We start from the raw sequence: 1,039,500 nt of genomic DNA, 5'->3' as shown, positions 1-1,039,500 counted from the left end.
ACTTGATTGGAGTTCACCTGTGGTAAATTAAATTGATTGGACATCTGTCTATATGAAGTCCCACAGTTGACAGTACATGTCAGAGCAAAAGCCATGAGGTCAAAGGAATTATCCGTAGAGCTCCGAGGCAGGAATGTGTTGAGGCACAGATCTGGGGAAGGGCACCATCCCTTCGGTGAAGCATGGTGGTGGCAGCATCATGCTGTGGGGGTGTTTTTCAGCAGCAGAGACTGGGAGACTAGTCAGGATCGAAGCAAAGATGAACGTATGTCTCTAGCTCTAAGTATGTCTCTAGCTCTAACAGTGCTGCAATATCTAGCAATACAATAACAATACACAAACAATCCATGAGTAAATAACAGAAAACTAAACAAACAAGAAATTGAGACGTACTGTATCAGAACAAGCAATGTTAGAACAAGCAATATTAGAACAAGCAATATCAGAATGAGCAATGTCAGAGTCCGGAGTACTGTATATATAAATATATATGTACATTTACAAAGTATTCAGACCCCTTTACTTTTTTCACCTTTGTTACGTTACAGCCTTATTCTAAAATTGTTTAAATAGTTTTTTGTTCCTCATGAATCTACACACAATACCCCATAATGACAAAGCAAAAACAGGTTGTTAGACATTTTTGCAAAAACATTTAAATGAAATATCACAATTACATATAAGTATTCGGACCCTTTACTCAGTACTTTATTGAAGCACCTTTGGCAGCAATTACAGCCTTGAGTCTTCTTAGGTATGACGCTGCAAGCTTGGCACACCTGTATTTGGGGAGTTTCTCCCATTGTTCTCTGCAGATTCTCTTAAGCTCTGTCAGGTTGGATGGAGAGCGTCGCTGCTCAGCTATTTTCCGGTCTCTCCAGAGATGTTTGATCAGGTTCAAGTCTGGGCTCTGGCTGGGCCACTCAAGGACATTCAGAGACTTGTCCCGAAGCTTCACCCCAGTCTGAGGTCCTGGGTGCTCTGGTACAGGTTTTCGTCAAGGATCTCTCTGTACTTTGCTCCGTTCATTTTTCCCTCGATCCTGACTAGTCTCGCAGTCCCTGCTGCTGAAAAACATCCCCACTGTCACGTTTGTCGTCGGTAATGGAGGACCAAAACGCAGCAGGTATGTGTATGCTCATCGTGTGTATTTATTTACAAACTGAATGAACACCAAAACAACAAAACGAAACGAACTCACGAACAACAAAACAGTCTGGCAAGGCACAAGGCTAAACTCAGAACAATCTCCCACAATTAAACAGACAAACACACCCAACTAATATAGGACTTCCAATCAAAGGCAACACCACACAGCTGCCTTCAATTGGAAGTCCACCCCAATTAACTCTACATAGAAATAGACTACCTAGACTAAACATAGAATTACATAAACATAGATCATAAACCAAAAACCCGGAAATACTAAATCAAACGCCCTTTTTCCAAAACACCACCCCGAACCACATAAAACAAATACCCTCTGCCACGTCCTGACCAAACTACAATAACAATTAACCCTTATACTGGCCAGGACGTGACACCCACAGCATAATGCTGCCACCACCATGCTTCACAGTAGGGATGGTGCCAGGTTTCTTCCAGACGTGACGCTTGGCATTCAGTCCTAAGAGTTCAATCTTGGTTTCATCAGACCAGAAAATCTTGTTTTTCATGGTCTGAGAGTCCTTTAGGTGATTTTTGTGAAACTTCAAGCAGGCTGTCATGTGCCTTTTATTTTAACTAGGCAAGTCAGTTAAGAACAAATACTTATTTACAATTACAGCCTAAGAACAGTGGGTTAAATGCCTTGTTCAGGGGCAGAACAACATATTTTTACCTTGTCAGCTCAGGGATTTGATCTAGCAATCTTTTGGTTACTGGCCCAAAGCTGTAACTCCCAGGCTACCTGCCACCCCAGCTTTTACTGAGGACTGGCTTCTGTCTTCCACTCTACAATAAAGGCCTGATTGGTGAAGTGCTGCAGAGATGGTTGTCCTTCTGGATGGTTCTCCCATCTCCACAGAGGTACTCTGGAGCTATGTCAGAGTGACCATTGGGTCAAGCTCTAGGGAGAGTCTTGGCGGTTCCAAACTTCTTCCTTTTAAGAATGATGGAGGCCACTGTATTTCTGTGGACCTTCTTTGCTGCAGAAATGTTTTGGTACTCTTCCCCAGATCTGTGCCTCGACACAATTCTGTCTCGGTGCTCTACAGAAAATTCCTTAAACCTCATGGCTTGGTTTTTACTCTGACATGCACTGTCAACTGTGGGACCTTACATAGACAGGTCTGTGGCTTTCTAAATCATGTCCAATCAATTTAATTTAACACAGGTGGACTCCAATGAAGTTGAAGAAACATCTCAAGGATGATAAACAGAAACAGGATGCACCTGAGCTCAATTTCAAGTAAATAAGGTATTTCAGTTTTTTACTTTTTATAAATTTGCTAACATTTCAAAAAATAATTTCTCACTTTTTCATTATGGGGTATTGTGTGTAGATTGATGAGGGGAACATTTTTTAAATCAATTTTAGAATAAGTCTGTAACGTAACAACGTGAAAAAAGTCAAGGGGTCTGAATACTTTCCGAATGCACTGTATGTACAGTACCAGTCCAAAGTTTCGACACAACTACTCATTCAAGTGTTTTTCTTTATTTTCTTTAGTGCCTTGATAACAGCTTTGCACACTCTTGGCATTCTCTCAACCAGCTTCATGAGGTAGTCACCTGGAATGCTTTCCCAACAGTCTTGAAGGAGTTCCCACATATGCTAAACACTTGTTGGCTGCTTTTCCTTTGGTCCAACTCATCCCAAACCATCTCAATTGGGTTGAGGTTGGGTGATTGTGGAGGCCAGGTCATCTGATGCCGCACTCCATTACTCTCCTTCTTGGCCAAATAGCCCTTACACAGCCTGGAGGTGTATTTTGGGTCACTGTCCTGATGAAAAACAAATGATAGTACCACTAAGCACAAACCAGATGGGATGGCGTATCTCTGCCTTGAATTCTAAATAAATCACAGACAGTGTCACCAGCAAAGCACCCCCCACACCATCATTCCTCCTCCATGTTTCATGGTGGGGCAGATCATCCGTTCACCTACTCTGCGTCTCATAAAGACACGGCGGTTGTAACCAAAAATCTCACATTTGGACTCATCAGACTAAAGGACAGATTTCCATCGGTCTAATGTCCATTGCTCGTGTTTCTTAGCCCAAGCAAGTCTATCCTTATTGGTGTCCTTTAGTAGTGGTTTCTTTGCAGGAATTCGACTATGAAGGCCTGATTCACACAGTCTCCTCTGAACAGTTGATGTTCAGATATGTATGTTACTTGATCTAGGTGAAGCATTTATTTGGGCTGCAATTTCTGAGGCTGGTAACTCTAATGAACTTATCCTCTGCAGCAAAGGTAACTCTGGTTCTTCCTTTCCTGTGGCGGTTCTCATGAGAGCCAGTTTCATCATAGCGCTTGATGGTTTTTGCTACTGCACTGAAAGAAACTTTCAAAGTTCTTGAAATTTTCCTCATTGACTGACCTTCATGTCTTAAAGTAATGATGGACTGTCATTTCTCTTTGCTTATGTGGGCTGTTCTTGCCATAATATCGACTTGGTCTTTTACCAATTAGGGCTATCTTCTGTATACCACCCCTACCTTGTCTGTCACAATCCTCTTCGTCAGAAGATATGTTGAAATCGCTGTCGGACAAAGTGGACCAATATGCAGCGGATTGCGTGCTCATCATAATTTATTTTAAATGAGAACACGAGGAAAAAACAATAAACAAAACTCACGACAGGAACAGTGTAGCAGGCTAAATAAAAGCAGTGCTAACATACAACTACCCACAAGTGACAAACAAAACACACACCTACTTATAGGACTCCCAATCAGAGGCAACTAGAAACACCTGCCTCCAATTGAGAGTCCAGCAACCAAACCTGCACATAGAAAACTTAATCTAGAACCTACTCATACTAAAACATACACCACAAAACCCCGGAACACATAAATAACACACCCCTCTAAGCTATACACAAAAAAAACACCATACAAAACAAACATACCTCTGCCACGCCCTGACCAAATAATACAAATAATCCTCTATACTGGTCAGGACGTGACATTGTCACAACACAACTGATTGGCTAAAACGCATTAAGAAGGAAAGAAATTCCAGAAATTAACTTTTGACACAGCACACCTGTTAATTGAAATGCATTCCAGGTGACTAACTCATGAAGCTGGTTGACAGAATGGCAAGAGTGTGCAAAGCTGTCATCAAGGCAAAGGGTCGCTACTTTGAAGAACCTCAAATATAAAATATATTTTGATTTGTTGAACACTTTTTTGGTTACTACATGATTCCATATTTGTTATTTCATAGTTTTGATGTCTTCACTACAATGTAGAAAATAGTAAAAATAAAGAAAAACCCTGGAATGAGTAGGTGTGTCCAAACTTTTGACTGGCACTGTATATACATGGTGTGTATACACAGTCTGGACAGTATATGAATAGAAAATATGTGTACAGCAGTAGTTATGTAGGATGAGCCATGACTAGAATACAGTATACTGTACACACTGAGTGTACAAAACACTAGGAACACCTTTCTAATATTGAGTTGCACCCCCATTGGCCCTCACAACAGCCTAAATTTGTTGAGGCGTGGACTCTACAAGGTATCAAAAGCATTCCACAGGGATGATGGCCCATGTTGACTCCAATGCTTCCCACAGTTGTGTCAAATTGGCTGGATGTCCTTTTGGTGGTGGACCATTCTTTATACACACGGGAAACTGTTGAGCATGAAAAACCCAGCAGCGTTGCAGTTTTTGACACACTCAAGCCGGTGCGCCTGGCACCTACAACCATACCCCGTTCAAAGGCACTTAAATCTTTTATCTTGCACATTCACCCTCTGAATGGCACACATACACAATCAATGTCTCACTTGTCTCAAGGGTTAAAAATCCTTCTTTAACCTGTCTCCTCCCTTCATCTACACTGATTGAAGTGGATTTAACAAGTGACATGAATAATGGATCATAGCTTTCACATTGAGGTCCTTGTTGATCTTCTTGGCCTTCCTGTGACACCCTCTGTCTCAATTAATGTTTTTAAAAGTGATACAATTGAAAGAATAAAACCCCACACATACACCTATTGGGAATACAAAAATTCCTAATAGTTCAGGTCACACAAATAACGAATTGAACTTTGAGTCTGAGTTTAGTGTCTGGGATTGCTGAGAATTAGGGTTGCAAAATTACGAGAACTTTCAATAAATTCCCTGGTTTTCCCAACATCCCGATTGGAAGATTCACGGAATTAGGAGGTAATAAGGAGGAAACCTGGATCCTCCAACCAAGATTTCTGGAAAACCACAGGATCAGGGCTGTAACCATACTGACAAGTTTAGCATGAAATCTTGAATAGCAATCTTTTCTGTTGAATCTAAACCCTTTCAGGTTAGGGACTGCACCACTGAGGTATAAAAGAACTGGAGTCTGTGTCCAAGATGTCCGACTGTTGTATTCAACGTAATCTATTCACGTTCTCGTTTACCGATTCATGGACGGACCATCTATAGCCGAGATGCATCCAGTTTACACGACCCAACTTCACATGCGCAATAGCACTCGGTGCACACCGGGAACAGCGCGATTGGATGAATACAAAATGTTAATATCTTTGGCTGTGAGTGATACATTCTTTTTTGCCTCATTGACAATTATTTGAATAATACAATGGATAGTTGGTTCACAAAGGTTCTGACTAAAGTGTCTTATTAGGAATTTTCAGATCTGACTTCTCTATGTGGCAGTCTATGGAGATTGTCTATCTGTGCCGGGCGTCAGTTAAACTGCAATAGCAAAGCAAGACTGTTGGAGCATTCGAAACCATGCTTCTAGACTGGAACCCTTGCCCCTTGGATGGCTCACGCAACACATGCAGCACACACACACACACACACACACACACACACACACACACACACACACACACACACAATGACAGGAGTAGAGTCGAGACAAGTAAGATATTCTTTAGGAAATTAGAATCAGCATGTTCAAGTGAGGGTGACATTATAAAACGAACACTATTGAGATGTTACATCTGAAGTACTAGAGTTTGTGAATATCCCAAGAAAATGCCCAGGTTTTAGCTCATTAAGACATGCTCTGCATTTCATAACTAATTGGCCATCTGGTCACCATAACAAGAATGATTCCTCTCTGCAAGATTATTTAGATAATTTTCTGGGTTGACCAATGATATTATATGGGAATGCCTTATATTCTGTCTCTGTGGTATGTTAACTCTGAGAGACACCTGTTCAGAAAGATGTGTTGTTGTAGTGACTGTATCTCAGGATGACATCAGATGAGTTCACAGTTCCCCAAACCTATAGTAGCCGATGTACCTGCATTTAACCAGCCTGAGGCATTTAATCATCATGAGTACAATACCTTTACACCTTGCAGCTATTGATCCTGTGCTGTTTTTAATTTGGGAGAAATACTGATTCTAATGGTCCACAGTAAATCATTCCATAAATGAATCTCTGGATTCAGTAGCCATTTTTTCTGCACTTTAAATGTTACTCAAAAGTTAGACAACAAAGAGTAACACCTCCTCATCACTATAGGAGGGAAAGGGTAAAGATTCCTGCACAGGTAAACACAAAATAAAGATTTAATCCATCTTTATTGGTGGGCAGTGCTGTTGTGTGGACCCCCGATGCTGAGGCAAACAGAACACTCCCCTTCTGTGTGCAAATGGCACCTGCTGGAATAACAAACAACCATTGCCCTTCAGGGGAGAGCCAATCAAACCTGACACATCCTCCAGTCCTGTGCTCTGAGTGGCCACCTCTAGTGATTTCTAACAGTGCTCTCATCCAGAGACGTGCGGACTTCATGTCTGGGTTGGCATAGAGCCCATTATGAGCGGTCTCCCACAGTTACTGCACTTCCAATCTAGCTGTGCCTCCTCTCCAGGAATAAAGGCCTCCCACACCAGGTGCCCTGAACTCACTATGTGCAAACACAAACCTAATTGCCAGGTTTTTTGTTCTGTTGATAATTTAACCTCTAAAAGTCTAAGCCATTGGAGGGAGGGGGTTGATTTAGACACATATTTAACCCCTTATTTTTGTTGGCACAAAACTACCTCCATACTTCCAATCGTCTCTCCTTTCCATAGTGTCAAATTAGTTTGTAGCGCAAACAGTTCGGATGCTACAGACAGAAGTTGGCACATCAGCGTTACCGACTTCAGACGAGTCCCTTGACACCTGTGGGGGTCGTAGAGCAAAACCGTTCGTACATTACAGACTTTTTTGCGAGAAGACTGATTTTTGTGATGTCTCATGGTCTGACAAATACTGCTGTAGCTCGGCCAACTTCCACTGCAGATGCGGAAGGCCGACATAGGCGGATGCAGTGGATTGAGACACAGCCCATGCAAAAAACTGATATCGCTAGCTTAAACCGACTAAATTTGATGGGGATTTTTTTATAATGTTACTTAGGTTGCGTCAATAGACTCTTATTCATGTGCAGATCTATCTGATTTTACCTCCAAGTAAAGGACATTTTGAGGGTGTTTATAACAGGGAAAGGCACTATTTATGGCGTGCCCAGCCATTTCTCAATACCATTGTCAAATACTGCAGCTTTACCACTGATATACTGAGGCAACAAGGACTTGAGTAGTCAGGGAGAACAATCTCAGCACCAGCTGAAAAGCACAGAGACAGTTATGAAGGCTTTGAGAAGAAATTAGACACTCACACAAAAGCAAAAGATGCTCCTAACAGGAAGATGAGGTGCAAACAAACGATCAAAATCTCTGTGGTTCAATTACTGTAGAGAGTTTATCCCGAAAGTTGAACTTCCAGTAGTTGGGGTGTGTGATGATAGTGACGATGATGAAGTATCGAACAGTACAGCCACTGCCAGTTAATCCAAATGACATAGATTGAATCTTTACCCCGAGACTGGATAAATTGGAAGACAGGACAAAATGATGGCGAAACTACAGCCAGGGGTCAAAGAAGTGCACTTCCTTACTGGTGACAGGGAGTTCAGTATCAGAAGTGAGAGCAGTTATCTCAGCTGTTATTTTGTTGCTCAGAGTTGTTGAGGCGCCGCATCCTCCCTGTTAACCTCGCTCTTCCGCTGCTGAACAGAAGGGGCACCACAGTAAGCCCATTTATTATTTTAACAGTCATCTGCCAGTCCCTGCTGTGAGTTTCATTGGGTTGTTATCTTGGCTGGCCCAAAAAATAAAAAATAAATAAAGAATAAAAAGGGCCGGATAAAATATAACATAAAATAAAATCGTTCTGAACCTGTTGTATTCGGCGCATTTGACAAATAAAATGTGATTTGATTTGATCTAGGCTACAGTTAATAAAGGAAATGCACAAAAAAACTATCAAGACCTTTGAAGTTTTCTCAAACATTGTTAAAACATGGTTTGAACATTATGCTGTATACAAGCTTTGGCAGCAACACAGCGCCTACAGGGATGGGCCAGTGAACTTTGCTTACAGGGTGGCAGGTAGCCTAGTGGTTAGAGTGTTGGGCCAGTAACCAAATGGTTGCTAGATCAAATCCCTGAGCTAACAAGGTAAAAATCTGTTGTTCTGCCCCTGAACAAGGCAGTTAACCCACTGTTCCTAGGCTGTCGTTACATGTTCAATCAGTGTCAACGGGTATGTGACATTCTTTCTAGCTACAGTGCCTTCAGAAAGTATTTACACCCCCTGACTTTTTCCACATTTTGTTGTGTTACAGCCTGAGTTTAAAATTGATTAACTTTAGATTTTTTTTGTCACTGGCCTACACACACACAATACCCTATAATTGAATTATTGACATTTTTACAAATTAATTAAAAATGAAAATGTATTGAGTCAATAAGGGAAACCCCTTTGTTATGGCAAGCCTAAATACGTTCAGGAGTGAAAATGTGCTTAACAAGTCACATAATAAGTTGCATAGACTCACTCTGTGTGCATTAATAGTGTTTAACATGATTTTTGAAATGACTACCTCATCTCTGTACCCCACACATACAATTATCTGTAAGGTCCTTCAGTCGAGCAGTCAATTTCAAACACAGGTTCAATGACAAATACCAGTGAGGTTTTCCAATGCCTCGCAAAGAAAGGCACCTATTGGTAGAACAAGTGAATATTTTTTTGAGCATGGTGGAGTTATTAATTACACTTTGGATGCTGTATCAATACACTACAAAGATACAGGCATCCTTCCAAACTCAGTTGCCGTTTAATGGCTGTGATAGGAGAAAATTGAGGATGGATCAACAACATTGTAGTTACTCCACAATACTAACCTAATTGACAAAGTGAAAAGAAGGAAGCTTGTACAGAATAAAATATTCCAAAACATGCCTTCTGTTTGCAACAAGGTACTAAAGTAATAGTCCAAAAGATGTGGCAAAGCAGTTAACTTTTTGTCCTGAATACAAAGTGTTATGTTTGGAGAAAATCCAGTACAACACATTACTGAGTACCATTTTCATTTTTTTCAAGAATAGTGGTGAAAGCAAGGTACTAAAGTAATTCTGCAAAAATGTGGCAAAGCAGTTCACTTTTTGTCCTGAATACAAAGTGTTATGTTTGGAGAAAATCCAGTACAACACATTACTGAGTACCACTTTCAATTTTTTCAAGCATAGTGGTGGAAGCATCATGTTATGGATATGCTTGTACTCATTAAGGACTGGGGAGTTTTTCAGGTTTTAAAAATAAACGGAACGGAGCTAAGAACAGGCAAAATCCTAGAGGAAAACCTAGCTCAGTCTGCTTTCCACCAGACACTGTGAGATGAATTCACCATTCAGCAGGATAATAACCTGGGGCACCCGAGTGGCACAGCAGTCTAAGGCATTGCATCTCAGTGCTAGAGGCGTCACGACAGACCCTGGTTTGATTCCAGGCTGTATCACAACCGGCTGTGGTTGTGAATCCCATAGGGCTGCGCACAATTGGCCCAGCGTTGTTAGGGTTTGGCTCGGGTAGGCCGTCATTGTAAATAAGAATTTGTTCTTCGCTGGCTTGCCTAGATAAATAAAGGTTAAATAATAAAACAAGGCCAAATCTACATTGGAGTTGCTTACCAGTGAATGTTCCTAAGTGGCCGAGTTACAGTTTTGACATAAATCTGCTTCAAAATATATGGCAAGACCTGAAAATGGTTGTCTATCAATGATCAACCAATTTAAAGATTTTTTTTTGTACCCCTTTTTTATGGTATCCAATTGTCTCATCACTGCAACTCCCGTACAGACTTGGGAGAGGCGGAGGTCGAGAGCGGTGTGTCCTTCGAAACACAACCCAACCAAGCCGCACTGCCCACAAAACCAGAAGCACCAATGTGTTGGAGGAAGCACTATACACTTGGTGACCGTGTTAGCGTGCACTGCTCCCAGCCCACCACAGGAGTCACTAGTGCAAGATGGGATAAGGACATCCCTGCCGGCCAAACCCTCCCCTAACCCGGACGACGCTGGGCCAATTGTGCGCCGCCCCATGGGTGTCGCGGCCGGCTGTGACAGAGCCTGGACTCAAACCCAGAATCTCTAGTGGCACAGCTAGCACTGCGATGCAGTGCCTTAGACCATTGCACCACTCAGGAGGCCCAAGCAACAACCAATTTGACAGAGCTTGAAGAATTTTGAAAAGAATAATGGGCAAATGTTGCACAATCCAGGTGTGGAAAGCTCTTAGAAACTTACCAAGAAAGACTCACAGCTGTAATCGCTGCTAAAGGTGCTTCTACAAAGTATTGATTCAAGGGTGGGAATACTTATGTAAATGAGATATTTCTGTATTTAATTTTCAATAAATTTGCAAATAATTCTAAAACATGTTTTCACTTTCTATTATGGGGTATTGTGTGTAAATGGTGAGAAAAAAATCTATTTAATCAATTTTGGATTCAGGCTGTAACACAACAAAATGTGGAATAAGTCAAGGGGTATGAATACTTTCTGAAGGCACTGTGTAAGTCAGTACAACAAAATGTTTTTGCTGAAAAGCTTTTGAAATGGTTTGACTTTACAAATGGCTAAACACATGTTTTTTTTTTAATTCTTGAGAGCCTTATTGTAATAGACCCATGTGTAGGCTACCCAAGTTCTCCAGAGGTGACACTTGAGAAGCGGGAGCAGCCGATTAAAGTGTTGAACACAGCACAGCAGGGTAAATTTACTCTTGTGAAAAATCTATCAACAATTGGCGAGTCAGTGACAAATGTATTCTTCAACGTCAGACAGGAGGACCTCGCTAAAAAACAATTTTAAAACAGGAACAAAAGCAATCCTCTGTGAGAATCCTCTGTGAGATGAGAAACCCAGACAATCAATAGCTACAGCTGAAGACGTTAATATCCCTGTAGTTATTTAAATCTGATATTGAATTAATCCCGTGTGGAATATAAACAAGTCATTATCATACTGAAAGCTACACTACATGAACAAAAGTATGTGGACAACTGCTCGTTGAACATCTCCTTCCAAAATCATGGGCATTAATATGGAGTTGGTCCCCCCTTTGCTGCTATAACAGCCTCCACTCTTCTGGGAAGTCATATCAGCATTGACCTCGCTTTGTGCATGGGGGCATTGTCATGCTGAAACAGGAAAGGGCATTCCCCAAACTGTTTCCACAAAGTTGAAGCACAGAATTGTCTAGAATGTCATTGTATGCTGTAGCATTAAGATTTCCCTTCACTGGAACTAAGGGGCCTAGCCCGAACCATGAAAAACAGCCCCAGACCATTATTCCTACTCCAACAAACTTTACAGTTGGCACTATGCATTCAGGCAGATAGTGTTCTCCTGGCATCCGGCAAACCCAGATTCGTCTGTCGGACAGCCAGATGCTGAAGCGTGATTCATCACTCCAGAGAACACGTTTCCACTGCTCCAGAGTCCAATGGCGGCAAGCTTTACACAACTCTAGCCGACGCTTGGCATTGTATATGTTGATCTTAGGCTTGTGTGCGGCTGCTCGGCCATGTAAACCCATTTCATGACGCTCCCGATGAACAGTTCTTCTGCTGACGTTGCTTCCAGAGGCAGTTTGGAACTAGTGAGTGTTGTAACTGAGGATAGACGATTTTTACACGCTACGTGCTTCAGCACTCGGCGGTCCTGTTCTGTGAGCTTGTGTGGCCTACCACTTTGCGGCTGAGCCGTTGTTGCTCCTAGACGTTTCCACTTCACAATAACAGCACATATAGTTGACCTGGGCAGCAATAGCAGGGCAGAAATTTGATGTACTGATTTGTTGGAAAGGTGGCATCCTATGACGGTGCCACATTGAAAGTCACTGAGCTCATCTGTAAGGACATTCTACTGCCAATGTTTGTCTATGTAGATTGCATATGTGTGTGATCGATTTTATACACCTGTCAGCAACCGGTGTAGCTGAAATAGCTGAATCCATTAATTTGAAGAGGTGTCAACATGCTTTTGTAGATATAGTGTATGTTTTCGTCTATTATTTATTATCATCAGCTCATTCACTATGCCAGTCATATTGACCCTGTATTAGAGAACCTTACAGGATTTGATGAAGCCAACGTTGTGACAGTGTTTTAGGCTTTTGGGAGCGTGCATATTTCAGAAGCGTAATTCAAGAATTAGCAACTGCAGCACTTTTTAAGGCCAACTGATTAAACTGTCGCAGTTCAATAGATTGATGAAAGAAACCAAATATACTTTGTTTTCAAATGTGATGGTAATTGCATTAAACAATATTGTAGCACCAAATTGTATTTCCCCTATTAGAGTTATTTCCCTTGCGGTGGTAATAGGCTTTGGATAGGAGGATTATTTGCTAATGTTAATATGGAAATCCTTCTCCAGTTGAGGGATCATAAAGAAAAATAACTTTGTAGAATAATGTAATAAATGCTTTTACTAAAATGTAATGTAAGAATCACAAAGTTCTTCAATCTGTCTGAAAGCCTCAGCTTCGCACTTGTTTACGTTCCCTTATATGAGAAAAGCAGAGGTTGATCCCCAGCAAATAACGTGACATTATGTGGAGCAGACATTGCAGCAGTGAGAGGAGACAATCTGCCGCAGGAGAGAAGACAAGTCTAGAGATGGAGAATGTCCTGCGCCATTGTTTCCTCTGCGATGCCGCTATCCCAATTCTCCCAGCACCACTACACATACAGGGGATTAGAAAATGTGGGTCATCGTCTCTATCAGCTAGGCAACACAGAGGGGGTTTAAAGACAGTAAAACCTGTGTTTAAATGATCTGTTCGCAGTTGTCCTACTTACACATCCAAAACAAAAGCTTCCCTGCACCATGGCAGAATACACAGGCATGTGTGTTTGTGCTTCTGGTTACATAACGTTTGGTCGGGTGGTGTATACGTGCTGCTTCAGCTGAGCAGAACAGCTGTGGCTGTACCTGAGCACGGCTGGCATTGAGTCACTCTGGAGACACTAAGCAGATGTGTTTATTAGCAGGCTTTTCACTCCTGTCGCTGGCCCTGAAACCATCCGGGGAACACTTTGTGCATTGAACGTAAAGTAATGGTTGGACAGCAGTCTCTCTTGTACAATAGGATTCAAGTGAAACAGCATCACAGAGAGCGAAGAGGCACGGTGCAATGTGATATGATGAATAGGTGTTACGTTTGTGAGTGGCTATGCTTAGCCATCATTTGTGAAGTGGCTTTCCAAGCTAATTCCTTTGCATTTGCTCAGAGGGCTAACAGAGGGCTAAGATTTAGTGTGAGGTTTATGAGTGACTACATTTTTTGTCACAAAGTGGATTCCCATTATCCACTAGGCAGTCTGTTGTGGTGATGAAGGACCTCTGACATGGGATTACCGACAGAGGAATTATAATGATCACTCACGGGTTGGACTGAGAGGTTTGCCACAAAGTAGCAGAGCCTCCCCAAAAATGATAAGGATTTGGCATGGCAGCACCACATTTAAACCAACGGTGTGTTTGTGGATAAATACTACAGTTGAATGACGGAAAGGTTTAAGTAAATCAAATAATTGTAATGCTCCTTAAAAATGTTTATTTAAAACATGCTGTATCTGTAACAATCGTCCAAAGGATTAGACCAAGGTGCAGCGTGGTGAGTGTTCATCTTTATTTTAAATCGGAACACTTAAACAAAATAATAAACAAATACAAATGACCGTCACGTCTTGCAGGCTAAATACGAGCAGTACAAAATCAAGATCCCACAAACACAGGTGGAAAAAGGCTGCCTAAGTATGGCTTCCAATCAGAGACAACGATAGACACCTGCCTCTGATTGGAAACCATACCCGGCCAAAACATAGAAAATAATACATAGAATGCCCACCCCACACCCTGACCTAACCACATAGAGAAACAAACCCTCTCTCTCAGGTCAGGGCGTGACAGTATCTAATCAAACTGTGAACATTTCTGTCATTTTCCATTTCTGTTATTACAGATGTGCACCATGAAGCATTGAACATATTAAAAATGCAGGGAGAAAATGTGTGAAAATGTACAAAATAATGAGGGGAAATATCCACACACCCAGTTGATCTGAATCCTTAGCTCCCACAAAGCCATTCCCTACGTTGTTGTTTTTAGCATGCTACTCTTCTCTCCATCCCCCTTGAGCACTCCCAGCATTAGGATCCATGTAATGGCTGGCACACACTCAGTGGAAACTCTTGTGTGGTGGCAGCTGGAGGAATTCCTGTCCCAGCAGCCCTCGGGCACGGAGTTAAGTTTGTCTTGTGACTGTATATTGGTCACCTCAGCCAGGACCATTTTGGAACTAATTCCAAAAGATAAACAGACAATGGCTTTATCAGGAGGCAGGCAGGCACACTGTGGCATGCTGCTCCCCCGTGCTCGCCCTTGTTCCCAGTCATTTTGCAACAGTTTGAACACTGAAATTCCTGTTTTGCCATTTTTCTTTTTTTTTCCCCTCCTCTATACAAGCATGCTGTAGCTCTTGTATTTTACATGCAAATACTGTAGCCTTAAAATGAATGATTCGTTTGAGTTTAGCTGTAGTTTGTTACATGCCTTCAGACACATCATGCCCATCTGTAAGACTAGATAGTGATGGTAAAAGTTTTTGAAAAAGTTACTTTTTTTACCCCTTTTTCATGGTATCCAATTGGTAGTTTTGTCTCATCTCTGCAACTCCCATACAGACTCAGGAGAGGCGAAGGTTGAGAGCCGTGCGTCCTCCAAAACACAACCAAGCCGCACCGCTTCTTGACACAATGCCCGCTTAACCCGGAAGCCAGCCACACCAATGTGTCAGAGGAAACGCTGTACACCTGGCGACTGTGTCTGCGTGCACTGTACCCAGCCCACCACAGGAGTCACTAGTGTGCGATGGGACAAGGACATCCCTGCCTGCCAAACCCTCCCCTAACAACACTGGGCCAATTGTGCACTGCCCCATGGGTCTCCCGGTCGCAGCCGGCTGCAACAGAGCCTGGATTCTAACCCAGAATCCCTAGTGGCACAGCTAGCCCTGCGATGCCATGCTTTAGAACACTGCGCCACTCGGGAGGCCCTAGTGATGGTAAAAGTTGACGAATAAATCAAATCACACATTTTGCCAGTAGAAACATCAGAAAGATCATAGTGGAAAAAACATGCACATACAGTAGCCTACTGTGCAGGAGCAGCTCTCCAATGGCCTGACCTGAGTTGGATACATTGTCACTTTGATCAACAACACAACAGGGTCGTTCCACCAATTTGGTGCCTTTTGAGAAGTGTGACTTGGTAAAAAAACAACAACATGTATTTCACCTAATTTTAACATTCTGACATAAAGAGCACGTGTTCAACTCAAGAGGTTAATTAGAGTCTATATCTATGTAACATAATAAAAAAAATCCCCATCAAAATCTATCAGTTTAAGCTAGAGATATTTCAAGTTTCAAGATTCAAGTTGTAATGTCACATGCACAAGTACAGTGAAATTCCTTTCTCACAAACTCAAAACCCAACAATGCAATAACCAATAACAATGTATTACTAAAAAAAACCACATGAGAAATATGAATTGGAAATATGAAATACACAATAAAGTAAGTAAGTAAGCATACTATATACAGGAAATATTTAATTAAAAAGTCAATCCCAATACCATATTTACATGTGCTAGAGTGATGGAGGTAGATACACTTCATATACAAAAGAATTAACGGATTCGGCTATTTCAGCTACACCTGTTGCTGACAGGTGTATAAAATCGAGCACACAGCCTTGCAATCTACATAGACAAACATTGGCAGCATTATTGAAGAGCTTAGTGACTTTCAACGTGGCACCGTCATAGGATGCCACCTTTCCAACAGATTGTAAAATGAACATTTCTGCCCTGCTCGAGCTGCCCTGGTCAACTGTAAGTGCTGTTATTGTGAAGTGGAAACGTCTTGGGGCAACAACGGCTCAGCTCTGAAGTGGTAGGCCACACAAGCTCACAGACTGGGACTGCCGAGTGCTGACGGACAATTCTGGGTTTGGCGGATGCCAGGAGAACGCTCCCTGCCCCAATGCATAGTGCCAAATGTAAAGTTTTTGGAGTTGTAATAATGATCTGGGGCTGTTTCTTATGGTTCGGGCTAGGTCCCTTAGTTCCAGTGAAGGGAAATCTTAACGCTACAGCATAGAATGACATTCTAGACGATTCTGAGCTTCCAACTTTGTGGGAACAGTTTGGGGAAGGCCTTTTCCTGTTTCAGCATGACAATGATTTTTGTATGAGATGTTCGTCAAGGTGTCCACATACTTTTGGTCATGTAGTGTATGTATAGGGGTAAGGGGGCTAGGCAACAAGATATAAGATAAACAGAGTAGCAGCAGCTTGTACGTGAGTGGGTGTGCGTGTGTGTAGAGTCAGTATAAATGTATGTACAAATTATGTGTGAGTGAGCAAATGGTGGAGTGAGTTTATGTGTGTGTGTGGAGTGACAGTGTGTGTGAATGTGTAGGGCCCTGTGAGTGTGTATAGACACAGTGCAAAGATTTAAATAAAAGGTCAATAAAGATAGAAGGTTAACTCAGATAGTCCATGTAGCTATTGTTGGGCTGCGTCTCAATATACCACTTCCGCCTATGTCGGCCTTCCGCATCTGCGGGGGAAGATTGCCAAGCTACAGGGGTGTTTGTCAGACCATGGGACGTCTCGAGAGTTGGTCTTCTCACAAAAACGTAAGTAGCGTCCAAACGGTTTGGCCTATAAACTAATATGACCACTATATGGAAAGATGAAATTCAACTCCCAGATTGCGCTACAACCCTCACAAGTGTCCCGGGACTCGTCTGAAGGTAAAAATTATGGAAATATGTAGGTAGTTTTGTGCCAACAATTTTTTTTAAATAAAAAAACAGCAGTAAAGGCCAAATTCAACATTTGATATCTAGACAGGTCCTAAAATTCAAAATCAAATAGCTAAATGATCCTTGGTATGACCATCTTAAAACAATTCCACATGTTATCTTAGTTGAACCCCCACCACCACAAAGGCTTGCATGCTGACCACACGCGTCTGCGTGGCCAGCGTGGCCAGGCACTTTCCCATCTCCTCATTAGTTTTTAAGAGCATATACCAACGTGGGTGATTGAAAGATGAACTGACGTCCACACTCCAGTCGGTTGTAGTAATGCACTGTAAAGTTGGTTGCCAACTGCCATATAAAGTCCAAAGAAGTACAAAAGAAGCCTGAGTGAGGAGGAGAGATGACGAGAAAGGAATTCAGTTCACCGTTTTATCTGTGGATTAATTGTCGGAGTAGAGGACCATGTGCATTTCAGGTAAAATAACAACCCAATGTTTATATCACAGGACAAATTAGCTAGCAACAGCAAACTAGTTAGCTAAATTGCCATACATGTTTAACCTGTTAGGGCTAGGGGGCAGTATTTACACAGCCGGATAAAAAACGTACCCGATTTAATCTGGTTATTACTACTGCCCAGAAACTAGAATATGCATATAATTATTGGCTTTGGATAGAAAACACCCTAAAGTTTCTAAAACTGTTTGAATGGTGTCTGTGAGTATAACAGAACTCATATGGCAGGCAAAAACCTGAGAAGATTCCTTACAGGAAGTGGCCTGTCTGACAAGTTCTTGTTCTTCTTGACTCTCTTTATCGAAAAATGAGGATCTTTGCTGTAACGTGACACTTCCTACGGCTCCCATAGGCTCTCAGAACCCGGGAAAAAGCTGAATGATGTAATTCCAGCCCCTGGCTGAAAAACATTAGCGCCTTTGGTAAGTGGTCTATCAGAGGACAATGAGACTGAGGCACGTGCACGAGGCGACCCCATGTTTTTATTTTCTCTCTCTTTGTACTAAAACACAGATTCCCGGTCGGAATATTATCGCTTTTTTACGAGAAAAATGGCATAAAAATTGATTTTAAACAGCGGTTGACATGCATCGAAGTACGGTAATGGAATATTTCAATTTTTTTTGTCACGAAACGCGTCGGGCGCGTCACCCTTCTTTACCCTTTCGGATAGTGTCTTGAACGCACGAACAAAACGGTGCTATTTGGATATAACTATGGATTATTTTGAACCAAACCAACATTTGTTATTGAAGTAGAAGTCCTGGGAGTGCATTCTGACGAAGAACATCAAAGGTAATAACATTTTTCTTATAGTAAATCTGACTTTGGTGAGGGCTAAACTTGGTGGGTGTCTAAATAGCTAGCCCTGTGATGCCGGGCTATCTACTTAGAATATTGCAAAATGTGCTTTCACCGAAAAGCTATTTTAAAATCGGACATAGCGAGTGCATAGAGGAGTTCTGTATCTATAATTCTTAAAATAATTGTTATGTTTTTTGTGAACGTTTATCGTGATTAATTTTGTAAATTCACCGGTAGTATGCTAGTTCTGAACGTCACATGCTAATGTAAAAAGCTGGTTTTTGATATAAATATGACCTGGATTGAACAAAACACGCATGTATTGTATAACATAATGTCCTAAGATTGTCATCTGATGAAGATCATCAAAGGTTAGTGCTGCATTTAGCTGTGGTTTGGGTTTATGTGACATTATATGCTAGCTTGAAAAATGGGTGTCTGATTATTTCTGGCTGGGTACTCTGCTGACATAATGGAATGGTTTGCTTTCGTTGTAAAGCCTTTTTGAAATCGGACAGTGTGGTTAGATTAACGAGAGACTTGTCTTTAAAATGGTGTAAAATAGTCATATGTTTGAGAAATTGAAGTAATAGCATTTCTAAGGTATTTGAATAACGCGCCACGGGATTCCACTGGCTGTTACGTAGGTGGGACGAAATCGTCCCACTGGCCCTAGAGAAGTTAATGGTTTTCGACCTGTCTCCAAATTAATATAATTGGTTCAGAGTTTGTTTTGATATTTCAACCTGAGTGTCCTGATCGTGTCTGGTGTGGGGGTATGATCGTGCACGCGCGCGTCCGGTTTGGTCAGCATGTTAGACTTTTAGAGGTTAAATAAAAATAAAAATAAACGATAGTAATTGTCTATGAAAGATGGAGTCCGGGATCTTACGCACAACACATTCCTAACATATCATGTGAATTGCAAAACTATATATATATATATATATATATATATATATATATATATATATATATATATATATATATATATTATATATTTTTTTTTTTGCAAGCCGTAACATATCTTACGAAATGGAGTACACAATTTGATGACATAGTACACAAAAAACGGGGACCTGTTTTGGCTTGTGAGCACCACTACCGGCAGAAATTATACAAAGGTTCTGGAGCATAATTTGAAGTGCCAAATTAAGTAACAGGGTTGACGATTTAATCTTAAATCAACCATAAATCCCCTTGTGACAGGGGGAATGAAAGCTTGTTGTGTGCAATAGGCAGTGGCAATTGAACGCAAGCTTCACACATTTCTTTTAATTGTTGAAACATTTCTAGCCTGTCTATCTATGGGTAACAGGGTTGACGTGTTACGCTGGACTCGGTCAGTTTTCCACCACAACACACTAGAAAATGGACAAAAAGAGTAGAATCAGCTCACCTGCCTTTTCAGTATGGTTTGACTATTATATGTTCAATGTTTCCAAATATTTTTTATTTTTAAGGAATAGTTTCAACATATTAACCAGACATAAATTAATTACTAATCACATGAAATAAATAATAATATTCAGAAATGACTGTCAAAGCAAGAAAATTATGGTGAAAACTGAGTATTTTTGGGGTTAGTGGGTAAATATCTTACTAGAAGTCACAGAGGGTGCACGGAGGGACATGTACAAATGCTGCATTTTGGCACTTTAGCAAGTCTTTATTCATATAAAAAAAAATCTGAATTGTCACTTAAAAAAATGTAATATTGATGCACAATGTATACTTAAAATATCAAAGGGACACAAAAGGCACTCTTTTCGTGGAACAACTCAACAGTATTAATTTATGTCAGAATCTCAAAGCTAGACATTCCAATTAAACATAGGGTGGGAAAATATGCTCTGTGTATTAATTCAACAAAGGAATATAAATGTAAAATCACAGTTGACATTCAATTATTCTGCATGAAGCTTATACCTTAGTAGTTTTTAAAAGTTAAACTGTTTGAGTTCATTTTGAGAAAGGGGTGCAGCAGCATACACTTTTACAGACAGTTTATAATGTACAGGCTTCCTCACCAACATGCTCAGTAACCTCCATCTAATGGTTGAGCGATTTGTCTCTAAATTCCTGAAAAGCATTCAGGGCCTTCGACTAAACACTGACATTTCCAGGAATATTCTTCACTGGGAACTGTGTTTTTCCTGAGGGCAGTAAATATACATGCCCCTTGAATCCCTGAAATACACTGCTCAAAAAAATAAAGGGAACACTTAAACAACACAATGTAACTCCAAGTTAATCACACTTCTGTGAAATCAAACTGTCCACTTAGGAAGCAACACTGACAATAAATTTCACATGCTGTTGTGCAAATGGAATAGACAACAGGTGGAATTTATAGGCAATTAGCAAGACACCCCCAATAAAGGAGTGGTTCTGCAGGTGGGGACCACATACCACTTCTCAGTTCCTATGCTTCCTGGCTGATGTTTTGGTCACTTTTGAATGCTGGCGGTGCTTTCACTCTAGTGGTAACATGAGACGGAGTCTACAACCCACACAAGTGGCTCAGGTAGTGCAGCTCATCCAGGATGGCACATCAATGCGATCTGTGGCAAGAAGGTTTGCTGTGTCTGTCAGCGTAGTGTCCAGAGCATGAAGGCGCTACCAGGAGACAGGCCAGTACATCAGGAGACGTGGAGGAGGCCGTAGGAGGGCAACAACCCAGCAGCAGGACCGCTACCTCCGCCTTTGTGTAAGGAAGAGCATGAGAAGCACTGCCAGAGCCCTGCAAAATGACCTCCAGCAGGCCACAAATGTGCATGTGTCTGCTCAAACGGTCAGAAACAGACTCTATGAGGGTGGTATGAGGGCCCGACATCCACAGGTGGGGGTTGTGCTTACAGCCCAACACCGTGCAGGACATTTGGCATTTGCCAGAGAACACCAAGATTGGCAAATTCGCCACTGGCGCCCTGTGTTCTTCACAGATGAAAGCAGGTTCACACTGAGCACATGTGACAGACGTGACAGAGTCTGGAGACGCCGTGGAGAACGTTCTGCTGCCTGCAACATCCTCCAGCATGACCGCTTTGGTGGTGGGTCAGTCATGGTGTGGGGTGGCATTTCTTTGGGGGGCCGCACAGCCTTCCATGTGCTCGCCAGAGGTAGCCTGACTGCCATTAGGTACCGAGATGAGATCCTCAGACCCCTTGTGAGACCATATGCTGGTGCGGTTGGCCATGGGTTCCTCCTAATGCAAGACAATGCTAGACCTCATGTGGCTGGAGTGTGTCAGCAGTTCCTGCAAGAGGAAGGCATTGATGCTATGGACTGGCCCGCCCGTTCCCCAGACCTGAATCCAATTGAGCACATCTGGGACATCATGTCTCGCTCCATCCACCAATGCCACGTTGCACCACAGACTGTCCAGGAGTTGGCGGATGCTTTAGTCCAGGTCTGGGAGGAGATCCCTCAGGAGACCATCCGCCACCTCATCAGGAGCATGCCCAGGCGTTGTAGGGAGGTCATACAGGCACGTGGAGGCCACACACACTACTGAGCCTCATTTTGACTTGTTTTAAGGACATTACATCAAAGTTGGATCAGCCTGTAGTGTGGTTTTCCACTTTAATTTTGAGTGTGACTCCAAGTCCAGACCTCCATGGGTTGATAAATTGGATTTCCATTGATTATTTTTGTGTGATTTTGTTGTCAACACATTCAACTATGTAAAGAAAAAAGTATTTAATAAGATTATTTCTTTCATTCAGATCTAGGATGTGTTGTTTAAGTGTTCCCTTTATTTTTTGGAGCAGTATATTTAAATATATAGGTGGTGATGGCCACTATCATCACCTTCACAAAAACGTCACTACAAATATCACTACTGAGAGTCACATTCCCAATCCCTCTACCTTCACATCTTCTGGAGTTAAGTTTATGCTCATCCTGGTGGCGTAACAATGCAGCTGTTGAACACTGGTCTTGGCTAATTTTCAAAGCTGCAGACAGATAAGCAGTTAAACCCTCCAATTTATGATCACTTAAAATTACTGGTAGTAGTTCAACTTGGCTTTGAAAGGGAGGACACGCAGTGTAGAATCGGTTTGTTTTTGTTACAGCATTTCGTTTTTGAACATGCAAACATCTCTGGGCTATGTTGATGTTTATGCATGATCACTAGCTGGAGAAGCAGCTTGGCCCTGTCGGGGACAAGGGGGACCAAGAAGACTACTAGAGTCACTCATGCCCATGGGCCTGTTTCCTGTCTCCAAAACACAACCAACAGACAGTTCAAAAACTGGAGTCTGGAGCGATTGGCAGAAAAAACATCAACAACAGGCACTACCTTAAAATAGCTGTCGGTGTGATGTGGAAATACATCACACCGAAATACATCAAGTATAGCAGAGTATCTCTCATGCTCTCTCAAGATGACTCTTACAAGTTTTGCATTCTAGTTAAGAAAGAATAAGTAGAACAAATATGTGTATTAATATAATATGATATTTGCTGTTAAGTGTTATTTGTTAAGTCATGTCATTAAATAAATTACCTTTATGAAAATGTAAGGTGTTAATTAGTTCTATTAGGATTTTATCACTTCCATTACACAATAGCATACAGAACTGTAAAGGTCTACATAAAACATTCTGCACTTTCTATCCATTTCACAATGCTAGCACCGATATTTCAGCCTGTCTTTGAGGTAGGCAATGGAAAAGTGGTGTGACAGCCAAGGTTCACAAATCTTCCATTGTGCTGGCTATGTCAATTAACTATTCTAATTACGTCTTTCATGAATTTGATTAGGGTAATTAATCACTCTAAATGCAATCACGGCTGATATTTGATGAAAGGTCTTGAAGTGTGGTCTATTTGGCGCCATGCACTTAACAGCAAGGTTCTTATAGTTGTGTTTTTTGTATTCGTTTTTATTTCTATTCATTTTTACATTTTACTTGAAATTCAGTTTAGTTTTCAGACCTGGTTTACTAGTTTTTGTTTAGTTTAAGTTTTATAAAAACATTTTGATTAAATTGTTATATTAGTGTCACGGCCGTCTGAAAGAGTAGACCAAGGCGCAGCGGGTATCGTGCTCATCTGCTTTTATTTATATAAGTGAACACTTAAACAAAATAAATAGCTGTAAACCAACAGTTCCGTAAGGACACAAGGACTATACGAAAAACAACTACCCACAAACACAAGAGAAAATAAACCCACTTAAATATGGCCTCCAATTAGAAGCAACGACAACCAGCTGCTTCTAATTGGAGGTCGTTCCCAAATCTAACATAGAAATAGAAAAACTAGAAAACCCACATAGAAATAGAAAACATAGAACATACACCAAAAACCCCGAAACGCACAAACCAAACACCCCCTGCCAAGCCCTGACCAAACTACAATAACAAAATAACCCCTTTACTGGTCAGGACGTGACAATTAGTCTCAGTTTTGGTGTTAGGGACAGAAAATAAAAGTCCAATTTTCTTTTAACATTATTTCATTTCAGTTTTATTGTTAGGGACAGAAAGTAAAAGTCTGGATTTTTTAATATTATTTAGTTTCAGAGTTAGGGGTAGAAAGTAAAAGTATAAAGTCAGGATATGAGTTGAGAAACCTGAAACATCCTCAAACGTATTTAATTTCACAATTTCAAAGCTATACGATATTACAGAGAACAAGTTAATTATCTCACATCTTGGAAAATATTTGTAATGTAGTGCTTCTTGTTCACGTAGTCTAATTCATGCGAATGTTGGGTTTTTGAGCTAGCACCCAATTCACCCCATGTCCCAGCATTGCCCAGAAGGCCCATTGACAACGTACGGGCAAACTACACAATTTGCATTAATACGAATCGAATCAAGTTTCCCCTCTCCTAATTTCTTAGTGATAGCTAGTGATGCACAAGCTAGGTCATTCATCTCCTGGCAGCATTTACCCACCAGTTTCAGAAGCCTGAAAACCCAATTAGAAAAAAAAAGAAGTTTAGAAGAAAAAATAAATAAAACTGAGCATAATTCATGATGTTTTTTTATTTTATTTTATTTTATTTTGTTTTGGAGTCAAAGATAATAGTTTCAGTATAGTTTTAGTTTTCAAACATGTTGGTTAATTATTGTATTTCATTTTACAAAATAGTTTTTCCATCGTTCGTTTTTGTTTAGTTTCAATTTTTGTTTACTATTATAACCTTTTAAAAATTTTCGCCTAAAATGACATACCCAAATCTAACTGCCTGTAAAAATGATATGCATTTTCTTGGTACCATTTGAAAGGAAACACTTTGAAGCTTGTGGAAATGTGAAAGGAATGTATATAACTAGGCAAGTCAGATAAGAACAAAATCTTATTTTCAATGACAGCCTAAGAACAGTGGGTTAACTGCCTTGTTCAGGGGCAGAATGACAGTTTTTTACCTTGTCAGCTTGGGGATTCAATCTTGCAACCTTTCGGTTACTAATCCAACGCTTTAACCACTAGGCCACTTGCCTAGTGCTTAGAGCCATAACCACTAGGCTACCTGCATTAGATCTGGCAAAAAGATTATACAAAGACCATCATCTTTGGACCATCATCTTTGAAATGCAAGAGAAAGGCCATAATGTATTATTCCAGCACAGGTGCAATTTAGATATTGGCCACTAGATGGCAGCAGTGTATGTGCAAAGTTTTAGTCTGATCCAATGAACCATTGCATCTCTGTTCAACTAAGCTAACATATGGAATTATTTTAAGATGGATCCTCTTGCTATTTGATTTTGAATTTTAGCTATTTTTGGATACTTTTTTTGTTGGCACAAACTACCTCCATACTTCCATTCATTTTTTAACCGGTGTGAGTTACCTTCAGACAAGTGGGGGTCGTAGAGCATTCTGGGTATTAAAACTAATCTTTCCATAGAGTGGTCATGTTAGTTTGTAGGCCAAACCGTTTGCTTTACGTCCTATCATGAACTCCTGTCACGAACTCGGATACCTCCTGTGCCTTGACCTGTTGTTTCGGCCTGTTGTTTCCGAAGTTCTATTTTGTTTTATTTGTATTTTGTTCTTAAGCGTTTATGTCAACACCTGCTACCAACTAGCCAGCTAGCTAGCTAGGTTGCAATGGAGCCTGCTTCACCTGGAATAGTTAACACACATTTCCAATGCTGTAGAAGCTGTGTTTATTACTCTCTTGTCTGGGACAATATTGACAATCCAGAGTGCTAACGCTGCAATTGTTTGCTTACGGAGGATTGCAGCAAATTTCAAATCTGCGTGAACTTATTATTTATTTACATTTTTTGTACTTTTACCCCTTTTTCTCCCCAATTTCGTGATATCCAATTGGTAGTTACAGTCTTGTCCCATTGCTACAGCTCCCCTACGTATTCGGGAGATGCGAAGGTCGAGAGCCATGTGTGTCCTGAAGCACGACCCTGCCAAGCCGCACTGCTTCTTGACACACTGCTCACTTAACCCTGAAGCCAGCCGCACTAACGTGTAGGAGGAAACACTGTCCAGCTGGCGACTGGGGTCAACTTGCAGGTGCCCGGCCCGCCACAAGGAGTCGCTAGAGTCGATAAACTCTCCCCTAACCCGGGCAACATTGGGCCAATTGTGCGCCGCCTCATGGGTCTCCCGGTCATGGCCGGCTGTAACACAATATCTGTAGAATTTGCCCTCCCTAAATTGTGGCATTGAACATTTCAGCAGACTTGTAGCCCTCCATAACTGGCTACGTGACTATTGCACCTCTGTGGGTTTAACGTTTATTAACAGTTTTGATACCTTCTGGAAACAAAGCTTGCTGTATAAGGAGGATGGGATCCACCCAAATCATCATCCTTTCACAGCATTATAAGCCTGCATTGAGACAATGTATCAATGACCCAAGGCCAGCTCAGTTAATCCCTACCATTGTGTTGCTGAGTTGTCGTAATGCTTCAGCAAATGTACATTATCCCAGGGGCATTGGAAGACACAATATAAGTAACCTGATCCATCAGCTATTGCATGCAGTAATCATGTGCCTATGAACCAGAGTTATACTGTTAGCACTGAGGCGGTGTGCCCTAGTAGGAAGTCCACTTTGTGCAGCTCACTCTGTACTAACATAAATAACAATAATATTCAAGGTACTAATAAGCATGCACCCATTAAGAAAATTGTTAAAAACTGTTAAATCCCTGTGGATTTATGGGGAATTGGAAAAAGGATGGTTGGTAGGGCTGAGGCAAAAGGAATGGCAAATAAGTCTGGCTGCACAACTGATTGGCAAATGTACTGCAAACTGAGAAATAATCTGACTAAACTGAATAAAGAGAAGAAGAAACTATACTATGAACAAAGATAAATTATTTAAAGAATGATAGTAAAAAGCTTTGGAGCACCTTAAAATTACATTTTGGGCAAAAAGACAAACTCAGCTCCGTCATTAATTGAATCAGATGGCTCATTCATCACAAAACCCACTGATATTGCCAATTACTTTAATGATTTTTTTATTGGCAAGATTAGCAAACTTAGGCATTACATGCCAGAAACAAACGCTGATACTACACATTCAAGTATAACTGATAGAATTATGAAAGACAAGCATTTTTTAATTTGAATTCCATAAAGTGAGTGTGGAAGAGGTGAAAAAATGGTTGTTGAGGATAATAGAGGACGATATTGCCACTCCTATTTGCCATATCGTCAATCTAAGCCTACTTGAAAGTATGTGCCCTCAGGCCTGGAAGGAATCAAAAGTAATTCCGCTACCCAAGAATAGTAAAGCTCCCTTTACTGCTACACACAAATATACATGTATATTGTATTAGTGGATACAGTGCATTCGGCAAGTATTCAGACCCCATGACTTTTTCCAAATGATGTTACGTTACAGCCTTATTCTAAAATTGATAACATATTTTGTTTCCCTCATCAATCTACACCAGTGGTGCTCCTCAGAGGAGGAAGGGGAGGACCATCCTCCTCAGTGAATTTCATAAAGATGTAAAAAATCAACCTTTTTAGATAAAACTATATTAAATATTATCACATCACCAAATAATAAAATATACTATTTTGCAAAGAAGGTCTACAGTAGCCTCAACAACACTGTTGGGTAGCACCATGGTGTAGCCGGAGGACAGCTAGCTTCCGTCCTCCTCTGAGAACATTGACTTATATACAAAACCTAGGAGGCTCATGGTTCTCACTCCCTTCCATAGATTTACACAGTAATTATGACAACTTCAGGCGGACGTCCTCCAACCTATCAGAGCTGTCGCAGCATGAACTGACATGTTGTCCACCCAATCAAAGGATCAAAGAATGCATCTAGTACTGAAAGCATAAGCTACAGCTAGCTAGCTCTGCAGTGCATAAAATCAATTATTCAAATGTATTTATAAAGCCCTTTTTACATCAGCTGATGTCACAAAGTGCTATACAGAAACCCAGCCTAAAACCCCAAACTGCAAGCAATGCAGATGTAGAAGCACGGTGGCTAGGAAAAACTCCCTAGAAAGGCAGGAACCTAGGAAGAAACCTAGAGAGGAACCAGGCTCTGAGGGCTGGCCAGTCCTCTTCTGGCTGTGCCGGGTGGAGATTATAACAGTACACGGCCAAGATGTTAAAACATTCATAGATGACCAGTAGGGTCAAATAATAATAATCACAGTGGTAGTAGAGGGTGCAACAGGTCAGCACCTCAGGAGAAAGATTTCTGTTGGCTTTTCTTAGCCGATCATTCAGAGTTAGAGACAGCAGGTGCAGTAGAGAGAGAGACAGAGAGAGAGTCGAAAACAGCAGGTCCAGGACAAGGTAGCATGTCCGGTGAACAGATCAGGGTTCCATCGCCGCAGGCAGAACAGTTGAAACTGGAGCAGCAGCAGGTGGACTGGGGTGGACTGGGGACAGCAGGTGGACTGGGGACAACAAGGAGTCATCAGGCCAGGTAGTCCTGAGGCATGGTCCTAGGGCTCAGGTCCTCCGAGAGAAAAGAGAGAGAGACAGTTTGAGGGAGCATACTTAAATTCACACAGGACACCGGATAAGACAGGATAAATACTCCAGACATAACAGACTGATCGTAGCCCCTGACACAAATTATTGAAGCATAAATACTGGAGGCTGAGACAGGAGGGGTCGGGAGACACTGTGGCCCTGTCCGACGATACCCCCGGACAGGGTCAACCTGGCAGGATATAACTCCACCCACTTTGCCAAAGCGCTGTGCTTTGAGGGATATCTTCAAACCACCAACTTACTACCCTGAGACAAGGCCGAGTATAGCTGACAAAGATCTCCCCCATGGCACGAACCCGAGGGGGGCGCCAACCCAGACAGGAAGATCACGTCATTGACTCAACCCACTCAAGTGACGCACCCCTCCTAGTGACGGCATGGAAGAGCACCAGTAAGCCAGTGACTCAGCACCCGTAATAGGGTTAGAGGAAGAAAATCCCAGTGGAGAGAGGGGATCCGGCCAGGCAGAGACAGCAAGGGCGGTTCGTCGCTCCAGTGCCTTTCCGTTCATCTTCACACCAATGGGCCAGACTACACTCAATCATAGGACCTACTGAAGAGATGAGTCTTCAATAAAGACTTAAAGGTCGAGACAGAGTCTGCGTCTCTCACATGGATAGGCAGACCATTCCATAAAAATGGAGCTCCATAGGAGAAAGCCCTGCCTCCAGCTGTTTGCTTAGAAATTATAGGGACAATAAGGAGGCCTGTGTCTTGTGACCATAGCGTACATGTAGGCATGTACGGCAGGACCAAATCGGAAAGATAGGTAGGATCAAGCCCATGTAATGCTTTTTTAGGTTAGCAGTAAAACCTTGAAATCAGCCCTTGCCTTAAGAAGCCAGTGTAGAAAGGCTAGTACTGGAGTAATATGATACATTTTTTGGTTCAAGTCAAGGTTCTAGCAGCTGTGTTTAGCACTAACTGAAGTTTATTTAGTGCTTTATCCGGGTAGCTGGAAAGTAGAGCATTGCAGTAGTCTAATCTAGAAGTGACAAATGCACGGATACATTTTTCTGCCACATTTCTGGACAGAAAGTTTCAGATTTTTGCAATGTTATGCAGATGTAAAAAAGCTGTCCTTGAAACAGTCTTGATATGTTCGTCAAAAGAGAGATCAGGGTCCAGAGTAATGCCAAGGTCCTTCGCAGTTTTATTTGAGACAACTGTACAACCATCAAGATTAATTGGCAGATCCAACAGAAGATCTCTTTGTTTCTTGGGACCTAGAAATAGCATCTCTTTTTGTCCGAGTTTAAAAGTTTAAAAAATCCACTTCCTTAGGTCTGAAACACAGGCTTCCAGGGAGGGCAATTTTGGGGCTTCACCATGTTTCATCAAAATGTACAGCTGTGTATCATCTGCATAGCAGTGAACGTTAACATTATGTTTCCGAATGACATCACCAAGAGGTAAGAGGTAAAATATATAGTGAAAACAATAGTGGTTCTAAAACAGAACCTTGAGGAACTCCAAAATGTACAGTTGATTTATCAGAGGACAAAACATCCACAGAGACAAACTAATATCTTTCTGACAGATAAGATCTAAATCAGGCCAGAACTTGTCCATGTAGACCAATTTGGGTTTCCAATCTCTCCAAAAGAATGTTGTGATCGATGCAGCACTAAGGTCTAAGAGCATGAGGACAGATGCAGAGCCTTGGTCTGACGCCCTTAAAAGGTAATTTACCACCTTCACGAGTGCCGTTTCAGTGCTATGATGGGGTCTGAACCAGACTGAAGCATTTTGTATACATTGTTTGTCTTCAGGAAGGCAGTGAGTTGCTGCGCAACAGCTTTTTCAATTTTTTTGAGAGGAATGGGAGATTCGATATAGGCCGATAGTTTTTTATATTTTCTGTGTCACGGTTTGGCTTTTTCAAGGGAGGCTTTATTACTGCCACTTTTAGTGAGTTTGGTACACATCCGGCGGATAGGGAGGTGTTTATTATGTTTAACATAGGAGGGTCAAGCACAGGAAGCAGCTCTTTCAGAAGTTTAGTTGGAATAGGTTCCAGTATGCAGCTTGTAGGTTTAGAGGCCATGATTATTTTCATCATTGTGTCAAGAGATATACTATTAAAAAACTTGAGTGTCTCCCTTGATCCTAGGTCCTGGCAGTGTTGTACAGACTCAGGAGAACTGAGCTTTGGAGAAATACACAGATTTAAAGAGGAGTCCGTAATTTGCTTATTTGCTTTCTAATGATCATGATCTTTTCATCAAAGACGTTCATGAATTTATCACTGCTGAAGGGAAAGCCATCCTCTCTTGGGGAATGCTGATTTTAGTTAGCTTTGTGACAGTATCAAAAATACATTTTGGATTGTTCTTATTCTCCTCAATTAAGTTGGAAAAATAGGATGATTGAGCAGCAGTGAGGGCTCTTCGATACTGCACGGTACTGTCTTTCCAAGCTAATTGGAAGACTTCCAGTTTGGTGTATTGCCAAAATGTGGTGAGTAGTTGACTCAAAGAGAGAGAAAGAAAATAGTAAATCAGTTTTGAACAAATTAATTTCTTCCTAAATGAAAGAGAAGCAAAAGAGAAATAGAGAGAGAGTTTTAATCATTTTTTTTTCAGTTTCAGTTTCACTTACTCAGCTAGCAAATGCAGCTAGCTAGTTTGGCCGACTGAAACACCCTGCTCAACACAGGGATGCTATGTTAGATAGCTGGCTGTGACGATCCAACACAACACTCTTCCAAGTCAAGTTAAGCTTTTAAGCTTTTACAAATTTATTGCCACCGGGACCAGCCAGTGTAACTGCTTACTGTAACATTACTGCATGATTGTAGCAGGTTTGCTAACGTGTTAGTTCTATTAGCTATACTGACTATGACGTTACTTTAGCTAATATGGTGACAGCGATGTAGGCTGTGTGTAGCGGTTTGGCTTGGAAAGGTTTGTTCACCTGGTCACATACAGCTGATGTGTTGTGCATTGAAGTCCACAAGCGAAGGGAAGAGGTGAAACGAAGAGAGTGCATAATGTAGATGTGAGAAGGAATACAACGTGGCTGCTATGAAACTGTGAAATGTGTTTACGCGTGTTCAGGGGTGTATTCATTCCGCCGATTCTGTTGAAAGACGTTTCTTAAACAGAAGTAAACGGAACAAAACGGGGCTAAACATACCTGATTTTGTCCAATAGAAACTCTCGTTTACAACTGTTGGACTAATTATTACACCCACTATCAGCTAGATGCAGGCAGTATTGAATGTCACTGTCTGTCCATGTGTCACTGTCTGTCACATCAAGTTTGTCTATTGACCTGTGTACACCTACGTTGTAAACTTTCATTCATAGGCTAGGTTGTAGCAACCTCATGATTGGTATCGGGAAAATTCAAGTACCATGTAGTAGCCTAAACCTATGGCTGTTACATTTAACTGGGTGAATGGAACATGAATGACAGTCATCCAACATGCTGTAATAGAGATAAGGCCATGTTCATGAAAAAAAAAATCATCCTCCCTCATCTGAAACGGCACTGACTGCCACTGATCTTCACACAATACCCCATAATGACAAAGCGAAAACAGGTTTTTAGAAATACCTTATTTACATAAGTATTCAGACCCTGAGATTCGAAATTGAGCTCAGGTGCATCCTGTTTCCAATAAAAATCCTTAAAATGTTTCTACAAGTTGATTGGTGTCCGCGTGTGGTAAATTCAAATGATTGGACATGATTTGGAAAGGCACACACTTGTCTATATAAGGTCCCACAATTGTAAGTGCATGTCAGAGCAAAAACCAAGCCATGATGTCGAAGAAATTGTCTGTACAGCTCCGAGACAGGATTGTGTCGAGGCACAGATCTGGGCACCAACAAATTTCTGCAGCATTGAAGGTCCCTAAGAACACAGTGGCCTCCATCATTCTTAAATGGAAGAAGATTGGAAGCACCAAGACTGTTCCTAGGATGGTGGTGGCAGCATCATACTGTGGGGATGTTTTTCAGCGGCAAGGACTGGGAGACTAGCCAGGATTGAGGGAAAGATGAACGGAGCAAAGTACAACTTTCAGAACAGCAGACAATTCTTCTACAATTTTTGCAGTGGTGTGGAACCTAGTGTCCAAGTCACTTAAGATGTTGTCCATGGCAGTAAAAAACACTATGTTCCGAAACCCCGTTGCTGCACTGTCCTGAGCTGTCTCCTCTTGAGAGGTCTCATCATGGAATCTCTTCCTTTTCCTCTGGTGGCTGTGTTCCCTGCTAAATTGAGGTGCAACCCCCATTTGCATAGCAATCAGTGTTGCCTCAGACAGGAGAGACTCCCATCCATCTCTAAGAGCCTGCATCTCTTCCTTTAAGGCTCTGATATTGGCTGTCTCTGTGTCAAGTGAGATTTTTCCTGACTGGAGAATCGCATTCCTGTCCTCAATGCATTGCAGTACCTGCAATTATGCCAACTGATATGTCATTCAACACAATGCTGCTCACCTCCTTCTTCAGTTGGGAGTAGGGCTGGTTAAGGGGTATGGGGAGACAGGGTTGCTGAGCCTGAAGCCACATCTGTTGGGCCTGGCCCCAGGCAGGGGCAGTACATAGGCTCTCTGGATGTTCACTTTTTGCCAAAAACAAGAAAATAAAAAGAAACCGTTAGTTTTATTAGTACATTGTAAATATAATTTTGTTTTAGGGCCCCTGTCAGTCACAGGCCCTTAGAATCGTCCTACCCCCCCACCCCGTCCCCCCCCACCCCCCATACAGCGCCCCTGCCTCCAGACGTGACACATGGCATTCATGCCAAAGAGTTCAATCTTGATTTCATCAGACCAGAGAATCTTGTTTCTCATGGCCTGAGAGTGCTTTAGGTGCTTTTTGGCAAACTCCAAGTGGGCTGTCATGTGTCTTTTACTGAGGAGTGGCTTCCGTCTGGACACTACAATGAAGGCCTGATTGGTGTAGTGCTGCAGAGATGGTTGTCAGAAAGTTCTCCCATCTCAACAGAAGAACTCTAGAGCTCTGTTAGAGTGACCATCGAGTTCTCGTCACCTTCCTGACCAAGGCCCTTCTCCCCTGATTGCTCAGTTTGGCCTGGCAGCCTGCTCTAGGAAGAGTTTTGGTGATTCCAAACTTCTTCCATTTAAGAATTATGGAGGCCACTGTGTTCTTGGGGACCTTCAATGCTGCAGAAATTTGTTGGTACCCTTCCCTAGATCTGTGCCTTGACACAATCCTGTCTCGGAGCTCTATGGACAATTCCTTCGACCTCATGTCTTGGTTTTTGCTCTGACATGCACGGTCAACTGTGGGACCTGATATACACAGGTGTGTGCCTTTCCAAATCATGTCCAATCAATTGAATTTAGCACAGCCTTACTCAAAAGGTCTGAATACTTATGTAAATTACGTATTTCTGTTTTTGTGTTTTTTATAAATTAGCAAACATTTTGATAAACCTGTTTCCACTTTGTCATTATGGGGTATTGTGTGTAGATTGATGAGGAAAATGTTTTACTTTATCCATTTTAGAATAAGGTTGTAACATAACAAAATGTGGAAAAAGGTAAAGGGGTCTGAATACTTTCCGAATGGACTGTACAAGCTGCTGCTGCTCTGTTTATCTTATATCCTGTTGCCTTGTCCCCTTACCCCTATACTGTACACTACATGACCAAAAGTATGTGGACACTTGGTCGTCAAACAGCTCATTCCAAAATCATGGGCATTAAAATGTAGTTTGTCCCCCCTTTGCAGCTATAACAGCTTCCACTCTTTTGGGAAGGATTTCCACTAGATGTTGGAAAATTGCTGCGGGGACTTGCTTCCATTCAGCCACAAGAGCATTAGTGAGGTTTGGCACTGTTGTTGGGCAATTATGCCTGGCTCGCAGTCGGCATTCCAATTCATCCAAAAGGTGTTCGATGGGGTTGAGGTCAGGGCTCTGTGCAGGTCAGTCAAGTTCTTCCACACCGATCTCGACAAACCATTTCTGTATGGATCTTGCTTTGTGCACAGGGTCATTGTCATGCTGAAACAGGAAAGGGCCTTCCACAACGTTGGAAGCACAGAATCGTCTAGAATGTCATTGTATGCTGTAGCGTTAAGATTTCCCATGAAAAACGGCCCCAGACCATTATTCATCCTCTACCAAACTTTACAGTTGGCACTATTCATTCAGGCAGGTAGTTTTCTTCTGGCATCTGCCAAACCCAGATTCGTCTGCCAGACTGCCAGATGGTGAAGTGTGATTCATCACTCCAGAGAACGCTTTTCCACTGCTCCAGAGTCCAATGGCGGCAAGCTTTACGTCACTCCAGCCAGCGCTTGGCATTGCGCATGTTGATCTTAGGCTTGTGTGCTGCTGCTCGGCCATGTAAACCCATTTCATGAACCTCCAGACTAACTGTTATTGTGCTGACGTTACTTACAGAGGCAGTTTGGAACTCGGTGGTGAATGTTGCTACGTGCTTCAGCACTTGGCCGTCCTGCTCAGTGAGTTTGTGTGGCCTATAACTTCGTAGCTTAGCCGTTGTTGCTACTAGACGTTTCCACTTCACAATAACAGCACTTACAGTTGACCGGGGCAGCATTAGCAGGGTAGAAATTTGACGAACTGACTTGTTGGAAAGGTGGCATTCTATGACGGTGCCACGTTGAATGTCACTGAGCTCTTCAGTAAGGTCATTCTACTACCAATGTCTATAGAGATTGCATGGCTGTGCTCGATTTTATACACCCTTCAGCAATGGGTGTGGCTGAAATAGCCAAATACCCTAATTTGATGGGGTGTCCACATACTGTAGTGCTTTTCTCTGTATACTTACCCCTGAGTGGCTAGAGAGTTCAGACACCACAAAGTTGTTCATTGCAGGGAGTTAAGGCAAAGTGGGCTCCATGTCTCTTTGTCTCTGGTGCTGAAAAGCATATATTGTGTCATCATTGGTTTTCATGCAGGCTGGATGGTGGAAGTGAAACTCAAACATTCTGTTTTTAAATCCTATTCTGATCAAATGTATTAGGATGGACCCAGGTTATGTTTTAGCATTTGTACTGCAGCCAAATGATGATTAATGACATCAGTCGGTGGTCTCCAATATGTCTCCCTGGATACCCCCCCCCTGATTAGGATTTAACCAACAGAACACATTAATTGCGGGAACTCAGTGGGATGTGGGGGTTGTAGTTTGGCTTTCATTCGTTCGGTTGTTGGTGTGTAGATTAAGGATATGATTTCACACCTTGGAATTTATAGGACAGTTTTATAATCACAAAGCCAGGGACCCTAGAAATCGAATGCATGTTCAGAGACTGACAGACAATTTGCTGCTGAATCAAGGGATTTACCACAGGAGCATTGTGCTCACAAACTGCAGTATTTGCAGATCTTACCCCCCAAAATATGAAATAATACATCTGTCATTTCTTTCTCTGGCCTGTTAAAGCAATGTTATTTATCTGTAGTCATCGACCATGTTTACAGTAGATTTTTTTATTTCTCTAGTGGGAACAAAGCTAATATAGGCTAGTGTTTTTTATTAACAATTATTTATAGCAGTTCAGACGTCCTTTGTCTTCCTCTTGTCGTGTCCCGTGTATATATCTATATTTACATATTTTCTTCGCATATCTTTTTACATATTTTTTTTCTTCTAAAAACTCAACCTCAAAACACTCTCCTGCAACCCGCCTCACCAATTTAAAAAATAAAAGTATTATTTACCTCAAATCTGAAATCCACAACAGAAGCTAGCCAAAGGTTAGCCTGGCTAACGTTGGAGTTCAGCTAGCCACGGTTAGCTCGAAAAGCTATCGCCAATTTTTGTACAGCGCGACTCAGACCAGAGGTTACCGGACCTATTCTCTCTCCATATCCCTGGATTTCTACCGCAGGCTCTGGACGTTTACACCTGGATCTTGCAGCTAGCTAGCTGCTACCTGAGTGACTATTGGCAACGTTGGTCCCGGAGTTAACATAATTATTCCGGAGCTACCCAGCTGAAGAGTTTCATCAGCCACTCCTGGGCTATTCCGGAGCTAGCCAGCTGAAGAGTTTCATCAGCCACTCCTGGGCTATTCCGGAGCTAGCCAGCTGAAGAGTTCCATCAGCCTCTCCTGGGCTACAATCACCTATCCGGACTCGTTTTACTGCCGATGCAGAGCCCCATCGGGCCTTCAAGACTGGACCACCGGCGTTGCCTGCCCGAGGGAGTTATCCAACTGGCCCCTCAGTCGCGACGTAACCTGAATGCCCATCTGCGGCCCGCTAATCGTTAGCTGTCTTATCGGCTGCTATCTGAATAGGTCTATCGGACAATTTAATTGGGCCACTATAACTAACTATTTTGCCAATTGGACTGGTCCCCCCTACCACATGGAACCCCACTAATCTACAGACGGAATCGCACGAGGTGGCTAAAAACAGACCTCCTCCATCTTCTACCAGCTTGCTACCTATGGCTCGGCTAGCTATCTAACTCTCACTGGACCCTTTGATCACTCGGCTAAGCATGCCTCTCCTTAATGTCAATATGCCTCATCCATTGCTGTTCTGGTTAGTGTTTATTGGCTTATTTCACTGTAGAGCCTCTAGCCCTGCTCATTATACCTTATTCAACCTCTCAGTTCCTCCACCCACACATGCTATGACATCTTCTGGTTTCAATGATGTTTCTAGAGACAATATCTCTCTCATCATCACTAAATGCCTAGGTTTACCTCCACTGTACTCACATCCTACCATACCTTTGTCTGTACATTATACCATGAAGCTATTTTATCGCCCCCAGAAACCTGCTCATTTTTCTCTCTATTCCGGACGTCACAGACGACCAATTCTTATAGCCTTTTGCCGTACCCTTATCCTCATACTTCTCTGTTCCTCTGGTGATGTAGAGGTGAATCCAGGCCCTGCAGTGCCTAGCTCCACTCCTACTCCCCAGGCGCTCTCTTTTGATGACTTCTGTAACCGCAATAGCCTTGGTTTCATGCATGTTAACATTAGAAGCCTCCTCCCTAAGTTTGTTTTATTCACTGCTTTAGCAAACTCTGCCAACCCGGATGTCCTAGCCGTGTCTGAATCCTGGCTTAGGAAGTCCACCAAAAACTCTGAAATCTTCATCCCTAACTACAACGTTTTCAGACAAGATAGAATGGCCAAAGGGGGCGGTGTTGCAATCTACTGCAGAGATAGCCTGCAGAGTTCTGTCCTACTATCCAGGTCTGTACCCAAACAATTTGAACTTATACTTTTAAAAATCCATCTCTCTAAAAACAAGTCTCTCACCATTGCCGCCTGCTATTGACCACCCTCGGCCCCCAGCTGTGCTCTGGACACCATATGTGAACTGATTGCCCCCCATCTATCTTCAGAGCTCGTGCTACTAGGTGACCTAAACTGGGACATGCTTAACACCCCAGCCATCCTACAATCCAAGCTTGACGCCCTCAATCTCACACAAATTATTAATGAACCCACCAGGTACCACCCCAAAGCCGTAAACACTGGCACCCTCATAGATATCATCCTAACCAATTTGCCCTCTAAATACACCTCTGCTGTTTTCAACCAAGATCTCAGCGATCACTGCCTCATTGCCTGCATCCGTAATGGGTCTACGGTCAAACGACCTCCACTTATCACTGTCAAACGCTCCCTGAAACATTTCAGCGAGCAAGCCTTTCTACTCGACCTTGCCCTGGTATCCTGGAAGGATATTGACCTCATCCCGTCAGTAGAGGATGCCTGGTTATTTTTTTTAAATGCCTTCCTCTCCCTCTTAAATAAGCATGCCCCATTCAAGAAATGTAGATGCAGGAACAGATATAGCCCTTGGTTCTCCCCAGACCTGACTGCCCTTAACCAACACAAAAACATCCTATGGCATTCTGCATTAGCATCAAACAGCCCCCGTGATATGCAACTTTTCAGGGAAGTTAGAAACCAATATACACAGGCAGTTAGAAAAGCTAAGGCTAGCTTTTTCAAGCAGAAATTTGCTTCCTGCACCACAAATTCAAAAAAGTTCTGGGACATTGTAAAGTCCATGGAGAATAAGAACACCTCCTCCCAACTGCCCACTGCACTGAGGATAGGAAACTCTGTCACCAACGATAAACCTACTATAATTGAGAATTTCAATAAGCATTTCTCTACGGCTGGCCATGCTTTCCACCTGGCTACCCCTACTGCAGTCAACATCACTGCACCCCCCACAGCTACTCGCCCAAGCCTTCCCCATTTCTCCTTCTCCCAAATCCATTCAGCTGATGTTCTGAAAGAGCTGCAAAATCTGGACCCCTACAAATCAGCCGGGCTAGACAATCTGGACCCTTTCTTTCTAAAATTATCCGCCGAAATTATTGCAACCCCTATTACTCAACCTCTCTTTCGTGTCGTCTGAGATTCCCATAGATTGGAAAGCAGCTGCTGTCATCCCCCTCTTCAAAGGAGGGGACACTCTTGACCCAAATTGCTATAGACCTATATCCATCCTACCCTGCCTTTCTAAGGTCTTCGAAAGCCAAGTCAACAAACAGATTACCAACCATTTTGAATCCCACCGCACCTTCTCCGCTATGCAATCTGGTTTCAGAGCTGGTCATGGGTGCACCTCAGCCACGCTCAAGGTCCTAAACGATATCGTAACCGCCATCGATAAGAAACAATACTGTGCTGCCGTTTTCATTGACCTGGCCAAAGCTTTCGACTCTGTCAATCACCACATCCTCATCGGCAGGCTCAATAGCCTTGGTTTCTCTAATGATTGCATCGCCTGGTTCACCAACTACTTCTCTGATAGAGTTCAGTGTGTCAAATCGGAGGGCCTGTTGTCCGGACCTCTGGCAGTCTCTATGGGGTTGCCACAGGGTTCAATTCTTGGGCCAACTCTTTTCTCTGTATACATCAATGATGTTGCTCTTGCTGCTGGTGAGTCTCTGATCCACCTCTACGCAGACGACACCATTCTGTATACTTCTGGCCCTTCTTTGGACACTGTGTTAACAACCCTCCAGACGAGCTTCAATGCCATACAACTCTCCTTCCGTGGCCTCCAACTGCTCCTAAATACAAGTAAAACTAAATGCATGCTCTTCAACCGATCGCTGCCTGCACCTGCCCGCCTGTCCTGCATCACTACTCTGGACGGTTCTGACTTCGAATATGTGGACAACTACAAATACCTAGGTGTCTGGTTAGACTGTAAACTCTCCTTCCAGACTCACATCAAACATCTCCAATCCAAAGTTAAATCAAGAATTGGCTTCCTATTTCGCAACGAAGCATCCTTCACTCATGCTGCCAAACATACCCTCGTAAAACTGACCATCCTACCGATCCTCGACTTTGGCGATGTCATTTACAAAATAGCCTCCAATACCCTACTCAACAAACTGGATGCAGTCTATCACAGTGCCATCCGTTTTGTCACCAAAGCCCCATATACTACCCACCACTGTGACCTGTACGCTCTCGTTGGCTGGCCTTCGCTTCATAATCATCGCCAAACCCACTGGCTCCAGGTCATCTACAAGACCCTGCTAGGTAAAGTCCCCCCTTATCTCAGCTCACTGGTCACCATAGCAGCACCCACCTGTAGCACGCGTTCCAGCAGGTATATCTCTCTGGTCACCCCCAAAGCCAATTCCTCCTTTGGCCGTCTCTCTTTCCAGTTCTCTGCTGCCAATGACTGGAACGAACTACAAAAATCTCTGAAACTGGAAACAGTTATCTCCCTCACTAGCTTTAAGCACCAGCTGTCAGAACAGCTCACAGATCACTGCACCTGTACATAGCCCATCTATAATTTAGCCCAAACAACTACCTCTTCCTCTACTGTATTTATTTATTTTATTTTGCTCCTTTGCACCCCATTATCTCTATTTCTACTTTGCACTTTCTTCTACTACAAATCTACCATGCCAGTGTTTTACTTGCTATATTGTATTTACTTTGCCACCATGGACTTTTTTGCCTTTACCTCCCTTATCTCACCTCATTTGCTCACATTGTACATAGACTTCTTTTTCTACTGTATTATTGACTGTATATTTGTTTTACTCCATGTGTAACTCTGTGTTGTTATATGTTGTCGAACTGCTTTGCTTTATCTTTGCCAGGTCGGAATTGTAAATGAGAACTTGTTCTCAACTTGCCTACCTGGTTAAATAAAGGTGAAATAAATAAATAAATAAAGATGCAGTTTACCACCAGTGAATGTATTCTTTGAAGCTCTATTAGAAATACAGCAGAAAAGGTCATGTGTGCTAACAGAAAAATGTAATTAATGTTTTTATTGTTACATTCACCTGATAGGTGCAGTGAAGTGTGTTGTTTCAAAGGGTCAGCCATGGTAGTATGGCACCCCCAGAGCAAATTAGGTTTAATTGCCTTGCTCAAGGGCAAATTGACAGATTTATCATCATGTGATTAGTCCCTGGTTGGTTGGTAGCAAAGCTTGAGGAACAATGTAGGTTACAAGCTCATTGAATTATATGAGAATATGATAATCTTGTATTAAGACATTATTTTGTTGCATTGCTTAACCTGTTAGGGCTAGGGGGCAGTATTGACACGGCCGGATAAAAAAGTACCCAATTTAATCTGGTTACTACTCCTGCTCAGTAACTAGAATATGCATATAATTATTGGCTTTGGATAGAAAACACCCTAAAGTTTCTAAAACTGTTTGAATGGTGTCTGTGAGTATAACAGAACTCATATGGCAGGCCAAAACCTGAGAAGATTCCATGCAGGAAGTGGCCTGTCTGACAAGTTGTGTTTCATCTTGGCTCTTTTTATTGAAGACTGAGGATCTTTGCTATAACGTGACACTTCCTACGGCTCCCATAGGCTCTCAGAGCCCGGGAAAAAGCTGAACGATATCGAGGCAGCCTCTGGCTGAAACACTTTATCGCGTTTGGCAAGTGGCCGATCAGAGTACTATGGGCTTAGGCGCGTGCCCGAGTCGACCCCATGCTTTATTTTCTTTCGTCTGTTTACCTAAACGCAGATTCCCGGTCTGAATATTATCGCTTTTTTATGAGAAAAATTGCATAAAAATTGATTTTAAACAGCGGTTGACATGCTTCGAAGTACGGTAATGGAATATTTAGAATTTTTTTGTCACGAAATGCGCCATGCTCGTCACCCTTATTTACCCTTTCGGATAGTGTCTTGAACGCACGAACAAAACGCCGCTATTTGGATATAACAATGGATTATTTTGAACCAAACCAACATTTGTTATTGAAGTAGAAGTCCTGGGAGTGCATTCTGACGAAGACAGCAAAGGTAATAACATTTTTCTTATAGTAAATCTGACTTTGGTGAGTGCTAAACTTGCTGGGTGTCTAAATAGCTAGCCCTGTGATGCCGGGCTATCTACTGAGAATATTGCAAAATGTGCTTTCACCGAAAAGCTATTTTAAAATCGGACATATCGAGTGCATAGAGGAGTTCTGTATCTATAATTCTTAAAATAAATGTTATGCTTTTTGTGAACGTTTATCGTGAGTAATTTAGTAAATTCACCGGCAGTGTTCGGTGGGAATGCTAGTCACATGCTAGTCCCATGCTATTGTAAAAAGCTGGTTTTTGATATAAATATGAACTTGATTGAACAAAACATGCATGTATTGTATAACATAATGTCCTAGGGTTGTCATCTGATGAAGATCATCAAAGGTTAGTGCTACATTTAGCTGTGGTTTGGGTTTTTGTGACATTATATGCTAGCTTGAAAAATGGGTATCTGATTATTTCTGGCTGGGTACTCTGCTGACATAATCTAATGTTTTGCTTTCGTTGTAAAGCCTTTTTGAAATCGGACAGTGTGGTTAGATTAACGAGAGTCTTGTCTTTAAAATGGTGTAAAATAGTCATATGTTTGAAAAATTGAAGTTTTTGCATTTTTGAGGAATTTGAATAACGCGCCACGGGATTACACTGGCTGTTTAGTAGGTGGGACGCAAGCGCCTAGCCCATAGAGGTTAATAATATTCTTTCATGGAAAAAAATATCTGCGGCATTGGAATTTTATTTATCAGACGTGATGAGCTCAGCGTCCGTCTCTTCAAAGAGATATCAACAATTAAAAACAGGGGCTGAAGTTATTTCAATCATTGTTATGTAAGAAAACACTATCAGGAAATGTGTTGTCAACATTGTGCGTTTTAATGGTTATGGTACCACCCAACAGTGTAAGTGGTAAACATACATCTCTGATGACAGTGAGGAAACCTGGTAAACAATTTATGTGTCAAGATTTACAGTACATACTGAAGAAATCTGTCACGGACTACAAAAAGAAAACCAGCCACGTCACGGACACCGACGTCATACTTCCAGACCAACTAAACAAACACCTTTTTTGCCCGCTTTGAGGATAATACAGTGCCACCGTTGCACCCTGCTAACAATGACTACCCCTCCCCCCTCCTTCTCCGTGGCCGACATGAGTAAAACATTTAAACGTGTTAACCCTAGCAAGGCTGCTGGCCCAGACGGCATCCCTAGCCGCGTCCTCAGAGCATGCACAGACCAGCTGGCTGGTGTGTTTACGGACATATTCAATCACTTCCTATCCAAGTCTGTTGTCCCCACATGCTTCAAGATGGCTACCATTGTTCCTGTACCCAAGAAGGCAAAGATAACTGAACTAAATGATTACCGCCACTTAGCACTCACTTCCATCATCATGAAGTTCTTTGAGATACTAGTCAAGGATCATATCACTTCCACCTTACCGGCCACCCTAGACCGACTTCAGTTTGCATTCCGCCCCAACAGGTCCACAGACGACACAATTGCCATCACACTGCACACTGCCCTATCCCATCTGGACAAAAGGAATACCTATGTAAGAATACTGTTCATTGACTACAGGTCAGCATTCAACACCATAGCACCCTCCAAGGATCATCATCAAGATGGAGGCACTGGGTCTCAACCCAACACCGTGCAATTGGGTCCTGGACTGTCTGACGGGCCGCCCCCCAGGTGGTGAAGGTAGGAAACAACTTCTCTCTTCAACTGGGGCCCCACAAGGGTGTGTGCTCAGCCCCCTCCTGTACTCCCTGTTCCCCTATGACTGCGTGGCCATGCACGCCTCCAACTCAATCATCAAGTTTGCAGTCAACACAACAGTAGTGGGCTTGATTACCACCAATGACGAGAGGGAGGAGGTGAGGGCACTCGGAGTATGTTGTCAGGAAAACAACCTCTCACTCAACGTCAACAAAACAAAGGAGATGTTCGTGGACTTCAGGAAACAGCAGAGGGAGCAACCCTCTATCCACATCGAAGGGACAGCAGTGGAGAAGGTGGAAAGTTTTAAGTTCCTCGGCATACACATCACAGACAAACTGAGATGGTCCACCCACACAGACAGTGAGGTGAAGAAGGCGCAAGAAATTTAGCTTGTCACCCAAAAGCCTGACAAGCTTTTACAGATGCACAATCGAGAGAATCCTGTTGGGCTGTATCACCGCCTGGCACGGCAACTGCATCGCCCTTAACCGCAAGGCTCTCCAGAGGGCAGTGCGGTCTGCACAATGCATCACCGGGGGCAAACTACCTGCCCTCCATGACACCTACAGCACCCGATGTCACAGGAAGGCCAAAAAGATCATCAAGGGCAACAACCACCCGAGCCACTGCCTATTCACACCGCTACCATCCAGAAGGCGAGGTCAGTACAGGTGCATCAAAGCTGGGACCGAGAGACTGAAAAACAGCTTCTATCTCAAGGCCATCAGACTGCTAAACAGCAGTCACTAACTCAGAGAGGCTCCTGCCTACATTGAGACCCACTCACTGGCCACTTTAATAAATGGATCACTAGTCACTTTAAACACCACCTCTTTAAATAATGCCACTTTAATAATGTTTACATATCTTACGTTACTCATATAACATGAATATACTGTATTTTATACCATCTATTGCACCTTGCCTATGCTGCTCGGCCATCGCTCATCCATATACTTATATGTACATATTCTCATTCACCGCTTAATTAAGATTTGTTTGTATTAGGTAGTTGTTGGGGAATGGTTAGATTACTTGTTAGATATTACTGCCCTGTCAGAACTAGAAGCACAAGCATTTCGCTACACTCCCATTAACATCTGCTAACCATGTGCATGTGACCAATAAAATTTGATTTGATATTTGATTTGAAATATCATCAGTCATAATATTCTGGTTGGAGGTTTGGCTAGAGAAGTGTTTTTTCTAGGGAGCAGAGGGGCCTCAACTTGTTGAGAGGAGGACCTGGAGGCAAGAGTACTGAGGAGGACCTGGAGGCACGAGAGCTGAGAGAGAAGTGGCAACAGGCACACAAGGGGAGCCCTGAAACATGCCAAAATGCTTGAGTGCACACAAAGTAGATAGGGGAAAAGCCCTGAGGCAATTGAAGGTGTCTGGTGTGTTATACAGAGAACCCCACTTCCCAGTCTGGCCTACACTCCAACCTAGAGAGGTTTTCAGACACATTACATGATCAGTAAGTACCAAATCCCTTCCTTCACCCGAAGCACAGATCTGTAAGCGGAGCCAAAGTGACATTTACAAAGTAGGGCTTAGTAGCTGCAGGGTACAATTAGCAAAACTGCTATGTAATGATTGCCTTTTGTGTCAGCAAAAACTTGATGTTTGCTCCCAAAAATTTGCCCAGTGTTTATTTGTAAAAAAAAAACAAAAAAACATTAACAAACTTGTCCATTTGAAGATCTGTGCTGTTTGTCTACCCCAAGCAAGCAACATGGTCTGACACCAAAGTAGTTCATGGGTAGCCTGAGCAGGGTCTATATTCATACAACTTCTCAGAGTAGGAGTACTGATCAGTTTTGCTACTGAATAAAGGGTATGGACTTTAGAAAACCTAAACCATAAAACCAATTGACATCCAAACCTGTTTCTGAGGTCATTGATGTTGTATTAAGGATGCTATACTCTCCAAGTAGAAAACCAACGCACTGTTGTCAACATTTTAATACACAAATCATTGGTAAGTAAGGATGGGAAGGTATGTCAAGCATTTTTTAAATGATGCCAGCATATACAGTGCCTTGCAAAAGTATTCAGACCCCTTGGATTTCTTCACATTTTATTGTGTTACAAAGTGGGATTAAAAGGGATTGAATTGTACTTTCTTTGTCAACAATATACAAAACATGCTCTGCAATGTCAAAGTGGAAGAAAAATGCATTACAAAAGTATAGTCATTGCTTAAGTATTCAGCCCATTTGTTTTGGAAAGCCAAAATTAGTTCAGGAGTAAAATTTGGCTGAATGAAATAATTGGAGTTGACATGATTTTGGTAAGGTACATCAAGCATTTTCAGATATTTTTTAAATGATGCAAGCATATACAGTGCCTTGCAAAAGTATTCAGATCCCTTGGATTTCTTCAAATTTTATTGTGTTACAAAGTGGGATTAAAAGAGATTTAATGGTAATTTTTTTGTCAACAATATGCAAAAAATCCTCTGCAATGTCAAAGTGGAAGAGTGGTGCAGCGGTCTAAGGCACTGCATCTCAGTGCAAGAGGCATCACTGCAGTCCCTGGTTTGAATCCAGACTGCATCACATCCGGCGGTGATTGGGAGTCCCATCGGGCGGCGCACAATTAGCCCAGTGTCGTCCGGGGTAGTCTGTCATTGTAAATAAGAATTTGTTCTTAACTGACTTGCCTAGTTAAATAAATATTGTATTTTCTTATATTTTTTTATGACTAATCTTTCCTCTGACCCCAATACATACAACATATGTAAAGCCCCTCAGTCAGGTATTGAATTTCAAGCACAGATTCAACTACAAAGACCAGAGTTCAATGGCTGTGATGGGAGAAAAATGAGGATGGATCAATAACATTGTATTGACTCCACAATAATGACCTAAATTACAGAGTGAAAGAAGTCTACAAATATACAGAATAAAAATATTACAAAACATGCATCTTGTATGCAACAAAGCACTAAAGTAAAACTGCAAAAAAGCACAGCAAAGCAATACACTTTTTAGCCTACAGTAAATGCAAAACCTTATGTTCGGGGCAAATCCAACACAACACATCACTGAGTAACTGCCTCCTTATTTTCAAGCATGGTATGCTTGATATCAGCAAATACTGACGCGTTTTTCAGGATAAAAATAAATGGAATGAAGCTAAGCACAGGCACAATCCTAGAGGAAAACCTGTTCCAGTCTCCTTAACATAAGAGATTGGGAGAGGAATTCACCTTTCAGTAGGAAAATAACCTACAACACAAGGCCAGCATCCTGACAAAGATTGAAGGATTGTTTTCAAGAATAATGGCCAAAATATGTGCAATCCAGGTGTGCAAAACTCTTATGGATTTACCTAAGAATGCCAAAGGTGTTTATAACATGTATTGACTCAGGGAGTTGAATACTTTTGCAACAACTATATTTTAGTTATTTAATTGGTATTAATCTTTAATTAAAAAATTTATAATTTTTCTTCCACTTTGACATTACATAGCATTTTGCGTAGATAGTTGACAAAAAATGAACATTAAATACATTTTAATCCCAATTTGTAACACAATAAAATCTGAAGAAATCCAAGGGGTCTGAATAATTTTGCAAGGCACTGTAAATTGTGGGGCTGTTTGGTGGGAAACGCATGGATTGGAATTCCCAGAGTTCATCGCTTTTCATCGACTCCAAATCAAGCAGAGAAGTCATGTGGAAATGCTGTGGCATTGACAGGCAGGGAGGGCAACGGTTGGACTTAATTGTGTATTTGTCAGCTTCCTGGAGGCCAAGTGGAAGATAATGGCAAGAAGCACAGGCAGCATGTCAGAGACAAGTGATGGAAGGCCTCCATTTTTTACAGGACAGTGACTCATGTGAGTTTGGAAAAACATGCACGGATCAGTCGTGCCCTGGAGTCTCCATTCCCCGATAGCTCTCCTGTGTGATATACTGGGCCAAACTGTAAATTTAATTTCCATTACTTGTTCCTCTCTGAATCATCGCCTGTGATTACTTTACACATTAACATTCTTGGACAATATGCTCTTGAAAATGGTCCCCCTTCAAGCTTTCCTTATCGGTGTTATGCGGAAGCAAGCAATAGTTCAAGGAAATAGCACAACCCAGCCCTGGTTAAAATCAATATGACTCCACTACAGAGTAGTGCATACCACTTTATTTTTTTTAGATCATCCACTCTTGTAATCCTTAGAATCACAGAGAAAAGCTTGATGAAATATGCATTATATGTGCGCTGGCATGATTGATTAAAAAGCACCTTGAGTAAATAATTGTTTTTGACCATCATTTATGAAGTGAGCTTTAGAGCAGCACCTGTAATTTAAACTCCTCAAAGAGATACGCTAATATTCACATACAGATGCAATGACTGTTTTGATGATCTGGTGATATAGCACAACAAACCACACTCAGAGGTGTCCTTCCCATTGAAACAGAAGGGGCACGTGCCCCCTCAGTTTCATCCATTTGTAGGATAAAAATATACATGCACAGGCTCCGGTATAAGGTGAAACTGGGGGGCTGCACGAGATAGCCTCCAACAGCAGTAAAGTCATGGAAGCATTTCTTCCAGAGGATCGCATAAAAGTAGGGGTAGATCCACTACCTCTTCAGCGAAGCTTAGGCATCAGTTGGAATCTGGAAACAGACAGCTTCACCTTTCGTGTATCCCGAGAAGAGAAGCCGTTCACAAGAAGAACATGAACAATGTGAATGGGACACCCCTCTACCAGAAGAGAAAGAGGTGCAGTGGAAAATGTGGAAAGGCTAACTGATGGAACTCGAACTGCTGGACACTATCCGAAGGCCCTATGTCTCTGTCTCATTGTCTTCCACTTTTATTTAAATTTTTTTAGTTCACCTTTACTTAACCAGGTAGGCTAATTGAGAACAAGTTCTCATTTACAACAGCGACCTGGCCAAGATAAAGCATAGCAGTGTAACACAAACAACAACACAGAGTTATACATGGAATAAATAAACATACAGTCAATAATACAATAGAGAAAAAGTCTATATGTAGTGTGTGCAAATTAGGTAAGATTAGGGAGGTAGGCAATAAATAGGCCATAGTGGCAAAATAATTACAATTTAGCAATTAAACACTGGAGTGATAGATGTGCAAAATATGAATGTGCAAGTAGAGATACTGCGGTGCTGTTACGGCTTGGTAATCATGGAGGAGGAATGAGGTGCAGGAAGCAGCGAACACAGGGTAGTGGTGTTTTTAATATACACTCACACAAAAACAAATGTTCCCACACACAGGGGAGAAAATACATACGGCGTCCAACAACGTCGACACGAACATAAGCCGTCTGACAAGGAACAATCATTAATCCCACACGAACAGGAGCGGGCCAGCTAAACTAAATAGCCCCTCTAATGGCTAATTGACCACAGGTGTCACAAAATAAAAAAAGGGAAAAGCAAGAGGGAATCGGTGGCAGCTAATAGGCCGGTGACGACGACCGCCGAGCGCCACCCGAGCAGGAGGGGGCGCCACCGTCGGTGGGAATCGTGACAGTACCCCCCTCCTGACGTGCGGCTCCCGCAGCGCGCCGACACCGGCCTCGAGGTCGACCCGGAAGGCGAGGCGCAGGGCGATCCGGACGGAGGTGGTGGAACTCCCTCAACATAGATGGGTCCAGGACGTCCGCCGCCGGCACCCAGCACCTCTCCTCCGGGCCGTACCCCTCCGGGTCCACGAGGTACTGTAGGCCCCTCGCCCGGCGTCTCGAGTCCAGAATGGCCCGTACGCTGTACGCCGGGGACCTCCCGATGTCGTGAAGGGGACCAGCTACCACCGGCCTGAGGAGAGACACATGAAACGAGGGGTTAATACGGTAATAGGAAGGGAGTTGCAACCGATAACACACCTCGTTTATCCTCCTCAGGACTTTGAAGGGCCCCACACACTGCGGCCCCAGCTTCCGGCAGGGCACGCCAACACCAATGCCTGCTCGATGTCTGCGTCCACCTCCCATACCACAGGTGCCACCAGCCTAGACGCTGGAATGATGGGAGTTGGATCGATGGGCCGGTCCTCCGTGTCATAGAGACGGGACAGCGCGTCGGCCTTAGTATTCAGGGAACCCGGTCTATAGGAGATGGTAAACCTAAACCGGGGGAAGAACATGGCCCACCTCGCCTGACGTGGATTCAGTCTCCTCGCTGCCCGGATGTACTCCAGGTTTCGGTGGTCGGTCCAGATGAGAAAGGGGAGTTTAGCTCCCTCAAGCCAGTGCCGCCACACCCTCAGAGCTTTAACCACTGCTAGCAACTCCCTGTCCCCCACATCGTAGTTACGCTCCGCCGAACTGAGCTTCTTCGAAAAGAAAGCGCAGGGGCGGAGTTTCAATGGCGCACCCGAGCGCTGTGATAGCACGGCACCCACCCCAGCCTCGGATGCGTCCACCTCCACTACGAACGCTAAAGACGGGTCCGGGTGCGCCAACACGGGTGCGTCGGTGAACAGCGTCTTCAACTTCTTGAAGGCTCCGTCCGCCTCCGTCGACCATTGCAAACGCACCAGCCCCCCCTTCAGCAGTGAGGTAATGGGAGCCGCTACCTGGCCAAAACCCCGGATAAACCTCCGGTAGTAATTGGCAAAGCCTAAAAACCGCTGCACCTCCTTCACCGTGGTTGGAGTCGGCCAATTACGCATGGCCTTAACGCGGTCACACTCCATCACCACCCCAGTGGTGGAAATGCGATAACCCAGAAAGGAGACGGCTCGTTTGGAAAACTCACACTTCTCAGCCTTAACGTATAGGTCATGCTCCATCAGTCTACCAAGCACCTTGCGCACCAGGGACACATGCGCGGAGCTGGTGCCGGAATATATCAGAATGTCATCGATATAGACAATCACGCCCTGCCCGTGCAGGTCCCTGAGAATCTCGTCAACAAAGGATTGAAAGACGGCTGGAGCATTTTTCAACCCATACGGCATGACGACGTACACATAATGGCCTGATGTGGTACTAAAGGCGGTTTTCCACTCGTCTCCCTTCTTGATACGCACCAGATTATATGCGCTCCTGAGATCCAGTTTTGTGAAGAACTGTGCTCCGTGAAATGATTCCACCGCCGTAGCGATGAGAGGTAGTGGGTAACTAAACCCCACCGTAATAGTGTTTAGACCTCGGTAATCAATGCACGGACGCAGACCTCCCTCCTTTTAATTCACAAAAAAGAAACTCGAGGAAGCGGGTGAGATGGAGGGCCGAATGTACCCCTGTCCCAGGGATTCCGTGACATATGTCTCCATAGCCGCCGTCTCCTCCTGTGACAAGGGGTACACGTGACTCCTGGGAAGCGCAGCGTTAACCTGGAGATCTATCGCACAATCCCCCTGTCGATGAGGTGGTAATTTAGTCGCCCTCTTTTTACAAAAAGCGATCGCCAAATCGGCGTATTCAGGGGGAATGCGCACGGTGGACACCTGGTCTGGACTTTCCACCGACGTGGCACCTATGGAAACTCCTAGACACCTACCTGAACACTCCTCTGACCACCCCTGGAGAACCCCGTTTCCACGAAATACGGGGATTGTGACCAGCCAGCCAGGGGACCCCCAGCACCACCGGAAACGCAGGCGAATCAATAAGGAAAAAACAAATGCGTTCCTTATGATTCCCCTGCGTTACCATGTCCAGTGGCACCGTAGACTCCCTGACTAGCCCTGACCCTAATGGTCGGCTATCTAGGGAGTGCACGGGGAAAGGGGAATCTATCGGCACCCGCGGAATGCCCAGCTTAATGGCAAGCCCACGGTCCATAAAATTCCCAGCTGCGCCTGAATCGACTAGCGCCCTATGCTGGCAAGAGGGGAAAAATGTAGTAAACAAAACAGGTAAAACACATGACCAACAGGGGGTTCTGGGTGAATCTGGTGCTGACTCACCTGAGGTGATCGAGAAGTGTTCTGCCTACCATCTCGACTCCCAGACTGGCTCCTCCAGCACCGGTCGGCCGTGTGTCCTCTCCGACCACAGCTGGTGCAGGAGGAGCCACCTCCTCCGGTGTCCCTTGGCACGGCCCCCCCTACCTCCATAGGGGTAGGGGCGGGGGTGCACGGGGGTGGAACGGGCAGGACCCTCTCCGAGCGCCCGCGGGCAGCCAGCAAATTGTCCAGTCGTATGGACATATCTATCAGCTCGTCCAGGGACAGAGCTGTGTCCCGACAGGCCAGCTCCCTGCGGACGTCCGCCCGGAGACTGCAGCGGTAGTGGTCTATGAGGGCCCTGTCGTTCCACCCCGCCCCAGCAGCCAAGGTCCTGAAGTCCAGCGCGAAGACCTGGGCACTCTTCGTCTCCTGCCTGAGGTGGAACAGCCGTTCACCCGCCTGGGTAGTGGTCCCTCGCCGAGTCTGGACCGTTCCAGACCGCATTAGCCCACTCCAGAGCTCGGCCCGTCAGGCAGGAAATGAGGGCACTCACGCTCTCCTCCCCCGTGGGAGCAGGTCTGACGGTGGCCAGGTACAGCTCAAGCTGGAGCAAAAACCCCTGGCACCCAGCCGCCGCCCCATCGTACTCCCTCGGGAGCGCCAGACGAAGCGCGCCAGAGCCAGACGTCATGGGAGGCGAAGATGGCTGTATCGAGGGCAGAGGAGTGGCCGCTGCTCCCGCTGATTCCATGCCTTCTATCGTGGTGCGGGATTCTGTTACGTCTTGGTAATCTTGGAGGAGGAATGAGGCGCAGGAAGCAGCAAACACAGGGTAGTGGTGTTTTTAATATACACTCACACAAAAACAAATGTTCCCACACACAGGGGAGAAAATACATACGGCGTCCAACAACGTCGACACGAACATAAGCCGTCTGACAAGGAACAATCATTAATCCCGCACGAACAGGAGCGGGCCAGCTAAACTAAATAGCCCCTCTAATGGCTAATTGACCACAGGTGTCACAAAATAAAAAAAAAGGGAAAAGCAAAAGGGAATCGGTGGCAGCTAATAGGCCGGTGACGACGACCGCCGAGCGCCACCCGAGCAGGAGGGGGCGCCACCGTCGGTGGGAATCGTGACAGGTGCAAAGGAGCAAAAAAAAAGAATAAATAAATAACAGTATGGGGATAAGGTAGTTGGATGGGCTGTTTACAAATGGGCTATGTACAGGTGCAGTGATCTGAGAGCTGCTCTGACAGCTGGTGCTTAAAGGTAGTGAGGGAGATATGGGTCTCCAGCTTCAGTGATATTTGCAGTTCGTTCCAGTCATTGGCAGCAGAGAACTGGAAGGAAAGGCGGCCAAAGGAGGAATTGCCTTTAGGGGTGACCAGTGAAATATACCTGCTGGAGAGTGTGCTACGGGTGGGTGCTGCTATGGTGACCAGTGAGCTGAGATAAGGCGGGGCTTTACCTGGCAAAGACTTATAGATGACCTGGAGCCAGTGGGTTTGGTGACGAATATGTAGCGAGGGCCAGCCAACGAGAGCATACAGGTCGCTATGGTGGGTAGTATATGGGGATTTGGTGACAAACGGATGGCACTGTGATAGACTACATCCAATTTGCTGAGTAGAGTGTTGGAGGCTATTTTGTAAATGACATCGCCAAAGTCAAGGATTGGTAGGATAGTCAGTTTTACGAGGGTATGTTTGGCAGCATGAGTGAAGGATGCTTTGTTGTGAAATAGGAAGCTGATTCTAGATTTAATTTTGGATTGGAGATGCTTAATGTGAGTCTGGAAGGAGAGTCTCCAGTCTAACCAGACACCTAGGTATTTGTAGTTGTCCACATAGTCTAAGTCAGAACTGTCCAGAGTAGTGATGCTAGACGGGCGGGCAGGTGCGGGCAGCGATCGGTTGAAGAGCATGAATTTAGTTTTACTTGCATTTAACCTGTTGGGTCTAGGGGGCAGCATTTGCACGTCTGGATAAAAAAAATGTACCCGATTTAATCTGGTTACTAATCCTACCCAGTAACTAGAATATGCATATACTTATTATATATGGATAGAAAACACTCTAAAGTTTCCAAGACTGTTTGAATGGTGTCTGTGCGTATAACAGAACTCATTTGGCAGGCAAAACCCTGAGACATTTTCTGACAGGAAGTGGATACCTGATGTGTTGTATTGACTTTAAACCTATCCCATTGAAAAACACAGGGGTTTAGGAATATTTTGGCACTTCCTATTGCTTCCACTAGATGTCACCAGCCTTTACAAAGTGTTTTGAGTCTTCTGGAGGGAGATCTGACCGAACAAGAGCCATGGAACGGTGATGTCCCATTAAACACCTGGCGCGCTAGTTCATGTTGGGTACCCTCGTTCCAATACGTTATAAAAGAGTATGCATTCGTCCACCTTGAATATTATTCATGTTCTGGTTAAAAAAGGCCCTAATGATTTATGCTATACAACGTTTGACATGTTTGAACGAACGGAAATATATTTTTTCCCCTCGTTCATGACGAGAAGTCCGGCTGGCTTACATCATGTGCTAACGAGACGGAGATTTTTGGACATAAATGATGAGCTTTTTTGAACAAAACTACATTCGTTATGGACCTGTGATACCTGGAAGTGACATCTGATGAAGAGAATCAAAGGTAATGGATTATTTACATAGTATTTTCGATTTTAGATCTCCCCAACATGACGTCTAGTCTGTATCGCAACGCGTATTTTTCTGGGCGCAGTGCTCAGATTATTGCAAAGTGTGATTTCCCAGTAAGGTTATTTTTAAATCTGGCAAGTTGATTGCGTTCAAGAGATGTAAATCTATAATTCTTTAAATGACAATATAATATTTTACCAATGTTTTCTAATTTTAATTATTTAATTTCTGGCGTTGACTTGACTGCCGGTTATTGGAGGGAAACGATTTCCTCAACATCAATGCCATAGTAAAACGCTGTTTTTGGATATAAATATGAACTTGATAGAACTAAAAATGCATGCATTGTCTAACATAATGTCCTAGGAGTGTCATCTGATGGAGATTGTAAAAGGTTAGTGCATCATTTTAGCTGGTTTTATGGTTTTGGTGACCCTGTCTTTGAATTGACAAAACATTACACACAACTCTTGTAAATGTACTGTCCTAACATACTCTAAATTTATGCTTTCGCCGTAAAACCTTTTTGAAATCGTAAAACGTGGTTAGATTAAGGAGATGTTTATCTTTCAAATGGTGTAACATAGTTGTATTTTTGAAAAATTTGAATTTTGACATTTATTTGGATTCAAATTTGCCGCTCTTGAAATGCACCTGCTGTTGATGGAGTGCACCACGGGTGGCACGCTAGCGTCCCACCTAGCCCCAAGAGGTTAAGAGCAGTTGGAGGCCACAGACGGAGAGTTGTATGGCATTGAAGCTCGTCTGGAGGTTTGTTAATTGCTAAATTGTAATTATTTCGCCACTATGGTCTATTTATTGCCTTACCTCCTGTTAGGGTCTTATTATTCTGAGTAAATAACTCACGGACACTAGAGAAGCTTAACCAAGTTTAATTCTTCTCAAAGGGTTGACACAGCGGTATTCAGACCAAAAACAATTCTCACCATCACAAGTATATATACTCTACTTTGGACACTCCTCCTTCTCTCCAATCCTTACATCTTATAGTTACACAGGAAGAGGGTAACAGGATACTAAACCCTTTTTACTCCCTTCAGGGGATCTGACCTGACCTCCTGACCTCAACCCCTCCTTCGCCTAATCCACAGATGTCCACCCGCTCTCTTATAGCAATCCTGTGATCTCCTCGTGTCCACCCAACACATTCCAAAGCCATCCATCTTTCTACAGAAAACCATTAACTTCTGACATAAAACCCAGTCTCTTTCACTCCTATTCTAGGCTTCTGATCTATCATGCATTTAATATCTCAATGTTCAAAGTTTAGCCTGAATCCAACATTCCCTAATCTTACTACATTTGCACACACTGCATATATATTTTTATATTGTGTTATTGACTGTACGTTTGTTTATCCCATTTGTAACTCTGTATTGTTTGTGTCGCACTGCTTTGCTTTATCTTGGCCAGGTCGCAGTTGTAAATGAGAACTTGTTCTCAAATGCCTACCTGGTTAAATAAATGTGAAATTAAAAATAAAAATAAAACGCATTGTAACTATGGCTGATTTGTAATTCATATACACAGAAATACATTTTTTTTAAAAGACCTTGCAATTCCTATGCATCATGTAAATACTCTAAAACCGGTTAATCTCAATATCTAATTTCCTTCATCTGCATTGAGCTAATAAACACTGGATATGTGTAGTATTTCATCAAATTATAGACTTATTATAGACAACCAGCAGAGAATGTGAAACGCTTTATTGAAAGAAGTTCATTATGCAAGTGTTATAAATACATAATACATGCATTATAAATATTATAATTGTAATATTATAAATAAAAGTTCAATCTGTACTTTAATGCACATCTGGTGTGCATTATATAAACAGAGGAAGAAAGAGGAGGTGGCGAGAGAGGTGTAAAAGACAAAGGCAAAGAGGTAAGAACAGAGGAGCAGGGAAAACAGCATATGATTAATGAATCACAGTGCTACCCTAATATTCTCTCAGTTCATCACAATTACATAATAGAGTCTCTAGTGGTGTCTCCTAAATAGTCTTTGGCTCCCAGTCAGCCCGAAGGTTATCTTAAGATAACCTTCGTGAGGTGGCAATGACAGGACTGGGGGTTGGCATCCTCTCTCACATCAAAACATACCTGCAGATGAGAGACAGATGGAGAGAGATAGCATGTTTAAGCCTTGTGGGTTTTTTTTATAACGCTGTCAGTCATCATAATCATCAGGAGGTGAAATGCAAAACTGACCTTGGATCATTAACTTTGCGACAACTACATCTCTATCTGTATTTCAGTGTAAAGCATCTCTTTAACCTCTATGGGCTAGGTGGGACGCAGGCGTCCCACCCGTGGTGCACTCCCTCAACAGCAGGTGCATTTCAAGAGCGGCAAATTTGAATCCAAATAAATGTCAAAATTCAAATTTTTCAAACATACAACTATTTTACACCCTTTGAAAGATAAACATCTCCTTAATCTAACCACGTTTTACGATTTCAAAAAGGTTTTACGGCGAAAGCATAAATTTAGAGTATGTTAGGACAGTACATTTACAAGAGTTGTGTGTAATGTTTTGTCAATTCAAAGACAGGGTCACCAAAACCATAAAACCAGCTAAAATGATGCACTAACCTTTTACAATCTCCATCAGATGACACTCCTAGGACATTATGTTAGACAATGCATGCATTTTTAGTTCTATCAAGTTCATATTTATATCCAAAAACAGCGTTTTACTATGGCATTGATGTTGAGGAAATCGTATCCCTCCAATAACCGGCAGTCAAGTCAGCATCACAAATTAAATAATTAAAATTAGAAAACATTGGTAAAATATTATATTGTCATTTAAAGAATTATAGATTTACATCTCTTGAACGCAATCAACTTGCCAGATTTAAAAATAACCTTACTGGGAAATCACACTTTGCAATAATCTGAGCACTGCGCCCAGAAAAATACGCGTTGCGATACAGACTAGTCGTCATGTTGGGGAGATCTAAAATCGAAAATACTATGTAAATAATCCATTACCTTTGATTCTCTTCATCAGATGTCACTTCCAGGTATCACAGGTCCATAACGAATGTAGTTTTGTTCAAAAAAGCTCATCATTTATGTCCAAAAATCTCCGTCTTGTTAGCACATGATCTAAGCCCGCCGGACTTCACTTCATGAACGAGGGGAAAAAATATATTTCCGTTCGTTCAAACATGTCAAACGTTGTATAGCATAAATCATTAGGGCCTTTTTTAACCAGAACATGAATAATATTCAAGGTGGACGAATGCATACTCTTTTATAACGTATTGGAACGAAGGTACCCAACATGAACTCGCGCGCCAGGTGTCTAATGGGCCATCATCGTTCCATGGCTCTTGTTCGGTCAGATCTCCCTCCAGAAGACTCAAAACACTTTGTAAAGGCTGGGGACATCTAGTGGAAGCAATAGGAAGTGCCAAAATATTCCTCAGCCCCTGTGTTTTTCAATGGCATAGGTTTAAAGGTAATACAACACATCAGGTATCCACTTCCTGTCAGAAAATGTCTCAGGGTTTTGCCTGCCAAATGAGTTCTGTTATACTCACAGACACCATTCAAACAGTTTTAGAAACTTTAGAGTGTTTTCTATCCATATATAATAAGTATATGCATATTCTAGTTACTGGGTAGGATTAGTAACCAGATTAAATCGGGTACATTTTTTTTATCCAGCCGTGCAAATACTGCCCCCTAGCCCTAACAGGTTAACCTGTTATGGCTAGGAGGCAGTATTTTCACGGCTGGATAAAAAACGTACCCGATTTAATCTGGTTACTACTCCTGCCCAGTAACTAGAATATGCATATAATTATTGGCTTTGGATAGAAAACACCCTAAAGTTTCTAAAACTGTTTGAATGGTGTCTGTGAGTATAACAGAACTCATATGGCAGGCAAAAACCTGAGAAGATTTCATGCAGGAAGTGGCCTGTCTGACAAGGTGTCGTTCTTCTTGTCTCTGTTTATTGAAGAGTGAGGATCTTAGCTGTCCCATGACACTTCCTACGGCTGCCATAGGCTCTCAGAAGGCGGCAAAACGCTGAATCGTGGCTTTGCAGGCTCTGGCTGAAACAAAGTAGCGCGTTTGGGTAGTGGCTGGTTACAGTACTGTGAGACTCAGGCTCGTGCCCGCGTCGACCGAAAGGTTTGTTTTCTTTCCTCTGTTTTGCTAAATGGACATTCCCGGTCGGAATATTATCGCTTTTTTACGAGAAAAATGGCATAAAAATTGATTTTAAACAGCGGTTGACATGCTTCGAAGTACGGTAATGGAATATTTAGAATTTTTTTGTCACGAATTGCGCCATGCTCGTCACCCTTATTTACCCTTTTGGATAGTGTCTTGAACGCACGAACAAAACGCCGCTGTTTGGATATAACTATGGATTATTTTGAACCAAACCAACATTTGTTATTGAAGTAGAAGTCCTGGGAGTGCATTCTGACGAAGACAGCAAAGGTAATAACATTTTTCTTATAGTAAATCTGACTTTGGTGAGTGCTAAATTTGCGGGGTGTCTAAATAGCTAGCCCTGTGATGCCGGGCTATCTACTGAGAATATTGCAAAATGTGCTTTCACCGAAAAGCTATTTTAAAATCGGACATAGCGAGTGCATAGAGGAGTTCTGTATCTATAATTCTTAAAATAATTGTTATGCTTTTTGGGAATGTTTATCGTGAGTAATTTAGTAAATTCACCGGCAGTGTTCGGTGGGAATGCTAGTCACATGCTAGTCACATGCTAATGTAAAAAGCTGGTTTTTGATATAGATATGAACTTGATTGAACAAAACATGCATGTATTGTATAACATAATGTCCTAGGGTTGTCATCTGATGAAGATCAAAGGTTAGTGCTGCATTTCGCTGTGGTTTGGGTTTATGTGACATTATATGCTAGCTTGAAAAATGGGTGTCTGAATATTTCTGGCTGGGTACTCTGCTGACATAATCTAATGTTTTGCTTTCGTTGTAAAGCCTTTTTGAAATCGGACAGTGTGGTTAGATTAACGAGAGTCTTGTCTTTAAAATGGTGTAAAATAGTCATATGTTTGAAAAATTGAAGTTTTTGCATTTGAGGTTTTTGAATAACGCGCCACGTGATTACACTGGCTGTTACGTAGGTGGGACGATTTGGTGCCACCTACCCTAGAGAGGTTAAGCTTTTAAATTATGTAAGATACATGTATTTACAAGAATGTTTAATATTACGAATGGTGTATTTAGAATTTTAGCACTCTGCAATTTCACCGGATGTTGGCCAGGTGGGACGATAGCGTCTCACCTACCTAAGAGAAGTTAAAGCATTCCGGGTGAGGTAAACAGGGCTCCCAGGAAGGTGGAGTGGCCGATGGGGGCAACGCTGCTAACCGCCGAGTTACTGAGGGGCGGTGGGGTTACCACCTTGGCAGGCTGCCCCCAGACAACCTTTGGAATTGCTCCAGCAGCATGTCCAATGCCTGGTCATGGCGCTCAGCCAACGTTTGGACCCCCTACATAAGACCATGAAGCAATTTTTCGTGCCTACCAATGGATGCTCCTTGGGTGGATGCTCCTTGGGTGGATATGTCATTGCACAGCTGGCACGGGTCTACTGGGTCAGTCATGACCAGTTCGTACTATCAGATATGAAGGTAAGACCCAGATGCAGACATTGGTTTAATAATCCAACAGGGGCAGGCAAGACAGGACAAGGCAGGCAGGGGTCAGTAAACCAGAGGTGGGGCAACTGTACCGGACTGCAGGCGCGCTCAGGGTAGGCAGAGGTCAATAATCCAGAGGTGGGGCAAAGATACAGGTCTGCAGGCAGGCTCAGGGTCAAGGGCAGGCAGAGTGGTCAGGCAGCCGGGCTCAGAGTCAGGACAGGCAAGGGTCAAAACCAGGAGGGCAAGAAAAAGAGAGACTGGGAAAAGCAGGAGCTGAGACAAAATGCTGGTTGACTTGACAAACAGGCAACAGACAAACAGAGAACACAGGTATAAATACACAGGGGATAATTGGGAAGATGGGCGACATCTGGAGGGAGGGGGGTGCAATCATAAAGACAGGTGAAACAGATCACGGTGTGACACATCTAGCAATAGATGCCCTTCTTTGCCAGGTGTTGGAAAACCTGCTTGATCTTTGTGTTTGAATCTGTGTTTGAAATTCAATGCTTGACAAGGGACCTTACAGATAATTGTACGTGCGGGGAACAGAGATGAGGTAGTCATTAAAAAATCATGTTAAACACTATTATTGCACATAGAGTGAGTACATGTAACTTATTATGTGACTTGTCAAGTACATTTTTACTCCTGAACTTATTTAGGCTTGCGATAACAAAAGGGTTGAATACGATTATGCATTCAAATGTGCATGTGTCTGCTCAAACGGTCAGAAACAGACTCCATGAGGGTGGTATGAGGCCACACACACTACTGAGCCTCATTTTCACTTGTTTTAAGGACATTACATCAAAGTTGGATCAGCCTGTAGTGTGGTTTTCCACTTTAATTTTGAGTGTGACTCCAAATCCAGACCTTCATGGGTTGATAAATTGGATTTCCATTGATAATTTTAGTGTGATTTTGTTGTCAGCACATTCAACTATGTAAAGAAAAAAGTATTTAATAAGATTATTTCTTTCATTCAGATCTAGGATGTGTTGTTTAAGTGTTCCCTTTATTTTTTTGAGCAGTATATAATTCACAATTTACCATGTCAACAAATAATTACAAAATATTTAGTCCCTTAGCATCATGCACACCTATAAGCCCTAATAATATCTGCACAAGATAAATTATATTTAGCCAATTCATATTTAAAATTCAAAGTCTTGCCCTCAAGATAAATAGGCATAATGCATGATGGGAGAAGTCAGAGTTCAGGGGCAGGTCGGAAGCAGAAACCAGGGGCAGGTCGGAAGCAGAAACCAGAGTATTGTATTGTTTATAAAAATTCAAATTAAATACGGCATATGATTTCTTTAACACAGAGGACTTCAGATTGAATTTGTCATGACATAGGAGTCAGCAGAATGAATCATGAAATATAACCTATTATGAAGAGAGGTTTGGTTCCATAATGTTTTACGCTGCTTCTGTTTATGTCAACTCGTAAATACAGCTGTATTTGCTCAGGTTTTTCTTTTGTGTAAGTGACTGGCACACTTATTCATCGATTGTTGACAGCCTCAAACGCAATAGTCAAAAGATCTATGATGCACCAACTTGTTTGCCTTAACATCCAATGCTACATAAATGACCCAGGACAGAAGGCATAGAAAATGGATTGCAACCTCTCAAGCTCTTAGTCCATTTATGGACAATTCGCATTTTCCATTTCAACCATAACATAGAGCAATAATCTGTATTTATACCCTAGTTATGTTCTCTCTGCAAAGAGAAGCAATGGATTTCACAGCTTTTGGAGGGGGAATTATTGTCTCAGTTGTGAAATATGACCTTGTTTATTTTAGTATCTGTTCAAAATCAATTTCAGATCCCTCACGTCATCTTGTCCTGGGCAACTTGTGAAGAAAGATATGTGGTATTATTTCCAGAGCAGACACAGTGATTCAGGAAGATATGTGGTATTATCCCAAGACGCAGTGATTCAGGGACAATAAAAAGACAATGTTGTCCCTTTTTGGCATTGCCTTTTTATTGCAATCCCTTGTCCTTCAGATATGGCCAATATTACCAAGAAGACATTCAATGTTGTTCCATTTAAGCCATTCATAAGTGTAAAACCTTCATATATAGAAAAGGGACTGGTGTAATTTGAAAGTCAATTTCTAAGAGATTCTTAAGGAGCTCTTAAGACATCCATTCTTATCCCCACATGATCCATGGGCAATAGAGCCCCACAGTGGATGCATCATAATGCCCATAAAACCTAGCGGTCAAACACCAAAAAAATTGTTCTAATCCCCTATGAGAAAAATGGTGGAAAAATTATTGGAACATGGTTTCATGTAAACTTTCCCTGGAGTGACATTTTGATAAGTGTAAATCCCTATCGGACAAGGTGACTTTTCTCAATATATTATTTTCTATTTACTCTGAGATTTTAAAATGCTAATTAGCAGCAAAGTAGACATCATGCAATACTAAGAATCCCTACAAGATCCTGCACGTCTAGCTGACACCTTTCCTGTCAGACAGCTAGCTACTGAACTACTGATCCAAAACAAAAGATTTATTGAACATTTTCATTTACTGTTCCATATTTTATTTAACTAATATTTGTTGGCTTATTTATGCGTGAAGAGGGCACGACAAAACCTATTCCCCCTCAGGAAATAAAAAAGACTTGACATGGGTCCTGAGATCCTCAAAAGGTTCTACAGCTGCAACATCGAGAGCATCCTGACTGGTTGCATCACTGCCTGGTACGGAAATTGCTCAGCCTCTGATCGCAAGGCACTTCAGAGGGTAGTGGGTACTGCCCATTACATCACTGGAGCTAAGCTGCCTGCCATCCAGGACCTCTACACCAGGCGGTATCAGAGGAAGGCCCTAAAAATTGTCAAAGACCCCAGCCACCCCAGTCATAGACTGTTCTCTCTACTACCGCATGGCAAGCGGTACCGGAGTGCCAAGTCTAGGACAAAAAGGCTTCTCAACAGTTTTTACCCCCAAGACATAAGACTCCTGAACAGGTAATCAAATGGCTACCCGGACTATTTGCATTGTGTGCCCCCTTCAACCCCTCTTTTACGCTGCTGCTACTCTCTGTTTATCATATATGCATAGTCACTTTAACTATACATTCATGTACATACTACCTCAATTGGGCCGACCAACCAGTGCTCCCGCACATTGGCTAACCAGGCTATCTGCATTGTGTCCCGCCACCCGCCAACCCCTCTTTTACGCTACTGATACTCTGTTCGTCATATATGCATAGTCACTTTAACCATATCTACATGTACATACTACCTCAATCAGCCTGGCTAACCGGTGTTTGTATGTAGCCTCGCTACTTTTATAGCCTCGCTACTGTATATAGCCTGTCTTTTAACTGTTTTATTTCTTTACTTACCCATTGTTCACCTAATACCTTTTTTGCACTATTGGTTAGAGCCTGTAAATAAGCATTTCACTGTAATATACACTGTTGTATTCGGCACACGTGACAAATAAACTTTGATTTGGTCTTGTGTCTTGTACAGAATACTATCCTAATAGCAGTCAGATATTTACAATGTGCCATGAATACTAGATCCTCTTCTCCTTCTGCCGATGGAGGTATATATTAAATAATCCCTTATCATTTCTGCCAACTATATGAATTAGGTGAAATCTATTTCAATTCATGGTGTCAGAATTTCCTGCTGTATTAAACCAATTCAGAACTAACTTGTTGACATGTTCTTTTGCAGATACAAAGCCAGATTAACACATTGCAGAATGTATCCATAATCATGAATGAATAGGCATATTTATTTGACAAGAATGCACCTAGTCACCCATCAATCATATCAAATATTTGAATTGGAGAAATTATAATAGTAAAAACTGCATACAAATGCCTTTTATACATAATATAACAAATAAACATCTGACTTGAAGTAAAGAGTACATGGTGTATTCATCAATGCCACAAACTTGGGACATTAAGAACACCATATGAACTATTATTACTATCTGAGAGCACACAGATTATTCTGTTTTTCCATTTTAGGAATTAGCACAAATAACACAACGTAAACAGCATATTGTGATTGTCGGTGGGTGAGTTACAAAGGGAGAAACAATTGGATGAATAAGGTAGATTTAATATAAAATACTAGGTCAACTCCAGCAGAATGAGAAACACACTTAACAGACTCAAAACAAGGAAGCCATGCCTAAACGCAGCTATATCAACCCCCTTATGGTCAATTTAACAGGTCCATGTTGTTGCTGTCAATTGTGAGCAGCACATTTACCATTTCATTCAGTCTGAACCCCAGAATAAGCAGGACATTAATACATAGGTAAAAACAGAGTGTTGATGGCCTCAATTAAAAAGAGGAGGATCCCATCAGCTTTCAATTGGCTAGGCTTACTATATTTATTTATCAACTTTCCTAATATTAAGCACATTGCTTCACTTTACAACAGGAGTGTAGACTACCTGGCTGGTATTAAAAATAATACATGGGAAAAGTGTCCTCCACTCACTATTTAAGTGCATAGATTTTTTTTTCTTCCCATGCCCCTGTTCCAAGACAGGTGAATGATAATGGTCCATTCTAAATCAAAAGTAATTTCACACATACAGTGGGGAGAACAAGTATTTGATACACTCCCGATTTTGCAGGTTTTCCTACTTACAAAGCATGTAGAGGTCTGTCATTTTTATCATAGGTACACTTCAACTGTGAGAGACGGAATCTAAAACAAATCCAGAAAATCACATTGTATGATTGAAGTAATTACTCAAAAAATAAAGGGAAAACTAAAACAACACATCCTAGATCTGAATGAATGAAATTATCTTATTAAATATTTTTTTCTTTACATTGTTGAATGTGCTGACAACAAAATCACACAAAAATAATCAATGGAAATCCAATTTATCAACCCATGGAGGTCTGGATTTGGAGTCACACTCAAAATTAAAGTGGAAAACCACATTACAGGCTGATCCAACTTTGATGTAATGTCCTTAAAACAAGTGAAAATGAGGCTCAGTAGTGTGTGTGGCCTCCACGTGCCTGTATGACCTCCCTACAATGCCTGGGCATGCTCCTGATGAGGTGGCGGATGGTCTCCTGAGGGATATCCTCCCAGACCTGGACTAAAGCATCCGCCAACTCCTGGACAGTCTGTGGTGCAACGTGGCGTTGGTGGATGGAGCGAGACATGATGTCCCAGATGTGCTCAATTGGATTCAGGTCTGGGGAACGGGCGGGCCAGTCCATAGCATCAATGCCTTCCTCTTGCAGGAACTGCTGACACACTTCAGCCACATGAGGTCTAGCATTGTCTTGCATTAGGAGGAACCCAGGGCCAACCGCACCAGCATATGGTCTCACAAGGGGTCTGAGGATCTCATCTCGGTACCTAATGGCAGTCAGGTTACCTCTGGCAAGCACATGGAGGGCTGTGCGGCCCCCCAAAGAAATGCCACCCCACACCATGACTGACCCACCGCCAAACCGGTCATGCTGGAGGATGTTGCAGGCAGCAGAACGTTCTCCACGGCGTCTCCAGACTCTGTCACGTCTGTCACATGTGCTCAGTGTGAACCTGCTTTCATCTGTGAAGAGCACTGGGCGCCAGTGGCGAATTTGCCAATCTTGGTGTTCTCTGGCAAATGCCAAATGTCCTGCACGGTGTTGGGCTGTAAGCACAACCCCCACCTGTGGACGTCGGGCCCTCATACCACCCTCATGGAGTCTGTTTCTGACCGTTTGAGCAGACACATGCACATTTGTGGCCTGCTGGAGGTCATTTTGCAGGGCTCTGGCAGTGCTCCTCCTGCTCCTCCTTGCACAAAGGCGGAGGTAGCGGTCCTGCTGCTGGGTTGTTGCCCTCCTACGGCCTCCTCCACGTCTCCTGATGTACTGGCCTGTCTCCTGGTAGTGCCTCCATGCTCTGGACACTACGCTGACAAACACAGCAAACCTTCTTGCCACAGCTCGCATTGATGTGCCATCCTGGATGAGCTGCACTACCTGAGCCACTTGTGTGGGTTGTAGACTCTGTCTCATGCTACCACTAGAGTGAAAGCACTGCCAGCATTCAAAAGTGACCAAAACATCAGCCAGGAAGCATAGGAACTGAGAAGTGGTCTGTGGTCCCCACTTGCAGAACCACTCCTTTATTGGGGGTGTCTTGCTAATTGCCTATAATTTCCACCTGTTGTCTACCCCATTTGCACAACAGCATGTGAAATTTATTGTCAATCAGTGTTGCTTCCTAAGTGGACAGTTTGATTTCACAGAAGAGTGATTGACTTGGAGTTACATTGTGTTTTTTAAGTGTTCCCTTTATTTTTTGAGCAGTGTAGTTTCTCACAGCGTTTGAAAAATCTTTCCATCACTCTTTCCCTCGATAATCACCAGGTATCCCATATGTCTACTGGAAACAACATAAAATACCTGAACAAAACAGCAAAACAGCTACAGTACCAGTCAAAGGTTTGGGCACACCTACTCATTCAAGGGTTTTTCTTTATTTTGACTATTTTCTACATTGTAGAATAAAACTGAAGACATCAAAACTATGAAATAACACATATGGAATCATGTAGTAACCAAAAACATTTTAAACAACATTTGTGTTAAACAAATATTTTTTGTGTTAAACAAATATTTAATATTTGAGATTCTTCAAAGTAGTCACCCTTTGCCTTTGATGATAGCTTTTCAAACTCTTGGCATTCTCTCAACCAACTTTATGAGGTAGTCACCTGGAATGCATTTCAATTAACTAGTGTGCCTTGTTAAATGTTAATTTGTGAAATTTCTTTCCTTCTTAATGCATTTGATCCAATCAGTTGTGTTGTGACAAGGTATTCAGAAGATAGCCCTATCTGGTAAAAGACCAAGTCCATATTATGGCAAGAACAGCTCAAATAAGCAAAGAGAAATGACAGTCCATCACTACTTTAAGACATGAAGTTCGGTCAATACGGAACATTTCAAGAACATTGAAAGTTTCTTCAAGTGCAGCTGCAAAAACCATCAAGTGCTATGAAGAAACTAGTTCTCATGAGGACCGCCACAGGAAAGGAAGACCCAGAGTTACCTCTGCTGCAGAGGACACGTTCATTACAGTTACCAGCCTCAGAAATTGCAGCCCAAATACATTCTTCAGAGTTCAAGTAACACACATCACCTTTCAGAGGAGACTGCGTGAATCCAGCCTTCATGGTCAAATTGCTGCAAAGAAACCACTACTAAAGGACACCAATAAGAAGGAGAGACATGCTTGGGCCAAGGAACATGAGCAAGGGACATTAAACCAGCCTGAGTTGCTCCCCTCCTCAAGAAACCAACACTCAACTCCTCTGATGTCTAAAACTACAGACCGGTATCCCTTCTTTCTTTTCTTTCCGAAACACTTGAGCGTGCTGTCTCTGACCAACTCTCTCGCTATCTCTCTCAGAACGATCTTCTTGACCCTAACCAGTCTGGCTTCAAGATGGGTCACTTAACCCGAGACTGCCCTTCTCTGTGTCACAGAGTTTTTCCGCGCCGACAAAGCTGACTCCCTGTCCTCTGTTCTCATCCTCCTAGATCTATCTGCTGCCTTTGACACCATGAACCATCAGATGCTCCTCTCCACCCTCTCAGGGGTGGGAGTCTCATGCTCTACAAACTCTTGGATTGCATTCTACCTGGCAGGCTGCTCCTACCTGGTGATGTGGAGAGGATTTGTGTCTGCACCACAATCTCTCACGACTCGTGTCCCCCAGGGCTCAGTTCTAGGCCCTATCCTCTTCTCTCTATGCATCAAGTCACTCTGCTCTGTCATATCATCACATGGTGTCTCATATAATTGCTACACGGATGATACTGAACTACCTTTCTTCTTCTGACACCCAAGTGGTGACGCATCTCTGCATGCATGGTAGATATCTCAGCTTGGATTTCGTCCCACCATCTCAAATTCAACCTAGACAAGACTGAGATGCTCTTCCTCCCAGGGAAGCCTTGCCTGCTCAAAGACCTCTCCATCATGGTTTGCAAGATCAACACAGAGAATGTTGAATTCCTTAGATAAGACAACACAAAAGGAAATTCTTGCAAACAGTTGATAAGAGTAACTTCGAGGGCTGGACTACCCTATACATATATTCATTATTTCTGACTTTCCCTCAGTAAAGATATTAGAACAGTAATTATGATCTAACTCCAGACACATGGTTCCTATTCCACCCTTATGATTCATTCTTGCCCTCAGAGACAGGCCTCCTTTCCCTCTGCATAAACACAATGCACATAGTTCATTCCATCTAACCCATAACACGATAGGTACTACTGCTTCAAATACAATGGACATGGATCATTACATCTAACCCATAGCACGATAGTTACTACTGCCTCAAATACAATGCACATAGATCATTCCATCTAACCCATCTAATAATTACTACTGCTAGGCTAATTACACAATATAACAGATTAAAATGGGCTCAACTCAGTCTCCTTTGTGTTGTCTTGTCTAAGGAATTCAGCAGCAGAGCGTGTATCCGACTCCAAACGCCCACAACTGAATAGATAAGAGCATTTGATGAGCGCTTACAAAACAGAGCTGAGACATCTCCATGCAGAATGGGGCCCATATATAAATATCCCATGTTTTGTATTGCAACAACACAAATTCTTGCAATTTTACCATCTCACCAAAAGGGAGTGTTGCAGCACCTCAGCACCCCTAATTCCCGCAGCTATGACCATCACTCTAGGACAGGGGTTCACAAACCTTTTCCCTCAGGACCTCCTTCCCCCTGTACATTCGCATGCACACGTCTATTGCTATGGGCACAAGCACTGTTCATGACTAAGGCTGTGGATAAAAATGGATAATGGATAAAAATAATGGATAAAAAAAATGGACTTCGTGGACTTACGGTGTGAGGTGAAGAGAAGTTAAAGCTTATTAGTGGTGGTGAGTTAAGACCATCAGAAATCAGACAAATGGGCACTTTCCTACATTTGCCTGCAGCAGGCCAGTTAGCCTACTTCTAGCAGTGCTCAGGCACGCGCTCTGTCAACATTAAGAGGACAGAGAAACCAGACACATGCTCATTGCTCTCATGCAGCACTCTAAACAAAATACTATGAAAACATTTACAAAACTAGTAAATAATGTTATGAAATAAATCCAAACTTGTTTCTCACAAGTGTAGCAGGTTGTGAACTCTGCAAACAACATTTCCACTCTGAGAATGAGAACGGTAATTGACTCTAGATCTTATTGATCCATACAATAACAGAAATGAATTTAACCAAATTACGTGGAGTAATGGTAAATGTAATACTGGTGATGTATGTAATGGGAAATTGATAAAAAAAATAAACAAAGGGCAAACAATTAACACCATAAAACAATGAATGCACAAGAATTTGCGGGAGACAGCTCAGAGCATTCTGGAGAGCTGAGTGCATGCATTCTGGAGAGAGACACCAATATCTTCACCACAGACCCCTCCCCTTCTTCTTGTGTCAACATTTCAAATAATACTCAAGACACATTATCGTCACACATGTTTTAGATGCACTGCTTTTCACTGACAGCTGCATCTCAATAATCAGTTAGGCCTATTGCCACGCACGCTGCCCAAATTGTGGGCTTTCCAATTAGACATATAGGCCTACACACTTGGGATTTTAAACAATCCACAACTTTACAATAAGGTAATGGTCCTCTGTGGCTAATTCATGCTCTCTGGTGAAGTATTTTTGAATGATTTTATATATTTATGTATAGAAAGGGGTAATTATACAATTTTTGCAAATATATTTCAATTTATTTCAGGCTGCAGTGACATTTACCGAATCTTGTCGTATGCTTATATCCGGCCCATGTCCAGTCATACTTGGGGTCTCAATGCGTGTCCCTCGACGTGTGTCCCTCAGCATCATTCTCTCTCAGTTGCAGCATTCAAATTGTGGTCATCATGTGTCTGTTAATCACAACATTAAAAAAGGTGAGTGATCACAGAATTTCAACAAATTGAGCCATACACAAGCATTGAGTACAGCATTTTGTTGACAACATGGTTATTTACACTAGGTCTACTGTGTGTGAATGATGGCAGAACCGTACCCCAGCTGTAGACCCATTTGAGTGTGTGTGATCACTTAGGCCTGCAAATCAACCGATACTGGGACCATTGAAGACTTGGGATGCTTGCTCCATTCGTCCTAGCAGCTGACGCCTTGGCAGTAGTCAACAAGTTCAAGTTCAACTTAAGAGTGGAGCATGCGTTATATATTAATACCATCTAAATACTCCCCCTCCCCCTTTTGTTCCAGCACAGCTCATAAATGATTACAAATCATAGTCTATCGCTGTGATTTGTTATGCTGATTATTTATTTAAGTCAGGTGTTAGTGACATCTCTGAAACCTCTCAAAAAGACAGACCATAATAATACAGCTAGCTAGGGTAGCTACAAGTACTTGAAGTAGGCTACCCACCCCTCACCCACAGACACAAACAAACATTATCAAAAACGCCTAGCTTCACTATCTAAGTTAGCAATCTATATTCATTTGAATGAGTATCTCAAGGATTGAAATGGCTAGATAAATAGACGGCTAATGTAACCATCTACTGTAGCCAGGCTAAACCATGAGCTAGCTAGCTAGATAACAGGTATTGTGTCAATGTAAAACTTGCACAAGATAGTTCACAGAATTGTCCAGAGATTAATCCAGAGATTCTTACCTTTTCTTCGATTTGGAAGTCTCGTCCATATCATCATGGCCCTGGTGAGTGACAGGAAGCTTGAGACATTCATTTGTAGTTCTGTATGATATTGAAATTATTTAATATTTAACCTTTCCCTAAGAGCTCAAAATGTAAAAAAAAAAAAAAAGTTTGGAACTCGTCAGTATATTCTAAAACATTTTACTTTGAAATGGCGTAGATACTCTGAGAAAGACATAGTGCAAATGTCCTACTGCAGATCCTAATGAGATTAGTAGTGGCAGCCTCTGTGCTGAGCTGCATTGTTCTCTTGCCAATCCTGCAATCTGAAAACTGTCACACGAGGGGCAGAGCATTCCTGGTGGGCTAGCCGTGGTCGAGAGGAAGCTGCCAGGGTTAATCTGACCGATTCTGCCATGTCAAACCCTTAGGAGTCCCACACAAGATTGGCCCTATTGTCCAAGGTTCAGTGCCATAGCGAATTCAGCCTAATGGAATCATTGGATGAAAATTGGATCAGACTAGAAGATGGGTTTCGAGGAAATATTGATAATCACTTTGGTTTTCTCACCTAGGGCGGGTAGGCCCATGGTGCCCAGTGAATCACATTTCCTATTATGTTTTCCACCTGGATCCATTATCAGTGGACAGCTTGTGATAGGATATGCTTCTGAGCTTTAAATCACTACTGCTATTTTTTTCATTCAGTCATACCAGGTGTCTGATCTAGCTGCATGACATTCGAATAAGGCTTGGTGACACGTCTTTCTATTCACTTCCTTGGTTGGGGGAGTATGAAGTAAACATCTCAGGAGATGCTGCTTGGAACCAGCAATGCACTCCTAACTCTGCTGCACATTGTGTGCCTGTGCTCATCAGAATATGGCTTCCAATGGCACAAATCTCAGAGGGTTACTACTGAATACAAAATGTGGTTATTTTGAAAAGACAGATTGTGACAAATAATCATTTTCAGTGATTCATTTTCAAACCCAATTCAGAAATGACATTGATGTAGAGTAAATGTGCTAATGCACTCTGCATCATACTTGTGGTCAGAGGAGGAGGTGGTCAGGAAAGGCAAATGTATTATTACCAGAAGCATCCCATCTTCTTTCATTAGGCCCTGATTGGAAATATCACAAGATATTTATGGCAATGCATCTAGAAATTCAGAGACAGCTAAATGTAATACAACCCCATTATTCAGACTCTATATTGCTGATCTACCATTACTTGGCATTCCTTCCAGAGGTATTGTAGTGGAAGAATGAGAGCAGGTGATACTCGTGAGTGGTGACTTTCAGGCACTGATGCACAGCGTGATGACTCAATCACCATTTATGACATGGTTTGGATGGCTGACCATCTGCGGACTATCATAGGGATCAAACACTATCTGTGGCAATCTCAAGGAAGAGACATGGTCGCATACACATATTTAGCAGATGTTATTGTGGGTGTAGCAAAATGCATGTGTTCGTAGCTCCAACAATACACACAAATCTAAAAAGGAAAAGAATGGAATTAAGAAATATTAGGATGAGTACAGAGTATATACACTGCTAAAAAAATAAAGGGAACACTAAAATAACACATCCTAGATCTGAATGAATGAAATAATCTTATTAAATACTTTTTTCTTTACATAGTTGAATGTGCTGACAACAAAATCACACAAAAATAAATCAATGGAAATCCTATTTATCAACCCATGGAGGTCTGGATTTGGAGTCACACTCAAAATTAAAGTGGAAAACCACACTACAGGCTGATCCAACTTTGATGTAATGTCCTTAAAACAAGTTAAAAATGAGGCTCAGTAGTGTGTGTGGCCTCCACATGCCTGTATGACCTCCCTACAACGCCTGGGCATGCTCCTGATGAGGTGGCGGATGGTCTCCTGAGGGATCTCCTCCCAGACCTGGACTAAAGCATCCGCCAACTCCTGGACAGTCTGTGGTGCAACGTGGCGTTGGTGGATGGAGCGAGACATGATGTCCCAGATGTGCTCAATTGGATTCAGGTCTGGGGAACGGGCGGGCCAGTCCATAGCATCAATGCCTTCCTCTTGCAGGAACTGCTGACACACTCCAGCCGCATGAGGTCTAGCATTGTCTTGCATTAGGAGGAACCCAGGGCCAACCGCACCAGCATAAGGTCTCACAAGGGGTCTGAGGATCTCATCTCGGTACCTAATGGCAGTCAGGCTACCTCTGGCGAGCACATGGAGGGCTGTGCGGCCCCCCAAAGAAATGCCACCCCACACCATGACTGACCCACCACCAAACCGGTCATGCTGGAGGATGTTGCAGGCAGCAGAACGTTCTCCACGGTGTCTCCAGACTCTGTCACGTCTGTCACATGTGCTCAGTGTGAACCTGCTTTCATCTGTGAAGAGCACAGGGCGCCAGTGGCGAATTTGCCAATCTTGGTGTTCTCTGGCAAATGCCAAACGTCCTGCACGGTGTTGGGCTGTAAGCACAACCCCCACCTGTGGACGTCGGGCCCTCATACCACCCTCATGGAGTCTGTTTCTGACCGTTTGAGCAGACACATGCACATTTGTGGCCTGCTGGAGGTCATTTTGCAGGGCTCTGGCAGTGCTCCTCCTTGCACAAAGGTGGAGGTAGCGGTCCTGCTGCTGGGTTGTTTCCCTCCTACGGCCTCCTCCACGTCTCCTGATGTACTGGCCTCCATGCTCTGGACACTACGCTGACAGACACAGCAAACCTTCTTGCCACAGCTCACATTGATGTGCCATCCTGGATGAGCTGCACTACCTGAGCCACTTGTGTGGGTTGTAGACTCCGTCTCATGCTACCACTAGAGTGAAAGCACCGCCAGCATTCAAAAGTGACCAAAACATCAGCCAGGAAGCATAGGAACTGAGAAGTGGTCTGTGGTCCCCACCTGCAGAACAACTCCTTTATTAGGGGGTGTCTTGCTAATTGCCTATAATTTCCACATGTTGTCTATTCCATTTGCACAACAGCATGTGAAATGTGTTGTCAATCAGTGTTGCTTCCTAAGTGGACAGTTTGATTTCACAGAAGTGTGATTGACTTGGACTTACATTGTGTTGTTTAAGTGTTCCCTTTATTTTTTTGAGCAGTGTGTGTATGTATATATATATACAAAAAGTTTGGGGTCACTTAGAAATGTCCTTGTTTCCCATGAAAACATACATGACATGAGGTGCAAAATGAAATGTATTCAAGACGTTGACAAGGTTATAAATAACGATTTTTAATTGAAATAATAATTGTGTCCTTCAAACTTTGCTTTTGTCAAAGAATCCTCCATTTGCAGCAATTACAGTCTTGCAGACCTTTGGTATTCTAGTTGTGAATTTGTTGAGGTAATCTGAAGAGATTTCACCCCATGCTCCCTGAAACACCTCCCACAAGTTGTATTGGTTTGATGGGCACTTCTTACGTACCATATGGTCAAGCTGCTCCCACAAGAGCGTTGAGATCAGGAGACTGTGCTGGCCACTCCACTATAGACAGAATACCAGCTGACTGCTTCTTCCCTAAATAGTTCTTGCATAGTTTGGAACTGGGATTTGGGTTACTGTCCTGTTGGCTCCAATTAAGCGCTGTCCACAGGGTATGGCATGGCGTTGCAAAATGGAGTGATAGCCTTCCTTCTTCAAAATCCCTTTTACCCTGTAAAATCTACCACTTTACCACCACCACAGCACCCCCAGACCATCACATTGCCTCAACTATGATTGACAGATGGCGTCAAGCATCTTTTCATTTTTTCTGCATCTCACAAATGTTCTTCATCATGATCCGAACACCTCAAACTTAGATTTGTCTGTCCATAACACTTTTTTCCAATTTTCCTCTGTCCAGTGTCTGTGTTCTTTTGCCCATCTTAATCTTTTCTTTTTATTGGTCTGTCTGAGATATGTTTTTTTTGTTTGCAACTCTGCCTAGAAGGCCAGCATCCCGGAGTCGCCTCTTCACTGTTGACGTTGAGACTGGTGTTTTGCGGGTACTATTTAATGAAGCTGCCAGTTGAGGACTTGAGAGTCGTCTGTTTCTCAAACTAGACACTAATGTACTTGTCCTCTTGCTCAGTTGTGCACCGGGGCCTCCCACTCCTCTTTCTATTCTGGTTAGAGCCAGTTTGCGCTGTTCTGTGAAGGGAGTAGTACACAGCATGGTACGAGATCTTCAGTTTCTTGGCAATTTCTCTCATGGAATAGCCTTCGTTTCTCAGAACAAGAATAGACTGACGAGTTTCAGAAGAAAGTTATTTGTTTCTGGCCATTTTGAGCCTGTAATCGAATCCACAAATGCGGATGCTCCAGATCCTCAACTAGTCTAAAGAAGGACAGTCTTTAATCAGGACAACAGTTTTCAGCTGTGCTAACATAATTGCAAAAGGGGTTTCTAATGATCAATTAGCCTTTTAAAATGCTAAACTTGGATTAGCTAACTAAATGTGGCATTGGAAAACAGGAGTGATGGTTGCTGATAATGGGCCTCTGTACGCATATTTAGATATTCCATTAAAAATAAGCTGTTTCCAGCTAAAATAGTCATTTACAACATTAACAATGTCTACACTGTATTTCGGATCAATTTTATGTTATTTTAGAGTGCTAAGTGTGAATTGTGCTCCAAAGACCATCAGTTTTATAGTAAATAATATTGTTACCCAATGGGGTTCACTGTAAGCAGGGCCGTAGCTACCGAGTTCAGGACCTGTGTTTTTTGTGGGTCGTATTTTTTTGGAACTCAAGTGGGGTCAAAACTTACTGTTGAGAGTTAGAATAGAGAATACACAAGGTGCAATTTCAAATCTTGGTTGTGCATCAGCAGTTTTCCTCTTGTTATACAACATGTGAATCACTGAGAGACTCAACCAGCCCATATCAGTAAGAAAAATGTAGATTGGTAAATTAGTCTAGCCAGCTATCTACATTTGCAGTAATCATGTCTGAATTACTACCCAGGGGCCCTGACCTCCAGGGGGCCCCCATTGATGTTAGTCGCTCTCACTCAGATATATTAACCTGACAACTCATGGCAAAATGTGTAGAATTGTAGACCCTGGTTAAGTCCCTGACTTTAACTTAATAATTATACAGTTCCAATTGAGTTGGTTTGTCTTGTTAATACAAGTAGACTACATCAAATATGTTTAATGTATTTAACAGATACATTTACTGATTCATTGAATTTAGCTAATCAGACTGGTGATATACTGCCATTTACATTTACATGGCTTCATGGAACGCTTCCTTAATGAACCCGAGACAATTGGTGATCTCTATTCATAAGTCAAAAATAGTGTATAATAATAGTGACGACGTCAAAACTATGAAATAACACATATGGAATCAAGTAGTAACCAAAAAGTGTTAACAAATCAAAAAATATTTTAGATTTTAGATTTTTCAAAATAGCCCCCCTTTGCCTTTATGACAGCTTTGCACACTCTTGGCATTCTCTCAACTAGCTTCATGAGGTAGTCACCTGGAATGCATTTCAATTAACAGGTGTGCCTTGTTAAAAGTTAATTTGAGGAATTTCTTTCCTTTATAATGTGTTTGAGCCAATCAGTTGTGTTGTGACAAGATTGGGGTGGTATACAGAAGACAGCCCTATTTGGTAAAATACCAAGTCCATATTATGGCAAGAACAGCTCAAATAAACAAAGAGAAATGACAGTCCGTCATTAAGGATCGGACCCTGTTAAAAAAAAGAAATTGCCTAAAAGATATACCCAAATCTAACTGCTTGTATCTCAGGACCTGAAGCAAGGATATGCATTTTCTTGATACCATTTGTAAGAAAACACTGAGGTTTGTGGAAATGTGAAATTAATGTTGGAGAATATAACACATTAGATCTGGAGAAAGACAATACAAAGATTTTTTTTTTTTGTCACAGCTGTCGTAGGAATGAGCGGACCAAAGTGCAGCGTGTGTGTCGTTCCACATTTTTATTTGTACTGTGAAACTATGCAATACATAAATAAACTGAATGACAAAAAACATCAACGCAGAGGTGAAACATACACTACTCAATGGATCTCCCACAAACCCAGGTGGGACAATCACCAACTTAAATATGACCTCCAATTAGAGACAACGATGACCAGCTGCCTCTAATTGGAGATCATCTCAAACAAAGCCCAACATAGAAATACAAAGCCTAGAACAAGCCAACATAGAAATACTAACCTAGAAACCCCCCGTCACGCCCTGACCTATTCTACCATAGAAAATAACAACTTACTATGGTCAGGATGTGACAGTATTGTTTTTATTTATTGTACCACCATATTATTTGAAATGCAGGAGAAACATAATGTATTATGCCAGCACAGGCGTAATTTAGATTTTGGCCACTAGATGGCAGCAGTGTATGTGCAAAGTTTGAGACTGATCAATGAACCATTGCATATCTGTTGAAAATGTTGAATCAAGACTGCCCAAATGTGCCTAATTGTTATATTAATACATTTTCAAGTTCATAATTGTGCACTCTCCTCAAACAATAGCATGGTATTCTTTCACTGTAATAGCTAGTGTAAATTGGACAGTGCAGTTATATTAACAAGAATGTAAGCTTTCTGCCCATATCAGATATGACTATGTCCTGGGAAATGTTCTTGTTACTTACAACCGCATGCTAACCACATTAGCCTATGTTAGCTCAACCGTCCCACGGAGGGGGGGAGGGGGGGATTACCGATCCCGTAGAGCAGTGGTTCCCAAACTTTCTATAGTCCCATACCCCTTCAAACATTCAACCCCCAGCTGCGTACCCCCTCTAGCACCAGGGTCAGTGCACTCTCAAATGTTGTTTTTGCCATCATTGTAAGCCTGCCACACACACACTATACGATACGATACGATACATTTATTAAACATAAGAATGAGGCTTGTGGAAAGTGTGGGAAGTGACAAAGAGCTCTTATAGGACCAGGGCACAAATAATAATGTAATAAGCAATCATTTTGCTCTTTATTTACCATCTTACATATAAAAGCTTATTTCATCAAAAATTGTGAATAAATCCCCACAGGTTAATGAGAAGTGCATGCTTGAAAGCATGCACATAACTCTGCAATGTTGGGTTGTATTGGAGAGAGTCTCAGACTTAAATGATTTTCCACACACAGTCTGTGCAAGTATTTCGTTTTCATGCTAGTGAGGGCCGAGAATCCACTATGACATAAGTATGCGGTTGCAAAGCACATCAGCGTCTTAACAGCGCTCAATTCAATTTTCACAGAACCGCTTGTTGAAATTTTGATGAGGCTCTCTTGTTCAGATATCGGTAAGTGGACTGGAGGCAGGGCATGAAAGGGATAACGAATCCAGTTGTGTCATCGAGAAAGTACCTGCGTAATTGCACTCAGGTGCTTCGAACAATGTCAAAATGTGATATAGTGTAAGCTTGAGTTCATTTGCACACAAAAATCCTACAAAGATGGAAAGACCTGTCTGTTGTCCTTGTTAATAACCTCTCTGGGACACTATCGTCCCACCCGCGGGACACACTAGTCAACAGCCAGTGAAATAGCAGGGTGGCAAATTCAAAACCAAAATCTCATAATTAAAAATTTCTCAAACATACATTTCTCGTTAATCCAACCACATTGTCCGATTTCAAAAAGGCTTTACGGCGAAAGGATAACATTAGATTATGTTATGACAGCGCCAAGACAAGAAAAACCACACAGCCATTTTCCAAGCAAGGAGAGGTGTCATAAAAACCAGAAATACAGCTAAAATGAATCACTAACCTTTGATGATCTTCATCAGATGACACTCCCAGGACTCAATGCTACACAATACATGTATGTTTTGTTTGATAAAGTTCATATTTATATCCAAAAACCCCATTTTACATTGGCACGTGATGTTCAGAAATGTTTTGCCTCCCAAAACATCCGGCGAATGAGCACATCAATTTACAAAAATACTCATCATAAACGTTGATAAAATTTACAACAGTTATTGAAAGAATTATAGATACACTTCTTAATGCAACCGCTGTGTCAGATTTCAAAATAGCTTTACGGCGAAAGCACATTGTTCAATATTCTGAGTACAGAGCTCAGCCATCAAAGCAAGCTATACAGTTACCCGCCAAGTTCTGGAGTCAACAAAACTCAGAAATAGTATTATAAATCTTCACTTACCTTTGCGGATCTTCGTCGGAATGCACTCCCAGGACTCCCACAATAAATGTTTGTTTTGTTCGATAAACTCCATATTTATGTCCAAATACCTCTGTTTTGTTCGCGCGTTCAGATCACTATTCCAAAGGCATAATGCGCGAGCGCAAAACCCGAGACAAAGTCAAAAAGTTCCACTACCGTTCGTAGAACATGTCAAACGATGTTTACAATCAATCCTTAGGGTCTTAACATAAATCTTCGATAATATTCCAACCCGACAATAGCGTATTCATTACAGAGGAAAAGAAGGAACAGCGCGCCTGCGTAGTAAACAACTCGTTGGTCTCAGGCAGTCCACAGCTCTTATTCTCTCCCCAGTAACAGTAGAAGCATGAAACAAGGTTCTAAAGACTGTTGACATCTAGTGGAAGCCTTAGGAAGTGCAAAATGACCCCACAGACACTGTAGTTTGGATAGGCTATCACTTGAAAAACTACAAACCACTTCCTGGTTGGATTTTTTGTCAGGTTTTTGCCTGCCATATGAGTTCTGTTATACTCACAGACATCATTCAAACAGGTTTAGAAACTTCAGAGTGTTTTCTATCCAAATCTACTATAATATGCATATCTTACCTTCTGGGCCCGAGTAGCAGGCAGTTTAATTTGGCCACGTTATTCATCTGAATTTCCAAAAACTGCCCCGTCACCAAGAAGTTAATGCAGACAGACAAGAGCTAGAACTTCTTAATCATAGCCTCAACTTTGTCCCACACATTGAATATAGTTGCGGCGAGTCCCTGTTATCCTAGATTCAGATCATTGGAATACAGGAGTGTTGGTTGCTACAATTGGCTGTGCATCATGCAAGCGGTCAGACAAGTGAAAATGATGGTCAGTAAAGAAAACTTTAAGCTTGTGTCTCAATTAAAAAAAACATGTCAAAACTTTGCCCCTTGATAACCAGTGCACTTCTGTATGTTGTAAAGGCATTACATGGTGGCTGCCCATATCATTGCATAGTGCAGAAAATACACAAGAGTTCAGGGGCCTCACTTTAACAAAGTTAACCATTTTCACTGTAGTGTCCAAAACATCTTTCAAGCTGTCAGGCATTCCCTTGGCAGCAAGAGCCTCTCGGTGGATGCTGCAGTGTACCCAAGTGGCGTCGGGAGCAACTGTTTGCACGCGCATTACCACTCTGCTATGTCTCCCTGTCATGGCTTTTGTGCCATCAGTACAGATACCAACACATCTTGACCACCAAGTCCATTTGATGTCACAAAGCTGTCCAGTACTTTAAAAATATCCTCTTCTGTTGTCCTGGTTTCCAGTGGTTTGCAGAAGAGGAGGTCTTCCTTACTTGACCGACCATAAACGTAACGGACATATACCAGGAGCTGTGCCAGGCCCGCCACGTCTTTAGACTCATCCAGCTATAAAGCATAGAATTCACTGGCTTGTATGCAAAGCAGTAATTGTTTCAAAACATCTCCTGCCATGTCACTGATGCATTGTGAAACAGTGTTTGATGAAGGCATTGTCTGTATAGTTTTTTTGGGCCTTTCCCCCAGCATTGTCCCAGCCATATCCGCGGCAGCAGGAAGATTTAAGTCCTCCACAATAGTATGGGGATTGCCTGTCCTAGCCACTCGGTAGCTCACCATTTAAAACGCTTCTAGCCCCTTCTTATTAATGGTATCTGTTGCTAATGTACATGTCTTACTACTCGAAAGTCATCTTAATTATCGCTCAAAACTCCCGTGGCTTATAAATGGACTGTTTGAAAATCTGAAGAATCTTTTTTTTTTTTTTGAATGAAAAATGTGAATCTGATTTTTATTTGGCGTACCCCCGACAGCATTGCGCGTATCCGTACCCCAGTTTGGGAATACCTGCCGTAGAGGTTAAGACATGGAGGTCAGTCAATAAGAAACATTTCAAGAATTTCAAGTCTCTTATGCAGTCTCAAAAACCATCAAGTGCTATGATGGAACTGGCTCTCATGAGGACAGCCACAGAAAAGGAAGACCCAGAGTTACCTCTGCTGCAGAGGATATGTCCATTAGAGGTAACCGCACCTCAGATTGCAGCCCAAATAAATGCTTCACAGAGCTCAAGTAACAGACACATCTCAACATCAACTGTTCAGAGGACACTGCATGAATCAGACCTTCATGGTTGAATTGCTGCAAAGAAACCACTACTATTTATTTATTTGATTTATTTCACCTTTATTTAACCAGGTAGGCCAGTTGAGAACAAGTTCTCATTTACAACTGCGACCTGGCAAAGATAAAGCAAAGCAGTGCAACAAAAACAGAAACACAGAGTTACACACGGGATAAACAAACGTACAGTCAAAAACAATAGAAAAATCAATGTACAGTGTGTGCAAATGTAGTAAGGTTAGGGAAGTAAGGCAATAAATAGTCCATAGTGGCAAAATAATTACAATTTAGCATTAACACTGGAGAGATGGATGTGCAGATGATGTGTAAGTAGAGATACTGGGGTGCAAAAAGAGTAAAAATAAATAACAATATGGGGATGAGGTAGTTTGGTGTGCTATTTACAGATGGCTGTGTACATGTACAGTGATCGGTAAGCTGCTCTGACAGCTGATGCGTAAAGTTAGTGAGGGAGATATAAGTCTCAAGCTTCAGTGATTTTTGCAATTCGTTCCAGTCACTGGCAGCAGAGAACTGGAAGGGAAGGCGGCCAAAGGAAGTGTTGGCTTTGGGGATGACCAGTGCAATATACCTGCTGGAGCGCGTGCTACGGGTGTGTGTTACTATGGAGACCAGTGAGCTGAGATAAGGCGGGGCTTTACCTAGCAAATACTTAGATGACCTGGAGCCAGTGGGTTTTTTTCTTTCGCTTTTATGTAATCAATTTTAGAATAAGGCTGATACGTAGCAAAATGTGGAAAAAGTCAAGGGATCTGAGTACTTTCCGAAGGCATATGAACTGCAAATCAGTTGAGTTTATATTTTTGTTCAGTATAATTTAGGCCTGCCTAAAAAGGGTCTGAATACTTAGGCAACGACTATACTTTAGTTATAAAAAATATATGAATCAAACTTTTTTTTATAACTTTTGACAGCAAATGACAATTAAATACATTTTAATCCACTTTGTAACAAAAATGTAAAGAATATTTTTGCAAGGCACTGTATACTTAGTGAACTTGATCACTCACAAGCAGTTTCATAAAAAAAAAATCTTTGCTTCAACGCCAAGTGTATTTTGAATGAATATACTTATTTACAATTAAAGCATTTGAAATTTAAGTAATGTTTTAATGTGTGTGTTGAAGTTCAATGATAGTGAACATGTAGTATAATTTAAGACTGATTTTTTATTAATTTAGAGTACACTTAATAAATGTATTAAAGGTTGGTGATAGTATATTTATAGTATACTAAAAGACTGAAAAACAATTAATTTAAAGTACACTTTTAATAAGTGTATTAAAGGTTGATAATAGTATATTTATAGTATAGTAAAAGACTAAAAAACAATGCATTGAAAGTATACTTTTAATAAGTGTATTGAAGGTTGATAAGTATATTTATAGTATACTAAAAGACTGAAAACTAGTAATTTAAAGTACACTTTTAGTAATTTTGTTGAAGTGTAATTATATTACAGTTATAGTATACTTAACATATAGTAGAAAAGTACATCGCATATTTGAAGTATATTATTTGAATTGTTTGCATATTTAATGACATTTTCTGCATATTTAAGTATACTTTAGTATACTTGCAATATAATAAAGTATACTTTTTTTTCCCCTCTTGGGCTTAAACGGTAAATGTCTTCGTTATTTGAAATGCCTGGAATTTCCTTTCATTCATGGGAAAGGACTGCTATCAAAAGCAATAATATTACATTTAAGTAGGCATGAAACATTTTAAAGCAAATAGCTCCATGACCAGTGTTCCTAAAGCAGAGACCGTCTGTAGTCAGGTTATATTATTGGATGAATCGCTGATCCCCATTACTGACAAATAATTCTGAATGTTCTTGAACTAAAAACTATCAATACCTCTCTCTACATTCAACATGAAGATATTATTTCTTTGTATTTATGACTTAAACTTTTTACCACTGTCTAATCTTTTCCACCATCGCTATTTTTGTTGTTGTTGAGAGTGCCATGTAATACCATGTAAAACCAACTTTTGGTTTTGCTCATACCTGCACCTGTAGCTATTGCATTCCATTCTCAGGGTTATATGTAATGGATTAAAAAAAAAACTAATTGTGATCAGTTATGTTACCAGAAAAAATATTGTTATCAAATTACAAATATTTTTGAATAACTAGATGATCACTTCTAAGATTACTTTTAATTTCAGAAAGGATGTTTGCGGAAACATTCTTTGACACCTTTCTGTTTTCAAAATTACATTAAAATAATCAATTCAAATTTGTTCTGCCTGAGCGAGTCTGATCACAAGTCAAAGACCACTATAATGACACACCAAATTCGTTTGATGGATCACGAGAAAAGAGCAGGAATAGGCTTTTGTAGTCCAAGCTACACTATATATACAAAAGTATGTGGACACCACTTCAAATGAGTGGATTTGGCTATTTCAGCCACACTCGTTGCTGACAGGTGTACATAATCGAGAACACATCCATGCAATCTCCATAGACAAACAATGGCAGTAGAATGGCCTTACAGAAGCGCTCAGTGACTTTCAGCGTGGCACTGTCATAGGATGCCATCTTTCCAACAAGTCAGTTCATCAAATTTCTGCCCTACTAGAGCTGCCCCGGTCAACTGTAAGTGCTGTTATTGTGAAGTGGAAACATCTAGGAGCAACAACGGATCAGCCGCAAAGTGGTAGGCCACACAAGCCCACAGAACGGTACCATCAACTGCTGAAGCACGTAGCGCGTAAAAGTGTCTGTCCTCGGTTGCAACACTCACTACCAAGTTCCAAACTGCCTTTGGAAGCAACGTCAGCACAAGAACTGTTCGTTGGGACCATGAAATGTGTTTCCATGGCTGAGCAGCCGCACGCACACAAGCCTAAGATCACCATGTGCAATGCCAAGCGTTGGCCGGAGGGGTGTAAAGCTTGCCGCCATTGGAGTCTGGAGCTGTGGTAACGTGTTCTCTGGAGTGATGAATCACGCTTCACCATCTGGCAGTCCGACGGATGAATCTGGTATAGCAGATGCCAGGAGAACGCTACCTACCTGAATGCATAGTGCCAACTGTAAAGTTTGCTGGAGGAGGAATAATGGTGTGGGGTTGTTTTTCCATGATTCAGGCTAGGCCCCTTAGTTCCAGTGAAAGGAAATCTTAACGCTACTGTAACGGTTGTCGTCGGGAATGGAGGACCAAAACGCAGCAGTATTGTGGATGCTCATCTTGTATTTTATTTTAAATAAAAGGTGAACACCAAAATAACAAAATGAAGAACGAACAACAAAACAGTCTTGTCAGGCTCACACACGCAAAACAAGAAACAATCTCCCACAAACACTACACCAAACAATTACCCATATATAGGACTCTCAATCAGAGGCAACGAGAAACACCTGCCTCCAATTGAGAGTCCAGCACCCAAACCTAAACATAGAAAACCTAAACTAGACAGAATGCAGAAATACAACCTAGATCATACTAACCTAGAACATACACCCAAAACCCAGGAACACAAATCAAACACCCCTCTACAACACACACAAAACCCCCACCATGCAAAACAAACATCCCTCTGCCACGTCCTGACCAAAATACTGAACAACTCCCTCTGCTGGTCAGGACGTGACAGTACCCCCCCCCTAAAAGGTGCAGTCCCCGGATGCACCTTATAAATAAACAAAAAAATTAAAATAAAAAATCCACCTAAACTAAAGGGAGGGAAGGGAGGGTGGCTGCCGTCACCGACTGCACTTGTGCTACACCCCCCCCCTCCCCAACCCACCTATACAGGAGGTGGTTCTGGCTCCGGCCTACTGTCCTCCAGAATGCAGACAGACTTGCTCAGTTTCGGGCCGTAGGCAGACTCCCCTCGTTCCGGATCGTAGGCAGACCTCTTCCGTTCCACACTGTAGGCAGACTCATTTGAAACACAGTTACTCATATTTAGTTACGGGTCGCAGGCCGAGCCCCTCAGTCCCGGGTCGCAGGCAGTCTCCCTTGGTTCCGGACTAGACACTGTTGCCGGATACTCTGGACTGCACACTGTTGCCGGATACTCTGGACTGCACACTGTTGCCGGATACTCTGGACTGCACACTGTTGCCGGATACTCTGGACTACACACTGTTGCCGGATACTCTGGACTGCACACTGTTGCCGGATACTCTGGACTGCACACTGTTGCCGGATACTCTGGACTACACACTGTTGCCGGACTCTCGAGGCTGGGCTGACGCACTGGAAGCCTGATGCGTGGTACTGGATGTGCCAGTCTGGGGACACGCACCTCAGGGCTAGTGCGGGAACAGGCTGAGTCGGACTGGGTTGACGCACTAGAAGCCTGATGCGTGGTGCTGGCACTGGAGGTATCAGCCTGGGAACACGCACCTCAGGGCTAGTGCGGGGAGCGGGAACAGGACAAGTCGGACTGGGCTGACGCACTAGAAGCCTGATGCGTGGTGCTGGTACTGGAGGTATCAGCCTGGGAACACGCACCTCAGGGTTAGTGCGGGGAGCAGGAACAGGACATACCGGACTGGGCTGACGCGCTGGAAGCCAGGTGTGTGGTGCTGGTACCGGATGTGCCAGACTAGGGGTTCGCACTTCAGGGCTAGTGCGGGGAGCGGGAACAGGACGAGTTTGACTGGGCTGACGAACTGGAGGCCTGGTGCATGGTGCTGGTACCATCTTCACCAGACAGCTAGCACGCACCTAGTAATAAACGCTAACTCAGGTGATATCATTAGGACACGCTCTGTAGGGCGAATGTCATGCCTAATACACCAACACAGTAGCTCTCTCATCCTTTTCTCCTCCAATTGTCCCATCAACTCCTTTATAGTCTCTGTTTCTCTCACCTCCAATTTCACCCCGACTAGCTCTGGTTCCATCCTCGGCTCCGCCGATCTGTCCGTGTGCACCCCCCAAAAAAATTATTGGGGCTGCCTCTCCAGTTTCCTCGCCAGTCGTGTACCTGGTAGCGTTCCCGGTCCTCACAGAATTCCCCTTGCTCCTTACTTTGCTGCTTGGTCCATTTGTGGTGGGAGAGTCTGTAACGGTTGTCATCGGGAATGGAGGACCAAAACGCAGCAGGAATGTGGATGCTCATCTTGTATTTTATTTTAAATAAAGGTGAACACCAAAATGAAGAATGAACGAACAACAAAACAGTCTTGTCAGGCTCACACGCAAAACAATCTCCCACAAACACTACACCAAACAATTACCCATATATAGGACTCTGAGGCAACGAGAAACACCTGCCTCCAATTGAGAGTCCAGCACCCAAACCTAAACTAGACAGAATGCAGAAATACAAAAACCCAGGAACACATAAATCAAACACCCCTCTACAACACACACAAAACCCCCACCATACAAAACAAACATCCCTCTGCCACGTCCTGACCAAAATACTGAACAACTCCCTCTGCTGGTCAGGACGTGACAGCTACAGCATACAATGACATTCTTGACAATTCTGTGCTTCCAACTTTGTGGCAACAGTTTCGGGAAGGCCCTTTAATGTTTCAGCATGAAAATGCCCCTTTGCACAAATTGAGGTTCATACAGAAATGGTTTGTTGAGATCGATGTGGAAGAACTTGACTGGCCTGCACAGAGCACAGACCGCAACCCCATCAAACACCTTTGGGATGAATTGGAACGCCGACTGCGAGCCAGGCCTAATTGCCCAACATCAGTGCCTGATCACACTAATGCTCTTGTGGTTGAATGGAAGCAAGTCCCTGCAGCAATGTTCCAACTTCTAGTGGAAAGCCTTCACGGAAAAGTGGAGGCTGCTATAGCAGCAAATGGGGGGGACCAAGTCCATATTAATGCCCATGATTTTGGAATGAGATGTTCGGCGAGCAGGTGTCATACATTTGGTCATGTAGTGTATGTCTTCCAATGGTGCGACTGCTGTTGGCATCCAAAGATTATCTAACTTGAATAAATGCTTAGAGATAAGGACAATAGCAGTGGTGTCGCCTACGGTCAATACTGATATAAATAATTATTGATTTCTACACAGCGCATTGATGTGAATCACACTGCTCCTCATTTAGTTATTTGCACCTTACGGATTGTGGTTGATGTAGATGGCTGTTCACAAATGTATACGTGTATTTTAACCCAATAATGGTTGAATTGAAGAAGTTTCAGCTGCCTATCAATCATTTTTTTGCTACCTAGTGGACAGCCAGTGAAAAATGTGCTCTTGCAACAGCTCCCAGCCTAAGGTTCATACCTTCTCCTCCATGGTGTTGTGCTTTATACTGTCAAAAACAAGTTTAATTTAAGAAGACCATGAGTGGGGCTTTTATTGCTCAATCTACACTGAATAAAAATATAAAAACGCAACATGCAACAATTAAGTAACTAATGCAAGCAGTAAAATCTGATTTAAAAAACACAAAACTACTCCTTATGGAACAATACGGACTGTGAAGAGACACACACACACACACACACACTATATATGGTTGTATTACACTGAAGAAAAATATAAACAATAATTTCAAAGGTTTTACTGATTTACAGTTCAGATAAGGAAATCAGTCAACTGAAATACATTCACTAGGCCCTAATCTATGGATTCAGATATGCATTTGTTGGTCACAAAAAAAAAGTAACAGCGTGGCTCAGAAAACCAGTCAGTATCTGGTGTGATCACCATTTGCCTCATGCAGCGCGACACATCTCCTTCGCATAGAGTTGATCAGGCTGTTGATTGTGGTCTGTGGAATGTTGTCCCAATCCTCTTCAATGGCTTTGTCAAGTGTCAATCCAGAGTAGGCTAAACATGCTCAATGGGTGGTAACATGTCTGGTGAGTATGCAGGCAATGGAAGAACTGGGACATTTTCAGCTTCCAGGAATTGTGTACAGATCCTTGCGACCTGGGGCCATGCATTATCATGCTGAAACATGAGCCGATGGTGGTGGATGAACAGCACGACAATGGGCCTCAGGATCTCGTCACGGTTTCTCTGTTCATTCAAATTGCCATTGATAAAATGCAATTGTGTTCGTTGTCTGTAGCTCATGCCTACCCATACCATAACTCCACCACCATGGGGCACTCTGTTCACAACGTTGATGTCAGGAACCATTCGCCCACACAACACGCGGTCTGCGATCTGCCTGGTACAGTTGAAACTTTCCATGAGAATGTTTCTGACAGTTTGTGCAGAAAATCACAGTTCCATCAGCTGTCTGGGTGGCTGGTCTCAGATGATCCCACAGGTGAAGATGCCAGATGTGGCGGTCCTGGGCTGGCGTGGTTACACATGGTCTGCGGTTGTGAGGCCGGTTGGACGTACTGCCAAATTCTCTAAAACAATGTTGGAGGCAGTTTATAATAGAGAAATTAACATTCAATCCTCTGGCAACAGCTCTGGTGGACATTCCTGCAGTCAGCATGCCAATTGTATGCTCCCTCAAAACTTGAGACATCTGTGGCATTGTGTTGTGTGACAAAACTACACATTTTAGAGTGGCCTTTTATTGTCCCCAGTTCAATCAGCTTCTTGATATGCCACACCTGTCAGGTGAATGGATTATCTTTACAATCTATGTTCCCCACATATATAAAACCACGAAGACTGCTGGAAAGGCCAGAACGCAAGATTGTAATTTTGATGGCACGGTGAGCCTACTGTACATGGTAAACTGGTGCGCACAAAGTTATACTTGTTTTAGTATGGAAAACAGCTGTGAGGATTTTTCTTAAATATTCACAACATTTTAACACAATTACAATCTTTAGAGAATTAAAATGTAATTTCATTAATCTCCACAATCCACCCCTCAATAGAAAACCTGGTTCTTTTCTCTGAAATGTCACCCGATCCACGATTGAATATAGTATCGCATTTCGGTTTAGCTCGCCATCCACACACAGCCACAGGGCTCTATAGAGAAACATTGACCTCCATGTTTGTAAACATTGTAAATGTAAACAAACACCCTGTATAGCCTCAAAACATGGTTTAAACTATAATTTTGATATCAGTCCTTGCATTCATAGCTTTGTCTATTAATCTCAGAGGTTGCATTTCTCCAAGTCCATCCCTCAGCTTTTTACCAAAGAAGAGGGAGGGTGTCGCTTTGTTACTCTTTCAACTGTGGAGTCGCGCTTTAAACAGCTGCAAAGTATAGAGGTGTCACCAACATAAATGTGAACAATAGGCCTATAGCAAATGTAGCATATGGCGTACATTTTTCACATGCAAATAGCACTTTTCGGCAGTGCTCAAATTATGCCATTCCAGCATTTATTTTTCAACTCGAAGCAATGAGCCAGTCAGTCCTCCATGACAACAAAATCATAAACAATAATAAGTATTTCGTTTTTGGGATACGCTCGGGTAAAACAATTTGGCTAATCTTCCATATTTCAAGTCCCATTCTTGAAGATCAATGGGTATTAAATTAATTGGAATGACTGGAAATCTGACAGACTTCGGTTTTTAATTTAAAGATACAGTGCATTCGGAAAGTATTCAGACCCATTTTTCCACATGTTGTTACATTACAGCCTTATCCTAAACTTGATTTCATTGTTTTTTCCCCTCAACAGTCTACACACGATACCCCATGATAACAAAGCAAAAACCGGTTTAGACATTTTTGCTAATTTAAATTAAAAATGAAATATCACATTTACATAAATACTTAGACCCCTTGCTATGAGACTCAAACTTGAGCTCAGGTGCATCCTGTTTCCATTGATCATCCTTGAGATGTTTCTACAACTTGATTGGACTCCACCTGTGATACATTTCATTGATTGAACATGATTTGGAAAGGGAAGGGGTCTGAATACTTATCGAATGCACTGTATGACCTAATGATATTATTATCGGTAGTAGAAAGCAATGATTTAGAAGAAGCCTACATAACCAACACAAAGTAAAATGCAACATCCATTTATGGTAATCTATGTAAACTAACGCTTCTTAAGGGGAAGTAATCTAATTACGTTACTGAGTTTGTGTAATCTGAAAGTTACATTACTGATGACTATTTTGGACAGGTAACTAGTAACTAATGGATGACAGTTAAAAGTAACCTTCCCCACAGTGTCCATTCTACAGTATAAGTAATCGGGAAGGGAAATGTCATCTGCTGAGGCTCTGACTTTCACTTAAGGTTGTAAGTTGCCTTTCCTTCCCTGAAATATTTGCATTCTCATCCTAGCACAGCTTGATATGATATGACAGTGATGAATGCCTCATCCGAATGCAGACTAAAGATAATTCTCATTACATTAAGTGCAAATACAGGAAGATTATGATGATTTATGAGGGTTTGTGTTTGTGGCTGACACCAGGGTGGGTGACAATGGTGATGCTCCTAGTCTACAGATATTCTGTCTATTAACCATCTACTTTAGAGCATTATATGTACTAGCTAAATCTACTATGATAAATGCAAGAAAAAAATGTTTTTAGAAATGTTTACAAATGAATTTAAATGAAAAGCTGAATGCGTTTTTATATTCGTTTTTTTTGCATTGTTTGTAACTTATTTTGTACATAATGTTGCTGCTACTGTCTCAATGACAGAAAATAACTTCTGGATATCAGAACAGCGATTACTCACCACAAACTGGCAGAAGTTTTTTTCCCCCTTTAACGAGTCCGACGCGTCCGACATACTGCTTTCCCGGGAACAGGTCCAAATCCTGGTAATTTGCGTGAAGAGACAACAAAGAAAAAGAGGACGGAGGTCGGGCTGCATTCTGAGAATTCGTAGGTGATCAAATAACCCCCTGCCTTCCGTTCTACTAGCTAACGTACAATCATTGGAAAATAAAATCGACGACCTACGAAGAAGATTAAACTACCAACGGGACATTAAAAACTGTAATATCTTATGCTCACGGAGTCGTGGCTGAACGACGACATTATCAACATACAGCTTGCTGGTTATACGCTGTATCGGCAGGATAGAACAGCGGTGTTTGGTAAGACAAGGGGTGGCGGACTATGCATATATGTAAACAACAGCTGGTGCACGATATCTAAGGAAGTCTCAAGGTTTTACTCGCCTGAGGTAGAGTATCTCATAATAAGCTGTAGACCACACTATCTACCTAGAGAGTTTTCATCTGTATTTTTCGTAGCTATCTACATACCACCACAGACTGATGCTGGCACTAAGACCACATTCAATGAGCTGTATTCCACCATAAGAAAACACTCATCCAGAGGCGGTGCTCCAAATGGTCGGGGACTTTAACCTGTTTGGGATAGGGGGGCAGTATTTTCACGGCTGGATAAAAAACGTACCCGATTTAATCTGGTTACTACTCCTGCCCAGAAACTAGAATATGCATATGATTAGTAGATTTGGATAGAAAACACTGAAGTTTCTAAAACTGTTTGAATGGTGTCTGAGTATAACAGAACTCATATGGCAGGCCAAAACCTGAGAAGATTCTAAACAGGAAGTGCCCTGTCTGACAATTTGTCTCCTTCTAGGGCATCTCTATCAAAAATACAGCATCTCTGCTCGTAACGTGACATTTTCTAAGGCTTTCATTGGCTCTAGGAAGGTGCCAGAAAGTGGAATGAGAGCTCTCCAGTCTCTGGGCGAAAAACAGCAGGGGTTTTTGTGAGTGGTCCTTCTGAGAACAATGACACTGGAGCGCGCGTGCACGAGACGACTCCATTTTTTTTCTTTCAGTGTTTGAATGAAGACAACGTCACCCGGTTGGAATATTATTGCTATTTTACGAGAAAAATAGCATAAAAATTGATTTTAAACAGCGTTTGACATGCTTCGAAGTACGGTAATGGAATATTTTGAATTTTTTTGTCACGAAATGCGCCGGCGCATCACCCTTCAGATAGTGACTTGAACGCACGAACAAAACGGAGCTATTTGGATATAACTATGGATTATTTCGAACCAAAACAACATTTGTTGTTGAAGTAGAAGTCCTGGGAGTGCATTCTGATGAAGAACAGCAAAGGTAATCCAATTTTTGTTATAGTAAATCTGAGTTTGGTGAGGGCCAAACTTGGTGGGTGTCAAATTAGCTAGCCATGATGGCCGGGCTATCTACTTAGAATATTGCAAAATGTGCTTTCACCGAAAAGCTATTTTAAAAATCGGACACCGCGATTGCATAAAGGAGTTCTATATCTATAATTCTTAAAATAATTGTTATGTATATTGTCAACGTTTATCATGAGTAATTTAGTAAATTCACCGGAAGTTTGCGGTGGGTATGCTAGTTCTGAACATCACATGCTAATGTAAAAAGTTGGTTTTTGATATAAATATGAACTTGATTGAACAAAACATGCATGTATTGTATAACAATGTCCTATGAGTGTCATCTGATGAAGATCATCAAAGGTAAGTGCTGCATTTAGCTGTGGTTTTGGTTTTTGTGACATATATGCATGCTTTGAAAATGGCTGTGTGATTATTTTTGGGAGGGTACTCTCCTGACATAATCTAATGTTTTGCTTTCGTTGTAAAGCCTTTTTGAAATCGGACAATGTGGTTAGATAAAGGAGAGTCTTGTCTTTAAAATGGTGTAAAATAGTCATATGTTAGAAAAATTGAAGTTTTTGCATTTTTGAGGTATTTGTAATTTGTGCCACGCTATACCATTGGATATTGGTGAGGCTTTCCGCTAGCGGAACTGTCCCTAACAGGTTAACCTGTTGGGGCTAGGGGGCAGTATTTTCACGGCTGGATAAAAAAACGTACCCGATTTAATCTGGTTACTAATCCTACCCAGTAACTAGAATATGCATATACTTATTATATATGGATAGAAAACACCCTAAAGTTTCTAAAACTGTTTGAATGGTGTCTGTGAGTATAACAGAACTCATTTGGCAGGCAAAACCCTGAGACATTTTCTGACAGGAAGTGGATACCTGATGTGTTGAATTACCTTTAAGCCTATGCCATTGAAACACACAGGGGTTGATTAATGTTTTGGCACTTCCTATTGCTTCCACTAGATGTCACCAGCCTTTACAAAGTGTTTTGAGTCTTTTACTGTGAGATCTGACCGAACAAGAGCCATGGAACGGTGATGGCCGATTAGACTCTGGAGCGCGAGTTCATGTTGGGTACCCTCGTTCCAATACGTTATAAAAGAGAATGCATTCGTCCACCTTGAATATTATTCATGTTCTGGTTAAAAAAGGCACTAATGATTTATGCTATACAACGTTTGACATGTTTGAACGAACGTAAATATATTTTTTCCCCTCGTTCATGACCTGAAGTCCGGCTGGCTTAGATCATGTGCTAACAACACAGAGCTTTTTGGATATAAATGATGAGCTTTTTTGAACAAAACTACATTCGTTATGGACCTGGGATTCCTGGAAGTGACATCTGATGAAGAGAATCAAAGGTAATGGATTATTTACATAGTATTTTCGATTTTAGATCTCTCCAACATGGCCGTTTGTCTGTATAGCAAAGCATATTTTTCTGGGCGCAGTGCTCAGATTATTGCAGAGTGTGATTTCCCAGTAAGGTTATTTTTAAATCTGGCAAGTTGATTGCGTTCAAGAGATGTAAATCTATAATTCTTTAAATGACAATATAATATTTTACCAATGTTTTCTAATTTTAATTATTTAATTTGTGGTGCTGACTTGACTGCCGGTTATTGGAGGGAAACGATTTCCTCAACATCAATGCCATAGTAAAACGCTGTTTTTGGATATAAATATGAACTTGATAGAACTAAAAATGCATGCATTGTCTAACATAATGTCCTAGGAGTGTCATCTGATGGAGATTGTAAAAGGTTAGTGCATCATTTTAGCTGGTTTTATGGTTTTGGTGACCCTGTCTTTGAATTGACAAAACATTACACACAGCTATTGTCAATGTACTCTCCTAACATAATCTAACTTTATGCTTTCGCCGTAAAACCTTTTTGAAATCGGACAACGTGGTTAGATTAAGGAGATGTTTATCTTTCAAAGGGTGTAAGATAGTTGTATGTTTGAAAAATTTGAATTTTGACATTTATTTGGTTTCAAATTTGCCGCTCTTGAAATGCACCTGCTGTTGATAGGGTGCACCACGGGTGGCACGCTAGCGTCCCACATAGCCCCAAGAAGTTAATACAGGGAAACTTAAATCTGTTTTTTCACATTTCTATCAGCATGTTAAATGTGCAACCAGAGGGGGAAAAAAACTCTTGACCAATTTTACTCCACAGACAGAGATGTGTACAAAGCTCTCCCTCGCCCTTTATTTTTGCAAATCTGACCATAATTCTATCCACCTGATTCCTGCTTACAAGCTAAAATTAAAGCAGGATGCACCAGTGACTCGGTCAATAAAAAAGTGGTCAGATGAAGCAGATGCAAAGCTACAGCACTGCTTTGCTAGCACAGACTGGAATATGTTCCAGGATTCTTCCTATGGCATTGAGGAGTACATCACATAAGTCATTGGCTTCATCAATAAGTGCATCGATGATGTCATCCCCACAGTGACCATATGTACATATCCCAACCAGAAGCCATGGATTACAGGCAACATCTGCACTGAGCTAAAGACTAGAGCTGCTGCTTTCAAGGAGCGGGACACAGACATGGACACAAACAAGAAAGCTCACTACAACCTCTGAAGAGACATTAAACATGCAAAAGGACAGTATAGGAGCAAGGTGGAATCCTATTACCCGGAAGCTTATAAGATATCCCGCTATGTCCTCCGACAAACCATCAAACAGGCAAAGTGTCAACACAGGACTAAGATCAAATTGTACTACACCGGCTCCGATGCTCGTCGGATGTGGCAGTGCTTGCAAACCATTACAGACTACAAAGGGAAGCACAGCCGAGAGCTGCCCAGTGACACGAGCCTACCAGATGAGCTGAACTACTTCTATGCTCGCTTCGAGGCAAATAACACTGAAACATGCATGAGAGCACCAGCTGTTCTGGACAACTGTGTGATCTCGCTCTCCACAGCCGATTTGAGTAAGACCTTAAAACAGGTCAACATTCACAAGGCCGCAGGGCCTGATGGATTACCAGGACGTGTACTGCGAGCATGCGCTGACCAACTGGCAAGTGTCTACACTGACATTTTCAACCTCTCCTTGTCCGAGTCTGTAATACCAACATGGTTTAAGTAGACCACCATAGTCCCTGTGCCCAAGAACACTAAGGTAACCTGCCTAACTGACTACCGACCCCCAGCACTCACGTCTGTAGCCATGGAATGCTTTGAAAGGTTGGTCATGGCTCACAACACCATTATCCCAGAAACCCTAGACCCACTCCAATTTGCATACCGCCCTAACAGATCCACAGATGACACAATCTCTATTGCACTCCACACTGCCCTTTCCCACCTGGACAAAAGGAACACCTACGTGAGAATGCTATTCATTGACTACAGGTCAGAGTTCAACATCATTGTGTCCTCAAAGCCCTGGGACTAAACACCTCCCTCTGCAACTGGATCCTGGACTTCTTGATGTGCCGCCCCCAGGTGGTAAGGGTAGGTAACAACACATCCGCCACGCTGATCCTCAACACAGGGGCTCCTCAGGGGTGCATGCTCAGTCCCCTCCTGTACTCTCTGTTCACTCATTACAACACAGCAGGCACGACTCCAACACCATCGTTAAGTTTGCTGATGACACAACAGTGGTAGGCCTGATTACCGACAACAACCAGACATCCTATAGGGAGGAGGTCAGAGACCTGGCCGTGTGGTGCAGGGACAACCACCTCAACGTCATCAAGACAAAGAAGATGATTGTGGACTACAGGAAAAAGGAGGACTGAGCACGCCACCATTCTCATCGACGGGCTGTAGTGGAACAGGTTGAGAGCTTCAAGTTCCTTGGTGTCCACATCAACAAACTAACATGGTTCAAGCACACCAAGACAGTTGTGAAGAGGGCACGACAAAACCTATTCCCCCTCAGGAGACTTAAAAGATTTGGCATGGATCCTCAGATCCTCAAAAAGTTCTACAGCTGCACCATCGAGAGCTTCCTGACTGGTCGCATCACTGCCTGGTATTACAATTGCTCAGCCTCTGACCGCAAGGTACTACAGAGGGTAGTGCGTACGGCCCAGTACATCACTGGGGCCAAGCTTCCTGCCATCCAGGACCTCTATTCCAGGCGGTGTCAGAGGAAGGCCCTAAAAATTGTCAAAGACTCCAGCCACACTAGTCATAGACTGTTCTCTCTGCTACAGCACGACAAGCGGTACCGGAGTGCTAAGTCTAGGTCCAAGAGGCTTCTAAACAGCTTCTACCCCCAAGCCATAAGACTCCTGAACATGTAATCAAATGGCTACCCAGACTATTTGCATTGCCACCCCATCTCTTTTACGCCGCTGCTAGTCTGTTATTATCTATGCATAGTCACTTTAATAACGCTACCTACATGTACATATTACCTCAATTACCTCGACTAACTGGTGCCCCCGCCCATTGACTCTGTACCGGTACCCCTTGTATATAGTCTCGCAATTGTTATTTTACTATTGCTCTTCAACTACTTGTTACTTTTATTTCTAATTCTTATTTGTATTTTTTAAACTGCATTGTTGGTTTGGGTCTTGTAAGTAAGCATTTCACTGTAAGGTCTGTTGTATTCGGCGCATGTGACTAACACGATTTGATATGTCTCATTTGTTCTTACTTTTTCCACATTTTGTTATGTTACAGCCTGAATTTAAAATTACATTGAGATTGTGTCACTGATCTACACACAATACCCAATAATGTCAAAGTGGAATTTTGTTTGTAGAATCTTTTTTTTATTAATAAAAAATGTGAAGCTTTAATGTCTTGAGTATTCAACCCCTTTGTTATGGCTAGCCTAAATAAGTTCAGCTGTAAACATTTGCTTAACAAGTCACATAATTAGTTGCATGAATTTTTAACATGAATTTTGAATGACTAGCCAAACTCTGTACCCCACATGTACAATTTTCTGTAAGGTCCCTCAGTCGAATAGTGAATTTCATGCACATATTCGACCACAAAGACCAGGGAAGTTTTCAAATGCCTTTACAAAGAAGGGCACCCAGAGGCCAATGGTGATTTTAAAACAGTTACAGAGTTTAAAACCTCTTAGATATAAAGTCCCCTGTTTTGGGACCTGCGTGGTTCTGGTACCGGTTCCGAACTACATTTTCACTTATAAATCGATATGTGGACACCATAGATCGAAATGGCTCACACACAGGAGTATGTCTCTTCTGCCTGTGTGAAGCAGGCTGTGAAATCTGACACCACTTGAAGCTGGGGTGCCCCTTCTACTATTTAATTTGCTCCTGGCTGAACCATACGTCAGAGTGGTTTCGTCGCTGTAGCACATTCAGAAATTGATTTACAGTTGAAGTCGGAAGTTTACATACACCTTAGCCAACTACATTTAAACTCAGTTTCACAATTCCTGACATTTAATCCTAGTAAAAATTCCCTGTCTTAGGTCAGTTAGGATCACCACTTTATTTGAAGAATGTGAAATGTCAGAATAATAGTAGAGAATGATTGATTTCAGCTTTTATTTCTTTCATCACATTCCCAGTGGGTCAGAAGGTTACATACACTCAATTAGTATTTGGTAGCATTGCCTTTAAATTGTTTGACTTGGGTCAAACGTTTCACGAAGCCTTCCACAAGCATCCCACAACAAGTTGGGTGAATTTTGGCCCATTCCTCCTGACAGAGGTGGTGTAACTGAATCAGGTTTGTAGGCCTCCTTGCTCGCACACACTTAAGTTCCGGCCACAAATTTTCTATAGGGTTGAGGTCAGGGTTTGTGATGGCCACTCCAATACCTTGACTTTGTTGTCCTTAAGCCAATTTGCCACACCTTTGGAAGTATGCTTGGGGTCATTGTCCACTTTGAAGACCCATTTGCGACCAAGCTTTAACTTCCAGACTGATGTCTTGAGATGTTGCTTCAATATATCCACATAATTTCCCTCCCTCATGATGCGATATATTTTGTGAAGTGCACCAGTCCCTCCTGCAGCAAAGCACCCCCACAACATGATGCTGCCACCCCTGTGATTCACGGTTGGGATGGTGTTCTTCGGCTTGCAAGCCTCCCCCTTTTTCCTCCAAACATAATGATGGTCATTATGGCCAAACAGTTATATTTTTGTTTCATCAGACCAGAGGACATTTCTCCAAAAAGTATGATCTTTGTCCCCATGTGCAGTTGCAAACCGTAGTCTGGCTTTATGGCGGTTTTGGAGCAGTGGCTTCTTCCTTGCTGAGCGGCCTTTCAGGTTATGTCGATATAGGACTCATTTTACTGTGGATAAAGATACTTTTGTACTTGTTTCCTCCAGCATCTTCACATGGTCCTTTGCTGTTCTGGGATGGATTTGCACTTTTCGCACCAAAGTACGCTCATCTCTAGGAGACAGAAGGCGTCTCCTTCCTGATTGGTATGATGGCTGAGTGGTCCCATGGTTTATACTTGCATACTATTGTTTGTACAGGTGCATGTGGTACCTTCAGGCATTTGGACATTTCTCCCAAGGATGAACCACACTTATGGAGGTCTACAATTCTTTTTCTGAGGTCTTGCCTGATTTATTTAGATTTTTCCATGATGTCAAGCAAGAGGCACTGAGTTTGAAGGTAAGCCTTGAAATACATCCACAGGTACACCTTCAATTGATTCAAATGATGTCAATTAGCCTATCAGAAGTTTCTAAAGCCATGACATAATTTTCTTGAATTTTCCAAGCTGTTTAAAGGCACAGTCAACTCAGTGTATGTAAACTTCTGACCCACTGGAATTGTGATAGTGAAATAATCTGTCTGTAAACAATTGTTGGAAAAATTACTTGTGTCATGCATCCTAACTGACTTGCCAAAACTATAGTTTGCTAAGAAGACATTTGTGGAGTGGTTGAAAAACGAGTTTATGTAAACTTCCGACTTCAACTGTAATATATATATATATATATATATATATATATATATATATATATATATTACAGTTGATATATATAGCACAAAAAAATAAAGGGAACACTAAAATAACACATCCTAGAGCTGAATGAATGAAATTATCTTATTAAATACTTTTTTCTTTACATAGTTGAATGTGCTGACAACAAAATCACACAAAAATAAATCAATGGAAATCCAATTTATCAACCCATGGAGGTCTGGATTTGGAGTCACACTCAAAATTTAAGTGGAAAACCACACTACAGGCTGATCCAACTTTGATGTAATGTCCGTAAAACAAGTGAAAATGAGGCTCAGTAGTGTGTGTGGCCTCCACGTGCCTGTATGACCTCCCTACAATGCCTGGGCATGCTCCTGATGAGGTGGCGGATGGTCTCCTGAGGGATATCCTCCCAGACCTGGACTAAAGCATCCGCCAACTCCTGGACAGTCTGTGGTGCAACGTGGCGTTGGTGGATGGAGCGAGACATGATGTCCCAGATGTGCTCAATTGGATTCAGGTCTGGGGAACGGGCGGGCCAGTCCATAGCATCAATGCCTTCCTCTTGCAGGAACTGCTGACATACTCCAGCCACATGAGGTCTAGCATTGTCTTGCATTAGGAGGAACCCAGGGCCAACCGCACCAGCATATGGTCTCACAAGGGGTCTGAGGATCTCATCTCGGTACCTAATGGCAGTCAGGCTACCTCTGGCGAGCACATGGAGGGCTGTGCGGCCCCCCAAAGAAATGCCACCCCACACCATGACTGACCCACCACCAAACCGGTCATGCTGGAGGATGTTGCAGGCAGCAGAACGTTCTCCACGGCGTCTCCAGACTCTGTCACGTCTGTCACAAGTGCTCAGTGTGAACCTGCTTTCATCTGTGAAGAGCACAGGGCGCCAGTGGCGAATTTGCCAATCTTGGTGTTCTCTGGCAAATGCCAAACGTCCTGCACGGTGTTGGGCTGTAAGCACAACCCCCACCTGTGGACGTCGGGCCCTCATACCACCCTCATGGAGTCTGTTTCTGACCATTTGAGCAGACACATGCACATTTGTGGCCTGCTGGAGGTCATTTTGCAGGGCTCTGGCAGTGCTCCTTCTGCTCCTCCTTGCACAAAGGCAGAGGTAGCGGTCCTGCTGCTGGGTTGTTGCCCTCCTACGGCCTCCTCCACGTCTCCTGATGTACTGGCCTGTCTCCTGGTAGCGCCTCCATGCTCTGGACACTATGCTGACAGACACAGCAAACCTTCTTGCCACAGCTCGCATTGATGTGCCATCCTGGATGAGCTGCACTACCTGAGCCACTTGTGTGGGTTGTAGACTCCGTCTCATGCTACCACTAGAGTGAAAGCACCGCCAGCATTCAAAAGTGACCAAAACATCAGCCAGGAAGCATAAGAACTGAGAAGTGGTCTGTGGTCACCACCTGCCGAACCACTCCTTTATTGGGGGTGTCTTGCTAATTGCCTATAATTTCCACCTGTTGTCTATTCCATTTGCACAACAGCATGTGAAATTTATTGTCAGTGTTGCTTCCTAAGTGGACAGTTTGATTTCACAGAAGTGTGATTGACTTGGAGTTACATTGTGTTGTTTAAGTGTTCCCTTTATTTTTTTTAGCAGTATATATATAATATTTTTGTAACATTTTTCCTTCCACTTTGACATTATTTTGTGTCGATTGCTAACGAAAAAATACAATTAAAACTTTGTAACGCCACAAAATGTGGAAAACATGAAGGGGCGTGAATACTTTCTGATTGCACTGTCTACCATATTTCTAAGATACTATTGGGAGGCAGTGAGAGCTGTGATAACACCACAACATCAATGATTTTGCACCCAAGACAGTGAGAAAACTATTTCCTGAACTTCATCATGGTCGATGGCTAGATCCTGTGTTGCAAAAACATTACAGCAGCGGCACAGGGATGGACGAGAGCATAATATTACATGACGTACTAAATATTGTGAAGAGTGTATGGATATGCTGTAATTGAGGGTTACCATGGGGAAATGGAGCTGAGAGTGTCAGGGATACGGAGTTATTAATATCTGCCATCAGTCATCATTCCCACAAGTCATCAATCTCAGTTAGCAATGCTTGCCACAAGCACACATGCAATTATGCATATTGTAGAGAAAATGAGACAGAGAAAATATTAATGTTGAGTTAGGGCTAGATTCAACCGTAGCCTGCGATATCTGCTCAATAGCTTGATTAAAATTTAAATGCAATATTCCCGCCTTTGTGGAGACTGCAGTAAACGCTGCATATGTCAGCTCAATCGGGAATCAATTTTCAACCACGCAATAGCACAGATCTTCCACTTTATGGAATGAATCTAGGCCAATCTAGAGGAAGTAGCTAGAATAGTAAAGAAATAGAGGCTGCAGCAATGCCATGGCACAATATAAAATATGCGCACGCAAGAGCTTATGAAATAAACTGAGGAGGAGAAACAATGCTATAAGCCAAAGTAGATGCTGACTGCAATTTAAACAACTTGTCAGTGGACCTGTTGTGTTGCATTCTCAACAGATTGACACCTCTTAATTACAAATTAAGGGCTTTTCAGTGCAACATGATACATCCCTTCAATGTACTTATTTCAATTCCAGGGTTATGAATTTCCGCTTTCCTTAAGCAGATGAAGATTTATCACTGGTGTCAAGCACGTTCAGATATCCCAATCAAAGTGGATTGCTATGCCTTTGGGAGTCATTGCCTCCTTTAATATGCTGTATCCTTCACTTAGCAAGCCTGTAAAGAATCCTTGTTGGATGAGGCTTCCAAGGAGCTGTGATCACAGTTGTGTCACTGGTTCCTTCCAAGGTGCACAGTGATGTCACTAGTTCCTTCCAAGGTGCACGGGGCAAAGAGATGCCTAGGCAGGACACTAGATACTCTAGCAGTGGTTCCCAAACTTTTTATAGTCCCATACCCCTTCAAACATTCAACTTCCAGTTGTGTACCCCATCTAGCACCAGGGTCAGCACACTCTCAAATGTTGTTTTTTGCCATCATTATAAGCCTGCCACACACACACACTATACAATACATTTCTTAAACATAAGAATGAGTGTGACTTTGTGTCACAACCCGGCTCATGGGAAGTGACAAAGAGCTCTTATAGGACCAGGACACAAATAATAATATAATAAATCTTTTTGCTCTTTATTTAGCCATCTTACATTTAAAACCTGATTTGTTCATCAAAATGGTGAATAACTCACCACAGGTTAATGAGAAGGGTGTGCTGAAAGGATGCACATAACTCTGCAATGTTGGGTTGTATTGGAGAGAATCTCAGTCTTAAATAATTTTCCACACATAGTCTGTATTTAGTTTTCATGCTAGTGACGGCCAAGATTGTACTCTCACTACAATTCAAAAGTTTGGGGTCACTTAGAAATGTCCTTGTTTCTGAAAGAAACACATTTTTTGTCCATTAAAATAACATAAAAATGATCAGAACAGTGTAGACATTGTTAGTGTTGTAAATGACTATTGTAGCTGGAAACGGCTGATTCTTAATGGAATATCTACATGGGCGTACAGAGGCCCATTATCAGCAACCTTCACTCCTGTGTTCCAATGGCACATTGTGTTAGCTAATCCAAGTTTATTATTTTAAAAGGCTAATTGATCACTAGAAAACCCTTTTGCAATTATGTTAGCACAGCTGAAAAATGTGGCGCTGATTAAAGAAGCAATAAAACTGGCCTTCTTTAGACTAGTTGAGTATCTGGAGCATCAGCATTTGTGGGTTCGATTACAGGATCAAAATGGCCAGAAACAAATACCTTTCTTCTGAAACTTGTCAGTCCATTCTAGTTCTGAGAAATGAAGGCTATTCCATGCGAGAAATTGCCAAGAAACTGAAGAGCTTGTACAACACTGTACTACTCCCTTCACAGAACAGCACAAACAGGCTCTATCCAGAACAGAAAGAGTGGAAGGTCCCGGTGCACAACTGAGCAATTTTTTATTTTATTTGTAATTTTTAAATGTGAATCACATTTTTATTTGGCGTACCCCCGACGGCATTGCGTGTACCCCTGGGGGTACCCCAGTTTGGGAATACATGTTCTAGTGCATGCAGTATAAGTGGAGGAGGAGAGAGAGTGAGACACACAGCGTTTGATTTGATTTTAGCTGCCGGTGATGGGCAGGAGGTATGTTTTTAAATTAATTTGATCAGAAGATGTAACCTATTGATTCCTTCTTGATGAATAAATACATTGATTTTAGGAAGTTGGAAATTCCCAAAAATTCGGCACTGTAAAACACATAGATAGATCTATGCATGCAAAGATTGACGGACATGTAGATTAGGGGTGGCCGGTAGCCTAGTGGGAGAGTTGGGCTATTAACTGAAAGTACGTTGGTTGGAATCCCCAAGCCAACTTGGTGAAAAAATCTGTTGATGTGCCCTTGAGCAAGGCAGTTAACCTTAGTTGCTTTGGATAAGAGCGTCTGCTAAATGGAATAATTATTTTATAATGACAATAAATATACCAGTGTGGCAGTTGTACTAAAGGCATAAAAAAGGTGTAAAATGATTAAACATTAAAATGATAATTATACAGGTAAAGAGGTATGCTTAGATAACATATGCAGAAAAAAAAATAAACATATTTTAGACAAAACTCAACTCCAACAAAAACATAGCCCCCCTCCGGACCACCCTCCATCATCACGTACTTCGTGCCCCCTCTAAAATAGTGGGTGCATGACACCACTGTGTGAGCACACCAATGCAAAACACACCGCCTGCCCATCTCTGTGCTCCACATGAAACTGTCCCTCTGCTCATGGGTGTCGTAGGGTAGAGACCAAGACGCAGCGGGAAAATGTACACTCATCTTCTTTTTTATTTGGTGAAGAAGGAAAACACAATAAACGTATACAAAACAAAAACGAACTTGACAGTCTCGTCAGGCAAACAGCCAAACAAGAACAATCTCCCACAAAACCCCATGAAAAACACATACCTATTTATAGGACCTTCAATCAGAGGCAACGATAACCAGCTGCCTCCAATTGAAGGTCCAACCCCAATAAACTAAACATAGAAATACAAAAAACTAGATAAAACATAGAAATATACTAACATAGAACAATGACTAACAAACCCCGGACTAATAAATCAAATACCCCTCTATATAAACACATACACAAAACACACCCTGAACCACATAAATCAAACACCCCCTGCCACGTCCTGACCAAACTCCAATAACAAATAACACCTATACTGGTCAGGACATGACAGACGCATGAGAAACCATCCTACCTTAAAGTGCGCAAGTCAGCTCCAATCAGTGTCACACGCCAGCCCTGACAGCCACATGCGGACCAATATTAAAGCTTGGTAAACGCATGTCAGTGTTGAATCTGACAATCATATCAGATGATGGGCTAAAATGGAGGAGAGAGGTATGGATGCTATTGAAGTATGGGGCTATAAAGGGGCGCTGAAATAATGTCTGTGTTGGCGGAGCCAGATGCTAATGCATCATTGACAAGGGAAGGCTGTGAGGCTGTAGCCATCTGTGACGAAAGCAAATGTACGTAATCTTCATCTCACTAAAAAAAGCATACGTTAAAGGCAGGATGAAATCTGTGATGCAGGCATGTAAAATGTGTATCGAGTGGCAGGTGGCCTAATAGTTAGAGACGCGAGCCAGGACCAGAGGGTTGCCAGTTTGAATCCAGGGTCTGAAAGGAAAAATCTGCCAGGAAGTTAGCTGGCAACTGTAGGATTTCTGGCGTGAAATCCTAAATGTCAATAGATGCCCAATGTGGCAGCCCCCTGCACCTCTCCAAAACGTGTATGTATGTTTTGGAGAGGTTAAAAGCATTAGTCAAATTTCAGTTGTACCTTGAGTGCAATAAACCACTAAAGCAATCTTAATATCATAACAGTGCTGTAATTATCTCTTCTCTTTTTGTACAAACACAATAGATTGAGAGGCAAATTGAGAGGCTGTGTTACTTATGAAACAGGAAGATTCCTCATTAACATACATATGTTCTGTGATTCATCCGACAGCATGGAGGGGTTTACCACAACAGTCATGGGCTTCATCAATAAGTGCATAGACAATGTTGTACCAACAGTGACTTTGAGAACTTATCCAAACCAAAAACCATGAATTACAGGAAATATCGGCTCTGGGCTAAAGGCTAGAGCTACCGCTTACAAGGAATGGGACACGGACATGGACACATACAAGAAAGCTCGCTACAACCTCTGAAGAGACATTAAACAACGCAAAGGATAATATAGGAGCAAGGTGGAATCCTATTACACCCGGCTCCAATGCTCGTCCTATGTAGCAGGGCTTGCAGACGATAACAGATTACAAAGGGAAACCCCTCAGCGGTGTGTACTTAGTCCCCTCCTGTACTCCCTGTTAACCACAACTGCGTGGCCACACACAACTCCAATACCATTATCAAGTTTGCTGACAACACGGCTCACCAACGGTGATGAGTCAGCCTACAGAGAGGAGGTCAGAGACCTATCAGTGTGGTGCCAGGACAACAACCTCTCCCTCAACTTCAGAAAGACCAAGGAGCTGATCGTGGGCTATAGGAAAAAGTGAGGAGAGCACGCCCAGATCCACATTGACAGGGTTGTTGTGGAGCGGGTCGAGAGCTTCAAATTCCTTGGCATCCACATCACTAAGGACATACCATGGTCCACGCACACCTGCAGAGTTGTGAAGATGGCACAGCAGCGCCTCTTCCCCCTCAGGAGGTTGAAAAGATTTGGCATGGGCCCTCAGCATCACCACTTGGTATGGCAAATGCCCCGCCCTTGATCATAAAGTGCTACAGGGGGAGGTGCAGGCCCATTACACCATTGGGGCTGAGTTCCCTGCCGTCCAGGACCTCTATATTAGGAGGTATCAGAAGAAAGGCCCAAACATTGCCAAAGACTCTAGCCAGCCACCCAAGCCATAGACTGTTCACTCTACTACCGTCCGGCAAACGGTACCAGAGCATCTGCTCAAATGGTCCCGGAGCATCGGCTCTATCTTGCACTGACCCTACACACACTCACTAGACTATATACTGTACATACACCAAATACACACTCCTACACAATACCCAGACACATTCACATACACAACATAAGCACACATACACTTAACACACACACGCATACCGACACAACACCAACACAGATATATACACATTAGACTGACGCACACTCACACACACACACTTTTACACTCAACATTTGCTGCTGCTACTCTGTTCTTTGTTTTACTTGAATTATTATCTATCCTGATGCCTAGTCACTTTACCCTGCCCCCAAGTACACATCTACCTCAAATACCTCGTACCTCTGCACATTGATCTGGTACTGGTACTCACTGTAAAGAACTCAATTCTTGTGTATTTTATTTTATTCCTATTGTGTTACTATTTATTATTATTTTTAAACTCTGCATCATTGGGAAGGGCTCGTAAGCAAGCATTTCACGGTAAAGTCTACACCACTTGTGTTTGCTGCATGTGACAAATAAAAACATTTTCAGTTTGTGAAATTCATCAGTCAATTATCCATACTATTGAGTGTAAACATCTGACAAAAATCTCTAGTCAGATATGCCATCATTAAATTACAATTTACAGTATATTATTTTTCTCTTTTGTTTTTGCCCTTTTCTTCAGTCTGATAGACCCATGTGAAATCAATTAGTTTAATTTGAATGCTGTAATAGTAGATGTGTGTTGTTGCACATACAGTATCTCTATTCAGTCAAAGTAATTAATGAACGCAATACAAGGAATCAGTTTTGAAGCAGATGTTATTGGCTCACTCATTTCCATCCTGCATGACCTTGAGGCAAATATGTCCACTCTATTTCAGTGCATGAAATCATTGATTCCCTGATTCTCTCATTTAATAACTGAAAAAGTGCTATTTGAGAGAAACTCCACTAACTGGGATTATATGAAAAAAGACCCTCTCAATTGCTTCAAGCTTGATTAATCATAAAATACAAGTCATGCTTTATCCTAAAACTGTGGGAAGCATTCGAGTCAACATGGGCCAGCATCCCTGTGGAACGCTTTCGACACCTTGTAGAGTCAGTCCATGCCTCGTCGAATTGAGGCTGTTCTGAGGGTGACAATAGGGGGTTCAACTCAATATTAGTAATGTGTTCTTAATGTTTTGTACACTCAGTGTATACCACTGAAGTGTACACTACTGATACAGTCTCCCATTTTGTATTTCTTCATCCATGTTATCTGGTATCACAGTAACAAAGCTAAATGGAAATTAATGCACACATAGCGCTTGCCGTGTAATTTCCAGGTAATACCTTAGATTAAGCTATTGAGTACAGTTAAGGCTGATTAAAGTCATGTCTCTGTCCCACCTTGTCTCACCTTGGCTCTGTGCTGGAAATTAAGCCATATCAACGTGCCCCCTGGGTGCCTGTTGGAGTGCCAACAAGGATGACTCACATCACACTGTCTTCGTGAAGTGTTTATGCATTTTACTGACGCTACAGCGCCGGTGCCAAACTCCACAATCTCCATGGAGAAACATTAATGTTCAGCCACAGGACAATGATTTGATGAGACAGCAGAAAACATGGTGTGTGAGTGGTACATGGCTAGGGGGTAGCAAAGTGTTTCAAACTGTAACTGACCAAATTATAGTGAGGACCACAACAAACAAACAAATACAAAACAAAGTACACATTGTGCCTTGCTACAAGAGACCACTTAACAAACCAGGAGCAACCCTTCTGCTGAAATGGTACCCAGTAATGCATGAACAGTTTAAATGTTAAGATCATTAACTCCTTAGATTACAGATTTTTTGCCTTCAACCAGATTTTTTTTTTTACAGTGGGAGTACACTGCATGACTTTGACACCACATGCTCTGCAACACTGTTAGGGAACTTGGCTGCCAACTCAACCACCCCAGTTTGTACTGCACTGTTCCAGGAAGATGAGCAATGCCTGACATTACACATGGGGCATTTCATCTGATTTCCAATGCCCCTGTGTTATGACTTTCCTTGTTGTCAGATATAATGAGGACAGATAACAGAGAACTCACCTCATTCCTTGTTTTTTCCTGGTAAGCATTCTGTGCCTGCTGCCAGTCTGTTTCTCCCTGGACAGCAGTCAGTGGCAGCATATCTAAAGCGCTGAAGCTCACATTGACTATTTTGCCGATAGTAGCAACAGCTAGATGCTTTGGGCCAGAATCCCCTGTTGTGTTTACAGGCTTGCCTAGAGCCCTGTGAAAATAAGACCGTCTGGGTGCAATGGGTGCATCTTGCCCAGGATAGCCTAGCATTATAGTGCTCACACAGTAGACCTGTGACGCAACAATTTCCAACTACCAATTTACTCATCTGCAAGGGCATCACCTAATGACCCATAAACACCATGCTGAACCCCCAGCCAGTGGAGCAGTAGTTTAGCCACAGCCATCATCCCATGCATCTCAAAGTGCATCTCAAAGTGCCTTCCTCTCCTTTATCTGCACGCATCTGAAAACACATACTGGTGAAAGTATTGTGGTAGAGGCCTTTCCGGGGGTTTTGCTAACATTTACCCAGTTCTGTCAGGTCAGTCCAAATGAAAGAAAATATATTAATTTAACAGGCTTTTAAAATTCAATATGTGTGCACAATTTCCACTTAAAATACAAAAGGGATGCAAAATGCACTCATTTCATGGAACGACCCTTTTACTACATAGCATGCCAATTGCTGAATGGCTATGCTTTTTTTGTGTCATATTTTGACTTTATCATTACTCATCATTAATTCTCTCCTCTTCAATATATATTTTTCTTACTGCAGCAAAACAATGGACAATATAGATTTATGCCAAACTGCAAATTCGAATCTTATTCAACCAAATAGTTTTTCTTCACAGGAATACAGTACATTGTGAATATGTAAGCCTTCTCTGCTTAATTATTTATGGGAGTAAAAATGACTTGGAGAGCAGGGATTTGTAAACTTAGTGAAGATAAGACTCAGTGATCCCACCACTGTGACATGCCTGCGGCCGTGAAGACCCTCCAATGCCAGGTGAAAGATGTTCAGATGCTACCATAAACTGGATGATGTTTAAATCCAATCCCAGTGGCGTTGTCACTAAAGTAATTTGGGATGTCTGTTGGAGAAATACAGGTTATTGCCAAAATAAAGGAAACACTTCAGTAAATGAGGGATAGACGTCGTTCCTTTGTAAATTTACCAATCAAGTCTAATCTAATTGCATTTGTCACATCCTTCTTAAACAACAGGTGTAATCTAACAGTGAAATGCTTAAATTATAAATATATATACAGTACCAGTCAAAAGTTTGGACACACCTAGTCATTCAAAGGTTCTCTTTATTTTTACTATTTTCTACATTGTAGAATAATATTGAAGACATCAAAACTATGAAATAACACATACGGAATCATATAGTAACCAAAAAAGTGTTCAACAAATGAAAATATATTTTAGATTTAAAATTCTTCAAAGTAGCCACCCTGTTGACGTTGAGACACTAGTCTCAACGTCAACAGTGAAGTGGCGACTTTGGGATGCTGGCCTTCTAGGCAGAGTTCCTCTGTCCAGTGTCTGTGTTCTTTTGCCCATCTTAATCTTTTATTTTTATTGGCCAGTCTGACATATGGCTTTTTCTTTGCACCTCTGCCTAGACACTCTAATGTATGTGTCCTCTTGCTCAGTTGTGCACCAGGGCCTCCCATTCCTCTTTCTATTCTGGTTAGAGCCAGTTTGCACTGTTCTGTGAAGGGAGTAGTACACAGCGTTGTACGACATCTTCAGTTTCTTGGCAATCTTCTCGTATGGAATAGCCTTCATTTCTCAGAACAAGAATAGACTGACGAGTTTCAGAAGAAATGTGTTTGTTTCTGGCCATTTTGAGCCTGTAATCGAACCCACAAATGCTGATGCTCCAGATACTCAACTAGTCTAAAGAAGGTCAGTTGTATTGCTTCTTTAATCAGAACAACAGTTTTCAGCTGTGCTAACATAATTGCAAAAGGGTTTTCTAATGATCAATTAGCCTTTTTAAAATGATAAACTTGGATTAGCTAACACAACGTGCCATTGGAACACAGGAGTGATGGCTGCTGATAATGGGCCTCTGTACGCCTATGTAGATATTCTATTAAAAATCAGCTGTTTCCAGCTACAATAGTCATTTACAACACTTAACAATGCTACACTGTATTTCTCATCCATTTGATGTTATTTTAATGGACAAAAAATGTGCTTTTCTTTCAAAAACAAGGAAATTTCTAAGTGACCACAAACTTTTGAATTGTAGTGTACTTCTCCCTCATAATTCTTGTTTGCCTCGTTTGTTGTATTCTGACCGCCCCCCAGTCCTCATTACTAGAGCCAACACAGCAAGGGAGAGAAACTGAAAAATAATCATTCATCAGTTTCAGATAGAGGGAGAGAGGATCGAACGATACTGTATGCTTTCTCCCTGGGTATGTAGCTAGCTAGCTAACATTGGTCAGAAAGTTGAAGTCAGAGGAGAGAGATTGGCAGGCAGAGGTGAGAACAGAGAGGAACCGATTTGATAATCTTGTTTACTGGCTAGACACAATTCTACACTCAGAATGCCAGGTAAATCTGCAAAATTGGTGAAATTATTGGGAAAGAGAAGGGGGTATAATGGTGGATTAAGAGTATGCCAGGAGATGACAGAAAAGTTTACTGTGGGTATTACAAATCAGAAATGCGAGACTACCGCAACAATTTTATTTCTCATGCACAAACTGAGTAACACGAGAAATGCTGCTCTGTTTTCGATTGCAAAAACATTGACATTACATTTGATTTATTTTACCTTTATTTAAAGATCCAAAACAGTGAGAATCATTAAATTGGATGATATTAGGAGGGTGACCCAAGTATGAATGACTGTCACTGGTATATTGATAAAGTTTGATCAGAAAGTACTGGTCACCTCCCCTGTGTCAAACACTTGGATTCAGGATACAGGCATTAACAAGGATTTACTTCCAGCTTTATGCAACGTCACATAAAACCAGAAATGTTATGCACCATTGGAAGCATCTTATCATCTTAACTTTGGCTTTGTTTACAAACCGCAAGCTACTAGTATCATGCTCAAGCAGAACATATGACCAAAGATATGGGTAACCTTTCATCTGTGGTGTGACTTAACTAGCAAGCTACTTACCAGAATGTTGTGAATGAATGCCATAGTTTTAACCTTACACTATTTTCTGAAGACAGCCGACAGCAGTGACTGCTTTTCATTTCAGGTGGACAGGCTGTATGGCTAAATTACGATCATGTCATGCGTGTCCAATGCACATTTCGAGTGAAGTTGCTTTATCAATTTGGTAGAACATTCGATGGGTCTTGCCAGTAAGCTAATCCTGAAGACGGATGCTGTACAATCGACAGTGGATCTTACAAGAGCTGGCCATAACGTAAGTATCAGAGTTTATTGAGTCTGACACTGTAACCAACATTTTGGGGGGATCGGGGGGCTAACGTTTGATAATGCAACTGTGGCTGCTATTACTTCTATGAACAGTATATTTTCTGTAACACACCCGATAGTCACTATATGGTTTTAGTTCTTCCATCCCTAATGTAACAGCTGTCGTAGAGAGGGGACCAAAGCGCAGCGTGTTGATTGCTCATGATGAATATTTATTTTAACTCAGAACACCAAAGGAAAAAAATAACAACACGAACGCGCACAGTTCTGTCAGGTACAGAAAACTAAACAGAAGACAACTACCCACAAACACAGGTAGAAAAACCCCTACTTAAGTGTGATCTCCAATTAGAGACAATGAGGACCAGCTGCCTCTAATTGGAGATCATCCCAAAAAACAACAACATAGAAATAGAAAACTAGAACTTAAACATAGAAATACAAAACATAGAAAAGCACAAAACACTCCCTGTCACGCCCTGACCTACTCTACCATAGAAAATAACATCTTACTATGGTCAGGACGTGACACCTAAGCTCTCTACATTGAGTCTTAGAACTTCCAGCACACAGCTGACATGAAGGAATGTCCACATAAGGATTTGCTGTGTGTATAGTATTTGTAATTTACCCCTAAAAATCATATTTTGCCATTCCATTGTGTGGATTTTTGTCTTACAGTTGATGTGGCTTGTGTCATTGGGACTAACCATGATGATTAGGTCCGTGGGTATTATTATTTAACTTTTTCTCTTTCCACTATCATCAAGCTGTAATGATAGACATTTTAGAAAATTCAACATCTAATCTGTCTGCACAGCTTCCGAGGCAACCACCGCAGCAGGAATGCTGTGATACAAAATCAGCTTTCCCATAGCAAAGAACAGGGGATATGCTGTGTAGACTGTGAAGACAGACCCAACATACTGAAAGTCATAGTTATTCATTTCAAATCTCCATCAATTGAGCGATTCAGGCACACAAAATGTCTAAATACAAACATTTAAAAGTTTCATTAAAAAGGTGCACAACCAAATATTGCATTTTTAAAATTGAGTAGTTCAAAAACACCAGAAAATACATAATAGAATAAGTAGATCACTACATCAACGAAATGATAGCATCATAACTCAGAAGGACAAAAAAGAAAATGTAATTCACTACCCATTTAACAAACATTTCCCTTTTCAAAAACATTACAGGCTATATACGTAGACAGGTTCCTGGATCTCCTCCTCAACGAGGTCACCCTTGATCCAGCGCCCTATGTGGTGAAGATGTATGAGCTGTCCATCCCAGGCGCCTTGTCTGCCCACTGTGAGAGGCCTGACAAGGAAGAGGCCATAGCTGGATTTGTCTCCTGCTAATATTTTTGGAGTGACTGAAGCCAAGTGGGTGACTGAAGCCTGCTTGATTGAAGCGAGGTACATGGGTCCCCCTCCTCTCCCGCTCCCCTCTCTATCAATCTCTGTAGTTGGTCGCATTTCCTAAAGCCTAAGTAATTTCCTTTTACATGATATGATATTACATTTTGTTACTTTGTATTGTTTTTTTCAAGCATTCGGACGAGACATGAGTGTTACAAATTGTACGAATCAACGGGGTCTTGCACATTGTAGAGCGACCGGGTGGCTATATTAGGCTTATGGCTCTAATAATTTTTTTTTATGTCAAATCATGTCTCACCATTATTTTTCACGTTTATTTCTCTCATGAATGTTCATGTTGATCAATATTTTGGCTATGCTGGCCTATTGTAAAATATAAAATGTCTGATCAATACATACAATTCTGAACATATTGTCATTTATAATGCTAATGCAGAGCAACCAATAAATTGTCCAGTACTACTTATTGCATGATGTTTTCATGTACATTCCCTTATGTCTAAGTTTCTAATGTGACTCAGGCTTTACTAATTATTGTGAAGTGTGTCAGTGAACTGTATTCTGTAATTAGTTACAAAACAATAGAAATTAAATAGTGTATTGCTGCTGTTTGTCTGATATTCAACAGTCCATGATCAGCTCTGTTGACCATGAGAGCATTTTGCAGAGAAAATGGGTTGAGGAATACTATTTATGCTCGAAATGACATGTTGCCTATTGTTTACCTTGTCATCAATGACATGTTGTTTGTCTTGTTACCTGGCAACGAACAAAAGGGCATTTCCAAGAGCTGTCAGTCAAGGCTCCCTGATAGTTAGAGATGAGAGAAACATTTCTTCAATTCTGAACATTTTAATAGCGTAAAGAAATTATGGCTGATGTTTTGATCATTCAAAGGCTATTTTAACTTGGCAAATAGGATGTGTACTGAACCTATTGCCCGTAATAAAGCTCATTGAGCTATAACGAACTGCGTCCAATGGCTTCAATACAGTGGCAGTTGCATTTATATAGACGATTTTGCCATAATCAATAACCGGAATGAATGTTGACTGAATTATTTGTTTTCTGCTATTTAAAAAAAAAAAAATATATATATATATATATATATTTATTTAACCTTTATTTAACTAGGCAAGTCAGTTAACAACAAATTCTTATTTACAATGACGGCCTACCCCAGCCAAACCTGGACGACGCTGGGCCAATTGTGCGCCGCCCTATTGGACTCCCAATCACGGCCGGTTGTGATACAGCCTGGATTTAATGAAGGACAGGATCTGTTCCTATAGAACAGTGGTATTCAAACTTCTTCAGGAAGGACCCAATCTGCCCGAATGTCTGGGGACCCAATTTTTTTCAGCAAGAATTTACATCTAATGATACAACCTTAAAATTGGTACATTTCGATATTTACATAAACAACCTTCAGTTCATTACATTTTTATCTTTATCAAAATGAAAAGAAACCAATAATACAATCTACTCAATGTTATTTTTCAAAACAAAATATTAGTATTGTCCCATACAATAATCTGTACACTGAATTTTGGAAACCATGCGTTTGATGTATCTGATACAATTTCACTTACACCACTCCAGCCATTACCACAAGCCCGTCCTTCCCAATTAAGGTACCACCAACTTCCTGTGATCCAGATGCCCAGAAATGTATAAGCAGGGACACGATCAATGAGGGCACCATCCAAAATACATATGCATAAATAATCAGATACATTTGTACATGATTTGGAAAATAACATATACTTAGTTTTAAATGCATTGTGTCACGCCCTGACCATAGAGAGCACTTGGGGTTCTCTATGGTGCAGTAGGTCAGAGCGTGACTAGGGGGTGTCCTTGTATTATATTTCTATGTTGGTGTGAGTATGGTTCCCAATTAGAGGCAGCTGATTATCGTTGCCTCTAATTGGGGATCATATTTAATGTGGTCCTTTTCTCACCTGCGTTTGTGGGATATTGTTTTGTGTGAGTGCATTCAGCATCACGTAGTTCATGGTCATTGTATGTTTATTGTTTTTTGTTTAAGTTTTCACTGCAAATAAAGCTGTGGACCTCAACACACAAGCTGCGCCTTGGTCCGTCCATTATCACGACCGTGACACATTAAGTACCAATTTCAGTTCAACAAAGGCTTTCTGCAGAGCCTGGTTAGCTGTGGGGGCAATAACATACACCACGGTGTCATCTGCATACAGGTGAAAATGTTTTTATTTTTTAATACAGATAAACCAAAATTGCTCATGTAAATAGTGAAAAGAAACAGACCAAGAATCGACCCTGTGGAACACCCTATTTTTTTATTTAATACCATCGGTAAATACACACTGTTTACACACACTGTTTGTAAGAGAGAATAACCTAGCTACTGTATCTTAAGATGAATGCACTGACTGTAAGTCTCTCTGGATCAGAACGCCTGCTAAATGACTAAAATGTAAAATATAAAAACATTAGTCACAGATCGCTGCACATATTGCATGCCACTCCAGCATTGCAACTGTAGATCACCTGGGATGTATTGTTGAATACATTGCAAAGAACGGAATCAACATCCACAGGAAAAAAAATGCACAGAGGTAATAAATGCAGTTAAGAGGGCCTGCAGTGAATAAGGAACTAATAAAGGACATTGGGAATGAGTTTTACTTGTTGATTATTGATTTAAGTACTGATGTTACGACCAAGAAGCAGCTGTGTTTGGTGATAAGATACCACAGCAAGAAACTCTCAAATCATAAGCACATTTGGAGGAATAATCAACATTCTAGCTGGAGAATCACTGACTATTGCCAATGCCTTGTTCAAGTTTCTTGATGACAATACATTTCCCATTGACAACTGCATCGGTCTAGCCACAGATGGCTGTAATACAATGTGTGTCCAAAACAATTCCGTCCTGACAAAATTTCAAGCACAGAATATGGATATCGTCTACATTAAATGTGTGAGTCATTCCCTGTGCCTCCAAAGCAGGGAATGTTCTTCCACACAGACGATTATAATGGTTCTCCAATACCACCCAGCGACTGTCTAAATATGAGGACATATATACCACCATCAATTTTGGTGAAACCCCTCTGAAGATTTTGCAACCAGATGGCTTGCAGTCAGTGAGTGTGTCAATCGGGTACTGTCACAGTATGATGAACTGAAGCTGCACTTTCAGATCACCAAAGACAATGAGAGAAACTATGCTGCAGAGCTGCTTTACCAGATGTACACTGACTCAGCCAACCTTGTGTACCTGAAGTTTCTGCAGCCAATCGTTGGAGAGTTGAACAGGATCAACAAACGTTTGCAGCTAGACTCCACTAGAATCATGGTGCCACAAGAAATCCACACCTGAAGCAAAGTCATGGAATTCAACTTGACAGATGAGCATCGCCTGCCGCTCAAATCTGTGGATTTCGGGGATCAGTTCCACCTTGCCCTCTCTAAAGCCAGAGGAATAGACCCGCTAATAGTACAGGACATGATAACCCACTGCAGAGACTACATGGTACAGGACACGATAACCCACTGCAGAGACTACATGGTACAGGACATGATAAAACCACTTCAGAGACTACATGGTACAGGACATGAAAACCTGTTGCAGCGACTACATAGTATTTCTGACAAGGGAGCTCAAGAAGAGACTTCAGTATAACTGGAGGCACTCAAGTCTCCCTGAGCGTTGTGCTCAGTAGCATCAAGCCACGTCTAGATGTGCTCTCCTTCTTCCCTCTATTCAAAGGAGATCCTGGAAAGGCTGACTAACAGTGAAGAGTGATCCACACTCAAGAATGGAACAACAAAGAAGATTGTAAAATAGAGGGGTTCTGGTTAGAGGTGGTTAAACACGCTGATGCTGCAGAGGAGAAAAATTCAGGAACTTGACAATTTTGCTCTCTCCAAGCTCTCTTTGCCATTCAGACATGCTGCTGTTGAACACACCTTTTTCCAGATGGTATTGATAACAAAATAAGATGAGAAAAATAATGCAGGAAATATCCCTTGAGATCATCATGACATTCCGAGCCCACATGCAAAAGAACAAGATATGCTGCCTCAAATTCAGGCCTTCAGCAAGGATGCTCTTATTGTTCACTGCTGACACCTACTCAGCACAACAAGCTGAGGACAACACTCTTAATTACTGTAAAAGAAGAGAAACTTGCCCTCCAACTTGCCCTCCAAATACACCTCTGCTGTTTTCAATTAGGATCTCAGCGATCACTGCCTCATTGCCTGCATCCGCGATCAGTCCGCGGTCAAATGACCCCTGCCTCATCAGCCATGCTTTCCTCCTGGCTACCCCAACCCCGGCCAACAGCTCCGCACCCCCCGCAGCTACTTGCCCAAGCCTCCCCAGCTTCTCCTTCACCCAAATCCAGATAGCAGATGTTCTGAAAGAGCTGCAAAACCTGGACACGTACAAATCAGCTGGGCTAGACAATCTGGACCCTCTCTTTCTAAAATTATCCGCCTGCAACCCCTATTACTAGTCTGTTCAACCTCTCTTTCATATCGTCCGAGATCCCTAAAGATTGGAAAGCTGCCGCGGTCATCCCCCTCTTCAAAGGGGGTGACACTCTAGACCCAAACTGTTACAGACCAATATCCATCCTGCCCTGCCTTTCTAAAGTCTTCGAAAGCCAAGTTAATAAACAGATCACTGACCATTTCGAATCCCACCGTACCTTTTCCGCTGTGCAATCCGGTTTCCGAGCTGGTCATGGGTGCACCTCAGCCACGCTCAAGGTACTAAACGATATCATAACCGCAATCGATAAAAGATTGTACTGTGCAGCCGTCTTCATCGACCTGGCCAAGGCTTTCGACTCTGTCAATCACCGTATTCTTATCGACAGACTCAACAGCCTTGGTTTCTCAAATGACTGCCTCGCCTGGTTCACCAACTACTTCTCAGACAGAGTTCAGTGTGTCAAATCGGAGGGCCTGTTGTCCAGACCTCTCGCAGTCTCTATGGGGAAACCACAGGGTTCAATTCTCGAGCCGACTCTTTTCTCTATATATATCAACAATGTTGCTCTTGCTGCGGGTGATTCCCTGATCCATCTCTACGCAGACGACACCATTCTGTATACTTCTGGCCCTTCTTTGGACACTGTGTTAACAAACCTCCAAACGAGCTTCAATGCCACACAACACTCCTTTCGTGGCCTCCAACTGCTCTTAAATGCTAGTAAAACTAAATGCATGCTTTTCAACCGTTCGCAGCCCGCACCTGCCCGCCCGAATAGCATCACTACTCTGGACGGTTCTGACTGAATATGTGGACAACTACAAATACCTAGGTGTCTGGCTAGACTGTAAACTCTCCTTCCAGACTCATATCAAACATATCCAATCCAAAATTAAATCTAGAATCGGCATTCTATTCCGCAACAAAACCTCCTTCACTCACGTCGCCAAACATACCCTAGTAAAACTGACTATCCTACCGATCCTCGACTTTGACGATGTAATTTACAAAACAGCCACCAACACTCTACTCAGCAAACTGGATGCAGTCTATCACAGTGCAATCCATTTTGTCACCAAAGCCCCATATACCACCCACCACTGCGACCTGTATGCTCTAATCGGCTGGCCCTCGCTACATAGTCGTCGCCAGATCCACTGGCTCCAGGTCATCAATAAGTCTTTGCTAGGTAAAGCTCCGCCTTATCTCAGCTCACTGGTCACGATAACAACACCCACCCGTAGCACGCGCTCCAGCAGGTATATCTCACTGGTCATCCCTTAAGCCAACACCTCCTTTGGCCGCCTTTCCTTCCAGTTCTCTGCTGCCATAACTGGAACGAATTGCAAAAATCACTGAATATGGAGACTTCTATTTCCCTCACTAACTTTAATCAGCTATCCGAGCAGCTAACCGATCGCTGCAGCTGTACATAGCCCATCTGTAAATAGCCCATCCAATCTATCTACCTCATCCCCATATTGTTTTTATTTACCTTTCTGCTCTTTTGCACACCAGTATTTCTACTTGCACATCTACATCTGCACATCTATCACTCCAGTGTTAATTTGCTAAATTATAATTACTTGCTACTATGGCCTATTTATTGCCTTACCTCCTCACGCCATTTGCACACACTGTATATAGCCCTTTTTTCTACTGTGTTATTAACTCTACGCTTGTTTATTCCATGTGTAACTCTGTGTTGTTGTTGGTGTCACACTACTTTGCTTTATCTTGGTCAGGTCGCAGTTGTAAATGAGACTTGTTCTCATCTAGCCTACCTGGTTAGGTAAAGGTGAAATTAAAAAAATTAACTAAAGAAAGGAAACAAACTGTAAATAGTTCATTTCTATGTGAATAGTTTGGATATGTGGAATCAAAAGGAGCAGGGATGGGCAAAAATGACAAAATACAATAAAGATCAATGTATCAAAATAAACAAAAGACTTGTAATGTATTTAATTAAAATACATGTATTTTGTATGTTAAAAATACAAAAATACATTTACAAGTAGCTGGACGAACAGCAACAACATTCTCAGTAACTGTTACAGAAGCTTTTTACTTGCTATAAATGTGATATGTTGTTGTTTATTTACCTTAGTTGAATGCACTGACTGTAAGTCACTCTGGATAAGATTGTCTGCAAATTTTTTTTTTTTTTTACCAAAATGTAAATTAACATACCAAATTAACTAAAAAGCACACTGGGTATTATTATTGGCCTTGTTGCGGGGCAGATCTCATTAGCATACTCAGCAAGCTTTGCAATTGGTCGTTTTTACATATACATTTTATCTTTACTTCACAGCAGACACTCTTATCATGCCATAGTGCCATCAGACTTCTGACACCAGGTTGAAAGTTGGCCACAAAATTGTGAACCACTGTAAGAAATGGTATAGAAAAGTATTTTGTATTTTAAAAATACTAATTACTATCACGTTTCAGGTAAGACCCAAATGCAGACTGTGTTGAAGTAACAATGTTTATTACAGCAACAGGGGCAGGCAAACGACAGGTCAAGGTAGGCAAGGGTCGATAATCCAGAATAGTGGGGCAAAGGTACAGGACGGCAGGCAGGCTCAGGGTCAGGTCAGGCAGAGTTCGATAATCCAGAGTAGGGGCAAACAGTGGAAACAGGAGACAAAGGGCTGTGAGACATGAGTTTACATCTAGACACATGAAAAGTAAGAAGTATACGGAGGGTACGGGGCAACAGCTAATGAATTTAGAGCAGGGGGAAAATGTCTCAGCTTCCGGAGGTGTAGCGGCTGGGCTATAGCGGCGTGCCAGCGCATCCGTCTTAACATCCTTGGTACCGGCATGTGTTGCAGAAGCGAAGTGGCCCAGGCCTTACTGAACCCCTCCCGGAGGTCCTGGTACTCCGCGGGATTGGAGGAGAGGTTCAGGGCAATTTTCCAAGCCCCCAGGAAGACGTCCCGGGGCAGGCAGAGCTGATTTCAGGCAATGGGTGTGGAGGAACAGAGCTAGGACTCTTGAAGGGACAAGTAGACACATAATGACCGGCAGTACCGCAATACAGACAACTCTGGGTGTTAAGTCTGCGTACGCGTTCAGCTGGAGACAGCCTAGCCCTGTCGAGTTGCATCGGCTCGGGAAGAGGTGAATAAGAGGTGAATTAGCAGACTTCGGAGGCTCTTGGAGGGACTCGGGTAAGCTTGGATCCCCTCGGGGGCGCAGACGCCGAGGAATTCTGGAGTTCATCAGATGCAAGGTGCGATCCTTGAGTGAGCGATTGGGACCACAATCAGACCACTTCTCCATCCTGCATTCCCGTAGCCGTCCATTGATCCGGATGGTCAAAGCGATGAGTGAGTCGAGATCCGTTGATAGTTCCCGGGCTGCAAGCTCGTCCTTTACTTCCTCCGATAATCAGTGCAGGAACATGTTAAACAGCGCTTCTGGGTTCCAGGCACCCTCCGCTGCTAGCATGCGGAAATCCACTGCACAGTCTGCCACACTGAGGGTCCTGCCAAAGCTGGAGTAACTTCTGGGCAGCCTATCTCCCAGACACCGGAGCATCGAAAACTTTTCTTACCTCTGCCACGAATTCCTCCAGATTGAGGCAAACGGCGGATTGTTGCTCCCACACTGCCGTGGCCCAGGCGAGTGCCCTCCCGGACATCAGCGCAATAATATACGCTATCCCCGAGTAGTCCGAGAGGAATGAAGAAGGCTGCAGCGCAAAAAACGAGGGAGCACTGGGAGAGAAAGGCCTGGCAGGTTCTGGAATCTCCATCTTTGCGCTCTGGGGGTGGTAAGCGGGGTTCCCGGGGAGCCGGGGTAACGCCGCTGCTACCAGCCGGGTTACTGAGGGGCTGGGAGGTTACCGTCGTGGTAGGCTGCCTACAGAATTGCTCCCGCAATGCGTCCAATGCTAGTTCGTGATGTTCGGCCATGTCCTGGAATCCTTCCATCAGACCGCAAAGCAACTCCTTGTGCCTACCAATGGTGGCTCCTTGGCAGGGGTTGGTGTTGTGGAGCTGGGTCAGTCATGGCCAGTTCATACTATCACGTTTCAGGTAAGACCCAAATGCAGACTGTGTTGAAGTAACAATGTTTATTAAAGAAACAGGGGCAGGCAAACGACAGGTCAAGGCCGTCAGGGGTCGATAACCCAGAGTAGTGGGTCAAAGGTATAGGATGGCAGGCAGGCTCAGGGTCAGCGGCAGGCAGAGTGGTCAGGCAGGCGGGCTCAGAGTCAGGACTGGCAAGGGTCAAAACCAGGGGGGAGAGAAAAAGGGAGAATAAGGAAAAGCAGGAGCAGAGACAAAACACTGGTTGACTTGACAAACAAGATGAACTGACAACAGGCAAACATAGAACACAGGTACCCAGGGAATAATAGGGAAGATGGGCGACACCTAGAGGGAGGTGGAGACAAGCACAAGGACAGGTGAAACAGATCAGAGGGTGACATTACAGCTCTCGAAAGTATTTTGTTACAAAATACATTGGAGTGTAGTTCCTCCCAGTGTAATACCAATTACAAAATACATGTAATAGAAATACTGACCATCTGTGAAAGGAAGAGAGAGTGACAGTTCACAGCAGGAGGAGAGTGCTGTGGATACATGCAAGGAGTTTGCTGAACACAAGAACAAAGCAGGGTGAGTAACTGATAAGCGTTATTACAGGCTCAGGGGTATTTTCAAGTCCACACACACACCCAAACGCCACTAACTTCCTTCAGTCATTTGTCTGTAAAGTCTCATTCCCCGTTTCTCTAACTCATCCCTCAGGATCTCTCTGTCTGTTGTTCTACTCTCCGTCTCTGTTAGGTGGTGATGGGGAATGGCAACAGCACCAATCCACCAACTAGTAATAATTTGGTGGGTACTTATATTTGTCGGTGTGTGTCAGACCATGAGACACCCCGAAAATTGGTCTTCTCGCGAAAACGTCTGTAGCATCCGAACGGTTTGCTAACCTACAAAGCATTACATGGGCTTGTCCTACCTATTTTTCCGATTTGGTCTTGCCGTACATACCTACACGTACGCTACGGTCACAAGACACAGGCATCCTTACTGTCCTTAGAATTTCTAAGCAAACAGCTGGAGGCAAGGCTTTCTCCTATAGAGCTTCATTTTTATGGAATGGCCTGCCTATCCATGTGAGAGACGGAAACTCGGTCTCGACCTTTAAATCTTTATTGAAGACTCATCTCTTCAGTAGGTCCTATGATTGAGTGTAGTCTGGCCCAGGGGTGTGAAGGTGAACGGAAAGGCACTGGAGCGACGAACTGCCCTTGCTGTCTCTGCCTGGCCGGTTCCCCTGTCTCCGGGATTCTCTGCCTCTAACCCTATTACGGGGGCTGAGTCACTGGCTTACTGGTGCTCTTCCATCCCCTCCCTAGGAGGGGTGTGTCACTTGAGTTGGTTGAGTCACTGACGTAATCTTCCTGTCTGGGTTGGCGCCCCCCTCAGGTTCGTGCCATGGGGGAGATCTTCGTGGGCTATACTCAACCTTGTCTCAGGGTAGTAGGTTGGTGGTTGAAAATATCCCTCTAGTGGTGTGGGGCTATATCCTGCCTGTTTGGCCCTGTCCGGGGGTATCGTCTGACATGGTCACAGTGTCTCCTGACCCCTCCTGTCTCAGCCTCCAGTATTTATGCTGCAATAGTTTATGTGTCGGTGGGCTAGGGTCAGTCTGTTATATCTGGAGTATTTCTGCTGTCTTATCCAGTGTCCTGTGTGAGTTTAAGTATGCTCCCTCTAATTCTCTCTCTCTGTCTCTCTCTCTTTCTTTCGGAGGACCTGAGCCCTAGGACCATGCCTTAGGACTACCTGGCCTGATGACGCCTTGCTGTCCCCGATCCACCTGGTCATGCTGCTGCTCCAGTTTCAACTGTTCTGCCTGCAGCTATGGAACCCTGACCTGTTCACTGGACGTGCAACCTTGTCCCGGACCTGCTGTTTTGGACTCTCTCTCTACCGCACCTGCTGTCTCTAAGTCTGAATGATTAACTATGAAAGCCAACTGACATTTACTCCTGAGGTGCTGACCTGTTGCACCGTCTACAACCACTGTGATTATTATTATCTGACCCTGCTGGTCATCTATGAACGTTTGAACATCTTGGCCATGTTATAATCTCCACCCGGCACAGCCAGAAGAGGACTGGCCACCGCTCGGAGCTTCGTTCCTCTATAGGTTTCTTCCTAGGTTCTGGCATTTCTAGGGTGTTTTTCCTAGCCACTGTGCTTCTACATTTGCATTGCTTGCTGTTTGGGGTTTTAGGCTGAGTTTCTGTACAGCACTTTGTGACATCGGCTGATGTAAAAAGGGCTTTATAAATACATTTGATTGGTTTGATTGTTTTGGCCTAATATTATGGAAATTGCCAACTCTCACAAACGGGACTCGTCTGAAGTTAGTCATGCTGATGTTTCAACTTCTGCCTGTATTGTCCGAACCGTCTTATTTTTTGCACTAACTCTCTTTCACAGGCTCGATGTACACTCACTGGACTCTAACCACACACTCACATATACTACACACACACACACACACACACACACACACACACACACACACACACACACACACACACACACACACACACACACACACACACACACACACACACACACACACACACACACACACATGCATGTTGACGCCACACATACACACACACTGATACTACTCTCTGTTGATTATTTATGCATACTCACTTTACCCCTACATACATATTTCCTCAATTACAGTACCACAAGTAACCGGTACCCTTGCACATTGACTGGGTACCGGTGCCCCTTGTTTATAGCCTCATTATTGTTATTTTTTTAACCCTCTCACCAAAGGCTCGGATAAATCAACATTGAAAAGGATATCTCAGTAAATTATAAACTTGGTATGACACAACAAAAATACCAAGAGGCCAGGGATATACTACAGATAGAACGTATTATAAAAATAAAAGGAATAAAAGGAATACACATACAAATGCATAAAATGCACAACACATACAATACAAATAGTCCTACCTTATCCTGGGTACTAACAACGTTCATTGGCGCGCTTGTTGGAGCTCAAAGGAAAAAACTCAAACCCAGTTAGGGTACTCTGTCATGGATCTCCCCGGTACTGATGCTCATTCTGTTCACCAGTTCCGGAGGTCTACGTCACCGGCTTTCTAGTCTTCACTGAAAGGGATTCATCATCATCAACCCTGGACTGTCTTGTCTGATTACACACACCTGGTTCCCATTTACCCTGATTAGTATATTATATATGTGCCCTCTGTTCCCTCTGTCTTTGTCGGTTATTGTTCCCATGGCCGTTGGTGGTGTGATTACCTATGCGTTGGAGCAGCTGTTATGATGCGTGCTATATATTGTGTATTACTGGTATCGTCCCGTGTCGTTCAACAAGGTTTACCCTCGCTCTTTTGTTTGGGTACAGCCCAGTGGTTTTGTATTCGTGTTTGTTTTGTGTGCATTTAAAACCCCTATTGTGTATTCCTGCGCCTGTCTCCAAAATCCTTTATACCAGTGTGACATATTCAGTGTCAAGTTAATTGTAGATTCCGCTCTCGCCCAGATCAGCGGACTATTAATCCCAGGTCTCGATGCCTTATTTATAAATCCACTGCGAAAATGCCCTGGATGCAACCAAGATACGATGTCCAGCGTCACAGAAGTCCCCAGATCATCTCTGACCAAGCCATCCACTCCATCTGATGAAGGTTAGCTCACAAAACTACTTTAGCCTCTATCCAACACAGACACAGTTTAATCCAGTAAATCCAACAGACTACCCTTTTTAACTGGAGATCAATCTGTCATGCTGACTGAGTTCGAATAACAGACTGGAAGATTCAAAAGGAGGGTGGTGCTTGGAATCATTGTTCTTCCTCTTTCAACCATGGTTACCTGCAAGGAAACACGTGCCGTCATTATTGCTTTGCACAAAAAGGGCTTCATAGGCAAGGATATTGTTGCCAGTAAGATTGCACCTAAATCAACCATTTATCGGATCATCAAGAACTTCAAGGAGAGCGGTACAATTGTTGTAAAGAAGGCTTCAGGGTGCCCAAGAAAGTCCAGCAAGCGCCAGGACCGTCTCCTAAAGTTGATTCAGCTGTGGGATCAGGGCACCATCAGTGCAGAGCTTGCTCAGGAATGGCAGCAGGCAGGTGTGAGTGCATCTGCATGCACAGTGAGGTGAAGACTTTTGGAGGATGGCCTGGTGTCAGGAAGGGCAGCAAAGAAGCCACTTCTCTCCAGGAATAACATCAGGGACAGACTAATATTCTGCAAAAGGTACAGGGATTGGACTGCTGAGGACTGGGGTAAAGTCATTTTCTCTGATGAACCCCCATTCCTGATTGTTTGGGGCATCCGGAAAAAAGCTTGTCCGGAGAAGACAAGGTGAGCGCTACCATCAGTCCTGTGTCATGCCAACAGTAAAGCATCCTGAGACCATTCATGTGTGGGGTTGCTTCTCAGCCAAGGGAGTGGGCTCACTCACAATTTTGCCTAAGAACACAGCCATGAGTAAAGAATGGTACCAACACATCCTCCGAGAGCAACTTCTCCCAACCATCCAGGAACAGTTTGGTGACGAACAATTCCTTTTCCAGCATGATGAAGCACCTTGCCATAAGGCAAAAGTGATAACTAAGTGGCTCGGGGAACAAAACATCGATATTTTGGGTCCATGGCCAGGAAACTCCCCAGACCTTAATCCCATTGAGAACTCTGACAAACTCCAAGCATTGATTATGCAAGAATGGGCTGCCATCAGTCAGGATGTAGCCCAGAAGTTAATTGACAGCATGCCAGGGCGGATTGCAGAGGTCTTGAAGCAGAAGGGTCAACACTGTAAATATTGACTATTTGCATCAACTTTGTCATGAATCCCACCGAAGGTGGCTCCCCTGCCTGTTCGGGTGGCGCTCGGCGGTCGTCGTCGCCTGTCTACTAGCCATCGCTTTTTACTTTTCTGTTTGTTCGGTCTTATTGGTTGCACCTATTCCCTGTTTTGTTTCTTGATTTGTGTTTATTTAAGCCTGTTAAGCCCACCCAGGTTTGTGCGGGATTATTTCACTGTTTGTCATTTCACTGTTTGACATGGTAACGCCGGGGGATCATGGGGAACGGATTAGTCTCTTCCTCATTGATTCACCTGTGTTTCCGGTGGTGCTGGGGATTCCCTGGCTGGCCAATCACAATCCTGATATTTCATGGAGACAGGGGGCTCTCAGAGGGTGGTCAGAGGAGTGTTCATGCAGGTGCATAGGAGTTTCCATCAGTGCGACGATGGTGGAAAGTCCAGACCAGGTTTCCACTGTGCGCATTCCCTCTGAATATGCCGATTTGGCTATTGCCTTCTGTAAAAAGAGGGCGACCCGATTACTACCTCATCGACGAGGGGATTGCACGATAAACCTCCAGGTAAACGCTACACTTCCCAGGAGTCACGTGTACCCATTGTCACAAGAGGAGACGCGGGCTATGGAGACATATGTCACGGAATTGCTGAGACGGGTACATTCGGCCCTCCATGTCACCCGTCTCCTCGAGTTTCTTTTTTGTGAAAGCACATTTTGCAATATTCTAAGTACATAGCCCAGGCATCACGGGCTAGCTATTTAGACACCCGGCAAGTTTAGCACTCAACAATATCAGGTTTACTATTATAAAAGTTTGATTACCTTTTGTTGTCTTCGTCAGAATGCACTCCCAGGACTGCTACTTCAATAACAAATGTTGGTTTGGTCCAAAATAATCCATCGTTATATCCGAATAGCGGCGTTTTGTTCGTGCGTCCCAGACACTATCTGAAATCGTAAATCAGGGTCGCGCGCATGGCGCAATTCGTGACAAAAAAAATCTAAATATTCCATTACCGTACTTCGAAGCATGTCAACCGCTGTTTAAAATCCATTTTTATGCCATTTTTCTCGTAAAAAAGCAATAATATTCCGACCGGGAATCTCCTTTTAGCTAAACAGAGGAAAGTAAACAAAGCTTTCGGTCGACGCGGGCACGAGCCTGAGTCTCACAGTACTGTAACCAGCCACTACCCAAACGCGCTACTTTTTTTCAGCCAGAGCCTGCAAAGCCACGATTCAGCTTTTTACAGCCTTCTGAGACCCTATGGCAGCCGTAGGAAGTGTCACGGGACAGCTAAGATCCTCACTCTTCAATAAACAGAGACAAGAAGAACGACACCTTGTCAGACAGGCCACTTCCTGCCTGAAACCTTGTCAGGTTTTTGCCTGCCAAATAAGTTCTGTTATACTCACAGACACCATTCAAACATTTTTAGAAACTTTAGGGTGTTTTCTATCCATATGTAATAAGTATATGCATATTCTAGTTACTGGGTAGGAGTGGTAACCAGATTAAATCGGGTACGTTTTTTATCCAGCCGTGAAAATACTTCCCCCTAGCCATAACAGGTTAAAGGTGCTAACCCCGGAAGCACCTTAACAAAAATAACCCCAAGCAACACCAAAAAAAATTCCCCAATACTAAAGGGAGGGAAGGGAGGGTGGCTGCCGTCAACGACGGCACTGTGCTACCCCCCCCTCCCCAACCCACCTATCTCTGGAGGTGGCTCCGGCTCAGGCCGTTCCAGGCTGTCGGGGCAGTCTGGCAACTCGGGACAGTCGGGGCAGTCTGGCAACTCGGGACAGTCGGGGCAGTCTGGCAACTCGGGACAGTCTGGGCGGTCTGGCAACTCGGGACAGTCTGGGCGGTCTGGCAACTCGGGACAGTCTGGGCGGTCTGGCAACTCGGGACAGTCTGGGCAGTCTGGCAACTGCGGCAGTTCAGGGCAGTCTGGCAACTGCGGCAGTTCAGGGCAGTCTGGCCACTCCGGCAGTTCAGGGCAGTCTGGCCACTCCGGCAGTTCAGGGCAGTCTGGCCACTCCGGCAGTTCAGGGCAGTCTGGCCACTCCGGCAGTTCAGGGCAGTCTGGCCACTCCGGCAGTTCAGGGCAGTCTGGCCACTCCGGCAGTTCAGGGCAGTCTGGCCACTCCGGCAGTTCAGGGCAGTCTGGCCACTCCGGCAGTTCAGCGCAGTCTGGCCATTCCGGCAGTTCAGCGCAGTCTGGCCACTCCGGCAGTTCAGCGCAGTCTGACCTCTCTGGCGACTGTTGACTGGCGGGCAGCTCCGACGACTGTTGACTGGCGGGCAGCTCCGACGACTGTTGACTGGCGGGCAGCTCCGACGACTGTTGACTGGCGGGCAGCTCCGACGACTGTTGACTGGCGGGCAGCTCCGACGACTGTTGACTGGCGGGCAGCTCCGACGACTGTTGACTGGCGGGCAGCTCCGACGACTGTTGACTGGCGGGCAGCTCCGACGACTGTTGACTGGCGGGCAGCTCCGACGACTGTTGACTGGCGGGCAACTCCGACGACTGTTGACTGGCGGGCAACTCCGACGACTGTTGACTGGCGGGCAGCTCTGATGACGACTGTTGACTGGCGGGCAGCTCTGATGACGACTGTTGACTGGCGGGCAGCTCTGATGACGACTGTTGACTGGCGGGCAGCTCTGATGACGACTGTTGACTGGCGGGTAGCTCTGATGACGACTGTTGACTGGCGGGTAGCTCTGATGACGACTGTTGACTGGCGGGCAGCTCTGATGACGACTGTTGACTGGTGGGCAGCTCTGATGACGACTGTTGACTGGCGGGCAGCTCTGATGATGACTGTTGACTGGCGGGCAGCTCTGATGACGACTGTTGACTGGCGGGCAGCTCCGGTGACTGTTGACTTGCGTGGCTGGGTTTACGCACTTGAAGGCTAGTGCGGGGAGCGGGAACAGGACGAGTCGGACTGGGTTGACGTACTTCCGGGTCCGCACGAGAGACAGGAGCTGGAAACCCAGGGCTATGGAGGCGCACAGTCGGTCTTGATCTTACCTCCTGCACAACCCGTCTTGGCTGGATGGAACTAGTAGCCCTGTACGAGCGGGGTGCTGGTACAGGGCAGACTGGGCTGTGCAGGGGCCTGATGGTAGCCGTGCGTAGAGCGGGAGTTGGGTAGCCTGGTCCTCGGAGGTGTACCGGCGACCAGATGCGCTGCGCAGGCATCCTCCTACCAGGCTGGATGCCCGCTCTAGCACGGCACCTGCGAGGGGCTGGAACAACGCGCACCGGACTGTGCGTGCGTATGGGTGAGATAGTGCGCTCCTCAGCGAAACATGGCGCTCTCCACCCCATACGCTCCTCCATATAACCACGGGTAGCTGGCTTCCGGCTCTTCCTATGCCTAGCCAAACTACCCGTGTGCCCCCCCCAAAAAAATTATTGGGGTTGCCTCTCGTGCTTCACCCTCAGCGCGTACTTGGCCCCGTACCTCCGCCTCTCTGCCTTGGCTGCCTCAATTTCCCACTGCGGGCGGCGATAATCCTCAGCCTGTTGCCAAGGTCCGGCCCCGTCCAGAACTTCCTCCCAGGTCCACTTCTCCCGCCAGTCCAACTCGAAGTCCCTCTGCTCCTTCTTCTGCTGCTTGGTCCATAGTTGGTGGGTGATTCTGTCACGCTTGTCGTTGGAAATGGAGGACCAAAACGCAGCAGGTATGTGTATGCTCATCTTGCTTTTTAATAAATACAAAATGAACACCAAAAGAACAAAGAACTAGAACGAACGACCAACAAACAGTCTGGCAAAGCATAAAGCTCAACACAGAACAATCACCCACAAATAACAAACACAAACACACCCTCATATATGGGACTCTCAATCAAAGGCAGATAGACAACACCTGCCTTCAACTGAGAGTCCCAACCCCAATTAACCAAACATAGAAACAGACATACTAGACAAAATCATAGAATACCTGAAAACCAAACAGTGCCCAAAAACCCCGGAATACTTAAACCAAATGCCCCTTCAACAAAACACACCACCCCGAACCACATAAAACGAATCCCCTCTGCCACGTCCTGACCAAACTACAATACCAATTAACCTTATACTGGTCAGGACGTGACACATATCGTGTGCATAGAGGAGTTCTGTATCTATAATTCTTAAAATAATTGTTATGCTTTTTGTGAACGTTTATCGTGAGTAATTTAGTAAATTGTTAGCAAATTCCTCCGGAAGTTTGCGGGGGGTATGCTAGTTCTGAACGTCACATGCTAATGTAAAAAGCTGTTTTTTGATATAAATATGAACTTGATTGAACAAAACATGCATGTATTGTATAACATAATGTCCTAGGTGTGTCATCTGATGAAGATCATCAAAGGTTAGTGCTGCATTTAGCTGTCTTCTGGGTTTTTGTGACATTATATGCTAGCTTGAAAAATGGGTGTCTGATTATTTCTGGCTTGGTACTCTGCTGACATAATCTAATGTTTTGCTTTCGCTGTAAAGCCTTTTTGAAATCGGACAGTGTGGTTAGATAAAGGAGAGTCTTGTCTTTAAAATGCTGTGAAATAGTCATATGTTTGAAAAATTGAAGTTTTTGTATTTTTGAGGAATTTGTAATTCGCGCCACGCCTATCATTGGATATTGTAGCAGGTGTTCCGCTAGCGGAACGTCTAGATGTAAGAGGTTAAGGCTGAGAAATGTGTGTTTTCCAAACGAGCCATTTCCTTCCTGGGTTATCGCATTTCCACCTCCGGGGTGGTGATGGAGTGTGACCGCGTTAAGGCCGTGCGTAATTGGCCGACTCTGACCACGGTAAAGGAGGTGCAGCAGTTCTTAGGGTATGCCAATTACTACCAGAGGTTTATCCAGGGCTTTGGTCAGAAGGGGGGGCCGGCACGCTTGCGCTGGTCAGCAGAGGCGAACAGAGCTTTCAGTCGTCTGAAGGAGCTGTTTACCGACACTCCTGTGCTGTCTCATCCGGACCCCTCTTTGGCATTCATAGTGGAGGTGGATGTGTCCGAGACTGGGGTGGGAGCCGTGCTATCACAGCGCTCGGGCACGACACCAAAACTCCGCCCTTGCGCTTTCTTTTCAAGGAAGCTCGGTCCGGCGGAGCAGAACTATGACGTGGGGGACCGGGAGTTGTTAGCTGTAGTCAAAGCTCTGAAAGTGTGGAGACACTGGCTTGAGGGGGCTAAGCACCCTTTCCTCATCTGGACTGACCACCGTAATCTCGAGTACATCCGGGCAGCTAGGAGACTGAATCTGCGTCAGGCCAGGTGGGCCATGTTCTTTACCCGATTTCGTTTTACGATCTCCTATCGGCCAGGCTCCCTTTACACGAAGGCCGACGCTCTGTCCCGCCTATATGACACCGAGGAGCGGGCCGTCGATCCAACTCCCATCCTCCCAGCTTCATGCTTGGTAGCACCGGTGGTGTGGGAGGTGGACGCGGAGATCGAGCGGGCGTTACGGTTGGAACCTGCACCCTCTCAGTGTCCAGCAGGTGTTCAGTACGTGCCGCTTGGTGTCCGTGATCGATTGATTCGATGAGCCCATACACTTCCCTCTTCGGGTCACCCTGGGATCGAGAGGACAGTGCGGAGTCTTAGGGGAAAGTACTGGTGGCCCACGTTGGCTAAGGACGTGAGGCTTTATGTCTCCTCCTGCTCGGTGTGCGCTCAGAGCAAGGCTCCTCGACACCTGCCTAGAGGGAAATTACAGCCCCTCCCCATTCCACAGCGGCCGTGGTCGCACTTGTCTGTGGACTTTCTCACCGACCTTCCCCATCTCAGGGGAACACCACGATCCTGGTCGTTGTGGATCGGTTTTCGATGTCCTGCCGTCTCATCCCATTGCACAGTCTCCCTACGGCTCTACAGACTGCGGAGGCCCTGTTTACCCATGTCTTCCGGCACTACGGGGTGCCCGAGGACATCGTTTCTGATCGGGGTCCCCAGTTCACGTCCAGAGTTTGGAGGGCGTTCATGGAACGGTTGGGGGTCTCGGTCAGCCTGACCTCGGGTTTCCACCCCGAGAGTAATGGGCAGGTGGAGAGAGTGAACCAAGATGTGGGTAGGTTTCTGCGGTCGTATTGCCGGGACCAGCCCAGAGAATGGGCGAGGTACGTCCCATGGGCAGAGGTAGCCCAAAACTCCCTCCGTCACTCTTCTACTAACATATCACCGTTCCAGTGCGTGTTGGGCTACTAGCCGGTCCTGGCTCCATGGCACCAGAGCCAGACCGAGGCTCCTGCGGTGGAGGAGTGGGTACAGTGCTCGAAGGACAGTTGGAGAGCCATCCAGGAATCATTAAGGAAAGCGAGTGGACGGCAGAAGAGGAGCGCTGACCAGCACCGCAGTGAGGCCCCTGTGTTTGCACCAGGGGACCGGGTCTAGCTCTCGGCCCGAAACCTGCCCCTCCACCTGCCCTGCCGGAAGCTGGGGCCGCAGTGTGTGGGGCTGTTTAAAGTCCTGAGGAGGATAAATCTGTTACCGGTTACATCTTCCTTCTTACTACCGTATTAACCCCTCGTTTCATGTGTCTCTCCTCAGGCCGGTGGTGGCTGGTCCCCTGCAGGAAGGTGAGGTGCCGGAGGTCCCTCCACCCCCTCTGGACATTGGGGGGTCCCCGGCATATACTATACTCGCCATTCTGGACTCCAGACGCCGGGTGGGGGGCCTACAGTACCTCATGGACTGGGAGGGGTACGGCCTGGAGGAGAGGTGCTGGGTACCGGTGAAGGACATTTTGGACCCTTCACTTCTGAGGGACTTTTACCGCCTTCATACGGATCGCCCTGCGCCTCGTCCTCTGGGTCGCCCTCGAGGCCGGTGGCGGCGCGCTGCGTGAGCCGCGCTCGGGGGGGGGGGGGGGTACTGTCACGAATCCCACCGAAGGTTGCTCCCCTGCCTGTTCGGGCGGCGTTCGGCGGTTGTCGTCGCCGGTCTACTAGCCACCGCTGATCCCTTTTTCCTTTTCTGTTTGTTCGGTCTTATTGGTTGCACCTGTTCCCTGTTTTGTTTCTTGATTTGTGTTTATTTAAGCCTGTTAAGCCCGCCCAGGTTTGTGCGGGATTATTTCACTGTTTGTCATTTGGATGTGCTGGCTGGCGCTTATTTTTCTCTCCGGACTGTTTTGCCCTGTGTTTTGGGTTGGTCTACCTATTTACGCGCCATTCTGTTTTGGCGTGACCGTTTTGTGCCGGAGAAAATAAAGACGTGATACTTAACCTCTGCTCTCTGTGCCTGACTCCAACCACCACTCCTGGAAATCCCTGACAAACTTAATGTAATTGTCAATAAAAGCCTTTGACACGTATAAAATGCTTGTAATTATACTTCAGTATTCCATAGTAACATCTGACAAAAATATCTAAAGACACTGAAGCAGCAAACCTTGTGGAAATTAATATTTGTGTCATTCTCAAAACTTTTGGCCATGACTGTACACATTTCACCAAATAATTTATTAAAATACACTGTTTTACAATGAAGTTCTACAGTAGCCTCAAAGGCACTCTGTAGGGTAGCACCATGGTGTAGCCGGAGGACAGCTAGCTTCCATCCTCCTCTGGCTACATTGACTTCAAAACAAAACCTAAGAGGCTCATGGTTCTCACCCCCATCCAAAGACTTACACAGTAATTATGACAATTTCCAGAGGATGTCCTCCAACCTATCAGAGCTGTTGCAACATGAACTGACATGCTGTCCACCCAACCAAAGGATCAGAGTATGAATCTAGTACTGAAAGGATACGCTACAACTAGTTAGCACGGCAGTGAATAAAATGTGGTGTGTAGTTGACTCAAAGAGAGAGAAAGACAATAGTTAATGTATTTATTTATTCCAAAATTAAGGAGAAGCAAGAGAGAGCGAGAGAGATTTTATCATGTTTTTTAACTTTCAGTTTCACTTCAAATCAAATCGTGTTTGTCTCATACAGTGAAATGCTTACTTACAAGCCCTTAACCAAGAATGCAGTTTTAAGAAAAATAAGTGTTAAGTAAAAAATAAAAATAACAAAAAGTTAAAGAGCAGCTGTAAAACAGTAGTGATTCTATATACAGGGGGTTTATATACAGGGGGTACCGTTACAGAGTCAATGTGCGGGGGCACAGGTTAGTCAAGGTAATTGAGGTAATATGTACTTGTAGGTACTTAGCTAACAAATGCAACTATCTAGTTTAGCCTACTCAAACATCCTTCTCAAACAGAGGGATGCTATGTGAGCTAGCTACCTATGACTATGACTATCCAACACAACACTGGAACTCTTCCACATCAAGGTAAGCTTTTGGTTTTACTAATTTATTGCCAACAGGGCCCGCTGGTGTAAGTGCTAAAGTTCTTACTGACCGTACACTGTAACATTACCATATGATTGTAGCGGGTTTACTAACATGTTAATTCTATTTGCTACGTTGACTATTGACGTTGACTGACGTTACTTTAGCTAATATGGTGACAACGATGGAGGCTGTGTGTAGAGGTTATGATATGGTTTGGAAAGGTTTTTTCACTTGGTCACATACAGCTGATGTGTTGGGCATTGAAGTCCACAAGCAAAGGGAAAAGATGAGTTATAGAGCAAATAGATGCAAGAAGGAACACAACGTGGCTGCTATGAAAGTGAACTGTGTTTATGCGTGATCAGGGGTGTATTCATTCTGCCAATTCTGTTGAAAGACGTTTCTTGAACGGAAGCAAACGGAACGAAATGGGGATAAACATACCTGAATTTGTCCAATAGAAACTCTCTATTGCAACTGTTGGACTAATGATTACACCCTAGATCAGCTAGAAGCAGGCAAGAGTGTGCAAGGCAGTATTGAATGTGTCACTGTCCATGTGTCTGTCACCTCAACCCGTGTGCACCTACATTGTAAACTTTCATTCATAGGCTAGGTTGTAGCATCCTCAAGATGGGTATAGGGAAAATTTGATTATCATGCAGTAGCATAAACCTATCGCTGTTTCATTAAACTGGGTGATTGGAATATGAATGACAATCATCCAATATGCTGTAATAGAAATAAAATAAAATAAATCTGCCTCCCTCATCTTAAACTGCACTGACCACCACCGATGTGGACACCCCTTCAAATTGGTTGATTCGGCTATTATAGCCACACCAGTTGCTGACAGGTGTATAAAATCGAGCACACAGCCAGGCAATCTTCATAGACAAACTTTAGCAGAAGAATGGCCTTACTGAAGAGCTCAGTGACTTTCAACTTGGCACCGTCATAGGATATCACAAGTCCAGTTTCTGCCCTGTTAGAACTGTAAGTGCTGTTATTGTGAAGTGGAAACGTCTAGGAGCAACAATGGCTCAGCCGTGACGTGGTAGGCCACACAAGCTCAAAGAATGGGACAACCGAGTGCTGAACTTGTTGGCACTATGCATTGGGACAGGGAGCGTTCTCCTGGCATCTGCCAAACCCAGATTTGTCTGTCGGACTGCCAGATGGTGAAGCGTGATTCATCACTCCAGAAAATAATCTTTCCTCGGTGGCAACACTCACTATTGAGTTCCAAACTGCCCCTGGAAGCAACGTCAGCACAATAACTGTTCTTCAGGAGCTTCATGAAATAGGTTTCCTTGGCCGACCAGCCACACACAAGCCTAAGACCACCATGTGCAACGCCAAGCGTCGGCTGGAATGGTGTAAAGCTCACTGCCATTGGACTCTGGAGCAGTGGAAATGCATTCCTTGTAGTGATGAATCACGCTTCACCATCATGGCAGTGCGACAGACAAATCTGGGTTTGGAGGAGAACACTCCCTGTCTCAATGCATAGTGCCAACTGTAAAGTTTGGTGGAGTAGGAATATTGGTCTGGGGCTGTTTTTCATGGTTCAGGCTAGGCCCCCTTTTTTAACCTTTATTTAACTAGGCAAGTCAGTTAAGAACAAATTCTTATTTTCAATGATGGCCTGGGAACAGTGGGTTAACTGCCTTGTTCAGGGGCAGAACAACATATTTTTACCTTGTCAGCTCGGGGATTCAATCTTGCAACCTTTCAGTTACTAGTCCATCGCTCTAACCACTAGACTACCTGCCACCCCCTTAGTTCCAGTGAAGGGAAATCTTAATGCTACAGCATACAATGCCATTCTAGATGATTCTGTGCTTACAACTTTGTGACAAACGTTTGGGGAAGACCCTTTCCTGTTTCAGCATGACAATGCCCCTGTGCACAAAGCAAGGTCCATACAGAAATGGTTTGTCGAGATTGGTGTGTAATAACTTGACTGGCCTGCACAGAGCCCTGACCTCTAACCCACCGAACACCTTTGGGAGGAATTGGAACACCGACTGCTAGCCAGGCCTAATCGCCCAACATCAGTTCCGACCTCACCAATGCTTATGTGGCTGAATGAAAGCAAGTCCCTGCAGCCATGTTCCAGTATCCCGTGGAAATCCTTCCCAGAAGAGTGGAAGCTGTTATAGCAGCAAAGGGGGACTACTCCATATTATTGCCCATGATTTTGGAATGAGATGTTTGATGAGCAGTTGTCCACTTCCTTTTGGTCAGGTAGTGTATTTATACCTACATACCTAAAGTTTATTATTCATAAATACTTTCCTAAATAATATACAAGATCAGAGTATTTTTGTATTTATCAATTGGTCCTGAAAAGGAGATGAATACTGTATGTATGTATTTTCTTTCTTTTGCTAAAATGCCATTTTAGCATGGGCAGCGCCTTTGAGTGATTCCATCATTTTAATCTAGTCAACTGGGTGAGATTTCCGACGTCATTGGCTGATCCCTCCTGGTGACCCTGTTGGAGTCATATCCAACCGTGTTATCAACAGGAATCAGCTAATCATGAAGAAGAAAATTGACTACTTCAAAATGAAGATAGCCTCAATGGTGCCGCACATGCTGTCACAGATGCCATAATGGCACAGATACAACGGTGAGGCCTCCTTCCATCTCTATGTTCTCTCCATATATTCTAGTGAGTAGAGAGCGAATTCTAATTTAAGGTACCCCAAATTTAAAGGGATGGCTTTAGATAAACTTAATGAAAACCCTATTGAATGAAAACTCCACAAGAAAATCTATTGACCAGCAAGTGGGAGGGTTTTCAGCAGTTTAAATAAATTAATTCAGCTCGCGCAAAGGGAACCACCCCGTCAAAGCTCTTTATGCACCTGCATAAGGTAAGTCTGAATACCAACTACTGAGAAGTGCATAGGAAAGGCGTGCATAGGGAAGTCATACATTTCCAACACCTGAATCGGGCCCCTAGTGCTTATACCATCCTTTATATAGCAAGTCATATCCTTATGAATTAATTAAGTATTTAATCAAACATTGAAAGTTGTCGTTTGTTTGAAATTTGGGGCATGCCAAGTGTTCCCTAAAACCTTGTCTAGTCATACTCGGTATATGTTTGAATGAGACAGGATATATTCTAAAACAGTGTTCAAAGGTGACAGTCATGCATTACTTATGGTTCTGAACCTCGAGCAGATTGTTTTTTCTCTATTCCGGTTTAGAGTGATTACCAATTGAATCTGGAAATTGTTCCAGAGGCACAAACATGGAATGTATGTAACTCTCTTCCACAGATTGACAGAGGACCATACAGCCTACAGATTGGACCTGACAAGTGACATGGAGCACAATTTCTGAAAATCATTCACTGATACAGAGCGCAATCCTGGTGAAGTGCATGTAGTCTGCCATTTTTCCCCTCAACAACCTGAAATAAATCTTACAAGTCTCCTGCTAGCAACCAAGGGATGGCATAGTAATAAATATGGACTCTAAGGTGCAACAAGAAATTTCAACCAGCCACCCTGCAGAGGATTCATTGATGCTTTGAGTTTTATCATCATTCGCTGGAAAACTCTGATCAATCAAGTATGAATGTCATGCTGACTTGTCTCCACCAGTTTCGGGATTTCATTGAACAATAAGACATGGGAGCCAAGTTTAATGTTGGAGTTCTTCTTTCAACTCCTGACTCACTTTTGTGGCAAGTGTTGTCAAACACACACTGTACAATACAATGCTGAACCACAATGGTAAGAACCCCAAGCACAATTTTCCATCTATACTTGCATTCTTTTTCTTAACTGTTATCTCTTAGACATGTTGGAATGTTTCAACCATGATTAGCAGAATTTGTCTGTTATTTTCTCATATAGTGTTCTGTCGAGATATTGAATAATGTGTTGCTAACATATCACATTTTGAGATACACTTCCACAAATATGTTTCACACTATGAAGACTACAGGCTGTTATTATATCAGATTATTTTAATAAGATCCTACAGCCTTTCAGTGCAGTGGTAATTTAATTAAAAATGTGTTTGTGTGCACACAGTGCACACATGCGTCCATGTACTGTAACATCCTGGCAGCATCACGTGTAACCTACAGGTAACTGCCAAAATAAAGTAAACACCAACATAAAGTGTCTTAATAGGGAATTGGGCCACCACAGGGCTCCAGAACAGCTTCAATGTGTCTTCCCTTACAGAAAAACCACATGAATTTCATGTGTTCACGTGATTTATGTGAGGCAACTCAGCTTGGAATGTTATGTTGTATCCGGTGTCATATTGGAAATAAACATCTTCGTGATGTTAATGCTTTATACTGTCGAGTTTCTCTTTACAATAACTAAAAATAACCCGCTTCCTTTAACCGTGTCACGTTCGTCTAAAGGAGTAGACCAAGGCGCACAGGCAGCTACAGAAACACAAGATCCCACAAAGCACAGGTGGGAAAAGGCTGCCTAAGTATGATTCCTAATCAGAGACAACGATAGACAGCTGCCTCTGATTAGGAACCATACTCGGCCCAAAACAAAGAAATACAAAAACATAGAAAAAAGAACATAGAACGCCCACCCCAGTCACACCCTGGCCTAACCAAAATAGAGAACCAAAACCCTCTCTATGGCCAGGGTGTGACAAACCGGGGATGCAACATTGAGAGTCTCGGATGCTAGACATAAGTTGGCAGATCGGCTTTACCTATTTGCATCTGTAACCCATCTCTGCTGCGGAGAGCGCCCTACACATTAAAGCAAAGCTTATTTTGCAATGAATATAGGCTACAAGATAGATATGGTAATTCACCTGTTACAAACAACATATGTGAAAGCAACCTAATACAACTTGTTTTCTTTCCACAGTGTGGTGCATTTCAAATGCTTGCTTGATGCATGCTTATCAAACCCTTTGGTTCTATCAATAGCATTCTTCCAGTTAGAATACCCGCACTGGGTGAAGGCCTTGTCTGCATTAGCATTGGATCCAATACAGAATTTTCGACATGGGAACCAAAATGCTGCATTTGCAGTAACCGAGAATTCCAGCCATTCTCTTCCTATGAACCAGTTGATATTAAATAAATGTTTTTGGACAGAACCTGCAGCTAGGGTAGGATTCTAGGCTAACCTGGTCTGGCTTCTCTGTTCCAAGATCGTGAGGAACAGTCGGAGATGGAGGGGGCTGTGGAGTCATTATCCTGGCGGGACTTGTGGAAGGGAGGGCGGGCTTTTCAGGCGGATCTAGCTGGAGCAGCTTCATCGCTGCTGGATTTGGCGGTGGCCTCAGTAGTTTGATTTCTGATCCCCATCGTGGCAGTGGCAGATTAGCTGGTTAGAGCTAAATAGGCTAATAACACAAACGCCTTTTACAGTTTGCAGAGAAGCTTATTACACTCTGTAGTGGTGGGGCATGAGCAGAGTTGAGTGAAGCAGTTCCAACTGTAAACTTGACACCCTCCTTATAAATCAAAATCAAATATTACAGGCAGAGGCATATCTCGTTATTCAGGTAGCCTACCACAGATGAACAGTGTTTTTTCCTGCTTTTTATGGAAACCCAAAGGAGTCATACCCAACCGCCCAACGGCTTTCCATAGCCCCCCTACACACAAACACACACACACACTCCGCGGTGCGCTCTGTCCGTGGTGCTGATATGGTGCAGTGGAGATACCGATTTCACGCCAACCTGTCACTCAATCATTCCATTTTTTTTGCTATTTTTAAATATGGACATTAAACGAAAACTGAGGTGGCACAAGTTTCAAGCCCCATTTTGCCCCCTCATGGATCCGTGTCTGCTTCCACTGCAGATGCGGAAGGCTGACATCGGCGACTGCGGTGGCTTGAGATGCAGCCTCAAAAAACAGATAGCTCTACCTTAAACAGACAGATTTTGATGGAAAAAAATATTATGCTAATACAATTTCCATGGGGGCATGGACATAGACCCTAACACTGTACACAAACCGGCCGTGCACGTGCTCCATCGTGCGCAAATTGATTTTGTCCCCCCACACCAAACACGATCACGACACGCAAGTTGAAATATCAAAACAAACTCTGAACCAATTATATTAATTTGGGGACAGGTCGAAAAGCATTAAACATTTATGGCAATTTAGCTAGCTAGCTTGCAGTTGCTAGCTAATTTGTGTTATTTAGCTTGCTTGCTGTTGCTTGCTAATTTGTCCTGGGATATAAATGTTGAGTTGTTATTTTACCTGAAATGAACAAGGTCCTCTACTCCAACAATTAATCCACACATAAAACAGTCAACCGAATCATTTCTAGTCATCTCTCCTCCTTCCAGGCTTTTTCTCCTTTGGACTTTATATGGCAATTGGCATCTATCTTTCATAGTTACCACAATGACTGACCAAACTCAGTTCATCTTTCAATCACCCACGTGGGTATAACCAATGAGGAGATGGCACATGGGTATCTGCTTCTATAAACCAAGTCAGTTAAGAACAAATTCTTATTTTCAATGACGGCCTAGGAACAGTGGATTAACTGCCTTGTTCAGGGGCAGAACGACAGATTTGTACCATGTCAGCTCGGGGATTCGAACTCGCAACCTTTCGGTTACTCGTCCAACGTTCTAACCACTGCCGCCCCAACCTTGTCCAGGTTGTCCATGCCTCCTTTGTTGTGGTTGTAGTCCAGGATGATGGCGGGCTTCCTGTCCTCACGATCACTGATCTCAGCCGTTTTGTGCAGTGTGCTCAGGAGGACCACATTTTTGATCCTCTTTGGGAGGTAAGAAACTAGAGTGGTGGTGGGGGTGAAGGCAAACTTTGATGAGAAGGCCTCTCTCCCCCTTGTTGTGAGGAGTGCAGGGGGTAGCTCAGGCTTGTTCTTTCTAACTGTGCCAACCATGGTGGTCTTCCTCTTCAGGAGCTGCTGGCTGAGTTCATAAGAGGTGAAGAAATTGTCACATGTGACATTGTGCCCCCTCAGTCCATCTGTCACATCAAGCACAACCCACATCCCCTGGTTCTTCTCCGGGCCTCTACTGGTCAGCTTCCCTGTGTAGACTGGCATCTTCCAAGAGTAGCTGGATTGTGCATCACAGGCCACTCATATCTTGATGCCATACTTTGCTGGCTTGCTGGGCATATACTGCCGGAAAGGACAGCGACCTTTTGACAAAAGAGATTACTGTCAGTAATTAGTATCAGTGTCACAGAAAACAATCACATAAATCAATGATATTACAGCAATACATAATAAAATTAACAGTGAAAATCACTTATATTACAGATATTCAAATAAAAATGTAACTGAATGGAACCAGTTGCTCATCCACTGTTACTTCAGTCCCAGGGTTGTTGAGTTATGGCAGACACTCCACCCACTTCTCCCAGACCTCTCTTATGGCCGCCAGTTTGTCTCTCACACGTCTTGCAGGTCTTGACTCACGGTTATCAAATTGTAGCATTCTTGAAAAGTGTGAAAGACTTTCAGTGGCATCGTGGCATGGAAAATCGCTCTGCCACTCTCTGCATCCCAGAGACTACATGTAGCCTCGCCTTGGGACCTATACACACCCGTTAAGATTAGCAGCCCTATGAAGGCATGCAGGCCGATCTCATACATCCTTTTCCAGATGCCTCCATATTTACGGAAACCCTCCAAATTTGTCATCTCCAGGATGATTGTTTCGATGGATGGTGTGATGAACATGTAGAATGTTGAGGCAATGTCCTGGGCATGGGCAACTGCATGTCTTGTGGGCCCTGGGGTCATCCTTATGACATTTTGTGCTGCCATCCTGCCTTGTTTGTCATATGGTGCGAAGGACCATGTTATTTTGCTGTTCTTTGACAAAAATGTCTCTCTTTCAGCTTGGGGGATTTCGTCTTCATCTGAAGATGATGTACCGTGCTCTGGGTTGTATTCTTCCCCATCTTCTTCTTAAGATACCTTCTCCTCTTCTAAATCATTGTTCTCTTGTTCCTCCTGGACATCTGAAAAAATCATATCTACAACCTGTTGGCCACTGAAACGTGCACTCATGGCTTCAGAAAAGAGAGAACTGGGGGGGACTGTCATCTTCAGCACCTTTATAGCCTCTGACTGCATTCCCCATTAGTAAACCATGCTTTCAATAAATGTTTATATTGTCTGAAAGTTTGTTTATTTTGTCTGAAATTTTGTTTATTTTGTCTGTGAACTTGAGTCATGTGTGGGGTCGTGGAGGGGAGATGCTGCACATGAACAAGAAAGTTTTACTTGTCTGAGTTCAGTCAGTAGCACACATAATCTCAGTTTCGTTATTGTGTGTGTGTCTTTGTGGTTTTTGTGGTGTGTAAATTATTTTATAACTGCCGGGTCAAAAATGACCCTAAGACAATCTTTCTACCCTGGTGGTGTACAGTGTTCATGGAAATATGAACAAAGGCGATGTTTCACTTTTTCAAATGTTGGGGTCACTCTAGGAAAAGTCATCAAATTTCAAGTTGAAAAAATATAATTTAAGGGGTTTTCTCTGCTATTGAACATAGTGGCGGGTCATTTTTGACCCTTAAGACAACACAAGGGTTAAGCCTACTAGAAAGTGTTTGCCCTCAGGCCTGAAGGGAAGCAAAAGTCATTCTGCTACCTCAGCATAGTAAAGTCCCCTTTAATGGCTCAAATAGCCAACCAATCGGACTGTAAGCAACCCTTAGTAAACCTTTGAAAAAAATTGTGTTTGAAGAGACACAATGCTATTTTACAGTAAACATATTGACAACAGACTTTCAGCACGCTTACAGGGAAGGACATTCGACAAGCACAGCACTTACACAAACGACTGATGATTGGCTGAGAGAAATTAATGATAAAAAGATTGTGGGGGCTCTTTTGATAGACTTCAGTACGGCTTTAGACATTATCGATCATAGTCTGCTGCTGGAAAAACGTATGTGTTCTGGCTTTACACCCCTTGCTATATTGTGGATAAAGAGTTACATGTCTAACAGAACACAGAGGGTGTTATTTAATGGAAGCCTCTCTAACTTAATCCAGGTGTCACGCATGTGTGTAGGAACGGACCAAGGAGCAGCATGAGTATCGTTCCACATCTTTTATTAGAATGTGAAACTTTGCAAGACAAACAATAAACTATAAACAAAAACACAAACCGTGACGACAGAGGCGCAACATGCACTAACTCAAAAATAACCTCCCACAAACACAGATGGGAAAAACAACTACTTAAATATGATCCCCAATTAGAGACAACGATGACCTCGATGGCCTCTAATTGGGAATCATACAAAAACCCCAACATAGAAAAAAGAAACTAGAACACAACATAGAACAAATAAATTAGAATAAACCCCCCAGTCACGCCCTGACCTACTCTACCATAGAAAATAAGAGCACTCTATGGTCAGGACGTGACAGTACCCCCCCCAAAGGTGCGGACTCCGGCCGCAAAACCTGAAACCAAAAGGGAGGGTTGGGGGGGTGTCTAGTGTTGGTGGCGATTCTGGTGCAGGACGAAGAACCTTCGGATCCGCCAGCATTGGAGGCGGCTCTGGTGCAGGATGAAGAACCCTCTCATCCTGCGGATCCGCCAACATTGGAGGCGGCTCTGGTGCAGGACGAAGAACCCTCTCATCCTGCGAAGCCGCCAGCATTGGTGGAGGCTCAGGTGCAGGACAAAGACCCCCCTCCGCTTGGGGCTCCCCCCACTTTCGTGGAACCGGACCGCGGATCATCGCCGGAGGCTCCGGACCGTGGATCGTCGCCGGAGGCTCCGGACCGTGGATCGTCGCCGGAGGCTCCGGACCGTGGATCGTCGCCGGCAGAACCGGACCGTAGATCGTCGCCGGAGGCTCCAAACCGCGGACCATCGCCAGAGACTCCGGACAGCGGACTGTCGCCGGAGGCTCCGGACCATGGGCCGTCTCAGGAGGCTCCGGGCCGCGGGCCATCTCAGGAGGTTCCGGACTGGGAACTGTCGCCGGAAGCTCTGGACTGGGAAGGCGCACTGGAGGCCTGGTGCATGGAGCTGGAACAGGTAGCGCCAGACTGGTGACACGCACTTCAGGGCGAGTGCGAGGAGCAGGCACAGGACGTACCTGACTGGGAAGGTCCACTTCAGGGAAAGTGCGAGGAGGAGGCACAGGATGTACCTGACTGAGGACACGCACTCCAGGGAGAGTGCGAGGGAGAGGCACAGGACGTACTGGGCTGTGGAGGCGCACTGGAGACTTGGTGCATAGAACCGGTGCAGGATATACTGGACCGTGGAGACGCACAGGAGACCAGGAGCATAGAGGTCTGGAGCATAGAGCTGGCACAACCCGTCCTGGCTGAATGCTCACTTTAGCCCGGCAAGTGCGGGGCTCTGGCACAGGACGCACTGGGCTGTGAAGGTGCACTGGCGACACAGTGCGTAGAGCCGGTGCAGGATATCCTGGACCGAGGAGACGCACAGGAGACCAGGAGCGCTGAGCCGGCACAATCCGTCCTGGCTGAATGCTCACTTTAGCCCGGCAAATGCGGGGAGCCGGCAACGAGCGCACCGGGCTGTGAATGCGCACTGGAGATACGGTGCGCATCACCGCATAACACAGTGCCTGACTGGTCGCACGCTCCCTACGGTAAGCACGGGGAGTTGGCTCAGGTCTAAAACCTGACTCCGCCAATCTCCCCGTGTGCCCCCCCCAACATTTTTGGGGGGGAGCTGCCTCTCAGGCTTTTGTCGTTGCCGTGCTAATTCCTCGTATTGTCGCCGTTCCTCTCTCGCTGTCTCCGCCTGCTTCCATGGCAGGGTCTTGTCCCCTGGAATTACCTCCTCCCAGGTCCAGGATGTCCTCCACTCCCTTTTCTCCCGGGCCCAGGATCCCTGCTCCTCCTGCGCACGCTGCTGGGTCCTTTGGTGGTGGAAGATTCTGTCACGCATGTGTGTAGGAACGGACCAAGGCGCAGCGTCAGTATCGTTCCACATCTTTTATTAGAATGTGAAACTTTGCAAGACAAACAATAAACTACAAACAAAAACACAAACCATGACGACAGAGGTGCAACATGCACTAACTCAAAAATAATCTCCCACAAACACAGGTGGGAAAAACAACTACTTAAATATGATCCCCAATTAGAGACAACGATGATCAGCTGCCTCTAATTGGGAATCATACAAAAAACCCAACATAGAAAAAGGAAACTAGAACACAACATAGAACAAATAAACTAGAATAAACCCACCAGTCACGCCCTGATCTACTCTACCATAGAAAATAAGAGCACTCTATGGTCAGGACGTGACACCAGGTAGAATCAGGAATTCCCCAGGGCAGCTGTCTACGCCCATTATTTTTTATTTTTTACTTTACTAACGACACTGACTTTGAGTAATAAATAATGCAGAAATTGAGCAATTTGTGGTGACTGTCATGGTCAAAACATATTGATAGAACATTAGCTAAGATGGGGAGAGTCTGTCCATAATAAAGTCCTGCTCTGCCTTCTTAACAGCACTATCAACAAGGCGGGTCCTACAGGCCCTAATTTTGTCTCACCTTGACTACTGTTCAGTCGTGCGGTCAGGTGCCACAAAGAGGGACTTAGGAAAATTGCAATTGGCTCAAAACAGGGCAACACGTCTGGCCCTTAAATGTATACAGAGAGCTAAAGTTAATAATATGCATGTCAAACTCTCCTGGCTCAAAGTGGAGAGATTGACTTCACCACTACCTGTATTTTTGAGAGGTATTGACATGTTGAAGGCCCCGATTTTGTCTTTTTGAACTACTGGCACAGAGCTCGGACACCCATGCATACCCCACAATACATGCCATTAAAGGTCTCTTCACAGTCCCCAAGTCCAGAACAAACAATGGGAGGTGCACAGTATTACATAGAGCCATAACTATATGGAACTCTATTCCACATCAGGTAACTCATGCAAGCAGTAAAATTAGATTGAAAAAAACCCAGATAAAAATACACCTTATGGATCAGCAGGAACTGCGATGAGACACAAACAGCAGCTAATGGGAATCCATAATAAATACAAATACAAAAGCTGCCACTATTGCTGTGGGTGCCAAAAACATAATGCATGAACCTTACTCTGACGGTAAATATCTCAGTCAAATAGAGTTTCATTCATAAATGTGGATACTTAATTTACTGTGTTGATATCTTTCTGCATACTTACAGTGCATTTGGAATGTATTCAGACTCCTTTGCTTTTTCCACATTTTGTTACAATACAGCCTTATTCATCAATCTACACACAATACTCCATAATGAAGAAGTGAAAACAGTTTTTTTTTAAATAAAGCAATACCTTGAGCCTTGTCAGAGCAAAAACCAAGCCATGAGGTCGAAGGAATTGTCCATAGAGCTCCGAGACAGGATTGTGTTGAGGAACATATCTGGGGAAGGCTACCAAATTTTTTTTGCCGCATTGAAGGTCCCCAATGGCCTCCATCATTTTTAAATGGAAGAAGTTTGGAACCACCAAGACTCTTCCTAGAGCTGGCTGCCTGGCCAAACTGAGCAATCGGGGTAGAAGGGTCTTGGTCAGGGAGGTGACCAGGAACCCGATGGTCACTTTGACAGAGCTGAGGCTTCTGGACAAGTTTCTGAATGTCCTTGAGTGGCCCAGCCAGATCCCGGACTTGAACCTGATCAAACATCTCTGGAGAGACCTGAAAATAGCTGTGCAGCGACGCTCCCCATTCGACCTGACAGAGCTTGAGAGGATCTGCAGAGAAGAATAGGAGAAACTCACCAAATACAGGTGTGCCAAGCTTGTAGTGTCATACCCAAGAAGACTCGAGGCTGTAATCGCTGCCAAGGTGCTATAACAAAGTACTGAGTAAAGGGTCTGAATTCTTACGGAAATGTGATATTTGAATTTCTTAAAACCTGTTTTTGCTTTGTCATTATGGGGTATTGTGTGTAGATTGATGACGGGAAAAAAACGATTTAATCAATTTTAGAATAAGGCTGTAACATAACAAAATGTGGAAAAAGTCAAGGGGGATGAATACTTTCTGAATGCACTGTATTTATTGTTAATATTCCATTACCCTAGGTCCTCCATTCCCGTACGTGAAGCCCCCTGACCCCAGAAAAGCATTACTTTGCATTGAGTTACATTAAAATCACTCAAGTTCGTATTTAGATTTAGAGTGACTGAGCATAAACAGGCCTAGTCTACACTCAGGTGGAACATTGCATATGCAATGCACTTGTCAACAATGGTTTTGCCAATTAATGCATATCACAGTGGTTGATAGGTCTGTACACACACACACAGAGACATTTGATTTAGGTTTGTGTATAGTCAAGGCTTTGTCATTAAAATAATATTGTGCCTCTCTTTCAGATTTGCCAATAACACCTCTGCCAGCCACACCACCACTGCCAATGACAGCTTCTCCCCATGCTGCATACATTGGAGTTTGCGTTTTCGTCTTGGACCACGGTCTATGGACAGAGCCCATGAGAGCTGCCATTGATGGGCTACTGACAAAGCACTAAGAGGAGGAAGAGATCCTGGAGTGGGTGGATCTGCTCTGTGCTTAACAGCCCAAGGAAGCTCCGAGAGACAACGAACTGTGGCTGCATCTTGTTGTCTGGTCAGTGTCCCAGTCACGTCCCCTGCCACCTGCTCCAGTAAACCAACCAGTGTTGGGTCCTCCCCAGGATGCCCCTCTGACCAAGGCTGGATGTTAAAAGAGATCTTGGAGAAGAAGCAGCAAAATAAAAAAGAAGGACCTGTCTAGCGTGTGGCCAGCCAAAATACCGTTACCTCGGTGATGGCTGCGCCATTCATTTATTTTATCAGACCAGAGAGGTGAATTACTTCTACTGCTTTAAAAAAGTCTTCCAGACTTGTACAGCAGAAGGATACCATTTTAGGATTTTGCTGCCACTGCCTTCTTTCAACGGGAGCTGGGGCCTTAAAGTAGAGGGGGCAGTGAGGAAGGAGCGAACTGAGGAAAGAGAAAATCCTCAGATCAGCATTCCTTCGGCCGTCTGTGCAGGTTCTGCCACCAGATGCTGAAACAAGGCCCCAACAGCCCTCACACACATACCGGCTTTCCTGGAGTGGCAGGAAAATATCTACTGCCTAGCCAAAGGATTTTGGAGGGAGCTCCAACAGTCTGCCTCTTATGAGACTGAAAAGCAGAGATAGATTATGGAGAAGGGGAAGTGACTCTGTATTCACACAAACAACCACACAACCAGGTACTGTCCAAAACATTAAGAACACCTTTCTAATATTGAGTATTGTGGTGGCTAATTTCTGCATTACAAAATGAGGAGTTACAAACACACCAGTCTGAGTTAAACTACATCTTTAATACTTAAGATACTTTTGCAAAAGTTCTTGACCTTCAATAATGCATTCTCTCGAATGAACCAGGAAGGTGATTACAGAATTGCTACAGGGATCTTTTATAGCAACGATACCCCCTTCAACGTACATTGACAAACCACAGATACTTAGTAACAGTTCACAAAGGTTAAGTTTTGTATGACAGATATCAATAAAACACATCAGACAGTAACTGCTATGTCAACAGGATTAATGTATAGCCCAGTATCTGGTCCCCTTAGAACCGTCCCTCCCTGGTACGGTATAGAACAAAAACACAATTTCATCCAATGGCATATATCAGTTGTCAACTCTAGATACTCCCATCTCAAGCAAACCCCCTCTTGACCCTACTCCTGGACAGGCTCACTGGGGAGTGAGCCTCTAGGCCATATATTATCACAGGATAAGTGTGGACATAAGAGAGGACATACAAGGGTCCATTTACTGCCATAATCCTCCCCACAATAAAGAAAAGGAGGGAGTGACTTGCTCACAGACATTGTGGAGACAAGTCATTGGTTCCCCATTAATCACGCCATCCCTTCACATGGTTTAAGAAATAGGTAAAGACACATTCCCATGACGACAAGTCTGACCTCTCCCCTCTCTGGGCCCCAAGTGTCTGAGCCCCAGCTAAGGTAGACATGCAACTGAAAAGACACCAGAGTCCAATGGACACTTTCTAATGACAAGTACCTCAAATAAGCATATTATACTAATAAAACATCTTAATTTCCTATGTTACCCAACTAATTCTGATTCGTCCACGACAGTATATTATTGTTCATTTTATTTTGTGTAAATGTTGCACAAAGACCAACGTTTTATTTTAATCACTGAGAATAAACCAATTGCTATAGTTAAAACCTCTCTAGGGTACGTGGGACGAAATCGTCCCGCACTATTCAACAGCCAGTGACACATCAGAGCGCCAAATTTAAAACCACAAAATGTCATAATTCAGAGTTCTCAAACATAGGACTATTTTACACCATTTGAAAGATAAGACTCTCATTAATCTAACCACATTGTCCGATTTCAAAAAGGCTTTACAGCGAAAGCAAAACATTAGATTATGTTAGGAGAGTACATAGCCAGAAATAACCACACAGCCATTTTTCAAGCAAGCATATATGTCACAAAAACCAAACCACAGCTAAATGCAGCACTAACCTTTGATGATCTTCATCAGATGACACTCCTAGGACATTATGTTATACAATACATGCATGTTTTGTTCAATCAAGTTCATATTTATATCAAAAAACAGCTTTTTTACATTAGCATGTGATGTTCAGAACTAGCAACTAGCATACACACCACAAACTTCCGGTGAATTTACTTAATTACTCAGCATAAAACGTTCACAAAATACATAACAATTATTTTAATAATTATAGATACAGAACTCCTTTATGCAATCGCGGTGTCAGATTTTAAAATAGCTTTTCAGCGAAAGCACATTTTGCAATATTCTGAGTAGATAGCCCGGCCATCACGGCTAGCTAATTTGACACCCACCAAGTTTGGCCCTCACCAAACTCAGATTTACTATAAGAATCATTGGATTACCTTTGCTGTTTTTCGTCAGAATGCACTCCCAGGACTTCTACTTCAACAACAAATGTTGTTTTGGTTCGAAATAATCCATAGTTATATTGAAATAGCTCCGTTTTGTTCGTGTATTCAGGTCACAATGACAAAAAAATTCAAAATATTCCATTACCGTACTTCGAAGCATGTCAAACGCTGTTTAAAATCAATTTTTATGCGATTTTTCTCGTAAAATAGCGATAATATTCCAACCGGGCGACGTTGTATTCGTTCAAAGACTGAAAGAACAAAATGGAGAATTCACATGAACGCGCATCTCCAGTGTCACTGTCCCCAGGCAGGCCAGTAACAAACTCTGCTGCTGTACTTTGCCCAGAGACTGCAGACATCTCATTACACTTTCTGGCGCCTTCTGAGAGCCTATGGGAGCCTTAGAAAATGTCACGTTACAGCAGAGATCCTCTGTTTTCGATAAAGAGTCTATAGAAGGCCAAGAAATGGTCAGAGAGGGCACTTCCTGTATGGAATCTTCTCAGGTTTTGGCCTGCCATATGAGTTCTGTTATACTCACAGACACCATTCAAACAGTTGTAGAAACTTCAGAGTGTTTTCTATCCAAATCTACTAATTATATGCATATTCTCGTTTCTGGGCAGGAGTAGTAACCAGATTAAATCGGGTACGTTTTTTTATCCGGCCCTGCAAATACTGCCCCCTAGCCCCAACAGGTTAATGTGTGAATATGTTTGTTCTACAAAGGATATCATACACTATCATAAATATGTGTGACGCCCTGACCGTAGAGATCCTTATTATTCTCTATGTTTGGTTAGGTCAGGGTGTGACTCGGGTGGGGAAGTCTATGTTTTTTGTTTCTTTGTTTTTGGGCCAGTGTGGTTCCCAATCAGAGGCAGCTGTCTATTGTTGTCTCTGATTGGGAATCATACTTAGGCAGCCGGTTTTCCACCTGTGTTTGTGGGAGGTTGTTTTCTGTTTAGCATCTGAGCCTGACGGAACTGTGCACTTTTGTTTTTGCTTTTGGTTATTCTTGTTTAAGTGTTTCTGAAATAAATTATCATGAACACTTACCATGCTGCGCATTGGTCCACTTCTCCCCCTAACGATGAGCGTTACAATATGCCTTTGATTTCATTAATGTAAACCTCAGAGTAAAGCAATCTTCTCTGAGTTTTTTTTATGTCTTTATAAATAATATTGGCCTATATGCATTACGATTGTGCTCTAACACTATCAGAAATATGCCTTTGATTTGAGTAAAGTAAACCTAAATTATTTGAGAGATAAACATGGTAATGCTTTCACTGATTGTACATAAAGGAAGATAGTTCCTACATGATGGAGTGCTTTGTTATCCAACTGTCCTTTATGTCATCCTGTGAACCCTATCCATTGCTGCTCGCAGCTATATTTAACTTTGGGATCCAATTTTATAATCCAAACACTGTTTTTACGATCTATCTTTTTATGGAACGTTGTGTTCAAATATTGCTGCCTCAACCACATAATCATTGCCATTAAATCTTAAAGAGCTTTCACAATGAACAGAACATCTTCATTTTGATCTAAACTACAAAGTATTTATCATTAAATTAAATATTGTGGCAGCGATGCTGGCAATTCAGTTCTAAGTTTCTCATTTACAACACACAAGTTGAGTTCTAAAGATATTGAAGGACACATGAAAGTGCTGCAGACGTGTTGTGGATGAGGGAAACATCTAAAAGGTTGGTGCTGCACAGATGGACTGAACATGAGTCACTCTTGCTGACTGAAGCAATGATTTGGTGCCCCATTAAATGTTAACTGTGAAAATTAGTCTTCAAATGCTGCTATTACTATTTTTGGAGCTGTGGTTGCTTAGAGCCATCCATACTTGAGGTCTCTATTATTTCATAGCCAGCAATGTTCTTGAGAAGATGCTTGAGTTCTGAATTCCACTTTTTCCCTATTCATTCTAGGAGTGAGAGAGACTTAAAGTGACATTTCACTGCTGCTCTATTTCACTACATAGGTCCATTCATATGTTATTAACATATCATATGTGTCATAAAACAATTGCATTTCTTCACTTCACGCAAATATGAGCGTTTCTGCATCTCACCGGTAGAAACGGGCCAGCTACATTTCCTGTTATAAGCTAACCACAATATCCAGAATTCATAGTGATTTCAGGACATAGTACTGCCCCGTGGAGGTCTATCCAATTGATGTGAGAAATGTCCAAAAGTCTGTGTTTGTAGCCGGCACTTTCAGCCAGAGTATTTCGAAATGGAACTGAAGTCTCATCACATGGGGTTGCCATGTGAAAAAAAAGTGATGCTATTTCATAGATTTTTCCCTTCACTTCAAAGAGGAAGGCCTCCGATCAGCCAACATCAACTCAGCAGAAAGGAAGGCTAAGCTGAAGTACCGTAGCTAACGTTACCTAGCTAACTAGCTAGTGAACTACATTTGTTTATCTAAACCAAAATCTAGCTTGCTAGCTTTCATAATACACTGGCTGTATATTCCAAAGCATATCAATGTAATTAGCCAGCTGCTATCTGGCAATGTGATTTGTAACTTTGCAAGCTAACGTTAGCCTCATTAGGTTACGGTAGCTAGCTAGCTAACTAACTAACTACCACAGAGGCTAACGTAGGAAAGGTTATGTGTTCTATTTAGAGTCTGATCCTATCAACAACTACAGAGGCATCAACATCAAGCTCAGCACCAGGAACTATTGTGTCACCTTCTAAAATCTTACTTACATCGACTAAATCTTTCCATGACTCCATGATGAGCAAATAAATATATTGGAGCTAGGCATAAACATGGTCTGTGTCTTGTTGTCATAGTTGGTGTGTTTAAAAGTAGGCTACAACTTCTACTGTAGTTTTCTCTGTATTATGGAGTCTTAGTTGATTGTTCATGCAAGGCTTGAAGTCTAAATTGGAGAAAAGGAGGTAAGGAGGGGATGGTGTGGGTGACTGACTGATTTATGTTGGGGGTGGGTAATGTGTGTGAAGGTTAGTTTGCATAATCTATTGACATGAGGGGGTGGGTTGATATAGTACCTTGTTTCAGTGTATATTGATGGGGACAAAGTAGTAAAATGTTGGCTAATCACAGACTACTGTGTGTCCTACAGACTAATCCTGCTGCTGCTGATGACAATGACCTTGACACCAGCTTTAGTAGTACAGAGCCTGTAGACCCATTGGATGAAAGCTTTCAGCCTGGAATAAACTCAAGCTCAACATCATCTGACTTTGAAACAAGCCTGGACAGCCAAAGGTATTTATGAAAGCACAATACCCAATTGAGAAAACAAAATCACCAATACACTAAACTGTCTACAAGACAAGTGCTCCTCAAACCTTAGATAGTATACTCTTCAAGCATATTCACTCTATTGTTGGCAGTGCTTGTCTACTCAACAGCACAACTGTACATGCTCATACACAACAATACATGTCTAGACGGTCTACAAGTCAAGTCCCCCTCAAACTTTTCACATATTTGCTAACAGCCCACCTCAATGCCCAATTACTGACTGAGTGTAACAAAACACATACCAGTCTACTGTACCCTTTTCTGTTTACAGATTAACATGATTTATTGAATGGTTACGCATCCTCATGATCAGTCTTCATGTCTTTACAGGAGACTTGCAGTACATACACATATTTTGCAAGAGGTCAAAGCAGTGGGTGGTGAATAACATCGCCACAGTGCCATTACCCAACACAAGAAAAGGTTTACCAGCTGAAGAATGTTCTGGGACCTGCACTGAGCATTCAAACAACACAACATACAAATTCAGTTAGACTACTGTTGTAGTATAATATAAAAGGCATAGTATGCTCACAACTGCATTGTGGTATAGATATTGCTAGCTATTGTACATATGTATATAATGGTGCTTTATACACTGCTCAAAAAAATAAAGGGAACACTTAAACAAAACAATGTAACTCCAAGTCAATCACACTTCTGTGAAAACAAACTGTCCACTTAGGAAGCAACACTGATTGACAATAAATTTCACATGCTGTTGTGCAAATGGAATAGACAACAGGTGGAAATTATAGGCAATTAGCAAGACACCCCCAATAAAGGAGTGGTTCGGCAGGTGGGGACCACAGACCACTTCTCAGTTCCTATGCTTCCTGGCTGATGTTTTGGTCACTTTTGAATGCTGGCGGTGCTTTCACTCTAGTGGTAGCATGAGACGGAGTCTACAACCCACACAAGTGGCTCAGGTAGTGCAGCTCATCCAGGATGGCACATCAATGCGAGCTGTGGCAAGAAGGTTTGCTGTGTTTGTCAGCGTAGTGTCCAGAGCATGGAGGCGCTACCAGGAGACAGGCCAGTACATCAGGAGACGTGGAGGAGGCCGTAGGAGGGCAACAACCCAGCAGCAGGACCGGTACCTCTGCCTTTGTGCAAGGAGGAGCAGGAGGATCACTGCCAGAGCCCTGCAAAATGACCTCCAGCAGGCCACAAATATGCATGTGTCTGCTCAAACAGTCAGAAACAGACTCCATGAGGGTGGTATGAGGGCCCGAAGTCCACAGGTGGGGATTGTGCTTACAGCCCAACACCGTGCAGGACGTTTGGCATTTGCCAGAGGACACCAAGATTGGCAAATTCGCCACTGGCGCCCTGTGCTCTTCACAGATGAAAGCAGGTTCACACTGAGCACGTGACAGACGTGACAGAGTCTGGAGACGCCGTGGAGAATGTTCTGCTGCCTGCAACATCCTCCAGTATGACCGGTTTGGCGGTGGGTCAGTCATGGTGTGGGGTGGCATTTCTTTGGGGGGCCGCACAGCCCTCCATGTGCTCGCCAGAGGTAGCCTGACTGCCATTAGGTACCGAGATGAGATCCTCAGACCCCTTGTAAGACCATATGCTGGTGCGGTTGGCCCTGGGTTCCTCCTAATGCAAGACAATGCTAGACCTCATGTGGCTGGAGTATGTCAGCAGTTCCTGCAAGAGGAAGGCATTGATGCTATGGACTGGCCCGCCCGTTCCCCAGACCTGAATCCAATTGAGCACATCTGGGACATCATGTCTCGCTCCATCCACCAACGCCACGTTGCACCACAGACTGTCCAGGAGTTGGCGGATGCTTTAGTCCAGGTCTGGGAGGAGATCCCTCAGGAGACCATCCGCCACCTCATCAGGAGCATGCCCAGGCATTGTAGGGAGGTCATACAGGCACGTGGAGGCCACACACACTAATGAGCCTCATTTTGACTTGTTTTAAGGACATTACATCAAAGTTGGATCAGCCTGTAGTGTGGTTTTCCACTTTAATTTTGAGTGTGACTCCAAATCCAGACCTCCATGGGTTGATAAATTGGATTTCCATTGATTCTTTTTTTTATTTTATTATTTTTGTGTGATTTTGTTGTCAGCACATTCAACTATGTAAAGAAAAAAGTATTTAATAAGATTATTTCTTTCATTCAGATCTAGGATGTGTTGTTTAAGTGTTCCCTTTATTTTTTTGAGCAGTATATAATATGTTTTACAAGTGTACTGGACAAGTGACGAAATTATTCCAGCTGCATCAGAAACCAATAAAGTGTTGACTTCAACTTCTGGATCGATTCATTATGATATTCATGAAATGTATTTGGATTCAAACTTTAAATTGTTGGCAAGTAAGCATATTTCAATAAAACAGTAGATTAGGTTGTTAATATAGCAAATAAAGTGCTTTCAGAAAGTATTCACACTCCTTGACTTTTTCCAGATTTTGTGGAATTATGTTTTTTGAAATATTTACAAACTAATTCTAAATAAGTTTAAATGTCTTGAGTCAATAAGTATTCAACCCCTGTGTTTTGGAAAGCCTAAATAAATGGAAGAGTAAAACTTTGCTTATAAGGTCACACTGTGTGCAATAATAGTGTTTAACGTGATTTATGAATGACTACCTCATCTCTGTACCCCACACCTACAGTTATCCGTAAGGTCCCTCAGTCGAGCAGTGAATTTCAAACACAGATTCAACAACAAAGACCAGTGAGGTTTTCCAATGCCTCGCAAAGAATTCTACATTTTTAACAATAAGCTGATATTGAATATCCCTTTGAGCATGGTGATGTTATTAACAATACTGAGTTGCCGGAGAGGAAGGAAAACACTCAAGGATTTCACCATGAGGCCAATGGTGACTTTAAAACAGTTACAGAGTTTAATGGCTGTGATAGGATAAAACTGAGGATGGATCAACAACATTGTAGTTACTCCACAACACTAACCTAATATTTTACAAACGTTAGAATTGTTCTTATACTTTGACATTAGAGTACGGCCTTCGTCCGTGAGGCCGATACGTAAGCTTATTAAATATCAGTGATACTATTGTCATGACGTTGGCCTGTGGGTAAGGTTTATGACCCCCCCCATAAATTCCTTTCTCCCTTCCCCTCTCTTACTGACCCTACTGAAGGACTGCTGTCCTGTTAAATATAGAGAGTCTGGGAACATCAAACAAATGGGGAAAGGAACCATATTTTGGTAATAAAACCAGTTGGAAATATGCTTGATAACGTAATGAGTATGGATTTCATTTCAGTTGTCATCTGAGACATTATGACTGATGACAGGACGACATAAACTGTACCTGGGAAAGTATCCACCCTCTAGTTATCAGAGTCACATGGAATTGTTATGCAATTGAAATGTTTGATATTGAAATTGTTTGTTAGGAGATTAAATGTAATTTTAGCTTCCAAATGAGAGAATTGGGTTTTCATAAGGAAAGTGCCCTGCTTGATCAGTGGCCCAACCCTGTGAAGAGACAGGGGTTATAAACGATGAAACACCTCCCTCCCCCTCTCCACTATATAAGCCTTTGACGAAAAGATAACCAGGTTGTTCCAGCACGTGAGGTCTGCAGCCTCTACGTTAGAAGGACACACATGTCAAGTACAGAACTAAGCCAACCTCGGCGTGAGCTTTGGTGGCGAATGGTATGAACTTTGAGCTTATTCACTACAGAAGTGATACTTCCTAGACGCTGTAGACGTGAGCTAGGAAAGGACGGACGACGGATCCAGTCTAACAGACAGACGAAAAATACCACCACGTATCCAATTTACCACCAGAGACATTCTTGCGAGGACAGGAAGGTCTGTTGGCCAACCCGGCCAGCATCTACGACCAATCTACCGAAGCGCAGCTCAGAGTAAATATTTATTGCATTTTCCTTTTCCAAATGGGCGGTAATTTAGAATGCATAAGATAATGTATTTACGATAGCATAGCTGCTGTTTCTGTGTTCCTAAATCTTCCCGCTCTTTCATTCAAGCCCAACCCCCTTTCCTTTGTGTAACCAGCTTTCATACAGGTTCCGTTCACCAGGGGTGAATTCTGTATGACATCATTGTATTCTGTATATTTGTAATTCTGTGTGATTAGTTAGGTATTTAGTAAATAAATAATTAAACCCAATTTTGTATTGCTGATTCAACTTGTTAGCCAGGGTTTGTGAAGATAGCCAAGAATTTACAACTTTCATTATGAGACTGAAAATAAGATAAGGGTTAATATTGACTGCTATCGATGTAAAATATTACTAAGTATTTTAAGAGTTTATTCGGAAGATAACAGCTCTATAAACGTTCTTCCGTGGTGCCCCGACTTTCTAGTTAATTACATTTACATGATTAGCTTAATCAGGTAATATTAATTACAGAGAAAGAATTTTATAGGTTAGCATGTCATATCACTTAATCCGGCATAGCCAAAGACACGACACTATCAAGAGCAGTGTGCGGTTTCCTTTTTCCTTCATCCTGTTTCAACTGTTGCCATGCACCTGCAATACGATTGCTCAGATGTGCGAGTGCCTTCTGAATTTTGTGTAGATTATTGAAAAAAAAGACAATTAAATCAATTTTAATCCCTTAGTAACAAAACAAAATGTGGAAAAAGTCAAGGGGTGTGAATATTTTCTGAAGGCACTGCACTTGTATTCAAGACATTTGCTCTGGAGACCGAGGTGAGTTTACACAGCAGTCTGCAGTTATGGCAATGTATTGCATATATATACAGTAGAAGAAAAAAATATATACATTTACCTTTATTTAATTAGGCAAGTCAGTTAAGAACAAATTCTTTTTTCAAGGACAGCCTAGGAACAGTGGGTTAACTGACTTGTTCATGGGCAGAACGACAGAGTTTTACCTTGTCAGCTCGGGGATTCGATCTTGCAACCTTTCGGGTACTAGTCGAACGCTCTAACCACTAGGCTACTTGCCGCCCCAATTACTAACGCTTAAAATAAATATTACAGTGCTACAAGGGAATACTTGCATATGGTGTGTTTGGGTGGTGCAGTGAGGTGTTCAGAGCCACTGTTATACAAAGAGAATTGGGTAACACTGCCTTTTTAAGGGGTCATGTACACGTGTACACATGTAATTACACAGTAGCAAGTATTGTAGTTAACTGTAACAACTCATTGTTACAGTGTAATACGACATGTAGCTAGTAGTAATTGTGGTCTGTAATTATAGAAGTGTAACAACGAATGCTTGTTACCATACTTGTTACAAATGGGCAGGTTAAATTCACCAACTTATTGTTTGCTTCTTCTCAGCTGCGTCCAATTCAACCTGTTAGGGCTAGGGGGCAGTATTGACACGGCTGGATAAAAAACGTACCCGATTTAATCTGGTTACTACTCCTGCCCAGTAACTAGAATATGCATATAATTATTGGCTTTGGATAGAAAACACCCTAAAGTTTCTAAAACTGTTTGAATGGTGTCTGTGAGTATAACAGAACTCATATGGCAGGCAAAAACCTGAGAAGATTTCATGCAGGAAGTGGCCTGTCTGACAAGGTGTCGTTCTTCTTGTCTCTGTTTATTGAAGAGTGAGGATCTTAGCTGTCCCGTGACACTTCCTACGGTTGCCATAGGTTCTCAGAAGGCGGCAAAACGCTGAATCGTGGCTTTGCAGGCTCTGGCTGAAACAAAGTAGCGCGTTTGGGTAGTGGCTGGTTACAGTACTGTGAGACTCAGGCTCGTGCCCGCGTCGACCGAAAGCTTTGTTTTCTTTCCTCTGTTTAGCTAAATGGACATTCCCGGTCGGAATATTATCGCTTTTTTTACGAGAAAAATGGCATAAAAATGGATTTTAAACAGCGGTTGACATGCTTCGAAGTACGGTAATGGAATATTTCGATTTTTTTTTTGTCACGAATTGCGCCATGCGCACGACCCTGATTTACCATTTCGGATAGTGTCTGGGACGCACGAACAAAACGCCGCTATTCGGATATAACGATGGATTATTTTGGACCAAACCAACATTTGTTATTGAAGTAGCAGTCCTGGGAGTGCATTCTGACGAAGACAACAAAAGGTAATCAAACTTTTATAATAGTAAATCTGAAATTGGTGAGTGCTAAACTTGCCGGGTGTCTAAATAGCTAGCCCGTGATGGCTGGGCTATGTACTCAGAATATTGCAAAATGTGCTTTCACCAAAAAGCTATTTTAAAATCGGACATATTGAGTGCATAGAGGAGTTCTGTATCTATAATTCTTAAAATAATTGTTATGCTTTTTGTGAACGTTTATCGTGAGTAATTTAGTAAATTGTTAGTGAATTCGCCGGAAGTTTGCGGGGGGTATGCTAGTTCTGAACGTCACATGCTATTGTAAAAAGATGGTTTTTGATATAAATATGAACTTGATTGAACAAAACATGCATGTATTGTATAACACAATGTCCTAGGGTTGTCATCTGATGAAGATCATCAAAGGTGAGTGCTGCATTTAGCTGTCTTCTGGGTTTTTGTGACATTATATGCTAGCTTGAAAAATGGGTGTCTGATTATTTCTGGCTTGGTACTCTGCTGACATAAACTAATGTTTTGCTTTCGTTGTAAAGCCTTTTTGAAATCGGACAGTGTGGTTAGATTAACGAGAGTCTTGTCTTTAACCTGTTAGGGCTAGGGGGCAGTATTTGCACGGCTGTATAAAAAAAATGTACCCGATTTAATCTGGTTACTAATCCTACCCAGTAACTAGAATATGCATATACTTATTATATATGGATAGAAAACACCCTAAAGTTTCTAAAACTGTTTGAATGGTGTCTGTGAGTATAACAGAACTCATTTGGCAGGCAAAACCCTGAGACATTTTCTGACAGGAAGTGGATACCTGATGTGTTGTATTACCTTTAAACCTATCCCATTGAAAAACACAGGGGCTGAGGAATATTTTGGCACTTCCTATTGCTTCCACTAGATGTCACCAGCCTTTACAAAGTGTTTTGAGTCTTCTGGAGGGAGATCTGACCGAACAAGAGCCATGGAACGATGATGGCCCATTAGACACCTGGCGCGCGAGTTCATGTTGGGTACCCTCGTTCCAATACGTTATAAAAGAGTATGCATTCGTCCACCTTGAATATTATTCATGTTCTGGTTAAAAAAGGCCCTAATGATTTATGCTATACAACGTTTGACATGTTTGAACGAACGTAAATATATTTTTTCCCCTCGTTCATGACGAGAAGTCCGGCTGGCTTAGATCATGTGCTAACAAGACGGAGATTTTTGGACATAAATGATGAGCTTTTTTGAACAAAACTACATTCGTTATGGACCTGTGATACCTGGAAGTGACATCTGATGAAGAGAATCAAAGGTAATGGATTATTTACATAGTATTTTCGATTTTAGATCTCCCCAACATGACGTCTAGTCTGTATCGCAACGCGTATTTTTCTGGGCGCAGTGCTCAGATTATTGCAAAGTGTGATTTCCCAGTAAGGTTATTTTTAAATCTGGCAAGTTGATTGCGTTCAAGAGATGTAAATCTATAATTCTTTAAATGACAATATAATATTTTACCAATGTTTTCTAATTTTAATTATTTAATTTGTGGTGTTGACTTGACTGCCGGTTATTGGAGGGAAACGATTTCCTCAACATCAATGCCATAGTAAAACGCTGTTTTTGGATATAAATATGAACTTGATAGAACTAAAAATGCATGCATTGTCTAACATAATGTCCTAGGAGTGTCATCTGATGGAGATTGTAAAAGGTTAGTGCATCATTTTAGCTGGTTTTATGGTTTTGGTGACCCTGTCTTTGAATTGACAAAACATTACACACAACTCTTGTAAATGTACTGTCCTAACATACTCTAAATTTATGCTTTCGCCGTAAAACCTTTTTGAAATCGTAAAACGTGGTTAGATTAAGGAGATGTTTATCTTTCAAAGGGTGTAAAATAGTTGTATGTTTGAAAAATTTGAATTTTGACATTTATTTGGATTCAAATTTGCCGCTCTTGAAATGCACCTGCTGTTGATGGAGTGCACCACGGGGGAGACGCTAGCGTCCCACCTAGCCCATAGAGGTTAAATAGCTGTAAAATAGTCATATGTTTGAGAAATTGAAGTAATAGCATTTCAAAGGTTTTGAAAATCGCGCCACAGGATTCAACTGGCTGTTACGTAGGTGGGACGAATTCGTCCCGCCTGCCCCAGAGAGGTTAACAACTTTGACAAGGGTTGTGATCCCTTGTGTATGCGATGGGTGTCTGCTCAATAGGCTCTAATTACTTACCCATGAATGTATACTGTTCAAAATATATCTCCAGTCAATGTTGTTGCTATCACTTGCCCCCAAAATAAAGTGTACAATCTGGGTTAACTTTGGTTGAGTTTACGAAAACAGATCAGTAGGTCAGCCTCACTGACAGTGATCTAATACGAGATGAGTAATAAGACACTATTTCAATGCATAGTACATGTAATGTTTGCCCAAGTACAATGTAATCACTAGTTGTTACACAGGATTTAGCTAGTTAAAATGAAGTGTACCTTGAGGAGTACTTACTTGTAATTAAGTACATTACTCATCCTAACATCCTGGCCCTCATTGTAAAGCTTCTGGAAGTTTTACTTAATTTCTGTACCTTATTATGAAAGACAGAAGCTCCAGATAGCCCAGAATAAGCTGGTAGTATTGACGGTGAATCCACGTACTCACATAGGCAGGAGCTGCTTCAGGAACTCAACTGGCTGCCTGTTAAGGCTAGGATGTCCCAGATTAGACTGGGTTTGATTTACAGGAGTATTTATGGTTCTGCAACCAGATTCCCAGTGTTAGGGATGCACACAATCACAGCACCAGATCAAGTGTTTTTAATGTGTACTTATACATGTTCAGGAGTAATGCTGGGAAAGGTACTTTCTTGTATACTGGAGCCTCAGAGTGGAATGATCTGACTCTGCCCATAAAAACGACGTACTCTCTGGGCAACTTTAAAAACACATTTAAAAACATTTTAATGTCTTCTGTGCCTATATGAATGACCCCTATGATGTAACTGCAATGATGAGATAGATGTTCTTCTTTATTTTATTATCTCGTTGAAATACTGTGTTCAACCGTGTTCGATCTTGCCTAGCCATCTTGTTTCAAGAGGACCACAATGGAAATAAGTCTCAGACATTATTGTGTGTTATCCTCAATGATTTTACTCATGTGCATGTATGGCTTTTTCACGTTTTATGTGTGCTTGTTTTTTAAAATGGTGAAATTAATAAACTAAACTAAAACAAAAGATACAGCAACAACCATAACGAAGTCAGGTTAGGGACATCTTTATTACATGATAACATTGCCAAATTCTTCCTTTACATTAGTGCGAAAACATTTTGATAGTTTGCTTATTAAATATGGTTATCTGAGGTAACAACATATATTTTTCACACATCTACTATGGCACAAATCTCTCTGCAAACGGCCATAAAAGCATCAACTAAAAGAGAAAAACAAATCACGTGGTGCAGAAGTTCTTCCTTAAGAATCTGAGATAGCATTTCACAAAACAAATAAAACATTGGGGTAAACACACACTCTAAGATCAATGTCTATTTGCTGACACAAAAAAGCAGATTTCAGAAAAAAATGAAGGTGGATGATAGCTTCAGTTGGCAGATTTGTAGTTATTTAATACAATTTATATTTTAGGAAAGGGGTATTTTGTCCAGCTACCGGAGTAAGTCCTCCCTCCCCCCGGAGGACACTTACCCCAACAGAATTATGCCATATGGTTTCACAGTAGTGTCCCTATTTTTACCTTACCTGCACATACTGTAAACTCTCTTTTGTATTTTACCTTTTCCTTACACTCTACTATGTACAGTAAACTAAACAGAAGGCAATATTTTAAATCCCAGGAGGGTCAGAAGAAAGTATGAGGTGAAATAAATGCATGTAAATAAAACATTTGATTATATCTATCACCTTCCTTTATTGAATGTGCTTTGGATTCACATAGGATGGACACTTCACACATGTAGTGGGTATACTTTCCAAGCTACAGTATTTCCTTTATAACATTTTTAATGATATCACAAAACAACAAACGTAATGACATTAGTGTTCTTTAGATCGCCTCTGAGCATTCTCCACATTCGACATTCAAAATATTGTTCCAGTATTCGCTTTTGAACGTGCTAGAGTTTCAGCGGCAAAAAGATCTGTTGAGACAAAGCACATTCCTCGGGTGAATTTGGAGAGGGAGACCTGAATCTTCTCTGTTTGATTTACAACAGAGCGTGAGTTGTTAACCCCCACCAGTTCCCTCCCACCCCCCTCTGCGGGTGAAAGGGGGTCTGGTTGAAGTCATACATTGCAAACCTGATCTGATTTATTTGGATCCTCACAGGACAGTCATAACAATTTCCTGGTTGCTAAAATTCTAATAGTTCACCTACTTTCAGTTTATGTGACAAAACAGGCAATGTGTAGAGAATCATTGTACCATCTAAACCACTGTGAAATATATTTTCAATAGATGGGTTAGCTGACGAAAATGATGCACACGCTTCAATGGGGCTGTGATTCTGGATGTCCAGATAGCTACCAATAATGACAAGAAACTGCCATGTGGGGAATCGTAAGTGACTCGTTTCAGCTAGTTCATTTTGTTATTGATACCATGTCTTGTTTTGAGGAGTTGACTGATTTCATGTTAATGCTAATATGGCAAAATTTGCTAGGTTGCTAACCAACAACTGTGACAATGTTTTTGAGAGACAACAAGTGCTCATTTATTTATGTTTTCAATTAACACTGGAGACGAAATATAGTTTACATGTTGTCAACTATCTAAGCCAACCTTGTCTGTTTTGCCCCATAGTTGTGCACGCTGTAACGGTTTTGACTTGAGGTTGTTGTTTGTTAGCTTGTGCCTACCAGAGAAAATATAGATTTCTCCTTTTTGTTTGTGAGGGAATGAGTCTGGTCCGTCAAGTCTACACCAATACGAAGGACTCATGTAAAAGTCAGTATGGAAATACACTTTTCATAAACCCTTAAAAATATTGGAAATAACTTCAAAACAACTGTTATTTGATGTTGGTTTTATTGTCACAATAATCACACAATCAATATAAGTGTCACGTCCTGACCAGTAGAGGGTGTAGTTGGGTCAGGACGTGGCAGAAGGGAGTGTGTGTTTTTTATTGTTTCATTGATTTGTAGAGGGTTGTGGTTGATTGGGAGTCACACATAAGGAGCATGTTTTTCCTTTGGGTTTTGTGGGTAATTGTTTCTTGTTTAGTGTGTTTGCACCTGACAGGACTGTTGGCTGTCAGTTTCCTTGTTTTGTTTGTTATAGTGTTCTTTCTAATTAAATTGAAAGATGAATACTAACTCCGCTGCATTTTGGTCCATTCCTGAAGACAGCCCTTACAGAATTACCCACCAAACAAGGACCAAGCAGCGGAAGAGGAAGGAGCAGCGACAGGAGAGAAAAAGGGAGGAATGGACATGGGAGGACGTCCTGGATGGCAAGGGAGCCTACACCTGGGAAGAGATCCTGGCCGGAAGGGATCGCCTCCCATGGGAACAGGTGGAGGCACTCAGGAGAGTGGAGGCAGCTGGACAGAGGAACCATCGGGAACGTTACGCTGGAACACGGTTGGCTAGGAAACCCGAGAGGCAGCCCCAAGATTTTTTTGGGGGGGGGCACACGGGTAGCTTGGCCAGGCCAGGGAAGAGCCGTAAGCCAGCTACCCGTGACTACAGGGAGGTGCAATTAAGGCCGAGGGCGCCATGTTACGCTGTGGTACGCACCATCTCGCCGATACGGACGCACAGCCCAGTTCGCCCAGTACCAGCGCCCCGCAGGTGCCAGGGCAAAGGGAGCATCGAGCCGGAAGGGGTGATGCCAACCCTACAATCAAGACCGCCAGCGCGCCATTTCGGTCCGGTGTTTCCCGCCAGACGCACTAGCATGGAGGTGCGTGTCTCCGGGCTGGCACGTCCTATACCAGCCCCGCGCATCAGGAGTCTAGTGTGTCAACCCAGCCTCGCCAGTCAACAGTCGCCAGAGCTGCCCGCCAGTCAACAGTCGCCAGAGCTGCCCGCCAGTCAACAGTCGCCAGAGCTGCCCGCCAGTCAACAGTCGCCAGAGCTGCCGGCCAGTCAACAGTCGCCAGAGCTGCCCGCCAGTCAACAGTCGCCAGAGCTGCCCGCCAGTCAACAGTCGCCAGAGCTGCCTCGCCAGTCAACAGTCGCCAGAGCTGCCCGCCAGTCAACAGTCGCCAGAGCTGCCCGCCAGTCAACAGTCGCCAGAGCTGCCCGCCAGTCAACAGTCGCCAGAGCTGCCCGCCAGTCAACAGTCGCCAGAGCTGCCCGCCAGTCAACAGTCGCCAGAGCTGCCCGCCAGTCAACAGTCGTCAGAGCTGCCCGCCAGTCAACAGTCGCCAGAGAGGTCAGACTGCGCTGAACTGCCGGAGAGACCAGACTGCGCTGAACTGCCAGAGTGGCCAGACTGCGCTGAACTGCCAGAGTGGCCAGACTGCGCTGAACTGCCAGAGTGGCCAGACTGCGCTGAACTGCCAGAGTGGCCAGACTGCCCTGAACTGCCAGAGTGGCCAGACTGCCCGGTTCTGCCAGAGGTGCCCGCCTGCCCGGATCTGCCAGGGTGCCCTGCCTGCCCTCCGGCCCAGCCCGAGTGGCCCTCCTGCCCTCCGGCCCAGCCCGAGTGGCCCTCTTGCCCTCCGGCCCAGCCCGAGGGGCCCTCCTGCCCTCCGGCCCAGCCCGAGGGGCCCTCCTGCCCAGCCCGAGTGGTCTGTCTGCCAGGGTCAGCCCAAGTGGCCCGTCTACCCGGCGCAGCTATCGGCGCCACCAAAGTGGGCGACGCCGAAGGTGGAGCGAGGTCCACGTCCTGCACCTGAGCCACCTCCAGGATAGGTGGGTTGGGGAGGGAGGGTGTAGCACAGTGCCGTCAGTGACGGCAGCCACCCTCCCTTCCCTCCCTTATTGTTTAGGGGTTATTTTTTGTTGGAGTATTGGGGATTTTCTTGTGTGTTCTTTTTTTAGGTGCATCCCGGGGTCTGCACCTTGAGGGGGGGTACTGTCACGTCCTGACCAGTAGAGGGTGTAGTTGGGTCAGGACGTGGCAGAAGGGAGTGTGTGTTTTTTATTGTTTCATTGATTTTGGCCGTGTGACTTCCAATAAAGCACAGCTGTAGAGGGTTGTGGTTGATTGGGAGTCACACATAAGGAGCATGTTTTTCCTTTGGGTTTTGTGGGTAATTGTTTCTTGTTTAGTGTGTTTGCACCTGACAGGACTGTTGGCTGTCAGTTTCCTTGTTTTGTTTGTTATAGTGTTCTTTCTAATTAAATTGAAAGATGAATACTAACTCCGCTGCATTTTGGTCCATTCCTGAAGACAGCCCTTACAATAAGTCACAAATAATAACAACCTTGGTTCAATGGTAAATGTCCGTACCTCGGGCATAGAAAAAGTCAAGCCCAGTATATAAGTGACCTGAGTCACGCAATCGTCCTACAATAAAGTGGTGCGTAAGTGCTGCGTCAGATTGAAATTAACTCCTGTTCCACACACAATAAAGATGATCAGAAATCTCAGTCGTCTTCAACTACAAATGAACAAATAAACCAACACGGTATAAATCGCACCAAAACAAATTAAATTCCATATGCAAAAAAGTTGTAATCAGTCAGACAATCCAATCTGCCAGCGTGAAAGGCCACGGTGAACAGCAAAGACTAACGTAGATCAGTAGTCCGACATTCAGAGGCACAGCGAGGGATTTTGGGCCCCATGAAAAGATATCACATTGGGCCCCACTACAACAGGCCACACCAACCCTGCACAATTGCTGTAACCACACACCTCCAGAACCCAATCGACCCATTCAAAGCTTTAAATAACTCTACCTTTGCAGACTTGCAACTCTCTTGTAGTCCAATATTTACTGTACGATACTTACTGATAGTGAGCTGTGAAAATATAACACTGTGCAGACATGCATGCAACATTCTGCATACAGCAGAATTCACTATTTGATGCAAGACTGATACCCTCTATAAGATTTTACAGTCTAAATGTAATTTTAATGGTACAATTGTTGAATGGAAAATGATCTTAACATTAATGAATAACTTAAAATAAATATAACTTAAATATACATTAACCTCTTCAATTAAAATAAATTAACATTATCATCTATAGCATATAACAAACAAAATAATAAAAAGAAGCAGATTTTTTTAACTAAGTATACATACCAACTAGAAAATAAGCAGCTGTAAAAGTGGAAATGGAAAACAAAATGGAAATGAAAAGGCCTGATGGTGGCGCTAGAGGAAAGGTCAAGTGGTCACCAAATCAATAGGTTTCTTCCACTTGGGGTCTTGATTGCGCACAACAAATTTTATGGCAATCCAGCCATTACTTTGAGATATATCTTGTTCTCATTCTGTTCTCAGCCTGTGGTTATCATGTGTGTAGTGATCCAATATCCATAGCCATGCCATTTAACAGTTATCACTGGCCCGTGCACAGCCTTACTCACCAAGAGCCCAGCGCCGAGCCTTCTTGTTAGCAAAGTCACTGATCAAGTCTTTGAAGTCCAGCTTTCTAGCTAACTGACTTTCAATGGACAGCATGGCAAGACTGCAAAGCCTGTCCTGGAACATAGTGGACCTCAAATAGTTTTTTTTAATCCGTTTTAGCTTACTGAAAGCTCTCTCGCCACCAGCAACAGTCACAGGCAGTGTGCAAAATATACGTAAAGCAATGCACACTTCTCCAAAAATGCTTTGCATCTGCATCTTACAAATTGCATTCAGGAGACCAAGAGGGGACAAGTTACGGGGGATAGTGGCAGCATATACAGTGTTCAGGTGTCTTACTTAATTTTGAAACTCAGGTGTAAGATTTCTGGAATACTTCATGATCAGTGGTTGGGACACAGAAGGGACTTTATCCTCACTAATCTGCCCAACTTTCAGAACAGCAGAACATTATTCTACAATTTTTGCAGTGGTCTGGAACCCAGTGTCCATGTCACTTATGATGTTGTCCATAGCAGTAAAAAACACTGTGTTCTGAAACATCGTTGCTGCACTGTCCTGAGCTGTCTCCTCTTGAGAGGTCTCATCATGGAATCTCTTCCTTTTCCTCATGGCAGCTGTGTTCATTGCTAAATTGAGATGCAACATCCATTTGCGTAGCAATCAGTGTTGCCTCAGACAGGAGAGACTCCCATCCATCTCTAAGAGTCTGCATCTCTTCCTTTAAGGCTCTGATATTGGTTGCCTTTGTGTCAAGTGAGATTTTTCCTGACTGGAGAATCACATTCCAGATCTCAATGCATTGCAGTACCAGCAACTATGCCAACTGACATGTCATTCAACACAATGCTGCTCACCTCCTTCTACAGTTAGGAGTAGGGCTGGTTCAGGGGTATGGGGATGGCTACACAGGGCTGCTGAGCCTGACACTGCATCTGTTGGGCCTGGCACCAGGCAGGGGCAGCAACAACTAATTTAGTATGAATAGCTTGCTAAAAGTTTGCCTGCATTTATTAAATGTTGGCTAAAAGAGGAGCGAAATGTACACTCAGAATGTTCTGTGAAGATATTAAGTAACTAATGTTAGGAGAGCAAAAGTTGCCTATTTCACTATGGATTAAGCTAACAGGTTAATTTCCACCACTCAAGGACTACACCCACCTTCCTTTGTGAAAAATTGGGTGACATACAGTCGCCCTTTCTTTTCTCTCTCCTGTCCTTCTTTTCTTTCTTTTAGTTTTTGGAAGCCAGATTTTTCTTTAGGAAGCTGCGACATGATGCTCCGGCACTTCTCACTCGCAATTCACTGCTAGGGGGGGTTGGGCAATACAGAGGCTCTCTGCATGTTTACTTTTTGTCCTAAACAGGAAAAGATAAAGAACCGTTAGATGTATTAGTACATTGTAAATCAATTATTATAATAATGATGATAGGTTAATGATTTAATATTGAAAAAAATGTACCTAATGTTCTAATAATTTCTTATTAGGCCGTTAGAATCGTCCTAACTTTTCCCCCCCATATGGCGCCCCTGCCAACAATATACATAAGTAGATCCGATACTGGTTGATCCTGCGACACGGCTACAGTACACACTTTTAAATACACCAAAACAAACTGGGTATCAACGAGCTTTCAAGCTGAGGTTTGAACAATTACTCTCTCGCGACACTGTCACAACCCACTTCTGCGCAGCTGATGCTGGCTATTTAATAGGGAATTAAAGGGGAAGCGCCCCATCGGCAGGAGAAACACTGAGACGGTTCAGACAAATTCAATGCTGTCACAACGCGTCGGTTTTGTTGCGAAACAACCAACCTGCCTAAAACAAAAGATAATTTAGCTTACCAGTCTCAACGTCACTGTTGACGTTGAGACTGGTGTTTTGCAGGTACTATTTAATGAAGCTGCAGTTGAGTACTTGTGAGGTGTTTGCGCAACGCATAGGGTGTTTGCGTTTCACCCCAACGACCAGGGTTCCCGTTCCTGTCTCTCCGTTCACTACAGTATTGTAACTCTGCACTATTACATAATGATAGATAAGTGCTATTTGCGTAGGAAAATATAATGCTCCATTGTTTATACTTTTGTTGCTGACCCGGTTTATGAGGGCCTGCAGAAGTTAATGTATGTGACTATAATAACATTATACTACTGTAATTACTTCATATAGGATGTGTAACCATCCCTGGAAAACAAAATGCTCAATACGGAAAGGATCAATGTTAAGTCAGTTCACATAATGGACTAAATGAACGGATGGGATTCATCTTCCGGTAAGTCAGCCCATTTTAGATAATGAGAACCCACTAAATTCATGTAAATTGCACACCCTGACCCTATTCAATATATTGATAATTGTGCAATTACTATAGCTACCCACTGTTCATCATTCAGTGTGCAAAATAGAGGGACTATGCACCCGATTGCATTATATAGTATCCCGAATGAGTGACTGGCAAAGTGCCAATCTATACGCCTCCATACCCCCACTGTCCTCTTTTATGCTTACTCACTAGGCCTGTTGAGTGATGCACACTTCTTTTTAACCTGACCAATTAACAATGGGGAAGTCTCTAAGCACGTTGTAGACGCATGAGCACGAACTGTATTACATGAGAGGGGTATTCTGCAATTTTGTGTGCCAACATTAGCATGTTAGTGTTGCAGCTGTGCTGGAACTACGTTTGTTTTGTTAGGCATGTCAATGATCTTTGAGACATTTTAAAACTAAGGCATAGGGCCTTCACTAAGCTACAGTATATGAAGTCATCTCAAGCAGTAAACCTGAATGCATGCATATTTCTGTCTATAGTTCTATAGAAACATTCCTATTGGTTTACATTTCATTACCAGCTTCTCCCAAGGCCTATGACTCAAATTGACATGAAGCAGGATGGATTGGCTGGTAGTTCACAAATAAAGAAGCTCAGAAAGGTAAGAAATAAATTAGCCTAGATCCAGATCACTTTTTAAGCTTATAACCCGAGTCATTCCAAATATTAGCAAAAACACCGGTCTCCGGTTCAAAGAAGTGTAATTATGCGTGCACGCATTTTGCCGTTCTCTTCCGGTGGAAATGTACAGTATCTCCATGACCTTGCACTAAATTATTGATCCCTCCGTTGTCAAAACGCAAGTCTGTATGTGTAATCAGTAAGAACAAACAATAAGTTAACCCTTGTGCACATTCAGCTAACACAAGCTCACACCTGTTAGTCTGGCTGATACCAAACTCAAAGTCCACCTGACTTCAGAATCTGGAGAGACTGTTTGATGTTGTCAGAACGATGCGGCGATAATGAAGGGAGTTGTGCTTTTACTGCTTTGTTCTCCTCTGTGTCTTTCTCAATCAAACACCCACATGTACAGCCACACACAGTCCCGAGCGCTGCCCCCTTCCATTACAACTGTTGGATTTGCACCAACAAAGACTCCTGTCCAGACCAGTGGGTCATAGCACTCCCTCACTGTATACCACATAGGTTGCGTCATCCGGGCTACACACCTGTATACATATTATGGTAGGCTGCTGAGGGGAGGACGGCTCACAATAATGGCTGGAATGGAGTCAATGGAATGGTATCAACCACATGTGTTTGATACCATTCCATTGACTCCATTCCAGCCATTATTATGAGCTGTCTCCTCCTCAGCAGCCTCCACTGGATGATAGTGTTTGTGTGTGTTCACTTAAACAATGACATACACGTATAACTCAAACGTTCATGTGTTTTAAAGGTGTGTATGTGTACAAAGGCTTTGAGAAGATTGAAGAAATGGAACGCCTTCAAATTTGGCGGACATCACAGAAATCGATTAAATTCGATTGATTTCTGCGACATTTTTGGTTATCGTTGAGTCCAAATTCAGCCATAAAAGAAAGGTACTTTATTCAATAGGATGATGTTGATATTGCAGTCTTCTTGATGTGTTAATCTTTCTTTTCCATGTAAATACATATATTTTTTTAACAATGGAGTAGATACAAGAATAGACACTAATACAGTACTGTATATGTGGTTTACCAAACTGTAAAGTACTTGAACACTTCACAGATCTGTCTGCTTTGTATTGCGTTTTGTGTCATGTCTTTTATTCAATTTTTATTTCACAGTACAACTGGGTCTTTGGGATGTTGGAGGTCAACAGAGGTAATAGATGACCCGATTTGAAAATGGTACCTTCAAGCTCACGCAGAGTACTGATCCCGATCATTAGAAAACAACATCAAAAGAGGATCAACCATCTACAGTGACTCGTGGAGAGCATATGTGCAGGCGCTGAATCCACTAGGTTATCAGCATCACACTGTGAACCACAGGCAGAACTTTGTTGATCCACATTCGAGCAGCCACACACAGCACATTGAACGCTCTTTGCAGATGATCAAAAAACAGGTCTGGAGACTAAAAGGGAATCAATCAGAGAAAATGTTGAAGAACCATTTGAAATGTATTGAATGGACTTACTGGTTGGGCAAAAAACACAGGGGAGGCATCTTCGGACAACTGATCAACAACATTAAGAAGAGATATAAAGTGTGACTGAATTTTTTGGAGGGAGAAAAGCACATATTGGGCCCATCTTCAAATACCGTTGGAGGTGTGGAGAAGTAGATCTGGAGATAATTTCACTTTTGTTCTGTTATTGATCTGTCATTGTATTTTGTGATCACAGTATTTTCATTTGCCATAGAAAATAAAAAAAGCTTAAAAAAATTAGATTTAAAAAAAAATATTGTTAACTTTACAAATTACAACATTAAGAAAGAGAAACTTCTGGAGTATCGCAAAATATGGTTTGGGTCCCTCAGTCCAGAGCTATTAAATTAAAATAAAAGAAGAAGGCAAGGGGAAAGCTTTGGTCTATAACACCAAAGATTTGGTAGATTAACCATGTTCTGTTAATTAGGCCAACATGGTGTTTTGAAATTTTCCAGTTTGAATGTTTTTTGCATCTCCTACATCATGAAGCCTAATATATTGAAAAACTCTCTGAAAAATCTGTTTTAATTCTTAAAGAAGTGTTTTTCTTTTTCAGTTTATACTTTTATGGCAGTTTGCTGTGAGACTTGTGCCTTAGTAGATCATTGAAAAATATTTGCTTCCGTCGTTTTATTTTTTTGTGAAATGCTACCTCAGATAACCATTCTTAAAGAAGAATGTCTGCACCACATGTTTCGTTGTTCTTTTTCAGTTGATACATTTATGGCAGTTTGCAGACACTTGTGCCTTCGTAGATTAGTAAAAAAAATATTTTTACAAAAATGTTAAATTGTGAAATGATACCTCGGATAACAATGTTTAAGTAAACTATTCAAATGTTTTTACATTACAAATGTCCTCTCAGGAAAACTATGGCAATGTTATCATGTAATAAAGCTGTTCCTAAGAGATTATCTTCCTCTTGCTGACTTTTTTATGGTTGTTGCTATATCTGTCTTTTACAATAGCGTACAGAAATTAAGTGAAACTTCCAGAAGCTTTAAAATGAGGGCCAGGATGTCAGGATGGGTAATGTACAGTATAAATACACACTAATTACAAGTAAGTATTCGTCAAGATATACTTAATTTTAACTAGCTAAATCCTGTGTAACACCTAGTAATTACATTGTACTTACGCAGATATTACATGTACTCTGTGGTGTACAAATTTGTTTAGTCTCCCACTTATATAGTGCTTCTAGAAGCTTTAATTCTGAGTTCCAGGTTGTTAGGATGGGTAATGTACTGTATAAATACACATTAATTACAGGTAACTACCCCTCATGAGACACTTCATTTTAACAAGCTAAATCCAGTGTAACAGCTAGTGATTACATTGTACTTAGGCAAATATTACATGTACTACGCTTTGAAATAATGTATTTTTCCACATCTGGGTTGACACCTATATTAGATCCCAGTCAGTGAGGCTGACCTACTGATCTGTTTTTACCAGCTTAACCAAGTTACCCCTGATGGTATACTTTATTTTGAGGGCAAGTGCTAGCAACAACACTGAGTGCACATTCAAGGGTAAGTAATTAGAGCCTATTGAGTATAGGCTATAATCTCTAAGACACCCATCACATCCATGAGGGATCACAACCTTTGTGACATTTGTTACTGTATGCAGCTGAGAAGAAGCGAAACACTAAGTTAGTGAATTTAGTGGAAACCTGCCCATGTGTAACAACCATGGTAACAATAATAATTTGTTACACTGCTGTAATTACAGTGCCTTCGGAAAGTATTCAGACCCCTTGACTTTTTCCACATTTTGTTATGTTACAGCCTCATTCTAAAATTGATGAAATAAAAAATGTCCCTCGTCAATCTACACACAATACTCCATAATGGCAATGTGAAAACAGCTTGTTAGAATTTTTTTAAATGTATTACAAACAAAAATACCTTATTTACATAAGTACTCAGACCCTGTGCTATGAGAATCGAATTTGAGCTCCGGTGCATTCTGTTTCCATTGATCATCCTTGAGATGTTGCTACAACTTCATTGGAATCTAGCTGTGGTTAATTCAATTCATTGGACATGATTTTGAAAGGCACACACCTGTTTATATAAGGTCCCACAGTTCACAGTGCATGTAAAAGCAAAAACCAAGCAGTGAGGTCGAAGGAATTGTCCACAGAGCTCCGAGACAGAATTGTGTCGAGGCACAGATCTGGGGAAGGGTACCAAAAAATGTCTGCAGCATTGAAGGTCAACCAAGAACACAGTGGCCTCCATTTTAAATGGAAGATGTTTGGAACCACCAAGACTCTTCCTGGAGCTGGCCATACTGAGCAATCAGGGGAGAAGGGCATTGGTGAGGGAGGTGACCAAGAACTAGAGGTCGACCGATTAATCGGAATGGCCGATTAATTAGGGCCGATTTCAAGTTTTCATAACAATCGGAAATCGGTATTTTTGGAGGCCGATTTGGCCGATTTATTTTTTACACCTTTATTTAACTAGGCAAGTCAATTAAGAACACATTCTTATTTTCAATGACGGCCTAGGAACGGTGGGTTAACTGCCTTGTTCAGGGGCAGAACGACAGATTTTTAACTTGTCAGCTCGGGGATTCAATCTTGCAGCCTTACGGTTAACTAGTCCAACGCTCTAACCACCTGCTTTACATTGCACTCAATGAGGAGCCTGCCTGTTACGCGAATGCAGTAAGAAGCCAAGGTAAGTTGCTAGCTAGCATTAAACTTATCTTAGAAAAAACAATCAATCAATCATAACAATCAATCAATCAAGTTAACTACACATGGTTGATGATATTACTAGTTTATCTAGCCTGTCCTGCGTTGCATATAATCGCTTAGGTACACGTTGCTCCAACGTGTACCTAACCATAAACATCAATGCCTTTCTTAAAATCAATACACAAGTAAAAATTTTTAAACCTGCATATTTAGTTAATATTGCCTGCTAACATGAATTTATTTTAACTAGGGAAAATGTGTCACTTCTCTTTCAACAGAGTCAGGGTATATGCAGCAGTTTGGGCCGCCTGGCTCATTGCGAACTGTGAAGACTATTTCTTCCTAACAAAGACAGCCAACTTCGCCAAACGGAGGATGATTTAACAAAAGCGCATTTGCGAAAAAAGCACACTCGTTGCACGAATGTACCTAACCATAAACATCAATGCCTTTCTTAAAATCAATACACAGAAGTATATATTTTTAAATCTGCATATTTAGCTAAAAGAAATCCAGGTCAGCAGGCAATATTAACCAGGTGAAATTGTGTCACTTCTCTTGCAATCATTGCACGCTGAGTCAGGGTATATGCAACAGTTTGGGCCACCTGGCTCGTCGCGAACTAATTTGCCAGAATTTTACGTAATTATGACATAACATTGAAGGTTGTGCAATGTAACAGGAATATTTAGACTTATGGATGCCACCCATTAGATAAAATACGGAACGGTTCCGTATTTCACTGAAAGAATAAACGTGATAGTTTCCGGATTCGACCATATTAATGACCTAAGGCTCGTATTTCTGTGTGTTATTATATTATAATTAAGTCTATGATTTGATAGAGTAGTCTGACTGAGCGATGGTAGGCACCAGCAGGCTCGTAAGCATTCATTCAAACAGCACTTTCATTTTGCCAGCAGCTCTTCGCAATGCTTCAAGCATTGCGCTGTTTATGACTTCAAGCCTATCAACTCCCGAGATTAGGCTGGTGTAACCCATGTGAAATGGCTAGTTAGTTAGCGGGGTGTGCGCTAATCGCGTTTCAAACTTCAAACGTCACTTGCTCTGCATGGGTAACGCTGCTTCGAGGGTGGCTGTTGACGATGTGTTCCTGGTTCGAGCCCAGGTAGCAGCGAGGAGAGGGACGGAAGCTATACTGTTACACTGGCAAGACTAAAGTGCCTATAAGAACATCCAATAGTCAAAGGTATATGAAATACAAATTATATAGAGTGAAATAGTCCTATAATTCCTATAATAACTACAACCTAAAACTTCTTCCATGGGAATATTGAAGACTTATGTTAACAGGAACCTCCAGCTTTCATATGTTCTCATGTTCTGAGCAAGGAACTTAAACGTTAGCTTTCTTACATGGCACATATTGCACTTTTACTTTCTTCTCCAACATTTTGTTTTTGCATTATTTAAACCAAATTGAACATGTTTCATTATATATTTGAGGCTAAATTGATTTTATTGATGTATTATATTAACTTAAAATAAGTGTTCCTTTGGTATTGTTGTAATTGTCATGATTACAAATAAATAAATAAACAATCAGCCGATTAATCGGCATCGGCATTTTTGGTCCTCCAATAATCGGTATCGGCGTTGAAAAATCATAATCGGTCGACCTCTACCAAGAACCCGCATTGGTCACACTGACAGAGCTCCGGAGTTCATCTGTGGAGATGGGAAACTTTCCAGAAGGACAACCATTGCTGCAGCACTCCACCAATCAGGCAGAGTGGCCAGACGGAAGCCCCTCCTCAGTAAAAGGCACCTGTCATCCTGCTTGGAGTTTGCCAAAAGGCACCTAAAGGACTTTCAGACCATGACAAATAAGATTCTCTGGTCTGATGAAACCAAGACTGTCCTGAATGCCAAGCGTCTCTTCTGCATAATGTCAAGAGTCATGCTGTGGTGATGTTTTTCAGCAGCAGGGACTGGGAGACTAGTCAGGATGAGGGAAAGATGAACGGAACAAAGTACAGAGAGATCCTTGATGAAAACCTCCTCCAGAGCACTCAGGACCTCAGCCCTATGTGAAGGTTCACCTTCCAACAGTTCAATGACCCTAAGCACACAGCCAAGACAATGCAGGAGTGGCTTCGGGACAAGTCTCTGAATGTCCTTGAGTGGCCCAGCCAGAGCCCGGACTTGAACAGGATCAAATATCTCCGGAGAGACCTAAAAAAAAACTTTGCAGTGATGTTCCCCATCCAACCTGACAAAGCTTGACAGGATCTGCAGAGAAGAATGGAAGAAACTCCCCAAATACAGGTGTACTAAGCTTGTAATGTCATACCCAAGAAGACTTGAGTCTGTAATCGCTGCCAAAGGTGCTTCAACAAAGTACTGTGTAAAGGGTCTGAATATTCATGTAAATATGATATTTCAGTTGTTAAAAAAAAAAAAACATTTGCAAAAAAATTTAAAATGATGTGTGTAGATTGATGAGGAAAAAAAACGATTTAACCCATTTTAGAATAAGGCTGTAACGTAAGGAAATGTGGAAAAGTCAAGGCGTCGGAATACTTTTCCCGAATGCACTGTAGATACCGCAATTACTACCAGTTGCATGTTGTTATTACACTGTAACTAGGAGTTGTTACAGTTAACTATAATATTTGTTAGTGTAATTAGATGTGTAATTACACTGTAATAAGGACCCTTTAAAATGAAGTGTTACAGGACATTTTTATGGCTCCTTTCACATCTCCTCTTGAGAGTCATTAACTTCGTTGCATCCAAGCGGTATTGTCTGTGAGAGAACAACGAAAACGCTATTAGACATTAATGGGCAATCGTTGTGTACTGTCTGTATTCCTACTGTAGCAGCATGGTGTAGAATTTGAGGCATCTCACAGACACACGTTAGCTAGCTACCTACAACACACAAGTATAGTTACTCCAATACTAATATGAGTCATAAACCCAAAGTCGTTCCTTTACTCTCCGCCATTATCATCAAAACATTTATCCTGTTTTGCTCCTAATAAGAGGCACTGAGTCTAGCTAGGCTAGCTAGCTAACTACAGTAGCTATAATGCTAGACTACAGTACATTTTAGGTATAGCAAACAAATGAAATCAAAGTGTATTTGCCACGTGCGCCGAATACAACAGGTGTAGTAGACCTTACAATTAAATGCTTACTTACAGGCTCTAACCAATAGTGCGAAAAAAAATGTATGTGTGTGTCTCTGTGTGTGTGTGTGTGTCTGTGTGTGTAGGTAAGTAAAGAAATAAAACAACATTAAAAAGACATTTGAAAATAACAGTAGCAAGGCTATATACTGGACCAGTTAGCTAGTTAGCTAAACTGGGCAAGCTTGGCTTGTACTGTTTTTAGCAAGCCCCGTTATGGGTGAATAGATCACCAAATTGTAATGTACTGACAACACTGCCTTGTGTAAAAAGTGAGGTTATATTGCTAGCTAGCTACCAACAGCAAAACAACTTACTTGTTTGTCATTTGCCTTCCTTTGACCTGGTCCACCTGGTCTAGGCTGCCGCCGCAGCTTGCTGGTTTCACTATTATTTTTATTGCTGTTTCAACTCCTCTTCAGTGCATTCTGACTCAAATAAACAGGGCTGTATGTTCCTATGTAAATTAACATCCCCCCAAAATTTGGCTTCCAGCTCTTCTTGGAAAGCGGAATCATCAGAAGCAGCCATTGTAGTGAATAATTTAGCAATCTCGGATATACAGTGCATAGTAGCATAGCTCCTGTGAACCTGTAAAGCAGTACCTTCCCCGTTTTGAAAAGCCTGTCTTTGAGGGTGGGAACAAGGAAGTAGGGCTCCCATTATGCTGTAGTCTTTACAAAGCCAGGGATAATGAGTCAACCTAGATATCCTGCAATATCATGGCAGATAGGAACATCGTTGAGACAAGTCCAATGGCTCTATTGAACAATGGCAACCATATCTACTCGCTGCTAGCGTGATCGTGCAATCGGCGAAACAAAAAAGGCCACAATAATTGCTACTAAAAATGAACTACTATTCATTTTTAGATCAGACAGCAGGCTCAATCAACCAATGACGTAATTGGTTGAACTCTCCCGGAGCAAAACATTAATAAATACAACTATAGTGCATAATTAGGTTTGAAACGCTATATCATCAATCATAATTATGTAGGGAGACTGGAAAAATACCCCCAATAGTGTAGTAGTGAAGGTTTATTGGGAATGTTGTAAAGTATTTTGAAAGGACCCGCACCTCAGAATATGTTATAGATTACTTCTTATTGTCTTATTATATCTGCAGACTATAGTGGCAAAACTGCTCATCAACTATGATCCTGCCCAGCAATACTGTCTTAACATTTGCATATGTGCTGGTCTTTCTGCTGCCTTGGTGCCAGATGTAAGCCATAGTGTGCATTTGTGCTAAGCACAAAAACATTAAATCAAGCCTGATTAATGGTGTAAACATGCTGGAATCAACTCACAGGGCACATTCTGTTTGCACATAATTATATTCAAATGAGTGTTTAGTCTAATGGGCATTTCCACAAAATGAGTTCCTTTTGCATACCTTTGATATTTTAAGCAGAAATTGTGCACAAATATTGCATTTTAAAAGCTTGTTATATTAAATAAAGTTCCCTTTAATATAGACCACATGGGAATAAAGATTTGCTAAAGTACCAACATTCAACATGTTGACATGTCCCTCTGTGCAGCCACTGTGACTTCTAGGAAGCTTTAACCCACTTAACCCCAACATTTATCAAAGTTTTCACAATCATTGTAAAGCCCTAGTTATTTTGTTGCTTTGAGAAAGTCATTTCTGAACATTAGTATTTATTACGTGTGATTTGTGATTCATTTTAAGTAAAAAAAACTACCTGTCCCTCATTTTAAGGTCCACCCTGTTACGTGAACCGAACTCTTGTTTCAATATGGTGAAACTTGTCACGCCTACTCCTGGGCTCGACGTCGCCTTCTTAACCAGCGGTCCTGGCAACCCACATTACGCACACCTAGTGTAACCGATGTGAAATGGCTAGTTAGTTAGCGGTGGTGCGCGCTAATAGCGTTTCAATCAGTGACGTCACTCGCTCTGAGACTTGAAGTAGGGTTTCCCCTTGTGTTGCAAGGGCCACGGCTTTTGTGGCGCGATGGGTAACGATGCTTTGTGGGGTGTCAGTTGTTGATGTGTGCAAGGGTCCCTGGTTCGAGCCCAGGTTGGGGCGAAGAGAGGGACGGAACCTACACTGTTACACTGCAACCATCATTGCGCAAAGCTGCTCCCCATCGTTACGCACACCAAGACTTCATCCTCATCCAGATTACTTCCCCCCTATTTAGCCCTCTGTAGCCTCAGTCTTCAGGCAGTGTTAGTTTTGTTTACGTTCAGTACGCTAGTTCTGTTTGGATTATGTTCATGTTTCTTATTATTAAACTCACCTACTGCACCTGCTTCCTGACTCCCTGCGTATACGTTACAAAACTATTCCTTTTCAAATACTTATTACTTTCTAACAGTCAAATAATATTGTAAAAGCAGTTTAACTGGTTCTACTCTTTTTGGTCATTTTCTGGTGTTTTGTGTTGGAAAGCTGAGTGGGTCGATCATACCATGCCAACACTGTTACCCATGGATAGACAGGCTAGAAATGTTTTAACGATTTTTATAAAATTTCATTCAATTACCCCTCCCTGTTGCACACAACAAGCTTCCATTCCCTGTCACAAGGGGATTTATGGATGATTTCAGATGAAGTCGTCAACCATGTTTCTCAAGGTTAACCCTGTTCCTTTATTTGGCACTTAATAGGTGTCTTAATATAGTACGTTTTTATTTAACTCTTGAGATGGGAAAACATGTTTTTTAATAAGTTGAAAATGTGCTCTTTATGACAGAGAACACACAGAGAACAAATGCGTTGCTCGCCATTAGCGCCTCCTACACTCAGAACCCTAAGAGCTAATATGAGTGATGTCTCAGTCTCTGCTTAAATCTATTATATATACTGAGTGTACAAAATATTAAGAACACTCTTTCCATGACAGACTGACCAGGTGAAAGCTGTGATCCCTTATTGATGTCACTTCTTAAATCCACTTCAATTAGTGTAGATGAAGGGGAGGAGAAGGATTTTTAATCCTTGACACAATTAAGACATTGATTGTGTGTGTGTGCCATTCAGAGGTTAAATGGGCAAGAAAAAAGTTTGTGCCTTTTAACGGGGTATGGTAGTAGGTGCCAGGCGCAATGGTTTGAGTATATCAAGAACTGCAATGGTGCTGTTTTTTTTCACGCTCAAGAGTTACCTGTGTGTGCCAAGAATGGTCCACTACCCAAAGGACCTCCAGCCAACTTGACACAACTGTGGGAAGCATTGGAGTCAACATGGGCCAGCATCTCTGTGGAATGCTTTCGACACCCTGTAGAGTTCATGCCCCGACAAATTGAGGCTGTTCTGAGGGTAAAGGGGAGGAATGTTTTGTTTATAAAATAAGTTCATGCTATACTAGATCAGTCATGTCACTCTACAGTACTACTAACAGGACAGGCAATATACAGTAAAACATACCGAGTTTCCGTTTCAATACCATTGTAGCATTTCAGTTTCAGATTACCTTTATTATTTGGTGTGTTGTTTCATTATCTTTTTGTAGTTTAATAAAGGGATGGTTAGTTGATGCACAATAGCCCCTACTGATTAATTTGTTTGGACTCAGCATGCCAGAATACAGTAGTGGATGACAATGTATTGGTTTAGCACTGCTTTACTATTTATTTACTTAGCTAATGCAAAGTCTGAGTCAAGCGTTTGCTTCCGGTCCTCCTGTGTTGAGGGTGAGTAGGCCTCCGCTGAGTTTTTTGATTGGACAGACTTCAAGAATGTGATGCATGGTGTGCCCCATGCAGTATTGACCGTGAATGCAGTCACTGCCAACGCTTAGGTACATTGCTGACAAAGTGCGATGGGATTGAGTCCAGGCCTAAATACACAAATTCAGATTTTGTTTTTTTGTTGTACACATATCACTATAGTCTTGTAAAATATGTCATGACACAAAACAAAAATAAAAAGTTCTATATAGATGAGACCATAGATAATTATATAAAAAATGTTTAATCTGAAATAATGTTTTCAAAATATGTCATATAACTTGTGTCATAGAACAATCTGTAATACAATTTTTTTCTACGTTTTTTTTTTTTTTCTTGTATAAACAAATATATACGAGCAATGTTTTCAAATAAAAGCTTGTATATATCGACATTTGCAAGAAAAGTTTCAACCATAGATAATATACATTTTATATTCATACTCAGACGATACATTTACATTTTGTATAGTAAAAACATTTATTTTAACAAGTTTTGTACCTACATTAATCAAAAAAGCACAGCATATTTAATAATTTTACAAATTCTTCATAAAAAATATATTTCTGTACAAAAACATTTTCTTTTGCACCTACTTCAAGTCAGCAGCACATGATAACATGATGTTGTAAAATGGAATGATATTTAATTGAATGCAGTTGTACAGCTCTTTTCTTGGAATATATTTTACAGATGATGAAAGAAAAACGTTATTGCAGCAAGCCAAAAGGAAGGCAAGATGTGGATTAAAAGCAGTGGGTCTTACATCACAAAATGTTGACAAAGAATGGGGGATGATTTGATAAATTTTCGTCTTAACCCTATTGATTGAAAACACTGCTGTACAGTACGTAGGTGTGCAATGAAAAACAGACATGATTTGAAATGTGAAATGCTAAATAGTTCACTTTGTAGAAAAATGTAGGAAATGCAAATTCTTCTTATTTTACGAACACACATTCAATTGATCACACTCTGGGAATCCTGCAATGCTTCAATGGCCACAAATACAACAGATATTAACTGGAATCTGATAGCTCACAAGATTATATTACACATTTTGTCATTGATCTCAAAGCAAGTGCATATGATAACAGATTTTGAAAAGACAAGCTAAGGTAGTTTATCTACTGTTAATTTTTAATATTATTTGTGAAAACATGCATAACCAAAATTATTAGGAAAAACAATAAGCTAATCTATGACTTTGGAATCACAGTGTACTGTATGCATTCAAGTAGCCCTACACTCTCAAGCATTAGTGTTGTAACAGGTCATTTGTAACTGTGACAGCTTTGTCATGCTTTTGAATTTAATAAGGCAGTGTTTCTTGGAGTGTAAATAGGAAGTCAGTGTTCCATACATCATCACTGACTCAATACCCTTAAGGATAGGATGGACATACCATAAAGGGGGAAAAAGAGATTATTAAGACAAGCTTCTAAACGACCAGCTCATGCCTCTGCTAAAGAAGGATTGCCATCCAACTTCATTCCCCATCTGGCCTTAAGTGACATGTGTGTCAGAATAAAACATGGTGTAATCTTATGGCACATTTAAATTAAAATACACTTCTGCATTAAAACTGATTTAAAGCAAGTGCAGCATTTATGAAAAATAAACATTTCATTAGTTCCAGTATTGTAGAGTAGAAAAATTATGTCCTTCTGCGCAACGAGGTATATTTGAAATGTAAGCAAAGTTGCAGCAAGACCACAAGATAGGACTGCAAACTGTTTTGTAGGGTTACAAATGTTAACAATGTTCAATGCTTGTGGTAATGTGAAATAAACTACAATATGAAGAGCAAACTGATGATCAACAATATAAACAAACTATCATGCATGATACATACTGTAATTATTTGATGCAATTTACAGTATACTACAATATTGGGCATTGTTGTTTTTTCAAAGCAGATGAGCCAGATCGCTTTGCTCTGCAGTAATACTGATATGTGAATACAATGACAAATGATTCACAATAGCTGCACATTTGCATGTACACCAGTTGCTCCTTAATTGAGATTTGTGGAATGATGCTTGATAAGCTGCATGGTATTTGTGACTCCAGAGTTAAAATGATATAACTATGTAAAAAAGTAAGCAGAGTGTTCCATAAATGTATTTGCAAAACCAATATTGATAAATAAAATAAGCCTCTCTGATCATAAAGAGTAGCATGGCAGCATGACAACTTGCTCCCTGTGGATATGGAAATATACTGTATGTTTATCTACAAATGGTCAAAAACCCTGTACGTAATTTTTTCAGTTAGGTTGAAAATTCCTCTTTTGACACATTTCATACCCATTCATAACAAACTAGTGCAAAATTTGTGCGATAAAGTTTTTCAACACAACAGCTGAGAGAGTTCCTTTAACTACCCAGAGATTAGATAGCCAAGATCTCCTGTGAGACAGTTGTAGTTGTAGCATATTTTCCCTTTATTGGAGAAGTCTGGCAAGGAATGAGCAGCACACGTTCAAAGTTGCTCCCTCCTTTGTTGTTCATCTTCACTGAAGAAAACACTTTTTATCAACAATTATGTGGCTTTTCAAGACACTTCCGTGTTTCCCCAAGGAGGGCCTTTGGGGAAAAAATACAGAAAAAAACAAAAAAGGAGAGGAGAATGAAAACTTCCATCCTGCAAAGAGCCATGAAAGGCAGAACTCCTTGATCCAAGAGAGTATTTTCTGTCCTGGCCATGTACATGGTCCTTGCTCCATAGAACACAAATAGTTGTTGTTTTAGTCCATATAAAACTGTCCTTGATTTAAAACTTGTCTTTTATCATCTCATAATGTGATGAGTCAAAGGAATATTTGCATCTCGCTGTAAAAACCAGTCCAATGTTGGCGATACAAGGGCTATACTACTGTGCAGACTGTGTTCAGAGTTGTATCAAACCTCACAGCTTTCGCCTCCGTGGGTTTCATGTTTGTGTCATACAAAGGGTTTTCAAATGATGCTTGTCCATTTGTGTTTTCATGACCTGTGTAGCCATTGTATTGTACTTTTGGTCTTGTTCTGAAAGGTGAACAATTAAAAGTGTTAATACATTTACAATATTTTAATAACTCTACTTGCTATGATTGTTGTTTACTTTTCAGACAAATATGACTTTGCTTCATGAAGGGATGTTAATGTACAGCAAAAAGTGCAAAGACGAAGCAGAAACTCTTTCCCACTTGAAGAAACTCTGTAAATTATTGTAACTGCATCTTAAAATTGAACGAATAAGAATAAATGAAACCCGTAGCTAAGGAAATTATGTTTCAGCCCTCCTTTGATCTAGAATACACATTTACCCTAGGAGACTATATAACCTCTTATTATTTGAAATATGATACTGAGGAGTCCTACTCAAAGCCTACTGACCTGATTATAAGCTTCAATATAAGATCAATGTGAAGACCTTTCCATCCGGGAGTTACTTTGTAAGCCTTTACTTAATATTCCCTTCATTACCTTACAAATCTCACTAAGTAAAAGTAAGACAAATGCAGGTTTAGAGACTTGCCTGGAGGGCTTAGTGTCTTCTACATTAACTTTGTTTGGATATAAAAAGTCCTAAAGCTAATCCCCCATAAAGGCATTGTTAAAGCAGGATCTATCTGCATACGGTATGTGGAGAATACCTCTGCATATTAAAAAACAAATTTCCAAAGCTTTCCAAAGTCTCTGTGGGAGTTTGAATGAGGTAGAGAGGGTGGTAATGAAGCCTAGCGGCTAAACATGTACAGTATGGTATGCAAAATTCCGTAAAGAAAGAAGAAAACATTATAACTATCAAAACAGACTAATCCTATATGTTATTATGACATTGTCAAAAGACAGTATTCTAAATCTGACACTTATGTGAATATGAAGATACTTAGTAAGCATGATTCTGTATTCATTATACGTTAAAACACAATACTTCAAAACCCCTCCGGTAATTTTATCAGTCAAAAAACATGGATTCTCATGAATTTTGGGGGGGTAAATGTCTACAAAAAACAAATAGAACAACATTTAGCTGGTTGAAATATGCTGACAGAGAGATGACAATATGAGATCAAAGACAACATATTAATTTAAGCCCAGCAAGTTGATATTTTTCCCTCAAATTATCATTTTTTTCTCCACAAAATGAAAAAAGTAAAAGACAGTAATGACGATGTGGAAGTAGGAATTGTTGTTTATAGTGATTTAGTTTCTTATGTCTTACCTGCCGCCAGCCCTGATTACATCTTTGGGTGTCTCATTGTCATCAGTGTCTTGTGAAAGTACCCTGCCAATTTTTTTATGTTCTTTTAATATTTGGTAATTTCCATTTTATATTGTCACATTTTCTTTCTTTTGCTTGTTCAATTAGCTTTGGAAAACTCCACTGCTCTTTCTTGTAATCATTTTGTCTCACACTCATCTAACATTTGGCTTTGTTATGTAACGATTTATCAACTGAAACTTTTAGTGATCTCTCATCGTTGGTGAATTGGCACAGGAGTTTCCCATAACTTATAAGAAAGAGACAACAATGTTTAACATCCAAGCATATATGGACAAACATCACCAATGCAGGTTACCAAGACATCCAATAGCCAGCACTCCTTACCTGTGTTTGTAGAGGTAAAATGCAAACCCTGATAGAATAAGGGCAAAGAATGGCACTAGTATGGCAACTGCTACTGAACTGCTATTCGTGCCATAGTATGGAGGATTTAATGGGTCCAGGTCTGTTGTAAAGAGACCTAATAAAGAAACATAACAGTACAATCATTCTTGTCAAGGTTTCGGGAGTAACTTATGTAAAAGGAATCACGTATCAGCAGTAAAATGTAACCGTGCATGTAGTTTTTGTTGTTGTTGTTGTTGTATTACTGAGACTACACAATGACTGTACCTCCTCTTGTTAGCACAAATTTCCCAAAGTCCTTGCTGTGAATATGACCCTGGTAAACAAAGGTTTTCTGGTCAGACTCTGCGGTTACCTAAACCAACACAAAAGAGAGTGGATTTTCTTTTTTACTGATTAAATCAGGGCAGAGTTGAAATGCAGAACCATTACACAACGAGAACTATTACCCATTTACCTCACATAACCCTTTGGATCTCATACAGCTTATCATTCTAACTCGCCTTGAAGTTACTTAATTCTGTAGTGTTCACTTAAGTGATGCCCAAGAAGCCAGTGTTTGGAGGATATATTGGCACTTGCCAATATATCCTTATATATAACAGGTTACCTACATATTCAAATAATGATTGACATATTTTCATTAAAAAAAATATTTTGATGAATGTATTCATTCTATTTCATCCTTCCACAAGATATAGTCCCGACACAAATCTAGGGTTGCTACCCAAGCCGGCTGGTCGTTTGTTCTATCGGTTCGGTTGCTAGAGACGTGACCCAGTTGTTCAGTCTTTTTGTTCTGTATCTATGGACACAACCCAGTCATTCGTTCTAAATGTTCCATTGCCATACTGGCTGGCAACGTTCTTATCCCTTGCTTGCGAGCTAGCCAACTACGGCTAACTGACAGTCACATCAAAAAGTGCAGTCAGAATAACAACAAAGTAGCCGCATTTGCTTTAGCTGTTTTCTAGTGACATTTATTTGGATACATCCATAACACTGAGCTAATGAGGTGCGATTTCGCCGGGCATAGAAAAATGTGTTCACTCGCCTGGACACTGTTTTTCAGAGGAGCTAGCCAACAACACAGCGAACACAATCACTTCAAACTGAAGCTGGAAAGACTGCAAACGAGCTGCACTTTGTTTAGTTTGACATTTCTTTGTATATATCCATAAAAATTATGCCAGCTGATTCCTGATTTCAACTCGCTGAGAAACGCTGCCTGCCTGTCTATCTCGTCCCGACTCCCAACACGTTCATTACTACGGGACAGCTGGAGATCGTATGGAGTAAAAAGTACATCCTTTCCTTCAGGAATGTAGTGAAGTAAAAGTAGAACATTGTCAAAAATATAAATAGTAAAGTACAGATACCCCAAAAAATGACTTAATTAGTACTTTCAAGTATTTTTACATCTCTGCCCATTGTATAAATGAAGATACAGTATATTTTACTTTCAAAAGAGGGCTACAGTATAGTAATATGGTATTTTAAAACTGACATGTTCATTCAAATCATTTTAAGCCACTTGTATTAGGTATGGTAGTCAAAACCTTATGCCAGAGCTGCATATTGATGAAGGACATGGTCTGCAGACATTTGCACCTCATGAGCTAGGTGTACAGCATATTAGTAGAAAACAGAGGAAGGAGAAAACAGGCTTAAGTAAGGGAGCCACAACATTTTTGTTTTGAAGTCCATAATAAGGCCCTAATGTAATTGGAAATAATGATAATTTAATTAAAATAAAAGACTCACGTAGCCATCCATTGCCCAGTTGTCGTTCTTGAATTTACTGAAATGATGCTCTGTAGGACCACGTATCTGGTAAACCTTCAGTAGCAAATGATTCTCCTCCTTTTTGTATGTTCCTGAAAACAATGGAAATTAGGTTATCGGTTGGTGTTTACTGTTGTAATGTTGACTTCAACTGTAATATTTGCCAAATCAAATAATGTCAGCGTTAACATGTGTGTTGTGCTTTACCAGAAAGTTTAAGCTGCATTCTGCTCTGATCCAAAAGTGTGACATTGACTCTACTGGTTGTTGCATTGAATCCATGTACAGTAATAGTGGCACCTTCTCTTGCCCCAAGGTACTCATAGAACCCGGTCCAGCCAAAGTTTAAAGAAAACACATTTTCAGGAACTGAAGGAAAGAAAGACTTGTGTTATACTGTATGCCTAGAACAAGATCAGGTACAATAATTCAACCAGATTATTTTAGCTTTTGCGTCATCCATCGGCTGTCTGTACATAAGATCCGTCATTAAGAGTAATCTCAAGATGTGCAGTATCCATATTAAAGGAAAAATCCATAAAAAAACTATATTTGCATTTTTTTCATTATTCCACTGTTGATACAGCCCCAAAATGTTTTGCATGTCAGCAGTCAAGTTTTCAAGATATTGGACTTTCAAGAAGCAAGGTGTCACTTGCCACATCATCATGACGACGCAAAATACCAAAAGACATTTGAACAGAGAAGATGACTCAGAGAAAATAACATACCACCAATCTTGTTTTTCTGAACATCCGACTCCACTCCTTTTTTACCATTTATTTTTGGGCCAACTGAAAGACAGAATAAATAATTGATTCAATTACATTTATGGACGTGACCTACTCACTGTCAGTTACTGCTTGTAGCCTAATAGTCACAACGTTGTTTTGGCCACATTTTACCAAAGTGATTCAGATGTGATGATAGCAGAAATGTTGTATACTCAGTTATCTAGGTATTCTCAGCCAGCACAGAGAACAAAGCAAATTAACTACTTTATTGAATACCAATGTATAGGGGGAAATATGATTGATAAATACAAGATGCAGGTGAACTGATAATCTAAATATATGGCACACAGTACAATTTATCCTCCTCACCGGAAATAGTGACATTTTAATAATAGGCATATTCCAGTGCCAAAGTATACCTTTGCAGACAGGTGGCTTTCCAGACCACTTTCCATCAGGTTTACATGTCCTGTGCTCTGATCCCCCATCCAGGAAGAATCCGTCCTGACATGTATAGATCAAAGTATAGCCCAGAGTTGGTAGATCAATAGCCCTCACATCAATGTTAGACGGTGTCTCGGGCTGTCTGCAGGCATGGGCTACAAAAAATAAAGAAAGCAAGGTAATTCACAATAAATTCCCTTGACCACTGACCGGGATACACCAGTACTATGGAGTTATGTAGAGATCAAGCAATCCTATCAGGAGTGAAATTATTAAACAAATCCTGAGTGTTGCTATCTATTTGTAACATAATATATGAGCTCAGTCTTCACACCTTTCCTGTCATCAACTTAAGCCTCCCTACTCCCAAGCCTCTGACAGTGAAGCCACTTTATGTGGAGGAGACGCCTGAAGGATTTTGTGGGGTATGTTGTCAAAATCGCACACTGATTTACCACTCACATACGAACATCTTAAACTTGGCTAACTTTATATATTTTTTTGCTGAGGGCAGCAATCCCTACTTTACTTCCGTCCATGAATCACACAGCCATTTCTCAAATGTCCATTCCCTTTTGAACATCACCCTCAATGGCTTTTCCGTTTTGATCTGTCTTTCAATCCATATATACAGCTCAAGACCTATAATACTGGGCAGAGTTATTAAGGAGAGGGATAGAGAACATGACACTGCCATGGGGAGAGTAGTGATCTAGAATGCAGTAAATCAAAGGGTTACATTTGCTAAACCAATACTTTACTCCTTTTGGCTGTCATACCCCCCTATATACCGCCTGTATCTCTCCCTCTAGTCATTAACAAGTCAATGCTAAGAAAAATGATACCTGCTGGATTAATAAATTACTTCTTCAGTTTTCTTGACAATGTCTTGGGACAAAAAAAAACGTTAAAAAAGTCTTACCGATACATTCTGGTTGCACACCACTCCACGTCAAATTTTCCAGACAGGTTCTTGTCGTAGATCCCAGTATATGGTAGTTTTTACGACATTTGAAGGAGATTTTACTTCCAACCTAAAATAGAAGACACTTTACTATAAATGGTAAACAACCTGGGAATTACTTTGACTGACCAGAATACTATTTTGGATTGTTTTAGCTAATTATCTGAGCACAAATGTCAATACAAAGATGTCTGTTTACTCATAATTTCACATTGCTTAAAGTAAGGACCTTACCTCAAATCCTTGGAACGTGACTGGTATCCCGTAAGATGGAGTTCCAGGGTCTCTGCATGTGTTATATGCAGGATCTGAAGACAAATGGAATGTTTAGCTCACTGCCTACCAACATCATCATCACTGAAGAAAAGAAGGAAACACTCAACATGATATGGTACAACACACCACAACTAAGGCAGCAGATGTGTATTATTATTATTATTATTATTATGGTATGAATGGGCGACCCACCTATACATGAGGGCTGTATGCCACTCCAGCTCCCATCAACCTGACACAGTCTCCTGGGGGACCCGACCAGGATGTTGGGGTCTCTGCAGAAGAAGGTCACCTCTGACCTGTAGGTGAACTGCTTCCCCTCAGCATAACCCTCTGCTGGGGTGCCAGGGTCTCCACACAGCACAGCTAGGCACAACAAACCACAGAGACCATACATCAAATGACACAATTCACATCACACACATCATCCGGGTTACGTGGGTTTAGGATTTCATGTTTCACAATTTTTTAATAGGCATGAGGATCACAACGTTTCATAGGCAAAACTGACCAGCTAATCTGGAGGTGAAAGAGGGGCTAGCGAGGTGCTAGCTAGTGGAGGAGAATACTTGAAAAAGAAAAGGAGAGCCACACACTCTAGGAGCTCAGATGCAATAATTTAATAACCTAATAACCAACATTTCGACAGACAAGCTGTCTTCATCAGGGTATACATGACAACTGACTAGCTAGTCATTTATAACATGGCTCTTGGAATCACAACATTATGAGGTGAAAAAAGATAATCTAGTTGTGAGAGCTTGTTCTTTACAGGGTTATGTGAGACAGAGAGCCTATATAATATAGGTCAGTGGTTCCCATTACACACACACACACACACACACACACACACACACACACACACACACACACACACACACACACACACACACACACACACACACACACACACACACACACACACACACACACACACACACACACACACACACATATACAGTATATATACAAATATACATATTTATTTTGGAGTCCAGCTTTCAACTTAATCTTGAAAGTTGTAATAGTAGAATGCACAAAGTGCAATTTTCGAAACTGGGTTGTACTTCATAAATTTTCCTCTTCTCAAGTCAGTCATTGCATATCTCTTATGGATAGTGGTAGTATTGAGTAGCTTGGATGACTGACGTGCCCAGAGTAAACTGCCTGCTACTCACGCCCAGAAACTAAGAAATGCATATTATTAGTAGATTTGGATAGAAAACACTCTGAAGTTTCTAAAACTGTTTGAATGATGTCGGTGAGTATAACAGAACTCATATGGCAGGCAAAAACCTGAGAAAAAATCCAAACAGGAAGTGGTTTGTAGTTTTTCAAGTGATTGCCTATCCAAACTACAGTGTCTGTGGGGTCATTTTGCACTTCTTAAGGCTTCCACTAGATGTCAACGGTCTTTAGAACCTTGTTTGAGGCTTCTACTGTGAAGTTGGGATGAATAAGAGCTCATTGAGTGAGAGGACTGCCAGCAGGGCATGAGCCTCAGCCATGCGTGCTCACGTGAGAGGTAGCTCAGTTCCATTGCATTTCTGAAGACAAAGGATATCTCCGGTTAAAACTTTATTGCAGATTTATGATAAAAACATCCTAAAGATTGATTGTATACATTGTTTGACATGTTTCTACGAACTGTAATGGGATTTTTTGAGTTTGTCTGACCTGCGCATCGTGAATTTGGATTTGTGAACTGAAGGCGCGAACAAAAAGGAGGTATTTGGACATAAAGGATGGACTTTATCAAACAAAACAAACATTTATTGTTGAACTGGGATTCCTGGGAGTGCATTCTGATGAAGATCATCAAAGGTAAGTGAATATTTATAATGCTATTGTTGACTCCAACATGGCGGATATATTGTATGGCATGTTTTTGTGTCTGAGCGCCGTACTCAGATTATTGCATGGTGTGCTTTTTCGGTAAAGCTTTTTTTAAATCTGACACAGCGGTTGCATTAAGGAGAAGTGTATCTATAATCCTATGCATAACACTTGTATTTTCATCAACATTTATGATGAGTATTTCTATAAATTGATGTGGCTCTCTGCAAAATCACCGGATGTTTTGGAAGCAAAACATTACTGAGTGTAACGCGCCAATGTAAACTGAGATTTTTGGATATAAATATGAACTTTATTGAACAAAACATACATGTATTGTGTAACATGAAGTCATATGAGTGTCATCTGATGAAGATCATAAAAGGTTAGTGATTAATTTTATCTCTATTTCTGCTTTTTGTGACTCCTCTCTTTGGCTGGAAAATGGCTGTTTTTTTGTGTAAAGGCGCTGACCTAACATAATCATATGGTTTGCTTTCGCCGTAAAGCCTTTTTGAAATCAGACACTGTGGCTGGATTAACAAGAAGTAAAGCTTTAAAATGGTGTATAATACTTGTATGTTTGAGGAATTTTAATTATGAGATTTTTGTTGTTTTGAATTTGGCGCCCTGCACTTTCACTGGCTGTTGTCATATCGATCCCGCTAACAGGATTCAAGCCATAAGAAGTTGCTACACCGCCTTCGGAAAGTATTCAGACCCATTGACTTACGTTAGTGTCTTATTCTAAAATAGATTTTTTTTTAAAACACAATACCCCATAATGAAAAAGCGAAAAAAGGTTTTTAGAATTTTTTGCTAATTTATAAAAAAGAAAAACAGAAATACCTTATTTACACCACAAGCTTCAAGAGGGCCACCATTGTTTCTGTTCCCAAGAAAGCTAAGGTAACTAAGCTAAATGACTATCGCCCCATAGCACTCACTTCCGTTATCATGAAGTGCTTTGAGAGACTATTCAAGGATCATATCACCCCCACCCTACCTGACAGCCGAGACCCACTCCAATTTGCTGACCACCCCAATAGGTCCACAGACAACGCAATCGAAATCACACTGCACACTGCCCTAACCCCTCTGGACAAGAGGATTACCTATGTAAGAATTCTGTTCATCGACTACAGCTCAGCATTTAACACCATAGTACCCTCCAAACTCGTCATTAAGCTTGAGACCACCCTGTGCAACTGGGTCCTGGACTTTCTGACGGGACGCCCCCAGGTGGTGAGGGTAGGAAACAACATCTCCACCCCGCTGATCCTCAACACTGGGGCCTCACAAGGGTACGTTCTCAGCCCTCTCCTGTACTCCCTGTTCACCTATGACTGCGTGGCCATGCACGCCTCCAACTCAATCATTAAGTTTGCAGACGACACTACAGTGGTAGGCTTGATTATCAACAACGACAAGACGACCTTGCGAGGAGGTGAGGGCCCTCGGAGTGTGGTGTCAGGAAAATAACCTCACACTCAACGTCAACAAAACAAAGGAGATGATCGTGGACTTCAGGAAACAGCAGAGGGAGCACCCCTCTATCCACATCGACAGGACAGTAGTGGAGAAGGTGGAAAGTTTCTATCGCAAGACCATCAGACTGTTAAACAGCCATCACTAACATGGAGTGGCTGCTGCCAACATACTGACTCAAATCTCTGGCCACTTTAATAATAAAAAATTGGATGTAATAAATGTATCACTAGTCACTTTAAACAATGCCACTTTATATAATTTTTACATACCCTACATTACTCATCTCATATGTATATACTGTACTCTATACCATCTACTGCATCTTGCCTATGCCATTCGGCCATCGCTCATCCATATATTTATATGTACATATTCTTATTCATTCCTTTGTTGTTGTGAAATTGTTAGATTACTTGTTAGATATTACTGCATGGTCGGAACTAGAAGCACAAGCATTTCGCTACACTCACATTAACATCTGCTAACAATGAGTATGTGACCAATAAAATTAGATTTGAAGTAATCAGACCCTTTGCTAGGAGACTCGAAATTGAGCTCAGGTGCATCCTGTTTCCATTGATCATCCTTGAGATGTTTCCACAACTTGATTGGAGTTCACATGTTTAGAATTAAATTGATTGGACATGATTTGGAAGGGCGCACACCTATCTATATAAAGTCCCACACTCTGACAGTCTTCTAGAGTTCCTCTGTGGAGATGGGAGAACCTTCCAGAAGGACAACCATCTCTGCAGCACTCCACCAATCAGGCATTTATTGTAGAGTGGCCAGATGGAAGCCACTCCTCAGTAAAAGGCACATGACAGGCCGCTTGGAGTTTGCCAAAAGGCACCAAAAGACTCTCAGACCATGAGAAAGAAGATTCTCTAGTCTGATAAAACCAAGATTGAACTTTTTGGCCTTAATGCCAGTCGTCATGTCTGGAGGACATGGCAGCATCATGCTGTGGGGATGTTTTTCAGCGGTAGGGACTGAGAGACTAGTCAGGATCGAGGCAAAGATGAACAGAGAAAAGTACAGAGAGATCCTTGATGAAAACCTGCTCCAGAGCACTCAGGACCTCAGACTGTGGTGAAAGTTAACCTTCCAACAGGACAACAACCCTAAGCACACAGCCAAGACAACGCAGGAGTGGCTTCGGGACAAGTCTCTGAATGTACTTGAGTGACCCAGCCAGAGCCTGGACTTGAACCCGGTCGAACATCTCTGGAGAGACCTGAAAATAGCTGTGCAGCAACGTCCCTATCCAACCTGACAGAGCTTGAGAAGATCTGCAGAGAAGAATGGGGAAAAACTCCCCAAATACAGGTGTACCAAGCTTGTTGCGTCACACCCAAGAAGACTCGAGGCTGTAATCTCTTCCAAAGGTGCTTCAACAAAGTACTGAGTAAAGGGTCTGAATAATTACGTAAATGTCATATCAGTTTTTTATTTTTAATACATTTTCGTAAAAATGTCTAAAAACCTGTTTTTGCTTTGTCATTATGGAGTATTGTGTGTAGATTGATGAGGAAAAAAACAATTTAATACATTTTAGAATAAGGCTGTAACCTAACAAAACGTGGAAAAAGTCAAGAGGTTTGAATACTTTCGAAAGGCTCTGTATTTATAACTTGTCAGAAATGTCCAGATCAACTAGCCCATGTCAGTTAAGATTTTTTTAGCCCATAGATTTTGTTGTAATGTTTGAGTCACTGAAATATCACATGAATCGACATTAGGAATAGAAAAATGTATAGAATTGCAAGGAAATTAGCTTTAAAACGACAAAATGTTATCTGCACCCCATGACAAAATGTGTAGAATTACAGGAAATAAGTTTAAAACCTGTAAAATGTTGACTCCACCAACAAGAGGGGTGGGATGTTCCACAATGCTGGAAGGGGGCCTTGAGTGAAAAAGTTTGGGAACCCCTGATATAATGTAGGTGAGTGTAAAAAGTGTGAACTAGTCCTGCTCTTTATAATGGACAATACAATGGTTTCAAGTTGCTTTTTCATAATAGGTCCTTCATGTTTGCGAAATGCCTCACTTAAATGTTCCACAAAGAGTTTAGTGGCAGAAGTCACTCAGACCTGTTTCAGACCCACAGCATGATAAGTTTATTTTACAGAGTGTGCTCTCCTGCAGACTTTAGATGAAAACTCACTCTGTGCATAGAATTTCTCAACATTCTGGCTCTACTTCTGACACTGTGTCAGGAGCTTATGATCAAGGGCCTGCAGGCTGCAGCAGCAGACTCCATCCATGCACCTTGTAATGCTCATGTAATGGGCAGACTTAGCTGCGGATACTTGAGGGATCAATTTATAAAATGTTTGCATCTGTCACAACAGTTTCCCAATCTGTCAAATCTGACATTTCACAGAGGGTTTAGTCTGGTCATGCACTCCCCAGCAGCACAACTTTAACAGGGCTATAGGAAGGATAAGTAGGCCAGGTACGGCACATTTCATTTGAAAGGCACCGCTTTCATTAGTTTGATGTGTCTACTATAGAATTACATTTTTTACAAAAACCAGCAACAGGCAAATAGCTAAGCTTTGAGCACACTGCCATTGCACCAAAGATTAGATCAAGTGCTCAGGTTCAGTCTTAAAATAACTTGAATTTCAACTTACGAAGACAATGAGGGATCTCCCCTCGCCATGTGCCGTTCCCCTCACATGAGACGATTCCAGGGCTTGATAGCTGGTACCCATCGAAGCAGCTATAGGTGACACTGGAGCCCCACTGCAAGTCTGATCCCTCAACCTTCCCATTGCGAACAGCCGGAGGATGGCCACACATGATCACTGATGTGGGGGAAAAACAATATCAATATTTTGAGTGAGTAAGTACTGTAAGTACTCAATTTTCTAAACATATCTATTGATGTAATAGAAGGGAATGGATGATTTACAACGGTTCATATCCTATTTGATTATCATATCCGTTCTCCAACAGAGAGAAAGTGTTTTCACTTGCCTATTAATGGCAAGTAATGTAATTCATTGGGAAGTAGTCGTCCCTTTAATCACAATACATATCCGTTATGGGAAGTGTATCTGTTTTTGATTATATGCAGGGTATTGCATGAACTGTAATTTCTTAACACTCCCGCTGAGACGATAAAATATTACAATTCTAAAACAGGAACTTCTGGCATATTAAACAGTATTCACCCACAGGATTGCAATTGCTTTGCTAAAGTACTACTCTGGGAAATTATATGTGAAGTGCACACATTCATTCTCTGCCTGTCAATCTGCTCAGGAGGAGACTTCCCTGCTCTATGCTTGCCTGCATTGCACCACTAACTGGATACATTGTTTTCTCCACACGTTTGAAGTCTGACATCTGATAGCACAGAGCTTACACATTTCATGGATAACATCCCTTCAGTCTGTGCAAGTCAATAATTTTGCTTGCTGTGCCAAAAAGGTAGAGAAACTACTCCAAAAAGGATCAAAAAACTTTTGAAATCTTTTGATCTCTGAGTGCTTGAAATTCTGGGGTGTTGTTGTGATATCTGTACTATATTTCTCTGGTTGCACCTTCTCATCTCAGCCATAAGTAAAGTAATGTTTGTTTCTTTGTAAGCCAACGGCAAGTATTATTGAGTCATAACCAAAGTTGAATTACCTTTACAGTTAGACTTGGTTTGGTTCCAAGACCCGTCCTTGGTGCAGAGGAGCACAGACGTACCGACAGTATCCATGACGTGGCCTGGGTTACAGTGGTACTGAACAGTCTTGTTGAAGGTAAACTCATTCCCTATGTAAATCCCATTGGCAACAGGACCTGGATCTCCACAGCTGATCACTGTTGAATTGGTCAAATAGTCATAGACAGTACTGTACAAGCATAATCAAAGGCACAGAGTGGCATGTAGGATTAGGTGCATTGTGGCCACGTCTCATTGTCTAGATTGAATGAACACAAGATGTGTGTTAGACGAGTCCACTGTAGTGCTCCTATAGTACAGTCAGTGGCAACGCGTCATTCTGGGGAGGTGGGGCAGAGCCCGAGCGTACGGGTTGGTAATATTCTCTGATTGGCTCAGTGTTCTGTCACTGATGAAGACACTACATCACAGCAAAATCTACAGGTAGAGCTCGAAAACTCAAGTGCCTATCCAAGAAGGCTCGAGGTCATTTGCCAAAGATAAAACGGACATCAAATCAAGTTATATCTACCGTAGCTTTGATTGGACTAATCATGTCAATACTTTCATAATCTTAGCTAGCAAGCTAGACAAGCAGTCCTCATCATGCATCAAGTCTACAACCTACTGGCAAATCCTTTTCAACCCTTGTCACATGAAGAGAAATTCTAGTGAAAATGTATCAGTGCTCATCGGCCATAAACATTACACAACAAGTTGGAAATCGCAAATTCAGAAATGAGTGCTAAGGCGCCACTGCAGCCCCGGGTTCGATCCCAGGCTGTGTCACAGCCGGCTGTGACCGGGAGACGCATGAGGTGGCGCACAATTTGCTCAGTGTTTCGCCCGGGTTAGGGGAGGTTTTGGCCGGCCAGGATGTCCTTGTCTCATCGTGCTCTAGCAAGCTGACTTCAGTCATCAGGTCGACAGTGTTTCCTCTAACACATTGGTGCAGCTGGCTTCCGGGTTTAGCGAGCAGTGTGTCAAGAAGCAGTGTGGCTTGGCTCACGACCTTCGTCGAGTCCGTAGGAGAGTTGCAGCGATGAGACAAGATCGTAACTACCAATTGGATATCACGAAAAAGAGGGTAATGCCAGTTTGAATACTTTGGCCATGCTGTCAATCCAGCATTTCTGACGCGTTCAAAACAACTAAAAACTTGGAACTGGGAAATCTAAGACTTCAGTGAGTTCAAGACAACTGGGAAAAAACTATGTCAGACTGGGAAAATACGGAAAAAAATGTTGAATGGTCATCCAACTCAGAATTCAGGGTTGGGATTTTGGCCCACAAGAAGGACCTCCGTGCCACCTTCCACAACAAGCTGAGTCCAAAAATGTATTGTATGCTGCTGCATAAATTATGTAATATGCCAGGGAGATATGTATAGTGTAGCCAAGAAAGTAATATTAAGTGAATGTTGTGTAGTAAGCTGTTAGTAACACATGTGCCTCACCCTAATCATTTGGTTCCTTTCCTCCCTCATAACTTAGCCTACTGTTCTGACATGATGGTGCACATGTAGCCTATAGCCTGTTTTAGAGAAATGTAATAATTTAATATTGTAAGAGCTTTCATTGTCTGCTTTTATGCCACCTTTATTTATCCTAATTTCTGACTTGTTGTACAGGGAGAACGGCCCATGTTCTGAATTCTGTCGCTGTACATTTCAAAAGTGCTGAACACATAGTTATATTGACTACGACTGCTCAATAATGTCTTAATCGAAATTACGGATTGCCTCTTATCCGCTTGTTGTTCCCTTATGCCATAGTTTGTACATCTCAATTGTCAGTAGAAACCACATTTGTTTAAGCAAGTCAGCCATATCAGCTATGTTTTTTTAAAAAAGGTAGTAAATGAGGCTGAATGAACTGTTTCGCTGCCAGACAAGGCTCTGCTGATAGCCAGGTGTAGCAGTGGTAAGGTGTTGGGACTGCTGTTTGGACTCTGCTGTTGGGACAGCTTTATGTAGGCCCTAACAGTTTGTGTGCACCGTTTATCACCATTATAGTGCAATTAATGTATTGTTTAGTGTTGTGTTGTGATGTGTAGGCTTTGCTGGCCTGCATAAAACAATATATTTTTTGTTTGCCCCACCAAGATTTACATGCTAATATCGCCACTGAGTACAGTACCTGTGCAGTCTGGGGCCGAGCCGGTCCAAGTGCCATTGGTGGTGCAGTGGCGAGTGGTGAGGCCTGAAGTCTTATATCCTTCCCAGCAAGCATATGCCACGGAGCTTGAAAACAGTATTCCATCACTGAAGACAATCTTCCCGTAGGCAGGCGTACCTGGATTCCCACAGGAAACCGCTGAAAAAACATCAATAGGTAAACATAAAAAAATATTGGGAAAATACTTTGAGATAAATTTAAGGTAAATAAACCCTACATTAATTGTTATCATTAACGCTTTAGAACCCATAGCGGTCGTCAACTGCCTTTCCTTAAATTACTATAGCGGTCGCGAACGGCCTTGTTTTTCTAACAATAATATCAGTGTCAATATCGCAAAATTAACTTGCAAACAACCTGTTGTTGTATTCATGCGGCTGTTGTCATCAACCAGAAACCAGAAACAGGGTATGCTGTCATTTGACTTTTGGGGTGTTGCTATAGTTCACCAAGTGCAAACAGTATCTATATAATATGTATGAAATGCTTGATAATATATGTGATGTAAACAGAGAGCAAAAGGAGTGGCTAATAAATCTGCCTGCACATCTGACTGGCTGACTTATGTGACTAAACTCAACAAAAATAAAAAAAAATGTATTATGAAGCCAAGATCAATGATATAAAGAATGATGGATAAAAACTTTGGAGTACTTTAAATGAAATTATGGGCAGAAACACAAATTCAACTGAACCTTTCATCGAATCAGATGGCTTATTCATCACAAAACCATTTGATGTTGCCAATTATTTTAATGATTACTTAATTGGCAAAGTGGGAAAACATAGGCAGGAAATGCCAACAATGAACAGTGAGTCATCGTATTCATGCATAAAAAAAAGAATGAAAGAAAAGCATTTTGTAAAGTTAGTGTGGGAGAGGTGGAAAAATTATTGTTATCGATCAATAATGACAAACCTCCTGGCATTGACAACTTAGATGGAAAGCTACTGAGGATGGTAGCTGACTCACTCCTATCTGTCATATATTTAATCTGAGCCTAGAGGAAAGTCTTTGTCCTCAGGCCTGGAGGGAATCCAAAGTAATTCCACTACCCAAGAGTGATAAAGCGGCCTTTACTGGTTCTAACAGCAGACCTATAAGCTTATTGCCAGCTCTTAGCAAACTGTTGGAAACTATTGTGTTTGACCAAATACAATGCTATTTCTCTGTAAACAAATTATCAAAAGACTTTCAGCATGCTTATAGAGAAGGGCACTCAAACATGTACTGCACTGACACAAATGGCTGATGATTGGTTGAAAGAAATTGAAGATTGTGGGAGCTGTACTGATTTCAGTGCAGCCTTTGATATTATTGACCATAACCTTTTGTTGAAAAAACATATGTGTTATGGCTTTTCAACCTCTGCAATATCGTGGATTCAGCGCTATCTATCTAATATAACTCAAAGGGTTCTCTATAATGGAAGCTTCTCTACTGTCAAACATGTAAACTGTGGTGTACCGCAGGGCAACTCTCTAGGCCCTCTTGGCTTTTCAATATTTTTAAACAAGGCATGCGTGTCCATGTATGGTGATGATTCAATCACCATACATGGACACGCATGCCTTGTTTAAAAATATATAAATATATATAACCTTAACCCTAACCCTATACGCATCAGCAACCACAGCTAATGACGTCACTGAAACCCTAAACAAAGAGTTGCAGTCTGTTTTGGAATGGGTGGCCAGTAATAAAATGGTCCTGAACATCTCTAAAACGAAGGGCATTGTATTTGGTACAAATCATTCCCTAAATTCTAGAATGAATCTGAATCTGGTAATCTGGTAATGAATGGTGTGGCTGTTGAAGAAGTTGAGGAGACTAAATTACTTGACGTTACCTTAGATTGTAAACTGTCATGGTCAAAACATATAGATTCACTGGTTGTAAAGATGGGGAGATAAATAAATAATAAATAATAAAGATAGCATTTTTGACACCAAACTCCAAAAAGCAAGTTCTGCAGGCTCTAGTTTTGTCTAATCTTGATTATTGTCCAATCGTGTGGTCCAGTGCTGCAAGGAAAGACTTAGTTAAGCTGCAGCTGGCCCAGAAAAGAGTGGCACGTCTTGCTCTTCATTGTAATCAGTGGGCTGATATAAATACTATGCCTGCCAGTCTCTCTTGGCTAAGAGTAGAGGAGAGACTGACTGCATCACTTCTTTTTATAAGAAACATTAATGTGCTGAAAATCCCAAATTGTTTACATAGTCATCTTACACACAGCTCTGACACACACACTTAGCCCACCAGACATGCCACCAGGGGTATTTTCACAGTCCCCAAATCCAGAACAAATTCAAGAAAGCATACAGTATTATATAGAGCCATTATTGCATGGAACTCCATTCAATCTCATAGTGCTAAAAATAAACAGCAAACCTGGTTTCAAAAAACAGATAAAGCAACACCTCAAGGCACAACGCCTCTCCCGTATTTGACCTAGAAAGTTTGCGTCTATGCATTGATATGTAGGCTACGTGTGCCTTTAAAAAATGTTTTTATGTAGTTCTGTTCTTGAGCTGTTCTTGTCTATTAATGTTCTCTATTATGTCATGTTTCATGTTTTGTGTGGACCCCAGGAAGAGTAGCTGCTGCTTTTGCAACAGCTAATGGGGATCCTGATAAAATACCAAATACCAAAAAGCTTGCACTGCAGTGCATACAATGTGATGAGTAGTTGACTCAAAGTGAGAAAAAGGCAATAGTTGAACAGTTTTGAACAAATTAATTTATTCCTAAATTAAGGAGAAGCAAAAGAGAGAGACGGGGAGAGCTAGCTACAGTACCCCATAATGACGAAGCAAAAACAGTTTTTTAGACATTTTGGAAAATGTATAAAAAAAAAACTTAAATATCACATTTACGTAAGTATTCAGACCCTTTACTCAGTACATTGTTGAAGCACCTTTGGCATCGATTACCGTTTCTAGTCTTCTTGGGTGTGACGCAACAAGCTTGGCACACCTGTATTTGGGGAGTTTCTCCCATTCTTCTCTGCAGATCTTCTCAAGCTCTGTCAGGTTGGATGGGGAGCATCGCTCAGGTCGAGAGAGATGTACGATCGGGTTGAAGTCCAGACTCTGACTGGGCCACTCAAGGACATTTAGAGACTTGTCCCGAAGCCACTCCTGCATTGTCTGGGCTGTGTGCTTAGGGTCGTTGTCCTGTTTGAAGGTGAACCCTCGGCACAGTCTAAGGTCCTGTGCGCTCTGGAACAGGTTTTCATCAAGGATCTCTCTGTACTTTGCTCCATTCATCTTTCCTTCGATCCTGACTAGTCTTCCAGTCCCTGCCGCTGAAAAACATCCCCACAGCATGATGCTGCCACCACCATGTTTCACCGTAGGGATGGTGCCAGGTTTCTTCCAGACATTCAGGTTTCTTCCAGATATTCAGGACAAGGAGTTCAATCTTGGTGTCATCAGACCAGAACATCTTGTTTCTCATGGTCCGAGAGTCCTTTAGGTGCCTTTTGGCAAACTCCAAGCGGGCTGTCATGTGCCTTTTACTGAGGAGTGACTTCCGTCTGGCCACTCTAGCATAAAGGCTTGATTGGTGGAGTGCTGCAGAGATGGTTTTCCTTCTGGAAGGTTCTACCAACTCCACAGAGGAACCCTGACCAAGGCCCTTCTCCCCCAATTGCTCAGTTTGGCCGGGCGCCAGCTCTAGAAAGAGTCTTGGTGGTTCTAAACTTCTTCCATTTAAGAATGATGGAGGCCACTGTGTTCTTGGGGACCTTCAATGCTGCAGGCATTTTTTGGTACCCTTCCCCAGATCTGTGCCCTGACACAATAATGTCTCGGATCTATACGGACAATTCCTTCAACCTCATGGCTTGGTTTTTGCTCTGACATGCACTGTTAACTGTGGGACCTTATATAGACAGGTGTGTGCCTTTCAAATGAATGTCCAATCAGTTTAATTTACCACAGGTGATCAATGGAAACAGGATGTACCTGAGCTCAATTTTGAGTCTCACAGCAAAGGGTCTGAATACTTATATACATAAGGTATCTGGGGTTTTTTAAATCTAAAAACCTGTTTTAGCTTTGTCATTATGGGGTATTGTGTGTAGATTGATTAGGGAAAATGTTATTTAATCAATTTTAGAATAAGGCTGTAACGTAACAATATGTGGAAAAAGTCAAGGGGTCTGAATACTTTCCGAATGCACTGTATATTTCTTAGTATATTTTTTCACTTTCACTTACTTAGCTAGTGTCAAATGCAGTTATGTGATGTGTATGGTTGAGAAAAGGAAATAGAGAGAAAGGAAAAGAGAGACAGAGAGAGAGGGAGAGAGATTATTTTCTTGACCACTATTGTATCCTATTTGTCTGGGCTTGTCTGGTCTCCCTCTGTTACTCTATTTCTCTAGCTCGATGAAAGCGAGGGAAGTGATGTGGAGAGTCAGGGCTAAGCAGCAAAAGGCAGGGAGGAAGAGAAGTTAGAGATGATTAGAGGGATAGAGATGTGGAGGGTGAAGTGGAGCGAGAGGAGATTGGAGGGAGAGAGGAGAGTGGAGGGAGAGGAACATAGAGAGGGAGAGGAGGAGGAAAAGGGAGGGAAGGAGGGAGAGGAAGAAGCAGGGAGAGGAAGAAGCAGGGGGAGAGGAGGAGGAAGAGGTAGGGGAAGAGGGAGAGCACACATGAGAGGGGAGCCTACGTTTCCATTGTCTGCCCTAGGTCCCACCATTCACCCTTGTGGCAGGGGTTTTGGAGTTGTATTTAAAACGTGGTAGGAACTTATATCAGTGCCAGAGCTTGTAATGGATTACAACAATAAAATGGGCAGGGTTGACCACCTTGACCAACTAAGGAACTATTGCAATGTTGGAGGCACAGGCATAAAATGGTGGGAGTATGTGTTTTGGGGAATGCTCAGCATTGTCATCATAAATGCGTACATTGTGTCGGGGACGCTGCAAAGGTCGCTTCTCAGAAACTGCAGGCACTGGTTCCTGAAGGCATTCAAAATGCAGCTTGTGCATTCACTTTGTGATATGGCTACAATGACAGGAAGAGGGAAGCCAAGAGTGTGGCATCAGGGTGTGTGGACTCACAATTTGAAAGCAGGTGAAGTTTGAAGGGCGCAAGAGAGGGTGTGTGGTGCGCATCCGGGGTGGACGCAGGCCAAAGAGTGGAAGATGTGTGGAAACCTTCTTTGGGTGCGCTACGTGTTTTGTGCCACATTCCAGGATGGGGCCGTGCTTCCAGAAGTTCCATGACATATTCCAGGCTAAATGCAAACACTAAAGTGGCCATGTGAAATATGAATTTGTCCTACAAATCTTTTAGGGAAATTGTGTACTTTTAAAAATTGTCTCTGAACAGTCTATTTATCTGTCTCTATCTAATACTTGTTGCATTCACTGAATTGTTGTCAAAGTAGGCTACTAGTTCTACATTGTAACAGGCAAGGAGGTACTAAATCTTATTGAGAGAGGTTATCTACATTTTTAAATGGTCTCTGAATAATTGTTTGAACTTTTACATTGTTACAGAAGTAAGAATAGTTTAAAATCAAATAGCCTACTTTGTGTGGGTTTTGAAATACTTTCTGAACATTGTCCTCTGGTCACATTTTGGATAAATGTGTACATTTTTTATATGTAATTTTTTTTAAAGTATGATATGTTATACTTGGTACATTTAGAGCGAGTAATTTAGTAAAATTTACTACAATTTAAATACGCTAGGTTTTTTTGGTGTGTTGAGTGTTAATAATTTTTTGATTGTCAGTGTCTTTACACAATGGAAGACAAAATTAATGTTATTCCTATTGACATATTTTACCCCCTTTTTTCTCCCTAATGTTCGATTTTGTCTCATCGCTGTCTCATGCAACTCCCCATGTGTCCTCCGAAACATGACCCACCTAACCGCGCTCCTTAACACCCGCCGGCTTAACCCGGAAGCCAGCCGCACCAACGGGTCAGAGGAAACACCATTCAACCTGCCGACCCGCACACGGCCCGCCACAAGGAGTCGCTAGAGAGCGATGAGCCAAGTGAAGCCCCACCGGCCAAACCCTCCCCTAACCCGGACGACGCTGGGCCAATTGTGCGCTGTCCTATGGGACTCGCGGCCACGGAATGCAATGCAGTGCCTTAGACCGCTGCGCCACTCGGGAGGCCTATGTGGTGTCATATTAACTTTTTAAGGTATAGGGGGCAGTATTTTCATTTTCGGATGAAAAGCGTGCCCAGAGTAAACTGCCTAATACTCGAGCCCAGAGTCAAATATTTGCATATTATTAGTAGATTCGGATAGAAAACACTCTGAAGTTTCTCAAACTGTTTGAATGACGTCTGTGAGTATAACAGAACTCATATGGCAGGCAAAAACCTGAGAAAAATCCAACCAGGAAGTGGGAAATCTGAGAATTGTAGTTCTTCTTTTGAATCCCTATCAAAATTACAGTGTCTGTGGGGTCACGTTGCACTTCCTAAGGCTTCCATTGGCTGTCAACAGCCTTTAGAAACATGTTTCATCCTTCTCCTGTTACTGGGCAGAAAATAGGAGCTCAGTCAATGAGTGGACTGCCTGGGACCAGTGAGTTGTTTACTGCGTGGGCACGTTTGGCGCACCGCTCCTTCTTTTTCCTCTGTAATGAATACGCTATTGTCCGGCTGGAATATTATCGACGTTTTATAATAGAAAGACCCTAAGGATTGATTGTAAACAACGTTTGACATCTTTCTACGAATGGTAATGGAACTATTTGACTTTTCGTGTCTGGATTTACGCTCCCGCGTTATGCCTTTGGATAGTGATCTGAACGCACAAACAAAACGGAGGTATTTGGACATAAATATGGAGTATTTCGAACAAAAATAACATTTCTTGTGGAAGTAGGAGTCCTGGGAGTGCATTCTGACGAAGATCAGCAAAGGTAAGATAATATTTATAATACTAATTCTGAGTTTAGTTGACCCCAGAACTTGGCGGGTATCTGTATAGCTTGCTTTGATGGCTGAGCTATGTACTCAGAATATTGAAAAATGTGCTTTCTCCGTAAAGCTATTGTAAAATCTGACACAGCAGTTGCATTAAGGAGAAGTAGATCTATAATTCTTTCAATAACTGTTGTTGTCACGTCCTGACCAGCAGGTGGAGTAGGTGTATAAGTTTTGGTCAGGGCGTGGCAGAAGAAGTTGTGTTTTCTATGTTCTGTCTAGGTTGGGTGTTTCTATGTAGAGTTAATTGGGGTGGACTTCCAATTGAAGGCAGCTGTGTGGTGTTGCCTTTGATTGGAAGTCCTATATTAGTTGGGTGTTTTTTTTCTGTGTGTTTGTGGAGAATTGTTTGTGAGCACTGCGTTATTGAGCCTGCTACACTGGTGTGAGTCGTGAGTACTGTTTATTGTTTTGTTTTTGTTCTGTGGATGCTTCACATTTTTTCCTTAAAAGAATGAGTATCTATATACCCGCTGCATTTTGGTCTTCCCTGCAACACCACGACGAATTTCGTGACAGTTGTAAATTTAATCAACGTTTATGATGAGTATTTTTGTAAATTGATGTGCTCATTCACCGGAGGTTTTGGTGGGAATACATTTTCTGAACATCATGCGCCAATGTAAAATGGGGTTTTTGGATATAAATATGAACTTTATCGAGCAAAACATACATGAAGTCCTATGAGTGCCATCTGATGCTTGGAAAATGGCTGTGGTTTTTCTTGTGAAGTTTATGTCCTAACATAATCTAATTGTATGCTTTCGCCGTAAAGCCTTTTTGAAATCGGACAATGTGGTTAGATTAACGAGATATTTCTCTTTAAAATGGTGTAAAATAGTTGACTGTTTGGGAAAATTCAATTATGAGATTTTTGCTGTTTTGTATTTCGCGCCATGCTATTTCACTGGCTGTTGATAGTGTGTACCACTTAGTCCCACCTAGCCCATAGAAGTTAAAGAAGAGGTTGTGCTCTTTATAACTAAGTTAACTTGTATTTCTCATTTTTGTTTTTGAGCTACATCTTTGTTTTTGAGCAAATTCATCTACTCCCATAATAAGTCCAATCGTTCTTCAGTACAATATATTCTACAGGTGCTGACAAACCCGATCAACTTAATTGTAATCTAACAGAAACAAGACATTAAAATGAAATACTTATTGATTTGATCCAATTAGTTAAAGCTTTTTAATGAAATGTATCAGCCTTTGTCAATGACTTGGAGTGGCATTTTAGAAGTTAGACAATAAATTAAATGGGCTCCTCACTCTCAAAGGCTGCATTTACACAGGCAGCCCAATTCTGATATTTTTTCCACTAATTGGTCTTTTGACCAATCACATCAGATCTTTTCACATCAAATCTTTTTAAAGGCTGATCTAATTGGTCAAAAGATCAATTACTGCAAAGAAAATCAGAATTGGGCTGCCTGTGTACACACAGTGATAGATATCGTCTTTAAAAACCAATTACATTAATTGGGAACAACAAGTCCATCCCATAAATAATGAGGCATTGGGGACATATGACAACAAATAACCACACGACTCACATGAATAGAGCTTTCAGAGCTTTCACTCACACAGCCTGCTTAAATACTCTCAATAGCGCTTAAGCAGTTTCATCTTTGTTTACAGAAGGGGAGAACCAGCAGCATGGGAATCTTCCGAGGGCATTAATCATAGAGGGATCAGTCAAAGCATGACATACGTTGTGAGGAAATATGCTCTCCACTTTCCCCCATGTTAAAGTGAATGGCAAATGTACACAAATGCTGATCTCAAAATGCAATGAATGCTTTTGATTACAGCAGGAATATCCGGGGCTTATGCTACAGTGCAAGCTTTGAGTATTTATGACTCAATTAGGGTTGATTGAGCGAATACTCATTAGCTCAAGTCATAGAAAAGCCAATAGCTGAGCATTTAAGAGCAGTGAACTCTGGTAATCATTCATCTTGATAAGAATGTTTAGCATTATCTCTGTGTAGACATAATATCACTTCAAGGCTGCAACAGGATACTCAGCAGGTTAAAGGAAGCAAATACCCATGTACAGCTTCCCATAAGAATGTAACCACTTTATATAGAGAATAAGTGGATCAATAAGGAGTTAATGAAGTCCCTAGGGGAGACTGCTGTGGCCATATGTATTTACCAACCGTTAGGGAATAGGTTAGGTAGTTTAAATAGCACACTACAGCTCACTACCCCTTCCACACTCCATTCCTCCAGGGGGCAGCAGCAACCTTGTCCAGGTGCTGAGCCTTGTTGATAAGCACATCAGGTGCTGCCAATTAGGTGGTTGTCAAAGTCATTATTTCCCAAGTGACAGCAGTGTTGTGGTCCCCCTGTGCATGAGAATTTGTATTTAGTACCTGGGCACAGCATTATTGTGTCACAGAAATAGTGTGCCGCCATCCACTTTGCATCACCCAAGCAGTGATCCGTCTCAACTCCCTTATAGCAACCGTTAAACCCTCGTCAATTATGAATGACCTCTAAATAATGCAGCGTTATTGATCTCCTGTAAGCAATCTGCGGGCTTATCTCACTTTGTACTTTGTACTGTTGCCGTGAAGACTGAATAACTATGATTAATAATACATATAGAAATGCACAAAAACTGACCTAATGATGAAAATAAAAACGATGAATGAAGGAATGAAGGACGGAAAGAAAGGTGGAAGGAGACGGAGTAATCCACCAGGGCTTCTTTAAAAGATATAGTGTTCTCTGACAGATGTATCAGAGAGGAATTCCTTCAGCTTGGATGAAAGGTAAATACCCTTTGAAGGTTGTGCCATGCTGATTTCAGATAGTAGACAATCCATTAACCACTCAGGCTTACATGGGCAAAACAAATATCTGTATTACATTAATTATGTTTAGGGTTAGGAGCTAAATGGCATAGTCAAACACGCCTAGTAATAATTTATCTTTATCTAAACGATACATTAACTACTAGGTAATGCAAAATAATAAATGCTAACGTCAACCAACACTTAGCATAGGGGATCCGACCCCATCTAACACACAACACTGATGATAACTGGGTTAAAATAAGAAACAGACAACAGAGCAACTAAGAGCTGAAGAATACATAACAACCTCAACACCAAAACATACATAGGAATGAGAAACAACGTAACCTGAAAACAAGGAACCCATAATTACCCACAATCTTAAGGTACGCTACGATATGCGTTATGTTGAGCATACATAATAATGACGGTCATAATTCATTTGATTTTTACTAATTCTTTGTATTTGATTGTTGGATTACAGAGATATAAAGCTCAATCAATGTTGTTCGCCGATGAGACACAGTTTAAGACGATCTTCATTTAAGATTTATTTAGAAATATAGATCAATTCTATTTAAATTCCAGTAAATTCAGGGAGTACATTGAAATTGCAATTCCAATTATCTTCAAAACTTTTCAATGAGGAACATTTGGAATTTGAATTTGAATAAAGTTTACTTTATGAATTGACCCCAACCCTGATCAGCTTAGATATTCAGTACACCCACATTTGCATGCCTTTGTACATAATTTATTTTATACTTCATATGAATGTGCCAATAAGCATCCCTCCTGGCTTCACTCAAGGTTCCCTCTTCATTTTTCAACCGATGAATTAAACAGTGTCAGAAATAACCCTGGGTTCTCCTCTTTTGAATTCCTCCCAAAATGGCTGAGCATTAAGGTAATTGCCGACTATAATAGGTGCTGGATGGAGCAATCCTTTCTGAAAATGTGCATTAAAGCAATGCATTATCGTACACTACATTACCGGTGGCGGGTTGCCTGTGTAGGACTTCTAACCCTTGCATACATCAACGAGTCCTAAATTCAGACAAGTGAGTATGAAAATGTAGCATTTATAGCAACCAGTAAATCTGTCAAATAGCCGGTTTAACTGTTATTATAATATATCATGCTTGAGTAGTTCTACTGTTATCCTAATTATGAAAAAATCCCTGCATTGCACAGACATGCAATGTTCTCGTCATTGATTTTCCATTAAAATAGAAATGCATTGGGAAAACAATTATTTGTGCAATGCCATACAATCTAAAATATTTCCTTTTGCAATAGAACTGATCATTAAAACAGTCCGACAAGGCGAACCATGACACTGCCTTATCAGCCCTCAATGATGCCCAGATTATGCTCATTCCCAGTCAAGGGAGTCATTGTCACAGTGGATAACGTATCTACAGGTATAGTAGTTGAGTATATATGGCAGGGGTCTCACCTTCACAGACTGGCTGGGTGCCACTCCAGGAGCCATTGTGGAGGCAGGTCCTCTCAGGTGAGCCACTCAGGGAAAAACCGGCATCACAGGTGAATCGCAGCAGGCTCTTCAGCTGGAACTTCTCCCCTAGCCTGGAGCCGTGAGGTGGGATTCCAGGGTCACCGCACTCCCCGGAACTACCGCCTCATGAGGGAGAGAGAAAATATCCAACACTCAAATAACCAGCCATCCCTTACCACAGCAGTCCCAATTGGCAGCTCATATCATTCACTCTAGCCTTTTTTCTGAGATGGAAATAGGCTTTTCCCCCTCCCTTTCAACTAACATGAAAGGCTACCAAGGCTCTACCCAGAGTGCTTGCATCTTACATCTCTAGCTACCACACAAGGAAAAACCCACAGAAATCCATAGCTTTTCTAGCTCGGTTTGACATCCCTGAAACCTGTTGATCTGTGGTATTTCTGTGCACCATTAGAGCCTTCAGGTCGCCCCTGGCTGGCAGAGTGGTAGGCCCATGCTGATGGAAATACCTGAGCAGTAGGGTGGTGACCCACTCCAGTGCCCATCCTCCTGACAGTAGCGCGTGGCGTTCCCAATCAGCGCTCGGCCCTGGCTGCAGGTATAATGGACCACGCCGCCGTTGGTGAACTTCCTGCCTGACATGACAGCTTGGGGTGGTGTGCCAGGATCACCACAGGAAATAGCTTCAGGCGAAATGGAGAGAAAAGGTTCAGAGAGGACAGTTGATAGAAATACTGAGTTGATCATGGATATACACCATTGTTCTTGTGCCTTCAGTGTTAGCTACTACCACAATTACATTTTAGTTTATCTACTACTACTCCCACTACTACTCGTACTACTCCCGCTCCTGCTGCTGCTACTATTACCACCACTACTACTACTACTACTACTACTACTACTACTACTACTACTACTACCACCACTACCCCACCACTACTACTCCCACTCCTGCTACTACTACTACTACCACTACTCCCACTACTACTACTCCCACAACCCACCTTTTATCACAAACATTAACACTACATATGACATTGTCAGCAAAGCCATAATGTTTCTATATTCTTTATTTTCAAACACTAACAATATAAATTCTTCACAAATCCCTTGCACCATCCCCATATTACATCTCTTCTCCCCACTATAAGAAGAATGGTACATTTCACACTTTCTATCATTCTCCAACAGTGACTAACCACACGAAGTGGGACCCAGATTCCACCTCTGCCACTTCTTGTACCCTGATCAAGACAATCCTAGCATATTACTCACAAAGGCACTTAGGAAGTGATCTGTCCCAGAGGCCGTTTGACTGACAGGTGAGAAGTGATGAGCCGAGCAGATAGAAGGCCCTCTTGCAGTGATACATCACACTGGTTCTATAGTTGAAGCTCTCGGGGAAACGCTGCTGCGGGTGACGAATGGCATTCTCCACAAAGCCTGGATCTGAGCAGTTTACCACTGCAAGATAAAATCAACCGAATGCTTAACGCCTGACAGTGAAACCAAGAGTGAGAAGAGAAGGGAAATCAATGAGAAAGCTTGAATAGCAGGGTTATTGTTCAAGTTCTGAGTCATTTCAATCAACCCATTCATGCTTTTTAATATATACTTAAACAGTGTGTAAGCTTCTCTCATATTTCTACAGTCAATAGCATTTGACATAAAGTTGATCTAATAACTGTGTAACAATGTAATTCATGTGGGTTGATATGCAGTTTCAGTTTAGTTTAGATTCACTTGTCACAAAATGTAAAACCATCAGGGCAGGAAGCCCCAGTAACAATAAGTTGCACCTCTTGCCTCAGAGTTGGCTGAACATGTTTTCAGCTATTGCCCTTCAACAACAAAAAATGCCTAAAGTTAAAGTAATGTCCAGGGGAAACAAAACAGATTGCTTTCCCTCAGTGACAGCTGCCAATGCCCTGGCAGTCAATTAAGCCCTAGGGAAAAGAGGGAGGAAAAAAATATAAAACAATTGATTATTAGCACCTGCTGTTGGCAGGTGCCAAAAACTCTTATTCCTAAAACGGCACCAGAGAAGGCTGAAGTTTTACGTGTTCCTATCCAATTGTGTTTTTGTTCGTTTCTTTGCATTGTTTGTAACTTAATTTTTTTATTATTTTGTACACAATGTTGCTACTACCGTCTCTTATGACCGAAAATAACTTCTGGACATTGGAACTGCGACTACTCACCACGAACTGGCAGAATCCTTTTTTTCCTTTAACGAGTCCGACTAGCCCGACCTGAATGACATACTGCTTTCCCGGGAACAGGCACAGATCCCCGTCATTTGCGTGAAGAGAAGGCGGAGAAAAAGGGGCCAGAGGGCGGGCTGCCTTCTGAGAATTCGTAGTTGATCGAATAAACCCCCACTGCCTTCCATTCTGTTAGCGGACGTGCAATCTTTGGAAAATATAATCGATGACCTATGTCAAAGATTAAACTACCAACGGGACATTCAAAACTGTAATATCTTATGCTTCACGGAGTCAGCTGGCTGGTTATACGCTGTATCAACAGGATAGAACAGTGGCGTCTGGTAAGACAAGGGGTTACGGACTATGCATATATGTAAACAACAGCTGGTGCACGGAAGTCTCAAGGTTTTGCTCACCTGAGGTAGAGTATCTCATGATAAGCTGCAGACTGCACTATCTTCCTAGAGAGTTTTAATCTGTATTTTTCGTAGCTGTCTACATACCCCCACAGACCGATGCTGGCACTAAGACTGCACTCAATGAGCTATATTCCGCCATTAGCAAACAGGAACACACTCACCCAGAGGCGGCGCTCCTAGTGGCTGGGGACATTAATGCAGGGAAACTTAAATCGGTCTTACCAAATTTCTATCAGCATGTTAAATGTGCAACCAAGGGAAAAAAACTCTGACCACCTTTACTCCACACACAGAGACGCATACAAAGCTCTCCCTCACCCTCCATTTGACAAATCTGACCATAATTATATCCTCCTGATTCTTGATTACAAGCAAAAATTAAAGCAGGAAGCACCCGTGACTAGATCAATAAAAAATTGGTCAGAAGAAGCAGATGCTAAGCTACAGGACTGTTTTTCTAGCACAGACTAGAATATGTTCCAGGATTCTTCCTATGGCATTGAGGAGTACACCATATCAGTCATTGGCTTCATCAATAAGTGCATCGATGATATCGTCCCCACAGAAACCGCACGTACATACCCCAACCAGAAGCCATGGATTACAGGTAACATCCGCACTGAGCTAAAGGCTAGAGCTGCCGCTTTCAAGGAGCAGGACTCTAACCCGGAAGCTTATTAGAAATCCCACTATGCCCTCTGACGAACCATCAAACAGGCAAAGCGCCAATACAGGACCAAGATCGCATCGTACTACACCGGCTCTGACTCTCGTCGGATGTGGCAGGGCTTGCAAACCATTACAGATTACAAAGGGAAGCACAGCTGAGAGCTGCCCAGTGACATGAGCCTACCAGACGAGTTAAAAAACTTAGATGCTCGCTTCGAGGCAAATAACACTGAAACATGCATCAGAGCACCAGTTGTTCTGGAAGACTGTGATCACGCTCTCTGCAGCCGATGTGAGTAAAACCTTTAAACAGGTCAACATTCACAAGGCCGCATGGCCAGACGGATTACCAGGATGTATACTCATTGCACGCGCTGACCAACTGGCAAGTGTATTCACTGACATTTTAAACCTCTCCCTGTCCGAGTCTGTAATACCAACATGTTTTAAGCAGACTACCATAGTCCGTGCCAAAAAACACTAAGGTAACCTGCCAAACCTCTCCAGCTTCTCCTTCACCCAAATCCAGAGAGCAGATGTTCTGAAAGAGCTGCAAAACCTGGACCCGTACAAATCAGCTGAGCTAGACAATCTGGACCCTCTCTTTCTAAAATTATTTGCCTACATTGTTGCAACCCCTATTACTAGTCTGTTCAACCTCTCTTTCATATCGTCCGAGATCCCTAAAGATTGGAAAGCTGCCGCGGTCATCCCCCTCTTCAAAGGGGGTGACACCCTAGACCCAAACTGTTACAGACCTATTTCCATCCTGCCCTGCTTATCTAAAGTCTTCGAAAGCCAAGTTAATAAACAGATCACTGTCCATTTCGAATCCCACCGTACCTTCTCTGCTGTGCAATCCGGTTTCTGAGCCGGTCACGGGTGCACCTCAGACACACTCAAGGTACTAAACGATATCATAACCGCCATCGATAAAAGACAGTACTGTGCAGCCGTCTTCATCGACGTGGCCAAGGCTTTCGACTCTGTCAATCACCGTATTCTTATCGGCAGACTCAATAGCCTTGGTTTTTCTAATGACTGCCTCGCCTGGTTCACCAGCTACTTTGCAGAGTTCAGTGTGTCAAATCTGAGGGCCTGTTGTCCGGACGTCTGGCAGTCTATGGGGTACCACAGGGTTGAATTCTCGGGCCGACTCTTTTCTCTGTGTATATCAATGATGTCACTCTTGCTGCGGGCGATTCCCTGATCCACCTCTACGCAGACGACACCATTCTGTATACTTCATGCCCTTCCTTGGACACTGTGCTAACAAACCTCCAAACGAGCTTCAATACCATACAACACTCCTTCCATGGCCTTCAACTGCTCTTAAACGCTAGTAAAACCAAATGCATGCTTTTCAACCGTTCGCTGCCCGCACCTGCCCGCCCGACTAGCATCACCACCCTGGACGGTTCCGACCTAGAATATGTGGACAACTATAAATACCTAGGTGTCTGGTTAGACTGTAAACTCTCCTTCCAGACTCATATTAAACATCTCCAATCCAAAATCAAATCTAGAATCGGCTTTCTATTTCGCAACAAAGCCTCCTTCACTCACGCCGCCAAACTTACCCTAGTAAAACGGACTATCCTACCAATCCTCGACTTTGGCGATGTCATCTACAAAATAGCTTCCATTACTCTACTCAGCAAACTGGATGCAGTCTATCACAGTGCCATCCGTTTTGTTACCAAATCACCTTATACCACCCACCACTGCGACCTGTATGCTCTAGTCGGCTGGCCCTCGCTACATATTCGTCGCCAGACCCATTGGCTCCAGGTCATCTATAGTCTATGCTAGGTAAAGCTCCACCTTATCTCAGTTCACTGGTCAAGATCACAACACCCACCCGTAGCACACGTTCCAGCAGGTATATCTCACTGATCATCCCCAAAGCCAACATCTCATTTGGCCGCCCTTCCTTCCAGTTCTCTGCTGCCAGTGACTGGAACGAATTGCAAAAATCACTGAAGTTGGAGACTTTTATTTCCCTCACCAACTTTAAACATCAGCTACCTGAGCTGCTAACCGATCGCTGCAGCTGTACATAGTCCATCTGTAAATTGCCCACCCACTCTACCTACCTCATGCCCATACTGTTTTTATTTTATTTACTGTCTGCTCTTTTGCACACCAGTATTTCTACTTGCACATCATCATATGCTCATTTATCACTCCAGTGTTAATCTGCTAAATTGTAATTATTCGCTCCTATGGCCTATTTATTGCCTACCTCCTCATGCCTTTTGCACACACTGTATATATACACTTTCTTTTTTTCTACTGTGTCAATGACTTGTTTATTGTGTTATTGGCTTGTTTATTGCTTACTCCATGTGTAACTCTGTGTTGTTGTCTGTGTCACACTGCTTTGCTTTATCTTGGCCAGGTCGCAGTTGTAAATGAGAACTTTGTTCTCATAAAGGCCAACCTGGTTAAATAATGGTGAAATAATAATGACTACTGACCCGTAGTTCTCACGTCTGTAGCTGTGAAGTGCTTTGAAAGGCTGGTCATGGCTCACATCAACACCAATATCCCAGAAACCCTAGACCATCACCAATTTGCAAACCACCCTAACAGATCCACAGATGCTGCAATCTCTATTGCACTCCACACTGCCCTTTCCAACCTGGATAAAAGGAACACCTATGTGACAATGCTATTAATTGACTACAGCTCAGAGTTCAACATCATAGTGCCCTAAAAAACTAATCAATAAGCTAAGGACCCTGGGACTAAACACCTCCCTCTGCTACTGGATCCTGGACTTCCTGACGTGCCGCCCCATGTGGTAAAGGTAGGTAACAACACATCCACCACGCTGATCTTCAACACAGGGGCCCCTCAGGGGTGGGTGCTCAGTCCCATCCTGTACTCCCTGTTCACTCATGACTGCACGGCCAGACACGACTCCAACACCCTCATTAGGTTTGCTGATGACACAACAGTGGTAGGCCTGATCACCGATAATGACGAGACAGCCTATAGGGAGGAGGTCAGAGACCTGGCCGTGTGGTGCCAGGACAACAACCTCTCCCTCAACGTGATCAAGACAAAGGAGATGATTGTGGACTACAGGAACAAGAGGACCGAGCACGTCCCCATTCCTATCGACGGGACTGTAGTGGAGCAGGTTGAGAGCATCAAGTTCCTTGGTGTCCACATCAACAACAAACTAACATGGTCCAAGCACACCAAGACAGTCGTGAAGAGGGCACGACAACACCTATTCCCCCTCAAGAGACTGAAAAGATTTGCCATGGGTCCTCAGATCCTCAAAATGTTCTACAGCTGCACCATTGGGAGCATCTTGACTGGTTGCGTCACTGCCTGGTATGAAAAACGTGCGGCCTCTGACCACAAGGCGCTACAGAGGGTAGTGCGTACGGCCCAGTACATCACTGGGGCAAAGCTTCCTGCCATCCAGGACCTCTATACCAGTTGGTGTCAGAGGAAGACCCTAAAAATTGTCAAAGATTCCAGCCACCCTAGTCATAAACTGTTCTCTCTGCTACCGCATGGCATGCGGTACCTGAGCGCCAAATCTAGGTCCAAGAGGCTTCTAAACAGCTTCTACCCCAAGCCATAAGACTCCTGAACATCTAATCAAATGCCTACCCAGACTATTTGCATTGCCCCCCCTCCCTTTTACACCGCTGCTACTCTCTGTTTTTAGCTATGCATAGTCACTTTAATAACTCTACCTACATGTACATATTACCTCGACTAACCGGTGCCTTCGCACATTGACTCTGTACCGGTACCCCCCTGTATATAGTCTCGCTATTGTTATTTTACTGCTGCTCTTTAATTACCTGTTACATTTTTTATTTTTTTTATTTTATAACTGCATTGTTGGTTAGGGGCTCGTAAGTAAGCATGTTGTATTCAGCGCATGTGACTAATAAAATTAGATTTATTGGCGTGTTCCTTGCCTATAATAGAAAACCTTATTGGGGTAACCCTCTTGAGGTGATTGTTGGAAGGCTATACTACAGGAACCCTGGGTGAATGTGTGGAAAGTGCAGATTAGCTTACAAAATGAAATAGAACAATGTCGGTAGCAGGGAGCACACTGACATACTATAAGTACACTCAATGGATTGAGTGAGGAAGTGACTGACCATTGTTGTGGCAGGTGTATGAGGATATTTTCTTTACAAATGCAACTTTATTTTTTCCTAGTTGTACCTGAATTTTTCAGCATGGAGAACTATTATTTCCATACAAATGAATGTGATTATTGACTTAAGCATTTGGTCTTTAGAGAACGTTTAATCTGATAGTGATATATACACTGCTCAAAAAATAAAGGGAACACTTAAACAACACAATGTAACTCCAAGTCAATCACACTTCTGTGAAATCAAACTGTCCACTTAGGAAGCAACACTGATTGACAATAAATGTCACATGCTGTTGTGCAAATGGAATAGACAACAAGTGGAAATTATAGGCAATTAGCAAGACACCCCCAATAAAGGAGTGGTTCTGCAGGTGGGGACCACAGACCACTTCTCAGGTCCTATGCTTCCTGGCTGATGTTTTGGTCACTTTTGAATGCTGGCAGTGCTTTCACTCTAGTGGTAGCATGAGACGGAGTCTACAACCCACACAAGTGGCTCAGGTAGTGCAGCTCATCCAGGATGGCACATCAATGCGAGCTGTGGCAAGAAGGTTTGCTGTGTCTGTCAGCGTAGTGTCCAGAGCATGGAGGCGCTACCAGGAGACAGGCCAGTACATCAGGAGACGTGGAGGAGGCCGTAGGAGGGCAACAACCCAGCAGCAGGACCGCTACCTCCGCCTTTGTGCAAGGAGGAGCAGGAGAAGCACTGCCAGAGCCCTGCAAAATGACCTCCAGCAAGCCACAAATGTGCATGTGTCTGCTCAAACGGTCAGAAACAGACTCCATGAGGGTGGTATGAGGGCCCGACGTCCACAGGTTGGGGTTGTGCTTACAGCCCAACACCGTGCAGGACGTTTGGCATTTGCCAGAGAACACCAAGATTGCCAAATTCGCCACTGGCGCCCTGTGCTCTTCACAGATGAAAGCAGGTTCACACTGAGCACGTGACAGACGTGACAGAGTCTGGAGACACCGTGGAGAACGTTCTGCTGCCTGCAACATCCTCCAGCATGACCGGTTTGGCGGTGGATCAGTCATGGTGTGGGGTGGCATTTCTTTGGGGGGCCGCACAGCCCTCCATGTGCTCGCCAGAGGTAGCCTGACTGCCATTAGGTACCGAGATGAGATCCTCAGACCCCTTGTGAGACCATATGCTGGTGCGGTTGGCCCTGGGTTCCTCCTAATGCAAGACAATGCTAGACCTCATGTGGCTGGAGTGTGTCAGCAGTTCCTGCAAGAGGAAGGCATTGATGCTATGGACTGGCCCGCCCATTCCCCAGACCTGAATCCAATTGAGCACATCTGGGACATCATGTCTCGCTCCATCCACCAACGCCACGTTGCACCACAGACTGTCCAGGAGTTGGCGGATGCTTTAGTCCAGGTCTGGGAGGAGATCCCTCAGGAGACCATCCCCCACCTCATCAGGAGCATGCCCAGGCGTTGTAGGGAGGTCATACAGGTACGTGGAGGCCACACACACTACTGAGCCTCATTTTGACTTGTTTTAAGGACATTACATCAAAGTTGGATCAGCCTGTAGTGTGGTTTTCCACTTTAATTTTGAGTGTGACTCCAAATTCAGACCTCCATGGGTTGATAAATTGGATTTCCATTGATTATTTTTGTGTGATTTTGTTGTCAGCACATTCAACTATGTAAAGAAAAAAGTATTTAATAAGATTATTTCTTTCATTCAGATCTAGGATGTGTTGTTTAAGTGTTCCCTTTATTTTTTTGAGCAGTGTATAATCTGAAAGTGAAAATTCATCCATAGGTGATTTTTACATAAATTGGGCAAATTCTGTCACACTACCACTACACTTGTTTTATTCTTCATTCATTCCAAAGAGGGGATATAAACCAAAATCCATCATTATTTGACCTGTAAACTGGAAAATAGTTGAAACCAGGTCAAAGCCACAGCACAAGATGTCCTGGATAACTGTTAAAGTCAATTTTACCATTCCTTAAGCACATAACCAGATTAATTACTGATCTGCAAAGATTGCCTACATGTACCTACTTTGTCAGAAAATATGTTGTCATGTAATATGGTTTGTTACTTTACATTAGAATTTGAAATCACCTCACTGGAACAGGAAATCACCTAATACACAGTGGGTAAGATGAATGCACAGACAATGACGTGCACAGACTAGTAATACAAAATAAAGAATGCACTTTACCCACAAATTAAATTGATATACAGTCGGTAGTATTTTCAAGCATTGCGGCTGCATCATGTCATGGGTATGCATGTCACAGGCAGGTACTGTGTAGTTTGTCAGGATCAAAATAAATATGAAAGGAGCAAAGCCCAGGTAAAAAGTTAGAGGAAAACCCGCTTCAGTCTTTTGAAAACCTAACCCTGGTATAGAATGTTATTTTTCAGCGGGACAATAAAAACAAAAGTTATGTCATAGACACCAGAATGGCTTTTCAAGAGGTGTTGAGTGATCCAGTCTCAGTCCTAACTTAAATTTGCTTGAAAATCAGAGACAAGGTTTCAATATTGCTGTTCATCAATGATTCCCAACCAGATTTACTAAGCTTGAGCAATTCTTACAAAAACAATGGATTTACTGTATGTTGCCCTAAGAGGTGATTCATTTGGATGTATTTGTTACTGTGTCTTACCTCTACAGACTGGAAGAGGGTTGCTCCAATGTCCATTCATCCTGCACTGGGCTCTTGAGGCACCATGCAACAGATATCCTTTGCTGCAGGTGAAGTTTACAACATCGTTCAGGTTGAACTCGCTGCCGTTAGTTCGACCATTTGTTGGGTTTCCAGGGTGACCGCAGGTAATGGCTATGAAAACATTTGAGGTAGCCAAGGGAGAGCAAAAATAGTTTGGTACAGACATTTAAAGTAGGTAATGGGCCGAAGCATCGAATCTGCTCTAGTTTTCGAGGTGATCGATCTCTGGTGAGGGAGGAGCTGGGTTTTACATACTGTGTATATTTCTTTCTTCTGAACACATTTCCATTTGTTGGCAATGTCAATTATGGCAAATGTTTTTAAAACCTGTTGAGGATAGACGTTCCGCTAGCGGAACCCCGTTCCGCCTGCGGAACCCCTAGCCAACAGCCAATGGCATTGCACGGTGCGAAATACAAAATCAACTAAAATACCACAATTCAATTTTCTCAAACAATCAACTATTTTACACCATTTTAAAGATAGGACTCTCGTTAATCTAACCACATTGTCTGATTTCAAAAAGGCTTTACAGCGAAAGCAAAACATTAGATTATGTTAGGAGAGTACATAGGCACAAATAATCACACAGCCATTTTCCAAGCAAGCATATATGTCACATAAACCCAAACCACAGCTAAATGCAGCACTTACCTTTGATGATCTTCATCAGATGACACTCCTAGGACATTATGTTATACGATACATGCATGTTTTGTTCAATCAAGTTCATATTTATATCAAAAATCTGCTTTTTACATTAGCATGTGATGTTCAGAACTAGCATACCCACCGAAAACTTCCGGTGAATTTACTAAATTACTCATGATAAACGTTGACAAAATACATAACAATTATTTTAAGAATTATAGATACAGAACTCCTTTATGGAATCGCGGTGTCCGATTTTAAAATAGCTTTTCGGCGAAAGCACATTTTGCAATATTCTGAGTACATAGCTCGGCCATCACAGGCTAGCTAATTTGACACCCACCAAGTTTGGGGCTCACTAAATTCAGAATTACTATTAGAAAAATTGGATTACCTTCGCTGTTCTTCGTCAGAATGCACTCCCAGGACTTCTACTTCAACAACAAATGTTGTTTTGGTTCCAAATAATCCATAGTTGTATCCAAATTCGTGCGTTCAGGTCACTATCCGAAGGGTGACGCGCGAGCGCATTTCGTGACAAGAAATTTCAAAATATTCCATTACCGTACTTCGAAGCATGTCAAACGCTGTTTAAAATCAATTTTTATGCTATTTTTCTCGTAAAATAGCGATAATATTCCAACCGGGCAACGTTGTATTCATTCAAAGGCTGAAAGAAAAAAATGGAGGACTCTCGTGCACGCGCATCTCCAGTCTCACTGTCCCCAGGCTGACCACTCACAAACAGAGCTGCTGTACTTTGCCCAGAGACAGCAGACACCCCATTCCACTTTCTGGCGGCTTTAGAGAGCCAATGGAAGCCTTAGAAAGTGTCACGTTACAGCACAGATGCTGTAATGTTGATAGAGATGCAACAGAAGGACAACAAATTGTCAGACAGGGCACTTCCTGTATGGAATCTTCTCAGGTTTTGGCCTGCCATATGAGTTCTGTTATACTCACAGACACCATTCAAACAGTTTTAGAAACGTTAGAGTGTTTTCTATACAAATCTACTAATTATATGCATATTCTAGTTTCTGGGCAGGAGTAGTAACCAGATTAAATCAGGTACGTTTTTTTATCCGGCCATGCAAATACTGCCCCCTATCCCAAAGAAGTTAAAAATTCTTACTTTTATGTTCGCTAGCTGAACAGGCAAACTCTGCCAAGTACTTAACAGTAAACCAATCAAAACTCGTGTACTATCCAGGTACCATCTCTGTTGATCACATCTGCCAATCACATTTTCTGTACTTAAGGATAAGTTGTGAACATGAAAGAATAATCTGTAGTTGTAAATACATTCTCGAACATGTAACTGATGAGTTGTGAACATGGAAAAATGTGCATGTCAATTTTGCACGCTCAGACTTTTGACACTGCTTTAGCGCCCTACCAGCGCACATAGCGCCCTATGTGTAAACAGCGATTTGCAAGCATGGAGAGAGAGAGAGCAGGAGTTCTTGGTGGTGGGACCTGTTTCTTCTAACATGAGGTTTTCATAGACCAGTATTCTCTACACTGGTTCGTTGGTGACAGCTCACATGGGCCGTGTTGTATGTCAATCACGACGTGCTTAACCACATTACCACTTCGGCAATGTCCACCAAAGAAGCCCAGCTGTTAGCTATCATGGTGGGTAAGTTTAAATGTATTTATTTTATGGCTAGGTAGCAAGCTTTTTTCTTCTTTGTAATACATTTTTGGAATCTATTGTCCAAATTATTGTTATTAAGTGTTTGTAACTTCAACGTTGTAGTCTGACGCTAGCTACCAAAATCAATTAGGCAAAATAATTTAGCAAACTCAGTTGTTGTTATTAGTAAAATAATGGATTGTCAAGAATTAGGCACCAACAACTTTCACAAGGTTAGTAGGAAAGTTAGCCTAATCATTTAAACCACCACTGTATATTCACATTCATACTCCAACTGGCCTATGGTTGGGAAACTTCAGGAACTCCGATTTCAAGAGAAAATGCTGTTATGTAGACGAACAAGACTATCTAAATTCTTTAGAAACTGCTTGGGTGTACTAGCTACATCTCTCTGTCACGCCCTGACCTAGGATAACTGTTTTTTCTCTGTTTAGTTAGGTCGGGGTGTGATAGGGGGTGGGCATTCGATGTTTTTGTTTCTATGTTTTGGCCGGGTATGGTTTCCAATCAGAGGCAGCTGTCTATCGTTATCTCTGATTGGAAGCCATACTTAGGCAGCCTTTTCCCACTTGGTTTTTGTGGGTAGTTGTTTTCTGTTTAGTTTGTGTAACCTGACAGAACTGTTGGCTGTCGTTTTGTTTATTTGTCTAAGTGTTTTCGATTTCATTAGAATACAATATGAGCACTCAACACGCTGCGCCTTGGTCCCCTCTATACGACGCCCATTGGACCAAGCAGCGTGGTCAGGAGGACTGGACCTGGGAAGAAATCCTGGATGGGGCAGGAACTTGGACAAGGCCTGGGGTGTATCGCCATCCGCAAGGGGAGATAGAGGCAGCGAGAGCGGAACGGCGATACTATGAGGAACAAGCACGGCAACAAAGGAGAGGCAGCCCCCAATTTTTTTTTTTTTTGGGGGGCACACAGGGTAGTTTGGCGGGGCCAGGGGTGAAACCTGAGCCAACTCCCCGTGCTTATCGTGGTGAGCAGGTGTCTGCTCCTCGCACTCTCCCTCCAGTGCGCCTCCATAGCCCAGTACGTCCGGTGCCTGCTCCTCGCACTCTCCCTCCAGTGCGCCTCCACGATCCAGTATGCCCTGTGCCAGTTCTGCACACCTGGTCCTCAGTACGTCTCTCCAGTCCAGTGAGACCCGTTTCAGCTCCACGAGAAAAGCCTCCAGTGATAATCTATGGTCCGAAGCCGGTAGCGATGATCCATGGCACGAAGCCTCCAGTGATGATCCATGGCCCGGAGGCTGTAGGAATGTTCCATGGCATGAAGCCTCCAGAGGTAATCCATGGCCCGGAGCCTGTAGGGATAATCCATGGCAAGAAGCCTGTAGGGATTATCCATGGTCTGGAGCCTGTAGGGATTATCCATGGTCTGGAGCCTGTAGGGATGATCCATGGTCTGGAGCCTGTAGGGATGATCCATGGTCTGGAGCCTGTAGGGATGATCCATGGCAAGAAGCCTGTAGGGATGATCCATGGCGCGGAGCCTGCAGCGACGCTCCCCAGTCCGGAGCCTCCGGCGACGCTCCGCAGCCCCGAGTCTTCGGCGACGGTCCGCAGCCCCGAGTCTTCGGCGACGGTCCGCAGCCCAGAGTCTTCGGCGGCGGTTGACGTTCCAAAGCCTCCAGCGATGATCCATGGTCTGGTTCCTCAGGAGACACAGAAGCGGGGGATCAGCGGGCGGTGGGGGTGCTATGCCCCGAACCAGAGCCGCCGCCAAGTACAGATGCCCACCCGGACCCTCCCCTATAGGTTGAGGTTTGCGTCCGGGAGTCTGCACACTTTGGGGGGGGGGACTGTCACGCCCTGACCTAGGAGAACTGTTTTTTTCTCTGTTTAGTTAGGTCGGGGTGTGATAGGGGCTGGGCATTCTATGTTTTTGTTTCTATGTTTTGGCCGGGTATGGTTTCCAATCAGAGGCAGCTGTCTATCGCTGTCTCTGATTGGAAGCCATACTTAGGCAGCCTTTTCCCACTTGGTTTTCATGGGTAGTTGTTTTCTGTTTCGTTTGTGTAACCTGACAGAACTGTTGGCTGTCGTTTTGTTTATTTGTCTAAGTGTTCGATTTCATTAGAATGCAATATGAGCACTCAACACGCTGCGCCTTGGTCCCCTCTATACGACGCCCGTTACACTCTCCTCAAGTTCGTGAGCTAACATAAATACTGTTTAACGCAGGCAGGTATGGTATCTCCCATAGGGCATATAAGGTGAGTAAAAAAGAACACACAACAATAATTCAAAAGGGATACATAGAGAACATAACAAATACAACTGTTTAAAATGGATGCTCATGACAAGTTGGAATACAACTTACATTTTTGATGCCGTTGACAGCATGTGATTATTAATTATTATTCTTTTTTTAGAGGGTGGATCAGCTTTAATATTGCAGATATATTGTGGCTTCAATCAATGTAATTGTGTGCATCATTTTCAATCCCCCATATATGTTTTTGTAAATATATAAAATATATACAGTTGAAGTCGGAAGCTTACCTTAGCTAAATACATTTAAACTCAGTTTCACAATTCCTGACATTTAATCCTAGTAAAAATTCCCTGTTTTAGGTCAGTTAGGATCACCACTTTATTTTAAGAATGTGAAAATGTCAGAATAATAGTAGAGAGAATGATTTATTTCAGCTTTTATTTCTTTCATCACATTCCCAGTGGGTCAGAAGGTTACATACACTCAATTAGTATTTGGTAGCATTGCCTTTAAATTGTTTGACTTGGGTCAAATGTTTCACGAAGCCTTCCACAAGCATCCCACAACAAGTTGGGTGAATTTTGGCCCATTCCTCCTGACAGAGGTGGTGTCAGGTTTCTAGGCCTCCTTGCTCGCACACTCTTTTTCAGTTTCGCCCACAAATCTTCTACAGGATTGAGATCAGGGCTTTGTGATGGCCACTCCAATACCTTGACTTTGTTGTCCTTAAGCCATTTTGCCACAACTTTGGAAGTATGCTTGGGGTCATTGTCCATTTGGAAGACCCATTTGCGACCAAGCTTTAACTTCCTGACTGATGTCTTGAGATGTTCCTTCAATGTATCCACATCATTTTCCTTCCTCATGATGCCATGTATTTTGTGAAGTGCACCAGTCCCTCCTACAGCAAAGCACACCACAACATGATGCTGCCACCCCCGGGCTTCACGGTTGGGATGGTGTTATTCGGCTTGCAAGCCTCCCCATTTTTCCTCCAAACATAATGATGGTCATTATGGCCAAACAGTTCTATTTTGGTTTCATCAGACCAGAGGACATTTCTCCAAAAAGTACGATCTTTGTCCCAATGTGCAGTTGCAAACCGTAGTCTGGCTTTGGAGCACTGGCTCGATATAGGACTTGTTGTACTGTGGATATAGATACCTTTGTACCTGTTTCCTCCAGCATCTTCACAAGGTCCTTTGCTGTTGTTCTGGGATTGATTTGCACTTTTCGCACCAAAGTACGTTCATCTCTTGGAGACAGAACACGTCTCCTTCCTGAGCGGTATGACGGCTACGTGGTCCCATGGTGTTTATACTTGCGTACTATTGTTTGTATAGATTAACGTGGTACCGTCAGGCATTTGGAAATTGCTCCCAAGGATGAACCAGACTTGTGGAGGTCTACATTTCTTTTTCTGAGTTCTTGGCTGATTTCTTTTGATTTTCCCATGATGTCAAGCAAAGAGGCAGTGAGTTTGAATGTAGGCCTTGAAATACATCCACAGGTACACCTCCAATTGACATAAATGTCAATTAGTCTATCAGAAGCTTCTAAAGCCATGACATCGTTTTCTGGAATTTTCCAAGCTGTTTAAAGGCACAGTCAACTTAGTGTATGTAAACTTCTGACCCACTGGAATTGTAATACAGTGTATTATAAGTGAAATAATCTGTCTGTAAACAATCGTTGGAAAAATTACTTGTGTCATGCACAAAGTAGATGTCCTAACCGACTTGCCAAAACTATAGTGGTTAACAAGAAATTTGTGGAGCGGTTGAAAAACAAGTTTTAATGACTCCAACTTAAGTGTATGTAAACTTCTGACTTCAACTGTATACAGTAAAAGTCAAAAGTTTGGACACACCTACTCATTCCAGGGTTTCTCTTTATTTTTACTATTTTCTACATTGTAGAATAATAGTGAAGAGATCAAAACTATGAAATAACACATATGGAATATATTTCAAATTCTTCAAAGTAGTCACCATTTGCCTTGATGACAGCTTTGTACACTCTTGGCATTCTCTCATCCAGCTTCATGATGTACCCACCTGGAATGCATTTCAATTAACAGGTGTGCCTTGTTAAAAGTTCATTTGTGGAATATTTGCTTCTTAATGTGTTTGAGCCAATCAGTTGTGTTGTGACAAGGTAGGGGAGGTATACAGAAGATAGCCCTGTTTGGTAAAAGACCAAGTCCATATTATGGCAAGAACAGCTCAAATAAGCAAAGAGAAACGACAGTCCATCGTCATTTTAAGCATAAAGGTCAGTCAATACGGAACATTAAGAACTTTGAAAGTTTATTCAAATGCAGTCGCAAAAACCATCAAGCGCTATGATTAAACTGGCTCTAATGAGGATCGCCACAGGAAAGGAAGACCCAGAGTTACTTCTGCTGCAGAGGATAAGTTCATTAGATATACCAGCCTCAGGAATTGCAGCCCAAATAAATGCTTTAAAGAGTTCAAGTAACAGACATATCGCAACCTCAACTGTTCAGAGGAGACTGTGTGAATCAGGCCTTCATAGTGGAATTCCTGCAAAGAAACCACTACTAAAGGACACCAAGAAGAAGAACAGATTTGCTTGGGACAAGAAACCTGAGCAATGGACATTAGACTGTTGGAAATCTGTCCTTTGATCTGATGACTCAAAATGTGAGATTTTTCGTTCCAACCGCCATGTCTTTGTGAGACACAGAGTAGGTGAACAGATGATCCCTGCATGTGTGGTTCCCACTGTGAAGCATGGAGGAGGAGTTGTGATGGTGTGGGGGTGCTTTGCTGGTGACACTGACAGTGATTTATTTAGAATTCAAGGCACTCTTAACCAGCATTTGTACCACAGCATTCTGCAGCGATACGCCATCCCATCTGGTTTGCACTTAGTGGGACGATCATTTGTTTTTCAACAGGACAATGACACAAAACACACCTACAGGCTGCGTAAGGGCTATTTGACAAAGAAGGAGAGTGATGGCGCGCTGCATCAGATGACCTATCCTCCAAAATTACCTGATCTCAACTCAATTGAGATGGTTTGGGGTGAGTTGGACCGCAGAGTGAAGAAAATCATCCAACAAGTCTTCAGCATATGTGGGGGAAAAATGCATTTCAGGTGAAGCTGGTTGAGAGAATGCAAAGTGTTATAAGCTGTCTTCAAGGCAAAGGGTGGCTATTTTGTAGAACACTTTTTTGGTTACTACATGATTCCATAGGTGTTATTTCATAGTTTTGATGTCTTCACTACTATTCTACAATGTAGAATAAAATTAAGAAAAACCCTAGAATGAGTAGGTGTGTCCAAACTTTTGAATGGTACTGTATATATACACACTACCATTCAAAAGTTTGGGGTCACTAAGAAATGCCCTTGTTTTTTTAAAGAAAAGCACACTTTTTGTCCATTAAAATAACATCAAATGGATCAGAAATACAGTGTAGACATGTTTAATGTTGTAAATTACTATTGTAGCTGGAAACGGCTGACTTTCTTTTCATGGAATATCTACATAGGCATACAGAGGCCCATTATCAGCAACCATCACTCCTGTGTTCCAATGGCACATTGTGTTAGCTAATCCAAGTTTATAATTTTAAATGGCTCATTGATCATTAGAAAACCCTTTTGCAATTATGTTAGCACAGCTGAAAACTGTTGTTCTGATTTAAGAAGCAATACAACTGGCCTTCTTTAGACTAGTTGAATATCTGGAGCATCAGCATTTATGGGTTCAAATACAGGCTCAAAATGGCCAGAAACAAAGAGATTTCTTCTGAAACTCGTCAGTCTATTCTTGTTCTGAGAAATGAAGGCTATTCCATGTGAGAAATTGCCAAGAAACTGACGATCTCGTGCAACGCTGTGTCCTACTCCCTTCACAGAACAGCGCAAACTGGCTCTATCCAGAATAGAAAGAGAAGTGAGAGGCCCCGGTGCACAACTGAGCAAGAGGACAAGTACATTAGTGTCTAGTTTGAGAAACAGACACCTCACAAGTCCTCAACTGGCAGCTTCATTAAATAGTACCCGCAAAACACCAGTCTCAACGTCAACAGTGGAGGGCTGAATTCGGGATGTTGGCCTTCCAGGCAGAGTTCCTCTGTCCAGTGTTTGTGTTATTTTGCCCATTTTAATATTTTCTTTAGATTGGCGTGTCTGAGATATTTTTTTGCAACTCTGCCTAGAAGACAACCATCCCGGAGAGTCACCTCTGTTGACATTGAGACTGGTGTTTTGCGGGTACTGTTTGAGGAGTATCTCCCATTCTTCTCGCAGATCCTCTCAAGCTCTGTCAGATTGGATGGGGAGCGTCGCTGCACAGCTATTTTCAGGTCTCTTCAGAGATGTTCGATCGGGTTCAAGTCCGGGCTCTGGCTGGGCAACTCAAGGACATTCAGAGACTTGTCCCAAAGCCACAGCATGATGCTTCCACCACCATGCTTCACCGTAGGGATGGTGCCAGGATTCCTCCAGACGTGACGCTTGGCACGCCAAATAGTTCAGGCCAAATAGTTTAATCTTGGTTTCATCAGACCAGATAATGTTGTTTCTCATGGTCAGAGTCCTTTAAGTGTCTTTTGGCAAACTTCAAGCGGGCTGTCAGGTTCCTTTTACTGTAGAGTGGCTTCCATCTTGCCACTACCATAAAGCGCTGATTGGTGGAGTTCTGCAGAGATGGTTCTCCTTCTGGAAGGTTCTCCCATCTCCACAGAAGAACTCTGGAGCTCTGTCAGACAGACCATCAGGTTGTTGGTCACCTCCCTGACCAAGGCTCTCCCCCCCGATTGCTCAGTTTAGCCTGGCAGCCAGCTGTAGAAAGTCTTGGTGGTGCCAAACGTCTTCCATTTAAGAATGATGGAGGCCACTGCATTCTTGGGGACCTCCAATGCTGCAGAAATGTCTTGGTACTCTTCCCCAGATCTGTGCCTCGACACAGTCATGTCTCGGAGCTCTACGGACAATTGCTCTGACATGCACTGTCAACTGTGGGACCTTATATAGACAGGTGTGTGCCTTTCCAAATCATGTCCAATCAATTGAATTTACTACAGGTGTACTCCAATCAAGTTGTAGAAACATCTCAAGGATGATCAATGGAAACAGGATGCATCTGAGCTCAATTTCGAGTCTCATAGCAAAGGATCTAAATATTTATGTAATATTTATTTATTTTTAAAAAAAGGTTGAAAAATTGTCTAAACCTGTTTTCGCTTTGACATTATGGGGTATTGTATGTAGATTGATGAGGAAAAAATTGTATTTAATCCATTTTAGAATAAGGCTGTAATGTTACAAAATGTGTAAGTCAAGGGGTCTAAAAACTTTCAGAATGCGCTGTATATATAAATTCCAGTCTTACTTTATCAAAAGCTATAAGGGCACAAGGCGAGACCCAAATGTAGACACAGCAGACAGATGGTTGAGCTCCGATATTTATTACACCAAAAGGGGTAGGCAAAAGGCAGATCGGGGACAGACAAGAGTTCATAAACCAGGTAAGAGTCCAAACAGTACCAGGGCATAGGCAGGCTCGAGGTCAGGACAGGCAGGGGTTCAGTGAACAGGTCCTAGTCCAAACAGTACAAGGGGATAGGCAAGCTCGGGGTCAGAACAGGCAGAGTGGTCAAGCAGGCGGATTCGGCATCAGGACAGGCAAGGGTCAAAATCAGGAGGGCTAGGAAAAAGACTGGGAAAAAGACTGGGAAAAACAGGAGCTAGGACAAATGCTGGTTGACTTGGCAAAACAAGACGAACTGGCACAGAGAGACAGGAAACACAGGGATAAATACACTGGGGACTAATGGGGAAAACAGGAGACACCTGGAGGTGGGTGGAAACAATCACCAAGACAGGTGAAACAGATCAGGGTGTGACAAAAGCCTTTTCAAAGTCATCTATGAATACCAGGCCTGGCGTGTGATTACCGAAGTTACTTCTTCAAACGATCAAGACAATTTGTATTGCATGCTGCATCCCCCTGGGCACAGACTGGTTGAATCAACATTGTTTCCAAGTCATTTCAATGAAATTACAATGAACCAACGTGGAATACTGAAAACATTGAATTGAAGTCTGTGCCCAGTGGAACATTTCAAGTGCACTCAAACAGATATTTATCTTATTTCATCACACACGTGAGGCTGCGTTTACATTTTATATAGAAGCAGGCTATTGGCTGCCTTCATCACATGGGGAATATACAGGAGTTCTGATTGGTTCCAAGTTCAGCAGTTTGGCAAATTTGCCTGAGAAGACAGTGTTGAAGTATACTTTTTATGAGAAGTTGTGCAAGAACTGAAGGTGACAACAAATGTTAGTCATCATAAGAATGTTTTACTGTCATAAAAAAAAAATCAGCTCCTCCCTTGACAAGGATCGATCAGCTTCACGTTTTTAAGCTTCGGCCCACCACATAAGGGGGAGAATTCCTGTACATCTCTGATTGTTAAGGGAGAATCGATAGGAACAATTAAAAAAACTAAAGTTATTGCACTTACGAACACAAACAGGAGCTTGTCCAGACCATCTGTGGTCCTGTTGACAGATCCGAACCGACGTTCCAATAAGGCGAAAGCCCAGGTTGCACTGATAGACAACAGTGTCACGATAACTGGAGCCATCTCCACTGATATGACCATTGATGATTGGATCAGGGGAGTCACAGTGGCCAGCTATAAGGGATAATAAACCAAATATTTGCATAATATTTTCAGTTAGATAAAACGTAAAATTGTCAAACATTAGTATGGATTGGCATGAAAAAGTAGATTTGTTACGTAAACTTTCTTCTTATTCCCTGTCACGTCCTGATCAGTAAAGGGGTATTTTGTTATTGTAGTTTGGTCAGGACGTGGCAGGGGGTGTTTGTTTTATGTGGTTCGGGGTTTGTTGGGCTATGTTATTATGTAAGAGGGGTATTTGTTTACAGTGTTCCGGGGTTTTTGGTCTATGTTCTAGGTTAGTGTTTTTCTATGTTCAGTCTAGTCTTTCGATTTCTATGTTTAGTTAATGGGGTTGACCTTCAATTGGAAGCAGCTGGTCCTCGTTGCTTCTAATTGAAGGTCTTATTTAAAAGGGGTGTTTTTTTTCTATGGGATTTGTGGGTAGTTGTCTCCTGTTTTGTCTGTGCACCTGACAGGGCTGTTTAGTGTTGTTCATTGTTTTGTATACGTGATTTGTTTGTTTTTCCCTTCTTTTGATTTAATAAAGAAGATGAGTATACCCATTCCCGCTGCACCTTGGTCTAATCCTTACGACGCCCGTTACATTCCCTAACACAAATCTTTTCAAATATTCTCATGACTGTAATAACCATTTGTCACTTTGACACATAAGAATATATACTGTAACACAGAAATGTATTTGATCCTTTCCTCCCCCAATAATTAATGTATTTTTTGGGGGAAATGCCTCAATAATTTTATCTACTCAATAATCTAATTGATAATAATGAGGGGTGGTATATCTTCATTTTTAACTGACATTTTGGAGTTGACTGCTGGGGTTGGATTAAAACTCATGGATAGAATTATCAATATATAAAGTTCCCTACATAGAATTTGGGACGCTGGTAATTGAAGAGAAATCATGACCTTCAAGAGTTTGAAACTGTAAACACAACTGTAACCTGGCATAATGATGTGAAAACCATAAAGATGTGCTAGCCCATTTGGGGCTCTTACAAGATCATAAACTTGGGGACTCATCTAGGATGATACAATTTTGGGGCTCGTCCGGGATGAGAAAATAAAGAACTTAAGCATTAGAAAACCATTTATACTGTACCAAGACACTTGGTTTCCACTCCACTCCAGAGCCCGTTGGCCCCACATTCCCTCACATGTGACCCAACCAGTGTGTAGCCCGTATTACACATGAAGATCGCTGTGGCGCCAAACGTAATCAGGGTTCCTATCTTGTTGCCATAGGGAGGAGAGGGGAGGTCCCCACACGAGATAACTGGAAGTGACACAGACAATCAGAGACTGGGTTATACTTGGTTGCATGCCACTGTGCCTGAGTGGAAACAAATTCCACAATGAAGAATGATTAGCGAATCATTTTGATCTAGTTACTAGATATCCTGGATGAAAGGTATGCCGAGTATTGTGTATTTGTTCTAGAACACTAAATGGGGAAGTGAAACGTGTCTTACAGCAGCTGATTGATTCAGCCCTAACAAATTACCTGTAAATGTTACAATAATTTGAATATGCAACTACCTTATGTAAACACACATTGCTGGCCATTATGCCAACAGACATTATACTGTATATTACCCCTATTTCTGTTTTGTCATATCGTTGTAATGTATGCCACAGTGTGCTTGTTTGTTTGTCTACTAGATTCAAGTGGAATGACTAAAGAGGGTGAACTTTTTAAGAACTATGCAGAGCAGTGCCCTGCGGATCACTGTGTGTATTCACCTTCTTCAATTCAAATACAGTCTGGTTCACCACATGAATAAAAAGAGGCGCTAAACAGAGTATGTAAGTGCATTGGCTATACATACAAATGAGTACTCATCCAGCATATTGTCTTCCCTGTAAAAAAGGCACTCATGGAATGATCAGAAAATATCAGGGGCTCCTAGATGCACCCAATCAAAGCCAAGGCCAATATACCTGTGCATGTTGTGACGGCTCTGAATTTGTCTGAACTGTCTCAGTGCTTCCCCTTAAATTCCCAATGAAATAGCCAGCATCAGCTGCGCAAAAGGGGGTTGTGAATGGTGGTGTGAACGAGGATGTGTTCAACCCTCAGTTCCGAAGCTTCTTTACTCCGTTTGTTTTGTTGTATTTAAAAGTGTGCTTTGTAGCCTTGTCTCAAGTTTAACCAGGATCGGATCCACTCATTGCTTCCTTTGGACTACACATCTTAGTTGCTCTCCTCTGGTTCTTCGTGGCCTTTCTCTGCTGGAGATCTGTTGGCAGATTGGATTGTCTAACTGACCGATTGACTACAACTATTTTGCATACCATATTTCATTTGTTTTAGTGTGATGTATACCGTGATGATTTATGTGGTCAGTTGTAGTTGAAGACTTACTGAGATTTTATACACTTTATGCTTGTTTGGTAAAAGAGTTTGACATTTTGATTGTATGATTGAGACTGGGTTTACGCTACACTTTATGAATGGACAAACATTGCGTGAATAAGGTCACTTGAGTTCACTGAACTCATTTACCGGGCTGGACTCTTTTAGGCCCTTTTAGGCCCGAGGTACGGAACTTTTCTTGAGGAACCAGAGCTCGTTGTTTGTTATATTATTATGTGTGTGATCATTTATGTTGGTAATACAACCCACACAAAAGGATACAATTGTTTTGAAGTTATTTCCAATGTTTTAAGGGTTTATGAAAAGTGCATGTCCATCCTGACTTTTACAGTGCCTTGCGAAAGTATTCGGCCCCCTTGAACTTTTCGACCTTTTGGCACATTTCAGGCTTCAAACATAAAGATATAAAACTGTAATTTTTTTGTGAAGAATCAACAACAAGTGGGACACAATTATGAAGTGGAACGAAATTTATTGGATATTTCAAACTTTTTTAACAAATAAAAAACGGAAAAATTGACCGTGCAAAATTATTCAGCCCCTTTACTTTCAGTGCAGCAAACTCTCTCCAGAAGTTCAGTGAGGATCTCTGAATGATCCAATGTTGACCTAAATGACTAATGATGATAAATAGAATCCACCTGTGTGTAATCAAGTCTCCGTATAAATGCACCTGCTCTGTGATAGTCTCAGAGGTCCGTTTAAAGCGCAGAGAGCATCATGAAGAACAAGGAACACACCAGGCAGGTCCGAGATACTGTTGTGGAGAAGTTTAAAGCCGGATTTGGATACAAAAATATTTCCCAAGCTTTAAACATCCCAAGGAGCACTGTGCAAGCGATAATATTGAAATGGAAGGAGTATCAGACCACTGCAAATCTACGAAGACCCGGCCGTCCCTCTAAACTTTCAGCTCATACAAGGAGAAGACTGATCAGAGATGCAGCCAAGAGGCCCATGATCACTCTGGATGAACTGCAGAGATCTACAGCTGAGGTGGGAGACTCTGTCCATAGGACAACAATCAGTCGTATACTGCACAAATCTGGCCTTTATGGAAGAGTGGCAAGAAGAAAGCCATTTCTTAAAGATATCCATAAAAAGTGTCGTTTAAAGTTTGCCACTAGCCACCTGGGATACACACCAAACATGTGGAAGAAGGTGCTCTGGTCAGATGAAACCAAAATCAAACTTTTTGGCAACAATGCAAAACGTTATGTTTGGCGTAAAAGCAACACAGCTCATCACCCTGAACACACCATCCCCACTGTCAAACATGGTGGTGGCAGCATCATGGTTTGGGCCTGCTTTTCTTCAGCAGGGGCAGGGAAGATGGTTAAAATTGATGGGAAGATGGATGGAGCCAAATACAGGACCATTCTGGAAGAAAACCTGATGGAGTCTGCAAAAGACCTGAGACTGGGACAGAGATTTGTCTTCCAACAAGACAATGATCCAAAACATAAAGCAAAATCTACAATGGAATGGTTCACAAATAAACATATCCAGGTGTTAGAATGGCCAAGTCAAAGTCCAGACCTGAATCCAATCGAGAATCTGTGGAAAGAACTGAAAACTGCTGTTCACAAACGCTCTCCATCCAACCTCACTGAGCTCGAGCTGTTTTGCAAGGAGGAATGGGCAAAAATTTCAGTCTCTCGATGTGCAAAACTGATAGAGACATACCCCAAGCGACTTACAGCTGTAATCGCAGCAAAAGGTAGCGCTACAAAGTATTAACTTAAGGGGGCTGAATAATTTTGCACGCCCAATTTTTACGTTTTTTATTTGTTAAAAAAGTTTGAAATATCCAATAAATTTCATTCCAGTTCATGATTGTGTCCCACTTGTTGTTGATTCTTCACAAAAAATCACAGTTTTATATCTTTATGTTTGAAGCCTGAAATGTGGCAAAAGGTCGAAAAGTTCAAGGGGGCCGAATACTTTCGCAAGGCACTGTACATGAGTCCTTTGTATTGGTGTGGACTTGACGGACCAGACGGGACTCATTCAATATTTTCTCTGGTAGGCACAACCTACAGTGGGGGAAAAAGGTATTTGATCCCCTGCTGATTTTGTACGTTTGCCCACTTACAAAGAAATGATCAGTCTATAATTTTAATAGTAGGTTTATTTGAACAGTGAGAGACAGAATAACAACAAAAAAATCCAGAAAAACGCATGTCAAAAATGTTATCAAATGATTTGCATTTTAATGGGGGAAATAAGTATTTGACCCCTCTGCAAAACATGACTTAGTACTTGGTGGCAAAACCCTTGTTGGCAATCACAGAGGTCAGACGTTTCTTGTAGTTGGACACCAGGTTTGCACACATCTCAGGAGGGATTTTGTCCCACTCCTCTTTGCAGATCTTCTCCAAGTCAGTAAGGTTTCGAGGCTGACGTTTGGCAACTCGAACCTTCAGCTCTCTCCACAGATTTTCTATGGGATTAAGGTCTGGAGACTGGCTAGGCCACTCCAGGACCTTAATGTGCCTCTTCTTGAGCCACTCCTTTGTTGCCTTGGCTGTGTGTTTTGGGTCATTGTCATGCTGGAATACCCATCCACGACCCTTTTTCAATGCCCTGGCTGAAGGAAGGAGGATCTCACCCAAGATTTGACGGTACATGGCCCCGTCCATCGTCCCTTTGATGCGGTTAAGTTGTCCTGTCCCCTTAGCAGAAAAACACCCCCAAAGCATAATGTTTCCACCTCCATGTCTGACGGTGGAGATGGTGTTTTTGGGGTCACAGGCAGCATTCCTCCTCCTCCAAACACGGTGAGTTGAGTTGATGTCAAAGAGCTCCATTTTGGTCTCATCTGACCACAACACTTTCACCAGTTGTCCTCTGAGTCATTCAGATGATCATTGGCAGACTTCAGACGGGCCTGTATATGTATTCTTGAGCAGGGGGACCTTGCGGGCGCTGCAGGATTTCAGTCCTTCACGGCGTAGTGTGTTACCAATTGTTTTCTTGGTGACTATGGTCCCAGCTGCCTTGAGATCATTGACAAGATCCTCCCGTGTAGTTCTGGGCTGATTCCTCACCGTTCTCATGATCATTGCAACTCCACAAGGTGAGATCTTGCATGGAGCCCCAGGCCGAGGGATATTGACAGTTCTTTTGTGTTTCTTCCATTTGCGAATAATCGCACCAAATGTTGTCACCTTCTCACCAAGCTGCTTGGCGATGGTCTTGTAGCCCATTCCAGCCTCGTGTAGGTCAATCTTGTCCATGACATCCTTGGAGAGCTCTTTGGTCTTGGCCATGGTGGAGAGTTTGGAATCTGATTGATTGATGGCTTCTGTGGACAGGTGTCTTTTTTACAGATAACAAGCTGCGGTTAGGAGCACTCCCTTTAAGAGTGTGCTCCTAATCTCAGCTCGTTACCTGTTGAACCTGTTAGGGCTAGGAGGCATTATTGACACGGCCGGATAAAAAAATGTACCCGATTTAATCTGGTTACTACTCCTGCCCAGTAACTAGAATATGCATATAATTATTGGCTTTGATAGAAAACACCCTAAAGTTTCTAAAACTGTTTGAATGGTGTCTGTGAGTATAACAGAACTCATATGGCAGGCAAAAACCTGAGAAGATTCCTTACAGGAAGTGCCCTCTCTGACAAGATCTTGTTCTTCTTGTCTCTGTTTATTGAAGACTGAGGATCTTTGCTGTAACGTGACACTTCCTACGGCTCCCATAGGCTCTCAGAGCCCGGGAAAAAGCTGAATGATATCGAGGCAGCCCCAGGCTGAAACACATTATCGCGTTTGGATAGTGGCCGGTCAGAGTACTCTGAGACTCAGGCTCGTGCACGAGGGCACGAGATGTTATTATTTTCTCTCTCTTTGTACGTATACACGCTTTCCCGGTCGGAATATTATCGCTTTTTTACGAGAAAAATGGCATAAAAATTGATTTTAAACAGCGGTTGACATGCTTCGAAGTACGATAATGGAATATTTAGACATTTTTTGTCACGAAATGCGCCGTGCTCGTCACCCTTATTTACCCTTTCGGATAGTGTCTTGAACGCACGAACAAAACGCCGCTATTTGGATATAACAATGGATTATTTGGGACCAAACCAACATTTGTTATTGAAGTAGAAGTCCTGGGAGTGCATTCTGACGAAGAACAGCAAAGGTAATAACATTTTTCTTATAGTAAATCTGACTTTGGTGAGTGCTAAACTTGCTGGGTGTCTAAATAGCTAGCCCTGTGATGCCGGGCTCTCTACTGAGAATATTGCAAAATGTGCTTTCACCGAAAAGCTATTTTAAAATTGGACATAGCGAGTGCATAGAGGAGTGCTGTATCTATAATTCTTAAAATAATTGTTATGTTTTTTGTGAACGTTTATCGTGAGTAATTTAGTAAATTCACCGGCAGTGTTCGGTGGGAATGCTAGTCACATGCTAATGTAAAAAGCTGGTTTTTGATATAAATATGAACTTGATTGAACAAAACATGCATGTATTGTATAACATAATGTCCTAGGGTTGTCATCTGATGAAGATCATCAAAGGTTAGTGCTGCATTTAGCTGTGGTTTGGGTTTATGTGACATTATATGCTAGCTTAAAAAATGGGTGTCTGATTATTTCTGGCTGGGTACTCTGCTGACATAATCTAATGTTTTGCTTTCGTTGTAAAGCCTTTTTGAAATCGGACAGTGTGGTTAGATTAACGAGAGTCTTGTCTTTAAAATGGTGTAAAATAGTCATATGTTTGAAAAATTGAAGTTTTTGCATTTTTGAGGTATTTGAATATCGCGCCACGGGATTACACTGGCTGTTGAGTAGGTGGGACGCAAGCATCCCACCTAGCCCAGAGAGGATAAAAGACACCTGGGAGCCAGAAATCTTTCTGATTGAGAGGGGGTCAAATACTTATTTCCCTCATTAAAATGCAAATCAATTTATAACATTTTTGACATGCGTTTTTCTGGATATTTTTGTTGTTATTCTGTCTCTCACTGTTCAAATAAACCTACCATTAAAATTCTAGACTGATCCTTTCTTTGTCAGTGGGCAAACCTACAAAATCAGCAGGGGATCAAATACTTTTTCTCCCCACTGTACCTCTGGCACCCCTGCAAACAATAACTTCAAGTCAAAACCGTTACAATGTTCACCATGGCATGTAAACATATTAAATATTAAGTCCCCGCTAATCAGAATATTTATATACTCCCTCTGACCTCTAATTAGCCGGACCTTATTTCCCTGATTACTTCATCGCCACTACAGTTTATTGTTTATGCAGCACGTCCATGCAGAGGAAATAGGGAGGGCTGTGATCAAAACAAATGATTGGATACTGCCTTGTGACTTCCCAGCTCCCACACCAGATCCTGGAGATTATGAATGCATCAGTCCAGAAATACACTGGGAGCCACAAAGAGGAAGGTTTTCAGACTTGTTAACTGCCAGTGTGAATAACAGCTCTGGCCAGACAATGAAATTGCTCTCAGTAATTAGAACAAGGTACTATTAATACTCAAAATGTCAACTATTTTGTGCTCAATTCTTATGATAATTATTTCCTATTATTTTTCCATAACTCTAAGCAGCGCAGCCTGGTGGTAGATGTACACTCTGTATCTTACTCTTGCAGGTAGACCTCTCCTGGATTCCAGCCCAGGTTCCATTAGCTAAGCACTTGATGGTCCTCCTGCCTCCCAGGTAGAAGCCAGGAGTGCAGCTTAGCATTATCTGAGATCCAAATTCATTCAGTGACCCCGAGATCAGCCGCCACACCATGTGTTCTGAGAGCATGCTCTCAATGTAAGGGCACTGGATCGCTGTGGGGGGAGAGAGAACATGCCAGATTTAATAGAACACACTCAAAAAGCCAGACATGACAGAGAAACATTTCTCTATTTCCTTCTCCATATTTGGCGATGTAATATTCTAAAAGCCTTATGTACATTATCAATTTCTGTCCAGTATCTATTCTTAAAGCTGAGAAATGCCAAAGCACTTTATGATATAAAACTATAAAATATAATGAGTATAAAAGTATTTGTTATATATACTGTATTCACATACATCACATTCATTGAGGTATTCAAATGTAATTTATACAGTCATGTCCGAAAATGACTCCAACATGATTGCTTAGTGTGTTTCTGGTAATGCAGGCCTGAGGGGGCGGGTTGCATCCTACCATTTGTTTTTTGTGAGTGCTTAACTGCAAAAATCTAGTCATTATTGCTCTCATCTCAGCCGTTACCTGCTCCACATTACTCTCTAAGGAGGACATTAATGAGAACTGCATTGACTGCAGTGGCTCAATGAGGCAGGGGAATTTATCATACTGTTGGCATAGAAACAAAGGTTATTTTTCTCACGTAAACAAAGAGGTGGGTGGGCAGCGTTGCTCCATGTCCCATTCTCTAGACAGACGGTGCTTGTGGGGAGACTTGTCTCCATCCTGTACCCTTCATTGCACTGGTAATTCACTTTGCTTCCCACTGTGTACTGGAAACCATGGAATGAACCATTGGCAGGAGACTCAGGGATTCCACAAGATAAAGCTGCAGATGGAAAGACATTAAAAGACATTAAAATATTAAAATGATACTCATCGAACGATGACCTCAGCTGCATGGATTACTCTCAGCACTTACAGAAATTATGGCACATAATTAGTGGACACTATGGCCACTTCTAATAAAAACGTGAAGTGTTCTGACTATAGTGGCATTATATCTCAAAGGGGATAAAGAGTAAGTAAGCAAAGTGTGTATGTTCCAACTATTAGGGTACTATGGAAACCAGATATTTCCCTTGAAGATTGTGGCATTCATTTGCTTAAATACACATTTACCATTCAAATACCATGTTCAGAATACTGTGCAAATGGAACAATCAATCTCATCTAATCAAATTATAATTTACAATCAGGTTTAGTGAGAATAACAAACAGTTATATTGTTTTGTATGCTACTTACCCACCTGTAGTTTACCACAAATGAGGGGACACAGTACCTTTAAAGAGATAATTGCCTTGCATGCTCGTAAACAGGCATGTACAGATACAACCCCCAGAAGTAATTAGCTCCAACTTATCCTCTATTCCTTTATTCAAATATACATCTCCTTTGCTTAAAGCAACACGCTGTCACACTAATTAACATAATAGAAAAAGGGTCAGTTACATAACTATCAATGATATACTTCTGAAAAAGTTTGTTAGAAGACTCATTATAATATATTTTCTCGCTACAGTAAGATATTAGGAAATATTCATGAATTGTAGCCTGCTATGTTGAAGAGAAAGAGAAATGGAGAAAGACAATGAGTCACAACTCCTTTGTGCAGACACAAACACATCACATTCTGACACGAGAAAGCCCCCAGACATAAGATTAAAGTGAATCCCCCTCAAGTCAGTAAATGTCATTCGCAGCTCTGCATTACCTTGACAGAGTGGAGCTGGGGCATCCCAATGATACAGCCCATTCCGATGCAACCGGCAGGTGGAATTTCTGGGGCCCACTAGCCTGTAGCCAGCATAACAATAGTACTGCAGCTTGCTTCCTGGGCGCTCTCTTGTTCGATTAAGCACCCCTCCATTTCCAGGTGGGTCATTAATGCTACAATAAGGAGCTACATTGAAAAGAAAGAGCATTTTAAGTGTTTCTATATCATGCCACCATCTAAATGATTAACGATATACGCTACATATACATTAGTACTTTATATTACATTACATAAGTATTTTCCAGATTTCTCAAAATCCCCTGCCTTAAATTAAAACCATTAATCGGGCTAAATGGTTGAGTCTAGGTTCTGGGTGATTAGACCACATGTTAAAACTCCAGGCAGCATATCATTCTAATTTACTTTGATGAATGCCCAATGGACTGTTAAAGACGAAGGGAAAAAAATCCCCTGGCTGGTTAAAGACTTCTTTGCTCCCAAAGCAGTTTTGTAAAGATCAAGCAGAGGTGTATTACCCTGTCTGTGTTCAACATCCCTGCATTATTTAAAAAGCCTTTTACACAGTCTGACAGCACCGTGGTAGCCGTTCTGAAGCCTTCAGAAACCATCACTCATTCTGACACGTCAGGCCTCAATGCAATGTAACCATTTTTTACCCCGAATCATGCCTTTTTTCTCCACAGCACAAGGAATGGCAAATTGAAAAAATAGGGAAACGTGGAAACAAACTGGAATAATAACCAGCACAGGGGCTGGAATGGCAAAAGGATCGACTAAAATGAATAGAGAGCAGAAAAGTGACAGAAAAGGCAGAGGGAGAGAAAAGAAATGGAAAGTAATCATGGCCACTGGGCTTTGTGAGCTATATATCATGTTTGGTCATTGGTGGAAATGTCTGTTTGAGTCACTGGACATGGCAGTTATTCAGCCAAATTCATTATGGGATCTTTGACCTCTATTATGGAGGACTTGCAAAAGGATCCCTGCAGGTATACATGTCTGGGCCCAGCCTAATGAGGGCTAACTTGGAAAAGTCTGACTTCCTCACACTCTTTGACCTAAATTGGATCCAAAGCAACTGCCTCAGAGGACAGAGGATGGTGTATAATCTTCTCTGACACCCATACAAGAGGAAAAGGCTATGGTGCTTTTCCCCCATTTTGAATGTACTGTAGTTCAAATGTTTCAGAATTCGTAAAATCAAATTGTATTTGTCACATGTGCTGAATACAACAGGTGTAGACTTAACTGTGAAATGCTTGCTTACGAGCCCTTTCCAACGATGCAGAGTAAAACAATTATAAGAAAAAAGAAAAAATAACACGAGGAATAAAATGCACAAGAATGGCGCTATAAACGGAGTACTAGTAGCAGATCAATGTGCAGAGGTATGAGGTATTTGAAGTAGATACTGTATGTACATGAAGGCAGGGTAAAGTGACTAGGCATCAGGATAGATAATAATAAGAGTAATAAAGAACAGAAAAATAAAGAACTGAGTAAAGAACTGAGTAGCAGCAGCAAATTATGAGTGTAAAAGTGTGTGTGTGTGTATGTTTAAGTTTGTTTGTGTTGTCGGTATGCATTTGTGTGTGTATGTGAATGTGTGTGGGTTTTGTGTGAGTGTCAGTGTAGTGTGTGTATATATAGTTTCTATACAGTATATACTGTAGTATTGTGAGTGTACATAGAGTCAATGCAAGATAGGGTCAGTGAAGATAGTCCAGGTCACCATTAATTAACTATTAGCAGTCTTATGGCTATTTAGCAGTCTAATGGCATGGGGTAGAAGTTGTCTCGAAACATAACAGTCAGCCCTTATAAGAATTGTGATGCAATGCTGTAGGCATCCCCAAAGCAATTGTGAAACATAATGTCTTATCGCAAAAGGAAACATATGGTTATGCACTACAAACCTGTGTATCGGATTTTGAACCCTCTTTTGCTGGTTGCATGATCAGTGGACCATCTCAGGTAAAGGTGGTTGGTCTTGCTTGTAAAGTTTAACTGTGTGGAGTGATTTCCACTAAGGGCCACCAGCAAAGGGCTCTGGCCAGATGGTCCTAACGGATAAAAATTAACACTAAAACATTACAGTACTCGTCGTGGAATATATATTTTTAAATCACGCATCGCTGACATTAGATAAACATTTGAAAACTGCACAAAAAAACCAATGCGTGTGACTTAGTTGGCTGTTGGAAAAGGAAACTACCGTCAAAGATCTCAAGTTCGTCGAACTGCTTCTCACTCTGAAACATCTCCACGAAGATGGAAATAGTGTACGCAGGTTGAACTCTGATGACCCAGGAGCAGGTCTGAGAGTTGGGGTAGTTTTTAGGGAAACCTGGACTAAGGATAACCCCGGATGAGAAGGCACGTTCTTCATTTGCAGGACACTGGGCTAAAAGCACAACAAACACAAGCAGACAAGAATTACTCATGAGAAAAAGGTGATTGTTGCTGCAGTACACATCTTTATAACCTCAACTGTAGTTCTTGTGAACCTCTTCAGGTTGCAAATCCAAATAAGCTTAGGGTTAATGATCTACGACAAGAAATAATGTGAAGGCATTTAACATATTCATATTCTACCCTGTGGGCAAATAATAATGAAAACAAACCGAATGGCCCATAGCTGCTTAGCTCCATTATGGAATTACAAAATTCAAGGCAACTGCTGTGCTTCTCTATCTCCCCCAAAAAAGGCTAGGTAGTGCTTTGTGCTATGCTTTAATAGAGCCATAGTGCTGCCTCCCCATCTGTGTCATCTCATTGGCACTATGATTAGAAATTATATGTATGAATAAGCCATTAAATCTGTGACTCACTTCTGTTAGAGCTCTGATTACAAAGAGACACAGAGGCTCTAGCAGCACTGCACTACCATGACAAAAAAGGGGTGTTTGTTTTTTAACAGGGTGATACACACCTTGGAACAATGCCTACTAATACTGTAGTATAACGGAGTCATCACAAGGATGCAAGGGAAGAAGGATCTTGGTAAGTAAGCATTTCACTGTAAGGTCTACACCTGTTGGATTTGGGGGAAATGTGCATAGATTTGCATAGAATGTCAAAGGGCAGCAAACTGCCATGCTTGTAAAAGCAGATAACATAAATCATTTATTGGAACTGTCTGAGCTGAAAGTTCACCTCCTGTTATAACCTTCCTTTCCAAGAAAAAAAAATATAATAATAATAATCCTGGTCAGAACATTCTCTTACCTTCACAAGTAGGCGGAGGACTCTCAAACTGGAGATGAGAGTTGAGCTTACAGGTAAGCTCACTGTTGCCTACCAGGGTAAATCCAGGGAAGCAGCGATACTTCACAATGTCTCCTGGACAAAATAATGATTTAATACGTCTTATAGCAGATGTGACATTATCAACATCTGATGGAAACCTACATTGGATATTAAGGGTATTGTCTCTAGAGACATAACAACAGTTATATTACATAACAGCCTGTGTAATAACCAGTGTTTTGTTCGAGACCAATTCACGACTGGAGCAAATAAAGTCCGAGTCAAGACCAAGACCGGAGGGTGGGGCGAGACCGAGTCAAGACCGAGACCGGGAGGGGGGCGAGGGGTCCAAGACCAAGTCCAATTCAAGACCATGGTTGTAATTGTAATTGTGTCAAATCGTCACCATATTAAGAGGTCAAAATGTCCAGTATTTCTGTGTTCATATTTCAGAACAACATATGGATTCTTTAGACATTCAGAATGGTGAGAAAATGCATGCTGAGGTCAAATAGAGAGCCCCTCATAAATTACCACTAACCCGAACAGGTCTATAATAGATCAAAAGCCATGTTACAACTTCCCCTGGTCTCCCCTTACTAATAATGAGCGTGCAACTTCCAAACAATGTCCCCCGCTCTTCCCTACCAGCGAATCAAGGAAATTCTGATTTGCGCGACAAAATTTGAGAATACTTTTCTACGAAAGTAAAGGACAATAATGTTACGAGTAAAGTAGTAAGCCCATGTTTCAATAGGCAATAAGATAGTCATGTGTCATGAAGGAGTGTGGATATTTGGTCTGGCAAAGAGGTTTTATGGGCTGACTGAATGGGAGCTGATAATTATGAATTTTTCACTCCGCTAGTCTCGGTTGGTCTCAGCAAGAAATGAGTCCTCATTGTCCGAGACCAAGTAAAAATGTATCTGACACCGAGACAAAAACCGAGACACTCAATATGTCTCTCGAGACTGGACTCGAGACCGAGACTGGTCTTTAATACTACAACACTGGTTATTACTCTAACATGGTTGTCCAAAAACGGCAGCATTGGTGACAATATGTACGTAACACATTTCAATTAAATATACCCTTCAACCCTCAGCAAAAATGAGGATCACACACCACCACGGTACAGTAAATCCTCTTTGATTCAAAGTCACATAGGAACATGTTGAACTGAAACAAGTAGCGGATCACTGCCTGACGTTCCACTGCAACTAATAAATGATGAATATGTGGATAACAAAGTGTTTATCATCTCCCTGGTTCACACTAACCTATTTCATAATCTTGATCTTCATATACTATTTCAGCTTCTTCCACTGTTGGGGGAGGTGGGCATTTCTTCAGACGATAGGCTGGAGGAGAGAAAGAAAAAAAGGTATTTTGCCAAAACTGTTTGCAAATTATGGCTACAACATAGAAAAATTATCCCTCAAATCACATTATTTCACACTATCATTTTATCCATTTGAAAAACATCATAATCAAATGTCACCCACAAGGGATAGGTTATACAACAAAATAAAGGGATATATAAATACAAACTGCAACACTAAAATGTACTACACTTACCCAATCTCATAGTAAAAACATGAGAATTCTTTATTTCTGATATATTTTTAAACAGGGATTCAGCAAGCCTTAACAGTATTGCATTTTAGCTACAACATGTTACAACATGAAGAGAAACTAACCATGGAAATTGAGGACAAAGAATCCACTTGTGGAGAAGTCACTGTGAAACTTGATAAGGACCTGATTGAAAGAACTGTAGGCTGACTCTAGCGCTGTATTACCACTGAAAATCCCAAGTTGTGGGTAGCTCTGCTCAGGGCCATCCCTGGAAGAAACCAGAAGGCATTGAAAATGCATTACATTTATAATGCACACGTTAAAGAGTGCAATAATGTCTAGCATTTCAGTGTGTCTTGGTTGAATTGATTTGTTCTCAAATCTATAGCAATATTTGTGCTCACTTTCAGATAAAAGCATTAAATTCAGACTGTTGAATGAAAAAGCAAAAAATTATGGCTTTACTGACTACTGGCCTCTTTTAATGGCTTCGAATAGTAGTAACTTATATAACTCACAGAGGTATGTATTGTGGCAGAAAGTGTGTATTTTCCCCATTGATATACAGTGTTTTAATCCACTTTCAAGTGCTGCAGATTATTCTATTGTGACATTCAAGTGCATCTTCACTAGTAAAGGGAGTTAAGGCAACATGTACTGTACAGTAATATGTTTATATTTTTCCTGTCTTGCTGTATTCTTAGTATAACTCTGAGTCTTCCTATGCTGTGACGTAAATGGTAGTTCTTCACAGAAAATACATATCAGCCAATGGATTAACCGACGGGTGTTGTGAAAACCATTATTCCCTTACCATACAGCAATGTAATCCGTGACAGGCTCTGTCTGAAGCAGGGTGAAGTTGATATAAATGCCATGTCCATGTGGCACGATGATGAGCCAGGTGCAGTCCTGTGAGTTAGGGTACTCATTTGGGTATTCAGGCGAGAATATGGTGCCATTCTGAGCTGTCATGTTGTAGCCACATGGAGCTGCATTAGAAGGGAAGAGGGAGCAGTATTATCACAGTGTAGCATATAGTGGGAATAGATGTTAAGTGGATTGGTCTCGGTAGCTTTGCTTAGCTTTGTCTGCTAACAATTTAAGAGCATTACTTCACCAATTGAACCTTCATTTAAAATATTTGCTGGTAAATTCTGTATACTCTACTACTTGTAGATAAAATATGAGCAGCAAACATGAGTTTTGACTGTGTTGACAACAGAGTAAACCTCACACTTTATTGTACTATCATGCTGTCTCTTTCCCTGTTTTCCGGGATTAGTAAATTCTGCACATTGAGCTTTGAAACTAAAAGGGAAAAGTGGCAATGACTTTAGATACTTCAACAAGAACTGAACATACCAAATACACTGCAAAAACCCACAATCATGATGCTGAAAGGTGTGGTTGAATGAGGGACCCCAAGTGGGATTATTCCAATTTTTTAAAATATACATTAATCATATTTTTTTTAAAGTATTTTTAGTACATTTAAAAAAAATCTAAATTGGAACCATTTTAAATGCATTTATTGCATTGTCAATTTTCTTTGTATTTTATGAGCATTTAAGTATATTAAACACACTTAAAATTATCTAAATTGGGACACTTTTTTGTACTTAAGTATTTTCTTAGTATAGATAAAGAGCAAAACAAATATACTTCAAATACACCTCAGGTAAATATTATGTATATTTCTCATAAATTAGAATTGTACTAAAATGTTATTTGAAATACAATTCCTGTATTTTCTTAAAAAAAAGTATTTATATTGTATTTCAAGTATACTTTTACAAATACAGTCATACTAATTAAGCACATCAGCTATTGTAATTAGCCATGTAAATGTTACCTTAATTGACCAAGGCATCTTCTCAACCAATGTCAACATGCGATTTACAAAGCAGTTGTAGCTGGACCAACAATTTACTAATACCACTTTTGATAACTGTGCACCATGGGCATTTCACGCTTTAGTTATTCATATTATGGTAATAAGTACACATTTCACTAAAATGAAATGTGTAATTAAAAGTACACCATTATTCAGTTTGAAAATGAACATCAAAACATTTGAATAAGCTAAATATGAGGAACAATATCCTATTATAAATCAAAACTACACATGCAGAAAAGGATTCTGGTAATATGCAAATGTTGAGCTCATGCATTTTTGAAAGTACACTTTAAATATATTGTGTGGACATTTAAGTTAAATACACTTTTTTGAAAGTATACTTAAGTATATTTTCTTGAGATATGAAAACATTTACTCTCAGGAAGCATGTTCCTCAGCTGTGCATGTTTCGTTATGTGGAATAAACTATTGTTATCATTGTCAACTTTCTCTGCACTCTTCTGCACAGGAATTCAGAAAGTACTGTACTTAAACTCATTATTGACACTGAAACTACAGTGCCTTGCAAAAGTATTCATAACCCTTGGATTTCTTCACATTTTATTGTTTCAAAGTAAGATAAAAAGAAAAATGTCAACAATCTACACAAACTATTCTGTCAAAGTGGAAGATTTCCATTTTTTAATTTTTTATTTGATCGATAGAAATTAAATAACTGAAATATACTCATTGCATAAGCATTCGGGAATTTATTCAGACTTTATTCAGACCACTTGACTTTTCTAAATTCTGTTATGTTACAGCCTTATTCTAAAATGCATTAAATAGTTTTTTCCCCCACATCAATCTACACACAATACCCCATAATGACAAAGCAAAAACATTTTCTTTTTTTAATTTAGCAAAAAAATAAAGCAAAACTTAAATATCACATTTACGTAAGTATTCAGACCCTTTACTCAGTACTTTGTTGAAGCACCTTTGGCAGCAATTACAGCCTAGAGTCTTCTTCGGTATGATGCTACAAGCTTGGCACACCTACCTGTATTTGGGGAGTTTCTCCCATTATTCTCTGCAGATCCTCTCAAGCTCTGTCAGGTTGGATGGAGAGCATCGCTGCACAGCTATTTTCAGGTCTCTCCAGAGATGTTCGATCGGGTTGAAGTCCGGGCTCCGTCTGGGCCACTCAAGGACATTCAGAGACTTGTCCCGAAGCTACTCCTGTGTTGTCTTGGCTGTGTGCTTAGGGTCGTTGTCCTGTTGGAAGGTGAACCTTTGCACCAGTCTGAGATCCTGAGCACTTTGGAGCAGGTTTTCATCAAGGATCTCTCTGTACGTTGTTCCGTTCATCTTTCCCTCGATCCTGACTAGTCTCCCAGTCCCTGCCACTGAAAAACATCCCCACAGCATGATGCAGCCACCACCATGCTTCACCGTAGAGATGATGCCAGGTTTCCCCCAGACGTGACACGTGGCATTCAGGACAAAGCGTTCAATCTTGGTTTCATCAGAACAGAGAATCTTGTTTCTCAAGGTCAGAGTCCTTTAAACTCCAAGTGCGCTGTCATGTGCCTTTTAATGAGGAGTGGCTTCAGTCTGGCCACTCTATCACAAAGGCCTGATTGGTTGAGTGCTGCAGAGATGGTTGTCCTTCTGGAAGTTTCTCCCATCTCCACAGAGGAACTCTGGAGGTCTGTCAGAGTGACCATCAGGTTCTTGGTCACCTCCCTGACCAAGGTCTTCTCCCCAACTTGCTCAGTTTGGCCAGGCGGCCAGCTCTAGGAAGAGTTTTGGTGGTTCCAAACTTCTTCCATTTAAGAATGATGGAGGCCACTGTGTACTTGGGGACCTTCAATGCAGCATTTTTTGTACCCTTCCCCAGATCTGTGCCATGACACAATCCTGTATCGGGGCTCTATGGACAATTCCTTCGACCTCATGGCTTGGTTTTTGCTCTGACATGCACTGCCAACTGTGGGACCTTATCTATACAGGTATATTTAATCAATTTTAGAATAAGTATGTTTTAGAATATTTTATTTTGTATACTTGCATTATTATTTTCACTCTGTCAATAAATTCATTATTGTGTCACAACAATGTTGTTGATCCATCCTCAGTTTTCTCCCATCACAGCCATTGAACTCTGCAACTGTTTTACAATCACCAATGGCCTCATGGTAACATCCCTGAGCAGTTTCATTCCTGTCCTGCAGCTCAGTTCAGAAGGACGACTGTTTCTTTGATGTGTTTGGGTGGTTTAATACATAATCAACTGCATAATTATTAACTTGACCATGCTTAGAGAGATATTCAATGTTTGATTGGATATTGTGAACGATCTACCAATCACTGCTCTTTTATGAGGCTTTCGAAAGGCTCCCTGGTCTTTGTAGTATAATCTGTGCCTGAAATGCAATACTTGACTGAGGGACCTTACAGATGTTGTATGAATGAGGGACAGAGGAAGGGTTAATCATAACAAAAATGATTACAAACCCCTATTATTTCACACAGAGTCTATGTAACATATTCTGTGATTTGTTAAGCCAAATTTGACTCCTGAACTAATTTAGGCGTGCTTAAACAAAGCGGCTGAATACTTATGAAATTACTACATTTTAGTTATCCAATTTGACATTAGAGTATTTTGAGTTCATTGTTGACAACAAATCACATTTAAATAAATTTTAATCCAACTTTCTAACACAATACAATTTGAAGAAATACAAAAAAAACATTGAATATAAAGTACACTTAAGTCTGTTTAGAATGTAACGATATTATATTTATAGTATACTTCAGATATAATAGAAAAATACATCTCATATTTGAAGTATATTATTCAATTTTTTTTGTATATTTAAGTATAGTATACTTGTAATATACACTGCTCAAAAAAATAAAGGGAAACTTAAACAACACAATGTAACTCCAAGTCAATCACACTTCTGTGAAATCAAACTGTCCACTTAGGAAGCAACACTGATTGACAATAAATTTCACATGCTGTTGTGCAAATGGAATAGACAACAGGTGGAAATTATAGGCAATTAGCAAGACACCCCCAATAAAGGAGTGGTTCGGCAGGTGGGGACCACAGACCACTTCTCAGTTCCTATGCTTCCTGGCTGATGTTTTGGTCACTTTTGAATGCTGGCGGTGCTTTCACTCTAGTGGTAGCATGAGACGGAGTCTACAACACACAAAGTGGCTCAGGTAGTGCAGCTCATCCAGGATGGCACATCAATGCGAGCTGTGGCAAGAAGGTTTGCTGTGTCTGTCAGCGTAGTGTCCAGAGCATGGAGGCGCTACCAGGAGACAGGCCAGTACTCAGGAGACGTGGAGGAGGCCGTAGGAGGGCAACAACCCAGCAGCAGGACCGCTACCTCCGCCTTTGTGCAAGGAGGAGCAGGAGAAGCACTGCCATAGCCCTGCAAAATGACCTCCAGCAGGCCACAAATGTGCATGTGTCTGCTCAAATGGTCAGAAACAGACTCCATGAGGGTGGTATGAGGGCCCGACGTCCACAGGTGGGGGTTGTGCTTACAGCCCAACACCGTGCAGGACGTTTGGCATTTGCCAGAGAACACCAAGATTGGCAAATTCGCCACTGGCGCCCTGTGCTCTTCACAGATGAAAGCAGGTTCACACTGAGCACGTGACAGACGTGACAGAGTCTGGAGACGCCGTGGAGAACGTTCTGCTGCCTGCAACATCCTCCAGCATGACCGGTTTGGCGGTGGGTCAGTCATGGTGTGGGGTGGCATTTCTTTGGGGGGGCGCACAGCCCTCTATGTGCTCGCCAGAGGTAGCCTGACTGCCATTAGGTACCGAGATGAGATCCTCAGACTCCTTGTGAGACCATATGCTGGTGCGGTTGGCCCTGGGTTCCTCCTAATGCAAGACAATGCTAGACCTCATGTGGCTGGAGTGTGTCAGCAGTTCCTGCAAGAGGAAGGCATTGATGCTATGGACTGGCCCGCCCGTTCCCCAGACCTGAATCCAATTGAGCACATCTGGGACATCATGTCTCGCTCCATCCACCAACGCCACGTTGCACCACAGACTGTCCAGGAGTTGGTGGATGCTTTAGTCCAGGTCTAGGAGGAGATCCTTCAGGAGACCATCTGCCACCTTATCAGGAGCATGCCCAGGCATTGTAGGGAGGTCATACAGGCACGTGGAGGCCACACACACTACTTAGCCTCCATGTTGACTTGTTTTAAGGACATTACATCAAAGTTGGATCAGCCTGTAGTGTGGTTTTCCACTTTAATTTTGAGTGTGACTCCAAATCCAGACCTCCATGGGTTGATAAATTGAATTTCCATTGATTATTTTTGTGTGATTTTGTTGTCAGCACATTCAACTATGTAAAGAAAAAAGTATTTAATAAGATTATTTCATTCATTCAGATCTAGGTGTCACGTCCTGGCCAGTCTAAGGGTTAATTGGTATTGTAGTTTGGTCAGGACGTGGCAGAGGGGTATTTGTTTTATGTGGTTAGGGGTGGTGTGTTTGTTGTAGGGCAGTTGATTTAGGTATTCCGGGGTTTTTGGGCACGGTTTGATTTTCATGTATTCTATGTTGAGTCTAGTGTGTCTGTTTCTATGTTTGTGTTCATTGGGGTTGGGACTCTCAATTGAAGGCAGGTGTTGTCTATTTGCCTTTGATTGAGAGTCCCATATACGAGGGTGTGTTTGTCTTTTGTGGGAGATTGTTGTGTGCACTGCATTTGTTTGAGCCTGCCACACTGTTGCCATTGTGAGTATTGTTTATTGTTTTGTTTTTTTCTTCAAGTGGATACCTTACCTGTTTTTATCAGGAATAAACATGAGTGTCCACAATCCCGCTGCATTTTGGTCCTCCTTTCCTCAACACAACGAAATACGTGACACTAGGATGTGTTATTTTAGTGTTCCCTTAATTTTTTTTAGCAGTATATTAAAATATGTTTTTTAAATCAAGTGGAACAACTCAGAAATCTTTGGAGGTATTGACTGATTAAGCTCTCACTGCACAAATCAGAAGCAATTTAGAAGATGTCCCAGTAGTGTGGGTCTGTCACGTCCTGGCCAGTATAAGGGTTAATTGTCATTTTAGTTTGGTCAGGACGTGGCAGAGGGTATTTGTTTTATGTGGTTCAGGGTGGTGTGTTAGTTAGGAGGGCGTTTGATTTATTATTTCCGGGTTTTGAGTTATGGTCTATGTTGATGTATTTCTATGTGTAGTCTGGTTGATCTGTTTCTATGTTGAGTTAATTGGGGTGGACTTCCAATTGAAGGCAGCTGTGTGGTGTTGCCTTTGATTGGAAGTCCTATATTAGTTGGGTGTGATTGTCTGTGTATTTGTGGGAGATTGTTCCGTGTTTAGTGTGTGTAAACCTAACAGGACTGCCAGTGTATCGTGCGTTCGTTTTTTTGTTATTTTGTATGTTCGTTTTGGAATTTATTAACCTGTTAGGGCTAGGGGGCAGTATTTGCACGGCTGGATAAAAAAAATGTACCCGATTTTAATCTGGTTACTAATCCTACCCAGTAACTAGAATATGCATATACTTATTATATATGGATAGAAAACACTCTAAAGTTTCTAAAACTGTTTGAATGGTGTCTGTGAGTATAACAGAACTCATTTGGCAGGCAAAACCCTGAGACATTTTCTGACAGGAAGTGGATACCTGATGTGTTGTATTACCTTTAAACCTATCCCATTGAAAAACACAGGGGCTGAGGAATATTTTGGCACTTCCTATTGCTTCCACTAGATGTCACCAGCCTTTACAAAGTGTTTTGAGTCTTCTGGAGGGAGATCTGACCGAACAAGAGCCATGGAACGATGATGGCCCATTAGACACCTGGCGCGCGAGTTCATGTTGGGTACCCTCGTTCCAATACGTTATAAAAGAGTATGCATTCGTCCACCTTGAATATTATTCATGTTCTGGTTAAAAAAAGGCCCTAATGATTTATGCTATACAACGTTTGACATGTTTGAACGAACGTAAATATATTTTTTCCCCTCGTTCATGACGAGAAGTCCGGCTGGCTTAGATCATGTGCTAACAAGACGGAGATTTTTGGACATAAATGATGAGCTTTTTTGAACAAAACTACATTCGTTATGGACCTGTGATACCTGGAAGTGACATCTGATGAAGAGAATCAAAGGTAATGGATTATTTACATAGTATTTTCGATTTTAGATCTCCCCAACATGACGTCTAGTCTGTATCGCAACGCGTATTTTTCTGGGCGCAGTGCTCAGATTATTGCAAAGTGTGATTTCCCAGTAAGGTTATTTTTAAATCTGGCAAGTTGATTGCGTTCAAGAGATGTAAATCTATAATTCTTTAAATGACAATATAATATTTTACCAATGTTTTCTAATTTTAATTATTTAATTTGTGGTGTTGACTTGACTGCCGGTTATTGGAGGGAAACGATTTCCTCAACATCAATGCCATAGTAAAACGCTGTTTTTGGATATAAATATGAACTTGATAGAACTAAAAATGCATGCATTGTCTAACATAATGTCCTAGGAGTGTCATCTGATGGAGATTGTAAAAGGTTAGTGCATCATTTTAGCTGGTTTTATGGTTTTGGTGACCCTGTCTTTGAATTGACAAAACATTACACACAACTCTTGTAAATGTACTGTCCTAACATACTCTAAATTTATGCTTTCGCCGTAAAACCTTTTTCAAATCGTAAAACGTGGTTAGATTAAGGAGATGTTTATCTTTCAAAGGGTGTAAAATAGTTGTATGTTTGAAAAATTTGAATTTTGACATTTATTTGGATTCAAATTTGCCGCTCTTGAAATGCACCTGCTGTTGATGGAGTGCACCACGGGGGGGACGCTAGCGTCCCACCTAGCCCATAGAGGTTAAAAGTTCAAAATGAACTATCTCAACTCTGCTGCATATTGGTCCTCATTTTCCGATGATGATTTCGCCATATCGTCCTCCGACGAAGAAATCCCTGACAGAATCTCCCACCAAACCAGGACCCAGCAGCAGAGGAAGGAGCAGAGGAATTTCGAATTGGACAAACGAGAGAGATGGACTTGGGAGGAGATTTTGGGGGGAGAAGGCTCCTACACTTGGGAGGAGATCCAAGCAGGAAAAGATCGCCTTCCATGGGTACAGGTGGTAAGCGAGAGAGAGGAAAGGCGAAAGGCTGGTATGGACCGGGAACGTTTCCGAGGATCACGACAGGCGTTGAAGCACGAGAGGCACCCCCAAGAAATGTTTTGGGGGGGGCACACGGGTAGTTTGGCTAGGCCTAGGAAGAGCCGGAAGCCAGCTACCCGTGGTTTTATGGAGGAGCGTATGAGGTGGAGAGCGCCATGTTTCGCTGAGGAGCGCACTCTCACCCATACGCACGCACAGTCCGGTGCGCGTTATTCCAGCCCCTCGCAGGTGCCGTGCTAGAGCGGGCATCCAGCCTGGTAGGAGGATGCCTGCGCAGCGCATCTGGTCGCCGGTACGCCTCCGAGGACCAGGCTACCCAACTCCCGCTCTACGCACGGCTACCATCAGGCCCCTGCACAAACCAGTCCGCCCTGTACAAGCACCCCGCTCGTGCAGGGCTACTAGTTCCATCCTGCCAGGACGGGTTGTGCAGGAGGTAAGATCAAGACCGCCTGTGCGCCTCCATAGCCCTGGGTTTCCAGCTCCTGTCTCTCGTGCGGACCCGGAAGTGCGTCAGCCCAGTCCGACTCGTCCTGTTCCCGCTCCCCGCACTAGCCTGGAGGTGCGTGTTCCCAATCTGGTACGTCCAGTACCAGCACCACGCACCAGGCATCTAGTGCGTAAACCCAGCCCGTCAGTCAAGAGTCGCCAGAGCCGCCCGTCAGTCAAGAGTCGCCAGAGCCGCCCGTCAGTCAAGAGTCGCCAGAGCCGCCCGTCAGTCAAGAGTCGCCAGAGCCGCCCGTCAGTCAAGAATCGCCAGAGCCGCCCGTCAGTCAAGAGTCGCCAGAGCCGCCCGTCAGTCAAGAGTCGCCAGAGCCGCCCGTCAGTCAAGAGTCGCCAGAGCCGCCCGTCAGTCAAGAGTCGCCAGAGCCGCCCGTCAGTCAAGAGTCGCCAGAGCCGCCCGTCAGTCAAGAGTCGCCAGAGCCGCCCGTCAGTCAAGAGTCGCCAGAACCGCCCGTCAGTCAAGAGCTGCCAGAGTGGCCACACTTCCCGGAGATGTCAGAGTGGCCACACTTCCCGGAGATGTCAGAGTGGCCACACTTCCCGGAGATGTCAGAGTGGCCACACTTCCCCGAGCTGCCAGAGTGGCCAGACTGCCCCGAGCTGCCAGAGTGGCCAGACTGCCCCGAGCTGCCAGAGTGGCCAGACTGCCCCGAGCTGCCAGAGTGGCCAGACTGCCCCGAGCTGCCAGAGTGGCCAGACTGCCCCGAGCTGCCAGAGTGGCCAGACTGCCCCGAGCTGCCAGAGTGGCCAGACTGCCCCGAGCTGCCAGAGTGGCCAGACTGCCCCGAGCTGCCAGACTGCCCCGAGCTGCCAGAGTGGCCAGACTGCCCCGAGCTGCCAGACTGCACCGAGCTGCCAGACTGCCCCGACTGCCCCGAGCTGCCAGAGCGGCCAGACTGCCATGAGCTGCCAGACTGCCCCGAGCTGCCAGACTGCCCCGACTGCCCCCCGGCGATGCCAGAGTGGCCCGACTGCCCCACGGCGATGCCAGAGTGGCCCGACTGCCTGGAACCGCCAGAACCGGAGCCACCTCCAGATATAGGTGGGTTGGAGAGGGGGGGTGTAGCACAGTGCCGTCGTTGACGGCAGCCACCCTCCCTTCCCTCCCTTTAGTAGGGGGGAATTTTTGTTTTGTTGTTGTTTGGGGTTGTTTTTTTTAAGGTGCTTCCGGGGTTAGCACCTTTAAGGGGGGGGGGGGTACTGTCACGTCCTGGCCAGTATAAGGGTTAATTGTCATTTTAGTTTTGTCAGGATGTGGCAGAGGGTATTTGTTTTGTGGTTCAGGGTGGTGTGCTAGTTAGGAGGGCGTTTTATTTATTATTTCCGGGTTTTGAGTTATGGTCTATGTTGATGTATTTCTATGTGTAGTCTGGTTGATCTGTTTCTATGTTGAGTTAATTGGGGTGGACTTCCAATTGAAGGCAGCTGTGTGGTGTTGCCTTTGATTGGAAGTCCTATATTAGTTGGGTGTGTTTGTCTGTGTATTTGTGGGAGATTGTTCCGTGTTTAGTGTGTGTAAACCTAACAGGACTGTCAGTGTATCGTGCGTTCGTTTTTTGTTATTTTGTATTTTCGTTTTGGAATTTATTATAAGTTCAAAATGAACCATCTCAACTCTGCTGCATATTGGTCCTCATTTTCCGATGATGATTTCGCCATATCGTCCTCTGACGAAGAAATCCCTGACAGGGTCTTAACTGGAGCAGTTTTCAAAGTCAGTTTTGGAAAACATTTTTCGTGCAGAGTTAAAACAAAAGACTTCACTTCAAAAGCATTATGATAAATAGGTAATGGCTGGATAGAATTCTAGTGTAGGGCTAAAACACTTCCTAACAAATACATTCTAAAATAGTTCGATAAACTGTAAAGCAGAGAAGTCATTTATGCTTTTGGTGAAACATCTGAAATGTATCATATTAATTCATGCTCACCCTCACACCGGGGAAAGGGATGATTCCATTTTCTGTTGATTCCATGTTGGCATGTGAGCACAGGATGTCCAATCAGAACGTAACCAGGAAAGCATTCAAAAGTTATTGATTGGCCAGCATTGTAGTCATTATTAATAATATATCCATTAGGGAATTGAGTAGGGTCTTGGCAATTCAGCAATTCATATGCTGAGAGACAGAGAGAGAGAGAGAGAGAGAACATAATTATAACAGGAATATACGTACTATCATCACAACAAGACATTTTCAAACAAATTCTGTGGTCTCTCCACAGGTGACTCATCCCACTTAACCTTTTGAGACAGTACTGGAACACATGCCACCTGACACATTTCCAAGCATATGTATTTCAAGCATATGCCAACAACAAAGAATGGCTATCAGGAAACCATCAAGCTTTTCTATTTCAACCTAAAAATACATTACCGTTCAAAAGTTTGGGATCTGAGAAATTTCAAATGATCAATTAGCCTTTTAAAACGCTAAACTTGGATTAGCTAACACAATGTGACATTGGAACACAGGAGTGATGGTTGCTGATAATGGGCCTCTATACACCTATGTAGATATTCAATAAAAAATCTGATGTTTTCAGCTACAGTAGTCATTTACAACATTAACAATGTCTACACTGTTTTCTGATCAATTTGATGTTATTTTAATGGACTTTTTTCTTTGCTTTTCTTTTAGAAATGTCCTTGTTTTTGAGTGACCCCAAACTTTTGAACGGTAGTGTACATCAGCGTTACTCCAAAAGCTACTGAATCTTGATAAAGCTGATAATTGACGATCACAAGTTGACATATACAATAACGTTGCCGGACGACTCAAATTGAATTATTCCGCTGTTCTATGTTAGCTACAGGCTTCAGTCTGAGAGTGCCATCGTTGAAGTCGTTTGTGGTAACGCTAAAATGAGGGGTGTTAAATAAAAGTAATCAGTGATTGGATCATCTCTAACCAATCAGAGTATAAATGCCAATGAATCATTTTCAAAACACTGCTTTACCCACGTGTGTTCTGGCTCTGGCCCAACCCATCGGTTTCTGGGATCAATCAGAACGGTTAGAATGTGTTTGCGTTCTAGAAATCTTCGGGGAGGTATTCAGATCCAGACTCATTGTGGAGACTAAACCGGCATTTGGCCAGAGAAAGGAGTTTGGGTAGTCAGGCAACAATGAACTAGCCTGTAAGCAGCAATTGTCAAATGAGATGTAGTATTCTAGCCATATGGTTGTTTTAGTCTACTAAGAGGAGAGGAGGGAAAGCCAGAATATGAACCCTCTGGCCTAGAAGTTGGAGAAAAAGACATACAGGGTTATCTCTTGTAAGGTGGAAGCCATACACTCAACATCTAAATGCCACTCTCCATTAATTCTGAATGCTTTATCCAGACGGGTGTAGCCACATAATGGAGTAACCTCTCAATGATCCTAAGTGGGCAGATTCTCAGATATTTTAACTGACAGGCACTTAAGTCCTTGAATCTGACATTCCATCTATTTTGCATTTAACATTTAATCACTCTTGAGTTGCTTCCTAAAAAGAAAGCTAGACTATATCAACAGCAGATAGATAAAAACGGTGACGATAAGGATTTCACATCGGTCTTTTCCATAGATTGTTTTCCAGATGTGGCACAAAATCCCCCAAAACAACAACCAAGTACCAAAATTGCCAATTGAAACCAATAGAGATCTAGCTCGTTTAGAAGAAACGGAGCTAGACAGATAGGGAATTAACTGTTTCACATGGTTGATGAAAACAGAGTATACCACACCTTGGTAGGCCAGTTTGAATCCCTGCCTGTTTTCGGAGTGGTCACTGTAGAAGTGGATCATGGTCTCATGTGTTGTACTCAGCAGGTTGGGCGGCAGCTGACTTCCGCTGAACTGTCCAATCAGAGAGCTGCTGTGCTGCGGCCCATTTCGCACCTCTAAAAAATCATGGTTGTCTTCAGAGGAGAAGTTGAAAAACTGAATATGAGCACCTGTAAAACACAGAAATATTATATGAGGTATACTGTATGGACAAAGGCTTACGGTTGTTGGAGCTATGTTCATTTCATAATTAAAACATGCATCAAAGTGTTAAATGGTTTAAGTCCCATTAACCTAAAGCGTTAACTGTTAACAGAAATTGTGGCACGTGTGGACATGTGTTGTAATCATTTAATGCATTTAGCAGACATTAGCATGGCTCATTTGATGTGATTTATTTTCACCTATTGTGCTAGCCTATTTTTGTCAAGCTACATCATATCGGCATGTTGAGAGAAACTATTCAACTCATAATTTGTTATGATGGTACAAATGATTCCGCAATATAACATTAAGATCAGCTCATGTTTTGCCAGGGGAAACACAGAAGTGGGAAATGATTATAATCAATTTCAGTCTGTTTTTCTGGTAAGTTGTGTTCTGTTAGTTCAAGGCCTAATGCTAGAGGAAAGCATTTGCCACTTGGTGATCCTTAGGACAATCCATTGAAGGATAATCTTGTAGTTATGCATCCATATACCACTTTCTTACAATGCGTTATTCTACCCACTCTGTCTGTCCTAAAAGCTAAAATCAGTGTCTGCAAAAGCATTTTTTGTGTCTTATAAAAAATATTGGTCCCTGTAAACAACACAAGCGTATGCATTGTTGGTATACACACAGTACAAAATTATTGCTTTTATTCTTACTTGGAGTGGCTGCTTGATAAGGCAGAAAATTGCTTTTGTGTATCTCGATGTGTTACAATATTTTTCTTAGGTTGGGTAAAGAATATTTTTGTGCTCAGAGCCTGAATAGCTGAATAGCTTTTTAAATCACACACAATTACCTAACATCTGGACTGGTTACTTTGTTCTGGAGTCATTTGAACTATGAAGAACCACCAATATGTGGTCTGCAAACAACAGCTCTCTTGTATATTACTTTACAGATTTAAACTCACAGCAAAGGTAAAAAATGTAGATAAATTAAGCAAGAGGATAACTACATACCTGCTATCCATTTTCCTAAGGACTACCTTTTGTTAGTTCCAACAAAATACAAAAAAATAAAGATACTATCGCTGACCTTGTTAACATTATCGTTACCATAGCAGGTTCCTCACCATATCCAACTGGCAAAAGAATCCTCCATGTACAGTCCATGTTACCAGGGTAGTTGCCAGGGAATCCAGGACTTAAAATAACATTGGTCAAGTCATGTACTGTTCCACCACACTTTGCTGGAAAGGAAAATGCACATAATGCGTGGTACACATTGTAAAATTGTGCAGACAATGAATAGCACTGAAACTGTCAAAAAGAGCCTGGAATGTGACAATTTCAAAGTAAAAGTTCTTACCAATGCAGAGTGGGGGAGGGTAGTTCCAGCGCCGCACGGTTCCTGGCATACATGATATATGGGAGTGGCCCTGGAAAAAAGGCAGGAGGTTTCTCTCTAAGCACACTGAACTCAGAGACAAATCACTGTTTGCCTCTGCTACTGAGTTTACCATGCATACACATGACCCAGCACACATCTCTGCACATTTACTTATTGAATAAAGCTTAGCATGTTGACATAGCAGTGGGAATACAGCAGACATGATTCTCTAAAAGGCAAAAGCTCTCACCTGCAGCATGTATCCCGGTTCACAGCTGAATGACACCACTTCGTTGACCATGTACCTGTCCCCTGTTTTGATCCCGTTGGCAGGCACCATCGGCTCTGGACAGGTGGTGAGACCAACGGCTGGATGAAGCAGAGCGAGAAAACAGGTGTCATCATGTCTGGTTAGATGGAAGATTTGATGTTGCACATCACACAAATGTTTGGTCTTTATTCCTCAGTTTGGTGATCATGTTTTGAGACTTATGTGTTTCAGAGTTGCACAGTACTTATCAAATCTGGAGCAACAAAAGGCAAACACATTGGAGAATTTTGCAAAGCCAATTGGATGTGATTATTGAATGCTGTGAACAGGCTCTAGTATAGCCTATAGCTAATTAAATAGAAAAAAAGTAGATTGGTTTTGTCATGATGACATAATGATTTTAGTAAGTTTAAGTGTTGTATATTCAAATAATTTGTCATTTGGATCAAGGGCGAAACAGTACAGACGGGGGTCCTCCCACTGATTTTTTTGTTGTTGACATTTTAAAACGCATTTCCTGTAATTCTACACAGTTTGACATTACTTATTATGCCTCTGAGGGGTATTATATGGAGGGGTATATGGGAGTAATATGGAAGGGTATTTTGAAAACACAGTATAAGTGGAAGGATAAGTGGAAGGCTGTCCAACAGATATCTTTTGGGGAAAACGGCTAACTTCCTGCATTTCAACACATTTGGCCATGGGGCAGAGAGAAAAATGTGCTGTTTTATAGCTTATCTCATGCTATTCTTCACAATTTGCAATGAGGATGATAGAACATTTAGCAGATTTAAAGTTAATTTTCTGATACTCCACACATTGTTCCATGAGGCTGAGAGAAAACGTTGTAGTTTTAAAGTAACTGTCCAGTGAAAATCTCACTTTTAAAAGTTTATATCCTGCCAAGGCAGCAGCTACTCTTCCTGGGGTCCAGCAAAATTAAGGCAGTTGTACAATTTTAAAAACATTACAATACATTCACAGGTTTCAGACCATTCTGTTGTTGGGCTAAGCCCACACCATTCCAACACAGAAAATGTGCTTTTTAACATAGCTTTTCTTCCCAAAAATTGTAATTATTTCACTCATATTATAATTAATTATATGTCATATTTCATAGAAATCTGGAAACACTGGTTGACCTTTTGAAAAAATAAGAATAAATAAAAAATTACGGCTTTAAACTGTATAACTGTTTAATGCACCATCATACCAAGGTCATTTAATGCTTAAAAACAAAACAAAAGTGGATGAATATGTCACGTCCTGACCAGTATAAGTGGTTATTTGTTATTGTAGTTTGGTCCGGGCGTGGCAGGGGTGTGTTTGTTTTGTGTTATCGGGGTTTTGGGTATGGTTCTATGTTTTTGTATTTCTATGTTTTTCTGTGTTGTGTATTTCTTTGTGTTGGCCTGGTATGGCTCTCAATCAGGAACAGCTGTACATCGTTGTTGCTGATTGGGAGTCATACTTAGGTAGCCCTTTTTCACCTGTCTTTTGTGGGAAGTTGTTTTTACATAGCGGTGTTTAGCCTGCAATACTGTGTGTTCGTTCGTGTTCTTGTTTTGTTGTTAAATGTTCAATAAAAGTTAAAATGAGCACTCAACCCGCTGCGCCTTGGTCCACTACCTTTGACGACGGCCGTTACAGAATAAGATATTTGGCTACAGAAGTGACATTTCTTATTGATCCTTACAGAACCGTCCAAAAACGAATCCTGTGAAATGATGTCAACACATACTGGAGGAGTTACTAGCTAGCTACAAGTGGCTAGCTTAGCTAACGAACTAACTACAATACGTCGGTCGGGGTGCGCATGACCCGAATGACAAAATGATGAACCACCAAAGGCACACCCCATTTCTGTTTGAAAATTGAGAAAGAGGAGGAGTTCAAATCAAATCAATAAAATGTTATTTGTCACATGCTTCGTAGACAACAATTGTAGACTAACAGTGAAATGCTTATTTATGGGTCATTTTCCAACAATGTAGAGTTAAAGATAAAAAATAAAACATTTAAATAGTGACACAGTGAATAACTAATAAAACATAACGAGTAAAATAACCTGGCTATATATAGGGAGTAGAAAATAACATGGTTATATACAGGGAGTACCAGTACAGAGTCAATGTGCAGGGGTTCGAGGTCATTGAGGTAGCTATGTACTGTACATATAGGTAGGGGTAAAGTGACTAGCAGCAGCGTATGCGGTGAGTGTGAAAGTAAGTGTGTATGTGCATGTGTAACAAACTTTAAGTCACTCTGGATATGAGCATCTGCTAAATGACTAAAATGTCAACGTAAATGTGTGAAACATCAGTATGCATGTGTGTGCATGTTATATGTGCGTGGGTGTATGTAGTGTGTGTGTGTGTACTGTATGTGTGTGTTGGGGTGTAAGTGAGTGTGAGTGTGTGGGTAGAGTCCAGTGTATGTGTGTGAATAGAGTCAGTGAAAAAGAGTTGCTGCAAAAAGGGTCAATGCAGGTAGTCTGGGTAGCCATTTGATTAGCAATTTAGCAGTCTTGTTTAGAAGTCTTGTGGCTTGGGGGTAGAAGCTGTTGAGGGTCCTGTTGGTTCCAGACTTGGTGCATTGGTACCGCTTGCTGTAGCAGAGTGAACAGTCTGTGGCTTGGGTGGCTGGAGTCTTTTGCAATTTTTTGGGCCTTCCTCAGATACTGCCTAGTATAGAGGTCCTAGATGGCATGGAGCTTGGCCCCAGTGATGTACAGTACGTGGATCGTTTTTCGTGCCCACTAAAGCTAATTTCCTGCAATTCTACAGATTTTGCCATTGCTAATAACGTGTTCTTATGCTATCTGTGGGCCCCTGACCTCCAATAATATATTTTTTGATTTTAAATAAATAATTGGGGGGACACGAATCGACCTGTTCTGAATATTGTAGGGGACATGTCTGCCCATCCCCCGTGACAATTTCACCTATGATTTGGATGGATAAACCCACAGTCGTGGAAAGGTAATGCTGATAAATGACTACAGTTGGGGTACCCAGGTGCACAGAGTATTGACAAAATGATGAAGCTATAAGTGCCATTTTTGCTGTGTAACCTTTGTCTCTATGCTTTTGAATTTAGAACGCAAAAACGGTATTGTTAAAAAAATCTGAAAACAGCATTACCACTGATCTGTGTTATGGAAATACATATTGTAATTAAACATCTTTAAAGCATCTTTCAATAGGTTAAAACTGTGCACACTGCAGTATGAGGCGGCGAGAGAGCATGTTGCCATGACAACCACGTTAGTCAAGCCAATGAAAGGAGAACCTGTATAAATTCGCCTTGTTTGGATGTACGACTCAGCAGGTGGCACTGTGCCGTTGTGAGTGTGTGTAAAACTGCCTCATTGTTTCTCTCCCTATCAATAGCAAAGCACTTTCACATGCAATGCTTAGTCCTACAATACCAAACACGAAAAAAGGTAAACTGTTTCAAACAGGGAAGCCCAAATGGCTGTTGGGGGATGGGGTGAGACTATGGAGATTAAACATTAGCTTTGGTTCCTGGAGAATTCACAGCAGAATTCGGAGCAAGTTACTTTCAATAGATTTTAAGGAGCATGTGCTCATGTTCAGGAGGGGGTGAGTGGAGATTAATACAACTGATGAGAAACCGTTTGAACCACAAAAGGAAAACTGGGTATTTATTTAAATGCTAAGGCATCAGAACACTGGCTTATACCAAACTACTAGCACATCATTTATTTTTATCAATATCACTTGTTAATTCCAATTCCATCTAGCTGACACTCACATACTCACATACCAACCATTTTAAATGTTTTTCTGCCGAATAAATCAATAAAATGCCACATGGCCATATTCTCTCAGATGATAAATGATAACCCTTGAGCATAAAAAATCTGACATTTTCTCCACAACCACAGAGGACTGATCCAGGCAGGAATTCAGCCTTCAAGATCTAGAAAGTCGAACATTTGATACACTTGTCTCGTCACCCGAGCTCTAACTAATTCACCATCTTAATGGGTGATCAAAACACGTGCCATGAATCTCCCAACTGCATAATAGCTTTGGCACTTTGCAACTATTGCGCACAAGACAGATTCAGTCTAGGATCATTAAGATGCAGCCACAGTCATCCGATGCTAAACATTAACAATTAACCTACAAGTTTCCTGCAATTCTACAGCCATCTCCGTGCAAATATAACAAGCTGCTCTCGTTCTGACAGAAAGTCAGAAAGCTTTTTCTTTTTAATAATGATATCTATTTTTAAAGTACATGTAGCTCTGGAAATAAAAGCATTTGTACAGTGTATGTCCTTTATATACATTTTTCCCCTCTTCTGCAGAACATTGCAGAAATGGCATGGCTTTATTCTCAGCAGGTCTTAGTTTTCTCCAAGTCTATTAGCAAGGTTGGGCTGAGGTTTTTGCCAAGCATTTGCACATGCCTCCTTGGTCTGAACCTGCCTGTTCTGCATTCTTTTATCTTTATTTGACCAGGTCATTTTCATTTATACATGTAACAGCCACCTGGAAAGGGAAGTGTTGCTATGGAGAGATGAAGGGTTAAACAAGTCAATTCAAAGATAGATAATTTGGTTGCTGTTGCCATGTTTGAAGGAGGTTTCAGGTTGGCAATTGAGCCAGGACTCCAAGGTTAATACGCCTAATCTAGCATGTAGGTTTGTGTTGTGGGGCGTGTACCCACTGGGCACAGATGTCAATTTAACATGAAATGACATGGAAACACCATTGATTCAACCAAAGTGTGCCCAGTGGGTAGTGACCAGAAGGAGTCATGACCTTCGTTAAATATCTCCTCTCCATATACAGTGGGGTCCGAATTTATTGACACCCTTGATAAAGATGAGCAAATATGATTGTATAAAATAAATAACTTAAACACTGAGCTATGTTGTATGCTCAAAAAGATAGTATAAATGAATATAATTTCCCTAATACAATTGCTCAGAGAAAGAGATTTGGTTTAACAGTAATACTTTTTTTTCTCAAAAAGCTATGAGTAAAAATTATTGACACCCCTGTTTTCAATACCTTATGAGGATAACAGATAAAGATATCTTAATTGAAAATTACTAAAAGTGAAAATTACCCAGTAAAATACTACTTGCGTAAAAGTCTTAAAGTATCTGAATTTAAATGTATTTAAGTACAATGGTGGAAAAAGTACTAAATTGTCATACTTGAGTAAAAGTAAAAGTAAATGATGTGTGTGTATATATATATATATATATCATATATATATATATATATCATATATATCATATATATATATCATATATATCATATATATATATATATCATATATATATATATTATTTTTTAAGCAAACCAGATGGCATGATTTAAAAAAAATATGTTTTATTAATGGACAGACCGGCACATTTCAACACTCAGACATAATTTACAAATGGAGTACTTTAAAGTATTTTTACTTAAGAGCTTTACACCACTGACCATTCCACCATACAGAATCCTTTCAGATCCTTGATATCCTTCATCTGCACTTATGGACTGCCCTCTTCAATTCAGGCGTTTACATTTGTTGGATGACATGAAAATATAGCTCTTTGGCCACGCACACCAGTGGTGGGTTTGGCATCAAAATGAAAATGCATGAGCAGAAATGCATGAGCACAATGCTAGTCGATATATAGGGGGGTCTGAAATATAGGGGGCAGGTCAATACGGCTGCTGGCCTCCGTATTAAGCTACAGCTCATACAGCGGTGAGAGAAATAATCTCTCGGGTCAAGATAAGAGACTGAAAACCCTCTTTATGACAGACCAGAGCCTGGTTTCCCAATAGCGATGGAATTTAGGCTTACAATTATTTTAACGATGCATCTTTCCTACAGGGAGCACTGGTCTTGGGTCAGCTTCTCCATTCAAATATTTCCTTAACATTGTAATTATTTCACAATACAGATGACGGATCAGCTCTTAAAGATATTACCACTTACGGCTGCAAATATTGAGGCGGCTTATCATAATGCTTACCCAATAAAAATGCACAAAACCGCAGATTTCGTACATCATTTCGCACGTCATCCTTAAATATACTTAGACAAATTACAGACAGTAGCCTACAAGTAGAAAAATAGAACTCAAATGATTGAACATGAAATGTATTTCAACATGCAGTCATCTCAGTTTTCATTAGAAGCATATTTTTATACGTCGCTTTGTTTGTATCAATTGCAAAGACAGAGTTGGATAAACCATGTTATTTTATGTTTATTGGAGACCTTCACTGTATAGAGTGTCGTGGGAGGGCAAAAAGCATCTAGCGATGCACTTCGCTGTTCTATGAGTGGTCTGAGGCAGGTCTTACTTAGCCTTAAGATGTTTTTTGAGAAACCGAGAACAGGTTATTTAGTTGTAAAGCGCAAATACAAATTTGGTAAGTTTCCTGGTTAGATCTACTGTATATCACATAACACACTGGCTGCACATAGGGGCTATCCTTCTAAGTGGACTGAGAGAGGGGAAACAGACAAATTGGTATCCCCCTGAGAGGACTTTGAGATAGTGACAGAGGAATTGGAGGTGTTAAGAATGAATAAGGTGAAATGGTATACATCATGATATGCCACAGCAGCTAAAGGGCACTGTTTCTTCTGTTGAGACAGAACCAGGTGAGGCAAGCGGACACAGAGACAGAGGATCTCTGATGCTATCAGTGTCCACACAGCGCAGATTGGGAGCCCATTTTGGAATACAAATAAGGAATTCACATCAGGCTCCAGCAGTCAGTGGTAAAAATCTCCAACTCATCTAAGAGTCAGTGTTAAAAATATGTCTCCAACCCATCTAAGAGTCAGTGTTAAAAATATGTCTCCAAACCATCTAAGAGTCAGTGGAAAAAATCTGTCTCCAAACCATCTAAGAGGCAGTGGTAAAAATCTGTCTCCAACCCATCTAAAAGGCAGTAGTAAAAATCTGTCTCCAACCCATCTAAGAGGCAGAAGTAAAAATCAGTCTCCAACCCATCTAAAAGGCAGTAGTAAAAATCAGTCTCCAACCCATCTAAGAGACAACGGTACAAATCTGGATCCAACCGATCTAAGAGGCAGCGGTGTCTCCAACCGATCTAAGAAACAGCGGTAAAAATCTGGCTCCAACTAATCTAAGAGGCAGCGGTAAAAATCTGTCTCCAACTAATCTAAGAGGCAGTGGTAAAAATCTGGCTCCAACCGATCTAAGAGGCAGCGGTAAAAGGTGGAGACATAAGATTTTAAATCGGCCAGTTTTCTATGTATTTATTTTTGGGTTAACAACATTTCGGTTGTAATGCATTTGTCGTTATGTTGTAAAAAGGTTGGCACTTCATCTAGCAACAAGGGTCTGTGTATGTGTAGATTATGTATTATTTGATCCTGCTAAAGTACATTGGTTTATACAGTACAGTAGAGATTCAAGAGGGGGCAGTTCTTTGGTCTACTGTCTTTTGTTGTCCAAGTGAAAGTAGTTGAGAGGGATGGCATCCAAAGGCAAGCTGACAACCTTCCAAAGGCTATCATTTTCCCTTAGACAGGTTACTGTATTCAAATCAGTCTTACTCAGTAGGCTACAGTAGTGAGTTAATAGACAGGTGGACAGAATGCCAACTATAATGACAGCTTTGGTTACTTTTCTTAAGCTTTTACATATGTCGAAAATGCACAAACCTCACCCAGAGCTTCTTAATTCTGGACATAAAAAAGTAAAATGCCCTGTTGAGAGTTTTTGATCATGATATTTTTAGCTGCACTGTAGGTGATGCTACTACATACCCACTACATCCTTGTTATAAACAAGGATGCACAGAGAGAGAGAGGGGGGAGGGAGTGAGAGAGATAGAGAGTGTTTAAGCAAAATGTAATTTGCAAAGGGGAAATATTGTGTATTCCTTTTTTTTCTTCACAGTGGCAGAGGGTATGGAGATAATTAACGTTTCACAATGAGACACACTGTACTCACTTTTGTACTCAAGGTGGAATCCAGCAGCAACAACACTGATATCACTCTGGAAGTGAAGGTAGAGCTGGTTGGAGGTACTATTCAGCAAGGCTGGAGCAGTTGTACCTGAAATGCATCACAGAATAAATCCACTTTCATCTCACTGTTGAAAGAAGTCAATTTGCACTACTGATTATATATGGATGTTCTCTTGAGGATTGGTTTGTCAAATGACTACAGTTTATATTGATTGCCAAAACAGAATAAGATGAACAGCTGTTTGCTATTCTATGGACTTTTTTCCTCCTTTATAAAATACAATCCTTTTTGGAACTCAACCAAAATAAACAAATGGGAAAGAGAGGAAGAGGAATCAAAAATATGCTGATAAATTCTGACAGGCAGTGGTCATTGAAGTTTGTCGCTGATCTTCAGCAAGAACTGATCTCCCAGGGGAGAGCGCTCTTCAAATCAAATCAAAGTTTATTTGTCACGTGCGCCGAATACAACAGGCGAAATGCTTACTTACAGGCTCTAACCAATAGTGCAAAAAAGTTTTAGGTGAACAATAGGTAAGTAAAGAAATAAAACAACAGTAAAAAGACAGGCTATATACAGTAGCGAGGCTATTTTTTTTTTTTCACCTTTATTTAACCAGGTAGGCTAGTTGAGAACAAGTTCTCATTTGCAACTGCGACCTGGCCAAGATAAAGCGTAGCAATTCAACACATACAACAACACAGAGTTACACATGGAATAAACAAAACATACAGTCAATAATACAGTAGATCAAAAGAAAACAACAACAATACAGTGAGTGCAAATGAGGTAAGTTAAGGCAATAAATAGGCCATGGTGGCGAAGTAATTACAATGTAGCAATTAAACACTGGAATGGTAGATGTGCAGAAGATGAATGTGCAAGTAGAGATACTGGGGTGCAAAGGAGCAAGATAAATAAATAAATACAGTATGGGGGATGACGTAGGTAGATAGATCGGCTGTTTACAGATGGGCTATGTACAGGTGCAGTGATCTGGGAGCTGCTCTGACAGCTGGTGCTTAAAGCTAGTGAGGGAGATATGAGTCTCCAACTTCAGAGATTTTGGAAGTTCGTTCCAGTCATTGGCAGCAGAGAACTGGAAGGAAAGACGACCAAAGGAGGAATTGGCTTGGGGGGTGACCAGTGAGATATACCTGCTGGAGCGCGTGCTACGAGTGGGTGCTGCTATGGTTACCAGTGAGCTGAGATAAGGCGGGGCTTTACCCAGCAGAGACTTGTAGATAACCTGTAGCCAGTGGGTTTGGCGACGAGTATGAAGCGAGGGCCAACCAACGAGAGCGCACAGGTCGCAATGGTGGGTAGTGTATGAGGCTTTGGTGACAAAACGGATGGCACTGTGATAGACTGCATCCAGTTTGTTGAGTAGAGTGTTGGAGGCTATTTTATAGATTACATTTACGTCATTTAGCAGACGCTCTTATCCAGAGCGACTTACAAATTGGTGCATTCACCTTATGATATCACCGAAGTCGAGGATCGGTAGGATGGTCAGTTTTACGAGGGTGTGTTTGGCAGCATGAGTGAAGGATGCTTTGTTGCGATATAGGAAGCCGATTCTAGATGTAATTTTGGATTGGAGATGCTTAATGTGAGTCTGGAAGGAGAGTTTGCAGTCTACCAGACACCAAGGTATTTGTAGTTGTCTATGTATTCTAAGTCAAAGCGATCCAAAGTAGTGATGCTGGACGGGCGAGCAGGTGCGGGCAGTGATCGATTGAAAAGTAGCGAGGCTACATACAGACACTGGTTAGTCAGGCAAAGGCTTCCAAGGGGCAGTCAACCATCTGACCACTGTTAGGGGAAAAGTACAATTTAAACACCCACAACTGATGAAAGATAATTCCCAGAGCTTACCTATGATGTTGCGCAACGATTTAAGTCAATAAGTCATTGTTTTAGTCAAAGTATGATACATTTGAGCTTGATGTGGAAAATTCATGGAAATCCGTGTCAATGCCATGTCTTTTCCTATGAGATGACATGCAAATACTTATCTGACTACGTTTCGTTTCAGGGCTGGGCTTAGTTTGAAAGTTACCACCCACCAGCATGGCATTGTCAATTAATCAGAAACACCTGCAAAGTTCTCCCTCTTCACGAGTCATGATTGAGCTGAGCCAAATAGCCTTTCAACGTCCATTTGGGCTCCTGAGACAAGTTTGCACCCCCACTTTTTTTTACATGAAAAGGATCATTTTAAAAGTTTCACTTAATTTTTGAGCTTGCTTGTATTACAAAATATAAACTGTATATACAGTGCCTTCAGAAAATATTCACACCCCTTGTTCGTCGGGAGCTTCGTGAAATGGGTTTCCATGGCCGAGCAGCCACACATAAGCCTAAGATCATCATGCGCAATGCCAAGCGTTAGCTGGAGTGGTGTATTGCTCGCCGTCAATCACGCTTCACCATCTGGCAATCCCACAGATGAATCTGGATTTGGCGGATGCCAGGAGAATGCTCCCTGCCTGAATGCATACTGCCAACTTTACATTTTGGTGGAGGAGGAATATTGGTCTGGGCCTGTTTCTTGATGGTTTGGGCTAGGCCCCTTAGTTCCAAAGCCTTCCCAAAGGAGTGGAGGCTGTTATAGCAAGGGAGGGACCAACCCCATATTTATGCCCATGATTTTGGAATGAGATGTTCGACGAGAAGGTGTCCACATACTTTGGTCATATAGTGTATCATTTGCGGCGTGCATCATGAGTAAATTTCTTGTAGCCTATCATTCCACTTCCCCTGTGAGAACCATAAGCATGGGCTAACTTGGCTTTGCTGTACCGCAGCCTCAAGCAGCCAACCAAAGTTTGCACCATGTCCACTACAATGTAGAAAAGCATGTCTTTATCACAAACCGTTCAATACTTATTCATATTACCGGAGCTTCATCGTATTCTTTCAAACTATTTCTGAGGTGGATTCGTGGCCACAATTTATGGAAGAAATTTAGAGATAACAATAGATGTCAAATATATTGGTTTCCCTATCCGTCTGTGGCAAAGTTTGCCCAAAATGCTTATGACAAATCCAGCTCCAGAACCAGCCGAGCCAGCTGGCAATGTTTTTTAATACGGTGTATTAAAAAAAATCTAGCAACAACAGATAAGATTAGCTAGCTATATAAGGTTGGCAAAATACAGGTTACATGTAACTGCCAAAAGAAAGGAAACACTTAAGTAAATGAGGGATACAAAGTATGTTGAAAGAAGATGCTTCCACACAAGTGTGGTTCCTGAGTTAATTTTGCCATTAACATCCCACCATGCTTAGGGTCATGTATAAAAATGCCCATTATTCTGGCTACCATGGCAGGAAGAAGAGATCTCAGTGACTTTGAAAGAGGGGTCTCAAAGAAGCATAGGGGGTTTAAAGGTTGTGTGTGTGTGTGTGTGTGTGTGTGTGTGTGTGTGTGTGTGTGTGTGTGTGTGTGTGTGTGTGTGTGTGTGTGTGTGTGTGTGTGTGTGTGTCTTAGTCACCAACACCAGATCTCAACCCAATTGAACACTTATGGGAGATTCTGGAGCGGCCTGTGACAGCGTTTTCCACCAACAACAAAATACCACAAGCATTTCGCTACACTCGCATTAACAGCTGCTAACCATGTGATTTGATAACAAATTATGGAATTTCTCATGGAAAATGGTGTTGCATCCTTTCAATAGAGTTCCAAACACCTATAGAATCTATGCCAAGGTGCATTGAAGCTGTCTGGCAGCTCATGGTGGTCCAATGCCCTATTAATACACTTTATGTTGGTGTTTCATTTATTTGAGCAGTTACAGTACCTGTAGTTAGCTAGCTAGATCAGGTTAGCATTCTAGCTAGCTACACTGACAACTGTCAGTGCCCTAGTGTTTTTTCTCCACTTCACGTAGAAATCACCACGTTTCTATCCCCCATTCGTGAATATGAATTAGGAGCCATACGTCATTCTTCGGAGGTAGAACCTAAACAAGCATTTCCTCTCTAGGACAGGAATTACGTCGAAATAGGGGCGGAAACTTCCTCTCGAGGGTGCCTTTAAAAATCGGAACATAGTGTTCACTATGTGTAAGCAAACATGCTGTTGAAAAAGAGTCTGTTATATAACCTGAAACAGTGTCATTCATCACTTGTATCAAACTTTTTAATAGCAATACATCTCTGGTGTCTTCGGCATCAGTCAGTTTATTAAAGAAATGTTGAAACTCCCCTGTGCAGTTTAAAGATATAGTAACAAATTCTGTTGATACACCAGTTCACTAGCAGGCTTATATATTATGTTCAAACCCCAGCTCACAAGTTCTTTGACATAGTTAAAGAAAATGATAATTGTTATGCTTTTCAACAATGTCAAACATATTACATGTTTATCCTCCAATCGAGCCATCTTCACAGGTTTTAGAGCTATGCTATGAGATGGCAAAATACCCTTTACTCACTCATGACAAACTGTTGACTGACCAAATACGAACAACGTTTATATTCATTCACATTAATTAATCTGATTAAATTAATAAAGCTCTCCTGGAAAATACTGACTTGATAGATATTAACATATGGTCACCTGCAAATCATGTTAGTGAGCCACCCACTTTGCAATGGGCTTCTGTAATGTAATGGGATCCAGCATAGTATGGCAGTAGAAGAACGGGAAGGTATAAGATAGTCCATTATGCTGATGATTGGGGTCTGTAAAATGCTTCTTTACGCTTGAATGACTTGACTAATAATTTTGGGATTAAGTTTGACAGCTCTGTAGAGCTCATCCACTGTCCAGCTATTCAGAGGTCCATCATTTATATTAGTGAGACAGGCATCTCCAGCATTTCTAGAGCTTGTCAGATAAATCACATGACCTTAAAATGTGTTTTGTGGGATTAAATCTGGCACATTTAGAACGTACATGTGATTAGGGAGTCTAGAACCGTGCTATGATTTAAGAAATTCTTGATGTGAACTTTCAGCCAGGAAGCAGGGTAAATTTATTTTTGTAATTATGGCTCCTTTGGTTGAAATGTTTACAAGGAAAACCAATCATGAAGTACAATTTTTTTTAAAGATCAACATTAACCATTGGGCATTCATCTCAAAACATGATGAAGCAAAACTATCAATAAATGCCAAAGCCACAGAATGAGAAAGGTATGCAGACAAACTGTCACTATCTAGGGACGGCAACAGTAAATGAGCAACTTCGGAGTCCTATATTTCCATCAATCACAAATTAATCATGCTTCAAATGTAAGTATTCACCGCAAGTCATTAAAGCCACAATGTGTTACTCATGTTCCAGTCTAGGAATACCAAGCTATGCAACGACAGCAGCTAGAGTAATTGGACAGAGACTTTGTCAACAAATATCACGTTTAAATCAAATCAAACTGTATTTGTCGCGTGCTGAATACAACAGGTGTAGTAGAGCTTACTGTGAAATGCTTACTTACTTACTTACTTACAAGCCCATAACCAACAATGCAGTTTTAAGAAAATATTTACAAAAAAAAGAAGAGTGCAACAATAAAATAACAATAACGAGGCTATATGCAGGGGGTACCGGTACCGAGTCAATGTGTGGGGGGACAGGTTAGTCGAGGTAATTGAGATATGTACATGCAGGTAGGGGTAAAGTGACTATGCATAGATAATAAGCTGCATAGAAAAAGGAGGGGGTCAATGTAAATAGCTGCCATTTGATTAACTGTTCAGCAGTCTTATGGCTTGGGGGTAGAAGCTCTTAAGAAGCCTTTTGGACCTAGACTTGTTGCTCTGGTACTGCTAGCTGTGCGGTAGCAGAGAGAACAGTCCATGACTACGGTGGCTGGAGTCTTTGACAATTTTTAGGGCCTTCCTCTGACACCGCCTAGTATAGAGGTCCTGGATGGCAGGAAGCTTGGTCTCAGTGACGTACTGGGCCGTACGCACTACCCTCTGTAGCGCCTTGCAGTCGGAGGCAGAGCAGTTCCTATACTAGGCGGTGATGCAACCAGTCAGGATGCTCTCGATGGTGCAGCTGTAGAACTTTTTGAGGATCCAAGGACCCATGCCAAATCTTTTCAGTCTCCTGAGGACAAATAGGCATTGTCGTGCCCTCTTCACTACTGTCTTGGTGTGTTTGGACCATGATAGTTTGTTGGTGATGTGGACACCAAGGAACTTGAAGCTCTCAACCTGCTCCACTACACCCCGTCGATGAGAATGGGGGAGTGCTCAGCCCTCCTTCTCCTGTAGTCCACGATCATCACCTTTGTCTTGATCTTTACCTATCTTTACCTACCAATTTTTCAACAGCATATCCTCATAATTTGCACGTTTTACAGACTACTGTTAATAGTGGTAAAGGTGATAGTGGTAAAACTAGAGGTAAACAAAAAAAAGATAACTCATTCAATTGTAATTGAATTGGTATTTGGTGAAGTGTGATTAATCCTATATGATACATCATGCAAAGGGAGACAGAGAACACAAAGCATTTTTGACAGTTTAATTAAGAGAATTATCCTAATGGATTTGTTACTAAAAGTAGAATGAAAAGCCTGATTATAATGGGTGAGGGTGTCAAGGATGTAAAGGTGGACCACACAACGATGGAGGAAACTGTGCATCTTAATGTGTCATCGCACACAATACGGTCTTCACCCCTCCCATCTCTCTCTTATCCCCTCCTAATGTCACTGATTGCTGATTTGGAGATATTTCACCAGTGTTAGAGATGACTCAGTGGCTGTGCCATCTGGACAACCAAGCTCAAAATGGAGCCAAATTAGCATTGCATTTTCCTTCAGATTCTTATGCACCCATCACCAGGTGCTCTCTGGCATCATTATTTATTAATTCGCAAGATGGGCCAGACAACATTTTTTTCGGTGGTGGAAAGTGAACCAATATATTCAGCATGAGATCTGGGCATAAACACTTTGCCTTAAAGGACACACAACTCCATCACAGGAGGTTGGTGGCACCTTAAATTGGGAGGACGGGCTCGTGGTAATGGCTGGAGTGGAATAGGAGGAATGGCATGAAATACATCAAACACAAAATTTCCATGTGTTTGATGCCATTCCATTTGCTCTGTTCCAGCAACTGAACTCCATAGTTGCCTGACCTTTGGTAAGCCGGGGGTCAAGACACTAGCAGAGTTCATTACAGACTTGTAGAAGGCATTGTTTGAGACATGGCCACATGTATCTCCATTGGGAGGTACAAAAAAAGGTTAATCCCCCATTCCCCCTGCAGAAGACTCCCTTCTTACTCTCCTGCTGGGGAGACCAGGCTAACAGATATGCACATTTTACATTTACATTTTGGTCAATTAGCAGATGCTCTATCCAGAGCAACTTACAGTTAGTGCATTCATTTTAAGATAGCTAGGTGGGACAACCACATTTCCTTAGTTATAGTAATGAAGTAGCTATCAACAAAGTCAGTGCTAGTGGGAGGCATCAAGTGCGAGTGGCATATATATACCAGTCAAAAATGTGGACACACCTACTAATTCAAGGGTTTTTCTTTATTTGTACTATTTTCTATATTTGAGATACTTCAAAGTAGCCACCCTTTGCCTTGATGACAAATTTGCACACTCTTGGCATTCTCTCATCCAGCTTCATGAGTAGAGGTCGACCGATTATGATTTTTCTCAACGCCGATACCGATGCCGATTATTGGAGGACCAAAAAGGCCGATAACGATTAATCGGCCGATTTTTTTACATTTATTTATTTGTAATAATGACAATTACAACAATACTGGATGAACACTTATTTTAACTTAATATAATAATATAATACATAAATACTATCAATTTAGCCTCAAATAAATAATGAAACATGTTCAATTTGGTTTAAATAATGCAAAAACAAAGTGTTGGAGAAGAAAGTAAAAGTGCAATATGTGCCATGTAAAAAAGCTAATGTTTAATTTGTAAGTTGCTCTGGATAAGAGCGTCTGCTAAATGACTTAAATGTAAATGTTTAAGTTCCTTGCTCAGAACATGAGAACATATGAAAGCTGGTGGTTCCTTTTAACATGAGTCTTCAATATTTCATATACCTTTGACTATTGGATGTTCTTATAGGCACTTTAGTATTGCCAGTGTAACAGTATAGCTTCCGTCCCTCTCCTCGCTCGAACCAAGGAACACATCGACAACAGCCACCCTCGAAGCAGCGTTACCCATGTAGAGCAAGGGGAACAACCACTCCCAAGTCTCAGAGCGAGTGACGTTTGAAACGCTATTAGCGCGCACCCCGCTAACCTCTATGGGCTAGGTGGGACGCTTGCGTCCCACCTACGTAACAGCCACTTGCAGCCTGTGGCGCGATTTTCAAAACCTTAAAAATCCTATTACTTCAATTTCTCAAGCATATGACTATTTTACAGCTATTTAAAGACAAGACTCTCGTTAATCTAACCACACTGTCCGATTTCAAAAAGGCTTTACAACGAAAGCAAAACATTAGATTATGTCAGCAGAGTACCAAGCCAGAAATAATCAGACACCCATTTTTCAAGCCAGCATATAATGTCACCAAAACCCAGAAGACAGCTAAATGCAGCACTCACCTTTGATGATCTTCATCAGATGACAACCCTAGGACATTATGTTATACAATACATGCATGTTTTGTTCAATCAAGTTCATATTTATATCAAAAACCAGCTTTTTACATTAGCATGTGACGTTCAGAACTAGCATACCCCCGCAAACTTCCGGGGAATTCGCTAACATTTTACTAAATTACTCACGATAAACGTTCACAAAAAGCATAACAATTATTTTAAGAATTATAGATACAGACCTCCTCTATGCACTCGATATGTCCGATTTTAAAATAGCTTTTTGGTGAAAGCACATTTTGCAATATTCTAAGTACATAGCCCAGGCATCACGGGCTCGCTATTTAGACACCCGGCAAGTTTAGCACTCACCATAATCATATTTACTATTATAAAAGTTTGATTACCTTTTGTTGTCTTCGTCAGAATGCACACCCAGGACTGCTACTTCAATAACAAATGTTGGTTTGGTCCAAAATAATCCATCGTTATATCCGAATAGCGGCGTTTTGTTCGTGTGTTCCAGACACTATCCGAAATGGTAAAGAAGTGTCGCGCGCATGGCGCAATTCGTGACAATAAAATTCTAAATATTCCATTACCGTACTTCGAAGCATGTCAACCGCTGTTTAAAATCCATTTTTACGCCATTTTTCTCGTAGAAAAGCGATAATATTCCGACAGGGAATCTCCTTTTCGGCAAACAGAGGAAAAAATCACAAAGGCGGGGGCGGTCGGGTCACGCGCATAAGCCCAGAGTCCCTTGATCGGCCACTTGAGAAAGGCGATAATGTGTTTCAGCCTGGGGCTGGAATGACGACATTCTGTTTTTTCCCGGGCTCTGAGCGCCTATGGACGACGTGGGAAGTGTCACGTTAGAGCAGAGATCCTTAGTAAAAGATAGAGATGGAAAAGAAGTTCAAGAAATGGTCAGACAGGCCACTTCCTGTAAAGGAATCTCTCAGGTTTTGACCTGCCATTTGAGTTCTGTTATACTCACAGACACCATTCAAACAGTTTTAGAAACTTTAGGGTGTTTTCTATCCATATGTAATAAGTATATGCATATTCTAGTTACTGGGTAGGAGTGGTAACCAGATTAAATCGGGTATGTTTTTTATCCAGCCGTGTCAATACTGCCCCCTAGCCCTAACAGGCTAACTAGCTAGCCATTTCACATCAGTTACACCAGCCTAATCTCGGGGGTTGAAGTCATAAACAGCGCCTACCATCGCTCAGTCAGACTGCTCTATCAAATATCAAATCAGACTTAATTATAACATAATAACACACAGAAATACGAGCCTTTGGTCATTAATATGGTCGAATCCGGAAACGATCATTTCGAAAACGAAACGTTTATTATTTCAGTGAAATACGGAACCGTTCCGTATTTTATCTAACGGGTGGCATCCCTAAGTCTAAATATTCCTGTTACATTGCACAACCTTCAATGTTATGTCATAATTATGTACAATTCTGGCAAATTAATTACGGCCTTTGTTAGGAATAAATGGACTTCACACAGTTCACAATGAGCCAGGCGGCCCAAACTGCTGTATATCACCTGACTGCTTGCACGGAACGCAAGAGAAGTGAAACAACGTTGCTTCCCTAGTTATAAGAAATTCATGTTAGCAGGCAATATTAACTAAATATGCAGGTTTAAAAATAAATAACTGTGTATTGATTTTAAAGAAAGGCGTTGATGTTTATGGTTAGGTACATTGGTGCAACGACAGTGCTTTTTTTGCAAATGCGCTTGTTAAATCATCACCCATTTGTCGAAGTAGGCTGTGATTCGATGAGAAATTAACAGGCACCGAATCGATTATATGCAACGCAGGACACTTTATCTAACTATACATGGTTGATGATATTACTAGTTTAACTAGTGATTATGTTAAGATTGATTGTTTTTTATAAGATAAGTTTAATGCTAGGTAGCAACTTACCTTGGCTTCTTGCTGCCCTTGCGTAACAGGTAGTCAGCTTGCCACGCAGGCTCTTCGTGGAGTGCAAAGTAAGGCAGGTGATTAGAGCGTTGGACTAGTAACCGGAAGGTTGCAAAAACGAATCCCCGAGGTGACAAGGTAAAAATCTGTTGTTCTGCCTCTGAACAAGGCAGTTATTAACCCCCGTTCCTAGGCCGTAATTGAAAATAAGAATGTGTTTTTAATCTGACTTGCCTAGTTAAATAAAGGTGTAAAACATAATAAAAGAAATAAAAAAATCGGCAAATCGGTGTCCAAAAACACAGATTACCGATTGTAATAAAAAATTGAAATCGGCCCTAATTAATCAGCCATTCCGATTAATCGGTCGACCTCTATTCATGAGGTAGTCACCAGGAATGCATTTCAATTAACAGGTGTGCCTTGTTAAAAGTTAATTTGTGGAATTTCTTTCCTTCTTAATGCGTTTCAGCCAATCAGTTGTGTTGTGACAAGGTAGGTATGGTATACAGAAGTTAGCCCTACTTGGTAAAAGACCAAGTCCATATTATGGCAAGGACCTACCTCATCCACCTCTGGCCTGCTGGTCCCCCTACCTCTGCGGAAGCACAGTTCCCGCTCAGCCCAGTCAAAACTGTTCGCTGCTCTGGCACCCCAATGGTGGAACAAGCTCCCTCACGACGCCAGGACAGCGGAGTCAATCACCACCTTCCATAGACACCTGAAACCCCACCTCTTTAAGGAATACCTGGGATAGGATATAGTAATCCTTCTAACCCCCCCCAAAAAAAAAGATATAGATGTACTATTGTAAAGTGGTTGTTCCACTGGATATCATAAGGTGAATGCACCAATTTGTAAGTCGCTCTGGATAAGAGCATCTGCTAAATGACGTAAATGTAAATGTAAGGACAGCTCAAATAAGCAAAGAGAAACAACAGTCCATCATTACTTTAAGACGTAAAGGTCAGGCAATACGGAAAATCTCAAGAAATGTTCAAGTTTCTTCAAGTGCAGTTGCAAAAACCATCAAGCGCTATGATGAAACTGGCTCTCATGAGGACCGCCACAGGAAAGGAAGACCCAGAGTTACCTCTGCTGCAGAAAATAAGTTCATTAGAGTTACCAGCCTCAGAAATTGCAGCCCAAATAAATGGTTAACAGAGTTCAAGTAACAGACACATCTCAACATCAGCTGTTCAGAGGCGATTGTGTGAATCAGGCCTTTATGGTCGATTAGCTGCAAAGAAACCACTACTAAAGGACACCAATAAAAAGAAGAGACTTGCTTGGGCCAAGAAACACGAGCAATGAACATTAGACCGGTGGAAATCTGTCCTTTGGTCTGATGAGTTCAAATTAGATTTTTGGTTCCAACCACCGTGTCTTTGTGAGACACAGAGTAGGTGAACGGATGATCTCCGCATGTGTGGTTCCCACCGTGATGCATGGAGAAGGAGTTGTTATGGTGTGGGGGTGCTTTGCTGGTGACACTCTCAGTGATTTCTTTCAAATTCAAGGCACACTTAACCAGCATGGCTACCTACAGCATTCTGCAGCAATACGCCATCCCATCTGGTTTGTGCTTAGCGGGACTATCATTTGTTTTTCAACAGGACAATGACCCAACAACCCTCCAGGTTTTGTAATTGCTATTTGAAGGAGAGTGATGGAGTGCGGCATCAGATGACCTGGCCTCTACAATTACCCGACCTCAACTCAATTGAGATGGTTTGGGATGAGTTGGACTGCAGAGTGAAGGAAAAGTTGCCAACAAGTGCTCAGCATATGTGGGGAAAAAAGCATTCCAGGTGAAGCTGGTTGAGAGAATGCCAAGAGTGTGCAAAGCTGTTATCAAGGCAAAGGGTGGCTACTTTGAAGAATCTCAAATATAAAATATATTTTGATTTCTTTAACACTTTTTTGCTTACTACATGATTCCATTTGTGTTATTTCATAGTTTTGATGTCTTCACTATAATTCTACAATGCATAAAATAGTAAAATAAAGAAACACCCTTGAATTAGTAGGGGTGTCCGAACTTTTGACTGGTACTGTAGATATATTTTATTTTGTTTATTATTATTATATTTTTGCACCCATTCTACAATCTACATCTAAGGATGTGTAGTTTTGACCCACAGGAGTACATCCTTAAAGACCAAAGATAGGAAGGCTTGAGAACTTAAAACATGCCATGGAAATCTCCCACAGTTTAACACGTCCACTGGGCTAACACCTATCAGTTCTCATTTAGCATGATCAGGTTAGGCTAAAGGAAGACACACTTAATTAAGTCAAGACACCCTCCCCCCACTGGTGTACCAGGTATGTGAGTTCAGGGTTGCTGAGTTCCCAACTGTCCCCAATGTAGATGTCAGTCATTAGCTTCTTCCCCAACTGGCCTCGCTTACTGACTCATTTAAAATGACATACACACACTGAAAATCATGAACTAGTGGATCTAGTCAAGATTGATAAACCCAAACATTTGCCAGACAGGGGAAGTGCCCTCTATTTTCTATTTTAATAAGGCCCATATGTATCACTGATCATGCCTAATACAGCCATAGCATTCAAAATCTTCATTAGATAGCATACACAGCTGTTAAGTTGTGGGAATGCTGTTACTAGAATTAACAGGGAGGCAATGAAGGCCAAGTTGACAGCCAACTGGATCTCAAAAGGTCTCTGGAGCTGATACTGTTAGTCATCCAACATGAAAATAGGGACATTGGTCTGCTGTGTAAAAGATGGCACAGAAAAGTATTGGAGCCAGATCAATGTTCAGTCCCCTGGAGGAACTACGGAAGATAAAAATGAGTGGGTTTCATTTTTACTGTGGTCTTCAAAATTAAAGGCCTGTAAGAATTCTGTAGAACACATGAAACCTAATTCGGAAGAAGTATTATATTGCACACAGATATGATCTCTCAGATTGAATGAAGGGGAAACTTGCAGTTCAATGCGTGATTAAGTGATCCAATTTCCACCTGAAAAGCTTCCAAGTTTAGGAGCTGTCATGTCCCGTCCATCATAGATTTCCAAGGAATCCCAATTGTGCTCGGTGGCAAAGCTCATCACCTGGATCTGCAAAATAAATAAAAATAAATAGAGTGACAAAAATGATGTGCCTGCCTTCTCTCTGAAAGGACAAGCATGTGTAATGGTTAGTTGAGAGACTGGTGCTTTTTATTGAGGGGAAGGTTTCTTTCCTGCTAAAGCATTATAAACATAAACCCAGGTTTTATACTGTGCCTTTGTAAGAAATATTTCTGAAAAAAAGTTGTTCTCATTGTTGCACGATCAATAGCGATAAGAATGTAGCTGTTTTTTGTGTGGTTTTAAACTACTTCTGTTGGCAGCAGGTCAAATTTAAACCTACATTGCCAGTCAAATTTTTAATTTTCTTCTCAGTAGGATGACTGGCGGTTAAAATGTGCTACAGCCTGTCACTCAAAATACATTTTCCCTATCTTCTCTCTGTCAGAGTAACTTATTGCTTTTGATGAGTTCAAACCTGACCCTTTTGTACTTGCCTGAATCCCAGCTCCTTCGGTGACAATGATTTTCCACACACAGTTCAAGCTGTTCCCATAGGGTTCTGGGAATCCCGGGGAGAGGATTGTGCCTCTTCTCTCTGTCAGATTACCGCTGCATGGAACTGGGGAGCGAAACAGAGGGGAAATTAAAATCACACTGAATGGGGATCATGCCAGGTTCCTGTAACCATGGTGAGACAAGACAACCAGGGTAAATTTGAATCATTTCAATGCAGAACATTATTGTGACTAAAGAATCCCCTCACTCACCAATATCTTAGTATGCTTATGGTAACTTACGATATGTAATTATTATTACATTGCTATTACATATTCTGTATGTTCTTAAAGAGAAATTCCACCACATTTCAACATCATATTCATAATTATTTCCAGCACCATACCGATGTCTACATAAAAAAACGGCGCATTCTTACGTTTTGTAGTAATTAAACATCTCAAGCACCATACTGGGGTCTACAGTCGTGGCCAAAAGTTTTGAGAATGACACAAATATTAATTTTCACAAAGTCCGCTGCCTCAGTTTGTATGATGGCAGTTTTCATATACTCCAGAATGTTATGAAGAGTGATCAGATGAATTGCAATTAATTGCAGTCCCTCTTTGCCATGCAAATGAACTGAATCCCCAAAACACATTTCCACTGCATTTCAGCCCTGCCACAAAAGGACCAGGTGACATGTCAGTGATTCTCTCGTTAACACAGGTGTGAGTGTTGACGAGGACAAGGCTGGAGATCACTCTGTCATGCTGATTGAGTTTGAATAACAGACTGGAAGCTTCAAAAGGAGGGTGGTGCTTGGAATCATTGTTCTTCCTCTGCCAACCATGGTTACCTGCAAGGAAACACGTGCCGTCATCATTGCTTTGCACAAAAAGGGCTTCACATGCAAGGATATAGCTGCCAGTAAGATTGCACCTAAATCAACCATTTATCGGATCATCAAGAACTTCAAGGAGAGCGATTCAATTGTTGTGAAGAAGGCTTCAGGGCATCCAAGAAAGTCCAGCAAGCGCCAGGACCGTCTCCTAAAGTTGATTCAGCTGCGGGATCGGGGCACTACCAGTACAGAGCTTGCTCAGGAATGGCAGCAGGCAGGTGTGAGTGCATCTGCACGCACAGTGAGGCGAAGACTTTTTGGAGGATGGCCTGGTCAAGAAGGGCAGCAAAAAGCCACTTCTCTCCAGGAAAAACATCAGGGACAGACTGATATTCTGCAAAAGGTACAGGGATTGGACTGCTGAGGACTGGGGTAAAGTCATTTTCTCTGATAAATCCCCTTTCCGATTGTTTGGGGCATCCGGAAAAAAAGCTTGTCCGGAGAAGACAGGGTGAGCGCTACCATCAGTCCTGTGTCATGCCAACAGTAAAGCATCCTGAGACCATTCATGTGTGGGGTTGCTTCTCAGCCAAGGGAGTGGGCTCACTCACAATTTTGCCTAAGAACACAGCCATGAATAAAGAATGGTCCCAACACATCCTCCGAGAGCAACTTCTCCCAACCATCCAGGAACAGTTTGGTGACGAACAATGCCTTTTCCAGCATGATGGAGCACCTTGCCATAAGGCAAAAGTGATAACTAAGTGGCCCAGGGAACAAAACATCAATATTTTGGGTCCATGGCCAGGGAACTCCCCAGACCTTAATCCCATTGAGAACTTGTGGTCAATCCTCAAGAGGCGGGTGGACAAACAAAACCCCACAAATTCTGACAAACTCCGAGCATTGATTATGCAAGAATGGGCTGCCATCAGTCAGGATGTGGCCCAGAAGTTAATTGGCAGCATGCCAGGGCGGATTGCAGAGGTCTTGAAAAAGAAGGGTCATCACTGCAATTATTGACTCTTTGCATCAACTTCATGTAATTGTCAATAAAAGCCTTTGACACTTATGAAATGCTTGTAATTATACTTCAGTATTCCATAGTAACATCTGACAAAAATATCTAAAGACACTGAAGCAGCAAACTTTGTGGAAATTAATATTTGTGTCATTCTCAAAACTTTTGGCCACGACTGTATGTATGTGAAAATGACGCATTTATAGTCATTGTAGAATAATAGTGAAGACATCAAAACTATAAAATAACACATATGGAATCATCAACACAACTGATTGGCTCAAACGCATTAAGAAGGAAAGAAATTCCACAAATTAACTTTTAACAAGGCACACCTGTTAATTGAAATGGATTCCAGGTGACTACCTCATGAAGCTGGTTGAGAGAATGCCAAGAGTGTGCAAAGCTGTCATCAAGGAAAATGGTGGCTACTTTGAAGTATCTCAAATATAAAATATATTTTGATTTGTTTAACACTTTTTTTTGGTTACTACATGATTCCATGTGCTATTTCATAGTTTTGATGTCTTCTTTCTTATTCTGCAATGTAGAAAATAGTCCAAATAAAGAAAAACCCTTGAATGAATAGGTCTGTACAAACTTTTGACTGTTACTGCATATTAAATATATAAATATATAAAGTTAAAGTATATTTTAACCGCAGATCGTATAAACGTGGTGTTGGAGATAATTAATATGAGGTTGAAAAGTAGTGGAATTGTCCTTTAACAACAACATTTATCCATCTTTAAATCAATCTCCACAAATGTGACTGCTTTGAGGAGGCTTACCAGCACAAGAGGGCACAGTATCATTCCACTGGGCTAGTGCGTTGGGGACCGCATTGCACTTGATGGCTTTGGATCCCTGTAGCAAATACCCTGGGTTGCACTCAAAGCGAACAACGGAGCCTGCGGAGAACTCGGACCCAATCCGTCTGCCGTAGCGTGGCTCTGGGACAGAGCTGCACTGCGTGTCACTGGTGCGAGGAACAGCTACAAACAAAAATAGTTCCCAGTGTTTTTAACACCTAGATGTGTGTTAACACAGGAAAATTGCAATACAATGTGATATGTCATTATGGGCATATGAGACCTTTGGAAGGACCCAAATGTATCATCAGCCATATATATTTTTTTACCTTTATTTAACTAGGCAAGTCTGTTAAGAACAAATTCTTATTTTCAATGACAGCCTAGGAACAGTGGGTTAACTGCCTTGTTCAGGGGCAGAACAACATATTTTTACTTTGTCACCTCAGGGATTTGATCTTGCAACCTTTCGGTTACTAGTCCAATGCTCTAGGCTACCTGCCACCCCGAAATGTGTGGCTAATGCATTCTGAATTAATAATGCATTACCATGTGTTATCCCTGTTATTCAGTCAGGAACATTTAGAACACCAAGGCATGGAAGATGACAATGAAACCAGATGTATATTTTATATTCAAACATGACTGGGTACAATCTGTACTATAATACATTAAAAAAAGTATGTACCACTGCATGGCCTTGCCCCCTCTTATCTGACAGACATGCTCATTCCATACAACCCAGTGAGGGCGCTCTGCTCCCAAGGAGCCGGTCTGCATACTGTACCTAGATGCAGAACCAAGGCGGTTCTCTATTTTAAAACCCCTCAGTTATGGAACAGCTTCCTCTGTCAGGTAAGAGGTGCAGACACCATTGAGGTTTTTAAATCACATTTAAAAAAACAACCTTTTTAGCCTGGCCTTTAATCAATGATTGTTTTAGACATCCTCTGTGTTTAGTTTTATTTTATTAATAATTTTTACTTCCTCTTGTTTGCCTTTATTTTATGTAAAGTGTGTTGAGGTTTAAAATGCACTTGAAATAATTTTAGATTTTATTTATTAAAACAGTCTGCGTTCTCATAAACTGTTTTGCATTAATGAGTGCATAGCATTTTTTTAAACTTTAGGTTCAATTCAAGTCCCTGAACTGAATAATAGCTTGGTTTGCGCTGTGCCTGTATTCATCTAGACCTGATTCAAATACTATTTAATCTCTGTGGTATACCTTGGTGCCATATTTGAGGCCTTTACTGTTGGGCTGATATTATGTCTAATATTTCTAGATCTGTACAGGAGCAGAGAGTGCTCTGCAATCATCACTTGGATGCCTCCATGTACCAAACCAACTGTCCTAACTGTCAGGGAGTATTTTTCAAACACCCTTCAGTGCAGTACATCATCAAACAGTGAAGCAAGAAAACTGCAGACATAGTAAGCATGCTCTGGCAAACACTGTACAGTATACATGCTCAAATTCCTTCATGAAAGATTAAGATTTGAGATCATACATTTTTATAAGCCAGCTAGAAGTTTGAAAAGTTCATGTAATTCACACAGCTTAGTTATTACAACTTTCACAGAGAGAAAATGCTTAACGCGTCCTAAGGGTGGGCTATTATCTGCATCTGGAGAGAATCTCTAATTGACACTGAAATAAAGTAGGAATGACACCAAAAGCGTCATTGGAATTATTGAATCCAAAAATATTGAGTAAAAAAAAAGTTCATTCGTACTCCATTCTAGAAATGTTTTATAAAACGTGGGTTTCTATTTTATATATTCATGTGTGACATTTTCTATTGATTATGCAAGAGAGGGAGTCCTTGAATATTAGATATGACACTTTCAACACTATCTGTACGGAGGTTGTGAGCCCTTCTGCTCCTTGCCTACTACAGTAATGCAGATAGAAATCCCTTTTCCCATTACATTCCCTGCGCAGCTGTAATGATTAGAGTACTGGCCCCCCTAGGCTGCCATAGGGTAAGAGAGATAACGGCAAATCCCCTGAACAGCCTGACAACCATGAGAACAATAACACCAGAAGATAAGACCCTCTGGTGCCTGGGGTGGGAGGGCTTTAGGAGGCCTCCAGGACCCCCAGAAACACAACCACTGCCACAGGAGTAAAAACGGGGAGGAATTGTCATGCATGTGACCAGAGTGTGTGTATGTATTGCTACAGTACGTACACATACCTTGGTAAACAAAGTGGAAACCCCTGGCAGAAGGACCATTCTTTGCAGTGAATCGCACCATAATTTGGTTTGATGTGGCCAGGGGCAAGGTCTCTCCTACAAAAGAAAGGATAAAAATATGAAAATATACAGCATTTTTTTTAAACAATATGTTGACTTACAGTGTTAACCATCTGAAGCCAACAGTGCTCTTTCTTGATATCCCTGACCCTTCTTGTGTGCTATACGTAACAATACCTAGGCTGCTGGCTTCAATATACCAGCTCACATTCAAACGCTTGATGGGTAAATAGCATGCTGTTAGTAGTTTAACTTTGAAGTATTATGTATGCAGTAGAGAACTATTTTAATAATAAGGGGGCGAACAAAGTCTTATCAGTAATGAGAATGTTGGACAAGGAAACAACTTTTTATACACAATAGTAGGCCTGAGTCTTGACATTTTTCATCAGCCGTGATGAATGAGCTGGATGAAGAAAACATGGTAGGGAGTGTTTTCCTAATGGCTTGAACTTATTTGAAAGCCATGACATTTGAAAGCCTATAATAAGATAGAGTAGCTTATTGTGGGTGTGGCTAATGTAGGTGGCTAATCAGGCTACATTTAGGTGAAAACACCCAAAGCATTATGAACCTGTATGATGTAATGTATCATTATAATTCAAATGTCACCATGAATAGACAGTAAAAACACAAGTTATTTGTTGACAGAAACCCAGAGAAGATTAGTGTGCACGTCTTGGACATGTCAGAGGTAATTCATGTGTTATCTAATTCAGTAATAACCTTTTAATTTACATTTTCTATAGTACTCCACCAGGGTTGGGGCGTAACGGATTACAAAAAACAGTAACTGTAATCCGTTACATTACCAGCAAAAATATTGTCTTTGACCAGAAGTCAGAGACCACTATGATGACACACCAGGTCTAGGAATAGGCTTTTGTTGGCTACAGTCCAAGCTATGTCTTCCAATGGTACGACTGCTGTTGGCATCCAAAGATTATCCAACTTGAAAAAAAAGCTTGGAGGAAAGGATGACAGAAGTGGTGTAGTCTACGGCGATAAGGATATCACTTATCATTGTTATCTACATAGCACATTGATGTGAATCACACTGCTGCTCTCATTTAGCTATTTGCGCCTTACGGATTGTCGATGTTGTGGATGGCTGTTCACAAATCTAAATGTGCAATTGAACCTAATAATGGTTGAATTCAATAAGTTTAATCTGCCTATCAATCATTGTTTTTTAAATCAGCTGACAGCCAGATAAAAATGCACTCTTGCAACAGCTGCACAGTGCGGATCCCAGCCTATGGAATAAAAGTGGGGCTTTTATTGCTCAATGTAATTCATGCTGATAATAATTTTTTTATCCATAGGCTTCAAGGACACGTTCAAACTCGTACACTTTTGATAGACTTAAAGGGGCAACCTGCAGTTGTGACATACATTTTTGGACTTATAAAGTAAATATACACTACCATTCAAAAGTTTGGGGTCACTTAGAAATGTCCTTGTTTTTTAAAGAAAAGCACATTTTTTGTCCATTTTAAAATAACATCAAATTGATCAGAAATACAGTGTAGACATTGTTAACGTTGTAAATTACTATTGTGGCTGGAAACGGCAGATTTTTTATGGAATATCTACATAGGCATACAGAGGCCCATTATCAGCAACCATCACTCCTGTGTTCCAATGGCACGTTGTGTTAGCTAATCCAAGTTTATTATTTTAAAAGGCTAATTGATCATCAGAAAACCCTTTTGCAATCATGTTAGCACAGCTGGAAACTGTTGTTCTGATTAAAGAAGCAATACAACTGGCCTTCTTTCGACTAGTTGAGTATCTGGAGCATCAGCCTTTGTGTGTTCGATTACAGGCTCAAAATGGCCAGAAATAAAGAAATGTCTTCTGAAACTCGTCAGTCTATTCTTGTTCTGAGAAATGAAGGCTATTCCATGCGAGAAATTGGCAAGAAACTGAAGATCTCGTGCAAAGCTGTGTAGTACTCCCTTCATAGAACAGCGCAAACTGGCTGTAACCAGAATAGATATATATATATATAAAAGTTTACATACACCTTAGCCAAATATATTTAAACTCAGATTTTCACAATTGCTGACATTTAATCTTAGTGAAACGTCCCTGTCTTACGTCAGTTAGGATCACCACTTTATTTTAAGAATGTGAAATGTCAGAATAATAGTAAAGAGAATGATTTATTTCAGCTTTTATTTCTTTCATCACATTCCCAGGGGGTCAGAAGGTTACATACACTCAATTAGGAGACAGAAAATCCGTGAATACACTTTTATTGAGCATCCACAACGTACGAACACGGTAGGGCAGGGCGCATAAAAACAAATGCTCCAAAAACCCCAGCTCAAACACTAAGCAGGGATGCAGCCCACAATAACCTCTGCGGCCCCAAAAAAAACACAGGCAGAGGGAAACACTCGTTCCTCAAACGACATAAGTCCTGACACAGAACAATCACGCACAAAACACAAACCTACCTAGCTAGACTAAATACCCCCCCCCCACTAACAACTAATACAAAACAGGTGCGTGCCTAACCTAGACCTAACCAACAGAAAGTGAAACAGGATCGGTGGCAGCTAGTAGGCCGGCAACTACGACCGCTGAGCGCCACCTTCCGTCGGTGTCGTGACAATTTCGGGTAGCCTTCCACAAGCTTCCCCCGATATTTTGGGTGAATTTTGGCCCATTCCTCCTGACAGAGCTGGTGTATCTGAGTCAGGTTTGTAGGCCTCCTTGCTCGCACATGCTTTTTCAGTTCTGCCCAACAAATGTTCTATAGGATTTAGGTCAGGGCTATGTGATGGCCACTCCAATACCTTGACTTTGTTGTCCTTAAGCCATTTTGCCACAACTTTAGAAGTATGCTTGGGGTCATTGTCCATTTGGAAGACTCATTTGCGACCAAGCTTTAACTTCCTGACTGATGTCTTGAGATGTTGCTTCAATATATCCACATAATTTTTCTACCTCATTATGCCATCTATTTTGTGAAGGGCACCAGTCCCTCCTGCAGCAAAGCACCCCCACAACATGATGCTGCCACCCCTGGGCTTCATGGTGGGGATGGTGTTCTTTGGCTTGCAAGCCCCCCCCCCCCTTTTTCCTCCAAATATAACGATGGTCATTATGGCCAAACAGTTATATTTTTGTTTCATCAGACCAGAGGACATTTCTCCAAAAAGTACGATCTTTGTCCCCATGTGCAGTTGCAAACCGTAGTCTGGCTTTTTATGGCGGTTTTGGAGCACTGGCTTCTTCCTTGCTGAGTGGCCTTTCAGGTTATGTCGATATAGGACTCATTTTACTGTGGATATAGATACTTTTGTACCTTTTTCCTCCAGCATCTTCACAAGGTCCTTTGCTGTTGTTCTGGGATTGATTTGCACTTTTCACACCAAGTACGTTCATCTCTAGGAGACAGAACGTGTCTCCTTCCTGAGTGCTATGATGGATGTGTGGTCCCATGGTGTTTATACTGGCGTACTATTGTTTGTACAGATGAATGTGAGACCTTCAGGCGTTTGGAAACTGCTCCCAAGGATGAACCAGACTTGTGGAGGTCTACAATTTGTTTCTGAGGTTTTGGCTAATTTCTTTTGATTTTCCCATGATGTCAAGCAAAGAGGCACTGAGTTTGAAGGTAGGCCTTGAAATACATCCACAGGTACACCTCCAATTGACTCAAATGATGTCAATTAGCATATCAGAAGCTTCTAAAGCCATGACATCATTTTCTGGAACTTTCCAAGCTGTTTAAACGCACAGTCAACTTAGTGTATGTAAACTTCTGACCCACTGGAATTGTGATACAATGAATTACAAGTGATGTAATCTGTCTGTAAACAATTGTTGGAAAAATTACTTGTGTAATGCACAAAGTAGATGTCCTAACCGACTTGCCAAAACTATAGTTTGTTAACAAGAAATTTGTGGAGTGGTTGAAAAACGAGTTTTAATGACTCCAACCTAAGTGTATGTAAACTTACGACTTCAACTGTACAGTATATACACACACATATCCATTGATACTTGAAGAATATAACTTATAAATGCCTCATGAGCTTAGCTCAACTGTCACACTCCATGAGAACCCAGAATATAAGCTTGTTTGATAAATGTAAACAAACACTGTATAGCCTCATAACATGGTTAAAACAATAATTTTGATATCATGGATGGATGGTCAGTCCTTGCATCCATAGCTATGTCTATTAATCTGAGAGGGGTTACATTTCTCCTTACTCATCCCTCATCTTTTTACAAAACAGAGGGGTGACCGTTTTGTTGTTGTTTCAACAGCTATCAAGATATCAAAGTGTCACCAACAAAAAGTTAAACAATAAGCCTATAGCAAATGCAGCATATGGCATTCATTTTTCACATGTAAATAGCACTTACAGTCGTGCTCAAAGCATGCCATTCCATGAGCGCAGCATTTATTTTTCTACTCTAATCAATGAGCCCAATCAGTCCTCCATGACAACAAAATCATAAACAACAGAGTAGGGCTGGCTAATAAGTCCTTCATTTTGGGGTTATGCTCAGGTAAAACAATTTGGCTAATCTATACTTCCATATTTCCAAGTCCTACTCTTGAAGATCAAGGGGTATAACATTTATTGAAATGACTGGAATTCTGTTAGACTTTGGTTTTTAATGTAAACATATCATTTTATAGTATTATTATATGTAGTAGAAAGCGATGGGTTAGAGGAAGCCTACATAACCAAACCATAAAGCAAAATGTAACATCCATATATGGCCAGCTATGTAACCTTTAACATTGATTTATCCTGCAATAGATGTGGTTCAATTGGTAACATACATTTTTGTCTTCTTCTAAGGCCTCTTAAGGGGAAAGTAATATAATGTAATCAGATTACGTTACCGAGTTTGGGTTATCCAAAATTTACTTTACTGATTACAATTTTGGACAGTTAACAAGTAACTGTAACAGATTACACTTAGAAAGTAACATACCCAACCCTGTACTCCGCATACTGTATTACTGAATGCTGAAATCTAATATTTTCAAAGACAAAGTAAAATCAAAGCATATTTCTTGGGAATATATGGTTGCACAGTAGAATAAAACAAATCTGAACCGTAAAAGGTGCCATAGAAACAGTTTATATTCATTGGCCCTATTCATCAACCCTCAAAATAATGTAATGTTGAGGGTGATTTCTGTTCAGAAATGTAACTACCTTCCCCAATGACAGCGATAAATCAGATGGGGACAGCAATTCTCAAATGTTATAAGTTGGCTTGAAATAATACAAATACAGAGCGAATTTTCTATAAGGCATATGACCGTTGAGCTTGGTGGAACAGACCTATCATTAAAAAAAACACTTGTTTATTTGTGATTGGTTCTATCTTCAGTGAATATTCCTTTCTTAAGTAGATACAGTACACAATGGCTGACATTTTGATAACACATACTTATTACGTCAAATAATATCAAGTCACACTCTTCCAGCTTGCATTTCAAAACAGATTTGGATTGCAACAGTGCCTTCGGAAAGTATTCAGACTAGAGGTCGAATGATTAATTAGGGCCGATTTTAAGTTTTCATAACAATCGGTAATCGGCATTTTTGGACGCTGATTATGGCCGATTACATTGCACTCCACGAGGAGACTGCGTGCAGGCTGACTACCTGTTGCGCGAGTGCAGCAAGGAGCCAAGGTAAGTTGCTAGCTAGCATTAAACTTATCATATAAAAAACTATCAATCTTAACATAATCACTAGTTAACTACACATGGTTGATGATATTACTAGTTTATCTAGCTTGTCCTGCGTTAATTTATCATCAAATCAGAGCCTACTTCACCAAACGGGTGATGATTTAACAAGCGCATTTGCGAAAAAAGTACTGTCGTTGCACCAATGTGTACCTAACCATTAACATCAATGCCTTTCTTAAAATCAATACACAAGTATATTTTTTTTAAACCTGCATATTTAGTCAATATTGCCTGCTAACCTGCATTTATTTTAAATAGGGAAATTGTGTCACTTCTCTTGCGATCTGTGCAAGCAGAGTCAGGGTATTTGCAGCAGTTTGGGCCGCCTTGCTCGTTGCGAACTGTGTGAAGACCATTTCTTCCTAACAAAGACCGTAATTAATTATGACTTTTATGACTTCAAGTCTATCAACTCCCGAGATTAGGCTGGCAAAACTATAGTGCCTATAAGAACATCCAATAGTCAAAGGTAGATGAAATACAAATGGTATAGAGAGAAATAGTCCTATGATTCCTATAATAACTACAACCTAAAACTTCTTAAGTGGGAATATTGAAGACTCATGTTAAAAGGAACCACCAGCTTTCATATGTTCTCATGTTCTGAGCAAGGAACTTAAACGTTAGCTTTTTTACATGGCACATATTGCACTTTTACTTTCTTCTCCAACACTGTGTTTTTGCATTATTTAAACCAAATTGAACATGTGTCATTATTTATTTGAGACTAAATTGATTTTATTTATGTATTATATTACGTTAAAATAAAAGTGTTCATTCAGTATTGCTGTGATTGTCATTATTACAAATATATAGAAATCGGCCAATTAATCGGTATCGGTGTCACGTCCTGACCATTAATAGGGGTTATTGGTTATTGTAGTTTGTTCAGGACGTGGCAGGGGGTATTTGTTTTATGTGGTTCGGGGTGTGTGTTTATGTAGAGGGGTGTTTGATTTATGTATTCCGGGGTTTTGGTCTATGTTCCGTGTAGTCATTCTATTTCTATGTTTAGGTAATTGGGATTGGGGCCTTCAATTGGAGGCAGCTGTTTATCGTTGCCTCTGATTGAAGGTCCTATAATTAGGAGTGTGTTTGTTATGGGAATTGTGGGAGGCTGTTCTTTGCACTGATGTGTTTGGCCTGCAAGACTGTTCGTTTGTTTATTGTTTTGTTTATTTAAGTGTTCACAATAAAAGTTAAGATGAGCACTCAACCCGCTGCGCCTTGGTCCAATTACTACGACGACCGTGACAGAACCTCCCACCACCAACGGACCAAGCAACGGGGTAAGGAGCAAAAAATGAATTTTGTGGACTATAAGGAGTACTGGACTTGGGAAAACATCTTGGAGGGTAAAGGATCCTACACATGAGAGGAGATCCAGGCTGGAAGGGATCGCCTCCCATGGAGAAATAGCGAGGGAGGAATGGCGAAGGTGGAGTGAAGACCGGGACTATTATATGAGAACACGGATGGCAAGAAAGCCGGATAGGTTTCCCCAATAATTTTTTTGGGGGGGCACACGGGTAGTTTGGCTAGGGCAGGCAGTAGACCTGAGCCAACTATCCGTGTGTGCCATGCTCGAGTGAGCACTCAGTCCGTAGGGGTTGTGTGCTCCAGACCTCCAGTAATGCTTCACGGCCCAGTGTATCCTGTTCCCGCTCCTCGCACTAGCCCTGAGGTGCGTGTATCCAGTATGGCGTCTCCAAATCCAGCACCACGCACCAGGCTTCCAGTGCGTCAGCCCAGTCCAACTCGTCCTGTTCCTGCTCCTCGCACTAGCCCTGAGGTGCGTGTATCCAGTATGGCGTCTCCAAAGCCAGCACCACGCACCAGGCTTCCAGTGCGTCAGCCCAGTCCAACTCATCCTGTTCCTGCTCCTCGCACTAGCCCTGAGGTGCGTGTATCCAGTATGGCGTCTCCAAAGCCAGCACCACACACCAGGCTTCCAGTGCGTCAGCCCAGTCCAACTCGTCCTGTTCCTGCTCCTCGCACTAGCCCTGAGGTGCGTGTCTCCAGTCTGGCACATCCAAAGCCAGCACCACGCACCAGGCTTCCAGTGCATCAGCCCAGTCCAGTACGTCCTGTTCCTGCTCCTTGCATTAGCCTTCGGGTGCGTGTCTCCAGTCTGATACCTCCAGTACCAGCCCCACCCACCAGGCTTCCAGTGCGTCAGCCCAGTCCAACTCGTCCTGTTCCTGCTCCTCGCACTAGCCCTGAGGTGCGTGTCTCCAGTCTGGCACATCCAAAGCCAGCACCACGCACCAGGCTTCCAGTGCATCAGCCCAGTCCAGTACGTCCTGTTCCTGCTCCTTGCATTAGCCTTGGGGTGCGTGTCTCCAGTCTGATACCTCCAGTACCAGCCCCACCCACCAGGCTTCCAGTGCGTCAGCCCAGTCCAACTCGTCCTGTTCCTGCTCCTCGCACTAGCCCTGAGGTGCGTGTATCCAGTATGGCGTCTCCAAAGCCAGCACCACACACCAGGCTTCCAGTGCGTCAGCCCAGTCCAACTCGTCCTGTTCCTGCTCCTTGCACTAGCCCTGAGGTGCGTGTCTCCAGTCTGGCACATATCCAAAGCCAGCACCACGCACCAGGCTTCCAGTGCGTCAGCCCAGTCCAACTCGTCCTGTTCCTCCTCCTCGCACTAGCCTTGGGGTGCGTGTCTCCAGTCTGGTACCTCCACTACCAGCCCCACGCATCAGGCTTTCAGTGCGCAGTTCCCGTCCAGAGCTTCCGATGACAGTACCCCGTCCAGAGCTTCCGACGACAGTACCCCGTCCAGAGCTTCCGGCGACAGTACCCCGTCCAGAGTGTCCGGCGATAGTGCCCCGTCCAGAGTGTCCGGCGACAGTGCCCCGTTTAGAGATGGCCCACAGTCCGGAACCAAGAGAGACGGCCCACAGTCCGGAACCAAGAGAGACGGCCTACAGTCCGGAACCGGCACAGCCAGAGTCGACCTACAGTCTGGAGCTCCCAGAGTCGACCTACAGTCTGGAGCTCCCAGAGTCGCACTACAGTCTGGAGCTCCCAGAGTCGCACTACAGTCTGGGGCTCCCAGAATCGCACTACAGTCTGGAGCTCCCAGAGTCGCACTACAGTCTGGAGCTCCCAGAGTCGCACTACAGTCTGGAGCTCCCAGAGTCGCACTACAGTCTGGAGCTCCCAGAGTCGCACTACAGTCCGGAGCTCCCAGAGTCGCACTACAGTCCGGAGCGCCCAGAGTCGCACTACAGTCCGGAGCGCCCAGAGTCGCACTACAGTCCGGAGCGCCCAGAGTCGCACTACAGTCCGGAGCGCCCAGAGTCGCACTACAGTCCGGAGCGCCCAGAGTCGCACTACAGTCCGGAGCGCCCAGAGTCGCACTACAGTCCGGAGCGCCCAGAGTCGCACTACAGTCCGGAGCGCCCAGAGTCGCTCTTCTGCCCGAGGTCTACAGCGAAGCGCTTCAGGCCGAGGTCTACAGCAAGGAGCTTCAGCCAAAGGTATTCTGCGGGGGTGGATAGGTTAGGTGGTGGACTAAGGCCAGAACCTGAGCCACCTCCACAGTAGGAGGATTGGGGAGGGGGGGTGTAGCATGGGAACCGTCAGTGACGGCAGCCACCCTCCCTTCCCTCCCTTTTGTTTGGGGGGTTTATTTTGTGTTTTTTTTTGTATGAGGTGCATCCGGGGTCTGCACCTTGGGGGGGGCTACTGTCATGTCCTGACCAGTAATAGGGGTTATTGGTTATTGTAGTTTGGTCAGGACGTGGCAAGGGGTATTTATTTCATGTGGTTCGGGGTGTGTGTTTATGTGGAGGGGTGTTTGATTTATGTATTCCGGGGTTTTGGTCTATGTTAGTGTATTTCTATGTTCCGTCTAGTCATTCTATGTTTAGGTAATTGGGATTGGGGCCTTCAATTGGAGGCAGCTGTTTATCGTTGCCTCTGATTGAAGGTCCTATAATTAGGAGTGTGTTTGTTATGGGAATTGTGGGAGGCTGTTCTTTGCACTGCTGTGTTTAGCCTGCAAGACTGTTTGTTTGTTTATTGTTTTGTTTATTTAAGTGTTCACAATAAAAGTTAAGATGAGCACTCAACCCGCTGCGCCTTGGTCCAATTACTACGACGACCGTGACAATCGGCTTTTTTTGGTCCTCCAATAATCGCTATTGGCGTTGAAAAATCATAATCGGTCGACCTCTAATTCAGACCCTTTCACTTTTTCCACATTTTGTTAGGTTACAGCCTTATTCTAAAATTGATCAAATAAATGTTTTCCCTCATCAATCTACACTCAATGCCCCATAATGAGAAAGCAAAAACTGTTTTTTTATACATTTCTACTAATTTATTTAACAAATGAAACTGAAAATACACATTTACATAAGTAAATAAGTAAGACCCTTTACTTAGAACTTTGTTGAAACACCTTTTGCAGCGATTCCAGCCTCGAGTCTTATTGGGAATGACTCTACAAGCTTGGCACACCTGTATTTGGGGAGTTTCTCCCATTCTTCTCTGCAGATCCTCTCAACCTCTGTCAGGTTGGATGGGGAGCGTTGCTGCACAGCTATTTTCAGGCTCTCCAGAGAGGTTCGATCAGGTTCAAGTCCGGGCTCTGGCTGGGCCACTCAAGGACATTCAGAAACTTGTCCCAAAGACACTCCTGCGACGTCTTGGCTGTGTGCTTAGGGTCATTGTCCTGTTGGAAGGTGAGTTCAATCTTGGTTTCATCAGACCAGAGAATCTTGTTTCTCATGGTCTGAGAGTCTTTAGGTGCCTTTTGGCAAACTCCAAGCGGGCTGTCATGTGCCCTTTACTGAGGAGTGGCTTCCATCTGGTCACTCTACCATAAAGGCCTGATTGGTGGAGTGCTGCAGAGATGGTTGTCCTTCTGGAAGGTTCTCCCATCTCGACAGAGGAACTCAAGGTTCTTGGTCAGGGAGGTGACCAAGGTCCTTCTTCCCTGAGTGCTCAGTTTGGCCGGGCGGCCAGCTCTAGAAAGAGTCTTGGTGGTTCCAAACTTCTTTCATTTAAGAATGATGGAGGCCACTGTGTTCTTGGGGACCTTCAATGCTGCAGGAATGTGTTGGTACTCTTCCCCAGATCTGTGCCCGGACACAATCCTGTCTCGGAGCTCAACAGACAATTCCTTCGACCTCATGGCTTGGTTTTTGCTCTGACATGCACTGTCAACTGTGGGACCTTATATAGACAGGTGTGAGGTGTCCAATCAAGGATGATCAATGGAAACAGGATGCACCTGAACTCAATTTCGAGACTCAAAGCAAAGGGTCTGAACACTTATGTAAACAAGGTATTTCGTTTTTTTTATTTAATAAATTAGCAAAAATGTCTTAAAACCTGTTTTCACTTTGTCATTATGGGGTATTGTCTGTAGATTGCTGTGGATTTTTTTTTATGTCATCCATTTTTTAATAAGGCTGTAATGTAACAAAATGTGGAAAAAGTCAAGGGGTCTGAATACTTTCCGAGGGCATACAGAGCTTTTGAGATAAATGTGGCCACTGTATAAAGACTGACACCGTGTCTTGGGATACTCATTGAAGCAACGCTTATTTCCAAAATGGCTGCCCTTCCTGTTCTTGCATGGATAGAATGTCGCAATACTAATTACTGAAACTAAAACTTTTTGAATGAGACAGTAACAAGTGCCAACAGCAGTTACTAATACAGTTATCATGCAGAGGCATTTTGTCCTTGCAACACCTCTTCTGACTGCAAACAAAATCCACGTCTGAATGTTTTGTTCACTTAAAGACTATAATCAATGGAAGGAATGAAAAGCTATTACTTACCTGAGTGAAACCCAGCGAGGGAGCTTAGCAGCCTGGCATTCAGATTGGCTCCATCAAATAGTTCCACTGAGTCATTCATTGCTGTCTGAAAGTAGGCAAACTGCCCAAATACCACTGAGGAGGCAAAATGGGGACATCATACAGGTTCTCAGTACATGTAAAATGTGTCTACAAAACAATCACATCCCCAAATGGTAAATTGAGTGCTTAAATGGAAAATTGGGATTTGGTGTCTTGTCAACAATGACACAAAGCTAGCGTGCTAACCACTCGTCTACCAAAACCATTGTTGTTATACTGTAGGCTGGGGCTGACTCAGGTCTCAGGGTGGGTGATGTCACCACACAATGGGCTAGCCAACACTGTTTAAAACCTCTTGGGGCTAGGGGGCAGTATTGAGAATTTTGAAAAAAATATGTGCCCATTTTTAACTGCCTCCTACACCAACTCAGAAGCTAGAATATGCATATTATTGTTCAGGTTTGGATAGAAAACACTCTGAATTTTCTAAAACTGTTTGAATAGTGTCTAAGTATAACAGAACTCATATGGCAGTCAAAACCCTGAGACAAATTCTGACAGGAAGTGGATACCTGATGTGTTGAATTACCTTTAAGCCTATGCCATTGAAACACACAGGGGCTTATTAATCTTTGAGCACTTCCTATGGCTTCCACTAGATGTCACCAGTCTTTAGAAAGTGGTTTGAGTCTTCTACTGTGAGAACTGAACGAACAAGAGCCTTGGAACGGTGATGGCCGATTAGACTCTTGCGCGCGAGTTCATGTTGGGTACGCTCGTTCCAAAACGTTTTAAAAGAGAATGCAAACGTCCGCCTTGAATATTATTCATGTTCTGGTTAAAAAAGGCACTAATGATTTATGCTATACAACGTTTGACATGTTTGAACGAACGTAAATATTTTTTTTCCCCTCGTTCATGACGAGAAGTCCGGCTGGCATAGATCATGTGCTAACAACACGGAGCTTTTTGGACATAAATTATGAGCTTTTTCGAACAAAACTACATTTGTTATGGACCTGGGATTCCTGGAAGTGACATCTGATGAAGAGAATCAAAGGTAATGGATTATTTACATAGTATTTTCGATTTTAGATCTCTCCAACATGGCGGTTAGTCTGTATCGCAAAGCGTATTTTTCTGGGCGCAGTGCTCAGATTATTGCAAAGTGTGATTTCCCAGTAAGGTTATTTTTAAATCTGGCAATCCGGTTGCGTTCAAGAGATGTAAATCTATAATTCTTTGAATGACAATATAATATTTTACCAATGTTTTCGAATAGTAATTATTTAATTTGTTGTGCTGCTTGACTGGCGGTTATTGGAGGGAAACGATTTCCTCAACATCAACGCCATAGTAAAACGCTGTTTTTGGATATAAATATGAACTTGATAGAACAAAAAATGCATGCATTGTCTAACATAATGTCCTAGGAGTGTCATCTGATGGAGATTGTCAAAGGTTAGTGCATCATTTTAGCTGGTTTTCTGCTTTTGGTGACGCCTGTCTTTGAATTGACAAAACATTACACACAGCTAAATTCAATGTACTCTCCTTACATAATCTAACTTTATGCTTTTGCCGTAAAGCCTTTTTGAAATCGGACAACGTGGTTAGATTAAGGAGATGTTTATCTTTCAAAGGGTGTAAGATAGTTGTATGTTTGAGAAATTTGAATCATGACATTTAATTGTTTTCAAATTTGGCGGTCTTGATATTTCACCTGTTGTTGATTGGGTGTACCAGGGGTGGGACGCTTGCATCCCACATAGCCCATAGAGGTTAACTAGCGATTTCACATCTGCTACACCAGGTCATGCATGATAAACACACACTGAGGCATAGATACATATCTTATGCAGTTAGAGATGTTTTGGATGTCATACCTGCTGCATATCACTCACAATTAAGAAAGCATGACTTGTGTGAGTACAAACAAGAACCAGCGCCATCTCTAGCATACCTTGTCCATGATTCATCACTTCATGACTGGTCTATGCTTTCTATAAGCCTGAATATGAGGAGATTTCAGGGATGTCAATTTAAAATAGTCTAGAGAATTGTATTGGATTCACTGTCCACCATGCCTCCATAAAGGTCTCAACCAAAAATTTGATATCAGATAATTTCTTACATGCATGTGTTATATTGATTTGTCTTGCCATCCAGGTCTGCACTGTCATTTTGCACATACTGTACGTATATATTAGATTCTGTAACTACTATGTGCCCATCACATTGATATACAATTATTAGAGGTACACCATTTTTTTTTTTTTAAATAGGTCACTCTAATTATATCTACAGCCACCACACCCCATGTGCGTAATGGTCATTAAGGCGGGTAAGGCGGGTATTCCAAAAGTTTCCAAAGTAATCTTTTTTACTGATGCATAGGTTTTAACTCGGACCGATTTGTATGCATATAATATTTTCTGAACATATGTACCTTTAATTATGAATGAATATGCGCAAAAGTTAATTGAATTGTTTCCACACCCACCATGTGTCATGGGCATGATGGTCATGTGAGGTGAAATGTGTACTTTATATTTTGGGATGTGAGCACTCAGTCTGTTTTACCTGACGAAGATTTGTTTCGGATCTAAATATCATCAATAAAGCAGGGAATTGGGAGCAAAAACAGTGTGCAGGCCTTCCTGTTCTAAGATTGAGGGGAGACCACTGGATTTTAGCTAACGATAACATTGCCATCAGTCTAATGTAAATGTGATGACATGATGATGATGGCTAAGCTGTTTCCTACTAAATATTTGCCTACTTTAGCAATGTCATCACATTTCCAGGCCACCAGTGTAATTTAGGCAAAACAGTCATTAGCTCACGTTCTACTTTTGGACATTAATGTGACTACGGAGTCTGTAGAATGCTGATCACAATGGCAACGATGCGACCGAGTGACGGAGGAGCAACCCACGAATAGGCAGATAAATCAGAGGTGTAAAACTAGTCAAGCGTAGCATAAGTTTAAGTGTTGCATTAATAATGATGCATTTGATTAACCTCACCAAATTCTCCAGAGACAGTGATATAGTAGGAGCAGGTTTGCCCAGCAGTGTAGTTGTGGGGGAAGTTAGGAGATAGTACCACGCCTTCAGATCCATTATAATGGCCACCACATGGAGCTGAAAGACAACAAAACAACCTCAGTGTTACTCAATTCCCAGAGACAATATTCCTGAATGGACAAGCACCATGGATTAGCATGGGATAAAAGTCAGTGCACTAGCTGTGAGCTGTGGTGTTGGAACAAGAATGTTCTAGGATAGATCTAAACTCACTGTACAGAATATCAACAGTTTCAGACCAACATTAAGCCTATCAGTCCCGAGCAAAAATCTGCTTTTTATTTATCTGACTTTCATTTATCTGTATGTCCAGCCCTTATATTTACAATAAAGTGTTTTACCTATTTATTTTCAGGACAACCAGGCCACAAGTAAAACACAAACAATTTTAAATAAAGAGTTGCATTCATGAGTTGTAAAATATAAAAAGGTCAGCTAAAGAAAAAACGTGATACAAAGGAATTTATATGAATGCTGCAATTACAGAAATGTTTTTTCTCAGTGGAAAATGAATATCCAACTAGCAACTGTGTGGAGTATGTAATCTGTGACAGCAACTATGTGAGTTTATTACAGTATTATAGACACTACTTCCTTGGATTTCCTATGACCTATGTACATTTTACATTTACATTTTAGTCATTTAGCAGACGCTCTTATCCAGAGCGACTTACAGTAGTGAATGCATACATTTCATAAATTTTTTGTACTGGCCCCCTGTGGGAATCGAACCCACAACCCTGGCGTTGCACACACCATGCTGGCATTGCAAACACCATGCTCTACCAACTGAGCCACAGGGAACTAGAAGAACCCCTTACCTTCTAACGACTCTTGTGTAGCTTGTGAGCATCATAGAGCATGTGAGTGTTTGTGAGAATCTCAGATTTACATAGATAGCTTTTAATAGTTTGTAGCTCAAACTATTCAGACTCTACAGACGTTTTTGTAAAAAGACCCAGCCCGGGCCCCTTTGGGAACCGCCCTTGTCTCACAAACACCGCTCTAGCTCAGCCCCCGTTAATCACACATACAACTGATGCAGAAGAAATAGACATATCTAACGGTACAACCCAGAAGTCTGTAGCTCAAACACACAATGTTTAAAATAGGTATGCAGTCCAAATTGACTGGCGTGTTAAAGTTGCCCTTAAGCATGTGTAAATTCTTAATATGGCCTGTAATGGGTCCAGAGATGAAATATACTGATGTCAATGGCTCCATGGAAACACACGTGGCTTCACTTTAAAGGGGAATTTCACCCAGGCTCTGTCATGGCATATAGTCATTACGATATTAACAACATTACGTTTTTATCATAAACATCACAAGCTAACTAGCAAATTTAAATTTCACTGGTAGAATCGGGAAGTTTCGAATCCCTGTGTATTCGTCTGTTCATAGTGAACCACTAAGTGCTGCATTCATAGCGAATGCTGATACCGCCCGCTAGGTAGAGGAGGCTAATGGCATTGTTTACTTCGAACGACCAACACACAGTAATCTCAGAAATTCTCTAGGCAAGATTTTTGTGAAAATGTTTGTTTTTCAGTAATGTTTTCCATCATGCCCATGTAGTGTTCTGTGCATGGCTGTGCTAATTACAAACAAGCACAAAATTAGTTATCTTTCACCATCCTACCTACTAGAGATTCACCCCAATTCTGCCAGTGGCTTGCAGCTAACAAGAATGATGCGGTGACCAAATAATATCAGAGGGATTTTCAGGCTGAACTGATGGGGAATTCATTTCGACGACAACTGAGAAGTGATGCGATACGTCAATTTTGTTTCCTTCACAACAAAACAAAAGATTTGCAATTAAAGGTTACCTAATGTTAGCTAGCTTGCAAGGGTGCCTGGGTAAATTAGCTAGCTAGATAACGTTACAGTCCTGTATTGAACTTTCAAAGCCATCAGCTAAATCATATAGCTATCTTTTGGTTTCCATACTTTTGGTTTAAATTTTGCCTATGCTATGGTAGTCACTGCTAGACTGGTAGCTACCATCAGTAAAGTAAAAATGCTTGTTTGTGCTATCTTTGACTGGCGTTAGCTAACTTCAGCTAGCTAATGTTACCAAAAAAGAGTATCTCAATTTGGTAGCCATCTATTCCACCCTTGGATAATACTCCATTACTAAAAATAGAATAGTCAATATAGCTAACTCACTCTCTGTGTGTTGGTAGCAATGATGAATGTGCATAAATTGTCTATGGTTGGTTAGTTGATTCTCATACAGTCTCAGCTGCCAATTTAGTGACGCTAGTTAGCTAATAGCAAGCTGACAATATTGAAATGTCCATGTTAGGTATGCTTAGCTATAAACTATAAAAATAAAGAGAGTCACACACTCCATATATAAACTCCCAGTAATTTATTGGGTAAATCATCAACGTTTCGGCATCACTGTGCCTTCTTCAAGGTGAAGAAGGCACAGTATTAGAATAGCTAGCCATTCTAATAGAGATCAATACAATTAGTGGGGTGGTTAAATTGTGTATTGTTGTGTATTTTGTTGTAGGTGTACAGAATTGGATTCTACCAACCCCTAGCTCCGCACAAGGTAAAGGTAAGTTGGCCAAAATATTTACAAGCTGATGGCTAAGATACACTATGCATGATATAAACATGAATTGGGTAGTGTTTGTATAATTTGTGTTATGGGGTTACAGGTTTAAAGGTACCCTGAGGACCACAGAGTAGCTTCCAGACCATGTAATTGTAACAGGGTTGGTTATGTTTCCATTTGCCTCTAAAGAAATGTGTATTTAATGTTCAAGCATTCTTATTGGTTGGTTCAACTCTGATGACAATAAGGCGTGTTGTGATTGGCCCCACTTGCAGCTAGCGGGAGATCGCGAACGTCAGGTCTTCCCAGTATGAAAATGTGATGCAAGGGGTAGGTCACGTTCTGAATACTGTTTTATATTTTATATTTTACAATGTGTACAAGTTTGCTGTACATTACTGATTTATACATGTGTGGGTATATGGTACCTGTTAGGGATTGAGGGGCTTTCTGGGATGTGCTTTGGCATATGATTGCTGTAAATAAGTGTGTTAGCTAGCATACACCGATGTAATGGTCACATAAGCCCACTGCTAACACAGTTGTCTTCATGCTACATATTTTGCCATCGACAGCCATCAATATCGTTAAGCCCTGCACAACTAACGTGCTGTTTCCCATTTAACAACAGGTATTTACACATGTTGTATTTTTGTATTTTGTTTGCCCAGTATGAAAATTTGAGGCAAGGGATTTTGCCATCGACAGCCATCAATATCGTTAAGCCCTGTACAACTAATGTGCTGTTTCCCATTTAACAACAGAAATAAATGATGCTCAACTGGGACCACTGGCTGATGTGATTTATTAGGAGAAAACACAATGCAAGGAGAGTACGATATACATCTGTTACATAATCAATTTAGTCTATACCTCTTCTCCTTTTAACCGGAGTTTTACAAAAAAAGGTATCTGGAGCCATTCCACAGTGCCCTGCTGAAAAATACCCCAAAGCGGGGGCATTTTGGGCACACAAGCATGACTGAGCGGACACACCTTACGGTTATGGAGCACAACAAGATTGTGGGACAGAAACCAGCAAGAGATACTGAAAGGTATAAAATCAAGACTACAACAGTAATGACACAACCATCTCATTCATCTCTCTGCAGATTGTCTAACCACAATACAATGACATGTCTACCCCTGCAAAGGGCTACTATTGACAAGAATGATCTGTCAAAGTCAATGGGCTGGGGGAGGTTTACAGGCAGTACTTTGAGATGAGGAAGGGGGTTTTGGTTGTGCAGCGTTGTGCTTAGACAGTAAATGTTTTGTTGTGTATATGAGCGATTGACATGCCATTTCTCTTCAATCTCCCATACACAACAATTAATATGTGTAAGAACTGTCTTCCTAAGACTATTTACACCTTCTTTAGGGAGAGCCCATCCCTTCGTTGACTGATCTTTCCTCTCAAAAGCAGCTCCCAATGTCCCCTCATTGTCCCTAAACAATACGCTAGCTGGTCTCATTTGGTTGATACCTTTACCAAAAGGTGTGTTGGCCTACGTCCCTTCCACAAAAAGTGCAAAATGCTAAGACCACATCCATGTCTTTCCAGGAGACATGCAGTACCAGCAAATCTTCTGCAAGAAGACCATACAGTTGGTGGTTAAGTAGCCCTACACCACTTTCAGCAGAGTTTTATCCATAAGCACAAAGAATCTCAGCTTCCCCAGCCCAACATTGCCAGTGTACAGAAGCCAGATAAAGGACTATGGCTGCCTTTACACAGGCAGCCCAATCAGATCAGTTCTGACAGATCTGATGTGATTAAGACCAATTAATTGGGCTGCCTGTGTAAACGCAGCTAGTGTGGTTCAGCATGGTTCAGCATGTGTTTCAGACCATGTAGAAAAGGGCTCTCCAACCCTGTTCCTGGAGAGCTACCCTCCTGTAGGTTTTCGCTCCAACTCCAGTTGTAACTAACCTGGTTCAGCTTATCAACCAGCTAATTATTAGAATCAGGTGTGCTAGATTAGGATTGGATTGAAAACCTACAGGATGGTAGCTCTCCAGGAACAGGGTTGGAGAGCCCTGACGTAGAACCACCATAAAATAAATATGGATCTTTTCTATCAATCTTTGAAATGTGTCTGCCTTTATGGATTCACATAAGATATTTATATAAACTGTACAGGGGCCAAGGCTCTGTAGCATCAAACAGATGCTAGACATTAAGATATCCAACATTTTTTGTTTTTTTGTCAAAATCTAAAATACAGGAGAGTGTCCACTATTTAATGCTACCTCAAGAGAACTGGGTATTCAAAAACAATGTTATATGGTAAAAGTAACATAAAAAAAAATAGTATGAACAGTGTAGTACAGTTCAGTGTTGCCCTAGTGTGTCAGGTGTAGAGACACACAAGTGCAGAGAACTGTAGCTACAGATTGTTACACCAGATAATGTGATTTACCCAAAGACATCTTGTCTATTTGACATCTTGTCTATTTCAGGTCTTCTCTCATTGATCGAGACAGGTGGGTGTCTACCCCAAAGTACTGCATGTCATGATGACAGAGACCTGTCTCGATCAATGTGTGAGAAGACTTGAAATAGACACAATGGCGGTGCACATATTGTTGTATTACTTTTTTAATAACAGAGCATTTTCTAAATTCAAACTGACCCCCTGCAACTGGACACAGACATTTTATGAGACACCTGTTTCCCCAAATCAAGGACGAAAAATCTCTGTGCAACACCAAACAGTACCAATCCTGTAACTCCCAGTAATGGATACCAAACATCTTTGGTTAAATCACATTATATTGTTTAACAATTTGTATCTAAGAGAACTGGTGATCAGCAGATGATGGGAGAGGTGGTCTTGATGAAATTGCCATTCCAAAGAAACATACAGTATGTTCAGAGATACAATAGAACACTGATTGTAAAACCTCTTCTATTTTAAGTCATAGATATGACTACTGGTAGTTGTTTAGCTAGCTAGCTACATAGCTGGCTAAGTTAGCAAACATAAAAATTAATTGATTCCCCCCACTGTAACACAGTAATATGTTAGCCAGCAATACACAATACGGGTTTCAGTAGATAAACTAAATTTAGCTAGCTAGCTAGGTGGCTTGCAGGAAAGATAATTTATTTAGCTAGGCACCATATTTGTCATCTGCCCTCTTGGTGCTGGCATTGGCTGTAGCTGAGCTTCTAACGTTAGCTAAATCAAACTCTTTGTTTAGAATCCTCTTCGCTATAATGAAACATGTATGGTTGAATGTCACCATGTGGCTAATAAATGCTCCATCATCAAATTCGTGTTGATGAGAGGAATCACTTGAAGAAATTGTGTCTGCTCAGTTCTTTGAGTTTTGCCCAAAGGATTGTTGTTAGTGTCACCCTCCTTTTAAAAAAATCCCAGCTTGGGGAAGGGATGGGGGCCAGAGCACAAAGCATCTCCCAACACAAGTTGTAATCTTTCAGAGACTACAACTTGAAAAACTGTGTGTGCTTGTATATTTAGCACTGAATCCACCGATAGGAACATCGCTGAAAGACGTCCAATGGCTCTATCGAACAAGGACAACCATATCTACACCCCAAAACACGTATAGTGAGATCAGTATAACATAGAGCCTTCGTGAAATGCCACAAAGTAGGACTACATGTATTTTTAGATCTTGCCCCCCCTCCCCCCACCCCATCAATACTGCCATCATAGGGTTATCTATCATTCAGCATGCAAAGCCCTGACCTGCCTTCCTCCTGGGCAATTATGTGTAAAACACATCTCACTGTCCTAGAAATGCCTCAGACATGATAAAAACAAGCCCAGATTCCCCCAGAGTGAAATTCCCCTTTAAGGACATAGCATGAAGGGTGAAATAAAATAATTGAGGGTATCCAACTTTAAAATGTAAGGTCAATGAAAACAGAACACAACCGAGGAAATTTGTCAATGTCAATATTCTATTATCTTACTGTACATGGGCCCCTGGACTAGTAGTGTACTGCTCTCCAAACTACTTAAAGAAACTCTGAATAAATACTGACCAAAGGAGAGAAAATGACTGAACGCACAACGTTAGAGAGCAGCGAGCGCTCACCCTCTTGTTCTCCCTGACCCTAAATCCCTAGTTAACCCTTCTTCTCATTTCCTTTCATAGTATTATTACTCCCTGCCTTCAGAAAATGTCAATCCCAATCGCTTGAAACCCTCATGTGATCTTTCTGCACCTACCTTGTTTCTTTCATCCCCTTGGTCTTTGCTACAATGATCATGGATTTAGATTCTTGCCACATCTCCAGCATGCTAAGCCTCCCAGCGCTCATCCCCCCCAGGTCTGCTCCTTCATCTGCCCACAATACCTTGTGGAGCTCAAAAACCTGGTGTCAGGATGCAGCTGCGGCTCATGGTCCTCTGCATATCAAACACCTTCCCCATACCTTTGATCACATCACCCTCACCTCATACTTTCTATGGCAAGACTGAGTTGGTACTGTAAGAAAAAAACTCTTGGTTGCGGGGTCTACCCTGCCTGAAACTAGAAATTTCACACACATGGAACGAGAGAATTAGGTAACAGTCAGTAATTTGTAGATCATTTTTTAACTGTTTCCACTGTGAGCAGTCAGTGTCATGTCAGGCCAAAGCATCCTTTCTCTTCTAGGTATCAAATGCTGGGTCACTCACTCACTAAGGGTTTTGATAGAAAACACAAACCTTACCAATGACTCCAAATCCTTGGTCCCTCTATATTTATCAAAAGCAAAATTGGATTTCATTATTTAATCTGTCAAGACGGGAAATGTAACAATCTTCATTATAGATTTACAAACCAGGGCCCTAACATTACCCACAAAAAATATGAACATCTCAAAGATCAGGGGACTGGGGGGGGTCAATCTACTCAGCAGACATCCAACTGTGGGATACCACGGTGATACTGAATATTACAATTTAATATGAAATATGCTGTTGATATTACTGGTTACTTGAGCATCAATCAGGCAGTATGAATTATTATGATAGTAGTTATAAATGTGTACTAGCATGACTAGTAAGAGTTTATTTCAGACAATGCCATAATGAGAAGGTTCCAGAAACCATGGCCTGTTTTATTTGGTTTGCTGTTCAATATATGCAAATATTATCCAAAGTGAACAGAAGTATGGACAAAAATAAGAGAATAAAGACAAAAGAATACACTATACAATATGCTCAATCAACACCAGATAATATGCCAGCCACTGTAGCAACATGCCAACATAGTCATTGTCCGAACATATTTAAAAAAAAATATATATATATGGAATTATTTAAGGACATTTAACATAGCATCATGTTTATGCATACAGTAATGTAACAGACGCCACAAGCTGCTTAAACCTAACAGACCGTACAATGTGGGCTGAGAGAGAGAGAGAGAGAGAGAGAGAGAGAGAGAGAGAGAGAGAGAGAGAGAGAGAGAGAGAGAGAGAGAGAGAGAGAGAGAGAGAGAGAGAGAGAGACCATGCCTAAATCCAAACAAGGTCTAGTTCCTCTAGTGCAGGTATTCTCCCATCGGTACGCACAAATTTAAAAAATAAAACATTCTTCACATTTTCAAACAGTACATTTATATTTTCCAATGGGGCTATACATTTGGGTGAGTTTTTTTTCTTAACAAAGTAGCCTCGTTTCACTACCAAAAATAAAATTAAACCCCGCGGGTGAGAAGCTAGCGTCCCACATACCCCAGAGAGGTTAAAGACATACAGAGCCTGTAATGGCATTACCATAATCTCAAGGTCATGCCGAGTTCAACGAGATGCCCCGCTTGACCGTAGCTCGCTCGGTCTAAGAGCAGCGACCGTGAAAAGTAGGCCAAAAATGAAGCCTGTCCCTAAATTTCAGGTGCTTCTGGGGGACAGCGGCGGAACCGTTAGGGTTAGAAGGACAATTCAACCTCAGGAATGTTCCTAAGGCCCACCCGATCTGTGCAAGCCTAACCTTGACCATGTGGCATTAACCCTTAACAGTTAAAAGAAAGTGTTTACATCAAAAAGTTTGCAATGACTTCTCTCCCCATAGGATTACATTGCCTGCTCCCCTAAATTCAACCTGAAGCCTATGTGAGTTATGAATGCCTTATGAAACTGTCTTCAATGACAATCCATCAGGCCACTATGAGGTCTACATGTGTCGATTCTAAGCTTCCTGGAGCAACCGGAAGTAGTTAAAATCACCCTAAAAGTGTTTTGCCATACCCAACCTGCAGTTTGTGAGAAATAGTGCATTCAACCCTGTGTAAATCAGTCAGTTCTTAACGTAAAGACTTAAAACTCAGGATTCTGTAAAAGCTTCCTGTGCCAACCGGAAGTGCCTTTAACCTGTTAGGGCTAGGGGGCAGTATTGACACGGCTGGATAAAAAACATACCCGATTTAATCTGGTTACCACTCCTACCCAGTAACTAGAATATGCATATACTTATTACATATGGATAGAAAACACCCTAAAGTTTCTAAAACTGTTTGAATGGTGTCTGTGAGTATAACAGAACTCAAATGGCAGGTCAAAACTTGAGAGATTCCTTTACAGGAAGTGGCCTGTCTGACCATTTCTTGAACTTCTTTTCCATCTCTATCTTTTACTAAGGATCTCTGCTCTAACGTGACACTTCCTACGTCGTCCATAGGCGCTCAGAGCCCCAGGCTGAAACACATTATTGCCTTTCTCAAGTGGCCTATCAAGGGACTCTGGGCTTAGGCGCGTGACCCGACCGCCCCCGCCTTTGTGATTTTTTCCTCTGTTTGCCGAAAAGGAGATTCCCTGTCGGAATATTATCGCTTTTCTACGAGAAAAATGGCGTAAAAATGGATTTTAAACAGCGGTTGACATGCTTCGAAGTACGGTAATGGAATATTTAGAATTTTTTACCATTTCGGATAGTGTCTGGAACGCACGAACAAAACACCGCTATTAGGATATAACGATGGATTATTTTGGACCAAACCAACATTTGTTATTGAAGTAGCAGTCCTGGGAGTGCATTCTGACGAAGACAACAAAAGGTAATCAAACTTTTATAATAGTAAATATGATTATGGTGAGTGCTAAACTTGCCGGGTGTCTAAATAGCTAGCCCGTGATGCCTGGGCTATGTACTTAGAATATTGCAAAATGTGCTTTCACCAAAAAGCTATTTTAAAATCGGACATATCGAGTGCATAGAGGAGGTCTGTATCTATAATTCTTAAAATAATTGTTATGCTTTTTGTGAACGTTTATCGTGAGTAATTTAGTAAAATGTTAACGAATTCCCGGAAGTTTGCGGGGGGTATGCTAGTTCTGAACGTCACATGCTAATGTAAAAAGCTGGTTTTTGATATAAATATGAACTTGATTGAACAAAACATGCATGTATTGTATAACATAATGTCCTAGGGTTGTCATCTGATGAAGATCATCAAAGGTGAGTGCTGCATTTAGCTGTCTTCTGGGTTTTGGTGACATTATATGCTAGCTTGAAAAATGGGTGTCTGATTATTTCTGGCTTGGTACTCTGCTGACATAATCTAATGTTTTGCTTTCGTTGTAAAGCCTTTTTGAAATCGGACAGTGTGGTTAGATTAACGAGAGTCTTGTCTTTAAAATGGTGTAAAATAGTCATATGTTTGAGAAATTGAAGTAATAGCATTTCTAAGGTATTTGAATAACGAGCCACAGGATTCCACTAGCTGTTACGTAGGTGGGACGATTTCGTCCCGCCGACCCTAGAGAGGTTAATCCTTTACGTCCCAATAGCTTGTTCTTGTTAGCGCGTTCTGAAGGCTTCACCAAATTTTCCGACGTGCGCGGGGCAACTCTTTCAACAAAATGCATTTTTTTCTTATTTAGGTTCGTTCAAACATGTCAAACGTTGTATAACATAAATCTGTAGGGCCTTTTTCAACGAGAGCTCCAATAAGATTCGAGGGGGACGATTGCATTGTGTTTCAAAACGTTTCGAAAGGGGAGTGTAACCAGGGGCGCCGGCGTCATAATGGTGATGGCCCTCTCCGTGTGACCACGTTCCACAGCGTGTCATTCTGTCAGTTTTCACAGTAGGAGACTCAAATCACTTTGTAAAGACTGGGGACATCTAGTGGAAGCAATAGGAAGTGCTCAATGAACCATAGCTCACGGTGTGATTAAGAGGCAACGTGATGAAGTTGAGTTCGCAATTCAGAATTTCACTTCCTGTTTCGATCTGTCTCGGGGTTTTGACTGCCATATGAGTTCTGTTATACTCACAGACACCATTCAAACAGTTTTTGAAACTTTAGGGTGTTTTCTATCCACAAGTATTAATTATATGCATATCCTAGCTTCTGAGTTTGAGTAGTAGGCCGTTTAAAATGGGCACAATTTTTTTTCAAAATGCGCTGTGGCGCCCCCTATCCTAGGCGACCGTCAAGAGGTTAATTGGGGTCAAAGTGGCTGTTTCGAAGGGTTACAAAAGTCACATCTTTCCAAAACTTCATATGTGTGACTAGGTAACCCTCATGAACTGTAAATCAGTCATTTCTCCCATCAGATTTCCAAGAAAAGCTTACACACACACACAGCAAGGACGGCGTGACATAGTGTGGGGCTTACAGACACACAGAGCCTGCAATAGTTACCTTTGTTCGAACTATCAAAGAACCGTCAGACCTAGAGCTCTGAAACTTAGAAACCTGTTCTAGAGCTCAAGTCGATAGTGCACAGTGAGTTATGTGGCTCTAGAAGGTTCTCAGACCGAGAAACAGCCTCCTACATCAATTAATTTTGACCATCACAAAAATGACAACATTTAGAAAAGTCCCAGTCGCAAGATAGCTCATTCAAGGACCCCGTAGCAACGCCCGGAAAATGTGGATTTTCAGCACCAATTAAGGTCGCTGCTCGGGCTCCAAATGACCTATCGAGCCGAACCTTGGGATTCGGGGTCGCCTCAGCTAGGCCTACACATAATGTCAGCACTGGACCCGCAACTAGAACGTAACTATGTGTTTTATGTTTTTATTATGGTTTGAACAGAAGGCACTGTGAATTTTGGGCCTGCTCTGGAATATGTGATAGTTGGCTTGGTGTCAGATGGTATCAGTTTGTTGTCAGAATGATATCTAATTGACTGATGTATAGTGACTTGCTGGGTGACTTTTGTCCATTTGCAATATGTTTAAACCTTGATATACCATCACCAAATTGACATTCTGAAATCAACACCAACGAGCGATGGAGAGGAACCAGAATCACTGCCAGGCCATCCCGAGTTCATCGGGCCAGTCAATTTCGCATTCCGGCAGTATTTTTGATCATGTCAATTTCGTGATGGTAAATGCCCATTGAAATATATTGCAAATGGACAGCAGTGCGCCTGGTGATTGGAACCGGTTACCAGGAGAACATTTTTAAAATGTTTTTTAATGTCTTTAGGGGATGCAAGGGGTCCATGGTTGGGTAAGGAGCACCCCCCATCAGTTTGTTGTCAGAATGATATCTAATTGACTGATGGTCGGTGACTTGCTGGGTGACTTTTGTCCATTTGCAATATGTTTAAAACTCTTACAGCTCCTTAAGGATAGGGGGCAGTATTGACAATTTTGGAAAAAATATGTGCCCATATTAAACTGCCTCCTACTCAAACTCAGAAGCTAGGATACGCATATTATTAGTAGATTTGGATAGAAAACACTCTGAAGTTTCTAAAACCGTTTGAATGGTGTCTGTGAGTATAACAGAAGTCATATGGCAAGCAAAAACCTGAGAGAAATCCTACCAGGAAGTGGAAATCTGGATGCATGGGCTCTCTTCAAGTCGTTTCCTATTGAATACACAGTGACGTAGTAATAATTGTGCACTTCCTACGGCTTCCACTAGATGTCGACAGTCTTTACAAAGTTGTTTGAAGCGTCTACAATGAACAGAGACCAAATGAGAAGGAGGGGAAGTTGTTGAGGCAGGGGATGACTTCACTTCTTGGCGCCGTTGAAATATTACTGAATCTTCACGTTCTGAAGGCCCTAAAGATGGATGTTTTACAACGTTTGACATGTTTTAACGAACGTAAATACAACTTTTTTTTACTTTTCATCGCGACATCGTCCGCGCGCTTCCTACACTTGGAGTAGCTTACTGGACGCACGAACAACAAGGAGTTATTTGGACATAAATTATGGACTTTATCAAACAAAACAACATTTGTTGTGGACCTGGGAATTCCTGGAAGTGCCTTCTGATGAAGATCAAAGGTAAGGGACTATTTCTAATGCAATGGATGACTCCAAGATGGCGGCTATCTGTATAGCCTAGTGTATTTTTCTGAGCTCAGTACTCAGATTATTGCAGAGTGCTTTCCTCATGAAGCTTTTTTTTAAATCTTTCATAGTGTTTGCATAAAGGAGATGTTCATCTATAATTCTTTGAATGACAGTTTAATTTTGTATCAATGTTTATGACAAGTATTTTTGTAAATTGTGCCGCTGATTCACCGGCAGTATTTGAGGGAAAATATTTTCTGAACGTCACGTGCCGATGTAAAATGCTGTTTTTATATATAAATATGAACTTTATCGAACAGAAAATGCATGTATTGTGTAACATGATGTCCTAAGAGTGTCATCTGATGAAGATCGTCAAAGGTTAGTGCTGCATTTAGCTGTGTTTTGGGTATTTGTGATGCATGCTAGTTGCTTGGAAAATGGCTGTGTGGTTATTTTTGTCGATGTACTCTCCTAACATAATCTAATGTTTTGCTTTCGCTGTAAAGCCTTTTTGAAATCGGACAACGTGGTTCGATTCAGGAGAAGTGTATCTACAAAATGGTGTAAAATAGTCCTATGTTTGAGAAATAGAAATTATTAGATTTGGTTTTGAATATGGCGCTCAGATTTTTTCACTGGCTGTTGATCCCGCTAACGGGATCCGAGCGGCAAGAGATATACCATCACCAAATTGACATTCTGAAATCAAGACCAATGAGCAATGGAGAGGAACCACTATCACTGCCCTGCCATCCCGAGTTCATCGGGCCAGTCAATTTTGCATTTCTGCAGTATTTTTGAGCATGTCAAATTTGTGATGGTAATTGCCCATTGAAACATATTGCAAATGGACAGTACATTTGCAGTATGATTCAACAGTGAAAAAACATCACCAAATGGACATGATGAAATCAACACAACGAGCGATGGAGGGGAAGCACTATCAATTCCCGTTCATCCCAAGTTCATCGGGCCAGTCAATTTCTGCATTTCTGCAGTATTTTTGAGCATGTCAAATTCGTGATGGTAAATGCCCATATTGCAAATGGACAGCCGTGCACCTGGTGATTGGAATGGTTTTTAATGCCTTTTTGTGGGGAGCAAAGGGTCTACGGTTGGGTAGGGAGCACCCCCCACCCGTGCCAATCCAATAAGGGTGGTCATTTTGGATGTTTTTCCAAAAATCATTAAAAACAACAGAGTCCCACTTCTCCCTCATCATTCATGACAAATAGACCATCTAGGTTGATTCATGGCTTAACATAGTGCTATATATAATTTGGGCAGTATAAATGCCATTTGGACATGGTTCACTGACTTTTGGGTTTGGAAACTGACTTCCTATGATCATACATGGCAAATGGACAAAACATCCTGATTTGGCACTTTCAATACTTTCATATTGCATTTGGACATTTCTTACTGCATTTGGCAATGTTTCCCTGACATTTGACTTCCTATGATATCATATTGCAAATGGACAAAACATATGCCTTATGGACAAAATAAATAGAAATTATGACAATAAAATGTGACAAAAGTATGTTCATACAGATCTTATACGTGTATAACCTCTCTGGGATATGTGGGACGCCCCGCCAACAGCCAGTGAAATAGCAGGTCACCAAATTCAAAACAACAAAAATCTCAGAATTAAAATTCCTCAAACATACAAGTATTATACACCAATTTAAAGATGAACTTCCACAGTGTCCGATTTCAAAAGGGCTTTACGGCGAAAGCATACCTTGCGATTATGTTAGGTCAGCGCCTAGTCACAAGAAAACATACAGCCATTTTCCAGCCAAAGAGAGGATTCACAAAAAGCAGAAATAGAGATAAAATTAATCACTAACCTTTGATGATCTTCATCAGATGGCACTCATAGGACTTCATGTTGCACAATACATGTATGTTTTGTTTGATAAAGTTCATATTTATATCCAAAAATCTCAGTTTACATTGGCACGTTATGTTCAGTAATGTTTGCCTCTAAAACATCCAGTGATTTTGCAGGGAGCCACATCAATTTACAGAAATACTCATCATTAACGTTGATATAAGATACAAGTGTTATACAATTAAAGATACACTTCTCCTTAATGCAACCGCTGTGTCAGATTTCAAAAAAGCTTTACGGCAAAAGCACACCATGCCATAATCTGAGTACAGCGCTCAGACACCAAAACAAGCCATACAGATACCCACCATGTTGTGTAGTCAAAAGAAGTCAGAAATAGCGTATAAATATTCACTTACCTTTGATGATCTTCATCGGAATGCACTCCCAGGAATCCCAGTTCCACAATAAATGTTTGTTTTGTTCGATAGAGTTCATCTTTATGTCCAAATACCTCCATTTTGTTTGCGTGTTTAGTCCAGCATTCCAAATTCACAAAGCGTGCGCGTTTAGCCCAGACGAAAAGTCCAAATAGTTCCATTACAGTTTGTAGAAACATGTCAAACGATGTATAGAATCAATCTTTAGGATGTTTTTATCATAAATCTTCAATAATATTCCAACCAGACAATTCCTTTGTCTTCAGAAATGAAAAGGAACTCAGCTCGCTCTCACAGCTGTGCGCATGACTGAGCTCATGCCATTTTTCCAAACACCTGGTTCAAATAGCTCTTATTCTCTCCCCATTCACAGTAGAAGCCTGAAACAAAATCTAGTGGAAGCCTTAGGAAGTGCAATATGACCCCACAGACACTGTATATTGGATAGACAATCACTTGAAAAACTACAAACCTCAGATTTCCCACTTCCTGGTTGGATTTTTCTCAAGTTTTTGCCTGTCTTATGAGTTCTGTTATACTCACAGACATCATTCAAACAGTTTTAGAAACTTCAGAGTGGTTTCTATCCAAATCTACTAATAATATGATATCCTAGCTTCTGGGCCTGAGTAGCAGGCAATTTACTCTGGGCACCTTATTCATCCAAGCTACTCAATACTGCCCCCAGATCCCAAAGAAGATAATTGACAAAAAAATCAAAAGAATTTCGAAAAACGGTCCAGAAAGCACTTTTTTAAGGGGGTGATAAGTTTTAGAATTTATTTTCAAAATTTGACCCTTGGGTCTTGACTTGATGTGCATTTGCAATATGAACATTTATGGTGGAGCACACTCGCCATCTATTGGATTTTTGCTGTGTGACACTTGGCATTTGCAATATGTTTTGAAAACGGCGTCCAATTGAGTGGTATTGTACATCGTGTATATGTTTCGTACGGGGCCAATAAGATCCCATTCATTTTTGTCCATTTCAGGGGGGTATTCCCTTACATCTTTGTATGATTTGTTGTGTGCAAATGAACTCAATCTTACAGATAATGTCAAATGTGATATAGCGAAGCACCTGAGTGAGCTGGGTGTGCAATTACGCAGGTACTTTCCTGAAACGGACTACACAAACAACTGGATTCGTTATCCCTTTCATGCCCTGCTTCTAGTCCACTTACCGATATCTGAACAAGAGAGCCTCATCGAAATTGCAACAAGAGGTTCTGTGAAAATTGAATTTAATCAGAAGCCACTGCCAGATTTCTGGATAGGGCTGCGCTCAGAGATTCTTGCCTTGGCAAATCGCGCTGTTAAGACACTGACGCCCTTTGTAAGCACGTACCTATGTGAGAGTGGATTCTCGGCCCTCACTAGCATGAGGCCCTCACTAAATACAGGCACAGCCTGTGTGTGGAAAATGATTTAAGACTGAGACTATCTCCAATAAAACCCAACATTGCAGAGTTATGTGCATCCTTTCAAGCACACCCTTCTCATTAACCTGTGGTGAGTTATTCACAATTTTCGATGAACAAATAAGGTTTTATATGTAAGATGCTAAATAAAGAGCAAAATTATTGATTATTATTATATTATTATTTGTGCCCTGGTCCTATAAGAGCTCTTTGTCACTTCCCACAAGCCGAGTTGTGACAAAAACTCACACTCATTCTTATGTTTAATAAATGTATCATATAGTGTGTGTGTGTGGCAGGCTTACAATGATAGCAAAAAACAACATTTGAGTGTGCGCTGACCCTGGTGCTAGAGGGGGTACGCAGCTGGAGGTTGAATGTTTGAAGGGGTACAGGACTATAAAAAGTTTGGGAACCACTGCTCTAGTGTATGCAGTTATTTTGCTTCCTGCCTCTGAGGGGCGCTATACTACTGTGCTTTAACCACATTACACACCCCTTCTATTTACAGTCATGGAAGATTCCTCATTCAAGAGCACTGAGAAAGTCTTTTAGTTACTATGGAAACAAATAGAAGACCTGTTTGGATGAGAAGCTGAGAGAGAGGGGGGGAAATTCTTTATTATTTAAAGGGATCTCACCCCTTTTCTAATTAGTTTTGTCTAAAGGCCCCAAAAAGTGCCTCAGAGTACATCAGTATTCTAAAAAGCAGCCGAAAATCACAGCCCAGTGAAACATTTCAAATGGCAACAACTTGGTCTTCAGCTTGTCGAGAGCAAAACCAAAGGGGCAGATATACTGCAAGTTTTTCATGGGTGAACAGTTTGCGCCTGCTATTTTCTGAGGAGATTAAAACATAAAAGGCTGAACATGAAGTAGCTAAATAAAGTTGGAAATAAGGGTTGTTGGTGTTAAATAAAGACAGTATCATGGTTTGAGTTTGTTTTTACATTACTATTCCTTTTTGAACATAACAGTTGTTAACTTCGCACTTGTGTAAACATTCAGTAAAGCTGGCCCTAGATACCCACCATCACCCTGAAGCAACAACAATACATGACAGATACATTGCAAGTGTTTGCTTTTCTTCCATACTGAATGCTGAAAATGTACCACTTAAACACTTACGGCTGCTAAAAGTGGGGATTAATTGGGTACGGGACAGTTTTCATGGACAAATATTCCCACCCCCTTCCCACACAGTCTTTATTGAATACATAACGATTCCTTTCATTAGCCGGGTGATACTGGGGACATTAGTAATCATTTCTCTCAACCGGCAGCAGAATGTCAGGAGTGCAGAGTTTAACATTCACAGTGAGTACACCCTGTCTCACTTTGACTGATCTGCATATAACCCACGTGGCGTTTCACTGTCACTCAAGGGGCTTTGGCTTGCAGGCACAGCCACAGCCTTTAGAAATGGCTCTTTCTTTTGTTAATTTATGAACACAATGAGCAAATACCTTTGTTCACCTTTATCATCTGGCAAAATAAGATCAATTCAACCACAGATGAGGTGGTTAAATGCTTTTACTTAAGCGGTCATTATGCGTTTGCTTGGAAATATGCTTATGTTTAAGCATGTTGAAATAGGCTAGGCTACTGATGTACGTTTCCCAGACATCAAACTATTAGCTAGCAGATTACAATGTCCTTTCACAAAATGTTGTTTCATCTAGCCAAAATCCATGACCTTGAACGAATGACTCGAACGACTTTAAATATATAATTTCCCTTCCTTTCATGGATTTAAAACTTGTTCTTCATAACATTGCTTTAGTGTAGCATATACACACCCACAATCCTCTTCAAAGGTGACATAACAAAAAAAATCTGGATTACAAATACACATAACTGACAGACCATATAAGCAAATGGCCCATGACAACGAACATCAGCTGCCTCTAATTGGGAACCATACCAAGAGCACCAACATAGAAATGAAAAGACTAGAACACCCCCTAGTCACGCCCTGACCTACAACACCATAAAGAACCAAGGGCTCTCTATGGTCAGGGCGTGACACCATGAAACAGCAACATTTGCTTCACATCCCTTTGGTTTTCAGAGTGATTTCCAATTGTGCCTGCTGTGTGCTTTTCATTTTTTTAAAACACAGTAAAGTGGTATTCATATCACCGATCAAATTTTGCCTGCACATTGTTGGCTATTGGAGGTAGGCTATATACAACTGTTGAAAAGGCCAGAACAAGCCATTTAGCTCATTACCTACGCTCTCTTTCAAGCCCAGGGAATCGATCAACAGAGGCCATTGTTCCATTGTTGAGAGGCCTTGTGAATCACTAACAACATCATGTCTCACCCTTACAATCCACACACTTTTCCTTTATGGAGTTCAGGGATTAAACAGAATGTGCTCAGACATCCATAAATCAATGTTATGGTACCACATTGTCACTGTTTAACATTCTTGATAATGACAAATTATATTTCAATAAGCTCTTAGCGGAAAGACACTTTCCCATTTCCACTTATGAAACGTTCAATGAGACAAAACCCAGGACTAGACAACACCTGAAAGTCAGGTTCAATTTAATGATATAATGGATAAGCAGATAGTGATCCTGAGGTCCTTAGCTGTGCCACAAGGTCAACCAAACTGTGCCGCTATGTCCATGACCAAGCCTAAACTCTAATTACGCAATGTAATTTAATAATTCCATTAAGAATGAAATATTGAATGTTTAAGCCACATCCATAATGCACAATGTTCATCAAGGGAATACAGCTTATGGTATGAATGCTCTAGCTCGTCACCAAAATTAATATAAATAAATAAAGGAAAGAATAAAAATAGAAAAGGTAACGGGCCAAATGTACCATCACTGTACGCAAATAAATGATCTGGGAGTGAAGGATTGAGAGCTCTCTCAAAGGGAAAGGCATTTTCGCTCAATCAAAAAGGGTCAACTAATCAACACATGCTGTTTAAAAGCTAAAATCCCCTTAGACTGACTTACAAACAGGGGTCAGGAGTGTTAGCAATGTAAAACCATTATAGATCCATGGATTCGATTTCAGTACCTTTGCTGGTTTGTTCTCCAGTCTCCTGTTGTTGTAAACAAAATATATTCTTTGAAACAGTTTTTTCAGTGTTCAACCCAGTATGGTCAAGAGACTATGTGCTGTTTGCTTTGCTTCAGCTGTGTCTTGGTACACAAAACACCCTCTATTGTTTATGTGAACTCCAGAGTAACTTCTTAATTACTTTTAATCAGATTTACAAAAGCCCCAAATCTCTCAAAAGAATGAGCTCAGGTGGATTTTCTCTCATGCGTCTCACACTCCCCTCTTGATCTGACACTTGAAAAATGAAAACAGGTTAAATTTGGTTTAAAAAGTAGAAGGTAGCTAAAGCTAGATTGTGTATGTTTCCAAGAAAATAGCTTATATATGAAAACAGTTAGCTTTATGCATACATCTAACCATTTTTATTGAAAACAACATCATTCCATGTTCATCATGTCAACCATACAACTTGTGTGTGGTGTGTGTCTCCCATATCCAAGTCATGTCTCAAGTGGCCATGCTGCTATAAGGTAGAGGCTCGGTGTGTGAAGTGGCAGGGTGGAGACATAGAGACGGTGAGTGGCAGCAACTACAAGGCCACCTGTCTGGGTTTTTGTGTCTCCTCAGAGACGCAGGGACATAAAGGAGAGAGAGAGAAAGAGGGAGAGAGAGGGGGATGAAAAAGAGAGGGAGTGTGAGAGAGGACATGTGAGTGGCAGTTGTCACCGCCAAGCTCTCACGACTGTCAATAAATGACAGAAAGTTCAGCCTTGGTCTTTGAAAAACCCATACTCCCCTCTTGTGCAAAGAAAAAAAGGGGTCCTCAAAACCATTTGGTAAAGCCAGTGAAAATTGGCTTGATATTAGCCTTGATTGATAGTGGTGATGATGGTACCAAGACCAACCAATTAGACTTGAAGGGAGAACAACAACAACAAAAGGTACTCTCTCTTTGATAAGCTGTTGCAAATCAGTTTTTAGAACTGTAGGCAAACCAAAACCGAAAATATTGTACCTTTACATGTTGGTAGGGCCTTGTTCCATATAGGTTTTCCATCCAAACCGATAACACATGTGATTGTGGCTTGTCCAACAGCAGTATATCCAGAGTTACATTGATAGGTCACTGTGGAGCCCAGTTTGTAGTCCATCCCCACACGACTGCCGTTCATGATATTTCCAGGGTCAAAACATGCCTCCCTGGGTTTCTCTGTGGAGTAGAAAACATATACAAGCTCAAGATAAAGTACTGTGCAGGACAACAGGTCTTGAGCAGAGAGAATTGATTTCAATACAACACCAAGGAGGAAAATGTAAAACCATTTTTATTTTGCTAAAGCATTGTAATTTATCCATAAATGCAAAAGAAACTCAGCAGTTGAAAAGCCCAGATATCATTAACAGGTAGGGTATGCATCGTGAGATATTTGATGCATTCAAACACTGAACATTCCAGGGATTCCCAGAAGCTGCTACTGATATTTTGATCCCCTAGTTTATCGCCTAGACTTCTGCTGTGGCTCTGCGGTGAACCTTAATGTATGAGGAAGAACACATGGAGTTTGAGAGTAAAAAAGAGCAGGTACAGTAGAGTTGCTCCAAGGCATCCTCAATAGAAAAGACCAGCACAGAGGGGAATGCAAGGTAAGCATGTGGGTCTGTAGAGGCAGCCAACCAGTGTCCTTCTGGCAACAAGACACTCAAAGAAGGACAGTTGGAAAAAGCTCTGGAGGTGGTGCTTGTATACACTGCCAAACAAGATGACAGGTAACAGCCCACTTCTTTCTGCTGCCCTGTGCTTTGGGGAGCAGTGAAAGTAGGAGGCCTGAGGTGGGAGATTCTATCACTGAAATTGCTACAGTGCATCACAATTTCAACAGCATTTCAATACCCAGAGACAGGAAATGATTCTCAACATATAAGGCCAAAGTCTACATGCTACTGCCCATAACCTAAAGCTACATTTTGAAATGGATGTATGAATACATTAGAAATACAGTAGTAGAAAACTTAATAAAAAAAATATATGAAGTATATTACAGTAATAAGTATGAAAACAGAAATGGCAATGCCATTTTTTTTTTTACCCTCTTTAATCAACATTTAAATGACCTTAGTTACCGGTGCATGGATGGGGGGGAAAAACTACGATATAGGAGATTGATTTACAGGAAAAAATTGTGTTTTTAGCCTTGGGAGATGACAAATCTCACCCAGTTCCCCTTAAAGGTAATTAGCTGCTCTTATCGACAAAAGCACAGCTAAATACAGGGCCGTATGTACAAAATCAAACAACAAATTATGCTATTGATTGGTTTTAGTAAATCTTCCAAGAAGAACGAGAGGTCAAAAAGGAAAAATACTACACACATCTGTGTTCATGGGTTTTGTGAACTTCATGGGCTTAATAAATAAAACCACTTATCCAGTCGATCATCAATGCACTCAATCAAAAGGCATTTAATACAAAGACGTAGGTTGGAAAACCTACTGTTTTTCAGATGCTGAATAGCTCTCTATGAACAACAGGCAAAAGGGCCAGCTAATAAGGACAGTTAGCTGACAGGAAGAAACACATACAATAAGGCTTTATCAATAAATAGTCTACAAAATATATTATCCAGTGGCTAGAAATCTTTCATCCTAACAACCTATATCTATTGAAAACATTTCAATAGAGACATCAACCTTACAATATGGCCGGAGCTATACACTTTCAAAGAAAGCTAGGGTCATTTCCTACGAGACTAACATGATGCATCACTTGCCTTTGAATTCAATGGCAAAACCAGACATCCCGAGGGAGGCATCACTTCTGAAGGCGAGGAAGAGGCTGTTCCCACTGCTCTCGATGCGCTCCGGAGCCTGGTTTCCCTGCAGGCTGCTGATCAGTGGACCATTGGAGTTCTCACCCTCATAGATGTGCAGGAAGTCATAGCTGGGCTCCATGTTGAAACTGGGAGGATACAAAAGAGAACCTGGGTCATAAAAGACTGATGCCTGATTCACACTATAGGGTCAATCAGAAGCATACTGTGCTGGCTCGGATATTTCCTTTTCACATATTTCCTTTCACATTGTCTTTTCTAGCAACTATGGCAAGGCCAGCCCGGCTCAGCCTGGCTTGACCCTGAATCAGGCATGTGGGGGCTGTCTGTACTGTCAGATCAGTTTGTTTTGATTTTTCTCATGGGAGTCAATGTAATTCCTGTGGGTACATACACCGCTAGCAAGTATTCTACATTCATCACACAGTAGGCCTATAACTCTGGGGCGGCAGGGAGCCTAGTAGTTAGAGCATTGGACTTGTACCCAAAAGGTTGCAAGATCAGATCCCCAAGCTAACTGCCCCTGTACAAGGCAGTAACCCACTGTTCCTAGGCCGTCATTGAAAATACGATTTTGTTCTTAACTGACTTGCCTAGTTAAATGAAGGTAAAAATAAAAAAAGTAACACAAGCTAAAATTATACATTTTATAAAAGCTATTCCATTTATAGGTATCATCTAGGGATATTGGATAATACAGTACAACACATCGATTTGGATAATATTTGAACAAAGGCAAACTATTTCACCTCAAACACAGCAGTGTTTGATAGTGTTTGATGTTTGTTTACGGTAATTGCCAAACTGACAAAGACAGAGTGGAATCGCTCTTTCCATCTATTCTTTGACTTTGGTCCTTATTACCGTGGGTGGCTCAAAGCGTAGCATGAGCGACATACCTTTTGAAAATTAGGGCTATAACAAAGTCAGGGTTGACTTTAATTCTCCAGTCACATTCTTTTCCTGGTGGGTATGGCTGTGGATAGTTGGGTGATAGAATTACCCCAGCAGGGCCTGTCACGTTGCCGCCACAGGTAGCTATCACAACAAGGAGAGTGAGGGCAACACAGGTTTTAATACGACATGTCTCCAACACATTAAATGTTTACGGTGATTGAAGTGACAAAACAGGCCCCCATAGACATTCAGTGACAAACAGTAGTGATGGAATTCCTTCCTGCAACTGTCATTCAGAAGGGTTATTAGCATCTTTGCTTTTCTTTTTAGCGTTGTGTGAGACTTGTTCTATTGCCAATTTAAGTGTGTGTGCTAAGCAAAATCCTGTCAATCATGTGCTTGTTTGGGAGGGTCTGTGAGAGCAACATTTGTATAACCTTAGTAATCTTCCACCGTTACTAATGATTCGGCCTATAAATGGCCTTCCATCAAACAATGATCAGTGTTGTAGTAAACATGTCAAATGACTAGAAGTGACAAAGCGTACTGTCTGACAAAGGATTTGTTGACAATGGCAGAAAATGCCAATTACATTTCAGTTACTGATGAATCATTCTTCACACAGGGATTCACACTCTACTGAGGCATGGTTTACATTCTTAAGGATTCATTCATTCTTATAATAAACATGTCACTCATTCAACATAAAGTAATTAAACTGATGCAAATGAGTGGTTGGGTGCCCAACACCAACAGTAAGTGGTTCATAAAACACTGCTTACATGTATTTTCAAATACCACAAATCCTTCAATGAAAACAAGGCAGTGGGACGCTATAGGCCTAATATACAGATTCCAAATCACCTTCTTGCAGCAGAATAATCCTAAAGAGAACATCTACCTATTGTACAAACCCTTTGATGACATACAGGTATAGCCATGAAAAGAAAGGTATTATTTCTCCATTACTGTGGAGGTCAAAGCAACATACCTATACAGGTCGGAGGGTCTGGCTGCCAATAGAACCTGTTATTGAGCTGTACACAGGTGATCTTGTCTAGGCCCTGGACCTGGTAACCTGGGTCACACTGGAAGGTGATAGTATCCCCAGGCTCCCGACTATCCCCGTAACGTGTCCCATTTTGGGGTGTCCCGGGGTCATTACAGGTCGTTGCAGTAGTAGCTGAAATCACACAAATTAATCCCTTATAAACATTTTGACAGGACGGTTTTAAATCATACAACTCTCATTTTTTTTCAGCCAACGGCTGATAAAGATATAAGCATAATTTCATGTGTTGAAATCATTGGACTGGCAGCAAACTGATTTGTGGAGACTAATTGTCTTTTAAATCATATTTCCAGAAAATATTTGCCATTTATATACAAATGCTATGCTCAATTTAATTTACATATATTTGTATGAAATACTTATTTGTCAAAAGGATTTGTCATAATAGTGTTTTATACATGGCCCAGAGTAGGATAAAGTGAGGGAAATCTCAAGAAACATACTGTAGCCTTTGTCTGAAAAGCTACTGAATAGAATGTCATGTCCGAATTCCTCTGGTCCATTGTGACAGGTACTACTTACTTGAGAACTGAATGGAGAAGCCTGACTTGCTGATGAAGTAATCACTGTCAAGCTGGAGCGTTAGGATGTTGAAGGTGCTGTGGGTGTCTTCGGGCAGAGCTGACCCACTCCATTCCTTCAGGAGGAAACCCCCCTCAGTTGGACCGTCCCACACCTTCAGGATGTCATGAGCCACTTCCGTGTCAAACACTATGAAGTGGAGGCTAAATAGAGAGTAGGAGGGGGATATTGATTACACACTATGCACCTCCTTAAGAATTAGAACCTTTCATACTGAAGTCTGGTCTTACCATTGGTTTACATCTGTGACAAACACCTATACACTCAACAATACTCCATAAATCAACTGTCCAAGGGTTGCTACTGACTTGTAATAAGAAAATATCATTGGAATTCTATAGAACCAGTTCTCAAGTAATGTCTCAGACCGATGAAACATCTATATTAGATCATTCTTGCTCACCAAACCATTTAAGGAATGTTTCAGTTATGTTCAGCAATAATTAGGGAGAGGATGAGTTCTTTCGATTTTTACATTTTTACATTTTATGCAGTTAGCAGGCACTCCTATCCAGAGAAACTTTAATTAGTGCATTCATAAAGGTGAGACAACAACATATCACTGTCGTAGTAATTATATTTTCCCTGAACAAAGTAGTTATCAGCAAAGTCAGTGCTAGTAGGAAAAGACAAGTGTCATGAGATTTATTTAAGATACTCTTTAAAGAGGTCGGGTTTGAGAAGATTTCCTTAATAAAGTCTAATAGCCAGTGATGTCAATAGTATTTCTCCTCCTCCTTCATCTGTAAATTGCTTGAACTGAATTGGCATATCTGATTTCTATGGCATTTCAAGTGTGCATAATTGGTTTATCTTTGGGGGTTATTGTTTTGTTTTTAAGAAGCCAGTAATGGACTTGAAGGAATAGATGCTAATGGTAGGAAGGCTAGCAGTGGGGTGAAATGCAATCAGCAATGGCACATTTAATCACAGCTTATTTTCCAAAAGTGCAGCAGAACAATTGCTCCGCTATACTAGACACGCCTCGCTATAAACTCACTGATTTCATTTCAAATTTAAATGGAGTCAAGAAAAATTGGGCTATTGTGTATCTAATTGCCTATTCCAAGGGGGTGTGTCCCTATTGTGAGATACTGTACCTGATGGTTTTGCCTGTGTCCGCTTCGATAGACCAGGTACAGTGGAGGTTATTGTCATAGGGTGCAGGGTAACCCGGGGAAAGTATCCGTCCAGATATTGCACCTGCGATGTGGCCTCCGCATTCAGCTAGATAAGGAAACCAAAATGTCTCATATCATCAAAAATAGAAATCTGATTAAATAAGCCTTCTCTCTCTGGCATCAACCAGCTGAATTTATAAACATTATATAATACATCACATCATTACATGCACTTGAAAGAATCAAATATGTTCTCAAGCGTCTCAAAATACATGTGTATTATTTTAGTGACTGCTGACGACACTGGAAAAGAGGAGAGGATATCCCTATTATGTCACATCGTTCAAAGGAAATATAAAATACAATGGCAGCCTAAGGCAATGTCATCTATTTTCCATGCTACTTTTCGGCTGTATGGAAATTTGTCTGAACCGAGCTAGGCTAATTAAGGAATGAGGCTGAAGAATGACACTGTAATGTATCAGTTCTCTCCAGTACAGAAAGCTCAGACTGTCCATACTTCAATTAAGAGGGAGACACACACAGTTTGTATAGCTTTAGGGGCAATAATATAGCCAGCATTAGGGGATAAATGTTCATAGCTGTTAACTAGCGTAACTATTTCACTATACTATAAATGACAGCATGTTAGCCCGGGGTTTGACTCGGAGTTAGCCTGAGAGAGCGTAACTGGCAAAGTTGGTCATATAATGGAATCAGTACGATATTAATAACAGTGGGACAGAATGCAGACAACACAACAAATTCCATGTTGACTGGTAAAACGGTATAATATTTTCAAACGCATCAGATGAAAATGAATCCTTTGGTATGGGCATCTTGAACTTGACCATTACCATGGTAATTAAAATGTTAACAAAATGTTACTTAGGAATTGTAAGTGTTTCACCATAATAAGGAAATGTATCCTTGATGATGAGATTTGTCTCTTTTCAGCTGTGACTCACTCACCTAGACAGGAAGGTAAAGGTTTATCCCAAACCCTACGGTCTCCACTTAGGCATGTCAGAGTGCTGCTTCCATGGAGAGTATAGCCAGGGTTACAACTGTACAACACAAATGTGTTTGCAAAATGGCCATCATCTTGAATCTTGTATCCGTAATTTGGAGTTCCTGGTTCTTCACACTTGACAAGGTCAAAACCTACAAAGACAGATTTGAGACTGTTACCCATTCAAACATAACAAACATTCATTTATTTTCATTAATGACAAAGGTTGAAAAATAAAAAAGACATCTGTCTGGTGAAATAAAGCAAGCTGCTTCAAGCATTCTAGTTTGACTTTATATTAGTGATGCTTTTCATACATCAGCCTTGAGCATGCAATATTGTAGTTGAAGGTTATTGTAGAATGAATGGAAGCAGATATATCTGTCTCAACGCACAACTGCAACACTCACTGGCATTATAGATTTTTTGTTTGTTTACCATCATAATTAAACTAGACCCTCTCATGGGAAATTCACGATATTGTACTTACTTACAAATATATACATTCTTGAAACAAGATACATTTGTGCCTTTACCTGTAGAGGTTGTCCATCAGACCACTTTCAACTAATGTGAAAGATAATACTGTTCATATAGGGCAAGTAAACAAGGACTAAACATACAATACGAGGCCTTTTTGTTATTGGTGTACAATGGTTCCTCCTTTAAAAGTTGTGTCATACTGCAGCACACCTATTGGCATTAGTAGAGAATTTAAAACCTTTTTTTTGGAATAACATAGTACATTGATTTTAAGAAATTTGGCTTAATTAATTTGATTAATATTATAGTGTTTCAATTCCAAGAAAAATTAAAAACAAAACCCTCAGGGTTTCCGTCAGGATGTAATGTAAAATATTGCGCTGTACAATGTGACGGTTGGGAGTAGGCTAGAGCATACGAGGATTGGAGGAATCTAAATTAATATCTAAAGGGAATAACATTTCCACACCCTAATTGTAGTGTAACCAATACTCATTTTGCCTTTGGTAGGCCTACAGTATATCAAAAAATATTTTTTTCAATGACGTGACTCTCCGCCAATAATTACATTTAGAGGATTGGAAGATTCTAAATTAATTAATATCTAAGGGGCATTTTCCATTAGGATCTGTGAGAATATCTGATAATATCAAAGTTTTTTATATCATTCTAAATGAATTAATAATAATAACAATAATAATAATAGAGTGAGTGAGAAAAAGGCAATTCTTGAACATGGGGTGAGACATTCTCACTAATTTGTAAATAAAGCCATTTTGTTATTTAGAATGATTTATTTCTGGAGAAACCTAACTTGATTATTTAGCAGACATCACTTGCTGATATTCAGGCAACACATATATCTTAAGAATATAATGGAATATAATTGAACATTTTCATTTCTCCATGCTTGTCTCAGAGCAGCGCGAAACAGTGCTGAAATAGACGTCCACAGCAGGAAGGCTATATATATAACGATATTTTTGAGATTATTTTGTTTTTAAAAAACAACAGTGAGCGATTGTAATCTGAATAAAGGCCAAAATAATATTCATAAAGGCTATAATATAGCCCTGCTAATAGCCATAATGGTGCTGTGCAACGTGACCATGTGTTAGAAAGAGTATTTTCCAGTAAGCAACAATTTGTTTGTATTCATTAGACAACTTTGTTCCAATATTTCTGTAATTCAGTGTTATTTATTCCCATAGTAATTCGTTATGGATCCATAACTAAATCAACATCGGCATTTTGAAAGACTATTTTTATCATTATTTTATTAACGAAAGCATAAAAATGCTGATGAAGAAATACAGTACTGTACAGTATATGCTTTTACATTTGGATAATAAAGCATTTTGAAGATATAAGCCACCTGCATTTGTTTATTAGGCTACTGTGCAGTCTGACAAGTAAACATAGCCTACTGTAGTAAACATGGGAATGTGCCAAATTCCTTACATAAGTGAGAGCAGGCATGTCCAGACTTTCTTGGTGACCTCAATAATGGCTGCACTAGAGAATGCGGGCACGCGGGTGACCGGGGTTCAATTCCCCGATGGGGAGGAAGGAGTAGGCTGTCCTTGTAAATAAGAATTTGTTCTTAACTGATTCCATATGTGTTATTTCATAGTTGTAATGCCTTCACTATTATTCTACAATGTAGAAAATAGTAAAAATAAAGAAAAATCTTGGAATAAGTAGGTGTGTCCAAACTTTTGACCAAACTTTTGACCCCTCCTGTCTCAGTCTCCAGTATTTATGTTGCAGTAGTTTATGTGTCGGGGGCTAGGGTCAGTCTGTTATATCTGGAGTATTTCTCCAGTGTCCTGTGTGAATTTAAGTATGCTCTCTCTAATTCTCTCTTTCTCTCTTTCTTTCTCTTTCTTTCTTTCTTTCTTTCTTTCTTTCTTTCTTTCTTTCTTTCTTTCTTTCTTTCTTTCTTTCTCTCGGGGGACCTGAGCCCTAGGACCATGCCTCAGGACTACCTGGCATGATGACTCATTGCTGTCCCCAGTCCACCAGGCCGTGCTGCTGCTCCAGTTTCAACTGTTCTGCCTGCGGCTATGGAACCCTGACCTGTTCACTGGATGTGCTACCTGTCCCAGACCTGCTGTTTTCAAATTTCTAGAGACAGCAGGAGCGGTAGAGATACTCTCAATGATTGGCTATGAAAAGCCAACTGACAATTACTCCTGAGGTGCTGACCTGTTGCACCCTCGACAACTACTGTGATTATTATTATTTGACCATGACCATGTGGTCATTTATGAACATTTGAACATCTTGGCCATGTTCTGTTATAATCTCCACCCGACACAGCCAGAAGAGGACTGGCCACCCCTCATAGCCTGGTTACTCTCTAGGTTTCTTCCTAGGTTTTGGCCTTTCTAGGGAACTTTTTCCTAGCCACCGTGCTTCTACACCTGCATTGCTTGCTGTTTAGGGTTTTAGGCTGGGTTTCTGTACAGCACTTTGAGATATCAGCTGATGTAAGAAGGGCTATATAAATACATTTGATTTGATTTGATTTACTTGCTTAATTCATTTGATTAATATTATGGTGTTTCAATTCCAAGAAAAAATGAAAAACCCTCTGGGTTTCCATTAGGATGGAACGGAAAATATGGCGCTGTTCAACGTGACGGTCGGCAGTACAGTACTGGGCTATTTAGCTAAAGAATCCACGTGTCGTGCGGGCAGGGCACGCGGGAGCCCGGGGATCAATTCTCCAATGGGGAGGAAGGAGTAGACCTTGTCCTTGTCCTTGTAAATAAGAATTTGTGTCTTCTGATCCCTCCTGTCTCAGCCTCCAGTATTTATGCTGCAGTAGTTTATGTGTCGGGGGGCTAGGGTCAGTCTGTTACATCTGGAGTATTTCTCTTGTCTTATCCGGTGTCCTGTGTGAATTTAAATATGCTCTCTCTAATTCTCTCTTTCTGTCTTTCTCTTGGAGGACCTGAGCCCTAGGACCATGCCTCAGGACTACCTGGTATGATGACTCCTTGCTGTCCCCAGTCCACCTGGCCGTGCTGCTGCTCCAGTTTCAACTGTTCTGCCTGCGGCTATGGAACCCTGACCTGTTCACCGGACGTGCTTGTTGCACCCTCGACAACTACTATGATTATTATTATTTGACCATGCTGGTCATTTATGAACATTTTAACATCTTGACCATGTTCTGTTATAATATCCACCCTGCACAGCCAGAAGAGGACTGGCCACCCCTAGTTTTTCCTAGGGAGTTTTTCCTAGCCACCGTGCTTCTTTCACATGCATTGCTTGCTGTTTGGGGTTTTAGGCTGGGTTTCTGTACAGCACTTTGAGATATCAGCTGATGTACGAAGGGCTATATAAATAAATATGATTTGATTTGATTTGATTCTGTAATTCAGTTCATTTATTCCCATAGTAATTCTACATGGATCCATAACTAAATAAACATCAGCATTTTGAAAGAGTATTTTTATTATTATTTTATTAACGAAAGCATAAAGATGTTGATGAATAAATACTGTACTGCTGTTTTGAGTTAGAAATGTAATACTTCAGAGTACTTAAGCATCGAATACATTGCAGGTAGGGGGATGTTCACACCTATAGTAGCAGGGCTATAAAGAGTCTATTGTCCTGCTAATCGGGCTACAAGTGTTTCAAAATGACACCAGCTGTCCATCACTACTGTAAATAAAAATCTTGTTTACATTCTTTATTGTAACCACAATGTCACAAATCATTTGTATCTACCTTTACAATTACTTTCAGAGTTTGGGATTCCTTTGATTCATACTATGGTGTTTCTATTTCAAGGAAAACAAAAAACCCTCTGTGTTTCCGTTAGGATGGAACTGAAAATATGGCGCTGTACAACGGGAGTACAGTACTGGGATATTTAGCTAAAGAATCCAGTGTCCTGCGGGAGATTCCCCAACAGGGAGGAAGGAGTAGGCTGTCCCAGTAAATAAGAATTTGTTCTTAACTGACTTGCCTAGTTAAATAAAGGTTACACTAAGAGCATAACATTTTTACACCCCAATTTTCTAATTCTAGTCTAACCAATACCCAAACGGAGTTTCAGTGAAAATAAAATCTCATAGATTTATCAAGACCAGTCCCCATGCTTGTCTCAGAGCAGCGCGAAACGGTGCTAAAATAGTTGTAGGCTTTTGCTTCTAACTTCAATATGCTCTTTAAATAAATAAGACCTACACCACTTTTAACAGCACATTATAGAGGATTGGAGGATATTTCTGTAATTCAGTTATATTTATTATTATATATTATTTTATTAATGAAAGCATAAAGATGCCATTATTAGTTACATTGTTTCAGTTTGAACGTGCAGACTGGCACTAAGAACAGAACAGCGGGAACGTTTCCCTAGTCAGCGCCATTTTTAGTGCAATGCCCCTTAAATATTTTGGAGATGATTTTGTTTTCAAATAACGTAAAATGAGCAAGAAAAAGGCTTTTCTTGAACATGGAGTGAGACATTGTTACTAATTGGTAAATAAAGCCAGTTTGTTATTTAGAATGATTTATTTAAGTTTTTAGAGGGAGAACAACCAAAAACCTACAATCATCTCATGGGTCTCCCAGTCAAAGCCAGCACAGGTATTGAACCAACATCTGTAGCAACACAGGTTGCACTGCTATGCAGTGTCTTAGAACATTGCACCACTGAGACACTGTACAATGTGACCGGTCGGGAGTGGCCTACAGTACTACAGTAAGAGCAAAATAATCCTAACAAAATAAAATAATAAAAACCTTTGTGTAACAAAGGTTTATGTCACCCCCTCATTGTCAGTTAGAGACACAGTTGGACCCAAAAGCATAATCAGTGCTCTAACTCCCCCTTGCGCTGATCTGTAGCAATGAAGTAGTGACGCAGGGTACCGTACTAAACCAAAAATGACCTATAAGTCCCGCGGGGTAAGCTCACAACTTTTAAAGGAGGAACCACTGTAAGCTTAGAATTGGAAATTGGTTTAGTCTTGAGGGGTCCAGTTTCTCAGTAAAGCCTTTTTGAACACGAATCAGGGAATATCTATAGAGGCTGTCTCACATTTGTTCTAGGACATAATCTACCTACTGCTATACGTCAGTCTGAATCCCTTGTTGGTTTCAGTGCCGTTGCTGTTGAACTCAATCCAGAGGTGATTTGAGGTACTGTTGATGATGGCATTGTACATGTCTGTTTTGGAGAAATTGCCAAGAAGACGATATGAAGTATCCTTTCCGTCATACACCTGTTGATGAAAGAACAACACTATAATGCACAGGTTTCTCAAAATACTATTAATATTCAAGGGAATATAATAATAATATAAATAATAACGATAACGATTTACTTTGACTATATATACACATAACGCATTGATTACACATCTCCATAAGCATTTAATGAATGTGTTATAACAGGTTCTAATCATATTATTAAAGGTTCATTAATGAACTATATTTACAGTATATCCATAGCGCATTCATGTCATGCTATGCAAGAGCTCATATTTAGGTATCTTAATAGATGCATCATTACAATTAGAGCTTAGTATCATTATAATGGCTGTTTCTCAAAAGCATGCTTCTGCCATACCACATTTAGAAAATTATGCTGATATATATATACTGCTCCAAAAAATAAAGGGAACACTTAAACAACACATCCTAGATTTGAATGAAAGAAATAATCTTATTAAATACTTTTTTCTTTACATAGTTTAATGTGCTGACAACAAAATCACACAAAAATAATCAATGGAAATCCAATGTATCAACCCATGGAGGTCTGGATTTGGAGTCACACTCAAAATTAAAGTGGAAAACCACACTACAGGCTGATCCAACTTTGATGTAATGTCCTTAAAACAAGTAAAAATGAGGCTCAGTAGTGTGTGTGGCCTCCACGTGCCTGTATGACCTCCCTACAACGCCTGGGCATGCTCCTGATGAGGTGGCAGATGGTCTCCTGAGGGATCTCCTCCCAGACCTGGACTAAAGCATCTGCCAACTCCTGGACAGTCTGTGGTGCAATGTGGCGTTGGTGGATGGAGCGAGACATGATGTCCCAGATGTGCTCAATTGGATTCAGGTCTGGGGAACGGGCGGGCCAGTCCATAGCATCAATGCCTTCCTCTTGCAGAAACTGCTGACACACTCCAGCCACATGAGGTCTAGCATTGTCTTGTATTAGGAGGAACCAGGTCCAACCGCACCAGCATATGGTCTCACAAGGGGTCTGAGGATCTCATCTCGGTACCTAATGGCAGTCAGGCTACCTCTGGCGAGCACATGGAAGGCTGTGCGCCCCCCCAAAGAAATGCCACCCCACACCATGACTGACCCACCGCCAAACCGGTCATGCTGGAGGATGTTGCAGGCAGCAGAATGTTCTCCACGGCGTCTCCAGACACTGTCACGTCTGTCACATGCTCAGTGTGAACCTGCTTTCATCTGTGAAGAGCACAGGGCGCCAGTGGCGAATTTGCCAATCTTGGTGTTCTCTGGCAAATGCCAAACATCCTGCACGGTGTTGGGCTGTAAGCACAACCCCCACCTGTGGATGTCGGGCCCTCATACCACCCTCATGGAGTCTGTTTCTGACCGTTTGAGCAGACACATGCACATTTGTGGCCTGCTGGAGGTCATTTTGCAGGGCTCTGGCAGTGCTTCTCCTGCTCCTCCTTGCACAAAGGCGGAGGTAGCGGTCCTGCTGCTGGGTTGTTGCCCTCCTACGGCCTCCTCCACGTCTCCTGATGTACTGGCCTGTCTCCTGGTAGCGCCTCCATGCTCTGGATACTACGCTGACAGACACAGCAAACCTTCTTGCCACAGCTCGCATTGATGTGCCATCCTGGATGAGCTGCACTACCTGAGCCACTTGTGTGGGTTGTAGACTCCGTCTCATGCTACCACTAGAGTGAAAGCACCGCCAGCATTCAAAAGTGACCAAAACATCAGCCAGGAAGCATAGGAACTGAGAAGTGGTCTGTGGTCACCACCTGCAGAACCACTCCTTTATTGGGGGTGTCTTGCTAATTGCCTATAATTTCCACCTGTTGTCTATTCCATTTGCACAACAGCATGTGAAATTTGTTGTCAATCAGTGTTGCTTCCTAAGTGGACAGTTTGATTTCACAGAAGTGTGATTGACTTGGAGTTACATTGTGTTGTTTAAGTGTTCCCTTTATTTTTTGAGCAGTGTATATATATGCCTGTACTAGCCCCATTTCCCCCACCAGCCGGGGGAGGCCCGTGACTTATCTTCTTCTTCTTTTCACTGAGGTCAATAGTGTATGGGGTCCCAACAGGGTTGAGTCCTCAGGGTAACTTTTACGGCTCAAATTGTGTAGTTAACTCTTTCGTAACTCATTAACTGCCCTCCTCCACATCACAATTAAGTTGGTCATACTGGTCTATTCATGAATTCTATGCAGTCAGAGTAAAGTCAAATCTATTTTCCCCTTCATAAAGCAGTTATAGCTAAGCATTTATGGATAATTTAATTTGAATGCTTTGAATTTCAATCTTTGTTAAATCTACTCAAGAAAATTCAAACTGAAAAATGCAAACAGCATGATTCTTTGGCGTTGTCCTCAGCAACTGTTTTCTGTCCTACGTCTGGAAAATGTAAATAAAATGTTAATATTTCCTATAACATTTGCGTTGTGTCTGTACTCTTTTTCATAAATGAGACATTTTTATAAATGCTATATAAATGCTTTATGAATGGGAAAACAGATATGACAGTATGTTGACTGCATAGACTTCATACATAGACCTTTAATGATGGTGTTATAGATCAGATGGCAAACTGCTCAGTTAATTACCATGAAGTGCTTAGCTATAAATGCTTTATGAATGGGAAAATAGATTTGACTTTACTTTGACTGCATATAATTCATACATATAACCTTCATGTGTGCGTTATAGCCCAGTATGACCATTTTAGGCCTAACTGTGTTGTGGAAGAGGGCTGTTAATTAATTACGAAAGCATTATGATATGACCTTCAACTACATGATTTGATACATAAAATTTACCCAGAGGATTCAAACCTGTGGAGATCTTCAAGCACCATTGACCTCAGAGAGAAGAAGAAGAACATAAGTCACAGGCCTATACTGGCTGGTGGGGGAAATGGGGCTAGTACAGCCTATATATCAGCATAATTTTCTAAACGTCATTTGGCCTTTTGGCATATTCCCTACCACTGGTATGAGAGATGCACACTTTTGTGAACAGCCATAATGATGACACTACGCTGCCATTGTAATGATACATCTATTAAGATACCTAAATATGAGATCTTGCAGAGCATGACATGAATGTACTTTAGATATGTCATGGATATATTTCATTAACCTTTAATAATGCAGGTGGGACCTGTTATAACAAGTTCATGAAATGCTAATAGATTGTAGTAAATGCTCTATGGATGTGTAGTCAAAGTAAATCGTTACCATAATAACATACAGTACCAGTCAAAAGTTTGGACACACCTACTCATTCAAGGGTTTTTCTTTATATTTACTATTTTCCACATTGTAGAATAATAGTGAAGACATCAAACTATGAAATAACACATATGGAATCATTATTAACCAAAAAATATATTTTATATTTGAGATTCTTCAAAATAGCCACCCTTTGCCTTGATGACAGCTTTGCACAGTCTTGGCATTCTCTCAACCAGCTTCATGAGGTAGTCACCTGGAATGCATTTCAATTAACAGGAGTGCCTTGTTAAAAGTTAATTTGTGGAATTTCTTTACTTCTTAATGCGTTTGAGCCAATTAGTTGTGTTGTGACAAGGTAGGGGTGGTATACAAAAGATAGCCCTTTTTGGTAAAAGACCAAGTCCATATTATGGCAAGAACAGGTCAAATAAGCAAAGAGAAATGACAGTCCATCATTACTTTAAGACATGAAGGTCAGTCAATACGGAACATTTCAAGAACTTGAACATTTCTTCAAGTGCAGTTGCAAAAATCATCAAACGCTAGGCTCTCATGCGGACCGCCACAGGAAAGAAAGACCCAGAGTTCTCTCTGCTGCAGAGGACAAGTTCATTAGAGTTACCAGCCTCAGATTGCAGCTCAAATAAATGTTTCACAGAGTTTAAGTAACAGACACATCTCAACCTCAACTGTTCAGAGGAGACTGCCTGAATCAGGCCTTCATGGCCGAATTGCTGCCAAGAAACCAAACACTAAAGGACACCAATAAGAAGAAGAGACTTGCTTGGGACAAGAAAATCGAGCAATGGACCAGTGGAAATCTGTCCTTTGGTCTGATGAGTCCAGAGTAGCTGAACGGATGATCTCTGCATGTGTGGTTCCCACCGTGAAGCATGGAGGAAGAGGTGTGATGTTGTGGGGGTGCTTTGATGGGGACACTGTCTGTGATTTATTTAGAATTCAAGGCACACTTAACCAGCATGGCTACCACAGCATTCTGCAGCGATACGCCATCCCATCTGGTTAGTGCTTAGTGGGACTATCATTTGTTTTTCAACAGGACAATGACACAAAACACACCTACAGGCTGTATAAGGGCTATTTGACCAAGAAGGAGAGTGATGAGTGCTGCATCAGTTAACCTGGCCTCCACAATCACCCAACCTCAACCCAATTGAGATGGTTTGGGATGAGTTGGACCGCAGAGTGAAGGAAAAGCAGCCAACAAGTGCTCAGCATATGTGGGAACTCCTTCAAGACTGTTGGAAAAGCATTCCTCATGAAGGTGGTTGAGAGAATGCCAAGAGTGTGCAAAGCTGTCATCAAGGTAAAGGGGTGGCTACTTTGAAGAATCTAAAATATATTTTGATTTGTTTAACACTTTTTTGGTTACTACATGATTCCATATGTGTAATTTCATAGTTTTTATGTCTTCACTTTTATTCTATAATGTAGAAAATAGTCAAAGTAAATAAAAACTCTGACTGGTACAGTTTATATTTACCAGACACTTTAATCAAATGTGACTTACACTCATTCATATTTCAATCTTTCACATGTGGGTGGTCCCCGGGAATTGAACCCCCAATCATAGCATCGCAAGATCCATAATCTACCAACTGAGGTACAGAGGACCACAATAGCGCGCTATTTAATAGCATACTGTACACAGAATGCGAATTACACCATGTCATTCAGGGGGGTCTCAATTTTCTTTTAATTGTAAATGATTTACCTTTTAATGTGGCATGAACACAACCAGTCATGATATTTTCATCGGATTTTCAAACAAATCACTTCAAAAAGTAGGCTACCTGTGCATGTTCGCCCACCTAGAAAATCATTCCAAACTGCATGTATTGTATACTCACTCAATTTGATGAATGGAAATAGACATTTGTTACAAAACAGTGTGCCTATGAATGCCTATTGACATTCAGTGATTGCCATTGCTTAGGCTTACATTCATTGATGCATCTTGCTGCCAAAATGACCTTTTTTGTAGCCTAAAAAGTCGGGACACCTGAAATGGGTCTGAAACTGTCCCTGGAAAAATGGGAAGGTCAACCTAACATACAAGTTAAATTTACTAGACAAGGCTACAATGTGTATTACCATGAACATCAAATAGGCCTACCAGTAGCCAGTGATGTAATGGTAAAAAAAATGGTGGGTAAACACTGAAACCCTGTCTCTCTCTAAAAAAAGGGTAACACTCCCTATACTTTCAATGCATTTTTTTGAAAATCTGAGTAAACGGTGTTAACCCTCCACTAGGCCTACACCACTGTCGGTTGCCTACCCTCTTTTAGCCGAGACAATTTAACACACATGAATACACCCAGAACAGGTAGCCTACATTCAATATAATACATGAGTAGAATCAAAACATATTTTGATACCGTAAATTAATGGCATTAATGACAGTGTTATTTGTAATTATTAAGCATTTAACAATTGAATTAGAAAATGTAACTTAAACCTTGTACGAATCATAGATCTTGGAGAATGCCCTGTAAGTGTAACTATGCCTACATAACATTTCACCATGAAATGTTTCGCCATGAAAACAGCTCCCATGGGCACACAAATCCCAAATAATGTAGGCCTATGCCATTGCAAAATCGAATGCTTCTAACCGAATGTTAATGACAGAAGGCTTATAAGTCACCTTATAGGCCTACTGTCATTATTGTATAGCCAGCCTGCTTGTTGGATGGATTGGATGCACATTGGTGTCTAGCTTTAGGCTAGTTGTCTAGTGATATTGTCGACCATTATCAGCTGATCCAGGAAAGAAAACAAATATTGATAGAAAATGATAAAGCTAATTAAATGGCCCATTACTTCTAGCCACGGAGAACACCAGTACCCGTGTGCATTTGAAAAACAAAGCAATGAGCGCTCTAAACAGCTGACTGACAAAAGCAAACAATGATAAATCAACAGATAAATCTAATACATTGGAATAAAGGCTATTTTTATCAAGGATGCATGGCAGCAAATGGAGAAAATGAGGAAGTACAAAGGGAAATCTACGCGTAAAGGAGCTCCGCTGAGGCTAAAATTCAACACTACTAAATGGACAGCACCACCGCATAGAAATAAATGGTTTAAACCATGACAAAGAGGTGGGGGTGTTTGTTTAATTTAAAAGCTTTTATTTTCATATTTACCACTGTAAAACATATTTAACACTACATTTTAAAGAAATAGGAGGATGGTTCAATTAGCATTATTTAGAGACCCCTCCCAAAATTTTTGTTGCATTTAGGGCAGCTAATATCTCATTCAGGGGAGCTAAGCCCACCTGGCTCCCCTACATGTACATACTACCTCAATAAGCGGACTAACCGGTGTCTGTATATAGCCTTGCTACTTTTATTTTCAAATGTGTTTTTACTGTTGTTTTATTTCTTTACTTACCTACACACACACACACACACCTTTTTTCGCACTATTGGTTAGAGCCTGTAAGTAAGCATTTCACTGTAAGGTCTACACCTGTTGTATTCGGCGCACGTGACGAATAAACTTTGATTTGATTTGATTTTAATTCACACCTTGACTGTACAGTATGCAGCCTCTTGCAGTACAATTACATTATTCGCAGAGGGGCAGCGTGAGTAGTTTGAGTGAGCAGTTAGCATTCAATCAATCAAGAAAACAAAGATACATATTCTATATACATACTATGAATGCATACACAAAGGAAGGATATTTCAAGTGTGGGCCTTCCAAAGGATAGTGATCAAGACAAAGGGAGAATCATGTTCATGTGGGGAAACCAGAAGGATGCCTTTCCAAATAACATACTGTATATATTGAGACTACACAGAAAAGTGTGCTGTTTAATAAAAAAAAATGGCAGAGGTCATCATAAATCAATGTCAGTTTTCCAATTTTCTAACACAGTTAACGTTGTTTCAACCCTGAGCAGAGTAGTAGGCTGGGTTACATAATTCAAGACCAAAATGAGGAGAAAATATATTTCCTGTGTTTGACTGAGCATTTCCAATGCAGAAGAAAGTTTCAAGACCAATGAATTTACAACATAAAAGACAATTAATTTGGAAGAACAAAATGTAAGAACTAAAACAGATGAATGCAACATTATTGGGAATCCTTCAGTCTCCGCAAAATCATTATAATACGAGAAACACTTTGGCAAACAATGCAGGAGGTCGGAGAATCCTTGAACCCTTTTGCTCCCCAATTTCATGGTATCCAATTGGTAGATACAGTCTTGTCTCATCACTGCAAATCCACCGAAACACAACCCAACCAAGCCACACTGCTTCTGGACACAATGCCCACTTATCCTGGAAGCCAGCCGCACCAATATGTCAAAGGAAACACCGTACACCTGGTGACTAGTGTCAGCGTGCACTGCGCCCAGCCTGCCACAGGAGTTGCTAGTGCGCGATGGGACAAGGATATCCATGCCGGCCAAACCCTCCCCTAACCCGGATGACACTGGGCCAATTGTGCGCCGCCCCATTGGTCTCCCAGTCGCGGCCAGCTGCGACAGAGCCTGGACTTGAACCCAGACTCTCTAGTGGCACAGCTAACACTGCAATGCAGTGCCTTAGACCATTGTGCCACTCGGAAGGCCCATAATCTTTACTTTTTACAGCAATAAGCAGTGCCACTCTGTACATTAGATAGCACTATAATGGGAAATACTTTAAATGTATTCTTTCAATCAAGAACTTTGCCATTAGGATAAACAATCCTTCCTGAATCCCCTTCCACTTCCTCAATTATTGGCTATTAGATGCACAGAATGTATGATGAAAGATTAACAAAAACATTTCATTGTACAAGCCACATGCACAGGCATTTCAGATTTTTCATATGATGTTACACTCAAAGAGAACACTTATCCTCTCTTGTTTTCAATAACATATCTGTATAATTAGTGGTCTTCAGGGATTGTTAAAAACGTATTTTTCTCACGGTGCTCTATATGCCTCAAGCTCTGGCACCATGTCATTTTAATGAAGGCATTAATAGTTCATGATCTGACTGAGTCACTAGCTCTGGTCATATTCCAATTGCATTCAAAGAGATGATGGTGCAGTGAACACGTCCCACATTGAGCCCTTTATTAACCATTTACACATCTTGCAGTAAGAGAATTATGCGTGGGGCAGTATTTATGTGTAACATCAACAGAGTACATATCCAGTGTAGTGTATGAGTGATATGTAGTGTGTGTGTGAGACTCACCTTCAGGTAATCCCCCTCATGGAGCTGGAAGTGAGTGGCTGTGACACGGATGCCCTTCCCTGTCTCCGTCTCAATGCGGTAAATGCACTCATGGTTATTGTCATAATTGGATGGGTAATTGGGTGATAGCAGAACCCCCTCACTCCCAACGGTAGTGGCTCCACATTCAGCTAGGCAGAGACACAGAGAGAGAAAGAGCAGGAAAGAGAGAGACAGAGCAGGAGAGAGAGAAGGAGCCAAAGAGAGAGAGAGAGTCAGAGAGACAGAGGAATGGAGATAATTTGATATTAAGACATTTCATGGCAATCTGGGTTTGAAGCAAGAAAAATATCTTGATTAACTTTAGAGAACTGTCAAATTTCCCTACACACTAGAAGCTGCTCTTTCCACAGAACGAGAGAGAGAGAGAGAGCGAGAAGACCTGTGAGAAAATGTATATCTGGCGGTCATGAAACTGAATAGGGGCATTAAAGGAGCAGTTTAACCCAGAGAGAAGAGTTCACCACAAATATTCAGCAGGTTGAACCCAGAATACTTCAGCAGCTGCTGCTCTGTTACCCACTGATGGGCCAATCAGGTGTTGCCCCTGTTGGAATATTACCCATTGGCATATTGATGAATCGCCACAACAGAAACTTGAGAGGAATATGAATTAATGAATGGCTCTCTGCATTAAGTGTGTGTTGGTCACAAAGGCTCAGGGCTGTGCTGGAATTGGATGTCCTTGTAGTTAATATTCTGATGTTGTTCCTCAGGTATAGAAGCAGATGTTTCCTGTAGAAATGGAGCTGTGTGAGCTTGAGCCCGAGTTAAGTTATCGTGGGGTGATTGCCTAATTTTCTCTACTGAACTTTTTATGGGAAAGCACAAGGTGCTTTGTAGGTAATGACAAAATGACAGCCAGATCATCTGTTAGCACAATAGATATGATATGTGTATAACTGTGTCCAAACTCTGCACTGGTTTAATGCTCTGCCCATAAAATAGTACGTAATTGATAATAGGAACAAGTTGAGTTATATTCTTGAGCATGTAAATTAACAATTTGACTTTTTTCTGCAATTGAGGTAAATCAATCAATCCATTAGAAACTAGCTCATTCACTTGCATTACACTGTATGTTCGGTATAGCTCATTCTCCTGTCATGGATAAAGTACAGTACAAGTTCTTTCAAAGTACAAGTATTCCCAGTTTGTCCAAATGAAATGAAAGCATGTGTCCACCTACCCACACACCTTGGCAGGGCTCCACTCCAGACCCTCCGGCCTCCCCCCAGGCAGGTGATCTTGTGGTCCCCCTCCAATCGATAACCCGGGAAGCAGGAAAAAATGAGTGAGTCCCCCACACCAAACTGGAAACCAACTCGCCGGCTGTAGGCTGGCACTCCTGGATCTTCACAAGGCTCTAGGCTGTACTCTGTGGAATACACCAACATGTTTATTAACCCTCAAACTACCAACATACAGTATTTTACACACGTGGTCATTTTGGCCCCAGAAACTATTGGAAAAAGTAACAATCATCGCAAAATATCAACTTAATTCTTATCAAAATATCTTTAGACATGTAAATAATGTTATCTGAAATATAAATTTACCATAACAGACTGATGTTTTAGCAAAATTACAGTTATTTTGCATATCCTATAAAACTAAAATACTATAGGTTAAGTACAATCCACATTAGTACTAAAATGCAGATTTGCTATCATTTGATTGTAGAATCATTTCATTTTTAAAATGTAGAAATATATATTTGTTTAATAGTTATGTGGTAAAAATGACCAGCATTTGAAGTAATCTAAAATATAATCTACGTAATCCCCCAAAGTAATTATTTACTGCATCATGAGAAGACCATAAGCAATAACTAGTAATGCTGCATACTCTAAGGTTAAAATCTCACCTTTTTGGTAAAAATAGTTATAAATTGCTGAGGTGTAGTCACATTTAAAGACACAAGCTCAAGGACATACAAATATGAAAATATGAAATATTCTATATGATGTACACTGCTCAAAAAAATAAAGGGAACACTTAAACAACACAATGTAACTCCAAGTCAATCACACTTCTGTGAAATCAAACTGTCCACTTAGGAAGCAACACTGATTGACAATACATTTCACATGCTGTTGTGCAAGTGGAATAGACAACAGGGCGAAATTATAGACAATTAGCAAGACACCCCCAATAAAGGATTGGTTCGGCAGGTGGTGACCACAGACCACTTCTCAGTTCTTATGCTTCCTGGCTGATGTTTTGGTCAATTTTGAATACTGGCGGTGCTTTCACTCTAGTGGTAGCATGAGACGGAGTCTACAACCCACACAAGTGGCTCAGGTAGTGCAGCTCATTCAGGATGGCACATCAATGCGAGCTGTGGCAAGAAGGTTGCTGTGTCTGTCAGCGTAGTGTCCAGAGCATGGAGGCGCTACCAGGAGACAGGCCAGTACATCAGGAGACGTGGAGGAGGCCGTAGGAGGGCAACAACCCAGCAGCAGGACCGCTACCTCCGCCTTTGTGCAAGGAGGAGCAGGAGAAGCACTGCCAGAGCCCTGCAAAATGACCTCAGGCAGGCCACAAATGTGCATGTGTCTGCTCAAACGGTCAGAAACAGACTCCATGAGGGTGGTATGAGGGCCCGACGTCCACAGGTGGGGGTTGTGCTTACAGCCCAACACCGTGCAGGACGTTTGGCATTTGCCAGAGAACACCAAGATTGGCAAATTCACCACTGGCGCCCTGTGCTCTTCACAGATGAAGCAGGTTCACTCTGAGCACATGTGACAGACGTGACAGAGTCTGGTGACGCCGTGGAGAACGTTCTGCTGCCTGCAACATCCTCCAGCATGACCGGTTTGGTGGTGGGTCAGTCATGGTGTGGAGTGGCATTTCTTTGGGGGGCCGCACAGCCCTCCATGTGCTTGCCAGAGGTAGCCTGACTGCCATTAGGTACCGAGATGAGATCCTCAGACCCCTTGTGAGACCATATGCTGGTGCGGTTGGCCCTGGGTTCCTCCTAATGCAAGACAATGCTAGACCTCATGTGGCTGGAGTGTGTCAGCAGTTCCTGCAAGAGGAAGGCATTGATGCTATGGACTGGCCCGCCCGTTCCCCAGACCTGAATCCAATTGAGCACATCTGGGACATCATGTCTCGCTCCATCCACCAACGCCACGTTGCACCACAGACTGTCCAGGAGTTGGCGGATGCTTTAGTCCAGGTCTGGGAGGAGATCTCTCAGGAGACCATCCGCCACCTCATCAGGAGCATGCCCAGACGTTGTAGGGAGGTCATACAGGCACGTGGAGGCAACACACACTACTGAGCCTAATTTTTACTTGTTTTAAGGACATTACATCAAAGTTGGATCAGCCTGTAGTGTGTTTTTCCACTTTAATTTTGAGTGTGACTCCAAATCCAGACCTCCATGGGTTGATAAATTGGTTTTCCATTGATTATTTTTGTGTGATTTTGTTGTCAGCACATTCAACTATGTAAAGAAAAAAGTATTTAATAAGATTATTTCATTCATTCAGATCTAGGATGTGTTATTTTAGTGTTCCCTTTATTTTTTTAGCAGTATATTTGGTATTCAACAAAACTGTATGAATAAGGCTTGAAATTACATATGCTTTCTAAATATAGTACAATAACATTAAAAAAATATATATATATATTTAACCTTCCTTATAACTGTAAAGTTTATATTTGTATGTTTAGTGTTAGAGAAAATGTGCATAATTCCTAAAGTTCTCTCTTGATCAAAACATATACTCCCACCGTTGTGAACATCACACAGAGCTCTAGCTTGGCTTCCTGAACTCATCAGGAACTCGCCTTTCATCTCATATTAATCTTGTCCATCTATGACTAACAGAAAGTTATTTGTTTAAAATCTATTCATGGATATAAATCAGTATCTGATTGTGCTATAGTGATGAAACCACTCTCTCCTGCTGTGCTACAATGTAAGGATGTACAGTACGTAGCCTCGTTATTGTTATGTACATTTCTTGTGTTACTTTTTGATTGATTTGATTATTTAACCTCTAGGGGCTAGGGGGCAGTATTTTCACGGCCGGATTAAAAACGTACCCAATTTAAACAGGTTACTACTCCGGCCCAGAAAATAGAATATGCATATTATTAGTAGATTTGGATAGAAAACACTCTGAAGTTTCTAAAACTGTTTGAATGGTGTCTCTAAGTATAACAGAACTCATATGGCAGGCAAAAACCTGAGAAGAAATACAAGCAGGAAATACTATTTGCAAGTCATTGGCAATAAAACACACAGTGACAAAGGATTCACTTTGCACTTCCTATGGCTTCCACTAGATGTCAACGATCTTTATAAAGTTGTTTGAAGCGTCTATGATGAACAGAGACCGAATGAGAATGAAGGGAAGTTGACGTCCCTGTGAGGTCTTCACTTCATTATTGCGCGCACATGCACGTTCATGTGAGGCGAGACATTTTTCAAAACGTGTTTCAAGACACAGGAGAGGTCGGGTTGAAATATTACTGATGTTTCACGTTAAAAATGGACCAAAAGATTGATGCTAAACAACGTTTGACATGTTTGAACGAACGTAAATAGATTTTTTTTTAACTTTTCATCGTGACTTTTCCCTCCCATTTTGAGTAGCCTACCGAACGCGCTAACAACACGGAACAGCATGGAGTTATTTGGACATAAATTATTAACTTCATCGAGAAAAAAAACAACATTTGTTGTGGACCTGAGATTCCTGGAAGTGCCTTCTGATGAGGATTATTAAAGGTAAGGGAATATTGCTAATGTTATTTATGGTATTAGATGATTCCAACATAGCGGCTAGCTGTATAGCCTAGTGTATTTTTCTGACCAGAGTACTCAGATTATTGCAAAGTATGCTTTCCCAGTAAAGTTATTTTGAAATCTGTCAATGCGGTTGCATTCAGAATGCAACCGTTATTCTTTGAATAACAGTTTAATACTTTAACCACGTTTTATAATGAGTATTTTTTGTAAATTCACTGGCAGTTTTGGGGGAGACACATTTTCTCAACGACACGCGTCGATGTAAAATGCTGTTTTTGGATATAAATATGAACTTGATAGAACAAAAATGCATGTATTGTCTAACATAATGTCCTAGGAGTGTCATCTGATGAAGATTGTCAAAGGTTAGTGCATAATTTTAGCTGGTTTTCTGCTTTTGGTGACGCCTGTCCTTGAATTGAAAATGGATGTGTGTACTTTTTGTGGCTATGTACTCTCCTAACATAATCTAACTTTATGCTATCGCCGTAAAGCCTCTTTGAAAATCGAACAATGTTGTTCGATTAGGGAGATGTTTATCTTTTAAATGGTGTAAAATAGTTGATTGTTTGAGAAATTGAAATTATTCGATTTTTGATGTTTTGAATTTCCCGCCTTGCTAGCAATCCCGTCAGTGGGATTAGGTTACCCTCGATCCCCAAGAGGTTTTAACTTTAGTTTATTTAGTAAATATTTTATTAACTCTATTTCTTGAACTGCATTGTTGGTTAAGGGCTTGTAAGTAAGCATTTCACGGTAATACCTGCTGTATTGTGACAAACGTGACAAATACAATTTGATTTGATTGTAGGAATGTGATTTGTCAGTGGCTGTGAAGTAGGAAGAGAGCCAGGAGTTGGACAGTCTGAAGAGCGAATAAAATGGTAGGAGGGAAATCCCAGCTTCAATTGGTTTCAGATTTCACATTCGGTTGGAACTGGTACCAGAACCATGCAGGCAGTGGTGTATACCCACTTATTTTTCATTATTTCTTCACATTTTAGGCGCAGCAATATACACTCACGGCAGTAGGCCTACGCATGAATGTTCAAAAATGCAATTGTGGAAACCACCATTCTAAAATGTGCACAGCACATGCAAGCGGTTTCATGGACATAGATGGAAATATCCCTTTGAAATAGGGGGGGATTTAAAGATGCAACAACTATCATGGGTTGTTAATCTGATTAGGATAATACCTTTAGCTGCTATACAATGAAATACAGTTGAAAGAAAGCCAATAGAACAGGAGAATGCATAATGAGTATGCCTTTATAAAAAATAATTGCCTCCGCGTTTCAATGGTGGGTTTTTGACTATAGGCTACTTTGAAGCAAGGTAAAAGAGACATGCCTCATAATATGAAGTAAAACGTCCAGGTTTCAAACAATTAAGGAACAGGAAAAATATAGCGATGCTAATGATGGGCCTAACCGTTCACTGGCAGATGGAAAGGCTTTCTCAAAAACCCTCTTTATTAAATGTTAACTAGCTACAAAGTAGCCTGCGCCTACCTATCAGAATGATATGATTATTTGCGTCAATCCAGTGCCCATTTTGTTTGCAAACTCCATCTCAGCTAATCAAACAATAGTGATAGGTGCCTACACACGCACAGGTACACAGTAAGCGTTAAACAATTGATATTTATAAAAGTATCGCGTGGTAGTGCATGTTTAATGTCGCTAACTTCATACTCCATTGGAAAACTGGATTACGTTGTGCAATTTGACAGAGGTCACAAAGAATTAAGTTTTTATAAAAACGACAGATTGCTGCACAAAAAGAAAAGTCCCTTGAAATCAAACTTTATTTGCCACATGCGCCGAATACAACAAGTGTAGACTTTACTGTGAAATGCTTACTTACAAGCCATTAACCAACTGTGCAGTTCAAGAAGAAGAAAATATTTACCAAGTAGGCTAAAATAAAAAGTAATAATAAAAAGTAACACAAAAAGAATAACAAAATAAGGCTATATACAGGGGGCACTGGTACCGAGTCAGTGGGCAGGGGTACAGGCTAGTTGAGGTAATCTGTACATGTAGGTGGGGGTGAAGTGACTATGCATAGGTAACAAACAAACAGTGAGTAGTAGCAGTGTACAAGGGGGGTGGTGGTCAACGTAAATTGTCCGGTGGTGATTTTATGAATTGTTCAGCAGCCTAATGGCTTGGGGGTAGAAGCTGTTGAGGAGCCTTTTGGTCCTAGACTTGGCGCTCCGGTACCGCTTGCCATGCGGTAGCATAGAACAGTCTATAACTTGGGTGACTGGAGTCTCTGACAATTTTTGGGGCTTTCCTCTGACACTGCCTAAAATATAGGTCCTGGAAGGCAGGAAGCTTGGCCCCATTGATGTACTGGACTGTTCGCACTACCCTCTGTAGCGCCTTACGGTCAGATGCCGAGCAGTTGCCATACCAGGCGGTGATGCAACTGGTCAGGATGCTCTCGATGCAGCTGTAGAACCTTTTGAGGATCTGGGGACCCATGCCAAATCTTTTCAGTCTCCTGAGGGGAAAAAGGTTTTGTCGTGCCCTCTTCACGACTGTCTTGGTATGTTTGGACCATGATAGTTTGTTCGTGATGTGGACACCAAGGAACTTGAAACTCTCGACCCGCTCCACTACAGCCCCGTCCATGTTAATGGGGGCCTGTTCGGCCCGCCTTTTCCTGTAGTCCATGATCAGCTCCTTTGTCTAGCTCACATTGAGGGAGAGGTTGTTGTCCTGGAACCACACTGCCAGTTCTGACCTCCTCCCTATATGCCGTCTCATCGTTGTCGGTGATCAGGCCTACCACTGTTGTGTCATCAGCAAACTTGATGGTGTTGGAGTTGTGTTTGGCCACGCAGTCGTGGGTGAACAGGGAATACAGGAGGGAAGTAAGTACACACACCTGAGGGGCCCCAGTGTTAAGGATCAGCGTGGCAGACATGTTGTCTACTCTTACCACCTGGGGGCAGCCCATCAGGAAGTCCAGGATCCAGTTGCAGAGGGAGGTGTTTAGTCCCAGAGTCCTTAGCTTAGTAATGAGCTTCATAGGCACTATGGTGTTGAACGCTGAGCTGTAATCAATGAAAAGCATTCTCACATAGGTGTTCCTTTTGTCCAGGTGTGAAAGGGCAGTGTGGAGTGTGATTGAGATTGCGTCATCTGTGGATCTTTTGGGGCGGTACGCGAATTGGAGTGGGTCTAGGGTGTCCGGGAAGATGCTGTTGGTGTGAGCCATGACCAGCCTTTCAAAGCACTTCATGGCTACCGACGTGAGTGCCACGGGGCGGTAATCATTTAGGCAGGTTACCTTCGCTGCCTTGGGCACAGGGACTATGGTGGTCTGCTTGAAACATGTAGGTATTACAGACTCGGTCAGGGAGAGGTTGAAAATGTCAGTGAAGACAGTTGGTCCGCGCATGCTTTGAGTACACGTCCTGGTAATCCGTCTGGCCGAGCGGCTTTGTGAATGTTGACCTGTTTGAAGGTTTTGTTCACATCGGCTACTGAGAGTGTTATCACACAGTCATCCAGAACACCTGGTGCTCTCGTGCATGCTTCAGTGTTGCTTGCCTCGAAGCGAGCATAAAAGGCATTTAGCTCGTCTGGTAGGCTTGCGTTACTCGGCACCTCGCGTTGGGGTTTCCCTTTGTAGTCTGGAATAGTTTTCAAGCACTGCCACATCCGACGAGCATCAGAGCCTGTATTGATGCTTTGCTTGTTTGATGGTTCATCTGAGGGCATAGTGGGAATTCTTATAAGCGTCCGGATTAGTCTCCCACTCCTTGAAAGCGGCAGCTTTAGCCTTTAGCTCGATGCGGATGTTGCCTGTAATCCATGGCTTCTGGTTGGGACATGTATGAACAGTCACTGTGGGGACGATGTCATCGATGCATTTATTGATGAAGCCGATGACTGAGGTGGTGTATTCCTCAATGCCATTGGATGAATCCTGGAACATATTCCAGTCTGTGTAGCATCCGTGTCATCTGACCACTTTCGTATTGAGCGAGTCACTGGTACTTCCTGCTTTAGTTTTTGCTTGTAAGCAGGAATCAGGAAAATAGAATTATGGTCAGATTTTGTCACTCCCTGATCTGTTTCACCTGTCCTTGTGATTGTCTCCACCCCCTCCAGGTGTCGCTGATTTTCCCCAGTGTATTTATCCCTGTGTTTCCTGTCTCTCTGTGCCAGTTCGTCTTGTATGTTTTTCCAAGTCAACCAGCATTTTTCCCATTCTCCTGCTTTTTGCTATTCTCCTTTTCTAGTCCTCCTGGTTTTGACCCTTGCCTGTTTCTGGACTATGTACCCACCTGCCTGACCTGACCACGAGCCTGTCTGCCACTGTACCTCCTGGACTGATCTGGTTTTGACCTTTTGCCTGTCCACGACCATTCTCTTGCCTACTCCTTTTGGATTAATAAACATTGTAAGACTCCAACCATCTGCCTCCTGTGTCTGCATCTGGGTCTCGCTTGTGTCATGATAGTACGAACTGGCCATGACAGAACCAGCAAACTTGGACCAGCTCTGCCAAGCTGTCTTCCTGCGGGGAGCGACCATTGGGAGACATGAGGAGTTGTTACAGGGCCTTTTGGAAGGGCTCAGTTTCTTGACGGAACGCCACGACCATGGGTTAACTTTTTAAGGTATAGGGGGCAGTATTTTCATTTTCGGATGAAAAGCGTGCCCAAAGTAAACTGCCTAATACTCGGGCCCAGAGTCAAATATTTGCATATTATTAGTAGATATGGATAGAAAACACTGAAGTTTCTAAAACTGTTTGAATTATGTCTGTGAGTATAACAGAACTCATATGGCAGGCAAAAACCTGAGAAAAATCCAACCAGGAAGTGGGAAATCTGAGAATTGTAGTTCTTCTTTTGAATCCCTATCGAAACTACAGTGTCTTTGGGGTCACGTTGCACTTTCCTAAGGCTTCCATTGGCTGTCAACAGCCTTTAGAAACGTGTTTCATCCTTCTCCTGTTACTGGGCAGAAAATAGGAGCTCAGTCAATGAGTGGACTGCCTGGGACCAGTGAGTTGTTTACTGCGCGGGCACGTTTGGCGCGCCGCTCCTTCTTTTTCCTCTGTAATAAATACGCTATTGTCCGGTTGGAATATTATCGACGTTTTATGTTAAAAAGACCCTAAGTGTCACGTCCTGACCAGTATAGAGAATTATTTGTATTATTTGGTCAGGGCGTGGCAGAGGTATGTTTGTTTTGTATGGTGTTTTTTTTGTGTGTATAGCTTAGAGGGGTGTGTTATGTATGTGTTCCGGGGTTTTGTGGTGTATGTTTTAATATGAGTAGGTCCTAGGTTAAGTTTTCTATGTACAGATTTGGTTGCTGGACTCTCAATTGGAGGCAGGTGTTTCTAGTTGCTTCTGATTGGGAGTCCTATAAGTAGGTGTGTGTTTTGTTTGTCACTTGTGGGTAGTTGTATGTTAGCACTGGTTTTGTTTAGCCTGCTACACTGTTCCTGTCGTGAGTGTTGTTTATTGTTTTTTCCTCGTGTTCACATTGAAAATAAATGATGATGAGCACGCAATCCGCTGCATATTGGTCCACTTTTTCCGACAGCGATTTCAACATATCTTCTGACGAAGAGGTTTGTGACACTAAGGATTGATTGTAAACAACGTTTGACATCTTTCTACGAACGGTAATGGAACTATTTGACTTTTCGTGTCTGGATTTACGCTCGCGCGTTATGCCTTTGGATAGTGATCTGAACGCACAAACAAAACGCAGGTATTTGGACATAAATATGGAGTTTATCGAACAAAAATAACATTTCTTGTGGAAGTAGGAGTCCTGGGAGTGCATTCTGACGAAGATCAGCAAAGGTAAGAGAATATTTATAATACTAATTCTGAGTTTAGTTGACCCCAGAACTTGGCGGGTATCTGTATAGCTTGCTTTGATGGCTTAGCTATGTACTCAGAATATTTAAAAATGTGCTTTCTCCATAAAGCTATTTTAAAATCTGACACAGCGGTTGCATTAAGGAGAAGTATATCTATAATTCTTTCAATAACTGTTGTACATTTTATCAATGTTTATGATGAGTATTTTTGTAAATTGATGTTGTCACGGTTGTCGTTGGTAAAGGAGGACCAAAATGCAGCAGGTATGTGTATGCTCATCTTGACGTTTAATGAATTCAAAATGAACACCAAAATAACAAAAGAACTAACGATCAACAAAACAGTCTGGCAAGGCACAAGGCTAAACACAGAACAATCTCCCACAAATGACAAACACACCCTAATATATGGGACTCTCAATCAAAGGCAAATAGACAACACCTGCCTTCAACTGAGAGTCCCAACCCCAATTAACCAAACATAGAAACAGACACACTAGACTAAACATAGAATACATGAAAATCAAACAGTGCCCAAAAACCCCGGAATACTTAAATCAAATGCCCCTTCAACAAACACACCACCCCGAACCACATAAAACGAATACCCTCTGCCACGTCCTGACCAAACTACAATGACAATTAACCCTTATACTGGCCAGGACGTGACAGATGTGCTCATTCACCGGAGTGTTGGTGGGAATACATTTTCTGATCATGCGCCAATGTAAAATGGGGTTTTTGGATATAAATATGAACTTTATCGAGCAAAACATACATGTATTGTGTAACATGAAGTCCTATGAGTGCCATCTGATGAAGATCAAAGGTTAGTGAATATTTTAGCTGTATTTTAGTTTTTTGTGATGCATGTCCTTGCTTGGAAAATGGCTGTGGTTTTTCTTGTGAAGTTTATGTCCTATCATAATCTAATTTATGCTTTCGCCATAAAGCCTTTTTGAAATTGGACAATGTGGTTAGATTAACGGGAAGTTTATCTTTAAAATGGTGTAAAATAGTTGATTGTTTGAGAAAATGAAATTATGAGATTTTTGCTGTTTTGTGTTTTGTATTTTGCGCCATGCTATTTCACTGGCTGTTGATAGTGTGTACCGCGGGTGGGACGCTAGCGTCCCACCTAGCCCATAGAAGTTAAAGGCTATTATGGAGCAAATCAGGGAGTTAGCTCTGAAAAACCCCAATCACCCAGTAATTTTTTCCCTCTCTGTGGTGAGTTTGTATAGCCTATTCCGGCTCCCCGAGAACCGCGCTTACCACCTCCAGAGTGATATTCGGGGAATCCTGGTGCATGCCAGGGTTTTCTTTCTCAGTGCTCGCTTATTTTTGAGCCATATTCGTTTCCTTCAGACCAATCGAAGATAGCATACTGTATATCATTATGCTTATGTCGGGAAGGGCGCTCTCCTGGGCTACGGCAGTTTGGGAGCAACGATCTGGAGGTCATCTGGAGGAATTTATGGCAACAGTGAGAAAGGTATTTGAGTCTCCGGTATCTGGGAGAAAGGCGGCCAGTAAACTGCTCGACTTACGCCAGAACTCCCGTAGTGTGGCAGATTACGCGGATGATTTTCGCACGTCTCTTTTCGATACTTTTCTGCACGGATTACCTGAGGATGTAAAGGATAAGCTAGCTGCTCGGGAATTGCCGGTTGACCTCGACTCCCTTATCGCCCTAACCATCAAAATCAATGGACTCCTAAGGGAACGTAGGAGTGAGAGGAGGTCTGGTCTCGTGCACACTCGTGCACCCGCTATGGCTCATTCACCTTTGAGGGAATCCGGAAGTTTTTCAGAAGGAAGCTTTTCAGAGAGGATTCGAAGCCACCCGAGCACTCTCGTGAATCTACGATGGGTGAGTTGGATACTCAAATCAAATTTATTTATGTAGCCCTTCTTACATCAGCTGATATCTCAAAGTGCTGTACAGAAACCCAGCCTAAAACCCCAAACAGCAAGCAATGCAGGTGTAGAAGCACGGTGGCTAGGAAAAACTCCCTAGAAAGGCCAAAACCTAGGAAGAAACCTAGAGAGGAATCAGGCTATGAGGGGTGGCCAGTCCTCTTCTGGCTGTGCCGGGTGGAGATTATAACAGTACATGGTCAAGATGTTCAAATGTTGATAAATGACCAGCATGTTCAAATAATAATAATCACAGTAGTTGTCGAGGGTGCAACAAGTCAGCACCTCAAGAGTACATGTCAGTTGGCTTTTCATTGCCGATCATTGAGAGTATCTCTACTGCTCCTGCTGTCTCTAGAGAGTTGAAAACAGCAGGTCTGGGACAGGTAGCACGTCCGGTGAACAGGTCAGGGTTCTATAGCCGCAGGCAGAACTCCTGAGCCTATGCAGTTGGGAAGAGCTAGGTTATCAGTTGGGGAATGCTCACGGAGCATGAACAGTAACTATTGTCTGTACTGTGGAGGGGCAGGACATTTTATAGCTACCTGCCCTATTAGTAAACTCTTGTGTCTAGTGGGTACCAGCACTACTGTGAGTCAGACTGGGTGTTCTCTAATTCCCATCACCTGAACACCCTTTTTTGTGCTGTGGGGAGACCAATCTAAGTCTCTCCGAGTGCTCATTGACTCTGGGGCTGATGAAAGTTTTATGGATGCCACTATTGCTTCAGAGCTTGGTATTCCCACTCAGCCTCTCTCTGTTCCCATGGATGCTAGGGCACTGGATGGCCGCTCTATAGGGGAAGTCACTCATAGTACTGTGCCCATTCAATTACGGGTTTCTGGTAACCACAGTGAGACTATACAGTTCCTCCTCATTGCATCTCCCCATGTTCCTGTTGTTTTGGGATGTTCCTGGCTACAAAAGCACAATCCGGGGATTGACTGGACCACAAGCTCCGTCCTGGGTTGGAGCCCATTTTGCCATTCCCACTGCCTTCAAGCCGCACAGCCTTCCCAAGTCGCCTTCCTCTATGGCGGAGTACATAAAGGAGTCTCTGGCCACTGGGGCCATTCGTCCGTCTGCATCTCCTGCTGTCGCAGGGTTTTTCTTTGTGGAAAAGAAGGACAAGGACAAATCCGTGCATTGACTACCGGTGATTTAACGGTAAAAAATGGTAAATCCCCTACCTCTCCTCGGCATTTGAACCTCTCCAGGGAGCCACCATGTTTTCCAAGTTGGACCTTCGGAATGCCTACCACCTGGTTTGGCTACGTGAGGGGGATGAGTGGAAGACAGCCTTCAACACAGCCAGTGGACATAATGAGTACCAGGTCATGCCATTTGGACTCAGCAACGCCCCCGCTTTTTTCCAGGCTTTGGTCAACGATGTGCTCCGGGACATGCTAAACCGTTTTGTGTTCATTTACGTTGACGACATCCAGTTTTTTTCCTGATCTGCCCAAGAACATGTACTTCATGTCAGACAGGTTCTTCAGCGCCTCCTGGAGAACCAATTGTTTGTGAAAGCCGAGAAGTGTGAGTTCCACCACTCTACTATCACCTTTCAGGTATATGTTATTGCTGAGGGTAGTATTCAGATGGATCCTGAAAAGGTGAAAGCAGTGGTGGATTGGCCTCAACCAACGTCCAGGGTGCAGTTGCAACTGTTTCTTGGTTTTGCTAACTTCTACCACCGTTTCATTCGGGATTACAGCACCCTGGCGGCCCCCCTCTCGGCACTCACCTCTCCCAAGGTACCATTCAAATGGTCTCCAGCTGTCGACAAAGCCTTTGTGGACTTGAAGCATTGGTTCACAACAGCTCCCATCCTCATCCATCCAGACCCCTCATGTCAATTTGTGGTGGAAGTTGATGCTTCGGATGTTGGAGTGGGGGCCATCCTGTCCCAGCAATCAGCCCAGGACCAAAAGCTTCATCCCTGTGACTTCCTGTCCCATCGTCTCAATCCTGCAGAGAGGAACTATGATCTAGGCAATCGAACTCCTGGTGGTTAAGATGGCGTTGGAAGAGTGGAGGCACTGGCTGGAAGGAGCAGAACAGCCATTGTTGGTCTGGACCGACCATAAAAACTTGGAATATCTCCGTACAGCCAAGCGCCTCAACTCCATGCAGGCCCGGTGGGCCCTCTTGTTTACCAGATTCAACTTCACCATTTCTTACCAACCAGGGTCAAAAAATGTGAAGCCTGACGCTCCCTCCCGCCTATACAGTTCCTCTATCACACCCTCGACCTCCGAAACCATTCTCCCTACCTCATGCCTTGCTTCCACTGTAGATTGGGGTATTGAGAACCTGGTTCTCGAGGTGCAACGCTCCCAGCCTGGACCTGAAGGGGGCCCGGCTGACTGGCTGTTTGTAACTAACCCAGTCCGGTACCGGGTCCTGGAATGGGCTCGTTCCTCCAGGCTGACCTGTGATCTAGAGTCCCGTCGTACACTAGCCTTCCTCCGATAATGTTTCCGGTGGCCCATAATGGTTCCTGATGTCTTTGCCTTCATCGCCGCATGCACAGTGTGTTCTGAGAACAAGACTCCACGGCAAGCTCCTTCTGTCCTCCTTCAGCCACTTCCGGTCCTTCATCATACCTTGTCTCATATATCTCTGGGCTTTGTCACTGGGCTCCCTCCGTCTGATGGCAACGTTGTCATTCTGACGGTAGTTGATCGGTTCTCCAAGGCCGCCCATTTTATTCTTCTCCCCAAACTACCTTCTGCCAAGGAGACAGCCCAGCTTATTGTGCAGCATGTCTTCCGGATCCATGGACTCCCGGTAGACATGGTCTCCGATCGGGGTCCTCAGTTCACGTCTGTTCTGGAAGGCATTCTGCACCCTTATTGGGTTGTCGGCCAGCCTGTAATCTGGATTCCATCCCCAAACCAATGGTCAGTCGGAGCGAGCCAACCAAGATCTGGAAACCACCTTGAGATGCCTGGTCCCAACCAACCCTACTACCTGGAGCCGTCAACTGGTCTGGGTGGAGTATGCCCATAACACCCTGTCCCTGTTCTGCCATGGGACTCTCCCCTTTCAAGTGCTCCATGGGGTATCAGCCTCAACTCTTCCCATCTCCAGAGTCCTGAGTGCCACTGCTGTCCATCTTGTCTGTACCCTCCGTATCCACCCTACTTTCCATGTGTCCAGAATTAAGCCTGTGTGTCACTGTCCTTTGTCTTCTGTTTCCAGGCCTATTCCACCCCCCCCCACTCCCCCGGGTAACCGATGGCCAGCCAGCGTATATGGTGAGACGCCTCCTGAAGGTTTGACCACGGAGTAGGGGTTTCCAGTACCTGGTTGACTGGGAGGGTTATGGCCCGGAAGAGAGGTGCTGGGTTCCTGCTAAAGACATCTTGGACCTGGCACTCATCGCTGATTTCCACCCAGGTAGGACACCAGGTGGCGTCCCTGGGGGGGGGGATTGTCTCCACCCCCTCCAGGTGTCACTGATTTTCCCCAGTGTATTTATCCCCGTGTTTCCTGACTCTCTGTGCCAGTTCGTCTTGTATGCTTTCCCAAGTCAACCAGCGGTTTTCCTGTTCTCCTGCTTTTTGCTATTCTCCTTTTTCTAGTCCTCCTGGTTTTGACCCTTGCCTGTTTCTGGACTCTGTACCCGCCTGCCTGACCATTCTGCCTGCCTTGACTACGAGCCTGTCTGCCACTCTGTACCTCCTGGACTCTGATCTGGTTTTGACCTTTTGCCTGTCCATGACCATTCTCTTGCCTACTCCTTTTAGGATAAATAAACATTGTAAGACTCCAACCATCTGCCTCCTGTGTCTGCATCTGGGTCTCGCCTTGTGTCATGATAGATTTGCCAAATGGAGGGCTGGGGAGAGCTTTGTATGCATCTCTGTGTGTGGAGTAAAGGTGGTCTTGGATTTTTTTCCCTGGCTGCGCATGTGAAATTTGGTAAGACTGATTTAAGTTTGCCTGCATTAAAGTCCCCGGCCACTAGGAGCGCCGCATCTGGTGAGCATTTTCTTCTTTACTTATGGCCTTATAGAGTTGGTTGAGAGCGGTCTTAGTGCCAGCTTCGCTTTGTGGTGGTAAATAGACGGCTACGAATTATACAGATGAGAACTACCTCGAGACTTATTTAATATTAGACATCGCGCACCAGCTGTTATTGACAAAGACACACCCCCACCCCTCGTCTTACCAGAGGTAGCGTCTCTTTTCTGCCGGTGCATGGAAAAACCTGCCAGCTCTATATTGTCAGTTTCTTCGTTCAGCCACGTCTCGGTGAAACATACGATGTTGCAGTTTTTAATGTCCCGTTGGTAGGATAATCTTAATATTAGGTCATCAATTTTATTTTAGAATGATTGCACGTTAGCAAGAAGAATGGAAGGTATTGGGAGTTTTCTCGCTCGCCTCCGGATTCTCAGAAGGATCCCCGATCTGCGTCCCCTTTTCCGTCGTCTTTTATTCACGCAAAAGGTGTGGATCTGGGCCTGTTCCAGTGAAAGCAGGATATCCTTCTCGTCGGACTCGATAAAGGAAAAAGTTTATTCCAATCCGCGGTAATTAATCGCTTTTCTGATGTCCAGAAGTTATTTTCGGTCGTAAGAGACAGTAGCAGCAACATTATGTACAAAAATAAGTTACACAAAAAAATAACAATTGCACAATTGGTTGGGAGAATGTAAAACGTCAGCCATGGTCTTCGGTGCCATCTTTCAAACACTGTACATGTGTTTTGTAATCAAATTCTGGTCTGTCAAAGCATCTGGTTGTTATTATTATTTACTTTGAAATGTTTGTATTTCATCTGTTTGGTAATGCCAACCTGTCCTGTTCTCGACTCACCATCACTGTGAATTGGCTCCTATTTGAGCGGGCCGTTGAAGATAGGCACAGGCTGCAAACCACTTGTTATTTGGTTTCTCCCATTTCTCAGGGGTGTTTTCATTTATTGGAAATGTTTACGCTAATTGTGTATTTGTTTTCATAAACGTGTTAAGTGTTGACCATAAGAATGTTAATTGGGCAATTGTAATAACTTTAAATTGTGCTATTTAGAGGTTTAAATGGTTTATGCCAAGTGGTTATTTAGGATTCCCTAATCCTCATTCAGGGCAGTTTGTCAGTTTTTGACTTGTATTCGAGTCAAGTTATTATATTATTGGCCGAGTAAGTTTATTATTTTGCAACCAAGTTAAAGGCCCAATGTAATGTTTTTATCTCAATATCAGATCATTTATGGGTAATAATTACGTAAGTTACTGTGATTGTTTTCCACTAAAATTGTAAAAAATATACACAAATATTTTTGCGAAATAAAACTAAACAATTTCTCAAGTAAGACATTTGCTAGGACTGTCTCAGAGTGGTCTGAGTGGGGAGGGAAAGGCACCAAAGGGATGCATTGACTACAGAGTGGATCAATCCACCACAGCGGAGGAGCCTAATGGGAGGAATATGTAACCTGAAAACTATCTGTTATTGGCAGAGGTTTGGAAATATTTTGGTTATTGGTCTATTCACCAGGCAAGCCAAAACTCCACCCATGCAAATCCTGCGGATTAGAATGTCCTGTATAAATTGCATTTTCAACCAGCAACTGTCAGAAATAACTGATCATATTTTTTTCCCACACTTTTTCAGTGTTAGTTTCATCAGCTGTTGTACACATATGAAACATAGGAAAAAAACAGAATTTTGATTGCACTGGGCCTTTAATTATTTTGGTCATGTTTAAAATGTGTACATTTTTGTAGATACAACTCTAGATACAGTCTTCTCCATCCCCTGCACGATAAATAAATACCGCATTTGATCTACTGACGTCTCAACTGTTACTGCTCCACACTGGGTCCTCTATCCTAACACAATACCATTTACAATTGTATTTATAATCAAACAATGTTCTAATCACTGCAGTCACATCAGATATTTTAATCCACATGCAACGGACTCTTAAAATGATACATTATACACAATGCATGACAACCCACCTGAGAAGGACATGTTGAAACCTTCATAGGACATGGAGAAATCTGAGACGAAGCGGAGCTGGGCGCTAAAGTTTCCAAACAGGCCGGCCTTGATGGAGGGGGGCAGGACGGAGCCAGTGAGCCTGGCCACGGGTTCCGTGAAGCTGCCGTCCTCTGTGATGAGGAGGTAATCATGGGAGTCCTCCAGGTGGAACGTGTGGAAGAGCAGCTGCACTCCTGGAGAGATTCAGATAAGATTAGGCCTCCCTAAGTCACACATCAAAAACCCTGTCTCTACGTCACACCAGCCCTAAGGGAGGGCTGGGGCTTAATGTTGATGAGAATATAGAAATACATTATTCAAATGGGGTGATGTAGGCCTAGTCACAGCTGCTTTTACTTACTTAATGCTGCAACAAATTATTGGTTGGTTCTTACAGTAGAGAGCTATTCATGAGTCTTACCTTTGCCATGAGACACCTCTATCGTCCATGTGCAGTTCAATGAGTTTGGGTAGAAATCAGGAAATCCAGGGGAGAGAATATTTCCTTTTTTACCAAAGATATAACCACCACACAACGCTAAGGGAAACAAAATGAAACACGTTGTGAATGAGTGTAAGAGGCATTGTTTTTTAGACTGAGAACTGAACATTAACAATGATTAATTAATGCAATTTCTTGCATAACAATCAGGGGTTTTAGAAAAATAAATTATAACAGCATTTAAATAAATAAAGATGCAAACGATTATGAGCTGGTATCATTAGATTTTTGATTAGTATGCCAAGAGCGCAGAAAATTGCTCAAAGAAATTGCTAAATTAAAAACAGAGTCCAGGTGGGTTTGAAACCAGAATTTAGGTCAGAGCCTGCAAACAATATCCCTGGGTGTAAGATAATCTTTTGCACTTTGTAAATGTTCTAAACAAACTTTTAGTCACTCCTCCATGTTATTTGTAGAGACAAACCTAATGACAGTGTGAAACACAGACGTAGACACATGTTTCTAGATTAAAAGCCTCAGAGTTTACCCAACTAAAGCTGAGTAAGATGAAGACGTGGGATACTGTACGCTGATAGTGAGTCTGTCTGAGAAGATCAAAAGCGAACTTAATAACCGAGGCAGAATTCTGACAGGAAAGACTGTCAGTGGAGAAAGTCAGGCAGAGTCATCGAAACAACAACTTATCACTGCCTTAATTACGAGATAAATAAAAAAGGAAGAACAAGTTAAAGGAATATGTTAATCTACTTTGGTTTCTATGTAAATGTTACACTTTAGTTGTACTTACCATGTTTTTGAAGCATGGAATCTATAATCTATAACATGAATGTATATGTTAATAGACAAACAGAGGTCCAGAACCTCTAGCCTATGAGGTTGAAGTCACTCAGTGTTTATAATTGGTGTGAGGATCTGTTAAATGGTTTGAAAATAGCTGAAAAAGGAAGCAGGCGTTCCCAAGATAGCACAGGTTCCCATGAACAAATGTATGGAGTTGGCACTTGCAATTATACCCGATTCCGTAGGCTATGGAGATGCTGGTGATTAAATGGGGCTCATGTCGCGCGTGTTATCATACACGCCCAAGGCTACCACTGAAAGTTAATCAGCGAGGATAGTTCTTTTGAGGGTGAGACAAATAAAAATATCATAATTGCATGGTATCCCAGCATGCGTCTACATATTTATTTATTTACATATTTACTGAGGTCTGAGTCGTCCCGTTTGAAAGAAGAAGGGGAGATATTTTTGTTGTGAAAAACAAGGTGTACCTTCCCCCAAAGTGAGGGATCCTTGGAAATCATTACAAATTACTTCTGGTATAGATATCACAAAGCGGGCCACAAAGGCAACACTGTATGTTTATGATAAGACATGGATAAGACAAATTGTGGGCGTAAACAATCCATATCTACAGTATCGTCTTTGCTCTTAAGAGCTTAAGTCCTGCTTGCACCATAAACACAGTAGTGGGCGGGAGGAGACAGGTGCTCAGGATGCAGGACTAGTGGAACATTTCTACGCGATTTGAAGAGTTCATTTCTGCTGCACTTCTAAGAATGAGGGTTCTAAGAATTATACTACAAGAAAAAAACCAATGATGGATGATCAATGTTATGCTCTGTGATTGTTCATTATTTTTCACCATTTCCAAAAAGTATTGTGCCATAATCCTCCTTCTAATATAAAACATTATTTTTCACCATTTCTAAAAAGTATTGTGCCATAATCCTCCTTCTAATATAAAACATTCTATCTCTTCCTGAAATGAATGGGTGATAAATCCCATTTAAAAAACAGATAGCAGCTTTGTCTAGAACAGGACCTGTCTATTGCATATGCCTACAGCCTTGTGAAATGATAGAGTAAGTAAGAGGGACAAATAGGCAGATACAACGGAAGAAAACATTTCATATATCTGAATGGGATGTGGAAATGCCACCACTGTCGATCATGAAGGTCAAGTTCAGAAGAGAACACATTCGGTGTCAGACTTGGCTAGAATAGAAAATACAATTGATAAGCTAGTTGTCTGGAGGATGATATTGGGCGTACAAAACCTGACGGTCAAACGCTTGACTTACTAGAAAAATATGCTGTACAGGTTTATTTTCATCCCAAGTAGCGAGAAACAAATGAGATAAACAGTTGGAATAATGTCTTTCTGCAGAACCTCCACCCTGTCTACTGCCTCTCTGACTCTCTGTTGTCTGACACCCAAAGTTATCTTAGTGTGTATATTCTAGTCACCTCTCCTCTCATCAAGAATTAATGAACTCAGCCCCCGAGGGGAGTCAAAGAGGCTTACCCTTTCCCCCAGATAAGAGAGAGATTCGTTAGCAGGGAGTTGTGTCTCCCACATCTCTCTCTGTGAATGTGATGGGGAGTGTGAGGAGAAGGGGTGATAGCTGGGTGCTGCCACGCATGTACTATAAGTGCACCTGACACGAACAGGAAAAAGGAGAGGAAGGAAGGGTTGGACAAGGCTAGATGGGGTACACTACCATCACAGCTGGGCAGTGCGTGATTCCACTGATGGTTCCTCTCACACACGATGGGTTCCTCATCGCTCAGCGTGTAGCCTTGATCACAGCTGAATGTCACCCTGGAGCCAATGGCGAAATTGTTCCCATGCCGCTTTCCATTGACCGGGATCCCAGGATCTAAGCAGGAATCTGTTTCCATCATAACACCTTTAGGGATAGAAATAACTATTTCATTCCACCTTCAGGCCTTAAAATGTAATAGAGAATGGTGTCATAATCGCTCTTTACTGTATAAATCATGAGGGAGCCACAAGGGGTTCTCTCTCCTTTTCCCTCTCTTTCCATTTCATCCCTTGATGGAGGGTTGTCCTCATAGAAAATATTGTAATAATAATCAAATGTGTATTTTATTAATGAGTTATCCCAAATAGCATACATGAAATGTTTATAAAGCACAATAGATGTCATTAACAATTTTCAGCTATCTGTCTGGATTTGGTAGTCATGTCTCATCCCTGCTTACTTAATAATGACAGCCAGTCTTGTGCTACAGTAATTGTGGTTAGGTTAATATAGGAAACATTTATGGCATACATTTTTTGTGAGTATATAGTATGGAAGCTTGAATAAATTCGGAAAGTATTCAAACCCCTTGACTTTTTCAACATTTTGTTACGTTACAGCCTTGTCCTAAAATGGATTTAATAAAAAAAGTCCTAATCAATCTACACACAATACCCCATAATGACAAAGCGAAAACAGGTTTTTCTATATTTTCTCCCATTCTTTTCTGCAAATCCCCTCAAGCTCCCCATCCAACCTGACAGAGCTTGAGAAGATCTGCAGAGATGAATGTGAGAAATTGCCCAAATACAGGTGTGCAAAGCTTGCAGCGTCATACCCAAGAAGACTCAAGCCTGTAATCGCTGCCAAAGGTGCTTTAACAAAGTACTGAGTAAAGGTTCTGAATACTTATGTACATTTATTATTTCAGATGTACATTGTTTATACATTTGCAAAAAAATCGAAAAACCTGTTTTTGCTTTGTCATTTTGACGTATTGTGTGTAGATTGATGAGGGGGGAAAACAGTTTAATCCATTTTAGAATAAGGTTGTAATGTAACAAAATGTGGAAAGAGTCAAGGGGTCTGAATACTTTTCGAATGCACTGTATCATAGTATTTGGAGGAAGAATTTGGCTAACTATTTTACAACACTATTGAATTGTTGATAGATTACTAAATCATCTTATTGCAAATGACAGCCTAGTGCTATCATTGGTGATGTAATAACGTTATATCTCATGAGCTAAATCTCATGAGGTTGGCCTTCATAATCACCAATTATTTGGCATTTAAATCACAGTCCTGTTCAGGCAACAACACTAATGATGACAAGCTATCAAAAATAAGTGTAAATCTAATTTCACAGCTCCTACACCACTTCAGTAATATTGAAATGGTGTAAGAGCTGTGAAATTAGATTTACACTTCTTGTGATCACAACACCCACCACACGAGCTGAGTCAATATTGACATCAGCAGCACACACATGACAGCGATATTGCACCACCAGTTGTAGCCATTAAACATTTTGTGGATTGCAAACACAACGTCCTCAGCTTTTCAAGGTAGCCCTGTGGATACATTTCAAATTGAAAACCGTAGAACTCACTGTCGTAGCGGATCTGGAAGCCCACGCTGGAGCGACTGTTGTCTGTGGTGAATAGCAGGTACATGTAATTACTGGTGCTAATGAGAAAATGGGGCGCCTGAGTGCCATGATACTCTCCGATTAAAGGAGAGGAGTTGGAGGGGCCATCCCGAATCTCCAGTGTGTCATAATTAACCTCGGTCTGGAATCTACATGAAAACAGACAAAAAAGGAGGGGAAAGGATAGTGAATTAGAAGCTAATACTCCATCCAGGCAATTTTATGTAGCCAATCATGGCAGATTATCTCAAACTGAATGATTGTGTGAAATTGAAATAGCTGCATCAAGGACAATATCAATTCTAAACAAAATAGGAAAACCTGTCAAAGGATATCTTGATGGCGTGATCTTTTCTGGCTTCAATAACCCATTCACAGTTCAAAGAATCTTTGTAGTATCCCGGCCAACCAGGAGACAGCAGAACTCCGGTTGGAGCTGTTAAATATCCCCCACAAGGTGCTAGAGGGAAAAGTATGATCTTAGTGGCAAGGTTCTGACATAGAGAGCTTACAAGTCTATATGCAACAGTATGCAAAATGTAACAGTATCCAGTCGTGGCCAAAAGTTTTGAGAATGACACAAATATTAATTTCCACAAAGTTTGCTACTTCAGTGTCTTTAGATATTTTTGTCAGATGTTACTATGGAATACTGAAGTATAATTACAAGCAATTCATAAGTGTCAAAAGCTTTTATTGACAATTACATGAAGTTGATGCAAAGAGTCAATATTTGCAGTGTTGACCCTTCTTTTTCAAGACCTCTGCAATCCGCCCTGGCATGCTGGCATGCTGTCAATTAACTTCTGGGCCACATTCTGACTGGGTTTTTGTTTGTCCACCCGCCTCTTGAGGATTGACCACAAGTTCTCAATGGGATTAAGGTCTGGGGAGTTTCCTGGCCATGGACACAAAATATCAATGTTTTGTTCCCCAAGCCACTTAGTTACCACTTTTGCCTTATGGCAAGGTGCTCCATCATGCTGGAAAAGGCATTGTTCGTCACCAAACTGTTCCTGGATGGTTGGGAAAAGTTGCTCTCGGAGGATGTGTTGGTACCATTCTTTATTCATGGCTGTGTTCTTAGGCAAAATTGTGAGTGAGCCCACTCCCTTGGCTGAGAAGCAACCCCACACATGAATGGTCTCAGGATGCTTTACTGTTGGCATGACACAGGACTGATGGTACCGCTCACCTTGTCTTCTCCGGACAAGCTTTTTTTCCGGATGCCCCAAACAATCGGAAAGGGGATTTATCAGAGAAAATGACTTTACCCCAGCCCTCAGCAGTCCAATCCTTGTACCTTTTGCAGAATATCAGTCTGTCCCTGATGTTTTTCCTGGAGAGAAGTGGCTTCTTTGCTGCCCTTCTTGACACCAGGCCATCCTCCAAAAGCCTTTGCCTCACTGTGCGTGCAGATGCACTCACACCTGCCTGCTGCCATTCCTGAGCAAGCTCTGTATTGGTGCTGCCCCGATCCCGCAGTTGAATCAACTTTAGGAGACGGTCTGGCGCTCGCTGGACTTTCTTGGGCGCCCTGAAGCCTTCTTCACAACAATTTAACCGCTCTTCTTGAAGTTCTTGATGGTCCGATTAATGGTTGATTGAGGTGCAATCTTACTTGCAGCAATATCCTTGCCTGTGAAGCCCTTTTTGTGCAAAGCAATGATGACGGCACGTGTTTCCTTGCAGGTAACCATGGTTGACAGAGGAAGAACAATGATTCCAAGCACCACCCTCCTTTTGAATCTTCCAGTCTGTTATTTCGAACTCAATCAGCATGACAGAGTGATCTCCAGCCTTGTCCTCGTCAACACTCACACCTGTATTAAGAGAATCACTGACATGATGTCAGCTGGTCCTTTTGTGGCAGGGCTGAAATGCAGTGGAAATGTTTTTGGGGGATTCAGTTCATTTGCATGGCAAAGAGGGACTTTGCAATTAATTGCAATTCATCTGATCACTCTTCATAACATTCTGGAGTATATGCAAATTGCCATCCTACAAACTGAGGCAGCAGACTTTGTGATAATTAATATTTGTGTCATTCTCAAAACTTTTGGCCACGACTGTAGACTGGGTATACTTTGCTACTTGTAGAATTGTAGCATACTTTCAGTGGCTCTACAATGTTTCACCAAATGACAACAATGATATGCCCAGTGCCCACCCACGCCAATCCAAGGGAGTCAGGATGACATTGGCAGATTCCACTGGATACTTATTGGATTATATGGATTATTGTGCAACATTACACAGTACCTTCACACCGAGGAACTGCTGCATTCCACACTACGTTTCCATCCTGAATGATGCAGGTTATGGACTCAGACCCATGGGTTTTGATGAAGCCTTCATCACATGTGAAGAGCACAGAGCTGCCCAACAAGAAGTGCTCCCCATTCCGCTGGCCATTGACAGGGATGCCGGGGTCGTGGCATTCATTCTGACCAAATGCTAGAGAGGAAAATAAAACTGGTTTCAGTGTTTTTCAGTGATTTCAGTCTTTTCTGTACTATTGTTTTTTAATCAATAAGAAGATATCAAACTGGATTCGGTGCCACATTTAACTCATGTGTCTTATCCCAGAGAACGAGATGAGAACCTGGTTAATTTACGGCTAGGGGTTCCGCTAGCAGAACGTTTCGACAACATCCGGTGAAATGGCAGAGCGCGAAATTCAAGTGCAATACAACAAATTAAATCTTAACTTCTTGTTAATCTAGCCACCGTGTCAGATTTAAAAAAGGCTTTATGGCGAAAGCAAACCATGCTATTATCTAAGGACAGTACCCCATCAAACAAACACATAACAATCATAATTCAACCTGCCAGGCGCGACACAAAACTCAGAAATAACGATATGATTCATGCCTTGCCTTTGAAGATCTTCTTCTGTTGGCACTCCAATATGTCCCATAAACATCATAAATGGTCCTTTTGTTCGATAAATTCTGTCGTTATATCTCCAAAATGTCAATTTTTTTGGTGCGTTTGATTCAGAAAAATACCAGTTCCAACTCGCGCAACATGACAAAAAAAATCTAATAAGTTACCTGTAATCTTGATCCAAACATTTCAAACAACTTTCCTAATACAACTTTAGGTAATTTTTAACGTAAATAATCAATCAAATTTAAGACGGGATAAACTGTGCTCAATACCAGACAAAAACAAAGTGGAGCGAGCTTTCAGGTCGCGCCCCCCAACCACAACAGTACACTAGACTTGACCCTCGTTCTGAACAGCCATACTTCTTCATTACTCAAAAGCAAAACATCAACCAATTTCTAAAGACTGTTGACATCTAGTGGAAGCGATAGGAACTGCATGCAAGTGCCTTAGAAATCTAGATCCACATAGAAAACCCATTGAAAACACTGTCACCTCAACAAACAAAAAATTCCTGGATGGTTTGTCCTCGGGGTTTCGCCTACCAAATAAGTTCTGTTATACGCAGACATAATTTTAACAGTTTTAGAAACTTTAAATCTACCAATGATATGCATATCCTAGCTTCTGGGCCTGAGTAGCAGGCAGTTTACTTTGGGCACGCTTTTCATCCAAAATTCCTAATGCTGCCCCCTATCCTAAAAAAGTTAATTATTTAGTAATTGAGAATAGGTGCTAATCAGGCAACAACATGAACACAGCACAGTGGTGAAGACTGAGCCCATGAAGGCAACATGTCCCTTTCTCTGCCTCATTGTCAATACACGCCTGCTCACTGATAGTCACTTCCCATGCCAGATTGGAAGACATGTCCCTCTCCTCCTAACACGGTGACACCAGTTCTATAGAGCTATTGAGTTGCCACACCACAGGCTCCCCCGCCATCCCCATCACATGGCTGACACCTCCCGCCAAAAACAACTCCCTGTCTTAGTCACTCTCCAATCATGACAGGAGAGTCCAGCGGGTGCAGGCAGAGGTGTCATGCCCACAGGAGGCACAGGGGCATGTGCCCCATCAGATTTTTTGTAAATTATGCTAGCTTTTTTTGTTGGTAATATTACTAGCCTAAAGTTGGCTTTAGATAGCCCAGATAGGTTCCCAATCTCCCAATGTCATAACAAGCTACCAAGAAGCCATTTCAGGCTATCAATCAAGTTAGCGTAGCTAGCTTGTCTAACTATCTTAGCTGGCATGCCTGCTGGCAAGGTTGGTAGACTTTAAATAAGAAAGCAATAACTTAATATACCGAATAAGACTCACAAGACTCACATTCTTTTCTATCTTTTCCCCAGATTTTAGCAGAGATGCAGAGTGCATATTTAGTTTCTTTAAAAAAAGAACCACCAGTCAGGAGGATACAGACAGCTCAAGAGGTATGCTTAGATTTGCAGAAGAAAAAATAATATATTTTTTTACATATAATTAAGCATAATGATTCTGGCTCTAGATTGTAGGAAAATGCTATTTCAGGTGTTTGAAAAATGAATAGCCCCCCTCCGGACCACCCCCCAGCCATCCTCACATACTTTGTGACCCCTCAGATTTTTGGGGTGCATGATGCCCCTGGATGCAGATGCATAAGCGAGATAAAAACGGTAACAACATCCTCCTCTATTTCATTAACCTTTCTGACCACTGCAGCCTGCCTCTGTTACTCTCCCATCAAATAAATCCAGGAGCTGCGGAGGAGAGACATGTCTCTGCATAGTCTCCCCGGCCGAGAGTTCAAGAAGAGAATGTGTCCTAGAGATAGCAAACAGGAACTGGGGACAGCAATACTCAGACCTAATTTCAGCTCAGTGTGGTACAAGCATAATTCCATTAACACTGGGTACAGCTGGATCAGTTCAATATTTTTCTGCTACAGAGTGTGTCTATTTCGAGGCAGAGGACATGAACACACCTCTACCATTGCTGTTTCCTGTTTCATGATAATGTCTCTAAATTATCAGCAAAAAAGGGAAAATATATCATGTTTACCTTCAAGGTTCGGAATTGCCTTGCAGTATTATTGTTTTTTCTTATCTCGTGTTTACAGATACAAAATGTTGGAGGCCAACTGGTACACACATTTACATTAAAATATGCATTAAAATGTTAGGATTGTAAATTATTAAAGTTACAAACATTCCCAAGGCCCCTTTAAACGGTGTAGTATTGAGAGAAAAGGGCGAAATTTGAATTTAATTTGTCATAATGTCATCTGTGTGAAATCCTTTCATTGAATTCATGGGTAAGTAAGTAGGAAAAGGGATGCATTACTTCTTGACCAATATCTTGACCAGTTAATCACATATAATATAATTAATAATAATTCAAATGGGATGTGGCTGGTTTTAATTACAGGGAAAAGATAGATTTGTCTACACAGGGAAATGTATTGTATGGCCATACAAATTCTTAAATAGAACGGTCCCACCCACTTCCAGCTAATGAGTCTCCATTCTCAGACAAATAATTCTCAGACAAATAATTTAAAAAACTTATTTGCTTTGTAAATAATTCTGATTCGTAACTTCCCTTGTAAGAGTATACCTGACTTAGCATTTGATTGAACACATATGAAGAGATACTATAGAGACCCCTTGACTCAGTATTGGTGCTACAGGGAGTTCTGAATTGCATAACAGAAGACATTGTGAAGGCCATGGGTCATCAAAATATAGCTAAATCGCAAATATCTTTAGAAGGAAGGGCCATTTACTTGTATAAGTGATGTTAAATCCTTTCCCAGTGTTGGAGTGGTCAGTCTGGAACTCCAGGCGCATGATGTGTCCATTGCTGGCTATCTGAGAGGGTACGTCCTTCCCGGAGAATGTGCCAAATGTGGTGGGCTCCGACATCCCATCGTCTTTCACAATGAGGTAGTCAAACTGGGGCTCTACCTCAAAGTCGCTGAAAATTAGATGAATCCTGCTCCCTGGCTCAGCGATAATGAGCCACACACAGTTCATGTTGTTCCCATACTCCTCAGGGTAGTTGGGGGAGAGGATTATTCCTGATGGGGTGGTGAAATTGAAGAAGCAGGAAACTGCAAAAATAGATAGGGGCACACACACAGATCTGCCATCATGCTTTGATGAAGCACACAGTGAGATAAATTAGCTCTTTTATAAGACATCACTGAAGACATTTTGTTTGAAATGGGTGGGATACATGCTTTCCTTTGAATTCTTCATTATATTCACTGCACCAGGTGGAATAATATAACCCAGTGTCATGACAGTAGAGAGGCTATCAAACAAGAGCTGCCTGCCCTTGGCTGTATAGCTGCTTAACCCTGGTGTCAGCCTTCATGCCAGAGGGAGGGTGAACTGGGGAGGGTGAACTGAAAATATTGAACTCTACTAACTAACAATACAGGCTTACCTGCAACAACAGCTCTTACTTTTTTTTTAAATAACTCAAGACCTCTGTATAGAAACTGTAAATAATAAGCTCAGTGAGCAATGTCTAAATGACAGGAGTAATGATCTTTGAATGGTATAGCTCCAGAATGGACAGCGGGGAGTGTTGACCAAGCAATGATGACAGCTTTACATGTGTCAGGGAATATAGTCATACCACATTCCTTCGGACTGTTGGGACTATGTAGGTGTATCAGATGGATCAATCTAAATGAGAGTGCTGTAAATTAAAGTCATACATTTTGAAATAGCATCTTACACACGCAGCTGGGTTTGTTTCCAGACCACTGGTTGTTTTGCTGGCAAGATATTGTTCTCTCGCCGACCAACTCAAAGGCCGCCTGACACTCGAACGTCAGCATGTCGCCATGTAAAAACCGCTCCCCCGATCTTCTGCCGTAGGCCGGGATGCCAGGATCCCCACACCCTCCTTTGTCGATTTCTGTAAAAATATGCAAGTGTTACCATGTTCAAGTTCATTCAATGGTTTCAATACCTAATGACATCTGGTTAGTTGCTCTTAGGGTTGAATGTCCTAAAACTGATATCCACTGAGCAATCTTCAGATCCTCAAAACATAACATGACAGCTTTCCTCTAACACAACATTCCTTACACAAGTATAATCATTTTAGAACCATCAATATAATCCAATAGAGAACAAGACAGCAAGAGCAATATACTGGCATGCCAACTGTTGTCTATCTCCTCTACAAGTTCAGGTGGAGGCAGTATTTTCTAGCAGGAGTAAAATGACAGTGACAAATGAATGACGTTCTGGAAGAGTTCATTTTTTGTGTTAACAACCAGCATGTCAGCTCAGTAGCTATCGCTCCACTGGCCCAGCTGAGCAATAATCTACAGGGGATGAGTTTAATTCCAGCAGCACATTCAACAACCTTTGTGAGATGTTAAGTGCCGGTTAAATACCTTTGGAGCTGCCAAGAGCAATTAGTTGAGGGATCTATGCGTAGGCTCCACATTCAGGTTAAGGGCATATCAGCCTGATCGCAACCGTGATTGAGATGTAAACTGTCTTACTAAGGATTTACCATGCTCTTAAACACTAATATGTAAAAATGCCTCAAGTGGCTGTCCATCGCTGAATTTATTGTCCAATAACCTAAATTATGATGAGCTGGGAGTCAAATTAGGTGTCTTGGACATGTCTACCATTTACATGCATATTGTGGGTGAAATTTCAAACATTGAAGAAATGGTAAGCAGGAGATAACATCAAAATATGTGCCATTGAGGTACACAGTGGTCTGTTTCAGAGATAATGCAAATATTTCAGAGATGTCATGAACAACTCAAAGCATCATATCAATGCCCACAAATAACAGAAAAATGTTTGTAATTTATCTTTATGCTCTCTCTGTGTCACTGTTTTCTGGGATATATACTGCATGTAAAAAAAAAATATATAAAAGAGACTGCAGTTCCACCGAATAAAGCTCAGTGAATGAAGCTCATTGTTTCCATTTTCCATAGCAACGGGTTTACTTGGCTCTGTTCTCGCATTGTAATGTGTCTGGAAATGCATGACAACAAAAACACAATTTTCCTCCCTCTTATACAGCCGCCTTGTGAGACATCCCTCAAAATACATTTTCTCACAATGAGCCTACCTTACCCTGTTGTATGACAGAAAATCGGAATCATGTCACAGAATAAATAAGAAATATGCACATAGAATGTGCTACAGGAAGGAATTAAAGAAGGAAATCAAGTACAGGTTATGGGTAAACTACAGTATTTACTAGGAGCCTCTGCCTAAAAATGCTTACCTACTTGCAAAGTGAGTTTGATGGTATTATGCAATTATTTGAATACTTAATCCTTAACGTTCATCATTATATGTGGCAATTTAGTGATTTATATGTATCTATAGACAGTCTTTACAACATATCTTTTTATTAGTATATTTTATCGGATACCATGATTCTCTTCCCTCTGACTGATATATGTTGCTTCATCATTTACACAAGCAATTAGTTATGGGTTGTGAATGTTTCAAATAGTTCAAATGTAGGTATCACTTGGTGTTGCCAGCCTTTCTCACACAGATATAATTATATGATGCATACTACAGGTGAACAAGGCTGACTGAATACTCCCCCAGATTATATATACAGTAGACATGGACACCTACTGTACAGGGCCCCTTAAGAATAAGTCCCGCCACTTATATTCAGTGGTTTTGCTGTCAAACATGGTACCTGGACAGTAGGCACTAGTGTGACATTGAGGTGGTGTCATTGTGCAGGGTTATGCATTTTGTTGAGCTGTCAATTGTGCAAACTGTCAGTGTGGCCATATAAAGAAAGGGTTGAGACTTGTGTATGAAGGGGTAATTGTACAGTCGTAGCCAAAAGTTTTGAGAATGACACAAATATTCATTTCTACAAAGTTTGCTGCTTCAGTGTCTTTAGATATTTTTGTCAGATGTTACTATGGAATACTGAAGTATAATTACAAGCATTTCATAAGTGTCAAAGGCTTTTATTGACAATTACATGAAGTTGATGCAAAGAGTCAATATTTGCAGTGTTGACCCTTCTTTTTCAAGACCTCTGCAATCCGCCCTGGCATGCTGCCAATTAACTTCTGGACCACATCCTGACTGATGGCAGCCCATTCTTGCATAATCAATGCTTGGAGTTTGTCAGAATTTGTGGGTTTTTATTTGTCCACCCGCCTCTTGAGGATTGACCACAAGTTCTCAATGGGATTAAGGTCTGGGGAGTTTCCTGGCCATGCACACAAAATGTCGATGTTTTGTTCCCCGAGCCACTTAGTTACTACTTTTGCCTTATGGCAAGGTGCTCCATCATGCTGGAAAAGGCATTGTTCGTCACCAAACTGTTCTTGGATGGTTGGGAGAAGTTGCTCTCGGAGGATGTGTTGGTACCATTCTTTATTCATGGCTGTGTTCTTAGGCAAAATTGTGAATGAGCCCACTCCCTTGGCTGAGAAGCAACCCCACACATGAATGGTCTCAGGATGCTTTACTGTTGGCATGACACAGGACTGATGGCAGCGCCCACCTTGTCTTCTCCGGACAAGCTTTTTTCCAGGTGCCCCAAACAATCGGAATGGGGATTCATCAGAGAAAATGACTTTACCCCAGTCCTCAGCAGCCTAATCCTTGTACCTTTTGCAAAATATCAGTTTGTCCCTGATGTTTTTCCTGGAGAGAAGTGTCTTTGCTGCCCTTCTTGACACCAGGCCATCCTCCAAAAGTCTTCACCTCACTGTGCGTGCAGATGCACTCACACCTGCCTGCTGCCATTCCTGAGCAAGCTCTGTACTGGTGATGCCCCGATCCCGCAGCTGAATCAACTTTAGGAGACGGTCCTGGCGCTTGCTGGACTTTCTTGGGCGCCCTGAAGCCTTCTTCACAACAATTGAACCACTCTCCTTGAAGTTCTTGATGATCCGATAAATGGTTGATTGAGGTGCAATCTTACTGGCAGCAATATCCTTGCCTGTGAAGCCCTTTTTGTGCAAAGCAATGATGACGGCTGTAACGCCCTGGCCATAAAGAGGTTTTTTTTGTTCTCTATTTTTGGTTAGGCCAGGGTGTGACATGGGTGGGCGTTCTAGGTTTCTTTTTCTATGTTGGTGGTTTTCTTTGTTTTGGCCGTGTATGGCTCTCAATCAGGAACAGGTGTAGATCGTTGTTGCTGATTGAGAGTCATACATAGGCAGCCTGTTTTTCCTTTGGGGTTTGTGGGTGAATTTTTTTCTGTTTAGAGTTTGTTCCTGACAGAACTGTTGCTGGTAGTTCTTTTGGTTTCTTTTTTGTATAGTGTTCATTCGGTCAATAAAACCTTTCAAGATGAACACATCCTCCGCTGCACCTTGGTCTCATTTCAACGACAGCCGTTACAGATTCACCCACCGACAACGGACCAAGCAGCGTGAGAGGAAGGAGCAGAAGGTTCAGGATTCTTGGCAGTGGGAGGAATTACTGGACGGAAAGGGACCATGGGATCAAGCTGGGGAATATCGCCGCCCGCAGTGGGAGATCGAGGCAGCGAAAGCTGAGAGGCGGTGGTATGAGACAAGGGAGCGCAACAGGCACGAGAGGCAGCCCCCAAAAATGTTTTTGGGGGGGCACACGGGGAGTGTGGCAGAGCCAGGATCGAATTCTGGGCCAACTCCCCGTGCTTACCGGAAGTGGCGTGGTACTGGTCAGGCACCGTGTTATGCGGTAGAGCGCACGGTGTCTCCAGTGCGCGCTCATAGCCCGGTGCGCTACATCCCAGCCCCCCGCAAGTGCCATGCTAGAGTGGGAATCGAGCCAGGACGGGTTGTACAGGCTGTGCGCTCTAGACCTCCAGTGCGTCTTCAGGACCAGGTCTATCCTGTGCCTGCGCCCAGAACCAGGCCTCCTGCATGTCTTCCAAGCCTGGTGAGTCCTGTGCCTGCGCCCAGAGCCAGGCCTCCTGCATGTCTTCCCAGCCTGGTGAGTCCTGTGCCTGCGCCCAGAGCCAGGCCTCCTGCATGTCTTCCCAGCCTGGTGAGTCCTGTGCCTGCGCCCAGAGCCAGGCCTCCTGCATGTCTCCCCAGCCTGGTGAATCCTGTGCCAGAGCCGCCAGAGCCGCCTGCCAGTCCGGAGCCGCCAGAGCCGCCCGCCAGTCCGGAGCCGCCAGAGCCGCCCGCCTGTCCGGAGCCGCCAGAGCCGCCCGCCTGTCCGGAGCCACCAGAGCCGCCCGCCTGTCCGGAGCCGCCAGAGCCGCCCGCCAGCCGGGCGCAGCCAGAGTCGCCCACCAGCCCGGAGCTGCCAGGGTCGCCCGCCAGCTCGGCGCAGCCAGGGTCGCCCGCCAACTCCGGCGCAGCCAGGGTCGCCCGCCAGCCGGGCGCAGCCAGGGCCGCCCGCCAGCCGGGCGCAGCCAGAGTCGCCCGCCAGCCCGGAGCTGCCAGGGTCGCCCGCCAGCTCGGCGCAGCCAGGGTCGCCCGCCAGCCGGGCGCAGCCAGAGTCGCCCGCCTGCCGGGCGCAGCCAGGGTTGTCCGCCAGTTCTCCGGCGCAGCCAGGGACGCCACCTAAGTGGGCTAAGCTGAGGGTGGAGCAGGGTCCACGTCCCGCACCAGAGCCGCCGCCGTAGGAAGGCCCACCCGGACCCTCCCCTTTAGAGTCAGGTTTTGTGGCCGGAGTCCGCACCTTTGGGGGGGGTACTGTAACGCCCTGGCCATAGAGAGGGTTTTTTTGTTCTCTATTTTTGGTTAGGCCAGGGTGTGACATGGGTGGGCGTTCTAGGTTTCTTTTTCTATGTTGGTGGTTTTCTTTGTTTTGGCCGTGTATGGCTCTCAATCAGGAACAGGTGTAGATCGTTGTTGCTGATTAAGAGTCATACATAGGCAGCCTGTTTTTCCTTTGGGGTTTGTGGGTGAATGTTTTCTGTTTAGAGTTTGTTCCTGACAGAACTGTTGCTGGTCGTTCTTTTGGTTTCTTTTTTGTATAGTGTTCATTCGGTCAATAAAACCTTTCAAGATGAACACATCCTCCGCTGCACCGTGGCCTCATTTCAACGACAACCGTTACAACGGCACGTGTTTCCTTGCAGGTAACCATGGTTGACAGAGGAAGAACAATTATTCCAAGCACCACCCTCCTTTTGAAGCTTCCAGTCTGTTATTCGAACTCAATCAGCATGACAGAGTGATCTCCAGCCTTGTCCTCGTCAACACTCACACCTGTGTTAACCTGTTAGGGCTAGGGGGCAGTATTGACACGGCCAGATAAAAACGTACCCGATTTAATCTGGTTACTACTCCTGCCCAGTAACTAGAATATGCATATAATTATTGGCTTTGGATAGAAAATACCCTAAAGTTTCTAAAACTGTTTGAATGGTGTCTGTGAGTATAACAGAACTCAAATGGCAGGCCAAAACCTGAGAAGATTTCATGCAGGAAGTGGCCTGTCTGACAAATTGTGTTTCATCTTGGCTCTTTTTATTGAAGACTGAGGATCTTTGCTCTAACGTGACACTTCCTACGGCTCCCATAGGCTCTCAGAGCCCGGGAAAAAGCTGAACGATATCGAGGCAGCCTCTGGCTGAAACACATTATCGCTTTTGGCAAGTGGCCGATCAGAGTACTATGGGCTTAGGCGCGTGCCCGAGTCGACCGAATGCTTTATTTTCTTTCGTCTGTTTACCTAAACGCAGATTCCCGGTCGGAATATTATCGCTTTTTTATGAGAAAAATGGCATAAAAATTGATTTTAAACAGCGGTTGACATGCTTCGAAGTACGGTAATGGAATATTTAGAATTTTTTGGTCAGGAATTGCGCCATGCTCGTCACCCTTATTTACCCTTTCGGATAGTGTCTTGAACGCACAAACAAAACGCCGCTGTCTGGATATAACTATGGATTATTTTGAACCAAACCAACATTTGTTGTTGAAGTAGAAGTCCTGGGAGTGCATTCTGACGAAGACAGCAAAGGTAATAACATTTTTCTTATAGTAAATCTGACTTTGGTGAGTGCTACATTTGCTGGGTGTCTAAATAGCTAGACCTGTGATGCCGGGCTATCTACTGAGAATATTGCAAAATGTGCTTTCACCGAAAAGCTATTTTAAAATCGGACATATCGAGTGCATAGAGGAGTTCTGTATCTATAATTCTTAAAATAATTGTTATGCTTTTTGTGAACGTTTATCGTGAGTAATTTAGTAAATTCACCGGCAGTGTTCGGTGGGAATGCTAGTCACATGCTAGTCACATGCTAATGTAAAAAGCTGGTTTTTGATATAAATATGAACTTGATTGAACAAAACATGCATGTATTGTATAACATAATGTCCTAGGGTTGTCATCTGATGAAGATCATCAAAGGTTAGTGCTGCATTTAGCTGTGGTTTGGGTTTATGTGACATTATATGCTAGCTTGAAAAATGGGTGTCTGATTATTTCTGGCTGGGTACTCTGCTGACATAATCTAATGTTTTGCTTTCGTTGTAAAGCCGTTTTGAAATCGGACAGTGTGGTTAGATTAACGAGAGTCTTGTCTTTAAAATGGTGTAAAATAGTCATATGTTTGAAAAATTGAAGTTTTTGCATTTTTGAGGTTTTTGAATAACGCGCTACGGGATTACACTGGCTGTTACGTAGGTGGGACGATTTGGTGCCACCTACCCTAGAGAGGTTAAGAGAATCACTGACATGATGTCAGCTGGTCCTTTTGTGGCAGGGCTGAAATGCAGTGGAAATGTTTTTGGGGGATTCAGTTCATTTGCATGGCAAAGAGGGACTTTGCGATTAATTGCAATTCATCTGATCACTCTTCATAACATTCTGGAGTATATGCAAATTGCCATCATACAAACTGAGGCAGCAGACTTTGTAAAAATGTATATTTGTGTCATTCTCAAAACTTTTGGCCATGATTGTAATATCTTCATAAATGTCTAAATGGAAAGTTGATGGTGGTGACAACAGACTTTCTGTACAATGTTTCCACACAAAATATTTTATTGAATAGGGGCCTAAGTAAACTGTACTTCCACCTAGCAGTTGAGTTGAATGGAAAGCATCTTCCAAAGCAAACCGTCTCCACAGTATGTATCAGCAACGCAAATCTCTTCTGCTCTCACAGCATGACACTACTTTAATGTGGGTTTGACTTTGCCAGAGTGGCACACTGTGCCCAGTCAACACATGACTTATTAGTGCAAGTTCATTGCTATTCATCAGTTGGAAGGAATTAGACCGACCATCTGATACTGGAAATGAATTACCGTTTATGCTGGTGGAAGCAAATTCTGCACATTAGTGTTTATTGAAACAGATGCTTATATATTTTCATAGAACTTTGCTTAGATGTTATTTGGTAGCCTACCCAAAACCAGCCAGTGCATTTCATTTGGATAACTCTAACATATCAGTGTCTGTGTCGAGCACATATGCTGACCCATTTGCTTTAATCTTTCGCTGAATCTATAGAATTGATGACTTGGCTAGGCATACAGTGAACATTCTACAGGGTGTAAATAAATGCACATATAGTTGCCTAGTCAAAAGGACATCCTGGGCAGACCAACACATATCTTACATATCAGATTTTATGTATGTGGAAAAGTGGCACCAACTATGAGACTCAAATAAGCATGACCTCAACATGAAATGGGAAATGTACAGGGTTTAAATCCAGACCAAATCCATTTTTTTGGCAGACCATTGAATATGTTCTCAAAGAGAATGGGAAGCATACCTTCATATAGGGCTTTGAACCCTTGGGACCCGATGGTGTCATCAGACTGGAGATGTAGCCACATCTGGTTGCTCATACTGACTATCAGGTCAGGAACACTGGACCCTGTCAGCCTGAAACACATCACATGGAACTCAATGATTCATTGTCTCTTACTCACATCAGAAGCTCAATTTATTGTTTTTATGCTCCAAAAGCTTTGACTAGTATTTTCAAGTAAGGGGTAAATGTGTATTAATTATATGACAATTATGTTCAATGTATTATCTGAATAAATGCACAATGCATTGTCCTATTTCATCTGTGTAGACTAGAGCATGCAGTAGTAGCTCTGTGCAACTTAAAAAATCCTACAGAGAATGCTGGAGGGATAGTCCGAGATAGTAAATGATAAATTCAGAGCATCTGCAGAGTACTCACACATAGAGCACTCTCCTGGCATCGCCGATTTTCCCTCCATCCCCCACTGTTAGCGTGTCATATCCTCTCTCAAGATCAAACTCCTCAAAGGCAAGCTTAATAACCTGCTCAAAAAAGGATAAATGTTCCATTGGTTCAAGGACAGCCGCGATAGCATGGCCATAAACAATTTTGCAATTGTACTATTTATACAACGCTTCGTTTGCTTTATTTTCCTAGAAATTGTATAAATTAAAAGCCTTGGGTCGGAATTCAATCATAACAAATTGCCTTTCAAATCATGCAAAAAGTAAACAATCCATATCTGTGTCAACTGTGGTTGTGATTTAAACAAATATTTAAGATATGTGTGGTTTTGCATCAAAAGTATAATGTGCTATGATTGAATTATAACCATAGATCCCATACAATAATAACGAGTCTTTTAGCATGTAATGTATAAAAACATCATGGTACTCTTTGGTATGCACCATGGCAAAACATAGCTTAATCATATTAGAGCTGCAAAAGACAGCAACATTTCAGCTGCTGAAGCTCTATCATTTCAAAGACGTCTTATGGGAGTGCTGTTATGACTGATTATCATTGCATAGTATGTGTAAAAAGCAACCCTGCCACTGCTACCAGGGAAGCTGAAATAATGAAACCATGAAATACATTTACAAATTATTTTGGGGTGGCAATGAAATGATGAAATGCAAAAGAGCAGTTCAAGTATTTGCAATGCCTGGGCACAAACAAAGCATTGAGAAAAAAAAGATGCCTCCACATTTGATGCCTGTACAGGATGAAAGGCAATTAAAAGAAAATTGGATTTCAGCAGAGATTGCTTGAAGGGAAGAAATAAAGCTTAATTAGGACAAACCCATTATCAACATCCTAAAATTCTCTCATTTGGGCCATTAAATAACCATTATTCCCATCCATATTTTTTTAATCTGAAACGTTAAGCAGAAATATATTACCTGTGTAGGTTGGGCAATCCTCACTGAAATGTGTATTAGCAAGCCAAAGGGCCCAAAGTGAATGATCAATGTGAGAGCCTAAACCCTTGAGTACAAGTTCACTGATAGCCAGTTTACTATTCAGGAGCCTCTGATAACTCACCATGCCTGTCACGTCCTGACCAGTAAAAGGGTCATTTGTCATTGTAGTATGGTCAGGGCGTGGCAGGGGGTGTTTGTTTTGTGTGTTTTCTTTTTTTTTCTAGGGGATTTTGGTTCTAGTTTTCTATTTCCATGTTTGGCCAAATATGGTTTCCAATCAGAGGCAGGTGTTTTTCGTTGTCTCTGATTGGATGCCATACTTAGGCAGCCTGTTTTTTCCTTTAGGTTTGTGGGTGGTTATTTTCTGTATCGCCTGTGTGCCTTATGGAACTGTTTCGTCGTCTGTTTATTTTGTTTTGAGTGTTCTTTCAAATAAAGAGGAAAGATGAGCACTATACCCGCTGCATTTTGGTCACCGTTCATCGACGCCTATGACAATGCCATGTACAGTGCCTTCAGAAAGTAGTCATACCCCTTGACTTATTCCTCATTTTGTTGTGTTACAGCCTGAATTCAAAATTGATTAAATATTTTTTTCTTACCCATCTACACACACTACCCCATAATGACAATGTATTCCAAGAAATGTTTGCAAATTTATTTTTAAAAGGTTTTACTGAAATATCTCATTTACATTCACACACCTGAGTCAATACTTTGTAGAATCACCTTTAGCGCTGATTACAGCTGTGTGTCATTTTGGGTAATTATCTAAGAGCTTTGCTCACCTGGATTGTACAATATGCTCATTATTCTTTAAAATATTCTTCAAGCTCTGTCAAGTTGATCATTGCTAGACAGCCATTTTCAAGTCTTGTCATAGATTTTCAAGCCGGTTTAAGTCAAAACTGTAACTAGGCCACTCAGGAACATTCAATGTCATCTTGGTAACCAACTGCAGTGTAGATTTGGCCTTGTGTTTTAGGTTAAATCTCCTGCTGAAAGGTGAATTCTTCTCCCAGTGTCTGTTGGAAAGCAGACTGAACCAGGTTTCTCTCTAGGATTTTGCCTGTGCTTATAGCTGTACCCCGCCCCCCCCCTAAAATCTCCCTAGTCCTTGCCAATGACAAGCATACCCATAACATGATGCAGCCACCACCATTCTTGAAAATATGAAGAATGGTACTCAGTGATGTGTTGTGTTGGATTTGCCCAAAACTTGTATTTAGGACAAAACGTTAATTTCTTTGCCACATGTTGCAGTATTACATAAGTGCCTTGTCGCAAACAGGATGAAAATATATGTTTTATTCTATACAAGCTTCCTTCTTTTCACTCTGTCATTTAGATTAGTATTGTGGAGTAACTACAATGTTGTTGAGCCATCCTCAGTTTTCTCCTATCAAGCATTAAACTCTAACTTTTAAAATCACCATGGTGAAATCCCTTCCTCTCAAGCAACTGAGTTAGGAAGGACGCCTGTATCTTTTAGTGACTGGGTGTATTGATACACCATACACAGCCTAATTTATAACCTCACCATGCTCAAAGGGATATTCAGCATCTGCCTTTTTTTTTACACATTTACCAATCACTGCGCTTCTTTGTGAGGCATTGAAAAATCTCCCTGTCCTTATGGTTGAATCTGTGCTTGAAATTCACTACTCAATTGAGGAAACTTACAGATAATTGTATGTGTGGGGTACAGAGACAGGGTAGTCATTGAAAAATCATGTTAACCACTATTATTGAACACAGAATAAGTCCATGCAATTTATGTGATTTGTGAAGCACATTTTTAGTCCTGAATTTATTTAGGCTTTAGGCTTGAATAGTTATTGACTGAAGACATTTCAGATTTTCATTTTTTATTAATTTAAAAAAAAATATGCAAAAAAAAAATCACTTGGACATTATGGGGTATTGTGTGTAGATCCGTGACACAAAATCTCAGGCTGTAACAACAAAATGTGGAAAAAGTAAAGTGGTATGAATACTTTCTGAAGACACTGTACTCACAACTCTTCAGATATAAAAAAAATACATGGCAGAGATTAATGATAACAATAGCTCGGGGCAAGATCTAACACACACATTTTCCCTCAATGACCAACGGCTACTAAACCAAGAATAATATACAGTTTAATGGAACTTAACACTAATATATGTAGATTTGATGAATGTGTGTTTAATTAGACTGCTGCACCATCTGTTTGTATATCAATTGTCATGCATTGCACTTCAAAGTGCACAAAAACAATACATTGTCTAAGGATCATTGTGGCTTTGTGGCAATCCAATATCCATGAAATGTCAATCTTCTTGGCATAACACCATTGACAACTCCAATACAGCATAAGCCACCTGAGAGAAATCGCACTGCAAAAACCAATGTGTGCTAAGATTGAATTCCGACCTATGCTTTAATAATAATTAAAAACAGACACCGTCCAAATACATGTAGCAATGTGATGAAGTCATGATGACTGGAACAAGCCAAAATACAAGCCGAGAGATGGACAGGGTTAAGAATAAATTAGCAATTACACAATGACCTGCTATTTACAATTACAATAGAATATGGAGAGCCTTTAATTTCTCAGTGTCACCACAATATCCATGTCCATGGTAACTCCCTAAAGCTGTGCTATAAACATATGTACAGTATATATTAAATCAGGTGACACCTGCACTGTTGGGACATTTTACTAGCCTTCTCTTATGTCTCTGGGATAATATACCGTCAATAGAGGTAAACATATGTTGTTGGTTTTTACGAAACTGTGAGCACCTCTGAAGTTTTTGGACAAGCAATCTGTGTGGAATGTCAAACTTTGTTTCATAGTAAGCGGTTTAAGGCAATCTTAAATGAAAAGTCTACATTTCCACCCTCTCAAATTACCCTGTCAAAAACCAATAGGGTTTTTACAGAAGACTTAGCAATGGAGAAAACAGAACTCATAGTCTATATCAACACAATTGCATGCTGACAGCACATCTTGGTGATTGTTCCTTTAAGTGGCCTGTAGATAATATTTAGGGCACTATTGATTCCTTTGTTTTATTCAGAACCGAAAGGCATGACAACTGGTTCAATGGTTCTGTTTTGTATTCAATTGTTGATAAGACTTCTGAAATGCTTTTAAAACCTCCCTGTGACTTTGTAGAGATTGTTGATGTTTTGTAACTCATCCAAAATAATCAATGTCTGGTTTGAACACCTGTCCCTATACATTTAGCCCATTTTGCCCATTTTGTGTCCCAACATTGTTTTGTCAAAAACATCACACTATTTGTTTATAAATACTGTCAACCAGTTACATACACAAACACATCGGGGGTAAATATATTCATGTGTCAATGACTATATTAATTACTGAATGGATTATACTCCTTGTGGTAACCTAGTCTAATGTATGATGGTATGCCAGGTGACTCTGGAAAAACACAGCTCGGTTTAGAGCATAACATTGAAGTCCGACTGTGAGTTAAACATTCAAATTATTGTATACACAAAATTAATTAAAATTAATCAAAACTTGCTCCAGACATGAACATAGTCGTTTGAGGTGCAATTTACAAGATGGAATATTCCCTACAAACAATAGTGTTATCTTGAAAGAGGGTCAACTGGCGGGCATTTTCCGAACCTGGACGGTTGATTGAACTGTGGACATCTAGACCTATCCTATACATACACTTGTGTAATCAATGTAACACATTATGGTTGGCTTATGATCACAAATCAACTAGGGATCTGATGAGGCAGCACTACTTGTAACACTTAATGTCAGAAAATATTAGCTGGAGAACAGATCGGAAGAAAGAAACATTTTATGAGGTTGTTCATACTCTGACCTGCTCATACTTTGAAAGCAATCCTTCTTCCAATTAGATGGAGAACATAATTCCTAAGCACAAATCTTGAGTATCATATCTTCCCAAACTAGCAACAAAAGCCACAGAATGGACGTTCATTACAGCTGAATGACAGCTACTGTGTCAGTGACGTCCAAGTGTTCTAAAAAATTAACTGGTTTGTTTTCAAAACCCATGTTTTCAAAACCCAAGTTTTCCACCAAGATAAATGCTCATGTTTGAATAATGGCATGACACAAATTAGAGAAGGAAATAATGAAAACTTGACTTACACAGCAAGTCATTTAAAAAGGGCACTTGCTTCTTGCAATAAATATAGGTAAAAACAACTTTCAGAAGAGTAATTCTATTACAAAATAGACTACTTTAAGACAATTCTATCGTATACTACCTGCAAAATTAATTGAGAATAGGTTTAAAGAAAAGGAACAAACTTATCAGTCTACACAGGAGACAGACAGGAACATTTGACACAACCCCAGCCATTGGAAGACAACTTTGAACCCATTTAATGAATCAAAACCTCTAAGGACCATGTACTAGGTGCAAGATACACTATATATACAAAAGCATGTGGACACCCTTTCAAATTAGTGGATTCGGATATTTCAGCCACACCCATTGCTGACAGGTGTAAAAAATCAAGCACACAGCCATGCAATCTCCATAGACAAGCATTGGCAGTTGATTGGCCTTACTGAAGAGCTCAGTGACTTTCAACATGGCACCGTCATAGGATGCCACCTTTCCAATAATTCAGTTTGTCAAGTGTTGAAGTGGAAACGTCTAGGAGCAACAACGGCTCAGCCGCAAAGTGGTAGGCCACACAGAACAGGACTGCCGAGTGATGAAGCGCATAGCTTGTACACATTTTCTGTCCACTCACTACCGAGTTCCAAAACTGCCTCTGGAAGCAACGTCAGCACAAGAACTGTTCATCGGGAGCTTCATGAAATGGGTTTCCACAGCTGAGCAGCTGCACACAAGCCTAAGATCACCATGCAGAATGCTAAACGTTGACTGGAGTGGTGTTAAGCTCACTGCCATTGGACTCTGGAGCACTGGAAATGCATTCTCTGGAGTGATGAATCATGCCTAACCATCTGGCAGTCTAACGGATGAATCTGGGTTTGGCGGATGCCAGGAGAACACTACCTGCCCTAATGCATAGTGCCAACTGTAAAGTTGGACTAATACAAAAATGAATGTATCGTTCCTCTCTCTGTGTTTCACAATTTTCCTTCAGTCGCAAGAGGCTAAATGTATCTCACAGGAGAAAGCATCCGAGCAAGCAAAACACCACCCCTCTGTCTCTCTATGTGTAGGCCATCTATCTGATGCTGTCTGGTCCAAATGATTAGGGCATTGTTGCAGACTATAGCATTGAAGGCAAAGGAAGCCAGCGACTATCTGGCCTCTCTTGACAAAAAAAGTATTAAAAAAATGTGCCAATCAGAGTTGAGCTAAACTAAGCGAGCTCAACTGTGAATGGTCCTGGCGCATCAAAAAAAAGTGTCAAGGGAAGCCAGCTTGGATTTGGCGTCACTCCTATCAAATCCCATTGAGAGTATACGTCATTGACAGAAAAACTTGAATTGTTGCATCTATTTGTGTTGTTGCCCTCTGGTGGCTAGCTGACCAGCTAGCTAAAATTGGCACTTTCCTAAATTAGCCATGGATGGAGATAGGGATTTGGACTTGTGGGTTTACTTAAATCTTCATACTGGCCAATGATTATATCAGCGATTCTGATCCAGCCATTAATTCATACATTGTTGTGCCCCTGGCCTGAGAGGATGGAAGTTCAATATGTACTGTAGCTAGATGTAGAAGACTCATGTTAAGTAGCTAACGTTGCCCATGAATGGAAGTTAGGCTAGAGAGCAAGGATTTTAGCCAGGTAGCCTAGGACAACGAAAAATAAAAGCATGTACTGTGTGACAAAGTGATAGACTGCTTTGTCAACATGAAAGAAAGGAGGATGGAATAGGTTAGGCAGCTCCTGTTTTCTTTGGGACTTGCGGTAACTCTCTGTGGTTCTAAATCAATAGTTGTTTAGCCTGTTATGGCTAGGGGGCAGTATTTTCACGGCTGGATAAAAAACGTACCCGATTTAATCTGGTTACTACTCCTGCCCAGTAACTAGAATATGCATATAATTATTGGCTTTGGATAGAAAACACTCCAAAGTTTCTAAAACTGTTTGAATGGTGTCTGTGAGTATAACAGAACTCAAATGGCAGGTCAAAACCTGAGAGATTCCTTTACAGGAAGTGGCCTGTCTGACCATTTCTTGAACTTCTTTGCAATCTCTATCTTTTACAAAGGATCTCTGCTCTAACGTGACACTTCCTACGTCTTCCATGGGCGCTCAGAGCCCGGGAAAAACCTGAATGTCGTCATCCCAGCCCCAGGCTGAAACACATTATCGCCTTTGTCAAGTGGCCGATCAAGGGACTGTGGGCTTAGGCGCGTGCCCTGGCCGCCCCCGTCTTTGTGATTTTTCCTCTGTTTGCCGAAAAGGAGATTCCCGGTCGGAATATTATCGCTTTTTTACAAGATAAATTGCATAAAAATTGATTTTAAACAGCGGTTGACATGCTTCGAAGTACGGTAATGGAATATTTCGATTTTTTTTGTTACGAATTGCGCCATGCGCACGACCCTGATTTACCATTTCGGATAGTGTCTGGGACGCATGAACAAAACGCCGCTATTCGGATATAACGATGGATTATTTGGGACCAAACCAACATTTGTTATTGAAGTAGCAGTCCTGGGAGTGCATTCTGACGAAGACAACAAAGGTAATAACATTTTTGTTATAGTAAATCTGATTTTGGTGAAGGCTAAACTTGCCGGGTGTCTAAATAGCTAGCCCGTGATGGCTGGGCTATGTACTCAGAATATTGCAAAATGTGCTTTCACCAAAAAGCTATTTTAAAATCGGACATATCGAGTGCATAGAGGAGTTCTGTATCTATAATTCTTAAAATAATTGTTATGCTTTTTGTGAACGTTTATCGTGAGTAATTTAGTAAATTGTTAGTAAATTCCCCAGAAGTTTGCGGGGGGGGGTATGCTAGTTCTGAACGTCACATGCTAATGTAAAAAGCTGTTTTTTGATATAAATATGAACTTGATTGAACAAAACATGCATGTATTGTATAACATAATGTCCTAGGTGTGTCATCTGATGAAGATCATCAAAGGTTAGTGCTGCATTTAGCTGTCTTCTGGGTTTTTGTGACATTATATGCTAGCTTGAAAAATGGGTGTCTGATCATTTCTGGCTGGGTAGTCTGCTGACATAATCTAATGTTTTGCTTTCGCTGTAAAGCCTTTTTGAAATCGGACAGTGTGGTTAGATAAAGGAGAGTCTTGTCTTTAAAATGCTGTGAAATAGTCATATGTTTGAAAAATTGAAGTTTTTGTATTTTTGAGGAATTTGTAATTCGCGCCACGCCTATCATTGGATATTGGAGCAGGTGTTCCGCTAGCGGAACGTCTAGATGTAAGAGGTTAGTGGTCTGAAAATGTCAGAAACATTAACTTGCTTGACCATGCTGTAGGTCATGTAACTATCTTTACTGTACATGCAATATACTTTGTGGACTTCACTGGACAGAGGTTGCTGTCCGGTTTTGTGATAAAGCAAAGGTCTTGTTGAATTCATTCTGCCACTGTGTCATAAGGTGAATGCACCAATTTGTAAGTCACTCTGGATAAAAGCGTCTGCTAAATTACTTAAATGTAAAATGTAAATGTCTTCTAAATGTCTCGGCCTTTAGGCCCATATATCATGTTTTTTCAAGGAATATGAATTAACAGGTTATAGAGCAAACAATGCAATTATCACAACACATACTGTTAAAGTCGGAAGTTTACATACACCTTAGCCAAATACATTTAAACTCAGTTTCACAATTCCTGACATTTAATCCTAGTAAAAATGCCCTGTCTTAGGTCAGTTAGGATCACCACTTCATTTTAAGAATGTGAAATGTCAGAATAATAGTAGAGAGAATGATTTATTTCAACTTTTATTTCTTTCATCACATTCCCAGTGGGAAGTTTGCATACACTCAATTAGTATTTGGTAGCATTGCCTTTTAAATTGTTTAACTTGGGTCAAACGTTTCACGAAGCCTTCCACAAGCATCCCACAACAAGTTGGGTGAATTTTGGCCCATTCCTCCTGACAGAGCTGGTGTAACTGAGTCAGGTGTGTAGGCCTCCTTGCTCGCACACACTTTTTCAGTTCTGCCCACAAATTTTCTACGGGATTGAGGTCAGGGCTTTGTGATGGCCACTCCAATACCTTGACTATGTTGTCCTTAAGCCATTTTGCCACAACTTTGGGAGTATGCTTGGGGTCATTGTCCATTTGGAAGACCCATTTGCGACCAAGCTGTAACTTCCTGACTGATGTCTTGAGATGTTGCTTCAATATATCCACATCATTTTCCTGCCTCATGATGCCATCTATTTTGTGAAGTTCACCAGTCCCTCCTGCAGCAAAGCACCCCCACAACATGATGCTGCCACCCCTGTGCTTCACGGTTGGGATGGTGTTCTTCGGCTTGCAAGCCTCCCCCTTTTTCCTCCAAACATAACGATGGTCATTATGGCCAAACAGTTATTTTTTTGTTTCATCAGACCAGAGGACATTTCTCCAAAAAGTACGATCTTTGTCCCCATGTGCAGTTGCAAACCGTAGTCTGGCTTTTTTATGGCGGTTTTGAAGCAATGGCGTCTTCCTTGCTGTCGATATATGACTTGTTTAATTTTGTACCGGTTTTCTCCAGCATCTTCACAGGGCCCTTTGCTGTTGTTCTGGGATTGATTTGCACTTTCGCACCAAAGTACATTCAACTCCAGGAGACAGAACGCATCTCCTTCCTGAGTGGTATGATGGCTGAGTGGTCCCGTGGTGTTTATACTTGCGTACTATTGTTTGTACAGATGAACATTGTACCTTCAGGCATTTGGAAATTGCTCCCAAGGATGAACCAGACTTGTGGAGGTCTACAATTTGTTGGGGGGGGGTGTCTTGGCTGATTTCTTTAGATTTTCCCATGATGTCCAGCAAAGAAGCACTGAGTTTGAAGGAAGGCCTTGAAATTCATCCACAGGTACACCTCCAATTGACTCAATTCAATTCATCATTTTCTGGAATTTTCCAAGCTGTTTAAAGGCACAGTCAACTTAGTGTATGTAAACTTCTGACCCACTGGAATTGTGATACAGTGAATTATAAGTGACATAATCTGTCTGTAAACAATTTTTGGAAGAATTACTTGTGTCATGCACAAAGTAGATGTCCTAACCAACTTTCCAAAAATATAGTTCGTTAACAAGATATTTGTGTAGTGGTTGAAAAACAAGTTTTAATGACTCCAACGTAAGTGTAAGTAAACTTCCGACTTCAACTGTAGGTTGTGATATGGCTTTTTGGGGGGCCAAGTGCAGCCAAGTGACTAATTATTTATTTCCAATCACTTTGAAGAGTTCCATTTCCTTTAAGGCAGTCTTTCTTGAAGTATCCATAATTTACAGCAGGAAATATTAATTACTGTTTGCTTTATCTTTAGTGCTCTGACCCCTACCTTGCACAAGGGATATAAACGACAAGTAGAAACCATTAATTGAACACTTTCAAGTGGGCTCCCTTTATAAAATTAGATTTTTTTTCCTGCTAACATACCTCATATTTGTTATGATAATTTAGTGAGTTTAATGCCATTTGCACGCTAATGCACACAATGGCATTGCATTAATATGGTAACATAATCATGATTTTGTGATTGGATCCCCCCCACCACGGAATAGATATTTATCCATTGCACCAGCATGATTCTAATACTGCTCTTGAAACCTTTCTGATATTGAGGTGACTGAATTAATTCTTGCCGTTAACTTGTGGAGTTTATTATTCAAAGAAAATGAAATAAACATGGAGTATGCCAAGTATAAACAAATTGTTTAATCGCTGAAATAAAACAATGCATGATAATGAAATGTTTCCTTAACAATTCCAGTGAAGCCATCCAATGAAGTCATGGGTTGTTTGGCATCATGCAGGGTAAATATACCACATATTTGTTATAATTTAAAGGTTTATGCCTCACATACTATTTTGCATTACAGAACATTTTGTCTTTCGTAAGATCTGTCCTATTGGGCCACTGTCATAATAAAATATATTTCCCTTCATTTAGAGTAAGAAAATCTCTCAGACTGCATCCATAACAATGTGATAATGCCTTGATACTCAACTTGCAAAATACTACTAAAAATGAATTAAATGATTGAAGTTGAACCATTCACCTTGCAGAGGTATTCATTAGCAAGTATATGAATGCTGATAACTCACCGTGTTAAAGTGAAAGAAAGAAGAAAATACATCTGACTCACCTTCCCATTGTCCACTGCTGTTATGAACCAGACACAGTGGGCATTATTTTCATACTGAACAGGGTAATTAGGGGATGTGATGAAGCCCTTTGGTCCTCTTAAATTAGAGCCACACGTTCTCGCTGTTGAAATCAAATCAAATACATCTATCAGAAATGAAATGGATGCTACATTGGAAACAACATTGCAATGATACAACAGGTGATATACATCCCACAATCACACTGAGAAAGATGAGCCATATGGTAAAGCAATAACCTCAACCAACTCCAGAAATAGACTTGACACTGCTGTACATTTTCTGTAAAACAGTTAGTCGTGGAATGCATTCAAGGTTGGAAGATGGACACTTTCTCTACAAAAATGAGATTCCATGTGTTGCGTCATAGAATATGTGTCTGGAATCTTAAGGTTGGATTCCAGCCTTCTGAGAATCCAACCTTAAATGGTATCTTTCTACAGTGGTATCCTTCACTGAAAGGCTGGAAGCCAACATGCTTGTTTACAAAACAGTGCCTTTTAATAGCACCTAATTACTCAAACTTTATCCTCTCCACAACAGCTGAGGATTGGTGAGTGAAATCATCAAGAGGTGAAGCTGAAAATGATTAATTATGAAATCTCTGATGACTACGCTGTGCGCCTGTTAATTATCGAAGTGTCAGAGGGTTCTAAAGTCGGTAGAAAAAAATGGCAAAACGAGCACATTCTTCATTTACAGGTCGGAACCACAGTCTATAATTAACTAAATAATCACCTGGGATCATGCCCATCCGGGAGAGAAAAGAGCAGCAGTGTATCTCTGAGCTGGAGGATTTTTAACTTCACATTTAATGGCTTCTACCTGTTACTTAGCTCCGCATGGAGGGGGTGGTAGTGGAGAGAGGTTTGGGGTGAGGGGGTAGTAGAGTGTTATTCTTAAAGGGTTTACTGGGTGATGCTGTGACAAAAAGTGTCTGGATCAATCAGTACTTCCCTGGAATGGTGCTAAGAAATTGTCAAACATGGTTACTCTTACTTTTGGATGGTTGACATACTGCCTCATTTCATTTTGATTTATGTTATCTGGAGGCCTGTGTCCTCTATGGCTTTGAAAGTTAGAACTCTGCAGATCTCAGCTCGGGACCCAAATTGAACCAGGTTGTCTCAGTCGCGACCAAATATTTACATTCCTATTTTTTTTGTTGCCAAAATGCAATCTGGAAAACCAATTTTTTATGGTATATTGATAGTAAATGTAGCAATTATATACTGCTCAAAAAAATAAAGGGAACACTAAAATAACACATCCTAGATTTGAATGAATGAAATCATCTTATTAAATACTTTTTTCTTTACATAGTTGAATGTGCTGACAACAAAATCACACAAAAATAATCAATGGAAATCCAATTTATCAACCCATGGAGGTCTGCATTTGGAGTCACACTCAAAATTAAAGTGGAAAACCACACTACAGGCTGATCCAACTTTGATGTAATGTCCTTAAAACAAGTCAAAATGAGGCTCAGTAGTGTGTGTGGCCTCCACGTGCTTGTATGACCTCCCTACAACGCCTGGGCATGCTCCTGATGAGGAGGCAGATGGTCTCCTGAGGGATCTCCTCCCAGACCTGGACTAAAGCATCCGCCAACTCCTGGACAGTCTGTGGTGCAACGTGGCGTTGGTGGATGGAGCGAGACATGATGTCCCAGATGTGCTCAATTGGATTCAGGTCTGGGGAACGGGCGGGCCAGTCCATAGCATCAATGCCTTCCTCTTGCAGGAACTGCTGACACACTCCAGCCACATGAGGTCTAGCATTGTCTTGCATTAGGGCCAACCGCACCAGCATATGGTCTCACAAGGGGTCTGAGGATCTCATCTCGGTACCTAATGGCAGTCAGGCTACCTCTGGTGAGCACATGGAGGGCTGTGCGGCCCCCCAAAGAAATGCCACCCCACACCATGACTGACCCACCGCCAAACCGGTCATGCTGGAGGATGTTGCAGGCAGCAGAACGTTCTCCACGGCGTCTCCAGACTCTGTCACGTCTGTCACGTGCTCAGTGTGAACCTGCTTTCATCTGTGAAGAGCACAGGGCGCCAGTGGCGAATTTGCCAATCTTGGTGTTCTCTGGCAAATGCCACACGTCCTGCACGGTGTTGGGCTGTAAGCACAACCCCCACCTGTGGATGTCGGGCCCTCATACCACCCTCATGGAGTCTGTTTCTGACCTTTTGAGCAGACACATGCACATTTGTGCCCTGCTGGAGGTCATTTTGCAGGGCTCTGGCAGTGCTCCTCCTGCTCCTCCTTGCACAAAGGCGGAGGTAGCGGTCCTGCTGCTGGGTTGTTGCCCTCCTACGGCCTCCTCCACGTCTCCTGATGTACTGGCCTGTCTCCTGGTAGCGCCTCCATGCTCTGGACACTACGCTGACAAACACAGCAAACCTTCTTGCCACAGCTCGCATTGATGTGCCATCCTGGATGAGCTGCACTACCTGAGCCACATATGTGTGGGTTGTAGACTCCGTCTCATGCTACCACTAGAGTGAAAGCACCGCCAGCATTCAAAAGTGACCAAAACATCAGCCAGGAAGCATAGGAACTGAGAAGTGGTCTGTGGTCCCCACCTGCAGAACCACTCCTTTATTGGGGTTGTCTTGCTAATTGCCTATAATTTCCACCTGTTGTCTATTCCATTTGCACAACAGCATGTGAAATTTATTGTCAATCAGTGTTGCTTCCTAAATGGACAGTTTTATTACACAGAAGTGTGATTGACTTGGAGTTACATTGTGTTGTTTAAGTGTTCCCTTTATTTTTTTGAGCAGTGTATATAAATGTATATATATATATATCTTTAACTTGTATTAAGTCAGGGGAAACCCATTGAGAGCAGGATCACATTTTCAAAGGTGATAAATAGTGTATATAGCAACAACAACAAAAAAACCTTTTCTGTTTTTGTACACAACATGTGCTAACAAAAGCCTACCATGCAGTCATAATAATTGTGGGAGCTCATGTGATATTCATCCCAGCTATTAACACTTCAAAGGAAGACAGCTTGCAGTTACTGCCTCTCACAGATGGCTAACAACTGCAAGTCTCAATAAAGACAGAGAGAAGACGTCTCAATGCTTTTAAATCAAGGGGATTGAATCTTGAATAGCCTTTGTAAATTCCAGGTAAAGCCATGGTAATATGAAGAATAGAGAACATTCAAGTCTTTGACCTGGGAGGTAGTAGGTAGCAGTTACATCCTCAAAATAAAATAATCTCTGTACTGTAGTCCCTCACCATTGAACACCCTACTCACCATTGGTGCGTGTCCCCCATCTCCCTTAACGAGATGTGAAAATGTACCAACAGAAAGTGTTGGGATGGGAAAATGGTCTGCATGCATTCACACTTACTGCGGCAGATAGGCCTGTGGTCACTCCACGCGGCCAGTGTCTCTGTCACTCTCTGGCAAGTGATGCTCTTTGATCCCTGAAGCACATAGCTGTCATCGCAGGAAAACTGGATGCTGGCTCCGACCCTATGGGAGTTGGAGAGACAAATGACCGTCAGTGACTGACCTGTCACACAGAGCTCACCATCGACCCCTGGCCCCTCTATGCCTGTGACAGACTTCCTTCCTCTAAATATCACTTTTTTTCTCTGTGTACAAGTTCCCTACCATTCTCAAGTTTCTGTGTTTTAATGGTGATAAGTAAGTCTGCCTCCTTAACAAACAAGTAATGACCCTTGTTGAATTAAGGCATCTTCTCTAAGAGGGTCTTATCACCTATTGAGGGGGTGCAATTGCAGTCACTAATGGTGATGGTATAGCAGTGGGGGTTTAAAAATGCAACACAGCAGGGCTCGCACTGATTAAAACTGTTCCACACAGTTCCCATTACACTGACGCCAAACCTGATAAGAGTGAAGAAAAGGCACCCACTGAAAGTCAAAGCCCATCCTCTTCCCATTCTCTGGAATCCCAGGATCTGGACAAATGTCTGCTGCCATGCCCCCTTGGCTCACTACAGAAAGAGGATAAAAGGTGGAATACAGAGTGGTGAGGAAAAAGATGTACAAAACCTATTGAAATACTAGTGACAGATATAATAAAATAATACCATGAAAGTGGTGCACCCCAAGTGTACTGTATATACCGGGCAGGTATGGAAAAAATACATATATATATATATATATATATATATATATATATATATATATATATATATATATATATATAAAATAATCAAAGTAATGTGATAAACTTGACTGTACAATATTCATGACTAATTCATTCATTGACACTACAAAACATACACACTGATGGTTAGAATTTTTTTTTGAGTTTGCTACAGAGGCTGGGATACTTTTAAAAAAGGTATTACACTAGAAGCACAGGGCCAGGAGCAAGAGACAGTGGCGACAAACAGCACCCTCACAATTATAGTATTAGAGCAATAAATCTAATTTCATGTTCTAACAAGATCATGAGCCATTAGTCTCAATGAAAGAAAAATATTCCTCTATCGCTGCCATTAATTCAGATGCCATGAAATAATACAAAGATGAGTACACTCACAGTTACTGCAAACTCAGATCATTAGTAGTAAAATTGTCAATTAAAACTTTTGGTGCCAATTTGGCTTAAAAATTGCTTTCGGAATGGAAAATGCATTGATCATTGGGCGTTGTTTCATGTAAAACATGTCTTGAAATGAAAAGTTAAAACTCTCTAATGACCACAACACAGACTGAGACAAATCATTACACATAATAATCTTGCATCTAACACGACACAACACCACTGGACAATACCCCAATACACTTTTATAGTATTCTATCTATTCTAATATAATACAAATTACTTAATGTTAGCGTATGTTAGTAAAATGTAAGTAAAAAGTTTAAGGTAAGAAATTTGTCATACAATTTACAGAATAATGGTTGGATAGATGCATTTATTAAAGGAACAATATATTTTTATATTACATCGAACTGGTTTATAAGCTTTGCTTCAAATGAAATAACTGAACAGGTGAGTCAACAGCTATAGAAATACAACAGCCTGTTCAATGTTTCATCATAACATTTGTATGGGTTGCATTCAGATATGAAATATGTATTTGTGACGTGGTGAGGTTGGACCCAGGTGCAGAGAAGAGACCAGACGAGGAATCAGTGGTAAGGATAAACATAAATACTTTACTGAGAAACAGTAGCCGCAGGATCACAGTACACTAGAAAAACAACAAACACTGTGTTTGAATACCCATACTAACCGCACTTACTGTACTATTTGTGACGTGAATTGAGTGTATAGCATGCTTATTGGTCATAGTATGGATATAGTTAGTATGCCAAAAGTTCCCGGATGTTGTACTGAAAGTATACACGCAGAGGACACTATTTCCGTACTGTAGGGCCCATAATGCAATTCTTCAGGAAATGGCGGAAAATATGAAGCCAAAGTACAACAAGAGCGGATACAAATTCAGTGCTTTGACTAATTATGACAAATGTAAAAAAATGTTGAGCAATGTAATAGAGTAATGACTTTTCAAATAAGTTACCTTACACGTTATGTTGGCTGACAATTTGTTAGCTACGCTGTCCTTACGAACCGCTTAGCATATCATCACAGCAGTATGTACCAGTATGTTAGCTCGCTACCTAACGTTAGTTGGCTACTTATACATCAAACTTGCCAGTATATTAACTATAAGCTATCTAACTACCTAACGTTTATTGACTTTATTATTCCCGTCATTCTTAGCTTAGCTAAATGGTATAGTCATTGTGCGTTCTCAATGGACATTCTGGTGCTTTGTAAATTCGCTCTGGCTATCTACTCCGATTTCAGAGCACTCTCGTTTGAGTGTACCAGGGCGCAGAATAATTAATTTACGAGCGCTCAACACCTGTTGAATGTGGCCAGTGTCAGTAAACATCGGCAAAAAAGTGTAATTAAATTGTAGCCAGTCACCAAAGCTCTGGATAACATGAATACTGCCTAACCAGCTCTGCTAGGGCGAGTAAAATGATCAGTGGTCTCATTTGTGTCTGGAAGTAGCTAGCAAGCTAACCAACATTAGCTTGAGTGCTTGACTGCCGTTGTAAGGTCAGAATGCTCAAATCAACCCTACTCTGTGCGCTCCAAGAGCGAAACGCTCTGAATTTACAAACGGACAATCTGACAACGCTCTGAATTTACGAGCGCACTCTGGCACTCCACATTGATTTTAAGAACACACCTGAAGTCGTAAAATGTCTAACAAGTAAATTGTTATGCTAACTAGCAAGAGGTTGCATAGCAACAGCATCAACTTTTGGTAGACAGGCGAAGAGCTACTACGCTCAACTGAAAGCATACTGTTAATTTACAGTACACTAAAATGAACTAATAGTATATACTCATTAGTATATATGTTAGTATGGGGTATTCGAAAACAGCTTAAATCTCGAAAACTCACTCAGAAACCGACCTCACACAGTAAACAACTCAAGCTTCTGCAAAGGACCACAGAAAACACACGTGTTTGAACACGGACACAATCATGAAATAATAAGACACACCTGAGTCCAATAAATGTCTCTAGGGCGGTCTTTGCCGCCCTCTGGTGCCAGGAGGAACCATGACCGTATTTCCACCTTGTGATGACAGGAGCTTTAATGATTTACCGCTCATGGCAATTAGTGTTGCAAAGGGAGTGTATTTTACTGGAAACTTTCAAAGTTTACCAGTAAACTTCCAGAATTTTTATAACTTTCAATGAATATATGGAATTTTATCAGATAACATCTAGTGGCCGTTCTGGGTACTTCAAATTATCACAGGTGTCTGTAATAATCTCTGGCCCTCTGTGTGGCCTTATCACATGTAAAATATACACTCACCTAGACAGTTTATTAGGTACACCACACTGTTCATGAAAATGGATCGATGGCATCGGGGCATTCAGTTACTGTTCGATTGAATGTTAGAATGGGCATAACGAGTGGGCTAAGTGACTTTGAGCTTGGTATGATCTTCGGTGCCAGGGACGCCGGATCCAGTATCTCAGAAATGTCCTCCCTCCTGGGCTTTTCACGCACGACAGTGTCTAATGTTTCCCGATAATGGTGCAATAAACAAAAAACATCCAGTCAGTGGCAGTCCTTTAGGCAAAAACAGCTCATTGATGAGAGAGGTCGAAAAGTGTGTGCAAAACGTCATCTCGGAACACACAACTCGTCGATCTTAGTCATGGATGGGCTACTGCACCGGGTTCCCATCCTTTGAGCTAAAAGTAAGAACTGAGGAGGGGAAAAACCTTGCCTGTCATGCTGATGGCAGAGTCATGATTTGGCGTAAGCAGCATGAATCCATGGACCCACCCTGCCTGGTGTCAACAGTACAGGCTGGTGGCGGCGGTGTACCACTGCGTGATGCCATTGCGTCATAGTGGAATAATATCCCTGTGGAACGTTTCTGACTTGTTGGATCCATGCCCCGAAGAATTCAGGCTGTTCTGGAGGCAAAGGGGTGTTCGACCCAGTACTAGATGGGTGTACTTAATAAACAGTCTGGTGAGTGTATAAAATAATCAAAAAAGATTATTTGAAAATAAAAATAGAATGATAAACCTGTAAAACATTATCCTAAATATAAACCATATATTTAGTGAATAAGTGTTTAATATGAGGGTTTCTGCATGAAATATCCATAATATTTTTGAACACATTTTTATTTATTTTACTATGTAAATATGTCTTTGTTGTAAATGTTTTATTGCCAAACTGGTGGCAGTTGTGAAAAAACAAAACATTTGGAAGTTGCAGAGTTAATTGGAAATAATGCAATTCTTTTCACTAATTAGGCTATTTTCTCTTGAACCATATAGTCTATCCACTAGAAACCCATGGACAGTATGGACACAGATATAAAAAAATGAATACTATATATGAATGTGAAATACAAGTTATTCAAGTATGAATTACCAAAGGTATCATAGATTGCCATAGACTACGTGTTAATTACCAAAAAATCCGGTAACTTTGGTAAATTACCGGTAGCTTTCCAACCCAAGTGGTAATACAAAGGAAAAAAAACATGAAAAATCATGGGATGTCTCCGCTCCATAGCACATCCTAGTCTACCATTCCTGTGCCAATGTATGTTGGTGTTCTCACCTTAATTTCGGCATCATTCTGTCACATAATCTCAGATGGTTTACTGCCCCCAAATCACATAAAATCAGGTTACACACAATTTTATCTCACTCTGTGGAAAAAAAGTTGGTGCAAAAAGCTGGTCCCCCCCATTCCTTTTGATGTACTGCACAGTAATCACAGACTACAGCATCCTTTCATAACCATTTCCATGAGTGAACGCTCAATATACAGTATGGTATTGGATTAAGTGAGAAAAAAAATTAGATGAAAGATCAATATGCTACATGCGAAATGGCATATTGGAGGATACGTTCAGAGCATTTGAGAACATATTAACCTTGTCCCATGAAATCCGATGTAATAATTTATAATGCTAATATGTTCATTTCAAGCCAAGGTCAGAGAATGTGTTCATGGACTTAGCAGCATGGACAGCCAGTGCTATCCCTTTTGATAAACTATAATGTCTTTCTGTTTGATGTTGTCTTCAAACGTCATCTCTGTTTATTGCTGATATCAGTTTGTAAAGTTACACCCTGCGATCAAAGCTTATATCCAGCTTACTGATGTGAATTTTGCACTACCATTTCTGTTCCCTGTTCTGCACAATGATCATCCTACTCCACTTTTTTTGTGTTAGGACTATGGTTTGAAAATTAAAAGGATCATGACTTCAATTTCATACTAGTTGTATTTCTCAATTTAACAAAGATATTTTGGTTTGTCAGTGGGTTATTTGCAGGGAAGTTTTAGCAGGGAGAACTACAACTGAAAGTTTCTGTTCCCTCTCACAGCCTCCCCATTTCAACTTCTCTAGACTACTATTATAATCAATGATGAGCTCACATAGCTCACTTCTGCTGCGAAAGGTAAACTTTCCACTCCATTTTTAATGACTACTATCATTAAAGATCCACGGATGACTTCGTTAAGACACATATTTGAGTACTGTCAACGATAACAAACTGAACTTTGCTCCAAACATAGATAACAATTTGGAATTTTTTAATTTGAGAAAATTGTATTATTTCCTTGTAAATAGAACTACAGTGACTCTATTTTATAGAATTTTTTAAATCTCTTGTAACCTTTTCCATGGCTGCCTAGTTTGGGAATTTGAAGTGAAAATAAATATTTGGAACAGAATGAATAGATTGTGATGGTATTCAGGAAGGTCATCAGAATACTGTACAACAGATGTCTCTCAGAAATATTTACCTAGCAAGTTCTAGGTAAAGCCAAGACAACTTTAGATAGCGGCCAGTGCTGCTTGAACAAAGAATTATAATTTCTTCCTTCGGGCTGTAGGTTTATACTACCTAAGGTTAAGTGCAATAGAACAAAGAACTCTTTCATCCCACATGCAATCAATCTGCTAAATTTGTGCAGGTGGAGATGGTTCTTCTGACCAGTATGTGCAAACCATCAAAAGGAAGGGTAATGAATTCCCACACTCTATTGTATTCTCACAATTTATTCGACATTTGATGGCAAACACAGGCTCCACACTGTGTAGATAGGTGGAATTTTCATCCAGTGAAAAATGTGAAGAAACCACCTTAGTGATGGATGTCAGTCATCTTTCCAGCCATCAACAAAATTGACCAAAAAAAATTGTCCATGTCAATGCAGATGAGAATAATTGAAATGTAGCTGCAGTAATTAGACGTCTTGGAAGATATTACGAGTAGGCTGTCTATACATCCGGGGTTTGGCAGGAACCCACCTCTTCTCCTTAAATGAGCACCATGGGATCTTTAATGACCAGAGTGAGTCAGGACCTGAGTTTATTCCCTCATCTAAAAGAGTCTGGTGATGGTGATAATATGCATAACCCTGTTTCTGAATGACCAAATACATTTTTCCTTAGCAGAATGTAGAATGCTGTAAAGGCAGTTAATTATTAACAAAGTTTGTAACTCTTATCTGTGCTTATTGATACTATTCAAGTATATAAAGATGACTTTTTTCATGCACTGCATTATGTTGCACTGTTGACAAGGTTGCCTTACACCAGCGTCACAAAATTGTGTTTTCATAATTGCTATTTGTTTATCCACCCAGGACCTAATATCACCACATACCTGAGATTCAAATTCCAGATTGCGCATGGTGCCTCACTTTTGCAAAATCAGCCATTTAGTAACACTAATTGCAATAGAACATGCTTTGTGAAGCATCGCATGGCGCACATTACTAATACAATTTAATGTGGTGTTCACCAGGGGATTGTTGTTCCCCATACTATTATAGATAGCATCAAGGGCATCTTTTGGAAAACACATTATGGAAATTGGGCAAACATTAAATGCCAAGCAAACACAGCAAGTTGGATAATGGTTTGTATGTGTGTGGATATGTGTGAAAATGAAAATCTTAATTAATTACGCACATAATTATGTGTGATACTCATAGTGGTAATGTCCAACTGATAATCAAACATTTTACCACTTTTGGATAAATAAATATGAAAAACAAATACTATGAACTCAATTATATGGAGACATTTCTTCCCTGGATACTCAGAACAGTGTTAGTTGCAAGGTCTGAAATACATTTTGGTCCAACACCCAGTGTGAATGAAAAGAAAAATCACTGGCTTTCTTGTAACATCGTTTCAATCCAAGGTGGTCATTCATCAGGTCAAAGAGATTGCATGTGCACGTTCTGTACATATCCATAAACATATCAGAAACTACCTGATCACCATGCATATGTGACAATAGTGCTAGTACGATCTTGGACCCAGGCGCAGAGAAGGGTGCTCTCCAGTGGCAACCACAGGTAGTACACTCCAGGAAGAAACCCTGATCTGTGACAGGACCACCCCCTCCCTTAAGGAACGGCTCCCGACGTTCCACCAAGGGTAGCTGAATGTTGACGGAAGTCCCGAATGAGTCCGGGATCCAAAATGTAACGGGCCGGAACCCAAAAACGTTCCTCAGGCCCATAACCCTCCCAGTCCATGAAATACTGAGTACCTCGCCGGAACTGACGACTGGAGAGGATGCGTCGCACCGTGTAGGCTGGCTGTCCCACTATCATGTGAGGCGGAGGTGGAGGCCAAGTGGACTGAACACCACAGGACTGAACACCACAGGCTTGAGTCTGGAGATGTAGAAGGTGGAACCCTCATGGACCCTCATGGACCGGGGAAGACGAAGACGATAGGCCACTGGATTGATGCGTCATAGAACCTTGAATGGCCCAGCGTACCGGGGAGCCAACTTCCTAGATTCCATGCGTAGAGGCAGATCCCTAGTAGATAACCAGACCATCTGGCCTGGATGCAGGAGGGGACTCGGGCTGCAATGGCGGTTGGCCTGTCGTTGAACCCGAGCTGAGGACCTCAGGAGCGCTGACCGAGCCCTCTTCCAGGTCCAGCAAATCTCCTGATCTGGAAACAGGGGGGGCTGGTAACCGTACAACACCTGGAATGGTGACAGGCCAGTGACGGAACACTGGAGAGTGTGGTGTGCATACTCCACCCAGGGAAGGAAAGCGATCCACAATAACCAGGATGACCGTGTGTCCCTCTGAGGATGGAAGGCCCATGATAAAATCCATAGAGAGATGGGACCAGGGTCGAGAAGGTGTTGGCAGCGGATGAAGAAGCCCCAGAGGCTGCTGACAAGGAGTCTTGTTCTGGGCGCATGTCGGACAGGCAGCCACAAAGGTTCGAGTGTCTGCCTCTGCCGAGAGATACCAAAACTTCCTCCTCAAAAACTCTAGCGTTTTCTGTTTTCTGAGGTGAGACGCGATGAGTGAGCCCACTGAAGTACCTTGGACAGTGCCACAAGAGGAACAAAAAGTATTTTAGGTGGACAGCCATCTGGAACTGCCTCCCTCCCTTGCGCTTCCCTCACTACAGTCTCTATACCCCAGGACACCGGCGCGTGGATGAGCGACCTGGGGATGATGGATTCAAGCGGCCGATCCTCACTGGAGCTGGGGAACTGGTGAGAAAGGGCATCCAGCTTGACGTTCTTAGACCCCGGACGGTAAGATAACGTGAATCTGAACTGAGTGAAGAAGAAAGACCAACGAGCCTGTCGGGTGTTGAGGCGTTTAGCCTCCTGGATGTAGGCCAGGTTCTTGTAATCAGTCCAAACCGTGAAGGGATATTCCAAGCCCTCCAACCAGTGCTGCCACTCCTCCAAAGCCAGTTTGACCGCAAGAAGCTCCCGATTGCCGACATCATAGTTCCTCTCCGCTGGAGTGAGATGCCTGGAGTGGAAGGCACAGGGATGGAGCTTTTGGTCTTTCGCCGAGCACTGCCACAGAACTGCCCCCATGCCAACGTCAGAGGCATCCACCTCTACCACGAAGGGGAGAGAAGGGTCCGTATGAACGAGAATGGGTGCAGAAGAAAACCGACGTTTCAGGTCCTGTAATGCCTTCTCAGCAGCAGGGGTCCAGCATACATGCCCAGCCGAGCCCTTGATGAGCGTTGTCAATGGCGCCGCCACAGCACTGAAGTTTCTCACAAATCTCCGATTGGAATTTGCAAAACACAAAAAACGCTGATCTTGCTTGACCGTGCTGGGTCGCGGCCAGTTGACCACCGCTCCTACCTTTTGGGAGTCCATCAGTACACAGCCCTGAGACACGATGTACCCCAGGAAGGAGATCTGAGGAACGTGAAACTCACACTCTTTGGCCTTCATGAAGAAGTGTTGAGTGAGGAGTCTTTGAAGGACCTGGCGGACATGTTGGACGTGTTCAACCATGGACTTGGAGAAGATGAGGATGTCATCCAGGTACACAAACATGAACTGGTGTAGGAAGATGCGCAGCACATCATTGACCAGGGCCTGGAAAACGGCTGGAGCATTAGTAAGTCCAAACAGCATGACCCGGTACTCATAATGTCCATTAGGAGTGTTGAACGCTGTCTTCCACTCATCTCCCTGTCTGACACGCACCAGATTTTATGCGTTCCGTAAATCCAATTTAGAGAAAACCGTAGATCCCTGGAGTCTCTCAAAAGCTGATGACATAAGAGGAAGGGGGTAACGGTTCTTGATGGTAATGTTATTTAAACCCCAGTAAACGAAACAGGGGCGTAGTCCCCCATCCTTCGTTCCCAACAAAGAAAAAAACGGCGCCTGCAGGTGAAGTGGACAGCTGTATAAAATCAGCCGCCAGCACCTCCTCAATATAACTGTTCATGGCTGCAGTCTCTGGACTTGAGAGAGAATACAGCCCACCTCTCAGAGGAGTGGTGCCAGACAGGAGGTTCATGGCACAATCGTAGGGCCTGTGAGGAGGTAGTTTGCTGGCCCTTTGTTTGCTGAAGACCTGGCCCAAATCCCAGTAATCCCGAGGTACGTGGGAAAGATCAGGCTTGTCATTCCCAGCCAGAGGAACAGGAGGATCGGAATTCTCCAGACAAGCAGGGCCAGAAAGGTGTGTAGAGAGTTGCTGGCAGGTGAACTGGCATGAAGGATTCCACCCCAGAACTTTTTCCGAAGGCCAGTCAATTTGAGGATTATGTGTGGAAAGCCATGGATGTCCAAGAACCAGGGGAAGCTCAGGAGAGTCAACCAGATGTAACTGGATAAGCTCCACATGGTCATCCAGAACTCGTAGCTGGATAGGCATGGTGAGTTGTTTCACCTTCCCAGACCCTAGGGGTTGACCATCCAGTGCAGTGACTGACAACAGAGTGTCCAGCTTAGTGAGTGGCAACCTCTGTTGGCGAGCTAATGTGCGATCCAGAAAACAGCCGGTAGCCCCAGAGTCTATGAAAGTCGAAATGTCCAACTGTCCCTTATCCCACCACAGGTTGGCTGAAAGCAAGGTGCGTACCGTATCGGCCGCAGGAGACTGTATCTGACTCTCCAGAGTGGAAAGTCTGGTTCCTCCCAATTGCATCGGCTCCTCTGAAGGATATGAAGGAGAACCATAGCCGATTTGAAAACCCTGATGGGGTGCAGGACAAGCAGGCCCATCATACGGCAGTGGAACAAATGAAGAGTCGACTCCCTCAGCAGGGCCAGAAACACTGGAACCAACTCGGGACCCCTCCGTCCTCTCATGACAACGTTCCCGAAGCCGGTTGTCAATCTGGATGGCCAGAACAATAAGCTACCCAAGAGTGTAAGAGTTGTCCCGGGAAGCCAGTTCATCCTTGAGAACCGCGCTGAGTCCGTTCAGAAAGACTGAGTGAAGTGCCTCTATATTCCAACAGCTCTCAGCGGCGAGCGTCCGAAAGTCAATGGTGTAATCAGCTACGCTCCGGCTGCCCTGCCGAAGCGCAATGAGTCTTTGAGCAGCATTCCTGCCACTGATGGGCTGATCAAAAACCCTCATCTCCTGGGTGAAGCTTTGCCAATTGAAACAAATGTCTGATTGCTGCTCCCAGATGGCAGTAGCACAGGCCAGAGCCCGTCCTAAGAGCAAGGAGATGACATATTACACTCTGGAACGTTTGGTGGGAAACGTTGATGCCTGCATAGATTGATGCCCTCATAGTGCTCTGGTGCTGGGAGATGAGGCTCCGAAAGGGGGCAAGCGTGGAGCTGGTAGGAAGTGGAGGGTTAGAAACTGCCACAGGTGCAGCAGCAGTTGCTCCTGTCTGTCCCGTCTGCAGAGTGAACACAAGAGTTCCTAAATCCTCCGACAGTCTTCAGCCACGCCTCATGGCGACCAATCACTGTTCCACGGTGAGTGAGAGCCGACCGTAAGTGGTGGAGCTCGGAGTGTCCCTCGGACGACAGAGAAATCTCTGCTGGGTCCATTTTGAGGCTCAGGTCTACAGTGACAATAGTGCTAGTATGAACTTGGACACAGGTGCAGAGAAACACAGCAGGCAGAGGTAATGGTAAATCCAGAATATTTACTTAAGGTCTTCATAACAAAGCAAGCGCACACGAGAACACTAAACAAAACATGAGACCTGAGCAACTGGCCCAGTCCACAGAGGAACCTAAATAGTCATCCAGCAGGTGATCCCAATAAGCCCAATCAGGGTCACCTGGATACTAGAGGAAACTCAAGAGTGCCCTCAAGTGGCAACCACAGGTAGTACACTCCAGTAAGAAACCCTGACCTGTGACAGTATACATCAGACTGGGTGGATTTAGTATATCATTTAGTATATCGGGGGCGGCAGGTAGCCTAGTGGTTAGAACGTTGGACTAGTAACTGAAAGGTTGCAAGATTGAATCCCCGAGCTGACAAGGTAAAAATCTGTCGATCTGCCCCTCAACAAGGCACTTAACCCACTGTTCCTAGGCCGTCATTGAAAATAAGAATTTGTTCTTTAACTGACCTGCCTAGTCAAATAAAATAAGAAAAAAAATCTGTTAGGGGGCATATTGATATTTCCACGTATAGTATACCCCCTAGGTAATGAATATCAATCATGCAATAGAATGATTCAATATTAAAATTGATCATTGACAATGCCTTCAGAAACTATTCACACCCCTTGACTTTTTCCACATTTTGTTCTGTTACAGCCTACACACAATACCCCATAATGTCAAAGTGGAATTATGTTTTAGACATGTTTACAAATTCATAAAAAATGAAAAGCTGTGATGTCTTAATTCAATAAGTATTCAACCCTTTTGTTATGTTAAAATAAGTTGCATGGTCACAATCTGTGTGCAATAATGGTGTTTAGTATTAATGACTACCCAATCTCTGTACCCCACACATATAATTATCTGTAAGGTTCCAAAGTCAAGCAGTCAATTTCAAGCACGGATTCAACAACAAAGACCAGAGAGGTTTTCCTATGGTTCACAAAGAAGATCACCTATTGGTAGATAAGGAAAAAGAAAGCAGACATTGAATATCCCTTTGAGCGTGGTGCAGTTATTGATTTTACACTTTGGATGGTGTTTCAATACACTCAGTCACTACAAAGATATAGGTGCCCTTCCTAAATCAGTTGCCGGAGAGGAAGGAAACCACTCAGGGATTTCGCCATGAGGCCAACAGTGATTTTAAAACAGTTACAGAGTTTAATGGCTGTGATAGGAGAAAACTAAGGATGGATCAACAACATTGTAGTTACTCCACAATACTAACATGCATGACAGAGTGAAAAGAAAGAAGCCTAAGCAGAATAAAAATATTACAAAACATGCATCCTGTTTGCAATAAGGCATTTTAGTAATACTAATAGCAAATTGGCAAAGAAATTCACTTTTTGTTCTGAATACAAAGCCTTCTGTTTAGGGCAAATACAACACAACATATCACTGAGTACCACTCTTCATATTTTCCAGAATGGTGGTGTTATGAGTTGCATCATGTTATGGGTATGCTTGTCATCAGCAAGGACTTGGGAGTTTTATAGGATAAAAAGAGCTAAGTACAGGCAAAACCCTAAAGGAAAACCAAGTTCAGTCTGCTTTCCAACAGACACTGGGAGACAAATTCACCTTTCAGCAGGATAATAACCTAAAACACAAGGACAAATATACCCAGGAGTTGCTTACCAAGACATCATTGGATGTTCCTGATTGGCCTAGTTACAGATTTGACTTAAATTGGCTTGAAAATCTATGGCAAGACATGAAAATGGCTGTCTAACAATGATCAACAACCAACTTGACAGAGCTTGATGAATTTTAAAGAATAATGGGCAAATATTGTACAATCCAGGTGTGCAAAGCATTTAGGGACTTACCCAGAAAGACTCACAGCTGTAATCACTGCCAAAGGTGATTCTAGCATGTATTGACTCAGGGGGTTGAATACTAATCTAATCAAGATATATTAGTGTTCTATTTTCCATTAATTAATTATAATAAAGAAGTGTGTTTCTTCCGCTTTGATATTACAGAGTAATTTCATTCATTTTAATCCCACTTGGTAATACAACAAAATGTGGAAAAAGTCAAGGTGTCACGTTTGTGTGTAGGAACGGACCAAGGCGCAGCGTGCGTATCGTTCCACATCTTTATTGCTATGTGAAACTATGCAAGACAGACAATAAACTATAAACAAAAACAACAAACCGTGACGAAGAGGTGCTACATGCATAAATTCAAAATAATCTCCCACAAACACTAGTAGGAAAAACAACAACTTAAATATGATCCCCAATTAGAGACAACGATGACCAGCTGCCTCTAATTGGGAATCATACGAAAACCCCAACCTAGAAAAAGGAACCTAGAACACAACATAGAAAATGTAAACTAGACAAAAAACCCAACATAGAAAAAAGAAACTAGAACCAAACATAGAAATACTAGATAAAACCCCCCAGTCATGCCCTGACCTACTCTACCATAGAAAAATATGGGCTCTCTATGGTCAGGATGTGACACAAGGGGTGTGAATAATTTCTGAAGGCACTGTAACTGTCAGGTAATGGACACATACAGATGGCATGAATTTTTTAACAAAGAGGGCTTATCCAAAACCCTCCAGTCGACTCTAGTCTCAGAGATGCCAATGTAGGTAGAGTTTAGTAGGATGAAAGATCAATCAACTTGACTTAACTTTGTAAGAAATACTCATTTGTTTGACTCTGGTACAACTAACAAATCCTAAAAACTTATCGTAATTTAAAAAGCTTATTGTAAGTGTACATTTCTTCACTGTTTTGGACTGCCTGGGGAAAGACAAACCCTTTTAAGATATGCTTGACTTTATGATGATTACAATTCTAATGTCTGTAAAACTGCACCTCAGCTTATAAGAAAGTACTTACAAACAGCATTTTTGTGGTTTGTGTCTTTGCTTGGAAGCAGTTTCACCCCTCTGGACTTCAGCTCAATGGCCTTTTTTACTGTTGGGGAGAGAAAGTATTGCAAATCATAATCCATTATGTAATTAGCAAAACACCCTAAGAGCACAGGTTGAAAGAAAATCTGTGTCACAACATGCAAACACTTCTGTGAGATTCCTTTGCTATAGAAGGACCCCCCCCCCCCCACGCCCGCCTCCAAATATACTTTAAAGCTGCCGTTTACTGGAGAAATTCACAAGCAGAGATGTCAAGCTGTCCTCCAGGTGATTGCAGAGGGCCAGCATGGTGCCAATGTGCCCAGGCCACCGCGCAATTATTGGGGCTGTATTATTTAGTCTTTATAGATCATCCAAGTCAGAGGAGTCCTTTGTTGTGCAGGGCAAGGGAGGGCCAGCTTGTGAACAGTGGTGGCCACACTGTCACCGAACACCACTGGGCTCAGTTCCCAGCAGGCAGTGCAGTGAACGCGTAGCCTGCGTTAGTGTCAACGGAAGCCAATTTGGATTTGGATATGACTCGGAATCTAATCTGGTAATTATGTCATGCAGGGAAGCCAATTAAACCCTGAGAAATCTGAAATAGGTTCAGTGTGAGTATTCTTTTCTCCATATGACTTCATCCCCTCGCCAGGTATTACGGGGAAGTATAGTAATTTGACCGGACAATATAACAGAAATGCTAAATAATAGGGAAGGGAAAAATGTTGCCAACTATTTTTAATGAGAATGGGCTTCGTATCCAAAGTCTTTTAGGCAGAAGTACCTGGGGCTACACTTAGTGACTAAGCCTGGAGGGCCTCAAGTCATGTTGCACTTCGTCAAACTCCATTTAACAGGCAGAAACCAGAGAAATAACTATGCATACACCTGCAAACCGTATGCGGGCAGAATCCAGGTCAGGCCAAGATGTCATGTTTACCAGAGCTCTGGCAGAGCGTGCAAGTGACGTGATGTGAAGGAACTCACTGCCTATTGCACTGACGACTGCCTGCAATGGGAAGGGATCTATCCCAACCCTCTTACACTGACCCCTTACCTTGGTACTGGGCACTAAATCCTTTCCGCCGATGGTTGCTGTCTGATGTGAAATGCAGCCGTAGCCAATTCTTGCTGCTGATGACAGGGGAAGGTAGATTCATACCGGTCAGCCTGGAAGAAAATATGATTCTCAATTCAGCAGAGTGACCCAAAACTTCCATCAAAAGGACACTCAAAGTAAAACACACGGGGTGCTTTTAGTAACAATTGAACATCTACACTGCATGACTACTGGAATGATTACACAATAGGTTAATTGGTAGGAATGCTAAGAGTACATACCAAATCAAAAGTTTAATATAAGGACATTTGTGTTATAAAATCACACACATGGTTTACTCTCAAGTCTAGCCTGATTGTTTCTAGCCCAAAGAGTTATGCAATGCCTACTCAATTTGACAGCGGTGTGTTATATATTTTGCAGGGTTAACTTTGCTGCTCTACCCCATTAACCTCACAGATGCCTTGAGTAATCACACATTTTGATATGGCTGTATTGCTCTATTCCACTTTCTTTTTTTGTTTTACTTTTCCTGTTGAAAAACAATATCCCATGTATAAATACACTAATTTACACACACTTAAGGGTAAAGAATATGTTAAAGAGCAAGTGCAAACTTGGGCATTCAAGGATTCTGATGGTGCCCTCTGATGTCATCAGCCTCTCCCTTGCTTGAGGAACAATACAGGAGCAATAGAGAACAAAATAGAAAAGGGTCAAGTGAAAAATTGTTACCTGAACCCAAATGAATGAAACCCTTATCAACAACCTTAGACATTTCAATACGGCATACCAACAAATATATACAGTTACCTTTCAAATCAATCTTTACCCACATCATAGGAAACTTAAAGATTAACTGCTATTTGTATTTCACTATCATAGCACAGCCTCTATGGTAAGCAGCTTTGGTGATGAGTGAGTCGCTGCAGGTGAAGCAATTTAGGTAAAGTACCTCAGACCATGGACACATCATGATTGTTCCATCAACACCTCAGCCATTTTAGTTACACAAGCCCAGTTCAATCTCTGTTTATTTCAATAGCCTCAGAGCAACTGAAATCAATACTCGCTGATCAGCCAACACTTAAATCTTCACAAACAGTACTAAAAACTCAGTGGTTATTTCAATCTGCTTTAAAAGTACAGCAGCACATTTCCTTTTCATTCTTGCTCTTTTTCCTTGTACCTGGTATTGGGAAGACTTTTTTGCCTTCTTTCTGCTCATACTGCCTCACAACCTAGCTTTCACACTCCAATGAGCAACACTGTTAAAAAGAAATTGAGAAGGCCCAACACCACTCAGCATTAATTGCTATTCGTTCACTGTCCTGTTCCAACTCCGGCTAGACCTTCAATCCAATCCATTGTAATGAGGTGAGATCTATCTATGCTACAATCATAAAATTGTTCCTGTATCTTCTTGTAAGTAAATCCTTCTTGTAAGTAAATGTATTGTTCATTATCGGGGGGTTAAATTTATTTAATTGAGTAGTGGTATTTATAAGTTCATGATGTTTAGAAAACCAATGTGATAAAAGGTGCAAAACTTTAAAGAAAAGGAAGGCTTTTATTTTATGCAGAAGCTATTATATAATTAATTCAGCTTTGGTAACAGAATGTCAGAGAGGTCATGAGGACAGGCATATCTGCACTTTGATGAGTTCTACTAGTATGTGAAGAGAATGGAGAGTCTTCCACACACGACATACACGTCGTCATATGACAAAATCTCCTAGGATTAACAATAATAACCTTTGGACCACAATTCAAGGCACAATACCTTCTCAACCATTGGACACTACCTCCTGCTTATAGTGTTGCCACAATGGTTGTGCAAACACTGTTGTCCATGCATATTAGATGCAAATATCTGTTGTCACACATGAGATGTGTCAAATGCATTCAACATCCATTATTCTTCGTGAGAGTTTATGCCCCATGTTCAAAAAACATGATTGGCATTTGACAGGTGCCAAATAGAGTCTTACATAGATAATTGGATAATTGTGCTTCTGTCAAATATGGTCATTGTAATTTCTGTCAAAAATGTTATGTTTCCGATGATTATATCCTAATCCGAATTTAAATTGTTAAAAGGTGTCATGTGACTTAATAGTGGGCAGCAGGTAGCCTAGCGGTTAAGAGCGTTGGGCCAGTAACCAAAAGGTTGCTGGTTTGAATCCCTGAGCCGACTAGCAAGGCACTTAACCCTAATTGCTCCTGTAAGTCGCTCTGGATAAGAGTGTCTGCTAAATGACTAAAATGTTAAATTTGACACCATGGTAGTAGATTTCTGCATCTCCTCCATATCTGTTGCCAAGTGAATAGTGATGCTTCAGGGACATTAATTATACTAATATTATGTGCAGTGTATTTTAAGCAAGCTTTCAAAACTTCCAAAAATATCCTTTGAAAGTGAACATCAACATTGATTTTAACAACTCAAGTCAAAAAAATCCCTTGGTTTAATTTGTATCACAACTGTTACACCTCAGAGTCAGCGTAAATTAAATAACTAATCTTGACACTGGCTGGAGAGTTCAATTATGAAATTAACATATTTATTATGCTATGCAGTATGAAAAAACCTGACATGACAGCTTGTCAGGCACCTGTCTGCCAAGATCATGTGGTGGAAATTGCTGAGGAAAGCCTTTTAGGGAACTTGCTAAGAGGAGGATATGTAAACAGGAATTTGTTCACCTGTCAGTTGTCAAGCTTGTTCAACATTCATTCATGTCTGTCTGTATATCAATCACCACCTCTTGTGTCAACAACGTACCAGTGACGAAGATCTAATATTCTATAATCTTATCAATTTGTCTGAGGTTATTTAATTCAGACAGAAGCAGTCCCTGTCAACTCCAGGTGAAATATCAATATACAGTTGAAGTCGGAAGTTTACATACACTTAGGTTGGAGTCATATAAACTAGTTTTTAAACCACTCCACAAATGTATTGTTTTGGCAAGTCGTTTAGGACATCTACTTTGTGCATGACACAAGTAATTTTTACAACAATTGTTTACAGACAGATTATTTCACTTATAATTCACTGTATCACAATTCCATTGGTCAGACGTTTACATACACTAAGTTAACTGTGCCTTTAAACAGCTTGGAAAATTCCAGAAAATGATGCTTTAGAAGCTCCTGATAGGCTAACTGACATAATTTGAGTCAATTGGAGGTGTACCTGTGGATGTATTTCAAGTCCTACCTTCAAACTCAGTGCCTCTTTGCTTGACAGCAAAATCAAAATAAATCAGCCAAGACCTCAGAAAAGAATTGTAGACCTCCACAAGTCTGGCTCATCCTTGGGAGCAATTTCCAAACACCTGAAGGTACCACATTCATCTGTACAAACAATAGTACGCAAGTATAAACACCTTGGGACCACACAGGCGTCATACCGCTCAGGAAGGAGACGCGTTCTGTCTCCTAGAGATGAACGTACTCTGGTGCAAAAAGTGCAAATCAATCCCAGAACAACAGCAAAGGATCTTGTGAAGATGCTGGAGGAAACAGGTACAAAAGTATCTACAGTAAAACTAGTCCTATATCGACATAATCTGAAAGGCCACTCATCAAGGAAGAAACCACTGCTCCAAAACCGCCATAAAAAAAGCCAGACTACGGTTTGCAACTGCACATGGGGACAAAGATCATACTTTTTGGAGAAATGTCCTCTGGTCTGATGAAACAAAAAAATAACTGTTTGGCCATAATGACCATCATTATGTTTGGAGGAAAAAGGGGGAAGCTTGCAAGCCGAAGAAAACCATCCCAACCGTGACGCACGGGGGTGGCAGCATCATGTTGTAGGGGTGCTTTGCTGCAGGAGGGGCTGGTGCACTTCACAAAATAGATGGCATGTGGAAAGAAAATGATGTGGATATATTGAAGCAACATCTCAAGACATCAGTCAAGAAGTTAAAGCTTGGTCGCAAATGGGTCTTCCAAATGGACAATGACCCCAAGCATACTTCCAAAGTTGTGGCAAAATTGATTAAGGACAACAAAGTCAAGGTATTGGAGTCACAAAGTCCTGACCTCAAACCTATAGAAAATGTGTGGGCAGAACTGAAAAAGTGTGTGCGAGCAAGGAGGCCTACAAACCTGACTCAGTTACATCAGCTCTGTCAGGAGGAATGGGCCGAAATTCACTCAACTTATTGTGGGAAGCTTGTGGAAGGCTAGCTGAAACGTTTGACCCAAGTTAAACAATTTAAAAGGCAATGCTACCAAATACTAATTGAGTGTATGTAAACTTCTGAACCACTGGGAATGTGATGAAAGAAATAAAAGCTTAAATAAATCATTCTCTCTACTTTTATTCTGACATTTCACATTCTTACTGTATGTATCTCATTTGACAAATAGAGTGCCTTTTGGGTAGTGTAATTTTGTCAGAAATAACTATTTATTTCTTCTTATTTTAACATTCTATCATAAAGAGCACGTTTTCAACTTCATAACAAACATGTTTTCCCATCTAAAGAACTTAAATAAAGAAAAATGACTATAACAGGGACAAATAAAGTGACAGGGTTGACAGTACCCTATCTACGTTTGGGGAACAGGGTTGACGTGTTATGCTCGACGCACTCTGTTTTCAACCAAAAAACATCATAGTATTTCCCCAAAAAGTAGAACCAGCTCATCTGCTTTTACACTGTGATTGGATTATTATGTTTAATGTTTCTTTAGGACAAATGTAAATTAAGCAGTAATCACATTAAATAAGTAAAAAATATTTAGTGTCACGTATACTCCCTCTCTGGTCTCTAGGTCACCAGACTGCTGATTATTATGCACACCTGTCACCATTGTCACGTGCACCAGCGCTTATTGACACTCACCTGGAATCCATCACCTCCTTGATTACCTGTCCTATTTATGTCACTCCCTTCGGTTCCTTCCCCTATCTGTTTCATGTCTGTGTGCTGTTAGTGTTTCTTATTTTGTATTGTGATCCGTTTATTTATTAAATATTCACTTCCTGTACTTGCTTCCCGACTCTCAGTGGACATCGTTACATTTAGAAATTACATTCCCAAAGCAACAAATGAACTAGGGCTTTACAATGATTCTGAAAACATGGGAAACTCTTGGGGTTAAGTGGGCTAAAACGTTAGTCCTAGAAGTTGGACAAAAATGACTTGTGACATGCCAAAATTGGGATTTTCTGAGAAAACACATTTATTTTAATGAAAACACACTGCTATTGAAATGTTTTACATGGTTTAGACTAGTTAGAGCATGTGATGCAACTGTTACATTTCGTGTTTTATCAAAACGTACACAATGTCTGAAGGACATAAAAGGCAATCTATTGATGGAACGACCCATGTGTCTAATTAGCAACATGTATTTGCTTTATGACTCCCAAGTATTTTTACTGAATGGTATCATTTTTGTTCAACAAACCACTAGACTTATTTCACAATGTCTCATGGGCAAGGACTGTGTAGAACCTCTGAAGTTGAAGTATGAATTTCAAACATCTCTGGACACTGAGTCTAGGAGGTGGAAGAGTTGCGGATGTTAAGGTCACGTGTGTGGTATGTCAATAAATGGTATGTCTATAAAACTGCCTACAATCATCAGAGTACACAACAATGTCAGTAGCAGAGCAATGTTATAAGACACTAACTGACTTTGAAAGGCTGTGTGAAAGTCACTCAAACGATTGATGCCCCCTTGCCCCTTTCAGACTTTAATAGAAAGAAGAATGAGGGTAGTGATTATTGTTACCTAGTGACTGCCTAGTTTTTCAACTCCTGTAACCTATCATTGATTAATGCTAGCGAAGTGTACTTCTGTAATTGACAGTGAAAGCTTTCCCCTGAAAATATTAATTTGACCTATTTTGAGTTGTGGGACTTTTACATGCTTGTGGGACTTTTACATGCTAATTGCGGACACAACATATCCCAGCAATGACTATTGTTCATAAAAAATACAATTCATCAAATAGTAGAATTCCCTATTGGAATTAGCATCTATGTGTGCTATCCACAGCTAAAGAAGATATTGCCACCTACTTTAAAACTTCTTATGGATGGGTGGTAGTATTGAGTAGTTTGGATGACTGACGTGCCCAGAGTAAACTGCCTGCTACTCACGCCCAGAAACTAAGATTTGCATATTATTAGTAGATTTGGATAGAAAACAATCTGAAGTTTCTAAAACTGTTTGAATGATGTCGGTGAGTATAACAGAACTCATATGGCAGGCAAAAACCTGAGAAAAAATCCAACCTGGAAGTGGTTTGGAGTTTTTCAAGTGATTGCCTATCCAAACTACAGTGTCTGTGGGGTAATTTTGTACTTCCTACGGCTTCCACTAGATGTCAACAGTCTTTAGAACCTTGTTTGAGGCTTCTACTGTGAAGTGGGGGAGAATAAGAGCTCATTGAGTGAGAGGACTGCCAGCAGGGCATGAGCCTCAGCCATGCGCGCTCATGTGAGAGGTAGCTCAGTTCCATTGCATTTCTGAAAACAAAGGATTTCTCCGGTTGAAACTTTATTGCAGATTTATGATAAAAACATCCTAAAGATTGATTCTATACATCGTTTGACATGTTTCTACGAACTGTAATGGCATTTTTTGAGTTTTCGTCTGACCTGCGGGTCGTGAATTTGGATTTGTGAACTGAAGGCGCAAACAAAAAGGAGGTATTTGGACATAAAGGATGGACTTTATCGAACAAAACAAACATTTATTGTGGAACACGGATTCCTGGGAGTGCATTCTGATGAAGATCAAAGGTAAGTGAATATTTATAATGCTATTTCTGACTATTGTTGACTCCAACATGGCGGATATATTGTATGGCATGTTTTTGTGTCTGAGCGCCGTACTTAGATTATTGCATGGTGTGCTTTTTCGCTAAAGCTTTTTTGAAATCTGACACAGTGGTTGCATTAAGGAGAAGTGTATCTAAAGTTCCATGCATAACACTTGTATTTTTATCAACATTTATGATGAGTATTTCTGTAAATTGATGTGGCTCTCTGCAAAATCACCAGATGTTTTGGAGGGAAAACATTACTGAACATAATGCGTCAATGTAAACTGAGATTTTTGGATATAAATATGAACTTTATCGAACAAAACATACATGTATGGTGTAACATGAAGTCCTATGAGTGTCATCTGATGAAAATCATCAAAGGTTAGTGATTCATTTTCTCTATTTCTGCTTTTTGTGACTCCTCTCTTTGGCTGGAAAATGGCTGTGTTTTTTGGTGTATAGGCGCTGACCTAACATAATCATATGGTATGCTTTCGCCGTAAAGCCTTTTTGAAATCAGACACTGTGGCTGGATTAACAAGAAGTAAAGCTTTAAAATGGTGTATAATACTTGTATGTTTGAGGAATTCTAATTATGAGATTTTTGTTGTTTTGAATTTGGCGCCCTGCACTTTCACTGGCTGTTGTCATATCGATCCTGCTAACGGGATTCCAGCCATAAGAAGTTTTAAACCCTATTTCCACAAGCTGAGTAGACTTAAAGTATGAAAAACTGTCAAGCTTTGCTTTGATGTTGATGTCATTCCTCTATCCATGCTCCGGGTGTGGATTTCTGCTATCAAATATTAGGTGGTGCAAACGCAGATCTTGTGAGTCATTGGTTTCAGTTGTTAATTAAATGACGGATGCCTAGCATCAACCTGAAAAAGAAAACATCTTTGGCAGTGTGCACACTGACATATGGGTGATTCCTCACAATACTAGAACAGAACAAGACCATGATTTTGGGGATTTTCACTAAATGTAATCCATAGAAGGGTCCTTTGGCGGGAGTATTGTTGATATATACTGAACAAAAATATAAACGTAACACGCAATTTACAGTTTATATAAGGAAATCAGTCAATTTAAATAAATGAATTAGGCCCTAATCTATGGATTTCACATGACTGGGCAGGGGCACAGCCATGGGTGGGCCTGGGAGGGCACAAGTTTAAGTTTGTTCCACCTGAGTGGGTCTGACCAGAAGTCAGAGACCACTATGATGACACACCAAATGGGTTTGATGGATCGCGGGAAAAGAGCGGGAATAGGCTTTTGTTGGCTACAGTCCAAGCTATGTCTTCCAATGGTACGACTGCTGTCGGCATCCAAAGATGATCCAACTGGAATAAACGCTTGGGGGTAAGGATGACAGCAGTGGTGTAGTCTACAGGCGATACGTAAATCACTTATTACTGTTATCTACATAACGCATTGATGTGAATCACACTGATGCTCTCTCATTTAGTTATTTGCGCCTTACGGATTGTGGTTGTTGTTTGTGGTTGTTGTGGATGGCTGTTCAAAAATCTAAATCTGCATTTGAACCCAATAATGGTTGAATTCAAGAAGTTTAAGCTTCCTATCAATCATTGTTCTTGAAACCAGTGGACAGCCAGTGAAAAATGCACTCTTGCAACAGCTGCACAGTGCAGATCCCAGCCTATGGAATAAAAGTGCTTTTATTGCTCAATATAATTCATGCTGATAGTTGTTTTTAATCCATAGGCCTGATGGACACATGGTCAAACTCGCACACTTGAACTTGCACACTTAAATTGCCAATCTGTAGTTTCTACATCCATTTTTGGACTTATAAATTATATATCTCCATTGATTCTTGAAGAATATAACTTAGAAATGTCTCATGAGCTTAGTTCAACTGTCACACTCCGTAAGAACCCAAAATATAAGCTTGTTTTTATCCAATGTTTGTAAACATTGTAAATGTAAATAAACACTGTATAGCCTCATAACATGGTTAAAACTATAATGTTGATATCATGGATGGTCATTCCTTGCATCCATAGCTCTGTCTATTAATCTGAGAGTGGTTACATTTCTCCAGGCCCATCCCTCAGCTTTTTACAAAAACAGAGGCGGGGCGACGGTTTCGTTTTTTTTCATCTGTGGATTTGCCCTTTAAACAGTTTCATTTTATCAAGATATGAAAGTGCCACCAACAAAAAGTTCAACAACAGGCCTATAGCAAATGCAGCATATGACATTCATTTTTCACATGTAAATAGCACTTTCAGTAGTGCTCAAAGCATGCCATTCCATGAGCACCGCATTTCTTTTTCAACTCTAATCAATGAGCCCAATCAGTTCTCCATGACAACAAATACATAAACAGAGTAGGGCTGGCTAATAAATCCTTAGTTTTGGGGTTATGCTCAGGTAAACAATTTGACTAATCTATACTTCCATATTTCCAAGTCCTATTCTTGAAGACTTTGGTTTTTAATGTAAACATATCATTTTATAGTATTATTATATGTAGTAGAAAGTGATGGGTTAGAAGAAGCCTACATAACCAACCCATAATGTAAAATGTTACATCCATATATGGCCAGCTATGTAAACTTTAACATTGATTTATCCTGCAATAGATGTGGTTCAATTGGTAACATTTTTGTCTTCTTCTAATGCCTCTTAAGGGGAAAGTAATCTAAAAGTAACTGAATAATCAGATTACATTACTGAGTTTGGTTAATTCAAAAATTGCATGACTGATTACAATTTTGGACAGGTAACTAGTAACTAACAGATTACATTTAGAAAGTAACCTACCCAACCCTGCTCCCTAACAGAAATGGAAGCCTCGTAAAGTCTTCACAGGCAGTCTCCACAGTCTTCACATGCTGTGTATGTGTTTAAATACAGATATGTCATCCCATTCTGCTCAGAACACACACTATAGCTCTCTGCATTGAAGTGTCATTCCATTGACAACACGTCGTAAATATTATTTTGTCAAGGAATTGTCAAATGGATCGGTCCTCAAAGTGTCAGGTTTCAAGTCCTGAAATGTCTCATGTCATACCTTAGCTGTTGACAGGACAAAATTAAGCAGTGTTGTGAGGTCCTGTAAAACTTTAGTGACTCATCTTTATATTCTCTTAGTTGAAAATATAGGTATATTATTGACATACTGGAATCAAACTTATAACACAATAATACATAAACTTGTAGCTTTCATATGAGTGAATCACCATCATGTCCCTCAATGACTTTTCGAGCAATTAGCAGATAATTGATGCCATGACAGTTGCTACCATTAGAGAACAAGAGGTGCTATAATTATATTGCGGTTGTTAATTACTTACCATATTGATGGCGCCTCAGTCCCACTTATCTCCAGAAAGTCGTATCTGTCTTCCAGCTGGAAATCACTAAAGACCAGGGCGATGGTGTCACCTGGTTCAGCCAGAATACTCCATGTGCAGTCTGCATTATTCTCATACTCTGAAGGGAAATGTGAACTTGATATCGTCCCTGTTGTTCCCCTTAATGTCCCACCACAAGCTCCTTCGGCTAAAGGAAGAAAATAAGTAAGACAAAATTGCATTACTGACTGGGTCACAACTTGCTCTTAGAAAATAAATCCGTCTCGACTGAGTCCTGACTCTTTCAATTGTTACAGCTCCTACTGAGTGGATGAATATTCACTTGTGGGAGATAAAGGTTTGACAGCTAATATTGGCATCGCTCCTGAGACAAGATTGGCAAATGTGTAAAATAAATGTTGTTTGTCGTTGCAGGTTGCAAGTTTAACAACAAAAACAGTGACAATTGGAAGCTATGGCCATGTCACCTTTCAAAGACCTCTAAAACCTACAATTTGATACTTCAGGTTCCAGGATCTAGGACAATCCGGGATCACTACATCTTAATGACACACTAGGTCAACACAAATAAATGACGATCCAGGATCAATACTGCTTAATAGTGATCCAGTAAGAACACAGATAAATGATGATCCAGGATCAACACAACTAAATGACAATCCAGGATCAATAACGCTAAATGACGATCCAGGATCAACATTGCTAAATGATTATCCAGGCATAACACAACTAAATAATGATCCAGGATCAACACAGCTAAATGACGATCCAGGATCAACACAGCTAAATGACGATCCAGGATCAACACAGCTAAATGACGATCCAGGATCAACACAGCTAAATGACGATCCAGGATCAACACAGCTAAATGACGATCCAGGATCATCACAGCTAAATGATGATCCAGGATCAAATCAAACTTTATTTATCACATGCGCCGAGTACAACATGTGTAGACTTTACCGTGAAATGCTTACTTACAAGCCCTTAACCAACAATCCAGTTCAAGAAAGAGTTAAGAAAATATTTACCAAATAAACTAAAGTAAAAAATTATAAAAAGTAACACAATAAAATAACAATAAAGAGGCTATATACAGGGGGTACCGGTATCGAGTCAATGTGCAGGGGTACAGGTTAGTCAAGGTCATTTGTACATGTAGGCAGGGATGAAGTGACTATGCATAGATAATAAACAGTGAGTAGCAGCAGTGTAAAAAACAAATGGGGGGGAGGGTCAATATAAATAATCTGGTGGTCATTTGATTAATTGTTCAGCAGTCTTATGGCTTGGGTGTAGAAGCTGTTAAGGAGCCTTTTGGTCCTAGACTTGATATTCTGGTACCGCTTGCAGTACGGTAGCAGAGAAAACAGTCTATAACTTGGGTGACTGGAGTCTTTGACAATTTGTGGGGATTTCCTCTGTCACCGCCTAGTATATAGGTCCTGGATGACAGGAAGCTTGGCCCCAGTGATGTACTGGGCCGTACGCATTACACTCTGTAGTGCCTTACGGTCAGATGCCGAGCAGTTACCATACCAGGCGGTGATGCAACCGGTCAGGATGCTACTCGACGGTGCAGCTGTAGAACCCTGGGACTAATATGTAAATATTGATATTCTTGCCCCCCACTACAAACTTAAAATGTAGTGTCTTACCTCGACAAAATGGTGCTGGAAAGTCCCATGATGCTCCAGTACCTGGACTCACAATACAAGTGAGTACAGCATGTCCCTCCAGTATATATCCCATGAGACAACTGTAACGGATCTTGTCTCCCATGTTGTACCTTGTTCCATGAATTACTCCTTTTGGTATCGACCCTGGATTTCCACATGTGTGACTTGGTAGCACTGAAAAACAAACAGGATAGATTAATAAGATCAATTCATTTCCATGGCAGGCCCAAGTGCTATTCTATTGTCATGAGTCTAGCACCAAGATCATTTCAGGTCCTCATCACCCACAAGGGCCCCTCTGTTCCCAGTGAGAGCAGAGGAGTCACATCGATCTTCACAAAGAAAATTTGTGCACAACTCCTTTCTCATCAGGTCGAAATAAACACCTTTTATTCAGCAACGCCTTTCCATGTGTTTTAACATTTTAGAAATGTAGTTCAATTATTTCATATTATTGTGAAGTTCCTATAGTCAGTTATGTTTCTATGGTTAAATGTACTGTTCCACTTTTTTGCCATTTTAATTACACAAAGCTTAAATTTAGTCTCGAGAGAATTAGGATGTTGAAGAAAGAGGTTAATTAATTGAAGAAACATTTAAACATGCATAACTAAAACATCATCCTTTGTTAATTTTGAAATATTTTAAACAAAACATTGCCTGTCTTATCAAATAAAATGTATCTACTTTGGCACTGCCCAACAGATACCAGAAATAAGATAGTTTTTCTGATCTTTAAGACACATTCCAAAACCTTAACTTCCAGGGTTCATGTCAAAGAGCATTGTTACATCCCGTAAACTCCTAACTAACTGTGTCAAAAGATTCACTAGTGTGAATTATATCTGTGACATTTGGGGGTCTCTATTTTTTTCAAGGGACCTCCTATGTGTTTATTATGGGCCTAATAGTAAAGATGTCATTTAAAATTTGTTTATTACCTTTTCATTTGGCATGAACACAATCAGCCTAGGGACCAGTCTGCATCACAAAATAAGGGGGATGCAATTTTATGCTGCAATTCCAAATAGAATTCTGATACTTTATGGTGCGAAAATGTACGTACACTACATGACTAAAAGTATGTGGACACCTGCTCGTCGAACATCTCATTCCAAAGTCATGGGCATTAATATGGAGTTGGTCAGCCATTTGCTGCTATAACAGGTAAGGTAACAGGCCTTCTGGTAAGGCTTTCCACTAGATGTTGGAACATTGCTGCGGGGACTTGCTGCGGGGACTTGCTTCCATTCAGACACAACAGCATTAGTGAGGTTGGGCACTGATGTTGGGAAATTAGGCCTGGCTCGTAGTCGGTGTTCCAATTCATCCCAAAGGTGATAGATGGGGTTGAGATCAGGGGTCTGTGCAGGCCAGTCAAGTTCTTCCACACCGATCGCGACAAATCATTTCTGTATGGACCTGTCATGCTGAAACAGAAACAGGCCTTCCGCAAACTGTTGCCACAAAGTTGGAAGCACAGAATCATCTAGAATTTAATTGTATGCTGTAGCATTAAGATGTCCCTTCACTGGAACTAATGGGCCTAGCCAGAATCATGAACAACAGCCCCAGACCAATATTCCTTCTCCAACAAACTTTACAGTTGGCACTATGCATTCGGATAGGTAGCGTTCTCCTGGCGCCCTCCAAACCCAGATTTGTCCATCGGACTGCCAGATGGTGAAGCTTGATTCATCACTCCAGAGAACGCGCTTCCACATCTCCAGAGTCCAATGGTGGCGAGCTTTACACCACTCCAGCCAATGCTTGGCATTGCGCATGGTGAGCTTAGGCTTGTGTGCGACTGCTCGGCCATGGAAACCCATTTCATGCAGCTCCCCACGAACAGTTATTGTGCTGACATTGCTTCCATGCACAGTTTGGAACTCGGTAGTGAGTCTTGCAACCGAGGACAGACTATTTTTGTGCGCTACGTGCTTCAGCACTCGGTGGACTTATGTGGGTGACCACTTCGTGGCTGAGCCGTTATTGCTCCTAGACGTTTCCACTTCACAATAGCAGCACTTACAGTTGACCTTGGCAGATCTAGCAGGGCAAACATTTTACGAACTGACTTGCTGGAAAGGTGGCATCCTATGATGGTGCCCCGTTGAAAGTCACTGCAGTAAGGCCATTTTACTGCTAATGTTTGTCTATTTTTTTTTTTATTTATTTTTTTTTTACCTTTATTTAACTAGGCAAGTCATTTAAGAACAAATTCTTATTTTCAATGACGGCCTAGGAACAGTGGGTTAACTGCCTTGTTCAGGGGCAGAATGACAGATTTTTACCTTGTGTTCGATTTTATATACCTGTCAGGAACGGGTGTGGCTAAAATAGTCGAATGCACTAATTTGAAGGGGTGTCCACATACTTTTGTATATATATTGTATATAATACAATATAGTCACTATTCACAATTTCATGACCGTGGGGGAAAACACGGGATTCTCATAGACCGCAAGCAAAACAAGCCTCCATTTATGTTGCTTAGGAGTGCATTTCGCACTACTTTTGGATTATAATTGGATCGTAAGGCTCGTATGAATGTCCTGCTTAATAATATAATGTTTGTGTCATCATCGCCAATCAACTGCATTATACTTAAAAAACATTCAACATCAACCAGTAAAATGCTCTTTGGCTAGCTTTGCTACCAGCCTATGTCAATGAGAGTTAGCATTCTAGCTAACAACTACTGTATCCAAAAACGAATCTTAGCGATTGTTCAAGCAATAACCAAAATATTGTAAACCTATGGGAACCCCAAAAGGTGTTTTTGTTTAGAAGTAATAACTACTAGGCTATGTTGAATTGGCGCAGATGGCTTTCTGCAGTTGTTTTCCCCCAAGGTGGGCGTGGTTTAGGGGACTACTTCATGACGTGAACAGCGACTCGGAGTATACTATATATCAGCTTAATCTCAAAGCTAGGTGGACTGTGCTTCAAGTTTACAAGATGTTGAATTTTTTCCCTCATTTCATGTAAGGCACCAATAAAACTCTCATGGATATTCCGGCTAAATTGAAATACATGTTTATTTTATTTTTAACTAGGCAAGTCAGTTAAGAACAAATTCTTACTTACAATGACAGCCTAGGAACAGTGCCTTGTTCAGGGGCAGAACAACAGATTTTTACCTTGTCTGCTCAGGGATTTGATCAAGCAACCTTACTTCCCCAACGCTCTAACCACTAGGCTACCTGCCACCCCCATTTAATTTGATATAAATAAATAACTGCATGCCCCGAATGCAAATGCCTCCCCCTTAGTGTTGTGTTCTGTGGACCTTTGAAATAACTACCTCTGTGCTGATTAGACCTTGAATGAGCTTCATGTCTTATTGCAGTTCCTTTTTCCGAACTGGAAATAAAATCAATAGTGAAAGCCTGATACAAGCATCTATATTCAGACCGGTGGCTGAGTCCTCCCCCCAGCCACCCGCCCCCCCTGCCCCCTGACTCCCGCCCCCCTTTCCCTTATGGATCAGACCGTCTCTGTCACACCGCAACCCCAGTGGATAAGACTGACTGAATCATCTCAGTTAGGAACTGACATGGATCTGGAGGTGTAGGAAATCACCACTGTGGGGGGCAGGAACTGGAGAGGAGGATATTGCGGTGTCCAGCAATTGAGGACAGGTCTATTACTCAAAGGGCACCTGAAGGGCTTCTGCATAGAGCAAGACATTCTACAAATAAATATAATATAAGAATGGAAACCTGACAGAGTATTACAGTGCATTCTGAAAGTTTTCAGACACCTTCGAAATGTTCCACATTTTGTTAGGCTACGGCCTTATTGTAAAATGGATTAACTTATTTTTTCCCCTCATCAATCTACACACAATACCCCATAATGACAAAGCAGAAACTGGTTTATAGAATTTTTTGCAAATGTATTAAAAATTAAAAACTGAAATATCACATTTACATACAGTAAGTATTCAGACCCTTTACTCAGTACTTTGTTGAAGCACCTTTGGCAGTGATTACAGCCTCGAATCTTCTTGGGTATGATGCTACAAGCTTGGTATACCTGTATTTGGAGAGTTTCTCCCATTCTTCTCTGCAAATCCACTCAAGCTCTGCCAGGTTGGTTGGGGAGCGTCGCTGCACAGCTATTTTCAGGTCTCTCCAGAGATGTTAGATCGGCTTCAAGTCCGGGCTCTGGCTGGGCCACTCAAGGACATTCAGATATTTCCCTCATTTCATGTAAGTTGTCTTGGCTGTGCGTTGTCTTGGCTGTGTGCTTAGGATAGTTGTCCTGTTGGAAGGTGAACCTTCGCCCCAGTCTGAGGTCCTGAGCACTCTGGAGCAGGTTTTCATCAAGGAACTCTCTGTACTTTGCTCCGCTCATCCTGCCCTCAATCCTGACTAGTCTCCCAGTCCCTGCCGCTGAAAAACATCCCCACAGCATGATGCTGCCACCACCATACTTCACCGTAGGGATGGTGCCAGGTTTCCTCCAGACGTGACACTTGGCATTCAGTTCAAAGAGTTCAATCTTGGTTTCATCAGACCAGAGAATCTTCTTTCTCATTTTTATTTTTATTTTTACCTTTATTTATACAGGTTTTTCTAATTGAGATAACATCTCTTTTTCAAGAAAGACCTGGTCCAATAGCAGCAGGGGCAACAACGTTTCAGACAAAACAATTTACATACACTAACACAACATTAAACAAAACTATAGACACATATACAGTACAACAATTACATAATATGTTAAAAAAAACACGAATGTCTTGACTAAAATACAGCTGTACAAAAGACAATTACACACTTCTATGATATTTACATCGATCAAGTGTTTAAATTCCACCAACGAGACTAGATCATCAAATTTAAAATGTTCAGGAGAGAATTCCAGGACCACGGAACTGATTAATTGAAACTATTTCTACCATGACCTGTTTTAATTCTTGGTACTGTTAAAAGCAAATGAGAATGGGACCATAATTGATATTTATTTACTGACCTGACTAAAAAAGAAGTGAGATAAAATGGCATTTTACCCAGTATGGCCTTATAAATCAGTGTATGCCAGTGTTTAAGCCCACGCAAGGTTAATGATGACCAGCCAACAGTGCTGTAGAGATCACAATGATGTGTTCAACGTTTTTGATTTGTAATGATGGTCTGAGAGTCCTTTAGGTGCCTTTTGGCAAACTCCAAGCGGGCTGTCATGTGCCTTTTACTGAGGAGTGGCTTCCGTCTGGCCATTCTACCATAAAGGCCTGATTGGTGGAGTGCTGCAGAGATTGTTGTCCTTCTGGAAGTTTCTCCCATCTCCACAGAGGAACTCTGGACCTCTGTCAGAGGGACCATCGGGTTCTTGGTCACCTTCCTGACCAAGGCCCTTCTCCTCTGATTGCTCATTTTGACCAGGCAGCCAGCTCGAGGAAGAGTCTTGGTGGTTCCAAACTGCTTCCATTTAAGAATGATGGAAATGACTGTCTTCTTGGGGATCTTCAATGCTGCAGAAAGTTTTTGGTACCCTTCCCCAGATCTGTGCCTCGACACAATTCTGTCTCAGAGCTCTACAGACAATTCTTTCGACCTCATGGTTTGGTTTTTGCTCTGACATGCACTGTCAACTGTGAGACCTTATATAGACAGGTGTGTGCCTTTCCAAATCATGTCAAATCAATTGAATTTACCACAGGTGGACTCCAATCAAGTTGTAGAAACATCTCAAGGATGATCAATGGAAACAGGATGCACCTGAGCTCAATTTCAATTATCATAGCAAAGGGTCTGAATACTGATGTAATTCAGTTTTTTATTTTTTTTAAATTTGCAAACATTTCTAAAAACCTGTTTTCTCTTTGTCATTATGAGGCATTGTGTGTAGATTGATGAGGAAAATGTTTTATTTAATCCATTTTAGAATTAGGCTGTAACATAACAAAATGTGGAAAAGGGGAAGGGGTCTGAATACTTTCCGAATGCACTGTATGTTCCTACTGTCCCGCCTTAGACAAAACAAGCATAAGTACCTACAGTAAACGTATGTTAATCTGAACAAGTCACATAATGTACGTAATGAAGAGAAGTCTCCAAGCCTGCACATTCAGCATAACCTTCATCTCCCCAAATGTGTAAAATGACCAGTATTGGTTCAGATCTAGATGACATGTCTTTTTAAAAAGCATTTGAAATGCAAGAGTTTTGCGGTTACCTACATAACTTATTCACGCCCGCGGATGGATTCACTATTTGGGATTTTGAAATAAATGCTGTAACTTGTATTGTGAGTAATATAGTCTCTTTTTAGCCCAGCCCTCAGCCTTCTTCATGAATCAAGGGATTACTACAGACACAGGATTGTAATGGCTACATAAGCCAAGATGCAGTAGTTGAAAGACAATGTGAAGATTTTGAGACACTCCATATGTTCATACTAAATAGTTGTTACAGTATCTAATATCTGGAATTCTAAATTCAAGAGACACAGACAGAAAGAATATAGATCACATAAATGTACAATGTGACAATGTTGCTGGAATTTCCCTTCTATGATGCTTCACAAAACATAAGTGGTATATAGGGCAAAGACACTGGAAGAGGAAGTCCTCCAGACAGAAAATGACACCCATTGTCTTAAATCATGAGCAACAGCCTTTGATGTTACCATATGTATGGTGTTAATTAAGGACAATGGCACGTCTCCCCAATACGATAGGGATTTTCTGAAGGAATGACTCACTTTCCTTTCCTACCCATGCCAAATCTACAGAGACTGATATTTCACCTGAGACATCCTTAATGTAGAAATCAATGGAGGCCTTTCTGTCTAAATAAATGGTTCGTTTCTTTCAATTCTGTCACAGCTGAGGGGCATTTATTATGCAGTGTTGTGCACTTTGCATGCACTTTTTGAGACTGTTTTTTATGTCTTACTCTGACACTTTTCTTTCTCTGTCATTAAGTTTTTATTAGCAGTCTCCATATAGCATCTTTTTTCAGATAAAAAAAGTTGATTAATTCATGTGTGCTGGCAGCAGTGATTGCATAATGAACCTTATCGATTTTATTTTTAAATAATTGTTTGTCAGTTTAATCATCTAATGACAAGACAAGACCATTAAACACCACATGTGAAGATCTGTTTGTTTTCAAGGGTGAAGAATAAATCCTTTTAAATTCCAATATACATGCACTTCCTCATTACAGGGCGCTCAATGAGAAACACAAGTTGGTTTTCAAGTAGGCCTAGATTTCAATGATTACCTATAATGTGAAAATGATGGGCATCCATTAAGATCTCTAAGCCTCCACAACAAATTGACACGTTTTAACGACATCTGAAATGACAGAAAATACACTGTCAACAGACTGCATCTGCTTCCCCCCGCTGCCTGCCCAAACTGATTGCATCACTAGCCAGCTAAATGTAACATCCCCTGCAGTTTGTGTTGGTTCAGAGAAGAGGGCTGCTCCAGAACTGCTCACTGTTGGAGATGTGATGAGAAGATATGATGAGACGCTACCTTGCAGTCCCTCACACTCACTATCAATGTGTATATGTTGGCTTTCATGAAAACATTCCCATTTTAAAAAGTATGTAACTAATGGTCATTCAGCCAAATATCACATAAAATACAGAATGGAACAACTCTTTTATGTGACAGTACTATGGCTGGATCCGTTGTGGTCCCCATACACTTTGTGGCCCTATGGAGGTTTCATCCAGGCACAAAATATCAATGCACATTGAATGGTGAATGACAGATGTAAATGTGACTGCAAGCTGTTAAATGAAGATGCATTAAGTCGGAAGGGGGTGTAAGTCAATTTCCTACAGAACCTGTTACTCGGGAGGCTGTTCATTCTTCCCTGGCGCATCAGCTCAGACGTTTGTGGCCAACCTTAGCATCTGTTTTTCCCCCATGTATCATTTGCCTTGTCCGAGCGAATCCCATGGCGTGGCTAGACTAGCAGTCATGGGTCTTGTCTTGTATTGTTTTGACTGCCCTGAGCAGATACATCACATTTCATAGCACTTTCTTAGTTGGGGAAATTCTTGAAATGCATGAACTTTGCAATCCTTCCAAAATGCAATCTGGAGTTACATATTTTTCAGGAAGATTTTGCATACCCAGCTGTATTAAGAACAAATCTAGGGACATATTGTGTCTAGCTGTACTCACAGCATGGTAAAAATTGTGTTTGGTTACCAGCTGAAAAGATGGTCCTTGAAGAGCTTATGTATTTCATGCATATCTGTTGGAGAGGAAGATATCTGCATATAAAAATGAAAAATGTCTTCATGGGCACAAACATCAGTGTTGCTGCCACCAGCCTCTTCAGTGGAATCACATTTGTCTTTTGAATATCAGTGAGCTCTTGAGAAAGGGCTTATCGGACAAGTGGAACCATGCATTGCTACGCAACAGAGACCCCTAAAGAGGGCGTTTACTCTTAAACCATCAACAGATATTGATCCTTGCCTCTTCATACCACCCTCAGTAAAATTAAAGTGGGGAAAGAGAAATGTGTTCTGGCTTACGAGGGCTTTCTCTTTTATGGTCAACCCACACGTTTTTGAGAACGGCAGATGACGGTGTGCAGAGGGGTGGGCAGAATGATGCGTGAGTTGCTTGAGTTGCTTGACTATGCTTGCATGGTAACATTGTAATTACAAGTGGCAAGTGGTAATACAGTCAACCTACTGCCTTGTGACTAATAATATGGCACTGATTTAAGAGATTTCTTTATTGACATGTGTGGAACAAATTATATGATATTTGAGTTGTTGTTTTTTTTTTTACAACAAACAGCCATTATATAGTTTGAAAAAAGCTAGTCTTAGCTATCCCAGGTTGTTACAATATTCCGGAACTCTACTTTTGTCTTTTGGACAAGAATTTGCTGAGTGTTGACATTGTGATTGATTGAGTTTAGCCTCCAATTCCTAAACACATCCAAAACTATGATGCTCAATTGGCATGCATTCCTGCTGACAGTCAACTGATGGAGCTGTATTACAGTATGCAGTACTCTACATTGAGACCAGAAAGAAAACTATTTGAACTGAATTCTAGCCAAACAGCACTGCCACAAAAGCAGCCAAAGCTATACTTTTCTCCATGTGATGGATATATTGTTTTAACTTCAATTCACTTGATAATAATGAAAGATGGATGCTGTTTATTTTTGTTTTCCCTTTACATAGCTCAATCCATTAAATATACAATGTAAGACCACAAAGGCACATTTCTTCTGGGTATAAAATTGCTGCTGTGAAAGCGACAAAATGCACAATGTGTGAAGAGTAGCACTTTTCCCAAAATACTGGAAACAATCATTAACATACTATATGTATAAATGTTGTTGATATGTCAAGTTACGAGAGTATCAGGTTGTGCATACAGTAACTAACCCTTGTGTTCCAGTGACATTTCGTGACATATTCAATTGTAACAATCTAACAAAAATAGCAGGTCAATAACTTTAAGCACATGATGCATGTGGGGGATATCATTGTTTTCAGTTAATTATCACTGTAACTAATGCTCTGCTAGGTACATTATCCTTATATTAATGTTCTTCATAACACGTTTTATTGCATCAGTCCATGCTACGAAAATAGCCATTCATATGGGAACATCTAGACAAGGACTACCGATTAAGCATATTGATTTGATGGGACAGTTTTTTCCTGTTTTGTTTGTGTAATTTTCAATCTCTCTCTCCAAGTTTACTTTGAAAACTGACTTCCCAAATACTCTTGTCATACGTTGTTTTTTCCTTGTGTGAAAGCCTATTTTGCGGTTTAAAATTGATTGCTTAACCCAGCTTTACATATAGAAAACACATTTTCAGACATATCTTCAAAACACGCCCGGTCAGTATAACAATATGCAGATAAATTGTTAAGAATGCCCTGTTTCCTTTACAATATGCATTACAAAAACAATAGCGGCCTGGCCTCATTAACAAAAGTCACCTCTCCAATCACATCTTACAGTCAATTTGCATATCAACATGAACAAATTCATCATAGGCACAATTGTAAAAAGGCTGACCATTATAACTCAATTACGTTAAATGATATCCAGTCAAAATGAGTTAGTGATTGAATCCTAGGATGCACAAGACAAGTCTTGACCTTTATCTAATTACTCGCTGTTATGTATGAACTTTGAAAGCTGTATCTCAATTAGAATCTTTCAAATCTTCAATACTGGTTCGGATTATGATTTTTTTTCAAGTGCAGTCTAAATGACACACCTAATAGGGAGTGCATACTGTGCTTATACTGTATATGCACTCCCCTACATATTTATTTGCAGAGGCATCGTGCCCCACTCAAATTTGTCCTGTTTAAAAAACAAATAATATTAATACATTTATGAATTATTTGTAATACTACTAGCCACCTAGCAATGTTATGAAGTTGGCTTTCGCTAGCCCAGATAGGTTACCAATCTCCCAACCTCATAACTAGCTACCAGTAGCCATTTCAGGCTGCTGTATGAATCAAGTTAGAGTAGCTAGCTTGTGTAACTATCTTAGCTGGCATGCCTGCTGGCAAGGTTGGTAGACTTTAGAAAAGCAAGCAATAACTAAATGTACTGAATAAGACTGACATTCCTTTCAATCTTTTACCAATATTTTAGCAGAGTATGGGGCTGTGGTGGTCATGACATTTTGTCAGATGGTTATTGTCATGCAAAAGACTGCCGGTCTCACGGTAATTGACCATTAATTAACATAAACATATTTAGCATTTCCAGGTCTTCACGCATACAATCCACTGACGCACGCCCTTGGAACATCTACATTTAAATCAATTTAATATACACCATCACAATAAATCCATTATTTATTTTATGCAGGTCTAAAGAAACATTATGTTATGCAGAAAATGTATTTCAGAAGAACAGAATATGAGTTGGCCTACTGCATGCTATCTGGCTATGTGACATGCCATAGGCTGTAGGCCAGTTCATTTAGCAGACAAGATATTCTAATAAATTCCGTGCCATTAATTTACATTATATGATATTATAGTATGAAGAATATAATTGTACTTAGCTGAATAAAATAGAAAGGATATTTTTCCCATTCCGGAGCGAGTGTGCATATGAAGTGACTATGTAGAGGGTAAAAGTGATCCTTTGAAACAGTTCCTATATGCTAGATTAAAGGTATTTGGCAACTTTAGTTGTGAATGATACAAACCTTAGAATGTCTTAGAAATCAAAACACAAAACATTAGGAACACCTTCCTGATATTGAGTTGCACCCCCTTTGCCCTCAGAACACCCTCAATTCGTCGGGGCATGGACTAAAAGGTGTCAAGTTGGCTGGATGTCCTTTGGGTAGTGGACCATTTTTAATACACATGGAAACAGTTGAGTGTGAAAAACCCGGCAGTGTTGCAGTTCTTGGCACACTCAAACCGTTGCTGGCACCTACTACCATACCCAGTTCAAAGGCACTTAAATCTTTTGTCTTGCCCATTCACCCTCTGAATGGCACACATACACAACCCATGTCTAAATTGTCTCAAGGCTTAAAAATCCTTCTTTAAAACCTGTCTCCTCCCCTTCCTACACTGATTGAAGTGGATTGAACAGGTGTCATCAATAAGGGATCATAGCTTTCACCTGGATTCACCTGATGAATCTATGTCATGGAAATAGCAGGTGTTCATAATGTTTTTACACTCAGTTCATATGGGCTGCATGATGCAACTTTAGGTTATTGATGATTTGAGAATATTGCAAAAAAGGCTTGCGCTCTGTTCCTTGCCTCAGGCTTCACATGATGTTTTCTCATCAAGTGATCATATTTTCACTATTCTCAATTTAATCTTTACTAATATAAAACATTTGTTTTGATTTAGAATGGCCCATTAACAAATGGGCATGAAACAGGGGCAGGGGAATGCACTCAAATAGCCAATGGAGGACGCTTTCCTCCAGTTAGTTTTTGAATCATGCCAGTAGGCTACTCCGGTTTTTTCACTCCACACATCAACCATTGTTTGAGGAGCATACACCCTCTCACTGCGCGACAGGTGACATTCCACCCAAACTCTGTATGCTATGGGCTCTCCAGTCATGTTCCTGCAGCTATCCAGTGCTTAATTTGGGAAACCAAGTGAAATATGTTCAGGAACATCTATAGTAACATGTTTTCACAACGAAACATGTTTCATTAAACTGTTGACGGCCCCTCTCTCTGCACACTCAAGAAAGGAATAAAGGAAAGAGGGGAGGAGATGGAAACGCACGGTGGTGAGAACTTCTGTAGCTAAAGGTAATGTGTCAGCCTATTAATTATGAAAAAATGACCTATTACTAGGCTATTCAAAATCAAATTCATACAAATTCACAACAATTGCTAACTCTGTAAGCCGATATTCAGAAAAATACACAATATTTTTTACATATAATTAAGCATAATGAGTATGGCTCTAGATTGCAGGAAAAAACTTTTTCCTGCAATCTAGAGTCATAATCATTATGCTTAATTCTATGTAAAAAAAATATATTTTTCAGAATATCTAAGCATACCTGTTGAGCTGTCTGTATCCTCCTGATGGGTGGTTCTTTTTAAAAATAAACTATTATCCTTCGCTGCAACTCTGCTAGGGCTGTTGCGGTAGACCTGCTAGTTATTTCTTGTCACACAATCCCACACCTTAATAAGATGTTAAGTATTGACAAGTTTTGTATGTTGTAAGGGCTAATCAAACTTCTAAAAGACAAAACGGAATCACTCGAAAATCATTCCCGTAAATTCATTACATTACATTACATTACATTTAAGTCATTTAGCAGACGCTCTTATCCAGAGCGACTTACAAATTGGTGCATTCACCTTATGATATCCAGTGGAACAACCACTTTACAATAGTGCATCTAAATCTTTTAAGGGGGGGGGTGTAGAAGGATTACTTTATCCTATCCTAGGTATTCCTTAAAAGAGGTGGGGTTTCAGGTGTCTCCGGAAGGTGGTGATTGACTCCGCTGTCCTGGCGTCGTGAGGGAGCTTGTTCCACCATTGGGGTGTCAGAGCAGCGAACAGTTTTGACTGGGCTGAGCGGGAACTGTGCTTCCTCAGAGGTAGGGGGGCCAGCAGGCCAGAGGTGGATGAACGCAGTGCCCTTGTTTGGGTGTAGGGCCTGATCAGAGCCTGAAGGTATGGAGGTGCCGTTCCCTTCACAGCTCCGTAGGCAATCACCATGGTCTTGTAGCGGATGCGAGCTTCAACTGGAAGCCAGTGGAGAGAGCGGAGGAGCGGGGTGACGTGAGAGAACTTGGGAAGGTTGAACACCAGACGGGCTGCGGCGTTCTGGATGAGTTGTAGGGGTTTAATGGCACAGGCAGGGAGCCCAGCCAACAGCGAGTTGCAGTAATCCAGACGGGAGATGACAAGTGCCTGGATTAGGACCTGCGCCTGAACCTACAGGATCGGTTCAATTCAATTCAATGTGGGGGTCAACTTACTTACCCAAATTGGTAGATCCGGATCAAAGCGGGTTTGTTAAAAAATTATTATCCTCAGATAACCTCTGTCCTCTATTACATACAGTATCTTACTTGCTTCTTTAGGAACCAAAGCTCATTGGGAAGTTCTATATCTCAACGCAGAATGGTCATATCTTTGGTCGGTTTTGTAACATATGGGACTTGGCTCCAATTTCATTAAAATGAAACCTACATTATATGCCAATCCCTCAGCCATGGTAATGAGGCAATACCTGCTCTGTTCCATTCAAAATAACTAGAAGTAGCTGGCAAGGTGATCAAATCTCTTTTTATTGCATATGGAGCACCTGGTCCAGGCAATTCGACAATCAAAACAAATTATGCCAATATCACCGCAGAGTGAAGGAAAAGCAGCCAACAAGTGCTCAGCATATGTGGGAACTCTTTCAAGACTGCTGAAGAGTCTAAAATATAAAATATATTTGTTTCACACTTTTTTGGTTACTACATGATTCCATATGTGTTATTTCATAGTTGTGATGTCTTCACTATTATTCTACAATGTAGAAAATAGTACAAATAAAGAAAAACCCTATAATGAGTAGGTGTGTCCAAACTTTTGACTGGTATTGTATATAATTGGTCCCCCAAAAATGCAATCATGATAAATAATGTATTGTGTCATTGTGGAGTCACTTTCATTGTAAATGAAGCCTAAATCATAGTCCACAGACACTGTGACGTGATAGTCTGGCGTCCCATTGTGACATAGAGCGGCAGGTAGCCTAGTGGTTGGAGTGTTGGGCCAGTAACCGAATGGTTGCTAGATCGAATCCCTGAGGTGACAAGGTAAAAATCTGTCGTTCTGCCCATGAACAAGGCAGTTAACCCATTGTTCCTAGGCCGTCATTGTAAATAAGAATTTGTTCTTAACTGACTTGCCTAGTAAATAAATAAATAGCTATGTGGCTCTAACATCACCATCTACAGGAGACGCGGAGCCCGAATGCACACCTCTCAACAATTCCCAACCAACGCAGCTCTGGTGTGTGTCTTGTATTCATTTGAACGTGTTGGCAGTTGGCGAAAATGCTTGAGCTCCGCTGAGAATTCGAAAAGTATGAAAGCCAACAGTCCAATATCCTAGAACACTGCTGTGTGTACGTGTACATGTTTTGGACGAAGATAAACCCTTTAGAATATAATATGTTTATGAACACTTCTACATTGATGTGGATACAACCATTGTTAAATGGCTGAAATATTACCCCATTTGGGGCCCTGGGGAACATTTTGTCATGAAGCTAAGAGAAAATGTTGCAGGTTTACAGCTAATTTCCTGCGATTCTACATGTTTTGCTATGAGGCTGAGAGACAATTGTGTTGTGTTAAAGCTAATTTCCTGAGGGGGGATATGTGAACCAAATACTAAACTTTTGACTGAATTTAAATCAATATAAGTGAATTTGTCCAAATACTTAAATATAGATACATAAAGTACATTCATTCTAAACGGTTAAACAGATATGTATGAAAATAGCCTAAAATAAAATATTACATTCTGTACTGTCGCTTCATATAAAACATTTAATCTCAAATCCAAAATGCTGGAGTATAGAGCCAAATTAAAATCTTTAGCTTCCCTGTCCAAATAAATACGTAGGGGAGTGTATAAACAGTCGCTAGTGAAAGTCTACACACCCCTTGCACAGTCTTCATATTTTGCTGCCTTAAAATTAAATCCAAGAAGGTATTGAATTAGATTTCTTTTCCTGCCGGTCTACACAACCTACTCCACATTTTCAAAGTGAAAGAAAAATTATAGAACAGATGAAGCTTCTTTTGACAGCCCTTACAGCTGTGGATAATTTTGAATAAGATTCTACCAACTTTGTACAACTCTTATAGGGCAACATTAAACATTAATAGTCTCTGCTAGGTAAAGCCTATATTATGTTATTGTTTTTTAAATGTTCCTATGTGCCATAAATTCATGTTCGAATGATGTTGTTTACAACACCAACAAAAATATGCAAATATGGGATTTATAGGACAGTGGAACATTAAAAAATAGAATTTGCAGAGACATTCAAAATGGGATCTGATGTAGTATGAATCGGTTCGGAGTATTTTGAAGCGTTTTCTAACATGGCAAGTGATGACTACCAATTTTCTTTGTAAAGAAACAAATATAAAAACAACGGTTTTGGGGATCAACTACAATCACAGAAAGATTAAAAACAACTCTACATGGAAGAAGAAGACTGAGGCGGGTTTTCCTCTACATTTTAACCTGGGCTTTGCTCCTTTCATTTTTATTTTGATCCAGATAAACTCGTGTCTGTGACAAGCATATTCATAACATGATACTGCCACCACAATATTATAAAATACAGAGGTTTTCACTGTGTTTTGTTGAATTAGATTTGACCCAAGCCCAAACCTGTTGTCTTTCATTTAGTCCAAAAAGTGATTTTCTTTTGTCTTGCAGTATTAGTTAACGGGTGTTTTGGAGTGGATTTTTCAACACAGGCATACTTATTTTCACTTTGTCATACAGGTCAGTAATGTGGATTTAATGCAATGTTGTTCATCCTCTATATTTTCAAGTATTGTGGTGGCAACATAGATGTATGGATTTATTGCATATGTTCCAGCCATATACAAAGCAATACAGAAAACATTACTCATTTTTTATAACATTTACATTTGAATACTTTGCAGCTTTCCCCTGAGTGGCAATGTCAGGTCCTGTTCTATTGGCCAAGGATTTCTTCTTTCACACGCTGTGTGGTGCTTTGACATCACTGACAGCTGTATGTATGAAACTGTTCAGCAAAATTAAGGCAGTTTATAATTTTTAAAAAAACATTACAATATATTCACAGATTTGACAACACACTGTGTGCCCTCAGGCCCCTACTCCACCACCACCACATATCTACAGTACTAAATCCAGGTACTGTAGGAGTGGTGTGGGGGCTGTGCTTTGGCAAAGTGGGTGGGGTTATATCCTACCTGTTTGGCCCTGTCCGGGGGTTTTATCGGATGGGGCCACAGTGTCTCCTGACCCCTCCTGTCTCAGCCTCCAGTATTTATGCCGCAGTAGTTTATGTGTCGGGGGGCTAGGGTCAGTCTGTCACATCTGAAGTATTTCTCTTGTCTTTTCCGGTGTCCTGTGTGAATTTAAATATGCTCTCTCTAATTCTCTCTTTCTCTCTTTCTTTCTTTCTCTCTCTCGGAGGACCTGAGCCCTAGGACCATGCCTCAGGACTACCTGGCTTGATGACTCCTTGCTGTCCCCAGTTCACCTGACCATGCTGCTGTTCCAGTTCCAACTGTTCTGCCTGCGGCTATGGAACCCTGACCTGTTCACCGGACGTGCTACCTGTCCCAGACCTGCTGTCCAAGACCTGCTGGAACCCTGACCTGTTCACCGGACGTGCTACCTGTCCCAGACCTGCTGTTTTCAACTCTCTAGAGACAGCAGGAGCGGTAGAGATACTCTCAAAGATCGGCTATGAAAAAGCCAACTGACACTTACTCTTGTCTTACTGACTTGTTGCACCCTCGACAACTACTATGATTATTATTTTTTGACCATGCTGGTCATTTATGAACATTTGAACATCTTGGCCATGTGCTGTTATAATCTCCACCCAGCACAGCCAGAAGAGGACTGGCCACCCCTCATAGCCTGGTTCCTCTCTAGGTTTCTTCCTAGGTTTTGGCCCTTTCTAGGGAGTTTTTCCTAGCCACCGTGCTTCTACACCTGCATTGCTTGCTGTTTGGGGTTTTAGGCTGGGTTTCTGTACAGCACTTTGAGATATCAGCTGATGTAAGAAGGGCTATATAAATACATTTGATTTGATATAGTGCATATGTTATCATATATGTGTGTGTATGCATGTGTCTGTGCCTATGTTTGTGTTGCTTCACAGTCCCCGCTGTTCCATAAGATGTTTTTTAATCTGTTTTTTAAATCTAATTCTACTGCTTGCATCAGTTACTTGAATAGAGTTCCATGTAGTCATGGCTCTTTGTAGTACTGTGCACCTCCCATAGTCTGTTCTGGACTTGTGGGCTGTGAAGAGACGTCTTGTGGGGTATGCATGGGTGTCCGAGCTGCGTGCCAGTAGTTTAGACAGATAGCTCGGTGCATTCAACATGTCAATACAAGAAGGGCCATTGGAGCTTTAAGGCCAAATCTGTTACTATGCAACACAAATAAAAACATGGTTACTCCTTCTCTGACCCTAATTTATTCACACAAGTAATAGAATGGTATTACAACATTGATAAAGATACAGTAATTAGCCTACAAGCCACTGCTAATTCAAGACCCCAATCTGTCCCTGCACTTTATATCGACCCATTCTGATGAAATACAATTTCAGTCAACCAGATAATGTCCCATTGTGACTGTAGAGAATGTAATTTTGCTACCCAAAATATATTTCAAGTGTAAAGGGATTTCAATCAACTTGATTGGATTCTGGATTCTAAATCACTATATCAGTAGACACTGGCTACAATAATGCATCTGATTGGTGCATTGATTTATTTCTAGACATATAGAATATCAGTAATTATATCTAAGGAAACATTGCTTTGAGTTATGGTTTCTCTTATCTTGACATTTTTAGTGTGTCTCGACAGACAGTTGCTCTATCCCAAGCCTTTTACCTTTGATGCAATAGAAATTGACGAACAAGTATATGGTCTGTCTACGGTAGATATACTATATAAACAAAAGTACGTGGACACCCCTTCAAATTAGGGGATTTGGCTATTTCAGCCACACCAGTTGCTGACAGGTTTATGAAATCGAGCACACAGTCATGCAATCTCCATAGACAATCATTGCCAGTAGAATGGCCTTACTGAAGAGCTCATTGACTTTCAACGTGGCAACGTCATAGGATGCCACCTTTCCAACAAGTCAGTTTGTCAAATGTATGCCCTGCTAGAGCTGTCCCGGTCAACTGTAAGAGTGCTGTTATTGTGAAGTGGAAACGTCTAGGAGCAATAACGTCTCAACCGCAAAGTGATAGGCCACACAAGCTCACAAAACGGGACCGCTGAGTGCTGAAGCGCGTAGAGCGTAAAAATCATCTGTCCTCGGTTGCAACACTTAATACCAAGTTCAAAATTGCCTCTGGAAACAACGTCAGTACAACAACTGTTTGTGGGGAGCTTCATGAAATGGGTTTCCATGGCCGAGCAGCCACACACAAGCCTAAGATCACCATGCGCAATGCCAAGTATCGGCTGGAGTGGTGTAAAGCTCGCCGCCATTGGACTCTATAGCAGTGGAAATGCATTCTCTGGAGTGATGTATCGCACTTCAACATTTGGCAGTCAGATCGATCACAAATGCTAATGCCAACTGTAAAGTTTGGTAGAGGAGGAATAATGGGCTGGGGCTGTTTTTCATGGTTCGGGCTAGGCCCCTTATTTCTGGTGAAGGAAAATCTTAAAGCTACAGCATACAATGACATTCTAGATGATTCTGTGCTTCCAACTTTGTGGCAACAGTTTGGGGAAGGCTCTTTCCTGTTTCAGCAAGATCGCTGTGGAAGAACTTGACTGGCCTGCACAGAGCCCTGACCTCAGCCCCATCGAACACCTTTGGGATGAATTGGAACGCCGACTGCGAGCTAGGCCTAATCGCCCAAAATCAGTGCCTGATCTCACTAATGCTCTTCTGGCTGAATGAAAGCAAGTCCCCACAGCAATTTTCCAACATCTAGTGGAAAGCCTTCCCAGAAGAGTGTAGGCTGGGGGACCGCAAATGGGTGACCAACTCCAAATGGGGGACCAAATGGTTGAGAGAATGCCAAGAGTGTGCAAAGATGTCATCAAGGCAAAGGGTGGCTACTTTGAAGAATCTAAAATCTAAAATATATTTTGATTTGTTTAACACTTTTTTTGGTTACTACATCATTCCACATGAGTTATTTCGTAGTTTTGATGTCTTCACTATTATTCTACAATGTTGAAAATAGTAAAAATACAGAAAGACCCTCGAATGAGTAGGTGTGTCCAAACTTTTGACTGGTACTGTACATGTTTCAACACCTCCCTCTGCAACTGGACCCAGGACTTCCTGACGAGCCAACCCCAGGTGGTGAACACATCCAACCCTTAACACAGGGGCCCCTCAGGGGTGCGTATTTAGTCCCCACCTGTACTCCCTATTCACCAAAACTCCAGAACCAACATTAAGTTTGCCAACAACACAACGTGGTAGGCCTGCTCACTGATGACAATGAGACAGCCTATAAGGAAGAGGTCAGAGACCTGGCAGTGTGGTGCCAGAACAACAACCTAGAGCTGACTGTGGACTACAGGAAATGGAGGGCTGAGCATGTCCCCCTTCACATCAACGGGCCTAAAGTGGAGTGAGTTGAGAGCTTCAAGTTCCTCGGTGTCCACATCACTAAGGATCTACAGTATCATGGTACACACACCAACACAGTTGTGAAGAGGGCACAACAATGCCTCCTCCCCCTCAGGAGGCTGAAAATATTTGGCATGTGCCTTCAGATCCTCAAAATGTTCTACAGCTGCACCATTGAGAGCATCTTGACTGGCTGCATCACCGCTTGGTATGGCAACACTACAGTGGGTAGTGTGTACAGCCCGGTACATCACTGGGGCCAAGCTTCTTGCCATCCAGGACCACTTTACAAGGCGGTGTCAGAGTAAGGCCCAAAAAATTGTCAAGGACTCCAGTCACCCAAGTCATAGACTGTTTACTCTGCTACCGCACAGTAAGCGGTACCAATGCATCAAGTCTGGAACCAACAACACCCTGAACAGCTTCCCCAAGCCATAAGACTGCTAAATAGTTAAATAGTCTGGGTAGCTTTAGTTAACTAACGGCACTGACCATTTTTACACTAACCTTTTTGTCTCATCACATACACTGCTGCTACTGTTTCTTTTCTGTCACTTAAAACCTGATATGGATAGGGGGCAGTATTTTCACGGCCGGATGAAAAAACGTACCCGATTTAACCTGTTGGGGCTAGGGGGCAGTATTTGCAATGCCGGATAAAAAACGTACCCGATTTAAACTGGTTACTACTCTTGCCCAGAAACAAGAATATGCATATAATTAGTAGATTTGCATATAATTAGTAGATTAGTAGATAATTAGTAGATAGAAAACACTCTAAAGTTTCTAAAACTGTTTGAATGGTGTCTGTGAGTATAACAGAACTCATATGGCAGGCCAAAACCTGAGAAGATTCCATACAGGAAGTGCCCTGTCTGACAATTTATTGTCCTTCTGTAGCCTCTCTATCAAAAATACAGCATCTGTGCTGTAACGTGACATTTTCTAAGGCTTCCATTGGCTCTCAGAAGACGCCAGAAAGTGTAATGAGATGTCTGCAGTGTCTGGGCTAAGTACAGCAGCTCTGTTTGTTCCTGGCCTGCCTGGGGACAGTGACACTGGAGATGCGCGTTCATGCGAATTCTCCATTTCGTTCTTTCAGTCTTTGAATGAATACAACGTTGGAATATTATCGCTATTTTACGAGAAAAATCGCATAAAAATTGATTTTAAACAGCGTTTGACATGCTTCGAAGTACGGTAATGGAATATTTTGACATTTTGTCACGAAATGCGCTCGCGCGTCACCCTTCGGATTGTGACCTGAACGCACAAACAAAACGGAGCTATTTCAATATAACTATGGATTATTTCGAACAAAAACAACATTTCTTGTGGAAGTAGCAGTCCTGGGAGTGCATTCTGACGAAGATCAGCAAAGGTAAGAGCATATTTCTAACACTAATTCTGAGTTTAGGTTGCCCCGAACTTGGCTGGTGTCTGAATAGCTCACCGTGATGGCGAGCTATGTACTCAGAATATTGAAAAATGTGCTTTCTCCGTAAAGCTATTTTAAAATCTGACACAGCGGTTGCATAAAGGAGTTCTGTATCTATAATTCTTAAAGTAATTGTTATGTATTTTGTCAACGTTTATGATGAGTATTTTTGTAAATTCACCGGAGGTTTTTGGTGGGAATACATTTTCTGAACATCACGAGCCAATGTAAAATGCTGTTTTTGGATATAAATATGAACTTGATTGAACAAAACATACATGTATTGTGTAACATAATGTCCTAGGAGTGTCATCTGATGAAGATCATCAAAGGTTAGTGCTTCATTTAGCTGTATTTTGGGTTTTATTGACACATGTCCTTGCTTGGAAAATGGCTGTGTGGTTATTTTGGTCTATGTACTCTCCTAACATAATCTAATGTTTTGCTTTCGCTGTAAAGCCTTTTTGAAATCGGACAATATGGTTGGATTAAGGAGAAGTGTATCTTTAAAATGGTGTAAAATAGTCGTATGTTTGAGAAATTGAAATTATTGGATTTTTGAGGTTTTGTATTTCGCGCCACGCTGTTCCATTGGATATTGGCCAGGCGTTCCGCTAGCGGAACGTCTGTCCTCAACAGGTTTTAATTCTTAGTTATATCTACCTCAATTACCTCATACTGCTGCAAATCAACTCGGTACTGGTACCCCATGTATATAGCCAAGTTATTGTTACTCATTGTGTATTTATTATAACTTTTTGTATTATTACATGTTTTTCTTTTCTATTATTGACTTTCTCTCTGTATTGTTAGGAAGGGCCCATAAGTAAGCATTTCACTGTCAGTCTACACCTGTTGTTTACGAAGCATGTGACAAATAAAAATTGATTTAATATGATTTCAGGAAGTAAGGAAGTCACCAACATCTACTGCCATGAGGCATATAAAACCGGATACCTTGACATGTGAATTAAACACATGAGCAAGCATTGACATTGAGGCCTTTCACCCCATATCCATTTCAATTATGTATAGTGCATTATCCTTGTTTTATAACCTTGTTATTGCAATAATTTGCATTGTGTACAGTCATAAATTATATGTTAATTCAAGCTTTGCTGGAATTGCAGTTTCCTGTCATCGAGCAGGGCTAGATTTGTACTTGTCTCCCAGAGAAATGACAAAATGTGACGAATATGTATTTGAAATGTTGCAAAGTGATCGTCGATAATGCCAGTGTTGTTGCCACACTTGAGTAACCTGCCCCTCAGGCCTAGAACCCACACACAAGGTCCTCGGGCCACCAAGGTATACTCAGTCAAGCTGTTCCCCAACCTCCTGGAAACTCTATATTGAAGGGCGACCTTAAAAAAAAGTCAATGATGTCTGTCTTAAAGGGCTTTACTTCAAATCCAGGGAAACAAGCTTTATTATGTTAGGAAACAAACAACAATTTTTTCTTAATGTTTCCCTGAAAACATGATTTGTGTGTATTACTGTATGACAGAGTTTCTATACACAACAATGGGAGAGTCAATAACAGTACCTCCATCGGTGACACGCCAGTAAAGCGTCCGTGGTCTGTGGGCTCCTTGAATCATGAAATTTCATATGGGAAATATCTGAAGTTCTACCATCACTTGTAAAGATAATTGGTCTGTTTTATCACTACAAGGGGAAATCTCAATGGTCCAAAGTGTTTTCCTCTCCTGGTCTCCTCTACATCATTTGCACTTGTGAAATGACATGACTAGAGTAAGCAATACGGTAGATGCCTACCTGAGATTGTACTTTCTCTTCTCCAGTTCTTTCATATCAATGCAGATGAAGCAAAGGAGATGAGTAGAGATATGATATGTTGCTACTGATATGCACCCCTACAATAGATCACCCTGTTGCACCTGCAATTTTGTCTGCTTTCAGCATGTGTTGTGATTGCACACAGCTGGGTGATCAATTACATCTGATTTGGTAAACAGCATAATATAATGATGGTAAATTAATTGGTAGTTATGTCACATAATATCCGATTTGCAATAAAGCAACCATCTCACAAGCATTTCACATCTGTATATGTAAGGAATAATCTATGCGTTCCATGGAAAATAATGCACAGTGGTGTGAAGAACTTAAATAAAAATACTTTACAATACTACTTCAGAATTTTTTTTTGTATCTGTACTTTACTATTTATATTTTGACAACTTTTACTTTTACTCCACTACATTCCTGAAGAAAACATGTACATTTTACTTCCATACTGTACATTTTCCCTGACACCAAAAAGTACTAGTTATATTTTGAATGATCAGGGAGGACAGCAATATGGTCCGATTCACACACCTAACAATATAACGCGTTGTCATCCCTACTGCTTCTGATCTAGCGACTCACTAAACACAAATAGTGCATTTGTAAATTATGTCTGGGTGTTGGAGCGTGCCCCTGTCTGTCCATAATTTAAAAAAAGAAAAGTGTGCCATATGGTACAGTAAGCTTAATAAAGGATTTGATGTATATAGCATTTACTTTAACTTTTTACTTTTACTCAAGTATGACAATTGAGTACATTTTCCACTTAAAACCAGATACCTTTAGACTTCTACTCAAGTAATATTTTACTGCGTGACTTTCACTTGAGTCCTTTTGTATTAACCCTCCTGTTGTGTTCGTTTCATGTTATTTCATTCTGTGTTCCCAGTCCAAAATGACCACCCCATTATAGCTGATTACATATGGATTATTTTCACTACAACAAATACTCAGATGAAACATATTGTGCTATTTATCACAGACTACTTTGTGTCAAAGTTTAACAAGGACTCTCTCCTCCTCAACAGAGCCATGATCAAAGATATGATCAAGAGCCTCACATACAGTATATCGTCTGGTCATTGTGCTGCCACAGAATTAATTGTGAGCAAGGCCTCAAAAAAGCTTTATATACCAAAGCAGCGAGAAAAGTTTTATATATTATTGAAACAATGCTGCGATTGTTTGTGAGAATGCCAACAGGTGTTGTTCCCGTGGGGGAAAAATTATATTGGGGAAAGGTTCCCGTGGGGGTTGCCATAGAAGCCAAGAAGGGGAGCGAGGTGTGTGTGTGTGCTCAAACACACATGCATGTGGGGGTCTGGGAGAGGAAGTGTGTCCATCTGATGAATGGGCATGTGCCTGAACGCAATTTTATACACTAATTGTAGTCTCACCCATTTATTTCTAATGACTGGTCATTTTTGCCTAGGAACACCACAGGTTTACAAAAGTTAAATAAAACACCCAAAATATAATGAAAATCATCAAAATGTATTTTGTGTGATCAGATGCCCTGTGTGGACAAAGTCATGGAACCTTATGACAATCAGATTAAATGAACTACATTTTTCAGAGAGAAAACTTGGAAATTGGTCCAATTAGACCAGAACACAGCAGGAGGGTTAACATATATTTACTATCTATAACGATTGAGTACTTTTTTCACCACTGATAATGCGAATGGGCGGTTATTAGAATACATAAGATTCTGTATTTACTGTAGCATAGCTTCTCAAGGTCCGATAGAGATTCAAGCCCTTTGTCCCTCAGTCTTCCCGCTCTTTCATTCAAACCCAACCCCTTTCCTTTGTGTAACCAGCCATCATATCGGGTTAGCCCACTAGGGACTTTTCATGACATGATTAGTAATCGATGTGTGATCTATCCTGTGTATATATATATATATATGTAATTCTGTGTGATTAGTTAGGTATTTAGTAAATACATATTTAAGCCTATTTGTGTATTGCTGTTTTAACTTATTAGCTAGGGTTCGGGCAGATAACCAAGTACTTACGACAATTAAAATGAGACCGATTGAGGTAACAATTAATAATTGACTGCTATTGATATAAAAGATCTTCAGATCTTTAAGAGAGTGGATTCGGGAGATAACCGCTTTATATAAATGAATGCTTCCGTGGTGCCCCAGGTTATTAATGGTTTAATTGTTGCATGGTTTAATTCAATCGCGTAATCAATTAAACGTTAGGTAATCGATTTGATAAAATAGCATGTCATATAATTTAATCATAGTCAGACATGACACACCACAACTATTACACACATTTGCCACTATAAATGTATTAATTTGCCAACATCCACTGAAGTAGCAAAGTAGTTTTCTGGATAGCTACAGTAACTGCTTTGGTAACCAAACAAACTATTATTATTATTATTATATACAGTACCAGTCAAAAGTTTGTACACACCTACTGATTCAAGGGTTTTGAAACTATGAAATAAAACACATGGAATCATGTAGTAACCAAAAAACTATATATTTTATATTTGAGGTTCTTCAAAGTAGCCACCCTTTGCCTTGATGACAGATTTGCAGATATATATATATATATTTTTTTTTTAGGGGGTAGATCAGCTTTAATATTGCTATAATCGCTGCCAAAGGTGCTTCAACAAAGTACTGAGTGAAGGGTTTGAGTACTTATGTAAATGTAATATTTCCATTATTATCGGGTATTGTGTGTAGATTGATGAGGGGGAAAAAAGGATTTAATCAATTTTAGAATAATGTTGTAACCTAACAAAATGTGGAAAAAGTCAAGGGGTCTGAATTTTTACTATATATTATTATATATATATTACTATATATATATTTTCCTTCTTTATTATACATTTTTTTCTTCTTTATTATTTTCCCCTAAACCTACCACCAATCCCATAATTGGACTCATGGACAACAATACTTACAGCCTGGATTCGAACCAGGGACTGTAGTGATGCGTCTTGCATTGAGATGCACTGCCTTAGACCACTGCGCCACTCGGGAGCCCAAGTGGTCTAAGGCATATATTATTATTATATATATTTTTTCAGGACATTATCCATGTGTGCCATGTGTGTAGGTAGATACAAATTATTTGTGGCAAATTGGGGAGGGGGGGGGGGTTTCACACCTACAGCAGCCGAGCTATTTGACTATCCTTTTGTGAAGGTTGAAGAGTCAATTGTCCTGCTAATAGCCCATCCTAGAAATGTTGTTTGCAGAATTTACAGCCTGCTACGCTTGTGAAAAACAAAATGCCTCCAGCTGTCCATCACTACTGTAAATAAAAACACTATATATCTAAGGGGCTTTCATATAATTATAATTCAGGGTTAATAATAATAATACTTTTCCCCCCTTCCACTTGTTAAAGGTTCCAATTGATAAAGAATGTTTTAATCAACTAGTATATTTCAGTTTAACCACAATATTTGTTGTATTATTTGTTCTGCCTTTCTGGTGGATTAAACTGAAATTGCAACCAACTTTTTATGGCTTGTTTAAAAAATAACGATATTTTGAAGATTATTTTGTTTTCAAATAACCGAAAGTAAGCGATTGTAATCTGAACATAGTGGAAAAGGCCATTCTTGAACATGGGGTGAGACATTCTTACTATTTTTTAAAGAAAGACAATTTGTTATTTAGAATTATTTATTTCTGATTTTAGAGGGAAAGAAACCAAAAGCCCACCGTGCCTATTTCTTGAACAAGGACATCCCGGCCTACCAAACCCTCCCCTTACCTAGACAACGCTGGGCCAATTGTGCGTCGCCTCATGGGTTTCCTGGTCGTGGCCGGCAAGGGTACCAAACCAGCATATGTAGCAATGCAGTTTGTACTGCGATGCAATGTCTTAGACCGCTGCACCAGTCGGGAGGCCCCACCCACAAAGTTTTTAATTCTGATCAATTGCCTTGCACAAAGTATCAAAATACTAAAATACTACTTAAACAGAGACATTCAATGACATTAGCAAGAGATATGCTGGACCCTATGTCAGAGAGGTGTTTTTGGGACCCCATCATGTCTATTGTCCTGCTAATAGCCCTTGTGAAAAATACGTTTTTGAAAACATTAACGACATTTTTGAGATTATTTCGTTTTCAAATAACCGAAAGTTATTGGCTGTACTAGAGAATTTAAAAAGTTTTTTTTTTGTAAGAACATAGTATACTGTATGGGATTGATTTTAAGAAATGTAGCTTAATTAATTTGATTAATATTACGGTGTTTCTATTCCAAGAAAAACAAAACCCTCAGGGTTTCCGTTAGAAAGATATGGCGCTGTACAATGTGACCTTTATTTAACTAGGCCAGTCAGTTAAGAACAAATTCTTATTTACAATGGCGGCCTACATCGGCCAAACCTGGACGACGCTGGGCCAATTGTGCGTCGCACTATGGGTCTCCCAATCACGGCCAGTTGTGATACAGCCAACCTAACTGGTAAATGGATTCAAAGGAAACTCCCTCCGCTGGTGATTAGCTGAATGTGCAATCCCAAAAGAGGGCTGTGATTGGTTAATGACCTATAATGTCAATTTATTTTTACAAACTGGGTGGTTTTGGCTGACAGCCTGAATGCTGATTGGCTGACAGCCGTGGTATATCAGACTGTATACCACGGGTATGACAAAATATCTATTTTTACTGCTCTAACTACGTTGGTAATAGCAATAAGGCACCTCAGGGGTTTGTGGTATATGGCCAATATACCACGGCTAAGGGCTGTATCCAGGCACTCCCCGTTGCTTTGTGTCTAAGAGCACCCCTTAGCTGTGGTATATTGGCCATATACCAACCCCCTCAGGCCTTATTATTTATTTTAATTTTATTTAACCTTTATTTAACTAAGTATACAATAGGTCATATCATTAAAAGTACCAGCGAGCCCATTCTGGAAATGTGATATGTTTGAAGAGTATGCTGTTTCAAACAATTTGCCAAACAAAAGCAAAAACAAAAATAATCTAGACATACTCTAGTTCTCTCTGCATTGTTGGGAAGGGCCCATAAAGTAAGCATTTCACTGTTAGTCTATACCTTTTGTTTATGAAGCATGTGACAAATAAAAGTTGATTTGATTTGAATGACACCAAGATGTATCATGTACGGTTCACAGATCATAGGGTCTTACAGGAGGCATACAGTGCATTCGGAAAGTATTCAGACCCGTTGACTTAAGTTACAACTTTATTCTAAAATTGATGAAATTATATTTTTTCCTCATCAGTCTACAAACAATACCCCCAATGACAAAGTGAAAAATGTTTTTTAGATATATGTGCACATGTATTAAAAATAAAAAACTGAAATATCTTATTTACGTTATACCCTAGAATATATGTGTGCATCTTTCCTCGATTTAAAAAAAATGCCATCTGGATCAATAGGCTCAACCCCAAAGCCAAACAGATTTTCCTTCCATATTTTCTTGTTAGGATTACTATTATAACAACCTGAGCCCCCTTTCTATCAAAGGCCCTGGCCTACATAGTGTATATTTACCTGTATTGATGTGTGAGTTTCTGTCTGTGTGAAGGGATCAAGGACATGTTCTTTTACTGGAACGTGTGAAAGGCTACCATAGTATTTCAAAAGTCAAGTCCTTTAGTTCCAATTTAAGGTGAATCACCAGTAAACCTGGTGCAGGGTTAAATAAAACTTGACATACACCTTGGTTTTCCCAGTATTTCAGGGAACCTTAATTTTCTGGAGCTCTACTGTAATTTTCCACTTCGTGGTAACTAATACAAAGCAATTACTGCAGGCTTTTTGTTTGACTGTGTTTCCTGATGAGGAAGGTCATTTCACTACATTAGATTATATAAGGATGAGGATAAATAGTCTGACAGACTTTGCACCTTTTGTACTCTTCAAACGTATTCACCACCATTTGAATACATATTGTACAGTAAATTCCAAACATGTAGCGGCCAGATTTATTATATTGTATGTTTTGTTTATAGTGAGACATATAATACCAAAAAGGACATGAAACTTTCATAATTTATGTCCCTTAATGTAAATTCTGACTGAAAGAGACATGCTAATTCTTGAACCATGTAATAGGAATAGCTGAAATGCAGCCATTTCACCCAAGATGTGATGACTAATTATGGTTTAATGCCTGATTCATGCAAAGGCATGTTAGGTTAAGTATTATTGCTGAAAGGTACAGTACAAGTGTCTCATCTATGACTGAACCTGTAACACTGAGGTCAGAAGAACAGAACCACAGCTATTCGTTATACTTTCCTTTTTTATTGAAGAAAATATGCATAATCCATTCCATTGAGACTCAAACACTGCAAAAATTACTATCCCAATTAAATTAGATGTATATTCCACCCATATAATTAGATGTAATCATGAATAATTGTATTCAATCTTTTTGTATGGCATAAATGTCAAGATCACTTACCATATTAATACATTGTGTGACAAGTCACTATTGGGATATATTCTCTCTCATGAAACATGTAAGCTCTAATATGATTGACAACGCTCAACAAGGTTTGAACTCCATGTCAGAAAAGTGCATTCGCCCGCTATGCCTAAGCCTATGCATTGGCTCAGAGAGCTAAAAGCAGCGTCAAGTTTACTTATCACTTGAGCATGTACACCAAACAACCTCCATTACATTGACCTGTTCTGTCAGGTCTAATGGTATCAGACAACATTTACTGCTTGACATTATGTACATTCCATAAATGTGAGGCTGATGGCACAGAACTACATACAGCCGTCACAGCTGCAGCATGCCTATCATCATCGCTAGTGCTGCTGTTGTTAGTCTGCCTGAGACATATAATGGACTTAACCAACGATCCCTGTCTGAGGCCATCTCTGTGAAACACAACAGAAGTCATGCTTGACATGCCCCATGTCAAACGTACCGGTGTTGCTCTTTGCAGAGGTTGGCTTATCCGCCTGCTTACCATTAGGCCAAGCACACTGATATTAGCAAGCATGCCCTCTCAGCAAAAAAATTGCTTTATTGTTGGACTGCTCTTACAAGCACACTGCCAATATAGTATTGTGCCTTTTCACAGCAATGACAGCAGAACCAGAGTTGTGTCCATTTAGCAGGTGATTTATTTACCCAAAGACTAACTAAAATCCAATAAATTCCAAAAAATGCATGTTACCAAAAGAGTACATAAGTAGGCCTATAAAGTCTCTCCCACTCACCACCTCAGATGTATCTACAAAATAACTTATGACTGTCAGAGTTTGTACAAATGGCAATATTTAATATGTTTCCAATACCAGAAATTGAACAGGATTTTATTTACACAGAAAAAAAGCTGAAAGGAGTAATACAACATATAAAAAGTGGAATCAAAGTTGAGATCAGGAATCTTTTTGGAAATTCAAATCACTGATCAAGGATGGTTGAAGAAAAAATATATACATTACATCTATATACTTTATTTCACGTAAGGCACCTTTTGTGCAGCAGCAAAGCACTGCTTTAGAATTATTTGTTTATTTCTTATCACTTAATTTTTTTAGATGAAAGGTAACATCTTATTTATAATGTAGCTTTTAATACAAAATCAATGACGCTATGATGCTACATAAAAATGTTTCCTTCAGAAACAAGACTAGCTGTTTACTAAGGAGATTCATGGCTTTGTCACACCCTGATCTGTTTCACCTGTCTTTGTGATTGTCTCCACCCCCCTCCAGGTGTCGCTTATCTTCCTCTGTTTGTCTGTTGCCAGTTCGTTTTGTTTCGTCAAGCCTACCAGCATTTTTCCCTCTGCTTCTGTCTCTCGATTATTCCTGTTTCCTAGTTTTCCCGGTGTTGACCATTCTGCCTGCCCTGACCATGAGCCTGCCTGCCTTCCTGTACCTTTGCCCCACCTTTCTGGATTACTAAACTTTGCTAGTACGAACTGGCCATGACTGACCCAGTAGACTCGGGACCAGCTGCGCAACGCCATCTCCTCCCAAGGAGCCATCATTGGTAGGCACAAGGAATTGCTTCGTGGCCTTATAGAGGGGGTCCACAATTCCGTGGGTTGGCTGGGAGGCAGCCTACTACGACGGTAACCTCACAGCCCCTCAGTAACTTGGCTGTTAGCAGCGCCGCCCCACCGGTCACTCCACCTTCCTTGGGGCCCCGCTTACCTCCCCCGGAATGCTTCAATGGAGAGCCGGGCACCTGCCGGATGTTTCTAGCTCAGTGTGCTCTCATCTTCGAGCTTCAGCCCTCCTCCTTCACCTCGGGCCGCTCTAAGATAGGGTACCTTATCCCGCTGATGTCCGTGAGGGCGCTCGCCTGGGCTACAACTGTATGGGAGCAACAGCTGGCCATACGCATATGTCTGGAGGAGTTCGTGGGATAGGTAAAGAAAGTGTTTGATGCCCGGGAGAGAGTCTGCCTGAAAGCTACTCCAGCTTCGGCTGGACTCCCGTAGTGTGTCAGACTATGCAGTGGATTTCCGCACATTGGCAGCTGAGAGTGCCTGGAACCAGGAAGTGCTGTTCGACATGTTCCTACACGGAGTCTCGGAAGAGGTCAAGGATGAGCTTGCTGCCCAGGAATCACCGATGGATCTCGATTCCCTCATGACCTTGACCATCAGTATCGATGGAGGGAATGATGAAGGGAGAGGAGATTCGATTTCGCTCGCCCGTCCAAGGATTCCATCTCGCCTCCGAGGCATCCCGGAAGTCCCCGACGGCTCCGTTGCTGAGAGAACCCGAGGCTACCCGAGGTTCCCCGAGAGTCGCCGAAGATGGCCGAGTCACCGTTTCCCGAGCCTATGCAACTAGGCAGAGCTGGGTTGTCTCCAGCGGAACGGTAATATAAGCTCAACACTAAGAGTTGCCTGTATTGCGGGACTCGTGGTCATTTACATTTACATTTACATTTAAGTCATTTAGCAGACGCTCTTATCCAGAGCGACTTAGAAATTGGTGCATTCACCTTATGATATCCAGTGGAACAACCACTTTACAATAGTGCATCTAAATCTTTTAGGGGGGGGGGGGTTAGAAGGATTACTTTATCCTATCCTAGGTATTCCTTAAAGAGGTGGGGTTTCAGGTGTCTCCGGAAGGTGGTGATTGACTCCGCTGTCCTGGCGTCGTGAGGGAGCTTGTTCCACCATTGGGGTGCCAGAGCAGTGAACAGTTTTGACTGGGCTGAGCGGGAACTGTGCTTCCTCAGAGGTAGGGGGGCCAGCAGGCCAGAGGTGGATGAACGCAGTGCCCTTGTTTGGGTCCTCAGTTTGGACATTTTGTGTCCTCTTGTCCATTCAAAGACCAGGCTCACCCGTAGGAGCGAGTACTCTGGTGGATCAAATGGAGAACTTTTCTGCTTCCCTTACTCGCACTCGTGCCATTCTGCTGTGGGAAGCCAGTCGAAATTCCATCCGGGTCCTCATCGACTCTGGGGCCGATGAGAGCTTTTTGGACTCTACCCTAGCTTCCGAGCTGGGCATCCCCACTCAGAGACACCCACTCTTTTGCTAGTCCTCCCGGTTTTTGACCCTTGCCTGTTTTCTGGACTCTGTACCCGCCTGCCTGACTATTCTACCTGCCCTGACCTCAAGCCTGCCTGACACTCTGTACCTCCTGGACTCTGAACTGGTTTTGACCTTTTGCCTGTCCACGACCATTCTCTTGCCTACCCCTTTTGGGTTGTTTAATAAATATCAAGACTCAAAGCATCTGCCTCCCATGTCTGCATCTGGGTCTCGCTTTGTGCCCTTATAGCACCAGCTGTTCCGGACGACTGTGTGATCCTGCTCTTCATAGCCGATGTGAGTAAGACTTTTAAACAGGTTAACATTCACAAGGTCGCAGGGCCAGAGGGATTACCAGAACGCATACTCAGAGCATGCGCTAACCAGCTGGCAAGTGTATTCACTGACATTTTCAACCTCTCCCTGACCCAGTCTGTAATAACTGTTTCAAGCAGACCACCATAGTCCCTGAGCCCAAGTATGCCAAGGTAACCTGTCTAAATGACTTTCACCCTGTAGCACTCACATCTGTAGCCGTGAAATGCTTAGAAAGGCTGGTCATGGCTCATATCAACACCATCATCCCAGACACCCTGGACCCACTTCAATTTGCATACCGCCCCAACAGATCCACAAATGACCCTCAACACAGGGCCTCTCAGGGGTGCGTGCTTAATCCCCTCCTGTACTCCCTGTTCACCTACGACTATGTGGCCGAGCATGACTCCAACACCATCATTAAGTCTGTCGACGACACGACGGTGGTAGGCCTTATCACCGACGACGATGAGACAGCCTATAGGGAGAAGGTCAGGGACCTGTCAGTATGGTGCCAGGACAACAACCTCTCACTTAATGTCAGCAAGACAGAGGAGCTTATCGTGGACTACAGGAAATGGAGAGCCAAGCACGCCCCCATTCACATAATTTTTTATCTATTTGTTAATTTTCTTACTTATTAACTGCATTGTTGGTAAAGGGCTCGTAAGTGTGCTCCTTGCCATCCAGCACCTCTATACCAGGCGGTGTCAGAGGAAGGCCCTAAAAATGGCCAGACTCCAACCACCCAAGTCATAGACTGTTCTCTCTGCTACCGTATGGCAAGCGGTACCGGAGCTAAAAGGCTCCTAAACAGCTTCTACCCCCAAGCCATAAGACTGCTGATCAGTTAATCATATGTCTACCCGGACTATTTGCATTGACCCCCTATTTTTTCACTGGCTCTATGCACACTCACTGGACTCTAACCCTACACTCACACATACTACAGTGACACTCCAACACACACACACAAAACACACACACATGCATATTGACGCCACACACACACACACACACACACACACACACACACACACACACACTTTCAGACTCTTCACATATGCTGCAGCTCCTCTGTTTATTATCTATCCTGATTGCCTAGTCAATTTTACCTACATGTACTGTACATATTACCTCACTTACCTCAACTATCTAGTACCTCTGCACATTGACTCGGTACCAGTCCTCCTTGTATATAGTCTCGTTATAGTTATGTTATTGTGTTACTATTTCCATTTTTTATTTAGCACATTTTTTGTACTTTTCACTCTGCGGGCTCGTAGGTAAGTATTTCATGGTAGTCTCTCCTTCTGTCTGAAACTGATGGGATTCACTCTGACATTAAACACAGATTCTGTACACATCTGATCCTGTGCATCACAGCACAGACTGCCTTTTGCTATGTGATTTGCCTCTCTCTTATGGCATCCATATTTAGGGCGTCATCAGACATCTGTGTCAACCGTCAACCCTACACAATTCAAGTCTCACCCCCTCCACCTCATGTCTCAACCTTACACCTCATGTCTCAACCTTACCTCAGGCCACATTACGGGATGGTTAATTGGTTAAAAAATTATGACCCCAACATTTTTTTATTTTGAGCAAGACAACTTTACACTGCTGTATCACTGAGACAGGACAGTGCACACACGCTTAGACCATTCTGATATTGACGATAGCAACATTTTGAAGAGGTTCTCAAAAGGTATAGATTCTCGAGAGACAATACTATTGTGTAAACTTGTGAAAAACTTGCAGGGTGTCACGTCCTGACCAGCAGATGGAGCTGGTGTAGTAGTTTGGGGGTCAGGACGTGGCAGTCTGGTGTGTGTCTTGTGACTCCTGATCAGGAACAGCTGGGAATCGTTGTTCCTGATTGGGAGTCACATATGTAGGAGTTGTTTGTCACTGGGGTTTGTGGGTAATTGTTTCTTGTTTAGTGTGTTTGCACCTGACAGGACTATTGGCTGTCAGTTTCCTTGTTTTGTTTGTTATAGTGTTCTTTCTAATTAAATTGAAAGATGAATACTAAATCTGCTGCATTTTGGTCCATTCCTGAAGACAGCCCTTACAGAATTACCCACCAAACAAGGACCAAGCAGCGGAAGAGGAAGGAGCAGCGACAGGAGAGAAAAAGGGAGGAATGGACATGGGAGGGAGTCCTTGACGTCAAGGGAGTCTACACCTGGGAAGAGATCCTGGCCGGAAGGGATCGCCTCCCATGGGAACAGGTGGAGGCACTCAGGAGAGTGGAGGCAGCTGGACAGAGGAACCATCGGGAACGTTACGCTGGAACACGGTTGGCTAGGAAACCCGAGAGGCAGCCCCAAGATTTTTTTTGGGGGGGGCACACGGGTAGCTTGGCCAGGGCGCCATGTTACGCTGTGGTACGCACCATCTCGCCGATACGGACGCACAGCCCAGTTCGCCCAGTACCAGCGCCCCGCAGGTGCCAGGGCAAGGGGAGCATTGCGCCGGAAGGGGTGATGCCAACCCTACAATCAAGACCGCCAGCGCGCCATTTCGGTCCGGTGTTTCCCGCCAGACGCACTAGCATGGAGGTGCGTGTCTCCGGGCTGGCACGTCCTATACCAGCCCCGCGCATCAGGAGTCTAGTGTGTCAACCCAGCCTCGCCAGTCATCAGAGCTGCCCGCCAGTCAACAGTCGTCATCAGAGCTGCCCGCCAGTCATCAGAGCTGCCCGCCAGTCAACAGTCGTCATCAGAGCTGCCCGCCAGTCAACAGTCGTCATCAGAGCTGCCCGCCAGTCAACAGTCGCCAGAGCTGCCAGACTGCGCTGAACTGCCGGAGCGGCCAGACTGCGCTGAACTGTCCCGAGCTTCCAGACTGTCCCGAGCTGCCAGACTGCCCAGACTGTCCCGAGCTGCCAGACTACCCAGACTGCCCCGAGCTGCCAGACTGCCCACACTGCCTGGAACGGCCAGAGCCTGAGCCGCCTCCAGGATAGGTGGGTTGGGGAGGGAGGGTGTAGCACAGTGCCGTCGTTGACGGCAGCCACCCTCCCTTCCCTCCCTTATTGTTTAGGGTTACTGTTTTAGGGTTTTGTTGGGGATTTTGTTTGTTGGTGGTTTTTTGTTGTTGTGGTTAGGTGCATTCCGGGGTCTGCACCTTGAGGGGGGGGTACTGTCACGTCCTGACCAGCAGATGGAGCTGGTGTAGTAGTTTGGGGGTCAGGACGTGGCAGTCTGGTGTGTGTCTTGTGAGTCCTGATCAGGAACAGCTGGGAATCGTTGTTCCTGATTGGGAGTCACATATGTCGGAGTTGTTTGTCACTGGGGTTTGTGGGTAATTGTTTCTTGTTTAGTGTGTTTGCACCTGACAGGACTATTGGCTGTCAGTTTCCTTGTTTTGTTTGTTATAGTGTTCTTTCTAATTAAATTGAAAGATGAATACTAACTCCGCTGCATTTTGGTCCATTCCTGAAGACAGCCCTTACACAGGGTAATTAGCATGGTAATAGTAGGCCAATGTTTTTGAAACAGCTGAAATGTGTAGACATTTTTCTTGTATTTGAGACTTGTTTAATTGAGTTTTTACCTGAAATTGCAGTAACAGCCTCTTACATTCTAAAATTGTCACAGTAGCTGTTGCCCGCCGGCTGCACTGATCCATGTAAAACTATTGAAGCCCCTTCCCGACATCAATTTTAATATAGTCGATCATACAAATAGATTGTATTTTCATTTGTAATATTGTGTGGGGGTTTCAGAGATGGCACCACAGGTCCCAGAGTGGTGTGGGGGGGAGGATTGTTTTCCAGTGGCCCAGAGTTTTTCCTGATCTGGTAGGCTGACCTAGCCAGGTAGAAACTCTGGGTATAACATAGTAATACATCACCTGTATGAAAGGTTTTATATGGGCAATGATGGGGCCAGATTTTTTTCATATGGTTTTATATTTTTCATATTCATATATTTTTCATATGGTCATACGGTTTTAAAAAAAACTCCTGGCACTAGGGAGGATGAAAACATAAATATCCTGTCAAACAAATCATGAGGCGAATCAGTCTATATAACAATACTTTGTCCCTCTTTTCAACACTTTTTTTTTAGCAAAACAAATCAAAAGTGCTGGGCCAAATGCCAGCTTGGCCTCTAGGTCATCAGGCTGCTGATTATCCCGCACACCTGTCACCATCGTCTTGCGCACCTGCACCTTATGACACTCACCTGGACTCCATCACCTCCATGACTATCTTCCCTATATCTGTCACTCCTCTTAGTTCTTTCCTCAGGTGTTATTGACTCTGTTTTCATGTCGGTGCATTGTTTGTGTTTCATGTTCATTGTTTCTTTTATTTATTAAAAACACTCACTCCCTGAACTTGCTTCCTGACTCAGCGCACTCATTACAGAATAACACCTCACCTAAGGGAAGCATCAGGGAGTATTTTTTTTGTGTCAGAGTAATGACGCCGCGTTCGGGAACTGCTACAGGCTCTCATGCCTCAACCAGATCGCCAGGCTTCCCTGCCTCTGCTGGCTCATCAGGCTCTCCTGCCTCAGCCGGATCGCCAGGCTCCCCTGCCTCAGCCGGCTCATAGGGCTTTCATGCCTCCGCCGGATCGCCAGTCTCCCCTGCTTCCACCAGCTCGTCTGGTTCTCATGCCTCAGCCAGATCGCCAGGCTCCCCTGCCTCAACTGATCTGTCAGGTTCCCGCACCCCAGTTGACTCGACAGGTTCCCTGCCTCAGCTGGCGTGACAGGTTCTACCGCATCAGCAGAGGTGACCAGTCCGCTCCTGATCCCCAGGTTTATCCCCTTTGATGGCATCCTGCGGCTGGAGACGCATCGGGGAGAGGGTACTGTCACGTATACTTATGGTTGCAAAGGGTCGGAAACTTTCCAGTAAATTTCCAGAATTTTTTTCGAAACTTTTCCATGGAAGTTAAGCCTGGGAATTTGGGGAATTTATCCAAAAAGTTAGCTTATAACAGTGAACCTTTTTTGTGGCATACACATAAGGCAATTCTAGGTCTTGTGGCATATTTTGGTTAAACTATCCCCAATTCAATGGAATTGCAACCCTCTGCATGCACAGTGCATTCTTCCATCACATGTGCAGTGCACTCTTCCATCACATGTACAGTACAGATGATTCTCAAGATCTTGCACACTAATGAGATGCTATTGAGCCCACACTACTACACTGTCTGAGCCAAGGACTACATGCTTTCTGGTAAGTTTGATTACAATACTGGGTGGGGTGAATATATTTTATATGACAAACATGATTTTTTGATAACCTCTCTAGGGTAGGTGGCACCAAATCGTCCCACCTACGTAACAGCCAGTGTAATCCCGTGGCGCGTTATTCCAAAACCTCAAAAATGCAAAAACTTCAATTTTTCAAACATATGACTATTTTACACCATTTTAAAGACAAGACTCTCGTTAATCTAACCACACTGTCCGATTTCAAAAAGGCTTTACAACGAAAGAAAAACATTAGATTATGTCAGCAGAGTACCCAGACAGAAATAATCAGACACCCATTTTTCAAGCTAGCATATAATGTCACATAAACCCAAACCACAGCTAAATGCAGCACTAACCTTTGATGATCTTCATCAGATGACAACCCTAGGACATTATGTTATACAATACATGCATGTTTTGTTCAATCAAGTTCATATTTATATCAAAAACCAGCTTTTTACATTAGCATGTGACTAGCATGTGACTAGCATTCCCACCGAACACTGCCGGTGAATTTACTAAATTACTCACGATAAACGTTCACAAAAAGCATAACAATTATTTTAAGAATTATAGATACAGAACTCCTCTATGCACTCTATGTCCGATTTTAAAATAGCTTTTCGGTGAAAGCACATTTTGCAATATTCTCAGTAGATAGCCCGGCATCACAGGGCTAGCTATTTAGACACCCAGCAAGTTTAGCACTCAGAAAAGTCACATTTACTATAAGAACATTTTTATTACCTTTGCTGTCTTCGTCAGAATGCACTCCCAGGACTTCTACTTCAATAACAAATGTTGGTTTGGTTCAAAATAATCCATAGTTATATCCAAACAGCGGCGTTTTGTTCGTGCGTTCAAGACACTTTCCGAAAGGGTAAATAAGGGTGACGAGCATGGCCCAATTCGTGACCAAAAAAATCGAAATATTCCATTACCGTACTTCGAAGCATGTCAACTGCTGTTTAAAATCAATTTTTATGCCATTTTTCTCATAAAAAAGCGATAATATTCCGGCCGGGAATCTGCGTTTAGGTAAACAGACGAAAGAAATAAAGCATTCGGTCGACTCGGGCACGCGCCTAAGCCCATAGTACTCTGATCGGCCACTTGCCAAACGCGATAAAGTGTTTCAGCCAGAGGCTGCCTCGATATCGTTCAGCTTTTTCCCGGGCTCTGAGAGCCTATGGGAGCCGTAGGAAGTGTCACGTTAGAGCAAAGATCCTCAGTCTTCAATAAAAAGAGCCAAGATGAAACACAACTTATCAGACAGGCCACTTCCTGCACAGAATCTTCTCAGGTTTTGGCCTGCCATTTGAGTTCTGTTATACTCACAGACACCATTCAAACAGTTTTAGAAACTTCAGGGTGTTTTCTATCCAAAGCCAATAATTATATGCATATTCTAGTTACTGGGCAGGAGTAGTAACCAGATTAAATCGGGTACGTTTTTTATCCGGCCGTGTCAATACTGCCCCCTAGCCCTAACAGGTTAACTAGTAAATAGTAGCCTACAGCAAAGTGTGTTTAAATAATTTCTAACTGGTTAACAATTTCTACTAGTTCGTTTTTGCTACCATGTGGGTTTTAGCTTGCTTGAGCCTGCTAACTGAGGAGTGTTAATTCACCTGTTTCCATACATGTTTAATTTTAAAACATTTATCTTACAAAGGAGTTGTTTAATCTAACTGCTTAACTATTTATCTGTGCATGGAATTGTATTTGTTGTTTTTTTACAATAATTTTTCTAATCTTAACAGGAAAATGCCACGTCACTATCTGATGTGTGGTGTAACGGTCATCGTACGTAGTGGACCAAGGCGCAGCGGGTTGAGTGCTCATAGTGACTTTATTTAACACTGAACAAACAAAACAAGAAAACAATCGAACGAACAGGATTGCAGGTTAATGACGGGCTCGTCCCGTATGCGGGACGGACATCCAGCGAAAAAATCCTATCGCTATTAGCATAACGAAATGTAATATATATATATTTTTTCAAATATAGGACTATGTTATATCGTTTTATAGATACACCTCTCCTGAATCGAACCACGTTGTCCGATTTCAAAAAGGCTTTACAGCAAAAGCAAAACATTAGATTATGTTAGAGGAGTATATCGTAAAAGTAGCCACATAGCCATTTTCCGACCAACCACATGCATCACAAATAACCAAAAAACAGCTAAATGCAGCACTAACCTTTTACAAACTTCATCAGATGACACTCCTAGGACATCATGTTACACAATACATGCATTCTTTTGTTCGATAAAGTTCATATTCATATATAAAAACAGCATTTTACATCGGCGCGTAAGGTTGACTAACTATTTTCCCTCAAATGCATCCGGTGAAACAGCGCTACAATTTACTAAATTACTATTCGAAAACATTTTTAAAATGTAATATTGTCATTCTAAGATTTATAGATGAATATCTCTTGAAAGCACCTGTAATGCCAGATTTAAAAATAACTTTACTGGGTAATCACACTTTGCAATAAAAGGGGATGCGATACTCAGAAAATAGGCTAGCAATACAGGTCAGCGCCATCTTGGAACAATTGCATATCAAATCTAGTCTTGTATACTATTGTCAATAATCCCTTACCTTTGATTGTCTTCATCAGAAAGCACTTCCAGGAATCCCAGGTCCACAACAAATGTATTTTCGTTCGAAAAAATTAATACTTTATGTCTTCTTGTTAGCGCGTTCTGAAGGCTGCTCCAAAACTTCCGTCGTGAGCGGGACACCTCTTTCGAAAAAATTCATATTTTTTTTATTTAGGTTCGTTCAAACATGTCAAATGTTGTATAACATAAATCTTTAGGGCCTTTTTCAACCAGAGCTCCAATAAGATTCAAGGGGGATGATTGCATTGTCTTTCAAAACGTTTCGAAAGGGGAGGGTAGCCAGGGGCGCCGGCGTCATAATGGTGATGGCCCTCCTCATGTGACCACTTTCCACAGCGTCTCATTCATTCAGTTTTCACAGTAGAAGGCTCAAATCACTTTGTAAAGACTGGGGACATCTAGTGGAAGCAATAGGAAGTGCTCAATGAACCATTGCTCACTGTGTGAATTACAGGCAAAGTGGTGAAGTTGAGTCCGCAATTCAGAATTCCACATCCTGTTACGATCGGTCTCGGGGTTTTGACTGCCATATGAGTTCTGTTATACTCACAGACACCATTCAAGCAGTTTTAGAAACTTTAGGGTGTTTTCTATCCACAAGTATTAATTATATGCATATCCTAGCTTCTGAGTTTGAGTAGGAGGCCGTTTAAAATGGGCACGACATTTTTTCAAAAATTGCTGTAGCGCCCCCTATCCTAGGCGACCGTCAAGAGGCTAAACACACAGCTATGCAACAACAACTTCCCACAAAGGGACAGGTGAAAACATGGCTACCTAAGTATGACTTTCAATCAGCAACAACGATGTACAGCTGTTCCTGATTGAGAGCCATACCAGGCCAACACAAAGAAATACACAACATAGACAGATCCTAGAAATACGAAATATAGAACATAACCCAAAAACCCCGGAATACTCTAACCAAACACCCCTCTACATAAACACATATACTAACAAACCCCGAACCACATAAAACAAATACCCCCCTGCCACGTCCTGACCAAACTATAATAACAAATAACCCATTTACTGGTCAGAACGTGACATGTGGAGACATTTCACTGCAGCTAATGTAGAAGGAAAAGCTGTGTACATTTGCAAATTCTGTGCCAAATCTTTTAAATGTTTTACCTTTATTTAACTAGGAAAGTCAGTTAAGAACAAATTCTTATTTTCAATGATGGCCTAGGAACAGTGGGTTAACTCCCTTGTTCAGGGGCAGAACGACAGATTTGTACCTCATTCTAGATGACACCTAATCATAGAGGCCAAACCATTGACCAAACCATTTTTCTTCAGCAGTTGAGTTGTGCTCTGCTCTTTTGCTACTGACCCTACATTCCAGCTCAGGAACCTAAGCATCCTCAGCCATGATTTGTACTAGACTGATGTTTATTGGGGTGAATCTAGAATGATTTCCACAAGATGGGCCAGCTGCAAAGTCAATATTGGCTATATATTGTAAAAATTCCTGAAAACAAATGTTTTATTTTTGGTCTTAATTTAAGGTTAGGTAGGCATAAGGTTAGCAGTGTGGTTAAGGATAGGGTAAATGTAGTACCCTGTGTGACTACCCTGCGGAGCTAGTGCCTACACTGAAGAGCTGCCTCCAGTACATGAGTCATCCCAATAAATGTCAACCTGCTGATTTGTATTTTTGTGCTGGAGTTGCAGTTCCATGGAGTCACCTGTTGAGGGCCCCATGTCTCACAGATTCTACCATTTAGAATTCCTGGTTTAGATACCAACTCATATTTAAACGTGTTGTAAACTCATCCATTTTTCAAAATCATGGTTCATTCGAGGTTGTCATGAATTTGGGGGGAGGGATTTCCCTGCACACTGACTGAAACCAAAGTGAAGACCAGGCAGTGAAGAATCACAATTCCACTTTCAGCACTTAGCCATTTGTCTTTCCAATCCCCTTGTCTGCACAAAACATATTTTGATAATGTAGCATTAGCACTAGAATCTTTCCCTGAGTTACTGACAGATGGTACTCCATCACATGCCCATATCCATTCTTCAGGCCTCATTGATCCTTTCAGGAAGTCCATTCCAGCTTTTGCTTGACCGTCCTCATTTGCATAGGAATGAAAGACCCGATATGTGTGAAGGCTTCCATTGATTAGAAACACACTGAGGGTCACAGCAGAATCTTTCCTCTATCACAAATGGATTCCCTTTTTCATCATAAAAAGGGAGGCAACTGGCTGCTCAATTAAAATCACCTAAAAAGGCATTTTCCAAATGCTTGGCCTTTCTCTTTTATCAATGAATTATTATTAATACAGGTAAGGAATGCTGTTAGACCACAGAAAACTCCACTGATGCCATTAAGATTAGTTAGGTTATTGAGGTATTCTTTTTCCTTTTTTTTTTTAACAATGTATATTAATGGCGTAGGCTCTTTTAATACCCACAAATAATCCATCCGATATCTGTGTGAACCACTACCCACTTTATATTTGTGAATAGATTACAATACTGTCCATTGTTACTATGCATACTACCTCTCTTATTACTTGTTATTATTGTTATTGACTGATGTACTGCATTGTTGAGAGAGCTAGCACATAAGAATTTCACTGCACCTTTTATACCTGATGTAAACTGTGTATGTGACAAATAAAATGTTTTAATAAAAGTCTCTTTAAGGTTAACTATAAGGTTTTATATCCTATCAATTTAAGTACTCCATTAGCACAGAAACCTCCCAACATTACTGGCCAACAGTAAGGCGGCTGGGCAATCATTAGAATTCTAATTAATCTCAGGTCTCCAATGGACGGTGGTGAGCCCTTTCAGTTTGAGGAGAAAATTACACCCTCTAACTTCTTTATGTGTGGAGGAAAATAGCCCTCCAGCATCTACTCAGCCTAAAGATTCCTTATATGAACCCCTTGTAACCTAATGCAGTGATCCAGCTTTACGAATGACACTGGCACAAAGAGAAATATTAATGGGATAAGAGATTCTATAATCAATGTGTATTAGGATGACAGCAGCTTATAGATATGTTTACTTATAAACTGGGTGGTTCGAGCCCTGAATGCTGACTGGCTGACAGCCGTGCAATATCAGACTGTATACCACGGGTGAGACAAAACATTTATTTTTACTGCTCTAATAACGTTGGTAACCAGTTTATAATAGGAATAATTCACTTCGGGGTGGTATATGGCCAATATGCCACAGCTAAGGGCTGTATAAAGGCACTCCGTGTGCGTCGTGTGTGAGAACAGCCCTTAGACATGGTATATTTGTCACGCCCTGACCAGGTGAACTCGGGTATATTGGGTCAGGGTGTGTCATGTTAGGTATTTTTCATTGGTTTGTGTTTGGTTTACGTTTTAGCCTTGTGTAGGCTCTAGGTGGGTTATTTCTATGTTGGGTTCTGTCGATTCCCAATCAGAGACAGCTGTCGCTAATTGTCTCTGATTGGGATCACATTTAAGTTGCTGTTTTCCCCACGCTGTTTGTGGGGTGTTGTCTCTTTGTTTGAGCACGTAACGTATCTGCATTTTTCTTGATTTTTGTGTACATGTTTAATTCCAGTGTGTTGAATAAACATGTGTTCGCTCCCAGCTGCGTTTTGGTCCGCTTCCTCGTCACCAGGCGACGAACGTTACAGAACACCCCACCGAACCAGGACCAAGCAGCGGGAGGAAAAGGAGCACGAGAGATGGGCTCGCGAGGGGAAGGAGTTCTGGACCTGGGAGGAGATAATGTCGGGGAAAGGACCCTGGCGGAAGGATTCCCAGGTCGAGGAGGTAAAGCCAGCCGGTAGACGGAGTCGCAGGCGGCGGTTGAGGAGGCCCGGAAAACACCCCCAAGAAATTTTTTGGGGGGGGCTAATGGGGTGGTCCGGAAGGGCAGAGGAAGAGCCCAGACCACTGCTCTCGTGGGGGATGACGGCGGAGGAAGAGACGAAGATGATGAGGCAGTTGATTGAGGACCTGCAGAGGGAAGATCTGGAGGAGGAACCATGGTATGCGGAGTTGCGCGCTGTGTCGCCAGTGCGCCCGCACAGCCCGGTGCGTCCGGTGGACATGCCCAGCACATGCCGTGCTAGGATGGGCATCCAGCCAGGACGAGTGGCTAAACCGGCTCCACGCTTCAGGTCACCAGTACGTGTTCACAGTCCTGTCTGGCCCGTCCCTGCTCCCCGCACCAGGCTAGTGGTGCGTGTCCACAGTCCTGCCCGGCCCGTCCCTGCTCCCCGCACCAAGCCATGGTATGCGGAGTTGCGCGCTGTGTCGCCAGGGCGCCCGCACAGCCCGGTGCGTCCGTTGGACATGCCCAGCACATGCCGTGCTAGGATGGGCATCCAGCCAGGACGAGTGGCTAAACCGGCTCCACGCTTCAGGTCACCAGTACGTGTTCACAGTCCTGTCTGGCCCGTCCCTGCTCCCCGCACCAGGTTGGTGGTACGTGTCCCCAGTCCTGTCCGGCCCGTCCCTGCTCCCCGCACCAAGTCAGTGGTGCGTGTCCCAGTCCTGTCCGGCCCGTCCCTGCTCCCCGCACCAGGTTAGTGGTGCGTGTCCCCAGTCCTGTCCGGCCCGTCCCTGCTCCCCGCACCAGGTTAGTGGTGCGTGTCCCCAGTCCTGTCCGGCCCGTCCCTGCTCCCCGCACCAGGTTAGTGGTGCGTGTCCCCAGTCCTGTCCGGCCCGTCCCTGCTCCCCGCACCAAGTCAGTGGTGCGTGTCCCCAGTCCTGTCCGGCCCGTCCCTGCTCCCCGCACCAGGTTAGTGGTGCGTGTCCCCAGTCCTGTCCGGCCCGTTCCTGCTCCCCGCACCAGGTTAGTGGTGCGTGTTCCCAGTCCTGTCCGGCCCGTCCCTGCTCCCCCGCACCAGGTTAGTGGTGCGTGTCCCCAGTCCTGTCCGGCCCGTCCCTGTTCCCCGCACCAGGTTGGTGGTGCGTGTCCCCAGTCCGGCCCGGCCCGTTCCTGCTCCCCGCACCAAGTCAGTGGTGCGTGTCCCCAGTCCGGCCCGGCCCGTTCCTGCTCCCCGCACCAAGTCAGTGGTGCGTGTCCCCAGTCCTGTCCGGCCCGTCCCTGCTCCCCGCACCAAGTCAGTGGTGCGTGTCCCCAGTCCTGTCCGGCCCGTCCCTGCTCCCCGCACCAAGTCAGTGGTGCGTGTCCCCAGTCCTGTCCGGCCCGTCCCTGCTCCCCGCACCAGGTTAGTGGTGCGTGTCCCCAATCCTGTTCCGGTCGACGGCTCCGCTCCGGAGCCTGAGCATGCCGCTCCACAGTGGTCCAGTCCGGGCCAGAGGGGTAGGGTTAAGGTGAAGGCGGGGGAGAGAACACGCCCGGGGCCAGAGCCTCCACCGAGGGTGAGGCGCCCACCCGGGTCCCCCCCCCTAATAGACTTAAGTTTGGTGCGCCGGGAGTACGCACCGTTGGGGGGGGTTCTGTCACGCCCTGACCAGGTGAACTCGGGTATATTGGGTCAGGGTGTGTCATGTTAGGTATTTTTCATTGGTTTGTGTTTGGTTTACGTTTTAGCCTTGTGTAGGCTCTAGGTGGGTTATTTCTATGTTGGGTTCTGTCGATTACCTATCAGAGACAGCTGTCGCTAATTGTCTCTGATTGGGATCACATTTAAGTTGCTGTTTTCCCCACGCTGTTTGTGGGGTGTTGTCTCTTTGTTTGAGCACGTAACGTATCTGCATTTTTCTTGATTTTTGTGTACATGTTTAATTCCAGTGTGTTGAATAAACATGTGTTCGCTCCCAGCTGCGTTTTGGTCCGCTTCCTCGTCACCAGGCGACGAACGTTACAATATTGGCCATATACCACACCCCCTTGTGCCTTATTGCTTAATTATACAATGCGACTGCATAGTTTTGATCATTTTGTTTTTAAGAATCTCTAAATAGTAATAGGAACAATAGGAATGTAATCAGGTGAATCACAGAGCATGAAGGATGCAAATATTAGAGGACATTTAGCAGCTTGTTATTACAATCATCACTGCATATTGCACTACAAGACATGAAAGTGTTTTAGCTCATTATCATACTGAGAGAAGTGAAGTGGTGAATCATAGATAAACTACATTTGGCCAGCAAATGTTGTTATCGAAGCTATTGGCAGCCTGGACTCAATTTCTTTAGCGTAAAACTTTGTGTATCTACAAATTGTATATCTACATTGTTAGTTCATTGTGATGCAAGATAATTGCTGTATCTTTGAAAAAAGAAAGAAAGACTTGCTTATAATTTACAAAATTAGATCTTTATAATAAGATGGCCACCCTCATTCCCCATGATTGACAAACTATAACATTAGCATATGCCGACCCAAAACTTAAACATTTCCACTGCCTCCAATAGTGCCACCATAAAGTGACTACAGAGCCGACCCAGATGTAGCCACCCTTTATGTAAACTCAACAATACTAATAACAAGTAGGATGCCATCAGAAGCAGATTTATTAAGATCTCTAGAGGGGCCTTGCCGTAGTTTATATGGATTCCAATACCCTTCAAAACAGTTTGTAGGCTACATCATAATATTGTCATGTTGTGCATGTACCAACATAAAGTTGCCAAGCAGTTTTACAGTTTTTAAGGCTGGCAGCCAAGAAGCAGACAGGACTTGATGTATTACCATAATTTCCGGACTATTGAGCGCACCTGAATATAAGCCGCACCCACTGAATTTTAAAAAATTATTATTTTGAACATAAATAAGCCGCACATGTCTATAAGCCGCAGGTGCCTACCGGTATATTGAAACAAATTAACTTTACACAGGCTTTAACGAAACACGGCTTGTAACAAAAATAAATAGGCTTTAACGAAACACGGCTTGTAACAAAAATAAATAGGCTTTAACGAAACACGGCTTGTAACAAAAAATAAAAAAAATAGCAGTAAACAGTAGCCTACCAAGAAAGTCATTGGTCACTATCTTCCTCCTCCTGTGCACTGAAACCACTGAAGTCATCTCCTTTCAAAAAAAATTGAAAGCGGGAAAAATCCATATATTAGCCGTGTCATTGTTTAAGCCGCGAGGTTCAAAGCGTGGGAAATTTCCGGCTTATAGTCCGGAAATTACGGTAAGTGAAAAGTGAGGCCTCACATGAGAGCTAAAGACAATTCTTAAACAAATCTTCCATTATGAATTTCCCATTTCCCCATGAGATTGAAGGTAAGATACGGAAAAGGTCAAGATATGTGGTACTGTACATTACTGTAAACCTTAGATCTCTCCACAGTATGCAAGCGCTTGACAGTAACTCTACAGACACATGCAAGAAATATCTATTATCCAAATGTCAACCTGGCCTTAAAACAATCAAGTTAGCAACAAAGAGGTAGGATTGTTGGACCACTGATCCTCATCTAACTGCTAACTTACATCGTATTGCTACAGTTTCCATAACTGTATGTGTATGATAATAAGATTCTTTAACATTCTTAAATTCGTACAAATCTGTATTATTCGCTAAGGACCGAGAATACCATTCTTGAAATACATGTTTTTTTAATGTCAGGATTGTTCACCCCTATAAATTTAGAATTTATCATCATAACACTCAAAGCCAAACATTACGACTTCCCCACCTTTTATATACAGCAACTGAGTACATGTCAAGAAGGAATTCTTGAGAAGCAGAGTTCTTTAGGGGAAAACGTCAGCACAATCACACATTGTACTTCAAAGAACTAGATTTATTTTGACATTTTGTCCTCAACCAACACTGAGAAGTGTTGATAAGTTGGCTTTGATAGACTATAACCTACATACAGAACATACAACTTAATCTGAGGGTTAAGAAACAAATTGACTTAACAGGGGACATTGTTTTGATATATATTTGATGTGTCTTTGCTGATGGCATTGTTAAAGCATTTGGTTCATCCAATGTTAATTCTGATGACTAAGGTCATGTAGAAGGAGCATATTTCTGCTTCAAGCAGTCATGATGAACCAACCTAATATTGGCCACAAATGGCTCATTGTGGGCATGTCATTAAAAAGATATAGGAGTCCTTCCTAACTCAGTTACTGGAAAGGAAGAAAACCACTCAGGGATTTCAACATGAGGCCAATGGTGACTTTAAAACAGTTACAGAGTTTAATGGCTGTGATAGGAGAAAACTGAGGATGGATCAACAACATTGTAGTTACTTCACAATACTAACCTAATTTACAGAGTGAAAAGAAGAAAAGCCTGTACAAAAATTATTCCAAAACATGCATCTTGTTCGAAATAAGTAATACTGTAAAGAATGTGGCAAAGAAATTTGCTTCATGTCCTGAATACAAAGCGTTATGTTTGTGGAAAATCCAACACATCATTGAGTACCACTCTTATTTTCAAGCATAGTGGTGGCTACATCATAGTTTGGGTATGCTTGTCATTGTCAAGGACTAGGGAGTTTTTTAGGATAAAAATAAACAGAATAGAGCTAAGCACAGGCAAAATCCTAGAGGAAAACCTGGTTCAGTCTGCTTTCCAACAGACACTGGGAGACAAATTCACCTGTCAGCAGCACAATAACCTAAAACACAAGTCCAAATATACACTGGATGTCACGTCCTGACCAGTAAAGGGGTTATTTGTTATTGTAGTTTGGTCAGGACGTGGCAGGGGGTGTTTGTTTTATGTGGTTCGGGGTTTGTTGGGATATGTTCTTATGTAAGAGGGGTGTTTGTTTTATGTGTTCCGGGGTTTTTGGGTATTGTTCTATGTTTTGTATTTCTATGGTTTTTCTATGTTGTGTATTTCTTTGTTGGCCTGGTATGGCTCTCAATCAGGAACAGCTGTACATCGTTGTTGCTGATTGGGAGTCATACTTTGGTAGCCCTTTTTTCACCTGTCTTTTGTGGGAAGTTGTTTTTGCATTGCTGTGTGTGTAGCCTGCAAGACTGTTTGTCGTTTGTTCGTTTTCTTGTTTTGTTTTGTAAGTGTTCAATAAAAGTAAATATGAGCACTCAACCCGCTGCGCCTTGGTCTACTCCATACGACGACCATTACAGAACTTCCCACCAACGGGGGAAGCAGTGGGGGAAGGAGCAGCAGAGGAACTATGTGGACTACAAGGAATCATGGACTTGGGAGGAAATTCTGGACGGGGCTGGACCATGGCACCAGGCTGGTGAATACCGTCGCCCACCGGAGAAGATAGAGGCAGCCAAGGCGGAGCAGCGCCGGTATGAGGCTTTATACGCGCCGATTGGGAAGCACGAGAGGCACCCCCAAGAAATTATGGGGGGGGGGGCACACGGGTAGTTTGGCTGGGCCAAGGGTGAGCCCTAAGCCAACTCCCCGTGCTTATTATGGGGAGCATATGGAGTGGAGAGCGCCGGAGTACGCGGAAGTGCGCACGATCTAGCCCATGCACACGCACAGTCCGGTGCGAGCGATCCCAGCCCCTCGCAAGTGCCGTGCTAGAGTGGGCATCCAGCCTGGAAGGAGGATGCCTGCGCAGCGCATCTGGCCACCGGTGCGCCTCCTAAGCCCAGGCTACCCTACGCCTGCTCTACGCACGGCAACCATCAGGCCTCTGCACAGCCCAGTTCGCCCTGTGCCAGCACTCCGCTCGTGCAGGGCTGCTATTGCCATCCAGCCAGGACGGGTTGTGCAGGAGGTGCGCTCCAGACCTCCAGTGCTTACCCATGGCCCGGTGTATCCAGTTCCTGCTCCTCGTACTAGCCCTGAGGTGCGTGTCAGCACCACGCACCAGGCCTCCAGTGCGTCCGCCCAGTCTAGTACGTCCTGTTCCCGCTCCTCGCACTAGCCTTGGGGTGTGTGTCACCAGTCTGGTACCTCCACTACCAGCCCCACGCACCAGGCCTCCAGTGCATCAGCCCAGTCCAGCTCGTCCTGCTCCTGCTCCTTGCACTAGCACTGTGGTGCGTGTCCTTAGTCTGGCGCGTCCTAAGCCAGCCCCACGCATCAGGCCTTCAGTGTGCAGTCCCCGTCTAGAGCTTCCGACGACAGTGCCTCGTCCAGAGCTTCCGATGACACTGCCTCGTCCAGAGCTTCCGACGACAGTGCCTCTTCCAGAGCTTGCGGCAACAGTGCCTCGTCCAGAGCTTCCGGCAACAGTGCCTGGTCCAGAGCTTCCGGCAACAGTGCCTCGTCCAGAGCTTCCGGCAACAGTGCCTCGTCCAGAGTGTCCGGTGACAGTGCCCTGTCCAGAGCTTCCGGCGACAGTGCCCCGTAGAGAGACGGCCCACAGTCCGGAGCCAGCAGAGATGGCCCACAGTCCGGAGCCAGCAGAGACGGCCCACAGTCTGGAGCCAGCAGAGACGGCCCACAGTCCGGAGCCGAGAGAGATGGCCCACAGTCTGGAGCTGAGAGAGACAGCCCACAGTCCGGAGCCGAGAGAGACGGCCCACAGTCCGGAGCCGAGAGAGACGGCCCACAGTCCGGAGCCGAGAGAGACGGCCCACAGTCCGGAGCCGAGAGAGACGCTCTACAGTCCGGAATCGGCGCAGCCAGAGTCGCCCTACAGTCCGGAATCGGCACAGCCAGAGTCGCCCTTCAGCTCGAGGTCTCCAGCGACGCGCATCAGCCCGAGGTCTCCAGCAACGCACATCAGCCCGAGGTCTTCAGCAATGCGCCATAGCCCAGAGACTTCAGGAAGGGTAACATTTAATAATTATTTAGCGGGGGTGGACAGGTTAGGTGGGGGAGTAAGGCCGGAGCCTGCGCCACCTCCATAGTAGCACAAGATATTTTTGTGTTTTTTGTGTGAGGTGCATCCGGGGTCTGCACCTTTGGGGGGGGTACTGTCATATCCGTTACACTGGAGTTGTTTACCAAGACGACATTAAATGTTCGTAAGTGGCCTAGTTACAGTTTTGACTTAAATCGGCTTTAGAATCTATGGAAAGACTTGAAAATGGCTGTCTATCAAGGATCAAAAACCAGCTTGAAGAATTTCTAAAATAATAATGTGCAAATATTGTGCAATCCAGTTGTGCAAAGCTTTTATAGACGTAACCAGAAAGACTTACAGCTGTAATCACTGCCAAAGGTGATTTTTAACATGTATTGACTTAGGGGCGTGAATACTTATGTAAATTAGATATTTCTGTATTTAATTTTGAATACATTTGCAAAAATGTCTAAAAACATGTTTCCACTTTTTCATTATGGGGTATTGTGTGTAGATGGATGAGAAAAATATACATGTAATCCATTTTGAATTCAGGCTGTATCACAACAAAATGTGGAATAAGTCAAAGGGTATGAATACCTTCTGAAGGCGCTGTAAGTGCTTTCTTAAGTGTATCATAGTATGCAAGGTTTATGAGAGATTGCTCCTATTGTATCCTTGTGAATTTGTAAATATGCGGATATACACTGAGTGTACAAAACATTAGGAACACCTACCTCATATTGAGTAGAAAACTGTCTTCTTTTTTTAATGAAATAATTATTGAGGTGATTGCTAACAAACCTGAATCATGATCATCAGGCCAAGATACACTGAGTGTACAATATATGCAATCAAATGCAATCTTGGTTTACTTTACTGAACAAACAAATTAGAGGCAAAGTGATCTCATCTGGAAATATCTAATTTGACAAAACATTCAAAAGAGTTCATGCATACTATGGATAAAAGGGTTAATAAAATGTATATTATAAATTGAATAAGATATTCTATGTTGACCTTTTCAGCCTTTTTGAATAATTACTCAGTCACTGCACACACACACAGGTGAAAATCCACAGCTTTACTTAATGTGCATGTAAATTACTTGCATATATTAGTCAAAGGGCATCCAAGTGTCTTCTCTTGTAGCAGTATTGAAAAAATTAAGAGGCACTTCTTTGCTTTTGTATTCATAAGCATTCACGTCACATGCAACATCACAAAAACTTGGTCAACAGACTTCTTTCAATACGGTATGTGTATCTGGCTGACCAAGAATCTTAAAACTAAAAGACAAATCCTGACATGGGATTAGTGTGCCTATGACTGGCATTTCTGCACACATTTCCAATTGACAGTAATGCATGACTGATGTGAAAATTATTTTTTATGAGTTTAGTGCGATGGTGCAATGGTGTGGCCAAAACATCAGCAATAAAAGCATGGGTCTCCCTATGATCCCTTTGCTTCTGTCTTTCTGCAGTAAAATATTTAAATAATTACCATCCCTACTGGCTTGGTATATTACACATCTAGCCTTCCTGGTCTACCACACATCACAACACTGCTGACTGTTGACATCCTGGTTCTGATGTGTTTTGTCTTTTGAGCCCAGGGCTGTTTCTGTTTACCGTCCATTTGTGGGAACTTTGGATGGATTTTCATGTCGTCTTGAATGTCAGTCATGCTGGCTTGCGGTTGGTCACTTCCTCTTGACTGCTCTATCATCTGTTTGTGCATTGGATGTGTTGTCTTCTTCTCTAAGCAAGTCTTTCTAAAAAGCACTAAGTGTCTCTGTATGGCGTCAAAGCACTTATCTCAAGGCCCACGACCTCAATGTCATTCTGGATGGCATATACAGTAATTGGTATTGTAGATTAAATGTAATGCCAAAGTATATCATTGAGTGAAACATTTTGTTTTAGGCGTTTACTGTTGATGTGGGCTTTGTAGCCTGCCTTGTTATGTAAAGCCTCACAAATAAATATGTTTTGGAGAATTATGTTAATTGTTACATTAGCTACTCCAAATATATTGCTATGATGATTTTTAATAAAAGTATAGTCATAAAATAAAATATATTTTTTCTATAAGTGTCAAGCAAAACTGGCAGATTCATGGAATCAAGGTTTTCATGAAGGTCTCCAGCGGAGCAAGTCAGATTCTGGCTGCCCAACCAAAATAGAAAGTAATTCGTGTAGGCTGTTCCAACGAGATACTCTGTTAAGTAAAACTTCGAAAGAGACTGATTTTGTATGACAGACTGGTTTTCATGACAATTTGCAAAAGAGGAAAAAAAATGGAGAGAAAGTGAGCGAGAAAAAGAGGGAGATAAAGTTCTGTTCTTGAAGACAAATCTTAGAGAAACTATAGAGCCTATTGGCAGAAGTACAAAAATATCTTGCCAGTGACATCCACAAAGTAGTATTCTCTGCAGTATTACAGTCATTTTCAAGGCTAAAATGGACAAGGTAACTTGGAACAATGCATGCAGCCTGAAAGTCCTATGACAATTCAATTGAGAGAAAGGGACATTTATGCTACCAATGCATTTAAACCCCTTTTGACTAGAAATAAAATTGGTCAATCAAATGTAAAAAAACAAAAACCTATTAAGGCCTTTTACTTTGAAGAAAAAATTAACAATATCTTGGGAATTCAAGAACAGAGAAAAGAAGCCAAAAATGAATCATAATCACAACTAATTTCAAGAACTGCATTGATTTCAGATGATTACATCAAATGTGATGCAGACAGGCCTATTTTGAATTTGCAAGTCATATTAAAGGCCCAATGCAACTGTTTTTATATAAAATAATTTCTGGGTATCAATTAAGTACCTTACTGTAAAAGATTTCGATAAAAATTGGCAAAAATTGCTTTTTATTAAAAAACTATTTCTCAAGCAATAATATTGATAGGACTGTCTGTGAGTGGTCTGAGTGGGGAGGGAAACTATTTGTTGGAACTATTTGTTATTGGCCTATTAACCAATTTCCTGCATGGTAATGTCACCGTGGAAAGACGATACTCCCGCCCAATCAAACCTGCTGACTGGAAAAGTAATAATTACCAATGTCCTTGAAACACAAATTAGTACATGCTGTTAATCTAACGTTACATTCACTTTCAAATAGAACACTGCAGCCTCAAGGAATGCGCATGCTTCCCATCCAAAACAGTTTGGAACAGTTCATGCATATATGGCAATATTTTGTGACATTTATGTTCGTTTTGTTCTTCTGCAATGTTTTATTCAGCTGTTCGTGCACAAAACATTCTTTCTCGAGGCAAGCCGAAGTCGGTAGCCGAAGTCGGTAGCCGAAGTCTACGCCCCTTCATCTGTGATTGGTCAACAGTAGGGATTCTTCAGTGAAGTGTTTGTTGTTATTCAGTGAGAGACCAATCGTTTTCTTGCAAATGTTTTCACTTGAGAAATACTGAACCAAACATCCTTGTTAGATGTAACATTGTGCGACTAAGATACGTCAAAAGGAATGACAGTTAACTTAGATTAATTCTGACTATTAAGCGGAAGTGTATGTACTCCCTTAAAAGGAAGGTCTTTTAAGGGAGTATGAGCATACTCGTTCGATTCACCTAGCTGAGTTCGGCTACATTCCAGCCGAACTGAAGCATGCGTAAGGCTTAAGGGTATTTGCTCTATTTTACCCCTTACTTTGCTAAATATCATTTGCTCTCGGGACCATACTGTACCCCCTGCAACTAGTATTCAATACCTCATTGTGGGAAAAAGGGCATGCTGTGACATTAATGAGGAACTTTGATTAAATTGATGATTATATTTCTGATAATGCCACTCATTAGGTATCTATTTTAATTATGGTTTAATCATGAGATATAGTACAGTAGTTGTCATTGTGAATTAGGTAAGCCAAAAGCTAAGCCAAAAATTAGAAGACCCATGAGAGACAGTTTCATCATAGTGCTTGATGGTTTTTACGACTGCACTTGATTGACTGACCTTCATGTCTTAAAGTAATGATGGACTGTCGTTTCTCTTTGCTTATTTGAGCTGTTCTTTCCATAATATGGACTTGGTCTTTTACCAAATAGGGCTCTCTTCTGTATACCACCCCTACCTTGTCAAAACACAACTGATTGGCTCAAACGCATTAAGAAGGAAATACATTTCACAAATTAACTTTTAACAAGGCACACCTGTTAATTGAAATGCATTCCAGGTAACTACCTCATCAAGCTGGTTGAGAGAATGCCAAGAGTGTGCAAAGCTGTGATCAAGGCAAAGGGTGGCTACTTTGAAGAGTCTAAAATATAAAATATATTTCGATATGTTTAACACTTCTTTGGTTACTACATGATTCCATGTGTTATTTCATATTTTTGATGTCTTCACTGTTATTCTACAATGTAGAAAATAGCCTGCCCTCGACCTGCCATTTGCCTGCCCCGTGTTTATAATAAATCATCTGAGAACTGTACTATCCGCCTCCCGTGTTTGCATCTGGGTCATATCCTGAGTCATGATAGACTGGTACTGTACATGAAATATTAGGGACGAAAATGCAATAGTGAGGGTAAGCATACTGTTTGAGTCTTTTAGATGTATTATGTTAAGAGTATCATACTCATGAGTAAACCTGTATTAACTATAAACACTTTTCCCACCATTCTGATAGACAAACCTAAGGAAGTAGTTTAAACTTTTTACAGGTATCCAATTCCTCTCTGCATTCTGAAATAATCAATTGTGTAATTTCTTTGTTCTCTATGGCCACAATCAAAGCTAGAACAAAGCCCATGCACCAGATTCCTGAGGTTGATATTTTGACCAGAATGAAACCACAGATTGCACTTTTAATCTTCTCAAGCTGTTAAAAGAATCCAAATAAGACCCATTGCAACAACAAAAATGTCACCTTCACTTTAGTAATGACAGACAACATTCATTCAAGGGAGGCACTGAACTTAGAAACTTAAATGTAACTGACATTACAAATGTGTGATGAGAAAATAATATATGCAAGTATGAAAGTACTTGGTAGCCACCAACATGTAATACGACATATTCATTACAGCACATCATGGGTATTAAATTATGTTTTAATGAATGGAATGGTGGTTTACTGTATGAAGTAAACCAACCACATATTGGGAGTTTGGGTGTTTCATGCCCACCCATACATATTGGTAGCTTATTTGAGGCATTTTTTAAAATCTCTAATGGCTTAAAAGCTTTTAAACCTTAAGTGCACACCATTCTGACAAATTACAACAACGTGCTCAATAATATCCTTTTAAGATGGACGATTAACTTATCTTATTAGATCTGAAGTGTGCTCTCTATAGTCAGGAGACATCTAAAGTTCAGTACCATGGAAACCACATCTTCATAAAATGTGTCTCCTTGTTCATTTTAAGGGGTTTGTGTTTGTTCTCTATGACTCAGAGTTATTCCTCTCTGTCATGTAATTAAAACATCTTGCTGCTGTGGATTCCCTTCTATGGAGCACAGAATGAAAACAGTGGGAGTTCTCTGAGGGATAGAATTTTTTTTTCCTCGGCTGCTTGACTCCAAACTCATCCATTGTGAGGCTGCCACCTGATTTACCAAAGTAAACACTTTATTTGCTTGACTTTCTTATGACTGTCACAGAGGACGTAGAATATATATATCACTTGAGTGGTTATTTGCACTCTAACATTGCAACAGTAAACAGAGAAATCTTAAAGAGGTACTTCAGGATTTTGGCAATGATGCCCTCTATCTACTTCCCCATAGTCAGATGAACTCATGGATACCAATTGTCTGTCTCTGTGTCCAGTATGAAGGAAGTTACAGAGGTAGTTTTGCAAGCCAATGCTAACTAGCAATAGCGCAATGACTGGAAGTGTCTGGGTATCTGCTGCCAAAATCCCAAAGTATCCCTTTAATATTCACTAACTTCAGAATCTTGCACAGCAAGTGTGCCTAGTGGAAGAATACGCCTTGGGAAATAATATATATCATATATGCAATTTAGCAGACGCTTTTATCCAAAACGACTTACAGTCATGCGTGCATACATTTTACATATGGGTGTCCCAGGAATCAAACCCACTATCCTGGCATTGCAAGCGCCATGCTATACCAACTGAGCTACAGAGGACCATAAACTATCATACAGTATTTGATAATACTATCTATACTATACTATACTATACTATACCATCATACTAGTATACAAACTATCATAGAAGTTATTCCAACACACCATTTTATTGCACAGTAGTCTGTTTAAATTGAATGTGTGTTTGAATAGTTTGAGTTAAAATGAAATGCTATATGTCAAAACATTATTGAACAGCCCACTAGCCATTTACCTACATGCATATCATCTGTTCAGCAGCAGTGAGTGGATAATGAACAAATAAAAAAACAAAGCTCATCATTTTCGACTGTCCCCAAGTCCCTATGGCACGGACATATTTTAAAGCTCATTTTAAAAGTCACCAGAGTTTATAGCTCTCTGGAAAATTATTGCTGCTATTTGTCCTTAATTAAGCAAAGGATTTCATTTACTTTGTCGGCATGGGATATTAGTGTGTGGAGTTTTGAAAGGAGGGCTGGAGGGTCTGAGTCCTGGCATCTCTTGCGGCCCTGGGTGGTCACTTGATTGCTTATTAGGTTTGGGAGTGCCCAGAGAATGGAAGATTAGTCGATCAGGAGTAAAGCCAGTTTACTTGACATAGTACATTCATTACCTATACTGTATATCCTATTGTGTACATATCAGGTTATTACTATGCATACTACCTCTTCTAATACGTGTTATTTTTTTAAAATTATTTTTATTATTGATATTGATTATTTTACTGCAATGTTGAGGGAGCTAGCACACAAGCATTAAGCTGCACCTTTTATACCTGCTGTAAACTGTGTACGTGAGGAATAACATCTGATTTGATTTGATTTGAACGCCATAGAGGGATTAGTAGGCATTCAAATCCCAACACCTCCCAAAGTACCAGCCAGCTTAATAGAGGATACCAACACTCAGCAGTCAGCAGAGGAAATTGGTAAACTAGCACTGGATGGCCTATTCTAAGATAACTTTACATGGGTATTAGGCAAGTTCTTCAAGTTGTTGGTCAGTGGTTATAATATCGCTGGATACAGAGGAAAATGGAACAATAGAAAGCGACAATCTTGCCCTTGCATTTTGGGAAGTACAGACCAGTAAAAACCACAGACATTTGAACGTATAATCTCCACAATGTTGTTCCAAGTTGTTTGTTGTCAGCAAGTCCATCATTTCTGAATTGTAGTAATCTTAACTTTTTGGGAACTGTTGAATATGAAGAAGGCTATTGAGGTATTTTAGAGAGAAAAGTTTGATCAGTGATTAGCACTCCACGTGAATAAATTACTCTCTTTACTCTTTGGTCAGTATGATGAAGGGTTTGGTATTGATTGGGGTGACAAGAATACAGGTAGCCCTTTTATGTCTCAGTGAAAGAATTTCCTGAGAATTCCTAATCACCTGGCATGGATGACTGGCTTTTGAATTATTTGAGAGCTTGCTGTCTACAAAGAAAACTCCAAAGGTGCTGTCTAGGCCCTCGGGGCAGAGAAGGTGGATGGTCCTTAGAATACCAAGCCACCTCAGATTGAGCTGACTGAAGAAATCATCCACAGCTCAATGCCCTCTGCACTCAAGATGGTCTCTGCAAAGGGAACTAAAAATAAACATTTTCCCTAAGGTCTCCTCAGGCCAGCATCCTGTCAAAAGTAGACCTATCTTCTCATTCCACTTGTTGTCTGACTGCAGGGAGGGAATGGGGAAGGTATTTTCTATTTAATATAAAAAGATTGAGCTTCCACATTTAGAAGAAAGGAAACTTCAGATTACTCCATATATCTGGCCACAGGCAAGCTATGTCTATCCACAAATGATGCCACAAGGCTGAAGCTGCAGGGCACTGACAGTACAGTATATTAAATAATCTGATTTCCACTCCTCTTCCACTTTTTAGGAATATTGAGGAGGCTTCCCAGATTGACTAGTATATCAACTACCTGATATGCTTGAGTATTTTATTAAGTGTTGCTATAACTTTGATCATCAGAAATGTGGGTCAAAGGATTTAATGGAGAAAATTAAATTGATAAAATACGTAATGATTGTATTACTCCATTATTTATGTCTTTGTTTGTCATGTGAGTCTTTGTAAATAAACAACTTATACCATCAAAATGTATAAAAATCAAAAGCTGAAATGTTATGAGTCAAGAAGTATTCAACTCTTTTGTTATGGCAAGCCTAAATAAGTTAAGAAGTTGCATGCACTCACTTTATGATTTTTGAATGACTACTTCATCTCTGTACCCCACACATACCATAATCTGTAAGGTCCCTCAGTCGAGCAGTGTATTTCAAACACAGATTCATCCACAAAGACCAGGGAGGTTTTCCAATGCCTCGCAAAGAAGGTCACCTGGTGTATCAATACACCCAGTCACTACTAAGATACAAGTGTCCTTCGTAACTCAGTTGCCGGAGAGGAAGGAAAGCATTCAGGGATTTCACCATGAGGCCAATGGTGACTTTAACCCTTGTGTGGTGTTCAGGTCTGTGGGAGCTGTGAAGATCATATAAAATAGCACATTTTCACTGAGTGCACTCTGTGCACCCCCCTACACATTTATATTAGATATGTGTTGTTCAGGTAATAAAAGTGTGGAGAAGTGTGTGTGTAGGTGAAAACAAGTAAATATTAAACAAAAAGGTTTGCTGTGTGCCTTCACTCTGTCTTCCTCCTCCCTGGGCCTGCTGTTTCAACCTAACACCAAGAACCTGTCTGTCTCCCTGCCTGTCTGCTTGTCTGCCTGTCTCCCGCTTTTCTCATACTCTTTACCATTTGTAGTTTGTGAAACAACACAATGTCTTGCGGGAACCTGAATAATGTTATTACAGAACAACAGAAGGCCAGCATCAAAGAGTCGCCTCCTCACTGTTAACGTTGAGACTGGTGCTTTGCGGGTATTATTTAATGAAGCTGCCAGTTGAGGACTTGTGAGGAGTCTGTTTCTCAAACTAGACACTCTAATGTACTTGTCCTCTTGCTCAGATGTGCTCCGGGGCCTCCCATTCCTCTTTCTATTCTGGTTAGAGCCAGTTTGCGCTGTTCTGTGAAGGGAGTACTACACAGCATTGCATGAGATTTTCAGTTTCTTGGCAATTTCTCACATGGAATAGCCTTCATTTCTCAGAACAAGAATAGACTGACGAGTTTCAGAAGAAAGTCCTTTGTTTCTGGCCATTTTGAGCCTGTAATCGAACCCACAAATGCTGATGCTCCAGATACTCAACTAGTATAAGGAAGGCAAGTTTTATTGCTTCTTTAATCAGACCAACGGTTTTCAGCTGTGCTAACATAATTGAAAAAGGGTTTTCTAATGATCAATTAGATTTTTAAAATGATAAACCTGGATTAGCTAACACAACATGCCATTGGAACACAGGAGTGATGGTTGCTGATAATGGGCCTCCGTACGTCTATGTAGATATTCCATTAAAAAAACTGCCGTTTCCACCTACAATACCCATTTACAACATTAACAATGTCTACACTGTATTCCTGATCAATTTGATGTTATTTTAATGGACAAAAATGTTGCTTTTCTTTCAAAAACTAGGACATTTCTAAGTGACCCCAAACATTTGAATGGTAGTGTATATGAATGAGATAGTGAAATTCCTGAACTAAGTGTTTTCATCATTCTTGATTGCAGCTAGTAGCAACAAAAAGAAGCACTGCGATGTGTGTGGACCCAAGAAGGACAGGAAGACACAGTATACATGCATCAAGTGCAAGAAATACATTTGCAACACACAGACAGTAAAACTCTGTCCCTCATGTGGAGTGTAGACCGGGATAATTTGTGCTCAATGGGGCTCATTTATCATTTCTATAAAATACTGTATGTAAAATTTGTCCTTCCAATTTGTTCCATTCAAAGCAATAAACATCAATAGTGATGAAAACCATGTTTTATTTATATTTGTTCAAGATAAACATGATTTATTCGACCCATGGCTTGATTATTTAAAAAAAACGAATAGCGCTTTTAGTGATAAATGTGATCTAGCAGAGGTAAATGGCAAATATTAACCATGTACTGTATGCTGCCTATATTGCTTGTAATTGATATAAGTCAACATCTAAGTATTAAGTATTTTTACATAAATTGATATGGTTGTATTATTTAAAAAACCCAATAATGTTGTGTGTCCATCAGACCCGAGAACATTCGGTGAATAACAAAAACATGAACACCACATAATTAAAACAGTTACAGAGTTTAATGGCTGTGATAGGAGAAAACTGAGGATGGATCAACAACATTGTAGTTACTCCACAATACTAACCTAATTGACAGACTGAAAAGAAGAAAAGCCTGTACAGAATAAAAATATTCCAAAACAAGCATCCTGTTTGCAACTAAAGTCACGAAAGTAATACTGGCAAAAATGTGGCAAAGCAATACATTTTTTGTCCTGAATACAAAGTGTTATGCTTGGGGCAAATCCAATACAACACATTACTGAGTACAATGCTCCATATTTTCAAGCATAGTGTTGGCTACATCATGTTATGGGTATGCTTGTAATCGTTAAGGACTGGGGAGTTTGTCAGGATACAAAATAAACGTAATTGAGCTAAGCACAGGAAAAAATCCTAGAGCAAAACCTGGTTCAGTCTGCTTTCCACCAGACACTGGGAGATTAATTCACCGTCCAGCAGGACAATAACCTAAAACACTTCCCCATACTTTGACTCTATTCAATTAGACAAACTATAGATATACTATACTGAACAAAAATATCAACGCAACATGCAACTATTTCAAAGATTTTACTGAGTTACAGGTTTATATAAGGAAATCAGTCAATTTAGCTAAATAAATTAGGCACTAATCTATGGATTTCACATGACTGGGCTGGAGTGCTGCCATAGGTGGGCCTGGCAGACAGGCCCAGCCAATCAGAATTAGTTTTTCCCCACAGACAGAAATACTCCTCAGCACTTCCTGCCACCCCCCTTAGATGATACTACAGATGAAGAAGCCAGTTGTGGAGGTCCTGGGCTGACGTGGTTACACATGGTCTGCGGTTGTGAGGCCGGTTGGACATACTGCCAAATTCTTTAAAACGACGTTGGTGGCAGCTTATGGTAGAGAAATTAACATTCAATTATCTGCAAATTTGACACAAATAAGCTTTTTCTGCGTATGGAAAATGTCAGGATTTTTTTATTTCAGCTCATGAAACATGGGACCAACACTTTACATGTTGCGTATATATTTTTGTTCAGTACATGTTTGTTTTTGCTTGACCTAATTTCATATTCAGCTGTCTGACAGTGTAATTTTCTGGGGTTATGTGGTTTAATTAACGTATAGGTTACTTTAAAAAAATCCCCCAAAAAATCACCAAAAGCTTTGATCTGATCTAAGTCCGTCATGTGTTTCTTCCACTTCACGATTCATGTATTTATTTTGCAGAGTAAGTGTCAAAATTATCTCTTATTTGGGTGCTACTGTTTCAAGTGAAAGCATGAACTAAACAGAGATTACACAGTGTATATAATACACAGATAAATACAACTTTTGTCTAAGTGTTAACTTTTTTAACCCCTTTTCGTGATATCCAATTGGTAGCTACAGTCTTGTCTCATCGCGGCAACTCCCATACGAACTCAGGAAACGCGAAGGTCGAGAGCCGTGCGTCCTCTGAAACACAACCCAGCCAAGCCGCACTGCTTCTTGACAGAACGCCCGCTTAACCCAGAAGCCAGCCGCACCAATGTGTCAGAGGAAACACCGTACACCTGCCGACCATGTCGACATGCATTGCACCTGGCCTGCCACAGGAGTCACTAGAGCACGATGGGACAAGAACATCCCATTGTGAAGCAGGTAGCCTAGTGGTTAAGAGCATTGGGACAGTAACTGAAAGGTTGCTGGTTTGAATACCCAAGCCGACTAGGTGTAAAATCTTTAGAGATGCCTTTGAGCAAGGTACTTATCCCTAATTGCTCCGGTAAGTTGCTCTGGATAAGAGCGTCAGCTAAATGACTAAAATGTCTATAGCAAGCATGTGGTCTCTAGATGTGATGAAGTAGATCTTAAAAGGGAGGTGATGGGGGGGAAAGGAGTGCTGTATGGGTAGGTTTGGGAATATCTCTAAAGGCCTTTAATCCTGAGCCAAGAACCAGATATAATCAGCTCGTGGCATTGATTTTTCATTGAAACAAAATAACAAACTTCTTCCACAAAAAAATTGTAAAACCCAGTGGGCCTTGTTTCTGTGACAAATTTGCCAGGCCCTTGTTTTTGTTGGTTGTTGAAAAATGAAAGCAATGTAGAGTACAACTGGTGAATAACATTAGCGCCTTTGTAAAGCAGCGATCCTATAGTGTTGTTTATCTTGTTCAGTTTAGAATCGAGTTTAATACATCTCTAATCACACAATTGCTCTGAGGAGTGCATTACAACAACAGATAATCTGATAAATAAAAATAACAATGTCATTTATTTTCATACTAAAGTGCTTCATTTCAAATGATTTCCATGCCTTGTGCCAGCTCAAATTGCTGAAGTTAATTTTTATTATCTTAATCGGTCTATGCATAGCTGATAAGACTTTTAATTTCCTCCACTCTTTCATGAAGAAATCCAGAACTCCACAAGCCAAATCAGGTACTGATAAGAAAACATTAGCTCACAGAGAAGGTTTACACAGGGGATTTGTGTGTTTACTCAGAACGCAATGCAAGTGAGTACACACCCTGGTCTCTGTTTGCAGCAGGTCCATTTCAGACAGGGTCTCTCAAATACAAATACATTAACACCTACATGGCTTTCCTGCAGTTAAATGACCAAAGTGCCCTCTAGTGGCCGCATGGGTGGAATGTTATTAATACTTTTCATAATTTCATTACACAGAAAATCCGGTGTTTCTATGTCATACGGTTTAATATTTCAGTCTTCTGTGATTTATATAAAGGGTAATATTGGGATGCAAACTCAATAGATTACATTTCAACTCTATATCTGACTTTGCACAGGTATCTTCTTTTTCTGGTTAAGACTACCAAGAAACACCGTGTGACCCTGATTTAGCCTACTGCAGTAAAAGGTTACATTTTTTGACCTTTTAGTTATTTAGCAGACTCTTATGCAGAGCGACGTACAGTAAGTGCTTCATCTGATGGTATAGTGCATTCTGAAATTATTCAGACCCCTTGACATTTTCCACATTTCGTTAGCTTACAGCCTTACTCTAAAATTGATTAAATCGTTTTTTTCCCCTCATCAATCCACACACAATACCCGACAATAACAAAGCAAAAACAGTTTTTTATAAATTTTTGCAAATGTATAAAAAAAACAAAAAAAATATCCCATTTACATTATTATTCATACCCTTTACTCAGCACATTGTTGAAGCACCTTTGGCAGTGATTACAGCCTCGAATCTTCTTGGGTATGACGCTACAAGCTTGGCACACCTGTATTTGGGGAGTTACTCCAATTCTTCTTTGCAGATCCTCTCAAGCTCTGTCAGGTTGGTTGGGGAGCATTTCTGCACAGCTATTTTCAGGTCAATCCAGAGATGTTGGATCAGGTTCAAGTCCAGGCTGTGGCTGGGCCACTCCTGTGTTGTCTTGGTTGTGTGCTTAGGGCCGTTGTCCTGTTGGACGGTGAACCTTCGCCCCAGTCTGAGGTCCTGAAGCAGGTTTTCATCAAGGATCTCTCTGTACTTTGCTCCGTTCATCTTTCCCTCGATCCTGACTAGTCTTCCCAGTCCCTGCCGCTGAAAAAACCTCCCCACATCATGATGTTGCCACCACCATACTTCATAGTAGGGATGGTGCCAGGTTTCCTCCAGACGTGACGCTTGGCATTCAGGCCAAAGAGTTTAATCTTGGTTTCATCAGACCAGAGAATCTTGTCTCTCTAGGTCTGAGAGTCCTTTAGGTGCCCTTTGGCAAACTCCAAGGGGGCTGTCAGGTGCCTTTTACTGAGGAGTGGTTTCCGTCTGGCCACTCTACCATAAAGGCCTGATTGGTGGAAGGCGGCAGAGATGGTTGTCCTTCTGGAAGGTTCTCTACGGAGGAGCTCTGGACCTCTGTGAGAGTGACCATCGGGTTCTTGGTCACCTCCCTGACCAAGGCCCTTCTCCCCGATTGCTCAGTTTGGCCTGGCAGCCAACTCTATGAAGAGTCTTGGTGGTTCCAAACTTCTTCCAATTAAGAATGATGGAGGCCACTGTGTTCTTGGGGACCTTCAATGCTGCAGATATTTTTTGTTACCCTTCCCCAGATCTGTGCCTCGACACAATCCTGTCTCTGAGCTCTACTGACAATTCCTTTGACCTCATGACTTGGTTTTTGCTCTGACATGCATTGTCAACGTTGAGACCTTAAATAGACAGGTGTGTGCCTTTCCAAATAATGTCCAATCAATTGAATATACCACAGGTGGACTCGAATCAAGTTGTAGAAACATCTCAAGGATGATCACTGCAAACAGGATGCACCTGAGCTCAATTCCAAGTCTCATAGCAAAGGGTCTGAATACCTCTGTAAATAAAGTATCTGTTTTTTATTTTTAATACATTTGCAAAAATGTATAAAAACCTGTTTTCGCTTTCTCATAATGGGGTATATTGTGTGGAGATTAATCCATTTTACAATAAGGCTGTAACATAACAAAATGTGGAAAAATGGAAGGGATCTGAATACTTTCCGAATTCACTGTAGCTAGGTGCGGCAACCACATATCACAGCTTTAGTAAGTATATTTTTCCTCACCTCTGTCCATTAGGGCTTCCCATCTGATATCTCATTCAGACAAACATCTCATTCAGACTCTGATATCATTCAGACTCTAATATCTCGTTCAGACTCTCTCTGAGTTGTTTTGAGAATTCTATGGAATTAATGGATTATCAATGCAGACGTGGCAGAATGTGATCTAATATTTTTTATATATTATGTTCTTTGGAACTGTCTTCTTTCCGTTTTCACAACTGTCAATTGTGTTTGTATTCAGTAGAAGCTCACTCAACTTAAAATCAGAAATTTGTGTATACATTCTCATCAAAGTTGTCTGTGTTGACACAAAATGTTGTAATATTGATGAGAAATTATACACAAATGTCTGATTTTAAGTTGCGTTAATTCTACTGAATACAAACACAATTCACCTCTGTGTAGCCTTCATTCACACCACTGCAGTATATGGGTTAACACCAGTCAACCACTCTCTTCTGTCAGGAATATGGGTCACTTCCTTATTTCCCAAACGTCACCCTTGCTCAACCATTGGTGACTCATACTTTTTTTGCCTCAGGCATCAATATTACCATCAACCAGTACTTTCAACAACAGTACCCTTTGTAACCTTTAACTAACCACATTTGGACCTGACACTTGACAACCTAGTGTACACCGTACAGGATTTCAAAGTGTTCTGAGATGTATGAGACATTGCATTTATGTTTTTCAAAGCTTAATGAACTAAGACCTTTTGAAATCAAGGGCTTTTACATTACAGCACTAAAGAACCAATGTGTTCCTGAAATATTAAAAAAATATATCCTCTGTAGGTATGTTATAATCTTACGGTAACTTTAGAGGGATATGTAATTAATATATGTATGTACGTAAGTGACATATGAAAATGGATTCAGAATACTAAACTCAATATAGACTCAAATTGAAGGGTGTTTAGGTCAAACTTTCTTGCATGTTATTTACTAGATCTGTCAGTTAAATGCAATGGGTTTTTAATTATTTAAGAACAGCATGACTCTAAGATATTAGCAAAAGTGTAAGATATTAGCTTCCATTAATTTTGTCTCTTAGTTTTAAAGATGCTGTGGGTCAATGGTGTTCAAACTATTTAACTGATTTTGTCAGAATTATAAGCTTAATTAATTCCTTAAAAGGGTAATAAAATTACTCACCAGACATAATACTCACCAGACAGCAAGATTGGTATCTGTTTGGTGATTGTTTGAATAAGGCCACAGTATATTCTTTACTTTTTATGGCTGAATACTTGCTGTTCATTTTTGTTACTATTATTAATAAGCCCATGACTAGATAAATGAAAGTATAACAAAGAGTATGACAATGTGATATTATGTACTTTTTGGAGAGTGGCTCAGACTATGAAGACAGTCATGCCATATTGCAGAGAAATATGTTTTACCAGATGTCAGGAATTTTAGATGTGCCACTGAGCCTGCACAAGAATTGGCACAATCTTGTTTTAACCAGCACTGCACTGTACAGTATGTACTGTGTGTGACAATATTGATCCAATCCTGTTTTATCTCACAATAGAAAGTTAAATATTTGTTCATGTGGGAGGAAATTATGGAAAATAATCTCCCATTAGGATAATCCTCCCACGTTCTGCCAGAAATGCACTTAAAAATGTTTTTAACAATTGTAGGGTATCTTCTTTTATCCTCATTGGGGACACCTTACATGATTCAAACATCAATTGTCCATTATTTTTAAGCTAATATTATTGAAAATAGTAAGAAGTGATACAGAATCAATGTTTATAAGTAGCCTGCAGGCCTGGACAAATTATATTTTCAAAATAAAATGGCAAAGAATATTGAGCTCCTTTTTGTGGGCCTTCAGAAACATTCCACAACATGTGTCTCTTGAGTACTGATTAGGTAATCAACACAGAAATAATAGGTTAAGACAAGAGTCAAGAATTCAGCATAGCACAGTGTAGATTTAACATTTTGGCTATAATTGTAGAGAGGCCGCCCAGCAGACAGAGAGGGGATCGCTTTTAGACTGTGGATCCCACACTGCTTAGCATATATTAGCTCATGACTGTAACAGAGTAAAGGTTCTGTAATTAAGCAGAAGTTAAAGGTCCAACGCAACCATTTATATCAAAACATTTCTGGGTAACAATTAAGTACCTTAATATGATTGTTTTCAATTAAAATAGTAAAGAGCAATTTCTCAAGCAAGAATTTTGCTAAGACTGTCTGGGAGTAGTCTGACTGGGGAGGGGAAAACTGAAAACTAGCTGGTATTGGCAGAGAGGTTTGGAACTCTTTCTCATTTGTCTATTAACTAATTTACGGCCTGATGATGTCACCAAGCAGGCCAAAACTCCATCCCACCCAAACAGGCTGAAATTCAGGCAGTCTTTTCAAATAGCTCTTACAGTCCACTAAAATATAATTTTCTTAATTTCACCATTTCACAGTATTATTCCAACCTCACAGTGTGGAAATATAAAGCACAAGATAATCAAATTTTTGACTGCATTGGACATTCAATGCATTTCACATACTGTATGCCAGCATGTGGTAACTGAATAAGATAACACTGGCTTAGGACTTTGGAGAGGCTGCAACTGTGCATACTACAACCATTTCTGGTACAGTGAGTGGCTTGTTAATGTATGAATTCAGAAGCAAGATAAGAGTATTGAAATAGGAAGTAGACGATAAGTGCTAATACATTCAAACTGCTTTCAGTCATTTATCAAACGTTTGTAGTCTATATTTTAAGTTGATGAATGTCCCCAATTCCTCATATTTTATACAGTATACCCTCTCCATACTATTTATTTGTTGATGAGACACGAATCACTCCAGTAAATAATACTATACAGTATATACCATTAAATGTGTCACAGGCTGTGTTAATAAGCTGTGGGAATTATTTTGACAAAGACAAAGCAAGACAGATTGCATTACGAGTGGAAACAACAACCCTGATACCTGGCAAATAGACTGGCTTTGCAGGTTGGCTTTCCTCATGAGGAATCATATGGATGGACTGTTGTCATGACATTGCCCTGTTGGTGAGGTTTATGACCCCCATAAATACCTTTCCCCCTTTCCTCTCTCTCTACTCTACCGATTTGACCCTTGGAAAGCCCTTTGTTAACATAGAGAGAGTAGGGTGGGGAAAGGAACCATATTTCGGTAATCCAACCAGCTGAAAATATTCATTGGTACTTAAAGAATATGATGTCAGATCAGTTGTCGTCTGAGACATTATTACTGATGATAGGATGACATAAACTGTATCTTGGAACGTCTACACATTCAGGTTATCAGATCCACATGGAATTGTTGTGCAATTTAAATGTTTAAATATGAAACTATTTGAGAAAAGATTAAATGTAATTTTAGCTTCTAAATGAGAGAATTGTTTTTCATAAGTGAACTAGGCTCAACTCAGTGGCCCCACTCAAGTGAACAGACATTGGTTGTGAACTATGAAACACACCCTTCTCTTCCCTACTACAAAAGCCCCTTTCGCATTGTGTTCCCGAGGACGTGAGGACTGCTGTCCATACATTAAAAGGGCTAATATCAACTACAGAACTAAGCCAGCCTCAGCATGAGCTCTGGTTGCAAACGGTTGAACAACAATAACCTAAAGAAATTAGCATGGTGACGTGAGGACTGCTGTCCATATATTAAAAAGGGCAAATTTCAACGTGGAGGTAGTGCTCGACACACCGGAAGGATGAATTTCGACTATACCAGCCAGAATATAGCATGAGCGTATAGTATGGCAACCTGGTATGAACTTTGAACTCTTATTCACTAAAGAAGTGATACCTCCTAGCCGTTGAGTTAGCAGCAGCAGCTGGAAAAGTGGGCTAGGAAAGGACAGACAAGGTATCTATTCTACCACACGATGACGGTACTACAACGTATCCACTTTACCACCAGACATTCTTCCTGCTGGGCAACTCAGCCTTCCATCTTCGACCAATCTATCGAAGAACAGCTCAGAGTAAATATTTCTTGCATTTTCCTTTTCCAAATGGGCGGTTATTTAGAATGCATAAGATTCTGTATTTACGATAGCATAGCTTCACGAGGTCCGATAGCGACCCAAACCTTTTGTTCCTCAGTCTTCCCGCTCACGATCACTGTCCTCGAACTCCCTGTTGTAAATAAGCCAAGGCGCAGCGTGCCAGTAATTCCACATACTTTATTGAAGGAAAACCCGAACAAAACAATAAACAGGTAAAACAGAAAGAAACGTGACGCTCTGGGGCTGCTCAAAGGCAGCTGCACAAAAACAAGACCCCACAACTTAAGGAGGGAAAAAGGGCTGCCTAAGTATGGTTCCCAATCAGAGACAACAATAGACAGCTGCCTCTGATTGGAAACCATACCTGGCCAAAACATAGAAACAAAATACATAGAATGCCCACCCCATATCACACCCTGACCTAACTAAACAGAGAAAAATGGCTCTTTCAGGTCAGGGCGTGACACCCGCGCTTTCATTCAAACCCAACCCCTTTTTCTTTGTGTAACCAGCCGTCATATCGGTTCCGTCCTCCAGGGACGTTTTCTTGTATGACATAATTAGTAATCAATGTATGATCCATCCGGTGTATATGTAATTCTGTGTGATTATTTAGGTATTTAGTAAATAAATAATTAATCCAAAATTTGTATTCCTGATTCAACTTGTTAGCCAGGTTTTGTGAAGATAAGCAAGAATTCTACGACGTTCAGATGAGACTGAATAAGGTGATTATTAATAATTGACTGCTATTGAGGTAAAAGATTACCAGGTCTTTAAGAGTTTATTCGGAAGATAACAGCTCTATAAACATTCTTTCGTGGTGCCCCGACTTTCTAGTTAATTACATTTACATGATTAGTTTAATCAGGTAATATTAATTACAGAGAAATGATTTTATAGAATAGCTTGTCATATCACTTAATCCGGCATAGACACACACTGTTAATTATGAAAGGGTGTCACAACCTGATCTATTTCACCTGTCCTTGTACATGTCTCCACTCCCCTCCAAGTGTCGCCCATCTTCCCTATTATCCCCTGGGTACTTTTACCTGTGTTTTCTGTCTGTCTGTGCGAGTTCGTTTTGTTCCTCAAACCTACCAGCATTTTCCCCCTTGCGCCTGCCTTATCTAGGGATTATAGATGTCACAGTTTGAACATGAAGGACAAAAAAATATACACTCATATAACATTGATTCATTTCATTAAATGTTTCTGCATTGTCTCTGTAAGCACTGTATCAATTTATGGGACACTGTAGTGCCATATGTTTGTTATTCCTTGATAAAGGGCCATGATTCAAGGACTCTATCCAGCTACCCTGCCAGTTCAGGTCTCTGACATCTGGACAGCGTAAGAGACATTAGACCTTTGACATGTATAGATTAACTGAAAATAAATTGGATACACATTTAACTGGAAAACAATATATTTTCAAATTGGCCAAAAGCAGCCTTATACCTTGACAGTGTCCCTGGCCTTAAGTTTCTGGTCATTTCATTTCTAATTCACATTAACTTCTCAAGTTAAAAAGTTGGAGCCATTTGAATGAGTCAGCAGAAAATAGTTCAGTTACAGTTTCAAGGAGGCGTCCCTCTCTTTTTTTATGCAAAGTGCTGCTTCAATCTACTTTTCTATTTTTTACAACGCTTCAGTCTAAAATGTGGACAAGGTGTTAGAGCTGTGCTCACAGAGCGGAGCCAAGTCTTCTTTACACCTGCTGAATATGAAATGTCTATGGTCCCAGGCCACTGAGCCTTGAAGGTTTTTACTCTGACCCATGCTGATCTGTCATGGCCTCTACGGATAAGTGAGCCAATGAGGGTCACTGTTGAGTGAGCTAGGGAGTAAGACATGTTTTACATTTAACATCTCAGTGTATTCACACAAAGCAGAACACAAGTCTATGAGCTCAGAACTAGAGTGCTTTAAGTTCTGCAATGGATTTTGTGACATTTACTTGTGTAACAGTGTTGCTTCCGTCCCTCTCATTGCCCCAACCTGGGCTCAAACCAGGGAACCTCTGAACACATCAACAACTGCCTCTCAAGAAGCACCATTACCTAGCGCTCCACAAAAACAACTACTTCAAAGTCTCAGAGTGAGTGATGTCAGCGATTGAAACACTACTAGCGAGCACAGCCAACTAGCTAGCCATTTCACACCGGTTACACTTGTGTACTTTACATTATTGCAACTTGGAGAGAGACAATCTGAACATAGCCACTGCATTATTGGTTATGGTATCAAATGAAAGATCCACAAAGAAGTATATAGAAATATAAATATGTTGATACAGAACTGAAATGCTTTTTTCAGATGTTACAAATCCTTTTGACTTGTGGAGTTGACAAAAGCAGCTCCCTTAGGGTGGTGGCCCAGATAGGAGGATAATCAGAATCAGTGTAAAGGTGCAAGGAGATTTTCAGCAACAACTAAAAACATGAACTCTAAGAGGCATCTTGGATTTAATTGGATATGTAAGGCACTCTGTCTTGGAGTTTGTCCTTGACTGTCGATATAAAGATCTGTCATTAAAACCACAAACATTCAGCGCTGATTGATCTGAATATCAATGTCGATCTCCCCCTCGTACTGTAAATACCAATACATTCACACAATCTGAGTGAATGTGTTCATACATTTTACTTTTTAGTTGTGTAAACATATAAAACTCTCCACATATTGGAAAGTATCTGGGCTATAAGCATTTAGATATAAAACTGACTGGATGTTATTGACAAACCTAACCAATCTTTACTTGTAAAGGTGTGGAATTGTAGATAAACATCGTATGGCTAGCTCCAAAGCTGGTGTGTGTTAAATATGCACATGTATCTTCAAGCTATTCAACATAACCGGTGTGCACTTTGCTTTAAATCATTCAAATTATTTCTGTCACATAATTTAGCTATTCATGGCATTAGCTCACCTCACACTACAGGCCATCACATATGTCCAAGCCATAATTCTATTGCACAGGTGACAGCCTATTATCATTTGAATGCTCTGCAGCACTTGATTATTGCATCTTGGGCTTTTTTCTAGATGAAATATGATTATGGCTCTAAATGAAGCTGTTGCAATATAAACACCCATGAGGAATAGAATCCCCTATAAGGTACATAACAAATATATGCATCTCAGCACAAATGTAAGCACTATACATACGATGTAGGAGTAAACATCTTCCTAAAGGAAATAGTGAACAAATTTCCATTTTAATGTCATGGGAAATTCCCTTATATACTGAACAAAAATATAAATGCAACATCCAACAGTTTTCAATGATTTTACTGAGTTACAGTTCATATAAGGAAATAAGTCAATTTAAATAAATTCATTAGGCCCTAATCTATGGATTTCACATGACTGGGAATACAGATATGCATCTGTTGGTCACAGAAACCTTAAAAACAAGTAAGGGCGTGGATCAGAAAACCAGTCAGTATCTGGTGTGACCACTATTTTCCTCATGCAGCATGACACATCTCCTTCGCATAGAGTTGATCAGGCTGTTGATTGTGGCCTGTGGAATGTTGCTGGATATTGGCGGGAACTGTCATACATGTCGATCCAGAGCATTCCAAACATTCTCAATGGGTGACATGTCTGGTGAGTATCAAGGCCATGGATGAACTGGGACTTTTCAGCTTCCAGGAATTGTGTACAGATCCTTGCGACATGAGGCTGTGCATTATCATGCTGAAAAATAAGGCGAATGCAGCGGATGAATGGCACGACAATGGGCCTCAGGATCTCGTCATGGTATCTCTGTGCTTTCAAATTGCCATCGATAACATGCAATTATATTTTTTGTCCGTAGCTTATGCCTGCCCATAACTTAAACCCACCACCACGATGGTGCACTCTGTTCACAACTTTGACATCAGCAAACCACTCACCCACACAACGCCATACATGTGGTCTGCGGTTGTGAGGCCAGTTGGATGTACTACCAAATCCTGTAAAACGACTTTGGAGGCGGCTTATGGTAGAGAAATTAACATGAAATTCTTTGGCAACAGCTCTGGTGGACATTCATGCTGTCAGCATGCCAATTGCACACTCCCTCAAAACTTGAGACATCTGTGGCATTGTGTTGTGTGACAAAACTGCAGATTTTACACTGGTCTTTTATTGTCCCCAGCACAAGGTGCACCTGTGTAATGATTATGCTGTTTAATCAGCTTCTTGATTTTCCACACCTGTCAGGTGGATGGATTATCTTGGCAAAGGAAAATGCTCACTGACAGGGATGTAAACACATTTTTGTTTTAGAGAAATAAGCTTTTTGTGCATATTTAAAACGTCTGGGATCTTTTATTTCAGCTCATGAAACATGGGACAAACACTTTACATGTTGTGTTTATGTCTTTGCTCAGTGTAAGATCCTGTTGAGAATGAATCCCATGTGAAAATTGCAGGACTTGAAATAATGATTAATACTTAACATGGTGGAATGGGGCAAAGAATACTGAGTGTTTGACTCTTGTTCAGAGGAATCTGAAACCAACAAAAAAAGATGTGTGATTGTGTACCTAAACTTAACTGCTGCAGCACATCCCACTTTTTCATGCCTCCAAAAATGCACAGATTTACTCACACCACACACCAGTGCATTCACATGCATACAGTGCTAACTGCAAAGCAACATGATGGTTTGTTAAAGGCTTTACCTTTTGGCAGTTTAACATAAGATAAACACTTTGATACAATTTTGTACAATTTTCTTGTTATTTAAAACATGAGCTATATGCATCCTCTGCTGGTTGGTTGTATTCTCTCTTATTTAGTTGTTTTTTAATTCTATTTTGTCTCTGATAATATTTCCATCAAATAATATTCAGATATGTCTTACGGTTGATTTTAAAATATCTTCATGTTGCGCTGTGCAAGAAAGTTAAAGATATCCCTTAATAAGAGACTTGAAAGGAATTATTAAAAGTGGCACAGGGATTTAAATCCTTCCAGTTTGCCAACTTTAGTGCTTTGAAGATGGCATCTTGGTGGTTGCAGTTAGTACTATGGGGAGCAATACCTCCAACAAATCGTAAAGAGGCGTTGGTTGTTCATGGGCACTTTCTCTGTACAATCTAGTACAGCTTGTTTCACACCTGGGTGGCTCCCATGCATTTTCTCAAAGTAATGTGTTCAAAGGTCCTTTGAGGAAAGTTAATATTTTTCCATTGATCTAATATGAGAGACGCCACTTCTAAGATTATTGTTGTTACTCCTCTTGGATTGTAATTGAACACACTTTAAGTGTGTGTCCCCATAGAGCCTTATGACTGAAAGGCTGAATAAAATAGCATATTTGCATGCTACCATAGATCTCTAAAAGATATGTTTCATTGTTTCATAAAACATAGTAGCCCAATTATTTCATATCAAGCTAATTCTTGGCGTAAAGCACTATTCTGAATATTCAAGGCTTGGTTAAATATCAGTTGGACTCTCATCCTACTTGATGGACCATGCTCCATTTGAAGTTTTCACTATATGTTGGAACAGCACCCTGCTGGAGTTGTCCATTATCTGCTGCAGGATTTTGTACTTGTCATTTTTTTAAAATCTTTCCAATAAAGGTCTAAAGAAATATACTTAATTAAATATTAGTGACAATGATTTAATTAAAATAGGATCACTAAGAGGCAATATTGGTTTTTATAATAATATGCTTATTTGTCTTTTTGTCTTTTTGCTCTCAATTAGCTTCCTCAACAGTAAACCAATTTGCAAACATAGCTATTTCTGATTCCTGAGAGCATCTGTGGAGGTAAATACGCTGCTAGGTTATTTATCCATCTCGCACACGGCTGTGCCAATCAAGACAGGCAAATAGATTAGCTACAATTAGTCAAGTGTAATGGCCCATAAATCACAATCTAAGGGCTGCTGGGAAAACCTGCAGGTTGCATAGTTGAATAACATCATATCTCAATCTCAACTGCAATAAACTGAAAATGAAAAAAAACAATGCGACCAAAGGAAATGTTGTTACCATCAATACTATTAACACTCTAGGGGTCCAGCAACACCCTTCATCATAACAATGGTTGTGACACTTTTATCAATGAAATCCTGGCCTATATCAAAATTCTCTAAAATCCCAGACAACATCTGCAGTCAATTTCATTTAGACTCCAATGGTTACATGGAAAATCAATCTTTGTCGGCTTAAATGGAGCCCATTCAGAAAACCAGACAAAACACCCTTATTAAACGCCATTACCCTGATGGATTAGCTATTCATGTTCTGAGTGGCCAGAAGATGTGACATTTTCCTAGAATGCAAAAGTGACAATTCTTCTTCTATGTGGATGAATAAAACACATGTAGAGAGAACACAATATAACGCAATATTGCCAACCTTATTCATGCTGTAACATACAACATACAGTAGCTGTAGTTAATTCTGAGGCAGTGGTTAGTACTAAGATATCAGGAGAAAGTGTTCTGATACAGCCAACTTTAGATAAGTCCATCATTGTTCATTCTTTCTTATAACTCAAAGCAAGAACTAGCGCCCGCTACACACATAAAAGGTATTGTCACAACCAGGAATAAGTGTTGTTGCCAAATGAGACTGATATTGTGTTAGAAAACATTTAGGGAATTGAGTTTTGGTATCCCCTCACAACCCTGTAGCACTAACACAACTCTGAATCACTAGGGATGAAAATGTTCTAGGGGAAAAAAACAAAGAAAAAAAGCATGCTCATCTTTAGAAAGGTTTACGAGCAAAGTGCCATGCTCGTGCATCATTCATAGCCTAGGCCCCAGTGTCTCAAGAGGTCTCATGAAGTTTGCTACAGTGTATGCCATCCTGAGAGCTGTTCCCTACAAGGGGGGCGAGTTGAGACTCCAGTGATATTTAGACTTCATGGAAAATAAATGACATGCAGTATTGTCCTGGCTGGGTCAAAGTGATTTGTGCTGTTTACTTTATAAAACACACTATACAGTTTTGTAATGACCCTAGTTTGATACAGTTGACCTGAACTCCCTTGAAATGCCACAGCTATCAACCACAGGTTTAATAATGTGAATAATGCCAAAATAACATAAATGGGAACCTAAGCAGATAACAACTACAGCATTAGCCACATCTCTCTGCACACAGCTTAAACAGTAACCAATTGAGGTCCTGAAGAGGTGCATGTTAAAGGAAAACTCCACCCAAGAACTATCTTTGGTTTTTTGTTTCATTAGTCCATTGTCGATATAGTCCCAAAATGTTTTGCGTGTCAGCAATCAAGTTTTAAAGATACATTACTTTCAAAATAAAGAAATACTGGCTGTAAAAACAAATACCAAAAGATCGTTTTGGGGTGGAATTGTCCTTTAAGTGAACTCTACTTAGCAGTGTTTATTCATATGAAATATAATATGCAGATTTTCAGACACAGAATGAATTACCCTATAATACAAAAATAACAGTCATTTATATTTTATATTCAGAATTTGTGGCCCATGAGGGAATCAAAGAAACTACTCTGGTGATGCAAGTACAATCCACTGTCAACTTAACCAATGAAATCAATATATAGTAGAGAAACAAGTCAATAGTAAGACAATTGCCATTTTGGTAACACAAATAGGTTTAGTATTTTTAAACCCTATAATACATCAATCCAGCCAGGCTTTTAATTGGAGAAACATGCAATAATAATAGGTCTCACCTTCATAAATTGCTTTAAATCCTTGTGCACTCACAGCAAAATCTGTTGTGAACCAAAGGGCCATTATTGACCCTGTGCTCACAATAGGCGACGGCAACATGAAGCCAGATAACCTGCGAAGAGAGAGAAATGTTACACAACATCTAGTCATTGTTATCAAATATTTAAGTACTTCACATTATTGTTAGTGGCCCCAATTTTGTGCTGTGCTTTTGTCTCAGATTGTAAGTTTTCAGAGAAAGGACGTAAAAGTAAAATGCTTTACACCCAGCAGAAAAGGAAATTACATCAGGCACACAATAACAAGCATGGCAAGGAACAAGAACAGAAGGACCATCGCATTGCTAGACTGCCTCAAGGACTCAGGAACAAAGAACCAGGGTATGCCTTCACTAGGATCTAACACTAACACATTCTGGTGTCAGAGCACATAGATAAGATAGTGTCACATGGACAGAGTGCAGCTCACAGAAACAGTGCAGATGTGACACAGAAATAAACCCAACTGATTTTCCCTGTACGCCTACATCGCTAGTGTCCACATTCAATTATAGATAAAGCTCCCCAAAATGTGTATCGCTGCGTGATGTGCACTCACAACTTTCTATTTCCTAAAGCCAGTTCAGACTGACCAGATTCTACTGCCAAAATGTCAGTCCATTAGGTGTGAATGCTAAACCAGAGTCGGGCAGCATCTTGTTGACCTGTTAATGCACAAGACAATCAGAGCATGAGGCTGCCAATGATAAGTAAAGTGAATGTTCTGCAGCTAATGTCGATATTTTCTAATGTAGCTAAATTCTAACAATCAAAAAACTGTTACTGAACAGAGTACCAAACAAATGCATAATATTTACAGGATAATAAAGGCATTATTGTTAATTTGTTACAATAGTGTTTATGTACAAACACCTAGTAACCAATATTATTAATATTAATATCAATATTTTGCCGTTAAACTAGCTAACTAGTTAGCCTATAATCTTGTTTCAACTTATCAAGCCAAGAGTTATAAAGTCTGTAAAAAAATGTGGTAATAAAGCACTGATCCATTAGGTCTATCCAATAATAATTTCAAAGAAGGAGGCTTTTAATCCTTTCTCAATGACACCCTTACTAAAGGCTGATATGAATCATATTAGTCACTGAAATCAAACGCTTACTATAGCTATTTCCTACACTCTTAGAAAATAGGATAACAGTTTTTGGTTCCAGGTAGAACTATTTTGAGTTCCATGTAGAACCATCTGTGGAAAGGGCTCTATGTGGAACTCAAAAGGGTTCTACCTGAAAACAAAAAGGGTTCTTCAACGGTTTCTCCTATGGGGAGATAGCACCTTTTTTTCAAAGAGTGTAGCCACCAATGGTATTCCTATACTGTACTACTACTGGAGCATGTTCCCAGAATTATGTATGCGCTTCTTGTTTGCAGTAGAGTATCTATCTGCCTGGCAGGTCTTTAATCAATCATTCATTTTCCGCTATTGTTATGTCCAGTGATTTTCCCACTTACTTTTGTTCAACAAGCCATTTTGTGTTAATTTAATTTCAAACTTGAGCAGCGCGTGAATCTTTCATTCTGTGTTGGTACAGGAGACAACTGCACTGAATAATTTATTTCTCCCCATCCTCCACACACACACACACACACACACACACACACACCTATTTATATCCAGTGGATGAAGTGGCTTGCTTGGGCACAAAAACAAATAACTGCCGCTGTAATGTTTACCACTAATAGTTTGATTCACTCACCTGTGAGAGATATTGTATTTTTTCCACAACAAAAAAATTGTATACCCTCAGTGTATTATTACTGTTAGCTTCTGTTAGCTCACCAATGGCTGTCCACACACTGGGTATTACCGAGTAAATAGATTGTCAGGATATATGTCATAATCTCTTAAATGCCACGCTAATTAATATACACTACGCAGTGAGCCACCCATTCTTCATGGGCCTGTCACTAATCCAAACGATCTACCTAATCCAGGCACAGGTGTCAACGCAGAAACATGTTTCAAGCATATGCACACGGAGGACAGATGAAAACATGGCCTAAAGAAACAAAGGTGCTAAACTGTTTACACTGAGGATAATTGTGTGGACATTTGAGATGTCCCTGTGAAAACCTCTGGCAATAACATTGGTTTCAGTCAGCTTTCATGCTATTGTATATTAAGGCTATTGTTACCTTATCTATGTATAATCCACAGAAAATATCTGTGTATTCTGCCACCAATATATGTATGTCCTTATATCATATTGACAACACTATTGTAGAAAAGGCCCATGGAGTTGGTGGAAGAATCCTTTAATTTATGGACACCTGCTCAGGTGGGCCAGGGGCGCTTTAATTAGGTCAGGTGAAAATGTCCGACAGGTCTCAACTCATTAAAAGGAGGAAATCGCCATCGCCCGATCTCGCTGCTTTCTCTTCCTTATCTCCGTCTAATCCAGAAGTTCTGTGCGTCCATGAATCCACGTAAATCCACTGAATCTGTTACCTTTCATCTGAACTATCTGTTGCAATCGGGAGAGCGGGCCATCAGTTATTGTTTATAGTTATTACCGCGGAGCGCGGCTTGGAGCGTACTCTTCAAACCTATTATGTAATGTAAATGGTCAATGATCACGGCCCTACAGATCATCACATGCCAATTATGCCATCGATATATGGTTAATATTTAATGAAATTACATGTACATATGAAGACAAACTTGAAAGGGTAAAATATGAAACGTCATTGTTTGCTGAACTGATCCATTCTGATATCAAACTGATGGAGATTATAGATTGAATAACCGATCACTGATTGAATTATTTGTATTAGTCTTCTCATGATTATGATGAATAGTTACGAGCCTAAATGACTCAAGGATGATTCCTATTGACTTCTTATTGAACTGAATTACCTAATTATGTTAATAATGAATGATTGTTATGATTTGATCTTTGTGATTATGAATTTGCTTGGATACATGTTATTCTGTTTCCTTTGTTATGCAGCACAGACTACCCAGTAAATATACCACTTTATGGTTAAAGGAATTCCTGCCTCAGTCTCATCCATTCCTCTGTCACCTGACACATGACCACCTGTTCACCCTCACTGTCAGTCATCCTACCTGTCCAGCTACCCACACAGATTCCACTAATCTTTCAACTATTGCTTAAAATAAAGGGATACAGCCCGAAACAGCTTCAACTTGCCGAAACACCATCTTAAATACACCCTTTGTTCAATGAGAATGGGCTCCTTATCCTTGCTTGACATTGAATTATTGTTTGGTTTAGCTCTCAGTTTCTCTTGGAAAATCACTTGGAAAGTTGTCTAAGAGTCAAAATGTTTGAAATAAGTGGTTTCTCCGTCACCTCAAAGACGAGACCCTTGAGTAAACGCAGCTCTTGTTCACAGATGAAAACTCCTGATTGACAGCTGCACTGACAACAGCTCTGAAAACAGAATTCCTTTTGACACTGCCATGGCTACATCACCATACTTTGGAAGCACACAATTAATTAGATGGTGATTGTTGTTATATTGATAATCCTTGAATAAACACACCGGAACTGAGGACTAGAAGGAAATAATATTCAGGGTATTCTCTTTAGTTTTTCAATCAGTTAAAATGGAGAAGGGGAATAGCGAAAAAATCAGAGTAATGATAATAGCAAGACTAATGCCAGGGTCTGGTCACAGAGACTGTATTAGTGGTTAGTGTTCAACTGTTACTCAATTTCAAATGGAAGAGTGGCAGGTTGCAAACTATGTGAGGGTTTTCTCAGAATCAACAGACTGTTAGATCATGGCATAACAGCACCTCTGCAATTAGAGACAGTTATGAGTGTGAGGACTTCAGATTCATGTTGTCAGCTTTTAGCTCTTGGGGAATAACTTAGCCATCAAGTACAAAAACCAGGTACAACAAATACATTGCTAACATTCACAAAGGGCTAATTGACCTGTCTGAATGGAATTCTTAGAGCCTGGATACTGTACAGCACAGCCAGCTAATGTGTATACATACCATTGTTGACCAATACCATTGTTGGATAGATTGTGTTAATAAATACAACCATCTTTATGGCTAGGATTTGAACTTTGACTTCTAAATCGTCAGTTTGGGACTTTTTGAGTGCATGAATGTTTGCAGTTTGCAAAGAGATGCCTGATTGTTGTTGAAAAATTATATTGTCAGTAAGTTCCCAGACCAGTCAGAGGCTTTTATTAGAGTCCATAACAGAGCTAGGCTGTGGAGTTGTTATGATGCTGCTACTCTTTCAAGGGTGTCAGCACAGTGTGCATTAGCTCAGAGAGAACATGGGACTTAGCTCCATTTCCAATGACTCCAAGGTCTTTGGAGTAACTGTAGGCCTATCTGTTTACTGACAGACGATTCATCCACCTTGACTTCTATCCCTCCCTTTTAACGATCATTTCTATAGTATTTTCAGAAGTATAGCAATAGGTTCTTCACAGATGATGGAGCGTCCTTTTTTTATGAAAACCTTTTTTTGTTATAAACCTATACATAACTTTAAAAGTTTAGGGGTTTTATGTCATCTCTATTGATCACTGTGACAATTCATCTTTAAAGGCAAATTGGTACAGAAGTCCAAAGATCATACATCCTGGCTTTTCTCTATAGGTTCAGATTGTTGAGCTGAATAAAATAGAATTACTAGGAAAAGTAACTAAGTGATCACTTAGTCATAAAGACAATTGTGTCCAATTACTTTCTTAGAACTCCCTCCCTTTTTAAATTGCTTGATCTGGAGCTTAATTGCAATGTACCTCAATGGACTCCAAGCAAAAGAACAACGCTTTGTGTGGAATAAAGGCAGGAAGCTCTGAAATTGCCTTTACATTCTGTGATGAGGGTTCCTGGAAATGAGAGATGTGTGCATAATTTCACTGGTGAACACTGATTGTAAGATTAGGTGAACTGATCTTTGAATGTCTGCCTTACAAGTCATCAATGGGGCCAGTGTGCACCCATACAAAGCTGCCATCAGTTTAGTTAACCTGTTAGGGCTAGGGGGCAGTATTTACACGGCCGGATAAAAAACGTACCCGATTTAATCTGGTTATTACTAGTTTGAGTTTGAGTTTGAGTATTATCGAGGTGAGCTAGCCAGCCGCGACGCGGCGCCAGACGACGCGGCGCCAGACTTACTCAACACACCTAGTCATCATTAACCCACTGCCAGCTAGCCAACCGTTACCGACTAGCAGCGCTGTAGATACTAATACTTTACAACGGAACGATTTGACTAGTGCAGTGTTACCTAGCTAGCTACTTAGTTGTCTTTGTCATAGCTTGATAATTGTTAGCTAGCCAGCCATCGAGGTTAGCTAGCCAGCTATTTCCGTCCCCCGCGACGCCATTTTTCCTAACCCAGCCAACTATTACCGACGAGCAGCATTGTTGAAACTAAATACACTACAAGGAACGTCTTGATTAGTGTTATGTTAGCTAGCTAGCTACAAAGTTGCTTTGTATCATGACAAGGTGTAGTACTGAAACTACCGAGGTTACCTAGCCAGCTACACGTTCAAAGTCAACAACGCAGCCACTGCTAGCTAGCCTACTCCACCAGCCAGCAGTACTGTATCATTTTAGTCAATAAGATTTTTGCAACGTAAGCTTAACTTCCTGAACATTCGAGACGTGTAGTCCACTTGTCATTCCAATCTCCTTTGCATTAGCGTAGCCTCTTCTGTAGCTTGTCTACTATGTGTCTGTCTATCCCTGTTCTCTCTCCTCTGCACAGGCCATACAAACGCTCCACACCGCGTGGCCGCTGCCACTCTAACCTGGTGGTCCCAGCGCGCACAACCCACGTGGAGTTCCAGGTCTCCGGCAGCCTCTGGAACTGCCGGTCTGCGGCCAACAAGGCTGAGTTCATCTCAGCCTATGCTACCCTCCAGTCCCTAGACTTCCTGGCGCTGACGGAAACATGGATTACCACAGATAACACTGCTACTCCTACTGCTCTCTCCTCGTCTGACTACGTGTTCTCGCATACCCCTAGAGTATCGAGCCAGCGGGGTGGTGGCACTGGAATCCTCATCTCTCCCAAGTGGACATTCTCTCTTTCTCCCCTGACCCATCTGTCTATCTCCTCATTTGAATTCCATGCTGTCACAGTTACCAGCCCTTTCAAGCTTAACATCCTTATCATTTATCGCCCTCCAGGTTCCCTTGGAGAGTTCATCAATGAGCTTGACGCCTTGATAAGTTCCTTTCCTGAGGATGGCTCACCTCTCACAGTTCTGGGTGACTTTAACCTCCCCACGTCTACCTTCGACTCATTCCTCTCTGCCTCCTTCTTTCCACTCCTCTCCTCTTTCGACCTCACCCTCACACCTTCCCCCCTACTCACAAGGCAGGCAATACGCTTGACCTCATCTTTACTAGATGCTGTTCTTCCACTAATCTCATTGCAACTCCCCTCCAAGTCTCCGACCACTACCTTGTATCCTTTTCCCTCTCGCTCTCATCCAACACTTCTCACTCTGCCCCTACTCGGATGGTATTGCGCCGTCCCAACCTTCGCTCTCTCTCTCCCGCTACTCTCTCCTCTTCCATCCTATCATCTCTTCCCTCTGCTCAAACCTTCTCCAACCTATCTCCTGATTCTGCCTCCTCAACCCTCCTCTCCTCCCTCTCTGCATCCTTTGATTTCCTCTGTCCCCTATCCTCCAGGCCGGCTCGGTCCTCCCCTCCTGCTCCGTGGCTCGACGACTCACTGCGAGCTCACAGAACAGGGCTCCGGGCAGCCGAGCGGAAATGGAGGAAAACTCGCCTCCCCTGCGGACCTGGCATCCTTTCACTCCCTCCTCTCTACATTTTCCTCTTCTGTCTCTGCTGCTAAAGCCACTTTCTACCACTCTAAACTCCAAGCATCTGCCTCTAACCCTAGGAAGCTCTTTGCTACCTTCTCCTCCCTCCTGAATCCTCCTCCCCCTCCCCCCCTCCTCCCTCTCTGCGGATGACTTCGTCAACCATTTTGAAAAGAAGGTTGACGACATCCGATCCTCGTTTGCTAAGTCAAACGACACTGCTGGTCCTGCTCACACTGCCCTACCCTGTGCTTTGACCTCTTTCTCCCCTCTCTCTCCAGCTGAAATCTCGCGTCTTGTGACGGCCGGCCGCCCAACAACCTGCCCACTTGACCCTATCCCCTCCTCTCTTCTCCAGACCATTTCCGGAGACCTTCTCCCCTACCTCACCTCGCTCATCAACTCATCCTTGACCGCTGGCTACGTCCCTTCTGTCTTCAAGAGAGCGAGAGTTGCACCCCTTCTGAAAAAACCTACACTCGATCCCTCCGATGTCAACAACTACAGACCAGTATCCCTTCTTTCCTTTCTCTCCAAAACTCTTGAACGCGCCGTCCTTGGCCAGCTCTCTTGCTATCTCTCTCAGAATGACCTTCTTGATCCTAATCAGTCAGGTTTCAAGACTGGGCATTCAACTGAGACTGCTCTTCTCTGTGTCACGGAGGCTCTCCGCACTGCTAAAGCTAACTCTCTCTCCTCTGCTCTCATCCTTCTAGACCTATCTGCTGCCTTTGATACCGTGAACCATCAGATCCTCCTCTCCACCCTCTCCGAGCTGGGCATCTCCGGCGCCGCCCACGCTTGGATTGCGTCCTACCTGACAGGTCGCTCCTACCAGGTGGCGTGGCGAGAATCTGTCTCCGCACCACGTGCTCTCACCACTGGTGTCCCCCAGGGCTCTGTTCTTGGCCCACTCCTATTCTCGCTATACACCAAGTCACTTGGCTCTGTCATAATCTCACATGGTCTCTCATATCATTGCTATGCAGATGACACACAATTAATCTTCTCCTTTCCCCCTTCTGACAACCAGTTGGCGAATCGCATCTCTGCATGCCTGGCAGACATATCAGTGTGGATGACGGATCACCACCTCAAGCTGAACCTCGGCAAGACGGAGCTGCTCTTCCTCCCGGGGAAGGACTGCCCGTTCCATGATCTCGCCATCACGGTTGACAACTCCCTTGTGTCCTCCTCCCAGAGTGCTAAGAGCCTTGGCGTGACCCTGGACAACACCCTGTCGTTCTCCACCAACATCAAGGCGGTGACCCGATCCTGTAGGTTCATGCTCTACAACATTCGCAGAGTACGACCCTGCCTCACACAGGAAGCGGCGCAGGTCCTAATCCAGGCACTTGTCATCTCCCGTCTGGATTATTGCAACTCGCTGTTGGCTGGGCTCCCTGCCTGTGCCATTAAACCCCTACAACTCAACCCGAACGCCGCAGCCCGTCTGGTGTTCAACCTTCCCAAGTTCTCTCACGTCACCCCGCTCCTCCGCTCTCTCCACTGGCTTCCGCTACAAGACCATGGTGCTTGCCTACGGAGCTGTGAGGGGAACGGCACCTCCGTACCTTCAGGCTCTGATCAGGCCCTACACCCAAACAAGGGCACTCCGTTCATCCACCTCTGGCCTGCTCGCCTCCCTACCTCTGAGGAAGCACAGTTCCCGCTCAGCCCAGTCAAAACAGTTCGCTGCTCTGGCACCCCAATGGTGGAACAAGCTCCCTCACGACGCCAGGACAGCGGAGTCAATCACCACCTTCCGGAGACACCTGAAACCCCACCTCTTCAAGGAATACCTGGGATAGGATAAAGTAATCCTTCTAACCCCCCCCCTTAAAAGATTTAGATGCACTATTGTAAAGTGGTTGTTCCACTGGATATTATAAGGTGAATGCACCAATTTGTAAGTCGCTCTGGATAAGAGCGTCTGCTAAATGACTTAAATGTAAATGTAAATGTACTACTGCCCAGAAACTAGAATATGCATATAATTATTGGCTTTGGATAGAAAACACCCTAAAGTTTCTAAAACTGTTTGAATGGTGTCTGTGAGTATAACAGAACTCATATGGCAGGCAAAAACCTGAGAAGATTCTGTACAGGAAGTTCCCTCTCTGACCATTCCTTGGGCTTCTTGGCTCTGTTTATTATAAACCTAGGATCTTTGCTGTTACGTGACACTTCCTACGGCTCCCATAGGCTCTCAGAACCCGGGAAAAAGCTGAATGATGTAATTCTAGCCGCTGGCTGAAACACATTAGCGCCTTTGGTAAGTGCTCTATCAGAAGACCATCAGACTGAGGCGCGTGCACGGGGCGACACCATGTTTTTATTTTCTCTCCCTTTGTACTAAAACACGATTTCCCGGTCGGAATATTATTGCTTTTTTACGAGAAAAATGGCATAAAAATTGATTTTAAACAGCGGTTGACATGCTTCGAAGTACGGTAATGGAATATTTAGAATTTTTTGTCACAAAACGCGTCGGGCGCGTCACCCTTCTTTACCCTTTCGGATAGTGTCTTGAACGCACGAACAAAACGCCACCATTTGGATATAACTATGGATTATTTTGAACCAAACCAACATTTGTTATTGAAGTAGAAGTCCTGGGAGTGCATTCTGACGAAGAACACCAAAGGTAATAACCTTTTTCTTATAGTAAATCTGACTTTGGTGAGGGCTAAACTTGCTGGGTGTCTAAATAGCTAGCCCTGTGATGCCGGGCTATCTACTTAGAATATTGCAAAATGTGCTTTCACCGAAAAGCTATTTTAAAATCGGACATAGCGAGTGCATAGAGGAGTTCTGTATCTATAATTCTTAAAATAATTGTTATGCTTTTTGTGAACGTTTATCGTGAGTAATTTAGTAAATTCACCGGAAGTTTGCGGGGGATATGCTAGTTCTGAACGTCACATGCTAATGTAAAAAGCTGTTTTTTGATATAAATATGAACTTGATTGAACAAAACATGCATGTATTGTATAACATAATGTCCTAAGATTGTCATCTGATGAAGATCATCAAAGGTTAGTGCTGCATTTAGCTGTGGTTTGGGTTTTTGTGACATTATATGCTAGCTTGAAAAATGGGTGTCTGATTATTTCTGGCTGGGTACTCTGCTGACATAATCTAATGTTTTGCTTTCGTTGTAAAGCCTTTTTGAAATCAGACAGTGTGGTTAGATTAACGAGAGTCTATTCTTTAAAATGGTGTAAAATAGTCATATGTTTGAGAAATTGAAGTAATAGCATTTCTAAGGTATTTGAATAACGCGCCACGGGATTCCACTGGCTGTTACGTAGGTGGGACGAAATCGTCCCACTGGCCCTAGAGAAGTTAAGAGAGATCTCATGTTCGTGGTTGGGTATATGTGCAGATTGATTCAGTGTATGTGCTCATTTGCATGCACAGTTGATTGCGTTACTGTTCGACTGTGAATCTGTCACAACTCCTACCGTAGGTAGCTCCCTCTACTGTTCGGGTGGCGCTCGGCGGTCGTCATCGCCGGCCTACTAGCTGCCACTGATTCCCTTTTCCCCCTTTCCGTTTATTGTGTGCACCTGTTTTTGGTTTGGGCTGATTAGCTGGGCTATTTTAGCCAGGAGGCCCGCCTGCTCTGTGTGCGGGATTATTTGATCTGTGTGTAGCTTGTGATTGCACGTTCATTGTATTTTGAGGTGTGAGTGCGTATTTTGCGCCAACCTGTTCTGTCCCATGTGTTTGGGCACTTTGGTTTTGTGTGCGCCCTAGTTCGCTGTTGGGGCGGCTTGTGTTTTGCCGTTGTGTGTTATTAAAAAACACTACCCTGCATTCTCTGCTTCCTGCTCCTGACTCTGCACCCACTACGCCCAAGCATTACAGAATCAAGTCTGGCTAGTGATGAGACTTAGCCTAAGAGCTAAGTAACTACAGGGGTATACTACACCACCACAAACAAAGTAAAAAGACAAATATCGAGAGAAACAGGGGAAAGGAAGTGTTGATTCTGTCTGTTATTGACAATAGGTCAGTCTGTCACACAACTTGTCCAATGAGACCAACCACTGTACTCGTCTGCTACTGATTCTTAACAAGACACAACTGTACATTTGGGAAGGAAGTGCTCTTTCACACCGAGAATGGGTGATTGATTGTTGAAAGATTTTTCAAATAGCTTACTGTGAGGAACTACAGTTTTAATATATTATCATTCGCAATGGATGTTAAAAAAGCACTTTCCTATATTTCCACGCAGCAGGCCAGGTAGTTATGCATGCTGAGGTGTGCACACTCTCTCAACATACATTATTATCTATTTTAATATATCCATTGAATACCCCATCACAAAACAATCCATTATTTTATTTGGTTTAGGCAGGTCCGAATAAAACATAACTTTAATTATGTTACTGGTCTGTGCAGCCTACTGTATACAGCTGTGCCATGCACATTAAATCAATAGTTATTTTGTTCATTAAACAGACAAGACACAATTTGGCTACCCTGATCATAGTCAACACACATATTTTATAGTATGCTAAGAATATAATGAAATATAACTACTAATAAACATATAAAAAGTTATATTTTGAAACTGAGCAGGCGTAGTGTCTTACATTGAGAACATCTTCATCATGATACCAATAGAAAATAATAGCATTATATATTTTCAAAAGCATGTGAGTCTCATGCTCATATTTCACAACCTTCGCGGGCTTTTGGAGTTGCCTTTGCGCGACAAGATGGTGGGCATCCAATGCATATGGCTCCGGTAAATTTTTCAAATGGCCGGTAAACTAAAATCTTTCCATTCATGTTGTATGGCGACATATTTTCCTGAAACAAGAATGGAATGAGTTACATTTGAATTGAAATGACCATCGATAGACCTTTAACCGTGGAAATATTTTTTACAATATTCAGCACATATTTCTATTTTTGAAGGACTTGAACCAACAGATGTTTTAGGTACAGTAGGCTATAGGCCTACATAGACTACTGTAAAATGCATTTTCATTTTTCTTGGAAGAGAAACACCATAATATTGCATAATCAAGTAGATGTGCTCAAAGATGCCCTCTGGTGGTTAAATGAGCATTAATGGCAAGCTCTGCAACAAACCGAAGCATACCACAACAAACCAAAGCATAACGCACGCAATTATGCAGTATGACGCAACTTTTAAATGAGCAACCACTGTGTGTCACTAATGTATTTTAAGTGAATGGTGAGCAGCATTACCATGTCATAGATGTAGGATTGCTTCATCAATTATCAAGTATCTGAGAAACCGGTTCCGCTTAGGCGTTGCCGTTCAACTCTTTCAATTCCTCAAATCATTGTTTTAAGTCAATTGGTCTCGACTGTAATACTGTACCTCTGTGGGGGCCTCAGAGAAGTAGGTATAATGTCAAGCATTTTATTTTCAGTTGTAAGGTAAGGAGGACAGTGCAGTTCCCTCGGCCCTATTCATATTACAACGTTTCACTTCAAGAGTTTTCCATGAGGGATGCTTCGCCATGCAAAGAAAATATCCTTGGCTGTCTTAGAAGAGGTTTAGTTTTCTGGCTTTGTCAACCTCTGGACTGAACAATGACAGTCATAGAAAAAGTATACTGTGATTTCATATTGCAGTTTCAAGTTGCCTGATGTATCATTCTCAGTCCTGGGTTATTCTGTTTCTGGGATTATCTTTGTGCCTGGTTTGTGAATAGAGATATCTCAGTAGTTGACAATGGGTTCACACCTCAGTCACTGATACAGAGCTGATTCTAGATTATCAACCAGTGTATTGTTTGAGGATTTTTATTCTCATTATTTCTGAGATCCATCAGGTTTCTACTGGAGAAAAAGCTTATTTGACAAGGTAATGACCACAACGTTGGACTTAATCTAACAGTGGATTCAACAACTTTACGTCATCAAACATCATCAACAGTCAAGTAAAAGTAATACATAGTATTCACTCTATAGTATTCACTCTACAGCATTCACTCTAGTACAATGAAGTCTAAGTCATCTTCTTATGTGTTTCAATACCCTCAAACTGCAAGGTGTTTGGAAACAACACTAGACAAAACAAGCAATAACTATGTTTGAACGCTATATATACAAAAGCATGTGGACACCAATTCTAATTACTGGATTCGGCTATTTTGGCCACACCCGTTGCTGACAGGTGATTAAAATCGAGCACACAGCCATGCAATCGCTATAGACAAACATTGGCAGTAGAATGGCCTTACCGAAGAGCTCAGTGACTTTCAACGTGGCACCATCATAGGATGCCACCTTTCCAACAAGTGAGTTAGTCAACTTTCTTCCCTGCTAGAGCTGCCCTGGTCAACTGTTAGTGCTGTTACTGTGAAGTGGAAACATCTAGAAGCAACAACAGCTCAGCCATGAAGTGGTAGGCCACACAAGCTCACAGAATGGGACCACCGAGTGCAGAAGCTCGTATCTGTCCTTGGTTGTGATAGTCACTACCAAGTTCCAAACTGCCTCTGGAAGCAACATCAGCACAAGAACTGTTTGTCGGGAGCTTCATGAAATGGGTCTCCATGGCCAAGCAGCCGCAGACAAGCCTAAGATCACCATGTGCAATGCCAAGCATGGGCTAGAGTGGTGTAAAGCTCTGGAGCAGTAGAAACGTGTTCTTTGGAGTGATGTATCATGCTTCACGATCTGGCAGTCCGACAGACGCATCTGGGTTTGGCAGATGCCAGGAGAACGCTACCTGCCCCAATGCATAATGCCAAGGAATAATTGCCTGGGGCTGTTTTTCATGGTTCGGTCTATGCCCCTTAGTTCCAGTGAAGGGAAATCTTAATGCTACAGCATACAATGACATTCTAGACGATTCTGTGCTTCCAACTTTGTGGCAACAGTTTGGGGAAGGCCCTTTCGTGTTTCAGCATGACAATGCCCCAGTGCACAAAGCGAGGTCCATACAGAAATGGTTTGTTGAGATCGGTGTGGAAGAATTTGACTGGCCTGCACAGAGCCCTGACCTCAACCGCATCGAACACCTTTGGGATGAATTGGAATGCAGACTATGAACCCAACCTAATTACTCAACATCAGTGCCCGACCTCACTAATGCACTTGTGGCAGAATGGAAGCAAGTCCCTGCAGCAATGTTCCAACAACTAGTGCAAAGCCTTCCAAGAAGAGTGGAGGGTGTTATAGCAGCAAAGGTGTGACCAATTCCACATAATGCCCATGATTTTGGAATGAGATGTTCGACGAACAGGTGTCCACATACTTTTGGTCATGTAGTGTGTTTTGCCACACCATGGACTCAAGCAACTGTCTTAGAAATACACCCCAATATATATAGTATAGTGAATCATGAAATGGACACCAGCTCTACCATTTGTCATCCTGCAAAAAGGTGAGCACGTTATTGGAGCCCACCAACGGTGTAGTCAAAATATATTGGTATATCCATCACATGGCTCAGTAAGCCTTGGCTCTCCTTGACTCACAGTACAACTGCATCAATCATAGGAGTCAAACACAGACTCTGTTCTGTTACAGAATTCAATTCCCTGACAGTGGTACTCTCTGCAACCCCCGCAGCACTTTTGCACAGAATTCAGGTGACTGAACCGTGACTTCTGATCCATACGTATACAAAGGCATACACTACATGGAACCCAAAAGTGTTCTTCAAACGGTTCTCCTATGGGAACAGCCGAAGAACCCTTTTAGGTTCTAGATAGCACCTTTTTCTTTTTCGAAGAGTGTAATAGTGTGCTATCTTGGATGTTTGTTTTTACATGATGAGCATGATTGATAGCAAGACCTTTAGCATATAGAAAAGCATCATTAAAATTGTTAAAGTAAAGTGGTGTGAGTTTGTGGCTTATCAACACTCCCAACACGTTCAGCATAGCATACATTAGGGTAGAATAACCAAACGTGTTTTTAGTGTTTTTTCAAATGATAAGAAACACTAAGCCTATAAGTGACTAAAATACAAAGTCACTGCAGGTGACTAAATACAAAGTACTACAGGCGACTAAATACAAAGCACTAAAACAATGCCTGTCTGTCTGCATTGTCTGTTTTTAGAATCTAGTGCTCCAAGCAATTTTCACTCAAATCTAAAGTAGGGAAGGAGAATGTTCACATTATGACACCCCTCACACACTACCTGAAAAATATCTGAAATAGTCTCTGTGGGGATAAAATGCATTATTTGACAAACCAAATTATTTTAAAACAATGTCGTAAACTGTAGACAATAGTGTACTATGGTCGAAATACATTAGTATTTCTATATTTCTATAATATAGTATTCACTGTAATGTTTTTGCAGACTTTAATGTAGTATTCACTATAGTGTTTTTGCTGACATGACTGTAGTATACTATAGATATTTACTGTAGTGTTTTTGCGGACATGACTGTAGTATATGGTAGTATTTACTGTAGTTTTTTGCATACATGACTGTACAGTGGTTGCAACACTAAAAGTTTTGTGATTATGCTGTGGGATTTAGAGGTAATTTGTGGTTTAGTACGGTACCCTGCGTCACCACTTCATTGACCAGCGCAAGGGGTAGATAGAGCACTGATTTTGCTTTTGGGTCCTACTGTGTTTCTAACTGACAATGAATGGGTGATATAAACCTAAATAGAAACGGATAATTGTGCACGACTTCAGTATTACTTACTAAAACTGTTGTTACACTAAGGTTTTTATTATTTTATATTGTTAGGATTATTTTGATCTTACTGTAGTACTGTAGCCCAATCCCGACTGGTCATGTCGTACAGTGCCTGAGTGGTGCAATGTTCTAAGACACTGCATAGCAGTGCAAGCTGTGTTGCTACAGATGTTGGTTCAATACCTGTGCTGGCTTTGACTGGGAGACCCATGAGATGACTATAGGTTTTTGGTTTCTCTCCCTCTAAAACAGAAATAAATCATTCTAAATAACAAACTGGCTTTATTTACAAATTAGTAACAATGTCTCACCCCATGTTCAAGAATGGCCTTTTTCTCGCTCATTTTATGTTATTTGAATACAAAATCATCTCCAAAATATTGTTGTTTTAAACAAAACCATTTATTATTATTATTAATTTATAATTATATAAAAGCCCCTTGGATATTCTCACAGATACGTTATTAACCCTGTTATTAGCAAGACAATATATATTGGTCATATTGGTCATGGCTCCCAAGTGGCGCACAATGGGATTGCCTTGCAGTTCTCCAGCTGTATCCACTGAAAGCGCACTAAGTTCAAGGCACGAGGGCAGGGGGCATGGGATGGGCCACAGAGCTGCGCACAGAAGACGGACCTAGCCCATGGGGGAGGGGGGTGGACCCCCACCCCACCACACTGGGTAGCACAGAGCAACACTTTCAGGGGCATTGCACTAATAATGGAGCTGACTAGGGAAACGTTCCCGCTGTTCTGTTCTTAGTGCCAGTCTGCACGTTCAAACTAAAACAACGTAACTAATAATGGCATCTTTATGCTTTCGTTAATAAAATTTATATTTTATACTCTTTCAAAATACTCTTTTGGATCCATAATGAATTACTATGGGAATAAATATCACTGAACTACAGAAATATTGGAACAAAGTTGTCTAATGAAGGTAAACAAATTGTTGCTTACTGGAAAATACTCATTCAAACACACACGGTCACGTTGTACAGAGCCATTACGGCTAGTAGCAGGTAGCTGGACAATAGACTTGCCTAGAAGGAGTGTAGGAGGAGAATTCTATCGTCAAATGTATTTCTAAGTTAGGTTGGCTGTCTCACAACCGGCCGTGATTGGTTGCAATTTCAGTCTAATCCACCAGAAAAGACAAAACAAATAATACCACAAAAATTATAGGGTGGTGCACAATTGGCCCAGCATTTCTCTCCCTCTAAAAAAAGAAATAAATGTTTTGGCCTTTACAAATATTATTTTGGCCTTTATTCAGATTACAATCTCTCACTTTCATTTTTTTGAAAACGAAATTACCTCCAAAATATCATTATATATGATCAAGTTGATGGCACGGTCATATAGCCGGCACCTACATAAAGCTGAGTGACTCCCTCATTCATAGCTTTGGATCAAAATAAATAAGTACCAACATTCTTTCTGATAGTCTTTAATAAAGAAATATTTTGGTTATACTGACCTGGACACCATGTACATTATCATAATGGGCTATTAGCAGGACGATATATATTTACCAACACCTCTCTGTATTTTGATCATTTGTGGATGGGGGCTCCCGCAGTAAACAGATGCAGGTTCGATACCCGTGCCGGCCGCCACCGGGAGACCCATGAGGCGGCTTTCGGTTTTAGGATAGGATTTGAAGCAATAGCCTACAACTATTTTAGCACCGTTTCGCGCTGCTCTGAGACAAGCATGGGGACTGGTCTTGATAAATCAATGAGATTTTTATTTTCACTGAATCTCCGTTTGGGTATTGGTTAGACTACAATTATACAATTAGGGTGTAGAAATGTTATGCTCTTAGTGCCCGCACAACACAGGGATTCTTAGCTAAATAGCCAAGTACTGTAGCCTACTCCGAACCATGAAGTTGTACAGCGCCATATTTTTTCATTTTTCTTGAAATAGAAACACCATAATATTAATCAAACTAATTAAGGAAAATATCTTAAAATCAGTCCCATATATATACTATGTTCTTACAAAAAAGGTTTTCAATTCTCTAGTACAGCCACTATTGAAGACTATCAAATGCTTCTCAAAGATGCCCTCTGGTGGTCAAACTAGCACTAACTAGCATTAATGGTACCAGTGGTTCACACTTAAATAACGTGTCATAAAATTCTGCGGCACCATGCAAGCTGCGTCACAGTACGCTGCAACTTTTAAGGGACAAACTACTGTAGTATACTGTAGTATTTACTGTAGTGATTTTGCTGATATAACTGTGGTATTTTGTAGTAACACCTGCCAACTGGAGTTAGCTAAATTGGCACACCTACCAGACTACGCCAGTTACTGTTTAATGAGGGGAATACCTCAACCAGAACATAAGACACACAGGTTTGTGACCAGCCAGCTATTGAGTTAGGTCAACAGTTCTGAGCAATGCAACGGACCAGACAACACCTTAGCAAGAACATATATGTTTTATTTCAACTGTAAGATCTAAACATTAGACACAGGTTCTAGGCCCATTAAAGGGAAACACTACAGAGGCAGATATAAAGAACATGAAAAGTTTATTAAAGCTTAGAGGATTACGTTTGTTTGACACAGATAAACACACATCAACAACAGTACACCAAAATTACTTCTTAGATCTGTTACTTCCACTAGATAGCATTCTGAAATACAACAATGCTTTCACAGAGATTCAGCTGACCAAGTTCACAGGATGACCAAAAACATTGACAAAAAATATTGTCGTTTCTGATGGTAGAAAATAAACAACTGTTAACCACTGCATTTACATAAACAAACAACTTTTCATGTTCTTTATAACAATGTGTGGCTATGCTTGCTACCTTTGCTAGCTTTGATATCGTTTGTTTGCTTGTCATGCTATGTAGCCATTGATAAATTAGCCAGCTATAGCTTCTTCCTACCATGCGGCATGCTATTGCACCACCTTTCTGGGCATTCATTGTTAACTGCTGTTATACTTATGCATAACTTTACCAAATTATTTGCTTATTGCATTTGCACTAAGCATATAATTTATTATTACCATTAACAGACAATGAATTATGTATGTTCATTAGTGGTATTGCCCATTATTATTTGCACCTTTTTGTCTCCTTTTAGATAAACCATACTCTATACAAAGCCAAACAAGTGTCAATTCAAGAGTCATGTCAACAAAAACCAAGCCATGAGGTCGAAGAAACTGTCCGTAGAGCTCCGAGACAGGATTTGTTCGAGGCATAGATCTGAGAAAGGGTACCAGAAAATGTATGCAGCATTGAAGGTCCCCAGGAACACAGTGGCTACCATCCTTCTTAAAAGGAAGAAGATTGGAACCACTGCTGGGCCAATAATAGGAGAAGGGCCTTGGTCAGGGAGGTGACCAAGAACCCAATGATCACTCTGACAGAGCTCCAGAGTTCCTCTGTGGAAATGGTTGAATCTTCCAGAAGGACAACCATCTCTGCAGCACTCCACCAATCAGATTTTTATGGTAGAGAGGCCAGACGGAAGCCATTCCTCAGTAAAAGGCACATGACAGCGGGCTCATCAGAGCAAAGGACAGATTTCCACTGGTCTAATGTCCATTGCTCGGGTTTCTTGGCCCAGCTCTCTATATTTCTTTAGTATTCTTCTTCCATTTGACCAAGCCTATCATGTATCTCCTCTAACATTATTTACACGTACTACTTATCCTCTCAGCAGATCTCTGGGTCTTCCTTTCCTGTGGCGGTCCTATAGAGCCAGTTTCATCTCTGATTTTTGCGAAAACTTTCTTATTTTTCCGGATTGACCTTCATGTAATGATGGACTGTCATTTCTCTTTGCTTATTTGAGCTGTTCTTACCCTAATATGGACTTGGTTATCTTCTATATACCACCACCTTGTCACAACACAACTGATTGGCTCAAACGCATTAAGAAGGAAAGGCATAACTGTTAATTGAAATGGATTCCAGGTGACTACCTCATGAAGCTGGTTGAGAGAATGCCAAGAGGATGCAAAGCTGTCATCAAGGCAAAGGGTGGCTACTTTGAAGAATCTCAAATATAAAATATATTTTCATTTGTTTAACACTTTTTTGGTTACTATATGATTCCATATGTGTTATTTCATAGTTTTGATGCCTTGACTATTATTCTACAATGTAGAAAATAGTAAAAATAAAGAAACACCCTGTAATGAGTAAGTGTGTCCAAACTTTTGACTGGTACTGTACATGATTCCATGTGTGTTATTTCATAGTTTTGATATCTTCACTATTATTCTGCAATGTAGAAAATTGTAAAAATAAAGAAAAACCAACGTTTGAAATGGTGTGTTTTACATTTGATAAAAGTAGAGAGAGCTAGAAAATGGTATATCATTGTCACACCCTGATCTGTTTCACCTGTCCTTGTGATTGTCTCCACCCACTCCAGGTGTTGCTTATTTTCCCTGGTGTATTTATCCCAATGTTTCCTGTCTCTCTGTGCCAGTTTGTCTTGTATGTTCAAGTCAACCAGCATGGTTTTCCCGTGCGCCTGCTTTTCTATTCTCTTTTACTAGTCCTCCCGGTTTTGACCTTTGCCTGTTTTTCTGGACTCCATTCCCGCCTGCCTGACCATTCTGCCTGCCCTGACCTTGAGCCTGCCTGCCATTCTGTACCTCTGGAACTCTGTACTGGTTTTGACCTTTTGCCTGTCCACGACCATTCTCTTGCCTACCCCTTTTGGATTGTTAATAAACATCGTGGACTCTAACCATCTGCCTCCTGTGTCTGCATCTGGGTCTCGCCTTGTGCCCTTATAATCATACACTACAATTGAGGAACAATGGGAAAGTAATTATGCTTTGAAAGTAGATACACTTGTAAAATCGCATTTGAGAAAATGTCCCTTGAATATTTTGGTAGATACTGGAGCTCTTCTTTGTCTACACCCATTCAGCATCGTTCACACCCTTTTAAGCTTTAACCCCACCCATCTCTTTAAGGATTCACATGTGAGGCTACAGTATGTAGTAAACAAACAAAGATTTCAAGACTAAAGGCTGACTTATACCACAGGTGTGTTTGTAAATTTCATCTGGAGTGTCAGAGTGCTCTGTGCATTGGTAAACTCAGAGCGTTGTCAGATTGGCCGTTTGTAAATTCAGAGCGTTTCTCTCTCGGAGTGTTCAGAGCGCACACTGGACGTGTCACGGCTGTTCGAAGGAGCGGACCAAAATGCAGCGTGTTCGTAGTTCCACATATTTATTAAACGTGAAACTGAATGCAATACACTTAAATACTTGAATATACAAAAACAACAAACCATGACGCAACATCATGAAGCAACACACTACTCAAAAGATAATAACCCACAAAACAGGAAGAGAAAAACCCCTACTTAAATATGATCTCTAATCAGAGGCAACGAGGATCAGCTGCCTCCAATTAGAGATCAACCCAAAAAATCCCAACATAGAAATAGATAAACTAGAACTTAAACATAGAACAACCACCCAAAACACCCCCTGTCATGCCCTGACCACTCTACTATAGAAAATAACAACTTACTATGGTCAGGACGTGACAGGACGCTCTGGACGAAAAGTAGGGTTGATCCGAGCGTTCTGACCTAACAGAGGTCAAGCACCCAAGCTAACTGGCTAACGTTGGCTAGCTTTCTAGCTACTTCCAGACACAAATGAGAGAACACCCCACTCTGATCATTTTAGTCACCTTAGCAAAGCTGGTTAGGCTGTTTTTATGTTATCCAGAGCGTTGGTGACTGCAACTGTACTGCTGGCATCAATTGAATTACGCTTTTTTGCCAACGTTTACTGACACTGGCCTTATTCAACTGGTGTTGAGCGTTCTGAAAATCATCAGTTATTCTGCGCTCTGGCACACTGAGACGAGAGTGCTCTGAAATCGGAGTGGATAGCCAGAGCGAATTTATCAGCTACGTCTATTGACAGTTGTCGCAGTGACATCATAAACATTCTATTGAAATAGTTACTAGCATAGCTGAGTCTTTTGTTTAGACATGTAGCTAGCAAGCTAAACAATGAACCATAATCCCAATTTATAACGTTACTACCCTGCATGAATCTGCCGGTAGCTAACCAACCAGGTTCAATGTTAGCTAGCTAACATTAGGCTATAACTGGCAATGCAAATACCTCTGAGATACGAGTAATATTACTACACAGATCATACACGTAACATTAGCTAGCTAGCCAGCCAGCTAACATTAGCTAGTTAGCTAACAGTACACTTTTACTTGAAATTAAAATGATTTTCAGACAAAATTAGAAACGTGTAATATCTGAAAATGTAGCTAGCTAGAGTCTCTTACCCATATACATGGGATGGATGCTTCCCCCTCTCTGTCACAGATGCCATGGTTGCCCTTAGTTTGAAGATGTAATCCGGAGACAGGCGTTTTACAACAGCCTTCTGTGTGTTCTCTTTTCGACTCCGTCTCATATTTGCAATCAAAGGCCAGAATTGTCTCCTTCTCCTTAACTATCATACTCTAATTCCACTGATTTCAAAACTCAGTCAATGGAGCGCAACACTTATCCAATTCTACTACGTGACCAATTTGAACTCATCTCTCGCCAGTTCTAGCCAACTCATTATCTCAGCCAATCATGGCTCGCGGGAAGGTTGCTGACTTTTTCTGTGGCTCAACCAACTAGGCTCGTAATTTAACAATTTTATTCATATAGATGGCATACAAGTTTGTTATTAAGGCACATTTTGTGGGCTCCCAAGTGGCGCTGCATCTCAGTGCAAGAGGTGTCACTGCAGTCCCTGGTTCAAATCTGGCTGCATCATATGTGGCCGTGATTGGGAGTCCCATAGGGCGGCACATAATTGACCCAGCTTCGTCCGGAGTAGACAGTCATTGTAAATAAGAATTTGTTATTACCTGACTTGATCTAGTTAAATGAAAGTTCACATGTTCCAGAAGGCATTTCTGCCAAAAAACACATTCTGATTAAAAAAAGTTTACGTTTAAATGGCTCTCCTGTGAAGTAGCTTCCTGAAACGAGTCACAAATTTGCAAAAATGTCTAAAAACCTGTTTTTGCTTTGTCATGATGAGGTATTGTGTGTAGATTGATGAGAAAAAAACTGTGTAATACATTTTTGAATAAGGCTGTAACATAACAAAATGTAGAAAAAGTCAAGGGGTCTGAATACTTTCCGAATGCACTGTATATGCAAATGTATTTGGCGAATAAAGGTGATTCTGATTCTGAAAGAAGAAAAAAAAGAAAAAAAAAGATATAGCTTCGTTTTGGAATGCCTGATTGAAACTGGCTTAAATAGGGCCTGAACCTAAAATGGCAGCAAAAAGCGCATCCTTTCAGGTCCAACCTGTTTCGTCCTAAAAATCCCAATACAGATCAAGTCAGTTTTATTGAAGAGACAAAGAGGGTTTTACTGTACAACTAAAATGTGTCAGAACTCATGCCTGGACATGCAAAACAAAGGTATAAAGCTCACACATTTTATCCCCGGACAAAGACTTTACCTGATGAAGAAATACTCAGGAAAGAATCACCCCATAATAACCGTTAAGGGCTGTCAGGCAAATACAGAGGCCTGAAAAGTAAAATGGCTGCTCTATCAAAGAAATGTTGTGGAAATTAATAGCACCACCGGTTTGTTTTAAATTACTTCACGAGATGAATTATTGGCAAACCAAAAATTATTTAATCTCCTAAATGTTTTTTAAGAATTAGCAACACTAAATCAAAAATGTATTTTGTCCAGCCTCTTAGCAACCTCTTGTGGCAGTATAGCATTGGAAAGACAGTTTACATGTAATTCATTAACAGCATATCCACCTGTGTACTGGAATTTCCCTGTCTATGAAACGTTCAGTATGTGCGGACTATGCAAACTGAGCACATAATTTGAAATTATGTAGCTGGTGTTGGCAACCTCTCAAAAATGTTTGCACTGTAAACCATTATCCATACGATGCCATTAAATTAGGGTTAATCACGCTAAACCCAAAAGCATAGGCATAGAAAGAGTTGAGCAAGAGTTAAAATCAGCCATGGGTTGATTCTGTGCCCCATTGGCTCTGAACCATCTTTAGTCCTCAATATTCAACTTTAAACTCAAGGTCTCTGTGTCTCACTTTGGGGGGAATGATTATGGAAAGCTTAAAACTGCATTAAATAATGAAGATGACAAGTTGTTTAATTAAAGCATGAGACAAAATAAGTCAGTCATTTGTCTCTGCATGGTCACAGGAGCTGTTAAAACAAAGTGGGCTCATTTTCATCTTTCACACATACATTCAACTCCAAAATATTAATGTAGGAAAGCCAGGGAAAGGTTTAATGAAAGGTGTGAAGGGACTCTGTTTTAACATTTATGAGAGATTAAATGCTCTAAAAAGTTGGATTAATGAACAAGTTAATGCAGAGCGATAGAGAGGGAGAGAGGAAGAGGGAGATAGGGAGGGCAACGTTTCTTATTAACTATTTGTCAGCTGGGAGATTTGATTTCTTAGTGCATCACTGCCCTACCTAGTCATATACAAATTCCCCCAAAAATGTAGCAAATAATTCCAGGTGCTCCAGTCGACTAAAACAAGGTCGACCTTGTAGAATTAACTAAATAACATAGTAAGTGCTTTTTGCATTCCCACTTTGTCGATTATAGCTCCTTATACTGTAATTTGAATTTTGAATGTTGTAAACATTAACTTGCTTGACCATGCTGTTCTAGGTCATGTAACTGTTTGTTCGTGGACTTTATCGGACAGATGTTGCTTTCCGGTTTTGTGATGAAACACAATTTTATTCTGAACTATTATTGCATTTATTCTGCCACTGTCTTCTTATTGTCTCGGCCTTAGGCCTATATATATCACGGTGGCAAAGGATATTAACTAATAGGTTATAGAGCAAACAACGCAATTATCACAACACAGGTTATAATAAGGCTTTTTTTCCTGGCTTGGCTTCCTCAGTGATTTTACCTACACACCGCTTCTGTGAACTATTGATGCATGTCTCTCTCCTTTAACCCTTTTTACCCCAAAACAAAAACTTCAACAACTCTATGTGGGATCTGGCCAATCTCAGGTCAGAAATTGGAAAGGTAAGCTAAGCACAGGAGGCTGATGAGGAGAGGGCTTGAATGGAGTGAATGGAGTGGTATCAAACACATGGAAACCATGTGTTTGATACCATTCCATGTATTCCGTTCAAGCCATTGCTATGAGCCTGTCCTCCCCAATTAGGTGCCACCAGCCATCTGTGAAGCTAAGGTAAACCTTTGGTTAGAGCAGAACCACACCATTACATATTCAACTACCACCACTTATTTTACATAAACATTGAGATCAGGTTATGGACTACCTAGGAAGCCTATAGTAGGCACCCTAGATGTTGTGAAAGTAGGTTTCTCTGTCGGTCTGCTGTTTCAGATTGGCTTTTCAGCATAAACACAACAGATGAATAGTTGAAATAAGTGTACAAGAACTACAATCAATCAAATACGTGTAGTCATATGTGCAGTGGATGGGGGGCCTAAGGACAGGTTTGAGAAACATTGTGTAAATAGAGTTTGTAACAATATGAACAAGCCTGCAACATTAAATATTTGGAATATAACAGCACATATATTTCATTTTCACAACCCTAGCATTAAAGTTTATCCTTCACTACATTGCCTATGTCGACTTTTCCTGACATTAAGGGACACTTTCATTAGTGTGATTATTGCCGCAATATCCTCTATCCTTTCAAATATAACAAATTTACAGTGCTGCCTTTAGAAAACATGTACTATGTACCACTGCCAGCATGGGTTCGAATCCTCTTTTAGCACTATCACTCCTACTTTTCTCCTTTGTGTCTTTCTATCCAATAAACATACAAAATAATTTTTAAAAAACGAGTTAAAAAACAAACGTAACTGATTATTACCTTGGAGTATGTCCTCCTCAGATATAATTCTATGATTCTAAAGCTTACCGTATCCTTCCGAGTCAAAACAATTTGCGCATATATTATGATAAGGTGTTGGTCTTCAGAAGTTTTGGGGGGAGCTGTTCATGCATACAGCATTTTTTGTTGAGGAAGTCAAAGTTCAGTAGCCAAAGTCTACGCCCCTTCATCGGTGATTGGCCAACAGTACTACTTCTAGTAGGAGTGGGGACTATGGATGGGATTCTTCAATGAGGTGTTTGATGTCATTCAACGAGAGACGACTAGTTTTCATGTACATTCTTTTACTTGAGAAATACTGCACCAAACATCTTAGATGTCAAATTGCTTGATTGGCAAAAACAAACATTTATAATAGAATTCTTAACACATTTTTGATTAATTCGGACTAGATTGAGAAAGTATTTCAGACTATATTGTTGCTTTGGTGGCTCAAGAGGGACAAACAGCACTAATATTGCCGCTTTTTAATTGTTTTTCAAGCGAATGTCTTTAGGGAGTATGCGAGCACAGACGTTTGCTTCGCCTTGCCGAGTTTTGCTAGGAGCAAACCGAACCTATGTATGCAGACGCCTTTACAACCATCAACAAAAGAGCGACAAAGAGAACAGTTTTAAATGGACCAATTTGTCTACAACTCAGTCCACCTCCTTCCTGACTTGCCTAGTTAAATAAAAATTAAATAAAAACCAGAGTATGCCCCAAGGCCTCGGTTGCACCTTTTCCAAAATATATGGCTCAGTTTCAAATGAGCAACCAGAGTTCACTTGTGTTTTTTGAAACCCAGTTAACCTATTGTAATAAGACCCAATTAAAGATAATACATTATTGTGATGACTAGAATTTTCTTATATTTCTTCTTGCACTATAGAAGGTGTCCAATACAGTGTGCAAGACTGCTTGCGGAGGAATTGGACAGCATGTTCCATCTGATACACTCAGGGCCTGTCAAGAGTAAATGCGATACAATCTACAGCCATCTGCTCCACAAGTTAAAGGTCCAATGCAGCTGTTTTTTTCTCAATATCAAATAATTTCTGGGTAACAATTAAGTACCTTACTCTGAATATTTTCAATTAAAATGGTGAAAAAGAAACACTGGGCCTTTAAGGTGCAGTGCTTTGCTTCCTCTGAAAGTACTGTATGTTGTCTCCTACAGCGCCTTCAGAAAGTACTCACACTCCTTGACTTTTTCCACATTTTGTTATGTTACAGCCTGAATTTAAAATGTATTACATTTAGATTTTTTGGGCACTGGCCTACACACAATACCCCATAATGTCGAAGTGGAATTATGTTTTTCTGAATTTTTACAAATGAATAAAAAATGAAAAGCTGAAATGTATTGAGTCAATAAGTATTCTACCCCTTTGTTATGACAAGCCTAAATTACACTTATTCTGTATTTAATTTACAATACATTAGCAAACATTTCTAAAAACATGTTTTCACTTTGTCATTATGGGGTATTGTGTGTATATCTATTTAATCAATTTTGAATTGAGGCTGTAAAACAATAAGGCCATCTTCGAGGGCCTCCTTTTTTATATTGTATGTGGTGTAATACCAACAGACAAACTGTTTTGGATATCTAACTGGATAGGCAAGGTCAAGAGTTCTCACTGTGCCGGTAAATTCAATAATTTTCTGAACTGAAATCGGCATTGACAATCAGAATATTACTCAGTTGAAACGTGGGGTTGTCTTGAATGACTCCAGTCCTCTACTTCATTTTGTACATCATTAATTGCTGGTTTGTCCTCTGCCTCTGTCTTTGACTTCACCCAGGGCCTTGACATCTGTATAGCAACTATTCACTTTCAGTTATTAGAGAAAAGTAGCCTCAATCAAGCACAAAAGTTATTCTAGTAGCCTCTTAATATAAGCTTAAAGACCTGTGATCACATTTGCATGGTGACTATAAACATCTATCATGCTCACAGTTTAATAGTCATTTGCTCACAAGAACCTAGATTACAATAACTTCCGTTTGAAAACTCTCTTTCCCTTTTCTTCAAGGGATAGCTAATTACTCTGTAGTTTGAACTGTATTTAGTTGTTGCATACATTTTCACGAGGCCCTTAGTGTAGTGAATTTATTGACTGCACTACAATACATAGAGCTTGTTCCTTAACAACAACATTGGTAATACCCATGTTCAATATACTCGATATTCAATCAATTCCAGAGAGTGGTTTTCCAGCTATAGCTTTCATATGTGCATTTTATTTGCACAGCAGCATGACCCGGATGGAGGGAGTTGAGACGTGATTTAGAAACTGGCAGTCCCATGGTATGGGACTGTTGTTGATGGCAAACCTGGCGGAGAAGTCATCCAGTGTACCAGTGTACAACCAAACTGACAATTTCTATATCAAGTTTCAACAGAGCCACTTTTGGTGAAAATTAGGATTGCATGGAGAAAATCACCAACCAAAAAATGTGTGTCTTGGCATTGTTCATTGTAATTAACCAATCACATTTCTTCCTGCATTCTTTGTTTTGGAGAATTAAGAAAGTCAAATGCCCAGGGAAATAAAAGTGGACTTGGTGGAGGTTTCATTTACTACAGACACAGCTCTGGCTCAAGGCAGAGTCATGCTGTCTATGAAACTGTCCCTGACACCATGTAAGATTCAGTCGCTTCGAACAGATATGATTTATGTCTTTACATTGTCATTGAGTTCTGACCAGTCATTGCCACGTTTCTGTCTGGCTTGTGGTAAAGTATGCTCTTGCCAGTGGGGTAGCACTGTGTTGGTCTAGAATGTAGATGACATGGGCAGACCAGGGCGGTGATCAGAGCAACAGTGAGGTTGTAAGTCACTTCCTCTCCAATACGTCCACCAAACACACCTAAGGTTGTTTAAAAATAGATATTTCAATATATTCCTTTTCTCTCTCTCTCTTACCATCAATTGATGTTTTTCTTGGTGGCCAGCTATTTAATGGTGTGTAGAGTATGAGGCTTTAAATCATCTTGAATCGCCAATTCAGTTTTGTGTAATGTCAATCTGAATCTCTAATTAAACCAGACAGTTGATATTTAGCCCATTGCAACATTAGGCAGAATATTAGCTGCAAGCCGATGTTACATTGCCACAGTAGCACTCTGGGTGGGAATAAAGCCACACAGGAAATACATTGTTACTAATATCCTTCCCTATTCCCACCTGGCCCTAATACCTCCACTGTCAAAATGAAGTGCGTTGTAACTGAGAAACTGGGAACTGAGCTGCAACAAACGCGAAGGAGACGAAACCTTAACTTGGCTGGAGTATTGAAACACGTCATCCTGAGATGTTTTGAAACATGACACTGTGTGTTGTAACATCACTTAATCAAGTGTTGTGCAACACCTTGACAGGGACTGGGAGCCCCTGGCAAGGTGTTAAAAACACTATTTTGCTTTTTCGAGTTCTGTTTAGTGCAGAATTAGTTACCTTCTCTTTTAATGTTGTTTTCTCTCTAAATCCTCTTCACACCATTTTGGCATTTCAAATCCTGTCTAGTGCAAAACTAGATCACTTCTTCTGCAGTATTTTAATGTTTAACATTGATTTATATATCTGATAATTTGCCAGTTTAACCCATTTTGGCTGTTGAGCACAGTGCTCAATTCACCAGCAGTAACTAGAGGTTTTACAGCAAGCATTGCATGATACTGTATTTGTCTCTACCATAAAAAAATTGGAAATATGGGAATAATGTAGGTCGTCTCATCATTGAACATAATTTTGCCTGACGGTTTTGATATCCGTACATCATGATCCATTTCACCTCATGGCACAAAAAGCTACTTAATACTAATATATTCCAGAAGTATGCTTTTCCTCAAACATGCATACAGCATTGTATGATGATGCAGAAAAATACTCTGAAACTCATGGTTGCCCGAGTGATTAGAAGGCCATGCCTGTCCACATGATGTTTCTGAAAAATACTTCTCTCAAGGGGCTGTCTTAGGTCAGTCAGAGGAAATCATACATGGACTGCAACCTGCAAGACCCCAATGTTACATATGAAAAGTATTGCGATGAATCCATCTCTCATTTATCATACAATATCGTCTCTAAAAATATACACAGCTCAAAAAAATAAAGGGAACACTTAAACAGCACAATGTAACTCCAAGTCAATCACACTTCTGTGAAATCAAACTGTCCACTTTAGAAAGCAACACTGATTGACTATAAATTTCACATGCTGTTGTGCAAATGGAATAGACAACAGGGCGAAATTATAGGCAATTAGCAAGACACCCCCAATAATGGAGTGGTTCTGCAGGTGGGGACCACAGACCACTTCTCAGTTCCTATGCTTCCTGGCTGATGTTTTGGTCACTTTTGAATGCTGGCGGTGCTTTCACTCTAGTGGTAGCATGAGACGGAGTCTACAACCCACACAAGTGGCTCAGGTAGTGCAGCTCATCCAGGATGGCACATCAATGCGAGCTATGGCAAGAAGGTTTGCTGTGTCTGTCAGTGTAGTGTCCAGAGCATGGAGGCGCTACCAGGAGACAGGCCAGTACATCAGGAGATGTGGAGGAGGCCGTAGGAGGGCAACAACCCAGCAGCAGGACCGCTACCTCCGCCTTTGTGCAAGGAGGAGCAGAAGCACTGCCAGAGCCCTGCAAAATGACCTCCAGCAGGCCACAAATGTGCATGTGTCTGCTCAAACGGTCAGAAACAGACTCCATGAGGGTGGTATGAGGGCCCGACGTCCACAGGTGGGGGTTGTGCTTACAGCCCAACACCGTGCAGGACGTTTGGCATTTGCCAGAGAACGCCAAGATTGGCAAATTCGCCACTGGCGCCCTGTGCTCTTCACAGATCAAAGCAGGTTCACACTGAGCACGTGACAGACTTGACAGAGTCTGGAGACGCCGTGGAGAACGTTCTGCTGCCTGCAACATCCTCCAGCATGACCGGTTTGGCGGTGGGTCAGTCATGGTGTGGGGTGGCATTTCTTTGGGGGCCGCACAGCCCTCCATGTGCTCGCCAGAGGTAGCCTGACTGCCATTAGGTACCGAGATGAGATACTCAGACCCCTTGTGAGACCATATGCTGGTGCGGTTGGCCCTGGGTTCCTCCTAATGCAAGACAATGCTAGACCTCATGTGGCTGGAGTGTGTCAGCAGTTCCTGCAAGAGGAAGGCATTGATGCTATGGACTGGCCCGCCCGTTCCCCAGACCTGAATCCAATTGAGCACATCTGGGACATCATGTCTCGCTCCATCCACCAACGCCACGTTGCACCACAGACTGTCCAGGAGTTGGCGGATGCTTTAGTCCAGGTCTGGGAGGAGATCCCTCAGGAGACCATCTGCCACCTCATCAGGAGCATGCCCAGGCATTGTAGGGAGGTCATACAGGCACGTGGAGGCCACACACACTACTGAGCCTCATTTTGACTTGTTTTAAGGACATTACATCAAAGTTGGATCAGCCTGTAGTGTGGTTTTCCACTTTAATTTTGAGTGTGACTCCAAATCCAGACCTCCATGGGTTGATAAATTGGATTTCCATTGATTATTTTTGTGTGATTTTGTTGTCAGTACATTCAACTATGTAAAGAAAAAAGTATTTAATGAGATTATTTCTTTCATTCAGATTTAGGATGTGTTGTTTAAGTGTTCCCTTTATTTTTTTGAGCAGTATATTATGTGACAATACTGAAAAGACAATCAAACAATGCACAGACGATGCAAAAATGTGAATGGATAGTCCGATGTTGACCAAAGTATGAGCGTCAATAATAACAAAATTAATGCAGATTATGATACCTGCCAACAAAATTACACCTACTAGTACAATTTACATTTATATGGAGGTTAATCTGTGTGGTTCCATTCCAAAATAATAATATTTTTTACAAGCATATCAGATGTAAATGCAGGATTGTTTTCTGAATGTAAGATTCAAAGCATCCATCTGAGACCACAGTTTATCTGTGAGGGGAACAACTACAAATGCAAGGGTTCTTCAAAACAATTGAATGAGTTATATACGAAGACGTGTGTGTGTGTGTGTGTGTGTGTGTGTGTGTGTGTGTGTGTGTGTGTGTGTGTGTGTGTGTGTGTGTGTGTGTGTGTGTGTGTGCTTGCTTGCGTACATTAATCCAATATTTTGTTTCACATCCCTACACTCTTAGAAAAAAGGGCTTATCTAGAACCTGAAGAACCATTTTTAGTTCCAAGTAAAACCTATCTGGTTCTAGCACAGAGGGTTCCTCTACATGGAACCCGAAAGGGTTCTACCCGGAACCAAAAAGGGTTATCCTATGGGAACAGCCGAAGAACCCTTTTTTCTGAGAGTGTACCACTCAAGCAGTACCTTATTAAACAATAGCTTATATGTAACCTTTATTTAACTAGGAAAGTCAGTTAAGAACAAACTCTTATTTTCAATGACAGCCTACCCCAGCCAAAACCAGACGACACTGCGCACCACCCAATGGGACTCCCAATCACAGCCAGATGTGATACAGCCTGGATTCAAACCAGGAACTGAGATGCAGTGCCTTAGACCACTGCGCCACTCGGGAGCATACAGTAACAGCAGGTGAACAAACACTTTGCATTTTCATTTCTGCAGAGGTGTTTTGTCATTCTTTACCATGTTAACTTCCCAAATAGTGTTTGTAAAGTGAATAAACGGTAACAGACTGCTATTTTCAGTGCTGAATTCTATATTACCTTAGGGTTGGTAGACCATACCAACACCAAACCACGCTATTTCATTGTGAATTATTTTCAAACATCAGCAAAACTAAGAGTTGGTTTATATATTATGTAACCTTGTAATACATTGCATAAAATTACAGAGCTTGTGTGTTGATGTTAACTGAATAAGTAAATTAAATCAGCACGGAGATCAAGTCACCGTGCCAGATTCTCTGCATGCAATCAATCAGTTGAGGATAGAACTGGGTTAGGTTGAACCATTATTTGAACTACTCTATTGAACATCCTAAAACATGATTGTTTGTTCACCTGCTAAAAATCTCTGCAGTGATGCCTCACAGCACTGAACAATGGGGAGTGCTTTTGCCTCACTTTGTCTCTGAAGCCCATGGAAATATGCCTCGACAAACTGCCTGAAATATCCAAAAATCTTGTGGGAACTGCCACCTTCAGCATAAACGGTGAAGAATTATATTGCGGAAATATTTCTCCACCATCTTGCCATTGTGGCCAGTGAAATGCCAGAAAATCACAGCACAATCCTACAACACACAGAACCAGAATTCCTTTAGAGAGATACAGAATGGAGTAAATATAACACTATATTCCGGTATGTATTATGTAATGGGAAAGTGAATCAAGACACGCCTATACAGCAGTGGTTTGAATCAGAATCTCAACCCATTCTGTCGCTGGCCAGGGCTCGTGACGTACCTGTGCCTGAGAGACAAAGAGAGGTGGTCAATGAAACTCTAAATTGACTTTCAACACAGTGTGAGGCGAAGAAGACGGTTGAATTGGTTTGTCAACAGTCTCTCCCTCCGTCTCATTGTGCCCACACCTGGTGTTCTAATTATTTTTACACTGTTCAATTTCTCGCCTGGCCCTGGGGTTTTCAAAAGTTATACAACAGCGAACATTGGTTTGTTTCTCTCTTCAAGGAAGTTATACTGCTGTTCTTTCCCCTTATGCTCTGTCTCGCTCTCCCGCCCTCCCTTCCTCTCCCACTCTCTCCCCTATCTCTGTCTCTTCCTCCCTGTCCTCAATCTCTCACTCTGCTTTTAATCATATTGTACTGTGGTCTAGCTCAGTGGTATAGCAACATACAGTATATGAGGGGTGATGTATTGTAGACATTCAATTAAAAAAATATACAGTATATGTGAATTATGTTATTATTATTTCCATTTGAAGTGAAAATGAACAATAATATAGTGTATATTAAGGGGAAGAAATTCAGAGCCAAATGTCACTGGGTTCTGTAGAATAGACTGTATTTTCCCATTGAGACTAAAATGTGTGATTTTTGTAAGTTTCAACATACACTGTTATGAACCTTATGTGATAGATAGTGATACTAAAATTCATAGGGAAATTGTCACTCAATCTTCACCTCTATGGCGGAAATGAATTGGATTGTTATTCATATGAGTCCAAGATGGCAGCACAATGATGTCAAGCGTTCAGCTATACATTGTACTTAATTGGGAGATTATATATGACATACCAGATAAATTTGTGTATGTCTTGGAGAGAACTTTCACTCATAAGGAAAACTTGCTAGAAGTGAGATAATTAGGAGAGGCCAGTGTAATGTGTCATGCTGATTGCAGTTCCCCAATCAAACTGTTAATGATAATACTTGTGTTTATTATATATTGCAATGCATGGCATACATAAACACCTCTGTTAGCATAATGAAGCATATCTGCTTCAGCCTCAAGAATCAGAATAAAAAATCATGGTGTATGTCTATGTCCTCTATACTGTCTTTCTGGTTAATTATGTTATTTAATCTCCATAACAATGCTGTGCCCCATGCCAATATAAGAAGCTTATGATTTAAATGTAACTTTCTCGTTGCATGATCACATGTATTTAATTTCTAAATGGCTACAGGAATGGCTATAAAACACAAACACGTCTGGTCCAAGCCCAGACTTTTCAAAGACTAGTAGCCTGTTAAGTTGCTTTGTATTTCTTTGCTCACTTTATAGCACCCTCAGAAGAGAAATGACCAATAGTTAAAAGTAGGAGAAGCATTGTTATGCAAATCTTCTGTTAAGCAATGGCACCAAATCATCTCTCGGTGTACAATTGAGCATCAGCATTAATGTTTTTTTTTCTCCTTCATATTCATAACAGAATCATGCAGCATTCCTCCAAGCCTCCTCTTTGACATTCTTTATCACATGCAAAACCGGTTCATCCTCTTCCTACTCTTTATCGCAGCCTCCAGAGCAATTACTCTCCCTCTGGAAGGTAACGGAGCCTGCGCCAGCATTCCTATCCTCACATTATAATAATTGTGAAAAAATATTTTTAAAACATGACAGCAAACCACATGTCACTTGCTGTCAGTGACGAAGGCTGCATTTCACTTAAGTGCCAACGTTGGTGCCAGTTTCAAGGATGAAAGTAAAACTCTGCTCTGGGCCTGTGAGTTGTGACTGTGTAATGACAGGGTTATTCTTCTATCAGTAGTGGAGAGGTAGGCCTTGCTGTAGATGGTGGGGTGGGAGCAAACAAAGGAAGAAGAATCAGAGTTGATAAAGAACTGTAGTAGCCAAGTGTGATGTAACTGAACAGAGACTACTGCGCAGGAAAGACAAATGGAAAACACTGAGATGTTGACTTTCCCAAAGCTCCACTTTGAGGGATGAGGGGAATGAGATGGTGGAAACCTATTAACAGCATTTTTCATTCTCTTTGAGAGTTCATTAAGGGAATTATTTATTTTTCTTTCAAAGCATGCTACTGAATACAACACAGTTTGTATATTGGTTAATATTCAACTATGAGTAGCTGCTTTATTTGTTTAACCAATTATCCTGTTTATAGATCTCAGAGCTTTCCAAGTTTCCTCTTGTAGTGAAGTAGTGATACTAATGACAGTGCTTCACTATAGAACCAAAGATTAGGATTTTTTGTCTCTAGCTACTGCAAGTAGTGGAGGTCATTACCTCTGAGAACATATCAGCACTACTGTATGTTAAACCGCTGTGAAATGAAAGCCTCGTCCACACATCTTCTGCAGACCCTACACGGAAAAGGCATCTCAATCTCCCATTTCCAAGCAGAACGCCTTATCCACTGGCCCTTCAGATGCTCTTTTCTTGTTTGGCAATGAAGCATACCCTAGAGGAGAATGTAAAGAACTTAACTTGATTGCCTCAGAGGTTTAGAGAAGTGCTAGATCAATCTACTATACACACATTTCATGTAAGCTATAGCGATAACCATGGAAATGTATCTTTGGGTTACAAACCATGGAAATCAACTCCAACCTGCCTTTTTTCATGTCTTTATAAATAATAAGAATTATATATATATCACAACAGAACAGCTGGAGAACATTATGTTTAATCTTTGTTCCTGTGGTCATAGCATACAGCCTGCTCATGTGAGTTAACAGTGTTGCAAACATGTAATTATGTGCTTTTAGAATGTCTCCAATAGAGTAGCCTAATGCTATCAGTGAAATCCCAACAGTGTGGGTCTCAGACTGCTGTGATTTCAACCTCCTGACCAACAACATGCATTCTGCAACGAAAAATAAGAAAAAGGCTCACACCTTTCTAAAAATGTACATAATATACTGTCTGTTGTAGAGTAATAGCCTAGGATACTGCACGGCCATGCGCTGTACTCATACACTGTAAATGTAGTTTATTTTGCATTTGTATATTTGTTCTGCCACTGTACATATAACGTGGCAGAAGCAAATAAAACAGTGTCACAAGCTTACATGGATTTTATCAATGAAGAGGCAAGTAATTTGGAGACACTCCAGCCTAGTGGCAAACTCTGACCACCTTTGAATCAAGATTACAAGGAGAAAAAAGTGATGGGCAATAAAAAACCTCTGTGCGATAAAACAACAGTGCATCCTGCTGCAAAGGTGAGGAAATGCTATTAGTTCAACTCAGAGTACAAATAGCTGCTTAAAGCTTTACTGTAGACACACACTGCTGCTCTTCAAATTATTATCCGTAAGTTTAAGAAACATTGCCTTACTCTTCGTAATTCCGTTACCAAAAACCCACATGTCTTTAAGGTATGTTCTAATTTATCTCCCTCATGAGGAGGGATAATGAATGTTCACAGAAGTAACAAGTAAAGTTAGACCTACCAATTAGTTAGTGTTTTAACTTATATACATTTTTGTTTATGAATTATTAAGTGATTAAAACTCAGAATTCTGTTACCAAATCTGAGTTTGGGAAACCCTGGAGTAGAATATAGTTCAGTACAGTACAGTGGAGTACAGTAATGTACTGTACTCTACTGTACTCTACTGAGTTCCGTGGTTGCCATGGTGCCGTGTCGAGGCAGAGAGCTCCTGTACATTTGTAAATATTTAGTTTTAAGTATTTTTATAGCATTTTTCATGACTTCTTGAGTGTTTCTGAACTACAGTATCTATCTGGTGGTTTTGGTCCATGGAGTTACTAGACTAATGGAAAGTTAGTTTTTTTTCGCTTGGCTAGATAGTTAGTTAGCTAGCTAGCAGGCTATGCAATCACTTGAATGATGCATCATTACAGCACCATCTTTTTTCCACCTGTTCTGGTTGCATGAACGAAGTGTGAGGGGTTGAGCAAGGCCCGCCTCGTATGGGACTGTTTCCTTACTACTGCCGAGGTGTAGTGGTCTTTCTGGCGCTTTTAGCTGCCGAAGCATCACCAAGGTGGGTACTACACTTGGATAGTGGACTATCCAGCCTACCTACAGTACAGAGGAGGAGGAGGAGGAGACTACGAACGAGGTGCCTAAATAAAGAGCTCGGGCCTAAATAACTAACTGACGCTGCTCCCTCTCTGTGCCATCAAAGCTCCCTCCGCTTGTGCTACAGCCCAGCCTTTCTGAACTGCCTGGCTGACCAACACCTTATCATCTGAAGCTGTGGAAGACCATCGCCCAAGACCTGCCAGATCTCTACATTTGTTTTGTTTGTTTTTACAGCATCTTACAGATTCTCTTTGTAATGAAAAGCGCTATATAAAATACATATATTATTATTACTGTACTGAACTCTACTGTACTTTACTGAATTCTACTGTGATGTGCTTTATTGTACTGTACTATCCTGTGCTGTACTGTCCAAACTTGTGAAACATCAAGGTCTATGATTGGTTCAGATTTGGTTCCGGTGCGAACCAACCAAATCTGGTTTTGTTTGGGGGCAGAGCTCATTAGAATAATAGCCAGTGTGTAGAATAATACCTGTAAATGCAAAGGATGATATTGTATATTTCTACCTTTGTGTACCTATTCATGATACATCACCATAAAGAGACCCACTGGACACACCACGTAATTTCAACGTGGACATTTAGGTAATATTTGGTTGAGATGTGGATTTCAACCTTTATTCACCTACACAAAGACAGCCAGAAGTTTGTTGAATTCCCAGTGTGTTATCACTGTGCTTTCAACCATCTAAAAGCACAACTAAATTCCAATGGAAAAATGTCCGATTTTTTGTTTAGTTGTCATCTAAATGTGTTATCACTGCGCTTTCAACCCTATCAAAGCAAAACTAATTTCAAATGGGAATACAGTGTCAGATATTTTGTTTTTATACAACAACTTAATGTGTTATCCCAGTGCTTCATCTAATGAGATTACATTACATGTACATAGTGCAAGTGATCAATGCTGTTCAGATTATTACAGCAATTGTGAAGATTTCCACAGACCTGTGGCATTTGCATGCTATGTTGAACATGCACACGTTCTATGGTTACATAAGAAGACATAATAACAGTAACCTCAAAATGTGGCCATGGTTGTGTTACTAATTTGAAGGTTAAATAAATACTCTCACATTAGTTTGTAAAATAGTCATAACTTTTGGCCATCTATTGTATTACAAAGTTAATATTAAATTGTATTTGGTTCACAATGCAACCAAATATAAACTTTTTAAAAAGATGTATCTAAGGCTTGGATAGTTTCATCTGAGCTACTGGCTTAATCCTATTCTTTAACTTTTGTTTTTGGTTTAGTTGGCAACATGAATCCAAAATATAATTTGTTACAGCCTATTTGCTGTATTGCAAAAGTGATATAGAATTGTGTTTGGTTGTCAACAAATTCCAGTTTGTCTACAAATTAACAAGTGATATATTGGATTCAAATTGAAATTAAAGAATAGGACAAAATCTAATCTAATTAAACTTTAAATGCACTTAAAATAAAGTTTGATTTGATTTAGTCCTATTCTTTAACTTAGATTTTTGGTTGATATGGAAACGTGAATTCACCATATTACTGATTCAATTTGAAATCAACCAAAGCTTGAAACCCTACACCTATTTATATTGTCTACTTTTATTTTAACTAGGCAAGTCAGTTAAGAACAAATTCTTATTTACAATGACGGCCTACCCCGGACGACACTTGGCCAATTGTGTGCCACCCTATGGGACTCCCAATCACAGCCGGATGAGATGCAGCCTGGATTTGAACCAGGGACTGCAGTGATATCGCTTGCACTGAGATGCAGTGCCTTAGACCGCTGCGCCACTCAGGAGCACTAAACCCTGTGTTGAATTGAAATGATAGCTGTTGATGACTTTGCAAATGCTATATAGGCCTAAATAGTATCATTGATGATATATGACTTGAAAGTATGGTTACATTTCATTTGCAGTCAAAATATTTAGTTATTAAGAGGTATCTCAATAGTCATTCTCACAATAGCACGTAGTAATCAAAAACAAATAAAATGTTATTGGTCGTGTACACATATTTAGCATATTTCAGTGACAAATATAAAAGCTAAGCAGGGCTTGGTTAAACACTGGATGGGAGACCAAAAGAATAGGTGTAGATCAACTCTCCAGTAGGAGGTGCTCCCCAGCCTATTGTTTTGTACCATGAGGCCTAATGCAAGTACATTTTAAATAGGCAAGCCAGAATAGAGTGTTCTCAAAATCCATAGCATGTTGTGTTCTGATGTGTTCTGATGATATTATTACTTTTTTTTAAACAATACAAAACACATACAAACAGCATCCAGACACACACAAACATCAACAACATCACACCTGCCCAGACCCACCTGCTCACCCCCCTCCCCTCCCCAACTCCAGTGCCCGCATCACTCTCAGCCACACGGCCTCAAACTGCACCATTTTGTTTCTCTCCTTCGCCCACACACTTTAAACATTTAGATAATAAAGCATTTGACCTTTCCATTGTGTTACCGATGGAGGATTGGTTATTCATTTAATTTTACAGTTTTTAAGTATACATTTTTTCAAGATGATTGACGAGAATAGTACCGTCCAACCCATCTGGTATCTCACTGCACCCTCATATGCCATATATTGAAACATGCAGACAGTCGGATTGAAAGTAAATTTACATTGTAAGAATTCTGACAGACATCTTTCTAACTCCGCCCATAACTTTTGGACATTATTGCATTCCCAGAAGGCATGGCTTATTGAGTCATTGTTAGTTTTACACTTAAGACATGACTGCTGTTGTGCTGTGTAATTTGTGAATTTTGTCTCTTGTAGAATACATTATATACATTCGTTTATACTGGATTAAGCATACATTTTTTGTTAACTGTAATTTTGTTAGTTATGTTCCAACATTCCCTCCATCTTGTGCCAATATCAATTATTTTGTTATGTATTATATCATTTTCTGACTCAAATTGTCACACCCTGATCTGTTTCACCTGTCTTTGTGCTTGTCTCCACCCCCCTCCAGGTGTCGCCCATCTTCCCCATTATCCCCAGTGTATTTATACCTGTGTTCTCTGTTTGTCTGTTGCCAGTTCTTTTTGTTTCGTGAAACCTACCAGCGGTTTTCCCCTTGCTCCTGTCCTGTTTTCAATTTTTTTCCCAGTTTTGACCTTTCTGCCTGCCCAGACCCTGAGCCAGCCTGCAGGTTCTCTACCTTGCCACACAGGACTGGATTATTGACCCCTGCCTGCTCTGAACCTGAGACTGCCTGCCGTTCTGGACCTTTTGCACCCTATCTGGATTACTGACCACTGCCTGCCCTTGACCTGTTGTTTGCTGCCCCTGTACTAGTAATAAACGTTTGTTTCTTCAACACTGTCTGCATCTGGGTCTTACCTGAAACATGATACAAATAGGATTCCCTCAAGATTGCTTTGATTACCAAAATATTTCAAATAGAAATTTCGTGATATGAAACCTTTTTAGTTACATGTATTTGAAAATATCTAGATTGGTCAGTCCAAAATTTCTTTTAAATTCTGTCATGGAAATACTGTAAATGTATTTCCTATTACCAAGTCATTTACGGTTTCTATGCCTTTAGTTTACCATGTGGACCAATTTATAGCTGAATTGAGAAAAGCTATTCAAGGATTGTTCCATAGGGTTGTGTTTCAATGGTGTAACGGCTCTCGTTGGTGGTAGGAAGAGTAGACCAAAGCGCAGCATGGAAAGTGTTCATGATTCTTTTATTCACAAAACACTTAAACAAAATACCAAAAGGCGAAAACGAAAGCGCACAGTTCTGTCAGGCACAGACACTAAACAGAAAACAAGATCCCACAAAACCCAAAAGGAAAATTACAATTTATATATGATCCCCAATCAGAGACACCGATAGACAGCTGCCTCTGATTGGGAACCACACTCGGCCAAAACCAAAGAAATAGAAAACATAGACTTTCCCACCCGAGTCACACCCTGATCTAACCAAACATAGAGAATAATACGGATCTCTAAGGTCAGGGTGTGACAAAAGGAGTGATATTGGTTCTTGTAGAAGACGTTTAATATAAAGTCTGTTACTTTTTTTCAAATGTCTTCGGTGGGGTAATTGGTATTATCTAGAATAAATATAAAAACTTTGGGAGCCATGCCATTCTGAAGAGGTTAAGTCTACCTGTAATATTTATGGGAAGATTGTTCTATTTAATTACATCGGCTTTCATGTTGTTGAGTAATGAGATAAAGTTATCTTTATATATTTCTTGTTTTTTGTCTTAGTAAGCATCCTAAGTATTTTATATTTTTTTGTGGTCCACTTAAAGGATTTTTGTAGCTCATGAGTTAAACTTTTTATTTTTCCTATTGCCATTATTTTGTTGTTTTTTTCACGTAAATTTTATATCCTGAGATTTTAGAGTATTCTGAAAATATTTTTTAGCAAGGTGGGCATTGAGTTTTCAATATCAGTCAGGTATATCAGGAGATAATTTGAAAATAAGTTTAGTTTATATTTATGCTTACCAATACTGATACCTGTTACGTTTGGGTCCTGTTTAATTCTTTCTGCAAGCAGTTCAATTGTCAATGCAAACAGAAGGGGGGGAGAGAGGACCTCCCTGTCTTGTGCCGCTTTCTAAAGCAATTTCATTAGATACTGTATTATTTGTGTATTTATTACATTCATATAATATTTGTATTACATTTATTATTTCAGCTGGAAAGTAGAAAGTGTGCAAAGTTTTGAATAGAAAAGGCAATTCAAGACGGTAGAAAGCCTTTTCAGCATCAACAGCCATTATTGATAAATCTAGATCTTTTTTTTGCATATTGTATTAAATTGAAACATGTTCTTGTATTTGTTTGTGTCTATTTTTAAACGTATCAAGTCTGGTAAGACTTTTGCCATTCTATTGCTTATGAGCTTTGTTATTATATTACTGTCACAATGTATTAAAATTATGAGTCTGTAATCAGCAAGGGGCTCTCCAGATTTCCCTGGTTTTAATATAACTGAAATAAGTGTTTGCTCTTATTCCATCCAGCACTGCGGTTATCGCCTGTCTTCAGGTGCAAAGAAGCTGTTTCTCACCCTAGAAATCACTAGTACATATTTGTAATTACTCCTGTGCCAGTGAGATATTAGATTCAGCCAAAGATTCAGCCAAACATGAGATCTGTTCACTTAGACCACAGACGGTACCTACACTGTCACTATATAGTAATGAATTAGTTCCTTTGTAATTACACTTTGACAACCTATGTAAATACATAGGTAAATAGGGAGCCATTTGTCATTCAAAAATAATGAATACATCTGAAATGGTTTGAAAACTATTGTGAAAAAGTATTACTGTAAGAAAGAAGAAAGGTTATTCAAATGTATTGCAATAATAATTGACAGTAAGATATGTACTCCTTCACTACAATACACAGTAGGCTTCCATCTCTTTACAATGCACAGGTGAACTCCCTTTTACCTGCATCCATAGTCTGCACATGTTCAGGTAGCAGTATGTTATTCAAAGGTCAGGGGAAGTATCATTCTCAAAGGACAGCATATGCAACATAACAGCTGCTTCATGTGGAGGAAATCTGTGCAGCATAATGCCTCCTATCAGTCAGAAATGCCAGTCGGCCTGGGTGTGGCCAGCATGTTCTCTTTTGAATGACCGTTTCAGCGACCTTTATTCACTCTCAGACCTGCAAAGTGCTACTGCTCTCTTTCAATGAATATGAAGTCTTCATCTCTGATGAAGTGTTGTTTATCTCTACTTTCCCAAGACTGTTGTCTTTATTCATAGAGTTCAACTCAATACAGCTCAATACATTGTTTGTTGTGGGCCTACAGTACTGTACAGTTGTGTCTTGCTGCTATGGCACTATTTGTTATCTTTATAAAAAAAAAATCCTTCAACTTTTGATACCATTCTGAGACATGAATAAAAAAGCTTATAAAAGTATCCAATGCAACAATGCAACCAACAGGGCAAAGCCACTTTCTCCACATCCTACCCATGCTTACTTAGTTCAGCTAGCTTGAATCCCTATCCTCCTGTGCTGGATTTGTTCAAATCACTGGTTATCTTTGCCTGCCCTATTTTCCTTGCTGACTGTAGGCTATTTTGTTATATATGTTTGATGCATTTCATTAGCATAAAAACACAGGAATTTAGGTTTCACTGACACCTTGTGGCGGTAAGTCACTGTTACCAGCCAGCATCTTAGAGGTAATGGGTACATTTTTGGAGCTGAAGAGACAGACAGAGAGGGCAACTGTGACGGTAGCAGGCAGCGTTTATAGGTCGAAAACCACAGTGTTATAAAGTTTGACACTGCAGTCATGGTGAGCAATGTTTGTCACTCTCTACAGACACAGAGGTAGAGTCCCATCTCAGCCCAGGAGAGGTTCACCAGAGATGGATACTGCTTGTCACTGGAGCATCGCTCCAAACCCTCTGGTAATGCCTTGTGCCTAATTAGCATAAACACAGAATTGCATTTCCATACTATTAAATCCTAAATGATAAAGAGCCATTGGCGAAAAGGAGGACGGGGTAAAGAAAGCCCCCTTTACAGAGTCTGAAGAGATCATATAGCAAGTGATCTTTTCCCGTTTAATGACCTGCTTAGGCTAGTTATTGCCCTGAAGTAATGACATCAACATGTCATGTCACACAGTATGAGGTGTGTGTTAACAGACTATTAACAGTTCTCCATGTCTTCACACACACACCTAAATGAGATGGAATGAGAAGGTTGTGAATACCAGATGGAGTGCATTGAGCCTTTACCAGACAGAAATTTAGTGGAAATCCAACTTTTCTCTCAAGCGGCTTCGACAATCGGGAGCTCTCTCCCTGCCTCTGTCTGTAACTCAGACTTGGTCAATGTTTTTAAAGGCTTGATTAAAATGTATCTTCTCAGATTGGTCTTTTGGTTATACTCGTATAATATATAAGTATATTTTTCGGTTTGCTAATTTCTTGCTGTTTAATGTATATCACTAGTGATTTTTCTTGTGTGTTGCAGTGCACACACTTATAGTGCATTTGGCAAGTATTCAGACCCCTTGACTTTTCACATTTTGTTACGTTACTGCCTTATTCTAACATTGATCAAAAAAATGTTTTCATCAATCTACACAAAACACCTCATAATGGCAAAGCAAAAACACGTTTTTAGAAATGTTTGCAAATGTATTACAAATAACAGACTGAAATATCACATTTACATAAGTATTCAGACTCAGTACTCTGTTGAAGCACCTTTGGCAGCGATTACAGCCTCAAGTCTTCTTGGGTATGATGCTACAAGCTTGGCACACCTGTATTTGAGGAGTTTCTCCCATTCTTCTCTGCAGATCCTCTCAAGCTCTGTCAGGTTGGATGGAGATTGTCACTGCACAGCTATTTTCAGGTCTCTCCAGAGATGTTCGATCGGGTTCAAATCCAGGCTCTAGCTGGACTGTTAAAGGACATTCAGAGACTTGACCCGAAGCCACTCCTGCGTTGTTACATTTACATTTACATTTAAGTCATTTAGCAGACGCTCTTATCCAGAGCGACTTACAAATTGGTGCATTCACCTTATGATATCCAGTGGAACAACCACTTTACAATAGTGCATCTAAATCTTTTAAGGGGGGGGGGGGGGGTTAGAAGGATTACTTTATCCTATCCTAGGTATTCCTTAAAGAGGTGGGAATACGTTGTCTTGGCTGTGTGCTTTGGATCGTTGTCCTGTTGGAAGGTGAACCTTTGCGCCAGTCTGAGGTCCTGAGTGCTCTGGAGCAGGTTTTCATCAAGGATCTCTCTGTACTTTGCCCCGTTCATCTTTCCCTCGATCCTGACTAGTCTCCCAGTCCCTGCCGCTAGAAACATCGCCACAGCATGATTCTGCTAACAGTATGCTTCACTTTAGGGATGGTGCCAGGTTTCCTACAGACGTGACGCTTGGCATTCAGGCCAAAGAGTTCAATCTTGGTTTCATCAGACCAGAAAATCTTGTTTCTCATGGTCTGAGAGTAATTTAGGTGCCTTTTGGCCTTTTATTGAGGAGTGGCTTCCGTTTGGCCACTCTACCATAAAGGCCTGATTGGTGGAGTGCTGCAGAGATGGTTGCCCTTCTGGAAGGGTCTCCCATCTCCACAGAGGAACTCATGAGCTCTGTTAGAGTGACCATCAGGTTCTTGGTCTTGGTGGTTCCAAACTTCTTCCATTTAAGAAGGATGGAGGCCACTGTGTTCTTGGGGACCTTTGCTGCATAAATGTTTTGGTACCCTTCCCCAGAGCTGTGCCTCGACACAATCCTGTCTCGGAGCGCTACAGACAATTCCTTCAACCTCATGGCTTGGTTTTTGCTCTGAGATTCACTGTCAACTGTGGGACCTTATATAGACAGGTGTGTGGCTTTCCAAATCATGTCCAATCAATTGAATTTACCACAGGTGGACTCCAATCAAGTTGTAGAAACTATCTCACGGATGATCAATGGAAACAGGATGTACCTGAGCTCAATTTTGAGTCTCATAGCAAAGAGTCTGAATACTTATATAAATAAGGTATTTATAAAAACCTGTTTTCGCTTTGTCATTATTGAGTATTGTGTGTAGATTGATTAAAATAAGGCTGTAACGTAACAACATGTGGAAAAAGAGAAGGGGTCTGAATACTTTCCGAATGCACTGTACTTTTCCTCACAAGTTGATGTATCTGCATGTCCTTTAAAACTTTGTTGTCTTGACCTTGAGAGCTGTATAATGAAATGTATAATTATCATTAGCCTGGTATTTTCCCACTGGCCAAGAGACTGACTGACATTTTCACTGATCTAGTCAAGTAATACATGGAATCACATTGAGCGGGTGCTCTGTCTAACACTTTATATTCATTAAGTAAGTAACCTTGCACGAGCCTTGGCTTGTGTGAGCCGGAAAGTGCTCTCCTGTTTCGGTAGCGCGAGGCAGTTTGACGTACTAGTACACCCCCTAGACAGGACGCTATACAATCGCAGGGCCCTACCAACAATCTATCTCCGTCATGCTGCTTGCCAAGCAGAGATGCAGCGCGTACCATTTTCAGAGTCTTTGGTATAACTCAAACGGGGATCGAACTCCCAACCTTCCAATCTCCGGACGGACAAATAAACTAGAACACCACTGAGTTGGTAAACACTTTATAATACCAATCACATATTTACTTGGTAAATTCATTTCACCTTCTTTATGCAAACAGTTGTGTTAATCATGTGTATGTTTTTAGAAAAATAATTCTGCATCTGAATTAAGCCATTCCATTTTCACTTGGAGCACAAGTATTTTGAGATTGCCTTTATTGATTGCAGATCCCCATTACTCACTTCAACACCAAGAGGGTGCCTCCCGTACCAACCTATTGGCATGCTTCAAACCTGGTAAGCGCAATCATGGCAACCACAGGGATGCAGTTTAGCCTGCATGGCGTTACAAATGTTCACTTGTTTCAGAAGGGTCCTGATTGGAATTTTACGTTTTCAGTTGATTAGCTCTTTTTTGGCAAGATAAAGAAGCCCTGTGGTACTTTAGGTACAGTTGGAATGAATAAGTGCCCTTATAACACCAATATAACTATTCAGTGGGTACACATGAATGTTCAACACTACATAACTAATGTATCACTTAACTAGCACAACATGCCAAAATGTATATACTGGCATAAGCAGTCATGTCAGCATGATAATAACCTTAGCATTGCTAGCGCCACACAGAACCACTAAAGTTACAAGAATACAGTACTGTAACTCTCAAATCCAATGAATACATATAAAACTGCATATGAGTAAGTAAAAGTCTTACCTCATTTTCAGGTTTCCTGGCTGCGGTTGTCCATCATAAATGGAGACTATGTCAAAGTCCTCTTCAAGAGCAAAGGTGTGAAATGACAACTGTATCCTGTTTCGTTCTCCTGTAATGATGATCCATGTACAGTTGGCATAGTTTGGGTAGCCATGGGGAAAGCCAGGACTCTCTATCGTTCCATTTAGTCCTTGTACAACACCACCACAAGTTTGACCTGAGGACAAAGATCAAAGACAGACATTAGATATAATATGGGTCTTTTAGATTTCGAATCTAAGAATTTACACATTGTACCAGAAAACTTTTGGAATATGACAACACCGAACCCGGTGAACTACTCTGTAGGGAAACTCCTTCAGCAATGTTATACGTGACTCAGAGGGATTTCTGTGGTGTCCTGATGAACCGTCCTCAAGTATGCCACTTAAACAGCATTTTTGTAGCATAACAAAGCATCCCATTATCCATTAGAAGCCTCAGGTCTGAATACAATAACCAACCTCTCTTCACAAACATTAAATATATATATGTGTTTGGGTATGTTTTAACGTGTTGACATATGCACATTGATGGTCAATCTTCCTCAATGTTCCATTTCACATTTCTCGCTTTCTCGCTGCATCATATTGTATGCAGCATAGGGGGACCTTCCAATATCTTGGCCTATTTATGATTGAAAAGCAGCATGTGAGAAATACAGCACACACACAAATGCTCGCACACACCATGATTATACAAGTCATTAGGCTATACCTTATCAAAGAGGTGTAGAATATTTTATAAAATTAGATTATTGTCCTTTCAACCTCTCGAGCTTTGCAATGAAAGAGTAACAAGGCTAAATCCTGACATTCTTTGGCAAGAACCATTTACTCAAAGTAAATAAACAGTGTGTTTCTGCATGTAGATGTCAAGCATTGAATTCAATTAAATGTGCTTGCTGCTAATACTCCCGGCAGACATTCGCGTCAATCGAAACCCACTCATAGAAAGAAGGCAGACATAATTTTAAAATGTTGTTGGTGGCTATGAGAGTAGCTGAAAGGCTAGGGCTAATTTTAATTATCTGCCACTGGAAAACATTGCTCTCAATTTCCTATCTGTTGATGTATTTTAATTACCATTGTTATTCTTAGAACATAACGTCAGAAATATAAACAGTCCACAATTTTCTAGACTAGTGCTCTAAATTGAAAAAGGATGATGGAGTATGGGGGTCTGTTCATATGTAAGAAAAACCCTATTTTCAGAAACAAACAGAGAATGAAAAAATGCTGAATTATCAAAGCTTTGTCAAAGCTTCTGAGCAAATATATTCTAACTATGGCACCATCAAATTACTAAATCATAAGACTTCTGAAATCAAACACAGCAATAAAAACTTAATTTGTAGTGACAAACAAAACAGAATAGGCTACAGTAATTCTAAGGTAAAACTAGGTATTTATTAAGCAGCGAATTAAAACAAGTAGATGTGTTTACGCATTAGACGGTGTAACCAGGGGGACCTTCCAATATCTTGGCTTATCTATGATTGAAAAGCAGCATGTATGAAATCAGTGTCATGTTGTATTGTTAACTAATGGACCAAACCTATAAAGGAACCAAAACCAAATAAATAGACAGCAGATCAGACATGCTATATCTCTAAGAGTTACATTAATTGAGCACTCCAAATATGCCTAAAACATGCTCAGGCTGTAACCAGATGATGCTGGATTTGTTTGATGCGGGACACCCTCAGACATCACCTCAATTTGAGGTGTACCTGTGGATGTATTTCAAGGCCTACCTCCAAACTCAGTGCCTCTTTGCTTGACATCATGGGAAAATCAAAAGAAAATAATTGTAGACCTCCACAAGTCTGGCTCATCCTTGGGAGAAATTCCCAAAAGCCTGAAGGTACCACGTTCATCTGTACAAACAATAGTATGCAAGTATAAACACCATGGGACCACGCAGCCGTCATACCGTTTAGGAAGGAGACGCGTTCTGTCTCCAAGAAATGAACATACTTTGGTGCAAAAGGTGCAAATCAATCCCAGAACAACAGCAAAGGACCTTGTGAAGATGCTGGAGGAAACACGTACAAAAGTATCTATATCCACAGTAAAACGAGTCCTATATCGACATAACCTTAAAGGCCGCTCAGCAAGGAAGAAGCCACTGCTCCAAAACCGCCATAAAAAAAGCCAGACTACGGTTTGCAACTGCACATGGGGACAAAGATCGCACTTTTTGGAGAAATGTCCTCTGGTCTGATGAAACAAAAATAGAACTGTTTGGCCATAATGACCATCGTTAAGTTTGGAGGAAAAAGGGGGAGGCTTGCAAGCCGAAGAACACCATCCCAACCGTGAAGCACGGGGGGGGGAGCATCATGTTGTGGGGGTGCTTTGCTGCAGGAGGGGCTGGTGCACTTCACAAAATACATGGCATCATGAGGAAAGAAAATGATGTGGATATATTGAAGCAACATCTCAAGACATCAGTCAGGGAGTTAAAGCTTGGTTGCAAATGGGTCTTCCAAATGGACAATGACCCCAAGCATACTTCCAAAGTTGTGGCAAAATGGCTTAAGGACAACAAAGTCAAGGTATTGGAGTGGCCATCACAAAGCCCTGACCTCAATACTTTAGAAAATGTGTGGGCAGAGCTGAAAAAGCGTGTGTTCCGAGCAAGGAGGCCTACAAACCTGACTCAGTTACACCAGCTCTGTCAGGAGGAATGGGCCAAAATTCACCAAATTTATTGTGAGAAGCTTGTGGAAGGCTACCCAAAACATTTGACCCAAGTTAAGCAATTTAAAGGCAATGCTACAAAATACTAATTGAGTGTATGTAAACTTCTGACCGACTGGGAATGTGATGAAAGAAATAAAAGCTGAAATAAATCATTCTCTCTACTATTATTCTGACATTTCACATTCTTAAAATAAAGTGGTGATCCTAACTGACCTAAGACAGGGAATTTTTACTAGGATTAAATGTCAGGAATTGTGAAAAACTGAGTTTAAATGTATTTGGCTTAGGTGTATGTAAACTTCCGACTTCAACTGTATAATAATATGATTAGGCTATTTCTTTGCATTAAAAACCAAAGTCTGTCAGATTTCCAGTCATTCCAATTCATTGAATGTCCCTTGATCTTCAAGAATAGGACTTGGACATATAGATTAGGCAAATTGTTTTACATGAGAATAACCCAAAAACTAAGGATTTATTAGCCTGTGTTGTTTATCTTGTTGTCATGGAGGACTAATTGGGCTCGTTGCTTTGAGTTGAAAAATAAATGCTGCTCTCATGGAATGACTATTTGCATGTGAACAATGTATGCCATATGCTGCATTTGCTATAGGCCTAGTTTATGTTTTTGTTGGTGACACTTTAATATCTCGATAATTTGTAGCTGTTTAAGTCTATCAAAAGTGTGTTAATTTGAGCATGTGTCCATTTTTCTTTTATCAGCACAAATTAGACTGAGCAATAAAAGCCCCACTCATAGTCTTCTTAAATTAAACTAGTTTTTGACAGTATGGAGCACAATGCCACTGAGAAGTTTAGAAGGGAGGAACTTCCTCAAACTTTTCCATAGTCTTGGATCCCCACTATGCAGCTGTTGGAAGATCGCATTTTTCACTGGCTGTCCACTGGTCGCAAAAACAATGATTGATAAGCAGCTTAAACTTCTTAAATTCAACCATTATTGGGTTAAAATACACATCTACATTTGTGAACAGCAATTCACAACAACCAAAACCCGTAAGGTGCAAATAGCTAAATGAGAGAGTAGCAGTGTGTCACGTCCTGACCATAGTAAGTTGTTATTTTCTATGGTAGAATAGGTCAGGGCGTGACAGGGGGTGTTTGTCTGTTTTTGTATTTCTATGTTCAGTTTCTAGTTCTGTATTTCTATGTTGGTGTTGTTTGCGTTGATCTCCAATTGGAGGCAGCTGATCCTCGTTACCTCTAATTGGAGGTCATATTTAAGTTGATGTTTGTCCCACCTGTTTTTGTGGGTGATTAATTTTGAGTAGTGTGTTTTCTTCTCTGCGTCACGGTTTGTTGTTTTTGTTAGTTCAAGTATTTCATGTATTGCATTACGTTTCACGAATAAATAAAGATGTGGAACTACAAACCCGCTGCATTTTGTTCCGATCCTTCAGACATCTGTGACACAGTGTGATTCACATCAATGCGCTATGTAGATATCAATAAGTGTAGCTTCTATGCAACCAAGAGTGCGTCCAGCGCAATGTAAAAACTCTCTTGGTTGCATCGAAGCTATCATTTATTTATTTTATTTAACCTTTCATTATCTAGGCAAGTCAGTTAAGGATACATTCTTATTTACAATGACGGCTTATCAAAAGGCAAAAGGCCTCCTGCGGGGATGGGCTGAGATAAAAAATTTAAATAAATGAAATAAAAATATAGGCCAAAACACACATCACGACAAGAGAGACAACACAACACTACATAAAGAGAGACCTAAGACAACAACACAGAATGGTAGCAACACAACATGACAACAAAATGGTAGCGGCACAACATGGCAGCAGCACAACATGGTACAAACATTCTTTGGCACAGACAACAGCACAAAGGGCAAGAAGATAGAGACAACAATACATCACGCAAAGCAGCCACAACTGTCAGTAAGAGCGTCCATGATTGAGTCTTTGAATGAAGAGATTGAGATAAAACTGTCCAGTTTGAGTGTTGCAGCTCGTTCCAGTCGCTAGCTGCAGCGAACTGAAAAGATGAGCGACCCAGCGATGTGTGTGCTTTGGGGACCTTTAACAGAATGTGACTGGCAGAATGGGTGTTGTATGTGGAGGATGAGAGCTGCAGTAGATATCTCAGATGGGGGGAGTGAGGCCTAAGAGGGTTTTATAAATAAGCATCAACCAGTGGGTCTTGCGACGGGTATACAGAGATGACCACTTTCCAGAAGAGTATAGAGTGCAGTGATGTGTCCTATAAGGAGCATTGGTGGCAAATCTGATGGCCAAATGGTAAAGAACATCTAGCCGCTCGAGAACACCCTTACCTGGCGATCTATAAATTACGTCTCAGTAATCTAGCATGGGTAGGACGGTCATCTGAATCAAGGTTAGTTTAGCAGCTGGGATGAAAGTGGAGTGATTACGATAGAGGAAACCAAGTCTAGATTTAACTTTAGCCTGCAGCTTTGATATGTGCTGAGAGAAGGACAGTGTACCGTCTAGCCATACTCCAAAGTACTTGTATGAGGTGATTACCTCAAACTCTAAACCCTCAGAGGTAGTAATCACACCTGTGGGGAGAGGGGCATTCTTCTTACCAAACCACATGACCTTTGTTTTGGAGGTGTTCAGAACAAGGTTAAGGGCAGAGAAAGCTTGTTGGACACTAAGAAAACTTTGTTGTAGAGCATTTAACACAACATTCGGGGAGGGGTCAGCTGAGTATAAGACTGCATCATCTGCATATAAATGGATGAGACAGCTTCCTACTGCCTGAGCTATGTTGTTGATGTAAATTGAGAAGAGCATGGGGCCTAGGAACGAGCCTTGGAGTACACGCTTGGTGACGGGCAGGGGCTGAGACAGCAGATGTTCTGATCTTTGAGAGAGGTAGTTAGCAAACCAGGCCAAAGACCCCAATACTCCTTAGCCACCCACAATAATGGAATGGTCTACCATATCAAAAGCTTTGGCCAAGTCAATAAAAATAGCAGGCCAACATTGCTTAGAATCAAGGGCAATGGTGACATCATTGAGGACCTTTAAGGTCACAGTGACACATCCATAACCTGATGTGTCCATCCACAATCATAAGTGGTATCCATATCGCCCGTAGGCTACACTACTGCTGTCGTCCTTACCTCCAAGCCTTTATTCAAGTTGGATAATTTTTGAATGCCGACAGCAGTCGCACTATTGGAAAACATAGCTTGGACTATAGCCTGACATTACAACTAGATATAAATATTTTATTACAAATAATTAATACAAAAGTCAAGAGTTGGCTATAACATAAGTTCAAACAAAGTGAGTGTGTGTATATGTGTGTAACTGTTTGTGTACGTGTGTGTATTATGGTGTGTATTATACATTCTCATCATAAAAATATATCCCCATTCCCCAATCGAATACCTTCATTTTTCTCCATTCTGGCAACCCTCATAAAATTCATCATAGCCGTGCTTAAAATGTATTGAGAAAGAAATGGTAGAATGTACACAAAGAAGTGGAGCTCTAAGAAATATGAAATGCGTTATGAAGAAAATCGTGTAGACCTACTGTTGCCTACACAAAATAAGGGCCTTTCTGACTACAAGTGCACCAGTATCCAAAAGTATTAAGCAAAAACAAGCATAGAAAACATTATTGGCATTAATAAAAAATAAAAAAATAACATAAGGCTACTATTATATTATAATTATTTCGGTGACACCCTGGTTGATAAAAAATATATGTTTTTTTATATATAAATAAATGTGGGACACAAAAAAAAGTCAGTGTAGAACATTTACATTTTAGTCATTTAGCAGACGTTCTTGTCCAGAGCGAATTACAGTAGTGAACGCATAAAAAAAAAAAAAATCCCCCGTGGAATTGAACCCACAACCCAGGCGTTGCAAACACCATGCTCTATCAACTGAGCCACACAGGACTAGAACACCATTTGCTCAACATGCATTGCGCTAATAACTTTCAAAAAATATTTTCCTATTTTCCTATGTACGAAGTTGCACATAAATCTGTCTTTTCACACGAATTAAGCCACACAAAAACGCACGAAATCTGCTGAAATACTTTTTGTACATATTTGCACGAATTGAGTGTGAGATTGTGTTGCAACATGTGGTCAGACTCGCTCAGGCCAAATAAACTTAAACATGCGCCTTTTTCCAAAGCTGATTTAAATGTCACCAGTTCAACAGTAATGAGATCCACAACAAGGGATTCATTTTTGACTAGTTTGAACTGAATGACATTAAAGCTGCCCTTGCAGAGGACCACCTTGCACTCTTGAACAAGAAATACAGCTTTAATTGTGCCACTGACTCTTTATTGATTTATTAACATTATTACTGCAGTAGCCAACCCGGGGCCGACGGTCAATACATTCCCACAATTTACCTCAATAACAACCAAGCAGGGGCCAGATATTGAAATACATTGCATTGAATAAACATGAATAAATTGAATAAATATTACTCCATTAATAAAGACATATCATTTCAATCTATGATGAATAGCCAGGTGATTGCTTCTCCAAGGGGGTTGTAAAAGGAACAGCAAATTACCTTTTTATTAATGCACAGTAAACATGCTATTAGCAGTCATGTATTAGTGACACCCCAATGAGTGATCTCTGCATGCTTTGTTAGAACAGGGACATCCAGTGATGTTCAGAAAAACAACAATCAGTACAGAAGCATTTCTGATGAAATAAGGTACCTACTCAGGTGAGATCATAAACATGATTACAACATAATGATGCTCATATTCTAACCTATCATATAAGGTCAGAACAAACTGTTTGAGGAAAGCTATTGCATTGACTATAACGCATTAAGATTGTGACACTGTTACGATGCAGCATTGTGAGTCATTGGAAAAGCAGGCGAATCCATGTTTCAATTACAGTGGAATATGATTCACTGACACAAAATCATCTAAATGACATTTGCAAAAGGGAGAACAACAATCTCCTACAAACATTATCATGAGACGATTGTTGCCATTGTTTTCTCTAAATTCCGCCATGAATATCAAATGTGCCTTTGTTTCATTGTCAAATCTAAAACGCCAAGCTTCTCCATTTAAAATGGAGAAGTTAAGGTTCTCAGCTTCTTGTTCATAAGAAATACATGTATATATACCATTCACAAGAGTAGCCTAACGAAGTATATCTGCACAGTGTGCAATGATTCCACTGTACTATTTAAATAACATTGACCATGTCTGCTGTCTCTACATGCCAGTGTTAATTTTGGCAGGTATTTTAGATGTAGTTTTAGTCTTAGTTTTAGTATTAAAATACCTTTTAGTCTTAGTCACATTTTAGTCATTTCATCCTTTGTTAGTTCTAGTTATTAATCAGTTGACTAAAACTGGACAATTTTAGTCTAGGTTTAGTCAGAGCCACTTCAGTCACATAATAGTGCATTTTTTTCTATGAAACAATGAATATTTAGGCTACCTCTAACTTCCATGATGTGCACATTCAGATAGCCTTGTTCAACTAGGCATCCTATCCCCTTGTATACCTCAGCTGGCAACATTGATATTGTGGCAGATAGTAAACAATGCCAGCCATTAATTAACCACATAGTCTATAAAGCCTTGGCTAACAGGTTTTAAACAATTACAGCTATGATTTTCTCCCCATCATAACCGTCAAGGAGGGTAAATAACAGCGGTTTCCTTGAAAAGGGGTGAATTTCCGCTTTTCAAAAATACCAGAAGTATTACTGTACTCCTAATATTCAACAAATATCATTAGTTTTTCACATAAGAAAAAAAGCAACCGCAACTGACATTTTCGGACCGTAGAGCGAGAGCAGCAATACAGATGAATGAATAACTGCACACATGGGATAATAGAGCTTCTGATGTGATCAAAGCAAAAATAGCCTACATGATAGTAAGAGAGAGAGTAAACATTATTGTTTCTAGACTAGTTGAAGTTAGTTACAAGTGAAGTGTCCTGGCTATGCATCAATTCAACAGATTGACGAGTGACTGAAGTGACCGCATGGGAGCTGTGTGGGAGAGACGGACAGATCAGCTCAATCAGGACACTGAAATATGTTAGTTCTGTCAATGACAGGATTGCATGAAATATTCTGCATGCATGCTTATAATTGGACAAAACAGATGAAAATAAGCTTCATGTTAAATGAAATGTCCATTAGTCTCACATGGAATTCTATTCTTGTCACATTTTTGTTGACTAAAATGAAAAGTAATTTGTAATAGTTAGTGGTTTTACCAGGACATCTCGCAATCATCATAATTTTAGTCAGAAACAAATTGGTCGTTGACAAGGATTTTTCATCATAGTTACTGTTCACAAAATTAACACTGCTCCATGCAATGCATTTTCAGTCATATTGTTTCACACCCACACAAATACTATAAATAAGAGTAGCACAAAATCCACAATCTCTATGTAACCCATCAACAACCCATAGGGGCAAAAAGCTTATGATGCATTGTTTACATTCAGTTACAGAGAGAGAAAAAGGAATACCAAGGATTCGCCCAGTCCATAGATGTAAAATGTTTGTTGACAGTAGGTTGGACCTTAATAATCACTGTAGCAACATTTAAAGGAACCGGGAGCACATATCACAGGACATGACACCTTGTGTTTTTTCTCAAAGTTGCGGGAATGACAAGGGTCTTACTTATATCAATACATTCATAACAACCTAAGCATTATGAAACTTAGATTAAATCAAATTAACCTCACATAGCAAATAAGCCATTCATTTTTTGTTGTTGACCAAATTGGACACTCTCATTGACCTCCACACAAAAACTCATTGCTTAGTGTGCCTAAAATAAATGCCACCTGCTGGAGAGAGACAGACTTTCTACCAAATTGGGCCTCTCTTTACCTCTTCCTCTCTGGCATGAATATCTGGATGTTAGGAGTAAGGAGTCCTGATTTTGCTGAGTTGGAGTACAGAGGTGAGTCAGGTACTTTGCTTGTTATTGTTGTTTGGCAACATCAAATACTGTAGTTGTAATCCCCTAAAACGATACTTGATTTTTATTTCCATGGTGGGTGATAGAATTGTGTTTTTGGTACCACACTGTTTTCAGACATGATTTATGACATACACAGCCAGGGACATTGTACATTCTGCATGTAAGTTTGGCCAAGTGAGAATAGCTGTAGGTAATTGCTGTTTCACACTGGGTTGCATGCTAGCAGAACAGAACGTCATATGTGAAGATGACAATGGAGGTCACAGGTCTGTCCCATGATGATTCAGTGTAAATGATAAATTGTTCTGCAAGCTAGAGCCTCCTGAAAACTGGTTATACACATACTGCCTCAGTTCAGGGCACTGACAGCTATATACAGTGCCTTCGGAAAACATTTAGATACCTTGACTTTTTCCACATTTTGTTAGGTTACAGCCTTATTCAAATGTTTTATTATTTTTTAATCCTCAGCAATCTACACAGAATACCCCATAACTATAAAGCGAAAACAGGTTGTTATAATTTTTTTGTATGTATTAAAAATACATCTTTTAACATACATAAGTAATTAGACCCTTTGCTATGAAACTCGAAGTTGAGCTTAGGTGCATCCTGTTTCCATTGATCATCCTTTAGATGTTTCTACAACTTGATTCGAGTCCCCTGTGGTAAATTCAATTGATTGGACATGATTTGGAAAGGCACACACCTGTTATATAAGGTCCCACAGTTAACACTGCAAGTTAGAGCAAAAACCAAGCGATGAGGTCGAAGGAATTGTCTGTGGAGCGCCAAGACAGGATTGTGATGAGGCACAGATCTGGGAAAGGGTATCAAAATATTTCTGCAGCATTGACGGTCCCCAAGAACACAGTGGCCTCCATCCTTTTTAAATGGAAGACATTTGAAACCACCAAGACTCTTCCTAGAGCAATCGGGGGAGAAGGGCCTTGCTCAGGGAGGTGACCTAGAACCCAATGGTCACTCTGACCGAGCTCCAGAGTTCCTCTGTGGAGATGGGAGACTCTTCCAGAAGGACAACCAACTCTGTAGCACTCCACCAATCAGGCCTTTATGGTAGAGAGGCCAGACGGAAGCCACTCTTCAGGAAAATGCACATGACAGCCCGCTATGAGTTTGCTAAAAGGCATCTAAAGCCTCTCACACCATGAGAAACAAGATTCTCTGCTCTGATAAAACCAAGATTTAACTATTTGGCCTGAATGCCAAGCGTCATGTCTGGAGGAAACCTGGCACCATCCCTACCTGTGAAGCTTGGTGGTGGCAGCATCATTCTGTAGGGATGTTTTTCAGCGGCAGTGACTGGGAGACTAGTCAGGACCGAGGGAAAGATGAACGAAGCAAAGTACAGAGAGATCCTTGCTGAAAACCTGCTCCAGAGTCCTCAGGACCTCAGACTGGGGCGAAGGTTCACCTTCCAACAGGACAACAATCCGAAGCACACAGCCAAGACAACGCAGGAGCGCCTTCGGGAAAAGTCTCAATGTATTTGACTGGCCCAGCCATCTCTGGTGAGACAGGAAAGTAGCTGTGCAGCAACACTCCCCATCCAACCTGACAGAGCTTGAGAGGATCTGCAGAGAAGAATAAGAGAAATTGCCCAAATACAGGTGTTTCAAGCTTGTACCCAAGAAGACTTGATGCTGTAATTGCTGCCAAATGTGCTTCAACAAAGTACTGGGATCTGAATACTTATGTAAATTAGAAACTCCCCAAATACAGGTGTGCCAAGCTTGTAGCGTCATACCCAAGAAGACTCGATGCTGTAGTCATTGCCAAAGGTGTTTCAACAAAGTACTGAGTAAAGGGTCTGAATATTTATGTAAATGTATTATTTCATTTTTTTAAGTTGAAAAATGTGCAAACATTTCTAAATACCTGTTTTTGCTTTGTCATTATGGGGTATTGTGTGTAGATTGATGACGAAAAAAACTGTTTAATACATTTTAAAATAAGGCTGTAAAGTAACAAAATGTGAAAAAAGTCAAAGGGTCCGAGTACTTTCCGAAGGCACTGTATGCCACACCTTGCCATGTTTACCAAAGTTATATCCCTCCAAAGACATTTTTCTAATGTACACAAACATTTGATTAAAAGGTTGACTGAACTAGCATAGTCACATATTTTATTTTGACATTACATGCAATATAACAGATACTAAGTCATGTTTGCCGGATTGCTCAACAAAATGTTAAGGGGGAGAATATTTAATGAATCTCTTTTTTAAAGCAAGTTGTGCATATATTTATGTTCAATTTCATGACACTAATTGTGTTTAAAATACTCATTCCCAATGCTCTAGATCACTTCACTATTTCACAGAGGAATTTCCACAATGTAAGTTATGTTGTCTACATATCATTGTCTGCTCAGTCTTATCAGCCACAACTTCAAGCCCTCCCTATTAATTTCTCACAAATTGGAAGAGAGTTGATAAACAAATTGTTGGCCAGATTAATATTTCTGTATTGTTAACAGGCTGCAAGCCCATTGTGTCACGATTCCTACCGACGGTGGCGCCCCCTCCTGCTCGAGTGGCGCTCGTCGGTCGTCGTCACCGGCCTATTAGCTACCACCGATTCCCTTTTTGTTTTTCCCTTTTATTATGTTTTCTCACCTGCCCTGAGTTAGTCATTAAGAGGGCTATTTAGTTCAGCGGGCCCGCTCCCTATTGTGCGGGATTGTCTTTCTGTGTGTCGACTGCGTTTTGTTCGACTGTGCTTGTCGAGTGTATTTTCCCTGTTGTTGGGAAACCTTTTATTTTGTGCTTGTGGTTTATTAAAATTACCACACAGTGTTCGCTGCTTCCTGCGCTTCTTTCCGCCACACAACAGACAAGCCGTTACAGAATCCCGCACCTCAAAGAGCATGGAATTAGCGGGAGCAGCGGGCACTCCACTACCCTCGATGGAGGAACGTGTCCTGCATAATACATCGGTCCTGCATCGCATCGGATCCGCCATGGACCAGATGATGGAGAGGATGTACCGATGGGAGAGGAGTGGTATCCTCTCTCCACCTTCACCCCGATACAACCATCTCCTCCTCCTACGACGTCTGGCTCTGGCGCACTTCGCCTGGCACTCCCGAGGGAGTACAATGGGACGGAGGCTGGGTGCAAGGGGTTTCTTCTCCAGTTAGAGTTGTACCTGGCCACCGTCAGACCTGCTCCTACAGGAGAGGAGAGCGTGAGTGCCCTCGTTTCCTGCCTGACGGGCCGAGCTCTGGAGTGGGCTAATGCGGTCTAGAACGCTCCAGACTCGGCGAGGGACCACTACCCAGAGTTCAGCCGGCTGTTCCACCTCAGGCAGGAGACGAGGAGCGCTCAAGACTTCGCGCTGGAGTTTAGGACCTTGGCTGCTGGAGCGGGGTGGAATGACAGGGCCCTCATAGACCACTACCGGTGTAGTCTCCGGGCGGACGTCCGCAGGGAGCTGGCCTGTAGGGACACCAATCTATCCCTGGACGAACTCATTGATATGTCCATACGGTTGGACAATTTGCTGGCTGCCCGCGGGCGTTCGGAGAGGGTCCTGCCCGTTCCACCCCCGTGCACCCCCGCCCCTACCCCTATGGAGGTAGGGGGAGCCGTGCCAAGGGGCACCGGAGGAGGTGGCTCCTCCTGCACCAGCTGTGGTCGGAGAGGACACACGGCCGACCGGTGCTGGAGGAGCCAGTCTGGGAGTCGAGAAGGCAGGCAGAACACTTCTCAGTCACCTCAGGTGAGTCAGCACCAGATTCGCTCAGAACCCCCTGTTGGTCATGTGTTTTTGCCTGTTTCATTTTCTAAATGTTTTCCCTCTTCCCAGCATAGGGAGCTAGTCGATTCAGGCGCAGCTGGGAACTTTATGGACCGTGGACATGCCATTAAGCTGGACATTCCACGGGTGCCGATAGATTCCCCCTTCCCCGTGCACTCCTTAGATAGCCGACTATTAGGGTCAGGGCTAGTCAGGGAGTCTACAGTGCCGCTGGACATGGTAACGCTGGGGAATCATAAGGAAAGCATTAACTTTTTTCTTATTGATTCACCTGCGTTTCCGGTGGTGCTGGGGGTCCCCTGGCTGGCTGGTCACAATCCCCTCATTTCGTGGAAACAGGGGGTTCTCCAGGGGTGGTCGGAGGAGTGTTCAGGGAGGTGTCTAGGAGTTTCCATAGGTGCCACGTCGGTGGAGAGTCCAGACCAGGTGTCCACCGTGCGCATTCCCCCTGAATACGCCGATTTGGCGATCGCTTTTTGTAAAAAGAGAGCGACTAAATTACCACCTCATCGACAAGGGGATTGTACGATAGATCTCCAGGTTAACGCTGCGCTTCCCAGGAGTCACGTGTACCCCTTGTCACAAGAGGAGACGGCGGCTATGGAGACATACGTCACGGAATCCTTGGGACAGGGGTACATTCGGCCCTCCATCTCACCCGCTTCCTCGAGTTTCTTTTTTGTGAAGAAAAAGGAGGGAGGTCTGCGTCCGTGCATTGATTATAGAGGTCTAAACGCGATCACGGTGGGGTTTAGTTACCCACTACCTCTTATCGCTACGGCGGTGGAATCATTTCACGGAGCACAGTTCTTCACAAAATTGGATCTCAGGAGCGCGTATAACCTGGTGCGTATCAAGAAGGGCGATGAGTGGAAAACCACCTTTAGTACCACATCAGGCCATTATGAGTACCTCGTCATGCCGTATGTGTTGAAAAATGCTCCAGCCGTCTTTCAATCCTTTGTTGACGAGATTCTCAGGGACCTGCACGGGCAGGGCGTGATTGTCTATATCGATGACATTCTGATATATTCCGCCACCCGCTCCGCGCATGTGTCGCTGGTGCGCAAGGTGCTTGGTAGACTGCTGGAGCATGACCTATACGTTAAGGCTGAGAAGTGTGAGTTTTTCAAACGAGCCGTCTCCTTTCTGGGTTATCGCATTTCCACCACGGGGGTGGTGATGGAGTGTGACCGCGTTAAGGCCGTGCGTAATTGGCCGACTCCAACCACGGTGAAGGAAGTGCAGCGGTTCTTGGGCTTTGCCAACTACTACCGGAGGTTTATCCGGGGGTTTGGCCAGGTAGCGGCTCCCATTACCTCACTGCTGAAGGTTGGCCGGCGCTTTTGAGATGGTCGACGGAGGCGGACGGAGCTTTCAAGAAGTTGAAGACACTGTTCACCGACGCGCCCGTGTTGGCGCACCCGGACCCGTCTTTAGCGTTCGTAGTAGAGGTGGACGCATCCGAGGCTGGGGTGGGTGCCGTGCTATCACAGCGCTCGGGTGCGCCACCGAAACTCCGCACCTGCGCTTTCTTCTCAAGGAAGCTCAGTTCGGCGGAGTGTAACTACGATGTGGGGGACAGGGAGTTGCTAGCGGTAGTCAAAGCCTTGAGGGTGTGGCGACACTGGCTTGAGGGGGCTAAGCACCCCTTTCTCATCTGGACCGACCACCGAAACCTGGAGTACATCCGGGCAGCGAGGAGACTGAATCCACGTCAGGCAAGGTGGGCCATGATCTTCGCCCGGTTTAGGTTTACCATCTCATATAGACCGGGTTCCCTTAATACTAAAGGGTGAACCAGGAGGTGGGCAGGTTCCTGAGGTCGTATTGCCGGGACCGGCCAGGGGAGTGGGCGAGGTATATTCCCTGGGCAGAGTTAGCCCAGAACTCACTTCGCCACTCCTCTACTAACATGTCACCCTTCCAGTGTGTGTTAGGGTACCAGCCGGTCCTGGCCCCATGGCACCAGAGCCAGACCTAGGCTCCTGCGGTGGAGGACTGGGTTCAGCACTCCAAGGAGACCTGGAAAGCAGTGCAGGACTCACTGAAGGAGGCCAGTGCTAGGCAGAAAAGGAGTGCTGTCCGCCACCGCAGTGAGGCGCCGGTGTTCGCACCGGGTGACAGGGTCTGGCTCTCGACCCGGAACCTGTCCCTCCGCGTGCCCTGCCGGAAGCTGGGGCCGCAGTGTGTGGGGCCCTTCAAAGTCCTTAGGAGGATAAACGAGGTGTGTTATCGGTTGCAACTCCCTTCCTATTACCGTATTAACCCCTCGTTTCATGTGTCTCTCCTCAGGCCGGTGGTGGCTGGTCCCCTACAAGAAGATGAGGTGCCGGAGGTCCCTCCACCCCCCCTGGACATCGGGGGGTCCCCGGCGTACAGCGTAAGGGCCATTCTGGACTTGAGACGCCGGGCGGGGGGCCTGCAGTACCTCGTGGACTGGGAGGGGTACGGTCCGGAGGAGAGGTGCTGGGTGCCGGCGGAGGACGTCTTGGACCCATCCATGTTGAAGGAGTTCCACCGCCTCCGTTAATGTGCTTAATTATAAGAGTTGAAAAATAAATATAGTAGCACAGAAAGCTGGGAATCTCTTCTTTTAAATAGTGGCCAGTCAAAACTAAGTTTTCACAAATGATTACGCAATGACTGAGTTTATAAGAACACATGTTTCACTATAGACTATATGTCAGGGTTCTCCAACACTGTTCTGGGGGTCCTATAGGCTACATTTAATTTTGAGTTATTTGGCCACTTTAGTTGTGATACAAATCTTATCAATACATATAGGCCTATGGGCAGCGTGATGCGACTACTGATTGTTTAAAAAAATTGCAAAAAAATGTATGTGCTATGTTTCCTGCCATAGTAGACTGCACATGCTGAACAGTTTCTCATTCACAAGTGATAATGTTCTCACACATCAGACTATTCTCAATGTATTCTTGTCTTTACATATATTAAATAATATATGTGTGAAATTAATTTTGATTTAGAAAGGGACATTATCATGCACCTGTCAGAACAGGGCCAGGGGGAAAAAATTACATTTCATCCATTTGCACTTGAATATTGAATGGAGGGAACTTTTCCCAGGGTTAATTTACATGCCAGACAGGTAGGTTACTCTGGTTGTAAAAGGAAGCAATGTGCTTAATATGAGGTAAGTTTAGAAATAAATATAGCCTAGCAATATAATGCTGGGATCCTCCTCTTTTTAAAAGAAGCCATCAAAACTCTGTTATCACACTCACAATGACTGGGATCTGGCTCTCGCTATGCGACAGGTGATATTCCGCTCAAACTCTGAATGCCTGGTGCTCTCCAACCCTGTTCCTGAAGAGCTAGATTTTAGCGCCAACCTCAGATGTTACTAACCTGATTCAGCTTATCAACTAGCTAATTATTAGACTCACATCCAAAATACGTCCAAATGGCTGCTGTTGTGTTTGGCTTTGAATTTGAAACAAGACTGCATTTGCATTGAGTAATAAGAGTAATAGAGTGCTGAGTACAAGGGTCCTGTTTCCCAAAAGCATCTTAAGGCTAAGTTCATCGTTAAAACCTTCGTTGGAGCTGTTTCCCAAAACCATCGTTATTAAGTAAGGTGTATGTCCATGCCCCCATCAAACATCGAATTAGCATAATAAATAAATCCCCATAAAATTCCCTCAGTTTAAGATAAAGATCCGTTTTTTTTGCATTGGAAGCGTCTCAATCCACCGCATCCGCCTATGTAACACTTCCACATCTGCAGAAAGCGTAACAGAGCGGTGTTTGTCAGACCATGAGACCGTAAATCGGTCTTCTCACAAAAGTCATCTGTAGCGTCCAAACACTTTGGCCTAAAAATATTATGATCCCTCTATGAGACTCTAACAAACACGATGGTGTTCTCCGTTTTGCTCTACGACCTCCACAAGTGTCAGGAGACTCGTCTGAATTCGGTACAGCTAATCTGCCAGCTTCTGTCTGTAGCGTCTGAACCGTTTGGTACACATTCTATACAAAGGTGAGACTCTTACAAACATGTACAGTGCCTTGCAAAAGTATTCACCCCCTTGGCGTTTTTCCTGTTTTGTTGCATTACAACCTGTAATTTAAATGGATATTTATTTGGATTTCATGTAACGGACATACACAAAATAGTCCAAATTGGTGAAGTGAAATAAAAAAAATACTTGTTTCAGAAAATTTAAAACAATTTCAAATGGAAAAGGGGTGCGTGCATATGTATTCATCCCCTTTGCTATGAAGCCCCTAAATAAGATCTGGTGCAACCAATTACCTTCAAAAGTCGCATAATTAGTTAAATAAAGTCCACTTGTGTGCAATCTAAGTGTCACATGATCTGTCACATGATCTCAGTATATATACACCTGTTCTGAAAGGCCCCAGAGTCTGCAACACCACTAAGCAAGGGGCACCACCAAGCAAGCAACACCATGAAGACCAAGGAGCTTTCCAAACAGGTCAGGGACAAAGTTGTGGAGGAGTACAGATCAGGGTTGGGTTATAAAAAAATATCAGAAACTTTGAACATCCCACCATTAAATCCATTAATATAAAATGGAAGGAATATGGCACCACAACAAACCTGCCAAGAGAGGGCCGCCCACCAAAACTCACAGACCAGGCAAGGAGGGCATTAATCAGAGGCAACAAAGAGAAAAAAGATAACCCTGAAGGAGCTGCAAACCTCCACAGCAGAGATTGGAGTATCTGTCCATAGGACCACTTTAAAACCTGTTTGGGATAGGGGGCAGTATTTTCATGGCCGGATGAAAAAAACGTACCCGATTTAAACTGGTTACTACTCTTGCCCAGAAACGAGAATATGCATATTATTAGTAGATTTGGATAGAAAACACTCTAAAGTTTCTAAAACTGTTTGAATGGTGTCTGTGAGTATAACAGAACTCATATGGCAGGCCAAATGGACAAAGTGTCCATAGAGACACTGCAACTCAGGGGCGGAAATCCCGGGGGGGACGGGGGGGACACGACCCCCCCATCCTGGGAAAAATATGATTTGTCCCCCCCAATATATCACTGAAACATAACTATGTAATTTAAATAATATTAATAATACGCAATGAAAGCAATTGTGCTGATTATAGACACTTAATAGCGCGTTTTTAAGTTTCAAAACATTGCGACCCCCCCACCCTTTGCCTCACAATGGTTTGATCCACTGCCAGTTCCTTAGTTGGCAAGGTAACAGAGGGGTCGTGTCTACTGTCTGAAAGGCACTCAATGAACGTAACTGACATAAGGTTAATCCAGTCAATCGCGCACACACACTAGCTGAATATGCAGAGCTAGTGCGCAAATATTAACTATTAAGCTAGCTAGTACCTATTCCATTTATGTGGCGTCGTCAAAGATGGAATCTTTGCTATCGTCAATTTATTCCAAGATCAGCATGCAGATGATGTAAGTTAGTGCTTCAAAGTCCCTGTGATAAGGTTAGCGATAAACTGAAGTCCAAACTGAACAGAACTACACTCTCTTCTACCATTGTCTTAAATATATTTAATGGTCTCGTTGCAAAAGCTAAATTGTCGCAAGGGAACTTTTATTTATTTATTTTATTTCACCTTTATTTAACCCGGGTAGCAAAGATTATAGCAAACACCACTGAAACTGAATTGGTGCTCGCTAGCTTTGCAAATTCAGCTATTGTTGGAAGCCAGCCAATATGAAACAAACTATTAAAATTACAAAAGGTTGCAGCATATGTTGTGTAAATGGTGAACTCATACAGCTGTCAACTCTTGTCATTTTAATCCGTTTCACATTTGCTAGCTACCTTTTAGATCGAAGCCCAAATAGAATGATAGAAGATGATAGAAGCCCATCTCCTACTGGAAATAACCTACACACTGTGTGTGTGTGTGTAGCCAGCCAGCCAGCCAGGTAGAAAAATGGCAGAAAAATAAAAGACGGACATCAGAGTATTTTTCAATACACCAAAACGCATAGTAAGAACCCTAGTAGCCTAATATCTCAAAGACTAGTTGATAAAATGTTCATAAGAAAGAAATGAAATTCTAATGGAAATGTTTCACAATGATGTCATTAGGCAGAGCAGGCAACAGATGGCACACAGACAGCAGAGTTGGGGACAGATATGCAGGGACAGACTGGCAGAGACAGGGAGTCTCAGGTAAGTTTGTTGAGTCTTTGTTTGGCAATATTATGAAAGGTTCTCAATTTTTTTGACTTGTAAAATAGGAACATAATTGGAAAATGCCATGGATACCCCCACTCTCAACTTAAACTGGTGACTGAACTAAGATTTGTTAAAGGCAATGGTATTGCTGTTGTGATTAGTTGTGTAGTTTTGGGTCCGGCAAACACCTTATTTCTTTGGTTCCTCAATATACATTTACCATATTACAATGTAGGCTATGTGTTACAGCACTACTTTTGGTGTCCCCCTCAGGAATTGCTCTTGAGAAAATTTCATGTAATTGTCCCCTCCAAAGTTGATATCAGATTTTCGCCCCTGCTGCAACTACCAGCTGTACTGCACCTATCGACGACACAAGTTGTTCTGCTTCCACGAGCACATCCAATGCTAGCATTATTAATTCTAGATTTGTTGTTAGCCCAGCTAGGATGGACACTGACAGTTAAGAATCTAATGCAGCCAAAGAGCTACTGCCCCCTTACCCGGGAAAGCACCGAACAACAGACAGGGATGTTGGACCATGAAGAGACCCAAATATGATGAGAACTACATTGCTTTGGGGTTCACTTAGATTAGGAGTAGTGCCTTTCCTCAGCCACAGTGTGTTATGTGCAAAAGTATTATCTCACAACTCGATGAAACCTTCACTCTTGCGCAGACATTTAGAAACAAAACATGCCCATTTGAAAAATAAGCCACATACGTTTTTTGAGCAATAATTAAAATGACTTTTGAGTAGTAAGGCATGTATAAAAGCAACAGATACCATTAATAAGAAGAGTCTAGAAGCATCATATATGTTGAGCTACCGAGTGGCTTGGACAGACGAGCCCCATACTTTTGTGTGCAAATGAACTGAAGCTTACGGACAATGTCAAATGTGATATAGCGACACTCCTGAGTGAGCTGGGTGAGCAATTACGCAGGTACTTTCCCGAAACGGACGACACAAACAACTGGATTCGTTATCCCTTTCATGCCCTGCCTCCAGTCCACTTACTGATATCTGAACAAGAGAGCCTCATCGAAATTGTAACAAGAGATTCTGTGAAAATTGAATTTAATCAGAAGCCACTGCCAGATTTCTGGATAGGGCTGCGCTCAGAGTTTCTTGCCTTGGCAAATCGCGCTGTTAAGACACTGATGCCCTTTGTAAGCACGTACCTATGTGAGAGTGGATTCTCGGCCCTCACTAGGGTGAGGCCCTCACTACCACTAAATACAGGCACAGACTGTGTGTGGAAAATTATTTAAGACTGAGACTCTCTCAATACAACCCAACATTGCAAAGTTATGTGCATCCTTTCAAGCACACCCTTCTCATTAACCTGTGGTGAGTTATTCACAATTGTCAATGAACAAATAAGCTTTTATATGTAAGATGGTTAAATAAAGAGCAAAATTATTGATTATTATATTATTTGTGCCCTGGTCCTATAAGAGCTCTTTGCCACTTCCCACAAGCTGGGTTATGACAAACTCACACTCATGCTTATGTTTAAGAAATGTATTGTGTGTGGCAGGCTTACAATAATGGCAAAAAAACAACATCAGACCCCAAAATACAAGCTTGTTTAACAAAACAATATATAAACCAAGTAAATGTGAACAAACACTGTATAGCCTCAAAACATGGTCCTTGCATCCATAGCTCTGTCTATGAACTTGAGAGTGGTTACATGTCCCCAGCCCCATCCCTCAGATTTTTAGCAAACAGCTGTGGGGGAAATTCTTTATTGTTTCAACTGCTGATTGTCCCTTTAATCTTCACTCAAAACTTCCAAAATAGATTGTAAAGGAGAATCCAAACATAAATAGCTGTTATCATTGAGAGAATTAGATAAGGCTAAAATGAATCAGAAATGTATTATCACAAGGGTGAAGCAGAAAGGAGAGCAAAATTAAGAGGCTATTTCTGGCATGCCTGCTGACTCCTTATCATAACAGGATGACAACTTCAGGTCGTCTGAAACATCGGACCATTAGTTTGAGACAAAATAATCAACCAATCTAAGGTAAATGTACCAGCATAACCTTGAACTCATAACAAAATAAGCTGAACAACAATTACGGATGGATGCTAATCCACACATTAAAATTGAGGATGTCTACAAAAACAACAACAGTGGTAAGAACCTTGAGCCAATACAGCATGATTACTATCATCCTCTGTAAAATTACCATCACTAAAACGAATTTGTAATCTAAGTCATGAGTACCATATTTTAATTGGCATATTTAACTTGGCTCCATTCCATTTATACTGTGCATAATGTGTACTGGCCCATTTACTGACTGCAATGTGATATCTTAGCTCATACCCAAGATTACAATCAAGATGCTAATGTTATTGCATGAGGTGAAAATATTTTCATTTTCAACTAAACAGCAAATCATAGATTATATTTGTTGATAAGGCTAACGTAAAGGCTATGGGGAGGGGGTGTCAGGAGTAAGTTCCCAGAGTTCATACATCTGCCTGTCTCTATGCAATGTTGTAATCCTCACTTTTACAAATGACACCACTGGTCTCATTATATTTGCATAAGTGTGAGTTACGTACTCAACCATGCAGTATAAATGCATTTTATTTTAAAAGAGCATGTTAATCAGACCAGTACAAAGTTTGTGTATATCTCTGAGACGTATTAGCCTCGTTTACATCTTGAGAAAAACCTATGTATAGATCTAGAGAAATCTGTAACTTTACAAAGCATATCCACTGACAGAAATACATGGCCTTCAATAATAAAAGTATCCCTTATTGCTATGAATAACACCATTTGAAAATAAAATGGAGCAGTGCCATTCCATTATACTGACGATAATTACAAAAACCTTGTTCGACAATAGTCTCCAGTAAATTTGCATTTAATTGAGATAAACTTCAGTTATTTAACTGGCACATTTCTATTGTGGTCTATTACATTTAACAATGAAGAGTAGCATTGCAGTAAGAGGCTGTTCATATATACATGTATGTATATGAATTCAACCCTTCCTCATGCAAGTGATCAAATTACATGATCTATAGACTACAGTATGGTGTCCATTTTATGATATCCTCATTCCATTGTCCAAACTCCCCCTTCCTCCTCCTTCTGTCCATCTATTGCGTTATATGGATGGCCTATAAAACTGTTTTGTGCTATTACATGATCTAGCCTACATGCATAAATAATGACACATTCATTCCTTAGAGCAGTGGTAGGCAACTAGATTCAGCTGTGGGCAGATTTTTGTCTGAGGATGGTCGGGGGGCCAGAACATAATTATAATAATTTGTACACTGCGAATTGACCACAACTAAGCTTAAAAATATATTGTATTTGAAAATAACAATAATTTCATACCTTAATTACATTGAGACACCATCGCATATTGTACCAGTCAAAGATTTGGACACACCTACTCATTCAAGGGTTTTTCTTTATTTTTACTATTTTCTACGTTGTAGTATAAAAGTGAAGGCATCAGAACTATGAAATAACACATATGGAACCATGTCATAACCAAAAAAGTGTTAAACAAATTTAAATATATTTGAGATTCTTCAAAGTAGCCACGCTTTGCCTTGACAGCTTTGCACACTCTTGGCAATCTCTCAACCAGCTTCATGAGGTAGTCACCTGGAATGCATTTCAATTAAGAGGTGTGCTTTGTTAAGTTAATTTGTGGAATTTCATTCCTTCTCAATGCGTTTGAGCCAATCAGTTGTGTTGTGACAAGGTAGGGGTGGTATACAGAAGATATCCCTATTTGGTAAAAGACCACATTATGGCAAGAACATCTCAAATAAGCAAAGACAAACGATAGTCCATCATTATTTTAAGACATAAAGGTCAGTCAATATGAAAACTTTTAAAGTTTCTTCAAGGGCAGTCGGAAAAAGTACCAAGCGCTATGAGATGAAACTGGCTCTCATGAGGACCGCCACAGAAAAGGAAGACCCAGAGTTACCTCTGCTGTACAGGATACGTTTATTAGCGTTACCAGTCTCAGAAATTGCATCCCAAATAAATGCCTCACAGAGTTCAAGTAACATGCACATCTCAACATCAACTGTTCAGAGGAGACTGTGTGAATCAGGCCTTCATGGTCGAATTGCTGCAAAGAAACCAATACTAAAGGACACCAATAATGAGAAGAGACTTACTTAGGCCAAGAAACACGAGCAATGGACATTAGACCGGTGGAAATCTGTCCTTTGGTCTGATTAGTCCAAATGTGAGATTTTTGGTTCCAACTGCCGTGTCTTTGTCAGACGCAGAGTAGGTGAACGGATGATCTCTGCGTGTGTGGTTCCCACCATGAAGCATGGAGGAGGAGGTGTGGGGGTGCTTTGCTGGTGACACTGTCTGTGATTTATTTAGAATTCAATGCACACTTAACCAGCATGGCTACCACAGTATTCTGCAGCGATACGCCATGCCATCTGGTTTGCGTTTAGTGGCACTATCATTTGTTTTTCAACAGGACAATCACCCAACACACCTCCAGGCTGTGTAGTGGCTATTTGACCAAGAAGGAGAGTGATGGAGTGCTGCATCAGATGACCTGGCCTCCACAATCACCCGACCTCAACCCAATTGAGATGGTTTGGGATGAGTTAGACCGCAGAGTGAAGGAAAAGCAGCCAACAAGTGCTCAGCATATGTGGGAACTCCTTCAAGACTGTTGGAAAAGCATTCCAGCTGAAGCTGGTTGAGAGAATGCCAAGAGTGTGCAAAGCTGGCAAATGGTGGCTACTTTGAAGAATCACAAATATAAATATATTTTGATTTGTTTAACACTTTTTTGCTTACTACATGATTCTATATGTGTTATTTCATAGTTTTGATGTCTTCACTATTATCCTACAATGTAGAAAATAGTAAAAATACTGTATGTTTCTTTTCTTTATTCGTAGGAATACTTGGGAATAGATTTCCTAAATTAAACAAATTTGACCTGAATTCCTGATGATTTTAAAGTCTTTATTTTTATTTTATTTGACTAGAATCCCCAAAATATGATTATTTGATTTACTTACTCAACTTTGGGGACCAAAATAAATCACAACTTTCCTGCGGCCCGCCTGTTGCCGACCCCTGCCTTAGAGATGACCACAAACACAAGGATAGTAAAACCAAAAAAGTTAAAGAGAAAAACACCCTCCCGTTGAGATGTTTCTCTTGCTGTTAATAGAGTAGATTATTCCAATTTTGATTTGGCTTGGATTTGCCTGCACCTATATGTTGGACCACTTTTGAATTCTGTCTGCTAAATGATTTATCATTGTCTCTTTTGAGTCTTCACCTTTGACCTTGTCATTCTTCATTTTAATTCAATGTCTAAGTAAAAGGTTATTCATCGCTCTGCGGAGAGCAGTCAGCTCTCAATCAAATATAGATTGTTAACGCCTATAACTGTGGCTTTAAAATAAGAACTGAGATGAATGTTCTGTCATAGTTTTTAATGGTCTCTGCAGAGATGTGTACTCAATTCTGTTAAATTTGCCTTGCAGGCGTAGACCCCTGCAATCAATGTTTGGATCGCTGACCAACCTGAATTCAATGTGCATTATAAAATGGTTATTTACAGCCTTGCAATCTGATTGGTTAAAAAATGGGTTCTAGCCATGCATTGGGCCCTGCACACAAAGCCTGCAGAGGCCACAAGGACGATGTTAGCGTTTTTTGGCGACTCTGCATAGGCTATAGAGATATTTCCTCTCAGACTCTTTGACCTTCCCTAGCCTAATTAAAAGCCTCTTTTACACATCAACACTGGTCTTACAAATAAACCATATCCCCTCTAAGTACCGTTCTTTAATAAGCACTTTGTGGTCACAATCTTAGATGAAATTTAAAGTCACCATGCTTTGTTTCACTGCGCAAATAAGAGTTAAAAAACTGTCATGATGTGAATTGTAGTCCAGAGGCACAAACACAAAATCGAAGTATTGCTGTAAAGTTCTGCTTTTCTTTTCTTAGTCAACCTTGTGTTCTTTTTCTTTGTGTTCTTGAACGTAGCCCTGTCTTTCATTTTTGTTCATTGATTTCACCTTTGTTAGTTTCTCACCTGGTCTCATCAGCTCCCTGTTCGTTTTTGACTGCCTACCCGTGTTTGACCTTTGCCTGCCTGTGACCACGATTCCTGCCTTCTGTGAAGGCGTAATAAACATCTGCCGCGCTCTGTGCGTGAATCCACACCTTTTTCTCCCTGAATATTTATTTCAATTGCCAGATGTCTCTCGTGAAAGAAAATGTTTCCCAATGGTATAACGTTCAATATAATGTCTTTATAATCAGTGGTGTTTATTCAATACAAATAAATAGCACTAACTTGAAAATATGTCAATAGCAGCCTCATATTGAGTTATACATTTGTGTAATGTTTTTCTAACATACTGATGATGTCACAGCCAAGTTATCATACTGATGTTTTTTTTTTATTCATAAAAACAAATCCCAACTATGTGATGAGCTATAGTAAGGAACAGGTCTCACACAAGTGCCGGAGGGCCTTAGTGCTCTCTCACACACGTGCCGGAGGGCCTTAGTGCTACTGCGAGACAGAGCGCCCACCAAGTTAATATGTGAGTGATGTGGACATCTAAGGTGAGTGCAAGCAGGTGCATGGGAGAATTGGAATGGGGAGCGTCTTGTCGGCTGACTGCAGCTCCAGCAGTGTACACAGAAGAATGTGTGGCTGAGTCCAGTGGCCTGGCAACAAGGAGTAGGTGAGAGAGATGAGAAGTGAGTGTGTGCCTGAATGTGTTCATGCTATAGCTCTCAAAGAAAGCTACAAAGCTCACAAACAGTGAGGGAGCGGGGGACGGTTCGGTGGAAAAATTGTTTGCTACGATGTCATCACACCGACTTACAGCTTCTTCTTTTCATGTTATTTTGACAAAAGTGGAAAGCAACAGTGGATCCCCAATGGAAACGTTTGACATTGATATTTACTTTTCATTTTTGTACCCCATTAATGAAAATGCATAAAATTCAATCACAGCTGTAATATCAAAGATATTGGATTTAAGCATTTGAACACTTCTTGCAATAGAACCGTAGACAAAATGAACCACACACTAATCTAAAATATTTCAGTGGTTGATATCTCTTACAAATGTGCTATCTAGGACCTAAAAGAGTTATTCGGCTGTCCCCATAGGAGAACCCTTTGAATATTCATTTTTAGTTCCAGGTAGAACCCTTTTGAGTTCCATGTAGAACCTTTTCCACAGAGGGTTTTACATTGAACCTAAAAGAGTTCTACCTGAACCCAAAAAGGGTTATCCTATGGGGACAGCCGAAGAACCCTTTTTTCTGATACACTAGATTTACTTTATTTGGTGGAAATGTCATTTGAGGGTCAGTCCTTGTGCAGTGAAAGCCTAATATCCTTTTAATCCAGCCAGCTATACCTTTTTGACAGCATTTTGTATTTACATTTGCATAATGTAGAACCGATAACAACTTCTGAAATATGCTGACGCAGTAATGTCTGAGGGCAAAGGTAAGGACCAGCAATTGCAACAAAAACATAAAATGATATTATCAATAATTTCAGGGTTTTGTCTAACCAAAAGGTGCAGTGCCTGCTGTGCAAGCTGTGCAGTGGTGCCTAATTGCAGATGTAATGGAATGCATACTCTATATGCATACTCTATGGCAAGGGTGCTCCAGTCCTCGTGGTCTATGTTGGTTCCAGATTTGGTAGATTTGATAGAAGATTTTCACCTGGAGTTGTAAAACAGCAAATGTGAAACAGCAAATGTGATTTTCACATGAGAAAGTTAAATGTAAAACAGCCAATTTCACATGTGAAACTGCAATTCATATGTGAGGTAAAAATATGTTATTCTTCTAATTTGAGAAGGTGATAATAACATGTGAACTCTAAATTTAATACATGTGAAGATATGGTTTCACATGTGAAATTTAAGCTCAACGTGTGAAAACAGCTATTTCAAATTTGACAACAACAAAAAATGTTTAAGGTTTCTACATTGAACCTAAAAGAGTTCTACCTGAATCTTTTTGGGGTTCAGGTAGAACTCTTTTAGCTTCAATGTAGAAACCTTACACATTTTTTGTTGTCAAATTTGAAATAGCTGTTTTCACACGTTGAGCTTAAATTTCACATGTGAAACCATATCTTCACATGTATTAAATCTACCAAATTTGGAACCAACATAGACCACGAGGACTGGAGCACCCTTGCCATAGAGTATGCATAGAGAGTATGCATTCCATTACATCTGCAACATTAGATAAGCCCTATATAGACAGAAATCCTGCAAATAAACCTTGCCATGTACAGGGTGCCATGAAGGGTTATTTTGTTCTCAACACACAGTTTACAAGGTCTACTTGCCACTCACACTTGGTTTGCTTTATATGCCTTCAGGCCTGTTGTTAAGTTGTCTGTGGAAAGGAAGGAAATACCATCCAAATAAAACTGAATTACATTGGAACTAGCAAAACACCTTCTCAGAGACAACAGAAATGGCATCCACAGAGCATAGTAGTAAGGAAAACAATTTCATACATTTTCTTTATGCCCACCACCATTACAAAAAACACATTTTTAAACGCACACGTGTGAACAAATCACATGTGAAAAATGTCACATTTAAAAAATGTAAATCACATGTCAGACGTGGTTTTCAAGCATGTGTGAAGTTTCACATGTACATTTTTCACCTGTGGAAAAAAAAAATCCCCACGTGAAATTGTTTTCTCTGCACTTTTAATTTCACCACATCCAGCTACGTCTGGTGTCCCATCCAGGGACCAACCAGGATAGACCCTGCTTAGTTTCAGAGGCAAACTGGCAGTGGGATGGAGGGTGCTATGTTGCTGGAATGAATGTGGCAAAACGTGCAACTGGAAAAAAGGGAACAAAATCAAAGGTCAGGGTAACATAACTAAAGATTGGAAAAATTGCAGGAAAGAGGGAGATGTTTTATTAAAATGTTGCTGCGAAATATTGTTTTGCATCCATTTACAATTGGCAATTTAAAAATTATTTCCTTACAATATTTTGTTCTGCAATCAATACTTTTTGGTTTATGCTTTGCTTTCAATATCATTATTTTTCATTGAAATACTAAGAATTTTATTCTCGACTTTCAATTTTTGCTTGATATTAATGGTACAAAAGTAACTCACTCACTAAAGGATTGCACCATATAATAACACTATTGCTCTATTAAAGGTGTTTAAAGTGGCAATCCTTAATTGAAACATTAACTTTAAGTGTTCTCCTAGCCACAGTTTCAGTAAAAAGCTGAGGGATGGGGCTGGAGAAATGCAACCACTCTCAAATCCATAGACTACGCTATGTATGCAATGACGGACCATCCATGATATCAAAATGATAGTTTTAACCATGTTTTAGGCTATATAGTGGTTGTTTACATTTTTTTTTATAAACAATGGAGTAAAAGAAGCTTATATTTTGGGCTCTGATGGGGTACGACAGTTGAATTAAGCTCATGAGGCATTTGTACGTTATATTCTACAAGAATCAATGGGTACATATTAATAATTTAAAAGTCCAAAAATGCATGTAGCAACTAAAGGTTTCCCTTTTAACATACAGTATGTCGAGATTTGAACATGATCCATTAACCTACCCCCCAAAAAATTCTTCTGTCAGTTTTCATACATGTGAAACTTCAAATTGAAAAACAAGCACATGTAAAATCTAATTTGCAGTTTCATATGTGAAACACTTTCACATGTGAACCTGCAAATTAGATTTTCACATGTGAACTTGCAATTGCACATATGAAAGTGACATTTTCACGTGTGAGTTTTTTTAACATGTTAAATGGCAAATGCAATTCCACATGTGAAACTGCATATCTGATTTTCACATTTGAAACTACAATTAATTTGTGAGGTGTAACCAATTATTCTCCTCACATGTCAAAAGGTGGTGTTAACATTTGAACTTTAAATGTAGTATGTGAAAATATGGTTTCAAATTGCAATTCATATGTGAGGTGTAACCACTTATTCTCCTCACATGTGAAAACTTTAAATGTAATATGTGAAAATATGGTTTCATGTGTGAAATTTAAGCTCAACATGTAAAAACAGCTATTTCACGTGTGAAACGGCAAATTTGAAAGAGTATTTTTGTAAGGGAATGTTCTCATTGAGTGTGTACAGGACCGGCCCCTAGCCTTTTGTGGGCCCTAAGCAAAATTTGTTTGGGGGCCAGCCCACCTCGCGGGCAAAACATTTTAGTGGTCCCTCTCTTGGCAACAGATATTTTTTGTTGTTGCAGTTTTAAAAGTAATTTCATGCAATTTTTACTCATTTTGCTGACAGGCAACGGACATTTCTGCAGTTTTAAAGAATTTCTTTCAACTATACAAATTCTGCTATGGGGTGGAGATAACCTTTTACATTTTTAAAGAACATTTCCTGTAATTCTACACATTTTGTTGTGGGGTGGAGAGAACATTTTGCTGTTTTAAAAACTTATTTCATGCAATTCTACACATTTTATCATGGGGCAGATACTTTTTTTTAAAGTCTACTCAATTCTACTTATTTTGCCAAGGGGCAGAGGGACATTTTAGCATTATTAAAGCTAATATCCTGCAATTCTACATATTTTCCAGTAGGGTGGAGAGACAATTTTGCAGTTTTGAAATTAATTACCTGCAATTTTACACATTTCGCCATGAATTATGCCAAATCAATGGGCGGGCCCCTGGAGGTCACGGCCATTGGGCACGTGCCCTGTTTTCACTATCGATAACTTGACCATGATCACAACAAGATTTAGATAGATGAACTTACATAGCAATCTAACATGGGCTAATTGATTCACTATCAGTGACTAACATAAGAGAAAAATCTGCAGATGCATTACCCAATTTTGAAATTGGAACTTGTGTATTATATTATTAGTCAGGGTCTCAACAAACTGAATTCCTCCTTTGGTCGGGGGGGGCCCTAAGTGGCCGCTTATGTGGCTTATTAGCAGGGCCGGTCCAGGTTGTGTAGGTGTAACATGCATGCCCAAGGCAAAATACTCCTTTATGGAACTAAATCAGTAGCAAGATTGCTATAGCCCTAGATACCTTGCTCTTTTATTTTGAGTTAAAAGCAGCAGAGGTTCAAAGTCAGAAGGGAAGACGCAAAATCGGACTAACAACCTTGCCTTTCGTTAACTAACACTCACACTTTTCTTTTTCCTACTAGCACTGAGTTTGCTGATAGCTACTTTATTGAGGAAAATTTTACCTACTATGACAGAGATATGTGGTTGTCTCACCTAGCTATCTTCAGATGAACGCACTAAGTGTAAGTCGCTCTGGATAAGTGTAAATAAATGTAAATCTTGCAGACTGCTATGTTCAAAGTTCTTTTGAGACAATTGGGGGGAACAAATGCCAAGGAGGGAATTTACAAGCTTTTACAGTATGGCTTGTGACATTTCAGAATAGGTTAATTAAATTTCATCCACTATGCCTCCAGTGTATAAGGAAGAAATAAAAGCTTCTCAATTAGGTAAAAAATTATATATTAGTGCCCTAGAAAACACTATAAGTCAGAAGTAAAGTGGCCTTCAGCACAATGTCTGTCGGTGATACACTGCAAGACACACCAATCAATTTAGCCCTTTGTCATTGGGGGACAGAAATAAATGACTGTATTCCCCTTGAAGCCTGTTAATTGCCCTGTCCTTCAGAAATTCACTGGTATGTTAGTGCTGCATTTTCAGGTTCCTAAACCTTCCATTACCTCACACCTGGTTGCTATGTTGAACTGGCAATGTATGGTACTGACTCAACAAGTTTCTGTATTATGTAATTTAGCACCAGTTATCAGGGATACATTTTTTTTTGGGGGGGGGGGGTTGACAGCTTTTCTAAAAAGAAAGCAATACAACGATCATAGTGTATCACTCACAAAATATACGGGAAGCACCGCACGTAACATTGATTTTGAAGTCTAAGACTACAATGCCAAACTTCCAGTCTTTAAGTGATAAAGTAGTGTCATAGACATGCTTTTCTTTTTACTTAGTTTCTATAATGGCTTCAAAATCTCCTTGGTGATATGTCATTTATTGGCTTACTTATTAAGTGGATTATAAGGGTGATATTTTCACAGGGTACAAAAAACACAACTTATCACTTCAAACACCTGGCACATCATTCATCTCAAAACAGGTTTAGAATGTGAGTTATACATGTCTGAATCACCATTCTAAACCCGTAGAAATGTACATCTCACTACATTATTCTGTGACATGTAGGGTGATGTTAATTTCTAAATTAGAGGTTTTGAAGTAAAAATGTTGGGTGTATTATGGTTTCATTTGACACCAGTGCCGCTTATTTAAGCCATTAAAACGGAGCCCTTGGTGTTCATGTGCGGTATTAAATGAGCTTCCGGAGTTGCATTTAAAGTTGCAGCACAGACTGCTTTAATCCTATGTTTCCATGGTTACATTAGCCACAGTTCTGTATAATTCTGCACTGAAAATTATGCAAAGTGAGATGCCACCGAGTAAAATCAACACACTGTCACAGATTATTGTGAAATAGACACAAATTACTTATTCGAAATTCGTGACAAGCACAAAAAAAAGAATAATCATGTCTACCACACTATTTTTTTTCATAGCGCATTCGTGTCCACAACACGATTTTGTTCATAATGAAGTCCAATTTGTTGTGGCTAGCATTAGCTTGGTGACTAACGTTAGCTACCCAGCTAGCACTGTGGATCTGGGTCGATTCCGGCTGAGAGTCAGACTCTGCCGACATCATGTGGCCCGAGCAGGGATTGAGCTCAGGCCGATTCCGGTGAGAGTTATCTGGCCCAAATGTATATATTACTTGGGGCTCGGGCCGATTCTGGTGTGAGTTATCTGGCCCAAATGTATTACTTGGGGCTCGGGCTGATTGGGGCTACTCTCTGGCAGATGATTACATGGGCTGCTTTATATCTTCTCTAGGGCTACGTAACAGCCAGTGGAATCCTGTGGCGCGTTATTCAAATACCTTAGAAATGCTATTACTTCAATTTCTCAAACATATGACTATTTTACACCATTTTAAAGACAAGACTCTCGTTATTCTAACCACACTGTCCAATTTCTAAAAGGCTTTACAACGAAAGCAAAACATTAGATTATGTCAGCAGAGTACCCAGCCAGAAATAATCAGACACCCATTTTTCAAGCTAGCATATAATGTCACATAAACCCAAACCACAGCTAAATGCAGCAGTAACCTTTGATGATCTTCATCAGATGACACACCTAGGACATTATGTTATACAATACATGCATGTTTTGTTCAATCAAGTTCATATTTATATCAAAAACCAGCTTTTTACATTAGCATGTGACGTTCAGAACTAGCATACCCCCCGCAAACTTCCGGTGAATTTACTAAATTACTCACGATAAACATTCACAAAAAACATAACAATTATTTTAAGAATTATAGATACAGAACTCCTCTATGCACTCGCTATGTCCGATTTTAAAATAGCTCTTCGGTGAAAGCACATTTTGCAATATTCTAAGTAGATAGCCCGGCATCACAGGGCTAGCTATTTAGACACCCACCAAGTTTAGCCCTCACCAAAGTCAGATTTACTATAAGAAAAATGTTATTACCTTTGCTGTTCTTCATCAGAATGCACTCCCAGGACTTCTACTTCAATAACAAATGTTGGTTTGGTTCAAAATAATCCATAGTTATGTTCAAATATCCTCTGTTTTGTTCGTGCGTTCAAGACACTATCCGAAGTGTAAAGAAGGGTGATGCGCACGACGCGTTTCGTGACAAAAAAATTCTAAATATTCCATTACCGTACTTCGAAGCATGTCAACCGCTGTTTAAAATCAATTTTTATGCCATTTTTCTCGTAAAAAAGCGATAAATATTATCCCGACCGGGAAAGCGTGTTTACGTTCAAAGAGAGAGAAAATAAAAACATGGGATCCCCTCGTGCACGAGCCTCAGTCTGATGGTCCTCTGATCGGCCACTTACCTAAGGCGCTAAAGTTTTTCAGCCAGCGGCTGGAATGACATCATTCAGCTTTTTCCCGGGTTCTGAGAGCCTATGGGAGCCGTAGGAAGTGTCACGTTACAGCAAAGATCCTACATTTTCAATAAACAGAGCCAAGAAGCCCAAGGAATGGTCAGAGAGGGTACTTCCTGTACAGAATCTTCTCAGGTTTTTGCCTGCCATATGAGTTCTGTTATACTCACAGACACCATTCTAACAGTTTTAGAAACTTTAGGGTGTTTTCTATCCAAAGCCAATAATTATATGCATATTCTAGTTTCTGGGCAGTAGTAATAACCAGATTAAATTGGGTACGTTTTTTTATCCGGCCGTGTAAATACTGCCCCCTAGCCCTAACAGGTTAAAATTAACATTTCATTATTTATTTTTCCACGATAAGAAATACAATTAACATTTGAATGAAATTCTTTAAGCATCTTGTGTAGCATTTTAGTAATTTGATACTTTGTGCAAGGCAACTCCCGAGTGACGCAGCATTCTAAGACACTGCATCGCAGTGCAAACTGTGTTGCTACAGATGCTGGTTCGAGACCTGTGCCAGCCGCGACCAGGAAACCCATGAGGCGACATGTAATTGGCCCAGCGTTGTTGGAGTTAGGAGAGGGTTTGGCCAGCCAGGATGTCCTTGTCCCATTGCGTTGTAGCGACTTCTGTGGTGGGCCAGTCGCATGCACGCTGACACGGTCACCAGGTGTATGGTGTTTCCTCAACAACAAAAATGTTTTGTGGATGGGTATAATTTGTATGTATAAAATGTATAATATTAATATTTAAAATTACTAAATCAGGTAATTTTTTATATATTTATTTAAATTTGCATCGGGCCACTTCTGGGGGGTTTCTGGTAAGATGGTAAGAAAGTCGGCTGAATTCCGATAGACGGACATGGCCCAATGTACTTGGGCTGATTCTGGGCAGTCATTCATTTTGATTCCGGGCCGAGTCCGACACCCGATTCCGTGCCAATTCAATCAGTTCCGGCCCCCCGGAAGAGTGCCGCTTCTGGGCCGATTCCTCATTGCTAGCTGGGTAGGTTCTATGTTAAGATTAGGGTCAGGGGTTAAGGTTTGGGTTAAGGTTAGGCTTAGTTAACATTCTAGCAAAGTAGTTGGTTAGGGGGTTGGTTAGGGTTAACTAACATGCTAGCTAAGTAGTTAAAATGTAGTAAGTAGTCAAAGTGCTAATTAGCTAAAATGCTAAAGTTGTCCATCACGTTATACGCTCACCCATCCTCCCTGACCAACCTCCCTCCTATCGTTTCTGTATTAACTTCACTAGGGTAGGGGCAACATTCGGAATTTTGGATGAAAAGCGTGCCCAAATTAAACTGCCTGCTACTCAGGCCCAGAAGCTAGGATATGCATATAATTGGTAGATTTGGATAGAAAACACTCTAAAGTCTGTGAGTATAACAGAACTGACATGGCAGGCAAAAACCTGAGGAAAATCCATCCAGGAAGTACTATTATTTTGAAAGTCTGTTTTTCCATTGAAAGCCTATCCACCATACAAAGACTTAGGACCCAGTTCACGATCTCTATGGCTTCTTCTACATGTGGCCAGTCTTTGGGCATTGTTTCAGGCTTTTACTCTGAAAAATGAGGGAGATACAACACTTTCAATGAGTGGACAGTGGAAATTTCCAGACATGAGTCCAGCGCGTGATTCTCCTTTTCTATTGACGAAGCTTTTGTCCGGTTGAAATATTATTGATTATTTATGACAAAAACAACCTGTTTCTACGAACTGTTATTGTACTTTTTTGACTTTTCATCTGGATGTTGAGAGCGTGCTTTGTGCCTTTGGATTACTGAACTAAACGCGTGAACAAAACTGAGGTTTTTGAACATAAAGAGGGACATTATCGAACAAAACAAACATTTATTGTGTAACATGGAGTCCTGGGAGTGCCACCAGATGAAGATCATCAAAGGTAAGTGATTAATTTAATCGCTATTTCTGACTTTGTGAGTCCTCTCCTTGGCTGGAAAATGTCTGTATGGTTTCTTGTGGCTAGGCGCTGTCCTAACATAATCGCATGGTGTGCTTCGCCGTAAAGCCTTTTTGAAATCTGACACAGCGGCTGGATTAACAAGACGTTTATCTTTAAGCCTATGTATAACACTTGTATCTTTCATCAATGTTTAAGATGAGTATTTCTGTAATTTTATTTGGCTCTCTGCAATTTCACCGGATGTTATTTGAGACAATGCATTACTGAACATAACGCGCCAATTTAAACTGAGGTTTTTGGACATAAATAGGGACTTTATTGAACAAAATGAACATTTATTGTGTAACATGGAGTTCTGGGAGTGTCACCAGATGAAGATCATCAAAGGTTAGTAATTCATTTAATCGCTATTTCTGACTATTGTGAGTCCTCTCCTTGGCTGGAAAATGTCTGTATGGTTTCTTGTGGCTAGGCGCTGTCCTAACATAATCACATGGTGTGCTTTCGCCGTAAAGCCTTTTTGAAATCCTACACTGTGGTTAGATTAACAAGAAGTTTATCTTTAAAATGGTGTATAATACTTGTATGTTTGAGGAATTTTAATTATGGGATTTCTGTTGTTTGAATTTGGCGCCCTGCAATTTCACTGGCTGTTGTCGAGGTGGGATGCTAGCGTCCCAATGATACCAGAGAGGTTTTTAAGCAACTTTTACCTTGATCTGTGAATGAAATGCACTGTATACAAAATTGTGTGGTGGACATAAGTATTTTGTGTCTATTTCACAACAATTTGTGATAATGGGTTGACTAAAATACCAGGATTAATAATAACATGGTAGAATTAAATTCACGTTTAATACAAGGGCATTACCTTTTCAATTAATTTCCCATGATATTAAACAGTTTTGCATCGCAAATAGAACTATGAAACCAGTGTAAAACACATTTTTTTCATCTAAAATGGAGGGAAAAGGACATCTTTCTAATTTCGCTCATGAAAGTTCTCACACACATCAATACTGTGCATAAAATGAACATGTGCATTCATTCTTGATTAATTCTGTAACCAAGGTGTAAGTAAACATACTTGTTCGTAAGAACTAAGCCTGCTACTTCAAACCTGGAACAGAGCAGACACTGGCTCTCATGACAGGAGAGTGGCAATACTAAATAATGCATGACTGACGTAAAGAAAATAGCTCAGGGCTTCTGTGAATGACAGAGAGAAAGGGAGATGGATTGTATTATTTCTTTGTAATTTCCTCTTAGGAATCAAATTCTATCTCTGGGATCTATGCCTGTTTACTGTATTTACAGAGGTCAAATGGAGATACAAAACCATCCTTTCAAAAACCGACAGCCACTAAAAGGTCACTGCACACAGTTAATTTAACTCTCACTCACCCAAGTAGAGATAAACCACAACTGGGTAAAATCATGACGAGCCACAGTTGTTAACCTGTTGTGCCCGCTACAGGATCCAACTGACAGAAATGAAGTTAACCAGTCAGTACATACCTCCACATGTACTAGTACGACATAAGAGATAGTGACATATATGTAATATTGGCGCCGGAGAGGAAGGCAGACGTTTTACGTGTCCCCAACCGATTGTGTTTTTTTGTTTGATTACTTGCATTTTTTGTAACTTATTTTTTTACTTATTTTGTACATGATGTTGCCGCTACCGTCTCTTATGACTGAAAATAACTTCTGAACATCAGGCCTGCGATTACTCACCACGGACTGGCAAAATCCTTTTTTTTCCCTTTAACGAGTCTGACAAGCCCGACGCGAACGATATTCTGCTTTCTTGGGAACAGGACCAGATCCCAGTGATTTGCGTGAAGAAGAGGCAGAGAAAAAGGGGTCAAAGAGCGGGCTGCCTTCTGAGAATTTGTAGGCAATCGAATAAACCCCCATTTCCTTCCATTCTGCTAACAAAGTGCAATCTTTGGAGAATAAAATAAATGACCTACGCGCAAGATTAAACTACCAATGGAACATTCAAAACTGTTATATCTTATGCTTCACGGAGTCGTGGCTGAATGACAATACTATCAACACACAGCTGGCTGGTTATACGCTGTACTGGCAGGATAGAACAGCGGTGTCTGGTAAGACAAGGGCCGGTGGGTTACGTGTTTTTGTAAATAACAGCTGGTGCACGATATCTAAGGAAGTCTTGAGCTATTGCTCGCCTGATGTAGAGTATTTCATGATAAGCTGTAGACCACACTATCTACCTAGAGAGTTTTCATCTGTATTTTTCGAAGCTGTTTACATACCACCACAGTCACAGGCTGGCACTAAGACAGCATTGAATGAGCTGTATTCCGCCATAAGCAAACAAGAAAACGCTTACCCAGAGGCGGTGCTGCTAGTAGCCGGGGACTTTAATGTAGGGAAACTTAAATCCGTTTTACCAAATTTCTATCAGCATGTTAAATTTGCAACCAGAGGAAAGGGAAAATATCTCTGGACCACCTTTACTCCACACACAGAGACGCATACAAAGCTCTCCCTCACCCTCCATTTGGCAAATCTGACCATAATTCTATCCTCCGGATTCCTGCTTACAAGCAAAAATGAAAGCAGGAAGCACCAGTGACTAAATCAATAAAGAAGTGGTCAGATGAAGCAGATGCTAAGCTACAGGACTGTTTTGCTAGCACAGACTGGAATATGTTCCGGGATTCCTCCGATGGCATTGAAGAGTACACCACATCAGTCATTGGCTTCATCAATAAGTGCATCGATGATGTTGTCCCCACAGTGAGCATACGTACATACCCAAACCAGAAGCCATGGATTACAGGCAAAATCCGCACTGAGCTAAAGGCTAGAGCTGCCGTTTTCAAGGAACGGGACTCTAACCCAGAAGCTTATAAGAAATCTCGCTATGCGCTCAGATGAACCATCAAACAGACAAAGCGTCAACACAGGACTAAGATCGGATCGTACTACACCGGCTCTGACGCTCATCGGATGTGGCAGGGCTTGCAAACCATTACCCCTCAAGAGACTGAAAAGATTTGGCATGGGTCCTCATATCCTCAAAAGGTTCTACAGCTGCACCATCGAGAGCATCCTGACTGGTTGCATCACTGCCTGGTACGGCAACTGCTCAGCCTCCGACCGCAAGGCACTACAGAGGGTAGTGCGAACAGCCCAGTACATCACTGGGGCCAAGCTCCCTGCCATCCAGGACCTTTATACCAGGCGGTGTCAGAGGAAGGCCCTAAAAATTGTCAAAGACTCCAGCCACCCTAGTCATAGACCGTTCTCTCTGCTACCACACTGCAAGCGGTACCGGAGCGCCAAGTCTAGATCCAAGAGGCTTCTAAACAGCTTCTACACCCAAGCCCTAAGGCTCCTGAACATCTAATGAAATGGCTACCCAGACTATTTGCATTGCACACACACCTCCCCCCCTCTTTTACACATTTGATACTCTCTGTTGTTATCATCTATGCATAGTCACTTTGATAACTCTACCCACATGTACATATTACCTAAACTAACCGGTGCCCTCGCACATTGACTCTGTCCCGGTACCACCCTGTATATGGTCTCGCTATTGTTATTTTACTGCTGCTCTTTAATTACTTGTTACTTTTATTTCTTGTTCTTATTCTTATCCGTATTTTTTTTAAACTGCATTGTTGTTAGGGGCTCGTAAGTAAGGTCTACACCTGTTGTATTTGGCACATGTGACAAATACAAGTTTGATTTGATTTGGTTTTTTTAAAAATCCTGTATCATCAAACTGAATTCATTTTTTTACATGTTAACAGAAGGTCAGACTGGGCAAATGGCTAGGATTGGTAGGTCAGAGTGGACAAATGTCTGGGACGGGCAGTTAAACAATTGCAGTAGGTTCAACAAAGAACATTGGAATCGACACAGTTGAAACAAAGACAGGCGCTGTGAAAGGGACACATGGAGAGATAAGAGAGAGTTGCCTTTCTGGCTAGATAGAACCAGTGCCAGGACTAGAGGCAAACTGATTCTGATTGGATTATGTGTGGGGAATAAATGCCAACAGAATGTGAGGGGAGATATGAGGGGAGTGTTTAGAAGCTGGATGCGATTGACACCTTCACCCGCGTGGTGGTTGCGGGAGAACAGAACGTGGGTCTGCCTAAAGGGTTTATTGGAAGGCTTTAATGTCACCGTATACGAGTGGGAGAGGGGACCTGGCTGGTGTGACGAAGCAGAAGTAGTGATGAGTGACCAGTACTTGCGCATGAGGTGAGTGAAAGGGCAAATAGACAAATCGTTAAGTGAATAAAGGAACACCTCACAGGGGTAAAATAGATTTTACATTGATTTCTTTGAACATGCATCCTTTCACAGTATTAATGTCTGAGTAAGTAAGGTTGTATCTTGGAAAAGTGGTTGCTGGTTCCTGTGGAGGTTGGTTTAATGGTTTAAATACAGTATGTAAAATATAGCCTCCAAAATGTTGTCAATACCCTATGGTTATGTTTATTCAAACCAAGGTCAGTATCACTATAAAAGCTATGCAGTTTTTATGTTGAGTACTAATGCACAATAGTGGTCAGGCCATTGACTCAAGCCCAAACTGAAGTGCAGGAAATCGTCCTAATAGAAAAACACTCTCATGTACACCTACCTGTATGGTGGTATGGTTTGCATGACCTCACCTTACCATACACATTCCTTGACACATGCCCTGAACATTGATACGCTATGAAGGCTAATGTGAGAGTTTGACGGTTATGGTTGATGGATCGTGTTCACATAGGTTTTTTAGTCTGGGTAAGAGATGCACCCCCACACACACACATCTGAACTGTAGCAAGAGTCCCATGCAGTAATACCAGGAAGGCACAGTGAGTCATGCTGCTGCAAAAAAACAGCAGACTCCCAAAATGTCTATCATAATTCATTATATAACACGCGGTAATTAATCAATAGAAGTATATTATACTTAGTTAAATGAAGTGCAGATCATTACAGATCTTTGAGTAAATGTGCTACGTTCGTGATTAATTACGTGGCTCTCTCACAGAGATACAGTCGGCAAAAACCGGTCTGATGGAGGGATCAGCGGCAGTAAATCTTTTCAGTAATTCACTGAACGTACTGCTAAGAAACTGGCTCAGGTAGCCTACAGTACAGGGACAATGGGTCTCAGGTAGCCAACAGTACAGGGACAATGGGTCTCAGGTAGCCTACAGTACAAGGACAGTGGGTCTCTGGTAGCCTACAGTACTGGGACAGTGGGTCTCTGGTAGCCTACAGTACTGGGAAGGGTGGGTCTCAGGTAGCCTACAGTACTGGGAAGGGTGGGTCTCTGGTAGCCTACAGTACTGGGAAGGGTGGGTCTCTGGTAGCCTACAGTACTGGGAAGGGTGGGTCTCTGGTAGCCTACAGTACTGGGAAGGGTGGGTCTCTGGTAGCCTACAGTACTGGGAAGGGTGGGTCTCTGGTAGCCTACAGTACTGGGAAGGGTGGGTCTCAGGTAGCCTACAGTACTGGGACAGTGGGTCTCAGGTAGCCTACAGTACTGGGACAGTGGGTCTCAGGTAGCCTACAGTACTGGGAAGGGTGGGTCTCAGGTAGCCTACAGTACTGGGACAGTGGGTCTCAGGTAGCCAACAATACTGGGACAGTGGGTCTCAGGTTGTCAACAGTACAGGGACAGGATATTTTTTTTATGTGTCTTTTTCACTTACATTTTTACATTTTTATTGTCACATACACAAGATAAGTGCAGTGAAATGTGTTGTTTTACAGGGTCAGCCATGGTAGTACGGCACCCCTGGAGCAAATTAGGGTTAAGTGCCTTGCTCAAGGGCACATAGACAGATCTTTCATCTTGTCGGCTCGGGTATTCAAGCCACTACCTTTCGGTTACTGACCAACTCACTAACCACTAGGCTACCTGCCGCCTTGAAGGTGTTGTTAATTAAAAGGGAAGTCCAGTACATAATAGAGAAAAACCCCATGCAGAAATCCATTGTAATTTACATAATTTGATATCTTGAGGGACATATAGAGCCACTTTTCCATAAAAACAACCATGTATGTGTATCACGACAACATAGGGTACTATTTGTTTTTATTATGAAAGCATCAACCAATGTCTTAAGCATTAAAGGGAGGACTTAGTATAGTCTTAAAAGTTTTCGGAGCGAAACAGAAAATGATACACCCTTGCTTCATATAAGCTCCACAGAACTCACCCCAGCCAGGAAAAATAGACACAATTACTTACTCAACACATAAACTCATAAACAATATTTTACTCTGCATCCAACAAAAGCCTACCAATAAATAGTAATTTTCCTGCAATTAAGCAAACCTGAAGCTATAAGACAGACTGAACAAGATCACTGCACATAACAAGAAGGATTTCACTATGAAGAAATGAACAATATTTCCAGATCGGTGATCAAGAATGTGGATAAGGTTGAATTAAGGTTGCTGGCCTTTTTTCTACCATGGTAGGACCCTTAGGGGCAGCACATGGTGGCAAATGATCACTTATCCTCATGCCAGTTCCTCATTCACTGACAGCTAGCCTCTCACATGGGACAGATTGTCAGGTGCTAGACAGATTTTTTCCTATCCTTTTTATTTTTTCCTCCATCTGACTGATCAGTTGTTAGTAATGAAAAGACAAAGGCAAGGTGTACTTCAACAGTGTGATATCGAGTCCGACGGCCATTGACTTTGTGTTTGTTTTCACATACCATACCATAGAGCCACTGCACACCACCTTAAAATGAAATACACACCAGATATTGACGTAGAGAATGCAATGACTGTATGCAGTGTATGATGTCTCAGTGTAACAGTGTAGGTTCCGTCCCTCTCTTCGCCCCAACCTGGGCTCGAACCAGGGACCCTTGCACACATCAACAACTGACACCCCACGAAGCATCGTTACCCATCGCGCCACAAAAGCCGTGGCCCTTGCAACGCAAGGGGCAACCCTACTTCAAGTCTCAGAGCGAGTGACGTCACCGATTGAAACGCTATTAGCGCGCACCACCGCTAACTAACTAGCCATTTCACATCGGTTACATCAGCAGTGGTGGAAAAAGTATCCAATTGTCATACTTGAGTAAAAGTAAAGATAGGTTAATAGAAAATGACACAAGTAAAAGTGATTCACCCAGTAAAATACTATCTGAGTAAAAGTCTAAAAGTATTTGGTTTTAAATATACTTAAGTATCAAAAGTAAATGCAATTGCTAAAATATACTTAAGTATCTGAAGTGACAAGATCCTGAGGCCCATTGTCGTGCCATTCATCTGCCGCCATCACCTTATATTTCAGCATGATAATGCACGGTCCTATGTCACAAGGATCTGTACACAACTCCTGGAAGCTGAAAATGTCCCAGTTCTACCATGGCCTGCATACTCACCAGACATGTCACCAAAAAGGCTCCTTAACAGCTTCTACCCCCAAGCCATAAGACTGCTGAACAATTAATCAAATGGAGTACTTGAATTGACCCCCCCCCTTTTTTTTTTTACACCGCTGCTACTCATTGATTATTATTTATGCATAGTCCTTTTACCCCAACTACATGTACATATTACTTAAATTACCTAGACTAACCTGTACCCCACACATTGACTCAGTCCCGGTAACCCCTGCACATAGCCTCGTTATTGTTATTTTATTGTGTTACTTTTTTACTTTAGTTTATTTTGTAAATATTTTCTTAACTCTTATTTTCTTAAAACTGCATTGTTGGTTAAGGACTTGTAAGTAAGCATTTCAGAGCAAGGTCTACACCTGTTGTATTCGGCACAAGTGACAAATACAATTTGATTTGATTTGATTGAGAAGTTTGGGATGCTCTGGATCAACGTGTACGACAGTATGTTCCAGTTCCCGCCAATATCCAGCAACTTCGCACAGTCATTAAAGAGGAGTGGGACAACATTCCACAGCCACAATCAACAGCTTGATCAACTCTATGCAAAGGAGATGTGTTGAGCTGCATGAGGAAAATAGTGGTCACACCAGATACTGTCTGGTTTTCTGACCCATGCATTTTTTTTTAAAGATATCTGTGACCAACAGATGCATATCTGTATTCTCAGTCATGTAAAATCCATAGATTAAGGCCTAATGAATTTATTTCAATTGACTGATTTCCTTATATGAACTGTAACTTAGAAAAATCTTGTTGTTACATGTTGCGCTTATATTTTTGTCCAGTACACATTTACATTTTTGTTATTTAACTTACAGTTAGTGTATTCATTTTAAGGTAGCTAGGTACGACAACCACATATCATCACTAGGTATGACAAACACATCACAGTCTTAGTAAGGAAAACTTTCTTCAATAAAGCAGCTATCAGCAAAGTCAGTCCTAATAAGAAAAGACAAGTTCAAGTGTTAGTTCAAGAAACAACAAAGGCAAGTACAACAGTAGGGTGTAATCAGTTACGTTACCAGCTAAAATATTGTCAACAAATACATTATGACACCTTTCTGTTTTCTCAATCACATCAATTCAGCATTAAAAAATGGTGCAGTTTTAAGTTTGTTCCACCTAAGTGAATCTGACCACAAGTCAGAGACCACTATGATGTCACATCAAATGCGTTTTATGGATTATTTTTGTCATCTTCTAATGCTTCTTAAAGGGAAAGTAATCCAAATGTAACTGAAATCAGATAACGTTACTGAGTTTAAGATACATTACTGATTACAATTTTGGAAGGGTAACTAGTAACTGTAACAGATTACAATTAGGAAGTAAAATGCCAAAAATGTATAATAATACATTTAGAAAGTAACCTACCCAACCCTGGTGATGATGTAGCTAACTGTGGCCTTCATCAGATTCTCCCATTTGTGAGCTTACTCAATGGAGTCTGAACATGCATTGATCCAAATGCTCCATATGTCACAGGTGCTGTACTCTGGCTCACATAGGAATAGTCACATGCTGAGATCGCGATGAGCTGAATAATCCATTATAGCGCCAATTGAAAGGTTTTTCAATAGGCAATGTATAGCAAGGTGTCAGAGATAGTTCAAGACACTGCCATCCTAGGTTTCAAAACATTGAAGCATTTAATAAATTGCTATCAACACTTTATGAGGTCATTAGAAACATTCTCTTTTTTCAATAGTAAAAGCAGGCCTTGCATTGCAGTGGTTACAGTGCAAAATGAGAGTATTACTGTGTAACTTGTATGTTCTGTAAACTATCATATGTATGGTAGAATAATGTTACACCGCAAATAGTGACAGCACCTACAGCATGCATTACTAGTATTACAAAGTAAATATTTTAAACCAGTTATTTGAGAATTAAATTAAATAATCTTAACAATAGAGTATGAGTATCTGACTGATCAAAACAATGCTGTGCAATCTTGGTTTGTCCATAACAAATCACATGGATTGAATGACTTGTATTTTTGTTTTCAGGTATAGAAAAAGAAAAAAGGGCATGGATTGAATGGCTTGTATTTTTGTTTTCAGGTATAGAAAAAGAAAAAAGGGCATGGATTGAATGGCTTGTATTTATGTTTTCAGGTATTGCATATTTATGGGTAAGACTGGCCGAGGTGTCTGAAACATAATTTGAAGGAGCTCAGAATTTAGTTCAGTTTAATGTCATGTTAATAATCACCTTTTTCCCCAGGCTTCATATGAAAACATAATGACAAATGGTGTCCTTGAAGCTACCCTGAGAAAACATCAGATAAAGCCTGTCACCTTAGATTTACAGTTGCTCTCCTGTTGTGGTCTGAGGATATAATCTTTCAAGATGGTCTGTCTAGCTTTTAATGTCATGTCGTCCATACAAATGCGGGAATCCTATCTCAGAAAAAAAAAAAAAATCAAGCTTTGCTATACCTAGTTGGAGTAGACAAAGGTTCAAAGGAAACTACTTGAAAAATGGGTGTCCTTCGGTTCTGGTAAGCCATCTAAACCCATGGCTTTCAGAGTACTTTTCCCTCTAGGTTAAGCACAATTCCCTCTTTATTTATTTTTTCAATGAGTCATCAATGATGTGAGACCAGCAGTGTGAGACCAGCAGTGAGGTCCAGCGTGTATTTTTTTCTTTCAATTCTATTTCTATCAACTCTGCTCCTCCATTTGATATGCTTTCCAATCTTAGTAATACAAATACAGTGCATGGAAAAATATCTCATCATAGTTTCCCTGGGGCTTTTTCAAATGGCACTAACCTGGAAGATGCAACAGCAAAGTTGTGAGGGAAATTCAATGTTCCAACCTAGGCCTACTCTACTGATAAACTACAAGGTATATTTTCTGAGCATTGTCGACGGGGGGGAAGGAAGAAATGCTTGTGCCCATTGATGTATTTTCTGATGAATATGTGGGAGTCCCCGCATCCTGGCTGTGTCATCACTGCAAAACCTCAAAAGAAACCAGTAGCTTTTATATTCTAATGAATAGATAAATACACATCACAGTTTCTTTGTTTAAAATTAATGTCTATCTTTTGACTCCAATATATTTTCTTCAATAATTATTATTTTCTGATCATTACTGCAAAAAGAGATGGATAGTATTTCCAACTGAAAGAATCTTGCATATAAGAAATCATTAACTCACGACATGGTTCTCTGAATATCAACTCAATTAACATGAACCCCCAATAATAATTTCCGATTCACATTGTGTCAGTCGGGAAGTTCAAAAAGCCATTTAAGGTGACTCAAGTTATTATGCTTAAATTTTGCTCTAATACATTGCCAATTATTTCAACATGAAGCTGTATTATATGGACACACTCCAGTACCCAGTAACTGACTGGTGCATACCCTTGGGAAACATTTACATCCTACTGCCCCCACAGTAGTTTGCTTAACACACTGTATAGATTGAGCATGGTAAGGAGAAAGAAAAGGATCAGTAGGGAAGGTTGTTTTGTACTTAATTAGACATGACGGCCCCTGGCCTGCCTTAACATTGTATTTATGACATCCTTCAGCTTCATACCTTCCCGCCGCACACAGAAACAAAAAGAGAAGGCAGCCTTTTGGTGTCTGCAGCATTGAGTTCATATAATAAATAGCATTACTAATTAAGTCATGGAATAAACTCATCTCGAAATTGCAGAATCTGGAGTTGATAACATAAATCAATCTGGGGTTTGCTTAAAAAAAGGACTTCCACCATGCGACTAAATACCTTGTATTTAGAGGTGACACCGACTATGCCCAGAGCCTAAACTGCTAAATAAAAGCCTCCCACTCTTTTTAACGTGTCATGGAGAAAGATGTAATGTGACAAGGTGAGATTGATGAGAATGTTCTACTTCTCCCGTTATACTGCCTCATGAACATACAATCAGGGTATAATGAAGACCGCGCCAGATGTACACTAAATTTAACAGTTGGGGTTGTCACTGACATCACAACATCTTGCACTAAAGCAATTTTAGCCGGAGATGTCTGTAATTAATGCCAATGGAAATGTGTTCATAGATTAATAAAACATTCAAGTTGTAGTTTACAGTAATAATGTAATACTATAATGTTATAAAAAAGATGTTAATATGATAGCTTTGAGGCATTAAGTAATAATGAACCGCCCCCAAATTACGACAAGAGAGTCAACAGTATGTTGAGTGAGACCACTTAAATCTTCATGCGTATTTCTACCATAACACATGTAGCCTACTACTGTTGAAACTGTGTTAAGCAGTTTATTATATAATACCCTGGATATGCTTGGTTTAATAGTAACCAGTGCGCTGAGAATAGGCCAAGACATGTACCACTGCCTCAGACTATTGAAACCAGCATGAGCGCACATCCAACCTCCAGACCTCTGTGTGGAAAGGACTTTTTTTGCACATTTGAAATTGCATTGAACACATATATTTTGATGAATACAATGTTGTCTCTTTAAACACTCAAAGTACATGCAATTACATTTCCAAAACAGTTTAGCAGATTATATCATCCATCATCACCATTGTGGCAAAACCAATGCTACAGCCCCACTTGAATAAGCCCCACTCTCGTCTAGGTGATTGAATTTCAAACAGTAAGAAAAATAACCAGGAACTAACATTTCGACAGACGTCACTAAGAGAGGTCACAAACATCACATTAGGACGGCACAGAGAGAATCAGGAGTTGTAACAAAACACTACAGGGAGAAAACTGAATGTCAAATCATCACTATGCATTACTGCTAGACAGCATTGTGTCTCTCTAACAACTCATTGGATACTGTAACGGGAGATGCCTCTGGAAGACGCATTGAAAGTAGGTCCAACAGGCCACAAAGATGTAAGCTACACCATAAGTAACCACCAACTCCTATAAGTCATGTACAGTCTCCAACAGATGAAAAACCCTACTCTACAATCATGCACCTTCCAGCATCTTCCACATACAGACCATAATAACTATGGTAGCACAGTAGCTCTTAATTCTATGGTACTGTTTTCGCTGTTATATTGCTCACACGTTGTGATGTAGAAAACTGACAATAGACTAACCACCTGCCCTGTGCATCAGGTTGCCCACCATTGAGATGTACAGCCGTCGTTCCACTTCCCTTATTACTGTCTGCCATGTTCTCCATTGATTTACTGATTTTGTCAGCAATTAATCTGGCTTCCCTTTTCAGCAATCTAACATATGTCCATCCATGTTCTCCACTGTTTTGTTTACAGTCTTCACCGAGGTCTCGCCACGAAATACAATAGGGTGAAAGCGAGAGAGCTATATGTTTATTGTTGATTATCATTTTTTGAATTCTGGTATCTCATGGACACATTTCATTCTCATGCATAATAAAAAAATAACATTTCCTATTTAGGTTAGTATTAGGATTTTGCGTTTCGGAATTCACCTTTGTTTCCCTGAAATGATATGCTGCTCGTCTCGAGCTGCTAGGTCAAATCCACCATGATGCCCTGTTAAATAAACCAGTCTACCAGGAGTCTGCCAACTGACTGTCATCGTCCCTTAACCCTCAGCAAAGTAAATCAATCAGAATGGGATTCAATCAGCAAACACAATTCTGATCTTTTTCCCTTCCATCTTGCATAGGTCACATCTGGAGATATCATTCTGCAGCACTGGCCCGTCTAATATTGTTTTACAGACCACCAAATCTATTCACATTGGCAAATATCCCTCCCTCCTTCCAAGATCCTGCAATAGCATTCATTTACCCTCCAGTCTCTTGAAGCTGCCTTGGTATTACTTGACTGTCAACCCACTGTGAGGTTGCAGTTGGCTGCTGTGGACCCTCCTTTCACACTGGCCCTCAAGGCACTCTCATGTTTTAACAGGGGGGCTGTGAGGCTACATCAAAGATATGGTTCCATGTCCTTGATTTCCCATAATCCATAATCTGGCAAAGCCATATGGGCCATTCAGATTGTACATAGCTGAGCTCAATGTAAGCCATACATCCATGTTCGCTCCAATATGATTTACCGAGCTGTCAAACAACCACTACTGGAACCATAAACAGATCATTGCCTGTGCCTTGCAGCTAATGTTATTGCTTTCACCAGTACTTTTGACGTTATTTACCTTGGAGGAATACTGAAAACTGAAAGCATCTACAGGTGAGAGGAGTCTGTTATTTTCACAGTAACCAAAATGCTATAGAATATTGTATGCAGGGATGAAGTGGTAAAAAATAAGGTTTGTAAACACTGAACGCCAGTCCAGATGATTGAATTGAGGCCCTACTCTGTCCAATGAGCGTCGTGACTCAAAAGCTATAGAACACAGACATTGTTTAGTGTGCCATTCAGACAAAAAAATGATATGTATAAAGGGGTTGACATTCAGAGGATGCTTTCAGTTTATGAAATGAGAGTGTTTGTTTGAGCTCAGAACAGACTGCACTCAAATGCTTCACCTTGACAATGCTAGAAAATGAAGTGTTCCGTCACATGGCTATCGACGAGTTCTGAGGCAAACATTCCAATGTCCTCCACTTGAATCCAGAATGTAAAGCTCCTTTCAGGGTAACATCAAGCCAAAAATGGAAGGATGTTGGATGTTCCACCTCAAAAAGCACAAGAAAGAGGATTTCGACACCCACCATCTCATATTATTCAGAAATCATTTATGTTATTAGAAACAAAAGATTAGCATTCATGCAACATTATTTGGTTGAAATATAATTTGATATCTGATAAATTAAGCTAATTGATTGCATCTAAATTGGCCATTTTAATATATAGGATTCATATAATATTCAATAAATATAGTACCTAACATTCTATTTGGAACACACTTTTTCAAACAATGAGTTAGACATGAGGAATCCAAAGGAAAGGTTCAAAAGCAACCCACGGACCCTCCACACCAATCCCACCCCAACAACAAGTATACAGTATCAGTCTTCTATGTCTGACAAGTAGTTTGGAGCTCAGTGAAGGCTGCTGAGGGGAGGATGGCTCATAATAATGGCTGGAATGGAGTCAATGGAATGGCATCAACCACAAGGAAACCATGTACAGCCATGGCCAAAAGTTTTGAGAATGACACAAATATTAATTTTCACAGTCTGCTGCCTCAGTTTGTATGATGGCAATTTGCATATACTCCAGAATGTTATGAAGACTGATCAGATGAATTGCAATTAATTGTAAAGTCCCTCTTTGCCATGCAAATGAACTGAATCCCCCCAAAACATTTCCACTGCATTTCAGCCCTGCCACAAAAGGACCAGCTGACATCATGTCAGTGATTCTCTCGTTAACACAGGTGTGAGTGTTGACGAGGACAAGGCTGGAGATCACTCTGTCATGCTGATTGAGTTCGAATAACAGACTGGAAGCTTCAAAAGGAGGGTGGTGCTTGGAATCATTGTTCTTCCTCTGTCAACCATGGCTACCTCCAAGGAAACACGTGCCGTCATCATTGCTTTGCACAAAAAGGGCTTCACAGGCAAGGACATTGCTGCCAGTAAGATTGCACCTAAATCAACCATTTATCGGATCATCAAGAACTTCAAGGAGAGCGGTTCAATTGTTGTGAAGAAGGCTTCAGGGCACCCAAGAAAGTCCAGCAAGCGCCAGGACCGTCTCCTAAAGTTGATTCAGCTGCGGGATCGGGGCACCACCAGTACAGAGCTTGCTCAGGAATGGCAGCAGGCAGGTGTGAGTGCATCTGCACGAAGAGTGAGGCGAAGACTTTTGGAGGATGGTCTGGTGTCAAGAAGGGCAGCAAGAAGCCACTTCTCTCCAGAAAAAAACATCAGGGACAGACTGATATTCTGCAAAAGGTACAGGGATTGGACTGCTGAGGAATGGGGTAAAGTCATTTTCTCTGATGAATACCCTTTCCGATTGTTTGGGGTATCCGGAAAAAAGCTTGTCCGGAGAAGACAAGGTGAGCGGTACCATCAGTCCTGTATCATGCCAACAGTAAAGCATCCTGAGACCATTCATGTGTGGGGTTGCTTCTCAGCCAAGGGAGTGGGCTCACTCACAATTTTTCCTAAGAACACAGCCATGAATAAAGAATGGTTCCAACACATCCTCCGAGAGCAACTTCTCCCAACCATCCAGGAACAGTTTGGTGAAGAACAATGCCTTTTCCAGCATGATGGAGCACCTTGCCATAATGCAAAAGTGATAACTAAGTGGCTCGGGGAACAAAACATCGATATTTTGGGTCCATGGCCAGGAAACTCCCCAGATCGTAATCCCATTGAGAACTTGTGGTCAATCCTCAAGAGGCAGTGGACAAACAAAAACCCACAAATTCTGACAAACTCCAAGCATTGATTATGCAAGAATTGGCTTCCATCAGTCAAGATGTGGGCCAGAAGTTAATTGACAGCATGCCAGGGCGGATTGCAGAGGTCTTGAAAAAGAATGGTCAACACTGCAAATATTTACTCTTTGCATCAACTTCATGTAATTGTCAATAAAAGCCTTTGACACTTATGAAAGACTTGTAATTATACTTCAGTATTCCATAGTAACATCTGACAAAAATATCTAGACACTGAAGCAGCAAACTTTGTGTCATTCTCAAAACTTTTGGCCAGGACTGTATTTGATACCATTCCATTATGAGCTGTCCGCCCCTCAGCAGCCTCCACTGATGGAGCTGCGGCTCTGAGTATTCTTTCTTCATCCTATGTAATGCATTCCCAGTGAATTTGGTGATGTTTTTTTCCCCTTTCAGATACATTTGTCATTGAAGTTGTTAGGTTAATGTACCATCCTACATCCTGATATAACCAGGTTCTAACCACTAGAACCTGTTCCTGCTATTAGGTGAAATAAGTTTGAAGAATCCCACCCCTTCAACATTAAAGGGATAGTTCACCCAAATTACAAAATGTTATTTGTTTCCTTACCCTGTAAGCAGTCTATTGATACGGTATGACAACAAACCATACTTTGGTTTTGTTGGCAACTTTTTCAAATGATAACAGTTTAGCATTTGTGTCACAAATCCAATACAAGTCAATGGCACCTATATTAGCATTTTCACGCTTCAAGTTCAAATCATCCTAAAGTGCCCCCAAAAAATGTGTGTAACTCAATGATGTTAATTGGATATAAAGTGTGAAAATGCTAATATATGTACCTTCACTTGCATTGGATTTGTGCGACAAATGCTAAAATGTTTGCATTTAAAACAGTGGCCAGGTAAACAAAACCAAAGTATGGACATACCTTGTCCAGAGACTGCTTACGGGTGTAAAGAAAACAATATGGAATTTTGGAATTTTGGTGAACTACCCAAGGGGTTATCAACTGTTCAACTACATTATTTATTTGTTCATACAATTCAACAGAGCTCTAAGAGTTGTCATTACCTCATGCATGTTTGACATTTAGCTAGATATATGTGAAGGAAAGCATCAGAAAATCTTTATTGGGGATTTACGTGATAAAGAGACATTTTTAGTGTGCTCCTGAGAAGCACTGTTTCAGTATTTTAGCAGTTTCTAGAAAATCATAAAATGAAGATTAGGCTTAGTCAAAACAAAGAGTGTTTTTGAATGTGCTCATTTATCTGTGGAGATTGATGGCAAAATAATATGCCTTTTTTTTTCACTGAAGGTTGCTTGGATAGAAAATAATATTTTCTTCAGAGATCAACAGGGTCATCTTGCAGTTCTCTTCTAATCAATGTCAAATACTAACGTCTGGTAATCACAATTATTTTGCGTCTTTTCTGGGGTCATTGAACGCTTTGGACTCAATGTTCCCACATTGTTAGTCTGAGATAATGGGGTTGAAGACTAAAGCAGCAGCAGACTAAGATAGTCTACTGAGACTATCTTAGCCTTTTCCAATATCGATTTTCATAATCCTCCACTGGTAATGATGACAATCAATTGTGGAGAGCGCCTTTTGAACATTGATGTGACATTCTTCATGTGCACTAAGCACTGGAATTGTTTTTGAGACATTAAATTGTGACTTGACCAGTTCTGACTCGACCTATGACATTTAAGCTATGTGACTTCTGAGTCATTTTGTTTTCACTTACGAAGTGAAGTCTACCTTTGGGAGCCATCCAAAAGCAGAATGTCATTACTCTACGTTCAGACATTAATGGCTTGCTGCCTGGCAACAAAATGTATGTGCATGTGGGGGCATGACACATGAACTGATTTTTAGCACCACCTCTCTCTATGGGAATTGATGGTCAGAAAGCACTGACACAGGAGAGGGTGATATGCCTTTATTTTTAGCTTTCCTTAGCTTTCCTTAGATTTGGAATGTCTTCAAGCATAAAGTATCTTTATTACATCCTCTGAATTCATTAAGGAGTGTTTGAACTTTATTGCAAGATATCAATCCAACTGAGTCCAACTTTCTGAGATAAATGGGGCTAGTGTAATAAACACACAGCTGAGACACTGGGGAATGACTTTTTATTTAACTAGGCAAGTCAGTTAAGAACAAATTCTTATTTACAATGACAGCCTCGGAACAGTGGGTTAACTGCCTTGTTCAGGGGCAGAACAACAGATTTTTACCTTGTCAGCTCTGGGATTTGATCAACCAACCTTTCAGTTACTGGCCCAACGCTCTACCCACTCAGCTACCTGCCGCCCAATGTACTGGCTTTCTGGGCAAAACAAAGCCAAATGTCCACTACCAAGCCCATTTCATACAAGCTAGTGTGTGCAAAGACTGCATGATCTTTCACATGTATCATTTAGCCGGGATGCGCCACACTGTCTTATTGCTTGCACGAGCAAGTTGGATAGAATAACAATGGTTGCTAAAAGGTCCAGTCTGAAAGTAACAATAATAACAATATAGAATCACATTTAAAGATACTCTATGGAACCTTTTCCTCTGGGGTTGATCTTGACCCCAAATAGGTCCCCTAAATGAGGGGTGTTGTTTTTCCTTTCAATGTGTCCAATTAAGAGCTAAACAACTAGGTGAGGGGAGGTCCTAAATAATCAACGACAATTGATCAATCAAGTACAAGGGGGAAGCTAATACCTGCAGATACTTGGCTCTCGAGGACTGTTGTCTGACACCCCAGTGTGCCCTAAATGGACAAAATAGGAGTGCTGATCTAGGATCAGGTTTCCCTTTTAGATTATAATGAATGGACAGGGGGCCTTAGATCTCTGAAACTCTTTGCAAATACGGGTCCAGAAATGATTTTATTGGACAGAAAGAGGTCTGCTTTTTGACATACCTTTTTAGCCTTGGCGCACATTGACACACTCAGCAGTACATTCACAGCTTCTGATAAGGAACATAAACTACATAGCTGAAGTAGTACTACAGATGTAGGATCTTAATTTGAGCCAGAGTCCTACAGCAGGAAAATATAATCCTTCAACAACAGGAAATGTGAATTATTATGTGGATTATAAGTACTGGCCATTTTTGTAGTGGTTGATACATTCTCCGTAAGGGAAAAATCTAAGTGAAAACTAAAAACTTTAGAAGCCTTTTTAAACTTCTCCTGCAAAGGGTGATCAAAATCCACCACCTGTACAGGCTCAATCTCCTCTGCATGCATGCTTGAACAGATTGAATCATACACTACAGTTTGACCCTTCCTTTAACAAAAAGTCTGCCTTACTTTCTCTAAAGAAAGTGTGTACACTTGTTTTCCTGTAAAATATATCAGTGATGTGAGGCTTTGTATTTCCCTCTCTGAAACCAACAACATCTCAAAATTGACAAAGTAGAACCGGAGATACTCAAAATTAAGTGGAACTGGGCAAATATCTTCATAGTTTTTTAAATTGAGTTACCTATTGTGCATCACATATAACACATCTAGCAACATACTTAAAAAGCAGAAAGCGAGAGACTGACATTTTACTTTAAGATGTGACTTAATTTAGGAACCCACCAACAGTAATGCGATCTGAGAACAACAAACACCTGTGTCAAAGACCTTTAGAAAGAGTCTGGCATAGAGTGCGACTGTACACGACAAGTGCTTTTTGCCAAGCACTTACCTGGACAGTCTGCCTCTGGCTGCTCATCCAGTGAGGAGATCCTCTCAGACAGTTACTCCTAGCAGAATAGCATGACTGATACTGCAAAGCATAGCAGGGTCACTCACTGATAGAAATGGCTAAAAAGTTCCATGTTTCTGGAGAGGTGGGAGCACATGGATTTCTTTAATCTTTTCGTTTTATGGCACGCTGTGTGAGCATCAACATGGGAATGGATTTCTAGAAATCTGTGTATTTGTTTTGCAATTCAGTAGAAAGCAGTAGGCCTACTGTACAAACAAGTAGTGAAATGATCAACATGGACTGAAGTCACTAAATCCAAATGACTAGTGGTTATATGTTTTTAAGCAGCAACAGATTTCTATCTGTTTATCATCACATCATGTTTTAGCAATGATACAGAATTATACCCATGGGCTGCTTAAATTGGCTTATTAACTATAATATATAGTGTGCACTATTCTCTCCCTAAAAACATCATATCCTAGGAATAGCAACACGTTTCTCTGTTATTTGGCAGAAAATGTACTCTCTTTAAATTCCACTCCTTGATTGGGAGACTTTGTAGATTCTATTGTTTTCTAATGAGCCATTCAGACTTCTGCAGATGCTAGCCCCCTCCAATCCATCACCACAAACCCTCTGTGCATGAAGATCAGCTTCCTGGCGCTGGATCTGAACACTGTTAACAGGGGTTGACACCACTGTAAGAGACTCATTATATACACAATGAACCATGGTGCACATTCCCTCCCCAAACTCTGCAGCAAACTTAGCAACTGTCCAATTAATCTCACTCACGGCACTGTGATGCAGATGCTGAATCTCTCATTTAATCTACCGCCTCGGCTGTGTACTGTCACAAGGGGGCAAGATGATATGACTCAGTTGTCCCCCTAGATCGATGCATGGTAAATTGATAGTGTGACTCCAACCATGATGATACTGTGCTTTATTATCTTAAATAACATTTAAAAATAGCAAAAGTGCATGGCTTATCTTGCTATAAAAGAAACCAAAAGTACTATTTTCGAGAGCAGCTATTGTTATGATATGAGGGGGTAGTTTAGTGTTAGTGTCGGGCCAGGTGCTGTGCCAAGCCTTGATAAGCACACAGGTGTGAACAATCACCGATCGGCATTCCGGAGTGGACAGCAGCCTCTTGGCCTGCCAGTGTTTGTTCTGTGTTACCTCTTCAGGCATACATTTTTGTAATTTTCTTTTTTGTATATATTTATTTTCTTCGGCAGAAACTGAACACACAATGATCTGCTTGGGCTGACCATCCAAGGAGTCAAGACTGAGCTGGCCCTGGCCCAAAGTAGGTTTGCTGTCTCATGGGGCACATCCATACAACATGGTCTGCATACTCTGACTTGTCACGTAAATGCACACATAAAATCAGGTTACGGACACTTCAGCTCAACCTAGTACCCCTAGACTTAGCGAGTGTAGCAAAAAAAGTTGGCTACCTAGGTGGTTTTGTAACACTAGCTCTTTCTTTTCTAGTTTATGTAATGATCAAAGAGAGGCTGCTTGAACTTATACTAGCAATGACATAGTAGTGCTAGTTGGACTGCTCACTTCAATAGAACTCAAAGTCACTGTGAACTGTCTTGGTCTGTGAACACGCACATGAACATCCTCCTTCATGATACACATTCAATATGTAACCTCTGTGTTTTGAGTGTGGAAATGTGTCTGAATGCTGTATTTCACTTTGATCTGGCAATCATGTTTGTGATTCTGTAAATGTATAGGAGATGTGATGTATCCCTTCCCTAAATAATCCCCTTGCCCTTTCAAGATACAGGTACTTATGGGAATGCAGGAGTGCATACAAAATAGTGTACTGTATACAAGGACCAACATGAAAGCACCTCAGATGCAAATGAGCTTACTAGTAGTGCAACGGACATGTTATGCATGGTTCCTGACAAATGGATAAACAGAATCAATAATGGATTACTTTAATTCAGTGTGACAAATAGTGTTCGGATGAGGAAATGGCATTCCCACGCCACTTCCCGGCAAGACAATTGGCCCAGTGTATCTCAAATTGTCGTTCCAGTAACACTTTGACAAGAGATACTGAAGTTGGCTCACGATGGTAGTACTGCAGGCCATCATGGTGTCAACAAGATGTATGACCATATCTTGCGTAACTTGTTATGGCCTAATCTTAAAGATGATTTTGTGGTCTATGGTAAATAGTGTCGCGTTAGACATCTGACGGGTAAACTGAACCAAACCATGACGGTTCCACCTTTGCAGCCTATTCCTGATTTTGACAAACCTTTAAGCAGTGTTCTGGTGGACTGTGTTGGTCCTTTGCCCAAAGCAGGTATAGGCTGATTGTCTTTCGAGGGGGTGCAGTCGATACATTTGTTTTGTTTAGCCAGCACATTTTGTTTTGACTTCACATTTTGCCATATTGGGGATGTAAGTTTGGTTTTGGTTGGGCTTGTCCTGATGGAATGGGAATACTGTAAGGGTATAAAGATGAAGATTTTCCATCTGTTTTCAAAACTTATGAATTTTAGGTGGCTACTTTATTTTATAAATATATATTTTTTAAACTATTATAAAAAAAGATCGAAAAATAAGAGGCTATTTTACAGTTTCTTTCTTGGAGAAAGGTGATGCGTTTAAGTAGTGACACTTAAGTTGATCATGCTGTGAATTGGGAGTTGTTTTCTGTGGTTGTGAGCAAACTACATGGTATATATTTGTTGTCATGACTTCGTTGTCTTGACATGCTCCGGAACTTTGCCGACTAGTAAGTATTTTTATTCAACCGCTTTGGGCTGGATGTTTCAATGTCTAGTTCATTCATGCATAATCTATGAGCAGAACTACGGTCTTACATCAGTTAGAAATCCCTAGTTTGGAAGCTGTGCAGCGCCATTTTCCCTACAGCCATCTCGCAATTTGAGTTCCAGTCAAATTAGGTTGAGCCCCTCGCCATTTGAGCTAGCAAGATGCTCACACAGCAGAGTGAGACCAATCGTGGTGCACATATCTACACATGTGACATTGTACGCTATTTTCGGGGACCACTTTTGGCTCAAGAGAGCTGAACGACTGGCTAAAAAGTATACAAAACTCCTGGAGAATCACTTTAAGGGGGAAGGTGTTAAGCTTTTGGATTTCGAGGGTTGGTTCTAAATACTGAACACAAATATAAACACAACATGCACCAATTTCAAAGATTTTACTGAGTTAGTTAAAAATCAGTCAATTGAAATGAATGAATTAGGCCCTAATCTATGGATTTCATATGACTGGGCAAGGGTGCAGCCATGGGTGGGCCTGGGAGGGCATAGGCCAGGCCCAGACAATCAGAATTTATTACAATTGACTGATACATCAGCAGCCCCTTCTTGATATGCCACACCTGTCAGGCGGTTGGATTATCTTGGCAAAGGAGAAATGCTCACCAACAGGGATGTAAACATATTTGTGCACAGAATTTGAGATAAGCTTTTTGTGCATACTGTATGGATATTTTCATCTTTTATTTAGCTCCTGAAACATGGGACCAACACTTTACAAGTTGCTTTCATATTTTTATTCAGAATGTTTAGGATTTGAATCATCCTTCTTGGTCAGGATGTGTTGCATCTGTTAGTCAGTCATTAGTGCTGGCACAGGTGATATTTAAGAGCTGCAGAGCCAATGCTCCAGGTGGCATGAAAGATGTTGGAAGAGCTACACAGCTGTTTAGCTCTTCGTTAAGTTGCTAAACAACGCCTTTTATCTTGTCTCCATGTTTTTCACTCCCTATCCTAAGGTGTGGGTTTTTGTTTGGGGGGGAAGACAATCCAGTGGGTGTCCATGGTGGGGACCTTTTTAAGACCCAACTGGAGTTGCTTGGCCAGCATTCAGTAACCCCCCCACCTTCTCATGGATGCCTTTCAGAACCCATGTTAAAACCCTGCCAGTGTAATTTCGGTTGTCGGTGGCTGGTTTGTTAGTTCCCTTTTCCTGTTGATCGACAATTTTTGCTTTCTTATTTGGGAATGTAACATCACTAAAATAAATTGGACTTCCTTTCATGGATGTTGATTTTTGCCTCCATCATTTCCTTACTACTACCCAGCTGCAGCCTGGCTGAGTTTATTATTCTAACAATAGCCTATTAGACATTCTTTTTCCTGCCTGGCTTGATTCAGTCCTGTGTGAGGTGAAATTGTTTTTAAAATGTTTTTATTTAGATTCCATAACTCCCCTTTTAGAGCCCACTCTTGGTACAGTACTATAGAGAGAAATACTTTTTTGAATCACATTTTGTCAATGTGTGTCAAATGTCTTCAATGTGTGTCACATGTAGACTGCCTTAATATACATTGTGATAGGCGAAACCATGATCATTTGCATTGCCTAATGAAGTGTTGATTGTACAGTGCCATCTTAAGATTTGTATTGTGAACTACAGTAGTTGGCAATGAAGAGGGTGTCTACTGAAACTTCACACATTTATATTTAGCTAAAAATGTGGTGTGCCAAAGTGTTTCTCTCCTGTTGTGTATATTGCCTGAGCAAGCTTGTTAGTGAAACCATGCCAGCCCTTGTCATCAACCTCATTTCGATTCCAGTCAGATGCGGTCTACCAATCTAATCACACTGACAATGACTTATTCATCTGTATGCTCTGAGTTGAGTAAAACTACCATCTTAATTTAAAGAACATGCAGTAAATTGTCAAACCAGGGAAGTCCTATCTGCGCCAGTCATCCTGATTTTTAAAGGCTCCTCGGGCTCAGACAGATGGATCTGACGTAGTAAGGTAAAGTCCATAGGGGAAGTCTAACTCTTACCAACCTGCACAAACTTCCATAGCACGTCAGCAAACATTAAATGTCAGGGGACTATGATTCAATTAATCAGAAGCGATGGCCTATATTCAGAGAGAGCAGTGTAGCCTACTAAAGCAAAGTAAGTAGAGCCTAGCTTTTTCTAAAGATCAGAGGGCAAGTTTGAAGATTATTCCCACAGGGTAGTTTTTCACCCAAATTAGTTCTTTCAATCATTCAAGAGTCTGAGTTCCCAAGGCTTATGTATTTAAATACCTGCCTTTTGTGCTGCGTCGGTACACCTTCCTCGGAAAATAGCTTTAGACAATACACTGACGCATGAAACCGTGAACAAAACTGTGACATTTTCATTAAGCTGTTGACCGTTAATAAAGAGCCATGGCTGTTTAATCCCCCCCACCCACCCCACTTCTCTTTTCAATACGTCTGAACCAGGTGGTCTTGCAACAGATGATTCGGAGTCAGCATTCATTATAAACCTGGCGCAGGTCCTAGAAGCTGCACATTGAGGAGCCACACACCCCCGCAAAACAAATCTCAAGAGACCGACAACTACTGAACACTAAACCTCAATATGCTCTGGGGGAGAAATTATACAATCATTTGAAATCTGAAAATTGCTGCACTTAGACCTCTTGCTGGTCTTGCTGAACCCAGGGTTGTCTGAATACAAACAATGTTTATGACAGGAATGGGGGCTAAACTCAAGTAGCTTAAATTATGAAAGTGGGAAAGCAATTCTAGTGCAGATTAGGTAATATTCTAAATCCATTTTCAGCTCCTATTGTAACAACCATTCTCTAAGCAAATCACCCGGGACAATGACACAAGGGGGAGGCAAGGAAAAGTACAGAACAAATGGAAACTCAATTAGGTCAACCTTAAAGATAATTAAATCAAGATGAAAATGAATTCTTAATTAAGAGCACTCTACAGCTGGCGCTTGAAAAATCAACCAACAGAACTCAATCTATACTAAACAAAAATATAAACGCAACATGTAAAGTGTTGGTCCCATGTTTCATGAGCTGAAATGATGGCAGAAATGTTCCATACAAAAAAAAGTGTTTCTCTCAAATGTGCAAAAATGTGTTCACATCCATGTAAATGAGCATTTCTCCTTTTCCAAGATAATCCATCCACCTGACAGGTGTGACATATCAGGAAGCTGGGGAAAAAGGGCCCCTCTAAAAGGTGCGGTTTTGTCATTTGGGCAGTACATTCAACCGGCCTCACAACAGCAGACCATGTGTAACCACACCAGCCAAGGACCTCCACATCTAGCTTCTTCACCTGCGGGATCATCTGAGACCAGCCACCCGGACAGCTGATGAAACTGTGGGTTTGCACAAGTGAAGAATTTCTGCACAAACTCTCAGAAACGTTCTCAGGGAAGCTCATCTGCGTGCTCGTCATCCTCACCAGGGTCTTGACCTGACTACAGTTTGGCATCATTAACGACTTCAGTGGGCTAATTCTCACCTTCGGTGGCCACTGAAAATGCTGGAGAAGTGTGCTCTTCAAGGCTAAATCTCGGTTCCAACTGTACCAGGCAGATGGCAGACAGTGTATGGTATCGTGTGAGCGATCGGTTTGCTTATGTCAACGTTGTGAACAGAGTGCCCAATTGTGGGGTTATGGTATGGGCAGGTATGAACAAACACAATTTCATTTTTCGATGGCAATTTGAATGCACTAAGATCCTTTGACGAGATACTGAGGCCTGCCGCCATCACCTCATGTTTCAGTATGATAATGCACAGCCCCATGTTGCAAGGATCTGTACACAATTTTTGGAAGCTGAAAATGTCCCAGTTCTTCCATGGCCTGCATACTCACCAGACATGTCACCCATTGAGCTCATTTGGGATGCTCTGGATTGACATGTACGATAGCATGTTCCAGTTCCCACCAATATCCAGCAACTTCGCACAGCCATTGAAGAGTGGGACAACCTTCCACAATCAACAGCCTGATCAACTCTATCAAATCAAATTTTTATTAGTCACATATGCCGAATACAACAGGTGTAGAACTTAGTGAATTGCTTACTTGCGAGCCCCTAACCGACAGTGCAGTTTCAAAAAATACAGATAAGAGATAAAAGTAACAAGTAATTAGAGTAGCAAGTAATTAAAGAGAAGCAGTAAAAAAATGACAATATATACGGGGGGTGCCGGTACAGAGTCAATGTGCAGGGGCATCAGTTAGTTGAGGTAGTATGTACATGTAGGTAGAGTTAATTAAAGTGACTATGCATAGATAACTGAGAGTGGCGAGGGGAGGGGGGGGCAATGCAAATAGCCTGGGTAGCCATTTGACTAGATGTTCAGGAGTCTTATGGCTTGGGGGTAGAAGCTGTTTAGAAGTCTCTTGGACCTAGACTTGGTGCTCCGGTACCGCTTGCCGTGTGGTAGCAGAGAGAACAGTCTAGGACTAGGATGGCTGGAGTCTTTGACAATTTTTAGGGCCTTCCTCTGACACCGCCTGGTATAGAGTTCCTGGATGGCGGGAAGTGAGAGAGGGCAGTGTGGAGTGCCTTAGAAACTGCATCATCTGTGGATCTGTTGGGGCGGTATGCAAATTGGAGTGGGTCTAGTGTTTGTGGTATAATAGTGTTGATGTGAGCCATGACCAGCCTTTCAAAGCACTTAATGTATACAGATGTGAGTGCTATGGGTCGGTAGTCATTTAGGCAGGTTACCTTAGTGTTCTTGGGCACAGGCACTATGGTGGTCTACTTAAAACATGTTGGTATTACAGACTCGGACAGGGAGAGGTTGAAAATGTCAGTGAAGACAATGGCTAGTTGGTCAAAGCATGCTCGCAGTACATGTCCTGGTAATCCGTCTGGCCCTGCGGCCTTGTGAATGTTGACCTGTCTAAAGGTCTTACTCACATCGGCTGCGGAGAGTGTGATCGCACAGTCTTCCAGTACAGCTGGTGCTCTCATGCATGTTTCAGTGTTATTTGTCTCAAAGAGAGCATAGAAGTAGTTTAGCTTGTCTGGTAGGCTTGTGTCACTAGGCAGCTCTCGGCTGTGCTTCCCTTTGTAGTCTGTAATGGTTTGTGGGCCCTGCCACATCCGACGAGCGTCAGCGCTGGTGTAGAACGATTCAGTCTTAGTCCTGTATTGACGCTTCGCCTGTTTGATGGTTCGTCGGAGGGCATAGCAGGATTTCTTATAAGCTTCCGGGTTAGAGTCCCACTCCTTGAAAGCGGCAGCTCTACCCTTTAGCTCAGTGCGGTTGCTGCCTGTAATCCATGGTTTCTGGTTGGGGTATGTACGTATGGTCACTGTGGGGACAACGTCATCGATGCACTTATTGATGAAGCCAATGACTGATGTGTTGTACTCCTCAATGCCATTGGAGGAATCCCGGAACATATTCCAGTCTGTGCTAGCAAAACAGTCCTGTAGCTTAGCATCTGCTTCATCTGACCACTTTTATTGATCTAGTCACTGGTGCTTCCTGATTTAATTTAACTTGTAAGCAGGAATCGGGAGGATGGAATTATGGTCAGATTTGCCAAATGGAGGGCGAGGGAGAGCTTTGTATGCATCTGTGTGTGGAGTATAGGTGGTCCAGAGTTATTTTCTCTCTGGTTGCACATTTAACATTCTGATAGAAATTTTATGAAACTGATTTAAGTTTCCCTGCATTAAAGTCCCCGGCTACTAGAAGCGCCGCCTCTGGGTGAGCGTTTTCTTGTTTGCTTATGGCGGAATACAGCTTATTCAATACTGTCTTAGTGCCAGCCTCTGACTGTAGTGGTATGTTAACGGCTATGAAAAATACAGACAAACTCTCTAGGTAGATAGTGTGGTCTACAGCTTATCATGAGTTACTCTACCTCAGGCGAGCAATAGCTCGAGACTTCCTTATATATCGTGCACCAGCTGTTGTTTACAAAAATACATAGACTGCCGCCACTTGTCTTACCAGACGCCGCTGTTCTATCCTGCTGGTACATCGTATAACCAGCCAGCTGTATGTTGATATTGTCTTCGTTCAGCCACGACTCTGTGAAGCATAGGATGTTAGTTTTTAATGTCCCGTTGGTAGTTTAATCTTCCCCGTAACTCGTCCATTTTATTTTCTAAAGATTGCATGTTTGCTAGCAGAATTGAGGGAAGTGGGGGTTTATTCGATCGCCTCCGACTTCTCAGAAGGCAGCCCGCTCTCCAGCCTCTCTTTCTCCGCCTCCTCTTCACGCAGATCACTGGGGTAGGGGCCTGTTCCGCCTCGGGCTCGTCAGAGTCGTGAAAGAAGAGAAAGGATTCTGCTAGTCCGTGGTAAGTAATTGCAGTCATGATGCCTAGAAGTTATTTTTGGTCATAAGAGACGGTAGTGGCAACATAGTGTACAAAATGAGTTAAACAATAAGTTACAAACAATGCAGATAAACAAACAATCGGTTGGGGGCACGTAAAACGTCTGCCTTCTGCTCCGGCGCCATCTTACATAGAAACTCTCGTTTTGTATTTATGCGAAGGAGATGTCGCGCTGCATGAGGCAAATGGTCACATCACATACAGACTGGGTGTGGATCAGAAAAGCATACAAAAAAAATGTATCTGTGATCAACAGATTCATATCTGTATTCCCAGTCCATGTGGAATCCATAGATTAAGGCCTAATGAATTTATTTAAATTGACTGATTTCCTTAAATGAACTGTAACTCAGTAAAATCAATTGTTGCATGGTGCGTAATTTTTTTTCAGTGTAGATAGAAGTACGTAACTCTCGATTTTAAAATGCTGATGAACCATCAATATACCGTACAGTGTGTGTGTGTATATATAGTAGACAGGACTTAAATACACCTTAGATATTTAAAGGCATCTCCTAACACTACAACCTCGAATGCCAACCATTTGACGCCATACACTACAATCGCCTACAGACTTTCATATTAAATTATCAATGCAGGCTGCGACACTACACTCATTTAACTACAAACCCACACAGATAAATAAAGTGGGGTAAACCACCTTGGCCTATGCATTGTCATTGAGGTAAAATTATCTAAGAAGTGGTCGTCTGAAAGTTAATGCGCTGTTATTAACAACTTGACCTCATTTCTCTGGCACTGGGGTCACAAGTGATTCCAAGAAAATGCTTGATAAACAGCCTGAGGGCCTGTTATATGCTTTCACTTTGACGCCAAGATTCACTTCAAAACTATTTGATAGTATTTTACTGCTGTGGACAGGTATGTCTTAGGCGTCCAATGGATATTTTAGGCCATCATGATAATTATTGCCTCCATCTGTTGTAAGAAATATCAAATTTTATAGGTTGCATACACATATTTAGCAGATGTTATTGCAGATGTAGCGAAATGCTTATGTTCCAAGCTCCAACAGTGCAGTAATATCTAACAATACACACATCAAAGAAGTTAAAGAATGGAATTAAGAAATATAGAAATATTAGGACGAGCAATGTTGGAGTCCGGAGTATAAATATTTGTGATGGGATGTATATACAATATGGATATAATATGTAGTATATCTGAAGAATAGTATATGTACCACAATGGTTAAATGGGATTGACTATTGAATACAGTATTTTATTTATTTTTTATTTCACCTTTATTTAACCAGGTAGGAAAGTTGAGAACAAGTTCTCATTTACAATTGTGACCTGGCCAAGATAAAGCAAAGCAGTTTGACACATACAACAACACAGTTACACATGGAGTAAAACAAACATACAGTCAATAATATAGTATAAAAATAAGTCTTTATAAAACGTGAGCAAATGAGGTGAGATAGGGGAGGTAAAGGCAAAAAAGGCCATGGTGGCGAAGTAAATAAAATATAGCAAGTAAAACACTGGAATGGTAGATTTGCAGCGGAAGAAAGTGCAAAGTAGAAATATAAATAATGGGGTGCAAAATAAATAAATAAATACAGTAGGGGAAGAGGTAGTTGTTTGGGCTAAATTATAGATGGGCTATGTACAGGTGCAGTAAACTGTGAGCTGCTCTGACAGCTGGTGCTTAACCTCTTGACGGTCGCCTAGGATAGGGGGCGCCACAGCGCATTTTGAAAAAAATGTGTGCCCATTTTAAACGGCCTACTACTCAAACTCAGAAGCTAGGATATGCATATAATTAATACTTGTGGATAGAAAACACCCTAAAGTTTCTAAAACTGTTTGAATGGTGTCTGTGAGTATAACAGAACTCATATGGCAGTCAAAACCCCGAGACAGATCGAAACAGGAAGTGGAATTCTGAATTGCGGACTCAACTTCATCCCGTTGCCTATTAATCACACCGTGAGCTATGGTTCATTGAGCAATTCCTATTGCTTCCACTAGATGTCCCCAGTATTTACAAAGTGATTTGAGTCTCCTACTGTGAAAAGTGACAGAATGACACGCTGTGGAACGTGGTCACACGGAGAGGGCCGTCACCATTATGACGCCGGTACCCCTGGCTACCCTCCCCTTTCGAAACGTTTATAAAGACAATACAATCGTCCCCCTTGAATCTTATTGGAGCTCTGGTTGAAAAAGGCCCTAAAGATTTATGTTATACAACGTTTGACATGTTTGAACGAACCTAAATAAGAAAAAAATGCATTTTGTTGAAAGAGTAGCCCCGCGCACATCGAAACTTTTGGTGCAGCCTTCAGAACGCGCTAACAACAACAAGCTAATGTAACATAAAGGATGAACTTTTTCGAACGAAAATACATTTGTTGTGGACCTGGGATTCCTGGAAGTGCCTAAGGATGAAGATAATCAAAGGTAAGGGATTATTGACAATAGTATACAAGACTAGATTTGATATGCGATTGTTCCAAGATGGCGCTGACCTGTATTGCTAGCCTATTGTTCTGAGTATCGCATCCCCTTTTATCGCAAAGTGTGATTACCCAGTAAAGTTAATTTTAAATCTGTCATTACAGGTGCTTTCAAGAGATATTCATCTATAAATCTTAGAATGACAATATTACATTTTAAAAATGTTTTCGAATAGTAATTTAGTAAATTGTAGCGCTGTTTCATCGGATGCATTTGAGGGAAAATAGTTAGTCAACGTTACGCACCGATGTAAAATGCTGTTTTTATATATAAATATGAACTTTATCGAACAAAAGAATGCATGTATTGTGTAACATGATGTCCTAGGTGTGTCATCTGATGAAGATTGTCAAAGGTTAGTGCTGCATTTAGCTGTTTTTTGGTTATTTGTGATGCATGTGGTTGGTCGGAAAATGGCTATGTGGCTACTTTTACGATATACTCCTCTAACATAATCTAATGTTTTGCTTTTGCTGTAAAGCCTTTTTGAAATCGGACAACGTGGTTCGATTCAGGAGAGGTGTATCTATAAAACGATATAATTTGAAAAAAATAATTGAACTTTAAAAAAAAAGGATTTTTCGCTGGATGTCCGTCCTGTACTGGGGTTAAAGCTAGTGAGGGAGAAGTGTTTCCAGATTTTTGTAGTTCATTCCAGTCATTGGCAGCAGAGAACTGGAAGGAGAGGCGGCCGAAGGAGGAATTGGCTTTGGGGGTGACCAGAGAGATATACCTGCTGGAGCGCGTGCTACAGGTGGGTGCTGCTATGGTGACCAGCGAGCTGAGATAAGGGGGAACTTTACATAGCAGGGTCTTGTAGATGACCTGGAGCCAGTGGGTGTTGGCGACGAGTAGGAAGCGAGGGCCAGCCAACGAGAGCGTACAGGTCGCAGTGGTGGGTAGTATATGGGGCTGGTGACAAAACGGATTGGCACTGTGATAGACTGCATCCAATTTATTGAGTAGCGTATTGGAGGCTATTTTGTAAAAGACATCGCCGAAGTCGAGGATCGGTAGGATGGTCAGTTTTACAAGGGTATGTTTGGCAGCATGAGTGAAGGATGCTTTGTTGCGAAATAGGAGGCCAATTCTAGATTTAACTTTGGATTGGAGATGTTTGATGTGAGTCTGGAAGGAGAGTTTAAAGTCCAACCAGACACCTAGGTATTTGTAGTTGTCCACATATTCTAAGTCAGAACCGTCCAGAGTAGTGATGCTGGACGGGCGGGCAGGTGCACGCAGCGATCGGTTGAAGAGCATGCATTTAGTTTTACTTGTATTTAAGAGCAGTTGGAGGCCACGGAAGGAGAGTTGTATGGCATTGAAGCTCGTCTCGAGGGTAGTTAACCTCTCTTCAGTAGGGGGCGGTATTTTCACGGCCGGACGAAAAACGTACCCAAATTAAATGGTCTACTACTCGGGCCCAGGAACTAGAATATGCATATTATTAGTAGATTTGGATATAAAACACTCTGAAGTTTTTAAAACTATTTGAATGATGTCTGTGAGTATAACAGAACTCATATGGCAGGCAAAAACCTGAGAAAAATCTAACCAGGAAGTGGGAAATCTGGTGCTTGTAGTACTTTCAAGTCATTGCCTATCCAACACACAGTGACTTAGGGTTCATTTTGCACGTCCTAAGGCTTCCACTAGATGTCAACAGTCTTTAGAAAGTTGTTTGAGGCGTCTATGGTGAACAGAGAGTGAACAGAGGAAGTTGGAAGTTGTTGACTCAGGAAAGCACATGAGTTCATTGGCGCGCGTTCACATGAGGGGTAGCTGTGTTCCAAAACGTTTTTGAAGACATTGGAATCGTCCGGTTGGAATATTATTGAAGTTCTAAGTTAAAAAGGCCCTAAAGATTTATGCTATACAACGTTTGACATGTTTGAACGAACGTAAATATAACTTTTTTTTACTTTTCATCGTGACATTTTGGCCACGCTTCCTACACTTGGAGTAGCTTACTGAATGCGCAAACAACAAGGAGCTATTTGGACATAAATTATGGACTTTATCGAACAAAACAACATTTATTGTGGGCCTGGGATTCCTGGAAGAGCCTTCTGATGAAGATCATCAAAGGTAAGTGAATATTTCTAATGCTATTTATGATTTTAGATGACTCCAAAATGGCGGGTATCTGTATTGCTTGATGTCTTTTTCTGAGCGCAGTACTCAGATTATTGCAAAGTGTGCTTTCCCCGCAAAGCTTTTTTGAAATCTGTCACAGCGGTTGCATAAAGGAGATGTTCATCTATAATTCTTTGAATAACAGTTTAATATTTTATCAACGTTTATGATGAGTATTTTTGTAAATTGTTGTGCTGATTCACCGGCAGTATTGGAGGCAAAATATTTTCTGAACATCACGCGGCAATGTAAAATGCTGTTTTTGGATATAAATATGAACTTGATCGAACAAAAAATGCATGTATTGTGTAACATGATGTCCTAGGAGTGTCATCTGATGAAGATCGTCAAAGGTTAGTGCAGAATTTTAGCTGGTTTTCTGGTTTTTGTGACGCCTGTCCTTGCTAGGAAAATGGCTGTGTGGTTTTTCTTGTGTTGGAACTGTCCTAACATAATCTAACTTTATGCTTTCGCCGTAAAGCCTTTTTGAAATCGGACAATGTGGTTACATTAACCTCTTATGGCTAGGGGGCAGTATTTTCACGGCTGGATAAAAAACGTACCCGATTTAATCTGGTTACCACTCCTACCCAGTAACTAGAATATGCATATACTTATTACATATGGATAGAAAACACCCTAAAGTTTCTAAAACTGTTTGAATGGTGTCTGTGAGTATAACAGAACTCAAATGGCAGGTCAAAACCTGAGAGATTCCTTTACAGGAAGTGGCCTGTCTGACCATTTCTGGAACTTCTTTGCCATCTCTATCTTTTACTAAGGATCTCTGCTCTAACGTGACACTTCCTACGTCGTCCATAGGCGCTCAGAGCCCGGGAAAAACCTGAATGTCGTCATCCCAGCCCCAGGCTGAAACACATTATCGCCTTTCTCAAGTGGCCGATCAAGGGACTGTGGGCTTAGACGCGTGACCTGGCCGCCCCCGTCTTTGTGATTTTTTTCCTCTGTTTGCCGAAAAGGAGATTCCCGGTCGGAATATTATCGCTTTTCTACGAGAAAATGGCATAAAAATTGATTTTAAACAGCGGTTGACATGCTTCGAAGTACGGTAATGGAATATTTAGAATTTTTTTGTCACGAATTGCGCCATGCGCACGACCCTTCTTTACCATTTCGGATAAAGTCTGGAACGCACGAACAAAACGCCGCTATTCGGATATAACGATGGATTATTTTGGACCAAACCAACATTTGTTATTGAAGTAGCAGTCCTGGGAGTGCATTCTGACGAAGACAACAAAGGTAATGAAACTTTTGTAATAGTAAATCGGAGTTTGATCAGGGCTAAACTTGGTCGGTGTCTAAATGGCTAGCCGTGATGGCTGGGCTATCTACTGAGAATATTGCAAAATGTGCTTTCACCGAAAAGCTATTTTAAAATCGGACATATCGAGTGCTTAGAGGAGTTCTGTATCTATAATTCTTAAAATAATTGTTATGTTTTTTGTGAACGTTTATCGTGAGTAATTTAGTAAATTCACCGGATGTTTGCGGGGGGTATGCTAGTTCTGAACGTCACATGCTAATGTAAAAGCTGGTTTTTGATATAAATATGAACTTGATTGAACAAAACATGCATGCATTGTATAACATAATGTCCTAGGGTTGTCATCTGATGAAGATCATCAAAGGTTAGTGCTGCATTTAGCTGTGGTTTTGTTTTTTGTGACATTATATGCTAGCTTGAAAAATGGGTGTCTGATTATTTCTGGCTTGGTACTCTGCTGACATAATCTAATGTTTTGCTTTCGCTGTAAAGCCTTTTTGAAATCGGACAGTGTGGTTAGATAAAGGAGAGTCTTGTCTTTAAAATGCTGTGAAATAGTCATATGTTTGAAAAATTGAAGTTTTTGCATTTTTTAGGAATTCGCGCCACGCCTATCATTGGATATTGGAGCAGGTGTTCCGCTAGCGGAACGTCTAGATGTAAGAGGTTAAGGAGACGTATCTTTAAAATGGTGTAAAATAGTCGTATGTTTGAGAACTTTGAATTATGACATTTTGTTGTTTTGAATTTGGCGCTCTGATTTTCACTGGCTGTTGAATAGTGTGAACCGTGGGTGGCTAGCGTCCCACCTCCCCAAGAGAGGTTAAGTGTTCAAAGAAGGGCCAGAAGTATACAGAATGGTGTCGTCTGCGTAGAGGTGGATCAGAGACTCACCAGCAGCAAGAGTGACATCATTGATGTATACAGAGAAAAGAGTCGGCCCAAAAATTTAACCCTGTGGCACCCCCATAGAGACTGCCAGAGGCCAGGACAATAGGCCCTCCGATTTGACACACTGAACTCTATCAGAGAAGTAGTTGGTGAACCAGGCGAAGCAATCATTTGAGAAACCAAGGCTATTGAGTCTGCCGACGAGGATATGGTGATTGACAGAGGCGAAAGCCTTGGCCAGGTCAATGAATACGGCTGCACAGTATTCTTTCTAATCAATGACGGTTAAGATATCGTTTCAGACCATAAGCGTGGCTAAGGTGCACCCATGACCAGCTCTGAAACCAGATTGCATAGCGGAGAAGGTGCGGTGGGATTCGAAATAGTCGGTAATCTGTTTGTTGACTTGGCTTTCGAAGACTTTAGAAAGGCAGGGTGGGATAGATATAGGTCTGTAGCAGTTTGGGTCAAGAGTGTTCCCCCCTTTGAAGAGGGGGATGACCGCAGCTGCTTTCCAATCTTTTGGAATCTCAGACAACACGAGAGGTTGAACAGGCTAGTAATAGGGGTTGCAACAATTTCGGCAGATCATTTTAGAAAGAAAGGGTCCAGATTGTCTAGCCCGGCTGATTTGTAGGGGTCCAGATTTTGCCGCTCTTTCAGACCATCAGCTGACTGGATTTGGAGAAGGAGAAATGGGGAAGGCTTGGGCGAGTTGCTGTGGGGGGTGCAGTGCTGTTGACCGGGGTAGGGGTAGCCAGGTGGAAAGCATGGCCAGCCATAGAAAAATGCTTATTGAAATTCTCAATTATAGTGGATTTATCGGTGGTGAGAGTTTCCTATCCTCAGTGCAGTGTGCAGCTGGGAGGAGGTGCTCTTATTCTTCAAGGACTTTAGTGTCCCAGAACTCTTTTGGGTTTGTGTTGCAGGAAGCAAATTACTGCTTGAAAAAGCTAGCCTTGGCTTTTCTAACTGCCTGTGTTTATTGGTTTCTAACTTCCCTGAAAAGTTGCATATCACGGGGGCTGTTCGATGCTAATGCAGAACGCCACAGGATGTTTTTGTGTTGGTTAAGGGCAGTATATACATATGAAGTGGGTAAAACGGTATGTAAACATTACTTAGTGACCAGTGTACCTTGACTATGTACAAAGGGCAGCAGCCTCTAAGGTGCATGGTGGAGTAACCACGTGGTAGCCATCTAGAGAGATTGACTAAGTTCAGGGCAGTTTACCAGGGGCTAGCTAATGGTGACTATTTAAATCTTATGGCCTTGAGATCGAAGCTGTTTTTCAGTCTCTCTGTCCCAGTTTTGATGGACATGACCTCGCTTTCTGGACGGTAGCGCGGTGAACAGGCCGTGTCTCAGGTGGCTGAGGTCCTTGATGATCTTCTTGGCCTTCCTGTGACACCAGGTTCTGTAGATGTCCTGGAGGACAGGCAATGTGCCTCCGGTGATGCATAGGGCATACCGCACCATCCTCTGGAGAGCCCTGATACAACCCGTCTAAATGGTTTGAAGGTCTTATGGGCCAAGCCGGTTAGAGGCATTGTTGCGCCTTCTTCACCACACTGTCTATGTGGGTGAACCATTTCAGATTTGTCAATGATGTGTATGCCGAGGAAATTGAAGCTTTTCATCAATGGGGACGTGCTCCCTTTGCTGTCTCCTGAAGTCCATGATCAGCGCCTTCATTTTGTTGACGTTGAGGGAGAAGTTATTTTCGTGGCACCACTCTACCAGGGCCCTCACCTCCTTCCTGTAGGCTGTCTCGTTGTTGTTGGTTATCAGGCCTACCACTGTTGTTGTCTGCAAACTTGATGATTGAGTTGGAGACGTACGTGGCCATGCAGTCATTGGGGGAACAGGGAGTACAGGAGGCGGCTGAGCACGCACCCTTGTGGTGCCCCTGTGTTGAGGATCAGCGTAGTGGAGGTGTTGTTGCCTACCTTCACTACCTGGGGGCGGCCTGTCAGGAAGTCCAGGACCCAGTTGCACAGGGTGGGGTTCAGACCCAGGACCCCAAGCTTAATGATGAGCATGGAGGGTACTATGGTGTTGAAGGCTGAGCTGTAGTTAATGAACAGCATTCTAACTTAGGTATTCCTCTTGTAAAGATGGGATAGGGCAGTGCGATGGCAATTGCATCATCCATGGATCTATTGGGGTGGTATGCAAATTGAAGTTTGTCTAGGGTGTTGGGTAAGGTGGCGGTGCCATGATCCTTAGTCTCTCAAAGCACTTCATGATAACAAAAGTGAGTGCTACGGTGCAATAGTAATTTAGTTACCTTCTCTTTCTTGGGTACATGAACAATGGTGGACATCTTGAAGCAAGTGGGGACAAAAGACTGGGATAGGGAGAGATTGAATATGTCCGTAAACACTGCAGCCAGCTGTTTTGCGCATGCTCTGAGGACGCGGCTAGGGATGCCATCTGGGTCGGCAGCCTTGCGAGGGTTAACACACTTAAATGTCTTACTCACGCCGTCCATGGAGAACAAGAGCTCACAGTCCATGTGGTGGCCCACGTCAGCGGCACTGTTTCCCTCGAAGCGGGGAAAGGTGTTTAGCTTGTCCGGGAGCAAGACGTCGGTGTCCGTGACGTGGCTGGTTTTCCCTTTATATTCCGGGATTGTCTGGAGTTCCTGCCACAAGTCTTGGGTCTGATCCGTTGAATTGCGACTCCACTGACATTTTACCTGTTTGATTGCCTTACGGAGGGCGTAATTGGACTGTTTGTACTCGACCATATTCCCAGTCACCTTGCCGCAGACAAATGCAGTGGTTTGTGTTTTCAATTTTGTGTGAACACTGCCATCTATCCACGGTTTTTGGTTTGGATAGGTTTTAATATTGAGTTGAACCAGGATATTGTGTTCTGCCAAAAGAGCCATTTCATCTATTTTAGGCAACATTCATATCCAGATTCTTTACAACACATTTAGCTACTTTGGCCTCACACTCACAGTACAGTGGAAGGGCCTGTCTGTGTCCTCCCAAGGGCCTGTCGGTGTCCTCCCCCCATAGTCCCACACTCCTAAATACAAATAGGGTGGGGTTTTCTTTCCTGTTTGAGTGGCGCAGTTACTTGATGTGAGTCTTCCGGTGATTGTGTGCACCCCTCATTTTGCAAGATTACACAGTACGAGGTAGGGAGGAAAAAGGATGGAAAACATTGACCTTACAATAGAATGAACAAAACCAAAAAGGTATGGGATGTACTACTTTAACCAACTAACAAAATAGAATAGATGTGAAACCAAAAGGGTGGAATATAGGGTTAAAATTGTATGCTAATGTGCAAGAGCATTGTCTCCATGGAAACTAATAGCATTTCTTTCAGGGGACTGAAGGAGAACGGCAGCCTTGCAGAGCCTTTTTCTGTGCCACTTGCATGTACTCTAGGAAATTGTATTCCCTTCTAAAATATCACTTTTCAGCTGAGATAGAGGAAAAAGTCCTCAGCCTTAACTGATTATGGATATGAGAGAACACGTGTACATCTGCTGTGGACGTTGCTACCATGCTATTAGCTACTGTCTCACAGCCACAAACGGCATGTCTGCTACATGTTTGCTTTTAATAGTGTCTTGCTGTGTACGTTTCTCCCCTCGGAGACAGGGAGGATCATTCTGATTGATGGTTATTAATTGCCTAATTGGTAACCCTGTGATGTCTGGGTTGGTAGGATTTGCAGGATTTGTTCACTGCAAGGTCGAAAGGATGGGCCTGTGTAATCCTGACCTGAGGTTGTTTTAAGATAATACGGCTGTAAATACTTTGTTCTGGTATAATAAACTCAGCAAAAAGAAACGTACTCACTGTCAACTGTGTTTATTTTCAGCAAACTTAACATGTGTAAATATTTGTATGAACATAATAAGATTCAACAACTGAGACGTGATCTGAACAAGTTCCGCAGAAATGGAATAATGTGTCCCTGAACAAAGGGGGGGGGGGCGCAATCAAAATCAAAAGTAAATCAGTATCTGGTGTGGCCACCAGCTGCGTTAAGTACTGCAGTGCATCTCCTCCTCATGGACTGCACCAGATTTGAGATCCTGTCTTGCAGGAAATCATGCACAGAACAATCAGTATGGCTGGTGGCATTGTCATGCTGGAGGGTCATGTCAGGATGAGCCTGCAGGAAGGGTACCACATGAGGGAGGAGGATGTCTTCCCTGTAACCCACAGTGTTGAGATAGCCTACAATTACAACAAGCTCAGTCCGATGATGCTGTGACTCAACCTCCAAATCGATCCCGCACCAGAGTACAAGCCTCGTTGTAACGCTCATTCCTTCGACGATAAACGCAAATCCGACCATCACCCCTGGTGAGACATAACCGCCACTCCTCAGTGATTAGCACTTTTTGCCAGTCCTGTCTGGTCCAGCAATGGTGGTTTTGTGCCCATAGCCGACATTGTTGCCGGTCATGTCTGGTGAGGACCTGCCTTACAACAGGCCTACAAGCCCTCAGTCCAGCCTCTGTCTGCAATAGGCTAGGAATCTTAGCACTGATGGAGGGATTGTGCGTTCCTGGTGTAACTCAGGCAGTTGTTGCCATCCTGTACCTGTCCCGCAGGTGTGATGTTCGGATGTACCAATCCTGTGCAGGTGTTGTTACACGTGGTCTGCCATTGCGAGGATGATCAGCTGTCCGTCCTGTAGCGCTGTCTTAGGCGTCTCACAGTACAGACATTGCAATTTTTTGCCTTGGCCACATCTGCAGTCCTCATGCGTCTTTGCAGCGTGCCTAAGGCACTTTCACGCAGATGAGCAGGGACCCTGGGTGTCTTTCTTTTGGTGTTGTTCAGAGTCAGTAGAAAGGTCTCTTTAGTGTCCTAAGTTTTCATAACTCTGACCTTAATTGCCTACCGTCTGTAAGCTGTTACTATCTTAACGACCGTTCCACAGGTGCATGTTCATTAAATGTTTATGGTTCATTGAACAAGCATGGGAAACAGTGTTTAAACCCTTTACAATGAATATCTGCGAAGTTAATTCGTAAAAATCAAAATATCTTTGAAAGACAGGATCCTGAAAAAGGGGCGTTTCTTTTTTTGCTGAGTATATGTGCTGGCTTTCTGCCTATCAGTTCAAAAGTACATAATGAAACCTTGATGAACCTAGTACATTAGATCTCATAAAGCCATTAGATTAATTGACTATAGCACTATAGTATAATACATTAACTGAAAGCACTTTTACACCAGGTCAAATATTAGGTAAATATTATTAGGAAACTACATGGTAAAATGTTAGTTACACAATAATAACCTATGTTTATTTGTTTATTTCATTGGTATTCACTAAATCAAAAACCACTGGGCACTGGTTGGTGCCAGGTAGTTAACTATTGTGTAGAATAATTAAGTAAGTACCAGATTGTTTCCAAATATATTAATATAGCAAATATCAGACTTAGCATGCCAGCATTTTGAGGCATTTAATTCTATGTAAAAAAAAAATGCTAAAGAGCCATGAGATGATAAATCAAGGTATTATGTAAGAAACTTAAATCAAGGCCTCATTAATTTTCATCTTGCAATGTAAATTACATCAGAGAAACATGACGCACAACTCTGCAGTCAAGAGTTGGTTAGATTTGCCTTGGTGATTCTACGGTGTGGGCAAATCTGACAGGTAATTACTGTACATCAAGAGAGACAGACTGTGCACATAAATCCCCGTTGAAAAGGCCCTAGGATAGACAGTGAGGAATTCTAATGCACCTTGAGCCCCTTATAATGATACCCGGATCTGTTGGCTGTGACAGACCATGATTGTTTGTGATGGTAGAGTAGAAAAGTACCAAAGGTGACCAACACCGCAGACCTTATTACACACTGAAGCAATTACTCACAATGGTATGGTTTTTCCCTTCTAATCCTAAAGTCAGGTGATCAGGGGGTATGACCTATGCACAGATGGGCTTGATTAATATGCTAAAGCTGGTGTATCAAACAGATATTCCGAGAGGGAAAGTGACACTTTCAGTAAAACTAACTGTGACCTCGGAGGTCTGAACTTCTCTCCTATGGTGAAAATTCATGAGGACCGAGACGGTTAAGTAACAAATGAGACTAAGGCCCGAATTAAATGGAAATCCTAGCACTACCATCTAAAAAAAATTTTGCCTTGACAGCTTAATTAATTTTGATGTAATTGCTGCCGGTGTGATGCACTGGGTTACAATATTTCCCTTTAACATCTGGAGGTGTGATTTGAATAAGGGCAGGTGTCTGAGGAAGGTTGGATTAGAATTAGATGGACTTAGCCATGCTGAAATATTCATCTTCTCTTTCTCCATGTCCTGGATTGGCAGAATGAAAATGCTGTTCGGAGCTCTCCCAGTATTGTTTTTCCAAAATGGAACTAGGTCAGCTCTGGCAAGTGTTTTGAGCCCATTGAGGAGACGAGCGTCTTTAGTATGCATCATGCACTAGGATAAAAAAATAATAAAGGCAAGCCCGTCAGGTCGGCCCTCCACTACACATCTCAGTGGGCAATGCAATGCCGCTCCTGAGTTACCTTTCATGCCAGGCCCACCTGTCACCAAAGACTGATACTGTAACCTGCCAGAGTGCATGGCCCTATAAGTCAACCATCAGACCTCCAAGGAATTTTGGGTTGAGTTCTCTCTGGCTTAACTTCCAGGACAGATGATAAATCAAATGTTATTAGTCACATGTGCCGAATACATTTCACCTTACAGTGAAATGCTTACTTACGAGCCCCTAACCAACAATGCAGTTTAAAAAAAACACGAATAAGAGAGGTAAAAAGAGGAGAATAAGAGTGGAATCTCACAGTTCTCCCCAAGCTAACAATTCATAGTGTCTCTCCATAAGGACTCCTACTTTTCACTGCATCTACAGGAGAGAAATGGAGGGTCAGAAGGTTTAGAAAATATAGAAGCAGTCAGTGACTGTCGGTGGATCTGCTGCTATGCTGAGATCTGCCTCCATGTACAGAAAGTATCTTTTTGAGTCATGAATAGGCTACTTGTTTGCCACCTGGCAACTACTGATATGCGGTATCTCAGTGCTCTTGTCATAATCTGTGTATGTAGATGGCAGGGAAGTCAGGCGCAGGAGAAACCAGAGTGGTTAAAAAATTGAGTATTTATTCACAAAACTCCAAAACCAACGTAGAAAAAATATCCGGGTAAACAATAACCCGTCGCACACCGATACATAAACACGTCCATAACAAACAATCACCGACAAGGATGTGAGGGGAAACAGAGAGTTAAATACACAACATGTAATTACTGGGATAAGAAACAGGTGTGTAAGGAGACCAGACAAAACCAATGGAAAATGAAAAACGAATCAATGGTGGCTAGAAGACCGGTGACGTCGATCGCCGAGCACCACCCGAACAAGGAGGGGCATCAACTTCGGTAGAAGTCGTGACAGCTCTCATCGTCTTAAATGTTCACTGTTAATGCATATATTCATATACCAATAATTAAGATGAGCTAAGGCCAGTCACCACCTTCAAAAAAAAATATATATATATATGTGTACACTTAGTATTATTCCTTCATTATGGATATAGTATTAAAGTGTGTTTGTGTGCCACCATGGCCTTGTTCCCATGTAAGTGATCAGATGAAGTATATCGTTTGCTTACAGAAAAGGCCAGTGACACAGGGCCTTTCCAAGCTCCAGTAGATTTAGTGAATCCTTGCCGCAGCATTGAATGACTATGGCAGAGGACTGCCAACTAACTTCTAGACACAGATCATCAAAACGTACCTTATAAACACTATTTACATAGGTGGAATATTTACACACTTCTAGACTCAAAGCAGATATGAGACCAAAGCAAAGCTGCGGTTTTACTTTTAGACCAAGTGACAGACAGCAGTGTCATAGGTATGCAACATACTGAAACGAATTTGTAAGCATACATACAACAAATTCACAAGATGTGGATGTGTAAGTAATTTTATCATAACATTCCATTCATATTGTTAGATTAAAGTAGTTTGATACAATAACCTTAAAAATGTATGGGCCTCACAATGAGCCTCAGGATCTCATGCCGGTATTTTTGTACATTCAAATTGCTAATCGATTAAAAATGCAATTATGTTCATTGTTCGTAGCTTATGCCTGCCCATACCATAACCCCACAGTCACCATGGGGCTCTCTGTTCACAACATTGATCTCAGCAAAGTGCTCGCCCACACAACGCCATACAGATGTTGGAGGTGGCTTGTGGTGGAGAAATGAATATTAAATTATTTGGCAACAGCTCTGGTGGACATTCCTGCAGTCAGCATGCCAATTGCACGCTCCCTCAACTTGAGACATCTGTGGCATTGTGTTATGATGACAACTGCACATTTTAGTGTCCTTTTTGCATCTGTGTAATGATCATGCTGATTTAATCACCTTATTCATATGCCACACCTTTCAGGTGGATGGATTATCTTGGCAAAGGAGATATGCTCACTAATAGGGATATAAACTATTTTGTGATAACATTAGACATAAGCTTTTTGTGCATATGGAAAAGTTCTGGGATCCTTTATTTCAACTCATGAAACCAACAGAATATCCTTTCAATGAGAAAAATGAACACAAATGTAGCCTAAGCCAATGTCTAACAATCGACTAGGTTATTTCCTGCACATTTTTGCAGTTTGTGAAAATGGAGGATATTATTGGCACTGTACAGGTCATACATTCCTTTCTCTTCTTTTGACATCTCATGGAAAAATCATAACAAGAAAATGGCAACAAGAGACATGACATTTTCAAGGCTCGTAGATGTTTACTTGCAAAACAAGGTGAGTGGGCCTCCATGCTCTTTAGAAACAGATTTCTAGGGAAATGTAAGACATTATTGGAAACACTTCAGTGAATCATGTTTTAAGAGGAAGACATCTAGCCCTACCATTTTTTAATTTACCTTTTAACCAGGCAAGTCAGTTAAGAACAAATTCTTATTTTCAATGAGAGACTAGGAACAGTGGGTTAACTGCCTTGTTCAGGGGCAGAACGACAGATTATTACCTTGTCAGCTCGGAGATTCGATCTTGCAACCTTTCGGTTACTAGTCCAACGCTCTAACCACAAGGCTACCTGCTGCCCATTTCGGAAGGTCCGACTCAGATGCCCAATCTAACTAACAGAAGAAACACATCTACAAGAACCAGTCCTGAGGTAAGAGCTGAAAGCTTGCTGAGACATACACCGCTCCTGGATTTAATAGGGTAAATATAAAATACAAGTATACCTCAGAGAAATGAAAACAGCAATACATATGATTTAGCTGTACCCTCATCTTGGCCACCAATGATATGAAGTGTCCAAAGGCACAGGTAGAGAATTACATTTAGAAAAAATGCATCTCACGGGAGAGCCCAAAAGGAGGTATTTTGGCAAAGATCTTATGGAACAACTCCCCTTATGTTTTGTGGTCTCTAGACTCAACTTTATCACTGGCAAAAACGAAATCATCAAGAAGAGTCAATGGGAACAAAAGTGCTATTCAGTGGCCTGAGAGAAGATTACCTCTCTGGTGATATATTTGACTATATTAGGTATACAAGAGGGAAATTAAGTGCAGATGATGCCAAGCCTGGGAATGAATCCCCTAGAGCAGGTATTCCCAAACTGGGGAACACGTACTACCGTCGGGGGTACTCCAAATAAAAATGATTCACGTTCAAAATATAATTGCATCACATTTTCAAACGGTTCTTTTATATTTTCCAACGGGGCTATACATTTGGGTGAGGTTTTTTCTCTCGCCTGAGTAGCCTCGTTTCACTGCCAAAAATAAAATTAAACCATCTAGTGTGCAGCAAAATAACACTGTCAAATAATTAACATCCAATCACATTAACCATTCCACTAACGGTCCGTATGTAGCTGCTGCTCATTCCGTTGGCTCAAAAATGGATAAATGGTTTAAAAAAGTAAGAAGCGTCCATAGACACACATACCAGCAGTACTGCACCTGTCGACGACACGAGTTGTTCTGCTTCCACGAGCTCATCCAATGCTAGCATTAATTCTACATTTGTTAGCCCAGCTAGTATGGACACTGACAGTTGTGAAAGCAACTTTCCCTTAACCGGGAAAGCACCAAACAACAGACAGGAACGTTGGACCATCGAAGAGGCGCAAATATGATGAACTACATTGATTTGGGGTTCACTTATATTGGGAGTAGTGCCTTTCCTCAGCCACAGTGTATTAAATGTGCAAAAGTACTCTCTCACAAGTCGATGATCCCTTCACTCTTGCGCAGACATTTAGAAACAAAACATGCCAATTAGAAAAATAAGCCACAGAGTTTTTGGAGCGAGAATTAAAATGACTTTCGAATAGTAAGACATGTAAACTCAGCAAAGAAAGAAACGTCCCTTTTTCAGGACTGTCTTTTTCAAAGATGATTCGTAAAAATACAAATAACTTCACAGATCTTCATTGTAAAGGGTTTAAACACTGTTTCCCATGCTTGTTCAATAAACAATTAATGAAAATACACCTGTGGAACAGTCATTAAGACACTAACAGCTTACAGACAGTAGGTAATTAAGGTCATAGTTATGAAAACTTAGGACACTAAAGAGGCCTTTCTACTGACTCTGAACATCACCAAAAGAAAGATGCCCAGGGTCCCTGCTCATCTGTGTGAACGTGCCTTAGGCATGCTACAAGGAGACATGAGGACTGCAGATGTGGCCAGGGCAATAAATTGCAACGTCCGTACTGTGAGGCGCCTAAGACAGCGCTACAGGGAGACCGGGCGGACAGCTGATCATCCTCACAGTGGGCAGACCACGTGTAACAACACCTTCACAGGATCGGTACATCCAAACATCACACCTGCGGGACAGGTACAGGATGGCAACAACTGCCCGAATTACACCAGGAACACACAAGCCCGCAATAGGCTGAGAGGCTGGACTGAGGGCTTGTAGGCCTGTCACCGGGGGTGATGGTCAGATTTGCATTTATCGTCGAAGGAATGAGCGTTACACCGAGGCCTGTACTCTAAAGTGGGATCGATTTGGAGGTGGAGGGTCTGTCATGGTCTGGGCGGTGTGTCACAGCATCATTGAACTGAGCTTGTTGTCATTGCAGGCAATCTCAACGATGTGCGTTACAGGGAAACATCCTCCTCCCTCATGTGGTACCCTTCCTGCAGGCTCATCCTGACATGACCCTCCAGCATGACAATGCCACCAGCCATACTGATCATTCTGTGCATGATTTCCTGCAAGACAGGAATGTCAGTGTTCTGCCATGGCCAGCAACGAGCCCGGATCTCAATCCCATTGAGCACGTCTGGGACCTGTTGGATCGGAGGGTGAGGGCTAGGGCCACCCCCCAGAAATGTCTGGGAACTTGCAGGTGCCTTAGTGGAAGGGTGGGGTAACATCTCACAGCAAGAACTGGCAAATTTGATGCAGTCCATGAGGAGGAGATGCACTGCAGTACTTAATGCAGCTGGTGGCCACACCAGATACTGTTACTTTGGATTTTGACCCCCGCCCCCCCTTTGTTCAGGGACACATTATTCCATTTCTGTTAGTCACATGTCTGTGGAACGTGTTCAGTTTGTCTCAGTTGTTGAATCTTATGTTCATACAAATATTTACACGTTAAGTTTGCTGAAAATAAACACAGTTGACCATGAGAGGACGTTTCTTTTTTTGCTGAGTTTATAAAAGAAACAGATACCATTAATAAGAAGGGGCTAGAAGCGTCTTATATGGTGAGCTACCGAGTGGCTAGGACAGGCAAGCCCAATACTATTGTGGAGGACTTAATTCTTCCTGCTGCCGCGGGTATGGCTGGGACAATGCTGGCGGGAAAAAGCCCCAAAAAACTATACAGACAATGACTTCATCAAATAACACTGTTTCACGATGCATCGGTGACATGCTTTGAAACAATTACTGCTTCGCATACAAGGCCAGTGAAATCTATGTGTTACAGCTGGATGAGTCAACAGAAGTGGCGGGCCTGGCACAGTTCCTGGTATATGTCTTTTACATTTATGGGGGGTCAATTAAGTAAGATATCCTCTTCTGGAAACCAGGACAACTGGAGATGGTATTTTTAAAGTACTGGACAGCTTTGTGACATCAACTGGACTTTGGTGGTCAAGATGTGTTGGTATCTGTACTGATGGCGCAAAAGCCATGACAGGGGGACACTGGTGTGGTAACGCGCGTGCAAGCAGTTTCTCCCGACGGCACTTGGGTACACTGCAGTATCCATCGAGAGGCTTTTGCTGCCAAGGGAATGCCTGACAGCTTGAAAGATTGGACACTTCAGTGAAAATGGTTAACTTTGTTAAAGCAAGGCCCCTGAACTCATGTCTTTTCTGCACTATGCAATGATATGGGCAGCAACCATGTAACGCTTTTACAACATACAGAAGTGCGCTGGTTATCAAGGGGCAAAGTATTGACACATTTTTTTGAATTGAGACGAGCTTAAAGTTTTCTTTACTGACCACAATTTTCACTTGTTTCTCACACGACTGGCCTATCTGGGTGATGTTTTTTCTCGCCTGAATGATATGAATCTAGGATTACAGGGACTCTCCGCAACTATATTCAATGTGTGGGACAAAATTGAGGCTATGATTTAAGTTGGAGCTCTCCTGTGTCTGCATTAACAAGGACAACACACAGGTCTTTCCATCAAATGAACTCAAGCTCACAGACAATGTCAAATGTGATATAGCGAAGCACCCGAGTTGGGTGTGCAATTACGCAGATACTTTCCCGAAACGGATGACACAAACTGAATTTGTTATCCCTTTCATGCCCTGCCTCCAGTCCACTTACCGATATCTGAACAAGAGAGCCTCATCGAAATTGCAACAAGCGGTTCTGTGAAATTTGTATTTAAAATCAGAAGCCACTGACAGATTTCTGGATTGGGCTGCGCTCAGAATATCCTGCATTGGCAAATCGCTCTGTTAAGACACTGATGCGCTTTGCAACCACATACCTATGTGAGAGTGGATTCTCGGCCCTCACTAGCATGAAAACTAAATACAGGCACAGACTGTGTGTTGTAAATGATTTAAGACACTCTCTCCAATACAACCCAACATTGCAGAGTTATGAGCATGCTTTCAAGCACACCCTTCTCATTAACCTGTGGTGAGTTATTCACAATTATCGAAAAACAAATAAGGTTTTATATGTAAGATGGTTAAATAAAGAGCAAAATTCTTTATTATTTGTGCCCTGGTCCTATAAGAGCTCTTTGTCATAACTCAGCTCATGGGAAGTGACAAACTCATTCTTATGTTTTAATAAATGTGTATGTTTGGCAGGCTTACAATGATGGCAACAAACATTTGAGAGTGTGCTGACCCTGGTGCTAGAGGGGGTATGCAGCTGGAGGTTGAATATTTGAAGGAGTACGGGACTATAAAAAGTTTGGGAACCACTGCCTTAGAGGTTCTTCCTTGAAATTGTCACGTGGCATGGAGATCTTTACTTGGATCCATCATGGACCAGATGGTGCCTGGACACCAGGCTTTTGTCATTGCTTTGACCATTTAATATCTGTTTGGGTGAGAGAGTGGGCGTGGAGTCAGTTCATGTCCAGCCCATTGGCAGTGACATCTGGACAAATGCATCCCATCGACAAAAGACCTAAACAAAAGGAATCTACCCATATCATCTCCATGGGATTCCTCCACGGTAGTTACTGCATGATTATTAGTTGCTGTGTCAAAATAACAAGAGAAACAATGGAGTGGTTTGGCACATCCTTTTAAACTGTTCTTATTTTTTCAACAACAACATTGTCCATGGCAATGGTTTTAAAACCTTTGTCTTGCCCCTGTTCGCCAACTACGTTTCTCCTCAGGGATGTATAAGCATATTCTAGAATTAGCAACTATTCCTTTTTTATTACTGGTTTAATTAAACAATTGTCACGTCCTGACCAGTATAAGGGGTTATTGTTTATTGTAGTTTGGTCAGGACGTGGCAGGGGGTATTTGTTTTATGTGGTTCAGGGTTTAATGGTATATGTATTTATGTATTTATGTAAGAGGGGTGTTTGATTTATGTGTTCCGGGGTTTTTGGGTAATGTTCTTGTTTTGTATTTCTATGGTTTTCTATGTTGTGTATTTCTTTGTGTTGGCCTGGTATGGCTCTCAATCAGGAACAGCTGTACATCGTTGTTGCTGATTGAGAGTCATACTTAGGTAGCCCTGTTTCACCTGTCCCTTTGTGGGAAGTTGTTGTTGCACTGCTGTGTTAGCCTGCAATACTGGTCGTTTAGTACGTTTTCTTGTTTTGTTTTTGTTACGTGTCTCAAAATAAAGATAAAATGAGCACTCAACCCGTTGCGCCTTGGTCCAGTATATACGACGATCGTTACAACAATATACATGGATATTTCACATTTTAATACCCATTGGTGGTTTGAACTCTGGCAGCTACTGTACCCTCATAAAATTGCATGGGGAAACAGATGTGAGATGCACAACTACAAGTTCTTACATGAGATGTTCAACGAAGATTTACTGAGTAACACTTCAACCTGCTCATCCTTTATGCTGTGTGACTTGTATGGGCCCTCTTAGTGTTAGAGTAATTTGTAGTGGCATAATGAATTGCGAGTGGAGTACTGAGGTCTACATTCCTGAATTAAACTATTTCAAATTTGTACATCTGTTTACCACCCCTGTGCATTTCAAAGCACATTCAAAGCTTAGCGAAGCCAGGGATCCTCTCGCTGGTCAATGAATAATAAGGCCATGTGTATTTCTTAAAGCACTTTGCTCCCCTGGTTGAGTCTTAATCACTTTTGGAAAGGGTACATGATTTGATTGCACTGTTAGCTTTCCCTGTTGACAGAAGATTTAAATAGTGACTCCGTGCATATCTATCAGATTATTCCATGCTTCATTTGTTTAGCTGTGAGGAGAAACTGGTACAACTTGACCAGTAGGATACTTGTCAAGACCTCCTTACTTCCTGTGATGACTGACACCATATTGTCTAATTAGCATACCCGGCAGGATGGATTCTCATTAACTGTAAAGGCATCAGAGCTGAATAGACACTAGTGACATTTTGTGACAAAGTAATCACCTCTACATCTCAAATAAAAAAGGCCTAACACTTTCAGAGATTTTCCAGACAATTGTATTATTTGGACAAATCAGATGGCGAATTGAGGGAAATCTATCAAGAAATTTGAAAATACTATTGCTTCACAAAACAACTTTAAAATACTGCTAAAATCACAACTGGATACACTATCCGATTTTTCATCCCAGTGGAAATTATCTATACTAAAACGATCTCTAGTCTAGACATGTCCTTAACTACGAGCCGTCTAATTTGAAAGTACAGCACCAAGCAGTGGAAAAGTACCCATTTGGTATACTTGAGTAAAGTATCTAAAGTAAATGTAATTGAAAAAAATATACTTAAGTATCAAAAGTATAAGCCATTTCAAATTCCTTATATTAAGCAAACCAGACGGCACCATTTTCTTGTTTTTTATTTATTTACGGATAGCCAGGGGCACACTCCAACATTCAGACATAATTTACAAACGAAGCATGTGTGTTTAGTGAGTCCGCCAGATCAGAGGCAGTAGGGATGCCCAGGGATGTTCTCTTGTGTGTGAATTGGACCATTTTCCTGTCCTGCTAAGCATTCAAAATGTAAGAAGTACTTTTGGGTGTCAAGGAAAATGTATGGAGTAAAAAGTACAATATTTTCTTCAGGAATGTAGTGAAGTAAAAGTAGTCAAAAATATGAATAGTAAAGTACAGATACCCCCATTTTACTTAAATACTTTACACCACTGGCACAGAGTGTAGAGCCAAATGGACTCCTGCCAAAGGGAGTTCTAGTTGTTCCTTGTCCTTTCCCTGCTGGTGTTCCTCTCCTCTAATCATCTATACACTACCACCATTACTGCCCAATGTTATTTACTTTGCCAAACGATCACAGTAAGTGTGTCTGAGACATGTTTCAATTAAACCAAGGCCTACAATTGACTTGCAACAAAGGCAGGCCAGTCCTTTGATATGAATGTGAAAATAAATGTAATAGAAAATGTTAGCAAAAAACTGCCACACAAAAGGATCATTGAAAGCGTCCATCTGTGTGGGTAAGAGAATGACAGAGAAAAGGTTTATGAAGCAATGTGTTCCATTAAATCTTAGTCCACCTCTCTATAGCGCTAGGTATATGAATAAAGTGAACCAATTAGTCAAGGCATTATGCCCTGGGTCAAATGGCAACAGCTCCCAGTGGGACTTTAAAAAAATGATTCACTATTAGTAGTTTGAAGTTAACTCATGTCAGTTCGACTGAGATGACTTGTCTTTGAGCCCTGTCTGCCAACACCCTGTCTCTCTGCGCCCTGACAAGAGAACCTTTGGGAATATAGTGTGGAAAAGTAATTGAAAAGTAAAGAAAATAAAATGAGGTCGATGTTAGGACACTTGTGAGATTTGGGAACCACTGATTAGAGATTCTCCGGTACTTTGTGTACTTTTTGAAAGTAGTGGTCACGAGCCAAAAGAGGTCCCGTAAAATCGTGTACTAGGTCACATATGTGCAGATACTGTATGTGCACTGCGTCATTGCTCTCGCTTGGTCTGCTGTGCGTGCATAATGTGCATTCATATGGCGAGGGGCTGAAGCTCATTGGTTGAACTCGATTTTCTAGGGGGCTGGCCCACGTGGGGGAAATGGAGGGGAAATGGCGCAGGACAGCTTCCAGAACATTCATTTCAAACTAGGGATTTTGTGGCTAATTGAGGTAAAACCGTAATTCTGCTCATAGATTGTCACGGTTGTCGTAAGGAGAAGCAGACCAAAGTGCAGCGTGTGTGTCGTTCCACATTTTATTTACACTGTGAAACTATGCGATACATAAACTAAAGAACAAAACAAACTGTGACGCAGAGTTGAAACATACACTACTCAAAAAAAATCTCCCACAAACCCAGGTGGAAAAAAACCCTACCCGACAAGCTGCCTCTAATTGGAGATCATCCCAAACAAATCCCCAACATAGAAATACAAAACTAGAACCTGACAACAGGTTTTTTTTCTATTTCTGTCACGCCCTGACCTACTCTACCATAGAAAATAACATCTTTCTATGGTCAGGACGTGACAGTACCCCCCAGCCCCCAAAGGTGCGGACTCCGAACGCACCGACAACAAAATAATTAAAAAAAAAAGGGAGGGTTAGGGAGGGAGGGTGCAAATGTCTATGGCGGCTCTGGTGCAGTAAGCAGAACCTTCTCATCTCACAGATCCTCCAACAGAGGAGGCGACTCCGGTTCAGGGCGTAACCCCCGCTCCGCCCGCTGATCCCTCCGTTTTTGTGTCACCGGACTGCGGGCCGCCACAGGAGGGTCCGGACTGTAAAGCGTCGCCGGAAGCTCTGGACTGGGAACTGTCGCCGGAAGCTCTAGACTGGGAATGCGCACTGGGGGCCTGATGCGTGGGGCTGGCACAGGTGGCGCCAGACTGGTAACACGCACCTCAGGGCAAGTGCGAGGAGCAGACACAGGGCGTACCAAGCTGAATAGACTCACTGGAGGCCGGGTACGTGGGGCAGGCACAGGATATACTGGGCCGTGGAGGCGTACTGGAGATCTCGAGCGTAGAGCTGGCACAACCCGCCCTGGCTGGATGCTCAACCTAGCTCGACAAATGCGGGGCGCGGGCACAGATCGCACCGGCCTGTGAATGCGCCCTGGCGACACAGTGCGCATCACTGCATAACACGGTGCTTGCTTCATCACTCGCTCCCCACGGTAAGCACGGGGAGTTGGGTCTGGTCTCCAACAAGACTCTGCCAATCTCCCCGTGTGCCCCCCAAAAAATATTTGGGGGCTGCCTCTCGCACTTGCCTCGTGGCTGGTATAGTGCCTCGTAATATCGCCGCTCCGCTTTAGCTGCCTCAATTTCCTCCTTCGGACGGCGATACTCCCCAGCCTGACTCCAGGGTCCTTTCCCGTCCAGAATTTCCTCCCAAGTCCATTCCTGTTTCTCCTGGGCACGCTGCTTGGTCCTTTGGTGGTGGGAGATTCTGTCACGGTTGTCGTAAGGAGAAGCGGACCAAAGTGCAGCGTGTGTGTCATTCCACATTTTATTCACACTGTGAAACTATGCGATACATGAACAAAACAACAAACCGTGATGCAGATGTCGTGTCTTTGGCTATGCTAGATTAAGTGATAGGATTTTATAGAATAGCATGTCATTTCTCTGTAATTAATATTACCTGATTAAGCTAATCATGTAAATGTAATTAACTAGAAAGTCGGGGCACCACGGAAGAACGTTTTATAGAGCCGTTATCTTCCGAATAAACCCTTAAAATACTTAGTAATATTTTACATCGATAGCCGTCATCTTAATCATCTTATTTTCAGTCTCATAATGAAAGTTATAAATTCTTGGTTATCTTCATGAACCCTGGCTAACAAGTTGAATCAGCAATACAAAATTGGGTTTAATTATTTATTTACTAAATACCTAAACTAATCACACAGAATTACATATACACAGAATACAAATGATGTCATACAGAAAACGTCCCTGGTGGGCGGAGCCGACATTTGTTACACGAAGGAAGGGGGTTGGCTTAAATGAAAGAGCGGGAAGACTTAGGAACAAAGAAACAGCAGCTATGCTATCGTAAATACATTATCTTATGCATTCTAAATTTACCGCCCATTTGGAAAAGGAAAATGCAATAAATATTTACTCTGAGCTGCGCTTCGGTAGATTGGTCGTAGATGCTGGCCGGGTTGGCCAACAGATCTTCCTGTCCTCGGAAGAATGTCAATGGTGGTAAAGTGGATACGTGGTGGTATCTTCGTCTGTGGTTGTTACACTGGATCCGTCGTCCGTCCTTTCCTAGCCCACGTCTACAGCAGCCACTGCTAACTCAACGGCTAGGAAGTATCACTTCTGTAGTGAATAAGCTCAAAGTTCATACCATTCGCCACCAAAGCTCACGCCGAGGTTGGCTTAGTTCTGTACTTTACATGTGTGTCCTTCTAACGTAGAGGCTGCATACCTCACGTACTGGAACATGTGGTTATCTTTTCGTCAAAGGCTTACATAGTGGAGAGGGGGAAGGATGTGTTTCATCGTTTATAACCCCTGTCTCTTCACAGGAGCGGGCCACTGATCAAGCAGGGCACTTTCCTTATGAAAACCCAATTCTCTCATTTGGAAGCTAAAATTACATTTAATCTCCTAACAAACAATTTCAATATCAAACATTTCAATTGCATAACAATTCCATGTGACTCTGATAACTAGAGGGTGTATACTTTCCCAGGTACAGTTTATGTCGTCCTGTCATCAGTCATAATGTCTCAGATGACAACCGAACTGACATCCATACTCATTACGTTCCAAAGCATATTTCCAACTGGTTTTATTACCAAAATATGGTTCCTTTCCCCATTTGTTTGATGTTCCCAGACTCTCTATATTTAACAAAGGCTTTTCAACAGTCCTTCAGTAGGGTCAGAAAGAGAGGGGAAGGGAGAAAGGTATTTATGGGGGGGGGGTCATAAACCTTACCCACAGGCCAACGTCATGACACAGAGTTGAAGCATGCACTACTCAAAAAACGATCTCCCACAAACCCAGGTGGAAAAAAAACCCTACTTAAGTATGATCTCCAATTAGAGACAACGAGGACCAGCTGCCTCTAATTGGAGATGATCCCAAACAAAACCCCAACATAGAAATACAAAACTAGAACCTGACAACATAGAAATAGAAAACATAGAGAGAGAAAAAACCCTGTCACTCCCTGACCTACTCTACCATAGAAAATAACATCTTTCTATGGTCAGGACGTGACAATTATGCATGTATGAACTAAACATTGATAAATCCAGCCCAAAGCGGGAGGTTTAAAAAATACATAGGAGTTGCCAAAGTTTTGGAGCATTACTCAACACACCATCTAACAATTTAGCTATTTAATTTCGAATTAGGCTTTATCAATATTTTGCGTCATCAGGATATCTAAAGATCAGGGAACTGAAAGCATAGCCCATAAAAGGTTAGGTTAACAAAACCAAACAGATTGGCCTAGATTTCTGTATGCACCATTACACTAGAGCTCTCTCTCTCGAGACCTCACTTGTGCATTGTGATTTAGAGGAGCTCCCTCCCTCTCGAACTGTGTCAATGGTATTTTATCCTCAATCCAGCTACTTCTTCGCTCCATTAATTACAACCCTGGCTGCAGCTGTCCCCCTTCTGGAAGGCCCCTCTACTCCACCCATATTGTCTAAGGGGGATCAGAAATGTGGTTTGGCTGAAGGGCTCTTTCCACGCATTAAAGAGCTAACGCCATTTACTGCCAGTCTCCACAGCTGTTGTCTGCTTTAGAGTATGGTCTTCATAAAACTGTTGGCGTTGCACCGCCAAAGGGGCACAACTGCGAGCGGTGGCTAATTGTGTTAGCATCTGTTGCATTCAAGTACCCATGTATCTAAACTGAAATCTGGTGACCCTTATGTTGGGCTTTACAGACGATCCTTTGACACAGGTACAGTATGTTTGCCAGGCTGTGGGGTAGCTAATTGCCAGATAAGAGGATTTTGCATACAGATGTAGGATCTTTTTTTATTTTTACCTTTTTTTAACTAGGCAAGTCAGTTAAGAACAAATTCTTATTTTCAATGACGACCTAGGAACAGTGGGTTAACTGCCTTGTTCAGGGGCAGAACAACAGATTTTGAACTTGTGAGCTCGGGGATTCAATCTTGCAACCCTTCGGTTACTAGTCCAACGCTCTAACCACTAGGCTACCTGCCGCCCCTGTAGGAACTTAATTTGAGCCAGTTTGCTACAACAGGGAAATAATGCTGCATCAACAGGAAATTTGATAATTCACGTTTTTGTAGGGGTTGCTAAGTGTTTTTCATAACGAAAAATCCAGTCTGAAATGTGAAAGTGGAAATTCTAAACTTCAGGAGCCTTTTTGAACCTCAAATACACTATACGTTTGAAAGTGCATGCATTACTGGAACTTTCCCCTGCAACAGGGTGATCAAATTAAGATTCTACATCTGTACCATTATGGCTAAGACAATCCCTTTCTCTCCTGGCACTATTAAAAGCTCATAATTGCAAAGGTATTGGAAAAGTATATCACATGATAGATTTTTAAATTTCCTGACAAATCATCTTGATTCCAAATCTGTAAATTGAAATAGATTCAAATGTATTTTTAAAACAAACATAATGATTTCCCAAAACAACGTTGTGTGAGAAAGAATATAGCCTACAACTATCCAACTCGTAGAATGACAGTTAAAATAGAAATCTCTGAACACTCTTGTTCCGAAGCAGAAAATAAGAGATCTCCATTTGGCAACATTTAACTTGAGTCTGGCAGTATTATCCTGGGGCATGTCCGGTGTTATACTTCTGAATGACTCTTCACCCTACGTAATCAGCTGGCTAATGGAATACTTTTAATAAGAGTGAGAACCAGACCATGTCATTATGCCAAATTCCCTCAAATTCCACTGGAACACTCCCCTAAGTAGGCAGTAGATTTAATTTAACTTAAAAACCTTGTTTCAGTCGTCAGTATCCTACATGGGGTGAGAATAGCTTGTTTCCGCCATGTCAAACCTAAGAAAATATCTAATACGCAGACATACACTTGTTTCTTTCATTCCAGCCATCTCGCAGCGGGACGGCAGTCTGCCCCACAGTCACAGGCGAATTGAATTATTTATTCTATTAGCCATTGATTCCCTAAAAACCAGCATGATCCGACCAGCATGCCGCTCTGTGTTAATTACCAGGACTGGGACATAATCAGACGCAAGATGCCTGCTAGCTTACGAGTAATAGCAATGCGGATAAGTAATGAGTATAGTTCAGGCGCTGTGTCGTGTGTGTCTACCTGTAAATGTTCAAGCGGCAAATTCACCAAGAGTGAAACTAATCAATATCCTTGGTTTTGTAGAGCCAGCCGCATCACAGTACCCTACAACTAACACCCTGGAATAAATGTTGATGAGGATATGGATTTGTAAATTGCAGCCCCATCTAAAATTAATCCTTCACATTGGCTTCTTTCATGACAATTCTTAACATTCCAGGCCAATTGAAACTTACAAATCCTGTCTGCTGTCAATGGCCGTCTTAGGCTATCACCACAGTATTTTGACCAACATTTTTGTTTTCAAAGAGCGTCCCAAGATCTTATCTGCTGCCAAAACAATGGCAGTAAACTCTTCAGTAAATGTTATGTTTGAAGTACTGCGTCATACACACTAACCTGCACAAGGTAATGATTAATCCCGGCATGCCATGCCCATCTGTCCATCTGATTTATGTATTCACTTCAGCCTCGATCTGATCTAATTAACTTGAACCCCATCGCTCAACTCCCACCAAAGACATAATTTCACAGAGCCACATCCACACAAATGCCTTGTCATTAATGTGAATAAAACTATTACACATGCTGAACCCAAGTGTAACAACTGTTAGGCTGGCTAATTGCATTAATGTCCACTGCCTCTAAACTGGGATTGATTGCTTCCGGATATAGACAGCGTTTTTTTAAATGTTGTTATTATTATTACAAATGGACACTTTCCCATTTGTTCCAAACTATTGTTGCTTCCCATACAGGCCTTTCCACTGCACATATTACATTTTTCACACAGAAAATGGTGGGTAGTGATTACAATGGTGCAGCTGGATAGATCTCACTAGTACCTGCAACTGTGCTGCTATGAAAAGAGCACTGAAACCTAAAAGTACATGGTTTTCAGTCAAGCCTGAAGTCAATAGGATTGTGTGAACAGGATCAGCTTTAGCTGTCATGTCTGAACGCTTGCTGGGTCTTTTGAAATGTGACTTACTGTATATCTAGAAATCTGTCAAATGCTACATGCAAGACAGTTGTGTTTTACTGATCACCACGGGCAGTTCCACTGGCAATATTTAATCAATTTTGAATCTTGCCAGTATGAGTTGAGATCATCTGCACATGACAGTCACGAAACAGCATTGTTTCTACATTAAAGAAATCACAGCCTGTGTGTCACCTCACAAAATGTGTCTAAACAGTTTGCCTGCATTATCGGATACAAAGACTGGATTTCTCAACCTTACCAAAAGCGATGGAGGGAGCACAGCGTAAATGGTTTGTTGATGGGTTTCTACATCTTTGTCCATACAAACCCACAGCTCCCTTATATTTGAGTCCCTTCATTATTAAGGGAAAACATACAGCATTTATCAGTTATGCTAATCTGTACAGTGCACATTTGTCACAATGAGAGTTGAAATGCATGGCTTTGTTGGGCAAAACCATGCATATGAAAGGGACTGTTGTTTTCTACCCTATGCTGGATGCTATGTTGGCTGTTTATTTGTAATATGTGGGTTTTTGCCAGCTATTAAATGTCACAGCTTGTCACCCCTTGAGACACGCTACACAGCTAACAAGAAAGAAAATGCTCCAGAGAAGGCTAGTAATTGAAAACATATTTAAACACTTGAGTTTAATTCCAAAACACTATACACTGAGTATACCAAACATTAGGAACACCTTCCAAATATTGAGTGTATATCCATTTTAAGAAATGTTAGTAAATTAGCTTTTGTTTAAAGAAATTATGAAAGAGATTGGTGTGCTTTTTCCACTATCTAATCATGGCATGGGGTTGTTCAATGACCGGCATGTATTTGTTTAAAATCTATCCCATCTGCCTCACTCTAAGATAAGTAGTACTGCTGTAAGTTTTACACAGTCAAATGGAACAAATAACTTTTTTTATAAACTGTACAAATTATTTAAAGTTTTAATAATTCTGAATTGAATTATTATATCTGTATGCAATACATTTACATTTGACATCTTAGTCATTTAGCAGATGCTCTTATCAAAAGCAACTTACAGTAAGTACATTCGTCTTAAGATGGCTAGGTGAGACAACCACATCACAGTCCAATATTAAACAATGGATATATAGCATTTTGCACACAAATATATTACATATGAGAACAGGAATATTTTTGCACACACATGAAGGTACCCATAAGCAATCATTTCTGAAAAAACACAAACTGACAAACTAGTGGATATAGCATTTAGAAAATTACGTCTTCATTTGAGGAACAGTGAGGGTGGAAAACGTTCCTACAGGGACAAGAGTGAGAAGGGATTATGTAGATATAGGCTACACATGTTTACTATAACAACCCATACAAATCCCATATTAAAGCTGGAATACTTAGTTACTACATCCATTTTTGGACTTATAAATTAATGATATACCCACTTTACTCTTGAAGAATATAACTTAGACTAAGCTCATAGGCATTTCTAACTATCAGAACCCAAAATACAAGCTTGTTTTACTCCAATGTTTGTAAACAATGTAAATGTAAACAAACACTGGTAAAAACTATAATTTTGATCTCATGGATGGTCAGGCCTCGCATCTCCAGGCCCATCCCTCAGCTTCTTATCAAAACACCCCTCAGCTTCTTATCAAAACAGAGGTGGGATGGCCGCTTTATAAATGTTTCAATTAAGGATTCTAGCTTTGAAGGAAGTCCTGGGTAAAATAGCCAAGTAAACATTTAGCAAAAAAATATCTAAGGAAAAAGTTAAGAGCCTTTTCAACATGTGTGTAAAAGAGACACAAACATATGGCCAGTGAGGAACATGAGAAATTAAAGTCTTGTACATTAGAGTAGGCATGATTCAGCACATTTCTGTGTGTGCCTATAAACTCTACACCTTGCCAACATTAGACGAGGTCATTATACCCATAGGGCTAAAACATTGCTTGCCTGTGCAAATTGTTATTTATCTAATTTGTCTACATTGGCAAAGTGTTTTGTTGTTTGCATAGGCTTTTGAATAGTCCTATAAATCACGACTGTATTTGTTTCTGCTTTAGAACGGAATGGATGGTATAGGCCAACCATTCATTGGTGTAATTATCATTGTGTGTCAGTCAAAGGAGTGACACAACATGCCTTCCACTTTCATAAATGTGTATATTCAAATTATCCATTCTAAGTTTTAATTTAATATATTCATTGAGTCCTTTGTGGCCAGAGCAGTTTGGGTCCAGAAGTTGCCAGCCAATAAATATCCAAACCCTTAAATTGAATTGGAACCTGATGGTGTCGCCCACAGAATGGGCCAGTAAACTTTAAACAGATAATCTCTTTTAGTTGTTTTTATTACAGTTTTATAAATTTTACTACGGTTTTGGTTTCTCAACACCTTAGCATTCTTAATCTGTTATTTATTTAGATATGAACACACAGACGGGGTACGCCTATAGCATGTTGGCTGAGCCATTAAGCGTGAGGACTGGATATTCAATGAATAGTCTCTCCATGCTCACTCTAGCCCCCAGAGCTCAGCCAGCCACAAATGGTAATTTGGCTCTACAGACTAGACAGACATTGCTGGTAATTTCAAAGTTAATGTTGCATTTCATGGCCTCAGTCCCTCTATTCCTTCAATTCAGGGGACTTTGCGCTCATCATTCCAATATGCCTGTGTGGCTCAGCAGAGGGCTGTAGCAACATGGACAGCATCCACCATTCTCCCCCTCCCTATTCAGCAACCACAAACAGAGCTGATGACTCAATGGTGGCAGCTGCAGCCCATTGCTAATCACATACAGTACCTGGAGGGTGATAAGGCTCATGAAAGAAAGCAGGGGAAGCACACAACACAATACATCACAGCACAAAAAAAGAAAGAGAACCGTAGTGTGGAGAGATACTGACAGTCCTATGGCTACAGCTTGTTGTGCTCGAGTCCATGATTGATCACTTCATATGCACACAAGTATGTACGCAGATGCACACACACATGCACAAACTCACACACACACACCTCTACTTGGTTCATTACATTTCTTTTGCACTTTACTGTCTTTCAAATTTTCCGTGTTCCACATCTAACCTCTAGCAGAGTCTGCGACAGCAAGTTGAAGGCTTTTTCCCCACTTCTCTGTCCTCCCCCTGATCGAGAGTGACATTTTTACAGCTGTAGCTTTACGACTAAATGGGGAAGTATACAGTACAAGTGCTTACCCACTGCACATAGAGGGTTTAATTCCAGTTTGTTATGTTTGTCTACTATCTTTTTAGGCACTAGGCTACACCACCATGCAGTTGTCTACACCTTAAACAATATGACAGTTTACCGCTGTGTTCTCTTAAAGGCGGATAAATATGATTTTGTTAGTCCTCTCCAGTTAAGCATAAAATTGCACTTTTGTAACACTGTTTTGTAAAGAACTGTGCAGTGCAATGACTGGATAGCTAAGGTGAGGGGACATGCACTAAAAGTAAATGGGCATACAATGAAGTATACTTAAATCAATGGAAATGTCAGCATTTTACAGTGCCAAGTTTACTGTGACCGGACCCTTGATACATTATAATATTGAAATATGCATTGATTAAACAATTCAATGGATGCCGGAGAATTTAACATGGTCTCTGACTGCTCTGTTTGCCCACCGCATTGGCTAGTCAGTGCTCAGTGGCCCATATACAGGAGTAAACCCACTACCAGGTGAAGGTTTGTATAATTCTTGGTATGGATACAGTATGAAAAGGGTTACAGCGCGAGACTTCATTTGCATGCATATTTTCTATCAGTGTTCCTGTCCTCTGAAGGACAATTTCGATTAATATCACCATGGCTCTTTTTCAACACATGACAGTCAAGGACACTTTCCCCCCTTATATATACTGCACACATGGGAGCGTTGGCCCAAAATAAATAAGTTCCTGTGTCAATGTATGCCTCAGATAAGAGATCAAATGAAATGAACCCTTCCAAGTAATCCCTCAGTGCCTGGAAAAATAAGCCTTAAAAAGAAGTTACACAAGGGGGGTTTTTATAGACCCATCGTTTTTAGACAGTAACCTACAAAACCACAACCACAAGTGGGTAGTGGATTTGTGTTGATTAGCCTTCACTATCCTTTATTGGTGTATAGGAGTGTTGAAAAGACACTTAGCATACAGTGCATTCAGACCCCTTCCCCTTTTCCACATTTTGTTAGTCTTATTCAAAAATGGATTAAATAAAACATCTTCACACAATACCCCATAATGAAAAAGCGAAAACAGGTTTTTAGACATTTTTGCAAAAGAATAAAAAATAAACAATCACCTTATTTACGTAAGCATGTGGACCCTTTGTTATGAGACTTGAAATTGAGCTCAGGTGCATCCTGTTTCCATTGATCATCCTTGATGTTTCGACAACTTGATTGGCGTCCACATGTGGTAAATTCAGTTGATTGAACATGATTTGGAAAGGCACACACCTGTCTATCTATATAAGGTCCCACAGTTGACAGCATGTCAGAGGACAAACGAAGCCATGAAGTCGAAGGAGCTCTGAAACAGGATTGTGTCAAGGCACAGATCTGGGGAAATGTATGCAGTATTGAAGGCCCCCAAGAACACAGTGGCCTCCATAATTCTTAAATGGAAGGCGTTTTGGACCACCAAGACAAACCGAGCAATTGGGGGATAAGAGCCTTGGTCAGGGACGTGACCAAGAACCCGATGGTCACTCTGACAGAGTTTCTCTGTGGAGATGGGAGAACCTTCCAGAAGAACAACCATCTCTGTAGCACTCCACAAGTCAGGTCTTTTATGGTAGAGTGGCGAGAAGGAAGCCACTTCTCAATAAAAGGCACATGACAGCCCGCTTGGAGTTTGCCAAATGGCACCTAAAGACTCTCAGACCATGAGAAACAAGATTCTCTGTTCTGATGAAACCAAGATTGAACTCATTGGCCTGAATGCCAATCATCACGTCTGGAGGAATCCTGGCACCATCCCTACGGTGAAGCATGGTTGTGGCAGCATCATGCTGTGGGGATGTTTTTCAGCGGCAGGGACTGGGAGACTAGTCAGGATCGAGGGAAAGATGAACAGAGCAAAGTACAGATCTTTAATTAAAACCTGCTCAGGACCTCAGACTGGGGCGAAGGTTAAAGATCTCTCTGATCTCTCTTTGCTCCATTCATCTTTCCCTCAATCCTGACTAGTCTCCCAGTCCCTGATCACTCTCCACAGCCGATGCGAGTAAGACCTTTAAACAGGTAAACATTCACAAGGCCGCAGGGCCAGACGGATTACAAGGACGTGTACTCCAAGCATGCACTGACCAACTGGCAAGTGTCTTCACTGACATTTTCAACCTCTCCCAGTCTGAGTCTGTAACACCAACATGTTTCAAGTAGACCACCATAGTCCCTGTGCCCAAGAACACTAAGGTAACCTGCCTAAATGACTACCGACCCGTAGCACTCACATCTGTAGCCATGAAGTGCTTTGAAAGGCTGGTCATTGCTCATATCAACACCATTATCCCAGAAACCCTAGACCCACTCCAATTTGCATGGGGAAATTTCTGCAGCATTGAAGGTCTCCAAGGAAACAGTGGCCTCCATAATTCTTAAATGGAATAAGTTTTGAACCACCAAGACAATTCCTACAGAGCATGACAAAACCTATTCCCTTTTAGCAGGCTGAAAAGATTTCGCATGGGTCCTCAGATCCTCAATGTTCTACAGCTTCACCATCGAGAGCATTCTGACGGGTTGCATCACTGCCTGGTATGGCAACTGCTCGGCCGACCGCAAGGCACTACAGAGGGCCAGTACATCACTGTGGCCAAGCTTCCTGCCATCCAGGACCTCTATACCAGGAAGGCCCTAAAAATTGTCAGACTCCAGCCACCCTAAACATAGATTGTTCTCTCTGCTATCGCATGGCAAGCGGTACCGGAGCGCCAAGTCTAGGTCCAAGAGGCTTATAAACAGCTTCTACAAGCCATAAGACTCCTGAACATCTAATCAAATGGCTACCCAGATTATTTGCATTGTCCCCCCTATTTTATGCTGCTGCTGCTACTCTGTTATTATCTATGCATACTCACTTTAATAACTCTACCTACATCTACAAATGACCTTGACTAACCGGTGCCCCCGCACATTGACTCTGTACCGGTACCCCTTGTATATAGCCTCGCAATTGTTATTTTACTGCTGCTCTTTAATTATGTTACTGTTATTTTAAAAAAATTTTTATTAACTGCATTGTTGGTTAAGGGCTTGTAAGTAAGCATTTTACTGTAAGGTCTACACCTGTTGTATTTGGCGCATGTGACAAATAAAATTTGATTTGAGGTTTAAGCCAAGACAACTCAGGAGTAGCTTCGGGACAAGTCTCTGAATGTCCTTGAGTCGCCCAGCCAGAGCCCAAACTTGAACCCGATCTAACATATCTGAAAATACCTAAAAATAGCTGTTCAGCGACGCTCCCCATCTAACCTGACAGAGCTTGCAGATCTGCAGAGAAGAATGGGAGAAACTCCCCAAATACAGGTGTGCCAAGCTTGTAGCATCATACACAAAAAGAATCAAGGCTGTAATCACTGCCAAAGGTCCTTTAACCTCTTGGGGCTCGATCGGGTGGGCAAATTCTTTTAAAAATTTTCTCTCTTTTTCATTTTCGATTCCAAAAATTATTTCAAGAGCTATAAATTGGACTATTTTAGGACTTTACATATTTTTTGTCAAGTTAATAAAATTACTGTCTGCATTGGAACAAAATTAAACATTGGTAAATTTATATTTTTAAAGAATTATAGATTTACATCTTTTGAACGCAAATCAACTTGCCAGATTTAAAAATAACCTTACTGGAAATCACACTTTGCAATAATCTGAGCACTGTGCCCAGAAAAATACGCGTTGCGATACAGACTAGACGTCATGTTGGGGAGATCTAAAATCGAAAATACTATGTAAATAATCCATTACCTTTGATTCTCTTCATCAGATGTCACTTCCAGGTATCACAGGTCCATAACGAATGTAGTTTTGTTCAAAAAAGCTCATCATTTATGTCCAAAAATCTCCGTCTCGTTAGCACATGATGTAAGCCAGCCGGACTTCTCGTCATGAACGAGGGAAAAAAATATATTTCCGTTCGTTCAAACATGTCAAACGTTGTATAGCATAAATCATTAGGGCCTTTTTTAACCAGAACATGAATAATATTCAAGGTGGACGAATGCATAGCCTTTATAACGTATTGGAACGAGGGTACCCAACATGAAGTAGCGCGCCAGGTGTCTAATGGGACATCACCGTTCCATGGCTCTTGTTCGGTCAGATCTCCCTCCAGAAGACTCAAAACACTTTGTAAAGGCTGGTGACATCTAGTGGAAGCAATAGGATTCTTAATTCCCTTGTCTCAGGGGTTTTGCCTGCCAAAGTTTTTTAATAAAAACATCATTTGTAGATAGAATTAGAAACTTTGTTTACTATATTTATTTTTTTCCCTACATTTGCGAAAGCGCCCCCTAGACCCAACAGGTTAACAAAGTACTGACTAAAGGTCTGAATACTTATGTAAATGTGATATTTCAGAACTTTGTAAAAAAAGTGCAAAAATTTCTAAAAACCTGTTTTTACGTTGTCATTATGGGTTATTGTGTGTAGATTGGTGAGGGGAGAAAAAAACAATTTAACCTCTTGGCGGTCGCCTAGGATAGGGGGTGCTACGGCGATTTTTGAAAAAAATTCGTGCCCATTTTAACCTGTTAGGGCTAGGGGGCAGTATTTGCACGGCTGGATAAAAAAAATGTACCCGATTTAATCTGGTTACTAATCCTACCCAGTAACTAGAATATGCATATACTTATTATATATGGATAGAAAACACTCTAAAGTTTCTAAAACTGTTTGAATGGTGTCTGTGAGTATAACAGAACTCATTTGGCAGGCAAAACCCTGAGACATTTTCTGACAGGAAGTGGATACCTGATGTGTTGTATTACCTTTAAACCTATCCCATTGAAAAACACAGGGGCTGAGGAATATTTTGGCACTTCCTATTGCTTCCACTAGATGTCACCAGCCTTTACAAAGTGTTTTGAGCCTTCTGGAGGGAGATCTGACCGAACAAGAGCCATGGAACGATGATGGCCCATTAGACACCTGGCGCAGAGTTCATGTTGGGTACCCTCGTTCCAATACGTTATAAAAGAGTATGCATTCGTCCACCTTGAATATTATTCATGTTCTGGTTAAAAAGGCCCTAATGATTTATGCTATACAACGTTTGACATGTTTGAACGAACGTAAATATATTTTTTCCCCTCGTTCATGACGAGAAGTCCGGCTGGCTTAGATCATGTGCTAACAAGACGGAGATTTTTGGACATAAATGATGAGCTTTTTTGAACAAAACTACATTCGTTATGGACCTGTGATACCTGGAAGTGACATCTGATGAAGAGAATCAAAGGTAATGGATTATTTACATAGTATTTTCGATTTTAGATCTCCCCAACATGACGTCTAGTCTGTATCGCAACGCGTATTTTTCTGGGCGCAGTGCTCAGATTATTGCAAAGTGTGATTTCCCAGTAAGGTTATTTTTAAATCTGGCAAGTTGATTGCGTTCAAGAGATGTAAATCTATAATTCTTTAAATGACAATATAATATTTTACCAATGTTTTCTAATTTTAATTATTTAATTTGTGGTGTTGACTTGACTGCCGGTTATTGGAGGGAAACGATTTCCTCAACATCAATGCCATAGTAAAACGCTGTTTTTGGATATAAATATGAACTTGATAGAACTAAAAATGCATGCATTGTCTAACATAATGTCCTACGAGTGTCATCTGATGGAGATTGTAAAAGGTTAGTGCATCATTTTAGCTGGTTTTATGGTTTTGGTGACCCTGTCTTTGAATTGACAAAACATTACACACAACTCTTGTAAATATACTGTCCTAACATACTCTAAATTTTTGCTTTCGCCGTAAAACGTGGTTAGATTAAGGAGATGTTTATCTTTCAAAGGGTGTAAAATAGTTGTATGTTTGAAAAATTTGAATTTTGACATTTATTTGGATTCAAATTTGCCGCTCTTGAAATGCACCTGCTGTTGATGGAGTGCACCACGGGTGGGACGATTAAACGGCCTCCTACTCAAACTCAGAAGCTAGGATATGCATATAATTAATACTTGTGGATAGAAAACACCCTAAAGTTTCTAAAACTGTTTGAATGGTGTCTGGGAGTATAACAGAACTCATATGGCAGTCAAAACCCCGAGACCAATCGTAACAGGATGTGGAATTCTGAATTGCGGACTCAACTTCATCACTTTGCCTATTAATCACACCACGAGCAATGGTTCATTGAGCACTTCCTATTGCTTCCACTAGATGTCCCCAGTCTTTACAAAGTGGTTTGAGTCTCCTACTGTGAAAACTGACTGAATTAGACTGTGGAAAGTGGTCACATGAGGAGGGCCATCACCATTATGACGCCGGCGCCCCTGGCTATCCTCCCCTTTCGAAACGTTTTGAAAGACAATGCAATCGTCCGCCTTGAATCTTATTGGAGCTCTGGTTGAAAAAGGCCCTAAAGATTTATGTTATACAATGTTTGACATGTTTGAACGAACCTACATTAAAAAAAAATGCATTTTATTGAAAGAGGAGTCCCGCGGCCGACTGAGCTTTTGGAGCAGCCTTCAGAACGCGCTAACAAGAACAAGCTATTGGGACGTAAAGGATTAACTTTTTCGAACGAAAATACATTTGTTGTGGACCTGGGATTCCTGGAAATGCTTTCTGAGGAAGATAATCAAAGGTAAGGGATTATTGACAATAGTATACAAGACTAGATTTGATATGCGATTGTTCCAAGATGGCGCTGACCTGTAACGGTAGCCTATTTTTCTGAGTATCGCATCCCCTTTTATCGCAAAGTGTGATTACCCAGTAAAGTTATTTTTAAATCTGGCATTACAGGTGCTTTCAAGAGATATTCATCTATAAATCTTAAAATGACAATATTACATTTTAAAAATGTTTTCGAATAGTAATTTAGTAAATTGTAGCGCTCTTTCACCGGATGCATTTGAGGGAAAATGGTTAGTCAACGTCACGCGCCGATGTAAAATGCTGTTTTTATATATAAATATGAACTTTATTGAACAAAAGAATGCATGTATTGTGTAACATGATGTCCTAGGAGTGTCATCTGATGAAGATTGTCAAAGGTTAGTGGTGCATTTAGCTGTTTTTTGGTTATTTGTGATGCATGTGGTTGGTCGGAAAATGGCTATGTGGCTACTTTTACGATATACTCCTCTAACATAATCTAATGTTTTGCTTTTGCTGTAAAGCCTTTTTGAAATCGGACAACGTGGTTCGATTCAGGAGAGGTGTATCTATAAAATGATATAAAATAGTCCTATATTTGAAAAAATATATATATTACATTTCGTTATGCTAATGGTGATAGGATTTTTCGCTGGATGTCCGTCCCGAGCCCGACCAGGGGTTAAGCCGCCACCATGTATATCTAACTAGGTCAGGGCATTTAAGCCTCCATATGTCCACTAATTCCAATATATCCATGACATTCATGATTTCCTGAATTGCCCGAGGATGATAGTTTAGTGTGATTTCCTTTACAGTCCATAGAGGTGTTTAAAACCATATTTAAAATCTCCCACTATAATAATAGTCTAGTGTTGCTTGTAGAGTTGATAAAATCTTATATTTTCAAAGAAGTTTGGGTCATCGTTATTTGGAGTCTATAGGTTAATTAGCCATATCTGTTTATGGTCCAAAAACATATTTATAATAATCAATCTACCTTGATGATCTGTTTGGACAATTTGCACATTGGATCGAAATTACTGTTAATTAATATCACCCCTTTTGAATCCTAGTCCTTTTTCCACAAAAATTCATCTAAAATTGTTGAATGAGTTTCCTGTAAACAATAGATAATATATTCCTTCTCTTTTAGCCAGGTAAATACTGATTGTCTTTTCTTATAATTGTAATGGCTTAACAGATAATAACTGGCTATACTTATTTCACCAATTACCATAATGAGAGACAAGTGTCAATTTATTTACCATAATGTTTGTAAACGTACCATTAAAAAAGTTGCATGATGATTGAGTGTCTATATAACATACCATGATATTTGCATTGCTACTAAGTCCCCACTATTCCACCTGCTAAAACCCCTCATCCCGAGTTGGGTTGTCATCCCAATGCCTGGCAATGCCCACAACAACCATAGACTCAACAGTTGCATCATCCCAGAGCCCAACTCGGGAAAGGTCTTGATTTACAAATGCATATACAGTTGCAGCTGTATGAGACCTGCACAACTGAGCAAAAAATGGTCAGAAATCGTTTTTTTGTGGATGGTTATAAATTGTATGTATAAAATGTATAATAGTAATTTTAATGACTAAATCGGGTAATTTTGTATTCATTAATTTAAATTTGCATTGGGCCACTTCTGGGGGGATTCTGGTAAGATGCCGGCAAAGTCGGCTGAATTCTGGTAGACGGAAACGGTCCGATGTCCTTAGGCTGATTCCTCATTGCTAGCTGGGATGCCCTTTAATGCTGGCCTATGTTACCTTTCTACTGGTGAAGGCTGAACCGAGGAGGAGAGCAGTCTGTGAAAGAAAACTCTGTATAAACACACACCAAAGATAACAAGGTGCTTCTAATCAAGTCTTCCCAAGATCTGTGCGAGAGCCTGAATTAATATGTATACTAATACATGCTACGTCATTTATAAGCTTGCTTCTAATGTGCACAGCGTGCTGTCCTGGAAACACAGAATCTGGGATTCAGAACAGCCTGTTTGATATTGAAACGCAATCAAGCTTAAGACGGCCTGGATTTTAACCACTTCCTCCACGGAGGTGCAGTTTGGAATAAGAAGTAGGACTCATACCGGCTAGGCCCATAAACTTATACCAGCTAGGCCTTTGGCCTGGAGCAGACTTTGGCATGTCACATCCAGAGAGTTTGATTAAAGTGTTAGGACAGATCGTTGGAGGAGGCTTTATGTGAGGTTAGCCACACTCACACTGCTGCTCAGTACTCACTCTCCCTCATACACAAAGCCAGAGATTTTAGTGTCGTTTGGTTTTAAGATAAATGTGAGTCATGCATCTCTGACACTGCTCGTCAAGACGATGTTAGCAAAGCAAGTGTGAGTGAGAGGCACCAGAGGAGTGAGTCAGTGTGGATGACAAGGACATCTTCTCTCTGAGGCTCTAAGATGCCTCATGTTCTAATATATATGGCTAAGTGGCAACCACTAGTTGACAAAAAGGGCCATAGGCCATGGTACTGGGGGGATAGCGCACAGTACTCCTGACATGGAAAAGGTAAAAAATAACTAGGGCTGTGGCGGTTATGACATTTCTAAAGCTGGTGATTGTCAAGCAAATAACTGTTGGTCTCACGGTAATTGACGGTTAATTAACATAAACATGTTTAGCATCTCCTGGCTTCCACGCATAGTCTCCAAGCCACTGACGAAAACCTTTGGAACATCTACAGTTGAAGTCGGAAGTTTAAATACATCTTAGCCAAATACATTTAAACTCAGTTTTCACAATTCCTGACATTTAATCCTAGTAAAAATTCCATGTCTTAGGTCAGTTAGATCATCACTTTATTTTCAGCATGTGAAATGTCAGAGTAATAGTAGAGAATTATTTATTTCAGCTTTTATTTCTTTCATCACATTCCCAGTCGGTCAGAAGTTTATATACACTCAATTAGTATTTGGTAGCATTGTCTTTAAATTGATTAACTTGGGTCAAACGTTTTGGGTAGCCTTCCACAAGCTTCCCACAATAAGTTGGGTGAATTTTGGCCCATTCCTCCTGACAGAGCTGGTGTAACTGAGTCAGGTTTGTAGGCCTCCTTGCTCGCACACGCTTTTTCAGTTCTGCCCACATATGTTCTCCCATATTGGCATTACTAGAGAATTTTTGTAATAACATAAGAAATGTGGCTTAATTGTGTTTCTATTCCGAGAAAAACAAAACCCTCTGGGTTTCCATTAGGATGGCATGGAAAATATTGCACTGTACAACGTGACGGTCGGGAGAAGGCTACAGCATAGGAGGATTGGAGGATTCTAAATTCATATTTAAAGGGAATAACATTTCCACACCCTAATTGTAGTGTAACCAATACTCATTTTGCCTATGGCAGGTCTACAGTATATCATCAACAAAAAAATTCAAAGATGTGACTCACTGCCAATAATTACATTTAGAGGATTGGAGGATTCTAAATTAATATCTAAGGGGCATTTTCTGTTAGGATCTGTGAGAATATTTAAGGGTCTTTTATATCATTCTAAATTAAATAATAATAATAGCTTCGTAATATTCACCAGCCACTGTTCACCTCCTATTGATTGCGATGTGGTTGCCACCAGTTGTTTTTTAAATTTAACCTCTCTTTAACTAGGCAATTCGGGTAAGAACAAATTCTTATTTATAATGACGGCCTACCCTGGCTAAATCCGGATGATGCTGGGCCAATTGTGCACCGGCCTATGGCACTCCCAATCACGGTCGGATGTGATACAGCCTGTATTCGAACCAGGGACTGCGATGCAGTGCCTTAAAGGTCGAAACAAATTATTTGTTGCAAGTTGAGGAGGGGGGGTTTTCACACCTAGCTTGGCTATTAGACAATTCTTTATTAAAGGTTGAATAGTCTTTTGTTCAGCTAATAGCCCATCCTAGAAACGTTGTTTGCCGAATTCACAGCCTGCTACAGTGCGCTTGTGAAAAACAAAATGTCTCCAGCTGTTGAAACACAGAATATCTAAGGGGCATTTATATAATTATAATGCGGGGTTAATAATAATACTTTTTCCCCTTTCCACCTGTTAAATAGCCTGGATTGTTACTCCCATCTCGTTCCTCTTCCACGCGTCATTCTCCGCCTGAGTGGCTCGCTTGTAGGCGTGCTGGCAGGATATGGCAGCACCTTCGGTTGTGCGTCAAGAATTCAGCATAGCAAGTTTGTATGAAGGTCTGGTTATTCACAGGCAAATAGTAATATGCTCTAAACCGCTCTGGTGACACCTTGATTCCCTGCTTTCAATCGTCAACATGGCTGGGAGAACCTATTCAAGTAAGTAAATACATTTCGAAAATTAAAAAAAACAATGTATTATTAGCTACAGTAACTAGCTAAAGGGCATTTCAACTCAAATGAGCTGCTAACAAAGCTAGCTAACATACTTTATAGATAGCTACCTAAGTTAATTACATTTGACCAGCTACCTAACTTCATATTAGCTAGCTATCTTGATATAGTTAACACTGTAAAATACATGTGTAGGTAGCTAGCTAACAGCCATGGAGGAGGGTGAAAGGATAGCAGGCCCAGCTGTCAAAGTGAGAGAGTAGGCTATTCTGGAAAGAGCAGGTACTTTTGTGTAGTTCCAGTCCTTAGAAGTGAGGACAGAGAACATCATATTCAGTGCTGTCTAATGAGTATACTGAAGTCTATTTCTTGTGAGGTTTTCTGTCCTCAGATACAGAGAGCTGTGAAAGCCTGTCTGCAGATTAAGAGGTCCCAATAAAGAGCAGCGGTTCTCAGTCCTGGTCCTGGGGACTCAAAGGGGTGCACATTTTTGTTTTGCCTTAGCACTACACAGCTGATTAAAATGATCCTTTATAAGATCCTGCTATTGTAACATGCTACACATGCACATCTATCTATCCAATGTTATCATGATTTCTTATAAGGGATATTATACTTTACTAATTCACAATGATCTGGTAATGTAAAAGTCTAATAATGATATCTTCTATTGTTTGTCCTCATGTGTCTGTTTTTCAGCATAAAGTACTCTGTAGCCACTTAGTGTGGACACCAGGTGAGACTACACACACACAGATTCCTGTCTCTTTAACTACCTTATTTTATCAATAACAGTCTCTCTCCCTCACTTCATCCCTCTCCCCCTTCTTCCTAAATCCTCTAGGTTATATCAGCTGTGTTGATGAACCCCTCCAGCATCTGAACTGGCTGACAGAGGGCACAGCATGATCATAGGTGAGAGGTCACTTGGTCGGGTCAACAGGAAGTATTATTAAAGAGATGCTTTACATTGAAATACAGATAGAGATGTAGTAGTCCCAGAGTTAATGATCCAAGGTCAGTTTTGCATTTCACCTCCTGATTATTATGATGACTGACCGTGTTTGAATAAAAAAAAACAAAGCTTAATCATGCTCTCTCTATCCATCTGTCTCTCGTCTGCAGGTATGTTTTGATGTGAGAGAAGACGCCAGTCCCTTCATCGCCATCTCACCCACTCTTAAGATGACTTTCTGGCCAACTGGGGGCCCAAGGCTGGTTAGGAGACACCGCTAGAGACCCTATGTAATTGTGATGAACTGAGCATATTAGGGTAGCACTGTAATTCATTAATCATAAGCTGTCTTCCCTGCTCCTCTGCTCTTACCTCTTTCCCTTTGTCTTTTACACCTCTTTTTTATAATGCCATATGTGCATTGAAGTACAGATTCAACTTGTATTTATAATATTACAATTATCATATTTATAATGCATGTATTATGTATTTATAACACCTGGATAATGAACTTTAATTCAGATGAAGGGAGTTAGATATGTATAGGAAGCGTAGTGTACTGTTTTTCTATATATATGAATTACAAATCAGCCTTTACTTAAATCATGTTTCTAGTCTATTGCATAGTTACAATGTGTAATAATTGATGTCCCAGGAGCAGGAGTGGTAAACACTGTTGAAGTGTATAATTGTAATGCATACATGCAGACACAGCATCATTCAAAGAATGGAGTTTGATACACCTGGTATTGGATATGACTGAAAAAGAACATCTCACAGAGATTCATACCTAAACTGCACCTTTAATAGCCAAGGAAGAGAACATGATCAGTGAATATATTCAATGTACAAGCTACAATGTGGGGATCTCATGCGTGGTAATAACTACATGTATATAGGACTTTCATCCTTGGCACAATAAAGTTATTATATTCTACTCAATCCATAGGCTTCATTAATGCCATTCAGACTTGAAGTCGAAACAGCAACTATGATATCTGAGGTTCATAGGTTCTGAACTAATATTCATACCAGATGTTTTAGGGTCCATACACAGATCGGCTACATACTGTAGCTAGCTACACATCCATAGGCATACAGTTATTTTTATCCTCCTCTACACAATAAGCAAGTAAATAGTTAACTAGCTAAATTACTTCTAGCTATGTTACTTCAGCTGCATTGCATGGCAAATATATGATGACTCTATGCAACATGTCTCTTTGTGTCACACCCTGACCATAGAGAGCCTTTTTATTTCTCTATTTGGTTAGGTCAGGGTGTGATTTGGGTGGGCATTCTAGATGATTTATTTCTATGTTGGCCTGATATGATTCCCTATCAGAGGCAGCTGTCTTTCGTTGTCTCTGATTGGGGATCATATTTAGGCAGCCTTTTCCCACTGGGTGTTTGTGGGATCTTGTTTCTGTTAGGTACTGTTTAGCCTGCAGAACTTTACGTTCGTTTTTTTTGTATTTTGTTGTTTTGACGGTGTTCATTTTTAATAAAGAGAAAATATTCGCCTACCATGCTGCACCTTGGTCTCATCCTTCAGACGAATGTAACAGAAGATCCCACCAAAACCGGACCAAGCAGCATGGCCAAGATGAGTGGACTTGGGAGGAAATTATGAATGGAGAAGGGCCCTGGACGTGGATTGGGGAGTATCGCCGTTCAAGGGAGGAGATGGAGGCAGCAAGAGAAAAACAGCGACGATACGAGGAATTAGCACAACAACGTAAGCCCGAGAGGCAGCTCCAAAAACAATTTTTTGGGGGGGGCACACGGTGAGATTGGCAGAGTCATGGTTTAGACCTGAGCCAACTCCCCGTGGGGAGCGTGTGACCAGTCAGGCACCGTATCATAGCTCGATGCGCTCTGTGCCTGCGCCCCGCATTTGCTGTGCTAGAGTGGGCATTCAGCCAGGACGGATTGTGCCGGCTCAGCGCTCCTGGTCTCCGGTGAGTCTCTTCGGCCCAGGATATCCGGCGCCGGCTCTGCGCACAATGTCTCCTGTGCGGCTTCACAGCCCAGTGCGTCCTGTGCCAGCACCCGCATTTGCTGGGCGAAAATAAGCATCCAGCCAGGACGCGTTGTGCCAGCTCTTCATTCCAGACGTCCAGTTTGCCTCCTTGGTCCAGGATATCCTGCACCGGCTCTGTAAACTGTGTCTCCGGTGCGCCTTCACAGCCCAGTGCGTCCTGTGCCAGCGCCCGCAGTTGCCGGGCTAGGGTGAGCATCCAGCCAGGACGGGTTGTGCCAGCTCTGCGCTCCAGACCTCCGGTGCGTCTCCACGGTCCAGTATATGCTGTACCGGCTCCACGCATAAAGCCTCCAGTGATGATCCATGGCACGAAGCCTGCAGTGATGATCCATGGCACGAAGCCTCCAGCGGTGATCCATGGCACGAAGCCTCCAGCGGTGATCCATGGCCCGAAGCCTCCAGCGACGATCCATGGCACGGGCCCCGGCAACGGTCTGCAGCCCGGAGCCCCCGGCGACGATCCATGGTCTGGAGCTTTCGGCGACGACCCCCGAAACAGTCGCCACCGAGGATGGCGGATCCGCGAGCAGAGCGGGGTCTACGTCCCGCACCGGAGCCGGCACCGAGGCTAGATGCCCACCCAGACCCTCTCCGATTGAGTCAGATTTTGCGGCCCGGAGTCCGCACCTTTGGGGGGGGTACTGTCACGCCCTGACCGTAGAGAGCCTTTTTATTTCTCTATTTGGTTAGGTCAGTGTGTGATTTGGGTGGGCATTCTAGATTATGTATTTCTATGTTGGCCTGATATGGTTCCTTGTCAGAGGCAGCTGTCTTTCATTGTCTCTGATTGGGGATCATATTTAGGCAGCCTTTTCCCATTGGGTTTTTGTGGGATCTTGTTTCTGTTAGGTACTGTTTAGCCTGCAGAACTTTAAGTTCATTTTTTGGTATTTTGTTGTTTTGACGGTGTTCGATGCTGTACCTTGGTCTCATCCTTCAGACGAACGTAACACTTTGCTGGTTTTGCTACTGATTTAAATCTTGTAAATGTGCTAAATTGTGTATACGTGAAGCTTGTTCTACTTATTATAAAAATGGTTATTCAGTATGTTGCCTACACAAGCACCATGAAATACTTCAGGTGACAAGACCAGATAGAAAAACATGGGTACTGCAGTTAGTCTGTTGCCAGCTACAGTAGGAGATGCACACAGACATGCTTTGTACACTCCAGTGAGTTGATATGGTCCCAAAAGACAATGCCTGGGTGTTGTCTGATCAGTCAAAGCAAGAACGCTTTGGGGATGAGGAAAAATGATGGCTGCACGAAAAGAGCATATATAGAGTACCAGTCAAAAGTTTGGACACCTACTCATGATGTAAATGTAAATATGTTTATATATATCTATATATCTATGTATGTGTATATATATATACACTGCTCAAAAAAGTAAAGGGAACTCTAAAATAACACATCCTAGATCTTAATATCTTATTAAATACTTTTTTCTTTACATAGTTGAATGTGCTGACAACAAAATCACACAAAAATAATCAATGGAAATCCAATTTATCAACCCATGGAGGTCTGGATTTGGAGTCACACTCAAAATTAAAGTGGAAAACCACACTACAGGCTGATCCAACTTTGATGTAATGTCCTTAAAACAAGTCAAAATGAGGATCAGTAGTGTGTGTGGCCTCCACGTACCTGTATGACCTCCTGATGAAGTGGAGGATGGTCTCCTGAGGGATATCCTCCCAGACCTGGACTAAAGCATCCGCCAACTCCTGGACAGTCTGTGGTGCAACGTGGCATTGGTGGATGGAGCGAGACATGATGTCCCAGATGTGCTCAATTGGATTCAGGTCTGGGGAATGGGCGGGCCAGTCCATAGCATCAATGCCTTCCTCTTGCAGGAACTGCTGACACACTCCAGCCACATGAGGTCTAGCATTGTCTTGCATTAGGAGGAACCCAGGGCCAACCGCACCAGCATATGGTCTCACAAGGGGTCTGAGGATCTCATCTCGGTACCTAATGGCAGTCAGGCTACCTCTGGCGAGCACATGGAGAACTGTGCGGCCCCCCAAAGAAATGCCACCCCACACCATGACTGACCCACCGCCAAACCGGTCATGCTGGAGGATGTTGCAGGCAGCAGAACGTTCTCCACGGCGTCTCCAGACTCTGTCACGTCTGTCACATGTGCTCAGTGTGAACCTGCTTTCATCTGTGAAGAGCACAGGCGCCAGTGGCGAATTTGCCAATCTTGGTGTTCTCTGGCAAATGCCAAACGTCCTGCACGGTGTTGGGCTGTAAGCACAACCCCCACCTGTGGACGTCGGGCCCTCATACCACCCTCATGGAGTCTGTTTCAGACCGTTTGAGCAGACACATGCACATTTGTGGCCTGCTGGAGGTCATTTTGCAGGGCTCTGGCAGTGCTCCTCCTGCTCCTCCTTGCACAAAGGCGGAGGTAGCGGTCCTGCTGCTGGGTTGTTGCCCTCCTACGGCCTCCTTCACGTCTCCTGATGTACTAGCCTGTCTCCTGGTAGCGCCTCCATGCTCTGGACACTACGTTGACAGACACAGCAAACCTTCTTGCCACAGCTCGCATTGATGTGCCATCCTGGATGAGCTGCACTACCTGAGCCACTTGTGTGGGTTGTAGACTCCGTCTCATGCTACCAATAGAGTGAAAGCACCGCCAGCATTCAAAAGTGACCAAAACATCAGCCAGGAAGCATAGGAACTGAGAAGTGGTCTGTGGTCACCACCTGCAGAACCACTCCTTTATTGGGGGTGTCTTGCTAATTGCCTATAATTTACACCTGTTGTCTATTCCATTTGCGCAACAGCATCTGAAATGTATTGTCAATCAGTGTTGCTTCCTAAGTGGACAGTTTGATTTCACAGAAGTGGGATTGACTTGGAGTTACATTGTGTTGTTTAAGTGTTCCCTTTATTTTTTTGAGCAGTGTATATAATGTATGTGTATATATACAGTGGGGCAAAAAAGTATTTAGTCAGCCACCAATTGTGCAAGTTCTCCCACTTAAAAAGATGAGAGAGGCCTGTAATTTTCATCATATGTACACTTCAACTATGACAGACAAAATGAGGGAAAAAAATCCAGAAAATCACATTGTAGGATTTTTTATGAATTTATTTGCAAATTATGGTGGAAAATAAGTATTTGCTCAATAACAAAAGTTTATCTCAATACTTTGTTATATACCCTTTGTTGGCAATGACACAGGTCAAAAGTTTTCTGTAAGTCTTCACAAGGTTTTCACACACTGTTGCTGGTATTTTGGCCCATTCCTCCATGCAGATCTCCTCTAGAGCAGTGATGTTTTGGGGCTGTCACTGGGCAACACGGACTTTCAACTCCCTCCAAAGATTTTCTATGGGGTTGAGATCTGGAGACTGGCTAGGCCACTCCAGGACCTTGAAATGCTTCTTACGAAGCCACTCCTTCGTTGCCCGGGCGGTGTGTTTGGGATCATTGTCATGCTGAAAGACCCAGCCACGTTTCATCTTCAATGCCCTTGCTGATGGAAGGAGGTTTTCACTCAAAATCTCACAATACATGGCCCCATTCATTCTTTCCTTTACACGGATCAGTCGTCCTGGCCCCTTTGCAGAAAAACAGCCCCAAAGCATGATGTTTCCACCCCCATGCTTCACAGTAGGTATGGTGTTCTTTGGATGCAACTCAGCATTCTTTGTCCTCCAAACACGACGAGTTGAGTTTTTACCAAAAAGTTATATTTTGGTTTCATCTGACCATATGACATTCTCCCAATCCTCTTCTGGATCATCCAAATGCTCTCTAGCAAACTTCAGACGGGCCTGGACATGTACTGGCTTAAGCAGGGGCACACGTCTGGCACTGCAGGATTTGAGTCCCTGGCGGCGTAGTGTGTTACTGATGGTAGGCTTTGTTACTTTGGTCCCAGCTCTCTGCAGGTCATTCACTAGGTCCCCCCGTGTGGTTCTGGGATTTTTGCTCACCGTTCTTGTGATCATTTTGACCCCACGGGGTGAGATCTTGCGTGGCGCTCCAGATCGAGGGAGATTATCAGTGGTCTTGTTTGTCTTCCATTTCCTAATAATTGCTCCCACAGTTGATTTCTTCAAACCAAGCTGCTTACCTATTGCAGATTCAGTCTTCCCAGCCTGGTGCAGGTCTACAATTTTGTTTCTGGTGTCCTTTGACAGCTCTTTGGTCTTGGCCATAGTGGAGTTTGGAGTGTGACTGTTTTGAGGTTGTGGACAGGTATCTTTTATACTGATAACAAGTTCAAACAGGTGCCATTAATACAGGTAACAAGTGGAGGCCAGAGGAGCCTCTTAAAGAATAAGTTACAGGTCTGTGAGAGCCAGAAATCTTGCTTGTTTGTAGGTGACCAAATACTTATTTTCCAGCATAATTTGCAAATAAATTCATAAAAAATCCTACAATGTGATTTTCTGGATTTTTCTTTCTCATTTTGTCTGTCATAGTTGACGTGTACCTATGACGAAAATTACAGGCCTCTCTCATCTTTTTAAGTGGGAGAACTTGCACAATTGGTGGCTGACTAAATACTTTTTTGCCCCACTGTATATAGCTATGCATGTGTGTAGCTATGTATGTGTGTATATATATATATATATATATATATATATATATATATATTTTGTAACGGCCGTCGTCAAAATGAGACCAAGGTGCAGCGGAGGATGTGTTCATCTTGAAAGACTTTAATGGACTAAATGAACACATACAAAATAAACCAAAAACGACCAGCGACAGTTCTGTCAGGTTGTAAAACTAAACAGAAAACATTCACCCACAAACCACAAAGGAAAAACAGGCTGCCTATGTATGACTCTCAATCAGCAACAACGATCTACAGCTGTTCCTGATTGAGAGCCATACACTGCCGAAACAAAGTAATACACCAACATAGAAAACGGAACATAGAACGCCCACCCATGTCACACCCTGGCCTAACCAAAAATAGAGAACAAAAAACCCTCTCTATGGCCAGGGCGTTACATATATAGCTATGTATGGGTGTATATATGTAATGTATGTATGATTGTGTTTATTTATCTTTGTGTATATGTATCTATGTGTGTGTATATGTATCTATGTGTATATATATGTATCTGTATCTATGTATATGTATCTATGTTAATCTGTGTGTATCTATGTATATCTATGTGTATATGTATATCTATGTGTATATGTAAATCAATGTGTATATGTAAATCTGTATATGTATATATGTAATGTATGTATGTATGTATGTATGTATGTATGTATGTATGTATGTATGTATGTATGTACAGTGGGGGGAAAAAGTATTTGATCCCCTGCTGATTTTGTACGTTTGCCCACTGACAAAGAAAGGATCAGTCTATAATTTTAATGGTAGGTTTATTTGAACAGTGAGAGACAGAATAACAACAACATAAATCCAGAAAAACGCATGTCAGAAATGTTATAAATTGATTTGCATTTTATTGAGGGAAATAAGTATTTGACCCCCTCTCAATCAGAAAGATATCTGGCTCCCAGGTGTCTTTTTATACAGGTAACGAGCTGAGATTAGGAGCACACTCTTAAAGGGAGTGCTCCTAACCGCAGCTTGTTACCTTTAAAAAAGACACCTGTCCACAGAAGCAATCAATCAATCAGATTCCAAACTCTCCACCATGGCCAAGACCAAAGAGCTCTCCAAGGATGTCAAGGACAAGATTGGAGACCTACACAAGGCTGGAATGGGCTACAAGACCATCGCCAAGTAGCTTGGTGAGAAGATGACAACATTTGGTGCGATTATTCGCAAATGGAAGAAACACAAAAGAACTGTCAATCTCCCTCGCCTGGGGCTCCAAGCAAGATCTCACCTCGTGGAGTTGCAATGATCATGAGAACGGTGAGGAATCAGCCCAGAACTACACGGGAGGATCTTGTCAATGATCTCAAGGCAGCTGGGACCATAGTCACCAAGAAAACAATTGGTAACACACTACGCCGTGAAGGACTGAAATCATGCAGCGCCCGCAAGGTCCCCCTGCTCAAGAATACATATACATGCCCGTCTGAAGTTTGCCAATGAACATCTGAATGACTCAGTGGACAACTGGTGATAGTGCTGTGGTCAGATGAGACCAAAATGGAGCTCTTTGACATCAACTCAACTCGCCGTGTTTGGAGGAGGAGGAATGCTGCCTATGACCCCAAGAGCACCATCTCCACCGTCAAACATGGAGGTGGAAACATTATGCTTTGGGGGTGTTTTTCTGCTAAGGGGACAGGACAACTTCACCGCATCAAAGGGACGATGGACGGGGCCATGTACCGTCAAATCTTGGGTGAGAACCTCCTTCCCTCAGCCAGGGCATTGAAAATGGGTCGTGGATGGGTATTCCAGCATGACAATGACCCAAAACACACGGCCAAGGCAACAAAGGAGTGGCTAAAGAAGAAGCACATTAAGGTCCTGGAGTGGCCTAGTCAGTCTCCAGACCTTAATCCCATAGAAAATCTGTGGAGGGAGCTGAAGGTTCGAGTTGCCAAACGTCAGCCTCGAAACCTTAATGACTTGGAGAAGATCTGCAAAGAGGAGTGGGACAAAATCCCTCCTGAGATGTGTGCAAACCTGGTGGCCAACTACAAGAAACGTCTGACCTCTGTGATTGCCAATAAGGGTTTTGCCACCAAGTACTAAGTCATGTTTTGCAGAGGGGTCAAAAACCTATTTCCCTCATTAAAATGCAAATCATTTTATAACATTTTTGACATGCGTTTTTCTGGATTTTTTTTGTTATTCTGTCTCTCACTGTTCAAATAAACCTACTATTAAAATTAGAGAATGATCATTTCTTTGTAAGTGGGCAGACGTACAAAATCAGCAGGGGATCAAATACTTTTTTCCCCCACTGTAGGTATGTCTATGTATGTCTATGTGTGTATGTCTATGTGTGTGTGTGTGTGTGTGTGTGTGTGTGTGTGTGTATGGGGGATTGGAAATGATGCAGACAATTACATTGATGGAAGCCACAATCCATCTGCAATATTAAAGCTGATCTACCCCCTTAAAAAAAATTATACAAAAAAAATATTTCTTATTTTGCACCATTTTAATTGAAACCAATCACAGTAAAGAACTTAAGTTACCCAGAAATTATTTGATATTGAGATAAAAACGGCTGCATTTGGATCTAAAAAAGTATAATACAAAATAAGCTTCTCTAGTGAATAGTGCAGTAAGAGGAGAGATGGAAGAAAAAAACAGGAACACAGTCCTCCTTTATCTGGAAACATACATAAATGCGGATTTATCTCTAGTGCCTTTATTTCTGTCTCCTCCTCTGCAGCAGAAAACCATCTACACCCACACAGTGAGTGGAAAAATATGTCTGTAATCTGCAGCAGATGCAGAGGCAGTTAACACCAGCAGCTCCTAAGAATAGCCTTTTTCCAGCCATCAAGACGTTATCTTTTTCAAAAATCAAATCAAACTTTATTTATACAGGACATTTCATACATGGAAAGCAACACAATGTCCTTCACAGGAAAAAAAAAAACAAATAAAACATTGAAAATAAAAACTGAAATATTTACTACACAACAAACATGAGGCAAAAAATAATAATAATAACATTAAAAACTGAATGACTAAAAAGCAACCAAAGGAAAAATCAAAGATAAAAAGGTGTGTTTTAAGATCTCTCCTAATGTCAACAGTTTCGGCCCTCCTTAGGTTCTCTAGCAGGGTATTCCGGAGGATGGGTGCATAGTAATTGAAGGACCATTTAGCTATTTGATTTTGAATTTTAGGACCCCTTTAGGTAAAAAATGTATATATATTTAAAGATGATATACACTACCGTTCAAAAGTTAGGTGTCACTTAGAAATGTCCTTTTTTAAAGAAAAACAAAACATATTGTCCATTAAAATAACATCAAATTGATCAGAAATGCAGTGTAGACATTGTTAATGTTGTAAATGATTATTGTAGCTGGAAACGGCATATTTTTTTAATGGAATATCTACACAGGCGTACAGAGTAGAGGTCGACCGATTAACCTGTTAGGGCTAGGGGGCAGTATTGACACGGCTGGATAAAAAACATACCCGATTTAATCTGGTTACCACTCCTACCCAGTAACTAGAATATGCATATACTTATTACATATGGATAGAAAACACCCTAAATTTTCTAAAACTGTTTGAATGGTGTCTGTGAGTATAACAGAACTCAAATGGCAGGTCAAAACCTGAGAGATTCCTTTACAGGAAGTGGCCTGTCTGACCATTTCTTGAACTTCTTTTCCATCTCTATCATTTACTAAGGATCTCTGCTCTAACGTGACACTTCCCACGTCGTCCATAGGCGCTCAGAGCCCGGGAAAAAACAGAATGTCGTCATTCCAGCCCCAGGCTGAAACACATTATCGCCTTTCTCAAGTGGCCGATCAAGGGACACTGGGCTTATGCGCGTGACCCGACCGCCCCCGCCTTTGGGATTTTTTCCTCTGTTTGCCGAAAAGGAGATTTCCTGTCGGAATATTAACGCTTTTCTACGAGAAAAATGTCGTAAAAATTGATTTTAAACAGCGGTTGACATGCTTCGAAGTACGGTAATGGAATATTTAGAATTTTATTGTCACGAATTGCGCCATGCGCGCGACCCTTCTTTACCATTTCGGATAAAGTCTGGAACGCACGAACAAAACGCCGCTATTCGGATATAACGATGGATTATTTTGGACCAAACCAACATTTGTTATTGAAGTAGCAGTCCTGGGTGTGCATTCTGACGAAGACAACAAAAGGTAATCAAACTTTTATAATAGTAAATATGATTATGGTGAGTGCTAAACTTGCCGGGTGTCTAAATAAGCGAGCCCGTGATGCCTGGGCTATGTACTTAGAATATTGCAAAATGTGCTTTCACCAAAAAGCTATTTTAAAATCGGACATATCGAGTGCATAGAGGAGGTCTGTATCTATAATTCTTAAAATAATTGTTATGCTTTTTGTGAACGTTTATCGTGAGTAATTTAGTAAAATGTTAGCGAATTCCCCGGAAGTTTGTGGGGGTATGCTAGTTCTGAACGTCACATGCTAATGTAAAAAGCTGGTTTTTGATATAAATATGAACTTGATTGAACAAAACATGCATGTATTGTATAACATAATGTCCTAGGGTTGTCATCTGATGAAGATCATCAAAGGTGAGTGCTGCATTTAGCTGTCTTCTGGGTTTTGGTGACATTATATGCTGGCTTGAAAAATGGGTGTCTGATTATTTCTGGCTTGGTACTCTGCTGACATAATCTAATGTTTTGCTTTCGTTGTAAAGCCTTTTTGAAATCGGACAGTGTGGTTAGATTAACGAGAGTCTTGTCTTTAAATAGCTGTAAAATAGTCATATGTTTGAGAAATTGAAGTAATAGGATTTTTAAGGTTTTGAAAATCGCGCCACAGGCTGGCAGTGGCTGTTACGTAGCCCATAGAGGTTAATCGGCATGGCCAATTAATTAGGGCCGATTTCAAGTTTTCATAACAACCGGTAATCGGCATTTTTGGACGCCGATTATGGCCAATTTACATTGCACTCCACGAGGAGACTGCGTGGCAGGCTGAACACTTGTTACGCGAGTGCAACAAGGAGCCAACATACGTTTCTAGCTAGCATTAAACTTATAAAAAGCAATCAATCTTAACAATCACTAGTTAACTACACATGGTTGATGATATTACTAGTTTAACTAGCTTGTCCTGCGTTGTATATAATCAACGCGGTGCATGTAAATCTTTCATTGAATCAAGCGCATTTGCGAAAAAAGCACTGTTGTTGCACCAATGTGTACCTAACCATAAACATCAATGCCTTTCTTAAAATCAATACACAAGTATATTTTTTAAACCTGCATATTTAGTTAATATTGCCTGCTAACATTAATTTAATTTAACTAGGGAAATTGTGTCACTTCTCTTGCATTCTGTGCATGCTGAGTCAGGGTATATGCAGCAGTTTGGGCCACCTGGCTCGTTGCGAACTGTGTGAAGACCATTTCCTACTAACAAAGACCATAATTAATTTGCCAGAATTTTACATAATTATGACATAACATTGAAGGTTGTGCAATGTAATAGCAATACTGAGACTTAGGGATGCCACCCGTTCGATAAAATACGGAACGGTTCCGTATTTCACTGAAAGAATAAACGTTTTGTTTTCGAAATGATAGTTTCCGGATTTGACCATATTAATGACCTAAGGCTCGTATTTCTGTGTGTTTATTATATTATAATTAAGTCTATGATTTGATATTTTGCCAATTGGATTGGTCCCCTCTACTACACAGAACCCCACTAATCTACCGACGGAAACGCACGAGGTGGCTAAAAACAGTCCATCTTCTGCCAGCTTGCTACCCATGGCCCGGCTAGCTGTCTGAATCGCCGTGACCCCAACCAACCTCACTACTCACTGGACCCTTATGATCACTCGGCTAAGCATGCCTCTCCTTAATGTCAATATGCCTTGTCCATTGCTGTTCTGGTTAGTATTTTTTGGCTTATTTCACTGTAGCGCCTCTAGCCCAACCTTTCAGTTCCACCACCCACACATGCGATGACATCACCTGGTTTCAATGATGTTTCTAGAAACAATATCTCTCTCAACATCACTCAATGTCTAGGTTTACCTCCGCTGTATTCACATCCTACCATACCTTTGTCTGTACATTATACCTTGAAGCTATTTTATCGCCCCCAGAAACCTGCTCCTTTTACTCTCTGTTCCGGATGTCCTAGACGACCAATTCTCATAGCTTTTAGCCGTACCTTTATCCTACTCCTCCTCTGTTCCTCTGGCGATGTAGAGGTGTATCAAGGCCCTGCAGTGCCTAGCTCCACTCCTATTTCCCAGGCGCTCTCTTTTGATGACTTCTGTAACCGTAATAGCCTTGGTTTCATGCATGTTAAAATTAGAAGCCTCCTCCCTAAGTCTGTTTTGTTCACTACTTTAGCATACTCTGCCAACCCGGATGTCCTAGCCGTGTCTGAATCCTTGCTTAGGAAGACCATCAAAAACTCTGAAATCTCCATCCCTAACTACAACATTTTCAGACAAGATAGAACGGCCAAATAGGGGCGGTGTTGCAATCTACTGCAGAGATAGCCTGCAGAGTTCTGTCCTACTATCCAGGTCTGTACCCAAACAATTTCAACTTCTACTTTTAAAAATCCACCTCTCTAAAAACAAGTCTCTCACTGTTGCCGCCTGCTATAGACCACCCTCTGCCCCCAGCTGTGCTCTGGACACCATATGTGAACTAATTGCCCAACATCTATCTTCAGAGGTCGTGCTGCTAGGTGACCTAAACTGGGACATGCTTAACACCCCAGCCATCCTACAATCTAAGCTTGATGCTCTCAATCTCACACAAATGATCAATGAACCTACCAGGTACCATCCCAAAGCCTTAAACACGGGCACCCTCATAGATATCATCCTAACCAACTTGCCCCCTTAAATACACCTCTGCTATTTTCAACCAAGATCTCAATGACCACTGCCTCATTGCCTGCATCCGTAATGGGTCAGCGGTCAAACGACCTCCACTCATCACTGTCAAACGCTCCCTGAAACACTTCAGCGAGTAGGCCTTTCTAAACAACCTGGCCCGGGTATCCTGGAAGGATATTGACCTCATCCCGTCAGTAGAGGATGCCTGGTTATTTTTTTAAAATGCCTTCCTCACCATCTTAAATAAGCATGCCCCATTCAAGAAATGTAGAACCAGGAACAGATATAGCCCTTGGTTCTCTCCAGACCTGACTGCCATTAACCAACACAAAAATATCCTGTGGCGTTCCGCATTAGCATCGAACAGCCCCTGTGATATGCAACTTTTCAGGGAAGTTAGAAACCAATATAAACAGGCAGTTAGAAAAGCCAAGGCTAGCTTTTTCAAGCAGAAATTTGCTTCCTGCCACACAAACTCAAAAAAGTTCGGGGACACTATAAAGTCCATGGAGAATAAGAGCACCTCCTCCCAGCTGCCCACTGCACTGAGGATAGGAAACTCTGTCACCACCGATAAATCCACTATAATTGAGAATTTCAATAAGCATTTTTCTACGGCTGGCCATGCTTTCCACCTGGCTACCCCTACCCCGGTCAACAGAACTGCACCCCCCACAGCAACTCGCCCAAGCCCCCACCATTTCTCCTTCTCCCAAATCCAGTCAGATGATGTTCTGAAAGAGCTGCAAAATCTGGACCCCTACAAATCAGCCGGGCTAGACAATCTGGAGCCTTTCTTTCTAAAATTATCTGCCGAAATTGTTGCAACCCCTATTACTAGCCTGTTCAACCTCTCTTTCGTGTCGTCTGAGATTCCCAAAGATTGGAAAGCAGCTGCGGGGGGGACACTCTTGACCCAAACTGCTACAGACCTATATCTATCCTACCCTGCCTTTCTAAGGTCTTCAAAAGCGAAGTCAACAAACAGATTACCGAGCATTTCGAATCCCACCGCACCTTCTCCACTATGCAATCTGGTTTCAGAGCTGGTCATGGGTGCACCTCAGCCATGCTCAAGGTCCTAAACAATATCTTAACCGCCATCGATAAGAAACAATACTGTGCAGCCGTATTCATTGACCTGGCCAAGGCTTTCGACTCTTTCAATCACCACATCCTCATCGGCAGACTCAATAGCCTTGGTTTCTCAAATGATTGCCACGGCTGGTTCACCAACTACTTCTCTGATAGAGTTCAGTGTGTCAAATCGGAGGGCCTGTTGTCCGGGCCTCTGGCAGTCTCTATGGGGGTGCCACAGGGTTCAATTCTTGGGCCGACTTTCTTCTCTGTATACATCAATGATGTCGCTCATGCTGCTGGTGAGTCTCTGATCCACCTCTACGCAGACTACACAATTCTGTATACTTCTGGCCCTTCTTTGGACACTGTGTTAACAACCCTCCAGACGAGCTTCAATGCCATACCACTCTCCTTCAGTGGCCTCCAACTGCTCTTAAATACAAGTAAAACTAAATCCATGCTCTTCAACCAATCGCTGCCTGCACCTGCCCGCCCGTCCAGCATCACTACTCTGGTTAGACTGTGAACTCTCTTTCCAGACTCACATCAAATATCTCCAATCCAAAGCTAAATCTAGAATTGGCTTCCTATTTCGCAACAAAGCATCCTTCACTCATGCTGCCAAACATACCCTTGTAAAACTGACCATCCTACCGATCCTCGACTTCGGCGATGTCATTTACAAAATAGCCTCCAATACCCTACTCAATAAATTGGATGCAGTCTATTACAGTGCCATCCGTTTTGTCACCAAAAGCCCCATATACTACCCACCACTGCGACCTGTACGCTCTCGTTGGCTGGCCCTCACTTCATACTCGTCGCCAAACCCACTGGCTCCAGGTCATCTACAAGACCCTGCTAGGTAAAGTCCCCCCTTATCTCAGCTCGCTGGTCACCATAGCAGCACCCACCTGTAGCACGCGCTCCAGCAGGTATATCTCTCTGGTTACCCCCAAAGCCAATTCCTCCTTCGGCCGCCTCTCCTTCCAGTTCTCTGCTGCCAATGACTGGAACAAACTACAAAAATCTCTGAAACTGGAAACACTTATCTCCCTCACTAGCTTTAAGCACCAGCTGTCAGAGCAGCTCACAGATTACTGCACCTGTACATAGCCCATCTATAATTTATCCCAAACAACTACCGCTTCCCCTACTGTATTCATTTATTTATTTTGCTCCTTTGCACCCCATTATTGCTATTTCTACTTTGCACTTTCTTCCACTGCAAATCTACCATTCCAGTGTTTTACTTGCTATATTGTATTTACTTTGCCACCATGGCCTTTTTTGCCTTTACCTCCCTTATCTCACCTCATTTGCTCACATTGTATATAGACTTATTTTTCTACTGTATGTTTGTTTTACTCCATGTGTAACTCTGTGTTGTATGTTTCGACCTGCTTTGCTTTATCTTGGCCAGGTCGAAGTTGTAAATGAGAACTTGTTCTCAACTTGCCTACCTGGTTAAATAAAGGTGAATGAAAAAAATTATAATTTGATCGAGCAGTCTGACTGAGCGGTAGTACGCTGCAGTACGTAAGCATTCATTCAAACAGCACTTTCCTGCATTTGCCAGCAGCTCTTCGCTGTGCTTCAAGCATTGCGCTGTTTGACTTCAAGCCTTTCAATTCCCGAGATTAGGCTGGCAATACTATAGTGCCTATAAGAACATTCAATAGTCAAAGGTATATGAAATACACATGGTATAGAGAGAAATAGTCCTATAATTCCTATAATAACTACAACCTAAAACTTCTTAACTGGGAATATTGAAGACTCATGTTAAAAGGAACCACCAGCTTTCATATGTTCTCATGTTCTGAGCAAGGAACTTAAACGTTAGCTTTTTTACATGGCACATATTACACTTATACTTTCTTCTCCAATACTGTTTTGCATTATTTAAACCAAATTGAACATGTTTCATTATTTATTTGAGACTAAATAGATTTTATTTATGTATTATATAAGTTAAATTAAAAGTGTTTATTCAGTATTGTTGTAATTGTCATTATGATAAATATATATAAAAATCCTCCAATTAATCGGTATCGGCTTTTTTTGGTCCTCCAATAATCGGTATCAGCGTTGAAAAATCATAATTGGTCGACCTCCAGTACAGAGGCCCATTATCAGCAACCATCACTCCTGTGTTCCAATGGCATGTTGTGTTAGCTAATCCAAGTTTATAATTTTAAAAGGCTAATTGATCATTAGAAAACCCTTTTGAAATCATGTTAGCACAGCTGAAAGATTGTGCTGAGTTAAAGAAGCAATAAAACTGGCCTTTAGACTAGTTGAGTATCTGCATTTGTCAGCATTTGTGGGTTCGATTACAGGCTCAAAATAGCCAGAAACAAAGAACATTCTTCTGAAACTCATCAGTCTATTCTAGTTCTGAGAAATGAAGGCTATTCCATGCGAGAAATTGCCAAGAAACGGAAGATCTCGTACAACGCTGTGTACTACTCCCTTCACAGAACAGCGCAAACTGGCTCTAACCAGAATAGAAAGATGAGTGGGAGGCCACGGTGCAAAACTGAGCAAGAGGACAAGTACATTAGTGTCTAGTTTTAGAAACTAGCAGCTTCATTAAATAGTACTCGCAAAAAAAACAGTCTCAACGTCAACAGTGAAGAGGCGACTCTTTGATGCTGGCCTTCTAGGCAGAGTTGCAAAGAAAAAGCCATATCTGACTGGCCAGTAAAAATAAAAGATTAAGATGGGCAAAAGAACACAGACACTGGACAGAGGAACTCTGCCTAGAAGCCAAGCATCCCGGAGTCGCCTATTCACTATTGACGTTGAGACTGGTGTTTTCCGGGTACTATTTAATGAAGGTGCCAGCTGAGGACTTGTGAAGTGTCTGTTTCTCAAACTAGAGACACTAATGGCATTGTCCTCTTGCTCAGTTGTGCTCTGGGGCCTCCCACTCTTTCTATTCTAGTTGGAGACAGTTTGCGCTGTTCTGTGAAGGGAGTAGTACAAAGCGTTGTATGAGATCTTCAGTTTCATGGCAATTTCTCACATGCAATAGCCTTCATTTCTCAGAACAAGAATAGACTGATGAGTTTCAGAAGTAAGGTCATTGTTTCTGGCCATTTTTAGCCTGTAATCAAACCCACAAATTGCTTTCAAAAGAGAAACTACATATCCTGTTAGAAAGTAGAATATAAACTAGATACAGGTTACTGTGGGTGGGGTAGGCTAAATAATTACAACTTAAGACCTAATTAAAAGAAAAGTGATAATGGAAACAAAATATTCCAGGCAGAGCATGCCCAAAACTTGTGGCTGAGCAGTACCAGAGCAAAATAAAGGCAGACATTTTTTTAAATCTGCTCAATTGCGCTCTGCTCCTCGCTAAACACTCGCCCACTCAAATGCTCTGGCATTCAAACACAGCCATGCTTTAGGCTATCAAAGAACTGTCAATCATATCAACGGATGGAATCAGTGAATTAATGGTTGCAGCAACCATTGCAAATGAGGCCTATTTAGACAAAATAACAATTATCTTGTTTGAACGACTTAGTATCTTGTTCTAACAACTTAGTACGGTATCTGGTTTGAACGACTTAGTAAAAACATTATAATAAAATCAAAAAGTTGTAAAAATGCAATACTAAGTAGTTCAAATTAGAATTCCAAGAGTCTTTTTATTTTGTTTTTATTTCCTTGCACTTCAGGGCTTCTATAATTAAGTAATGAATCACATATTATATTATACAAACTTTATAATGAAACTACGTAAAGGATTTTTCCATAGCAAAGGTATCCTATAAGTGTAAATCACACATCCCATTTCAAACCAATGATGTTTGAAAAATCACATTATCCCCAGATCACTGTGGGAGGTGTGAACTGCTTTAACGCCACCTATCTGTCTGAATTACATTTGACTGCCATCTACTGTACCTGTGCCAGAACATCCATCAACACCATGTCCCTCTTCCCCAGCCTTTCATCTCACAACCTCATCCTATTAATCATCTCTGCATTGCTATGCTGCACTATCATGTGGAACATAGACCACAGTTACCATGTGGAACATAGACCACTCATCCAAAATCCTCTTCTGTGTGTGAAGTAGTTGGTGGGTGAACTAGCTCTCACAAGAGACTGGGAGCCAGTACATGGCTATAGCCCCTTTCTGTGCTGCTTCACTGACCCCTTGGCTTGTTGATCAGATGGATAGACATCAATAGGTCGGGTCACCTACAGTGTTCTAAAGAGCCACTCAACACAGCATGGGGTTGTAGAGTGAGTCACACCTGAATCACACACACACACAGCCTGCATAAGTGTGTCTGTACCACACATTCTCCAGCGCCACCGGGTAAGCTTGGTCATGATTTTACATTTCTGTTTTTAGGCAATAAACCACCACCACAAGCATTGTACATATCACCTTTTTCTGTGAAACAGGTGACATTTTATAAATAAAGAGAGTGCAGTTCTGCTCATTTGTCTGCTGGTTTAAACACATTTTGATTCAATACAGTGCACCAGACTTTATTATGAGGAAGAAGAGAACTTAATCAAGTACCCTCCAATCGAAAATAAATATCCCACCTCTCAGATTAGCTTTAAACGCATTTGACAATCTGGTGTGTTTCGAAATCCTTGGTCTTTCTCTCAGAAAAAGTAGTATTTTACCGTCGTACTTCAAGATTAAAATTATTTCTAAACCGTCTAACACAGCTACCCCCACCCCGTTGGTATAACTGCTTGCTTATCGTTCCTTTAAAATTCCCTTTCATTCTGTGTCTCTTTTCATGTGACTATCCTCATCAGTTTCTGATTCCAAGCCATGTTTTCATTTACTTTTCCCTCTTTATGTGCTGCAATTCCTTCTGTTCCAATAAAACAATTTTGCACTTCAAAAAAGCAATGGCATCTTGTGTCATCTGTAGTCAACAATCCAATCCTTCTTCTGTGAGGTTGGCAAAGCAACCATCCCATTTCATATGTAGCATCTGTTCTCACCAGGTAGAATTTGATGCAGGGAAAAAGGCTTTATGTGTACATGCTTTTAGTGCTGACATTTCATTGTCTGTCATTAGTCTTACTGACATGAATGTAATACAAGTTGTGCCTAACTTCTGAAAGCATTTTTCATTTTCAATCAAGTTCTGCTAAACAGTGGGGTTATTTATTTGGTAAATCAAATATCGATCACTTTCTTTGAAAGAGCACATACACTGTTTTACTAATATCCACAAGGTATTGACAATGGTCTATAATGCATGGCATTGTATATAGGTTTTATAAAAGCAAAGTCTTGTAGATACAGTATATATAATTTAGATATTCATCTGAAGGACATCTGGGGTTTCACAACAGCAGGGGGAAGTTGAAAATCATTTATCATTGGACTATTCCCAGATTTCCTTCTGACATGTATACCTTGCTTACTGAGCTGATCAGTGCAACTCAATTCAATTTGCGCATTCTCTGTTAATATTGCCACACTTATTTCCTCATGAACACATTTTACAGAGGATTTCTTTAATATTTTCCCCTAACCCTACCACCCCTCCCCTAATTGGTGTAAACTAATCGACAACAAAACTTAGGCTTCTACTTAGGCTTCTACTTCCAGCTTATACAGTGCCTTGCGAAAGTATTCGGCCCCCTTGAACTTTTCGACCTTTTGCCACATTTCAGGCTTCAAACATAAAGATATAAAACTGTAATTTTTTGTGAAGAATCAACAACAAGTGGGACACAATCATGAAGTGGAACGAAATTTATTGGATATTTCAAACTTTTTTAACAAATAAAAAACGGAATAATTTTGCACGCCCAATTTTTCAGCCCCCTTAAGTTAATACTTTGTAGCGCCACCTTTTGCTGCGATTACAGCTGTAAGTCGCTTGGGGTATGTCTCTATCAGTTTTGCACATCGAGAGACTGAAATTTTTGCCCATTCCTCCTTTCAAAACAGCTTGAGCTCAGTGAGGTTGGATGGAGAGCGTTTGTGAACAGCAGTTTTCAGTTCTTTCCACAGATTCTCGATTGGATTCAGGTCTGGACTTTGACTTGGCCATTCTAACACCTGGATATGTTTATTTGTGAACCATTCCATTGTAGTTTTTGCTTTATGTTTTGGATCATTGTCTTGTTGGAAGACCAGTCTCAGGTCTTTTGCTGACTCCATCAGGTTTTCTTCCAGAATGGTCCTGTATTTGGCTCCATCCATCTTCCAATCAATTTCAACCATCTTCCCTGCCCCTGCTGAAGAAAAACAGGCCCAAACCATGATGCTGCCACCACCATGTTTGACAGTGGAGATGGTGTGCTCAGGGTGATGAGCTGTGTTGCTTTTATGCCAAACATAACGTTTTGCATTGTTGCCAAAAAGTTCGATTTTGGTTTCATCTGACCAGAGCACCTTCTTCCACATGTTTGGTGTGTCCCCCAGGTGGCTAGTGGCAAACTTTAAACGACACTTTTTATGGATATCTTTAAGAAATGGCTTTCTTCTTGCCACTATTCCATAAAGGCCAGATTTGTGCAGTATACGACTGATTGTTGTCCTATGGACAGAGTCTCCCACCTCAGCTGTAGATCTCTGCAGTTCATCCAGAGTGATCATGGGCCTCTTGGCTGCATCTCTGATCAGTCTTCTCCTTGTATGAGCTGAAAGTTTAGAGGGACGGCTGGATCTTCGTAGATTTGTAGTGGTCTGATACTCCTTCCATTTCAATATTATCGCTTGCACAGTGCTCCTTGGGATGTTTAAAGCTTGGGAAATCTTTTTGTATCCAAATCCGGCTTTAAACTTCTCCACAACAGTACCTCGGACCTGCCTGGTGTGTTCCTTGTTCTTCATGATGCTCTCTGCGCTTTAAACGGACCTCTGAGACTATCACAGAGCAGGTGCATTTATACGGAGACTTGATTACACACAGGTGGATTCTATTTATCATCATTAGTCATTTAGGTTAACATTGGATCATTCAGAGATCCTCACTGAACTTCTGGAGAGAGTTTGCTGCACTGAAAGTAAAGGGGCTGAATAATTTTGCACGGCCAATTTTTCAGTTTTTTATTTGTTAAAAAAGTTTGAAATATCCAATAAATTTCGTTCCACTTCATAATTGTGTCCCACATGTTGTTGATTCTTCACAAAAAATTACAGTTTTATATATTTATGTTTGAAGCCTGAAATGTGGCAAAAGGTCGAAAAGTTCAAGGGGGCCGAATACTTTCGCAAGGCACTGTACATACCATATATACAGTTGAAGTCGGAAGTTTGCATACACCTTAGCCAAATACATTTAAACTCAGTTTTCACAATTCCTGACATTTAATCCTAGTAAATATTCCCTGTCTTAGGTCAGTTAGGATCACCACTTTATTTTAAGAATGTGAAATGCCAGAATAATAGTGGAGTGATTTATTTCAGCTTTTATTTCTTTCATCGCATTCCCAGTGGGTCAGAAGTTTACATACACTCAATAAGTATTTGGTTGCATTGCCTTTAAATCGTTTAACTTGGGTCAAACGTTTCGGGTAGCCTTCCACAATCTTCCCACAATAAGTTGGGTGAATTTTGGCCCAAATGCTTTTTCAGTTCTGCCCACAAATTTTCTCTAGGATTGAGGTGAAGGCCTTGTGATGGCCACTCCAATACCTTGACTTTGTTGTCCTTAAGCCATTTTGCCACAACTTTGGAAGTATGCTTGGGGTCATTGTCCATTTGGAAGACCCATTTGCGACCAAGCTTTAATTTCCTGACTGATGTCTTGAGATGTTGCTTCAATATATACACAATTTTCCTACCTCATGATGCCATCTATTTTGTGAAGTGCGCCAGTCCCTCCTGCAGCAAAGCACCCCACAACATAATGCTGCCACCCCGTGCTTCACGGTTGGGATGGTGTTCTTCGGCTTGCAAGTCTCCCCCTTTTTCCTCCAAACATAATGATGGTCATTATGGCCAAACAGTTCTATTTTTGTTTCATCAGACCAGAGGACATTTCTCCAAAAAGTACAATCTTTGTCCCCATGTGCAGTTGCAAACCGTAGTCTGGCTTTTTATGGCGGTTTTGGAGCAGTGGCTTCTTTCTTGCTGAGCGGCCTTTCAGGTTATGTCGATATAGGACTCGTTTTACTGTGGATATAGATACTTTTGTACCTGTTTCCTCCAGCATCTTCAAGGTCCTTTGCTATTGTTCTGGGATTGATTTGCACTTTTCGCACCAAAGTACGTTCATCTCTAGGAGACAGAACGCGTCTCGTTCCTGAGCGGTATGACGGCTGCGTGGTCCCATGGTGTTTATACTTGCGTACTATTGTTTGTACAGATGAACCTGGTACCTTCTGTCATTTGGAAAATGCTCCCAAGGATGAACCAGACTTGTGGAGGTCTACCATTTTTTTTCTGAGGTCTTGGCTGATTTCATTTGATTTTCCCATGATGTCAAGCAAAGAGGCACTGAATTTGAAGGTAGGCATTGAAATACATCCACAGGTATACCTCCAATTGACTCAAATTATGACAATTAGCCTATCAGAAGCTTCTAAAGCCATGACATCATTTTCTGGAATTTTCCAAGCTGTTTAAAGGCACAGTCAACTTAGTGTATGTAAACCTCTGACCCACTGGAAATGTGATTAAGTGAAATAATCTGTAAACAATTGTTGGAAAAATTATTTGTCATGCAGAAAGTAGATGTCCTAACCGACTTGCCAAAACTATAATTTGCTAACAACAAATTTGTGGAGTGGTTGAAAAACAAGTTTTAATGACTCCAGTCTAAGTCTATGTAAACTTCCGACTTCAACTGTATTTTCAGTGTCTCTCTTTATGAAACTGAGGTTACAAAGCAACAATTAATTTTTGTTTTCAGTGTAAAACGCTCTGTATCAATTTGTCTGTCACTTCATTGCTCAACATTTCACATATCACACTCACTTCCCTGAGCTAGTGTGTTTAAATTCAGTTAACAAAGTTCAATATCGGATTTTATCAGGGTGGAGAAAAAGTTATCAGACCAAATAATATTTGTTTTCAAATACTTTGATTAAACCTACCTGGAGTGCTAAATGACAAGAGTTTGAACATTCGTTCCACTGTACCAGGCAAGCTCACTCAAGTGCAGCTAAAGTATTTGAGAGAAAACAACTTATATACCGGGACCCAGGTCTGGTGGTTATGTAGTGAATTGCTTTAGACATTATCTCCCTGAATAATCCCACAAAAACACTGAGCTGGGGCTTCAGCAAACAGTCCCTGAAACTCAATAGGAGCAGATTAGTGTTCGGGAGAAGTAAAGGAGCAGTAGAAAGTGAGCTTATGTGGGGTGACGGGTGCAAGGGAATGAGCGGGCCCTCCAACACATTTCATCTAGCAGGAGTCTCGTCAAGCAGCATTATTTGAAAACAACTGTCTGAGAGGAGCCAAAGCAGGTCAGTTTACTCTAGGATTGTATCAGCAGGGGCTCACACACATTACAAATCGAAGGAAAAGGGGGAGCAGTACACTGCAGCAGAGGACGTGAGAGAGGTGGCAGTCCGGCCAATTACTCTGGCATTCAGCAAAAAAATTGCGGAAGCCCCAGCGTGTTCTCCCACTGAATATGAGATTGGTGGCGGAGTGACACTGATCCCTCGCCGTGACAGGGGAGAGGATGTATTCAGTGGTGAGCTATGGTTCTGTGGAACAACCTGTCAACCAGTGGAGCTGACTGAGAACCAGGTTACACAAGTGACAAGCATTGAAAATGGTATTTGTTTGTAGGCTGACTTGGTTTATATACTGTAGTTCAATAATTGCTCATGGTATGGAACAAACGTGAAATGTGACTCCTGGGTAGGGTGGAGGGTTATGTGTGTTCTGAGCTGCAGCATTGTTGATCATTTCAATTCAAAACATGCTTCAAATGACATTCCACAGCAGTGCCACAAATGGCATGTTAAAAATATACTGCTCAAAAAAATAAAGGGAACACTTAAACAACACATCCTAGATCTGAATGAAAGAAATAATCTTATTAAAACCTTTTTTCTTTACATAGTTGAATGTGCTGACAACAAAATCACACAAAAATAATCAATGGAGATCCAATTTATCAACCCATGGAAGTCTGGATTTGGAGTCACACTCAAAATTAAAGTGGAAAACCACACTACAGGCTGATCCAACTTTGATGTAATGTCCTTAAAACAAGTCAAAATGAGGCTCAGTAGTGTGTGTGGCCTCCACGTGCCTGTATGACCTCCCTACAACACCTGGGCATGCTCCTGATGAGGTGGCAGATGGTCTCCTGAGGGATCTCCTCCCAGACCTGGACTAAAGCATCCGCCAACTCCTGGACAGTCTGTGGTGCAACGTGGTGTTGGTGAATGGAGCGAGACATGATGTCCCAGATGTGCTCAATTGGATTCAGGTCTGGGGAACGGGCGGGCCAGTCCATAGCATCAATGCCTTCCTCTTGCAGGAACTGCTGACACACTCCAGCCACATGAGGTCTAGCATTGTCTTGCATTAGGAGGAACCCAGGGCCAACCGCACCAGCATATGGTCTCACAAGGGGTCTGAGGATCTCATCTCGGTACCTAATGGCAGTCAGGCTACCACTGGCGAGCACATGGAGGGCTGTGCGGCCCCCCAAAGAAATGCCACCCCACACCATGACTGACCCACCACCAAACCGGTCATGCTGGAGGATGTTGCAGGCAGCAGAACGTTCTCCACGTCGTCTCCAGACTCTGTCACGTCTGTCACGTGCTCAGTGTGAACCTGCTTTCATCTGTGAAGAGCACAGGGCGCTAGTGACAAATTTGCCAATCTTGGTGTTCTCTGGCAAATGCCAAACGTCCTGCACGGTGTTGGGCTGTAAGCACAACCCCCACCTGTGGACGTCGGGCCCTCATACCACCCTCATGGAGTCTGTTTCTGACCGTTTGAGCAGACACATGCACATTTGTGGCCTGCTGGAGGTCATTTTGCAGGGCTCTGACAGTGCTTCTCCTGCTCCTCCTTGCACAAAGGCGGAGGTAGCGGTCCTGCTGCTGGGTTGTTGCCCTCCTCCACGTCTCCTGATGTACTGGCCTGTCTCCTGGTAGCGCCTCCATGCTCTGGACACTATGCTGACAGACACAGCAAACCTTCTTGCCACAGCTCGCATTGATGTGCCATCCGTGATGAGCTGCACTACCTGAGCCACTTGTGTGGGTTGTAGACTCCGTCTCATGCTACCACTAGAGTGAAAGCACCGCCAGCATTCAAAAGTGACCAAAACATCAGCCAGGAAGCATAGGAACTGAGAAGTGGTCTGTGGTCCCCACCTGCAGAAACACTCCTTTATTGGGGGTGTCTTGCTAATTGCCTATAATTTCCAATTGTTGTCTATTCCATTTGCACAACAGCATGTGAAATTTATTGTCAATCAGTGTTGCTTCCTAAGTGGACAGTTTGATTTCACAGAAGTGTGATTGACTTGGAGTTACATTGTGTTGTTTAAATGTTCCCTTTATTTTTTTGAGCAGTGTATATTACTGCAACATTCAGGGTGGAGATATGAAGTGTCCATGATGTTGTGAAAAGTCTACTATAGACGTCCTACAACAAATATACATACTTCCTCAAAAGTAGTCTACTAATATTACTCTATTCCAACAGGAGTGTGAAACTTAGTTGGAAAGTCCTGTATTATGCCCTTTTGTCTTCTACAAAAGGGCAGATAGCAGTGTAAAAACAGGACTCATTATTGTGAATGCTCATGGCTATATGTTTTCTAAACAGTACAGCATCTCTTTTTGATCTATAAAGAGGAGCCAAATCTGTAATTAACACTGTGTACCTCCACTCTTGCCACAACACCTGATTTGTAAAATGTGGATTAAGCCCCAATTAACTTAATACCACAGACAATTCACCTGAGAAGTCAGTTGGAACAAATCTGAATGTCATTGTACCTTTTATTTCTAAAGGGTGTAGTATTAGTGAGACTACACAATATGACAATGTTCCCTAAAAAATGTTCCTACACTCAGCAAATTTCAGGTCTGCTGAGCGCAAACTTCCACGTTGTGAAAATTCTGTGCAACTTCCAGTGTGCGTTTACTGTGGCCGAGGCTGTACCCACTTAGTTTTAAGAGCGATCATAATGTAGGCTTACCAGAGTGGCCTACCCTCAAAAACTATGGAGAAAATGCATCCCATAACATTTTAACATGGACATAGCTGTTCTATCATTCAGCCTACAGTAGCAACCAATGTGTGGTGTTCAATGTAGACCTACATACCATGATACCTTTGAGAAAAAATGCATGGCTTGACATTAACCTGGATATCCACTTGTCCTTCAGACAAGGAGGTGACTAAAAATGGTATTTGATGCAAGAAACCACTTTACAAAATAAAAAGCATTATTATTCCCTTACCATTGTTACAGATAATCAGACAAATGATGCTACCCTCTGCCTATTGGCTACTTGGCTTATTCAAGCCTGTTTCAAAATACAATACTGCCCGTTTAAGACAAAAAAGCTCTTCACCTGACTCCTTTTTCAAAGACGTCTAGAAATAAACAATTTTGTGCTGTTGTAGGAAGCAATTATTCCCCCATTGCTGACTAGAAATGATCTATAACTGGGCTAATAACTCACTAACTAGCAAAGGATATGAACAAAATGTGCGCAAGTGGCTACATGCAGCTCTCGCTTTGATCTCAAAACAAGCATCTACTCACGACCGCTCATGCTGTAAATACAGTCCAATTCAAAGGGAATGGCACAGATCCATATATGGCAATGGTCTATTTGCATATAGGCCTACTGCAGCTCTGATTGGTTATGCCGGTCATTGGTCATTGTAGAGTACTGACTGAGTCATGGGTGTCATTGCAATAGAATCCTATTCCGCTGCATTCTGCCTACAACAAAATCTCTTGCATAGTTTGTTTTGTTTCAGTATGTTGCTTTGTAACTGGCTAATATTGCGTTAATTTGATCACAATTGCCACAGTAAAGGGAAACATTGATAGTGTTAACAGGGAAACTCTAGAAAGTTGAGTGAAGTTCAATCTCGTGCTTCTCTCTGTGGGCTGATATTTCTTCTGCGCGGTAGTCTGGGGGTGGGGGCTGCGCGGCAGTCTTGGGGCTACTGCGCACCAGTTCGCAGCTTAAAGGGAACATTAAATATGACTCCATATTAAACTTGAAGTGGTCCTTTATGTTGAGTAAATCATTCTCGAATTTTCCAGCACTCACAGTTCGCATTTGTCACCAACCCACCATTGTATTGAACAGAGTCCATGTAAATATCAACTATTTAACATGACTTTTCCATGTGACACAAAGAACCAAGTGACTCTCTTAAAAAAAAAGAAATACTATAAAAGAACATGGCACTGCTTGGTACTGTCAGGTTGGTCTTTTGGTTGCCGTTACCAAGGGAATTAAATCATTTGTTTCTACTAACCATTGACTTAACAGCAGGACTAGTGAATTTAGATTTTGTTCAGTAGACTTTTCTTTTTGGGCTTTCAATCTTCATGCAAGTCTAGAGGCAATGACTGCACTGCAAATAGTCACAAACCCATTTGGAATATCTGAGTAAATCTACTCCATAGGAATTGAGACAAACTTATTTTACAGCTTGTGTTTTATGATAGTCAATACAAATGCCCTGGCTGACACTTCTCATCTAGCTACAGAAAATGAATTCAATAAAGGGGACCATTTCTTTGCAATTGAAGAGTAAGCCAAGCAATTATGAAATTGCAATAAGCCTGGGAGGCAGTGGGCAGTCCAGAATAATTAATTTAGTTCGGCCAAAAGGCCAAGGGGTGGACAGAAATCCTAGTCTGCGATGAAAGTCTGTGCAATGCTATCAATCACACAGGACAATTAAGATACTCTACAGTAAGTCTCCTCTCCAACATTCAGACATAATTTACAAACAAAGCGTTTGTGTTTAGTGAGTCAGCCAGATCAGATGCAGTAGGGATGACCAGGGATTTTCTCTTTAAGTGCATGAATTGGACAATTTTCATGTCCTGCTAAGCATTCAAAATGTAACGAGTACTTTTGGGTGTCAGGGAAAACATATGGAATAAAACTCAAAAATATAAATGGTAAAGTACAGACACCCCAAAAAACTACTTAAGTAGTACTTTACATTATTTGTATTTTTCCTTAACTACTTTACACCACTGATCTTAAGCAGGTTTGGGTTCAAGATGGTTGCTAGAAAGACTAATTTTACTATCGCCAATTTCAGTTAGAGGTAAGCAAGATCGTGAAGTTATTCACCTCAAATCTATTCTTATAAATATTGAATGAATCACACTGAGGTCATGGCGAAATTAATAATGAAATGCTCTACTCTACAGTATGATAACAAATTAATAATGTTCACCTATTTTCTATCAGTAGTAAAAACTTTTTTTATGTGATCCTGTATGGCTCAGTTGAGCATGGCGCTTGCAATGCCAGTATTGTGGGTTTGATTCCCGACACCCATACAATGCAATACACACTAAGTCTACAAAACAGCTCTTTCCATCACATAGACTGACCAGGTGAATTAAAGTGAAAGCTATCATCCCTTAATTAATGATGTCAGACTTCAATCAGCATAGGTAAAGGGAAGGACATAGGTTAACCTGTTGTGGTATAGGGGGCAGTATTTTCCGGATAAAAAAACGTACCTGATTTAATCTGGTTACTACTCCTGCCCAGAAACTACAATATGCATATAATTAGTAGATTTGGATAGAACACACTCTAAAGTTTCTAAAACTGTTTGAATGGTGTCTGTGAGTATAACAGAACTCATATGGCAGGCCAAAACCTGAGAAGATTCCATACAGGAAGTGCCCTGTCTGACAATTTGTTGTCCTTCTGTTGCATCTCTATCGAAAATACAGCATCTGTGCTGTAACGTGACACTTTCTAAGGCTTCCATTGGCTCTCTAAAGCCACCAGAAAGTGGAATGGGGTGTCTGCTGTCTCTGGGCAAAGTACAGCAGCTCTGTTTGTGAGTGGTCAGCCTGGGGACAGTGAGACTGAGATGCGCGTTCACGAGACTTCTCCATTTTTTTCTTTCAGCCTTTGAATGAATACAACGTTGCCCGGTTGGAATATTATCGCTATTTTACGAGAAAAGTAGCATAAAAACTGATTTTAAACAGCGTTTGACATGCTTCTAAGTACGGTAATGGAATATTTAGACATTTTTTGTCACGAAATACGCTCACGCGTCACCGTTTGGATAGTTACCTGAACGCATGAACAAAATGGCGGTATTTGGATATAACTATGGATTATTTGGAACCAAAACAACATTTGTTGTTGAAGTAGAAGTCCTGGGAGTGGAATCATGACGAAGAACAGCAAAGGTAATCCAATTTTTCTAATAGTAATTCTGAGTTTAGTGAGCCCCAAACTTGGTGGGTGTCAAATTAGCTAGCCTGTGATGGCCGAGCTATGTACTCAGAATATTGCAAAATGTGCTTTCGCCGAAAAGCTATTTTAAAATCGGACATAGCGATTGCATAAAGGAGTTCCGTATCTATAACTCTTAAAATAATTGTTATGTATTTTGTCAACGTTTATCGTGAGTAATTTAGTAAATTCACCGGATGTTTTCGGTGGGTATGCTAGTTCTGAACATCACATCACACAGGAGGCTGAAGAAATTTGACTTGTAACCTAAAACTCTCAAACTTTTATAGTTGCACAATTGAGAGCATTCTGTCAACCTGGTACAGCAACTGCACCGCCCCCAAGCACAAGGCTCTCCAGAGGGTGGTGCGGTCTGCACAATGCATCACCGGGGGCAAACTACCTGCCCTCCAGGACATCTACAACACCCGATGTCAAAGGAAGGCCAAAAAGATCATCAAGAACACAGGCGCGAATTACAAATTCCTCGAAAATCCGAAAACTTCCATTTTTCAAACATATGACTATTTTACACCATTTTAAAGACTCTCCTGTATCTAACCACACTGTCCGATTTCAAAAAGGCTTTACAACGAAAGCAAAACATTAGATTATGTCAGGAGAGTACCCAGCCAGAAATAATCAGACACCCATTTTTCAAGCTAGCATATAATGTCACAAAAACCAAAACCACAGCTAAATGCAGCACTAACCTTTGATGGTCTTCATCACATGACACTCCTAGGACATTATGTTATACAATACATGCATGTTTTGTTCAATCAAGTTCATATTTATATCAAAAACCAGCTTTTTACATTAGCATGTGACGTTCAGAACTAGCATTCCCACCGAACACTTCCGGTGAATTTACTAAATTACTCACGATAAATGTTCACAAAAAACATAACAATTATTTTAAGAATTATAGATACAGAACTCCTTTATGCAATCGCGGTGTCCGATTTTAAAATCGCTTTTCGGTGAAAGCACATTTTGCAATATTCTGAGTAGATAGCCCGGCCATCACAGGCTGGACTGCAGAGTCATCATTCAACGTTCTGGCGCCTTCTGAGAGCCTATGGGAGCCTTAGAAAGTGTCACGTTACAGCAGAGATCCTCTGTTTTCAATAAAGAGGCTAAAGAAGGCCAAGAAATGGTCAGAGAGGGCACTTCCTGTTTGGAATCTTCTGAGGTTTTGGCCTGCCATATGAGTTCTGTTATACTCACAGACACCATTCAAACAGTTTTAGAAACTTTAGGGTGTTTTCTATCCAAATCAAACAATTACATGCATATTCTAGTTTCTGGGCAGGAGTAATAAAGAGATTAAATTGGGTACGTTTTTTATTTGGCCGTGAAAATACTGCCCCCTATCCATAACAGATTAATTGGGGCTAGGGGGCAGTATTGAGAATTTTGAAAAAAATATGTGCCCATTTTTAACTGCCTCCTACACCAACTCTAGGAGCTAGAATATGCATATTATTGTTCAGGTTTGGATAGAAAACACTCTGAATTTTCTAAAACTGTTTGAATGGTGTCTGTAAGTATAACAGAACTCATATGGCAGTCAAAACCCTGAGACAAATTCTGACAGGAAGTGGATACCTGATGTGTTGAATTACCTTTAAGCCTATGCCATTGAAACACACAGGGGCTTATTAATCTTTGAGCACTTCCTATGGCTTCCACTAGATGTCACCAGTCTTTAGAAAGTGTTTTTAGTCTTATACTGTGAGAACTGAACGAACAAGAGCCTTGGAACGGTGGTGGCCGATTAGGCTCTGGCGCGCAAGTTCATGTTTGGTACTCTCGTTCCAAAACGTTTTAAAAGAGAATGCAAACGTCCGCCTTGAATATTATTCATGTTCTGTTTAAAAAAGGCACTAATGATTTATGCTATACAACGTTTGACATGTTTGAACGAACGTAAATATTTTTTTCCCCCTCGTTCATCACGAGAAGTCCGGCTGGCATAGATCATGGGCTAACAACACGGAGCTTTTTGGACATAATTTATGAGCTTTTTCGAACAAAACTACATTTGTTATGGACCTGGGATTCCTGGAAGTGACATCTGATGAAGAGAATCAAAGGTAATGAATTATTTACATAGTATTTTCGATTTTAGATCTCTCCAACATGGCGGTTAGTCTGTATCGCAAAGCGTATTTTTCTGGGCGCAGTGCTCAGATTATTGCAAAGTGTGATTTCCCAGTAAGGTTATTTTTAAATCTGGCAATCCGGTTGCGTTCAAGAGATGTAAATGTATAATTCTTTGAATGACAATATAATATTTTACCAATGTTTTCGAATAGTAATTATTTAATTTGTTGTGCTGCTTGACTGGCGGTTATTGGAGGGAAATGATTTCCTCAACATCAACGCCATAGTAAAACGCTGTTTTTGGATATAAATATGAACTTGATAGAACAAAAAATGCATGCATTGTCTAACATAATGTCCTAGGAGTGTCATCTGATGGAGATTGTCAAAGGTTAGTGCATCATTTTAGCTGGTTTTCTGCTTCTGGTGACGCCTGTCTTTGAATTGACAAAACATTACACACAGCTATTGTCAATGTAGTCTCCTAACATAATCTAACTTTATGCTTTTGCCGTAAAGCCTTTTTGAAATCGGACAACGTGGTTAGATTAACCTCTATGGGCTAGGTGGGACGCTTGCCACTGGCAGCCTGTGGCGCGATTTTCAAAACGTTAAAAATCCTATTACTTCAATTTCTCAAACATATGACTATTTTACAGCTATTTAAAGACAAGACTCTCGTTAATCTAACCACACTGTCCGATTTCAAAAAGGCTTTACAACGAAAGCAAAACATTAGATTATGTCAGCAGAGTACCAAGCCAGAAATAATCAGACACCCATTTTTCAAGCCAGCATATAATGTCACCAAAACCCAGAAGACAGCTAAATGCAGCACTCACCTTTGATGATCTTCATCAGATGACAACCCTAGGACATTATGTTATACAATACATGCATGTTTTGTTCAATCAAGTTCATATTTATATCAAAAACCAGCTTTTTACATTAGCATGTGACGTTCAGAACTAGCATACCCCCGCAAACTTCCGGGGAATTCGCTAACATTTTACTAAATTACTCACGATAAACGTTCACAAAAAGCATAACAATTATTTTAAGAATTATAGATACAGACCTCCTCTATGCACTCGATATGTCCGATTTTAAAATAGCTTTTGGTGAAAGCACATTTTGCAATATTCTAAGTACATAGCCCAGGCATCACGGGCTCGCTATTTAGACACCCGGCAAGTTTAGCACTCACCATAATCATATTTACTATTATAAAAGTTTGATTACCTTTTGTTGTCTTCGTCAGAATGCACACCCAGGACTGCTACTTCAATAACAAATGTTGGTTTGGTCCAAAATAATCCATCGTTATATCCGAATAGCGGCGTTTTGTTCGATGCGTTCCAGACACTATCCGAAATAGTAAAGAAGTGTCGCGCGCATGGCGCAATTCGTGACAATAAAATTCTAAATATTCCATTACCGTACTTCGAAGCATGTCAACCGCTGTTTAAAATCAATTTTTACGACATTTTTCTCGTAGAAAAGCGATAATATTCCGACAGGGAATCTCCTTTTCGGCAAACAGAGGAAAAAATCCCAAAGGCGGGGGCGGTCGGGTCACGCGCATAAGCCCAGTGTCCCTTGATCGGCCACTTGAGAAAGGCGATAATGTGTTTCAGCCTGGGGCTGGAATGACGACATTCTGTTTTTTCCCGGGCTCTGAGCGCCTATGGACGACGTGGGAAGTGTCACGTTAGAGCAGAGATCCTTAGTAAATGATAGAGATGGAAAAGAAGTTCAAGAAATGGTCAGACAGGCCACTTCCTGTAAAGGAATCTCTCAGGTTTTGACCTGCCATTTGAGTTCTGTTATACTCACAGACACCATTCAAACAGTTTTAGAAAATTTAGGGTGTTTTCTATCCATATGTAATAAGTATATGCATATTCTAGTTACTGGGTAGGAGTGGTAACCAGATTAAATCGGGTATGTTTTTTATCCAGCCGTGTCAATACTGCCCCCTAGCCCTAACAGGTTAAGGAGATGTTTATCTTTCAAAGGGTGTAAAATAGTTGTATGTTTGAGAAATTTGAATTATGACATTTAATTGTTTTCAAATTTGGCGGTCTTGATATTTCACCTGTTGTTGATTGGGTGTACCAGGGGTGCGTCCCACATAGCCCATAGAGGTTAATATAAACAGTGTAGTAATTCCATCTGCAAGGCAATCAAATAAGCAAAATGTCGGTATAAGCACAAAGTGGAGTCGCAATTTAACGGCTCAGACACGAGACGTCTGTGGCAGGGTCTACAGGCAATTAGACTACCAAAAGAAAACCAGCCACGTCATGGACACTGATGTCTTGCTTCCAGACAAACTAAACCCCTGCTTCGCCCGCTTTGAGGATAATACAGTGCCACCAATGCGCCCCCCCCCTCCTTCTACATGGCCACGGTGAGTAAGACATTTAAATGTCTTACTCACCGTGGCCATGTAGAAGGAGAGGCACACCTAGCCGCGTCCTCAGAGCATGTGCAGACCAGCTGGCTGATGTGTTTATGGACATATTTAATCTCTCCCTATCCCAGTCTGCTGTCCCCACATGCTTCAAGATGGCCACCATTGTTCCTGTACCCAAGAAGGCAAAGAAGTGAACTAAATGACAATCGCCCCCGTAGCACTGACTTCTGTCATCATGAAGTGATTTCAGAGACTACTCAAGGATCACATCACCTCCACCTTACCTGCCACCCTAGACCCATTTCAATTTGCATACTGCCCCAATTGGTCCACAGACGATGCAATCGCCATTACACTGCACACTGCCCTATCACATCTGAATGAGAGGAATACCTATGTAAGAACGCTGTTCATTGACTACAGCTCAACATTCAACACCATAGTACCCTCCAAGCTCATCATTAAGCTTGAGGCCCTGGGACTCAACCCCCTCCCTGTGCAATTGGGTCCTGGACTTTCTGACGGGCTGCACCCAAGTGGGGAAGGTAGGAAACATCTCCACTTCGCTGATCCTCAACACTGGGGCCCCACAAGGGTGTGTGCTCAGCCCCCTCCTGTACTCCCTGTTCACCCGTGACTGCGTGACCATGCACGCCTCCAACTCAATCATCAAGTTTGCAGACGACACAAGAGTAGTTGATCTTGATTACCAACAACGACGAGATAGCCCTACAGGGAGGAGGTGAGGGCACTCGGAGTGTGGTGTCAGGAAAACAACCTCTCATTCAACGTCAACAAAACAAATGGGATGATCGTGGACTTCAGGAAACAGCAGAGGGAGCACCCCCCTATCTACATCGACGGGACAGCAGTGGAGAAGGTGGAAAGTTTTAAGTTCCTTGGCGTACACATCACGGACAAACTGAAATGGTCAACCCACACAGTGTGGGGAAGAAGGCGCAATAGCGCCTTTTCAACCACAGGAGGCTGAAGAAATTTGACTTGTAACCTAAAACTCTCAAACTTTTATAGTTGCACAATTGAGAGCATTCTGTCAACCTGGTACAGCAACTGCACCGCCCCCAAGCACAAGGCTCTCCAGAGGGTGGTGCGGTCTGCACAATGCATCACCGGGGGCAAACTACCTGCCCTCCAGGACATCTACAACACCCGATGTCAAAGGAAGGCCAAAAAGATCATCAAGAACAACCACCCGAGCCACTGCCTGTTCACCCCGCTACCATCCAGAAGGCGAGGTCAGTACAGGTGCATCAAAGCTGGGACCGAGAGATAGAAGCTGTTTTTCAATCTCAAGGCCATCAGACTGTTAAACAGCCATCACTAACACAGAGAGGCTGCTGCCTACTCGAAATCATTGGCCACTTTAATAAATGGATCACTAGTCACTTTAATAATGTTTACATATCTTACCTTACTCATCTCATATGTATATACTGTGTTTTATACCATCTATTGCATCTTGCCTATGACGCTTGGTCATCGCTCATCCATATATTTACATGTACATATTCTTATTCCATCCCTTTAGATTTGTGTGTATTAGGTAGTTGTTGTGGAATTGTTAGATTACTTGTTGGATATTACTGTACTGTCGGAACTAGAAGCACAAGCATTTCACTACACTCGCATTAGCATCTGCTAACCATGTGCATGTGACCAATAAAAAGTGATTTGATTTGCTCGTGTTTTTGGCCCAAGCAAGTCTCCTATTATTGGTGTCTTTAGTAGGGGTTTCTTTGCAGCAATTCGACCATGAAGGCCTCAACATCAACTGTTCAGAGGCCTGTCCCCTCTGAACAGTTAATGTTGAGATGTGTCTGAAGCATTTATATGGGCTGCAATTTCTGAGGCTGGCAACTCTAATGAACTTATCCTCTGCAGCCGAGGTAACTCTTGGTCTTCCTTTCCTGTGGCGGTCCTCATGAGAGCCAGTTTCATCATAGCGCTTGATGGTTTTTGCGACTGCACTTGAAGAAACTTTAAAAGTTCATAATTTTCCAGATTGACTGACATTCATGTCTTAAAATAATGAACTGTCATTTCTCTTTGCTTATTTGAGCTGTTCTTGCCCTAATATGGACTTGGTCTTAGCCCTATTTGGTAAATCCTGTGTATACCCCTACCTTGTCACAACACAACTGATTGGCTCAAACGCATTAAGAAGGAAAGAAATTCCACAAATTAACTTTTAACAAGGCACACCTGTTAATTGAAATGCATTCCAGGGGACTCCTCATGAGGCTGATTGAGAGAATGCCAAGTGTGCAAATCAAATTGTATGTGTCACATGCGCTGAATACAACAGGTGTAGACCTTACAGTGAAATGCTTACTTACAAGCCCTTAACTTACAAGCCCTTAACCAACAATGTAGTTTTAAGAAAAATAAGTGTTATCTATTTTTTTACTTAAGTAAAAAAAGACAAAAATTAAAGAGCAGCAGTAAAATAACAGTAGCGAGGCTGGTACAGACTCAATGTGAGGGTTAGTCGAGGTAATTGAGGTAATATGTACATGTATGTAGAGTTAAAGTGACTATGCATAGATAACAAACAGAGAGTAGCAGCAGCGTAAAAGAGGGGGAGGGGAAATGCAAATAATCTGGGTAACCATTTGTTTTGCTGTTTAGGAGTCTTATGGCTTGGGGGTATAAGCTGTCATCAAGGCAAAGGATGGCTACTTTGAAGAATCTCAAATATAAAATGTATTTTGATTTGTTGATTACATGATTCCATATGTGTTATTTCATGTCTTCACCTTTATTCTACAATGTAGAAAATAGTAAAAATAAAGAAACCCTGGAATGAGTAGGTGTGTCCAAACTTTTGACTGGTACTGTATATGTAGTATGTATTGTTAACATAGTGATTTACCCACTTCATATGTACATTATAATATAGTTTAGTTAAGGATCATCCTATATAACTACTGCTGTATACATATTTTCTGTCCATAATGTCTATACACACCATTAATCTTCCCTGCAAACTGCCCTGTTTGGAACTGAGACGAATAACAGCGTAACCTACCTTTCTACCATGACAAAGACCAAAGCCGGCGGGAGTACCGTTGAGGACAGTGGTGTGTCTCTATCACAGGGGAAGGATCTTTTTAAATTAACAAAAATAAACTCAGCAAAAAAAGAAACGTCCCCTTTTCAGGACCCTGTCTTTCAAAGATAATTCATAAAATCCAAATTACTTTACAGATCTTCATTGTAAAGGGTTTAAACACTGTTTCCCATGCTTGTTCAATTAACCATAAACAATTAATGAACATGCACCTGTGGAACGGTCGTTAAGACACTAACAGCGTACAGACAGTAGGCAATTATGGTCACAGTTATGAAAACTTAGGACACTAAAGAGGTGTTTCTACTGACTGAAAAACACCAAAATAAAGATGCCCAGGGTCCCTGCTCATCTGCGTGAACGTGCCTTAGGCATGCTGCAAGGAGGCATGAGGACTGCAGATGTGGCCAGGGCAATAAATTGCTATGTCCGTACACGTCCGAGACGCCTAAGACAGCGCTACAGGGAGACAGGACGGACAACTGATCATCCTCGCAGTGGCAGACCACGTGTAACAACACCTGCACAGGATCGGTACATCCAAACATCACATCTGCCGGACAGGTACAGGACGGCAACAACAACTGCCCGAGTTACACCAGGAATGCACAATCCCTCCATCAGTGCTCAGACTGTCCGCAATAGGCTGAGAGAGGCTGGACTGAGGGCTTGTAGGCCTGTTGTAAGGAAGGTCCTCACCAGACATCACCTGCAACAACGTCGCCTATGCTCTTCACTGACAAGTCGCGGTTTTGTCTCACCAGGGGTGATGGTCGGATTCACGTTTATCGTCGAAGGAATGAGCGTTACACCGAGGCCTGTACTCTGGAGTGGGATCGATTTGGAGGTGGAGGGTCCATCATGGTCTGGGGCGGTGTGTCACAGCATCATCGGACTGAGCTTGTTGTCATTGCAGGAAATCTCAACGCTGTGTGGTACCCTTCCTGCAGGCTCATCTTGACATGACCCTCCAGCATGACAATGCCACCAGCCATACTGCTCGTTCTGTGCATGATTTCCTGCAAGACAGGAATGTCAGTGTTCTACTAGGGCCAGCGAAGAGCCCGGATCTCAATCCCATTGAGCACGTCTGGGACCTGATGGATCGGAGGGTGAGGGCTAGGGCCATTCCCCCCAGAAATGTCCGGGAATTTGCAGGTGTTTTGGTGGAAGAGTGGGGTAACATATAACAGCTAGACCTGGCAAAGCTGGTGCAGTCCATGAGGAGGAAATGCACTGCAGTATTTAATGCAGCTGGTGGCCACACCAGATACTGACTGGTACTTTTGATTTTGACCCCCCCCCCTTGTTCAGGAACACATTATTCCATTTCTGTTAGTCACATGTCTGTGACTAACAAATATTTACACATGTTAAGTTTGCTGAAAATAAACGCAGTTGACAGTGAGGACGTTTCTGTTTTTTTGCTGAGTTTAGTTCTACAAGTAGTTGTTACAACACGAAAATAGCTAACTAATAAAATAATGGATGACCTGACCAGAGGTCCCGGACCTGAAGAATAGTTTGCAGTTCTCCCAGGGTCAGCTTGAGTTTAAACAGGAGAACGGCAAGATGACAGTAATCTGTTAGTCACTGAGAGATGACATAAGTTCTGTATTAGAATCCATAATAACAATGACGGAGAAATCAGATTATCTCAAGGGACAATCAAGGCAGAATAACACGGTTGTGGATGGAATTGCAGAATCTCCACATGAGATCTGGACAGAGTCTGAGGACAAAGTGAGGGAAATGATCTCAGAGAAACTGAAAACCGACCACAGGAAGATTGTGGAGCGCGCCCATAGGACTGGCCCAGGCCATAGGTGGTCAAGTTCCTAAGGTTCAAGGACAAGGTAGCTGTTCTGGATATAGCCAAGAACTTGAGAGGAACGTAATTTATATTTTCCCCAACGAGGACTATGCTGAAGCTGTGCACCATAAGAAGAAAAAAATTATCCCAGTCATGAAAGCCATCAGCGCGTGTGGGGGCATTGCTTACATGCGCTATGACAGGCTCATTGTCCACCCTCTATCCCAAAAGCTTGGAAGGGATGAGAGAGCCAAGCCTTATGATTCGTACCTTCAACCCTGCAGCACACACATGCTTACACACACCAACTGATTAATGGACTGCTGAATGTATATTTTTTTCTCTTTATTTGTTTGCTCTTTCCCATATGTCTCTAATAAGCTACCCGGGAAAGGGCTGAAAATAGCCCATATTAATGTGTAGACTTAGATATAAGGCTAATGAAATCAATAACTTGCTAACATCAGATAACATTAATTTATTATCCATTTCTGAGACTCACTTAGATAACTAACTTGATTATACAGCAGTAGCAATACATGGATATAACATCTATAGAAGAGACAGGACTACTTATGGGGGAGGTGTTGCTGTATACTGTATATTCGGAGCCATATCCCTGTAATGCTTAGAGAAGATCTTATGTCAAGGGTTATTGAAGTGTTGTGGTTGCAGGTTCGCCGGGCACATCTAAAGCCTTTTTATTTTGGGGTGTTGCTATAGGCCCCAAGTGCTAACAATCAGTATCTAGATAATGTGTGAAATGTTTGATAGTGTATGTGATGTAAACAGAGAGGTCTACTTTCTTGGGGATCTGAATATTGACTGGTTTTCATCAAGCTGTCTGTTCAAGAGGAAGCTTCTCACTGTAACCAGTGCCTGTAATCTGATTCAGGTTATTAATCAACCTAACAGGGTGTTTACAAACAGTACAGGAACAAGATCATCCACATGTATTGATCACGTTTTTTCAAATACTGTAGAACTTAGTTCTAAAGCTGTATCCGTACCCACTGGATGCAGTGATCACAATATTGTGGCTCTATCCAGGAAAGCCAAAGTTCCAAAAGCTGGGCCTAAAATAGTGTAAGACTTTGCTGTGACTCTTAGGTGGATGTTAAAAATATTTGTTGGTCTGATGTGATTAATAAGGAGCATCCAGACACTGCACTTAATGAATTGATGAAATTCCTCCCTCCAATTATTGATAAACATGCACCTGTTAAGAAACTGACTGTTAGAACTGTTACGGCTCCATGGGTTGAGGAATTGGAAAAACTGTATGGTTGAAAGAGATGGGACAAAAGGAGTGGCTAATAAGTCTGGCGGAACATCTGACTGGCTGACTAACCTCATCAAAAAGAAGAAACTGTATTATGAAGCCAAGGTCAGTGATATAAATGATGGAAAATCATGGTCAGAAAGACAAATTCAACTCCATCTTTCATCGAATCAGATGGCTTATTCATCACACATCCATTTCATTATTTTAATAATGACTTCATTGGCAAAGTGGGCAAACTAGGCAGGAAATGCCAACAGCAAACAGTGCACCATCGTATTCATGCATTTAAAAAAAATATGAAAGAAAAGCATTGCAAGTTTGAATTTTAAGTTAGTGTGGGAGAGGTGGAGAAATTATTATTGATCAATAATGACAAACCTGGTATTAACAACTTGAGGAAGGTAACCACTAGAGCCACTCCTGTTATATCTTTAATCTGAGCCGAGAGGAAAGTCTTTGTCCTCAGGCCTGGAGCGACGCCAAAGTCATTCCACTACCCAAGAGTGCTAAAACAACTCTGTGTCGCACTGCTTTGCTTTATCTTGACCAGGTCGCAGTTGTAAATGAGAACTTGTTCTCAACTAGCTTACCTGGTTAAATAAAGGTCAAATATTTTTTTTTTTTAAAGCGGCTTTTACTGGTTTTAACAGCAGAACAATCAGCTTGCTGCCAGCTCTTAGCAAACTGTTGGAAAAATTGTGTTTGCCCAAATAAGATGCTATTAACAAATGAACAACAGACTTTCATCATGCGTATAGAGAAGGGGACTCAACATGTACTGCACTGACACATATGACTGATGATTGGTTGAAATAATTTGATAAGACTGTGTGAGCTGTACTGTTAGATTTCAGTGCAACCTTTGATATTATTGACCATAACCTGTTGAGAACTTGTGTTATGGCTTTTCAACCTCTGCCATATTGTGGATTGAGCTATCTATCTAATATAACTGAGGGTTGTCTTTAATGGAATCTTCTCTAATGTCAAACATGTAAAGTGTGGTGTCCTGCAAAGCAGTTCTCTAGGTCCTCTGTTCTATTTTTACCAATGACCTGCCACTAGCATTAAACAGAATGTGTGTCCATGTATGCTGATGATTTAATCGTATACGCATCAGCAACCAAAGCTAATGAAGTCACTGAAACCCTTAACAAAGAGTTGCAGTCTATTTTGGAATGGGTGGCCAGTAATAAACTGGTCCTGAACACCTCTATAACTAAGAGCATTGTATTTGGTACAAATCCTTCCCTAAGTTCTAAACCTCAGCTGAATCTGGTAATGAATGGTGTGGCTTTTGAACAAGTTGAGGAGAGTAAATTACTTGGTATTACCTTAGATTGTAAACCGTCATGGTCGAAACATATAGATTCAATGGTTGTAAAGATGGGGAGAGGTCTGTTCTTAACAAAGAGATGCTCTGCTTTTTTGACACCACACTCCACAAAGCAAGTCCTGCAGGCTAGTTTTATCTTGATTATTGTCCAGTCATCTGGTCAAGTGCAGCAAAGAAGGACCTAGTTAAGATGCAGCTGGCCCAGAACAGAGCTGCACGTCTTGCTCTTCTTTGTAATCAGAGGGCTAATATAAATACTATGCATGCCAGTCTCTCTTGGCTAAGAGTTGAGGAAAGACTGACTGTGTCACTTCTTGTTTTTATAAGAAACATGAATGTTGTAAATTACAAATTATTTGCATAGTCAACTTACACACAGCACTGACACACACACCCCAACATACATGTCACCAGGGGTCTTTTCACAGACCCCAGGTCCAGAACAAATCCAAGGAAATGTACAGTTGTCACAGAGGTCGTGGAATGGAGACCAAGACGCAGCGTGGATAGTGCTCATTCTTAATTCTTTAATGAAAGCGCTTCAACAGCAAAACAAGAAAAACGACCAACAACAGTCCCGTCAGGTACTTACGACTAAAACGGAAAACAACTACCCACAAACCCCAAAGGAAAACAGGCTGCCTAAGTATGGCTTCCAATCAGAGACAACGAAAGACACATGCCTGTGATTGGAAACCACACCCGGCCCAACATGGAAAAACAACACATAGAAATAGAAAACTAGAACACTCCCACATAGAAACAAAAAACCCAAAACCCACACAAAACAACCCCCTGCCACGCCCTGACCATTTTACTATGGCAAATGACCTCTTTACCAGGTCAGGACGTGACAACAGTATTATACAGAGCTATGAGTGCATGGAACTCCCTCCCATCTTGTATAGCGCTAGTGAACAGCAAACCTAGTTTAAAACAACTAATGCAACACCTCACGGCACAACGCCTCTCCCGCATGTGACCTACTTGTGTGTATGTACTGACATGTATGTGTAACTGATAGATGCGCACACTATATGGAAATATTTTTAAACGTATGTAAATTGTATATTGTCGCCATTGTCATCAGCTAATGGGGATCCTAATAAATCTAATCAAATCTACTTATACATAGATATTTATATTCCGGACTGACATTGCTTGTTCTGATATTTCTTAATTTTTATATTTTTTGTATATATATATATATATATATATATATATATATATACGCACTGCTCAAAAAAATAAAGGGAACACTTAAACAACACAATGTAACTCCAAGTCAATCACACTTCTGTGAAATCAAACTGTCCACTTAGGAAGCAACACTGATTGACAATCAATTTCACATGCTGTTGTGCAAATGGAATAGACAACAGGTGGAAATTATAGGCAATTAGCAAGACACCCCCAATAAAGGAGTGGTTCGGCAGGTGGTGACCACAGACCACTTCTCAGTTCTTATGCTTCCTGGCTGATGTTTTGGTCACTTTTGAATCCTGGCGGTGCGTTCACTCTAGTGGTAGCATGAGACGGAGTCTACAACGCACACAAGTGGCTCAGGTAGTGCAGCTCATCCAGGATGGCACATCAAATCGAGCTGTGGCAAGAAGGTTTGCTGTGTCTGTCAGCGTAGTGTCCAGAGCATAGAGGCGCTACCAGGAGACAGGCCAGTACATCAGGAGACGTGGAGGAGGCCGTAGGAGGGCAACAAACCAGCAGCAGGACCGCTACCTCCGCCTTTGTGCAAGGAGGAGCAGGAGGAGCACTGCCAGAGCCCTGCAAAATGACCTCCAGAAGGCCACAAATGTGCATGTGTCTGCTCAAACGGTCAGAAACAGACTCCATGAGGGTGGTATGAGGGCCCGACGTCCACAGGTGGGGGTTGTGCTTACAGCCCAACACCGTGCAGGACGTTTGGCATTTGCCAGAGAACACCAAGATTGGCAAATTCGCCACTGGCGCCCTGTGCGCTTCACAGATGAAGCAGGTTCACACTGAGGACATGTGACAGACGTGACAGAGTCTGGAGACGCCGTGGAGAACGTTCTACTGCCTGCAACATCCTCCAGCATGACCGGTTTGGCGGTGGGTCAGTCATGGTGTGGGGTGGCATTTCTTTGGGGGGCCGCACAGCCCTCCATGTGCTCACCAGAGGTAGCCTGACTGCCATTAGGTACCAAGATGAGATCCTCAGACCCCTTGTGAGACCATATGCTGGTGCAGTTGGCCCTGGGTTCCTGCTAGACCTCATGTGGCTGGAGTGTGTCAGCAGTTCCTGCAAGAGGAAGGCATTGATGCTATGGACTGGCCCGCCCGTTCCCCAGACCTGAATCCAATTGAGCACATCTGGGACATCATGTCTCGCTCCATCCACCAACGCCACGTTGCACCACAGACTGTCCAGGAGTTGGCGGATGCTTTAGTCCAGGTCTGGGAGGAGATCCTTCAGGAGATCATCCGCCACCTCATCAGGAGCATGCCCAGGCATTGTAGGGAGGTCATACAGGCACGTGGAGGCCACACACACTACTGAGCCTAATTTTGACTTGTTTTAAGGACATTACATCAAAGTTGGATCAGCCTGTAGTGTGGTTTTCCACTTTAATTTTGAGTGTGACTCCAAATCCAGACCTCCATGGGTTGATAAATTGGATTTCCATTGATTATTTTGGTGTGATTTTGTTGTCCGCACATTCAACTATGTAAAGAAAAATGTCTTTAATAAGATTATTTCATTCATTCAGATCTAGGATGTGTTATGTTAGTGTTCCCTTTATTTTTTTTTGCAGTATATATATATATTGTATATTGTGTGTATTGTTAAGTATTACTGCACTGTTAGAGCTAGAAACATGAGCATTTCGATGCACCTGCGATAAAATCTGTAATGCGATCAATAGCATTTGATTTGGTTATGCACGCTTGACCGTAAATCGCTTTGGATTAGAGTCTGCTAAATGGCTATTATTATTATTATTATTATTATTATTATTATTATTATATATTAAAATGTGTTGTTGTGGGACAGTGGATCTTTAGTTTTACAAGTACTACAAAGAAATACTGACCAAAGCTGAATATTTCCTTCAAAACCAAAATAAATAGAAATGTCAAAAGAAACACAGCTGTCTGCACAACATCTATCTTGAATCTTGTTTATTTTTTTCCAAATACTCTCTCAGCTTGGAACCATTCTATAAAGAACGGTTTCGGCAAAGACAATAAAGCAACACAATCATTCTGTCCCTTTTTTTCCTCTCAAGCTCACATCCTTTCATAGAGAGCTCTATATTGATTAAAATATCCAAGACAGCCATATTAAGCTCCAGGGCTTTTGCCACTTGTCCATTTTAGTTTTCTCTGTGTTAATGTTTAAGATCCCCTTCCCTGTTGAAGATAACATCCATTACCCCTTTGAGAGGGGGGGATGCGTTTCCCTCTCCTTCATGCTTTCTTGAACCTGATTGTTTTTAGATCAATTTCTTTACAATATGAAAGCAGTTAACCGAACCATACATTCATGCCTTACACTAAGTGCTGGTGTTCAAAATGATAAATATACATGTATCCTCTAAGACACTTATTACACGGAGACACCATAAGGAACAACGTGCTAGTAATTGCAATGTTGCAGGCACGAGAAGGATGGTGATCATTTACCTTCATCAGTATTATTCATGATAGTCAGTTGAAAAACAATTTAACATTCCTGTTAGTATGTGTCCTCAAGCAGCATGATTAGTATACTTGCCCTTCCCTACACACTCCTCATTCTGTTGATGTGGCCTTTAATCAACAGTTAATAGAAAAAATCTCCCTTTGTTTAGAGGCATATACTGTAGAATATCAAATGTGAAGCATACAGATATGCTTCTTGGGTTTATGGCATAATACGCGTCCTTTCAATTTGCCTCTTTCAACCTCATTCAGGTCAGGTTATTAAAATGATTGTGGTCGCCCCTGGGGAATTGAATTAGGTGCACCTCCACCACCTATGTGCCTTGAGTCTACCACTACTGTATTCACACGACCTCACTACACTACACACAGACGTGTACACACACACACACCCACACACACACACTCACATACACACAATCCCGACCCCATAGATGTCAGCCTTCTCACGCGACATAACGGTATTAATCATTTCATGGAGATTAGCTGAACAGCAAACATGTAGCAAACTGTAGCTTACTGAATCTATCCCTATATAATATGCAAGCGGGGAAGGCCTCCTGAGTGGCGCAGCGGTCTAAGGCACTGCATCGCAGTGTTACAGCGTCACTACAGGTGTCACAACCGTCTGTGACCGGGAGTCCCATAGGGCGGCGCACAATTGGCCCAAAGTCGTCTGGGTTAGGGGAGGGTTTGGCAGGGGGGCTTTATTTGGCTCATCACGCTCTAGCGACTCCTTGTGGTGGGCCAGGCGCCTGCAGGCTGGCTTCGGTCGTCAGTTGAATGATGTTTCCTCTGTGCGGCTGGCTTCCGAGATATGAGAGCAAGTGTTAAGAAGCACGGCTTGGTGGGTCATGTTTCGGAGGACGCATGACTCGACTTTCGTCTCTCCCGAGCTCGTTGGGGAGTACAGCAATGAGACAAAATTGCAATTGGATATCCTGAAATTGGGGAGAAAAAGGGGGTAAAATTACAATTTAAAAAAATTAAACAAATATGCAAGCAGGACCCTTCCCCCTCCATCTCCATTCTGGAAAAGTCATGCAGAAATGTCATAATTTGCCTTTTGAGGTCCATTCACCTACCCACACACTCTAAAAACACAAAAAGCACAACTGAAAGGCTAAAGAAAACACTCACCAAGCGGGGTTATTTCTCAATTTTGTGTGGCATCCAGACAGAAAGGAAACAGTTCATCTCCTGTAATCTGCGGTGATAGGAGTCCAATTAAGTATGAAACAAGGCTGTCAGAAGCTGCTTAATGTACAACAGCCCAGGAGTGAATGCAGCATTGCCTGAGTCTACACAAGTTGATGTGCGTATCTGGAAACTGACTACTGCCATTAATAAAAGGCATGGTGCTTGCATACCCAACTAGCTCTCCAATGTGAGAATAATGAACAACCTTTTGGAAGTAAGATCACTGCAAGGGTAGCAAATCAAGCGCTATGGTTATCTTCCATTTGCCTTAAGGCCATGACACAGTTGTTAGCCCTTTGTCATACACTGTTTTAAGGCTCTAATTCAATAATTTCCCATTGCAAAATTCATTACAAAACTTAAACAATCCTGGTCTGAATTCAAAATGGTTGAGATTCAAACTATTTTATGGATAGGTATGGTTTTGCATGTATCAGTGAGATGTCAATCTTTGTGTGTCCTAAGCCTTAGCGCCCGTAACACCTCAATGAGATGTGTGCGTAACTAGACTTTATAGGTAAATCTCCTATTTACATCACTAAATTATTTACACATTCAAACATTAGGATTCATCTCAGCGATTTATATACTTGGTGTTATTTGTATTGATTCATATACAGTAACAACACACATTTCCCTTCAGGGTCTGTCAGCATTATGTAAATAGTCTTGATTCATGAAGGGATGTGTTTCATAACACTACTCCAAAGTTTAGCAGAGAAAATACAGGGAACCCTCAGTTTGGCATGTCTGTGTGCGCTGCAGTTCCCACAATGGAATGATTCTGCGTGGCTGTATAATACTGGTATGTCTATTTACTATATAGACAAACTCTGCATGTACAAATAGCCCTGGGGGCTGGCACTGGCTACTCTGAGTAAAGTGGTGCCAAGGTACTTCCATACTATTCCACATCTTAACTTAACTAATCTTAAATCCACATCTTAACACATCTTAACTTAACATAATATTCCACATCTTAACTGCTGCTGATAATGTGACTTTTGCACTCACCTTCTGATCACAACCATTTTTCCACACCAAGTAATGAGGTATTGAACTTTAGAGGCTCGTTGCACTACTTTTGAAATTATTTTAAATATAATACCTTGCTCCGGTCTGCATTTAGTCGAACAAAACCATATACCTGCGGCCTCAAGTGTTGTAAAAGCATTATAATGTATTCAACAAGCTGTAGGTGTAAAAAAAGTCTTAATATGACAGGCCTTCAGACCTATCAATCACTCACCAACAAACCAAGCGTGTTTTACCGTCTTGAGAAATACAGTTTGATGCTGACGGGCTTTTCACATGCTGCCTTTCTATGAAGTGTTGTGCGTCCATTGTAATAACCACACTGATATAAAAAATATTCCAATGGAAGCAGCTGTGTCCGCGTGTGTGTGTGGTGGTGACCAAGTTACTGTAATGGGCCTCGACATCACGTTCTAACCGAACAGCACTATAGTGGGCAGAACCAAAACCAATCAGTATTAAGTATATAGCGTGTGATGGCATATCCGGCCAACTGCTCAGACGAGCTCCAGCTAGCTATTTTTTCATGGTCCCAGTTTTCACCGGATTTAGCGACCAACAGTTTTTTTCAGTAGGGATAGTTGACAACAGTTTTACACAAAAACGTTTATCGGCGTGACTCCTGGCATCCAATGGCATTGTTACAATTGACATTCAATCTTTTGGCCAACCCTTTCTCTAGCCATTTATAATAAACCAGCTCACGCTTTGTATTTTATGCTGTGACGATTTACATTGAGCTGTGTATTGAGAAATTGCCAGTGTTAAACCATCAATTCCGCCCTGACAGCTCATTAGATTGTGGTGAACACAGTCCCTGGCTGGGCCGGCCTCCGGGGCTCTGATACTCTCATACTGCTCCACAGTAGAGTGCTGTGTACTGTGAAACGAGAGGGCCAAAGGTTCACAGGCTCCATACTACACATTCTCTCCCTTCTGACAATGTTGTCATTATGATCTCTACCTCCAGTCATGGAGTAGAGAACCATAGCAGAAATCTGTCAAGAATAAACTTTATATGAAGGGAATTTCTTGAACTTCTTGCCCAATTTACTATGGAGTAGCATGCACTGGGATGTTGTCAGGGACAGACAATCTCAGTCATACAGACTTCAGTCAAACAGACTTAGTGTCAAAGTCCATCAGACATCAATCAAAAATACGTCTAGACAAGATCCCATAATTCCATGGCAGCCTTATTGGTGCCTCCTTTGCAAGGGGCCTATACTGTGCAACTAACAATCCACTTCATTTTATTAATTTTAAACCACGTTAGTTTACAAAGTAGGTACAATAATTAATAAAGGCCTAGTGAACTGAAAATGTAATTTGTTTTGTGTTTTATACAGTGGGATCTGAAATGATTGACACCCTTGAAAAATTTTTGCAAAAATGACTATAAAATAAATAATTCAAATACTGAGCTTTATTGTATGCAAAAAATTGGGAAATTGTATTATTTTAGACTAATACAATTGCTCAGAGAAAGATTTTATTTAAAACCTTGGGGATAGAATCCCAGTGACGGGATTGCTAGCATGGTGGGAAATTCAAAACAGCAAAAATCTAATCATTTCAATTTCTCAAAAAATCTACTATTTTACACCATTTGAAAGATAAACATCTCCTTAATCGAACCACATTGTCCGATTTCAAAGAGGCTTTACGGCGAAAGCATACATTTAGATTATGTTAGGAGAGTACATAGCCAAAAAAGTACACACATCCATTTTCAATTCAAGGACAGGCGTCACCAAAAGCAGAAAACCAGCTAAAATTATGCACTAACCTTTGACAATCTTCATCAGATGACACTCCTAGGACATTATGTTAGACAATACATGCATTTTTGTTCTATCAAGTTCATATTTATATCCAAAAACAGCATTTTACATCGGCGCGTGTCGTTGAGAAAATGTGTCTCCCCCAAAACTGCCAGTGAAATACTCATTATAAAACGTGGTTAAAGTATTAAACTGTTATTCAAAGAATTATAGATTAACATCTCCTGAATGGAACCGCATTGACAGATTTCAAAACAACTTTACTGGGAAAGCACACTTTGCAATAATCTGAGTAGTCTGGTCAGAAAAATACACTACGCAATACAGATAGCCGCCATGTTGGAATCATCTAAAATCATAAATAACATTAGAAATATTCCCTTACCTTTAATAATCTTCATCAGAAGGCACTTCCAGGAATCCCAGGTCCACAACAAATGTTGTTTTTTTCGATGAAGTTCATAATTTATGTCCAAATAACTCCATGTTGTTCCGTGTTGTTAGCGCGTTCGGTAGGCTACTCAAAATGTAGGGCACGGGAGGGAAAAGTCATGACGAAAAAATACGTTCGTTCAAACATGTCAAACGTTGTTTAGCATCAATCTTTAGGGCCATTTTTAACGTGAAACATCAGTAATATTTCAACCGGACCTTTCCTGTGTCTTGAAAAACGTTTTGAAAAAGGTCTCATCTCACATGAACGCGCATGAGTGCGCAATAATGAAGTGACGACATCCCAGGGACATCAACTTCCCTTCCTTCTCATCCGGTCTCTGTTCATCATAGACGCTTAAAACAACTTTATAAAGACTGTTGACATCTAGTGGAAGCCATAGGAAGTGCAAAATTAATCCTTTGTCACTGTGTTTTTATTGGCAATGACTTGAAAATAGTACAGCCACAAGATTTTCATTTCCTGCTTGTATTCTTTCTCAGGTTTTTGCCTGCCATATGAGTTCTGTTATACTTAGAGACACCATTCAAACAGTTTTAGAAACTTCAGAGTGTTTTCTATCCAAATCTACTAATATTATGCATATTCTATTTTCTGGGCCGGAGTAGTAACCTGTTTAAATTGGGTACGTTTTTCATCCGGCCGTGAAAATACTGTCCCCTAGCCCCCAAGTAATATAATTTTTTTCTCAACGGTAGGGGTAAAAATTGACACCACTGTTTTCAATACCTTTCAATACCTCACCTTGCAAGGAGAACATGTTGGGAGGGATCTTAGACCAGTGTTTCCCAACCCTGGTCCTCGAGTACCCCCAATAGTACACATTTGCATTGTATCCCTGGACAAACCCACCTCATTCAAGTCATTGAGGGCTTGATTATTAGTTGACGAGTTGAAACAGGTGTGATGTCCAGGGCTACAATGACAATGTGTACTGTTGGGGGTATTTGAGGACCAGGGTTGGAAAACACTGTCTTAGACCATTCCTCCATACAGAATCCCTTCAGATCCTTGATATCCTTAGTGTGTTATGGACTGTGTTATGGACTGCCCTCTTCAATTCAAACATTTTCAATGGGTTTCATGTCCAGAGACTGAGATGTCCATTGCAACATTTTTACAGTAGTTATGGGGTTCTTTTCTGTTCATACATTCTTATTTCTATGCCAAACCCACCACTGGTGTGCTTGGCCAAAGTGCTCTATTTTCATGTCATCCAACAAATGTCGATGACTGGAGTTTGCTAAAAGGCATTGCCACTTCGATTGGAACCGGTGCTTTGGTCAGATGACATGAAAATAGAGCTCTTTGGCCATGCACACCAGTGGTGGGTTTGGCATCGAAATGCGAATGTATAAGCAGAAAATAACCTCATACCTGCTGTAAAATGGTGATGGCTCTTTGATGTTATGGGGCTTATTTGCTCCCATTGGTCCTGGGGCCCTTGTTAACGTCAAAGGCATCATGAACTTTACTAGTACCAGGAAATGTTTTCCAAAAACCTGTTTGCCTCTGCAACTTGGTCGCAAGTGGATCTTCCAGCAAGACAATAACTCCAAGCACACATCAAAATCCACCAAGGAATTGTTAATTGACCACAAAACCAACATTTTGCAATGGCCATTTCAGTCTCCAGAATTGAAACCTATGAAAATAGAGTGGTGGTTTGACTTAGTGGTTTGACTTAGTTTGGGGTGAAAGTAAGTTGGTATGGTCTGGTACGGCGTCCCGGCAAAATAAATAGTGGGGGTACGCTGTACCGGTAAAACATGAGCCGATTCAAATAATTAAAACAAAATGTCAAAACTGTAGGCTATTACACCACTATTTATCACATCCACATGTCAGAGGCATTAAAAATGTGCGAATGGACTTGAAAACGGGTGGAATAGCCTCCGGTCCAAAATGCGATGTGGTTCGACGAGAACACAGACATTTTGCTAAGGTAGATATGAGAGGCCGAGATGCCCGTGGACAGCAGAGGACGCAAAAATTCTGTCCTAATGACAATTGCCAAATGTCATTACCCTTTTTGGTGTTTTGTGTAACAGATGTCTTTCCATTAACCACTGTTTAGAGGCTGGAAATGTGTTGCGAGTGGATGAACGTGTGCGGGTGGACTAGTAAAGGAGCCCTTTGAAGTGATTGTTTGACAAGCGCATGCACTTATAGGAGGTCCCATACTGGGAATAAATTAATTCTACTTTCACCCCTGGTATTGGTATAAAATAATATAATTTCCCAATTTTTTGGGAGCATACAAAATCTCTCTATTTGAATAACCTCCTTTTTAAATTATGGTAATTGTATTTTAAGAGCCGTTTGAAAAGGCCGCTTGAAATTTCAGGCTGTTTTGGTGGGATCGAGTTTTGGCCTGTCTGGTGACATCAACAGGCGGTAAACTAGTTAATAGACCAATAAGAAAGAGTTCCAAACCTCTCTGCCAATAACAGCTAGTTTTCAGTTTTCCCTACCCCACTCAGACCACTCCTAGATAGTCCTAGAACAATTCTTGCTTGAGAATGTGCTCTTTGCTAAGATGCTATTTTAATTATTTTTGATAATAGTTTTTATTTAAAACAATCACAGTAAGATACTTGTTAGCCAGAAATGTTTTGAGATAAAAATACTTCTGCATTGGACCTTTAACAAAAAGTACTGCCTGCAGTCAAATTGGATCCATTGCAACCTTCAATGGCAACCAAATTATTGCCAGCTGATCTCTCGTTAAACCATCAATACGCACTAAATTCACCTGCACAGCTGATCTCAATTGCAACCATTATTGGTCACCTCATTATTGTTCCCTAAAAGCTGATGTTTTTTAAAAGAGTAAGGGCGATTTATCGATTTGACAATCATTCCGTACAACTGAAATAAATGATTTCCTTGTTTACCATGGCAAATCTGCTGTGGCAACTTACCTAACACATTGTATGAATGGAAAAATATAGTTGTAGCCTACTCTTATTTTATTTGTTTTCAATTTATGTAGTAATCCATTATATAAAACTGTTTTTAAATCATATCAAGTTGAGGGTAAAATATCCCTGGACTGTCCATATTTGAAATGTGTAAGTAAATCAAGTCAATCATGATTGAGTTGTATAATCTATATTTTTTTTATCAGATGACAATGTAGGCTAATAAAGTTATTTCAAATGGCATATATTATTTAGCCATTTAAGGTGATTTAAAAAAAATGAAATATAGGCCTTCTACTTCAATATTCTTCTACTTTATTAAGAAGTATTTTTTAAATTCATCAGCCTTACGGTTTCCGATGATCCGGATAGGTTGATATTTCATTGGCGGCGGGAGTAGAGAACCTAGACACAGCTGTCTGGTATCATTATCACAGATAAATTGATCGGGTGGTTTATTCTTGTGGGTTTTTGGATGCAAGCAAGTTTGCTTTAGCACGCAGGTGCATGTAATCTCCCATTAGTCTACATCTGTGGTTACAAAAGCATCCAACAGGTAGCTCATGACCATCTCTCTCTTCAAAGTATGTTCTCCATTAAATCTCACTGTGTAACTGTCCTAGACTAGTGCTTGAGACTGACTGTATATAGCTACATTCAACATTAGACAATTTCACAGGCATACCGTACCTACACAAATATAAATAATACGACCCTGAAAGCAATGCAAGTTGTGACAATTCAAAACGTATTGATTCAGAAGAAATGGTGCTGTGCAAATCACCCTAAGTTTCCAACATATGCATCTAGAATTTTCCTCAACAAATGTCAATGACGTTTCATTACAAAATCCATCTGTTACTTAAACTGTAAAATCACAGGAGGAATGCAACTTTATGGTAACCCAATTCATATTAGTTGCACGTTTTACCTACAGCTGAGTTGAAACAAGACACACTTGGAATAATGATGCTCAAACAGAAGGAAAACATTCATTTAAACATTTAAAGTGAATACGCTGGAGAAAAGCACTAAAGCGCTTTCTTACAGTTGATATATCTAGGTACATCACAGTGGGGGGTCTTCAAATCTGCCGATATCTGTCATACCCTTTATGCTCAATGACTTCTTAGCAACAGTGATTGTAAATTGTTGCTTTTGTGAGACAAATGACAACAAAATGATACAATTAGTTATCAGATAAAGTGTTTGGTTCTTTTATGCATGAAATAAAGTCACAAAAATGTGGAATATGCCTGGTCAAAAAGTACTGTGATCTTCCATGGAATGACAAAAAAATGGGTGTAGGGTCTATTTTGGAGAACATTAGCACAGGAAACTGAAGTGTGGATCTATAGTACAGTTTTAAATTTATCAAATATATCCTACCAATATCAGACAGAAATATTGAGATCTACAGTATCCAACAGACTGATAGCTCAAACCAAGCTCATGTTCTTAAAACCTGTTGGGGCTACAGGTTAGCAATGAACCCCGAGTCGGGATTGCTAACAAGGCTGGAAATTCAAAACATCAAAAATCTAATAATTTCAATTTCTCAAACAATCAACTATTTTACACAATTTAAATGATAAACATCTCCTTAATCTAACCACATTGTTCGATTTTCAAAGAGGCTTTACGGCAAAAGCATAAAGTTAGATTATGTTAGGACAGTACATAGCCACAAAAGTACAAACATCCATTTTCAATTCAAGGTCAGGCGTCACCAAAAGCAGAAACCAGCTAGAATTATGCACTAACTTTTGTCAATCTCCATCAGATGACACTCCTAGGACATTATGTTATACAATACATGCATTTTTTGTTCCATCAAGTTCATATTTATATCCAAAAAACAGCATTTTACAGTAGCGTGAAATTCAGATTTTTTTCTTCTCTGAAATGCTTCCGGTGAACATAACAAAATTACTATTCGAAAACATGGGTAAATTATAATATTCTCATTCAAAGAATAATATATTATCATCTCGTAATTGCTACCGAATGGCCAGATCTCAAAATAACTTTACTGGGAAATCACATTTTGCAATAAACGGGGTGCTATGCTAAGAACAACAGGCTATGCTATACAGTTAGCATCATCTAATATCGATAATAACATTGTAAATATCCCCTTACCTTTGATTATCTCCATCAGAAGGCAGGCATCCCAGGTCCGGAAGGCATCCCAGGTCCGGAACAAATGTGGTTTCTTTTGACAAAGTTCATAATTTATGTCCAAATAACACCAAGTACTTAGCGTTCATTATGCTCCCACAAAACGTGGTGGGGGGAGTGTAAAATCACACCGAAAAGCTAAAAAAACCTAGTAAATAATCTATTTACGTCCGTTCAAACATGTCAAATGTTGTTTAGCATTAATCTTTTGGTCCATTTTTAACGTTAAACATCAGTAATATTTTCACACAACCTATCCTATGTCTAGATAAACAATGATGACAAACTCACGTTTCTCAGATTTATGCGCAGGCGCAAAAAAATTAAGTGATGACATGTTAACTTCCTTGGATTCTAATTTGCTCTCTGTTTATCATAGACGCTTCAAACAACTTTATAAAGATCGTTGACATCTAGTGGAAGCCGTAGGTGTTGCGAAATGAATCCTTTCTCACTATGGTATCTATAAAACAATGACACTAAATAGTACAGTCACAAAATTCACATTTTTTTGGGGATCTATTTTTCACAGGTTTTTGCCTGCAATATGAGTTTTGTTATACTTACAGACACCATTCAAACTGTTTTAGAAAATTCAGAGTGTTTTCTATCCGAATGTGTTAATAATATGCATATCCTAGCTTCTGAGTTGGTGTAGGAGGCAGTTAAAAATGGGCACATATTTTTTTCAAAATGTCTCAATACTGCCCCCGAGCCCCAACAGGAATCATGGAAGCGTGGCCATAGTTGGATTGTTACAAAAATGGATGTGGGCCAAGTTTAATTTCTAACTGCAAACATGCCAATAGGTGGGTGTCACTATCGCTGTTTTTTACTGTGAGAAATCAAATTAAATCTGGGCATTCATCTCACATCAGTGCTACCTACCAGTAGGTTTGTATTTTCCTATTATTTTTCAGGAGGTAAAATAGTCAGTCAGGCGTTTGGGAAGGAGAACTGAATAATGTAGGCCTAGTGAGGGTATGTCTGGAGAAGTCAATCAGAACACCTTAAAGTATAACTACTATAAGCATTGTTTCTCTGAGTCCCTGTGATGTAAACCCCAGCACACTGAAAGGAACTTCAGTCGACCAAACGATTGTGGGTCTATAGTGCCTCGTGGTATTTCTAAAATACTTTCACAAAAAAGTTTCACATTTTAAATTAACTGCAGTGTTTCCAGAGTTCTATAAAATATAACCTATAATTACTTACAATATGAGCTTTCAAGCAGCTTTTATGTGTTGAAATGTTGTGGGCATAACCCAACAACAATGGTGTGGGCTTATACAGGTCATAAAAAATATTCATACAAGTAGACAGCTGATTGGCCAGCTCATCCTCCTCAGGGAGATGACATCATGTTCGATGAGGAAATAGCAAGCATTTCTAAATGGTCTGTTTGAGGTGTTTAAAAAAAAAATATATATATATATATATATATATATATATATTCTTCTCCATGCTTTGGCCACATACGAGTAGAGGACGAGTCGACAACCTTTTTTGTATATGAGTTAACAGAATGTGCGATTTTCAGTGGGTAATTACTTTAAGATATTTCAAATATTGTACTATGCCCACATAGTTCTGAGGAGAAAGTTGCAATAGTCCAGTAAAATCCACCTTCAAATGGTAAATGTCAAATACCAAGCAGCTGGAAACTCCTATTTTTGGCAATATTTTGCCCTTTAGAGAATTTTGATTAGGTTGTTGGCATTTTGTTGAAGTGTTACTTCATGTAAGACTCTACTGAAGCTTTTCTTTGTGAGATACTCTACTCTCAGATCTTTGGCTCCAATTACTGTCAATGCATCTGTGCTGCATGTACAACATAACACAATGCCTGTTATTTTCTATTGTCAAACACTGCAGTTGTCCTCAGTTCTCTACTGAAGGTGTCAAAGAATTATCCAGAACACCACAGTTTTTTATCACGTGATGATTCTTACCTGTTGATACGTAGCAGACTATGTGTAGAGAGAGAGTCTCCGCAGTTTCTATTTTGTATGACTACTGTTAGACTTACCAAATTCAAAATGCTGGGTGAAGCCTTTAAAGATAATTATACATCCTTGTTAGGTCTATGGTCTTTTCTATACAGCCAATGATCTAACATTTTTAGTCTCTAATTGTCACATGCATGACGCTGGAGAGACGAAGCAGGTACGGGGAGTCAAACATTTCATATAGAACGGACATGGAACGAGACAGGAACAGCGTCAGCAAACGAGTAATACAGACAACAAATAATTAATGCAGCAGCAGGGAACAGAGCAAGGGAACTGACAAATATAGGGGAGGTAATAAACAGGTGATGAGTGAGTCCAGGTGAGTCCAATATCGCTGATGCGCGTGATGAGGGAAGGTAGGTGTGCGCCCTCAAGCGCCGGGGGGGAGAGCGGGAGCAGACGTGACACTCTAATACTCCATTGCTATTTGCGCATTCAGGTAAGATAAACACAAAGTATAATGTCCAATACTGATGGTTGTAATTGCAGCAGGAGTAAACACATTGATGTAAATGTACATTAGGCCAAGCATCATTAATGAGAACTTTTTGATGAGACTGATCGATTTAGGGTAAATCACCAGAATTTTGTGTGGGTGTGATGTCTGATTATGATTATCTCACTGACTACGTATTGCAGAACAGCTAAAGCTGTTAAGTGCATGGGTTAATGGACTATCTACATTTTGCTAAATTATTTCCTTCATTCAAATCAGATGTCTACAGTATTCTCGTCCCATTTTACCAAATAAATCATTTATTTACACTGAGCCACTTTCTGCAGTGCAATCAGAATGGGTGAGATAATCACATTTTCAGATAAAAATTACAATTTACTGTATGTGTTCTGTTATGCTGTATTTTTGGAAAGACGTAGGCCTACGACTTGTGAGGAAGAGGGATTTGATCTCTAAATATACTGCTCAAAAAAATAAAGGGAACACTTAAACAACACAATGTAACTCCAAGTAAATCACACTTCTGTGAAATCAAACTGTCCACTTAGGAAGCAACACTGATTAACAATAAATGTCACATGCTGTTGTGCAAATGAAATAGACAACAGGTGGAAATTATAGGCAATAAGCAAGACACCCCCAATAAAGGAGTGGTTCTGCAGGTGGAGACCACAGACCACTTCTCAGTTCCTATGCTTCCTGGCTGATGTTTTGGTCACTTTTGAATGCTGGCGGTGCTTTCACTCTAGTGGTAGCATGAGACGGAGTCTACAACCCACACAAGTGGCTCAGGTAGTGCAGCTCATCCAGGATGGCACATCAATGCGAGCTGTGGCAAGAAGGTTTGCTGTGTCTGTCAGCGTAGTGTCCAGAGCATGGAGGCGCTACCAGGAGACAGGCCAGTACATCAGGAGACGTGGAGGAGGCAGTAGGAGGGCAACAACCCAGCAGCAGGACCGCTACCTCCGCCTTTGTGCAAGGAGGAGCAGGAGGAGCACTGCCAGAGCCCTGCAAAATGACCTCCAGCAGGCCACAAATGTGCATGTGTCTGCTCAAACTGTCAGAAACAGACTCCATGGTATGAGGGCCCGACGTCCACAGGTGGGGGTTGTGCTTACAGCCCAACACCGTGCAGGACGTCTGACATTTGCCAGAGAACACCAAGATTGGCAAATTCGCCACTGGCGCCCTGTGCTCTTCACAGATGAAAGCAGGTTCACACTGAGCACATGTGACAGACGTGACAGAGTCTGGAGACGCCGTGGAGAACGTTCTTCTGCCTGCAACATCCTCCAGCATGACCGGTTTGGCGGTGGGTCAGTCATGGTGTGGGGTGGCATTTCTTTGGGGGGCCGCACAGCCCTCCATGTGCTCGCCAGAGGTAGCCTGACTGCCATTAGGTACCGAGATGAGATCCTCAGACCCCTTGTGAGACCATATGCTGGTGCAGTTGGCCCTGGATTCCTCCTAATGCAAGACAATGCTAGACCTCATGTGGCTGGAGTGTGTCAGCAGTTCCTGCAAGAGGAAGGCATTGATGCTATGGACTGGCCTGCCCGTTCCCAAGACCTGAATCCAATTGAGCACATCTGGGACATCATGTCGCGCTCCATCCACCAACGCCACGTTGCACCACAGACTGTCCAGGAGTTGGCGGATGCTTTAGTCCAGGTCTGGGAGGAGATCCCTCGGGAGACCATCCGCCACCTCATCAGGAGCATGCCCAGGCATTGTAGGGAGGTCATACTGGCACGTGGAGGCCACACACACTACTGAGCCTCATTTTGACTTGTTTTAAGGACATTACATCAAAGTTGGATCAGCCTGTAGTGTGGTTTTCCACTTTAATTTTGAGTGTGACTCCAAATCCAGACCTCCATGGGTTGATAAATTGGATTTCCATTGATTATTTTTGTGTGATTTTGTTGTCAGCACATTCAACTATGTAAAGAAAAAAGTATTTAATAAGATTATTTCATTCATTCAGATCTGGGATGTGTTGTTTAAGTGTTCCCTTTATTTTTTTGAGGAGTGTATGTTGCTTATTAAACTTAATCTAATGCTTATATATTTGTATGTTTTTTTTCTTCATTTTTTTTTAAGTGCTGATTTTAGCCAATATGCTACTGAACATGATCAACTTTGATTTAGCTAGATAGTCACTGATGCAGTTGCTTATATCCGTGACATTACTGACAAAACCGCTTTTACGCAAAAAATACTTTGACGTGTCTAATATGATTCTAACATTGTTCCACGCAGGTTGTAAAATTGAATCAGCTGTTCACAAAGCACAATATATTAGCTAGTACTGTCTAATAGCTATAGATAGCTATCAGAAATTAGTTTGGATTCATCACACTTGATTCTCAACCTCATTTTCTTTCTCACGTTCTGATGTCACTCAAGAAGTGCTAGCACACTGCCTTATTAGGAAACACAGCCACCTGTTGGTAACGTTTAGACAATTATAGGAGAGGTCATGAGAATTTCTTCATATCTGACTAGTTAAGAGGATTCTAAAGGAGAGGTTAAGAGAACCTCTTTATATCTGACTAGTTAGGAGGACTCTAAAGGCTAAACAATTGTAATACAGTTTGTCTTACTCCTAAATATACTGTAGGCCTGCATCTATATTTCATACATTTCTACTCTTTTGGAGTAGGCCTACTTTGAACATATTTATAGATGAACAGCTTTGTGGACATGCCCAGTTGTAGCTCATAGAAGAGTTTACGCCCAAACAGGTATAATTTGTAGGTCCGGCGTAGAGTACATTTTGCGTTGGACATAGAGTTACGACCCACTTACAACCAACTGGAGCAACCGGCCCCAGCATAGTCACATGAGAATTCAGGTAAACATTGTTCTTCATTGTTCTTGTGTTTAATATGCACCCTGGGCTTCACCCCCCTGGGTTTACCATACACTGAATCTCAAAATAGACCAAAGGAGAAATAATGCATATGAAATAGAATTACAATATTCTTACAGAACTATAGCATCTACCTCTACCAATGAGACTTCCCATCAGGGCCTCATAACCCTTTGAACATGTCCATAGTTATCCATAGTTATCCATAAATAGCCTGAGTGACAGCCATAACATGTATTAAGTAGACCTAGCCTATATATATATCTCCCTGTCAGGAATGGTTTTGCATCTATTAACAGTAAACCTAGTGCCGATAAGTTTTTCCTGGTCTTTTGTTATGTTTTTCCATGTGGCAATGTTGATTCTTCTGAATGCTGACCATTCTTAGAATGCATGATGACTGCATCATCATGCATATTATCTGTATGCCTTAAGTGTGTTACTGAAGCCTCAAAACAACTGTCTAACCTGGTGCAAGGAAGGTCCATCTCTTATCTGGTTTAGGAGCTATAATATTGCTCACCACTGGAGCCTTGTTGCCAAAGCACCTCCATTCCAACCACTGAGATGACATTGACTGTGGGACATTTCACAATTCCCAGTGATTATTTCAGAAATCACAGTCCATTTAAAGCCAATTAAATATGATCGCAACAGTAGAGTATTCCTCCACCACACAGCCACCACAAAGAACTGCACTCACATGGCAATGTAAAGAACCGCCCCAGGTGGTAAGGGTAGGCAACAACACGTCTGCCACGCTGATCCTACTGAGTCCCCTCCTGTACTCCCTGTTCACCCACGACTGCGTGGCCAAACACGACTCCAACACCATCAAGTTTGCTGACGACACAACAGTGCTACCACATCACCAATGAACTACCGACAACGATGAGACAGCCTATAGGGAGGAGATCAGAGAACTGGTCGTGTGGTGCCAGGACAACAACCTCTCCCTCAATGTAAGACAAAGAAGCTGATCGTGGATTACAGGAAAAGGAGGGCCAAACAGGCCCCCATTAACATCAACGGGGCTGTAGTGGAGCGGGTCGAGAGTTTGAAGTTCCTTGGTGTCCACATCACCACCGAACTATCATGGTCCAAACACCAAGACAGTCGTGAAGGAGGCACGACAAAACCTTTTCCCCCTCTGGAGACTGAAAAGATTTGGCATGGGTCCCCAGATCCTCAAAAAGTTCTACAGCTGCACCATCGAGAGCATCCTGACTGGTTGCATCACCGCCTGGTATGGCAACTGCTCGGCATCTGACCATAATGCGCTATCGAGTGTAGTGCATACTAGAGGTCGACCGATTATGATTTTTCAACGCCGATACCGATACTGATTATTGGAGGACCAAAAAAAATCGATGCCAATTAATCGGCCGATTTTTTTACATTTTTTTTATTTGTAATAATGACAATTACAACAATACTGAATGAACACTTATTTTAACTTAATATAATACATCAATAAAATCAATTTGCCTCAACTAAATAATGAAACATGTTCAATTTGGTTTAAATAATGCAAAAACAAAGTGTTGGAGAAGAAAGTAAAAGTGCAATATGTGCCATGTAAAAAAAGCTAATGTTTAAGTTCCTTACTCAGAACATGAGAACATATGAAAGCTGGTGGTTCCTTTTAACATGAGTCTTCAATATTCCCAGGTAAGAAGTTTTAGGTTGTAGTTGTTATAGCAATTATAGGACTATTTCTCTCTATAGTCGTGCTATAGTCGTGCTGTACTTCGCTCCGCTGTACTTCGCTCCGCGGGTAATATTACATTTCATTACATTACATTACAACGGAACGATTTGATTAGTGTAATGTTAGCTAGCTAGCTACATAGTTGTCTTTGCATCAAGGATAAAGGTGTAGCTGAAGGTGTAGCTTTGAGAAACTAACTTTGAGAAACTAACAAGGTTAGCTAGCCAGCTGTATTCGTTAATTCGTTCACGCCATTTTGCAAACGACGTCAACACCACAACACTACAGCCACTGCTAGCTAGCCAAATTTACCAGCTAGCAGTACTGTAGCAGTACTGTAGAAACTAAATACATTACAACGGAACGTTTTGATTAGTGTAATGTTAGCTAGCTACATAGCTACATAGTTGTCTCTGTATCAAAGATAAAAGGTAAAGGTTAACGCAGCCACTGCTAACTAGCCAACTCTACAGCTAGCAGTACTGTATCATTTTTAGTCAATAAGATTTTTGCAACGTAAGCTTAACTTTCTGAACTTTCGAGTTGTGTAGTCCACTTGTGTAGCTAGCAGGACTGACTTTGTGTTAGCTAGCCAACGTTTAATTACTTCTGCGTTATGAAAGGAACTAGACACGGACACGAATGATCCATTGTTAGTTTGTTGTAACCAAGTATTGGTGCTAACCGTGTGTTATTGGATGCTAGCATGCTAGTTAGCTACGGCGTCATAGGACACGGTGCACTGGGTGGGTTTCACGGAAGAATACTGTACCAAGTTACCTAGCTGAATAAACTAAGTTTGAGCCTATTCCTGGAAACATTGAACCATTGTAGTTTACATCAATTATAATTTCTAAAGTGGAAGTTGGAAAAGTTATATTTGAGTGTTTCAGTGAATGGTTAGTGAGGAGGCCCTGCTCTCTCGCTTCCCCAGTTGTTTAGTTAATTTTCATTCCAATCTCCTTTGCATTAGCGTAGCCTCTCCTGTAGCCTGTCAACTATGTGTCTGTCTATCCCTGTTCTCTCCTCTCTGCACAGGCCACACAAACGCTTCACACCGCATGGCCGCTGCCACTCTAATCTGGTGGTCCCAGCGCGCACGACCCACGTGGAGTTCCAGGACTCCGGCAGCCTCTGGAACTGCCAGTCTGCGGCCAACAAGGCAGAGTTCATCTCAGCCTATGCTACCCTCCAGGCCCTCGACTTCTTGGCGCTGACGGAAACATGGATTACCACAGAAGACACTGCTACTCCTACTGCTCTCTCCTCGTCTGACCACATGTTCTCGCATACCCCGAGAGCATCTGGTCAGCGGGGTGGTGGCACTGGAATCCTCATCTCTCCCAAGTGGACATTCTCTCTTTCTCCCCTGACCCATCTGTCTATCTCCTCCTTTGAATTCCATGCTGTCACAGTCACTAGCCAATTCAAGCTTAACATCCTTATCATTTATCGCCCTCCAGTTTCCCTTCGAGAGTTCATCAATGAGCTTGACGCCTTGATAAGTTCCTTTCCTGAGGATGGCTCACCCCTCACAATTCTGGGTGACTTTAACCTCCCTACGTCTAACTTTGACTCATTTCTCTCTGCCTCCTTCTTTCCACTCCTCTCCTCTTTTGACCTCACCCTCTCACCATCCCCCCCTACTCACAAGGCAGGCAATACGCTTGACCTCATCTTTACTAGATGCTGTTCTTCTACTAATATCACTGCAACTCCCCTCCAAGTCTCCGACCACTAACTTGAATCCTTTTCCCTCTCGCTCTCCTCCAACACTACTCACTCTGCCCCTACTCAGATGGTATTGCGCCGTCGCAACCTTCGCTCTCTCTCTCTCCTGCTACTCTCTCCTCTTCCATCCTATCATCTCTTCCCTCTGCTCAATCCTTCTCCAACCAATCTCCTGATTCTGCCTCCTCAACCCTCCTCTCTCCCTTTCTGCATCCTTTGACTCTCTATGTCCCCTATCCTCCTGGCCGGCTCAGTCCTTCCCTCCTGCTCCGTGGCTTGACGACTCATTGCGAGCTCACAGAACAGGGCTCCGGGCAGCCGAGCGGAAATGGAGGAAAACTAGCCTCCCTGCAGACCTGGCATCTTTTCACTCTCTCATCTCCACATTTTCTTCGCCTAATTCTGCTGCTAAAGCCACTTTCTACCACTCTAAATTCCAAGCATCTGCCTCTAACCCTAGGAAGCTCTTTGCCACCTTCTCCTCCCTTCTGAATCATCCTCCTCCCCCCCCCCACCCCTCCTCCCTCTCTGCGGATGACTTTGTCAACCATTTTGAAAAGAAGGTTGACGACATCCGATCCTCGTTTGTTAAGTCAAACGACACCGCTGGTCCTGCTCACATTGCCCTAACCTATGCTTTGACCTCTTTCTCCCCACTCTCTCCAGATGAAATCTTGCGACTTGTGATGGCCGGCCGCCCAACAACCTGCCCGCTTGACCCTATCCCCTCCTCTCTTCTCCAGACCATTTCCGGAGACCTTCTCCCTTACCTCACCTCGCTCATCAACTCATCCTTGACCGCTGGCTACATCCCTTCTGTCTTCAAGAGAGCGAGAGTTGCACCCCTTCTCAAAAAACCTACACTCGATCCCTCCGATGTCAACAACTACAGACCAGTATCCCTTCTTTTCTCTCCAAAACTCTTGAGCGTGCCGTCCTTGGCCAGCTCTCTTGCTATCTCTCTCAGAATGACCTTCTTGATCCAAATCAGTCAGGTTTCAAGACTGGTCATTCAACTGAGACTGCTCTTCTCTGTGTCACGGAGGCTCTCCGCACTGCTAAAGCTAACTCTCTCTCCTCTGCTCTCATCCTTCTAGACCTATCTGCTGCCTTTGATACTGTGAACCATCAGATCCTCCTCTCCACCCTCTCCGAGTTGGGCATCTCCGGCACGGCTCACTCTTGGATTGCGTCCTACCTGACAGGTCGCTCCTACCAGGTAGCGTGGCGAGAATCCGTCTCCGCACCACGTGCTCTCACCACTGGTGTCCCCCAGGGCTCAGTTCTAGGCCCTCTCCTATTCTCGCTATACACCAAGTCACTTGGCTCTGTCATATCCTCACATGGTCTCTCCTATCATTGCTACGCAGACGACACACAATTAATCTTCTCCTTTCCCCCTTCTGATAACCAGGTGGCGAATCGCATCTCTGCATGTCTGGCAGACATATCAGTGTGGATGACGGATCACCACCTCAAGCTGAACCTCGGCAAGACGGGGCTGCTCTTCCTCCTGGGGAAGGACTGCCCGTTCCATGATCTCGCCATCACGGTTGACAACTCCATTGTGTCCTCCTCCCAGAGTGCTAAGAGCCTTGGCGTGACCCTGTACAACACCCTGTCGTTCTCCGCTAACATCAAGGCGGTTAACCTCTTACATCTAGACGTTCCGCTAGCGGAACACCTGCTCCAATATCCAATGATAGGCGTGGCGCGAATTACAAATTCCTCTAAAATACAAAAACTTCAATTTTTCAAACATATGACTATTTCACAGCATTTTAAAGACAAGACTCTCCTTTATCTAACCACACTGTCCGATTTCAAAAAGGCTTTACAGCGAAAGCAAAACATTAGATTATGTCAGCAGAGTACCCAGCCAGAAATAATCAGACACCCATTTTTCAAGCTAGCATATAATGTCACAAAAACCCAGAAGACAGCTAAATGCAGCACTAACCTTTGATGATCTTCATCAGATGACACACCTAGGACATTATGTTATACAATACATGCATGTTTTGTTCAATCAAGTTCATATTTATATCAAAAAACAGCTTTTTACATTAGCATGTGACGTTCAGAACTAGCATACCCCCCGCAAACTTCCGGGGAATTTACTAACAATTTACTAAATTACTCACGATAAACGTTCACAAAAAGCATAACAATTATTTTAAGAATTATAGATACAGAACTCCTCTATGCACTCGATATGTCCGATATTAAAATAGCTTTTTGGTGAAAGCACATTTTGCAATATTCTAAGTACATAGCCCAGCCATCACGGGCTAGCTATTTAGACACCCGGCAAATTTAGCCTTCACCAAAATCAGATTTACTATAACAAAAATGTTCTTACCTTTGTTGTCTTTGTCAGAATGCACTCCCAGGACTGCTACTTCAATAACAAATGTTGGTTTGGTCCAAAATAATCCATCGTTATATCCGAATAGCGGCGTTTTGTTCGTGCGTTCCAGAAACTATCCGAAATGGTAAATCAGGGTCGTGCGCATAGCGCAATTCGTGACAAAAAATGTCTAAATATTCCATTACCGTACTTCGAAGCATGTCAACTGCTAGCTTGAAAAATGGGTGTCTGATTATTTCTGGCTTGGTACTCTGCTGACATAATCTAATGTTTTGCTTTCGTTGTAAAGCCTTTTTGAAATCGGACAGTGTGGTTAGATTAACGAGAGTCTTGTCTTTAAATTGCTGTAAAATAGTAATATGTTTGAGAAATTGAAGTAATAGGATTTTTAAGGTTTTGAAAATCGCGCCACAGGCTTCAAGTGGCTGTTACGTAGGTGGGACGAATTCGTCCCGCCTAGCCCAGAGAGGTTAAAATCAATTTTTATGCAATTTATCTCGTAAAAAAAGCGATAATATTCCGACCGGGAAAAATCACAAAGACGGGGGGCGGCCAGGGCACGCGCCTAAGCCCACAGTCCCTTGATCGGCCACTTGAGAAAGGCGATAATGTGTTTCAGCCTGGGGCTGGGATGACGACATTCAGGTTTTTCCCGGGCTCTGAGCGCCCATGGAAGACGTAGGAAGTGTCACGTTAGAGCAGAGATCCTTTGTAAAAGATAGAGATGGCAAAGAAGTTCAGGCCACTTCCTGTAAAGGAATCTCTCAGGTTTTGACCTGCCATTTGAGTTCTGTTATACTCACAGACACCATTCAAACAGTTTTAGAAACTTTGGAGTGTTTTCTATCCAAAGCCAATAATTATATGCATATTCTAGTTACTGGGCAGGAGTAGTAACCAGATTAAATCGGGTACGTTTTTTATCCAGCCGTGAAAATACTGCCCCCTAGCCATAACAGGTTAAACCCCTACAACTCATCCAGAACGCCGCAGCCCGTCTGGTGTTCAACCTTCCCAAGTTCTCTCACGTCACCCGCTCCTCCGCAAACTCCACTGGCTTCCAGTTGAAGCTCGCATCTGCTACAAGACCATGGTGCTTGCCTACGGAGCTGTGAGGGGAACGGCACCTCCGTACCTTCAGGCTCTGATCAGTCCCTACACCCAAAGAAGGGCACTGCGTTCATCCACCTCTGGCCTGCTCGCCTCCCTACCTCTGCGGAAGCACAGTGCCCGCTCAGCCCAGTCAAAACTGTTCGCTGCTCTGGCACCCCAATGGTGGAACAAGCTCCCTCACGACGCCAGGACAGCGGAGTCAATCACCACCTTCCAGAGACACCTGAAACCCCACCTCTTTAAGGAATACCTGGGATAGGATTAAGTAATCCTTCTAACCCTCCCCCCCTACCCTCCCCCCCAAAAAATATATAGATGTACTTTTGTAAAGTGGTTGTTCCACTGGATATCATAAGGTGAATGCACCAATTTGTAAGTCGCTCTGGATAAGAGAGCGTCTGCTAAATGACGTAAATGTAAATGTAAATGTCTATACGATTTGTATTTCATATACCTTTGACTATTGGATGTTCTTATAGGCACATTAGTATTGCCAGTGTAACAGTATAGCTTCCGTCCCTCTCCTCGCTCCTACCTGGGCTCGAACCAGGAACACATCGACAACAGCCACCCTCAAAGCAGCGTTACCCATGTAGAGCAAGGGGGAAAACTACTCCAAGTCTCAGAGCAAGTGACGTTTGAAACGCTATTAGCACGCACCGGGCTAACTAGCTAGCCGTTTCACATCGGTTACACCAGACTAATATTGGGAATTAACAGGCTTGAAGTCATAAACAGCGCAATGCACTGCGAAGGGCTGCTGGCAAACGCACGAAAGTGCTGTTTGAATGAATGCTTACGAGCCTGCTGCTGCCTACCATCGCTCAGTCAGACTGCTCTATCAAATCATAGACTTAATTATAACATAATAACACACAGAAATACGCGCCTTAGTTTCCGGATTCAACCATATTAATGACCTATCATCTCAAAAACAAAACGTTTTTCCTGTCAGTGAAATACGGAACCGTTCCATATTTTATCTAACGGGTAGCATCCCTAAGTCTAAATATTCCTGTTACATTGCACAACCTTCAATGTTATGTCATAATTACGTAAAATTCTGGTAAATTAGTTTGCAACGAGCCAGGCGGCCCAAACTGTTGCATATACCCTGACTCTGCATGCAATGAACGCAAAATGACACAATTTCACCTGGTTAATATTGCCTGCTAACCTGGATTTCTTTTAGCTAAATATGCAGGTTTAAAAATATATACTTCTGTGTATTGATTTTAAGAAAGGCATTGATGTTTATGGTTAGGTACAGTCGTGCAACGATTGTGCTTTTTTTGCAAATGCGCTTTTGTTAAATCATCCCCCGTTTGGCGAAGTTGGCTGTCTTTGTTAGGAAGAAATAGTCTTCACAGTTCGCAACGAGCCAGGCGGCCCAAACTGCTGCATATACCCTGACTCTGTTTGCAAGAGAAGTGACACATTTTCCCTAGTTAAAAGAAATTAATGTTAGCAGGCAATATTAACTAGATATGCAGGTTTAAAAATATATACTCGTGTATTGATTTTAAGAAAGGCATTGATGTTTATGGTTAGGTACACGTTGGAAGAAACAAAATTAAAGAAATTGGCCAAATCGGCGTCCAAAAATACCGATTTCCGATTGTTATGAAAACTTGAAATCGGCCCTAATTAATCGGCCATTCCGGTTAATCGGTCGACCTCAAGTGCGTACGGCCCAGTACATCACTGGGGCCAAGCTTCCTGCCATCCAGGACCTATATAATAGGCGGTGTCAGAGTAAAGCCCATAAAATTGTCAGACTCCAGGTACCCAAGTCATAGACTGTTTTCTCGCCTACCGCACGGCAAGCAGTACCGGCGCGCCAAGTCTAGGACCAAAAGTCTCCTTAACAGCTTCTACCCCCAAGCCATAAGACTGCTGAACAATTAATCAAATGACTCGGTACCGGTACCCCCGTATATAGCCGCGTTATTGTTATTTTATTGTTACTTTTTATTTTTTACTTTAGTTTATTTGGTAAATATTTTCTTAGCTCTTCTTGAACTGCACTGTTGGTTAAGGGCTTGTAAGTAAGCATTTCACGGTAAGGTTTACACTTCTTGTATTCGGCGCATGTGACAAATAACATTTGATTTGATTTGAACAGTACACAGAGTCTGTAGAAATGATTGACATATCCATTTTAAATACCCTACATTTCTCCTCTGAAAATCAGAGTAGCCTACATACCCATTTTAAGTGTCATATACCATACATCGCGATAATCACCAAACGGGAGAGAACAACTTCAACATTTCAATGTCATCCATAAACTGTGCCAACCAGCCACTAAATTTAAATGCATATTCTTGGAGTTCCAAGCCATCCAGCATTTATTTTATTCTGCCTCTGATTTCAATAACCTTAAAATCACATTAAATGATGAAAAATGCAACACAATTTCTGCTGACTCTGTCTGCTTTGAAATGCAAATGGACTTATTGGTTATATATAGCTAGGTTTCCATCCAAATGGCGACAGATTTTCATGGAAGTATTCTACAATCCGCATAAAGAAAACGTGAATTTTCCCTCCAGGGATGTGTTTCCACCAAACTGACTTGTTGCGTAAAGAAAATCAGTGCGTGATGACGTAGTGCACACAATGTACTTTTTCGCTTATGTTTTCATGCACTGAATAGAAATCTAAAATTCTATGTTTTCCATTGCATTTTCAACTCTACTGATAGTTTTGTCACAACTGTTGCGTTAAATAGCAAATGTGCCTACTCTGGTCTTGGCACGTGCTCTATCCAACAGCTCACAGATACAATGCGGGTAGGCTGTGCGAGTAGGCTCATCTACATGATGAGATGATTATGGATAAGAGTGAGAATATTTTTATTTGTGAAACGGCAGTCATGCAATGATCATCATGTCACCAGAATAAGACCCTTTATTACAAAGGCGCATCAAGCTCATCACCATGCACTTTCACCACCCTGTGAAGTTCATCATAATTTATTTAATCTGCAGACTAATAAACTGCATGGTTTCCTGAGTTATAGTTGGAGGACCACACACCACATCATCGCGTGACTCCAAGTTTAATTTGATATGATATTATTATATCAATATTTGCGCATAAAGGTGTTTCCACCGCCATTCTCGCATAATTAATTTTATCGACACCAAAAGATCCCACCATGTTGAACAAACAAATGATCTGCCAGCATTTATAAAATTGTACCAAAACGTCCCTGTTTCCATCACAGGTGTCGTGATTTTAGATTTTTTTTAGTTATTACTTGACTTGCACAACTGTCAATGGAAATGTGGTTTATAAGAGGGGTCTTTTAAATGCATAAGTGGGCCTCGAACCTAGTGCCCAAAGAAGTGAAATAACTGGACAGGGAACAATTTTAGAAGTCACAAAACTCTCCATTTACCTTGTGAGGGAGATGAGGTGGCTGTCACAAACTCCAAATAAAAGATTCTGCTGCCACATAGCGCCAATTCCAAAATATCAAATTTACATAAGTATTCGCACCCCTGAGTCAATACATGTTAGAAACACCTTTGGCAGCGATTACAGCTGCGAGTCTTTCTGGGTAAGTCTCTGGGAGCTTACTTTGCACACTTGGATTGTAAAATATTTGCACATTTATTATTTACATAATTCTTCAAACTCTGTAAAATTGGTTGTTAATCATTGCTAGACAACCATTTTCAAGTCTTGCCATAGATTTTAAAGCAGATTTAAGTCAAAACTGTAACTCGCCCACTCAGGAACATTCACTGTGTTCTTGATAAGCAACTCGTGTCGATTTGGCCTTGTTTAAGGTTATTGTCCTGCTGAAAGGTGAATACATCTCCCAGTGTCTGGTGGAAAGCAGACTAAAACAGGTTTCCAGGTTATGCCTGTACTTAGCTCCATTCAGTTTCATTTTTTAACCTGAAAAACTCTCCAGTCCTTGACGATTACAAGCATACCCATAACATGATGCAGCCACCACTATGCTTGAAAATATTGATACTCAGTAATGTGTTGTATTGGATTTGTATTTCTCAAAAAGTGCATATTACTTTAGTGCCTTGTTGCAAACAGGATACATGTTTTGGAATATTTTTTATTGTGTACAAGATTCCCCTTTTTCACTCTGTCAATTAAGTTAATATTGTGGAGTAACTACAATGACGTTGATCCTCAGTTTCTCCTATCACAGTCATTAAACTCTGTAACTGTTTTAAAGTCACCATTGGCCTCATGGTGAAATACCTGAGCGGTTTTCTTCCTCTCCGGCAACTGAGTTAGGAAGGATGCCTGTATCTTTGTAGTGACTGGGTGAATTGATACATACCATCCAAAGTATAATTAATAACTTCACCATGCTAAAAGGGATATTCAATGTCTACATTTTTTGTTTGACCTAAACTCAGCAAAAAAAGAAATGTCCCTTTATCAGGACCCTGTCTTTCAAAGATAATTCGTAAAAATCCAAATAACTTCACAGATCTTCATTGTAAACGGTTTAACCTGTTATGGCTAGGGGGCAGTATTTTCACGGCCGGATAAAAAACGTACCCGATTTAATCTGATTATTACTCCTGCCCAGAAACTAGAATATGCATATAATTATTAGCTTTGGATAGAAAACACTCCAAAGTTTCTAAAACTGTTTGAATGGTGTCTGTGAGTATAACAGAACTCATTTGGCAGGCCAAAACCTGAGAAGATTCCATGCAGGAAGTGCCCTGTCTGACAATTTCTTGGCCTTCTTGATTATCTCTATCCATTACAGGGGATCTCTGCTGTTACGTGACACTTCCTACGGCTCCCATGGGCTCTCAGAAGGCGTCAAAAAGCTGAATCGTGGCTTTGCAGGCTCTGGCTGAAAAAAAGTAGCGCGTTTGGATAGTGGCTGCTCACAGTACTGTGAGACTCAGGCTCGTGCACGAGTGGACTCCATGTTTTATCATTGAACATTGAACATTCCGGTCGGAATATTATCGCTTTTTTACGAGAAAAATGGCATAAAAATTGATTTTAAACAGCGGTTGACATGCTTCGAAGTACGGTAATGGAATATTTAGACATTTTTTGTCACGAAATGTGTCATGCGCGTGACCCTTATTTACACTTCGGATAGTGTCTTGAACGCACGAACAAAACGCCGCTATTTGGATATAACAATGGATTATTTTGAACCAAACCAACATTTGTTATTGAAGTAGCAGTCCTGGGAGTGCATTCTGACGAAGAACACCAAAGGTAATCAAACTTTTCAAATAGTAAATCGGAGTTTGGTCAGGGCTAAACTTGGTGGGTGTCTAAATAGCTAGCCGTGATGGCTGGGCTATCTACTCAGAATATTGCAAAATGTGCTTTCACCGAAAAGCTATTTTAAAATCGGACACCTCGATTGCACAAAGGAGTTCTGTATCTATAATTCTTAAAATAATTGTTATGTTTTTTGTGAACGTTTATCGTGAGTAATTTAGTAAATTCACCGGAAGTGTTCGGTGGGAATGCTAGTTCAGAACGTCACATGCTAATGTAAAAAGCTGTTTTTTGATATAAATATGAACTTGATTGAACAAAACATGCATGTATTGTATAACATAATGTCCTAGGGTTGTCATCTGATGAAGATCATCAAAGGTTAGTGCTGCATTTAGCTGTGGTTTTGTTTTTTGTGACATTATATGCTAGCTTGAAAAATGGGTGTCTGATTATTTCTGGCTGGGTACTCTGCTGACATAATCTAATGTTTTGCTTTCGTTGTAAAGCCTTTTTGAAATCGGACAGTGTGGTTAGATAAAGGAGAGTCTTGTCTTTAAAATGCTGTAAAATAGTCATATGTTTGAAAAATGGAAGTTTTTGTATTTTTGCGGAATTTGTAATTCGCGCCACGCCTATCATTGGATATTGGAGCAGGTGTTCCGCTAGCGGAACGTCTAGATGTAAGAGGTTAAACTCTGTTTCCCATGCTTGTTCAATGAACCATAAACAATTAATGAACATGCACCTGTGGAACGGTCGTTAAGACACTAACAGCTTACAGACGGTAGGCAACTAAGGTCACAGTTATGAAAACTGAGGACACTAAAGAGGCCTTTCTACTGACTCTGAAAAACACATCTGCGTGAATGTGCCTTAGGCATGCTGCAAGGAGGCATGAGGACTGCAGATGTGGTCATGGCAATAAATTACTATGTCCGTACTGTGAAACGCCTAAGACAGCGCTACAGGGAGACAGGACGGACAGCTGATCATCCTCGCAGTGGCAGACCACGTGTAACAACACTTGCACTGGATCGGTACATCCGAACATCACACCTGCGGGGCAGGTACAGGATGGCAACAACAACTGCCCGAGTCACACCAGGAATGCACAATCCCTAATCCCTCCATCAGTGCTCAGACTGTCCGCAATAGGCTGAGAGAGGCTGGACTGAGGGCTTGTAGGCCTGTTGTAAGGAAGGTCCTCACCAGACATCACCGGCAACAATGGCAACAACTATGGGCACAAAATCCACCGTTGCTGGACCAGACAGGACTGGCAAAAAGTGCTCTTCACTGACGAGTCGCAGTTTTGTCTCACCAGGGGTGATGGTCGGATTTGCGCTTATTGTCGAAGGAATGAGCGTTATGCCAAGGCCTGTACTCTGGAGTGGGATCGATTTGGAGGTGGAGGGTCCGTCATGGTCTGGGGCGGTGTGTCACAGCATCATCGGACTGAGCTTGTTGTCATTGCAGGCAATCCCAATGCTGTGCGTTACAGGGAAGACATCCTCCTCCCTCATGTGGTCCCCTTCCTGCAGGCTCATCCTGACATGACCCTCCAGCATGACAATACCACCAGCCATACTGCTCGTTCTGTGTGTGACTTCCTGCAAGACAGGAATGTCAGAGCCCAGATCTCAATCCCATTGAGCACGTCGAGTCCTGTTGGATCAGAAGGTGAGGGCTAGGGCCATTCCCCCCAGAAATGTCTGGGAACTTTCAGGTGCCTTGGTGGAAGAGTGGGGTAACATCTCATAGCAAGAACTGGCAAATCTGATGCAGTCCATGAGGAGGAGATGCACTGCAGTACTTAATGCAGCTGGTGGCCACATATTACTTTTGGAACACATTATTCCATTTCTGTTAGTCACATGTCTGTGGAACTTGTTCAGTTTATCAGTTGTTGAATCTTGTTATGTTGATACAAATATTTACACATGTTAAGTTTGCTGAAAATAAATGCAGTTGACAGTGAGAAGATGTTTCTTTTTTTGCTGAGTTTATATACCTATAGGTGCCCGTCTTTGCGAGACATTGGAAAACCTCTGTGGTCTTTGTGGTTGAATCTGTGTTTGAAATTCACTGCTCGACTGAGGGACCTTACAGATAATTCATTATATGTGTGGGGTACAGAGATGATGTAGACATTCAAAAATAATTTATTACTGCACACAGTGAGTCCATGCAACTTATTATGTGACTTGTTAAGCAAATGTTTACTCCTGAACATATTTAGGCTTGCCATAACAAAGGGATTGAATACTTATTGACTCAAGACACTTCAGCTTATTATTTGAATACATTTGTAAACATTTCGAAAAACTTAATACCACTTTGACATTATGGGATGTTGTGTGTCTGTAGGCCAGTGACAAAATATATAAATGTAATCTTAAATTCAGGCCGTAACACAACAACATTTGGAAAAAGTCAATGGGTGTGAATACTTTCTGAAGGCACTGTATCTGTCACGCTCGTTGTAAAGATGGGACCAAGGCGCAGCGGGAATGTGTGAACTCATCTTCTTTTATTGAAGGAACGTGAACACAAAACAAAATAACAAACAATGACGACGAAGACAGTCCTGTCAGGCTAAACGCTAAACATGGAACAACTACCCACAAAAACCCATGAAAAAACACCCCTACTAAATAGGACCTTCAATTAGAGGCAATGAGAAACAGCTGCCTCCAATTGAAGGTCAAACCAATAAACTAAGCATAGAAATAGATAAACTAGACACAGACATAGAATAGACTAACATAGAACATTGCCCAACAAACCCCTGCCACATTAAACCAACACCCCTGCCACATCCTGACCAAACTACAATAACAAATAACCTCTTTACTGGTCAGGACGTGACAGTATCTCTACCATCATCATAGGGTCTCAATCTGTGCATTGTAGTCTACAGAATAAGGCAAACAGTTGAGACTATACTTTTTGTGAATCAGGGAACTCACTTTCTATCCTATAGATAAATTAATAAACACATGTATTTGTTAACCATAAACTTATTATTGGCATTACAATGACATAGGTCTGAAATGTGTATGGTGCATTCTATTAGAATAATCTATAACATCCTGCATGATAAAAAAATAATAATAATTAGGCCATGTCCGCCCAAAGTTCCCACATGACTTTGAGATGCAGCATTGTCATTAACTCTGATGGCACAGCTGTGACAAAACAAATGTTTCTTTCACAAGCCTGGGAACCACTGAAAATGCCTGCAGCACTGTTAATTCCTCTGGAAATCGTATCACTCAAAACTAAATATTATGGGAGTTGAAAAACTAGTGTTTGACATATGATTCATGCACATTAGGCCCCTCTCTGCAGAAAGTAGAGGCTTCATATGAATATATCAGGCTAGCTAAATGAGTACCAGGTATCTTATATCCTGATGCCTAGTCACCTTACCCCTATACATATCTACCTTTATCACACCCGTATCCCTGCACATTGTAAATATGGTACTGGAACTGACTGACCCCGTATATATTATGCTTGCTTACTTTCTCGTGTTCTTATTATTATCTCTTGTGTGTTTTTGTTCTACCTTATGATATTTTTAATAGTACATTGTTATTGATTACTGCATTGTTGGGTTTAGAGCTTGCAAGAAAGGCATTTCACTGTACAGTACTTGTGCATATGGCATTGAAACTTGAAGAACTTGAAAACCACTGCTGTAATGAAGGTGAGAGACTGAATAATCTAATGGCAACTGCCTTGCTGGCACAATGACACTTTGTCCAAGCGACTCCTAAACTCGTTCTTTAACAGTATCCCATGACGAAGGATGCTAGTCTAATGTAAGAGGAGGTCATCACCAGTGGTGGAAAAAGTACTCAATTTTCATACTTGAGTAAAAGATATGTTAACAGAAAATCCTCAAGTAAAAGTGAGTCACCCAGTAAGATACTACTTGAGTAAAAGTCTAAAAGTATTTGGTTTTAAATATACATAAGTATCAAAAGTAAATGGAATTGCTAAAATATACTTAAGTATTAAATGTTAAAGTATAAATAATTTCAAATTCCTTATATTAAGCAAACCAGATGGGACAGTTTTTATTATTTTTTATTATTGATGGATAGCCAGGGGCACACTCCACCACTCAGACATAATTTACAAACAAAGCATTTGTGTTTAGTGAGTCTGCCAGATCAGAGGCAGTAGGTATGACCGGGGATGTTCTCTTGATGAGTGCATGAATTGAACCATTTTCCTGTCAAAATGTAACGATTACTTTTGAGTGTCAGGGAAAATGTATGGAGTAAAAAGTATATTATTTTCTTTAGGAATGTAGTGAAGTAAAAGTTGGCAAAAATATAAAAAGTAAAGTACAGATACCCCAAAAAACTACTTATATGGGTACTTTAACCTGTTAGGGCTAGGGGGCAGTATTGACACGGCCGGATAAAAAACGTACCCAATTTAATCTGGTTACTACTCCTGCCCAGTAACTAGAATATGCATATAATTATTGGCTTTGGATAGAAAACACCCTAAAGTTTCTAAAACTGTTTGAATGGTGTCTGTGAGTATAACAGAACTCATATGGCAGGCCAAAACCTGAGAAGATTCCATGCAGGAAGTGGCCTGTCTGACAAGTTGTGTTTCATCTTGGCTCTTTTTATTGAAGACTGAGGATCTTTGCAATAACGTGACACTTCCTACGGCTCCCATAGGCTCTCAGAGCCCCTTCCATCATCCCTTTGATGCGGTGAAGTTGTCCTGTTCCCTTAGCAGAAAAACACCCCCAAAGCATAATGTTCCCACCTCCATGTTTGACGGTGGGGATGGTGTTCTTGGGGTCATAGGCAGCATTCCTCCTCCTCCAAACACGGCGAGTTGAGTTGATGCCAAAGAGCTTCATTTTGGTCTCATCTGACCATAACACTTTCACCCAGTTGTCCTCTGAATCATTCAGATGATCATTGGCAAACTTCAGACGGGCATGTATATGTGCTTTCTTGAGCAGGGGGACCTTGCGGGCGCTGCAGGATTTCAGTCCTTCACGGCATAATGTGTTACCAATTGTTTTCTTGGTGACTATGGTCCCAGCTGCCTTGAGATCATTGACAAGATCCTCCCGTGTAGTTCTGGGCTGATTCCTCACCGTTCTCATGATCATTGTAACTCCACGAGGTGAGATCTTGCATGGAGCCCCAGGCAGAGGGAGATTGACAGTTCTTTTGTGTTTCTTCCATCTGCGAATAATCGCACCAACTGTTGTCACCTTCTCACCAAGCTGCTTGGCGATGGTCTGTAGCCCATTCCAGCCTTGTGTAGGTCTACAATCTTGTCCCTGACATCCTTGGAGAGCTCTTTGGTCTTGGCCATGGTGGAGAGTTTGGAATCTGATTGATTGATTGCTTCTGTGGACAGGTGTCTTTTATACAGGTAACAAGCTGAGATTAGGAGCACTCCCTTTAAGAGTGTGCGTTTTTCAGGATTTTTGTTGTTGTTATTCTGTCTCTCACTGTTCAAATAAACCTACCATTAAAATTATAGACTGATCATTTCTTTGTCAGTGGGCAAACGTACAAAATCAGCAGGGGATCAAATACTTTTTTCCCTCACTGAATGACTGTGTTGCAAATGGGGATGTGAAACTTACACCTCAGACTGAAGTGTCCCCACTTGTGTCTTCGAATGACTAGCTTTCTGTGTGGCGCGACTGGTAAAACACTTTGGGAAGGCAGTCACATGTGCTAGCAAGGCAGAGGTCCTTGGTTCGAGCCTCACTGTGAGACGAATCCATAAAAGTGGTATTCGCTAGGCAAGCGGTGTGATGTCCTTTACGCCCGCATGTGCAATTCCATGGCCTTACTACTTAAGACAAACATTGAGTGAATATATAGGCTGCTACAGAATAACTGTCATACGCAATAGTCATATGCTGCCAAGCCTGCCTGTTGTCATAACGGCCTAGTTTTAATGACATAAGTGATACAATGTTGAATCACTTGTGTCAATAATTAAATATTCAGATGTTATAACAAACTATGCAGTGAGCCTCCCTTGTCAACACGTGCTCCATAAGGTTTTCCCGGGATTAACGTTGGACATTAGGGTAGACTGTAACAATTTAAATAGCCTATGAACCTGAATTTGAGGCATGTCATCATTACTGCCTATTGTCAGAACAACATTGGAATGCACATCTGGTTCAGAAATGCGTAGCAGCAAGCTAGCTGCGACCACAGATGCTACTGATATATATTCAATATTCAACACTGGCCACTGTAGTCGACTATAGACATAGTCTTGAACTTATGATCAATATTGTATCTGACTCTACCCCCAACCCCCTCCCCTCTTCAGTACTGGTTCCCCCCTTCAATTACAGTACATCTACGTGATTGAAACTGAAATTGTAAGAGGCATTACAAAGAAAACGACACTGATGATAGCCTATTTGCCAAGTTACCAACGTGTTTTCATTACTAGCAATATTCATGAACCATTACAAATATTCACAAATTGCCCATCATTGTACTTCTGTGGTTTACCATTAAAAGATAGACATTATTTAAACTAAATTACATGAAAGTACAGATGTGATCTATAAAAACTAATCTTTAGGATCCAAAACAGTTTCAAATAAGAAGTACACACATTTCCAAACATGATTAATCCAATAATGGCAATGAAATGTACGTGAGAATAAGAACCACTGGTATAATCATGAAGGGATTGTCTCACAATCCATGGTGAAAGAACAATAAATAACAGTCTGATTACAAATCACTAATTTGGCTAGTGGAGGAATATTAATGGCAATGATGGCCTCCACAGATATTTCATGATTAGGCTAAAGTGACACAAGCCTATGCCATTGTTTCTTTCACACGAATGTGTCTTTTTAAAACACTTAAAACCATTGGAGGGCACAGTCACTTGTCAGAGGAGAAATAAAATGCTCATGAAGGCGCTATTGATGAGGCACTTGTGCAACGGCATGCCAGTCTCTCTCGGAAATGCAAGAATGAGACCGACCGTCAGGTTTCAGTCAAAAGCATATATAAAAACTAAAATTATGCACAAATTATAATTTATCAATAGACTACCATGAAAAGACAATAAATTGTCACCGTCATTCATCAGGCATTTAATCACTGTAGGCTAATTGAGAAACGTTTTGGCTCTGGATATATTGCATACATGCAAGTTTTTCTCAAACTATTAAACGTCAGATTAGACGTATGACACAGTCACATCTCTATAGAGCAAACCCCACATATGGAAAGGATTTTAACTTACCGTTAGCTGCGGTAATCAGACATGCAAAAATAAGCAGGGTATGCTTAAATTTCCCCATCGCAGTCATGTTCGTTGTTATTCCACGCAGCCCCCGGTTTCTTGGGTTTTGTTCAACGATCACAAAAATGCATAGAGATCCAGCTTTGGCAAGAAGATGTGACGCCTATGGTGCAGGGATTCGCCTATATTGGCTCTCATATCATCAATAAATGCTACTGCAAACATACGAGATTGTCGAGCAGAGACCCAAATAGGTTTCCTTGATCCGAGGATAGACAGAATGTGTACTGTGGACTACTACGAGATTGCAAGTGAGGGAAGAGTAGAGGGAGCCTGTATCCAACAAAAAGAGTTGGACTCAACCATCATATACAGCCCGGTCTCATAGAGTAGACGTAATACAGTAATTGTAAATCCGAGACACTCAAATTAGTATTATGTTACATTTGGTATGATTACATAAGACAACAAAAAGAGTTGGACTCAACCATCATATACAGCCCGGTCTCATAGAGTAGACGTAATACAGTAATTGTAAATCCGAGACACTCAAATTAGTATTATGCCACTTAAGGCAAAAACTAAAGTAGGGTGGTATGTCCGGGTGGACATGTAGACATGTGACGTGAATGTCTAGCAACCTAAAGGTTGTATGTTAAATATCATCACGGACAACTTTTGCATTTTAGCTAATTAGCTACTTTACAACTACTTTTAAAAAAGTACAACTACTTAGCATGTTATCTAACCCTCCCCCTAACCCTTTAACTTAACACCTAACCTTAAGCCTAACCTTAACCCCTAACCTCTAGCAAATGTTATTGTTAGCCACCTAGCTAACATTTGCCCGACAAATTGGAGTTCGTAACATATCATACATTTTGCAAATTCGTAACATACTGTATAGATTGCAATTGATAACATATTTTACAAAAAGGATGATGGACATACACAAATGAATACATACCACACGAAATGTAACATATCATACTCATTGGAGTGTCTCAGAATTATATTTACTATGTTACATCTACTCCTGAGTCCAGGTTGCCATATAAAATACATGAGAATTTAGAATCAATCTGAGTGCCTGTACTGCAACTTTGAGACTGGTAGAATACCACCACTCTGAAGAAGCACCTACACAGGTGCAAATGCATCAAATTCAGTGAAACGCATGTTAGCACTGTAATATCACCTACTAGACCAAGAGATTAATGATTGACAGACAATGTGACCAAGAGAAGGAAAATGTGAACATGTTTTAAATTTATATTTTCTATGTTTCTGCTTTACACGAACCCTAGAAATTAAACCAATTTCACATGATCACACCTGTAGGCTGCTTCAGCCATTATAAAATCGAATCAAATTAATATGCAAGCGATTGTTGCGTGTAGCCTTTGTTGATTGGTGTAGCCCAGTATGTAAGCATAGTGGGAACACCACTGCTTTATAATCGGAAATGTAACACTGCATTCTTATCATCACTCTTCAACTAGCACCAATGCTCTGTTCCCTCCATTTTGGTACAAAATACATACATAGACATTATGATGTGGTTAACGAAATATGTTTCACAATTGCACTTTGTTTTTAGAAGGTGTGGATGACTCCTGCATAAAGCTGAAATTCCCTTAAGGTGGATGTCTACTTGCATCTATTTGATTATAAAGTAACCTAAATTATCTGGTTTGCTGTATTGGGAGAAAAAAATTGTAATTTGTATGGACAGGTAACTAATGGAAGAAAGCTTATCATCAAACCTTTCAAAACATCAAATTCCAATTCACCTTACAAAACATGTTCAAATAGGATAGAACACAATGTGTTTAGTTGTGCACATGTTCATTAAGCCTACATGCAACTAAAAATATTCAGTCATTTCCAAAATAGAAAGTCTAAAATGGTAAGTCCAGCTGTTTTCTGTTAACTGCGTCATGTGCATTGGACAGCAACACACTAAAGTAAAACGTGTGACTCTGCTGCCATCTAGTGAAAATGAATACCTGGCCAGTATACTGAATGTTCCGAAGTCCACAATAGTTTAAAGACAAATAATATAGTTTTCACTCCAATAAAGATGTACAATTACAAATGATCAAGGGCCTACACAAACAAGAGTTTTGGTGAGATTTAGAAATACATTTTTAGAGGAGAGAATGAAAATGTCATTAAACAAACACGAACAAACAGGTAGATAGATCTATTGTCTATTCTGAATGTGGCATTCCTCTCTCCCTCTTGATAGTAATTGGCTGAAAGGACTGAATTAGAGATCAATGTGGGTGGGGAGATTTTCTGTGGCTCTACACTAATTTGAATGACAAAATTCACTGAGCTGAAAATTAGAACTGATTAACAGTGAAATTGATATTTCTGTATAATCTGCAAGGTCTAAGTATGCCATCGTGCATATTTAATTGAGGAATTAATGAATTGGCCATTCAGTGAACCACGATTGAGTGATGAGTAAATCATGCCAGAGATCTGAACACTTGCTAAAGCCTATGCTTTAGTTCAGTGGGTTAACAAAGTACACTGAACAAAAATATCAAACAAAGTGTTAGTCCCATGTTTCATGAGCTGAAATAAAAAATCCCAGAAATGTTCGATACGCACAAAAAAGCTTATTTCGCTCAAATGTTGTGCACAAATTTGTTTACATCTGCGTTGGTAAGCATTTCTCCTTTGCCAAGATATTTGATCCACCTGGCAGGTGTGGCATATCAAGAAGCTGATTAAACAGCATGATCACTACACAGGTGCACCTTGTGCTGGGGGCACTAAAAGGCCACTCTAAAATGTGCATTTTTGTCACACAACACAATGCCACAGGTTTTGAGGGAACGTGCAATTGATATGCTGACTGCAGGAATGTCCACCAGAGGTGTTGTCAGAGAATTGAATGTTCATTTCTCTACCATAAGCCGTCTCCTACTTTGTTTAAGAGAATTTGGCAGTACCTCCAACTGGCCTCACAACTGCAGACCACGTGTATGGCGTTGTGTGGGCGAGCGGTTTGCTGATGTCAATGCATTTTTTTAAGGTATCTGTGACCAACCGATGCATATCTGTATTACCAGTCATGTCAAATCCATAGATTAGGGCCTAATGAATGTATTTAAATTGACTGATTTCCTCATATGAAATGTAACTCGGTAAAATCAATGAAATTGTTGCATGTTGCGTTTTAATATTTTTGTTCAGTATATAATGGCAGGTGAAAGGGATTCAGCCCCAGTTGGTCACATTAGCAATCGTGTTTTCTTGCCAACAGTGTTTGCAACGTCATTCTGTAAACTACCTTTAAATATTGCAAGCCAAAATTCTACCTATTGCACCCTACTAATGACAAGCACTTTTGGCAATGAAAGTAGGCCTACTCTGCAAAGAAATACCACCACCGTTAATCACTCACTCCACCCACAGCTTACAGGTAAGCAGTTCAGTGAGGGGTTATTTTCAATACTGCATCCACGCAAAACTCTTCTGATAACTACCACATATCCTGAAGAAAACTAATATGGATTTTAATGGAATAAACAATCAACCAAATCCTTGCAAACCCTATATCCTCCACCCTGATATCCTGTATGTTTATCTTATAACTGTAGTAACACTGTAATTAATACAGTAATATCATTGTTACATACAGTACCAGTCAAATGTTTGGACACACCTACTAATTCAAGGATTTTTCTTTATTTTTACTATTTTCTTTCCTTCTTAATGTGTTTGAGCCAATCAGTTGTGTTGTGATAAGGTAGGGGTGGTATACAGAAGATAGCCCTATTTGGCAAAAAAACAAGTTCATTAAAGTTAACTGCACCTCAGATTGCAGCCCAAATAAATGCTTCTACGAGTTCAAGTTACAGACATATCTCAACGTCAACTGTTCAGAGGAGACTGTGTGAATCAGTCCTTCATGATCGAATTGCTGCCAAGAAACCACTACTAAAGGACATTATTCCTTGCTACCCATTCCGAAACAAACTGCAGCTCTTTGTTAAGTGTTGCAGTAAAAAAAGTCTACTTTTATTTAATTGGCAAGTCAATTAAGGACAAATTCTTATTTTCAATGACAGCCTAGGAACAGTGTGTTACCTGTCTTGTTCAGGGGCAGAATGACAGAATTTTACCTTGTCAGCTCAGGGATTTGATCTTGCAACCTTTCGGGTACTAGTCCAATGCTCTAACCACTAGGCTACCCCATTTCAGTCACTGTAGTAGCTGATGTGTATAGTTTTGAGTCATCCACATGCATAGACACACATGCATGGCCTTACTCAAAGCCAGTGGCATGTCGTTAGTAAAGATTGAAAAAAGCAAGGGGCCTAAACAGCTACCCTGGGGAATTCCTGCTTCTACCTGGAATATGTTTGAGAGGCTTCCATGAAAGAACACCCTCTGTGTTCTGTAAGACAAGCAACTCTTTATTCACATTATAAAGGGGGTGTAAAGCCATAACACACAAGTTTCTCCAGCAGCAGACTATAATCGATAACGTCAAAAGCTGCGCTGAAGTCTTACAAGACAGCCCCCACAATAATTTGATCATCAATTTCTCTCAGCCAATCATCAGTCATTTGTGTAAGTGCTGTGCTTGTTGAATGTCCTTCTCTATAAGCGTGCTGAAAGTCTGTTGTCAATTTGATTACTGTGAAATAGCATTGTATATGGTCAAACATCATTTTTTCCAGAAGTTTACTAAGGGTTGGTCGGCTATTTGAGCCAGTAAAGGGGGCTTTACTATTCTTGGGTTGCGGAATTACTTTAGCTTCCCTCCAGGCCTGAGGGCACACACTTTCTAGTAGGCTTAAATTGAAGATGTGGCAAATAGGAGTGGGGGTGCTTTGCTAGTGACACTGTCTGTGATTTATTTAGAATTCAAGTCACACTTAACCAGCATGGCTACCGCAGAAATCTGCAGCGATACACCATCCCATCTGGTTTGCGCATAGTCCCACTATCATTTGTTTTTCAGCAGGACAATGACCCAACACACCTCCAGGCTGTGGAAGGGCTATTTGACCAAGAAGGAGAGTGATTGAGTGCTGCATCAGATGACTTTGCCTCCACAATCACCCGATCTCAACCCAATTAAGATGGTTTGGGATTTGGGAAAAACCCTTGAATGAGTAGGTGTGTCCTACCGGTACCCCCTGTACATAGCCTTGCTACTGTTAAATTCTTAATTTACAATGACGCTGGGCCAATTGTGCGGCACCCTATGGGACTCTCGATCACGGCCGGTTGTAATACAGCCCGGGATCAAACCAAGGTCTGTAATGACACCTTTAGCACTGAGATGCAGTGCCTTAGATTGCTGCGCCACTCGTGCTACGGGTCACTATTACTATTGTTCACATGTGTACACATTACCACTAGTATATAACCATAAGTATTTACAGTGCATTCGGAAAGTATTGATCCTTGAATTTTTCCACATTTTGTTACGTTACAGCCTTATTTTAAAATTGATAAAATACATTCTCCTCATCAATCACACAATACTATAATGACAAAGCAAAAACAAGTTTAGACATTTTTGCACATTTATTAAAATTAAAAAACATATACCTTATCTACGTAAGTATTCAGACCCTTTGCTATGAGACTCAAAATCGAGCTCAGGTGCATCCTGTTTGCATTGATCATCCTTGAAGTTTCTACAACTTCATTGGATTCCACCTGTGGTAAATTCATTTGATTGGACATGATTTGGAAAGGCACACATCTGTCTATATAAGGTTCCACAGTTGACAGTGCATGTCAGAGCATAAACCAAGCCATGAGGTTGAAGGAATTGTCCGTAGAGCTCCGAGACAGGATTGTGTCTAGGCACAGATCTGGGGAAGGGCACCAAAAAATGTCTGCATCATTGAAGATCCCCCCCCCCCCAAGAACACAGTGGCCTCCATCATTCTTAAATGGAAGAAGTTTGGAACCACCGAGCAATCGGGAGAGATGGGTCTTGGTCCGGGAGGTGACCAAGAACCCGATGGTCACTGACAGAGCTCCAGAGGTCCTCTGTGTAGATGGGAGAACCTCCCAGAAGGACAACCATCTCTGCAGCACTCCACTAATGAGGAATTTATTGTTGAGTCGCCAGACGGAAGGCACTCCTCAGTAAAAGGCACATGACAGCCCGCTTGGAGTTTGCCAAAAGGCACCTAAAGGACTCAGACCATGAGAAACAAGATTCTCTGGTCTGATGAAACCAAGATTGAACTCTTTGGCCTGAATGCCAAGCGTCACGTCTGGAGGAAACCCGGCACCATCCCTATGGTGAAGCATGGTGGTAGCAGCATCGTGTTGTGGGGATGTTTTTCAGCGACTGGGAGGCTAGTCAGGATCGAGGGATAGATGAACGGAGCAAATTACAGAGATCCTTGGTGAAAACCTGCTCCAGAACGCTCAGGACCTCAGACTGGGGCAAAGGTTCACCTTCCAACAGGACAACAACCCTAAGCACACAGCTAAGACAACGCAGGTGTGGCTTGGGGACACGTCTCAATGTCCTTGAGTGGCCCAGCCAGAACCCGAACTTGAACCCGATAGAACATCTCTGGAGAAACCTGAAAATAGCTGTGCAGCGACACTCCCCATCCAACCGGTCAGAGCTTGAGAGGATCTGCAAAGGAGAATGGGAGAAACTCCCCAAATACAGGTTTGCCAAGCATGTAGCGTCATACCCAAGACGACTCTTGGCTGTAATCGCTGCCAAAGGGTCTTCAACAAAGTACTGAGTAAAAGGTCTGAATACTTATGCAAATGTGACATTTTATTTTCTATTTTTAATACATTTGCAAAAATTTCTAAAAACCTGTTTCTATTTAGTCATTATGGGGTATTGTGTGTAGATTGATGAGGATAATTTGTATTTTATCCATTTTAGAATAAGGCTGTAACGTAACAAAATGTGGAGGAAGTCAAGGCGTCTGAATATTTTCTGAATGCACTGTATATATTCATGCTACCAGTCACTTTCTAACACTGTTTACATGTATATCCACCTATCAGGCCTATACTGTCACTCTAACACACACTCACTTACACACTCACTCACTCACACACACACACACACACACACACACTTACATGTATATACAAACACTCAACAACATGCATACACCCAGGGCCAGCTCTAGACTTTTGGGGGTAAAACATGTTAGTGGCCCCTCTCTTGACTTTGGAGGGAAACATATATGTTTTAAATTCATTTCCTGCAATTCTACACATTTTGTCATGGGGCGTAAAGAAAATGTTGCAGTTTTAGTGCAAGTTTTGTGTAATTCTGCACATTTTGCGATGGGGAGGAGGGAACTTTTCAATTTTATAATACTTTTCATGCAATTCCAGTCATTTACCATAGGGCAGAGATTTTTTGTTGTTGCAGTTTTACAGCTAATTTCCTGCAATTTTACCCAATTTTGTAATGACATATGCCATGTTAATGATATCTGAGTGAGAATGACAAACAAAGTTTAAAACGCTAAGAAAACAAATGTCATGTTTTTTTCTAGGTCTAAACTCTGTTAGAAACACTTTTGTAATCACTAGCTTGGATGGTACTCAAATCATACAGGTCTCTGCATATAAATACTTAAGGGTATGGTTAGATGATAGGCTTTCTTTTAAAAAACATGTTACTGAATTGGGAAAAAAGCTCAAATTCAAGATAGGGTTCCTTTACAGAGACAGGGCTTGTCTGTCCTCCGTAAATAGAAAACAAATTGTGCAGGCTACTTTTATGTCCATTTTAGATTATGGTGATATTATCTATATGCATGCATCGGCAAACACATTAAAACCACTGGATGCTATTTACCATTGTGCACTCAGGTTTATCACGGGTGATAGTTACAAAACTCATCACTGTATCCTTTATCAACATGTGGGTTGGGCATCCCTATCTGTGAGGCAAGAGCAACATGCTCTCTTCTTTACTTATAAAGCACTTCTTTTAAAACTACCTCCATATATATCATCATTAATTTCCACTAGATATACTAATTTTAAAACCAGATCACAGATGTGGATTACATTAGAGACTCCTGCGGTCTCCACAGAGTTGGGTAGGACTGCCTTTAGTTCCTTTGCACCTTATTTATGGAACAAACTGCAGATCCAACTTAAGTTAGACACTCTGGTGTCCCTTGCCCATTTCAAAAATGTTATGGAGGATCAATATGATGTTGTCTGTGATTGTTTCTGTTGAATTGTATGTTTGAAATGTTCTTGTCTGTATGCCTAAAACTGTACATGTCAACATGTTTACACAGGGCACAGCCGTAAAAGAGATCCAGGTCTCAGTCTGTATTCCCTGTTAAAATAAAGAATTTTTTTTTAAAGAAAAATTTTAAAAAATGAGTGGGGGACCCCTGGAGGTCAGGGCCCCTCGGCGGGTACCCGTTCAGTATTAGGCCATGATTACTACTGTACAAGTTTAGATAGCTGGCTAGACTAACTACTGTCAGTGACTGACATAAGATAAAAATAAATCAACATTTCGAAATTACACCGAGGCCGGGAGCCCTAAGTGACCTCTTATTTCTGGAACCGGCCCTGCACGCAACCACCTACCAGTTATGCTGCTGCTATACTGTTTATTATTATTATTTATCCTGCTACAAGTAGCTTTATCCTAATCCCCACCTATATGTACATAGTGTACATCTACCTCCAATAGTCCAGTATCCCTGAACATTGTACATTTGGCACTGACCCTGTATATAGCTTCTGAACTTATTTCACGTTTTCTCTTTATTTTTTTTATACCATTTTGATATTGATTACTGCACTGTCGGGTAGAGCATACAAGTTAAACATTTCACTGTATATGTGACAATAAAACTTGAACTTGTAAATTGTGTATATGCAGGGCTCTCCTGTGAAAGAGACCTGGTCTCAATGGGACTCGCTGCTAAAATAAAGGTAAAATAAATAATAAACCCATAGACATTATGAAAGGATTTGTGTTTTGATATATAATTGAAATTTGTTCAAGAAGTAAACTTGAGAAACATTTGAAACGTATTTCTATTGGAAAACATGTTATCTTTGACCTTACTCAATGAACAAAGCCATTTCATTACAGGGATGTGAGAAGGTTCCTGTTCTTTTGACCCGAGGACAGCAAGGGAAACATCTGTGAACAATTTTTAAGCCGTTTCAGTGATGTCTACTTTTGGAGATTTCTCTGACTCACATTTCCTCAATAGTGTCGGCCAAAACCTACTTAAAATCTGAGTGCGCAACAAAAATTGTAATGCAAATTTCCCAACCGGCAAGAATCACATTTACAGATGCGCTATATTAATTTGACCAAACGTTTTACAGCAGAAAAATAATTCTGCAGCAACAGGAAATGTGAATTATTATATGGATTATAATGAATGGACAATTTTGTAGGGGTTGATGCATTTTTGATTAAGGCAAATAAAAATGTATTCATAAATTAAAGTGGAAATTACAAACTTTATAAGCCTTTAACACTACAATTGTCATTTCTCGTTAAAAGGATACTTCGGGATTTTGGCAATTTATCAACTTGCCCAGAGTCAGATTAACTTGTGGATACCAATTTTATGTCTATGTGTCCAGTTTGAAGGAATCTCGAGGTAGTTCCGCAAGTTTTAGCAATACACAAGGCTGAAGAAATCATGTCATAAAACGAAGACTCTAACAGAACCTACAGTGAAAGCAAATAAAACATTCAATTATTGTGCAAAAGTTCTGTCAAGATCCAACAACTTTTAACCTGCATAGGTATGGCTTGTGTTGAAATGATGGTGCTGGAGTGGATAGTAGCTGTCTTACGGGCTCTTAACCAATTCTGATATTTTATGTGTTTTTTTACACTGATCTTTAACATAATGTCTCCGCCATCATTTCCTATGACCGAAAGAGCTTCTGGACATTAGAACAGCGATCATTATACTCGATTTGGATGAAAATGTCTACTTCAACGAGTCGGAAGCTCTGACATTCTGCTCATTCTGGACCAGTCTCTAATCCCCGGGACTCGAAAGTGGCGGCAAAAGAGAGGCAGGCGAGGCTGCATCCTGACGAGAGTACATTGGAGGGCAAAAAGAGACCACCATTGCGCTCTGTTCTATTGGCGAATGTGCAGTCAGTGGAGAACAAACTGGATGAGCTCCATTTGAGACTATCCTATCAACGGGACCTGAAAAACTGTAATATTCTATGTTTCTCGGGGTTGTGGCTGAACGAGGACAAGGTTAATATACCGTACATCCAGCTGGTTTTTCTATGCATCGTCAAGACCGGACGGCAGACTCGGGTAAGACAAAGGGAGGAGGGGTGTGTCTCTTAACAGCAGCCGGTGCATGATTTCTAATGTTAAGGACGTCTCAAGTTTTTGCTCTCCTGAGTTAGAAAACTTCATGATAAGCTGTAGACCATACTATTTATATAGTTTTATATATAGTTTTCATCTATATTCTTCATAGCTGTCTATTTACAACCTCAAACCTGAACACCTAATTAAATGGCTACCCAGACTATTTGCATTGTCCCCCCCCCCCTTTTACACCGCTACTACTCTCTGTTGTTGTCATCTATGCATAGTCACTTTAATAACTCTACCTACATGTACATATTACCTCAACTAACCGGTGCTCCCGCACATTGACTCTTTACCGGTACCCCCCTGCATATAGTCTCGCTATTGTTATTTTACTGCTGCTCTTTAATTACTCGTTAATCTTATTTCTTATTCTTATACGTATTTTTTCAATGGCGTGGTTGGTTAGGGGCTCGTAAGTAAGCATTTCACTGTAAGGTCTACACTTGGTGTATTCAGCGCATGTGACTAATACACATTTTATTTTATTTTTAAACCGATGCTGGCACTGTACTCAACAAGTGGTGTAGGGCCATAAGCAAACAGGAAAATGTACATCCAGAGGCGGTGTTCCTCATGGCCGGTGATTTTAATGCAGGGAAACTGTTTTACCTAATTTTAAACAGCATGTCACCTGTGCAACTAGAGGCAACAAAACCATAGATCACTTTTACCCCACACATAGAAATGCATACAAGGCCCTCCCTTGCCATCCCTTTGGCAAATCAGATCATACTCTAACTTTATCCTCCTGCTTCCTGCTTAAAATAAAAAACTCTGAAGTGATCGGATGGAGCGGATGCTAAGCTACGGTACTGTTTCGCTAGCAGACTGGAATATGTTCCGGGATTCATCCAATAACATTGAGGAGTTTACCATATCAGTCACCGGCTTCATTAATAAGTATGAGGACAGACGCTGGGAGACGAGAAGCAAGGAGTGAAGATTTAATGGATAAACGGACATATAACAAAACAAGAACAGCGTCTGGACATAGGGAACAAAACAACATTAATGCAGACATGGGTAAGAAACTGAAGAAGTGACAGATATAGGGGAGGCAATCAATAAAGTAATAGAGTCCAGGTGAGTCCCATGAAGCGCTGATGTGCGTAACGACGGTGTCTGGTGTGCGTAATGATGGGCCGCCTGGCGCCCTTTAGTGCCAGAGAGGGGGAGCGGTAGCAGGCGTGACAAATAAGTGCATCAACTACGTCGTCCCGACAGTGACCGTGTACGTACAGTATATACCCCAACCAGAAGCCATGGATTACAGTCAACATCTGCACTAATCTGGATGCTTATAAGAAATCCAGCTATGACCTCCGAGACATCAAACACGCAAAGTGTCAATACAGAACTAAGATCGAATCCTATTAAGCCAGCTCTGACGCACGGTAGATGTGGCAGGGCTTGCAAACTATCATCGATTACAAAGGGAAAACCAGCCGTGGGCTGCCCAGTGGCACGAGCCTACTAGATGAGCATAAATACCTTCTATGCTCGCTTCGAGGGAAGCAACACTGAGCCATGCATGAGAGCACCAGCTTTTCTGAATGACTGTGATCTCACTCTCCGTAGCCAATGTAAGACTTTTAGGTTAAACAGGTTTACATTCTCAGGGCCGCAGGGCCAGACGAAATACCAGGAAGCTTACTCAGAGCATGCGCTGACGAGCTGGACAGTGTCTTCACTGACATTTTCAACCTGTCCCTGACCCGGTCTGTAATACCAACTTGTTTCAAGCAGACCACTGTGGTCCTGTGCCCAAGAACACCAAGGTAACCTGCCTAAATGACTATCACCCCATAGTGTTACAGAGTCTAGTTGATAGGTAATCGACTAGCTGGGCTGTTCCCTGGAGTCCGTGTGTAGGGACTTGTACAATGCTTGAACAAGGCTATTGAACTTCTCATTGGTGTCTGTCTGTATTCCTTTATCCAACATATAATACTGAGACATGGTGTTAGAAGTGAGGCTTCTACCCCACCAAGCTCTCCAGCTTGTGGCCCTAATTCTACCCGTCAGAGCCCATACTTACTCACGGGTGGATCGGCTGTGTAAGCCACCATACAGGCTTACTCTGTAAGCAAGGGACTATGTTAACTTGTCCTATGTTAATATAAAAAAAATTAAAAAAAGAGGAAGGTGATAACAGAAGTAAAAAGAAAATGTAATGCTTTTTCAATTGTTATGACTTGACTGTTAAGAACTTAATGTTGTGTCATTATGTTTGCACTTTCTATTGAAAAGGATGATGTTACAGAGTCTAGTTGATTGGTAATCGACTAGCTGGGCTGTTCCCCGTGTGTAAGGACTTGTACAAAGCTTGAACAAGGCTATTGAACTTAACATTGGTGTCTGTCTTTATTATTTTATCCCAAAACATCATACTGAAACAAATAGCACTCACATTTATAGCCATGAAATTTGAAAAGGCTGGTCAAGGTTTACAGCAACACCATCATCCCAGACACGCTGGACCCACTCCAATAAAGCATACCGCCCCAACAGATCCACAGATGGTGTCACAGCAGTCGTGAAATGGAGACCAAGAAGCAGCGTGGATAGTTCTCATTTTAAAACTTTTAATGAAGACACTTGACAAAAAATAACAAAATGACCAACACAGTCCCGTCAGGTACTTAGACTAGAACAGAAAACAACTACCCACAACCCCAAAGGAAAAACAGGTGTCATAAGCTTCGTCTTCTGAGGAGTAAGAAATATCGGACCAATACACAGCGTGGTAAGTATCCATACTTATACTTTTATTTTTATAAACGTGAACACTAAACAAAACAAGAAACCGAACGACAGTCCTGTAAGGCTACACAGCTATACAAAGAAACAACCACCCACAAACACAAGAGAAAATAAACCCACTTAAATATGGCCTCCAATTAGAAGCAATGACAACCAGCTGCTTCCAATTGGAGGTCGTTCCCAAAACTAACTTAGAAATAGACAAACTAGAAAACCCACATAGAAATAGAAAACATAAACCAAAAACCCCGAAACACACACACCCCTGCCACGTCCTGACCAACTACAATAACAAAATGACCCCTTTACTGGTCAGGACATGACAGTACCCCCCCAAAGGTGCAGACCCCGAATGCACCTGAAACAAACATTTACCAAAACAATAAACCCAAACTAAAGGGAGGGAAGGGAGGTGTCACGTCCTGACCAGCAGAGGGAGTAGTTGTGTAGTATTTTGGTCAGGACGTGGCAGAAGAAGTCTGTATGAGTTTTCAAGTATGTCTGTTTCTGTTTTAGTCTTGTGACTCCTGATCAGGAACAGCTGGATATCGTTGTTCCTGATTGGGAGTCATATATTAGGAGGGTGTTTTTCACCTGGGGTTTGTGGGTTGTTGTTTTAGCACTACTTTATGTTAGCCTGCTATACTGTTCCTGTCGGTCTATTGTTTCTTGTTTTTTCGTGTTTGCTTTATTCTTTACATTAAAAAGATGAGTATCCAGATCCCGTCTGCGTTTTGGTCCATTCACCATGACAGCCGTTACAGAACAACCCACCAAACAAAGACCAAGCAGCGGAGAAAGGAGTAGCAGAGGGAATACATAGACTATAGTGAGAGATGGACTTGGGAGGAGATTCTGGACGGGGCAGGACCTTGGCACCAGGCTGGGGAATACCGTCGCCCAAGGGAAGAGATAGAGGAGGCCAAGGCGGAGAGGCGTCGATATGAGGCTATGTACGCGCTGGCGAGGAAGCCGGAGAGGCACCCCCAATATTTTTTTTTGGGGGGGGCACATGGGTAGTTTGGCTAGGCAAAGGAAGAGCCATAAGCCAGCTACCCGTGATTATATGGAGGAGCGTATGGAGTGGAGGGCGCCGTGTTTTGCTGAGGTGCGCACAATCTCGCCCATACGCACGCACAGTTCGGTGCGAGCTATTCCAGCCCCTCGCAGATGCCGTGCTAGAGTGGGCATCCAGCCTGGTAGGAGGATACCTGCGCAGCGCATCTGGTCGCTGGTACGCCTCCTAGGACCAGGCTACCCTACGCCCGCTCTACGCACGGTAACCATCAAGCCCCTGCACAGCCCAGTTCACCCTGTACTAGCACCCCGCTCGTACAGGGCTGCTAGTTCCACCCAGCAAGGACGGGTTGTGCAGGAGGTGCGAGCAAGACCACCTGTGCGCCTCCATGGCCCAGTCTGTCCGGTTTCCGCCTCTCGTGCTGACCCGGAAGTGAGTACCTTCAGTCTGGCACGACCAGTACCAGCACCACGGATCAAGCTTCCCATGAGTCAGCCTAGTCCTATTCAGCCTGTTCCCGCTCCTCGCACTAGCCCTGAGGTGCGTGTCCCCAGGCTGGTACCTCCACTACCAGCCCCACGCATCAGGCTTCTAGTGCGTCAGACCAGGCCAGAGTGTCCGGCAATAGTGCCTCGTCCAGAGTGTCCGGCAATAGTGCCTCGTCCAGAGTATCCGGCAACAGTGTGCTGTCCAGAGTATCCGGCAACAGTGTGCAGTCCAGAGTATCCGGCAACAGTGTGCAGTCCAGAGTATCCGGCAACAGTGTGCAGTCCAGAGTATCCGGCAACAGTGTGCAGTCCAGAGTATCCGGCAACAGTGTGCAGTCCAGAGTATCCGGCAACAGTGTGCAGTCCAGCGTATCCGGCAACAGTGTGCAGTCCAGAGTATCCGGCAACAGTGTGCAGTCTAGAGTATCCGGCAACAGTGTCTAGTCCGGAACCGAGGGAGACTGCCTGTGACCCGGAACCGAGGGAGACTGCCTGTGACCCGGAACCGAGGGAGCCTGCCTGTAACCCGGAACCGAGGGGGTCTGCTTGTGACCCGGAACCGAAGGAGTCTGCCTGTGATCCGTAACCGAGGGAGACTGCCTGCGATCCGGAACCGAGGGAGTCTGCCTGCGACCCGGAACCGAGGGAGTCTACCTGCGACCCGGAACCGAGGGAGTCTGCCTGCGACCCGAAACCGAGGGAGTCTGCCTGTGACCTGGAACCGAAGGAGCCTGCCTGCGACCCAGAACAAAAGGGGTCTGCCTGTGACCTGGAACCGAGGGGGTTGGCCTGCGACCCGGGACTGAGGGGATCGGCCTGCGACCCGGGACCGAGGGAATCTACCTGTGACCCGGAACCGGTTGAGTCTGCCTGCGACCCGGAACCGGTTGAGTCTGCCTGCGACCAGGAACCGGTTGAGTCTGTCAGCGACCCGGAACCGGTTGAGTCTGTCAGCAATCCGGAACCAAGTGAGTCTGTCGACAATCCGGAACTGAACAAGTGTATATTTAACTGTGAACTAAATGAGTCTGCCTACAGCGTTGACCGGAAAGAGTCTGCCTACAATCTGCAACAGAGTGAGTCTATCTACGACCCGGAACCCAATGAGTCTGCCTACAGTCTGGAGGGCAGTAGGCCGGAACCAGAGTCACCTCCAGGATAGGTGGGTTGGGGAGGGGGGGTGTAGCACTAGTGCCGTCGTTGACGGCAGCCACCCTCCCTTCCCTCCCTTTTTTGCTTAGGGGGTATTATTTTTTGTTGTGGTATTGGGGATTTTTGTGTTTTCTTTTAACCTGTTAGGGCTAGGGGGCAGCATTTGCACGTCTGGATAAAAAAAATGTACCCGATTTAATCTGGTTACTAATCCTACCCAGTAACTAGAAGATGCATATACTTATTATATATGGATAGAAAACACCCTACATTTTCTAAAACTGTTTGAATGGTGTCTGTGAGTATAACAGAACTCATTTGGCAGGCAAAACCCTGAGACATTTTCTGACAGGAAGTGGATACCTGATGTGTTGTATTGCCTTTAAACCTATCCCATTGAAAAACACAGGGGCTGAGGAATATTTTGGCACTTCCTATTGCTTCCACTAGATGTCACCAGCCTTTACAAAGTGTTTTGAGTCTTCTGGAGGGAGATCTGACCGAACAAGAGCCATGGAACGATGATGTCCCATTAGACACCTGGCGCGCGAGTTCATGTTGGGTACCCTCGTTCCAATACGTTATAAAAGAGTATGCATTCGTCCACCTTGAATATTATTCATGTTCTGGTTAAAAAGGCCCTAATGATTTATGCTATACAACGTTTGACATGTTTGAACGAACGTAAATATATTTTTTCCCCTCGTTCATGACGAGAAGTCCGGCTGGCTTAGATCATGTGCTAACAAGACGGAGATTTTTGGACATAAATGATGAGCTTTTTTGAACAAAACTACATTCGTTATGGACCTGTGATACCTGGAAGTGACATCTGATGAAGAGAATCAAAGGTAATGGATTATTTACATAGTATTTTCGATTTTAGATCTCCCCAACATGACGTCTAGTCTGTATCGCAACGCGTATTTTTCTGGGCGCAGTGCTCAGATTATTGCAAAGTGTGATTTCCCAGTAAGGTTATTTTTAAATCTGGCAAGTTGATTGCGTTCAAGAGATGTAAATCTATAATTCTTTAAATGACAATATAATATTTTACCAATGTTTTCTAATTTTAATTATTTAATTTGTGGCGCTGACTTGACTGCCGGTTATTGGAGGGAAACGATTTCCTCAACATCAATGCCATAGTAAAACGCTGTTTTTGGATATAAATATGAACTTGATAGAACTAAAAATGCATGCATTGTCTAACATAATGTCCTAGGAGTGTCATCTGATGGAGATTGTAAAAGGTTAGTGCATCATTTTAGCTGGTTTTATGGTTTTGGTGACCCTGTCTTTGACTTGACAAAACATTACACACAACTCTTGTAAATGTACTGTCCTAACATACTCTAAATTTATGCTTTCGCCGTAAAACCTTTTTGAAATCGTAAAACGTGGTTAGATTAAGGAGATGTTTATCTTTCAAAGGGTGTAAAATAGTTGTATGTTTGAAAAATTGGAATTTTGACATTTATTTGGATTCAAATTTGCCGCTCTTGAAATGCACCTGCTGTTGATGGAGTGCACCACGGGTGGCACGCTAGCGTCCCACCTAGCCCATAGAGGTTAAGGTGCATTCTGGGGTCTGCACATTTAGGGGGGGGGGGTACTGTCACGTCCTGACCAGCAGAGGGAGTAGTTGTGTAGTATTTTGGTCAGGACGTGGCAGAAGAAGTCTGTATGAGTTTTCTAGTATGTCTGTTTCTGTTTTAGTCTTGTGACTCCTGATCAGGAACAGCTGGATATCGTTGTTCCTGATTGGGAGTCATATATTAGGAGGGTGTTTTTCACCTGGGGTTTGTGGGTTGTTGTTTTAGCACTGCTTTATGTTAGCCTGCTATACTGTTCCTGTCGGTCTATTGTTTCTTGTTTTTTCGTGTTTGCTTTATTCTTTACATTAAAAAGATGAGTATCCACATCCCGTCTGCGTATTGGTCCATTCACCACGACAGCCGTTACAGGAGGGTGGCCACCGTCACCGACGGTTCCTGTGCTACACCCCCCTTCCCAAACCTCCCCCCACGGAGGTGGCTCTGGCTCTGGGCTTAATCCCCACTCTAACCTGTCCACCCCCGCTGAAGGCTTAGGGCTGTAGCGCGTCGCTGGAGACCTCGGGCTGAGGTGCGTCTCTGGAGACCTCAGACTGGCGGGCGACTCTGGCTGCGCCGGACTGGCAGGCGACTCTGGCTGCGCCGGACCAGCGGGCGACTCAGGCTGTGCCGGACTGGATGCCGTCTCTGCAGGTTCCGGACTGTGGGCCATCTCTGTCAGTTCCGGACTGTAGGCCGTCTCTGTCGGTTCCGGACTGTGGGCCGTCTCTGTCGGTTCCGGACTGTGGGACGTCGCCGGAAGCACTGGACGGGACACTGTCGCCGGAAGCTCTAGACGGGGAACTGTCGCCGGAAGCTCTAGATGGGGCACTGTCACCGGAAGCTCTAAACGGGGACTGCGCACTAAAGGCCTGGTGTGGGGCAGGTGAGAAAACATTAAAAAAGGGAAAAACAAAAAGGGAATCGGTGGTAGCTAATAGGCCGGTGACGACGACCGCCGAGCGCCACCCGAGCAGGAGGGGGCGCCACCGTCGGTAGGAATCGTGACAGTACCCCCCTCCTGACGAGCGGCTCCTGCAGCGCGCCGACACCGGCGATCCGGACGGAGGCGGTGGAACTCCTTCAACATGGATGGGTCCAAGACGTCCTCCGCCGGCACCCAGCACCTCTCCTCCGGACCGTACCCCTCCCAGTCCACGAGGTACTGCAGGCCCCCCGCCCGGCGTCTCGAGTCCAGAATGGCCCTTACGCTGTACGCCGGGGACCCCCCGATGTCCAGGGGGGGTGGAGGGACCTCCGGCACCTCATCTTCTTGTAGGGGACCAGCCACCACCGGCCTGAGGAGAGACACATGAAACGAGGGGTTAATACGGTAATAGGAAGGGAGTTGCAACCGATAACACACCTCGTTTATCCTCCTCAGGACTTTGAAGGGCCCCACACACTGCGGCCCCAGCTTCCGGCAGGGCACGCGGAGGGACAGGTTCCGGGTCGAGAGCCAGACCCTGTCACCCGGTGCGAACACCGGCGCCTCACTGCGGTGGCGGTCAGCACTCCTTTTCTGCCTAGCACTGGCCTCCTTCAGTGAGTCCTGTACTGCTTTCCAGGTCTCCTTGGAGTGCTGAACCCAGTCCTTCACCGCAGGAGCCTCGGTCTGGCTCTGGTGCCATGGGGCCAGGACCGGCTGGTACCCTAACACACACTGGAAGGGTGACATGTTAGTAGAGGAGTGGCGAAGTGAGTTTTGGGCTAACTCTGCCCAGGGAATATACCTCGCCCACTCCCCTGGCCGGTCCCGGCAATACAACCTCAGGAACCTGCCCACCTCCTGGTTCACCCTCTCCGCCTGCCCATTGCTCTCGGGGTGATAACCGGAGGTTAAACTGACCGAGACTCCCAGCCGCTCCATAAACGCCTTCCAGACCCTGGATGTGAACTGGGAACCCCGATCAGAGACAATATCCTCCGGCACCCCATAGTGCCGGAAGACGTGGGTAAATAGGGCCTCCGCAGTCTGCAGGGCCGTAGGGAGACCGGGCAAGGGGAGGAGACGGCAGGACTTAGAAAACCGATCCAGAACCACCAGAATCGCAGTGTTCCCCTGAGAGGGGGGAGATCTGTCAGGAAGTCGATAGACAGGTGCGACCATGGCCGTTGCGGAATGGGGAGGGGCTGTAACTTCCCTCTCGGTAAATGCCTAGGAGCCTTACTCTGGGCACACACCGAACAGGAAGAGACATATGACCTCACGTCCTTAGCCAAGGTGGGCCACCAATACTTCCCCCTTAGACTCTGCACTGTCCTCTCTACACCAGGATGACCCGCCGCAGGTAGCGTGTGCGCCCACCGAATCAACCGATCGCGAACATCGAGCGGCACATACATGCGCCCCACGGGCACCTGCGCAGGCGCAGGTTCCAACACCAGTGCCCGCTCGATGTCCGCGTCCACCTCCCACACCACTGGTGCCACCAGCCTAGACGCTGGAATGATGGGAGTTGGATCGATGGGTCGGTCATCCGTGTCATACAGACGGGACAGCGCGTCGGCTTTAGTATTAAGGGAACCCGGTCTATATGAGATGGTAAACCTAAACCGGGCGAAGAACATGGCCCACCTTGCCTGACGTGGATTCAGTCTCCTCGCTGCCCGGATGTACTCCAGGTTTCGGTGGTCGGTCCAGATGAGAAAGGGGTGCTTAGCCCCCTCAAGCCAGTGTCGCCACACCCTCAAGGCTTTGACTACCGCTAGCAACTCCCTGTCCCCCACATCGTAGTTACGCTCCGCCGAACTGAGCTTCCCTAAGAAGAAAGCGCAGGGGCGGAGTTTCGGTGGCGCACCCGAGCGCTGTGATAGCATGGCACCCACCCCAGCCTCGGATGCGTCCACCTCTACTACGAACGCTAAAGACGGGTCCGGGTGCGCCAACACGGGCGCGTCGGTGAACAGTGTCTTCAACTTCTTGAAGGCTCCGTCCGCCTCCGTCGACCATCTCAAACGCTCCGGCCCCCCCTTCAGCAGTGAGGTAATGGGAGCCGCTACCTGGCCAAACCCCCGGATAAACCTCCGGTAGTAGTTGGCAAAGCCCAAGAACCGCTGCACTTCCTTCACCGTGGTTGGAGTCGGCCAATTACGCACGCGGTCACACTCCATCACCACCCCCGTGGTGGAAATGCGATAACCCAGAAAGGAGACGGCTCGTTTGAAAAACTCACACTTCTCAGGCTTAACGTATAGGTCATGCTCCAGCAGTCTACCAAGCACCTTGCGCACCAGGGACACATGCGCGGAGCGGGTGGCGGAATATATCAGAATGTCATCGATATAGACAATCACGCCCTGCCCGTGCAGGTCCCTGAGAATCTCGTCAACAAAGGATTGAAAGACGACTGGAGCATTTTTCAACCCATACGGCATGACGAGGTACTCATAATGGCCTGATGTGGTACTAAAGGCGGTTTTCCACTCATCTCCCTTCTTGATACGCACCAGGTTATACGCGCTCCTGAGATCCAATTTTGTGAAGAACTGTGCTCCGTGAAATGATTCCACCGCCGTAGCGATAAGAGGTAGTGGGTAACTAAACCCCACCGTGATCGCGTTTAGACCTCTATAATCAATGCACGGACGCAGACCTCCCTCCTTTTCTTCACAAAAAGAAACTCGAGGAAGCGGGTGAGATGGAGGGCCGAATGTACCCCTGTCCCAAGGATTCCGTGACGTATGTCTCCATAGCCGCCGTCTCCTCTTGTGACAAGGGGTACACGTGACTCCTGGGAAGCGCAGCGTTAACCTGGAGATCTATCGCACAATCCCCTTGTCGATGAGGTGGTAATTTAGTCGCTCTCTTTTTACAAAAGCGATCGCCAAATCGGCGTATTCAGGGGGAATGCGCACGGTGGACACCTGGTCTGGACTCTCCACCGACGTGGCACCTATGGAAACTCCTAGACACCTCCCTGAACACTCCTCCGACCACCCCTGGAGAACCCCCTGTTTCCATGAAATGAGGGGATTGTGACCAGCCAGCCAGGGGACCCCCAGCACCACCGGAAACGCAGGTGAATCAATAAGAAAAAAGTTAATGCTTTCCTTATGATTCCCCAGCGTTACCATGTCCAGCGGCACCGTAGACTCCCTGACTAGCCCTGACCCTAATGGTCGGCTATCTAAGGAGTGCACGGGGAAGGGGGAATCTATCGGCACCCGTGGAATGCCCAGCTTAATGGCAAGTCCACGGTCCATAAAGTTCCCAGCTACGCCTGAATCGACTAGCGCCCTATGCTGGGAAGTGGGAAAAAATTTCGAAAATGAAACAGGCAAAAACACATGACCAACAGGGGGTTCTGGGCGAATCTGGTGCTGACTCACCTGAGGTGACCGAGAAGTGTTCTGCCTGCCTTCTCGACTCCCAGACTGGCTCCTCCAGCACCGGTCGGCCGTGTGTCCTCTCCGACCACAGCTGGTGCAGGAGGAGCCACCTCCTCTGGTGCCCCTTGGCACGGCCCCCCCTACCTCCATAGGGGTAGGGGCGGGGGTGCACGGGGGTGGAACGGGCAGGACCCTCTCCGAACGCCTGCGGGCAGCCAGCAAATTGTCCAACCGTATGGACATATCAATGAGTTCGTCCAGGGATAGATTGGTGTCCCTACAGGCCAGCTCCCTGCGGACGTCCGCCCGGAGACTACACCGGTAGTGGTCTAATGAGGGCCCTGTCATTCCACCCCGCTCCAGCAGCCAAGGTCCTAAACTCCAGCGCGAAGTCTTGAGCGCTCCTCGTCTCCTGCCTGAGGTGGAACAGCCGTTCACCCGCCGCTCTACCTTCTGGGGGGTGGTCGAAAACAGCCCGAAAGCGGCGGGTGAACTCTGGGTAGTGGTCCCTCGCCGAGTCTGGAGCGTTCCAGACCGCATTAGCCCACTCCAGAGCTCGGCCCGTCAGGCAGGAAACGAGGGCACTCACGCTCTCCTCTCCTGTAGGAGCAGGTCTGACGGTGGCCAGGTACAACTCTAACTGGAGAAGAAACCCCTTGCACCCAGCCGCCGTCCCATCGTACTCCCTCGGGAGTGCCAGGCGAAGCGAGCCAGAGCCAGACGTCGTAGGAGGAGGAGATGGTTGTATCGGGGGGGGTGTAGGTGGAGAGAGGATACCACTCCTCTCCCATCGGTCCATCCTCTCCGTCATCTGGTCCATGGCGGATCCGATGCGATGCAGGACCGATGTATTATGCAGGACACGTTCCTCCATCGAGGGTAGTGGAGTGCCCGCTGCTCCCGCTGATTCCATGCTCTTTGTGGTGCGGGATTCTGTAACGGCTTGTCTGTAGTGTGGCGGAAAGAAGCGCAGGAAGCAGCGAACACTGTGTGGTAATTTTAATAAACCACATGTACAAAATAAACGGTTTCCCAACAACTGGGAAAATACAATCGACAAGCACAGTCGAACAAAACGCAGTCGACACACAGAAAAACAATCTCGCACAATAGGGAGCGGGCCAGCTGAACTAAATAGCCCTCTTAATTGACTAACTCAGGGCAGGTGAGAAAACATAAAAAAAGGGAAAAACAAAAAGGGAATCGGTGGTAGCTAATAGGCCGGTGACGACGACCGCCGAGCGCCACCCGAGCAGGAGGGGGCGCCACCGTCGGTAGGAATCGTGACAAGTACTCTGATCGGCCACTTGCCAAACGCGATAAAGTGTTTCAGCCAGAGCCTGCCTCGATATCGTTCAGCTTTTTCCCGGGCTCTGAGAGCCTATGGGAGCCGTAGGAAGTGTCACGTTAGAGCAAAGATCCTCAGTCTTCAATAAAAAGAGCCAAGATGAAACACCACTTGTCAGACAGGCCACTTCCTGCATGGAATCTTCTCAGGTTTTGGCCTGCCATTTGAGTTCTGTTATACTCACAGACACCATTCAAACAGTTTTAGAAACTTTAGGGTGTTTTCAATCCAAAGCCAATAATTATATGCATATTCTAGTTACTGGGCAGGAGTAGTACCCAGATTAAATCGGGTACGTTTTTTTATCCGGCCGTGTCAATACTGCCCCCTAGCCCTAACAGGTTAACCTCCCTATAGGCCGTCCTATCTTTGTCGGTGATCAGGCCTAGCACTATTGTGTCATCGGCAAACTTAATGATGGTGTTGGAGTCGTGTCTGGCCATGCAGTCATGAGTGAAGAGGGAGATCAGGAGGGGACTGAGCACGCACCCCGTGTTGAGGATCAGCGTGGTGGATGTGTTGTTACCTACCCTAACCACCTGGGGACGGCCCGTCAGGAAGTCCAGTATCCAGTTGCAGAGGAAGGTGTTTAGTCCCAGGGTCCTTAGCTTAGTGAAGAGGTTTGACGACACTATGGTGTTGAATGCTGAGCTTTAGTCAATGAATAGCATTCTCACGAAGGTGTTCCTTTTGTCCAGGTGAGAAAGGGCAGAGTGGAGTGCAATAGAGATTGCATCATCTGTGGATCTGTTGGGGCGGTATGCAAATTGGAGTGGGTATCGGGTTTCATCATGGCCATGTTCTGTTATAAGAAGAGGTCTGGCCACCCCTCATAGCCTGGTTCCTCTCTAGGTTTCTTTCTAGGTTCTGGCCTTCTAGGGAGTTTTTCCTAGCCACCATGCTTCTACACCTGCATTGCTTGCTGTTTGGGGTTTTAGGCTGGGTTTCTGTACAGCACTTTGTGACATCAGCTCTAGTAAGAAGGGCTTTATAAATAAATTGGATTGATTGATTGATTCTGGGATAATGGTATTGATGTGACCAATGACCAGCCTTTCAAAGCACTTCACAGCTACAGACGTGAGTGCTACAGGTTGGTAGTCATTTAGGCAGGTTACCTTAGTGTTCTTGGGCACAGGCACTATGGTGGTCTGCTTAAAACATGTTGGTTTTACAGACTCGGACAGGGAGAGGTTAAAAATGTCAGTGAAGACAATTGCAAGTTGGTCAGCGCATGCTCGCAGTACACATCCTGGTAATCTGTCTGGCTCTGCGCCCTTGTGAATTTTGACCTGTTTAAAGGTCTTACTCGCATCGACTGTGGAAAGCGTGATCACACAGTCTTCAAGAACAGCTGGTGCTCTCATGCATGTTTCAGTATTATTTGCCTCGAAGCGAGCATAGAAATAGTTTAGCTCATCTGGTAGGCTCATGTCACTGGGCAGCTCTTGGCTGTGCTTCCCTTTGTAGTCTGTAATGGTATGCAAGCCCTGACTCATCTGATGAGCGTCAGAGCCGCTGCAGTACGATTCGATCTTCGTCCTGTATTGACGCTTTGCCTGTTTGATGGTTTGTCGGATGGCAGAGTGGGGTTTCTTATAAGCTTCCATGTTAGAGTCCCGCTCCCTGAAAGGGGCAACTCTAGCCTATAGCTCAGTGTGGATGTTGCCTGTGATCCATGGCTTCTGGTTGGGGTATGTACTGTGGGGACGACATCATCAATGCACTTATTGATGAAGCCAATGACTGATGTGATGTACTCCTCAATGCCATCGGAGGTATCCCAGAACATATTCCAGTCTGTGCTAGAAAAACAGTCCTGTAGCTTAGCATCTGCTTCATCTGACCACTTTTTTTTATTGATCTAGTAACTGGTGCTTCTTGCTTTAATTTTTGCTTGTAAGCAGGAATCATGAGGATAGAATTATGGTCAGATTTGTCAAATGGAGGGCGAGGGAGAGCTTTGTATGCATCTCTGTGTGTGGAGTAAAGGTAGTTCATGTATTAACTCTTAGGGAATTATCACTAACAGCTGAAGCATAAACATTAAAGATATGTTTAAACCCTACATTTTCTTTTATTTGTACATTTTTAAACATTACAAATTCATGAAGTTTCAAAAAGCCCAGCAATGCAATTACACTGAACATTACACAGGGCTGTGAATAATGTAGCTTGTCCCTGAGCTGGCGGACAAATGGTTCTTTCCTCTCTTCCTGCAGTACAGTGGTTCCTCCTTTAAAAGTTGCGTCATACTGCGGCACACCTTGCGGCCTGCAGCAGCATTCTGTGGCACGTTATCTAATTGTCAGCCATTTTTTCTGTTAATGCAAGTTATTGCTAGTTTGACTACCAGAGGACATCTTAGAGAGCATTTGATAGTCTTCCATATTGCAGACACGTGGGAGACCGGGGTTCAATTCCCCGACGGGGAGACAGGGCAAATAAGAATTTGTTCTTAACTGATTCCATATGTGTTATTTCATAGTTGTGATGTCTTTACTATTATCCCACAATGTAGAAAATTGTAAAATATTGAAAAATCCTGTAATGAGTAGGTGTGTACAAACTTTTGACTGGTACTTGCTTAATTAATTTGATTAATATTATGGTGTTTCTCTTCCATGAAAAACGAAATACCCTCTGTGTAAATTCAGCCCGTTTCGTTCTCGGAGCGCACACTGGGCGTTCGGGCAGAGGAGTAGGGTTATCTTGAGCGTTCTGGCCTTACAATGGCAGTGAAGCACCCAAGCTAACGTGGGCTAGCTTGCTAGCTACTTCCAGACACAAATGAGACCACTCTGACCATTTTACTCGCCCTAGCAGAGCTGGTTAGGCAGCTTTCGTGTTAACCAGAGCGTTGGTGATCATAACTGTGCTGCTGGAAACAATTTAATTACACTTTTTTGCCTACATTTACTGACACCGGCCATATTCAACGGGTGTTGAGTGCTTGTAAATTCATTATTATGTGCTCCGGTACACTCAGACAAGAGTGCTCTGAAATCGGAGTAGATAGCCAGAGCAAATTTACGAAAGCACCCGAATGTCCATTGAGAACGTACAACGACTCTATAATTTAGCTAAGCTAAGAATGAAGGAAATAATCAAGTCAATAAACATTGGGTAGTTAGATAGCCTATAGTTAATATACTGTCAAGTTTGATGTATAACTACTAACGTTAGGTAGATAGCTAACATACCGGTACATACTGCTGTAATGATATGCTATGTGGTTTGTAAGGACAGCGTAGCTAACAAATTGTCAGCCAACATACTGTAACGTGTAAGGTAACTTATTTTAAAAGTCATTACTTTATTACAGTGAGTAGCAAGCTACCGCGAGGATGCGCTCTATTGACTCTGCGGCTTGAGCATGCTTTTGGTGCACAGTCGATAGCGTGCTGGACTTCGGGCAAGAAGGTTGAGGGTTCGAAACCTGCTCCCTGCTTGTTTCATTTGAAGTCGTGCACAATTACCAGTTTATTATTTGGTTTATATTGCCCATTCATTGTCAGTTAGAGACACAGTAGTGCATTGGGACCAGACACTTCCAGCGCCGACAGAGATGGCCGCCTCGCTTCGCGTTCCTAGGAAACTATGCAGTATTTCGTTTTTTTATGTGTTATTTCTTACATTGTTACCCCAGGTAATCTTAGGTTTTATTACATACAGTCGGGAGGAACTATTGGATATAAGAGCAATGTCAACTCACCAACATTACGACCAGGAATACGACTTTCCCGAAGCGGATCCTCTGTTTGGCCTACCACCCAGGACAATGGATCGGATCCCAGCCGGCGACCCAAAACAACGGCGCCATAGAAGGGGCAGACGGAGCGGTCTTCTGGTCAGTCTCCGTAAATGGGCACATCGCGCACCGCTCCCAAGCATACTACTCGCCAATGTCCAGTCTCTTGACAACAAGGTAGACGAAATCCGAGCAAGGTTAGCATTCCAGAAAGACATCCGAGACTGTATCGTTCTTTGTTTCACGGAAACATGGCTCACTCGAGACACGCTATCTGAGTCGTTACAGCCACCTGGTTTCTTAACGCATCGCGCCGACAGAAACAAGCATCTCTCTGGTAAGAAGAAGGGCGGGGGTGTCTGCCTTATGATTAACGAGACGTGGTGTGATCATAACAACATACAGGAACTCAAGTCCTTTTGTTCACCTGACTTAGATTCCTCACAATCAAATGCCGACCGCATTATCTACCAAGAGAATTCTCTTTGATCATAATCACAGTCGTGTATATTCCCCCCCAAGCAGACACATCGACGTCCCTGAAAGAACTTAATTGGACTCTATGTAAACTGGAAACCACTTATCCTGAGGCTGCATATATTGTAGCCGGGGATTTTAACAAGGCTAATCTGAAAACAAGGCTCCCCAAATTCTATCAGCATATCGATTGTGCTATCAGGGCTGGTAAAACCCTGGACCACTGTTATTCTAACTTCCGCAACACATATAAGGCCCTCCCCCGCCCTCCCTTCGGAAAAGCTGACCACGACTCCATTTTGTTGCTCCCAGCCTATAGAGAGAGACTAAAACAGGAAGCACCCGCGCTCAGGTCTGTTCAACGCTGGTCCGACCAATCGGATTGCACGCTTCAAGATTGCTTCGATCACGTGGACTGGGATATGTTCCGTATTGCGGCGAACAACAACATTGACGAATACGCTGATTCGGTGTGTGAGGTTATTAACAAGTGCATCGGTGATGTTGTACCGCGTCTATTAAAACATTCCCCAACCAGAAACCGTGGATTGATGGCAGCATTCGCGCAAAACTGAACGCGCGAACCACTGCTTTTAATCAGGGCAAGGTGACCGGAAACATGACCGAATACAAACAGTGTAGCTATTCCCTCCGCAAGGCAATCAAACAAGCTAAGCGTCAGTATAGAGACAATAATGGAGTCGCAATTCAACGGCTCAAACACGAGAGGTATGTGGCAGGGTCTACGGTCAATCACGGACTACAAAAGAAAAACCAGCCCCGTCGCAGATGCCTTGCTCCCAGACAGACTAAACAACTTTTTGGCTCGCTTTGAGGACAATACAGTGCCACTAACACGGCCCGCTACCAAAACCTGCGGGCTCTCCTTCACTGCAGCCAAGGTGAGTAAAACATTTAAACGTCGTACCCTCGCAAGGCTACAGGCCCAGATGGCATCCCCGGCCGCGTTCTCAGAGCATGCACAGACCAGCTGGCTGGTGTGTTTACAGACATATTCAATCAATCCTTATCCCAGTCTGCTGTCCCCACATGCTTCAAGAGGGCCACCATTGTTCCTGTTCCCAAGAAAGCTAAGGTAACTGAGCTAAATGACTACCGCCCTGTAGCACTCACTTCCATCATCATGAAGTGCTTTGAGAGGCTAGTCAAGGACCATATCACCTCCACCCTACCTGACACCCTTGTCGTGTCTTTGGGCATCATTAAACTGAAGACATGTTTATCAAATAACTCTCTGTAATTATTAGGTATGGCCATTTCTTGGCCTTCTATAGCCTCTTTATGGAAAATAGAGGATCTCTGCTGTAACGTGACATTTTCTAAGGCTCCCATAGGCTCTCAGAAGGTGCCAGAACGGGGAATGATGACTCTGCAGTCCCTGGGCGAAAAACAGTAGGGGATTTGGAAAGTGGTCGATCTGAGAACAATGACACGGGTGCGCGCGTGCATGTGACGACTCCATTTTACTTCTTTCAGTCTTTGAACGGATACAACGTCTCCCGGTCGGAATATTATCACTATTTTACGAATTTAAATTGATTTTAAACAGCGTTTGACATGCTTCGAAGTACGGTAATGGAATATTTTGACATTTTTGTCACGATATGCGCCAGCGCGTCACCCTTCGGATAGTGTCTTGAACGCAAGAACAGAACGCAGCTATTTGGATATAACTATGGATTATTTGGAACCAAAACAACATTGGGTGTTGAAGTAGAAGTCCTGGGAGTGCATTCTGACGAAGAACAGCAAAGGTAATCCAATTTTTCTTATAGTAAATCTGAGTTTGGTGAGTGCCAAACTTGGTGGGTGTCAAAATAGCTAGCCATGATGGCCGGGCTATCTACTCAGAATTTTGCAAAATGTGCTTTCACCGAAAAGCTATTTTAAAATCGGACACAGCTATTACATAAAGGAGTTCTGTATCTATAATTCTTAAAATAATTGTTATGTTTTTTGTGAATGTTTATCGTGAGTAATTTAGTAAATTCACCGGAAGTTTCGGTGGGTATGCTAGTTCTGAACGTCACATGCTAATGTAAAGAGCTGTTTTTTTATATAAATATGAACTTGATTGAACAAAACATGCATGTATTGTATAACATAATGTCCTAGGTGTGTCATCTGATGAAGATCATCAAAGGTTGGTGCTGCATTTAGCTGTGGTTTTGGTTTTTGTGACATTATATGCTAGCTTGAAAAATGGGTGTGTGATTATTTCTGGCTGGGTACTCTCCTGACATAATCTAATGTTTTGCTTTCGTTGTAAAGCCTTTTTGAAATCGGACAATGTGGTTAGATAAAGGAGAGTCTTGTCTTTAAAATGGTGTAAAATAGTCATATGTTTGAAAAATTGAAGTTTTGGGATTTTTGAGGAGTTTGTAATTCACGCCACGCCCTATCATTGGATATTGGCGAGGCATTCCGCTAGCGGAACATCTAGATGTAAGAGTTAACAAAGCGTTTGACCTTTTTCTTCACAACTTTTAGTATCTAAGTCTGTAGACAAAGCCCGGGGGCTTGTTTCTTGATCAAGCGGGCCCTGGATAGGGTCTTGAATGAGAGCGGGAGAAATTTGAACTTTAACGTCCTTGCTATGGGTGTTAATTCCTGCGGACCTGGTGTCCGGTAATTCCCCATCTAGTCCTTGTGACTTATCATTTACCCTTTTCTCAAATTGTTCTCGCTTTAGTTCTCCTGTAGTGGGACTTCTGGAGAACATTGGTCTACGTTTTGATCATCCTTCAACCCTTTGTTACCCTTGTGCTCTGACACTTTTTGTGGGTTGGGTGCAGGAACGTAGCGAACAGGTCGATTGTAGCAGTAGTCATGTTGATGGCGACGTACTTTACAGTTATTTCGACCGCGGAGGTTATTGGAATCATGGTTTCGTGGTAGAAACTGTTGTTGTGCGTCATCTCTTAACGCTCCAAAGCTGATAATGCACCCTCTAACTGGAGTGAGTGCTCCTGGTCAAACTTCAAAACGGAGTGGTCAGGGCTCTTAGCGTTGTGAACTTTTGATGCCTCAAAAGCTGTGCTTGCAAGCTCTCTGAGTTGTAAGATAGGCAAGCCAACGTGGGTGGCAGGGCCCAAGTAGGTAATGAAGGTGGGATACATGTTCGACAGAAACATTTGTTTGAATGGTAACAGCTCTTCCATTCCTGTTTCAGTGAGTAGGCCAAAGTAAGCTGAACGAAGCCTATGATAGTAAGCTTGTGGGTGTTCGTTCCGAGCTTGTTTGACGGTGTTAGCCAGTGAGCTATCGTGTTTGCGAGTCGCAGAACCACTGAATTCTAATTTCAAAGCTGTGGCAAGTTTAGCGTAGTCGTTAAGCACATGTTGCTGTTGTAGACGAATGAACCTTGTCACGTGTCTATTCGACGTTCGCTTCAACAGGTAAACCCTGTCAGAACCTGTAGCGTTCGGGTAGCCATCCAACGCGTCCTCTATGTCAGCTAGGAACGTCTCAGTATCGTTTGGCTGACCTGGAACGGGGTCAAAGGTGGGGAAATTCTTGACGAGTTTGTCAAGGTATTCCACACCAAGCGGGCGGAGAGGGTTGACTTCATCCTGTGGAGAGATTGGGCCGAATGGCCAAGAGGAGAAGCCAAGCCTTGTTGTTGTTGGCCAAGAGGCGCCATATTACTCAGTGCCGAATGGCCAAGAGGAGAAGACTGAGGGACACATGAGGGAGGCAAGGTCTGAAACCTATCGTCTTTACTCCTGTGAGTACAGGGCTCCGGTTGCTTGGGTGGGTAGTCGCGCTGTAGAGCATGACCATTCTGGATTTCCTCCAGATGGTACTTAAGGGTGGTATTCTGCTGCATTGCAGAGTCCACTTGAGTGCTTAGAGTACCGATTTTGGACACGTGAGTGTCACACCTGCTCCTTACGGTCTCAAACTTATCTGTCATGGTTTGCAGATAGAGGTCTTGAGTACGGAGCGAGAGATTCAGTGATGAGATTTCCTCCGCTTGCTTAGAAATCAATATTTCCATCTTCATCACCTGAGTTCTCTCATCATTCATTTGGTCAGCGACTTCAATGAGTTCTGCTGATTTGTCATCCAACTTTGTCATTGTGTTCATTAACTGATCGTCTTTGGTCTGCAGCGCTTTGAGTAGAACCGTGTTACTTTGAGTAACGTTCAACAAAACTGCATGCATGTTATCAAGTTGAGTTGATTTATCTAGTTTGGCATGGACATCATCATATTTAGTTTTGGCTAAATCGAGTTGTTCCTGTAGCATATGATTTTGTTCCTGTAGAAGACGATTTTGTTGAAGAGCTTGTGCTTGTTCATCGTCATACGTTTTTGCAATTACATTTAATTTTTCAGTTTTCAAGCGCAGTTCCATAGCTAGCAGAATTTTTCACTTTTCTGCATTTGTCATTGGTTTCCCGGTTCTCTCCACCTGTCCCTTTATGTCTACCATTACCTGCTCGTGCTTCAGCTGTGCACTGCGGTATTGGACAGATGCCAATCTCGGATGGCAAGACACCAGGGCTAGACTGGAGAGAACCTTTACGAGGCCTGCGCCCGATGGTTGATTTTGGAAAGCGTTGTTGTCTGCTTTTCCACTAGTGGCATAATTAGGGTTGGTGTCGCTGCTGAGGTCAGAGATCAATCCATTTACGGGTGGAGGTTCACAAATTAGCGGGCGAGTGGGGACTACCCCCTCTGATAGCTTGCACATTATTAGAAAAATTTAGAGGAAAAATGTTTTTCCTAATTTTCCAAAGTTTGGGTTTGGAATACATTGGAGGCTGCAAAGACAAGTTTAATCTATTTATAGATGTTGACGAACCATCAGTACTGTACCAGTAATGTGGAAGTTGGACGTGAATGAATTTGCAAAAGCAAATTGAATTAATTAATCAATGCCAATAATTAGTCCTACCTGGGTAGGCTATCTGGGTATTAAGCTTGAATTACCTGAGAGGTTGCTTCATCCAGGTTGATATGCAAAGTTTAAGTTGTCTCATTTAATTGGAAGAACCTAGAAAGGTATGTTCGACAATTTAATTTATTAAATTGAATGAGACGATAATCCATACAATCTCCATTGTGATATCATAAGTGTAAACAGTAGATCAAATGTTGGGAACCTTCACCACTTGGGTACACTTCTCCCTTGGGCCGAAGCCACATGGGATTCACTCCCGTCAGTAATAGGTTTTACTGAATGTGCTTTGCTAAAGCAGATTTTACTGATTAATCTATTTATGATAAATCAAACCTGTATAGGCTATCTGGGAATTAACTTTCAATTACCTGAGAGCTTTGCTTCATCTAAGTTAAGTGTGGAAAAAGTTAATCATGTCTTATTGTAGAAGCCCAATCAATTTGGATATTATTTAAAAGATCCACTTGAAAAGGTAAATCTGGCAATTTCACTTGTTAGTTAAATTGAATGAGACGTCGATATCCAGTCAATTGCGATTGGCTGGATATCTTACCGTGATCCACGTTTGGATTTCCCCAAGAGATGTACTGGCGATTCTTCACCACCAGTGATGCAGAATGCTGAAATTAAACGGAAGTACAAAGGTCGGGACTTCCGTCGCGCCAGGTGGAAGGATATAAACGGGGCACAGGAAGAGGAAAATGTTCCCTCTCTGTTAGCTTGCACGTAATGCTAAGCTCATCCTACTTTGTTCAGAAATATCACTTCCAAGCACCAAAATAGGGTCCTCTCACAATGGAAAGGGTGGGTTTTCTAGTGACGTCTCACCTTAACCCATTCGGCCTACTTTGCTAGCATTTATGTTGACCGGAGCGACACGGTACATAAATACAGATACGCTCAGTAGTCTGCCCACTGTCTTTGTGCGGTCGGGGGAATAGACTAGTTCAGCTCGGTCACCGAACAGATATCTGATCATTTCTAACCTTACTCTAGAAGTTAATATTGACCGACAGCAATAGTACAGTTTGGCCTAACGGACTAAATCTGGAATTTATCCCTCATTGCTATCGACATACGACCGGAGGCTCTCAAAATAGCTTCTCCCAATGGGAACACACACAACCAATTTGTATAGATAGCAGCCTGTTTGCACAATTGATATATAGAATTCCACAGCGAAGTCCAATTGCATCTTAGATTCCTCGCACGGGGGCTCCAAATATTTATATTATCAAAATGACCCAACATGCGTCTTAGTTTTAGAGTCCTCACACGGGGCGCCATATATGTCGTGTCTTTGGGCATCATTAAATTGAAGGCATGTTTATCAAATAACTCTCTGTAATTATTTTTACGCGATTAAACTGATTAATCGTGTAACTGTAATTAACTAGAAGGTCGGGGCACCAAGGAGAATATTCAGATTACAAAGTTATAATTTTCCTAATATAACTTTCCAGATATCATAATATGTGATCTATGAGTCTCCTGATTTAACCTGTTATGGCTAGGGGGCAGTATTTTCACGGACGTTCAAGACACTATCCGAATGGTAAAGAAGGGTGACGAGCACGACGCATTTCGTGACAAAAAAATTCTAAATATTCCATTACCGTACTTCAAAGCATGTCAACCGCTGTTTAAAATCAATTTTTATGCCATTTTTCTCGTAAAAAAGCTATAATATTCCGACCGGGAATCTGCGTTTAGGTAAAAAGACGAAAGAAAATAAAGCATGGGGTCCACTCGTGCACGCGCCTAAGCCCATTGTCCTCTGATCGGCCACTTACCAAAGGCGATAATGTGTTTCAGCCTGGGGCTGCCTCGATATCATTCAGCTTTTTCCCGGGTTCTGAGAGCCTATGGGAGCCGTAGGAAGTGTCACGTTAGAGCAAAGATCCTCAGTCTTCAATAAAAAGAGCCAAGATGAACAAGAACTTGTCAGACAGGTCACTTCCTGTATGGAATCTTCTCAGGTTTTTGCCTGACATATGAGTTCTGTTATACTCACAGACACCATTCAAACAGTTTTAGAAACTTTAGGGTGTTTTCTATCCAAAGCCAATAATTATATGCATGTTCTAGTTACTGGGCAGGAGTAGTAACCAGATTAAATCGGGTATGTTTTTTATCCGGCCATGTAAATACTGCCCCCTATCCCCAACAGGGATTTTATACAACCATTTAGATACGTCTCATAGCTGAGGCTAGTATATAAACATTGTCTCTCATGAGTTTCATAAAATTGTACCAAACGGACCAGTTCATAGCTGGATTCTTCACCGATCTTTTATACCTTCTCCAGAACATAAATGTCATTCTGTTCTCCAATTCTGTGAGGTGAAAGAATCCTTTGTTCTATACTGTGAAACACTCTGTCTCTTTATACTGTGGCCATGAGGTGGGACATTTTCTTAGGAGTTTACAACCCCTTCTGACCACAGCAGCCTGGGTGTAGGAGACAGAGGGAGATGGTGAAGAAGTGCAGGGGGTCAACTGTGCTCCCTGTACCCAAAGAGGGCAACATCATGACACCCTAGACCCACTCATTTTTACATTTACAGTTTAGTCATTTAGCAGACACTCTTATCCAGAGTGACTTACACTAGTGAATGCATACATTTTTTTCCCCATACTGGTCCCCCGTGGGAATCGAACCCACAACCCTGGCATTGCAAACACCATGCTCTACCAACTGAGCCACACGGGACCAACACTCCAATTTGCTTACCGCCCCAATAGGTCCACAGACAACGCAATCGCCATCACACTGCACACTGCCCTAACCCATCTGGACAAGAGGAATACCTATGTGAGAATGCTGTTCATCGATTACAGCTCAGCATTTAACACCATAGTACCCCCCAAACTCGTCATTAAGCTCGAGACCATGGGTCTCGACCCCGCCCTGTGCAACTGGGTCCTGGACTTCCTGACGGGCCGCCCCCAGGTGGTGAGGGTAGGTAACAACATCTCCACCCCGCTGATCCTCAACACTGGGTCCCCACAAGGGTGCGTTCTCAGCCCTCTCCTGTGCTCCCTGTTCACCCACGACTGTGTGGCCATGCACGCCTCCAACTCAATCATCAAGTTTGCAGATGACACTACAGTGGTAGGCTTGATTACCAACAACGACGAGACGGCCTACAGGGAGGAGGTGAGGGCCCTCAGAGTGTGGTGTCAGGAAAATAACCTCACACTCAATGTCAACAAAACAAAGGAGATGATCGTGGACTTCAGGAAACAGCAGAGGGAGCTGCCCCCTATCTACATTGACGGGACAGTAGTGGAGAGGGTGGAAAGTTTTAAGTTCCTCGGCGTACACATCACGGACAAACTGAAATGGTCCACCCACACAGACAGCGTGGAGGCTGAAGAAATTCGGCTTGTCACCAAAAACACTCACAAACTTTTACAGGTGCACAATCGAGAGCATCCTGTCGGGCTGTATCACCGCCTGGCACAGCAGCTGCTCCGCCCATAACCGGAAGGCTCTCCAGAGGGTAGTGAGATCTGCACAATGCATCACCGGGTGCAAACTACCTGCCCTCCAGGACACCTACACCATCCAATGTCACAGGAAGGCCAAAAAGATCATCAAGGACAACAACCACCCGAGCCACTGCCTGTTCATCCCGCTATCATCCAGAAGGCGAGGTCAGTACAGGTGCATCAAAGCTGGGACCGAGAGACTGAAAAACAGCTTCTATCTCAAGGCCATCAGACTGTTACACAGCCATCACTAACATTGAGTGGCTGCTGCCAACGTACTGACTCAACTCCAGCCACTTAAATAATGGAAAAATTGATGTAATCAATTTATCACTAGCCACTTTATATAATGTTTACATACCCTACATTACTCATCCCATATGTATATACTGTACGCTATACCATCTACTGCATCTTGCCATCTTGATGTAATTAAATGTATCACTAGCCACTTTAAACAATGTCACTTTATATAATGTTCTCATACCCTACATTACTCATCTCATATGTATATACTGTACGCCTTACCATCTACTGCATCTTGCCATCTTGATGTAATGTATCACTAGCCACATTAAACAATGCCACTTCATATAATGTTTTCATACCCAACATTACTCATCTCATATGTATATAATGTACTCTATAACATCTACTGCATCTTGCCATCTTGATGTAATGTATCACTAGCCACTTTAAACAATGCCGCTTTATATGTTTCATACCCTACATTACTCATCTCATATGTACAGTGGGGCAAAAAAGTATTTAGTCAGCCACCAATTGTGCAAGTTCTCCCACTTAAAAAGATGAGAGAGGCCTGTAATTTTCATCATAGGTTCACGTCAACTATGACAGACAAAATGAGAAAAAAAATCCTGAAAATCACATTGTAGGATTTTTAATGAATTTATTTGCAAATTATGGTGGAAAATAAGTATTTGGTCACCTACAAACAAGCAAGATTTCTGGCTCTCACAGACCTGTAACTTCTTCTTTAAGAGGCTCCTCTGTCCTCCACTCGTTACCTGTATTAATGGCACCTGTTTGAACTTGTTATCAGTATAAAAGACACCTGTCCACAACCTCAAACAGTCACACTCCAAACTCCACTATGGCCAAGACCAAAGAGCTGTCAAAGGACACCAGAAACAAAATTGTAGACCTGCACCAGGCTGGGAAGACTGAATCTGCAATAGGTAAGCAGCTTGGTTTGAAGAAATCAACTGTGGGAGCAATTATTAGGAAATGGAAGACATACAAGACCACTGATAATCTCCCTCGATCTGGGGCTCCACGCAAGATCTCACCCCGTGGGGTCAAAATGATCACAAGAACGGTGAGCAAAAATCGCAGAACCACACGGGGGGACCTAGTGAATGACCTGCAGAGAGCTGGGACCAAAGTAACAAAGCCTACCATCAGTAACACACTACGCCGCCAGGGACTCAAATCCTGCAGTGACAGACGTGTCCCCCTGCTTAAGCCAGTACATGTCCAGGCCCATCTGAAGTTTGCTAGAGAGCATTTGGATGATCTAGAAGAGGATTGGGAGAATGTCATATGGTCAGATGAAACCAAAATATAACTTTTTGGTAAAAACTCAACTCGTCGTGTTTGGAGGACAAAGAATGCTGAGTTGCATCCAAAGTACACCATACCTACTGTGAAGCATGAGGGTGGAAACATCATGCTTTGGGGCTGTTTTTCTGCAAAGGGACCAGGACGACTGATCCGTGTAAAGGAAAGAATGAATGGGGCCATGTATCGTGAGATTTTGAGTGAAAACCTCCTTCTATCAGCAAGGGCATTGAAGATGAAACGTGGCTGGGTCTTTCAGCATGACAATGATCCCAAACACACCGCCCGGGCAACGAAGGAGTGGCTTCGTAAGAAACATTTAAAGGTCCTGGAGTGGCCTAGCCAGTCTCCAGATCTCAACCCCATAGAAAATCTTTGGAGGGAGTTGAAAGTCCATGTTGCCCAGCGACAGCCCCAAAACATCACTGCTCTAGAGGAGATCTGCATGGAGGAATGGGCCAAAATACCAGCAACAGTGTGTGAAAACCTTGTGAAGACTTACAGAAAACATTTGACCTGTGTCATTGCCAACAAAGGGTATATAACAAAGTATTGAGATAACTTTTGTTATTCACCAAATACTTATTTTCCACCATAATTTGCAAATAAATTCATTAAAAATCCTACAATGTGATTTTCTGGAATTGTTTTTCTCATTTTGTCTGTCATAGTTGAAGTGTACCTATGATGAAAATTACAGGCCTCTCATCTTTTTAAGTGGGAGAACTTGCACAATTGGTGGCTGACTAAATACTTTTTTGCCCCACTGTATATACTGTACTCTTACCATCTACTGCATCTTGCCTATGCCGTTCGGCCATCACTCATTTATATATTTTTATGTACATATTCGTATTCATTCCTTTACACTTGTGTGTTATAAGGTAGTTGTTGTGGAATTGTTAGGTTATATTACTTGTTAGATATTACTGCATGGTCGGAACTAGAAGCACAAGCATTTCGCTACACTTGCATTAACATCTGCTAACCATGTGTATGTGACAAATACATTTGATTTGATTTGATTTGAAAAGCATAATCAGTGCTCTAACTCCCCCTGGGTCATTAGGGCAAATCTGGTCTGTGATAGGACGAGGGGTTTTCACACCTAGCCCAGCTATTAGACTAAAGGTTGAATAGTCTATTGTTCAGTCTATTGTTCAGCCCCCCTCCCCAACTTGCAACAAATGGATGTGTTTTTGTCAAGAGCAAACTTTTTTATTTTCAATCAAAAATAATTGTTCTGAAAGCAAAAACGAGGCTTCAAAGTAAAATAATTTTTCAGCAGTTAAATATTTTGTAATAGAGCGCTAAACTTTATGCATTTTATTCCCCAAAAATATTTCGAGAACAAAAAATGTATTTCAAACCAAAACTTCTTTTTAATTTCGCTATCAACCACCCTCCATTTTGGCCATTTTTTGAGTGTCAGTTTGGCTAAAACCAATACTGTTCAGCCTTTCTTTTCGACACAAAGGAAGTCATAGCGGACACCTATGAAGGACTGTGTGATGATGGCATCTCAGGTAAGCAGCACTGGGCATTCTTCCGTCCAACTTCTACATAGGTAGTAGTTAGCTCCTACGATTCAGTGTCGGTTCATAACATTCTACTATATTACATAGATACATACACACTGTAGAATGATAAATCATGCAATTATTATTCTCAAGCTAACCAAAAACATTTAGCTACGAACGCCTGTTCTCGCCATTTTCAGTTTAATTCAAATTTCATGACAGTGTAACGGTTAGTTTTTTTTACAGAAGGATGAAAGAACACAATATGTCTGTCAGGGAAAGCTATTCTGATATGTCAGATGAAGAGTTAGACCAGAAAGTCAGGGCCATTAAGGCAAGGATGCCACATCCAGGCTTTAGAATGGTCAAAGGAAGTCTCCAAGCAATGGGCCATCATGTACAATGGCGAAGAGTTAGGGAGTCTTTGCAGCATATAGATGGTGCAGGTATCATTGCCAGAATGATCCAGCTTCGATGCATTGCTCGGCAAAAATTCTCTGTTCCTGCTTCCGTCTCTCGTCCACATTAATACAACATCATAAATTGATAAGGTACTAAGATGTATAATGTCTCCATCAAATCTTAGAAGTTATTTTAACTTTTTTTTCTTACTTATTCGTATACAAATTTTCAATGATATATGAAATTGGAGTTGTTCTTCATCAACTTGTAATACATAAATAATGAAGCCGGTTAATAGGTTAAACGTTTCACTTTTAATTCCAATGCTTTTCCAGTACAACATTGTTATCATTGGCGGTACAGATGGATTTTCAAGGAAGGTAAGTATATTATTTTGCATGCATATTGCATATTTCCCATCACCTAATGAACAACCACAATACCAGTCTGGTGTTAAGCTTTCTGTGCTGTATTAACGTATCATGAAAATGACAACTGCTGCTTTAGATTGAATGGTCATATCTCAGTTATTGTTTTCATATCTACAAAAAATAAGCTATTTTCTTTACTTTCAGAGTGCGAGCTGATCAAGGTTTCGAAAATATAGATATTGCCAGATGTATGTTCACTGTCCAAGGAACAGGCCGTGGACGCTTTATTGCTGGCAAAGTGTCCATAAACAGAGATAATTAAACTGTTCTGTTCTTTTTCTCTCTTCCTCTCTTCCTGTCTTGTTGTACATGGAACCTGTCTCACATGCATTAATTAAAAAACCCTTAAGATATCAGCTGCTAATTTTAAGATTTACACCATATAAACACTCTGCTGCCAAATTTATCATCACTAATACAGATTTGTTTCTTTTGAGCATTCCAGATTCAGCAGGTGGAGGATAATCTGGAATCTGGAAACACTGACAATGGGGTGATTGTTCCTGACATCCCATGCCCCCTGTCTACTGAGAATCTTGCTGTGCAGCAACGTCAAGTGAACCCTACCACTGACTCCTCATCTTTTAGTCAGGACATATACATGCATGCTCTTCGATTAGTTATGAGTCTCCAGCCTTTTTAGGTGCAGTCCTCCCGCACAATGTAGGATATTGTTCTAGCCCCAGTGCCACTCTTGGTAATGCCAAACATTTGTATTTTTTGGAGGAGAATGAAAGGATAGCAGGCCCAGCTGTCAAAGTGAGAGAGTAGGCTATTTTGGATAGAGCAGGTACTTTTGTGTAGTCTATTTCTTGTGAGGTTTTCTGTCCTCAGATACAGAACTGTGACAGCCTGTCTGCAGATTAAGAGGTCCCAATGAAGAGCAGCGGTTCTCAGTCCTGGTCCTGGGGACTCAAAGGGGTGCACATGTTTGTTTTTGCCTTAGCACTACACAGCTGATTCAAATGATTAAGTCATCATCAAGCTTCAAGTGGTATTTATGTATTCATTTGTGACGCTATCCTTGATATGATCCTGCTATTGTCACATGCTACACATGCACATCTATATATCTATTTCTATAGTCCCAGAGTTAATGATCCAAGGTCAATTTTGCATTCCACCTCCTGATGATTATGATGACTGACCATGTTAGAATAAAAAACAAAGCTTAATCATGCTCTCTCTATCCATCTGTCTCTCGTCTGCAGGTAGGTTTTGATGTGAGAGAGGAAGCCAGTCCCGTCATCGCCACCTCACCCGCTCTTAAGATAACCTTCGGGCCGACTGGGAGCCCAAGGCTGGTTAGGAGACACCGCTAGAGACACTATGTAATTGTGATGAACTGAGAGAATATTAGGGTAGCACTGTAATTCATTAATCATATGCTGTCTTCCCTGCTCCTGTTTTACCTCTTTCCCTTTCTGTCTTCTACACCTCTCTCCCCACCTCCTCTTTCATCCTCTTTTTTATAATGCACACCATATGTGCATTGAAATACAGATTCAACTTGTATTTATAATATAATATTACAATTATAATATTTATAATGCATGTATTATGTATTTCTAACACCTGGATAATGAACTTTCAATAAAGCGTTTCACATTCTCCACTGGTTTAAATTAAGTATCTCATTGGAATACTACACCTATCCTGTGTCCTCAGATTATTGCAGATGAAGGGACTTAGATATGCATAGGAAGTGTAGTGTACTGTTTTTCTGTATATATGAATTACAAATCAGCCTTTACTTAAATCATGTTTCTAGTCTATTACATAGATACAATGTGTAATCATTGATGTCCCAGGAGCAGGAGTGGTAAACACTGTTGAAGTGTATAATTCTAATACATACATGCAGACACAGCATCATTCAAAGAATGGAGTTTGATACACCTGGTATTGGATATGACTGAAAAAGAACATCTCACAGAGATTCATACCTGAACCGCACCTTTATTTGCCAAGGAAGAGTACATGATCAGTGAATATATTCAATGTACAGGCTATAATGTGGGGTTCTCATGCGTGGTAATAACTACAGTACATGTACATAGGACTTGCGTCCTTGGCACAATAAAGTTATTATATTCTACTCAATCCATAGGCTTTATTAATGCCATTCAGACTTGAAGTTGATACAACAACTATGATAGATGAGGTTCATAGATAGGTTCTGAACTAATATTCATACCAAAGGTGTTAGGGTCCATACACAGATCGGCTACATACTGTAGCAAGCTACACATCCATAGGCATACAGTTATTTTTATCCTCCACTACACAATAAGAAAATAAATAGTTAGCTAGCAATGTTACTTCAGCTGTATTGCATGACAAATATAAGCAAGGCAAACAAACACAATTATACATAAAATTTGCAGTAAATGCTTTAGCTAGCTAAATTACATCCACTGTTTCAGAAGACGACAGCCTGGTTTACTGTGTAACGGTCGTCGTATGTAATGGACCAAGGCGCAGCGGGTTGAGTGCTCATTTTAACATTTTATTTTAATAAACTTGAACACTTAACAAAAATAACAAAACGAACGACAGCTAAACAGTTTTGCAGGCTAACCCTAGCAGTGCAAAAACAACTTCCCACAAAGGACAGGTGAAAACAGGGCTACCTAAGTATGACTCCCAATCAGCAACAACAATGTACAGCTGTTCCTGATTGAGAGCCATACCAGGCCAACACAAAGAAATACACAACATAGACAGAGCATAGAAATGCAAAACATAGAACATAACCAAAAACCCCGGAATACTCTAAACAAACACCCCTCTACATAAACACATATCCCAACAAACCCCGAACCACATAAAACAAACCCCCCCCCCGCCACATCCTGACCAAACTAAAATATAAATAACCCCTTTACTGGTCAGGACGTGACATGCTGGTTTTCTCAGGAGTCCCTAAAACATTAAACAACACAAATTACAAATTCATACTCATGTCATAGCAATAGCTAGCTAGCTGGATAATGTTAGCTAGTCAGCTAACTTGCTAAATAGTGATTTTACTGAATGTTGGTTCCAACCTAAAAGTAACAACAAAAAAGTTAGCATGTCTGTTAGGAAATGCCTTTGTCCCACCATCTGGATAAGGGCATTTCTGTGGTGTGCCAGAAACTCTAAATGGGAAGATGGGGAAACTCCATTCAATTTGTATTTTTATATTCCTCATTCATTTACAAATATCATGACATGGCAGAGACATGGCTGTATGTATCTAGGGGGATTTGAATTTAGCTGAGCCTGCTAGCTAGCTACATTTTGGCTAGCTAGCAATTGCTGTGAATGCTGTGAATTATTTGAAATAACAATTGAGGTAGCTACAGTATGTAATCTAACAACACTTATCTACAACAAACTCATTTAAATTACAATAAAGGTTGACTTGTTTTTCCGCTGTCCAGTGGCAGCACAAGTGGAGCATTTTGATTTGCGAATTCATCACATGATCAGTGTCTCGTTAGCAACACTAAAAATGTACTTCCGGGTCAATAGTAGAAGTGTCAATAACTATTCATAATATATGAAAAAGAATTGTCTAAACATTAACAATGATTCATATTGAGTGAGATTTGTATTCAATTTGGGTTTTAAAACATTTCCAATGTCAAATAAATGCCACCGATGAGAATCACTGTGTATGGAATATATATTGGCTTAGACCACTAACTATTCTGGGGCTGCATTGAAAGTATTGTAGGGAATACTCAGTGGGGTCTGTAGAATGTATATACTGTATGGTGTCATTTCATGGGGCTCTGAATAATATGGAGTGTTGCTGGTCATTTACTCCACCCATTCCATTGGCGACTGAATCACATCACAGAAAACAACAGTGCAGGGCATGCTCACTGAATTAAAGGGCAACTACACTCAAAGTTTTATTGATTTTTCCCAGACCTCAAAAGTCGTCCACTGATGTGGTTTAAGCATTCTTGTGAACACCAAAAAATCAAATGTTGTTGTTTTTCTATAAAAAAATGTCACGTGTGTTCCCTCTCCGGCCTCTAGGTCACCAGGCTGCTCGTTATGGTGCACACCTGTCACCATCGTTACAGTTACTGCTAAAGGTAACTCTCTCTCCTCTGCTCTCATCCTCCTAGACCTATCTGCTGCCTTTGATACTGTGAACCATCAGATCCTCCTCTCCACCATCTCCGAGTTGGGCATCTCCGGCGCGGCCCACGCTTGGATTGCGTCCTACCTGACAGGTCGCTCCTACCAGGTGGCGTGGCGAGAATCTGTCTCCGCACCACGTGCTCTCACCACTGGTGTCCCCCAGGGCTCTGTTCTAGGCCCTCTCCTATTCTCGCTATACACCAAGTCACTTGGCTCTGTCATATCCTCACATGGTCTCTCCTATCATTGCTACGCAGACGACACACAATTAATCTTCTCCTTTCCCACTTCTGATAACCAGGTGGCGAATCGCATCTCTGCATGTCTGGCAGACATATCAGTGTGGATGACGGATCACCACCTCAAGCTGAACCTCGGCAAGACGGAGCTGCTCTTCCTCCCGGGGAAGGACTGCCCGTTCCATGATCTCGCCATCACGGTTGACAACTCCCTTGTGTCCTCCTCCCAGAGTGCTAAGAACCTTGGCGTGACCCTGGACAACACCCTGTCGTTCTCCACTAACATCAAGGCGGTGACCCGATCCTGTAGGTTCATGCTCTACAACATTCGCAGAGTACGACCCTGCCTCACACAGGAAGCGGCGCAGGTCCTAATCCAGGCACTTGTCATCTCCCGTCTGGATTACTGCAACTCGCTGTTGGCTGGGCTCCCTGCCTGTGCCATTAAACCCCTACAACTCATCCAGAACGCCGCAGCCCGTCTGGTGTTCAACCTTCCCAAGTTCTCTCACGTCACCCCGCTCCTCCGCTCTCTCCACTGGCTTCCAGTTGAAGCTCGCATCCACTACAAGACCATGGTGCTTGCCTACGGAGCTGTGAGGGGAACGGCACCTCCGTACCTTCAGGCTCTGATCAGGCCCTACACCCAAACAAGGGCACTGCGTTCATCCACCTCTGGCCTGCTCGCCTCCCTACCTCTGAGGAAGCACAGTTCCCTCTTAGCCCAGTCAAAATTGTTCGCTGCTCTGGCACCCCAATGGTGGAACAAGCTCCCTCACGACGCCAGGACAGCGGAGTCAATCACCACCTTCCGGAGACACCTGAAACCCCACCTCTTTAAGGAATACCTAGGATAGGATAAAGTAATCCTTCTAACCCCCCCCCCTTAAAAGATTTAGATGCACTATTGTATGTAAAGTGGTTGTTCGACTGGATATCATACGGTGAATGCACCAATTTGTAAGTCGCTCTGGATAAGAGCGTCTGCTAAATGACTTAAATGTAAATGTTAAATGTAATGTAAATGTTACACGCACCTGCGCGTTATCAGACTCACCTGGACTCCATCACTTCCTTGATTACCTGCCCTACATATGTCACTCCCTTTGGTTCCTTCCCCAGGCGTCATTGTTTCTGTTTCAGTTTCATGCCTGTGCGTTGTTCGAAGTTCTTGTTTTGTATTATGTTCTGTTTATTTTATTAAAACACTCACTCCCTGAACATGTTTCCCGACTCTCAGTGCACATCATTACAAAAAAGTGTGAAAAAACTGGGTAAACCAGAAAAAATGTGGGAAACCCGAAACCTTGAAAAACGAAAATCAAGAAAATGGAATTTGGGAGAAAAACAGAAGTTGGCAAAAAATATAAATAACGTTTTTTGCTGTGCATTACTGCACTTTAGAGTGTGTGTCATCCTGCAGCACAGCATTTGGGGGAAATTGAGGTCAGGTCCAACATTGACTATGCACCCAAGAAGCAAAAAGGTTGGGCCATCCTGGAAATGTTTTAGTGAAATATAATATACTGCTCAAAAAAATAAAGGGAACACTTAAACAACACAATGTAACTCCAAGTCAATCACACTTCTGTGAAATCAAACTGTCCACTTAGGAAGCAACACTGATTGACAATAAATTTCACATGCTGTTGTGCAAATGGAATAGACAACAGGTGGAAATTATAGGCAATTAGCAAGACACCCCCAATAAAGGAGTGGTTCGGGTGGTGGTGACCACAGACCACTTCTCAGTTCTTATGCTTCCTGGCTGATGTTTTGGTCACTTTTGAATGCTGGCGGTGCTTTCACTCTAGTGGTAGCATGAGACGGAGTCTACAACCCACACAAGTGGCTCAGGTAGTGCAGCTCATCACGGATGGCACATCAATGCAAGCTGTGGTAAGAAGGTTTGCTGTGTCTGTCAGCGTAGTGTCCAGAGCATGGAGGCGCTACCAGGAGACAGGCCAGTACACCAGGAGACATGGAGGAGGCCGTAGGAGGGCAACAACCCAGCAGCAGGACCGCTACCTCCACCTTTGTGCAAGGAGGAGCAGGAGGAGCACTGCCAGAGCCCTGCAAAATGACCTCCAGCAGGCCACAAATGTGCATGTGTCTGCTCAAACGGTCAGAAACAGACTCCATGAGGGTGGTATGAGGGACCGACGTCCACAGGTGGGGGTTGTGCTTACAGCCCAACACCGTGCAGGACGTTTGGCATTTGCCAGAGAACACCAAGATTGGCAAATTCGCCACTGGCGCCCTGTGCTCTTCACAGGTGAAATCAGGTTCACACTGAGCACGTGACAGACGTGACAGAGTCTGGAGACGCCGTGGAGAACATTCTGCAATGCTAGACCTCATGTGGCTGGAGTGTGTCAGCAGTTCCTGCAAGAGGAAGCATTGATGCTATGGACTGGCCCGCCCGTTCCCCAGACCTGAAACCAATTGAGCACATCTGGGACATCATGTCTCGCTCCATCCACCAACGCCACGTTGCACCACAGACTGTCCAGGAGTTGGTGGATGCTTTAGTCCAGGTCTGGGAGGAGATCCCTCAGGAGATCATCCGCCACCTCATCAGGAGCATGCCCAGGCGTTGTAGGGAGGTCATACAGGCACGTGGAGGCCACACACACTACTGAGCCTCATTTTGACTTGTTTTAAGGACATTTCATCAAAGTTGGATCAGCCTGTAGTGTGGTTTTCCACTTTAATTTTGAGTGTGACTCCAAATCCAGACCTCCATGGGTTGATAAATTGGATTTCCATTGATTATTTTTGTGTGATTTTGTTGTCAGCACATTCAACTATGTAAAGATAAAAGTATTTAATAAGATTATTTCATTCATTCAGATCTAGGATGTGTTATTTTTAGTGTTCCCTTTATTTTTTTGAGCAGTGTATATCAAATTTAGCCGACACTTTTATCCAAAGCGATTTAGTCATACATGAATACATTTTTACATATGGGTGGTCCTGGGAATCGAACCCAATATTCTGATGTTGCAATGCTCTACCACGATGCATGACAGGGTTATAAATGCTTTGTGAAGCCTCAATTTAATATGATTTATAAGGCCTTTATTAAGCGGTCACATTTGACCTTGGTGGTTGTCACACAGCTATGCCACATTTATGAACCCTTTATAAAGCATGACATACTGTACGGTTATAGATGATTCGTAACACATTTATGTAGTGTTTATGAAGGCTTTATGAAGCCTTTATAAACTGCAAGTCATTTAAAGCAGGACCCATACATCTCTCATTTCTAACATCAGAAGTACTTTAGAATAAAAATGTGGAACTTGAAGTGGATAAAATGTCAGAGCAAGAATCCAAACCTTTTCAAATGCATGTTCAGGAAGATGCAGTTAAGGTGTGAGGTTAGAACAAATTGACTGCAGTCAGTTAAACATTCATATCTATAATCACCTTTGATTCACATTCCTAAATTACTATCGGACATCTTTCTCAGTTTTGCCACCAAATGATTTCCACATAACGCTAATTTAGAATACGTAATGACATCAAACATAAAAAATAAACCCTTTGAAACTCAACTGAGACTGATATGACAAAGAAATCTATTTTTGGTTTGTTTCTTACAAACAGACAATCCTTTAGACCAGCATAGTACACACCTTACTGTGTGTGCATCAGAAGCCAAATAGATCTTATCATTGCAGCTAAAGGTTTTCACTATCTAACGTCCATGCAACACTGTGTTGCAAAAATTGAATAACATGCCCTTTAATGATGTGCAAAATGTGCCCCATGTTGTGTTTCACACACAATTTGCATGCAATTTTATTTTATGCATGGCTGCGATGCTTAACTTATGGCCAATGGTGGAAAAGGTACACAATTGTCATACTTGAGTAAAAGTAAAGACACCTTAATAGAAAATAACTCAAGTAAATGTGAAAGTCCCCCAGTAAAATAGTACTTGATTAAAACTATTTGGTTTAGATATACTTAAGTATCAAAAGTAAAAGTATAAATTATACAAAATTCCTTATATTAAGCTAACCAGGCGTCATCATTTTCTTGTTTTTTTATTTACGGTTAGCCAGGGGCACACTCCAACACTCAGACATCCTTGTGTTTAGTGAGTCCGCCAGATCAGAGGCAGTAGAGTTGACCAGGGATGTTGTCTTGATAAGTGTGTGAATTGGACCATTTTCCTGTCCTGCTAAGCATTGAAAATGTAACAAGTATTTCTGAATTTTTTAAGTAGTACTTTAAAGTATTTTTACTTAAGGACTTTAAACCACTTATCCTCTATGGGCTAGGTGGGACGCAGCCACTTGCTATCCTGTGGCGCGATTTTCAAAACCTTAAAAATCCTATTACTTCAATTTCTCAAACATATGACTATTTTACAGCCATTTAAAGACAAGACTCTCGTTAATCTAACCACACTGTCCGATTTCAAAAAGGCTTTACAACGAAAGCAAAACATTAGATTATGTCAGCAGAGTACCAAGCCAGAAATAATCAGACACCCATTTTTCAAGCCAGCATATAATGTCACCAAAACCCAGAAGACAGCTAAATGCAGCACTCACCTTTGATGATCTTCATCAGATGACAACCCTAGGACATTATGTTATACAATACATGCATGTTTTGTTCAATCAAGTTCATATTTATATCAAAAACCAGCTTTTTACATTAGCATGTGACGTTCAGAACTAGCATACCCCCCGCAAACTTCCGGGGAATTCGCTAACATTTTACTAAATTACTCACGATAAACGTTCACAAAAAGCATAACAATTATTTTAAGAATTATAGATACAGACCTCCTCTATGCACTCGATATGTCCGATTTTAAAATAGCTTTTTGGTGAAAGCACATTTTGCAATATTCTAAGTACATAGCCCAGGCATCACGGGCTCGCTATTTAGACACCCGGCAAGTTTAGCACTCACCATAATCATATTTACTATTATAAAAGTTTCATTACCTTTTGTTGTCTTCGTCAGAATGCACACCCAGGACTGCTACTTCAATAACAAATGTTGGTTTGGTCCAAAATAATCCATCGTTATATCCGAATAGCGGCGTTTTGTTCGATGCGTTCCAGACACTATCCGAAATAGTAAAGAAGTGTCGCGCGCATGGCGCAATTCGTGACAATAAAATTCTAAGTATTCCATTACCGTACTTGAAGCATGTCAACCGCTGTTTAAAATCAATTTTTACGCCATTTTTCTCGTAGAAAAGCGATAATATTCCGACAGGGAATCTCCTTTTCGGCAAACAGAGGAAAAAATCCCAAAGGCGGGGGCGGTCGGGGTCACGCGCATAAGCCAGTGTCTCTTGATCGGCCACTTGAGAAAGGCGATAATGTGTTTCAGCCTGGGGCTGGAATGACGACATTCTGTTTTTTCCCGGGCTCTGAGCGCCTATGGACGACGTGGGAAGTGTCACGTTAGAGCAGAGATCCTTAGTAAAAGATAGAGATGGAAAAGAAGTTCAAGAAATGGTCAGACAGGCCACTTCCTGTAAAGGAATCTCTCAGGTTTTGACCTGCCATTTGAGTTCTGTTATACTCACAGACACCATTCAAACAGTTTTAGAAACTTTAGGGTGTTTTCTATCCATGTGTAATAAGTATATGCATATTCTAGTTACTGGGTAGGAGTGGTAACCAGATTAAATCGGGTATGTTTTTTATCCAGCCGTGTCAATGCCCCCTGTACAGTTGAACTTTTTTAGAGTGAATTACTAAAAGTTGGTTGGTCCGAAATGGTTTTTAGTGTACATTTTTATCAGCCGTGTCAATACTGCCCCCTAGCCCTAACAGGTTTTAAGGCACTACCTCAGTGAAGAGAGGACATTTGACCTGGCCCAGAGAATGCAGGGCATTGCAGGGTTCGTCCACTCCAGCAGTTATAAAAAACCAATCATAACACTAATGGATGCTCAAAGTAGGGATTTATGTGAAATGTCACACTTAACCTCTACGGGATTAGTGTCCCTCCACCAGAACGGTTGAGCTAATGTGCGCTAATGTGACTAGCATGACATTGTAAGTAACAAGACATTTCCCAGGACATTTACATGTCTTATATGAGCAGAAAGGCTAAATTCTTGTTAATCTAACTGCACTGTCCAATTTACAGTAGCTATTAGAGTGAAGAAATACCATGCTATTGTTTGAGGAGAGAGCACAACAACAAAAAACTTATCACGGCAACTGGTTTGATACATTCACCTCTGAAGATAAATAATGTACTTACATTCAGTAATCTTGCTCTGATTTGTTGTCCTGAGGGTCCCAGAGATAAAATATAGCATAGTTTTGTTTGATAAAATCTATTTTTATATTCAAATGTACGAACAGGGTTGTAAAGTTTGAACCCCTGCTGTTTCTAGCTCTACATCCACCCTGCCCGGCCATCTGAATGTGTGAAGGTTAGTGTTTCTGTAGGGAAGCTAATTCCATCTGTATGCCTTCCTGGGATTGCGTAAACTTAAATTTGTTATTACCATATAATTGTTGTAGGTTCTCTATAGTTATGTACTTGAAAATGTATCAATTGACCAATTCGGACATTTGGGCAGACTTGATACAACATTTTCTGATGTATTGCAATGAAACTTTTCACATACCCTGCTGCCATCTAATGGCCAAAATATAAATTGTGTCTAAACTGCAATATTATATTATGGCCTTTATCTTGCATTTCAAAGATGATGGAACAAAAAATAAATACAAATGTTTTTGTTGTTGTTGTTTGTATTATCTTTTACCAGATCTAATGTGTTATATTCTCCTACATTAATTTCACATTTCCTCAAATGTCAGTGTTTCCTTTCAAATGGTATCAAGAATATACATATCCTTGCTTCAGGTCCTGAGCTACAGGCAGTTAGATTTGGATATGTAATTTTAGGTGAAAATTGGGAAAAAAGGGTCCGATCCAGGTCTCTTGGTTAACTTTTAATCTGCTGAAATGACCCCTCCAGGTCGTAATTTGTGTTTGGACATTTCATTTTGATGTGGGTAAACCCTCTCTGTGATCTTAGCAATTGATAGTGTTTATTGCAAGGAGTACTGTAGACTTTCTATTGCCCACAGACTAGACTAAATTAGGGGGCCGTCAAGGAGGTGAATGACGGACTTAGTCATTCAAGGCAGTCAATTAAGAGTGAGTGGGTGAAGCTGCTTGTATGGAAGCGCTACCCTGGGGTGTGGTAAAAGAAGCTGGCTATGAAAGACATAAAAAAAATGAAATCTGTATTATGGCTTTTCAAAGAAAGGATAGATAGAACTCCCCCTTAAGATTGTCCTTCTTTGTCCATTTAGATCTTGATAAAGAAAAGAAACTGATTGTCATTAAGACCAACATGATGTTTACTCTCATAGGTGGTTTTGAAGTGTTACAAATATAATCACAGTACTTTATGTGTACATATTTAATATGGATTTTAGTTCAATCGTGGGGATGTAATTGTGGAGAGTAACCATGTTTTGTTTTTCCGAGAACATTTTAGTGTCTCTACTTTAAAAACATGTGGATTGTGTAGTAAGTGGGATGATCTTTTGGGAATATCTGCAGTCTAGACCCATTCTATTCAGAGATAGCTGTAAGGGGATGGAATAAATAATACTAATTCCAATCTATGGCCGTTACTGTTGGTAGCACCGTGTACAGAGATGCCAACGGTGATTCAATTTACAGTCTAAATAAAACCATCTGTATGTATCTGCACACTATAAAGTATTTTTCCTCAATTAAAGCTTATCCTTTTTTTAAACTAGGCAAGTCAATTAAGAACAAATTCTTATTTTACAACAACTGCCTACTCCAGCCAAACCCTCCCCTAATTCAGACAATGCTGGGTCAATTGTGCACCATGCTATGGAACTCCCGATCACATCCAGTTGCAATAAAGCCCAGGATTGAACCAGGGTCTGTGGTTACACCTTTAGCACTGAGATGCAGTGCCATAGACCGCTGCGCCACTTGGGAGCCTTAAAATCCTTTGCCGCATTATGCATGCTAATGCATTATGCATTCACACCCCACATCTACCAACAGCTAGGTATGATTTTAGGTCCTCTTTCTGAAAAACAGGACTAAGCTATTTTCATTCTGTTTATCAATCCATGGCGCAATCACACAGAATTTGCAATTAACATCAAGTCTTGCAAATATGAGACCCGTGCCATTACAAGCTTCCAAATTAAAAATACATCCAGGATCATGGCATAACTAATCTCATTCTTGGTACTTGTTTGTTTAACTTTCCACAGCAATTCTGTAGCATTTTAATTCCCTGCATATGTGATGCAGATGCTGCTTTGCTTTCCTGTTTGCAGAGTGGATACAAAAAGACTTGGTTTCTCAATACATGTTGTTGAGATATTGTCATAAAAAACTAAAAAACTATTTGCTCTAAATAAAATGATCAGCCTCTGGTTGTGTGCAATGCTGTACACGCTCAGATTCTGACACTGATCATAAATAATTCAGACATGGCTGACATCCGGTGATTCGAGTCAGAGCTATCAAATAGAATTTATTTGAATTTTCCATCCATTTATCTGAATATGGCTAAAGAAGTTTTAATTTGATTGAGAGCCCTTAAGCGGTCATCCTGTAGTAATTTACCTGCACCTAATGAGCAATGCACACTACAATTTACACTTGTATTCCAAAGATTTAACTTGGGGGGTTCATCAAAGATTTGTGCTGTATTTCCAGTATAATGACCACAAAATAAAGCATCTATTCCCATACTTATATTGACATGAAAAGTTCAATAATAAGATTCGTTAAGATCAGCTATTGGCAAAAGTAGCCCCATGTTCATGTTTCCAGCCTTAAAGACAGGACTCTGTCTCCACTTTTGTCTTGTATGTTTTTATTGACAACTTAACTTGTGGAAAGAGGTCCTGTGTCAGATTGTTTTGGACACCTGATACAAATCAATGCTTATTTCTCTCCTTGGAGAAGCTCCACTTAATTTGTATTGAACGAAACATACCCAGACTATTATGTCAAAACATGTTTAAACCTAGTTTTGACATACACTAAATGATCCAAGTATGTGGACGCTTGCTCATCGAACATCTAATTCCAAAATCATGAGCATTCATATGCAGTTGGTTCTTCATTGCTGCTATATCAGCTTCCACTCTTCTGGGAAGGCTTTCCACTAGATGTTGGAACATTGCTGCGAGGACTTCCAATCCATTCAGCCTCAAGAGCATTAGTGAGGTTGGGCACTGATGTTGGGCGATTAGCCCTGGATCGCAGTCAGCGTTCCAATTCATCCCAAAGGTGTTCAATGGGGTTGAGGTCAGAGCTCTGTCCAGGCCAGTCAAGTTCTTCCACACCAATCTCGACAAACTATTTCTGTATGGACCTCGCTTTGTGCATGGGGGCATTGTCATGCTGAAACAGGAAAGGGCCTTCCTCAAACTGTTGCCACAAAGTTGGAAGCACAGAATCGTCTAGAATGTCATTGTATGCTGTAGCGCTAAGATTTCCCTTCATTGGAACTAAAGGGCCTAGCCCGAACCATGAAAAACAGCCTCAGGCCATTATACCTCCTCCACCAAACTTTACAGATGGCACTATGTGTTGGGGCAGGTAGCATTCTCCTGGCTTCCGCCAAACCCAGATTCTGCCAGATGGTGAAGTGTGATTCATCACTCCGGAGAACGCGTTTCCACTGCTCCAGAGTCCAATGGCATCTAGCTTCTCACCACTCCAGCCGACGCTTTGCATTGCGCATTGTAATCTTAGGCTTGTGTGCAGTTACTCGGCCATTTCATGAAGCTCCTGACGAACAGTTCTTGTGCTTACGTTGCTTCCAGAGGCAGTTTGGAACTCGGTAGATTTTTATGCGCTATGTGTTTCAGCACTCAGCAGTCCTGTTCTATGAGCTTGTCCACTTCACTGTTCTATGAGCATTTCCTCTTCACAATAAAAGCACTTACAGTTGACCTGGGGCAGCTCTAGCATAGCAGAAATTTTACAAACTGACTTGTTGGACAGGTGCATGTTAACCACTATGACAGTGCCATGTTGAAATTCACTGAGCTCTTCAGTAAGGCCATGCTACTGCCAATGTTTGTCTATGGAGATTGCATGGCAGTGTGCTCGATGTTATATACCTGTCAGCAAAGGGTGGGGTTGAAATAGCCGAAAACACTAATTTGAAGGGGTGTCCACATACTTTGTGTATATATAGTGTATGATTCCTCTCCTTTCTTCCTTCACGTATTATTCTATTGGCTGTCTGATTAAAAAAAGTGAATTGCAGCCTTGGGCTATTATGGTGGAAAGGTCATATTTCCATTTGACAATACTAAAGCTGGGGACTATTTTCGATTTGCTTCATTACTCCTGCTGGGGTCGAACTAAGAAAATGAGGTTAAAGGAAGGTCATGCTCTGAGCTGATTAGGAGAGCATTATTCCATTGCAGGTATCACTTTAAACATTTTGTCTGAGGAGGCCTCCAAGATAAAAAAAAAAAGATTTAAAAAAAGATTTAAAGTCTAGCTTATGGAGTCATGCTTTGCCAACTCATATTAAATGAACATCTGTTCGCCAGTCTAATGGACTGGTTAATTGCCAATTGGAATGTACTTAATTTGAGATGCCATTTCATTAATCAATCATATATTGCAAATCATTGGGTTGTCAAGATGTTGTCTCCTGAATAAAATGAGTGCAAGTAGACATCTTTGACAGCTGCCGATAAAAATGTAATGGCAACATTTTCTCTCATATTATTTTAGTAGTAGACCCCAGGATGTGTGTTAATTGCCAGGCATCAGAAAGGTTTAACAGAAAATATAAAAACTTTACAAATCAATCTTTCAATTTTCAATGCTTGGTCTTTGCAAAAGGGGAAATGGAGACCTAATAATAAATGCCATCCATCCTTAGCGACTTACAATCATTCGTGCAGACATAACAGGTAACAGCCCTGAGATACATTATGAATGAACAATTCTGCTCTGCCTAACTGATGCACCTTCATCTCTTGCTAATAGATTATTCCTTTGAGATGCACAGGTTTGCCATTATTGATCTTTATTCCGGGTTCATCTTGCCTGTATTGAGTGAAACAGGTTTTCAGTCTCATGCTTCCATTGAGCCCATACAGACGTTTTACACCGGCTGTCAATCTGCATTGAGAATGTTTTACAAGCGAGCCAAACTGGTTGACTTCGCTTGACTTATTTTGTTCTCGTCGACTGAATATAAAAGATATTAGTATTCCATTAAGTAGTGTGCTAATTTTAATGATTTTTGTGACTGAAATTTGAAGTAAAGATGTAATGTTTGTACTATGATGTGGATTAAGTACAAGTAAAAAAATATATAGAATCTCAATTAAATTCCTTCTTGTTATATTTTTGATTTGCAGACATCGCTCAGCATGTATTAAGCTGCATGTATTAAGGTACATAGTTAGGGAGTGGTTGAAAAAGTAATGAAGGCTTCAACGGGGAAGGTACTTTATCTTTAACAGCAATATGACACATCTTTAATGTTCAGACATCATTACAGTAAGTGCATATCTTGCCTAGAGGAGATCTTACAGTGCCTTCAGAAAATATTCATACCCCTTGACTTATTCCATATGTTGTTGGTACAGCCTCAATTCAAAATTGATTAAATACATATTTTCTCACCCATCTACAAACACTACCACATAATGACAGAGTGAAAATGTATTTTTAGACATGTTTGCACATTTATAAAAAATAAATAAATACAGAAATATTACATTTACATAAGTATTCACACCCCTGAGTCAATATGTTATAGAAGCACCTCTGGCGGCAATAACAAATGAGTCTTTCTGGATACCTCTCTAAGAGCTTTGCACACCTTAATTGTACAATATTTGCCCGTTATTCTTTAAAACATTCTTCAAGCTCTGTCAAATTGATTGATAATTTCTAGACCGCCATTTTCATGTCTTGCCATAGATTTTCAAGCCAATTTAAGTCAAAACTGTAACTAGGCCACTCATGAACATTTAATGTTCAGCCACGCTCACGCCCTCAGCCACGCTCAAGGTCCTAAACGATATCATAACCGCCATCGATAAGAGACAATACTGTGCAGCCGTATTCGTCGACCTGGCCAAGGCTTTCGACTCTGTCAATCACCACATTCTTGTCGGAAGACTCAACAGCCTTGGTTTCTCAAATGATTGCCTCGCCTTGTTCACCAACTACTTCTCTGATAGAGTTCAGTGTGTCAAATCGGAGGGCCTGTTGTCCGGACCTCTGGCAGTCTCTATGGGGGTGCCACAGGGTTCAATTCTCGGGCCGACTATCTTCTCTGTATACATCAATGATGTCCCTCTTGCTGCTGGTGATTCTCTGATCCACCTCTACGCAGACGACACCATTCTGTACACTTTTGGCCGTTCTTTGGACACTGTGTTAACTAACCTCCAGATGAGCTTCAATGCCATACAACTCTCCTTCCGTGGCCTCCAACTGCTCTTAAATGCAAGTAAAACTAAATGCATGCTCTTCAACCGATCGCTGCCCGCACCTGCCCACCCGTCCAGCATCACTACTCTGGACGGTTCTGACTTAGAATATGTGGACAACTACAAATACCTAGGTGTCTGGTTAGACTGTAAACTCTCCTTCCAGTCTCACATTAAACATCTCCAATCCAGGTCCTGTGTGGCTCAGTTGGTAGAGCATGGTGTTTGCAACACCAGGGTTGTGGGTTTGATTCCCACGGGGGACCAGTACGTAAGAAAAAAAAAATGTATGAAATGTATGCATTCACTACTGTAAGTTGCTCTGGATAAGAGTGTCTGCTAAATGAGTAAAATTAAATCTAGAATTGGCTTCCTATTTTGCAACAAAGCATCCTTCACTCATGCTGCCAAACATACCCTTGTAAAACTGACCATCCTACTGATCCTTGACTTCGGCAATGTCATTTACAAAATAGCCTCAACACTCTATTCAACAAATTGGATGCAGTCTATCACAGTGCCATCTGTTTTGTCACCAAAGCCTCATATACTACCCACCACTATGACCTGTACGCTCTCATTTGCTGGCCCTCGCTTCATACTCGTCGCAAAACCCACTAGCTCCAGGTCATCTACAAGTCTTTGCTAGGTAATGCCCTGCCTTATCTCAGCTCACTGGTCACCATAGCAGCACCCACCCATAGCACGCGCTCCAGCAGGTGTATCTCACTGGTCACCCCAAAGCCTTTCCTTCCAGTTCTCTGCTGCCAATGACTGGAACGAACTGCAAAAATCACTGAAGCTGGAGACACATATCTCCTGCACTAGCTTTAAGCACCAGCTGTCAGAGCAGCTCACAGTTCACTGCACCTGTACATAGCCCATCTGTAAATAGCCCATCCAACTACCTCATCCCCATACTGTATTTATTTATCTTGCTCCTTTGCACCCCAGTATCTCTACTTGCACATTCATCTTCTGCACATCTACTATTCCAGTGTTTAATTGCAATATTGTAATTACTTCGCCAACATGGCCTATTTATTGCCTTTCCTCCCTTATCTTACCCCATTTGCACACAATGTATATAGACTTCTTTTTCTACTGTATTATTAACTGTATGTTTGTTTTTTCCATGTGTAACTCTGTGTTGTTGTATGTGTCGAACTGCTTTGCTTTATCTTGGCCAGGTCGCAGTTGTAAATGAGAACTTGTTCTCAACTAGCCTACCTGGTTAAATAAAGGTGAAATTAAAAAATATATATATATACAAAAATGTCATCTTGTTAAGCAACTCCAGTGTAGATTTGGCCTTGTGTTTTACGTTATTGTGCTTCTGAAAGGTGAATTCGTCTCCCAGTGTCTGTTGGAAACTAGATTGAACCATTTGCTCTAAGAGTTTGCCTGTGCTTATAGCTGTACTCCGTTTCTTTTTATCCTAAAAAAAAATCCCTAGTCCTTACTGATGACAAGCATACCCATAACATGATGCAGCCACCACCATGCTTGAAAATATGAAGAGTGATATTGTGTTGGATTTGCCCTGAACATAACTCTTTGCATCCAGGACAAAAGTCAATTGCTTTGCTACATTTTTTGCAGGATTACTTAAGTGCATTGTTGCAAACAGGATGCATGTTTAGGAATATTTGTATTCTGTACAGGCTTCCTTCTTTTCACTCTGTCATTTAGGTTAGTCTTGTGGAGTAACAATGTTGTTGATCCATCCTCAGTTCTCTCATATCACAACCATTCAACTCTGTAACTGTTTAACTGTTTCAACTCTGTAACTATCACCATTGGCCTCATTGTGAAATCTCTGAGCAGTTTCCAACATCTCCGGCAACTGAGTTAGGAAAGATGCCTGTATCTTTGTACTAACTGGGTGCATGTACAGTGGGGGGAAAAGTATTTGATCCCCTGCTGATTTTGTACGTTTGCCCACTGACAAAGAAAGGATCGGTCTATAATTTAATGGTAGGTTTATTTGAACAGTGAGAGACAGAATAACAACAAAAATATCCAGAAAAACGCATGGCAAAAATGTTATAAATTGATTTACATTTTAATGAGGGAAATAAGTATTTGACCCCCTCTCAATCAGAAAGATTTCTGGCTCCCAGGTGTCTTTTATACAGGTAACGAGCTGAGATTAGGAGCACACTCTTAAAGGGAGTGCTCCTAACCGCAGCTAGTTACCTGTAAAAAAGACACCTGTCCACAGAAGCAATCAATCAATCAGATTCCAGACTCTCCACCATGGCCAAGACCAAAGAGCTCTCCAAGGATGTCAGGGACAAGATTGTAGACCTACACAAGGCTGGAATGGGCTACAAGACCATCGCCAAGCAGCTTGGTGAGAAGGTGACAACATTTGGTGCGATTATTCGCAAATGGAAGAAACACAAAAGAACTGTCAATCTCCCTCGGCCTGGGGCTCCATGCAAGATCTCACCTCGTGGAGTTGCAATGATCATGAGAACGGTGAGGAATCAGCCCAGAACTACACGGGAGGATCTTGTCAATGATCTCAAGGCAGCTGGGACCTTAGTCACCAAGAAAACAATTGGTAACACACTACGCCATGAAGGACTGAAATCCTGCAGCGCCCGCAAGATCCCCCTGCTCAAGAATACATATACAGGCCCGTCTGAAGTCTGCCAATGATCATCTGAATGACTCAGAGGACAACTGCTGAAAGTGCTGTGGTCAGATGAGACCAAAATGGAGCTCTTTGACATCAACTCAACTTGCCGTGTTTGGAGGAGGAGTAATGCTGCCTATGACCCCAAGAACACCATCTCCACCTTCAAACATGGAGGTGGAAACATTATGCTTTGGGGGTGTTTTTCTGCTAAGGGGACAGGACAACTTCACCGCATCAAAGGGACGATGGACGGGGCCATGTACCGTCAAATCATGGGTGAGAACCTCCTTCCCTCAGCCAGGGCATAGAAAATGGGTCGTGGATGGGTAGTCCAGCATGACAATGACCCAAAACACACGACCAAGGCAACAAAGGAGTGGCTCAAGAAGAAGCACATTAAGGTCCTGGAGAGGCCTAGCCAGTCTCCAGACCATAATCCCATAGAAAATCTGTGGAGGGAGTTGAAGGTTCGAGTTGCCAAACGTCAGCCTCGAAACCTTTATGACTTGGAGAAGAGCTGCAAAGAGGAGTGGGACAAAATCCCTCCTGAGGTGTGTGCAAACCTGGTGGCCAACTACAACAAACGTCTGACCTCTGTGCTTGCCAACAAGGGTTTTTCCACCAAGTACTAAGTCATGTTTTGCAGATGGGGTCAAATACTTATTTCCCTCATTAAAATGCAAATCATTTTATAAAATTTTTGACATGCGTTTTTCTGGATTTTTTTGTTGTTATCCTGTCTCTCACTGTTCAAATAAACCTACTATTAAAATTATAGACTGATAATTTCTTTGTAAGTGGGCAAACGTACAAAATCAGCAGGGGATCAAATACTTTTTCCCCCCACTGTATACACCATCCAAAGCCTAACTAATAACTTCAGCATGCTCAAAGGGATAATCAGGGTCTGCAATTTTTCTTTTTTTTTACACATCTACCAATCTTTTTTTTGCGAGGCATTGGAAAACCTCCCTGGTCATTGTTGTTGAATCTGTGCTTGAAATTCACTGAGAGACTGAGAGACTGAGAGACCTTACAGCTAATTGTATGTGTGGGTTACAGAGATGGGAGTAGTTATTCAGAAATCATGTTAGCCACTTTTACTGAACACGGAATGAATCCATGCAACTTATTAGACGATTTGTTTAGCACCTTTTTTCTCCTGAACTGCTGCCCTCAGGCTACTGTTGAAATAGGTATTTAATATGGACACCCACAGTATGGCCCATTCCATTAACCTGTTCCAGTATCAGTAGCCTAACCAGTGATCATTGTGTGATTTAAATTATTGTATTCAATTACTTATAATTCAATAGGTCAAAGCGGTCTTGAAGACACGTTTGTATACAGTAGTTGGTTGAACAGTTTTTTGACAGTTAGTTGAACCATCTGTAGAGGATGATCAAAGCGGTCCAATGTGGTCCTCTGTAGCTCAGTTGGTAGAGCGTTGCACTTGTAAAGCCAGGTTAGTGGGTTCGATTCCTGGGACCACCTGTATGTAAAAAAAATGTATGTAATAAATAATGCAAGCAAAGCATCTGCTTAAATTATATTTTTTCTTTAAAAATAAAGTGTTATCCTAATGTGTGAATTGGACATACTGGTGGGTATGACATTCCTGGGAGTGTGTACACGTAAATGTTATATTACCATAGCATTTTTCTATTTTCTCTATAGTTATGTACTTGAAAATGTATAAATTGACCAATTTGGCACATTTGGACAAACTCCTGGCAGAAATATTTTGTAGTGAGGTAATTCTTTACTAGATCAGTCTGAAACTTTGCACACACACTGCTGCCATCTTGTGGACAAAGTCTAAATTACACCTAGGATCCTGTCTTAATGTATGGCCTTTCTCTTGCATTTCAAAGATGAACTTTTTTTTTAAATGTATTATCTTTTACCAGATCAAATGTGTTATATTCTCCTACATTAATTTCACATTTCCACAAACCTCAGTGTTTCCTTTCAAATGGTATCAAGAATATGCATATCCTTGCTTTAGGTCCTGATCTACAGGCAATTAGATTTGGGTATGTCATTTTAGGCGAAAATTGAAAAAAAGGGTCTGATCCTTTTCAGCTTCACTGTCCAAATACACTTTCGGTGGGAGTGTATGTGTCACATACACTGAACATTTAGTAACATTGAAAAGATATCTGTCTTGTCCAAGTCCAACAGCCTAATGAAATGTGTCTATTTTATTTTTCTCAAGTGCCCTCAATGATGAGCATCCTAACCGACTTGCCAAAACTATAGTTTGTTAACAAGCAATTTGTGGAGTGGTTGAAAAATGAGTTTTAATGACTCCAACCTAAGTGTATGTAAACTTCCGACTTCAACTGTACCTCGGCAAGACGGAGCTGCTTTTCCTCCCGGGGAAGGACTGCCCGTTCCATGATCTCGCCATCACGGTTGACAACTCCATTGTGTCCTCCTCCCAGAGTGCTAAGAACCTTGGCGTGACCCTGGACAACACCCTGTCGTTCTCCTTTAACATCAAGGCGGTGACCCGATCCTGTAGGTTCATGCTCTACAACATTCGCAGAGTACGACCCTGCCTCACACAGGAAGCGGCGCAGGTCCTAATCCAGGCACTTGTCATCTCCCGTCTGGATTACAGCAACTCGCTGTTGGCTGGGCTCCCTGCCTGTGCCATTAAACCCCTACAACTCATCCAGAACGCCGCAGCCCGTCTGGTGTTCAACCTTCCCAAGTTCTCTCACGTCACCCCGCTCCTCCGCTCTCTCCACTGGCTTCCAGTTGAAGCTCGCATCCACTACAAGACCATGGTGCTTGCCTACAGAGCCGTGAGGTGAACGGCACCTCCGTACCTTCAGGCTCTGATCAGTCCCTACACCCAAACGAGGGCACTGCGCTCATCCACCTCTGGCCTGCTGGCCCCCCTACCTCTGAGGAAGCACAGTTCCCGCTCAGCCCAGTCAAAACTGTTCGCTGCTCTGGCACCCCTATGGTGGAACAAGCTCCCTCACGACGACAGGACAGCGGAGTCAATCACCACCTTCCGGAGACACCTGAAACCCCACCTCTTTAAGGAAACCTAGGATAGGATCAAGTAATCCTTCTAACCCCCCCCCCCTAAAAGATTTAGATGCACTATTGTAAAGTGGTTGTTCCACTGGATATCATAAGGTGAATGCACCAATTTGTAAGTCGCTCTGGATAAGAGCGTCTGCTAAATGACTTAAATGTAAATGTAAATGTACACATGGAATAAACAAACGTACAGTCAATAATACAATATAAAAAAGTCAATATACAGTGTGTGCAAATGAGGTAGGATTGTATGATGTAGCTGCTTTATGAGGTTCATGCATAAAAAGACTGTAGTTACATAGCCTAATACACACTTCAAGTATTTTAGGTCCCAGTTGTTGTTGCTAGTCTACTTTCAGTGGACACTCCCATGAGTCTTTCAGAATCCTTCCTAAAAGCCCACCTGTTTCATTTTGGTTGTTGTCATTTCTGTTCGAGCACACGTTTTTGGTTTTCTTGCTGGGAAATGTAACAAGATGGATATACTGGATAAATTCAGTGAGATTTAGTATTGTCAGATACAGCAATCTCCTGCCGGCCCTCTTGGGTCTGAGATCTGCCATTCCCAGATATTACTTTATTCTGAGATTCAATATTGTTATTCATTGTGAACAAACCATCATAGGAACCCACTTCAAGCTTTGTATGCCATTCAGGAGTAGATGATTGGATGCCTTTGATATTATTTGATGAAGAAGAACGAAACAAGACAGCACCTGCTTTTTGGACCAAAATCTCAGACTTTTGGGGGCCCTAAGCAAGATTTGTTTGGGAGGGGCAACCCCATCTCACCGGCAAAAACATTTTAGTGGCCCCCCTCTTGGTGGCGGGCAGAACATTTTGCAGTTTTAATGTTCATTTCCTGGAATTATACAAATTTTGCCATGGGGTGTAAAGGAAAGGTTGCCGTATTAAAGCTAATTTTGCCATGACTTATATGCCATGTTCATATGATATCTGAATGAGAGTGACTAACAAAATCAACAGTGGCCCACGGAAGGTCAGGGCCCATGGGCATGTGGGTAATTCGGCCATGATTACTACAAGGTTTAAATAGGTGGCTGGACTAACTTACCCAGCAATCCCCCAAAAAATGCTAACATGGGCTAATTGAGTGATAACTGATTATGTACTACTCAATTTCTAAATTGCATCTTGGGAATTCAACTATTCTAACTCTCAACAGGAAGTTGAGACCTTGACTGAGTTCCTAAACATTTTCTGGGGGTCAGGGTTCCCCTAGCGGCGCCTTATGTCGGGCTGGCATTGGATCCTCCTTCCATCCCCCAATCAATTCATTGCCTTGACTCAAAGTGGCTCAAGAGGCATAAACATGTAAATTAAAAACATAGGCTAATCTCTGTCAAAATCTGTTCTAGTTGAACATTTGGCCCCATACACCAGCCCTGTGCTTGGAATGACCAACCAGCCCATCTAAGGAAGTGGAGAGAGAGAGATACTGAGCCACTATTACATCCAAATAGGAAGTGTTTCTTTCAGACTCGTTGATTTGGGCAAACATGCATATTCTCCCCCTGACTTCAAAGGAAATATAGCTGCGGACTTGACACACACTGAATCAAAGACTCAAACAGGGGTAATGACAGGAAAATAACCTCTCACTCAAAGTCAACAAAACGAAGGAGCCGATCGTGGACTTCAGGAAACAGCAGTGGGAGCATGCCCATATCCACATCGACGGAACTGCAGTTGAGAACGTGGAAAGCTTCAAGTTCCTCGACGTACACATCACTGATGATCTGAAATGGTCCACCCACACAGACAGTGTGGTGAAGAAGGCACAACAGCACCTCTTCAATCTTAGGAGGCTGAAGAAATTTGGCTTGGCCCCTAAAACCCTCACAAACTTTTACAGATGCACAATTGAGAGCATCCTGCTGAGCTGTACCACCGCCCGGTATGGCAACTGCACCGTCCGCAACCACAGGGCTCTCCAGAGGGTGGTGCGGTCTGCCCAACGCATCTCTGGGGGCAAACTACCTGCCCTCCAGGACACATAAAGCACCGATGTCACAGGAAGGCCAAAAAGATCATCAAGGACATGAGCAACGTCCTGTTCACCCCGCTATCATCCAGAAGGCAAGGTCAATACAGATGCATCAAAACTGGGACTGAGAGACTGAAAAACAGCTTGTATCTCAAGGCCATCAGACTGTTAAATAGCCATCACTAGCCAGCTTCCATCCGGTTACACAACCCTGCAGCTTAGAGGCTGCTGCCCCATATACACAGACTTGGAATCACTGGCCACTTGAATAATGGAACACTAGTCACTTTAATAATGTTTGCATACTGCTTTACTCATCTCATGTGTATATACTGTATTCTATTCTACTGTATTTTAGTCAGTGCCACTCCGACATTGCTCAATCTAATATTTACATATTTCTTAATTCCATTCTTTTACTTTTATATTTCTGTGTATTGTTGTGAATTGTTTTTAGATACTACTGCACTGTTAGATACTACTGCACCATTGGAGCTAGGAACAAAAGCATTTCGCTACACCCGCAATAACATCTGATAGATACGTGTATGTGACCAATAAAATTTGATTTGATTTGACTACAATACTAACCATGCTCATGGAAATAGCATTACAATTCCTGAGGTACAATCAGTATAAATAATAACCATTGTCAAGTATAACTTACTGTGTACTGCACTCATGCATCAAAGCAAAATAAAAAACAATGTGAACCTATCGCAGTATAAAATTGCTCAAGTAAATCATGATACCACAAGGCTTGTTCTGACAAATAAATAATTTATTTATAGCTCTCTCTTCTTCTTGTAAATATTCCATGTCCAGGCTCATTGTGCAGCCTTTCAAACCGCTGTACCTTTGTGTAATACACATGCAGTGTTGAGCAGTGTATTTGTACATCCTCATGGATTAAGTGGTTCTGTCATTTACTGCAACCATCACATAGTTATGCAAACAGTGGTTGTTGTCTCCCTTGATGGCGTCTGACAAGAATCCCCATCAAGCAAAGAAAACTGTTTATTTCTACTTCATGCTCACCCATGGGGGGAAACAGAGAGCCAAACGCCCCTGCTGTTCTTATGGCAGACAATGCAATGGTTCTTTGGCGGAAACTCTGTGTAGTGTCCAATAATATTATCTGGATTGAAAGCAGTAACACAATTCAATACAGTATACTGTATTATAAACCTGGTGGTTTGAGCCCTGAATGCTAGGTTCCTGAATTTCTACGAAGTTTTTCCTAGCCACTGTGCTTCTACATCTGCATTGCTTGCTGTTTGGTGTTTTATGCTGGGTTTCTGTATAAGCACTTTGTGACATCTGCTGATGTAAAAATGGCTTTATAAATAAATTAGATTTGATGATTGGCTGAAATCCGTGGTATATATGTGTATGAAAAAGAATTACTTTTTCTGTTGTAATTACACTGGTAACCAATTCATAATAGCAATAAGGCACCTCGGGGGTTTGTGGTATATGGCCAATTTACCATGGCTAATGGCTGTATCGAAGCACTCTGCTTTGTGTCTTGCGTAATAACAGCCCTTAGCCATGGTATATTGGCCATAAACCACACCTCCTCAAGCCTTATTGCTTAATTATATCGGGGGCAAGGGAGCATATTTTGCTAAAAGACCCTACTAAAGTGTTATTTTGTGTTTTTTTTATGTAATTGGCATGTTTCATTTAGGAATGCATTCGTCAGTTTGAAGGGACAAGCTTAACAGAACAAGAAAATGGCACTTGTCTGACGGAAACGGAAGGTTGGGGACAAATACACTGCTCAAAAAAATAAAGGGAACACTTAAACAACACAATGTAACTCCAAGTCAATCACACTTCTGTGAAATCAAACTGTCCACTTAGGAAGCAACACTGATTGACAATAAATTTCACATGCTGTTGTGCAAATGGAATAGACAACAGGTGGAAATTATAGGCAATTAGCAAGACACCCCCAATAAAGGAGTGGTTCGGGTGGTGGTGACCACAGACCACTTCTCAGTTCTTATGCTTCCTGGCTGATGTTTTGGTCACTTTTGAATGCTGGCGGTGCTTTCACTCTAGTGGTAGCATGAGACGGAGTCTACAACCCACACAAGTGGCTCAGGTAGTGCAGCTCATCACGGATGGCACATCAATGCAAGCTGTGGTAAGAAGGTTTGCTGTGTCTGTCAGCGTAGTGTCCAGAGCATGGAGGCGCTACCAGGAGACAGGCCAGTACACCAGGAGACGTGGAGGAGGCCGTAGGAGGGCAACAACCCAGCAGCAGGACCGCTACCTCCACCTTTGTGCAAGGAGGAGCAGGAGGAGCACTGCCAGAGCCCTGCAAAATGACCTCCATCAGGCCACAAATGTGCATGTGTCTGCTCAAATGGTCAGAAACAGACTCCATGAGGGTGGTATGAGGGCCCGACGTCCACAGGTGGGGGTTGTGCTTACAGCCCAACACCGTGCAGGACGTTTGGCATTTGCCATAGAACACCAAGATTGGCAAATTCGCCATTGGCGCCCTGTGCTCTTCACAGATGAAGCAGGATCACACTGAGCACGTGACAGACGTGACAGAGTCTGGAGACGCCGTGGAGAACGTTCTGCTGCCTGCAACATCCTCCAGCATGACCAGTTTGGCGGTGGGTCTGTCATGGTGTGGGGTGGCATTTCTTTGGGGTGCCGCACAGCCCTCCATGTGCTCGCCAGAGGTAGCCTGACTGCCATTAGGTACCGAGATGAGATCCTCAGACCCCTTGTGAGACCATATGCTGGTGCGGTTGGCCCTGGGTTCCTCCTAATGTAAACAATGCTAGACCTCATGTGACTGGAGTGTGTCAGCAGTTCCTGCAAGAGGAAGGCATTGATGCTATGGACTGGCCCGCCCGTTCCCCAGACCTGAATCCAATTGAGCACATCTGGGACATCATGTCTCGCTCCATCCACCAACGCCACGTTGCACCACAGACTGTTTAGGAGTTGGCGGATGCTTTAGTCCAGGTCTGGGAGGATATCCCTCAGGAGACCATCCGCCACCTCATCAGGAGCATGCCCAGGCGTTGTAGGGAGGTCATACAGGCACGTGGAGGCCACACACACTACTGAGCCTCATTTTGACTTGTTTTAAGGACATTACATCAAAGTTGGATCAGCCTGTAGTGTGGTTTTCCACTTTAATTTTGAGTGTGACTCCAAATCCAGACCTCCATGGGTTGATAAATTGGATTTCCATTGATTATTTTTGTGTGATTTTGTTGTCAGCACATTAAACTATGTAAAGAAAAAAGTATTTAATAAGATTATTTCATTCATTCAGATCTAGGATGTGTTATTTTAGTGTTCCCTTTATTTTTTTGAGCAGTATATATACATGGCATGTTTGGAGGACGACATGTTGTCAAATGCATTTCAGCAAACGAATAGGACATGCAGAGAATTAAGAATATGGGAAGTGTTGTTCATGCCAACATGGGCTCACAACCAGCCTTAAAGATCAACCTTGTGCTCTTGGAAAAAGTATCCCCACGGAAGTATCCCTCCGCTTGACCCAACCGACGCTGGGTTTTGTGCAGACGTGTATTCTGGAAAATTGTTAATGTGGGAGGCAACCCGTCTGCCGAGGTAGGCTATTCATTGTATAGAAAATGTTTGACATATTTCCCATACAATGAATACCTGTTTGGCGGAGCTATCCTTCAAAACCACATAAACACACAGGGACAATGTAAATCTTGCTTTTTACCGTTATCAGTTACAGAATAAGCATTGGCTTCAGAACTTCATAAAATGCCTTTTGAGACGCATGCTGACATGATTTGACTTTTACCCAATATCAAACTTAACTGTGACAAACTTCAAACATTTAGTATGGCATTAACCTGAACCTGCCTATCGCACATGCTAATATCCCTAAAGCAAGGATTAAAGTGGTCTAGAGAAAATTCATTTAATTTGTTATCCATGACTAGTATAAATCTGATTTTAATGTCATTATAGTTTGTCCCCTTGGCAGGAAAAGTCACTTCTGGAAAGAACGATGTCTACAGCGCTCACTGCAGCGGCCTCTACTGTAAGTCACAATGTTCCACAATGGCATCTCGTGGGGGTTATCTGACATTAGAGTAATTGAAAGTAATGTGATTCTTTAAGGTTATCAAATAAGCTGTTCATCATGGTGTCATTGGGTCTAATCTGTTTTGACCCACAGCGGTTGTATTTTGGGACATTCAATCGCTCTATTACATTGCATACGGCGAGAGAACAGGCGGTTTTTATTTACCATCTCCAATTAATTAGATTTAATTGCAGAACATCTGAAACTAAAAAAGTTTCTCCCAACTCAACCTTTTTACAGTAACAGTCCTCTGTGATTGCCTCTCTAAGCACTATAGTTTATGAACTCATGACCTCTAAGCACCTTCTCACAGGAATTTACTTCCGTTGTTCTCCTATATTTAAGATGTGCGTTTTCATGAGCTAAGCACCTTGACGGGCCCTTGCAAATGTCACGCCCTGACCTTAGAGAGCTGTTTTATTTCTCTATTTGGTTAGGTCAGGGTGTGATGTGGGGTGGGCATTCTATGTTATCTATTTCTTTGTTTTGGCCGAGTATGGTTCCCAATCAGACGCAGCTGTCTATCGTTGTCTCTGATTGGGAATCATACTTAGGCAGCCTTTTCCCACCTGTGTTTTGTGGGTAGATGTTTTCTGTTTAGCATTCTGTGCCTGACAGAACTGTGTGTTTTCGTTTTTCCCTTTGTTATTTTGTTTGAGTGTTTCGGTAATTAATAAATATAGCATGAACACTTTCCACGCTGCGCTTTGGTCCACTCCTTCCGACGAAACCCGTTACAGCAAAAACATTTGAGTTTCCAAGCTCAGCCAAACAGATTGACAGGGTAGTAATTTAGCACAATCGCCCCACCCAGATAAGACAAGTAATTAAAGTTATACTAAACTGAACCTCCCTTGCTGCTGCTCCCCCTCCCTTTCCATTTACCCATAGATTTTATAATAGTGATAGCAGCAGTTTTTTTAACAGAGATTAAGTCAGACTGTACTGTATTTCACCTTGGTTACCCGATACAGGCCAGAAATAAATCAGCTCAAGCTCCATACTGGTTGAACTTGATAATGTGTTTGAAATGCAGCTGATGTTTAGAGTTACGTGTGTCACCCTCAATGAACTCCACTTTGTCCACAATGCTCTCAACATCTTATTCAAGCTACTAGCAGCTCCAATACCTTTACATTTTTCTGTCTAACACATTATATAGGCTACATGTTAGCCACGCATCACATGTTAGGGCTCCACAGTAATAATGCATTGGCAATTATGGTGGAGAAAAGAGTGGGCACATTATTGCAGCAAAGTGAGTCATCAACAAATAACTCCTTTAATTCAGCTACATTGCCAGTTAGAAACTTCTAGGTTGTTTCAATTTTTTTCCAACTTGGATGTATGGCTTTAGAAATGTCAGTGCCATTTTCAAATCACCATTTCTTTGTATCATTTCAGTATGTTTACTGTTTTCCATTTTAAAGGCAACTTTGGATATTTGACCATTGTCTCCCTCAACTGAACTTTGAATATAGCTAACACACCCATACCACAGAAATAGCCTACTGTTTTTCACGTTGCATAAATCTGTGTTAACCAGTATCCATATGCGATCTTAAAATGAGCCGAACGGCATAGTTACAGTCACTATTGGTTATTCTATTGGCTATGCCATTTTCCAGTCAATCATCTCCAAGAGGCATTTGAGTTTTCCTGCCCACCACAAAATGTATGTTTAAGTGATAATGCCCGAGAAGCCGGTGTTTGGAGGATATATTGGCACGGGACTAGTCTCCCAGTCCCTGCCGCTGAAAAACATCCCCAGAGCATGATGCTCCCACCACCATGCTTTACCGTAAGGATGGTGTCTGGTTTTCTCCAGACGTGATGCTTGGCATTCAGGCCAAAGAGTTCAATCTTGGTTTCAAAAGACCAGAGAATCTTGTTTCTCATGGTCTGGGAGTCCTTTAGGTGCCTTTTGGCAAACACCAAGCGGGCTGTCATGTGCCTTTTACTGAGGAGTGGCTTCCGTCTGGCCAATCTACCATAAAGGCCTGATTGGTGGAGGGCCGCAGACATGGCTGTCCTTCTGGAAGTTTCTCCCATCTCCACAAAGTAAGTATCGAACTCTGTCAGAGTGACCAGTTTGGCCGGGAGGCCAGCTCTAGAAAGAGTCTTGATGGTTCCAAACTTCTTCCATTTAAGAATGATGTGTTCTTGGGGACCTTCAATGCTGCAAAAATGTTTTGGTATCTTTCCCCAGAGCTATGCTCTGACATGCACTGTCAACTGTGGGACCGCATATAGACAGGTGTGTGCCTTTCCAAATCATGTCCAATCAATTGAATTTACCACATGTGGATTCCAATCAAGTTGTAGAAACATCTCAAGGATGATCAATGGAAACAGGATGCACCTGAGCTCAATTTCGAGTCTCATAGCAAAGGGTCATAATACTTATGTAAATAAGTAATTTCTGTTTTTTTAGTTTTTATAAATTTGCAAACATTTCTAAAAACCTCTTTTGACTTTGTCATTATGGGGTACTGTGTGTAGATTGAGGATTTTTGTTTTTTTCATCCATGTTAAAATAAGTCTGCAATGTAAGATATGAGTGTCTGCTAAATGACTAAAATGTAAGAAAAGTTATGTGGTCTTAATACTTTCCGAATGCACCGTATTTCCATTCTACAGCTATTGCTCTCTATGCTCGTCTGTAACCTTTCATAAGGAGCACATATGGATATTTTGTTTACCTATAATTATATACCTTGGGAATTAAACATTCGGCTCAATTTGTCTGTATACCTGTATATTTTGATGTCCTGGTCCCTTTTGTTACCGACAAATTAATTATTACAATTACGAGCAACCTGCCTATTTATGCAGTCAATCCTATTGATGCTATGATTATTTGGGGTGTTTTTCAGCTCTGAACAATTTGTCATAGTGATCTTGATGTTGTGTACCTCTGATACAGCACAAAATAACCATAATAATGTTCCTCTCAAAATGCACAGGCTGATATTTGGCTCTCAATAAGAGAAAAAAAAATGTATTAGGCCTAGTTTGTGGTAAAAACATGCTTTTTAGGAAGAAAAAAACATCTTGATTCAACACACTATTTCCTAAATATTGTCAGTTTTCCTTTTGTTTAGACTAGTTTTTTCTTTTAATTCAAATAAACTATTTTCCATTCTATAAGTGTTCATGCCTCCTTTGCAAGTTGGGAATAATCAAAGAAGATTATGAAAAACACGAACAGATGGACAAAGAACTGTTTGTTTTTTCATATCTGTACTGGGAATTATGAAAACATCGCACACAAAAGATGGAATGGGTTTTCATTGATGCAGCCATGTTTTGTTTAACTACAATTTTCCTCAATCTAGAGAGCATCTGGCTTTCTGTCTTTCTTCTTCTCTATAAATTAGACTGGTAAAGGTATAATGCAGCTGGGCAACATGGTTCCTGACTCCATACTCTATGATGTGTTGTGCTACATTTGATGACAAATGCTAATTAGGGTCAAAGAAACAATTAAGTCTGTCTTGATCATATTCCCTTGGACATTTATCTTTATTATGCTTGTACATTACTTTATATATGTTTTTCTTGTTTTAACTGTTGTTGCCAGTAACGTAGGCTAACATGTTGGAACATCATCCATGACAAGGCAGTTAACCCACTGTTCCTAGGCCATCATTGAAAATAAGAATTTGTTCTTAACTGACTTGCATAGTTAAATAAAGGTCAAATAAAATCCAAAAATAAGTGACAATTGCAGTCCTATTATTATTATGCTCTCAGATGACATATGAAGGCATATTATTTAACTTTCTCTGCGTCTTACAAGGACATGGCGGTTGGAACCAAAAATCTAATTTGGACTCATCAGACCAAAGGCCAGATTTCCACCTGTCTCATGTCCATTGCTCGTGTCTCTTGGCCCAAGCAAGTCTCTTCTTATTGGTGTCCTTCAGTAGTGGTTTCTTTGCAGCAATTCGACCATGAAGGCCTGATTCATGCAGTCTCCTCTGAACAGTGGATGTTGAGATGTGTTTATTACTTGAACTCTGTGAAGCATTTATTTGGGCTGCAATATCTGAGGCTGGTAACTCTAATGAACTTATCCTCTGCCGCAGAGGTAACCCACTTTCAAAGTTCTTGACATTTTTCTGTATCGACTGACCTACATTTTTTATTTATTTATTTCACCTTTATTTAACCAGGTAGGCAAGTTGAGAACAAGTTCTAATTTACAATTGCGACCTGGCCAAGATAAAGCAAAGCAGTTCGACACATACAACAACACAGAGTTAAACATGGAGTAAAACAAACATACAGTCAATAATACAGAAGAAAAATAAGTCTATATACAATGTGAGCAAATAAGATGAGATAAGGGAGGTAAAGGCAAAAAAGGCCATGGTGGCAAAGTAAATACAATATAGCAAGTAAAACACTGGAATGGTACATTTGCAGTGGAAGAAAGTGCAAAGTACAAATAGAAATAATGGGGTGCAAAGGAGCAAAATAAATAAATACAGTAGGGGAAGAGGTAGTTGTTTGGGCTAAATTATAGATGGGCTATGTACAGGTGCAGTGATCTGTGTGCTGCTCTGACAGCTGGTGCTTAAAGCTAGTGAGGGAGATAAGTGTTTCCAGTTTCAGAGATTTTTGTACTTCGTTCCAGTCATTGGCAGCGGAGAACTGGAAGGAGAGACGGCCAAAGGAGGAATTGGCTTTGGGGGTGACCAGAGAGATATATCTGCTGGAGCGCGTGCTACAGGTGGGTGCTGCTATGGTGACCAGTGAGCTGAGATAAGGGGGGACTTTACCTAGCAAAGACTTGTAGATGACCTGGAGCCAGTGGGTTTGGCGACGAGTATGAAGAGAGGGCCAGCCAACGAGAGCGTACAGCGCGCAGTGGTGGGTAGTATATGAGGCTTTGGTGACAAAATGGATGGCACTGTGATAGACTGCATCCAGTTTATTGAGTAGGGTATTGGAGGCTATTTTGTAAATGACATCGCCGAAGTCGAGGATCGGTAGGATGGTCAGTTTTACGAGGGTATGTTTGGCAGCATGAGTGAAGGATGCTTTGTTGCGAAATAGGAAGCCAATTCTAGATTTAACTTTAGATTGGAGATGTTTGATGTGAGTCTGGAAGGAGAGCTTACAGTCTAACCAGACACCTAGGTATTTGTGGTTGTCCACATATTCTAAGTAAGAACCGTCTAGAGTAGTGATGCTGGACGGGCGGGCAGGTGCAGGCAGCGATCGGTTGAAGAGCATGCATTTAGTTTTACTTGTATTTAAGAGCAGTTGGAGGCTACTGAAGGAGAGTTGTATGGCATTGAAGCTCGTCTGGAGGGTTGTTAACACAGTGTCCAAAGAAGGGCCAGAAGTATACAGAATGGTGTCGTCTGCGTAGAGGTGGATCAGAGAATCACCAGCAGCAAGAGCGACATCATTGATGTATACAGAGAAAAGAGTTGGCCCAAGAATTGAACCCTGTGGCACCCCCATAGAGACTACCAGAGGCCCGGACAACAGGCCCTCCGATTTGACACATTGAACTCTATCAGAGAAGTAGTTGGTGAACCAGGCGTGGCAATCATTTCAGAAACCAAGGCTATTGAGTCTGCCGATGAGGATGTGGTGATTGACAGAGTCGAAAGCCTTGGCCAGGTCAATGAATACGGCAGCACAGTATTGTTTCTTACCGATGGCGGTTACGATATCGTTTAGGACCTTGAGCGTGGCTGAGGTGCACCCAGGACCAGCTCTGAAACCAGATTGCATAGCGGAGAAGGTGCAGTGGGATTCGAAATGGTCGGTAATTTGTTTGTTGACTTGGCTTTCGAAGACCTTAGAAAGGCAGGGTAGAATAGATATAGGTCTGTAGCAGTTTGGGTCAAGAGTGTCCCCTCCTTTGAAGAGGGGGATGACAGCAGCTGCTTTCCAATCTTCTGGAATCTCAGACGACACGAAAGAGAGGTTGAACAGGCTAGTAATAGGGGTTGCAACAATTTCAGCAGATAATTTTGGAAAGAAAGGCTCCAGATTGTCTACCCCGGCTGATTTGTAGGGGTCCAGATTTTGCAGCTCTTTCAGAACATCAGCTGACTGGATTTGGGAGAAGGAGAAATGGGGAAGGCTTGGGCGAGTAGCTTTCGGGGGTGCAGTGCTGTTGACCGCAGTAGAGGTAGCCAGGTGGAAAGCATGGCCAGCCGTAGAAAAATGCTTATTCAAATGCTCAATTATAGTGGATTTATTGGAGGTGACAGAGTTTCCTATCCTCAGTGCAGTGGGCAGCTGGGAGGAGGTGTTCTTATTCTCCATGGACTTTACAGTGTCCCAGAACTTTTTTTAGTTTGTGTTGCAGGAAGCAAATTTCTGCTTGAAAAAGCTAGCCTTGGCTTTTCTAACTGCCTGTGTATATTGGTTTCTAACTTCCCTGAAAAGTTGCATATCACGGGGGCTGTTCGATGCTAATGCAGAACGCCACTGGATGTTTTTGTGTTGGTTAAGGGCAGTCAGGTCTGGAGAGAACCAAGGGCTATATCTGTTCCTGCTTCTAAATTTCTTGAATGGGGCATGCTTATTTAAGATGTAATGAAAAAAATAGTAAAGTAATGATGGACTGTCGTTTCTCTTTGCTTATTTGAGCTGTTCTTTCCATAATATGGACTTGGTCTTTTACCAAATAAGGCTATCTTCTGTATACCACCCCTACCTTGTCACAGCACAACTGATGGGCTCAAACACATTAAAAAGAAAATTAATTCAACAAATTAACTTTTAACAAGGCACACCTGTTAATTGAAATGCATTCAAATCAAATGTTATTTGTCACATGCGCCGAATACAACAGGTGTAGACCTTACAGTGAAAAACTTACAAGCCCTTAACCAACAATGCATTTTTAAGAAAAATAAGTGTTAAAGTATTTACTAAAATAAACTAAAGTAAAAAAATGAAGAAGAAAAAAGAATAACAAATAATTAAAGAGCAACAATAAAATAACAGTAACGAGACTAGAAACAGGGGGTACCGGTACAGAGTCAATGTGTGGGGGCACAGGTTAGTCGAGGTAATTAAGGTAATGCGTACATGTAGGTAAAGTGACTTTCCATAGATAATAAACAGGATAGCAGCAGCATAAAAATGGGGGTGGGGGGAGTGGTCAATGTAAACAGTCCAGGTAGCCTTTTGATTAGCTGTTCAGGAGTCTCAGGGCTTGGGGGTGGAAGCTGTTAAGAAGCCTTTTGAACCTAGACTCGCCGCTCCGGTACGGTAGCAGAGAGAACGTGCGGTAGCAGAGAGAACAGTTTATTACTAGGGTGGCTGGAGTCTTTCACAATTTTTAAGGCCTTCCTCTGACACCGCCTGGTATAGAGGTCCTGGATGGCAGGAAGCTTGTGCCCAGTGATGTACTGGGCCGTACGCATTACCCTCTGTAGTGCCTTGCGGTCGGAGGCTGAGCAGTTGCCATACCAGGCAGTGATGCAACCAGTCAGGATGCTCTCGATGGTGCAGTTGCAGAACTTTTTGAAGATCTGAGGACCCATGCCAAATCTTTTCAGTCTCCTGATGGGGAGTAGGTGTTGTCGTGCCCTCTTCACAACTGTCTTGCTGTGTTTGGACCATGATAGTTCCTTGATGTGTACACCAAGGAACTTGACACTCTCAACCTGCTCCACTACAGCTCCATCGATATGAATTGGGATGTGCTCGACCCTCCTTTACCTATAGTCCACGATCATCTCCTTTGTCTTGATCACGTTGAGGGAGAGGTTGTTATCCTGGCACCACAATGTCAGGTCTCTGATAGGCTGTCTCATTGTTGTCGGTGAGACAGCCTACCACTGTGTGTCGTCGGCAAACTTAATGATGGTGTTGGAGTCCTGCCTGGCCATGCAGTCATGGGTGAAGAGGGAGTACAGGAGGGGACTGAGCATGCACCGCAGTGTTGAGGATCAGCGTGGCAGATGTGTTGTTACCTAACCTTACCACCTGGGGGCTGTCCGTCAGGAAGTCCAGGATCCAGTTGCAGAGGGAGGTGTTTAGTCCCAGGGACCTTAGCTTAGTAATTAATTTTGAGGCCACTATGGTATTGAACGCTGAGCTTTTTTTTCTCTCTGGTTGCACATGTAACATGCTGGTAGAAATGAGATAAAATGGATTTAAGTTTCCCTGCATTAAAGTCCCGGCCACTAGGAGCGCCGCTTCTGGATGAGCATTTTCTTGTTTGCTTATGGCCTTATACAGCTCGTGGAGTGCAGTCTTAGTGCCGGCATCGGTTTGTGGTGGTAAATAGACAGCTACGAAAAATATAGATAAATTCTCTTGGTAAGTAGTGTGGTCTACAGCTTGTCAAGAGATACTCTACTTCAGGCGATCAAAACCTCAAGACTTCCTTAATATTAGATTTTGTGCACCAACTGTTATTGACAAATAGACACAGACCACCACCTCTTGTCTTACCGAAGGCAGCTGTTTGATCTTGCCAGCTATATGGGCCATGTCCAGTGTCTAAAGTAAATCCTTCGCGTTGACTTATTAAAGAAAAAAATCTTTGTTCAGTACGAGGTGAGTAATCACTGTCCTGATATCCAGAAGCTCTTTTCAGTCATAAGAGACGGTGGCAGAAACATTTTGTACAAAATAAGTTAATGAGGACTCTGCTTCATGAAGCTGGTTGAGAGAATACCAAAAGTGTGCAAAGCTGTCATCAAGGCAAAGGGTGGCTACTTTGAAGAATCTCTAATATAAAATATATTTTGATATGTTTAACACTTTTTTGGTTACTACATGATTCTGTATGTGTTATTTCATAGTTTTGATGTCTTCACTATTATTCTACAATGTAGAAAATAGTAAAAATCAAGTTGTAGAAACATCTCAAGGATGATCAATGGAAACAGGATGCACCTGAGCTCAATTTCGAGTCTCATAGCAAAGAGTCATAATACTTATGTAAATAAGTAATTTCTGTTTTTTTAGTTTTTATAAATTTGCAAACATTTCTAAAAACCTCTTTTGACTTTGTCATTTTGGGGTATTGTGTGTAGATTGAGGATTTTTGTTTTTTTCATCCATGTTAAAATAAGGCTGCAATGTAAGAAAAGTTATGGGGTCTTAATACTTTCCGAATGCACCGTATTTCCATTCTACAGCTATTGCTCTCTATGCTCGTCTGTAACCTTTCATAAGGAGCACATATGGATATTTTGTTTACCTATAATTATATACCTTGGGAATTAAACATTCGGCTCAATTTGTCTGTATACCTGTATATTTTGATGTCCTGGTCCCTTTTGTTACCGACAAATTAATTATTACAATTACGAGCAACCTGCCTATTTATGCAGTCAATCCTATTGATGCTATGATTATTTGGGGTGTTTTTCAGCTCTGAACAATTTGTCATAGTGATCTTGATGTTGTGTACCTCTGATACAGCACAAAATAACCATAATAATGTTCCTCTCAAAATGCACAGGCTGATATTTGGCTCTCAATAAGAGAAAAAAAAAATGTATTAGGCCTAGTTTGTGGTAAAAACATGCTTTTTAGGAAGAAAAAAACATCTTGATTCAACACACACTATTTCCTAAATATTGTCAGTTTTCCTTTTGTTTAGACTAGTTTTTTCTTTTAATTCAAATAAACTATCTTCCATTCTATAAGTGTTCCATTCTACAATGTAGAAAATAGTAAAAATAAAGAAAAACCTTGAATGAGTAGGTGTGTCCAAACTTTTGACTGGTACTGGTACTATATATACTAAACCAAATATAAACGCATCATGTAAAGTGTTGGTTTCATGAACGGAAATAAAAGATCCCAAAAAGAGAATTTGGCAGTATGTCCAACCGGCCTCACAACAGCAGACCACGCGTAACCACGACAGCCCAGGACCTCCACATCCGGCTTCTTCACCTGCGGGGTTGTCTGAGACCAGCCACCCGGACAGTTGATGAAACTGAGATATATTTCTGCTTGTAATAAAGCCCTTTTGTGGGGGAAAAACTCATTCTGATTGGCAAATCCTGGCTCCCCGGTGGGTGGGCCTATGCCCTCCCAGGCCCACCCATGGCTGCACCCCTGTCCAGTCATGTGAAATCCATAGATTAGGCCCTAATGAATTATTTAAATTGACTGATTTCCTTATATGAACTGTAACTCAGTAAAATCATTGAAAATGTTGCATGTTGCGTTTATATTTTTGTTCAGTATAGATAATTGTCTGGTATCATGCTTAATAGCAACAACATTTGGAGAATGAACAGATTGCATATTCTAGACCAGAAATGTACATAAATTAAAAGTTTAAACCCTTTACCATTACAAATGTAGACATTGAGGACAGAGAAAACCCAACCCCCGATTAAATGTTGGATGCCGTTAAGCAGTGGTGTAAGGTACTTAAGTAAAACTACTTTAAAGTACTACTTAAGTCATTTTTGGGGTATCTGTGCTTTACTTGACTATTTATATTTTTTACTTTTGCTTCACTGCAATCCTAAAGTAAATGATGTACTTTTTACTCCATACATTTTCCCTGACACCCAAAAGTACTCGTTACATTTTGAATGCTTAGCAGGACAGGACGATTGTCTAATTCACAGTTAACAAGAGAACATTCCTGGTCATCCCTACTGCTTCTGATCTGGCAGACTCACTAAACATATGCTTCGTTTGTAAATGAAAAATCTTGAAAAATCTTTACAAGGTAAAGAAAAAAATACACATTTTGAATTTAAGCAGGAATACAATCTTTTACTATAACATTTACGTGGAAGAAAAATAAATAACGGCAACAGGAAAAATAAAAATAATAACGATCAACAGCAATCATTTAAGTGGACCACAAAAAATATGAAATACTTAGGATGCTTAATAAGTGACAACAAATATATAAAGATATCTTTATTCCATTACTCAACAATATTAAAGCAGATCTAATTAAATGGAACAATCTTCCCATAAATCTTACAGGCACAATAAACCTCTTTAGAATGGCATGGCTCACAAAGTTTTTATTTATTTTTGGTAATACACCAATTACTCGGTCATAACAGACTTTCTTTGGGCTGATAAAAATCATAGGAAGATGTAAAACTTTCCTTTTTATTCTTATGGAATTATTCTAAGTCTGAAGGTGGTTTTAACCTTTGAGATTTTGAATGGTATCAACTCTCAAGGCTTTTACTTGCAACATAGAACATAGTTAAATGCGCTAAGGAGGAACAATTGGTACGTATTGAAGATGTTCATGCTCATCCCCATAATCTTTTTATGTCTATTTTCAAGGGATAAAGATAAGAAAATGAGCAACTTCACTGGTAAGAACCCTATAACAATATGGAAGAAAATGAAATGTTTTCTACAAGAACCAATATCTCAGAAAAAAACAACCTTATGGAACAATTCTTGAATAGCTTTTCAGAATTCACAGATAAATTGGTCCCCAAGGAAAACTAAAGGCATAGAAACAGTAAATGACTTGGTAACAGAAAATACCTTTATTTCAATGACAGAATTAAAAAGTAATTTTGGAATGACCAATGTAGATAGTTTCAAATACATGCAACTTAAAAGTTACATTTCAGGAAATTTCGGTTTGAAATATTTTGGACATCAGAGCAACCTTGAGGGAATCTTATTTGAGTCAGATGTTCATGTGATAGGTAAGGGTAACACTTTACTTGACACCCAGCGTCATAACACGTTATGTCAGGTCATAACCATGGCATATGTCATAACACTGTCATGACACATATTTAGACCGGTTGTGACATATATTGCGTTATTTAATGGCTGGTTATGACATCTACATAAGCGTGCCAAAACCCATAACACCTACCAGACAAGGCAAACATTCCATTACACTATAGCCTACATGTCAACAGTATATTCATGTTAAATATATATTTTTAAAATGTACCATATTAAATTATCATTGTAATTGTGCACACATTGATGTCAGACATGCACCTACACCAATGCTCTGTTGCTGATAACTAGGATAAATGCAGGAGCAGATATCAGCAGCAGGACAAGACACCCTCTTTTTGACAGATGACTGATATAAGGGCATGTATGTAATAGGCATATTTGGCTTATATGATTATGAAAGTTTACACTTAATCCAGTATAAACTAATGTATAGAATTTATTATACAAGAGACAAAATTCAGAATTGTAAAACACAACAGCAGAGTCATGTCTTAAGTGTAAAACTAACAATGATTCTGTCACAGGTTAGAGGTCATCATGGCGTGTTATCACTGAGGGTGCCACTAGAGGGCACCCTTATGTTTCTAGTGTCCAGGTGAGCCTGATTGGGATTATTGGGTTCACATGGTTTAGGACTATTTAGGTTCCTCTATTGAACTGGGCCGGTTGCTCAGGTCTCTTGCCTTGTGTTGTACTCATGAGCACTTGCTTTGTTGTGTTTCCTGTGAATACTTCAGTAAACATTCTGGATTTACCCTCAACTCTGCATGCTGTGTTTCTCTGCGCCTGGGTTCAAGTTCATACTCAAGTTTTTGTCAAAGATTCAATAATCCATGCTGTCTGGGAACACTATAATGTCCAAAGGTTATGGGCGGAGCTAGAAAGTTGGTGGTCACACCAGTAGTACCACAATGTAAACATACTTTTAATCTGTGTGTTTGCATATTTCAAGATATGGCATGTGGGAGTGTAGGGAGATACCCAATGAGCTGGACGATTCTCTTCTCAACAATCATAATGACAAAACGTATATTAAAAACATGGAAATCAATTAATCCGGCATCATTAACACAATTGAAAAATGTAATGATTTATTATTGAAATAGCATGGGCCACCGAGGAAAAACAAATTGGTACAATTAAAGGCCATGTGGCAAACAATAATGCAAGCACTAGGGTTGGAGGTGCAAGCATGCTGTTCTGGGCAGAGATGTAGTCGTTGTCTGTAAATTGTTGTTGCTATGTGTATGTTTGTTTGTATTTGGTGTGAAAAAATATATATTTTTAAACGAAAAATACAATATACAAATATTTAAAACATATCCATTCTGTTCTCAGCGTCAACATAACTCTCTCAATCCTCTCTTGTTAAGTGTGTTCAGGTGTGTTGGCCACACCCACTAATTGGCCACACCTGATTTTAGAGTGCTTGTGATCTGTTTGAATAGACTAAAAGGAACAGCTTTGTATGAATTAAAAACATGGCATGATAGCTCCATCCTGGTGGGGCAGTGGACTAATTCTGTTGATAAAGAAGATCATAGGTTTGAATCTCACTGATGCCGTGACACAATAAAAAATGTCCTTGCATGATTAATGCCTAAGCAAATCAGATTCCATATGTGCTTGCAGATCAAAACAGTCAAAAAATTAAAAAGTAGGGGCATGGATCATAAAACCAGTCGGTATCTGGTGTGACCACCATTTGCCTCATGAAACGCAACACATTTCCTTCGCATAGAGTTGATCAGGCTGTTGATTATGGCCTGTGGAATGTTGTCCCAATCCTTTTCAATGTCTGTGCGAAGTTTCTGGATATTGGCGGGAACTGGAACATGCTGTCGTACACGTCGATCCAGAGCATCCCAAACAGATCAATGGGTGACATGTCTGGCGAGTATGCAGGATATGGAAGAATTGGGACGTTTTCAGCTTCCAGGAATTGTGTACAGATCCTTGCAACATGGGGCTGTGCATTATGATGCTGAAACGTGGTGACGGCGGCAAATGAATGGCATGACAATGGGCCTCAGGATCTCGTCACGGTGTCGCTGTGCATTCAAATTGCCATCAATAAAATGCAATTGTGTTCGTTGTCCTTAGCTTATGCTTGCCCATATGCCATACCGTAACCTCACCACCACTATGGGGCACTCTGTTCACAACGTTTACATCAGCAAACTACTCGCCCAGATGACACCATACATGCTGTCTGCAATCTGCCCGGGTACAGTTGAAACCGGGATTCATCCGTGAAGATCACACTACCCCAGCATGCCAGTGGCCATCGAAGGTTACCATTTGCAGTTCAGTTACGATGCCGAACTGCAGTCAAGTCAAGACCATGGTGAGCACGACGTGCACGCAGATTAGCTTCCCTGAGACTGTTTGTGCTGAACTTTTTCAGTTGTGCAAACCCACGGTTTCATCAGCTATCCAGGTGTCTGGTCTCAGACCATCTCGCAGGGGAAGAAGCCGGATGTGTAGGTCCTGGTCTGGCATGGTTACACATGGTCTGCGTTTGTGGACATACTGCCAAAATGACATTGGAGGAGGCTTATGGTAGAGAAATGAACATTTAATTCTCTGGCAACAGCTGTGGTGGACATTCCTGCAGTCAGCATACTAATTGCACACTCCCTCAAAACTTTAGACAGCTGTGGCATTGTGTTGTGTGACAAAACTGCACATTTTAGAGTGGCCATTTATTGTCCGCAGCACAAGGTGCACCTGTGTAATGATCATGCTGTTTAATCAGCTTCTTGATATACCACACCTGTGAGGTGGATAGATTATATTGGCAAAGGAGTAATGCTCACTAACATTGTTGTAAACCAATTTGTGCAAAAAATGTGAGAGAAATAAACGTCTTGTGCTTATGAAAAATGTCTGGGATAAAAACAAATTCAGCTAATGGAAGATGGGACAGACATGTAGCATTTATATTTTTTTTCCAGTGTAATTAACTTCAACTAACCTATCAGTTTTGTTCTCAGAACTTTAATACATTCTCCCAGGAAAACTTTCAGGGAACTACTAACCAGATTTCCATCCAACTTTTTTAATGGAAATAAAGTACATGTCTGATAAAAAAAAAAAAAAGTAATTACAGGCCTGATGGAAACAAAACAATGTAAAAAAAATAAAATGTTAGGCAAGGTAGGATATATAATAACCATGTTGAAGTAAACTTGGAGTCAGGCCATGTTGTGTGGTCCTCCCACTCACGGGGAAGCATGCAGTTTATTAGGCTACATATTAAGTAAATGTGGGTGGTGAAAGTGCAAGGTGAAGAGCTTGACGCTCCTTTCCAATAAATATCGAGGGTCTTATTCTGGTGACATAATAATCGATGCCGTTTGACAAATAAAAATAATTTCGCTCTTTTGGGCATAATCATAATCTCATCATGTAGGCTATAAGTGTGCTCTAGCCAACAGCGTGCAGATACGTTAGCACTGTTGGCTAGAGCGCACGTACCAATACCAGAGTGGGCACACTGGCTATATAACGCAAACATTTGTGAGAAAACGATCAGTAGAGTTGGAAATGCAATGGAAACCCATTTAACTTAATGCAAAAGATATTTGTATGTGCACTGTGTCATCACACGCAGCCTTTTATCTGCCAATTTGATGGGAAAACATATCTGGTGGGAAAATGCGCATATTTATTAATACAGATTTTAGAATATTGGAAACTTGGCTACCATAAAAAATTATCAAAACCTCCCTGCAACCTAAAAATGAATGTTCCCAGAACAGGCAAAATTTTAACTTCTGTTCTCAGAATGTTTAAAACTGTTCAGTTTTACCAGTCAGGCTCATGGCTTCATTCCCAGAAAAATGGGAAACCAAAAACGTACTTTCCCACAACTTCCCCTGGAACCAAATGTGCTTTTTCCTAGAAATGGCATTTATTTGCATTGCAGCACATTACATTTAATGGGAGAACAAAAACATGGGTTTGGAATTTTTTGTTATTGGTCTATTAACTAAATGTACTACCTGGTGATGTCACCAGGCAGGCCAAAACTCCATCCAACCAAAACAGCCTGAAATTCCAGGCAGTCTTGTCAAACAGCTCTTACACTAAAAGGATCATCATAATTTTCCCAATTTTACTGTATTATTCAAACATCAGTGTGGAAAAATATATAAATGTTTGGGGCTGCACTGGGCCCTTAAAGGTGTGAGTTGATCAGTACATCATGTTTATTTACAAAGTTAAGCCTATGATGGTATGTCTTTGAAATCATATAATGCGTTTGATAGCATAGAGACGGGTGATAACCTTGTTATTTTATTGATCCCTTCACCAATGGGGCTGTGCTGCACCAAACCAACTCCCTATGGACAAAATAAATAAAGGAACAGAGCATGAGAGATGCTGATGCATGCGTTGTCAGTGGGTCGAGGTGAGGGGTGTTTGTTAAGGTAGACGTGTCTGTATAGAATTTCAGGACAGAAGACTGTCAAAGTAAAATATAAAAATCTTATGGTGTAGTATGAAAAACACCCTCTTGCTGCAACACATATCCAGCACTTTGGGGTCAGTTCTATCCCGCAGGCACTCCCGGGTCTTTAGCCCAGCTCTGCAAATTTGAACAGTTAAATGCAAAGCTGGAAGCCCCAATGAAATATTTATAATAAGCAGAAGAGAAGATTGCATTATGAGATCTAAGGTGTGTTGGACTGAAAGTGGTTATCCACCTTTTAAACATGTGATAAGGGAGAGGAAATTAAGTTATGTTTAATTACCTTGTTTTTATTCACCAGTAACCCTGAGAAGGGGTGGGCTCTGTACATAAGGCTATTAACTAATAAGTTCCTGCGATGTGATGTCTGTAAGTAGCAGACGTTTTGTATTGGATTTTAGATAGAGCAGACAGTATGGGCCATGTCCTTTAGTATTCAATAAAATATTGTACACACTGCTAAGACCCCACTTTAGAGAGTTAAAAGACACTGGAAGCAGTGTCAAGGACTGTATTCATTAAACACTTTGGTTCAACTTGTTCTCAAAAATGGACTTTGAAAGTTTCTGTTACATGACATTACTTGAATCATACTGGCATGACACATAACCTGTATGGTAAAGAAAATCATGGGTCCAAGGGAACTAGTCTACACAGGCTATTCAAAAATAAATCTAAGGCTTTACTTGTATGAAAACTGGAAATGGATTCCTATTTCCCACAAATTATCTTCAATTGCTTCCAGAAAATATATTTAGATTCATGAATTCAATAAAGTAATGATAAGTATTCAACAAAATTAACCCTACAGGTGGCTCTTATATAACTCAGTTACCACCTTTGATTTAACAGGGCATTGTAATAATATGATGTAGATTAGATGACTGTTATACTACTAGGTTGTGGTGTCCGTTATTTGAAAGAGAGTTGGGTCTGGTCAATATTATGTTTCGCTAGAAAGAGCTGTCAAAAATGTCAGATGCTTCAGTTCCATCATCAGCTGTTAAAAAGTCCTGTTGCTTTAATTTTTTTCCCATGAAGCCACAGTAATATTTACTGACAAGTGCTCCGAGGAACAAACCTATAAAAAATATGTTTACTCTAAGAAAGTGATTCTTCAAGAAATGTGATGCGGTATTGTCACGTTCTGACCAGTAAGGGGTCATTTGTTATTGAAGTTTGTTCAGGACATGGCAGGGGGGTATTTGTTTTATATGGTTCGGGGTGTGTGTTTATGTAGAGGGGTGTTTGATTTATGTATTCCAGGGTTTTGGTCTATGTTCTATGTTAGTGTATTTCTATGTTCTGTCTAGTCATTCTATTTCTATGTTTAGGTAATTGGGATTGGGGCCTTCAATTGGAGGCAGCTGTTTTTCGTTGCCTCTGATTGAAGGTCCTATAATTAGGAGTGTGTTTGTTATGGGAATTGTGGGAGGTTGTTCTTTGCACTGCTGTGGTTAGCCTGCAAGACTGATCGGTCATTGTTTTGTTTATTTAAGTGTTCACAATAAAAAGTTAAGATGAGCACTCTACCCGCTGCGCCTTGGTCCAATTACTACGACGACCGTGACAGAACCTCCCACCACCAACGGACCAAGCAGCGGGGTAAGGAGCAAAAGAGGAATTTTGTGGACTAAGGAGTACTGGACTTGGGAAGACATCTTGGAGGGTAAAGGATCCTACACATGGGAGGAGATCCAGGTGGGAAGGGATTGCCTCCCATGGAGACAGGTGGAAATAGCGAGGGAGGAACAGCGAAGGTGGAGTGAAGACCGGAACTATTATATGGGAACATGGCTGACAAGAAAGCCAGAGAGGCAGCCCCAATACATTTTTTTTTGGGGGGGGCACACGGGTAGTTTGGCTAGGGCAGGCAGTAGACCTGAGCCAACTATCCGTGCTTATTATGGGGAACAGAGGATCAGAAGAGCACCGTACTATGCGGAAGTGCGCACGATCTCGCCTATGCGCACGAACAGTCCGGTGAGAATGATTCCAGCCCCTCGCAAGTGCCATGCTCGAGTGAGCACTCAGCCCGTAGGGGTTGTGTGCTCCAGATCTCCAGTAATGCTTCACGGCCCAGTGTATCCTGTTCCCACTCCTCGCACTAGCCCTGAGGTGTGTGTATTTTGTCTGGCACATCCAGTACCAGCCCCACGCACCAGACCTCCAGTGCGTCAGCCCAGTCCAACTCATCCTGTTCCTGCTCCTTGCACTAGCCCCGAGGTGCGTGTTTCCAGTCTGGCACATCCAAAGCCAGCACCACGCACCAGGCTTCCAGTGCATCAGCCCAGTCCAACTCATCCTGTTCCTGCTCCCCGCACTAGCCTTGGGGTGCATGTATCCAGTCTGGCATCTCCAGTACCAGCCCCACGCACCAGGCCTCCAGTGCGTCAGCCCAGTCCAACTCGTCCTGCTCCTTGCACTAGCCTTGGGGTGCGTGTCTTCAGTCTTGTACCTCCACTACCAGCCCCACGCATCAGGCTTTCAGTGCGCAGTCCCCGTCCAGAGCTTCCGGCGACAGTACCCCGTCCAGAGCTTCCGGCGACAGTACCCCGTCCAGAGCTTCCGGCGACAGTACCCCGTCCAGAACTTCCGGCGACAGTACCCCGTCTAGAGATGGCCCAAGGTCCGGAACCGAGTGAGACGGCCTAGAGTCTGGAGCTTCCAGAGTCGCTCTTCTGCCCGAGGTCTACAGCGAGGCGCTTCAGCCAAAGGTATTTAGCGGGGGTGGACAGGTTAGGTGGGGGACTAAGGCCAGAGCCTGAGCCACCTCCACAGTAGGAGGTTTGGGGGGGGGGTTGTGAGGTGCATCCGGGGTCTGCACCTTTGGGGGGGTACTACTGTCACGTTCTGACCAGTAAGGGGTTATTGTAGTTTGGTCAGGACGTGGCAGGGGGGTATTTGTTTTATATGGTTCGGGGTGTGTTTATGTAGAGGGGTGTTTGATTTATGTATTCCAGGGTTTTGTTCTATGTTAGTGTATTTCTATGTTCCGTCTAGTCATTCTATTTCTATGTTTAGGTAATTGGGATTGGGGCCTTCAATTGGAGGCAGCTGTTTTTCGTTGCCTCTGATTGAAGGTCCTATAATTAGGAGTGTGTTTGTTATGGGAATTGTGGGAGGTTGTTCTTTGCACTGCTGTGTTTAGCCTGCAAGACTGTTCGTTTATTGTTTTGTTTATTTAAGTGTTCACAATAAAAGTTAAGATGAGCACTCTACCCACTGCGCCTTGGTCCAATTACTACGACGACCGTGACAGGTATCAAGTCAAAAGCTTGAATCATACTTGCATGACACATAACCTGTGTGGTAAAGCAAATCAGTACCAATACACGCGACAAGTACAAGCATGTTAACATAATGGAGCGGTTTCCTGTACACAGATTAAGCCTAGTTCTGGACTAAAAAGCAAACTCAATGGAGACTCCATTAACTTCTCTAGGGTATGTGGAACGGTAGCGTCCCACCTCGCCAACAGCCTGTGAAATAGCAGAGCGCCAAATTCAAAACAACAAATCTCATAATTCAAATTTCTCACACATACATGTATTATACATCATTTTAAAGATAATCTTCTCATTAATCCAACCACACTGTCCAATTTCAAAAAGGCTTTACGGCGAAAGCATAGCATTAGATTATGTTAGGACGGCACCTAAACAAGAAAAACCACAGCCATTTTCCAAGCAAGGAGAGGTGTCACAAAACAGAAATACAGCTACAATGAATCACTAACCTTTGATCTTCATCAGATGGCACTCATAGGACTTCATGTTATACCATACATGTATGTTTTGCTCGATAAAGTTCATATTTATATCCAAAAACCCCATTTTTACATTGGCGTGAAATGTTTTGCCTCCCAAAACTTCCGGTGAATGAGCACATCAATTTACAGAAATACTCATCATAAACGTTGATAAAATATACAACTGTTATTCAAAGAATTATAGATACACTTCTCCTTAATGCAACCGCTGTGTCAGATTTCAAAAAAGCTTTACGGCGAAAGCACACTTTGTAATCTGAGTACAGCGCTCAGTCACAACCAAACCCGCCATTTTGTGGAGTCAACAAAACTCTGAAATAGCATTATAAATACTCACTTACCTTTGATCTTCATCGGAATGCACTCCCAGGAATCCCAGTTCCACAAATGTTCATTTGTTTCGATTAAAGTCTATATTTATGTCCAAATACCTCCTTTTTGTTCAGTCGAGTAACCCAAATGCACTGCTCGCGCAGTAAGTTCCGACAAAGTCAAAAGTTATATTACAGTTCGTAGAAACATGTCAAACGATGTATAGAATCAATCTTTAGGATGTTTTTATCAAATCTTCCATAATATTCCAACTGGACGATTCCTTTGTCTTTGAAAAGGATCACAGCTAACTCTCACGGGAGTGTGCGCCACTGAGCTCATGTCATTTTCTCAGTCATCTGATTCCAAGACCTCTTATTCTCTCCCCATTCACAGTAAAGCATGAAACAACGTTCTAAAGACTGACATCTAGTGGAAGCCGTAGGAAGTGCAAAATGGCCCCATAGACACTATATTGGATAGGGAATCACTTGAAAAACTACAAACCTCAGATTTCCACACTTCCTGGTTGCATTTTTTTCTCCGGTTTTTGCCTGCCATATGAGTTCTGTTATACTCACAGACATCATTCAAACAGTTTTAGAAACTTCAGTGTTTTCTAAACAAATATACTTATATCCATATCCTACCTTCTGGGCCTGAGTAGCAGGCAGTTTACTACGGGCACGCTTTACATCCGGACGTCAAAATACTGCCCCCTACCCAAGAGAGGTTAAGGATGTTTTGTTTTTTTTAGTAAAGGATTAGGCTTAATCTGTGTCTGAGAAACTGCCCATTTGTGTATAACATACATCAATCTTATACCCATGTAACAGGATTGGTTAGGTTGCCACTGCATAAATATCTGTAGTATTGGACTCTACAAGGTCTCGAAAGCGTTCCACAGGGATGCTGGCCCATGTTGACTGATTCTTCCCACAGTTTTGTCAAGTTAGCTGGATGTCCTTTGGTCCACCACCCTTCTTGATACACACAAGAAACTGTATCCCAGCAGCATTTCAGTTCTTGATACAAACCAGTGCACCTGGCACCTACTACCATACCCCGTTCAAAGGCACTTAAATATTGTGTCTTCTCCATTCACCCTCTGAATGACACACACAATCCATGTCTTAATTGTCTCAAGGCTTAAAAATCCTTATTTAACCTCTCCTCCCATTCATTTACACTGTTTGAAGTGGAATTAACAAGTGACATCAATAAGGGATCAAAGCTTTCACCTGGTCCGTCTGTCATGGAAAGAGCAGGTGTCCTTAATGTTTTGTACACTGTGTGTGTAAGGTACCTGTTATATTTTGTGGGCTTCGTGGGATGTGCTTTTGAATGTAAGAGCAAGTTAGCTAGCATGCGCTAATTGTAGTGGTCCCTGCTAATTCACAATTACTTCCATGCTCACAGACAAATCTACAGCCATCAACATCCTGTTGTCCTGCACATCTAATGTGCTTTCTTGTGTCTATCGTCAGGCATTTACATTTATTATATTTTGTACAATTTGTCATTGTTAAGATGTTTGATTACAAAATACCCAGTCTGATAGATACGCAAGCGACAAATCTACAGCCATCAACATACTGTTGTCCTGCACATCTAATGTGCTTCCTTTTGTCTATCGTCAGAATAAACACCAACTGGGAGCACTGGCTGGGGATTCCTTTCTATAAAAACGTAAGAGTTACAAACGAAGTACAATCACATCTGTTACAGTATCTAATGGTATTGTTGTTTCACATTCTTGATATGTTTCACACTGTTTAAGGAAAGATCATGCATATCATTTTCCCCCATACCTTGATAAGTTTTAGATGCATCTTCTGTGAATTAATTTACTCAGCGGGCTGCATCTAGATGAAAAAGGCTATGGAGTCCAATTGCTTGTGGATCAAGAGCCAGCTTCGTTTGTTTCTACATGACTGGACGAGTAAATCAAGTAAAAATATTTAACCTCTGTTGGTTTATCCAGCACCCACCTCCCTAGCGTTCTTTACTAATTCCATTCTGCAGACATGAAGCAAAGCATGAGAAATGAGCAAGCATTGCTCATAAAAATGGTTAAACAAATAAAAATATCCAGGAGTACCACAGTATGGCAATGCATTTTCGTACTGTTCATTGATCTTTCAAAGAAATACAACTACTATTTTCCCTTTTCTAATGACCAATGCATACGGGATATTTTCACGTGTCACAGCTGTCGTATGAAAGAGACCAAGGCGCAGCATGCATATCATTCCACATCTTTATTTCTATGTGAAACTATGCAAGACAAACTATAAACAAAAACAACAAACCGTGACAGAGGTGCTACATGCATGAACTCAAAATAATCTTCCACAAACACTAGTGGGAAAAAAAAACAAACTTAAATGATCCCCAATTAGAGACAACGATGACCAGCTGCCTCTAATTGGGAATCCTATGAAAACCCCAACCTAGAAAAAAGAACACAACAGAACATTTAAACTAGACAAAAACCCCAACATAGAAAAAAAGAAACTAGACCCAAACAGAAATAAATAAATAAACTAGACAAAACCCCCCCAGTCACGCCCTGACCTACTCTACCATAGATAAATACGAGCTCTCTATGGTCAGGACGTGACAACATGACCACACACGTGCAAACACAGTGCATTCGGAAAGTATTCAGATCCCTTGACTTTTTACACATTTTGTTACGTTACAACCTTAATCTAAAATGTATTAAATGTTTTTTTTTCCTCATCGATCTACACACAATACTCCATAAAATACTGAAATATCACATTTGCATAAGTATTCAGACCCTTTACTCAGTACTTTGTTGAAGCACCTTTGGCAGCAGTTACAGCCTCAAGTATTCTTGGGGATGACGCTACAAGCTTGACACACCTGTATTTGGAGAGTTTCTCACATTCTTCTCTGCAGATCCTTTCAAGCTTTGTCAGGTTGGATGGGGTGTGTCACGGCACAGCTATTTTTAGGTCAATCCAGAGATGTTTGATCGTGTTCAAGTCCCGGCTCTGGCTGGGCCACTCAAGGACATTCAGAGACTTGTCCCGAATCCACTCCTGCGTTGTGTTGGCTGTGTGCTTAGGGTCATTGTCCTGTTGAAAGGTGAACCTTTACCCCAGTCTGAGGTCCTGAGCGCTCTTGAGAAGGTTTTCATCAAAGATCTCTCTGTACTTTGCTCCATTAATCTTTTCCTCGATCCTGACTAGTCTCCCAGTCTCTGCCACTGAAAAACACCCTCACAGCATGATGGTGCCACCACCATGCTTCACCGTAGGGATGGTGTCATGTTTCCTCCAGACGTGACGCTTGGCATTCAGGCCAAAGGGTTCAATCTTGGTTTCAAAAGACCAGAGAATCTTGTGTCTCACGGTCTGAGAGTCTTTTAGATGCTTTTTGGCAAACTCCAAGTGGGCTGTCATGTGCCTTTTACTGAGGAGTGGCTTCCGTCCGGCCACTCTACCATAAAGACCTGATTGGTGGAGTGCTGCAGAGATGGTTGTCCTCCTGGAAGGTTCTCCCATCTCTACAGAGGAACCATCGGGTTCTTGGTCACCTCCCTGACCAAGGCCCTTCTCCCCCGATTGCTCAGTTTGGCCGGGCGGCCAGCTCTAGGAAGAGTCTTGGTGTTTCCAAACTTCTTCCATTTAAGAATGACGGAGGCAACTGTGTTCATGGGGACCTTCAATGCTGCAGAAATGTTTTTGTACCCTTCCCCAGATCTATGCTTCGACACAATCATGTCTCGGAGCTCTACGGACAATTGCTCTGACATGCACTGTCAACTGTGGGACCTTATATAGACAGCTGCGTGCCTTTCCAAATCATGTCCAATCAATTGAATAAACCACAGGTGTACTCCAATCAAGATGTAGAAACATCTCAAGGATGATCAATGGAAACAGGATGCATCTGAGCTCAATTTCTAGTCTCATAGCAAATGGTTCGAATACATATGTAAATAAGTTTTTTTTTTTTTAAATACATTTGCAAAATTTTCTAAAAAAACATGTTTTTCTTTGTCATTATGGGGTATTGTGTGTAGATTGATGACAAAACCTTTATTTTTTCATCCATTTTAGAATAATGCTGTGCGTAAAAAAAATGTCAAGGGGTCTGAATATTTTCTGAACGCACTGTACATACACGCTCAAAGACAACATTGGGAATCAAGTCTAACTTCACAGTTCTACTTTTATTATGGCCGCTGAGACAAAAACACAAATAAGATTCCATTAGAAACAGTCCAGATGGGAAAGATTTAGAAAAAAATGCGCCTGACCTACCATGTGCAATGTTGTTTACCCAATAGAAATTCACTAGATTTGGCAAATTAAGCACATTAGGTTACACATCAAACACATTTAATGCATTTAATATATTTTAATATGATTAAAATAGGACTATATAGGATAAAGTAATCCTTCTACACCCCCCCCAAAAAAAGATATAGATGTACTATTGTTAAGTGGTTGTTCCACTGGATATCATAAGGTGAATGCACCAATTGGTAAGTCGCTCTGGATAAGAGCGTCTGCTAAATGACGTAAATGTAAATGTATATCCTACTGTTTATATTTGAATGCAGTCATCTTGGTTTTAATTTGAAGCATTTTATATTTGAAGCTTGTTTGTATCAATTGCAAAGACATTGGCAACTTATATGTATTTGTAATCAACTTTGTTCTGAAGTTATCAGCGGTCACAGAGACACAACAAACCATGTGATTCTATTTTTAACAGAAATCTCCACTAGTGTGCAACTGCAGCCCGCAAATCAGGGCATTCCTGCTTCTGCACGAATGCCCCCCCTCGTGCATTCTGTTGGTTCTTTCATGAACACCCCTGCTCGAGCAGCCCATTGCTTCCTGACCGTTGCACTCTATTACCAGACTCTTTGAAGAGAAACTCAGATGGTGCACAGATGAAGAAGAGAACAGGACAGATGAATAGATGACACATGGTGACTCCTTCATGACTCCATGGTGACACATCAAAATATATATATATATATATATATATATATATATATATATACAAACATCTGTTTATTTCACCTTATGTGGACCTTAAATGATTGTGCCTCTTTATGTGTGAGGAAAACAACTCTGTGGGAGGAAGTCCAAACGCGATCACATCATATTAATCCGTTATTAAATTCATTTTATAGGCTACAATATGTAATTATGGAAGTATTTAGGCTACAGAAAATTCCAGAATTACAGTATCTTCCCTAGTTATTTTTCCCGTCTTACCTAAATGTTGCTTCAAAGATATGTAGCTACCTAAAACGGGGGATGTTAAACAGTGCTGCAGAGTATAGGTGATTGAATCAGTCAACAGGCCCACTGAACATAAGCTTTGGCCTAAACACACCAAGGAAAGAGTTTGAAAGTAGAGGATTTTTGTATCTGTCCCCATCAAGATTCTATATTGTATCACACTCAAGCCTGGGCCTGTGGGCATGCTCTGCAGCATTCTCCAGAAGGTCTCTAGGGGTCAGGCTAACAGTGAGTCAGTGCTGCTGTGCATCGACAGTAGAGATCTCACTCTGCACAGCTGCTACTTGCCATGAGCTGCTGTTGGTTGCTTAGAGTAGTGTTTTTCCATTGTAAATCTGTGTAATTCTATTTTTACACAAGTGAGTCTACTCATTAAACTTCAATGCATATTGTATGGAAAAGTTCAAGTTACGCATACATAGCTCAAGATACGGTATAGGAACTGCGCTAAAGGAAGTCAAGTGGAACATTATTAAACAATTTCACAGAACACTACAATATTGAACCCTTTATTGACGGCCTCATTTCCCACTCTGACAATGAGTCTGCTTGTCCAAGCTCAATGAAGTCTGTCAAATCAACAACCCATTCCAAATTTTACCAGTAACAACTAATAATTTCAAGCCTACAGTATATAGACTAGTGAACCATGTCAAGACCCCATTTTATCAAACCAAGCTCAACCACGCTCAACAACCATACTCAGATTAGATTGATAGAAGTTGCTTGCTTTCTGACTTTTTATGGCATACAGTATCTGGGTTGGAAAGAAATAAGGTGTGTGGACTGTAGAGAGCTGTGGTCTAGAATGCATCAATGTCTCTTAATTTATTGTTTCCCTCCTATCAACCGGAGCTTTTTGTGTTTGTTATGAGCCCTTGAACTCAGGGGGACATGTGAACTTGAGCTGGCTGTTTGAGTTGCCTAAAGCTATTCTACATGATTCTGAGCATGTATCGAATCTATGGAACACCTCTACAGGTAGGGCTGTGGGTCCATCCTCTGAATCCACACTTTTATTTTTTGAACAGATAGCCATGGCCAAGAGCTAGACACAAAAGTGCTTTTGAGAATAGCAATCACACAATTTAAATATAGTCTGAATATGTACATTTGAATATCCGTCAATCAATTCAACAGTATTCAGTTAAAGAGGACAAACATGGGTATTTCTAAATGGGTTTTGGGGACTTAGAATTATAGACATTATGTAAAAAGAAAATGTCAATGTGCCTATTCTATGTCAAGAGGAATTTATGTGATGAGATGTGTTGTGACACATGGAAACCCTAAAGAGCACATTTTGGAACTGAACCAAATTATGATTTTTTTCCCCCTGTCTATCTCATTAAGTCTGACAGCTTGGACACAGTGGTCAGGCATATCAATAATTAATCATTGGCATGCATAAGTGGTGGAGGAATTGTGGACAGCTGTGAGGGACCTCCAGACAGAGCCCCACTGAAGAAAAGATAATCTGCTACAGGGGCAGCACAGTGAGGGAGTGAGCCTTTCATCCTCTCTTGCTCTCCCTGGCCTGACCATTGGTAGTGATTCAATATGTCTCAATTACAGCTATGACAATGTGCAACTGTTGAGCACAGTTAGTACATGCACTGCTGTTTTATTAACTTTGCCAAGTAAAGGTAGGTTGTATATGTGTCCCCGATCCATATTCTTTCCTACGCTAGAACCCTATACGGAGGATATCCATTCATCCAAAATACAGGGATCTGACGAGAACTACATCTAAGCCTGATGCTTCTCATTCTTGAGCTCTGTTGCACCCCTAAAATCAGTTGCAATTACCTACAAAAATTCATAGATGACAGACGCAGTGAAACAAAGCACACTTAGGGGTAGGCCTAAATGTTTTGTGAACACACATTTTTATTTAATTGGGAAAGACTTACATTTGTGTCTGATAGGCAGCCGAGGCTCCAGAACATGAGGATCCAATGCGGGAGAGTTAATTATTTAAATAGTATTGATCTATCTAGCCAGCCAGCTCTAAATATCTGCTGTCAGAGAAACCCAGACCTAGTCAACATCACTATAAACTTCAAAGCTAGCTAACTAGACATGTATTGCTTGATATAAAATGAAAGCTAAAGTAAATATATAGCTAGCCCAAATAGCTTATATTAGCCCATTTATAGATGGTTATCCCAGCGCATTAGGGTCCATTCACTTACATATCTGCTGTGTGAGGGAAATGCCCAAACACTGTCTAAACATTAATATGCCTGCTTGCGATACGGTTTTGGAAATATTTGGAACATAACTCAGCAAGAAGAAAAAAATGTAAATACAGAAGATACACTGCACCTGAATGTGTTTTGAATAACATGCTTCAAGACAGAAATGTGGAATGGAATGGTCCAATGAAAATGTGTGCCCGAGGTTAGAGAATGTGTCGTACCTTGTCTAGAGGCTGTGTTATTGAAAACACATCCAGGTGCAACTTAGCTAAACTGCGAACAGTAAGTGTTTTAAATATTCTTTCTCGCTGATATGAAAGTTAATTTCAAAAGGTTTCCAAAACCGCATCTCAAGCGAGGATTATTAACATTTCTATGTTAAAACAGAGTGTCAGGATTGTCCACAAGTTTTAAGTTTTAAGTTTTAATGTCACATGCACAAGTACAGTGAAATGCCTTTCTTGCAAGCTCTAAACCAATGCAGTAATCAATAATGTAATACTAAAGATAACATAAGGTAAAACAGAAAACACACAAGAAATAAGAATAAGAAATAAGCAGAACACGAGAAAGTAACCATACTATATACAAGGTCAGTCAGTTCCAGTACCATATTTACAATGTGCAGGGATACTGGAGTGAAAGAGGTATATGGTAAGGTGACTAGGAATCAGGATACATGATAAACAGAGTAGCAACAGTGTATATGATGATTGTATGTGAGTGTTGAGTCAGTATAAATGTATGTGCATATTATGTGAGTGTTTGTGTGTGTGTTGGAGTGTTTTTATGGGTGAGTGTGTACAGCCCTGTGAGTGTGCATAATAAAAAGTCAGCTCAGATAGTTTGTGTAGCCATTTTGTTAGCTATTTAGCAGTCTTATAGCTTGGGGATAGAAGCTGTTCAGGAGCCTGTTGGTGTCAGACTTGGCGCACCAGTACCGCTTGTCGTGCAGAAGCAGATAGAACAGTCTGTAGCTGGAGTCTGTAACTATTTTCCAGGCCTTCCCTTCACATCGCCTGATATAGAGGTCCTGGATTGCATGGAGCTCGGCCTACCCTCACCACCATTGTTCGGCCTGTCAGGAAGTCCATGATCCAGTTGCAGAGTGAGATGTTCCTAAGCTTGGGTCCTAAGCTTGGTGACGAGCTTGGAGGGGACAATGGTGTTGAACGCTGAGCTGCAGTGAATAAACAGCATTCTCACATAGGTATTCCTATTATGAAGACAGGGCACTCGAGCCACGGCGTGTTCTCCCTGCCTCCATCACTCAAAGGCGGGCAATATAAGAGCATCATTGCAAAAACTGACAGACTTGCCAATAGTTTCTAGCCCCAGACCATCAGGCTGCTGAACAGCCACCACTAGTCAGCTACCTGCTCCCCTGTCCCCCTCCTGTCCTCCAGACTTCCTACCCCTCCCCCACCCCCCTGCCAATCCCCCAATGGACATTTTACCCCCCCACCCCCCTTCTCAATGGACATTTTCCCTGCCCCCACCTCCAAAAACAACTAAAGTTGACAAGTAACAAAACACTGATACACTGATAGTCAAAGACAGTCACACAAATGTAAAATACAACGATATACAAACAATACAAAAAAAGGTTATACAAACTACACAACTAAAAAAGGATGTATGTTAGAATGTGTGCATCTGTTATTGTCTGTCCCCTCACAGTCCCTGCTGTTCCATGAGATGTTGTTTAATTGGTTTTGTAAAGGTAATTTTGCTGTTTGCTTGAGTAATTGGAGATGGGAGTTCCATGTGATCATGGCTCTGTATAATACTGTGTGTTTCCGGGAATTCGTTTTTGAACTTGGGGACTGTGACTAGACCTCTGGTGGCATGTCTTGTGGGGTATGTATGGGTGTCTGACCTGAATGTTATTTAATTATGCAGACAATCTGGAATTTTCACCACAGTAATATTTCTCATAAAAACTAGAAGAGATGCAGTTAATCTCTCGTCAACCCTCAACCAGGAAAGACTGGCATGCATGCTGTTGATGATGTTAGTCCTGTATGTGCAGTTAAGAGCAAAGCGTGCTGCTCTGTTTCGAGCCAGTTGCAGCTTTGGTAGATCTTTCTTTGACCATATTACCACACAGTAATCAAGATGGGACAAGACCAGAGCCTGAACAACTAGTACAGTTAATTATTTTATTAAAAAAATGCAAATCATATTTTTCTAACAGACAATTTCACATCTTTGTCAATGTGACTTTTTATTTAACATTTTGACAGGGAGTCAATGCTGAGACCAAGGTCTCTTTTCCAGATGAGCCCTGTACAGCACCACAACACACATCAAAATACAATAAACACATTAAGCTACAATATACTATGAATGCATACATGTTATGATACACAACAATACATGAAAAGCAAAACACAATCATAAAAAACAGACACATTCTTCAGTAAAAAGGTCCCCTAGCAACTGTCTGAAATGCCCTAGACACCAATTCCTCACATTTTTAAGTGCATTGTAGATCATTCCACACGTTTGTTTGTACCCCCCAGGGCAATTGAACTTATCCCAGAGGCTGCTCCAAGACGCCAACGTTGGAGAAGAGGTATTCGGAGTGGACTTCTAGTCCGACTCAGGAGGCAAGCACAGCATCCACCGCTTTTGAGTATATTACTTGCTAATGTTCAGTCTCTGGACATTAAAATAGACGAGCTCAGGGCGAGGATCTCCTTCCAGAGAGACATCAGGGACTGTAACATACTCTGTTTCATGGAATCATGGGTCTCTTGGGATATACTGTCCCCGTAAATACAGCCAGCTGGGTTCTCAGTTCATCGCGCAGACAGAAATGAAGAACTCTCCGCGAAGACGAAAGGCGGGGGTGTATATTTCATGATTAACTACTCATGGTGTGATTGTGATAACATACAGGAACTAAAGTCCTTTTGTTCACCTGACCTAGAACACCTCACAATCAAATGGTGACTGTATTACCTCCCAAGAGAATTATCTTTGGTTATAGTCACAGCCGTGTATATTCCCCCTCAAGCTGATACCATGGTCGGCCCTCAAGGAACTACACTGGACTTTATGCAAACTGGAAACCACATATCCTGAGGTCGCATTTGTAGCTGGGGATTTTAACAAAGCAAATGAATGAAAAAGCTACCAAATTCTATCAACACATTGACTGTAGTACTTGCTTAGGAAAAACACTAGACCACTGCTACTTGCCTTTTAAAGATGGCTACAAGGCCCTCCCCCGCCCTCGCTTCGGCAAATCAGATCACGACTCCATTTTGCTCCTCCATTCCTATAGGCAGAAACTCAAACAGGAAGTACCCGTGCTAAGGTCTATTCAACGCTGGTCTGACCAATCAGAATCCATACTTGAAGATTGTTTTGATCATGCGGACTGGGATATGTTCCGGGTAGCCTCTGAGAATAACATTGACGCTTACACGGACACGGTGACTGAGTTCATCAGGAAGTGTATAGGGGATGTTGTTCCCACTGTGACTATTAAAACCTACCCATACCAGAAACCGTGGACAGATGGCTACATTCACACAAAACTGAAACCGTGAACCATCGCATTTAACCATGGCAAGGTGACTGGGAATATGGTTGAATACAAACTCTGTAGTTATTCCCTCTAACGTAATCAAACAGGCAAAAAGTCAGTATAGAGACAAAGTGGAGTCGCAATTCAACGGCTCAGACACGAGACGTATGTGGCATGGTCTACAGACAATCAAAGGGAAACCGATCCAAGTCGCAGACACTGACATCTTACTCCCAGACAAGCTAAACACCTTCTTCGCCGGCTTTGAGGCTAACACAGTGTCACTGACGGGGCCTGCTCCCAAGGACTGTGGTCTCTCGCTCTTTGTGGCCAACGTGAGTAAGACATTTAAGCGTGTTAACCCTCGCAAGGCTGCGTCCTCAGAGCATGCACAGACCAGCTGTCTGGAGTGTTTGCGGACATATTCAATCTCTCCCTATCCCAGTCTGCTGTCCACACTTTCTTCAAGATGTCCACCATTGTTCTTACACCCAAAAAAGCAAAGGTAACTGAACTAAACGACAAAGGCCCCGTAGCACTCACTTCTGTCATCATGAAGTGCTTTGAGAGGCTAGTTAAGGATCATATCACCTCTACCTTACCTGACACCCTAGACCCACCTAGACCCAATTTGCTTACTGCCCAAATAGAGCCAAGTCCATGGAGAATAAGAACACCTCCTCCCAGCTGCCCACTGCACTGAGGATAGGAAACTCTGTCACCCCCGATAAATCCACTATAATTGAGAATTTCAATATGCATTTTTCTACGGCTGGCCATGCTTTCCACCTGGCTACCCCTACCGCGGTCAACAGCAATGCACCCCCCACAGCTACTCGCCCAAGCCTTCCCCATTTCTCCTTCTCCCAAATCCAGTCAGCTGATGTTCTGAAAGAGCTGCAAAATCTGGACCCCTACAAATCAGCTGGGCTAGACAATCTGGAGCCTTTCTTTCTAAAATGATCTGCCAAAATTGTTGCAACCCCTATAACTAGCCTGTTCAACCTCTCTTTCGTCTGAGATTCCCAAAGATTGGAAAGCAGCTGCTGTCATCCCCCTCTTCAAAGGAGGGGACACTCTTGACCCAAACTGCTACAGACCTATATGTATCCTACCCTGCCTTTCTAAGGTCTTCGAAAGCCAAGTCAACAAACAAATTACCGACCATTTCGAATCCCACCGCACCTTCTCCGCTATGCAATCTGGTTTCAGAGCTGGTCATGGGTGCACCTCAGCCACGCTCAAGGTCCTAAACGATATCGTAACCGCCATCGATACAAAACAATACTGTGCTGCCGTATTCATTGACCTGGCCAAGGCTTTTGACTCTGTCAATCACCACATCACCACATCCTCATTGGTTTATCAAATGATTGCCTCGCCTGGTTCACCAACTACTTCTCTGATAGAGTTCAATGTGTCAAATCGGAGGGCCTGTTGTCCGGGCATCTGGTAGTCTCTATGGGGGTGCCACAGGGTTCAATTCTTGGGCCAACTCTTTTCTCTGTATACATCAATGATGTCGCTCTTGCTGCTGGTGAGTCTCTGATCCACCTCTATGCAGACGACACCATTCTGTATACTTCTGGCCCTTCTTTGGACACTGTGTTAACCTCTCTGGGCCAGTGGGACGTTTGCGTCCCACCCTAGTCAACAGCCAGTGGAATCGAATAGCGCGAAATACAAATACCTCAAAAATGCTATAACTTCAATTTCTCAAACATATGACTATTTTAAACTATTTTAAAGATAAGACTCTCGTTAATCTAACCACGTTGTCCGATTTCCAAAAGGCTTTACAGCGAAAGCAAAACATTAGATTATGTCAGGAGAGTACCCTGCCAAAAATAATCACACAGCCATTTTCAAAGCAAGCATATATGTCACAAAAACCTAACCCACAGCTAAATGCAGCACTAACTTTTGATGATCTTCATCAGATGACACTCCTAGGACATTATGTTATACAATACATGCATGTTTTGTTCAATCAAGTTCATATATCAAAAACCAGCTTTTTACATTAGAATGTGATATTCAGAACTAGCATACCCACCAAAAACTTCCGGTGAATTTACTAAATTACTCATGATAAACGTTGACAAAATACATAATTATTTTAAGAATTATAGATACAGAACTCCTTTATGCAAACGCTGTGTCAGATTTTAAAATAGCTTTTCGGCGAAAGCACATTTTGCAATATTCTGAGTACATAGCTCGGCCATCACAGGCTAGCTAATTTGACACCCACCAAGTTTGGGGCAACCTAAACTCAGAATTACTATTAGAAAAATTGGATTACCTTTGCTGTTCTTCGTCAGAATGCACTCCCAGGACTTCAAATTCAACAACAAATGTTGTTTTGGTTCCAAATAATCCATTATTATATCCAAATACCTCCGTTTTGTTCATGCGTTCAGGTCACTATCCGAAGGGTAATGCGCGAGCGCATTTCGTGACAAAAAAATTATAAATATTCCATAACCGTACTTAGAAGCATGTCAAACGCTGTTTAAAATCAATTTTTATGCTATTTTTCTTGTAAAATAGCGATAATATTCCAACCGGACAATGTTGTATTCATTCAAAGACTGAAAGAAAAAATTGAGAATTCTCGTGAATGCGCATCTCAGTCTCACTGTCCCCAGGCAGGCCACTTACAAACTCTGCTGCTGTACTTTGCCCAGAGACAGGAGACACGTCATTCCGCTTTCTGAACGCTTTAGAGAGCCAATGGAAGCCTTAGAAAGTGTCATGTAACAGCACAGATGCTGTATTTTCAATAGAGATGCAACAGAAGGACAACAAATTGTCAGACAGGGCACTTCCTGCATGGAATCTTCTCAGGTTTTGGCCTGCTATATGAGTTCTGTTATACTCACAGACACCATTCAAACAGTTTTAGAAACTTTAGAGTGTTTTCTATCCAAATCTAGTAATTATGTGCATATTCTCGTTTCTGGGCAAGAGTAGTAACCAGTTTAAATCGGGTACGTTTTTTATCCGGCCGTGAAAATACTGCCCCCTATCCCAACAGGTTAACAACCCTCCAGACGAGTTTCAATGCCATACAATTCTCCTTCCGTGGCCTCCAACTGCTCTTAAATACAAGTAAAACTAAATGCATGCTCTTCAACCGATCGCTGCCTGCACCTGCCCGCCCGTCCAGCATCACTACTCTGGACGGTTCTGACTTGGAATATGTGGACAACTACAAATACCTAGGTGTCTGGTTAGACTGTAAGCGCTCCTTCCAGACTCACATCAAACATCTCCAATCCAAAGTTAAATCTAGAATTGGCTTCCTATTTCGCAACAAAGCATCCTTCACTCATGCTGCCAAACATATCCTCGTAAAACTGACCATCCTACCGATCCTCGACTTCGGCGATGTCATATACAAAATATCCTCCAATACCCTACTCAATAAACTGGATGCAGTCTATCACAGGGCCATCCGTTTTGTCACCAAAGCCCCATATACTACCCACCACTGCGACCTGTACGCTCTCGTTGGCTGGCCCTCGCTTCATACTTGTCGCCAAACCCACTGGCTCCAGGTCATCTACAAGACCCTGCTAGGTAAAGTCCCCCCTTATCTCAGCTCACTGGTCACCATAGCAGCACCCACCTGTAGCACGCGCTCCAGTAGGTATATCTCTCTGGTCACCCCCAAAGCCAATTCCTCCTTTGGCCGTCTCTCCTTCCAGTTCTCTGCTGCCAATGACTGGAACGAAGTACAAAAATCTCTGAAACTGGAAACACTTATCTCCCTCACTAGCTTTAAGCACCAGCTGTCAGAGCAGCTCACAGATCACTGCACCTGTACATAGCACATCTATAATTTAGCCCAAACAACTACCGCTTCCCCTACTGTATTTATTTATTTATTTATTTGCTCCTTTGCACCCCATTATTTCTATTTCTACTTTGCACTTTATTCCACTACAAATCTACCATTCCAGTGTTTTACTTGCTATATTGTATTTACTTTGCCACCATGGCCTTTTTTGCCTTTACCTCCCTTATCTCACCTCATTTGCTCAAATTGTATATAGACTTATTTTTCTACTGTATTATTGACTGTATGTTTGTTTTACTCCATGTGTAACTCTGTGTTGTTGTATGTGTCGAACTGAATTGCTTTATCTTGGCCAGGTCGCAATTGTAAATGAGAACTTGTTCTCAACTTGCCTACCTGTTTAAATAAAGGTGAAATAAAAAATAAATAAATCCACAGACGATGAAATCGTACTGCACACTGCCCTATCCCATCTGGACAAGAGGAATACCTACGTCAGAATGCTGTTCATTGACTATATGTAACCGATGTGAAATGGCTAGTTAATTAGCAGTGGTGCGCGCTAATAGCGGTTCAATCAGTGACGTCAGTCGCTCTGAGACCTGAAGTGGTTGCTCCCCTTGCGTTGCAAGGGCCGTGGCTTTTGTGGCGCGATGGGTAACGATGCTTCGTGGGTGTCAGTTGTTGATGTGTGCAAGGGTCCCTGGTTCGAGCCCAGGTTGGGGCGAAGAGAGGGACAGAACCTACACTGTAACATATAGCTCAGCCTTCAAAATAGTACCCTCCAAGCTCATCATTAAGCTCGGGGCCCTGGGTCTGAATCCTGCCCTGTGGAACTGGGTCCTGGACTTCCTGAAGGTCCGCCCCCATGTGGTGAAGGTAGGAAATAACACCTCCACTTCGCAACACAGGGGCCCCATAGCCCCCTCCTGTATTCCCTGTTCACCCATGACTGCGTGGCCACGCATGCCTCCAACTCAATCATCAAGTTTGCAGACGACACACCAGTAGTAGGCCTGATAACCAACAATGACGAGACAGCCTACAGGGAGGAGGAAGGACCCTGGCGGAGTTGTGCCAGGAAAGTAACCTCTCCCTCAACGTCAACAAAACGAAAGAGCCGATAGTGGACTTCAGGAAACAGCAGAATGAGCATGCCACTATCCACATCAACGGGACCACAGTGGAGAAGGTGGAAAGCTTCATGTTCCTCGGCGTACACATCACTGACGATCTGAAATGGTCCATCCACACAGAGTGTGTGTGGTGAAGAAGGTACAACAGCGCCTCTTTTAACCTCAGGAGGCTGAAGAAATTCGGCTTGGCTCCTAAGACCCTCAGAAACTTTTACAGATGCACAATTGATAGCATCCTATCGGGCTATATCACCGCCTGGTACGGCAACTGCACCGCCCGCAACCGCAGGGCTCCCCAGAGGGTGATGGGGTCTGCCCAACGCATCACCGGGGGAACATTGCCTGACCTCCAGGACACCTACAGCACCCGATGTCACAGGAAGGCCAAAAAGATCATCAAGGACATCAACCACCCGAGCCATGGCCTGTTCACCCCGCTATCATCCAGAAGTCGAAGTCAGTACAGGTGCATTAAAGCTGGGACAGAGTGACTATAAAACAGCTTCTATCTCAAGGCCATCAGACTGTTAAATAGCCATTACCAACTGGCTACCACCTGGTTACTCAACCCTGCACTTTAGAGGCTGCTGCCTTATATACATAGACATAGAATCACTGGCCACTAATAATGGAATACTAGTCACTTTAATAATGTTTACATACTGCTTTACTCATCTCATATGTATATACTGTATTCTATTCAAATGTATTTTAGTCAATGCCACTCCAACATTGCTTGTTTTAATATTTATATGTTTCTTAATTCCATTCTTTTACTTTTTAGATGTGTGTATTGTTGTGAATTGTTAGATACTACTGCACTGTTGGAACTAGGAACACAAGCATTTTGCTACACCCACAGTAACATCTGCTAAATATGTGTATGTGACCAATAACATTTTATTTTGATTTGATATGATCAATACAAGTGTATGTCACAGATCCAACACTATTGGAATGCACTCCAGTTGGTTGAGTGATAACCTGGGTCATATTACAAGCCTTAGTCACAGTTAGAAGCTTCCTCTTGAGAGGACAGCTAGTTGCTAACCAGTCAATGTTCAGGTCACCCAGAAAATAGAGCTCTCTGTTAACATTACATACACTATCAAGCATTGCACACATATTATCCAAATACTGACTGTTAGCATTTGGTGGCCTATAGCAGCACCCTAAAAGATGAGGCAAGTGAACTTACAACCCTTCAAAAACATTTGACATGAGATCCTCTCTAAGCTTTACAGGAATAATGGCTCTGAACATATACAGCAACAATGAATAGCAGCGTCTGATTATGGCATTCCTGTCTTTTCTACAGATGTTATATCCTTGTATTGCTACTGCTGTATAATCAAATTCATTATCTAAGTGCGTTTCAGAGATGGCCAGTACATGAATGTTATTGATTTGATTGACAGGCCTTCCCTGTGGCTCAGTTGGTAGAGCATGGTGTTTGCAACACCAGCATGGTTTGTGAAACACCAGGGTTGTGGGTTCAATTCCCATGGAGGGCCAGTACAATTTTTTTTTTTTTAAATGCATGAAATGAAATGTATGCATTCACTACTGTAAGTCGCACTGGATAAGAGTGTCTGCTAAATGACTTAAATGTAAAATGATTTCATGAACCTTATTTCTAAGGCTACATACAGCTATTCTTTTTTTTTACCCCTTAATTTCATGGTATCCAATTGGTAGTAGTTACAGTCTTGTCTCATCACTGCAACTCGCGTATGGACTAGGGAGAGGCAAAGGTCGAGAGCCATGCGTCCTCCGAAACACAACCCAACCTAACCGCACTGCTTCTTGACACAACGCACATCCAACCCAGAAGCCAGCCACACCAATGTGTCGGAAGAAACACCGTACACCTGGCGACCTGGCCAGCATGCACTGCGCCCGGCCCGCCACAGGAGTCACTAGTGCCCGATGAGACAAGGATATCCCTGCTGGCCAAACCCTCCCTAACCCGGACGACACTGGGCCGATTGTGCGTCGCCCCATGGACCTCCCGGTTGCGGCCGGGAATCTCTGGTGGCACAGCTAGCACTGCAATGCAGTGCCTTAGACCACTGCGCCTTAGACCACTGCGCCACCCGGGAGACCCTAAGATGGGCTATTCTTAGCCCTTTCCAGGGTAGCTTAGCAGTGCTTAGCAGTGATAGACAAAAAACAAGTACAATAAAAACATGGTTTAGCTAATAGTCAGTCAATTGGGCACTTCTGAGTGTCAGTTGGTGTGTGTGTGTGTGTGTGTGTGTGTGCAGTGGTGGAAAAAGTACCCAACTGTCATACTTGAGTAAAAGTAAAGATATCTTAATAGAAAATGACTCAAGTAAAAGTAAAAGTCACCCAGTAAAATTCTACTTGAGTAAAAGTCTAAAAGTATTTGGTTTAAAATATACTTAAGTATCAAAAGTAAAAGTATACATTTTTTCTAATTCCTTATATAAAGCAAACCAGATGACACCATTTTCTTGTATTTTTTATTTACAGAAAGCCAGGGGCACACTCCAACACTCAGACATCATTTACAAACAAAGCATTTGTGTTTAGTGAGTCCGCCAGATCAGAGGCAGTAGGGATGACCAAGGATGTTCGGTTGATAAGTGCGTGAATTTGACTATTTTCCTGTCCTGCTAAGCATTCAAAATGTAAGAAGTACTTTTGGGTGTCAAGGAAAATGTATGGAGTAAAAAGTACAATATTTTCTTAAGGAATGTAGTGAAGTAAAAGTAAAAGTAGTCCAAAATATAAATGGTAAAGTAAAGTACAGATACCCCCCCAAATGACTTAAAGTATTTTTACTTTCAAGTACTTTACACCACTGTGTTTGTATGATGTTTGGCTGAAGCTACTGACCCTGAAACTCTGGACAATGAGCTTGTCATTGCGGATGCAAGCAATGTCCCCACACTCTATGGCAGCTTTCATAGCTGGGATAAGTTATTTCCATCTCTGGCGTTGAAGAAGATCCTCATTGATGTCATCCAACTCAGTGTCTGTTACAATGGAACTCTTTGTCAATTAGCTTTCTTTTTCAAAGGGCTCTAAACAAAAATGCTATTAGATGTGTTTTCATCATGTCAAGGTGAATTGTGCATGAGGAGATAACTGCATGCTGTCGGTGGTAGCACATTCAGGCAACCATCTTTACTTATTTTTTATACACTGACCATTTTAGAGATTTACGTAAATAATGTCATTCTTCGCTCCATGAAACAGGTAGATGTTGGCCTAAGCACAATACCAGAGGTACTGTATTTCTACTCAAAGACTCCAGACATAGGTCAAATAAATACATGTTCTGATTAAATTGCCTGGTATTCTGGAACCAATAGAATAGTCCCAGAAGTGCAAAAGCTAAAATATTAGATTAATATTTGATTTATTAATATTTATGAAAAAGACAATGTGTCTTTGGTACACTGTATGGTATCACCTTGATGAACTGCAAAATAGAATCAACACCTCAATACACACACAGCAATCATCCACTGCAGAATGTTGAGGCAAGCTGGAGACATAGAGACCTCTACTGGCAAGAGGTTACAGCTTATTAGGTATTGTATCACCTTGATGAACTGCTAAATAAAATCACACCTCAAAACTCAGTGGATAAAAATACACACACAGCAAGCATCCACTGCAGAATGTTGCGGCAAGCTGGTGACATAGAGACCTCCACTGGCAAGAGGTTACATTATATTAGGTTAGTAAACCTTTACATTGAGGGTCATTCAAAAAAACATTCAAAATAGATGATTCTAAAAATATGATAAACTGTATAAAAAATGTTTTTGTATGTACTGTCTTGCTGTTTGCTTGGGCAAGAGCTGCAAATGTGCTGCTCTATGTTAGGGTCTATGAATCCAATAGAGCAGTTGAAAATCAATTTAGCATTACCCCTGCTAATGAGTATGAGTGATGGAAAGCTTCTCAGTGCCATGCACCTGTGATTGCATCACATCTAAATGATCAATCAATCTGAGCTAATGCATTTTGAGACTTTTCTCCATGGCTCTTTGCCCAAATTGTTGTGTTTTTGTATAGAGGGGGAAATATAATAATGATTATTGGATTGACAGTCAACCTTTTGATGGTTGTGTCCCCTGCACATTACTTAGCTTTATATGAACTCTCATAATTCATTTTTTTTTCTCACAGAGAGACTGCACTGAATACATTAGTTACTTTCTAAAAATGTTCAACTGTTTCTCATTATTCTCATTAAAGATAACAGGTACAATTGGCATTTCACACCTGAAATGCAATTTGCTTAATTGGAGCAAGAGAGTAAAAATGTCTCACCAACCAGCAAGCACAGCACAGTATGAGCACAAATGTGGCAACTATTTATGCAAATGAGTGCATTCATATCCAAAAGAATGATGAATTAGAATGATAGTCAGGCAGGTATTGTGATTCCAGATGCCAGTGTTGCATGGATAACTTAGAACAATCAACTCCATCCCCCAGCCTCACCAGCCTTTCATAGTATGCTTTTGAGACGTGCCAACCAAATACATTTTTAACAAAATTAACATGCAGGCCTATTCTTACTTCTCAAGGGCCCTGGTTCGTCAGAAGCATTACGGAACATGTTTTTATTCAGCAGCATCATCATACCCAAATAATATGTGTCCGTCACTCTTGTCATCCTCACTGTTTTATCAACAACAAAAAATGCATTGCTTAGCAGAGATATTAGTTGAAACACAAAACAGCTTTGTCAGGAGGTGTCTAGGGACATCAGATAAGTGAATGCTAGAATGAGGAGAGGAGATTATATCCAGAGGGGTAAGCTATGGATTCAAAAGCTATTGTTCTGATAAATGCTCTATCATGATCTTATTAAAAGACCCACAAATCTAGCTAGCTAATAATGTATATTACAGTATATTTCAGACCAACCAATGACAGGTTCGTACGTCTTCTATTTCCCAGCATGCCTTGTGTCATAAAATTACACCCGCGGAAAGTCTCAAGATTGTAAGTAGCGAAAAGTTTTTTTTTTTAAAGCCATACAGTTTTAGTACACGCTTTATAAAAGTAACTGGCGGGATGACAGTACTGGATCTGTTTGAAATTGTCGACACACTCAGTCGGAATATACTAGCTAAATTGCTTTGTTTAGCTAGAGTAGCTAGCCAACGTTAGCACTCATACCTTTTTGTCAAGTTGCTAAGTATCGTTATGGTACGATTTGTGTTCACAAGCTAGGAAGTTAGCTATTGTTAGCTACTTTGCTAGATATCGTCGGACTCAAAGTTTTGTGAATTTGCTAGCTGTCAAAGAAATACCTAAACGTTAACGTTACACCACAGACAGAATGAGTTATACAAATCTTTGGTTACACTTTCGAGTTCTTGGTTCGAAGATACTATTTGGGCATGACATTTAGAGTATGCTATCTGGGGGAGATTGAATTACATTGGTTTTTGATTCGAACATGGTAATATTAACGTGGAACTGAAAGCGTTTTGGCAACAAATCAAACTGTATGTCGCATGCGCGGAATACAACAAGTGTAGACCTTACCGTGAAAAATCCCCCCCTTGCCAGAATCCCCCCCTTCTAATTCCCTTAATTTTGTGGCTAGAGTCAAATACTTTCTGTGGCACACATCAGAGTCAAATACTTAATATAGAACAAGTTTCACGTCAGTTTCATAGGCAACCGAAATTAATAATGTGTTATATTAAACAGAGGGAGTAAAATGTTGGCAAGCAATAAATGGCTGAATTATTATCCTTACACTTTCTAAAATACTAGTCGAATAAGACATGGCAGAGATGACTTTGATGATTTTGGCAAAGAGATGTATTTATAGACTAATACAAATCAGTAGCGGATTTAGGTACGGGCGACATGGGCGGGGCGGGTGCTGAAGGCGGGGTTCGCCCAGGGCGCCATACAAGCTAGAACTGCCACTTACACATGAAACAAATAGCCAAACTGAAAACTGCAGACTAAAATTATTTCTGCTACTAAGATCAGTGAGACGTAGGTTAAACTGACAATGGAGTGAAGAGCAGAAATCTCAACTAGCAAGCAAGTCGCAGCAATGAAGAACGCGAAAGGGGGAGAATTCTGGCACAACACCGGTACCGAGTCAGTGTGCGGGTAGCAACAGTCTACAAAACAAATGGGTGGGGTCAATAGTCAGTTGGGTGGGGGTAGAAGCCAAATAAGTACAGACTCAGTCAGGGAGAGATTGAAAATGTCAGGTGAAGACACTTGCCAGTTGGTCCGCGCATGCTTTGAGAACACGTCCTGGTAATCTATCTGGCCACTCAGCTTTGTGAATGTTGACCTGTTTAAAGGTCTTTCTCACATCAGCTATTGAGTGCGTTATCACACAGTCATCCAGAACAGCTGGTGCTCTCGTGCATGCTTCAGTGTTTCTTGCCTCGAAGCGATCATAAAAGGCATTTAGTTCGTCTGGTAGGCTCACGTTACTGGTCAGCTCATGTCTGGGTTTCCCTTTGTAGTCCGTAATAGTTTTCAAGCCCTGTCACATCCGACGAGCGCCAGAGCCGGTGTAGTAGGATTCAAGCTTAATCCTGTATTGACGCTTTGCTTGTTTGATTGTTCGTCTGAGGGCATAGCAGGATTTCTTATAGGCGTCCGGATTAGTGTTCCGCTCCTTGAAAGCGGCAGCTCTAGCCTTTAGCTTGATGCGGATGTTGCCTGTAATCCATGGCTTCTGGTTGGGATATGTACGTACGGTCACTGTGGGGACGATGTCATCGTTGCACTTATTGATGAAGCCGATGACTGAGGTGGTATTATACTCAATGCCATTGGATGAGTCCCGGAACATTTTCCAGTCTGTGCTAGCAAAACAGTCCTGTAGCGTAGCATCCGCGTCATCTGACCACTTCTGTATTGAGCGAGTCTCTGGTACTTCCTGCTTTAGTTTTTGCTTGTAAGCAGGAATCTAGAGGATGTAATTATGGTCAGATTTGCCAAATGGAGGGCTGGGGAGAGCTTTTTTTTGCATCTCTGTATGTGGAGTAAAGGTGGTCTAGAGTTTTTCTTTCCTCTGGTTGCACATGTGACATGCTGGTAAAAAGTTGGTTAAACTGATTTAAGTTTGTCTGCGTTAAAGTCCCCGGCCACTAGAAGCGCCACTTCTGGGTGAGCTTTTTCTTATTTGCTTATGGCCTTAGAGTTTGTTGAGTGCGGTCTTAGTGCCTGCATCGGTCTGTGGTGGTAGGTAGACGGCTACGAATAATATAGATGAGAACTCTCTTGGTAGATAGTGTGGTCTACAGTTTATCATAAGATACTCTACCTCAAGACTTTTTTAATATTAGACATTGCGGCACCAGCTGTTATTGACAAAAAGACACACACACCCCCCACCCCTCGTCTTACCAGACGTAGCTTCTCTGTTCTTCTCGTGCATTGAAAATCCCTCCAGCTCTATATTATCCGCGTTGTCATTCAGCCACGACTCGGTGAAACATAAGATGTTACAGTTGTTAATCTCCCGTTGCTAGGATACTCGTAATCGTCGGTCATCAACTTTATTTTCCAATGATTGCATGTTAGCAAGTAGAATTGATGGCCGTGGGAGTTTATTTGCACGCCTACCGATTCTCAAAAGGCAGCCCGATCTGCATCCTCTTTTCCTCCGTCTTTTCTTCACGCAAATGACGGGGATCTATGCCTGTTCCCTGGAGAGCAGTATATCTTTCTCGTCGGAGTCGTTAAAGGTTCATGGTGAGTAATCCCAGTTCAGATGTCCAGAAGCTATTTTCAGTCATAAGAGACGGTAGCAGCAACATTATGTACAAAATATGTTAAACAGCGCAAAAAAACAAACAAAATAGCACAAACATGAAGTCTTATTAAAATATGTTCATATACACCCCCAGGAAGAATAACTCATTTTTTTCTTCATAAATTCATAGAACGTTTGGGAATATAGTAAGGCATTTGTGAAAATTCGTTTGCAATATAGTGGGAAAGCGGCCGTGCGTTTGGATGTTTTAATACACTGCAGTAAATAAAAACATCTGTCTTGTCCAGGACCTGAGTCAACACAGACAGATGTGCCATAGCCAATCAGAACTACAGTAAGCCTATATAAAAATAAGCCATTTTCCACATGGGCCTGCCATAAATTTACTTTGAAATTGACTGTGTTTTTACAGGCATTAGCAACAGCGTGATTTTAGATCATTAGAAAACGTTTGCCCTAAGCCACAAAATACACAATGGATTTCTACAAATGTAAATACCACGGGAGTCTTGTTAAATTTTGGGAACTTCAGTCCTATTGATCAAGACAACCATGAAAAGGTAGGCTGTCTCCCGTAGTTGCCTATGCCCATCAACAAGATCAACGACTAATGCTAGCCAGAGCGAGATGAGCTAAAAATCTAATTAGGGAACATTAGATAAACCCTCTTAAACTGTTTCAGCTAGATAAACGATGGGGAATAGTAGCCTGCTCGTCCTTCTGCAGTTTGCCTGCCAATGCATGCTTGTCTCAACCCACCTTTTGCAAACTGAATGGGAACTTGCCTGCCTACCTGCCCATTTGATCAATGCCAAATACATTTGATTGATAACTAGGAGATACGCTAACTGTGGATAACAAGTTCAGCCTAGCTAGCTAGCAAAGCGATTCACATTTCTTGCTAGCTAACCAAATGACACCTGCATCTCTAGCTGTAGCCACCCAAAAATGATATGAGGGGGGAAAATTAAGTCACTCACCCACTCCTCCAATGACATGACATCCTCCTAGCAGCTAGCTAGCTAACTTGAGTCTGGGTTTTTAGCTTGCTTAATAAATATCTAGCTACATAAATAGATTCACTAGCACAGGGGTGTCAAACTCGATCAGCACACGGGCCATATTAAAAACCACAACGAATTTGCGGGGGACCCAAACTGGCCATTGTTTTATTAGAAAACATATGTCCCTTTTTATAATGCCCACTATGTACTAGCATTTAGCATTTTAACATATTAAAACAAAAGATGAGTAATATTTGTCCAGTCTTTGCTGCTATGCTTGCAGATGTGTGTAATATGCTGCGACCCTAATCAAAGTATTTAACCTGTTAGGGCTAGGGGGCAGTATTGACACGGCTGGATAAAAAACGTACCCGATTTAATCTGGTTACTACTCCTGCCCAGTAACTAGAATATGCATATAATTATTGGCTTTGGATAGAAAACACCCTAAAGTTTCTAAAACTGTTTGAATGGTGTCTGTGAGTATAACATAACTCAAATGGCAGGTCAAAACCTGAGAAGATTCTGTACAGGAAGTTATGCTTTTTGTGAACGTTTATCGTGAGTAATTTAGTAAATTGTTAGTAAATTCCCCGGAAGTTTGCGGGGGTATGCTAGTTCTGTATGCATGTATTGTATAACATAATGTCCTAGGGTTGTCATCTGATGAAGATCATCAAAGGTTAGTGCTGCATTTAGCTGTCTTCTGGGTTTTTGTGACATTATATGCTAGCTTGAAAAATGGGTATCTGATTATTTCTGGCTGGGTACTCTGCTGACATAATCTAATGTTTTGCTTTCGTTGTAAAGCCTTTTTGAAATCGGACAGTGTGGTTAGATTAACGAGAGTCTTGTCTTTAAATAGCTGTAAAATAGTCATATGTTTGAGAAATTGAAGTAATATGATTTTTAAGGTATTTGAAAATCGCGCCACTGGATTACACTGGCTGTTACGTAGGTGGGACGAATTCGTCCCGCCTAGCCCAGAGAGGTTAATTACTTCAAATAACAAAAAAGGTAGCTTTAGGTTGTTGTAACATGGCTTTTTTTGCCTCTTGTCCTTCAGACAAGTAGGACAGATTTTATTTATTTTTGTCCAAAAGCTCAAGTCGCTTGTCCAAAAATAAAAAATGGTCTGTAACACAATGGCTTAACCTTTTGGGGCTAGGGGGCAGTATTTGCACTGCCGGATAAAAAACGTACCCGATTTAATCTGGTTACGACTCCTACCCAGTAACTAGAATATGCATATAATTATTGGCTTTTGGATAGAAAACACCCTAAAGTTTCTAAAACTGTTTGAATGGTGTCTGTGAGTATAACAGAACTCATTTGGCAGGCCAAAACCTGAGAAGATTCCTTACAGGAAGTGGCCTGTCTGACAATTTCTTGCCCTCCTTGATCATCTCTAACAAATACAGGGGATCTCTGGCATGACGTGACACTTCCTACGGCTCCCATGGGCTCTCAGAAGGCGGGAAAAAGCTGAACGATGTAATTCCATCCCCAGGCTGAAACACATTAGCGCGTTTGGCAAGTGCTCTATCAGAGGCCCATTAGACTGAGGCTCGTGCATGAGGGGATAGCATGCTTTTACTTTCACTCTCTTTGTAATAAAAACGATTTCCCGGTTGTAATATTATCGCTTTTTTACGAGAAAAATTGCATAAAAATTGATTTTAAACAGCGGTTGACATGCTTCGAAGTACGCTAATGGAATATTTAGAATTTTGTCACGAAATGCGCCATGCTCGTAACCCTTATTTACCCTTTCGGATAGTGTCTTGAACTCACGAACAAAACGCCGCTATTTGGATATAACAATGGATTATTTGGGACCAAACCAACACTTGTTGTTGAAGTAGAAGTCCTGGGAGTGCATTCTGACGAAGAACAGCAAAGGTAATAACATTTTTCTTATAGTAAATCTGACTTTGGTGAGTGCTAATCTTGCTGGGTGTCTAAATAGCTAGCCCTGTGATGCCGGGCTATCTACTTAGAATATTGCAAAATGTGCTTTCACCGAAAAGCTATTTTAAAATCGAACATATCGAGTGCTGTAGAGGAGTTCTGTATCTATAATTCTTAAAATAATTGTTATGTTTTTTGTGAATGTTTATCGTGAGTAATTTAGTAAATTCACCGGCAGTGTTCGATCGGAATGCTAGTCACATGCTAATGTGAAAAGCTGGTTTTTGATATAAATATGAACTTGATTGAACAAAACATGCATGTATTGTATAACATAATGTCCTAGGGTTGTCATCTGATGAAGATCATCAAAGGTTAGTGCTGCATTTAGCTGTGGTTTGGGTTTATGTGACATTATATGCTAGCTTGAAAAATGGGTGTCTGATTATTTCTGGCTGGGTACTCTGCTGACATAATCTAATGTTTTGCTTTCGTTGTAAAGCCTTTTTGAAATCGGACAGTGTGGTTAGATTAACGAGAGTCTTGTCTTTAAAATGGTGTAAAATAGTCATATGTTTGAAAAATTGAAGTTTTTGCATTTGAGGTATTTGAATATCGCGCCACGGGATTACACTGGCTGTTGAGCCCATAGAGGTTAAAAGGTGAATGAAAAGTTACGCAAATAACCACTTCACAAAATAACCATTATTATGACTGGTATTGACAATAGAAGGCACCCGTATCAACTGAGTGCTAGTCATTTGCGGCTATACACAAGTGCCTGTGTGAAGTTATTTTAGGACATCGGACATAACAATGATACATTAATGTATGCTAAATGGTTAACTACCGAGATAACCATCCAAGCGCTAATAATAAAAATGTGTTCATAATAAAAAGTACAGGCAAGCGACACAATGAGATGAATTGGCACACCCCAAAGCAACTGCCCACTGGCACACACGCAGGTGATACACACACCATTACATTTCCAGGATTTTCATTGCTTTAACTGGGCAAATAACAAAAATTTGCGAGTGACTCAATGGAAATGATCAGCAAATGCGGCTTGCTTTGATCTCAAACTCAACTCGCAACTGCATGATTGAAAGACTGCTCGTACCTGTCAATGCAGGCCTACAATAATTAAACGCTCATGGGCTCTGCCGAAATTGAGAGGACAGTGAGCAAAACATTGCATCTGGAGCAGCCCAATTGTTTGATATTGTGTACATAATTATTTTTTTCCTGACAACTTAAATCTATAATTCCCTTGTCCAACAATTTTCATGTCGAGCCCTGTGTAACATTTAAACTTAAAACATGTTTTTAATTTTTTTAGTACTGCATGGATTACTGGTGCGGTTGAATGCAGCATTGCTGTTTGGTGCATTCAAAATGTATTGTAGTTGAGTGGCCAGCCTAGTAGGCTTGGGCGGTATACCGGGGTATTTGGAAATAGCCATGGGATGGTTTTTCTATATCGTTGAAACAATTTTTTTTAACGTTTTTCCTTACATTTGTATATTTAACAATTTAAGTAAATACCTGCAGTCAAATTGTGCAATATGTTAGGAGATAAAACAGATTGCATTTTTCATATCACCGGTCATATTATTTTACAGTATGAAGCTTACCTTAGTTCTCCAGAACAGTTGAGCCAGTCAAGTGTTTGTTTGTAAATAGTACAACGGAGAAAGCGGGAGCAGGTGAGTCCAGCTGTGTATTGACGGGTTGCGTTTTACATTGAAAGTCAAGTTTTTTTTGCCGCAAAGTGATCAGGCACATGCATATATAGTTTTCTTTCACAGAATATACATTAGTGCAACACATTCGGCAGAAAATAGCTTCATTGTCATCAGATGACAACAGAAGTGCAACAGTATTTGACTGTCAGCCACACAAGTAAATGAGCTTACAATGAAAAAGCAAGATATGTTTTTTCAAAAACCTAGGCATGGCCATCATATTTCTAATGTTTATCATAGCAATAATGTAAACAGCTACGTTTCCTAATGTTTTGCATGAAGTTTATCTTGCATTTCACCAAGAAAAGTAGGCTGGCTACACTGAGAAAAGGATGGAGAAAAGTTGTGGTGGAAAAAGTACCCAATTGTCATACTTGAGTCATTTTCTATTAAAGTATCTTTACTTTTACTCAAGTAAAAGTGAGTCACACAGTAAAATACTACTTTAGTAATTTAAATATACTTAAGTATCAAAAGTAAATGTAATTGCTCAAATATACTTACAGTTGAAGTCGGAAGTTTATATACACCTTAGCCAAATAAATTTAAACTCAGTTTTTCACAATTCCTGACATTTAATCCTAGTAAAAATTCCCTGTCTTAGGTCAGTTAGGACCACCACTTTATTTTAAGAATGTGAAATGTCAGAATAATAGTAGAGAGGATTTATTTCAGTTTTTATTTCTTTCATCACATTCCCAGTGGGTCAGAAGTTTACATACACTCAATTAGTATTTGGTAGCATTGCCTTTAAATTGTTTAACTTGGGTCAAACGTTTCAGGTAGCCTTCCACAAGTTTCCCACAATAAGTTGGGTGAATTTTGACCCATTCCTCCTGACAGAGCTGGTGTAACTGAGTCAGATTTGTAGGCCTCCTTGCTCGCACACGCCTTTTCAGTTCTGCCCACAAATTTTCTCTAGGATTGAGGTCAGGGCTTTGTGATGGCCACTCCAATACCTTGACTTTGTTGTCCTTAAGCCATTTTGCCACAACTTTGGAAGTATGCTTGGGGTCATTGTCCATTTGGAAGACCCATTTGCGACCAAGCTTTAACTTCCTGACTGATGTCTTGAGATGTTGCTTCAATATATCCACATAATTTCCTCACGATGCCATCTATTTTGTGAAGTGCACCAGTCCCTCCTGCAGCAAAGCACCCCCACAACATGATGCTGCCACCCCCGTGCTTCATGGTTGGATGGTGTTCTTCGGCTTGCAAGCCTCCCCGTTTTTCCTCCAAACATAACCATGGTCATTATGCCCAAACAATTCTATTTTTGTTTCATCAGACCGAAGGACATTTTCTCCAAAAAGTACGATCTTTGTCCCCATGTGCAGTTGCAAACAGTAGTCTGGCTGTTTAATGGTGGTTTTGGCACAGTGGCTTCATCCTTGCTGAGTGGCCTTTCAGGTTATGTCAATATAGGACTCATTTTACTGTGGATATAGATACTTTTGTATCTGTTTCCTCCAGCATCTTCACAAGGTCCTTTGCTATTGTTCTGGGATTGACTTGCACTTTTTGCACCAAAGTACGTTCATCTCTAGGAGACAGAACGCGTCTCCTTCCTGAGTGGTATGACAGCTGTGGGGTCCCATGGTGTTTATACTTGCATACTATTGTTTGTACAGATGAACGTGGTACCTTCAGGCATTTGGAAATTGCTCCCAAGGATGAACCAGAGGTCTTGGCTTATTTGTTTTGATTTTCCCATGATGTCAAGCAAAGAGGCACTGAGTTTGAAGGTAGGCCTTGAAATACATCCACAAGTACACCTCCAATTGACTCAAATGATGTAAATTCGCCTATCAGAAGCATCTAAAGCTTAACATTATTTTCTGGTCTTTTCCAAGCTGTTTTAACATAGTGTATAACTTAGTGTATGTAAACTTCTGACCCACTGGAATTGTGATACAGTGAAATAATCTGTAAACAATTGTTGGAAAAATACTTGTGTCATGCACAAAGTAGATGTCCTAACCGACTTGCCAAAACTATAGTTTGTTAAAACCTCTCTGGGAAATGGTCCCACCTCGCCAACAGCCAGTGAAATTGCAGGGCGCCAAATTCAAACAACAGATATCTCATAATTAACATTCCTCAAACATACAAGTATTATACACCATTTTAAAGATAAACTTCTTGTTAATCCAGCCACAGTGTCTGATTTCAAAAAGTCTTTACGGGAAAAGCACACCATGCGATTATGTTAGGTCAGTGCCTAGCCACAGAAAACCATACAGCCATTTTCCAACCAAGGAGAGGTGTCACAAAAGTCAGAAATAGCGTTAAAATGAATCACTTAACTTTGATGATCTTCATCTGATGGCACTCCCAGGTCTCCATGTTAGACAAATGTTCGTTTTGTTCGATAAAGTTAATCTTTATGTCCAAATACCTACTTTTTGTTTGTGCGTTTTAGTCCAGTAATCCAAATGCACAAGGCACGCTCACAAAGTCCAGACGAAAAGTCAAAAAAGTTCCATTATAGTTAGTAGAAACATGTCAAACGATGTATATAATCAATCTTTAGGACGTTTTTTATCATAAACCTTCAATAATATTCCAACCTGACAATTCTTTTGTCTTTAGAAAGGAAAGGGAACGGAAATGACGTGCGATCAACAACTAAAGGCTTTCAACCAGACCCCTGGTTGAAACTGCTCTTATTCGCTCCCCTTTCACAATAGAAGAATGAAACAACGTTCTAAAGACTGTTGACATCTAGTGGAAGCCTTAGGAAGTGCAATCTGACCCCATAGACACAGTATATTGGATAGACAATCACTTAAAAAAACTACATACCTCAGATTTCCCACTTCCTGGTTGTATTTTTCTCAGGTTTTTGCCTGCCATATGAATTCTGTTATACTCACAGACATTATTTTAAGAGTTTTGGAAACTTTAGAGTGTTTTCTATCCATATCTACTACTTATATGCATATTCTAGCTTCTGGGCCTGAGTAGCAGGCAGTTTCCTCCGGGCATCTTATTCATCCAAGCTAGAGGTTGACCGATTTAATCGGAATGGCCGATTTTAATTAGGGCCGATTTCACGTTTTCATAACAATCGGTATTTAATCGGTTAACTGCCTTGTTCAGGGGCAGAACGACAGATTTTTACCTTGTCAGCTCGGGGGATTCAATCTTGCAACCTTAAGGTTAACTAGTCCAACGCTCTAACCACCTGCTTTACATTGCACTCCACGAGGAGCCAAGGTAAGAAGCCAAGGTAAGTTGCTAGCTAGCATTAAACTTATCTTTATAAAAAACAATCAATCATAATAACAAGTTAACTACACATGGTTGATGATATTACTAGTTTATCTAGCCTGTCCTGCGTTGCATATAATCGATGCGATGTGCATTCGCGAAAAAGGACTGTCATTGCTCCAACGTGTACCTAACCATAAACATCAATGTCTTTCTTAAAATCAATACACAAGTATATCTTTTTAAACCTACATATTTAGCTAAAAGAAATCCAGGTTAGCAGGCAATATTAACCAGGTGAAATTGTGTCACTTCTCTTGCGTTCATTGCACGCAGAGTCAGGGTATATGCAACAGTTTGGGCCGCCTGGCTCGTTGCGAACTAATTTGCCAGAATTTTACGTAATTATGACATAACATTGAATGTTGTGCAATGTAACAGGAATATTTAGATTTGGATAGAAAACACTCTGAAGTTTCTAAAACAGTTTGAATGATGTCTGTGAGTATAACAGAACTCATATGGCAGGCAAAAACCTGAGAAAAATCCAACCAGGAAGTGTGGAAATCTGAGGTTTGTAGTTTTTCAAGTGATTGCCTATACAGTGACTTAGGATTCATTTTGCACTTCCTAAGGCTTCCACTAGATGTCAACAGTCTTTAGAACGTTGTTTCACACTTCTACTGTGAATAGGGAGAGAATAAGAGCTCCTGGAAGTAGATGAGTGAGAAAATGACATGAGCTCAGTGGCGCGCGCTCACGTGGTGGTTAGCTGCGTTCCTTTTCTTTTTTGAAGACATTGGAATTGTCCGGTTGGAATATTGCTGAAGATTTATGATAAAAACATCCTAAAGATAGATGCTATACATCGTTTGACATGTTTCTATGAACGTAAATATAACTTTTTTTGACTTTTCGTCGTGACATTTTGCGTGCGCTTCCTGCATTTCGAGTAGTGGACTAAATGCGCGAACAAAAAGGAGGTATTTGGACATAAATGATGGACTTTATCGAACAAAACAAACATTTATTGGGGAACTGGGATTCCTGTGAGTGCATTCTGATGATCATCAAAGGTAAGTGAATATTTATAATGTAATTTTTGTAATTTCTGTTGACTCCAAAATGGCGGGTATGGCTTGTTTTGATATCTGAGCGCTGTACTCAGATTATTGCAAAATTTGTTTTCGCCATAAAGCCTTTTTGAAATCTGACACAGCGGTTGCATTAAGGAGAAGTGTATCTATAATTCTTTGAATAACAGTTGTATATTTTATCAACGTTTATGATGAGTATTTCTGTAAATTGATGTGCTCATTCACCGGAAGTTTTGGGAGGCAAAACATTTCTGAACATTACACGCCAATGTAAAATGGGTTTTTTGGATATAAATATGAACTTTATCGAGCAAAACATACATGTATGGTGTAACATGAAGTCCTATGAGTGCCATCTGATGAAGTGCCATTAGTGATTAATTTTAGCTGTATTTCTGTTTTTTGTGACGCCTCTCCTTGCTTGGAAAATGGCTGTGTGGTTTTTCTTGTCTCTGGGCTGTCCTAACATAATCTAATGTTATGCTTTCGCCGTAAAGCCTTTTTGTAATTTGACAATGTGGTTGGATTAACGAGAAGTGTATGTTTGAGAAATTTGAATTATGAGATTTTTGTTGTTTTGAATTTGGCGCCCTGCTATTTCACTGGCTGTTGAATAGTGTGTCCCACATACCCCAGAGAGGTTAAGTCTATGATTTGATAGAGCAGTCTGACTGAGCAGTGGTAGGCACCAGCAGGCTCGTAAGCATTGATTCAAACAGCACTTTCGTGCGTTTTGCCAGCAGCTCTTCGCAATGCATTGCGCTGTTTATGACTTAAAGCCTATCAACTCCCAAGATTAGGCTGGTGTAACCGATGTGAAATGGCTAGCTAGTTAGCGGGTGCGCGCTAATAGCATTTCAAACGTCACTCTCTCTGAGACTTGGAGTAGTTGTTCCCCTTGCTCTACATGGGTAACGCTGCTTCGAGGGTGGCTGTTGTCGATGTGTTCCTGGTTCGAGCCCAGGTAGGAGCGAGGAGAGGAACGGAAGCTATACTGTTACACTGGCAATACTAAAGTGTCTATAAGAACATCCAATAGTCAAAGGTATATGAAATACAAATCGTATAGAGAGAAATAGTCCTATAATTGCTATAATAACTACAACCTAAAACGTCTTACCTGGGAATATGGAAGACTCATGTTAAAAGGAACCACCAACTTTCATATGTTCTCATGTCCTGAGCAAGGAACTTAAACGTTAGCTTTCTTACATGGCTCATATTGCACTTTTACTTTCTTCTCCAACACTTTTAAACCAAATTGAACATGTTTCATTATTTGAGGCTAATTGATTGTATTTATATATTAAGTTAAAATAAGTGTTCATTCAGTATTGTTGTAACTGTCATTATTACAAATAAATATAAAAAAATTGGCCGATATCGGTATCGGCCTTTTTTGGTCCTCCAATAATCGGTATCGGCGTTGAAAAATCATAATCGGTCGACCTCTAATCCTAGCTACTCAATACTGCCCTCGTTCCCAAAGAAGTTAACAAGAAATTTGTGGAGTGGTTGAAAAACTAGTTTTAATGACTCCAACCTAAGTGTATGTGAACTTCCGACTTCAACTGTAAGTATTAGAAGTAAACATATAAATTGTTTCATATTCCTTATATTAAGCAAACCAGACGGCACCATTTTATTTTTATTTTTCTTTACGGGTAACCAGGGGCATGCTCCAACACTCAGACATAATTTAGTGCAGGCCTGGGCAAAGGCCTCACTCAATACAGCCTGCGGAATCATGCTCAAATCACATAAATAATTTGGGATTAGTAAAGTTTTGAAAAATGTTTTTTGTTGTTTAAATGAAAAGCCCAATGAATACTTGCCTTTGTGTAATGATTTAACTCCCACCGCTTGTGGGACATTTATTTTGAAGGCACGTATAAATAACTGCACGAGGACAGACAGTGACTGACAGGCTGACACATGCGTCACAGTTACAAATAGTAGCTAGCTAGAAATTGTGCAAAAATTAGTTTTTCAAGGAAAGTAGACAGTGAATGTAGGGTGTTCCAGCAAGAGTGTGCATCGAAATATTTATTTATTGAGGTATCAGGGAAAGCTGTGTGCTTAGTGTGCAAAGAGAGCATCGCAAAGAGAGCATCGCTGTCTTGAAGACTACAACTTGTCCCAACACTTCCAGACAAAGCATGCAGAGAAATATAGGAATCTGTCTTCTGAGCAGAGGGCAAGTGCATCGAAAGAGTTGCTTTCTCAGTTGCAAAAGCAGCAAGGACTTTTCACAAAACTGCATTCAGCAAATGACGGAATTGCAAGAGCCAGCTATGTACTGTCCCACAAAATTGCTCAACAACTCAGCCTTTCGCTGAGGGCAAATTCAATAAAGAATGTTTAATTGACTCTGCAGCAATACTTTGCCCTGACAAGAAAGAGCTGTTTTGAAAATGTTTCCCTGTCAAGACGAACAGTGACACGGCGTGTTGAGGACATCGCAGAGAATATGGAACAGTTGAAAGACAAGGTAAAGGATTTCACCTATTTCCCCTTGTCCCTGGATGTGAGCAGTGATGCACGTGACACGGCGCAGTTGTTGATATTCTTACGAGGCATAACCCCAGACTTTGAAATTACAAAGGAGCTTCAGTGAGGTCAATGAAGAGCACAACCACAGGGAAATATTAGTTGGAGGAGGTTAATAAGTGTTTGGCAAAGCTGGGACTGAGTTTTAAAAAGTTATCCAGCGTGACCACTGATGGGTGCCCAAACTTGACAGGAAAAAACGTTGGCCTTTTGAAAAGGATACAAGATCAAGTAGCTAAGCTCAAACCAGATCAGAAAATGATTTTCCTGCATTGCATTATTCATCAGGAGGTGCTCTGTAAATGTGTTCTGAAAATGAGCCATGTTGTGGATACAGTCACTAAAGTGGTGAACTTGATTAGAGCAAAATCTTTAAACCACATGCAGTTTGTCTCACTGTTGGAAGAGACCGAGTCAGGTCATGCAGATCTCCCCTACCACACAAACGTGAGATGGCTGAGTTTGGGGAAAGTGCTTAAAAGGGTGTGGGACCTGAAGTTGGAGCTTGCTGAGTTTTTGCATATGAAAGGAAAATATGTGGATTTCTCTCAACTGCAAGATAAAGAATGGTTGGCTGATTTTTGCCTTCACTGTGGACATCATGGCCCTCATGAATTAACTGAATTCCAAAATACAAGGGAAGGGCCTTTTTGCACATCAGATGCACAGCCTTGTCAAAGCCTTCAAGGGAAAATTACTCCTGACCCGCCAAGTAGAAGCCAACAATCTCATTCGCCTTCCAACACTACTAGTCTGTTCCCTATCAGATGACCAGCGGGAGAAGTATACATCACTGCTGCGTGCTTTGAACCGTGAGTTTTCTCCTCGTTTTGAGGATTTCAAAGTGTTGGAAAATGACATGCTGTTGGTTTCCTCTCCTTTCACTTTCAACGTGGATAACGCTCCCACTGACCTGCAACTTGAGCTTAGCGATCTTCAGTCTGATGCAGTGATTGGGGAACTATTCAAAACAATGTCACTGACGAGGTTCTATGCATCTCTCGAACAAAACTTTCCAAAGATTAGGAGTCATGCTCGGAAGATGTTTGTACTGTTTGAGTCAACCTATGTATGTGAATAGACATTTTCAGTGACGAAATATAACAAGTCAAGGCACAGATCATCTCTTACGGATTCTCAGCTATCCTGCGCATAGCGACGTCAGAAACTATACCTTACTCCATCCACTGCTCTAGTCAATGCCCATCAGACTACACTGATTGAGTACTTTAAATGTAATGTTGAGTTCTCTCTTTCTTGTTTTTGTGCATACCCATTAACAAGAGTTCTGTCTGTGTACTTTTCCCTCCTTGTAGTTCATTGCATGTTTAATAATGAAAATACCTACCAAAGGAGAACATGGATGTGGTTTATTTCTGTGCACCTTCCCAATTACACCATAGATCTGTGTATAATGACGAGATGCTCATGTCTGCGCCCTAACAATCGTTCCCACACTGTACGTCAGATTTAGTATTTTACGATTATGACATGTCACACTGTGCAATGTTACCAAATCATGATCTTGATATCAACCTGTACGATTTGTTTCAGTTTTGTCGTCATAACCTCGCATGTCAATCGCAGAATATGTCAGCCGATGTAAGCTATGTCAACTGCAGCGGTGTATGTTCCATCAAAGCAGCGCAAGCCTCACTCTATGCATATGTGCGAGTGAAGCGAGTTTGAAAATGCTGGAAGTATGCATCTTAGAAATAGTTTTCACATGCATACTTCATATGCCTGAACTCAGAAATAAATGGTCGCTGTGGAAGAACATTCATTTTGATTTGCTGATTTTTGTGACTTTTCAAAACCCCATTAGGTAGCCTGATTTTAAGATGTCATGTAGTAGCTTGAACAAGATAATTAGGGCCGTGTTCCTATTGGTCAGTCATCGGGATCGGCTCATAACACCAACCACACTAGGGCATACACGATAAAGGCTCAACATTTCTGACGTTGCCAGAACTTTGTCGGCGCCTACGACCACACGTAGTAGTACTTAATCGGCAGATCTAGACCCTGTCACGCTGAACAAGCCAAGTCGTCCGACAACCATTTACTACCTAAGAGTTTGGGACAGCAAAATCGTGGCATAAGACCGCTACAATCGGCGGGCCTTAAGCGGTGCTTATAGCTGAGAACCTTTGGGATAAAACAGAATGACTTGTTAATGCCTTAGATTCTGGAGAGCAAGCTAGCTAGTTTTGAGTTTCGGTTTGCATGTGGGTGTAGCCTTAAAGTTACATGTCATCAGATGGTTTGTTGCTTGCCAGAAGCACGTCCCCCGCAGCATTTCACCAACTAACTGACTGCACTTTCCTTCCCTAAATTTAACTTGGTTACTTATTTTTCTCTGATTTGTAGGGAAATCCTTCAGGAAGAGATTCAAATGACCTCAAACAGTAGGCCTAACTGTGCTGCTATTCTAAAAGGTAAATTATGTGTACACCTTTCATGCTTTGATTAGCTTGCCTAACTAGCTACAGCCTTTTCATGTATTTTCAACTTTTTCTGCGAATTAAGTGTGGGGGTTTGATATTTTCTCTAGATGTTGTTGCCTACGTTGACGTGTGGTCATCAAGTAAAACAGAGAATTACTCTAAACCATTCATCCAGCAGCTGCAGGATATGGGAGTTGAGGTGAGTTACCCTTTTTTAGCTACACTGCTAGCTAACTACACAGAAGTTTGTTTTTACTATGTGCAGTTTCACATTGTGATTTTCCCTGTATAATTCCAGGTATCAAAAACCTTCAATAAACAAGTCACCCACGTAGTCTTTAAAAATGGCCATCAAGCCACCTGGAATAAAGCCAAGAAGACTGGTGTGAAACTTGTGTCTGTCCTTTGGGTGGCCAGGTAAACCTCAAGCTTAATTTCTGTGTATATTCTTTATTTTCTTTAAAGTGCATCATCATAGCAATGGCAACAATGTATCTTCAATATATTTTGGTCATTGTGATGACAAGTCAGTGATATGACCATTTTGTTTTTGCAATTATTACACCAGCCACAAGGTGTCACTGACTGACAAATAAAATAGTTGGGCGCTCTGTTATCCTATCACTCATGTTGTTTTTGTTTATTAATGCAGATGTAAAGATGATGGTGAACATGTTAATGAAGAGTTGTGTCCGGCATTAAATGATGAAGTCAATCCAGCACTCAAGAAAAGGGTGGTAAGCAAATGTACAATTCTTTGCTAGGTTAAAATAATTACTGTACATAACTTTTCTTTGATCACTGTCAACTACTTGGCTGTCTGGAGTTAAACTATGTTTATTTTATTTCTTAAAAATTGTAATAGTTGAGCAAGAACTTTTTGCCAAAGAACATTAATAATTTGTCTTGGTTTAATTAAGTGTATTTATTGAAAGGGTCTTAAAGTTTTTTTTATGAGATTCATCCAAATCCCAAATAATATTATATATTTTCTTTCATACAGCATCGTTGTATGCAGCCAAGAGACACCCCTCCGAGGACCCCTGAGAATGACAGGCGCATGAAAAAAAAACTGGACAAGATGATCAAAGACCTAGTGCCAAAATCACCTCTTAGTAAGAAATCTCTCCTCATATCTGGCATTTTGTGCGTGGATGTGGTTTCATATTGAAATGTATTTCTGTATAGTTACAGATGTGTCCCCTTACATTATCGACGAAGAGAACGGAATAGTTTACAGTCCTTCTATGAAAAGGTCTGAGTCCATGGCACAGCGCCTGAAAGAAATGAGAGAAAAAAGGGAAAACCTTTCCCCGACAGGTATGTTTTATGTGTCTATGGCCTATTGTTTGATGTGTCTAGTATGTTTAGCACCTGCAAAACATGGGCCAGAGTCTGTGAAAGAGCTGAGATATGTGGCAACTCTAGTTAATGATTTCTCTCAGCTTCACAGATGCAATCTAGGTTATCACCTGAGCTCAAGCCTCCTCTTGGGAATACACCATCCCGCTCTTTTTTGCAACAACTGTGTAAGTACTTGGACATAAGATGCATTGATGTAGTCATTTATATAATGCTATAAGTTTAATATCTTTTCTAATTATCATATTGGCATATCTTTCCCTATGCAGATGAAGAACCGGATGAGGATTTTAATGCATCTTTTGGCTCAAATAAGACAGATGGAGAGAAGCAACATGAAGACACCATTGAAACACAGCACAAGAAAGACTTTCAGAAACCTTGGATGTCACCTTGCAGTGTTGTGCCAAGACAAAAGACAAGTCCGTTACCCAATTCACCGGCTAAAGAAAAAGCAAATAAACAAGACAAAAATCCTAAAAGGACCTCGATCAAAAGTGATGGCATCAAGAAACACATGTCTTTAGAGAGTCCATGCCTGGATGACCTCCCGGAGGGTAGCAAGAGTGTGCAATCAGTGTTTACGTTTGACAGTTTTGAAGTGGGAAAAAGTAGACGATCAACCAGCAGAAGTAACATGGCAAAAGTCACACCACCTGTTAGGAAAAGCAGAACACCACAGTCTCTTCCAGAAAGTAAGCCAACTGTTGATCTGGACATTTCTAGCATTTCTAGTCGCCGTTCTGATAAAATTTTACCAGAAAACCCCAATATGCCTCATCAAACGTCTGTAAAGATGACCACACTGAAATCAAAAGTGAGCCAACGAAGAAAATCCTTGCTTCCTGCTTTGGAAAGATCTTGCACTGCCTCAAATTACTCTCATGCCTCCTCCTGTGCATATGATGATTATGATGGGGTATTTGAGGACTTCTTCTCTCAAGCTAACAACCCGCGGAGACAACAAAGTCTCCTTTTGCCCTGCATGCCCTCAGAGTCGAAGGTTCTTGTTCCCTTTGAACTGGAGCCTCAGCCTAGCCCTGGGAAGAGGAAGAGGGGCAAGAGTGAAACCACAGGGTCTGAGTCGGCCAGTGCCAAAAAGAGAAAACATGGGGTGCCAAGTGTAAGCAGCATGTTGTCTCAACACGAGCACCCACACCAGGATACAAAAGGACTTGCATCCTCAGAGGACGATAATACAAAACAAACTGTGACTAAAAGAAGTGCACAAAGCACATTGCCGTTCTCCAGAGTGCCTAAAGACTCAGCCGATGAACTGACTTGTGCCCCTGAGAAGCAGAGCGCGTCAACAGATCCCACACAACTTTCAAAACCAAATTTGACAGCTGCCAAAAAATCACTAGATAAGCAAAACAGTTCATATATCCTACCTCGGCACAAGGACAATAAAGGGAAAAGTAGCCCACGTTTGGAAAGTATGTGAATTCTAAAACCTAAATATTACTATGTTGGGATGTTACCATGTTATCAATATAATCAATGCAATAGCATTTAAGAGATTGTTTTACTAATCAATATAACTGATCAACATAAAACACCTTAGACTCTCAGGTAGTAATAATGTGCTTTGAAATTGGTACTGTAGTTCATGGTTTCATTATCCACATGAATGTTTACAATCTTTTCTCTGCAAGTGTCCAAAACTGGGGTTTTATCACAGCAACGGCATAGCACTTATTATCCACATCAGAATTATTACCTTGATCAGTATTTTGTGAAGCAAAAGCTGAAAATATGTACTTTCATATTGGAAAATGTTTGGCTATGTAAGTTAATCATACTGTGAATTTAAGTTTTAGTATAGCCTAGTGTCATTCCAGCACAATTGGAAAATTGATTACATTAACTGTTTTAATACTGATGTGATGGTACATTTTCTAATAAACAGATGTTAACCTTTCGTTCCAGAATAACCTTACTGACAATATCTGTTCGCATGATAGCCGTAAACACATAAGCACAAGTGAATCAGCATTCAGCAGGAAGAAAATGCACCTGTGTGTGTTGTTTTGTAACGTTTTCAACGTTTTCAGTTGTAGGCAGAGGGACTGCATATGCTGCAACAGCTGGTGTTACGGACACAATTTCTGACAATTTAAGCAAACAGAAAGGACAAGTCAATGTGGTGGAGAAGAGCATGGACAAAAATACAAAGGTAACCATCTTCTAAGTTGCTGTTGTGGTGTTTGCTGTAATTGTTATAGCACAGCATTTAAACAGACTATAAACATACAATAGCATTTTCAACAATGTTATGGTTCAGATTTTTTTCTTAGATATTGATTAACCTAACAGTGTGAATTAAATATGAAACCTAAACTTTATAAACTTGTCCTCTATCTCTTGGTAAAACCAAACCGTGGAGGAAGAGTGGCATCTTTTTGCCTTTGTGTTCCATTCCTTTTGAATACAGCTGCTCAGAAAGTGTGCAGTACACGCATGAGTATTCATGGTTGTCTTTGAAGCTGCTGCCACAGGGGCTCTGTCTGTGTAGTCTTCAGGGGTTCCTGTGTGTTACCTCCATGTTGGTAGCACAACATCCTTGTCTGTGAAAATGCACCTGGCTCAGCTCTTTGTGTTCTCTCAACCTGAACAAAACTTTAGCTTTTAACACTATGGTGAAAATGGCTTTCATCTTCCCTAGGAACCTTGTTTGAATTCCCATGTGAACTGTATCACGGAATGCATAATATTCTTTCATCGTTACATGATCGAGATTAAATATTAGTTTAAATTATTAATTGTGATTTTACTATAACACTGTCAAGTTACTTCTACCCCCAAATTAGTTTATTTTTAATTCCAGGAAATAGTTTAATTAGCAGGGTCTGGAAAACTGGCCCCTTGTTTTACAACTGTGAAAGATGGTATTGGTTTTCTGTGCTAGGTTGCAGGTGCAACCTTCACAGAACAGCCCACGTAAGAAGATCACTCATGAGGTTATGGAGTGCTTTGTTTGGGTTAGACTCCATCCCCCTCAGCATCTGGACAAAGGTAGTCTAACCAAAAGTGGAAAGAAGTAATGTGCAACAGCCATGACAGAAACCACTTTTAGCCTCTTTGTTCTTTAGACAGTATCATACGAATCAAATTTAGTCAATCAATGGTTTTGTAAAATAGTTTACTGAGGCATTACAGCATAGTGATTTTAATACTCACTAAAAGTCATTTTAAAATAACTCATATTTGGTGAAAAGTTGTTTGGATTGATGAAGCATGGCATCTGATGTGTACTTTGTACCCTTAGCAGCTAGGGGAGTTGTCCTGTATGTGTATCATGCAGCATGTGTATGATGCCCTAAAGTAGAAATGAGTTGATTTTACCTAAGTACTTGGCTCTATACGATGGCATTGTCTATGTCTCCTTAAAGAACTACAGGAAATATGTCATAACCACTTTATTCATAGCATGTAGCCTAACCATGTGATTGAAGTTTTTCTATGCACGGCCTTTGCAAATTAACTCACTGTTCAATTGTGACAAGTTGTAATCAGATTTTTGTACTCTCAAAGGTGATTTTTTTTTCAGTTATAATTGGCCATCCCAGACCCCCAGATAGATTAGGACAAGTGCCTATGGAAGTTGACCTCTCTCACTGTATGAATAGGGCCTGAGTCATTTCAGTTTGCATAGACCGGCCATCAAGGGGACCTCGTCATACCCAAAAGAATTTCCTTCATTTGTGTGAGGCACATTGAAATGGAGCCTGGTGCAACAGTTCACCAACTCTTTGTCTCATGTTTATTTAGTGTGGACCCATTCTTCAACTGCTGCAAGAACATGTCCATTGCATAAATGAAGCCAAAAATTCCCCTTGAGGAACCATTAAAACGTAGCTGCTGAAATTCCTTGTAGTTTGTTTCTTGTTGAATAAGTGAAAAGTGAATAGAACTGCTAGTGCTTTAGAGTTGTCCCCTCTAACAAAGTCCTCGTGGCCTTGTTTTGAAGTCTGAAAAGCATTCTCTTGCTCAGTAGCACACACAATTGCTACTGAAAACATTTCCCCCCTGATAAATACCTTTCTTTGGTATTAGCAGCAGCTGCATTATTTTCCATGTCACTTAATCAGCATCATCACAGTGGTGATGGTTTATGTCCATCTTAAAGATTAGTAACTTATTTCAGCACTGAGCTAAGAACAATCCTTTGTGATTAATGATGACACAAACCATGCCAAGCTTTACTAAAGAAAGCTGAGAACTTTTTCACCAATTAATCCCTTTATGTGCATTCATATAGGGATTTTGGGTGTTTTATAAACTCAGCAAAAAAAGACACGTCCCTTTTTCAGGACCCTGTCTTTCAAAGATAATTCGTAAAGTTCCAAATAACTTCACAGATCTTCATTGTAAAGGGTTTAAACACTGTTTCCCATGCTTGTTCAATGAACCATAAACAATTAATGAACATGCACCTGTGGAACGGTCGTTAAGACACTAACAGCTTACAGACTGTAGGCAATTAAGGTCATAGTTATGAAAACTTAGAACACTAAAGAGGCCTTTCTACTGACACTGAAAAACACCAAAAGAAAGATGCCCAGGGTCCCTGCTCATCTGCGTAAACATGCCTTAGGCATGCTGCAAGGAGGCATGAGGACTGCAGATATGGCCAGGGCAATAAATTGCAATGTCCGTACTGTGAGATGCCTAAAACAGCGCTATAGGGAGACAGGACGGACAGCTGATCGTCCTCGCAGTGGCAGACCACGTGTAACAACATCTGCACAGGATCGGTATATCCGAACATCACACCTGCGGGACAGGTACAGGATGTCAACAACTACAGCCCTAGTTACACCAGGAACTCACAATCTCTCCATCAGTGCTCAGACTGTCCGCAATAGGCTGAGAGAGGCTGGACTGAGGGCTTGTAGGCCTGTTGTAAGGCAGGTCCTCACCAGACATCACTGGCAACAACGTCACCTATGGGCACAAACCCACCATTGCTGGACCAGACAGGACTGGCAAAAGGTGCTCTTCACTGATGTGTCGCGGTTTTGTCTCACCAGGGGTTATGGTCAGATTCGCGTTTATTGTCAAAGGAATGAGCGTTACACCGAGGCCTGTACTCTGGAGCGGGATTGATTTGGAGGTGGAGGGTCCGTCATGTGGTACCCTTCCTGCAGGCTCATCCTGACAACCCTCCAGCATGACAATGCCACCAGCCATACTGTTAGTTCTGTGTGTGATTTCCTGCAAGACAGGAATGTCAGTGTTCTACCATGGCCAGCGACGAGCCCGGATCTCAATCCCATTGAGCACATCTGGGACCTGTTGGATTGGGGGGTGAGGGCTAGGGCCATTCTCCCCAGAAATGTCTGGGAACTTGCAGGTGCCTTGGTGGAAGAGTGGGGTAATATCTCACAGCAAGAACTGGCAAATTTCCTCCAGTCCATGAGGAGGAGATGCAGTGCAGCTGGTGGCCACACCAGATACTTACTGTTACTTTTTATTTTGACCCCCCCCCTTTGTTCAGGGACACATTATTCCATTTCTGTTAGTCACATGTCTGTGGAACTTGTTCAATTTATGTCTGTTGAATCTTATGTTCATACAAATATTTACACATGTTAAGTTTGCTGAAAATAAATGCAGTTGACAGTGAGAGGACTTTCTTTTTTTGCTGAGTTTATGTTGGGTATGGTAGAGTAACAGGGTTATTTGTCACGGAGGCTCTAGGTGTTCTTGTTGAAAACCTTCAAATGAAAAGCAAGGACTTCTTTATAGCGGGGTTGGGCACAGTAAATTATTTTGTATTTCTAACTAAGTTATTTATTTGAGTCATGACGGCCCTCGGATAAAATGTCAAACAATCCTCAGCTCAGTCAATATACTGTGTTAGCTTCTTCTCATCCTAATGCCTGTTTTAAACTACCTCAGCTCCTACCGTATGCTGCCAGTTTCCACCCCCGCATTGCTAATACGCAACAAGCAACCTTTTTATTAGTGATCACACCTGGCCACATATTGATGTCACGGACACCCTGTTATGCCTGTAAAGCAGTCATATATGAGGCTGTGTACTGGTGGGCTGCTTTGGCTGCCCTCTACTCAGGAGGCCTTCACCCCAGACTTCCTGCTCGGGGACTGGAGAGCGGTTCCTGACAGGAAAGAGCCTGGTCACCCTGTCAGTCTCTCTAACTGGCGATCAGGTGTTCAGTGCTGATGGCTTGCTGTGTGGGGGACCACGGCACTGCTTCAGTACATGATATGGATGGGACAGAACCACACTAACCTACAATTCTATTTCAATACCGGTGCTCTCCTGCCTGTTTATCACTGTTCATGGCCTTGGGTTTCATTTCCTTTTCACACATCAAATATGCAGATATCCGGCATGTGGTGTTTTTTTTGTGAAAATGAGCGAGATACTGTTTACCTATCCAGAGCTGTACCACTGTGTTGCCCCTCAATATTAACAATGGAAAGCAATAAGGAAACTATTGAAAACTGATAATGCCTTTATCAATGCTATTATCCCATGGTAATTTTTAGGTGTGTACTTTGTATTGAACCTCACTCCATGCGAATGTACTCTCATGTGCATATAATTGGTTTACATTTGGTTGATTTTTCATTTCAGACTCTAAGGACATTAGTTATGACAAGCATGCCCACCGAGTAAGTATATCCAGCTGTATGACACATCCACCTTTTGAACAGATTAATATTTGATAGTGTCTTGTTGAATCCAATGCTTTGCCTTCTCAACCTACTAACCTAGGTATTTAGAAATCCCATTTCAGGCTTTCCTCTTTTCTCCTCTGGTTCCTCAGAAAGCAGCACACAGTGACCCAGGTGGTCAGAGCTCTGGGTGGGTTCTCAGTGGTGGCCCAGGTGTGTGAGAGCACAACCCACGTGGTGTCAGGGGGCCACCGACGGACCCTCAACATTCTCCTGGGCATCGCCCGTGGCTGTTGGATCCTCTCTTTTGAGTGGGTATGTTATTTCTGTGGGTCTTTGGCAACATGAATTAGCTGATGTTAGATGGTTTGAGTGTTAGTTGAAGAACACAACACTGTTTAGCACACGTTGTACAGTACATTGTACATTACACATGATTTTGACATCCATAAACTCCACAGCTCAAAAATTCTGGCCAATGGTAAACTCTAGTAATTTTCCCCTAAACAGATTTTGTGGTGTTTGGAGCAAAGACGATGGATTCCAGAAGAACCATATGAACTTTCAGATCAGTTTCCAGCAGCATCTGTAAGTAACTGAAGATTCTGCTAATATTGTATACCATTCATATCTAAACGCATAGCCCTTGGGGTCAAATTGGTTAAATCTATGCTTTTATAATGAAATAGCCTAGTCAGTTTACCATCTTTTTGACTATCATAGACCTGGAATTCCAAACTGAAGGAAGTGGGTTGGAAACCTGCTAATTTTATTGCCATTCATTAATTTAAGGCGGTTGTTTTTTACTCCGGCATCCTGTGTCAGATGTGGATGTTGCCTCTTCCTGTCCTCCTTCATTCATGAATCTTTGTCCTGCATCTGTGAAGGGGAAGGGGTGTTTTGGTATAGAATATGTCTCATCACATTTCCTCTTGAAATCACACACAGTTCTGTTGTGGTGGCCAAAACAATCCACACATTCCCTAAAGGCTTTTTTGATGGGGGGCCAATCAGCATTTTTACCTGACACATACTCCATCTGTCTGATTCCTCTGTCTTGTGGATAGTGTTGAGGTAAATGGCTTCCTGGCAGTTCCTGAAAAACATCTGATATTTGCAGAGAATCTAACTGAATTGAAAGTTAAAGGCATTTTTAAAGCAGAGGCATATGACACATCAGACATTAAAACAAATATTTTATGTTTTGTGTTAAAGCAGAATGAAAACATACGAACTGTAGGTTGTTGTTTCAACATGATTGGAATTAAGTTCTAAAGTCTATTTGTTTGCATTCCTGCCGTTGACAAAACCATTATCCATACTCCACATAAAAAAAGTCCCAAATAGACTAATCTTACTCATACCACAAGTCACTTAGAAGAATTAAGTGAAAATTAACTTGTGGTCCCGAATGTTCACAAAACAATGGGTGAAGTATATTACATGAATAAGTTACAGTAAAACAATTAAATTAGATTGATAAATATAAGCAGATATGCTCCATAGTACTGGATAACTTGTACAGATTGGAGTCATGACAGAGCATGTAGTTTAAGTCAGGCAAAAGAGGTGGAAGTCGAAGTAATCATGGAAAAAGTTGATCACACTTTAGGATTTGCAATTGATATCACGTTTGTTTGCATAATTAGGTTAATTGACATTGATGACATGTTTTGAGTAACATGCCGATCAAAGTTATCACACTGATTTTAATACATTTTGTGAACCATCTATACATTTGAATTAAATAATGTACAGTGCCTTCAGAAAGTATTCACACCCCTTGACTTTTTCCACATTTTGTTGTCTTAGTGCGAATTTAAAATTGATTAAATTGGGATTTTGTGTCACTGGCCAACACACAGTACTTCATGTCAAAATGGAATGATGTTTTTACAAATGAATTAGAAATGAAAAGCTGAAATGTCTTGTCAATAAGTATTCAACCCCTTTGTTATGGCAAGCCTAAATAAGTTCAGAAGTAAAAATGTGCTTAACAAGTCTCATAATAAGTTGCAATAATAGATAGTCAAAAAACATCATTTTAAAACACTATCTTCTCTGTACCCCATTCATACAATTATCTGTAAGGACACTCAGTTGAGCAGTGAATTTCAAACACACATTCAACCACAAAGACCAGGGAGGTATGAGTACTTTCTGAAGGCACGGAGTATGTACAATTCCTGTAAGGAAGAAAAGCCGTCGATTCATTACAGATTGCCTTTTTGCATTATGTTCATATTTGATATGTATGACGTATTGTGCTTTGTACCCTTGTTTTCTTTGCTTTTAAAATTAGGGCTATTGTTACATTTTTATTTTGCATTACAAATTTAACTTATTTTCCAATTCATTGTATCTAATGTTAATGGGGTGAAATATCGTTATTACAAAATTAACTTTGTCAACCTTGCAATGTGTTACACACTGACATTTCCCCTAGTATTGCTTATTAATAGAAAACAATACTGTTATCTATACCACAGTTCCAGTTTGCTATAAATACAAGATTTCCAACTGGTCATCTTTTGACTGCCATGTCCTGGTTGGTTATGCAGTCCAAAGCCCATATATTTCTGAGTATAGATAGTTCATAGATTTTTCTGCTAGTCTTCACCTGTCCATTTTGTACAAAAGTTTTAAAAAAAAAAATATTGCTGACTTGTTGGAGCAAAGCAAATTGTTCCTTCCCTTGTGGAATGTTCTGAAGTGATGAGGTTGCTGTTATGGAGCACTTCGGTCTGTTAGGTCTTTTTTGTTTGTCAGGTATTTTTTGTTTGTCTGTCTTGTCTGTGTAGTTTCCCACAGTAGCAGAGCTCTGCTCTCCATTCTATGCATGTCTGTGAAAGGCATGTCTCTGTCACAGCCTCAGAAGTCTACTGGTCTGATCATCATTGTGGTAGACTTCAGTGAGTAGCCTGAGCCTTTCCAGTAGTACCATTTGATTCCATTGAATCGATTTGAGTTCTGGCCCTGCTGGAAAAATATTCCGTTCAAGTTGGAGGGGCCGCAGGCGTCAAACCACCAGCCTAGGAAAGCAGAAAACGAGGTTGTCAGTCTGAGGGTTTTCAGGATGTGCATTGGGTGCATTGTCTATAAGACAACAAGCCCAATGAGTAACTGTGCTTCTCCTTCTAACATTGATGCTTTTAATTATCACATTACAACAAACTTGCACACTTTCGTACCTCTAGTTTGTTGAGTTAAATGGGAAGGTCTGGATTGTTATCACATGGAGTGCAAGCTAGTCTAGGTCATTCCCCCCGGGTGTCTCATCTTAGTCCTATTTTGTTAATATGCAGCTGGTTATCACCAACAATTCCCTGAGGTGGAGGGATTCCTCTGTGCAAGACCTCTGAGGGGACCCTCTCATTTGGTGGAGACCCTCTCATATGTCAAGTAAACAGACACCGATACATTGAAGGAGTCCAAGTCTGGCCCCAGAGCAGTCCAAATGTCAGTGGCATGGAGCAGGACCTCTATTCTGAGCTTCAAGAGAGGGAGGGGAAAAATCCTCAGTTCCCAGACTATTAATGTCAGCAGTTGCAGGGGAAGAATTCCCAAATGAGCTCATCAGTGATTAACTCTGAGCTAATTTTGCTCAAGAACCTTGACCCCGCGACAGAAAGAAAAAGCAAGAGGTCTTTTAACTTTCTTGCAGAAGTACCAAAACTTGGGGGTGGGGGTCAAGTGGAGGGAATAATGAAGGGAATAATTGATCTTAATAAAGGCCAGTGAAAACTCTAAGGTGATTTGCAAATGAACCTGTTCCTTACCTCCTGTTGTCAGTTGTGAGCATTTGCAAACACATTTGTCGTTGTCTGCATCTTTTGTGCTGAAATCACTTCCCGGCTGACCAAGGCTACTAATTTTGCCTGCTGTGCCACTGTAGCCTTTAAGGTGTATTCTGTGAAATGAAAACGGAGAAATGCACTGTGAGGAGGAAGTACATAATTGCCATTCCTCAAATGACCCAAGTTTAGGGAATGAATTATCAGTGTTTGCCCTCTTTTTTTTTTTAGCATTGGTGGCAATTATTTTGTTTGTTAGTTCTCAAAGATGATCTTATAAAAAAAATATATGGCTCCATTATCTTTTCTTCATTATATATGGTTTTAGTCTAAGTTTACAATTAAAACATTTTACCTTCCCGAAAATGTAATATATTATATACAATGCCAGTCAAAAGTTTGGACACACCTACTCATTCAAGGGTTTTTATTTTTTACTATTTTCTACATTGTCGAACAATAGTGAAGACATCAAAACTATGAAATAACACATGAATCTCACAGTTCCTACATATGCTGAGCACTTATTGGCTGCTTTTCCTTCACTCTGCTGTCCAACTCATCCCAAACCATCTCAATTGGGTTGAGGTCGGGTGATTGTGGAGGCCAGGTCATCTGATGCATGACTCCATCACTCTCCTTGTTTAAATAGCCCTTACACAGCCTGGAGGTGTGTTGGGTCATTGTCCTGTTGAAAAACAAATGATAGTCCCACTAAGCGCAAACCAGATGGGATGGCGTATCGCTGCAGAATGCTGTGTTGCATTGAATTCTAATAAATTACAGTGTCACCAGCGATGCACCATCACACCACCTCCATGCTTCACGGTGGGATCCACACATCCGTTCACCTACTCTGCGCCTCACAAAGACACAGCGGTTGGATCCAAAAATCTCAAATTTGGACTCATCAAAGGACAGATTTCCACTGGTCTAATGTCCATTGCTCTTGTTTCTTGATCCAAGCAAGTCTCTTCTTGTTATTGGTGTCCTTTAGTAGTGGTTTCTTTGCAGCAGTTCGAACATGACCTGTTTCATGCAGTCTCCTCTGAACAGTTGATGTTGAGATGTGTCTGTTACTTGAACTCAAACATTTATTTGGGCTGCGATTTCTGAGGCTGGTAACTCTAATGAACTTATTTTCTGCAGCAGAGGTAACTCTGGGTCTTCCTTTCCTGTGGCGGTCCTCATGAAAGCCAGTTTCATAGCGCTTGATGCTTTTTGCGACTGCACTTGAAGAAACTTTAAAAGTTCTTGAAATGTTCCGTATTGACTTAATGTTTTAAGTCATGAACTGTCGATTCTCTTTGCTTATTTAAGATGTTCTTGCCATAATATGGACTTGGTCTTTTACCAAATAAGGCTATCTTGTGTATATCACCCCTACCTTGTCACAACTGATTGGCTCAAGGGCATTAAGAAGGAAAGAAATTCCACAAATTAACTTTTTAACAAGGCACACCTGTTAATTGAAATGCATTCCAGGTGACTACCTCATAAAGCTGGTTGAGAGAATGCCTAGATTGTGCAAAGCTGTCAAGGCAAAGGGTGGATACATTGGAGAATCTCAAATATATTTTTATTTTGTTTACTACATGATTCCATGTGTGTTATTTCATAGTTTTGATGTCTTCACTATTATTCTACAATGTAGAAAATAGTACAAATGAAGAGTAGCTGTGTCAACTTTCGCTGGTGCTGTTTATTTTTTATGTATCTTTTTACAATATAAGGGAAATGCTGGAATTGAGTCCGCCATGTATTCCTTTCTCTGCTAGCAGTAAACTATGTACAAGAGAGGTTGTATTTGTAGATGCGTATCCCTTGGTTTTCCTTGTTATTTTTTACTGACTTTTTAACCTTTCTTGTGCTTCATGAGAACCTATAGGCTATGTCTACACACTAGTCATTTAGATGTTAAGTGACTCATGAAAGCTGCAGCAGGGTTTTCTGAAAGAAGTGTCCTGTAATGGTTTGGTTGTCATTCATTCTGTACAAAATGTTAACGCAGGTGATGAGATATTGATGTCATTGCTGACCTCCATTGTTTTGTGGCCTCTCAATTCCAGTATAAAAATAATTTATATGGAAATCAGCTTTGTCTGGCTCTAGAATTGTCATTTGATATACTTTGAGACTAAAGGAATTAACAGGAGTGTGCTTGAGTTGAGGTCTGCTGCTCAAATAGAAAGGAAGTATTGTCTCTCTCCTTGAAATCAGCTTATGTTCTAGCAGGCGCTGGTGATGTCTGTCTAGGGGTACAGATTGAAGGTTTAGGAGACTGATTCATTTTAGCCTTCTGTGTCACAGATCCAAAACATTTTCGAGATGGCAACACTTTCCATTTGTTTTGGACTAGTGACCCTTCCACCCCATGTATTTATGTGTATTCTCAGGCAAGTTAAATGTTTTGTTTGTCATTTTTGTTGATTTTCAAGAACATGACTTGCACACCATTTCATTATAATACTTTACTCAAAATGTTTTGATATAGTAATGTTAATGGACTCTTATGCAGCTATGATATATTTCAGTCCACATCGCTAAGTAATAAAAGCTATCACCTATATTCAGTGGTCCTCCACACACACAGACTCCCCCAACATTATTTTTACATTACATATATAGCCTATATTTAGATACCACACCTGGGAAACCTATGCCTACCTGTAGTTTTCTGCTTCACTGCCTAGAGAGAACTGGTCAAATAGTGAGAATCCTGCGTTTTCCTCCCAATCCATCATCTGTATTCTCAAGACGTATGGGTGCTGATTGGTCAGTATCGAAACAAACTCATTTCCCAACCAGTATTCACCTGAAGGGTTTCCAAAGCCCTTTGAAGGAACATAAAACAATGATTCACCTTTAGCATGATCACAATGTCACAGTTGAGCTGCATTCTGAGATATTTAAAACCTTTTTCACTGTTTGTTGACACTTGGCAGTGTTATCTAAGCTTTGTGCTGTGGAACTTGGATAGTTTCCTCTAGCTCTCACCATTTTGTACTCTTTCCACGTACGGTGAAAGTCAACATGGCCATCAAATCGTTTTTGTAGTACTGTCCATCCACCCCCCTCTGTCTCCATGTCACAGTAAGCCTTCAAACAAAAAACATAGATTACTCCAGCCATCAATGATGATAAATTCAGATTTTTGACTACACTGAGGGACTTTTGACTTCAGCAGCAAACTTGACAAAAGCAGTGCCCTCTCAGTCTAGTTGAATGGAATGGGAGGTTTCTTAAAACCAAGTGATGTGCCAGAGTCTAACTCTAACCACTGAAAAGTATCTAAGGAGATCCCTACTTGAGCTCGGGCATGCACAAAACAAACCAAAGACTGAGAACATTTGAATTTACTCTGAATTAAAGGATTGGCTGTGGTGTTAGAAAAATATAACTTATTTCTTAACTAGTCTCCATGTGATTGTACTTTTGATTTAATGTTGAGCTTATAGCTTGAATAGGACCAATATTAACATAAGAGTTAAATTCTACCTTAATCTCCTGTGTAGTGTTGAGAAGGGTCAGTGAGTAGACTCCACTGTCTGTGTTTCCTGACTTGTAGACCGCAGCACAGTCTGGGTATGTGGTTGGTGTGTCCTGCATCATGGTAGGCTTGTTCCCTGCAAAAAGTGGAGGGCCGATCAAATTGATAATACAGCAAAGTTGTACATGTACTTTAACATACAGTGCCTTTGGAAAGTATTCAGACCCCTTGACTTTTTCCACATTTTGTTACTTTACATCCTTATTTTAAAATTGATGAAAAATGTTTTGAAATCCGCAGCAATTTAGACACAATACCCCATAATGACAAAGCAAACACTGTTTTTAGAACTTTTTGCACATTTATTACAAATAAAATACTGATATCTTATTTACATAACTATTCAGACCCTTTGCTATGCGACTCACAATCGAGCTCAGGTGCATCCTGTTTCCATTGATCATCCTTGAGATGTTTCTACAACTTCATTGGAGTCCACCTCTGGTAAATTGAATTGATTTGGAAAGGCACACACCTATCTATATAAGGTCCCACAGTTGACAGTGGATGTCAGAGCATAAACCAAGCCATGGGGTTGAAGGAATTGTCCGTAGAGCTCTGAGACAGGATTGTGTCGTGGCAGAGATCTGGGGAAGGGTACCAGAAAATGTCTGCAACATTAAAAGTCCCCAAGAACACAGTGGCATCCATAATTCTTAAATAGAAGAAGTTTCGAACCACCAAGACTCTCCCTAGAGCTGGCCGCCTGAGCAATTGAGGGAGAAGGGCCATCGTCAGGGAGGTGACCAAGAACCCGATGGTCACTCTGACAGAGCTCTAGAGTTCCTCTGTGGAGATGGGAGAACCTTCCAGAAGGACAACCATCTCTGCAGCACTCCACCAATCAGGATTTTATGGTAAAGTGGCCAGACGGAAGCCACTCCTTAGTAAAAGGTACATGACAGCCCGCTTGGAGTTTGCCCAAAGGCACCTAAAGACTCTGGGGCAAAGGTTCACCTTCCAACAAGACAACAACCCAAAGCACACAGCCAAGATAATGCAGGAGTGGCTTCGGGACAAGTCTCAATGTCCTGGAGTGGCCCAGCCAGAGCCCGGACTTGAACCCAATCGAACATATCTGGAGAGACCTGAAAATACCTGCGCAGCAACACTCTCCATCCAACCTAATCGCTTCCAAAGATGCTTCAACAATCTGTAGAGAAGAATAGGAGAAACTCCCCAAATACAGGTGTGCCAAGCTTGTAGCGTCATACCCAAGAAAACTCGGTTGTAATCGCTTCCAAAGATGCTTCAACAAAGTACTGAGTAAAGGGTCTGAATACTTTATTTTTAATAAATTAGCCAAAATGCCAAACCTGTTTCTGCTTTGTCATTATGGGGTATTGTGTCTAGATTGATGAGGGGGGAAAAAGCAGGCTGTAACCTAATAAAATGTGGAAAAGTCAAGGGGTCTGCATACTTTGCTAAGGCACTATAAATACATACTAGTATACTGTGACTTTTCAAAGGTTGTGATTTGATAAACAGTTGACATTCTATATTTTACTAAACTGTGGCTTATTAGTTACGCTACAAAAATTGAATTGCCCATAGCATTCTGGTCTTAATCAGTGATGCCAATGTAGCCCCCTCCTAAGTCTACCAGACGCTGTCATAGTGTCACCCACCTCCACCTGTGGGGATAGAGATTGTGTAGATGAGGTTGTTGACGGTCTCAAGCAGCTCCTGTTGCTGCCGCTGCAGGGCAGAGTTGTTGGTGGTGGCCCGCAGCAGCTGTTGTTCCAGCTCCTCGATGACAGCCGTCTGTCTCAGTACCAGTGTAGAGAGCTGCTCCTTCTCCTCCTTCAGCGTCTTCAGCTCCACCTGCCTCTGCTCCTCCATCTCCCCCACCCTCTTCTCCAGGTAGCTGGGGAGGAACAAGGGCAAATGTACACGCTCAGCAACTCGCAGCAGAGCTGGTTGGCATTACTGGTCTTGTAGTATTTCATATCAAGAAGCAAATTGTTTTACGCGAACAGAACATATAAGCCTACAATTGGGCAAAAATGTGTTTAACAGAAAACACAGGAAATATTAGCCTAAATATTTAGGCTACTGTCTAGTGTTTGTAGCCTTGTTTTAGTTGAAGCATGATTTGGAGATGGGGCACCTGACTGAAAGTGAAGTTTGTTAATGCAAACAAATATCCTTACCTGTTTTTGTCATTCAGCTTGGTTATTTCATTTGTTTGGAAAATGAGCTGTTTTTCCAACTTACTCGTTGATAGAGAGTTCTCAAGAAGCTGACGTTCGAGCCGAGTTGTATGATTTATTACCTAAAGATTAAATAGACAATTCCCACAAGGTATTTTAGATTAAATGGAGCTAGTAATTGCTGCAAGCCCTTTACAGATTAAATTAAGTAGACACCATTTTGATTTGTCATTGTTGAATATTTGTCAAGAACCAAATTAACAAGTCATTTTACTTATGTAATTTCACAACCTGCCCTTGAAGTACTCTCTCAATTAGGGATGTGGTATGATTAAATGAAAACTTGGTCTTTCCTGGTTAGAAAAAATCTCAAATTGGTATTATGTAATGGATTCTGACATCTCCCTGTTTTTCTCTTGAGTAATTTGTTTCACAAACAATTCCACAGTTCACTGCAATACTTTTGGATCAGCTACAGTTAAAAATAAATTGTGCACAGCCACCCGTCAGTGAAGTTTTTTTTCCCTCTCACGGAAAAGATTTACAGTACACTAAATACAACTAAATACAATACAGGGCCTCAATACACTTATCTTGTAATAGTAGCGCTTAACTTGATTACAATTTCAGTCCAAACTCGATTTGTAACAGTCCTATCTCACTTCATGTTCAAACACGGTTTTGTGGTTCGCTTCACTTTCTAAAGAGCACAATGTGCATAGGCCTAGATGGTCGGAAAAATCTGTTTCGTAACAGGAAAAAACAGAACAATCAAATTCCAATAATGGACAGATATGTTGGAAAGGGGTCAGGGGATGTAGGGCCTACTGCGAAAGTGGCTGTATAATGTAATGAAAGTATCCTCACAGACGTATTGAACTCCTGGTTCTAGAAACCCCCCTCTGATTTTCCAGTTTGAGGAACTGAACTCAGCAAAAACCTGTGCCAATTTGTTGTTTACATGAATGTTGGGTATGTGTCGGTCTACTATTGGACCTGGTGTTGGTGGCTTTGAACAGACGGATGTCTGATTGTGAGAAATTGATAGACCCTTTCTTGTGGGAATATAATGCCGTTAATAACAGGAAATGCTGTGTAGTTCGTTCACAAAAGGTCAATGACTTTCTACAGCAAATCCTGGCCCTGTTGGACAGCATTTGCAAAATATGAAAAAAATCAAATTTTTATAACTTTTGTTTGGTGTAGGCTATTGGGTTTTGAATGTTTTATTCATTTAGCATATATTTTCAAAACTATATTAAGTAAAAGGTCCTCACCTGCGCCTCTACGTTAGTCAGCTTCCGTGTTTGCTCAACGGTCTGACTCAGCAGGTTGGTTCCAAACTCTATCATGGCTGCCGTGTGGTTGTGCACTGCATTCTGCTGGATCTGGAACATCTCCTGTTTCATGTTTTCCTGTATGTAGTTCTCCAGCTGCAGTAAGGATGAAGAAAAGTTGATGAAGGCAGGTTAGTGAGATGGTTTAAGTGATATAACATGATATTGGGCCTTTGTCTATGTTTTCTGGAAAAGGAGTGGTTATATTTCGTACAGGGCATAAAGATTGGAGCGTACTGCCTTGGTACCCTGGCAGAGTTATTGGGTCATTGTGATGGGTTCAAATTAATTGTGTACGAAACTGTTGTTTACCATATGGATGTCACAGTGAAAGTATAGGCTGTTCTTTAGAATTACTATTTTTAAGCACTACTGCCTTGTCATGGAGTTCATGGCTTTCCCCCTTGTGTCTGACCTAGAAATCTCTTGAGCGGTACAAGTGGGCAGAATTATCCGGTGACAGGCCAGGCATTTTTGACAAGTGTTTAGATTACATGATGTTGAAGGCTGTACAAATTGGGGCAGGAAGTTCATGTGCTTCTGTTTTTCAGAGGGGTCAAAAATGGAAGACTGAGAATATTTTCCCAGCATCCCTGCTGATTCATATTTGATCTACACAAGGGATTAATAGCTTCCTGAAAATTAAAACGTTTTTAATATGGTCATTTTTGGTCATATCAAATTGTATCACTGTCAATGGGGACTGCACTGGAATGCCCTTTCAACCTCTAAGGCTCTTTTTTTGATAAATGTTACTGCTGACTGAGCCTTCACATGAGTTTGGTTAAGTCATCGTGAAGGCAAACTCATAATTGTAACATTCCTACCTGTAGAAAAGTTTGAAATAAGCTTTTTTCTCGTCTGTCCCACACTGTATACTTTTCTTTAGAGCAAATAAGAGCTTTAAATAGGAGTCTTGTCCCCCTATCCAGTAGCCACCTGTCAAAATGAAACTGCCAGATTTAAAACAAACCCAATCATAAAGCGCTTTCCTGCATTGAGTTCCTGAGTGGCAATCAGGCCTGAAAGTCTTGTAAACAGGATGGAAATGATGAGTGACGAGTTGCATCCTCTACGACACTGCGTCTTACACTGCAAGAGGATATTAGTAGCGTTAGTAGGCCTAGTCGTTCTGATCTTTGTTTGCGTAAACAATTAGGCTGTATACCCATCTGCCAAAAAGGTAAACTATTGGGACAATTTTAAAACGGGAAATATATTTTCTTTTTGCCATGACAAAAAGTGCTGCAATCAGTGCTAATTTTGTTTATCTTCCTTTCTCCACTTCCATCTTGTCTGTGTTCCTGGACACAGGCACGTGGAGGCTGGAAGAGTGTGTCATCGGAACTGAGAGCGGGACATTCCATTGACGGCAAATGATCTAATCAGTTGTTTACTCCACTCCTGCCTATAAGTATTCCACAAGGAATTATTGTTTGTACACCCGGTTTACATGAAAAGCGTGACGGCAAACTGACATTTTATTTTACCGGCACGACAGCAAAGTCCATCATCCTGTCTTCCAATTTTGAGAGTGAGACCGTGCAAGATTTTGAGGTATTACCTCGGCTCTCACAAATTGTCTTTTCGTCAGTTGATGTACAATGATTTCCTCTGTCTTCGACTCGGTCTTACATGGGGAAGTTCAAAGGAAGACCTTTTCCTCTGTTATTACGTATAATGCCAATATACCAACAAACTGTAGTGTATGAAATTGACACGTCAGGAAATATTTCATAGATTAGTTCCGCTCACTTAATGTTTGTTTTACATCAATCAATTAAGTATTGCAATTCTCTCCTTGACCGATATTAATGACAAAGTTCTTAATCCTTCCGTAGTAGTCACTTTGGGACGAACCTCAATCACACATTACTCTGACTTTTATGCAGCATAAATCATGCATGTCAATTTGATTTGAGATTTTGGCACAGTTACGCAAATGTATCTCACGTAACAAATCTGTCCTTGGAGGATAAAAGCCTGTGAGGCAGTAAATGCTTAATGAACTGAATGAAGGATCATTATGGAGTCTAAAGACTAGAGATTCACTATTTGAACCGCTTAATTTCTAGGTATTAAACTCTTCCGGTGTGAGGGCATCTTATTAAAACAGTAGCCCAATCACTGTCCTTAGCTTAAAAGTTGCTGTCTTTACCTTAAAAGCTAAGTTATGTTCAGTGCCAAATTCAAAGCATTTTAAAGACAAGCCTACATTATTCTAAATAAAGTGTTCTTAAGCAGTGGCTCTGCTCTGATAAAACGGCAATGACAAAAGATCTAGGGACCCTCAATGCTTAGTAGCAGCTGACTGAGCTGGTGGAATGATTCAGGCCAGGGTCTGTTTTTTTTTGGTTGTGAGCTGTGTGATCAGGCAATGAGTTGTGCTCGTCTTGTCAGAGCTCTATAGATCTCATCATTAATCAAACTCTAAAGAGTGGGAAAGAATGTAGGGAGCCTGAGCCCGTTCCTTTCACACAAGTGATGGCTCAGTAGCGCTGAAAGGGATGCGCAGATCCTTCATCTGGGCACCTGTGTAGAGGCTTTGTCACTACTCGGCCCTTCTCACCCACTCAGAGCCACCACAGCCCTGCTTCTGTGACACAGGTTACTTTCTCCCTACTTCGGCTCACATTCGCTTTCTTATTGCTCAAGACTGAATCCATGTGAAGATGCCCCCTTCAAATAGTAGGACAATGTCACAATTTACTTGCCTGCTTCCTTACAAGGTCAAGTTCACTGCTTTCAATCAGAATCTGAGGATTTTTTAAATCTGAAATTAGTCTTTCAAAGCCTTCTTTGCAGTAACGAAGGTGACTGGAGTATAACGCGTCTGCACATCACTGAAAAGTTGGTGTGTATACTCATCTTTTCTGATGGGGTGGGAAATGAGACATTCCTATAGAAAGCACTTTCTTAATAATATTGTGCAGAGTGGGAAATCATGACACTACATAACATCACCTCTGCACAGCTACATAATGAGGTCAGTTTGTCCCCCCCCACCCCCTTCCAAATTATACCTCTATACCAAAGGCTGCAAAAACTTGTGGTCTCTTTATCATCTCAAGTTGACGTAACATGACTGCAGAGCAGCAGAACCATTAATTTAATGTTTAATCTCTGAAAGGTTCACAGCACCCAACAGGTTATCCGGAACCAAGTTCCTTGTTACATTTTAAATGCAGGCACTATACCAGAGTGTACCTGGACATGCAAGTAACACATAACATACAAATTGGAGGGATGTAAAATATCATACAAATTGGAGGGATGTAAAATGTCATACAAAATAGAGGGACTCCAAAAAAGTATAATACCATGGGAATAGGTGTGAGACGGCATTGAACACAGACCTGCACTCCCAGTAGAGAAGCTGCTGTGTGACGTCAAGCAGAAGACTATACCTTGAGGAGCCACTGTGTGTTGTTCTCAATGATGTTCTCCAGCTGCTCTAGCCTCTGGACCGACTCATCATACTCTGCCGGATCGTCCTTCTGGACCAGGTTGGTGTAGGTGCTGCTTGAGGTCTTGCAGTTGTCCTGCTCAGGCAGCAGGAAGGTGTAGCTGCACGGGCCATTTTGGATCTGGTACTGTCTCTTAGCAGCTGTTGGGTCTGTAGTTTTCCTGTAGCCTGCCCCCAGGGCCAGGCAGCCACTCAAGACCACCACTAAGCCAACATAAAACATTTATAAGAATTAAAACAAAAATGTTATTGTAAAAATTTTACCCAAAGTTCTCCTTTTGGTTCACTGCCTTTTTTCAGTTGAATGTTTTTCGAGGTTAAATATTGTTGTATTGGTATCCTCTGGAATATCGAAGTGCACACAGTCCAATACTTCAGGTTCTTTTATAGGCAGGAGGAGGGGATACAGTCAGTGGGTACGCCGGGTAGATGGTGTCATTCCTAGACTGCACGTTTCCCCCTTTTTCACTAAGCCTCCAGCCTCTTGATTTCAGCTGCAGTTGGCCCTCTGGTTACTAGCTATGGGAGTAATGGCAAGGCCCCTCCCACTATATCCCTGTAGCCAGTCACCGTGAAGAGCTGCTAGGCTGGAAGAAGCAATGTGTAGACTCCACTTGTTACACACACACACACAGGAGCAGATGCACTAATTTAACACTTCCCACCATATCCTCATCTTTGCCTGAGATAGAGCTTCATCAACAGGTCAGGGAGGGCAGAGAGGATAAAACAACAATGCCCATATTTGTGTTTTTCACAAGCCGATGGCCAAACATCTATTCAGGATGCAGCTTCCTTCAAGTAAAGTCTGGAATTGCAATGTCTATCCTTAACCGTGGTAAATATTTTTCTCCCCGCGACAAAGCACAGGCGTTTAAGTGAGAATGTTAAAGTAAGGAGAGCCTTTCTGTCACATCCCATTCCGATCTCTTTGCGCAGTCATAAAAAACATTAGCTCTTATTTCCTGTCATTCTCCAACTCTGGGTTGTATCTGGATCTTGTTACACATGTAGGGGTGAGATCCAGTATGTTTACAGAGGGAGACGAGTATCTGGCTGGGGTTCTGAGGACATTAATAAAGCTCATCCTTCCACTTCATGTCATCATGATAAGATGCTAAATCTCCATTTTAATGTGACTTAAAATAGACTGATCTTGGCTTCACAGAGCCCTGTTGTCCAGAGTGCAGCTTTGCCTGCTTTTTTTTCCTGTGTGGGAATGAAGTAGTCAAGGTTCTTAATCTAGTCCTTTTTTAAAGTATATTTTTTTCCATCCTCTGATCCTGGCAACTGTAGATGGGCAGCTGGGGAACCATCAGAATCAAACTACACAGTAGCCATGTCTGAAGCTAAGGTAATGTAGCCTGAATATTAGCTTATTGTGCTGTAGTTAACTTTCGATTACAATCTTCAGTGGTGCCTGGCTGTCGCCAGACCACGTTCCCCTCACAATTTTCCCACCTTTGATTTTAGAGGATGTTTCAGGTCAGGGCGGCTGTGTTCCCTGCATCCTGTCTCAATCCTTCTCAGACTATCATGGAGTAGCATGAGAAAAAAACGGCCCCAAATAGCCGAGTCATTTGAGCCCAGACCTAGGTTCAAATCTTTTTTTTTTTTTTTTGTGGAGCCTTTTTGTCCATACTGATAAAATATTGTGATTATTCAGGAGTTCAAGCGTGGTTTGATAATTATTTATTCTTAGGGAGGGGGTATAGGCAATACATTTTGCTGGGAAACTGTCTTCCAAAGAGACTTGTGCCTCTCGAGGAAAGCAGACGCTTAATTTCATAGGTGCCAACCAAGCTCCGGAATGTTAATGGTTTGTCTGCTGTTCATTTAATGTCCAACTGACACACTTGGCAAACATAACTAGTTTACATTAACCTTTGGCTTAAATGGATGAGAGATCAAGTTGGGTCGGTGCATGGTGAGGGTCACACATTAAAGGTCCAATGCAGCTGTTTGTATCTCAATATCAAATCATTTCTGGGTAACAATTAAGTACCTTACTGTGATTTGTTTTCAATTATAATGGTCAAAAAGAAACAATAGCTTCTTAGTGAAGAGCAATTTCTCAAGCAAAAATGTAGCTAGGACTGTCTGGGAGTGGTCAGAGTTGGGAGGGGAAACTGAAAACTAGCTGTTATTAGCAGAGGGGTTTGGAACTCTTTCTTATTAATCTATTAATTAATTTACCGCCTGGTGAGGTCACCAGGTAGGCCAAAACATCCCACCAAAACAGGCAGAAATTTCAGGTGGTCTTTTCAAACCGCTCTCACACTAAAAGGGCATTATAATTTTCACAATTTCACGTTATTCCAAACTCAGTGTGGAATTGTATATAAAACACAGGAATATCACGTTTTTGATATTCTTAGTTTATGGCTTTTTGTAAAGACCGACATAAGTTTAATGTCAAAACTACTAATAAGGCTGCTTATCGCTCAGTTTATACAGTTTAACATCAAACATAAGATTTATGGAGAGTGTATTGCATTTATTATCTTCAAGATAATGAGCCAGCCTGTGATGTATAGTAAAGGTGTTTTTCTGTCATTGTCTATTCCAATGATGTGAGCTATATCAAACAGCTGATATCACACACGGTGCGATGGAGGTGGTCTGTACAGGAAGTGAATCCGCTTGGAGGATGTTTTGTCTTAAACCCCAGGGATTTTTCTCAATCATGATCATCTTCCTATTGCTCCACTGGCTTCATTCTTCATTTCCTTTAACACTGAAGCTGAACATATTTCACCTCTGAGTGAAACCGCTTGAGTCTCTCTTAGGTGTCCGCATGCTTCCCATCTGAAACAGTTCAGAACAGTTTGCATATATTACGACAATGTTTTTTGCACGTCATTTTTATCTCGGGGGAAGCTTAAGTTCGGCTTCCGAAGTCTACGGCACTTCGTTGGTGATTAGTCAACAGTAGGGATTCTTCAATTAAGTGTTTGTCATTCAACGATAGACTCATTTTCATGCACATTTTTCACTTCAGAAATACTGCACCAAACATCTGAAATATACTGAATAAAAATATAAACGCAACATGTAAAGTGTTAGTCTTATGTTTAATAAGTTGAAATAAAAGATCCCAGAAATTTTCCACACACACTAAAAGCTTATGTCTCTCCAATTTTGTGAGTAAATTTGGTTACATCCCTGTTCGTGAACGTTTCTCCTTTGCCAAGATAATCCATCCACCAGACGGGTGTGGCATATCAAGAAGCTGATTAAATAGCATGATCATTACACAGGTGCACCTTGTGCTGGGGACAATAAAAGGCCAATCTAAAATGTGCAGTTTTGTCACATAACATAATGCCACAGATGTCAAGTTTTGAGGGAGCCTGCAATTAGAATGCTGACTGCAGGAATGTCCACCAGAGCTGTTGCCATAGAATTTAATGTGAATTTCTCTACCATAAGCCTCCTTCAACGTCGTTTTAGAGAATTTGGCAGTATGTCCAACCGGCCTCACAACCACAGACCACGTGTGACCGTGCCAGCCCAGGACCTCCACATCTGGCTTCTTAACCTGTGGAATCGTCTGAGACCAGCCACCTGGACAGCTGATGAAACTGAAGAGTCTTTCTGTCCTTTTGTGGGAGAAAAACGCATTCTGATTGGCTGGGCCTGGCTCCCCAGTGGGTGGGCCTTTACCCTCCTGGGGCCCACCCATGGCTGTGCCCCTGCCCAGTCATGTGAAATCCATAGATTAGGGCCTAATGAATTTATTTGAATTGACTGATTTCCTTTTATGAATTGTAACTCGGTAAAGTCGTTGAAATTGTTGCATGTTGTGTTTATTTTTGTTTAGTATAGATGTAAAATTGAGCGACCTAAGCTCTCCTCTGCAAAAACATCAGAATTAATGACCGATAACTCAAGATATCTATTAATTCAGACTTTTTAGGTAGTGTATACTGGCTATGGCATCTCAAAATTGACAAGCGGTACTATTGACACTTTTTTTTCTCGTTTTTCAAGTGAAGGTCGAATGTATGCGAGCACACTCTTTCACCTAGCCAAACCAAAGAATGCAGAAGCCTTTTGGGTGACAGGTTTGTACTTTGAGAAAATGATCAACATAGCCAAAGGTCTTACATTATTCCAAAGGTCCTTTAGTCTTGTCCCTTTTAGGTATATTCTGTCTAGTTCTAAGCATCAGTTCCTATTACATTGCGTTGACCATCATATTGGCCTACCACACAATAACCAACATCCTCCGTTATTGAGGCGATCCATGAACGCATTGCATTTGCCTTCTACTCACACTCTCTTTAGTCCCAGCAGACTCAAGAAGCTGAACTACAGGAAGTGAAGTGATGTAATAGAATGTGAAGGAAATGCGGCACGTTTTAGGCAGATGACCACAGAGGAAGGCTGTTCATTCCAGAAACACAGAACACTGAATGGTTCAGGTGTTCTGCTTGAATCGCTACACCATTAGATGTGTGGGCGTGGATGTTTGTCTGTCAGTCGTTTCATGTCGGGAGGAAGAGCATCAGGGGGAAGGAAGTGTCACACAATGACCTAGCCTTTTTTTTTGCCGGAATTGACATTCAAAACCCAATCTGCTTCATGCCCCTTGGTGGATGCTACAAGGCTCTATAGACACAATAGGCTACATCTGGTGTATAGTGTAGAGCAGTGGTTCCCAAATGTTTTATAGTCCCGTACCCCTTCAAACATTCAACCTCCAGCTGCGTACCCTCTCTAGCACCAGGGTCAGTGCACTCTCAAATGTAGTTTTTTTGCCATCATTGTAAGCCTGCCACACACACACACACTATACGATACATTTATTAAACATAAGAATGAGTGAGTTTCTGTCACAACCTGGCTCGTGGGAAGTGACAAAGAGCTCTTATAGGACCAGGGCACAAATAATAATATAATCAATCATTTTGATCTTTATTTAGCCATCTTACATATAACACTTTATTTGTTAATCAAAAATGTTGAATAAATCACCACAGGTTAATGAGAAGGGTATGCTTGAAAGGATGTACATAACTCTGCAATGTTGGGTTGTATTGGAGAGAGACTGTCTTAAATCATTTTCCACACACAGTCTGTGTCTGTATTTAGTTTATGCTAGTGAGGGCCGAGAATCCACTCTCACATAGGTAAGTGGTTGCAAAGGGCATCAGTGTCTTAACAGCGCGATTTGCCAATGCAGGATACTCTGAGTGCAGCCCAATCCAGAAATCTGGCAGTGGCTTCTGATTTTAAATTAAATGTTCACAGAACCGCTTGTTGCAATTTCGATGAGGTTCTCTTGTTCAGATATTGATAAGTGGACAGGAGGCAGGGCATGAAAGGAATAATGAATTCAGTTTGTCATCCGTTTCGGGAAGGTACCTGTAATTGCGCACCAAACTCACTCAGATGCTTCGCTATGTCACATTTGACATTGTCCGTAAGCTTGAGTTCATTTGATGGAAAGACCTGTGTGTTGTCCTTGTTAATGCAGACACAGGAGAGCTCAAACTTCTTAAATCATAGCCTCAATTTTGTCCCACACATTGAATATAGTTGCGGAGAGTCCCTGTAATCCTAGATTCAGATCATTCAGGCGATTAAAAAAAATCTATAATAATAATTAAAAAAATAGGCCAGTCGTGTGAGAAACTCGTCATCATGCAAGCGGTCAGACAAGTGAAAATGATGGTCAGTAAAGAAAACTTTAAGCTCGTCTTTCAATTTAAAAAAATTTGTCAATACTTTGCCCCTTGATAACCAGCACACTTCTGTATGTTGTAAAAGCGTTACATGGTCGCTGCCCATATCATTGCATAGTGCAGAAAATACAGTCCTGTGAAAAAGTATTTGCCCCCCTACCTGATTTCTTATTTTTTTGCACATTTGTCACACTTAAATGGTTTCAGATCATCAAACAAATTTTAATATTACACAAAGATAACCCAAGTAAACAACACAAAATGCAGTTTTTAAGTGATAATTGTATTTATTAAGGAAAAAATGCTATCTGAACCTTCGTGGCCCTATGTGACAAAGTAATTGCCCCCCCCCTTGTTAAATCATGAATTTACTGTGGTTAATCACATTTTTTGCTAGCCACACCCAGGCCTGATTACTGCCAGACCTGTTGAATCAAGAAATCACTTAAATACAACCTGTCTGACAAAGTGAAGTAGGCCAAAAGATCTCAAAAAGCAAGACATCATGCTCCGATCCAAAGAAATTCAGGAACAGATGAAAAACAAAGTAATTCACATCTATCAGTCTGGAAAGGGTTACAAAGCCATTTCTAAAGTTTTGGGACTCCAGCGAACCACGGTGAGAGCCATTATCCACAAATGGAGAAAATTTGGAACAGTGGTGAACCTTCCCAAGAGTGGCCGGCCTACCAAAATTACCCCAAGAGCGCAGCGACGACTCATCCAAGAGGTCACAACAACATCTAAAGAACTGCAGGCCTCACTTGCCTCAGTTAAGGTCAGTGTTCATGACTCAACCATAAGAAAGAGACTGGGCAAAAATGGCATCCATGGCAGAGTTCCAAGGCGAAAACCACTGCTGACCAAAAAGAACATAAAGGCTCGTCTCACTTTTGGCAACAAAAAAAAAACATCTTGATGATCCCCAAGACTTTTGGGAAAATATTCTGTGGACTGACGAGACAAAAGTTGAACTGTTTGGAAGGTGTGCGTCCCGTTACATCTGGCGTAAAAGTGACACAGCATTTCAGAAAAAGAACATCATACCAACAGTCAAATATGGTGGTGGTAGTGTGACGGTCTGGGGCTGCTTTGCTGCTTCAGGACCTGGACGACTTGCTGTGATTGATGGAACCATGAATTCTGCTCTCTACCAAAAAATCCGGAAGGAGAATGTCCGGCCATCTCTTCGTGACCTCAAGCTGAAGCGCACTTGGGTTCTGCAGCAGGACAATGATCCAAAACACACTAGCAAATCCACCTCTGAATGGCTTAAAAAAAAAATGACCTTAAAAAGGCGGTCCATGCTCGAAAACCCCCCAATGTGGCTAAATTAAAACAATTCTGCAAAGAAGAGTGGGCCAAGCGCAAACGCTTGATTGCAGTTGTTGCTGCTGAGGGTGGCACAACCAGTTATTAGGTTTAGGGGGCAATTACTTTGTCACATAGGGCCATGAAGGTTCGGACAGCTTTTTTCCCTTTAATAAATAAAATCATCACTTAACTGCATTTTGTGTTTACTTGGGTTATCTTTGTGTAATATTTAAATTTGTTTGATGATCTGAAACGTTTAAGTGTGACATGTGCAAAAAAAATAAGAAATCAGGAAGGGAACAAATACTTTTTCACAGCACTGTACATGAGAGTTCAGGGGCCTTGCTTTAACAAAGTTAACCATTTTCACTGTAGTATCCAAAACGTCTTTGAAGCTGTCATTCCCTTGGCAGCAAGAGCCTCTCGATGGATGCTGCAGTGTACCCAAGTGGAGTTGGGAGCAACTGCTTACACGCGCGTTACCACTCCACTGTCTCCCTGTCATGGCTTTTGCACCATCAGTACAGATACCAACACATCTTGACCACCAAAGTCCATTTGATGTCACAAAGCTGTCCAATACTTTAAAAATATCCTCTCCTGTTGTCCTGGTTTCCACTGGTTTGCAGAAGAGGATGTCTTAATTAACCCCCCATAAACGTAACGGACATATACCAGGAGCTGTGCCAGGCCCGCCACGTCTGACTCATCCAGCTGTAACACACAGAATTCACTGGCTTGTTTGCGAAGCAGTAATTGTTTCAAAACATCTCCTGCCATGTCACTGATGCGTCATGAAACAGTGTTGTTTGATGAAGTCATTGTCTGTATAGTTTTTTTGTCCTTTTCCCTCAGCATTGTCCCAGCCATATCCTCTGCAACAGGAAGAATGAAGAACCTCTCCAATAGTATGGGGCTTGCCTGGCCTAGCCACTCGGTAGCTCACCATATAAGACGCTTCTAGCCCCTTCTTATTAATGGTATCTGTTGCTTTTATACATGTCTTACTACTCGAAAGTCATCTTAATTCTCGCTCCAAAAACTCCTGTGGCTTATTTTTGAAATTGGCATGTTTTTGTTTCTAAATGTCTGCGCAAGTGTTTAAGGTTCGAGTGATCATCATCGAGTGATGCGATAGTACTTTTGCAAATATAACACACTGTAGCTGAGGAAAGGCACTACTCCCAATCTAAGTGAACCCCAAATCAATGTAGTTCTCATCATATTTGCGCCTTTTCGATGGTCCAACGTCCCTGTCTGTTGTTCGGTGCTTTCCCGGGTAAGGGGGCAGCAGCACTTCGGCTGCATCAGTTTCACAACTGTCAGTGTCCATGCTAGCTGGGCTAACAACAAATGTAGAATTACTGATGCTAGCATTGGATGTGCTTGTGGAAGCAGAACAGCTTGTGTTGTTGACAGGTGCAGGTCTAGTACTGTTGGTAGTAGCAGTACTACCAGTAGAGCTGGTATGTGTCTCTATGGACGCGGGCCTTTTTTTTTACCATTTATCAATTTTCGAGCAAATGGAATGAGCAGCAGCTACGTTTGGCTACAATACGGACCGTTTGTGGAATTCCCATGAGAGAATGGACTGTTTGAAAATGTGAATAAAAATAAAACAATTTTATTTTTTAAATGTGAATCACATTTTTATTTGGCATACTCCCGACAGCATTGCACGTTCCCCAGTTTGGGAATACCTGGTGTAGAGGATATGTTTAGTTAATTCAATAGTAGGTTGTTCTTGGGACACATTTTAAGATCATTAAAGACAACTTATTTTCAAAGATGCAAAACTGCTCCACAATCGCCCAGTGTGGCAGCCCACTGCTCCAACCTGTAAATGTATCTTTTGGAAGGGGCTGGGATAAAGCGGGTGGGATAAAGCGGAAGTAAAATTTTGGTTGAGCCTAAGTGGCACTGAAATGCTCAAATCAACCTACATTGTTTTACATGTCGATGTTAGGTAACCTTGTTGAATGTGATGTTATGAAAATGCTTTGAGAACATAATATTAAACGTTTTCAAGAGCCTAGCACAAGCTTAGAGATGTGGCCGCAGCCATATTGAAACAACGTTATGGGAATTGATAGTTATATAAAAAAAAACAGAAATACCTTATTTACATAACTATTCAGACCCTTCGCTATGAGACTCGAAATTGGTGCATTCTATTTCCATTGATCATCCTTGATGCTTTTACAGATTGATTGGAGTCCATGTCCAATCAATTGAATTTACCACATGATTTGGAAAGGCACACACCTGTCTATATAAGGTCCCACAGTTGCAATGCATGTCAGAGCAAAATCCAAGCCATGGGGTAGGAGAAACTGCCCGTAGAGCCCCGAGACAGGATTGTGTCGAGGCACAGATCTGGGGAATGGTAACCAAAAAATGTTTGCAACATTGAAGGTCCCCAAGAACACAGTGGCCTCCATCATTCTTAAATGGAAGAAGTTTGGAACCACCAACACTCTTTCTAGAGCTTGCCTCCCGGCTAAACTGAGCAATCAGGAGAGAAGGACCTTGGTCAGGGAGGTGACCAAGAACCAGATGGTCACTGACAGTGCTCCATAGTTCCTCTGTGGAGATGGGAGAATCTTCCAAAAGGACAACCATTTCTGCAGCACTCCACCATTCAGGCCTTTTATGGTAGAATGGCCAGAAAGAAGACACTCCTCAGTAAAAGGCACATGACAGCCCGCTTGGAGTTTGCCAAAATGCACCTAAAGGACTCAGACCATGAGAAACAAGATTCTCTGGTCTGATGAAACCAAGACTGAACTATTTCACCTGAATGAGAAGCGTCACGTCCGGAGGAAACCTACCACCATTCTTACTGTGAAGCATGGTGGTGGCAGTATCATGTTGTGGGAATGTTTTTCAGCGGCAGGGATTGGGAAATAGTCTGGATCGAGACAAAGATGAATGGAGCAAAGTACAGAGATCCTTGATGAAAACCTGCTTCAGAGCACTCCGACTGGGGTGATGGTTCACCTTCCAACAGGACAATGACCCTAAGCACACAGCCAAGACAACACAGGAGTGGCTTCGGGACAAGTCTCTGAATGTCCTTGAGTGGCTCAGCCAGAGCCCGGAATTGAACACGATCTAACATATCTGGAGAGACCTGAAAATGACAGAACTTGATAGGATCTGCAGAGAAGAATGGGAGAAATTCCCCATATACAGGTGTGCCAAGCTTGTAGCATCTTACCCAAAATAACTCAGGGCTGTAATCGCTGCCAAAGGAACGTCAATAAAGTACTGAGTAAAAGGTCTGAATACTCATGTAAATGTGATATATTTTTTTATATAAATTTGCAAAAATGTCTGAATACCTGTTTTTGCTTTGTCATTATAGGGTATTGCGTGTAGATTTATCAGGTGGGGGGAAAAAATATTTTAATCAATTTTAGAATAAGGCTGTAACGTAACAATGTGGAAAAAGTCAAGGGGTCTGAATATTTTCCGAATGTACTGTATATAATATTTTTTTTGAAAAATGTGACATGGCCGGCGGCCCATGGGCCTATAGTTTTTTGTTTCGATTTTTGCAAAATGTTTCTGTTATACTACTCTATAATGAGACGTTGCCTGATCAGTGGGCAATGGCCAGCTGCCCTACCAAGATGGACCAGCCCGGTTTTCTGATAGGCTGAGGTTACTCAACCTCACATTCAAAGTCAAACGCGGCATCGGGAAAGAAACCTGCTCTGACTCGTCATCAGTTAGACTGCCAAGATCATTGATCGTAAAAAATGGAAATCGTGCCTATAAACGCGCTGCGCACATTCTACGTTATCACCTCACTCAAAACGTCCTATTTTTGTGGCGGCTAAAACCATGATTTGGTAAAACGGTGAAGTGCATTATCCTCATGATTTCTCTAATGAAAGTGTCTGCCCTGCGGCTGTGCTTGTTTCGCTGGGGTATCCTGCTGTGATGAGCGAACCACTGTCCTCCCTGCCCCATGCGCTTCAGAGAGATGCATGCTGATCGTATAACATTTCAAAATGCAATTGGTGGAAAAAGTACTCAATTGTCCTACTTGAGTAAAAATAAAGATACCTTAATAGAAAAGGAATCAAGTTAGTCACCCAATAAAATACTAGAGTAAAAGTCGAAAAGAATTAACTTTTAAATATATTTAAGTATCAAAAGTAAATGGAATTGCTAAAATGTACTTCAGTATCAAAAGTATAAACCATATCAAATTCCTTATATTAAGCAAACCAGATGGCACCATTTAACTTTTTTTTAAATTGATGGATAGCAAGGGGCACACAGACATAATTTACAAACAAAGCATTTGTTTGAGTCCACCAGATCAGAGGCAGTAGGGATGACCAGGGGTCTTCTCTGAAGTGTATGAATTCAACCTGGATTTTTGGAAAACCAGGGAATTTGGGGAAAGTTACTGAAATTTTGCAACCCTACTGGACACGGAGCAGCACTCCAAACTTCCTCTGCAGTTTAGAGCACCACTCAGTAGTCTTAAAATGGAGCACAATGCCAGTGAAGACTGCATGTATGTTCTCATTCATTGCTTCCAGGCAAGGAGAATGGACAGCCTGGATCACAATCCAAGGAATCAAACCAGGTGCGGAGAATGGCATTGTATTGAATCTTTGATGTATTACTACAAGCTATGAGCTGTGTCAGACAATGTCATAGGACTTTTGTTATCTCTTAGATTCTCAGCACAATAAGGCTTACTTCCCATTGTCCATTCTTAGAGGCTGTGGATAAAGGGGTATTACTCACACAGAGATGTGGATTGGAGTCTGAGGTAACCAACATGTATCCTCAAAGTGAAATGTAATTGTCTACCTGGTCTGAGTAGGGGATCACCTTTTAGATTAAGCTTAGTATAAGGTACAATGCTCTACCCCTTGTCCAACCTCCAAAATGTGCACCGTTATGAACCTAAGACATTAAATTCATTGCCAAAATTACACAATGAAAAGCAGTTAACAAAATGAGTGGAATGAGTTCTTTCCATGTGGTTAGCTTCTTTTTTTTCCTTTGTATTTTCAATCATTACAAGTAAATAAGCATGGGCCCAGATTACAAAAACGACATGTAATCATTCATCATGACTCCTGTTACAACAAATATATATATACACTACCGGTCAAAGGTTTTAGAACACCTACTCATTCAAGTGTTTTTCTTTTGACTATTTTCTACATTGTAGAATAATTGTGATGACATCAAAACTATGAAATAACACATTCCAGGTGAGTACCTCATGAAGCTGGTTGAGAGAATGCCAAGAGTGTGCAGAGCTGTCATCAAGGCAAAGGGTGGCTACTTTGAAGAATCTCAAATATAAAATATATTTGGACTTGTTGAACACTTTTTTTTGGTTACTACATGATTCCATATGTGTTATTTTAATAGTTTTGATGTCTTCACTATAATATAACTATAAACACATGTCATTTACTGCATCAGATGACCTAGCCTCCACAATCCCCCGACCTCAACCAAATTGAGATGGTTTGGGATCGCAGATTTTTGTGGGTATGGAACATGTCTGATCTTTTATTTCAGCTCATGAAACATGAGACCAACACTTTACGTGTTGTGTTTATATTTTTGTTCAATGTATTTACAAATTCAAGGTGTTTTTCTGCCCTCTCCTTGTGAAAAGAGAACACTGCAACACACTTGAGTTGTGACAACTAATGGTCAGGCAAAGGCACAATACATATACAAAATGTACATTTATGAATAACTACTCATTTAGCTCTATTAAGATGAGCTCTTTTAAAACACCACTGCAAACAACTCTACTCTTCTTGAAAATACATCCCATCTAAGACCCTATCATGTCTCTCCTCCCAGATCTGCCGTCTGCAGCAGCACCTGTCTGCAGGGGAGCACCAGCAGGACCTCTTCCTGGATCAGCCTGCAATGTTTGTCTCCCGGAACACCCAGCCCCCCACCCACAGCCTGGTGGAGCTCATCCAGCTGTGTGGGGGCACAGTCTGCAAAACGGTCCGGCAGACAGGCCTCTGCATAGGGGAGTACAACGGCAAGAGACCAGAAGGGAGCAGGATTCTCTCCGAGCAGTGGGTGCTGGGTAAGATGTCAGCCCAGTGTTAATTCATGTGTAGCCCTTTTACACTCCATCCCATATACAGGTTGAAAAATGTAGATTACTTCACTGATAAGCACTTAAATTGGAACACAGTCGCTGTACAGAGCAGGCTCTGAGTCTCCGCTTTACTGCGATGTATGGGATTCAAGTTCTAAGCCGGAGCATCACCCGCAACAAGATGCCCCCATCCTTCCCGCAAATTGGGTTTGTAGTGTTGTCTCAGTAAGGGGAGTGCTGTAAATCAAGAGCGCTTGATGTGTTCGGAAAGATGAGAAGTCGAAAATTATAAATATGTCTTTGTCACACAAGCAAACCACACACACCCATGAGTCCAAATGTGCACTTCACATTTCCAACTCATGTCATTTACAGCATCGAAATGTATGATCGCAATGATGCTTTACAGTTACAAGAATGACATTGCGTCATAGCCCAGGTTATTTTGAACAAAATGGGCCTATGTTCTGTGTGTTGTAAAGAAAATGGCCATGGAAGACTCACCTGAATGCACTCATGACATTCCATATGCACCAAAATTGTGTTGTTCTCTGAAGTACCTTGGGAAAGCTAGTCATGTTGGCAATAGAATAAGCTTTCAAATGATGCCCACCTTGCCCAGATTGCGATTTGTGATGGGCTGGTTTTGGATTGCGTAACAACAGTAATTGCGTGAAGGTGGGGTGCATGGCTGCATTCCAAACAACCTGCTCATTCAATTCCTCAATGGAACAGCTTGGAGAGCTCCAGAAAGCATCTAATAATAGTTGAACGCTCTTTCCTTGAGTTATAAAAGTGCATTGAAATGCCTTTGAATAGCTGCATAGCCACTTGGAGACACCTCTCACTCAAACCCTTGACATTTTCACTTTCTCATGTTGCACCTACCCCAAATGTTCATGAATATTTGTATTATGTTACTAAATGTTGTGATTTTGTTTTTTGATTGTGTGGCGTTACATTTGGCTTTAGCTTAGAATATTTATGTAAATTGACGTTTTTACCCTCTGTCTCATTATGTTTCTTTAACAATGGCATTCATTGACTTCCTTTTTCCTCTAGATTGTATCACACATCTCAAGCAACTTCCATATGAGAAGTATGACTTGGAATGGAAGTCCCGGTAATATGAAGTTGGACCCAAACATTGAGAGAACACATATGGAAATCGTTCTCGCTTTTATTCCCCTTGAATGTGAATTGACTTTCTACTGTTATTGCATTCTATTTAATAAAACGTTTACCTTGTCAGAGTGTTCTCATCGCAGCATAACTTTGCAGGTTTTTGTTTGATATAGACTGAACTATAAGGACATCTCTATTTGTGATTATTTGTCACAAAACTAGTCATGTCAGTCCATCCACTCATCACAGTTCCAATTCAAAGATGAGTCTATTGTCAAAGCAGTGCTTTAATGTCATAGGAGTTTACTATGCATCAAAGATAGCTGGTTATACGACACAAACTGATCTGGGACCTAGGCTAGTGCTTATACAGTATCTATTTAACAATTCACTCAGTAATTTACTGTCAAGTTATACTGGATAGCACAGGTCACACACTTGTCAGGTTTCATCAGACACACACTACTATCTAAATAACTTTAAAACTCAGCCTTAGTTTTCGGCAGATCTTGCTTTACTGCTGCTGGCATCTGGCACTGACACCAGGGTTAATTCAATGCCAGGTCCTTGGGAAATCCTTACCCTAACCTTAAAGGCCCAGTGCAGCCAAAAAACTAGATTTCCCTGTGTTTTATTTCCACAGTGAGGTTAGAATAATATTGTGAAAATTATAATGCCCTTTTAGTGTAAGAGTTGTTTGAAAAGACAGCCTGAAATGTCAGCCTGTTTTGGTGGGTAGAGTTTTTGCCTAACTGGGGAATTAGTTACAAATAACATAATTTTCCGTTTTTTCCTCCCCACTCAGACCCCTCCCAGACATCTTGCAAAATGATTGCTAAGAAGCTATTTTATTTACCACTTTTAATTGAAAACAATCACAGTAAGGTACTTAATTGTTACCCAGAAATTATTTGAAATTGAGATAAAAAAAAAACGTCTGCATTGGAACCTTTTATAACGTTTTAAATGTCAACTTAAATGGGGGTGATGTCAGAGATGGGATGTCCCAAGTATCCCGTTTAGACTTTTCCCTGACACCAGCACATTAGCAACTGTCATCCACCCTTAGCAACCACCAATCTCAGAACTCTTCTTTAAACCAATCAGCTTGCACAATGTTGGCAAGTGGCTTACACCTCCAGCCTCCATCACACCAACAGTGTCATTGCATTTTGGTACACCAGAAGTACATTCATTTCCAATGGAATGCTCCGTTTACCTTGCAGCATTGCATTGCAGAGGCAGCTGCAGTGCATTCTGTGTGGGGCATGTGTTGGATTTTATCGAAGTATGCATCAAATTGTACAAGTCGGCAGCTTGACCGAAATGGTAACAGAATGTGAATGTTTAACTTTCTGTGTGGTCAAGGCAAACAGCATATTCAAATGCTGCGTACCAATTTGCGCAATGTTGGTGTGATCGAGGCATAATGTCTTATTAGTCAACTGTCCTTGCTATCTGGGTTCCTTGGGATGTCCCTACCTCAGTTGAGTTTAAATTTAAGTGATTGCGTTATGGTAAAGCCTTGATCACACTGACAGAGTTGTTGCATTTCTACACCAGAAGGACATTCATTTCCAATGGAATGCTGTTTGCGCCTTGCAGCATTGCAGTGGCAGTTGCAGTGTTGGATTTATCAAACAAATGCATCAAACTGTATGCGTGGACCACTTGACAGAAATGGTAGCAGAAGGTGAATGTTGGACTTTTGTTGCACACATCCAGATGATGCTGCATTCCATTTTGCGCAATGACGCTGTAGGTGTGATCGAGGCGTAAGGGTAGGGTTTAGGGTCATTGTCTTCAGTCAGATAGCGTGACCGCAGTCTACACTGATTGCGCATTTATGTGGTAGTTGGAACTAGGAAACTGACATTTCCGACTTGCCAAATGGTTGTAGTTATACAGGTGCCACTGCCACTTTCAACCAGTTAGCAAGTCGGACATTTCTGAGTTTCCTTGTTTCGAGTAGTGCATGATGATGACGAGGGACGAGCGTAGCATAGGAGTGGCGCCATCTGACATGACACGAGGTGCATTCAGTTTGCTACTTTGCGGAATGGGTTTGTACTGAATGACAAGTTTCCCCAAAACGTTCTTGAACAGACTTTCGCCTTGATCACACCTACAGCATCATTGCGCAAATTGGTACGCAACAGCAAGCTGTCTACAGCATACAATTTGATATATATGTTTGATAAATACAAGGTAAGTGCCACACAGAATGAACTACACCTGCCTCTACAACTCAATGCTGGAAGGAAAACACCTTGATCACACCTACAGTGTCATTGCGCAAAATATACTGCTCAAAAAAATAAAGGGAACACTTAAATAACGCAATGTAACTCCAAGTCAATCACACTTCTGTGAAATCAAACTGTCCACTTAGGAAGCAACACTGATTGACAATACATTTCACATGCTGTTGTGCAAATGGAATAGACAACAGGTGGAAATTATAGGCAATTAGCAAGACACCCCCAATAAAGGAGTGGTTCTGCAGGTGGAGACCACAGACCACTTCTCAGTTCCTATGCTTCCTAGCTGATGTTTTGGTCACTTTTGAATGCTGGCGGTGCTTTCACTCTAGTGGTAGCATGAGACGGAGTCTACAACCCACACAAGTGGCTCAGGTAGTGCAGCTCATCCAAGATGGCACATCAATGCGAGCTGTGGCAAGAAGGTTTGCTGTGTCTGTCAGCGTAGTGTCCAGAGCATGGAGGCGCTACCAGGAGACAGGCCAGTACATCAGGAGACGTGGAGGAGGCCGTAGGAGGGCAACAACCCAGCAGCAGGACCGCTACCTCCGCCTTTGTGCAAGGAGGAGCAGGAGGAGCACTGCCAGAGTCCTGCAAAATGACCTCCAGCAGGCCACAAATGTGCATGTGTCTGCTCAAACGGTCAGAAACAGACTCCATGAGGGTGGTATGAGGGCCCGACGTCCACAGGTGGGGGTTGTGCTTACAGCCCAACACCGTGCAGGACGTTTGGCATTTGCCAGAGAAAACCAAGATTGGCAAATTCGCCACTGGCGCCCTGTGCTCTTCACAGATGAAAGCAGGTTCACACTGAGCACATGTGACAGACTTGACAGACGTGACAGAGTCTGGAGACGCCTGCTGCCTGCAACATCCTCCAGCGTGACCGGTTTGGCGGTGGGTCAGTCATGGTGTGGGGTGGCATTTCTTTGGTGGGGCCGCACAGCCCTCCATGTGCTCGCCAGAGGTAGCCTGACTGCCATTAGGTACCGAGATGAGATCCTCAGACCCCTTGTGAGACCATATGCTGGTGCGGTTGGCCCTGGGTTCCTCCTAATGCAAGACAATGCTAGACCTCATGTGGCTGGAGTGTGTCAGCAGTTCCTGCAAGAGGAAGGCATTGATGCTATGGACTGGCCCGCCCGTTCCCCAGACCTGAATCCAATTGAGCACATCTGGGACATCGTGTGTTGCTCCATCCACCAACGCCACGTTGCACCACAGACTGTCCAGGAGTTGGCGGATGCTTTAGTCCAGGTCTGGGAGGAGATCCCTCAGGAGACCATCCGCCACCTCATCAGGAGCATGCCCAGGCGTTGTAGGGAGGTCATACAGGCACGTGGAGGCCACACACACTACTGAGCCTAATTTTGACTTGTTTTAAGGACATTACATCAAAGTTGGATCAGCCTGTAGTGGGGTTTTCCACTTTAATTTTGAGTGTGACTCCAAATCCAGACCTCCATGGGTTGATAAATTGGATTTCCATTGATTATTTTTGTGTGATTTTGTTGTCAGCACATTCAACTATGTAAAGAAAAAAGTATTTAATAAGATTATTTCTTTCATTCAGATCTATGATGTGTTGTTTAAGTGTTCCCTTTATTTTTTTGAGCAGTGTAGTATGCAGCATCATCTAGATATGCTTGTGTAACAGTGTAGGCTATTAGCGCGCACCACCGCTAACTAACTAGCCATTTCACATCGGTTACACTTGCACCAAAAGTTCAACATTCACATTCTGCTACCATTTCTGTCAAGCCATCTATGCAGTTTGATGCAAAAAAAATCGATAAATCCAACATATGCACCACAGAACATACTGCCTCTGCAACACAATGCTGCAAGGCAAACTCAGCATTCCATTGGAAATGAATGTACTTCCTTCTAGTATACCAAAATGCAATGATGCTGTCGGTGTGACCATGTGTAATGTACTGGTGAACCCTGTCGGTGTGAACAAGGCGTTTGAGGTACGTTTGCTCCCGTTTGGTGGGTGTGGCTTCAAGCAATGAATTACGGATTTAAAGGGAAGTAGCGATGCTGACAGCGTCCCACAACCCTTCCGGTGTTTCAAATGGTCGTTCTCTACTGCAGCGTAGTACGGGTTACGTTTAGGGTACAGAAGCCCCAAGGACCCCAGATGGCATGACTCATTATTAAACATGGCTAGAATTTAAATAGCCAGTGCTATGCGGGATCATTGGGATGTCCCTACCTTATTCATTTAAACATTAATTTAAAATGTCAACTTCAGTGGAGTAGAGACGTCCCAATGATCCCGGATAGCACGGACCAATCGCAATTGCGTCCTCGCTCCTCCTCAAACCCCATTAGATGAGAAAGCCAGAAGTCCCGCCCCTCCGACCTACTCCTCCAATGGGTTTTGAGGAGGCGAGGAGAACGCGATTGAGATTCCCCCATTGAGTCCATGAGGAGGCGTGTGTGTGACTTTGGTAGAGGCAGTTTTTGAACTAAAACTTCACTGTTGACTGAAGAGAATTTACATGCTAAGCATGTAGTAATGATTTACCACTGCTGTTTTAACCGTGGTTTTGTACGAAACCATTCGTTTGGTTCATGTGCCGGTTGAGCAGTGTTTAGCCGCAAAGTAAGTTAGCTTAGCTAGCTAGGTAAAGTTAGCTGGCTATCAGAGATTCGAGGTCGTTTGCTGGTTGTTACATTGAGCTGTTGCGATATGCATAACGTTGACATGTGGTGTTACTATGTGGCCGTTGTATAAGCTATATTTGCAACTTCTCATCCTAGCTTACTTTCAACAGGAAACAGTCAACCGAGAAGTGAACGTGCAGATACCTTATAATTATAGCTAGTTGAACAAGCTATAAGTGTGCAGTAGTACAGAATGCTGCTCTCCCTGGTTGTGCACACGTACTCGTTGCGATACTGGTTTCCTGCGGTGGTAATGCTAGGCACAGCTCCGGCTTATGTGCTGTCATGGGGTGCATGTCGTGTGCTTACCGCTGTCCTACCATCAAGACTATACCGCAGGATGGACGACCACCTCTATAACATCTACCAGAGCCTCGTCCTATTTTTCTTCGAAAACTATACCGGGGTGGAGGTGAGTAGGCCTGCATTTCATTTTAAGGACTCACATTGAACTGTTAGGTCCTAAATGGAATTGCATGCAACCTGTATTGCCCCCTGGCTTGCTATACGATAGCTGATTGCACGTGGGGAATCCTCATTGCAGTCAACCTATCCTGAAAATGATCGGTCAAGCCATACGAGCTGTTGAATTTTAGTGCGCGCATGCACTGTACATTATGGTATCGCGCGGAATATGCTTGAAAGGGGAGAATCTCCGATCTATGAACCTCTTCTGAACATATTTAGTGTTGCCAGTGAATTGTATGATGGCGTGATGTTTACACCCAGTAACTTGATTCAAAAAGTGAGGTGAATTTGTATTGACTTTATTCACCCTTTTTTTTGTTTCGCTTCGGAAACGCGCTAGATCGGTTAGACCATCTTTAGTGATTGAGATTGCTTTTAACTATGATTGCAATTGGATGTCATGACATAAGTTAGGTCAGGAATAGTCTTGCTGCAAAGAAACATCTAACAACTTTATAAAGGCACGGTTCTGATTTAAAATCATATTCGGATTAGTATAGCCATGATTGGAAATTCTAATCATATCCTATTGTCAAATATGATCATGTATAATATTTGAATGGTTATTTTTTTTATTGAAGAGCTAATTCAAATAGATTGCCAATACAAGTATTTACTGGGTTAGTTTCATCTCATATTCCAAAAATATGTATCCTGTATTTGAGACTGAGTGTTAGTTTAACATACTCTTTCAAATACGGTATGTACCATTTTGAAAATACACATCGCATTTGTAATAATGGCATTTATCCCATATTGGAGACTCGATAAAAGGACCTTTTCAAATATTTTGTCAGCTAACTCAGTGTATTTATGTTGTACAACTACTCAATCACATTTTATTTAAATCCCTTTATGCATCAGCAGATGTCACAAAGTGCTTATACGGCTAGATACCCATCCTTAAACCCCAAAGAGCAAGTAATGCCGATGTAGAAGCAGTGGCTAGGAAAAACTCCCCTAGGAAGACAGAGTGAAACCAGGCTCCGAGGAGTGGCCAGTCCTCTTCTGACTGGGCGGAGTGGAGATTATAAGAGTACATGGCCATTAGGGCCAGATCGTTCTTCAAGATTTTCTAACATTCATAGATGACTAGCAGGGTCAAATAATAATACCAGTGGTTAAAGAGGGTGCAACAAATCAGCACCTCAGGAGTAATTGTCAGTTGGCTTTTCATAGCTGAGCATTCAGAGGTAGAGAGAGGTAGAAATGGCAGGTCGGGGACAAAGTAGCACAACCAGTGAACAGGTCAGGGTTCCAACTACTCCACTATCTGTTATGCATTAGAAGCATTTTTACTTTACCATTTTGGAAATGCACCCCTCCAAACATACTTACATCAATCACATAAGCGATAATGGCATTCATCCCTATTAAAGACTCAATTAAAAGACTGTTTCAAATACATGAATCAATTGAGTTTACTTAGTGTTACAACTACTCCACTATCTATCTTATGTACTAAAAGCATTTATACTGTACCATTTTGAAAATGCACCTCCAAACTACTTACACTACATGACCAAAGGTATGTGGACACCTGCTTGTCGATCATCTCATTAAGAAATCATGGACTTTCATATGGAGTTGGTCCCCCCTTTGCTGTTAAAACAGCCTCCACTCTTCTGGGAAGGCTTTCCACTAGATGTTGGAACATTGCTGCAGGGACTTGCTTCCATTCAGCCATGAGCATTAGTGAGGTCGGGCACTGATGTTGGGAGATTAGGCCTGGCTCACATTTGGCTTTCTAATTCATCCCCAGGGTTTAAGGGGTTGAGGTCAGGGCTCAGTACAGGCCAGTCAAGTTCTTCCACACCGATCTCTACAAACCATTTCTGTATGGACCTCGCTTTGTGCATGGGGCATTGTCATGCTGAAACAGGAAAGGGCCTTCCCCAAACTGTTGCCACAAAGTTTGAAGCCCAGAATTGTCTAGAATGTCATTGTATGCTATAGCGTAAGATTTCCCTTCACTGGAACTAAGGGGCCTAGCTCGACCCAAACTTTACAGTTGGCACTATGCATTGGGGCAGGTAGCCTTCTCCTGGCATCCGCCAAACCCAGATTCGTCCATCGGACTGCCGGATGGTGAAGCGTGATTCAAAACTCCAGACAACGCGTTTCCACTGCTCCAGAGTCCAATAGTGTCGAGGCACAGATCTGGGGAAGGGTACCCTAAAATGTCTGCAGCATTGAAGGTCCCCAAGAATACAGGGGCCTCCATCACTCTTACATGGAAGAAGTTTGGAACCACCAAGACTCTTCCTAGAGCTGTCCGCCCAGTCAAACTGAGCAATCGGGGGAGGTGACCAAGAACCCGATGGCCACTGACAGGGCTCCAGAATTCCTCTGTGGAGGTGGTTGTCCTTCTGGAAATTCTCCCATCTTTGCAGCACTCCACCAATCAGACCTTTATTGTAGAGTGGCCAGATGGAAGCCACTCCTCAGTAAAAGGCAGATGACGGCCCACTTGGAGTTTGCCAAAAGGTACCTAAATGACTCAGACCATAAGAAACAAAATTCTCTGGTCTGATGAAAGCACGATTTGGCCTGAATGCCGGTAAAGCATGATGATGGCGGCATGCTGTGGGGATGTTTTTCAGCTGCAGGCACTGGGAGACTAGTCAGGATCAAGGGAAAGATGAACGGCGCAAATTACAGAGATCCTTGATTAAAAACCTGCTCAGGACCTCAGACTGGGGGGGAAGGTTCACCTTCCAGCAGGACAACGACCCTAAGCACACAGCCAAGACAACGCAGGAGTGGCTTCGAGACAAGTTTCTGAATGTCCTTGAGTGGCCCAGCCAGAGCCTGGACATGAACCCGATGGAACATTTCTGGAGAGACCTGAGAATAGATGTGCAGCAACGCTCCCCATCTAACCTGACAGAGCTTGAGAGGATCAAAAGAGAAGAATGGGAGAAATTCCCCAAATACAGGTGTGCCAAGCTTGTAGAGTCTACCCAAGAAGACTCGAGGCTGTAGTCACTGCCAAAGTTACTTCAACAAAGTTTGAGTTAAGGGTCTTGTAAATGAAATATTTCTGTTTTCCATTTTTTATAAATGTGCTTTGTTGTTATGGGGTATAGTGTGTAGATCGATGAGGAAAAACAATTGAATCAATTTTATAATAAAGTTGTAACATAACAAAATGTGGAGAAAGTCGAGGGTTCTGAATAATTTCCGAATGCACTATAGGTCTGCTGATTTAGTCAGTGACAATGGAGTAGTCAATTACTGCTTTCTGTGTAGCAAAGCCATATTGAACAACTGCTTCATTCTTCAGTCATACCTGTTTTGTAGAGAAAATGCCTCAACGTCAAATGGAATATCTACTCTGTGCTCCCAAGCTTGTATGCTAGCTCTGTTAGCATCCTCATACTCTTCAGACTTTGTGGCTGTGTTATTTAGTGGGAACCCGTTAGCATGGCAGGCTCTGGTGCCTTCTTGCCGTGGGCTCCAAACAATTGCTCTAATTGTGTAGCAACTTGTCTGTTCTCTTTTTTTTTTTTTGGTCACCATGTTCTCTGTGGAGTTGGCTATGGGAGTTTTGTCACTTTTCCCTCCTTGGCTTAGTGCTAGCATGCTAGCTGACTGACATCTGGAATCTATGTAATTTAGATTTTCTTGCTATTAGATTTCCCTCAGCCTGGTGAAGTGCCCGCCTCCCCCTTGCTTTTGTAGCTAACTCAACCTGCATTCTTTGAAAGGTTTTATCAACGGATGAGCCCTAGCCAACAATCTGTAAGTCTCTGCTCTCTTTGCTTTTGATCTGTGGTTATGTTTTAGTTGTGGTGGTCTAGCTGGTCTCCAGTAGTTGGGCTCTGGCTTGCTGACCATAACTGTGGTGATTGGCTAGGATGGCGAGGCTAATAGCTATTTGGTTAAATGGCTAACGTTAGCTGGCTGGCTAGGATTACTGCATATAGCTAACATTCTTTGATAACTGGTTAGATGATGTTGAGGTGAATCCAGGCCCTGCAGTGCCTAGCTCCACTCCTACTCCCCAGGTGCTCTCTTTTGATGACTTTTGTAACCGTAATAGCCTTGGTTTCATGCATGTTAACATTAGAAGCCTCCTCCATACGTTTGTTTTATTCACTGCTTTAGCACACTCTGCCAACCCGGATGTCCTAGCCCTGTCTGAATCCTGGCTTAGGAAGTCCACCAAAAACTCTGAAATCTTCATCCCAAACTACAACGTTTTCAGACAAGATAGAACGACCAAAGGGGGCGGTGTTGCAATCTACTGCAGCGATAGCCTGCAGAGTTCTGTCCTACTATCCAGGTCTGTACCTAAACAATTTCAAATTCTACTTTTAAAAATCCACCTCTCTAAAAACAAGTCTCTTACCGTTGCCGCCTGCTATAGACCACCCTCGGCCCCCAGCTGTGCTCTGGACACCATATGTGAACTGATTGCCCCCATCTATCTTCAGAGCTCGTGCTACTAGGTGACCTAAACTGGGACATGCTTAACATCCCAGCCATCCTACAATCCAAGCTTGACGCCCTCAATCTCACACAAATTATTAACGAACCCACCAGGTACCACCCCAAAGCCGTAAACACTGGCACCCTCATGGATATCATCCTAACAAACTTGCCCTCTAAATACACCTCTGCTGTTTTCAACCAAGATCTCAGCGATCACTGCCTCATTGCCTGCATCCGTAATGGGTCAGCGGCCAAACGACCTCCACTCATCACTGTCAAACGCTCCCTGTAACATTTCAGTGAGCAAGCCTTTCTAATCGACCTGGCCCTGGTATCCTGGAAGGATATTGACCTCATCCCATCAGTAGAGGATGCCTGGTTATTTTTTTAAATGCCTTCCTCACCATCTTAAATAAGCATGCCCCATTCAAGAAATGTAGAACCAGGAACAGATATAGCCCTTGGTTCTCCCCAGACCTGACTGCCCTTAACCAACATAAAAACATCCTGTGGCGTTCTGCATTAGCATCGAACAGCCCCCGTGATATGCAACTTTTCAGGGAAGTTAGAAACCAATATACACAGGCAGTTAGAAAAGCCAAGGCTAGCTTTTTCAAGCAGAAATTTGCTTCCTGTAACACAAATTCAAAAAAGTTCTGGGACATTGTAAAGTCCATGGAGAATAAGAACACCTCCTCCCAACTGCCCACTGCACTGAGGATAGGAAACTCTGTCACCACCGATAAACCCACTATACTTGAGAATTTCAATAAGCATTTTTCTACGGCTGGCCATGCTTTCCACCTGGCTACCCCTACTGCAGTCAACAGCACTGCACCCCCCACAGCTATTCGCCCAAGCCGTCCCCATTTCTCCTTCTCCCAAATCCATTCAGCTGATGTTCTGAAAGAGCTGCAAAATCTGGACCCCTACAAATCAGCCGGGCTAGACAATCTGGACCCTTTCTTTCTAAAATTATCTTCCAAAATTATTGCAACCCCTATTACTAGCCTGTTCAACCTCTCTTTCGTGTTGTCTGAGATGCCCATAGATTGGAAAGCAGCTGCTGTCATCCCCCTCTTCAAAGTAGGGGACACTCTTGACCCAAATTGCTACAGTTCTATATCCATCCTACCCTGCCTTTCTAAGGTCTTCGAAAGCCAAGTCAACAAACAGATTACCGACCATTTCGAATCCCACCGCACCTTCTCCACTATGCAATCTGGTTTCAGAGCTGGTCATGGGTGCACCTCAGCCACGCTCAAGGTCCTAAATGATATCGTAACCGCCATCGATAAGAAACAATACTGTGCTGCCGTATTCATTGACCTGGCCAAAGCTTTCGACTCTGTCAATCACCACATCCTCATCGGCAGGCTCAATAGCCTTGGTTTCTCTAATGATTGCATCGCCTGGTTCACCAACTACTCTGATGGAGTTCAGTGTGTCAAATCGGAGGGCCTGTTGTCCGGACCTCTGGCAGTCTCTATGGGGGTGCCACAGGGTTCAATTCTTGGGCCAACTCTTTTCTCTGTATACATCAATGATGTCGCTCTTGCTGCTGGTGAGTCTCTGGTCCACCTCTACGCAGACTACACCATTCTGTATACTTCTGGCCCTTCTTTAGACATTGTGTTAACAACCCTCCAGATGAGCTTCAATGCCATACAACTCTCTTTCCGTAGCCTCCAACTGCTCCTAAATACAAGTATAAGTAAGTGCATGCTCTTCATCCGATCGCTGCCTGCACCTGCCCGCCTTTCCAGCATCACTACTCTGGACGGTTCTGACTTAGAATATGTGGACAACTACAAATACCTAGGTGTCTGGTTAGACTGTAAGCTCTCCTTCCAGACTCACATCAAACATCTCCAATCCAAAGTTAAATCAAGAATTGGCTTCCTATTTCGCAACGAAGCATCCTTCACTCATGCTGCCAAACATACCCTCGTAAAACTGACCATCCTACCGATCCTCGACTTCGGCGATGTCATTTACAAAATAGCCTCCAATACCCTACTCAACAAACTGGATGCAGTCTATCACAGTGCCATCCGTTCTGTCACCAAAGCCCCATATACTACCCACCACTGCGACCTGTACGCTCTCGTTGGCTGGCCTTCGCTTCATAATCGTCGCCAAACCCACTGGCTCCAGGTCATCTACAAGACCCTGCTAGGTAAAGTCCCCCCCTTATCTCCGCTCACTGGTCACCATAGCAGCACCCACCTGTTGCACGCGCTCCAGCAGGTATATCTCTCTGGTCACCCCCAAAGCCAATTCCTCCTTTTGCCGTCTCTCCTTCCAAGTTCTCTGCTGCCAATGACTGGAACGAACTACAAAAATCTCTGAAATTGGAAACACTTATCTCCCTCACTAGCTTGAACCTCTTACATCTAGACGTTCCGCTAGCGGAACACCTGCTCCAATATCCAATGATGGGCGTGGCGCGAAATAGAAACTCCTCGAAAATCCGAAAACTTCCATTTTTCAAACATATGACTATTTTACACCATTTTAAAGCCAAGACTCTCCTTTATCTAACCACACTGTCCGATTTCAAAAAGGCTTTACAACGAAAGCATAACATTAGATTATGTCAGCAGAGTACCCAGCCAGAAATAATCAGACACCCATTTTTCAAACTAGCATATAATGTCACAAAAACAAAACCACAGCTAAATGCAGCACTAACCTTTGATGATCTTCATCAGATGACAATCCTAGGACATTGTTATACAATACATGCATGTTTTGTTCAATGAAGTTCATACTTATATCAAAAACCAGCTTTTTACATTAGCATGTGACTAGCATTCCCACCGAACACTTCCGGTGAATTTACTAAATTACTCACGATAAACGTTCACAAAAAAACGTAATTATTTTAAGAATTCTAGATACAGAACTCCTTTCTGCACTCGCTATGTCCAATTTTAAAATAGCTTTTCGGTGAAAGCACATTTAGCCCGGCCATCACAGGCTAGCTATTTTGACACCCACCAAGTGTGTCACTCACCAAACTAAGATTTACTATTAGAAAAGTTGATTACCTTTGCTGTTCTTCGTCAGAATGCACTCCCAGGACTTCTACTTCAATAACAAATGTTGGTTTGGTTCAAAATAATCCATAGTTATATCCAAATAGCGGCGTTTTGTTCGTGCGTTCAAGACACTATCCGAAGGGTAAAGAAGGGTGACGTGCCCGACGCGTTTCGTGACAAAAAAAATCTAAATATTCCATTACCGTACTTCGAAGCATGTCAAACGCTGTTTAAAATCTATTTTTGTGTCATTTTTATCGTAAAAAAGCGATAATATTCCGACCGGGAGTCGTTGTTTTCGTTCAAAGAGAGAGAAAGTAAACATTGTGTCTGCTCGTGCATGCGCCTCCAGTCTCATTGTCCTCAGATCGACCACTATCCAAATGCGCTAATGTTTTTCAGCCATGGCCTGCAAAGCCACCATTCATCGTTCTCGTGCCTTCTGAGAGCCTATGGGAGCGTTAGAAAATGTCACGTTATGCCAGAGATCCCCTGTTTTGGTTAGAGATGATCAAGAAGGCCAAGAAATAGTCAGAGAGCGCTTCCTGTTTGGAATCTTCTCAGGTTTTGGCCTGCCAAATGAGTTCTGTTATACTCACAGACACCATTCAAACAGTTTTAGAAACTTTAGGGTGTTTTCTAATTATATGCATATTCTAGTTACTGGGCAGGAGTAGTAACCAGATTAAATCGGGTACGTTTTTTTATCCGGCCGTGCAAATACTGCCCCCTATCCCCAACAGGTTAATATAATACATCAATAAAATCAATTTAGCCTCAAATAAATAATGAAACATGTTCAATTTGGTTTTAATAATGCAAAACAAAGTGTTGGAGAAGAAAGTGCAATATGTGCCATGTAAGAAAGCTAATGTTTAAGTGCCTTGCTCAGAACATGGGAACATAGGAAAGCTAGTGGTTCCTTTTAACATGAGTCTTCAATATTCCCAGGTAAGAAGTTTTAGGTTGTAGTTATTATTATAGGAATTATAGGACTATTTCTCTCTATACGATTTGTATTTCATATACCTTTGACTTTTGGATGTTCTTATAGGCACTTCAGTATTGCCAGTGTAACAGTTTAGCTTCCGTCCCTCTCCTCGCTCCTACCTGGGCTCAAACTAGGAACACATCGACAACAGCCACCCTTGAAGCAGCGTTATCCATGCAGAGGAAGGGAAAAACTACTCCAAGTCTCAGAGCGAGTGACGTTTGAAACGCTATTAGCGTGCACCCGGCTAACTAGCTAGCCATTTCACATCGGTTACACCAGCCTAATCTTGGGAGTTGATAGGCTTGAAGGGGTGGGTATAATTTGTGGAACGTTCCAACAGGAATCGGTTCCAAAAAACGTAAAGTAAAAGGTTGCCAACCAACAACGCATACAAACCTAGCTAACTAGCTGCCGAATAGGCATCAACTCAACACGTAGCTTATTCTTAATGTTTGTCCATAGGCAAACAGACATGTGAGGACAGACATTTTTCGGAATAAACGTGATGAGTGAAAAATGCTATGAAATAGACCACTCCCTACCCGGTATCTTATTCTGCTGCTATACAACTTTGTATGCGTTGTTTTTTGGAAACCTTGTTATTTACGAAGTTTTTGGAATAGATTCCTGTTGGAACGTTTCACAAATTATACCCACCCAGGTTGAAGTCATAAACAGCGCAATGCTTGAAGCACAGCGAAGGGCTGTTTGAATGAATGCTTTTACGAGCCTGCTGCTGCCTACCATCGCTCAGTCAGACTGCTCTATCAAATCATATACTTAATTAAAATATAATAAACACACAGAAATACGAGCCTTGGGTCATTTAATATGGTCGAATCCGGAAACTTTCATCTCAAACTTTTTTTTCTTCTTTCAGTGACATACGGAACCGTTCTGTATTTTATCTAACGGGTGACTAAGTCTAAATATTCCTGTTAGGCATTGATGTTTATGGTTAGGTACATTGGTGCAATGACAGTACTTTTTTCGCAAATGCGCTTGTTAAATCAACACCCGTTTGTCGAAGTAGGCTGTGATTCAATTAAAATTAACAGGCACCGCATCGATCATATGCAATGCAGGACACATTAGATAAACTAGTAATATCATCAACCATGTGTAGTTAGTGATTATGTTAAGATTTATAGTTTTTTTATAAGTCTAATGCTAGCTAGCAACTTACCTTTGCTTCTTGCTGGCCCCGTGTTACAGGTAGTCAGCCTGTTAATCCTTGTGGAGTGTAATGTAAGGCAGGTGGTTAGAGCGTTGGACTGGTAACCAAAGGTTGCAAAAACGAATCCCCCCTGAACAAGGCAGTTAACCCCCGTTTCTAGGCCGTCATTGTAAATAAGAATGTGTTCTTAATCTGACTTGCCTAGTTAAATAAAGGTGTAAAAAAAAAAAAAAAAATCAGCAAATCGGTGGCCAAAATACCGATTACCGATTGTTATGAAAACTTGAAATCGGCCCCAATTAATCGGCCATTCCGATTTAATCAGTCGACCTCTTATTGACTGTATGTTTGTTTTACTCCATGTGTAACTCTGTGTTGTTGTATGTTGTCTAACTGCTTTGCTTTATCTTGGCCAGGTCGCAATTGTAAATTAGAACTTGTTCTCAACTTGCCTACCTGGTTAAATAAAGGTGAAATGAAATGAAATGAAAAGATAGTGTTATGTATTTCCCAAACTTTGGTTTACTTTAATGTAGCTGTAAGCCAGGTGTTGATTGCACTGCACAAGTCAGGCAATTGCTAACGTAAAGTTGATTTGTAACAATAAATTCATAAAGTATTTGCTTGTTGGCTGAAAATGAAGTTATTCATTTGATGTTATTTCAGTTGGAGTTTACATTACAGAGAATATTATATCACCTCAAACATTTCCTGACATGGTTTCGGGAATTCTGATTGGTTTAAGTAATAACCTGAAAAATAGAAAAGTGAGGTGTGACTTTGCGTTGGGACTTTTGATGTGTATACTAATGCAAATCCATATGTTACATGTAGTTACGTTTATGTTAACTACCCTTTTAATAGTTTTATTCTGTGTTAGAGGTCATACCAAGGATCAATTTGAAGACCCCTTGAAGTATAAACATTTTATTTGGCCTTACTGCTATTAGCCCATACAAACTCATTGAATAACATATTCACTACATGGAACAACAGATAGTCCTTTCTCAAAATTAAGGCAGTTTGTTCTGTGTCTGACCTATATCTGAGATATAAGATCGGGACACATTTTTGGAACTAAACAGTCTCCATATATACTTCCATTCATTTTTCAACTGTTACTGGGTGTCCTTCAGACAAGTCTTGTGAGGCCTGTAGGCGTCCTAGAGCAAAACAACCGTGTTCGTGAGAGTCTCACCTTTGCACAGAGCGGTCATATTAGTGTATAGCCCAAACGGTTTGGACACTATCGTTTTTGTCTTCTCGAAAACTGATTATTTTTTAACAATCTAACTGAAACCAAACCGGTTGTCATTAATGTTGGGTTACTTCACCATTTACATCATTTAGCAGACGCTCTTATCTAGAGCGACTTACAAATTGGTGCATTCACCTTATGATATCCAGTGGAACAACCACTTTACAATAGTACATCTATATCTTTTTTGGGGGGGGGTAGAAGGATTACTATATCCTATCCCAGGTATTCCTTAACCTCTTGAGCATCTGATCCCGTTAGCGGGATCAAAATCCAGCGAAAAATCATATCGCCAATTAGCATTAAAAAATTATCATAATTTTTATAGATACACCTCTCCTGAATCGACCCACGTCGTCCGATTTCAAAAAGGTTTTACAGGAAAAGCAAATCATTAGATTATATTAGATGAGTCCATCGTAAAAAGCAGCTTCATAGCCATTTTCCGACCAACCACTTCCATCACATATTATCAATAAACAGCTAAATGTAGCACTAACCTTTTACAAACTTCATCAGATGGCACCCCTAGGACATCATGTTATACAATGCATGCATTCTTTTGTTCAATAAAGGTCATATTTATATATAAAAACAGCATTTTACATCTCTGTCTGACGTTGACTACCTAATTTCCCCTCAAAAGCGTCCCGGTAAACAATGCTACGTTTCAATAAATTGCTATACTATAACGATTTTTTAAATGTATATTGTCAATCTAACATTTATAGATGAATATCTCTTGAGAACACCCGTCATACCAGATTTTAAATTAACTTTACTGGGTAATCACACTGCGATAAAAGGAGATGCGATACTCAGAAAATCAGCTAATATACAGTGCTCGGCGCCATCTTGGACGCAACAGTATGAACCATCTCATCTTCAATAATATTGTCAATAATCGCCTACCTTTAGTTGTCTTCATCAGAAAGCATCCCAGGTCCACAACAGATGTATTTTCGGTCAAAAAGTCCATACTTCACGTTCCATTAGCCTGATGTTGGTAGCGCGTCCTATGGCTCTCTCCAAACGCAGCTCTGCACTTCATACTGAAAGCAATCCTCGCGCATGTAGGTTCGTTCAAACATGTCAAACGTTGTATAAAATAAATGTTCAGGGCCTCTAACACCAAGAGAGCCAATAAGATTCGAGGGGGATGATTTCATTGCCTTTAAAACCGTTTCCAAAGGTGGGGGCAGACATGGCCGCCGGCGTCATAATGGTGATGGCCCATCCCCTGTGACCAATTTCAAACTCCTGTCATTCACTGAGTTTTGACTCTATAAGGCTCAAACCACTGTGAAAGGACTGGCGACATCTAGTGGAAGCAATAGGAAGTGCCAAAATATTCCTAAACCCCTGTGTTTTTCAATGGGATAGGTTTAAAGTCAATACAACACATCAGGTATCCACTTCCTGTCAGAAAATGTCTCAGGGTTTTGCCTGCCAAATGAGTTCTGTTATACTCACAGACACCATTCAAACAGTTTTAGAAACTTTAGAGTGTTTTCTATCCATATATAATAAGTATATGCATGCCCTATCTTCTGAGTTTGATTAGTAGGCCGTTGAAAATGGGAACGATTTTTTTTCAAAATGCGCTGTGGCGCCCCCTATCCTAGGGTATCCTCAAGAGGTTTTAACCTCTTGGGGCTATGTGGGACGCTAGCGTGCCACCCGTGGTGCACCCTATCAACAGCAGGTGCATTTCAAGAGCGGCAAATTTGAAACCAAATAAATGTCAAAATTCAAATTTTTCAAACATACAACTATCTTACACCCTTTGAAAGATAAACATCTCCTTAATCTAACCACGTTGTCCGATTTCAAAAAGGTTTTACGGCGAAAGCATAAAGTTAGATTATGTTAGGAGAGTACATTGACAATAGCTGTGTGTAATGTTTTGTCAATTCAAAGACAGGCGTCACCAAAACCATAAAACCAGCTAAAATGATGCACTAACCTTTGACAATCTCCATCAGATGACACTCCTAGGACATTATGTTAGACAATGCATGCATTTTTAGTTCTATCAAGTTCATATTTATATCCAAAAACAGCGTTTTACTATGGCGTTGATGTTCAGGAAATCGTTTCCCTTCAATAACCGCAGTCAAGTCAGCACCACAAATTAAATAATTAAAATTAGAAAACATTGGTAAAATATTATATTGTCATTTAAAGAATTATAGATTTACATCTCTTGAACGCAATCGACTTGCCAGATTTAAAAATAACCTTACTGGGAAATCACACTTTGCAATAATCTGAGCACTGCGCCCAGAAAAATACGCTTTGCGATACAGACAAACGGCCATGTTGGAGAGATCTAAAATCGAAAATACTATGTAAATAATCCATTACCTTTGATTCTCTTCATCAGATGTCACTTCCAGGAATCCCAGGTCCATAATGAATGTAGTTTTGTTCAAAAAAGCTCTGTGTTGTTAGCACATGATCTAAGCCCGCCGGACTTCACTTCATGAACGAGGGGAAAAAATATATTTACGTTCGTTCAAACATGTCAAATGTTGTATAGCATAAATCATTAGTGCCTTTTTTAACCAGAACATGAATAATATTCAAGGTGGACGAATGCATTCTCTTTTAAAACGTATTGGAACGAGGGTACCCAACATGACCTCGCGCCCAGAGTCTAATCGGCCATCACAGTTCCAAGGCTCTTGTTCGGTCAGATCTCATAGTAGAAGATTCAAAACACTTTGTAAAGGCTGGTGACATCTAGTGGAAGCAATATGAAGTGCCAAAACATTAATCAGCCCCTGTGTGTTTCAATGGCATAGGCTTAAAGGTAATTCAACACATCAGGTATCCACTTCCTGTCAGAAAATGTCTCAGGGTTTTGCCTGCCAAATGAGTTCTGTTATACTCACAGACACCATTCAAACACTTTTAGAAACTTTAGGGTGTTTTCTATCCATATATAATAAGTATATGCATATTCTAGTTACTGGGTAGGATTAGTAACCAGATTAAATCGGGTACGTTTTTTTATCCAGCCGTGAAAATACTGCCCCCTAGCCCCAACAGGTTAAAGAGGTGGGGTTTCAGGTGTCTCCGGAAGGTGGTGATTGACTCCGCTGTCCTGGCGTCGCGAGGGAGCTTGTTCCACCATTGGGGTGCCAGAGCAGCGAACAGTTTTGACTGGGCTGAGCTGGAACTGTGCTTCCGCAGATGTAGGGAAGCGAGCAGGCCAGAGGTGGATGAACGCAGTGCCCTTCGTTGGGTGTAGGGACTGATCAGAGCCTGAAGGTACGGAGGTGCCTTTCCCCTCACAGCTCCGTAGGCAAGCACCATGGTCTTGTAGCAGATGCGAGCTTCAACTGGAAGCCAGTGGAGTGTGCGGACGAGCGGGGTGACGTGAGAGAACTTGGGAAGGTTGAACACCAGACGGGCTGTGGCGTTCTGGATGAGTTGTAGGGGTTTAATGGCACAGGGAGGGAGCCCCGCCAACAGCGAGTTGCAGTAATCCAGACGGGAGATGACAAGTGCCTGGATTAGGACCTGCGCCGCTTCCTGTGTGAGGCAGGGTCGTACTCTGCGAATGTTGTAGAGCATGAACCTACAGGATCGGGTCACCGCCTTGATGTTAGCGGAGAACGACAGGGTGTTGTACAGGGTCACGCCAAGGCTCTTGGCACTCCGGGAGGAGGACACAATGGAGTTGTGAATCGTGATGGCGAGATCATGGAACGGGTAGTCCTTCCCCGGGAGGAAGAGCAGCTCCGTCTTGCCGGGGTTCAGCTTGAGGTGGTGATCCGTCATCCATACTGATATGTCTGCCAGACATGCAGAGATGCGATTCGCCACCTGGTTATCAAAAGGGGGAAAGGAGAAGATGAATTGTGTCGTCTGCGTAGCAATGATAGGAGAGACCATGTGAGGATATGACAGAGCCAAGTGACTTGGTGTATAGCGAGAATAGGAGGGGGCCTAGAACTGATCCCTGGGGGACACCAGTGGTGAGAGCATGTGGTGCGGAGACGGGTTCTCGCCACGCCACCTGGTAGGAGCGACCTGTCAGGTAGGACGCAATCCAAGAGTGAGCCGCGCCGGAGATGCCCAACTCGGAGAGGGTGGAGAGAAGGATCTGATGGTTCACAGTATCAAAGGCAGCAGATAGGTCTAGACGGATGAGAGCAGAGGAGAGAGAGTTAGCTTTAGCAGTGCGGAGAGCCTCTGTGACACAGAGAAGAGCAGTCTCAGTTGAATGACCTGTCTTGAAACCTGACTGATTTGGATCAAGAAGGTCATTCTGAGAGATAGCAAGAGAGCTGGCCAAGGACGGCACGTTCAAGAGTTTTGGAGAGAAAAGAAAGAAGGGATACTGGTCTGTAGTTGTTGACATCGGAGGGATCGAGTGTAGGTTTTTTGAGAAGGGGTGCAACTCTCGCTCTCTTGAAGACGAAAGGGACGTAGCCAGCGGCCAAGGATGAGTTAATGAGCGAGTCCTCTATGGAGCAAAATAATGGCTAGTTAAAAACGTGTGAATGTGGTCTGTAAACATTTAGTGCTTTATCAGTCTGGGACATTGCATTAGGCATCCAGTTTTACCTGTGGTATGCTTTTTTTATTGTTTTGGTTATTTTATGTGGCACCACGCCTCTTAAATGTGAAGTCCCCATATTAGATTTGTATTTATTCAATTCCGTCTGGTATGAGAACAGTAGCCCCTTTCTGCAAAAGTAGGATGTCTGCGGAAAGCTGAGTATCTTGGCTATTGATCTGTGCCTTAAAGCCGTTGGTGTGACTTACATTCATATGCCCATATATGGTAGTTAAGAGCAGGCCGAGCCGATGACCTAATTTCAGTATTGCTGCTACCTACGTTCCGGTTAGGGTTGCGAAGCATAAACATGGAATACGTTGATTCACACCTAAATCCAGGACTCCACAGATCATGATGATGTCTTATTTGTCTCTCTGTGACCTACCGCTATTGACCACCAGCCCTGAGTCAAAATGTTTATTTTACACTAGGGCTGGGCAATATGGCCAAAATATCATGTGGTATTTTTCCAATTCAATGGTATTTTATGTTTTTGATTAATAAAAGTTCTACATTTGCTTTGAGTAGTGTGTGACCCTAGGCCACACATATATTCAAAATTATTTCAATGGGTCTTTCTCCATTCTGATTGTTTGTTTAATACTGTTCAATTCAACTTCAACCTAAAATAATTTCCTGCATTTCCATCAATTTCTGCATTTCCTGCGCTCATTTCCACACTGCCACAATATGGGCAAAAAACTAGGCCTTATTTTTAACCAAATGTTGCGATTTAGATCAAAACACTTGGGTGAACTGTTGGAATCATGGAAATAGAATGTTTATTCTAATTCCATAGTTAGAATACTAATAATAGTGGGCACTTTGAATACAGTGTTTGACATGACAACGAATGAAAAATGCAATGGATGAGTTATTGTGACAGGGTAGGAACCAAAGTGATGTTCAGTGTTTCCTAGGGGCCCTATAATCTTTGGCTACATTAAATCTTTATTCATGTAGCCAACATAGGCAAACCATAACTATTTCTCTTTGATTTAGAAGATACTGTTGCACAAACATGCTGATTTAGGCCTCCACCAGCACTGGATCAGGCTGTATTAGCTAGCTACATTTTCTCTGACTTTTAGCCAGCTGACTAGCGATTAGCATTAGTGGCTAACACGATGTAGCTGAACTTGCTAAGACAATACAAACTAGCTGTTTGCTGATGTAAGAAACACAAACTAATATTGTAATTATAGAACGCTTGTGGATTTATATTAAGATTAAAGTGGAAACAACTTTGTTGCATGTACTGCGTTGACCATTAGACATGGCGTATCACATTTAACAAACATTCAAATACTGTTATAGAGGGTAAAGTAAAAACCCAAACCGGTCCGTGCATCAATACCAGTATAGTAAAATACGGTATACCGCCCAGGCCTATTTTACACAACGTTTTCACCAAACAACTAACAAAGTAAGCTTTGATTTGGTCTGTGTTTGAGCTATTGCTACATGGGGGTTATGAAATGAATCCTTAGGTTGTTAGGAACAAATCTAGCCTATTGCCAATGTTATCTGATTTATGTATGACTTAACTTCACAGCCATTCTTTTGTGGTTCATCTTTGTTTGCTATTTAGGCCTAGTCTGGTGACGACTTCATTTATTATGGGTGTTCTTGCATATGGCTTTCAAAATGATATTTCACATAGGCCCACAGTGGGAATACCAGTAGACACGTTGAAGACCTGGAATTCCCTACTATTTTCAAACATTTTGGGTGTTTCTCAATATGCATTATACCGTGCTCCAAGCAAGAAAATTGGAGCATGCAACGGTCAGAGAATGACTCCAAATCAAACTGTCAAACTAGCTGGCTAGCTATATTAATACGATTCACATATAGCTAGCTTCACAAATTCAAATGTTTATGCGTTCTCAACCCTCTCGTCGTCACAAGAACGTCATTGGAGAACTAACTCGGAGCATGAGTGTGGATAACATTAGTATGCATATTGAGAAACACTCTTTGTTTTATGAAGCACACCAACACTTCTGAGTTGTGGTGTTTTAACAAGTGGCAAAGTTGGTTCATTAACAGCTTCTAAAAGGCTAAGACGATGAGACCCGTTTTTATGAACAAAACACTTAAGACACAATTGGCTTGCCAGTGGCGTCCTCAGCACAAACCCAGGATTTTGTGGAAAATCCAATTAATGTCTAATTACAAACATTCGCATAAATTTCAGTTTGGTTGCCACCCAAATTTCTTCCATTTTGTTTCTGTTTGTCATTATGTCCTTATGTCTTTTAGGCCAAGTAACAGTATTCATTCTTCTTTAGATTGTTATTTATGGAGACGTGCCAAAGAAAAAAGAGAATGTAGTCTACCTTTCCAACCATCAATGCACAGGTGAGCTGTTCCTTTTCAACAAAATGCTTAACTAATTAATTTCTGTTCATTCTGAGCGAGAATAATTTGTTAAAGTTTGGCACATGATGCAGTTGGACTAAAACCCTTGCTTTCTCTTGTCTTGTCATACAGCGGACTGGATCATTGCTGACATGTTAGCCATTAGGCAGAAAGCACTTGGCCATGTGAGATACGTCCTAAAAGATGGGCTGAAATGGCTCCCATTATACGGATGGTATTTCTCTCAGGTAATATATTTATCTAAAAGTTTTGGACTGTTAGATGCTATAATATATATTGTGCTTATTGGTAAGAGCTATTTAAGCCTATTTGGTATCAGTTTTCTTATCAAATGTTCATTTAGCATGGAGGTGTCTACGTGAAGCGAAGCGCAAAGTTTGACGAGAAGGCAATGAAAAAGAAGCTCTCTTCACAGACAGTGTTGGGAACACCAGTAAGTATTTAAGGAGCACACTGACAGAAACTGTCTGATTTATGAATGTTATTTACTCCCAAAAGCATTTTTGGTGATAAGCATGTTATTTCTTGCATCGAAGCCAATAACTTTTTACATCACTGCCAACAAAACTAATATTTAATACTGTCACTTCATTCAATGGATTTTATTGATGGGCTGTGAGGCTGCCAGTGAAATACCATAAAAGTGCTCTTACTTTATCCCAATTTGTCATTCTTTGAAGAGCATTGCTATTCTAAAATATACAAAATACATGAAACCAACTGAAATATTTATAATGGCCGTTTTGGTCACTGGCATGTCCGTTCTAAATGTTTCCCTGTGCCTAGTCCATATCAGGAAGAACAGCTGTTGCCAAATAACTTTTTCCCAGGACACGAAGATCCACAGCTTGTTGTTTGAGCTTCTGGGCTACCCTTTGTCCCTGGGCTTCTGTGCTAGCATTTTATCATGATTTTCTGACTAGTCTTGTCTTCATGACACCCAGGTTTTCATATGTGCATGGGTACAGTGCATTCGGAAAGTATTAAGACCTTTTTCCACATTTTGTTATGTTACAGCCTTTTCCTCATCAAGCTACACGCAATACCCCATAATGGCAAAGCGAAAACAGGTTTTTAGGAATCTTAGCAAATTTGTTAAATGAAAAACAGCTTATTTGCATAAGTATTCTGACCCTTTGAATTGAGACTCAAAATTGATCTCAGGTGCATCCTGTTTTCGTTGATTATCGTTGAGATGTTTCTAGAACTTGACTGGAGTCCACCTTTGGTAAATTAAATTGATTTGACATGATTTGGAAATGCACACATCTGTCTATGTAAGGTCCCATAGTTGACCGTGCATGTCTGAGCAAAAACCAAGCCATGAGGTCGAAGGAATTGTCTGTACAGCTCCGAGACAGGATTGTGTCGAGGCACATATCTGGGGAAGCGTTGCAAAACATTTCTGCAGCATTGAAGGTCCCCAAGAACACTGGCCTGCATCATTCTTAAATAGAAGAAGTTTGGAACCATCCAGACTCTTCCTAGAGCTGTCCGCCCGCCCAAACTGAGCAATCGGAGGAGAAGGGCCTTGGTCAGGGAGGTGACCAAGAACCCGATGGCCACTCTGAAAGGGCTCTAGATTGCCTCTGTGGAGATGGTTGTCCTTCTGGAAGGTTATCCCATCTCTGCAGCACTCACCCAGTCAGGCCTTTTATGGTAGTGGCCAGACAAGCCACTCAGTAAAAGGCACATGACAGCCCGTTTGGAGTTTGCTAAAAGGCACCTAAATGATAAAATCAAGATTCTCTCGTCTGCTACAGTCAAGATTTAACTTGGCCTGAATGCCAAGCGTCACGTCTGGAGGAATCCTGGCACCATCCCTACGGTGAAGCATGATGTGGCAGCATCATGCTGTGGGGATGTTTTTCAGTGGCAGGGACTGGGAGACTAGTCTGGATCGAGGGAAAGATGAAGAGCGCAAAGTACAGAGAGATCCTTGGTGAAAACCTGCTCCAGAGTGCTCAGGACCTCAAACTGGGGCGAAGGTTAACCTTCTAACAGGACAACGACCTTAAGCACACGGTCAAGACAACGCAGGAGTGGCTTCGGGACAAGTTTCTGAATGTGCTTGAGTGGCCAGAGCCCGGACTTGAAACCGATCGAACATCTCTGGAGAGACCCATCCGACCTGACAGCGCTTGAGGATCTGCAGGTGTGCCAAGCTAGTAGCGTGATACCCAAGAAGACTCGAGGCTGTAATCCCTGCCAAAGGTCCTTCAACAAAGTGCTGAGTAAAGGGTCTGAACACTTGTGATATTTTGCTTTGTCATTATGGGGTGTTGTGTGTAGATTAATCAATTTTAATATAAGGCTGTAACGTAACAAAGTGGAAAAAGTCAAGGGCTCTGAATACTTTCCGAATGCGCTATATGTAGAGTGTAGAAACAGTCTTAGACTACTTACCTTACGAGTAATGATGTGCTGATCTCCCCTGCAAGTCTTCACTTGCTGTAACTAAACCCCCGTTTGTTTTGATTTCTGTGCAGATGTATCTTGTCATCTTCCCAGAAGGAACCCGATACAACCCTGAACTCAAGAAGATGATCAGCGACAGTCAGGCTTTTGCCACTAAAGAAGGTGCTCTTTCATACTTTCACATTGATTTATAAATTCCGAGCTAGTGTATTCTTTCATGACTAATAGCAAAGCTTTGGGAAGGATTAACGAATAGAGGTCATGTAGGGGTAATGCATTGGAACGGGTACTTCACCTTCTTCCCCTCCCATGCTTAATGGATTCCTTATCCCACATTGAAAGTGATTGTTGTAGCACTGCTTTCTTTTTAAACCTTTAACCTCAGCAACTTCCCAGTGGCCATGTTCAGTGGCAGAATACAGAGGAGGACTCAATCCCTAACTTTTTTTAAAAACGGTATAATGGTTTTTGGGTCATAAGGTATTTGGTAACAAGGTTTTGAACAAATACAACTTGCAATTTAAAAGCAAGATACATTTACTGTAACAGCGGATACAATCTACCCTCCCAACTAACTTTTTGCAATCTTTTGTCAAAATCTCACAACCCAAATGTTTGTTGACCGCATTAGTGGAACCTTAGAACAGGCGGCTTTTCATTTTGCCTATTTTTTTTATCCTTGTCAGTGGATTGCTGGTACAGTGCTAAGAGTTTGGCAGCTTGGACCAGTGAGCTCCTTTTAATTAAATATTCCAGAGGCTGTAGCTTATAAATTGGGCAAAAGATTAATTTGTGATTACAAAAGTATGTTACTGCTGACCTGTAAGTGATTTATGTTGGTAGACCTAATTCTCAAGAGCAAGTTGAAAGGTTTGAAATGGTTTCTTGTTTTATGACCTTTTGTTTCATAAAGTAGGATATTTTGGTTTGGTAGCCGACTACCACACTACATGGCCAAATGTATGTGGACACCTGCTCGTTTAACATCTCATTCTAAAGTCATGGGCATTAATATGGAGTTGGTCCCACTTAAACTGCTATAAAAGCCTCCCCACTTCTGGAAAGGCTTTCCAGTAGATGTTGGAACATTGCTGCGGGGCCTTGCTTCCATTCAGCCACAAGCATTAGTGAGCTTGGATGTCTGGCTCGCAGTCGGTGTTCCAATTTATTCCGAAAATGTTCTATGGGTTTGAGGTCAGGGCTCTGTGCAGGCCAGTCAAGTTCTTCCACACCGATCTCGACAAACCATTTCTGTACGCACCTCACTTTGTGTACGGGGGCATTGTCATGCTGAAACAGGAAAGGGCTTTCCCCAATCTGTTGTCACAAAGTTGGAAGCACAGAATCGTCTAGAATGTCATTGTATGCTGTAGCTTTAAGATTTTCCTTCACTGGAACTAAGGGGCTTAGCCCGAACCATGAAAAACAGCCCCAGACCATTATTCCTCCACCAAACTTTACAGATGGCGCTATGCATTGGGGCAGGTGTTCTCCTGGCATCCGGCAAACCCAGATTTGTCAGTTGGACTGCCAAATGGTGAAGCGAGATTCATCACTCCAGAGAACGCGTTTCCACTGCTTCAGCCGACACTTGGCATTGCGCATGCTCATCTTAGCCTTGTGTGTGGCTGCTCGGCCATGGAAACCCATTTCACGAAGCTCCCGATGAGCAGTTATTGTGCTAACGTTGCTTCCAGGGGCAGTTTGGAACTCCGTAGTGAGTATTGCAACTGAGGACAGACGATTTTTATGCGCTGAAGCACTCGGCGGTCCCATTATGTGAGCTTTTGTGGCCTAACACTTCTCGGTTGAAACGTTGCTCCTAGACGTTTCCACATCACAATAACAGCACATACAGTTGACCGGGGCAGCTCTAGCAGGGCAGAAATTTGACGAACTGACTTTTTGGCATCTTATAACAGTGCCATGTTGAAAGTCACTGAGCTCTTCAGTAAGGCCATTCTACTGCCAATGTTTGACTATGGAGATTGCATGGCTGTGTGCTCTATTTTACACACGTCAGCAACGGGTGTGGCTAAAATAGCCAAATCCACTAATTTGAAGGGGTGTCCACATACTTCTTGTTTACTATAATGTACTTATTTTTCTATACTTAGTAGAGTATTAATAAAATTAAGCTAATGCTAAAGATCAAACGCCCTGTGCAGTCAAGTGATATTCCTGTGTTTTTATATTTCTGTGGTTGGAATAATATTATGAAAATGATAATGCCCTTAAAGTGTATGAGCTGTTTGAAAAGACTGCCTGGGATTTCAGTCTGTTTTGGTGGAATGTGGTTTTGGCCTGCCTGGTGACCTTACCAGGCAGTTAATTAGTTAGTAGACCAATAAGAACGAGAGTTCCAAACCTCTGCCAATAACAGCTAGTTTTCCTCTCCCCTCTCGGACCACTCCCAGAATGTCCTGGCAAAATTCTTGCTTGAGAAATTTCTCTTTGCTAAGAAGCTATTTTTGTTTATTTTTTACCATTTTAATTGAAAACAATTAGGTACTTAGTTTGTTACCCAGAAATTGTTTGATATTGAGAAACTGCTGCTTTGGGTCTTTTAGATCATAATCCCTTGTGTGAGCCGCTTCTGAAGTTATAACATTTGCAATTGCTGATTTCTCAATTAACTGCTTTGGCCATCATAGCCATATCACCATGAAATGGAATGCAATATTTACCCAGTGTGGCACTCGATAAACTGTAGTCTTATGTTTGCATAGCAACAGATTTAACTACACTGAACAAAAATATTAACGTAACATGTAAAATGTTGCTCCCATGTTTAATGAGTTGAAATAAAAGATCCCAGAAATTGTTTGCACAAAACGCTTATTTCTCTCAAATGTTGTGCACAAATTTGTTTACATCCCTGTTAATGAACATATCTGCTTTGAAAAGATAATCCATCCATCTGACAGGTGTGGCATTTCAAGAAGCTGATTAAACAGCATGATCATTACGCAGATGCACCTTGTGCTGGGAACAATAAAAGGCCACTCTAAAATCTGCAGTTTTGTCACATAACACAATGCCACAGATATCTCAAGTTGAGGGAGCATGCAATTGGCATGCTGACTGCAGCAATATCCGCAGGTGGACGACAATGCAAATAGTCTTTGTAACAATTTGATTAGATGTTCAGTAGTCTTATGGTTTGGGGGTAGAAGCTGTTTAGAAGCTTCTTTGACCTAGACTTGGTGCTCTGGTACCGCTTGCCGTGCGGTAGCAGAGAGAACAGTCTATGACTAGCGTGGCTGGAGTCTTGGACAATATTTTGGGGGCCTTCCGACACTGCCTGGTATAGAGGTCCTGAATGGCAGGAAGCTTGGCCCCAGTGATGTACTGAGCCATACGCACTACCCTCTGAAGTGCCTTGCGGTCGGAGGCCGAGCAGTTGTCATACAGGGCAGTGATGCAACCAGTCAGGATGCTCTCTGGTGTAGAACCTTTTGAGGATCTGAGGTCCCATGCCAAATCTTTTAAGTCTCCTTAGGGGAAATAGGTTTTGTCGTGCCCTCTTAAAACCTGTTAGGGACAGACGTTCCGCTACCGATTTCCAAAAGGCTTTACAGCGAAAGCAAAACATTAGATTATGTCAGGAGAGTACCCTCCCAAAAATAATCACACAGCCATTTTCAAAGCAAGCGTATATGTCACAAAAACCAAAACCACAGCTAAATGCAGCACTAACCTTTGATCTTCATCAGATGACACTCCTAGGACATTATGTTATACAATACATGCATGTTTTGTTCAATCAAGTTCATATTTATATCAAAAACCAGCCTTTTACATTAGCATGTGATGTTCAGAACTAGCATACCCACCGCAAACTTCCGGTGAATTTACTAAATTACTCACGATAAACGTTGACAAAAAACATAATTATTTTAAGAATTATAGATACAGAACTCCTTTATGCAATCGCGGTGTCAGATTTGAAAATAGCTTTTCGGTGAAAGCACATTTTGCAATATTCTGAGTACATAGCCCGGCCATCATGGCTAGCTAATTTGACACCCACCAAGTTTGGCCCTCACCAAACTCAGATTTACTATAAGAAAAATGTAATTACTTTTGCTGTTCTTCGTCAGAATGCACTCCCAGGACTTCTACTTCAACAACAAATGTTGTTTTGGTTCCAAATAATCCATAGTGATATCCAAATAATAACTCCGGTTTGTTCATGTCAGTATCCGAAGGGTGACGCGCGGGTGCATTTCGTGACAAAAAAAATGCTAAATATTCCTTTACCGTACTTTGAAGCATGTCAAACGCTGTTTAAAATACATTTTTATGCTATTTTTTTTATGCTAATATTCCTACCGGCGACGTTGTATTCATTCACACACTGAAAGAAAAACATGGAGTCGTCTCGTGCACTCGCGCCTCAGTGTCATTGTTCTCAGCAGGACCACTCACAAACTCCTGCTGTTTTTCGCCCAGAGACTGGAGAGCTCTCATTCCACTTTCTGGCGCCTTCCTAGAGCCAATGGAAGCCTTAGAAAATGTCACGTTACAGGAGAGATGCTGTATTTTTGATAGAGATGCCCAAGAAGGAGAACAAATTGTCAGACAGGGCACTTCCTGTATAGAATCTTCTCAGGTTTTGGCCTGCCATATGAGTTCTGTTATACTCAGACACCATTCAAACAGTTTTTTAGAAACTTTAGAGTGTTTTCTATCCAAATCATATGCATATTCTAGTTTCTGGGCAGGAGTAGTAACCAGATTAAATCGGGTACGTTTTTTTTATCCGGCCGTGAAAATACTGCCCCCTATCCCAAACAGGTTAACCTCTTGGGGCTAGGTGGGACGCTAGCGTGCCACCCGTGGTGCACTCCATCAACAGCAGGTGCATTTCAAGAGCGGCAAATTTGAATCCAAATAAATGTCAAAATTCAAATTTTTCAAAAATACAACTATGTTACACCATTTGAAAGATAAACATCTCCTTAATCTAACCACGTTTTACGATTTCAAAAAGGTTTTACGGCGAAAGCATAAATTTAGAGTATGTTAGGACAGTACATTTACAAGAGTTGTGTGTAATGTTTTGTCAAGTCAAAGACAGGGTCACCAAAACCATAAAACCAGCTAAAATGATACACTAACCTTTTACAATCTCCATCAGATGACACTCCTAGGACATTATGTTAGACAATGCATGCATTTTTAGTTCTATCAAGTTGATATTTATATCCAAAAACAGCGTTTTACTATGGCATTGATGTTGAGGAAATCGTTTCCCTCCAATAACCGGCAGTCAAGTCAGCGTCACAAATTAAATAATTAAAATTAGAAAACATTGGTAAAATATTATATTGTCATTTAAAGAATTATAGATTTACATCTTTTGAACGCAATCAACTTGCCAGATTTAAAAATAACCTTACTGGGAAATCACACTTTGCAATAATCTGAGCACTGTGCCCAGAAAAATACGCGTTGCGATACAGACTAGACGTCATGTTGGGGAGATCTAAAATCGAAAATACTATGTAAATAATCCATTACCTTTGATTCTCTTCATCAGATGTCACTTCCAGGTATCACAGGTCCATAACGAATGTAGTTTTGTTCAAAAAAGCTCATCATTTATGTCCAAAAATCTCCGTCTCGTTAGCACATGATGTAAGCCAGCCGGACTTCGTCATGAACGAGGGAAAAAATATATTTCCGTTCGTTCAAACATGTCAAACGTTGTATAGCATAAATCATTAGGGCCTTTTTTAACCAGAACATGAATAATATTCAAGGTGGACGAATGCATACTCTTTTATAACGTATTGGAACGAGGGTACCCAACATGAAGTAGCGCGCCAGGTGTCTAATGGGACATCACCGTTCCATGGCTCTTGTTCGGTCAGATCTCCCTCCAGAAGACTCAAAACACTTTGTAAAGGCTGGTGACATCTAGTGGAAGCAATAGGAAGTGCCAAAATATTCCTAAACCCCTGTGTTTTTCAATGGGATAGGTTTAAAGTCAATACAACACATCAGGTATCCACTTCCTGTCAGAAAATGTCTCAGGGTTTTGCCTGCCAAATGAGTTCTGTTATACTCACAGACACCATTCAAACAGTTTTGGAAACTTTAGAGTGTTTTCTATCCATATATAATAAGTATATGCATATTGTAGTTACTGGGTAGGATTAGTAACCAGATTAAATCGGGTACATTTTTTTTATCCAGACGTGCAAATGCTGCCCCCTAGACCCAACAGGTTAACGACTGTCTTGGTGTGCTTGGACCGTGTTCGTTTGTTGATGTGGTCACCACGGAACTTGAAGCGCTGATCCTGCTCCACTACAGCCCTGTCGATGAGAATGGGGGTGTGCTCGGTCCTCCTTTTCCTGTAATCCACAATCAGCTTCTTAGTCTTGATCACGTTGAGAGAGAGGTTGTTGTCCTGGCATGACACGGCCAGGTCTCTGACCACCTCCTTATATGCTGTCACGTCATTGTTGGTGATCAGGCCTACCACTTGTCATCGGCAAACTTAATGATGGTGATGGAGTCGTGCCTGGCCGTGCAGTCATGAGTGAACCGGGAGTACAGGATGGGACTGAGCACGCACCCCTGAGCGGCTCCCGTGTTAAGCGTCAGCATGGAGGATGTTGTTCCCTACCCTTACCACCTGGGGGCGTCCCGTCAGGAAGTCCAGGACCCAGTTGCAGAGGGAGGTGTTTAGTCCCAGGGTCCTTAGCTTAGCTTTGAGGGCACTATGGTGTTGAACGCTGAGCTACTGTCAATGAATAGCATTCTCACATGGGTGCTCCTTTTGTCCAGGTGTGAAAGGGCAGTGTGGAGTGGATCTGATGGGGCGGTATACAAATTAGTGGGTCTTTGGTTTCTGGAATAATGGTGTTGATGTCAGCCTTTCAAAGCACTTCATGGCTACAGACGTGAGTGCTACGGGTCGGTAATTATTTAGGCAGGTTACCTTAGTGTTCTTGGGCACAGGGACTATATTGGTCTGCTTAAAACATGTTGGTATTACAGACTCGGACAGGGAGAGGTTGAAAATGTCAATGAAGTCACTTGCCAGTTGGTCAGCGCATGCTCGGAGTATACGTCCTGGTAATCTGTCTGGCCCTACGTCCTTGTGAATGTTGACCTGTTTAAAGGTCTTATTCACATCGACTGTGGAGAGCGTGATTACATAGTCATCTGGAACAGCTGGTGCGCTCATGTATGTCTCAGTGTTACTTGCCTCGAAGCGAGCATAGAAGTAATTTAGCTCGTTTGGTTGGTTCATGTCAATGGGCAGCTCTCTGCTGTGCTTACCTTTGTAGTCTGTAATAGTTTGCAAGCCCTGCCACATCTGACGAGCATCAGAGCCAGTGTAGTATGATTCGATCTTAGTCCTGTATTGACGCTTTGCCTGTTTGATGGTTCGTCGGCGGGCATAGCGGGATTTCTTATAAGCTTCCGGGTTAGAGTCCCGCTCCTCGAAAGCCTTTATCTCAGTGCGGATGTTGCCTGTAATCCATGGCTTCTGGTTGGGGTATGTATGTACAGTGTCTGTGGGGACAACATCATCAATGCTCTTATTGATGAAGCCGATGACTGATATGGTGTACTCCTCAATGCCATCGGAGGAATCTCGGAACATATTCCAGTCTGCTAGCAAAACAGTCCTGTAGCTTAGCATCTGCTTCATCTGACCTCTTTTAAAAAAAAAAAAAAATAATTGTATTGATCTAGTCACTGGTGCTTCCTGCTTTAGTTTTTGCTTGTAAGCAGGAATCGGGAGGGTAGAATTAAGGTCAAATTTGCCAAATGGAGGGCGAGGAAGAGCTTGGTAAGCGTCTGTGTGTGGAGTAGAGGGGGTCGCTAGAGTTTAAAATGTATTTTTCTCTCTCCTCTGGTTCCACATTTAACATGCTGATGGAAATTGGGTTTAACAGATTTGTTTCCCTGCATTAAAGTCCTCGGCCACTAGGAGAGCCGCCTCTTTGAGCTTTTTCCGGTTTGCTTATGGTGGTATACAGCTCATTGAGTGCCGTCTTAGTGCCAGCATCAGTCTGTGGTGGTATGTAGACGGCTACGAAAAATACAGATGAAAACTCTCCAGGTAGAGTGGTCTACAGCTTATCATGAGATACTCTACCTCAGGTGAACAAAACCTTGAGACTTCCTTAGATATCGTGGCACCAGCGGTTGTTTACAAATATGCATAGGCCGCCACCCCTTGTGTTACCAGAGGCTGCTGTTCTATCCTGACGATGCAGTGTGTAACCCACCAGCTGTATGTTAATCATGTCGTTGTTCATTCGTTTTACAGTTTTTAATGTGCTGTTGGTAGGATAAACGTGCATTTAGCTTGTCCAGTTCATTTTCCAGCGATTGTGCATTGGCCAGTAGTACGGATGGCAAGGGCAGATTAGCCACTCGTCGGCAGATCCTCACAAGGCACCCTGATCTCTTTCTGCGATATCTTTTCCATCTCTTTCTCCTGCGAATGACAGAGATGAGGGCCTGTTCGGGTGTCTGGCGTAAATCCCTCTCGTCCGTCTTGTTAAAGAGCGATTCTTCGTCCAGTTCAAGGAGCGTAATCACTGTTCTGATTTCCAGAAGCTCTTTTCGGTCATAAGAGACGGTGGCAGCAACATTATGTACAAAATAAGTTACAAAAATGCGAAAAAACAAACAAAATAGCACGGTTGGTGAAGAGCCCATGAAACGGCAGCCATCCTTCGGCGCCATTACATATATGGTTTTAGATAATTGCTGGTCTCAAGTGCAGCTGACGTTCTATCTGATTTTAGTGATTACAACAACCGGGTGACATTTTTGAAAGACTACATTAGTCACCTCTCAGTGAAGTATGGGCTCGTTTGTCCATTGATCCTGCAATTTGTCCACTGTCTACCATTCAGATATGTGACCTGATTATTTAAATGGAGCACTGTATTGCTGTTAGCATTTATTGAAAGATCCAAAAATCATTTGCATAACCATGGCAGCAATTGAAAGGGAACAGTTTGGAGATAATGGTACAATTATTACATTTACTGTGGTGGTAAATTATTATATTTACTGTACTTTTCATTTTCGTTAGCAAAATCAGAAAATACTCTGGATACATGAGAGGAATATTCCTGGAAAATGTGGGGTAGGTGCAACATACCAACATCCCTGGATCGCTCCTCTTTTCAGTTCGCTGCAGCAAGCAACTGGAACGAGCTGCAACATACACTCAAACTGGACAGTTTTATATCAAAGACTCAATCATGGACACTTTGTGACAGTTGTGGCTGCTTTGTGTGTTGTATTGTCTCTTCCTAATGAACCTTTGTGCTTTTGACTCTGCCCAGTAATGTTTTATACCATGTTTTGTGTTGCTACCATGCTGTCTTAAGTCTCTGTGTTGTTGTCTCTCGTGATGTGTTTTGTCCTATATTTATATTGTATGTTTTTTTTTTTTATCCCAAGCCCCCGTCCCCGCAGGAGGCCTTTTGGTAGGCCGTCATTGTAAATAAGAATTTGTTCTTAACCTCTTGGGGCTAGGTGGGACGCTAGCGTGCCACCCGTGGTGCACTCCATCAACAGCAGGTGCATTTCAAGAGCGGCAAATTTGAATCCAAATAAATGTCAAAATTCAAATTTTTCAAAAATACAACTATGTTACACCATTTGAAAGATAAACATCTCCTTAATCTAACCACGTTTTACGATTTCAAAAAGGTTTTACGGCGAAAGCATAAATTTAGAGTATGTTAGGACAGTACATTTACAAGAGTTGTGTGTAATGTTTTGTCAAGTCAAAGACAGGGTCACCAAAACCATAAAACCAGCTAAAATGATGCACTAACCTTTTACAATCTCCATCAGATGACACTCCTAGGACATTATGTTAGACAATGCATGCATTTTTAGTTCTATCAAGTTCATATTTATATACAAAAACAGCGTTTTACTATGGCATTGATGTTGAGGAAATCGTTTCCCTCCAATAACCGGCAGTCAAGTCAGCGTCAGAAATTAAATAATTAAAATTAGAAAACATTGGTAAAATATTATATTGTCATTTAAAGAATTATAGATTTACATCTCTTGAACGCAATCAACTTGCCAGATTTAAAAATAACCTTACTGGGAAATCACACTTTGCAATAATCTGAGCACTGCGCCCAGAAAAATACGCGTTGCGATACAGACTAGACGTCATGTTGGGGAGATCTAAAATCGAAAATACTATGTAAATAATCCATTACCTTTGATTCTCTTCATCAGATGTCACTTCCAGGTATCACAGGTCCATAACGAATGTAGTTTTGTTCAAAAAAGCTCATCATTTATGTCCAAAAATCTCCGTCTCGTTAGCACATGATGTAAGCCAGCCGGACTTCTCGTCATGAACGAGGGGAAAAAATATATTTCCGTTCGTTCAAACATGTCAAACGTTGTATAGCATAAATCATTAGGGCCTTTTTAACCAGAACATGAATAATATTCAAGGTGGACGAATGCATACTCTTTTATAACGTATTGGAACGAGGGTACCCAACATGAAGTAGCGCGCCAGGTGTCTAATGGGACATCACCGTTCCATGGCTCTTGTTCGGTCAGATCTCCCTCCAGAAGACTCAAAACACTTTGTAAAGGCTGGTGACATCTAGTGGAAGCAATAGGAAGTGCCAAAATATTCCTAAACCCCTGTGTTTTTCAATGGGATAGGTTTAAAGTCAATACAACACATCAGGTATCCACTTCCTGTCAGAAAATGTCTCAGGGTTTTGCCTGCCAAATGAGTTCTGTTATACTCACAGACACCATTCAAACAGTTTTGGAAACTTTAGAGTGTTTTCTATCCATATATAATAAGTATATGCATATTCTAGTTACTGGGTAGGATTAGTAACCAGATTAAATCGGGTACATTTTTTTTTATCCAGACGTGCAAATGCTGCCCCCTAGACCCAACAGGTTAACTGACTTGTCTAGTTAAATAAACAAACTACAAGGGTTTGAGTGAGAGGACTGGTGTCTCCAAGTGGCCATGCACCTCTCCAAAGTGTGCACAGTTCCTAAGCAATTTCAATGCACTTTTGACTCAAATAAGTCTTCAACTATAAGGTACTTTTTTAGGTCTCCCAGCAGTGCCATTGAGGAACTAGAACAAGCACACTTGTAGTTTTGTTTGGAACACAACCCTGCACCCCCCCATCACACAAATCCTGTTTATTTTACACAATCTAAAAAAACGGCCATTATAAAATCGCAATCTGGGTCACTTGGGCATGATTTAAGCTAAGTTATGAAATACGATCGTAGGCAATTCAGAGAAACCGATTCTGTAATTTTTGTGTGAGAAGAATGGAGTCAAGTGCATGCAAGTGTGTGTGCCGCAGTAAATTTTCTTCACAATAAACAGGCTAATTATGTTCAGAACAACCCAGGGTATGGCATGATATCTTGTAACTGTATGTTGAATGTTGACACTATATACAGTTGAAGTCAGAACTTTACATACACTTAGGTTGGAGTCATTAACTTGTTTTTCAACCACTGCAAATTTCTTGTTAACAAACTATACTTTTGGCAAGTTGGTTTGGACATCTACTTTGTGCATGACACAAGTAATATTTCACTTATGATTCACTGTATCACAATTCCATTGGGTCAGAAGTTTACATTAAGTTGACTGTACCTTTTCAACAGCTTGGAAAATTCCAGAAAATGTTATGGCTTTAGAAGCTTCTAATAGGCTAATTGACATTATTTGAGTCAATTGGAGGTGTATCTGTGGATGTATTTCAAGGCCTACCTTCAAACTCAGTGCCTCTTTACTTGACATCATGGGAATATCAAAAGAAATCAGCCAAGACCTCAGAAAAACAATTGTAGACCTCCACAAGTCTGGTTCATCCTTGGGAGCAATTTCCAAACGCCTGAAGGTACCAGGTTCATCTGTACAAACAATAGCACGCAAGTATAAACACCATGCAGCCGTCATACCGCTCAGGAAGGAGACATGTTCTGTCTCCTAGAGATGAACGTACTTTGATGCGAAAAGTGAAGATGCTGGGGAAAACGGGTACAAAAGTATCTATATCCACAGTAAAACGAGTCCTAAATCGACATAACCTGAAAGGCTGCTCAGCAAGGAAGAAGCCACTGCTCCAAAACCGCCATAAAAAAAAGCCAGACTACGGTTTGCAATTGCACATGGAGACAAAGATCGTACTTTTTGGAGAAATGTCCTCTGGTCTGATGAAACAAAAATAGAACTGTTTGGCCCCATAATGACCATCGTTATGTTTGGAGGGAAAAGGGGGAGGCTTGCAAGCCGAAGAACACCATCCCAACCGTGAAGCACGGGGGTGGCAGCAGCATGTTGTGGGGATGCTTTGCAGGAGGGACTGGTGCACTTCACAAAATGGATGGCATCACGAGGAGGAAAATTATGTGGATATATTGAAGCAACATCTCAAACATCTCAAGACATCAGTCAGGAAGTTAAAGCTTGGTCGCAAATGGACAATGACCCCAAGCATACTTCCAAAGTTGCGGCAAAATGGCTTAAGGACAACATAGTCAAGGTATTGGAGTGGCCATCACAAAGGCCTGACCTCAATCGTAGAGAATTTGTGGGCAGAACTGAATTAGCGTGTGCGAGCAAGGAGGCCTACAAACCTGACTCAGTTACACCAGCTCTGTCAGGAGGAATGGGCCAAAATTCACCCAACTTATTGTGGGAAGCTTGTGGAAGACTACCCAAAACGTTTGACCCAAGTTAAACAATTTAACCTGTTGGGTCTAGGGGGCAGCATTTGCACGTCTGGATAAAAAAAATGTACCCGATTTAATCTGGTTACTAATCCTACCCAGTAACTAGAATATGCATATACTTATTATATATGGATAGAAAACACTCTAAAGTTTCCAAAACTGTTTGAATGGTGTCTGTGAGTATAACAGAACTCATTTGGCAGGCAAAACCCTGAGACATTTTCTGACAGGAAGTGGATACCTGATGTGTTGTATTGAGTTTAAACCTATCCCATTGAAAAACACAGGGGTTTAGGAATATTTTGGCACTTCCTATTGCTTCCACTAGATGTCACCAGCCTTTACAAAGTGTTTTGAGTCTTCTGGAGGGAGATCTGACCGAACAAGAGCCATGGAACGGTGATGTCCCATTAGACACCTGGCGCTACTTCATGTTGGGTACCCTCGTTCCAATACGTTATAAAAGGCTATGCATTCGTCCACCTTGAATATTATTCATGTTCTGGTTAAAAAGGCCCTAATGATTTATGCTATACAACGTTTGACATGTTTGAACGAACGGAAATATATTTTTTCCCCTCGTTCATGACGAGAGTCCGGCTGGCTTACATCATGTGCTAACGAGACGGAGATTTTTGGACATAAATGATGAGCTTTTTTGAACAAAACTACATTCGTTATGGACCTGTGATACCTGGAAGTGACATCTGATGAAGAGAATCAAAGGTAATGGATTATTTACATAGTATTTTCGATTTTAGATCTCCCCAACATGACGTCTAGTCTGTATCGCAACGCCGTATTTTTCTGGGCACAGTGCTCAGATTATTGCAAAGTGTGATTTCCCAGTAAGGTTATTTTTAAATCTGGCAAGTTGATTGCGTTCAAAAGATGTAAATCTATAATTCTTTAAATGACAATATAATATTTTACCAATGTTTTCTAATTTTAATTATTTAATTTGTGACGCTGACTTGACTGCCGGTTATTGGAGGAAACGATTTCCTCAACATCAATGCCATAGTAAAACGCTGTTTTTGTATATAAATATGAACTTGATAGAACTAAAAATGCATGCATTGTCTAACATAATGTCCTAGGAGTGTCATCTGATGGAGATTGTAAAAGGTTAGTGTATCATTTTAGCTGGTTTTATGGTTTTGGTGACCCTGTCTTTGACTTGACAAAACATTACACACAACTCTTGTAAATGTACTGTCCTAACATACTCTAAATTTATGCTTTCGCCGTAAAACCTTTTTGAAATCGTAAAACGTGGTTAGATTAAGGAGATGTTTATCTTTCAAATGGTGTAACATAGTTGTATTTTTGAAAAATTTGAATTTTGACATTTATTTGGATTCAAATTTGCCGCTCTTGAAATGCACCTGCTGTTGATGGAGTGCACCACGGGTGGCACGCTAGCGTCCCACCTAGCCCCAAGAGGTTAAAGGCAATGCTACCAAATACTAATTGAGTGAATGTAAACTTCTGACCCACTGGGAATGTAATAAATAAATAATAAGCTGAAATAAATCATTTTCTCTGCTATTTTTCTGACATTTCACATTCTTAAAACTTCTGACTTCAACTGTATGACATGAGTTTAATGATTTGGAAATGTGCAGTGCACATTTGGACTCACTGGTGTTTGGCTTGTATGACATCAAAGCAGTATTTATTATAATCCTCAATGTCTCATCTTTCAAAATACTTTGAGTCCTCTTAATTTACAGCATTTCCCTCACTCAGACAAAATATTTGCCAAAGTTTCCGAATTACTGGGAGGTAGGAGGGGGACTACTTGTCATGCTCAAGTTCAGAACAGCTGTCAATCAAAACCCATACAGCACTGTGAAGCTCAGAGCCCGAGCTCTGACGTCATGTATAGCATGTTACTGTAAAGCTGAGACACATATTAGTGCCCAAATCTGCCATTTTCAACATGTATACAGGTACGAGTGTAAAGGGCTACCACTGCATGTTGCCTGGCACATCAGAGTTAACCAATGCTCTCCTGTTTTATTTCCCTCAGGGCTGGCTGCCTTAGACCATGTTCTGACCCCAAGAATGAAAGCCTCTCATGTTGCCATAGAGACCATGAGGGATCACCTGGATGCTGTTTATGATATCACCGTTGTGTATGAGGCAACACTGGGCAAAAGCAGTGATAGACAACCTGCCCCAACCATGCCAGGTATGAAGTTGTTCGAGACAATTCAATTCTTTCAGGTATTAAAGGGGAATGGGAACACTTTAGGAAGTAAAACTAAGCAAAGCGACGTATTCAATCCACTAATACTAAACATGTGCATTTAACAAACGCTCTATTTAGTATTTTGATCATCGACAAGGCTGATTCAGAGGGATTGGGTTAAGTGCGGAAGACACATTTCAAAATGCATTCAGTTGTACAACTGACTAGGTATCCCCCTTTCCCTTTATTTGAGCTATGGTCAGCGCCATTTTAAATTGCAATAGTATTGACTGACGCCAGTGAGTCACTGGCAGGAATCATCAAATTGTCTGTGGCAGCCTTAAAGTATGAGTCTCGACCCAAAGTGGGTCGCGGACCTATTAATGGTGGGTTGCGATGTGTCCGAGTCGATTAATATTTTGTTGTTTTGGCCAAGTGCAACTGCTCTCACTGTTAAGTGCGCTCTCTGCTCAGTTTGGCAGCTGTGCGAGAGGGAGATGCCCGCTAAGCGTTTTATCAGATTTTGTTTTTTTTCCCCCGGCAGTTTTCTTGAAGATCACTCTGCTACCCACACGCTCCAGCACTGTCTTTCAACAGCAGATGATGCGCTGTCAGCCACTGACTTGTCATTCCCTCTCGCCAGCACTCACCACTCATCAAATGGACTCAAGCTAGCCACAAGTTCTGACTGAGCTCGATCGCCATGGAACGCAAATACAGCGATGAGTTACGCTCTCATTTTCATACAAACTTTGAGACATAACGAGGATCGCCCAGTGTGTTTTTTTTGTGCGGGGAAGTACATAGTATTACTCGTAGACGTCTATTTACCGCCACAGACCGATGCTGGCACTAAGACCGCACTCAACCAACTCTATAAGCCCATAAGCAAACAAGAAAATGCTCACCCAGAAGCTGTGCTTCTAGTGACCGGGGACTTTAATGCAGGCAAACTTAAATCAGTTTTATTCCACTTTTACCAGCATGTCACATGTGCAACCAGAGGGGAAAAAAACTCTGGACCACTTTTGCTCCACACACAGAGATGCATAATAAACTCTTCCCCCGCCCTCCATTTGGCCAATCTGACCATAATTATATCCTCTAGATTCCTGCTTACAAGCAAGAACCAAAGCAGGAAGTACCAGAGACTCGTCAATACGGAAGTGGCCAGATGACGCGGATGCTACGCTACAGGACTGTTTTGCTAGCACAGACTAGAATATGTTCCGGGATTCATCCAATGGCATTGAGGAGTATACCACATCAGTCATCGGCTTCATCAATAAGTGCATCGACGACATCGTCTCCACAGTGACATCGTCCCCACAGTACAGTCGTGGCCAAAGGTTTTGAGTGACACATTAATTAGTCTGCTGCCTCAGTTTGTATGATGACAATTTGCATATACTCCAGAATGTTATGAAGAGCGATCAGATGAATTGCAATTAATTGCAAAGTCCCTCTTTGCCTTGCAAATTAACTGAATCCCCCCCCAAAAAATTCCACTGCATTTCAGCCCTGCCACAAAAGGACCAGCTGACATCAAACCAGGGATTCTCTCGTTAACACAGGTGTGAGTGTTGACGAGGACAAGTTGGATATCACTCTGTCATACTGATTTGAGTTCAAATAACAGACTGGAAGCTTCAAAAGGAGGGTGGTGCTTGGAATCATTGTTCTTCCTCTGTCAAGCATGGTTACCTGCAAGGAAACACGTGCTGTCATCATTGCTTTTGCACAGAAAGGGCTTCACAGACAAGGATATTGCTGCCAGTAAGATGGCACCTTATTGACAATTACATGAAGTTGATGCAAAGGACAATATTTGCGGTGTTGACCCTTCTTTTCAAGACCTCTGCAATCCGCCCTGGCATGCTGTCAATTAACTTCTGGGCCACATCCTGACTGATGGCAGCCCATTCTTACATAATCAATGCTTGGAGTTTGTCAGAATTTGTGGGTTTTTGTTTGTCCACCCGCCCCTTGAGGATTGACCACAAGTTCTCAATGGGATTAAAGTCTGGGGAGTTTCCTGGCCATGGACCCAAAATATCGATATTTTGTTCCCCGAGCCACTTAGTTATCACTTTTGCCTTATGGCAAGGTGCTGGAAAAGGCATTGTTCGTCACCAAACTGTTCCTGAATGGTTGGGAGAAGTTGCTCTCGGAGGATGTGTTGGTACCGTTCTTTTTTCATGGCTGTGTTCTTAGGCAAAATTGTGAGTGAGCCCACTCCCTTGGCTGAGAAGCAACCCCACACATGAATGGTCTCAGGATGCTTTACTGTTGGCATGACACAGGATTGATGGTAGCGCTCACCTTGTCTTCTCCGGACAAGCTTTTTTCCAGATGCCCCAAACAATCAAAGGGGATTCATCAGAGAAAGTGACTTTACCCCAGTCCTCAGCAGTCCAATCCCTGTACCTTTTGCAGAATATCAGTCTGTCCCTGATGTTTTTCTTGGAGAGAAGTAGCTTCTTTGCTGCCCTTCTTGACACCAGGCCATCCTCCAAAAGTCTTCACCTCACTGGCCGTGCAGATGGACTCACACCTGCCTGCTGCCATTCCTGAGCAAGCTCTGTACTGGTGGTGCCCCGATCCCGCAGCTGAATCAACTTTAGGAGACGGTCCTGGCGCTTGCTGGACTTTCTTGGGCGCCCTGAAGTCTTCTTCACAACAATTGAACCGCTCTCCTTGAAGTTCTTGATGATCCGATAAATGGTTGATTTAGGTGCAATCTTACTGGCACCAATATCCTTGCCTGTGAAGCCCTTTTTGTGCAAAGCAATGACGGCACGTGTTTCCTTGCAGGTAACCATGATTGACAAAGGAAGAACAATGATTCCAAGCACAACCCTCCTTTTAAAGCTTCCAGTCTGTTATTCGAACTCAATCAGCATGACGGTGATCTCCAGCCTTGTCCTCGTCAACACTCACACCTATGTTAACGAGAGAATCACTGACATGTCAGCTGGTCCTTTTGTGGCAGGTCCTTTTTTTGGGGATTCAGTTCATTTGCATGGCAAAGAGGGTCTTTGCAAGTAATTGCAATTCATCTGATCACTCATAACATTGTGGAGTATATGCAAATTGCCATCATACAAACTGAGGCAGCAGACTTTGTCACAAATATTATTTTTCATTCTTAAAACTTTTGGCCACGACTATGTCAGATGTAGACATGGAGAGAGAAATTTGCTAAAATTATTTGTGTAACTTTTATGTCTCTAGGACCATCCCAGAAGACTCTCCTGAGTGCCCAAAGGGAAAGAGCGGTGGTCACTTTGGGGAAGCGGGCTGATGTTCCTGAAAATGGAGAAGGAGCAGGCCATTCAACAGCAAATTCAAAGATACACCCATCCATAGAGGCAATTTGAGTGGAATTGTTTTTATACAGATTTTTTTGTTGTTACCTGTTTCAAAAGACGTGCGACCTTGTCCCGGACCTGCAGTTTCGACACTTTCACCCTCCTACCCCCCCGGACCTGCTGTCTGGACGTATGAATGCTCAGCGATGAAAAGCCAACTGACATTTGCTCCTGAGGGCGTGAAGTGCTGCACCTTCTATAACCACTGGTTATTATTTTGATGTAGAAAGGGATTTGTAAATTTTTTGCTATGCTGTGTATTCACTAACTGTGTGAGTTATGTGACATTTTTATAGTATCTTTAACATATTTTGGTATTAAATATGCAATTTCTTCTTAAAGCGGCAATCAGCAGTTGAAATAATAAAGTGTTCTCCCTGCTCCTCTTTCGGTAAAAAGCTGAGGGATGGGGCTGAAGAAATGTAACCACACTCAAATTAGGCCTATGTCTTGAAAACATTACAGCAGGCTAGATTTACTAAATTAACTGGTTTTATTCAAACTCAAACCCTATGTGAATGCCACTTGCCCTTTATGGAAGAGACGGCATGCCCAGGGATGGCACACCATACACCTCGTCCAATTCTCCCTTGTGTTCATAGGGTGAACTGGCGGTTAGCTGCCAGAGTGTATGCACTGCAAACAAAATCATAAAAGAGAGTCCGATACTAAATCATAATGTATTTATACACTGCTCAAAAAAATAAAGGGAACACTTAAACAACACAATGTAACTCCAAGTCAATCACACTTCTGTGAAATCAAACTGTCCACTTAGGAAGCAACACTGATTGACAATAAATTTCACATGCTGTTGTGCAAATGGAATAGACAACAGGTGGAAATTATAGGCAATTAGCAAGACACCCCCAATAAAGGAGTGGTTCGGCAGGTGGTGACCACAGACCACTTCTCAGTTCTTATGCTTCCTGGCTGATATTTTGGTCACTTTTGAATGCTGGCGGTGCTTTCACTCTAGTGGTAGCATGAGACGGAGTCTAAAACCCACACAAGTGGCTCAGGTAGTGCAGCTCATCACGGATGGCACATCAATGCGAGCAGTGGCAAGAAGGTTTGCTGTGTCTGTCAGCGTAGTGTCCAGAGCATGGAGGCGCTACCAGGAGACAGGCCAGTACATCAGGAGACGTGGAGGAGGCCGTAGGAGGGCAACAACCCAGCAGCAGGACCGCTACCTCGGCCTTTGTGCAAGGAGGAGCAGGAGAAGCACTGCCAGAGCCCTGCAAAATGACCTCCAGCAGGCCACAAATGTGCATGTGTCTGCTCAAACGGTCAGAAACAGACTCCATGAGGGTGGTATGAGGGCCCGACGTCCACAGGTGGGGGTTGTGCTTACAGCCCAACACCGTGCAGGACATTTGGCATTTGCCAGAGAACACCAAGATGGGCAAATTCGCCACTGGCGCCCTGTGCTCTTCACAGATGAAAGCAGGTTCACACTGAGCACATGTGACAGACGTGACAGAGTCTGGAGACGCCGTGGAGAACGTTCTGCTGCCTGCAACATCCTCCAGCATGACCGGTTTGGCGGTGGGTCAGTCATGGTGTGGTGTGGCATTTCTTTGGGGGGCTGCACAGCCCTCCATGTGCTCGCCAGAGGTAGCCTGACTGCCATTAGGTACCGAGATGAGATCCTTAGACCCCTTGTGAGACCATATGCTGGTGCGGTTGGCCCTGGGTTCCTCGTAATGCAAGACAATGCTAGACCTCATGTGGCTGGAGTGTGTCAGCAGTTCCTGCAAGAGGAAGGCATTGATACTAGGGACTGGCCCGCCCGTTCCCCAGACCTGAATCCAATTGAGCACATCTGGGACATCATGTCTCGCTCCATCCACCAACGCCACGTTGCACCACAGACTGTCCAGGAGTTGGCGGATGCTTTAGTCCAGGTCTGGGAGGAGATCCCTCAGGAGACCATCCGCCACCTCATCAGGAGCATGCCCAGGCATTGTAGGGAGGTCATACAGGCACGTGGAGGCCACACACACTACTGAGCCTCATTTTGACTTGTTTTAAGGACATTACATCAAAGTTGGATCAGCCTGTAGTGTGGTTTTCCACTTTAATTTTGAGTGTGACTCCAAATCCAGACCTCCATGGGTTGATAAATTGGATTTCCATTGATTATTTTTGTGTGATTTAGTTGTCAGCACATTCAACTATGTAAAGAAATAAGTATTTAATAAGATTATTTCATTCATTCAGATCTAGGATGTGTTATTTAAGTGTTCCCTTTATTTTTTTGAGCAGTATATTTAGCATGCCCCGTTTTTGGTTAGATTGAGATTTCATGAGTCATGTCTGCGACTCAAATGCGTTACCATTGCGCCAAACAGCGCTTGTGATAATGATCGTTATAGGTTACTGATTATGCATGTTGAGCACTTGCCCACTACTGTTAGCTTTTAAACAATGTATAATCAAGAAAAATGTCAGTAACCTCTTCTACCAAGAAGTGACACGTCCAATACATCGCCATCAAAACAGACTGACAGGAACTGCTGAATGTATGTAATACAGCCACCATCCGCTGGGATTTTGTGCTGTATCCTTACAATCTCTCTCCAATATAATTACAAATCATTTGTAGACTGAAAATTGACCAAGAAGCCCAAACATATATCTGACTAAGACAATCATTTCAAACCTTGCTTACATTTGTATACGTTAATGTGTCTTTCTATTATGTATGGGAGTACTTGAACAGATTTCTTAAATTAAAATCACTTGGAGCAGATTTCCTGGTGTTTTTACTCTTTTTATAAAGATGGTTTTGATCCTGATTGCTGATTGGTTAAAACTGCATTCCAGCCCGTGTCTATTCCACAAGTTACCACCAGCTAAATCTACGACGTTAAAATGCCTATTTAACTCCATCTGACTTTGCACTCAACTGTCTCATCGGTCCAGCCAGGCAATTGTATTTATAAAGCCCTTCTTACATCAGCTGATGTCACAAAGTGCTGTACAGAAACCCAGCCTAAACCCCAATTTATTAACTTGATCTCCACTGTAAAAAGCATCTAGACATTCTCACATTTCTTTTAGACTAATATTTAGTTTTCAACAGCGGAGATTTATATAAACCTTGCTGTCTGCCTCTGACATTTGCAGGATTGTTTCAGTATTCAAATTCGATCTCCAGCTGTAATGTAATGAACGTGTCAGGATGAGACAGACTGGCAGGCAGAATTTCTCAGCCTGTCAATCATGAATCAGCTGGCATCATTTTATGTATTTTTATATATACTGCTCAAAAAAATAAAGGGAACACTTATTAAACAACACAATGTAACTCCAAGTCAATCACACTTCTGTGAAATCAAACTGTCCACTTAGGAAGCAACACTGATTGACATTACACAGTACCAGTCAAGAGTTTGGACACCTACTTATTCAAGGGTTTTAATTTATTTTGACTATTTACTAAGAGTGTGCAAAGGGTGGCTACTTTGAAGAATCTAAAATATAAAATGTGTTTTGATTTAACACTTTTTTTTGGTTACTACATGGTTCCATGTGTATTATTTCATAGTTTTGATTTCTTTACTATTATTCTACAACGTAGAAAATGGTAAAGAAAAAAAACTGGAATGAGTAGGTGCCAACTTTTGACTGGTACTGTATATGTGTGTGAGCTATCTATCTATCTACACACATACACACAGTTGAAGTCAGACATTTACATACACTTAGGTTGGAGTCATTAGAACTCATTTTTCAACCACTCCACAAATTTCTTGTTAACAAACTATGGTTTTGGCAAGTTGGTTAGGACATCTACTTTGTGCTTGACAAGTAATTTTTCCAACAATTGTTTACAGACACATTATTTCACTTATAATTCACTATCACAGTTCCAGTGGGTCAGAAGTTTACATGCACTAAGTTAACTGTGCCTTTTAAACAGCTTGGAAAATACCTGAAAATGATGTTATGGCTTTAGAATATTCTGATGTGCTGCAGGAGGGACTGGTGCACTTAACAAAATAGATGGCATCATGAGGAAATTATGTGGATATATAGAAGCAACATCTCCATACATCAGTCAGGAAGTTAAAGCTTGGTCACAAATGGGTCTTCCAAATGGACAATGACCCCAAGCATACTTCCAAAGTCGTGGCAAAATGGCTTAAGGACAACAAAGTCAAGGTATTGGAGTGGCCATCACAAAGCCCTGACCTCAATCGTAGAGAATTTGTGGGCAGAACTGAATTAGCGTGTGCGAGCAAGGAGGCCTACAAACCTGACTCAGTTACACCAGCTCTGTCAGGAGGAATGGGCAGAAATTCACCCAACCTATTGTGAAAAGCTTGTGGAAGGCTACCTGAAACGTTTGACCCAAGTTAAACAATTTAAAGGCAATGCTACCAAATACTAATTGAGTGTATGTAAACTTCTGACCCACTGGGAATGTGATGAAAGAAATAAAAGCTGAAATAAATCATTCTCATTCTCTCTCTAACTTGAAGCTTTTGACCTGCTCCACTGCAGCCCTGGTATCAAATGTATTTATGAAGCCCTTTTTAAATCAGAAGATCTAACAGAGTGCTTTATACAGAAACAGTCTAAGACCCCTAACAGCAAGCAATGCAGATGTAGAAGCACAGTGGCTAGGGAATACTCCCTAGAAAGGCAAGAACCTAGGAAGAAACCTTGTAGAGGAACAAGATGTTCAAACCTTCATAGATGACCAGCAGGGTCAAATAATAATTAGTGTTTGTAGAGAGTGCCACAGGTCAGCACCTCAGGGGTAAATGTCAGTTGGCTTTTCATAGCCAAGCATTCAGAAGTGGAGAGAGGTAGAGAGAGAGACTAAAACAGCAGGTCCGGGACAAGGTAGCACGTCCGGTGAACAGTTAAGGGTTGCATAGCCGCAGGCAGAACAGGTGATGTGGATGGGGCCGTGCTCGCCCTCCCATTTCCTGTAGTCCACAATCAGCTTTGAGGGAGACTTTGAGGGAGAGGTTGTTGCTCTGGCACAGCACTGCCAGGTCACTGACCACCTCCCTGTAGGCTGACTCATCGTCGCTGGTGATCAGGCCTACCACCATCGTGTCGTCAGCAAACTTGATGATAGTGTTGGAGTTGTGCGTGGCCACGTAGTCGTGGGTGTACAGGAGGGGGCTAAGCACACACCCCTGTGTTGAGGGTCAGCGTGGCGGAGGTGAAGTTGCCATCCCTCACCATCTGGAATTGGCTCAGTCTCAACATCAACAGTGAAGAGGCGACTCCGAGATGCTGGCCTTCTAGGCAGAGTTGCAAAGAAAAAAACATATCAGACTGGCCAATAAAAAGAAAAGACTAAGATGGGCTAAAGAACACAGACACTGGACAGAGGACTCCAGCATCCCGGAGTCACCTATTCACTGTTGACGTTGAGATTGGTGTTTTGCGGGTACTATTTAATGAAGCTGCCAGTTGAGGACTTGTGAGGCAGCTGTTTCTCAAACTAGATACTAATGTATTTGTCCTCTTGCTCAGTTGTGCACTGGGGCCTCCCACACCTCTTTCTATTCTGGTTAGGGCCAGTTTGCACTGTTCTGTGAAGGGAGTAATACACAGCGTTGTATGAGATCTTCAGTTCCTTGGCAATTTCTCGCATGGAATAGCCTTCATTTCTCAGAAAAATAATAGAGTTTCAGAAGAAAGTTATTTGTTTCTGGACATTTTGAGCCTGTAATCGAACTCATAAATGCTGATCCTCCAGATACTCAACTAGGCTAAAGAAGGCCAGTTTTATTGCTTCTTTAATCAGAACAACCATTTTCAGCTGTGTTAACATAATTGCAAAAGGGTTTTCTAATGATCAATTAGCCTTCTAAAATGATAAACTTGGATTAGCTAACACAACGAGCCATTGGAACACAGGAGTGATGGTTGCTGATGATGGGCCTTTGTACGCATAGGTAGATATTCCATAATAAATCTGCTGTTTCCAGCAACAATAGTCATTTACAACATTAGCAATGTCTACACTGTATTTCTGATCAATTTGATGTTATTTTAAAGGACAAAAGAGTTGCTTTTCTTTCAAAAACAAGGACATTTCTATGTGACCCCAAACCTTTGAAAGGTAGTGTAGGTAGGAGCTACCGAATGTCTTTTTATTTATTTTTTTACATTTACAAGTGAATGTGAACAAGAGACATTGTGCAAATTAACAAAATGTTGATGCATGCTTGTTTGAAGGAAGAACTGTACTGGCCCTGGAGCAGCATGTGTACACACTGTGGAGTCTGGAGTTGCTAGGGCAACGGGCCTGCCTGTTCTGCTCAGAAAAGAGGGGGGAGGAGCAGACAGACAGAGATTAGAAAAAACGCAAGGAAATGAAGATAGCAGTGGCAGCTGTACAGATTTCAGATGGCAGAAAGCTAGCGGTATATAATGCCCCATCTCTCAATTCAGCCACTTACTTAGATAACTAGCAAGTTAAGCTTCAGGGTTAACGCAGAATTCTTTGTTTTTCACTCAGAAAAAAAACTAAACGCATAAGAATTATCTTGCTGTGTTTTGTAAACGAAGATCTAAAATGCTTTTTATTGTAATTTCTGCTCGACATTCATGAACAGGCATTCGATCAGCAGACATCAGTGCTGGACTGATGTGTAGCTACATTCTCTGGTACTTTTCAATGTAGCCTACTTTTCTCAGGTAAAATACAAGATTAACTTTTAGCAAAACATTGGCTACATTCTTTCTATGATAAACATTAGAAATGTGATGGCTATGCATTGTTTTTGGGGAAAAAAAGACCTTGCTTCTTCATTTTCTTTTCTGGCTGCCAGCCAAATAGCATTGCACTTCTCTTGTAATCTGATGAAAATGAAGCTATTTTCTGCCAAATGTGTTGCACTAATGTATTTTCTGTGAAGGAAAACTATAGTTGCACGTCCCCGATCACTCGATTGACGCTCGATTGATTTTCAATATAAAACGCAGGTGAAATTGTTTAAAACGCAGATTTTTGGAAGGTCTGCTTTTTGTAAATGTCGATTTCTGAACTCTAAATGAGTCTACAGACAATATGCAAACAGGGCCGACGGCGCATAGCGCAGTGTTGCAATGCCGTTTTTCGTCACAAAAGGGGCAGCTCCTTGTAATAAGCTCCGTCATTCAACACAGTTTTTTCCTACCTGGAAATTGAGACCCGAAGTATCATTCCTTATAAAGACTGACCGGCGGTATTGAGCAAGTCCAGCCCCTGTGTCAACGTCACATCTTTTCCGGTATCCCTTCTGGTATAAACACAGAAGATGGCTAAGCGCCATTGTCTGACCAGTTTGGAGGAGTGTCTGTGTGAGCTGGTGAGACGATACGAGAACCTTTACAACCCTTCGATGCGGTTGTATTCGGACAAGCAAGCAAAAGACGATAGCTGGAGAGAGATGTCATGAAATTTGAGCACCGATATCAAAGAAACATGGAGAAAGATTTGGGACTGGTATGTTCATAATCTGAAAAGCGTGAAGGAGACTAGGAGTGCGGCCACAGCAAAGGCTGACTCTTCTGGCCTGATGTGACTTGGGTTCTTTGGGGTTTCTTATATCTCAGGAGGTTTTCATGATACAATCCAGCTGGTAGTGTGCAATAATGATTTTAATGATTGCTTTGCCCTCGTGGATCTGGCTGATTGGTTGAGTCATATGAAAATGCCAAATAAGTGCTATGATTAAGAATAGGCTTATCTGAGGGGCCTGTAAGAAAAACACAGCAGGCAGGGCTCTTGAGGATTCTATAGTTTCTTAAAATGGGCAGTCAAATTATGCTCAGATTATAGTGTTTTGGAAATTATGGGGAAAACCACCTGAGTGTAAGTTGTAGTTGCTTAATTTCCTAATTTGGAGTTAGAGGACGGAAGAATTTAGGGTCACATCCATAATCTTCTGAACCTACATGGTGCCTCATTAACAACCAGTTGAACACACTTTTGATTTGATCGCTGACTACATGGCCTTTGGCTCCTATGCTCTTCCTCATGTTGTTCTGTGTCTCATTCATGTTTTCTCTGTTTGATAGAATTCCTGTGTAAGGAATCTCCAAGAGTTCACATCCACTTTGAACGTGTGGACATGAAGGAAATTCCTCCGGAGTCTGTGTTTTTCCGTGGGTGGCTGCACAAGCGATTTGAGATCAAGGATCAGTGAGTATCCTCTTACTTACCCCCTCTCTCTAACCCTGTCTGACATTACGACACTGACCAACCTGCTACACACAATTTCCACATGTAGGCCAAGGTTCAGTTCATGTTAGGAAAATGAATCAGAAATGCCGAAATGTCCACTTCAAATGGTGGACTGCAATGTTAGTTTTAAGGATGTTAGAGCTGGTCTGTTTTGATTGCTCATTCAATCATATGAGTGCCCTGACTACACAATAAAAGTGTGCACAGAATATCCAGGTTTTACGGGAAAACCTGATTGGAGGATTCCGGACTTCTTGGTTATTCTCATTTGATGCCGGGAATCTTTCAACCATAATTTCTGGAAAATCTCAGAATTAGCAAAAATGTGCAAACCTAGAACTGACCATTTACAGTTATAAATTGGTATGATTGGCTAATTTTATACACAAACTGGGGATATGTGTTAACTCTAAAGTGAACCTTCTCTTTCTCCACAGGATGTTGACTACTTTCTATGAGTCTGAGGATCCAGACAAAAAAGGCAAATTCCCTGGAGAAGGTCAAAGGTCCCATCTGAGTATTATGAAGACGTTGCCATCACTGCTATTTTTGGGGGGGCTAACACTGCCAATGCTGTTGACGGAGTCTGGCAGGAAACTCTATGTCCGAACCTGGGTGTATGGGACTCTGTTGGGATGGCTCTGGGTGAATGTTAGTCCATAGGAAGCTTGTGGTGGTCATCATGCCATCTGCTATGGGTATGGAAAGACCTTGCCCTTTCACTCACCCATCAAGCAGGGGAGTGTTTTTTCAAACAAAGCACTTGTTGCTGTTAAGGTTTATGGGCTTCTACAATTCTGTCCAAATAATGTGGCTCATTTCCTAACTAAACAGCTGTAAGAGAGATTGTGAGAGAGAAGCAGTTTTGTTTGTTGTGCTGCTTGTTCCTTGCTCTATTGTTGCGTGCATCAGAACTTGCAGCCAGATAAGGTGAGAAAAATATAAATGGGGATGTTGAAATGGAGGCATATTTCTTTCTTGAATTTCCCCCTTTATTTCAGCCATAAAGTATGACTCGATCGATTTCTTCCATAAAACCTTTAGGCCTGTTACATAATAAATGTAGCCAATTCTGTACTTTTGCATGTCCAGTGTCCAGCATCCCTTTTCAACATGATGTAATCTTCCATTAGTTGACTAGAGTTAGAGTTCAGCTCTCTGTTTGAGATGTTATGCTGCACTCATGCGCTCTTGGAATTATTGACATCTCAGGACAGAGAAACTCCCCAAAAGCTCCCAGAATGTTCAGAACTGAGTTGACAACATCCAAAAACGTTCTTTGAGTTTCCAAGTAGTAAATAGGAGTGGGGAGTTTCACATGTAACAATAACATGTATCGTACTCTGAGTCTGAGCTTCCCAGTAAGATAGCTTAGAGTTTACTATTCTGAGAAGCATGTGAACCCAGCATTAGAGAACAGATTTAATATTCAGTACTCATTACAAAGTACTCATTACAGAAGAGTGATTAGTGTTTATCCAATTGATTAATATGTTGATGATGTAGGGTTTAGGTCTTTAGTGATGGTTACTTAGCCATACATGTTTAATGTTCTCTTTTTTTAATACGAAGTTCCAAGGTGTCTGCTGTATTTGTTTTGCTTGTTTGAGTTGTTGCAAAAGTTCCACAAATTGTTGCCAAACTTGATACAAGTGCAGGGGTATCGAATAGGTATTTTAGGTGGAGCAACACATCTGTTATCAGGTCAATGTCCTGTCTGCTCTACCTGAAGAACCAATATTGTATTGTCTTTTGTAGTTGACCTAAAGATTGCAAGTGTACTACATTTTCATTAGATTTTCTTAAACAAATTATGTTGGGACAGCTTGTTATTCAGAGGAATTTTTGTGTACACTGCCTTTATACCATGTTATAGATTACACAAGGGGTATAGATAGCTATGTATTGAGAAGGCCAACTGTAGAGTATCCCTATATATAATTAATATTTCTTTGTATACAAAGCCAACTGTATAATAGGCATCACTATAACAAAATAATACTGTATGTCCATTGTTTTTCATAATATAAACATGACTTTTTCCATTGTCACTTTACATGACGCTATTCTTAGTTTATTTATTTATTAAAGGGCTCTTCCGATAAGGATTTAATTAGGCAGTGGTAATAGAAACTGCCACGCCAAGGCCTCGCTTACTTATCCTATCCTTCCTTTAATAACAATGTGTAACGACAAAACAGTTAAAACGTTATTTCATTCAATTTGTTTAATTCCGTCAATTTGATTAAAAAAGCAAACAAGCTGATTGTAAATAATAACACAATTCTTGTAGAAACTATTGTGCCAATTGTACACAGAAATGTATGCCTTATATAGGAGTTAGTCAGTCCTTGGCTTCGCTTCTACTGAGGACTGCATGTAATGACTGCACTGGGACTCCCTCTACTGGGCAGCACTTGAACTGTTCTGCACACAACAGTTTATTGGTCTGTCTTCAGTTTTTTATTTTTTTATTTTATTTAACTTTTATTTAACTAGGCATGTCAGTTAATAAGAACTAATTCTTATTTACATTGATGGCCTACCCCGGCCAAACCCTAACCTGGGTGACACTGGGCCAATTGTGCGCTGCTCTATGGGACTCCCAATCACGACCGGTTGTGATACAGCCTGGATTCGAACCAGGGTCTGTAGTGACGCCTCTAGCACTGAGATGCAGTGCCTTAGACTGCTGCTCCACAGTTCATGAGCTTTTGGTGGGCAGTAGTATATGCTGGAATATTTTTGTTTTAATGCACTTGATTTTGAGAAACTTGTGGAATTTCCAAAGTAATGTTTTAATATTTGAATTTTTTTGTTGTAAATAAAGTACCTCTTGGTGTTTCATCAAGCTAAGAGGACTTTATTTGTTTTTCAATGTCCATGTCTTTTTCATACACTGGCGCAAAGCTTCAAGTCTCTATTTTATTCTGTTATTACATGACAGCATGATAATGTATCATGCTTTTGTATATCACTGGTCAGAAAATAAATCCTGGCTACCAAACGCACCCACATGCAATGCTGTTGGAAATGTCTACCAAATGGCGTTGTATAAAAAGTTTAGAATCACAAATGTTACTATTCCGCTCGGTTTCAATGGTATATTATTGTTCACTTTGAAGTTTGTTTCAAGTCTACTTTGAAATTCAGGTATTTTCTTTCAAATTGTCAAATTTGTTTAATTTCTGATATGTACATGGACAGACTGTGTTTTGCTGAAATGTTGTAGTACTGGGACTTCTACCGCTGCCTTCGCTACAGATCAAACATTCCTAAAAACAAATATGGAATGAAAAATTGAAGGCTCTGAAGTTTAGAGTCTTTGCATGTTGATTGAATAGATTTCTATTTTTTATGTTAATTTCAAAATGTCCCTCTAAAACAATCTAATGCACTGCTTAGAATGTTCAGAAGATTGTGCTGCTCTTATGCCTGTCCTTTAATACTTATTAATGCAGTCAGCCAAAGAAACATACCTATGTACTTCGATCTTATGTACTCACCTTTACCCTATAGCACATAACTGAACCTGATCTGAAAGTGATGATTCAAGCATGCTTGTGTTCATTTGTGTTTTTGAGACTTTAATAATAAAGGAATGACATTCAAAATCATTTGGATTGAATTTCTTACTTTTTAGTGGGTTGAAAACTGGTTGAACGAGAAGGGTGCAGTCAATATCCTGAATATTCATCTGTAAATATAGTACCTGTTGGGTGATTGGTTGAGCCTTCTTGAGTGTGTGACTGCACAGATGCTCTACAGAGCCATCTATTTAGCTAGCTCGTGCCGCCGGCATGAGCAGTTAGCACCGTCTGAACGACTTGGGAAACCAGCTTCAGCTTCATCACCAAATTAATTGGGAAATAAATAAGTCTCACCAGCTAGCTACCAATTTATTTTGGTTTCGCTGTCCGATCATTCAAAAAACGATCACTTGTTATTTTTACCTTTCCACAAACTGGTATGTGTTGCTTGATATGAGCAAGATAACCCAAATGTATCAAATAGGTAGTGGCGATTTTAGCATGAAAATCTTGGTGTGGCAAAAAAAATAAGTGGGATGCATGCCAGCAATGCCACTAAACAATACATTAACTGCACTATAACATTGACAAACAGTGTCCGCAAACGGCCTACATAAAGCTGTCCCAACATCTTACTGCTGCTACACCTGGCTATCAGCGGAGCCTTATCTGGCAGCGAAACAGTTCAATTCAGCCTCATTTATTGCCTTTTTAAGAAACAGCTGATATGGCTGACTTGTTTAAACAAATGTGGTTTCTAATGATAATTGAGATGTACAAACTATGGAATAAGGGGACGACAAGCGGATAAGAGGCAGTTCATCATTCCGTTTAAGCCATTGTTGAGCGAGCTAGGACGGACGTAATCAATATAACTATTTGTTTAGCACTTTTGAAATGTACAGTGACAGAATTCAGAACATGGGCCGTTCTTAGTGTTCTCCCTTTACACCAAGTCGGAACCATAGGATAAATAAAGGGGGCATTTAAGCAGACAATGAAAGCTCTTACAATATTCAATGATTACATTTCTCTAAAACAGGCTATAGGCTACATGTGCACCACCAAGTCAGAACAGTAGGCGAAATTTAGAGCGGTAAATAGACCAAATTATTAAGGTGAGGCACATGGACTAGTAACATCTTACTACAAAACATACAGTTAGTATTACTTTCTTAGCTACAGTATACATATCTCCCAGGCATATTACATAATTTATGCAGTGGCATACAATGCATTTTTGGACTCACCTTGTTGTGCTGTGCTCGCTTTGAGGACAATACAGTGCCACCGATAAGGCCCGCTACCAAAACCTGCGGACTCTCCTTCACCGCAGCCATCGTGAGTAAAACATTTAAACGTGTTAACCCTCGCAAGGTTGCCAGCCCAGACGGCATCCCTAGCCGCGTCCTCAGAGCATGCGCAGACCAGCTGGCTGGTGTGTTTACGGACATATTAAATCAATTCCTATCCCAGTCTGCTGTTCTCACATGCTTCAAGAGGGTCACCATTGTTCCTGTTCCCAAGAAAGCTAAGGTAACTGAGCGAAACGACTATCGCCCCATAGCACTCACTTCCGCCATCATGAAGTGCTTTGAGAGACTAGTCAAGGATCATATCACCTCCACCTTACCTGTCACCCTAGAGCCACTCCAATTTGCTTACTGCCCCAATAGGTCCACAGACAACGCAATCGCAATCACACTGCATACTGACCTAACCCATCAGGACAAGAGCAATACCTATGTAAGAATGCTGTTCATCAACTACAGCTCAGCATTTAACAGCATAGTACCCTCCAAACTCGTCAATAAGCTCGTGACCCTGGGTCTCGGCCCCGCCCTGTGCAACTGGGTCCTGGACTTTCTGACAGGCCGCCCCCAGGTGGTGAAGGTAGGAAACAACATCTCCACCCCGCTTATCCTCAACACTGGGGCCCCACAAGGGTGTGTTCGCAGCCCTCTCCTGTTCACCCATGACTGCGTGGCCATGCATGCCTCCAACTCAATCATCAAGTTTGCAGACGACACTACAGTGGTAGGCTTGATTACCAACAACGACGAGACGGCCTACAGTGAGGAGGTGAGGGGCCTCAGAGTGTGGTGTCAGGAAAACAACCTCACACTCAACATCAACAAAACAAAACAAAGGAGATTATTGTGGACTTCAGGAAACAGCAGAGGGAGCACCCCCCTATCTACATTGACGGGACAGTAGTGGAGAAGATGGAAAGTTTTAAGTTCCTCGGTGTACACATCACGAACAAACTGAAGTGGTCCACCCACACAGACTGCTTCTACTGAGGACTGCATGTAATGACTGCACTGGGACTCCCTCTACTGGACAGCATTTGAACTGTTCTGCACATTACAGTTTATTGGTCTGTCTTCAGTTTTTTATTTTTTTATTTTATTTAACTTTTATTTAACTAGGCAAGTCAGTTAAGAAGTAATTCTTATTTACATTGATGGCCTACCCCGGCCAAACCCTAACCTGGGTGACACTAGGCCAATTGTGCGCTGCTCTATGGGACTCCCAATCACGACCGGTTGTGATACAGCCTGGAATCGAACCAGGGTCTGTAGTGACGCCTCTAGCACTGAGATGCAGTGCCTTAGACCGAGACTGAACAACAGCTTCTATCTCAAGGCCATCAGACTGTTAAACAGCCATCACTAACACAGAGAGGCTGCTGCCTACATACAGACTTGAAATCATTGGCCACTTTAATGATGCCACTTTAATAATGTTTACATCATTTAAATCAATCAAATTTCAATCAAATGTATTTATAAAGCCCTTCTTACATCAGCTGATGTCACAAAGTGCTGTAACAAAACCCAGCCTAAAACCCCAAACAGCAAGCAATGCAGGTGTAGAAGCACGGTGGCTAGGAAAAACTCCCTAGACAGGCCGGAACCTAGGAAGAAACCTAGAGAAGAACCACGCTATGAGGGGTGGCCAGTCCTCTTCTGGCTGTGCCGGGTGGAGATTATAACAGAACATGGCCAAGATGTTCAAATGTTCATAGATGACCAGCAGGGTCAGATAATAATAATCACAGTTGTTGTAGAGGGTGCAACAGGTCAGCACCTCAAGAGTAGATGTCAGTTGGCTTTTCATAGCCGATCATTCAGAGTATCTCTACCGCTCCTGCTGTTTCTTGAGAGTTTTAAACAGCAGGTCTGGGACAAGGTAGCACGTCCGGTGAACAGGTCAGGGTTCCATAGCCGCAGGCAGAACAGTTGAAAATGGAGCAGCAGCACGACTAGATGGACTGTGGACAGCAAGGAGTCATCAGGCCAGAATTACATATCTTACATTACTCATCTCATATGTATATACTCTATTTTATACTGTCTATTGCATCTTGCCTATGCCACTCTGCCATTGCTCAACCATATATTTATATGTATATATTCTTATTCCTTTACTTAGATTTCTGTGTATTAGGTAGTTGTTGTGGAATTGTTAGATGCATGTTACATTTTGCTGCGCTGTCAGAACTAGAAGCACAAGCATTTCGCTACACTCGTAAAAACATCTGCTAACCATGTGTATGTGACCAATAAGATTTGATTTGATTTGATCAGACCAGATCATTTTGTTTCTCGTGGTCTGGGTCATTGTCCTGTTGAAAAATAAATGATAGTCCCACTAAGCGCAAACCAGATGGGATGGCGTATCGCTGCAGAATGCTGTGGTAGCCATGCTGGTTAAGTGTGCCTTGAATTCTAAATAAATCCCTGTCAGTGTCACCAGAAAAGCACCCCCACACCATCACACTTCCTCCATGCTTCACGGTGGGAACCACATATGTGGAGATAATCCGTTCACCTACTCTGCGTCTCACAAAGACACAGTAGTTGGAACCATTAATCTCACATTTGGACTCATCAGGCAAAAGGACATATTTCCACCGATCAAATGTCCATTGCTCGTGTTTCTTGGCCCAAGCAAGTCTCTTCTTCTTATTGGTGTCCTTTAGTAGTTGTTTCTTTGCATGAAGGCCTGATTCACGCAGTCTTCTCTGAACAGTTCATGTTGAGATGTATCTGTTACTCTGTGAAGCATTTATTTGGGCTGCAATCTGACGCTCAGTTATTTTAATGAACTTATCCTCTGCAGCAGAGGCAACTCTGGATCTTCCTTTCCCGTGGCGGTCCTCATGAGAGCCAGTTTCATAATAGGGCTTGATGCTTTTTGCGACTGCACTTGAAGAAACTTAAAAACATCTTGACATTTTCCGGATTGACTGACCTTTATGTCTTAAAGTAATGATGGACTGTCGTTTCTCTTTGCTTATTTGAGCTGTTCTTGCCATAATATGGACTTGGTATTTTACCAAATAAGGCTATCTTCTGTATACCACCCCTACCTTGTCACAACACAATTGATTGGCTCAAACGCATTAAGAAGGAAAGAAATTCCACAAATTAACTTTTAAGAAGGCACACCTGTTAATTGAAATGCATTCCAGGTGACTACCTCATGAAGCTGGTTGAGAGAATGCCAAGAGTGTGCAAAGCTGTCATCAAGGCAAAGGGTGGCTACTTTGAAGAATCTCAAATAAAATATATTTTGATTTGTTTAACACTTTTTTGGTTACTACATGATTCCATATGTGTTATTTCATAGTTGTGATGTCTTCACTATTATTCTACAATGTAGGTAATTGAGAAAAAATTAAAAACCCTGGAATGAGTAGGTGTGTCCAGACTTTTGACTGGTACTGTATATATATACACACACACACAAAGAATGTTGCTGTGCTTTTATGGCTATATGCACCATGCCACTGCCTACTTCATTTGTTAATTTAGCAACAAGACAGCTCATATAGTGATTCTATCACCTATATTTTAGCTTTAGTTAACTTTAAAAATGCAAAATCTTCTCTCAGCCTCATGGCAAAATGTGTAGAATAGCATGAGATTAGCTATAAAACTGCACATTTTTCTCTTTGCCTCATGGCAAAATGTATAGAATTGCAAGAGGTTAACTGTTTCTCTACCCACCCAAATTTCTTCAGGCCCACCCAATCAATGGGACGCTCGAGGGGAGGGCGTTCATGCAGGAACCAATGGGATACTCAAGGGTCGGGGAATAACCACATGCAGGAACGCCCGAAATTGTGGGCTGCAATCACACACTATTGGGGAATTGGAGAGAACAGGAAATAGTGCAGATGGTTGTGAGCACATAACTTGTGCATGCACTTCGGACTTTCACCGATCACTTCATTACCGTCCTCCTGGCAGCAGAATATTATGCTGGCAGCACAATCTTGGTTTTATTTAATTTTCTAAATAAGAGTCCTCCTACAAAGACATATGGAAGCCCTGAAGCCCAAGGCAAAAATCTACTAAAACTTACTCTTGGAATTATCTTGTTTGAGATATTATCACTTGGCACTAGTATCTCGTTTGAAAGACAATTGCTATTTTGTCTAATTTGTTACAAAGCTTGTCAGAACGTGTAATGCAGTGTTTCCTAATCTTTTAATAGTCCCGTACCCCTTCAAACATTCAACCTCCAGCTGCGTACCCCCTTTAGCACCAGGGTCAGCGCATTCTCAAATGTTGTTTTTTGCCATCATTGTAAGACTGCCACACACACAGTATACGATACATTTATTAAACATAAGAATGAGTGTGAGTTTTTGTCACAACCTGGCTCGTGGGAAGTGACATAGAGTTCATAGGACCAGTGCACTAATAATAATATAATAATAATCAATAATTTTGCTCTTTATTTAGCCATCTTACATATAAAACTTCATTGAATATTGTGAATAACTCACCACTGGTTAATGAGAAGGGTGTGCTTGAAAGGCTGCACATACTTCTGCAATGTTGGGTTGTTTTGGAGAGAGTCTCAGTCTTAAATACATTTCCATACACAGTCTGTGCCTGTATTTAGTTTTCATGCTAGTGAGGGCTGAGAATCCACTCTCACATAGATATGTGGTTGCAAAGAGCATCAGTGTCTTAACAGCGCGATTTGCCAAGGCAGGATACTCTGAGCGTAGCCCAATCCAGAAATCTGGCAGTGGCTTCTGATTAAATAAAATGTTCACCGAACCGCTTGTTGCAATTTTGATGAGGCTCTCTTGTTCAAATATCGGTAAGTGGACTGGAGGCAGGGCATGAAAGGGATAATGAATTCAGTTGTTTGTGTCATCCATTTCGGGAAAGTACCTGCGTAATTGCGCACCCAACTCACTCAGGTGCTTCGCTATATCACATTTGACGTTGTCCGTAAGCTTTAGTTCATTTGCACACACAAAATTATACAATGTATGTTGTAAAAGCGTTACATTCTTGCTGCCCATATCATTGCATGTTGCAGAAAATACATGAGAGTTCAGGGGCCTTGCTTTAACAAAGTTAACCATTTTCACTGTAGTGTCCAAAACGTCTTTCAAGCAGTCAGACATTCCCTTGGCAGCAAGAGCCTCTCGGTGGATGCTGCAGTGTACCCAAGTGGCGTCAGGAGCAACTGCTTGCGCGTTACCACTCCATTAGGTCTCCCTGTTATGGCTTTCGCACCATCAGTACAGATACCAACACATCTTGACCACCAAAGTCCATTTGATGTCACAAAGCTGTCCAATACTTTAAAAATATCCTCTCCTGTTGTCCTAACGGACATATACCAGGAGCTTTGCCAGGCCCGCCACATCTGTTGACTCATCCAGCTGTAACGCATAGAATTCACTGGCTTGTAGGCGAAGCGACAATTGTTTCAAAGCATCTCCTGCCATGTCACTGATGCGTCGTGAAACAGTATTGTTTGATGAAGGCATTGTCTGTATAGTTTTCTTGGCCTTTTCCCCCAGCATTGTCCCAGCCATATCCGCGACAGCAGGAAGAATTAAGTCCTCCACAGTAGTATGGAGCTTGCCTGTCCTAGCCACTTGGTAGCTCACCATATAAGATGCTTCTAGACTCTTCTTATTAATGGTATCTGTTGCTTTTATACATGTCTTACTACTCGAATCTCAAAAAACTCCTGTGGCTTATTTTTCAAATTGGCATGTTTTGTTTCTAAATGTCTGCGCAAGAGCGAAGGTTTCATTGAGTTGTGGGATAGTACTTTTGCACAGATAACACTACTCCCAATATAAGTGAACCCCAAATCAATGTAGTTCTCATCACATTTGCGCCTCTTCGATGGTCCATTGTCCCTGTCTGTTGTTCGGTGCTTTCCCAGGTGAGGGGGTAGTAGCTCTTTGGCTGTATCAGATTCACAACTGTCAGTGTCCATGCTAGCTGGGCTAACAAGTGTAGAATTACTGATTCTAGCATTGGATGTGCTCGTGGAAGCGGAACAAATTGTGTCATCGAAAGGTGCAGGTGTAGTAGTGCTGGTAGTAGCAGTACTACCAGTAGAGCTGGTATGTGTCTATGGATGCGGGCCTTACTTTTTTTTAACCATTTATCAATTTTCGAGCAAACTGAATGAGCAGCAGCTACGTTTGGCTACATACGGACTGTTAGTGGAATTCCCGTGAGAGAGTAACGGTTAATGTGATTGTTTGTTAATTATTTGACTAGGCTACCTGTATTTGACATTGTGTTGTTTCGCTGAACACTAGATGCTTTCATTTTATTTTTGGCAGTGAAACGAGGCTACTCAGGCGAGAGAAAATCCTCACCCAAATGTATAGCCCTGTTGGAAAATATAAATGGACTGTTTGAAAATGTGAATATTTAAAAATATATATATTATTCTGATTTAAAAAAAATGTGAATCCCATTTTTATTTGGCGTACCCCCTACGGCATTGCACGTACCCGTTTGGGAATACCTGATGTAATGCATTGGTTCCCAAACTTTTCCAGTGACTGTACCACCAACTGAATTTTGTTCTGCCTGGAGTACCCCTGAATTACCCCCGCATCTGCATTTACCAGTAGCCATATGGTCTCATGAGTTTTCTCAAGTACCCAATGTGGATAGGCCAAGTACCCCCAGGGGTCCTAGTACCCCTAGTTGTTAGCCATTCATTCGCTGATGTCACGCTGGTATAAAGAATTTGGAGACAGGCGCAGGAATATACAATAGTGGTTTTTAATACACCCAAAACAAACACGTATACAAAAACACTGGGCTGTACCCAAACAAAACAGCAAGGGTAAACCTCGTTGAACGACACGATACCCGTAATACACAATAATAAAGCAAGCAGCATAACAGCTGCACCAACGCATAGGTACTCACACAACCAACGGACATGGGAACAATAACCGACAAAGACAGAGGGCACATATATAACATACTAATCAGGGGAAATGGGAACCAGGTGTGTGTAATCAGACATGACAGTCCGGGGTTGATGATGATGAATTCCGTTCAGTGAAGCTGAGAAAGCTGGTGACTTAGACCTCCGGCACTGGTGAACAGAATGAGCATCAGTACCCGGGGATCTGTCACAGCTGATTCAAATGAAATGAAATCAGAAAGTATTTGTCACATGCGCTGAATACAACAAGTGTAGACCTTACAGTGAAATACTTACTTACTACCCCTTAACCAACACTGCAGTTTTAAGAAAAATAAGTGTTAAGTAAAAAATAGATAAGTGAAAAATGTAACTAAAAATAACAAATCCTTAAAGTAGCGAGGCTATATACAGGGGGTATCGGTACAGAGTCAATGTGCGGGGGCACAGGTTAGTCGAGGTAATTGAGGTAATATGTACATGTAGGTAGAGTTAAAGTGACTATGTGTAGATAATAAACAGAGAGTAGCAGCAGTATAACAGAGGGTGGGGGGACAATGCAAATAGTCTGGGTCATCATTTGATTAGCTGTTCAGGAGTCTTATGGCTTGGGGGTAGAAAGCTTTAAGAAGCATTTTGGACCTAAACTTGGCGCTCCGGTACCGCTTCCCGTGCGGTAGCAGAGGGAACAGTCTATGACTAGGGTGACTGGAGTCTTTGACCATTTTTTGGGCCTTCCTCTGACACCGCCTGGTATAGAGGTCCTGGATGGCATGGAGCTTGGCCCCAGTGATGCACGGGGCCGTACGCATTACAGTCTGTATCGCCTTATGGTCAGACGCCAAGGCAGCGATGCAACCAGTCAGGATGCTCTCGATGGTGCAGCTGTAGAACTTTTTGAGGATCTGAGGACCCATGCCAAATCTTTTCAGTCCCCTGAGGGGGAATACGCTTTGTCGTGCCCTCTTCACGACTGTCTTGGTGTGTTTGGACCATGAAAGTTTGTTGGTGATGTGGTAGCTCTCAACCTGCTCCACTACAGTCCCATTGATGAGAATGGGGTCATGCTCGGTCATCCTTTTCCTGTAGTCCACAATCATCTCCTTTGTCTTGATCACATTGAGGGAGAGGTTGTTATCCTGGCACCACATGGCTAGGTCTCTGACCTCCTCCCTATAGGTTGTCTCATCGTTGTCGGTGATAGGCCTACCACTGTTGTGTCGTCGGCAAACTTAATGATGGTGTTGGCGTTGTGCCTGGCCATGCAGTCATGAGTGAACAGGAAGTACAGGAAAACACTGAGCACGCACCGCTGAGGGGCCCCCGTGTTGAGGATCAGCGTGGCAGATGTGTTGTTAACTTTTATTTTTGTTATTTTTTTATTTCACCTTTATTTAACCAGGTAGGCTAGTTGAGAACAACTTCTCATTTACAACTGCGACCTGGCCAAGATAAAGCAAAGCAGTGCGACCGACATAAACAACAACACAGAGTTACACATGGAATAAACAAACATACAGTCAATAATATAATAGAAAAAGTCTATATACAGTGTGTGCAAGTGAGGTAGGATAAGGGAGGTAAGGCAATAAATAGGCCATAGTGGAGAAATAATTACAATATAGTAATTAAACACTGGAGTGATAGATGTGCAGAAGATGAATGTGCAAGTAGAGATACTGGGGTGCAAAGGAGCAAAATAAATAAATAACAGTATGGGGATGAGGTAGTTGGATGGGATATTTACAGATTGGCTATGTACAGGTACAGTGATCTGTGAGCTGCTCCGACAGCTGGTGCTTAAATTTAGTGAGGGAGATATGAGTCTCCAGCTTCAGTGATTTTTGCAGTTCGTTCCAGTCATTGGCAGCAGAGAACTGGAAGGAAAGGCGAAATATACCTGCTGGAGTGCATGTTACGGGTGGGTGCTGCTATGGTGACCAGTGAGCTGAGATAAGGCGGGGCTTTACCTAGCAAAGACTTATAAATGACCTGGATCCAGTGGGTTTGGCGACAAATATGAAGTGAGGGCCAGCCAACAAGAGCATACAGGTTGCAATGGTGGGTAGTATATGGGGCTTTGGTGACAAAACGGATGGCACTGTGATAGACTGCATCCAATTTGCTGAGTAGAGTGTTGGAGGCTATTTTGTAAATTACATTACCGAAGTCAAGGATCGGTAGGATAGTCAGTTTTACGAGGGTATGTTTGGCAGCATGAGTGAAGGATGCTTTGTTGCGAAATAGGAAGCCGATTCTAGATTTAATTTTGGACTGGAGATGCTTAATGTGAGTCTGGATGGAGAGTTTACAGTATAAGCAGACACCTAGGTATTTGTAGTTGTCCACATATCCTAAGTCAAAACCGTCCAGAGTAGTGATGCTGGACGGGCGGGCAGGTGCGGGCAGCGATCGGTTGAAGAGCATGCATTTAGTTTTACTTGCATTTAAGATCAGTTGGAGGCCACGGAAGGAGAGTTGTATGGCATTGAAGCTCATCTATAGGTTAGTTAACACAGTGTACAAAGAAGGGCCAGAAGTATACAGAATGGTGTTGTCTGCATAGAGGTGGATCAGAGACTCACCAGCAGCAAGAGCGACATCATTGATGTATACAGAGAAAAGAGTCGGCCCGAGAATTGAACCCTGTGGCATCCCCATAGAGACTGCCAGAGGTACGAACAACAGGCCCTCTGATTTGACACACTGAACTCTGTCTGAGAAGTAGTTGGTAAACCAGGCGAGGCAGTCATTTGAGAAACCAAGGCTGTTGAGTCTGCCGATAAGAATGTGGTGATTAACAAAGTCGAAAGCCTTGGCCAGGTCGATGAATACAGCTGCACAGTATTGTCTCTTATCGATGGCGGTTATGATATTGTTTAGGAACTTGAGCGTGGCTGAGGTGCACCCATGACCAGCTCGGAAACCAGATTGCATAGCGGAGAAGGTACGGTGGGATTCTAAATGGTCGGTGATCTGTTTGTTAACTTGGCTTTCGAAGACCTTAGAAAGGCAGGGTAGGATAGATATAGTTCTGTAGCAGTTTGGGTCTAGAGTGTCTCCCCCTATGAAGAGGTGGATGACCGCGGTAGCTTTCCAATCTTTGGGGATCTCAGACGATACGAAAGAGAGATTGAACAGGCTAGTAATAGGGGTTTCAACAATTTCGGCGGATAATTTTAGAAAGAGAGGGTCCAGATTGTCTTGCCCGGCTGATTTGTTGGAGGCCAGATTTTGCAGCCCTTTCAGAACATCAGCTATCTGGATTTGGGTGAAGGGGAAATGGGGGAGGCTTGGGCAAGTTGCTGTGGGGGGTGCAGGGCTGTTGACCGGGGTAGGGGTAGCCAGGTGGTAAGCATGTCACTGTGCGGACGACGTCATCAATGCCCTTATTGATGTGGTGTACTCCTCAATTCCATCGGAAGAATCCCGGAACATATTCCAGTCTGTGCTAGCAAAACAGTACTGTAGCTTAGCATCTGTGTCATCTGACACCTTTATTGACGAGTCACTGGTGTTTCCGGCTTTAGTTTTTTCTTGTAAGCAGGAATCAGGAGGATAGAATTATGGTCAGATTTGCCAAATGGAGGGCGAGGGCGAGCTTTGTACGTGTCTCTGTGTGTGGAGTGAAGGTGGTCTAGATTTTTTCCCCTCTGGTTGCACATTTAACATGCTAGTAGAAATTAGGTAAAACGGATTTAAGTTTCCCTCCATGAAAGTCCCCTGCCACTAGGAGCGCCGCCTCAGGGTGAGCATTTTCCTGTTTGCTTATGGCCTTATACAGCTCATTGAGTGCAGTTTTAGTGCCAGCATCGGTTTGTGGTGGTAAATAGACAGCTGTGAAAAAATATAGATGAAAACTCTTTTGGTAAATAGTGTGGTCTACAGCTTATCATGAGATACTCTACCTCAGGCGTGCAAAACCTTGAGACTTCCTTAATATTAGATTTTGTGCACCAGTTAGTTGTTGTTTACAAATATACACAGACTGCCACCCCCCCTTACCGGAGGCAGCTGTTCTATCTTGCTGATTCAGCCACGACTCGGTGAAACATAAGATATTACAGTTTTTAATGTCCCGTTGGTAGGATATTTGTGATCGTAGGTCGTCTATTTTGTTATCCAATGATTATACATTGGCTAATAGAACTGATGGTAGAGGCAGATTACACACTAGCCATCGGATACTTACAAGGCACCCCGACCTACGTCCCAGATATCTCAGTCTCTTTCTCTTACCAATGACAGGGATGTGGGCCTTGTCTAGTGTCTAAAGTAAATCCTTTGCGTGCGACTTGTTAAGAAAAAATATTTGTCCAGAACGAGGTGAGTAATTGCTGTCCTGATATCTAGAAGCTATTTTTGGTCATAAGAGAAAGGGGTAGAAACATTATGTACAAAATAAGTTGCGAAAAACACACAATAGCACAATTGGTTAGGAGATCGTAAAACGGCAGCCATCTCCTCCGGTGTCATTATCCATCCATGGATATGATCATTTATTGACAGTTATTTGATTGCTTAAAACAGGGCTGCTTTTGAATGCCAAACCATGTAAGTGGGCAAGAGTGGAGCGATGAGGAGAGCGTAATTGGGCAGATTTCAAAAATGGTGTCTGCATTTTCTCCCGCTCCAATTTCTCTCTGGTACTGCTCAGCCACAAGCTCTGGGCATGCTCTGCTGCCTAGCATTTTTCATTTACTTTATCACTATTCTTTTAATTAGGCCCATTTGGTTGTAATTATTTAGCCGAACCCACCCACAGTAGCCTATATCTAGTTTATATTCTACTTTCTAATATTAAGATATGTAGTTTCTATTTTGAAGGATTTCAAATGTATTAATGGATGCTTTAGGTAGGCAATATATAGAATAGAAACACCCTAATATAACTAATCAAGGCCAGTATCGGATTCTTTTCATAGCTGTAATCGAACAGTCTGTCACCGAGGGCATGCGCAATGCTGATATTACCAAAAGAGAACACAGATTACTGGGACACGTTATAGTATGAAAAAAAGCCTCTCAATTTACAATAAAGAAAAGCCTCTCAATATACAATGGCTCTGTGGTTCTGTGTAGCCTAGTAATGCTAATATATTTGAGACCAGTCTATTGCAGTTAATTTCGTCTATGACTTAATAAGTCAAATATCTTTGAGTAGGTAACAGGGAAACGAGTCCCAGACAGTTTGCAATAGAACATACCAGAGGGGGCACTGTTTACTAGACTACCTAAATGATTGGGATCATCCATGGTTGTTGGTTATTTACCAGGTAACAAGAAGTGAAAACGAAACAAGGACTCAAGCAATAGACTCCTTATTTTACTCAACTAGAGATCGAAATAAATGGTGTTTCTTTGAAAAGATGGGCCTGGTTGACATGAAAAATACATTCAAGGGAAAAGAATCCACAGACACAGATTATCTTTCTGCACATCTCTTTATTTACAGTGCTGGCTGCCGTGTTTAACACAAACGCTGGACATTGAATGCTACCTGAACTGACTCAGAAAAATAACATAAGTAGGCCTACAGTATCGCAGCGAGGTCAAACAAGTGTGTGTGTTAGTCAGATTATCTTGTGTCAACAGCAACACTATTGATTATTCTCTACTCCCAATGCATGTGGTGTACTATGGTCTTTGCCATGCTCTCACTAACCCAGATATTTTATCTTTCTCTGTCTCTCCTTCCGGCGGACCTGAGACTCTTGGACCACGACTGAGGACATCCTGGCCTGAGGACATCAGTCACTTGCATGAACACAGAAATGGGTTATTAGAAAAGTACATGAATAGAACACAGAAATTGGTTATTAGAAAAGCACAACCAATAATATTTCCATCACACTGTGTAGCCTTGTGACACTGTCCTACTGGACTCACGATTATACTTCCTTACTTAAATGTAATAGAGTACTATGGAATATTGGAATCTCGTTATCTTCCTGCAGATGGCAAAATTGAGTCACGCCTTCAGGTCATGAATCAATACTGCTTTATGCAGGATTATAATGAGACCCTGCAGGTCATGCCCTGATGGAATAACGGAATAAACTACCAAAGAGGAATAACCCGTGCCTGTTTACTGTACTAATAAGATATTTATAGTAAAATATCACATTTAAACTGATCCCAAACACACAAAGTAAATAGCCGCTGGTGTTATAGAGTCCAGAGAAAGTGTCAGTATGTAATGCAGGCTGTACGTATGCTATATGTTGTAATGGAGGTCTGCTAGATCGAAAGCTTACTACATGTGCACTCTCTTTCTTTGAAGTGTGCAGGGTGTACCAAATCACATCTTATCAAATTGCTCAGATATAGGGGGGTAAAATAGCTGTGTCATGATAATAACATGAGATTAGAGTAATAGCCTACATCAAATTACAGCCACATGGTTTGCTTGTTAAAACTGAATTGACAACAGACAATAGCAAAAACACACCTTTATTCAAGTGTCAGAAAATACGTCTCTCCATCCTTCTATGCCTTTATCAAGAAGAATGTTCAATGCACATACGTACATAGAGGTTATTTTTAAATTAACAAACAAAATGAATTACTGGGCTACTGGTTACTGTGGGTGGGGCAGGCTAAATAATTACAACCGAGTAGGCCTAATTAAAATAATGGTGAAAAAAGAAACAAGAAATGCTATGTAGAGCATGCCCAGAGCTTGTGGCTGAGCATTACCAGAGCGAAATTGGAGAGAAAGAGAGAGAGATGGCCAACACCATTTTTTAAATCTGCCTCGAATTACGCTCTGCTCCTCGCTCCACACTCGCCCACTAACATGCTCTGGCATTCAAAAGCAGCCCTATTTTAGGCTATCAAAGAACTGTCAATTGGCAACCATTACACTGTCTGATAAGCTGCATAACAAATTAGGCTTAATTAGACAAAATAACAATTATGTATTTAAAACGCCTTTTTTGACGAAGTCGTTCAAACAAGATAATTCCTTGAGTCTACTTTTTGTCTTTATTTTTTGCCTTGGGCTTCCGTAATGACATGCTAAACTTTGTGAATATATACAGTGCATTCTGGAAAGTATTCAGATGCCTTCACTTTTTCCAAATTTTGTACATTACAGCCTTATTCTAAAATTGATGAAATATTTATTTTACTCATCAATCTGCACACAATACCTCATAATGTCAAAGTGATAACAGGTTTTTAGAAATACCTTATTTACATAAGTATTCAGACCCTTTGCTATGAAACCTGAAATTGAGCTCAGGTGCATCCTGTTTCCATTGATCATCCTTGAGATGTTTCTACAACTTCATTGGAGTCCAACTGTGGTAAATTCAATTGATTGGACATGATTTTGAAAGAAACACTCCTGTCTATATAAGGTCCCACAGTTGACTGTGCATTTCAGAGCAAAAGCCAAGCCATGAGGTCGAAGGAATTGTCCGTAGAGCTCCGACACAGGATTGTGTCGAGGCACAGATCTGAGGAAGAGTACCAAAACATTTCTGCAGCATTGAAGGTCCTCAATAACACAGTGGCCTCCATCATTCTTAAATTGAAGAAGTTTGGAATCACAAAGACTCTTCCTTGAGTGGCCGCCCAGCCAAACTGAGCAATCGGGGGAGAAGGGTGTTGGTCCGGTAGGTGACCAAGAACGGTCACTCTGGTCACTCTGACAGAGCTCCAGAGTTCCTCTGTGGAGATGGGAGAACCTTCCAGAAGGACAACCATCTCAGCACTCCACCAATCAGGCCTTTATTGTAGAGTGACCAAATGGAAGCCACTCTTCAGTAAAAGGCACATGACAGCTCACTTGGAGTTTGCCAAAAGGCACGTAAAGGACACTCAGACCATGAGAAATAAGATTCTCTGGTCTGATGAAACCAAGATTGAACTCTTTGGCCTGAAGGCCAAGCGTCACGTCTGAATGCCAAGCATCGCGTCTGCCAAGCTGCAGGGACTTGGAGACTAGTCAGGATCGAGGGAAAGATGAACGGAGCAAAGTACAGAGAGATCCTTCATGAAAACCTGCTCCAACGTTCACCTTCCAGCAGGACAAAGACCCTAAGCACACAGCCAAGACAATGCAGGAGTGGCTTTGGGACAGGTCTCTGAATGTCCTTGAGTGGCTGTTATAAGAATTTTATATCTTGATGATAATAATCAATAATCAATTCGCCTTGACTAATGCCCAAGGTTTGTAAGACAATGGGTTAAAATAATTAGGCAAGGACTCAGCTTTCTGCAAAAGGTTTCTGTAGCTTTATTCAGAGAACGTTCTGGCGTTAGGATAACAAAACAGTCATTATATAGTTCTTGCTTACTTACGCACATGCATTTACACACAATCTGTTGATGACCTGCAACCCCCATAAACTTCTCACACTGTTTATCACCTTCTGGCTCAGCCTGTTCCTTTCCTTCAAGGTTAGGAACTCTCTGAAGTTTTACTCCCTTGACCATCTGCTTCTCTAGCTCTCTATACTAATTGCATACACACATTTCTTTCCCTCTCCAGTGGTTCCTGGACTTTCTGGAACTAATCAGACCAATCGATCCCTACATTGATCATTACATTGATTATTCATTAACCATGCTGTATGACTAATAATTCATCATGGTTTATTGATTCATTTACCTTTATTAGATAATTCTCTTATCAGTGGCCAAGCCAGAGCTTGGACTTGAACCCGATCTGAAAATACAGTGCCTTGCAAAAGTATTCATCCCACTTGGCGTGTTTCCTATTTTGTTGCATTACAACCTGTAATGTAAATAGATTTTTATTTGGATTTCATGTAATGGACATGCACAAAATAGTCCAAATTGGTGAAGTGAAATGTAAAAAATAACTTGTTTCAAAAAATTCTAAAAAATACAAATCGGAAAGTGGTGCATGCATATGTATTCACCCCCTTTGCTATGAAGCCCATAAATAAGATCTGGTGCAACCAATTACCTTCAGAAGTCACATAATTAGTTAAATAAAGTCCACCTGTGTGCAATCTAAGTGTCACATGATCTCAGTATATCTACAATGGGGCAAAAAAGTATTTAGTCAGCCACTAATTGTGCAAGTTCTCCCACTTAAAACGATGAGAGAGGCCTGTAATTTTCATCATAGGTACACGTCAACTATGACAGACACATGAGGAATAAAAATCCAGAAAATCACATTGTAGGATTTTTAATGAAATTATTAGCAAATTATGGTGGAAAATAAGTATGTTATATATATATAATATAAATAATCGTTTTTTCACTGTAAGCCCATATTGTCAACATACCAGTCTGAGCATTGTATTTTTCCATAGAGGTCTTAAAATAATGTTTTTGCATTTGCTTATAAGCACAATAAAAATTGACATTGATTAAAATGTAATATTCTTTGAATGAGTTATCCACCTTGCAATGTTTTGAAATGCGAGCTTTTATTTGGAAGTTTTCCTCATTACCATATGAAAGTGACGTAATCGTTGGTGCTGCTTGCAGAATAGTAGTGATCCCATCCCACTGCCGAACAGTAAACATTGGAGGCGTCTACGTGTGCAAATTTCTAACTAATTTGGTTTACGTTTAATGAGCAAATACCAGGTAAATTCAATATTTTCAAATCTGAGTTGTATGCATACATTTCAAGTGGTGTTTTGTCAAGTGTTGTGTACCTTTCTGTTTGCTAGCTAGCTAGGTGTAACTAGCTATTATTTTGTAGCCTAATGTTGGACTGAACGTTACTCCTTGCAGTCCATGTACCTCACATGGTCTGTTTAAAGGGCGAATTTACTTTGGAAGCCCAAAAAGCCAAATACTCCCATCTAAACGCGAATCGAGTCTCAATTGCGATCCAGTTATAGAAACATAAATCACCCCCTAAAATCACTGTCTTTATCATTGCCACTTTGGTTTGTTTTTGGACAATAATTTCCCACTCCAGGTTAGGTGGACGTCATATTGTATTTGTATCTCCCCTTTTCTTAGGCCAAGTATATGGATCAGACAACGTCGTTTTTATTGATCTGTTTGTAAGCGTCAGCAGAGTAGGCTACCCTGTAGTTTGTCGTATTAAAAACATTATGCTGTCTCCAGTCAGTGTGTGCTAGAATTGCATGAAATGTATTTGATCAGCCTAATCCACGACACTACTCGCTCCATTGAAGTCTTTTGTTCGAATAGTGATTGAGTTATTATTAGCCTAAATTATGACTATCCAATCTAATCATCACATTACTAATAGTAGGATATTTTACATAAGTCTGCAAATGCGAGGATGCACTTTATGCTGAAAATTAGCTTCCCCTAACTTGATACCCACGCGCTGCCTATGTTAAAAGGTATAGCTTGTTAAAGTGATATGACATCTTTTCTAGGCCCACAGATAATAGGGATTCTATAATTACAACTAGGCTATAAAAACAAGTGTGCGCGCTTGGGTGTCTGTACCAGTAAGAAATTAAATCTACTTTTAACACCAGACTAACAGGCATGATTTAAGGGCTAGCTGTGAACACCCCTTCAAATTTGTGGATTTGGCTTTTTCAGCCACACCCGTTGCTGACAGGTGTATAAAATTGAGCACACCGTCATGCAATCTCCATAGACAAACATTGGCAGTAGAATGGTCTGTACTGAAGAGCGCAGTGACTTTCAACGTGACACGTCATAGGATGCAAATTTTCCAACAAGTCAGTTCATCAAATTTCTGCCCACCTAGAGCTGTTATTGTGAAATGGAAATGTCTAGGAGCACCAACTGCTCAGCCAGGACCGCCAAGTGCTGAAGTGTGTAAAAATCGTCTGTCCTCAGTTGCAACACTCACTACCGAGTTCCAAACTGCCTCTGGAAGCAACGTCAGCACAATAACTGTTTGTTGGGAGCTTAATGAAATTGGTTTTCATGGCCGAGCAGCCACACACAAGCCTAAGATCACCATGCGCAATGCCAAGCGTCGACTGGAGTGGTGTTTAGCTCGCCCCAATCGTACTCTGGAGCAGTGGAAATTTGTTCTGAAGTGATGAATCACACTTCACCATCTGGCAGTCCGACGGACAAATCTGGGTTTGGCAGATTCTAGGAGAACGCTACCTGCCCCAATGCATAGTGCCAAATGTAAAGTTTGGTGGAGGAGGAATAATGGTTTGTGGCTGTTTTTCATGGTTCAGGCTAGGCCCCTTAATGCTACAGCATACAATGACATTCTAGACGATTCAGTGCTTCCAACTTTGTGACAACAGTTTGGGGAAGGCCCTTTCCTGTTTCAGCATGACAATGCCCCGGTGCACAAAGCGAGGTCCATACAGAAATGGTTTGTTGAGATCGATGTGGAAGAACTTGACTGGCCTGCACAGAGCCCTGACCTCAACCCCATCAAACACCTTTGGGATGAATTGGAAAGCTGACTGAGAGCCAGGCCTAATCGCCCAACATCAGTGCCCGACTTCACTAATGCTCTTGTGGATGATTGAAAGCAAGTCCCCGCAGCAATGTTACAACATCTAGTGTAAATCCTTCCCGGAAGAGTGGAGGCTGTTAAAGCAGCAAAGGGGGGACCAACTCCATATTAATGCCCATGATTTGCTGTGTTTTAACTTTAACATTTAGAAACGTCAATCATTGCTTGCGATACAGCTTTTGAAACATATCTTTCATCGGCGAGAAAGAATCCTTTAAATAAAAAAGATACACATACTGTAGCAGTTTTGAACTGATCCGACGAAACTACACTTCCCAGGTTACACTTACACAGGTGTTCGGCGCATGCTAGATAACTAATTAGCTCAGGTGATCGCCTCTTGTCTTTCGTAAAAAGCGCTCTAACATGGAGATATGGCCTTGTGGGAACACTAACCCTATCAAGGTGTGTATCAATTTAACCTTTTTTTATTATTATTTCTCGCAGTTATGAAAGATATGGTCCTTATGTTTCCAAAACTGTACCACAACTGACGTGTGATATTGTTAAGATTGAGCCAGGGCCTAAAATTAACACCCACCAACTGCGGGTAGATTTTGGCATTAGCGGGTAAAATGTCTATTTCACCAGCCACGTTGACGGGTGGTCAGGGTTCTACAGCGCCAGCATTTCACTCGCATTTGTGAATAAAATAGTCAAGTATGATCACATTTATATTAAAATAAATGCTGCAGTAGTTGTAAGTATTTTTTGCCGTTTTGTTTCATTGCTGGTAAAATAATCACACAAAGTCAAAGAACTATGAATCATATTGCCTTTTTCACCTCGCGCTGCAACACTGCCTGGCTGGGGGCTGTGTGCACGCAAAGAGTTGAGTGAAATACCTTTTTAGAAGCGCTGCGCCCAGGCATAAAAGTTGGTCTAATTTACTTGAAATGAAAGTCTACTGAAGTGAGACTTTGTCCTTGTGTTTCTTGGCTCTTTACTTTGTTTTGTTCAACTGCTAGGGAAGAGAAGACAATATGGAGCCAAATACCTGCCAAAAGGTTGTTAGGATTGTAAGAAAATCCATTTGTAAATTATTAGGATCGTAAGAAAAGCCTTGCGTGAAACATGAATGTAAACGTTACAATAGATCTGTAAACGTACAAACCCTATGTTACGACTATTAATGAATATTTACACGTTATTCTTACTTTACGTCTCCCTTTACTCTGTTATAGATATTTTTATGTGTACAAACTGTTGTCAGTAATGTGGCTTCTGCAAAGGACATGAACTGAACGTAGCTAGTCGAAGTTAGCTAGTCAATCAAGCAACTCTAGCCCAGACGTTAGTTTGCAGCTTCCGGTTTAATTTCCAAAATAAGTCTGGAGCTCGTTTTAGAACTGCATTCAATAACGGCGTTATACCAGTAGATGCCATATTATAGGCTTGGGCCTTCAACAAATGACTTCTGTGAGAATGATAAAGAAACAGAAGAGCCATGTCTAGAATAACCACCTGAGCTGCAAAATAGAAAGTAAATATGATTTAGGCTAGGCCTATTTTATTTATTTATATTTTTTATATTTTATTTCACCTTTATTTAACCAGGTAGGCCAGTTGAGAAAAAGTTCTCATTTACAACTGCAACCTGGCTAAGATAAAGCAAAGCAAAGCAGTGTGGCAAAAACACATGGGATAAACAAACGTACAGTCAATAACACAATAGAAAAAATCTATATACAGTGTGTGCAAATGTAGTAAGATTAGAGAGGTAAATCAATAAATAGGCCATAGTGGCGAAATGATGACAATTTAGCATTAACACTGGAGTGATAGATGTGCAGATGATGATGTTCAAGTTGAGATACTGGGGTGCAAAATAGCAAAAATAAGTTACAATATGGGGATGAGGTAGTTGGGTGGACTATTTTACAGATGGGCTGTGTACAGGTGCAATGATCGGTAAGCTTCTCTGACAGCTGATTCTTAAAGTTAGTGAGGGAGATGTAAGTCTCCAGCTTCAGTGATTTTTGCAATTCGTTCCAGTCATTGGCAGCAGAGAACTGGAAGGAAAAGCGGCCAAAGGAGGAGTTGGCTTTGGGGATGACCAGTGAAATATATCTGCTGAAGCGTGTGCTACGGGTGGGTGTTGCTATGGTGACCAGTGATCTAAGGCGGGGCTTTACCTAGCAAAGACATAGATGACCTGGAGCCAGTGGGTTTGGCGACGAATATGAAGCGAGGGCCAGCCAACGAGAGCATACAGGTCGCAGTGGTGGGTAGTGTATGTGGGGCTTTGGTGACAGACTACATCCAGTTTTCTGAGTAGAGTGTTGGAGACTATTTTGTAAATTACATTGCCGAAGTCAAGGATTGGTAGGATAGTCAGTTTTACGAGGGTATGTTTGGCAGCATGAGTGAAGGAGGCTTTGTTGCAAAATAGGAAGCCGATTCTAGATTTAATTTTGGATTGGAGATGCTTAATGTGGGTCTGGAAGGAGAGTTTACAGTCTAACCAGACACCTAGGTATTTGTAGTTGTCCACATATTCTAAGTCAGAACCGTCCAGAGTAGTGATGGTAGTCGGGCGGGCGGCTGCGGGCAGTGATCGGTTGAAGAGCATGCATTTAGTTTTACTTGCATTTAAGAGCAGTTGGAGGCCATGGAAGGAGTGTTGTATGGCATTGAAGCTCGTCTGGAGGTTTGTTAACACAGTGTCCAAAGAAGGGCCAGAAGTATACAGAATGGTGTTGTCTGCGTAGAGGTGGATCAGAGAATCACCAGCAGCAAGAGCAACATCATTGATGTATACAGAGAAGAGTCAGCCCGAGAATTGAACCCTGTGGCAACCCCAGAGACTGCCAGAGGTCCGGACAACAGGCCCTCCGATTTGACACACTGAACTCTATCTCAGAAGTAATTGGCGAGGCAGTCGTTTGAGAAACGAAGGCTGTTGAGTCTAATCCGCTATCTAAATATGCCATGCTGTTGTGTGTTTTTTAATGGCCATGTAATTGCTTAATTTATTTTTATAGCCGCGTGGGGCTATTGTGGTGATCATGTAACCTAATGAATCACACTTTTTCCAGTATTTGGGAGCACGGACTGTAGGCCTCATATTATGCATTTCGACTGTTATATTAATGAATTCCACTCTATATAGGCTTGTTAAAGCCATTTGCGTTGCACAACCCCATCACGCAGAGGCTATATCCATTTCAATAAATGAGACAAAACTAAATATTGATTAAGTCTTGGCTGTAACCTGTCCTGAGCGAAATAGCAAAGGGGTCCCAAATGGTCAAGACTATCTATAGCCTATTCTTATTGCGAGATCTTTTTTCCCTATCTGTCACTGCACGTGCACCTTCAACAATTTTTTCACATTTATTTAGAGGCCTGTGAACTAGTCTCTTAGTTTTTATTTTATTGAACCTTTATTTAACTAAGCATGTCAGTTAAGAACAAATTATTATTTACAATGACGGCCTACTCTATAATAAAAACAGTTAAACACAAATAGTTAAATGATTCCGCAAGACACCAGTACCCAAAATGATAGCCTAAATTGCAATGCCTACAAGTTGAAGGACAATTTTTTTTTTTTTGGATAGGCCTAAATTAAACATTTAATTATTAAACTGAATACACATGCATTTCAATAAACAAATGGATAAGACTGTTCTATTCTCTTTGATTTGGTTCCTATTGCAACTCAGACAAATGACTAAATGGATGACATACTGACTGAAGGATGAATTAAATGTACTAATATGTTGGAATGATGAGTTGCACGCATCATGCATGCTCTGCACTTTATTTGGCTAGTAGGCAAATAGGCCTACATTAGGGTAAAATTACTATGACTGCAGGACTCCAGAAGGTCATCTTCTGAGGCTGAGGGGTGCTTTCCTCAAGGCGTATTGTGCTGTGGTGCTGCATGGAGTTCACAAGCTCTTCAACTGGGCAGCAGTGTCGCAATGGGGGGAATGGCATATATGGAGACTACCTTCATTTCATTTACATTTACATTTACATTTAAGTCATTTAGCAGACGCTCTTATCCAGAGCGACTTACAAAATGGTGCATTCACCTTATGATATCCAGTGGAACAACCACTTTACAATAGTGCATCTAAATCTTTTAAGGGGGGGGTTAGAAGGATTACTTTATCCTATCCTAGGTATTCCTTAAAGAGGTGGGGTTTCAGGTGTCTCCGGAAGGTGGTGATTGACTCCGCTGTCCTGGCGTCGTGAGGGAGCTTGTTCCACCATTGGGGTGCCAGAGCAGCGAACAGTTTTGACTGGGCTGAGCGGGAACTGTGCTTCCTCAGAGGTAGGGGGGCCAGCAGGCCAGTGGTGGATGAGCGCAGTGCCCTTGTTTGGGTGTAGGGCCTGATCAGAGCCTGAAGGTATGGAGGTGCCGTTCCCTTCACAGCTCCGTAGGCAATCACCATGGTCTTGTAGCGGATGCGAGCTTCAACTGGAAGCCAGTGGAGAGAGCGGAGGAGCGGGGTGACGTGAGAGAACTTGGGAAGGTTGAACACCAGACGGGCTGCGGCGTTCTGGATGAGTTGTAGGGGTTTAATGGCACAGGCAGGGAGCCCAGCCAACAGCGAGTTGCAGTAATCCAGACCGGAGATGACAAGTGCCTGGATTAGGACCTGCGCCGCTTCCTGTGTGAGGCAGGGTCGTACTCTGCGAATGTTGTAGAGCATGAACCTACAGGATCATTTCATGCATTTCATCATCATCATTTCAAAGTCCATATGTTCATGACCCGATTCATATAAATTATTTCAAATTCATATTATTAACTCCTACAGAATATGCTTTGGAAAGATTTTGAGTGATTAAATAAATATCAAAATATTGAGTTGCAAAGACTCCAGTGGTCATACATAATTCATAGATTCACCAAACATCTTATTATTCTGTGTTTCATTATTCCTGATATATACAACTGGTTAGGATTTCAGACAGCCCAGAGAATGGGATGGTGCAATATTGAATTAGTCATATTTTGATGATGGGGATGTCCACTTCACCCAGCGACATGCCCATGCTGTGGAGATACACCTAGCGGACTGAAACTTAACTGTTGTAGCACTAGCTGTATTATGCCTATCTACACTTGTACTGGCAAACAAATCCATTACCGTAGCTACCTAAATGTGAAGTACACTCAATAGGAGTAATAGAGAATGGAGACTTTTAACTTGAAAACGTGCAGAATACTTTTTTACCGTTTCCCTGACTTCCATTTTTATTTTTATTTTTTTAATACTGCGTTATGCTTGTTTGAGTAGCACTCCTAACAGACAGTTTGGTGTATGTTTTTTGTTGTTGTTGGTGAGATGAAACTGCCAAAACTCTGAAAGGTATTATTGTACATCAGAATTGCAACACAAGATTTGTTCAAGCCTAAAAGTCTAATCTTTACATGGTGTTTGTATGTTCACAGATTAAATGTCACATTTACATTCATGTTTCACGCATGGCTTTTCTTACGATCCTAACAATACATACGTTCAAGCTTTTGCCAGCTATCTGGCTCCATAAGACAACACTTCTACTAACAAGGCTCAATCTCACAGGCACAAACATGACTGGAGTCTCACTATCACGATAACCTCCCGCCCTTAAAGGGGCAGGTGAAAATGTTTGTCTTATCTGTGATATTTTGGTTAAAAGACTCGGGTCACAAAAATGTAATTATTCAATATACCACATTAGAAATAAATGTATTGTTTTAGAAACATTACAAGTCATGTGCATCTTTTTTGTGGTCTGTTGGTGTAATTTTAGCAGCAAAAATAAAACATCTGACTGGCTGGTGGAACAAAAATGAAATGTTATGACCTGGTGAGTGTCTGGGTTTGTTTTCATGCACAATCTTTCACTTGAGAAATACTACAGATGATCCATTATATAGACCAGATACTCTAGTGGCCGTTATAAAAATGAAAAGATGTCTTCAAAAATGGAAGGCAGTCGGGAGGGGGCAAGATCAGGTGGGACCATTCTAGCCAATGAGAGGGCAGATGAACAATCCGATTTTGGGCCCAGTTATCCCTCGCTTTGACTCTTCCTCTCTAGAAAAACTGCTCCAACGCTAGGGCATTTTTTGCTTGATTTTCAAGCGAAGGTCTTTTAAGGGTGGGACTATTTGAGCACACTCTTTCGGTTCGCCTAGTCGAAGCCAGCCGACCCGAAATATGGGTAAGCCTTAAGAAGATTTATTGATGTGTCCCAATACTCCTATTCCACAGCACTGCAATGGCAATTGACTGGCTTGGATTTGGCTATGCTGCAGCCATAGCCCTGGGGGGATTCATGGGGTACAAGAAAAAAGGTAGGAGTTTCCAGTCAAGCAGTTCAAACTACACAAAGCAACATGAATTTGTCTGTCATTGTCTCATTGACCCTGTTAACAAGATGATGGAAAGTAATAGCTATTTTTGTATTTTTTTACTACAGGTAGTGTCATGTCACTGATAGCTGGGATATTGTTTGGCAGCATGGCCGCCTATGGGGCCTTAATGATTTCATATGACCCAACCAAGACTTTCTACTCCCTCGGTAAGTATGCCTGCTTTGCTGGGATGTGTATGTGTTGGTCACCAGAAACCTGAATGAAATATAATTTATTATTTTAGGCCTTGACATGTCTTTAAATAGCATTTCATAAATGCATAAATCTTTATTTTCTCAGTTGCCTCAGGAGCGCTGACAATAGTGATGGGAATGAGATTCAAGAAATCTGGGAAAATAATGCCAGCTGGCATCATGGCAGGACTAAGGTGAGAATCACCAAATGTGCACTATACTCAGTATTGGTTACATTTAACTCCTTTTCATTGTATTTTGATGTTTGTTACAATTGACCCTGTTGGAATGTTTCAAATTAAATAATTAACGTGCACAATCAATATGAAGTTATCATATCTGGTTTCTTTATTCAGTTTGCTGATGGTCCTGCGACTTCTCTTCATGGGCGTGATTGTAATGTGATTTGAACAACACAACTGTGTCTAAAGTGAGACTGAATATCACTGCAAGGGATGAAGTTCCATTTGCACATTGTGCTTGCCTATGTATTGTTTTTGTAATGATTTGTTCAATGAATATGGGAACAGAAATGCAGTAACATTTACTACTTGATCTGAATAAATGTTATAGCACTGAAGAAGGTATACTTACATACTTAGTTTGACAATCATGTTTAGCTGCCTCACTGTAAATAACATAACTGTTTGATATAAATGATGGAATAGCTCAACAGACATATGTAGTGTTTAATTACAGCTGATATTTTGTTTAACAGCCTTTTTTGTTATTTGTGTGTATTATTGAACAATTTGGTCCTTACATGTTACAAGAAATGACAATCTGGAATAATGTATATCTAATATTATTATATTCACTTCAACTCTTTACATTTTTTAGATAAGCATCAGTGCTTGAAGTTGAACACCTCATACACAGTCTTTACATATAAGTCATCTGGTTGAGGCTTTCTCTTGCTGCCTGGCTGCAGGAACTTCTGAATGGCTGGCAGGCTTTTCATCCTCCCTTGAAAACCCTGAAAAAACCATTTGCACCCAATCAAGAATTAATCAAATGAAGTATATATGGATCTTTTGACCTTTCTTTCAAATATGCTGCTGACTATGTCCTAATTATCTCTCCTTCCTCCCAAAGTGTGCCTTGGTTCACTTCCCTTAACAGATTTGAAAGGAAATGACAGTCAAATAAATATGCCTCCACCAATCCAATGCTTTTAGAATTATGGGAAGTAGTGAACAAGGGCATACTTGAGAGATTATTGGGACACACCCAGGGTGTTGCAGCAGTACAGTACATGTAAAAAATAGACAGGGTGTTGTACCAGTACGGCCATACTTATGTTTATCTGTATGAAAATGTGCAGCAGGTATGCAATATTCATATGCTGTTTGGGTTATGTGAACCTGTAACATGTTTTGATGAGATGCACTTAAAATGTATCAAGATTTGTCTCAACTTATTTTGCCAAGAACAAAATACATTTGTAATAAACTTTACCTTAACAACAGGGAATTTGGAGAGAATTGTAGGAAATTTCTCCTCCAACATCAAGGTGATTTCAAGTAGCTGGACATCAGCACAGCTCAACTGATCACCCACCAGGTACTGGGAGCTAGCAAGAGCCTGTAAGAAATCAGCGCACACCCTCACATTAGACATTACATAAACTTGTACAGACGTGCCAACCTTTCACTTAGCAGACATGGTATTTCGCAATGACAATAAAACTGCTTAGATTCAGGTTACTTTAGTGAGCTCTACCCTTCCCAGCCGGCCAAGGCCCAAAGCATACAGTACCTTTTCGAACACGGGAATGTAGCGGCTTGTAGCTTTCCTCTCAATGTCCTCCAGTTTAGTTTTCTTGGCATCAGGTGAAATGAATGGCAACATCATTATCATTTCCATCAAGTCCCTCACACCTTCAGAATACATGTCAATCCTAAAGGTAAATGAAAACCAAACCCTTAGCAGAATTCCCCCCTTTTGTACAAACAGCTACCATTATGCCTCTAATACAGCCAAACAAGCAAATAAAAGTTATGACATTAAAATTCATACATACATGACTCGTTCTTTTAGGTCATTCCCGTAAAGATTGTATTTCCCTGCTATGTAGCTTAGGATAGCCTTGGTTTGAACCAGCTTCATTCCATCAATTTCCACCAATGGAACTTGCTCAAACATGAGTGCTCCATCTGGGGGGAAAAAAAGGTCCAACAATTAAACACCCTTCAACACAATGAGCATGTTATCAGAGTTATTAACACCGTGAACAAACTTACCACTCAACAGCTTTACATATTCGTCGTGCTTTGTCAGATTCACTTCATCAAACTATGGATATAAAATATATATTTTCAGAACGACATCAGTTTAGTGATCCATCTGTGTGCATCGCCTGTAGGCCTGTCCACTATTTCACTTAGGGTAGGTCTACTTGAAAATGCAAGTCCTGTAAACAGCCCACAGCCACATTTTTTTTGTATTTGTTCAGCCTACTTACCTCAACTCCAGCAACTGTTAAAAGCCATCGAATTGACTCCATTTTCCCCCTCCCATTGAAATAAGTCAACACCACTTTTCCAGACATGGTGAAATTGAAGTTTACTGCAGGAAGGAAACAACCACACTCCATTACACTTTCATGTGCAAATGCAGTAATGTTGTGTTTGATACATTGCATTATATTTAGTGTATGCAGGCAAATCCCTGTCTGTTTGTTAAAAGTAATGACAGTGTCAAATAAATTACAGTGCATTTTAATCAGACTACTCAAACTATTTTTTAAACGTAACCTTTATTTAACTAGGCAAGTCAGTTAAGAACAAATTCTTATTTACAATGATGGCCTATACAGGCCAAACCCAGACAACGCTGGGCCAATTGTGCGTCGCCCTATGGGACTCCCAATCACAGCCGGTTGTTATACAGCCTCCTCAACTAGAACCACATATGAAAATAAAGCTGAAAAAAACCCTACAAAACATACGGTTGTCTGTTTAATTATCAACCTACAATTTTAAGATAAGTTTAAGAAATACTGACCTTGTGTGTCGGAGAGAAGTATATACCTGTGTGAACACCAAAAAAGTTAACTTGCAAAGTTATGTAACGCCACACCTTTGGAACTCCTTCCGGACAATCTCAGGGCTGTTCAGACTGTTGGAGGTTTTAAACCTTTCCGCTTAGACTTTGATATGGTTATATACTGTATTTGCTTTGTTTTTAAAAAAAACTATTTTTACATTTTTACTTTTATTTTTTGAACTTTGAGATTATTCTTGTATAATAAAAAGCGCTTTACAAATGTCATAAATTATTATTAATGACGTAGCAGGCGGGGGGTGGGGACATCTCTTCTGCACTGTTCAACAAATCCAGTAAATGTGGAGGAGGAGTTAAGATGGAGTGTCGCCTTGTTAATGGTCGTCACTAGTTACCACAGCCACAAAGTCTTAAACCCTGCCTATTTCTACAATTTCCCTTATTAAAATCAGATTTTAAAGCTCAACCACACTGCTAATCTTATACCTAACCATAATTTAAGAAAGTTCATCTGTGTCATTTACAGTGGGACAAATGAAGCATAGTGGGCAGAACAGGAAAGGAGGTGTGCAAAGCCAAGCACGAGCTAGCGAGTGCCTGTTGGCACCTTGTTCTGAAGTGCGCGTGTGAACAAACTCCATTCGACCTTGCACTCTTTCTAAACAATGCATTTTTTTGTAACTTTGGCAATGCGTTAAGTCTGTTACGAACACAGCTCACAGATTCTAGTTTTGGGAACAGAAAAATGTATTAAGATCAATGTTTCATCAATGACAACATTTGCAGAATGTCAGCCCAGTTTACTTCCATCCTCTTCCACTTCCTCTCACTACATTTGGTGGTGAGAACGTTCAAAACGGATGCTTCAGCTTTATAGCCCCTGTGACATGTCTGGGTTACCCCTTTTGTCTGTGGTACAGTATGAAAATAGTCAGAAACTGTTCCTACAATGGAAATCCATGATCACACTTGTAAGCTTTGGGCGCATTCACTGGATACCTTTTGTCAAGTCGGTGACCATCGTTGCTCACTGCCTTTCAAAATGTGTTGTGTTATGGGTATAGAAATTGTCCTACATGTCTACTGCATGAACTTTTGACTGCAAGTTTCTGCAGTTGCTTTTCACCAACTTCATTCTGCAGCATAGCTGCGGGATGTAGAGGTGCAGCACCCCTACAAAAACATTGAACAAATAAATATTGTAATGACCTGGCTAGATCATAAAGGAACAATTGTCCAGGCAGAGGATTGAGTTTACGAATTCACGGTTTATTAACCCAACTCCACACAGGCTACTGTTTGGCCATAGCCCACGTCAAATAAATGAAGGATACCCGTATAAAACAACCGTGACCATCTCTTGTGAAGACCAGACATAAGAGAGAGAACAATGGCTAAACATGGCCTTAAACTTGCGATGCTCCACCCCCCCTTCCAACCTCCCCTCTCTCCGCCGCTCTACCAACCACCAGGATGCCCAGCACAAGAACATTCCAGGCATTCCCGTGGTTGGCAGATAGCAGGTTGCCTGGCATGTCGGACCCCACTGTCTGTGGTGTCAAACGGCCTAGTTACTCCCACCCTCTCCATGGGAGCCCCCATTGGGAACTGTTGGAGCTGAGCATGAGAACGGCCTGGATGGCACTTTCTCGCTGTGCAGTTGTCACAGCAGTGGGAAAAAGTCCTCCACATCCCTCTTTTGCTGGCCCCAGTAAAAGCCCAGACGGAGGTGGCAGAGGGTTTTTGTGACCCCAAAGTGTCCGGTCCCCACCCCCCCATGAGTGCTCTGGAGCACAGCCTCCCGCAGTGCTTTTGGGACCACCACCTGCCACCTATCCTCTCCTGTAGCTGGCTCCTTCCATGCCCGCTGTGGCACGCCATCAGCCAGCCGCAGTCTCTCAAACTTTGACCATAACCTTTTGGTCACGAGTGAGAGAGCTGCCACCTCTTTCCATGGTGGTCTCAGCTTCGCCTCTACCCACTGTAGCACAGGCTGTAGGTCTGTGTCCTGTCCCTAGTGCTGCCACCATTCAGCCATGTCGACAGTCTGCAGCTCACAGCAGACAGGCCCGCTCGCCCGACACACTGTGGCACAGACCCCCTCCTTCCCACACAGCTCTCTCTGCAGTACAGGGCCGACGGGACATGGCTTCGGCGTTGGAGTGGCGTGCCCCTGCCCTGTGCACCATTGTGAAGTCGTACGGCTGAAGCTCCTCCAACCAGCAAGCAACCTGCCCCTCTGGCTCTTTGAAAGACATGAGCCACTGGAGAGCAGAGTGGTCAGTCCTTACAGTAAAGGGCAGGTCACCCAGGTAGTACTTGAAGTGTTTGATGGAAGCCACAACAGCCAGGAGCTCCCAACAGGTGACACAGTAGCGGCGCTCATGTTTGTTGAATGTTTTGCTGAAGTACGCCATCACTCTCTCCCCCTCTGGCCCCACCTGGGCCAGCATCCCACCCATGCCCACATTGCTCACGTCTGTGTCCAGGATAAAGGACAAGGTGAGGTCAGGGGGGGCAAGCACAGGGGCCACGATCAGTGCACGTATGAGGGTGTTGAAGGCCTCCTCGCACTCCACTGTCCAAATGAAGACCTTGTCCTTTGGCAGCAGGTGGTTCAGGGGAGCAGCGATGCTTGAGAAGCCCCGTACAAACCTCCTGTAGTACGAGGCCAGGCCCAGGAAACTCTTCAGCTGATGCTGGTCGGTGGAGGTGGGCCAGTCTCGGACAACACCCACTTTGTCCTCCATGGTTCTGATACCCTCCTTCCCCACTTGGTGGCCCAAGAAGGACACCTCTTTCCTCATGAAGTGGCACTTCTCGGGTTGGAGCTTCAGGCCTGCGGCAGCCACCCTCTCCAGCACACGCCGTAGCGCCCCCGGGGCTGACTAGAAGGAGCTGCCATGGGCCAGGATGTCGTCGAGGTATCCCAGACACTCCTGTCGGTGAATGCCATCCAGCACCCTGTCCATCAAACGCTCAAAAGTAGCTGGAGCATTGCACAGGCCGAAGCACAGGACCTTGAACTGCCAGTGTCCTCTGTTAGTGGAGAACGCAGTTTTTGCTCTGGCCTCTGGGGAGAGGGGCACCTGCCAGTAGCCACTGCAGAGGTCTAGCGAGGAGAACCAGGAGGACCCCCTAACCAGGTCCAGTGACTCATCGATACGTGGTATGCGGTCTGAGTCCTTCCTGGTTACCTCATTCAGCTGCATGTAGTCAGCACAGAACCTCAGCTTTCCCCCTTCTTAGGAACCATGACGACTGGTGCCGCCTAGGGGCTGTCTGAGGGCTCGATGAAGTCTGCCCGCTGCATCTCCAACACAGCCTTGTCTGCCGCCTCCTGGCGTGCCAGCAGGATACAGTGGGGATGCATCTTGATGTGCATATCTCCCTCACTGCAGACAGTGTCCTCCACTCTCCCATCTGGGGTAGCTAGGCTGCGGGGCACACGGCCCGGGCTCACGGTGGGATGTATCGTGGAGGTAGCTGGGGGAATGTAACACACAGCCGTAGGTGATAGAAGGGCTGGGAAAAAGTCACGCACCGATGTGGGGGAGGGAGGGCAGCCATGAGTCTCTGCTGCTTTAACTGTTGGAGTAAGGGGGTAGTTGGGTTGTGTGAATGTGAATTGGGAGGGCCATGATGACTGCCGGCCCTCCCTGGAAGCTCAGTGTGCCCCTATTTAGGTCTAACTGGCAGCCTGTGCTCCTAAGAAAGTCCAACCCCAGGATACCATGGTCCTGCACAGCTGCCACCCACACAGGATGACGTACAGTCCTGCCCCCTACTATCAGTCATTATTCCCTTCCCTTTCATGGGTGCCAGCTCACCTGTGACTGTGCGGAGCTACACAACTGTGGGCTCAAACCTGGCACAATATCCGGCCTCACCAGGGTTACTGTGGACCCAGTGTCCACCAGGGCAGAGCAGGGCACCCACTCCACAGTGACACGGACATGACAAAAGTCCCCAACACAGGTTCGGCCCACCACAACAACAGGCTCCATCTGCTTGCACTCGTCTGCTTCTGGGGTAAGTGGAGCCTTGCTCCCCCGTCTGTGCCGGTGGGCTCCTCCTGGCGATGGTGGTGGTTGGGAAAGAGAGCCAGGGGTCCGGACTGCTCCGCCTATGCGGACCCCGAGCCGTTTCCCTGAACTCTGGGGGACCTAGGGAAATCCCAGCGCAGATGGGACCAGGGCAAATCTGACCACGACTCCATTTTGTTGCTCCCAGCCTATAGACAGAAACTAAAACAGGAAACGCTCGTGCTCAGGTCTGTTCAACGCTGGTTCGACCAATCTGATTCCACGCTTCCAAGATTGCTTCGATCACGTGGACTGGGATATGTTCCGGATAGCGTCGAACAACAACATTAATGTATACGCTGATTCGGTGAGCGAGTTTATTAGCAAGTGCATCGGTGATGTTGTACCAACAGCAACTTCGCCAACCAGAAACCGTGGATTGATGGCAGCATTCGCGCAAAACTGAAAGCTCGAACCACTGCTTTTAATCAGGGCAAGGCGACCGGAAACATGACCGAATACAAACAGTGTAGCTATTCCCTCCGCAAGGCAATCAAACATGCTGAGCGCCAGTATAGAGACAAAGTAGAGTCGCAATTCAACAGCTCAGACACGAGAGGAATGTGGCAGGGTCTACAGTCAATCACGGACTACCAAAAGAAAACCAGCCCCGTCGTGGACCCCGATGTCTTGCTCCCAGACAAACTAAACAACTCCTTCGCTTGCTTTGAGGACAATACAGTGCCACTGACACGGCCCGCTACCAAAACCTGCGGACTCTCCTTCACCACAGCCAACGTGAGTAAAACATTTAAACATGTTAACCCTCGGCAAGGCTGCCAGCCCAGACGGCATCCCTAGCCACGTCCTCAGAGCATGCGCAGACCAGCTGGCTGGTGTGTTTACGGACATATTCAATCAATCCCTATCCCAGTCTGCTGTTCCCACATGCTTCAAAAGGGCCACCATTGTTCCTGTTCCCAAGAAAGCTAAGGTAACTGAGCTAAACGACTATCGCCCCGTAGCACTCACTTCCGTCATCATGAAGTGCTTTGAGAGACTAGTCAAGGATCATATCACCTCCACCTTACCTGACACCCTAGACCCACTCCAATTTGCTTACCGCCCCAATAGGTCTACAGACGAAGCAATCACAATCACACTGCCCTAACCCATCTGGACAAGAGGAATACCTATGTAAGAATGCTGTTCATCGACTACAGCTCAGCATTTAACACCCTGGGTCTCGACCCCACCCTGTGTAACTGGGTCCTGGACTTTCTGACGGGCCACCCCCAGGTGGTGAGGGTAGGAAACAACATCTCCACCCCGCTGATCCTCAACACTGGGGCTCCACAAGGGTGCGTTCTCAGCCCTCTCCTGTACTCCCTGTTCACCCATGACTGCGTGGCCATGCATGCCTCGAACTCAATCATCAAGTTTGCAGATGACACTACAGTGGTAGGCTTGATTACCAACAACGACGAGACGGCCTACAGGGAGGAGGTGAGGGCCCTCGGAGTGTGGTGTCAGGAAAACAACCTTCACACTCAACGTCAACAAAACAAAGGAGATGATCGTGGACTTAAGGAAACAGCAGAGGGAGCACCTCCCTATCCACATCGACGGGACAGTAGTGGAGAAGTTTTAAGTTCCTCGGCGTACACATCACGGACAAACTGAAATGGTCCACCCACACAGACAGCGTGGTGAAGAAGGTGCAACAGCGCCTCTTCAACCTCAGGAGACTGAAGAAATTTGGCTTGTTACCAAAAACACTTTTACAGATGCACAATCGAGAGCATCCTGTCGGGCTGTATCACCGCCTGGTACGGCAACTGCTCCGCCCACAACCGCAAGGCTCTCCAGAGGGTAGTGAGGTCTGCACAACGCATCACCGGGGGCAAACTACCTGCCCTCCAGGACACCTACACCACCCGATGTAACAGGAAGGGCAAAAAGATCATCAAGGACAACAACCACCTGAGCCACTGCCTGTTCACCCCGCTATCATCCAGAAGACGAGGTCAGTACAGGTGCATCAAAGTGGGGACCGAGAGACTGAAAAACAGCTTTTATCTCAAGGCCATCAGACTGTTAAACTGCCATCACTAACATTGAGTGGCTGCTGCCAACATACTGGCTCAAATCTCTAGCCACATTAATTATTAAAAATTGGATGTAATAAATGTATCACTAGTCACTTTAAACAATGCCACTTTATATAATGTTTACATACCCTACATTACTCATCTCATATGTATATACAGTACTGTATACCATTACTGCATGTTGCCTATGCCGTTCGGCCATCGCTCATCCATAAATGTATATGTACATATTCTTGTTCATTCCTTTACACTTGTGTGTATAAGGTAGTTCTTGTGAAATTGTTAGATTACTTGTTAGATATTACTGCATGGTCGGAACTAGAAGCACAAGCATTTCACTACACTCGCATTAACATCTGTTAACCATGACCAATAAAATTTGATTTGATTTGGCTTGTGTTGAGTGCCACCTGTAGCGACACAGCACGAATGAGGTCATTCATTTCAGCCACCCATGCAGGCTTTTCCGGCTCTGGGCTGCTCTGCCCCCTAGCCCGCACAATGGGTGTGTCTCCCTGCACCCCCACCGAAGCCCCAGCCCACACGAGCTCACTCTCCAAAGCCATCTCTAAGGCTATCTGCAATGCCTCAGGATGAGCCAGCTGGGTCTTTAAGCGCAGCTCGATAGGAGAGAGCTCCTGTATGAACTGGTCCCTTGCTAGCTTGCTCTGCTCGAAGGGGTGCATGTGTGCATAGTTTATATTTATATTAATGAAATCTCAATCATAAATGTTAGAAACGTACATTTTTTCCCGTACAAGCAGACATTCCGACGTAGCCACCTTGAACTATAGTGTAGCCTACGCTAGTGTATTTCGTGTTATTCTAATGGCCTAGAAAACATGATGCCCAATCTATAGGTAATCTATCTTTCCCTCATCACCTCATGGCATGGTATGTTATCTTATCTCGCTGTATACAGATCTAAATGTTGTTAGCTAATCACAGACTGTGTTGTTGCCAGTAGCATCAGACAACCAATAAGAGTTGTGTCCACGGCTTTCAGAGGAGTTCATATGCGTTATTCGGGTTCCTTGGGATGTACATTCAGTCGAATTGAGCAGTTCATAGACTTTCCCAGAGGGTCCGTGCTATTCGGGATCCTTGGGATGTCCCTACCTCTATCAAGTAAAAATGTGAAATGCTTACGTTTAGTGTTAGTTTAGAGTAAGGACGTCCCAAGGAATCCCGATTGCAGTGACCGTTCATAGACTGAGAGACTGGCACGGTATTTGAGAGCTCGGCGGCGACACAGACAAGCGGCAGAAGCGATTTTCGAGTGTCTGCCCCAGATAGTTTCCTTAGAGACGATGAAAAGAATGACCAAGATGTACTTGATCCAATTGAGGAGTAAGTAGGCTATATTTAAGTAGTGATATCGTTTGGAAATATTTAGGCCTACTGTGTAAAGGCATATTTTGTTTATTTGAATTTTTTTGGGTTGATAACGAGTTGATAACATATTGTCGAAAGCACGTTGGCGATATTATTTACTGTGTCGATAGCGGAGTAGGCTAGTGTACAATAACGTAATTTGATTTGCTAGTATTATTTATTTAATGGATGAATTAAAATGTAAATGAAAATATACACATGTGGTGCTATAGGATATACATATTTTACATTGTAATACATTACCCCTACATGCCATTGTGCTATAGGATATATATATATATATACGTGCATATTTTACATTGTAATACACTACCCCTACATGCCATTGTGCTATAGGATATATACACTGCTCAAAAAAATAAAGGGAACACTTAAACAACACAATGTAACTCCAAGTCAATCACACTTCTGTGAAATCAAACTGTCCACTTAGGAAGCAACACTGATTGACAATACATTTCACATGCTGTTGTGCAAATGGACTAGACAACAGGTGGAAATTATAGGCAATTAGCAAGACACCCCCAATAAAGGAGTGGTTCTGCAGGTAGGGACCACAGACCACTTCTCAGTTCCTATGCTTCCTGGCTGATGTTTTGGTCACTTTTGAATGCTGGCGGTGCTTTCACTCTAGTGGTAGCATGAGATGGAGTCTACAACCCACACAAGTGCCTCAGGTAGTGCAGCTCATCCAGGATGGCACATCAATGCGAGCTGTGGCAAGAAGGTTTGCTGTGTCTGTCAGCGTAGTGTCCAGAGCATGGAGGCGCTACCAGGAGACAGGCCAGTACATCAGGAGACGTGGAGGAGGTCGTAGGAGGGCAACAACCCAGCAGCAGGACCGCTACCTCCGCCTTTGTGCAAGGAGGAGCAGGAGGAGCACTGCCAGAGCCCTGCAGAATGACCTCCAGCAGGCCACAAATGTGCATGTGTCTGCTCAAACGGTCAGAAACAGACTCCATGAGGGTGGTATGAGGGTCCAACACCGTGCAGGACGTTTGGCATTTGCCAGAGAACACCAAGATTGGCAAATTGGCCACTGGCGCCCTGTGCTCTTCACAGATGAAAGCAGGTTCACACTGAGCACGTGACAGACGTGACAGAGTCTGGAGACGCCGTGGAGAACGTTCTGCTGCCTGCAACATCCTCCAGCATGACCGGTTTGGCGGTGGGTCAGTCATGGTGTGGGGTGGCATTTCTTTGGGGGGCCGCACAGCCCTCCATGTGCTCGCCAGAGGTAGCCTGACAGCCATTGGGTACCGAGATGAGATCCTCAGACTCCTTGTGAGACCATATGCTGGTGCGGTTGGCCCTGGGTTCCTCCTAATGCAAGACAATGCTAGACCTCATGTGGCTGGAGTGTGTCAGCAGTTCCTGCAAGAGGAAGGCATTGATGCTATGGACTGGCCAGCCCGTTCCCCAGACCTGAATCCAATTGAGCACATCTGGGACATCATGTCTCGCTCCATCCACCAACGCCACGTTGCACCACAGACTGTCCAGGAGTTGGTGGATGCTTTAGTCCAGGTCTGGGAGGAGATCCCTCAGGAGACCATCCGCCACCTCATCAGGAGCATGCCCAGGCGTTGTAGGGAGGTCATACAGGCACGTGGAGGCCACACACACTACTGAGTTTCATTTTGACTTGTTTTAAGGACATTACATCAAAGTTGGATCAGCCTGTAGTGTGGTTTTCCACTTTAATTTTGACTGTGACTCCAAATCCAGACCTCCATGGGTTAATAAATTGGATTTCCATTGATTATTTTTGTGTGATTTTGTTGTCAGCACATTCAACTATGTAAAGAAAAAAGTATTTAATAAGATTATTTCTTTCATTCAAATCTCGGATGTGTTGTTTAAGTGTTCCCTTTATTTTTTTGAGCAGTATATATATACGTGCATATTTTACTTTATAATACATTACCCCTACATGCCATTGTGTGCTGGAGCTATGGGTGTATTTTTCCACTGGCACTAGGCCTACACATTCACACTCGAACTGAATTGAATGGGGGATGCATAAATACTTTTCACTGAAGAAGGGAAACAAGGTACAACATGCAACTTCGATGGAAGACCTAAAATCATGCCTGACAAAATCACAACGGTATCCTAATATAGTGTGGATACAGTAGTAGCCTATTCTACAACAATGTAACAATGTGCTAGTATTATTTATCTAATTGATCAATTAAAATGGAAATGTGGATGGGTACACTACTTCATTCAATGATTACGGTATTGTACAAGGTAGATACAGGAGTAGTCTACAATAATAATGTAATTGAATGTGCTATAGTATCATTTATTTAATTGATGAATACAATTGTAAATGGGGATGGGTAGACTACTTCATTCAGTGAATACTGAATGTATTGATACCCCTGGAGTATGTTAATGACTGCTTTTCAGCTGTTAAACTATGGCAATGTCAAACTAATTTCTAAATCTCTTTCTTTTAGTCAAGATGTGATGAGACAGAGCAACCAATCAACTTCACTGCAGCTGCTCAAACCACCACCCTCACTTTTCTCCCTCCGTAAGTAACCACAGCCTCTTCTCCTGTTCAAAATGGTGGTGCTATTTTGTGTGTTATCTTGAATACCAGGCAGATGTTTGAGTATAGAATAAAATGGTGTTAAAAAAAAAGTACACTCTTTGAGAAAGGGGTTCCAACAGGTTCTTTGGCTGTCACCAAATGATAACTTTTTGGTTCCAGGTAGAAGTATTTTTGGTTCCATGTAGAACCCTCTGTGGAATGGAGCCCAAACGGGTTCTACTAAGACACAGAAGGGGTTCTACCTGGAACCAAAAAGGGTTATCCTATGGGGATAGCAGAAGAATCCTGGTAGTTTGTTGATAGCACCTTTTTATCTGATTGTAGGCCTATATTGCACTGGTGGTTTTCTGTAAAAAATACAATTAATTGGTGGTGGTGAGTTAAGATAATCAGAAATACTGTGAAACATCCCCACTTTTAGCACACATTTGCACAGTAACCTATTATGTGTGCTGAGGCATTTCTGATCACTCAACATTGACAGGACCAACAAAAAAGACATGCTTGGGGCTGCATCTCAGTGCTAGAGGTGTCACTACAGACCCTGGTAGTGATTGGGAGTCCCATAGGGCAGCGCACAATTGGCCCAGCGTCGTCCGGGTTAGGGTTTGGCCGGGGTGGGTCGTCATTGTAAATAAGAATTTGTTCTTAACTGACTTGCCTAGTTAAATAAAGGTCCAATTAAAAAAAGAAAAACATACAAACAAAAGATAACGTGTCTAACTTGAACCGTTATGCATTTATTAGGAGACTAGATACAAATAGCTAATCCTGGCTACCAATGTTCTAGCATTAATTTATTGAGGCAAGCAGATCAGAGATATCAAGGTGGTACTTAAGCATATGCCATGTGTATATGTGACACACACACATATGTATGGTCATATTTTGAATGTTTTATTTTGTTTATTTTGCCTCCCAGGTATTTGCATTTAATGTATGTATATAAATACTGCCGCTAGGGGAGCTGTGACGTCAATGGAGTGCGTTAGTGAGATCTTTCACATTTCTTCATTATGGAGAATGACTAGTTCTGAAAACTAACGTTTCTTCGTCTCATAATTTTATTCAATTATTTCAGGTATGTAATGTGCAAAAGTGCAATATGACTCAAAATATTGAGGTAACATGGTTAATTACATAGTCCATGAGTTTGATGATGTTTGAAGGCAACTGAAGGGAGTGTTAACCGAGTGAAAAACTGGTTGGTATTTTCTCCATTGTAAGTAATGGAGTTAGGCTAGCTTGCTAATGGTTTACGTGTAAGAGAAGGAATTAAGACGTCTGAACTTTTTGTACTTTTATTTTACAACGTTTTAGATCCAATTTGTTTTATTTTCTATGAACAAAAGCCTCAGTTTACGTAAGGTAATATATGTAAATGTGATGTCACGATAAAATATGTTAGTGTTAATATTTGTACAAAAATAGCGTTTAACAGTTCTCTAGCTTGATGCTAACCAAATTTAGCTTGGCTAAGTGCTAGTTAGCTCTAGCCTAGTTAGTTTTAGTCAATGTCAGCTTACATGTTAGTGGTTTATAATGTAATGGTTGTACCAATGTTTCGCATAGGCGTCCAGTAATTACGTTTTTTGAAATTGACACTGATAGTACAGTGAGTTGTAGATATATGGTGACTCCAGGTTTGGATGAACGGACCTTGACGGGTACCAGGAATTGTAGGACAACCAGAAGGTAATTATCTTTGCACACAACAGCAGCGTCCAGGCCTCCAGATTATTCACTTTATCGCCTGCTGTTCTGACGGGAGCCACAGCTGTTTACTGGGGTTGCCTATACTGTAGTATAACAAATGTGTGATTGACTTAGTGTTTTTCTATTGATATTTTTGTATAACGTACTTTGAGATCACTGATACTCCACCTGATGTGGTGGAAGTTGTCAAACCAGATCAGAACGCCTTCGAGGACCACCTTCATGCAAGGATGTGGAGGTTTTTGACCAGGTAAAAATGATTGTCCTCTGTTAATTTATTTTCTGGCCTTCCAAGATATATATATATATATATAAGAGCTGTATTTGTAATAATATGAAATATAATTGCGTTTATTTCTATTATCAATCAAGGTGAGACTGAACATGGACAAGGCGCATGAGAAAAAGGAGAGTCACCAGAGGTGAATCAAGGGAACCAAATATTCGACATCTGGGCTATGACTTGGCTTGGAAGAAGGACGAAAGGAAGGTGAGACCTGGAAAAGCTTTGTGCTCTTTCGCTCCTAGCTGGGGTCAACATCCGTTAAGGTGAATCTAAAAATCTCAGATGATAACTATTTGCATTTGCCGCCTCATGGTGGGCGACATCATCACGCTGTCAGCAGTACCATCACTGGCCCAGAGATTTCTCCAAATAGTCAATCTCAAGGCTAACCACTGGGTCACGTTAAGTAACCGCCACTTCCAGGTAGGTAGTTAAGGTGTATGACTCCAGTGGTCATGACAACATCCTGGAGTTTCTCTCACAACTCATCTCTATCTTGTCCAGGGACCATCCCTTACCTCCCTCATCAACCCCTCTGACATAAAAAAAATTGACATGTATCCTTTCTTTTCTGTCTGCCATTAACATTATTGCATGTCTAATCAAACATTTAAATTAAATCATTCAATAACTGTATTTTTACATACATGATAATCCCTTGACCTGTGTGTTTGCTTGTTTAAATCTGTATCCTACCCTTTTCCCTTTACTCTGCTCCTGTTCTCCAGGACCTAGGGGTTCTGCCTAACACCCAGACATGGATCCACCTGATGTCCTCCATAACCAACCACCCTCTAACTTTTCATTACATCAGCTACTGTTATTGTCATTATCTGCTAAGAGCAATAAAACTATCATACTGGCCACATAATGTGAGATGCACAGATTAGCTAAAAACACTAGCACTTCAAACATTCAGAACAGAGGGCAGCAGCGCCTGGACTTTGCAGTTTCCCTCATCAAGTCCACCTTCCAAGACTGACTACTTGTTGAAAACAAGTGACAGGCAGAACCTCCCATCCACACAGTGCCCAACTCCTCTCTATTCCACACACCAGAATTCAGTATTTCAGTCTATGATTACCATGTGAGTGTACAAACATATCTGAAAATAAATTGACACGTACCAAAAATGTTTTACATTTATGTATTTAAATCTAAAATACTGCCAGATTGGTTTTCACAGCTGTTTCGTAAGGTTTTCATTATTGTAAATTGTAACGTATCCCTTGATGGTGTTTGTTAGTTCAACATTATTCATTGTTGTATCATAAGACATACAATAAATATATATTCAACCACAAGGGTGTACGAATGCGCTATGATTATTATTATTTTTTTCATCATAATAGAGGACTAATGTTATTTCAGTGTAGATAAGGGAAGGCCTGTTTAAAATGAAAATATCCCAGCCAGACAAGCCAGTGTATGAATAAAAGGTATTTGCATATGAATGGAGTGGGAATTAGCTGACTTTGGGATCTGTAAAGTAAGTAACAATGTGGGGGGGGGGGCATTGAAATTATATTTTTTTACCCTGATGCCTGTTTATTCATGAAAAGCAGAAGATGGTAAATAACTGCTTAGCCTATGCAAATTAATAGGAATGCATTTAGCCTAATTGGTAACAAATATGATGTGGGATCCTAGTACCGATTTTGTTTGTCAAATCCAGATTAAATATAGGTCTTCATGTGTATCAAATCTGTAGGCGATTGTGGGCAAAATCAATGTCAAACTGCTGAAATGTTTAGGCTTCATCATGACCTGTGGTTAAAACAGGCTGGGGTGTTTTCGGTTCCGTTTAGTCTGATTCAATGGGATTCTCCTGAGTAATAAATGTTTTTATCTGTTAAACTGTTTGGTCTATGTATAGACCTATAAAGATTCTAACATTTTGGTATTTTGCGGTAGGCATAGCTCTAAATTGCAGAGCATTTAATAAACCAACCACATTTTCCTGTGATGTTTGAACACGATCTTCGATAGCCTAGTAGACAGCAGAAATAATCATGTAGTTAATCATTGTTACAGCCTAGATCGCTTTATATCATCTGGACTGTTGATTTTTCTATGGCTAAGCAAACAAGTGGTAGCATATGCTTTTTGCCTGTCTCTATAACAAGGGTTAGGCCTATATCCTCACATACCCTCTCAATTCAAACCTTGCATTTAACCATAAACCATCTCCACAGAAATGTATAGCCTACGGATTGCGTTGTAACAGTGATTGTGTCTGTTAATCCGGTAAACTGGGAAGTGGGGAAAAAAACGGGGTTCAATCATGACATCAGGGATTTTCAGGTCAGATAAAGATGCCAGAGTTTCTGATTGGAATTCCGAGTTGGATGACCGTTTGAAACAAACAAAAAAATCACTGTCAGCAATTTTTTTTTAGAGTTCCCAGTTGTCTTGAACGCACTGAAGTTCGAAGTCAGAGATTGCCGACTTCCGAGTTGTTTTGAATGCGCCACTAGAGACGTAGGCTACCTCTTGTTTCTGAATAGGGCTACCTCCAACAAAGAAGCCCTTGTGCCTGTATTGATGTGAGAAATAGGCATATCTACACAGTAATGGTGGATGGCTACGATATCAACTAGCCTAATAGGTTTTGTATTGAGGTGATAGCCCTATTTTAACCAGGTAGGCCAGTTAACAAGTTCTCATTTACAACTGCGACCTGGCCAAGATAAAGCAAAGCAGAACGACAAAAACAACAACACAGAGTTACGCATGGCATGAGAGAAATTACAGTCAATAACACAATAGAAAAATCTATGTACAGTGTGTGCAAATGTAGTACAATTAGGGAGGTAAGGCAATAAATAGGCCATAGTGGCGAAATAATTACAATTTAGCATTAACACTGGGGTGATGCATGTGCAGATGATGATGTGCAAGTAAATCAACAAATTAAATAAATTAGATTACTCAGGCAATGAACATGTAGACGTTTGTAAGACATTCATGGTGAGATCTTTAATAATAAACTAAACAGATGTAACAGTGTAGGTTCCGTCCCTCTCTTCGCCCCAAACTGGGCTCGAACCAGGAACCCTTGCACACCTCAACAACTGACACCCACGAAGCATCGTTAACCATCGCGCCATAAAAGCCGCGGCCCTTGCTACGCAAGGGGAACAACCACTTCAGGTCTCAGAGCGAGTGACGTCACCGATTGGAACGCTATTAGCGCGCACCACCGCTAACTAACTAGTCATTTCACATTGGTTACACAGACACTTAAACTAAGTGGCGCGTAACACATGTAGACGTTTTAAAGGCGTTCATGGTAAGATCCTTCATAATAAACTTACACCAAACTGACACATGAGGCGAAGTGAACACAACGTGAATACTACGTCTACATAACGTGTACGTATCACTTGACGTGAACGCGTCGACAGTTTGACGCCTTAGCCTGTTAGGGCTAGGGGGCAGTATTGACACGGCCGGATAAAAAACGTACCGGATTTAATCTGGTTACTACTCCTGCCCAGTAACTAGAATATGCATATAATTATTGGCTTTGGATAGAAAACACCCTAAAGTTTCTAAAACTGTTTGAATGGTGTCTGTGAGTATAACAGAACTCATATGGCAGGCCAAAACCTGAGAAGATTCCATGCAGGAAGTGGCCTGTCTGACAAGTTGTGTTTCATCTTGGCTCTTTTTATTGAAGACTGAGGATCTTTGCAATAACGTGACACTTCCTACGGCTCCCATAGGCTCTCAGAGCCCGGGAAAAAGCTGAACGATATCGAGGCAGCCTCTGGCTGAAACACTTTATCGCGTTTGGCAAGTGGCCGATCAGAGTACTATGGGCTTAGGCGCGTGCCCGAGTCGACCAAATGCTTTATTTTCTTTCGTCTGTTTACCTAAACGCAGATTCCCGGTCGGAATATTATCGCTTTTTTATGAGAAAAATGGCATAAAAATTGATTTTAAACAGCGGTTGACATGCTTCGAAGTACGGTAATGGAATATTTAGACATTTTTTGTCACGAATTGCGCCATGCTCGTCACCCTTATTTACCCTTTCGGATAGTGTCTTGAACGCACGAACAAAATGCCGCTGTTTGGATATAACTGGATTATTTTGAACCAAACCAACATTTGTTATTGAAGTAGAAGTCCTGGGAGTGCATTCTGACGAAGACAGCAAAGGTAATAACATTTTTCTTATAGTAAATCTGACTTTTATGAGTGCTAAACTTGCTGGGTGTCTAAATAGCTAGCCCTGTGATGCCGGGCTATCTACTGAGAATATTGCAAAATGTGCTTTCACCGAAAAGCTATTTTAAAATCGGACATATCGAGTGCATAGAGGAGTTCTGTATCTATAATTCTTAAAATAATTGTTATGCTTTTTGTGAACGTTTATCGTGAGTAATTTAGTAAATTCACCGGCAGTGTTCGGTGGGAATGCTAGTCACATGCTAGTCACATGCTAATGTAAAAAGCTGGTTTTTAGCTGTGGTTTGGGTTTATGTGACATTATATGCTAGCTTGAAAAATGGGTGTCTGATTATTTCTGGCTGGGTACTCTGCTGACATAATCTAATGTTTTGCTTTCGTTATAAAGCCTTTTTGAAATCGGACAGTGTGGTTAGATTAACGAGAGTCTTGTCTTTAAAATGGTGTAAAATAGTCATATGTTTGAAAAATTGATGTTTTTGCATTTTTGAGGAATTTGAATAACGCGCCACGGGAATACACTGGCTGTTGATTAGGTGGGACGCAGCCCATAGAGGTTAAAAACAACTTGTCTCCATTGACAGTCCATGTTAATTCATGGCGGTATTTTATAGCGCTAGGAAGACATTAGGTGACTCGGTGAGAGGTATCAGTAGCTTCACGAGGCTTAATTCTGGCATGAATCATCCCCCATAGTCGACGAAGCACTCATGCCCATCATTCTAGCAGTCACCCTCAAGCGGTCTCTGCTCCGATGCCCTGGCAATCTCCTCGGCCAGATCCTCTGACGTCCATGCACACGCACCTCCTTGGCCATAATCGTCCCCTACCTCCACCTTCACTTTCGGATTCCCTCAGCATTTAACCCCATTCTCACGTACATTAGCTAACCACGGTAGTCAGCTAGCTAGCTGGCTAACTTTTATCTACGTTTTTACTTCAGACACCAATGTAATGACCTGGCTAGATTATAAATGAACACATTTCCAGGCAGAGGTTTGAGTTTACGAACTCACGGTTTATTAAGCCAAATCCACACAGGCTACTGTTTGGCCGTAGCCCACGCCAAATAAATGAAGGATACCTATATAAATCAAACGTGACCATCTCTTACCTGACGTAAGAGAGAAAACAATGGCTAAACAAGGTCAAGGTCTTAACTTGCAATTCTACATCCCCTTCCAAACCCCCCACGCCACTCCACCAACCGCCAGGATGTCCAGCATCAGAACATTCCAGGCATTCTCGTGATTGGCAGATAGCAGGTTGATTGGCAAGTCGGACCCCAAGAACACTGGGTACAACAGTGTAAGTACAACACAACCAACTGATAGCATAACACATAACTGTCTGTGCGGGTTGCTACAATATTAATGATACATGTAAAAAATTGAATCATTTGTTTTATTTTATTTTAAAAGTAGTGCACTGGGCTTTTACTAGTCCTGTATTAGGGACCTATTTAGGCGTCTGTAGCGCGGGTAAACATGCAGACGTGACCAAAGACATGACTAAAACCAGAGCCAACTCTGCAGCAATTCATGTATACAGTGGATATATAGGATATAAAAATGAATGTGATATTTGAGGCGCTCTCACTAATTGATTGTACAATGTACACACATATGATTTTAGTTTGTGAGTTTGTCAGGCATTCACTCATTGCAGTACAATGTAGAGAAAAACATGGAAATTCAAGAGGGTGCTACGAAATTAATGTCAAAACATAGTTTTCTTTGCTTTATGTCACTATCAATTACATATAATTAATGATTAGATTGTTCTCTACAATATTATAACATTAATATACTTGTACTTGACAGTGTTGATGAAATAAGAATGTTAATTTGCTGTGACCGTTGCTAGTTTAGACTGAGCCGCTCTTTGTTGTATCTCTTCCATATTTGGCGTTGTGAGGTGGTACCATTTGGAGGTGTTTATGTAGTTAGACAGATCAAAATAAACTTGATACCTTCCTCATTTTCACCTCCAGATCCTTGGCTTTCATTGCCTATATTGGCAATCAATCTACATTGAGAGTGGATGTTTCTATGGTGATTTAAAGGGAACGATTTAGAAATACACAATGAAAACAGGAACAGATTGTCTTCCTGGAGAGTGGATATTGAAATGTAGTCTCTTAGCATTGTAAATAAATATATATTTAGTTCTGTTGATGAAAGTTACTTGAGAAGGAGACCAAGTCAAGACGCTGGACCAGGTGGATTCAGTATATAGTAAGGCTGTTTATTATGAGACAAAGATATTTGGCTGAGCGTGCACGGACTCGTTCGTTTAGCTCTTAGGGAACTAGCAGAAGAGAGAGCCCCGAAAACATAGTGTGCGTTTTATTTATACAATGAAATAACAGTGTGTTGACGTAGGTTGAGTCTAGTGGGTCCGCTCTCCTGACTGGTCGATGAGTGGAGGAACGGTCCATTCTCCGGGAGTGTCGACTTCCCATTGGCCCTTGGCAGTGTCCTTTGTCCTCGGAGTCCAACACCCCCAAGTGTGTGTGTGTGTGTGTGTGTGTGTCTGCTAAGTCGTGTCTGGGTATGGGGTGTTGTTTTTTTACACCAGTGGCCAGTTCGTGTGGCTAGGGCGCTTCCTGTTTTGTCATGTTATGTGAGTGCTTAAGTCAGCCAATTGTCTCTGAGTGTGCTCGTGATTGGTATCAGTTGGTTGCCCAATATGTCTCTGGAGCCCTGCTGTGCACCGCTGCAAAGCATGTCGTGCAAATGCCCTCCTTATACATCACTAGGTAAAAAGTTAGATTATCTTTATTACAAATCCCCCTCTTCACGTCTGCAAGACGTGACAAAGAAAAAGGGGAACAAGCTGCAGCAAAGCGGGAGTGAAAACAAACAAACGGAAGTACACAAATTTGTCAGAGACAAATTTTGTGAGTCCCCCTCTTCACCCTTCATCTCAGCAGATATCTTGTCAAGTCTCAATAGGGATTAAAATCATTCCCATTACAAACCACCCGTTTTGCTAGATATTTCACATACATTATAACACATCTATTTTTATTGGATTCAGAAATTTCACACAAATTCAAACTAATTCATGCATCCCAATAGATGGTCTCATCTAACATGTGCTCCTCATATTTAAATGAATCCTCCACCTTGCTCGGCGGTAGGTACTTGTCGTCTCATTGATCTGAACTTTGACTCGGTCCGTAGCTCACCATCTGCTCCGTTATCCATCTCTCTAGAGTTCTGGTGATTAAACCTCTTGCACACGGGACCAAACAACAACCACACAACCCAAACACACTCACACAGGTGAAAGCAGCCCATAATACAGTTCTTGCAACACTTTTCCATTTCCCAAACATGAGCTGTGTTATCAAAAATGTACGTACAGCAATGAACCTAATCATTCTACCTACACCATCCTCTTTGCCCGTAATCTATCGAGAGTCAGTCTATTTTACCAGGTCATGAGGAGGTGGCGGATAATTGGTCAGAGAACCTCTTTACTGCATCCCCTGTTTCATTCATGAATCTCTGTTGATTAAAAGATGTCATTAATTCAATCCACATTATTATTTATTGTTAACCACCAAAATAATGTAGTGTTAAAGCCTTCACATATTTGATTCATAGCTTTGTATTCATCTGGAACTTCCCTGAGGATGCCAATAGCATCCCTCTAGACAAAGCTACTCCCATCCTGGTCAAAACTCCTCCTGTCCCTACTTTAGCCTCCTATAACTGGCCTCTGATGACTAACTCGAACTGGTTAGACCAATAACCCCAGGGCGCAATTCCTAACCACCCTTTGTGGTAATTTCTGTCGTATGCGTCCTTTGCTGGTACTAGCCCACCCTTCATCAGTTGTAGGTGCTATGAGGTTAAACATTTTCTCCTGTGCTTTCAAACCTAAGTCAGTCACATTAACAATTACCTTTCCAGCCATTAAAATCATCTAAGTTCTCGGTGCCATTCTTGTATCTATAACACTGGTGCTCATCAGGAATTTAGGTGAACCGAGGTGGGTTGGCTGAGTACTTCAATCTGGCCAACCCATATTCCTGTACAGTTGTCTGCTTCCCCAGAAAATTGTTTAATGTTTACCTTAAATTCTACATCTTGATCTTCTTTGATTCCTTATTCTGTATGTCACTCATCAGTGTATTATATAGTTTATCTTTTACTTCTTCTCAATGACAACGGTAACCTATGTTTAGTACCAGTAGGTGGTGGATCTGAATATATCAGAAAGATTAGACTATGATGCAGCTCAGAGTCTCTACTCTTCCCAAAAACCGTCAACCCTCTCCTGCCCTTAGTCTCTCTGCTTGGTACCACCCCATACTCACACCTCTAGGAGCACACACAGTGATGAACGGTCGGGATAGGAAATCTTCGTTAAGGAGGTAACCCCCGGACCTTATTGGTTCTCGGTTCTTCTCCTAACTCTGTGTGTGATCATCAGTGCTCATATGTGTACATACCTTTTTGCAGTGGGTAACTTGAACCCAAGTGACTCTCTCAGCTTTTCTAATGGCAAAGGCAATGGTTTAACAGCACCTGGTATGGGCCTTCCCAACGGGACTGCTTCCAGTTTTTTTCTCCTCAGGGACTGGATCCACACCCAGTCTCCTAGTTCGGATTGAGTGAATCACCTTCTCTTGTAATTCACCTGTTGGACACAAAATCTTGGACATACGGGTTTGGTTAAAAAACAGTCTTCTCATGTGCTCTGCTAGTATTTCTTCACTTCTATGTCTACCTGTTCTGGTATCTGGCATTCTATAGGCTCTACCTAATTAGCTAAAATGTCATCCATCATTTAAAGAGATAGATCCCAGTATCAACACTAGGGATAATATCTTGTCCTCATTTTTTAGTTACCATAATCTTGTCCACCAAGTAAGTTGGGAACACTTCTACCCATTTGCTATGCTTATCTGTTATTTTTAAACACCCCTTCTTCCCCTCATTTCGGAATAGTTCAATAAGTCAATTTCCAAATGTTGGAATGGAAATTCTACAAAAATGTTTTTTGTTCTAGTAGCATCCTATCCTGTTCTATCGCCTGCTCTACCATACTCCCCCTATTTATACATGGCTCAAGCCATGTATCAATTTTGCTGCATTTCTTAACAATGTCTTTTGTAAGGTTAGTAAATTATCCTTATGTCAGCCCTTCTCTTGTAGGATTGCCCCCTTTCATATACCACATGTCCAATTCTCCCTGGGGCATTCATCCTTAGCTACCCTGTGCATTTCTCTATCAAGTGTCCTATCTTCTTTAAGATTGAACAACTTCTTTCAACTAAATTATCATATCTTTTCCTAGCGAATTTTACCAAACATAACTTAAAATCAAAACTATAATACATGCCTATGGAGCCGATAGTCTCTCCATGTATTAATATCCTAACTAAATGAACCTAACTAAATGATCCTGCTATCTTCTATTCTTATGTCTTTTCTGTCTCTCCAGTGTTATTTCTGTCCTCACCGGTTTATAATTTAACTATGCTGGTCTCCACTCACTAACCGTTATCTAATTCTTCTATGTTACTTTTATCTTCTCTTCCTTGTTTATGCTCTCCTCCTTCTACTTCCAACCCATCAAGGTCTCAGCAGTGCAGGGGAGTACTAAATGTCTCATGATCTTATTACATATCTACCTAAATTTATCACGATACCCTCAATAATCCTGGATTCCCTACAGATGTCATATATTCCTGTCCTGTTGGCTTAGAATATATCCTAATGCTTGACATAAGTCTACCATTTAAAACTTATTTAACAACAAAATATAATATTACTATTATATTAATTCCAGTCTTGTTGTGTTAAATCTCTTCCACTAAATACAACCACAGCTGACTTCCTAAGGGAAAATAAACTTATCTAGATAATGTAAAAAGTACCCCTACTTATCAAACGATATTCACGTAACATAATCAGATCAAAATGACTAATCTGAACTACTCCCCAAAGAAAAATTATTGTACCCTTTTCGTCATTTTGTCTTCTCATTGGTTCAAATTATCAATTGTGTCTAAGAACTTTAACTCCATCATAATTATCAGTTCTCCAAATTTCCTTAAAGTTAGTATCCCAAATGACCTTAAATTCACCATCCAATGGCTTTTCATTGCGGCTGATCAGACCACAAAAGGAAAAGTCACCAGTGGGGTCAAAAAGTCATACCCCCTTTTCAGAACCGTTTTTTCTTTCTTACTACATTAGACAAATGAAAGCTAATAACCTTATCTACATTTTGTATCTCAAGTTCCCAGAACATTCCCTATCAAAAGAATTTCACGTGTTTAATTAAAACTCAGAAAATAAAACTTTAAAATGCCATGTGTGTCTACCCCTTTAAGATATCCTGTCCCTAGGAATTTTTCCCCAAAGAGCTAAACGCTCCTTATTCCATAAAATAACCACTTGGTCAGCATTTCCTCATACTACACCGATTTCAGAAACCCAAAAGTTAACTACAAACAAAACCTAAAAATGCTTATACTTCCATTGTACTCCCCCCAATCATTAGTTTTAAACTTAATTGAACATGCGCTACCCTTGGATACAATACTGTACTTCAATCTATGAAACCCCATATTTTAACGTACTATTTAACCAATTTGACCCAAGATTGCTTAAAACCCTAAAACCCTTTCAGTTTGTCTGCAAACCGGCCCATTCTGTTTGCTAGTAATACCCTGCCATTATACACAACTGTGTTTAATGTGCACCTTCCCTGTTAATATAAAATTAACTCCACCTGTAATTCAGAGTATAATGTTTAAATACATAAACTTCCTTTTCTAATTCACTGGTGTTACCTAAACATTCAAACCAAGAATCAATAACCAGCTTCACATCACCAAATGTTTCCTTCCAGCCAAACATAGCTCAGCGCACATAACCAATTCTCTTCTCATCTTTTGTTTTACCCGTAAGCAAAAATATAACCCACTACTCAACCAACGTTCTGCCTTACCTCTATAGTAAGATTAAAACCCAACTTCACAACTTCCTCTTCTCTTTCAGCTTCACATTTATGAAATATCCAAGACTTTAAAAGTAACATGTAAATCGCCATACTTATAAAAAATAACATCATTCAACTCTTTCTTTGTATGCTATTTCCAGCAACAGACAACGTATTATATCAAAATTCCCTCGCTATTATTTTCTAATTAGTTAGCCTTTCAATGTAAACTAATCAAGCTATCAAAATGTTACATTTATATCTTAAACAAACGCTAGCAACCATATCTCTCCAGGCAAAACATATCTTCTTACATTTTAGTCCCATGGTGCATGGGCTGGGATCCGAACCCGGGCCTCCCGCGTGGCAGGCGTGAAAACTAAACTATTCGAATGCATACTCGGGTTCAGTGTCTTCCACCTGAAGCAAAGGAAACATTAGGCCCCTATCAGCCTGACCAGGGTCAATAGCGGTGGTGATCAGCCTAGTAGTGTACACTCACAAAAATAACAAACAGGGGAGCTGATATCCCCAGCCTCTCCCAGGGAGGGAGGTACCCCGACCCTGTGCGTGGTGCCTTAGGTCGTGGAAACGGAAGCCATTGTCCCATTTTCCCCAACTAAGGTTTCAGTGGTTGGAATCGAATTTATGTAGGGCGCGCAAATCGGCCCTGGTTTCAGTCAAAGTTCTGGAAGGGGTTGGGGCTGGAGTGCAATGTGTAAGGTGGTGCCAAGGTGCCCCTGATTTACCTTTGACCTGGACAGAGTGTGAAGTAACTTCCTTCACTTCGTACGGCCCAGTCCACCTGGGTTCCAGCCACTTTCTCTTGTGGACCTTGACCCTCACCCAGTCCCCAACTTTTACCTTCAGTGATGGCGAGTCTCCCAACAGCTCCCCCTCTTGGACCTTGCGGATCTGTGTGGAGAGAGCTGCAGAAAGTTCCGTCAGTTTTCTCACATACAGACATTACAATTTGTTGTACATCAAGGGCGGGCATTTGACCTCCCTCCCTTGGTGGACCAGGCATATTCAAACCTGCACATACCTTAGCTATTTAGCCTTAAGGGTTTGAGTGGCGCGTTCCACTAACTTTGTATACTTAGCCCGTCGCTGGTTGGAACCAGCGATGTATTCACGGCGCGGACACTTACTTATCTCTGGTGTCACACCCTCATAGACAAAGAACTAAAAATTATGTGTTGTGCAGTTATCAATTAAAGTTTTAAATACCCCAGTACAATACCAACAGCACGGCGGCTGATCAATGCTATTATTACAATTTTATCAATAATTATTTATAATTAGAGGGGGATTCGCGGAACGTCCAATCAACAATACAGAATTACACGTATCCGACTATTTATTGATGCTCCTAGCTGATGACCACTTCAGCTAGCCCCAATCTCACGGATATTTCTAGGTTAAATACTATGCACCCGACTGTATTGATGCTCCGGGCTGAGAGTCACTTCAGTCCGCCCCAATTTCACGGAATGCAATATCACTTGTACCCGACTATGTATTAATGCCCCACACCAAACGCCACTTTAGCTGGACAGAAACTCACAGATACACTTTTACCAATCCCAGTTTCACTGATGCTACTTGGTTACAAACGTGATCAATCCCAGTTTTACTGATGCGCCTAGTCGAGCGCCATTTCGACTAGTCCCAGTGTACCGATGCAACTTGACCTAACAACTAATTATCCGACTATATATTGGTGCTCCTAACTGATGACCACTTCAGTTAGCCCCAATCTCACGGATATCTCTGGGTTAATTTATATGCACCCGACTATGTATTGATGCTCCGAACTGAGAGTCACTTCAGTCCGTCTCAATCTCACGGAATGCAATATCCCATGTACCCGACTATGTATTAATGTCCAAACCAAACGCCACTTTAGTTGGACAGAAACTCACGGATACATTTTCAGGCCTATAACAGCAAATATCCTTGTACTCAGCCTTAACGTTTGTCTATATAATTTCATGCAATATTAACAGTAATTCATACTCACGCCCAGTACTACTGATCAAAATTTGGATAAAGACTATAATACAATATGCAGATTTTGTTTTAACAGGCTCTGCTTACCTTTTTTTAGTCGAGCTCGTTGATCAGTTTCCCGGGGCAAGCAGAATCGCCGATGACTCCTGCGGACAGGTCACCCGTCCTTACGAGATTGTCCCGGACTTGTCTCCTCTCACATCAACCATTAATGGACCGAATTCAGGAGTTTGAAACCATCCTCTGCTACCAATTTTGTTGATGAAAGTTACTTGAGAAGGAGACCAAGTCAAGACGCTGGACCAGGTGGATTCAGTATATAGTAAGGCTGTTTATTATGAGACAAAGATATTTGGCTGAGCGTGCACGGACTCGTTCGTTTAGCTCTTAGGGAACTAGCAGAAGAGAGAGCCCCGAAAACATAGTGTGCGTTTTATTTATACAATGAAATAACAGTGTGTTGACGTAGGTTGAGTCTAGTGGGTCCGCTCTCCTGACTGGTCGATGAGTGGAGGAACGGTCCATTCTCCGGGAGTGTCGACTTCCCATTGGCCCTTGGCAGTGTCCTTTGTCCTCGGAGTCCAACACCCCCAAGTGTGTGTGTGTGTCTGCTAAGTCGTGTCTGGGTATGGGGTGTTGTTTTTTTTACACCAGTGGTCAGTTCGTGTGGCTAGGGCGCTTCCTGTTTTGTCATGTTATGTGAGTGCTTAAGTCAGCCAATTGTCTCTGAGTGTGCTCGTGATTGGTATCAGTTGGTTGCCCAATATGTCTCTGGAGCCCTGCTGTGCATATAGAAAAATACCCTGTTTTCACTCACAAAACTGCAGCTACTAGTTAGCTTTTCAGTTGACGTTCGAAGTTAGCGATATTCCATTCACGCTAAACAAGCTAAATTCTCAAGAGTAAATAGTCTAACTTTTAACCATATAAGGTAGATACATGGGGTTTGAACTTGTTTTTCTGACCGAATTCTCTATTGAATGGACATATTTGCGTAAACCTTTAAATAATTAATCCTTTTATGGGTGATATGGCGGTTGGATAATTTATTTCGACATTATAAAGAAAAACTTGGCACCTCCCGGACTTCACTCCTTGACTTTCCTCTTTAGTCGGTTGCTTCAACCTTACCACTCAAACAAGTCCGATGTCATGTTGGCTAGCTAAACTCATTCGTAGAAACAATTAATTGGGTCTGTCATCTCGACACTCCTCCGGTGTAAAGTTGTTTTTGACGAAAATGAAAACTTGTCAGTTTTTCACTTTCACAGGGTCGGAGTAGTAACATGTTCAAGTACTTAACTCTTACATCTAGATGTTCCGCTAGCGGAACACCGCTCCAATATCCAATGATAGGGCGTGGCGCGAATTACAAATTCCTCAAAAATCCAAAAACGTCAATTTTTCAAACATATGACTATTTTACACCATTTTAAAGACAAGACTGTCCTTTATCTAACCACACTGTCCGATTTCAAAAAGCCTTTACAACGAAAGCAAAACATTACATTATGTCAGGAGAGTACCCAGCCAGAAATAATCACACACCCATTTTTCAAGCTAGCATATAATGTCACAAAAACCAAAACCACAGCTAAATGCAGCACTACCCTTTGATGATCTTCATCAGATGACACTCCTAGGACATTATGTTATACAATACATGCATGTTTTGTTCAATCAAGTTCATATTTATATCAAAAAACAGCTTTTTACATTAGCATGTGACGTTCAGAACTAGCATACCCACCGAACACTTCCGGTGAATTGACTAAATTACTCACGATAAACGTTCACAAAAAACATAACAATTATTTTAAGAATTATAGATACAGAACTCCTTTATGCAATCGCGGTGTCCGATTTTAAAATAGCTTTTCGGTGAAAGCACATTTTGCAATATTCTGAGTAGATAGCCCGGCCATCACAGGCTAGCTATTTTGACACCCACCAAGTTTGGCACTCACCAAACTCAGATTTACTATAAGAAAAATTGGATTACCTTTGCTATTCTTCGTCAGAATGCACTCCCAGGACTTCTACTTCCACACCAATGTTGTTTTTGTTCCAAATAATCCATAGTTATATCCAAATAGCGTTCAAGACACTATGCGTTCAAGACACTATCCGAAGGGTGACGCGCCGGCGCATATCGTGACAAAAAAAATCGAAATATTCCATTACCGTACTTCGAAGCATGTCAAACGCTGTTTAAAATACATTTTTATGCAATTTTTCTCATAAAATAGCGATAATATTCCGACCGGGAGACGTCGTTTTCGTTCAAAGACTGAAAATGTAAAATGGACTCTTCACGTGCACACCCGTTTCATTGTTCTCAGATCGACCACTATCCAAATGCGCTACTGTTTTTCAGCCAGGGACTGCAGAGTCATCATTCAACGTTCTGGCGCCTTCTGAGAGCCTATGGGAGTCTTAGAAAATGTCACGTTACAGCAGAGATCCTCTGTTTTCGATAAAGAGGCTATAGAAGGCCAAGAAATGGTCAGAGAGGGCACTTCCTGTTTAGAATCTTCTCAGGTTTTGGCCTGCCGAGTTCTGTTATACTCACAGACACCATTCAAACAGTTTTAGAAACTTTAGGGTGTTTTCTATCCAAATCAAACAATTATATGCATATTCTAGTTTCTGGGCAGGAGTAATAACCAGATTAAATCGGGTACGTTTTTTATCCGGCCGTGAAAATACTGCCCCCTATCCTAAACAGGTTAAGACGTTGACTCGAAACTAGGTTGTGCCTTTAGATTGAGAAAATTAACTAAGGATGAATATGTGTTTAGAAGTCAAAATATCGTAAACATTAAAACAAAAACAAAACAGTTTTTTGGTCAAGGTTGGTAGTGTGCTTTAGAAGAACAATTGTAGAAATAGGCAGGGTTTATTACTGTGGCAACCCAATGGGAGGACTGGAGATGTGCATGTCAGCATAGCATCATGGGTAAGATAACATATATTGTGAATAAACATTAAAAGACAAATCACATTTTCTCTGACGATTTCGCGCCTACATTTCCTCAAGAGATCTCATAACGTCATATTTAAATATTAACATTTCAAAACCGTAACTACAATTCGTATGAGTCTTTCTCAATATTTAAACTGATGGGATAACTAAATCTTATTGAATGTGGGAACAAGTGAGCCTAGGCTAGATTATGCACATGGAGTAATGAGTAGGGTTGTGTTTTAAATGCAAAAGTAATTTTTTTAAAAAAAACCAAGAAAAAAAACCCCTCCTGCCTTCCAAATGAAAACTAGTTTGAAAATTCAAACATATTTTTGGGGAAAGAGATGTTTCTGGTCGATGCATTATCAAATTAGAGTCTATCGACCAATGAGTTTATTGAATATAAAACCAAAACAGAATTGATGTCAAAGACATGACCTTACAGCTTGTCCAAAAACAGTTATCAAGAAAAGAATGTGTCATTACAATACCACATAAATAACAATTTTGCAATGGCATTTGGTAACTGGCAGTTATATATGTTTGTACAATTTGGCCCAGCAGATAAACCAAGTCAACAGTAGGGCCTCTCTCTCAATAAAAAAAGAGCCATGTAATTCAATAGTTGTTTTAGAGAAAAAAAATCTAAAAGAATGCATCAAATATAAGTGTGTTCCTGTATTGCATTACAGAATGTCTCATGAAAGAAAGCACCAAGAAAAATATATTAAAACTACAAAAAAACAAGACAAATCGGCAACATAAAAACAGGGTTCAGCCAAAATATCACAGTGATATTTGAAATATAAAATGCATAAAGACTGGATAGGTAATTTAAACATCATGGAGGCGTTTTACAAAATCTATGGAACAAACATTCTACAAAGGCAACAAAGGGGGTGAGAAAGCTATGCAATAAACAAACCTGGTAGGGAATTTGTCACAAACAAAATCTCAAAATAATCTATTGCATGTGATAACACCAACTTTTTGCTGAGTGCATTTCGCCATATAATACACATACATTGGAAAGGTTGTACATTGAACAATATATACACAGAATAATACAAAACCAATGTTATTGCTGTATAACACATACATACTTTGATATGAAAAACTGATGTTTTCCTTTTATAGGGAAAAGAGAAATCAGGAATACAGACATCTGTACCAGGCCATAACACAAGTGCCCCAAAGAGGCCACTAGCGGTGTCCATATTTGGCAGACCAGTCTGTGCGCCCATGGATGGCCTGAACTGGGGGGCGAGACCGTAGGCCAGGTGTAGTCTTGGTGGGTGACGGCACATAGGATGAGGCACCCATCTGACTTCTGCTTGACGACCTCCAGGTTGCATAATCTGTGACAGCAGGGACAAGCCACATTATTACATTACTACACAGCACTAAACCTGGATTGACAACTGGGCATTGAGACTACAAAGATCACTCACTTGATGCTGTTGAGTCCCCTATCGGTCCAAGTTGCACTCTTTGGCCGGCAGAGTCAACCTCTTTTTTGAAATAGGATGGTACATATCCACTTGGAAGTGTATTTGAACCTGCGATTGGGCCATCAAAGAAAAGGACATTCAAGTTACATTTTTACTGTAAACACATAGACAGACATCACCTTAGCTTATACCACAGCCCTCTGTTTAGTAAGGTGACAGGTGCCAGGACGTTGGTCCCAACCCAAAACGTTACCATGAGTGTTTCTGCTAGGAAACGTCCCTCCTACAGGAATACTGCTGCTGCCCCAGAGGTTGCTTTCACTGTAGTCTTTGTTGGAATTTATTGCCATATTTTTTTTGGTACTTAAACCTGCGGGTGAGATAGGAGAGATTAGGAAGTAGAAGTTGAGAAAGTTTGCAATGTAACTTAATTCACAACAAGCTGCCCCTTGCGGCTCAACAAGGCTAAATCATCATGACTCAGCAACATTAACCAATCCTTAGATTATCATTGATAAATCAAGTGATGAAAATAATGTAGTTTCACCCAGATTTTATGTCTCTGATTTCGTAGACAAATGGCAAATAAACCGAGTTCAAAGTTTACTGATAAAAAAGGCTCAATGCCGAATGAGTGGCCAATTTTATGATATACAAACAGTAACTAGACGTTCCTTACTGAAAATATGAATTTGTAAAGAAGGTAATGTTTTTATATTTTCTACCTGGTAGATATCTTGACTGCTTCAAGTAATGCTGTTTGGCAGAGGCTGTCCTCAAAGGCTCCTGGTAGGACATGGCCTTGTTCAGATTCAAAGGTGCATTGTCACCTGTCGACACCTGCCCCTTACCTTTGGGGTTGCTGAAATCCAAAACATTTCCGTACCTGAAAGACAAAGCAGAAATACATAAAGCCTTTATCTGAAAATATCAAACTGATATCACATGGGGACAGTCTCACCTGCTCAACGTCTCCTCTCTTCGTTTTTCAGAAGGAAAGTTTGTTTTGCACAGAACACTTAGAGAGGTCAACTCTGTGTCCTCAAAGTCATCCCAGCCGTCACCCTTTAAAAGGCCTGAGCCGTGGCCCCATCGCCGGCGTCCTCCACCCTTAGGTTTCACCTGATAGCTTAAGAAGTTGGCATTTTCAGCCTCCTGGGTCAACTGGAAAAAGGAAATGGTGTATTAACAAAGAAGCAAAATGGTTCAATTACATTTCATCAACTTTGCATGCCTAGCCATTGAATTTTGGATGAATTTAACAAGGTATTCTAACATCTAATGACATGATTACACTGATGACAAGCATTCGTGCTCAGCTAGCCCTGGTTGATGACCGCAAACTCACCTGGCTCTGCAAGCTCTTATCAACAATGTAAGGTAAACGGGTCTGTGGGACTCTCGCAGTCTCCTCCTGCTTCACAATGCGGTTGGGCTGCTCTCGCAGCAGCTCTGTGTGCCTCTGGTATAATGGAACCAGGGTGGGGGCTCCCTCGATCTCTTGCAGGGGCCTGGACGAGGTGAAATGTGGATTTGGGGGCACTGACTGGGGAGGGGGCACTGGTTTGAGCAGCAGTGGTTGTTGCTGCTGTGATGGTTGTGGAGGTAGAGGACCAGGCTGAGGCCTGCCCTGCTCCAGGATCTGCTGAGGAGTGCCCAACGCCTGACCCACGTAGAAGTACGAGTACCTGAGGGCCTGCAAATGGAGAATAAAATGATTGATTGGTTTCCATTCAGCCCTAAGCAGGACATATTAATCAGCCAACATGCCATTAAATGTTAGAATATCTAAAATTGTTTAGCTATGCACAAGCTAACACAGCTGTAGATCTATTATTTATTTCAGTATTCACCAGTCTATTGGTGGATGTTAAAATAACTATTCTACGGATGCATGCATGTTCATATGTATCCATTCTCAACATTTATTTTAGTACAGTTTTAACAGAGATATGCCCCAGCCAGGGTTAGCTACCTGTGCAGAGGCTGGCCTCTTCTTAGGGTCCCACTGGAGTAGGTCTCTCATGAGGTGGATGGCCTCAGTACTGGCGTTGGGGATCAGACTCCTCAGATTACTGGGGACACATTGAGGCCAGCGGAAATTCATGGCTACCGACAACTGGAAGCCCTCTGGCCAGTCATTCTAGAGGAAGTGGATTAAAAACAATTATTATTGAACTGCTTCAATTTCACCATACAGAAATAAAACAGATCATTTAAAAAATGTTATGACAAAAATTGTGGGAAAAAGTTTAATTTCAAAAGCATGTCACACAAGACCAATCACATCTTCAGTGAGGTTTGATTTATGCATTTAACACCGTGAGACATTCTACATGAAGATGTGAGGACAGTATAGCTTATAATCAGGTTGATATACTGGATCTAACAGCCCCAGAGAAGAAGGCTACCTTCTTTGGAGTTCCCAAGACTTGGCAAATTTTGAAGATGGTGTCCACTTCACTGGAGCCTGGGAACAGAGGCCTGAGGGTGTAGAGCTCTGCCATAATGCAGCCAACAGCCCACTGGTCTATAGGAGAGCTGTAGGAGGTGGACCTCAGCAGCACCTCTGGAGCTCTGTACCTGGAGATCAAATCAAAGTTTGTCTCATACACAGATTAGCAGATGTTAAAGCAGGTAAAGGGAAATGCCTTTGTTCCTAACTCCAGCAACACAGTAAATGTCTAACAGAACCACAGTAATACACAAATAATCCCCCCCTCCCCCCAAAAAAGAAGAAACAAATATCAGAACTAGCAATGTCAGTGTCCGGGATATACTTGGGATGTATAGACAAATAGGGAAAAAGTTATGTACAGCAGTAGTTATATAGGATGATCCATATTGAGAATACTGTATGTACAGTGCATTCAGAAAGTATTCAGACACCTTGACTTTTTCCACATTTTGTTACGTTACAGCTTTGTTTTAAAATTGATTAAATGTTTTTTCCCCCCCCTCAATCTACACACAATACACCATAATGACAAAGCAAAAACAGGTCGTTAGAAATTGTTGCAAATTCATAAAAAAATTGAAATATTACATTTACATAAGTATTCAGACCCTTTCCTCAGTACTTTGTTGAAGCACCTTTAGCAGCGATTATAGCCTTGAGTCTTCTTTGGTATGACGCTACAAGCTTGGCACACCTTTATTTGGGGAGTTTCTCCCATTCTTCTCAGCAGTTCCTCTCAAGCTCTGCCAGGTCTCTCCAGAGATGTTAAATTGGTTTCAAATCCGGGCTCTGGCTGGGCCACTCAAGGACATTCAGAAACTTGTCCCGAGGCCACTCCTGCATTGTCTTGGCTGTGTGCTTAGGGTCGTTGTACCGTTGGAAGGTGAACCTTCGCCCCAGTCTGAGGTCCTGAGAACTCTGGAGCAGGTTTTCATCAAGGATCTCTGTACTTTGATCTGTTCATCTTTCCCTCGATCCTGACTAGTCTCCCAGTCACTATCGCTGAAAAACATCCCCACAACATGCTGCCATCACCATGTATCACCGTAGGGATGGTGCCGGGTTTCCACCAGACGTGACACTTGGCCTCGGCCGCCCAAAGCGTTCAATCTTGGTTTCATCAGACCAGAGAATCTTGTTTGAGGAGTGGCTTCCATCTGGCCACTGCCATAAAGGCCTGATTGATGGAGGGCTGCAGAGATGGGAGAACCTTCCAGAAGGACAACCACCTCCACAGAGGAACTCTATTACTCAGCTCTAGGAAGAGTCTTGGTCGGGTCTAAACTTCTTCCATTTAAGAATGAGGGAGGCCACCGTGTTCTTGGTGGGTATTGTGTGTAGGTTAATGGCGGAAAAAAATCTATTTAATACATTTTACAATAAGGCTGTACCGTAACAAAATGTGAAAAATGTCAAGGGGTCTGAATACTTTCCAAATGCACTGTACATAAAGTGAATAATGAATTGGTTTAAATCAAATTCAAACAGTATAATGTTGCAGGAATGCTAATCTTATATCTTTGTCTAACTACAGAAACAATTTTAGAATAATAGACATTACGTAAACATTAAAGTGAACAGTGTTCAATGACTGTACATAGAGCAGCAATCTAAGGTCTCAACACAAGGAAGGAAGAAAGGCTTTATAGGCTGGTTGATGCTCCACATGAGAGAAAATACAAGAGGAATCATGTCACAAGCTGACAGAAAAGGAGACCAATAAATTCAGATGGATCAAGTTCTGTCTTACTGATCAATCACAAAATGGTGTCAGACACATCATATGGAGGTAACAAAACTAACCATCTTGTTGAAACATAGTCTGTGTACGGCGGCCGAGATCTTATCTCACGGGCAAGCCCAAAGTCAGCTATTTTCACCAGCTCTGGTCCCATGCACAGAAGGTTCTCAGGTTTCATATCCCTGTGAAAAAATCCTGAGGGCAAAATCATACAGTGAGCATACAAAGTAACAAGTGTACCTCATTTATAGAAAATGTGCAACTAAAAAACATCTCCATGCTAGTGTATCGTTCTGATAAGTATACAGTGGATCATACCATGCTTATGAATAAATGCTAATCCCTGCAGTATCTGGAACATAATATTTCGCACAGCAGATTCAGGGAACAGCCGAGACCTGTAACATGATACAAATAACAATACATGAGGCATGATTTTGACCTACTGACATACTGAGAAAATGTATCCAAAGCATTGAACCCATTTCAAATTGCCTATATTTAGGCTATGATAAAAAATAAAAAAATAAAAATAAAGTTATTTACCTGTCTTTCATTAGTTGATACAAGTTCTCCTTCATGTATTCAAACACAAAGTACAAGTGGTCATTTTCCCGTATAACCTCCTTGAGTTTGACCACATTTGCATGGTTGAGTTTCTTCAAGGACTGAAAGAACGAACAAATTAGATGGTACCTCAGCAATCAAGAACAGGCATAAAGAAATCACCTCAATCTGTATATCATCAAAAACAGCTCTGCAACACTCCATGTAAGACTTCGATACATAAAACGTTAACACATTCAAGGCCACACCCTTAAACCTGCCATACAACAAAACATTTTTGTTCAAAATCAAAACATGGTTTGACAATCAAAGCACTTCCCAGTGGTCACTGGCCAGGATGTCATTCTAAATAAGAATTTGTTCTTAAATCGACTCACCTGGATAAATGAAAGGTAAAATTTAAAAAAGATATATAATAACCTGTATATCATCTTGGGTACAGTGTGGGAGACAACTGGTATTTCTAAAAGTGCAGCCATTAGTGATTAAAAAGCATAAACAATGTTTTAAGCAAACCAGGGCAGATCAACAATGACAAGCCACCAGGGTCTGACAATCTAGATGGAAAATGACTGAGGATAATAACACACGATATTGCCACATCTTCAATTTAAGCCTACTAGAAAGTATGTGCCCTCAGGCCTGGAGGGAAGATAAAGTCATTCCACTACCCAAGAATAGTAAAGCCCCCTTCACTGGCTCAAATAGCCGACCAAGCAGCCTGTTACCAACCCTTAGTAAACTTCTGGGGGGAAAATGGTGTTGTTTGACCAGATACAATGCTATTTCACAGTAAACAAACTGACAACAGACTTTCAGTAAGCTTATAGGGAAGGACACTCAACAAGCACAGAACTTAGACAGATGACTGATGATTGGCTGAGAGAAATTGATGAAAAAAAGATTGTGTGGGCTGTCTTGTTAGACTTCAGTGCAGCTTTTGACGTTATTGATCATAGTCTGCTGCTGGAAAAACTTGTGTTATGGCTTTACACCCCCAGCTTTGATGTGGATAAACAGTTACTTGTCTAACAGAACACAGAGGGTGTTCTTTAATGGAAGTCTCTCAAACATAATCCAGATAGAATCAGGAAATCCCCAGAGTAGCTGTTTAGGCACCTTGCTTTTTCAATTTTTACTAATGACATGCCACTGACTTTGGTAAAGCCAGTGTCTATGTAGGCAGATGACAACACTATACACGTCAGTTACAACAGCAACTGAAATGACAGCGACACTTAACAAAGAGCTGCAGTTAGTTTCAGAATGGGTGGCAAGGAATAAGTTAGCCCTAAATATTTCTAAACCGAAAAGCATTTTATTTGGGACAAATCATTCACTAAACCCTAAACTAAATCTTGTAATTAATAATGTGGAAATTGAGATGACTAAACTGCTTGGAGTAACCCTGGATTGTAAACTGTCATGGTCAAAACATATTGATACAACAGTAGCTAAGATGGGGAGAGGTATGTCCATAATAAAGTGCAGCTCTGCATTCTTAACAACACTATCAACAACGCAGATCCTACAGGCCCTACTTGTCACACCTTAACTACTGTTCAGTCGTGTGGTCAGGAGCCACAAAAAACGACTTAGGAAAATTGCAATTGGCTCAGAACAGGGCTGCACGGCTGGCCCTTGGATGTACACAGAGCAATAATATTAATAATATGCGTGTCAACCTCTCCTGGCTCAAAGTGGAGGAGAGATTGACTTCATCACTACTTGTATTCATGAGAGGTATTGACATGTTGAATGCACTGAGCTGTCTGAACTACTGGCACACAGCTCAGAAACCCATGCATACCCCACAAGACATGTCACAAGAGGTCTCTTCACAGTCCAGAACAGACTATGGGAGGCGCACAGTACTACATAGAGCCATGATTACATGGAACTCTAGTAACTGATGCAAGCAGTAAAATTAGATTTAAAAACAGATTAAAAAAAGGTAAAAACACCTTATGGAACAGCAGGGACTGTGAAGCAACAAACATCGGCACGGCCTCATGCACACACACAATAACATACACATGGATTTAGTACTGTAGATATGTGGTAGAGTAGGGGCCTGAGGACACACAGTGGGTTGTGAAATCTGTGAATGTATTGTAATGTTTTTAAAATTGTATAAACTGCCTTAATTTTGCTGGACCCCAGGAAGAGTAGCTGCTGCCTTGGCAGAAGCTAATTGGGATCCATAATAAATACAAGTCACAGTAAACGGGTGAAGCAGGACTCAGTTTTCCCATGCACTGGAAAGTATGGAGGCAACTTTCAGCATGCCATATTTTCTTAGTAGAAGGGAAAGTCATTATGGGTCTTGGTGGTGGCACATGCTATTTACAGCTGACATTCCAACTAAGATCCCACAGGGGCTGGATTATTCTAATATGCTCCTATGCTTCTTTGGTACCAAGCTCTAAAGTAAGGAATGAATGTCTGGCACAGGATCTAGAGTTCAAATCCAAGGGCAGTACACAGAAGAATCACCTTCTAGATTATTTGTGCTGGTTTCTGTGGTTCTGAGCGGGAATTTAAATAGTCATACAAAAACTGTAACAGGTGAAACAGTCAACAGCTGTGGTAGGTTGTATTTATTATGTTTCCATGTTTTGGAATCAATAGATTGAGCATTTTACCCACAAGCATCATATCTGGAAAGGAGCACTTACTATAACCTCACGAAGATTCATGCATTCTTCCCATGAGTAGAACTTTCTCTTCATTCTGAAACAAATTTGCAATCATTCACAATTAGCTTAACTTAAAGGGACATTTTGGCAATGAAGCCCTTTATCTACTTTCCCAGAGTCAGAAGAACTAATGGATACCATTTTCATGTCTCTGCATCCAGTATGAAGGAAGTTTTGCAAGCCAATGCTAACTAGCATTAGAGCAATGACTGGAAGTATAAGGTATCTACCAGCAATAGTGCTAACACTACTTAGCAACTTCCTTGGGAAATAAAACTGGTATCCACAAGTTCATCTTACTCCAGGGAAGTAGATAAAGGGCTTCATTGTCAAATGCCTTTATTATCCTTTTAATAAAAAGGACAGACATCATAGATCCTTTTTATTATAAAACATACTGGGACTCTTAATTGATATAAGAAGTTTGATTCATAAGAGATGAATACTTAGTGCGTAAAATATATGATTGAAAACACCAAACAGGTTCATAACATGTAGGCCTTCTCTATTTCAATCTCAAGACAGAGAAACCACCAACATCATGGATTTACGCAGCTAATAATGGCTAGTCCGACATTATCTGTTCCAGCTGGCAGATAGCCGCTGATAGGTTGGTAGTGAGGGATACTGCATGATTCTGGCATGTTCTACCTGTCCAGAGTCAGACAAACTTGTGGATAACATTTTTATATCTCTGCATGTATGGGTATGAAGGAAGTTAGTGGAAGTGTCGCGAGCCAATCCTAACTAGCGTTAGCGCAATGACAGTCTACAGGTACAGTAGCGTTGCTTTACAACCAACCTTTACTTGGCAATAGGCTACTTTCTCAATTCCCAACTTGGAAGCCACCGCTGTCTTCTAAACTTCCATGGCTAGTTGTAGGTGGTTCATTGGAATTTAGAAAATGCTCTGTTAAATTAAATAAATGTTTTGCGCCATGGTCGAAAATTTGCTGCTTACCCTTAACACTACCTACATATCAACAGCTATCCGCCAGCTGGAACAGATAGTAATGTCATACTAGCCATTGATTTATTAGCTTGGATTTATGCTGCTCGTCTGCGGCTGACCCACACACTTCCTGTCAAAGCTATAAATAGAATCCAGTGGCTTTTATGGTGCCGCCCAAAGGTACCGTACCCACTAAGATATGCCTTTTTTATCAGCTAAATGTGTGGGCCTGTCAGTCATCCGTGCACTTTTATTTGTCTACACATCTGTTTAGCCAGCTGTCAGCTTAACCACATATACTATGGGAGTGGCCACCTGCTAATGCCATTCCTAGCAAATCCCACAGGCACTGGCAGCTCATTTTACTACACAGCTTAGCAGCTACAACCACTTGTAGGCTAAAGCCCTACAATTTAGCTACCAGAGGATAATATGTAGCCTACACTAGCTACCAACCCTGCAAGGATGAACTGGATAGGCACAGAGATCAGACATATTTTTTCATAATAATAATAATATTTCAATGACAATGTGCCCTACACTCACTTCTTAATGGCGACTAGTTCCCCTGATTCCAGGCTGCGGCCGAGGATGACTGAGCCGTAGGTGCCATCCCCGAGCTGCCTGAGAGTGGTGTATCTATTCATGGCGCTGCCCTCTCCTCGCCATTGCCTAGGGGAAGATCAGATCACTATGGGCAGGAGGAACACAGAGGTGGCAGGCTTGAAGCCCCCTGCATCTGTTGAGTGTAACCAGATTTTCCTGTGACAACAGCAGTGGACCACAGGCACAGCTGCAGGACTCATGTTGTCATGGGCTTCTTGCCTCTTCCTGAGGAAAAGGGATGGGATGTCATTAGAGGAAGCCATAAAACCAGCAGAGGAAAAATATACACTTGGTTAGTTTTAAACAATACAAGGAATCTGTGACAGAGTTTGTAATTGAATGCACGTTACACAATTTATCTAAAACAGACAGTAGTACTCGTTTAGCCTACCCTACTCATAGATGCTAACTACCTTTAGCACCTAATTTAGGGATGCAAATTTCGGTCAATTTTGCTGCCGACTATCTGACCATCAGTAACCTTAACCGGTCAACAAATATTTTTTACCCAGAAAATACTATGCATGCATACAAGGAACGGACAATTTAAATTAAGAGCTTAATGGAAACTTGCATCAATAGCAAGTATATCATCTTAGAGTCAAAATGATATAGCCTACTGTTGAGCATGCAAGCTAATAGAAGCTAATAAAACGTAATTTTCAAACATTTGCCAAAAGGCAATTCGCGGGAAAACACCGTTCTAAACAGCGCATCTAATGTGAGCGGTTCCACGTGTCAGAGATGAAAATCTGTTAGACATTTTGAACGAGGGGGCATCTAATAGCAACAACCATGATTAGTTGCTAATATGACTAGGATTAACGTTAGTTGCTAATATGACTAGGATTGTGCTTTTAGCTTCTGGACAACGAAAGAAAGTTGACATGAAAACCAATAAAACAGGAGAGAAATGCTGGTTAAAGGCATAACAGTCTCTAAAATAATTGCCTCCACGTTTCTGTGGATGGATTTTGGCAAGGCTACTTTGAATCAGGATAAAACATTATTTTAAGTAAAGTAAAAAAAAAAAAGCCTCAAACTCACATTGCATAGTGGTGGGTGACACAGCCTGCCTACCGTTGACTATAGTCTATGCACTCGAATGGCAAATGGAGGCGCGCTTTAATTACGAGTGGAGATGGATAAATAAAAAATACTATTTTTAATCGTGGCCAGTTAAACACATGATTGCATTTAGAATTGTTATTGAATTGTTATTTTTTAGGCAATGACTAAGTCGGCTCTTTTTGCTGGCGCGTGTGATAAATAAGATACATGACCACTAACGAAATGCACCAATGTCATTCCACAAAAGTATGCAAATGAACGTAATTGTTAAGCATGAAAGGTCAAATGTATTTTCGTTAAAGGTTAACATCTCTAGCACTTATAGATGAAGGCATCGGTTTCCTAAACGTGAACACGCATCGCTTGCGGTACGGTTTGGAAACATAAGGAATATCTTCCATATCAGCGAGAAATAATAAATAAAAAACGAAAGGTTAAATTACTAGGGTTAGTGTTACCACACTAACAGACCGGAGGCAGACCACCTGTGTTACAGTAATTAGCCATCTACCATGCTCCGAACACCTGTTTATGCGAAGAAGGCCGCCAGAAACCAGTTGCAACTGAAAACTACAGGCGGCTGCAACTGTCGGTAGGACGCTACTAATTAAGAGTACATACTTTGAGTCTAGCTAAGTCATCACTAGCTAACTAGTGACCTAACGTTACCAAAAGACATGCATAAGATTAAGTGTAAAAAAAAAACTGTGGTAATATTTCTGACCATAATGTCATGTTTACATAGTTAGCAGTACTGCTAAATAACTTACTGCTGCAACAAGAAACAAAACAATGCTGCAGCGAGCTAACGTTAACGCGTTGGTTAGCTAGCTAGCTAACTCACGTTAGCCACACGATCAATCTTTGATTGCTGCTGATAATGACAAAAAGTAAGAGTAAAAGACGCTCACCCACTCTGTTTCAACTCGATGAACAAAGCATCGCTGAACTACAATAGTCAACCACCCTCACATAGGCCCATCACAACAAATCACAGCTGCGCGACCACCAAGGCAGGGTGTAGCAGATTTGCGTATTCTTCTTCAGTGGTGTTTGGCAACCAATGTTATATTACCGCCACCTACTGGACTTTCCCTATTGATGTTCTTCCCACTTATGACGAAGCCTGTCAATTTTTTTAATTTAAATAATTAGACAAGAACAGATTTTTTTATTTACAATGACGGCCTACCCCACACGACGCTGGGTCAATTGTGCACCACCCTATGTGATGCAGCCTGGATTCAAACCAGGGACTGCAGTGACACCTCTTGCACTGAGATGCAGTGCCTTAGACCGCTGCACCACTCTGGAGTCTAACATCTCTTCTGTTCTGTTCTGTTCTGACCATTGACTCTATTCTGACACCAACACCTTGTTGGAGCCATAGATAATGAGAGGACTCTAGTGTCCAAAAGCTCAATTTAGCATGGGCAGAGCCATTGAGGCCATTCAACATTTTGAAGTAGTAGGTGGGACTTCCTATGGGTTATTAAGAAAGGATCTTCTTCTTTGGTATCATGGCATTCAAACATTTTGTTTGTGCATGCCACCACGGTAGTGTGTGGTCGATGACATTACATGTTGTGACAAAAATAAAAAGAGGGAAAGGGAAAAAATGCACCACCAACTAACCCTACGCCTACTGTTTATACTAAAGACGGGAGTCTTTCGTTCAACACACCTTGTAACTCTTCTGTGATTTATGTAACATTTCTGCAGTACAGTTGATAACCATGACAATGAATGCTAAGAAGCCAACCTTACTGAAGCACAAATTCGTATCACTCTGTATTGGCCTAGAGCAACTACTCACTCTTGACCTATCATCCTCTACTCTCTTCACTGCCTCAGCATCGGACACGTCTGTTCTACTCTCACCCTGTCAACCTCAACCTGCCTCACACCGGGCACTTCTGATCCCCAGCAACACGGGCACACATCCACCAATACTAGAAATTCCTTTGTCCCATGCCCTTCTGCACACTTCTCACGTCTCAGAATCTCCCTCCTACAGACTGCTGCAACCTGACCATAAGCTTGGATCTAAAACACCTTAGTGGGTTTGGCACAAAAGCTGTCACAGAATAACTGACATATCCTAACATGACTTTGTCATGTAAAGACTCTACTTCATAACGACAGACAGTGTCTTCTCAGTTTTACCAGGTTCGCCACAGGTTCTGCGTCGCACCAAACGGCGGGCGTCACAGACAGCGAATCTTCCATTTCAGTCGCTCCACCCCACCCCAGTAATCACTCCTTTCAAAGGTCCTAAATCAAATCAAAATGTATTTTTCACATGCGCCAAATACAACAGGTACCTTACAGTGAAATGTTTACTTACAAGCCCTTAACCAACAATGCAGTTTTAAGAAAATCCCCCCAAAATTAAGAGATAATAAAAACAAATAATTAAAGAGCTGCAGTAAATAACAATAGCGGGGCTATATACAGGGGGTACCGGGACAGAGTCAGTGTCAGTTACAAATAATAGTTCTCTAACATTCTCTGATTGGTGCCCATCGTCACATTTTTATTATTTAACTAGGCAAGACAGTTAAGAACGAATTCTTATTTACAATGACGGCCTACCCCGGCCAAACCCTAACCCGGCGCCGCCCTATGGGACTCCCAATCACGTCCGGTTGTGATACAGCCTGGAAGATGCCAATTGTTTTGGAAATTCTTTCGCGGGACACTCAAAGTCAATATCAAATGAATCACTCTTTATTGTCAGCAAGCTGGAGAGGTCACAGTCAAAATTAGATGCATAACTACTGGTCTGAAGTGAGGTCTAAAAAGGGCGCTCCTTACATAGAGCCTTATATACTGCTATCTAATCCTACATACACATTAATAATTGGATTGGATCCCACATGTGACTGGCTCCGTCTCTATCTTAACTTAAATAACATATTCTGGGCGTTCTGCCAGATGCTGCTCCGGAGGGGGGCCCCCTTTAATGCTCTACACTTGGTGCTTTCATGACAACTGGGAAATCGGAAAAGAACGATGTCAAATCATGACGTCAGTGATCTTCAGCTCGGAGTAAAACAAAGATGCCCGAGTTTCCGACTTGGAATTCCGAGTTGCGTGACCGTTCAAAACAATTTTTCCCAGTCAGAGTTCGTTTTTCCCCAGAGTTCCCAGTTGTATTTAACGCAGTGAAGTTGGAGATTTCCGAGTTCCCAGTCGTTCTGAACGCAGTATAAGTACTCAGCTGTTCGAGGCAAGTCGTCGAAATGGCTGCATTTCTGCGATCTCTCAAATTTCCTCGATGTGTTGTACGTTTTTCTGACCGTGATCTGTAGACCCTCATCTGAAAACGTTTACGGACAACAGAAGACCACAATGGTAGCTCAATGTCGTTTGCTATGGCTAAGCCTTGCACCTAGGCAGTTATCTAGCTAGCTAGGCTAACGTAGCTAGCCTGCAAGTATGGTCACTAACGCCTACTGCTTTGCTGGTGGTTGCATGACCTGTCTCGTAAGCACGAATGATACGAACTAACTCGCTAGTCAGCTACCGATAGTTCATGTATTGATCAATTAAAATGGCCAGGTGTCAACAGATGACTATACAAACTAGCTAACTGTTTGACAAATAAAACATGGCAATGGCATGCTAAACCCTGCATGCTTCTTTAAGTAGCCAACTCCACGATTTACGATGGAGTTGAGGGCAACTAGTCTGGGCGGACTGGAGCTCTGACGTCAGATACGTTTTTATAAAAATAAAAAAACGACGGATTTCAGCAACGGAATAACAGCCTGCATTTACACATGACAGTGTCCTCTGTGTAAATGAATGCTATTTCGTGCGGAAATACATCGTTTTTGATCACTTTTATGTGACATGGAAACTCCAGTCCGCCGCACAAGTCGCTGCTCAAATCCATCATAAATCGTGGAGTTGAGTTTAGTTGGCAATTGTTTAGGTAAGGTCAACTAGCTAGTGCCATGTTGGGAATAGGTGAAGCCAAGAAAGAGTGAGTGCTTGTTTGTTTGCTAGCTAGTTATTGTGGTGCCACATTTGTTTGAATAATAGTGTTGTAGCTAACTTGTGCAATTTTGTTGTTGTTGCATGTTCACATCTCAAAGTAACTTAAACACTGATCACTTTTTCCTTCCTTGAATATTGGTTGGGTGTGGTTTGTCTGTCTTGTCTAACGGCTTCACTTCCATAAACACAGCTTGTATTTGGGAATTTTTTTTAATATATTTTTTTTATTTTTCTGCAGGCTGAAAGCATTATAAATTCTCGTGGCATTGTAGAAGATCATGAGGGAGATAATGAAGATACTGATGACTCAAACCTCCAAGTAAGATGGCCTATACAAATGTCTAAACAATTGTCTCAGGACCGCTCTGAGTGATAATGAAGAGTTTAATAGAAATCCATATTGGCAATTTTTTTCCCCGATGATAGCGTACCTATACACTCAGTTATGAACAAAGTTTATGAGATTGAGGGTTATTGCATTTTGTGTGTGTACACAGGGATTGCCATTAAAGTCTGAAAGGCACTTGTCAGGAGTATTTTTTTGGTTGCCCGACGATTATGATCAATTTGTTATTTACATGCAGAATTGCCATATTGTATTGCCTGCCTTTCACCTGCAAATAGGGGAGGAATCAGAAAGATCAGAACTAAATACAAAATAATTCCAGTAACCAGTAAAAACATTCTCAGAGCAGGCTCAACTTGCCAGACTGCAATAAATTGTCTGTCTCCCACTTAAACAATGGGGAGGAACCAGAAATATCAGTTTTACGTTACTGGAATTATTTGCAGTATTCTATATTTTTTTTTTAATCACCTGCCCAATGGGGCAACCTCAGAGCATGCTAATCTTGAAAGACTGCTCAGTTCACTTAGGGAAACCCTTAATGTCAATCACTTATACACTGTTGTTCATGTGACTAGGTGGAGCTCAATGTGTTCAGGGCCCAATGGATGTCTGAACTGAAGCCCAACTCTGGGTCCAATGGGGGGAACAGAGGACTGTCGTCAAGAGCTGCAGACCTGAGAAGAAAACAGGAATTGGCCCGGGAGGAAAAAGTAAGCTGTTTTGTTAGCCATTTACACTGAACAAAAATATAAACGCAACATGTAAAGTGTTGGTCCAATCATGAGCTGAAATAAAAGATCCCAGAAAATGTTCATAGGCACTAAGTGTATTTCTCTAAAATGTTGTGCCCAAATTTGTTTACATCCCTGTTAGTGAGCATTTCTCCTTTGCCAAGATAATCCATCCACCTGACCGGTGTGGCATATCAAACAGCTGATTAAACAGCATGATCATTACACAGGTGCTGGGGACAATAAAAGGCCACTCTAAAATGTGCAGTTTTGTCACACAACACAATGCCACAAATGTCCCAAGTTTTAAGGGAGCGTGTAATTGGCACGCTGACTGCAAGAATGTCCACCAGAGCTGTTCCCGGAGAATTTAATGTTAATTTCTTGACCATAAGCCACCTCCAGTGTAGTTTTAGAGAATTTGGCAGTACGTCCAACTGGCCTCACAACCGCAGACCATGTGTAACCACGCCAGCCCAGGACCTCCATATCCGGCTTCTTCACCTTCAGGATCATCTGAGACCAGCCACCCAGACAGCTGATGAAACTGTGGGTTTGCACAACTGAAGAATTTCTGCACAAACTGTCAGAAACCGTCTCAGGGAAGCTCAAATGCGTGCTCGTAGTCCTCACCAGGGTCTTGACCTGACTGAAGTGTGCCGTTTTCACTGACTTAAGTGGGCAAATGCTCAGCTTCAATGGCCACTGGCACACTGAAGACGTGTGCTCTTTACAGATGAATCCCGATTCATTTTATCGATGGCAATGTGAATGCACAGAGATTCCGTGATGCGGTCCTGAGGCCCATTGTCCTGCCATTCATCCGCCGCCATCACCACATGTTTCAGCATGATAAATCATGGCCCGATGTCCCAAGGATCTGTACACAATTCCTGGAAGCTGAAAATGTCCCAGTTCTTCCATGGCCTGCATACTCACCAGACATATCACACGTTAAGCGTGTTTGGGATGCTCTGGATCGACGTGTACGACAGCGTGTTCCAGTTCCCGCCAATATCCAGAAACTTTGCACAGCCTTTGAAAAGGAGTGGGACAACATTCCAAAGGCCACAATCAACAGCCTGATGAACTCTATGCAAAGGCGATGTCGCAATGCATGAGGCAAATGATAGTCACACCAGATACTGACTGGTTTTCTGATCCACACCCCTACCTACTTTTAAAAAAAGTTATGTGACCAACAGATTCATATCTGTATTCCCAGTCTTGTGAAATCCATAGGTTAGGGCCTAATGAATTTATTTCAATTGACTGATTTCCTTATGAAATGTAACGCAGTAAAATCTTTGAAAATGTTGCATGTTGAGTTTTATATTTTTACTGTCATATAGAATATTAGTTTTACACCAGATTCTACTGCCTGCTATCAGCATCATCTTCACTATCGTTCTCAACGTTGGTTTCTTTGTGTTAGGCCAGAGAGTTGTTCCTTAAAGCTGTCGAGGAAGAAGAAAATGGAGCTGTTTATGAAGGTATGTCTGTGAGACAAGATATGCTACACAAAATTACATTTGTATTTTATGGTCAAAATTATTGACCTTTTAAATGTATCGTTCACCCAAATTACAAAATGACACATTGGTTTCCTCAATCAGTAAGCAGTCTATTGACAAGGTATGACCGCAATCCATGCTTTGGTTTTATTTCCCTGCAACTGTTTCCAAATGCTAATATTTTAGCATTTGGAGCATATCTCATTCAGGTCATGGTACCATTTAGAATTTTTTGAACATCATGTTTAAATCATCTTAAAGTATGATTTTAAAAGTAATTACGATTTAAAATGTTAATATTGGTACCATGATTTGAATGGGATTGTGTGGCTATAGTTGGGATTGGGAATAATGGTTTTACACAAAATAACAGCTAAACTTTTTCCCCTCCCTTAATTTGTAGCAATTAAGTACTATCGCAGGGCAATGCAGATTGTGCCTGACATTGAGTTTAAAATCAACTACAGTCGATCTCCTGATCCAGATGGTGGGTAAGTCTTAATATGTTGGTATACAGTAACACTACAATAACGACTACATACTGAAAGTGTAATGCCTCTTTTCCATACAAGTTCTACCATGTGAATGATACTGCATATCTGTTTCCTAGCAATGAGAATGACATGGATGGTGAAATAGAGGATCTACTGGCCTACTTCCATCAGCAGCTCACTCTGCAAGACAACTCTCTGAAGATATGTGTTCCTGAGATGGAGATGACTCAGATGCACATCTCAGGTAGAGTTTTTGCGATAGTTAGAAGGGAAAAATCCACACATCCAATAACATTAAAAAAGTTATGTTGGCAACTCTCATGCTACCACAGTGGTTTATTAAGATGCACCCGCATACAATCCCACTGGGGTCTTGGTCAGGATTGGAACCTCTCAATAAACCGCTCAATGAACCACTGTCTGGGAGAATATTGGATTTGCAGTACTCAATTAGTATACTGGATTTTCTGTCTGCTTTGCCTTTACACAAACTTTGATGGACTTCTATACATTACATCATCTCTCTCACTGTCAGTCTGTTCCTTTGGGTTTCTGTCCACAGCCCTGCCTCCAGAGGTCTTGATATACATATTCCGTTGGGTTGTGTCTAGTGATCTGGACCTGCGTGCCCTGGAGCAGCTCTCCCTAGTCTGTAGAGGCTTCTACATTTGTGCTAGGTCAGACCAGTCATTACAAATCCAACATATTTTAAATGTACTTGCCACAAACATGGTTTTGATTCATTTGAATTCATGCTGAACGTTCTAGTGCTGTGAAACACTGTCCATACACTGTGTCAAAACAGGCTCTTGAATGATGTATTGTTTTTTTTAAATGAAACAGATTGTTATGCCCTTGGTGTAAATTTCTCCTCAGGGACCCAGAAATTTGGCGTTCGGCCTGTCTAAGAGTGTGGGGCCGGAGCTGTACCAAACTGGTACCCTTCAACTCCTGGAGGGACATGTTTCTTGAGAGGCCACGTGTGCGCTTTGATGGTAAACACTAAGGAATATTACTTATCATCCTTAGAGAAAGAAAAACCCTTCTAACATAAGTGGATTTGTTTCATATACTTCTCCATTTTCTCAATAACAATGCACAATTGGCATGTCTAGCAAAGGTTGCATAGCTAAAACTAGATTGGTCCCATTTTATCAGATGCTTCTTATGTTTGATAAATTCAATATATGGTATTCAATGTTGATTTTGCAGGTGTTTACATCAGCAAAACAGCATACATCCGTCAGGGAGAGGAGTCCCTTGATGGATTCTACAGGGCTTGGCACCAGGTGGAGTATTACAGGTCGGTGCTTCAGTCAGTCACTGGCGTCCTTGTTATGACATGCTAATGACTGTACAGTCGGACAAGACTAGCTATACTGTTTGTGTCCCCAGATATCTGCGTTTCTTCCCTGATGGCCAAGTCATGATGCTGACCACGCCTGAAGACCCACTGGTCACCGTTCCTCGTCTGCGTAGCAGGAACACCAGGTATTTAAAATGCAACATACACTCAGGGGCGAAAATCTGATATCAACTTTGGAGGGGACAATTACATGAAATTTTCTCAAGAGCAATTCCTGAGGGGGACACCAAAAGTAGTGCTGTAACACATAGCCTACATTGTAATATGGTAAATGTATATTGAGGAACCAAAGAAATAAGGTGTTTGCCGTACTCCTAACTACCGGTACCCAAAACTACACAACTAATCACAACAGCAATACCAATGCCTTTAACAAATCTTAGTTCAGTCACCAGTTTAAGTTGAGAGTGGGTATCCATGGCATTTTCCAATTATATTCTTATTTTACAAGTCAAAAAAATGGAGAACCTTTCATAATGTTGCCAAACAAAGACTCACCAAACTTACCTGAGACTCCCTGTCTCTGCCAGTATGTCCCTGCATATCTGTCCCCAACTCTGCTGTCTGTGTGCCATCTGTTGCCTGCTCTGCCTAATGACATCATTGTGAAACATTTCCATTAGAATTTCATTTCTTTCTTATGAACATTTTATCAACTAGTCTTTGAGATATTAGGCTACTAGGGTTCTTACTATGCGTTTTGGTGTATTGAAAAATACTCTGATGTCCGTCTTTTATTTTTCTGCCATTTTTCTACCTGGCTGGCTGGCTGGCTACACACACACACAGTGTGTAGGTTATTTACAGTAGGAGATGGGCTTCTATCATTCTATTTGGGCTTCGATCTAAAAGGTAGCTAGCAAATGTGAAACTGATTAAAATGACAAGAGTTGACAGCTGTATGAGTTCACCATTTACACAACATATGCTGCAACCTTTTGTAATTTTAATAGTTTGTTTCATATTGGCTGGCTTCCAACAATAGCTGAATTTGCAAAGCTAGCGAGCACCAATTCAGTTTCAGTGGTGTTTGCTATAATCTTTGCTACCCGGGTTAAATAAAGGTGAAATAAAATAAATAAATAAAAGTTCCCTTGCGACAATTTAGCTTTTGCAACGAGACCATTAAATATATTTAAGACAATGGTAGAAGAGAGTGTAGTTCTGTTCAGTTTGGACTTCAGTTTATTGCTAACCTTATCACAGGGACTTTGAAGCACTAACTTACATCATCTGCATGCTGACCTTGGAATAAATTGACGATAGCAAAGATTCCATCTTTGACGACGCCACATAAATGGAATAGGTACTAGCTAGCTTAATAGTTAATATTTGCGCACTAGCTCTGCATATTCAGCTAGTGTGTGTGCGCGATTGACTAGATTAACCTCACGTCAGTTACATTCATTGAGTGCCTTTCAGACAGTAGACACGACCCCTCTGTTACCTTGCCAACTAAGGAACTGGCAGTGGATCAAACCATTGTGAGGCAAAGGGTGGGGGGGGTCGCAATCTTTTGAAACTTAAAAACGCGCTATTAAGTGTCTATAATCAGCACAATTGCTTTCATTGCGTATTATTAATATTATTTAAATTACATAGTTATGTTTCAGTGATATATTGGGGGGGACAAATCATATTTTTCCCAGGATGGGGGGGTCATGTCCCCCCCGTCCCCCCCGGGATTTCCGCCCCTGCATACACTGGCATCCAAGTCTGGAGTAACACATTTGAGGGAAATAATGTGTTTTTAGATGGTCACAACAGTGGATTTGTAACATTCATGGCTTTCCTTTTCCCTCTACACAGGGTGGAGTCCATTATGTGTGGTCATTACCGTCTGTCGCAGGACACAGACAATCAAACCAAAGTCTTTGTTGTTGTCTCCAAGAGAAAAGAAGAGGTGAGTGAGAGAAGTTACAGCATTGGACTGGGATTAATTGATGTGGGAAGGTATTTGCATATTTAGTTTTCCTGTTATTTATTTGTTTACCCCTTTTTCTCCCCAATTTCGTGGTATCCAATTGAAAGTTAGTTTTTTCCCATCGCTGCAACTCCCATACGGACTCGGGAGAGGCGAAGGTTGAGAGCCGTGTGTCCTCCAAAACACAACCCAGCTTAACCAGGAAGCCAGCCGCACCAATGTGTTGCAGGAAACACCGTACACCTGGCAACCGTGTCAGCATGTATTGCGCCCGGCCTGCCACAGGAGTCGCAATGGGACAAGAACATCTCTGCGGGCCAAACCCTCCTCTAACCCGGACGACGCTGGGCCAATTGTGCGCCGCTCCATGGGTCTTCCGGTCGCGGCCGGCTGCGACAGAGCCTGGACTCGAACCAGGAACTCTAGTGGCACTGCTAGCGATGCAGTGCCTTAGACCACTGCGCCACTCGGGAGGCCCGTTAGTTTTCCTGTTATACCTTAAACCCAACAAGGTAGTCAGTTTCCTTACCTATGAACTGGTTCAGTGCAGGACACAGGATAGGATAAAATACTTTTTGGACTCATGTCATTGTTCACAGATGATTGAAGAGTGCTTTGGCTGTCCAGTTCTGACTGTCCAGATCCCTGTGTGCGTGTTCTCTCTTGACAGAAGGTGTCAGAGTACCAGAGAAACTCTCGGTTTTGCCGGCGGAACCCAGCGGCACCCGAGACGGAGCACAGCTTTCACGTGGGACTGCAGCTGTCGTCTGGTGGGCGCCAGAGCTTAAACAAGCTGAATTGGATTCACCATTCCTGCCACATCAACTACAGGTAATACACTGGGAAGTTAGGGTTTTGATTTGACAGCATTCATTCAATGAATGTCATTGCAAGAGAGAAAAGTGATTGCGAATGTAACTTTTCATTGCGTTCTCAGGTGTATGCATCTCCTAAAGCAGTGTAAATGTGACTTTAATGTTTTTTTTTTAGATCCACTGGAGAAACTGTTGTCACTGCCTTCGACTTGGACCAGATGTATGCATCTTTCTTCTTTGCACGTGTGAAAAGCTACACAGCATTTTCTGAACGCCCACTGTAGGGAAGCCTAGAGAGAAGAGATAAACGTCACCACCCAAAAGTTTACACAACACTTAAGACTAAATGCATATTTCTCTGCCTGTTGGCTATGGGCTGAACTATGATTTTTAATGAATGTATACCAATCAACCTGCATCTGATTCTAAACTTAGTGTGTGTGCCACATAGCCATTATGTCTATGGCTGTCACAGAAAACAAAAATTATTCTACTGATTCTTCTTTTGAAGACTGGATAGTTGTCCAGTATGATGACATAAAATGTCATAATAGATTTTTCACCCATTTCCAACAATTAATATTTTGACATTGTTTTTGTTAATTCTCTAGTATTATATTTTCTCCCATATGGTAAATCAACTGGAATAAACAAAAGTGGGAACTGTGTAGTTGTTTTTTTATCACTATAAGGCGCACAACAAAAGCAGAACACTGATAGTTCCTCTTACTACACCCTCAATCGTAATACAACATTTTTCCTCGTCCTGAACACACATTTCAATTATTTCATTCTAAATCACTTTTCTTGATCAGGACACGCATAATCAATCCACTTATTGCATATCCTAGGAACCCAAGGCTGAAATGGATTTAGATTTTTTTTAAAACATTTGATTAAC

The 1,039,500-nt window shown here is 41.7% G+C and overlaps 8 protein-coding genes and 4 long non-coding RNA genes across 34 annotated transcripts; 6 read left to right on the top strand and 6 right to left on the bottom strand.

Annotated features, from left to right (window-relative positions):
• Nucleotides 1-162,999: 162,999 nt before the first annotated feature.
• On the bottom strand, nucleotides 163,000-179,196 carry LOC123744286 (uncharacterized). 2 transcript variants are annotated; one of them, XR_006770871.1, is made up of 3 exons: nucleotides 178,909-179,196; nucleotides 169,398-169,595; nucleotides 163,000-163,882 (listed from the first exon to the last, which is right to left on the bottom strand). It is a non-coding gene; the product is annotated as an uncharacterized lncRNA (long non-coding RNA). The 2 variants fall into 2 exon arrangements; XR_006770870.1 differs by lacking the exon at nucleotides 178,909-179,196 and adding an exon at nucleotides 169,700-169,968.
• LOC106613512 (uncharacterized) lies at nucleotides 169,986-173,637 on the top strand. Of its 3 annotated transcripts, none has more exons than XR_001330496.2 (5): nucleotides 169,986-170,242; nucleotides 170,410-170,512; nucleotides 171,093-171,173; nucleotides 171,978-172,122; nucleotides 172,354-173,637. It is a non-coding gene; the product is annotated as an uncharacterized lncRNA (long non-coding RNA). The 3 variants fall into 3 exon arrangements; XR_006770868.1 differs by having other exon boundaries at nucleotides 169,991-170,247; XR_001330495.2 differs by lacking the exon at nucleotides 169,986-170,242 and having other exon boundaries at nucleotides 170,249-170,512.
• A 4,219-nt stretch (nucleotides 179,197-183,415) lies between the features above and the next one.
• LOC106612532 (CUB and sushi domain-containing protein 1) lies at nucleotides 183,416-740,098 on the bottom strand. Its single transcript, XM_014213739.2, has 70 exons — nucleotides 739,803-740,098; nucleotides 550,526-550,742; nucleotides 503,836-503,948; nucleotides 425,861-426,055; nucleotides 424,182-424,389; nucleotides 414,045-414,157; nucleotides 412,971-413,048; nucleotides 399,084-399,165; nucleotides 398,554-398,678; nucleotides 395,152-395,273; nucleotides 383,870-383,973; nucleotides 383,450-383,562; nucleotides 375,482-375,664; nucleotides 374,520-374,846; nucleotides 371,123-371,317; nucleotides 369,182-369,320; nucleotides 368,822-369,009; nucleotides 367,165-367,353; nucleotides 364,619-364,735; nucleotides 364,176-364,391; nucleotides 346,831-347,019; nucleotides 345,603-345,772; nucleotides 337,004-337,160; nucleotides 331,386-331,577; nucleotides 330,393-330,519; nucleotides 329,233-329,435; nucleotides 328,630-328,821; nucleotides 327,641-327,779; nucleotides 326,682-326,869; nucleotides 324,929-325,123; nucleotides 304,309-304,425; nucleotides 301,259-301,372; nucleotides 289,655-289,750; nucleotides 287,433-287,636; nucleotides 284,776-284,900; nucleotides 284,230-284,326; nucleotides 270,702-270,806; nucleotides 262,704-262,822; nucleotides 262,433-262,502; nucleotides 262,197-262,313; nucleotides 260,872-261,081; nucleotides 259,071-259,259; nucleotides 248,388-248,565; nucleotides 247,696-247,841; nucleotides 247,276-247,356; nucleotides 245,975-246,088; nucleotides 244,962-245,150; nucleotides 244,663-244,809; nucleotides 242,723-242,911; nucleotides 241,651-241,836; nucleotides 240,907-241,101; nucleotides 234,016-234,189; nucleotides 232,728-232,901; nucleotides 221,622-221,795; nucleotides 212,821-213,009; nucleotides 212,055-212,228; nucleotides 211,525-211,707; nucleotides 200,252-200,428; nucleotides 198,092-198,271; nucleotides 197,089-197,262; nucleotides 191,312-191,485; nucleotides 191,078-191,151; nucleotides 190,802-190,913; nucleotides 189,855-190,034; nucleotides 189,433-189,495; nucleotides 188,909-189,070; nucleotides 188,681-188,793; nucleotides 187,184-187,271; nucleotides 186,896-187,031; nucleotides 183,416-185,325 (listed from the first exon to the last, which is right to left on the bottom strand). The coding sequence occupies exons 1-70, from the start codon at nucleotides 739,867-739,869 to the stop codon at nucleotides 185,166-185,168; spliced, it is 10,692 nt and encodes a 3,563-aa protein (XP_014069214.2). The 5' UTR covers nucleotides 739,870-740,098; the 3' UTR covers nucleotides 183,416-185,165.
• A 109,218-nt stretch (nucleotides 740,099-849,316) lies between these two features.
• On the top strand, nucleotides 849,317-902,782 carry mcph1 (microcephalin 1). Of its 3 annotated transcripts, none has more exons than XM_014213755.2 (15): nucleotides 849,317-849,374; nucleotides 866,032-866,099; nucleotides 866,216-866,307; nucleotides 866,407-866,525; nucleotides 866,761-866,845; nucleotides 867,112-867,223; nucleotides 867,297-867,428; nucleotides 867,554-867,637; nucleotides 867,740-868,906; nucleotides 869,525-869,646; nucleotides 874,078-874,115; nucleotides 874,271-874,433; nucleotides 874,629-874,706; nucleotides 901,279-901,516; nucleotides 902,594-902,782. In XM_014213755.2, exons 1-15 carry the CDS (start codon nucleotides 849,331-849,333, stop codon nucleotides 902,656-902,658), a joined length of 2,607 nt encoding a protein of 868 aa, XP_014069230.2. In that variant the 5' UTR covers nucleotides 849,317-849,330; the 3' UTR covers nucleotides 902,659-902,782. The 3 variants fall into 3 exon arrangements, with proteins under 3 accessions (XP_014069230.2, XP_014069248.2, XP_014069239.2); XM_014213773.2 differs by lacking the exon at nucleotides 849,317-849,374 and adding an exon at nucleotides 851,832-852,113; XM_014213764.2 differs by lacking the exon at nucleotides 849,317-849,374 and adding an exon at nucleotides 864,863-865,791.
• LOC106612545 (angiopoietin-2) lies at nucleotides 876,170-889,345 on the bottom strand. Its single transcript, XM_014213787.2, has 9 exons — nucleotides 888,360-889,345; nucleotides 884,893-885,048; nucleotides 883,616-883,737; nucleotides 883,091-883,329; nucleotides 881,411-881,538; nucleotides 880,910-881,011; nucleotides 880,580-880,746; nucleotides 877,898-878,028; nucleotides 876,170-877,150 (listed from the first exon to the last, which is right to left on the bottom strand). Exons 1-9 carry the CDS (start codon nucleotides 888,639-888,641, stop codon nucleotides 876,990-876,992), a joined length of 1,488 nt encoding a protein of 495 aa, XP_014069262.2. The 5' UTR covers nucleotides 888,642-889,345; the 3' UTR covers nucleotides 876,170-876,989.
• A 4,525-nt stretch (nucleotides 902,783-907,307) lies between the features above and the next one.
• LOC106612554 (1-acyl-sn-glycerol-3-phosphate acyltransferase epsilon) lies at nucleotides 907,308-958,482 on the top strand. Of its 3 annotated transcripts, XM_014213810.2 has the most exons (9): nucleotides 907,308-907,528; nucleotides 907,701-908,002; nucleotides 925,836-925,905; nucleotides 926,038-926,153; nucleotides 926,270-926,359; nucleotides 928,416-928,506; nucleotides 943,130-943,291; nucleotides 954,700-954,823; nucleotides 955,303-958,482. In XM_014213810.2, exons 2-9 carry the CDS (start codon nucleotides 907,784-907,786, stop codon nucleotides 955,526-955,528), a joined length of 1,098 nt encoding a protein of 365 aa, XP_014069285.1. In that variant the 5' UTR covers nucleotides 907,308-907,528; nucleotides 907,701-907,783; the 3' UTR covers nucleotides 955,529-958,482. The 3 variants fall into 3 exon arrangements, with proteins under 3 accessions (XP_014069285.1, XP_014069280.1, XP_045579158.1); XM_014213805.2 differs by having other exon boundaries at nucleotides 907,309-908,002; XM_045723202.1 differs by lacking the exons at nucleotides 954,700-954,823; nucleotides 955,303-958,482 and adding an exon at nucleotides 946,526-947,481 and having other exon boundaries at nucleotides 907,310-908,002.
• Nucleotides 958,483-976,032: 17,550 nt separating this feature from the next.
• Nucleotides 976,033-985,330, top strand: LOC106612567 (transmembrane protein 14A). The gene is made up of 5 exons (XM_014213842.2): nucleotides 976,033-976,197; nucleotides 984,274-984,356; nucleotides 984,482-984,583; nucleotides 984,717-984,804; nucleotides 984,967-985,330. Exons 2-5 carry the CDS (start codon nucleotides 984,281-984,283, stop codon nucleotides 985,013-985,015), a joined length of 315 nt encoding a protein of 104 aa, XP_014069317.1. The 5' UTR covers nucleotides 976,033-976,197; nucleotides 984,274-984,280; the 3' UTR covers nucleotides 985,016-985,330.
• Nucleotides 984,936-987,919, bottom strand: LOC106612563 (glutathione S-transferase A2). Its single transcript, XM_014213828.2, has 7 exons — nucleotides 987,617-987,919; nucleotides 987,075-987,178; nucleotides 986,854-986,905; nucleotides 986,634-986,766; nucleotides 986,369-986,510; nucleotides 986,069-986,194; nucleotides 984,936-985,586 (listed from the first exon to the last, which is right to left on the bottom strand). Exons 2-7 carry the CDS (start codon nucleotides 987,159-987,161, stop codon nucleotides 985,458-985,460), a joined length of 669 nt encoding a protein of 222 aa, XP_014069303.1. The 5' UTR covers nucleotides 987,162-987,178; nucleotides 987,617-987,919; the 3' UTR covers nucleotides 984,936-985,457.
• Nucleotides 987,920-994,477: 6,558 nt separating this feature from the next.
• On the top strand, nucleotides 994,478-1,001,016 carry LOC106612571 (uncharacterized). Of its 9 annotated transcripts, none has more exons than XR_001330322.2 (5): nucleotides 994,478-994,646; nucleotides 997,613-997,689; nucleotides 998,633-998,791; nucleotides 999,322-999,676; nucleotides 999,799-1,001,016. It is a non-coding gene; the product is annotated as an uncharacterized lncRNA (long non-coding RNA). The 9 variants fall into 9 exon arrangements; XR_001330323.2 differs by having other exon boundaries at nucleotides 994,479-994,646; nucleotides 998,633-999,676; nucleotides 999,799-1,000,269; nucleotides 1,000,441-1,001,016; XR_006770851.1 differs by having other exon boundaries at nucleotides 994,480-994,646; nucleotides 998,633-999,676; nucleotides 999,799-999,916; nucleotides 1,000,053-1,001,016.
• Nucleotides 1,001,017-1,006,135: 5,119 nt separating this feature from the next.
• Nucleotides 1,006,136-1,013,548, bottom strand: LOC106612585 (uncharacterized). Its single transcript, XR_001330328.2, has 2 exons — nucleotides 1,007,040-1,013,548; nucleotides 1,006,136-1,006,747 (listed from the first exon to the last, which is right to left on the bottom strand). It is a non-coding gene; the product is annotated as an uncharacterized lncRNA (long non-coding RNA).
• Nucleotides 1,013,549-1,016,221: 2,673 nt separating this feature from the next.
• On the bottom strand, nucleotides 1,016,222-1,029,723 carry LOC106612589 (serine/threonine-protein kinase ICK). Of its 4 annotated transcripts, none has more exons than XM_014213909.2 (14): nucleotides 1,029,568-1,029,723; nucleotides 1,026,271-1,026,555; nucleotides 1,024,752-1,024,806; nucleotides 1,022,053-1,022,174; nucleotides 1,021,825-1,021,904; nucleotides 1,021,569-1,021,701; nucleotides 1,019,719-1,019,890; nucleotides 1,019,283-1,019,450; nucleotides 1,018,656-1,019,003; nucleotides 1,018,269-1,018,471; nucleotides 1,018,033-1,018,193; nucleotides 1,017,561-1,017,677; nucleotides 1,017,308-1,017,415; nucleotides 1,016,222-1,017,214 (listed from the first exon to the last, which is right to left on the bottom strand). In XM_014213909.2, exons 2-14 carry the CDS (start codon nucleotides 1,026,369-1,026,371, stop codon nucleotides 1,017,060-1,017,062), a joined length of 1,923 nt encoding a protein of 640 aa, XP_014069384.1. In that variant the 5' UTR covers nucleotides 1,026,372-1,026,555; nucleotides 1,029,568-1,029,723; the 3' UTR covers nucleotides 1,016,222-1,017,059. The 4 variants fall into 4 exon arrangements, with proteins under 4 accessions (XP_014069384.1, XP_014069359.1, XP_014069364.1 ...); XM_014213884.2 differs by lacking the exon at nucleotides 1,029,568-1,029,723 and adding an exon at nucleotides 1,028,313-1,028,472; XM_014213889.2 differs by lacking the exon at nucleotides 1,029,568-1,029,723 and adding an exon at nucleotides 1,028,317-1,028,472.
• Nucleotides 1,029,724-1,030,359: 636 nt separating this feature from the next.
• fbx9 (F-box only protein 9) lies at nucleotides 1,030,360-1,039,265 on the top strand. Of its 5 annotated transcripts, none has more exons than XM_045703577.1 (14): nucleotides 1,030,360-1,030,758; nucleotides 1,031,645-1,031,725; nucleotides 1,032,331-1,032,465; nucleotides 1,033,922-1,033,979; nucleotides 1,034,404-1,034,491; nucleotides 1,034,611-1,034,738; nucleotides 1,035,057-1,035,171; nucleotides 1,035,371-1,035,489; nucleotides 1,035,707-1,035,797; nucleotides 1,035,890-1,035,985; nucleotides 1,037,670-1,037,763; nucleotides 1,037,892-1,038,296; nucleotides 1,038,455-1,038,615; nucleotides 1,038,775-1,039,265. In XM_045703577.1, exons 1-14 carry the CDS (start codon nucleotides 1,030,756-1,030,758, stop codon nucleotides 1,038,881-1,038,883), a joined length of 1,683 nt encoding a protein of 560 aa, XP_045559533.1. In that variant the 5' UTR covers nucleotides 1,030,360-1,030,755; the 3' UTR covers nucleotides 1,038,884-1,039,265.
• The last annotated feature ends 235 nt before the right edge of the window (nucleotides 1,039,266-1,039,500 follow it).

The sequence above is a fragment of the Salmo salar genome, chromosome ssa01 (genome assembly GCF_905237065.1).
Source record: "Salmo salar chromosome ssa01, Ssal_v3.1, whole genome shotgun sequence".
NCBI lineage: Eukaryota > Metazoa > Chordata > Actinopteri > Salmoniformes > Salmonidae > Salmo > Salmo salar.
This window is presented reverse-complemented; position numbering and strand designations above follow the sequence as displayed.

Excerpts from the sequence above, each read along its gene's own strand:
- LOC106612532 (XM_014213739.2), bottom strand. The coding sequence starts at position 739,869 with ATGACTGCGATGGGGAAATTTAAGCATACCCTGCTTATTTTTGCATGT. Across the intron at positions 414,158-424,181 it reads ACTGAGGCGCCATCAATATG|GCTGACCGGTATGAATCTAC; the intron begins GTAAGTAATTAA and ends ATTTTCTTCCAG. Across the intron at positions 191,152-191,311 it reads CATACAGCCCTCATGTATAG|ATCCTGCATATAACACATGC; the intron begins GTGGGTCGCCCA and ends ATTTGTCTTCAG.
- mcph1 (XM_014213755.2), top strand. The coding sequence starts at position 849,331 with ATGCCTTGTGTCATAAAATTACACCCGCGGAAAGTCTCAAGATT. Across the intron at positions 866,100-866,215 it reads CTGTGCTGCTATTCTAAAAG|ATGTTGTTGCCTACGTTGAC; the intron begins GTAAATTATGTG and ends TATTTTCTCTAG. Across the intron at positions 867,429-867,553 it reads GGAAAACCTTTCCCCGACAG|CTTCACAGATGCAATCTAGG; the intron begins GTATGTTTTATG and ends GATTTCTCTCAG.
- LOC106612545 (XM_014213787.2), bottom strand. The coding sequence starts at position 888,641 with ATGTTTTATGTTGGCTTAGTGGTGGTCTTGAGTGGCTGCCTGGCCCTG. Across the intron at positions 885,049-888,359 it reads ACACACAGTGGCTCCTCAAG|CTGGAGAACTACATACAGGA; the intron begins GTATAGTCTTCT and ends TCCTTACTGCAG. Across the intron at positions 878,029-880,579 it reads AGTGAAGCAGAAAACTACAG|AATACACCTTAAAGGCTACA; the intron begins GTAGGCATAGGT and ends TTCATTTCACAG.
- LOC106612554 (XM_014213810.2), top strand. The coding sequence starts at position 907,784 with ATGCTGCTCTCCCTGGTTGTGCACACGTACTCGTTGCGATACTGGTTT. Across the intron at positions 926,154-926,269 it reads ACGGATGGTATTTCTCTCAG|CATGGAGGTGTCTACGTGAA; the intron begins GTAATATATTTA and ends ATGTTCATTTAG. Across the intron at positions 928,507-943,129 it reads GGCTTTTGCCACTAAAGAAG|GGCTGGCTGCCTTAGACCAT; the intron begins GTGCTCTTTCAT and ends TATTTCCCTCAG.
- LOC106612567 (XM_014213842.2), top strand. The coding sequence starts at position 984,281 with ATGGCAATTGACTGGCTTGGATTTGGCTATGCTGCAGCCATAGCCCTG. Across the intron at positions 984,584-984,716 it reads CAAGACTTTCTACTCCCTCG|TTGCCTCAGGAGCGCTGACA; the intron begins GTAAGTATGCCT and ends TTATTTTCTCAG. Across the intron at positions 984,805-984,966 it reads GGCATCATGGCAGGACTAAG|TTTGCTGATGGTCCTGCGAC; the intron begins GTGAGAATCACC and ends TTCTTTATTCAG.
- LOC106612563 (XM_014213828.2), bottom strand. The coding sequence starts at position 987,161 with ATGTCTGGAAAAGTGGTGTTGACTTATTTCAATGGGAGGGGGAAAATG. Across the intron at positions 986,906-987,074 it reads TAACAGTTGCTGGAGTTGAG|TTTGATGAAGTGAATCTGAC; the intron begins GTAAGTAGGCTG and ends TTATATCCATAG. Across the intron at positions 986,195-986,368 it reads ACATTCCCGTGTTCGAAAAG|GCTCTTGCTAGCTCCCAGTA; the intron begins GTACTGTATGCT and ends GATTTCTTACAG.
- LOC106612589 (XM_014213909.2), bottom strand. The coding sequence starts at position 1,026,371 with ATGAATAGATACACCACTCTCAGGCAGCTCGGGGATGGCACCTACGGC. Across the intron at positions 1,019,451-1,019,718 it reads TCTTGGGAACTCCAAAGAAG|AATGACTGGCCAGAGGGCTT; the intron begins GTAGCCTTCTTC and ends CACTTCCTCTAG. Across the intron at positions 1,019,004-1,019,282 it reads AGAGGCCAGCCTCTGCACAG|GCCCTCAGGTACTCGTACTT; the intron begins GTAGCTAACCCT and ends CTCCATTTGCAG.
- fbx9 (XM_045703577.1), top strand. Across the intron at positions 1,035,490-1,035,706 it reads GCCACGTGTGCGCTTTGATG|GTGTTTACATCAGCAAAACA; the intron begins GTAAACACTAAG and ends TTGATTTTGCAG. Across the intron at positions 1,038,616-1,038,774 it reads TCCTGCCACATCAACTACAG|ATCCACTGGAGAAACTGTTG; the intron begins GTAATACACTGG and ends TTTTTTTTTTAG.